The sequence below is a fragment of the Lissotriton vulgaris genome, chromosome 1_1 (genome assembly GCF_964263255.1).
Source record: "Lissotriton vulgaris chromosome 1_1, aLisVul1.2, whole genome shotgun sequence".
Classification (NCBI taxonomy): domain Eukaryota; kingdom Metazoa; phylum Chordata; class Amphibia; order Caudata; family Salamandridae; genus Lissotriton; species Lissotriton vulgaris.
In genome coordinates, this window is record NC_141685.1 from 2,084,700,852 (window position 1) to 2,085,854,284 (window position 1,153,433).

Below are 1,153,433 nucleotides of genomic sequence, written 5' to 3' on the forward strand. Positions count from 1 at the left end.
AGGAGATGGTAGGATGACGGGGGTCCGGGTGCTGGAACAGTCAGCCTGTGATCTAGTGGGCTGCAGAAGTTCTGTACCTGGAAGAACTTCATCTAACACCACCCCTCGTGCGTCAGCAGCTCCAGGTTGAGGCCAGCACGGTAGCTCAAGACAGGAGCAGGCCTCTAAGTGCAGAGTACTGCAGGTGGGCTGACAAAGGGAAAAGATGAGGCAAAAATGACAGGCCGATAAGCGTCTGTCAATACATCCAGGTGTAGAACAGTGGGCAAGATAGCTGGTTTGTTGATGTGGGATGGGCAGGACACATCAGCTCCAGCAGAGGGGAAGCCGCAGAAGGTTTCAAAGTCAGCAGGCCCTCATCTCACCATGTGGCCCCAATTATGATGTCGGCCTCAAGGATAGGGTGCACCTGTGAGCTGAAGCTGATATTCAGCCCCCGCAAGAGGGGGTAGCCCCGTAGATGTAAAATGCAGCTGCCGGAAGGAAGCGCCTACAGGGGGAGATAGAATTATTGCACTGAAGCCCAATGATATGAATGAGCCTACCGTGCAATGTCTATCCATAAGCACTGATAATCCATTACGTATGCCATCTTGCCTCGTCCAGCACAGCCATCGCAGAATATGATGTTGCTTCGAGCCATCCTGCGTCATCCATAGCTCGATTGTGATAGCTGCATGCAGATAGCAGGTCCCAGAGTCCATCTGTGCAATTCTCGAACAGCAGAGCTTCAAGAAGTCCGGCATTTGGGACAGACACAAGTGTTTCCATTTAGAGGGCCTCCAGGCCATAATGTTGATTAAAACCCAACACTAGAGATAGTAGGCCTGTGTTAGATCTGGGGGTCTCTAGTTCGCAGAGGTAGGTACCAATGGCCAAATAGGGACCCTAGCTTCTAGTCAGGGTAAGGGGGATACACTCTTTGGATTACCTCTGCTCACCCCCTTGGTAGTTTGGCAGGAGCAGACAGGCTTATCAAAGGCGATGTGTAAAGTATTTACTCCAACACCCACAGTAACACAGTGAAAACACCACAAATGGACTCCACGCCAGTTTAGAAAAATAAAGTATTTTTATTTAAACTACACAAGACCAAACCGACAAAAATCCAACATACACTGTTCCAAAATAACTCTTTAAAAAGAGTTCTAGGGTTTGCGACAAAATAATCCACAGTTGCGTCACTTTTAGCCCAAAGTGACTGTCGATGCAACAAAAGTTCCTAGAGGCAACTGCAGTGTCACAATCCATGTGTTGCGTCACTCCTGAGACCCTAGGGAGGCGATGCGGCAGCTCTGCTGCACGCAGGTGGTGTGTTGCGACGAATCCGATCTGTATGGGGAGCGATGCGATACCTTGTGTGGATTCCGGGGTGCAGGTTCTCCAGTAGGAGCGTCTCGCACAGGCGTGATGCAACGATCTGCGGGACGGCGACGATCTTTGGTGCCGCGGCGATGCACGGCACAGCTTTAATCCTTTTCTGCTGCAGCCCCTCGATGCGTTGGCCCTGAACTCTGCGACGATGTTTGCAGCGGCGGGATGCAGTCCGCAAGCAAGCGATGCTACAGTTTTACAGCTATGACAGGCTCTGCGTCAATATTCGTAGCAGCAGGAATCTTCCCGCACCGGGGCGATGCGTTGTTTTTGCAGTGGCAGCAGGCGCTGTGACGATTTTCCCAGCGACGGGAACTTCTCTCGCACTGTCGCTGATGCGCTCCACAAGCGAGCGATACGTGCAAATTGTAGATCTTCTTCTTTTCTTCTTTTCCAGCTCCCAAACAGCAGGAAACAACCTCCAGAGGCCCCATAAATGGATCAAGCACTCTAGGCAGGTCAGAACTCACACAGCAGAGTTCAGGGGGAAGCTGGGGTGAAGTCCTTTTGTTCCTGGGACTTCTTAACAGGAGACCAGCTCTTCTCAGGCCCTTGGAGATCTCTTCAAGCAGGGGACACGGCAACAGTTCGTATTTTTTGAGTAGTCTGTCCGATATAAATTCTGTTGCAGGGGCACAAGATCGCATATACAACATTGCATGTTTTACAGTTTTTGAATGTTTTTAGTTCAGATCGTATATTTACAAAACAAAACTCTTTGCATTCAATCGTAATATCACATACAATACAATTTCCACAGTAGCCCCCAGTGATTGTTAAGGGTGCTTTTTTGGTGGGTAAAAATACGAATTCGCATATGTCAACTCCGGAGTCGAATACGATGGTGGAACATTATACAGAGACTGGGCATTCTGAGGACGATATCCGTTGGACTATCATAAGTGTGGTCAAACTCCCACCAAGAGGAGGTGACATCGCCAAACTACTCAACAAAGAAGAACTTAAATGGATTTTGAAAACTAACAGTTTACACACAGGGCTGAATCGCCTAGAAGATTGGACAACTCTTATTTAACCTGAAACACAGAACCATATCTGAACTATGGCCCTCCTGAAAATATTTCATGTAACCCTGTACTTGAGATTTTACACTATAATACATATGACTGTAATTATGGCACCCTATCACCCACTGGCTGAATGATTTCACAACTCCATTTCACAATTACTATGTTTTTATCGCACTGGCCGTGGCCTTCACTCAACTCACTTTGTGAGTTTCACTCCATTCCAATATGGCCACCATTACCATCTCTTAGGCCTTCCTCTCTTTCCTGCACTCTCCTCCAAGCACATCCGATCACATGATCCTTTCGGCCAATCAGTGCACCACTCTCCCTACTTGAGACTGAGATGATTTCTTTTCTCTTCCCACATCCACGAAAGATGACCCCCTGTGATGCCCATCGTATAGATCGGCCGTAGGTAAGCACGCTGCCATTCCTCGAACCCAGCACACTGTATCCTAGCTGCTGTCCCTTCCCTTGACCATCCGCAATTTCCTGTCATGCCATTACGTCATTTGAGCACACACTTGTGGCTCCTTCCCCTGAGAATCATTCAATACGTCCCATACAACCAGAGACACGTAGGTGAGTGACTTTTAGATGCGCCACACTTGGGCGCTCAGGACACTTTATCACCCTTCTGCGCCATTACAATCATCCGTGCCTTCTGTAGCTCGTATTCCCCGCACTTGGCCCCCTGGACTTGTTTCGTCAAGTAAGGACTCCCGCATATTCCAAACGGTCCAATTCACAAGCACCTATTATTCACTCAGTATGCATGAGATCGGCACCCTGCCAGCACTGTTCACCTAATTCCCTCTATTCCCTTGTCACCGCACACAGTTGCTCCTTGGTCTGTTGTTGACCATGAGAGCTGTTCCAACATGCACTTGTAAACTAATTTCCCACTAAGTCACTGTGTCGTTTCTAAAATCATCCTTTCCACCAAGTCACTGCGCCGTACTCCTTATGCTGAACACCTTGTCACTACGCCAAATTGTATTCCCACTGTGCCAATTGAATGTCACTATGTTAAATAATGCGACTTGCATTGCTCTTATGGTACAACTGTATTCTAACTAGCTCGTCAAATTTTATGAGGCTGCATAACTTTGACATACATCCTCCTAATTCTTTTCCTTTTTATGTTTCCTCCCCACTCTTTCTTCCAACCAATGTGAATTAATACAGTAATCTAAGGCACTTATACACAGGCATGCTTATTTAATGTCCTGAAGATGATCCATGCATTGTTCACTTGAATCGAAATGCAGTCGTCACCCTAAAAGTCCTCATGCATTAACTGCGATGTTACCATTGATTATGTAGAGGCATTCCTTGTGATTTGTTTACCCAATTGATGATTTTTTTCTCAACAATAATCCATGAGCGTTGCCTGAGACCCCCTTAAATGTTCCCCAAACTGTTTGTTTCTATGTTTCTGTCATATGAAACAGTCTTGTGTCCCACTCTCAGTATCTTAGTTTGTATATATCTTAAAGAACTGCTGATAAATTAAATATTGAAGCTCTGTCCGGATGTACAAGTTTAACCAATACAGCACTGATTAGGTAAGGTATGTATTCATTGTTTTATGTCTATCCCTATTTTCCTAGGGACCACAGTAGTGTAAAATAGTTGATTCCCGAGGTCCCTGGTTGACTTTACTTGGGTCCCCTTACTGTTTAAAAAGAATCATGGATAACCAACACCAATAACAATTTACCCAGGGAGCACTTGCACATTAACACTGATCAGCAGTGGCAAAGTGCCCAAAGCATCTAAACCAGCAAAACCGAAATCCAGCACAGCGTCAAAAATACAGGAGGCAGAGGCAAAAAGTCAGGGAAAACCACGCCAAAGATGCCAGGTCTAACAGCCTGTATGAGGAGGGTACATCTAGATAGGTTTAGTGACTGTGAAAACTATCCACACCATAGATTGTGAAGAAGAGGTGGGTCCTGCTTCTTGGGTTGTAGGAGATGATTGAGGGGCTCCAGGAAATGTTAGCACTTGCCATGGGAAAGGAAGGGAAATTCCCTGTGAGGGAGCCTGCAGGGATGGCAAGGTGGACCAGGGAAGTGCCATCAATTAGGAGCACCACTAGTGGTTCCTACCAACAGGATGGGGCAGTCCCTAAGAAATGTTTCCACAGATGTCATAGTTCCTGAGGTCTCCATAGGGAATATGTTGGGGAATGGGCAGTGGACCATGGTGCGTGGCCCATTAAGGGGATAGTGCCCAAGGTGAGAGGTGTAGTAGTAACCTCTGAGGAGATAGAGGATGGGTAGTGAATAACCTAAATTAACTAGGTAGGCTATTGAATGACTCTGAGGAGATCAGAGAGGGAGTGATGGACTCCCTATATTCCTGTCATTGGTTAGTTGTGGAACCAGAGATTCAGTGTAGTGTAGGCAACTGCCTGAGTACTTAAAAGGCTGTCATCCAAGAGACTGTTTTCCCCAATTGCAGGGATTCCATGCTCAGACAGAACTGTGCATAGAGGCTTGGAACCTCAGTGAATTAGGATGTCCCAAAACTCACCTCAGTACCCAAAAATCCCCTACCAGACTAGCTACAGTGTCTAATTGGTTATCATAAACTCCCAATGCTTAGACAAACCAGAACATGAACTTAGTACACCTCAGGTAACGTGGGAAACATATACACTCTTTCGTTATACAATCATTTCAATCAAGAACCAGGAGTAAAAGAGGACACGTGCATATTTGAAATGTTTATTCACTAATGCAGTGCTCTCAAGTGCAGTATCTTAGTTAATACAAGCAAACATATTATAACAAACAAAGTAATCAGCATAGTCACTAGTCCATAGAACACAAACGGTGAAAGCATAGTATTATGCTAAAATGAATAGGGTTTAACAAAACCTAATTCACACCCTCCCTTGCTAGTATATTATATTATATCTAAGAAGGTCTCTTGTGGGTTTTAGCAGAGCGGCCCCATACCTCAAGATCCTAGCGGTAAGGGATCACATCATCAGCAACCAGCTCTCTGCATGCGAAGCACCATCAAGTTTTTGTATGCTCTTGTGCAAAGCAATATAAAACGCGCCTAAAGCCAGAACTTGGCGGGAGCTGCATGTATGTTATGTCTAGGAACATGCGAAGATCAGTGCTCATAACAACTACTGTGTTGAGATATCCTTGAAGGATTCAGCACTCACTGTACAGACACAGCTCACCAAGCAAGACTGATATCAGTGCAACAACATATTATTGTCGCATGAATCTAAAACATTTTACTAGGCTCAAAGCTAAAGCAGTAGATATGTGTCGTGTGCAAAAGCAGCAGAAAGGTAAATGGCGTTGAAACTCCTAAAAATCTCATGCTAACTTAACACAGTTTTCAGGCTACATATATCAAAATATCACCCTCCCTTGATCCGAGCACGCATCAGATAAGATAAGATAAGAAAAGGGACTCACTTGTTGAAAGCAGAGTTCAATAAAACGTTCAGTACGAAATCGAGTAGGTGAGGAAAAAAATGTTGTCCGCCCAAAAATCCAAAATCTCACCAGCACGACATTACAATTTCTACTGTCAGTAAAGTCAATAGGTCTGATTAAAAAAAATATCCATCATAATTCGGAAAAAATCTGAGAAGAAAAAAATCATGACATCAAAAGCCTCAACAGCAGTTAGCCTAAAACTGAGTATGCAAAATAAGCAGCAACCGCTTCCAAAAGGAAGTCACTGTCATCATCCGAAAACAACTCAGCCATCCAATTTAATAGAGAGAAAGAACATACATGCTCTTCAATTCCCGGAGCCTCTAGTACCATCAGAGGACAACTGGGTGGGTTCTCAATGAAGCTGTGTGCCAAGAAATCTTACGCCGCTGCGAATATATTCCAACGACCCAGAACTCCATGCATCGCTGCAAAGGCCATAATCCCTCCGTCAGAACAAAACAATTGATGAGCAACTAAGGGACTCATGAGATGATCATAATCCACTTCAGGAGACACCAAATTGCAGAGGCACAAATCCAGGGCCCACATGAAATCACAGCTCAGGCAATGAAATACAGGCTGGACACAGGTGAAATAGGAAAATCGAAACGATAATCCAGATGATGCTCTCAGGGTGGCAAGTGGCAGCACACCGTAGTATTCAAGCATCCTGTTGCGAAACAGTGCTAACTGCTCCCGCTCGTTTGCGAACACAGGATGGGCATCCATTTTTAATGAAACAAAACAGAAATAAAAAACCAGCAGCCAGCGCCAGTAGAACAGGAAGTCCACCAAATAGGCTGGAGAATATCGAGTGGAAGAGAGCAGGAATGACTCCAAATATTTTTTGGAAAGAAGTCACTAGACCACTGCTTACTACTAAATGAGCCAGCCTCGAATTGGAGGATGCGTTAAAGATTGTATGAATTAGCTCACCAAAATGTAAAGGAAGGTCAGTATTTAACAAGGCATGCACTTCTGTGCGGGTGTTAGCTACGTGAAGGACAAATGTTTCTCGAGCAGATGTCAGGGCAACTTCCTTCTGTGACAATAAGGCTCTTATTCTGCTCATCTTATTGAACTCAGACTTCAAGGCCGCAATCCTCGGCCAGATGGAAACAACCAGGCGCCCATGCGGCGGTGGATACAGCACATTTTTACAGTAAACCACACGCTCACTGACTGTTACAACATAAGCTATGCCTTTCAATAACCCACAACAGTCCTCATTGTTGAAAAGTAAATAACTCCTGTTTGCCAACAAGGTGAAAGTCGGGACTATAGCTGGCACTGGTGTACCTTTCAAAACACATGCCAAATTAGGACGGTCTTGATTACAAGAACCATGCAATTGGATGTGTCTACACATCAATGAGTGATCTGGCGTTTCTGTACACTCATCACCTTTCAGATAAACCTCTTTCCCATATCTAAGACACCTATAAGTGAAGGGGAGTGACCAGGCTTTATGTTAGTAGGAGGGGCCTAGCGTTTCGTACCTGCCTATCGCAAAATACTTCATGCAATTTGTAAACTGGAACAGCGCAAAAGGTAAAGTAATCAACCCGTGGATTAGCCACGTTGCAGCTGTGGCCTCTGCCACTGAAAAGGGCAAAGACTCTAAGCGTTCAATGTGTAACATTGAAAAAGAAGCATCTCTCATGGAAAGCAAACGTTGTTTTTCAGTTAGATTAAAAGGTGCAAACAGAGATGTGACATTAACATAGGTCCAAGGCAGTTTTCCATTTTTCAGCGTCTGCAAGGTCCACGCAAACTGCATAACAGAACGCAATTGATTTTGACCATGGTACAAAACAGACACTTCATCTTGTACAATTTCAACAACAGACGACACAATATTATCCAATGTGTAAATTCGGGAGGAAAGGGTGTTAATACTGTTATCCACAACTGCAAGCACTTTTTCCAAGTTAGCTTGGTCAATAGCTCTAAGGCGGGTAGCCGCTTCAATCTGTGATGTTTTCCAGAGTTCATTATAAACGGCATAGAAACATCTTTTAGATCTACCTTTAGCCGGGCCTGTTATGAAATCATTTAAGTCAACCTTGTCAGTCAGTCTAGACAATTGTAATTTTACTGACGCCAATGTACAGTGTTTGAGCCAATTCTGACACAATTTGCCTACAGAATAAGTGGTAACTGAATGGTCACTCTCAAAACGTGGATCTACTCTGACCTCTGTAAAACCCTCAGTCAGGCCCAGAAAACGATGCTGGCACGAATCAGCACTTCTGTGCCACATTAACCAACCCTTTGGATCCAAACTGGATATATTAAAGGATGTATTTAGCAAAAGGGTCGGCAACTCTCTAATTGAAAATTTAGTATAATTTTCCCAACCCGTATATTCCTCTAAATCAGGGAAGGAAGGAGTATTTAATTTTTTAGAAGTAGCCAATCCAAAGCATGTTGTCTGTGAGATGGTAGAATTCAAAAACAACATATGATTTGGGATGAGACATGCACGGTGCAAAGCCTCAGTGCCTTGTACCTGCCAACTTTTAGAACCCCAAACTGATTTAAGGTCAATAGTTTCCTTCCACAACTCATAGCCACCAAAAGCCAGCTGGTCTAGAAAGGACTTCGAATACAATAACTTAGTATCGGTAAGTCTAACTTTGGGCATGGATTTATCTGTCAATTTAAAATAAAAGGAGGAGGGATTGGATTGATTAAAGTCAGTAAAATAAGTGTACTTTTTCAAAAACGTGTTCGAGCTGCCTCTTAAAGGAGCTGGGCAATGCTCCAACTGGGTATAATTCACAGAACTTCTCCTAGAATTAGTTTTTTGCAAGTAATGATTGCCAAAATGTTGGAAGCAAAACAAATCCCCATAATTAGCAGATTCTAAATATAAATCTTCAGCATCAAAGGCCGCATAATATTTTAAATCAGCAAACAAAGCCTCTTCGGCCTAAACATCCCAATCATCAGAACGTATGTTTTGTTGAACCACATCCCCCAGGTTAACTCTAAGTACATTAGGAATATTAATAACTTCAGTCGGACCATGGATTTGAAATTTAACTGCATCCCAGACTATTCCATCCAGGACAGGCCACGCGTGATGTTAACAAAGACCAAGTCTCTTTTCAATCTTTGCGCTGAATGTGATGAGGAGTGGGGAGCCAATGTTACATTCAGATGTCTAATGCATGTTCTCTCCTCGACATAATGTCCATTTATAAATCGAAAAAAGTAAAACACAAAACCAATTGACATAAAAAGATAGAGAGCAAAAAGCCCCAGCCAAATGTAAGTCCAAGGGGGAATTAAAAAATAATTTTTAAACAAAGTCCCGTAGGCTCTCAGCCTTGTGGGCTTCCCAGACGTATGTGAAACAGTGTCAAAAGAAAATCTGGATTCTGTGGCTAAACGAGTTTGCAAATCAGGCATCGATAAGTCAGTTGGGTAGGTGTAGTCTGTATCATCAAGGCGAGTACCAGGCAAAGCACTCAATAAAGGACTGGAAATTGTAGGCATCTCGAGGGTCCCCTCCGGTGCATGATCAGAAGCAGTGGCAAAAACTGAATTTCTCACTATCAAAGGACATGAGACTGCCGGTGTCATGCTAAAAAGAATCGGCCACTCTGTGTATTTTGACATTGTCAATGGAGATATACCTGTTCTCTTTACGACCTGGAAGAGGTGGTAAAATGACTGTTCTTGTGCCCTTCACTCCAAGCACGGGAACCGGAGCACGGTATGAGGAACCAAATTCTTTTTCGTTATCGATCTTCTCTCGAACCAGTTCTCCAACTTGGGGTAGCCAGCCAACTCCCGGGATCAGCAACGCATCATCTGAGGTGGAAGGCAAATGTTCCTTTGCAAGACTGTCTCTGGTCTCTTGTAGAGTCTGTAAAACATTGCAATGTTCATCTACGTCAAAGGAGGCACCCGAACCGACCGCGTCTAGACGGTCAAGGTCCGGGACATACATCTTGATACCAAAGAGCATTTCGTATGGGGTCCGCCCACCCAGAGTCCTTCTAGGGAGATTATTAGGAGCACGCTGCACGCCATAGAGATGAGCCCGCCAGTTTCTGCCAGTGCCTATAACTCGAGCTGTCAGTGATTGCTTTAGGTCACGGTTCATTCGTTCCACAACACTATTACCCTCAGGCCGGTATGGAGACGAAAACTTGACCCCCATCGAACTCATGGCATGCCTATACGCCTTAGAGGCGAAAGCAGGGCCCTGATCCGAATGGAAGGTACCACAGGCAAAAATCCCTACAAAGACACGCAAATCCCTGATGACAGTCCGTAAATCAGCGCTGCGATGAGGCCAGACCCAAACAAAGCGTGTGCATGAATCAACTGCTACTAAGATGTACTTATACGCAGTATCAGAAGAAAAAGGACCGCAGTGGTCTAAATAAACACAACCAAATGGCTTATTAGAAATGAACAAATGTGTTTGGGGCAGACGCGTAGCATTTGAAGGCTTAATCTGCTGGCATATGTCACATTGAAGGACAAAGTCACGTGTCTGTTTGTACAGGCCCCGCCACCAAAAACGTTGTTGCAACTGAGACACAGTAGCTGAAACGCCCGCATGCGCAGACTCAACCCCTTCCTTGGCCGCCGTGATCAGTGAATGTCTGCGATCCGAGTTGGAAATCAATCTCTCTCCAACTTCAGGTATTTTCACATAAGGAACCTTATCGGGACTTAAGTGGTATGTGTACTTCGAAGGGAACACCTGAGGATATTTATCTCCCTTCTCAGTGGCAGCAACAGCCGCCAAGATGTCGTCATCAATCTTACTTTTGGACCGTGTGACTGCTGCAACTAAATATGTCAATACCGCTGATTTCGCTGCTTCATCAGCAAGCGAGTTGCCGACAGCATGGACTCCAAAGCGCTGGTGACCGAAAGTATGAATTACAAACACGAGTGGCAACTGTTCTTAAAGCTAAGCCACTCGGACCCAGATCATTTTATGTTTTATTGTGCTACCCTTGGAATCACGAAAATCATTCTGAATCCAAAAGAACAAGTTTTCATTGTAATACTGGACACAGTAGTAAGAATCACTTACGACAAGTGCTGTCATAAGCTGTTGTCTGCTAATTGTGCGGGGCAGTCCCCTAGAGTCTGCGTTTGCACGACTCTGGACTTGAACTCATAGTTCACCATGGCACCTACCACAATGGCGCGTAGGCGTGTTTAGAACCATGCGCAACCTGCACTGAACCATCGGTGTATATGATGCAATGGAAATCCTCCAAAGGCCGCATAGCCAAAGGAGCAGGATGAACAAACTCATATTGCAAAAACTCCTGCGACCGTAAGGAAACATCAAAAATGAACGTGACATCCGGAGACGTCAGTGATGCAGCCCATTGTATCCACTGAGGGTACAAAGCCTTAGAATTAGGTACACTGGCCTTCGTAACTGCCTCCAAAGCAGGACACGGGGTAACAACCAACATGCGTTTTCCCTGTGACAGAGCGCGTTCTTTTAGAATCGCCATCTGCACAGCCGTTAAAACTTTCTCCACAGTGGAAAATCGCATTTCAGCCAAAGTGTACAAGTGTGACTTGTAAGCAATAGGTACTGTATCTCCTTCGTTAAAAGTAAGGTATGTGAAACCCACCGTCCCAGGGAGGATTCTTATCACCAGGTTGGTGTGGTTATCACGAGTCAATAAGTATTTAGAAGCGAGTAGATCAGCCTGCAAAGATTGCAGTATAGCCGAGTGCTCAGGCAGCCAGTTTGATTTTGTAAAATTTGGTTGCATCAAAGCATACAAAGGCTTGATACGCTGGGCATATTCAGGAATGTATGTCCTCCCGAAATTCAAAAATCCCAGCAAAGACTGTAATTTTTTCGGAGTTGTCGGAGCGCGCAACTGTGCGCATTTCTCCAAGAAGTGAGGAGCTAATCCCCGACCTCCATTGTTGAGCTCGTAGCCCAGTAACAACACAGTGTACTCTGCAATGTGCGATTTTGCAAAGTTGAATTTGTAACCAAATTCTGCAAAGCTACAAATTAAGCGGTCAACGCGACACAGATGCTCTCACAGTTCGTCATCTGTAAGATAAATATCATCCACATACGAACAAGCCTCCGGGTCTACTCTCTCTAAGAGAGCAACTATGCGGGCAGCAAATACTCCAGGACTTTTCTTGTAGCCCATTGGCAAACGTTTGAAATGTTTTTGGACACAAGTAAAGGAGGTCCATTGGGAACTAAGACCATCCAAATGGTGGGCATAAAAACCGTTGGAAATGTCAAGCGTGGTTTTAAACCGCTTACGCACAAGACTATCCACTAAAGCAGAGCTGTGTGTATTCTATACTGCACAGGTACGGCAATGCAAGTTTAAATGCTGGTAATCCAAAACCAAACGATATGAACCGTCAGGCTTGGTTACAGTAAAAAGAGGATTATTCATTGGTGACACACAAGTTTCAATAACACCCTGACATTCCAATTGTTTAAGGATTTCCGCAACGGAAGCCTTTGCTTCACGCTTTATGGGATATTGAAGTTGAGGCTGTGGCATAGACCGTAAAGGAATTTCGTGGTGTTGGGAACATTTATCCCACCCACAGTGTGTACCATACAGAGTCGGGCAAGAGCCTTAGCCCACTCTTCTGCAAAATTCAGCGCATGCTCCTTCGAGACTGTGTGCTCGAAACTAGGGAGGATTACCTCCTCCCCTCTTGGAGCTGCGAGCACAAAAGGTGGGGGCCAGTCAGCCTCCGCTAACAAAATGTCATAGGTAGTCGTAATATTCTCCTAAAATACCCCTTCTATTGTGCGTTGAACGTCACCCTCAATGAATAAGACAATTTCATAGATCCTGTCAGGGGGAGCTACTCTAGTGTCAGCTGTCTCCACAACAACATAACGGTCAGTCGCTGTCACCTTCAGTAGTGGACACAGGGCCTCTCGCAGTATGGTAATCTCCGCTGCGCTGTCCAGCAAGGTCTGATTCTGAAGCTGGGTTCTCACTATCTGTGGCATATCTGTGTGCTGTTAAAGCAGCGACTTTCTTTTTCTGAAACTAGGGTCTTTTCGGTGTAGAATCGTCCTGTTTGCCTTTGCCTTCCATCGGGCGGGGCTGGTTGCGTCCAACCCCTGCCGCCTCCTCCACCACCGGAAGAAAAAGCCAATGACTCCTGAAAAGAACGAGGAGAGCGCTGATCAGAAACCTGAAAACCATCAGGTGATTTTATCATCACGCGATCGCGCAAGTCATAAATACGTTCTGTGGGCGCAGGCAATGGAGAAAGAGGACGAGACTCCTGTTTCTGTAGTTGAAGTTGTTTTCCCTGTGTTAGACCCGGGACCCCTGGCTAGCCAAGACTCACGCCAAAGTCAGTCAGAGATCACCATGCCCAAGGTCAGGGCAAGGGAGTTACACACCAAGATAACCCCTGCTCACCCTCTAGGTAATGTGACGCGAGCAGCAAGGCTAATCTCGGAGGCGATGTGTAAAGCGTTTGCGCGCGCACCCAGCAACAACTCCCAAGACCCACCACAAAGGAGACTCCACACAAGGTTATATAAAAAATAGCCTTTGTATTATAGCAAAAACACATTAGATAACACCACACACTTTACAATGTGCCAACAGGCACGGGCAGAATTTACAAGGGATTATATACAGGACAGGGCCACATGGACCACTGTCAGGGGTAGGCACATTTTAGAAATAATATTTGTAGGTATAACACTTAGCACATAAACATATAATGACTGTAGCACTAAAATAGTAAATGTAGCACACAACCAGTAATTACTGGTAAGGGTAAATACCTCCTACGCAACCATAAACACTGTAGGAAAAATCACGCAGGGAACTAGGACCTTAATATCAGGACCTATAGAAGGAAAACCATCACCTAAGCAGGTCACTTTTAGCAAAGGGAAGGAAACCTAAACAATCATCTAAGCAGGTCACATTTAGCAAAGGTAATACATAAACAATTCTCTAAGCAGGCCACTTTTAGCAAAGGGGATAAAACATAAACAATTGCACATGAGGCATTAAAACACATTCAGAGGTGCAGGTAGAACATTTGCGCAGGAATCAAATAAGCAAGTAAATCACAATGCGCAGGGTGCACGTAGCACATTACTAGAACTGTCCCTCAGGCCAACTGGCCTCGCAAGGGCTGAAATGTCCTGAGTCCAAATGTCAGGGAAGGCTGCGCAGGCAGCCAAGAACACAAGCCTAAACGTAGCAACTGTCCACTAAGTGCTGGACAGTTGTAAATCAATGATGGCCAACGTTGGAGCCTCGTGTGCTATAACCAACTAACTGTGTCCCCCAAGAGCCTTTCAGGGCTCTGCGAAGTAATGGCACCTCGAGCCTCTCAGGGCTCGCAAAACAAATATGGGCACTCAAGAGCCTCTCTCAGGGCTCTACAACAATAATGGGCTGGGAGCCTCGGGCTCACGAACAAGAACTGGCACCCGAGCCTCGCCGGGCTTGTCGAACAACTGCGGGCGGGTGGAGCTTCTGGGATCGAGAACGGGAATGCCCTGAGCCTCTCGGGCCCTCAATACACAATTTGTCCCCAGGAGCCTCGGGGCTCCTAATCAGAAATGCGGGGTTGTTGGAGTCCCTCACGGGGGACTCAGAATCACTGCAAATGCCCCAAGAGCCTCATTCGGCTCTACACACTGACGGGGAGGGGAGCGGGCACCGGCAATGTGCCCCAACGCCCTCCTCCCTTCACTCGCTCTCTAGGGCCCTACTCACCGGCTTCTGCGGCTGCTACTCTTCTTTTTTCCCGGGGCTCCACCTTCGACCGGGAGCCTCGGGCAGGACACAGCAGGCTGCTTCCTTCGTCTCGCGGCTCGGTGGGGGCGGGACTTCCGGCGGGGTCTGCACACACTCCTGGGCTGCGGCGGTGAACACACGGGGCAATGCGGTGGGAGACGGTGGCAGTGTCTCCATACCGCTAGCTTGCTGCCTGGTATTACGAACTTCTGAGAAAACGATATTGACATTCTAGAGCTGCATTTTAATATTTCCGTGATATTTTAAATCCACGTGCACTTTTAGCATTTTGCGCATTACAATTGTTTAATACTCATTTTAAAATCCTCTTAACTTTACCGGAGTGCTGGTCTCGATTCCACTTCCTGTCCGCCTCGTTCCGACTGGGTAATTCGTTACCGTTGTGCGGAGGGCGGACAGGTGAGGGCCAGGCACTTCCGGGAGCGGTTAGCGCTCTAGTTGTTTCCAGGGGGCTATTTAGCCCTCGCCTCATCGGAAGCGCGCAGCGGTTGCGCGCAGCCTCATCTCAGCCGAAGACCAGCCAAAGAGCTGCCCGTCTGCGCCCGTCCGCGACAGGACGGGGCGAGGGGTCCCCATTATGCCGCCCACATGCGATCCCAAACACATCAGGTATGAGGCGTCGGCATTATTGAACTTGAGAAAACCTATCACTCCATGTTACACACGCGATAACTGGCCATGTCCAGAAGGACCCTTCTCATGTCTAAACTGCCATTTCTCCACTATCAATCCTTTTAAATCGAGTAAACCCTGTATGTCCTCTGATGGCCTGCACTGCATTTTAATAAACGCCCGCTCGATGCCTATGCATCAAATCGCAATCTGGGACTTGATAGACACCTTAACCCCAGATATTTGTTTCATTACTGAAACCTGGCTAAAACCCCATACGACATCTGCTATTGCTCTGGGAGTGCCAGAGGGATACAAACTTCATAATTCAGACCGCCCTGAAAAAATAGGTGGCGGCATTGCTATAATCTATAAAGAGCACCTTAAACTGGATATTCTAGATAAGAAATGCTGCAAACAATTGGAAATTATGATCTACAGAATCACTTTCCCTAACAGAAAGACCAGTAAGGGAGCACTCATTTATCGCCCACCAGTAACAAGTTTCTCCCTATCCCTCCTAGAAATACTTGGCCCACATATACGGGCTAAAGAGGATTTCCTACTTCTAGGGGATTTTAACATACATACTGATCAGCCTGAACTATCTGACACTAAGAGCCTGTCTGCTGATCTGGCGACCATAGGCCTTACACAAAAAAACGAGGGTCCCACACATGAAGGCGGACACTGCATTGACCTGATATATACAAATTTCGACAACATATCTTGCAATAAACCGACACAACTAGATTGGACTGACCACTTTCTATTAGAGTTTAACATACTCAAAACCAACAAAGGTTCCAGCAAGAAATCCCTACCCCCTATAACGCGCAGACAGTGGCATAAACTTACAATGGAGGCACTACAAAAGGTCTGGGAAAAACCCGACATCAAGGACACAGATGAAGTGGAACACAGTCTAAAAACATTTCAGGATTCACTCACTGTAGTCATTGACAAAATTGCCCCCCTGAAAGCATTTAGGCAATTTCCCGTGGCTAAACAGGAAAAATGGTACACAGAGGCTCTTAGAATGGAGAAGCAAGAATGTAGGATGATAGAGAAGAGGTGGAGAAAAATCCACTCGGAGGAAAACAGGAAGGCCCACCGTGAAGCACAAACAAACTATTATAAACATGTTAAAGCCGCTCGTAAAAATAGCATAGCCCAACAACTTACGGAAGCTGGCAATTCGCCTAAAGAGCTATATAGGATTCCTGAGACATTTGTCAAGCCTATGGCCTGTGTAAGCCCGGATGACTTCTCACAAAGTCTGTGTGAGGAAGTCTCCTTATATTTTGAAAACAAAATTGACTCCATCTACGGTAAGATCCTAGCGTCCCAAACAGAAAAAGGCACCCTGAATGCTCCTCTCCCCACTGAGAATACAAATTTCTCACTGACCACCTTTCTCCCTATTAATAGCAGAGAGCTTCAAATATTAATGACCCACGTAAAATCTGGGTCTCCGGAGGACCTTATTCCTGCCAAAACCTTAGTCCCCCTGAGTACTCTGTTGGGCCCTCACATTCAAGACGCAATCAACCAGTCCTTAAAGAAGGGACACGTGCCAACTGAGTGGAAGAGAGCAGTGGTGAACCCCATCCGTAAGAATGCTGCTCTCCCCTGGACGGAGCTTTCCAACCTCCGGCCCATCTCCCTCCTACCCTATCTTAGTAAGCTTGCCGAGAAACACGTCAACGCGCACCTGTCCAATTACATCGAGGCAGCGGGCGGCCTAGACCACTCTCAATCTGGTTTTAGGCCAAACCATAGCACAGAATCAGCTCTCCTGTCAGTGACTGATAACATCAGGATGTCACTTGACGGGGGGAGCTCAGTGATTCTGGTGCTATTGGATTTGTCCGCTGCCTTCAACACGGTGTCGCATAAAATTCTTCTCGGCCACTTGAGGGAGGTGGGAATAAGAGGGACCGCCATGGCTTGGCTAGAAAGCTTTCTTGCGGACCGTCAACAAGGTGTCAAATTAGGCGCCCACAAATCCATCTGTAGGGAGCTCATCAAGGGAGTGCCACAGGGCTCATGTTTAAGCCCCACGTTATTTAACGTGTACTTGGCCCCCTTGGCGGACATTATAAGATCTCACGGGTTCTCCCCAATCTCTTATGCTGATGACACCCAGTTGCTGTATCCCTTCCAAACCCTCACACCGACAGTTATACAATCTTTTCAAAATGGTATGAGAGCCGTGGCAGATTGGATGGCCCAGAACTTCCTCCAATGCAATGTGACCAAAACTGAAGTCATGTTGTTTGGAGGGGCCACCCTGCTATGGTCCCCCGACTGGTGGCCACTTGAGCTGGGACCTGTCCCCGTACCAAAACAGATTGTCAAAAACCTGGGAGTGCGCCTAGACCAAGCATTGATATTAAAAGATCATATCAATCAAGTTACTGGAACTTGTTTCCGAGTAATTGGGCTATTACGACGCATTTTCCCCTTCCTGCCTGACATCCACAGGAAGACGTTGGTACAAGCATTGGTCATCGGTCGGATAGACTACTGCAATGGACTCCTCATTTCTGCCAATCAAGAACAACTGGGCAGACTGCAGGTAGTACAAAACACCGCAGCTAGACTCATCTTGAATGCTTTTCCCCGAACTCCTTCACGCCCACTCCTCTCTCACCTTCACTGGCTCCCGGTGAGACAACGTGTCAACTTTATAGTATGCTGTATAATGCATAAGTGGATTTATGGGTCTGGCCCTAAATACCTAAGAGACATATTCGTCCCTTACTCACCGGGACGTGTCCTGCGTTCCGGCAGCACTATGTTGCTGCAGGTGCCCAGAGTGACGAGAGCAAGACAGGGAGGACGGGCCCTCTCACTTAAAGGCCCCATGTTATGGAACTCTCTGCCTCCACAGCTGAGACACACCCCTAATCTCCTCTCCTTTAGAAAGAAATTAAAAACATACCTCTTCACACAAGATCAATAATTTCTCCTGTTATCTGCGCAGTCTCATGTCCCAGGCCGTTTCCTAATACCTTACCAGAAGCTACGCGCGGAGATACCCCTTCGGGGCTGATTCAGGCGCGATACAAATACATAAATAAATAAATAAATGCCGGGTGGGCACCGGCGAGTTTAAAGTACTAAATAAATTGAGGTGGGCAATCGGTCGGGCCACGAAGATAGCGGCAAGGTCCCTGGCGGGGTGGGCACCTGCCAGGGGATTCAAAATCGGCAAAAATAGACGGGCAAATGCCGGGTGGGCACCGGCTGTGCAAAAAGCGCTCCCAAGCGCTTAGGGGCCGAATAAAGCGCTCTCAAGCGCTAGGGAAAGAATAAAGCGCTCCCAGCGCCTAGGGGAGAAAGTAAAGCGCTCCCAGGCGCTATAAGCAAGGTAAAGCGCTCCCCAGCACTAGCAGAGAGAGGAAAGCGCTCCCAAGCACCAGGGGACAGAATCAAGCGCCCACAGCGCTATGGGTCAAAAGCAAAGCTCCAGCAAGGTCTGGAGGCAGGCAGGGGGCAAGGCTTGGCCAGAGCCAGCTCACTGGGTCTCAAGGCAGGGAGACAATCCAAGTGGCAGTCCTCCTGGCCCCAGCAACAGCAGCAGCCCCCTCAGCTAGGATCCAAAAGCAGAACAACTGGTATGGGGACACAGCCCCTTCTTATACTGTGAATTCCTTTGTCTGTAGGTGCAGGGTGGGGGAGAAACCAGTCACAGCTGGTTTTGGAGCACCTTTGATGGCTCACCCACCCATTTCATTCACTAGCAGGGCTAGGGTCATCAGTCGCACCACAGGGGGCGGAGCCAGCATTGTGTGGGGAAAGTCCAGCCCCATCAGGAACCAGGTGCACTCCTCCCCAGCCATCAACATGCTAATATCACACTCACCACCGGGCAGACCCATCCAGACTTCCTGGAGCCAGGCTCACCAGCCAGTTCCAGCCAATCACACGCCAGGCATATTTTACATTAATATGCCAACTCCTAGAAGTGGCACTTCCGCACAAGACACACTGATGCCACATACATCATTGCGAAGCATTTACTCTCACGAGTTCGCACATACCAAATTCGAGTCTGCAGTCCCCACGCGTCAGGAACTACCAGGGACACAGAAATTCCCCATGCATTCCTATGGGAGAGCAGGCCAGCCTAACTACATGCACGCACTTTACTCTGGGACACAGGGAAAAAGTGCGCAGAGACCAAAAAATCATCAACACAGATCATATATTAAAAGCAAAAAGATTAGAGATTAGGAGTGAACCTGTCAGAAGGGCCAAGTCCAACACCCTGTTTCTGTTTTTTAGGCCAATTTTGTTTCTTGGACTTGGGCTGTTCGTCTCTTTCCGACTTTTGCCCTTGGGGTTGTTTTTTCTCTTTAGTAGAAAAAGGCTTGAGGCCCCTACTATTGCGGCCCAGTTTTATAAGCCGCCACAATAATTTTTGCCAACTGTCGGGGTTTATCGGCATCGGGAACCGCCTGCAAAGCATTGGCAACCTGAAAGTTCACCGCATCCCCCTTGACATTAGCAAGTGTGAGATCGGAAACCACATCAAAGGAGCCACAGAGGGGCATACCCAATTCAACCGCAGCCTCCGGTCCGTGGTCATCCTGAACACGTTTAAGGACCGTCGGCAGGACAGTCATTGACGGGGTGCCGTAACACCTCGCGTAGACTGCCGCAAATGTTTTACCCCAGGTCTCACAGTCACCGATTTTGGGGGTCAAATCCTTAGGTAAGCTAATTGTCAGAATCCTGTGCTTTTCACCAGGAGACGTGTTAGGAAATACAGCTTCCAGGTGGTCAAACTTCTCGGCAAGCCAGAAAGGAAAATCATCCTGTTCCTGGGGACGCTTGCCCATTACAGCGTTGGCCATAATGGGACTGAGCTTCATACTGCCCTGTCCGGCAGGAAGTGCCGTACCACCCAGGGCCCTGCGTGGGAGATTGCGGGTGATGTAGTGCACTAACGACCTAATCACGCTAATTGCGACTACATGTAGTAGCCTGATTTCAGCCACAGGACAAGCTCCGTGCTGAGGATGAGGCGTAAATCCAGCCAAGACAGGCCAAGTTGCGCCTGGAATGGACAAAGGACCTAACCTCGCAGCTGATAACGAGTGGGGTAGGGCGCCATTAAACCAAACGCGGTGCTGCCGAGTATCAATAGGAATTTCTTGTGCCCTATACGGAGTATACTCATTTGGCACAGCAGTGGGAGTGTACGTATGGAACACACCTGAAGTTCCGTCCACCGCTGGGAAGGTCACCCACGAATTAAAAATTTTGTAAGGGTACGCCACCTCTGCACTCACCACCATTATTACTGCCATGCTATCCACAGGAACATTATAATTTTGCAAATAATTGCGCACCGCAATGCGACTATGCTGCGGTATGTCCACCGTGGCCATAGTGACACAGAAAGAAAAAGGTACAAAGTCAACCCTGTAACACAACTGGGTAGTAATTCAAGGAAACCGTTCAGAAAGATTGAAAAGACCTATACTAATATAGGTAGGTTTGTCCGACACCACCGTTAACCGGAAACAATAGTGAAGGTGTTAAGGACTGAATGATATACTACTCAAGTATCACGCTATAAGACCACTAACGATTGGGCGCATGTCGCAGGGATTCCGTGCTCAGACAGAACTGTGTATAGAGGCTTGGAACCTCAGTGAATAAGGATGTCCCAAAACTCACCTTAGTACCCAAAAATCCCCTACCAGACTAGCTACAGTGTCTCATTGGTTATCATAAACTCCCAATGCTTAGACAAACCAGAACATGAACTTAGTACACCTCAGGTAACGTGGAACACATGAACACTCTTTCGTTATACAATCATTTCAATCCAGAACCAGGAGTAAAAGAGGACACGTGCATATTTGAAATGTTTATTCACTAATGCAGTGCTCTCAAGCACAGTATCTTAGCTAATACAGGCATACATATTATAAGAAACAAAGTAATCAGCATAATCATTAGTCCATAGAACACAAACGGTGAAAGCATAGTATTATGCTAAAATGAATAGGGTTTAACAAAACCTAATTCTCACCCTCCCTTGCTAGTATATTATATTATATCTAGGAAGGTCTCTTGTGGGTTTTAGCAGAGTGGCCCCATACCTCAAGATCCTAGTGGTAAGGGATCACATCATCAGCAACCAGCTTTCTGCATGCGAAGCAACATCAAGTGTTTGTATGCTCTTGTGCAAAGCAATATAAAACGCGCCTAAAGCCAGAACTTGGCTGCAGCTACATGTATGTTATGTCTAGGAACGTGTGAAGATCAGTGCTCATAACAACTACTGTGTTGAGATATCCTTGAAGGTTTCAGCACTCACTGTACAGACACAGCTCGCCAAGCAAGACTGATATCAGTGCAACAACATATTATTCTCGCATGAATCGAAAACATTTACTAGGCTCAAAGCTAAAGCAGTAGATATGTGTCATGTGCAAAAGCAGCAGAAAGGTAAAATGGCGTTTCAACTCCTAAAAAGCTCATGCTAACTTAACACAGTATTCAGGCTACATATATCAATGTATCATGTGGTGGTTGTTGTGGTGGTGGCTGTGGCGTTGCACAGCCTGGTGTCCAATCATATAGGTACAGTGGGGTAAGACCCTATGGACAAGGATGAGGCTTTGTAGATGAAGGGTGTGCAGAAGGCAGGTGAGCGTACCGGTACATATCCAGGAGGTTGAGTTGTTCCTGTTCCAAATGGAGGGGAACCTGATCATCAGTCAGGGGATAGAAAAGCACATCTGTTTGGTATTGCCACTCTGAGCTATTGGCAGGACAGGCTGCAGAATGCTCCCCCTTAGCAGACTCCTGCCTGGTGCACTTTAGGTGTACTAGTCTTGAGGCACGTCCCTTAAGCTCGTTATAGTTACTGGCTCGCCAGACATTGGTTTGGCGGTCCGGAGTGACCCTTCAGCTTGGGGAAGGCAGGTGAGCTGCAATGGCACAACCAGATGGCCGGACAGTGCCTACTCAAAAATGAGAAGACCCTGTGCATCAGTCTGGGTTAGTGCTAGACACCTCAGTCTGGAATTGCTGCTTTGAGCTGTCAGAAGGACAGGCTACACAGGTCTTTACATTGGCAGACTTCTGTCGAGTTCTCTTTAGAAGTACCAGTTTTGGGCAGGATGCCCATGAGAAGGAGGTGGCGTGGGAGGGGGTTGTGTGCAACAGCCAGCCAGAAAGCCTGGTGGTAACTACTCCAGAGGGAGGAGACCCTGAACAACAGCATAAAACACACCAATTTAAATGCAATTCAGCACTTATGTTATTTGAACAGACCCTAAGTAGTGCCATCAAGCGAGCAGATCAAATTGATTTGGTTAAATGTTTGCAAAAAGTACTTCAATTAAAGTAAATGCGCAAGTAAACCTGAGCTTTTGAAAATTATTCATAAAGACCATTGACTGATGCAACAAAATCATCAGCATCATTTCGAAGAGCAGCAAACTACTAAAATCCATATGATTTTAGAAAACAGTGGAGTACCATGGAACATGTATGACTCACCAAACACACAAAAAGTGATCGGTAGGATGCTTGAAATTTGTCTAACTCCTAGCGATCCTCTCAGAGCCGGAACTCAAGCAACCCAAGACCAGTTTCGTCCTGATTGGGCCTCTTCAATTGGGTGCAGCTTGGTTCAAGTGGTAGAGTGAGCAAAGGATCCATGTCTGAGCATACCCTGTGCCACTGAAGGCATTACTTCGAACACATAAAAGTTGAGAAGAAAAATGCTTGCAATTTGACTAACCACTGGCAATCACTGGAGGTAGCAATTCAACCCATTGTTCTTTTGTCTACCATACTGCCTCGGATTAGACCCAGCTTTATGCAAATCAAACCTGGTCCTGCTCCAATAGGAATAGTCCAGCCTGAACTGCCAAGTCTTCTCCAGAACACAAAACAAACAACCCAAGACCAGCTTTGGCCTCTTTATTGGCCATATGTATCATCAAACTATTTTGCATTTCCTAAATAGCGAATTTTAAGGAATCGCTATTTAGGAAATGCAAAATGGTGTCCACCCCCACCCACCTCGCCGGACACACACTCGACGCCGTCTTCTCATCCAGCAAAGACATCGCCTTCAGCCACGCCACAGGACTCCACTGGACGGACCACAGCTGCGTCGTCTTCACCTTCAAAAGAACGACGATCCACCACCACCAGCAACAGGTTGCCCGAAGAAGCTGGAACAAGATCACAGCCGACCAGCTCGCCGCTTCCCTGAGCCAGCACCCACCTGCCAGCTCAGCGAACCCCAGCCAGGCCGCCGACAACCTCACGAAGTGGATCATCAACTGCGCGGACGAACTCGCCCCTCTGAGGACCCCGCCCAGCAGACCCGGCAGCAAGAAAGCCCCATGGTTCACCGACGAACTCAAGAGCTCCAAGAAGAACTGCCAAGCCCTCGAGAAAGTCTGGAGAAGGGAACCAACACCGGGCAACATGACCACCCTCAAGCTTGCCACCCGGAAGCACCACCAACTGATCCGCGCCGCCAAGAAAACTGCATTCAAGGACCGGCTGGGCAACAATGCACACAACTGCAAGGAACTCTTCAACATCGTGAAAGAGCTCTCCAACCCCAACGCTGGAAACAACGACATCACCCCATCGCAAGACCTCTGCAACTCCCTCGCCTCCTACTTCCACAACAAGATCGCGGACATACACAACAGCTTCAGCATTCAACCGACGCACGCCACGACCGCAGCAACGCCGCCCACCACCACCCTCCGCGCCTGGACTCCGATCAACACCGAAGACACCGTCCGCATGATGAACTCCATCCACTCCGGATCTCCGACCGACCCCTGCCCTCACCACGTCTTCAACAAGGCCGACGCTGTCATCGCACCCCACCTGCGGGACATTATCAACACCTCCTTCGACACCGCCACCTTCCCTGAGAGCTGGAAGCACGCCGAACTCAGCGCTCTACTCAAGAAACCTACAGCGGACCCCACCGAACTCAAGAATTACCGCCCCATCTCGCTCCTCCCGTTTCCAGCCAAAGTCATCGAGAAGACCGTCAACAAACAGCTGGCCGCCTTCCTCGAGACAAATGGATCCCTCGACCCCTCACAGTCTGGCTTCCGAGCCAACCACAGCACCGAGACAGCCCTCATCGCTGCCACCGACGACATCCGAGCCCTGATGGACAACGGAGAAACAGCGGCCCTCATCCTCCTAGACCTCTCCGTGGCATTCGACACTGTCTGCCACCGCACCCTAGTGCAGCGCCTCAGCAACGTCGGAATCCAGGAGAAGGCACTGGAATGGATCATCTCCTTCCTCGACGGAAGAACACAGAGAGTCCGCCTACCACCGTACAAGTCAGAGGCCACCGAAGTCATCTGCGGCGTCCCTCAAGGATCCTCGCTGAGCCCCACCCTCTTCAACGTCTACATGAGCCCCCTCGCGGCCATCGCACACCAGCACATCCTCAACATCATCTCCTACGCCGATGACACCCAGCTGATCCTCTCCCTGACCAACGACCCCGCCAGAGCCAGCCTGCACGAAGGGATGAAAGATGTAGCCGAGTGGATGACGACCAGCCGCCTGAAACTGAACTCAGACAAGACGGAGGTCCTCATCCTGGGCTCCTCGACCTCCGCCTGGGACGACTCCTGGTGGCCCCCCGCCCTGGGCACCGCACCCAAACCGACGGACCACGCACGCAACCTGGGCTTCATCCTGGACTCCTCCCTCTCCATGACCAGACAAGTCAACGCCGTCACCTCGTCGTGCTTCAACATCCTGCGCATGCTACGAAAGATCTTCTGGTGGATCCCCACCGAGACCAGGAAGACTGTCACCCAGGCCCTCGTCACCAGCCGACTGGACTACGGCAACGCCCTCTACGCCGGAACCACCGCCAAGCTCCAGAAGAGACTCCAGCGGATCCAGAACGCCTCAGCCAGTCTCATCCTCGACATCCCACGAAACAGCCACATCTCCGGACATCTGAGAGACCTGCATTGGCTCCCCGTCAACAAAAGAATCACCTTCCGTCTCCTCACCACGCACACAAAGCCCTACACGATCAAGGCCCGAGCTACCTCAACAACTTCTACGCTCCCAAACGCCACCTCCGATCAGCCAGCCACGCCCTCGCCGCCGTCCCCCGCATCCGAAGAGCGACAACAGGAGGAAGGTCCTTCTCCTACCTGGCCGCCAAGACCTGGAACTCCCTCCCTCCCGACCTGCGCCTGACCCAAGACCACCTCTCCTTCAGGAAGAAGCTCAAGACCTGGCTGTTCGAGCAGTAACAACACCCCCCCAAGCGCCTTGAGACCCTACGGGTAAGTAGTGCGCTCTATAAATGTCTTTGATTGATTGATTGATATGAACAAAATCGCTTTTTATTTGCGATTCCTTAAGCTTCCTTATTTGCGAATTCGCATTTTGCGAATTCGCAATTAAGGAATAATTACCAATGCATTCCTATGGGCCAGGAGGCCCATAGGAATGCATGCAAAATAATTCTCAAATTGCGAATTCGCAATTTGCTAATCGCAATTTGAGAATTATTTCATATGTGCAGGGGTGTCTCAAAGACACCCTGCTGCACCCCTGAAAAGAACATGTGTGTGCATATGGCGCACATACATGCCCTATGGGCATGTGTGTGCATCATATGCCACCTTTAAAAATGCCAATTAGTGCATTTCTGGAAGAATTCGCAAGTTACCATCAACTGAAAGTTGGTGGTAATTTGCGAATTCTTAAACAAAATTTGCAAGCTAAAATTGCTACATACATAGCATTTAAGGAATCGCAAATTTGCGATTCCCTAAATGCTATGGAAAAATAAGGAATCGCACAAGTTTGCGATTCCTTATTTTGGGAATGTTTCATACATTCCAAAACATGCAAAACGGCCGTTTGGGAGTCGCAAAGGCCGAAATTCTGCGAATTTCGGCCTTTGCAATTCAAAAACGGCTTGATACATATGGTCCTAGATATATACAACTCATGTCACTTAGCTTTTCGTGTACGAAGAGTCATGTGTCAGTGTTCCAAAGCCACAGGCATGTCTTATTTTGACCAGCATTTAGGTTACAAAAAATAAGTTAATCTCATTGAATGTATAGAATTTCTGAGTCATATCATGTGCTAAAGTCAGACAGCCATGACAGTCTGATTCAATTTGCACAACATTTGAATCACACATACTGGGGAAAACCCGTGCACCATGATACATTCAATTAATTTTCAGGAGGTCTTTCTAAAGATAGGCTTTCTATCATCCGTGCAGGGTGCCTCATCCATGCAGAGTTGGTTTATAAATTAGAGAAAATTATAATATTGGTCATGCAGTATAAACCCACATTAGTACGAAAAAGCACATTGCTTTTGCAAATTTAGTAACATAAAAATGGAGGGACATAGGACCTCATTAGAAGCTCCTTTGTGCCACCAGAACATCATGTCACAGCGCAGTGCCATATCTACAAGGCCACATAAAGCCACCCTGCGTGGCTTTTCATTCTTGTAGATATGGTGTGAGGCAACGCAGCGCAGGTCGCTGCGTTGCCTCACACCGTGATGGGGAGATGTTATGGGGGTTGTTCTCACATAACACGCATGGCATTTGACACATTCCCATATTTACGTTTTGTAAACCTGGGAATGCTTCGAAAGCCTACGCCTCCACAGGGGAGGAGTAGGGGAGGTGTGCAATGAGGAGAAATAATTGTATTTCTCTTTGTTCTTTCCTCCTTCTATGTATGTTAAGTTCTACAGCACAGATAGAAGGAAGAAATTGCCTTCATTGATTCTTTTTGTGCAGAAGGTGTCCCTTCCTGCACACAAACAATCATTTCCACAATGCAGACACCTTTGCACCATGGGGCAACAAGGACTCCTGCATTAGCGCATGGCAGCCAATTCGTACAAGGCAACATTTTAGGAGAGGAAAGTGGGAAATTTTATTGTAATAATCGGGAGAATGTAGGGGCATATTACCAAGCAATAGCGATAATTATCGCTATTGCTTGGTTAGCGTGAAAAAATTAACGTTGAGCTGCGGCAATTTTTATCGCAGATAAACCTTGGTATTACCAACGTTTATCGCAAATGTGATAAAAATCGGCCGCAATGCATGAATATCGCTGAAAAGTCAGCGATATTCATGCATTAGCGAGCTAATGCTCTTAGCCATGTTATCCACCTCCCATTGGATAACATGGCTAAGAACTGCTCAGGGCAGGTGTTAGCTTTTGGAGATATTCACGCTTAGCGCGAATATCTCCAAAAGTTTGTAATAGGAGATAGCGATGTTAGCGACTGTTTTCAGTCGCTAACTTCTTGGCACACCCACTTTGCATGTCATTAGTGATAAATATCACTGACATGCAAAGTGGGGCCCAAGATGGTCGCTATCTCCTACTAGCTGTCGCTAACTGGTGTTAGCGACAGCTAGGTAATAGGGAGATAATTTTATCTCCGCTTTCTTGGCTTTTAAAGCCAAAAAAGCGGAGATAAACCCCCTTGAAAATATGCCCCGTAATTCTCCCAATTACTTCTATTGAGGCCTGAATCTGGTTTATTGTCATATACTGGGACTAAATTAAAATAAACGTTTTTCTTTTCCTTACCTGTCAGAAGCACGGAGAAAAGCTATGGGAGGTAGAGAGAACGTGACAAAAATGCTGTGCACTGGCCTGCAGGAGCAGGTTACTGCCAGTAAATACTACAGGTCTCACTAGACTAGTCCCGGTCCCCTGAAGCCCACCAAGCAATCAGATTTTTGCAGACAGGAATGGGGAAGCAGGAGACTAGCTTCATCACTGGGTTCCCACTGGAAGGACCGAGTGTCCTCCCAGTGTGCTTCTACGCCTGTTTACAGCGGAGCTGGTTCTTTTGTGTGTTGATACAGTGAAAAACCCAATTGTGCTAAGTGTGTGCAGTGTCAAAATCCAAGCGATGCATCACTCCTGAGACCCTAGGGAGGTTGGTGAGTGAGGGTTCTTTTTACAATTAACATTTGTGTTCTTTTTCACCAGGTTCAACGTTTTCTCCTCTTTGGAATTTTTTATTTGAGGTTTTTGACATTTATCACTCTTCCGTTGTTGATTAATACTGATACTAGGGGTTAAAGAGTGATTACTAACACCCTGACTCTCCTGTTGTTTGAAGAAGCAGGAGACTAGCCTTGCAATTGGTAGTCTCCTGTCTGAATCGGAAGGATTGGTATGTATGCAATTGTTCACCAGCGCTGCGGATGAGGACAGGAATGTGCTGTATCGCATAGATAAGGCTCATTCCTGCCCTTTTCTTTTGAGATAGGGCAGCACAGCAAGGCTTGTTGCGCTTCCCAACGCCAAAACGTTTATAAACGAGGTCGAAAATCTTTATCTTTTTAAAAGTTTTGAAATGAAGACGTCAAGCAGCAGTTTATCTTTACTTAGTATTATGCGCCACCTGCTGGACAAAAAAGAGAAGATTCCATAAAGTGTTCTCTGCTCTGTTCTTTTAATTATGTTTGCTGTGAAAGATTCACCCTACTTACAGTGGAGAGCATATAGCCCATATTTTGGGACGATTAGCAACACATTAAGCTCGTTTTCCTTTAGAAGAAATGGAACTCTTTTTTTTAGTTTAACACACATATTGGGCAACTGATGTTTTCCAGTAATCTACTGTCATAGACGCCAATGTACACATTGTTGAACAAAGAATAATAATAACAAATGCAAACCCTTCCATCTGCTGCTGCCTGCAAAGTAGTGCGCGCTAGGCCCGCATACTTTGTGAATAAGTACAACACTGAAATGGCATATGGTACTTGGAACTGTCCATGATCATGTGCACTCATTCTCTTTTATTGGCAGGGTCACCTGACCTGTGATGCTTGTGTTGGATGGGGGTGGAGTGGGTGTATGAGCCAGTCCCCATGGGAGAGGCTGGTGAAACACTACACTGTGCCCAGCAGGACACAACATTACTTCCAAATTTTATTTAAAACAAAAACAAAAGTCCAACCTGTGGGAAGGAATGATAAACAACTAAAGCAAATTAAGCTTCGAGAGGCAGTCCGTAGGACAATGGTGGACAGGTGCAGCTGGGCGCACTTGGCCATCTGGACACACATCCATAATTTAACCAGGTACGTCTAGACAAGAACACGGTGCTTATGAAGTCCGAAACCTTCGGCGTAATGTCAGTTGAGTGACAGTCCACCTATGTGATGTTGATCAGTCCAGCATGCTCTCACTGTGATGTATTTGGAGGTTTACAGTTTAAACTTGATACATCAATGGAGTCCATTGTGAATGCTTTACAATGGTGTTGCTTGATCCACTGAAAACTGTTTTGGTGTGCTGTGACCTGATGGAGTTTGTTAGATGGCCTGGCTACCTCCTGGAATTCATTGGTGGGGCAAAGTGAAATCCATTGTATGCACGGGGGGAGGCCCCTTGGTTGAGTTGGCACGGGACTGCCTTTGGGCTGCCCTGGGGCTGTATATGTGTCTGCATCTGGGAAACCGTAAGACAACCTCGGAGCCACTATCTAGTCACTCGTGCAATGTCAGGGGTGGATGTGTCCTGGACAGAACATGCTCTCGCTATCGGGATCAGGATCAAAGCCAGTTTCGCAGGTGGTCACCAGTTCTTCAGATTGTCACTGATGCTTCTTGTAATGTTGTATGGCAATGTTGCAGCACTCCAGTATTGTTACTTGGTGCTCCAGGGGTGGTGGTGATGCACATGGCAAATGATGGAATGGTTGCCATTGGACAACTTAAATGTGGCAATGACTTGTATGGAGGAAGGGTGACTGAAGAGACTTTGCAGCCCTATAGCTTGTTGTATACTTGGTGCAGCTATTCTTCTTTGGCATGTGCGTTTGCAAACCAGGATGCCATTTCCTTTAACCCGTTGGCTGCTGCTGTCAGTTAACGGCCGTCATGATCACTACCGAGGTAGTGCTGCGAACGTCAGTTGGCTGACGCGGCCCGCCCGTTTATTAGAACGTTCGGCACTGGCGCGGAATGTTCAGCGCAGCCAACGGGTTAAGCAGCCAGTGACAGGTGGCTGGATGGTCACACTGTGAAGCATGAGGCAGATACATGGTACAAGCAGCAGATGGCTTACATTCCTTACTCCTGTTGAGCTACCTCCCTTGTCGTCATCACACCCCAGTGGCTGGCTTGTGTTAGTAGGTGCACTCAGGTCCTCGTTCTTGTCCCTTTGTTATTCTCCAGTGCACCTGTGGTCGTCTGTTCTTCAGTGTGACAGGATTGTCACACTCCTTTCACTCCTCTTCATTCCTTCCTTACAATGTGGCAATGTGTCATGCTCTACTCTTCTTATTTGGTGTGAGATGTGGTGAAAGTCCACATGTTGCATGCTTCTCTGCACATGTTGTCAAATGGCGACAGACCACATGTTGCCTGTCTTGTCTGAACATGCTGCAAAGTGGTGAATGCCATATGTTGTCAGTTCTTCTCACAGGGACCTCCTGCCAGCTCCTTCATGTCTGTTGAACTGTGCATCTTCTCCCGTCATGGACCTCTCACAGGACCGGTCATGCCTGTAAGACTGGGTGTCTTCTCAGGTGCGTCAGTCGTTTAATGGAAGGTAGTGGAGGCAGGAGTGTTTTGATGGATCTGGTCTTTAATACCTTTCTTTTACTTTAAACCTAGATCTGTTGACTGGGTGGGAGTGTTTGATTGGTTCAGATGCTCCATCCATCACCACCCCTTTTGAACCACTTCGTTCACCACAAGTTGGCACGGTATGCTCAGACATGAGTCCCTTGCTCACTTTGCCACTGGATTCAAGCAAGCCTGGCTGAAGACGCTGTAATGCCAGAAACAGGTCCTAGGAAGCTTGTTTCCGGTCCAGGGAAGACATGGCTTGGCAGTGTGGGCTGGACTGTTCCCAAGAGGCACAGGGTCAAGGCTGATTTGCATATGGCCATGTCTGAACTGGGGTGGTGTGGTGAACAAAAAAATGAAGGATTTAGGCCCTGATCTCTGTACTGGGGTGAATGTAAGACATTGTTCTGCATTCTGTTCATCAACTGTTGTTTTTGCCTTTCATGCAGCCACACATTGTCTATAGCTAGTCCTCATGGGTGCTAATTACTGGTCCCTTGTCTAATTGCTCTTTCTTGCAGTGGTGGCGCCCTGCCGCTAGGGGGAATATATGCTTTTCTCCCACTTTCAGGAGAGTCAGTGATTTTTCTCTTCACTGCTAAGGCAGCTTTCTTGGCTAGGGCAGCTTTGGGCTCAGGAGTTCTTCATGGGGTTTAGCACTCTCTCCCCTAGAAATGACCAGCAGCCCCTAGGGGGCATGTAGCACTCTCAGCCAAGCTCAGGTTTGCTTCTCTGAGGGCTTGCCTCACTAGGTATTGTGCTAGTTGGCCAGTCACTTTCTCCAGTGAGCACAGCTGGGCCTGTGCAAGCAGTCTTTTTCCTGGGAGTTCACACCAGTCTAAGCACCTTTGCGGGCTAATATGGTGGAGTCTGATCACTGTTATTTCTGGCTCATAGCAGAATTGGGTGTCGCCATACGAGTCAGGTTACATGCTGAACTGGTTAAGGATTGAATGTAGGCAGGGGTCGGCCTTCTTAGTATAAGCTTTGAGCCTGTGTCTATTTGTGCTTGTTTTTAAGAGGAGTTGTATTTTTTCATGTATTTCATTGTTAATGCAATGGCGCTCTCTAGTGGCGCTTTGGCAGAACTGCACCTTGTCAGTCATGCCTGTAGGAGTTCTGAACAAAGGCTATGTGCTCCGGTGGGAAGATTTTAAGAGGCGCATATTGGCGAGGACTCTTTCTCACTCCACTAATGGATGAGGTGGGGTTGCTTCACAGCGATGGCTTTGCATACGTCACAATGTAATTTGGCATACACACACCCTTGAGTTTGTTTCTGTAGTTTGTGGTGTCAGACCACATCTTTTGTGTTAGCCACACTCCACAGAGGCATGAGTTGAAAAAACCTTCTAAAGCAGACCTTTCTTTTCTCTCCCCCTTGCTGACGTGGCAGGAAGTTTCTTATGGATGCTGTGCGACAGGGTGGTATGCCTTTTTAGGTCTCACACCTGGCGACGCAGTGCGAAGCGCTGTCGCCAGCGAGACCAATAGTCGTCGCTTATGTTTTCAAGGGCTTTAAGGGAGACAGGAGATGGGCACGCGCAGGCTGCAGGCCAGACTGGGTATGTGGACGCGCGAGTGAACCCGCACGTAACGCGATGTGCCCATCTCCTATCACCCCTTCCGTCCTCACCAGGCTCACGTAATTTCTTTGTTTTCAAAATGCGCATGCGTGCTCTAAATGTACATCATGACCTACTTACTAGCTCATGTGGGGACTGTGCATTGGACTTGTGTCTTCAGCGGCCTACTGCACCACCGCGCAAGGCTCCGTATTGATCACAGGAGCCCCGAAAGGAATCCTACTTTGGTCGCGGCATGCGGCATTCACGAAGGCAGGGTAGGCTCCTGTTTTTCCTTGAGCGCTTTGGCGGCCCCGTCCCTTGGCCGCATGGTCCGTGCCGCACTCACTAAAGTGCAGTGGCTTTTCATGTCCGCACACGCAGCCACTGGACACGAGCCGCCCTCAGAACACGCGAAAGATCCATGTATAGCGCATGCGCGGGCAGCCCTTGCCCTCCTAGTTCTCCTCCCGGCCCAGATGCTTTCTGTTTCAAAAATGTTTTAAGTGTGCGATGTTGCGCTTTAGTAGACCCCCCTTTCTGCCTTAGAAAGCAGGCGCGTGGGGTGTAGTGTGTTGTGGCACAGCTGTGAACAGGACGCGCCCCTCCCTGCACACAGCCTATATACACATAGCAACTCTCTCTGGGTCAGCGTGCGCGCTATTTATGACTTGTTATACATGAACATACAACCATTGTGTCCTCACCCCGATCCTGGGGGACAGCACCATTAGTGAAATAGAAAGCACATTAATCCTGTATATAGAACAGATTCTTAAACACAGGGCAACAATAAGTTTTGTACAGCTTGTATTCTGAACCTGCCCATATATGAAGTTGCTTTCATATTGGATACTAAAAAGAAGAGGTTCGGTAAAACAAAATATTTGCCGAAGATCACACAATTTGGTTAAGCAAAAAGTCGCAATAAATGCAGGTTTTCTGGTTTCACTCCGTAGAAAACAGCCACCAAAAGGGTATCCATTGGTCTCTCCTTTTGCCTCAAAGTATAGTTCTTTATTTTTACCTCACTGCGCATGAAGGTAGAAGGAGGTTTGAGCTATTGACATTGCAAATGACAATGCCTTTTATTTTTGATATCGTTTTTAAAACATAAATAAAAGGCATTGTCATTTACAATGCCAGTAGCTTAAACTCTCGTTAATGCGAGACCTATTGCATTACAAATGCTTGTTTAAATATGCTATGCTCTTTTGGGGTACTTTGTAGAAGACACTTAGGGCCAGATTCGGTATTTAAGAGTAGGTAAATGGGATGTAGGTAATTTCTCTTTTTCAATTACCGAAACGGTAAAATTCGGTAATTACCGAATCGGTATTTATCATTCATTCCTATGGGCCTGTTGGCCCATAGGAATGAATGGCAATTACCGAATCAGTAAATACCGATTCGGTAATTGAGGGAAATATTGAAGGGTGGCAGGGTGTCACTTTGACACCCTGTTGCACCCCTCAATCGTGTATGGGTCAATATGTTGCAGACATACATGCCCTAAGGGCTTGTATGTCTGCAACATGGCAGCGTCTGAAAAGGGAAAAAAATGCTTTTTCAAGGCTTTTCATCATTTACCACCAACTTCTAGTTGGTGGTAAATAACGAATTCTTAAAGCCCTGTAGCACTGATTACAGTGCTACCCACATCACAAACTACAGATTCTGTAATTTTACCGATTCTGTAATTTTACCGAATCGATAAAATTACTGATTCAGTAAAATTACAGAATCTGTATTTTAGGTGGCCCTACATCTCAGTATCCAAATACCGGTCGGTAACGGACGAAAATCGGTATTTTCGGCTGTTACCGAACGGTATTTGGATAACTACATCTGGCCCTTACTGACATGCGTTGCAATCAAGTTACCCGCTTGGTAGCGTTGCAGAGGCCATCGCAGACTTCCCTGGTTCTATGGGTCTTGAGGGCGCTGCTGATGCTGGAAGTTTGTTTGCACTGTGCTGGGCCTGCCTCAGTTTTCTTTCCTTCAGCGGGGCGGCGCATTCAGCTGAGGAGTGCTGGTGGAGGCACACCACACCTCACAGGCCTAGCTAGACACAACCGCTGGTTGTAATGGCAAGCTGTTACTGAGGTAAGCATGGGCGGAAAATCCGTTACGCTCGCGGATTTTGCGGATTTTCGGGAAATCCGCAATCCGCGAGATTTGCGGATTTCCCGCAAATTCGCACGCAGCTGATTTTTTTGGCGGCGCGCGGCGTTGGTGATACAATTTTTGCGGCGCGCGGCGTTTATCATCGTTTGCCGAGTTGTTTTTTTCGATAGTTTGCGAGTGCTGCGCCATTTTGGATCTTGCTGTGTGATCCCGCGGGAATTGGCGAGCGCGATTACGTCATCGCGGCTTGCCAGCGATAGTTTGTCAACGCGAGTACGGCGAGATCACGTCTCGCGGTACTTCGCAATTGCGAGATTTGAGATGCGGCGCGCGAAAATATAAATTTGCAATTCTGCACAAGAAATCCACCAGCAAGCAGCATAAACCTTCTAGAAATGATGATTTTTATGTGAATAACTCCTTAGTTTGACATTTGCCTGCACTTTTTTAGCGAGGAGTCCATTTTGGGGAGGGGGGCAGGGGGGTGGGAGGAAGGAAGTGCCCCATAGTCTTCAACTTCCTGTTCCTGTTCAGCAGGCTCCTCCCAGTGCTTTGTCCATCTCCTGGTCACTTTTCATTTGGATGTGGACCTGGAAGGATTACTTTTTGTGGATGCTGCTGGATCTTTGGATTTGAGGCCTTTTTGACTTTCTTTGGATCACTGTTGGATTAGAAATTTTACAAGTAAGTTTGTTTGGGGCATTACAGTTGCTGCAACTAACATTTTGGGATTTTCGATTTTTGGGCTGTTTTGGGGCCTTTTGCCCAGGGGTACTCAGTGGTGGGTGGACTGATTCTTTCTGTGGGTTGTCTTGAACTTAAACATCATGGAGGCCATAGATGAATTGGGATTGTGCTGATTTTTCTGTGTTTTTCGATTTTTTTTTTTTTGTAAAATTTTGTGTTTTTCGATTTTTGACCTGTTGTTGGGGCCTTGACCAGGGGTAGTGAGTGGTGCATGGGCCTAGTCTTTCTGTGGGCTGTCTTGAATTTAAACATCATGGAGGGCATGGATGGAATGGGATTGTGCAGATTTTTCAGTGATTTTCGTTTTTTGGGCCTGTACTTGTGGCCTTTTCACCAGGGGTATTTGAGTCTAGCATGGGCCTAGTCTTTCTGTGGGCTGTCTTGAATTTAAACATCATGGAGGCCATGGATGGAATGGGATTGTGCTGATTTTGCAGTGTTTTTCGATTTTTGGGGGTGTTCATGGGGAGGGACATGCCATGTGGCTGGTGGCCATTTTGAGTGCAGCTACAGGCACTGGCCATGTGCTGGCAGGCAAGTGGCCATTTTGAATGCAGGCTTTGTTGTTAGGCCTCCAACCATTTTGCCTACTTTTCAACCTTTATTTATGCCCAGGGGTAGTGAGTCTTGCATGGGCCTAGTCTTTCTGTGGGTTGTCTTGAATTTAAACATCATGGAGGCCATGGATTGAATGGGATTGTGCTGATTTTGCAGTGTTTTTCGATTTTTGGGTGTGTTCATGGGGAGGGACATGCCATGTGGCTGGTGGCCATTTTGAGTGCAGCTACAGGCACTGGCCATGTGCTGGCAGGCAAGTGGCCATTTTGAATGCAGGCTTTGTTGTTAGGCCTCCAACCATTTTGCCTACTTTTCAACCTTTATTTATGCCCAGGGGTAGTGAGTCTTGCATGGGCCTAGTATTTCTGTGGGTTGTCTTGAATTTAAACATCATGGAGGCCATGGATTGAATGGGATTGTGCTGATTTTGCAGTGTTTTTCGATTTTTGGGCCTGTACTTGTGGCCTTTTCACCAGGGGTATTTGAGTCTAGCATGGGCCTAGTCTTTCTGTGGGCTGTCTTGAATTTAAACATCATGGAGGCCATGGATGGAATGGGATTGTGCTGATTTTGCAGTGTTTTTCGATTTTTGGGGGTGTTCATGGGGAGGGACATGCCATGTGGCTGGTGGCCATTTTGAGTGCAGCTACAGGCACTGGCCATGTGCTGGCAGGCAAGTGGCCATTTTGAATGCAGGCTTTGTTGTTAGGCCTCCAACCATTTTGCCTACTTTTCAACCTTTATTTATGCCCAGGGGTAGTGAGTCTTGCATGGGCCTAGTATTTCTGTGGGTTGTCTTGAATTTAAACATCATGGAGGCCATGGATTGAATGGGATTGTGCTGATTTTGCAGTGTTTTTCGATTTTTGGGCCTGTACTTGTGGCCTTTTCACCAGGGGTATTTGAGTCTAGCATGGGCCTAGTCTTTCTGTGGGCTGTCTTGAATTTAAACATCATGGAGGCCATGGATGGAATGGGATTGTGCTGATTTTGCAGTGTTTTTCGATTTTTGGGCCTGTACTTGTGGCCTTTTCACCAGGGGTATTTGAGTCTAGCATGGGCCTAGTCTTTCTGTGGGTTGTCTTGAATTTAAACATCATGGAGGCCATGGATTGAATGGGATTGTGCTGATTTTGCAGTGTTTTTCGATTTTTGGGCCTGTACTTGTGGCCTTTTCACCAGGGGTATTTGAGTCTAGCATGGGCCTAGTCTTTCTGTGGGCTGTCTTGAATTTAAACATCATGGAGGCCATGGATGGAATGGGATTGTGCTGATTTTGCAGTGTTTTTCGATTTTTGGGGGTGTTCATGGGGAGGGACATGCCATGTGGCTGGTGGCCATTTTGAGTGCAGCTACAGGCACTGGCCATGTGCTGGCAGGCAAGTGGCCATTTTGAATGCAGGCTTTGTTGTTAGGCCTCCAACCATTTTGCCTACTTTTCAACCTTTATTTATGCCCAGGGGTAGTGAGTCTTGCATGGGCCTAGTATTTCTGTGGGTTGTCTTGAATTTAAACATCATGGAGGCCATGGATTGAATGGGATTGTGCTGATTTTGCAGTGTTTTTCGATTTTTGGGCCTGTACTTGTGGCCTTTTCACCAGGGGTATTTGAGTCTAGCATGGGCCTAGTCTTTCTGTGGGCTGTCTTGAATTTAAACATCATGGAGGCCATGGATGGAATGGGATTGTGCTGATTTTGCAGTGTTTTTCGATTTTTGGGCCTGTACTTGTGGCCTTTTCACCAGGGGTATTTGAGTCTAGCATGGGCCTAGTCTTTCTGTGGGCTGTCTTGAATTTAAACAACATGGAGGCCATGGATGGAATGGGATTGTGCTGATTTTGCAGTGTTTCTCGATTTTTGGGGGTGTTCATGGGGAGGGACATGCCATGTGGCTGGTGGCCATTTTGAGTGCAGCTACAGGCACTGGCCATGTGCTGGCAGGCAAGTGGCCATTTTGAATGCAGGCTTTGTTGTTAGGCCTCCAACCATTTTGCCTACTTTTCAACCTTTATTTATGCCCAGGGGTAGTGAGTCTTGCATGGGCCTAGTATTTCTGTGGGTTGTCTTGAATTTAAACATCATGGAGGCCATGGATTGAATGGGATTGTGCTGATTTTGCAGTGTTTTTCGATTTTTGGGCCTGTACTTGTGGCCTTTTCACCAGGGGTATTTGAGTCTAGCATGGGCCTAGTCTTTCTGTGGGCTGTCTTGAATTTAAACACCATGGAGGCCATGGATGGAATGGGATTGTGCTGATTTTGCAGTGTTTTTCGATTTTTGGGGGTGTTCATGGGGAGGGACATGCCATGTGGCTGGTGGCCATTTTGAGTGCAGCTACAGGCACTGGCCATGTGCTGGCAGGCAAGTGGCCATTTTAAATGCAGGCTTTGTTGTTAGGCCTCCAACCATTTTGCCTACTTTTCAACCTTTATTTATGCCCAGGGGTAGTGAGTCTTGCATGGGCCTAGTCTTTCTGTGGGTTGTCTTGAATTTAAACATTATGGAGGGCATGGATGGATTGGGATTGTGCTGATTTTGCAGTGTTTTTCGATTTTTTGGTGCTCTATAACTGAACTGATGTTCCTCTGTCTTCCATTTTTTTTAGGTGCACAAGACTCAAGAGAACCACCAGTGCCTGGAAGAAGTCCTGCAGCGGTGTGTGTGTGCAGCATAACGTCACGCGACGTCACGTCTGGCCTCAGACAACTCTACAATTCGTGCAACTGCGGCCTGCTGTCTGACCTGCTCTGAAGAAGATGGCCCCGCTGTTGAAGGTGAGCCCATAATTCTATCGATGCCCAGGCTGCTGGCGCAAACCGCCTCTTAGTTCCCATTCTGAATAGTTACCAAAATAAAGAGACGGGCGCTGGGAGCAGGAATCAAGAACGGAGTTTATTTCTCATGAGGAGAGCCAGTCATTTCGGACACGAAACACAGTGTCTTTCGGGAGGTGCTCTAACAAGTGAGCGTGAGACTCCGGCTTTTATACATTTGCAGAACATTTGATGATACAATCAGGTCAGTGTGTCGCAAAAGGAAAACATTCCTATAATCCTCGTGATAATCCTACTCCAAATACGTTCACAATGGGGACCCTTGACCTGCTGATAAGAGGGCAGGGCGATCGTGCAACTGAGTGTGTCGTAGGATGTGTGCGCCTGATCATGGCCCAGGGGGTGGGGTGGCTAGGCATACAATAAGGGCAGTAAATGGTATCTCCTGGCTTAGGCGATGGCCTCGGACATGTGTGGTCAGCCGAACTCGGGGGAAGGGGTCATCAAAGGAGTGGTATTCATGCCTGCGTGGACAATCGAGTGCGGAGGGAGGGCTTGTCAATAAAGGGGCATTCATGGAAGGGAAGGAGGTGCTGGTCAGGCGCGGCCGTGATTCTCAAGGACAGGGCTTTGCGAAAGAAGAGGGTTTATGACTTGCTCATATGAGGAGAAGGAGGGTGGGTCAGGGTGCATGCAGGGCCAGAGTCGCGCAGAGAGAGAGAGAGAGATCTTATGACCTGTACATGAGAGAACAGGGGCAGTCAGATACAACTGGGGGGGCTATGTCAGCTGAGGCGAAGGATGCCTCTTCAAGAGGGAAATGGGGGGGGGGGTGCCTGGGTCAAGCAGGAGAGTTGCCTTTCATAGCAGGGTCGCGCAGAGTGCTGGGTTTCATGGTCTATGTATGTGAGAGTGGGAGAGAGGGGGGGGGGGCTCAAATGCGCGCAGGAGGGAAGCCAGTGATTCTAACGAGTGGGCAAGAGGCCAGGGTGCCTAAAAATGGCTGTCATGTACACATGGGTACAGGCCTTTGCGGGCTGAGGGATGCAGTCAATGCTCTACAATATTCATGGTGCGTGCAGGGAGGGGAGTGGGAAAAGGGAAATGAACGTAGCCTATGTACATCAATACTACTTATTTTCTACAGTCGCCCCTTTTTACATAGCAAAGTTCATTTTTTTTACAGTCGATTGAAGGTACATATAAACAGGTGCGATCGAAGAATTTGCATTTGTCAATACTAACATATGTCATGCAATCATGGACAGTTGATGTATTTGGCAGAACGCAGTACATAGGGGATGGCATTTGTCGAGTTCCTATCATTTCAAATCAAGTAGTCAAGGGAGGAATTCAGTTACAAGATCTCTTCGTCCCAGTGTCTTTTATCAGTGAGCCATCACTGGTAGGCTCTAGTCCGTGTCCTTTCGTTGGCGCTGTTGAGCACCCGCGGTGGAGCTATAGGTCCAGCTCTGTTCTATCCTTGCGCGTTGCAGGGTGCGGTCAGTCCTCTGCTGTTAGACCACAGTCCTGTTCCCTAACCAATCCTTTGAGTGGCGCCTTAAGCTTGGCACCTATATTTCCGTGGTGTAACCCTATTTCCATCTAGATGCTGTTCTTCCTTTCAGCAGAGAGTCGCGTGGAAAGAGGGTGTGCTGTTTCGTTAGTCGATGGGAGTGAGAGGGCGGAGTGGGGGCAGATTTTCCCGGGACACACCAAAGGGACCAAGGGAGCAATGGGTAACAAGCAAGCAGACCCATCAATCGGGCTTGAAAAGAGGGACGGAGGCTCCAGGCACACGTGGGTTGGCGGACAGAGAGCTTCAGGACAGCCCTTCGTTCTTTCCTTTACCGCCTTTGAGAGTGCTGCCTCGTCCCGTTTCTTGTTGTCCTGCGGCTCCACCTTCGGTTGAGGTCGCATGTGTCTCATGATCTGCAGCCACGCTGTGCGTCACATCCGGCCCTTCTCCTCCGGTGATTGAGTATCTTTAAATGGGTAAAAACAAGTTTTAGAGAACTGGCAGGAGAAGAGATTTTTACATATGAATTCCACTCGCAATCCTAGCACCGGGCGTTATGCTCATTGGTCATAGTCAGAAGTCTATTACCATGAAGTAAGTAGATGGGTATTTCTACTGCGTTCGCACCAGGTCTAATCGGCGTTCGTTCATGACATATATGGACAGAGGTCGGACTCTTATCACCTGCGTATTTCAACAAAAACCCCAAGACTGACAACATTCAGGAGAGACTCGTCCTTCTAATTCGAGCCGTAACAGTCTTACATCTCCCTTTAGAGCTGGCTAACTCTTTAAAACAAAGCGGGGGTGTAATTATCGAAAGACAGAGTCAAACATGTTTTTCTCGAGGGGCGGCAGTTACTCATGGTCATCATATATATATATATATATCGGGGACAGTAGCTGGGGTCGATCAAGTGGGGCGGGGACGCTTCGGGCATTCGTGCTTGGGTGCAAAGGGGTGGGGCAATCTGGGCATTGGGGGGTCAATATGGACCTTGGCGCTTGTCTCTAACAATAAAAATTAGGATGCCATTGGCATATAGTTCCCCTATAAAAGCCAAATTGGGGGACCTTAGCCGTCTTACCCGTCCTTTCCTTCTCAGCCAATTCAAGTTCATTCAGTTTGCAGAAAGGAGAGGTAGTAACATGGCGAGATACAGTCATTTTAGTTTCGGTCAATTTCGCTGAACACCTTCGTGTTCAATATGTATCAAATCAGACTGGTGCCGGTGGGGCACAAATTTTACCAAAAAGAATGGAGAGAAAATAGAGAGACTCTCATAGAGAGTGAGAGTCGTCCGCAATCTAAACGAGCCATTCGGTACACGTATGACATGTAGAGAGAGAGAGAGAGGAAAAAGGGTGGAGAGAGAGACGTGTACGAAAATAGGTCATTTAGTGCGTTCACAACACAGAACAGCAAAGGTCGGGTAACATGCAGATATAGACAGAGGGGAGACATATATTCGTACGTTACACACACACACAAACTCAGACAGGGGAGTCGGCACATGTAGTACACATATACAAGACATTCACAACAAGACAGAAAACAATTGTCAGTCTACAACATCTATTTTTATATATATATCCTACGTATCTTTACTATCCTATTTATCTACGTGCTTAGCTCTTTCTGCCTTTCCCCCCTTTTCCTTCTCGTTTGTCACGCCTGTGAGCGTTCCCAATTACCAATACTCACACCTCCGTTGGCTGAAATTAACCTGGTCATGCTAGTTACCCATGGTTGGATCTTAAACCATTTTTCTGTTCCCTCCTTTGGTGGGAAGTTCTCCAGGCTGAGGCAACGGCAAGTATTGATCGGGAAAACAGTCGGACAGCTTGGCTATATCTGTAAGAGTGTGAGAAAGGGAGTAGTGCATTTTGAACATCGGCGACATTTCTAACTTCCTAGGCGGATGGTGCCGTGGCAACCCTTACCCGTACAATTTTTCTTTTGTCCTTTCCCTACCTAGTCAAAACGTCCAGTCATTTCATCTAACGCGTCGTTTCTAGTCGATTTTATTTTTGTCATTCAGTACCTGTCCAGTCTCTATGTCAGTCCATCCTCCCATTGCTATGCTCTAAGGAAGAACAGTCATGTTTAAGTCTACGTCCTTTTAAAAACTTTTATTTGTCCTAAGGACCATGCTCACATTCCCTTTTTTTTTTCTTTTCTCTCATCGGCGGTTCGGTCGTCGTTCATCCATACATTAGCCAGTGTTCCGACGTGACCTGCAGAAGGGAGGAAAAAGAAGGGGTGGGGGCAACATTCAAAACCTCATCAACGTGCAGTAATCCGGAAACGCTTTACCTACCACATACTCAACCTATTTTCACGTAGTGCATTTCCCTACCATCACGGCGTTTAAGCCCAGATGGACCAGAGAGGTCAGACAGATAATCGTTGACGATCTGTGCGACATGAGCTACTTGGTCGTAACCTCTTTTGATCGGGTACAAGGGTGGCGGTCAGGTGGCATTTCTGTGGTGTCGTTTCAAGGCTTCTAAAGCACCTTTCCGGCTGCCTGTCACACATAGTGTGGCTGCTAAATATCGGGTCCTTTTTAACCTTTAGCCTTCATCATACTTTCTCGTTGCTCATAGTAGTAATACATTCAAAACTCATTAATGCAATCCGCTACAACGATGCTTTCGTTTCCAAAATACCTTTAATAAAGAGGGTTGACACATAAATACAGGCCTACAACCCGGTGGGCTAGCCACGGAGCAGATTGGAACTGTGCATGGGAAGAACGAAGCTGGTGGCAATTCATTGTATAAAGTGCGGCAGTGCAATAAAATCATATTAAACTCTCCTACAGAGCAAGCATGATGCATGTCAGTAATTCATCTTTAATACGTTCATAAATACATCGTCCAATGATCATTCATTTATACCAATTCATTTCCCAACTCATAAACAGTACCCACCCTTAAGTCAATTCATTGTTCAAGCACATACTCAATATCCTTCATATTTACTTTCATTATCCAAACGTTATATATATCTCGGGGCAAAAGCTTGCGCGATCAGGGTGCAACAAAGTTCATTAAAAACGTCACATTTTGCGTCGGCGCCATTTTGGGTGGGGTCAGGCAAGTTCTAGCACAGTCAGAGTGTCTCTAGTCTCGCAAGGTTGGCCCAGAACTTTCCATTGGCAGTTCAGAAAGTCTCGTGCAGTGTGGTTAACAGTCTAACAATATGGACCATGAGTCAAAGAGTGGGAAGGGCGGCAACAATTTTCCTACCGGGTCATTCTGGTGTTCCTCCGGAACTGAACAAGCCTGTGCCGTGGCGGCATCTTAGCCATTTCCGATCCGAGTCTGGTGCCGGCAGGAGTAGCACCGATGTCGTGGTTCCCAGTGAAGGGGGCGGGGGCACCCATGCAGAGGGTCGGGGGCCCCCCGGCTCTTATAGAATCTTCAAGGTCGAGGAGAGGCGATATGGAGCGTGTGCCCGTCCTGGGCAGAGGACCTCTTTTTGATGTTGACCCTTAAGCGAAGAGTGTTGGGGTGTCGCTGGAAGCCTCCACCTGGAGGGAGGTGGGGGAGGGTCGTTCGCGGCACCTCCCCCTTCCAGCGACCCCGCGCCGTTCCCCGGCTCCATCGTTTTCGACATCGGCCGTGCCAGCCATTGATGATGGGGGGGGGGTGGTCGGCGGCTGAGGCAAGACAGCCCCCCCCTCCCTTTTTGACATGTGGCGGGACTACCTGATTCTCCAGGGAGCCCGAAATGTGGCAGGACCGCCTGTACCCATGAAGGCGGCGGCAGGCGGCGAATTTGGCATCTGGCGGGACTACTTGATTTGCCGCCGTTCTTGCCTTGGCTTCGGCTCTGGACCAGCAGGCGATGGCATGCGGCGAATTTGAAATGTGGCGGGACTACTTGATTCGCCGCCGTTGTCGCCTTGGCGTCGGCCTTTGGCAAAAGCCGGATCGGGTGAGAGAGAGGGGTGGTCGGTGGCCGAGGCAAGACAGCCCCCTCTCTCCCCGCGGCCTGCAGGGCGGCAGAAGGGAGAAGACGGAGAGGTCCTTGTCATCCTTTTTTTTTGGACCGCCTGCCCAACATCGTCTCCTTCTGACCGTGGGCAGGCGAGTCCCTCGTGCCTCCAGGCCTCGCCTTCCGGATGGGCGTAACCGCGGACCTGTTGCACTTCGGGAGCTTCCTGGAATGGGGGTAGGTACCTATTGAGTTGTTTCTATTTCATGTGACCATTATTTGGGCGGGGCGGGCAATGAGGCAGACATGTTGGGAACAGGAACAGGCAGTGAAGCCTAGCTACCTCGTGGCTATGTTCTGATATCGAATCTTTTCGCCTTTTTACATTTCTTATTACGAACTACTTCTAATGTTTCTTATTTTTGGTGAAGTCAAAAGCTCATCAGGGGGTTACTGACTTAGCCTGATTTCTTTTTATTTTTCTTTCTCTTCCTTAGCGTGTTTCGAGCTAAAGCTTTTTGTTAGTAGGGAACGGTGATCACTTCATATTTTTATGTGTCCTTTTCACTAGGGGGTACGTCTGGACGGACCAGACGAGTCCCCTCCAATAAATGGTCCGGGGTGGAACGAGATTTATCGATCAAAAGGGGAACATATATTCCTTCATTAGGGTATCATCCTGGACAGACCGAGCGATGTACTTCCACTTACTAGGGTAGCCTCCTGGACGGACCAGTCGGTCTATTTCTATTAAATGGCCCATGAGTAGAGAGCATATGTCCTCCATAAGAGTAGTCTCCTGGGCGGACCATGCGAGCTACCCCACAATCACCAACCAGTGGGGAGTGGGTAGGACTGACGAATTCACAAAGGGGCATAACCTACCCTTTTCTACTTGCAAAGACTAGACAGAGTGTTTCTATTTCACGTTGTTTGCAAATAAAAAATACCTCAAACGAAACAATTCCTGGAACAACAATGTCCAGGCAACCAACCAATCAGTGGGGAGAAAAACAGGCATGACGGATTACAACGGGGACAAATGTCTGCATTACCTGCCCTTCGCTATCCATAAAGGGAACAGAATATTCCTATTCATCTCTGTTTGTGGACAGGGAAGATCTCAAAGAGCAACAATCGATTATTAATCGACTTCAAACAATCAGTGGGGAGAAAAGTAGGCATGACGGATTACACCGGGGACAAAAGTCTGCATTACCTACCCTTCTCTATCTGCAAAGAGGGACGACGTTCCTATTCGCCGCTGTTTGCAAACAGAGAATGTCTCGTTCTCAAAAGAGAACCAATATGTCAAGTAGCCTTCAAAGCTAACTGGACCAATACCAGCAATGCCAGTATACAAATACCGGTTTTCAATACAAACAATCAATCAATCAGGTGGACAGAGCCACCCTACCAATCAGGCGTAAAAACACCCTACTTAATCTTACCCGGACCGGACCATACGGACAGTTCTTCGACTCCCTCCTCCAGCGCCCGATCGTTCTCTTACTCCATGTAGCATTCCTGTGGGATTCCAGTCAGGACAATAGGTCACTCAAGAGAGGTCCGTTCAGAATTGGTGAAGTTCTGTCGATCGGCAGCCGGGCTAGGGCCCTCTCAAGGCAGGTATACTCCGATCATTTTAGACGTTCACTTCTTCGTCTGGATCCCTCTTACCGAACCCTATGTCACTGATGGACCCCGCGTTGGGACGCCAATTGTTGAAGGTGAGCCCATAATTCTATCGATGCCCAGGCTGCTGGCGCAAACCGCCTCTTAGTTCCCATTCTGAATAGTTACCAAAATAAAGAGACGGGCGCTGGGAGCAGGAATCAAGAACGGAGTTTATTTCTCATGAGGAGAGCCAGTCATTTCGGACACGAAACACAGTGTCTTTCGGGAGGTGCTCTAACAAGTGAGCGTGAGACTCCGGCTTTTATACATTTGCAGAACATTTGATGATACAATCAGGTCAGTGTGTCGCAAAAGGAAAACATTCCTATAATCCTCGTGATAATCCTACTCCAAATACGTTCACAATGGGGACCCTTGACCTGCTGATAAGAGGGCAGGGCGATCGTGCAACTGAGTGTGTCGTAGGATGTGTGCGCCTGATCATGGCCCAGGGGGTGGGGTGGCTAGGCATACAATAAGGGCAGTAAATGGTATCTCCTGGCTTAGGCGATGGCCTCGGACATGTGTGGTCAGCCGAACTCGGGGGAAGGGGTCATCAAAGGAGTGGTATTCATGCCTGCGTGGACAATCGAGTGCGGAGGGAGGGCTTGTCAATAAAGGGGCATTCATGGAAGGGAAGGAGGTGCTGGTCAGGCGCGGCCGTGATTCTCAAGGACAGGGCTTTGCAAAAGAAGAGGGTTTATGACTTGCTCATATGAGGAGAAGGAGGGTGGGTCAGGGTGCATGCAGGGCCAGAGTCGCGCAGAGAGAGAGAGAGAGAGAGAGAGAGATCTTATGACCTGTACATGAGAGAACAGGGGCAGTCAGATACAACTGGGGGGGCTATGTCAGCTGAGGCGAAGGATGCCTCTTCAAGAGGGAAATGGGGGGGGGGGTGCCTGGGTCAAGCAGGAGAGTTGCCTTTCATAGCAGGGTCGCGCAGAGTGCTGGGTTTCATGGTCTATGTATGTGAGAGTGGGAGAGAGGGGGGGGGGGCTCAAATGCGCGCAGGAGGGAAGCCAGTGATTCTAACGAGTGGGCAAGAGGCCAGGGTGCCTAAAAATGGCTGTCATGTACACATGGGTACAGGCCTTTGCGGGCTGAGGGATGCAGTCAATGCTCTACAATATTCATGGTGCGTGCAGGGAGGGGAGTGGGAAAAGGGAAATGAACGTAGCCTATGTACATCAATACTACTTATTTTCTACACCGCCCCCAAAGAAAGTTCTCCGTAGCTCCTCTAGCAAGAAAGTTGCTAGTAAGGAGCAGAAGAAGCAAGTTACCAAGGAGGCTGGTGTGCCACCCGCCACTTTTTTTGGGAGCAAAAAAAAAAGTACGCCTGCAGCAGCAGGATCTGCTGGGGACCAAGCTGGGAGCAGCACCCCTGCTCCATTGGGTTCAGTGCCTCCACCACCACGCCAACTTAAGTCAAAGCCCTTGAGTGCTTCAGAGGCAGTCAGTGTACTTCTCCAATCACCATCGACCAGTGATGTTGGCTCATCGCAAGAAAGTAGCAGCAATGTCCCTGAATCAACACAGGTTGTTGTAACTCATCTGACAAGTGTTGAACAACCACAGCCGCAACAACAACACCATGTGCAAGTACACGCCCAAGTACATGTGGAAGGAGAGGCAGCAAAAGGAGATGCGCAAGCAAAGGTGCATGGAGGTTCACAAGTGCCCACAATAGTTGTTCCTCCCAAAGTAGGGGCACATCAGGAAATCGACAATGAAGCCGAGGTATCATTGGAAGCCACTCCTCCTGATGATCATTCATTGTCTTCCACATCCCCAGCAAGGAAAAGATCAAGGGGGGTGTCTACATCTTCTTCAAGCCCACCTCCTACTGATGATCTGGATGACGATTGGGTACCATCACCGCAGCCTGAGAGTGAGGCACACCATGATCTGACAAAGGTACCTAAGCGTAAAAGGAAGGTCGTCGAAAAACTCATACCTATGGAGTGTGATGAGGCTCAACAAGAAGTGACAGATACTGCTGGTGATGAAGCCTCTCACGATGACGACGAGCCAGTCATCACAAAGGTCACTGCAGCCCCAGCGGGCATGCAGCAAAGAGACATTTTGACCCTATCCCGTGAAGCTGCTGAGCGTGATGATGATGTCGGCGAGGAGGCAATGGAAATGGAATCATTAGATTTGGAGTTAAGTAGTACACCAAAACCTACCGCTTCCATATTTCTTCCTCGCAAGAAGGTACCCACCTCGTCCTCGACCTCAATTCGTGGTGGTGAAAGTGCAAAACGTACTGAAGTTCGGCAATCCACATCCTCCACTTCATCTGCCATTAGCAACAGGGCCACCACCACCAGTATCGCCGCCTCCTCTGCCCCCCGAAGACATTTCAAGTCTCCAGTTTGGGACTTCTTTAGTGTTTGCCCAAAAAATGAAAACATAGCCATTTGTAGCATTTGTAAGCTTCGAGTTAGTCGTGGTAAGTTGGGTTCCAACTATGGTACCGGAGGCCAGAGAGGTCATCTTAGGAGAACGCACGATGTCCAATGGTTTGCGCACCTACACACGATCAAGGAAGCCGCAATTGCACGCAATGAAAACGTTGTTTTTTCATCTGGTGATGACGAGGAGGTAGAAGACGATTCAAACACTTCACTTAAACCCAGTTCCCCTGTCAGCAGCACACCCCATGGGAGCCACACTAAGAGTGTGGGAGAGAGTGAGACATCAATGCGGAAAAGTTCATCAGCGAGCGTAACTGGGTCGAAGAGATCATCATCATCCCGTAAATCCTTGGTCCAGGGCAACATTAAAAAGATGTTGTTTACAGAAGCGCAATATGAACGCAACCACCCAATGACCCGTCTGTATAACACTAAGCTGGCTAAAATGCTAGCTCTTGACCTTCTCCCTTTTTCTTTTGTAGAAGGGGTTGGTTTTCTAGAATTAGTGACAGCGCTCTGCCCTAAATGGAAGGTTCCTAGCCGGTTCTATTTTGCACGAGTTGCGGTTCCAGCACTACATGAAGATGTTCTGAAGGTGATTGGGGCAGCTTTGCAGAAGAGTGCTGTTCACACTATACATCTGACAACAGACATGTGGACCAGTGGCGCAGGCGCTGATTACATGTGCATCACTGCACACTGGGTCTCTTTTTCAGGGGCTAAAGCAAAGCTAAACTCAGGTGTTGACACTAACATTGTTTTTAAAGGTGCTCGGAAACATGCAACACTAGCCATGTTTGGTTTGGAGAAACGTCACACAGCAGAAAACATTTTGGATGTCTTTAACACAAAGGTCCTTAACTGTCTGTCCCCACTAAAACGCAAGGTTGGTTATGTTTCCACGGACAATGGCTCCAATATAGTTAAGGCCATGAGGGACGGTTACTATTTCAGAGTGCCGTGTTTGGCGCACTGTATAAACCTGGTTGTCCAAAAATTCTTGGGTAATAAACGCAGTGCAGCGTACAGTGTATTGGAGAACTGCCGAAAAATTTGCAAGCATTTCAGGCATTCTTTTAAGGCCCGGAAGCAGCTGAGGAGCATGCTATATCAATGTCAAATGCCAGTGAAAGCACTCATCCAGGAGGTGGTAACACGTTGGAACTCAACCTTCTACATGCTTGAGCGTCTGTATGAGCAGTATACGCAACTCGATCAATATTTCTTGAAAGAGGGTATAGAGGAGCTGAGGATGGGTGGGCCGCAATGGAACATAGTTGAAAGCCTAACACGCATGCTTCGTCCTTTTGAGGTCTTCACGCGTGCAGTCAGCAAGGAGGACTCTAATTTGGGAAAAGCTATCCCATTGTTGTACATGCTGGAGGACCAACTGAAGGAGGTGTGTTCTGTGTTTGGAAAAGATGACAAAAAGAAAGACTCTTTGCTTCTGGCTGAGCAATTATTAGAGCTCCTACAAGGTGATGAACGTCTTAAAAAGATCCACTCAGAACAGCATTACATTTGTGCTACTATTCTGGATCCACGCTACAAAAAGGCGCTGGCAGGCAGAGCATTCTTTCCTTTTGGTGATGAAGATGTTACAAAGTACAAACGTTGGCTAGCCTTGTCAGCCAAGAAGTTTGAAACAGAACGGCTGGAAATTGAAGGAAATGGCAGTACATCAGCAGGCCATCCCCAGTCAAAACAATCCACTTCTGCACCTGTGGCTGTGGCACAAGTGACCTCTCAGCCGTTAAAGACACCGGCAACCGGATCATCTGCACGAAAGACAACAGAAACATTGGAGGCTGAAGAGGATTGGCTAGCTCTGCGTGGGTTTGGTTCTCAAAAGGTCAGAGGCACAGCAAGAGCTACGCAAAGTGGAGGAACCTTGGAGGAGGACCTTGAGTCGATGGTGAAGGACTATCTGAATGACTCCACAGAGGTCTATGTTAATTCTGACCCATTGGCGTATTGGCATGGGAAAAAAGAATTGTGGCCACAGCTCACCAACCTGGCTTTAAACTACTTGTCTTGCCCACTCGCAAGTGTGTCTTCTGAACGGGTTTTCAGTGCGGCTGGTGGGATTGTAACTCCCAAACGGAGCCGCCTCTCGCCCAAAAATGTGGAGAGGTTAACAATGATCAAGATGAATCAGCACCTCATACCACCAGATGTAAGAGTACGAGAGAGCGTGCCGGATGAAGAGGAGGTGGCCAGCAACATAGATGAGGGAATTTCTACTCTGTCAGGTGGCACTGACCTCACCCTGGCTGAATTCGCAGAGTATGATGACGAAGCCTTATTCTTATTCCTGGACCGTGATACCGACTTCGAGCCCTGAAAATGAGACAACGAATCAATAACTTTCTTTTTCATCCTTATTCACTTTTATTCCTGTGTGTCTGTCTTTCTTTGTTGTGCACAGTTAATATAATTCAAACTTTAATCAGATAATCACAAAAACAAGCCCATCAGCAGAACTGTCTTCACTTGTTTGCTAATTTATTTGAAGGTGCCGCAGTCTGCATTCCTCAGGTTCACAAGTTCAGAAGAACATGCTCCTCTATCCTCCTCCTCCAGACTCCTATTTCCATCAAAGCAGAGGGCTGGTTTACGCCCAATGAAGAAAGACTCAGCACATGTGGGGGTGTTGTTCTACCTCTTTGCAGGTGAGTTGACGGGTCTGGGGCCATTGCTGGGAAGCACTAAAAGTGGTTTGGACCAAATCCGAGGCGGAAATTTTTTTGTGTTTTTGATGACTTGCTTGCCTTTGAGGTGCTCTTAGGGGGGGTTCCGTCTGTTTGTGGGTGAGTTTCGTGGTCTGAGAGCATTGCTGGGACACTCTAATCTTGATTGCATTTGCTTTTCAGGAAATCCGCCGTGCCAACCCCGACTTATGGCCTAGCTACGCAGCGCGTTTGGACCGAAGGCCCAGAAATATTGCAAGTATGAGATTTTGCTTTTGGCCTGTTTGGGGGTGTTATGCTTCTTGGCGGGTGGGTTGACGGGTCTTGGGGCATTCCTGGGAAGGTCTAATACCGGGTAGAAGTGGTTGGGACAAAATCCAGGCCGATTTTTTTTTTGGGCTATTTCTGACATTTTGCTCTATGTAGCGTTTTCGGGGGCCTGTTTGGGGGGCTTCCTGGTGTTTGTGGGTGAGTTTCGTGGTCTGGGAGCACTGCTGGGACACTCTAATCTTGATTGCATTTGCTTTTCAGGAAATCCGTCGTGCCAACCCCGACTTATGGCCTAGCTACGCAGCGCGTTTGGACCGAAGGCCCAGAAATATTGCAAGTATGAGATTTTGCTTTTGGCCTGTTTGGGGGTGTTATGCTTCTTGGCGGGTGGGTTGACGGGTCTTGGGGCATTCCTGGGAAGGTCTAATACCGGGTAGAAGTGGTTGGGACAAAATCCAGGCCGATTTTCTTTTTGGCTATTTCTGACATTTTGCTCTATGTAGCGTTTTCGGGGGCCTGTTTGGGGGGCTTCCTGGTGTTTGCGGGTGAGTTTCGTGGTCTGGGAGCACTGCTGGGACACTCTAATCTTGATTGCATTTGCTTTTCAGAAAATCCGTCGTGCCAACCCCGACTTATGGCCTAGCTACGCAGCGCGTTTGGACCGAAGGCCCAGAAATATTGCAAGTATGAGATTTTGCTTTTGGCCTGTTTGGGGGTGTTACGCTTCTTGGCGGGTGGGTTGCCGGGTCTTGGGGCATTCCTGGGAAGGTCTAATACCGGGTAGAAGTGGTTGGGACAAAATCCAGGCCGATTTTTTTTTGGCTATTTCTGACATTTTGCTCTATGTAGCGTTTTCGGGGGCCTGTTTGGGGGGCTTCCTGGTGTTTGCGGGTGAGTTTCGTGGTCTGGGAGCACTGCTGGGACACTCTAATCTTGATTGCATTTGCTTTTCAGGAAATCCGTCGTGCCAACCCCGACTTATGGCCTAGCTACGCAGCGCGTTTGGACCGAAGGCCCAGAAATATTGCAAGTATGAGATGTTGCTTTTGGCCTGTTTGGGGGTGTTACGCTTCTTGGCGGGTGGGTTGCCGGGTCTTGGGGCATTCCTGGGAAGGTCTAATACCGGGTAGAAGTGGTTGGGACAAAATCCAGGCCGATTTTTTTTTTGGCTATTTCTGACATTTTGCTCTATGTAGCGTTTTCGGGGGCCTGTTTGGGGGGCTTCCTGGTGTTTGTGGGTGAGTTTCGTGGTCTGGGAGCACTGCTGGCTATATATACTTTACTTTGCAAGAGGTTTGAAGCAAATCCATGGTGGCAGAGGGGACTTAGGGCCTAGCTGCAGAGCGCGCGCGGAGTGATTTGGGAAATTTGTGAAAAATTGACTAAGTCCCCATTTTTGTACTTTTGCTCTTTGGCTGTTTGGGGGTCTTCTACTCGTTTTCTCCTGGGTTGACGGCTCTGGGGCCATTGCTGGGAAGCTCTAATACCGGATAAAAGTGTTTTGGACCAAATCCCAGGCGGAATTTTTTTTGTGTTTTTGATGACTTGCTTGCCTTTGAGGTGCTCTTAGGGGGGGTTCCGTCTGTTTGCGGGTGAGTTTCGTGGTCTGGGAGCACTGCTGGGACACTCTAATCTTGATTGCATTTGCTTTTCAGGAAATCCGTCGTGCCAACCCCGACTTATGGCCTAGCTACGCAGCGCGTTTGGACCGAAGGCCCAGAAATATTGCAAGTATGAGATTTTGCTTTTGGCCTGTTTGGGGGTGTTATGCTTCTTGGCGGGTGGGTTGCCGGGTCTTGGGGCATTCCTGGGAAGGTCTAATACCGGGTAGAAGTGGTTGGGACAAAATCCAGGCCGATTTTTTTTTGGCTATTTCTGACATTTTGCTCTATGTAGCGTTTTCGGGGGCCTGTTTGGGGGGCTTCCTGGTGTTTGCGGGTGAGTTTCGTGGTCTGGGAGCACTGCTGGGACACTCTAATCTTGATTGCATTTGCTTTTCAGGAAATCCGTCGTGCCAACCCCGACTTATGGCCTAGCTACGCAGCGCGTTTGGACCGAAGGCCCAGAAATATTGCAAGTATGAGATTTTGCTTTTGGCCTGTTTGGGGGTGTTACGCTTCTTGGCGGGTGGGTTGCCGGGTCTTGGGGCATTCCTGGGAAGGTAGAAGTGGTTGGGACAAAATCCGCGCGGAAAAGCCTTTAGTTTTGGCACTTTTTGTAACTTAGGGTTCGTTAGGGTTAGCCCTAGCAGCAGGATTGCATGTGTTTCGGGGTGTTCTAGATTTTTCAAACTGAGTTCTGGGGTCTTAGAGCACTCGTGAGAATGTGTAATTTTGGTTGCAAGTCATTTGAAGAAAAACCATGGTGGGAAAGGGGGGATTTGGCATAGTTAAAGAAAGCCTTTGCCACTATTCTTAACTTAGGGTTCGTTAGGGTTAGCAGTATTTCTATTGCATGTGTTTGAGTGGGGGGATTTCGAGTCTTGGAGCGATGCTGGCTATGGCTACTTTTGCTTGGTTGCTTGCAAGTGGTTTGAATGCAATCCACGGTGGGTAATGGGTAATTAGGGTACTTCGGCCTACTTTTACTTTCAAAGTAAGTTTTGTCACCAGTTTTCTGCTAGGCCTCGTTTTTTGAGATTTGATTGGGGGTCTTCTACATTTTTGCGACTTGCTTTAGTAAGGGTCTGGGTGGGAGCACTGCTAGGAAGATCTAATTTTGTTCTAAAACACAGTTTACAGTACACCTAGCTTGAGGGGCAAGATCCGCTACATTAATTTGCCCATACTTATTTATCCTTCAAAAGGTGACTCAGAGTACGCACTTTCAAAAACATTGTACTGTCTACTAGGAAAAACAAATTGTGACTTTTTGCACTCCACAGCCTACATACCTTATATTTATTTATCAGTGGTGTTGTAATATTATATCACTTCCTGTTTTTCGTTGAATAATTACAGGCCGGGTTTCAGTCTCTGCAATGGGGAAAAAAGGATGGAGTCAGGCTTCACAGTAGCGAGCCACAATTCAGCATCAGGCAGGCAGTGGACAGGGTGTCTTCTGGTGACCAACATCGATGGACGAAGCGTCGGCTGCAATGGAGGAGTGCCGCTAATAGGAGGATTTTTTTTCTGCGGGCAACTTACTTACCACTTCCAACAGGACCACTACAACCACATAGATACAGTATCCCTTGCCTTTTTCTCTGACTGTGACTGCATTTCTTGGCTCTCTCTCTGCTTCTACATTGATCCCTTAACACATCACTTAGTCCACTCCACTATCACATCTGCACCACACATAGTCATTTGTAAGTGCTCCTACGTAATTCGCAAGTCGCAGCACGCCCCAGGCCGTAGAGGACTGGGATGGCCCCAATGATGAAGCATGTCACCAAGGGGCAACCCTGGTGAGTGAGGGGACACCTAGAAAAAAAGCAATTTCTCCTTTTCTATCTACTATACCTTCTGTCAGGTTACGCAGCCCCTAAGCGCCTACCGTACTATGAAACTACATTTCCCATGAGTAGGCGGGAGACTTGCAGACTATTTAGTGAGACTATATGAGAGTACCCTTGTATGTTAGGACAGCACTTCACTGATGCCTGTCTTGTCTTCTGTTACAGGTATCCTTTCCCTGCTGACCCTACCTTTACCCATCCCACATTTTTTATTTTAGTTTGTTATTTTTCTCCCCCGCCTAATGCCTCGAACACCCTGTGTTTACACTTCTGGGTGTTGGTGACATTTGGAGGTGGAACCATATTTGCATCGACTGGATCAAGGGGAGTAAACCTGACACCTTCCAGACCAACCCCATTGAGTGTTGTTGTGAATGGATTTATAGTGACCAGCAAGGCTCTCGGGTATCTGGCTACAGAGACCTTATGTTGAATATCGTTATCAATAATTCCACACAGGCCCTGTACTGTCGCATTCTTTCTTTCCACAGTTGTCGATGATATATTCTTACTCTGCTTGACAAAGAACCATTGCTAATGTGAAAGAACTTCAACCGAATTAGTAGTTATACTTTACCATTTGTTAGGCTACAATGTGGCACTGCTCTACTGTACTTCTGTCACATGCTATATTCTCAGTTGTACCGTTGAATTGCTCAGGAGGACAAACCAGATTTCATTTTCTTTTTTTTCATAGGCATGCAACTGCCACTGTGTCACAACAATAGTACCACCGCTATGAGGAAATTTTATCCGACCAAGATTGCCAACGTTATTCGGTGTTTCCCGTGGAGCCAGCCCTGGGTCTAGCCCTACTTTCAAACACAAATTACAGGTAAGATAAGCGTTTGGTGGTTTGGGGGTATAATGGAGTATTAGTACGAGAGACGAGAGACTGAAGGTAGTACTACTAAAGTCCTAGGACTCTTGGATTCACTTCACTTAGTCTGTGAGAGGCACTTAGTGTTGAAAACATTTGGGCATTTACACTTAAAGGAAGAAAATGGAACTAAACTTTCAGGAAAACAGTCAACGTTAAACCCCCACCCACCAGGCAAGCAGTAAAAAACAGGTATGCTCAGATAAAGTTTGAAAAAGTATATTTATATCCCTAACAAAATAATCTCCCGCAAGACCCTCCCTAACCCCAACGATTGTCCTTCGAAAGTCCCCAAAAACCCAACTCCCAATTCCCACCCCCCAAAAGTCTCTAAAAAAGGGGCAAGGGACACTATGGGTGGATGCTGTTAACTTTTTGGGCCAGGGCATCATGCTCCTCGCGGAGCAAGGCGAGCTCCTGCTGAAGGCGGGAAACCATCAGGGTGGTGCGGCGCAGGCGTGCCTTCACTGCCTTGCAGGTGCAATGCCTGTGAGAGGCAGCTGTTGGCCTTGCTGCTCGGTGGTGGCGTTTGCCTTTGGCAGCCCGGCTCAGTCTGGGTGGACCACTGTGCTGGGTGGCAGCCCGTGGGGCCACGGAGGCCGATGCAGACGACGTTGTTGTAGTTGTCGACTGCACACTTTCCACGTCCTCCAGGGCCACCAGCCGCCGATATTCCGCAACAGTGGCCTCGATCCTCCGTTGCCGGGCCGCTCTAGCCAGCTCCTTCCTCCTTGTCCGTTTGGAAGGAGAACCTATAAAAAGAAAGAAAGACATAGTCTGTAACCAATGCTCTTTTAGATTAACTCAATCATTCAGCAGAAATTTGTGTTGCAGTACAACTAGCAACTTGCAAGCGCATTACATAACTATTGAGGCCAGTATCTATCTAACCTCACACTTCTTCATCCTTGCTCTAACATTAGTGGGAGTTTAAGGAACAAATTCTACGAGCACTGTGGACTTCCATTGGAGTCGACTATGAAAGTACACCAGTCTTATTCTTCTTCTTATCTCTTGTTTTGGAAAATTGGTACGTTATTTTCTGCAAGCCGGCATAATGCCAGCGCGGTAAACTTGCACCCGAGAAAAAGAGACGCACGCCATGAGGAGTGACCTAGACTTGCGTTGCCGTTGCGTTACTGTACCCGTCCAGTACATGCAGGTGGTGAATCTCTTACTTTTCTATTACGGGTGGCACTGAGAATACTCTGTTACAACTCAAGGGCTACTGCTTAATTAATTTAACTTTCACCCTACAGTGGAAATGAGTACTAGAAATGGAAAATTGAAGAAGATAAATAATCTGATTATCTATCACTTCACATGGGATGTTTTTGCTTATATATGGGATGACTTTAGGTGCTTTGCTTTTTATTGAGTGACCAGTGATACATCCACACATGAATGACTGAGTACTACTAAACTTATTAAGAGAGGTAGGGAGTGGCCACCATAATAACCGGATCTATGCAGTGCTTGCAATACAAACTACTGCTACTATTTATGGTAGTATTTGGACAAAATTAAAAGTTCTTTTCCTTGCCTTTCCTACACTGGAACGGACGTGCGGGTGCAGTGTTACATGCTCTTCAAAGTTACACTTAGTTCATCCACTGACCGTCTACTCTCTCTAGATCATGGGTACTCACAAACTTTCTCTCAGGGGCTACATTTACAGTGTAGTTTGGGGCCGAGGGCCGCACTGGTGGGGGCGGAGTCAGAGGGGGCGGGGCTAAAGCAAAACGATAACTTGTGACCATGAGGTTGCACACAGGTCCCTGCAGCAGATGCCCTCATCCACTGAGCCACCAGACCCAGCATTTACATACATCTCTCTCCCTCCTGCTCTCCCTCCTGCCCTCCCTCCATCTCTCTCTCCCTCCTGCCCTCCCTCTCCCTCCCCCTCTGTCATCTCACTGTGTGTGTGTCTATCTGTGTCAGCCTTCAGCCCGGGTTGAGACCGCTTCCTCAACGCGCACACACAGACAACAACACCAAAGTACTTAACAGGTCTTTAAAAGACCATTAACATATTATTGAGGCTTTGTTTGTTTTAGCGCCCCTGCTTCTCCACCCTGACAATCACTGCTTGCCCGGCCCCACAGAGCAGAGGCTTTGTTCTATTTCACCTCTTTGTGGCCTTGCATCTCCACTCTGCTCTGTGGGGGCCGGGGGAGCAGTGGTTGTCAGAGTGGAGATGCAGGGGCGCTAACAGGTGAAATACAAAAAAGCCTCTGCTCTGTGGGGGCCGGGGGAGCAGTGATTGTCTGCAAGGTCTGCGCACCGCCAACGAAGGCTTGCCGGGCCACCACCGGCCCGCGGGCCGTACTAGGAGTACCCCTGCTCTAGATACACATATGCTATCTAAGAGTCAGATAGTAGCATGATCCAGGTATATGGACACATACAGTTTCTGTGTCACCCACCCAGGCTGTTGTCCTTCCACCCATCATTGCTTCATCATTCACCCAGCCATGCATCTCATATTCTTGCCTTCCCAGCTAGACTTCAATCTCAATAAGTAAGGAATATATAAGAGCTTACCTCTGGCCGCCACCACCACCGTCTCAACTCTCACAGCTGCCGCCGCCGCCTCCTCCCCTGAAGAATCGCCCTCCGCCTCCGTGTCGAGCACCACCACCTCCACACTGGCCCCGCCACCAGATGTTCCACCTACAAAGTACATTTAAGAATGTTAGAATAAAGCACTCACTAGTCACTAGTATTTGGTCTAGGAATGAAGACATGTGAAAACAATGTAATTTGTGACTGTCTACGTTAAAGTTAAAAAAAATGTCCCTTTTTCCAGGGAAGGTTGTCTTGCTGCACTTTTTGGCACAAGTGATGAAGGCTGTTTTTTTAACACGCACCATTTTTCTCCACACAGACAGAAGATGGACTTCTAACAACAAGATCAAGTTGAAACCAGGTGAGAGCTCGGCTCGACCACAAGAAATGTCTTCAATTAATCGTCAGCACTAACCACTTTTCCATTATCAGTTAAACGTTTAGTTTTATTATGACGTCATTTTAATAAATGTGTTTACTTTTAATAAAGCTTTTAAACTTAAATACAATCTGTGTTTTTTGGTCCAGACTAGAGTGACTGAGCGAGAGGTTTTGCAATTTTTGCAAGCATGAGTCCAGATAGAACACTTCCAAAGACATTATGGACAATCCCAGAGGACTGCACTAAGTTGATAGAGCTATTGCTGACTAGAATCATGGGAGTTTCGCCAACCGTGCAATCTTAGTTAGCTACACAGACAGACTAATAAGAATAATCTAGTAATACCACAGGGAGTCATAGTAGAGGCAGGATAAGAATTTAGATACAGTCTACAAGAAGAGCAAAGACAATTTTGAAAAAAGTCAAATGAGGAACGCTAGGAAAAATAGGTACTAGTCTAAAATGAAAACTTACTGGGGCCAGCAGAGGAGCCCTCGCCTGCCCGATCCTGGCCCTGTTGATGAACAGCATCCGCCGCCTGCTGCTCCTGTGTCCTCCTCTCGCCCCTGGGGGGAGCTGACGTACAACATGAAAGAAAGAACAGAAAACATGGATGATTGTTGCTTGTCAATGTCAACCAAATCAAACATTTCAAAAGAACAATAACAAAATATTTCTGCGAAATTATATTGATTATGGTTACTTTTCATTTATTTGCGGACCTGTGACTTCGAAAGTCACGTAACTCACTAAACAAAGTACTGAAACGTTCACCTAGGACTGGCAGGCAGCAGTCCGCAGGCAAGACGCAAAGTGACAGACAAACTCCATTGTGATTTCAGTCAGATCAGTGACAACACTAACAGTTGCCTGCTACATTACCAGTCATTTAAATAGTCAAACTATCAATCCACCGCCACTATTTTTCTTATTGTCAGGGTTACAAAGGAAGGGGCAGATTTAAGCCCTTGCGGCTCTTTTGCGCCGTTCTTGCGTGACTTTTGTGACGCAGCAGCTAAACAAAAAAGGGCGCCATGGTGCGGCGTATAATATTATAACAACGTGACGCATTTGGGAGATGCATCCCGTTATAAAGCCCTGCGCCATCAGGGGGCGTTCCGGCGCAAGGGAGGGCATTCCTGCGCTGGAACACATCCTAATAGTGGCTGAGGGAAATCTACAAAATATCAATCAGTCACCTTTAGGACAATGATGCGTCACACAAACCCTGCACCTGCTTGAAGCAGACGTACGGCTTGACCCAGCATTGGGGAGATAGGGTACCCCAGAGCATTGATGGAGCTGCGCCATCGTTGCGATGCAACTCCAGAAGTAAAGCTTCGGTGACGTTTTGGGCCCATGGTGCGCCGCATTGCAAATACGGCGCACCATGTTTGGTGGTGGTAGCGGGCCGCACAATTAATGGCGCATCCCTGCTACTTTGCAGGGATGCGACGGTAATTGCAATTCTGCCCCTTAGGGGCATACTTACTTACGCGTTCTGGCGCATCTCCAGAGATGCGCCAGATCAAATGCGTCACGCAAAACTACCCTTGCGACACGGCAGATGTGCCTCATTTACAATGCGGCGCGCCCTGGCGCAAGGGTAGGCACTTGCGTGAGGCATCTCGTCACGTAAGAGCGGCGCATCGCTGGAGTCACGTCGCCAACGCATGCAACTCCAGTAATGCTCAGGGCCACCCAATACTTAACATGCTGTGTCAGTCCTTTCGCCTGCTTCGAGCAGACATAAGGAATTGAATTGACGTAGCAGCGTCGCAGAAGTGCCTGCGTTAAATCTTGTACATTTCACGCAGGCAATTTTGCGAGGCGCACAGCCGCTGGACCGCCCACCCTGCGTACTAGGAACGCACCCATTGTGGTGCAGGCCCATGGCTTTATAACATGACGCATCTCCCTAGATGCGTCATGCTGTAAATGACTCGCAGGGATGCGGCACGTTTACGCCGCTGTTGCGTCACGCAAGGCAACGTAAACGTGGCGCAAGGGGCTTGTAAATGTAATCTGCCCCCTAGTGTCTAGCATTACGCAGTTCTGTAAAGTACACTCATACATAATAGTTACTCAGGCCAATGAGACCACGAAATAGAAAACAAATAAGCATAGTAGCAACGCCACTGAGAAGGAGAGCAGTGCACCTGAAATGCACAGAAGATTTTGAAATATAATTTAACTACAATGTAATCGTCATCAGCGGCATTATTGGCTTGCTCCATGTAAAAAACAAATATTTGCAATACAACAACACAGAGCAGGAGAAAACATCATAGTAGTGAGTGATTAAATGGCTACTACTACTCACCAAGCCCGGGGATCTCCAAGCCGAGCTGGTCCAGCAGGTCGCGCTCGCGGTCCAGGAGGTCCGTCCAGCGATGGGTGACCTGGCTGTAGGTGCGCTGGACCCCGTAGAGGTGGGATATGGCCCAGCACACCTTCTCCCACCGCTTCCGGCACTCCCGCATGTTGTAGCCGCCGGCCGCGATCCTGCCGCCTCCCGCGATGGTCCTGGGCAGGCGGCGCTGGACGAAGTAGACCAGCGCGCCCACTTCCTCCGGGCTGAAGATCTCCCGTCGCGTCACCTGCTCCCCCCTCAATCTCCCGCATGCTGTCCTGCCACTGGGTCCAGCACTACTCCCCGCCGCCGCTGCGGCCCTCAAGTGCCTGGGCAGCTTCACGGCGCCTGGCTTGACCATGGTCTGGGCAGGTAAGGTAGGAAGAAGTAGAAAATTAAGAAAGAATAGGATAGGGAAGAAGAAAAGAAAAGAGTTTAAAAAAGTAGTTTAAAAGTAAAGAAAAATAGCAGAAAAGACAAAAATATACAGCTAGGAAAAGAGAGGGATAGATAAGAAGCAAAATCGTAAAAAAAAAAACTGAAAACAAGCAAAGGATGGCAAAGATACCAAGAGGATTAAACACCATGCCCAGACACAGGAAATGAATGAAAAACAAGATGGCCGGCGCCCGTTCACGAGCGCAAAAGTAAGTTCGCGCGAGATTTTCCTCGCGATCTCGTGCGAACTTCTAGATTTCCCGCGCGATCTCGTGCGAACCTCTACTCGCAATGCGCTTACTGCGCGAGATTATACATAGCGGGCGGAAACGGAAATACGTCACGCAAACAAAATGGCCGCGCCCGTACTCGACCTTGGGGTAAATTCGCGTGTTGCGCTGCAAGCGGCTCGCGAATACTGCAAAAAAACTCGCGAAACAACAAGCCGCAACAAAATAAAATGCTCATTCGCACGAATTGGCGGCTTCCGCGGTCGGTTTCGCACGACGCCGCGCCCCGCGAATAGCGCGAAAAAAACCGAAAAACGATTTCAGCAAAAGCAAAAGCAATGAGCAGGTGCAAAAGGTCAACCTCATGATTTGTAACGATTCTTTGTAGTGCTTCCTGAGGGGGCCCTCCAGAATTCGGTTGCCTGCTTGCAACTATTGTGTGACCCTGCTCTGACCTTAACTGTATGCCACAAAGGTCCTGATTTACAGCTAAAGGAGCAGACAAGCAGGTGCCAGGCTGGAACTTTAAATTCTTTCAGTGACACATTAATTAGCCCCTAATTCATTATTGTCAGTTGGGGCAGGGCAGGTGTTGTTAATAAACTAACCCCAAATTAATTCATGTCAGTTCAAGCAGGGCAGGTGGGCTTGCTTTTCCCCCCCATCTTCTACAGTGATGATGAACCAGAGGGTGGCATTGATGTAACAGAGGGTGGCATGGGTCAAAGAGAGGGTGCCAGTGGTAAAACAGAGGGTGCTGGGAGGCTGTGATGATGAACCAGACGTAGAAACAACATAGTCGCGACCGTTGCGAGCCGACAAGTAAGTTCGCAATTGCGAACTAGTACCAAATCCTCGCGAACTGGCAGAAACAATTGCGAACACAAAAAAAAAAAAATCTGCAAATTCGCGGGAATTCGCGGATTTTGCGGATTGCGAATCCGCAAATCCGCAAAATTCGCGAACGCGAGATACGCAAAATTCGCCCATGCTTAGGTCTCAGCTGCCTCAGTGCGGCACTCAGTAGGTGGGTGGTAAGGTGTCGCAGGGCACTGTTGACACCAGTGCGGGGAAAACAAAGCCCATGTTTTACTTGGTTAAATGGGCTTCAGCTCGGTGGCTGCACCTGCTTCTCATTCTGCAGGCACTATTCAGAAGGCCGCTGCAGCTTCGCCCAACTGCGGGTCGTACACCTCTAACCTGCTGAGGGGAGGCTAGCTTCAGTATTGTGAGCTACGCTGGGCTGGAGATGCCGGTTCAAGGGACAGTGTTGGTGGGGCGTCAGTCTTGCACCTCGGCTTAGGTATGGGCCTCGTTAGGGGGGTCCATGCATTACTATCACTGTGTTAGCAGTGCACCACTCTTACTTCTCTTTTCATTGGGATAAGAGTCAGCTGGCATAGGCAGCGAGCCTTCTCTGCCCTTTCACTCTTTGTGCTCTCCGCAACCAGGGGCCGTCTCCTGCTATGGCTCCATCTCGCGGAATAGTCCATCTTCATGGAACTGTTGCTGCGCATCGACACTACTGTGGCTCAGCGTCGGGTTGGTAACGCAGGCACTCGGGCAATGTCCGAGGGGCCGGTGTACAGTTTCTACTGTAGGCTGCTTTTTTTTAGCAGTCTGGGGGCCGATTTGGGGGGGTTTAGCATTGTTGGGATACCGCTCACGACCCAGTGGGTACCTGAGTGGCCTTTCTAGAGGCAGATGGGCGTCGATTACCCCCTTTCATAAAAGGACAATGGTGTCACTCCCTTTCTCTCGCTGGGCCGGCCCATTAATATATGCATATTAAGCAGAAGTGGCCTCACTTGTTTTCAGGTGTGTTTCACCAGTGTAAACTGATCCATGCATTTTTTTTACCCCCCTTTTTTTAAATAACATTTTGCCGAAGCAGTGTTTCGCGGAAAGGCAATATGCAAATGTGGACCACTTTTTTTCAGTGTTCCCAGGCCGATTTTTAAGCCCAATCCTACCCTACTGTGGCTGGTTCTTCTCTTTACCCACCGGTGATTTCTCATGCTGTGCCCTGAAGCGCTCGAGAGTCTCTAGCGGTGATCCCCTTCCAATGCTGTAAGGTCACATAGCTCTACAGTCTACAAATGCCTCCTGTTGCCTTCCCAACACGGCGAGCTCCCTCCTAATGGGCAGGCCTATGATCTACGGGGCGGGTACATTCCCTTTCTCTCGCTGGGCCGGCCCATTAATATATGCATATTAAGCAGAAGTGGCCTCACTTGTTTTCAGGTGCGTTTCACCAGTGTAAACTGATCCATGCATTTTTTTTACCCCCCTTTTTTTAAATACAATTTTGCCGAAGCAGTGTTTCGCGGAAAGGCAATATGCAAATGTGGACCACTTTTTTTCAGTGTGCCCAGGCCGATTTTTAAGCCCAATCCTACCCTACTGTGGCTGGTTCTTCTCTTTACCCACCGGTGATTTCTCATGCTGTGCCCTGAAGCGCTCGAGAGTCTCTAGCGGTGATCCCCTTCCAATGCTGTAAGGTCACATAGCTCTACAGTCTACAAACGCCTCCTGTTGCCTTCCCAACACGGCGAGCTCCCTCCTAATGGGTAGGCCTATGATCTACGGGGCGGGTACATTCCTTAATACCATCCTGTAGCAAGCGGGGTGGTTACCCTCATGATACTGATGCAGGGGTAGGCAAAGTCCAGTCGGCCTCGTCGGGAGAGTTCTCCCTTTTCCTGTTCAGACTGATGTCAGACAGACAATGGGAACACCTTTTATCCTGGCTACTCTTCCCCCCTACAGCAGAAGCCTGCAGCCTCAGCGCTGAGCCCAATCCCCTCCTAAAGGCAGGCGATAGCGGTGGTGCTATTGGAGCGATATCCTCCTCTTGTATGGCGGGGGCCACAGACAGCATGATGTGGGGTTCTGCATTACTCGTCGCCAATGTAAAGTAGTGGGCTCTAGCCTCACATACTTTGTAAATAAGTACTGCACTGACACATGGGGCCTTATTTATGAAGGCCTTGCGCCGCCGGTGCGTCACTTTTAACATGGGAAAAAGTGATGCACCAGTGGCACAAGCCCTTCATAAATAAGGCCCATGGTATTTGGTTCTTGGAACTGGCCATGAGCACATGCACTTGGGCTATTTTATTGGCAAAGTCACCTGACCGGTGAGGCCTGTGTTGGATGGGCTTGGGGTGGGTGTATGGGCCAGCCCTCTTGGAAAAGGCTGGTAAAACACAAGACTGTATCTAGCAGGACACAACACTACCCATGCCTACTTGCACTGCTGGTACTCCTGGGCGCCTTCATGGACACTGCCCAAACTGAGAAGCAGGCTAGTATTGGGGGTGGCGTTGTTCAGCCTAAGAACATTTTCTTATAGAGTCAAATACTGCATTGTTCATCAGATGTTTCACTTAAATGTCCCAAAAAGTCACAAGTTGTGATTACGAGTTGGCTGTTACACTATGACATGGACGGTAACTCGAGTTACTACAAGTTTGGAAATAATGAGTATTGTAATCAAAATCATATGCCCGGATAGATCTTGCATGGCAAATCTGTCAAAATCCAGTGGGAGAAAAATTCCCCATAAATACTTGGACATGCGTATTTTGGGGTGTTAAACACAAAGTCCACATATTATTCCCTATTGTCAAAAAGCGCTTTTTTATGTTATTTACCGTACCCGGTAAATTTCGACAGCTAAATCAGATTTTTTGGGTGCAAAAAATATCACACAAATTACTGGTCCACATATAATGAAGGGACCCATTACTAGCAGCCACAAGTAATCAGCCCTCTGCAGCCCCCGCTCCACAAGGCCCAGCGGTATCTGTGGCAGGATCCACTTACATCATCTGAAAGTGCCTGGAAGCGCTACAAAACCAAGCACGGGCTCCCACAGTGCGGGACTCGCTTCTAGCCACCACAATTGCTCAGCCCTCTGCAGCCCACGCACCACTAGGCCCAGCGACATCTGCAGCAGGAGCCGCTTACGTCACCTGAAAGCGCCTGGAGGTGCTACAAAACCCAGTGCGGGCTCCCGCAGCACAGGACGCGCGCGGGCATGCCCAGACAAAGCAAGGCCCAAGGGGGGGTCCGTCTGCGCCCGTCCATGGCCGGATGTGGCTGGGCTGGGCCATCCTCCTTGGCTGTGGAGCTCGGTGACTCTAGGGAAAACTGTGAGTTTGTTTGCCTTGTTTCCCTGTTATCATCTGGTTCTTCTCTCGGGGGAACTAGAAGCTGGTATTTTCCCTGCCCAAATTTTCAAGGAGGCTAATGCTAGACTCAGCGTCCTACCATATCTGGACCAGTCACTAAGTGGACCTAACTGTGCACATAACAGTCTGTTTTTATCCCACGCCTCTTATAAGCCACACGTTTACTCTTGTGCCTGCAAGACTGGATGATATTTCCTTTTCCCTGACTTCTCTGGATCGAGGGTGCACTGACAGATCTATGCTTTAATTGGATTAGAACACAAATCAATATTGTCCAGCTTATTTTTCATGAAAAATGCATAGTAGTGAGCCTATTGGACTTAAGGCTTATCTGTTTTACATATTCTAACTGTCATCTACATCTCGGGACTATTTGCACCTGGATATTTGTCCTCTCTCATTCGATTGTTGTGTTATTTATCTGTTACCTATTATCATAATGGGCAAAAGGAAATCCTGTGAGGGCGACATAGGTGAGGGAAAAAGGAAAACGTTGAAAAGGGGTACAAGGAAAAGCCTGGTTGAAGCACAATAAGCAGGGGAGGAGGTGATGGACAGAAAAAATAATCTTTTGACGGAATGCGACGTTTTATTAGACCCCGCTCAATATGGTTCTACAACTGATAGTAGTACAAAGCAGAGTGGAGAAAGTGGGCTTACAAATAGGAGAATTCCTGATATGTTTAGAAAGACAACTAAAAGTAATGACATCCAGGACTCCCCTAGCCCACTTACCGCGAGTCCAGTTATACAAATATCACCTAAATACCGGGCCCTGAGTGTCATGGCTGCTTTCCCATGGTCAAATAGATTTGATATCTTAAAGGATCAATCAGAGACAGAGACCGTTCCTCAAATTGCTTCCACCCAAGATGGCAGAGAGGTCGAAATGAGTTCTTTGATCCCTAACACCGAGGACTTAACTGAATTAGGTTAACCTCATAGCTGCTATTAAACATTCCTCCCCAGTGCTGCGCTGTCCATTAGAACTAGTGCTGAATGGACGTTCAATGGTCGTGCGCAGCACTGGGGAGGTAGTGCTGCCGTCGGCCAATGCACCGAGGCAGCACTTAAGGGGTTAAGAAAATGGCTTAATAGAGCCATCCCAATGCCCACTACAAGGCCCCATTGCCACGCAGGTACCTGCTATTATGACCGAGATCCAGAGTCTTAAGACCTTTGTCTGTAATTTAGGGGATTCACTAGGCAAGGCCCATTCAGTTATTGTGCAGGTTAAAACCATGCTAGGAGAACAACCTCGAAACGACCCAGGTACAATGGGGACATGACCAGTAAGAATCAGCCAGTCATCCATCGTCACGTTAAAACCCCGACTGGTACTAATAACGAATGAAAAAAAACCATAGCAAGCTCCATAAACACAGGACGCATCCATCTAGATAGGGGACCCAAAGCAAACCTCAGAAATCAAAACTCTAGATCCCAAAACCCAATAGCTGTCCCTTTGCTAAACTGTGACTACCTAGGTCCAATAAGATCGAGTTTGCCTAAAGAGACCCCTACTAAAATTGTACAGAAAAACATAGTATACATGACTAATGTCCCTAAACTCACTGGCAAAACCTACAGGGAAGATGCGTATTCGCTCTGTAACAAATGTATACAGTGGATAAGGCATCTCAGGGGTTGTCGCTCATTAATCAGAGAAGACATCCTCATGGCTGAACAACACTCTCTTCCTGATTTACCATTAGACTATATTTCATTGACACTCCCCCACCATCACTTGGCAAAAAATCTTGTTGATTTTGATATTCGAACACACAACATTACTTGTTCTGGTATTCGTTTCAAACTCAATCCCCCAGAACCAGTTAAATACATGGGCTCATCTCCCCTGAGGGAGATAGATTGAAGGTATCTTCCTCTTATTGACATTTCACCTATATATGTTAGTCCACCATTGGTCAGCGAGACGACTGTCATTCCCCTCACATCAGCCCAACTAAACCTAGCCTTGCACAAATTAATCTTTAAAGAATCTGCTCTCGAGGAAAAAAAAGAGAATGTAATACTAAGGACCCTAGAACATAATAAGATTTTTGATACACCAAATCTCTCTACCAGCATAAGACTACTATCATCGAATATAGCCGGACTAAAGTTAAAGGGTGCTTCCCCGGAGTGAAACACATTTATATACCAATGTGATATATGTCTCTTTCAAGAGACATGGTCAGTGGAGCTCCTCTTCCAGCTAGGGTACCTAAATTACTATAGTAAGGTGCGGTGTGGAGATAAAGGAAAACCCTTGGGGGGGACTAACAATCTGGGTCAGGCAGACACTAAATTTAAAGATTACTGAACTGCCAACTAGTGTAATGGCATTCTAGCTGTGAGACCGGCAGCTGGATCGTATGGGATCATTGACGTATATAATATCTATGCCAAAGAGTTTTGTGGTGGAAAGAGAAACCATAATTACTCTTGACAAGCTACTACTGGACCATCTTTCTAAAGACACCCTTAGTGGCGGGTAATTTTAATTAAACCTTTGAGCTACTTGGGATTGAGAATCATGAGATGGCAAAGGAGGAGGACGCACAATGGGGAATTCCAAGCCTTGCGCTGACAACGGTTCAAAGGTGGACAGACGTGGAGATTCAAATTAAATCTACTTGCTGAGGAAGAGGTGTAAGGGTGGCAAATGGAAGAACTCTTTCCGACAGGTATGGGGCCAACACTTTTAATAATGGACGATATATGAGTCGCATTGACTACATGTTATTAGCCTAAAGATCTGGCATACACTCGTAGACATGGAGGTGTGTGATTGCTTGGAGAGTGACCACAACCCACTGTGTTCAAGCTTTAGATTACTGACCCAACAGATAGACAGCTCCCATGAAATACAGCTTATCAACTGCGATCTGGTGCCTATTAATGATAAGAGGTGACTTAAGGGGGAAATGATCTTGGAGAAACTGCATATTCTGCATGCCATTGCTATTGAAACTAAGGGAGTGATTATGATGGAAGGCGGATTGCCACTGCCCGGCCAGCGGTGGTGATCCGCCCACCATCACAACCACACTTACCCCCGCCATATTACCATGGCGGGGGGTACCGCGGAGGACGGAAAGTCTGTCTGCCACTTTTCCACCAGTCGGCAATCATCACAATTGCCGGCCGGACGGAACTCGGGCATAACCAGGCACCCCAATCAATATTATGATGCCTGGCGGTTAAGACCCTCCCATGTCGGCGATGCAGGAATTGCTTTGGGGCCCGTTGCAGCCCCCCTGAGGGGTGGGGGTCTCCACTTGGGGGGTACCTATGGTACCCCTCTACATTGCCATGCTCAAGATGGCAGGCACCGCATGGTGTCTGTCACGTTGTGCATGGCAATGCACTACATGCCTCTTTGACATTACGGCGGTTGCTGCTTACAGCAGCACCCGCCACAATGTTAAAGATGCGGGATCCTACCGCCAGGGTGGTGGCCGAATCCTAATTGGTGGTGCAGGACCGCCGCACCACTGGAAGGGTTCAGAAAAGGGGGGGTGGTGATGGACAGAGTATCTGAATTAAACAGAACACTCCTACCCAGTCAACAGATCAGGGCTTGATCCATCACCGTTTTTTAGCTCACTGCACCATCCCAGTTCAGAACCTGGCTACATGCAAATTAGTCTGTCCCTGGCCCGGTGCATCATGGGAACAGGGCAGACCAAACTACCAAGCCAATTCTTTAACTGGAAAGGAAACAAGCTTCCGGGGACCGGTTTCTGGCATTACAGCCGTCTTCGGCCCGGCTTGCTTGAATCCTGATGGTGCAGTGAGCAAGGGACTCACATCTGAGTATACCCTTCCACGCTTATGGTGGACAAAACGATTCAGAAAAGGGGGTGGTGATGGACAGAGTATCTGAATTAAACAAACACTCCTACCCAGTCAACAGATCAGGACTTGATCCATCACCGTTTTTTAGCTCACTGTACCATCCCAGCTCAGAACCTGGCTACATGCAAATTAGTCTGTCCCTGGCCCAGTGCATCATGGGAACAGGGCAGACCAAACTACCAAGCCAATTCTTTAACTGGAAAGGAAACAAGCTTCCGGGGACCAGTTTCGGGCATTACAGCCGTCTTCGGCCCGGCTTGCTTGAATCCTGATGGTGCAGTGAGCAAGGGACTCACATCTGAGTATACCCTCCCACGCTTATGGTGGACAAAACGATTTAGAAAAGGGGGGTGGTGATGGACAGAGTATCTGAATTAAACAGAACACTCCTACCCAGTCAACAGATCAGGGCTTGAAACATCACCGTTTTTTAGCTCACTGCACCATCCCAGCTCAGAACCTGGCTACATGCAAATTAGTCTGTCCCTGGCCCAGTGCATCATGGGAACAGGGCAGACCAAACTACCAAGCCAATTCTTTAACTGGAAAGGAAACAAGCTTCCGGGGACCGGTTTCTGGCATTACAGCCGTCTGGTCAGGGACAGACTGATTTGCATATAGCCAGGTTCTGAGCTGGGATGGTGCAGTGAGATAAATAACGGTGATGGATCAAGCCCTGATCTTTGGACTGGGTAAGAGTGGTCTGCTTAATTCAGACACTCTGTTCATCACCACCCCCTTTTCTGAATCGTTTTTGGCCACTATAGGTGTGGCAGGGTATACTCAGACATGAGTCCCTTTCTCACTGCACCATCAGGATTCAAGCAAGCCGGGCCGAAGACGGCTGAAATGCCAGAAACCGGTCCCCGGTAGCTTGTCTCCTTTCTGGTGAAGAATTGGCTTGGTAGTTTAGTCTGCCCTGTTCCCATGATGCACTGGGCCAGGGACAGACTGATTTGCATATAGCCAGGTTCTGAGCTGGGATGGTGCAGTGAGATAAATAACGGTGATGGATCAAGCCCTGATCTTTGGACTGGGTAAGAGTGGTCTGCTTAATTCAGACACTCTGTTCATCACCACCCCCTTTTCTGCACCACTGGAAGGGGGCGGAGATCATTTCAGTGTACAAAAAAAGGTGATAAAATCCTTCCAGGGAACTATAGGCCTATACGTCTAATTGACTCCATACAGGAAGTAATTGCACGGTTGGTGTTAGGCAAAGTACAGGAATGGATTAAAGATCAGGATCTTTTCACTCTCCTACAAGATGGCTTTCGAGAGCATATCAGCACGATAGACCAGGTATTTAGGTTTAGACTAATATACTGGCGGTCCATGGTCTCAGGTAAGGGCAGCATGTATGCTGCCTTTGTCGACCTCAAGTCAGCTTTTGATCTGGTCTCTCGGAGCAAACTCTGGACTGTGCTCCACAAACTAGGGATGCCACCTGACCTGTTATCCCTCATAGCTCGATTTCACAAGGATAACTTCGCCCAAATACGCTGGGGAAAGCAGGGAAATGTTACCACTCACTTCCCGGTCGCAAAGAGTGTGCAACATGGTTGTTGGCCCCTACGTTATTCTTGCTCTTTATTAATGGCATTGCCAAACACCTAAAATATGTCCCCACTGATGGCTCCAACCATTGCAGGTATCAAAATACCCATTTTGATGTGCGCTGACAATACGTTGTTAATTTCTAAGACCCCGAGCGGCTTGCAGAAAGTATTAAGTATTACATCTTTTTGAAAAGTTCTGTACCACTCGGAGTTTGAAAATCAACGTAACCAAAACAAAGTTTATGTCGTTCAATGCACATGGAGCTTTTGAAGGAGGAATACTTTTAGATAACCGTCTACTGGAGCAAGTCAATGCTTTTACCTATTTGGGTGTATTGCTGCAGAAAGATATGTGATGGAGCTGCCAAATAGATGCTGCCACACTAAAGCACCGGCAGCTGTCAGGTATTCTACAAAAAAGAGTTCAATGCCTCTCCGACTAAGCCAATTAGCCTTGTTTTACAAATATACAAAATGAATGTCGTGAGCTCGGTGTTATATGGGGCAGAACTCTGGGTCTTGAGAACATGACCCAGCTCACTGTAGCTGAAAACCGTGTTTTTCGTAATATTACTGCTCCTATACAAAGCACTCTGACACTGCCTTTGTTGTCAGACCTTGGCCATAAAGCTCTGGTTGATCTTGCCAGATTGCGCCCTATTCTGTATTGGTGCAGAATCTGGAGCACACCAGAACTGTTACCATACACTGAAGGCCTTAGGGATATAATTAAGACAGACACCTTTCATAAGGTTCGATGGCTTTGTGAAATAAAAACATTATTGATAAACATGGGCATGCAAGATTTATAGCATAACCCTATGAATAACCGAATTCCATCTAAAGAGATTGCAAAAGAAAGATACTGGAATATGGTCCATCACAATAGCTATAATAAATGTTATAGCTCATCCCTAACAGGGCTTTTCCTGACAGTGAAACCCCAACCTATTTTGGAGATGTACTGGAATGACACATCCTTATGACCAGAAGCTGTATTTCCAATTTAGAATGTGGGCTCTGCCCATGCGAACGTTTACGGCTATGAGGGCAATTGAGGGGGACAGCAAATGTCCTTTTTGTGAGATGTGTGAAGAGTCCTATGCCCATGTCCTTTTTGTGTGTCCAGCATATACTGCTCCGCGCAAAGCGTGGTTGGCTCCAATATTCAGATTGCTGTCTACCAGAATATGTAGCACTGCAATGAGGATTTTGCGTAATGATACTCTGCCATGTATTGTAATAGCTGTAGCCAAGTATCCGAACTGGATCTGGGCTATGAGATCAAGATCTCTCCCAACCAATTGCTCTATTGATATCTGGCATCCATGTCCGTAGTTTATTCTTCTAAACCAATGTGTATGCTTAATCACTTATTGTATTTTTTACTGGGACAATCCAATATTTTTATACTGATGCATTATGCTAGCTGTTTAATCTGATCCTAACAAAGTGTAAGTTTGATGTATATGTTGAATCTTTTTTACTTTATTTTTAAAACCACTGCAATGACATTTTGTAATCAACAATGAATTTTTATTAGATGTATTTTGCTTTTATGACATTGTATCCGTTGAATACAGTTATCTGGATTGGAATGAAGGCTATAGACGTGGATGGGTAAATCATAAAATATTCCAAATACTTTCATGGATTGGTGTGGGGAGTATTGCAAGCCACAGGCTTTTGGTATTTGTAACCATTACCATTTAAATCTGCATGACAGATGCTTACTGCTGTATTTTCATGCTGTTTAGGATTCTGTAAATCAGGGATGTAGCTATGACTAATGAAGCAAGTGCAGCGGCAACAAGGCCTGCTAATTTCTGATTACCACTCAGTGCAAAAGATTGTGAGGTGAATTGATGTGAAGAGGTCATGCAGACATTATATAAAGACTGGCGCGATCAGAGTAGAAACCGTGATTTAAGAGAGATCAAGCTCGCTATAAAAGCACGTCCTGAGAAAGATCTATGGAATAGCCTCCCACTCCACATCAGAGCCTCCTCTCTTCTTGAATTTTGCAAGAAGCTAAAGATCTGGCTTTTCATTAACAAACCTACCATAAGCAGGGCTGGGCACACAACTTCTAAGCACCAGTGTTAGACTTGACATATTTTGCGGGGTTTCCCCCTGTCTTTTGGCTTCTGACCTCCTGTTTTGACTGTGTTCCGGGGACGCTCACCCTACTTGGCTGAAGTACAAGGAATCTTACCTTTGGACCTGGACGCTTCTGCTGCTGATTTCGAGCGGAAGAAACTGTCGCCCATTGACTTGCTCAGGGAGAGCTGGGGGGTTTGTAGCAGATACTGCCCATCTGTGCCTTGAGTCACCCGCGGACTGCACGCTGCTTGCCTACAACATCCAGCAGGCAGCGCTGTCTCCCGTGAGGTGCCGGGCGGAAGACACACCTCCTGGACCTTTAAAGTGCTCACCGGTCCAAAGCGCAGCGGGACGCGCGCGGGCTCGACCGGGAGAAGCCCGGGACAAAGGCGGGCCCTCTGTGGCCCTCAGAGGCACTAGGAGGCTGGCTGGGCCATACCACTTACATCTATTCCATCTTAAGCCTGACTCTCAAGAAAATAGGTACCGTGGACATATCACCCTGCACTATATGTATATAGTTTTTTACTACATACTGCTGTATTGTTAGATTGTACCCTTACTTACTCAACTGCTACTAGTACATGTATCATCTTATTATATAGCTGAATATGCCTACAAGGGGAAAGAAATCACTAGTGGGGGCCCCGGGAGGGGTACACTCGATCATTTTATTAACAAAGCTGCTGCCAGGCTCGAGCGTGAGATCATTATCACCGAGCGCTGTATCTCTACTGAGCTTCAAAACAAACGCTCTTCTTTAGGTCCCCTGCAGCTAGCCACTACCCCCGTACGTGATTCAGATAAAAAGAACTCTCTGCTTAGTAATATCCGTACTCCTCCGCAGTTAAAAGACCGTACGTATGTAACTGAACCAAACAGTCTAAATAGCAGCAAAGATTCTAGTTTAGACCATCCTCTAGTAATAATATCTGACGAACCTCCCACCCAGGAACTTTTAAACCCGATAGTTTCCAAGAAACCCCATGCCCAAAGCCCAACTAAAGGTAACTCACTAAAAAGAAAAAGGGGTCCCAAAAGACATGGGGGTAGACAGGCGAAAGCAGCTAAGACTAATATATATTCCTCCAAACACCACATCCCTGGACAGGAGATTCCCATAACAGATTTAAACCCAAGTCAGCCATTAATATCTTCCCCCTCATTACAACAGATTACTGGAAGCATAGAAACCCTGGTGAAATCCTTAACTCTGCCAATTGTTGAAATAATGAGAAGGTTGGCTGCCCAACTGGATACTATTGAGCCAGCCGTTCATCTAAACTCGGAACTATTAAGAGATGCATCAAAAAATGCCACCACTAAAGCTATTAACACTGAACAAGGGAGAGTGAATAACAGCACAACGAAGGGGAAAAACAATTCAGACCACATAAAATCATTAGTGGAGATCACTCAGCCTCCAACTCCTACCACAACAGCGCTAAGAGCAGTGGGTGTTGAGAGAAAGGAGACTAGGACTGTGGGATCAAAGACTGATGTTAATAGAACAAATCTACAAAGAACAGGAGGACGAGGGGCGCTGAAAATGATATACTGACAACACACAGTAATAATCTAAGATCAGACCCTGAAGGTGGTAAAAGTACCCGCACAGATATTCCAATTGACCTCCCCCCAGAATCAGCCCCTTATGTTGCCGTCTTTATTGGGGTTCCTGAATTGTCAACAGGGCAGTTTGAAGGACAGGGAAGTCAGGACAAGGAGTCAGGACAAAGAGTTTTCCCTGGAATTCCTGCTTTCTGACCTCCTGTTTTTGATGCTATGCTAGACTTCGTTTTTGCTGGTTTATTGTCTCTGAGTATTTTATCACTGCTATTCAGTGCTAAAGTGCAAGTGATCTTACTGTAAATGGTGTTAATATTTGGTTTTACTTGATTGGCATATCTGATTTACTGGTAAGTTCCTAGCACTGTGCATTGTGTGTGAACATGGCCTGGTAATAAAATGCTACTTGTGGGCCTGCAGCAGCGTTGGTTGTGCCACCCACACAAGTAGCCTTTCTAAAGTCTCTCAGACCTGCCACTGCAGTGTCTGCACACAGTTTTAGCTGCTATGTCAACCTGGCAAGTGAACCCACTTACCAGGTTAACCTTCCCTTTTCTTACATGTAAGTCACCCCTAAGGTAGGCCCAAGCTAGCTCATGGGCAGGAAGCAGTGTATGTGAAAGGTAGGACATGTACTGGTGTGTTTTACATGGCCTGATAGTGAGATACTATGCATTTTGTTTTTCACTATTGAAAGGCTGTCTTTCCCATAGGTGATCATTGGGGCTGCCTCGTAACGTCTTATTGGGAAAAGATCAAGAAATAGAATTTAGGCTCCCTGAGCTCAGAATTTAATAACACATATTTAAGTATAGGTGGTTTTTAAATTGTGTGTTTGAAAATGCCACTTTTAGAATGAGGACATTGACTTGCTTAACCATCCTGTGTGCCACTGCTGCTTGTGGATTCCCCGTCTGTTTTAGACTGGCAGGGGTTGTGTGTGCATTCACTCCAGACACTCACACAAAGGGAGCTGAGGTGCGACTTGCATATTCTGGGACATCCTGGGATAGAGTGGTGAGAGGAGATGTCACTAGCACCTGACTATGTTGCGGCTGACCAGCACATGCTGTTTCCACCCCCTGTAGCGTGGCAGGACCAGGGATGACAAAACTGGTTTTGCTGAGGAAGAGGAAATTTCTGAATACAGACTTCAAAGAGAAAAAGGCGTATAAGTATAAGACGTAAAACTCCAGAATTTTAGAACACTTTTGGACTAATAATCCTGCCAAGAAGAACTGGAAGAGCTGCCAGGAGGATTACTCCCACGTTGCTGTTTCCTATTTTTTTGGGTTGGCCTGCAGTTGCTGCTTCTGTCTCGGTCAGTGGAAGTACTGGACTGAACTTTCTGAAATCCTGCTGTTAAAGTTTCTCCAAGGGCTTGAAGTAGAGTTTGTCTCCCATTGGAAATCTCAGGCACACCAAAGACTTCATAATCTCAGGCACACCAAAGACTTCACAATCTTGAGGGAAAAACCAATCTGACAGCGTCAACGATGCTACTGTCGGCTCCATGACCTGAAAGCACTGCAAAATGTGCTGCCGCACTTTGTACCTCAACCCTGGTTTCACCGACACCGTCACGCTTGCAATGTGACCTGTCGGCTCAGCACTGCCTTGCTTCACATCGCCGCCCTGGCCTCACCAATGACACCGTTCCTAGCTGACCCCAATGCACCACTCATGTTACATGACGCACCACCCTGTCCCAATCACAGTCTTGGTCCATCGACACCAACGCCATAGACTCCAGATTGTCTACCGACGACAGCACTTCAGCAATGAAGCCACTGCAGCTTGCACCATGGCCTGCCAGCACTGCAAGGAGCACTGTCCCAATTCGTACCATAGCCCTGATCTCACCTCCGCTCCTGGATGCCGTCACCGAGCAGCTGCCTGTACCGTGACCTGAAGGCACTGAACGTCAAACTGATTCACTTTGCACCACAGCCACGACGCTTGCCAACGCCAGCGCACCTGATTTCCATCTTTGTTCTGCAACACGTGTGACTTCAAAGGCCTGACGACTCCTGCATCGACCTCCAGTACCGACGCCTGCCTAATGCCAATGCTGCTGCCTCTTCGCAGCTCCTTACAGGGTCCACAATGCCCTACATTTCCAAGGTACTGTTTGCAGGTCTTCCCGACACTGCAGCTGGCTCGTGGCCTCACAGTCTCACTGAACTGTTCGATCTGTTTATGACACCGTGAAAGCCCCAGACGGAGCTATCGACTTTAAAGAACTGAATTTTAAGTTGATGTTTGCAATATTCATTTTGGATTTTTATCATTTTGATATTGTTTTGCACAGATAAATATTGGCTATTTTTTAAAACCGAAGTGGTATCTCTTTTGTAAATGCTTTACACATTGACTCTGAGATAAGCCTAACTGCTACCTAAAGCTACCAAGGCAGTGAGCAGGGGTTATTTTATAAATGTAAATCCCATTACACTGACTAGGAGGCAGGGTCCATACTTGGACAGGGTACAAACCTGCCAACCAGAGACCCCCCTTTCTAACATTGGTTGCTAGTGATGAGGATAGGACTTGCATTTGTACTTGACCTACAGTGATTGGTGTACACTACTACCCTATCACAGACCTCTACATACCACATACTGTTTTCTTTTACGTCTATTTTGGATCTTCGATTTGTTTGAACTTAAACTTCCTACTGCATAATGTCTTAGTCAACAGCAATGTCAGTTGCATCCCTGGAATTGGTTTTTGAGGAGGATAGGTTGGAAACCTACACCGTGAAGGAGCTGAAGGCAGTTTGCAAAAACCTCAAAGTACAAGTTGGAGGCCTCAACAAAAAGGAGGAGCTACAAAAGATGCAGAGGGCCTGGGTAGGATCCAGAGATGCCAATGGGCAGTCTGGAGTTCTTAGTGTGGAGACCGAGGAGCCAATTCAAAGGATTGATGTGCTTTTGGAAGTGGGGAGGACTCTCTCGAGGCAGGCAGCAGTGGTCTATTCCCCGAGGAGCTCGAGGTCAGGGGGAAGCTAGGAATAATCAAATAGAGCTTGAGAGGCTCAAGATGGAGTTACAAAGGATGATCTTAGACAATGAGTGTGGTATCAAGGAGCTGGTGGCAGCAATCCATCAGTGCACTCAGATAGAGTAGTACACATTCCCAAGAATGTGGGACATGCATACCACACAGGAGATAACATACAGAGGCGGTTTCAGGGCAATAAGGCATCTGTCCACATAAATTGGGTCCCTGAGAGAAATTGGGGAGCAGGATTGTGAAAGCACTTCACAGAGGAGGGGAGGGACGCCTTTTTTATGTTAGGTAAGGGGTTCAACTTCTCCTATCCTGAAATCAAGGAGGCCCTTCTCACCCGGTATGGCCTCACTCCTGACGAGCACAGGGATAATTTTAGGCACAGTAGGAAAACAATTTCCACACCTGGTTAGAATGTGAAGATTATTATTGAAGATCACTAGATGCTTGTGTGAGGAGCAATAATGTTACAGATTATCAGGGGAAGTACAATTTGAATGTGCGGGAGCACTTCTTTAGTCTGTGTTTTGCAGAGCTGCATCAGCACATGACAGATAGTAAACTGTCTGATCAGAGGTAGCTTGCTACAGAGGCAGATATTTGGGTGAGTACCAGGGTCCACAAAAAGGTGTATTGGAAGATTCTAACAAAGGTGGGCTGGGTCCCCAGCAGGATAGTGGGGGTGCAAGGGTAAGGCAAAGGAGTTCTCAAAAGGGTCCCAATATACCCACGGTAAAGGTTCTTGTCCTCCAGGGGATAAGAAACCATGGGTCTCTAGAGGATCCAGTAAGTGCTTTGCATGTGCCCAAGTGGGCCACATCAAGGGGGATACCAAATGCTCCAAGTAGGCACGGTCACCCACTGGTGGGCAGTTCAAGGTGTTGGTTAGTGTAGTGCTTGGTGACAAGTTGGTCCCAGGAGAGCACTAGGGGACTGTGAGATGGTCTAGGGGAGCCTAGTGTCTGCAAACACTAGGAAATATGGACAGTGGGTGACTACCAATGTGCAAAGGATAGAGGCTCCCAGAGATACTGAAGCCAGAGTGACCTCAGTCTGGTGTCACCTTGTATCTGAGGAGCAAATGGTCCACAGTGCATTCCACCAAGTAGTTGATGTGCACAACACAGAGCACCAATGTAAGTTGGTGCAGGTTCCCTTTGAATGGTAAGGGTCTCAGGTCTCTCGGGGTGGTTGTGAGCCCCACCACGCCTGTTGATTGTCTGCTAGGTAACGACCTGGGGCAGTCCTTGTGGAATGATGTGGCGGGTCAGGTCTCACTTGGAGATGTTGGGGTTGCCAGAGTGGACATACATGACCACTTGGTCTATGGTAGCCAGACAGGGTGATCCGAAGCCCTGGCGCCTAAAACAGTGGCACAGGTGCCTGCAAAGAGACAGGCCAAGGGATGTGGGAAACTCGCTCCTGAAGTCCAGGAGGAGGCTGCAATCAAGAAGAATGCCCTGGCAAGTACTGGGGAACATGTGGCTAAACTGGGGGACTTAACTGTGCTGACCCATTGGCAGCAAGAAGTGAGTCCCACCAGGGAGGAGTTCTGCAGGGAGCAGAGAGAATTGCATTCTCTGCTTGATTTGCGGTAGGAGGCTGCAGACCAGGCAGCTGGTGATCAGTCTAGATCATACTGGATCTACTGGGAGAATGGTCTCCTATACAGTGAGCCTAAGGTTGCTAATCTCGTGGGCTTGTGGTACCTCAGCACTTCAGGACCTTCCTACTGGATCTGGCTCACGATGTGCCTTTGGCAGGACATTTGGGGCAGGACAAAACTTTTGACAAGATTGTCATCCACTTCTTTTGGTCCCAAAGGCGAAGGCAGTCTGATGCACATTGTAGGTCTTGCCAAACTTGCCAGGCAAGTGGTAAGTATGGGAGGAAGTGTAAGGCTCCTCTCCATCCTTTTCCGGTTGTAGGGACCCTTTTCCAGAGGGTGGAGATGGACATTATGGGGCCTCTAGACTCAAAGGCAGCCATGGGCAACAGGTACAGCCTGGCCTTGGGGGACCATGCCACCCGGTACCCGGAGGCTGTCCCCCTCAGGACAATGAAGCACCGGTTATGGGCTAGTCATTATTGGGGATCTTTTCCCACATGGGGTTCCCCAGAGAGGTAGTATCTGACCGGGGTACCAATTTCATATCCAAGTATATGACATCCCTGTGGGAGGAGTGTGGTGTAACCTAAAAGTTCACCGCTCCTTACCACTCCCAAATTAATGGTTTGGTGGAGAGATTTAACCAAACTCGGGAGGGGATGATCAAGGGTTTTACAGACTCCATGAGGCGCAAGTGGGACATTCTCTAGCCATGCCTTCCCTCAGCTTACCAGGAGGTACCACAGACGTCATTAGGGTTCCGTCCCTTTGAGTTACTGTATGGGCATCAGGTTAGAGGACCTCTCAGTCTGACGAAAGAATGCTGGGAGACAGCTTCCAGGAACCCCCCCAGGATGTATTTAGCTACATCCTGGCCTTCAGATACCAGAGTTTGCACTTCAGAAAACTCGCTCAGGCGAACCCGGATGCCAGCGAGGAAGAGATTAAATGTTGGTATGACCAAAATGCCACTCGAGTTTCAACCTGGCTAGAAAGTGTGGGTCACGGGCCCAGTGGGTTGTCTTTGTCACCCTTTTAAAAAACAGAAACTAAAATTCAGGTGGACAAGGATGATGGGGAACCTTCCCTAAACAACGCATTTAAAATCAAGGTCAATGCGGGCCCCAGACTGCAACATCACTAATATGTAGACCAGGGGGTACTCTGTACATGCCAGGGGCCTTATTTCTATTGAGACCCAAGGTTCCCTGATTAACTTCCTCTAATGTAAATTCAAAAGTTAAACCTCCCTACAATAGGTGGACCCGTCCCATATTCCTCTGTAGCAAGCAAACAATCATGATGCCTGCAAAGTGGAGACCCATTATGCGATGACATAAGCAGGTTTGTTTCCTTGAAAAAACAGGGTTGGTTGAGGATACGCCAAAAGGTAGAGCTACTTTTCCAAGTCCTAGCTTGCACTAGATCATCCCAAGCTGTGTCTCGTAAGGCTTTTATGCACCATTTGAGTTCGGACTTATAGGTCACAACAGGTTACTATTTGCTCCCCATCTTTAGGTGTAGCTTCTAGGGCTTGCTTTAAATTTGATAGGGTATTGGAGCAACTCAAACCATTTTGGTATAGGTGGAGTAGACTTGGTTACTGGGAGATTAATAAATGCAGCTACTTTTTCAGAGACACTCCCAAAAGCAGCTAGTAGCACTGAGGTCTAAACAGGCGAACAAAATCATTTGCACAACTACGGGACAGTGTTTGTTTAGACTATATTACAATTATAAAACTATGACCATGGCTACCTCCCATATATATAGCTGCCTTCTGTTCCATCACTGCAGAATTCGGGTCTAGTTCCTGGTCAACCACAAACGGCAACTTTACAGAGGCTCTTTAAGTTTACTAGGAGTGTTTACTCTACAAATGTAAAACATCATCTTGGATTCTCTTTAGCCAAATAAACTTTTTTCTTACTTGGATTGGGTATTTGACTGTGTTCTTTTTACCATTATAATTATCTGTATTGCTTGAACTTAATATGCATGTTCTCTGAGGTACTCCCTGTTGCTTGCGCCATAGCTACCAGGGATTGCACAGAGTATCATTGAGAATTTTTAAAGGTACCTAGGGATGTTTATGAAGTTGGTAATGGTTTCTTCCAGCCAAATTATTAACCCACATTCTAGCATGCTACTTCAAAGTTTTAGGCTGCATCCTGCCAAATACTAAAGTAGGCCTGAATCCATACTTTGCAGTCAGCCAAGTGGGTATTGTAAATGTACAGTGAAGCCAATACTGTACATTTAACTTTTATCGCACAGTGGACTTTCCCGCACCAAGTTAATGTGACTTTACTTAAAAATTCAATACAATGGCTAGATATAGCCAACTTTCGCTAAGTTCTAAAAGGCCAGTGCACATTCAGTCGGATCTTGGATATCAGTCTCTGTGATGATAATACAGGTTTCAAGTAAAGCTAGTTTACATAAATGCGAACAATCCAAAGACACCAGACAAAGAATAATTACTCATGTCTGTGAGTGGAAATTCACTCGTCTTTCTGGAAAGGAATTTACATGACTGGGAGAAAAAAAACCAGATGAAGTGAATCATCTGCCCTACAAAGCAACCTAAGAATATTCAGAAAACAGTGTATTGAGAGCGCTAGACACATCTACCTAAACTAAGTTGAGCTTCACCAGGTAAATTATTTACATATTTTCATCTGTGGGTATGGAAGAAAGCACACAGCACAGAAATCAGGACATGAACTCCCATAATTAGAGAGGAAAGGGGCTTGAAAAGTTTGTTTTAGCCCAACATTACACACTATATAGATGTTTGGAGACTAGGTGCCGCCTTCTCAGGACTACAAAGACGTTCAGAATAGACCTGGCTTATCCTCTGACAAAGTGTGCTCGACTTGCAGGATTATGTATGTTGGTACTTTGGACAGTGCTTAATTTGTAAACAATTAAGTGCCAGGGACCAAGCCAGTTAATAGGAGTTCACTCCAGCTGGCACTGGCAACAGCACTGCCACTAATGCTGGATAGCAGTACCAGCATGAATAGTCACAGAGAGCCACCGTGTGGTGCAATCGCATAATAGGTGCTGGTGTCTAAAAATAAGTGCCGGTGCCGAGCATTGGAAAACACAGACCTAAATTAAGCACTGAACGAATCAAGCCCATCTGTTGGGAGATACTATTGTAGCCTGAGGAAATAGTGCTTAGTACCAGTATGAAAGAAATATCTGCAAGTTGAAACTTGTTCAAGGCACCAACCTTGAAGCCACACGTGGCACATGTTGGGGATAACATCAAAGCATGAATGAAACGTTACCAAGCAAGCACAACACCACCCCATCCCATTCCCAATCTTCACCTCAAGTCTACAATCAGCCATAAAACTTGACCTGCTAAAGATTTGATATCATTTAAGAGATGTTCATAACCGTTCGGTATTTTAGTAGACTTTTATAGCCCCTTAGGTTAAAACTTGAATCTAAGCGACTATTTTAAAACCTGTTGGTTGGTTAGATCTATTCTAAATTACGGTATTATTGATTTGTTCACTTACTGTTTAGTGAACAAATTCTTCCCCCTTTTGAACCCCACATTTCTCTGAAGATGCTGTTAGTTTAATTTTATTCCACTGTAAAATGCCTATGCTGTATTTTACAACCACTTCACCTCTTGATTGTGTAAATTTTAGCTTGACTGAGGTAGCAAAACGGAGCTCAGTGTAAGCACAACCAACACAAGCAAACAATGCTTGGGCAGCAAAAATGCATAGTCTACATTTTGACAGTGCATTGTTTAAAGAATATATCATTGCCAATCCATGCTTGTGTAAAGGTAACATTCTGCATGCAATTACGTCATAAATGAGCACACTTATTTTGCAGACAAAAAAAGGAGACGGCTGGAAATATTCCATTTATTGTGGTTGCAGTTTCATAATACATTGTTAGAAGAATTTTTTTTGGTTGCAGCTATCAATCATAACTGAAATATTCAATGTTTACAAAAATGACTGATGTGCAAATAATGCAAGTCAATTATTTTTCATGTAAACTAGACATGTATTTATAATGAGTACAATATTTCAGCTAAGCAGTGGAGCACAGTTGTTCATAAAGCATAGTAATTCAAAACTGTATTTCTCAATTTTTAGGGCACATGCTACAGAGATAAAAATTGGTGAACAACTCTTTGCTCAATTTCAGCATACATTAATGCTAGCAATGTTGCAGTGGATAAGTAATTATTTTGTGCTCTATAAAAACAAATTGCAACACCAGACTTAAAAAAAATTCACTGAACTAGCTGACCTGCATATCCAATGTTTAATATATACAAATAAAATGAAACTTGCCTGTCGATAACATCCCAGGGATACTGACGGTAACAAATATTATAAGATAAATGCTTGTTTTCATGTTTATATATATGTGGACCATGTAAGTAGCTCAGTGGTATATGTTAGTGTATTTTCAAATTTCGTATCAAAGAATGAAAAGATTGCTGAAGTATGGTAAATGGTCTGTATAAATTAACTACAATGTTTTCTACAAATGTTTACTCACTGACTACCCTTTTGTCCACTTCTTTTAGACTGTTCCCCATTTTTTGCTCAGCTGTTGCTGGGTGCTTGACATTTTACTACATGAATGCTCATCTTGCCGGAATTCCAATGGCAATACTGAAGTTGCATTAAAAGGTGTGAATGACTCACAAAAGCTGTGATATTGACTAATATGTATGTTTTCACTAAATATAATAATCTAGCACATGGTAAAGCATTCTACATTTAGTAGTGTCTTGAAGCTACATTTTGTAAAGCTATGTGTGTGTGTATATAGTGTATGCCTAGCTGCAGTTATTGTACTTAAGCTCTAGAGGAGCAACATATATCAGTACCGCGGTCAGCTAATATAGTCCATTGTAGACATTTACCTGGCCAAGCTAATATCTGTAGTAATAAACTACAAGCCTGAACAGGCTAAATATGCAACATCTGACTGTTTGGCATGGGAAACATTTACATTGTGAACTACATTATTTTTGTCCATGCTTACTCTAAAGTGCGGAAAGACCATGACTTCTTCTGTTATCTAGATCTTGAATACCTGGCTACGACACAACCTCCTTCATCAAACACCCATGTGACTGCATTGCTTTGGCATTATGAGCTGTCGGTGGTATCACAGAAACATCAACAGAAATATCTATCTCACAACATGGGTATATAGACATTAGGATATTGTGTGAAAAGCAGTACTTCTCATAAATGTCAAGAGAGGTGATTCTTAAATACAGTGCTAATATACATGTTTGTTTAATGGGATAATGCAAAACACATTTTTGGTAATTAAACATAAATATAAAATGACAATTTAGCACTTTAACATTGAGTTGGTCCAGAATCCTCTCTCGACTCTCTTATGGTTCTTTCTCAAACTGTCTCAAACCTGCTGAAAAGAAGAGAATCAGGTCAGAGGGTTAAAAGCAATAGCCCACATAAACATTTTCAAAACGAGAAATCAATTGATATTAACATATATTCAAGAAACGACAGGAATAGATGATTTCTGGAGTTTAGGCTGTTTTAAAGAACATGTCTGTAGGCAGGACCAATATTTTGAGCACCAACACCTTTGCTAAGAACTGCCTTATTTAAGCAACATCACTGACATCGGGCAGCCCTGGCATATTTAAGAAGCATAAGGGTTTTCTCAAAAATGGGCTTTATCCTTCACGCAGAGTAGTGGCATGGTTAAGGAGAATACATTTTAAAATGGCCCACTCACGAATGTCTTTCCTTCATTGGTGAGGAAGGGCATCACACTCAAACACATTTTTGCAAGAAAAGTATGTTAAAACAGGAAATGCTTATAGAACGAGTCACTCTTTTTTTGGTAAGATGTGCATCAGTCTCACTCACTGTTGCACAAGTGCCATAAACTGAGGAGGCTTCTCATTGTGTTTCCAATAAGCTGCACTTCAATGATGTATAGAGTATGACGTGGTTTCATCAGTTACCTCTTGGGCATCCTAGATAATTAGCGGATGAGGCAACAGTAACATTCCCGCCTGATCTGCATATAGATGGGAGAGCTAAAAAGACAATTGCACATAACACAAGACAATGTTGACATGAGTACTGCAATGAATGAGCTAAATACAACATGTTCAGTGTACTAACAGGTGGTGCACAGTCGGTATCCTCAGATACAGCACTGTCTGGGCCTATGAAAGGCACAATTGGCCATTTAAACACGTTGCTCATTATAGAGGCAATTATGTAAACGTGGTGCATTCTTCATAGCCCGGTGTGAAAAATGAAATGGAATATTTTTAATTAAGATGATAGTTGTGTAAAGACAAACACTAACAGACTGAGTTGTGTGATAGGAGATGATCGCGTTGTTAGTCATTTTAAAAGTTTTGCTGAATAAGATCATTTGGGAATTTCAAAAAAAGCAGAAAAGAGCGGATTGTTTGCTTTTCTGCTCAGAATGTAGAACAAAGACTCAATTTGTGACATAAAGAATAGGATCAAAAGAGTGCTACATAACACTATAAATCTTCAAAGCCTCTTTAAATAGCCAATCTGTGATTTTATATGCAAAATTTCCTCGTTTTGTGGTCATGTGGTGCAATAAAAAACAAAAGATTGAAAACAACCCCAATGAAGTCCATATTTATTTTATTCTGTGTTTATAGCCATTAAATGGCATGGGTGACGTTTTAGACCACTCTACAATACTTCTAGCTTCTTCATGGCCAATACAATCCAGAAATGCTGTTCATGACATGTTTATTGCAGCACTGGCATTTTCAATGACTACAGCCACAGAAAAAGTGTTGGTGTAGTTATGTTTTCTATTTGATATATATTACCAGAGAATTTAGGTTTGCAATTCATAATCAATTTGTTTTTAAAATGAGGTTGGCTGGTATGAGAAAAGAAGACCCGAGTCGTTTATTACTAACAAAGGTGTATTTTGGGCCATAACATATGAGGTGCAGTGTACAAACAGAGGATGGACGATAATACAGTTCAATTAAATGAGACATATAGTAAGTTACGAGCACTCCTTGATTTTATGCGGAGGACAATGTTATACATGTGTGTGTGTGTATATATATATACATATATATATATATATACATAAATATTATATATATATATATATATACACGCACACACACACAAGTTTAATATAATATTATGCTATGTATTATAAATGCTGAGCAGTGAGGGGGGCAATGACGCATGAGCAGCAAAGCCTCTAAGTGGGCAAAGCCTCAAGTGGGCAATGTTGCACTTTCCCACCTTTAACAATGGTAATAAGTGCCACATTACATTCTGCACATCGGTCTACTTCGTTTATGCCATGACATTTTTTTCATTTTTATTTGTTTAAAAAACGTTGTTTTGCCATAACCAGGGTGCAAGTGGTAAAATGTGTGCTGTACTATAAAACCATATAGTAGAGGCCTTGTGACCATTAGGAGAATTGTTTTCATGTGAAAAGTAACTGTAATAAGCAAAGTGCCAGGCAGTAAGGAAAATGCTACTTACCAGTATGTATCTGTTCTTGGCATGAAGAGCTGCAGATTCTTAAACTGTGCATTAGATCGCCACCTGGTGTTGGGCTCGGATGATTGCATGTTGTTGTTGTCTTGGAAGAAGTCTTTGTAGTCACGAGATAGGTGACTCCTCCCTTTGACGATAGTGCGCATGGGCATCGGCTCCATCCTTAGATTGTTTTTCGCCATGATGGGAAATGGTGGAGTTTGTAGAAAGAAGAAAGGATGTCCATGCGTGTATATCTAATTAAGATATACCTGGAACAGATACAGCCCCCGGGGAGGCGGGAGGACGTGTAAGAATCTGCAGCTCAACATGCCAGGAACAGATACATACTGGTAAGTAGCATTTTCCGTTCGAGGCATATGAGCTGCAGATCTTACACTGTGCAGCAATTGTACAGCAGTGTCTCCCCTAGCGGTGGTCACCTGTATCTGTTGCAGTATGTAGAGCTCTTTCTGCTACAGAGTCTGGGTTTTGAAAAAACACTGGTAACTCTACTGATTGATTTAGATGAAAAGGAGTAATTACTTTAGGAAGGAATTTAGGATTAGTTCGTAGAACCACCTTGTTACGGTGTAACTGTAAAAATGGTTCTTGTATAGTGAAAGCTTGAATCTCACTAACTCTTCTAAGAGAGGTAATAGCAATATGGAAAGCTGTTTTCCATGTGAGAAATTGCAGTTCACACTTATGTAAAGGTTCAAAGGGGGCCCCATGAGCCTTGTAAGCACAATGTTTAGGTTCCACACTGGAGATGGTGGTAACCTAATCCTTCCATAAAAGCTTTGATTGCAGTTACTCTAAATAACAACATATTTTGTCTGTTTAGTAGATATGCTGCAATGGCTGCAAGATGTAAACGTATAGATGAATATGCTAGATTACATCTTTGTAAATGGAGTAGGTAACAGATGATATTTGGGATGGAAGCATCCAGAGGATCAATTTGATTGTTAGTGCAGTAAATGGCAAATCCCTTCCATTTAGCAGCATATCAAGTTCTAGTAGTAGGTCTTCTGGCTTCTTTAATGATATTCATACAGACTTGTGGTAGGTTAAGGTAACCAAACTCTAAGACTTCAGGAGCCAGATCGCCAGATTCAGTTGACTTGGATCCGGATGCCTGATGTCTCCATGGTTTTGCGTTAGCATTGATGGTGTCAGAGACAGTCTTTGGTGTGGAACTAGAGAGAGTTCTAGCAGTGTGGTGAACCACAGTTGGCGTGCCCATGTGGGAGCGACCAGGATCAGTTTGAGAGACTGTTGCCTGAGCTTGCGTACTACTAGTGGTATTAGCAGGGTTGGCGGAAAAGCGTACGCAAATCTGCCTGACCAGTTCATCCATATTATGTTATGTTAATTTCGATTTATATAGCGCCAAATCACCGACAGGTCTCTTAGCGCTTGCTTTGGGAACCCGTCCTGGCTTTCCCTGCGAGATAACCCCTACTGGGCATCCCCAAGGTGAAGACAGGCATCCCATCGCGGTAGGGCCGTAGTGGAGATTAAGCAAGCTATTGCCCAGAGTTGCAGAGTGTGAACCCATGATTCGAGAAGGCACCGAGGCGAGAATTATCAAGTCCGTGGACATTTGAGCTCAAGACCCTGCCTCCTCTAACCAGTGAGCCACACACACTGGTTGTGGCCACACATATCGCATGGCCCTTGGACAACGGGTGTGGAAACCCTGGCGGCGAAGGTTGGGCATTTTGCGTTTTTGTTTGTGGCAAACAGGTCTATGTCTGGAAGACCCCACTTGTGAAAGAATGGTTGAAGAACTTGCAGATGTAGTTCCCATTCGTGAATCTGTTGTGTCTGTCGACTTAACAGATCGGCTATCTGATTGTGAACTCCTGGAAGGTGTTCTGCAAGCAGATATATGTTTTGTGTTATGGCCCATCTCCAAATGTTTTGTGCGAGCTGGGACAGTTGCAGGGAGTGTGTGCCTTCTTGTTTCTGTATGTAGTACATGGCTGTCATGTTGTCCATCCGGATTAAGACAGCTTTGTTTTGTATGTGTACTTGAAAGGACTTTAGTTCCAGGAAAATCGCTAGCAACTCTAGGTGATTGATGTGAAGCACCCTCTGTTGAGCATTCCATCTTCCCTGAGTTGTGTGGTGGAGCAGATGTGCTCCTCATCCTGTCAGGGATGCGTCTGTTGTCAGTACTATTTATGGAACAGGCTCTAGGAACCGCTGCCCTCTGGACAAGTTTTTGGTGTTCCCCCACTGCAGAGAGCGATGTGTGCGGCTTTCCACCACCAGGTCTGTTAGTTGTCCTTGTGCTTGATTCCACTGATGTGCTAGACATTCCTGCAATGGATGCATTTGCAGTCTTGCATATGGTACAATAAAAATGCAAGAAGCCATCATGTCTATTAGTTGCATGAGCACTCTGGCTGGGAGAGAGTGTTGGTTTTGAAACCTTGTAATTAAGGCTTGAATGCTCAGTATCTTGGCTGGACTGGGATAAGCTAGAGCTGTATTGGTGTTTATGGTAGTGCCTAGGTATTGATGTACACAAGAGGGCTGTATATGTGACTTGGTGTAGTTTATTGTAAACCCCAAGTTGTGTAGTGTCTGAATTGTGTGAGATGTATGTTGAACACACTGGTTGAATGACTTGGCCTTTATGAGCCAATCGCCTAAGTATGGGAAGACATGGATCTGTTGTCTTCTGTGATGTGCTGCTACTACTGCTAAGCACTTTGTGAACACTCTGGGTGCTGTTGTTACCCCAAATGGAAGGACTTTGAATAGTATTGTATTGTATTGTATTTATTATTTGTAATGCGCAACTGTCACCCTACGGGTATCCTGGCGCCCAAACAGGAAGTAATCAGATGGTAATCAGATGGTAAACAATACACTAGCTGTCATGACATATAGACCAGCCGCCAGAGCTATTATATAGAGTCAGGGGGATTATACTTTGGCGAACAGCCAGATTTTCAGGCTCTTTCTGAAACCCAGTAGGGTGTCGATTTGTCTGATGTTCTGGGGAAGCTCGTTCCAAAGCTTAGAGGCAGAGGTACAGAACGCTCTGCCTCCCATCCTCGATCGCCTGATCCAGGTAGTGGCTGCCAGTCTCTGGCTAGCAGAGCGCAGGGACCTGGAGGGACTATACCAGGAGAGCCTTTCCTGTAGAGGGATAGGACCTGTGTTGTGCAGGGCTCTGTACACGATACATAGGGACTTGAAGGCAACTCTACTCCCAATTGGCAACCAGTGTAGATCTCTTAGCGCCAACGTAGTGGAAGAACTGCGAGGTCTTTTAAGTGCCAGCTTGGCCGCTATAGACTGGACCCTCCGGAGCCCCTGTAGGATATATAGGGGGGCCCCTAGATATAAAGAGTTACAATAGTCCAGTCTGGCCAGAATCACACTCCTAACTACTAGTGGTCTAGATTCATCAGGCAGGAGGGGCAGAATCTGTCTGAGTGCCTTCAACAATCCATAACAGACACTGATGGTTTTATTGGTCTGAGAGGTCATTTGGAGATCTGCATCAAACAGTACCCCTAGATTGCGCACGGTCTTAACTGGGATGCAAGGTTCTGCTCCCGGCGCGAGCCTGATCGCATGGGAGGGTTGTTGACTCAGCTTGGCTGATGAACAGTAGACAACCTCTGTCTTCCCCTCATTAAATTGAAGGGAGTTTACTGTCAACTGGATTCCTTGTTCATGCAGTTCTGGAAGGTCTCCATGTTCACGGCCTGTCTTCCTTCTAAGGAGAACACCAATTGTGTGTCATCGGCGTAGTTTATCAGATCTATACCAAAGGATTTGATCATGGGAATCAGGGGCTGCAGATAAAGATTAAAAAGAATAGGGCTGATCGAGGAGCCCTGAGGTACTCCATGACTGACCAGGGACTTGGGCGATTAAAAGGGTGCTAAGGTTACCACCTGTTGTCTACCTGTCATGTAGGATTGTATGCACCTCAGGGCTTTGCCCTTCACGCCCAGTTTTTCCAGCCTGCTTAGCAGAACTGCATGGTTGACCGTATCGAATGCGGCCGACATGTCCAACAGCACCAAGACTGAGGAGTTGCCATTGTCGGCTCGCATTCGAAGGGTGTCCAACATGGTTGCCAATGCAGTTTCTGTTCCGTGGCCTGGGCGGAAGCCAAATTGGTCCTTATCCAAAAGGCAGTTGTCTTCCAGATAACCTGACAAGGATCTACTGACCACCTTCTCCAAAAATTTTATCGGGTAGGCCAGGAGGGAGATGGGCCTAAAATGCGCCGGGATAGTAGGGTCCAGCGAAGGCTTCTTAAGCAGGGGGGTAACCACTGCCTGTTTCCATGCTTCCGGCACTATGCCTTCTTCAAGAGATTGGCGACAGATCTGATGCATCCAGGGGAACAACTCTGGCCCATATTCTTTCCAGATCCTGTGCGGAAGGGGGTCTAGAGGGGACCCAGATGATACATTCTGGGCCAGTCTAAGAAAGAGCTCTTCTGTAAGAGTGGTGAAGTTTTCCAGTGATGACAATATTGGTAAGGGTTCCTCTTCTTCTGTATGTGCCTCTGCATCTTTGCAGCTATCCCTTTCCTCCTTCAGCCCCCCCACAATTTTAGCGATCATTTCCTGAAAATAGATCGCAATCTCATCACAAAGTTCTTGTGTAGCAACCACCTTATTACTCGTACAAGTGGGATGTGAGAGATCCCTTATTATGTTAAAAAGGGTTTTAGTACTGTTAGGGGACTGAAGAATAGTAGTGGCATAGAAGAGTGCCTTAGCTTTGGCGATGGCTCCTTTATATTTAGCCTGTTCCACTTTCAGCTGTTTTTTGTCCATCTCTGAATAATATCTACGCCATTTCTTTTCTGCCTGTCGGCGTGCATTGCGTAGGGATTTCAGCTCCTCATTAAACCAGGGGGCAGATGGTTTCATCTTATTTTTTATAATTTTCAGAGGGGCAAGTCTATCCAGGGTCTTTATGATGTAATTACAGTATTTTTGATAGTTCAGGTCTACCGATTCCTCTGGATCATAGGAAACATTGCTCATAAAAATAGGCTTTGTTTTATCCTTCGGTAATTTAGACCAGTTCCGTCCCTTCCTATAGGTTACCGGTCGCTCACTTCTGTTCCCTTCAGTAGATATGGAGATCTCGAAGTGGATTAGGGAGTGGTCGGTCCAGTGCTGAGGTAGGATATCAACCATCCTACTCTCAGTCTTGTTGGCGAAGACCATATCTAGGATATGTCCCCCTGAATGGGTTGGTTTCTGTACCAACTGATCCAGACCCCAGTTTCCACAGTTGTCCTTCAGATCCCTCAGGTGGCTCCCCAGGGACAAATAGGATTGTCACGCTGCTGCTGCTGTTTTAAAACCTTTGCTGTCTGATAATTATTTTAGGAACACTCTGCTCGTTTTTTAAAAAATTGTTCGGAACTGTAATTTTGATTGTGTGGTGGTGCTACAATATACTACATGACGCTGTGCTAAATCATAATTGTGCCCCTCGCTCCCCCTTTGATTGTATCGCCTAGAAATTAATAAGACCTAACAGGACTTACCAATTTGGGTAAACTCAGCGCCGCCTCACTCCCGACCGCCATTTTGGGTGTGGGCTCAGAAGCGCTCCAGGGGCTAAAGCTCTAGTGGTTGCAAGCACCTTTCTGGCAAACACTACTTAAAGTCAAGCATGCCAACGCGCAGCGCTCGCGCGCAGCGTCGCGACGGAGGAGCGCCAGAGGAAAGCCCGTCTGTGTCCGTCCGTGCCTCGGACGGGCCCAGGGCCAGGACCGCTACCTACTGTAGGTATTCTAGGGAGGAGCTATTAGCCATAGGTAAGAGTGTACAGGGATCTCCTCAAAATATCCTACCACAGTCCGCTGTAGTGCTGGGCTGTGGACTGATCAATAGCAGATCCCTAGTTAAACATCACCTGGAAGTGTCAGAGTTGCTAAATGATATGGACCTAGATGCCCTATTCATCACTGAGACATAGACTACTGTGGACACCACTGCTGAGCTGGGCCTGTCATGCCCTGAAGGATATAAGTTATTTCATAAACCTAGGCCACTGGGAAGAGGAGGAGGGCTTGGAGTGATTTACAAAGATAAGTGGGACTTTTCCCCTTTACAGATCGATGGGGTGGCGGGGGTAGAGTTACTGGGGTTCTCCCTACAAGAACCAAAAGGTAGGATCCTGACCGGACTGATATGTTACAGACCACCTGGTGCGGAAACACAATTCCAGGCGCTGTTTGATACCATTGCTGCCCTTGCCCTGTCCCACTCCAGAATGATAGTGTTGTCCTTCTAGCACAAACCTGAGATACTTCCTGTGAGAAGGATGTATGGGAATGTGAAAGAAGGTGTCTTTGAGGTCTAGTGTAGTGAGGAAATCGCCTTATTGCAATAATGGGAGCACATGTTGTAAAGTGATCACGTGAAAAAGATCTGAGTGTATATAGAGATTGAGAGGCCTCAAATCTAGAATTGGCCTTAGTGTCCTATCCTTTTTGGGTATTAGGAAGTAGAGTCAGTAGACCCCTGTTCCTTGATGTTGCAATGGAACTATCTCTATTGCATCTTTTTGTAGCAATGAGAGAACCTCTTGAACATTCCTCACCAGGAATGCGCATGCGCAGGCTCCAGCGCATGCGCAGTTTCAAAGAAGAAGCCGCGATGGGGAAATTTGCAGGTCAATAAGGTACGTTTTATTTAACTTTATTTGTAGCCTGTAAATCTAATTTAATAAGGCGGGCGGGAGGCGGGCGGGAAGCGGGAGGAGGGCGGGAGGCGGGCGACTCGTGAAATGGAAATATCGCAGAGAGGCACGGAGATTTTTTCAATCTCCGTGCCTCTACGCGATAGTTCCTTCCGCGACTTCCGCCCATCCCTAGGCAGAGTCCTTTTTCTTGACAGGCGCTGGAGGTGTAGGTGCTGTATCTGACTTCCTCTTCCTATGTGGTGTGGTAGAAACATGTCCTGTTTCAGGGTCTATGTATATCCTCTTTTGCAGAGGATCAGGTCTGAAAAGCTCTTCTTCAAAAAATGCTTTCCGCACAGATTTTTTCAGCTCCGGGCCTGGTTTCTGTTTGTCTTTAGCCTTAGGAGTTGTTGTATAGTCCTGATGCGTACTTTTTGGCACCAAAGGTATCTTCTTAGGAGTTGAGGCCTGGTTCGGAAGCTTGGAGGCAGGTTTTGTGGGTTTCGGCACCAAAGATTTTGGGGTGGAAGCAGGTTTCATTGGTTTCGAAGCCGTATTGTCTTTAGGAGTCGACGGTTTCTGGCTCTTATTGGGAACTGGGACTTGGTTTCGGTGCCGAGGGAGCTGGTCGTATCTGCACGTGCGGTATGCTCGGTAAGGAGCTACCGGAAGGCTTTAATATTTTCTTCAGAGCCGGGCTCGATGGCGGGGCTTTCAAAGCAATGTCTCGGTCTCGACTGGGCCCTGAAGGCGGAGTTTTGACCTTAGCCTTTGGTTTAGGTGGTTGTGCTGGGGTATGGGCAGTCGTACTCACTCGTTGACCTGATGGTATGGAGTCATCGGAGTCGTCTGCCTCAGATACTATCTGGAGATCATCGGAATCTTCCTCTGGGACACATGGACATTCGTCGAAGATATCCACCGGTTCCCGAGCTGATCTCTTTATGTCGCGTCGACGGGCCCTCCGATCTCGAATGGTCTTCTTGGATCGAAAGGACGCACAAGCTGTGCAGCTCGACTCGTCGTGTTCAGCTGATAAAGACAGGTTACACACCTCGTGATGGTCGCTATGTGGAAATTTTGCTCCACACCCGGGGCATTTTTTGAATGGTGTCCTTTCCATGAGGTGTAGGCCTCACCACGTGGGTAGGCCTGGCGGCCCGCGTCGACGACCAGAATCGAAGTGTTGAGGTCAAGTCTATGTATATTGAAGTCAAAGTTTGTTTTTAGAAAGTTTTGCGCGTCGAAGTCTTCGAAAAGTGGATTTTCGAACCAGAGCGGAAAAGTTGCATCCGAACCCAGTGACGGAAAAAAACAATCTAAGAATGGAGCCGATGCCCATGCGCACTATCGTCCAAGGGAGGAGTCACTACAAAGACTTCTTCCAAGACGATAACAACATGCAATAATCATCCGAGCCCAACACCAGGTGGCGATCTAATGCACAGAGTAAGATCTGCAGCTCATATGCCTCGAACACACCTTTTTCGCTCATGTCAAGTTCATTGTACTGCAATTTGATGTTTGCGTGTTAAATGTGTGAATGTAGGTTTATTGATAGGTTCTATTTAAAAAAAGTGTTATTGGGGCACATTTATTTTCATAATTATATGCGAGACTAACATCTAATAAACGCACCTAGCATCAAAAACTCAACCGATTGTGTATAATTTTAAATGCAACTGATACCACTTACCATTGGTATCTGATTTGGTTTTTCCTCCAACTGTCATCTAAATGAAAAAAACAAAGTAAGGCTGTAAATGAACTCCCTTTGATTTTAACAGACACATTATATGTGAATCCATTATTTTAAACTCTGGACAATATTATGAACTGTGTGCATGTGATTAAATTCATAAATGATCCACTAAACATTTAATAGGGAAAGTGCAGAGTATAAGGGATGATGCAAAGGGCCTAATTATGAGTTTGATGTATCAACAAATTTGTGGTTGCACCGCCCGCCAGATTACGAGTTTCCTCATGTCTGGCTGGTAGATTTTGAAAATGGGCAATGCAATGGAATGCCAAAAAGAGTTCCTGCACGGCATGGACTGCAAAGTCCAGGCCATGCAGGAACTGGGGTGCATGCACACAGGGGGGTGCAGTCTGTGCCCCCCTGCATGCATCCTATTGGACATGACCCCCTTGATTTCAGGCCCCTCAGCCTTTTCACGGAGGAAAGACCTCCATGACACTGCTAGCAGTCTGTAAACTCGTGATCTGCACAGTGGCGATGCAGCGGCACCACCAGCAAATTACTGAGGCCCTGACCACCACGCCACCACCAGGGAACGGCGGTTCCCTGGAGGCTGCGGCATTGCAATGGCGTCTGACTTCCCAACTAGTAATGGGGCGGTCGGACCACCAGTGTGACAGTGGCTGGAGCGCCACCTCTGATGCCCATGCGAGTCTGGGGGTCCTCGGATCACCAGATTCGTAATTATGCCCATAGTCAATGTATACCTTTGTGAGGTGATCCCAATGTTGTGTTTGTAAACTCAATGGATAACTCAAGAAATCTAATAAAAAAAGGAAAAACTTGTTTAGCATGGTACTGAAACTGTGAAGTATCCTGTCTAACCTGTAGCTGAGCTGGAAGGGAAGCTACCTGCCTGATGAGGATGAATAAGATGCAGGGGTAGTCAGCCATGTTTCACAGCTAGCAGCACATACAACAGAGGAAGATTTTCCCCAACCACAGGGAACTGATCTGTTGACTTATTTGGGTTAAAACGAACAAAATTTACTGGTAGACCACAACTAGTCCCAAATCACAAAATAAAAGAAATGAAAGGTAGATGTTTTTAAATTAGACTTCATTTAAGTAAATTTTTTCGATTATTTGGAATTGACTAATAATTCTAATATTAGGTTTCTATATCCTAAACATGCCATGCAGCAGCTCCTTTGCAATGTGATCTCCTTAGAAACAATTATTTTTCCTCATTTGGAAACAGCAACCCATAGATACCCCTTAAATTGACGTCCTCACTTTAAAATGTGTTTGTCTCCTGCCCTCGAAATGCATCAATTTCTGACCATGTTCATGTTACCAGAAAACACATATCATCCTGCAGTCTAATCCCAACCTTCCTATCTAGAAAGAATGGACAACTGTACACGTGTAAAACAAAAAAGAAGAAAAAACAAGAAGATACAGAATTAAAAAATATATCCTAGCTTTTACACCCCAAAATAATATTGTGGAAATTTAGCCCATTCACGCCTATAATCACTTTTGCATCGTCTTTAGATTAACTAATTATATGTTAACATATGGACCCCTGGGGCAGTCGAACAGTTGTAGCTTATCATTGAGTTTGTAAATCAATCATTCATGAACTGCTATCATCGTCATAGCTTCACAACATTCTTCAAAAGATGGGTCAAGTTGCGAATTCTAGTGTTACAAGATGCACAATGCGATGACAGTCAGAGAAGAGTCTAATCATCTGCTTTGTGACAGGTATCTCCTGTTTGTCATGCAGGATGGCAAATTCTAAAGATGGAGTGATCTATAGTTCACTTAAAGTTTTGAACTGTGTTTAAACAGTTGCCCAGTAGGGCGGAAGCGCCGGACAAGTCAAAAGGATTTACACCTTATCCCCAACAGCATGATCACACATCCGACAGTTCTTAGTATGCACAAGTTTGGCCCTATAAAAGTTACAGGTTAACCAAAGCCACACTTGCATAATTTAAAAATAACTAAACTTCTGTCAGGCTTCACACAGACCATTAAGCAGAAAATAATTCAGAACATTTATCCTCTGTGTATTGTTTCTGAACTCTTGGTTGCCGTTTGTCTAGGAGACTTCTATCAGTGGCCTTGAGGTATTTCTCCAATCAGGGTTTCATATAGGCCAGCAAGTAGTTTTATGTGGCTATCCCACTTTTCTATATAAGTATGTTGGTTTTTGTATTGTATTTTAATTGCATTTATATAGCGCTTACTACCGCTGATGAGGCGTCAAAGCGCTTATTCGGCGAGTAGCACGCTACTCCGGAACCCAAGAAGGATTAGTGTTGAATTAGTATAGTGAAATATGAAAGTAATTTGAGTTGAAGATATTAATCAGTTATTTGGATTGAGAAGGATAGCGGAGGGATAGAGGAGGGAAAATGTTTGCCTTTATATAGCACTTGTTACCCCTATTGGGGTGTTGAAGTGCTTTTTTGGCAAGTAGCACACTACTCCGGAACCCATTAAAGGATTAGAGTTGAATTAGTATAGTGAAATATTAAAGTAATTTGAGTGGTGGATGATATGTTAATTGGTTAGTTGGATTGAGAAGGGTAGCAGAAGGATAGAAGAGGGACAGAGGTTTGCATATATATATAGCACTTGTTACCCCTGATGGGGTGTTGAAGTGTTTTGTCGGCGAGTAGGACGCTACTCCGGAACCCATTAAAGATTAGTGGTGAATTAGTATAGTGACATATGAAATTTGATAAGTGGACATGTTAGTCTGTTATTTTGATTGAAACGGATAGTGGAGGGATAGAAGAGTAAAGGATTTAGATTTATTTGTGGACGTCATAGCAGTAGTGGGAGGCTTGGGATGAGTAAAAAGGGATGTGTATGGGAAGAGTCAGAGGGAAGAGTTTAGAAAGGCTTGTTTTGGGGATCAATATAGTAAAAAAGAGGTGCCAGATGGTGCAAGGAGGAGTAGAGTAGTGGAGAGTCTAGAAAGGGCTATTTTGGGGCCATACTAGTGGTATGGGTTTTGAGATGAATGAGAGAGTGGATGTACAGGATTAATTGATAGAGGTATAGGGTGAGAAATAGAGTAGTGCATTGGAAAGAGTAGTAGAAAGAGGTTTGAGATGAGGTAGAAGATATATTGAGAGAGGTATAGGTTGGGTGCATACCATAAAGATTATAACACCCTTAGAAAGTCAGTTTGATCATTCTTAAACAACTACTGATTTGGGAAATTGAGAACTATTCAACAGAATAATAATTCCTGCTCACAGCATCAATATCTATTTAAAACTGAGAATAAAAACAAAAACATCTTTCAAGTTATGAAAAAGGCCAATATGAAGATAACTGGAAATTGTAGTAGTAATGTATTCTCTTCAAATGAGGTGCTCCTGTTACGTATCAAATAGCGACTTTCATTTGCATTTTCGTGCACAAAAAGGTACATCGACTAATGAAAACAGACTGATGAAAAACCAAACATGAGTGAAAGAAACCTAGGCAAAATAAAGTTAATATGTTTGAACCAGTCGCAGTTGAGAGGAAACGGTAAGTACACAAAGGGCCATCAAGGCATCTTGCCAATCTTCGTCCTCCATGGGGCCCAACCAACACTCCTCCGAGTACTAAGATGCTGCATCGTGCCGGATGAGTTGATTATCAGGGTATGACAGGTCTGGGAGATTCCTCCATGACCCAAGTTTCCCATATGGGAATTCTGGGAGAGTCTCAGGTGACAGGACATGAGTGTGGAGAGCATGTCGGAGTTGAAAATACTTATAGAATTGCAAGAGCATAGGTGTGTTGAAGGTCTTGAAAGGAGCGTACATGTGCCCCAGAACACATGTACCCCCACCCCCAACTGAGTGATGCCTACAAGGTCCCAGGTCTTAAAACCTTGAACAGCTGCCACCTCCCTAAGCCAGGTGCCATGCCAAAGAGTGGTCTGTAGTGTGAGCTTAGCTTCCCACTGCACATAACGAAGTGCGGCTCTCCAGGTAAGATACACCGCTCTGGTTACCTGAAGCATTTTAAATGTTTGTTCTCACAGTTTTCTATATATGCAAGTTTTAAATTGTAGTAGACACCAGCACTGACTAGAGTCAAGCTGAAACTCAGAGGCTAGGTGTGCAGAGGATTTCAAATAGTCTCCTGACATTAAGCGCTTAATGGTCATTACGCTTTCGTTTGCCCCCCCAGTTTAGCATTGTCCCAAATTGATGCTTGCAAAATTAAAAAGCCACTTTGTTCCATAATTATATACACTCTTCGGACCACTCGTTAATAGAACGTCAAATGATCACAATACCTTTGAGTCATGAGTCAACCCACGTTTATAAATTACTTGCAGCCCTGTAGAACATTCTTGGATAGGATTCTTCAATGTGACCCAGTCAGGAATGACCAAATCAGAACTGACATAACCAGCCAGGGGCGACAGGTTTTGTGCTAAATGGAAGAATTCTATGTTTTAGTGAGCGTAGACGTTTGGATGAACTGCAACATGATGCTTTTACTCAGTTACTCTTGGAGCCCTGCAATGCCAGGAATAATCTTTGATGAAATGTAACATGAAGTTTTTACATGGTTACTCTTGGTGCCGTGCCATGCCAGGCATAATCGTTTATATGACAATTAATACGTTAGAGTATAGAAAAAGGTGCTGCAATTGGGAGCATAACAACACAAAAAGATGGTGGACGGACAGCTGAACATTGTCAAACATTCACCCAGTCACAGATCTGGGTTAAATCCATAATTTATTTGCTCACAATTATACCAGCCACATGCAAATCAGTCTTGACCCTGCTCCCCTTGGTAATAGTGTAGCCATACCTACCAGGCCAGATCCTCCTTGGACTGCAAAACAAGCATCCTGAGGCCGGTTTCGGGGTGTCACCCCTCATCAGCCACAAAAGCTTGAATCCACTGGCATAGTGAGCACAGCACCCATATCTGGGCATACAATTCCCACTTAGGACAACTAAAACATCACAAAAAGATGATGGACAGAATGCTGAACATTGTCAAACAGTAACCCCAATCACAGATCTGGGTTAAATCGGTTTTGGGGTATTTAGTTACAGATCTGTGACTAGGGGTGAATGTTTGACACTATTCAGTGTTCCACACATCATCTTTTTCTGTTGCAATTTTCACCCTAATGGGGATTGGAGTACCAAGAAATAGGTCCCGTGCTTGCTACACCACCGGATTCAAGCTAGCTTGGCTTATGAGGGGTGATACACCGAAACTGGTTCCAGGATGCTTGTTTTCCGGTACAGGGAGGACCTGGCCTGGCAGTTCGTGCTGGATTGTTCCCATGGCGAGCAGGGTCAAGACTGATTTGCGTATGGCTGGGTCCAAACTGGAAAGGCTTGGCAAGCAAAACAATGATGGATTTTGGCCCAGATCTGTGACTGAATGTGAATGTATGACACTGTTCAGTTTTCATAAATCATTGTTTTGTGTTGAAATTAGAAGCATACCAAGTAAATAATGGAAATAAGGAGTTATGACAATTTTTTACCGTCTATCCTCCACTACAAGGAAAAAGATGCAATTCATCCCATTTTAGGAAGTTTCCTTGCAGTTGGTCAGTAAGAACCTTCAGGTTGTCTTTCACCATTGCAGGAATATTTCCATTCACCAACATTCCCAAATATTATGAGGGAAGGAAGTGTAGTATATTTTGTCATATAGAGAACCTCACTCTTGTTCCAGTTATTTTTATACCGTGAAAACACATATTCTCAATCAAACATATTCTCCTTCAAAACTGGAATTTATGTTAGGGGTGAGAATAAAATGTTATCCTTTGAGAGAATAGCTCAGCTTGAGATTGCAAACGGGAGTGACTATGCCAATGATTTCATCCTAGGTATGGAAGCAATTGCTAGTGGTTGTAGAGTAATCAAGAAAGGTAAGGGGGATAATGGACAGCTTTTATGGGAGTCTCTGCTAATTTCGACCTTATTAGACCAAAAGATGTTTGCATTCACTTCAGTTGTGAGTCAGTGATGAAGTAATGTTGTTATTCATTTTGGTCCTATTCCTGGCCACTATGCGTAATTGATATTCCCACTCCATTCGATTAACCGCTTTCTTTGTGTTGATGAAGTTGTTCCGTCTTTCATCATCATCATTCCTGCATTGCCATAACAGCTAAAGAATGGTATGTATACAATTGTGCGAGAAGTGTCTGGCTTGATCTTTAGGTATGACACTACCTTTGTCAACGTATTTGTAAGGTCTTTGGCCAGAATTTGTACATATTCATTAATTAAGGATATAGGTCTGTAATTCACACACTATAATGGACCTTTATCTGGCTAAGGATGAGGGACATGTGTGCTCTATCAGGGTTCCCTTGCCCATTGCCTCTCTGAAAACCTTCGCTTGAAGTGAGATCACCACAGCAGCCGTTATTGTATTAAAGTCTGGGCACGGGGAGATTAAGTGATTTGCCCAGAATCACAGGATGTTGAGCGTCGTTGCTGAAACTCGAACCCAGTTCCCCAAATTTCAGTTCAACAGCCCTAGCGATGGACCACATCCTCTCTCCCTTTTTTATTTGCGTATGCAATTTCCTCATCCTTAATTTCTTGCTTTTGGTCGCAGCATAGTTCTATTGAGAGACAACATGAGATAGGGAGTCCATCTATGAATCCCCTTTCCTGTGTCTTATCAGGTGTTGCGTCTGCAGTATACAATGACGAGTGCAAGGAGGCAATTTCTCTTGTTATGACAAATGGACTGGTAAGTAGTTCTGAGCATTCTAAGCTGCCGATATGACCATTTGTGAATCTGCCGGTATGGTCAATTGTGCCCGTTTCTGCTTTATTGTAGTGTCAGGAGTTGTCCTGCTTCCTCTCTGTGCTCATATTGCCTCCTTTTAATATGAAGTAAACCTTTTTTGGAGTGCCTTTAAGGGATGATATTTAAATCCCACTTTTGAGCGACAAGCTTTCTCAAGGTATTATTGGTTGGTGACCTGAAATAAGATTTTTGGAGTTGCTCTATGTCTGTATCTAGAGCAGATTTCCTTTCCACTGCAACTTTACACATTGTTGCAAAATCTCTTGTCATTAGGTCCCTCTGGCATGATTTTCCTGCAACTCATGAGATCTGTGGGTGGTGAGGACACATAGTTCTTCGTCAGTTCTAGGTATTCCTTGAATAGATTCAACAGCTTCTTTTTAAGTAGTTCATATCACAATGTGTCCATCCTTTAGGTCTTGGCCTCAAACCCGAATATGGAAATGTCACTGCTTGAGCCAATATTGCAACTAAATGTTCAGGAGCATAATGCTATGTATAAGTAAGTAGTATATCCTCATTTTCATTCCATGGGGGCAGGATAAAAAAGTGTGCTTTCTAATCATTGGATGTAGGAGTCTCCAGGGTTCAGGTAGAGAGTGACCAGCCATGAGGTCTTGGAGCAATGTCTAATCATTGTGTTTTTCACAGATCCAGTGCCCTTGATCGGTCCAATATCACATTTAGGTGCCACGTTCCAACTACGCCTATCTCTACTTTTGGTTGTCCAGATTCGGTGTGAGGTTTTTTAAGTGTGAAAAGATGGTGGAATTGATGTTGTTGGTTGCATAAATTGAGCCAAAATTAAAGGAGTGACCCTGTATTAACTGCTTGCCTAACACATATCTACCTGATACTTCCAACCATGTCGACTGTGAACTGGCAGATAACCTCCTGTGGATGAGAATGCCACCTCACTTTTTCTGTATGGCTGAGTTGCAGATGGAGAAGCCTCATTCTAAATTTGGATCCTAAAGTGAAGAGCACTTAATCCACCTAATTTCCCTTGAGATGCTGGATTTTCGTATATGTATTTCTCTTGTTAAAAGCAATGTTTGGTTTCTTTATTGCCAAAATGGGGAAGATTGCTTTCCCAATATAGCCGGTCAAACCATTAACCATACTGAAAGGGTTCTACCTCCATTCATTATCTCATGCATTAATTAGGTTGGTTGGTTCATGTTCAGTGATTTGTAGTGTGAGAAGTTGGCCTGGTATATGCTGTCCACTAATTACAGTGGGAACCTTGCACCAGTCCAAACAACCCTTATGGTGATTTCGGAGCTCAAAGATAACCTTAGAATGCTATCCAAGTGGTAGCTATGGAGAGCAGCCTTCAGGCTTAGGTTGAAGGAATGTTAAGCAGCTTGTTTTACCAGACTGCAACCTTATAGTATTGGTTAAATGAAAGGAGAACACACACTTTGGATTCTTGTTGAAGAGTACCTGAAAGCAGAGGGGACAGAGTCTGGGTCACTCAGGAGTGACCAGGGGCTCGGTAGACGAATGCTCACCGTTGTCTGCAGCCACGGGGACCAGGAGACGTCAAGGACAACCAGGAGTCGCATGCGAGCTGTCCCACTAAGGATATAAAGTTGTGAGGAGTCAGTTCACAGCGGGTGCACCAACAAGCCTTGGCAACGACAGCCCACGCAGAAGGTCAAGGAAGATTATGGTTCAGACCAGCAAGGTCCAGGAGATTCATCAAACACAGGGGAGTCTGGGCAAATCTGGAGCAACCAGGGAAGCCCCAGAAAAGCAAAGTTGACCCTCAAATGGACCTAGTGGCCGGAGGCACAGGAGCCGCGAGAGGACCTCGAGCGGTTTCTCCAAACAGCAGCCCACGGAGCACTTGGTGCGAGGATGCCGGAGTTCTTGGTATGAAATTGTGCCAGAGATTGGTGCTACTCGGAGCCCAGTGCACTTGTTTGGGAAACGCCAACAAGCATATGCACTTGTAAATGAACGTGGTGCACAGGGGTATGGGTATTGCAGCCCCCACATGGGATTCTGGCCTCAAACTTGGTAAGGGGGCAGCTCGGACCTCAAAGGAACTAGACGCCCACCTCCTGTGTTGCTGGAGCCTTAGGAGCTCAGGAGCAGCAGACCGGTCAGTTGTGAGTGAGCAGGTTGCAGGGGAGTGACTCCTTCATTCCAAGGGAGATACCTTTGGTTGTCCTTGATGCTCCACAGGTCCTGCAAGGAGCCAGTATGATGCATGGGCACAGACAAAGCTTCAGATGGAGAGGGAGATGAAGTCTGGCCCAAATGAAATATAGCGAAGTCCAGAGTGTCTAGACAGTTGAAGTTCAGTGATTTCTTGTTCAGAATATTGGCCACGTCAAATCTAGGGTTCTACAGCTAGGTAAGCCCTTTTATACTCATGGGAGAGGGTTGTACAGATTCAGTGGAGGGTCTGGACATTGGGGAGGTTACTCCGATGTCCTTTCTCTAGTTTTACGCCAGAGCAGGAGCCAACAGCTCCCAGGACAAGTTTGAACTGCACTATGCACAGGGACACCAAATGTGCCCCTCATGCAGACTTGGGGTCACTTGCAAGCACACCCACCCAGCCCTAATACACTAAATCCTTTCTGGGAGGTGGTCACACCTCCCTGTGACAGTATGCCTATTGTTCTGCATTACAATGCTTGTGCTTGGCTCAGCAGCGGGAGGGCAGAAACGTGTCTCATGTCGGCAGCAACCATTTTCTGCTGCCAGGGACTAGAAGGCTGGTACCAGGAATACCAGGGAAGCAACAAAGATCACTTCTGAGGGGTGGAATCATACCTCCCACACTGGTTACCGATGTGATTCCACAATGTTTGACACAACACACGATAAGGTTACTTTCAGCCGTTTCGGAGTTCATCATCATGCGGTCGCATAATGTCACTCTATATGTCGTAAATGGCTGCTGCACTAACAACCCGGGAGAATGGACTCCGTAGGCTGCAGGGGTGTTCTGCTCATGCAGTGGCACCCTCTCACTTAGAACCGAGCGCCCTGCCTTCAGGATTGTTAAGGTCTGCTATAGGGGCAACTTATAGGTTTTAAGTGTAGTGACCCTTAGATATAGTAAACCTATATCTCAAGTGGTGAATTCACCAATTTACACAGACTGCAATGGCAGGCCTGTAGTTCAATTTTGCATGGCCTCTAATGGGTGGCATAATAAATGCTTCAGCCCATGGGAGGCCTCTGGGGTACCTATGCCCTTGGTACGTAGATACCATATACTAGGGACTGACAAGGGTACCCCGGTATCCAAACAACACTATAAATGCTGGCCTTCCTTCATAAATCTATCATGGCCACTCCAGAATTATAGTAGATGCAATACTGGTAGTGTGCCCTCTCAGTACAGCACATATTGCACCAATCTAATAGTTACATTTAAGGGGGATCTAAATGCATCCCTACCTCATAAAAAAGTTTATTCTGTGTTGCGTTCCTGATGTAGTATGTTGCATTATAACTTTGTCTCTCTTTTCAATTTATAGGAGGGAGATGTTGTAGTATGTTGCATTATAACTTGCCTATAATATAATGCTCAGCATTGTGATTGTAGTTTGGAATGTTAGTATTCAGAACGTTAGTGAGAGAGTTAGTACAGTTGCTGAAGAGGCTGAGCATGATACAGGCTGCTCCTGGTGGGGTTCGTAATTTATATTCTTAATTACTGAATAAACATCTTGGAAACATCTTCTACTGGATTTCACTCGTTTGTCCGTCATACTACATTTGGTACCAGGAGTGAGGTAAACCTCCATGTTAATTTCAAAGACTTTCTAAAGGAAAAACGAAACGGAACGAAAAGAAGGAAACTTAAAACATAACGACCTAAACAGAGAAGAAATCCTTTCACTAAGCAGTTCAAGCATTTTGGCACCGAGAGCCCCACTGGTGACCGACCATCGGTCGCCCTCTACTTTTATGTGCCAGGTGCTGTTTGGTTTCTTTCTACCTTTGACTGCTGCTGACCGGTGAGTGTGACACGTTCCTGTTGCAGATTGCACATCGGTCGCCCACACTGAACCAGTTCTGGGAAGGAAGGGCGAATGGATGGCCTTTGGCCGAGGTGCAGGTGTGAGCAGTTCTACGGGTGAGGTGCGTGGCCTGTCATCGTTAACCCTCATCATTAATTGTGCACAGATCACTCTGCACTGCAGATCTGTCAGCTACATCGCGTGTCCGCCGCCTTGACTGCTCTTCATTGTTTTCAAAAACTTCATTTCTTGTGTTCCCGGCAGCTACTTCCCACATTGCTGACAACCTACAGCGCACAAGTCTAGTTTCGGACTTAAAGGTATGGTGCGGCCCTAGATGAACTGCACGGCAGGTGAGCCCATCTTATTTGCTCCATTTACCAGTGGGTTTTACTTTCCGTACTGCTTCACCCTTCGTGGTCCGGCACATACCGTGTCATTTTATTTCATTTTTATTCAATTTTTGCTGCTTTCTGTGCCTTCCCTCTACCTGGCAGTTAAACCGCTTTGCCAAGTTTAAAAACGCGCTCGAGCTTCACAGCGAGCGCACGCACTCAGCGCATGCCACCTCACCTGTTTCCCGTGCCACAGTGTCTTCGTCATCTTTCACTATGACGCGAGTCTGCCCTCAGTGACACTTGGAAGCACGCTTTTGACAGGAACAGTGACATTTGGAAGCACGTATTTGACGGGAGCCTTCCGGCATCTATCGCGTCGAGGTGCAGCCATTTTAGTTTGGCACTTCTCATCACATCATCTGCAATCTTCTTTATTCCATCTCCTTACGTCATTTTAACATCCTCATTACAGCGATAGGCACGCTTTATTTTGGATTTGCCTATTTCACTTCAGCATTTTCTACAGCGATAGGCACGCTTTGTTTTGTCTCTTCAAAATGCATTTCAGCATTTTCATCAGAGCGATAGGCACGCTTTATTTTTCAGCTGTTTATTTCACTACAGTTTTCCAACAGCGATGGGCACGCTTTACTTTATATTTGCCTATCACAGTTCAGTGTTATTTTTTTACAATGATAGGTACATTTTCCACTGTTCTCCGCTGTACCTACATTTTGATTTTGACCCAAGGACCTCGCTGTCCTTCGCTGTGCCTATATTTTCATTTTGCTCAAGGACCTCGCATTGTTTTATTGGATTTTTCGCAGGTACTTATTTACTTATTTCCTTTGTGGTTTGAATTTGGATGACTCCTCACATAAAGCTCATCTTAATCTGTCTCCTTTGAATTTTTGACATTTTTGACAACTGTGCTATCTGCTCCATCTTATGGTTATTTTAATCGTTTGCACTTCAATAAGGAATGATAGTGACTTAACAAGCAGATTTTCTTACCCATGATTTCAACGCGTGTTTATTTTTGCTCCATCAGCTTTTGTTTTCCATTAGGCAGATGTAATGAGCGTTAAAGTCCTAATTATTCTTGCATGTTTTCTTCCTACTGTATTTGAATTATTTTATTTGTCATATTTTAAAAAGAATATGTATTTTATATTAGGGGGCATTTCACTGCTTTTACCCTTCCATGTGGTCATTCTTCAAATTTTTTTCATAATTTTCAAACATGTTTTGAGGAGCATCTTAATATTTTTTGTGGTCTTTCTCCACATTTGTTCATAGTTTTCCAACATGTTTGAGGAAAACCTTAATGTTTCATGTGGTCGTTCTTCACACCCAAGTGGTCTTTCTCCACTTCACAGTTTTACTGTTCTACGTGGTTGTTCTCCACACCCAAGTGGTCTTTCTCCACTTCACAGTTTTACTGTTCTATGTGGTCATTCTCCACATCTATGTGGTCTTTCTCCACATCTATTACTGTTGCATGTGGGTTGTCCCACATTCGTGTGGGCATTTGTGTACACATCTGTTAACAGTTGCATGTCGTACACTGTTGTACACTGTGTCATGTGTCTGTTAGCACATCGTTCGCCCTCATCATTAATTGTGCACAGATCACTCTGCCCTGCAGATCTATCAGCTACATCGCGTGTCCGCCGCCTTGACTGCTCTTCGTTGTTTTCAAAAACTTCATTTCTTGTGTTCCCGGCAGCTACTTCCCACATTGCTGACAACCTACAGCGCACTAGTCTAGTTTCAGACTTAAAGGTATGGTGCAGCCCTAGATAAACTGCACGGCAGGTGAGCCCATCTTATTTGCTCCATTTACCAGTGTGTTTTATTTTCCGTACTGCTTCACCCTTCGTGGTCCGGCACATACCGTGTCATTTTATTTCATTTTTATTCTATTTTTGCTGCTTTCTGTGCCTTCCCTCTACCTGGCAGTTAAACCGCTTTGCCAAGTTTAAAAACACGCTCGAGCTTCACAGCGAGCACACGCACTCAGCGTATGCCACCTCACCTGTTTCCCGTGCCACCGTGTCTTCGTCATCCTCTTCTATGACGTGAGTCTGCTGTCATTGTCATTTGGGAGCATGCTGTTGACTGGAGCCTTCTGGTATCTCTCACGTTTACGTTGACGTGCTGCCATTTTGATTGACACTTATCGTCAGCTTTCATCAGCTTATCATTTCATGTGCAGTCTCCTGCATTCCATCTGTCTTTTCAGTTTCTCTTTACAGCGATAGGCACGCTTTGTTATTAATTTGCCTATTGCATGTCAATATTCTCAACAGCGATAGGCACACTTTGTTTTGTCTTTTCAAAATGCATTTCAGCATTTTCATCAGAGCGATAGGCACGCTTTATTTTTCAGCTGTTTATTTCACTACAGTTTTCCAACAGCGATGGGCACGCTTTACTTTATATTTGCCTATCACAGTTCAGTGTTATTATTTTACAATGATAGGTACATTTTCCACTGTTCTCCGCTGTACCTACATTTTGATTTTGACCCAAGGACCTCGCTGTCCTTCGCTGTGCCTATATTTTGATTTTGCAAGAGTGTATTGTCTTTTGTGCTTTCTGCCTGCCCTGTTGTAATATTTTCTCTACTGTCATTCTATTTTTATGTTTCTCTATTAGTCTCTTGACGCTTTCACTTGTTTCCAATTTTCATTGTACCTTGCCTAGCATGTTTTCTCTTTTCAATTTATAGGAGGGAGATGTTGTAGTATGTTGCATTATAACTTTGTCTCTCTTTTCAATTTATAGGAGGGAGATGTTGTAGTATGTTGCATTATAACTTGCCTATAATATATGATGCTCAGCATTGTGATTGTAGTTTGGAATGTTAGTATTCAGAACGTTAGTGAGAGAGTTAGGACAGTTGCTGAAGGGGCTGAGCATGATACAGGCTGCTCCTGGTGGGGTTCGTAATTTATATTCTTAATTACCTAATAAACATCTTGGAAACATCTTCTACTGGATTTCACTTGTTTGTCTGTCATACTACACCTGAGTAGGCTGCGTGTCTTTCTTTTGAGAGTGGTTGCAGGTGGTCCTCAGTCCGGTACAGTGGAGATGGGTAGGACAGCAGCCCATTGGTTATGATAAGGCGCATAATAGTGCAAGTGTCCATTGGAGAATGCTACAGGTTCGCAAGAAAGCTTTCAAGGTCCTGTAGACCTTAAAATTCACATAATCTGCCATATATTGTCACCAGCATCATCACAGGATCTAAAAAGCTGTATCAAAGTTCCTTCTGTTTTAAAAGGGGCATAAAGCTAGAAACCTATGGATACGGCTAGTGTCATAGGAGAAATCTGCAGTAAAGGAGACTATTGACCTTTATAAGAGTATGGGCCACGTTGTTTTGCTGTTTGCATGATCAGCTGTGCTTGCTTATGATGGAGGAGAAACTTGACTATTCGTCTGGGGGAATCCTTCCTCGTAGTCTGTGTGCCTTCTGAAACTCATTTGAAGGACACAATTCTAAAGTTGAGAAGCTCTGGTATAAAACTCGAGAAGAATTTAAACATATCATCATGTTCTTCAACCGCATGGATACCATGTAATCTAGCTCATTTTTATTAAATTTAACTCCTCCCAATTAGAATTTTTCAGCACTTTTTTCTTGAGTGCCTCAACACACTTCTCGGAGTTGCTAAGTTGAGTTTTAATGCGAACAATTAAACATGTTGAGATTTCAATTATTTAGATGTCTCAGTAGTCAAGTGTTCTACTGATTAAATAATTCCTTCATAACTATGTCCAAAATGATTTTCGAAATGCTGTGATCTGGAGTGTCTTGCAAAATTTCCTTTTGCCTACTAGAGGTCTTGTTCCCATTCAACTTAGCTGGGGAGGAAGGAAATATAATGTCTCTACACTTTATCTCCATTTATATCCTAACCTATGATAATGCGTGTAAATTGAAGATATCTGAACAAGATTACAGAGTTAGACCATATGCTATACATTTTGGCACTTTGAATTATCAATTCAAAAGAAAGGTGCATTTCAAATAGGTAGCCATTAAATGGGAGCAAACCACAATATTTTCTCAAAAAATGTCTTCCCGCAATGAGTGAGTCGGTCAGTCCACCCATGTGATTTATGAAAATGGCTTTCTAATTGCTCCCCCACCTTATCTCCCTCTTGCAGGTGGACGGCTTGGTCATCTGCCCAGAGTCAGTGTTGACAGATGAGCGAGAGGCTGCTAACTGCAACAAGCACCAGCATCTCTCTTAAAAAGCAATCACACTCCACCACAACCACTGTGATGATTACTCTGGCATTTGTACTCTTGGCCCGCATATCTCGCGATTAGCCTGTGGCAGTGTCGGGTGGTAGAGTGGTCTAGGTGCTACATACCGGTAGATTGGTCCAGTGAGATATTCCTTAACAACTTAATTCATCAGCACACAGTATAAAGATATATCACTGCAGATCATTCACACACTGGTGAAAATGAAAAACGTATTATATGTAGATATATGGGGCAGCCTGCACAGAGCGTTTTAGAATGTGGCCATCTTTCATGTGGTGAAGACCCATTTCGCACCTGCCACCTTTAAGGCTTGATAAATTTGCAAGGAAGTCCAAACTCAAAGGGCAACAACCACACCAGGTAAAGTATGGTAGTTGCAATTGGTACCCTGATGCAGTGGCAGGCCAAAATAGCAGGTGCCTAAGACAACTACGCTACAACCCACAGTTGAAGACAAGAGACTACTAAAGAGCTGACGTAGAAATAGTTAGAGAAGAGTTAAACTCTGACCTATTAGTGAAGGATTCTGGAAATAGTGATATTCGGAAGAACTAAAAGTGAAATGAGTCATGCAGAATTAAAGGGTAATATAAAACTTTGCCTTAATCATTTTGAAATAAAGTACCATAATGTTTATTAAAAGATTGTATCTAAGATATTTCTACAGTGTTTGCCAAAAAAAAATAATCTGCTTGACAAGCTTGCCATTCTACGCATATTTTGACTTCATATTGTTATTTCAGAACTAACCAAGGGATGTCACCACTATTCTTTAATGTTTAAGTTTTAGATGCTTATGCACATCAACTAAGTATACTTCAAGTATTTTTAAAGATAATTTGACATTACGTGTAATATCTTAGTACCCCTAGAAAGCGTTTACCTGAAAAATAAAGTTTTGTACAGTTTAATAAAGGAACAAGAAAACTTTCCAAAATATGAACACCATCATACAAGAAGAAGGCAATACATGGATCCAGAACATGTTCAAAGTCAGTCCATTGTGTTACCTTGGTTGGGGTTCCAGGCTTGTCAGTTGATGATTGTTTCTCCCAGAGATTACGCTTGTTGGATACATCTACAGGTTTCAAATCCTGCATGGAATGATAAAAGGTTACATTAGAATTCAGAAGGGATTTGTTAAATATCTCGGATCTGGTATTCATTCATATACATGATACAGTAATCCCCTGTTAAAAGCACACATCAGAAGTTTGCTCATTGAAGAGTCACTGTATAACTGGGACACATATCTGTTTAAGAAATATTTAAAAAGCAAACTTTAAAAAAAAATTACATTTGATACCTCAAGGTCAAGGAATATAAGCCAGCCAAACTGCAATTACATATGGTCCAGAAGGTGGTGCACCTTAAAACTACTTAGCCCCGCAACTAACCTCAATAAATAACCACACACCAAAGCAGAGAAGCTAGTCTTGCATTTTACTGCACAGGATATCATATATCATCTTCAATAATATCAATTAAATTGCAGTTTTTTTGTTGACCACACTCTGAAGCGGTCATGAGTTGAAATGTTTAATGTTAAAAACCCGTAAGATAAACTAGCCACAAACTGAGCCAGTTAATCCTAAATTGTACTATAAGAAAAAGGTTACAAAGATTATCCACTACTTTTCTTCTCTGTAATTACACAGTGAAGTACTTGTAGGCATTGGTAGACAAGAGAATACCAGTCACTCCTTTCTGCCTCTTTGGAGACCAGTCTCGTCTTTTCTTTCAGACTTGGAGCCCCGCACATTCCAACATGCAGTTCTATAACGTTCAGCCAGGGGTTTTCATTTTTCGGACTCAATATGTAGAGAAGTCCAAAGGTTTGCTACAATCGAAGAAACGAAAGCTACGTTTCTGTATTAACCATTATGATGGTAAGAACTCTAACAAACATCTGCTTAGCAAGTCTAAGGAAACATCAATGAAAGATTACCTGTGGTTCTTGTCATATGATAGACCAAAAGCGCCAAGAAGGACAGAGCAAGGAAGTGAGGAATAAGCAGCTTCGGCAGTGGGTTTCCATTCAAGCAGAGATGATAGAGCATAGAGTCAGAGAAACCAGCTGATCAAGAAAGAGATTTATAAAGGATGTTATCATATTCCCAAAGATTTTAAACCTATAGCTTGAGGAAAGGAAGAAAATACAGAGGAGATATTCAATCCACTAAATAGAATTTTGTTTAAGGTATTACCTTCAAAAGCATGGATTTTCTGTCAGGGTGTCCTTCATTCTAAATAGCTGATGCAGTGTTTTAACTGACTTAACTGAGTAGTTTAGCTGTTACTGGCTTTTACTAAACCATGAAAAAGTAGCCTGAACTACAAATAGAAAATACACTAAATGAGAGAGGGAGCAGGGTGTATTTTCCCATTATCTTTTGCTTGCTTTGTACAACTGTTATACAGAAGCAACTTCATGAAACACTTCACTTATAATGAACATTATAGTGTTGACGAGTAGTTATAAATACAGACAAAGCCTGTTAACCTTATTAAAGTTAACATGAATACATATCTCTAGGCACTCGGCATTGGTGATTACTTACATGTTACTAACTTTTTACAGTTCAGCAGCTACATCATTTTGGTATTGCATGTGACTAATGCTATTGCAACTTGACCATAAAAAGCAAACTAGTAATAGGTCTTAATATAGGAATTGCAAGTTTCCATGGATTGCAAATATATACCTTGCCTGTTTAGTCAGGCAGTGACTGCTAGGGCATCCAATAATGAGAACAGCCCTGAACTGAATCCTACTTTAGCTTCAGTTTCACTAATAAACGTGTCTGTTTCAATCGCAATGAGGGTGAAACAACTGCTAGTCTGATAGGACAAAAAATTAAGACACCTGAGTTTTAATTATTCATTAACAATTCAACTGTTGCTTTGGTGCTCCAAGCCGTTCTATGGAGGACATTTGTCAGAGGCCTTTGGTATATGGCGTAGCTGAGAGAAAATAATCATTGGCTGCCAATCAAGTTAATGACAACTGCAAATAATATACTTAGGGTACTTACTGTTGGTTTGGGAGGAGGTGACTTGCTGACTTCAGGAGTTTTAGTTTGCCAGCTACTAATACGACTAGAAACACCAAATTTCAGGCCAGCAGTTTCCTGAAACAGAAAGAGGAATTTAAAGTATTCCCATAGATCGATATTAGTGTTCAAGAATCAAAACAAAGTTGAGCGGAAAATTAATAATAAAAATATCAAAGCCATTGCTTGTTATTTAGTATGTGTAAAATAACTAAGGTAAAATTTAGCATAAGAGATAGCTGAGTTCGCCTACATATGTTTCACTTCAAATTTCATGTGTGCATAGAAATTTTTTATTAAAGTATAATAAGGCATGGAACTAAGTATTTTCACAAACGTACAGCTTTGTAGCAGGAAAACATATGGATTAAACTGGTTTTGATCTGCGCTCGTAATAAATGGGACAACTTTATTTTCTACATGTTTATATGCTATATTTAGGGCAAGTGTGAGGCAAAAGCAGTTTGTTGCATTTCGTATTATAGAAGCAAAACTATCAAATCAAAGCTAAATATGACTTCGTTTTAACCTTAGTTTCTTTCATTGATATTTTATGTTTTTATTGCACAAAATCAGTGCTGTAAAAAATATTTTAGGGAGTATTGTAAGATATGGGAAATATCTCATGTTACGGGTTAAGTCTGAATTTCATCCTTATGACCCCCAAACTACTCTGCAGAGCTTTACCATTGTCTGGACGTCTAGAATTATGCAGCATGGATGATTTAACTATGCAGCAAAGTTTACTAAATGTTTATGACAAAAATGCAAATAATGCAGCACATTCTCTGGCAGTATTATTTTCCTCAATGTTAGCTATAAAGAGCATTATTCATGACATCTGCATAGTTTGCAAATTATGCAGCAAATTATCGAGTAAATCCATGAGTTACCTGTGCAGACAAATAGTTGCACTCATTTTCTGGGCCTCACCATTGCCCACTTGTTGTATGCTCAATTTCTTTATAAAAGGTAAACCTAAAGATTCTCACTCCAATCAGTGATCATTGTTAGCTTCACTTTGAAAGAATGAGCTTTTCCACCTATATAGCCCAAAATAAAAAGTTAATAAAATAAAAATACATACCTGGTTACATAAGTCCTGTCTTGCCATCTTGATGTTCTGGTGACATTTAGAAAAAATGACTTGGCCTTCCTCCTTATGCTTTATAATGTCACCAGAACCACTTGATAACTATACAGGACCATATACCACACACTCACATTCACACGTCGACATATGATCTATATTTAAGAGCTAGATAGATAGATAGATAGACAGATAGATAGACAGATAGATTGATAGACAGACAGACAGACATACAGATAGACAGATAGATAGTCAAATTCTCATATATCTAAAGGTTAAATATGGTAAACAAATCAGAGACAGAATAATTTCAACTGTGACAGTTATCGTGAGATGGAGTCTTGCTCAGGGTTTGGTGAAATAGAAGAACAGAGACTTATTGAGAGTTTTGCTCTAACGCGTTAAAGCTCTAGTTCTGGCTTGGCAAGTGCTCTGATTTAAATTTCTCTGTTTTAATCTTGTATTATATCCAATAGGGTCACCTTTATCAAGTGGCAACTACGAGTGGGGTTCAGGTCCTTTCAATGTGTACATGTGAGCACATGAATCTGCATGCCCATAGGTAATAACAGGGAATGCGGACATGTTACATGTTTCATACATATAGTTGCCTCTTTACTGTAATTGCTGCCATAAACCAAAATGGTTACCATTATACTTCCAAAGTAAATTCTACGTGTGGGTGGGATCATGTACAAAATAGCAGTCAAAAGAGAAAAGTTTAAAGGGTGTTGATCCTGTAATGTGTACATTGCGGAGTTGCTGGATGAGTGCAGATCTTGTACTATTTCCTCATGCAATCATTTATTTTATGTGATGACTGAGTTTTATAGCACAGCCCTAGAACTGCAAAAAATCAGGGAGCCTGCTTCCCTCAGGGCCTCCGCACTCGTGTCAGAGGTTCGGCAATCATGGGTGAGTCTCCGCACTCATGACAGAATCTTCTCAAAGATAGTTTTCATTGTGGAGATTCTGCCTGAAGTGCGGAGTCCCCCTCACGACTGTGGAGGCCCTTGGTGAATCAGGTCCACTATATTTTAAACAATGGAAATATAGCATTGTACTCACAGGGACATAAAATAAATTGTCACATGGACTAATATGAAAAAGAAAATATGAAATTGCATATTTCAGACATTATATTACAGCAATCAAAACGGTATCGGAGAGGTGTGTATCATGGGAGCTGTAATCTTTAGAGTGGGGGATAAAAGAAATCATGTATGGCTATGTTGAGAGGAAGACCAGAATTGGCTCAGTAAAGTGGGTGGGTGCTTGAGGAATGAGATATTGGTGGATATAATCTACTGTCAGTGGGACCAGCTTGAGGAAGATACCTTCAATTTCAAGATACAAATGTGATAGGGTAATTCATAGTTGTTGTTTTAAATTAAACTAACACAATGAAATCTGCGAGTGCTTTTTTAGCAGATAGCTCTTTTTCCAGCCAGACCTGTGAATAGCTTGACGTCAAAGTTAGTTTAATTTCATTTGTGATGAAATTGAAAACTTTGCCACTTGTCTAGATAATGATTGAATCAATATGGACATTTTGATTTATTTTTTGTTTTTTTAGGCCATTACTAAGAAGAGATTCTATAAATCACATAGATTCAGTTTGTTTGTATCATATTTAGTTGTGTTCAGTCTCAAGGGCTGAAAAACTATGTGGGCAAAGAACATAAAGTGGTAACAATGTAAGTGCTCTAAGTACACATATTTCTTAAGTGTGAAGTGCAGGGTTTTCTGTGGATGAACATCAATTTTGCAGACACATATACTACCATATTTAGTTGAGTAGTCGAATGACTGTGATATGAGCAAATACAGATTTCCCATAATTAAGGTGGAAAATGCCAATTGCACAAGCAACTTGTTTAAAATCTTGCTCTGAAATTGATGAAGTGGTATACTGGAGTAATGTCAATGACTAATATTCATTTTTCATCACAGATTTAATGCATGCATCTATGTTCAATTTACTGTTCTATTGGATGTCAGCTGACATCTATTGACAAAACAATAATTGCCTGGCGTAAATGGTTTAATCATGCAGTAGTAAACCCCATGCAAGCGTGTGGGTTAGGAGGATCAAGGAGTGGTTGCCCTTGTCAGAGTGTAAATTCCCATATACATGTTAGATTTTAAAACTCCTATCCCTCTCTTTTCCACCATGGATAATGGTTTACTCCAGCTACAGTAACTCCGCTTCTAGTGCGGGAGGATGAGTGAATCCCTCAATAACTTGGTGGGGTGTTAATTTCTTCATGGTGAAAAATTATCTCCTTGCAGAGTAAAAGGAAAAGGGAATAAAATGCATATTTGGATATTGGGGTGTTTGCCTTTCAACAGTGCATAATCGTCCTCCATATACACTAATGCTTTGAGAAAATACCAGCCGTTAACAACTGAATGACTGTAAAAGCACCTGGAGCAGCTTTCCAGGTACACTACAGCTTGGTGTTCTGAAAAAGGCAAAATCATGATTTTGCAGGGAGAGATATTAAAAAGGCAGCAGTAGAGTTGAATATCCACAAGAAAATTAAGAGTTCATGTCTCAGGTTTATGTGGGGTGTGTTGCCTCTCACTCACTATTTCACAATCATGTAAAAGTGAACTTTTCAAAACAAAACACTTAGGCTAAATTTATTAGTAGACAATGAGATAAAGTAGTGAATAAAACAACAATGTATTGTTTCTTCCATATTATGTTGATGAATTTGTGAAGGAGTATCAAAGTGGAAAGGACCCTTCAGGTGTCCTTTATACACAGGCATCTTGGCATCGCCTTTACAAAGACTAGAAATAAAAGAGTTAGGACACGTTTTTATACTTAATCAACTGTTTGGGGCACCTAAGAGACCAATCCTTTTAAAACGTGTAGCAGTTTGATTATGATATGCTCACCTTATTGGGCGTAGCAGGACCACCAGGTGAAGAATACACACTCCCTTTCTCCCACATACTCTTTATATTGCGTACACCTTCAGCTGGTAGTGGAAGATCCGAAGCTGCTGGCTTGCCAGCTTTGGCAGCCTTGGTACCCTGAGCAAGAAAACATATTCTAAGTGACTTAGACAAATAGTGACCAAGTATGCAAACGATGTGAAACAAACAGTTAATAACCACATATACAAACATTATGCAAACCTAGGCTAAAGAATATGTAAAACAATGGTAAATTTATAAGCCAATCCTTTGAAGTTGAACTGAGGTCTGTTTCTTCATAATCATATATCACCTGCAACCATGTGGACATGGTAAGTTGCTGCTTTATTGTCACAGTGTAACAAGTTAGAATAATGATGATGAACGAGCTACCTGTGAGGAAGTGTACATTTTTAATGAAAATTTACCACATGACAATGTATAAATGCGTCTGGACATTAACATAGGAAATGCATGTCAATATAGAGGTTAGAGAAAATGTGCTTTTAATAAACGTGTAAAAAGAGAAAATGCTGCTTATTTCTGTAGAAAGCTCCCATTTCTGTCATTCTTTCAACGCTAGGCCTCAATACTTTCTGTTATTCCTTCCTTTCCCTTTAATAAAATAAATGCCTTTTTGTAAATGCTGTTTTAACCTTATAATTGAACTGTAGAACGTATTTGTGAAATATGCTGTTTTCTGCAAAATGTATTTCTTTTCTTCCTTACACGATATGACTTCATTGTATTTTAGATAGTTACCTCTGACACATGGTTATAATGAACAAGTATTAAAATAGGAAATGCATGTCAATATAGAGGTTAGAAAAAATGTGCTTTTATTGAACGTGTAAAAAGAGAAAATGCTGCTTATTTCTGTAGAAAGCTCCCATTTCTGTCATTCTTTCACTGCTAAACTTCAATACTTTGTTATTCCTTCCTTTTCCTTTAATAAAATGAATGCCTTTTTGTAAATGCTGTTTTAACCTTATAATTGAACTGTAGAACGTTTTTGTATAATATGGCATTTCTGCAAAATATATTTATTTGCTTCCTTACCTGATATGTCTTCATTGTATTTTAGATAGTTACCTATGACACATGCTTATATTGAACAAGTATATTGCTATAGATTCGAGTCTCATGATCTAACCAGGACATGCTAGACATTATTGCTTCATTTCATAGAGTAGCCCATTGTTACACAATGGGACACTGAACAGCTAACAGAGTAGGCTTGCAAAGGTTCTCATGAGAACCTTCCTAGATGTATCTTTTTGTAATACGCTGTAGGAACATTCAAATAACAACATGTCAACATGTACGTTTACCTTGGGAATCAAGAGAGAAGATGATGGACCATCAGAAGATCCTTTCCTATTGGCTAAAGATGATTCAACATTCGGAGTTTGCAGCATGTTGTGTGCTTTTCTATATTTTACGTGCTCCTAGTTAGAGATGCAATGCATTCTGTGCACAATTTTCCCCTACCATGCCCTCTAGAATGTGCTACTCCTGCCTGACATTACAGCACAATTTTCCCCTACCATGCCCTCTAGAATGTGCTACTCCTGCCTGACATTACAGTGAGCTACTGATAACAGTGATTTTTCTGTTATTCTGTCGCCTTTTTGAATACTTTCTCCATGCTGATTATAGCTACTGCAGTGATTATTTTGTTAGACCTCTGTTAACAGTTGTCACTGCAGCTATTGGGGAAATCAGCTGAGTTTCGAGAACTAATCTTTATGGGGAGTTTGACCTCTTGTAGCTATTAGCCTGATGCTCCATGTTTTCTTTGCTCTTTTCCAAATGTACCCTTTATGGGTTCTGGCTAGGATAGGTTAGGTTTTTTAGATTAAGATAGTTATTTATCCCACTAAGGAACACAGTTATTTTGTGTGCTAATTCTAAACAGCTTTTTCTTGATATTTCTGTAAGCAGACTTATTTGATTAACCTAAATAAAAAGACACAAATACATACTAATCTCTTATTAAGAAAACAACTATTCTCAAACTTCACCAAACCTCTCATCATTGACTAAATATTAAACACTATAAGTTGTTGATTAATTTAGAATTGTATTCGGGTTGGGCTCCATTCTAACATGGTGGTAAAGACTCACCTACCTGAAGAGGAAATTGACGTGGAAATTAGTTTCAAGGTAGAGTTGTTTATAACATTTTTATGTGATTTCCGAGCTCACACGACCACTGAATGTATCAACATAAGCCTTGCAATCAATCATTGAAAAAACTAAGTTTGAGAATTTTACTCCATCCTTGTTGTAGGGGACTGACCTCCACATAGCCAACACAACACAGGGGGAAACCATACTGATGAAACATTTGAAGAACATTTGCACCACTGTGAGTGACATTGCTGAAAATATGTCCTCTTTTTAAAATCTCCTGAAGAAATTGCCTTCTCATTTAGATGAGAAAAAAAAAATTGAGTTGGCAAGATTAGGAAGAGAATGGAGCAACTGGATGCCTCGACCCAAAAACAAGGAGGGAATGAACATCAACAAGGAGTATTTAAGATATGTGAATATATAGTATGCTTTGAAAGTGCTTTAGAGACCCTATAGACTGCAGCTAGATCATCATGCATCGCATCGAAGCCGTAGGCGCTCCGGACATAGCAGAGGGAGGATACATTGAGACTCTAATCCCGGGGTCTCCAACCAGTCGATCGCGAGCTACTGGTAGCTCGCTGGCACCCTGTCAGTAGCTCGGGACCTGACTTTCAATGTAGTATCCTATCGTCGTTGTTATGTTTATTTTTAGGCTCTTTCAGCCCTTCATTTTTTCCTCCGTCAAAGGAACCTGCTGCTCCTGCTGGCTAATGGAGCCTATCTGCCTACTAGAACCAAGAGGCCTGCCTTAAGGTGCCTGCATCGTGCTTTGACCTTGCCTGACTTGGAGGCCGGAACGAGAGCCTTGCAGGCACAATTGTCTCTACATAAAGCAGCACAGGCGCTGCAGCACTGCCCACATTAGGGACAACTGGACCTGCATCAGGTTTGTGGACAAGATCACTTTTATTCGAATGCGTGTGCAATGCTTTGTATTTTGAGCTTTTACAGCCCTTTTATATGTGTCCGCCGTCATAGAAACCTGCTGCTCCTGCTGGCTAATGGAGCCTATTTGGGGGAGGGTGAAGTGGCTGACGTACAGTGTCAGCCTGCTCACGAGACCTGCTGTATGCTGCCTGCATCGTGCTTTGACCCTGCCTGACTTGGAGGCGGGAACGGGAGCCTTGCAGGTACAATGGTCTCTACATAAAGCAGCACAGGCGCTGCAGCACTTCCCACACTAGGAACGAGAAACTTTTTTTTCCAAATGCGTGTGTGCATTGCTTTTTTCTGGCATCTGAAACACGAGCCGTTTCCAATGCTCAGGAATCTTGTATGCCTAAAAAAAACATGAGGTGGGATTATATGATACAATTTGTCTGGGTAGAATAGATGCACATTGAATTTTATCTATAACAACGTTAGTTTCAAATCACTAAATATCGTCTGTCAACTTCTAAATGTGTCTTTCAATACCTGCATTTGCATTTGCTATTGCATACAATCTGTCATAGATGGAGCAGTCTGTGCTCGACATCCTTCCAAACGTGGCGATGACTAAGATACATCATTATGTTGAGTAATTGGGAAGTTTCTCTTTTGATAGCAATGACTGCTCATGTGTGGAGTAGTCTTTGGATAATGGCTATGCTTTGTCTGGTTTAAAATGAGATTTGTATTGTAATGCAGTTGTGGGTGTATAATGCAGTGGAAAGCTTACAATTGATATACTATTATTTATTTTAAATCCATTTGAAACACTGTTTTAAGTTAATCATTACAATTAAGCACCATTTGACAGGCATCTTTGATTTTTAAAGAAATAATGTAACTTGCACATTATTACTGCCCACAAACCGGAACCAGGACAATCATTTTACGTGTTTATTCACTAAATTTTAATGAAATTAAGGGAGAAATGTAAAATTAGGTTCCTGACTCCAGTTTGTGCTCATGAAGAACTTCCAAGTCCAAGAGGTACTTTATTCTAAAAAAAAATCCATGTGAAATGGTGCCTTAAGTAAATGACAAAGGGAAAAAAAATGAAGTGTTAATTTTATGACACAATGAACATAAAAGGCTTGAGACTTCACTTTAAATTGATCCCATTTAAAAAAAGTAGCTCACCCCTGCAGAGGCCATATTTTTCTGTTGTAAATGGGGTCAATAAATAACATGGAGAGTTGAGCATGGGCCAAGTGAAGGATCTGTGGCCCATACCTTCAACGAGCAAAGATTTGCAAATAATGCAAATAGTGACACTAAAGTCATACAAAAATATGATGGAGTCTTTTTAAAAATCACTGTGTTTATTTCTCCTTCATGCAGGAGCATTTCACGTGAACATCCGATCATATCACTACTTTGAGAGGCATTATTAGAAGTAATAGCTTTTGAACATGAAATGGACTCCCACCATCCATGATGACAATGCTATATTAATAATAATAACGAAGTGGCAATTCATGTGCACCATACTTGTGACGTAAGTTATTATTACATGGAGCCAATGCATACTCTGGCAGCGGGCATGTTTGTACAGCGCACACCCTGAACTCAGGCATTTCAAGGTCCCGTCATGTGAGAATTTAGAAAATTGAGGCATTATGTAATAAAATGATTGTAATGCAGCATTTATATCGTCATGTGCTTACTACCCTTATGTAGGGCACTGAAGCACCTACCTACATAATCCATGTAGGTAGGCTGTGTGGTTAGAAAGGTTTTATTTTTATTTTGTGATTCTATGTGGTAAGTGTTTCTATATTGTGCTTGATGACCACCGAGGTGCAGTTACAGAGTTATGAAACATAGGAGTTTGGTGGATGAGGAGGTGTGAGAGGCAGATGTGAAGTTTATGGTTTTAAGTATGCTGGCAGCTGTGAACAGCACTGCAGGTCTGTGTGGTTTCTTATGATTGTAGTCTTCGCTGGTTACTGCAGAGGTCGGGCGCACACAATGTGTTGAAGAGGAAAGCCGGGACTAATAAAAGCTTTCTGGTTTCATATTGTGCATTGCAGGCACTAAATAAGTATCTCTTTATCCCTAGTTAGTGAAGCTGGGTATTTGGGGGACTTTGGAAATAATCTGCACATTACTCGGCCTTTAGTAGCTCACGCGGATTTTCACGGATCAGAAGTAGCTCTCGCTATAGAAAAGGTTGGAGACCCCTGCTCTAATCAGTACTTCCCGTAAACTGAGATGTTGGTAGTACTGCTAGTGCACCATTTTGAGATCCAGAAGGTGCTTTCCGTACCCACAACAAGCTCTGGCACAAAGGTGCATTGGGCTAAGGGGAAAAGGCGAAACACTGTGTCTCTAGAAAGAAGTACTTGTCCATTAAAGGTGACAGGATTAATGAAAATCAGAACTGTGTCTTACTACACCATGAAGAAGGCATGACATTCATACATGAGGTCATACCATTTTTTCATGTCTGGATTTGCTGGCTTTAGGATTCTGAGTGCCGTACCACAGTATTGCACCTTTGCTTTCCCACTAAAGCATGAACTGGGCATTGGATTTACCTAACTAACGGTTGGCATATTTAACTTTCTTTTACCTCTCTAATAAGGCTACGCAAGAAATGCACCAATGGCATAGAATTTAAATGCCATACATGGGGTGCATTATTTCTTTCCATCACTCACAGATGACAATGCAGTGGCATATGGTAGAGAAAAGCGCATGTCACTTGTTGAAAAATCGATTTTTATATTTGAAATAAGTCACTTCTTAAGTGTGCCTTGAGAGCCTACATTATTCGTTACTTCATTTATGATAATGTGGAACACTGCACATTGGAAATAGTATGGCCTTACAGTGGCCAAATGTACAAAAGCAGTTTTCACTATACAGGTTAACCGAATTTTTTAGGAACAGGCCTTCATTGGATTTACATTTTTATTTCCTATCTTTGAGTGTGAAAGTGCTACAAAAGTTATTTTTCACATAGTTTTAAAATTCTAATTTAGTGATGAAGGTAGAACTTTAACAATGTTAGCAGAAAGGTAACACTGAGAAACTGCACTTCAGGCTGTTTCAAAGAAAACTGGTTTAAAACTAGGTTGGCACTGAGCCCTTTGTGGAGGCTGGATGTACATTCCTTGCTGGAAGTTATTGAACCTGCTCCAAAATGCAATGACTTGGCCTCTGTCCCCGGATGGCAGTCTATTGTCACAAATGACCATTTACCCAAAATGAATTATCATGGAAGGGAATGGGAAGAGCTGGCAAAATAAAGAGCAGCCTTAGCACTTCTCTTTTTTGACTTGTTGTTGGCAAATGGGACTATTTCCATTCATGCCCAGAAACAGTCTAGACTCCCTGCATGCAACTTCAGCATGAGGGAACACCAGTGTGTGCCCTCTGACAGGGAAGGGTTCCTCATTTGAATAGAGGAGTGACTAATTGAGGACCAGGGTCCATCCAGATGGGGGAAGGAATTGTCATCTTGGATTTAGGGCTTCTTGGAATGTTTTGCAGTAAAACAAAGAGGAAGTGTTGAAAGAAAAAGGAGGTGTGGATAGTGCAAGAGAGTAGCCAGCACTGAGTATATGAAATTATCCAATCAATGGCTAGTGCACAGGAAAAGGCTGGTACCTTAGCATAAACTGTCCTGATCCTGAGAATAAAACAGCAGGATAGAAAAGGTCTCTGACTGAAGGCTAGAATAGAGAAGATCTAAGGACTTTTGCCTCCTGCTGGCATCCACAGGCCATAACTGCGTTCTAAGTGTTAAATGGTTGCTTGCACCAGGTACAAAAAAAGAGGAAGGTCCCCTGACCACAAGAGGGCCGAGCTAACCACTGTAGACTGTACACTACAGGAATCCAGGATGGAGAGACCTCATGCCTAGTTACATGAGCAGAGGATCATAGTGCTACCGTAGCAACAAGGATGAACTTTCCCAGCAGTTGGAGAAACCTGGGATCAGTCATTTGTTCTACTTTTGGAGTGGGTAGGAACCTGGACACCCAGCTTGCCACAATCCTGTGACCTCCAGTTCCTGCTTGTTCCAGACTGATCCAGTGACACCTTAGCTGCATAGGCTTTCCCACTTACCGTTATTTCCGACAACAAAAGCCTGTCTCCCCCAGAACCTACTTAATGCAGGCCACAGCGCGACCACGCAGTGGATGCCCTGAAGGCACACCAAAGACAAGCCTGTCTGCACCCGTCCATGCCTGGACAGTGCAAGGCGCCACAACCCATAGCACTCCAGACTCCAAAGATCCACCATTGTCGAGCTCTACACCCTTGATTACAGACGTTGCAAAAAACACTACCACTGTGTCGACTAACGCTCCACGGTAGGACCGTTCACCTGCACTCACTGCCACTTCCCCTGCCACTGCACACACACCAGCCAGCTGACCAGCACCACCCCGAACACACCACAGACACCACCTGAACAAAAGCACCAAAATGCATGCTCCCTTCTCAACACTCGCTGACGATGCAAGCATTCCACTGAATTATGGGACGTCATCTCCTCCCTCGCACCCGACAGTCTTCTTTACTGAGACCAGGCTCAACACTACATCCGACCCTGACATTGCCACAGTGATCCCCAGCAGATATAAAATCACTCACCAGCACTGCGTCAACAAGCTGGAAGAAGGAACAGCCACCATCCACAAAGAAACCATACAGTGTACCACCCACGCCGAAAACACAACCGCCCCATAGAACATCTCAACTTGATGAAGAACAACTGCCTGCAGCTGAACACAGACAAGATTGGAGTACTGATCTCTGGCAGGAGCAGCAATAGATGGAACGACACCTGGTGGCCATTTGACCTAGATTCACATCCATTCCCTCCAACCAAGCAAGAAACCTCCGAACCATCATTGACAACAAGCTCACCATGAAATCACATATCAATGCCATCTCCTCCGCCTGCTTCCTCACTCTGAGAATGCTAAGCAAGATCTTCAAGTGGCTACCCTACACACAAGCCGCACAGTGAGGTACAAGCCCTCATCACCAGCCAACTGAACTATGGCAATGCCCTCTACGTAGAAATCGCTACACACTTTCTACAGTGACTTCAGAACATACAAAACGCCATAGCCAGACTCATCCTTCCCCGACAAACCCACATTACACCGTACCTCAGGAAACTCCATAGGCTCCCTGTACACAAGAGATGCCAATTCAAGCTGTTGACACATGCACACTAGGCTCTATTCAACCAAGGACCCGCCTACATTAACCACCGGCCTGAACTTTAATCAACCATCGAAAAGACTAAGCTATACCTCCCTTCACTTGCCTATACTCCTACATCTAACGAAGCAAAAGTGGAAGACGCTCCTACTCCCTCATTGCAAAAATGATCTGGAACAGCCCCACACACCTCTGGTCCATCATTTCCTTTCTGTAATTCTGAATGGCCCTCAGGACCTGGCTGTTCGAATAAGCCTCCAGGCTTGCAACACCTGGATACCCTATTGTGTGAATGACTGCGCTTTACAAATCCTGATTGATTGAGAATTCCCCATGGAAAATGCCCTTTAGGCAGTTGAGAATGCCAGTTTTGCCCTGCTCAATATTTTTTGATAGGCTGATATTGAGTTCAGGGGGATCTGGTCGCAAAGGTATCAGGTCTCATTGAGACTGGTTAGAAACTTTAGCAGTACCATACTGGTGGATTCAGAGAGCCAAAAAAAAAATGACTGTCCAAAAGTAAAACCTTTAGCCATGACGAGATGGCTAAGCTATCCCAATGGTGAAGTGAGATTGGTGGCTGTAAAATTCAGCTTTGTCATACTCTAAGCTCTTGGTGGGAAAACCAACGGCTACAGCAGGAGCTCAAAGCCAATGTATCCAAGTTCGAGAGACTTTTGGCGGCTTCATACTTGGACCTTGTTTTACAGGAACAAAACGAGATTCAGCATAAGACAACGTCCTAAGGTAAAAACTGACCTACTTACCTTAGCCGACCTCCGTTCCATTACGGTTGGCCTGAAATCAATTTTAGGTGCAGTAAAATGCAAACTCATCATTTTCGTTGGTGCTGTAAGCACTTTTTACCTTAAAACTTCATAACTCCAGTTCCTTTTATGCGATTGTATTCTTTTTGGTATCTTTGTCTTTATTATTATTTCTCTATTGCTCTAAATGTTTAGTGTGTTTTTTTCTTTACTTTAAAATTGTTTGGGTTGCTGGGACTTAACACACTTTTCTCTGGTTAGTTGCTTCCTGCTTATGCCACTGCTACCAGAGGTTGAGCAAAGTTTCACTGAGAATTAAGTTATGACCCATCTAGGGTGTGCTTATTGAGTTGGGAAGGTTCCTCCTTTCCCAAAATAATAATCTACTACGCAAACCATTAAAAGAGAACTACTGAACATGAAAGTAATCATACCCCTGTTGTACAACAATTATTACAGCAATAACTCAGTTGTGAAGAAAGAACATGTGTTAAATTGAATCAATGGGTTCCAATCTACACATGGTCTCCAACAATCTCAGTCCCTAAAGGAATATAGATTTATTCTTCTCTACTGATCAGAACAAACTAGTGCTACCAATAGCTCCCATCAGTGCCATTTTTATTCCCACTTTATCCATTAATCAATCAATTGATCAATCAACTAAGTGGCTTGTAAAGCACGACAATTCACCCATGAGTGTCTCATGGTGTTGGAGTGGCTAGCTACTTCATGGTGATTCATTTGAACAGCCAGGTCTTGAGTCCTTTCCTGAATTGCTGGAGCAAAGAGGCATTCCTGATGTGTAGGTGAAGGACATTTCAAGATCTGGCCACCGTGTGCGAGTAGGAGCATCCTCCTCAGTTGCTTTGGTGGATCCAGGTGGTATCTGCGAGGAAGAGGGAGGCAGATCATAGGTGTCCGGTCGGTTGGCAGAAGGTATTTCATTTGTTGATGCATGCTGGTCTTTCGTTGTGCAGGGCTTTGTATACTTGAGTCAACATCTTGAACTGGAATCTTTTCTGGAGCGGGAGGCAGTGTAGCTTCTAGAGGTGCGTGTGTTGTGGGTTCATCTGGGTAGGTCGAGTATGAAACTAGCCCCTGAGTTCTGTATAGGCAGGTCATTACACCGAGAAAAGTCCTCTTGGTTTCAGCATTGCCATATTTATTATAGTTTGTGTTTACTCCATGCTCTTACTATTTACACACATTACTGATGTCTACTGAACATCAGAACCTGATTTGCTAGCCTTTGTGACATTGTTGGCAAGGACAACAGACTTTAGGGTAGAACAATGTCTATTGCTTATTCAGCCTTACAAGATGGAAACCCCAATAAAGATTTTTGGGGAGCCATCAAATAATTTCAATCACACTTTGTTATCCCTCACACCTGTTTAAAAATCAGGGGTCCATTACAGTGATAGTTTTCCTTATTTATGACAAACACATCAACTGTACCAAAGGAGTTCCCTTAGCTTTGAGGTGGATCCCACTTGACAAGAGCAAGGAGCAGCCAATATGACCAAGCATGCCACCATTGGGTGGGTGAAGTGTCAGTGTCCTATTAATTAAGGAGCCAATACTAGTTTCTTTTGAACAGCTTGGGAAAATAAATCCATCTTGCCTTTGGGACGGGGCTTGTTGAGATGCATGTAGGAATTGTTTCAATAGGCTTTATGTACTATATTGTTGGATGTATATATATATATATATATATATATATATATATATATATATATATATATATATATATATATATATATATATATATATATATATATATATATATAATCTTGAGGGAGGATGTACTCTGGGATACCACCACACCACTCCTTGTACGTCTTTTCAAATGTTAACTAGAATCAGCCAATTTTGGGTCACAGATTCTATCGACGTTGAATTTCCACTTTGGAATTCATAAAAACGGAATTAGAGCTACATACAATTTCCTTTTTTACAAATGTAACACTGAAAAGTGTTATTTTTAAATTAAACTTTTTGTGTAACAATATTTCTAAAGAAAGTAACACTTTGGTTTGAAAATTAAAATGCTTTAATAAATCCATACTAAACAGTGAGATAAAAAGCAAGTTGGGAGGGAACAAAATATGCTAGCTTATAGATCTGTAAAATTTTGCTTATGGTATGAGAGGTGGCATAATAAATGGGGTATCACAGCAATTCTCATTGTGCAAAGATTTTCACACAGCCTGTAACTGGCATGTAGTTGGTGCTAGATTTAGCACTTCTACATGAAACACACTTATTGCAAAAGTAGGATGAAACATTTTAAAGAGTAAGGATAAAAAGATGCTAAGCAGTTGGAGATCTAGAATGACAGCGGATTCACAAAATGAGCAAGGTGAAAGTGAAGGTGATAATGTGATTTGACAATACTAATACATAAATCGCCCATTTCAAGAGTAGACTATATATAGAGTAGACTATATATTTGCAGCCAATAAAAAGAAATAAAGCTTTTAGCAATCAATACCAATATATAATGGAATCTTATGAGACAGATAAGTGATGACTGGCCAGTAATCAAGATTATTGATAATTTAGGACACAATGGTGACAGATCCCACCTACTAGTTTTGGGATGGGTAGAAATAATATAGGGAGCAACCAAGATTCTTCAATATCTCATATCAGAAACTGTTTATTGTGTGCCTGGAGACAATGCTAGCAAACATGCAATGGTAGGAGGTATAGTTTAAATTGTTTTTGCGTATTTTATCTGAAACGTGAAAACAGAGACAGGTATGAAATGCAACCTACCTCAATTGCATTGGTGTACTGTGAAAGCCGGCTGTCGATCTTTGAGACAACTGCTGCTGGTTGCGTTGGTTTAACACCACTATTGAAAGAAAGGTTTGTTTTCATTATCATTTGTATTATCATGTCTGATATACGAATTTTAAGAGAACATTTTAAGTTATATGAAATTGATGTGCTAATCACTTACCTCTTCTGAGCAGACTTGCTCAAAAACTCTGCCCGCTCTTCAATCTACAGGATGAACAGAGAGTATATTGTTAGTAATTATCTTATAGACACAGAAATACAGCTAGGACAGCCACAGTTATACATACAAATGTAACACCACATTCCACAGACAACTCTTAAAAGACATTACATTTGAACTGTGGTCATAATTTACTTGATATAAAAAAACCACAAAGAGAAAATCTGCAGATTTAGGTTATTTTCTGTGTCTGTCACTCGCATTGTTCATTTTAGGTAGTACACTTGAGGAATGGTGTTAAACATTTACATTATGACCATTTTGTTGGCCCTCCATTTCCGGTCTTTTCACCGAATTCCGCAAACAGAATGCTATAATTCTGTTTTCTCAGGTTATGTAGTGGTTTTAACGCAGATTATAAAGGCTGCATAACTTGCAAGTGCACAGAAAATTACAAAATATTAAGCTTTATATTGATCAGTATTGCATTAATAAATAGTTACAAAAACATTGATAAATTCAAATTTTTTTGAAAGTTTGTAAAGTATTTAACAGAACGTGATCCTAATAAATGTTCTTGTATTAACCTCTAAATAAAGAATGTTTACGCTATTATTTATTATTTATTACAATTTATTTTATTGCTGCCCCTCTGCAAATATGCTGTGGTCATGAGTTTTCGTTTTTTCTGATGAGGAAAAGTCAGCAATCTAAAGATAGTAGTGAGACATGTAGAAGAAGATAATTCTCTCTGATTCACTTATATTTCCACACAGATAAAACCTTTCATGCACAAGTACAACGCCCTACACTACATTGGCTTCACATATCTATATATACACTATTTATAAACTTCCACAAACACCAGACACCTCTGCTCAACCGACTACTACTCGCAGAACCTCCTCCAGGCCCCAGCTCCACCGCATACGCAGAACCAGATCTGGCAATCATGCCTTCTCCCACCTCACACTTACAACCTGGAACAACCTGCCCATGTATATTAGAGCTGCCTCCTCAGTTCTTGAATCCCCCAAGAAACTGAAGACAGGGCTCTTCATCTAGCCCATTCCTGGCAAGGCCATACAGCTCCTGCTTCAGTGCCCGAATATCCCAATGAAGTCGTTCTTAACCTTTTGACTTCAAAGCACCACCACTTACTCATTACTTAAGCGCAGGGGCCCCCAATGAATCCTTATTGAAATCCAGGGATCCCCACTGAGTCATTATTGAAATAAAGGGGAACCCGGCCTAAGGATTTTCAATGATTTCCACTGCAAAACAATACATAAAAATATAGAAAGAAAGCATTCATCAAATACACAAAAATGATTAAATATTTTAATTATTTCACATACAAATATAAAAACATTCACAATTTTTTTTTTAATGGCACAGTAGGAGCTTTTCTAAAATCAGTTGAGGCCACTCATCATCCATACTGTAATCTGTTTGATGCACTTGCAGGGCTCCCATGAAACAATCTGAGGATACCACGGTAATTTTTAGCTTTCAATTTCAACTCCCTTCAAATTAACAGAATGTTTAAAATTTTTGAATTTTACATTTTGTTTCTTTATTTATATATACTTTAGTTAACCTCATGAATATGCTATGCAGATAATCAGGGGTCCCGGACCACAAGTTAAAAACCACTAACAGGCGAGTTTTGCGCTATACAAATGCACATAATATACCATAACAAAACATAACAGATCAAGATTTATGCATTCTAATATCTGAAGAATAGGTGTTATTTACATATTTTAATATTTCACTAATTGTGAACGTGTATGTGGCTATTTGAGGAAGTGTGCGATTAGTGGAGTCATAACTGCAAAGTTGCCTCCTGACACCAATATAATGTTTCCCATGAGTGATAGCAGTCTTACTAAAAATGGTTAATCTATAAGACATAGGACCTCATTTAGATACCAGCGGATAGGTTACTCCGTCACAACAGGGACGGATATCCCGTCCGCCGAAATCTAAATCCCATAGGATATTATGGGATTTAGATTTCGGCGACGAGCATTCGTTCTGACACAGTAAACCACCCGCTGAGATATAAATCAGTCCCATAGTCTATGTTGATTATATTTAAATCTCAATGCGATTTCTGTTTTATCTGAGGAATTATGGATGTAATTTTACATCACACATCTCCCTAAATTGATATGAAGGTGCAAATGACAGAGAAATGGCTAGCACCTTAAATGGTCAATAATATATTCATGTAAATATTTGAGCCTCCTTGATAATTCATGAGTACTATCACTTTCGTCTGATGTTTTGCATCTGCACTTCACACCCGTTGATCCAGCAGCAATGGTTTAGAGTACAGTTCACTGCCGCTCATTGTCAGAGGGCAAGAGAGTCTCACACTGCCCTCAATCTATCAGGTTTGCAGCCTCTAATGCAATGTAGGCATTGGCCACATTTGACACGGATCAGCACAGGAAGTACGATAAAAATTTGGGCCCAAGTAGATCTAGAGACTCAAGAGAGAGCTTACTCATTAAGACCATTGAGATGAAACGCACCGAGGTTCCTTGTTAAAGTGTGCAGGAAAGAAATGGTCAATTATGAGGGCAAGTCAGACAGATCTGCTAAGAATTCTCTTCTGCGATAGTACAGACTAGGTTTAGAGGTAATCATAGTGCTTTCAAACTGCTCATTCAAGAATCTTAGTTACAACTTTTGGCCACATTGTTAAGTCGTCCTAAATGGAGTGGGAATGTTCTGAATGGAGTTATTCGTCTCCTTGTCAAACAAGTAACCTTAACTGACAATACACAAGTATATCAGGCGATGCTTCTGTGAAATGGGATGGAGTGATTTGAAAAGAGTCCCTAAAGACAGAGACAAAAATCATGAAAAAAATCACAATACCGGGAGCTGTAAGAGAGGTAGTCAGGATGTTTTAATTGGCTATTGGCGCCAACGGTCGATTTCCTGATGGCTCATCTCCTCATACAGCCTTTTCCTACAGAGTGTTTGCCAGTGACCCACATAGTTTTAATTCTAAAAGTGGGAAGATTCTCAAACTGTTACTGTATATGATCTATTTATACCCCATGACACTGCTTGACTTTTTATTGTAACACATAAATGAATATACACATACTTTATATCCTCACATCCTTTCACTGATACATGTCTCAGCATCCTAACTTTAATTCTGCATTGAATCCTGACCTAAACTCCTGGAGCATTTCTGCTTGAGGTTCCCCTTTTTCATAACTTCCTAATCCATTTACCCCTGCTCTTACATCCTACACACTCTGCTTCTTTCCCTTCTTCTCCACTGTGTACTTTCCTCACTACACTTAACCTGAAGTGCTCCTCATTTATCCACTCTTTTGTTCGCCATGTTGACACCCATTATCTTTTTTCTTTCCTTGACTTTCTACTCTCTTGGAATTTTGTAGGTCTATATAGGGAGTTAACCCAAACCCGCTAGTTATTCTGCTGTACTGCATACTGACACCAGTTGTGAGCTGTGCTTTATATATAAAAAAAGACAGTGACCACATTACTGACCACCATCATAGGTTCATAAAGGGGGAAAAAATTGATATTTTCCTTAACACTAAAAAGTTTTAAGAGGTTTTGGCATGGCTTGCCAGGATTCATGATGGACAAGATTGTCTGGTTTCCACAACTCAACTTTCTTTTTTCAGCATCTGGAGGATACTGTATTTAGATATAGCTATTCTATGGGCTTTTTATGGATGCTCTTTGAAAATGAAAGTTGTTGTACAATGAAAATAATGTTTCTACTTCATAAAAAGGACCTTTTCCATTTTTTGTTTCTATAAAAATCAGTGGTATAAGGATCGTAAAAAGTATGTCATTGATTCGTTTTTGCTAATACAACGGGATTCATCATATGACTACTGTTTCTCATCTTGTGGCTCAATGGAATATAGCTTAAATGTTTATGCACTCAAAATACTGGGCTAAAGACAAAACTATATACTCAAGAATGATTTAAACTATTTCTACCACTCTCTTAATTTGGGAAATACAATCATCTGCCTGTTTCAAAATATGATTACACCCTGCATTAGGTTTTTGCAAATGCTGCTAAATAAGAAGTGGGTGTGTTTCCAAAGTAATAGAATAAATGGGATCTTCATGAAAAAAACACATGGGGGAACACCTTTTATTCAGCACATTTGAAAGCCGTTCATGAGATGCTACATTAAAGATAATGTGACTTAACAGCCAGAGCTACCAACTTTGGAACTTGGGAAGCAGGTTTAGGTCAGCTTTAGCTCAACATCTAGGGAAAAACCGGTTCTGGGTTGCTTGTGTTCTGGTTCAGGGAGGACCTGGCTTAGCAGTTCGGGCTGGAGTGTTCTCATGAGGAGCAGGGTCAAAACTGACCTGCATATGACTAGGACCAAACTGAGGTGACAAGGTGAGCAACAGAACGATGGGTTGGAGTGCTACTCTTAGCTATTGCCACTGGTCAGGTCTTTTGCAAGAAGCCTTGAATCACCTTTTGTGAGTCTCATGTACCTCCCTAAGTGGCATGGTTATGCACACATGTGGGTCCCGTGCTCTCTGTGTCAGTGCAACCAAGCTGTACCCAGCTGATAAGCCCATAACTAGGACAATACCGGTCCTGGGTTGCTTGTGTTCTGTTTCAGGGAGGACCTGGCTTGGCATTTCGGGCTGGATTGTTCCCATGAGGAGCAGGGTCAAGACTAATTCCCGTATGTTTGGGTCCAAGCTGAGGTGGCATGGTGAGCAAAAGAACAATGGGTTAGAGTGTTGTCCGAGCTATTACCAGCAGTTAGTCTTTTTGCAAGCAGCATCCCATTGCCTTTTGCGTGTTTCATGAGCCAGTTGCATCAGATCCTGCAATGCAATCTGCTCAGATGAAAGAAGAACTATTATCCCTAGAAGGCTTCTGTCATAGCACATTCCCAGGGCACATTTCAATGATCTCAAAATAACCCTAGGTCACCTCAGCAGAGCTGTGGTGCACTGATGTTTGCAAAACAACAACTGCAAATGTGCAGCACACCTCCTGCTTGCATTCTAACTTGAACATCTGCGCGAGGGTGTTTTCATTTTAACTTTTGAACATCTTACGAGGGTGTTTTCATTTGAACTTTTGAACATCTGGGCAAGGGTGTTTTCATTTTTCTTGGCTTCAGTTGTAAATCATGATTGGGCGACCTTTGATTGACCGTGCAGGTTAATGTATAATTGCAGGAGACTATAAAACGGCTTTGATTCCCACATAAGTGAATCAGTAGAATACACTGTTTACAACAAGTGATGTCTCCAGGGAATCATCAAAGGAAGACAATCAGTAGAGAATGCCTCTGCTTGACTGTGGAAAGTTCTGCTTACACATACTTCTGTCTGTGGCTGCCGTAGTAAGAACGTTAGCTTTCAGACAAATTTGCTGAATGTAACTCGCAGGTGGAGGCTTGCCAGTTGGATAAACTTGGACCTAGACGTGCCTCATTTAGTTATCATAATTGGCAAGTACAGGCCTCTACAGGCTTAGAGTAACTTAGAAATTCACACTCTTAATCCGGTTCAACTGTCTGGAACTTAACAATCTAAACAGGAAAACATTGTCGCATTTTTCATTTACTATGATAGTTACTGGTCTTGAAATATGTAGTATAAAAAGCCATGCTCATTTATTAGAAAACACCTAAAGCCATACTTCTCAACTCACCCAAGTAATCTTTGGTGGGTGAAGTCCAGCCTGGTCATCTTGCACCCTGGACCGGTCTTTGCTCAGATAACGCCCTGGGCACATTCTAATTTGTTGACCCTTCTCTTTTTACAAAAAACTCCCACATGCTTTGGGACACTTTCAGACCCTATTGTGCACCACAGAATGTCAGTGTCCAGGGTGCTGGCCCAGCGCACCCATGCTAAAGGACAGACCTGCAAGCACCCACCCACTTGCCAGCCTCTTTTCTTCGTCCACATTGATTCAACAGACTTTGAACTGGTTCTGAAATATGCAAATAGTAACTAGCATGGTATGCCACACTTCACTGCACTGAAGATCTTAAAGCTGCTGGATCTTGAACCTCGGCGAGTTCTCATGAAACTTTTGAATGCCTCATTAAATGAGTCACACGTGCTACCGGATTGGAAGCACGCTATGGTGGTCCCTCTCCTAAAAAAGGCAGGAGCTGATATGTCCAACCTCGCCAACTTCAGACCGATATCCCTGTTGCCCGTTCTATCTAAAGTGCTGGAGAGGCACGTGAACATTCAGCTTACCCATCTTGCAGAAAATCAGAACTTTTTACATCCTTCTCAGTCCGGCTTTCGTGCGCATTATTCCACCAAGACTGCGCTACTCGGGGTAACGGAGAGGTTACGACACGGTATCGATCGCAGGGAAACTTTTGTCCTCATCCTTTTGGATTTGAGTGCGGCGTTCGATACCGTGTCTCATTCCATCTTATTGAACTCCCTCCGGTCCCTGGGAGTAGATGGTCCTGCATTGGCCTGGATTGCCTCATTTCTAAGTGAGCGTACTTTCCAGGTCTTCTCCACGAAAGCCGCATCTGATATTCGTCCTTCGGCGTATGGCGTTCCTCAGGGGTCCATTCTCAGCCCGTTATTATTTAATATTTACATCAAACCTCTAGCTTCCATCGTAGAGGATGCTGGGCTGACTATTTTTTTCATAAGCCCATGACACACAAATTGTCTTCTCCCTCTCCAACACTGAAGGCAACAGTGTATCTAATCTGAAAATTGGATTGTCACGCGAGGCTGAGTGGATGCAGAGGCATCTCCTCAAACTAAACGGTGACAAGACCGAGATTGTCATCTTGGGGAAACACAAAGAGCTTTGGGGCCCACAACATTGGCCTGGTGCCATGGGTCCCCTTCCTCAACCGGTCCCCGTGGTTCGCAACCTCGGATTCCTCATAGATGACAAGCTCTCTATGAGGCAACAGGCTACCAAAGTGGCTGCCATATGTTTTTCCACCTTGAGATGGCTCCAGAAAATTCTTTGGATGTTGCCTTATGCCACCAGGAGAACCGTCGTCCAGGCGTTAGTAACATCTCGCCTGGACTACGGCAACGTCCTCTACTGTGGCGCTGATGTTGCGACCATAAATAAATTGCAGGTAGTGCAGAATTCATCGGCTTGACTTTTATGCAACATCCCCAGGAGATCTTCGTCCACCCAGGCTCTTCGTGCATTACATTGGCTTAAGGTCCCGAGCCGCATTAAGTTCAAAGCCCTATGTTACCTTTTTAAAATCAAGCAGGGCTCAGCCCGCTGTATCTTCAGAACCTTGTCCAACCTTACAGGCCTAGCCGTATATTAAGATCTTCGGCTAACTGTGACTTTGTCATTCCAAGATTCAAACTTGCGAAGATGGGGGGAAGATCTTTCTCCCACCTTGGTCCCAAATCTTGGAATGCGCTACCCACTGCCCTGAAAACTAATTTGTTTTGTTTTCGAAAAAAATTAAAAACGTTACTTTTCCAATAGATTTCTGGCCGTCTTAGCTGTCAATAATGCTGTTGTAAATGTCCATCTTCTCCTTCAGTCTATCCCTGGCGCCGGGAAACCCATTGCGGGTAGCTGTTGCGCATTATAAGTTTTAAAATAATAAATAAATAAATTAACTTGGCATGCAGGAACTCGAAGCTGTGATTGACACAAATTTTGACCAAGAGAAGAGCGCCACAGGACATTGCCCGCACATAAATAATGCTATGGTGTTAAATTATCCATCTTACTAGAAGCAATGGTCATGCAGTGTGTTTTAAATGCATACAGTTGGGAGGATATAAAATACTAAGATTAAAAAAAAAGTCAGGAGTCGACCACAGAAATAGAATGTGTCACTGGCCTAGCTACATCAAAATACATAAAGATATGCTACCACTCGGTAATGCCAAACATGCTTTCTCACAATTCTTCTATCAAATGTACAGCTCTGAACATGTATAGCAATTCAAATGGAGTTATAATCAGTTATTCCTTTAGAAAAGGCAGCAAAGATTGCCAACATCACATTGGCAGCCAAGACTCCTTAAAAGTGTAAACATATTCACAATGTGATCCTTTTTCAGAAATGGGGGGGCGTGTGGGGATTTGGAAGGTTATTTGGGGCCTTCCATCCCCATAACACTTTAACACCTACTTCCAGCCAGGACAGGAGTGAAGAAAAATATAGCAGATAACCCTTGACAGAGTGGCTCGCTGCGCATTTTCTTTCTGTAAATTCAGCCCTATTTTAAGCATGACGTTTGACTCTTGTATAATAATAGCTGCGTGCCCTTCACTGGCTTCCTGTGGATTCACGCATAAAATGTAAAATGCTAACAATCGTACATAGAGCCCTTTATGGGTTAGGCCCGGTCTACCTGCAGGCCAGAGTGGCCTTTTATAAACCAGGGAGACTATTACGCTCCTCCAACCAGCTTTTACTACAGACCCCCGTTTCAAGCGTCAGCACCTGGGTGGCAATTCTTTTCTGCGCCTCGCAGGGTTGGCTTGGAATAACTTGTCTTTCTCTCTGCGTAACATTCAAGTCTGATGTTTAAAAAAAACTCAAAACGTTGCTCTTTTAAGTCTGTTCTTATGCTGGTCTATTTTGGATTTCGGAAGCGAGTGCCGGGATACTCTTGAGTAGCTGAGCGCTTTACAAATGTAACATAACATAACATAATAAAGTTACTCTTGGCCAAAGTGTGGACCCTCACCATTCCCCCTGAGAACAATGCTATCCCTCAGTTTAAAGACATCTACCCTATGCAAACTCATCTTCTAATCTGAACAGGAACACATTGTGTTCTTGATGAGCTCCAAAAAGTCCATATAAATAGATTCTTTAAAATCAAGAACCTGTTGAGCCCTGAAATGTATAAATATTAAAACCAATTATTTGATATCAAGAACTCTGCTGATGGTAAGCAGCAATATGTGTTGACCCACAAGGTGGTGCCCATGCCTCCGGGTGGGAGCCCTTACTGTGCAACACCGGAGCTTGAAGGGCTTGAGGACTGCTGAAGTTGGGTGAGCCCGGAAGAACAAGCTCCGGTGAAAGCAGCAAGCAGGTAGTAAATTCAAGCATGCCCACCTACGGCAATCTGGGCACCTTGTGTATGCCGGGAAGCCAAAAGCACACTTGATATATGACATTGGCACCGGTGACCAGTTCCATAAGAGGGGAATGCAGATGCCTTTGAAAAACAATATGTTTCCCTGTTAACAGTACGCAATAGCCATCAGTCATCAGTTGCTTGAATGATCATCCCTTTCTGTGTTGACCATGGTCTGCATTTGTAAATAACTCCACGCGTCAGTTTAGATTTTGCTTATTAGGAAAACAATTCAAATCTGTATTTTTGATAAAAGACACACACAACACCTAGGTTCTGATTGTTGGTTTTAAAATTAGTCACAGAAAGCAATTATTTTGGTGGCACCTGCACATGCTCATCACATCTCTCTTTTGCATATTAAAAAGATCTGGGTAAAGCTGAAAACCCTCATGGCATAAAATTGTGCGCAGCTTAATAAATAGTCTAGCAAGATCAGCTAAACGAGACACTTGCATTTGTTTAATTGAAAATGAGACAAAAGACCCTGTGCCTCGAGGGCTACTTGTTTTGGCCAAACTATGCCCCTTCTCTGTCCCATGCTTCTGACATTACGAAGAGCCTTGTCGATAACTGGGATTCCTGGGACAGGGTAAACCTGACTGGGGGCCTTCTGAACGCCACCCCAGATTTGATAACGGTATGTTCATGCAGCCTGGTGTCCTGGCAGAGTTGGTAATGAAATCAGGTTAGGGGCGCTTAGCAAAGTGAGGAAATCCCAAAACTCGCCAACCTATCTGGGAGTTTTAAAAAATGTACCTGGTCCAAATTTAAATATGGATATAACTAACATTGTTATTAGTGACAGGCATGAACTATATAAAACCATGTCAACATGATCACTCAGGCTACCTACTACGAGGAAAGGTCAGGAGAAACAGGGACCAGGCTGCTTGGAGAGATTAGGGGTTTGATTGACAATTAAGATCAAGAAAAGCAGCAGAGGATGCAGATAAGTGTTCTAATAGTAATTTAAAATGCAAAAACATCCAGCCAGTTTATCATACTTGGACGTTGCTAGTTTATGGTGTACGGCTAACATAAATGTCTTGATTGCCAATGCCAATGTTCTTCTTTACGTGATAATATATGTTTTGTGGACCACGGGAAGCACAGTGATCCAAGCTGTGTTTTCTAAAATTGGCTATCTGTCGTAAATGACATGACTTCAGTGAAATGACATTACAGTAAAACTGAATGTGTAATTTACTTTTTTAACCTCAATCACTTAACATTTTTGGGTCTTATGAGTGATCTCCATGGTGCCCAATTTCAAGCCATTATTTACTGATTGCTTTTTAAAAACGTGTTTGCTGCTCTTTTCCACTGTCAACTCCTATTTCAATCGCAAACAGAACTACAATCAACACAAAGGGAGATCCTGGGACAGAAAGGGGCTGAAATTAATATAAATATATCCCTCTAGACCTATATTTCTTTATTCTTGGCTAAGATAAGCTCAAACTAAGGGACACAGAAAGGGGGTGATTCATAAAAGCAATTATGAGAATGGGAAGTAATACCACAGGAGGACTCTTTTTGTACTCTTGCTTGGCTTTGTGAATCAGCTCTAAAACGCCCAACACCCTATTAGTAAAAGTTCAAAGAGTCCTTTCTATTTTTAATAATTGTATCTGAACAGCTCCTAAATATTGCAATTTAATTCCCATTTAACACTTTTAGTGGTCAATCCACAAATGTAATGGCTAATCACAGGAAATCACTTCTGTCGATAATGTTTTGGCATTGCTAGTGGAAGCTTTTAATGCAACATTGGAGTGCGAAAATGAACAGCAAAATGCAATGGCATTGTCTATAAAAGTTAAAAAATTAACCTTAATAAAAGTATATGTATATGCAAGGATCACATTAAAACTTGCCTAATTAGAACAATCGTCAGATATGTATAGATTATCTTAGATAAAACAGAAAAACGAACAGGGAGCATGTGCTCACCATTACCATCTCCTCAATGTTCAGTCAGTACAGCATCTTATTTTAGTCAGTTTAGTTTGACTTTTCGATAAGGTAACATTTCTGCTTTACTTGTAGTTTCATTCTATTCCCATGTGTACTTATCCCAGACAAACATACCCTTACGTTCCCCAAACTAATGCATGTGTACTAAAGAGTTCTCCAGATATGTTACCCATTCATTCCTATAATACTATGAACAGGTTACACCTGTCTGCATGAGTGTCTTTACTCAGCACTCCCTCAGCCCATTTGAATTTCTTCCAATGATTGCTCCATCAAAGGCATTCTTGAAAAACAACATGTCTTGTTTGATATTGAAACAAACCTTGTCTCTAAGGTTTGGCCAGCATGTGCATGTCAACCTCGCTTTATCTTCTAAAGGAGAGTGCTGAGCAAGATCCTTCACCTGACAAATATCACTTTTGATGACATCCTGGATGTTCCCATGAGACAGCCGTACCCGAGTTAGTGGCTCTGAATAACATTTGTGTTTATTGTTTGAAGCAAACTATGAAGTAGCACTGCTAAAACACCTCACATCAGTGATGGGTGTCTCATCTAAAGCCAGGAGCGGTGTTTGCTTCTACAAAGATAACACTTTTTCCCTTATGGCACCTTCTAGGACTACTCCAGGTATATTTATTTATTGAGCAGGTATGTTTTTCCTTCATCTCTTGGTACCATGAGTACATGTACCGCCTGTATGCAAACAACCAATGCGCTGATGGTAGCCCAAGTTTCCACAGATGGAGCAATAGTAAGTTCCTAAACATCTTCAAATGGTTGTTGACTAATTACATAAATGTACATTGTGCCTTTTGTTAGAGGTAATCTAGAGGCTGGCCTAACCATCGTGACCACCAAATATCAGGACACTGATGTGAGGGAAGGAGACATTTTATTATTAAATATCAGAGTTATAACATGTAGTTTGAAGTGCTCAAATGAGGAATCCCTACGCAAGTGCCATTGGTGGGTGTCCCAACCTTTAGTTATCAGCTTGAACATGTGGGCTTGTGTGCCACATTTATTCTCAGTGGCAGAGTAGAGATAATCTAGGGTCAGACTACATTGAAAGGCTACACAGAAGAACGTATTTCACTATTCAACATCTGAGATCAGAAATAGGGATTTTTAGTTGAAATTCATTTTTATAACTCAAAAATGGCTTTGCTTATAAATCAGTAAAGGTTTAAGATTGAAATAGCCCTGTCAAAATTGTTCAACTCCATCAGCTTAAGTTTTTATTTCCGGCCACAGGCTGCTTCAGCTGGGTGCAGACCATTTACAAATGCTGTAAAATATATACAGAGAGAGTTTAGCTCCACCAAAATGAGAACTTGTCTTTTACCTTAGGCTATATGCTGTCTGCCTGCCATGGAGTGCTTACACTGCAATAAACATTGGACTACTTTACATCTAAAAAATGCACTTACCCATCACACTTTTTGTCACATTCAATTCTTTATCTCATATGCGCCTTCCCACCACCCATGTCACCGCCTTTGATGTAGCAAAGAGGGGATTCCATGTCAAGAGCAACTCGAAACTCAAAATGGTTCCCCTTCATGATTTAACCATAAGAAGGGTACCACATGTGGGCTACACATCAGGCTGTCATGACCCACAGCCAAATATAGGGGGTGGTCCTGCTCTCTGTGTAGGATTTACATCTCGATATCAAACGTTCACTGGCAACATACTTTTACTATTTTTCACAGAAATTCTTAAGAATTTAATCTTCAAGTATGCTCTGTTATGATTGAAAATAGGGCCACCTGGGAGATACTGGATGTGACTTTGAAAACGTTGTCATATTATTAGCACAAAGACTTCCTCACTTGAAACTCTCTCGTTTTCAGGGTGAGCAAAATTAACACTGGGCAGAAGTGGGGCAAAGCAATTTTTGCAACTTTCACAATAAAGATCGAAACAAACATGAATTGCTAATGGCTATACGAAATTACTATAGAATCGTTCCTATGCTCTTAAATTATTGAACAAAAAATCATAGGAGAAAAAATACGGTTTATAACATAACAATCAATCCAATATAAAAACAGGTACTTATAACATTGCATTTGTTACAATACAAGTCAGATACTAATATGGGTGAGGTTGTTATGGTATCCCCGTACTTTAAATCTCTGGTTTAAAATCCTAACCCTATGAGCATTAGACAACGCCCAGTTCTTTACATAACATAAGCAAGAAAAGCATCCAAAGATCCCTCTAAAATCTTAGCCTCAGCTGCTTCAACTAGATCTAGTGCAGCAATCAAAGGACACTCATAAAGAATATGGTTATTCCATACTGCACAGGAGCAGGAGTACCAGGTACAAATTCAGAACTTCTTTTCGATAGCTTATTTTGTTTTATAAACGAACAAGGGTTTGCTCCTCATAGTGATTACAGATTTAGAACTCGTATGAATATTTAAGTTCTTCCTGTGCTTGAGACTCCCTTTGAGTAGCATCATTTCCTGTGTAAACCTGGCATGCAGGCTGCTTACATGAGGATTTTTGCAAGGGCAGATACTCCTTCCTGGCTAAAATTATAAGATCAATGGGTCAATAACCTCCACTTAATTAATTTGAATGTTCAGAATTTTGAATTGGCTGCAGGATTACTGGTGGGGAAACCTCTAACCAAAGTTGCAGTGCTGCATTGTGTGAGAGGGAGAGAGGATGACAGCGACATATCTACTAACATATGGTGCTGCTGTACTCCTTTCTCTTAGTACTGGTGTATAATCAGTCTACTCAGCACCACCAAGGTGCATAGGTGTCTGAGCCATGTCTGGCATAAGTTTGGTACTACAAGCGTACTAGTCCAGTACAAAATACCATGCCTATATACACAATTAAACTTGTCCCACTTTGGATGAGTGCTGTAAAGTGCATGTAAGTCAAAAAAGTTTGAAATAAAAACATTTCTCCTTTTAACGCCTACACCAAAGAGGAATTATTTTAAGGAACAATACTGCGTCCACTATTGCAAGAAGATATGACTTCAAGTCCAAAACCGTAAGTGGTTGCATGGGAACCCTTGTTGCACCACTCATCCACTCATGGAAAACCCCTTCATGCAAAGTAATGTAAAGCACCACAAAGAGTTGCTTTGCATTACTTTAAGACAACTTTTCAGTGCAAACCAAGTTTTGCTCTGGAACGTAAATTCTGCTTATGTGACGCAGCATGGAACAAAAGTTTAGCAAATCTGCCCCACAGTATCTGCAATGCAGTACACAGAACTGACTTTGAGTCAACTTCTTGCTTATGATTGGATGGCTTTTAGTTCCCTGCTATTTGCTTGCAGGCTTTTCTCCCTATTTTTGTGTGTGTACCCTCCCTGGAGAATTCATTCTTACTCTGTTTTTGAATGGCTGTGTTGTATTCTTCTACTGCTGATGTGAGGGGGCTATTACTTTTAGTTTTCTTTCAGTACTCCATGGGAGTGCGTCTCTTTACTTGCTGTATTTCCTGTCCCTACTCCATTTTATTTTAGAGGGCCTGGCAGCTACACACTGCTAAACGCCCCTCACTTTTTACCATTTTTTTCAGTCATCAACCAATCCCCTCTGCCCTGCAACCACTCATTCATCACTTTCTTTTTTTTGTGATGGCCCAGGAGTGGCATGCTGCTACAGGGCCACTCACTTGTCTCCATTTGTACAACATCCCCTGCATACTTTATCTATCTTTTTTATAAATCTGTTTATTAGGTTTTTAGTATTCGTCAAAACATTTGTATGTAACAGAAGGCATGGCAACTTAAACTGAAGAAGGAGCATACGTTACAATGACACTCAAGGCCCTAACAGAATGCAAGAGAAGAAAAGGTGAGCAAGGAATGGGGCATTAAACTTTATCTGGGGCAGTCTCAGAAAGTCACGGTCCCCAAAACTTTTGGTGTTTGGCAGCACAGTCTCTAGATTTGGTGATCTCTCTTTCCGCCCTGTAGCAATAGTCCATCCCGGGCCCCCAAGTCACCTTCCCCGGGCGGGGCGGGGTGGGGAGGTTGGTACAAGAGGGGGCCTATGTCTCTTTTCACAATTAAGTCCCCCGCTCGTATTAACAAGTGTAGGTATCTGGTTTGTGCCCGGCTTTCCATTATCCACAAGAGTGAAACGTTAGTGTCTAAACTTTCTGAGATCTGGAGAACATCTGTTATCCTGGTGTGTGCTGCCCCCCCATATTTGATTGAATGCGAGTAGGACCATGTGAGGTGGTAAAAGGACCTGTCTGAGTTCCCACAGTGCTAGCAGTATGGCGTCTTTGCCTTCCCCAGCATCTATAGTTGATCAGGGCTGTAGTACCTGTGGTGAAATGTTTAAACTGAATCTGTCGAAGGGTGGCCGAGATGGTCAGTATCCTAGAGGCCATTTTTGCCTCATGTCAATCATCGTCGTCAAGTTCCACTAGGTTTCACCCCACTTCTCTGCATAGTTTATTTTTAAAGTTATCTTTCCGAAATGGTAGTCCACCCCTTTTCACTTCCATTGTCTAACTGGTCTACTTTGGCAAAGACTGGTGATATGGACCAGAAAAGAATAACCTGGACGAGGGAAAAATGGGGCAAAACGAGGTGATTCCCACTTAGACCCTTATTTTGCCTTTCTAAAGTGGGCAAAATATGTAATATTTCTGTATTCATTTCATCTGGTAAAGTGGTGAAAGTTCACATGTATTGCCCCGAAGAACACTTATATGTTACATGATATGAATATATATATTTTTTAGCCAAACCTATTTGACCCACTTGATGTTAAACAAGCATCAAAATGTATTTTCTAAATAGCAAGCTCCTGATAGTGGTAACAGTTCTAATGTTATTACAGTTTCCCTATCAACCACAAGATGGAAGCATAGCATCATGTTTAAAGAAACCAGCATAACAATCTATTAGTTCCAACATCCACCACATCTGCAAAAACCAGTTGGCGTCTACAAGAAAATAATGCTAATACGACAATACAACAGAAACAGTTTGGTTTAGAATGTCTGACTGCGGGGATTGCGCAACGCCAATCGACCACTGTTAATCTTCATGTGCCTTTCTGTGTCAGTATTAAAAGCTGGCTTGCAAGCTAATGACTGGCCTTTGGTTATGGGAAACAGCTGAAAATGTTTAGCATAATTAAAGGTCAAATAGTTTCGTGTTCCCTTGTAGACAAATATGGTCAAAAAAGAGCTATAGATCTGCCTTGAGCCTGGAAAAATTCAACCTCTTATTATCAGCTGTAACTCACAGACTCCTCTCGTCCTGCACAAATCCGCAGCCAGCTGGAAGGCAGCGGCATTGCATACTTGCGCTCGCATTTTCTCATTGTCATTTCAATGTGCAGGAGGAGGGAGGGAAATTAGTTTAAAGCGCCTAAACATATTTTTCCTTTAAGTGCAGCTTCCTATGTACGCGTGCAAACGTGAGCTCCTTCTTCTACGTGTATTCTGTCTCGACATTTCACATTAACCCCTTAACGGCTGAGGCTGTTTAATCCCCAGTACTGAGCCCTTTCTTTCTTGTCTGGGGCTCTTTGTGCTAAAGCCTTCATTACTTTTTTCCAGAAAAGGTATCAAGGCCAGATTTGCGGCCTTTTTCCACATGTTGCCGATGGTTTGATTCTCCTGGAAGGAACCAAGAAAATTACTGAAATATAGTAACATTGTTTTTCTTTATTTTGAAAAATAGGAAAAAAATTCTATGCAATAAAGTGTACTTTTTCTTCTTAACCCTTTAAGTGCTGATGACGGAACCGCTCCGTCATCAGCTACGGGTGAGCTGTGCTGATGACGGAGCGGTTCCGTCATGGCCCGCTCGGCGCGCCTCCGTGGCGCGAATTTCGCGCCTGCGCTGACGTTCTATTGAGCGGGGCGGGCCATGACGGAACCGCTCCGTCACAAGCACAGGTCAACCGACGCTGGTGACGGAGCGGTTCCGTCACCAGCATGCGGCCGCCGCGCGGCCGCCCCGCCCCCTTAGCACTGCGGCGGAATAGCCGCCGCAGTGAAGGGGTTAAAAAATAACAGCAAAACGTGTGTTGAGCTAAGATCACACTCTCTATCAGCTTTCACGAACAGGTAGAGTTTGTCGGTTTTTCATATTTGTGGTTTTTAACTACTTGTAGTTGGGTGGTCCCATAAAGCTATACATTTCTGAAAATAAAACAATATACGGAATTCAGCAAGGGGGTCATTTTTGTAGCTCACACATGGTTTTCCAATATAAACCAATCAATGAAATCACATGCAAAGTAAAAAATATATAAAGAATGGAAATAGGTGGCAACTTAAACTTTTTCATCTTCGAATTGTTTGCCTCTGTGGCTGATTATCAAAAGTAATACGCTGTTATATCCGTCAGACCCTTCTGATTGCAGGGATATAAAGTTTACATTGGTTGTAAACAAACATACAATACAAAGGGCCCACAACTGAGCTGCAGCTTATCATGACATTTGATTGTCTTTGGAGCATGCAGCAGCTCACATGATAAAATCTAACTAATTAAAAAGTCTAAAGAAAACTTATGTATTTTAAATGTGTCCAAGATACTGTGTTTAGTGGTTATTAGTACGACTTGGAATTTGGGGTTACCCATGTTATCATGATTCTGAAAGCATTTTGCAGCATGTTTTCTTTCTTAACTACAGTCTTGCATTTGGCAAAAATAGAGAAAAATGTAGTTGATGATAACAAATAATCTACTATTCTGTGTTTCCACAAAACAGTACCCCGGTTGTGAGGCTGGGCCTGTTGCCTGTCACAGAACTGGTCCCAAAACACACCCAAGAGGCATTAAAGTTTCACCTTAAAAATTGGCTCTTTCTGGTGATGGAGACGCCTATGGTATTTGGGCCTGAGGTTGGCCTGCCACCAAGGGCAACCTAACAAATATAGGTAACTAGACACCCTGGGAGTCTAAGGTAGTGGGACTAACCTAGATCGCACTACCATCTCTTAACCAAAATGTCCTGCAATGGTCAAAGCTTGGCTAAATCACACATTCTCCTCATATTTCTGTGAGGCTAAGTAAAGGAATCTGTTAGGATCCATTAAAATTCCCAACATGCAGAATTACCAGACTTGCAGCTTCATTACCAGGATAAGGTGACAGTGTTCACAGTACTATTGCACATAAGCAAGTGTGCACCAGCCAAGAAGGTAACTGACTTTTGCCCAAACCTCCCTGCTAGTTTGAGGTGTGTTTTTGTTCTTTGATGAAGGACTAGCCTCCAGTAGCATTTTTAGATGACACGCTGTGGAAGATATTTTCGGAAGTGAGCATGTCCGTCATAATCTCTTAACTATTGATCCCCTAAACAGACTGTTGTCACACTAGTGTTTTTTAATTATTAACTTTTTCTACTGTCTAAACGTGTTTGGGAAAGTTTTGTGTGGTTTGTACATCAATTTTGGTGCTCCTCTAAAGCTTTATACACCATGATTCCCCACTCAAGCTTTAATCAGCAGGGAAGAGGGTTACCAGTTTTGAAGAAGTTCACATCCTGCTCCCCGGCCCTACTTAATAACTCAGTTTCTTACATATGTAGTTTCTAAGTGGACGAAGATCATTTAGCATCGTTAAACATGACTCAAATGCTCATAATATCTACAGTAGAAGAACTCTCAAGTAAATATTGCAACAAAAATTACATCCAAAGCTTAGACTTTGAAGTGGAGGGAGACACCTGGTAACCAGGTATTACAAAATTGCTTCCACTGGTGTATCTTTTCCCTTCAAACACGTGAAGCAACCAAGATACCTGACTGAAGCCACCAGTGAAGGGTTTTTAAAACAAGAAAATGATGTTAAACCTTATAATGACAAGAAAATGACTGTGCAGAGTTTTACTCACTAATGAACTTGGCTTCCAAATTGAAGGGAGTGGCTCAATGCTGATACCAGCATTTATACCACTATGGAACTCATCCTGGAAAAGCTGTCCATCAAACTGCCCTTTTTAAAGGCATCTAACACTGTTTATATACAGAATTTCTAAAGGCGGGAGTTCACTTAGTAAGTGACTATGAGCCCTGAAAAGACTATCACTCTTACCGCCATGGAGTTATACACAACAGACTTTACACGTTTTGAAGGCCCTGCTACCACTCCACAAAAAGTCAGCCATGTTTGCCCTTGTGCTGACCTAGAGCTACAGCCAGAATATCTCCCCAATAAACACACTGAATCTTCAGCCTCAGCATTAGGTTCTGTAGGCCCTTTCATAGGCAACGGTGCTGCCTTTCGATATGTGGTGGATTAAAAGAATGTGTGAATCCTTAAACAGCTCGAGACAAAAATATACAAGCATTTGAGCCCCTTATATTTACATAAAATTATAATAAACTAATATTGATCTTGCTTGAGGTGGCTAGTGAGAACATTCTAATTTCAGTTTTTAAATCAGAGATAAAATACCACATTTTCATTTAACAGTTTCTTACATTTTTGCTTGTAAAAGGCATGATACTAAGACTACATTCAGCATGACAAAAGCAGAGGAAACTATGGACAACTCCCATCACTGTTATTTTTAATGGGGGACAAAAGTGCTGGTAGAATAGGCCCATTAGCTTTGGTGAAAAGAATGCAAGACAGTGTTCCCATCTCTTTGGGGAAAGTGGACATAGATTTGCACCCAACCATGCACTTTTTAATGGAAGTATCAGATTGTATCTCTCACATTGGGTGCAAGTCATCTCCTGCGCCAGCGGGAGGGAACATTGGTTGGGATAGATCTGACTTCGCCACCAAGGAATATGGTGCTTTCTGGTGGAAGACTCACTCATTGTGGCAGCAGCCACACAATTCCCTGGATGGTCCTTCATCTTCTTGTCTAGAAATAGGAGGCAGGTATACATTGGGTTGGTGTTTTAAAAAAAAAAAAAAAAAATGTTGTCCTCATATTTGCCACCAGAATATATTTGCTCTAGATGGGTCTCGCTGTTGCCTCTTATACTGTTGTTTTTCGAGTCCGCCATGGAGACAGTATCATAGCATACAGGGATGTCCCAGAGGTAGGCTGCTTTCTTTATCCTACTCCTCCAGGCCTATATTGGGCACCCTAGGCCTGGTGGAGGACAGGACCGACACAACCTCTGGCATAATCACAGGACCGTTCACCTATTTATCCAGACCACCAGTTTAGACCAAATGTTCTCAGTGTTCTCTTTTCGACCAGCCAAATCCATTTTACAAACTTCAATTATATACTTCAGGCATACTGCAAAACTAGGAGGAGACACTGACTTCCACTCCATACAAATTTGTCGCCTAGCAATAACTATTACATAAAAAATAAACTGTGAGTCCAGACTATTGATATCATAATCTTTCGATAAACCAAAAAAAACAAGTCTACGAGAACAAATAATAGTTGTTGAGAGTACATCACCCAAGAAATCCATTACCGCTTTCCAGTAGTCTTGAATAACTGGACATTCTAAAAAAATATGAATATCGTCAGCTGCATTATGGTTACATCGGGGACAATAATAGTTGTTTCGTGAAATCTTATGCAGTTTGGCCCAATATACTCTATAAGCCGTAAATAGGTGGTTACGTCTTAGATTCGCTGGTTTAATTAGCCTCTGTGACAGAAAAAAGGAATCTAACCATACTTTATTAACTTCATCAGGGATGTCAGATATACAATGTCCCCATAAGTTTATAACCTCTGAATTCGTTTTGCTCTCCTCTTCTTTGATCAACAGTTTGTACCAAAATGAAAGTTCTTTTACCCATTTCCCCCTCCTTCCAATGGAGTCAAGAATATCTGTGTCTTTCTCTTTTTGCATATTTTGACTGGACCACCAGGCAGATAATTGATAATATTTGAACCTAGTCAACTGCCCATCAGTAAGTTGTACTAAAGAGTTCCAGTTCACCAGGCCCGAATCAGCCCAGAGATCTCCCCATGTTTTTAACCCAGCTGTTCTCAAAGGATGTGACAGTTGATCTTGGAGGCATAAAGGTGTACCAGGAGAGTCCCATATTGGGGTGTGTGTATGGTAATATGGGATATCAAATGTCTTCCTGATGAACCCCCAGTTTTTTAATGCGGTCAGTAGGATTTTGAGGCGAATTTTTTAAAAAAAATTCTGGTCTCCGAATTTAAACAAAAAATAGTCGTGGTCATAAGGTAAGTCAATTAATAAGGCTTGAAACAAGCGGCCCTGTGATGATGCATCTAACTTATTTGCCAGAAGCCTAAAATTTCTGAAATGAAATGCATGACAATATGACAGAAGATCTGGGAGGGCTAGCCCTCCTATACTTAAACCCCTCCTCAATTTCTTCCATGCAATTCTTGTAGATTTACAGGCCCATATAAATGATCCAATTTTACCCTGTAAAGTATTAATGTCTTTCAGTGAGAATGATAAGGGGATACAGTTGAATAAGAAAGTCAATTTTGGAAGAATAGTCATTTTAATGAGGTTGACCCGACCGTATATATTCAGGGGCAGGTTTCCCCATCTTATTAGTGTTTTATTAATATCTTTAACCACCATATTCCAACTGAGTGATGTAATATCTTTTAATGATTGGGTTAAGTAAATTCCCAGGTACCTCATTTTCTGTTTTGCGCCTAATATAAGTGTGTTGTTATTCCATCCCATGATCTCCGTTTTCTCCTTATTAATCTGGTAACCTGACAGTTTCCCAAATTCTTCCGATAAATGAAATAACCTCGGTATTGCTACTGAGTGGTCAGAAATATATAAGAGAAGATCATCTGCGTACAACGCCACCTTCAGGGGCAGATTTCCGAGCAAAAAAGGTTGAATAATATTGTCCTCTCTAATCCCACAAACAAAAGGCTCCATATAAACATCAAACAAGAGGGGGGATAAGGGACAGCTCTGTCTAGTACCTCGGGATATATCGAACCACTCAGATAGAATTCCATTGACTAAAACCTTTGCCTTTGGGTTGTGGTATAAAGATCTAACCGCCTTTATGAAGATTTGAGGGAACCCAAATGCCGCCATTGAGGCTCATAAGTACTTCCAATTGACCTGATCAAAGGCCTTAGCTGCATCTATGGCGACCAGGGCCAGTGGGAGATTTTTAACGTTAGCGTAGTCTATAGCTCCTATTGCTTGAAATGTTAATTCATTTAACTGTCTCCCTGGGATAAAGCCTCTCTGATCAGGATGGATTATAGATTTAATAACCTTCGATAGTCTAGTGGCTAAGATACCAGAGTAAATCTTCATGTCTGTGTTCAACAAAGAAATGGGTCTGTAAGACTCTATTCTTTTAACATCTTTATTTGGTTTTGGTATAAGCGTTATAATGGCTTCTCCCCATGAGGGAGGTGTAGAGAGACCTTGAATCAGTAAAAGTTTGAAAAGTTCCCTTAATGGAGATATTAATTGATCTTTGTTATACAGATAAATCTCCACTGGCAACCCATCTGAGCCTGCCGCTTTCCCTCTTTTCATTTTCTTCAATTGACCCAGGATTTCCCCTTATGTTATCTCACTTTCCAGGTGTACCTTATCCGTTTCGGGTATTTGCGGCAGATGTTTTGTTATCAGCCAGGATTCTAAATCCTCCCCCTTAGGATCTTTATCCTCAGTATAGAGACTTCTCATAAAAGACCTTGCTTCTTCTCTGATTTCTATGTCTAGTTCCAGCAAATCTCCTGTCTGTCTTTGTAATAGGGCTTTGACGTTATTTCTAGTTCTCTCTTCTCTGGCTTTCCAAGCTAGGAGGGCTCCACACTTTTCTCGTACTCAAAATTTTTTCATCTGCTAGACTCCCATTTTTCTTTAAGAATTCTCTCATCCGATACTTTTAATTGAAGCTGTAGATCAATGAGTTCCTTCTCTATCAAGTGTGCTCTGCTAGAATTCTCTAGAATTGCATTTTGTAATTCTTGATCCTTTCTTGTTATTACTGCCAAGTCTTCCCTTCTTTTTATTTTTATGCTCTTTCTCTTATAACTCATTAGGGAGCTTAAGACTCCCCTCAAATAGGCTTTATATGTTTCCCATACAACCTGGGGGGAGGAAGATCCTAAATTCATCGTGAAGAAATCTAATGTTTTATCAGGGCGATCTGGAAGCAGATGGACAGTAAGGGTACCTCTGCGGCAGAAGGAGACAGCAATACCTCTGCCTGGCACAGTAGGGGTGCCCGAGCCAAGAACCTGGAGCGAGGGGGTTCCAGGAAACAACGTCGGCGCCCCGTTAGTCCTTCGGGCGGTCGGGGGGCCTAAACCGACCGGGGGTGTGCCTCATCGCTCCGCCCCGACAGGGGGGGCGGGAGTAAACGAGATAACTATTAAAGGTATTGCACCGTCAAGAGCATCGACTTACCGTGCAAATTGGCTAATTAGGCAGGCGGGTCAGCGAGGGGCTGCCGTCTTGGATCGCCTGTAAGATGACCCACCTATCTGCTGTTGTATTAGGAGGAGCCGAGACGGGAAGGACGTGCACCGTCTCGGCTCCCGGCCAGCGCGCTGCTCCGGCCTGGAGCCCAGCATCCTTGGGAGGCCCCCCGCGACGTACACGCTTCATAAGTGTGGTGGAGGGTGTAGGGCACCTGCAGGGCTACCCAGATCGCTGCTGGTGCCGGGGGAGCGGCGATTGCTGAGTGCTCCTGATCCCCGCCGGGGACCCAACATGGCGGCCGCCCGTTGCCAGCTCGGGCTGTAGAGCAGCGGGGAGGAGGAGCGGAGACCGGGGGCGAGTCGGATGGGCGCTGTGCACCCGAGCCGTGTGTGGGGCTCCTGCCGCGTCCCCCGCTGCCACCTCGTTGCTGGTATCTGTGGAGCGGCGCTGGCTGGCTGCTATCGGTCCCTGCCGGGGACCCAACATGGCGAACGCCCGCTGCCAGCCCGGGCTGAAGAACGGCAGGGAGGAGAGCGGAGACAGGGGGCGAGTCGGACAGGCGCTGATCACCTGAGCGGTATGTAGGCCCCCGCTGCCACCCGCTGTCGCCCGCCGAGACTCTTGCCCCCCCTTCCCCCTTGCTGACCACGCTGTGTAGCCGGTGCCTGACTTTAAGATGGCGCCCTGGGAGACACGCTTTCTCTGACCGGCAGACACAGGCTCCGGGAACACGAACACGAACGCAGAGGATAGTGCCCTGGTGGACTCTGGAGGACTTTTCTCGTGGACTAGACCCTCCCTCCATACCCTGCATCCTACCCACCCTTCATCTATGCTGTGAATGCTGCTGTTTGTTCGGACAGTTCTCGCTGGACTCTAGCCCTTCCCTCCAGACCCTTGCATCCCACCCACCCCTCCTCTATGCTGGTACCAGTGTAGTGTTTGCAATGGTCCTTTGTACTCTCTACCACCCCTATATATTACCCTTAGAGTGTTTCCAGTAACATCCATCCGGTCAGGATAGAAGACAACTCTAACGACTAGTATCCTATGTGATTATTAGATTGTAGCCATGTGTATCCCCTCCCTGTGTTTAGAACTATAGCTTTAACGACTAATCGCCTGTGGAACTGTTGGAATATAGCCAGGTGTTCCCCTTCCCCCGTGTGAAGAGATAACCCTACTCACTAGAGCAAAAAGAAATGTGTTCCTGAAATGTGTAACGTAACTGATTCTATGTTAAGTGCCTTGTAAAGGGGCAGCTGACATTCCAGGAGCCTAGTCCCGACAGCTCGACGACTTCGGAGGGTTGGAAGAGGTCCCCCGCTACACGGCGGAGGAGGGCACTGGACATCGAATGCTGTCTTATGTAAAGTGCACTGATAACCTAATCGGTTCAAGATACTGAAATGTGCAACGTAACTGATTCTATGTAAACTGCTGTGATAACATGTAACGGAACTGGTGCTATGTAAAGCGCTCTGATAACCTAATCGGTTCAAGTTTGCGCTATAGAAAACTCTAAAAATAAATAAATAAATCTTTAACTTCTTCTTTTATTTGATTATCAAATAAAAGTGATCTCTCCAGTGTCCACCTAGGTTTTAACGAAGTTATATTCAGTTCAATTACCATTTCCAGTACAGCATGGTCTGATAGTCCTGTAGGCGTGCATTGGGTTGGTGTTGACCTACCAGTTCACATTAATACGCTGGATCATAGCTCTGGAGTGCACCTTCCCTGGAGGCGGTCTGCGCTGGAGACAATGATGTGAGGACATGGCTTGGGAGGCAGAAACTCATGGGGTGATGGATTTAGTCTCTGACAGAGAAAGCACAGGGACTAAAGACCTTGAATGGGAGCACATTAGCCTCATGTAGTGGAAGGCCTTAGGAATATGGCCTAGGACTGAGGGAAAATGTCCAGCAAGCACCCATGTGTGCCTACATGGAGTCCATAGCAATAGCCAGCAGATTTGTACAGAGCAGTCATTTGCTTTGCTACCATGTGGATTCTGCCATTTTTATTTCAATGCTTACAGTACAGCGAGACCTCGTGTACTCCACGTAAAGGAAGCAGTAAGAAGAAGCACTAACAACAGAGGGGCTCTGGCAGTTTAAACAGTTATTAAAAATAACAAGGCAGCAGGCAAAGGGAAATCCTCCATCTTGTAGTAATCCTTTTTGCTAAGATGCTCTATATTCACCATTTAGCGTGAACCAGCAGCATTATTTCTCCCAAGAGAAGCAGTTCACAAAAAGTGACTGTCAAAGCATGATGGCGTAATTTTTGCATGCATTGTCTACCATATGTATCAGGTGATGCCCATCATCAGTGCAATGCATCATTGCAATTGTGCAGGCTCTGCTACTTCGAGCGGAGATCCCCTTTTTCCCCAATCCTCGCTCCTTTCTCACACCCACGGCAAAGCATACACTTTGGGTGGTGATGGATGTAAAGTGAGCACGAAAGGTATCCGCATTCCCTCTGCCTATCTGTGTTCTAATCCTCACTGTACAGCAGTGCAGTGTAGAAAAAGTACATACCAACATAGAGGTTAGTGTAGTAACCTCTATGTTGGTATGTGCACAGTAGAAATGCGTCAATAAAAGATCAACCAATACGCTTCGAGGAGGACGGACTGTCACTTTGGTGAATAGTGTTAATGATGGAGAACGAGATAAAGGACGAAACCTGTCTAAAACTGTAGTCCAACACAAAATGGAGCAAACCATTCTATGTAAAGATTGGATCGTAAAACCCTTCGGGAAATATCCTCAAGGTGCTCTGTAGAATACAGATCCCAAAAAGGTTGGTAAGATCGGTTGCAACAAATGGTGACATCGAACGGACCCAGTGAAAAATGCAAGGTACAATGCCTACAATGCCTACAGCCTCTAAACTAGTTAAGACAGATGATGGATCCAATACAGGGAAGAATGGGCACCAATGCAGCGAATGTGCGACGGAAAATCCAAAGCCTATCGCACATTTATTGCTCTTTTACTGCAGTATTATTTTTATACTATGTACAAACCAACATAGAGGTTAGGTTACTCATTTCCCTTCATTTGTTGCTCTTCCTGAAGAAGGCGTGTCTGTTCGCCGAAACACATGTAGAAAATAAAAGCGATATGATTATCGGGAAATAAGATCAAAGGCACGTTTGTAACATGTTGTGATTACTTAGAAATGATGATTTAAGCTTCTGTTTTTACTTGTATATATTTCATGTTTTTACATTGTGGTGTGGGATTACGTATGTCATGTATTGTTTGTTCATCTTATCATTATGTGGATATTGAATATTGTTAGTTTACACTCTTATTGAGATATATATATATATATTTCTATTTCTATGTTCTATTGGCCTATATACTATATTGATAACAAATTATTCAGTTGGTTGCCAAGGAGTTGTTTTTTTGCATTGTTGTATTCTCCCTGCCCTTCAAATCATTATTTTTACACAGGGGATCCCTTCTTCTGTACACTGGGTCACTCGCTGTGAAGTCATGCTCAATGAAGTGACTTGCATGCTGCCTAACTTGGTGAGTCCCCCCACTTCTTTTTCAGGACTTGTGTCCTGTGCTTGAGGCAGCTCTATCTCGCCTCTGAAGATTTTGGTGTTTTGAACTAGAAATTACTGATAATTCTGACAAGAACTATTATAATTTTCACTATAAAGAATACTTGTGGTACAACAGGATGCTTTTCAGTGATGCTGTGGATGCTCTTCTCTGTGTGTTAGAGATACTATACCTGTTCTGCGTGCAAGGAAACATTGCACTGCTAATGTCATTGTTCACCTGTGGTGTGAGACGATAGCTTGTGTTACTGCTTGTGTACTTGTGTCTGTGAAAGAGAGAAACTAGCACTGCTACTTCCCTAGCTGTACCTTTATGATATGAATGAGCGAAGCTTGCACTGCTGACTCCTGAGCTGTATGCCATTTTGTGTAAGAGAGTGAAGATTTGTATCTGTTGTGCTCATTATGTGTATGAATGTAACATTACAAGAACTTGCACTGCTATTTCTATTACAGGGAAGTTTGGTGTACGTATTCAATCAGGTTCATCAGAAGGGGGAGAGGATCATTAGGTGCCATGCCCGCCCGTCCTTCCAAGGGACCTGCACTGATCCAGTAAAATATATAATGAAAGCAAGATTGTCATCTTAATTTTGTTATATAATATAAATGGTATACTGGGCAATCTCCTAACAAAGAACATTAGGTGACAGTATGTTGTGATTTTAGGCCAAGGCACTTTCTGGACAAATACAGCAAAAAAAACACGTTTTATGAAGGTACACTCTTACAACTTCTATGTGACAGGGAAGGACGCAGAGTATTCTTCCATCGTCCACCACTTGTATAAATCTCCAGCAATACCTTGGACCCACAAGCACATGGTAACAACTAGTAAACCTACAAGACACGTGCACATTACCACTGCTGGGTACAAATATACAACCGGTGGAACTTGCTCTGTAGAGCCATTATAACAAAGACCAAACCGGTGGGACATAATATCTGAGCTTTTGTCTCATCTCGCGCTGCATTCTAATTTAACATTTACTAGACCTCAAAGGAGTTTTCTATAGTTTAGGAAGCACTACACTCAAGTTATAATCATGTAAAGTAAATTAAATTTTGTAACATTCCACCCATCTTGGTTTAAGAAGAACCAAATATAGACCACTCGGGCACTCTGCAGGTTCTTGCGTGGCTGAACCTCGTTAAGGTAGAACTCTCATCAGTCAGTATATGGCCTCACGCCAAGTTGCAAGGTAACTTGATTTTCTTCTACATCTGATTCTCATTTCAGAAGAATTTAATTATTTACTTTTGAGTTTTACCCACTTAAGCTAACCTGCCCAGATTTTTGACAGCTGTCTCATGGGAGCAGATGTGCACATTGCTATAAAAGAGAAGAAAAGAAACTGAGACCGCAATATGAAAGCTCCAGCTAATGGCCAGAGAATGGGCTGTTTCATCAGTACATCTCGTAAAATCACCAGAAGGAAGCCACTGCGGTAAAAGGCCATTAGACATTATCCTACAATCGCAATAAATTCACAATAGAACATCGCAAAAATTTCACCTGAACACATGAATATAGCCTTATAGCCACTGCCAAGGACTATACCAGCTGTTAAAGGCCCTGAACCGGAGTTATAGGCCCGAGCCGAGGGTCTTTAACAACCGGTATACACCGAGGGAGAAGGGCTATAAGGAAATTAGAATATTCTAGCCACTAAGGCTAGAATTTTCTAAATTAAAAAGGGAGAAACATAAAGACAAGCATTGTAATGTTGGAACAGAAGTTGTGTACCAGCCATTATAAGCCCAAAGCGACCCCGTTGTTTTCAATAGAGCTCTCAACATTTCAATGTGAATAACTGTTTTTGCACTCACATTTTCCACTGAAAAAGCAATTATATATTTTCTGTGAGCTGACTGGAGCTACAATGCTTGATGTCAAAAGTCATCACGAGCTTAAAAACAACACACACCACTGCATAACATGTATTGACAAGTCATGCTCTAATTAGGGGTCACACAGACATGCAGCGAGTAAAACAAAAATGGCACGCATTTAAGTACAACATGCAAACACGCAACAAATGAAGTACCTACAGTAAACAAAATTACGAAGTAGATCTGTGGAATAATCATGAAAGCCAGACAGTTAGCACACATTACACCTCTGTCACCTGGAGCTGTCACTTTGACTTCTTAACAAACCATCTAAAACATGAGTGTCCTATCCAAAGTATTTAATCAAAGTTGATGTACACTAAGTCAGGGACTGATTCACAAAAGCCCCAGCTGGAAAGTAGAATTTTCCATTTGGAGGATTACACCTACAATTTTACTTATTTCCAGTTTTTCTGGAATTCACAAGCAATTCAAAGACTAATGAGCCTGGGAATGTCACAGATTCGAATATCACTCAAACATAACAATTCACACTTAGAGAAATGCTGCAAGCCTACAATTGCAGCATTGCAGTTGGGAAAATAATGTCAAAGTATAAATGTTAGGATCCTTTCTTCCAATTCCCAGCAAGATACAGACTTTTTTTCTGCTTTTGACACGAGTAAATCCCTGATTATAATGTTATATTGTGCATGCCAAAAGGTCATGAATATCCACAAAACTGGAAGCTTTTGGCTGCTCATTCCCTCTGCTAGATTGATGACCTGACACTGTGAGCAGATTAATTCACATGGAAAGCTCTGCACGCAATCTGGAAATCTAAACATGGGTAAATCCATTAATGTGAGCAAATCCATGTTTTTCTAATCCTTCATGTGAATTTGGATTCAAAAACAATGTTGTATGTGCATTCAATCGTCACTTAGGTGATCATAGTATTTGTGTCGATCTCACACATAGTGCTTAAAGTGTGCGGGCCCGATTCACAACGAGGATCTGCACTACTGGTGGAATCTCTCCAATGAGAATTTTAACTCTGAAGATTCCGCCACGACTGGAGAGCCTCCCCCACGACTAAGAAGGCTCTTTGTGAATCAGGCCCTAAATGCGGTAGCAAACGTGTATGTTGAGTTTGTGATACCACTGTTGTTGTGTCAGGGTGAATTAAGAACTATCTAAAAGCAAAAATATATAATTTAGGCACAATTTTTAACTTCTAAGTGGTTGTGCATTAGCAAAATTTTGATTTTGTTTTTGGGTACAACGTGCTATGTGTTCCATGTGCAAAATATGTATGAATGGAAAGCTATGGTATATCATTTCCTTTATGGTGGCAACTTTATTGATTCTGTGACGTCATGCTAATATCTCTAAAACTATGGAGCCTCCAGGGTGGTGCAGTCATGTGTTTTAGGTGGAGGTTGCACTGAATCAATGGATGAGACCACAAAGATTTGAAGGGGAGGGAAGGGTTTCAGGGCCTGTGACCTGACTGAAATCCCTGTGATGATTTTGGCAAGTTGGGAGGGTGAAAATGATTCTAGTGGGTGTGACAGATCTACTAAATAAAATAGATATTTGAATACATTGTGGGTCCTTGGTTCAGTAAGAAATATAAATGTGTCCACATCTATGTCCAGTTTCAGGCCAGATGTGAAAATATCCCACTGCCTCTGTTTGAGTTTTTCAATTTTCAGCTTATGAAATTATTCCAGCAAAGTGAAGGTCAAACATTGATTGTACCTGATCTCCTTACTTAGCAATTCAGATCATGTTGGCACCCACTTGTGTCTTACATACACTTCATGAGTGATGCTTTAGCTTGATGGATACATCAATAGAACATCATGGGCATGACAAGTTTCTGAAATGTTGTCCTGCCGTCGGTTTCTTTATTTGTCCACAATGATGACTGTAGCTTTCTATACTGAAGGAGACAGCTAAACCCCTGTTTCTCAGCATTTAAAAAAACATACTGTTTTGTATTTACAAGAGCTAAAGAAAAAGAGGAAACATCTGAACGAAAATGCACATCTCTATGGTCTGTTTCCCCCAAATAAAATTAGTCAAGTCTTTTTTGCCATTCTTCCTTTCCACGGTCAACAAAACGAGACATTCAAGGGTATATGATCTCTCTATAATTCTCTACAATCACGAGTTGGAGGAAAGAGTGGTGGAAACATACGAGAAATTTCTGTCAGACTCACAAAACATCTCTTAACCACTTAAGGCACTGAAGCCTGGTACAACAAGCATTTGAGTCTGACTCAAACGTCTTGTAATGATTTTTGGCACTGAAGCCTACTAGAGCAAAGACTTGAGCTTGACTCAATAACACTGTAGTAAAGACCTATGGTACTGCAACCCCTCACTCTCATCCCCACCAGTTTCAGTCAGAGGTCACCCTCCCCTTATCACTTTCCACTCCTCCCTAGTGGCTAGTCCTATGCATCGTCCCATCCTAGTTTTCCATTGCTCTCTTCCCTTACTGGTGACTGCTGCCTTGCGCATTCAAGAACACAGATAGTGACTGGGATTACCTATCAATAATACAGTCATTTAAAAAAATGCAGAAGGACTGACTAATGATTTTTTCTATTATAACTCAACACTGGGATATTTATTTAAGACAAACACACACGTAAAAACCATTAGACTTGCTAAAGTGAATATGTAAATCATATATTATTTCCCCGCCCTCTCTACAATTAGCCTACCTGACAATTTTTAAATAAAAGACGACATTCAAGGACATCTGATCTGGTAATCCATTGACAGAGGCACGAATTCCGCAGCGGTGCGGTCAAAATAATGAGTGGGCGAGGTTCGGATGGTCTCCGGCCGTCCTCCGCACACGCCCACTGTGCCGAAGGACGGCCGGGCCTGTCCGACGCATGGAACAGGTTAATAAGCCACAGTATCCTGAGATGGGGCAGTGGCAGAAACCTATAAGAGAGTTGTGTCTAACACAAGGGACATCCAAATTTGAGGTACTGTAGCTTGGTACAGCAAACACTTGTGTCTAAGTTGAGAGTCATCTAGTAAAGTTTTAAGGTCTGCAGCCTGCTAAATCAAAGATGTGTGTCTCACTCAAGGTATTTCTGTTAACAGCTGTTAAGCCTATCTGCTTTCAGGTGCTCTTCACACAATGTTGTTGCCTTCAACCCTTGTTTGGCTAATGAATTCATTTGTGTTAGCCTTAGCACTTTACCACTGCTGACCAGTGCTAAAGGGACATAATTAATGTATGTATATGTCCCAGTAAACTATTACATACACCGAGGACTGGTAAATTAAATTCTACTAGTGGGTCTTTAGCACCTGTTGTGCCACCCTATTAAGTAGTCCTTTAAAACATGTATTGGCCCCACCTTTGCAGCCCATGTGCAGTATAAAACTGCCAATTTAACTTGCCAAAATAAACCTGTTTCAAGCCTAAATTTCCTTTTTTATTAATCATTTATAAGTCACCCTAGGGTAGACCGTGAACAGCCCATAGGGTAGAGGGCTCTGTATTTAAACTGTAGGATATGTACTCATAAATATGTTTTTCACTGCTGTGAGGATGCCAGTCCCATGGAATAAAATTGATGATAATGATAATGAGGCTTGCTGTGTACTCTAGTGTACTGCGATACTGCTCGAAAAAGACTGCCCTGCTGCCTGAACCCTGCACTGTGCTCACAGAGGAATGCTCTGCTGCTTTATATTTTTGTGCCTGATCCCAGGACCACCAGAGGGACTCCAAGGACCAGTTTGTTGACCGCCTGTTGAGAGTTAAAGGGATATAAAAAGCTCCAAGAACTTTCAAAGTGCAGCCTGACCCAGCCTGAAGTGAGTCCTAACCCTCCAAGTGGTGCCTCCCACCCCCAAGTGTTGGACCCTTGGAAGAGGTGCTAAATGAGCCCAACCGCCCAAAATCCAAAACTTAGGACACAGAAAATGATCTGCCAAACAGTGCTCCAAGAACCAAGAGAAGATTGGGACTTACCTGCTCAGTGACCACCCCCATGTGCATCACCGTTCGGCCTGGCTTCGCGGTAGCTCTCGCTACATTCTTATGTGGAAGAGGTTTGGCGAAGCGGCCAGGGTGCCTGACTTCTGACCACAGGGTTCACGGTTCGATCCCCGGTGGCAGGTTAGCTCAGGACCATGTGACTCTGGGCAATAGCTTGCTTAATCTTCCCAACGGCCTCCAGCGCCGGGGCACCTCTCCGGTGCTCTTTACAAATGCTATCATATTTCACTTATCGGAAGGAGCAGCAAATCGTGTTAATTGGCTCCAGCATCCCAGATCCCTTGTCCGAGATTTTCACCTTCCAAACAGAGCACAGGTCCTGATTTAGATGTTGACGACTGTGATGGAGTTTTCTTTTTGGCGGTCTTCCCGCTCGCCTACCTGGCAGTCCACTCGCCTGAATAGATATGTGCAGGTAATGGGTGAAAAGATAGCTGTGGTCCCGCCGACTCCATCAGGACTGTGCTCTCTGCCCCTACTACAGGATGGCCTGGAGGAGGCGGCTGCGGAAGTCCAGCCAGGATTCCGGACCTCCAGATTTGGATGTGGCCTCTTTCAGAGGGAATTCTGATGGAAGTCTCTCCTACTTCTACTAATGATTAGAAAAAAGGTGAAAACTCACCTTTTTTGGTGGTTCAGGGTATAGTTTTATCCTTCTCACCTTCATCTAGGTCCTCCCTGTCCTGCTGCACCTTGAGTCTGACGGACTGACATCCCATTTTGATAGAATCGAGGTAGGTGTTTGTTATGTGTGTGAAATGCCTATTGTGAGAAATATGGTCGCTACACATTACATACATGCCCTAATAAACTCATACACAAAATATATTTTATTTACCTTTTCATTAAAATACTTCCTACATGTCTGTGCACTCCCATAACCTCACTCCATAAGGTGTATGCCGCTCGCAGACTGCCAGCCCATCGGGAGTATCTAAATTGGCTTGGCGCAAGACCAGCAGCTCACAGACAGCTGAGTACTGGGAGCCAGACCACCATGTTAGTGGTCTTCTGTATACAGCTGCAACATCTAAATACGACAGGTGACAGTTGTAGGCTCAGCGGAGTTCTTGGTACAGCTGTCGTCACAGACTGGTGGTCGGACAGCCAAAATTTAAATCAGGCCCTGAGTCTGAAAGTGGAAATATTCACTTTGACTTCGTCCAGCAGCTTTCCGACGACTAAGCCTCCTCCTCAGACACTGCTGCCTACCTTTCTCCGCAGACCTTTTCCTTCTCTGTAATTTTTCTCCAAAACTTCTTCCAAGTCTGCAGGTAAGCAAAGACCAGACCCAATCCTTCTTGTGTATACAAACTGCAGTCTATTGCAGTCAGCCATAACTTTCGACTTAGCCCCATTCTAGCACGACTAGATGTCCCAGGTGCCGCCTTGATCAAAAAGGTGCTAGATTGCACTAAAAACTTAAAAACGGCATAACTCAGGTTCCACTGATTGTTTTTTTTATCATTTTGGAGTCAAATAATTTCACTCTATTTTTCTAAATTAGTCTGGGGTTTTTATTGTGCAATGTTCTCAAATTATTGTTTTTGAGCGCTGCATAAATGTACACATTGCCTTTAAGTTAAGCCTGACTGCTTTTGTGCCAAGTTACGAGAGAATTAAGCATAGGGTAATTTAGTGACTTTTTATAGTTCACCCTGACAAAGACTATGGCTGTTTCTTTAGAAGGTCTCCCCCCACCCAATAATAAAAATGGTTTAAGGGAATAAGACTTCAACTGTGAAGTGCTGTTTGCAGCTGTTGAAGAGTCCACTTTGGAGTATTACGTGCAGTTCAGAATGTAGCCTTTGTTACGTCTCAAACAGCAAAGTGACTCAAGGACGTAGGCTGGCGCAATTGGCGACTTTGCAGCTGGGGACGTCAGCGATGGAGGACCGCAGATGAGGGTCTTGTGTCTCCCTGGACCACTGGAGTTAAACAGCATGCTCGGCTGGCTCATAGAGAGATGTAGCCTCTAGAGTCGAAGCAGGCAGATGCTGGTTTTCAGCTGTTGCAACCTCCAACCCAATGCAAGTGGGCAGTCATCTTAGGCAGTTTCAGCCTCCAAGCCAATGCAGCGGCTCCAGACAGATGGGCACTGGCAGTACCAGGCATTTAGAGTTGGAGGCAAAAAATGTTGAGCAGCACAACAATGGTTAATTTGCACAACTTCTTACACAGCTCAAGGCAGGAGCTACATCAGGGGACAAGGTAGCCCCTCACAATTTGGGTTAATCCGCTTCACTCACTGACAATAGTCATCTACATCTGAGTGTTTCACATACTAGAAACATGCAAGCCTTCTCTTCTTGGATAGTCTCTGTTCCTGCATGCCCAGGCAGTTTATTTTTACTCTTTCCTCTACAAGCAAGGAGGAAGGCTTCTGGGTGCTCAGGCTCTCCAACTACTTGCAGACTTTATGAGAAGTCCCCTCACCTCTGGGCAACTGTCATGCAAACCCTAGGCGAAGTCACACATTAGACATTCAGGTCTATGGAGCACTTCATTCCTTGGTCAAAATGAAATTGGAAACAAAACAAAGTGGAATGTTTGTCCCACTTTTATGGTCATTTTTTGGACACAGGATGTGGATCCACTATTGAAGGCTTCAGAACCGGTACTGTCCCTTCTATTTCAAATGTGATTTTCTGGCTGTTCCTCCGACACAGCCTATATTCAAGGTGAAGGTCTCTAGTAACGACTCCGAACAGAAGTCTTTGAGAATATCAATACTATATTTTGATCTGTTGCACTGATATCCACATGACAGTTCAACAATTTTCCACATAAACAAGGGATTTCATACCTAGCATGAGAAGTTGGATAATGTACGTGAAAAGCTGTTTTCATAACCTTTATATTTTTGTCAAGCAGAAAGTTACTTTTTTTTTACCTAAGTACTTTTTTTATCTTTTTAACACATTGCCTTAAATGAACACTGGAAAATGCCCAATTAACATAATTGATTCAAATGTATTGCTTTGTGATGAATGATTGCTGCATAGTGAGTGTACCTTAAGAGACCCTTTAGGAGTAACACATTTAAATGGTTTCTTTTCCTCTTGCAACCCATCTTCTGGAAGTTTTTGGCGTTTTTCTGCAGCCTCAGCTCGCCTCTTCTCAATTTCTTCTTTCAATCGCTTCTTTTCTTCCTAAAAGAAAATATTGCATGGTCCGATTATTTTACTAAATCAAGATTGGCTATACAAATGGAAAATAATATTTAAACATAAAACATACCAATAAAAGAATAACACTTGCATGAATCATTCTTGTATTTGTTTTATTGAGGAAGATCAAATATTTCTTTCTGTGGCAGTACTGTTATAATACATTTAACTGTCTCCCTTGCCTGGGTTTATTTATTACCCGACTACCCCATACCTCACGTATCACAGCCCAACCACGATTGCTTGGTACTTTCAGATTGCTTCTAATAGAATGGGCCAACTTTGATAAACCTTGCATTCCTACCAGGCATGGAAGGATGTCGTTTTGCTGGAAAATGGTTGAAAACTATAAAAGGAAGAATGGTGGTGGTAGGTGGTGCTACTTTTTAACGCTACTTGAAAATAATCAAATTACACAGTAACTATTGAAACAGGATAAGGGCCGGACTGGGAACCACAACCGGCTCTGGCAAAGTGCTCGGCCGGCCCACCCCCCTCCCCACTCGGGGCTAGGAGGTGCAGCCGAGCTCTTTGCCAGGGCCGGTTTTTGGACGATTTTGGTACAGGGCCGATTTTCAGCTATGATTGACCCTGTAACCGGCCCCCACCCGTGCGGTGCACCGGGGGATTGCCCGATGCCCGCTATGGCCAGCCCGGCCCTGAACAGGATTCATTGATTATAACAGAATACAGTGCTAAACAACGCACAACGTTCTATCAGCAGTAACTCAAATATTTGAAAGTGATCACTGAGTGAATATTTAGGGTTGTGATTAATAGGTTTTGGATTAGGAGGACCACTAATCTTCATCCTCAATATTTTGGCAATTCATAATGAAGTATGTAGATATCCGGATCATGACGACACATGATCTGTGTTGAGGTACTGCACACTTTATATGTATTATCCACCAAAAGAGTTGCCCTTGTGAGGTTGACCTCATGGAAACTTTCGCCTCAAAAGAATGACGAAGCAGATTGTTGCATCTCCGCTTTAACCCCTTGGGCGCTGATGACGGAACCGCTCCGTCATCAGCTGCGGTGGCGCTGTGCTGATGACGGAGCGGTTCCGTCATGGCCCGCCGCCGCTCATGCGTGGCGCGAATTCCGCGCCTGCGCTGAGCGTTCTATTGAGCGGGCGGGGCCATGACGGAACCGCTCCGTCATAAGCAAATGCGCAACCGACGCTGGTGACAGAGCGGTTCCGTCACCAGCATGCGCCCGCCGCTCTTCCGCCCCGCCCCCATAGCCGCCGCAGTGAAGGGGTTAATAATTGAAGGGCTCAACGAGTTTCAGGATTGCTCTCTTTATCACGAGCCACACGCAAATTACACCAACAACAGCTCGGTGTGAAGCACCTGCATAAATTAAAGGTCCCACCCTAATGGGCGTGTATTCCTGCCCTAAAGGCTTCTGGTATTCGCAGTCTCTCACCGTGTTGTGTGCCAAAATTAGTTGCATTGTTCACCAAGTGGGCACAAACGGAGCCTCAAGTCTTTCAATTATTAAAGCGGAGATGCAGCGCTGGGAGAACCTGGCACTGGGCCACAGGAACGGAAACTGCACAGAATGGTGTTTTAAATACAGACTTGAGGCTTCGTTTGTGCCCACTTGGTGAACAATGCAACTAATTTGCGTATTACAAAAACCAAGAGACCTACTTGCTTAGACTAATAGGAAAATGCTCCACTAGAATGTCAAATTAACACAATTCTCTTCCACTGGGAAAGATCAAGTTCGTGTACAATTTAGGATATGAATATTAAATGCATAGATCTATCCCCACAATGGCTCTAAACTCAAGAAAATAATATCCCCATCACATTATAGAGCTTCAATTAAATAATATGCTTTAGACACAGACTACACTATGAAGCTTGTTCTGTAAATTAGGCATATAAGCACCCACACTTTTGTGACAAGACACTTTGTATGTGCACCTCTTCTGCTCTATTCCGGGGAAAATATGTGTTCTCTCCTTATACTAATGTGTTTTAATGTGAATTTGTTGCAATAGTGGTCCTACAGACTCATTGGGAAGACACACCAAACACCGAATGAAGTAGATTCTGGCAGACGCGTCCATGCTTTTAAAAATGTTTCGGGTTCAATGGACCTCCATTAATATTGTTCCCATCTCCTCTTCTAATATTTAAGAATCCTTCTGGCCTAAAAATGGAAGATGATTTTTCGGAGAGAGGGGAAGGTTGAGCAGGACCACCAGTTAATGTGAGCCTCTGCCCACCACCAAACATTGGTTATATGCTAGTGTTTGTAAATACCCCATTTCTATGTATAATCCAGACACCACCTGGCAGAAAACGGTCTCTAAACACTCCTCGCCACACTCCTTCACTGAAAGACATTTGCATACTGTTTCTAGATACTCATTCTCACATACAGCTCCTCTCCATAAATTCAATTGCTCACTAACCTCGTATTCAGCAAATTAACGTGTACATTTCCACACAAAATCCCCCTTACACCACTGATACTCCTCCAGCGTTACCCCGTGCCATCCTGTCCTTCTGTATCCGCTAGCTGCAGCCTCCTGCTCTTGGACTCATTGCGAATGGGGAGTTATTTTTATCTATTCTCTTATCAGCCACAGTCAGCTCGGCTTGCACCTTGCTGTGCGCTGCTCATTTACCTCGATTTCCTTCTCTCTGCCTGTCATGTACCCACCATTACTAACAGGACCTGTCCAAAAAATGATAATTCTCTAAGGATTGCAAAAAATGAAGCTGGTTTCCGGTCCGCATGGATTCAATTGAATTAAGGACTTTTTTTAATAAAGCAAACAAATACACAAGCACAGGGTATCCTGGCTTTGAGACTTCCTGAACAGAAAATTATGCCGGAAAAAAGGGGTGAGTTTTTAGCATTTTTCAGGAATCAGAAATACAGTCTACTATGCATGAAGCAGGAGGGAGGAAATGTCATGCTTTCATCATGAGCATTCTGAAAGTACAACCCACAGTCCTGAAGCACTGAATTCTGGGAGCTACCAGGAGAGTCACATTCTCTAAGTGTGGGCACCTCACAGGATTACAGGGAGAAAGAGAGCAGGCCTCCGTGACACTGGCATCGAGCCTTGAACAGACTTCTTTTGAATATGAGCAACCAGTGACAAGAATTGAAGAGTACTGAGACCCAAGAGCGCCTAGAAAGGCTGAGCACTGGATGAACAGTGCCATTACAAACACGCTGTAGTCTTGATACAAAGTATGTCCAGGACCAGACTGGCCATAGCGGGCACCGGGCAATCCCCCGGTGCGCCGCACAGGTGGGGGCTGGTTTTGGGCCCCTGGGGGGGCGTTTTTGTTACAGGGCCGTTTTTGCAGCATAGCTGCAAAATCCTCCCTGTACCGAAATCGTCCGAAAACCGGCCCCGGCAAAGAGCTCGGCGGCACCTCCAACTCCCCCGAGTGGGGAGGGGGGCCGGCCAAGCACATTGCCAGGGCCAGTTGTGTTTCCCAGTCCAGCCCTGAGTATGCCACGAGACGGAGACATACTAAGAGCCTGGGCTACAGTTTTGTAGAACTCAGCAGGAAATATAGGAGGAACTGGTCTGAGGACCTTTCACAAAAAAAAAAGCAAGTGAACGTAATTTGATCTGAAGGAAGTGATCAACAATAATTTCCAAATTCTAGGCCAAAGTAGCCACGGTGGGGGAGGGGTGGTATAGGGACGGCCACCTGCACTGACCCTGGATGGATGCCTTGCTGTAAATGTGCACTTCTCTGTGGCAGAATCAAGACACACAGATTTGGTGTCCATCCCTGTGGCAAAAACACACATACAGTCCTGAAATGGGCCGGTAGTGGCATCCGGTCTCTGTCCAACTGAATGTAATTCATTAAAGAAATGAACTTAAGCTTTGCATACTAATACTTATGCAAGAATTAAATAAACTTGCTGGTGCCAATATGTATCCTTCAGTTAATAAAGACTACGGTGACACCTATCCAATGAAACTACCTCTATTGAGTGAGCTCAAGTTTCTCAATTTAAAATTTATCACACACAGGGATGGTGTTTTGAAGGTCTAATGTATGCATCTATACTTGCTGCTTGATACAGAGGTGCATAAGTGTACATTCTGAAACATCCAAGAGTGTGTATACATTTAAATTTTCCACAGAGACAATCACCCATGCTAGGTGTATCTGCCCTAGAATAATTTAAAAGCATAGAATGTACACTGGATTTACGCCACAAAAAGCAGCATTCATTTTTTGACTCGAAACACCATTTGTTTCACGGTTGGAAAATTTCTATACACAGTACTTTGTATAAGGAGAAACTCAACAGACAGGGGTGTTGTTTTAATTGACCAAACGAACAAAAGCCTTATGCTTGGATAGTAATTTACTGTATGGTTTTAAAATGTGTTATTCGGATTTGTGTTGGGGGGGAGTTGTATTTTCTTGCTACATGCTGTGACAAATCCTCTCACAATGAACTGAAGTTGCTTTTTGTAATGAGGCGACCTGTGCATATTGATATTTTAATGGAAATATCTTACAAATTATTTATTTTTTGAATTTTTGGCAATCAAATGCTTTTATTAAATAATTCTTTTTTATTCTGTACTTTCATGCATATTTCAAATGCGAATAAAGACGTTTGATAGACTCACCACACAAATAGCAAAATGTTTAAGTATGCTGAAATGTTTGCTTGTGTCTGTAAACAATTTCACTGCAATAGAATAGGCACTCTTCATGATATTATCAGCATTACTGATTACCATGTGTTACCGCATGCTGGTTTGAAAGTAGTCCTATCTCTGAATGTGGCTCTCATATTATAAGCAGGGCATCTTTTTCTAAATTTTTTGGGGACATTTTCATCAGAATGTATCCATATTTTATTTTAATTATCTTATAGATATGTATCTATATTATAAGCAGGGCATCTTTTTACTACAGTTATTTTTTGACATTTCCATCAGAATGCATCCATTTTTTTTATCATCTTATAGATATGTATCCATATCATTCAACATTAGTTAACTAATAAATATGGAGTCAAAGTTGGACTCCTGTTGGGTTTAGAATGGTAAGCAGCCACACATAAAACAATAAGCTCATATGAAACCATCAGCGTTATATTCCAAACACATGCACAGTTATTTAAGGAAATTCCTCCTCATATTTATTTCCTCTGACAGATAATAGTCTTGTAGTCATGGATAACAGTGTGTAGAGCCATTTGAAAGAAGACCTACTTTCGGTATTTTTTTCATTTAAATGGACAGTAAAACACATTTATTCCATCTTTATTGGTGTGTAAAACAATAGATTTGGAAAACTGCGAGATTTAAATAAGCCATTGATATTTTTGAATGATTGCTAGGTTGAATGTTGGCCAGATTTTTGCTGACAGCCAGGCAATTTGTGTAAGGTATGGGGAGACAAAAGAGTGGTTGAGGACATGAAACAGAGTCCTGTAGCGAAGAGAAGAACCTTGTCCAATGGTAATAAAGTGCATACAAGGATAACTATTCGAAAGCTGTTGTGGTAGTCTAATTGACTATGGGCAAGTGCAGCTAGTGATGTTTTGGATATGTGGAATGGGATGCACGACAACATTTGATATCTGTTAGCTGTGGTTGTGGTCAGAATGACAGATTCAAAGGCCATGGTAGGGTTAAAGTATATACCTCAATTTCTGCTTGATGATGTAGTGACGGGAGTGTCAGGAAGATATTTTATGAGGATAGGAGGATTTGTGGGCACCAAGTATGCATGAAAGTATGTTAGTCTTCACTGACTTGAACATAAGGAAACTATTGTGCATTTAGTGGCAGGTGGCTGAGAAGCGGTCAGAAAATTTAGAGTGATAAGAGTGATCAAAGGTCACAAAAAGTGTATCGTCGGCGGAGTACTGATGAGAAGAAACAATGAATGAAATAAATTCAATAGAGACGTGATGCAATTGAAGAAAAGGAAAATGCCTATTGACTGCCCTTTGGGACTAAAGTTTGAACGCATCTTGACATTGATTTTAAATGAACCATTTAAATCATAATTTGTTTGTCAAAAAAATGTCCTACCTTATGCAATGCAATGCAAAAATGTGACAAATGTTAAATTTTTATCTGATACAATCAGTCAAGGACACTTTAATAGCACACGTGGTCGCTTTAGTTCTGCAGGGTACCTTTTCTCTATGTAAATGTTTCACAAAATTAACACCAATTTAGGAAAGCTAATGTTATTTTAAAGTTTTCCTTAGGCACAACAGGCAGATTTAAATCACTATTCTTTTTACATAAAACCTTTTTTGCCTAAAAGTGTAAAAGACAAAAACATGATTAGTAAATGTGTGGACATACCTTATTACACGGTCTTTTTTGGGACAACCTGCATAATATCAGGGGGTTTTCTAACAGCTTCCTTAAAATACCCATACCTCTTCCTTTGCTTTTCGTTCAGCCTCGTCTTGCTTCTTTTTTCGCTCCTCCTCTTCCAGAATCTTCTTGCGCTCCTCGCGCTTTTTCTTCAGTTCCTCCAGTTCCACGGTTGCTTCTTGCTGCTTCTGCTTAAGTTTTTCAAACTCCTCACTCTCAGTTTCCCCTCGGCGTCGACGCAACTCATCAAGACGCTTGCCCGCTTCCACCTTAGGTACACCATCAACTTCTTCTGGTTCTGTATGCCCTTTCTTCAAGCTGGTACGGCTAGGAGCAAATAACACTAGTTAACATGGTGATATTTTCTCACAGTGGGTTTACTTACTCATTTATCATTAAACCCTCATTAATAAGGCAACAGGAGATCAGTTACACCGAGGCACATTTTGAAGCCTTCCTGGAGCTGCTGCGCTTTTCACCTTGAGACAAGGTGTGAAAGGCAGGCTGAACTGAATATAAACCCAGACAGTCCGCTCACACCTTGTTCAAAAATATATGCACCCTCTCAGATTAAATATATCTAAGACACAGCAACCATTGACACTTTTATCATTGTACTGATGTTATAGAATGCTGTAAATCTGAGAATATCACAATTCAAGAATAAAACTAAACTAGACAGTAAAAAAGGGCTAGCTAGATAAAAAGGTTTTAATTGTATAAACCAGATCTAGTGCAGTCACAGTAAAGTCAGTAATAGGTTATCTCACACTGAAGGGCAAAGCATAATGCACAGAAAGGACGTAGAAGGCGAATGTAAACTGTACTCTACACCCACTGTCGTGTACACCTATTTCAAAGTACATTGTGGTTAGGAGATAGCTTACTTTCAAAAGGAACTTGATATTACTTGGCCCATTTAATATTTCTGTGAATCAGGGTTGCATCAAATGGCAGCTGGATGGTGTACAGAGCAGAAATTACAGATGTTGCTGCATGAGGACTAGAGGATCTTGCAACTACTGTGATAGTGGTTTGCAATAATAAAGTAAATTCAGGAATAGCCATCTGTAGGCAGACATTTGGAATACTCTGGAATTCCACAAATGTAAATTCCTCCTAGCTTCAAGAAGCCTGGAAACTAAGACTAAGTAATGGGAAATATAATAGCTAGATTCTACTTGATTTTATAAAAGGTTTCTTTGTGTACCTTTTTGTAATACTGTATATACGTTTATGTAATCGGATTTCACAATATACACTATCATTTATTTCTACTCCGCATTAAGAGTTTAAAATTAAATCAAGTACATTTAGCCAGATTAGCTCTTTAAAACCTTTCCAGGAAGGTATGTTCCTCCATTCCTGAACTGGAAGCCCAATGGCCTGCTCATATCAGCAGGCCCCGGGATTATAAACCATGTGAACATTTGCTTATATACACAACATGCATATTTGTATTTATTAGGTATTTAATTTGTCAATTATCTCTATAAAACCAAAGTAATCAAAGAATAAGATCGAGCAGCATCAAGACTGAGTGACTTGTATTATGAAATAGCGAGCAGAGAATAGGACAGCAAATGAGACCTAAGACAACAACCTTTTATGGCAACAGGCCAGTACATTTAGAAGAAGCATTGCGACAGCGAACAGGTCCCACCTTTGAAAGGAGTTAGTCAACCTTCTGGTCAAAGTTTTGTTTGAAGGGTTTGATTTAGGACCTGATTATGAATTTGACTGTGAGGGAGCCCGGCTCCCACACCACCAAACCCGACTGCTGCTCACCCGTCTGATTACAAGTAACTTTGCTGTCTGGAGGGCGGGCGGCATGGGGATCCTGCTGCCGTGCAGTTTAAAGACTCATATTGAGCCTTATAACTGCACCAAAGCGGGACTGCCAATGGATGCTCCTGCATGGCATGGACTGAGCCGTGCAGGAACAGTGGTGCATGCACACTGGGGGGCACAAAGAGTCCCCCCCTACATGCACCCCCATGCACAGAGGCACCAAGGGCCCCTGTAGGGCCCCGCTTTGCTTCCCCACCACCAGCCTTTTCATGACGGGCTCACCTCCATGAGAGCGCTGGTGGGAGGGAAACTTCTAATATGCATGCCGGTGCCACATCGGCACTGCCATGCATATTACTACCCCAGACTGCAGCGATTGTGGCTGTCCCAAAGAGCTATGGCCACCTTACCCATAATACGGCATCAGACTGCTGGTGCAGCAGTCCTCAACCTCCACCGCACTTTCATTGCGTGTTTGGTGGTCGGATAGACCGTCAAACTCATAACCAGGCATTCAGTTCTTTGCAAGTTCAATGTTGTGTAAATACGCTCATGTCCCATTTCTCACAAATGACATCAATCCCATTATTTAAATGCATTAGTGTCATGTTCAACTTTAAAATGAAGTCTTTACTTGTTTGCTCTTTAAATGTCCTTCAGTGTTATGAAAGAAACCTCTTGCTGAAGGCACAGCTACCGTTACATGTTACTGTGTCTACTCCGGTATGCCTTTAATTAATTAATTAATTAATTAATTAATTAATTAATTAATTGCAAGTTTATATAGCGCTAGGATCGACTCCCAGAGGAGTATCTCCGCGCTTCGACCGCTGCGAAACCCTTCCTGGCTTCCCTGAGAGATGGTCCCTTAGTGGGTATCTCCAGGGTGAGACCAGGCATCCCCGGCGGTCTGGTGGGGCCGTTAGTGAAGATGAGGCAAGCTGATGCCCAGAGTTGCCGAGTGTGATCGCTGATCAGAGTGGGCACCGAGGCGAGAGAATTATCGAGTCCGCTGACCCTGGTCCAGAAACCTGCCGCGTCGGGAATCGAACCCTGGTCCCGGGCCGTCCTCTGCTCTCGGGTCTGCCGCCTCTAACCAGTGAGCCACACTACTTCGCTTTATCAATTTCTTCCTGGAAACACCGGTTTTAAATATACTACCAATTTCCCTCAGATATATGCGATCATAAAAGAAAACACGGTCCAATTACATAGTACACCGAATTATCATACCTTAAACATTGAGTCGTAAACATGACCAGAAAATAATACATGGAGGCTTGAACTACCGGCATCAAAGCTGCCTTTAATTCTACTATTAAATCAATAATCAATTAAAAGAGAAAATTACGTGGTTGCTCAACTATAATAATTTATTACAGTTGACTTGACATCAGCAGACAGTATGAATGGCAGGTTACCTGATGGTATTAAAATTATTTAAACGACGAAAACTAATTATCTCCTTGAAGCCTTAGGGGTTTTTCTGGGGTACCAAACATTATGAACTATATCTATTTTTATTAATCTGATTTTTTGCAACAAATTACCATATATATATTGGTCTGTTTAATTTCGCCCTACAGATACGATCCTTATTCCAAACAAATTCCTGTATGGAATTCTCTGTGGTTGATCCTGAAAGGGCCTGTGTTTTCACGCCCGGTTGTCCTGGGTGCTGGGATATTGATCCCGGTTTTACTGGCAGGAAAAACTGGACAGTAAAATTGCGTTAGGCTTTGGCTGGAACAGCAGCCAGGCCTCGTCCTGCACCCCACCCCTGCATGCAATGCTCTCCCCTATCATCCCCACTCCCTTCCTCTAACCTCCTTCCTCCAATCCCACTCCGCACTGAAGCCCCTGTCCCCGTGTGAAGTGCTCAGGGCAGGTGGTAAATGGGAGTGTTAACCTCTATATAATTGAGATTTCAATTCTGTTTAACGCCAGGTAAAACAAGATCGGCACAGTTATTCCCCATTCTGTAGTGTTTAAACCAGTAATTAAGGCTGCAGAGTTTGCACCCCGCTAGTACCATGATGATAGTAATTGGGGCCATAGTCTTGGAGATATTTAAGACTGCAGTCAAACTAATCTTTTAGAACGTTTAGCAATAAAAAAAAAGCAAAACAATTAGCTTTTTTTCCAAGAACAGGAAAGGGGCTGATTTATATGGCACACATGTACACAACATTGCACAATACATCAGTATTTTAAACATCTCCACATAACACAAGCAAGTGATTCACATGTACCTATCTTGAATTATCATTGGAGCCTAATCTGTTTGTAGTGTTTGTTTGAAACAATTTGATTAAGCCTTAATTTCGCAAATGCCTTGCACTGACAAGGGTCAAATAATCAGCATATTCCCGGGTGTTATTCTTCTCAGTAAAAAAATAAAATAATGATTACTGGATCTTGAAGGTACTCAGATCTCTTTGTTGAAAGTAAATGTGCCACACGTAACAAATCTTCAGATTTGTAGGTAATCATGTTCTTATAGGAGAACAAAGTCTACCAGCTTACAAAAAACGGTTTAGGTTTGCTGCTACCTGTTCGTTCCAGAAGGCTTTTTGGGGCGACACTGGTCTCTTCTTAGACACCTCAGCCTTAGGGTGGTCTTCCCCCCAACTTTTTGCATTTCTCCACCATTTTTACTGACCTAATTTCTGCCTTATGTCTCTGTACATTTTACTACTACTAACAAGTGCTTAAGTGCTTCTGCTCTCTCCTCTAAATATGGTCATGTTAGCTTATCCCTAATTGGCATATTTCATTTACTTTTAAGTACCTGGTAAAGAGACACTACATGCGCCCAGGGCCTGTAATTTAGATGCTACTAGTGGCACTCCAGCACCAATGGTGCCACCCACTTAAGAACCCCTTCAAATGTTTCACCCTGCCATTGTAGATCCTGTGTGTACAGTTTTAAGCTGCCATTTTGACCAGGCAAAATAAACTTTTTGCCAGGCCCAAATCTTCCTTTTTAATACATACAAGTCACCCCTAGGACAGCCCATGGACAGCCCAGAGGGCAGGGTAGAATGTATTTAAAAAGTAGGACATGTACTTTTAATTTTGCGTGATCTGGTAGTGAAAAACTCTCAATTTTATTTTTCACTACTGCTAGGCCTATCTCTCTCCGATAGGATAACATTGGAGTTGCCTTATTACATTTTATAAGTATAATTTCCAAATCGGAAGGCATTATGAGATCATGTTTGGTGTATCTGGAATCCCAATTTAAAATCCTAACTTATGGTGAAGTCAGATTTTAGATTTCAATTCTGAAATTGCCACTTTAAGAAAGTTGGCAATTTCTTGCCTCAGCCATTTAGTGCCTGTAGCCTGTCTCTGGTCACAACTGGGTGTAGCTGACATTTGAGCTTTGTGTATTCCTCCTAAACAGCCACACACAATAGGGAGCCTAGGTGTGGCTGAATGGGCCATCACTGGCAAGATCGGAGGGAGACACTTGGCACAGTTCCACTTACACCTGAATTGGCTGTGTTCTGCCTCCACTCAAAAGACAGCATACCCCCTGTAGTTAGTCTGTAGCCAGGACAGGAAAGGCAGTATGCGTGTGGAATTCAAAGGGAAAACACTCAAAGCTTTGCATCCACTTCAAAGGCAAAACTGGGTATAAATACTGGACCTCAGTCACCACCACTTCTTTACACTTCTGGACCTGTGGATACCCTGTCAGGAAAAGGACTGATGTGCTGCAGAAGAATTGCCACTCTTCTGGACTGCAACCTGCTGGGATCCTGTTTTGATGTGCTGCCCAGCTGCCCTCTTGCCTGGGTGAGAAGCACTGGACCTGCAGCCCTTAAACCCAGAACCCAAAGTGACTCCAACTGTTATTAGGCTGGCCTCCTGACCTAAAGCTTCAGGGACATAACAGGATGGACTTTGCCATCTGTCAGTCTACTTTGCCAAGTCGTTCCACTACACTCCTAGACTCTTGGAAGAGCTTAAGGGGCTTTGCCAGCCTCTGTGAAACTAGTGGAACTGTTGCTTCTCCTCTGCTGCATGGCGCTACCCTAAGCAGAACTGACATATCTCCTCTGCTACGAGGATTGGACCTGTCGCAAAGCTCGCATCACCGCCGCAGCCTGCATCGCCTTTGGAACCACCGCTGCATGACACATTCTCGACACAGGCCTTGCATCGCTCATCTGCACCAGCCTGAATGTGATGCCTGACTCTGCATCGCAACTTCGCAGCTCATGGAACCGACGCACCGCCCTGACTGCACGACAAATCCCCGACTTCGCATCGCAAGACCTTGCTGACAGGACCCTCAATGCAGAAACAATAGGACCTCGCATCCCAGCCCCGCTGCAGTTTTTCAACAGATAAACAGCTTTGACTGAGTTCCTATCGCCGGCCCGTGCTCTATCACGGTGGGCCTGAACATCTAGCTTTGTCCTGGTCCAGTTCAACCAGATATCCACAGTAAGTCCCTAATAAGAAATTTGGTTACTGGTTGAGGGGGATGAAACCCTTCTCAAGCAGCTACCACAGTTCTTCTCAGGGTGAAGTCACAAGCACACTCTAAATTAGCCTGGGCTCAACCCTCAGGTAGCTTTACACAGAGCAGCCAGGCTCAATTCAGAGGCAACGTGTAAAGTATTTGTGCAACAATTCAAACAGTAACACAGTGAAAACTCGTACCAGAAAAGTTGCCCACAACAGTATTAGAAAAATTGTGATTTTTAATAAATGAAGCAAGGCCTAAACAACAAAAATTCCATTAGTAGAGTACAACTTACAAGATAAGAAGTATATAGCGACAAAGTTTATTTTAATATTTCCTAGCATCCATGTATCTTAAAATATACCAAGCTTTGGTTTTAAACATAATACCCTGCTTTTAGGTCTGGTGTTAGCCAAAACGTTTTGATTTTTTCAAAAATAAATGTATAATATACATATTAAAAGGGGCGTTCAGCAAACTCGCTTCACCCACTAATCTGTTATTATGTCATTCCAATTTGGCTTCCAACCAATACAGCATACAGCATGGGGGCCACTTCAGCCACTGGGTAACTTCACGTAGAGAGACTGAATTTTGCTCTTTCACAAAGTGCACATTTACACACAAGATAGTTCTCTTCAATTCCAGAGTTTTTGTTTTTGCTTTATTGCTCTGATGTTGCCTTTGTGTTTAGAGTCTGAGGTGAGAGCAGAACGTTTTCTACCAGCTATTCCATATGGCTAAATGGCACATTCCAGCTTTATCCGTTCCTATCTCCTGCTAATGGTGGTTTAAATTCCTTTTTGAGTGGCATTTCTTTTTTCAAACTACTTCAATTTTTCAGCATACCGAATTCCACCTGAAGTTGTTCTTTTTTAGTATGCACACAATGCAGTGCATCTCTAACTGCACTCATGCATTGTTATTCTGGTATGTATTTTAATTGAGGGCTACAGTTATATTTGGAAACCAATTTAGTCCATTTGTCTTGTTTGTAAGACTTTGTAGTTTGCTTTCAGTGCGCTTGTATGTCACTACATTTGTAAACTAATTTAGTCTGTATGTTCTGCTTGTATGGCTTTCTAGTGTGTTTTTAGTGCTCTCGTAAGCCCTACTTATATAGACATTTAACTATTATATTACTAATTTTAACTCTGCCACTTATGCCTGTCTGTCTGCCTATCTGTCTATCTATCTATCTACCAATCTATCTATCCAACAATTTATCTATATATCCATCCATCTATCTATCTCTTATATATATATATATATATATATACACACACATATTTGCAACTCTTTCTTCCTGTTCATCTACCTTTGCCGCTCTGTTTGTCCGTCTACATTTTGAAACCCTTTCAGTCTATCTGTTCCTTAACATTTGCAACCTTATCTATCTGGCTGTCTGTCCATCTACCTTTGCAACCCTGCCTATCTTTGCAACTCTATCCTTTTTTGCAATTCTGTCTGTACAAGCCACTCTGTTTCTATTTGCAAGCCTCTGTCTGTCTGCAAAGGCCCCTTTGTCTGTCTGCACAAGCCTCTCTCTGCCTGTCTGTGCAACTTTATCTGTGCAAGCCTCCCTGTTTGTGCAAGCTTCTCTGTCTGTTTGTGCAAGCCTCTCTGTCTGTCAGTGTAAGCCTCTTGGTTTGTCGCTCTGTGCAAGCCTGTCTATCAGCTATGATTTAGCAAAGGGGGGGTGGTGATGAACAGAGTGTCTGAATTAGGCAGACCACTCTTACCCAGTCCAAAGATCAGGGCTTGATCCATCACCGTTATTTATCTCACTGCCCCATCCCAGCTCAGAACCTGGCTATATGCAAATCAGTCTGTCCCTGGCCCAGTGCATCATGGGAACAGGGCAGACTAAACTACCAAGCCAATTCTTCACCAGAAAGGAGACAAGCTACCGGGGACCGGTTTCTGGCATTTCAGCCGTCTTCGGCCCGGTTTGCTTGAATCCTGATGGAGCAGTGAGAAAGGGACTCATGTCTGAGTATACCCTGCCACACCTATAGTGGCCTAAAACGATTTAGCAAAGGGGGGTGGTGATGAACAGAGTGTCTGAATTAGGCAGACCACTCTTACCCAGTCCAAAGATCAGGGCTTGATCCATCACCGTTATTTATCTCACTGCCCCATCCCAGCTCAGAACCTGGCTATATGCAAATCAGTCTGTCCCTGGCCCAGTGCATCATGGGAACAGGGCAGACTAAACTACCAAGCCAATTCTTCACCAGAAAGGAGACAAGCTAACGGGGACCGGTTTCTGGCATTTCAGCCGTCTTCGGTCCGGCTTGCTTGAATCCTGATGGAGCAGTGAGAAAGGGACTCATGTCTGAGTATACCCTGCCACACCTATAGTGGCCTAAAACGATTTAGCAAAGGGGGGTGGTGATGAACAGAGTGTCTGAATTAGGCAGACCACTCTTACCCAGTCCAAAGATCAGGGCTTGATCCATCACCGTTATTTATCTCACTGCCCCATCCCAGCTCAGAACCTGGCTATATGCAAATCAGCCTGTCCCTGGCCCAGTACATCATGGGAACAGGGCAGACTAAACTACCAAGCCAATTCTTCACCAGAAAGGAGACAAGCTACTGGGGACCGGTTTCTGGCATTTCAGCCGTCTTCGGCCCGGCTTGCTTGAATCCTGATGGAGCAGTGAGAAAGGGACTCATGTCTGAGTATACCCTGCCACACCTATAGTGGCCTAAAACGATTTAGCAAAGGGGGGTGGTGATGAACAGAGTGTCTGAATTAGGCAGACCACTCTTACCCAGTCCAAAGATCAGGACTTGATCCATCACCGTTATTTATCTCACTGCCCCATCCCAGCTCAGAACCTGGCTATATGCAAATCAGTCTGTCCCTGGCCCAGTGCATCATGGGAACAGGGCACACTAAACTACCAAGCCAATTCTTCACCAGAAAGGAGACAAGCTACCGGGGACCGGTTTCTGGCATTTCAGCCGTCTTCGGCCCGGCTTGCTTGAATCCTGATGGAGCAGTGAGAAAGGGACTCATGTCTGAGTATACCCTGCCACACCTATAGTGGCCTAAAACGATTTAGCAAAGGGGGGTGGTGATGAACAGAGTGTCTGAATTAGGCAGACCACTCTTACCCAGTCCAAAGATCAGGGCTTGACCCATCACCGTTATTTATCTCACTGCCCCATCCCAGCTCAGAACCTGGCTATATGCAAATCAGTCTGTCCCTGTAAGCGTGGAAGGGTATTCTCAGATGTGAGACCCTTGCTCATTGCACCATCAGGATTCAAGCAAACCGGGCCGAAGACGGCTGTAATGCCAGAAACCGGTCCCCGGGAGCTTGTTTCCTTCCCAGTATAAGAATTGGCTTTTGCAGTTTGGTTTGCCCTGTTCCCATCATGCACTGGGACAGGAACAGACTAATTTGCATACAGCCAGGTTCTGAAACTGGGATGGTGCAGTGAGCTAAAAAACGGTGTTGGATCTAGCCCTGATCTCTTGACTGGGTGAGAGCTTTCTGCTTAATTCAGAGACTCTGTCCCTCACCACCCCTTGTTGTAAATATTTTTGTCCACCCTAAGCGTGGAAGGGTATTCTCAGATGTGAGACCCTTGCTCATTGCACCATCAGGATTCAAGCAAACCGGGCCGAAGACGGCTGTAATGCCAGAAACCGGTCCCCGGGAGCTTGTTTCCTTCCCAGTGTAAGAATTGGCTTTTGTAGTTTGGTTTGCCCTGTTCCCATCATGCACTGGGACAGGAACAGACTAATTTGCATACAGCCAGGTTCTGAAACTGGGATGGTGCAGTGAGCTAAAAAACGGTGTTGGATCTAGCCCTGATCTCTTGACTGGGTGAGAGCTTTCTGCTTAATTCAGAGACTCTGTCCCTCACCACCCCTTGTTGTAAATGTCAGCTATGTCTCTCCATCTGTGCAAGCCTCTCTGTCTGTGCAAACCTCTATTTCTGTCTGTTTAAGCTTGTCTCTCTCTCTGTCTTTCTGTGCAAGCCTTAATGTCAGTCTGTGAAAGTCTCTCTCTTTGTCTGTCTGTGCAAGTCTCTCTGTCTGTCTGTGCAACCCTCTGTATGTCTGTCTGTGCAAGCCTCCCTGTCCGTCTATTTGTAAGAATGTTTTCACAAAAATATTTCAATAAAGCATTAGCAAAGGCAAGAGGCCTGTAGCCATCAGCAACCCAGATGGCTTTTATCAAGTCTAGTGTTCGCCAAGACCTTTTGATTTTTCTGCAGGTTTGTATATAACATAGTTATAGGGATTTCAGACAGACTTCATCCATTAGTCTGTTGTTGTGTCATTCACATTTTATTCCACACACTACAGCATGCATCATGGGCATGGGCGTTGGGTTAGCACACTTCAGCCACTGGCTCAGTGCTTAATTTGAGCCGGTGGTTTCCAGTGCTCTGCACTGGCACTTAATTATCAGCACCAGGGCTTGTGATAGTCTGCCACAACGTGGCGCTGTATGGCTAACTTAGAGATGACCACAACAACAGTGGATTATTAACTCAACATAAATTAATAATGAATATCACCTACCGCCCATGCCATTCTTATAGCTTTGGGGGCCTGAAATATCCGAATTGTCACACTTGCAGGAGTGTGAATGTTAGTACTTGTGTTGTTACTATCATCTGCAGCATGGCAGCAGGAATATGTGGTACAAGCTGTAATGGCATCCTCACAAATGCCCCAGCGCTTATTTTTTTGCAAATTAAGCACTACACAGGCTAAACTTCACTTTGTGTTACACCATACTACCCTTTCACAAGGAAGCATAAAAAAGGTGATGGATGAAATTCTTGAATTAATCTCAGCCACTACTAATTACTCACAACTGCATATCAGTACATTGTTGTTCTGCAAATCGTGCCACCTCAGTTTGGACCCAGCCATATTAGTCTTGAGGTCCTCTCTGAAATGAAATGAAATGAAATGAAAATAAACTTATTGAGCGCGATTGCTGCCCGGGGGCGTCCAAGCGCTGAGTTGTGCTGAGGCGGAATGACCAAGAACGGAAGAATTAAGACACGAAGGATTTAGCAAACAGTAGTGTCTTCAAGTTTTTCCGGAATTAAAGCAGATTTGGATTAGATCGGAGTGAGAGGGGAAGGGCATTCCAGAGTTTGGCAGTGTTAAGAGAGAACAGCCTGCCACCCGACCTGGCTCTCTTCACTCTGGGAACAACAGCAAGGAAGTCTTCCATCGACCTAAGATTCCTGTTTGGGTGATAGGGGATGACAAGGTCGTTGTTAATAGGTGGGCCTGTTTTCCAAAAGGCGTGATGTGCCATACATAACGCCTTGAATGCTACTCTCTGCCTCACTGGTAGCCAGTGGAGACTCTTCAGAGCAGGTCTGGCTGACTGGGATCGTGGAATCTGTAGCAGGGTGCGTGCTGCACAGTTTTGCACGATCTGTAATTTCTGGAGGGTCATTTCGGGTGCCCCAACATACAGTGCATTGTTTGAGTCCAAACGGGACTGAATGAGGCCTTGTATCGCCACCTTTCTAGCCTCTAAAGGTAGAAGCGGAAGGATCTTTCTAAGAATTCTTAGTAGGCCAAAGCATGTGGCGGACAACTTAGTGGCCTGGGTGGAGAACGAGAGTTTGTTGTCCAGCCACACTCCCAGGCTCTTAACACTTTCCTTGGGGGTGGGAGGGGGGCCCAGTGTACAGGGCCATAAGGAGGTGAAAGGCACTGGAGAGGTTGGGCCTAGGAGCATTAGCTCCGTCTTGTCCCCGTTCAGTTTTAGGGAGGAGGTGGTCATCCATCCCTTGACATCCTCTAAGCATTTTAGCAGATCTACCGGGAGTTGCCTGTTATTACCAGCGGCCAATGAGACCACTAGTTGAGTGTCGTCGGCGTATGACACAATTTTGATGCCATACGGTTCGGCGACGCCCGCTAGCGGCCTCATGTACACGTTGAACAGCACAGGGCTCAGGGAAGAGCCCTGTGGTACTCCGCAGCTGAGGGTTTTCCTAGAGGACATTGTCTCGCCGTCAAAGATCCGAAAGGATCTCTCAGACAGGAAAGACTCAAACCACCTTAGTGCGTCACCAGATACTCCGATGTCATGGAGACGGTTCAGCAAGGTGGTATGGCTGACCGTATTGAATGCGGCACTTAGATCAAGGAGGATCACTGCCACTGATCCCCCCTGATCCAGTACCCTTCGAGACTCTTCGGTGAATGCTAGCAAGGCGGTTTCAGTACTGTGCTTCGGTCTGAAGCCTGTCTGGGATGTGTGTAGCAGAGAGTGGTTCTCTAGGAACTGAACGAGTTGGGCGTTTATAAACTTCTCCAGAACCTTGCTGACCCAAGGGAGAAGTGAGATGGGGCGGTAGCTGGCATGATCATCGGGGTCTAGGCTAGGTTTTTTTTTTTTTTTTTAGCAGCGCCCGCACCATGGCTTGCTTCCATGCCGTGGGGACTACGCACGCAGAGATGGACGAATTGAGAAGTTCCAGCATTATTGGCAGGGTGGTTTTAGATGCCTGCAACAGGACATCTGGGGGGGCAGGGTCACATGGGGAGCCTGATTTGACTTGGCATGCCACCTTGTCTAGAGTGTCGAGATCCAAAGGAAGGAAGTGATCAAGGGAGGGCTGCTCAGGATGAAGATGCGATCTAGGGAGGGGTGAGGCAGTCGCGTCCCGATTTGTGGCTACTGTTGGGAATGTAGAACATAAGCTACCCAGGACTGGTTTCACCCTGATTAGGTCATCAGCCAGATGTAGATTTCTCAAAGAGCACATCCACACACAGTGGTCCTCTTCAGCATCAGTGACTACTATGGTAATATGAGCTTTTTATAAACCCAAAAATATTTTTGTCTTAAGTCAATAATTCTTGGATGCTTCCCCAATAATAAGGCTTTGCCCAAACTATAACAAAACAATAATTGCCAAAGTCAAAAGGCTGCCGGTCAACACCAGACATATTAGCTTTACCAATTCTTGTTGATAAAATGAAATTGACTGTGTACCTGTCAACAATTGTCAATAACCATTGGATAACCATAACCTTTGAATGTGCATAGGTGTACAGTCAAACAGAAATACATCTCCTGCGGGAGACAGAGGCAAAAAAAATGCACCCCTCCCAAAACCGCTCACTAAAAGGACGTAGTAATATCATTTATTGTTAGTCCTAGTCTTTACTTAGACGGAGGTGCTAGAATTTAGATGTATCGATAAATAAAACATTATTTCGTTCACAGCCCCATTATGCAGCTACACTTATAGTTGTCTATTTTATTTAGTAAAGGTACAGAAGATCCACATTTTTTCTGCTATTCTATGGCTATCTATAGTAACTAAGCAGGCAAGCCCTATTGATATATATAGTAGTGCCCTTAGGCAACATCATGAGAGAGCATTACAAGTGCTTATTTAAGACACATACTCGGTGTTGGATCTGGCCCTTTTTGCAGTGTATGCATCAGATTTTTGCCTTCTGTTGAATGAATGAATGACATGACCTTCAGAGCACACAGCTACTTGGGGAGACATAGGAGGGAAAGAATAGAAATTAGTGACTGAAAAAGGGAGCTTTTTTTAACTTGTTAAACGCAGTCTCATATGATAGGTTTCTAAGATAAATGAGGAGGTTCCAGGTTTTGGCCACACAGACCAAGAAGGATAGATTGCCGTACCTCCATTTTATAAAGCGAGGAACCATTTTCAGATGAGCCTTTCCAGAGCGCAAATCTCTGCCTGACTGGTAATGATGAATTCTCGTGTTCGGGTAACGAGGTCCTGTGTGAAGGAGACTTTGAGCAAACTCTAATGCTTTTAAAATAATCCTCTTGATGACTGGTAACCAGTGAACCTGTTTAGGATAGGAAGATGTCGGGGTATACTTAGGGAGATTAAAGAGACGCCGGGTTGCCATATTCTAGACTACCTGAAAGTGCTAAATCAGGAAGAAAGAGAGACCCAAATATAGACCATTCAAACAGTCCCGTCTAGATAAAATGAAAGTTCGGGCAACAGTTTCTTGATCTTCCCATGGAAGGAAGGTTAGAAATGTTTTAAGTGCCTTCATAATCCAGTAGCAACTTTTCAACACAGAAAGAATCTGACCCTTAAATGAAAGTTGGCCAAAGAAGATTATTCCAATGTTTCTGGCCAGTTAAGTTGGCGGGGGAAGCTGGACCATCATTGGGCCAGTATCCAGTCTAGCCCACACTAGGGTTAGGACCGCAGAGCAGAATTTTAGGCTTATTAGGGTTACATTGCAATTGGTTGCTTCTGAGCTAGAACAGGACCGCTCTTATACAAGCAGCGGAGCAGGTTCTGAACGTGTTTTGGTGGGATTAGGACTCGTGCACTTTTTCCAGCTAGCAGTGGTAAAGTGTTTGTGTTTCTCCCTGAAACATATTATGATTGGCTCACACCTGATTAGTACTTTTTATTTATTTTTAAGTCTGTAGTAAATGGAACAACATGTATCCAGGGCCTATACCTTAAATGTTGCTAGTGGGGCGGGCAGCACTCATTGTGCCTCCCATTAAAGTTGCCTTTTGAAATATATATCAGGCCTTCCACTTCAACCTGTACTGAAGTTTTAAATTGTAATTTTGCGCTGGCAAAATAAATCTGCAGCCAGACCTCAACCTTCCTTTTTAATATTTATAAGTCACCCCTAATGTGGGTCCTCAAGGCTAATAGGGCAGGGTGCATCATATTTAACAAGTAGGACATGTGGATTTAAATTCCACGTGTCCTAGCAGTGAAAACCTCCTAGTTCAAGCGGAGACTCTGCTGCCTGCAATAGCTGCCAACGCGAAGCTCCGGTGCACCCGACTCTTCATGCTACAGCGACGATTGGCAACACAAGATCTGCAATTCCCACTATGCCAATGATGCCCAACTGACTCAACGCATGCAGCCCAGAATGCTCTTTGCTCTACATTGATAACTATCTGCGATGCTCACCTTGCTCCTCTCAACCTCCTCCACTGCGAATGGAAATTTGTGCCGGAATTTTCTAAAGTAACTTTTATGACTAACCTGGTCCCTGTATCTGGCCCATGCTCCATTGTGGCTAGCTTGAACTTGTGACTTACGCAGGTCTAACACAACTAGATGACCATGAATGGCACTTTGTGCTTTTAGGTGCTATACTTACCCAAACTTTGAATTTTATATCTCCAGGTATACTGAGTGTATATCTGCTGTTCTGCTATCATTTAACTTAAAAACACGTACTCTAGTTTTCTAAATTAGGTTGGGCTTGTCTTGTTCTGTCTTTCCACTTTATTACTGTTTGTGTACTGCATAAATACTTGACTGCCTTGTGCCTATGTACCAGAGGGTTAAGCTCAGGTTACTTTAGTGACGTTTGTGGTTATTGCCGGAGTAGGGCTTCCATCCCCTCAACCAATAACCTGATTTCTTCCACTCTGCCACTGGTTTTTGCTGACTGGTGTCTTAAATACTTAAAGAATTGAAACAGTGATATTTTACCACCTTACAGAGTTGTATATGGAATCTTGTCATGGGAACGTTAAAAGGCATGTACCACTGTGTGGCAGTATCTGCAGTAGAATTTGTTGACATGTCAGTTAAATCGGAGCACAAGACCACATCTATGGTGGAACACATTACAAAAGTGTAGCACAAAAACAAAACACACAGTAAAACAGAACACAATACCACAGCAACATATACCTCACAACAAATATGCACAAATATACTTGTAACACATTACCATGTTTAGAAGCCTGTTTCCGTAATACTACGATATAAGAAGTTATTCAGAACCAGTTAAAATGTTTTTTGATATGGCCCTTCGTCTCAAGCTACCTTCTCCCTGAGGGTAAACCTTGTCCTTAACACATCAAGTTAGTTCCTCAAGGAGTATTAGGCAATGGCATTTCCTCAATATGAAAGAAATCTGATCATATGAAAAATGTCTACTGAAGGATTTTGTTCTAACCCAGACATGCCAACAATAAAGGAGAGTAAAACGGAGTTAACATTCCATATGAATGTGTAAGTGTGTAGTTTGATACACTAAGATGACTAGATCCTCTTTTAGTTTTAACTCACTCAAGAGCCTAATCATATGTTTTATGTTTATCTATAATACCCTAAAACTTTAATGAAGAGAGCCTCCTTGCTTTCATAGCAAACTAAGCTTCGAGAAAGGCACACTACTTTGTAACAAGCACAGAAACACTCTTGATTCCTTATATTTCATTGCCTGTAAAACAATAGTTCATGATAATAATGACTGGGCTATTTCAATAATTCTAGTGAATGTATTATATGCAGTGACTAATTTGTACTATTATCCAATAATATGAGACTTACTTTACAGTATCTGCACATATCCATTTTAATGCAATATACATAATAAGTCTGTTCAGAATTTAGGTGTGAATGATCTTAATAGCTATGCAAATATACTCCAAATATTAAGACTTATGCATAGTAACTAGGGGGCTGATTATGATGTCGGTGAGAGCTGGCAGAAAGGCTTTTTTGGGGCCCTCCACTATTGGCCCTGGCTGGCACCTGTGGTTTCCCCCTAAACAAAACCTGCATTGTGTGGCAGGCACTGCATGGTGCCTGTCACAGGGTGCAGAGATGTTTCAAAACATGCCTCTTTGCATTGGGGCGTTTGCTGCAGCCCTTTTCCGGGCCACAGCACAAGCTTCAATACAAATGGGCATGTTTCCGACCGCCATGGAGGCGGTCAGATCCTAATTTGGCAGGCAGGCCCACCGGCTACCTGTCAGTCATTCCCGTTCCTGCAACAATGGCGGTCAGACGCTCGTTCAACTGCCATCATCATCAGCCCCCAAGCTTAAGCCATCCCTTACATCAGTAATGGAAACGTTATATATACTGGCAGGAAAATCAAGATCTGGATACATTTACATGGGAAAGATGTAAATATTTTGCATAATTTAACTATTACCACTGTCTAACACATACTATCGTTTTGGAATATACCATTCAAAATCTGAAGCATGGGCGCTCCAAGCCAGCCATGTGTTAATACTGCAAACATGGCAGATGCTAATATATTGTCGGCTGGTTCATGTGTTTGTGATGGAAATGGGTATAAGACTCATGTTAGATCTGGGGGTCTCTAGTTGGCAGAGGTAGGTACCAATGTCCAAATAGGGACCCTTGCTTCTAGTCAGGGTAAGGGGGATACACTCTTTAGATAACCCCTGCTCACCCCCTTGGTAGCTTGGCACGAGCAGACAGCCTTATCAAAGGCAATGTGTAAAGTATTTGTACCAACACTCACAGTAACACAGTGAAAACACCACAAATGGACTCCACACCAGTTTAGGTAAATCAAGTATCTTTATCTAAACTACACAAGACCAAAACAACAAAAATCCAACATTCACACTTCAAGAATATGATTTTAAAAGAGTTCTAAGGTTTGCATCAAAATAATCCACAGTTGCGTCACGTTTAGCCCAAAGTACCTGTAGATGCAATGAAAGTTCCAAATGGAAGCTGCAGCGTTGAAAAACAAGCAATGTGTCACTCCTGAGATCCTGGGGAGGCGATGCGACAGCCCTGCTGCACGCAGCGGGCGTGTTGCAACTAATCCGGTCTGTATGGGGAGGGATGCAATACCTTGTATGGATTCCGGTGCGCAGGTTCGGTAGAAAGCTTCTCGCACAGGCACGATGCGACGATCTTCGGGACGGCGACTATCTCAGGTGCGGCGACGATGCTCGGCGCAGCGTCGATCTTCTCCTCTCATGGCCCCTCGATGCGATGGCTGTGTGACGATGCTCGCAGCGATGTGATGCGGTCCGCAAGCATGTGGTGCGGCGATCTCACCCAGCGATGACAGGGTCTGTGACGATACTCACAGCAACAGGAAACTTCCCGCACCGGGGCGATGCTTTCCGCAAGCTCAGTTGGTTCTTGCAGTGGCAACAGCCGCTGCGACGATCTCGATCTTCACGGCGGCGGGAATTTCCTCGCACTGTCGGGGATGGGCTCCGCAAGCGGACCATGCGTGAACATTGCAGATCTTCTTTTCTCCTTGTCCAGCTCCCCAAACAGGAGGGATAACTTCCAGAGGCCTCACGATTGGATCAAGCACTCTAGGAAGGACAGAACTCACTCAGCAGAGTTCAGAGGGGAAGCTGGGGGTGAAGTCCTTTTGTTCCTGGGCCTCCTTAACAGGAGGCCAGCTCTCCGAAGGCCCTTGGAGATCTCTCCAAGCAAGGGGACACAGCACACAGCAAAGTCCTTCCCCTCTCCTTGGCAGCAAAGCAACTGCAGATCAGTCCACAAGAACAGAGCAGGACAGTCCTTCCTCTTCAGTCTTCCAGCTTTCTCCTTGGCAGAGGTTCATTCTTGATTCCAGGATGATCTAATTTTCTGTAGTCTGGGTAGCCCTTTTTATACCATTCTTTCCTTTGTTCTCTAGAGGCAGAGAGGCCTTGGCATGGTCAGAACCAGTTCACGTCAGTTCCTGAACACTTTGTTTTTCTGTCTTCTCCTTTCCTTTCAGAGAGAGGGGCAGGGTCGTCAGCCGCCCAGCAGGTGAAGCCAGCATTGTGGAAGGCAGGCACAGCCCTATTCAGGCCCAGGTGCTATCCCCTCCCACCACTCTAGATGCAGATGGAGCTATTCAGCCCAGGGATGGCCCACTTAGCCTCTGGGAGCCACCCAGCCCCTGTCACTCACAAACCAGACAGTCAATTCACAAACAGGCCAAGGTACACAGAAAGGTCAGACAAGAGAATAGCCACTTTCTAAAAGTGCTGTTCTCAAACACAGGATTTAAAAATCATCCTTCCTAAAAGATGTGTTATTAAATTCTGAGTTCAGGGATACCTGACTTTAATTTTCCATCTTGCTCCTATGGGAAGATATGCAGGTAAACATTATACTCAGAATTCCCCATTAAAGCCTATGGGCAAGATAGCCCTCTCAATAGTGAAAAACAGAAATGGCTTTAATTCACTACCAGAGCATGTCACACACACCAGTACATGCTCTACCTTTCATATACACTGCATCCTGCCCAGGGGGGTACCTAGGGCCTTCTATAGGGGTGCCCAATGTGTACAGGAAGGGAAGGGTTAGGCCTGGCCAGTGTGGACACTGGTCAGAGCAGCATGGCAGTTAGCAACTGCACATAGGCACTGCGGTGGCAGGCCTGAGACATCATTTTAGGGCTACTCATGTGGGTGGCACAATCAGTGCTGCAGGCCCACTAGTGGCATTTGAATCACCAGCCCTGGCACACTAAGTGTACTTTACTAGGGACTTCCTGGTAAAACAAATATGCAATAATGGATAACCAATCACAATAACAATTTACACAGAGAGCATATGCACTTTGCACTGATCAGCAGTGCTAAAGTGCCCACAGTCCTATTGCCAACAACCACAGTTCCGGAAAAATAAAGGAGGAAGAAGCAAAAAGTTTGGGGACAACCCTGCAAAAAGGGACATTTCCAACAACTCAGATTTCAAATAAGGCAGAATACTCAGCAGCAACTGTACTGTGGTGCTCATTTCTATAATTCAGCCTATGGCCAATCTGCACCCTACAGCTAAAATCAGCCATTCCATTTCTCTTTGCTGTATCATCCTAGTGTAACACTGTACAGGTCCAGGCTGCAGTCTACTCAGATATAATACAGATTTCATCTTGAAAATAGGAAGTAAAACACGTCTGGGCACAGGGCAGAGTGCAGCTAATAGCAGCAAATGAGGTAACAAGTTCAGACCTGTTCACTCAAGGACATGTTCTATGGCGGCGCTTTCTCAGTGTATGAAGCACAGTCCGAGCTATGCAGAAGAGGTCAGTTACACCATCCTGCCTCTCTGGCTGCCTGCCTGCACAACACTTTTCTGCTGCCACAGTGCTTGAGAATACTAAGCCTTATAGCCACTGATGGTTAAAAGCCTAAACCCGATTCATAGGCCTGAGTTGCAGGCAAGGGCCTTCAACGTGGGAAAGGGCATTTAACCACTTGAGTGTTTCATGCAATTCCCGCTGTGTGCTGACTTTTTTGAAATCCCATTGTTCATGACAAGGTCAGCTCGTCATAAGCACAGGGCAGGTAAAACCCATGACGAGCTGACCTTGTCATGAGCATGGAAGGTGTTAACAACCAGTATAGCTCGAGGCAGAAGGGCTACACGACTAGTAGAACATTTCACCCACTGTTCTAAATTAAAAAGTGAGAAACATGGAGACAAACATTGGAATGTTGGAGTGTAGGGAAGTGGGTTTCTGTTGCAGTAACCCCCCCTACTTTTTGCCTGATACCTGATGCAGTTTTCCTTGGTGTGTCCTGGGTCCCTGCCAATCAGGTACCCAGGGCCTGTGTTCCTTCCCTAAAAACTACACTAAGCCTAAACCCAATTGGCATCTCTGGCTACAGGTCAGTCCCTGGTAAATGGTACCCTAGGTACCCAGGACACTGTGACTAGAAAAGACCCCTAAGGGCTGCAGAACTTATTGTGCCACCCATAGGGGCCCTGTACCCTGACACCCATACACTGCCTTGGCAGGCTGAGTGTCTTTGCACAGAACTAAACAGAGAGTCGACATGGCACACATCCCTGTGTGCCATGCCCACAAACACACTGCCCTGGCATACATCAGTCACCCCTCTAGCTGGGTGCCCTATGCCAGTGGTGTGGGCACAGGTGCATGAGTCCTGTGCCCCTACACTGCCCAGGGTCATTCCTGGGCACTGTAAGTGCAGTGATGCCATTAAGAGTATATGGTGCTGGGAGATTGTCATTACGAACTCCACAGCACCATAATGGCTACACTGAAGACTGAGAAGTTTGGTGTCAAACTTCTCAGCATATTATTGTAAAAAGCACTACAGATGGCATCTTAGAGATGCCCCCTGAAACCTAACCAACTACCAGTGTCCTGACTGAGAGGCTACCTAGGCTGCCACACAGCAGACATGTTGCTGGACCCCTGGGTAGAGAACCATCCGCTCTCCTGGGCCTGCAACAATGCACATCCTAGGACGAGGTGCTAGGTCTCCTCCCCCAGGAAGGGGAGGGGGAGCTTCAAAGGCGTGCCACCTTTGTGAGCTTCTCCAGGCCTCTTGCTGTTCTCAGCAACTGGCCCCCACAAGTTCTGACCCCCACTCTGGCGGGAAGACAGGCGGGAAAAACAAAGGAAGGGAGGGGGGTGTGCCAGCCTTTGCCAACCCCACCCTTCAGGTGGGGGAGGCAAGGTAAAGCACAACTCTGGGCTCCCACCATCTTGAGGATGGGGAGCCCTGCCCAATCAGAGATTGGCTCCTGCACCCCTCCCACAGGAGAGGAGAAGGATAGGGGGTGTACCTACCCCAGGACAGGGACCCATTGGTCCCTGCCCTTACCCTACCTGCAATGCCCCTAAATTCAGTATTTATGGGCACCCTGAACGTTTCTTCAGCCGATCCAGATTCCGAAACAAGAAAGAAGAACAAGAAACAAGAAGACCTGCCGTGCAGATGCTAAAAAGAGGAAGACACCAACTGCTTTGGCCCCAGCCCTACCGGCCTGTCGACCGTCAAACCTGCTCTTGCTAAACCCCGGCGTCTCCAGTGGTCAGCAACCTCAATAATCCTGGAGGACCTGGCTGCCTTGTGACTCTGACTACCTGGGTCTCCCACGAGCAGTGGTACTGCTCAAAGCAAGTAATAAGCCCTGGCATCAGCTCGGAACCGCGAACCCTGCACACTCTGCACCCGCCAAGCCTGGCCTGTGCTGGAGTAAACCAACACCACGATTACATCCCCCTGCCAATTGTGACCTGAAAGTCCAGTGCCCAAGGACCCTCCTCGACGACCCTGACAACGCCTGCAGCCTCAGAACCAGGGACCCCCCCCTACCGCGACCAGCTGAGGGTAAGATTTCCTGACGCCAAAAGACACCCCTGCACCCGGCGCCCCACGGCCTCCTGTGCCCAATCCTGGGTGTCCACCCCTCCTCCAGCTTCCCAACTTACCTATCGAAGTGGTGGTCGCACCTGGAGAATCTTCGTCCCCGAGCCTTTGTTCAATTTCCAGCTTTCCCATTGAATAACATTGAGAACCCGACGGCTCAAAAGCACCCTGCACCCAGCTGCCCGAGTGCCCCTGGGAGTGCAACCTCTATCCTACCTCACTTCCCCACTTGCCCTGAGCAAGTGACCAGGAGCCCAGCTCCCACAGTCGCGTGGCCTACTAGCCAGCAGCCACCAGCCAAGGGCCCCCCTGCCTTCCATAGGATGACATAGGGCCTAACTCACTCTGCACCCGGCTGCCTCTGTGCCGCTGAGGGCGTAACAACTGTACTTACCTGACCCTGGGAGACCCCTGAGTCTATGCCCAGAACCTTAAGTCTGCCAGTGGAGTACTTACCCAAAAGCCGATAACTCACTTTTCTTCCAAAGGGTAACATTGACTGATTTCACTTGGAAATTCTTCTAAGTGTGGAGTTTTGAAACTTTAAAATATTCGTCTAAAATCAGCCGAAATACAAAAACAAAAATACTCACCTGTTATCAGGAGAGATCCCAGTGCTGGATCTTGGTGCCCAGCACTGACCCTAAAAAGTAATTAGAACCGTACTTACCGCTAACTCAATTTTCTCCCATAGGAAACCAATTACTTGTTTTCTGTGAAATTTCTTCTGCTGATTTTTGCAAAATACAAATATTCTTTGAAAATCGTACCAACAATAAAACCGTAATTGCTTACCTGTTTTAGATACATGTCCCAGTGCTGAACCTAGGAGTCCAGCACTGGATTACAAAAGTAACGAGAACATACTTTACCTGCAATTTCAATTTCCTTCCGTAGGATAACATTGCTTGGTTTTCGCTGAAAATGTTTCTAATTGTCGATTTTGCAAACTTACAATTATTCTTTAAAAATCGCCTGTAAAACAAAAACACAATCTTTCAACTGTTTACAGGTGGTACACCAGTGCTGGATCTAGGATCCATCCCTGAGTTAGAAAGAGTAACCATAACCCCACTTACCCGCTAGATGAATTTCTTCCGTAGGAAATCATTGACTGTTTTTCTGTGAAATTTCTTAAAAGTGTCAACTTTTAAAATACCAAAATATTGCTTAAAAATCACTACTGTGACTTAATCGATTTTGCTCAACTGTTTACAGTACATGTCCCAGGACTGAATCTAGGATCCAGTCCTGCAGTTAGAAAAGTAATCCTAGGAGTAATCTATTGCCTTCTTTTAGAAATTCTCATTGAGCTCAATGTGTTATTGTGTTTGAAATTGTGTTGCCTATGGCAACAACTGTAACTATTGCATTCAAAAGCCAATTGCCTATTTGAAAAGTATTTAACTAAAGTAACTCATCCTGAGAAAGTATATTTTGATACCTTGTTGGTTCTAAAAATAAAACAACTATCGGCCAGATTCATCAAGGTAAGGAATTGCGAGTCCTTAATAGCGAATTTTAAGGATTCGCTATTAAGGACTCGCAAAACGGGATTCATGTAGGAATCGCAATTGAATTTGCGATTCCCACTGATTCCTTATTTGCGATTAGCTAATTGCTAATCGCAAATAAGGAATAACTCCCCATTCATTCCTATGGGCCTAAATGCATTTTTCTAAGTTTTCGCTATTTACCACGAGGTTTGACCTTAAATGCAATTCCTCGCAAATATGCGAATTCTTTAATAGCGAATTTTGCATTTGGGATGATGAATCCCAAATGCAAAAATTGCACTCGCGAAGGGCCAGATTCTCAGAATATGGCCCTTTGCGAGCGCAATTAAGCTTGATGAATCTGGCCGCAAATCTTTTGATACAAAACATTTGGCCTAGAGTTCAGTTCTTGAGTGTGTGAGACCGTTTGCTGACTGAGTGTGTACAACACATACTTTACACTGTCCTCTGATACTGCCTTACTGCTCGACCAAGCTACTACTTTAGGGAGTACGGTTATATCTAACTTTAGCCTCTGCCAACCTCTAGGGTATGTGGACTCTGTGCACACTGTACCTATTTGGGAACAGTATCTACAGAGCCACTTTCTCACATGGAGCCCCTGGCATATACCAATCATTATAAGCACGGAGTTGCTCGATTGTCTTCAACTGAGCTCTCAACATTCCAATGTTCTAATCAAGATTAGAACATTGGAATGTGGAGCACTCCATTGAATACAATGGAGTGGTCCAAGCCTCTACGGGCCGGTAAAAGCCAGCAAAGCAACATTCCAATGTTGTTTTACAAAGGCCTCTTGGTGCCCAAGGGGATTAAACCCCCTCGCGCTTCGAGAGGCCTTTGTTTTACTTTTTAGAACATTCTGCCCTCCATTAGCAGAATGTTCTAATAGCCTTATAGCCCTTTGTAACTGGCCTATACTGGCCATTACAGTCCTGCTCCCTTGTTAAAGGCTCGCGCCTTCGGCTCAGGCCTTTAACGCTGGAGCGGGCCTTAACGGCCGGTATAGCCCGCTACGGCAGGCTATAAGGCTATAATAAAACTGCCAAAACTAAGTGATTCTGGTCATGCTCTCCACAGGAACTGATTTCTTGTGAAATGGCTCAATAACATCCATCTATTTCTTCTTTCTCCTTGCAATGTAAGTGTTATTGTCTTGACTGTTAATCAACATTCATGTTGTGCTTCAAACTTTAGGGCTTTGTCACAATACAGATTTTCTGAATTGTTTTTTTCACTAACCTTTAGTTTGCTGTTACCTTTAACTACACAGGCTTGATTTATATATTTATGTTTTATATCATTATTATCATCAGTGGAATAGAATGATGTGATGAAGTGCATGGTGGCTCAGTGGACTAATGTGTCCACAGCAGGGGTCATGGATAGAGGTTAAAATTCCAGAGGATCCAGTCAGCCTTTCATCCATCTGAGGATGTTAAAATGAGTACCACTGAGTTGGGTAACAATAAATATCTGTTATTCAGCAGCAAGATACCTCAAGGTGAACGTGCGCTTAACAAATGCACATGTCATGTTAATTGTGTGAATGGTATTCAGCCTTTCCCAGCACAAATACAGTTGTGACTCCCTTTTCCTGTAGCTCTACATAGTAACAGTTTCGGTATGCATTTATGTAACCTCTCTTTACCATTACCACAGCTCTGCTGTTTTGATGGCTTGATCTGCCCTGGGAAGTGCTCCCAATCATCTATTACCTAGCTGGTATTTGGGGACATTTTCTTGTGGTCTACGCTTTAGTTCATGGTCAGAAACCCTGAAAGCTTCAAGTCTCAGGTATTGGTTCTAAGGCATTTTTAGTTTGTTTCTTTTTTGTCCCAGATTTGTCCTTCGCCCAGGTTGGCCTATTTTATGCTCCCAAGCAACATGTTTTTCTCTGTGTGGCCTCCCTCAGTCTATATGCTGATAGGTGGAGCTAGAAACTGGTGGTTGCCAGCAACAACTTCGAATTGTAATTAATATTTGGGAAGGGTTGTTTAAATGGTCATGTGATACCTGGTAATTTGGGCATCAGCTATTAAAGGCCAGCTCCAGTGTTAAAGGCCTCTGCTGAAGGCAAGGGCCTTTCACAAGGAAGCTGGATTTAATGGTTGGTACAGCTAGCTATGGGGGCTATAAGGATATTAGAACATTCTGCCACTAGAGAGCAGAATGTTCTAACAAAACAAAGTCCTCAATGTTCCAGAGGGAATTTAAATCCCATCAAACTCCATGAGGCCTTTTTCACAGCAACAGCTATGAATGACAAACATTTGAATGTTGGAGCTCTGGGCTTTTACCAGCCATTAGAAGTCCGGAGCACTCCATTGTCTTCAATGGATCTCCCAACATTCCAATGTTCCAATATAGCCTTATAGCCTGCTGTAGCGGGCTATACCGGCTATTAAAGGCCCGCTCCAGCGTTAAAGGAAGCAGGACTTTAATATCCGGTACTGCCCAGCTACGAAGGGCTATAACGCTATTAGAACATTCTGACACTAGAGGGCAGAATGTTCTAACAAATCAAACAAAGGCTTCAGGGAGCCCGAGGGGATTGAAATCACCTCAGGCTCCCTGAACCCTTTGATCACAGCCACAGCTTTGAACAAAGACAAACATTGGAATGTTGGAGCTATGGCTTATACCAGCCATTATAAGTCCGGAGTTACTCCATTGTTTTCAATGGAGCTCCCAACATTCCAATGTTCACAAAGAGCAGTTTTGTGTTGGAAAGTTGTGCTTCCAGAAACCCAACTGCGCTCATATTGAACAAACTTGAACCAACTGTAAAGCAAACTAGATAAACTGAAAGAGGTGCCAGGTGTAGGCGGAACCATGACTATCATAATTGCAGGAGGTGCAGTGGCACCAGAAAGTAGGGGTGTGTGGAGCCCACTGCACTCTAGTTATGGTTGTCTTCAATTACTTAACAGGGGTGCAAGAGGGCTTATTTTCCTTGATTGCATTAGGGCCCACTGCCCAATTGCTAGGCCACCGTATGTAGCAAAAGCAAGTAGGTAAGTAGCAAGTAAGTGTAGGTTTGTGATGTGCTCAGTGCAACACTGTCAATGTTTCACACCAACTAATTCAATGTGAAAGGCGAAGAGGACTCCTGGGGACCTTAATAAATAAAAGTGGTATTTCTGTGTTCTCATATAAGGCAATCTCATTAACAATTGGTGAATAACATTGCACATACAAACTGCTGAAGATGCATAGTTTTTAAATTAGCATGGAAACCATTTTTCCTCAGTAGCCTTGTGTTAAATAATCACAAAGGTATAATTTGTCAGTTAGCCCTGATCATATTTTACCTAATCCATTCCTCAGAATTCACTCAATGATGCCGCTTAACTTAGGCCTTCCGTGCCACATAATTCCAGCGGTTCTTGCCAGGGGTTACTTGACACTACGGGAGAGCCGTGTCACCATCAAAATAGTGGTGAAATGATCTAACCTTGACTTGTTGGACAGCCTTTATTTTTAATCTGCAATACTCCAGATGATTCAAAATGAATGACGTTTCAATGTAGTAGAGGCGGTTTGGTCAGGTCAAAGTGAAATATAAAACATTAGGAGGGTTGACTCTTTTTTTAGGGAAGAATATAAAAAACTGCGTTGAGTTTCCAAATGAAAGGATTTTGAAATGTCAAGGTAAAATGTGTTGGCGCTGATATAACACAAATACCGGCCAGGGTGAGCACTGCCATTAACTTTGTGAACGTATGCGGCAGAGTCTCGTGTATGCCCGATGAGCTTTCTTTCAAATTCTCAGGATTTATCCGGCCTCTTCTATTGCTCTGGGATTAGGATCAGGATTTTTTTCTGGCAGAAGAACAGAAAAAGTCATTCTAAAACTTGAAGGCATGATTCTTCCCTCGTGAATAAATAAACGGAGGACTTGCCAACTCCATCTGCTTTTCCCAAGACTTGTTAGAAGCGAGAAAGTCGAGAATGTTCGCTTCAATCCCTGACGCCTGCGCACATTCACAGACAATCAATAAAAACAGAGCCCCTCCCTAGGTCATCAATTATAGTGACATTGCGCAAACCAGATCATCTGCACTTTCGAGTTATCAGCCTTGCTTCAAATCATGCCAAATGGCTACTATACAGCCCCACTAAACTTCACAAACTAGACATATAACTTTGGTAGGAGGGCGAATATGTCAAATGATTGCACGTTATTTATGGGTCTATGGCGTATATTTATTAAATGGGTAACATTAAACACTTTTTAAACAATGGGGCATGAAAATGTGTAAAGCTCTTGAATCTTCTATTTTTATCTAAGCGCTGTACTTAACATTTCTAGTGCCTCGGGAAACTCCTATGACATCTAAGCACAGCAGTTTTATGGCTTGGCTACTTCTGAACACGGATCTTTGTCGCATTTAGTATTATTATTCACCTCTAAACATGAGGGACGACGACATGAACACAGCAGCCATTTTGATGGACGGTGTTCAATGTGGCCATTTTGGAATGTGTGCAAATGTGCTATTTTTAGTCCTCACCCCACCACCATCCAAAAATTGGCATAAATAGAGTAACTGAATCATTCTGGAAATGGTGCGCTGTGGTTACCAATTATAATTGGAAGGGAAACTGTGGGTCCGTACACATATATTATATTGTCCTTAAGTGATAAATATAGATTTACCGTCATTCAAAGGAGAATATGTAGGTTTAGAAGTCAATGTCAAAAGGCTATTCAAATATCCAACTCCACTGCAATAAGACCCTCTTTTCTGCACCATTTAAGGATAATGTCCAACATTATGAAAATAATTTAAATCTTCATTGGAAGTGTGTAACATTTTATGTCACGTGGCACAGTTTATGGCAACGCTATTTCTGAATTGGTTTGGGACCATTGGGCCCACATAAGAAGAATAAACATTTGATTGGGTGGAGACAAAGCAACAGCCTTTTTAATACTCAACCTGATGCTGATTCTGACAGAGTGGACTACAAGATGGTGCTGTGTAGGATGGCAGAGTGGTTGGGAGTTTTTGGGAGTCATGCTAAAGTGGATAACGCGTCTGCCATAACCAACCTGTTTGGCTTGAATTAGTGTAGAGATCCATCAGCATGGTGATGTGCCCATATTACTGGGATCAAGTCTATATTGTTTTTATTTACATACAGCTCATAGTGCATATTGTAGATCAGTACCATAGAAACTACTAAATGAACAAGCATTTGCAATACAATCGGTCTTACTTTTGGGACCTTATATGCATTTAGCTATGCAGCACATTAGCCTGGGTGCTGAAACATCTACTGTTCTTTAACATGGTCGAAAGTAAGACCCAAACTGCGTGACACACCCGGTATTGGAACACATGGAGAGAAATATTGTTTTTCAGCAGGAAATGGTATAGTTCAAAGCTCTGTTTTCAATATAAAATCAAGGCATTGGGTGGTCATATCACTGAGAATACAATACTTGAAAAAAAAGATTATTGTCTACTTGTGCTCGTGGAAGAAAATTTCTATGGACTGGAATCTTGAGAACGCTAAAGTGATTCTGGTATTTTACTGACCTCTGCTGGTCATTTTCTATCAAGAAAGTTAAATAGAGGCAGTTGCCAGAATTTTTTTCAAAAAGAAAGTACCTCAGCAGAAACCAATTCTGGTATTTTACTGACCTCTACTGGTCCTTGTTAATTAAAACAGTTAAATAGAGGCAATTAAACAGAAACAAAAGTCCCTAAGCGGAAGAAGACAAGTACTAGGGCTGATCTCCAGAGCCCACAAAGTACATACACATATAAGTATATACTGAAGTTTATATAAGAGGTCTCAAATGCTTGCCCTAAAAAGAAGGTTTGGAGCAGGGACCATTACTTCACTGGATAAAAGAACGTGCACCACGATTCTGGTTCTGGAAGGAGCAATTCTGAGTGTCTGACCCGCCTCCAAATGTAGGAATGGCTCCAAGCAGAACACTCACTGAAGATACACTACTTTATTCTGAGCTCCCATTCCCCACCAGAAAAGTGGTTTAAGTCTTCTATCTACAGCTCTACACACTCAAGAAAATAGGACCACTGCCTAAAACCTTCAATGGAATGGTAACAGCCCTGAGGATGGCATTTGTAAACAACTGCACCAGCCTCCTAAAGAGCCTCTTTGAGAGGTTGCAGAGGTATCAACTAGACACTTGAAAGTAGCATTGAATAAATGTATTTTGTAGGTTAACCAGTACAGTGTGTTGACTGAGCTGTTGGCATATGTTCATGTAAAGCTGAACACACTCTTGGATTTTTAAACGACGTTCATTTTAGACCTGACATTTTTGGCTTGGTATTTCCCCATTTTTTTTTCCTTCACTCCTCCTGTTTTCCTGATTTAATTTTTGTTCCTAAAGAAAAGGTGTGCATGCAGCACGGTGACCTCGTGATGTAAAAACATGAATGGAATTCCACCTCACCCCTTCCCAAAGTCAATTTAAAGTATTTTGTCGTAATGTTTGGTTGATACAATTGACAGTGACATTTACTGTTCTCATGAATTGGTAAGGTGGTAACCACTTCTTGCATACAATCAATACATTATTCAAACCAAACTCCTCTAACTTATCTTTGAAATGGCACCAGTTCAATCATTAATCTCATTAGGATGTGGTTTTCTTCCACTTCCACGTTTAAATATAACATTCCTACATAATCTACAGCCATCGAATTCCCAGAAATGTAGGAAATTGTGGGTTTACCAGGTGAAAACTAATATGCCACTTTCTTTTACAATAGGAATCTTTTGCCAATGTATTCATTAATTTTTCCAACAATAAGGGCATGATATAGTGCACCACCTACGATGATGTTTTCCTATTTCTAATTTCTGTTGTTTTCTGCAAGGACATTTATTTAATTTAACCTCCAAGCTTAAAAATGTGGCGACAACCTTTATTTCAATTTATAACATTAACTAAGCACGGAAACGCATTTCAATAGCGTGAGGTTAAAGCGACGTCTTTCAATCCTCGCGTGCAGCGTGCACGTTCCCAATAGGACGCTCAATTTAAGGATGCTGCGCGCGCAGACGGCCCTGACTCATTCCGACTTGCATGAGGACGCATGCATGCCATTTTGGCTATTTTTATCAACTCACAGAAGCTAATGTTTTCCTCCCTTTCCTCACACATACACCTATCGAGTGACGTATATTTTCAGAGCTGTGACTTTACAAAGGGCATGTCTCCTTATATTCCTAATACTTTAACTTAATTCTACTAAGAGATGCCATGCGCACATGCCATTTTGGTTAATTCTACCTAATGTTTGTCTTCTTTTCCTGCAGATACACTGATTGTGCGAAGGTGATTTCTCCGATCGGTGAGTTTAAAGGGACATGGATCCTCACAACCATATTTCCATAATACTTTAATTCAATTTTAACAAGAGATGCACTGTTTCCAGATCATTAATTAATAATAGATGACTCCCTGTTTTGGCCGCATTGGCAGAATCCCTTTAGTCTAAAATTAGGGCTGAGTTTGTTGCTTTCTGGCACGAATACGTGGTTAATTTGCATGTGATGAGTTTTTGATTCCTCGCGTAGGAAAGAGGCATTGCTCAAGGGCGGCCTTAGGCATGTGCAAGCTGTGCACCTGCACAGGGCCACCAAATCCCAGGGGCCTCCACGCCAACATATATCCTTAATATAATAATCCTCTGAGGATGGATACATATTTGCGTGGCGGCCCCTGGCAGGCATTTGGCAGCCTCCGGCAATGTTCCACTTCCTAACACCCTGACACCCCCCTCCTGAGCTCCGGGGGGCTCCCCCCCGCCCGGACCCCCTCTTCTGGGGCCCCCTACCTACGCTCCCTGCCCAGGGCCACCATGAGCCTAGAGCCGCCCCTCCATTGCTTTCTTTCCCTCACAAACAGCTTTGTCTTGATTAGATCTTCTATATCCCGTTCTTTAATCAACAATGAAGACAACATTGTTGATTATAATAAGCACTTGCACTTTGGTGAGTGTTGTACTCCTTGTTGGACGCTTGGCTCAAAGACAATGGTGTCATCATCCTAATTGTCAACTATACTGCTGCCATTTCTTTAGATACACGTTTATCATGAACTGTGGATAGACGCTCATCCATTTACCACACAAGGCTGCTGTGTGTTTTGAAGCGCTAAATGGTACAATGATCTATTGACAGTACTACACACCCACTTGTTTGGGTGAGTCTTAAAACTTCAAGATAGTAACTTTATGTACAATCCCATTAGGTAATTAACAAAGTGTTTCCTCTATACATAGCTGACCAATATTGAGGCCCACAACATGATGAGGATTTAAAGTGATCTCCTGTTACGCCACACAAAACAGTTGTGCTAGTTACCATCACAACCTTTTGGTATGTGAAGGAATGAACCACAGAGCAATATTTATTTTCCAACTTCAAAGTTAATACAATTTACTGACACTTGATTTGTTCGCCTGATTGGCACATTTAATTTACTGGTAAGCCTCTGGTAAATGCTACTACATATACCCAGAGCCTGTAACTAGTTGGCCCACAGCACTCATTGTGCCACCCACCAAAGTAGCCTTTTAACACCTTGGCTGCTCACGATATTCTTCCCCTGTGCTGGAGGTCAATGAAGATGGGTGTGGTCATGACGGAGGTCAATGAAGATGGGTGTGGTCATGACGGAGGTCAATGAATATGGGTGTGGTCATGACAAGCTCAGCTCGTCATGAGCACACGAGCTCTGTGCCTCTGACGAGCTGAGCTTGTCATGAGCACAGAAGGAGTTAAAATGTGTCTCAGGCCTCCCACTGCTGCCTAGAGTTCAGTTTGTATGCTGCCACTTTGACCTTGCCAACTAAATCCATTTCTGGGCCTAAACCTTCCTTTTTAGGTTGAGCCTAACATTGCAGCGCTCATGGGCTGCTCGCTCTGATAGGCATGCTGTAGTGTGGTATGCTGTAGAAGTTTTGTGTAAGCCTCCGCCCATATGTTTCATTGGCTGGTGTCATTGTCCTTGGTAAATGCTGGATTCCGATTCAATATGAGGCTTCTTAGTCCCTCCTTGTTACCGCCCTGTCCCCTTTTGTGACTGCCCATAACGACTGGATCTTTTACTTGCGGTGTTACACAGTCTCCTTCATAAGTCTGTAAGCACTTTTTTTTTCAGCCGGCTTTGGTAATGGCAGCTGTGTGTTTATTTTTGTATAGCGCTTTCACTTTAACAATAGCTGCCGCCCCACCCCGCGAGTGCTGTGTGGGGCGGCAGCTATTGTTAAAGTGAAAGCCCGATGCAAATATAAACAAGTGGCTGCCTTTGTGCAATGGCAACAGCTTGTGTTATGGAACTGTTCTGTCCATCACAATTGTGCTGTCCCCTCGCTGTATTCATATAGTCACAGCAGAATCCCAGGTGGGGCCAAAGATCTCCATTATGCCCAGCCCCCCAACCCCCAGGCGGGGGCCACGGTGTAAAGCTGTTGCTGTCAAGATCTGTAGAAGCTTCGGGCAGTGCTGACAGCTTCCAGGCGCGCTGCCGAGCTGTAGGCTTCCAGGCGCTGCTGACCAGTCATGCTGAATGAATGTTCAGGTCAGACTGACCAGTTCTACTGAAATAACATTTATGCCAGGCTGGGCAGACATAGTGAATCCATTGCTAAAAACCCTCCTCCAGCACTCCGAATGAACGTTAGCGCAATACTAAACATCCATTCAGAATTAACTTCTTGGTGCTGCTGAACAGTCATTTCGAATCAATTTGTAAGCGCGTCTGACTAGTTGTACTGAAAGAGCTACCTGGATCCCGTAGACCAGTCATAGAGAGAGTGAATTTAGGTACTGCAGGCAACCGTGGTGAATGCGTTACTGGGGGCTGCTTGCCAACACACGGAAGAAACTACCAGCCACTGCTGAATAGTCGCAATAAATAAATTTCTAGGCACTGCCTATCATTCACACATGATGTGCTTTTCTACAGTGCTCACTAATCATACTTGACAAGTTTCTAAGTGCTGGCGACCAGCAATACAGCACAAGCTGTATTTAGGCGCTACTTATTGAAAAACAATCATTTTACATTAGTTTCTAGGTGCTCTGCTTCTCTGGTTGCTTACCAGTTACGTATAGTGAATAAGCCTCTAGGCACTACAGCCAGGTTACAGCAACAAAGAGCCTCCAGGCGATGCTTACCATCCATCCCCAAAAGATGGGCCCTTCATGATGGGCAGAGCTTCGTCAAAGACAGGCCTTTCAGCAGAGACCTTCACCGAAAGACAGGCCATTCCCAGAGGCAGACCCTTCCCAAGGGATAGACTCCTCTATGACATACTCCTTGAAAGGGTTGTCACTTCTCCATAGCACAGCCTTCTGCAGACCAGACTGTTCAGAGTCAGAACTTGCCAGTGGATTACCCATTCCCTTAGGACAGACCCTTCCAAAGAAGCAAATCACTTCCTACATACATCTTTCCTAGTGACAGACCTACCCTTCCTCGACTATGGATCCTTCTCCAGAGACAGTTCTTCCTGGAGTGCCTAACAACGGTGTCTCTTAATGGTATGTTGACGGGACGTTAAGAAACACCATTGTTAAGCACCTTCTACAAAACTGAAGTTTCCTCTCAACCTTGCACATTGTGAACTAGTGATAGTGAAAATGCCCACCCTGTACAACAGGCCCTGCCCCAGATTATTATATTGGGTGTGGCGGTAGGATCCCCTTGGATGTGTTACACCTACCAACAAGTGGGCAGGGACCGTCTTTTAACAGGAGAAGTGAGGCCTTCTTGAGGAGGCCCGGCCTCCCATTCCAGAAAGGCAGTTCTCTGTAGGCACAGTTGTAACATGGCAATGGATACTGCACTCACACAGTGTGTGGCGCACTGGTGCATCAGTGTCAGCGTGTAAGTTCTGCCACAGGAAGGTAGACGGCAAGGATGAAACATTTAGGGGCCTGTTTTTGTGTTTGTTGTGTTCCACAATAGTTTGAGGATGGCATGTCAAGTGGGGGGAGTGAGAGTGGAATGACAAGCAATGGATTTTAAGGAGTGGAAGGTTAATCTTTAAATCTTGACTTGATTCCAAGGGAGAAAAGGCAGGTTGCCACTCTTTTTTAAGAACAAATAAGCATCCTCTTTTTCAAATATGACAGAAACCACCTTAATCAAAGTGCTAAGAATTTTTTATCAGCTGGAGTTATTTAAACATAAAAACATAGTACAACTCAATGCAATGTGTCCCGCAGAAACAAGGGTTATACAAATGGGCATGGGCTAATGTAACAAACAACTGTGCATGTTGCGGCTTTGAAACATGGGACCCATTTAACGGAGTTCTACTATGTGTAACTAACTCCAGTTGATAAAACATTCTTAGCACTTTGATTAAGGTGGTTTCTGTCTTATTTGAAAAAGATGATTTGTTCATAAGGTTATTTAGCCTCAAATTATATGGTTCTACATGGTACCAATGAGAACCTTTGTTGCCTGAAAGATTCCAAAATGATGGAGGCACTTTTCTTTCCATTACCGATCAAAATTGGATCAGTATCTAAAAGAAATAAAACACGCAAGAGAAGGTTTACCTGAGCAGGCGGGCAAACCAGAAGCAAAACATAGAGGGTGGGGGAATAGCAAAGCAACACAGGTGAGGAAGGGAATGGCAAATCAACAGGGGGAGGGCTATAGGGGAAGCAAAAGAAATGAGGGTTTGAAGGAGTGAAAGCAATACAGGGGTTGGCAGCAAGCAACACCGGCAATTGCAAGAGGGAGGTGGTAGGTAGAAGCAGTCGAGCAACAGAGCAATGCAGAATGCTGAGGAAGAGACATGTACATGAGGTAGACGGGTCAAAAACACACAGACTCTAATGTGTATGGTTCAGATTGCAGGATACTACACAGTGACTGCTTAAGAGTTTAAATGCGTCTCAGTCATGGAGTGCTTGACATCTTTCTGCACCAACAGATGTGCAGCCTCATGATTCCTTCAGTTTCTGCTAATAATAACAATAGGTTAAGTTTGGTATTGTCTCTCTGGGAAGTAATCTTTCCAAACTGGCTTATTATCTTTGGTGAAAGGTAACCTCTGTTAATATGTGTTTTTTGAGGGTTCCAGTATATGCAGTGTAACCCAGGAGTTGAATTGACTCACAGCCCATTTAAATCCAAAATGTAGAATGGATGGTTTTGTTTGAGCACGCCTGAAAAGAAGGGATCCCTTTTTAGATCGAGCGGGCAGTGCCTGAGCTGTTCTGTAAGGCATTTAGGGTGCAGGTATGGGATTTAAGCTCCATCCTTTTTCCACCCATCTTTTCAATTGTCTCCTGTTACTGTTGTTTGTATATGGTTGCTTTTGATTCATTAATAGGCTTAGTTGTCCCTCCTTAGTACTGCCTTGTCTGCATTTGTAACCTCCCATAAGGACTGGACTTTTACTTGTGTAGTTACACAGTCAGTTTTATCTACAGTGTGTGAACCCTAATTTCTTTCACGATTTTCCGCTGTTGCAGGCAGGAAGAGCTTTCCTGCAAGGGTGCCCACTTTGACTCTGGGCGCCGCGCTACGGTTTCAGCATGGCGCCCGCTTCTACATTTTTTTGGGGCCAACTTCACAAACAAATGCTTTCTTTTGGGTAAAAGCGCCCCATACCGACCTTTCACTTTAATGGCTAAGTCTGCGCACCTAAACCAGTAACCCAGTAAACTGGGTTACTGGTTTAGGGGGTGAAACCCTACTCAAGAAGCAACAACAAATCTTTTTAGGGTGAAACTCAAGCAAGCCGCAAATTAAAATGTGCTCAGCACTTTCGTAGCGTGGAACACAAAAGCAGCCAGGCTTAACTTGGAAACAATGTATAACGTATTAATGCAGCACTTCAAACAGGAATAAAGTGAAAACAAAGCAGACTTAAATAACAAAAATCCAATCAGTAGAATGGGAGACCTGCAACTTTAAAGATTTAACCGGAAATAGTGCCAAAAAGCACAAAGCGCAAACTATGGTTATCTGGATGTAATGGACCGAGACAAGGCCGCAAGTTGAAGCCGACTGCGAAGGAGCATGCAGAGATCAAGTTAGGCCTGCTAAACAAGTACCTTAATTCCGGGTTGCAGTATCTTGCGAGATCTAGCATGAAGGATTTGTCATGCAGCGGTGGTTCCAATGACGTGTAATGCAAGGTCCTGCAATGAGGATGCGTCATACAGTGGCAATGCCGGGGAGATGTAGGGCTGCGATGTGAGGTCCTGTGTCGAGGAGGTGTTGCTCAAAGAACAATTGATGGACAGAATGCAGAACGATGTCATACATTCACCCCAGTACAGAGATCTGCGCCTAAATCTATAGTTTTTTTGCTCACCATGCCATTCCAGTTTGGACCCAGCCATATGCAAATCAGTCTTAACCCTGCGCCCTATGGGAACAGTCCAGCCCGAACTGCCAGGCCAGGTCCTCACTGGACTCGAATGTTTTGATTCGTTCTGCATTCCGTCCATCAATTGTGTGTCTTTTGAGGATGTGTTGCTCAGCAGCAGTTCCTAGAAATTGCAGGGCTGTGATGCGAGGTCATGTGTGAATGATGTGTCGCACAGCAGTGGTTCTGAGACGTTGCAGAGCTGTGATGCAGGGTCCTACATTGGGGAGGCATCGTGCAGCAGCAGCTTTGAAGAGCTGCAGAATCTTCATTGGGGGTCTGTCAAGCAGTGGCGGTTCTGATGCAGAGCTGCTAGGTGATGCAATGTGCTGCATCAGTTCTGCTTGGTCCACAGCTAGGCGGTCAGAGCATCTTCAGACGCACTTCCAGGGATCCAGGACTGGATGCATTATATGTCTTAAAAACGAAGGTTTAAGTCTGGGAAAAGGTTTAGTTTACCAGGTGAAAATGGCAGTTTTAAACTGCACACACAGGCTGGATGTGATGGCAGGCCCAAGACATTATTTAAGGGCTACTTAAGTGTGTGGAACAATTAATGATGAAGCCCCACTAGTAGCATTTAATCTAAAGGCCCTGGGTCCTTGTAATACTACTATTCTAAGGACTTATAAGTAAATTAAATGTGGCAATTGGGTGTAATCCAATGTTAACATGTTTTAGAGAAAGAACACATTCACTTTAGCACTGGCTGGCAGTGGTAAAGTGCACAGAGTCCAAAGGCCAGCAAAAATGAAGTCCACAAAACAGGAGGATTTAAGGCAAAAAGTTCGGGGAAAGCCACGCCAAGGATGTCAGGTCCAACAATAGAGATATGCTGTTTTCACTCAAATTAACTGTAATTTAAAATCCTCTATAATGGTAACGCCAATTTTAGGTCACAAGTCTAAAAATTATATTTTTAGAAAGCTGTCATTTTTTTGTCCAAACCATTTCTGCCTTCTGCCAGTATCCTAGATCACATGTGATTGGCTCTGCTGCTGGGGTGTGCATATTGTTTCTAGACAGTAACACAAAAGGGCTTAAATGTGGACAGATTGGGCAATCCTGGCAGGATAATTGGGAAGGGGCTGTACCCAGTCCCACTTACACTTCAAAGAGCTTTGCCTCCTGCAAACACAAGGGTGCCTGACACCAGGCGTGCCCTGTGTTTTGTGACCCCTAGGTAGTTTGGAGCCTTGACAGGGGAAGATAAAGTACTTTCCAGAACCAAATGTCAACAAAAACAGGAGAATTGAAAGCAAAATGTTTGGACAAAGCCACACCAAGGATGTCAGGTCCAACAATAGAGTTATGCTGTTTTCACTCAAATGAACTGTAGTTTAAAATCCTCTTTAATGTTAGCGTCTGATTTTAGGTCACATGTCTAAAAATGAAATTTTTAGAAAGCTGGCATTTTCTTGTCCCAACGATTTCTGCCTTCTGCCAATACCCTAGATCACATGTGAATGGCTCTGCTGCGGGAGTGTGAATATTGCTACTAGACAGTAACGCAAGGGGCTTAGATGTGGATAGGATGGGCAATCCTGGTAGGATAACTGGGAAGGGGCTGTATCCAGCCCCACTTAAACTTCAATGAGCTTTGCCTCCTGCAAACACGAGGGAGCCTGACACCAGGCGTGCCCTGTCTTTTGTGACCCCAGGCATTTTGTAGCTTCGACAAGGGAAGAGAAAGAACTTTCCAGAACCAGATGTAGGGGTAGGACAGGGAGTTGGATCTCCAGAGCCTCTCTACAGAACTATCCTGGAACTATGGAATTTGCAGAAGAAGGACTACCCTGCTGCTGAACGACTGCCTTGCAATATGAGAAATTTGGGCCTGCTTGCTTACACCCGAGGCGACCTAAAGTAAATTTAAGGGTCAGTTGACTGACCTTGTGTGTGAGCTACAGGGACACAAAAAGCTTCAGAGGCCTTCTTGGTGTGAGTCATGCCCCCAAGAGGTGCCCCCTAGGTCCTGGACCCTTCGCTGGCATCAAAGTGCACTCCTCTCTGCCTAACAGTGGGTTCCATAAAATCCCAGAAAGTTTGACGCCGCTCACTGCAGGCCCTTCCATCCGAGCCCCTCACACATCCTGACTGTCAGCCTTTTCAGAACTGGCACAGCACAATGCAACTCGACACAGGACCTGGCATTGTAATCCTCGCAGGTCCTGATCAGAAATGGTGCAGCAGACGCAACTCAACGCAGGACTTCACATTGAAGCCTGCACAGCTCTTTCTCCGAACCAATACAACCTGGTGCATAACTTCGCAGCACTGCGCAACTGCTGATTGGAACCGACAACGATCGACATGAAGCCTCGCATCAAGGACATAAGGTACAACTCTTAACAGGCCAAACCTGATCCCTGTATCCATCCCTTGCTCCATCATTACAGTCGAACTTGAGACTGTGTTCTAGCCCAGTGTGACCAGATAACCATAGTTTGTGTTTTGTGCTTTTGGCCCAGTTTTTACTAAAACCTTTAAAAGTCAATATCTCTGGGCTACAGATTGAATTGTTTTCTTTCTGGTTTAATTGCATTCTGGTTACAATTAACTGTATTTTACTACATTTGTGTGGGATATTTCTGGTGTTGTGTTTTCCCTTTATTACTGTTTGTGTGCTACAAAAATACTTTATCTCTGAGTTAAGCCTGACTACTTTTGTGCAAAACTACTAGAGGGTTAAACATAGGTTAATTTAGTGACTTTTTGTGGTTCACCCTCACTAGGACTGTGGTTGCTTTATGAGCAGGGCTTTCACCCATCTGAACCATACCCCAATTTCTTCCAGTTCAGCAATAGAGAAGGAGAGAAGTCAGGAGTTTTCTTCTTCAGAAATGCTCCTTGCATAACGCATATTAAAGCCTGGAGAAAGCTCCATTGTGGTGCTCTAGCTCATCGTTGACATACAGGCACCCAGGAGTCAATGGGTTGTCATTCCATCACAGAAAGCAATATTTCAAATTAAAGCAACCTTCATTGTAGGGTACTAACATGTGTCATTGATCTTTGAGGCCAGGAATTGCAAACATCATAAACAGATTTGCCAGGATGCTTTGCTTTGCACATAGCCTTGCCTTCCTGAAACAGCATCGGATCTTAAATCTCGAAGGTGAGACAATCCTTGACAGATTAGCCTTATCATATATCGAAACATGTTAAGCTGACCTATATCAAGGATATCTCACTAGGTAACTTCCCATGGTAAATATCACTACATCCAGGGATAGTGGTTTTCCTTTGTAAAACTAAGCTTAATCGCGTAGAGCCTTTATTCTTTCTGAATAGTGTTTGGCAATTGTCCGTCAGAACAGCCTAACTACTGGCCAAGCACAACTCTACAACATGTATTATATTCGGGTGAAACAGGAGAAACATTAGTTGCAATTAGATTTGAAGTATATAGGGGCCCTTTTGCCTCTTCAATAGATGATCAATAAGCTCCTGAAGCATAACAATGATCATGACAACAAATTATTATTGGCAACAGGATTTTCAAAAACATCTAATGTATCAAAAGGAAGCAATTATCTTTAGTCTTGAATAGAGCCAAGAAGGATAATGAAGCCTCACGGACAATCCCTGAAGCCAATTCCAAACCATCAACATACTGCACAAACTCTAGCATTTTCTTATGAATACTTTTGTAAGAGCCTAATCATGGGCAATTAACACCCAACATGCTCTACTATCCAACAGTGCAGAATCACTCACAATGCTTCCATCCTAAATTCTCAAATTATTTGACAGAAGGGAACAACTAAGAGTCAGCATCACTCATGGAAAATCCAATACAAGGAAGTAAATGCACACCCGCTCTTTCCGCATAAGCCCCAACGTATAGACATATTTCAGCAGTGCATCGATTTTCTCTTTTGTCCTCCCATGTTTGCATGGGCTCCCGTTTGGACAAAGGATCCCCATGAATTTCTAGTTGATTAAATAGTGGAATCCTGGTAAAACCAGAAAATGAGAAAATCCCTCTCAAGACTTTTTTTCCTCCTTATATTTTTCCTATGACCTGTAATCAATCAATTAGGTTAAGTGAATAAATTCAGAAAAAGATGTAGGGCAGTGGGTATGTACCAACTCATCCATAACCTTTTCTTTTAATTTAGAATGAACAAAATACTGTTTGGGTTCTCTCGAGATCCAGTAATTTTTTAACGCCAATTGAAGAAAATGAGTAATACAACTCAATACATTCATTTATCTTTTCTGGATAGTACACAGCACTTCCTCAGCAGACTACACCAATTCAGGGGCTTCCAATATCCTTTCAAGGCCAAGCAAGAAAATAACATAACTATCCAGACAATGAGCTTTGGTTGTGGCTAAGGCAGATCCAGTGACACGGCCAATTACATATTTCATATTTGCTCTCTCTTCAGAAACCTCTGCAGGGCAGAAAGCAAATCCACTATTAGAGACTCAAAAAATTCTCTTCACTTCAATGGATGAAGAGAAGCGCAAAGGGACTACTGGGGTATCAGCAAGCCTTACATCTAAAGATGGGGTTAAGGCCACATTCTCAAGGCATAGTTGTTGGGGTACTCAAGCAAGGTACTGTGAGAGATCAATGGATCAGAAATCTCTATGGAGTTGTTTGTGTTGCAATCTGTCAAATGTTTCTGATTGTTAAAGGGAAGGGATATTCTTCCCATTATACACAGTACTACCCTACACTTAAAATCCTATGGAAAGGTGTCAAATGTCTCCTTAGGAGAACCCTATTTAGGAGGGGGAAAAAAACAAAGAGCAAAAGCAAAAAACCTTATTGACACTTACTTGGTAATTCTTAATTGCAGATGAAAGCTGATACAAGGGTTGATACGCAAGGCACCAAAACCAAAATGAAGCAAAGATAGGAATGAGCTGAGCATAACGACTTCGGAACTACTGAATACAATAAGATATCCAGATGCAGAAAAATAGAGCAACAATCAGCACAAAAAGTCTTCAAATGGGTAATGAATGCGGCGATAAATTGAGGAAAGAATGCATTGCAATGCATCCATCTCAAGGCAAAGTCTCCTGATATATTATCCTGGCAGGAAATGATATGACAGGAAAAGGATTAGCACCATCATGGATCATCAGTGAGTCAGTATGCCCCTGGTGCTCGCAAACATCTTTTCAAGGCTTCTAGTTCTTTAGGAATGGTAAAAGTATGCTTGCACATCAGCATTTTATATTAATTTACAAATTCATCCATTACTTTATGTAGTCTCACTGACAAACTAGTAAGATTTCAATATTCTGATAAACTCGGCAGGAAGTGCCATTGTCATCCTTCTGACACCTATAAAATGCCTCACTTTATAAGGAAATTGCTATTGTATTCAGGCATTTGTTCCATTCCCTGCTCTGATATTTTGAATGTAATCCCCTAAAGATCTTTTGAATGGTCAGCGTACACTAGATACAGTCCAGCTACCTGCAGGTAATAATAATAGTGCAGTAATGGTGGGACAAAATGTCATACATCAATATGACGAAACCACTTTATGATCTGAAATAGTTCACAGTCTTCTCTAATGGCAAACATATTTAGGTATTCGCCCACAGTTATGTTAGTTCTATGCTTTTCCTGGTTCTTCTATGGAAGTTTCTCTAAATGAGGAAAGCAGTTGCTATTTTTCATCATGAATGTTTCTTTTTGACTTTACTCTGTTGGCCTTCTTTTACAACTTGGTATTCCTGCTTTTACTAATCTTGTGTTTGAGAAAAATGTCACCCATTTTTGGTTAGATTATACAGACACCTTTCCCTATGTTCTTTATGCCAAATGTTGTACAATAGGATTTATATTCCTTCTGTGGACAATGCCTATACATTGCCCTGGATGCGTTAATGGGTAGTCCTCCCAGCTCAAAATTTAAAGCTCATGTGATAACACAAGCGCAAGGCTATCTCAAAGACTGAGATCATTGTATTTGGCCCCAGCAACACAGATTGGGGGAATTGACCTTATGATTCACAGTTATCTCTTGTGCCTCAATTGCATACATCAGGCATCCTGTGTGCCCAATCCAGATGATTCAAAGCAGCCTGATGGAAGCTGCCCAGTTGCTTACTCATTCAATAATTTTAATAATAAAAGTAGAGTGTGTACTGTGCACAGTGCACGCACAGGACACCAGGCTTTTTGTTTGGTGAAATGTAATGGGCTTCATTCCAGTTGAAGTCACTGACCTAACTATCACCCATGGTTTAGTAATTGTTCAACACTTCAAGAAAACCTACAAACCAGTCAGCTCTTTCCTTGTGCACAAGGCAACAAGCCAATACAGTCCTGCAAAATCTGAGAGATATTTCAAGTCACCTCCCTCCGCACAAACTATTTTACATGGAATACCACTGCACCCTCCCCTTCATGCCTGTACAACCTGGCTCCGCCCTTCAATTCACAGAAACACCAAATAATATGATAAGCAATTGCACATATTATTAAGATAATAAGTTGCATTATGTAAACACATTTTCAGACAGTCAGGCTACTTTCTATATTAGATTACAATTTTTTTACAAATTTCTAAAACAGGACGAGAAAACCACATGTTAATATTGGAGCCGTAACTTTGTTTTTGGGTAGCATTTTTCTGTTCTATGCACTTTAAGGTGAGGAGAACCACTGAAAGGAGGCGCTTGGGTTTCAGATCATTTCCACTAATATCCAACAGCCCAGTCTCAGGGTGTGCTGAGCACTGCAGTAGCATGCTCACAGGCCAATATCAGCGGGGCAATGTTAAGCACAAAGCAGCCAAAATGACTACATCATTCTTGCCTCCTTTCCAAAAACCCTAGCCATAATTATTCTGAGGCATTTCAAGGTCAGTGTTAAGGGGGTTAAGTGTGTGGTTTGTGGGTATCTGCATACCAACAGTCTGACATCAAAACTGCAGGGTTTGTCCAAATTCTTAATTAACCTTTAGTTATGTGCTTTGCTTCAAAAATTAAAATACAATCACATCTCTGTTTGCACTCTATCAAAGAATTACACTAAGTCAAGTTAAAATAGCTGACGATAAATGAATATTTACCTTTTGGATTCAAACACCCAAATGCATCATTGAATCCTTTTGAACTGATTGTTTTAATACTTTCTGCCAGCAATGGAAACTGTATAATTATTCATAAACATCTTCATAATGTTCCTCGTCAATTAGAAAATATTTCACGGTTAGAGGTTATGCTATTTCATGACGGAGTTCCTCACTGGCTTAAGTTCAATGTTGTCATTCTAACCAGATGGTTTTCTTGTATTATTTCATGGTTGACGGAATCCTGATAAGACATCCATATCAGAATCCATGCTCTCAGCGATTAGACTACTAGACTTTCAGGACAGAATCCTAATTATTAGAGTAAGAATGCGCACAATGAGATGGAGCAATTCTTAGTCCCGCTATAAAGCCATCTGGGCATAAGGCTCACCTAATCCACTGGTTGTTTTTTATGCAAAAACTTGAGGAAATTTCAAATAAATGGAATTCTCTCAATGGCATTTCAAAAACAGGAGGAGAAAGCAGACCCTTTACATATTCATTAGACTGATTTTTCAATTTATATATATATATTCCATTTGGATGCGCATTCCATGAACTGTTTCCAATATTTACAGAATGTTTCACTGAATAGCACAGATGTTTATATGTGGTCGCTAGACAATGCATGATGTCGCCACAGTGCAGAAGATGTTGGATGTGATCTGGAACATACATGAAACTGCCTATGGACTTTATTTAGCGCTTGGCAAACAGCCCACCGTCCCGCCAGTTTAGCAAACTGTAAAATCTCTTTGCAGCGAAGGGACTGTTTCTCTGCAAAGGTTTCTCTTACAGTTTCAGAGGAACACATTGATTGTCTTGCATAGTTGATACATTATATTGTTGGACACACTTGCGAAGTAGATCAGCACTTCTACTACACCCTTTATAAAATTGCCAGTTGCTCAAATCTGGATCACACCACTACTGGCTGAATTCTCTGAAGAAACTGGTTATACCTCAACCTCTTAAATGTAGACCGTTTCCAGCAGTGTTACATTTAGAGACTTGCATATGGTATCACATGTCAGTTGTTTAAGTCTTGTTCGCGCTATATAAACCTTTATAAATAAATCCCTCTGAAAGAGCTCAGTCAATCTTCTTACTATTCCACAACATCAAATTTCCAGTAAAAAATAGTAGGGATTCCTACATAATGTCTTGATGGACTTGACTTCTTCGCTATTAACTCTATTTTATTCTGTCTAGCAATTAATTGGTGTAAGTTTGTTTTGTATCATGGAAACAGTGTGTAGTTACTTGAAATCGTTTTTATTTGTCAATTGGTCATCCACAATAGCAACACACTGTACACTGAATTGTCCACTTTAATCTACATTATATGTTCATATTACAGACTTGTGAAGTGACAAAAAAATCTTTCTAGGAGCTATTAATAAAACAATATCAATCAATACAATTCAAAGAGGGTGAAGAACCAAAGGCTGTACTGTATCACGAATCACAGGCGGAGGGAAAGACCCACACATAAAATATAACAGTTTTAACCATGTATCAAATTCGATATCACTATTCATGCAACTGGTTTTGGGCCCTATATAATCTCAAATAAACCGTTTATAAATCAGACTACGCAAGTTACCTGGGAATTTCGGTGTGTTTAAGCTTGTGTGGAGATGCGTCATGAAAGCTCTCTCCATTCTGTGCCTTAGTGTCAAGAAATCCCTTTTTGCGATCCCAGCTTGGCTTCCCTTCATCCTTAGGGGTCTTATCTTTACTGGACTTGTCATCTTTGATCTGTGACAGATACATTACAAATGGGATGGCAAAACATAATCAGTACATGAGCACAAATAGGCATTCATTTTGAATTGTTTCAATTACAACACCTTTTCTGATGCCCTGACAGCTTAGTATTGCTTTCTATCGGTGAACACATACTTGCCAACTCACACGTTGTCATTGTGTGACACATGATATCGGCTCCCATCACACGGTCCCCCGGTGAGGAGCCAATATCACAGGGTAGCAGGGAAAATGAGCCGAAAACCACTGTAAATAGTGGTTTCCCAGGTCATTTTCTGAGGCTTTCAACTGCTGTTGTCCATTATGGGGTTTGAAAACACCACAGGGCATTGGCACCAGCCTCAGCAAAGTCTTTTTTTTTTTTAGAGGAGGGGCTTGGGGGCAGGATGGAGTAAAAAGATGTCTCGTAGGTACTTCTTGGCACGAGGCCCCACACCCTCCTCACACAGGGCGATTGCTTTCAAGTTAGCAGGTATGTAAACAACATCCCCTAAGTACATTTTCCCTGGGCACAAGAAGCTTCACAATGAGTTCCTGCATACCTCTATTTTGTTCTTGGCCCCTAAAAGTCAACAAGAGGTCCCTGAAATTCGCATGATTTGTTTTGTGTCCTAACGCAAAAAGTAGGAAAATTATACACGATGACAAATTCAAATCCATCATTCATCACTATTTTGTAGGCCGCAATGTATCCTTGCATCATATTTTGACGCAAAGACGCATTTCGTGATAAAAAAAGAGAGTGAAAACACAATTAAGTCAAACATCAGCTGCACACGTTCTGCTTGTTCCCATTGCTCCTGCGATATAATATCACTACAAAAGGAGGCATAATTATGTAACAGGGACAATTTGGGGAATTTCTCATAAGAAGAGTAACACATAATTCTCAAAATGATGCAAAACTAATTGAAATGTCTTCAGGGCCTAACAGACACCCGCCTAAACCAAATAGTCATCAAAATTGCTAAATATATGTAGCTCATTTTGATAGGTACAGCATCAAAGCTTGAAGGAGGAAGAACCACTTGTTTACCACCGAAATCTTTTTGCTGAAGTCATAATGGCCAAAAGAACTAGTATCTACAGACTGTGCAGTGATGCTGGGTGCTTTGTAAAAGAACACAATACAACATAAATATGCGTTTTGATCCACATATGCAGCTAAGAGAGATAATTGCTACTTAGTTGTACATTTTATTTCTATATGCAATTCTCAAAATGATGGTGTTCCTGTAGAGATGTCATATATGTATATCATTGCTTCATGTACACCAAAGAAAGATCAACATGGCCACTGTGTCATGCTGTAGTCGATGGCTCTCCAGGATGAAAGCCACCAGATCGTGAGCACTATAGCTGCATTAAAACTATATGTGACTTGCCACTTCCTGTGCTTGTGTTGTGGTCTTCAGGTATATGTCCAGAAATCAGAAGTGGCCTAAATGAGCTATGAGATAATGTTGAATCATAGCCTCAGAATAACTTCTGAATTGGTGTCACCCGCAGTGATCTCCTTTTCAAGCGGTTTGGGAGTGTGCCTGATCCCTCTTCGTCACCCTCCTTCTTAGAAGCGGTCTAGTCGCTTCTTTCAGGCTGCCTAGTGCTGCATTACACTCAGTGGGGCTGGATGTATGACGTTAGAACAAATACATTTACAACGCGTACCTTTACAACGCGTTCGTACCAACGAAAGTTGTTACCACGCATTGCGCTGGGGGGGCGCAAAATTGAACCATTTAATTTACTATTCCAACACCAGTCCCCGTGGATAGTAGGGAAGGTGTTGGGATAGTAAATTAAATCATTGACGATCCTTGAGCGCCCCCCAGTGCAATGCGTGGTAACAACTTTCGTTGTCACGACCGCGTTGTAAAGGTATTCCGTTGTAATGCATGCGTTCTAAACGCTGCATACCGTGGGGCTTATTTACAAGCCCCTTGCGCCGCCGATGCGTCACTTTTAATATGGCAAAAAGTGATGTACCGGCAGCGCAGGGGGCTAGTAAATAAGACTCAGTGTTTCTATCGAACTTTAGTAATTGTTGCGTCTGTTATAGCTTTTCGACCAGAGTTATCGCTTGATATTGAAAGTGTACAGCATCATCACACAGTTCCCTTATTAGAGCTACAAATGATGGCAGTTTCTGTGAAGCAGCATACATTGGTGACGTTCCTTTCTGCACTCGATTTGTCAAAGATGGCTGCATTCAATGTTTTTTTTTATAAAGAAGGTGTATTATTCTGCGTTACTTTGAGTCATTATTGATCAACATTGGACGTCCATTGCTATTTATGTTTTATTTTTTATTATATTCTGAAAGGGATGATTTGAATATTTTTTCAAAATATATTGGTCCTTAAACATCTTTCTCAATTGACTAAAGTTTTATAAGTGTTTTTGAAAAGGATATTCTAGCTTTCTAACTATAAGAACTCAAGTTCTGTGATCTGCTAGCATTAGGATCATTCTCATGGTGCATGATATTTGTTTTGGATTTTACTTATGCTGCACTACTTAACTGTTCATTTAGCAGTCTGTGACATCAGTCAGCCGTCCCAAATTTCACATTGGCAAGCACTTTGGGATTCATTAAGATGACTATGTCCTGTTCCTGGCTTGTAATATCTACGGACACCATATAGTGTCATCAACTTTGCTGTATGGGATATAACAACAGCTAGCTTGATACTATTTATTAGAAGGCTGATGCACATTCCCTGAATTTCTTAATGCTTTTTTATTTTATCTAATTGTCCATTGCTGCAATGTAGAGCCTCTTTGCTTGGTCATGCTGCAAAACAATCTCTGGGAAATCATGGAAGTTGTTCAGTCTGCAGAGTGGTTGCAATCACTCATTCACCCATACATAAAAGCTGTGTCAGTAAATCCATTACTGTTATAACCAGCCTACTCTACCTGCAGAATCATCCATTGGAGAGTGCAAATTTGTTGCATCAGCCATACCATTCCAGCGCACATCAAATAGCAAATCTGGCAGCAGAGCCAGCGTGTTATTAAAAGACTGGTCTAAATAAAAGGCCCTTAGTACTCGATTAAGTTGTTTCAAGACAGAGGTAGACCCTGAATCAATTTCAGGTGCCTTCTCAAAAAAGACATCACATCAAGGGAGACGTAGCCTATGAGGAACTAGTACTAAAACAGTCAGAATAGAGTACAGATGTATTTAGAGATAATGGTGAGTTACCTTTGTTGTGAAATGTAATGGTGGGTACCTCTGTAATATTCCGGTTGTTAAGCTCACAGGCACTAATAATTATGGCACTTTTTATCTTCCACAAACTGGCAAAAACTAGCATCCTTTTAATCAGGTTTATGTAGGCTAGTTGCTGTATTTTCATACCATGATGGGCTAGCCATGAAAATAAAGATGTTCCAGAGATGTCAGAAGAAGGCTTGTACAGTTCATATTTAGCAACTCAAAAGGGACTAGGGAGAACTTTCAATTATATCACATTCTCTCTATGCAGCAATGTAGTTCCCATTTCTTATGTACAACATTTTACATTTAATAAAATGCAGCAATGCATTCTGAAACTTTATAGTGCTTTTGTTTATTTGGCCATTGATGGGGCAAAGCATAGCCTTTTTTCTGCTTCATTTTATGTTCTTGTGCACCAACAACTATGAATCAGTATTTACACATATTTCTTGCACTCTACACCTGATCAGCATTCCTTGAACGCACAGTGATGGGATTTTTGAGTACTGTCCTTTAAGTAGAAGGAAAATAGTTCCAAGCATCAAGCTTTGTGACTCACCTTAAATGCAGACAAGCCCTTGAAATAATAATAAACAGTGGAGCACCCTGTCAATTATATTTTTACCTTACCACTTGCTCGACGTTAACCACTGTACCAGATCCTGTGTTTACAATAGAAATGCAATGCAGACACTTTGTAGACTGTCTCTAAGAAGAATCTCCATTCAGAAAGTTTATACAATTAGGGTAAATAGTTTAGGAAAAGTCAGAAAATTCGATTAATCAGATCAACAGAGTTGGAATGATTATTAAAACTGAGAAGATAAATAGAAAGAATGGCTAAAGGTAGGTTGCAAGATCGGAGACATATGAGTAGAAGTTAAATGCTTTTGAAATTCAACTTTGCTCTAGTTCCACCTTGAAACTACCCACATGAATTCAGTTCACTGAGAAACAATTACCTCGTCTTTCTTGAAGCCAGGCCGAGGTTTTTCTTCCTGTAATTTTTCTTTTTTTGCCTCCACTTTCACTTCTTTTTCTTCAGCCTTTCCAGTTTTTAAATGAAAATATGATTTTTGAAGAAGCCCTCACATCTTGAGAAGTTTGAACTGCATGAAAAAGTCTTACCGCTGTATAGCAGATACTTTGGTTGATTTCCACAGCCACCCACAACTCTCTTCAGCAAAGACAATGCGATGCTGGCTGAATACATTTACTAAATAAAACACTATAGGGTTCAGTAGGAGTCCAGATTAAAACCCATTCGGAAATGCTGCACCAGGAATAACTGATATCACAAGGTATGATAATTTACTGGGTATGTTATTACTGCACCAATGCAAATCGTGACTCTCGCAGGAATTGGTGTTTTAACACTGAATTCTGTAGGTTTTCCTCCTCATTCTAAGCAATTTCCACCAGTTAACCTGGTGAAATGAGTCAGTGTAAAATCCCAGAGTTGCTGGTTATCCACCACAACCTAGATATTCGGGAAAATCATAATAAGGGCCTATAAAATCTGGCCAACTGACCATATCTAGTTGAAATTTTCATAATATTATCATTTGTCTTTTTTTGCACAAATTGTGGGTCATACATCAAGAGATAATCACTGCTGTTCCACAAGGGCAAGACACTTTGATGCAGTCCATACTTAATTTCCCATATAGCTGCGTTACATTAATCATAAAAAAGATCTAGATACCATATTGGTCTTTAAATTAGAAGCCTTTCGCACACGTGATTTTTTTTTGTGTGTTCCATTGTCTTCACTCCATTCGTTGTGTGAAGCAGTGCCTCTTACATTTGACATGCTTTACTCTGGTCTGCACTGCTGAAGTGCCGCAACAATGTGATTCAAATGCCTATCATGCATCTGTGGGTGCTACTCCCACTGTGTACCACTTGGGTTTATAACCCCCCCCACCCCCCCACCACCCTTCTTCCCCCATGTTTCATGCTTATCACACCATGCACAGCTAGCCAGCCTCAGGTCGAAACATGCTTGCTGTTGCATTTTGCTTTCAGTACTTTGGCGATTTCGTAACTGTGTGCTGATGACCACAGTAATGGGCTTATTTACTAAAATGTGTGATACTGCACAATTTTGCATTGCATCTCCAGGCTTTTATAATGGTAATTAAATAGGTACATTGTTTTGTGTCACTTTGCATCCCTCTGAGTCATATACAAAACCTCAGTAAATAGCCCCCATAGTCCCTTCTAAGTTGCTGGAGAATGTGCAGTGCTGTACAGCCAGATTCGAATGATTGATTGGGTAACATAGGTGAGTTGGAGAGATTCTGTGGTTTTTCCAAATAAACTGTCTGCCCTAATGCTGCTCAGAATCATGCACGTTCTATTTGAATCATGTGTCTTGATGTTTACTTCTACAAACCAATGTGGTGGCTCCTGTCAAAACTCTCAGGTGTGCCACTGCTCATTTATTTGAATTCTCACCTCTCTCAGCATGACATTTGTAGTACACTGAGGTGTCAGGGACTCATAAATGGCTTGGTGAATGAGTCACCAAATGGTTGGGAGCAGAGCATCTTCCTTCAGCACTCCACCTTCAGCTCGCCATGCCTTTCAAGGGACATTATCACTGAAAGTGCTCCCACCTACGTGGGTAGAAGACTTTGGGTGAGAATTCCCTGCCGGTCCCCCATCACATGGCAGCTGGATCAGCATTGCTTTTGTTTGCAAACACAACTATACCAATGGGGGTTTCACTTCTGAAAATAGATGAGAATAAGCTGTTGGATGAAACACAGTTTGGCTTTAGGGAAGGCCACCGTACGGAAACCGCACTCATCAAAGCCACTGATGAAATTTGGTTGGTGTTAGACAAAGGAGGTGCAGCCGTATTTGTGCTATTGGATGTATCAGCAGCATTTGACACGGATGATCATGCCACACTGATCAGTCGTATCTCTGCACTAGGCATTGGGAACAAGGCAAAATCCCTTCTTTCATCATTCTTATCAAATCATACCCAGCTAGTTAGTCTGGGTGATTTCAATTCCACAATTTTTTCACTTCCATGCGGAGTACCGCAAGGATCTTCGGTAAGTCCGACACTGCTCAACATTTACGTCACCGACTGAGTGATCAAATCGTTTGGACTAGCTTTCACATCATATGCAGATGACACCCAATTAGGGCTCGCCGTTCATAAAAACAGGGACACAGTATTGCCTAGCTTCCACAATGGCATGTTGGCTATTAGTACCTGGATGTCAAGACATTGCCTGAAATTAAATTCATCCAAGATAGAAGTAAAGGTCTTTGTAAATGTATTTCCTGGGTGGTCTGCGGGCTGGTAGCTAGATAAATTGGGATCGCCCCTAATCCCAGTCAGTAAAGCCAAGAACCTGGGTGTCATTCTCAACAATAAGCTGTCTGTTAAACATCGTGCTAACGCAGTGGTCGCCTCATCCTAACTGCTTCCATTTTTCCCGGTTGGTGCCAGGAGAAAGTTAATATCCGCTTTTGTTATGTCCAAAGTTGATTACTGTAACAGTCTTATAATTAATGCACAGTTAATGCTCTCAGTAAGCTACAGTTGGTGCAGAATGCGGCTGCTAAGATACTGTTGGGTACTCCAAAATTCAAGTCCATCTCTAACTTGGTGAGACAGCTCCATTGGTTGCCCATAAGAAGCAGAACAAAATTTAAAGCACTCTACATTGCCTATATGGCCATTCAGAAAACAGGGCCAACATTTTTGAAGAATTAATTTCAGGTATACACCCATCAGATTCCTGCGCTCAGCGGGTGCCAACTTTCTTATCATCTCTGGAACACACAGAGCCAACTGGGGCGAAAGAGGTTTGTAGTTGCCAAGGCTAAGCTGTGGAACTCTCTTCCTTCGCAGATTAAGGCCAGCCCTACTCTATGGCTATTCAGGAAATAAATAAAACATGGCTTTTCAATTAATAGTTTTTTTCCACCCTAAGCCTCACCTTCTGAAGCACACAGCGCTGAGACACCTATGTTAATGTTAATGTTAACTAGTATTTGTATATCGCTTAAACACCAGCAGGTCTCTTAGCGCGTTTTGAGAGAGAGAAGTCAGACCTGCCAGAGGGACCGTAACAGTGCAGATACAGGTGCTTAACGGATTCTAAAGCTTCTCTATCTATGGGTATTTGCGCTCTTTATAAGTTATTTAACTAAAATAAAATAAAATAAATAAAATCACAAATTAAATGTCACTGATGCGAAAGGAGTTTTCTCCCTGGAAAGCAGGACTTCTTTTTTAGTGCCAAGGACCACCTTATGTCACGGGTCCCAGCTAGGAAAGTCTGTGGATGAAGATCCACCCTATATTGGGTAGGGCCTCTAAAGCTGACAGTAGGGATTCCTAAGGAAGATCAGATACCATTGAAGGGTTTTCCAAAGCTGACCGAGCTGAACTTCTGCCTTTAGAAACCCAGTGGTACCCACTTCTCTGAATGAGGCAGGGGAACCAGGAGTGTTCCGATGTCCCAAATCCGCCACACTCATAATTACCCCCTTGGCCTACAGAGCATAAAGTACTTGCCTAGCGAACTACTGAGCTTATGGCCAACCTATGATAAGCCTGTTTTATATGTCCCATTCTTCAAACCTGTCTACCCAGAAACCACAGAATTTGCATACAACGACACACTTACAATACAGTGACTTTTGACCACTTGAGATATACACCTTCTCTGCTCAGTCTATTGTCTGTGCTCTGTTGCCTCAACTCACTCCTGAAAACAAAGGGCATGCATGGTCAAAGCATCAAAGAAGGCATGAGTGGCCTTGAGTCTATAAACTGAAAGTGCAGTAGATGACCATTATCAGTAAGAAATTAAATGTGTTACTGTAGAGGACAAGCAAAAAGATATACTTTAGAAAGAAACATGCAAAGACTTGATTAGGGAATTGCATGCATAAACAGAAGTGAGTGATGTAAGCCCAAAATGTGTCTTGCATTACATTTCTCAAAAAACACATCGATTTCCAGTGATGGTGCTGCACAACATTCACAATACCTGTTTTTTCAAGAAGGATGGCTGTAGTTTTCCTTCTTGGGCTTTCTTCCCGTTTACCTGCTTGTCTTCAATTTTCTTTTTCTCTTCTGCCTTCAATTTGTCAGCTTTGAGTTTTGCTTCTAATTTAGACTTTTCCTCTGCTGCTCTTTTCTCTTCTGCCTTTTTCTCCTCAGCCTTCTTCCGTTCTTTTTCCTGTGCCACCCTCTTTTCCTCTGCCTCTCGCCTCTCTCTTTCTTTCGCTGCCTTCTTCTCTTCTGCTTCTCGCTTTTCCTTTTCTTCTCTTGCTTTTCTCTCTTCTGCTGCTTTCCTTTCTTTTTCTTCTGCCTCCCTCCTCTCTTCTTCCTTTTGTCTTTCTCTTTCCTCAGCTACCCTCCTTTCTTCCTCCTCTTGCCTTTGCTGTTCCTCTGCAATCCTCCTCTCTTCGTCCTCCCTTCTTTTCCTTTCCTCGGCCTCCCTTCTCTCTTCTTCCTCTTTTATTTCCTTTTCTTTGGTTATTCTCCTCTCTTCTTCTCTTCTTTCCTCAGCTGCCCTTCTTTCTTCCTCCTCTTGCCTTTCCTCAGCTGCTCTCCTCTCTTCCTCTTCCCGCCTTTCTTCAGCTGCCCTCCTGTCCATTTCCTCCTGCCTTGCCCTGTCTTCCGCTGCCTGCTTTTTTTCTGCTTCAACCCTCTCCCTTTCCTCATTTTCCCTTTTCTCTTCTGTATCATTGTTTACCTCTATTGCCACCCTGTCTTGCTCAATATCAGTATCTTTAAAATTGATTGTCACTTCTACCTGATTTTCTTCTATGATTTCTTTTTCAGTTTTTTCCTCTTGGTTCTCTCCCTGGTTTTCATGGTTTTCTTCTTTTTCTTCTTGGTCTTGCCTCCAGTCATTTGTCTGATATGATTTGGTCACAGTTTCATTTTCTTCAATCTCATATTGATCTCTCTGGGGTGTGGGGGTTTCATCTTTGCAAACAGACTCATTCTCATCAATTTCATTTTCCTCTCTCTGGTTACGAGTAACTGGAGGTGCAATGTAATCTGTGATTGTGGGGTCAAGCTCTTTTTGGCGATCTAATGCCTCCTGTAGGCGTTTCAGACGTCTTTCTTCTCTTTTTGCCAATCGCTCCAACAAAGCAGCTTCCTCATCTTGGTCATTGTTCGTTATGGTTGTCGTTTTTATTTCATCTGTAGACACACTGTATGCAAAAAGAGATAAATATGTGAGTCACTAAAGTGCCCTAGCGTTTCAACCAAGCTTCAAAAACAAATACATTTGTAAAAAACAAAATCCTTCACTGAGACCAGGTTGAAAGTACTAAATTCAATACATGGTTTCCAGTTTAATTAAAATATGTCTGATAATCAGCAGCTGAAAAGGCAATAAACAATTGCAGTTTAAACAAGAAAACACAGAGCTCTATTCATTCCAATACAACCCCCCCCCCCCCACAGGCTTACTGGGGCCATCAGAGTCAGGGTCACTGGAGGGTCTGCCCAGGACGACCGTCAGGCTGGTGGAACTTCACTCCCTGTTGCCCACAAGCCGGTGGCCATATGAGGTAGAGAAGGGGCATGGCTAATTCCATGCATGCCGTGCTTTGTGCCCTGCAAGGACTTCCTGGTACTAAGGGGGCGGGGACATGTTGGTGCTTTCATTTCACACACCTTGCCCCCAAGGGGTCATGCATTCCAGGCTGTGCGCCACAGCGGAACCTCCTGAAATAATGGGCGTGGGGGCAAGCTAGTGTTTTGCTCCTCACACTCTTCGGAGTCATGAGTGGCGAGCTTTGCTTACCATCATTACTTCCGTTTTGTGTGGGTGTGGGTTATCCATGCTTGCTGGGTTTGGAACCCCCGATAGTCCTTCCTTTTATGATGGGAGTGGAGGCTAGCTGGTGCTTCGCGCCCCACCTAATGGGGGAAACCATGCTGCGCTTAGGGCCCTGGTAGGCCTTCCTGTTATGATGGTGGTGGGCGCAAACCACCAACATGGGGGCCATACCTGCCGAGCTTGTTGTTTAGCTACCAATTTTGTGTGGGGCGGCAATGCCTGCCAGGTGTGGAGCATGCAGGCCTTCCTGTTAGAATGGGGGCTGGCGCTTTACTCCCCAACCCCATGGGTGACATGCTAGCTGCGTCTGGCACCCCGGCCAGCCTTCCTGTAACAATGAAGTGGAGGTAAGCTGACGGTTTCCTGCACACCGCCATGGCTAACCTGCCCACGATATTTGTAGCAGGACGGCCTGCTCGGGTTCCAAAGAGGGTGAGGGTGGGGGAGGCAAGCCGGTGCTTTTCACTCTACCGTCATGAGGTCATGCTTGCCAGGTTTGGCATCTCGTAAGTCCTTCTATTGTATGTGCTATGCAGGCCAGAAAGAAGTAGGAAAAACGTATTCACTTGCTGAAGTATCTTACTAAGAAATACTGTAGCAAAGATACACCTCATCAAAAACACTGAAAACAGGAAACCCTAGCTAAAGCATTAAATCACCAACCATTTGGCGAATACAATGGAAATATTTTGCACAGACCTAAGCCAAACAATTCAACAACGGTCTGAGGGTTTATATTTTCAAACTTGTGTGCTATTGTGGATTCAAGTACCAACTCTAATTCAGTAAATCAGTAACACTGTTCCACAAGCTCAAAAATTGACACTGGAATCCTGATCACAAGTTCAATGTTTGGAGCCAATAAATGTCAGAATAGTTTCTACTGGATCCAGACCTTTTTTTTACTGTGTATCGGACATTGCCGAACACATACATATGGGAAAATGAACACCTAATATATGAACACGGGCTAAAATATAAAGGGGCACACACACATTTCACACACACACACTCCCCTGTGCCCCTTTCTGCCGTTCACCGCCCTCTTCACATCACATTCCCTCTAACTTCTCCCTCATCATGTCTGTACGTCTTGACTGTCTTCTATTTCTCTTTAGCTAGGCCATGCTATACAAATTCACAGAACCATATGTAAATACAGACAACATTATTGGATAGATTTGTTCACAATGATAAAAAATGTAGTTGCACATTTTGTGGACCCACTAATAATGGCTATCAGACCACTGAGTCAAACATCATTTAAATGATATATAATGTTCAAAGCCAGAAGAGGCTCTTAACGGGGTTTGATAGACAGGGCTGTGGAGAGGGGATTTGGGAAACGGGACGACGGAGACAAACAGAAAAAGAATACAACAAAACTCACCTGCTGCCTCGAGAATCACATTGCGCTGTTGTGCTCCTCTTCACTTCAGGCAGGCACAGGATCCCTGCCTGCCCTGAGGCCAATCCTGAAGCAGCTCTCACGCGAGAGCAGCTTCAGGATTGGCCTGAGCGCAGAGGATTTGCACTCCAACCTGGCAATGCAGCTGGGATTGGAGAGAGCTGCACTACGCAAGTGGGTTTGGCCGGTCCGGGACAGCCAGCCAAAACCCACATGCCCAGTGAAGGCAGTGCAGAGCCCCAACCAACCTCTCGCAACCCTGCCCCTCCCCCAAGCCTCGGCACAAGGAAACATTAAAAGACGATAAAATGGGTTTTAAACTCGGTTTATTATCGTTATATTTTTCACATTTTTTGAAGTGCTGGAAGGAGGTTGACGCTCCTCCCTCATAGTGGAGGAGCCGCCACTGTTCAAAGTAATTCGCTGGAGCATTGTGCATTCCAAAAATACCAGATTGATATATGCCTGGCATATTTTGGAATGTGAGGAATGAATGAATAGATTAATGAATTGATCTAGCCTAAATATTAATGTGGTGATACAAAATGCAAACCAAGCACAGACCAAGTTGAAATTGTGAGTTTAATAGTTTCAAATATGTTATTGCTAATGCTCATTCAATAATATATTTGCATGTTTAATGTTAATGTGGATCAAAACACACCTAGAAACCATTTGTTAGAAATTGGGGTTACTGGTTGACTGGGCTGAGAGCCCTGGTCAAGCAGCAACCACAATCCTAGTCAGGGTAAAGCACATGCAAACCCCAAATTAACCCATCCTCGGCCCCCCCCCCCGTAGCTTGGCACAGAGCAGTCAAGCTTAACTTACAGGTAATAGGTAAAGTATTTGTGTAACACTTCAAATAGTAAAACAGTCAAAATCACTACACAAAAAGGATACCACACCAAGTTAGAAAATAGAGCTTTGATTAATAGAAAAAAAAGATGAAAATGACAAAAATTAAATAAGTAGACCCAGAGACAATCAATTTTAAAGTTTAAGTCTGAATAGCACCAAAAAGCACAAAGCACAAGCTGTGGAAATCTGGTAGTGCCAGGCTAGGTCACAGTGCCAAGTTCAGGCCGACCACAATAGAACATGGGCCGGCTACAGGGACCCCAGTTCAGCATGCTGAACAAAGTAATTACAATCCGGTTGGTTGAAGATGCATCACATATCCGAAGTGATGCGTCAGTTCCGAAATACGACAATGCTGGGGTGTGAGGTCCTGTTACGCCAACATTGAGGATACCAGCGACGGGGCTTGCGATACGAAGTCCTGTGTCAAAGATACAGCGCGCAGTCGAGGCAATAAGTCTTTAAACCTACTTTCAAGGGTCCAAGACTGGTATGATACAACTAGGCAGAGAAGACTCACAGATGGCAGAGTCCAGGTGCAGATGAAAGGTTGTTGGAAGCCTGTTATGTCCCCAAGGCTTCAGATCAGTAGGCCAGCCAACTAGCCCATGTAATCATTCTGGAATCTGGGATCCACAGGTGCAGGTCCAGACCTTCTCACCTGGCAAGAGGGTGGCAGGTCAGCACAGCAGAGCAGCAGGTGCTTCAGAATAGCAGTCCAATGAAGTGGCAGTGTTTTCAAAAGCACAGCAGTCCTTCTTCTTGGCAGAGTATCCACAGGGCCAGAAGTGTACTGAAGTTATGATGTCTGAGGTCTTTTTTTTATACACAGTTGTGCCTTTGAAGTGGGGAGAAGCTTCTAGAGGCATGTCTTCGAAGTGCACAGAAGCACCAGCCTTCCCTGCTCTAGATCCAGAGTAACTACAGGGGGAATGCATCCCCTTTAAGTGAAGACAGGACACAGTATATTCAAGTTTAAGTAGGTTGGCCTCCCTCCCATCCTCCCAGCGATGTTCTAGCTAGTTACATCTAAGCTCCCATTGTGTGTGGATGTCTAGGAGGAAAACACTAACTACACACAGTCATGTGACCAGAGGCAGGCTGGAGGCACCAAATGGCTAAGGCAAGAAAATTTATTTAAAATCTGAATTTATTATAATCTAGGACTTTAAGTCAGTATCCCAGAGACAGCAAATATGAACCAGTAACCTCTTTCCATTTGGGAATTACACTACTAAAATGTAATAATGCAACTTCAATGTTATCCTGTGGGAGGGATAGGCCTTGCAGTAGTGAAAAGTGAATTTAAGAGTTTTTCTCTACCAGGGCATGTAAAACCTGTCCAACACTTTAGATATGCTGCATCCTGCCCTTTGGGCTGTTAAGGGCTAACCTCAGGGGTGACATATTTACTAAACTGGAAGGGTTGAATCTGGCAAAAGGTTTCATATGCCAAGTCGACATGGCAGATTAAAACTGCACACATAGGCTCTGCAACGACAGACCTGACATATGTTTAAGGGTTTTAATTAAGTGCATGGCACAATCAGTGCTGCAGGCCCACTAGTAGCATTTAACCCCTTCCGTGCTCCCATCGGCCCACGCAGTCACCCCCACCCTTTAGAACGCCCGCACCGCGGCAGAAAAACCGCTGTGGTTAAGGCGTTAATTTACAGGCCCTGGACACATGTAGTGCACAATAGGGGCTTATAAGGAAATCAAATATGCCAATTGGGTATAAGTAAATTTATGTCCAAGATAAGAACTTTTGCTGACTACGAAAGGCTCCTCTGCCACCCTGATAGTTCCCACTACGTTCTACTACCCATGCTGGTACTACTGTCTATTTATTCCAACCTCTATTTTCCCCTTTCTAGCCCTATTTTCAACTGTCCTTCTTACAGTCACCTCTCTTTCCATCTCCTAATGTTGTTTACGGCATCTACCCAGAATACTAAGAAGCACTCAAGTGTGCCCTGGACAGCCCAGAGACCGTAAAGCTGTTTCTCCTTAGAGTGACATATCATCTTTGCACATTATGCACCCAGAACTCATCTTCTTTATCTCTGCATTCCACAGCCACAAGGCATTCTATCCCCAGTCCTTAGTGCTACAGCACTACTCCTGTGTTCGGGAACACTTCTTCCATCTCTCACTTGAACTGTGCTCTCTTAAGTGTCTGCTCCCTTAATTACCACTGTACTCAAGTTCATGATTTCTTATCGGAGGAGGTCGTAGACATCACTTGTATCTGAATTATGGCTTTCAAAATCTTCCACCCCTTCAATTCCATGAGTTAGCCATGATTCTGAAAAAAAGTCTGCTACTGGTGCTGATGCTGTCTTTTGCCATTCTTACCAAAGACCATATAGGAAACTATATCCTTTCTAATTCTACCATTAAATCCAAAGAAGCACAAAGCCAAACCATGCTACATACTCTTTCTGTCAGTCAAGTTGCCCTCAGACCAGATTCCAGCTTTCGGGCTTCACTTACCAATAGTATTTCACCTTTTGTTCTTGGTAAGTTTAAAGTATGATAATAAGTGCTCAGAAAATATAGACTTTCTTGATTCTTGTCAGATTTTTTGCATTGGGAACCTAGTTACTTGCACAACTCATCAGGCAGGTCACACTCTTGCCCTTATGCTCAGCTCATTTCAATCTCTGCGTTTCTCACCAGCAGTCTTACATCCCTGGACATATCATGCTTTTCTTCATTTTAGATCACTGAAGAAGGTGGGATCCTCATCTTCTGATTTCTTACCATTATATGGCGCTCTCTCAACTCCATGCACCAGCCCCTCTATTAACCACCTGTTTGCCATAATTCAGCGGAGCTTTTTACTCGGCAAACTATTTGAAATTATAAAAAGCCTTTACAAAAGCTGCAATGAGTCCTCCTCCTTTGTTTAAACAGTACTTACCTTACTGAATAGCTTCTCCGGCCTCTGGCCAGGTTGCTCACTTAGATACTCAACTTCTTGTACATCACGCCCAAAAACTAACTGCACGTGGAGGACTTTGTGATTGCTGGATTGCCTCTTTCTTGACTTTCATTTATTCACCCTCCCTCCTTTTTGATCTAATTTTTCAGATCTTACATGTAGAATCTATCTGGGCTCTGGCCTGTGCTCAGTACTCTAACAGTTATCGCTCTTCTCTAGCATCTCTCATTCAAACTTTCAGTTTCCAATTTTACTGCTATGTTGACGACCCACAAGTGATTAACTTCACTTCTCCTACTCAGATCTGCTTTCATGGCTGCCTTTGGCAATGACCAAATTGATGGCCACTTTAAGCTAAATTACACAAACATTAAAATTCTGATCTTTACAGGTTAATATTTCTTGGGCATAGGTTCCTGGTGGCCTAGTTCATTGGAAACACCATCTTATCCTATAACCAATGTAGAACTTGAAAAATATGTTGATGCTACTCTACTTCTACCCCGGATTGCCAAGGGAGCACCCTTATGCATTTTGTCCCTCTGGAACTTAGAAAAATGTCAGCCTGATTCCTTTCAATTCAAGAAGGCTGGGACGAAGGCTATAGTTTCCTTAAGGGTTTAATATGAAGGTGCACATATCTACCAATATGTGCTTCAAAAGCCTCATTTTTTTCAGAACAATGCTAATTTCCAGGGTCCGGGACCATCCCATAGAGCATATTCCTTAGCATCTGACCAGTCTGCAGAGGCTATATATTCCAAAGCAATTCAACAAGTATTGAGTAAAGTCTTTCCTGTGTACTTCATAGATGGAACTTAATAGACACTGAGAAATTAATCAGGATTAACTGACAGAATTATTTCAATTAATTCTGATTGCTGAATGCTAATACACATACACCTTCTGGTATCATAGTTTTAAAAGCTAAACAGCCATTGCTGAGCTGGATTGCTCCACAGATATGGGCTATGATGCAAGTTTGTATCCTTGACATGAGGCAATCCTTTGTCTCTACTAATTCTACAACTGCATCAAGATAGACCCAAAACACTGTTTTGCTCTACTACATCTATCTATACTACTATTATAAAGAGAGAACTGTGTCCTTTGAGCCAGGTAAACTCGAAAAGTACACCATCAATCCAAACACCCAATACATCTTTGAAAACGTCAGGGCAAGCAGAAGGACATAAGCTATATAAAAACAAAATATATATGTTAGAAGGGAAACGTAATTTTTAAGGGAAAGTAGTCCCTTAGAAGTAGCGGCAGCTAACGATGTGCGTGCTGATGCGTGCTGACATCAAGGGGAGCGCGGAAGCCGGAAGCAACACCCTGCGAGGAGCGGACAGGAGACAGAAAGCGACACCTTCCAAGGTCCGGAGCGCGTAGAGGAGCGTCGACATGCCCATGGGAGCGCAGAGTAAGAGCGGACAGGAAAGTCGGCAGAAGCGGCCAGGACCAAGAAAACGAGTGCGGAGAAACAGCGGAAGCGACATCCTCCAAGGTCCTGAGCGAGTAGAGGAGCATCGACATGCCCAGGGGAGCGCAGAGTAAGAGCGGACAGGAGAGTCGGCAGAAGCGGCCAGGACCAAGAAAACGAGCGCAGAGAACCAGCGGACACGATCGTGGGCAGAAGCGGCCAGGACCAACAAAACGGGAGCAAGGAAACACTGTAAGTACGCTCTGCTGCTCCCGGCCGCTCTGCTGCGCCTCTCCTGCTGCGATGCTGCCCCCAGCCCCCTTCTGCCCCAGGCAACGCCGGGGCGGGCTGCTAGTCTATACTACTATTATAAAGAGAGAACACAAACCTTTTGGCAAGGTAAACTCGGGAACCACAGCGCCAATCCACACACCCAATACATTGTTGTAATCCTCAGGGTGTGCAGATGGACATAGGCTATAGAAAATTTAAAAAAAACGTACATTTAAAAATATAACTTAAAAAAAAGGTAGTGCCCTGAAAGTAGCGCCGGCCGCGACGTTGACGGCCACGATGTAGCACTGGCCGCAACGTACGTGATGACGAGGAGGAGCGGCGGTGAAGTGAGAAGCTCGGGGAGGAGCGGCAGCTCAGGTAAGGCTCTGGGACATGGGACGGGAGGGAGCCGGTGTGGGAGGTTGGCCTGGAACAACTGCAGTAAGGCTCAGGGCCTGGAGGCAGCATTTCAGGCTTGCATGCACTCCAGCCCCGGCCCCCGGCAGCCACGACATTGTCTGGGACACAGACAATGTCGTGGCAGGCGGGGGCCGGTGCGGTAGTGCACACAAGCCTGAAATACTGCCCCCAGCCCCCTTCTGCCCCGGGCAGCGCTGGGGCGGGCTGCTAGTAATAATATAAAGAGAGAGCCCAAACCTTTGAGGCGGGTAATCTCAGGAACCACAGCACCAATCACAACACCCAATACAGCGTTGAAAAGGGCAGTTGCAGCAGAAGGACATAGGCTATGCAGACGCTCACCATATACATTTAAAAGGTAAAAGAACCGTGCCAGCAAAGTAGTCCCTTGTGGGCGTGTCTGCGCTGTGCTGCGGGTGTGTGTTGGGGGCGTGACAAACGCTGGGGGCGATTTACGTTCCGCCCTTCATGCCATGTCTCATATCATGTGCTAATCCCACCCTGCTCCCTTTAAATACCCCTGCACCCCATAATCATTACCCCCTTACTCCTTAAAATACCCCAACACCTTTAAAAACTAACCCTTCTTAACCCTATAAATATACCCTGTACCCCAAAACCCAAACCTATCCCTAAACCCTAAAAATACCCCTGTATCCCAAAACCTAAACCTAGCCCTGAACCCTATAAATACCCCTGTACCTCAAAACCCAAACCTACCCCTGAACCCTAAAAATACCCCTGTACCCCAAAACCCAAATCTAGCCCTGAACCCTAAAAATACCACTGTACCCCAAAACCCAAACCTACCCCTGAACCCTAAAAGTACCCCTGTACCCCAAAACCCAAACCTACACCTGAACCCTAAAAATAACCCTGTACCCCAAATCCCAAACCTACCCCTGAACCCTAAAATACCCTTGTACCCCAAAACCCAAACCTAGCCCTGAACCCTTAAAATACCCCTGTACCCCAAAACCCAAACCTACCCCTGAACTCTAAAAATACCCCATACCCCAAAAACCAAACCTAGCCCTGAACCCTAAAAATACCCCTGTACCCCAAAACCCATACCTATCCCTAAACCCTAAAACTACCCCTGTACTCCATAACCTAAAACTATATCTGAACCCTTGAAAATACACAAACACCCCAAAACATATACCTCAGTACCCCAAAACATATAACCCTATACCCATACTTACCGTATCCAAACATTATTTTTAAAAAACAGGCTTTTACCATTCATGCATTTACAACGAATTTCGTTGTAAATGTATGCGCGGTAAAAGCATATAAAATGTAATGCCAAGCGTTATAATGGCATTGCGGAGTCATGGTACTTTCGTAATGAAAGTATGCGGAAAGAAAGTTGCGGAATAATGGGTGTTTACGCTCCCCCGGTAAGTACATTGGTGGCACGGCGGTCCAATTCTCCAGCAGCATACTCATATTTTTTCACCACCCATTTGAAAAATGCACAGGTCTCTCTCATTGATGGCCAGCACTGACATACACTTTTAGACACACCTCCCGCCACAAGTTCTAGAATTGCGAACTTTAGAGCCTGAGAGCTACGTTCGAATCTCGGCATCAGTTCAACATCCTGTGATTCCAGGCAAATCGCTTTGTCTCCCTGTACCTACCACAAGTGAATGTGTTCTTCTGTAATGTAAATTGTGCTCATGCCATGTTGTCGAGTTCGCACTATATAATATTGCAAGGAAAAATAAAGTAGGGAAACTCGAGTTCACACACTACTGAAAGTGCACTCTTAAGTGCATCAGCAGTGCACTGTGAATCGGAGCGTTTCACAGGCCTGTCACAGATAAGAAATGCTATCAAAACGAAATCCTGCAAACAATATACTACTGGCCGGCAGCAATTCATACCAGGACAACGTCGGGACGGGCTGCTAGTTATAACATAAGAAAGGAATGTTAATTGTGAGAAATTGGGTTATCAGTTGAGGGGGATAATTAGCTACCTCAAGGAATAATCCTTGTCAGGGTGAACGAATAAAGTCACTTAATAATTCTGAGTTCACCCCCCTGGTAACTGTGGCACAGTGCAGACATAAAACCCCCAAAATTAATTCAAATGAATTACAGTAAAATTTGATAAACAAAATGACACAGAAATGTCAAAAATCCAATAAGAGCACCCGGAGATATGTTTTTTCAACATTTTAAGTAGAAATATTACTAAGTGCCATGTGGCCCGAGCCACTATCAGCCCCAGGGTTCCCATTCCCTTAGCCAGTTATTTAAATAAAGGGGTGGGGACCATGCGGCCTCCCATCCCTCCTCAAGCCTCTTCAGACCCTTGGGACTCCATTCCCCCAGGGAAGTATATTTTTTTAAGGAGAGGGGGACCGTGAGCAATTATCAGCCCTTGGGACCCCTGTCCCTCGGGGCCCGTCATAATTTTCAGGGGGAGGGGGCATGCAGCACCCCCTCCTTGAGCCTCTTTGTGTACTGGGGAACCCACCCCTCAGGGTAGTGTCTTTTTAAGCCCCACCGCGGAGCAATTATCAGCTACATTGACCTCACCTGGGACCCGGCCTCATTATCAGGGGGATGTTACACATGGCCTCACGCCCCAGGCCGATATCAGTCTCAGGGACCCTATTCCCCGGGGTGATTGAGGGGGACATCTGGCCCCCGCTCGCCAGGCCGATTTTGGCTCCAGGGACCAAATCACCCAGGGCTCTCAAACTTAAAGATGGGTGCCTTGGTGCACATCCTGGGCCCCCACCATACTCTTATTGGGGTACCCAGGGAGAGCCCAAGGACTTTGCAGCCCCAGATGACTCCACGCATACAGGGAGCAGTTCCTAATGCTGCTCCCCCTGGGCGGGAGCAATATCTTATGAGGCTCGGGTTGAGGGGCTGCACGGCCCCCTCCTCTGTTTATTTCATTTCGGGCTTAGATGGGCTCGCTATGGACCTTTTGAAGCTCAGGGAGGGGCCGGGGGCCCCCCACAACCCTACTCCCCAAATAAAGTAATTTCAAACTGTGAGGTGGGCTCCCCAGGGGCTCTGTAGGCTCAGGAAGATGACTGTGTAGCCCCCATCCCCATATAAGCTATCAGCCCCATGGGTGGGCTCCCTGGGGTCTCTGAACACATGGGGAGGGGGGCAGCCCATGCCCCCCTCCCTTTTATGAACACAGCCTCAATGGTGAGCTCCCAGGGGCATAGGTTTATTAAATGCAGCCCGCCATTTTGGGGGCTAGGGGTCAGGGTATCCCTACCCTGCCCCTTATACTATTTTCTTTTAAAGTTCAGGACAGGGGACTAAGTACCTGGGTCCTGTAATGGCTGCCAGCAAACATTTTCTCATGTTGATGGCAGCCAATCAGAGAGTCTGACTCCCAGGCGATCAAGGATGCCCAAGGGAAATAAAGCTCTCTCTGCCAATCAGAACGCTATTTTTAAACTGGCGCTTCTGTGAGAGTCTCCCAAGACTCTTGTGGACCTTATCGTCTAGCTTTACTCTGTCCCTCAATTTCTCAAAAACTATTACAAGGATGTACACCAAATAACAAAAAAACAATATGTGTACCAAGATCTAGATTCCTGACAAATTTGGTGTAATTCCGTTTAGTAGTTTTTGCTGTAGGTTTGTCTAAATAAGTCTATGGGAAATGCATGGGAATTTCACGATTTGGGATCCCATTTGCTTCTCTCCACCTGCTTGACGGATCACCCCAGAGCTGAGGTTGAAAACCTTTTTTTGTAAAAGGTTTTGTGAATATTTTCAACTGGGCCAAAGTTATTAGCAAACCAAAAATGCTATTACTATGGAAAAGCAGACCTAAATATAACTACCTGGTGGTGACCGCCACTAGGTAATATAAATTTCCTTTTGATGTTTAAGTATAGACAACTTTAGCTGTCTGCCAAAGTTAATTGAGTTTGGATATTTAGAACTGTTTGGCCAATCACAAATTGGCATACACCTCTCTCAGTCTTAGTCCACATCATTCAGCCTGTCGATTCACTTCAGCTTGTTGCCAGGGAACGCAAAACCAGAAAGATTGACATTGTTCATCGACAGTCATCCACTGCAAGTTTTATATGGGCCAAGGACCATAGTCCAGGACCCACTCACAGTGCATTTAGTCTAGATAACAAAAACATTCAGGTCATGCAACATTAAATCCAACAGCAGCCGTTATTATTAAACTATTCGTACATGCCCTACAAAATATGAACTCAAGGTCAAGAATCATGGCATATGCTTGGTATAAAAAATGGCATGAAAAATTAATGTTCCAAAATCCTTCTGTTTTCATCCACATATCCACTATTCATTTATAGGTCTGGCATTGAGATAGCTTAAGCTGTATCACCCGAAACACGTAGTAGTAAAGGAATCACACATATAAAATGCAAAATGTATGCCTATACTTGCATAGAAGGTCTTTGGGTATAAAACCCTCTTCATTCACTGATCTGTTCAACTGCCATTCACATCTTGCTTCTGCCTACCAGAGCATACAGAATGTGGCAATGGGTCAGCCCACATCAATCAATGGTACTCCTTCATGATAAGTGATGGCATTTTACCTGTACACTTGTTCACACCTGCCTAAAATGAAGTGCACTTCAATGACTGTGTTGGTGGACCAGTAATATACTTTGCAGATGCAATTTTCTATTAATATCTTCCTTGTCTATATAAACTAAATGTTCGGGTTCCATTAACTAAAAGTTAATATTACCTTTCAATACAGCCAATAAGAATAATAGTTTCCAGTGATATGGATTGATGCTAGAAAGATTAGTATACCTACTGTAAATACAGCTTGTTCAGGAATCATCTTACTTGTCTTTTTCAAATACACGTGATGGGGATTTTTTCATTTACAAGTTGCAAACACATGGCCATCATGTTTAGGAAGCAGCATGTTTTTTTCTTGCGTTAGACGCTGGTAATAGAAACGAAAAAGAATTTAACCCTACCCAGCTTGTCACTAATACCATACCTGTTGGCTTTGCAGTTTTTTTGGGGGCATTATAGGAATTGTGATAACTTATGACACATCCATCTCTCTCATCTCTGCTTTAGACTTCCTCACAACTTAAAGAAACGGTGAAGGGAGGCGGCAGGGCTTTAAGTAGGATGACAAAACGGGGGGGGGGGGGGTTTGTCTCTCAAAGGGGTGTGGCTGATGTAATTTAGGGTTTGGCTTAAAAAGACAGACTAAAAATCTGTGCCACCCCACTGTTATTTTTCTGCTTCTGTCATTGCATCCAGATACGTAATACAACAAATAACATTACACCTACAACAAGCCAGGGCTAATAGCTTTGTCAATGGTTGTTGTTGCATATAATAAATAAGCATTGACTGTGGCTTTGTTGTATATAATATTGAAAATGCGTCAGTTCTGAAATTATGAGACTGTGAAAGAATTAATACGAATCTCTTTGAAGTTACTTCAAAGTCTTTGAACAGTGGTACTACTGCAGAAGAAAGATATTCTTTCCAAACCTGAGGGTGAGGGCAGAAATGGAGAGCCCGATAAGGACTGGTTCTTGACACCTGCTTTTAAGTACTGGCAGTTCTCAGCACCGGCAAGACCCGACCTACTTAAAACCCTGAGAGTCTGAGTGTAGATAAAGGACGCGTCGAGCTAGAGTGGCAGAAATGTTAGTTTTGGTATGAGGATTATCATCTTTGTGGGTTAAAATTAATCTCTGCGTCGAGATGAGAGACATGCTGGAGCAGCATTACATGAGCTATGAGTTACTTTGTTAAGGTGGGATAACACAGTGGAACCGGTAACAAAACACTTGAAAATGTGATTATAGAAAGGAAAGAAAGGAGATAAGAAAATCTGTAGCTGTGTTGAGGGAATTAGCGTAGAAATATTACAAATGGCAGGCTTGTTCCGACCTGCTCCTCATATTTGAGACATCTGATCAATCCCTAAAGAAATGGATCTTTACTACAATCGAAACAAAGGTAACCTTTAATTTCCATCACTCTCAGTGGGAAAATGTACAACTCAGTAATCAAGAAAGTATGAGATCACATGCTTCTTTCAGGAAAGGCTACAAGTCAGCAGCACATAGTGTTGGATACAATCAAGCCATTCACAAAACGTGCACATTCCTTATTGAAGAAGTATATTTTACTGATGCTCGGAATGGAATGGGTTTTGGGTGAAAGTAATGTACAATGCTTAAATGACAATCTAATGTGAATATACCTGAATATACAGGTATCCATAATTATTTTTCAGCAGAGTTGGGTTGCCTCATAATGGGCTCTGTCGTGGCATGTACACATGGAGCAAATTTACATCATCTCCGGAAAGAGGAGATTCTGACCTTTCCAAAGATATTCTGCCCTGAGTGACAGACCATGATTCGAATGCTCTCTTAAACTAAATGCTAAATGAGTAAAGACATGAAACCTTTATCTTCATCAAAGAATATTATATCTTATGAATTTAATAAAATGTATCATACAATGATATATAAAATGTGTTATTGTGCCAGTAATGTTCCAAATTATATTTTCTGTTTATTTTGTTATCCAGAAAATGTTGAAGCCAGGATAACAGACAGAGAAGTACTAATTGCAAAATACAGTGTCTGTCAGAGAGAGAGACATATAATGGCTTTGTAAATAATGCGAAAACAGAGCACTGCACCACAAAAAGTAACAACTAACCATCAGAGGTCAGTAATGTATTTAATTACGTTATTACATCATAAGTCAAATCAATCCATATGGCAAGAACATAAGAAGGTATACAATAGTTCTCTGAAACGTTGACACGTAGTTGTAGTAGATAAACAGCCGACACGTGTTTCGTCGATGAGTGACTTTCTCAAGGCTCAAAAGATATATCTGTGTGTTGTAGGGTCCACCAAGTTACACTTGTTCCTGATCGAGGTTGCTCAGTAGTGCTTAAATAACTCTACGAGTCCATATACGCAATGACCTTCAAGCGACATCAGTATGCCAAGAATGCCACAAAAACGCCCTTTTCCATGCAAGGTATCACAGGAAAATTAAAAATAGCTTTATCAATCCGTGAGCGTACGACTTGGTCAAAATTAGCTTGAAGGTCCCCGTTATGATAACCGGTTAGAAGCGAGTGTGCAGGGCTTCAAAGAAAGGTTATTAGTCCTTCGCCGACATCCGAAGCACATGGAATCCAGCTCCTGAAGAGAACGATAAGCTTTCTTTGAAGATCCCACTGGGGAAGAAGCTGCGCTCAAGAACCAAAAAAGTACTGGTACCAGCATGCCTGATATGCTGATTCACTCGAAAGGCCCACTGGGGATTATTTACATAAGCAGCATGTGGCAATGATGCCAGATTGGTTATTTCAGCGCATTTCCAATTTGTCATCCTATGAATAAGGATCTCTGCCAGCCCCGAAACGCATCAGGATAAAGATATTATCGGAGTGTGAACTGCCGGTTTGAAGGAAGAAATGGTCTTTATAAACCACTCTGCTGCTGTGTGTGTCCTTAGAACAGGGCAAGTTTGATGGGATTGATTGTGGCTGTCTGGCCGTAGAGGACGAACCACCGCAAGAACAGTGCAGGGGCCCAAGAGGCTTGGAATTGTCTGAACCTTATGGTGCAGCAGAGGTCAGAATTACTGGTAACCAACACTCGGAGGCCCACTGCGGTTATTAATTTTCAAAAAAGAATGTGAAATCGTGCAGATCGCTCTGAGGAGCAAACTGTGTTCGAGGATCAAAAAACTAAAGGTACCAGCATGCCAGATATTCTGATTCACTCGAAAGACCTACTGGGAATTATTTTAATAAGCAGCATTCTGTAATGGTGCCAGGTTGAGCATTTCAGCGCATATCCAGTTATCCACCCTATGAATAAGGAGCTTCGCCAGCCCCGAAACGCATCAGGAGAAAGATATTATCGGAGTGTGAACTACATGTTTTATGGGATAAATGGTCTTTATAAACCACTCTGCTGCGGTGTGTGTCCTTACAACAGGGCAAGTTTGATGGGACTGAGCAGAGTCCCAAGGGACTTGGAATTGTCTAAACCTTATGGCGTAGCAGAGGTGAGAATTAACTGTAACCAACACTTGGAGGCCCACTGCGGTTATTAATTTTAAAAAAAGACTGTGAAATCGCGCAGATCCCACTGGGGAGGAGGCTGTGCTTGAGGACCAAAAAACTACATGTACCAGCATGCCTGATATTTGATTCACTCGAAAGGCCCATTTGGGATTATTCAAATAAGCTGTATGCGGTAATGGCGCCAGAATGAGCATTTCAGCGCATTTCCAGTTCGTCAGCCTATGAATAAGGAGCTTTGCCAGCCCCGAAACGCGCCAAGAGAAAGATATTATCAGAGTGTGAACTGATGGTTTTATGGAATAAATGGTCCTTACAAACCACTCTGCTGCGGTGTTCGTCCTTACAACAAGGCAAGTTTTGTTTCAACTTCCTGCTCCAACATCAGAAACAGACTCGAGCACGCTCGGGCTTGCTTGCCCGAGCGTACTGGTTGTGCTTATTCAACCACACACAACCAGGTAACTTTGTCAAACGTAAAGTTGCAGCCATTATTTGTAAATTTTATACATTTAACACAGTTTCAACAAATTGTTAAAGTGACAGTACACCATTAAGAAATTAAAGAGACATGTGCATCTTAAAACACAGGAAAGAGTTTACCTATGCTTTGTGCAAATGAGCGTTCGATTTTGAATGCCATATTGTTCTTAATAATACTATGGCTACTTCAACACTTGTAGAAATATACATACGTAATTATATAAAATATAAAAAGATATAAATATATGTGTGTTAAAATGTATAAAACGCCGTCAATTGTTTTTAAGTACATTAACATTATCGATTAAAATGTCATTTGAATTTCATATGGTACATCCAAAATGTACCAAATCCTGGGTAAATGCCCAACGCCATCTATATGTCAAAACCGGATCCCGGGCCAAACACTTTATATAACTTTTTAGAGTGTGAAGTTCTGTGCCTAAAAATAAATAAATAAAAAATCATTAACTAAAGTGACCTGTGCCTTGTGCAAATATCACATTACTGTGATGTTCTGCCAACGTGAACTTATTGACATTGAAGGCTCAACAAATAAGATTTATGAGTACATTTACCCTCGAAATGTATCCAAATTATACATAATTCATCATTCCTCTGTATGCTCTTACTTTATGGGCAAGTGTCCTTTTCCTGACCCCTCTAATGTCCAATACAATGGGCACTTTGTAATTAAAATAAAATGAAAGTGCTGTGCAAATGATTTTAAAGCCGTGTTGATAAAAGTTCTGTGATGTTAATAAATGCAGTGAATTAAAATCCATTGACCTAAATATCTCTTACTGATGTATAATTCCAGAGCACTGACCATAAATGCATTGTTTATCTTCTCTTTTTTACAAATGGATGTGTAAATCTTCCTCAGTGTTATGGCCATTGGGGATCTTACTGTTGAAGCGTAAGATGTACCTCGACTCCAACTGCCTCATGCATGTTTCCCTGTTGCCTCCTCTCAACCTTTGGGGAACCTGGTCTAACACAAAATATACCAGATCCTTTACCTTGTTGTCATGGAATTTCCCAAAGTGCCTGGCAAACTGGTATGTTTGATCTCTATTGTTTATGGGCCTGATGTGTTGTAGGATTCGTTGGTGGACTGGTAAAATTATGCTGCCGATGTATAATTTAATATTCAAAAAAGACAGAGCCACCCAATAATCCCGTGAGGACTGGGTATAATCAATAACAGATTTACATTTGTCCTCAAAGGAATTGTTTACACATTTCTTCATTAATTAGTACTGTCACTGTAAGTGATCAATCATTCATCAGAGGCAAGGTAGATACAGTTTCTTACTGTTTTTTATTTCCAACAACTTGATTTGTTAGAATATTTTTTCATCAAAATTTAAGCTCGGCATCAAAACTACTACAGCAGTTGATAGTTTTCCGTAGTATATAACACCTCATGCTATACACATGGCTCAAACAAAATACCATGTACGAGAGAACTTCTCATTATAATACATTCTTCTTTGACATAAGAAATTATATCAATATAAGCAAGACGGTGTTAAGCTTCGACGTTTCAGTCCTCCTTCGGTTAATTAATTCCATAGGACCATCCTCAGGACCAGTTGCACAATTATATCTACAAATAAATATAAGTATAAATACATATAAAAACTCCTTGCATACCAGGTATCGTCTCATCACCCAAAGGAAAACCAAATAGACACATGCTACCGTAGTGTAACTTAACGTGTTCCTAATCCATCACCAAAGTGCTCAAAATACTTCAAACAAAACCAAACAGAGACATGCTACCCTAGTGTAACTTAACGTGTACCTAATCCATCACAAAAGTGCTCCAAATACTTCAAACAAAACATTTATAAAGTCTTACCAAGAACCACCAGCCGGTGATTGCAAGGCTTTACTGAGCAAAGATCTTCCCACAGTCTAGAAACCAAAAACCAACATGCTATTAGACTATGACGTCTAACTACATCGAGTATGTTAAATGACAGCTAATGTGGGCACCATACTCACAAACTGCTTGAATAAATCCTGCAGATTAGTCGGGAGATAACTATTCCCTGTAGTAATACAAAATCAGGGCCAATCCAATGTAAGTCAGAAGGACCAACTGAATCACCATTTCAACGCCACCACACCAGAATGTGTAATGGACATAATACTTACAACCGAAACACATGGTGTACTTTTATTCACCTACAAACCAAAAGAGGCACTCGTTACTATTTTGTTGCAGCAGAGGGCAAAAGATGAAGACCACGGCGACTTTTTAGTTAAAAAAGTCTCTAAAGTGTTGTTTGTACTCCTTGTGATCAGGAGCTGTCATATTCAACTTCCTTAAAGCAACTGCACCTGAGGGCATAAACCACAAATTGGCTCTTGCAGTTCAGAGGTTTCATTATTTTCCACTTCCTGTCCGTGAAAGATAAAGGCACTTCCGTGGTATTCTCTCCAAACTTACAGGCCTTACACTTGTGGCATCTCCTGAAACCCCTGCTTTCGTTGAGCCAAGAGGTTTGTTGCGGGATCCCTGGGCTGTTTGTTACTAATGCCTGTCACAAAGATCTAGCCTTATGAAAGGTTATTAGGGGACCATTGCCTAGATTCTGTCTCAGAAAGGCATCACCTCGCAATACATGCCAATGTTTCTTTATTATGGCTCTGATGTTATGCAGCTGCCTGCTATATCCTGTAATGAATCTAAACTTTGGGCCTACTGAGTCCCGGGACTCCCTCTTTTTCACTGAATTGATAAATATCAACTGTTCCCTTGGCTTCGAATTTGCCTTTTCTCTAGCTGTTTTCAGTACTGACTTGCTGTACCCCCGCTGCTCAAATCGTTCATTTAGCTTCTCTTGTGCTTGAGGCAATTTATCTGTACAGTTGTAGTTCCTTCTCATTCTCAAATTCTCAGCATAAGGGATGTTGTTAACCAATTTGGGAGTGTGGAAACTGCATGCATGCAGTATTGTGTTGCCACCAGTGCTCTTTCGAAATGTTTTGCTGTTTATCCTTCCATTTTGTATGAATACTGTGAGTTCTAAAAACTGGACCTCCTCTTTGTTAAGGTGAGATGTAAAATGTAAATTAAGGTCATTGTTGTTGATCCTTTCAATGAATGCCTCTGGTGATGGAATATCACCTCGCCAAATGATGAAAAGGTCATCAATGTAGCAGGTCCATGGGACCACGTTCTCTGACATTTCTCTGGCGAACTGCACAGCCAGCACCTGCTCCTCCCACCACCCCATATGCTAATTAGCATAGCTGGGGACGAACCAGGTACCCATCGCAGTCCCCCTTACCTGTTGATACAGGTCCTTACCAAAAAGAAAAATGTTGTTCTTAAGACACCAACTTAACATATTCACCAGCATCTTAGTGTCTCTGACAGGGTTACTGGTAACATGCTCAAATAGTATTGCACTGCCCTTATACCATCCACATGTGAGATGCTGATGTGGAGGGAGGAGACATCTAATATGATCATAATAACATTCTCCTCCCAATGGATGGATGACGTTACAACGCATACTTTTACCACGCATACCTTTACAACGCCGTATTTACAACGAATACCGTTACAAGTATAATTTTCTATTCCAACTCCAGTCCCCGTGGACACTAGGGAAGGTGTTGGATAGAAAATTAAACGTATTCCCTATCCTAGAGCGCCCCCCAGCGCAATGCGTTGTAATGGTATGCGTGGTAATGCCTGCGTTGTAATGGTAGTGCGTTGTAAAAACTTTGTTGTAAACGTTGTATACCCCTCCCAATTGATGTCATATATCTGTTTGAGAAAGTCTCCAGTGTCCCTGGTATAAGATGAAAGATCTTTAACATAATCTTGCTGAAAAAATATCTAAAAACCTTGAGGCATTTTCAAATAGACGATTGCCGATATAATCGGACGGCCTGGTGGAACACTCACATTCTTGTGCATCTTTGGTATGCGGCATCATACCGGTGTTACTGGCGAATCTACTTTAAAGAACTTATGCTTTGCTTGAGAAATGAGCCCCACAAATCCCCAGTGTTCTAGTCTTGAATGGAAAGTGACAGGGGTGGTCTGTAATGTATCACTGTCAACCCTCTTGTAACACTGTCTGTCTCTAAGCTATAATCTCGCTTCATTTTGATACATTTTGATACATGGCAAGCGGCCAAAGGACAATGTTCCTACCTTTATCCGCCTGTCTAACTACTAGCTCTGGTCTAGAATGTAACCTTTTCACTAGATTCCTTTAGCCTATGTCTGTGGCCTCCATAGGACTCTTGACCTGCTTATCAGCATACAACTGTTTCAGATCAAGGACAACTAGGTCTGTAAAGGAATCTATGGTGTCTTCAGGAACAATGGGTAGACATGTGGACCGGGGATTGAAAGGTGTGTTTGGTTTTCCATACATACTCAAACCCTGCTCTCTTAGTAGTGCATCATCAGTTACCCCCTGCCTGCCTTCCCTTTCCAAACTGTCCAGGTCCCTTAGTAAACGAATGTCAGAAATCGGCAGTGTAATAACATCCTCAGTTGCCTCAATATTCCACCCCTCTGTAGTCCTACTAACTGAGAAATATTTAGCCAATCTGAGTTCGCAGGTAAATTTAAAACACTCAATCCTTGTTTGCACATAATCCATATCTTCTGGGGCACAATAAGAAAGACCGCGTGACAGAATCTTGGTTTCTTCTGCATCTAATGTTAAATCAGATAAATTGATTATACTGATACTGTTATCAATTATTTGTTTTTCTTGTTGACTTGCTCTCCTTGACCTGCGGTCTTTCCTCTTCCTCCCTCTTCTTTCTTGCCCCCATAATGGTCTTAAATTTGTGGTTCTGTCCCACCACAAAAAACGCAACTCATCCTCTAATGAGGGTACACTGCTGATCTGACATGTGTCTTCATTATCAGTATCCGCTTCTGAGATGATCTCTGACTCTGATTCCTCATTCGTTTGTGATGTGGTGCCTTGTGAACCAGTGCCCATCTTTTGACGCCAGATATTTTCAAACCACTTTGAAAATGTACAAATTTTGCCTCTCTGTTTATCCCTCCTTATTGGTCTGTTCATACTTTTTTACTCTTTCTTGAATCTCCATTTGAAGTTTTATGATGGTATCCTGTTCTGGCAATTTTCTCAATTGCTCTGAGAGTGCATCAATATCTTTAAGTAGGGCTTGCCTGTCTATGTCTGCATATTTGATTCGGATTGCCAACATACATTTTGACGAACCCGCGTTATTCTCTGCCCACTCCTGCAGCATATCCGGGTTAGGATGTTCATACGTGGGACCTATCAATATGCGCAGTCCTCTGGGGATTCTTCCCATTTACAAGTATCTGATGAGGGATTTACTTTCCCACCATTTGGATGTTTCCCTCTTGATCAGCTTTTCTAATGCCTTTAAAATCTCTTTATGATCATTTGTATTCAAGGGCTCACCCTCGTTTCTCTCTTTAGAGAGATTGTTTACGACCTCAGCATCGCTAAATAACTGCTCCGCTGTATTCCAGTTTAGATGCAACCATATGCAAATCAGTCTTGACCCTGCTCCCCATGGGAACAGTCAAGCCCAAACAGCCAAGCCAGTCCTCCCTGGACCAGAAACAAGCATCCTGAGTCTTGTTTCAGGGTATCACCCCTCATCAACCAGACTAGCTTGAATCCGTTGGCACAGTGAACATGGGACCCACGTCCAGGTATACCCTTCCCACTTAGGGCAACATATGCAAAAAGAACAGATGATGGACGGAATGCTGAACAAATCAAGCATTCAACCCCAGTCACAGATCTGGGCAATATCCATGGTTGCTCACCATGCTATTCCAGTTTAGACCCAGCCATATGCTGGTAAGCCCAGACGTGGAGAGGGGTGATACCCTGAAACTGGTCCCCGGATGCTTGTTTCTGGTCCTGGGAGGACCTGGTTTGGCAGCTTGGGTGGGATACAATCATGTGTGTGTCTTTTGCTTTCTCATCAGTGATGTCACCAGGGATGTCATTGACCATGTCATGAGTGATGTAGTATGTGAAGTCCTAAGCAGTGCATTGCGGGGCGTAAGATATAGTTACCTCAGGTAACTTTGCTGAATTTCACTGGTTTTGTACAAGTGAAATCTGAGCCTAATTATAATGTCCCTGTATGAGAGGACAACTCTGGGGACTGGGAGTCGGGGGCTGACGTTCCATTGATGGCTCCAGGAGGGGGGCCCCCTCCTTTTGACTGAACAGAGCCAGCCCTGGGGAGGTGGTGGTCCCTGGTGCCTGAAAACTGCCCGGGAGCGAGGGTTGCACAGCCCTCTCCCTCTTTAAAATAAACCATGCCCCGGTTAGGTGGTGGTCCCCAGGTCCAAATATGGCTCGGGAGAGAGGCTGCGCGATCCTCCTCCCTACTTCATGTCTTGTGCCCTGGGGAGGTAGCGGTCCACGGGGCAATTTAAACATGGTAGGGGGGGTCTGTGCTGCCCCCCCCATCTTTTATATTAACATGCCCTGGGGAGATGGTGGTTCCTGGGGCCTTTAGAGGCAAAATGAGAGGGGCAGCGCTTCCCCTCTCCTATAATGCTTTTAAATAAACCCCAGGGAGGTGGTGGTCCCTGGGGCTTACACTGCTCTTGGAGGGTGGGGGGGGGGGGCGCATGCGCCTCCTCTCCTTTTCTTTCATTTAAGCTTGCCCCCGGGACCTGACTTACTGGGGGCTAGTCTTTAAACAAGTGCAGGAGACTGTGCTTGTTTTTTTAAATTATTCTCACTGGGATTTGGAAAACTTTGTGGTTTTCACAGCAAAATATGCAATTTCTCAGTGATTTTGAACACGACTACAGCCCGAACTGTTGGATGGAATTACACTAAATTTGGCTGAAAGGTAGATTTTGGTACAGAAAGCTAGCTTTTTGTTATTTGGTGCAAATCTGTCCACTAGTTTTTGAGTAATTTAAGCCAAAAATGATAACTAGATCTCTTGCCGCGGATATTTTGCAGTGGTTTCGTGATTAATCGTGAATACACAAGCCAACGGGAATGCTGTGATTGGCTGGAGGCAACCTGAACAAAAATTGTAGCTGAATTTTATTGTCCAAGAATGGTTCCCAGGGCTGAAAATTTGTGTGAAAGCTAACATAAGGGTCAGGGTGGAATACACGAGCCAACGGGAATGCTGTGATTGGCTGGAGGCAACCTGAACAAAAATTGTAACTTAATTTTATCGTCCAAAAATGGTTCCCAGGGCTGAAAATTTGTGTGAAAGCTAACATAAGTGTCAGGGTGGAGATACTCTGACCCCATGTTTGATAAATGGGTCTGTTAGTGACACAATTTATGTGTCTAAAATGAATTTTTTAATCGCGTGCGATATTCGTGATGACCACATGACTACCAGCGCGGCCCCTTGTGTACCATCACTGGGACATCATAAATATCACAAAATCATTGCCAATATTTGTAAAACATATTTAAAAATATATATATATATATATATTTGTACACAGTCACCGGTCACTGTCACACACTCATGTAAACACTCCCAAACTCACTCGGACACTTATACACCCTTTAACATATCCACTCACACACTTACGTATCCAGTCACATACCCACTCAGATACTTATGCACTCATTCACATACCCATTGAGGTACTTATGCACCCACTTACAGACTTACTCAGAGAGTGATGCACCAATGTACAGACCCACTCAGAGACTCACACACCCACTCAGAGACCCACTCACACACGTATATTCTCACAGACCTACTAAGACACTCATACACCCACTCATTCACCCATACAGTCACTCTCACTCTTAGTCACAGACCATCTCAGAGACTTGTGAACTCAGTCAGTTAGTCATACACTCAGAAACTCACACACACACTCAGAAACAACTCACTCAGATAAACAGGCACCCACTCACTCACCCAGTCAAGACTCATGCAGCCACTCACAGACCCACCAAGTCACTAGCCCTTTCAGTCACATACCCACTCAGACACTCATGCATGCAACCATTCACTCACCCACTCAGAGACTTACGCTCTTCCTCACAGACCCTTTGAAACACCCATTCACCCGCTCACAGATCCACTCAGACATTCATGCATCCACTCATTGACCCACTCAGAGACTTATGCACCCATTTAGTTATACACTCAGAGACTCAAGTACCAACATACAGTCGCACTCAAAGACCCACGCACCCACTGACGGAACCACTTAGACACCCACAGACCCACTGAAGAACCACTCAAACACTCATGCTGCCACTCATAGACCCACTGAGAGACTCATGCACTCACTTACAGATCCAATCAGACACTCATGCACCCACTACTCAGCCATTCAAACCACCACACTTAGACACTCATGTTTTCACTCACAGATCCAATCAGACAGTCATATACTTACTTACGAATGCATAAAGGTACTCATGCACCTACTCACGGATTGAGAGAATGACGCAAACAATCACAGACCCAGGGTGACACTGATGCGCCCACTCACAGATGTATTAAGGCAGTCACGTATTTCGTTACAGAAGCATTGATAGACTGATGTATCGTCTCACAGATTCCCTCAAATACTTACACAGTGATTAGCGATAGGGTGATGCATGCCGTCATAGATTACACTGAAAATGTTATGCACTGTGTTATAGAGATTTTAAGGGAGTTGTACGTACTATTATACAGTTGTTTTGATAGGAATGTGTTTAGTGTGTTGGTTATAATTTGTTTTGCAGTTATAAGATTTGAATGTGGTGGTAGCTATTGAATGTTTGCATTTATTTTGTCATTCCATGACGTATTCACAGTGATTGCAGCTACCGATATCATTGCAACGCCCAACTTCACTGCAAAAACAGAAAATCTGCTTAAATGGATGTTTTTATGCAAACTACCCACGAAAATATGACTTTAAACAGTGCAGTAATATACCCCTAGTGTCACTGACCATGTCATGAGTGATGTAATATGAGAGGTCATAAGCAGTGCATTGCATGGGCCCGAGTTATAGTTAGCTCAGCTAACTATAACTTCTGAATTTCTCTGGTTTTCTACGAGTGAAATGTTAGCCTATCTATAAAGTCCTTGTAACCTTTGGATTTTTTCAGTGAATTTCTATGGGTTTTTTAAATTCTATTTCCTAACTATAGCATCCCTGTTACTTTTGGTTTATTAAGTGAATATATCTCTCCACTAAATATCCTAGAGGGCTCGATAGTGGAGAAGAGATGGTGTTTCATTTGGGAAATGATATCATAACAACTATGCATATAGGCCATCTATGTAATGATTACCTGGACTTATATGTTTATCCACCATCAATTTACCAACCCTGAGACTAATGAATCCTTAATCTTTGAGTTTAAGCTGTGCTTGGGCAAGGGATAGGAGAAGACTGTATTTCAATACACATGTACTGACCTATAGAACAATAATTTCCCATTTGATCTCTGGGGTTTCTTGTTCTTTGTGTTTTGTTCTTTTGTTTTTTGAATTTTGTCTTTCTTTAGGTCTGATTTGCATCCACCCACCTATTGAGTTAGTGTTGGGCTAGGGGAAAGTATCATACAAGTCTGTGGTTATAGCTATCTGTATTGGATCTCATGAACGAGAATATCTTTTTATTCAAGCAATTTCTATTCGAGCAATTTGTATATATTAATTGAACTAGTGTATGACATGCATTATTACTGCACTTTACAAATGCCGGAACAATTTGATTCGAATATATGCCGGTATTGATGAACTAAGGTATTATTTTCGGTATGCTTTGAAATGTTTTATAATCATGATGGGACATTTTTGAACATAGGACATTAGCCGATCCACTGCTTTATTTTTTGTCGAAATCTTGTGACATTTTGTAATCTACAGACCCTCTAACCATGAATTCGGAGTCTATTAGTGGAAGTTATGAGCTTTTTAAACATGTAAAATGGCTTTGGAAATATATTCCAATATGGCGCCCATGTTGTTGTTAGAGGGGTTAGTCCTATGTTTATGTCCATGATTGTGGCAAAACTTTATTAACATGCTGATTTTGTGTTGTAATTGACACACTGACAAAGGCAGCACGCCGAAACGCGTCTGTGCAGTTCCCCTTAATAAATCTTCGTGATTTCCCTAACCCTCCTTGAGTGCTGTGCCTTTTCTGGAAAAGACGAGAAGTTTGAGCGTTATATATATATATATATATATATATATATATATATATATATATATATATATGGCGGAATCTACCTTGTCCCTTTAGCATAGGTTTACCTGGTTGGGGGCCATTCAAAAATCGAGCATGTAGCAAGACATTACAGAGACTGACTTCTTATTTCAGACCTTTCTCAGAACTAATAATACATAATTATTTAAACTAAGTGAAAGTTCGCCATATGTAATGATAAGGTTAGATGTTGTCACACATTTACATTGGGTATTGAATAACTTTATATGCAACAATATGCTAGCTACACATCTGAAATAACATATCAGCAATTTACATCTCATGGAGAAACAAATCAGTAAAAATGAGTGTTAGAAAGGGCTGTTAATGGTGAGGGAGCTTTTCAGCTGTAAAAAATGTTAGCGGGCAAACAACAAATGATGCACTTGACAACTGTTGAATTATGCTCAACTGCATGCACGGTCTGTTGACTAGCAAGGGGGTGAGCGGGTGTCTGTATAAGTACAGAGGAACTTGGTTTTGAGTCTTTCTTCAAGTGCGCTGGATGCTTTGGTACAAACTCAGGGAGAACCTTTAGTAATTGAGTGATTCTTTTCTAAATCACATATCGTTCTCGTATTCGAGAGTTTCATAAGCTAACCATTGGGGTGGTGGCTGTATCACATGACTATAACTCCAAATAGGCTCACTGCTACAGAACCTCTCTTGTAGCCTCTTTTCACCCCTTTCTTTTCTGTTTTCTTTTTTTTTTCTATCTTCCTTTGCCTAATTTTCCAGCAAGTCAAGCCAGAGGGGCTTAGCTAAACATATATTTCAAAGTACCTGTAATCACTGCTCTACAAACTACGTTTGGCTAACACTGTCACAGAAATGCTAATGTATCTGCTTATAAAATTATTAAAATACTTTGAAATTAAACAAAAAAAAATGCATTCACCCATTGGCTTTCTCCACAGAAGGACTAGCATTCTGAAGGCATGTCTAACTTGTTTAGATACTTACTTGTTCTGAGCATTGTATTCTGATTTCTCTGTACCATGCCCATCTGTGTCGTCATCTTTTTGTAAACGTTGTCTTTCCAGACGAGCACGGCGACGCCGCTCTCGTGCCGCCTCCTCGTCATCATCATCAGTCCTTTGATAGGTTAATCTGAAATTGAACAAACGCAAGTTTAGAAATAAATCAATATCAATATATCCACGCTACGGATACCGCAGCTGGCACAGAATCAAAAGTGATCTAAAGCATTTGAAGCAAAACTATTACGTGTGCTATTTGACATGGTTGTTTGTTGAAGTCATAGTTTGCAGAACATTCTTTTCCAATGTGCTCATGCACATTTTTTTCATGCAAGTCATTTGCAAGAAAGAGTCTTCTGAATCAGTGAGCCAAGGTGTTAAGGTCTTTGCTTTCAATCTTGGTGTAATATGGCCACAATGTAAACTGTGAGACGCCTATTCCAGCCTTTAATAAACACATACAAAAACAAGCACTGACAAGGACAGTGACTGCAAGTGTTACAGCGAAAGGTACTTGTGTGTGCACATAAAGTATGTCCTGTGTTGTTCTGTGTATAATTGCCTAAGTCGATTTCTGCAAAGATATATTTTGCTTATGAACTGACAGGATCATTTTTTGTAATTTAATAATTGTGTGGGTATGCTTTTTATCACTCTAAAGATTAAAATGTTTTAAGGACAATTTCAATGTTATTATAGTATCAAATATGTGATCAAGAGAGGGCTGGCCTATTAACATGTGGTACAGGACTCAGGACTGTATGGAGAAGTGAAGGGAACTGTAGCGTTTCCTTAAAAAGCCCTCACCCACCAACCTAGTTGGTGGCATGCTTCATCATCGGGCCCACCTAGTGACACCGAATGTATTCCGGGTGTGCTTCAACACCTGTATTACAGCGGAGCAGGAGTTGAAGCACACCCGGGACACATTAGGTGTCACTGGGTGGGCCAATGATAAAGCATGCCACCAACTAGGTTGGTGGGTGAGGGTTTTATAAGGAAACGCAACAGTTCCCTTCCCTTCTCCATACAGTCCTGAGTCCTGTACCACATGTTAATAGGCCAGTCCTCTCTTGATTACATATAATAACCCTGGGGATACGGATTGGCTATCCAGTCCTCTCTCTCGCCTAGATAATTGAATATTATAGTATCAAAGACAGACATCAAGACTATATAGAGTGTTGTTGTAGGGTCCACCAAAAATGATCTGCCGGTTATTTTCTGCAACCAATATTTATTGTCTGTATGTATGAATCACACTGTAATGAAAGTGGTCAAGTATAATACTGCTGAAAAGACAGAAACCCACCAAAACACTCCTTCCTAGCAGTTCAGGAAGTACTTTCCCAAGACTGTCCCAAATTGCTTCTCCATTACCCCTCACAGTACCATGTTTATAGTACTGCCTGTCCAAACAGGAAGCTACATTGCACCATACTGATTACTGTCCCTCTCAAACAAATTACTCAGAACTGTGCTTCACTGCATACTTGTTGCATCACATTGATTGTAACTTGGTATACCTCTACATTGACCATACATTCACATTATTATCATGGCACAATGACTGTACCTTTCCAGATGAGGCTACATCAGTATGCTGCTGCCTAAATCCCAAAAGCTTATTATACATTTGCCTCCCCACATTTGTGCTACATTTTCTTTTTACTTGCCTCCATTTGTGGTATCTTAGTATCTGCTATTCAAATGTTAACATAATATTATATGTATTTGAACACCACAAGCTCACACCTATGGGCACTGAATAACAGGAGTTTATTTATACCCAACTCAATGGTTATATAAGTGTCTGTGTCACAGGTTTATGCTTGATATTCTCCTCGTTAAATTCCTAATATGTACCCTAATTTGATTTGTGGATATTTCGTGCAAGTGTTTGTCCTGCAGTCTTTTTGCTGCCCCTGTGCTTCTTGTTCTTTATGAAGGTGGCCCCCACATGACCACGTTTTTTTTTCTTCCGTACCCCTGATACCTCTTGCAAACCTGCCAGGGCAGTTCACCACCTGTATCTGACGTGTTAATTGTGCAGTGCAGTCAGTGCATGCGGCAGAATGCCCGTCAGCACCAAGGACATGGCACTAAGGCCTCATACCCCAATGTCTGCGCACAAAATTCCAGTGACTGCATAAAAGCATAAGGCCATTCTAGGGTCTTTCAATGTAGTATATGCTTTTACTCCTTAATCTGTTTTCTTGGAGCATCCTACACGATGTAGCACATCCCCTCCAGGGTCTGAAGAAATAAGATCACATCACTCCCTCATCCTGATGGACCGCCATTGGTTTCCCTTGCCAGCCAGCACCATCTTCAAAATCACCAGCATTATTTACAAATTATCATGACCAGAACCCCTGCTTATCTTGCAAACAAGCTCCCCATCTTTGGTGGATGTTGGGGTACCTGCAGCTAGAATACCATCAGACTGCAGACAAACGAGTGTAACAATTAAAAGACAAGACAGCAGGACTTTTCCATCTCTGCATCCAGAATCTGCTACAACGTTCCTGCATCCATTAAGACCGCCCCAACACTGCTCCAATTTATGGGGGAGTTGAAGACTCACCTCTACAGGGAACACTACATCCCAATGCATTAAACACCGGCAAACAACCAAGTCTTTATGCTTGTTGTTGACCATGTACAGTGCTCTGCTGACTTTTGGCGAAGTTCTTATCATAGAAATACTATATACATACAAACATTGAACACTAATCAGACAGCAGTCCGTATGAAACAGACCAGGTCTGTGACAGAATCCTAGAAACCAATGCTTGAAGGTACCCGAAGCTGGCAGCGCCAAAAGGCTATACCAATGGCAATACAGCACCGAAGGAATTTCAATTATTAACATGCCATTTATTACTGGAAGAGGTAGCATAACATATAATAAGCAAAAATGAATATAAATCTTGCATTTGGTCACATCACACAAGAAAAGTATAAAGAATGTTCAATGATGACAGGATAAACCGAACCCTTCAGGCCATATAATTACTGTGATGGATCTGTGCAACAATGGCTTCTGAAGCTCTTTCTTCCCATGAAGGGAATATGGCATAATATATATGATCAGACATATATATATATCATGATTAGACCAAGTAGCTTTACATGTCTCCATGAGTATGTGGAGTTAACTTTATGCTACAATGAAAGAAGTATATAAAAAGCATCCAAAGGTTTCAAATAAAAAAACTGGAGTTTACCAATGCTTGAAACTACTACATGCATTTGAAAGAGTAAAGTTGTCTAAAATTGCCTAAAAATTGGTTAACTTTTAAATATTTTGAGTCGTCAACCTGTCAATTATTTTCCAACAAAATAAGTAACGTTTCCCAGAATTGCTTTATTACTGATAAAGAAGCTGCTTCATTCATCATTGCACAATTCCTACAGCTATTTCAAGGATTGCAAAATATGGCAACACGGTATTCTATGTTATCACAATATAATTATGTTTTTTTAATTATCGTATATCCAGAAAGAACAGCTGCATTAAAGAGAAAGGCGAGTAATTATGAAGCTCATTAACAGTTGTATTTTAGAATGATCCTCCAAGGAGTTAGAACATGCATTCCAGATGTAACATTTATATTTAAGCTTTGAACAGAACCTGATAAAGTCAGTACGATATTGTACAGCGATTCTTAAAAATATATTTTTCATAACGTCATAGCAGGTGTTTTTTTCTCGGGAATTATACTCAGAACCCTACTTAATCGAATCACAACCTATCCATCCATTTGCCAAATTCTACATATTTGCTGCTGTTTCTTCCTCACAGGTTTAAATTCTCTGTGCGTTCTTCCTTCACTCTATAGAGTGAATTGTTAGACGCCTCTCAATAACAGGCCGTGCCAGGCGCTGACCAGTGATACTGCGCATTAAATATTAAAATGAAAGCCGAGTTGAACACTGTCTCCCTCATGAATGCGCACATTTACAGAGATGGATTAACGGGTTTGACGTCATAACATGGCTGGACTGGCCTGCAGAGTAACGGACAAACCCTTGGAGATGCGAGGGCAGTTCCTTTCTGACCCAGGCTATCCCCTACCATTCCCCGCGCCTCGTGGGGGGTTACGAAGCAGCAACTTACTAATTAAATGTATACCTAAGCGCTCCCTGCACCTGCCGATAGCTTCCTTTTATTATGCTTGTTATTGTCGTGCTGCTGCTGCTGTATCATGCAAGATGGCGCCGCTTGTTTGTGTTCATAGGAGTGCTGTATCATACAAGATGGCGCCGCTTGTTTGTGTTCATAGGAGTGCTGTATCATACAAGATGGCGCCGCTTGTTTGTGTTCATAGGAGTCAGCTTAGCTTGCGGCTGCTGCGCATGGGACCAGAGAGGCCGGGTCACAGAGAACCGTCCTGAGGTTTGCTTCACACGTACAGTTCGCGGCTGCACGAGACCCACTTATCAACTGTATCAGGATAGGAAACAGGAAAACATTTTATTAGTGCCCTTTATATCTGCCTTTAAAACGTATCTTTTTAATCCATAATTTTGAAGAACTGTGCTATAAAATATGCACTTTGGCTTCACTTATTTTTTAAGCTTCTTTTGCTAGAGAATGGGCAAGTCTAATTCAGGAGGGTCGGGTTGGCTCGCTTTGTTAGCTTGCTGCCATGTGGTGCTTTAAAAAAAATCCGAATAGTTTGCTGTGACCTGTCCCCGTGACAGCATAAGCTAATACAGAAATCAAAAAGTGCCTGTCTGTGTAGGTAGAAATACCTGTTTAAAAGATGTCTGGATCCCTAGAAAAAGAAAAGCAGAACATTACTATGACCGCTTTCTGTCACAGCCCAATATGGCTGCCGTCCATTGACCATACCTGTCAACAGTTCTATAGTATAAGCAACTTATTTATTTATTTTTTCTAAAGTGCTACAAGCTGGTGCCGGCTAACTTAGGGTGTTTTGAAAGGAGTTCAAAGGGCTATGGCTGGCAAAGACGCAATGTTAGACATTGTTCTAGACCTGCAATGGTGATCAGGAAATTGGTTCTCTGGTTCTAGATAGGCTTGTGATGCGCCAGGCGTGTCTGCTTCTCTCAGAGTCCAAATAGGTTTCCATGAGATCATGTCAGATGGTATGGTTATTAAATGTCTAAAACAGAAGTTGGTTAGGGTGCTAGCTGAAAGTGATTGGCCGTATAACCCCAATATGAAATATTTTCCGTAACACAAGCTCAACCAACGTCGTCGAAAACAACATCAAGCCAGTGACAACATACCCAACATCGTTAACCGCTAGGAATGCCTCAGTAAAGTAGTAACCTTCTCTGAATTGGGTGCAGGCTGTCACCCTCTATTGTTTCCTACAGCCAGGAATTTCTTTCACAGACGTATCCTGTGAGGGTCATCGGTATGTGGCACTGCGGAGCATCTATGCCAATGGCATGCATGGTAGAGTTCATCAACAAGATGTGGGCTGCTGGCATTGTGCATAGAACAGCCAAGGTTGTCTTCCTCTTAATGGTGTCCTTAACAATTAAAAGAGCATCTGCACTTAGTGGTTTATGGTAAAGAACTAGGCGTTAATCATCTAAAAGATTATGTCCAATACCAAGGTCAATTTAAGTCCATAAACTCTAGTCAAGTCTTCAATCAGGTGCAAGGAAATAGCTTTCCGTTCCAATCAACTATATACCCTTTTTGCAAGTGCCTAACCCAGAAGACAGGGTGTACAATGCTATACGTACTGTGATCTTTACCTTCACTGCAAACTCAAACCCTTCCTCAAGAAAGAACTTCCTGAAGTGACCGATCAGGCAAGCCTGCCTCTGCCTCAAGCCGAGGCCTACCACAGGCGTATCTGTTGTGTCCCCCAATGCTTTACACAATGCTAAAACAGGAAGACGCCATTCCTTTCTAATGTGGTAGAAAAACTAAAACATCAGCTATTCTTATTTTCGTCACATGGTCATTATGCGCAGACCTGAAGATGTGGCAGAAAGTGCCTTTTTGCAACATGTATTGTGAAATCATGTTACTGAGAGTCTGGTCTTCGTAATACACTGATGGAGAAGAAGTGACATCCACTTTGAGCAGAGACGTGGGCATGATTCGAAGTAGGCCAGATTAGGAAAGCTTTCTAGCCACTGGCACTGAACAGTGATACAGCGGGGTTTAATGTACACGGGATGAGCTAAATGCTTCCTATTCCAAGTATTCCACATGGGAAAGAGGCATAACAGGCATATTCGGCATTTAGCTGTCTAAATCCTCATGCGTCACTTTTTACCAGGCCTTTTCCTTGGATTTACCCAGAGAAATCGTTAGCAAACAAGCATTTGCAATGCAATCGGTCTCGCCTTTGGGACCTTAAATGTATTTAGCTATGCAGCACATTAGCCTGGGTGCCGAAACATCTACTGTTCCTTAACATGAAGGGAAAGTAAGCACCAAACTGCACGACACATGGAGAAAAATATTGCCTTTCAGAGGCAAATGGTACAATCCAAAGCTCTGTTTTTAATATAAAATCAGGGCCTTCGGTGGTCTTATCACTGAAAATACAAGATTTGAAAAAAATATTATTGTCTACGGGTGCTCGTGGAAGACAATTTCTATGGACTGGAATCTAGAGAATACTGAAGTGATTCTGGTATTTTACTGACCTCTGCTGGTCGTTTTCTAACAAGAAAGTTAAATAGAGGCAGTAGCCAGAAAAATAGAAAACAGAATGTTCCTCAGCAGAAAGCAATTCTGGTATTTTACTGACCTCTGCTGGTCGTTTTCTATCAAGACAGTTTAATAGAGGCAGTTGAATAGAAAAAAAGTCTCTAAGCGGAAGCAGACAAGTACTAGGGCTGATCTCCAGAGGCCACAAAGTACATACACATATAAGTATATGCTAAAGTATATACAAGACGTCTCGAATGCTCGACCTAAAAACAGTGTGGGTGCAATAAAAACCACGCACATGCGCATTCATCCGCAACCTGCCAACTATGCGAGGGTCCAAGTGCTCAGAATGGCAGCTTAAGACTTTTACACGCATCAACGCTCTCGCTTTGAACCTTATTAAATATAGCCGGGGGCCAGGGCCAGAGTGGCCATTCTTTTCCCAGTAGGCTGCTGTGACCCAGGGCTGCCCCGCTGACCCCATGCCACGCACGGCCTCCTGCAGGGTGAGCTGATTGCCGGGGATGAGTTTGGTTTCCCGTTCAGCCCAGCTTGTGGCTGCACCTATTAGTTACCTGCAGCTACTTTCTGCACTTACGTCACAAGGATACAAAATATAATTCAAAATTGATACAAGTCTTTTTCACCGTTGGCCAACTATCTTTACTCCATACTGAAAGCAGGTACTGCAAAAGAGCAAAGGTCATGCTGGAATACTGGGGTTCAATAAGGAATGTCAGGAAACATCCAAAGGAAACTCACCCACCAAGAACGCAGTTTGTCACAGTCTGATTTATTCAGCTTTCTGATGCATTTAAAGTCCACACTTAGGTTTGAAGATGCATCAGCAGAGGGCAGTACTGAGGACATACCCTCGCTGCAGAACACATCTGAAATATCAGAAGTAAGGGCACAGGAGAGTGAGCCTAGCTTATCATACACCTTGTTATCCGCAATCCTGACGGCTTTGTTTACGTGTACTGGAACATGTTCAACATAAAGTGCACATTCACAACCAGGAATTTCTTGGCCTTATATAACAAACACTCCTTGTTCCCCGGCATAGTGGTACTCATCACTGAGCCACCAGACCATCGCCCTCAAAGACCCCCAAACACCCCCAAAGACAGTCAAAGTAGACATCAGATTTAGTATACACTGAAGTCTATTTCATAATTAAAATTCAGCGTGGAATCACAAAGTGAAACTGTGAGGTGAGCACATAGTGGTCAGTAGCATGCTAAGCTTTTTTAACTTTCTAGACTGACAACACTTCACTCTCAATCTGGATTGGTTGGTTGCTATACTTTCACCAGGGCATCATCTGTAATCTAGCTTCCATTTTGAGAGCAGTCTTGCCTTGAAGTCTGAGGGTCACTGATACAATTCCATCGAGGAATGTAGGAGACAGTGGGTGTGAAGGGCACAATGTATCTTAATTTTAGTTGTTATTAAGACCAATTATTTTGGGACCCATATCACTTGCTTGCAGTAGGGCCCAAGGAACCCTTCTTATGCGAATATAGTACTCTATGTTAAGAGGGGTCTATGACACCATTCCAGGTTCTCTTTAGTTCTGACATTATCCAATACCTTTTGATTTTATTAAAATAATATGTATAATATATTCACGTAAAGGGCCTTTCAGCAACCTCTTCTTGCCCACTAGTCTGTTGTTGTGTCATTCCCATTTTACTTCCGCCCTCTACAGGACACAGCATGGGGCAATCGTTCAGCCGACTTAAGCCTCTGGTTAACATAATTTGAATCACTACATTTTGCTCTTTCAGGAGATGCACATCTGCACACAGGGAGCTCCATTAGCAGCAGTGTTGCCTGCCGTGATAGTAGGTCACATTTGAAGTTAGAACAGGGCACATTCCAGCTTTATCAGTTCCTGTCCCTTTCCAATGTTGTTGTAAATTCATTTTGTAGTGGCCTCTGCTATTTCACAGCCTACCATATTGTGTTCCTGGACTCAGATTCACCCATGGTTCTTTGATGAACATGGCCCAGGAAGAAAACCAAACTTCATAGTGCTTAATTTTCAGCACACTTGTAACTGTTACAACATACATGGGGCATAATTTAGGTTTATTAATCACTATTTTATACTGTGAACCCTCTCTTATTCCTTCTTTCCCTCTTTTTTCTTTACTTTGTTGTTTCCTTTTCTTCTTTCATTATTTTTTCTTTCTTTTTGTCTTTTTTCCTTTTCCTTTCTTTGTCCTTCTTTCCATCCTTCTTTTTGCATTTCCTTTTTTCCTTTCCTTCTTTTTCATTTTTGCCTTCTTCATTTTTTCTTTCTTCTTTCTTTCCTTCTTTCTTTCTGTTTTGCTTTTCCTTTTTTCTTTCCTTCTTTTTGCATTCTTCCTTTTCTTCTTCCCTTTATTCGTTCCCTTCTTTATTCCTTTTTTTCTATCTTCTTTCCTCCTTTCTCTCACTTTTTCTTTCTTTTTTGCCTTCTTTCCTTTGCTTTCATTTTTTCATTCATGGTTTCCTTTTTCTATCCTTTTTATTCTTTCTTTTCATCCTTCTCTCTTTTGCCTTTTTTTCTTTCCTTATTGTTTATTCTTTCTTTTCAAACTTTTCTCTTTTGCCTTTTTCTTTCCTTATTTTTCTTATTTGCCTTCTTTCCCTTTTGATTCCTTATTTTGTCCTTTTTTGTCTTCTTGCTTTCTTTATTTCCTTATTTGTCTTTTTTGCCTATATTCCTTTTTCTATTCTTCTACCCTTTCCTGTTTGCATCCCTTTTTCTTACCTTCTTTATTAAATCCCTTTTCTTTCTTTCTTCTTGCCATCTTTTCCCTTCTGTATTTCCTTGTTTTTTGTTGCTTTTTCCTTCTTCCTTTTATCATTTATTGCTTTTTCTTTTCTTTCTTTTGCCTTCTCTCCTTTGCTCTTTTCTTGCCTTCTTTCCTTTTCTGCTTTCCTTCTCTTTTTGACTTCTTTCTTTTATTCTTTCCTTCGTATAAATGTTTTCCTTCTCTCTTTTTTTGCCTTCTTTGTTTTTCTTTCCTTCATTCTTTCTCCTTTCTATCTTTTCATCGTATTTCTTCCTCTTTCCTTTATTCTTTCTCCTTTCTATCTTTTCATTCTATTTCTTCCTTTTTTCCTCTCTTCTGTTCTCTTTTTTCACATATTCCTTTTTTCTTTTCTTTCCTTCTTTCTTACATTTTTGCCTCCCGCTCTTCCTTTCTTTTTAGCTTTCCTTCCTTGTATGCCCTTCTTCCTACTTTTTTGTCTTCCTTCCTTCGAAAGACACAAGCTTTGGAGTCTACAAATGTCACTGCCCTACAGCAACTTTCATCAAGAAGAAGTTGCCTTGGAGGGAAAAAACATAATGATCAGACTGCAAGCTGTATTTCTGGAGGGGCAGCTGTATTTGGGACGATAGAGGCAGTGCCTCATACACCTCGTGTCAGGCCAATCATACTTTAAGATACCCATTTAGTGTTTAGTTTCAGTTCAGGATGCTTTAAAACTGCTAACATTCTTCCACCATAACCAAATATTGAAACTCAACCAAGCTAAAAACTCACCAACAAACCATTATTGGCAAATACCAAAGCTAAGTTTGAGAGTTATCTGCAGGCAGGAGGGGTATTTGTTCCTGAGTGAAGCTGGGCCTACATTAACTCCGAGAGGAAATGTCTGGTACTTGCTGATTCACACTGGTGTTTCCTCTGCAGGGCACTCGTGGGAAGGTGCCCAAATGAATGTGAATTTGCTCAGGAATGCATCATATTTTGTGCAATGTGTCAGCACAGACTAGTTGGGGAGATAACACAATGACTCTCAGTCGGACAACCAGTGTTTATCTTTACGAAGAGTTAATTTTCACATGCTTGGGTCTTTTCAAGCAAGCGTTTTTTCCTACGACTGAGACAAGTATTATAGTATTATTTCATCATGTGTGTGTTGGAATTTGACCGTCTCCTAGAACATTTATTAAGAACAAAGCCAAGTCAGAAACCTAATTTGTGTATAGGCAAACAATCATTGCACGCGAGGGCACTACGAGTCTGCCATGACACATTATGTACATAATAGTTTAAAGGAAAATATTTTCACAACCTGAGCGGTTTTGTTTAAGACATCACTGTTCAATGAGAAACAATGCATTCGTGTGTTCTCTTCTTTTATAAAAAAAAAAACTTTTTAAAAACTTCTGCGTTGGAATATGTTTATAATCTTACATCAGAGGCAGTAAAATTAATACAGCAAACCCGTGCAGAAGTAAACCCGAATGAAAATTAACTGATTATTGGATTGAGGAGAGAGTTCATTTTGCGGAAAAAATATTATATGTATGAAGCAGCCTTCCGAAGCCACGAGGAGAGAAACACACGATAACATACTTTCAACTAAAAGACCCTGTTTGTCTGGCCTGCCCAGAAGGATGTGGGGACAAAGGGATATGTATGCCAGGTGTATTGCAAAAGAGTGTGGGAGGGTTCAGTCTGGGTCATGAAGAGGGACTTTTGCCAGGGATTGTGCGTTTCTTGTCCCAGATTGGGAGAATGGCCAGATAGGCCTTAACTATGAACCAGATCATCACCTTGCGAGTCCTAGTTTTGAGACCAATGTTTGGCAGAACAGGGACGACTGCGGGATAAATAATCCTGTTTTGAGGAATAATAGCAGAGGGTTCTCAAGAATTTTAATTTTGTAAACTAGGAACCTATCTGATGACTTAGGTAATTTATTTTCCGTTCCTTTAGGTGTTACTCAGTACATGTGGCCTCGTAAATATCAGAATGAAACAAGGCTCCTTCTTGAAGATGGAGTAGAAGGGCCTGTGTTTACGGGTGTCGCCAAGCTGATGCCCCATTTCTACGCACGTAGAGCAAACTTCATACGAGCTACTTTGCCACGCGTTTCTCACTTCCTGTCAAATACAATGTTATTACATGATTATTGAATGCACAGGACTCCCAGGTTTCAATGTAGCAGTTCAACTAAAATCAATGGAGTGTCCATGCTGATTTTAAAATAATGCATGCCCAGTCTGTTACCAAGGCCACACAATGGTATAAGTATATAAGTGCACAAGTGCTAAAACATGCTCACGTCAACACCTGGAGTTCGTAGAAAAGAAAGCATTCACATTATTTATTAATTTATTTATAAAACCTCTCCAGGATAAGGTTTTAAGCAATATTATATTTCATATGAATGTAGCCCATGCTATCAATCCATATGGCACACACAATACAAGGTCCTCATGCCTGCTTCCCCAGCAACAGTTATCCTGTCCAGCTGGCCGCACTCAGTCCACCACCCTCTGCTGCCTGTCTACCTGCTGCCCTCTGTTTGTGCTTCTCTGCTTGTTTCTTGCTCTGTTTTCCTTTTCTGCTCATTTTTCTGTCCTCCGTTTCAACTTTTCTGTTCGTTTTTCTGCCCTCTGTTTTGCCTTTTTCTGCCCGTTTTTCATCCCTTTGTTTGGCCTTTTGTGCCCTCTGTTTTGCCTTTTCTGCTCGTGTTTCTACCCTCGGTTTTCCTTTTTCTGCTAGTTTCCTCCCTCTTTCTAATGATTCCTCAAGACATGGCTTTTCGACAGAGAACTTGCACCACAGTTGCCAGATACCTCCAAGGGTGACAGTGCCATGCTGATTGATTGATACAAGATAATATTATCAATGCAAATTTGAACGATGATGCCATTTTAATTTGGCAATGTTTACAATGAACAATTAATATTATGGTATCCCTTATGAATTCATGATGTTATTTTAAGTCCTACCCTTGCAGTGACTGAGTAGCATATGTAGATTTTTGAAAGGCTTTGGGACACAGTAGCATATTGTTCTGGCACTCATAAAAAGTCAAGGAGCACACTAGGACAGAGGGGTGAGAGGATCCGGTCCCTCTTCGACCACCCGCTCAGACTTCAATCACAAAAGAGGGAAAAAGAATATAGTGATAATAAGCGTCGAAAAGTGAGTGAAGGGGGAAATGCACCAAGTTTTAAAACTGCCCTCACACAGAGAAAGCAGTGTAATGCTTCATCATAGGGCTGCTAAAACACCCCTTTGTTTACCCAACACTGGAGGTGGAGCAATAGGGAGGGGAAGACAATACAACATACAGTGTGAAATCAAGGGTAAGAAATGGTGCAGAAAAAGAGATGTAAAAACTGGTCTCAGGGGATCCTTATTACAGTTTTAATATTAGGTGCCCTGTCCAGGATTAAAAATGGAAAAATGTGTGGATGCTAGGTAGGGGAGCTTATAATGAGACTCCACTTGCTCCACTCTGCATAGGTGTCGACATGTTTCAGCCGGCAATTGACAATGCCCGGCTTTCATCAGGACTCTCACCTCTGTGACCTTGGGTGCTCAGCCTCCCATTCTATAATGACCGAAGTAAAAGGGGATATCACCTTTCATGGAGTCCTTCGCATTAGAAGTGGAACCCAAGGAAAACCCAGAGGAGGGCAATTCCGAACTCAGCGGGATTTACAGACACCGGGAATCAACCAGATTTCGATTGCAACACCATCTCAGGCAGCAGACATGGAGAAGGGCGCTGGAGAAGACAGAGAGGATGGAACAGAGGAGACCATCGTACAAAAGGACCAAAAAAGGCCAGAAAATACAAACAGTAGCACTAGGCCATACGGCTCATAACAAAGAAAAGGTCGATGAGGAAGGCGTGCCCTTACAAGGGGAGACACTGAGCCTAGAAGGTCAAACTTCTGAGAATGCCGATACTGAAGAGACACCTGCTCCACACATAGCTAACAGACATAAAGGCCCTGAAACTAGAGGTGCCAGAGCAAAAGAAAAAGACATGACAAGAAATGAGCCTCAAGAGAAAGAGAAAGAGAAAGGAAAGGTCAAAGACAAAAATACGGAAAAAAAACTGGAAAAAGAAAAGGCAAAACGTAAGGAGAGAGAGAAGGAGAGAAAAAAGGAGCAAGTTGTTGGCAACAAGAAGGACAAGAAGGAGACAGAGGGAGAAGCAGAGGAAAACGCAAAAATCGAGTTGATGGCCAAAATAGCACAGAGGTCACAGACTATAAAAAATTTAAAAGCCACTGCGAAGAGTATGGGTCTACCGGCAACATCCCAGCCAAGAATATCAAATATATTTAGCCCCCGACCCAAGGAGTCCCCGAGCGATGCATCAACAAATGAAAAAGTACAGATCCAACTGCAAAGTAAGAACTCTAGAGAGCTGAGTGGAAGCTGTAACGATGTTCAAAGTATATTCCCAATTGAAACCAACCCAGAGGGGAACCATACTTTAGCTGCAGGCGAAGTAACTAGGAGTGGAGACCCAAATATGAGGATCAGAGAGAAAAGGGCATCCATAGAAGTGGATACAATGATAACTAATCAGAGAGAGCAATCTGATCAAAAAAAGATGAATCAGAAAACAGAGCATCTACACCCCTCTCTCAGCACGCAAGCGCTTCTGAGAAAGAATCGCATTCAGCTGAGCACTCACTCTCCGACGAAGACTCCGAATCTGAATCAGAAGTATATGAAACAGGGATGTCTATCTCAAGTGACTCAAGTGAACTAAGTGATTCAAGCGAATCAAATCCTGGTGCGCAAAATGGCTCGGTACTTCTGGAGATCTCCGGCTCCAATGATTCAAGATTACTCAGCGAAACTAACGTCAGGGGGGAAAAAAGGAACGGAGGTGGGAAAAAAAGGATGAAACACAAAATGGGGGATAAAATTTTTTTAAACGAAGAGACCACAGACCCCGGTAACAACACGAACTATTCTACAAGTAGACCTAATCCTACCCGAAAAAGCCCAATGATTAAATCACCGGGAGAAACATCATGGCAAAAAACAACTGAGCCCTCATTGAGCGAGGTGCTAAGTTCAATAAAGAATTTCCACCAGGATGTGAAGAAAGATAGCCTAAGGAATCGCATGGCCATTGAAAAATTACAAGGTGCAGTGAAAAAAGTGGGCAGCATCTGCTCTGAGATATCTGAGAGAATGGTCATGGTGGAAACTCGCACCGAGAACCTCGAAACTGATGTCGTGAAGCTCCAGAAAAACGAAAAAGAACAAAATGGAATAATAAAGGACCTTTTGGCCAAAGTGGAAGATCACGAAAACAGATCTAGAAGGAACAATCAAAGGTTCCTTGGAATTCAAGAAAACTTTGAGGGAGACGACGCTAGAGGGGCAATGATTAACATTCTTAAAACATCATTTCCGGAACTGGAAGCCTGGGATATGGAAAGGGAGATACAGCGGGCCGATCGCTTTCCCTAACCCTATCAAAACATTTTAACAAGCAACATCAATATCCCAGGGAAATGCTGGTCTATTTTGGCAATTTCCTTCTCCGTGAAGCAATTTATAACCTTGCAAGACCTACGAGCGAAGATGGCAAATGCGCCAGCAATTTGGACTTTTCGAAAAAATTGGAGCAAAAGTATTTTTGCAAAATCCGGCACGCCTGCAAATTATATTCAAGGGCTCAACAAGAAGCTTTAATAGCGAAGTCCAGGCGGAGGACTATTTACGAGAAATCTCAGAGACAGGGTCACGAAATTCAGGGAAATAATGTAAAGACGGGGTCACGAAATTCAGGGAAATAATGTAAAACACATACAAAGACCGGTAGAAGGAATTGATAAGCTGAATTATCTATTCCAATTTGTATTTATCAGGAAGCATAGTTTGGGGAAGCACTGTGAACTAGTAGAATGGTTGAGCAGGCTGGAAAACAAATCTAGTTTATAAAATTAAGTGTAAAACGTTATCACATTATCCAGGTTTTGGATAGATAAGTATATATAATATATTCATAAACTAGCCCAGCCCACAGGGCTCACTTACACGGATGTCACACCCCTGGTTCCGACAGGGCCAGGTAACCTTCAAAGATGGTGGAGGGTGGGGAGGGGGAAAGCGGGGGGTAGGGCAGGTCGGGCAGCCTTTGGGTAAACTTCTAAGGGAGTCGAAAGGAAAAACTTTACATTATCGACACAAAAAATGGATAGATAGATGGGGATGTTAAAAATATTGTCATTAAACATTTGTGGTTTAAATGATATCAAGAAGAGAGAAATAGTGGCAGTGGGTTTACAGACCATCGGTGCTAACATTGTATGCATACAGGAAACCCACATTGAAGGGTCACAATCACACATGTTAAAATCACTAGGATACAATGTGATCGGCGCAACTACACAGGGTATGCGGGCTAGAGGGGTAGCACTTCTAGCCAAAGGTATAGGGAATAATTTTATCATAACAAAATCGGATAAACTAGGCAGGTGGGTGATTACAGAAGGTCACGCAGGGCAATCCTTGCCAAAGACCATTTGCTCAATTTATGGGAATAATAGCGATGATCCATCGTCAATTAATCATGTCTCTAATGAACTAATTAATTGGCCGCTACCTGTCATAATCTGTGGAGATCTTAATATAAATCTTCCACATGACTGGTTAATGAAAGATAATTGGTATTATCGCGGACGAAAAACTAAGGTCTTTAGGGCTATCAAGAAATTATGTATCATTCACGGGCTAGTGGATGGGTGGCAGACCTCGAATAATAACCCCAATGATCCAGGCTACACATTTTACTCAAATCCGCATCATACACATGCCAGGCTGGATTATTTTTTAATCTCTAATTCAGTGAAATCTTCTTCTAAATTAGAAGAGCTACCCCGTATCATGTCGGATCATAATCCTTTACTATTCACACTCGAGACAACATCATTGACACAGACTCCACAAGTTTGGATATTCGAGAGATCTTTACTCCTTGAGAACGAGTATTGCAACCACATGAGAAGTTGGATCTCTAACTTCTTAGCAGTGAATAAAGGGAGCACAACGGTAGATTTCGTTTGGGATGCACTGAATTAGGGGAGAAACTATGCAATATTCACTCAGGACTAAAAAGCGTGCAAGAGAATCATTAAGATTGTTACAAGAAACATTAAAGGGGGTGGAGGAAGATCTTATAAGGGTAACAACAGGGGCTTTTAATACAGAAGAGATAACCAATGCTCAACTTCTGGTTGCAATAGCCAAAGCAGCAATCACAAATGTATATACCACCAAAGCAGTTAAAAAAGCTACTGTCCATCGCAAAAAAATATATGAGGTTAGTGAATCAGTTGGTCAGCAGTTAGGCATCCGAATGAGGCAGCAAACCTCACAGAATGTAATACAGGATATCCAGGACCCTATAGAGGGCAGGGTATCCGACTCAGAGAAGATCAGAGAAGCATTCTGGCTCTTTTATGGTGCTCTATATACAGAAGATGGAGAAACAGATCAAGAGCAGATTAACGAATATTTAGATACAGATACCAGTAATAAATTTAACACAGAAGATCAGGAAAGCTTGGAGAAGGCCCCCGACATAGAGGAAATAATAAAAACAATAAAGGATCTCTCCCGTGGGAAGGCAACTGGACTAGATTGTATTCCGTTGGAATTTTATATAGTATTTCTGGATCAGCTTCAAGAAATATTGTTAAACCTATGCCTACACCTATTCAGAGGAGGGCAACCTCCCAACTCCTGGTCACGGGCAAAAATTGTCATATTCCCCCAAAAAAATAAACCCCAGGACCAGCTGGGCTCTTATCGCCCCATTACTTTAATAAGCGCAGACTCCAAAATATACTCTAAACTGTTGGCTAATCGTATCTCATCAATTATTCATAAGGTTATATCTAAATTTCAACATGGCTTTATCCCCGGAAGAGACACCACCAACCACACACGGAAGGTAATCAGCTTATTTGACAGTACCCAGGTGACAGGAGACCCGATGGCCTTAATACTACTAGACGCCGAGAAGGCTTTTGACAGGGTCTCCTGGTCATTCCTATGGCAGGCTATGTCCCGGGTGGAATTCAAGCAGATTTTTATACAGGCAATTCAGGAACTCTACATTAGTCCTCGGGCAACGGTGATGGTCAACGGCTGCCCCTCTAAAGAATTAATAATCACAAGAGAAACTAGGCAGGGATGTCCGTGTTCCCCGCTGCTGTTCGCTATTTACATTGATCCGTTTATCCGGAGATTGGAATGTAATAGGAACATAACCGCAATTTCAACACAGGGATATGCAACAAAGGCTCTTGCATATGCCGATGATATCGCCATTGTCACTGCTAATCCAAACCTGGCTATGCCTATCATTGAGTTAGAGGCTGAAAGATTTGGGAAAGTTTCAGGGTATGCTCTGAACCAAGGGAAAACACAAATAATTATCAATAACAAATGTGATATGGCAGATCCATGAATAACAGAATCAGCTACTTATCTAGGGGTCACCATTACATCTGAATTAGGATACCTCGTTGACTTGAACTTGAAACCCTCACTAAATAAAATACAAAAAGATCTCCGCCGTATCAATAATTTACATCTCTGTCTGATCGGACGGGTGTACGCATTAAAAATGGTTTATTTTCCAAAACTCCTGTACATATTTAGAGCCATTAATCTGGAAATTTCAGACCAGTGGTTTAAAACAATGGAGCGTATCTTCACAAACTTTATCTGGTCGTACACACAGCCCTGCCGCGCATACATACTGCTGACGCTCCCCAAAGAAAGAGGAGGATTAGCCCTTCCGAATCTTAGGGTATACTACTGGGCAACAGTTTTGCTACATAATCATGAGCTCTTTCATCTTGATGGATAGGGACAGTGGTGGATAATGACGCCCCTTCAATCCACCAAATAATACAGGGCGATAAAAGCACTGGCTATCTTTGGAGATATCTCTTCGATAGCTACCACAAAAAAGTGAGATTAAAAACAATCATAGGAGCTTTCAAGGTTTGGAAATCTAAAAGGAAAATGGTAGGCTTGGGATGTTTAACTTTTTGCACACCTATTCTAAATAATCCCTCCCTACCAGAAATATTTAAAGATCCTTGCATCAATAGGCGGAACACAGCTGGAATTACTTATATAGGATGCTTTTTTTCCTCAGAGGGGCTATATTCTTTTGAATCCTTGAAAGATAAGTATCATTTGGAATGGAGAGACTTTTTCAAATATCTCCAAATAAGAGACTTTCTGTCACGACGTACAGGGGGAGAGGGCATATTGAATAAAAACGCCATAGCCGACATTCTAAGCCACTTTCAGGAAAAATTCAGGATAGGGGGGTTATACCATTTATTATTGATGTATTTCACGGATGACTTACAGAAAATCACTCAGAAATGGCAAAGTAAAATGACTATCTCCACAGAAGAATTTGATTATGCATATGGGCTATCGCAATCGGTTCTTATGTCAACTAAACTACAAACACAATTTTATAAAATTTGCTTCTTTATGTATTACACTCCGGACAGAATTTCAAAATGGGGCAGTGGGAGAGGTACATGCTGCTTTCGATGTAATTTACAATATGCGGATTGTGTATACATTTTTTCCTCCTGTCCTTATTTAATTCCTCTTAAGTCAAGAACTGAACATTTCCTCTCATTGATCCTGAAAATAGTGGTTACCTTATCTGATGAAGCAGTTGTCCTAGGCGTAACAAATATCACCAACCAGAACGTCGGTCATGAATTGATTTTTATCTCGATGACCGTATTAAGAATTTGCATAGCATCAGCCTGGCTAGATCCCATGGCCCCCTCATATCAACAGTGGTTTTCAAGTCTCTTAGCAATCTTTAACCTAGAAATTGCAATATATAAAACGAAAGGCAGGAAGCGTCGGATAAAAGGATTTAAAATCTGGTCACCATTAATAGAATGGTCTCAATCTTAATGACATATATAGTAGCAATCTTGGTTGTAATGATTTAACTGTCACCTGTATATCTGTATCTCTGTAACCTTATCCTCATCTATCTTTGAATGATTATCTATTAATTCATTAGTTTACTTTTTTTTTTAACCTTTATTATATATATGCTTTATTGCTTATTTTTCCTTAGATGACCTGACCGACCGGGGGGGTACGGGTGTCGCATTATGTGTTGTATCGTCTTGTCTTTTTTGTTATAAAATCTAATAAAGATACTTTAAAAAAAAACTGCAATTACATTATGTTGTGCACCATAAGTTAGAAGTTGAGGGACTCTTTAAAAGTGGTCACACATGAAGGGATACATGCAAAAGACTTTGATCCTGATTTAGATCTTGACGGACGGGTTACTCCATCACAACAGTAACGGATATCTATCTGCAGAAATAAAAATCCCATAGGATATAATGGAATTCATGTTTCAGCTTACAGGGCATCTGTCACAGTTGTGATGGAGTAACCCATCCGTCAATATCTAAATCAAGCTGTCTGTTCATATTTAACTTGTTTTCTACATATTTGGTCCGTCCCCAGAAGATCCGAGTGGCCTCCACAGTACAATATACTGGAGTACTGAAATATACAAATAAAAACAGAATAATATAAAAAGGAATGTGGAAATTCCTCTTATTGGAGTACTGTCTTCTCATGGAAGTTAAGAAATCAGGTTGATAACGTTAGCTCATATGTGACTGAACATCGCTCAGATATCAATCTACAAGTTAATGCCAACTGGCAATCTAAGCAAAGCATACGTGATGTAAAGAATTCAAGAATATAATATTGTATTTTAGGTATCCATATTCAGTTTCTTAATATGCCTGGCATACAGAACATTACATGTACAAAACAAAGCTATCAATATTTTAATTGATGGGAGCCATACAGTGCTGCTACGTATTCAGTGGATATGCTGTAAGTAGAGCTAGGTCGCCATTCAACCAACGACACAAGCTAAATATATGTATAATATATGAGCTCTGTCAACCTTTCTAAGCTAATTTACTTCATCAAGTTTGTGTGTCCAACAATAGGTATCAGTAATTGCCTTCTACAGCATCTTATCGTGGGTTGGTGAAAACATTTTGACGACTCAAAATGTGATTTATCATCCCAATTAGCATATCCTTATTTACGCAACTGTGTTGTAAGTTTCCAAGAATGCTCACTTATATTGTGTTGTAAAACTGAGCACATAATTGAACATTTCAGTTCAATCCATTTAATAGTAGCTTCATAGGTATGTCTCATTTCTAAAACAAATAGGTAGAAAGAACACTGTATCTGCCTGGGGATGTTGTTCCTGACTACAGCATGTCAGCAGCCAACAACTCATCCTTTATGCAGCTCCCAAAAATGCGTTGTGCAAGAACCCTTTAGGCTGTAACCTACCTCCAAGTCCCATAAAACTGATCAGATTGGCATGAGTAGTATGTCACCACCTTTAGGGGTTCAAACATTGTGTAAAACTCTCTGTAGTGCTTACACTGCCTAATATGGTAATACACCGGTATTTATATCCAATCGCCTGCAGAAATACCACCCAAAAGAACTTGGATCTTCTAATCTAATGCTTCTAAGAATCCCCAAGTACAGTACGTCCCTTATAGGTTGCTTGCTGCTCTTACACAGTTTGTGCCCCTACCCTCTGGAATAAACTTTCTAAAGAGCTTCAGCTTTGCTCAAGCCATCTTGCCTTCAGGAAGACCATGACATAGTTGCTTTTCAGCTAATGCGGGCTGCATCTTTCGGCCTTGCCTCTATAGTTAACACCAGGAAATCTTTCGGTGACTGTCTACAATAACAGTCTAAATATTGCTTTAGCATCCAATTAAACATTCAGCATTAGAAGACTAGTATCATGTCACTAAAAGTGTATCACCACAACAAAGAGCCATATTACGTTAAAACAATGTACATATGGGTGGACGGTATTTTCACTCATCCGAGGTTCAATGTCCATTTAGCAAGGGATTAGAAAATGGCAGGTTTCGAAAAGGACTCCGCAGATTGTTTTTCCAGTCACTATATGGAAATGTCTCTGCCAAGCAGATAACGGCTAGGAGTGCCAAGCAAAGGAGGGGGATCCTCAGTTGTCACCACTCCAGGGGCAAAGGACTTCTGAGTGAACTCTGCCGTAGTCCCCCCTGCTCCCTGCCCGCCCTACCGCCCCCTTTGCTCCACACATGCTGTACGGTGTAATGGAAATCTGCTGGTGATCTCTGCACACAGTGCTCAAGACTAATCAAGCAAAAACGGATATCCTCTTCCTCCATCAGCAATGTCATACTGGACTGGTCTTTGAATCTGCTGGAATAAAGGGGGACTGTCGCCATGATATCTGACCTCATCTGCTTGACTATTGGTGAGGACATTGGTTGGATTGTGTTGATGGGAGGTTCCATTACTGAGGACTTTTTGCCTCATTCAGATAAAAGTGATTACCACCCTTTATGGCATATGCCCAATTGGATTTAAGAAAAGATTTAACATTTTGCAATACTTTAAATTTGTTTGAGTTTTCATTGTCTTTCTTTCATGTTTACATATTTCTTTCATTTTGCTCCAGTTTCTTGGGACTCCCATCTGTAAGTACTGGAGTGAGCATCGTAGTCGCGTGTCCTAAGTCGCTTAATGTTCATTTTGTTCTTCAAGTGTTCCCTAGTGTCCAGAATCCATCATTTCTATCAGTGTTTTTTCAGATGCTGGAATATATGTCGAATGTATCTAGTAGCAAAATGATTCAGCCATTTCACCTTAATATCCCATTCTCTCCAATTTTCCTACATTTCACTCTATTTCCTACTTCTAAACATCCTCACATTCTTCTCTACTTCAACATGAAAACGTTAAGACCCTAATATGAAAAGTGTTTGCTATGAGTAGTTGTGATTAACTCTAGTAGTACATCTCTGGAGATAACTGCAGTGAGAATATCAGTTGTTCGCTGCCAAAAGACATGAGTCTTACTAACCCACTGGAACCCCTTGCCTAGTTCCAAGTTTATGTCCCACTCTCCTTCAGAAAGCCCTACACCTCTAAATTTAATAAGGCCTCTAACCTTCCCTTCCATTGCCACGTTCTCACTAGATTTTCTCAGACATCAGCAATCCCCTCCCCTCCTTGACTAGGAGCTGTGAATTATCTCATGGAGAGGGGAAATGGAATAACAGTTCAACCCAGACCACTTTTCTGGGACAGGACTGGCATGATTTACTCAGGTGTACCTTTCTTGTAAAACACAGGTCTGCTAACTAAATGGCTTCTAAGGTATATACACAAAAACCTCAATTATTCTGACGATGTGGGAAACAAATTTCCCTTACACATTAGTAATGATGATAGAGAACTTTGTCAAGATACTTCTAAACATAAATAGTTACCTTCTATAGTTAAATGACTAAACAGCCTTTAATAGATAAAGACGTGCACGCCTTCACGTAAAAGTGTAGGGCATTGGCATGATAATACATTGAATTTCATGAATGTGTGCTGTGTTTTTAAGTTGAAGCCTTGTCTGGTTTGGGAATTGGGGACATTCAGACAGCTTCCATTGGTTGTGTGGTTTGTAACTCACATTTACTGCCTTGCTATTTCCAGGATGAGTTCGGCCCTCTCAAGAAGCAAAGACTTTTCACATCAACTCCCCTTTGGTCTTCCTTTCTGTGAAGAGCCCTGTAAATCTTGCTGTTATCTTGTCACATTGGATTTGCATTCAAAGACTAAGGTGGCCAAATGTCAGGCCTGTTTACTATTCATTCTGTATCTTCAAAGTGAGAGGATTTATGAGAAAATCTTGCAGGATGCTGGAGTGAGACAATGTGTTTTTTCTAGCATAAAACAACATTTAAATGATCTGTGCACGTATTTAAGACTATATCAGAATTAGGAAAACAAATGAAGCACATTTTCTGTTAATTTTGAAGTGTAGTGGAAAAAATACTCTAATATCATCAAAACAAATCATTATACTAGGTGATGCCATTTCCACACAATCCCTTTGCGCATTATATAGTTGTATTAGTAAAACTGTATGTCTGTGAAAATGTAATGGTCATTACGATAGAAAATGTGTTGTCTGTAATGTCTGTGGGCTACCATGCCATGCATACTCCACTCTATGCCACTCCACTCTACTCTGCACCACTCCAAGTCACTGCACCACTCACTCTACTCAGCACCACTGCACTTTACTCTGCACCACCGCACATCACTGCACTCTGTTCCACTGCACTCTACTCCACTCTGCACCACTCCACTCTATGCCAGTGCACTCTAAGCCACTCTACTCTACACCACTGCACTCTTTACCACTGCACCCTACACCACTCCAGTCTAGGCCACTCGAACCTGCTATGTACACCTCCACTCTACTCTACACAACTCTGCAAATCTGCACTCTATGCCACTGCACTCTAAGCTAAAACACTCTAATCTACTCTGCACCACTCTAATCTACTCTGCACCACTGCACTCTAATCTACTCCTCACCACTGCACCCTACACCACTTTACGCCATTCCACTCCACAGTGCTCTACTCTACATCACTGGGCTCTACCCTGCACCACTCCACCCTCCGTCATGTTACTCTGTTGTGAAAAATCTACTCAATGCCAAGGCACTCTACACCACTTTACTCCTCTCTGCGCCACTTCACTCTAAGCCACTGCACTTTACGCCACTGAACTCTAAGTCAATGTACTCTACACAACTGCACTCTACGTCACTACACTCTACTTCACTACACTCTATGCCACTGCACTCTACGCCAATGCTCTCTATGCTACTCTACACAAACTGCAATCTATACCACTGAACTCTTCGACACTCTATTCTACAACACTGCACTCCTCGCCACTGGACTTCACTCTACTCTGCACTACTGCACTCTATGCCAATGTATTCAATGACACTCTGCTCTGCATCACTGCCTTCAATGCCACTGCACTCCGCATCACTCTACTCTACGCCACTGCACTCTATACCTCTCCACTCTACACCACTCTATGCCACGGCACTCTCTGTGCACCACTCATTCTATGACGATGCATTGTATGCTACTGAATTCTATGTCACTGCACTCTACATCAATACATTTTGCAGCATTTCACGTCAATGCATTCAACAGCAGTCCACTCTCCCCTATGCTGCTCCATGCCACTGTACTCTTCAGTACTCTACACCACATTAGTCTATGCCACTGCACTCTGCTCTGCACCACTATACTCAATGCTACTTTACTCTACACCGTTCTTCTCAACACCACTCTACGTGACTGCACTTCATGCCAATGCACTCTATAGTAATCCATTCTATGACACTCTACACTGCTGCACCCCCCTCTGGATCACTCCACTCTATGCCACTGCACTCTGCAGCACTCCACTGCACTCCATGGCACTATATTCCACTTTTCACCTCTCTACCCCACTCTACTGAACATCACTCTACGTCACTAGACTCTGTGCAACTGTAGTCTATTCTTCACCACTGCACTCTTCGCTACTGTACTTTATGCCACACTATTTTGCACCCCTTCACTCAGCACCACTCCACTCTACGCCTCTGCACTATACTATGCAATACTCTAACAATCTATTGGCCTTTCGTAAACATTTAAAAACCCATCAGTTTGGAACGCTCGCCTTGCACTGCGGACTAACCCTACTCTGCTTGTCATTTCACTCTGCGCTACGAGGCCTTCGGGTAGTTAGGCGCTATAGAAATACATTTTCATTCATTTTCATTCATTCATTCTAAGGTATAATGCTGCTTTCTGTGAGGCTGCATTGTATGCCGCTGAATTCTATGCCATTATACTCTGCAACACTCTACGCCAGTGCTCTCTACTACTCCACTGTATGCCTACTGTATGCGACTCCACTCTATGGCTGTCCAATACACTCCACTCTCTACCACTTCACTCTCCACCAATGCACTCTATGGCACTCCAGGCTACTCTCTTTTACGACACTAACTTTTAGCCATGATGAACAGCAGCCACGTTGGTGAACAGCATGGCTAAAACACATTGGCAAAGCCATTGGGTCTTGCATAGAAGAGACCTATTGACTTTGCCAATGCATGTTTTAAGCTTCTCTTTATCTTATGTGTCGACTGTACCTCAAAGAGCATTTAAAATGCCACATTTTCTCCTCCCTTCTATTCACAGCACAAACCATTAAAATGCAAGTTAAATTGTATATAGTATGTCATATTCAAAATAAAAGTATGAACTTTATCTCAGATATAATTTTGACACCAAGCAACTACAATTTGGTAACCAGTATTCGTGCATGGAGATCTATGCCCCAGGTAAGTCAGTGACATTTTTCATGGAAACTGAGTATTTATTCTTTGCATATCGATATAACATTTTAAAAGGAAATCGTGGTGAGATATTTCACAAAGAAAATTACTTCGTCGAATTATGATGGAAGAGCAGTTTTCCTGGCCATGCTCTGATGCAGACACTTGCACTCCCTGAAGCAGTCACTGAATCAACTACATTCTTATCATGTGTGAGTCGACTATTCAATGTGCCAAAAAAACCATTAATAAGAAAAAAATTATTTCCTTTTATATTTTCAATGAAAACAGAAAAAAGGCGGCAGTCAGCCGGATTGTGCAATGCAATAAACGGAAAGAGCTTTAGGCGCTTCCTGTTGAAGAGAATGGTGCATTTTTTTTATACATGGCTTAATACCGGTATTCAGTACATTTCGAAGTGCCAACGTTTTCACAAATAAGGTAAGCAGACCAGATCAAGTCAATAGCTCACCTTCTTACAATAGTTATGAGGTAGAAAATGAACCTAGTTTATGCAGCACAGTTTTCTGGCTGCATAGATACTAACCTATACATTAATCCACCTTACCCAAAAATCTCTCTGGCAGAGTCAGTACAAACAGTTGTTTGAAAAAGTGATCAGCATGGACGAAAAGAGCGTACTAAAAGGTGTGCAGACCGTGGCATTGGTTTCACGTATTACATTTATTTGGAGAGATGTGGGCCATGCCGCGTGCTGGAGAATGCATCATAATCTTAGAAAACCATCAAGGTTGTGGACCAGTCTCTATTTAATTACCTCCTTTCCTTAGTTGCTGCCCCAGCCTCCCTCGTCTTGTCCTCCCCCAGTCCTGTTTAGGCCCTATCTCTGTGCACACTTTGGCACCCTTCCTAACTTAACTTTAGCAACATCACGTGATTCATTCAAGAGCACAACATTTAGGACAAGTGCTTCTGAGCACAACTGATTTTTACTGAACTTTTATTAGACTGCTTGCTGGTTTGTCCTTCTTATGTTCATTAGCTTTCAAGTCACATCACGGAGGAGAACGATGGGTGCAAAATGTAGAGAGAGAAATCACTTGATATTCACGTTCACAAAAAAATGTTATAAGGCCCACGTGATTATAAACGATCAAGTTGATTTACAACATTTCGCGTGAGATAATGTCCAACATTGTGTCACCTTTTCTTTACATGTGTGGCGTTAAGTACAAAACATAAGAGATGCAATACCCTACAAAGAGAAGCCTAGTGAGCAGTGACGCATTAATAATGGCCTCCGCAACATCCTGAAAAGTTCCCAGCATCCTTTTGATTACGTCATTATCCCACTGTGGAAAAAGCCCAATGCTAATGGAGTAGCCTTAATAGCCTATTGGCCGGTCTCAAGCCTCGAATGACTAGCTGAGATTGAAAAATGTTGATTAGCTTTACGACTGTCAAAATATCTCTAACCTCAGGGACGTTCAATCATGTATTTCTCTTCTTTGTGTCACTGAAAACACCTGCAATGTAGTGAAGTTCCAACAGAGAACAGTGCTCTGCGTTCTCGGCTTGTGCGTATTTTGAAGCTAAGTCGCGTTCCACTGAATGCAGCTGCTGGCCACAGATACTTCCAATGGAGAGGCGTATTGTCACCATTGGTTTCTATGGGGGTCACAGCTTACTTTCTACTGAAGACTAATTTAAAGCACGATGAGTTCTTCAGCACAAGTACATCATGAAGCTGCACCTCACAAGATTATTGTAAATATTTCAATGGCGAGATTGCTTAGTTCAAGTCCTTGGGGTGAGCAGGTACAGGGCAGCAGTCCTGCCGTCTACCCTTAGTGGCTGCGTAAAGGAGGATCACCATATATTGCACCGGCAAGTAGGTCAAGTCAGGGGCGGCCTTAGGCATGTGCAAGCTGTGCACCTGCACAGGGCCACCAAATCCCAGTGGCCACCACACCAGTATATATCCTTAATATAATAATCCTCTGAGGATGGATACATATTTGCGTGGGGGCCCCTGGCAGGGATTTGGCCGCCTCCGGCTCTTTTCCACTTCCAAACACCCTGACCATAACCCCGTTCCCCCCCCCCTATTCACTGGCCTCCGCGCTCCGCTCCACCCGGACCCCCTTTTCCGGGTCCCCCTACCTACGCTCCCTGCCCAGGGCCACCATGAGCCTAGAGCCGCCCCTGGTCAAGTATTGCATTGTGTTTCATTATGGAAGTGGTTGGAGTACAAATCAGGCCATAGATGTGTTTACGCCCACCCTACACGTCAAGCTCATCTTTCTAGCAATATCTTATGGCGTACAGACATCACATTATTTAACACATCATGCGGGCAGCCACCCTGAAAGATCAGCTTTACATATCAGGCCTCGATTTGAACTTTGTGGGATACTGTTTGTTAATACCGTGATATTACAGACTTGTGACAAGCTGAGTAGTGGACAGGGAAACTGATCATTAGAAGAAAGTGGCAGTGGATACTCTGTAAGAGTTTCGGTGAATATACGCCAACATCATTTATTTGACCAACTGAGGAAAACCTCAGACCTTGCAGATCAACTGACTGATCCCTTGAAACGAGCTGTCCAGAACAGACTTTCCTCAATAGCTTTGACACAAATATGGTGTTTGGTGGTCTTCTCACTCCCAGAATAACCTCATGTAAACTCTCACCCAATATAATAGGGTATTAAGACCAACTTTGGAATGCATAAGAATGATTTTTAAAATCTACCTCTTGCGTTCAGCTTACGAGCTAGAACCCTCCTAATTAACTGCTATTTCTTGCTGTGAGACTCTCATCCTCACCTTGTCTTCCTGCCCTGGTCAGTGCTACAAGACCCCTGATAGATACTGGCAACACTATAAAATGTGCAAATAAAAAAGTACCAGAGATACTGCATGGAAGTGAAAGCAGCTCTGAGAAATCTAGTAGCAAATTAGCTCAGATTTCCTGCTACAATTGTTAAATACCCACCATCAAGGCTTCCAATAGGAGAGATGTATTGCACCAGCAGTTCGATTCCCATTGGAATTTAGTAAAGCATCATCAAAACCACTACACTGATAGGGAATTGTAGTCAGTATGTCATGAACTGTTGATCAGCTACTGAAGATAACTAAGATAATGCTTGAAATTGTGTGTTTTTTTAGTACAGAGTTGGAGGCAATAATCAAATATTTTGAGGAGGCTAGTTTATTTACTATGAACTAATCTAAAGCCAAACTGAAGAGGACCTATGGACCTGATTACGAGCTTGAAGGACTTGTAACCGCCGTCATATTGGTGTCAGAATCATCGCTGCATAGTTGGTGCTCCACCCGCTTTATTACAATGTTATATAAAAGAGGATGATGGACGGAGCGTTTGAGCAAATCAAACACTCACCCCCAGTCAACTGATCTGGGTTTAATCCATCACCATTCTTTAGCTCACCTCAGCCACCCCAGTTCAGACATGGCCATATGCAAATCAGTCTGACCCTGTGCCTCATGGGAACAGTCCAGCCCGAACTGCCCAGCCATGTCTTCCCTGGACCGGAAACAAGCATCCTGGGAAATAGCTGTCTTCGGAACAGAAACAAATCATGAATATGCCACGGATATCTCTTCAACACAGAAACTGCAATAACTCTGTACAATATGCTGCACAGTCATTTCCTACTGTAGGTCATGCTTTGCCATCTGAAGAACACATAAAGGGTTCTATAAAAGTGGATTTCATGGAGTTCATCTTTCCTTTCATGCCAAGTAAAGAAAACCTCCAGCTGCAAATTATTTACAGGTATGCAGTGCTCGAGAAGTTAAATCAACATACAAGGACTCAAGAGGCGAAAGAAACATGAAAGAAAATGTTTGTGTCTGAAATGAAATCACCAGCCAGGTAATATACAAACATGTAGCATAAGCTTGCAGAAAGCATTGATCTTAGAAGTGTTACATAAATTAAACTAGGTTTTTCACACAGAACAAGTGTCAATATCCCTGGTGGACATAGGTGCCAGGTCAGTACCCCCAAACACACACACCGCAAGGAGCAATGCGCTTCATAGACTGCAAACTCAGGAGTCATAGGGGTTCCCCTGGACCCTTAACATGGGTCGCAGATTTAACCTGTGCTCCCACACTTTCTATACAGGTATGACATCATGTTGTTATTAAACACTATCCTGATTTGCATTCCACAGTCATGTAAGACAGCATGCAGATGTCAATATATATTTGTCATCCCCAGATGTTAAACTGCGCTGGAGACAGCTCGCCATACCTGCCGAGTTTTCAACCATGACAGAGTGGAGTTACTGACACAAAGGGTTAGCCAATAAGCTGGCGGGTTGTCTTTTGGGACTTCAAAAGTCTTATCAGGTGGACTTTGAGACAGAGGCACAATCAATACTATGTCATCAGAGAAGGCATACCTTTCCACGAACGTGTGCCCAAACGTCATTGGGTAAATGTTGCTACTTTCACTCCACAGGTATTTACACCTGTGCATGAAAAGTGACCCTGAATATTCCTGAAGGATTGTGCTTTTATTTTCTCGTGAACCCTCTGCAGGACATCAAACACTGAGAGAGAGTGCATGAGCCCACAGAAATGAACACACATTCACTTCAAGAGTTCTAATAGAATAACAGAACGGGGGGTCAATGCTCTTAGGATATTTTCCTATTTGGTCATTTTTTTTAATGCAATCTGGGACAACTGGGAAAAATAGCTGCAATGTATCCTAAAGCATAGTTCGCCTGTAGGTCGAATTATTGTAAGATGCAAAAAATACACAACTGCAGGTTTCAGATTCTCTGGTATGTTACATGAGCATTGCCCGGTGTGTATATCTCATGTTGTTCTATTGCGTTTTAATGCAAGTAGACAAGTATACATTTATTTTGGACATTAAAATATGTTTTCTTTCTGTAAAAGGTGCCCAGCAGAGGTTTTCTGCTGCTGGTCAAATCATCATTTGAGAAGATTGAGGGCGATGAAGTTGCAATGGTGTGACTGATCAATCAATCAATCAATCATGGGTTGGTAAAGCGCAGCTGCTCACCCTTGAGGGTCTCAAGGCGCTGATTTCCATTAATTACATATATTACTCTGAGTTCTGGCCTGTCTTGTCACTGTCATTACATCTTTCCCTCTGTCCCAGAAGCAGAGATGGGCCTCTATTTAATGACGGAGTAGACACTAAATAATGTTCTTTATAAGGGGACTGTTTAAAAATAAAATAGGCCTTTGTTGAAAGCGTCATTCAGGAGATGTAAATGTAAAATGTAAATTGATACTTGTATAGCGCACTACTCACCCGCAAGGGTCTCAAGGCGCTTGTACGAATACCGCTGTGGAACCCGTCCTGGCTTTCCCTGTGAGGCGTCCACTCCTGGGCACACCCAAGGTGGAGGCCAGGCATCCTTAGTGTTGTGGGGGCCGTTGTGGAGATTAAGCAAGCTATTGCCCAGAGTTGCAGAGTGGGACTCCATGATTGGAATAGGCACCGAGGCGAGAATTATCAGGTCCGTGAAATTTTTGAGCCCAAGACCCGCCGAGGCAGGAAATTGAACCCTGGTCCCGGGCTAGACCTCTGCATCAGGGTCTGCGGCTCTAACCATTGAGCCACACTTCTCCACGGATGGGGTTGAGTGTTCGAGCTTGGCGCCTGATTTCTAGGTATGGAGAACCCTCATTAGTTAAGATTGTGAATAAATGGAGGAGAATCCAGAGTCATTGGATTATCCCTAAATATTCAGGATATATTGGTACGGTCCAGGGAAACAAAGTGGCGTTTAAAAAACTGACAACTTTAGATGGCTGGGGTGATCTTTCACAGTCACTTTCCACAGATCAAGATCCAACTAAAAACTGTGCAAGGGACAGGAACATCTTTTAATACTAATTTTGTTCTTTAGGGTTTGCTCTTTGTATACAATATTGAATATCAATCAGGCAAGGTTCACACTGCTTGCAATGGTAACAACACCACTCTAGGTCCTGTGTAGGAGCGAGCACTTGAAGATAGCTGAGCATTAGTGTTATGGAGGATCTGTGTTAGTGAGATTCATCACAAACTTAGTTTCCATGGTATATCCTTGTTCGGCATCGTATATGTTATTAGTGAATTAAACTACAGGTAATTTATAAGGGGCTGCATCCTGATCAACGCAAATAATAGCAGACGGTTTATAGGACAACAGAAAGAATAACAGAAAAACGTGGTTCAAGAATAATATTGCTTTAAACTTAATAGCCAGCTATAAGGACCCCAAAAGGATAACTGGGAGGTGGACGGTGTTAAAGGCTAGCACAAGAACTGTCTTTATGCACAGAGGTGAGCTTCGAATTCAACCTGGCCAAGCTGTGTTTGAGAATAAATGGCCAGCCACCCTAAGGCAGCAGAGGACCTTTCTATTTATTGATCAAATACTTTGTGAAAGCCAAAGAAGGCAACTTCATATCAAGGGAACTACATCAAGTCTTTATGAATTCCCAAACGTAAACTAATGTGAGAACATTAATGTGATGAGAAATGTTTAGTCATTGGTAAGCTAACATTTCTGAAAAAAGTACATCTTTTTAAAATGTATTGACAATTAGAAGATAGGATCAATCTACATACTCTTTAAAGATACATGTTGACATATGTTCGCCCTGCAATGGCAATGCATTCACAACTACTACAATTATAATTTGGCAGGGTTAGATATATCACGTACACAGAACATTGTTGAACCTCAGTACACCTTTAAATGCCATGACCAATGCCCGGTTTCAGTAGTTATCGAAGGATATGTACAAGCAACAGAAATATGGCGAATTCGCGTTTTGCAATTTGTTGTTCAGCATGCCGAATATGTTATACACTTATAAAATTTAAATTAAAGTAATTCGTTTTTTCATGCTTTCTAAGCAATGTTTTGAGGTTTAGTTTAGTATTTATTAACTCACAATTGGGAAAGCTTTCAAAGTAGAGTTTAACAATAAAAAGTGAAATTGTGATCAATTTATCGCATTTTTTACCATGTAAAAAATAGAGCACTGCTCTGTAGCTCATTATTTATAAAAAGCAAAATAAATATGTCTGCTTTTGACCAATGCAAAATGTTTATATCGCATGAGGGTGATAAGCTATTCATGCCTGCCCTGTATCTTGTTGGTCATTTTGCCAGTGTGATTGTTGGAGTGCGTAGACTACAGACGCAGATGGCTCATACAAATGCCGCTGGCTCTGGGCCTAAAATATGTATGGGGGGAGGACACTGAGTGAGGTTGGAAGAGTTTTGACTACTAAGCTTTCTTGATGAATGAGTAACCCCGGCTTGCCATCCCTGTGTGAGCAAAACGTTAAAGGATTGTTTAATTTTCCAACCATCAATTAGCATACTGCTGACATTACTGGAAATGGCATCAAATCACTTAAGCGCCAATGATGCATTTTACATCATGTGCCATTGGACAAAGATGAATTGTCTATGGTCCCAGAAAACATCATGAATGTACAAGATGACATCATGAAAGTTAGTGAGTACCTCCTCCCTTACCTCACAAAGGCATAGCTTCACCTCAAACATGAATGGGATGAAGTGCTGTTAGCGGTTAGCTATTCCAGTAGTGACTAGTCAGTGGTGAGGCATGCAAGGTACTATGTGGCTTCAAATGGGCCACAGGTAATTCTCTTCATGAGCAAAGAGCTTCCTTTCACCTTTTTATAGATTCAAGCTGCAACATCTACAAAAGACATAGGATGACCTCAATAAATCTGGCACCCAGGAGGGCCAATGGCCAAACATCCAAATGATCTTATCTCCCTTCTTGCTCCCACAGACAAGACATGTATGGAGAAGTCAATCAGTGAACTGTGTGTTCAGTCAGCTTAAGAAGCTGAAGGTTTGGGTCTACCCTCCCCATTCCCAAGAAACAACTCCCTGGAAATCCTTAATTTGAATTGATATAGGGATTAAGAGAGTCTGAGGTCTGGGGCTTGGCTAGGATGGCAAAGATTGCTAGCAAAGAGTAGTGCGGCTCCAGCCTCAAGGCCCCAGAATCACAAATCATACATCATTTGAACACCTCATACATGGCCACAGAGACATCTGGGGTCTGGCAAATGAGCCCCCCATGCTAGAAGGCAGCTTCTGCTTGACCTGGGGGCAGCAGAAAGTTGTATTCACCGGAAGCCAATAACATGTAAACCACATGACCCTCAGAAGGTGATGGAAGACTGATGGTCGTGGCGGGACCTGCTGGGGCAGCAACACACATGAACTACGCCACCCTGGAGGCTTGATGCAGCGGCTGGCCTGCAATATGAAAAACTAAGGGAGGGGTAGGGCTGAAGATCCGCTTGGCCCCACGCGGTTGGGAGCAGAATTCCCCACACCAGCCGGGAACTGATGACGTAGGACTGCTGTGCACTTGCATGTTCTACTCCTGTTTGAAGATGGCATACTTTCAGTCACACGCTCTTATGATGCAAGAAAGGGGAAACGTTGGATAAGAGTCGTCACAATGAAGGTCGTTGCTGGGGTTGGCTGATTTGTCAAGTATTGACATTAATGCCTTGTGCAATGCAACCTCCCTCGTTTGCTAAACAATTCATCATTTTTTGGGCAGGAGTCATTTCTATGCCTAGCCCAAGGAGGGGACTTGGAGTCGGTTTTGTTTCGCTTCCTGATTGTTTCACAGCAAGGGGCTCACACTGATACTGGCACCATACACAATCAACATTACACTGGAACACTGATCTGCACAACAACAGTATGCACGACATGGCCACTGAATGTGGTAACGGTGCACATCAGTGTGAGGTACAAGTCCAGATTACATATCTTTCTTTTTAACAATGCACACACATAAGGGAAATGCAGGCAAGTACTCGCTAATCTCATAGAATGTCAGATGCTTTAAGACTGACATAAAGAAGCATCTGGTCCATCCATTCCTGAAAAGGGCAGGGTGCACATTTTGCGGTCTTCAATAAGCGTACCTCAACAAGTTAGAAGGGAACAGGCTGACATGCATGTGGAAGGTTCAACTATTTACCTCCGCCTGCTCTGCATATGACAGAAGAGTTCTACTGAGGGTGCACCCATGGGTACCTTCACAGTTGAGGTGGCGATAGCTGACCCAGATAGCAGGTATGTGTATGTCGGGGTTAGGGGAGGTAGATTACATGGGAGGGTGGTCCAGCTACTGGTCGTGTATCCTCCTAATAGTGGTGCAGCAATGTTCCTTGGTAGCCTTAACATGGCATTGGCCAAGATTTCATATGAGCCTCTAGTAGTGACAGGAGACTCGAGCATGGACAAGAGAGGTCTAATCCCCTGGTCCACGGAGCACCCGCATGCAAGTATGCAGAGCAGCTGGTGGATTGGGTATGGACTTGGGGCATTAGGAAGATAGGAGAAAGTAAACTCATGACTCTTTACTTCTTAGACATCAGGATAAACATTAGTTTCTCCACTGCACACCTTTTGAAGATGGCACATGGGGCTAAGTACTAGAACCCTTTGAGACCACAACCACCTGCATTTATTGATACAGTAGGAAGCTATAGACACTTGACTTCCCACTTGATGATTGTAACCAGCAGTTTTGGAAGACACTGTGTACTGGGCATGATAGCACATGAGGTGGAGCATTATTGTGACATCAAGGCCATCACCACGGAAGATTGTTGGAGGGTTCATGCGGTGCTGCACGTGCAAATCAATAGGACAGAGGGTGAAATACGTACCCTCGAGACTCAGAATCCAGGGTCAGAGACTGATAACGCAGATCTGATACACAAGGGCAACTTCATGCTGAACTGGATCAAAGACTGGTTTAATTAGATTGCAGGTCATATGTGGCTTGTAAACATTCAGAAGGGACAGGCAAGACCATTTATTGGCAAGGCTGACTCAGGCAGAGACCTCGAGTAATATGATTAAAATCATCTGACACCCAGAGGGCCAACTCCTCCACTCACATTCAGCCAACAATCAAGTATTCACTGCTTACTACACACACCTCAATGATGTATGCACAGAAGCAGACCCATCCATGCAGAACGCATGCATTTGAGTGTCTGGAATAGCATGCCTCACAACTGATCAGGTCGAAAGTTTATAAGCCCCACTCTTGCTGGCTCAACTTCATTTGGCCGTAGGTCAGCAGACAACATGGAAGGTCTTAGGCAACGAAAGTCTGGGGACATCATTTATAAAGCCTTTAAACACTGGTTGGCTTATCTGCTTACGCACATGTACCAAGGAGAGAGAGAGAGAGACAACTTGCCAACCACAACTCAGGAGCCAATATCATGTTATCAAAACTTGGAGAGACATATTAGATTGTTCACCCTGGCGCAGTTTATCAATCATTTACTGAGTTAAAAAGATATTGGGCAATGCGCTTTCAAATAGGATCTTGGCAATTATTTCCTATTGGGTACATGCAGACCAGAGTGGCTTTTAGGGTTTACAACAAACAGGGGCAGCCCTACTACCTGGAACCTGGGGCAATTAAATATTATACCCGCCACAGTGGTTCAAGGAATTCATTTATGAATAACACAAACACGATCACTACTTTTCTACACTATTTTTCTAACACATTGTTATGGGTACCTTTTCATTGTTGATTTCTTCTTTTTTGTTCTATATCCTAATCCAATTGTTTTGTTCATGTAAAGTAATAGTGTTAAAAAGGGTAGGAGCACAGCAATCACATTTTGTACATTGATTCGTTGGACGGACTCCCCTCAGACCACTTGCATGAGGCAGTGGTTTCCATCACCATAGAAAAGGCATTTTAGACGCAAATCTGGAACTATATGTTCCATGTACTGAAGGAAATGGCCTTTGATAAGCAGATTCTGCTGTGGATTTACTTGCTTTGCACAGACCCCATAGTAAGGGTTAAGATGAGGAAAGTCTGCTCATTTCCCACTCATTAGGGGTACACTATAGGGGTGTCTCTCTCCCTGTTGTTATCCACATAAGCAATGGATCCTTTTGGCAGGCGGGCACAGCCCGGAATGGAAATTGTAAGAGCACATGCATATAGTATTATTATACGCAGATGACACGCTGCTATATACCCCTAACATCCGTACCCATGTTTTTGTCTCATTTTGAATAGCACGACACGCTCTCTGAGCTCAAGCTCAATAGATCCAAATCCGGTATTTTTCCTCTGATGCATAGAGACAACCAAATCGCTCCCATCCAAGACACTTTTGGATTGAATGCAGGACTGCACTCATTTAAGCATTTAGGAGTGAATGTTTATAGGTGACAAGATGATGTTGGGAATTTAACAAGAATACTAATGTCATCAAAGTGGTCCTTGAGTTTCATGGGGAAACTACCTCTCACTCTAATAGGTAGCATTGCTTCTGCAAAGATGAAACTTCTCCCAGTACTGTTATATTCTTTTTCTACCATCCTAGTCATTCTCATTAGCCACTTCTTAAAGGAACTGAATAATGTTCTAATAGATTTGATCTGGAGTTTAGTTGTGCACAAAGTGGCCTTAACCAAGTTATACTTCTGAGTAAGAGGGGCTTGGTGTCCTGACTTCGAAACATACCACCTAGTGGCACAGCTCCAATGGATGGGCCCAAAGCTTGACCCGGGGAGCAACCTGGATGCAAATCAGGTCAAAGGGCACTGGGAGATATCCCGATTGCCAATGTATTTCTCTCTCAGCACACATAAATGTTCCAGCATCCCACAGCTGCTCTACTATCAAGACACTACAAGATATTGCTGGCACAAATACATGCAGAGAACTGCACAATAGTCACTGCATGCACCAGAGATCCCATTATTGTCCGTGACGCTACTTAGAAAGGTGAAAAAAGTTGTGAATCATCCACAATGAAGCAGGCAGGGAATGTCGCAGGTGGGAAACTTAAACTACTAAGACCTCTTAAGAACATTTGAGGAATTTACTTGGTGTCCGATAGAAATGTGCCTCTATACCTCTTTTGCTCTCTGGTTTATGGTCCCTGTATGTGCCGGCTGACATGGCTTGTCAGGTATGTTGTAATATGATTGATGTAATGTGTACCACTCCATACTGAAACAGAACCTCTTAACCAACTTATATTATTTTAGCTGTGGCCTCCAATGGCTCGTTGCCTAAACCAGTTGGCTGGTGGATGGTGACAACATGAGTGTGTCCTCGAGGCCTCGCCCATCTCGTAAGAATAAGAGGCTGTCGGAATTCCCAGCATAATTTTTGCAGTGATTACGATTAGATAACACCGCGCCCACCCCATGTGAGATTTACATGACTCTACTTTTGGTCCTGATGAAAGTAGCACAGTAGATGGTCCACCGAAACGTGCATAGACCAGCAACATACGAATGGAGATCCCTCTCAAAGACACTCATAAAGGAATAATTTGAATGGATACGAATGTATAATTGCAAATAACTAGTCTTGGACAACAGGTTTTACAGAAAAACTCTCTGAGGGTCTCCTACAGGACGGTTTTGTCTTTAGTATGAATGCGATGGTGTGATAGGAGATAATGTAGGTGTGTAGTTCGAGTGTGGGGTTACCTTTGAATTTGATATTTATTATCTGAACTCAAAAAATTAAATGTAACATATTCTGGACAAGGTCATTTATAAATGGACAATCTTCCTTGTCCAACAATGATGTGCAATTGTAAATAATGTGTTTTATTAATAAGTAATTGGAGTGCATTTTGATATATATTTTTCATATTGTTAAAAAAACAAAAAACATGTATATGAAAAAAAAGAAAAATTAAAAAAATGCATATCTTCGAAATTAGTTGTTGCATGTCACATCGTAGGTGGGGACTGGTTTAGGCAACAAGCCATTGGAGGCCACAGCTAAAATAATATAGGTCGGTTAAGAGGTTCTGTTTCAGTATTGAGTACTTCCCCCCTCCTCTTGGACCTAAAACTATATAGGGGTACCTTGTTTTCTGTTGTGATGTGTACGACTCCAGCCAAATGTTTACGTTCTAGCTTATTTAAAGAAAATCAATAAAAATATATCAAAACGCGAGGGTTTGAGGACTCACCTGATCTTCTACCAACTAGGGTTGATTCCTCCATTATGAGGTCAAAGACTGACTGCAATTGAGGACTGAAAATCTCACTCAGAACTTGTAAGTAGCATGTATTGTTATGATTAATCACATTTTCCTGTTGCATTAAACTATGCATAGTGTCAATATGGTCCTGCGATTGATACATTTTCCAACGTAGGAGGCACTTCAAGGGCTCGGCCTCTATGGCTGGGTGCCATTTGTCTAGGGTCAAAGCCATTTGAGGGATTTCTAATGATGCTACTTGTGTTTTGGAGAGAGCTCGTGTAGGGATCGAAATGAATTTACTTCTATTAATTTCTAGATGCTGAATCCCCCAGATGCTTTGTGCACAAATTGCATCAGTACTGTTTCCCTGGGTTTTGTACTGTGCTAGCCACACAACTGAACTTCCGACCAATAGAAGTACAGGCTGAACAGGATTTGCGACCCCTTGCCAACTAGGTTCTATCCAAGCCCCACCCAACTTCTTTTAAGTGGAGTGATATTTGGCTGATAGAAAAGCATGTTTAATGGGCAATCCAAGTGAAACAAAGAGGCAGAAAAGGCTGACTGATACTGGAAAAGGTGGTCAACATGAAGACACTTGAAATTAGGGGCTGGGGGAGAGGGGGAAATCTCAGTGTTGTAATTGCTGTATCTGTTGGGTGCAGGTGCTACTAGAACAAACAATCCATGTTGTCATGGGTATGCTGGCTCAAAAATGTATTTTGTGCCTCAAAACTGATTACATGCAATATAAATGTGTCAAACATGAATGGTTTATTGTGTTCATTTTCAAATAAGTCTCCTGTGTGACAAACCTCACTCTTTTATTTTGTACATGGGTTGCTATAGATTACATATGGAGATGTTACACATCGTCAGCGCATGTAGCCGTTGCTGCAATGCAGAGCCCCTTCATTGCAGCACACAGAGAAAAATAATATATGGAACTTTAGTATTGAGTCACTGGAAGGTCATCAGATGGCTACAGCATTCCAAAAATACCAGTTTGAATGTGTGAACTGCCAAATATTATTACAGTACAATCTACTTAGCTGCATATCCTCTGTAAATTGTGGACCGAGTCCATTATCAACTGAACTGGATCTATGAACTTTACAGTGGGCTCAACAAGCTACACTCAGTCTTGCTTGGCATGCAGTTTTCAATCCCGAGCTTACTGGTTTATCCAAACGCACATGTGCCTACACTCTCTGGAGCTTTCCTAAATCAACATGTAATCTAGAATTGTGAGCCAACTGATGGAAGGCCAATGGGCTTTTTAATATAATTTACTATATTTCTCTTTCGTGGACTGATTTGACTACAGACTGCATTTTGACCAATGTCATGATGGTGATCATCATCCAGATCTAGTTTTTAAACAACCGTACTTGACAAGATAGGACTTGAAAGCGGGTAGATTTAATTGAGAAAACTAAAAATCTACAAGTCTCATGGCGCAAAGTGGTGCTAGCAAAAAGCCAGGACTAGCTGAAGATGTCGTGCATAATATGGGGCCAACGGGAAGATATGCTATCTCATAAATATAGGTCGAGGTTTAATACAGTCACTGTAACCCAAATGTTACGAGTTTGAAAGCTGATCAACCCGTGTCAATTTTCCTTTTTCTAAAAAGAGCACCATCAAGTTAGGAAATTGAAAGCTTCTTCTTTAAGTACCTGGAACGCACACTTCGGGTTGAAAACTGAATTATATTCAATAGATAGCTGCCAAGAGGTCTCATGACTTTTTTTGGCACCTTCATAACGTTACCAGACGACTATGCCACCACGAACACACTTTTCTAGGCCTGAGATTTCCAATGCCAACCTATTGCGTTCTAGATGTAGTAGTTCACATAAACCACGCCAACAAAAATAATCTAAAAAAAAGTAAGGCTGATTACCAGAACATGGTGTTTCTAGCGAAACTGAATCAATTATCGGGTTACTATCGGTTTTTGACCTTTTATCCAAAAGTGAATGAAAGAATGATTCCAAAAATTCCAGCATCCAAAGTACACCTGGTTAAAAAGGCACAATTGACATAATGTGTCAAATTGGAGTGAACCAGCCATTAACTAATCCTTGATAACGCTATATCAGTCAGTCGCACTAAGATTTTTGGGATGGTCCCGTACAGTTTGAGAGTTGCTTCGCTACAGGCGATCACGTTCATCCTTAGTAGCATCACTATATCTAAATGTGTTCCTGATACTATGTTGGGAATCTCACATTCTGTAAAGCTTACCTACAGAAAAAAATGAAGCCTAATTTCCTCACTTCTATACAACTCATGTTTATAGTGTGGAGGGTAGTTTGAGAGTCATTCCGTCAGGCCATTCGAGGCAACCCAGCAAGGTGGGACTGGGCAGTCTCCCACTCTGGCATTTTCATGGTGGGTTACACGGTTGAGGGCTGCTTCCCGAGGAGGATAGGTTACTATGACCAAGTATGTTCCCATGATACCATTTTAATCATGGCCCCCTAGAGTGGGAGGCTGGTTTGAACATTTTGTCAGGGAAGATTTTAGTTTGCAGCATCCTGGTCTGCTCAGTGTGTCACACCACACAGGTATGCCAGTACTCATTAGCAGAGCACCCAAGTAGGGGTGGTGTTCACATAAAACAAGGGAGGCAAGCATACTTCGGATTATACCAGGAAGCGAGGCCACAGAAAGATGAAAGTTCGAAAAGTCTAGTTATTATCCAGAGGTTTCAAGTTTCGAGATTACCGCATGAGTAACTAAAACATTCAGCCCATTTTACTTTCCATTCTGGCACTTGTGAGTTCGTGTTCCGATAAACACAACCATAGGTACCAGAATACAAATAAAGAAAACCTGAAATGGATGGTCTATTCTGGCATGGCACCAGAAAACTAGATGGGACGGAATTAAATCATTCAAATGTTTAATACCCCGACAAATAACTGTATTACAATATAGTCTCCACATTAAAAAAAGCCGTGCTACATTGAAATCCATGACACAACTAACAACTTTGAATTTAAGACCGGGCGAAACTTTTTTTGTTTACCCCAAGAATGTAACTTTTCAAAAGGAGAAGATTGTTTCTAACGTTACTATATCAACAACTCTATTATTATTATTTTTTGCTTTTAAACCAGTAACACTGTCCAACAAAGAAAATGTTACATAGTGCAGGAAGTAGGACCCGAAAGAGGTCAATTGTTATCAGAATCTTCAAATGAGTCGATAAAGTATGGAATCATTTCATTGTAGAGACAGACATACTGTGAAGTCAAGCTTTGGGAGACGGTGGCGCCCTGGAAGAAAGAGGGTGGGTGTTAATGGGTGTGAACATCCCCAAGAAATAAATCACGGCAGCTGCTCCGGGATCCCTGCAGCGCACCTGACAAAGTGCTAAACCCCGGTTTCCTGAGCGCTGGCAGGTACGTACGGCGGATCCTTAACATGGCCCCTTCCCCCACCGTTTTCGGCACAAAAAACACTTTCCTCGAAAGGAGGGGGCTAGTTCGGGTCCAGAACGAGACATGAAAGGACTCACTTGGCGAGGGATGAGCGGTTCCGCCGCGTCCTGCTGATCATGTCGCATGGGGAGCTGGCGGTCACCTCCGAGAGCAAGTGGATGAAGAGGCAGGCGGGGAAGAGGCAGTGGAAAGCCCACTGCCCTGCGTAACTGCTGGTGACTGCCCTTTACATCAGCACATAACTGTTTGCTCTGCCAGAGCTCCGTGAATTCAGCCAAGCGGCCCTCCCCCTCCCGCGGATCATATGATCGCAGGTTCTTTACTGTATTCTCTCTAAGAGGCGTCCTTTGTTGTACGCCTCGCACTTCGAAGGTAGAAAGCCAAACGCGCATTGCAACATCGTGCCATGATATTACATGCCAATGTCTACAGCTTCTTTCATTAGTCGGTGTGTATTTATTCTTTTTTTCTGTCAGTTTTCCATGGTTTTGGTGTAGTGCAGGTAGGTGCGAGCTTGTGAACACAATATTCGACGTTTGCAAACCCAGATCCAAGCTGACATGAGGTAAGACGTGTGGCTGTGTGAAGTACCACAAAATGGCAGGGCTCCATTTAATATATGCTGACGGCCGCTGCAGTTCCTTCCACCTGAGGAGTAACTGTCCAGCCGCTAGCAAGCACAACCCAGAAGGGACTTCTCGCTGGGCCCCGGAACAGGACCATTTCCCTAAAAGATGGTAGGGGACGAACAAGGCTATCCAGAGGCAGGAGCATGGCTTCCAATGGTGCATAAGGTGCAGTGGCACCGGGGCACAGAGGCCTAAGGGATCCACTGAACCCTAATTATTGCTGTGTTTTACAATTCAGACAGCAGCAAGGGGCCCTAAGGCCCTGGACTAGGGCACATGACACACTGATTAACTAATGCAGACGGGTAATCAGTCCGCCTGCGGGTTGCCTGTGGTGATGGGTGATTTTACAGCTTGATGGGTGTCCCACACGAAGGTTGCACCGATGTACAGCACATTTGCCAAAGCAATATTTTGCTTCCTGGAACTCTCTCAAGCGACTACTAAAGAGGCTAATTATGGGTCCCTTTCAGCAACTTTAAACAGTTAGTAGGTGCAAATCTAAGCTATCTGTTTTAGCATGCCTTATGAAAGGGCCTGGCTTAACATAATATATTTATGTGCCAAAGTACATGTTCACTCTGGGGGTATCTTGGCACTGAATAACAGATGCTTATAATTACCCAATTCAATGGATCTCATTTTATCAACCTCGGAAGGATGAAAGGCTGAGTGGATCCACTGGGGTTTGAGCCTGTGCCATGATACCAAACGCAGCTTTCTGGAGTGGATGCATTAGTCTACTGTGCCACCAGATACTTTCTTGGATGCCCCTTTAGCCATGTAAGAGCCCCTACAGGTGTAGTAGTCCCAGTTGCCAGCCAAGCAGCCATGGTCATCACCTGCCAGTCCAGCAACTAGAAAAAAATAACACCAAACTGTTTTGCGCTACAGTGCATCTGCCCTCGCATGCACAATCTCAATTTTCATCCAAAATGGTGTGACTGGAGAGGTTGAGAGCTGGTGACGTACCCGCAAGACAGGATGAAGGAGACCGCAAGTGGCCCAGTGGGCTTGTAATCTGCCAGCACCGCGTCAGGGCACCAGCATGGGACAGACTGGACCCTCTGTCAGCCTGATAATGACTTCAGAATCAGGCCCTCACTTGATAGTATGAACGAGGAAGGAAGGTGAGACCCTGTTGGTTTGTTCCACTGAAAATGTAGTGTTTTGGATGAGAAAATGAAAATCATCTTCCCAAAATAAATGATTTTGAAGTTTAGCAGCTTTTTCTGCTGGATGGCAAAAGGTTTCCTACCTGAGCTTGGTATCTGTTTTGGTCTGATGGTCACTGGTTCGAATCCCAGCAAAGAAATATGATTTAGGAAGGAAACAAACAGCTGCACTAAGATATAGCACGACATAAAGTGTTTAAGCAAACACAATTAAGCAGCATTGATGCACACAAAACACATTAAAAGACACCGTTACTTTTATACCGAGACCTACCAGCACAGATGTAGACAGTCTGATGACGTGCAGTACTATAGAAGCAACACCGACCATGTCATGCTCGTCGCTAAATTATACTTACCCACAGTTTAATTCGTAAAGCAGTCACAGTTGATTGATAAGAATCCTTTTAGTCTTTCAAGGTTAATAAATCACTTATTGTTACATTAGATGACAACAGTAGCAGTTTTCTGCTGTACTCAGAAATGTCACAAATAGCAGAATGAAGCACCCTATCAGAAGCAAACCAAGGCCATTCTTATGATTTCAATGAATGGTAAGGTCCTGATATCTCAATAACAAGTCACACGTCGTGTATTACTCAAGATGGCTTCACATTCTGACATTGGTCCCCAGAGAATGCAAGAGAAAAAAAATGACTGTTCGGTCTTCCAGTGGTCACTGTTGTCCACAGTCAGGGACATTTTAAGAATTTTGGGGGCCCTGGGCCAAGCATATTTTTTGGGCCCCGATTCGGAACAGCTTTATATTTATGATCATATAAGCTTTTCACACCCTCTTCTGCCAGGTGACTGACACTGCATAGGCACGCTGGTCCAAATTCTAAATGTGTTTCTATCTAATATTCAGGGATAGTGATAATATTTTAATATAGCAGCACCTCACTAGTATAATTGCAAATAATCTCTGCAACCCAGGTCCTCTTTTCATGTTCAAAGTAACATTTCTGTGCGAAATATCTGTAATAAACTCCCACGCATCACTTGTATTAAAAACACATTAAAGAAAATAGTATTTAAAACAATTTATGTTTAAGAATCATTCAAGGTTATCAGTGCAGGACTGTGTAGAGAACAGAGCCAGATCTCTCAGGGGGTCCCCTGAAATGCTTTGTCCATGCCTTAAAACGTCTCTGTCCACAGTTCTCTACCAATCTTGGATGGCAGTGAGGATCTAACAGGCACATGCATCAATGTTGGCTTTTGCGATTCCTTACTAAGGAATCGCAAAAGCCTATGCATGTAGAAATCGCTTAAAAAATAGCGATTTCTAAACATTCCTTAATTGCAATTAAGGAATACCTCCCCATTCATTCCTATTAGAATTTAGAAATTAGAGAATCGCAAATTGAGAATGCAATTTCAATGGTGCCAGGGTGTCAAAAGGACACCCTGTTCCACCCCTGAAATTGATCTGTGCACATATCTTGCGCACACACATGCCCTAAGGGCATGTGTGTGCGCAACATGAAACTTTGAAAAATTTACAAAAGTGCACTTTTCAAAGTTTTTGCAAATTACCATGAAGTTCAACTTCATGGTAATTTGCTACTCCTATTAGCGGAATCTCAAATTTTTTGACTTTGATGCATTGCATTTAAGGAATCTCAATTTGGGATTCCTTAAATGCAATCGCAATTTAAGGAATCTCAATTTAGAGATTCGTTAAATTGCAATTTTTGCATTTGGGTGATGCATCCCAGATGCAAAAATACCGGTCGCAAAGGGTAGATTCTGATAATCTGCTTTTAGCTTGATTCATGTGGCTGTAAGTCCTCAAGAAGGCCTATCTTTATGGCTGCTCTGTGGCAAGTTTGTTGACACTGCGCTCAAGCAGACAGGAAGAAAGAAGGGGAAACAGGAAGGGGAGGAGGAATGAGGCTGAATTAGAAATACATGGTTAGCATGAAGAAAGGAAGAAAAATAAGTCAAATAGAAGCAGCAAGAATGAGATAGTAATGAAAGTGAAGTGACAACGAAAAGAAGGATTGAAGGCAAGAGAGCTAACAGAGGAAGTGACAGAGGCAGTGTAAGAGAACGAGAGGGATGGGAAACCAACGTCACTCAGTGCGGTTTATAGGTCTGCTGTTAGCCAATGCTGTTTGGTTTTACTAAAATATTTTGAATAATATCTGTACTGGTAGGGGCATTCAGCCAGCCTTCTTTATCTATCGGTCTGCTATTTAGCTGTACACATTTTTCTTCGACTCACCACAGAATGGAGTAGTGGGTCAGGCCAATTCAGGCACTGGCTAAGGAGAGAGTAAGATATTTTTTCCGATAGTAAATATTGTATGCCTACCGTGTTTTATATTACTTCCAGAGCATGCCTTAGCATAGTACAGATGTTAATTTGGTTGCATAGCTAGAGACCAGGTTAGCAGAGTGATGGTATCCGGATAGCAGTGATTTGGTGTAACGTTGCAGCTATATAAGTACTTTAAAAGCATACTCCAAAGAATTGGTTTCTTCGTTCAGTCAATGTAGACTTGTTCAACAATGCAAAGCTCACTCATTTCAAAAACCTGTGGTGTGTTGCGTGTCACAGAGTTATAAATAAATGAATATGAATCTACATGCCAGTAACTAAGTATGTGTCTCAAGATTTCACATAGGCAAGGACCCAATCCAATGGCACATTTTGAAATGAGCTCAAATAATAGGTGAAGGAGCCCAACTTGGGGAACTGACACCAATATTTACCTGTTACCAACATTATTTGGTTATTACGCATTAGGCATCTTAAAAATAGCCTTTAAAATCAGACAGGGTTTCATCAATGAGGTTTGTCAAACCTTCTTTACAGCGTAGTTCACACAGAATTCCCTTTGAAGCCCATCCCCCAAATCCTACCGCCCCTTTAAATAATTGTAGAATAATTTACAGCTCTGGCTTATTCATTTAGGATAGAACCCATCTATGTCTAGTATCTTCCAGCCATATAAATGATGCTCATCCCGACTGGTTTAAAATGAACACGTTTACAATGAAAAAAACTATCACTAGGAGATACCTCCAGGTGATGATGATGGAGTTATTGATTTATAGAGTGCACTGCTGCTAAAGAGCTATCCAGGGTCTGAAGACAAGCAACTGAAGTGAACACTCACAGAACAAAAGAAGAGACAAAGAAAAGGTTGAGTTGCTTTTGGGCTGTTTGCAAAAGTGGATGTGATTAGATTCAAGACAGAGAGAAGTGCTTTCAGTCTACTACTGGGAGAGAGTGAGTCTTAGGCTCCACCCACATGTTGTTTAACCTGAGTACATGATTTGACTGTGCGAAGATTGTGTGATTCCACTAAAAAGAGTGTGTTTATTGCACGTTTTGCTTTAGGCAAAGCTTATATTCGGTATAGCAGCACCGCTGTGGTGGCAAGCCAATGATCATGACTATAGACCTGATCTGATCAATAGAGGAAGTAGGCCTAACATTTATTATGAAACGCAAATGTTAATGTCAATAGGCATTTATGGATGGATTGTTATCACTCTATATCAATGCCTACATATAGGTATTTAGTTACATGGGTTATCAAATATGATACTACTGGCTAAGGAGTTTTGTGTTGGTTACCCCCTGTAACAACCCATGGATATAGAAGTTATGCCTGTGAGAATATGAATTTGCTTAACCAACTGTAACTTTGTATCCTGTTCTAATTTTATGATTGTGTACCTGATGGTTATCTTGTGGAAAGTGTATGCCCCAAACAATTGGTGCACTGGAAAATGTAATGTCCAGTGCCGTATGTCGGAACTGCTTTTTATGAAATGTTACGACAAAGGCAATTAGTCTGGTTTGTTTACTCTGAAATGCATTTAAGTCAGTCAGCGAGTAACAGTTGGTTGTGATCACATAGTGTTAAAGACTATAGAAAGGTATTTGGTTATATGTAATCTAATAGATAACAATAGAAGGCAATCGTTTTTAGCTTTAATCACCCACTCTGAAAAACCCTGAGTTTTTACTGTGATGATTCTTGTTAGTCCCTAATGAAAGAGGTTGTATACTGTTTTCCAAACGGTATTTTTCTATATATTTAAATTTGATAAATCTATATATGATGGTTGGTTAAGGTGTAAAACCAATGCTAAAATGTATAGACTTTAACAGTTCATTGGAAAAAGTCATGCCTCAATAGGTTTGTTCTGTACCTATTGTGAAAAACATCAGTTAAAGGCAATAGCTATTAAGGATGACTTGTTATACACTGTGTGTAAGCCAGTAGGGAGGTATTTTGGTATATATGGAATCACCGATTACTGTAGTGGGCAAGAGATTTGGTGTTGGTGTCCTCCCACCCCCGAACACACCTTGGGGATAGAAGATATGCACAACTATAATCCTTATTATACACTCTCAGGAGAGATAATATTTTGCTTTGCCAACTGTAATGTTATATAATTGGAGAAGTGTGGCTCAATGGTTAGAATGGCAGACCCTGATGCAGAGGTCTAGCCTGGGACCAGGGTTCAATTCCCCACCTCGGCAGGTCTTGGGCTCAAAATTCCACGGACCTGATAATTCTCGCATCGGTGCCTATTCCAATCATGGAGTCCCACTCTGCAACTCTGGGCAATAGCTTGCTTAATCTCCACAACGGCCCCCACAACGCTAAGGAATGCCAGGCCTCCACCTTAGGGGTGCCCAGGAGTGGACACCTCACAGGGAAAGCCAGGATGGGTTCCACAGCAGTATTCGTACATGCGCCTTGAGACCCTTGCGGGTGAGTAGTGCGCTATACAAGTATCAAGTTACATTTACATGTGCCATTTTATGACTCTGTGTTTGGTGGTTGCCATCTGAGAAAACTTGTGCTCCGTAGAGTTGGCCTGCATTGATTATGGTGATAAGCCAATGATAACATCTATATTCCTGATTCGTGCACAATGAAAAATATTGCCAGAAGCCAAAGGTCTGGCCTGTTTATTATGAAACATTATGACAAAGGCAATAGGCCCTGTGTTAGACCTGGCACCATTGGCGTGGGTCTCCCTTCCATTTTTGCTGTTGCCTCATGTATTTTTGCTGGTGTTAGATGCTTTGGGCACTGTGCCACTGCTCTCCAGTGCCACAGTGCAAGTGTTCCCTATTGTAAATTGATGTATTAATCAGTGGTTCCATGTTTGGCTATTTGGTTATCTTGCCAGACCCAAGTCTAGTGCACTGAGTGCGCCCAGGGCATGCAAATCCAAATGCTGCTGGTGGGCCTGCAGCACTGGTTGTGCCACCCATAGAAGCAGCCGTGTAAAATGTGTCTAAGATCTGCCATTGCAGAGCCTGTGTGCGGCCTGGTAATGTCACACTGACTGGACAAGTGCACCCACTTACCAGTCCCTAAACCTTCCCTTTTCTTCATATCAGTCACCCCTATGGTAGGCCAAAGGGCAGGGTGCATTGTAAGTATAAGGTAGGACAAGCCCTGATGTGGGTGGCATGTCCTAATAGTGAATTACAGACATTTTCGTTTTTCTCTATTGCAAGGCTACCTGTTCTCCATAGGCCAGAATGGGCTGTTAGAATTATTACAGTTTATAATCCTAACTGACTCAGAGAACATGGTAGAAATTCGAGTTTAATATGCCTGGACTCAGAATGATAAAATGCATCTTTTAGTGAATTTGGTTTTAACATTCTGTGTTTGCAAATACCACTTTTAGAAAGTAGATATTTGCTTGTCTAACCTTTCAAGCCTGTCTCTGCTAGGTTGTGTATTCCTTGTCTAGTTTTGTGAGTGACAGGGCTGGGGGATTCCAAGAGACAGGATGATTCAGCCCAGTGGTTATATAGAGATCTGCATCTAGATGGGAGGGAGGATTTGCACCTGAACCTTGAATAGGGCTGTGCCTGCCTTCCATAATGCTGGCTCCACCTCCTGGGGAGCACCTGATGTCTCTGTCTTGCATACTGAAAGAAGAGAAGGAGTCCTGTAAACAAAGTGCTCCAGGACTGTACTTGCCTTCCACAATGCTGGCTCCACCTCCTGTGGGGCTTCTGATGTTTCTGCCCTGCACTGTGAAAGGGAAGGAAAATTCTGGTAAAGAGAGTGCTTCAGAACTGGTTTGGACTGGGCAAAGGCCCCTCTCCCCTCAGAGAACAAAGGATTTTGGGGTATACATATTGGGACCCTGATCCCATGACATTTGATCACTTTGTACTACAAGAAGAAACCTTTACTGAGGAGAGGAACCTGAAGAAACTGAGGAGAGACTATTCCCAAGCTGAAGTGCTGCTTGGGTGATTGGCCTGCAGTGGTTGTCTTACTGCCAAAGGAAGGAGAAAGGAACTTTGTGTACATTGCTTGCAACTTGTGAAGGATCTCCAAGGGCTTGGATAAGAGCTTCTCTCCTGCTGAAGTCTCAGGGACAGCAGACTTCAACCCCCAGCTCCCCAGAGTTCTTTGGAAGTGCCTGCTGTTGTTTTGGGCCTTCTGAGGAACTGCATGTCGCAAGGAGCTGGAAGCGCGACTCATAGAGGAAGAAGTGTGTCGCAGTCCCTGTGCCTGCCGTCGCAACTCCAAAGGAGGGTGTCGCCGCTGGATCTGTCACATTGCACCGCATTGAGAGAAGTGTCTCACAACGAAGAGGAAGCGTGTCGTCGTCGCTGCTGCTGCCATCGCAACTCCGAAGGAGGGTGTCGCCGCTGTAGCTGTTGCATTGCATCGAGAGAAGAGTCTCGCAACGAGTTCTGAGCATGTCGCCGTCGCTGTGCCGGCCGTCGCAACTCCGAAGGAGGGTGTCGCCGCTGGAACTGTCGCACTGCAACGCATCGAAGAAAAGCGCCTCGCATCCCTGAGAAGCATGCCGCCGTCGGAGCTGCTGCCGTCGCATCGTGGATGTCGCCGCTGTAGTTATCGCATCCTGCAGAAGCTTCACGCATCGTGGGAGAAGAGTGTCGCAGGAGGAGCTGTTGCCATTGCATCGCTGAACAAGGGTGTCGGCGCTGCAGTCCACGCATCGAACCGAGAACATCTCGCATCCCCGGAGAAGCGTGCCGCATCTGGAAGATCTTCATGTCTTTAATTCTTTGCACCGGAACTTTGCCGCATTTTCATCGCTGCAACATTGCTTGTTGTGGCAGCGCAACGCATCGTAAGGTACATTGACGCAAAGTGTCGCATCTTAAGAACTGAACTAAACTAAGCTAAAACTACCATTTTTAAGTTTAGTATTGTGGATTTCTGGCGTTTAATGGTCTTGTGTTAAGTCTATATAAAGAATACTTATTTTTTATATAAACCTTGTGTGGTGTCCATTTGTAGTGTTGTCACTGGGTTACTGTATGTGGTCACAAATGCTTTACACACTGCCTCTGAGATAAGCCTGTCTGCTCGTGCCAAGCTACCAAGGGGGTGAGCAGGGGTTATTTTAGGAGTGTACCCCTTTACCCTGACTAGAGGCAAGGGTCCCTATTTGTCACAACAAGTACCTACCTGTGCCAACTAGAGACCCCCAAATCTAACACCCAGCTATTTTTGTGATGAGCATTTGTTAAAGCCAATAGACCTCTAACAATGAATTGTTATCCTGCTATGCAACCAGCTATACACAGGTATATTGTTACTTGAAATCTGTCAGATTGCAATTGTAGACAAGTGTTTCAGTGTTTGTCACCCATTCTGCCATACTCCAGGAGTAGAAGATTTTCCCTGTAATGACTCTTGATAGGCTCTATTAAGAAGGGTCGCATATTGTTGTGCCAACTGTAATTCTGTACATATTTGTAGTTTTAAACTGTATGCGTGATGTTTGCCAGTTTACATGTGCTTCAGTAGGCCTGCACTTTGGATATAGTTGCGAACCAGGATTTATCATTTCCTTAAGTGTAATTTTTTTATAATGAAAAGTTACAAGAAAGCAAGGAAGCCTGACTTATTATGAAAACGTTTTAAAGGTAATAGGCTATTGAAGGTGGATTGTTATTACACTGTGATAAAGCCTGTATGGAGGTATTTTGATACACAGAATCTCGCCGATTACAGTAGTTGGCAAGGGTTTTGGTGTTGATGACCTATCCAAACAAACTGTGGGAACAGAATATTTACAAGACGAGTTATCCTTAGTAGGCTTAGTTAGCAAATATTTTATTTTGTTTTGTTTTGACAACCATACTTGTGTACATATTTGTGATGTTACTACTGTGTACCCGATGGCTGCCTTGTGGGAAAGCTGATGCCCGGAGCAATAGGTAGTAGATTTGAGTTGGTTATGATGAAAAGCAAATGCTATGGGTTATAGGCCTAGCTATTTTATCAAAAGTTACAATAAATGTAGTTGACCTGACTTGCTGATTGTGAGACCATGTGTTAAAGTCAGTAGTTATTTAAGGGTAGGTTGTTAATATGCTGAATTAAAGAAAACAGTTCGTTTTTTGCTACATAGAATCTCACAGATTCCCTTAGTAGGCAAGATTTTTGGTGTTGGTTATCCCCTCTTACAAACCTTAGCGGTAGAAGATTTGTACTGTAATAATTCTTGCTACAAACCCTTTGCAATGCCTATCAGACTTACCTGTATGCCAGGATCTTCTCGTAAAAAAAAAGTAAATAATACATCCATCCATATGTACAAAAATAAATGTCTACAGATGTGTAGAAGGCCTATGGGTCAGCTCTATTTTAACATTCATCTGTCTGAGTGTACCTTATACCCTGCTCTCATCTGTGTACTGCATGGACTAATGGTTTGAGTCCTCCATATCAGTCACTGACTCTCGTGCCCTGTGAAAGTTTGCCATTTTCTCATCACTTGTACACATCCACTGAAAAAGAGTGTGCTTCAGAGTCAGGCTAGTTTGCCTGCCCTTTGGTTTTCAGTTTTCTCCTTTCATAGTTCCCCTTTTTTTTCTTTTTACTTCTCACCTTTATATTGACTTTTTTTCTCAACTACAGCTTTCCAGCTCTCCAAGCAGCACTAACATGTCACTTTCTCTCCATTCATATCATCTGCAGTTTGCCGCATCCCACATGGCCTCTTTCTCTAAACCATAATGTCATTATGTAATGCTGTTGTTTATATTGTATTATTACTTACCCATTCCAAGATGACCTGCATGTATGATGACTTATTCAGAGCATAAAACCTTAATTCATAAGCTAGCCCTATTGGCATTGCCAATGCTTGTTGGATTTTGGTACCAGAAATATTAATTGAATGAATGTAGCAGTGAACGCAGTCAAGGCTTTTCTCATCCATTTTTGTATGTATGGTGCAAGTTGAAGTCCAATCAGACTTCTTGCTACTGTTACCAGATGGATATGTGTTTTCCCTTCTAGCTCTCTGCTTTTACTGAGCAATTTGTATGCCGTCTTTGAACTGGAATTGCAGTCTTTGTTCAGTTCAACTGAACCAATTTTTCTAACACACCAGAAAACAGTGATTTGTGAAGGAACGTCCAGCACTGCCTAAGCTGTGTCCCTTGAGAAATCGCCTGGTACGCCTACTCTTCCGTCCCATAAAGCCTTAAATGGGATAACAAAAGAATATGTGTTTTCTGAGCTTGCAATATTTCTGCAAACCTCTTTCCTCACTTTCGGTTCACTGATCCATGCAATAAAAAGCAGGCGATCATGACAGCTATGCAAACAACTGGCCGTGCAGTGCTTTCCTGTTCACAAACGTCTTCCAGCTTGGCAGATTGTTGGGGTGGTCTGATAGCCAGGGACTGAGAAGGGAGCATATTTGAGTTATTTCTACAAAGAATGCCTCCATTTTGAACTGTAATTGAAACTGCTTTGTGCGCTTTTTGCTCAAGAGAATTAAAAGTAAGTTGCTTGTGCTCCAGGGTCACTTTATTTCTCACTCTGTTAGAAACTGGATTACTAATTGAATGGGGTGTGAGCCCTGGTCAAGCAGCAACCGCAATCCTTGTCAGGGTAAGCCACAAGTAAATGCCAAGTTAACCTGTGCTCACCCACTGGTAGCTTGGCACAGAGAAGTCAGGCTTAACGTAGAGGCAATGTGTAAAGCATTTGTGCAACATTTCAAACAGTAAATCAGTGAAAAAAGGACCAGTCACTACAAAAATCAAATCATTAGTACCAGTGTTATGGATTTTTGAAGAATTAACATGCAATATAACGCCTCAAAGCATAAAGTGCCAACTGCGGCTATCTTGTTGCACTGGACCGGGTCAAAGTCAAAAGTTCAGGCTGGCTGCAATGGAGCACGGGTCAGACACAATCCAAGATTAGTCCTGCTGAAGTTTTACCTTTTCAAGTTTTGTGCCAAGAGTCCCATTCGCGTTCAGTGCAGCAGTCAGGGTGGTACCAAGAATAGGCCGGGCATCGTGGACACTGGGCTGGAGCTTTGCATTGGTGGTCCCCCGCAGGCTGTCAATGCTGCTGAAGGACTCTCTGGATGCCTTTGGTCGCCGCTTGGCTTCAATCCTCGCTGCATTTCGGCTTCGTGCGGTTGAATCTTTCCCGCTGACCTAACTAACAATCCCCGACCTTGTTTCTACACAGCCGACGCCTTTGACATACGGCGTGCAGCTCATATTAGCTATGTGAATTCTGCCGCCTTACCAACAGCGGCCCGCACGGCGGGCGTCCCTTGTTGTTGACTCTTGGATAATTCGATTCAGAATCCCCTGCTTAGCAGATTACCTTCACTTCAGCAATTTTCTGTGCACGTGGTGCAGTTAAGATTGTACCCAGTCCATGTCCTGAGGAGAACCTTAAATCAAGTCGGTTCGAAACGCGTTGACCCCCAGCCCTTGGCAAGAAAGAAGTGTGCAGCTAGGGATCAACTAAGTCCACTTGTGTGGGCCCTGGCTTGCAACCATACTGAACATTCAGTCACGGGTTTTGTGGGACAGGCAGGCATTGGTTTACCATCCCTAATTCCGCCTGTCCACTGGTATTCCAGCTAAAGGACTGGTTGTGTTTTTCCTTTCCTTCATACTGTAAGGTTTTGAATTACAAATTTATTTTGATTGTATATTTGTGAATTCCAAGTTGCACTTTGGTGTCATATAATCGTTTGAATATTTGATATCCATGTTTGTATAGTTTGTATATTTTGTATTTATGGTGCACAAAATTGTCTGTTTTTGCCTTTGACTTGACTATTTCCGACAGTGCTTTCTTTTTTGATGTCATGGTTTTATGAACTTTGAAAAAGGATTTTGAACGAAAATAAATGTTTTGCTAAACAAATGCCTTGATTACACAGTACTCATTGGCTGTGTGGTCTTTAATCTTAAGCTAAAGTATTCTGGCTAGCCATTTTTTCTGTTTTGCAATTGTTGAGGTCCAGGCTGGTCGGTTCATTGGACCAAAAACCTTTGTGTATACGTGCTGGCAGCGGCATGTGCTGATTTCCGGTGCAGGTGCCGCGGTCACAGTGAGGAAGAGTCTGTTTGCATTCATAAAGAGCCAAATACTTGATTTTAAAACTGCGAGAGGCACACGAATGGTCCAGGACCTAAGGGGACCACCTGGGGGTCAGGAACTCACTGAAGACGGGTCCAGGTGCTGGTGAGGAGCCTTCTACATCTCTGATGCTCAGATCAGGAGGCCAGCAGACTAGCCCTTTGGGTCACTCTGAAGGTCCTGGTTCAAGTTGAAGTTGCAGGTTCAGCTCCTCTTCCCCAAGCAAGAGGGCAGAAGGTCAGCACAACAGGACAGCAGTTCCTTCAGAGAAGCAGTTCAACAAAGTGGCAGTCCTTGTAGCAGCAAAGCAGTCCTTCTTCCTGGCAGAGTATCCACAAGTTCAAAAGTGTACTGAATTGGTGGCTTGTGAAGACCTTCTTTTATATACCGTTGTGCCTTTAAAGTAGGGAGAGGCTTCTGGCGGCATGCCTTTGAAGTGCACAGATGCTTGCCTTCCTGTGCCCTGGTTCCAGACCAACTAAAGGCGGTATTCAGCCCTTTATGTGGAGGTCAGACACAGCATATTAAGGCTGGGCCCGGCTCCTTCCTCCCATCCTGCCAGTAATGGTGCAGTCAATCACACCTAAGCTCCCCAATATGTGTGACTGTCTAGGAGGAATACACAAAGTCCAACTGTCACCCACACCCAGTCACATGACCCAGAGACAGGCTGCAGGCACCAAATGGCTATCGCAAGAAAATGCGAACTTCTCATAGTGGCAATTTCAGAATTGCAAATTAAAATACGACTTAACCATGAATTAGGATTTTAAATTGTGATGTCCAAGACTCCAAACATGAACTGGTCATCTCTTCCGATTTAGAAATTACACTTATAAAATGTAATAAGGTAAGTCCAATATCATCCAATCGGAGATAGGCCTTGCAGTAGTGAAAAACGAATTTAAGAGTTTTTCATTACCAGGGCATGCAAAACTTAAAAGTACATGTGCAACCTTTTAAATACATTGCACCTTGCCATCTGAGCTGTGCAGGGCCTATCCTAGGGTTGACTTATATGCATGGAAAAGGAAGGTTTGGGTCTGGCAAAAGGTTTAATTTTACCAGATTAAAATGGCAGTTTATAACTGTGTACACAGACTCTGCAATGGCACGACTGAGACATGTTTAAGGAGCCACTTAAGTGGGTGTCACAATCAGTGTTGCAGGCCTTCTAGTAGCATTTAATGTAAATGCTCGGGGAACATGTAGTGCCACTATCCCAGGGACTTACAAGGAAATTCAATATGACAATTGAGTATAAGCCAGTTATACCCTGTTTTAATGAGAGAGTGCAAGCATTTTAGCACTGGTTAGCTGTGGTAAAGTGGACAGAGTCCTAGGGCCAACAAAAAGACATTCAGCAATAATAGGAGGAGAAGTGCCAAAAGTGTGGGGTTGCCCCTGCAGAAAGGGCCAGGGCCACCAAACTTCAACAATCATGAGTCGTAAGGTTCAGCTTATTTACGTTACTTTAATCACTATCCTTAACCATTCATTTTGAACAACTTGGACCAATCCCTTCGGATCACGTGCATCTTCATTCTGTTCTAATAGATTTAAACACAATTTAGTTGTCAAAGTCAAAACCAAAATCAACCAAAACATTTTCTAAATTTCTTTGTGCCCAATCCATACACTCCGCTATGAGGCTACAGTCTCTATTCCTTCAGTTTTCCACTTTTTTCAGTATTTCTAGGAAATCATTCTTATTAGCTTACTTTAAAAAAATGCCTCCAAGTATGAAAGTGCGATAAATGTATTGTCTACTGTACACAACACTCAATGTCAATAATTAATTGATAATAATTAATAAACCTATTTTAAACTGTTTCTGCAGGCAATGCTTACAGAGATGCAAATGTTTACAATTAACAAAAGGATTGGAACACGGCGTATCATCCAGCTGAGCCCATAGCACTTGGGCTAATTTCGACCACTCCTCTTTTGTAGCCAACAAAGCTCTGTGTGCTAACAGGATTGCAAGGCCCAGGTTTATGAATAAACAATGCGAAACTACAAGATCCAGAATGCACATGCTACAGCGCTAGGGTGGGCTAATAAGGACCAGGTGCGCAACACCCATTGGACTCACCGGGCTTCAGCGCCCCCCGTCATGTGTGACAGCCCGGGATGAGACAAATCCCGGGCACACACAGAGCCGCACCTGAACGTTTCACAGACCATTTGAATGTTAATTAGGCCTTGCTGTTGTTTCACCCCTTCTAAGAGCCCCTGAAGCTCCACTCTGCCTACTGATTAATGGTTCAGCCCCCCCCCCCCGAATTTGTTTCTTAGCCCCCTTCCCCCCCCCCCCCCCCCCCCCCCCCCGAAATGTGGCTCTAGTTGCGCCTCTGATGAGGGCTGAATCATGACTTCGGGCCAGCTGAAAGTTATCTACTAGAAAAACAAGTGTTGTCAACCCTTTTCTTTTCACAACATTACCTCCGCGCTTCATGATGACGCGTCAGCACAAAACGGGTTCTTAGAATCGAACATTGTCTTGTGGCATAGCCACCAGGGGACAATTGTTCAATGAGCGCACTGTGCGTGGAGCCAGAACCCCCTCTCTCCGGCTGACAAACATTGTTCCACATGAGACAAACAAAGTAAAGGTCATCCATTCCTTTTGGATTACAGAGATGCACTCAGTTCGTTAGAATGGGGGTTTCCCAAGTAGGATGTCAGTGAAAATTCAGGCTGAGCTTCAGCTGTTATACTTCATGTTTTTCTAGCACTGGACTGCAGTGGAATCTGAGTGTGTTTACAGATGCTGAGTGGAAAGTACTGTCAATATTGTTTTTTAAAAAAAATTCAAGTATTACAAAAAACATTAGTAGAAGGAACATTAAAGTTATGAAGTGATAGTCACACAGATCCAATGAACCACGTCCTCAACGCATCCAACCCAGACACCACCACACACCTGGACGAGAGTGTGAAGAACTTCAACAACAGGATACACAACAGCGCCAACTGTGTTGTCTCGATACAGCTGAAAAGCTGTATGAATCTTTATGTGACATATAAACTGGTTTTGAGACATTTCAAGTAACGCATGAATAAACGTGCACTAATCACACGTTAAAGAGTTATGAAATTTAAATGTGAGAGAACTTAGTAAAAGCATGCAAATAATTGTAGGATAGATGAAATCATATTGCTTCATTAATATAGGTTTATATTTTATTACTCAAGCTTTGAATAATTTATTCAATGTGTAATAGAATGGTAAAGCAATGTACTCATGTGTTATAAACCTTATAACCATCTTTATAGAAATAGTACATTTTGTTCAGAATTTATGAACGTTAGTGTATCTTAATTAACTTTACATGTGCTATTGAAGCTTTCATTCAGAATTTCCAATCTTCCGCCTATGTGAAATTGTGCACCAAATGAGAAAAGCAGAGCAACACAATCATATTGGGTGTTATTAACAGGAATAATTCACATAATACACTTAATTTATATGCTAATATAGGACACATGTAACAAGATTAATATTTTTTTATCCATAGTACTTTGAAATTTCCTCAAATAGACATAGTTACATGCAATCTTTGCAAAAAGATTTTAACATCTTTAAATGCTTTCTTGCTGGAATAGTCCATTTGAATATCTATTTGCCTTTATGAAATCTATATTTCACTGCTTATATTTTACATATTCTTAATTAACTTTATTCTAGGCCTGCATTTTACTATTCTGTATTGTCTTATACTCATGACAATCTTTTTCAAAATAGCACTATGAAGCAAAACTGTTGCTTCCTAGAAGCAGTTCTCACTTGCTTAGAAGGACTGCCTGCAACAAAGTTTGTGAACATTTGCTATGAGAAACTGTCTTCTTGAACTCACTCATGTGCCACCTGCTAAAGGATCATTGTTTGAAGGTTTACGTGTGCTATGATCCTACAAATTACATGATCAGTGCCACCTCTTTCTATATGTTTCTTCCTTTATACTTCCTGACAATCATCCTAAATGAACTCACCAATGGACTGAGTGGTCTGACAAGGTGAGGTGACCAAGGAGGTGTCGCCCCAGAATTAGCGGACTATATTATACATTGATTTGATGAAGGAGGTGGCTGCAACTTTTCCTTCCATTGCGGAGAGACTTCTTTGATTCCTGCATCTTTTCAATTGGGAACGCTCTACTGACTAAGTTAATGCTCATTTCTTTGCAGACTCTTCTTGCTCCCTCTCTTTTGGACTGACGCATTCACTGTGCGCACCATTCTTGGACTCCTTTTTGCAGATGGGACACTGCCCATGAGCTTTCATTGCTCATGTCCTTGCTGAGCTTTCCCAAACCCTTTGTCCAAACTAGCTAGAATATCCTGTATGTTTTAGGCAAGAAATATTTACTAATGATGTGAAGATTTTATTTGCTATTTTTGATAAACTCATTTTTTCCTAAACCCCTGAGTCTATGCTTTATCATGCCCAGTCTCCTTGAAGTTAAATGTGCTTTCTAAAAAATAAAAAATAAAATATATATATATATACCACCAATGCTGACCTCAAAAAGAAATCAGAGGGACACATGCTCCGGGCTCAAATGAAGGGTTTATTTGGCTAATTACAAACGCACTTCTGTAGTCTGTGAAACGCTATGGCAGACGCGTTTCGGGCCGGAATGGCCGTCATCAGTGCCGGTCCCACAGGCAAGTAAAATTTCGTGGGCTCCAGAGACCACTCCCTTAACAGCAGTCTCTCGACTCCTCCTCCCACAGGTGAGTGTCTTAATTGCGCTGCACCTCCCAGGAGCACTGCATTATGGATGTTGCAGTCCACGAGGTCCCGCATACAGGTGTATGGGACACAGACTCAAATTAATGCCACCAATTTCTCGGCGCTTCCTGCATTCCACCTCAGGGGTCCTGGGTATAATGGTCCGGCCAAAACCTTCATTGGAGCCCTTATCAGGCAGCTTGATGCCGCCTCCTCTCTCCCCTCGCACAGATACACACCAGGTGGAGAATACCTCAGCTTGGGGGGGCGCCGCGAAGTACTCCTCGTACTCCACCATTTTTTGCTGATCTCGCAAAGCTCCAGACCGAGAGGGCATGCCCCTTGCCGGTATCAGCAGAAAGCCGGCTACACACACCACCATTGCTGACCTTAAAAAGAAATAAGCTGGACACATGCTCCGGGCTCAAATGAAGGGTTTATTTGGCTAATTACAAACGCACTCCTGTAGTCTGTGAAACGCTATGGCAGACACGTTTCTGGTCGGAATGGCCGTCATCAGTGCCGGTCCCACAGGCAAGTAAAATTTCGTGGGCTCCAGAGACCACTCCCTTAACAGCAGTCTCTCGACTCCTCCTCCCACAGGTGAGTGTCTTAATTGTGCTGCAACTCCCAGGAGCACTGCATTATGGATGTTGCAGTCCACGAGGTCCCGCATACAGGAGTATGGGACACAGACTCAAATTAACGCCCCCAATTTCTTGGCGCATCCTGCATTCCACCTCAGGGGTCCTGGGTATGATGGTCCGGCCAAAACCTTCATTGGAGCCCTTATCAGGCAGCTTGATGCCGCCTCCTCTATCCCCTCGCGCAGATACACACCAGGTGGAGAATACCTCTGCTGATATATATACTTCTATTTGCAACAATCCAGTACGCTCTCAGTGAAAAATCCACTGACCAGCTCAAATTCCAAGGGTTTTTAATCCACAAAACAACATGTTTCGGCTTCCCAGAAGCCTTGATCACGTTTCACTGAGAGCGTACTGGATTGTTGTAAATAGAAGGATTAATTAGCGGCGTGCTCCGCCGGTGGTGTACGCCAATTCCCTCGGGGCAGCAGAAGGTCAGAAGGAGCGTTTTTGTTTGGATACGATATATATATATATACATACATATGTACACAGAACCCCTCCAATGCAGAAAGGAAGAGGCCACACGGGGAAATATCTTCGGTGGCCCTTTTATTCAACAGCATAAGGCATGATGCATTTCGTCTCTCTTCGCCTTCCTCAGATGCCACTGTTTACCAGGATGCTGCCCCAACCACGTTTTTGAATAGTCCTGCAACCCTCCCATTGGTAGGAGCACTCACAGTCCCTGGTCATGTGCTCGCCCACTAGTAGTAGTGTTGTGAACACTACATCTCCCAGAGTTCACCATAACTCGGTTGATGTTGCGCGGGAATGGTATATATATATATATATATATATTTATATATATTTATATTATCCCAAACCTCCTCCACAGAAGAAGACGATACCACAACCGGGGAAGCTTGGAGGCATTTTATTTCAGTGGTACACAGCTTGGCAAATGCATTTCGGCATAATGTTACAGCCTTCTTCAGTGCCCGAGGTGTTTGCAGGAAGCCGGCACTAATCACAGATTTAAATATCCCGCCACATCCTGCTTGCTGATTACTCGCTCCACCCCATCGGTAAGTCTGTATGCGGCTTGATGTTGCTATATATATATATATGTGTATATCTTAATGCCAGCTTAGAGAAATCACTGAGCCTTAGGTACTAATGTTATTATTTTGTATAGCCATAGCAGATTTATTGTCTGTATGGATTTGGTCCAGCTTATTCTCTTCAGACAGTTTGAACTAGCAGTGATAATCCTTTATTTCTATACTCTGGTTTTGAGAGTCATATACATGAACTTAATTATTAGTTTGTGAATCAGTTATCTAATTCCTGATCGTCACTAAATATCTGCATGTTAAGATCTCTTATATCCAAGTCTCGATGGCAAAATACAAGATCCATCAGAGAATCAAGTGAGTGTTGAGGAGATATATGGAAATACAAAGAAATTTGATCAAATAAAAGAGGGCCCGATTTCCGCTGCAACACCCCCATCAAGACCCACATGCACATCAGATCCACCAAGCAAGCAAGCAAGCAAGATGGTACACCAAGGAGCTGAGAACAGCAAAAACCACTAGAAATGACTGCCGAGAATATGGTGCGCTAGCAAGAACACCCTCAACAGGACCGCCTTCAAATCTTCCCTAAGTCACTACCACAGAATGATAATAGAGGAGAAGAAGAGTGAACTAGCTGATCGGATCAACACCAGATCCAACCATAGAAAGCCCTTTTCAAGATTGTCAGGCTGTTCTCCAATCCCACAGCCACAGAAAACAGCATTACCCTCTCTCAAAAACTCTGTGACAACCTTGACAACTTTTTCCATAACAAAATCAGCACCATCTAAATAAACTTTGAACTTTAGCCCATGTAGACAGATTTCCCCACCACATCCTGCTCAGACCACTTGTTGATCACATGGAACCAGCTCTCCCCCTGGGCGCTGCCACCACCATGAGCACTGTCCACTCAGAAGCTCCCACAGTTCTCTGCCACACCACATTTTCAATTTCTGAAACCACAGGATCAGCCATGAATTCACCACTCTGTTGAAAACCTCTCTTTCCACAGCCTCTTTTCCCCAAAGACAAAAACTGCCAAACCATCTCCCTACTCCTGTTCCCGGTCAAAGACCTGGAAAAAGCCATCAACAAGCAGTTGACAAGATATCTGCAACAGAACCACCTCCTCAACACCTCTCAGTCTGGATTCCACAGCAACCATGGCACTGAGACTGCTCTGATAGCTGCAACCAATTACATCCAAGCCCTCCTCGACCGAAGAGAAACAGCTGCACTCATCCTCTTTGACCTCTCGGCAGCCTTCAATATTGTATCTCACCACATCGAAATACAAGGAGATGCACTCAAAACAAACACCTCTTTCCTTACTGGAAAATCGCAAAAGGTCCGCCTGAATCCATTGATCTCCAAACCCAAAGACATCATCTTCAGTGTCCCCCAAGGATCATCCCTCAACCCCATCCTCTTCAACATCTACATGACCCCCCTGGCCGACATCGCCAGATCTCATGGACTCAACATCATATCCTATGCAGATGACACCCAACTCATCCTCTCCCTCTCTGAAGACCCACAATGACCAGAACCAAATTACTCAGATGCATGACAAGCGTTGTGACAAGGATCAAAGACAACTGTCTGAAGCTGAACAAAACGAAAGCACTCATGTTTAGTAACAATGCCTCAGCCTGGAACAACTCCTGGTGGTCCATGGAGCTAGGACCATCTCCCACGTTCACATAAAACAGCAGAAACTTCAGCATCATCCTGGACAGTAAGTTGACCATGAGATTCGAGAACAACACAGTCTCCTCTGCCAGCTACTTTACCCTACACATGCAATGAAGAATCTTCAAGTAGTTGACACAGGACACAAGATGTACCGTCACACAGACCCTCATCATTAGCCAACTTGACTGCAGCAATGCACTCTACACAGGGATCTCCACCACCCGCCTACAGAGACCTCAGACCACTCAGAACAAAGCCATCAGACTCATCTTAGACCTCGCCCATCAAACATCCATCATCCCTCACCTTAGAAGGATCCACTGGCTCCCCAGAAGATGCAAATTAAAACTGCTTATCCATGCATACAAGGCTCTACACAACCAGAGACCTGCCTAGATCAACCAATGCCTCACCTTCCACCACCCCTCAAGGACACTGAAGACCTGACTATTTGACTGAGCCCTCCCCCAGGTGATTAGGCAATATAGACATCATAAATTAGAGGAATCATGACTACTTATGACATCACTAGTAACTTCAGCCGTCATTTGGTGTGCCTTGAAAAAAGGCAATATGTAAATTAGCAGTGCCTTGTTAATAATGTAGCTTGGGATCACTTTTCCACACTATGACTGACACATTGGTTTGCAGGATGCATTTCATACAGCTGATTTGCACAAACAGCGTGAGGCTGCAGACAACAGCCACCAAAGGCAGAGCGATGCCTTTTTTAATATCTGAGAGGTGCATTCAGGAGCCTGCTGCAGGCAGTGCACTGTGTGCACCCACACATAATGGTTGCTGCCTGCACTACGTAATCTCCCAGGTGCAGTGATGTTGAACGTGCTAATGAGCTCACAAATGGTAACATTCAATACAAATGTTGACATCACCAATACATTCACCCATTCTTTTGTGTGCCTAGAGAGAGGAAAACTGAAACTAGCATGGCCTTCTTAAACGTGCAGATCACGAGATCCGCTGCACTGCAGGCTGTGTTTATTGGCAACGAGAACAGTACTGCCTTTGGCTTGGCAGACTTTTAGCTTTTTCAATGCTGGTTTTGTTTTGTCAATGTTTTTGTAAAACTTCATTGTAGTGGGAGCTGCCATGCCCACGCTAATATGGAAAACAAAACTGGCTTTACAGGAAAGTTGTTTTTTGGTCTAAAAAATCACACATTGCCTTAGTATTCACTGGCACAATAGGGAACTACTTGGTTTGCAGATATGCTCCTTGTGAAAGAGGGTACTAGTTTCTTTATGTCTTAATGTGAATAACACTACAAAAGAACAGTGGAGGAAGACAGCTAGCTAAAATACTCTATAAGTAAGTAATTTTAGTAAAATCAAAAGGCACCGCCAACCATATTATGTTGACGGGATGACATGGCCTTTCCATGGCTGCAATGTCGCCATGGAAAGGCTGGCCGGAATTGCTCTGGGGGCCCGTGGCGGGCCCGGGGGGGGGGGGGGGGGGGGGGAGTAGGGGGGGGGGGCACTTGGGGGGTACCTATGTTAACCTCCTTCATTGCCATGCACAAGGTGGCAGACACCGCGCGGTGCCTGTCACGTTGTGCGTGGCAATGCACAGCATACCTCTTTGGCATTGGGGCCGGTGCTTACAGCAGCACCCGCTGCAATGCTAAAGATGTGGAATGCGATTGCCACGGTGGCGGTCGCATCCCAATTTGCGGTGCGTTACCACCGCACCGCTGGCAGCCGGTCCCAGCACTGCTAGAGTGGTGGGCGGACTGAAGTCCGCTCGCCATCCTAATAAGCCCCTAAGTGTGGTCAGGCACATAGGCTACAAACACTGAAGTATTTATATGTTGTGCTTTGTGTGAAAACCCATACAGACAGGAATATCTTCATCCATCTGTGCATTACATGTTATACGAAATATTGCCTTTTGTGTCCTAATATAGCAGTACCATGCACACTTCCTATCAGTTGTCTTACTTTTACAATCTCTGCAGACATTTGACATCCATATAATAAGTTAAAGCCTGCAATCCTGGTATAAAACCCTCTTTCTAATTTCCTCATTGCAGTGGAGTTCTGACATCTCTAGTCACCTGTAATATTAAAATAACATATTTGTTCAATTGTAATAATTTATTGACTTTGTGACATCAATGCACCAGCAGTCAGACCCAGGAGCCAAAGTGAAAGGCACTCCATGGAGCATCCTTGCAACTGCAGCTTTAAACAAGGAGAATGAGAACTGGCTTTTATTATTATGCTCTGTTTTTTCTAAAATGAACAGAAATACGTGATTTATGGCAATATATTTATGTTTTATACAAAGTTGATTAGGAATCTCCTTGCATTGCTACTACACATTCTAAGCTAATCTGATATACTACAACCTGATTCTAATATGTTCTGCAACATATCAATAACTGTTTTTAGTGTGTTTAATTTCTTTCTTCATATTCCGTTTTTATTTTCCATGTCTGAAACCATATTATCAATTTCACATAAAGGAGTAATACCGCAAGGAATTAAGAGGCTTGTGGTAAGGGAAGTGGTTTACCCATGTATTATAGGGAATAACATATCCTCTGTCATTACATTAATAGAATATTGTAAGTCATCTTAAAACTTGATACAGCCAATACAGACAATGATCCAGATTATAGGGGGTGGTTAAGATCAGGTCTGGGCAACACCATCTGAAGGAAAATAGGACCAGTCTCATAAAATGTTTTATGCACCAGGAAAATATACTTGAACTGGAAGCAACTGGAACTCAACAACCTGTAAGACTATATGAAATGCCTCAGAGGCCTTGAAGAATTTTCTATAGTTGAAGACAAGCCAAACTGCCATAATCCATGCACCTTTCATCCTATGGCTAGATAAAAGGGCCTAAATGACAGGTATTTGCATAATCGAGGATAGAAACAATAAGTGCATTCAAGACAAATGGTATCTAATAGGCTGGAAGGAAAGGTAGAATACTCTTCCGTATTCTGATGGCAACAGGATTACTACTGAGTTAAGGGTCTGTGTGACCCATGAGGGACCAACACTAAAAGAACTGGCACTCATGCCCTAGTCATCAGCAGGTTGGACTACAAGAACACCCTCTTTGCCAAGATCAACAAGCAACTCACCAAAATGCTATACACCATCCGGAACTCAGCAGCCAGACTCTACCCCAACCTCCCATACAGAAATCACAGAACTTGCCAATGTTCTTAAGAGGGACCAGTGTGGCACAGTGAGCCTCGGACAGCAAGCCCCCATCCCAGTATCAACCAAGACGGCACACTGTGCTAATTCTCCACAGAGAAGAATTAGTATATAGAAAATGGACATATATACAACAAGGACAGCTAAAGATTGTGGAGTGCATTTTGGTCAGTCAGAGTGGGTAATTGCATGGTGTAAGAAATCTGATTATTGTTTTTTGGGCGGGGTGTAAGTCCCACTCAGGCAACAACCACAATCCTTGTTATGGTAAACCACAATATTCAGCAAATGAGCCCGTGCTTACCATTCTGGAATGTTGGCACAAAGCAGTCAGGTTTAATTTCGAGGCAATGTGTGTATTTATGCAGTCCATAAACAAAATGAAAGTGAAAAAACAACACAGGAAACAATTCAAATCAATTTAGAAAAATAGAGTAAAATTTAGTAAGTAGAATAATTCCAGAATGACAAAAAAACAATCAGTAGAACTGGAGATATTCAGTTTAAAAGATTCAAGTAGATATAGCGCATAAAAACACAAAGAGCCACTTGCTATCATCTGCTCATGCTATACTGGGGGAAATCACAATATCAGGCCAACTGTGACTGAGCACACGCCCAATACAGGGACTGTTGGAAATGGCCCTTTTTGCAGGGTTATCCCCAAACTTTTTGTTTCTTCCTCCCTTATTTTTCCTGACCTGTGGTTGTTGGCAATAGGACTCTGGGTACTTTACCACTGCTGATCAGTGCAAAAGTGCATATATATGCTCTCTGTATAAACTGTTACTGTGATTGATTATCCATGATTGGCATATTTGTGTTACCAGGAAGTCCCTAGTAAAGTGCACTGAGTGTGCCAGGGCGGGTGATTCAAATGCTACTAGTGGGCCTGCAGCACTGGTTGTGCCACCCACAGGAGTAGCCCTAAAATGGCAGGGAAAAATTGTACGTATAAGGTAGGACATGCCCTGGTGTGTGTGGCATGTCCTAATAGTGAATTACAGCCATTTTAGTTTTTCACTATTGCAAGGCTACCTGTCCTCCATAGGCCAGAATGGGTAGTTCGATTATTACATTTTATAATCCTAACTGACTCAGGGGATATGGTAGAAATTCGAGTTTAGCATGCCTGAACTCAGAATGATAAAATACATCTTTTAGTGGAGTTGGTTTTGACATTCTGTGATTGAAAATACCAGTTTTAGAAAGTAGGTAGTTTCTTGCCTAACTAGCCAAGCCTGCCTCTGCTAGGTTGTGTATTCCTTGTCTGATGTTTGAGTGACAGGGCTGGGGGATTCCAGAAGACAGAATGAGTCCGCCCAGTGGTGAATAGAGAGATCTGCATCTAGGTGGGAGGGAGGAGTTGCACCTGGGACCTGAATAGGACTGTGCCTGCCCCCACAGTGCTGGCTCCACCCCCTGTGGTGCGTCTGATGTCTCTGCCCTGCCCTGTGAAAGGAGAGAAGGAATCATGTCAACAAAGTGCTCCAGGGCTGTGCTTTCCCTACACAATGCTGGCTCCACCTCCTGTGGAGTGTCTGATGTTTCTGCCCTGCACTGTGAAAGGAAAGAAGTAGACATGTCAACAGAGTGCTCCAGAAGTGGTTTGGACTGGGCAAAGGCCCCTATGCCCTCAGAGGACAACAGATTTTGGGGTATAAATATTGGAACCCTGATCCCAAGAAATGAGTTCATCCTGGAATCAAGAAGGAACCTCTGCCAAGGAGAAAGCTGGAAGACTGACTGCTGTGTGTTTGTGGGCTGACCTGCAGTTGCTTTGCTGCCAAGGAGAGGGGAAATACTTTGCTTTGTGCTGTGTCCCCTTGCTTGAAGAGATCTTCAAGGGCCTGTGTTGAGCTGTCTCCCTGTTAAGAAGTCCCAGGAACAAAAGGACTTCACCCCCAGCTTCCCTGAACTCTGCTGAGGGAGTTCTGTCCTTCCTAGAGTGCTTGGGCCAGTTGTGATGCCTCTGGAAGTTGTACCTGTGTTGGGAAGCTGGAAACCAAGATTTTAAAGACTTTCTGCATGTTTTCACGCACCGCTTGCTTGCGGAGCACATCCCCGTCAGTGCAAGGAATTTCCCGCCGCCGCGAAGGTCGGGATCGTCGCAGCAGCTGTTGCCGCTGCCAGAGTCATCGCATCCTTCCCTTACAAGACGCACCAGTCCGGTGCCGGAAGATTACCATTGCTGCGAGTATTGACGCAGAGCCTGCCGTCACTGGGTGAGATCATCGCACCACTTGCTTGCGGACCGCATCACGTTGCTGCGAGAGTCGTCGCAGAGCCATCGCATCGAGGGGCCGTGAGAGGAGAAGATCGCCGCTGAGCTGTGCATCGTCGGCGCACCAGAGATCGTCGCCGCCCCGAAGATTGTCGCATCATACCTTTTGCGAGCTGCTTTCACCTAAACCTGTGCACCGGAATCCACGCAAGGTATCCCATCCCTCTCCATACAGACTGGAGTCACCGCAACACGCCCGCTACATCCAGTGGGATTGTTGCATTGCCTCCCCAGGGTCTCAGAAGTGACGCCTCGCTTGCTTTTCAATGTTACAGCTTTCACTTGGAACTTTTGTCGCATTTAAAGGTACTGTTGGCTAAAACGTGACGCAACTGTGGATCATTTTAACGCAACCTTAAGAACTCATTTGAAACCATATTCTTGAACTGTGTATGTTGGATTTTTGTCGTGTTGATCTTGCGTAGTTTAGATTAAATACTTTTCTTTTTCTAAACTGTTGTGGAGTCAGTTTGTGGTGTTTTCACTGTGTTACTGTTAGTGCTGATACAAATATTTTGCACATTGCCTTCGATAAGCCTGACTGCTCGTGCCAAGCTACCAAGGGGGTGAGCAGGGGTTATCTGAAGAGTGTTTCCTCCTTACCCTGACTAGAAGCAAGGCTCCCTATTTGGACAGTGGTACCTACCTCTGCCAACTAGAGACCCCCAGTTCTAACAGGGACCAAGTTAGTCCTGCTGTAAGAGTTACTTTCTCAAAGTCTGAGGCAAAGAGTTTCATTTGCGGAGCGGATAGTCGTCACTGAAGTGTGAAGGATTGGTCGGGCGTCGCAGAGGCTTGTTGCTGTAGCTTCATGTTGGTGGCTACCGTGGGCTATTGTTGCTGTACCATGAACTGCAGATCTTGCATTGTTGCACATCACTGGCGGTCGTTTTAGCACAAAGAGTCGTGTTTACTGGAGGTTTGTGTTGGCGGTCGCCGCTGGCAATTTCTGTAGCATGAAGAGTCAGGTACACTGGAGCTTCACAGTGCCAGCCTTCACATGCTTCAGATTCTCGACATAAACTGGCTAGTTCTCGGTCACGAAGAGCCCAAAACATCAGGATTTCATCTTTCTTCACAGGAAGTGCTCAACCAATGCCAGGCAAGTGTCCAGTGGGGGGAATCCTTATAAACGCCCCACATCTGGTTCTAGAAAGTTATTTCCTTCACCTGTCAAGGCTTAAAGAAGTATGGGGTGACAAAAGACCAGTGTAAGGTTTCTTTCTGGGTGCTGGAGGCAAGATCTTTGAGGTGTAAGTGTGGCAAGGCACAGCTCTGCCTCCAGCCACCCTGGCAGGATCGCTCATCTTGTACACACCTATGTCCCCTTTGTGTCACAGTCTGGCTGGAATACACAAACCCCAACAGCAGAGCCATTCACAGTCATGTGACATAGGACACCGACAGAAGGCACTAATGGTTAGGGCAACAAAATGCCAACTTTCTGTAAGTGGCATTTTCAGAACTATGACTCAGAATCTGACGTTACCATTAAAGAACACCATATCTCTATCTGCCCCCAATCAAAAGCTATCACTTATTAAATCTAAGAAGGTAATCTAGTATTAGTCAATGGGAGAGATAGGCCTTACAACAGTGAAAAACAATTAAAACCCAATGTCCCACTATTTAAATACAGTGCACCCTGCCCTATGACCCTTTTATGGTCTATATCAGGGGAGACATATCTATTAAAAAGGAAGGTTTAGGCCTAGCAAAGCGTTTATTTTGCCAAGTCGAAATGGCAGTTTAAACTGCACTACTGGCTGCAGCAACCAGCCTGAGACATATTTTAAAAGGCTACTTCAGTGGGTGGCACACTGAGTGCTGCAGACACACTAATAGCATTTCCTTTACAAGCCCTGGGTACATGTAGTACCATATACTAGGCCCAAACACGTTATCACTGGTTAGCAGCGGTAAAGTACACAGAGTACTAAAGTCAACAAAAACAAATCCAGCAAAACAGAAGGGGTGAAGGCAAAAAGTTTGAAGTTAGGTCTAACAGATGGAAAAAATGTTCCAGAGTTGGGAGCCCATTACTCTAAAGGACCTGCTTCTGTAATGAGGCATCCTATAATGAAGAATCTTTGTAAGAAAGTGACATGCAGATCTTAGCTCAGGGTCCTGCACCATGGCACAATCAGATCAGGGATACACTTATGAACAATTTGTTAACCAAGCAGACCACTATATTGGAATGTGTTGAAGTTGTTTCGTTTTTTTTCACTAGTCCAAGGTAGGACATCTTTCCATATTATAGTTAAAAAATAATCAGCTGTCACGAAATTGAGACCTACTTCTCTTTAGGAATAAAGGGAAGACATTTCCTTAAAGTACTCAGTAGCAGGAAACAGGAGACACAGACCTTTTGAATTTGGTCTTTGAAATGTATGCTCTTATCAAACCATATGCCATGATATTTTAATGCAAGCTTTTTCAGGGACAAGTCACAAAGTGAGACTACCTACAGCCTTTTCCAGACAAAACCGAGAGGTCTTTGTTTAACAGTAAAGGTTTTGTCTTACTGGCATTAAAGTTAAAAAAAAGTGGTTCCAAGTATTTCCTGATTAAAGACAGTTTAATAATTTTGACTCCAGATCGTGGACTCCTGGATCAAAGTTTTGCAGCACTTGCTTGACATGGAACTGAGCACTGAACCCGAAACTGCCAATCGACTCAACTCCAAGGCTTGCACATAGATATTAAACAATACGGTGGAGAAACCAGATTGCTGGGAGACCCTTCTAGTCATGTTGTATTGCACAGACCAGAAATAGGCAAGTAATACATTTTGCATGCATCCCCGAAAAGATTTAAACCTACTGCACACAGTTCCGGCCAGTCCTACTCCACTTAGCCACTCAGGCAAGATGGAATAGTCACCCGTACCAAAGGCATCGAACAGATCAAGTAACATCATTCCGGTTTGGTGAACCTGGTCCTGCAAAGAGATCAGCAACAAGAACGAGCTCATTATTGTGTCTGTGCCAGAAGCCCGCCTTAGACCAGTCAAGTGCTTTGAGAAGATCAAGTGGAGAGGATAACCAATTACCTAAAGGCTGTTCCTTGATTTTAGATATAGCTTGGAGTTGTGTCACTAGGCTCTCATTCAGATATTTTTAAGAGAGATGCGGAAATCCCCGTTTGTGTGTTAGTAGGTACCCTGGCTTCATTGAAAGCGGGATCTGGCAGCTCTGATTACGTAATTGCAAACATACAAATCAGTCTTAAGCCCACTGAGAAAGAAGCGAGCAGAGTGCTGGTCACCTTTCCCTTTTCTTTGGCTAGCTATCAAGTACCCTCATGATGTGGAATTAAACTGGTCACAATGATAAATACCAGGTGTAATATTCGAGAATAAAGGTAAATTGAGAAATTATTTTCCCTCCTGGTTGGACAGGGTAGCAGCAAGTAAAATTAAAACTCTTTCACAAAATATTGTTTAGTTTCCAGGTCTTCCCAGACTGGGACACTGATCAAACCTTCAAGTGATAGCAGACTTGTGTAATTTGAAATACGCACAGCACCAAGAAGATGCATTTTGCACATAAATACCTAAAACTCACTAGCAGGTGGCTGGTGTCCTCACTACTCACTTTCTTGCCAATTACAGTTGAAGTGTTTGGTTGCATTGAGCTAAACCTCGACTCACTCATAGCGGTGCTAGAGGTGCTTTATGGAAGAAAAATGTGATCAAGTGTACGCAGTGGAATCTCTCCTGGTAACCAAAATCAGATAGATCAGCAGCACCATGAAGCTCATGATGGATGCACTGGATCGGATTAGCACATTTCTAGCGTATATCTCTTCACTATCGCTTATGATACGATATCATGATATGAGGTATAAAGTTTGCAAAATAGGTGGGTGACTAAAGGTGAAGGATATGTTTGATAAATTGATTATTAAAACCTTCTTGTAATGCCAGAGTAATGTTGGCCTCAAAGGGCATGAAGTATGCTGCTGATCACAGGTAAGTCCCTAAGTGATGACAAAAACTGAATTCGAGACCAACACTGTGGTAGCAGCAGTAGACGTTCACACAATCGCAGCCCTTTCCAGGTTGCAGTGTACTGCACAAAATATAAGGCATGGAAAATCCAGGAAGCATGGGCCTACAAACTGCAGACACACATACAACGGGAGGAATGGGGACAAACTGGGTTAGAAGAACACACTCTGGGGCCAGAAATATTCATAAACTGCAAACTCTACTTAAACTAGTATACTAATGTGTACTCATGGAGAGGAAGCAAACAAACTTTAATACAACTAGTTAAACAGCTAACAAATGCAAGCTAGAGTACCTCATAAATACAGTCATACATGATTCATACAGGACGTTGTGGGACCTGCTGGTGATGGAGAAGCGCTCTCATTTAATTACCTATACAAGAGAACTGTGGGAAAAAAAAGAGAGAACTGTTCCTAGAAACTTGGCCCCCTAGTGGCATGCAGGTCCTTGGAGTTTGAAGAGACTGCTGCCCTAGATGCCTAAATCTTCTTCAACCAATGGAAAGCATGGCTTGGTTGAGCATATTTTTTGGAAGCCTTTTACGGTAGCATGTAATCCGCATAGTAAGTAGAAATCTAAAATGGTGTAAGATTCCTGTGAAAGGTTCATGGACAAGTTGGATATCTAATATGTTATGTTATACATTTTATAGAGCGCGCAGCTGCCCCAGCAAAGGGGCGTCCCTGTGCTAAAACTGCAAACTTTTATAGGCAATACAGGAGATGCACAGAGAAACCGATTATGCAGGAAAGAGATGAGTTTTAATGGCTTTACGGAATAGCACATGGTTTTAGATACTTCTGATACTCATAGGAAGAGAGTTCCAGAGCTTCGGAGCGAGAAAGCGAAAAGAGGGCCCATCAGCTCGTACTCTCCTTACCCGGGGACAACCGCCAGGTGCTGGCCCATAGAACGCAGGTGGGTGTGTAGGGCGTAGGGAGATTAGCCAGAATATCAGGGGACTGAAGAATGAGAATTCTATGGGCGATACAGAGAGTTTTACACTCAATAAGTTTCTCAACCGGCAACCAATGCAGTCTGCGGATAGCATCAGATGTAGGACAGGTTCTCGGCAAGCCAAGGAGTGTCCAGACCACTACCTTTTGTGCCCTTTGAAGGCAGCAGAGAATCTCAGCTCTATTGGCCCCCAGGTATAGAGAGCTGGCATAGTCCAGCCTTGATAGTATAGTAGCCTAGACAATCACCTGACGGATGGTGGGGTCAAAGAAACCCAACAGTGGTTTAAGCCCACGTAGGAGCCGAAAACAAGCCCCAGCTACAGCCTTAGTTTGGGCCTAAAGCCCAACACCAAAAGAATGCCGTCACAAATGACGGTTTCGCTAATTCTGGAGTAGTTAGTGCTTTGCACATAACTTGTTTACCAACAAATGGTAAAAAGTCAATTACAAATGCCGTTTGCCATCGATGAGTCAGCCTAGTGTTTCCTAATAATGAATGTTCTAAACCATGAAACCTACCTTCACAGAAGCAGATGTGCATGTGTTAAGCTATGCTCTGGCATGTACTTTTTAATGAATAACTGCAAACCAATTAATCCCTTGGATGGCTCTCCTGATTCTGAGGCACGTTCAGTTTTTGTTTCCTATTGTCCAATTTTTTACTGTTCTGTCACCTCTAATTAACCAATTTGAAAAGGAATAACCTCAATTTCCCTCCAGGGAAATTCGCATTTTTTATATTGCATCACAGCATATCCATTAACACCTGAGTCAACATAGTAGTATGCTTTTCAAACACCCACAACAAAGCATACACTTTCATGCTGTTAAAACTTGTCAGCATTCCTGTTTTCATGTTTCCCCTGTAAGACACTCATTTCTCCCTTTTCAAACCCAGGTGGTTATGAGATTTTCAGCAGCAGAGGTGTTAGGTATGTGTTGGAAACAGTCTGTTGCCATGCTATCAGTGCGCGTACCTGGCACGTGCTCCCCTCATGATAATTAGACACCACGATAATGCTTTTAATATTTCTGCCAAAAGGGCTTTTCGCAGAAAGTACCTTGGGCCTTATTACCAATAGGGCACAGTAACTTACAAAAAAGTGTAAGTTTACCTTTGTGAATAGGGCCGGCAGTTTCTAATGTGCAGAGCAAACTCGTGTCTGCGCTGTGACTAGCAGGGGCGGAACACAGGCCCCACAGCTCCCATACCCCCGCAGTGCGTGGGGGGAGGCAACCTTCCCCCTCAGCACAGTACTCAGGCCTGAGAGCTTCATATTAAATCCGGAGTGGGGGTCACTCTGTGTACCTTGCAGGGGTGCCCTTCAACTTTCGTAACGCCACTGGTGACTAGCACATTACTGAAAGGCAGACGAGGTCTTGAAGACGCAAGTGTGCCTTTCACCGTAGGCAGAGATCCACCCTCAGTTTCAGGGGGGTGGGGAGGGGTCGCCCCACTGGCCTTCACAGTCACTCACTGCACCACCTGGGGCTGATGTCTAGGGAGTCTTTTGTGTGAGTCAGTTCTATGCGGCACCCAATCAGTGTGCCTTTCATGAGCAACTTTGCCCTTGCACCAGTTTCTGTAATGCTACATGGATACAGAGACAAAGTGTTCACAGCTTTCCATAGGACCATGCCACCATACAAATGAGGGCACGCCCCCTTGGGAATCGCACACTTAGCGGCAGTCTGTCCATATTACAGAAGCGGCTGTGAAAGCATCTGCAGCCCCTTCTGTAAGTGCTCTGGTGGCACAAAACTGGGGCACAAACATCCACTGTACCACTGGAGCATTATGTATGATACAGGCCAGGTCCTTGCCAGACCTCATAGAGTAAAAAGTCTACAGTCTGCGTGCAGCACCCCATCATGCTGGCAAAGTGTACGGTGCAGTTGGAAACTCTGTTTCAAAGACATCTCAATCTGTACTCCTTCCCACTGACTGCAAAAAATTAAAATTGAAAATGGATCATATTACTGACAGAAAGCATATATTTATAAAAAAATATGTTTATTAATGGTAATTTTATATACCACTAATGCACAATTCTCAGAAATGGTCTAAATGCCGTGGGTTGCTGCATGCCTACAGTCTAGCTTGGGTCAGCAGCATTTTTTGTAGAGCTTAGGCCTTTTAGACACAACTCTCAGTTTATTCTAGCTGATCGCCTTCTGCTAATCTGCACTATGTCCTCCAGTAATTATTCTTCTATGTCTATCGAAGAATGTGCTTCACAAGAAGTAGGCAACCATGACTTGAGTGAGCTGTCTCCTTTACTGAACCTTGCGAGAGCTGTTGTATGACGAATAACCTGGAAGGCACACTGACACTCTGGCAGCAATCGACGGTATAGTGCACATTTGGTGAATACAAGGGAAGAACATCCTTTACAACGCAACTTTTACCACGCAGAGCCTTTACGACGCAACTATTACAACGCATGCCATTACAACGCATTGCGCTGGGGGCCGCTCTAGGATAGGAAATAGATTTAATTTACTATCCAACACCTTCCCTACTATCCACAGGGACTGGAGTTGGAATAGTAAATTAAACTATTCACTATCTAGCACCCTTCAACACTATGCGTTGTAAAAGCATGCGTTTTAAAACTTGCGATGTAAAGGCATGCGTGGTAAAAGCATGCGTTGTAATGTCATACATCCATACTAGGGGCCATATAATGTATGCACGGGGCTTGGGCAGACAGGCTCAGTCTGGAAGTCAAAATCTCAATGTTCTACTGTTTGAATGCAAATTTGCACTAAATCCTGAAGTTGGCCAAATTAAATTCTCACGGGCAGATTACATTTTTGCTTGAAATTTGCATTTATATAGATAGAGAATCGGGAGTATTTTTTGGCATAGTTGCCTAGTAAAAATTAGGTGCACGTATTCAAACTGGCTGAGAACGGAAGGTGTGAATGGAAACAACCTTGGGAGAATGGTGGGCATAGAACAACTAGGTGTGGTGAAACATCCAAACGAATGAGTGTGGATGATAATGTGTGGCTGAATACGGAGAAGCTTGAGTAAGTGGAAGGTCGTGAACGTAAGATGGGGCTGAGTGATAGGTTATGGAGTGCATTTAGTGCGCATGCTTGAAGTAATCATGGATAAAGGCAGTGCATGAGGGGTATTGCACTCGGCATTGGAAAATATCTGCCTGTGCATTCAATGATGTGTTGAACCATCTGTCTGTACATATGAGAAACATGGCACAGACTCAAGCGTATGGGTACTTGAGAAAGCTTGCAACTTCACATCATCTTTATAATGATCTAAACACGAGATGTATATAAAAAAGCATATAGAAATATTAATATAAATGGAGGCCATTGTGGCTATGATAACAATTTTTGAGGAAACAAAATCAGCACTAATGAAGACTGTTTCTCTTAACAACAAAAATATTCCCTGTCCTCATCTAGAATGAGTCATTAATAAAAGTGCGGAAACACTGAAATACTCCAAATTTGTGTTTAAGGTCCACTCATTCTGCCTCTATCATCACTTCTTGAGAGATCAGATTGGGCTGTTTGCTGCCGATGCTCATGATTTCCTGCATCCTACCGTAGACTCTGAGTATTCTGAAGAGGCATGTTTTTAAAAACTCTTACTCCAGTCCTTCGGAACTAGTGGAGAACTAGAAGAAACGGGACAACACCTCTACCATCTGCACAGTGGCGGCTGGTGACATTTGAGAGTGGTGTGGCGTAAAACAATTGTTGTACAGCACTGTAGCGCGCGGGCGTAGCAAGCAAGCCTGAACCACCTAGAGGGGTTTGGGGGGGGGTTCTTACCCCAAGAAAATTTTGAAAAAAGAATGGGCAAATGATGCATTTCAAGCACATTTGAGAAAACAGGTTAATAAAGCAATTATGAATCTGTTCTAACAAAGACAGTGACTGGAAAAACTGTCTATTGCTTGTTCTGCTGACATCCTAATTACATGACCCACGCCCCTTTGGGAGACACCCCAGTTTTTTCATCCCATCTAAAGCCCTGGACACAGGTTCCCAGTTCATGAAAGCTTTAGGGGAATAGTTTCTATTACTGTAGTGGTGCCGGGGCCCAAAGCTGTGAGGGGACACCTCACTTCAAATATAGAACTTATACACTACTGAACAGCTGACTGTTGTTCCATTTCCAATGCTTGGATTCGAGCGGATGCCACTGGTGCAACACCACGGAGCAGGGGCATGCCAACGAAATCTATGCTTTCTGTGGAGTTCCACATAAATGCTTAACCCTTGTAACCCTACTCCTATGGATTTTCCTCCTTAAAGGAAATTCGTTCTTATGCATTAGCACATCTATGAAAAGAGGAATCTACACAGGTTGTGGCAACTAGTGTTTAAAAATGTCCTTCATAATAATTTTTTCAAGTGACGAAAACCATAACCTCACAACTTCTCAAAAATGCAGGTGCTCCGGGCACTCTCCTAGCAAGGGCCGAATGACGATGTTTCCATGGTTGCAAGCGAAGTTGGGTGCCAAATTCAATGTAAATTGTTTTATAAAATAAAAGAAAAAAGTATTGAAGGAACTAATTGCATGGTTTGCCTGTGAGGCCAGTTGCTGACAGCAGCCCAATTTCATGGCTTACCACACCACTGACATCAATTTATTTGAGGTGCACATTAATCAGTGCAAATAATTGTGGTAAATTAATTGTGCATCTTTTTCATTATCCTCGTGGGGTGTCCAACGCATTTGTAGTGCTCACTCTCAAACGTCATACTTCAGAACATCGCGAAAATACTTTCCCCATCCATTGGTCACACTAACATCCAGGGATAAATACGCTCAGTTTGCATATTTTTCACAGTCATAAGTATATTTTTCAGATAGAAATCCCTGCACAGCAGATGCACAACATGTCCGCCACATGCTTTGGGAATTGGGTGACTATATTCCAATTTCTCATCTGAGTGCCCACCTTTTAATAATCAGTCGCTTGCACTTTCACTAAAAATGACCACATGCCTAACAATATATTTTTTAAGCTGATGGGTGAAAAACAGACCTTTGTTCCTAACTCTAAGTCAATATGAGTGTCCTTTAACCCCTTCGATGCTCATGACGAGCTCAGCTCGTCATGAGGCACAGTGGAGCTGTGCTTATGACGAGCTGAGCTCGTCATGAACAATGGGAGTCAATGTTCTTCAGCACAGAGGGAGAATAAGGCCAGCATCGATGGTATTAAAAGCATTTGAAACATATATTAAGAGCGCATGCTTATTGATGTTTTTAGAGCCGACCCTGCTATGCAAATGTAAGCACTCGCAGAACCAACTATACACTGTGAGATGCAATATAAAACAATGCAATTCAAATGCATAACCAAGACATAATATATTTAGGGGTCATTATTTATTTCTGCATGTCAGGCATTTTGTTTTGGTGTATGTCTGTGTGTGCGTATAGCTATCCCTTTTCATTTATGTTAGAGTCTGTGTGTTGTGTACATGTCTGAATATCTTGTTTATGTGGGCATCTTTTAAATTGTTTCTCTATAGGGTTTCTGTGTGTAGATTTGTGTGCCTGCATGCCTCCCATTGAGTAAGTTTGTGTGTGAGACTGTCTGCATGTCTGAGTTTTCGTCTTTGTGTGTGCATCTGTGTGTGTCTATATCTGCATATGTATGTCCGCCTGTTGTCGCATGTGTAAAGACTTGACCATATTATGGAAAACTTGCAGCCATAACCTTACAAACTTTTTTCATCTTGCATGGCCTTGATCACAGCTCACTTCACATATGTTTATGTGACTGTGCATGTTTTATGCCGGTTTATCTGCATGTGCCAGGTACCAGTGGCTGGGAACAGCATAGGGTCATGGTGAAAAGAGGATTCACAAACAACAGCTGCCAGGCTCACCACACCACGCTGTAATACGTTGTGACAGACGATTTACACATAATCTGAGACTGTGCCGTTGGTCCTGAACATTAATGCGGTAAAATGCGAGTATTAGTAGGCGGGCTTTTTTCTGGGGAGAATGTTAATGCAGGCAAATTCAAGGCACGCTTTAAATTAACGAGCAGTGGTGCGCGCCCGTAGCCTCGAGCCCTAAAAACAGGAGACTGGTGCACGCGCGCCCGGCATCTGGCTTCAATTACCACGGCCCCTGACAGGTGGTAATTGATGAAATATAGCCTTCTGCTGCGTGTCTCCGCACGTAATATGCAGGAAGCGGAGCAACTCTACAGCCTATGGCCTATTGCGTACTGGCTTGTAAAAACACAGCCATGCGAGGGCCAATTGCCATGCAGCTGCCATAAATAACAAGCACAAATCACACGCTTCTCTGGAATTTGTAGGTTAGATTTTCGAAGTCCTCAGAAAAGGACTCTTCAGCCACACCCACTTCGTGGGATGTAGACCGAGCCCTAAAAACATGGAGCGTGTGCTACATGTACATAGCATGCGCGGGAGCACCCGCATTCTGCTGATCTTTGTTTTTTATAAGATTTGAACATTTGCTATTTCCTACTAAACACTTAATGCAAGTTGCGCAGAGGTTGGGGCTGTCAATGGAGACAGAAAGTACAGCATGAGAGGGCGAGGGAGATTAACACAAGCAGCCTTCTCCGAACCCTGGAATAGAAAGCTGCATCTTACCGTCTGCCATGCTGCTGTGAGATCCAACCATGCCTCCTCTGGCTTCGAGGTGTGGGATTGGAGTGACTAGCCCTGGTATGAATGGACATCATCCGGTGCACGGCGATTTAAACATTAACAGTGTATTATTTATCCTTCGTCATGCGGGGCACATGACTGGTGCCGGAGGGCCTCTGTCGCAGCAAGGTCCAGAGGTGACACTTGACTTGAACATGCAGCTCCTGGGATAGTCCTCCACTAGGCACTGGGCTGGACAGTAGGAAGACGCCAGCAAGCCACGAGGTCTCGTCTGGCGCAGTTGCAGTGACTGTTGCACTGCAACAACACGAGCGAGGCACGTCATGAACAAAATGGCCAATCAATGTCTGCATGGCTTGACATAAGCCCCAGTGATTGGCCGCAGAAACGTGGCTATCGGAAGCATCATCTCCAACCATGGATCTCTTAGTACCACCTCAATATAACATTGTGAGACTAGATAGACCAAAAAAGTCAGGAGGAGGAATTGCCTGCATTCACCGAGCAGATTTAGAGGTCAGCCAAATTCAAGCCGACCCTCTAGAATCCTGCGAATACTTAGGTATCAATATAAGATCAGCAACCAACCAAAGATGCAATATACACGCGTTTTACCACCCACCAGGAGAGAATGCAAAGTTCATAGAGCAGCTAATGGAGATCATCACGACCAACTCAAACATAGATGCCAATAACATATTCTTAGGAGATTTTAACTTACATTGGAATGACTGCAATGACAAACAAGTCAACATGCTGAAGGATTTCCTTGCTGAGCTAAACCTCAACCAAGCATGCACGGAACCCACACACACTAAAGGAGCAACATTGGATTGGATTATATCAGGCAACAAAAACACATCAATCCTCTCAATAGACCCGTGTGACTGGTCGGATCACTATGCAATAACATTCTCGATACCGATATTGAAAAAAGGCAAGACCGTTCAACCTGCCAATTGCAAAAAATGGATCCGAGAAACAAGAGAGGCTAACATTGAGCTACTAATAGAAACCTGTGAGAGAGACTTAAAGACACCTAACAACTTGCAGAATGTAAATGAACTGACAGAACACTATCTAACTTCAGTCGGAAATATCGTCAACAACACTCTGCCATTAAAACTAAAAAGAATCACAGAGAAGATGAAAAATCCTTAGTTTGATGGATCACTGAACGAAGACAGGCGCAAACTGAGAATGGCCGAAAGAAAATGGAGACAACACCCATCATCCCCTGAGCTGAAAGCCCTTAGGAAAATGAGAAACCAATATAACAAGAAGATCATCAATTCCAAAAAGGAGTTTATAAGATCGGAATTGGACAATGCCAAAAACAGACCACGAAAACTCTTTGAAATCCTGAAGCAACAATCAAACAAGCTAGCCGAAACAGCTCATGAAAACGCAAAAATGACTCTTAACAGTGAGGAATTCTCAACATTCTTCACAAAGAAGGCCAAATCGCTGGAAACAGAACCCTTAATCCAGGCACTGCATTAGCAGCGCCTGGATTGGCTAGAGCAGGGGTGCTCTCTGCCCCCCGCCCCCGGGGGCTGCTGCTCGGGTCCCTGGCTCTCCTAAGGGGAGTAGTAGTGTCTTACTGTGTGCATGCTCGAGCTGGTAATAAAAATGACTAGGCCTAACTCGAGCATGCGCATTACTGCTGCTGCCTGCTCTTAGTGCTGCGCTGGGCTGTCAGTGACACAGTCTGTCACTCAAACCCTTTGCTGGTGCGGCCCCACCCCCTTCAATTCCGATTACCTCGGGCGTGTCCCAGTACAATTAGTGTGAGCTTAAGAAAATTTTTAAGTTGCAGGAATTGCGTGTCACCGCGTGAATGGGGGCATGTGGCATTAGTGAGGCAACGCCCCAGCGCCCCCAATGGATGCACTGCCTGAATTTTACCCACTCCTGTCAAAGGAACACTGTAAGACGTGTTACTCACCAGCTGTGGATCCAAGAATTGCTGCTAGGAAATTTCCTGTAGAGGCTCACAAGGACAAGTAAGCTTACTTTTGTTGGAGACAAAAACGACCTGCTTGGTATCTTAATTCATTCACGTTCCAGAGCTCAAAAACTAGAGGAAGCAGATGAGGAGTCCCTAGCATACTTATTGGAATGCCTCACTCAGGTACCTGAATTGTTTACAGCCCTAAATGCTTCTATGAATTCCCTGTTTTACCCTCTACATTACCCTTAGTGCAGGGCTACCCTCTAGTGGATACTTTAGATTTAAGACCCTTCATGGTTTGATATTAGTAAGACAGTCTGGGTTTTGGGTCTTGCATTAGTTGAGACCTTTTGATTTCACTAAAATTATATGTATAATCCACATCTTATACAGACTTGCAGCCAGCTCTTTTCATCCATTACTGTGACATTCACTTTTTTGTTCAACCCACTACAGCCTACAGCACTTGGCAGTGAGTGAGCCCACTTCAGCCACTTACTAACTTTACTGTGAGATACAGCATTCTGTCCTTTCACAAGGCACACATATGCTCACAAAGTATTTCTCTTTAGTCGCAAGGGCTGTTATGACCAAGTCTGCTTTTTGAAACAGAAAAACATTTTTATATTTAGTTGTTTTAGTGTTAGATTGACGAGGGTCAGACAACTTCCCCAACAAAAAAGCATTGTAAAAACCATTACATAACTAAACAAGCATTGACATGGTCAAAAGTCTTTGCCAGTGCTTGTTTGTCCATGTTTAGGGTCTGAGGATTATTTTTTGTGTTCCATCAAAATGGTTTCATCTTGTGAAACAATTGTATCTATTTCTTCCCCTGGAGAGCAATTCTTTGGCAGCATTGCATCTCAGCCACAGCTCTCATCACGCCTATGTCCTTTCTCCAGTGCAGCCAGTCCCTTCAGCTTCTGCTCAGAATGACGTGAAATTGTCAGACTTTTAGTAGCACGGTTTACTATAACAGTGAGAAGCATCTCTCATGGATCCCATGCCAATGCATGCAAATGAACGCGGTTTTGAGCGAGCAACAAACAAGCGCAAAGATCAAGTATGAGCATTGTTTAGAGTTTTACCACTGCAACCATAGGCATAGCACTGAAGAAGAGACTGGGCAGTCATTTACTTCTACACCAATAGTTTTCTACTCTGCAGTGAAGAAAGTAAACATTCGGAGAAATTGTAACTTGCTAAAAATAATTCATATAATCATGTTGATATTAGCTGGGATTCATGGATTGATGAAACTCTACTGGCAATGCAAAATACCTATTTACCACTTTATTTTCATTGAGCAAAAGCAGATCTCTGCAAAATGAAACCTCTGAGTCTGGCTCAACAGCAGTGCAGTGATTGATGTTACAGCAGAGGGAATGACATTTAAAATGTCGTCAAAGATCTTTTGGAGTAAATCCCAGAAGGATGCGAACCCATAGTTGACCTAAATAACATACTAAATGTAGATGTCGCATCATGCAACAACCTGTCAATTCAAAACAAATTATGAATCCCAAACAACCCGTGTTGGATCTTTGAGGGCAAGGTCCCCAGGCTGCGGAAGGTTGTAGCTGCACTGCTGGCAGCACCACTCAACGGCAGGCTTCTCAGAAAGCCCTCGAGAGCCAACCCATCCAAGCTCATAATGCAGCACTAATCACACTGATGCGAAGAAGAAACTGAGGAATTTCGGAGCTAGCAGAGCAATGAGAAATGCTTTCCGACAGCCTTCTGCAGTCTTATATGCGAAATGAAACTAATCTGCGGCCTCCACAGTTTATTAACAATCGTATAATCATCCCTGTCTTCCGAAGGCCACCAAATCCCTGCCAGGAGCCGCCACGCAAATATGTATCCATCCTCGGGGGATTATTATATTAAGGATATATATTGTCGTGGTGGCCCCTGGGGTTTGGTGGCCCTGTGCAGGTGCACAGCTTGCACATGCCTAAGGCCGCCCCTGCTGTCTTCCGCTGTGTCTGTAGCTACCGCAGTAATTCTGCTGGAGGGCACATTTTGGATCAAGCAATTTTAGGTGTCTCAAATACGTAATAATTGAATGTGTTGCCTCTTGCTTGCTTTCCACCATGGATAATGTTAGCAAGCTTAAAACGGAGGTTGTGCGGTATTTCATCGAAATGTTTGTCCACAAATAAATTCTTTTGTTTCGAGGCAGAACGGGTTACAAATATATTCAAGAAGTGTGTCTGGTAGAATATAACTAAATTATTCTTTCCCTGGGGGCCTCCATTTTAGTCAGGGCGGTGAGCTTTAGTCATCCGGTGACTTAACACTATTTATTTCTGGTCTTCTCTTGAACACTGCACTTCCCCCGGCCAGATTCTTCAGGGTTGCATTATTTTCCAGCAGACTTTTTAATTTGGTGCACACATTAGGATAATAAATCAGCTGCACACAGTGAACCTCTGAGGCTTTCTTCCATCTTTGCCTATGTGACTCACTCCTTTTCCAGCAAGCACAGTAACTAATTCAAACCAGGGTAACAAGGAATTTTTACAAAGCTATTAAATGTGCCTTTCCTGTGTTCTCTCCCAGATCGTAAAAGTGTGGCAATTCCCGTTGGGGGCAGGTGGGGCTGCATCTCCTTATTTAGAAAAAAAAGAGCAATGTCCCAGAGGAAGCAGCAATGCTTCAGGCCCAAAGGGGTTTGCAAGAGCTTGCTCGTGTTCAATGACTTTGAGAAACCGTGGTCGAGCTCCTGCGATCACTCGGGAATGACGTGTTCTGTGGGGCACACAAGTAGTGTGCCTCCCAACAGCATCTTTGCTCCTGCACCAGCGTCTGTAATACGTCAAGGGCCCAAAAACAGAATCTTCATGCATTTGCAAGAAACCACACAACCAGGCAAATGAGGCAAACACCCCCTTGCAATAGCGTATGGGCCACAACCATGATTATCTGTAAAGGAAATAGACTGCTTATCAAAAAGACTTCAAGCACCATGCAAGTAATGGACAGTTCCTTAGAAAACTACAAGCAACTTCTTTCTTGGTGAGTTTTCAGCACCTGCAGGACTCATCGAGTGTTCCTCTTTCCATTCAAGACAAATACAAATGCTTGGTGTTTCAACTATATTTATGCACCAGTTTCTGATCTTGAAGAGCTTTCCATTGCACAGTAGGCATGATATTGCAGAGATGATGAACTAATACACTAAATTGTCCTTTTTTTAAAAACAATATGACACACCTTGTCATTTTAAGTAAAGCAAAAAAGGGAAAATCTAATGTGCAGTGGAAATAAATAATTTCCTAGAAAACCAATACACGAGTCTAATGCGCAGGACCTACAGCAGGCTTGGATTTGCACATTATTCCTGCTCACTTTATGCAAAGGGAAATATGTGGCTACAACATCCATTTGTTCTCTCACTCACAATTATTTCATTGTTTATTCATGTTTCATTTCAATATATTTTTCCATGGTTTAAACAATAAAGCACCATGAATGGAAATATTTTCCGACACTGGCACATTCATCAAGCATGTTTGCCTTAGCAAAGAAATAGGCCCGTTTGCAAATTTGCAATTTGGTAACCTGTTACTGAATCGCAAAATGAGTTTGCGATTCAGTATTTGGAAGGCATGTTTAGGGCATCCCTTCCAAATACCGAATCCTAACGGTATGCATGAATGTTTTGTGACCGTGAATGTGGTCAAAAAACATATGCATATTAACACCTACTTGAAGTAGGTGGTAACCCATTCGCAAATGGGAAGGTGTCACTAAGGTACCCCTTCCCCTTTGTGAATGGTTGTAAAAGCATTTTCAAGAGCAGGCAGTGGTCCCACGGACCACTGACTGGTCTTAAAAAATGAAAAGAAAACTTTTAATTAAAATTTTTGTGTAGCATCTTGTTTTCCTTTAAAAAAAACAATCTGTTTTACAAAAAAATAGACTACTTTATTTAAAGCAATCACGGACATGGTGGCCTGCTGACCTCAGCAGGCTACCATCCCAGTGTTTTTTTTTGCGATTCCTATGGGCTTGCAAATTGCAATCTACCTCCTTAATATTAATGAGGTAGAGCGATTTGCGATCCCCTAGGATTCGCAATCTGTAACTCTGTGAGTTTCATGCGTTGTAAATTGCGATTACCTTAGTGCGATTCTCAGGAATTCGCAATTAGGTATTTGCGATTTACAATTTTGATGCATGTGCCCCTTAGTCATTAATGCACTTCAATGGCCCTGATTCCAAGTTTGTTAGAATTCAGTTGTTAGAAATGGGGGTCTCTAGTTGGCAGAAGTAGGTACCTTTGTCCAAATAGGGACCCTTGGTTCTAGTCAGGGTAAGGGGGATATACACTTTAGACAACCCCTGCTCACCCTCTGGGTAGCTTGGCACGAGCAGACAAGCTTATCCCAATGGCAATGTGTAAAGTATGTGTACCAACACCCACAGTAACACAGTGAAAACATCACAAACATCACAAATGGACACTGCACCAGTTTAGAAAATTAAAATATCTTTATCTAAGCTTAACAAGATGAAAACGACAAAAATCCAACATACACAGTTTAAAATATGACTTTCAAAAGGTTTCAAGAACTTGTAACCATAAAAAACTGTGTATGCATGACTTTTACCTGAAGTTGCGTCAAAATTCACAAGGCCAAACAGCCTCAGAGATGGGAAGCGTTGGAAACACAAAGCAATCTGTCAGTTCCCGAGACCTTGGAAAGGCGATGCGCCAGTTCTGCTGCACGCAGGACAAGTGATGCGTCTAATCTGGTCTGTAGGGGGAAGTGATGCGTCTATTCTGAGACGATTCTAGTCAGTGGTGATGCGTAGAGAAGACTTGCTGCACAGGTACGATGCGTGGAAATCTGGAATGCGTCGGCGTTCGATGTAGCTGATTCTTGCAGCGGCGACAGAAAATGCATGGGGTTTCACAGCGGCGAGGCGACGCGTGAACATTTTTCTCACGCCGTGGAGATGCATCAGAAAAACAGCCGCAAGAAGAGCGATGTATCCCTTTTTGCAGATCTTCAAGTTTCTTCTTTCTTCCAGCTCCCAAGCAGCAGAAACAACCCCCAGAGGTCCAAAACTGGCACAGGCACCTTCTGGCAGGTCAGAACTCACTCACAGCAGCAGAGTTCAGAGGAGCTAGGGGTGAAGTCTTTGTGCCCTTGAGATTTCAGAACAGGAGGCCAGGACACAGGCCCTTGCAGATTTCCTTCAAGCAGGGTACACAGCATGCAAAGTCCTTCTCCTTTCTGTGACAGAAACAGCAACTGCAGGCCAACCCCACATAGCACACAGAAAAGGGGCAGAACTTCTCCTCAGTTCCTCAAAGTTCTGGGGTTTTAGGTCTCATATTAATACCCCAAAATGTCTTTGATGTCTTTTTGTAGAGGGGCTCTCAGTCCAGTCCAACCCAGTTCTGTCCTTGCTGGTGTAGCTTCCTGGCAGGAGGTGGAGACAGCATTGTGCAAGGGAGACAGGCCCCACCCATGTGCAAGGCAAATCCCTCTATATGCAGCCAAGATCTATTCAGCTCAGGGCTGAGTCATCCAGGAAGAGCCAGGCACACCTCAAGCCCCCCAATGGCTGTCTATAGTGAATGTACATCCTCTGTCTCTGCCACTCCAAACCCAGACAGTCAATCCACAAACAGACAGAGGCACACAGAATGGTTGAAAATGAAAATAGCCACTTTCTAAAAGTGGTATTTTCAAATACACAATTTAGAAACCATCTTTACTAAAAGATGTGTTATTAAGTGATACCAAACTCTGTCTTTCTATCTTATCCCTATGAGAAGATATGCTTGCAAGATGTTACAAAGCATTCCCCATGCTATCCTATGGGGACAGATAGCCATGCAATAGAGAAAAATAAAATTGGCAGCATTTCACTACATGTCACACACCTCAGTATATGTTCTGCCTTTTACATACGCAGCACCCTGCTCAGGGGGGTACCTTGGGTCTACCATAGGGGTGCCTTACATGTAAGAGAAGGGAAGGTTAGGGCCTGGCAAGTGGGTGCACTTGCCAAGCTAACATCGCAGTTCAAAACTGCGTGCAGACACTGCCAGGGTAGGCCTGAGATAACATTTCAGGGCTACTCATGTGGGTGGCACAATCAGTGCTGCAAGCCCACTAGTAGCATTTGACTTACAAGCCCTGGCACACTCAGTGCACATTACCAGGGGCTTACCAGTAAATCAACTATGGCAATCAGGGAGAACCAATCAGAATAACAATTTACATAGGGAGCACTTGCACTTTCACACTGATCAGCAGTGGCAAAGTACCCAAAGCATATAAGCTAGCAAAAACGAAATTCAGCACAGCATAAAAAAATACAGGAGGTAGGGGCAAAAAAGTCAGGGGAAACCATGCCAAGGATGCCAGGTCTAACACCAGGTAAATATTACCACACCAGATAAATATCAATACCCTGGGGTATGTTATTTATCTGGCATAATGAATAGCACCTATTATGACTTTCTGGGGATTAACATGCAGAGTTCTGTGCTTACCGCACCAAAATCTGCATCGTGCTGTACATACTGTATACTTTGCCCCAGTTAAACTCTGGCAGACTTGACCTGCAGAAATATTATGATTGCGGAGAAAGTAAATGCCCCCAGTAATTGCCAGATATGGTAAATACGACGCGACTCAAAATTCGGACTCTGCACAAGGATTTACACTGGAGTTAGAAAGCATCAACTCACTCATGATCAATACGATCACGTTGCTAATAGAAATGAAATAGTTTGCTGTGGAATATTATTAAAATGTAACAGTCATGTATTCCCACTGAGTAATCACTGCTAAATTCCTTGTCCCTTAACTCAATGCAAATCATTTTTCCTGAACCAAGTCCCGGTTTCCCTATAAACTAAATGACCATTTCTCGTTTACTTGAGACTTTACATCACTGAACGCTTTTATTTATGTTACATATTTGGCAGACTTCAATGTTCCCTAGGTCCTTATTGCATGTGGCATCAAAGGCATTTTACATGATAATTCATTAAGAATATGTGGATTCTGATGCAAGATGTGCCAATATCATCTTGTTATTCCTCATTATTACGGTGAAACTCATAATTGGAAATGTTTATTGAACCTGAGGCTGTCGTTATTTATCAGGTGCAATAATTATTACTGCAAACACCAGGTCAGTGGCACTGAAGGTCATTATAATATTTTGCAAATAATAAATAAATATAAGAATACCAAAATATCCATTATGTCTTGGCCTCACACATGAGGGTCCAGTGATAAGTTAAAGCTCAGAGTTTATACTTCCAATAACTTGTTAATGCACCATGTCAATAAATTCCATAATAATATTTGTCATTCCCATAGAGATAAGGAGAATTATGATGTGGCATTTTCTGAGTGCCAGGGAGAGGGGTTCTAGCTACACCTCAGTAGCAAGCAAGATATATTTTGTCCTGCATTGATAGGTGTTGTGACCAATTGTATGGGATGCACTGCTTTTTGGGGAGTTGGAGTGAAGGAATATTAATAATGATGGTTATCTCTTCAAAGCAAAAACAATTATAAAGACAGTGTAGGAAAGAAGTTTGCATGGAATTTGCCTAGAATATAACATGTAATCACAAGCCTTCAAAACACATATTTCTCATTAGAACTATTTTTATTAGTATTGTAACTAAAGATAACTGGGAGTAGAAAGACTAATTAGATCTGGTTGGTCCTCTTTAATACATCCCAAAAGATGAGAGAGTGCTTACGATACTACAAATCTACAGGAATGTGATCACTTTCACAAATGTGAGTCGTTGACTTGATCTGTATTAACATGCTGCTATAATATATATATTTTTATTAAACATATTTTGCATTACTGATCAAAGCCCAAATATGGCAAACCAGTTCCAACTGTTGTGTATGTCTAACTTTAAACACTGCAAAGCACACTTACTCAGTAAGAGGAACGGCAAAGTGTGCACTGCCTAAAATAGGTATGAGGAGACATCGTATACACGCATTAATTAGTACTTTCCGCTTTGTTGCCTTTATACTAGGTTCTACAGTCTCAGTGCTGTGCTTTCATTAAAATAGATGAGCTTCTTTAAAAACATTTGTTTTGCATTCCTAGAGCTATCTAACCCTAGAGATAAGCTGCAGAAATATTATCAATTGTCAAAAATACAAGGGTCTGAGAAATAGAAGTAGATGGCTAAATACATTTTTAATAAGTGGTCAATGGAGGAAGAAATCGAGAAAAAGATTAGGAGGAGGATCATTTTATCTAGTCCAAAACATGCTGCCTTGAAATGGACTCACTGGATTAGTGGTAGTGGACAATCCACAGAAGCAACTTCTAAGATACATTCAGTAACACTCAAACATAGAAATCTGCCATCTCTGAAAAACCAAGGTTTACATTTCATATGCAACCACAAATTGTATAACTGAATATTCTCTATAAAAATACATGAAGATAATTTACTATAGATACATTTTAGAAAGGAAATTATTCATGTTGGTTAGACACCATGAATATATTCATTTTGATATTAATTTTTTCAATAGGCTCTGCCACAGGGCCGGACTGGGAACCACAACCGGCCCTGGCAAAGTGCTCGGCCCTCCCCCCCTCCCCACTTGGGGGAGGGGGGGGGGGGGTTGGAGGTGCCGCCGAGCTCTTTGCCGGGGCCGGTTTTCCGACGATTTTGGTACAGGGCCGATTTTGCAGCTATGCAGCAAAAACGGCCCTGTAACAAAAAAACGGCCCCCGGCGACCCAAAACCGGCCCACACCCATGTGGCGCATCGGGGGATTGCCGGGTGCCAGCTATGGCCAGTCCCTGCTCAGTTCTATATCTAACTAAAACAAAAAAAAAATTGTCTTGTTGAATGATGCTAAGTACTGTACGTGTAGGTCCTCCAGCAGCTGCAACTATTTTTTATTTGAGGTACAAACATGATTTTGAAATTACACTATGCTCAAAATGTCTCACATGGCTCTCGCTCATCTGTGCATATATGGATCTGCTCTCACATTGTGAAGTGAGTCACCATATTTATTTGAAATCTATTTTGTAATCATATTTTTATTACAGTTTTTTAATGATATTTGGAAGTAGTTTAATGGTAAAGGACCTGGTCCATTTTGTAGAAAATCCTCTGTATCATTCTAGCCAAGGTTATTTTAATAGCCTGGACCCATTTTGTGAGAAATAGTTTGTCCCGTATCATTTGAATAAGCTGCAAGTACAGAAACACATACCCTCTTTTGTATTTCACAATTATTATTTTATAAAAATATTAAACTATACATTTATTGTTAAATGTAGTAAAGAGATCTTCATAAGTTAATTATTAAAAATTAAGGAAAATCACAAAAGATCACTGATGTTGGCAGGTGCAATGAGTAAGAGATTTAAGTTTGAGTAACTGAAAATACATGTAGTTCAAGTTCAAGTTTTTTATTTATGATTTGGAACTCGTGAGAGGTCCACATAAAATTTGCAATAACACAACAATACCAATATATATAATAACTCCATTATTACACACATAGAAATAGAAGACATATTAATACAGATCCAAAAAACATTTAAAAAAGTTAAAAATTCTTGAACAAAACATTGCATTGGGGGGATTAAGGATAGCTTCAACGAAGGTACTAGCAGAGAAAATACCAAGTTTAAAGCAAATTGGTCTTATCCATTTACGACGAGAGTTTGACAGGGCCGGACATATAAACAAGACATGAGAGAGGTCTTGAATCGAATTGTTACATAAAGTACACTTGTTAGAGAAACCATACCACTTGGATAAAAGGTTATTTAAAGGTAACATATCTTGCCTTAATAAGAACCAAAAACGACGAATGCCGTGGGGAAGATTCCAAGGGACATAAAATTGCATGGTTTTAAAAGCGTAGGAATAAATCACCGGCAGATCGCCCTTCTTTAACCTTAACTGGTCCCTATCCAACGAGAAGCTTAACTTCCACGTTGCTAATTTTAAAGAAAATTTTAACTGGCATATAGATAATGAAAAAATAGTAGATTCCTCCAATTGCAAGAGCGAGACCACCTTTCTAAAGTTTTTTACAATTGGAGAAAACTCCTTTAAGGGACCCAATAATTCCTTTTGAATAAGGTGTCTTAATATGGCTGGTTCACATTTAGCTAGGTAAAAAATCCATCTTACTATCCCAGCTAGGCCCTGAACCCAGCTATTTCTCATGCCAAACTCAAGCCTAAGAGAGGCCACTGAACAGGCAGAATTGACAGAAGTTAGTTGCCGCAAGAGTCTGCCTTCAATAGTGTGAAGAAAACCCCAATATCAATAAGTTCGATACCGTAAAGTAGTGAAGCAGGAATTTTTGCGCGAAAAGCTTCTAACAAATAGGGAAAATGCCGTTTTCCAGTTGCTTTATAGAGTGCATTTAGGCCCTTACCCTGCGACAGAGCCTTACGTATATTATTCTCAATATGGGCCTTGTCACTCATATTACCACATACAATTTTCCCTAAAAACATATAGGATTTTACAATTTCGAACTTTTGGCCACCTATTGACCATATAAAATTCCCATGAGATAGTCTTTTCTTTCCCGTCATACACATGACCTTGCTTTTAGAAATGTTTATCTGTAAAAAGTGCGACTCTGCAAAGACATGTAATGCATGCAAACGATTGTTCAAACCTTTCGGCGTCAAATCTAACAGCAAAATATCATAAGCATACATTAAACATGCAATAGCTTTATCCCCCAATACAGGAGCGATACCACTGCTCAGAGATAAAACTTGAGGGAGATCATAAATGTAAAGGGAGAATAATAAAGGGGCCAACAGACATCCCTGTTTGAGACCATTGGCGGAGGGGATGGCGTGTGACAGGCCTCTTTCCCCTCCCATCATTATTCTACACCAGGTATCTGTATGGAGGTCCTGTATTAAGTCTAACAGTAGAGGTGGCATGCCTAGAGATGATAGTTTCCCCCACAGCAAAAGGCGGTCAACTTTATTGAAAGCTGTGGAGAAATCTATGAAGGCAGCATATATTATTCCACCAGGACCCTGATGTATTTATCCATTATCACTTGTAAAGATGTTAGATTATCCATAGTACCATGGCCTTTACGGAAACCCGTCTGCTCAAGTGGGAGAATGTTACTCCGATCCACCCATTCAGTTAGCAATTTCAAAAGGCATTTAGCAAAGACTTTTGCCAACGGCATCAAGCAGGGCAATCTGTCGATAGTTTTGAGGAGACAGCCGATCACCCTTCTTAAAAAGGGGGATCAAAATACTCCCTTTCCAAGAGGGAAGAACTGACCTGCTCGAAAAGCAGTGTGCAAACACTGGAAAAAGGATTTTACTCCATTTTAAGCTACTCTGCTTTAAGACGGAAATAGGCAGCTCGTCTGGACCCATAGCCCCGGACAAACGCATTTCCCTTATGGCCAGTGCAATCGACTTTTCTGACGGAGGATCCTCCTGGGCCAAATGGACCACATTAAAAATTCATGTATCTACAGTGTAAGAATCTAAACAGAAGAATAAAATGTGAAATAACTTGTAAAAGGATTGTGAGCTTCAGTGGATAACAAAATAGATAAGAAAATGGAACAAGATCAACATGCTGCAAATAACTGCTGTATTAATTTGCATGAGACAGTCTACTGTACAGTGAAAGAGAAAACATTCACAAAACATATTGTCAAAGGAGGACCCGTTAGAATAGTTGGATCAACTTCAGTGAACACAAAGGGAAGAGAATAAAGAATATTGAAAGTACAGAAAGAAGGGGTGCGCAATCAATTAATTGAAGGAAATTCGTTAAAGTAAATAGGTAGTTGATTCACAAAGTGAGTTCTGCATGTCCTCCCACTTCCACCTGAAAGAGTAGTTGTAGCCATACTTGAAAGACTGTCATAAGTATGCCCAGGAAAATCCTGTATATTCAAAGAAGTAGGAAGTAAGAATGGTACAGGGTTCACAACCCTTTCCAAACAGCTAACCGGAGGGAACACCTACTGTGCATTGCCTATCTCTGTACCATACCCAGAGGACCCCTTTGGTGTTAAAAGGATTCTTACTCACTGGATTTCCCAGTAGCATGCTCCACAATAAAGTACTCGACCAGCTACCTAATGTATCTGAATGGACTATATCTTCGTAACCAAGGAAAATACATTGCACGTCAGGGAGTACCCACAAAACTTGTCTGCACTTATTTACCTGTGCTTCCAAATGTATTCACAAATGAAGCAGGTATATGCCATAAGTGGCTGATTAAGTGTGGGAAAGAGCATAAAAATCACCTCCATTTCTCAGGGTACACGAAAAAGGTTTCTCCATTTGAAATCCAAAATCCAAAACATGTTTTGAAATCTCAGTAATTTTTTAATGTAGATTTTTCTGAGGGCAGAGAACCTTTACATTTTAATCCATGGAAAACAGTAGTAAACCATGAAATTATCCAAAATCACGCTTTTTCTTTAAATGTGCCTACAGTTTCCATGAATCAATGAAAAGTTATAAATCACAGTAATGCAAAGGTAGATGCACTTGGCTCTGGAGATGTAAGTGATTTTGTGAAATGGAATTAAAAAAAGCACAAAGAGGACTGAAAGATATTCAGGAGTAGATAAACCACAACAAGGAAACAACACTTCAAAGAATACATAGCAAAATGCAGCTCAAGACGAAAAAGTCATAAATAAGAGTAAGCAAAAAACAAACTTCACAGTAGTTCCCCACCACTGAGAGTTCTGCAGAACATCGTACTTAGAATACGTTTCTTAAACGTCCATTGGTCTTCCCATATACTGTCATCCCCTGCACCGCACAAGAAAGGAGGTCTACTTACCCTGATATCAAAGAAGTCGAACATAACACTAGTTTCACACACTCATGATACGGAGGGAAGGGTTCTGGTGGCCCATCTACGCAGGGAAGATGACCCAATTCACGTTGTGAACATTTACGGCCCTAACTCAGACGACCCCGGGTTTTGGGACTCCGTTTCCCGCTCGATGGAGCATATCCCTCAGGACGACCTTCTCATTGTGGGAGGCGATTTTAATCTTCCTCTAGACCCCCTACTAGACCGGCAGTCCAAATGCGCTTTTCACCCATCACGCTCACATGAGGCACTCCTGCGGCTATGCGAAAGGTACTGCCTTAAAGACTCATGGCGTCTCCAAAACCCTGATGGGAGAGACTTCACCTTTTACTCCACTCCCCACAACTCCTACTCGCGTATTGACTTTATCCTAATATCTTCTTCATTTGCACACCTAATCGAGGAAACCGACATCGCCCCTAAACTGATCTCCGATCATGCATGTATCCACACCAAACTTGCAGGCTCCCGCTCAATCAGACCGCCCAGAAGATGGCGTTTCAACGATGAAACACTAACCAACCCGGACGACAAACTACAGATTACTAAAGCCATTGAAGAGTACTTACTCTTAAATAATGTCCCTGACACAGATCCAAACATCCTCTGGGACGCGCTCAAAGCCACGATCCGTGGAGTTATTATTAATATAAGAACCAGAGCCAACAAAGCGATAAACAAAGAACTAGAGCAACTGGAGCAGGAGATCAGATCACTAGAATCCTTACACAAAACCAATCCTCAAGACTCCAAACCCCTTGACCAACTCATAAAAAAGAAATACGAGTATAATTCCATTGTGAGCAAGAGAGCAGGCGTGTGGATCAACCGCTTCAAAGCCTTGAAGCTGTGTGAGGGAAACAGAGCCGGGAAGCTGTTGGCCTCCTACCTTAAACACAAGCAGAAATTAACAACCATATCCTCTATAAAAGATCCCGCCAATAACACGCACACCAACCAGTCCAAGATTCTTGATACCTTTAAGCAATTTTACGAAGAATTATACAAGAATGATAAGCCCCTGGACCCACAGTCATGCATAGATTACCTAAAGACCCTAGACCTCCCCAGACTCTCAGAGATAGACGAATTAAATCTAGGGTCACCCATCAGCATCACAGAAATCTCGACGGCCATAAAAACACTCAAAAGCAACAAAGCCCCGGGCCCTGATGGCTTTTCTGCCTCTTTCTACAAAGCCTTTGACAGCCAACTCTCCCCGACACTCCAAACCGTGTTCAACTCCACCGCCTCCAGTGGGAGTATCTCTCCCTCGATGAGTGAAGCCACAATAATTGTTATACCCAAGGAAGGGAAAGATCCCCTCCAGACAAAAAATTACCGCCCCATTTCACTCATAAATATTGACTGTAAGATCTATGCCAAGATCTTAGCAACTAGACTAAACGCCGTACTGCCCAAATTGATAAGTCCATCACAAGTAGGATTTTTGAAACACAGGATGTCGAACGACAACACCAGACTCCTATGCCACATACTTGAAAAAGCGAAAAACTGCAAAACGCCGATGGTTGCAATAACCCTAGATGCTGAGAAAGCATTCGACAAAGTCTCATGGCCATTTCTTCAGCATTGTATGAGCGCATTCAATCTGGGTAATTCTTTCATTAAAATGGTGATGGCCTTATACTCCGCCCCCTCTGCCCGTATATCTATTAATGGAACACTCTCTGACCCGTTCCGCCTATTCCAAGGAACTAGACAGGGTTGCCCACTTTCACCGGCTCTATTTCTACTGGCTCTTGAGCCACTACTCACCGACATCAAGAAAAATGAGGACATCGCAGGTGTCACATTCGGAAATACTCAGATAAAACTAGCGGCATATGCCGACGACATCTTAATAGCCACAGAACACCCAACCCTATCAATTAAGGGGCTTATGTCCTCCATCGGTAAGTACTCGGCTTTGTCCGGCTATAAGTTAAACAAGGACAAATCCGAAGTTAAACCCCTTAATGTACATACTACCAAAGAGGTCCTTGGAAATTCAGGTCTAGCCTGGCAACCGGATGTCATTAAGTACCTAGGAATAGAATTCACTGACAACATACTAAGTACACTCAAGCACAATGAATCGACCACACTAGCGAAAATTAAAAGAATCTTGGATGGTTGGTCGCCGCGATTCATTACATGGTGGGGTCGGATAGAGACGATAAAAATGATGATCTCCCCATTGGTCAATTACCTGAGCTCGATGCTTCCCCTAACGCTCTCTAACGATTTCCACTCAAAACTGGATAAGGTAATCACCTCCTTCCTCTGGCAGGGGAAAAAAGCCAGGATCAGCATGAAAAAGCTACGACTAGATAAATCCTTGGGTGGCGTCAATCTGGCCGACTTTAGACTCTACCAGACCGCCTTCCTGGCCAGGCAAGGTGCGATCTGGCTCACTCCACAGCCTGATTACACACCTGTGTGGTTACACATCGAAAAATCCCTAGTGCAAGGCCTTGACCCCTCCTCCCTCCTTACCATCAAAGTGCGTCCCGATATCGACTCTAACATCATTTTTAAAAACACTAAGAACTCCCTCCTCCATATAAGTAAATCTCTACCCCATCAATTTCGCAATTCAAAGTGGGAATCCCTATGGCGGAATAACACTATAACATACAAAGGTAAACCGCTGTATAATCCTTCTTGGATCAGGAAGGGAATACACTTCCCTCACCGCCTCTACGAGGGCCAAACACCACTCACATTCAAGGAATTACAGGATAGATTTCAACTCGAGAACATTGACTTCTACTATTTTCTACAAGTTAAGGTGGCCCTAACCAAAGCAAACTTGGGCAACACATCCCCCTCACTCCCTGGCCTTTTATCCACCCTTAATAGACTTGGCCACCAGGTTTCCAGAATGTACAAAATGATCAAACCACAGACATCTAACCTGGTCTCTGCATTACAATCCTATTGGGAATCATACTCCTCCACTCCCACATCTGATAACGAGTGGGCCAGAATTTGGGAATCGACCACAAGACACAAAATTAGCCCAACTCTATCCCAAACTAAATTCTGGCTCCTACACAAAGCCTTTTGGACCCCCAGGAGACTTTTTCTGCACAACATCAAAGACAATGACTCCTGCTGGAACTGTTTGGAAGCGGGAGGAGACCTTGAACATCTAATATTTAAATGCCCCCGGGTTGCCACATACTGGGACAGGATATTTGACTTTGTTAACAAAGCCCTGCACGTTTCTCTCCCGAGAGAATTTGCTACTCTAGTTATGGGTTCTTCCAAAGCTGTCACTTTAAATGAAAATGACAAAGCCCTACTTGATCTTTTACTGACGGCGGCGGTTAAAGTCATAACGTCCAACTGGAAAAATACAGCCAAAGCCTCCTTCCCCCATTGGCTCAACTGGGTTTCTAACCTCAGGGGTGCCGATACCATTGCACTTGCCTCTCACCCCTGGCGCCCACAACACAGGAAAATATGGGTCTCACTTGACGCTCACTTTGATCTCTTCAAACCTCCGTGAGGCACCTAAAACATTGTTGTGGCAAGCAATTTCTCAATATGTCATTTGATGGTTGTGATTCACCCTGCTGTGCTATATGACCGATCTGCCTGCTGACATATGCCTTCGTGTTGTACGGACTTGATGCTTGATTGTCATTTTCTTTATTTACCTGGTTTATTTTTCCCCCCACATGTTATGTTTAGTCCATATTATGTTACTTCACCGCCTCTCGGTTTATTATGTACCTGTACCATGGACTTTATCTGCTATTATTTGTTCTGCTCATATCAATACCAAACTCTCTCAATAAAAATTCTGTGAAATAAAAAAAAAGAATACGTTAAACCCCAAAACGTTGTTAAAGTACTATGTAAAGTACTATGTAAACATGAACAATAAGAGTTGCTTCAGTAGTGCAAGAGGTTGGTCTTTTTGATTCATGGTTTCCATTCTGTTGTCAATGATTCCAAGATTCTAGATGTTTTTCCAAATGTATTTTCTTTCTTTCTTTCTTTCTTTCTTTCTTTCTTTCTTTCTTTCTTTCTTTCTTTCTTTCTTTCTTTCTTTCTTTCTTTCTTTCTTTCTTTCTCGCACTCCTCCCTTCCTTCCTTCTTTCTTTCTTTCTTTCTCTTTAGTTTGTATTGGTTTCCGAAATTTCTCCTTTTGGTGAGAACACGTATTTAAGGGATCTAACCCATCACCCACTTTAGTCCTTTTAAAGTTCTAAATTGGCAGTAAAAGAAAATAACTGGTTTGGTCCTCTGTCACGAAGGTTACTGCTACGTTAGCAAATACTGTGGCAATAATGGTGTTGTTATAGCAATTAAAGACATTTAGGTGCATGATATATGCAATTAAATGTCATTAAAGCAAAGATCAACAGTTAAACATTTCAAATGGCTTTCAAGGAAATGTTCAGAATGCCAAACAGCTTTACTACCAAGGATGAAGTTGGATGGATTTACAAATAAGAATTAGAATACTTGATCTTGCTGGTGGCATGTGAAAATATCGCTCCTCTTAAAAAATCAGATTGAGTCAAAATGTGTACTATAATCGTGAACTAATCCTCAGCCTTGACATGACTGTGTTAAAATGTTTGTAATTTTCATTAAGCATAATTAAACCAAATATAGTTTAACATGGTGCTTCGCTATATCTTTTTGGACAGCAAGAGACCAAGATGAGTACTGTTTGTGCTTAGTGTAAAGTGAAACGGTTGTAGGTCATAATGCATTTAGTAATTAACAAAGAAAAACACTGCTTTATAGAATGAGTTCCGTCTGTGTATGGGGGCCTACTGAGGTGTGAAATGAATACATTTTAAACTATTTGTTGATTGTCACTATTTGATGTTAAACAAAATACCCCAACTAAGTATTGCAAGTAAAATGTTAGCTGCATAGAAAAAACGTTCACAATAGTATTTATTTGTAATTTGAGACCCTTTAGATTGAGGTATTTAATACTGTAAAGAAAAATCTCCTCTTCAAATGGTAGATATATCTCACTTCAGAATGTTCTACATCACATTCTAGAATGCCTGGATGTATCATATGTACCACTTGAATGCTTCCCAAAACAAATGTTAGGGTATTTGTAAACATGGCCTCAAGACTGTCCTGTCTAGACTGGCTGTAACAGTGCAAAACTGTACACTGTGACATGTCCAAATAAACCGTTATTCACAGGTAGAAAATCCCCAGTTTAAATAATGACAAATAACCCTTAGGTAGGCCTTGTAGCCCACAAGACAGAAGGCATGATATTTATGTAGGATAGAAATTTATGTTAACATGTCCGTACTGTGTGTAGCACGCAAAAGCTGTTTCGCTGCTGCGTGTCTAGCTGTCCTATGTACATAGTAAAATACTAATACTGTATCTCAGGAATGGGACCGGCTAAAAATGAAAAGTAACTTTTAGAAAGTTACCCTTTACCTGCCTGAACTTTTCAGAAGGCTAATTTGAATTAGGTTTCCAACTACTCCCAGCATTTAATTAGTCTTGAATAGTTGTGAAATGCATTACAGGATCAAACAATAGGTTAACCGGAATGGGCAGAGATAGCTCCTCTGACCTCCACAGAGTATGTGTGATGGGTGTTGTGGGCATACTTTTTTTTATACAAATCAGTGTCAAATCCTGTGTGAGTGCCAAACATTGCTGGAAAAGTCTGCTTGGCTCACATAGAACCCTTGAGACACATTTGAAAGGAAAGATGGCGAGACAATTCTTGTGGGCCCACTGTCTGGTTGCTGAAGGTTTCTGTCTTTGTCCTACCAGGCTTATGTCTCTGGGGGGTTTCATGGGTACAGTGGTTCCCTCATACTGAATGTTAGTGTTAGATTTGGAAGGACACAAATAAATCCATAGTAAACTCCCAATACACATCTCTAGCCGTCAAGGCTCAAGTTTATTGTGGCTTGAAAATGCCTAAAGTATGTATGGTGGGCCAAGGGAACTTTTATGTCATTGATTAGGGCATACCCAGGATTCATTCTCACTCACTAGCTAGTGCCAGTCATAAATGTGGCACCTCTAGGCACTCACTTCAGACCAATTTCTGGACCTTTGGTAGATCAGAAAAAGACTCAAACTGCTATCTGTGACCTGACACTAAAGGATTGAATCTTCTCCCTCTTGTAACCAGGACAAAGAAATGGACTCCTCATAAGACTGACCTATTCAAGCTTCAGAGACACACCAATCCACAAGAGGCCTTTTCCTGATATTTCCCATCTGACCTTTGGCAAGCAGACCTGGATTGGACCCTGCTGTTTGCCTTTGCCTGGGAACCTTTTAGTATCTAAGTGCCTCTCACGAGGTCCTTGGGGTCCTAAGAAGTGTGGTTTGAAATTTAAAAGACTGAGTCAGAAGGTAAAATCTTTAACCAGGATGAACTTGGTTGGTATATCCGACCTGCTCTCCATTACCTCACATTGCACATTGGTCTAGGTCTGCCACGACCAGTGACTATAATTGGTGTGTTGTGCTTTGTGGTGCTATTTCTACCTAAAACTTAATAGATTCATATGCCTGGTTCTCCTTATTGATGTTTTGTCACTTTGGTGTCATACTTTCTAATTTGGTGTGCTTTGCATTTTGGCTTAACTACTGTTTTAGTACAGCATAAACACTTTACACATTGCACTATTTTTTAGTCTGCCTGTTCTGTGCCATAGTTACAATGGGGTTGAGCTCAGATTCATTCTAAGATATTTATTTGGGGGAGACACCCGATAAAACATACGGAAAGAGTACTACAAAAATATACTCAAACAAGTCTAAAATGATACCAAATTCATATTAGTAATACATATACACAATATAACGTGTAAATACACACACAAGAATACTTAATGAAAACAATAGATCATTATACTTAAAATCTACATAGCAAGTCCTAACACTTCCTGGTTAGCTAAACACAATACATAAACTTGCTACAGCTAAACACAGTATAGGGAGGTGTGTCTGATTTCAGTACTTTTAATGCAGAGAAATGCTGCTGGAAGACTCAACTATAGCACAAAGGGTGACTCCACTTCCTTCTCGCTAGATGGTGCACGACAAAAATAACAAATGCACAATGTTTTCAATAATGTGGTATTACAATTTCCATTTGATATGAAATATTTGATTAGCAAAGTACCAGGGCGAAATGTTAAGAATAATGTTCTGGATTGATGTGGATGTATTTCATCCATAAATGTCTCAAACAAAAAAAGGGTTTACATTTTAGAAATGTTACGCTTTCATTACTCACTGGTGCAGCTGTCTGACTAACTCTATAAATCCAAAATAAATGTTTTATAAGACCTTTTGAGGCAGGGGAAATAGATGCCAAATCGAGCCATAATCTTCCTAATCACAGACTCTTAGCAAGAATTTGACGTGTCGGATCCAAGGGAGAGAGGCCAATGTATCAAGGAGCTCTGTTTCAAATATACTGTCCCTTTAAGGGGCTAGATCAGCAGTTGACCATAATCTGACCCAAAACAATAAGAGTCTTAGAGCAGCAATATTCAATTTTCTTTAGCACAATATCAATATATAAAGGTGTCAAAGGAGTACTTTGGGTTAAGCTAAGGAGAGATCTGACAAAATCATTCTCTCTTTCAGATAATATTGTAGTGTTTCCAACCACCCCACATCCCCATATTTCTTCTCCATATAGTGCAGCATCTTGTGCCTTGTCTTTATAAACCTACAGGGCTAGGGGTACAGATTTCGAGGTTGTTTGCACGTTGCATTTTTAACGCTGCTACAACCCTGTTCGGGAATATGGCCCTGCCCTTCTCAAAATGATGGATCCAGGATAATCTGCTACCGACTTTGATCACTGAATAATCAAATCGATCCACCTTTTCCAGGGAGGTAAATCCTAAAATAACATTACCCCTGAAAGACGTGAGCGGACTAATGTCCATGCACTTAGTTTCAAGGCCCTTCAAATAGCAAAAGGCGTTCACCTTAGCCAGCAGGTTATGTAAACCAATTAGGAGTTCTTCATAACAGCAGAGTATCAGCTGTGAAGAGTAGGGCCCCTGCAAATAAGCCATTTATTTAGGGGGAGTCATGTTTACAGTTCAGCAGAGTCTCAATGGCATCATTCATTTAAGGAAAGAAAATAGTGGTTATAACTTCTCCTTGCCGAACATCTCTGAGGATAGGGATGCGCTCAGTTAGCTCCCCATGCCTATCCCAACATACCTGCACATAGTTGTTTTCATAAAGCCTTTTTATGGTTGTAAATAATATTGACAGAACGCAAAGCAACCTGAGGGATTTTCGATAGAAGATGTCTTGGAACTAGATCAAAAAGCTGACCTCAGGTCCACAAATGCACCATGTAAGCAATCTTCCTTTACTTTGATGTACATTCAAAAAATTAAAGACAACTTAAAGGCTTGATCCGTGGTGCTAACCTTAACTCTAAAACTAGCCTGGAAAGGTAATAAAATTCCTGCCTCAACAATCCATTGTTCACGCTTATTGAGAATAAATCTGCAGAAAACCGTTTAAAATATCCTATAAAGTTATAGGGCTGCAATTATTGGGGATACCCCGTCCCCTTTTTATAAAGTGGTATAATTGCAGCCCCAAGCCATATGTCTGTGATAGCTAGTCTGGCAACTATGATGTTAGATAAAAAATTTAAACACAAGGCCCATACTATTAACATCAGAGCTAAAAAGGTCCCCAGCAACATTATCAGGGCCAGGAGTGATGCCCATTTCCAAGGATTCTATGGCAGCTTGGCTATCAGTGATATTAAAGGACAACTACTCCATTGATGGGGGCATGTTGGCGTTAGCGAAGATGGTAAAGTCATTGTGTGCCATGCGCTCAGTTGCAGTGGTGCATAAATATAAATGTGGAAAATGACTGACCCAAGTAGATGGTCAGACAAAGAGATCACTAGTGGTACTTACTTATCTACTGCCATGCACAAAATATGACAGAAGGTACAGGTATCTCTACTCTTAACTGCCTCAATAAATTCTATCCAGTTGGCCTCTTCCGAATTTGGCCTATTTATATTTGACATACACCTGTAATGTGTTCTTGCAGCTCGAACTGCAGTAGGAATGAAATATTTTATTGCTGTAATGAGTGTGGATTTTGCGTTGTGACAGTCATTGGTATATCATGTGTTATTCTTGGATTTATTTATGGGCGAAAGACTAGGCACTCACAAACAAATTTACTTCCGTTTGGTAAACAAAAGGCAATGAATCTTAGCAATAGTTCATGAAAGAGCCACAAAATGTGTCACTAAATGAATAAAAGTTATTACATATATTCATCAGTACCTCCCTGTTGGATGAGCTACTAGGCCATTTAATAGACCTCCGATAGTTCCCAATTAGGGATTGCACTGAAGTTAGTCTGTGACCTCAGACTAATTTAGTAACTTTGAGGGTCCACCATGACAACAGTTGTGAGTATTCCTTAATGTGAGTAGTTACCCAAGTGAAAAAATAAAAGCAAATTTCTTCAAAGTATGCTTCATTTTAGTGCCAAACAACGACACAAAAGTCAGGACTATAGTGATATAAAGGTGAAAGAACATTATGGACCCTGGACATATTTTCTATTTCTGTATGTATAGTCTAAGCAGCACAGGGCTGTCTTCACCCACTGCTGAGTGTTTTGACATTATTTTTTTCTGAGCATAAGGGCAGCATGTGGCTTCCTGTAGGTGCTCGTAATGCATTGTAGTAAAGGGACCACATTGTTAAGCGTGCCTGCATTTAAAAAGAATTGTGGGAAATACTCATTGCTACACTTGACCCTATTACTGGTTTTAAAGCCTGTAACAGAGAATAATATCAGGCGCTTCCACAACCCTCCTGTTTGCTCATTAGAAAGAGGGCAGCTGCGATGGAACAGCCATTAGCTTGCCTGAAAAAAGGAGCAGTGTCATGTTATTCCCCATTATCCTGACTGGTCTGCACTTCCCTGTGGTTGTATGAATGAAAGAAATAAAAAAAACTCCCTAAATATATTTCTGGAAAATATACTATTTATACCGAAAAAAAATCTGATATTCGGATTCCAACACTGTATACTGTACATAAAATAGTATCTAAAAGAAAGATAGCAACATTTTTAAACTATATACCACTGATTTTTTGCACTAACTCCTGCATTTGCGAACCCAATGCCGTTACATATATACTATGTACATTTTTGAGAGAGTAACATACTATTTTTACTAAGCATGGTCTTCACAAATGTATATACTTGTTTGATTGCATAGTTATCACCCACCCGTTGGCACCCCTAATAAGAGTGTACAAAATTCAAGTAATTTTATTTTGCCTTTTGCTCCCCAAAATCTCAGGAAAATGATGTGAAATTATGCGTAGTTGAATAAAAAGTAAATCCATCATTTAGAGCTATATTTTAGCAGGAAATGCAATTTTACAAACAAGGATGCAATTCTGCACAAAAAATAACATTAAAAACTCAAGTGCCTCATTCTGGTTGTTCACGTTGTTCTTCCTCTATAATTTTGTGGCATAGCTATGAGTCATGGCAGAATGACGTAATTTCAGACATTTTGTAAAACAAGCGCAATGTGAAATTCCGAAAATGATATGAATTGCGCTAGTATAATTAATTTTTCATCTGGACCCACTAATAAAGTAGCAACTACAAGTGAGCTTTTAAATGGAGGAGAGACTGCATCAAAATATGCTATTCCATACCCCCTGCAGTGCAGCTGCAACGTGTCTTCTGCCCCCACCCTCCTCAGACAGCACAAGCGGCAGCTTGAAATCTGGATCATGAAGTGCAACTTAAGGGGCTGTGTTAAAATGAGGATTTATGATAAATATTACCAAGTATAAGAAACAGCGATACTCTGGGCCGGCTTTAGGGCGGTGCAGCTGCACTGGGTGGTGGCCTGGGGAATGGGGCGTTGACCTCAAGTGGGGGGGAGGGGCACAATGTTTAGCACGAATCTACAATTTTAAAACATCTGCTGCAGAGTTCATTGGGCATCCTGCTTACAGGCAGCAATGAAAATGTCAAGACAAGTCTTGTAATTAATGTTCCTGCTAGAAAGATCGAGTTGTGTCTAATGGCACTCTTGCTCAACATAAAGTAGCTCAGAGGGTTAATATGCCTGCTGCAAAGAAACAGATGTGTATTTTATGTGAATAGCTGAGTGGATTATTACTTTTGCCACAAAGATCCCTTTATTGCCGCAGTTTATAAGATACAATTCTAGTATACAACAGTGACTGCTATGAACTGTTATCAATTAGCTGCATGCAAACTGTATTAAAGAGAGGTGTGGCTCACTGGTTAGAGGCGGCAGACCCGGAGGCTGAGAACGGCCCGGGACCAGGGTTCGATTCCCGACGCGGCAGGGTCGAGGACCAGGGTCAGCGGACTGATAATTCTCGCCTCGGTGCCCACTTTGGGCAGTGATCACACTCGGTAACTCTGGGCATTAAGCTTGCCTCATCTCTACAACGGCCCCCCACAGACGCCGGGGATGCCTGGCTTCACCTTGGAGATACCCAGCATGGGACCATCTCACAGGGAAAGCCAGGACGGGTTCCCCAGCGGTCATTCGCGCCAGGATACTCCGGTAGTAATTGAGCGCGCTACAAAACACCTTACATTTACATTTACATTTACATTTACATTAAATAGGTGAGGGTGTTATGTTTTCCCCAGTCTTCCATTATCTATTTCTGATGTTCCTAAAAAGGGTTCGTTTGGGTAGGTATACATTCTTATTAGGAAAGCCAGCTTTTAACAGTGCATTAAAACACATTAAATGGATGTGAGATGTGAGAGAGGGGCTATGAGAAATGAGGGGCATTTTTGCCCGGTGGTAAGGAGAGAGAATCCACAGAGGAGGACATGGGGGTGAAGGAACCAAAAATGATTGTGGCACCGGGCACCATCCGCCCTAAAGCTGTCCCTGGTGACACTTGGGGGAAATTATGTATGCCTGACAGACTAGACGGATGCTGCTGTGCTTGAGCTAAATGAGGAGACTGCAAGAGGAAAAAAAATAGTGCTGTCTAGGCAGCACAATGGCGTCCTAACGGGAGACAGATGGTAAGAAGAAAGTTTTTTCCCGAAATAATTGAGAACAAATGCTTTAATTATGTGATTTTCTATGGATTTACTAAATGGATTTATTTATTTACTTACTCATTTACCTGGTCAGTCAGAATCAAACATGGATAGTAAAGACTGCATAGAGTTCATCCAGGTTGTTCCAGCAATTTGTTTATCCTTCTTAACTCGGCCGGTGATGGTGCGGGCCAGCGTTCCTATGGCCCATAACAATCTCATCAGCGCGTTGCAGGGGACTGCAAGCAAGCTGCCCAAAATGCAAACCAGCTGTGCATTGTCCTGAATCATTTCCACAAGAATAAGTTGACATACTATTATTTATATGTCCCCAGACACAACATTGAAAGAAACGTTGTTTGATGGGGATATACCATTGGAAATGCTTTTTTTCAGGAACTGGAGCCACGTCAACCGTTAATGGTGTCTGACGCAGTGCGAGCACTCTTTCTGTGATACAAAATTAAAATGGAAGCATGCAATCCAAAAAGAAAGAAAGGGAAGCATGGACGTTTATCGACTAAATTCTTGTGATAGCAGAAATTAAATAATGCACCCTTTGACCTCAGATGGCATCACAGGAGTACCACCCTCAAAAGAACTTCCTATGTCCTACTGAGGAAATATCAGACAGTCATACATGTCAATGTACCCAATTTTTTAAGCCAAAAACGGATTAAATTTGGCTATCTCCCACCTAAAATTGCCTGTTCTTCAATATTAGTCAATGGGGGAAACACATTCTCACAATATTTTTTTTTTAAATCTCTCTCTTTCCTCTTCTAAAATGTTGGCATGTATGGACAGTTCATGCATGTAAATTCCATAAAGTAAATAGGCCTTCTGCTTTATCTTCTAATTATGTTTCTAAAGTAAACAACACTGTGACCAGTGTGGCAATGGCAGACCCACCCCTGGCTACTGATCATTGATGTCCATAAAGAGAAGATAACGAGATGTCAGCAAGGTGTAGATAGTCTATCAGATGTCTTGAGCCAAGAGCTGATCTGCATTTGTAATTGATAGTCATTGCTCGTGTTTGCCTTACAGGGCAACCAAATTACCATATTTTTACTTACATAAGACCTTATGCATTCAATGACCTTGACAGGCCACAGCAATTGAAGTTGAGATGGTCTTACTGGCCTGGGTGAGGAAATTTGCTCCATTTGGCCATTTCTGACCAATGCCAAGCTCTTCTCTAAAATGGTCATGAACGTCAATGGGCTTCTTTTTTACAGATTGAATCTGAAATGCAATCACAAACAACAATGGGCCATGAACTGAAGAGGTCTCAATTTATGCTGGGCCCTCTGACACAGTAGTATGGCATATGCACTCCCTTCTTTTAGCTGTGTGTCAGAATATTATTACCAAAATTATAGTCTGACATACAAATATTACTCCTTTGGAAGTAAATTTTCTGTTACCAGTTCCAGTCAATTTATTTTTTCTATTTAATAATGCCAATTTGGCGATAACTTTGAGAACAATATTTAGGATACAATATAGTAGTAAGATTATTCTTATGCAATGATATTCTGGTACTAAGCTTTTCTTACAGAGATGGGACAACCTGGCCAATGATTTACATAAGGAAGTATGGCAGCAGGCATGCATGCATCTAATGATCATGATACCAGTGGAAGCACTTTAGGGAGTTGCCTAACACCCTGCTTAGCGGAAGTTTGCAAGATACTACATAGGTTTAAAGTATGAAGAACAAAGTGCTGTTGTCTTCACTATCATACAAAGTGTGCATGGCTAGGTTTAGTATCAGGCCAGAAGCAGTAATGTGAAGTGGTCTAGTGGCCAATAACTTTGGAGCCCTCAAACCTGGGATTTATTCCTAATATCCTCGTTTCCAGGAAAGTGTGTGATTCTCTCCACATTTGCTTTATCCCCATTTTCAACATTTTCTCTGTCTGTCACCACTAGAAGTGCTTTCAAAGAGGACAAACAGCATAATTAAAATCTATAAAAAATATCCCCCCCCCCGTTCAGCTTCTAAGTGGTGAACTATGCAGCCTTCCTCGCTCTTACATCAGCTACCTCTTCACATTTGACTAGTAGAATAGAATAGAATAGAATAGAAGGTGATTTATAGAGCGCATGGCTGCCCGGGAGCGTCCCAGCGCTAACTGAAATCCAGAGGGAGGGTCAGGCGGGGTATGAAGAGATCAGGGGAACAGCCATGATAGAATAGTTACAATTAATAATACAACTATCAATCTTGCTACCTCCAGTCAGGTTTAATCTTAACTCTGCTAAAAGGTTACCTCAACGAATAACATATGCTTAGCCCCAGGTCTGTAGCTGGTACAAGACGCCAGGGTGCCACACAGGTGCCAGAGTGGTGCACAACCCCCAGGTTCAGAAAGTTTCCAAAGTGATAAACTGACATTAGTGGTTAAGAAATTCCGAGTCATTTGTGGCACTGATGGGATTGTGGTTAAATGTGTATGCCCGGAGTATTGAATCATATGGGTGGGGGGTGTATAGTTCTGATAACAAGTGATTTCTTTATTCGTGAGTGGCACACCAACACTTTGGTTCACCTTGTGAGCTCTGGAATATTGCTAGCAAGTGGTTATTCAAAGCACCAGGTGTTCCACGTGAGAGTATTTTGCTTCCTATATGGCATAACAAAGCTGCAAGACAATAAAACGTTCATATTGCAATCTTCCTTCTTGCATGTCATTAATGACCCCCATCTTTCATGTTGGCTTGGAAGAACTGTAACTGCCGACTGACACTTCTACCATTTCATACACTTCTATCATACCACTCCAAGATGAGCTGTTTGGTGGTTTAAAATTAGGCACTGGCCTGTGCTGTTTGAATTGACGGGGTCTTTAAAGTGCATGTACAGAGAAGCAATAACAATGAAAGAAACGAAGATTTTTACCAAAGACGTTAGATGAAACCTGATTAGTGAGAACAAAGGCTGTTACAGAATGCTTGTATTGTTGGAAATTGGTTGCTTACAAAAACCTAAGAAGACTAGGGATATTTCTTTGGGAACATAACTTTTTTTTGTCTTTGTAAAGATTAGGTTTATATATTGTGCTAAAAATCTAAGGCCCTCACTCATCCTCTGTTCTGTGCTGACAGCCCAGTTACATTTCTAGCTTACGTCCAGATTGTCCCATGACATTTTGAAAGTTCTCACAGGCCTGTGAGAGGCCGAGGTTAACATTTTTAGAATACTTTAGTCTGTACTGGAGAAGATTGTCTGGGGCCTCATATCAGAAAAGAACAGAAAGAAAAAAAAACGAAGGCAGCGAGCATGGAAAATGGAGCATAACAAAAATGTCCTTCTCTAAATAGTGTGCATATCTAAATATATCTCCTGTTGACATTATTTCCCAGTTCTAATTATGCCCCCATTCAATTTATAGATGATTAACAGTCGGCTGCAAGGCCTATAACTCTATTTTTCCAACAAAGGCATAGCAGAAAGTAAAATGGAATACATTTTAAAAAGGAAAATAAGTCACCGACAGAAACCTACCGGAGGAATATCTGTATAGAAAAGATTCAATTATTTTGGAACCACATAGCTAATGATTAACTTAAAATACACAAATCCCAATTCCTATTTAGCTACAGTGGCAGGTCAGAAACATTCCCTGAAGAGGTAGGGGTTCATAGTAGAAAATATATCTTCAAACTACTTGATATAACTTTAATTCTTTTTCATAAATTGTGTGGAAGGTATTTGGAAGATAGATATTATGTTTTATCTTATTTTAAACATATTCTGATCAATTTATAATCTTATCTAATAACTTGCACTGTTACACGAATTTTCACAAATGTCATTAAAAAAAGCTCATCCACCTCAGCTCTTTCTTGGTAAGTTTTGGGGTGATTCGTCAAGCAGGGGCTGAGAAAAAAGGGGAGAGTCCCAAAACACCTTTTCCCCATAGACTTTCCAAAGGAATTTTGGAACAGCGCGAGAGGGAAATTGGCGTAACAGATTTACACCAAATTTGACAGAAAGCTATATCATAGCTGGACTCGGATTCCATGCCAGAAATTATCGAGGCCATTCCAGAGGGTTACTGCCTTCAAAGATTAGACAGACCTAGAGGGAGAGGTGGGGGTATCGCCATAGTGGCGAAACAGGAATACCAATGCCAGCTTGAACGTACCACTATTGAAGGCAGTGAAGCGGGTGCCTTTTCCATTTCACTGAATGGCAAGTCCACCTTAAAAGGCTTCCTGATCTACCGCCCACCGGGCTCCCCCACAGCTTTCATTGAGAAACTAGTGGAAGCTGTTACTGAAGCCGCCCTGAGCACTGATAGGTATCTAGTCTTAGGTGATTTGAACCTACATCTGGATACTCTATCAGATAAGACAGCTACCGATCTCTGTCTCACAATGGCTAATTTACAATTTGAGCAGAAGGTGCAGCATCCTACCCATAACTTGGGTCATCTTCTTGACCCAATCTTTGCTAATTGGAGTCAAGTGGAAGCATGCACACCGGTCCCCATTCCATGGACAGACCACCATCTTGTCCCCTTTACCATAGGGAATCAAGAACCTGCTCCGATTGACCCTCCAGCTGATAAACACCCTAGGCGGAGATGGGCAGCATTCTCCCAACCCGCATTCAATTTGGCTCTAACGGCCAAAGGTCATCCTGGCGGAATAGGTGTGGCAGACATCAACTCCAACCTAGACCAACGCATTACAGAGGCCTTGGATCTGGTTGCTCCACTTGGTGCGGCCAAATTGGGGGGCCGAGCAAAGAGATCTGCTCTCTGGTTTAATGCTGATATGCGGGTGGCAAAAGCAGCGTGTAAAAGGGCTGAAAGGCAATGGAGAGTAGCATATTCCATCTCCATTAAAGCAGAGTATACTAACCGTAGGCGTAGTTACCATAAATTACTACGGAAGGGCAAATCGGCGTACTTCTGCACTAGGATTGAAGGAGCTGAGCAGTCCACCAAAGAACTCTTTTTAATCTACAAGTCCATCACCATAGGCAAGTCTGCGGCATGCCCCCCGAAACTCTGCACGGTGGAGGGCTGTGACCGTGTTGCAGAATTTTTCACTAACAAAGTCACTCACCTTTACAATTCCTTTCCTCGGCAGGCAATAAACGCTCCCATATGGGGGAAGGGTGTCAAAAAGACGGGAGTACGAAAGCTTACCTCCTTCCTCACCCCGCCCACAGAAGAGCTAATCCGCATCTGCGGGTCAATTAAATCTGGCTCTCCAAGAGACCCGACGACCCCTAGTCGGCTTAAGGGCAGCTTGCAGGTGCTTGAACCTTATGTTCGCAATCTACTCGATTCCTCTTTTCTGTCCCAGAGTGTCCCCAAGGCTTGGAAGCGGGCAGTTGTACTCCCCCTGCAAAAAAAGGCCAATGTGAATTTCGAGAAATTCGACAATCTCCGCCCCATTTCCCTTCTGCCTTACATGGCCAAAATAGCGGAGAAAATTGCTAATACGCAACTGATGCAGTTCGTGGAGGAGGCATCGCTACTCCACGACTCACAATTTGGCTTCCGTCCCCGTCACTCAACGGAATCTGCACTTCTGGCGGCGGTGGAGGCACTCCGACAGGGTGTGGATGAGGGCCAGACTATGGCTCTGATCCTACTCGACTTAAGTGCAGCATTCGACACTGTAGCACATACCACCTTGCTACAGTGTCTGAGTGAAGGAGGGGTCACAGGTGCTGCGCTTGGTTGGATTAAGTCCTTCCTGTCTGATAGATGCTTCCAAGTCAGGATGGGAGAATGCTATTCGAGGGAGATCGAGTTGGGCCAGGGCGTACCTCAGGGTTCGTCCCTGAGCCCGACTTTATTCAATATCTACGTCTCCCCGTTAGCAGCCATCGCGGAGGGCCACGGTCTCCACCTGGTGTCCTACGCCGAAGACACGCAGTTGGTCGTCTCCCTATCTCGCTCCCCCGGCCTTGCGGCGGACATCTTCAGGAACTGCATGCAAGATCTTGCAGCCTGGATGTCCGCACACTGTTTAAAACTGAACGGCAGCAAGACCGAGGTGATCGTGGTGGGGGGCGGGCCTTCTGCGTGGTCGCCTGCGTGGTGGCCACCCTGCCTAGGTGAGGCCCCCACTCCCAGCCTGGAGGCCAAGAATCTTGGCATGTGGCTTGATAAGGACCTTGCCTTTGGCCCGCAGGTTGGCCGGGTGACAGGGGTGTGTTTCGGTGTCTTGAGAACTTTGAGGAAGGTTCTAGATCTGCTTCCCATCTCGGCTCGTAGGACGCTGGTGCACGCCCTGGTCACCTCGCGCCTAGACTATGGTAACCTGCTTTATTTGGGGGCTTCAGGCAAGGTCATGGGGCGCCTTCAGGTGCTCCAAAATGCCGCAGCACGGCTCGTGCTAAGACTCCCGAGAAGGTCTCCCTCTAAACCCGCTCTCCAAGCTCTCCATTGGCTTCCGATGGAGAAGAGAGTTGAGTTTAAGGCCCTCTCAACGTGCCATCGCATTCTGAGCGGCAAAGCCCCTGTGCCACTTCAGAGTTTGGTGTCCCACTATGAGCCTACCCGCAATTTACGGTCCTCTCAGACGGGACTACTTGTGGTGCCCAGAGTTAGGAAGGCGCGGATGGGGGGGAGATCTTTCAGATACCTTGCTCCCAAGTGCTGGAATGTCTTGCCCCCAGACTTGCGTCTTGAGCCATCAGAGGCCCTGTTTAGGAAAAAATTAAAAACTTACCTTTTTAGCAGGTAGCTCCTGGGGGAGGGGGGGATGGCAACTGCTCACTTATCATAGCGCGGGGACACGCCTTCTGGCGTCACCAGGCGCTTTAAAAATGTCCAAATAAATAAATAAATAAATTACAGAGAAAGCATGTTTTTTGTTACTTTTGTAATGTGGTGTAAATCTGTTGAGCTATTCAAGAAAAATTAAAGTTTCAAAATAGTGATATCTAGTGCTGTGGGTGTCCTGCGTCACTTAGGCAGGAAAAACTGCAAAATAAAAGATTCTCATTGGTGGGGCCCACTGCACCACTTGTAGTCCCACAGGGTGAGAACTCTGATTGGCTGGCCGCAACTTGAGGAGAAATGTTATAGCAGGAATAACTTGACACCCTAGCCCTTATGGGGGTCCAAAATGTAAAACAAAATATATTATTTGGGTCGTTGCTGCCCCATAAGACTCTTACAGGAGCAAAGGAGTCTCTGTTTGGTCCCATGCAAAGCCCGTGGCAGCCAGCATGGACCCAGTGTTATATATTCACTGAAAAAAACCAAAGGTTACAGGAACGTTATAGTTAAGCTCGGATTTCACTTGTACAAAACCAGTGAAATTCAGCAGTTATGGTTACCTGTACTAACGATAACTTGCGCCCTTCCAATGCACTGCTAATGACCACACCTATTACATCACTCATGACATGCTCAGTGACATCACAGATGAATTCACTGATGACATCTCAAATAAAATCACTGATGATATCACTGATGACATCATAAGATGATTATTAGTGTTTTATAAAGGTTCTGAGTGTTAAAGATATATAGTAAGATACTCCAAATGTTAACTTAGTAAACTTTGTGTATTACTAATGAGTGATAATATTTGAACACATATTATGTGAGTGACTGTGTGTATCCATGTGTGAGTAGGTGTCTGAGTGGCTCAATAGGTGTTAGAGTAATTGTATGGGTGAGTAAGTGGCTCTATTGGAGTGTGAGTGGATGTGTGAGTAGCTGAATGGGTGAGTGAGTGACTGTGTGTTTGGCTGTGTGAGTGAGTGAATGGGCGAGGCAGTGTTGTATAGGTGAGTGGGTGGGTATTCAAGAGGCTGTACAGAAAAGTGATGGGGTGTGTGAGTGGCTGTATGAGTGAGTGGATGCATAAGTGTTGTATGGGTGAGTGAGTGGGTGCGTGGGTGAATAAATAAAAGAGAGTGACTGTATGGGTGAGTGTGTGCTTGTGTTGGTGACTGCATATGTGAGTGAGTACATATTTTAGTATATGTATGAGTAAGTGAGTCGGTGTTTGAGTAACTGTATGATTGGCTTTGTGAGTGACTAAGGTTGAGCGAGTAGGTGTATGAATTACTATATGGGTGACTGGCTCAGTGTGTGATTGGCTGTATGGGTGCATGAGTGGCTGCATGTAAGTTGGTGGTTGTGTGAGTAGCTGTATGAGTTAGTGGATGTGTGAGAGGCTTTATGCATCAGTGAGGAGTGTGTGAGTGCTTGTATGGGTCCTTGAATTGGTATGTGAGTGGCTGTGTGGGGGTGAGTGTATCAGACTTTCTATAGGGTGTGAGTAGGTCTATGAGTGGTTCTTTGGATGATGTCATCAGTGATGTCATTTGAGATGTCATCAGTGATGTTGCTGACCATGCCATGAGTGATATCCTATGTGAGGTCATAAGCAGTATATTGCGGGGCATAAGGTATAGTTAGCTCAGGAAACTATAACTGCTGAATTTCACTGGTTTTGTAATAGTGACATCTGAGCCTAACTATAATGTCCATGTAACCTTTGTTTTTTCAGTGAATGTCTATTTTTTTAATGTTATTTCCAAAATATAACTTCCCTGTCACCTTTGGTATTGCCAGTGAATTTCTATGGTTTTTATCATTCTATTTCCTAACAATAACGTCCCTGTAACCTTTGCAATTTTTAGTGAATTTCTACGTTTTTTAAAAGTTTATTTCTTAACTGTAACCTGCAGTCTTTGAGAATGGATGTGTGAGTAACTATATAAGTGGGCAAGTGGGTGAATGAGAGACTGTATGGCTCTGTAAGGGGGTGTGTGAGTGGCTTTATGGGTTTGTGAGTGGATATGTGACTGGCTGTATCAGTCTGTGAGTGGGTGTGTGAGTGCCTGTGTGGATCTGTGAGTGGGTGTGTGAATGCCTGTGTGGGTCTTTGACTGGGTCTCTGAGTGGCACTATAGGTCTGTGAGTGGGTGCTTGAGTAACTGTGTTGGTCTGTGAGTGTGTGTGTGAGTGTCTGAGTTTGTCTGTGAGTGGGTTTGTGAGTGGTACTATGGGTCTGTGAGTGGGTATGTGAGTGCCTGTGTGGGTCTGTGAGGGGTGTATGAGTGCCTGTGTGGGTCTGTGAGTAGGTGTATGAATGCCTGTGTGGATCTGTGGCTGGGTTTGTGACTAGCACTATGGATCTATGACTGGGTGTGTGAGTGCTTGTGTGTGTCTGTGAGTGGGCATGTGAGTTGTGGTATGGGTCTGTTAGTGGGTGTGCGAGTACCTCTGTGGCTCTATCAGTGGGTGTGTGAATGCCTGTGTGGGTTTGTGAGTGGATATATGAGTGCCTGTGTGGGTCTGTGACTGGACTTTTGAGTGGTGGCAATATGAGTCTGTGAGTGGGTGGGTGAGTGGGCGTGTCTGAGTGGCTGTGTGGGCCTGTGAGTAGGTGTGAGTGAATGTGTGAGTGGCACTATGGATTTTGGATATTTGCATACTTAGGATTTTTAGAAGGGAGAACATGGACTCTGCTCTTACCAGGAGACGACAAGAAAGAAAACACTTGTCACAGTCACTACAGACCAGATTGCACTCCATTAGATCAATAATGCATTCCCCTCCATTAAGGATTTCATATTGTATTCCAACTTGAAATACGCGAGGAAACACATTTAAATTTGCCTTCCCCAAGCTCAAAAAGTAATGAACATTTGTGCTTTACTGCAGTCAAGCTTCAACAGGGGCACCAGCTATGTTTATATTTGTAACTGCTTACCAATCAGGTTTAATTTCTGTGAAATGCGCACCGGGGCCAGACTGGAACCTCATGTTTTCCACAAGGTTACAAAGAGGTGAATCTCCACCAAACAGGGGTACTTCTCTTTTAACTAAATGCAGTAAGTGCTTCTTTGGTGGAGATGTACTCGTATTCCTCTGCATCAATAATGCATCACCAAAATTGGCTGCAAATGTGCTTGAGGGCCTTTTGTTAAGATGTCCATCAATGTGGGGAAAAAGGGGAAGACCTTTGCATACTACTAATGAAGGCAGGGAGGGGGGCTGCGCAGCCCCCCTCCCTGGGATGATTTTGGCCCCATGTGTCCCAGGGCCCGGCCTTAATTCAGTTGGGGAGGGGGCCCATGCAGGCCCTCTCCCCTGGCAAAGTTCAGCCCACGGGACCCCATTCCCGACACGCCTCACTGGGTGCTCTGGCCCCATCCAGGAACCCAGTTTGCATGTTGGAGACCACATGGGAGCCTAAAGGCCCCCAAGGTCCAAGACGGCTTCCCACCACCTGTGGGAGGCGCCATTGCTCTTGCACTTGCACAGAGGAGTTACTGGAAATGCTGTTCTCTAGGTGCAAGAGAAATACTTTAATCTCTTTGGGCAGACAAAGATGGAAACTTTAATTCCAGCAAGTGGGAGCACTTTGACAGCTCCCGCTTGCTGGATGTAGAGTGTTTGCTTTTGCTTAGCAGGAACTGTCACAGCTCCCACCAAGCAAAAGCAAACAGCTATCTCCCTACAGTGGGTACCTTGGGCGGTAGCAGGAGCCAGCCATGGGGGCTGGCAGTCCCCAGGGCCATACATGGCTCCAGGAGATGGGCCATGCAGCCCCCTCCTTTGTTCTGCATAGACCAGCCCCTGGAAGATGATGGTCCCCTGGACCGTATATGGCCATGTGGCCCCCTCCCTCATCTAATAAAAGCAATTGTCCTGAGAAGGTGGAGGTCCCCAGGACTAGGGATCCACACAGACCCCTCTTCAATGTTTATTTTAGCCCTGGGAGGTGGTGGTCCCATGGGGGGGTAGGTGCGCCCCCCGCCCATTTAATCTTTTATTTATAGCACCGGGGTAGGTGGTAGTCCCTGGACCCTGGAGGGGGTCCACTCTGGATCCTCATGGACAAAGGAGAAACATCCGCCCTCATCCTTCTGGACTTATCAGCCGCCTTTGACACAGTCTGCCACCGCACCCTAACAGCACGCCTCCACGATGCCGGAATCCAAGATAAGGCCCTGGCCTGGACCACATCTTTCCTCTCCGGCAGATCCCAGAACGTCCGCCTCCCACCCTTCCACTCCAAGACCACCGAGATCATCTGCGGCGTTCCACAGGAATCATCCCTCTGCCCGACACTGTTCAATATCTACATGGCACCACTCGCCCACGTCACCCGACAGCACAGCCTCAACATCATCTCCTATGCCAATGACACACAGCCGATCATCTCCCTCGCCGAAGACCCCCGCACTGCCAAAACCAACCTCCACAGAGGAATGAAGGCCGTCGCGGATGACTCCTGGTAAGTGAGCCATCTTTTGTGTTTACTATATATCTCATTTCTGCCATTAGGGGCATTATGGGATACATAGTTCATCAACATTTACATATGTACAATTATATTTACAATATCAGACGATAATCTACCATTACATGTATGTAATAAGTCTGCAATGTGTAATCATATGCCTAAAAGCAACAAATGGTAGTTTATAGTCTGATATTGCAAACATAATTGTATATATGTAAATGTTGATGAACTACATATTCCATAATGCCCATTAATGGCAGAAATGAGATATATATAGTAAACACAAAATATGGCTCACTTACTGTGATCAAGGCCGATGTTAGGCTGAAACGCTTTGGTTCGAGCTCCTAGTCTGAATAAATGGAAGCTAAAATATCCAAGTCTGGAGTGCAGTACCTTTGGTTGAAAATTGTTGTAATTGGGCCATGATCCGGCCCCAGCACAGAGCACCAGTAGCAGAGCACACAGAGACTGGAGGTTCACTTTGGTAACGCTATATATATATATATATATATATATATATATATATATATTCACCAAAAGCTATCAATCGATAGCATAAGTCAGCACTCACCACAGAAATTCTTTCCTCAATTGTCACGGTTTATTTGGAAGCAGCATGCATCACATAGCACCTGGGTGCTATGTGATGCATGCTGCTTCCAAATAAACCGTGACAATTGAGGAAAGAATTTCTGTGGTGAGTGCTGACTTATGCTATCGATTGATAGCTTTTGGTGAATTTAAGAAAGCGGGGCTCTGCTTTGAAGTCAGCACCGGTGGATGAGCGCCGTTGGATTACAGTATTGAGCCATAATTGTGGATATATATATATATATATATATCTATATATATATATATATATATATATATATATATATATATCTATATATATATATATATATATATATATATATATATATATATATATATATATATATATATATATATAGATAGATATATATATATATATATATAGATAGATAGATATATATAGCCCGACAGCAGAGGCCACAGACCGCGCCGTGAGGGAAACGGCTAAGACACCGACACCAGCTCTCCCAGCAGCGCCGTGAGGGCAACGGCCAGGGACTTCATTTCCCAGGTGCCCCGGAGTTTCACCGGCGCACCGGTGACACCACAGCCTGCGCCCGGGGGCGCTACTAAACAGCGGAACGCCTCTCGTCCCGCGAGGACGCGCGCGGGACGCGCCGGGCCAAGCCCGGGCAAAGGGCGGGCCCTCTGTGGCCCTCAGAGGCTCAAGGAGGACGGGACGGGCCACCACTCCTGGCTCCAGCTTTGGACAAGGTACAGCCAAGCTCCTTTTCTTCCATCCCTATTGCCTTGAACTGCTTATAGCTGTCATCAGGATAACTGTATACAGTCACCCTTCTTCAATGTCCATCTGGGAAGAGCTGAATGCCCTCTGTGGCACACACTATATCCCGGATGCTCTATCCCCCCCCATAGTGTCTCGAGACACTGCCCAAACTACCTGCTCCCCCCAGGCTTCCCCCGTTACAACTCTCCCTCCATCTAATAAATGCTGCCCCTCAGTACCCGGACCCAGTACAGCCTCATCACCTGTGGACAAGGCTGAGTCTCGATCCCCACTTCAATCGTCTCTTCTGGCCCAAATCGAGCGACTGCTTGATACTGCGCTCTCTCCACTGGTTGCTAAAATAAATGATTTGGGAGATAGACTGTGCAGGATTGAAAAAACGGTATCACAGTCATACCCACCGACTAGAAACACTATTACTCCCATACGCTCTTCCCCCACTAATACCCACAAAAGGCCTACGGACAATGCTCCCAGGATTTTTCAAACATGTGATTCCCCTGTTACACCACCGACTCAAAGTGATCACAATATCACCCGTATTCACGAGCATGTCCTACAAAGAGCTCCTGTGATCGCACTAGATAGAAGACATTGCATCGATTTACCCCCCGTAGCAGCCCCATATGTCACCATTCTCTCTGGGGTCCCTGCTCTCAGACCAGGAAAACGTGAACTGCATCGGGACCTTTTGAACAAAGCCATTTTTTGGCTCCAAAACAATAGACCATTACCTTCCCTGCTAGACGGTGGGATACAGAGCGTCAGAAGGGTGGGGTGGCTTGGTCATCTGCCCAAAAATGTTCCGGGGGACTTGATTCTGGTTAGGTTTAAGGACAGGAACACTGCCCCCTACTTGCGATCTATCCAGCCAAAACTTGGTGATGGCTCCATTCGTATTTGGGACCTCCATGACTTTTACCCTGGTCCTCGAGCACCGAATCACAATAACAGCGGGTGAAAAAGGGGGATTCTGTGTATTGGGGTTTTTATTTATAACTGCTTACATGCTAAACTATTTTTAGTTGGGTCTTATCTCTTTTTTCTTTTAACCAGGCAATGTTATGTTGAGTTATTTTTTACTTGTATGTATTTTATTGTGTTGCTTTTATGGCCAAACGCCGAATAAAGCTTATTTGAACTGAACTATATATATATATATATATATATATATATGTATCTATATATATATATATATATATATATATATATATATATATATATATATATATATATATATATATATATATACTACTATTATAAAGCAAGAACTTTGAACCTTTGAGGCGGGTAAACTCGGGAACCACAGCGCCAATCCACACACCCGATACATCATTGTATCGTCAGGGTGTGCAGCTGGACATAGGCTATATAAACTATAAAAAATATGCGTTCTTTAAAAAATGTACCTTAAAAAAAAAGTAGTCCCTTCGAAGTAGCGCCGGCCGCGACCTGCGTGCTGATGTTAGGAGCGCAGGGAGGAGCAGTGCCCAGGAGCGCGAGGAGGAGCGGCGGACATGGCGCGGGGGAGGAGCTGTGACCAGCGGCAGACAGGCGGTGAGGACTGGCGGACAGGCGGGAGGAGCGGTGACGAGCGGCAAGTAGCGGCGGAGCGGTGAACTGAGGAGTGCGGGGAGGAGCGGCGGCTGAGGTAAGACTCCGGGGGACCCACGGACAATGTCGGGGCAGGCGGGGGTCGGGGAAGCCTGATTGCTTCCGGACAAGGTCGGGACGGGCTGCTAGTATATACAAACATACATATATATATATATATATATATATATATATATATATATATATATATATATATATATATATATACATATATTATATATTGCTTCAGCTTCTTCTCCCCACGAATCCCGCAGATGAAGACACGGCACAGCAACAGGTAAGTTTTCACTTGAATTATTTACACACCATGTGCAAAATAAAAGTCCATCAAAAAACGGACGGTCTACGCGTTTCGGCTCCTTGCCTTCAACTGGACCATAGAGTCCTCGAGTCTAGACCTGATTTAAATATAGTGCTATGTGTAAGTATCCTCTTCCCTTTCCATGGTCATCTTGACCTTCAACTCTGCACAGTACATTTAGGCCGGCTCATACTCGGGGCCATTTTGTATTTTCAAATTACTGTAAAGTACTCATGTTCAAACAAACCTTTCCAAACCAAAATAAAGTATTTACAATGGTATGATTATCTAACCATAATGCCCATTTACCCACCCCTTCCTATGTACAGTGCAAATCATACAGTAAAGTTTTTTAACTAAAACCTATTACATTTCACTATTTCCAGTAAAGTACTATTCTCTTCTCAGGGTCAGCTAGTTTCTAAACAATTTCTCAAATTTTTCAAATTCTTTAGCCATACAAAAATCCCATAGATATATATACACTTTTTTCCAGATCATAACCGATATCAAAATCATATATCTACAATTATGTACATACTCAATTGGTTCTGGATTCTATGGCCAATTATGCTAGACTTGGGGGGTTGGTTATTCGTGATATCTGTAAAGTACTATATCAAACAAATCCATATCCCAATAATTTCTCCTGAGTACTATGTTTGTTATTGTTTACCTTCCCTGATTATATCCTGTATACAGAAGCAGTGGGGTTAATTGATCTATGGTTTGGGTTCCGGTATGTGCTGTTTCCAATATCATCCACATCTTTTTACATAATTCATCATATTCATTATGTATATTAATCAACAAACTCCGTAGTGAAGAATTCAGTCTCATGATTCATACCACATCAATTTCTATCTACAGATGTACATGTAGTTCGGCATCCAGATTGTGCCCAAACGGCACCTCAGTTCCCATACTCAGTATCATTCTCAATTCAAGTCGTCTTAGTTGTACAGTTTGATCACCGCCTCTTTCTGAAATTTTACTCAACGTGATCCCTGAATATTTTAATAGGGCGGGATTGTTCTGATGATGTTTGGCAAAGTGTGTGGCCATCGGGTAGCATGGGTCCTTGTTCTTAATGGCCCTTAAATGTTGGAGTATTCTTAGTTTCGGTTTTTTTATAGTGCTCCCGATGTAAAACTTGTCACATGGACATTGTAGTCTATAAACCACACACTTCGAATCACATGTGATATGGTCTTGGATTTTTTCTGTTTTGCCGTTTTGCAACTTATAGTCTTTGATGTTTACTCCTTGCTCACAGGCCTTGCACTTGCAGCATCTCCAGAATCCTGGTGTAGTTAACCAAGTTTGTTTGCTCCCTTCCCTTTGTTCCAGATGACTTTGTGTCAAGATGTCCCTTAGGGAAGAGGTCTTTCGGTATGTGATGCTAGGGTGCACCGTCAAGGTCTTTTTTAAAGTATCATCCAAAAGTAGAACTTGCCAATGTTTTCGAAGGGCTTTTTTCATATTGGTGCTCTGGTTGTCAAAATCCATAATAAGTCTAGTTACTTCATTCTCATGATTGGTTTCAGGATCCATGATGTTATCAGGCCTTTTGTTCTTTGGAACCAGTAGATCAGTTCTGTTCTTCATATACATTCTGGTTCTTGCAGAGGATATTTCTTCTGCAGGGTATCCCCTTTCAAGAAACCTTGTACTCATTCTGTTTATTTCTTCTACCAGATCTTCCTGTTCAGAGCAGTTTCTTTTTGCTTGTAGCATTTGGCCATATGGAATGCTCCATTTCAATCTTACAGGATGTCCACTATTCGCGTGTAAGATGCTATTACATGCAGTCGGTTTCCTGTGGATCTTGGAGCACAATTTGTTGTCCTTCACTGATATTTCCACATCAAGGAAGATCAAGGTCCTAGAACTGATTGTTGAGGTGAAGTGTAGGTTATAATGATTATTTTCTAGAGACCCAATGAAAGTTTTTAGTGAGTTCTCATTTCCGTCCCATATAACGAACAAGTCATCTATAAAACGACACCAAAGTTTTATTCTAGGCCCTTCCAGATTCTCTTGGTCTTTCCTCACTACCTCGCTTTCCCATGCTCCCATCAGGAGATTCGCATAAGTGCGTGCAAAAGATGTCCCCATTGCAGTCCCTTGTTTTTGGAGGTACACCCTCCCCCCCCCCAGAAACAGGAAAGCATTATGTGTCAAGCAGTAAAGAAGCATGTCTAGTAACATTGTCGTATGTTCCAGCAGGTTCACGGAGCGTGTTTTTAATGCATTCCTAACCACCCTTACGCCATCCTCGTGGCGAATTGAGGTGTAGAGCGAGGCAACATCAATGGTTGCCATTAAGTCATTAAGTAAGTTGGTCTCCATTCACTTTCAGAGATTTTGTGTAAGAAATCCATTGTATCCCTCAGAAAGGATGGTAAAGCTGTTACATATATATATATATATATATATTTTTTTTTCTTTTTCAAGCACTGTTGGTTAAGGCTAGAGCGCTCTTCAGCGGGTGCGTGCGTGAGACCAACCAAAGGTCCGATAAATCTTTTGAAGCAAACACTGTACGCCGCACTCAGGAACTGTAGTTAAACTCGTTTATTTAGCAAACTCCACAGCAAATCAGTCTGTCACACCGACGCGTTTCGGGCACACGCCCTTTCTCACGGTGGGCGGCACTACTTTCCTTTCTGCTAATAAGGCTTTGCATCACATGCTACTTCCCTTAGACTTCTGGGACTTGTAGTCAATATATTTTTACATACAGCAGAATGCCACCTTTTGTGCCAGTTGTATATCTATGTTCAGGGTTACATTTTCTGGCACGTTATTTAGCTACGATTGCACTTACTGCTTGTTTTATATACAATATACTTTAAAGGTACAGTACCTAATTGCAATTAATGTATGAATTTTTTAATAGTGCAATCGTATAGCTTGCCTCTTTGTCACCTTTCTTAGTATAAAGTTATATGTTGTATAGTGTTTAGGGTATAGTACCCTTAGTTTCTTCTCATATATACTTTTTCATGTGACCATCATCCTTTCTGGGCTAAATCTTCCCCCCACCTCATCATTGCATACATTTTATCATTATAGTTCATTAGGTAAGAATATTTTTTCTTCAGATCTTGATTTGAATTCTAATTTTGATTTCAATTAGGTTACAAATTTTTTATTGCAAATGCACAAAGAGTTCCTCATTGAGGTTCATCCCTCTCGGGATTTTAGTTTTCATCCGGATTATGTACTTCGATTCAAGTTGTCTCAATTTTAGTTTGCGATCACCCAGTCTTTCATTTTCTCTGATGTTATCAATTCCAAAAGAGCACATTTTCTTCCAATCTCCTCCTTGGCATTCAAGTAAATGTTTTGCTGTAGCATACGTCATATCTCTGTTCTTTACAGCTCTTATATGTTCAAGTATTCTCTTTTTCAGAGTGCAAATTGTACTTCCTATGTACATCTGAGCGCAATTACATTGGATGACGTACACAACAAATTGAGTGGTGCAAGTTATTTTTGTTTTTATCTCAATTAGCCTTCCTTCTGGGTCTCTGAAGGATTTCTTGTTCTTCCCTATTTTACAGGCCTTGCATTTTCCACATTTGTTGAATCCACTTTTTTGTTCTTCAAGCCAGTTAAGGGGTGTTTTGCTCGGAGTTTCAAAATGACTATTCACTAGCATGTCCTTTAATGAAGGTACTTTTCTAAAAGTCATATTTGGTTCTTTGCCTATGATTCTTTTTAGATCAGGGTCCTGATGTAATAAAGGCCAATACTTTTGTACACGTCCTCTGATCTTTTGTGCCCCTTTGCTGTTATTCAGAATCAGTCTAGGTGCTTCATTGGTGTTTAGTGTTGCTTTTGGTGGTTGCATTAGGATTTCCGATCTTGTTTTTTTCTTGATCTTTTCCATGTTTTTATTGAGGTTTCTCCTTTTGTATCCTATATATATACATGAATTACCAACTAGTGGTCTAGGGGTCACCAATAGGTAGTTATATGGTAGGACCATGTTTCCGAAGGAAAAGCTTTTTTCGACTTGCCTATATCTTTGGTTCCATTTGACAAATATATATATATATATATATATATATATATATATATATATATATATATATATATATATATATATATATAATATAGCTGCACAAAGTGTAATATACTATTTAGAACTATTGTAAAGTGTAGGTAGGGACCATAACTTATGAGATTCAAAGTCTCAAATGAGTCGTGATACCCCTCTACTCTTTGAACAATGATAATAAATAGCATTATACTATTTTTAAATAGGTATTTGTTTTCACAAATATTGATCCAAAACCAGGATGCAATGGGTTACGTTTGCGCAGCAGTTTAAAACAATACACTAACTGGATATGTAACTAGTAGGAGAGTGGTTTCCATACGTAAAAGCTATTTTTAAGGTGGTAAAAAGTGTTTTTCGCAATTCACTTTTGCTGTACTCTGGTAATAAACTTGAATATGACCTTTTCACCATAGTAATAAATGTGTGAATGCATGTTCATTAGTAATGTTGCTCTAAATAAAGTGTTATTGGGCCACGTTTATTTCGGACCCTGTTCTACGAGTCGAGATTGTTGCACAGTACGCAATGAAGAAATACATTTTATTTTTTATTTGCACAGCGATGGAATTCTGGCAATCTCTTGTGGCAGAAGGATTTTTTGTAAATTGCTAATTTATGTGCTGGAGCCCATCTGCTGAGTAAACACTCGAATCTTGATACTGAATGTCTGTTCTTTAAGGAAATGTTTGCAGTAAAATATATTTGTGTGCGTAGTGGTTTATGTTATGATGTCTTGTTTTGATTCTTCAATGAAAAAATTAATTTAAAAAATATATATATATATTTGCGTGCGCATCTGACAGTGGAAGGATCTTCATATAGAATGCAGCATCAAAAAATATAAATAAACTATATCAGTAAAAGATTGACTTATGGAACAGCTAGAACGGATTGCAGAAAGGATCTCCAGTTCATCACATTGGCTGTATCGCCCTCAGGAGTTCACTTGTTTGCCATGGTATGTATTCTGCTCTCCTCAAAATACAGACCAGACAGAAAACCATCGGCATGTAACACCTAGGTGTTAAACGCACAAAACAGGAAGATCACACTGCCGGAGAACTTGCCACATTATGTTGCATTATTTGTATTTTTTCTGCATCATTTCTTTAACAATGCCATGTAGCTTGGCATTTGATTGCCACCTAACTCCAGTGGCCCTGACTGTCATGCCTGCTCCATCTAGTCTTCCTCTTTTATTCTGTTTTATGAATTGAGGGTCCGATTCCCAAAGGTTTATGCCAGGAGTTGGCATGGCTTCTTCATGGAAACTCAGTAGTAACCACGCCTAATCGCTGAGAAATCTTAGGGAATCTGTCTCTTGCTGCGGGTTAGTTGTTCTCTGAGAGCACTCTCCCAGATGTGCTCCAATCCGTTCATCGGCCGTGCAACAAGTCTACACACACACAAAGCAGTGAAATGCTGCAGCTAAACAGACTGATGTTTTCCTGGCTCCGGCTTCCCCTCAATGGAATACCAAGTTTGCAAACATTACCATATAAGGGAACATGTATACTGAGTGTTTAAAGAGCGCAATCTGCTTCTTCAAAGCCATAGAGCCTTATTAAGACATTGGAGTCATAGTTCATAATCGTGCCTTGGGAATGTTCTGAATCACAGGCCCAGAGAAGCTGTCACAAAAATTGTACCATACATGAGGCCAAATAGCAGCCCGCAGTTTAACAGCCCACTCGTCTCTGTGGATCTTGAAAATGACTTTGTATTCAAAGATTACTTGCTCATCAATGTCATATGGAGTTTAGCACATTTGTGACACTTCAGAGGTTATTTTCCAGCAGTGTTGTCTGATATCACTGGGTCTGAGGTTGGTGGTATCAGTACTTAATTTGAGCTGGTGTTTTTTTGGTGCTCAGCAACAGCTCTTAATTGTTAGCACCAGCTCTAGTGACTGCCCACCACATGGTGGCGCTGTCTGAGATGAGCACATCAACCATGTTTATTAAGTCAGATGGCATTGGAAATTGATAACACCAGCCTCCTTTGCCCTTATTATAGTTTTGTGTGGCCTGAAATAGTCTGAATTGTCACACTTGTAGGGGTGCGATGGTTAAGTATTATGTTTGTACTGTCATTGGCAGCGCTGGCAGGGACAATGCATGGTGCAGGCAGCAGTGGCCTTTGTGACAGTTTTTCCATCTTTCTCTCCCTCCATCTTTCTTCCTTTGTGTGCTTTTCTCTCTCTTGCGCTCAGGAAATGTCTGATGCGGAAAAATAAGAGCTGATCCACAAAAATGAGTGATGTTGGCCCACACCAGCAATCACCAGCTCAAATTAAGCACTGGAACCAATCGCATGAGGCTGTGGGTAACAAATTGCAAAATGGAAGCTAACCATGAATATCAGAAGAGTAAGGAACTCAACATGCTTCTCTTCTCGTTCCTTTAACAATATGCTACTTAATTTGAGTGTTGTGAACCCTGAAGAACAGGTGCAGTATGATAGTGAATGGAAATACATTGGGGCATATTTATACAAACATTTTGAAGGGCAGGGCTGTGCAAAATTTGGCAATGCCACTCTCCAACATTTTTTAAGCGCAGGGATGCGCAGTATTCACAAGAATAGGGCGTACCCCTGTGTTTCCCCTAGAGCTGGCACAAAAAAAACTTCCTAGCGGCAGTGCAGGCACTCTGCCGCCATGTTGCAAGGATGCCTGCACTGCAGGGGTGATTCTTTTTGTGAACGAAGGATCACTTTCCTGCACATACACCTCAATAATGGCGATGTGCTCTTTCCATGTATGCTGCCTCACTAGAACATGAAGAGTGTCTGTCTAGCCTGACAGATACTCTTGGAGGGTGGGGCCCCTCCGCCTTAAGGACGGGCCGCCGCTGCATTTTATACTGTCCTGCCAAGCGTTACGCAACAGGTGTGACGCTCACGCATTTCAGTGCGGTGATCCGCATCAAGGCACTGAAATGCATTGTCACGCATTTTAAATCTGTACCAGGCGTGCCAGCGGCGCGCCTGTGCCCGGGGTCTCTCTGCTGTTCTGAGAGAGGTGCTGCTCAGCCCAAGTGCGTAAACAGTTAACTGAGACTGCAGCTCTCAGCTCGGTTTAGCTGAGAGCGGCGCGCTACAATGTATCTCGTCTTTGCCAGGAGCTGCCTGCTGTCCGACTCCTGTGTTGCCCTGGAAACTAGAATGCACAAATGGTGCGGCGCCGGTCTTCCGATATTCACTGTATCCCCGTGTGTGGCTGCACCCCCTACGTCACGGGGTGGAGAAGGGCAGAGAGCGCCCGCGGGGTCCTTGTGCCAACATTGTTCACAGCCTCGAGCCGCCAGCAGCCCGAGGCGGTGTACGAGGCTGGAACAGTTCTAAATTCATGTTAATGAATGTCATGTTAATCACCATCTATGATGGAGATTTGATTACAGCAGGAAAGGGAGAGGGGTCTGGGAAGAGGCACGCTGATGTTGTTGTAATGCAGGCAGCTTAGCATCGCAACATGCACTGTGATCATTCGTATAATAATTTGTTTAACACGCTTCCCGGGTACACGGTTTACATTTTAAATAAATATGTAGCAGCTTTAATGCAGGGCAATACCGGCCTGCAGGTGGGGGGGTCCTGCTTGTACGGAGACGGGCTGTGTACAGAGGTCGGCACAATGACCCCGCGGGTGCTGTCTGCCCGAGACGCGAGCCATGTTCGAATAGAGCATGCGCAATGATGATGACACGGAATGATGGTGGGCGTGGTACCACGTCATCGGCCGTAATATGCGCATGCGTATGCATGCGCAAAACAGGGGGGGGGCACTGCCACACGGGGGCAACGGATTATGGAACACCGGCGCGGCGCGCGGCTACTTTCAGAATCCACACAGTCTGCAGGGGGGGCCGGGCTGCCCTCTGAGTCGATACTACAGCTCAGAGCTGTTAATCACCGTGTGGCGCACCAGGGGGCCGGGATTAAATCCGGATGTGCAGGCCGCGGTAGTGCCGTCATGTCTGAGGAACTAGGAAGTCAAGTGCAGAAGCAGCGGGGGATTAGAGAGTGCAGGCTGCGCACGAGGCGCTGTCTCTCTAAAGCGCCATGGCCGCCTGCACCCCTAAACACTGCAGCTGCATGCCGCACCTTTTGTTTGCATTAATGCGCGGGTGCCGCTATTGCCTCGTGTGGAATGGCGGTTGTTCTTGTTTTTTGGGTGTCTGCCCTTTGGTACAGTGCTCTGCCTCTGCTTGTACTTTGTGCACTTTTGTGGCATGCACACGTCACTTTTTTCCTCCTGTGGCGGTGGCGTTTGCTTTTGTGGCATTGTGGTTTTTCCTCGTGGTTCACTACTGTTCCTATTGTGAGCTCTGACACCTTTGGGTAAAGTCCGCGCTAAACAAAAACGCATAAAATAAATAAAAATATACTCTCAGGCCGCCCGCCGTGCAAAGCACTCCAAGAGGCACATGGCAGCTGAGCCGGCAGTCTGTCAGCTGGGCCGGGAAGAATCGACTCTAGTGGCCAGAAGCCTGGGTGACGAGGCAGAGTGCACATTGACGATGCAGGCTGGGGCACAGCAGTGCAGTGACCAGTCGGGTCGTCACTCTCTGAACAACTCTAAGTAAGTGATTTTAAAGTCCACAGTGTCAGTCACTATAGTAATCTATAGCACGTGCATCATGCATGCAAAATTGGTAAGTCAAGTCAAGTCAAGTTAAAATTTGTATAGCGCACTACTCACCCAGAGCGTCTCAAGGCGCTTGAGGGAGGGGGTTCGCTATTTATCAAACAGCCATGTTTTGAGTTGTTTTCTGAAGGAGAGGTGGTTCTGTGTAAGGCGGAGGTGGGTGGGAAGAGAATTCCAGGTTTTGGCTGCTAAGTAGGAGAATGATCTTCCTCCCATGGTGGCTCTTCAGATGCGTGGGATCGCGGCGAGGGCTTGATTGGACGATCGTAGATGGCGGGTGGGGGTGTAGAAGGTCAGGCGCGTGTTGAAGTAGCTGGGTCCTAGGTCGTAAAGGGCCTTGTGTGCGTGGGTGAGGAGACGGAACTTGATTCTTTTGTTGACGGGGAGCAAGTGAAGGTCTCTCAGGTGACCGGAAATGTGGTTGTGGCGTGGTATGTCTAGGATGAGTCGGGCGGAGGCGTTCTGAATGCGTTGGAGTTTTTTCTGTAATTTGGCTGTGGTTCCGGCGTAGAGGGTGTTTCCGTAGTCCAGTCGGCTTGTGACAAGTGCTTGGGTGACCGTCTTTCTTGTTTCGGTGGGGATCCATCGGAAGATCTTTCGGAGCATGCGTAAGATGTTAAAGCAAGATGACGAGACGGCGTTGACTTGTCTGGTCATTGAGAGGGAGGAGTCTAGTATGAATCCTAGGTTGCGAGAATGGTCCGTAGGTTTGGGCGCACTGCCTAGGACCGGAGGCCACCATGAGTCGTCCCATGCGGAGGGAGATGATCCAAGGATGAGGACTTCCGTCTTGTCTGAATTCAGTTTTAGACGGCTGTTCTTCATCCACTCGGCTACGTCTTTCATCCCTTCGTGTAGGTTGGTTTTGGCGGTGTTTGGGTCTTTGGTGAGGGAGAGGATCAGCTGTGTGTCGTCAGCGTAGGAGATGATGTTAAGGTTGTGCTGGTGTGCGATGGATGCGAGGGGGCTCATGTAGACGTTGAAGAGGGTGGGGCTGAGGTATGATCCTTGTGGTACTCCACAGATGATTTCGGAGGCCTCTGATCTGAAGGGGGGGAGGCGGACTCTCTGGGTTCTTCCGGCGAGGAACGAGATGATCTCGTCCAATGCTTTTTCTTGTATCCCGATGTTGCTGAGGCGTTGTACGAGGGTGCTATGGCCGACCGTGTCAAACGCTGCTGAGAGGTCCAGGAGGATGAGGGCAGCTGTTTCCCCGTTGTCGAGTAGTGTTCGGATGTCGTCTGTGGCTGCGATGAGGGCGGTCTCGGTGCTGTGTTTTGCTCGGAAGCCGGATTGTGTGGGGTCGAGGGAGCCATTAGACTCGAGGAAGGCGGCGAGCTGGTTGTTGACAGTCTTCTCTATGACTTTGGCAGGGAATGGGAGGAGCGAGATGGGCGGTAGTTCTTAATTTCGGTGGGGTCTGCTGTAGGTTTCTTCAGGAGGGCACTGAGTTCGGCATGTTTCCAGCTTTCCGGGAAGGTAGCGGTGTTGAAGGAGCAGTTGTTGATGTCCCGGAGTTGGGGTGCGATGACGGAGACGGCCTTGTTGAAGATGTGGTGGGGGCATGGATCGGTTGGTGATCCGGAGTGGATGGAATTCATCAAGCGGATGGTGTCTTCGGTGCTGATTGGGGTCCAGGCGCAAAGGGTGGTGGTGGGGGGCTTCAGTTCGGTGGTGAGGGGAGTGGATTGTTCGCCGAAGCTGTTATGTATGTCAGCGATCTTGCTGTGGAAGAACAAGGCTAGAGAGTCGCAGAGTTCTTGAGAGGGGGTGATGTCGTTGGTGCCGGCGCTGGCGTTGGTAAGCTCTTTGACGATGCTGAAGAGTTCCTTGCTGTTGTGGGCGTTGTTGTTGAGTCGATCCTTGAATGCTGATTTCTTGGTGGATCGGATCAGCTGGTGGTGTTTGCGGGTGGAGTCCTTGAGGGCGGTCATGTTGCCTGTGGTTGGGTTTTGTCGCCAGGCTTTCTCGAGGGCGCGGCAGTTTTTTTTGGATTTTTTAGGTCGTCTTTGAACCAGGTGGCTTTTTTGTTTCCTGGCTTGTTTTGGTGGTTTTTCATGGGTGCTAATTCGTCAGCGCAGCGGGTGATCCATTGTGTGAGATTGATGGCTGCATGGTTTGGGTCCGATGATCTGGTGGGAGGGATTTGGTTTAGCGCTGTGGTGAGCTGGTCGGTGGTAATTTTGTTCCAGTTTCTGCGGGGGACTTGTTGTGGGTGGTGATGTGTCGTGGTTTTTCTGAAGTTGAAGTGAACGCAACTGTGGTCCGTCCAGTGGAGTCCTGAGGCGTGATTGAAAGAGATGTGCTTGCTGGAGGAGAAGATTGCGTCGAGCGTGTGTCCGGCGTAATGGGTGGAGGTGTTTACCAGTTGTTTGAGTCCGAGATTGGCGAGGTTGTCCAGAAGGGTGGTGGTGTTGCTATTGTTGTTCTTTTCCATGTGGAAGTTGAGGTCCCCTAGGAGAATGTAGTCCTCGGAGGAGAGGGCGTGTGGGCTGATAAAGTCAGTGATGTCTTCGCTGAATTGTGTGCGGGGTCCTGGAGGTCTGTAGACGAGGGTGCCTCTAAGTGTAGTCTTGGGGTCGGTGTGAATCTGGAAGTGGAGATGTTCGGCGGCTGTGAGGGTGTCGTCACCGCTGGTCGTGATGCGGATGGAGTTCTTGTGGACGATGGCGATGCCTCCTCCTGTTTGGTTGATGTGGTCCCTTCGGATGATCTTGTAACCGTCCGGGATGGCTATGGCGATGTCGGGCGCTGATGAGGCGTTCATCCAGGTTTCCGTGAGAAAGGCGACGTCCGGAGTCATGGTGTCAAGTAGGTTCCATAGTTCAATGGCGTGTCTGTGGACCGAGCGGATGTTGAGCAGGATGCACTTCAGGTGGTTGTTGTTTGCGCTCTGTTTGGCGTTATTGATTGTAGTATGGGACCTGATGCAGCTGAACTTGCAGGATTGGCAGGTGAAAGGTCCATGGGCACGTCCTGGGGCGGCTTGGTGGCAGTCTGGGAGTCGACTGGTGTTGAATGCAGTGAGGGTTGCGGCGTCGTACGTAAGGCGGGTGGAGTGGTTTTTGTGGGGGCCAGGGTGTCTGGCTCTGGGCGCGGGCCAGGCACGGACGGGCTCACCTTTGGCGCGCCTTCGGCGCGCATGGGGCGCGTAAGTGACCCTGTCATAAGTGGAGAGTGGCGGAGAGAGGGAGGTGCAGCTGGGAGGCGGGAGCGGGGTGGCGAGTGGGGAGGGGATCTGTTCTGGATGCTGTATGGAGCGGGGGTGGGGCCGCGGGGGAGCAGCGGCAGGGAGCAGGGAGGGAAGACGGGCTGGGACAACAACAACAATGGCACCAAACTACAACAGAGCAATGCGGGCGAGATAGGCCTGGCACAGGTATTATTTCACAGTCTGGCACAGTTATAAGTTAAAGGCAGCAAAGAAACTAATTCCAGCAGCAGATACGATACCACGACCAAGCAGGGCGAGATACGATCTGTCTCTGGATGCAGGCGAGATCAGGGGCAAGTCTGGCACAGCGAGTAGAAGTGATGCAGGATGGCCAAGGAGCGGATGGAGCGACCATCTCTGACCAGGTCAGGGCGGTCACAGCTCTTCACCACTCCGGACTATCTCTATGGTCCAGTGGGAGGGAAGTGCAGCTGGGAGGCGGGAGCGTGGTGGCGAGTGGGGAGGGGATCTGTTCTGGATGCTGTATGGAGCGGCGGTGGGCCCGCGGGGGAGCAGCGGCAGGGAGCAGGGAGGGGAGACGGGCTGGGACAACAACAACAATGGCACCAAACTACAACAGAGCAATGCGGGGCGAGATCGGCCTGGCACAGTTATTATTTCACAGTCTGGCACAGTTATAAGTTAAAGGCAGCAAAGAAACTAATTCCAGCAGCAGATACGATACCACGACCAAGCATTTGAATTTGTTTATTGCACAGTTAATAAAAACTCACAATTTTACACAAAGATTAAAATAAATTTAAAAGTCTTTTGACTATGTAAAACTTTTCCTAGCGAAAAGGATGTTGCACATAAATAAAGTCTCGAAGAGTGTGATCGGTTAAGTGAATCGTCCTGTTGATCGCTGCTATTGTTAGTTGTAGTTCTTGTAGTTATTAAGTAATTGCAGGATCTATGTTCCCCTGATTTAGTTAATTTTCGCTCGGCAGTCTTAATACTTTTATTAAGGGGTCGTATGAGAAGGTTACCTTTGTCCCAGTGCGGTTGGTTTTTCACATCCTTGTTCTGTTTCATTTAATTTTTTGGCCACTATTTCGAAATATTTAACTGTTCTACAGTTTAACTGGGTTTCGTTGGGGTCGAAGCAGAGCATTACTGCTTGCCTACATGATCTTACACCCTTCTGGTTCCATAGGGGCCGGAGCATTGACCGCCTTATATCCTCAAAAGCTTTACAGATGCATATAATATGTATAAGGTCCTCCGTTGCAGATTGGCAAAGGCGACATGTGTTAGACGGATCGGGCCTTTTCCAAGGTTCCAGGTGATGCGCTATGGGTATGTTGCCTAGGCGCATGTTTAAGAACTTGCTTTTTATTTTTTGTGTAAGGCCCCTTAATAGATATTCTTGTGGCTTGATGGCTCCATAGCCTTCGAGCACTACCCATCCGTGAGCTCTCCTGGTCAGGGTGGCTCTATCTTCGAGTGAGGAGACCAGTTTTGTGACCTTTGTCACCGTTTTCTTAAAGGTCCCGAAGTCCGTACTTGTTTCCCAGAGCTTATTTAATCCTAGGCTCTCCAATGAGTTTATTAAGTAGGCCCTTGCTGGGGAGATTTCTTTGGCGTGAAGCTCGGTCCATAGGTTCGCATTTAGCGATCCCTGCTCCGATTCTTTGATTTTGCGCCAACTTTTTACATATTGTCCTTTCCTCTCCACCGATTGTTTCAATAATCCGAATTCAAGACGAATTTGGGCAGGCGAGGAGTTTTTTGGGAGATGGAAAATTGCCCTATATGCATGACTGATGGTTTTGTCCAGAGTGCTTGCATCATTACCCCGCATTGATTCGCTGCCGTAAGAGAGCATTGGCAGTAGGCGAGCTTTGATTACCTGAAGAAGTGGCGCTAGTGTCCTGTCGGGAAGGACTTTCTGCAAGGGTCTTATTGATATTTGAAAGGTCATGCCCTTCCTGCGAATGGCATCTAGTTGGTGCTTGGAGGAGCCATTGCCCTCTATTATGACTCCTAGATATTTGTAAGAGGCTACCAGTTCTAGTCTTTGTTTGTCCAGATACCATGCGGGCTTCTGTTTTTTGTTGTAGTTCATTGGCATGACCTTGGTTTTGTCCAGGTTAATTGTTAAGGAATTTGCTTTGGAAAATGTATTTGTTTTATCTAGAAGGTTTTGAAGGCCGATGGGAGACCGGCTGATAAGGACCAGGTCGTCTGCGTAAAGCAGATTTGAGAGCGTGATATTTCCTAGCCGGGGTGCGTGTGATGTGACTGTTTCTAACTCTTCGGGAAGATCCGCAAGGAAGAGGTTGAACAGTGTTGGTGCTAGGACGCAACCCTGCTTTAGGCCTTTGCTGGTCTTTATTTTCCTCGATAGATGTGTGCCGGATCCCAGTTTTATTTGGAGCCATGTATCGGTATGCAGCATTTCCAGCTGCTGTAGAAGGGGGCCAGGGATTCCCCATGCGCTCAGCTTCCGCCATAGTTTGTGTCGATCTACATGGTCGAATGCGGCACTGTAGTCAATGAAACATACAAACAGAGAGCTTTTTGCCGTTTTTGCTGCGTCGGACAGTAGGGTTAATGCCATGATGTTGGTTAGGGTTCCCTGACCCGTCCGAAAGCCCGTCTGAGTAGCTGGAATGATGTTCTCTTTTGTTGCCCATGTTATTAGATCCTTCAAAATGAGGCTTGCGTAGTACTTCGCTTCTACGTCTAACAGGGCAATCAACCGGTAGCTGCTTGGGTCGATCCTTGCGCCTTTTTTATAGATTGGGCTTATTATCGAGCCTCTCCAAGAAGCTGGTATTTTTCCTGTTTCCCTTGCTTCGTGGAAGATTGGGGTCAATGTGGAGCACCAAAAGGCCGGATCCTGTTTATATAGTATAGGAGGGATCCCGTTTGGTCCTGGTGCCCCCTCAAGTTTTCCCTTTGAAATTTGTTTGAGGATCGTGTCTGTTGTTTCTTGGAGCGATAGTCCGGGTTCTGTTTTACTAGAATCGACTATCTTGCAGGTGGCATCGTTCTCTGCGAGGATGCGTGGCCCGGTTGTTTCCAAGTTTGATGCTTGTTTTTCTTTTTTGGCTTGAATATCATTTTTTCCTAGTTGGAGGGAAGCTCCCTTTTCCGAGTTTGTCCCCTCGGCTTTCTTTATTGCGGGATCAGTTGTGTTAAAGTGAGTTGTTAAGTAGTTGGCCCAGACCGATTCCGGTATTTCAGAAGTAATACCTCTGTGGTTTGGCTGTTGGAGCCTGTGAATCATCTTCCAAAAGCTAGAACTATTCTTCTGCTTTGAGTTGTGTAAAATCTTTGCCCATAGATCTTCGTTCAGTTCCCGCTTCCTTTGCCAAGTTTTCTTTTGTAGCAGTGCCTTTGACCTGCGTAACTGCAGTTGAATTTCCGGGTTATTTGGAGCTTGCCGGAGCTGTTTGAGGATCCTCTTTATTTCGAGCTTAATCTTTTTTATTTCTACTGTTGTTACTTTGCCAAACGTATACCTAGTAGTGTTCCCTTTTTGGTCTGTCTTCCTTATGGCATGTTTTTCTCCTAGTGCCGTTGTAAATTTTTCCCATAAGGTAATGGGGTTGTCTGGTGTATTATGTGTTTCCTGTATTATTGTTTTTGCACTGTTTGTAAGAGTTTCTATGTCCGAGATCTTGCATCGTATTCGTTTATAGTCGGTAGTATGTTCTGTGCACATACTTCTGATTTCGATGGCTTCGTTCTTGCAGGTTAGTGCTAGGTTGGCTTCTAGCGGTAAGTGGTCGCTCTGGGCTCTGTCGCCTATCTTGAAATCTTGTACAGTTTCATACAACCGGAGTGTAACTAGAATAAAGTCTAAATAGGATGATGCCAATGACGAGTGAAATGTTGGTACTGGAGGAATGTCCTCTTTGAAACGGCCATTAAGGGCGCGCAGGTTCAGTTTCTCTAAGGATTTTAATAGCCTGGATGCAGTGTTGCTCTGTTTGTAACTGTGGGGATTTTTTTGAGGAGGAATTTTCCAGACTGTGTCCATTTCTTGCGTCATCTCGTCGGTTGTCGGTTCACCGAATAGCTGGAGGTTGAAGTCGCCTCCCACTAGTATGTTTTCTGTTTCTTCGTCCTCCGTGAGTCTTGTTAGTTCTCGGACTAATTCGTTTGACCCAGACAGCTTTTTCTTGGGATGAATGTAGGTGTTGACTACAAGTAGCTGTTGATTTTCCTGAATTTTTCCTATTGTAATTGATATCGCCTGAATTGCATTCGGCGGAGTAAGGTTTGTAGTTAGTAATTTAATTTCTCCTATTACTGGTATTGAGGTGAAGATTGCCAGGCCGCCGGAGCAGCGGCCATAATGTGATTCCTTGCGGGCCGGGTGTATCCAAGCTGTGTATCCTTGCAGAGTTATTTCATTGGGCTCCCATGTTTCCTGGAGGAGAATCAGATCGAAAGATTGCAGGTAGTTCAGTGTTTCAGGATCCTCCAATTTGTCTCCTAAGCCGTTTATATTCCAACTACAAATTTTAAATTTGTCTTTTCTTTTGTTGGGACCTGCAATTTTGTCCACTGTAACTGGCTCGATTTGTCAGTTTGTGGCCCTTCCGATTATTGTCCGAGTAATTGTTTCTTTGAAGGAGTCTGTTCGTTGGGACGTTGGAGTTTGTGGTTTCCTATGATGTTTTTCCCGTTCTGGGGAGTAGCTTAGTGCTCCTTTGAGTACTGATGTAGCTAATTGAAGTCGTTTTTCCTTCCGGTCTTCAAGTAGTGGAGTGGGGTAGGCTGGTTTTATTTCCGGTTCAAGCTGAATTCCCCACTTGGAGAAACTAGGTACGTGCTTCATAATCGATTTTGCTATCTCTTTGGTTTTCCACGTTGCCCTTGTTTTCTCGTTCCATTGTGAATTTGTTGCTGGATGGAATTCAATTGATAGTAAGTCAGAGGTGTTTATGGACTTTAGTTCTTCTATTGTATTGATTAATTTTAATATGTTGCCCCTATTTAAGATGTCAACTCTTCCCTTAGATTTATATTCGGGTATGAAAAAGATTGTTTCTGAGTCTGTTTCCCTTGTGGGTTGCGTTATCTCAAGAGACTGCTCCCGAGTTACGTTTATCCGCTCTGGGTGTTTGATGTTCTGTTCGTTTGATGTGGGCTGTGAGATGCCCTGATAGGAATGATCGCTGGGAGGCATATCGCCGATATTTGCGTTACGTGAGATTTGGAGGTTTGGTTTAGTTGGTGTGGTCTTTGCCTTATTACAGGAACACCGTGATATACAGTTATTCAGGATCGTTTCGTTTTTGGTGGAATTTTGACTTTCCTGGTCATCTCTTTTCTCCTCCGACCAAGCAGGGCGACATACGATCTGTCTCCGGATGCAGGCGAGATCAGGGGCAAGTCTGGCACAGCGAGTAGAAGCGATGCAGGATGGCCAAGGAGCGGGTGGAGCGACTGTCTCTGACCAGGTCAGGGCGGTCACAGCTCTTCACCGCTCCGGACTATCTCTATGGTCCAGTGGGAGGGAGGTGCAGCTGGGAGGCGGGAGCGGGGTGGCGAGTGGGGAGGGGATCTGTTCTGGATGCTGTATGGAGCAGGGGTGGGGCCGCGGGGGAGCAGCGGCAGGGAGCAGGGAGGGGAGACGGACTGGGACAACAACAATGGCACCAAACTACAACAGAGCAATGCGGGGCGAGATCGGCCTGGCACAGTTATTATTTCACAGTCTGGCACAGTTATAAGTTAAAGGCAGCAAAGAAACTAATTCCAGCAGCAGATACAATACCACGACCAAGCAGCAATGCTGTTATTACAGTTGTCCCCTCGTCTTCATTGCATGTTTTTTGCTCTCGAGAAAGTGTCACTCAAGTCGTTGAAATGTCACTCATAATTTCACTCACATTTTTAAAATGTCACACAAGGCAATCTGAAACCTTGGCAGCTATGTTTATATCTAGAACCAGGTTCCAGGGTTTTCTGTTCTTTCATAATTCGTTCCCTTCCCTTGGTCTTGGTATTAGTATAATCACCCTCAAACATAACAAATCTGTTTCATCATATGTGCTCTTGCCTCAGGGGCTTACATTTTGTCTCGAAACTTGAAATTACTTTTATCTCTATGCCTTTGAGCACCGGGAGCCTCTGGGCAGGCAGCCACGCGCGCGATTTACAAATGCCAATGAATGCTTGATTGATATGAACATTTGAATAAATCACTTTAGTATAGCGGTAAAAGAAAAGCTTCATGTTACCTCGAATCTTTAGTGGACTATCCATCTGTAAATGAAATAGCTAAACACCGTTCGCCTTTTACCTACATTACAATCTGTCATTTGAAACGTGGCGGCCTGCCGTGGCTATTCACCTTGTCTCGCTCTGTGTTTTTTCAACAAAGCTCTGTTTGTTCCACAATTTCAGGTCACTTAAAGTGCTGCAATAAACATGGGACCTGGGGGAATGGGTCCGACCCCTCCTCCCCGCCCCAACTCCGGCAGATATTCAACCGGCTGTCGACGCCCCCCTCTCTTATGCACGACTTGTAAGGGACAGACTCCGCGCAGGGCAGATTGGTTGTTAGAGGTGGTACTCTCGCTTCTAACTCCTTGAACCGTTAATACTGCAAAACCAGGGAGCTGGCCGCGAGTTCGAAACTAGAAACTCTGCCTTCATTATACAGAACCCTGGGCCAGAAAGCAAAACTGCTCGTCCAAGCTGTATTTAAGGCAGAACCACAACATTCCTGCGCAACTTTGACATGGTAGAAGCAGTCAGCAATGGACGCCGGCCCCGGCTCAAGAAACGCTGTAAGGTATCTCGGAGCATAACAGGCACCAGACGTGTTTATTTTAAAATCACTCAGGCGCTCAAGTTCCCTACCTCCAAGAGTGCATTCGATGCAGCGCCATTAAAACACCTTTTACGAGCTTTTTAGGCCGGAGACAGCCAAGGCCTTTTACAAGGGGGCTGCTCAGAACGATTTATTGTACATTTTCACTGCTTACCACTATATAATCTGAATAAATTCCCAGAAGATCTTACTCACAATTTTTAGCAACTTTAAAAGTGCGATCCTTATGGACGGATACAGTAAAATCGCCGTTGATGTCGTTAGAAACGTGAACAGCGTGTCATGTTGGCTGTCTGTGTTCTTGAAGGTACATGGGCACATATTATGTAGTCCAAACTGCTTTCAGCCTAACTCGAGGCATCAACAAATGAACCATTTAACTGGAAAAATCAACAAAATATGACACAAAATGCGTCACACATATTCGAGATATAATGTACTCCCATGTGAAGTTTGAACACGTGTAGCCTTTTGATGTTGTCTATCTCATTGTCATTGACAATACTAATGTGCATTATGTGGGCAAAATGATTCCTATCCTATCCTAGTTTTTACTTTTATGCAGTACAAAGTGCGCTCCTTGTAGAGATGTTGGCTCCACACCTTCCTGCAAGACCGAGGAGCAAATAACACACAAGTGCTGCTTGGACACTTTGACATGGGGATTAACATGCTGTTAGGTGCATCATTCGTCATTCCAGGTTGGCACATTTCTAGCAGCTAATTTGCCAATCAAGCATAAACACAAAATAGCAGGTGTGCAATTTACACTCAGTTATTGCGGGTCCGTCATATTTGGGCCATGTTTGAATAGCAGTATTCCCAAATCATAGAAATACTGTAAACGGGTTCTACCAATAAAAGTTTGGCATTATTTGCGGTAACATTGTTAGTATTAATTACTACCTGAGCACTGTCACTCAGTTTTTATCTAAGTATATTTTACATACCATATTAGTAATAATATGAGATCCTTCAGCGTCCCTTGTAACAAATCACACACTTTTTTTTCAGGGAGTCCTATACAATGTTGGATTTCATGTTTTCTATAAAAGTTTTGAAGTCTCTAATGGTTGTAAGTGCCAACTCTTGCCAAACTGCTGCTCTTGTAGAGAGGAAGCAGAATTTCTGCACAGACCTCAAAGAATACTTAACCCATGTATCCTTGGTCCACCACCTCAGGGTATCAATTGCATGGCTGCAGAGTAAACTGGAGGAATGTTGCTCCTCTCCCTAAATCGCCAAAATCAGGATTAAACCTGTAATTTGGAACTGCAAGTTTCTTGGTGTTCAATTAATGAGAAAAGTCTCACTGTGGCATGTCATCCTCTCTATTGAAGTAGAGCCTTTGCCTGAATTCCTAAAAAATGTTACTATTTTTTGATGTTTAAAACAAGCAAAGTACGTTGGTGTGGAGTTTGTGCATAATATAATTCATACAAAAAGGGAAGCAATAAGCAATCTTGGAAACTCTTACTGTTAGCACAAAAAATATGCAACCCATCTTATCCAGGCTAGAAATTGGTAGAAATAGGCTGCAAAGCTAGAAATGTGAACTATATAAGAGCATTTAAGTCTCTTTGATACAACTCGTGCAGCAGTCCCAGCTACATAAGAGTGTAAGAAAAACACTTTTATAATGACGCCTGAAATCAGGTCTTGTTAGGGGGATGCTGAATTGCTTTAACCTATGGAGACTACCAATTAGGACAGGATTTGTAACACCTCTACAAGGACAGTTATCCATACAGTAGAGAACATCCTGCCTACATAGAATGATTGTACATTTTTTTAAATCAAGCCCTTGGTAACCCATAACCCTACAAAAGTGCCTGGTATAATCTCTCTAGAGAAAGATCTGGGGTGCATAAGGTTTAGGGTGTGATTCTTGGTGATAAATTCACATGATCATCTTATAGGCTGTCACAGCTTTTCACAGAAGGCCGGATATTTTTGTATCGCAGGTTCTATATGTGTGCTGCAGTCTAATGTACTATGGATAATATTATGAGAAAAAAATGGGTCTGACTTTTGTTGTCTTGCACAGTACTTTGAAAAATGTGTGAAAAAGTCATTCTCCCATATATTCGTTTGTTAGATAATATCATGCACAAAGGCGTGGTTTAGTAACCCTCCAGTGACTGGTTACATATAGGCGCCCTTGGTAAATCAGCAATAGTGCTTGTCACCATTAAGTAAAGCGCATGTGTCTTTCTTTCCTTATTTATTTATCTAAATAGTTTTACATGCTTGGAGGAAGAGATATTTATAGCCCCTTTAAGGATTACGCTCTTAGGCAGTAGCCATTAATGCACTAGGGTTCTGAAGACCTTTAACATGCCCGGTCTTCTTACTACATAATGTCGCCTCATAACAGTCAGTGAACAAAGTCTATGTCCTAGAAACTACGCTTGAACGTTAAAAAAAAAAGTCATAACATTTTCTTCGCGGTTCTTGTTTAACATCATACAATAGATGTTTTTTAATCAGATTATTGCTGTATAAAGGGTGCACCTGTTGTGGGTGGAAGCACAGTCCAAATACTGTGCGCTTTCAGATTCTAGCCCTGCTCAGGGGTGTGTCATTGACGTAGGATTACAATTAAAATAGCGCAGGTTTACGTCTAGCATTCCGACTCCCGCCACTTTCCGGTCATGACGCCAGACTGACGCAATCAGTTCACAAAGATCAGGAACTATTTACCAATGCTGACACAGCGGCGAGCAGCTGTAAATTACTAATCACAGACACTACAGGAACCACAAAGCCGTCAAGCTCCATTAATGTGGAATTGGAGAAAGGGGCCTATAATGGTTTCCTCTCAGTAAATGGAATCCAGCATGCGAAACAGAGTAAGAAGGCCTTTCGTATCTTCTGAAACGGTTTCTTTTTCATTGAATTTTGCATATTGCTCAACATCAAATTTTAATTTCATTGTCAACAACTTTACATAAACAATATGATAAATAAAGGAAAAACGTTGCAAATTGCTACTGTGATAGTGAATCGTAAATATTTGAAAACTAAAACGTGAAAATATTGAATTTAGCATCCATTTATATTTAGGGAAACACGTTCATAGGTGGGGAACCAGGTTCGAGGCGTAGCAGGGGCGCTCAACATCCTATGATTCTGGGCAAATCACTTGATCTCCCCGTGCCTAACAAGAAATATTTATGTCCGTCTGTAATGCAACTAGTGCTCATGTATAGCATTCTGATACCTTAGGGTCGAGTACGCACTACATACAACAACAAAAAACATTAATGACATAGGTGGTGAGATCAAACATCATATAAGGAGTGATTTCTTCCATTTCAGTATAAAAACAATTTTGTAAGGGACTTCACTGTGATAGCTGTATGAACGGTCTCCTCAGAAATCACTATTCACCAACTGAAATTTCGTAGTGCACATTTTTAGTTGCATGTACTTAGGGAAAATGTTCTCGAGTGTCTGGTGTCTCTGAATTAAACCATAGGTTTAGTTACATTATTGACATGGCTGTGGTGATACCAAGGTTGTGATTCACAAAGATAGTGACATGAAATTCAAAATTTACTGTTATCACCCTCCACATCTCGAAACTAACCTTGACTAATCTTTCCTGCAACCACTTTCCAGCTGTTCATACCACACATTTTCAAATCCCTCTTCACACTTGCACTACAGTATTTAGGGTTGGTTCTCCAAAGATGGTGCTGCAGAGTCAATTTCCCACCACATTAAGCCACAGAATCGTGCCTGGTTGCAAGAAGTGGCCTCCAAAATGCTCAAATTCTTACAGCCAATTCCTTTTCAATTACACTTTGCCCTCTCTGTTGGAGGGTTGCATTCCTCATTCCAGTACTTGGAAAATGTTTTAGCCAGCCTTTATATCATTATCAGCTCAAGCACTGTATCTTTTTTAACCTCTTCTATTCTTAAATTCTGACGAGACTAGTCTTCAGTAGAAGTACGGTATTCTCTAACTTTTCATCAGCAATTTCTGCAATCCAACACAATCAGGTTTGCGTGTTTACCTATTTCTCAAGCATATTTACCACAAACCATTCGTAATGTCTTCCCTACACACTCATCTTTCTTGACCTAGCATCTTTCTTGGATATTTTCAATCATGGTGCACCCTGGGTATCAATGGCATGCACCTCTACAAATGCGTTCCTGAGCCACAACGTGTTCCTACACATTTCATTGTGCATTGTTAACTCCACACCCACCTTCTGTCCTATGTCCCTCCTCTTCCTCCTGTACACCTCAGCCCAGTCAGCATCAAATATTTTCTTTCTCCTGTTATCTAAATGATAATGACAGCTAAATTGTCTTGATGTCCTTCCCCCTCCTCGTCCGTCATCTTCAACAGCAGGTGCCTCTTGACCTGCTTCTACTCATTACTGGGTGACACTGCTTTCTCTTATGCTGAACAGAGTTGAAAGACAAATTATAGAACTCCCTTCAACTCTGGCACCTACAGACATTAGATTTCACCATATCATTCTTTTCTGACAACATCCTTATCATCAGTGAAATGCCTTGAAGTTCATACTGAAAACAGATTGCACCTTTATTTATTTATTTTAAAGGTTTTATATAGCGCTGGCTAGACCCGGAGCTATCAGAGCGTTTTACAGGAGCAAAAGCAAGGCAAATATCAATGGAACAAAGGATACATGAAAAATACAATCAAGAACATGAGAATATCCACATTGAAACAGGAGAAAGGGAAAAAAATCTTAGGATCAATGGATTACATACAGTAAGAAAATCTTCATCATGTGCCACCTCTGCCTTGTACCACCTTCTCAACACCTGCATGACCTGTCTCCCTGTTTCAATTCTGTTCCATACATTAGTCCTTCCTGAACTCGACTATAGTCCCTTTCTCATCACTTCTACACTAACATTTCCTGTTCTTCGAGAATGTAAATCAATTGTTCTTTGAAGTTCGCGGCTAGGAGAGTCGCCGTTTTCCTTTGTTCTTAATATAGTCCCGTTGTTTAAAGTTCAAAAATAGGAGCGATGTGATGCTAAGCATTGGCTGCACTTTAAGGTGTCCAGATATAGGAAGATGCCTCTCTAAAAATCTCCTATCATTTGAAGACACATGTTATGGAGTTCAGTGGTTATCTATAAAAAAAACACTGCACGTGGTGCAACCGGACCGAATGTGGCATTATCAAATTGGATAATAGGGCTTTTCTGCACTGTATTATATTAATGACCAAGTCCTACCTCGTTGGAATGGTCTTTGTGTCACTTAGAGTATTATCAGAGCCATGTGGATAAAATTATACAATTCATGAAGAATTACGTAATTCCATTCTTTATGCAGAGGTTGAAATAGCACTTCCTAGTGCCTCTGATCCAACATTAAAGGCCTAGTGACAGTAAATCTCAGCGGGGTTGCTGTCATTTTAATAGCTCGGTACTACCATTTCTAAATGGGCTGCCATATGGTTTGTAAAGGGCACTACCTCTATGTGACGGACAGGCTCCTATGCAAGTAATTGCAGAGTATCTCTGTTCCTGGAAGGGCTGCCATGCTTTTATAAATGGGACAGCGCCTTACACTCATCAATCATATACTATGACTGGCATCTTTCCAACATTACTTTGCCTGATGCAGAGACCTCAGAGTAGCCACACATATGTTAGTAGGGCTAACAGCAGCTAGCCCTGTTCGACTTCTACTTCTTAACAGGACTACAATCCTTTCAATAGGACGGTGTTAGCACTGGAGGATGAAGCCGTTAAAGATTCTTCACTTCCACTCCTTACACGGTCACAGTGTTTGTAGTCTGGTTTGTAAAGACAGCATGTGTATTTGAAATAAAATGGTATCTGTGCTGTAGATGGCCGTTCCCCCACTCCTCTATGTGTCTTAGGGCAAAGCTGTGTAGGCACATGCAGAAATAAGTACTTTTTTTTTTTAAAGACACACACAAGCGCAAACACAGAAGCAGGGGAAAGCAAACCAGCAGGCAATTTATCCACAACCAAACACAAAGACAGGAAGGCATCTATACATATTTTCACATTCTAATACAGAAAACCACAAGTGATCCACACAGCACAAGCATTAGTATGTGCATTTAAAGGCACCATTAACAACAGCCATAATCACATGCAGGGATACAAATGCATCTGAAGTCAGAAGCAGAGATAGGCACAACACCATACAGAAACACTCGCAGGCAATAGCAGATACAGTTCCGAGCAGAATCACAGACAAAAGCAATCAATCCACGATGGAAAAATGCACACACATGGATCAGTGGACGCTTGCTGGAGTAGATACTATAGCAGTGTCAGTCATGGGCAGGCAATGTCAGCTACATGCAAAAGTAGATGGCTGCAGCAAAAGTCAATTCTCTATACGTGTGTACGTGTTTGTGTGTGTGTCTGTGCCTGCTTGTGTTTGCTTGTGTGTTTCTGTGACCGTGTGTGTCTGTGTCTGCCTGTACATGTGTGCTTGTGTGTGCCTGTCCGTGTGTGTGTCTGTGCCAGTCTGCCTGTACGTGTGTGCGTCTGTGCCTGTATCTGTGTTTACGTGTGTGCGTCTGTCCCTGCGTGTGCGTCTATGCCTGTGTGTGTGTCTGTACCTGTGCCTGTCTTTACGAGTGTTGGCTGTGCGTGTGTGTGCCTGGGTGTATGTGTGTGTGTCTGTGTCTGTGCGTGTGTGCGTGCCTGTGTCTGTCTGTATGTGTGTGTCTGTGCGTGTGTGCGCCTGTGCCTGTGTCTGCCTGTACGTGTGCTGCCCTTGTTGACATTATTCTGAGCCACCTTTCTTTTCACGTGAGAGCTGAACCGTCATGAAAGTCTCTGGGCATGTTTTCTTTGGACTAACTCCCATCCTGTGCTTATGCCACAAAATCCAAAACAAAGTGACCGTGGGAGTGGTTGCATTACAAGCAAATACCTCAATTAAGGGCCTTGGAATGAAAACAACCACAATACTGTTCCTATGGATTCGAGGCTGGCATCGAAGCTTGAGGTAGGCACAAACATTTTTTTTCAAATTCTAAGGAAAATGCTGTTTTTAAAGCAACATGAAGAAAGTGCCACATACGGTTATACTTTTCCCCACTGATAGCAGTGAGTCTTGTTTACCTCACAGTCAACAATGTTTAGAGATGAAAGATATTGCTCTTAGTTCTTATTAGTTACATTTAGAAATGTGTTATGCTATGGTTGGACGGCAGTGTTGGCAACGTTTTCCAACTTCCGATCGGGTGGTATAGCTGTGCAGCTGCTGAAAACCTCACAATTATTTTCAATGGTTAGTGCCATTTTGAAGACACCTCAAATTGAAATCAAATTGAGATAATAATGCTACATACAATTAATTTTCCTCAGGCATGGGTGAAATTTTAATTTCACCCTTTGAAAATATTTATATTTCATGTTATACGACATGCTGACATTTTTTGACATTTCACAAAATCGATGTCACATAACCTTTTTAGGGAATAAACTCCCATGGGGTACCAGTGGGAGAGAGGGTTTGCACAAATGTCTTGTGAGAACAAGTTCTGCTTGAGTCAGCCAACTATCAGTATCTTCTGAGTCTTTTAAACACTAAGGGGGTCATTAGGATCGCGGACGGACTTGCGTCCGTCCGCGACCCCAGAGCAGGAGGGAACCTCCGCATGGCATGCGGAGTTCCCTCCTGGGCAATTAGGATGTGATCGCCACCCTGGCGGTCACATCCTCTATTTTTAACATTGCGGCGGGTGCGGCTTCAAGCTGCACCCGCAGCAATGTTAAAAATGCATGCATTTCATTTGTATGTAGAAAGTGGCAGGCACCGCGAGGTGCCTGCCGCTTACTGCATACAAATGCAGGGGGGTACCATAGGTACCCCCCATGTGCACCCCCATGCCCCCTTCACCTAGGGGGCCCGCAACGGGCCCCCGCAGTGAAGTTACACATGCTTTTCCACGGCAGAAAAACCGCAGCGGAAAAGCATGTTTCTGAGCACATCCTAATCTGTTTGACGGTGTCTGAGAGACACCGTCACCATATTAGTGCTTTTCCGCCGCGGTTGTAAGCCAGCCGCGGCGGAAAAGCTGCGGACGGAAACCAGGACCCACCAGCCATCCTAATGTGGCGGTGGGTCTTTGGTGGGTCCGCAGAGGATTTTCCGCATCCTCCAGGCCGGCGGTGGCTTCCGCCGGCCCGGAGGATGCGAAAAATCCTCCATCCTAACGAGGCCCTAGATGTGGGTTCGCTTTAAAAAAACAAGAGAGACATGTGAAAACAACATTTTGATGTGAAAGCATAATTTTTTGCAATTCTGTGACATTTTAACATTACAGGCTTTTACAACCCCTATTTGGAGTGGATGTCCAAATGTAGGGAGTTTTTGTACTTAAAAGTGGCGTCTCATGTTCATTCATTTACAACACAATATTATTAAGTATAAATAAATAAATACAAGTATTCTCGGTTAATTATGTTAGTGGCCATATCTCATGAGCATTATGATAGTGCATATATTAAAAAATTCAATTGGAGCTCACAGGCCACTTAGGGCCCCATTCAATCTCGTAAGTCGTTAATATTGGTTGTACCCTGTATACGAAAATGTGTGATGCCGTGGGAGTCTCTAATTGTCAGGAACACAATTTACACCCAGTTGTATGGATGTAGGGAGTAACCAGCTAATATAGATTGGTTTCTCCATTCCCGTAAATACAAAAGTAGTACATTTGCACCATTTACTTCCGCGATTTGCACAAGGCTTCTTAAACTGCAAGTGGAGGGAGCATACAGCCACGTTTTGTGAACATACCCTAATCCTAAACAAGCTTGTCCGCAAAAAAAAAAAAAGAAATTACCTATCGTGATCAGGGGTCTAGTGTGGTATAGAGAGCTGTGGCTTAACTAACATGGCGCAAAGTTAAAGAGTTTTCCTTATCAAGGAGATTGGTTTTAACTGATTAGTTGCTGTTTGACCAAAGCAAGGAACGTTGTGGTTTAGTCTACATAATGTTGGACACACAGCCACATACACACTCACACAAAGCAGCACAGAAGTTCAACCGTAAAATATACATCCATAAATCTTGTTTAAAAACTAGTCCACATGATAATCGCTAGGAAATGGCAGTCCTTGGTTGATAGTCATATTTAGATAATACCATCATTGTAATCCTATGCTTGAAACCATGAAAGGCAAAACCTTAGTTTTATATAGTTAGTATCTGCCACACTTCATATGTGTGGTTTGATAAAAAGCCTGAGTGTACATGACCAATGAAAAATGTTCTTTTTTAAATCAGAATCTGTTTAAATTTGGAAACTGTATTGTGTTTTTTCTACTAGATGGCAAAAAATACAAACACTGAAAACATGTTCAAACACTTTTTCTGAGCAATACATTTAAAAATCTCAACAAAATACCACGCATATTAAAACATATGAATTAAATATTTCTGGTAATAAAAGTTGCTAGTCCTAATAAACATTAAAGACAAAAAACCATTAGCTTTGGTACATTTAACTAAATGCTGTGACCTTACGCAGCACATGGGCCTATATTTAGGCCAGAGCTAGAAGAAACAGGGCCGGAATGGGAATCACAACCAGTCCTGTCAAAGTGCTTGGCCGGCCCCCTCACGCCCCCTCCCGAATTGGGAGGGGTTGGAGGTGCCGCCGAGCTCTTTGCCGGGGCCGGTTTTCGGACGATTTTAGTACAGGGCCGATTCTGCAGCTATGTTGCAAAAACGGCCCTGTAACAAAAACGGCCCCCAGGGGCCCCCAAACCGTCCCCCACCCGTGTGGCGCACCGGGGGATCGCCCGGTGCCCGCTATGGCCAGTCCAGCCCTGAGAATAAAGGCCCAATTTAATTCTTGGCTGTAAGGATACTCCGTTGCAATGGTGGCAGAGGTTTCTCAACGCCAAGCATGTGGTCTGCCCACTATATTTAGATGCGGGTGGACCTTCAGGATAATCATGGTGGAGACTACTCTTTCTCTGCCGTGACTAATCCCCTCCAATGGCCCTGGGGAATAAGGGCCGTCGGAGAAATGACTACATCTCCGCCCACCTAATTTGGATGGGTGGACATGTAATCATTTTTTACTGTACCTTACCTCCAGGTAAACCTGGCGGTAAGGAACAGCAAAACATTTTAATGCTTCGCCCACCATGGGAGAAGCTTCCCATGGTGAGGGAGGCATTACTTTTTGTCTTTACAAAAAGAAAAAGAGATTACTGGTTTTCACAAGGCTGTTTGCTTCTGATGCAGCCCTGTAACAAACAGTAAAATGCATTGGCCGGAACTGTTTTGATGGCCTTGCCTTTATAAATCACTGCCTACTAGGTGTTTATTTGTACATTTTGTGGAAGAAGTAGTCACAACCTAATGGGCGTAAAGTGTCCACCAAGCCAATGGTGACTACTCTGTCTGCCAAAAATAAAATAGAGCCCTTAGTCTTGAAACCTAAAGTATTGTCCAGAAGCCAAATCCCAGAGCTACGAACATTGGGGTGCTAAATACCAAGGATGAGTAGTCTTGATTCCAACTCATGCCTCCTTTGTCCACCACCAGACACTCCCTATCTCTTTATGTTGCAGGTTCTTTTTCATGCTTGCTTTCTTTCTTTGTCATGTTTTATTTATCTTTCTCTTCCTCCTTCGTTTCCCTTGTGTGCTTTTCTTTCTTTTGCTTCTGGTCAAAGTCTGATAAGTTAAAATAAAAGCCAGTCATCAAAATGAGTGCCAGTGGGCCCCTCGTGAAACCATCAGATCAAATTAAGCACAGATTTAGACGTTGGCAGGATGCCAGTGGTCTCCCTCCACCAACAGTCTGCCATCTACCAGGGCCACCCCTACATTTACAAGACTAGGTCGAAGGTGAGAATGCAGAATGGTATGATGGACTCCCCACCTCTTTCTCCAACAGAAACATCATGAAGGAGTCAGACAGCTGTCTGGTCGCATGCAGTCTCGTTATAATAATGCTACAAAAAATATGACTGGCCATGTGACCATATGCTCAGAACTGCTGTAGGCCTCTCATACCCTACCCACAGGACAGAGGGTGTCCTGGGCATTATAACTACCTGATGTTCATGCCTCAGGCCAGATGGAACCAAAGGCACTCCCTGAAGCTTTGGGACGAGGACATGGTACCTCTCACCCCTACTTCCTGTCACCCCTTCATCCACTGAATCCTCTGTAATCCCCATAATGAACTTCCACTAAGTCTCCAGTCCCCAGCAGGCAAAATGTGAAAACTATGGGCTGGGGAATCAACCCAGCAGTGTGTGGGTGTGGAGGGGGCGGTATCTGAGTAATTGTACATGCCCAAGAGGGGTACAGGTTTTCCTAGAATGTTTGATACCATTCATGTGTTCTGCCAGGGTGAAGTGCAAGGCTGCTAACTGGAGTGGGGGCACCTGCATGGTGGTGTTGATGTCTACCACAGTGGCACCTTTCTCCCACCACCAGCCCATAATTCAAGGGTAATCTGGCAGTGGTCATGGGCCAAGGGAAAGTGGTAGGGTTTAGACGTCAATGAATGCAGAGCCACCAACAGGTTGTAATAGGAGGGCAGGGGCACATTACAGCCAGACCTTAATTTGCAACGCAATTAGCGCTGGTGCCCAAAGTTTTGACCGGTGCTACGAATATCAGCAGTGCCAGATACCAAGGATGCATACCTATTATTCATTCCTTTTTATGCCTCTTGCATCGACCCTCAGACACACTCTGCCCCTTTATCTCGGGTTTTCAGATTCTTTTGCATTCCAGCTTTCTCCATTTGTCATTGCTTTTCTGACTTTGTCTTTCTCTTTGTTTTTCTTATGTGTATTTGTCTCTCTCTGGCTGTTTCTGAAAGTCTGAGGAGAAAAAATAAGTGTTGTTCCCCTAGAAACACAGCCAGTGTGCCCCACATGCAGCCACTGGTTGAAATTAAGCTCTAATTGAAAGGTCAACGTGTATAGTGTTTTTTTTTTCAAGTCAGTAAAGTTTTTTAAAAATCTTTTGTCATTTATTGTCTAGATATTTGGACCTTTATGATCTTAGCAACTCAATCTACACCTTGTTGATGAAGATCCAACAGGCAGAAACCATCTGTTGATGTACGGAGGATATGGTGCTTCACTAGTTTCTGGTCTCCAGATTTTAAGAAGGAAATGGAACTGGTTGATCTTCTCAAAAGCATTACCATCACAGGCTTTGGAGTTTATTCAGGTGACCAACAGTGAAGGCTTTAATAGACACATGGAAAAGTGCTGAAGGGATCAGTCTCTGCTATCGGCAAAAGTGTTCAGCAACTCGTAAGAATGACTTGCACTCTCCTCCAGTATCACATCAGAATAATGCGTGGTTCCAGGGCGATTGGCTGTGATTCTGAGTATGGAGCCAAACAGTCCATCTTCTCCACTTTGTGAGGCGAAACCCCTGCATATTCCTCTTTACCTCTCCATGCTGCAGTTACTTTGCTTAAGACATGTTGAGATCCTGTCTTAAGCACTAGATCAAAAATTGACCCTTCTGAATCAGCAATGGCTATTTCAACTGCCTCTGAACACCCGCTTCATTATGGCAAGTCACTCCCCCAGCTTTGCCTGCTTCTGGAACTCTGTCCCTGCAGACATTAAGAGCCTCTCGCTCCCTAGCAGTTTTCTAAGATTGGCTTTTCAGTAGTAGCTTCTAATTTAGTTTTTTCTAGCATAATTTGCCCTTTTTACTTATGCCCACTTCAATGTTTTATTTTTTTGCAAAGTAGTGTGATGTTTCTCCAACTCGAAACGCTGTTTTACTTTACGATAGATAACTGCTTGCTATTTTTGTAAATGATTTAAAAATATATTTTTTCATAATAACTGTGTGATCCAAGAGGTCTGCAGTCACAAATGTAAAGATATGACAAATTATTACACTGCTTTTCAAAATACAGATATCTGATGCATGGAAACTATCAGCCATGAGCCCAGTAGATATAACACACATTTGTTCTAAATTTACTCCAAACTTGTGGCTGGGCGCCACACTAAACAATGTTGCCTTGTTGGTGTGCGCTGCAGGTCGAGTTGTGAGAAAATACATCATGTTCTCACGATGTTGCGGCCAAAGATGCACACTGCTATTGCAACATGAATTGTATTCCCGCCGGGCGAGACTGCAGCCATCAACTGGTGTACATTTTTCCATCATGACTGTACGTCCAAATATTCGGTGAAATACGACGATAAGAGTACTTTAAAAATAAATACGGCGGACGCACGAACATGGCAACACCTGGCGAGCAGCACACGCACGTACTATCTGTAATGTCACGCAGAATGCTTCTAAAGTTACAATAATATGGTGGCCGGGTGCCCTATAAGACAAGTTCTCTTGCTTGGTGGTTTGCACTGAATTGAAACAAAGCGTTCTTCTTTCCTGTTAAAACAGTCTGCAACGTAGACTGGTCCTGAGACATGGAATGTTCCACTTCTAGTCAGAAATCTACCCATGGCATTTATTTGTTTCCATTGATAGCTGTGAGCCCCTAAGCATTGCAGTTTTGAGTTGAGGTAGTCTGAAAGAGTGTATATGTTTTGATCATGGTACACCTCAGTTCTGCCAGGTCCCAGCTCATCTAAGTACTGGCCAATCCTCATGCAGAGAATCAGAAATGAAAACAATAAAAAAACATCACTTTTGTGGCGTGGACGATACCCTGACTCATAGAAGCAATGGCCAGAGAGGATGGTCTAATTCAGGCATCAGGATTTAAGAGAGAACGATGGAAGAGGCACGGTCTGGAAACTATCTCCATCACAGCCGCTATGTGTGGTTCACAGAAGGTCCATTTCCCACCCGCTGTTTTAGTTTACCGAAATGTAACTTGAAAAAATTAAATTTTTATGTTACAATGGTGCTTTTTCTTAGAAGATTCTTTCTATGCAGCTGCCGTGAAGCGTCCAGCAAAGAAATCAGCTTCTGAAGTGCGGTGCAAACCTGGTTTTCAGCACACATTCCAAGTGGAGAAAGTAGAAAAGATGCTCTGATCACAATAAAATCAAAGCAGTTTGTATAAATAAATAAATGGGAATATGAACTTATGTAAGGTTGTTTCAACAGCACCACTTGTTCTGCCTTGCTGCTGATTTAGAGCTCTTTGATGTATAGACAATGCACTATAATTCATGCCTCTGGGGTTGTATAAGGTTTTCATGAAGGTTTAGTGTAGACATGAAGCACTGTCACAACATTACATTTTATTTCTAGTTCTAAGAAGGGACTGTGCAGCCATATGAATATGTGTTGGTAGTTAGGGGAGTAGCGTGGTAGGCACAACATCGAGAAAGAGTACTATGTACTGTAAAAAGTTAATATCTGGCAAAATGTGCACCAGACCAAGGGCCATATTAAAAGTGTCATTGGCTAGAAAACACTTGTAATATGATGGAGGGACATCACCCACATGTGTGACGGAGTATCCTTTCTGTCAAACTCTAAATAAGGCCCTATATTCTCTAGCATAAGCATCTTTGAAAAGTTCAATTTTAAGACATTTCCAGAGGATTGGATTGTTAGTCCCTAATGAGCAAGGCACCAGCACTGCATGCTTAGGTGCACTACCGCAAGCTACTCCTAGAGGTCCCTAGTGAACAAGGCACGCGCACTGCATGTCTAGGTGCTGTAGCGCATGCTGTTCATAGAGGTCCCTAGTGAGCAAGGCACCAGCACTGCATGTCTAAATGCAGTACTGCAAGCTCCTCCTAGAGGTCTCTAGTGAGCAAGGCACCAGCACTGCATGTCTATAAAGTTGGAGTTATTGGTATTATAAATGGCAATGTTTTTTACCTAGCCATGTTGTAGGGTTTTGTACCATATGTGGCCAAAAGGGGACCTCTTTTGGTCACATATGGTACTGCAGCCTGCAGAAGATATGGTAAATCCGCTATACCCACAATGCATTGCATGCAAGACAGTACTACAAAGACATTGTAGCTATATCCATATATACAATTAGTAGCTTTGAAATGTGACAAAATAATTATTACTTTAATTTTGGATTAGGTTGTACTTTGTGTGGAGCTGATTAAGGGAAATTTATAGACGGTCTCATATAAATGTGAGATATTCTAATGAGTGAAGTAGCCACTGCCAGCCTAGATTAGGACCAAGTGTGTGTCCTGCCTGAAGCCTTTTTAGAAAATAGTGCCTTGAGGCTGTAATTAAAACCTAGGGAGTAACAAGACATGTAACAGGGGGTATCCTCATGCGAGGTACAAGAAGAGACAATGCGGTACTAAGGAGGGACTACTAAGTCTATTAACCAAAGAAAAGCCACAATTTACCAAGGACAGGGACAGGAGCCAATTAAAAAGATGGGCAGAAAGTAGGCTTAGCTTTATGCCCATATACTGAATACAGCATGTCTCGAAGAGACAGCACAAGCGCTGCCTAGGCGAGACCTAAAAATGACTGAAATGTGGATAGGCTCCATGAAAAGGAGAAGTAAACCAAGCATTGGAAATCCCAGAACCTGCAGACTAAAATCTACAGGACAAAACGAATATATAAGAAGGCTTGTTCATCTGAGGAAGGGTTTCCTTCAAAACTCAGTGATTAGCAAAATAACTTTGGTGAAATGTCCTGCCCTAATGACACTGTGCCACCTCTGTTGGTTAAAGTCCAGAGATGAATACTACAGGTTAATCAAGGAGAGTAGTGACAATGGGCAAGTAATGCTCCAGAGCCATGTCCTGGCTCTGCCTGACATATATACGGTCTAGGGCACTAAGCCCTACACCCTAACAGCTTAATATATACAGTCTCTGATCAACTGGCATCACCTTAAAGGTCTCTTGTGGGACAAAACCCATGATAATAACTCCCACATCCCCCACAATGGAAGAAGAAGAGGAAGCACAGGGTGCGGCCAAGTAGCAATAAGAACAGCAATGGTACATTCGGGATAAGGGACCAGTACAGAAAAAGCAGGGATGAAAGGATTATTAAGATAGGTAGTTTGGCTAGGAAGCAGGCAAAGGAACCTATAAGCTAACCACATGTAGACCACACCAAAAGTGTTCAACCATACAATGAGGATTGTCCTAGTGAATTGCCCTCTGTTGTTTTTGTACTGATGTGGTAGTGCAGTTGATGCAGACTTCAACATGCAGGTATGTCCTGTTACGTAATTGGATACAAGTGTTTTATGAGTGTAAAGTTCACAACCTCACACATACATACCTACTGTTAGATCATACTGAATGCATGAGGATCTAATCATGAAGTCTATAAACACAGCATTTATTGTTTTATATAAATATTATACCATTAACGTACATCCCTATTTTCTAATTTGCAAGAACAAGTCATCACAATTTCTTATTTTGTTTTATAAAGAGACTACATCAATGTTAATTCCATACAATATTATGAGTGATTACTGAACATGGAAATCCTTTCATTTAACATACACATTAATCTATGATTTAAGTTCATATAAAAAGAAAATTGAATCCACAAATATGTTGTTGTCCATATTGCATATATCCACATCAATGCAACATATCAAAGCTGCAAATCAAGTTTACCATTCTGATAAGTTTAGTATATGTTGCTCAGCTGATATATGCATTTGCACAAAAGGAAGTTTTTCTCAAAACGTGTGCAGATAATGCACGAGACAAGTAAAATAGCAAAATTGAACAAAGGTATAGAGGATGCAGACCATAATGTTCTACCGGGCATTTAAGGCAGTTCATCTTGAAGTAATGCTTCCCTGAAATGGGACATCTTGAGACACAGAGAAAGCTATGTCCTTTCTTAAGTAACAAAACCAAATATAGATGTGGAAAGTACTAAGCTTCAAATGGCACGCACCACTTTTAAACATCTACATGAGTTGTTCGTAAACTTATCTCTCCTTTATGACAGAATGCTCTTTCATATCATCTTACTTTGATTATATGTTTCATTCACCATTCAATGTGATTAACACTAGTGCTGCTTACAGGGCTATCCGGCCCACTTAAAATGAGGCTTGACCCAATTCAGGCGAATGATGTATCTAATACTGTTATGGAAGCATTGAAAACAAACCTGAGTTCAAAAATATATATAAAAAACAAATTGAATGTATGTAAATTAATTTAATACAGATATGATGAAAAATGTCTGCATGTCTGATTTTGAATTTTATTGGCTAAAAGATGGTGAAAGAAGATACTGTTTTCATTCTATATTGATGACCCCCTATCCCCATTCGCCTTAGTTGGGTCTAGCCCCATTTTGTGTAGGCAGTATTAGAGTGTGCAGTAGCACACAAGGGCGACTTTTGGTTCAAATAAACACTGGCTGCACTGATTGTTTATTCATAAAATTTTGAAGAAGCCACTTTGTTGATGAGGACGGCGTGGCATGAGTGCACACACTGCCGAGTGCAGCGTGTTTGCTGAGCAAATGCGAATGTCAATTTAGCGCTGACTGGCTACTTTTAAATGTGGGCGGAGTCTAACTTCACTCACTCCTTGGCAGTTATGACTAATTAACACCACAATGTGAGATTGGATTCTAAATTTGTCCTCCAGCTTGAGATGTCTTTAGGTGTCTTCCACCTACATTTGAAAATCTAGTTGATGCCATTCCATAATCAGGCCCAATCACCTCAAATGACCTTTGGAGAGCAGTGGCAAAAGGGTTCACCCTTGTGATACTCTAAGTTGAACTCATTGTTGTCGGATCTGCTACACCCTTTTCTCGCCCGTTCGCTTGATTGTTGGCAATGATTTGTTCCACTCCGCGTGTTTGTCATTCATTATTTAAACTATGTTTAGGTATTGATGTTAGTATTGTTGAGTTCCCCCATCTATCTATAACAGATGCATACACACAACTACATACAATAAACCCTGTTATTTTAGAAACAGCCTTCATTCGCTCGACGGAAATAACATCGTCAAAACGTGACACTTACAAAAAATCAACTATTCTAGGTGTTTTGCCTATGCTTGTGGAAGAATCCTGACACCTCCTTTTGAACAAGAAAAGTAAGTGTAAACCACATTGCAATTATTAATTTTATTCCCTTGAAGGCATAGTTTCACAATGTTAAGCTTGTTGTCAACCATTTAGAATTCCTGTGTTTAAAGCTGAAACATGCCAGTAACTAATTTTTATAATTATTTGACAGTTCTACATGGATAGAAAATCTTATTTTCCTGAATATTTGTTTCTTTTACAAATTCAGAGACGCATTTCACCAGTCATTGTTATTATAATAAATTTGGGAACAGTAGTATTTTGTCAGATATATATTTGTTATTCTGGTGGTTAATATGCAAAGTAAAAGTTTAGTAGTTACGCAATCTGCTTTTCACTCGTTATTATCCGGGATTATATGGATTTCAGCCTGTATCATTATTACACAGAAATGGTTCATCTATGATTCAGTTATTCTGTAGTCTGTTGGCCTTTTTTGGCATCCACTTATGAGATTAAAAGTACTGTATTTATTTGGTTACCAAGAAGCATTTGCTATTTTATAATACTAAGTCTGTCATTTGCCATGAAAATGCGAATGAGCATTTCTTATGTTAAACTACAGCAAAAATAATGCAGGGATAGAGATAGTTAGGTCTAGTAATGCTCACTAACCCAGCCAAAAACAAAAGCTAGGAAAAAGAGGGGGTGGCAAAGAAGAGGCGGGCATTAAGGACTCACTCTAGTTACCACAAATCAGAGCAGGAGGAGCAGAATATTCACCCTCTCCTAAAAAATTAACATAAACTCTGAGATGATATGCCTTTTTCACTGCTGGCATTATGTAACATGTGGAGTTTGCCATAGTTTTCCTGAAACTAAAAGTTACTTTGGCATAATACTTATCACTTTCCCCCAAAAACCTAAAAAATAACATTTGTTGTATGGTGAGCCCTCTTTTTTCACAACTTGCAAAAATTCCTCTATTCTTCTTATTCATGTTATTTTAGATTAAGTTAGCCAAAGGTGAAAGATCTCCTTACCATTTCTGGAAATGTGATCCAGAATTAATCAATACACAAAAAGCATAGCAAAAGACATGGACATTCAAAAACTACATAAAATATGCTAATTATAAAATAGTCCAAAAACTAGAACCACAAGTTAGAGGCTTGCTCAGTCATATGTGCTGGATGACCATTGACTTACCGTTCAGTTTCTAGGCGCATCTCCTCACGCTTTTGCCTCCTAAGCTCTCTGCGGCGCTCCAAATCATCCATGATTTCTGTTTACGATTGAGAGGATCCAAAATATATGAATCTAAAACAGAAGCTGTAAGAGATGAAAAGAAAGACTATTTACAATCCATAAGTAGCCTTTGTAAACTTAGACACACTTTAGTGAATAATATTTGAGGTCCATCCCAGACAATAATTTGTTTGACTTTTCTATTGATTTTTGTGGGGGATGTAGTGTCCCGAGAAGACATCACGACCACCCGTCTCCCAGAGGGCTGTCTCCACCATCAACACACCCATCCACTCACAGGCATCACCATTTAGGTGACCCGACTAATAAGGTGTTAGGCGCACCTCTGGTGTCTTTGCATTTTCTTTTCCCACTGTACTGTATCTTATCCTTCACTGCTCAGATTCTGGACCAATTGACTTACTGGATCAGATTTTAAACATCAGTGATACATTGGCAAGCTACAATTAAAGCCTCCCCTGTGCTGCCTGAATACCTCAATGCTATCAATTTTAGACTTGTACAGGCCATATACTGCATCTATAAAAATAATGTGTTTAAACATAGAGAGACCGCTTGTCAGCAACCAAGGGAGTAAAGTACTATCAGTACCAAAAACAAATTATCCCTTGATTCACTCAATCAACAAGAATCCCCTATCAATAGTGGAATTCTTACTTCATATAAAACACATAGATAAACTAAAAAAAAGATCTCACTCAAAGTCCCAGAAACACTCAAACAATGATACAACTATAACATGCAGTACAAACAAGTCAATGTATTTCTTTAGTACATGTGAATATTATTAAAACACAAATATTATAAAAACACCTATAATAAAGCACAATGAATCATTTCAGCATAATTAAAAACAATACAATTCATCAAATCAGGACATAACATAACATCTTATGTCACTTTTACCACAGAGAACCCTAGAAAATAGGGAGGACGAACAATGATAGACAGTATGCTGTGTCTTTTAACTCAACAATTCCCTGGGAATAATATTAGCAAGATTAGCCTGGATAAATATACTCTATGTTGTAACCACAGGTCCAACTTGTTCTCGGGATAATGAATAGAAATGCATCGACGCATTTCCATGGGCATCTGGTTATTCCATCTTTAAGTATTGTAGAATTATTTTAAGGCTTTTAAATGCATATTTCTTTATATACCTGTTTGAACAGGCTATAACAATCAAATATACCACAAAGAAAAGTGAACATAATGACTATCTTGATAAAGATGGAATAACCAGATACCCATCGACACATGTTTGTATTGTTTTAATTATGCTAAAAAAATGTATAATATTTGTGTTTTAATAATATTCACATGTACTAAAGAAATAAATTGACTTGTTTGCACTGCATGCTATAGTAGTATCATTGTTTAAGTGTTTCAGGGACTTTGAGTGAGATCTTTTTGAGTTTATCTAATTGTTTTATAAGAATTCCACTATTGATAGGGGGTTCTTGTTGAATGCGTGAATCAAGGGATAATTTGTTTTTTGTCTCCAAAAATAATGGCATGCACATTAGAAATACCGCACTGTTGGGTCCACCAGTCATTGGTGTATAATGGTCCTTATTGCTGGCTGGCTTCTGTAGTTCTGCTTCCTTCTGTAGTTTCAGTGTTCCAACTCATTTGTCATCAACAGTGTCCATTCAAACAGCACAGGTGTTTTCCATCCATCCAAAGTAATTATCAATCAAGGAACTATATGGTTTTAGACGCCGTGTGACTAATACTCTGGTGAGCCCCAAGAGTTGCAGACATTTCTGACAGTTAAGATTAAACTTTTTATGCCACCCAGCCGTATTATTTGAGTGGTGATATTTGTTTTTGTGTTGTCCCACTTAGTTAAAAACCTAGCCATGGCTCCTTTCTCTGCAACTGTGGTACATTTGAAGACATACTCGGTGAAACTTTGATCAAAGAGTAGTTACCCGTTAAGTGAAGCTGAGTTAATTTAAACTCACACAAGGTAATCCAGATCTCCTTGAAAACATCTTTCACTTCACCTACTTAGTAACGGAGGCAGAATGACTGTAACAAAGCAGCAACCCTCAAAGGATTAAATCATGGTTTGCAAGATGAATTGGCCATAGAAAATCCTACTCCTCCAGCAGCACAGACCTATATTTGTGGTTTGCCGTGGCGAATCATAAGAAAAAGAGCAAGAGGATTTATTTGCCTTTGTACAGAATTAATGTCAGGCATGTTGTTAGATTCATGATCTGAAACAACATCCCTATATCCATTAGGTCTACCCCAACCCTGCTCCAGTTTAGGAAAGCTCAAAAAGTCACCTCTCTGAAGAACATCTCAACAGATGCAAAAACAATCCACCATCACTCTTAGAATCCTGTTCTCCCTGCATTCACACATTGTAGCATTGCTTTCGACTCTGTACAGTGCTCCACTTACTTTCAGCTGGGTTTGCCCTATGGAAATACCATAAACATGCACACATACAGATATACAATGTCTGAAGCAAAGAGGAGTACATCTGGAAAACGCCCTTACTCATAAACAGAAAGGGCCATCTTGTTGAGTTATTCCTCTACCATGGCCAAACAAATCTGGCATTGTGTCATTTGTTATTGTATACTATGCTACATTATGTTCTGCACATTTTCAGAGCGCAGTATCTCCCACGTGGGTTTCCTGGTGCTGAGCTGGTGTGGATCTAGCCACACCTAGGGTCTAGTGGGAGTTCTCGAGAAGCCATGTCTTCAGCTTCTTGTAGAATTCAAGAAGTGAGGAGGAGGCTCTTATGTGTAGTGGCAGGTCATTCCACACTTTAGGAGCGATGTAGGATAAGGCTTGAATGCTGGATCTGGTTTTCCATATGTGTGGGATTTGTCCAAGTAGGTGTTTGGACAAGTCGAGGTCTGTGGTAGGTTTGTGAAAGAAGATGCATTGTTGAGGTATGCTGGGCCAGTGTTATGTAGTGCGTTGAAGGTGTCGGTGAGGAGTTTGAGTTGTGCTAGTTTGTGAATGGGTAGCCAGTGGAACTCCTTAAGGTGTGTTGTGATGTGAGTGTGGTGTGGTGTGGAAGGGTGAGAGTGATTCTGGCCACTAAGTTCTGAAAAGTCTACAGCCATATTTTGAGGTTTTTTTATCCCTTCATAGACGGATTACCCATAGTCAGACTTGCTTGTGACCAGGGAGTGCAGGATTGTTTTCCAGGTGCTGATTGGGAGCCATTTGAAAATCTTCCTCAGCATCTTCAGGATATGGAAGAATAAGGCGGTGACGGCATTGACTTGGATGGTCATGTTGCGTTTGCTGTTGATGAGGATCCCGAGGTTGTTGGCGTTTTTCAGTCCTAGCTCTGTTGACCACCAGGTGGAGTAATGTGCTCTTCTCGAAGATCACATTTTCAGTCTTATCGGTGTTCAGGCAGTTGGGCTTCATCCAGTGGGTGATCTCAGTCATGCAGGCAATGAGCTTGGTCTGGGTATTGGGCATCTTTTCTGCTGTGGAGAGAATGAGTTGCATGTCGTCGGCAAAAGAGAGGTTGTTGATGTCATGACAATGGATGATGCTGACTAGAGTTATCATGCAGGCGTGAAAGAGGGTTGGGTTCAGGGAAGATCCTAGCATAACCCCGCAGATAAGGTCACAGTCTTCCAAGGTGCATAATGCCAGGCTCACTGACTGGATCCTTCCAGTCAGGAAGAAGCAGACCCACGACGTCTAGGCTTTGGATGAGGATGGGGTAGGAGATTGTGTCAATTGCTGCAGAGAGGTCCAGGAGGTTGAGGACTGCCTTTAGGTCTGGATGCAGGCTGAAGTTGCTGTAAATGTCGGTGATTATAGTTTGCTGAATAATTGAGAGGGATTGTTGCAGAGTCCCTGCAAGGGGGTGACTGAAATGGAGGCAGTCAATGGTGAAGCAACATCTTCCACAATTTCCTTCTTAGCTTCTGCTGGTGCTGGCATTGATGCAGTCTGCCAGAGCAGTGCGTTTGGTGGTCCGGATCATTTGGTGGTAGTATCTGGATATAGTGTCTTAGGGCGGAATTTAACATGCTCCTGTCTGCTTTGTGCTGGCTCATTCTCCATTTGCAGTGCAGTTATATGCAGTTGTTTTTCATCAGCCTGAGTTCCTCTATGTACCAGCTGGCCTGTGGTCTGGATCTTGCTGTAATGCTGTGTTTGTGGAAGGGCAAGGAGCCACATCATGCATTACTATAGCATCTATGGTATCAAACTATCCTATTCAGAGAGTGGTGGGAGTGGGTGTCAGTCCGAGCTCTGGCCTTGCAATTAGCACTATGTTGTGAGTTTTAAAATCGAGCCAAGGCTGATTTATTTTATGGTTAAACCATGTCTTTAATAACAGCATAACAATCGAAATTAATGGAATTGTTTACAACCAGACCATTTACCGGTGTTGTTGGTGGCACTGGTCTGCCTTGGCATACGTTCTATGTTTGATATGCCATAGAAACTCCAACGGCACCTTATTGATGAGTCCAAGTAGGGGCAAAACGCATCCAGGGCTGCTTGTGATCAGGTTCAGCAGGGAAGTAGCCTAGTAGTTTGGGATGGATGGTGCCTTTAAAATGATCACACGACTGGCAAAGATATGGTGGTTTTTTAATGAGATGGCAACGATAGGCAAAAAAACAAATTAAGTAAATGCAAACATTGATCCAGATTGATACAAGTCTATACGACCATCAAATCTATGCAGTGACATATGAAAATAAAAATCCCAATAATAATGAGCAAGTCTGGATCTCAAATTCCTTTCTAGATTCAGAAGTAACAAGGATTGCTATCTTACTTTTTCCAAATAACTTGAAATAGTAGAACTGGAAGATAGGTTGGTTTTGACATACCATCATATCACCTCTTACATTGTTGCTGTTACAGTATTTTATGGGAAACTAGTAGAACAAATTGAATTTAGTCTGATACACAGCTCACAATTGAGTGTTGTAACCGGTACGTCCTGGTTGACTGATCTCAAACTTCTCACACACGGAGAATGACAATCAATACCATCAACATCTCCATATCTTGTGAGATTCAGTCACTCTGGCTCCACAAATTCTACTTTTGCCTTTAGTGAAGGAATATAACATAGGCACACTCAATATTTCAGACATTATGAGATCAATTCATAAAGGCTTTTAGTAGAAAACGTTATTTAGTACTTCTGTACAACTTTTTTTCATGCTCTTAAACACCTTTGTGAGTGGATTCCAAAATATCAAAAATTTGAATAACATGGGAACATTCATATATAGTTAGTACAAAAAGAAAAGAATGGACAATGTGGGGCCAATTAACAAAGATTTGTAAGAGTGCATAAGAGATAACTCCTGTGGAACCTCTTCCCGTACTCATAAATGCTTTTGTGAATATGACCCAATGTTCCTTAAAAAATATCAGGGCCTACTGAAGGTCGTCAATCTTCAAAATGCACATTCCACACTTAATTGCAGTAACGTTTTACTGACTTGTTGCACTGTGACATGGTGCTGAATCTATATTTCGAAAAATCACAAGAATAAGTATTTAAAGCAACACATTTAACAAAACAATGCCTATGGTTTCACAGGATATTCCTTACAATCAGCAATTTTCCTTTTCTTTTATCACACTTCATAGTTTATAGGGTTCTGAACAAAGTCAAAATATTTCCCTTGCCCTTTATATGATTATTATTCAATCGAAAAAGTCTCTACAATTAATACAACTCAAGAAGTATGAGAAACGTACCGAATGGACTGGCCAAGATAAGAGAATGACCGTAAGTCTGCATTAAGGATTAGACTGCACAGTGTAGAAGAGTTCCATCAAAGGTAAAACTTAGTGGAAAAAGACTGCTTATTGTTTATTGGCAGTGCTTCGTGCAAGCTAAAATACAACACTGATAGTTTTACATGAAGTATGTGTCATAGTCAGTGCATAACTAATGTTGTGTTAGTACATTCCTAAAGTCTTATTTTCCCTCAAATACAAAGGATATTGATTACTTTTTTAACACTAGTGTGCAAGTTGCCATTGGCTGTGTGTGTGTAGTTCTGTGCAAGCTGAAGCAATGCCACCTACTCTCCTGGTCCTACAAAGAAATTCTACCTCAATTTGTGCTCGAAGATTCACCCTAGTTTGGGCCCTGAATTGCATTTAGGATTACCTGACCCAAATAGGCTATCAAGAGCAACATACAGAAGCTTTAGGGATTTATCACAACCCTGGGATGGTTTCATTTAGTGGGTTCCTGTACCTTCCCTATTTCTGGACATCTAAACTCATTGTGGGAACTTTAGAGGTGCACTGCTTTTACCAAGATCCTTTCAACGCTTAGAAACTCATGCACCATTTGACCTCAATACAAAGCTTTCTATAGCTGTAAAAAGTATATGCAGGAAAGCAAACCTTCTTCATGTTACCCAAATTATTTTGCTTTTAGAAATCACTGGAATTTGGTGAATGCTCGGGAACTCTGCCATCGAGGCAAATCCTATTAACTGTACAAACATCTGTGAAAGCTTAATTCACTTTTCTTGTGGTAGAAGGGCTGATATTTTCAAAGGAAATTAGAACAGGAAAAGCCATTGATGCTGGAAATTTGTTCGCAGCCAAAATTGCTTTTGAACTTAAAAGCATAGCTGATAAATAAAAATGTTGGCCGAAGACCAAATTTAGAATAATGAACTGTAAATACATGATGCTTCCTTGTTCAAGTACTCATGCATGAGAAAGCAGTTTGTAGAGCTCAGACATACAAAATGACGACAGCTCCTTATAGTTGCATCAAATCTTTAACACACTTGGGCGATCATTGCAGGGGCCACACACCTGAACATTGTTGGCCACATGAATTGTGCCAAAGAGCCATGTTGGCAAATGTCACATGCTTCAAATGTGCACGTCTCAAAACTAAAGAATATCCATGCAATTCTCACAGTATCTCTCATTCCAAGCTTTGAATTTCAGAATGGTTCCTCAACGCCCTGTAGAATTGGATTTTACAAAGTGTGCAACTTGTAACCCAAATGGGAATGGGAGCATGCACTGTGAAGGCAAGAACAAGCTAGCTGCAGCCTTAGATTGCTAGAAAACCAAAGGTGAAATGGACAAAGGGGGTTGAATATTTTAATAAACCTGTACTTGCCTACCCTAATTTTACCAGATAGTTTTATTCACTTAATTTTTCTTCATAGGATTCAACTTTCCACCCATTCCGAGGTTCTACCTCCATTCATGGTTATAAACTAAGGAGATAGTTTGGACTAAGGTGGCTGCCTGACATACAGCTAGAGCGGAAGCAGCGAGTTTGTGAATCCCTCTGGTGACGCAGTGTCACTATTTTTTGCTTTGCTTAACAATTATGCTAATGTACGCTATATACGCTAATCTGAAGTGTGATTTCCATGTTCTAGCTGGTTAAAGTATGTTCACAACAAGTTGGCCATAGTGAATGTAGGCCTCAATTAAACAATTTCTGCTAACATCAAAACGGTGCTTTTTGCTGCTGTATGGTATCTCACTCTTTATTCTCGCTTCAGGAGCCAATCTAACTGTGAATGCTTTCAGTTGTTTTAATCTGCATAAGACAATATACTATTACTAGCTTCGCTGTAACTAAATAATTGGTTTCATGCACCTGTGCCCAAGACTGTCTGACCATGATGTTTCAGCCAGTACGAGATGTCTTCTGAAAGGACATGCAGCTGTGAGCGTCTATTGTGTGATGCGTCGTGTGATTGGTTTTTTGCTCCTTTGAATGTAGATTTCAGGGGTAGTAGCATTCCCACATTTAGTTTTCAGCGTCACATTTGCTGAGAGAATAAGGACTACTCTTTGGTTTTCTTTTATTTTATTTGAAATCATGTGCAGGAAAAGAAAGACAGCCGACACGTGTTTCGCCCGAAGGCCAAAGAAGCCTGGGCTTTCTCAAGGCAGGAATTCTTCTACGGTTATGATCGAGTATAGTATAACGGTTCACAATAGTAATGCGAAAATCGCTGAATTAAACTGAGGTCTTTTGACTGATGCCTGGGAAGGAGAACTCAGGCAAATGCTAGATTTTGATTGGTTCCTAACTCTTGAGAACCATAAGCAGATGTACTTTATTTTATAAATTGGATGTTTAACTATGCTTTGATGAGTTAATCTAACTCAGATTGCTCCTGTCCATTTCTGAATGAGGTTCTCCTCTTCGCAAGCAGATGCCTCTTCCCCTCTTGAGACTCCATGCTTAATTTTCCTCACTCAAAGTTTGGCTCTCGAGCAAAAATATTCTTCCTCACCTGAATAAACCTTCATTTGGTTCTGCCTTTAGAAGTGTCACTTGCTGACATCTGCTGCTTAGTTTTCCATAGCCTCTGTTGAAACTCTAGTATAGTTCAGGGGGAAAATCTTATTCAATTTGTATATGACTATTTTTAAATAAGTTGTTTTTGCATTTTCTATTTTGACCAACTTTAGATTATAACGAACCATGCTGTAACAAGCGGATTCGATTTTCATGGTTTGAAATTCTACCACTCTCTGTCATCCTTGTAGGGAAAAATATTCTTCACTGTCATTGCTATACTGTGACTCTGTTGATGTTAAGCCTCAATTCGAGATAAAGGTCCATCCACTCATGTGCAGCTTGTACTTGAATTTGCATCAAGGTCTTACACAGTGCACACCCAATCCTCTGTCGCTTCATCCCACTGTGGCAGCTAAAGCAAGGTGTGACTACTAAGCCAGATGTGCTGGTAAACTGGTTTTCTATCTTCTGTCTATACATCTGCAGAATAATGCTCGTTGGTGGTGGCCGCTAGGTGCAATGAGGGGGAAATAGAAAATAAGAAAAAGGGATAGATGGAAATCGGGAGTTAGAAAGTTAAGAAATAAAAAGTAAGGAAGAGAAGAAAAAAGTGTGATGGATAGAAGGAAAGCAAAAAGAAAGAACAGAAAAAAGAAGAAAAGAGGGGTAGAAGGAAGGGAACATGAAACCAAGGAAGTATGAAAAGGTGAAGGATAGAAAGGAAGGGTGGAGGAAAGTAAGGATGAATGGAAAGGTGAAAGTAGGGCTGGGTTAATGGATGAAAAGATGGACAGAAGAGTGAAAGAATGAACATGAACTGCATAAAGGATGGATGACGCAAGAGTTAAAGAATGGGTGAATTCATAGATGTTAGGGTGACGAGATTGATGGGTGATTGAAAGAATGGAGCAATACATGGATATACTGATCGATGGATTGATGAGAGCATGGATGGAAGGTCATGTGAAAGGATGTCTGGAAGGATGGAAAAAAGTCTAGATGGATAGATGAATGATGGATGGAAGGATCTATGCATGGATGGGTGGATATAGGTATGGGGGCTTGTTTAATGGATTGAAAGTGAAAGGAAGGACAGATTAATAGAAAGGGGAAAGGATGAAAGGATGGCTGCATATATGAGTAGGAGGATGATGAAAGCATGAAAGGAACTCTTGAGAGGAGGGTTGGGTTCCCTTGCTTTGTTAGTGCTATGTTAATTTTTAATTTTCTAACTACTGCCTTGAGTGAAGCACTGCCTCTGATGACCCATCAACAGAAGCATTGCCGGTCCAGCTCCAGGCACGTGGTAGCTGTGCTGTCCTATCTAAGGTTTTCAATTGGGTCAGTGTGTACACATTCAATACTTTGTACTCTGCCCTTTGAAAAAGAAACATGCCCCTGATGCCCTGAGAGGTTTCCTTCAGCGAATGGAGGATATTATTGCTATACAAAAACACTATGCTGCCCTCAGCTAGTCTTGACAGAATGGACAACCAATCCACAGATATTGCACTGGAAGATTCACCCTAAACAGGGCCTGCCTTCCAACACTGTTTCTACCGACATTTAGATGTCCCAGATTTTTTCCTGGTGCCGCAGATGGTGGCAGTTCTGTTCTCAGTGAAAACAGATATCTCCAAACTCTAAATGAGGTAGAATGTGTGACAGAAGGGCAGGAGGGATAGACATCAGTTTTTGGTGGCTGTCCATGTACAAGTCACTACAAATCAGCTTAAGATCTACATTGACATTTTTATTCCAGACCAAAATATGAGTTCTTCAATAGTCTTTGTTATGACAAAGAAGATGCTAGGACAGGACTAACTCAACACCAGGCAGATTTGACTACTGCAAGTCAAGAACTACATTTCTTCACTTCTGTATCGAGCCTCTTAGCCTGCTATGTCAGGGACCACTACTTACAGAGAAATACATTAGGATACAGTTTTCAGCACTGTGCTAGAAGACAGACTGTACTAAATGGACACTGAGTCCTCTGCAGCTCCTGTACTCCCCGATACTAGTGACAACATGCTCTATGCAAAAGTCAGTGATGAACATCTGCTGTGGTATACATGCTGGTTTACTAGAAAGTGCAGTCTGGACTTTTCATAGAAACCACACTATCTGACTACCAGTGGCGTGATGACTGCTGATAGTACCCACACGAGTCCTTAGAAAGACTAAGGCAGCTATTTCGACTTGGTGGGTGTGGGATATCCGCCAAAATATCATCAGATGCCCTGCCCACCAAACCCGTGGCTCTCCTGCTCCATTTAGAAGTGGGTGACGTCTCAGGTTTCTTCTGGCAGAACCTCAGCTGTTTCACCCAGTTGAAACCTTTGACCAATGCCCATTCTCCGAAAGGCCAATGCTCAATGTAAATCCTAGTAGTCATGAAATGTAGCAAAAAAATGACCCACATTGATTTCTTTGTTCTTTTGTAAGAACCTCCCTCTGTGGAAGTTTGTTATTAAACAACAAAGCATTGCTGAGTGTTTGAGCATCATAAATGGCACCCGCTCAGCAAAGCTTCACTGCCTTCAATGGTGCCACCAAAGCAAAGGTAACATTGAAGTCAGAGATTCTCACCTGCCATGCATGGATATCCGAATATAGAAAGCGTTCTTTCAGATGAGTGGATGCCATGGCCTCCGCTGGCCATAAAGGTTAGCGGCCACCTGCTATATTCTAAACAAGTACAATAAGTCGACTCTGTTGATTGGGGGTATCTTCAGGAAGGTTTCAGGGCGGCAGGCTTTAGCCCTCGGTTTTGCCACTGGATCAAATTATTATGCAGAGCGCCAAGCCACCGGGTCAATGCAGGTCAGAGTCGGTCCAAAGAGTGGCTACTGGAGAGGGGCACACGTCAGGGCTGCCTTCTCTTGCTGCTATTATTTGCGCTGGCAATCGAGCAGCTGGCGATTTGGGCACGAAAGGACCTGGAGCGGTGGGGCATCCGCATGGGTGGGACCCAACACATGATATTACCATATGCAGATAAGGCCCTCTTTTATGTTGCCTCGTTTACGAGGCAGGACCACAACTACTGCAGATATTGGAGGATTTTGGTGCCTACTTGGGGATGCGACTTAACAAGCATAAATCATTGCTCTTCCCACTGGCCCGGTTGGCAGGACTCCCCCAGGAGCGACTTCCCTGTCTGGGACTGTAATGGGAGATGTGACATTTTATGTACCTGAGTATACAGGTGGCGATCGAGGACACACAATTATTGTACCACAATGTACATAGAACGGTGGATGCTCTGAGATTATCAGAATCCTTCTGGAATACATTATCGCTCTTTTTAATGAGTAGGCTGGCGGTGGCTAAGATGATAGTACTGCCCCGCTATCTATAAGGGCTTCAAAGCTCGCTGTGCACTGTCCCCAGGTGAGTGTTCAAGCAGCTGAACTCTATACTAGTGGACCTCAATTGGGCTGGCTGCCATAGTAGAGTGGCATTGGACATTCTGAACCGGTTGTACGAGGAGGGGGATTGGAGGCCCCTATTTTGTACCTCTACTATTTCGCAGCACACCTGCAGCATGCGTCCCGTGGCTAGGCAAAGAGGACAGCTGGGAAAAGAGGCTATTGAGAGGAAGAGTCTTGTCAGATAGGCTCCCAATAGCTTTGATGGAGGGGCAGTCATCCTGACAACATGCCTTATATAGTTAAACAGACTACAAGCATTTGCCAATGTTTCGTGGAACGGATCTTAAAGCATGCTCCATTCCATCGGGAACTATCAGTGTGGGTACTTCCTCCGGTGCGGACAATGATGGACAATATGTCATTTCAGGCATGGCAGGAGGGAGGATGTAGCGTATTTGCAGACTGTTTAAGGCAACGTGGCCCAAGTATCCAGTCATTCAAAAGAGAACACAAACACTGGCTATAATGCTCACATGTGGTGCTGGGCAATCTCTCTCTCCTTTACAATGCAATGAGGGATTACTCTACGTGCGACATGGAATGCGGTTATTGTGGAGTCCATTGATAAAAGGGCATGGAAGGCAGTGGATGCACTCACACAATGCTCGTTTCAAACTCATACACTGTAACTACTTACACTGCACCTACATGACCCCTGTGAAGTTGCAGCGCATTGCATTGGATCGTTTGGATACCTGCCCCCGGTGGAGAGAAGAAGGGGCAGACTTCTTACACTTAGTCTGGAGGTGTCGTGAGGTTAGATAGTTTTGTGCCAAAGTGATGGAGAGGGTGCAGAGTTGCACTGGTCTTATGAAGGTGACACAGCTACACTGCCTGTTTTAACACATCCGGAAACCTAAAAAATGTAAGGCAGCCCATAAACTCTTGCAGTTGCTCATAGTGCTATCACGTTGCAGAATAGCAATAACATAGAATGGGACACATGCCCCTGAGGTCGATGCGTGGATGAGGCATGTTCGCGAATGGACACTAGCAGAGGAGGCCCATATGAAAGCTAGTTGTAGAGATGACAAACTAGATGAGGATTTAAGGCAATGGAGGGAGCTGTACAAAGCGTTGGTGGAGAAGTGTAGCTCAATGATTAGAGCGGCAGACCCTAATGCAGAGGTCTACCCCGGGACTAGGGTTCAATTCCCCGCCATGGCGGGTCTTGGGCTCAAAATTCCACGGACCTGATAATTCTCGCCTCAGTGCCTATTCCAATCATGGAGTCCCACTCTGCAACTCTGGGCAATAACTTGCTTAATCTCCACAACGGCCCCCACAATGCTAAGGATGCCTGGCCTCCACCTTGGGGGTGCCCAGGAGTGGACACCTCACAGGGAAAGCCAGGATGGGTTCCACAGCGGTATTCGTACAAGCGCCTTGAGACCCTTGCGGGTGAGTAGTGCGCTATACAAGTATCAATTTACAATTTACAATGCGTTCCTGAATAATGGAATGAATGCGAGTGATCAGAATGAATCAGGGAGGGCAGATACACAACGGAGGAAGATTCAAACTAGGTGTATTAACAGGCTATTCAATTTCAGTAGCATGGCCGCTCTTATTCTATGTATCAGGAGGTTCTGTTTTCTGCTCGATATCCAGATGTTTAACCCACCAATATGTGCTGTTTATTGCTGTACACCCGATGAGTCTTTATTAATATCAATAAATAAAGTTGATAATAAAAAAACATTAGTACAATAAGAGTGAAGAAATTATAATTAGATAAGGGAAACCTAATCTGCCATGTGAGGAAAATCCATTCTTATGTCCAAGCCTAGATGTAACTGTGATCAGGAGTAACTAGGCATTGAAAACAAGGATGCTCAGTGGTGTCCTGACATGCCCAGTTCCAGGACCTGCTTGGAAGAGCGTTGCAACTTTTATCCAATGAGACTGGGGACACCCACTGGGTCAAACTAGGGATGCTGCATCCAATTCTTCAGAACTCATTTAAATGGTCCCATACAATAACTTTAAATGTAAAGTATTTAAATGTTAATTCCAATTTACTGGTTGTTTATTAATATTTCATTAGGATAATACTGCTTGTTTTATACTGAATCCTGCATCTCCATTGCCAGGTCAGGTTCAAACATTACTGTCAACCAAGCCACAAAATCATTAAAAGAGAACTATTGTGGATATACTTTCTTTACTTCTATATTCAAAATAGCTGTGTTAAAGTGCAGTTAAGACTTTGAGATAATGCATTAAGGGCTATATTTACGGTTTTATGGAAAGAGTATTTTAGCACAAGAATGACCTCAGGAAGAAGGTTAGACTCATCTGCTAGCGTCCTACTCTTTGGTTGGCAACCTAACTATGGTACCTGAGAATTTGCAGCAGGTTTTAGTTTGCCACTGGGGCTTCTGTGTCCTCCAGGAAGAGAATACCATCTACTAATACCTATCCTTGAGTGTTTAATCTTATCTACATGGCCCCAGTGTCTTAAAGGCCATGGAAGCGACCAAAATGGTATATCAAGTTACTTAAAAAAACATCTAAATAAACAAGCAAACAACTATTGGTTTTCTCTCTATTAATACCAAAATATTAGTAAACTGCATTTAATTTCAATGCAATACAACAAAAGGGCCAACCACCAAGGAACCTCAGCAAGGGTGACAGCAGACAGATTCTGTCAGGCCCGATTCCCTGCCTATTTTAGAACATTAGTGCTACTTGAGTCTGTGACTTTACGCCAACCCTTAATGCTTTTAGTAGCTCCCACTGTCTCATTCTAATTATTTACTGCTGGTCGCTTCTATATATGTCAGTAAGAAATAATTCTAATTTAAATTACATTTTTAGTTAAACAGAAATAACTAAAATTATAAAATCTGTCAACAGTGAATAACTGAAAATGTCAGTGTGGATCAAAATACTAAAGAGTATGAAGGAAAGCCTAAGAGCTCTGCATCTCAATGTTTATTGCAGTACAAAGGAGCTGGCTTTTGTGCAGATGTAAAAGTTGAATAAATCATGTGGAGATTAGTACTGAATGAAAAAAAAGTAAACATAGATGTATAAATAACTGGTGGAGCTATTTGACCGGACACAGTAAGGCCCCATCATACATTAGAGGAGGATTCTGCACAGTCAGAAAAATATGGGATCAAGATGCAAGCTCTGTTGTACTCTCTGGTGGCGTAACGTAAAATGATTCCCCACTGCGGAATGTGACTTGGGGCTCCTAGTCTACCATTTCTCACCGATATTGTCTGGCCTTGAGGTGGGATGGGCACACCCCGGAAGAGTTTGTGGCCCCTGAAGAGTTGAGGGTGCCCCTGAACCTACCTCAGGGATGGAACATATTTTATATGTTGGGACATTATATATAAAGAGGTGGTAATTTGTTCTGGTAGCATGTGCTTGTTCCCTATGAAGTCACACAATTTGCAGAAAGTAACATCTCAAAAAAGAATTTGAAAGAAAACATTAAAATCAGTCTCAAATGAGAATTGTTATTACACACTTATCAATACCAGACACATGGCGACCCAAAAGTGCTAAATAGAGAGAAGTTAAATGAGTCCATTTAAGAAGAAGGAACACATGACACTACTTCTGCAAATCCTTCGAGGGTATATGTGATTGTGATGTAGGCTCACAAGGAACCACAATTAGTTTGATCAGAATACATAACCAAAACGAGTGGAAGTAAGTTTGTTTGCAATTGACTGCTTTGCAGGTGATATGTCCTACTATTGTATGCAGAAAGTTTGTCTGACAAATATTATGTCCTCCATCTCGTTCACATAAATATTGCCATATTACGTGTAGGTTTTACATTAGTCAGACCAATAAGGCAATGTTTTTACGACAAAAATTAGGGCATGTTAGATGATATTCTGAAAATGCTATTCTGGTACCATACTTCACTTCGTTACCAATAGCAGAGATATTGCATCTTGTACGGATGAAACTACAGAGTAGGACATATAAGTGTCTGATTTAATTTCTGTCCTTCTAACTGTACTCCTACTTTTAGTATTTCTGTATCAATGTTTAACAATTCAGAAAGAACTCCGAACAAAGTTTTTTTACAGTAATTTTTAGGCAACAAAAAACAGGATGAGTGTGATGTCAGTAACCCAAACAATCAGTTTCCTAAATTCCTGGAGGTTTCTGCTAAAAGGAAGCCAGCAAGCATTAGGTTAATTGTGTGGAAAACATATTGAAATTCAGGAATATGTTTTTTTTCTTGTTTTTTTTTTTAAATGTCCATTAGTTCCATGTTCTAAAGCAAAGGACATGATATGAGCATGCTCATTTGAAGTAAATATATTAGGTTTAAGCTTTGATGGCTCCTAAAACGTTGCTGATTAAAGAAGAAACCTGACAGAAACAGGCAGCCGCATCAAGGAACAGTGAGAATAACTAGAAAAAGAAAAAGTTAATTGAAGGGAGAAAAAGGGGAAAAAAAGGGAAGTGAAGTGAAGCGAGGGGAGAGTAGCTAAGAAGAGAAAAAAAAAGACTTGTTAAAGATGAAGCTTAAACAAGGGAATGAGCCAGCAATTAAAGTAAGACCTAAAAAGATACTGCAAAAAATACTACGATATATCAAAAAGGAAAACGAGAGAAAAAAACAAAACAAGAAAGACTAGAAGAAAAAACTAAACAAAGAGAATATGAATTGAAGATGTCGATTAAATACAACCTAGTTTTAAGCTCACCCAGAAACAAATGTAAAGTAACTAGTAAAGAACGCTATCATAAAATAATTCCCAAAAAAACAGCTGCCCGTTACCAACCTTTGGATGATTTACTCCATCAGTACGCCCGTCCTTTTCTGTGGCTGTAGGGTTGAAGATCCCTTTCAGACTCGGATGCTGTCGCTCGCAGCGAGCATTACACTAGGACGATCCTGCAGCCCCCAGACCAAGAGGAAACACTACCAGAAAAGGGAAAGCTGCTCTCGTTTTGTCCTGCTTTGTTTACAGAGCTGTCAGTGGTTAGTTAAACGCTGCCTGGAGTCTGGCATGGAAGAGCCGCGCGCAGATTGCTTCCTGTGCAGAGCGGGAGGCCTCCACTTCCTCTGCTTGAATTCGACTTCAAGCAGCAGCTTTGGGGAACTTTTATCAGCCTTCCCATGCCGTGTCACAAAACCAACAGCAGCAGTCCAGGATGTTGCACATGTATTTGTGCTTTGTTCAGATAAAGTCTTTGCGGGAAGATAATTTATGCTCGACAAAGTCACTGGCATTTGTGCTGGCTGCATGACATGGGGCGGAGAGGTGGGCTTGCCAACTCATTAAGTGTCGTGTTTCACACACTACTGTCTCCCTTCACACACACACACACACACCTCGTGAAGAGCTGATATTATAGCCGTAGAGCCCACTTTAGCTTGCTCTAACGCCCATTAAAGGCCTGCTACAGCCTTTAACAAGGGAGTGGGCCTTTAATGGTCAGTAGAGCCCGCTACAGAAGGCTCTATGCCTATTACAACATTCTGCCCCTAGAGAGTGGAATGTTCTAAATTGTAAAAGAAAGACCTCACGGAGCCCAAGGGTATTGCGATCCCCTCGGGCTCCGTGAGGCCGTTTGTTCACAGCAGGAGCTGTGAACAGACATTGGATGGTTGGAGATCAGGGTATTACCGGCCATTAGAAGCCCGGAGCACTCCATTGTTTTCAATGGGGCTCCCAACATTCCATTGTTCGAATATAGCCTTATAGCCCGCAGTAGAGGGCTATACCAGCTATTAAAGGCCCTCTCCAGCGTTAAAGGCCCCGAGCTGAAGGCGAGGGCCTTTAACAAGGGAGATGGACTTTAATATCGGTATAGCCCATCTACGAAGGGCTATAAGGCTATTAGAACATTCTGTCACTAGAGGACAGAATGTTCTAACAAAAAAACAAAGCCTTTTGGGAGCGTGAGGGGATTGGAATCCCCTCGGGTTCCCTGAAGCCTTTGTTCACAGCCAGAGCTGTGAACAAAGAAACATTGGAATGTTGGAGCTCCAGTTTATACCAGCCATTATAAGCCCAGAGCACTCCATTGTTTTCAATGGAGCTCCCAACATTCCAATGTTCTAATACACGGTGGAGCACAAGGTGAGCTGGAAACCCCTGTGTGAAGAAGGTTTGTAGTTTCTATTTGGAGACCCTGCATACACACACACAATGTCCCATTCCCTCCAAGGCCCGCCCCTTGGTGTAACATGGAGAGTAGTTTTAAGAAGTTGACAGGTCTGGAGATGGAGTTGATTTTATAATAAAGTGGTATATTTCCTTACTACAGATGTAAAGGAGAAAGCATTTGAAACTGAGAACATAACTTTGAAATGCAAATGGCGTACTGCCACTTCACCTTATATATTCATAGATGTACAAAGTTGCTGTTCCTACAGTCGTCACCCTCACTTCACCCATTTCCAAACCTAGATGGAAAAGAGTTGTGTTGCATGCTTTAACAATGACTGGCAAAGCTAATAAGTATGCCATTGACTGCAAACCTTTTGGCTATGTCAATGCTTGTCAAGGTTTTTGCAAAACTCCATTGGGAAGCTGCCAGTCGATTGCTATTAAAAAAAAAATTGGCTTAAAGCAAAATGGTTATTTGGTGTCAAAAAGCAAACAAAGCAATAATAGTCCAGGGCAGTGAATTTAACTACTTATGTGTGAATGTTTGCCTTCTAAAAGTACAGAATGTGTTCACTCGCAGTGAAATTAGCCAACAGCTGAAGTGGGCTGACATGCAACCCTATACTGTATGCTGTAGTGGGCAGAAAACATATGTGAATAACTCAATAGTAGGCCAAAGGAGAAAGAGGGATGGCTGAAAGCATCATAAGTAAGTACATTATTCTTATAGTTTCATTAGGATCAAAAGGTCCTGGCTAATGCCAGAACTAAAAGTGATTGTCTTCTATTTGTGCACACGCAATTCATTACCATGCACCTATAATCAACGAAAAGTATGTTCAAAACAAAAAGCAATACAGGAAAGCAGCCCTGGTTGTCAAATAATCACCCCTGAACATTTAGTGCCAGTACGTACACTGGAGCCTTCCACTCCTTTCTGTGTCACAGTTCAGCACTAAAAACACATGGGCTGGGGAAGCATTACATGGGAGGAGCATTTGTGTTCCTAAGCATCCACCCATGTATTTTGAATGGACTGAGTGTGGTTTGAGGCACTGGGGACTTGATCAGGAGGAACTTCATTATGAGAAGATTGCACTTGAGGGGATGTAGGGCAATCAAGGACTGAATGTGCCTTAGAGTCTCGTCAAGGAGTATAATGTTACCCAGGGCTTGATTTTCGTATAAAGCTGTATGTCTTCAACATAAAATTGATGTAAGATTGTGGACCGCTTGCAAAGGAAGCGATAGTTCCAAATGGATATTAAAAAGCCTAAGTGAGAGGATGAAGCGTTGGAGGACCCACAGTTGGATCCCAGTGGAATTGATCTATTTTAATACACAGATAGCAGATTTCAATGTAAGTGAACCAGAGCAGTACTATGCTGGTCACTTTATTCTGAAGGCTTTTCAAGAAAGGGAAAGGAGTTTCTGTGAGAGAAGCTGCCAACATCTCCAGGAGGATACAAGAGAGGTAGGACCTTGCCAAAAATGCAGAGTGCATTATCAACGGTTTCAAGAATTACATGCTGTTTCCTGATCTGATATGATGTTCATTGTTTTCAGTATTAAAGTGCTTGTTGACTCCCCAAATAACTTTCTATGGTTTTTGCAAGATTTAAGACAGTGATAATTGCTTGGCTCCTGAGGATGCACTCCAGATGTTTGCAGTAGTGGGATAGATGAAATGCCTAGTTTTTAGGCAGTCCGAGACTGTTAACTGGAATATTATTTAGTTATTTATTTAAGAGTTTTATATAGCGCTGGCCAGACCCGAAGGTATTGGAGCTTCACAACATTAGTAGCAAAGAGATCACACAATATAGCAGTAAGATAAGCATTGATTCAAGACGAGTCAAAGGTATCGGAGAGCTTTACAATATTAATAGCAAAGAAATCACACAATATAACAGTAATATATACATTAATTCGTGCCGAAACTCGTTCGGGGAGGGGGAGACAGGGGAACGAGTCGGGGCTAGATGCAGTATGAGTTTTAATGTCAGAGTGGCTGTGTGCTGCAGTGGGTCAGATTCTGCGATTGGGTGGCAGCTATTTAATCGGGAGAGAACGGTTGAGGAAGAGGTCTTTGAGCTGCCTTTTGAATTTTACAAAGGAGGGGGTGGTCCTTATATGGACTAGGATGGAGTTCCAGATTCTGGGCGCATTTGGATCGAGATACGTTTTTTTGCTTGCGAGTTTTCGGAGGAATGAGAAGTAGAGTGTTAGTACTCCTGAGGTTTCTTGACTTACCGGCTTTCTTGAGTTTGGAGGCTAGGTATGCATGTTTCCCAGTGTGCAGAACTTTGCGCGTGAGACAGGCAGTTCTGAAGTTCGACTGGAAGCCATTTTAGCTCTCTGAGAGTAGACGAGATGTGTTCATATTTTTTCACTACAGTGAACATTCTGGCCGCTGCATTAAGAGTTGATCTGAAGGGAGATAAGTGAGTTTTCGCTGTTCCTGTGAGCGTTGCGGTCCTGTAATCCAGTTTGGACAGCACCATTGATTGAGAAGCTTGTTTGAGGTCATTGGGAGGGATGGAGGGTTTTATTTTATTGAGTAGTTTTAGGTTGAAGAATGCGCTCTTTGCTGTGTTCTTGATGTGTTTGACCATGTCTAATTTTGGGTCCAGTGTGATTTCCAGCGATTTTATGAAATCGGCCAGGGTGAGAATGCAGTTGAGAGCATCAATAGCTTTTAGCCATTTTGTAATTTGGGGGTTCTATTCCTTGTTGGAAATTAGGAGAATTTCCGTCTTGTCTTGGTTGAGTTTCAGGTGACTGAGGGATAACCAGTGTTGGACTTCTCTTAGAGTGTCATTTAGTCTCTGAATGTCATCAATGCAGGAGGTTTATAGATAGATCTGGGTATCGTCCGCATATAGTTGGAAGGGGATGATGGATTTTTTGAGTAAGGTGGTGAGAGATTCCATGTAGCTGTTGAATAGTTGCGGGAGAGAACTGACCCTTGGAGGACACCCTTGCTGATGGGGAGTAGGTCAGACGTGACGTTTTTGATTTTTATTCTTTGGGTGTGGTTCTACTGAAAGGAGGTGAACCACTGTAAGACCATCTCTTCTGATCCAACCCTTTCTTGGAGTACCTTCATGAGTAGTTTGTGGTCAACCGTGTCGAAGGCTGCCAATAGGTCAGGAGTATGAGTAGTCTGTATTGAGTGATTTTTGGACGTCATCTATGACATTCAGGATCGCTGTCTCTGTGCTGCAACCTTTTCTGAAGCCCGACTGGTGAGGGTCTAGAAGGTTGGTGCTGTCCAAGTGTTGAGTAAGTTATAGGAGAACGCATCTTTCCAGGATTTTAGCTAGGAATGGGAGATTGGAGACAGGTCTGAAGTTATTGAGATCATTTGTGTCAGAGCCTGTTCTTTTTAGTAATGGCAAGACTTGTCTGATTTTGAGGCAATCAGGCATGACTCCGGTTCTCAGGGAGCTATTTATAATCTTGCTCCAGAGGGGGGCTAGAGTGAGTTTGAGATTTTTGGCCAGTTGGGCAGGAATGGGGCCGAAAAGTGTGATGAGGATTTGGAGCTGGAAATTATTTTCTGCTTTAGAGATGGGGTTGAATGATTTCCAGTAGTTTGGGGGTGCTTGGGTGTGATATCTTCTGTTTCTGGGAGTGAGCTTCTTCTGTGGGGGCTGCGGTGACTGTCCAGGGAGAGCTCAATCTTGGTGATTTTGTTATTAAAGAAATTGGCAAAGTTATCACAAAGGTCTTTGGAGGCCTGAACTGAGGGGGAAGGGTGCTTGGACGTTTCTTGCCTAATGAGATTGACTAGTTCTTTGGGCCTATTTTTTGCATTGTCTAGAGCATTACAGAAGAAGGAAGTTTTTTCATTATTTATGTTCTTTTTATATTTCCTGTGTTCTGATTTGAGTCGATCAAGGAGGATTGTGGATGGGTTGTTCTGCCAGAGTCTTTCTGCAGCTCCTAGGTGTCTTCTTTCGGAGTTTAGGTCGGTGTTGAACCAACTTCTAGATGGAGTGTTCCTGACTCTTTTTATTTGGTCCAGAATGTAAGTCATTGTTGTGTTGTAGTGTGAGGGGAGTTCTATTGTGGATAGGTCACCTGTGGGGTGGGAAGGAGTACGCATGCCCTTTATTCCAGGTCAGCAAGGGGAATCTGTATTAGATTACTCACCCTGTGGGGGGGGTTCCTGAATGTTAGGCAGGCAAAAGATCATTTGGTTGATGTGGAATAGAATGATATTGTTGTCTGACCATTCAACAGGATGGATGTGGTCAAGTGGGACAGTACCTACTTGAGCAATGATGGCATTTAGGAATGAGCCTCTGTTATGGGTTTGCTCTGTGCACTGTTGGGTAAGGTTGTTGTTGTGTAGAAGTTTGTTCAAGGTTTGGATCAACAAGTTGTTTTCCTCATTCTAGTGCAGGTTGAGGTCACCTAGTATAATGTTGTTGGAGTTCCGGAGTGATCAGTGAATTATCAAGTTGGAAAGGTGTTCTCCGAATGCGGTGTTGTTGCCTGGCGGGTGGTAGAGGAGATCACAGTATAGGGATTTGTTATCCCTCGTCTTAATGATGACAGTTAAATATTCAAATGTGTTGTATTTGAAGGAGTCAATTTCCGTTATGGAGATGTTGCTCTTGTGTATGATTGCAATACCCCCTCCTTGCTATTTCTTTTCTGTCTTTATTGATGATTGAGAAGCCCGGGCGCACAAGCATGTCAATGGTTGGGGAAGAGAACTCATTCAACCATGTTTCAGTGATAAACATGATGTCTATGTCATGGGTAAGGATGGTTTCTGCCAGTTCTGTTGCATGTTTGGTGGCCGATCTGCAATTTATGAGCATGCAGTTGGAATAGGAAGGAATTAATGAGGTTAGCCACGTCATAGCTGTATTTGAGGTTCACTGTATTCACCACTTGAGGAGAGTTGCCTCCTAAGTAACAAAACCCGTTTTAAGGCCTATGTTTTGCTAGATTATTATATCTTATCTGTTGTTAAAAAAGTAGCTTCTATAAACAAGTTTCCAGATGAATAGGGTTGTTTTATTAATTTGGCTCATTGAACAATTTTTCTAAGTTCCTTGTTGATGGATAATGCCATCTCGTGTGCTCGACAATTCTTGATGTTTTTTCTTTTGCCATGAAATTATTTTGAGAACCACTACACTGAACACTTGTTTTGAAGTCTTTTCTGGTTTTGAGGGGATACTGCTTTTCTGTTTACCGTAATGCATTGCACATAGAGAACTGATGGTGCAGAAACATCTTGATTTAGAAAGATGAGTGGAAGAAAGGAGGAGACTGGATGCTGGAGTTCTTGTTTTTTTTGGATTGATGTTTTTGATGTCTCTGGCAAATTGACTGGGGCTGCTAGGTAGGCTGTTGATAAAACATTTAGGCTAATGGTATTTGGCATTACCCAAAAAATTATTTAGCACAATCCTTCACAGCATGGGATGCTTGACCCTCAATTCAATATGAAATTAAGAGGTTTGTAGGCCTGAATGCAGGCCCAGAGCTCCAACATTAGCTGAATTTCACAAAACCAAACTGAAACAGCAGAAAGTATATACATCATCTGCCTCACTCACTGACATGCAGAGGTGTCTCCGCAGAGGCAAATTTATAACCTCAATTGGGAAAATAATCATTAGGTACCTATCTACCACTGAACCTTTCTGTGCTAATAAGTTAACATCAGGGAATATGTTACTTTATTATGTAACAGCAGAGATTTTTTTCATTTATCTACAGTGACTGACATACTCACATCGTATTCCCCAAACCGTTTGCCTTCACTCCTCCTGTTTTGCTGAATTTGTTTTTGCTGCATTAGTACTCTATGCACGTTAACTAGTGCTAAAGTGCTTGTGCTCCCACCTTCAAACAAGGGAAAAATTGGCCTTCACCTTAGTGGCACATTTATGATACCCGTAAGCCTCTAGTAAATGGTACTACATGTATCAAGGGCCAGTAAATTAAATGCTACTAGTGGGCCTGTAGCGCTCATTGTGCTACCCACTGCAACCTGTAGTGCAGTTTTAACCCTTTTGATGCATGTCACGGTGGGGGTGGGGGCCGTCCAAACACGCCCACTCATTATTTCACACGCAGCCGAATTTGCGCCACGGTCAACGGGTTAAACTGCCATTTCAACATGGCAAAATAAACCTTTTGAGAAGATTAAGCCTTCCTTTTTAGTTCATATACGTCGCTCCTAAGTTAGGCCTTAAAGTCTTATAGGGCAGGGTGCATTTTATTAAAAAAGTAGGACATGTGCACTTCATTTGTACATATTCTAGAAGTGAAAAACTCCTAAAGTCGTTTTTCACTGTTATAAGGTCTATCACTCCCATTGACCAACACTGGGTTACCTTATCAGATGTAATGAGTGATAACTTTTGGATTGGGAGCAGATGAAAATAAACTTCTTCCACTCAAATGAATTCATAATTAAAAATCCTATTTAATGGTAAAGTCAGATTTTAAGTCACAATTCTGAAAATGACACTTTTAGAAAGGTGACATTTTCTTGTTCCTACATTTGTGCCTTCTGCCAGTGTCCTCTGGTCATATGACTGTGAATGGCACTGCTGTTGGGGTTTGTGCATTCCTCCCAGATAGTGACACAAAGGAACTAGTGGACAGAATAGGTCATACTGACAGAATGGCTGAGGGCAGAGTTGTCCCCTGTCCCATGTACACTTCAAAGAGTTTGCCTCCAGCATACACAAAAGAACTTGGCACCAGCCTATTGTCACCCCAGACAGTTTAGTGCCTTAACAAGGGGAGGGAAGACCTTTCCAGAACCAGATATGGAGGTAGGAGATGCTGGCACCAGGTACAAAAATTGGACCTCCAGAGCTACCCTTTTGAACCCTCCTGTAACTGTGGATGATACAGAAGAAGGACTGCCCTGTTGCCACAGGATTGCTCTGATGCTTGCAGGACTGCCTTGTTTTCTGAGAAGAGTTACCCAGGTTGCCTTCATCCCGGCTAGGCAGAGTGACTTCAAGGGTCATTTGGCTGACCTCCTGTGTGAGGGAAACAACAAGCTCCAGAAGTCTCTCTGCAATTGCCCAGCTGACCTGCTGCACCTGGACCTGCCTGGACCTGCAACTAGACCTGCCTACTTTCTTCTGATGGAGTGAGTCCCTGATCGCCAAGAGGGGCTTCCCCAGGTTCTGAAACCCTGACTGTCATTAGAGTATACTTCTCAGGGGCCTGTCAGCTCCATCAAATCTTATGTAGCATGATGCGCATTAAAAATTCCATAAATAAATAAATAAATAAATGCAGTACGATGAAGGAAATTGTATCGCACCCCCTTGCAGTTCCTCATCGCTGGCCTCATTAGGTCAATGCAGCGTGACACAATTTAATGCAGATCATAGCATTGCAGCCCTTGCAGCTCTGCATCGTAACCAACGTAGTGAGATGAAACTCAATGCTGGCGCAACGTGATGCACCTCGGCGCAGGACTTCACATTGCAGCACCGCGCAGCCCATGATCAGACCCAACACTGAATAATGCAGGAACTCACATCAAGGATATAAGGTACAACTCTCGCCATGGCTATCCTGGCCCCTGTATCTGGTCCGTATTCTACCACAGTCGGAATGAACTTGTGACTTTGTCCCAGTCCAGCACAGCCATATAACCACAATGTAACCTTTGTGTTTTTAGCTCTAATTGTACAAATACATGTAAAAATCAATATCTCCAGTTCTACTCCATTGATTTTTGGCATTCTGGTATCATTTTCTTCATTAAAATGTATGCTTTTTTCCTGCATTGGTTTGGGATTTTTCTTACATTGTGTTTTCTTTTAATTTGTGTGCTGCATAAATACTTGACACATTGCCTCTAAGTTAAGCCTGACTGCTTTTGTACCAAGATACCACAGGTTAACTTATTGACATTTGCGGTTCACCTTGACAAGGATTTTAGTTGTTGCCTGAGTGGGGCTCCCCCCCAACCAATAAGCTAATTTCTTACATACAGCCATTTCTCACAGTTTTTACTTCAGAGATCAGTGATCAAATGAATGTAGAGATGTGCACAAAAATAGACACCTTCTCTAATATTTGTCCCCGTTGTCCAACTTTGCTCCATCAGATCTGCTATCATTTACAGTACAGTATGCACCCCAAGACGAGGAAAGAGCAAGGCCCGCGGGATATTGCAGCATGTGTCAACCAGTGCGATGAAACAGTAAAACTGTGACTCTACAAGTGTAGTCTAAAAGGGCCAGCGGTAGTCAGCAGAGTTTGGAGTAAAATGTGTCCTATGCTAGGCAGAGCCCTCTCAAACTCGTTTGTTGTACTAAGCAGACCATTTTGTCTCCATGCCATCAAATTCTTGTTCAAGTGGCTCATGAGTGACAGGATTTTGAGCACTAGGCATCTGCCTTTCTGGCTTGTAGGCAGAAATGGCTTGGGTGCAGAGTGAGCTCATTTTTAATTTATAAAAACAATGATAAGTAACACATTTTGAGTGGAGATGCCATTTACTAACAGTGTGTGAACCACGGGCAAGGCATGTTTACTCGATAAACAGAAATAAGGTAGCAGATTCACAAATAATATTAATTACAGCTCTAAACGTTCTTATTCATTACAGGTGTAGAGTAGGCCTTCCACAGTTTACGCCTACACAGTTGTGGGTTTTTCAGATGTTCACGTACCTTTCCCTGCTGCTCTCCAGAAAATGATGCAAGCCCTAATGCAGAGGTTTAAGTTTGCTATCCCAATAGATTTCTGCCGCAAGTTTCTTTCCCTAACCTATGTGAGCATCCTCCCTGAGGTGTGTACAGGACACAATGACAGGGTAATGACAATGGTGTTCTTTTAAGAAATTCAAACCGTACTATTTTCATTCACTGTTAAATACCCTAATGGATGTGTGGATGGCACCACTTTTCACACAATATTTAAGTACTTTAAAAACCTGTTTACCTTCACACAGCTCTTCCAACGCCTCAACAAGTTTGGGGAATTGGGACAAAATATACTATTGTGTGGGCTATTCCTACAGTTCTGTCATGTGTTCTTGGGTAATCATTACATGAGAAAATTACATTAGTCCACCCAAAACTGAAAAATATAAGTAAATAAGTCATGAGTGATAAAAAAACGAAATCAGGGCAGATTCACAAATTTGCTCCAGTTGGACGACTCCTATGTTTGTAGCAGATTTCTAACTTTTTCGGAAGTCATAAAGAATTCCGGCAGTGGATCATAGAGGTAGTTTCTTTGCTGCTCCATGCAGGATCCACTCACTTGCACATCAAAATAGGTGTACTTCGACCAAAATTCAGGGTTGAAAACTACTCGCACAAGTTTTGTAACTGCACAAACCTGCAAACTGGTAAATACTCGCCTCCTTTGCAAGTAAGTATCCACAAACTGATATGCCGAAAACCCACTTTTTTAAGCGGATGTTCTCACAATTAAATTTGTGCCATGTGAGTAAATCAATGTCTGAGAGAAACATACAAGAATTCAGATTCTGAGAATATAGGGAGATATTATCAAGCAGGGCGTTCAAATTGTCGCAGTTTTAGCGGCAGAAAACTGAAGCTAAAGCGGCGATAATGGGCTTGATAATATGCCGTGGAGAATTCCAATAGAAGCCCATGTTCACCCCAGAACATGGGTTTCTATTGGAATAGTACTGACAATTCTGTCAGCTAAACCAGCTGTCTTTCACAGAAGATCTGGCTGTTTTACTATAATTAATCACATGTAACCTTGTTCTGTCAAAGCATTTGCTCTTCCTGTCCACTTTTCTACACTACATTCCAAGGTAACTAGCCACAGGTGTTCTATAAATAACTCTTCATGGCCTGTGAATAACTCCTCCCTGCCTTCTTGCCAGCAGGCCATTCCCATTGTTCTCTCACGGGAAAGGTATTTCACACTTCATTAAAAAACTAATTACTATAACTAAACTATAACATGTCAAATGTTGCGACCTATTGTTGCCTGCCATAATGTCCCTTTTGTTCTTGGTGTATATGCTGCAATAGCCTGCTACTTATTTCCCTCAACTATGTAATTGTTACTCTTGTGACACATTGACCCACTTGTAACTTGGTGTGTATCTTTGAACTATGTTCCTTTTTCTTAGTCATCCTTATGTAAAGCGCTCTGATACCCACTTGGGTCATGTTCGGGCTAATCAAAACTTACAAAATAAATAAATAAACTGATCCTGGAGAAGCGAAAGCCTGATCAAAACGGAATTACTTATGATTCAGCGGAGAAAAGTATGTTTGTTTTAATGAAAACTTGAAGCACATTTAACATAAATCTACATTAACCTAATAAGATGTTTGATAAGGTTACAACGGTGCGCGGATGACTCCTGTAACAATTTTGTAGCCTGATTTATGAAAAATTATGACTTTTATTCACAAGAGGGATTTTTGGGTAGCAAAAAGCTGCATTCGTAAGAGGGCTTTTGGATCATCAAGTGCAGACACATACCAATCTGCATATTAAGTATATGTTATTTTTGCATGCTGTGCACCCAGATCCTGCAGGTTTTAAGGCACTACTTATAGGAGACCTAGCTAATAAGGCTAATAAATCAAGCTAATGGCAAATGTTTCTTTCATGTGTCAAAATTGGTTTCCTGTGACATGTGCTTGCCGTCGCTTCTCTAACAGTTGTTCGGTGTTTCAGTAGCAGTCCTCAAGTAAAGTCACTCATTTGGCATGGGGAAAATAGTGAAGAATGGAGCAGAGGTAGGTGAATGCAAGCTTTAGGGTTAGTTAAATATGTCCCGATATTTATTTTTCTGATAGACTGTAAGTATGAGCTGGAGAGAAATGGAGTGTTGTGATTCTTGGGAAATTGAGGTGATTCAAGATTGAGGAAAGGAAGGTGGATTTCTTCCAAGCCCAGGTGGCCTGGGAGCATAATTGTAGAACGATGTCCTGCTCAAATTTTGATTGTATTGAATCCTCAGTTCAAGTCTGGTGGTTCTTGTGGCTCCTTGTGTTTTATTGTCCCCCTGAGAGGTTTAGCTTTAATGCTACGGTGAAGGAGAAGGGGAAACTTTTTGTCGCTGCAGTCTTTATGATGGAGAAAGTCTTGTAGATGATGCGAGCTTGAATGAGCCATCAATATAGGTTGGAGAGGGATTATATGTAAAACAGAATAGAATCAGAAATGCATGTAAGTCGGTTGTTACAGAACTCCAGTTGAGGTTTACTAGATCGCCAGTATTACAATCAATATTTACTTTATGCCTAAACCAAGATCTGCAGAGCACACTGGTAGACACAAAAGACTGTCCTAGTGTGGATGAGGCCTATCATATTCATGATGACTTGAGGGTTAGTTTAGAGCAATGAGATTGGCTCTTGTTGGTTCCATGCGATGAAGCATGTGATGCCAGTTAAGATGGGCAATTTAAGGGTTCAAGACGGATTTTATTAGGGGCAAGGTGATTGTACACATGAAGTAGTAAATTGGAATGAGGAGGTTGCTTTTTCTAAGTCAGCCTAGCCTAGATGGTACTGGGCAGATATAAATTAAGTATTAAGGTGTAATAGAAAGGAAAGATTATGTTTATGCATAAAGCTAAGGAATTGTACATGACAGTCCATAATGTAATTGATGCATTTCATTGATGGGACAGAAAACAAAATTAAAAGGAAAACGTTGCAGTTCTTTCCGGTGATCGCTAGGAGGTCATTCATAAAGAAATGTATAGTAAAAATCTTAATTGCCATTGTAAGCTATATTTGCCTTTCAGAACGAGCAAGCATTTTTAATGAAGCTTTAATGGATGTGAATTAATTTAGTTCAAGTGAGAAAAAAAATCAAGTGGATTGTTATCTTCACTGAAATTGGATATTTAAACTCACCCACTTATTCAAAAACTCTTTGGCAAATTTAGAATTTGATTTCAGAAACCTGTAGCGTCACAATGACAAACTCTCTGCACCCATCTCCTTGCCACTCAGTTTAAAACTGGGGTGGAGACATCATTTTACCAAGTTGGTAGTGTAATCTACATCTTCGTGCCTGCATACATACTAACAATCAATTGCCATGTTCAAATCAGCTGTCCTCATAGCTGATGCAAAAACCACAGTTGATGGACAGAATGCAGAACAATGTCATACATTCACCCCAATACAGAGATCTGGGCCTAAATCCATCGTTTTTTTGCACTCCACACCACCCCAGTTCAGACATGGCCATATGCAAATCAGTCTGACCCTGTGCCTCATGGGAACAGTCCAGCCCGAACTGCCAAGCCATGCCTTCCCTAGACCGGAAAAAAGCTTCCGAGGACCGGTTTCTGGCATTCCAGAAAGTGCTCATAGCTGATGGCACAATCTCCCCACTGCATCATCGTTCCTTTGGCTGTAGAACTCCTAGGAATGTATGTAGCCTAGCAAGAATTGGGCAGATGAAGATTTAAATTACAGATGTACCAAACTACCTTGCCTTGTGGCACCATCAGCCATAGGGGATCACAAACAAATGTCCCAAGCTCAAAGGAATTCCTATGGTTCTCCATAGTGATAGAGTTACATGCTCGCCAAGCAGATGATATTTCCTCAATTTACCAATGTTCACAGCACTTTAAGAATCCCTGGTTTACCCTCAACATTGCATCACAAGCATGGTAGCATGGATGAGGTATAAAGGTGTCCCCACGTCTATGGGTATGGATAACTGCGGTGTGGCAGGACACCACCCCTGGTTCTACCTCACAGTTCTACAGGTCATATGATGGAGCAGAGAAGCAACAAGATGATTGCCTGCCTCCACCTCCACTGTCTCCACATTACAAGGCTACCTCGTATATCAACAGAAAAGGCAGCAGATGAGCATAGATGTCGAGATAAAGGGAACTGCTAACACGTTTCTTGAAATGGAATAGAGCACCTCGTACCTAAAAGGCCCTGTGCATAATTTGCTTCACATCTTACATTGTTTATTGCCTGGGAATAAGCTGTGTATTGAAGGTATTAGAACAGTATGTCACCCTCTAGTAGGAAAGCTCTCTAAAGTCTTCCATATATGTACATCAACGATCTGACCTTTGCGATCAATCGAAGGGAGCTCGTAGTTTGACTGATATGTCATTTTCGCCTTCCATTACAATATTGAAGTTGTTTTTGTATCTGAGTAATATCAAATGAACTGCATGTCATGTTTTATATTGACCTTCAAATTCAATGCGCCTAAAGTTTGTCTTGCTCCTAGGTGACACTTTATATATAATATTAACTCCCTCATCATATCATCTGGAGAAGTTGTCTATTGTCTTTGCGCATGATGCTGATACACATTTCTAGGGACCAGTGTTAGATTGATGGCTTCACGGAAACTCACTAGACATTGATGTGAAGTGTGAATGAGGACTTGGGTCGTATCTAATCATGTCACTCCTTGTTAATCAAAGGAACACTTTATTTGCTTGTAATTAGTGCATGTGGGGCTGTTTGGCTGTAGCTTCAGCATGTGGCTATCAAGCAAACGTTGAAATGGTGACAAATCTCAGCAAGAATGGTGTAGGGGGGACTTGATAAACACAATGGGGATTACTATGCTTAGACAGTGCTCTTAAATATAGGAACATTTTTATGAAATGCTAAAGATATCAGCTAGGATTCCTACTGCGGTCATCAGGCTCCAGGTGTATTTCTGCAGTGTGTTCCTGGGTCCACTGAGCACTCTCACCAGATATGGCAAAGTAAACCACTGGATATATTTGAATATAAAAAATGTTTTTTTCCTTAATGTGTAAACGTAAAATGAAGCAGACTGATTCATAAAAAACGTCATATGGTATCCCTTTATAACTAATGTTGCAGTCCTTCTCTTCCAATGTGGTGCCTATACTTTGGCCAAATGGCAAAGCTGGTGGCGAGGAAATGCAGATCGGACGTCTTTCCTTCACACATTTACTTGAAGAAAGTTGTCTTTTCTTAGTGTTACTTATCTCAGTTTCCCACAGTGAGCTCTACTGCTCCCTAAAATACAGGAAATCTTGCCACATGCAGTGGAAATATAATCATATTTAATTCTCTCATGTTTAATTTATCGTACAGTCATACTAAAATTGCAGTATAAGAAAATTGCCATTATTTCCCATAATTAAAATGAGCCTACACTACAAATCAGCATATCCAATCATTTCAATCTGGTATCCGCTGTAAATTACAAAACAAAAGGTGTGGCTAGGTGTTCCTGTCATAGAATAAAACAGTATTTTGAGAAGCAAAGGTGTTTATGCTGCCATTAGCGATTAACGCTTGCATCATTTCCTACTAAAATGTGTCCTGTTCTCAATACTGTGCACATTCATATCGCTGTGGGCATACATGAATGAAAAAGCAGCTAATTAGCCATCCATTGTCCATAACTGGACCTGATATCAAAGGGATCAGCAAATGAAGAGGATGAGCCCTTTATTTCATGTCTATGATAAACATACAAAGTAGTTTCTACTCCCTCCCAAATGTGGGTGAGTTACAAAATGAGGACAGGATGCTCAGTTTATCATATTAGGCAAAGTGTTGCGTATAATGAGGTATTGTAGGATGTGCGTCAACTGGCAGGGTGTGAAATAAGGAAGGTATTAGTGTTTCCTGTCAGTACTATTGGATATGCCAGTCAACTCAAGAAATAGTGCAGTATTTTACATCTTCAATTGTGAGTCAGCTCGGTATCAACAGGTCACTGAAAATGCCTGGACCAAATAGACTTGCACCTTGGATTTCAGACCAAGCCGAGTCTTGGCTTACTTCTAATAAAGGCCAAATCAATGTATTTGGTAAAGTTTTAGATCTTAATATCACAAATGGAAATAATTGTGTAACGTCTAAAAAATATGTTTATATTCTACTTTTTCTCTTATCCTTAGAGTTTCTCAGTCAGTTCCTTGTTTTTATTCTATTAATTTTGTTAATTCAAGTTTTGTTTCTTGGAGTTCCAGTAACAGTTACATATTTTGACCACAGCGTGCTCTAGCTACTAGGTCGACAGTCTCAAGATGAAAGAAACATAGCAGCATGAAATGTAGACTTTATAATTGTTAGACTTGTTATATCCATTCATTTGGATTTTGACTTGACTTTCCTGTGCAAGACACCTATGGCAAGCACTCTGTTTCTCACTACTTGTAAGTATTTGATCACTTGAACATCCCAAGATAATATCACACCTGATGTTTCATGTAGCACTTTGTGCAACACATTTTGATATAGAAAATATACATTTCTGTAAACAATACAATGTGTGTTTTCTTTACGTTCTATTTATGAACGTATCACTTGATTTGTTAACAAAACAACAAAATATAATCTGGTGTTCGTGATTCTGTATTTTGTACTGTTCTAATACTATCCACTACTGCTGAACTAATTTCCATTTTCCCTCATGATTTCTTTCACTTGTTCATTGATTCTGATTACTAGATTTGTCAATAAGTATATTTTGTTAGAGCACTACAATCATTTACAATAGGGTGCTCTCCTTGTATTATTTATTTCAATCATAGTGATAGATTAGACTTTCAGACTAATGGAACACTTTAATTCACATTTAGTGAATTCATAAAATTACAGATTTCAAGTCGAGAAAGAACCTGCTTGTCACAATGCGACAAATATATTAGTTGACTATTGGGTTACCAACAAGAATTTACCACTAGTCTGGCCCAAGGTTTAGTGGTTACACCAGCCATGTGCACCACTGACATAAATATTGATTTCTGCTTTGAGTTTACACATACGTTACGTTACGTGGAGTGGAGGGGTCTAAAGCCCGCTTGTTGGGCATCCAGGAAGGAGGAGTTCTCGATAATGGTGCTCAGACAGCGGGTAACATATGTCTCCAAACTTTTTCCCAGGTAGGGAAGGAGGGAAATGGGTCGGTAATTGCTTAAGGTAGTGGGATCAGCATTAGTTTTTTTAAGGATAGGTATAACAGCTGCCTGTTTGAAGGAGCAAGGGACCTCCCCAGTGGCTAGAGAGTTGTTGAGCAGGGCTAATGGGGGGCCAGGGCATGCCAGAAAGGCCTCCCTCAGAATCTGAGGGGGGCAGCAATCGTTAGGGGAGCCTGATCTAACTTTGTGAAGTAGCGAAGAGAATTCTTTTGGAGAGATTGGCGGAAACTGAATCAGACGGCTAGGGTTCATGGAAGGAAGAGGTGGAGGATAAGGGGATGAAGGGGAAGGGATGTTGTTTTTGATGGTAGTGATTTTGTCTATAAAGTAAGAATTAAGGGAATCGCACAAGGTTTGGGTCGGTTGGGGTTGAGGTGTGACCCTATCAGGCAGGGAAAGCTCGTTGACAATGGAAAAAATATCTTTTGCTTTGGTGTTGGAGTCCAGTATTTTTTGGGAGAAGTAGGCAGTTTTAGCTGATAGGATGGATTTTTTGTAGGTGTTCAAAGATTCTACATAGACAAGTCTAAGCTGAGGATCATAATTGCGCCTCCAACGGCGCTCTGCCTGCCGGAGAGCAAGTTTATCAGCCTTAAGCTGGTCGGAAAACCACCGCTGAGCGTCATGAGGACGCTTGGCTTTAATGGTTTTGTAAGGGGCAACTTTGTCACAGGCGAATAACAGCCATTCTTCGAGATGGACAGCCTGGTCAGCCACCGAGATCGAGGGCGTGAGAGCGGTGGAGGCCAATAAGGCATGAAAATCGGTCATATTAGCTTTCTTCCAATTACGAGCAGATAGGTTGTTGATAGGAGGAGGGGGACGGGATATATAAAGATAAAGAGGGAAAGATATAAAGCAATGGTCAGACCAAGAGCAGGGAAGTACAGAGGGAGGGGAGATATCAAGATTGGCCGTCCAGAGTTGGTCTAGAATGTGACCCTTACGATGAGTTGGAGTATTGATGTGCTGGTGAAAATTCATGCCTGCTAGAAGGTCAGTGAACTCCGCAGAGAGATGGCTTTCGCAAGCGTCGGATGGCCAGTAATTGAAATCACCAATGATCATGATGTTAGCGTGATTGATCGTGAGTTGGGAAATGAATTCGCCGAAGAGTTGAGAGAAGAGGGGCATGTAGTCGGGGGGCCTGTAAACAAGGACACAAACAAAGGCGGACTTGGGTGAGGAAAATTTAAGAGTGAGACAGTCAATTTTGGGAATAGGGGTCAGTCAACTCTATAAATTTATGCTCAGAGCGAATGATGGCCGCCACCCCGCCACCGGTCTTCCCGGCAGGTCGGTTGGCTTGCGTGATATAATAACCAGCAGGGATTGCTGCAAGGATGTCGGGGGCTGAGTCCTCGGTTAGCCACGTTTCGGTTAAGAGGAGAATATCAATGGCACTCTCATGCAATAATTGAAATATTTCTAGCTGATGGCTCACTAAGGAGCAGGTATTGAGATAAGAACCATCAAAGGAGCAGATTTCAGGGACGTGGAGGAGGAAGGGGATGGAGAGGGTTTGTGGTAGGAAGGAGTTTCCAGAACGGGAATATCAGAAGGGACAAAGATACCGCAGTCCCGGGCGGCCCTAGCAGCACAACCAGAAATAGGCCCTGGGAAGTTGAGTCTTTGGAGGTCGGTGAAGGAGTAAGTATAAAAATGGGCATTACGACAGTGCCCTGGGCCCTGTCCGCCGCGGACGGGCGCAGACGGGCTTGACTTATGCGCGACTTTGGCGCGAATTCGGCGCTCCCGCTGCGCTCGTCCGCTGCGCTTCCGCCATACCACCATTTTATACTAGAGGTGAGGGAACACTAGACCGCTAACCTGCGATGAGTAGGTGCAGGGCGGAAGTGGTGTCACGTAGATCTATTCATGTGTTTCCCAAAGTTTTTTGCAGCAAGCTAGTGACAGTAGGGGTCTCTGTGGATTTCTCTTAGAAATACATTAATTTCTGGCAGGTTAGAAGCCAATGATGTGATGATCTTGAACACCTCTGATACACAAGTTATTTGGTTATGGCACTGACCTATGGTGAAAAAAATCAAAAGTGGCGGACTTGTTAATCAAAACGGCATTGAAATAAACCCATAATTTACAAGGGGCTCAAGCTATTAATATCATTTAGAAGGATCTTCTTGTTTTCCAAATTTCATCCTCGGCTTAGGATCTTCTTATTTAATGGGCTTATAGCACCTCGATTTTTAAGGTTATTTCTGCTACAAGTTGGGCACTTAAGCATAATTAGAATATTAATGGGGATCTTAACATGAAAATCCCTGAAACTGAATAGATGATATGGCTTTTTAATGGCACTGTCTTAGATTCCCAATAACGACTTACTATCCTTCACATAAAACTTTCTTCTTTATATTTGTACCGAAGGGTCTTCTTTTCATAGAACACTGCCAGTGTTCACATTGTGCTATATTTTACTCATAGAGGCTCAGTTCTCAAACCCTAATAAACAACGGTCCTCATTTTATCATTGTCAAATGGTAAGTCTTCTTAGAGTTGCATTAAAATATGAATAAACTTAATTTTAAATATCTGAGAAAATGTTAATTTTGAGACATAGGTTTCTCAATGTTTTTTTAATTTTACCTATTAAATAGATGGTTATGAGATGTACTGAGGTTTCATTAGAGCTTTAACAACTAGTGTAAGTGATGTTCCACATTAGAGAGGAAGTGAACTCCAGTACACTATTGTAAACTTTAATTCTGTTATTCCTCATTGGAAAAGAAATCAAAAAGTTGAATTGTTAATCTTTGTATCTGCACAATACATGCTTTCATATTGGTAACAATGGATCTGTGAGAGTTTTAAAGTGCATTTTTGAACATACATAATTCAGCAGTATGTCCCTATTTCCAGATGTGCGATATTGCTTTTTATAGAGAAAGACGAATTTTCAAACCAACCCCTTGATGTTTGGTATATAATGTACTAAATGTTAATAAAATGGGGGAGGGAGAGAATAATCTTAAATGGATTCGTTCTCCCTAGGTTAGTTTTTTAAACAAAAAGAATCCATTAGGTATATAATGTAGACATATAAAAGCTATATTTGTGCAGGGAAAGCAGCTTTAGCGCAAGCACATTGTATACTTTGATGGGTGGTGGTTACAATGGGATCTAAAACTAATATGTGTGTGTGCGGTCTCCTTGAACATTTGGAACCTATGTAACACATAAATGAAGGATCTTGAGGTGTTATTAATATTGCTTGGGACTGCAGAAAGACTGCAGCTTTCCAACCCTCTTTATTAGAAGCAGGGTACAAGAGTGTAGAGGAGGGAGTACAGTGCAAATGAAGACAGATCTGTCATCCCATGCACAATCCGACCCAACATTGAATTGAAATTTCAAATAATCATAACTAAGTTGTATAATTAGACAGCCACTGGTATTTTAAAAGAAAACAGAGCAACAAAAGGAATTTACATTATTGGCTATAATACAGTACCTATCGGAAATGTGAGACTTGAGTGTAAGACATTTCAAACTGAAGCAAAGTCTTGTTCCAGCCGGGTGATAACTAAAGACTTAGCAAAGTGAGATGTGATGATCTGAACTCCCCAAGGTGTCCAAATGCGTGAATGTAGCTTTAGATTAAGTTGTCTGCAATGTTACAATTGTTCTGGAATTTCTGATGGGGAGATTGAAAACATAACCCAGCAGTGATTGCTTATTTATATCACTAATGGCAGCCTGTCCTTGGGCTCTTGGCCCAATATTTCAAATGTACTGCGAAGCTAAACAAACTCTGAATTATAAGGTCTCTTTGTTTTATTCCTGTGTATCGATATATTTAAAAATATGGACAGAATCTAAGATATTGAAACCAATCAATTTACAGTTAGACTAAATAAGATGCCCAAAGACAAATAAAGGAAAAAGGTGAGTCAATTGCTTCAATTAATCTTAGCCTCTTGTAATTAATCCAGACCATAATTCAATGCATTATTTTTTGCCCACCATATCACCTCAGACACCTCAGACAGAAACCAGCGAACTGCAAATCAGCCTTGTTCCTGCGCCAATAGGGCAGTCCTGCCCCAACTCTCAGGCCAAGTTTCCTCTGAACAGGAATACCTGCAACCCCACATCAGTATCGGCCTGTTTGGACCTTATCAGTAGGGTGTGTTTTGAGTCCTTTGGCGGGGTGAGCATCAAACCCCCAATCTGGCATGGAGGTTCAAACTGGACTGTTTGTATGATAGAAGGGCCAAGACTCATTTGCCTATGCCTGACATCGGTCTACAGTGGCATTGTGGGTGAAAAACGATGGTCTGGAATATGGCCCCAAAAGATCACTATTGGCTGAGATACTTCCAAACATGTCTTTCATCACTTTGTTGTTTCTTGCAAAGACAAATAAAATCATAAAGGGCATTTCTTAAAAAATCAAGTGAACAGAACATTTTTTGGAACAAAAACATGATGTTTGCCGAGAAATAGATAGGACCCGTGCCTAATTTGAGCAGGTGGGGCCCACTGACACTCATTTTTGGGGACCGGCACTTACTTTTTTTCAACAAACTTTGCTGAACTTACTAGAGAGATTAAAGCACAAAAGTGAGGAAGAAAAACTCAGAAAAGCAGTGATGAAGAAATTAAAAATAATCTTTCAGAGGTAAAGAGGCAGTACATGTCTGGTGGTGGATTAAAGAGGCATGAGGTAGATTCAATAATACACATCCTTGGTACTTGGGACCCTGGCCTTCAGTTGGCCAGCTGTGGGTATCTTAGCAAAAATGTGGGCCCCTGCACTTTGGGCCTGATTTAGAGTTTCAAGTTGTGCCAACACCTCGGTCCACTTGCCTGGATTACAAGTGAGTGAACCTTAATCCTCTGCTAGGCAACTAAATGGCCAGTTTTCACTCTCTCCTACCACCGTTAAAAACCTCCCAGGGTGTGGAGTTGATTAGGTTTTGGTTTTTCAAAAGAAAATCCCACTTTGGGGCTTTGTTTTTGAACAAGCAGAAACAAGTTTGACATGCTTTCGTCAAACTTATAACATATTTACAAGAACTACTGCTAATGTTAAGAGATGTCTATAGGGCTGGCGGATATCTCTAAATGTGGAGGACAGGTACTCCATCATGAACAACGAGTATTTTACTCCAAAACACGTTTACTTGTACCTAGTATTGGAAAGATATCTTCACGACAGTGCTCCTGGACGGCTGTTGAGAAGACATAGCAGAGATAACTTTGTGTGGTGGTTATAAGTACATACTGCAACATGATAGTGTTACATGTCAATCCAGCTAGTGCTCCTGCATGCTCTGATGCTTGCAAGAGTCAAGAAGAAATGAAAAGTGCTAGGACAAGGAAGCATCTAAATGTATACAGGAAAAAGTATATTAAGTGCATCTTCTGAACTGAAAGAGGGGCTCGTAAGTGCACTGAATAGATGAGGACCCATGTCGGGATAGCGGTTCATTGGTTGGAACCTAACAGATTTCAGAGTGGCTAAACACCTAATGTTGGGAATCTAAATGTGCAGTTGTATCGTGTGACAATTGGGCCCACACTATAAGTGTCTTTTACTCTGCAATTGTTAGTGAGTTATTGAAGAGCCTTGGAGGGAATTAAGGAAGCCAGGAGGAACTGGGGATATTCGTGTGGATCAAGTTATTGTCCATGAAATGTCATTGTCTTCAGACCACCCTATGACCGCCTTATGTACCTTATACCATTAATCTGGATTTATGATGAGGTGGACAAGGATAATCACCAAAGAACACAAGCCTATGATTCTGAGTTTGGCAATATCTTTGAAGCGCAACCAGGAACGGCCATCAGCAACAAACACAAGCAAATGTCATTGAAGAATTTGCAAGCAGACCCGGAATTGGAGGTGAGCCACTCAATCCCAGTACTGAGCTCCAAGGCCTTCAGAAATTAGTTGGATTCAACTGGTACGGGAGAAGCCCGCTGACTGACAGCTTATCATCAGACCAGAGTACAGAACAGCCACAGCATTTACGTCTAATAATGTGGCCCTTTGAAGTGTTTTTAAGAAAAAAGAGCATGTATGTCCCACTCTGGACTGGTCTGAAACCTAGTCCATAGTGGAAACAACTTCTATAAGAAGTCAAAAACAGAACAACTGCCTTTTTGTGCTCAAGTCCGTGTGTGCATACGTGGAGGCAGCCAGCCAAACTTGAGGTAGAGCTGTGTAAGCAGTTCAGCTACATGAGCAGTGCTGAAATTATGGCGGATTCATAGCTTCTCAAAACCTTTTAGAAAATACGTAAGGACAACTCTTTCCATGTGAGCGATATAGGGACATTTTGTGAACTCACAGCACTTCACTCCCTTTAGAATTTCTGAATGACTTCACTGCCCCTAATCAGACTATCCACCTGGGACAAGGAGCCACAATGAATGGGCACGTGACTATGGCTCCCTCAATACATGTTGCCTTCTTAACTTTCTGCAGCTGAGCTTGAAAGGTACTTTAATATAAAGACATCTGCTAGTCCTAGTGAAAACTTGGCAGCATTTCCTTGTTGACTGCAGATACTGAACTTTGGTGCCATATTATTTTGTTTTAGAGCCTCTTTGCTTTTTTCCCAAACTAAAAAGGGAGTTGGGGATTCAGGGTAGAATAAACATTTTTGGTCATGTGAACATGCAGTTACATTTCAAAGTGGCCCACCGCGATCTGGATGTTTCACTGTGCTCTGGGAAGAGACAGTTTTGCTCCATTATTCTTACTGTATACAACATAAAACCCTACCGTTTATCTTGACCTAAACTCATCGAGCTCAAACATGTCACTTCTGCTGTGGGTGGCTCCTCAGATGTACTTACTTCAATGGACTCAATAAGTCGCTCTACTGGTGATGAAAGAAATGTGCAGTTTGTCTGCAGTTTTCCAAACACTAGAACACTGTAAGCTCGCGTTGAGCGTTTGCAGCTGGAAAAAGAGCTTTTAATACACATTTTAGAAGGGAAACTTGCAAGTGACAAGCAGTCAAAGGGTCTGTAAAGAGAGACATAGGAAGGGGGGATGGTATCGAAATACAGCTAAGCACAGATTTAAGGACTAATTAAGCACAGATTCACCGACCCCGCACGGGGAAGTGTCATGGCTGCAAGCAAGATGGCGGTGAACTTCCCGCAGTGTGCTCCCGCCTGCATGACTCTTGTCATCCACTGCTTTCCCGCCCTCTTCTCAGTGTTCGACATGTTTCTACTCATGTCCCCGGAGGCTTCTGTCAGGCGACAGACTCCACCAGTGGCAGTGGTGGGTCTACACACCCAAGGAGGAACATGACATGAAAAGGAAAAAAAGGGATTGGCTCCGCAACCCAGCTCCATGGTACTAGTTGCTCCATCATTGACTGGTCCTCCTTGACCAGCCTACCTTTGACCTTTGTTTTTTTATGAGTGTGCTTAACCTCGTCTCTTATTTGGAAGGGTTGTATTTTAATTAGTGGGGTATACTCTTTTCTCTTGCCTTACTCAATGCTTTTTATGAAGGTTTCGTTTTTTCCTTGCATGCAGACTCCGTGTTCTATACTTCCACAGCGTTGTAGCACGAGTAGTGTTGTACATGTAGAAGGGACTGCAGCGTTGGATGAGTTAGGAATTTTGGAAATTGCTGTATACCATAAACTGAAAAACAAAATACCATATGTTGAAGTGATGTCCTGTTGTTACAAAGCAAGAAGGGGAACTTCAGCTTATATAAATAAAATATAACTTGCTATTCACATGGAATTTGTCGTTCTCTCTCTCTCCTCACTTATGTCCCAGTTAATGTAACTGTTGTTAGCAGAAAGAGCCCAGCCAGAACCTGATACAATAGATAATACGATCCTTTTCCTTCTCAGAACCCACAGCAAGGTTGGACGTCACTGCCCACGACCATGCCATGAGTCTGTGCAGTATTGGGTTGTGCCCTTTTTCTCCTTTGACTAGCTTGGGCAAAGGGTGCAGTGCGCCAAGTAATATATCCCGCAATAAGGAGGGTGGTAGAGTTGCTTTTTCTTTACAATGTAAAAGGTTGTTTTTAATTGACCCAACATTTAAGACATTGAATAACCTGAAAACGCAGAGCGCTACACTGTGACCTTTGAGGTGGACCCAGGAGCATGTCATTTCCCACCCACATCATATGTTTCCCTTAATGGTACAGTGGTAGGTACACAATTCCAAGGTCGGTGCTCCCCAAGAGGGAGGTGTACGCAGAAAGAGAGGAAGGAGCTTTCCATTTTTATGACCTATATATATATATATATATATATAGCTGTATGACCTGTTTTGGCAATGAAATAATCATGTGATGAGGAGTAGCTGCCGCAAGACCTTTATTCACTGTTTACTTGAGAGACATCCAAGCCCACACCTTTTTATAACCAAACCTGATCAGCAAAGGTAATGGTGTAAAGTAGTACGGGCTCTAAATTTGGAAAGTCTTGACAAAGTGTTTAGGGACAGGGCTTCGGATTGAGTGAATGCAAGGATAAGAAAAATACATTTGTACAAAGTCATAAGGGGAGAAGCCCCTGCCTAATCTCACCCCACCCCCTCTTTTCCCTGCATGATTCCTTTTGTTGTCAGCTGGTTCCATCTTGAAAAGTAGCAGTGTTATGTCCTGCAAATCACATGTTGACCGGATAGGCCGGCACTCACCAATCTGAATGGTTAAAGGCCCAGAAGACCCTCAAGTGATCATAAGGCAGAATTGTATGAGCCCAATCTGGCAGTCAGAGTACCAGCATTAACTGCTATACATATATAATAAAAAAGAAGCCTGAATAATAGCTGCTAATCGTATCCAGCCTGGACGAGTCTAGAGGCAATCCGGTTTGTGGTATTGTACCATTCGCTTCTCCTGACGCAGTCACCAGCATAAAGTAAAAACAGGCATGTGGTTTGCCTGATCCACACACTGGCCGCCCCGCACATTTTCCAAACAGGTGCTTCACTTTACACAGCAGAAGGGGGAATCAAAATGTATTCAACAATCCCACAAAACATCTGTATGGTCCTGTTCATGATGGGCCCTTGGCATGACCACAAAGCTAGGGGCGGGGGAAGGTGGTTGGCGAAGCAGACCATGCGGAACAACTCCTGTTTCCCATCTACAAATTACAAGCTCCAATCCATAGGCTGTTTCAGAATTTCACATTACAAGACTCAGTTGGCCGCTCCAAGAAACCGCAGTAAAAGAATACCCACCGCACCAGATTGTTTTTTATTCTTCGCCCTCACTGGCTTATAGGTGTGAGAGAAACCATAATTATATGATCAATGCAGACACACTATTGTAAATGTAATCAGGAAGCAGTAATTAATTTGAGCCAGGGGTTTGCAGTCCTCGGCACCGGCAGTTTATTGTCCACACCAGGACTTATGACAGCTAGCCACATGGTGGCACTGTACGTCCAATTTTGTGATGGACACAACAGTTGTTTAATAATTCCATAACTATTAAAATGACTAATACCTGCCCCTCGAAGCCTAAAAATAGCTTTTGTGGCAGGTATTAGTCAGTTTTTAATGAATAAAAAGTCTGAATTGTCATTAGTAGTGCAGTTGGTGGTGGAAGCCGCTGTGGTATCCTGACAAGGCCCTGGCACTTCTTTCTTTAAAAATTAAGTACTGTCAGGAAGTGATAGTGTGATTACAAAATCACAGAGAGTAAGGACCACAGGAGATACAAACTGTTGAAGTACCCTCAACTGGGACAGAAATAGATTCCTGCACAACACTTGTCCCCTCATTCGAGAGAGTGTGGGAAATCCTGATCCATGCGCAAAGGGGAGTCTGCGTGTATATCAGTTGTACATGCTGTACATCAAACCTTGCACCGCAATATTTGTCATTGGACTCATCTCATTAGCAATCACCATGTGAAATTTGTGCAGGAGGGAAGAATTCTCAGAAAGATGCAAACATAGAAATTGGTACAAAAGAGAAAACACTAATATTATGCCTCGATTCTCAGAAACAAACTTAGAAACGGACGATAATACTACACCCGATAATTAGTGCACCCTGAGATATTGTAATAACTGAGTGTGGTAATTATCTCAACTTTTGGACCCAGGTCTCACATTTTCTATGGTACAATATACATGAATTCCAAAGTGAAACAGTGGTACAGTTGTAAACATTTGTAATGTTAGTATTGTGTATCAGTATTTGGCATGGCATTATATTTCAGGTTCAAACTTTAAAATCTTGTTATTTAGTTCAGAAAGTCAAAGCATCCTGACTTCATTCCACCCTATTTCTTTGCCTCCCATTTTAGGTCGTTCAAACTGCTGTCTTCACTATTATGGATGCCCTCCCCAGCTCACTCCGCGCCTCATCCCCTCCTGGCATTCACGTGGACCTCCTCGACACTCGATACTTGGACACATGCGGCTCTCCATCGAACACCCATGAAACTACCTAACAAAATGGCTGCCGGCTCATGCATGCTTGTAGTACAGTGGTGCGCAACACTGGAAATAGATATACAATATAATGTAACTGAATGTGTTTTATGAGCTCTGTAAGTGTTCTACTAGCAACCAGACATACCATCTGTTGCTTACACGTAGCCACCTCCTTTATGAGGCTCTTATATAGCGCCTAGATTGCGTTGTGTAGATGTTAAGGCTTACTATTTAAGTAAACACAAATATAATTCCCCAAACTACGTTCAGAGCAACAACTTTAGTGCATTCATAACTGAGTTGCTGTGGCTGGTAAGAAGCACTCTTCATTTTGCACTGTCCCTGTGTCTGCCACTTATATTTTATGGCATGTGAAACTGTTCCATCACCTCCGTTTCCATCTAAAACCTTTTACTTTTGCCACTTTTAACAGTATAATACATATGTTCATGTTCACTTGAGAACAAGAGCCCGATTTCACAAGGCAACACGAGCAAAGAGACAACGGCACAATGTTCTCGATAAGCATGTTTAATTGCACACCGGCCTGACTCTCTTGCATGATTAGTAGGTTCTGCATGATTACGGTGAGTAAGGTTATGAAGTCGGTGCAGTTCAGGAAACTGGCATGCTGCTGCTGGTGTGCAGCATAAAAACACCCTTCTTTAAAAGTTAGTTTCTAAGCCATAGATAGTTTCAGTAATAAAGAATGATGGAGAAAACTTGACAGCTATATTTATGTCAGAAGAGAGTAAATTTGAAGGCACATTGTAATAATGGTCTTTATCATGCAATACCTAAATATGATCATTATTATGTCATAATCCGAGATGAGGGGCTGTGCCAAGATGAAATCACCATTATGTGCACACCCTTGGAGATGAACAGACCCTGCTGGCCCTGCTCATGATCATGAAAGGTGAGCTGCCACCTTGCTCTAGGTTGCCTGATGTTGTTTTACGAATCATGGGCTTTCATTTAACAACCCTAGTGCTTCATGAGACTTGTAGTCAAACTTAATATTCTGATGTACCTGGTAGCAATGATTCGTATCATAAAAGTCAAGACTACAAACATGATGTCCAAACAACATGTACCGTGTCCTCTATCATAATACACAGACAATCTTAACAAGATCTGCCCCACAATGTAAATAGGGTTAGATCCTATTCTTTTATTTTAGGGGAGTAACTGTCGATTGATACTTTTCAGGAGCGTTTGAGCAGTAAGCTGCTGTTTATTTACCCTTTCAGGTAAATGTGTATTGCAGCAAGTCCTACAGTTCGAAAGTGAATACTATATGCAAACCAGGAAATATGAATTTGGTTGTCCAATAATTAAAAACAAATCTGACATTCAATACAAAAAAAGATAAGCATATTTTGCAAGACTTTGTAACTGGAAAAAAAAACTATAAAACTTAGTTGTGAAAATTGATAGAAATAGAATGCATGGCTTTTTGTGGAGTTAAAAAGTGTAAGGTCATATTACTACCACTGTTACATCTGACTGTATAACAAGTGTTTAATTTGTAATAGAATGAGTGCTGTTACCCTAAGCCAGAGGTCTTCAAACTGTGGGGCGCACCCCCTGGGGGGCGTGGATATGCTTCCAGGGGGGCGCCAAAAGGTCTTCAATTACATGTACATGAAGATAGGCTTCAAGCGCGAAAGGCGCCCTTCTAGGCTGTCTTCATTTACATGCAATTAAACGCCACAACAAATATTGAAAGGATGTATAAGTAAGTGGCACTGGGGAGGCCAGCGAGTGTGAAGTTAGTGTCAAAGACCAGGCTAAAAAAGAAGGGGAAAAATTGCATTCCATTGTTTTCTGTTCACCTTGAAATAACTACATATAGAAATAAGCACACAACTCGAGGACAAATCATCAATTAACGGTCAATTAGCCGTATAGGGCGTGGTGTAGTGCGGGCCATCAGGCAACAGCGTAAATCTGTGGGGGAATAAAATGGAATGTCTGCAGAGAAACTAAAACCCAATCCCTTTAAACTATGAAAGTGTTTAGCAACTCGGAAAGGTGAAGTGGGTGATATAAACAGATTTTCCATCCAAACTATCTGTGGTCATTGAAAGGTATCAAAGAGAAATGTACTTAAGAACTACTAGTTGGGAGGCACAACAAACAAGTGATTTTTCTTTTTTGTGAAAAATAAACTTTGCATAAGTACAACCTCACAGGACATATTGCTGCAGTTTTGTATTTTGGAGCTGATGAGAATAAAGTGCTCACAATGTTTCCGATTTTGTTTTCCTGTGTGGAGATTGCAGGCAGGTGAGTGATAAATGGATGGCATTTATCAGCTAACATTCTCGTTGTGGCATTGACAGACATGATGATGACTTGTCCTGCACTCAATTACTGCACCACAGTGACGATTGTAAAAGGACTTTGAGGTTTTGCAGTTATATACATCTGGTTTGTCAAAGAAACTACATTCTAGTATCTGCGAGACTACATTACATTTTGTAAAATGCAATATCTAATTCATGTTCTATTATTGAAGATTTAATTATATTTGTAATAACGATGCACACACCTTAGGTGAAAAATAAATGCAAGTTAAAATAACCAAAAGGAAATATACTCTTTTCCTTTATGAAACCTCAGTTAGTTAATGTGATCACAGCAGATGTCTTTGTGTGTGATGACTGAGCCACAGAATTACATCCTGATTGGTGGAGTGAGGCATAGTGCTACAATGTCCCAGTCTATTAGAGAAAGAACTGTGAATGTCATTGTTTTAAAATTGTATTACAATGTATACAACAGACTGCACCGAAATACGGTTTAAGATAAAAACAAGTGCTTTAAAAATATACATTTTAGTGATAAGAATCCAGACTAAACTGAACGTAAATATTTTTATGCATGCCCATTAAAAGGGTGCACTCCTTTTAATGGACACATATATCACCTCTCAGAAAGAATAAATATTTGTCACCATGAAACTGAGTGACATAATTGAAGCCTACACTGGCTCCAACCATTACACACATTTGCATTTCTTTCAGGTAGCGGGCAACTTGGTGGGAAGGAATGTTCCCTTCTTTAGTTCTCAATCTGCACATGAGCTCTCCCTCTCCACACACACACACTGTAAGTGGGCACTAGATCTCAGTTTTGGCAGTCTTGTTATGAAAAAGAACATGGGGTGCATTTTCCTTGCTAGCATTAGGGCCCAGGACACCATTGTTCCGCACAGAACAGGGCCCAAGCAGCGGAAGGAGGGGGGCTAAATGTGCTATTCGTGTGGTTATTTCTTGAGAAAGCCTGCTTTGGGCAGCTGACCTATAAGTAATAGGCCGGCTAAGTAGACAGCCTGTTTTGCAGAGATGTAGGCATATTTGATGCTGCATATGACGTCTAGGGCACACTTCCTGTGCCAGTGTTTCTTTGAGACTTGGACAGTGATCAAGTAGAGGGGGGAAATTAAACAGAGGTGACACCTTGATTTAGGCATCAGAGAGATGAGAGGGTGACGAGGGATGGGAGGGAGAGGTTTGGTGTGAGTTGGGATCCCATGTTGGGAACGGTCAGAGGAGAAAGCAAGGTAGCAGCTGACATTATTGAAGCACACTGTATCACAATTATGAATGTTTTACAATAGAATTTGGGCACGGGGGCTCATTTTCCTTGCTAGCATTGGGGCAGAACAACTGGGGAAGCATGCTGAAGCTGGACTTGTTTTGAGATTGAAGTGATGGTCAGACATGGTGGAGAAGGAATGAAAGAAGAGAAAATAGCTTGTTTCTCAGTGCTACAGCCATCAACAGTGCAGCAGGTGGAGTGCATTGGGGCCCACAGCACCCCAATTATGAGCAGTAGTGTTTGTGATCAATTCTGTTCTTGCTTGGTGCTGCGTATTTAGTGTGGATTATGAGCTACAGAGAAGCACACCTGAAATGGTCTCTTGATCCCTGTGATCATCCCTCCCACTCCCCAAATCCTTGCCATATCGTTTTGGAGGGGGTCCAACATGAAAACAGTTTGCTTAAAGAGGGCTCAGACCAAAATAGTTTGAAAACCTCTGTCCTAGGCTGTGAATAGAAACCCACAGCTGGCTCTATTATAGCCTTATAGCCCACTGTAGCGGGCTATACTGACTGTTAAAGGCCCGCAGACGCGTTAAAGGCCCGAGCCGAAGGTGAGGGGCTTTAACAAGGGACGGGACATTATTAGCCGGTATAGCCCTGCTAAGAAGGGCTATAAGGCTATTAGAACATTCTGCCACTAGAGGGGAGTATGTTCTAACAAAATAAAACAAAGTCTTCTCGAAGCTCAATTGGATTTAAATCCCCTTGAGCCCTGAGAGGCCTTTGTAAAACATTGGAATGTTGCTCTGCGGGCCTTTACCGGCCCGCAGAACCAGGGAGCACTCCATTGTCTGCAATGGCGCTCCCAACATTCCAATGTTCTAATAAAATGTTAGCACCCTGAATACCAAGACTTCGTAATCTTGAATCAACCTCTGACCCCTTTAATCCACTACCAGACATCCCCTTATATACCTTTTGTTAGTTCCTCCTTCCTCTTGTGTTTTGGACTTTCTAATCCTTCTTCTTTCCCCTTTGTGGGTTTTTTCCTCTCTTGTTCTCGGGAAATATCTTAACACGATAAATAAATGCCAGTCCTCAATAATGAGGGTCGGTGGCCCCCCACCGTCTCAAATGAAGTACTGTTTGGCAACACTGTGAAAGTACACTTTAGGCCAGATGTACAAAGCTTTTTTACGTTTGCAAACGGCCTGATTCACAGAATCAGGATGTTTGAGAATGCAAAATGGCATTTTTAATTGTACAAAGGCCAATTGCCATTCGGTAACCTGTTATCAAATCGCACCACAATCAACAAACGCCAGTGGTGGTTTCAATGGTAGCACATCAATTTTTGTGTAGATTGGAAACTGGCATATAGTACTTGTGCCCCTCGAGGTTAAGAACAAAACACCCCACTACCTGAGGTGTCAACCCACTATGGCTCAACTGAACCCAGTGTACATGCTATATATAGAGATAACTTCGGCACTCTGACCTGTTCAATAATTTATTCGTAAAAAGCTATCTTACTCAATTCAAACAAGGAGCAATTAATAGTTTACAGTTCCATTTAATGTATATAGGATACAAACACTCAGCAATTTTCTCAATACATTTGGTTCAATTTAGTTTAGAAAACATGAACTGCAATGACACAGTATTACAGGGGTGGAGGGTATAATACAGTAAACCTCATGTGGAGCAATGGATCAGCAGCTGTTTCGTTACATGCTAACTTTTTCAAGGCTGCAAATAATGCCAAACAGAGAGATATGTAATATATACAAACAGAAATAAAGTGAAGGGGAAACAGGAAAAAATGCATAAAGAGAGAATGGTTAGTATTATCTACAAACCACATTCCTGTGATATAATTTAAAGATTTCTTCTTCACTTTATTTCTGTTTGTATATATTACATATCTCTCTGTTTGTCATTAACGTCCCTTCCTAATAATGAATCCCAGTGGCATGCATGAATGTTTTGCGACCGTAATGCGGTCACAAAACCTTCTCAATTTACCCCCAACTTCAAGTTGGTGGTAACCCTTCGTAAATGGGAAGGGGCCTCCAAGTGCCCTCTTACCCTTTGTGAATGTTTGTAAAAACATGTTTGAGAGCAGGCACTGACCCATCAGACCACTACCTACTCTTAGAAAATGAAAAAAAACTTTTAATTTCTCTTTTTGAAATACATATGGGGCTGCATTTAAAAAGAATGCTTTATTAAAAAGTAATCACAGACATGGTGGTCTGCTGACCCCTGCAGACCACCATCCATGTGATTTTTGCATTTTCCAATGGGTTGCATACCAACATTTACTCATTAATATTCATGAGGTAGGTCTATTTTGCGACTCACTGGGAACTACACAACACAAGGCACAACATTTAGGCCCACAATTCATTACATCCAGATGAGAAGACCATCTATTTAAATCTAATACTGTACAGGCCAGTTTTGTTTGGTGTCTGATGTGGTAGAATGTCAACAGGAAAAAGCAGGCAGTGAAATGTATATAACTGTCCTGTGAAAGTGAACATTCAATGAGCTCATCTGTCGCATATCACAAGAATAGGGCCACTGTCTCAATACTTATAGGAATGAATGCCTCAGCCACAGGGACTTGTAGAATCTGTATGCACTTACATGTTTTAAGCAGCTGTTCTAGATGGGAATTTTTGCAGAGTTATATGCTACATACCTGGTCTGAAATGCAGAACTTACCCAAGGCCGAGGGTAAGCGGTGTGAGTTGAACAACCTTATTGGTAACACTGCATAAGCAAACAATCACTGGCAGAGCAAATAGGTCAAATCTACGCTAGAGTTTTGACTTTGATAATGTATTTTAGCCATGTTAGCCGTGCTGTGAACAACATGGCTAAAAGCTAAAACAAAAGAGCTATTTGTAGGCATATTACACACAACGTAAGTAAATTACATAATCAAAGCCAATAGCTCCTGCATAGATGAGACCTATTTGTTTGCCAATACTTGTTGCTTTTGATGCAACTCAATGCATGATGTGCTGGTATCCCGCCCTCCTCCTACTCTCGGTTGTGTTACTTTTTACTTCTGTTTGCTATCTTATTCATGTGTTCTAAGAAACACACTGTGACCTGGGGTGGTGTTAAAATATTGTTCCAACTTTTGCGCATTTTGAAGAACCAACCAGTATATTTTCTAAAAAAATAAGTTGATCATGTTGGGTGAGGGCAGATGTGCCCAATCTTTAATGGCAACAGTGGATGCAGAGCGGACTACATCGACCTGCAGGCCGAGAGGCTGCGAGGCAGCCCTTTGATATCCCCACCTGAGTCAGCTTATCAAGCGCTTTATAGCGCGTCTGAGCATCCCACCTTGTGTGGAGCGGCAACAGTGGATGAGGAGCAGACTACGTTGATCAGGGGGCTGAGAGGCGGCCCTTTTATATCCCCTTCTGTTTCAGCTAGACAAGTGCGATATAGCGCGTCTGGGTGTCCCATGGCCATCAGAGCCCTGAGGAGGCTGGGCTGGGCCAATTCTCTTGGCCACGCAATCAGGGTAAACCTAACTATCTACGTTTAATCATGGGGAAGAGGAAGTTTTCACCAGTTACCGCAAAGGGAAGGTCTCCTGGTATGACTCATTTCTCAATTTTAAATTACATTACTGGTGCTATAGAGGCACTAAATAAGGAGATTTCGATTGTGGAAGAAAAAAATATTTCCTTTCACATAACCCTGACTTTAGTGCATGGCTCTCTTTTTCAGGATAACCCCGCTGCCTGTGCAACTGGGACCCACGCTCGAAGCACTGGACAGGCCAAAAATAATCAGTCCTTAAATGATTTACCCAACAGAGACGCAAGTGATCTGGTCTTCTCTGGTGTTGTTTCTCTCTTTGATTTGGCTTCTTATCCCCCCTCAAAGCGTATGAAGATCCCTGGGCTATGTGCTGATGTATCTGAAACAGTATTAGAGGATACTATCTTCCAAAAAAAGGTCAAATTTCACGGGGGCTAAATCGAGATTAAAGTCTATGGGGGCAACACAGGACGATGTTAAGATGTTACTTGATGCCGTTTGTGCCTTAAAAGCCGGAGTGAAGTCTGCCCTAGCTTTACTGTGGGAAAGGCTGACACATGTGGAAACAGTAGCTAACAACTGTCTACACTTGCTGAAATCTTATGCTAACACTAATTTTAATACAAATGTTAACTCAAATGTTTATTCTGTTTTGTCTTCAGATACATTTTTGATTTCCTCATCTAGTATTCCGACACATCGTAGTGCATCTCAGACTCTGACTCAAGGCACTGGTCAGATGACTGCCTCATGGAGCATTCCTTCTGTTCCATCACCTATTCCACATGGTAACTCGGAGACAGAAGTACTTAGACCTGTTGAGACCCCTGGCTTTCTTGATCTTCCCCTCGAAGCTATACCAAATGTTGTGATTTTAGCCAATGTACCACCTCTTACTCTAACATCGGTAGAGTCCTTAAGAAACAAAGCCCTGAACTGGCTAAGCAGACAGCTTTTTGATGATATCAAAATGGTGAGAAGAGTGGGCTGGGTTTGTATGAGCACAAAGAAACTCCCAGGAGACTGTGTGGTGCTCAGCTTTAGGACACCAAACTTATTGGTGAAAATGTAACAATGAATGTGTTATTGTTATTGTTAATTTTGATTTGTAGAGCACTTAATACCGGAAGGTCTCTAAGCGCTTCAAGAAGAACATCGGCAGTTCCAGGGAGAGTGATAACAGTTAGGCCCAACCTTCTGTCAAGAGAATAGTTTTCAGTTTTTTTCTGAAGGGTAGAAGGTTGGTTTTCAGCGTGAAGCTGGCTATGCAGCCTGTTCCACTGTGTGGGAATGAGGACGGAAAAGGCTCAGCCACCTTTGGTGGTGTAATTGAAATGTGGGCAATTTAGGAGGATCTTAGTGACTGTCCTGGGACGTATTTCTCAAGTCGTTGCTTGATATAGGTAGGTGCCTGACCGAAAAGAGTCTTATGAGCAATGCAGAGGCCCTTAAATTTGGCCCTCTGCTTTATGGGCAGCCAGTGGATTCGTTGCAGAAGAGGGGATGCCCGCCTGTGCCACGGTAGTTTGAAAATTAACCTGGCGACGTCTTTCATGACTATCTGAAGTTTGCCAATTAGGGAGTTTGGCAGTCAATATAGAGCGAGTTGCCATAGTCGAGGCGCGGCAAGATCATGGCGCTACAACCATTCTTATGGTTGAGAAAGAGAGGATGGGGAGAGTCTCCTTAATAGCCTGAGTAGGTCCACACACGTTCCAAACACAGTGGAAACTTGATTGGCCACTGAAAGCTTGGCGTCCACTTTGATGCCCAAACTTTTAACCACTGGGGCTGGAGCATCACCCAGCTCCTGAGGCCAATAGAGGGAGTTCCAAGGGTTGTGAACGTCGGTTAAGGCGGAGTAAGGCGTCGTTGACCGTGTTGAACGCTGCCAACAGGTCAAGGAGGACTAGGACACAGGGCTTATTGTTGTCTGCAATCATTCTGATCTCATCAAGCACTGATAACATCACTAATTCTGTACTATGGTGTGCTCGGCAACCAGCCTGCCTGTCCCCCAGGAGGTGGTGATCCTCCATGAACCTGGATAGGGTCTGCAGGATATATTGCTCTAGGATTTTAGTAAGGAATTGGAGTTGGGAAATGGGTCTGTAATTTTTCATATTAGATATGTCCGCGCCTGTTTTCTTGAGCAGGGGGATAATTCTGAACCTAGAGTGGCATCTCACCACATTACCGTATTACGCCTTGGGTTCTTTTATCTACTGCAATCGCTATTTTGCCCTACCAAAATTTCCTGCAGTGCTTCCCTATAGCAGTCCAGAACCATTTTGCCCCATTCATGAATCTTGAGGAGTTGAGTGGCTTATTTCAAATCCTGACCATGTACCTCTGGTGGAAGGTGTAGTAAGTGGACTGATGGCCCCGCCTGACTGCATTTCAACTCCCAGCACCAGGCCTAACTTCTCCTCATCCACTTAGGAGAGTCTAGACTTTATTGATCACTCCTGTACTGGCATACTTTTCTGGAACGTAGTAAAATGCTAATCCAGCTTGGTTGATTTTTTATCTAATTTTCATATTAGGGCAGTTACACCACTTCATCTTGATGGTTAAAGTCATTTTTACGAAGCCGCAGTGCCATCTAGTGTTGACAGAGAGAAAGAGTGCCTGGGTATTTATACCTCTTACCATTTGTTGTGTTCTAGTATTAGTACTTGGTCTAGCACTCATTTCTATCAAATGATAGGTTTCAATCAGTTACACTAAATTAATTTGGTCCTGATTAATTTTCGTTGCAACAAATTTTCTAGGAAAATGTTTGGCTGTTCTAGACCAGTTGGATCATGACCTTATACCCTTGTGCTCTAGTAGGAAGAAGGAACTCTTAGTTATTTGGGGAGGCGACTTCAATATGTGTTTGAGCTGCTTGCCTTCTAATAAGGTATGTGGTGTTATTGATATACGAGGTAATGGCCAAACAGATGTAAGCCACACCGATTATGGGGATAAATTAAATGAGCTGGTGTATAAATATGACCTAGCTCTTGCAAACAAATGAAGTTCTCCTGTGGCTCCTTTTAGCTGCATGTTTTTTTATTCTTTTAGAGCACAGTGCTTTTTCATAAACCTTGGAAGACTTCAATAACTGTTTGGTTTGGTTGAAGTAAACATTGCCAAAGCTGTTGTGAATGCCTTTGGTCACAGCTCCAAGGGGCATCAAAGGCCTTCTGCTGGATGGGAACGTCTGGGTACAGCAATCTAAGCAGGGGTGGTTTGAATCCTGCTGTTCTAAAGTGCTTAAGAACCTTAAAGCCACTGTTCATAAAGGTCCATGGTGTGCTAGTGAAGTGAGGATGTGTAGCCAAGAATACCGATTGGCATTAAAGGACAGAAAGGAAGCCTTAAAGTCTGCAACTTGGGAGGGACTAATTGAAGCCAGAACAGTGGGAGAATATACAGATTTTTGGTGCATCAGAAATTCCCCTTTCTTGAGAGGCAATTCAAAATTGAGATAATATATTTACTGTTGCTTCCGTTACTGCTTTTTTTAAAAACATTACATTTTGGAAATCAATTGTAATATGAATTTTAATATATAAGTTTTTAGCTACATGTATTTGTGATATTTTTAAATATGGATCTTGATTGTGATTTATAAACTGCACTTTTATGGTTATTTCTTTTTTTCTTTTGTACAATAACCAAATAAAGTTCTTTGAATTGAATTGACTAGGTGGAGTGTGGTGAGGGGGGGGGGGGGGGGGGGGGGGGGGGCTCATATGAAGATAGCCATAACTGAAGCTGATTAGGTGATACATTTTGCTAAATTTTATTCCAACCCCGGTTCGCTGCCTTTTTGGCAGGTAGATTCTTTGTTACCCCATCCAGGGGGATCCCCAGTCAATTTGGGGTTCACTCTAGATGAGGTAAACAGGGCTCTTATGCTCAGTAAGAGTGGTAAGGCCCCAAGCTCAGATGGCATTCCGGTCGATCTTCATAAAGAGAATATTCCATTTTGGGGCCCTATTTTAACTGTTGTGCTGGAAACATGTGGAAGTGAGGGGTCTTGAGCACTTGGTTGGAATCTTTAATTGTTCCAATCTATAAAAAAATGGAGACTTTGAGAGTCCTTCCTGTTACCTCCTGATCTCTTTACTTGATTCTCTGGTTCAGGTTGTAGGCAGGATCATTTTGGAAAGGTTAGAGGAGTGGGTGGAAAGCAAAGATATATTATCAGACACCCAATATGGTTTCCGCAAAGGCCTAGAAACAATTAAACAGTGTCTAAATTAGAATTTGGTAATTGGTAAGTACACACTGGGTAGACAAGGCAATCTGTTCCTGGTCTTTGGAGACTTATGAAGCGCATTCAGTTTTGTTAACCATGCCAAACTGTGGTCCATTTTAGAAGATTTAGGTGTAGAAACTGCTATAATCCTGTTCCTACAGGACTTGTATTCAGGAAGTAGAACCAGAGTGCAATAAGGTCTCAAGGGAGAATGTTTGGCACTGTTCGCTGTGGAGAGGGGGGTGAGACAGGGATGCGTCTTTGCCTCTTTTTTTCACTTTATTTATCAGGCATTTGGGATCATTTTTGGCCAAAGTTTGCAAGGACCTCCCTCAAATTGGTCAGCGTCCGGTCCCAGCCCTTCTCTACTTGGACGATGCTGTGCTTATGGTCCGTACCCCTAATGGTTTGCAACATCTATTGATCTCATTTACCGAATTCATGCACGAGCTCGGCTTAATCACAAATTTGGATAAGACATGTGTTATGATGTGCAGGAAGGGCACAGTTAACTGCCATGCTTGTTTTATTAACACCACCAAGCTAAATTACATTTCCTCTTTTTTGTATCTAGGGGTCACATCTATGCTAGGAAGTTACATTTTGTAAAATCAACTGCTGCCTTGACCAACTTTGCACACAAACTCTTTAATAAACCAGTCAAAGAAATGCCAAAGAAAAGGCCAAGTGTGTAACTGCAACACTTTATGGGGCAGAGCTTTGCAGCTCTTATAATACTAATTCTCTCCAGATGGTGGAGAACTCATCTTTTAGATTGTTCCTGTCAGTACCCCAGTACCCAAGTTTGCGATTCAGAATTGTAGATGCCTTTTTTAGTTGACATATCAGGAGCCCGCCACATTCTATTATGGTATAAAGCTTGGACTAGTGACAACAAAATTCAAAATTTTAAGGTGATTGACGACTGCCTTAAACTGTCTGCATTTCTACGTATACCATGCTTGAAATAAGGTAAAAATATCTGTTGTGATTTGGGCCACGCATTTCTTTGAGTGCCCCAAGACACTGCAGTTTGTGTCAAGGAAAGATCTTTAGAAGATGTGCCTCGCATTGTTTGAGGAAGCAAGGTAATGATCAAATTGACTAAACTGAGTGTACTTATTCTTCTGCAAAAATGACAGAAAGAAAAAAAGCATTGGCAAAACCAGTAACTCTCGCCCACAGGAGATTTTGTCTTTTGCAAAGCTTTTAGCCATGTTGCACAGCAACTCGAAGGAACAGACACAATGGGCAGGTGGACAATTGGGGATAAAGGAAAACGGACAATGGAAATAGTCCCTGAATCACAGCTCAAGCAGCAGAAGGAGAATGACCAGGGGTGTTGTTTCAAGGGGGAAGGGGTTGATGGGGTACAGGTTCTTTCAGTCTGATATTGTGAGATGTCAGTCGGATTTCAGCAGAAATATTCACACACACAGATAAAAATGCACTCACACTCTCACTCTGTTTTGAAAGTCCTCAAAAATATTGGGCCTTTTACAGAATATTGTGTGTTCTCTTTTAGTACTCCTACCAAACCGCATTCCTCTCCCTTTTCACTGCCCGTTAGGGCTCTCTCATGCACCCAGCTTGTCCTATAACATATTTAAACATTTTATGCCAGCCTGATTGTCGGAAAATCTGAAGCTCATCCCCCAATCCTAACGACCAAGCTACAGCCCTGAGAAGGACACTAGCCACAGTAAATTAATCAATAATTTGGTCCAAGCTCCAAATGAAAGAACAGTAAGTGATAGTGGATAGTGCTGGCCAATTAGGAGCAGCAAATACAAGTGACAATGAAGTCAACGAACAGTAAGCAATGGGCAGGATCCAAGTCCTTATATTAAACAATACCCTTCGCAGTGACAGCGCATGTACTGTCAGCAGGTCAGACCTAAAAAGGGGGACCAAGCATAGAAATATAATAATTGTCACCAGGCAGGAGAAAAACAAAATAAAGAGAAAAAAACGAACCTAACCTACATTCCTTTCTAAAACTAGCAATGACTTCATTTTCAATTTACGACAAAGCTGGGTGCCAAAATTAAACAAATAATTAACATAGATTACATACAAATATGTTTAATTTTTTGCAATTTGTATAGCTTGAGATGTACATAATTATGAATAAATTAAAGTGTCCTTGCAAAAATCTACAAAATATCTCCTTGAAACAAGCGCCTGTGCCTCATCAAAATTACATATTCAAATCGAATGAAGACCTACCCTCCAACTCCTCTCACTCATACACAGACAAGTATCAAAAAAGCTCAGTCACAACCGCTTTTTACAGTTTTCACTCGTCTGCGAATGGTACCAGCTCGGTTTCACAGGGTGAGTGGGTACAATTTTACATGTGGTTGTGCTCCAGGCAAATGTATTTTCTCACCCTTCCACCATTGGCACTGAATATTAATTTGGTTTTGAAGGGATGGCTCTCAAATGATGCTCAATGCTCATAATTGCACTGGAATTAAGCTGATCATATTTTATGTTGTGCGTGCCACAGGTACCAACAGAACTCATCAAGACCAGTGAGGAGGTTGGGTGCCTACACCCTCACTGAATGGCATTTTTATCTTCTTATGAGGTGGCACCATACAGGACTTTTTAACTGCTTGGTGACATTTTCATGCAGAAATAATTTGCATCACAGGCAAAAATGTATTCTTGATATATCCACCGGTCAGTAGAGACAGGTTCTGCCATTCCAACCTGAGTTACTGCAGAGCACTTTAACACCTCCCAACACTTACACAATCAAGTCCTTGAAGTATAAAAAACATTTAAACCAGACACAGATCAACATGTTTCCAATGGGCCCTTCAGGCGGATCAGTACTTTGTGTGTGCTTCTTAAGCCGTCATGCTAGAAGGTGGCATCTGGTTTGTGAGTTCAGCAGAGCAAAGCTCTGGCCAGGAAAGAACATGCATGACTGCGTTTGGGCGCCGCGTGTTCTACAAAGGATGGGCTTGAATGAGTCTACATTGCAGTAGCTCTCATCAGTGCAGAGGTGCAGTGCTGGGCGCATTGCATCCAAGCTCTATTACAAGGCTCGATTATGATCGATTCTTCTTTCCTGTGTTTCTCTAGCCTCTGCGTCTTTAATAGAATCCACACCTCCTCCTGTCACTTTAGTAGGGGAGATTTCCATCATCACTGTTTCTTACAACCCATCTAAGAGGCAGGGGCTTATTTTCCTTGCTTGGTTTATGGTCTGAGGCAATGCCACTGCTCAGATTTATACTTCATAACAATTGCTATGTTCTGAACTTGGGTTCGCAAGATAGGAACCACATTGAAGAGAATAAGAAGGTATATTGTGGGTTAAAGGGAAACACCACTAAAGCCAATTAGATATGCTTGAATAAGAAACACGTGTGTCTCCAGAGTCTGAGATACTCTGCTAACTTTAGTATTGTATGTCCCGCTACAAATGTTAATAATTCTCTAAGTGCACTGTGGGGAGTAGTGCACTGCAGGCTTTAGGAAGAATGTGAGCCAAGCAGGCTAGGAAGGAGGCAGCGGCCAACCACAAACAGTCCAAAGGCAATGGTTTAAAGCATACTCACGTGAAAGCGATCAGATGCACGACTCTGGCCGTCAGGATCAAAGGTATCAGCTGCTCTTTCCGAGATAGCAATATAAAACACAATTCCAGGCAATTAAAGAGATTGTTCTGCAAAAGAAGAGAGGGACGAGACAAATTATGAATTGGCAGATCTGTGCTACTGGCTGCAACATGAAAGAATATTTTTCGTTTATTTGAAAATAGTTAAATAAATGTAACAAGGTAGAACACCCACAAACATGTGAGGGGATTTACTGAAGACACTAATTCAGTAAAACAGGCTTTGTTGAACAATGTGAAAATTCCATAAGGGAAACAGTGCCCACCAACATCAACACCACTGTCATTGGGTGTGGTCTTCACTCAGGATTCCCCACATCCAACAAATGACACAAGTGTTCTCAAAATCTGGTGTCTTAGCAGGAAAGCCACATGCTATACTATGGACTTCATATTTGTTTTAGTTTTATTTTTAATCTTTAATTCTAACTCAACTGAATAAACTATATGAAATCCTATAAACTTATTCTAAAACTTAGCTATGTAAGATGCAGTTCTTCATTACTTCGATGATACATGTTTTCAAGAGGTGCAATACAATTATTACAGAAATCACTGTCAATTCAAAGCAAATCAGAGTATCACATAAACAAAAATAAAAAACAGAAAGATAATTGCCTTCATGCCAAAAACTCATAAACAATGAGTAACCACTCAAAGCTCAACACTACGAAGACATGACCTGTGGTCAATGGCAAAAATCACCATACTACCAACATATGGCCCAATGAACTCAAATCCCTCCTAACTACATTAAGATAGGTAGAAGCCAAGGAATAACCATGTTTCAGACCAACACCACATATCAACACGGTCACTAAGAGCAGCTCCTACACAGTGAAAACATTGCTTTGAATCTTCCCAACCCATGGATAGAAACAAAAGCTACAAGCTGTCCTTATACTCATAATTTCAAAGCTCGACTACACCAAAAGACTATACCTTGGCACTCCTCCCACTTTCATACGCAAAATACAACTAATCCAAAATGCTGCAGCAAGACTCCATTTCCAAGTAAGAGAAAACATACCTTCAGTACTGCAAGCTCTGCCCTGGCTACGAGTAAATAGTCAAGAATTGTTCAAGGACTGTTGTACACGGAAATTCCCAAGGAAAAGGACCACTATACGTACAAGTTAAATTCAAACAATACAAACAAAATAGGACACTGCGCCCCAGATTATTATTCTATAATACTAACAGTTTTCTAGAAAATTAAATTTCTAACTTATTTAGAAGTGTGAAATGAAAGAGAACCACATTGGATCTCAATAGTAAAGGACTGGAGTGGCTTTTGAATGAATAGTATCGAACGAATGGTCTAAATAAGTAGCCAACATACTTAGAATTGAAGCTAATCCAGTAGTGACCTTTAAGAATATTTTGGCAGATGGAATTACATTAATGGGAACCTATAGTCAGATTATGAGGATCCATCTTTTTAGGTCTCGCCTGAGCCAGCGCATGGTCTGCTCTGGCGAGACTTTTAGTAAGGGGGTTTCAAAAAGCTGACCACACGCTTTTTGAGTGGCCTAAAGCATGTGGTTATGCGCACAAGCGCCAACTGGCTTTCTTCTCTCATCATGGCTCATTAAGTTATTTCCTCGAGCACGGCTCATTGTGAAGCACATACTCGTGCTTGTGGCAGCATCCAGCTTGCAACTCGCCACAAGCACGAGTGTGTGCTTCAAAATGAGCACACCGCATTCAATCACAACTGGAAGGTGCAACCGGTTCACACTTATTAGGAACTTTACAGCTGTTGCGTGCACTTTGAAGGCTTACAATATTTTTACAATATTTATCGAAGTGCTCCCTTTTGCCTTTTTGTTTTTTATTTCGTTTATCACTGCCAGTTGAAACGTGTTCAAATGATCATTTGTGCCGGTGAACATGTGCTTCCCAGTATCTTTTACAGATAAACGTCTTGCAAACAATTTCCCCCTGTGGCAGCAATTTGTTCTCCTATAGTGATATACACATATTGGCTCTGCTCTGCAACGAAGCCTAAAGCGCAAGACAACAGCAATGGCGTCTGTCACCATTTATCAGATATTGGAAATTTATCTTTTGCCACGTTTTATTTACAATTACCTTTTCCTTCGTTTTACAAAGCCACACACACACTTCAAATAATACCCGTTCTTTCAGATTGATGGTTTTTCTAAAAGCGGGCAGAAGATTTTAAGTGCTTCATCCATTGGCTTGCCAAATGTGCGTTCATAAACATGTGAAAGAATATTCTCCCTGCAACCCCCGTTGCCACCCATCAACTCTGTTTTAGTGACTCATTCCTGTGCCTCAACCCATCCCCTCAGTCAAACCAATTACAGTCTGGGTTACGAACCCGCCTCCCCTTGCGGTGTGTTACTTTTCCACCTGTGTGCTAGCTGTCCTCGGAAGACCATAACATACATTTTAAAACAACTTTTCCCATACAGGGTTATAGCTTTATAACGGCCCAAGGATTAACTAAATTCTCAGCTACCAGTCTGTGTTCTTATTGAAATGTAAGGATACACTTCTATGTCTTGGGTCCTTTTGTGGCAGCGGGCTATCTTTTTTGTTTTTGTTTATCATGTAACCAAAAAACAGAAAAAGCCAGTGAAACTTGGCTGGCTGTTTAGTGCCATGCTCCTTGTTTACCCCAATCTAAAATATATGGGTGATCAATCACATACGATTGCTACGTCCATGCACAATGGCTGCAGATGCTGATTCCATCTTCTGGCATTTACTTCACATTGAGGCGTGATGCTTTCCTTAACTGTACAAAGTGCTAAAGCCTTCCTACAACCTCTTTTAAGACACTATACGCTAGATGTGTATTGACAAATCCTCCAATAGTAACAGACATTCATTTTTGCAGACGACAGATACCATATTCTAAAAATCGCATTTAATCAAGTATTTCTGCTTAACTGCTGGCAGACGAACTGTAAAATCTGGCACTGTTCAAATGTCAATTCTATTGCAAGACTAGGGCTCCATTATAACCAGGGCCGCTAGCAAAAAAAAGCAATTCCGAGGTCGTGCTTGTCGCCCATAAATATGAATTTATCAATAAATAGCCCCGCCTAAATTGATTTATTTATTAGAGAATAATTATGATGTATCTGTGCAACAAATTTTAAACAAAGGTTGTCAAAACATCACTATTGGGATCAAAGTAAGAAGCAGGAAATAGGACACCACGCACAGGACCTATCTTCGATAATGTCATTGTGGCTCAACATGTGTAGGGGACGCTGTTCGCAAGTTTATTTTCTCACAGATATTTGTAATGAGGCAGAGTCTAAAAGTTATACATTTCGCCAATACCTTGCAGACAATGGCCAGTAGAACATATCGCTGAATAGTTTGAGCAGGATTATGAAAATGCTAAACATTGAACAGTACAATGAATAACTGTTTCAGGTCATGGTAGTTTGGGAAACCTTGTGGCTGAAATACACTTTTAATACTGTAAAGTGAAAGTGGGCCTGCTCCAGGTATAGCAGCATAGTCAAAGCAGTAGATAATATTGCATTGGCAAGGGCTGTTACAAAGAGCGAAATCATGACATTGCTGTTTAGTGACAATGTTAGGAGCCCATTGTGGAAATGAGAGAACCTGTGGGTGAAATCCCTCACTACCTCTTCTGAGTCTGCAAACAGACAACAAGCGCGACGAGCGGCCACGCTAATTACCAACAGATGGCCCCTGCGGTCCACTATAATTCAGTCTTTCACCATTCCGTCCTTCTGCCCATCCATATTCACACCTATGCATCCATCTCCAAACCTATCCATCCATCTATCCAGCCGTCCATCCTTTCAATCATCCTTCTCTTCATCCACCCTTTCACTCATCCATCCTTTCTCTCATCCATCCTTTGTCATCCATCCTTGTACTCAATCTAGCCATTTTTCTTTTCACTCTTTCATCACACATTCTTTCACTCAGCCATCCATGCATCCATCCTTTTGCTCTTCTTTCCACCCACCCACTCAACCATCCATCCACCCTTTCATTCATCAATTAATCCATCCATCCTACCTTTCACTCACTAACCAGTTTCTCATCCATCCGTTCTTCCAATTTCTAACATATCTAAATGCACATATTAGTTTCCTGTATTTATTTGGTCACAGGGCATATTAACATGCGCTGTGCTAGGTAATATCCTAGCTGGCCTTAGGCACATATTTCCTATTAAAGTTAAATGCGAATACTGTTAATACCATCTCGGAGGCATTAGTCCACTGGGCTGTCTTACTGGTTTTGCTATCCATAAAATCTGTGTACATGAATATTGCAGATCTGAGTACTCCTTTGGCTGAGGTGACCTTCAACTCTCAATATTCTGGTGCCACGGACATGTTTTCTGTAGGAGCTGCTCGACCCCGAGCCTTGATGTTTCATAATAGGTGACAAACTCTCCTTTCTGATATATTGGGAACGGCTGCTTTATTCTCCGAAGGAAGAGTTCACGGAAGGGTGTTCTTCAAAATGCATCCTTTTTTGGAAAGACCAAATGCATTTGCTTCACAGTCACAGCTGTGATGGATGTCTCTGCTCTCGTAAAAGACTGAGCAAGGCGCTTAGCTTCGAAAAAAGAAAAAGTTTCAAAGTTGGGAAGCGTCTTTGCTTTGTCGCGCCAAGAAACCAGAGGACGATTAGGAACAGTAATTATTTCTGTAAGGCATTCGCTATATCATGGGTTACCTTCATTTAGGTCAAAGTTCCACACATATGCGATGAACCCTCAACAACCCTCTGTCTCCAAACATTTTGAAAGAAACAATTTGCCTCTACTGTCATTGATAACGTGTGTGGCTGTAGCCCTAATATATAAGAATAAAGTTACTATTAATTTAAGTAGGGTCAGCATTTTCACTGCTGGTCTGATTCAAAGTCCAGCCTGTCAGGAAATCCCATAAGCATCTGCAGCCTTTGATTGCAAAGCCAATAACGGTATCTCTGCCTGCCTCCATCCTCCGCTGCTAGTGTCACCATTGTTGGTCTCATTGCGCAAAGCCGGTGAATACTTTTCAACAAGCATTGACAAAGCCAATACATTTCACATAAAAATGACTTTGCCAATTCTTGACAGTGCCTGCGAAAATACATGGGGGCCATCTTGGAATGATTTTTCTTAAAGCTAAAGATACATCATAGGATGGTCACCATACATGCACATCGTAAACTCAGATACCCTCTTCTGCCAGGTCACCCATGAGATATGCAAGTTGCATATGACTCCTTTGCTAAGCCTACTGTCTATCATTCTTATTAACAAGGCTGTTTCGATAAGACCACGGTTGCAGTGCCTGTAAAGTCTGTGTTTCTGTCCAAGACAACAAGCTGCCCCTCTTGGAAGGCTGTACTTGAATAGTAGATCACATCGTCCTTACAATTAGACAGAGGTTTGCCACATATTTCTAGCATATATCATTAAACAGATAGAGATTTTCACAAATACTGCAAAATCAAGGGGAAATGGTTTATAGACCTTTCTCCCAATCTATTTATGAGAAAGCAGTAAGCTTAAACTGGATTTTGTCTTGGATAATCATATAAAATGTGACTCTGAGGGGTTGGGACAAAGTCAGTGGAACCTGGCAAAACCAGGAACACGAGGCCACTTACTGCAGAGTTACCTCTTATCTTTCCGGTCATGTTCCAGATTAAAGTTGTCAAAGCTATACCTAAAACCTCACTTGGGGCCAGATGTAGGTAGGCTTTTACCGGGTGGTAACGGCCGAATTCGGCCGTTACCACCCGGTAAAAGCAATTTGACATGTAGGTCCCTGTAATTTACAGACTCGGTAAATTTACCGATAGGTAAATTTACCGAGTATGTAAAATACCGAGTCGGTAACATTATGTCTACCGGTAAATTGGTATGTAGGTGGGACTCTTCTGAGTCCCACAAGCAGTACAAAATCGGTATTTTACCATCAAATAATACTTGATGGTAAAATACCGTTTCAGGTGTGCATGCACATGTGTGCATGCACACCTATGCCATATGACAGGCAGACCTGCCCTTAGGGCAGGTATGCCTGCCACATGGCACCCGAGCCTCTTTTGGGGGTGCCAGAGGGTGTCAAAGTGACACCCCCTGCACCCTTGTGGCTATCGGTATTTACCGATGTGGTAAATACCGACCGGTAAATGCCCGTTCATTCCTATGGGCTTCAAAGCCCATAGGAATGCATGGGCATCAACTGGTCGGTATTTACCGCATCGGAAATTACCGACTGTTTCCGATTCGGTAATTGCACATCTGCAATTACCTACATCTCGGTATTTTTATTTTCCGACCTCTGAAATACCGTGTCGGTATGACTCGGTATTTAAGAGGTCGGAAAATAAAAATTACCTACATCTGGCCCTTGGTGTTTAGTACTTGGTTGGCAATGAGTCCTTACTTATATTGGTCCATTACTTTCCATATCAGTTTGCACCCATACTGAATACCTTATTTTTATTGTTTTCCTCCATCTTTGTTCCATTGGTTCCTCACTTAGTCCTCCCTTGCATTGACCTGTTCTTTTTCTTCCACCCTGTTGTAGTTGCTATTTGGTGACATGGGGCTTGTGCTGTATTCTTGGTCAAATCTTGGTTCGTCAAACTAGCTGCCAAAACAAGTAAAATCCGTAGGATTCTTCGTATATTTTTAGTTCAACCTGCTGACATTATATACCCACCTTCTGTCCTCTGCCTTCCAGCTGATTCGGAATTACTTACCCATTTGACTCAAGGGATGACACAACATCAAGAGTGGTGTCATCCCTTTAGTCAAATGGTTATATGATGGAGAGTGAGCTCTGGTGTGGTGTGTCTTACTCACTCCATTTTCCTGGTTTTAACCTAGATCTCTACGGCTGGCAGCACATTTCTCTCTGCTTACCAGTGCAGGTATTGGGGAACGGTAGAGGGGGTTCAGCGAGGATACAATGCTGGCACCTGACAAACACTCAAGAAGACAAGCTCGAAGATGACAACAGCTGTACAGGTCATTCAATGATTAAACTCCTATTTTTTTTTTAATTTATTGAGCACAAGGTGCTCCTGTATATTCCTCCCTATACAGAGTTTCTTCTGTGGCTATTCGAAAGATGCATACCTTTAGCTGCAGGACCACAGAGTTAAGTTGTCCAGGTCTTCACAAAACATAAAAACCTGACATTTACTAGCATGAATTATTGATACTTTTCACTATTGGATTCTTATCATGAATTTGTAGAGTCAATGCTGTTAGAAATGGGATTTCGTGGTTGGCTGAGGTATGCACCCAAGCCAGGCAGAAATCACCACTCTAGTCAGGGAAAGCTAGACACACAATATGACAACCTGTGCTCCCCTGTCTGGTGGTTTGGCTCAGAGCTGTGAGACTTATCTACAAAGGCAATGTGTAAAGTATTTGTGCCAAACACACACATTCTCAGTAACTATGAATACGCTACAAAAAGACTCCATACAGGTTTAGAGAAAAGAGAATATTTATATGAGCAACATAACACCAAAACCACAAAAATCCAATTAGTAGGAGTCAAGATATGAATTTTTAAAGATTAAATGAAAAATACTGCTTAAAAGTCTCTAGCTGTCAAAAGGCTACACGAGGTAGCAAGGGACCAGTGCAAATCTAAAGTTCAGGGCAAACACAATCGAGGGCAGGCCGGCTACAGGACTCAGGCAGGTCCCTCTAACAAATTACCTTGGATGGAGCAAAGTGGCTACGTCGAAGTCTCGAGGCGAGGAGTCGAGATGGTGTCACATCATTGTCAATCGATGGATGAGGCGAGCATCGACACAGATCAATTGATGGAAGCTGCAGTGTTGAACCTCTTTGCGATGTAGGTGCTGCGTTGATATCAAGCCACGCTGTCTGTTGGCATCCAGCCACTCTGGCTGTAGAACCACAGTCCTTGAGCGGCTGCTGCTTTGGCATTGAAGGATATGCATCAGTCCCAACTAGCGCAAAATCACCACTGCATTTTTGTCGATGTGGAAGAAGCTGCAAGAACCCAATTCTGAGGCCAATTACTTGGAGAGGGCACCACAGGCAAGGTTCAGACTCACAAAAGGCAGAGTCCAGAAGCATCAGCAGAATTGCAGGAAGTCTTTTGTGTCCCTGAGGCTTCAGAAAACAGGAGCAAGTCTGCAAACCCTTGGAGATCGCTTGGAGGGAAAGCAGAGTCCTTCCATCCGAGTCAGGGAGCAGCAGGCAGGAGGGAAACAAGCAGAAAAGCAGGCATTCCATCGAGGAAAGCAGTCCTTTAAGCAGCACAGCAGTCCTTCTATTTTATTTTTCTTTATTTTCCATTTCTTGTAGAGTGCATGGGGGGAACATCCATAACAACGCGGTCAAAACACTGCGCTGCCATTACCACGCGTCTTTTACAATGCAAGTTGTTACCACAACTTGCGCTGGAGGGTTTTGTAGACTACGGAATAGCAGATTTACTATTCCAACACCTTCCCTACTGTACGTAGGCTGGAGTTGGGATAGTAAATCTTACTATTCCTAAGTCCATCACCCTACAGCGCAAGTCGTGGTAGCGACTTGCGTTGTAAAAGATGCATTGTGACGTACCGCGATCTAAAAGATCGCGTTGTAACATCATACAACTGTGCATGGCTACCCAGGTGGGCTTCCCAGCGCTGACAGATATCTTTCGAGGAACAGTGATGTGCAAATTATACAAACAAGTGGGGTTTTAATTGCTTTCTAAAGCTGAGCAGATAATAATTGGCCCTAAGATGGATGGGGAGAGAGTTCCAGAGCATAGAAACCCGATACAAAAATAATCGGCTTCCACATTTTGCACTCGTAATTCTGGGAATGTCCAGAAGAAAGCGGTTGTTTGATATCAGATGTTGTGCATTGCTATACTGGATGATTAGATGGTTCAGGATATGTGGACCTGAGTACGTTACCTTGTTTGCAATGCGGAGAGCTTAGAAATCAATTCTTTTCCTTACTGGCAACCAGTGAAGGCTGACCAAGACCATACAGGTAGACTGAGATTTAGGAAGGCTCAGCAAAATGCAGGCAGGCTGAGACATTTTGAATAGTCTGCAGTCTCTTTAGTAAATAGGCAGGGCTGCCTAGGTAAAGAGAATTAACATAATCTAACGGTGAGAGAATGAGACCATGTACAACTGTTCCTCGGGTTTCCACAGGAATCCCTTTAATTGTCTTCCTCAAGGCACTTAACAGGCCAAAGCAAGTCCCTGTAACTTTCTTGGGCATACCACACTTAAGCTGGTGTAGCTCGGACAGACAAACCTTCCCTGACGTGAAAGCTTCTATTATCAAGGAAGGAGGTCAGCCAAACTTTTCCTATTATCCCTAACATCTCCAGCCTATGTTGGAGCATCGGGTTGGAAACAGTGTTGAAAGCTGCACTCAAATCAAGAAGAATGAGCGCAGCTGACCCTCCTTGGTCAAGGGGTTTCTTCAGATCTTCTGTGGCTAGCAGCAGAGCCATTTCAGGACTGTACCCAGGTCTTGAGCCAGTTTGCGTCTGATGCAGGAGATTTATTTATTTATTTATTTATTTGTTGACATTTCTAAAGCGCAACATATACCCGTGGGCGTCTTGGCGCTAAAATAAATAATTATATGTGTGCAGAAAATCGGTCAGGTATTTGACAATGGTTCAGTTCAAGATCCAGTAGTGTCTGACTTCAGAGGATCAGAGCCCCAGGACTTATAACTGAAAGTGCCTTTGATGTAGAGGGTCACTTTAAAAGAACTCTCTGAAGTGCCCAAGATCCCTTTTATCCCTGTGCAGTCTGCCAGGCTAATCCTTGGTAGCAGATCACTGGTTTGTATGTTGACAGAGAGCGGTGTATAATGCGCAAAAGATGATGGGATGCACACCAATAGTTCCTCCATGTTAATCATGCTTATCCAAGAATGCGTGCAAAATGGATATGTGCCTTGCCCCAAGTGGCACATGGATATTAAGCAATGTTTAGTGGGGCAACATTTTGCCCCAACCCAGTTGCCCAGCTAAATGTGAATATACACGTATAGCTGGTATCATCTGATATTATGTGCAAATAGCACTGTTTGTGCCAGTTTACCATAGAGTTTAATTTTAGCGTTTAGCTGGTGGTGGTAGGCACCAGCATCTATCTTCAGAGTGTGGGGTATTTGCAGATAATTCCTCCACCACAGAAAAGCTGAGCAAAGAAGTTGTGGGAAATCAAGCACATGTCCTCTAATGGTGGTGTGTATCTTGTAGCATCCCTAAGGTATGAGAATAGACAGCCTCATCTACAACACTCGCCTACATGCACCAGACATGGAACCTCCAAGTGAATGCACTTTACTCAAAGCAAGCCATACATCTCGGGACTTGTACACTTAAAATAGCTCACTGACTGCCTGGGATACATGCCTTGGGTGCTTGTCACCCACCCAGCCTGCCTGAGCCTCCTTCCCTTGCAGCCTATGCCTTACAAAGTTGGTAGCACCCAGCAAGCTAGCATATATTCTTCCACATCCCTTCCCACCATTCCCCTTGTATCAAGGGTGGTGAAATCAATGACCCTGATATATATACAAACACTAGTATGACTGCTGTGGGGCTGTAAAACATACTTGAATAGCAGCAGGAAACACTGATCCGCCAGCTGCCTCTATCATGGCACCATTCTAAAAAGAGCAGGACCATTCCAAAGCAGGTCACAAGTCTTCCATCTTTCAGAGGTGGGTAAATAACATTTAAAGCTCGTGGGTATATCCAGTGAGTGGCACCACCAGTGGAAGTGGGCACACCCAGTGGTGCAAGTGTGCAGCCCCTGCAGTAGTCTCCGATCTTAAGAACAACGTTTGGCCACCAGCATGTTTCTTTTGCATATTATGTAAGCACTAATCTCCAGGTGGGAGAACTCCAAAGAATCTGAAAATGGCTTAGGCGGATGATGTTTCTGAACCTGTTTTCTCTCAAAAACAATCAAGGAGTACTGTTGTTTGAAGAAATGGACGTGATGAACTCCTGAGCAATGCTGTATTGCATTTGTTTAGTAGTCAGTGTACTTTAAACTTTGTGATTGTTTGGCAAAAAGGCTTAGTAATGACTGGAAACTTTTTTTCTGCATTTTATCATGCAAATATTTGTGGTTCAGTCAATACAAAACACACACAGGATGAAGGCCCTCTGATCAAATGGTCTGGGCTTTTATTCTCCTTATATTTGTAATGAGTTGTTGTGCACAATTCTCCTATAGACGCAATCTGAAATAGAGCCAAAAAAAAAAAAACAGGGATGCGGCACAGCCAATTGAATTAAGGTTTTGAAAGCTTTTCCAAAAGGGACCATGGATATATGATTCAGATCTCTAAAGGAAGTAAGGTCGAAAGTTTGGCAGTCAATGCAGTGAAACTATTCCAGCCCATTTTATTTCTATTTAAAAGAGGAAACAGCCACCACCCTGCAAGGATCCACTGTACCTTCAGGGAGCCCCCATTCAGCCCAATGCCAATCTATATGTATGTGTGCGATACAGGAGACTCACGAGTACCTCATCACATTCTGCAGGGGGGCCCTATCATTTTGGGTTATGCCGCTGCCCATACTAAGGATAGAACGTCTGTCCTTCTCCGAGGGACAGGGATCCTCCATTGTGTGGCCCTTGCACGGACAGGGTGGTTGATCACAGAATAAAATAAGCTATTCACGGTGCATGTGAAAATTGTGACAGCTCATGTCTGCACCAGGGACAGAGATCAGTGAAAGACAGAGCTGTGAATATGTATTTTCATTGCCAGCGGACCACGCCATATTCTGACGAGGTGATAGGAATACTCCTGCAGGAAGGTGCAGGGTGTAAATGCCTCCAGCTGCATGAATGTATCTGGAGGGTTTCTGGGATCATCACACCTCCCTCCCTCCACTTGCTCAAAACATGTGTCTGTGATAGGTGTAGGCTAAAGGTAAAGATGGTAACTGATTTGCATGGGCCCACAGCCCCCTGGCAGTGAGGAATGATGGCCTTTAGATCGTGCTGGTACACTCCGTATCACTCAATGGGTTCACAAGTGCCTTTGGGCACCTTTTGTAAAATCAAAGTGCCACCGTGGTGGAAAAAGTATGCCCAAACCCCCAATTCACCTGTGTGAGCTAAGCCAATGTATAGACCAACAGAATATAACAGGATATCTTCCGCTACATGTTAAGAACATGCAGAGTAGTGTCCATAAAGAGCTATGTTCAACAAGTTACCAGCTTTCCTATGGTTCACCTCTCACCTGAGCACCATAGAATTTTTGATCCTTCATCCTGATGTTCATGTGCCAAAGGTTGGTCACTGGTTGCTTCCCTTCCAGACTTCCTGTCTTCTAGTGGACCTCCCACTGCCAGGGTTTCACTATATCCTATCACTGCAACGCATGACACCCCACATTTATTTATCCATTATTCCTTAAGAAATCTGGGAAAACTTTGTCCCCACACTCTTGCGTAAAGTAAGCCTTTGGCTTAGTTTCACAAGCTTTGGCCTTCCCAACCCTGGATGCCTGAACTTGGCTCAGTGCACTGACACTTGAGCATGAAGGTCCAGGTTGTTGTAGCCACACACAACCTCGCTCAAAATACTTACTGATATAGTGTTGGTGCTTTATGGGTTACTAACAGTATGTTAAAAAGGGGTCAGGCGCAGCGGCAATTCAAACCCAATTTTGTTGTTTAGAATAGCACACACACGTACTGTACTAAGAGAAGGCACTTTATTCGTAAAGGTGTTTACTTCAACAGTATGTATAATGTATATGTATGTATGTATAAATGATTTTGTAACGCGCACTGTTACTGGGGAGTATCCTGGCCCGGTGGGAAAAGCAAAGAAGGATGAGCAGGGATCAGCTTAGGAACTGCTACTGAATAGGTAGGTTTTTAAATTCTTTTTAAATTGGGCTACAGATTGACTGTCTCATCAAAACAGCACTGATGCATGTCACTAACTAGGAAATAGTATGAACATTTTTAACATTATTGGAATGTCATTGGGCAACCTAACACCTTCACACCTTAAGTGCTGCGACTATTCCAATGGCCGACGGCACCACTACCTCGGGAGTGCTGCCGTCGGCCGTTCCAACTGCACCTGCGCAATGGAACGTCCAGCACTGGAGCTGGACGTTCCATAGCTGCTAAGGTGTTAAAGACTACTTCTATGCACTATACTATTAGTGCATGGATTAGATTGACTTGCATCTAGTGTTTCTTGGAATTCAGCACGCTGCATACCTGTTCACAGGAAGAAGCTGTAATTATCAGACGGCTGGGAGAAAGTATTCCCTTGAAAGAAATGGCCACATCCGCGGGGCTCAGCTCATCTCCTGATGTGACCGATTCTATTGTTCTTCACTAGGAGAGATGGTGAGAGATCTGTGGATGCCTGCAGATCTGCAAGGAGTGTGTAAATAACATCTTTCTGCAATAGAGCTGACTAAACAAAATACCACAGAATAACCTTAGTTACACTACATATTGCCATTAAGACCCTTATTATAACCTAAGGCGATTTAATTTCGAAGTCATTACAATATGTCGCAATTGAATAGAGAACGACTGGAACAATTTCTACAGATAATTCCCCACTTCTGGACGTTTTCCAGAGATACAATCCATTATGTATTACCTGGAGAATGAGTCCATAGAACCACAAAATTATGCAATTCATAATATCAGATACAGATTTACCGCATAACTGAGAATTCAAGATATGGCCAGTAACAAGAGTTTCTGACTGATTCAGGAATTTCAAGGCACGCCTAATGAATGTATAAATGCCAGACTATGATGACCTCCAGTCCACGCTGTCTGAGGAACTATCCGAGGCACGCCTCATTCTGGCTACTAAGAAAGAGCATGGCCATATAGCACAATGGGGAGTCTGTGACATAGGTATCAGTCTTAGTTTCAATTGGTAAGACAGCTCTGCTGTTGAGTGCTGGCTGCAGAGCAATGATGAAGACACAAAGGTTACCAGTCCTGAGTGCAGGCCGGATTGTCTCAGTCTCATTATTCCTAGGTTCACCAAATGAGTTTCAATGAGGCAAGAACTTATCTCCTATCCTTGCTCTTCCATTCTTTCATTTTTTCTTTCCCGCCTCTTCTGATCCCCACAGGGATTCAAGTAACCTAATGGTACGTCAGGGTTACCCCACAACCCAACTTCCATGTCCCCAAATTCCATCTGTGATCACTCTCTTGTTTTCCTCTTCCTTAGCTGCTTTGAAGGACCTTGGCAGCAGCATTAAGCGCTATCTGGCAATGTACGGGACATGTCTTGAATGCTAAATTTACATTCATGTAGCCAGTCCTTTAGTTATAGTTTGAAGGTGGCATTGAATCAAATAATAAAAGAAACAGGGCAGATAAGCAGTGCAATGTAAAGTTATTCCTTGGAAGCCTGTGTTTTTCTAAACAAGGAAATCAACTAAGAAACGTTTCATATTATATAAAAATGAAAATAGGTAAACGCAAGGAATTTGTTTTTCAAGTCGGATATGTTGCATTTATAATCAAATCAAGCGAGCTTAAATCAATGCAGTGCTCGCATTCATTGATGTCATCAGATGTGTATGTTCTCACTTAAGGTCATCTTGGCTTCAGAGGTTCTAGTGTATAATGTCTGAGAACAAAAGCGAATGCTATACTTCTTGCCGTAGGTCAACTGAAATATAGTTCAACAAAACCTCCTGAGATAATATTAAAAAGGATAGGCTAATATGAATGCAAATATAGTTTAGACTGAGATTCACTAAAAAGAAGATGAAAAAAACACCAAAGCTACGACTAAACAGCTATGAATATCATTTCAATTCATGTTTGAAAAACTGTACAGAATACATATATTTTGAAAATATCACACTGTTACAACATCAGGCACATGGTATTACTTTCCTTTCTGTGTACAGTGACTAAACAACCATAAGTTATACATGTTTCTCTGTTTCATTTATGGCAATTACGTGGATACGGCTTAGGGTCCTGCATAAATGCACCTAACAGTGGGAGTGCAGACATATACCTATGGTGTCGGCAACAAGGTTCTGGTGGTAAGAGTGGGAAAGGGGGGGTCTGCAGAGGACAACTCAAGCCAATGGAAAGAGGCAGCGGGCCTTGATTAGAGTTTGGCATGTGTAATACTCCATTAAGTATAAGTTGTGTAGGCTATAGTGCGCTTATAATATGGTGGAAGGGACAGTCGCATGTTTGTGATGGAGTATCCCATCTGCAAACTCTCAATGTCCCAAGTGTGTGCTCTGGAATGCTCGCAGGGTGTACTCTGGGAGACAGAAAGTGGCAGAGGTTCCTTTAGTACGGTATTACTATATTCCAAGTGCTACTTCAATTTATGGCTTTTTGACCATACATGTCGCAATTACTCTTCCTGCAGAGAAAGGTTTTGTCTATTTGGCTGTAGAGTATTGACTTTCTTTTGCCAGTAGATTAAATATAGCACTCAGTATGTTGAGTTTTAGTCTCTTCTACACTTGTACCCAGCAGCAACAAGGGTCAGGCCCATGGCCACGCTCCTGCGCTGGGAACATTATCATGTAGTTTTGGGAGGTTCTTCCAAGGGATATTTCCATTTTTCTGAGGAGGGGCATGAGCTCAGACATTGTCTAGAGTCACTGGTGAAAGATGTTGAGGTCTAGATTTCTAATTTTGGCACATTTTGTGGAAATATCACTGCTGAATCTGCATGATCATATGTAGCTTTGAAGCTATTTTGAGTAAAGACCATCTTTGCCCTACAGCTGGGCTCTGAAACAGGCTCTGAATGGGGCCGAAGAGCTCACCTCTTTCTTTCTATGAGAAAAGCTCCTTCTGGACTAACTGTAGGTGACTTTGACAATCAATGAATGCTAGAAATGGGCTTGTAACTGGCGAAACACTCATTAGGCGAGGATAGCTATCCTACCTTTGGTACAGGAGGATTAGAATAGTGTGGTACAGAGATGGTACAGAGGCCATGACACTTACTGCTGTCCAAGGCAGCTGCTAACTCAGCCAGAGTGACCTGTGTATACAAGGATACTCCGTAAGAAATACGTCCCCATTGTAGGGTGGCTGATCTGGCTATCAGACAAGGAACCCTATCAGAGGGTGAGATGTTCGTGGTGGCATCCATGCTGTGATTCCACAGGCAAAATAAAGTGTGTGGAATTGCCATTGAACTGCACTGTCATGTTGCATCTTTTCAATTAGACAATGTTTCAAGGAAGTCTGTTGTGCATTTGTTCCCTTGAGCTACTTTAAGGAAAGTAGCATTTTCTGATAGCCTACAGAAGGGGATTGGAACAGTGGCACAAACAGAGCGGGGCTTTTTGATACTTTGGAAAAAACAGTGAACATGCGCCACAACGTCTTAACACAATGGCTCTGTGGTAAAATAAAATACATGCATGCAGTGACTGATTCCCCAAGCACGTGTGTCTCTCATGGTATTAGCATGATATGTTTAAAGCTAAAGTATTTTTATTTTTCACGGTTGCATTCCTAGCAATGCCTGGTGATTTCTCATTTAGAGCACAGAAAGTTATATGTGTGTGTACTCGCTTCCCGTCAGCTAAAAGGAGAGCTGGCTGCTAACATTCTGACTCCATCAGCCAGCAGGTCTTGCTGACTTTTAACTCCCAATTACTTTCCTTTTCAATAAACACTGTTCTTATACTCTGTCAGCAAAGTCTGCTCGATTAGCCTTTCTCTCTAAATACTCCAGAGAGTTTATGGAGCTACGCAGCATAATTACCTGCAGCTCGGATTTCTTGCCATAAAGCCATATTAACTTTGGATCAACAATGAGCGACCAGTCAGCGGCCTTCAACATTTTCCTGAATAAAGTTAGCGTCGTTGTATTTTGCAAAGTCTTTTGAATGGGCAACTCACAATTGTGGACAATTAAGCACACTCACTGTAACAACTGAAACCTGCTTCTACATCTTAGTTTAAGGAATATAATCCTCTTCTATATTGTGTTAGACTGTTTTTATAAATATCTCATGCATGAGTTTTAATCAACTAGTTTTAAAATCATAATACTTGAATTTTGCTTTTATGCTGTATTTTAGATGATCCTGTTTGTAAACAATGTTAAGTGATTATACAATAAAGACGATACGATACGACTACTAATGGCTGATAAAGAAATGTAATTGGGTAAAATGTAATTTACTTTGGGGTATAGGAATTCCGTAGGCCAGCGCCACAGACTTCCCACACCAAACCCCTATAGTGTGTGGTGTATTCCAGTCTTCCTCAAAGGGAGATAACCTTAAATAATACTCCAATAAATGGGTTCAAAATCAAAAGATGCTGTGCACCAGTTTCTATCCTCCATCCAGTGCATTTCGCTATACTTAGATTCTTCAAAAACTACAAACAGCCAGCATGTGTTTCGAGGTGAAAACATCTTTTTCAAGGCATCATGATATGTAGGTGTGATATGAGTAAGATTTAGTCAATCTGCTTTCTCCACAATAGAAATAATGAAAATATGTTGGGTATCAGGAGTTCCAGCCGCATCGCCTAGCTAGGGCTCGGTAAACTGTGTTGACTATTTGGAATTTGTAAGGAATCTAAGGTTCCCTTCCTTTAAGAAGATTGACGTAATTGTGCGACTCATTATTTAGAAGCAACATGATTTTTTATATATAATAGGGATTTGGAGATATTCATGAGGCCCAATAGACTTGATTCACCCCAAAAAAGCCAATATTTGCTGATATTCTACTTCAAATCCTCAAGCATTCCCCATCATGAGTTTATTTTGCTTGGAAACACTTTTCTAAGAATTTATGCAACTGTTTACATCTTATCGCATTAAGCCATCCTAATTTATGGGTTACATCCCAAACGTTTGAGCCGGAGAATGGACATTTATACAGTGTTAATATGTCACACTTATTATACTCAGGAACAATCATCTTCAAGGACTATTGCGACCTCCCTATAATATCAATATAATCAGAGCATCCCACGCTCATTTAACTGAAAAATAAATGTGAAAACGATGTGTACTGTACTTGATTTTCTTTAAAAGACAGACGCATTCAGAAATGTAGAGAACTAATTGCCTTGGAGGTGTAAAAAAATCTGGAAATAAAAATGATCTTTCAGCTCAAAAGCCAAACTCCAGCCAGGTATCTGGGTAAGAGCTCTACCACTGGACATATCTACACAGTCGCAGGAAAAAAAAGCCTTACTTAACGAAACTGCTGAAGGGTCAAGGCAATTCATTGTGTTTTGAATGTTGTAATCAACTCTGTAGTATCAATCTGCTAAGTAGGTCTTTGAGATCACACAAAATGTTAAAAGAAACTGAAAGTGCTCCTTTCACACACATCCAAAAAGCCGCATAAAAATGTTCTTTTCCCAAATAAAGAGTTTTTCTCTAGGAAACTTTGCAATATATATTTAGTATCCCTGGAACAATATCTATGATCAATTTAATAGAATTTCAGATATTTGTGTAGTTTTTTTTATGTTAATATTTTGGGTTTTCAAAATAATGACAAACAAAATAAACATTACAGGCATAGCTATGTAACTAAGCCACGACCCATAGCCACATGTCTTTATTAGCATCATCAGAACGATCCTTGGAGTCCAAAATTGTCCTACCAATACTCCATATCTTGCAGTGTTTATAGGGGTAGCCCTGTGCTGCATACACTACTGCTCTTCCATATTCGCAAACCTATCCCTAGCCCTGTGCCATGAATGCAAGTCTGAGGTGGCGACTTAGGTCCAATTCCAGCTTATGTACTGCTTAGGAAACAGAGTCTGTAGACCTACAAGATATCTTTCAGATTCCTTCCCACCTAAATCTTTCAACAATCCCTGGAGTGTTATGTAGGGTGAACAGTCCACTGGTCTACCCTACACCTCGGACAAAACTCCTATGATCTTGGACCAGTAACGATACACAACAGGGCACAACCAGACCACATGGCGAAAATCTACACTCTCAGCCCCGCGGTGATAACAAGCGGACAAGGCAATCTGCCTTCCAAAGCTGCGATGGGGTCAGGTACGTAGTGTGTAGAAAATTAATCTCGATGAGACAAAGCCGATAACAAATGTTCAGATCCCTCTGGGCCATGAGTGCCTCCCTTCTATCCCCATCATCTAGAGTACCCAACGCGGATTCCCATTGGCCACATAGGGATGAGAGCAGACTCAGGGAATGGGTAACTAAAGACCAATATATCTGGAAGACTCCTCCTTGGCCCAGGGGACCCCTAAGTACCTTGCATATATGGAACTAAATTCGGGAACCTATTCAAGAGAAGACCGATTGGGACAGACAGGCATGTTGGTGCTGTAAGTACTTGAAAAACTGAGAGCAATGCAGCTGGGACTCTTCCTGCAACTACAGAAAGGACTGAATATGCGATCCCTGCCATACATCACCCAAAGGGGAACTACCAATCAGGTCCCACCTCCCCAACCCCACCAAGCTGTCCACCAATCACCATGGGAAAGCATTTGAGGATCAAGATGGTTTCTCCCCATGAGCCTCTAGTGTAACCGGCATGATAGGCCTTTTCCTATATATGGGGCCAGGAATGGGCATTGGGTGCCAAGGAACGTCTTTTGCAATAAGAGCACGTTGGGAGTGCTGCATTTAGGAAGCCCCAGCAGCAAGCTATGCTTATACGGTTGTCCAGACGGTTGACATTCCATGTCATTATTTTAAGTGCCATTGGACCATGAGTGGGTTATATGGGTAATGGCGACTCTCTCGCAATCAAATTCGGGAGTGTGGACTGTCAGGACCACAGCCAGCCTGAAGCACAAACAAACACATGGTCAAATGGGTCAAACCACCCCAGCCAACCACCCAGCACCCCCCACTGAAAGGTGGGGGTTTTGGGTGCTACAACAGAATCGCACAGGACTAGAACATTTATCGTTTATTGGACTCACACAGCCTACGGCATCCAGTCCTCCATTCAGAAATTGGGATCCACTGGACTAGACCAATGCAACAAATAATTCAGAACCATGGAAAGGCTTTTATGGCTCACTGAGCACAAGGACATATTTAAGATATTTGTATATGCTCAATTTCTGCGAGAGGTGAAAATGGAATACTGCACCAATTTAAAGAACATTGGCTTTCAATGTGAATCATTCTTTTTGTAAGCTAATAAGTAATGACTGCATGGAGATAAAAAGGGGTAGAACATGCGTCAGTGGCATATTGTTGAGAAGCCACTTTGGAAATGCTATTTTACTAGGTTTTATGGTGAAATGGGGCAGATGGAATACATCTACCTTATCCAACTTTTAATTATAACATTTAATATATGCTCCCTAAAAAGTGAGCAGAACCTTTATGTGATTTTGCTGAACTAACTCCTGAGACTGCTACATTAAACCTCATATAAAGCGCCAAGGACCATATTGCACAGAAAGCTTTGAGGGTGCAACAGCTGTGTGTGCCCTCTTTCTGTTCCCCCAGTTTGCACTTTAGTGTTGAAGAAGGTGCTGCAAACACTTTTACATCCCTTTCTACAATACAGATAACACACGCATGACGTGTGCCAGCACCAGCTTGGGGATGTAGCACTATTTCCATGGAGGTGTGGTGCCATGCAAATGACGGAATCTTTTGCCACAGCTTTTTTACTGTATTACAGATGTGTGCACAGAGGCAAATAAGCTGTCAGCGAGTGCACTGACTGAGTCTCACAAAGGGGTGAAGCACAGTTAGTGTGTCTCCCAAGGAAGCTCCTTTGAAGGGCCCGCCAGGAGCCCCCCTGCAAGCAGGGTCAGGTCATCACTGTACCTACCTTCAGTCAATCTGTGTCCTCCTTGTCAATGAAGGTCGTTTGGTGGCTGCATAGTGAAAGATAGACCCGCTGCCTCACACAGCAAGCCTGCCTTTTTTTAATGCTCTGTCCCCAGGACACTCTCTAATATGCGGGTGGCTGGTGGCAACGTATTACCTGTAATAGGATGCAACCAGAGCATCCATTTAAAAATGCACCTGTCCCATATTGCAAAGTAGGGCACTGCGCCCTCTACATAATATGGCTCCCTATGGTCAATAATGTTAAAGACTGCCAGAAACCGGTCCCCGGTAGCTTGTTTCCTTCCCAGTATAAGAATTGGCTTGGTAGTTTGGTCTGCCCTGTTCCCATGATGCACTGGGCCAGGGTCAGACTAATTTGCATATAGCCAAGTTCTGAGCTGGGATGGTGCAGTGAGCTGAAAAACGGTGATGGATCAAGCCCTGATCTTTGGACTGGGTAAGAGTGGTCTGCTTAATTCAGACACTCTGTTCATCACCACCCCCTTTTCTGAATCATTTTTGTCCACCATAAGCGTGGAAGGGTATACTCAGATGTGAGTCCCTAGCTCATTGCACCATCAGGATTCAAGCAAGCCGGGCCGAAGACGGCTGAAATGCCAGAAACCGGTCCCCGGTAGCTTGTTTCCTTCCCAGTATAAGAATTGGCTTGGTAGTTTGGTCTGCCCTGTTCCCATGATGCACTGGGCCAGGGTCAGACTAATTTGCATATAGCCAAGTTCTGAGCTGGGATGGTGCAGTGAGCTGAAAAACGGTGATGGATCAAGCCCTGATCTTTGGACTGGGTATGAGTGGTCTGCTTAATTCAGACACTCTGTTCATCACCACCCCCTTTTCTGAATCATTTTTGTCCACCATAAGCGTGGAAGGGTATACTCAGATGTGAGTCCCTAGCTCATTGCACCATCAGGATTCAAGCAAGCCGGGCCGAAGACGGCTGAAATGCCAGAAACCGGTCCCCGGTAGCTTGTTTCCTTCCCAGTATAAGAATTGGCTTGGTAGTTTGGTCTGCCCTGTTCCCATGATGCACTGGGCCAGGGTCAGACTAATTTGCATATAGCCAAGTTCTGAGCTGGGATGGTGCAGTGAGCTGAAAAACGGTGATGGATCAAGCCCTGATCTTTGGACTGGGTAAGAGTGGTCTGCTTAATTCAGACACTCTGTTCATCACCACCCCCTTTTCTGAATCATTTTTGTCCACCATAAGCGTGGAAGGGTATACTCAGATGTGAGTCCCTAGTTCATTGCACCATCAGGATTCAAGCAAGCCGGGCCGAAGACGGTTGAAATGCCAGAAACCGGTCCCCGGTAGCTTGTTTCCTTCCCAGTATAAGAATTGGCTTGGTAGTTTGGTCTGCCATGTTCCCATGATGCACTGGGCCAGGGTCAGACTAATTTGCATATAGCCAAGTTCTGAGCTGGGATGGTGCAGTGAGCTGAAAAACGGTGATGGATCAAGCCCTGATCTTTGGACTGGATAAGAGTGGTCTGCTTAATTCAGACACTCTGTTCATCACCACCCCCTTTTCTGAATCAAAGACTGACCAATGCCAGGGCCTCTGGAAAATCATATTAGATTGATTTCAATGCTCATCCTCCTCATAATCCTAGATGGGCTACCACAAGCAAGAGGAACTGTGTGACAAAATGTGTATTAAATATTCTAGAAAGGTTTCAATCCTAATATTGAAATAATTTACCAGACAGCCTAAACCTGTCTGTTACGCAGTTCACAAGAGCTTATTCTTGTTCTCTTTGCATTTTATCTTTATTTTTCTCCTTTTTCAGCTATTACGGATCATTAATATACATTTTAATCTATAGTGTGATGAGGCACCGGCTAAATATCAAGGATTAGAAGCATTTGGTTCATCTTCATGTCCCATAAATCTCTTGAGGCCTTGAGATAGTGGATGAGTGAAAATTCGGTGATCATGCTGTTAGGAGACGGTTGGCCCCCTTGGAATTCCCATCTCTAGGGGAGGCATTGTTCCACCCACTTACAGACCATGAGGAATCTGGTAACTCTGCTAGATTCAGACCTTCCACTGCAGTATCAAGTTGCTTTTATACTCAAAAATACAAATTTTCCTTTCTACGAGTTTACAGAGTTTTTTTCCTTTTTTCATCCTCCCACAGAAACATGGTTACTAATGAGTGTGTCTCGTCACACATATATATTTTGGTATTTCGGTATAACTGAGCCTAACAAAAAACACCTTGCAAACATCAACCTATTCAAAATATGATGACCAGGACAATTCAGATCTTAGCGCCCCAAATTTATGCCAGTGTATCTGCTTCCTAGTCATTAAAAGAGAGAACACTTCGAATCTGCTTATATATATATTTTTTAATTACGATGTAGGACTTTCTGAGGAAATAAATATAAAAAAATCTAAATATAAGAGAACTAGCCATTCTTGTTTCAGGGATCTTTAAACCATCCCATTATTCAAATGTTAGAAATAGGGCTTTTAGAGCATAAAGTCCCTTTTGTTCAATGTCCTGCTACAACCTCCGAGAGAAGGGAGGCAACGTGGTACTTCAGTAAACAACTTAAGTCATGATAGTTGACTAATTGTGCTCGTCTGTTTTATTGCTGGGTTGTATGCGAGGTTTATGCGGATCGAAAGATTCTTTACATTTAAAATGCAAAGAGACATCGACGAGCCCCCTGCCATGAATTGACCATAAATGTAGACAGAATCTTGTGATAACTTATCCAAGTATATCTAAAGTGGATGACTCCTAAAGAAATATACATTTTATAGAATTGAAAGTTATAAACCTCCAGGCAGATCGCATTATTCCGAGAGTTGAAATGCTTCAACTGAAGTGTAATGCAGGGAGCCCCTTGTGCTGTGAAATCAAGGGAGGGGCAGACAGCTAAACAAACCTTCTTGCCAGGGTGCCTGTTTGTTAATGGTGCTCGGAAGCTGGTTTTGGCTGTAAGGGATGGAATCACTTGAAGCTTCCTGATGGTAGAGATTTATTCTTTTTGAGTGGTATTGTAACTGCCTTGCTGCAAGTGATTTACCAGCTGAGATATGAAGTGTGTACTTTTAATGGTAAGCTTTTTTTAAAAAAGCATCACATACTGCCTGGATATCACTCAAACTATATTTTTAAAGCACTTTCTTTTTTTCTTAAACCTTTGGCACATTTTGTAGCAACCTATCTTATATTATGTGTAATGCAAGTTGAAAATAATGACTCGATGACTTCCATATTCACAGTGCTTTCTGTCACAGACCGGGACCATGTAGTATTAAACATACACAAGTCACTATTCTTAACTGCACCAACTCGGATTCAATTCTGTGGCCCTCTCATTGCAAACACAGACCTCTGCTTTGCATTAACCAATAGAGGTTTCATAATGTACACTAGTGCATTTCCTATGGGTTAACTTAACATGCAGTTATTTTTCATTTAAGCTGTGCGTTATTTTACACGTTAGTTACATGAAGGCGAAAGACTGAAAAAATTACAGTATGTTTTGTTTTTTAGCCACTCCTTTGACCCCGCCCCATGCTCACTCACTCCGCCCCCATTGGACGCAGAATCAAAGTTCTTGTACTTTTTTAATTCACTTCAAATGCTGGCACAAACACATGATGTAAGCCATGGTTTGTTCCCAGTTCCACATGGATATTGGTGAAGGAGTCAGAGCATAGGCTGCCCAGGGCAGACATCAGATGCACGCACAGAGGCTATTGACAATGATCTTTCATTTTCTGCTATCCATTTGCAGAACAGTGAATGCGACCCTAAACCTGGGTCAGTACCATTGTTTAGAGTAGACCAATTCCAGTATGATGAAAAACTGGAAAATATTTTTTTGACAGAGTAGTAGGCTTGATGGCTCTTAAGTTTCCCAGGACAGAGGGGGACCCATTTCTGTTACCTGCTCCTCAATCTAAGGCAAGCATATGACATGCTGCAGGCTACAACGTGGGTTCAGACACAGTAAACCACAGTGTGGTCGACACACATTTACGCCGAAACACGCAACAACGACTGGTTGGCATCCAGTGCAAATGCATTAGTATTAAAATTAAAATTAAGCAGAGCAGAAATAATGCAACAGACTTTATGATATCCTCCATAGTCTTCAGATTTATTTTGATAAGTGATATTGCGTATTATGTTTGTTATGTTATGCTACGTTATGTTTGTTCAAAGTCTGTTAACATTTTTTATTTAAAGAAACTTTTTAAGTCACCCACATCCGCCAAAAAGATACCTTTGCAAATCCTGTGAACATGAAATAACATAACTTACTAAGTGCACACTGGGTCTTTGCACCCAATTTTTTCTTGTGCAGCCCCTTCTGTACCTCGGATGACACTTGCACAAAATATGCGCTGACACAGTGATAAAGGATTATTCCCTTATTTGCATGGCTTTGAAGAAACCTTTTGCCCACATTTGATAGGAATTTGAGATCTGTCTCATACAGTAAATGTCCTGACAGATGGATTGAAAAAGCTGATCCCCTTCTACTAATGTATTGTTCCCAGTACAGATGAAGGTGCATGCCTGCACTGCAACAGTACATTCACTGCAATACGGATCACTGTCTGCCCTGGCCCTAGTGCACCCTGTTAAAGGTGCGTAGTGGCACAAATGCAAACTGCCCTTTATTTGTAACGTAGTCCCAGGTAGTGAATTGTTCCTATATTTCAAAACACAAAGGCACTCTTCGATACTTTCGCTTTCACCTTTCACTTTATGTACTTACAACTTCTACGTGCCACAATATAAAAAGGTACATCCAAAGATCACTAGAATACTATTTGTCATAATGCAATACTCACAGAAAGCGCTCACATTGCATTACACACAAATTTAACATCCATATTTATTTAGCAGGGACTTGTGACTCAGTGGGTCTTTGAATCCACTGCAAGAATCTGTATTTACCTAAACACATGTACAATGATCAGACACCCTAAACAAATATAACAGGCCGGTATCACTGATTAAAAAAGTATCTCTGTCGCACCACTGTTATGAACACATTGTTCAGCTAAAGCCACACAAACTGCACTCTTTAAACTTACTATGGATAAATACCACGTAATAGCTTCTTATATAGCAAATTTCCTATTTTTTTTAATATAGATATTACAATTATACAGGTAAGTACTATTTTTTAGAAAAAAAGTCTTTTTAAATTTCAAAGTATTTTAATAATTTTTTGTAAACAGATACATTAGCATTTCTGTTACGAAGTTAACCAAACATAGATTGTGATTACAGGTACTTTGAAATATATGTTAGCCTGGTTTGCTCTGCCTGCCTGTGACCTAGAGGCTCTGTACAGGCCCATTTACCATCTTGTAACTCAGTAAGCTAATTTACCAATTGTATGTAGACAAAATATGTATCAGACTCACTACACACCAATGCATAGTGCAGAGACCATTTGCAGCAGCCTCAAAATACAGGTGTAAAATTTGTATTTGGACAATATTACGTTTTTAATATCGGGTATCAGAAATGTCCGGAAAAAAGATATCATGATACAAAAATATCCTGATGCAGAAATATCATCAAGAATATCATTTTTTAGGTAAGTAAAGAGGAGTCGACTCCCTAGTGAGAAGATACTCACCCTGGAAAAATACCTCCATGAACCTATGGGAATCACTGGACAGGTGCCCTGGACACCTTTGACCCACCCTAAAAACCTGAACTCTTGAATTGAACTTAATGTTTTAGACTCTGACACAGAGCTCACTGAAGCTGTTGTATCTACAATGTAATCTCTCTCTCTCTTTCTCTCTCTTTACTTATTCACTTTTTCCTCTCTTCCAACTCTACTTCCAACCTACCACTACTGTATAACCAGCAAAAGGGGGCCATCCAAAGTATTTACTGTGTACTACTTACCTTGTACCACACAGGACAGCCTCCCATACAAAGCTATTGTGTAATGCATGTATGTATGTGTATATATACCATAAATACATTTTTTTAAAAAGAATGTTTTAATATTGTTTTTAAGAATATAGTTATTAAAAATATTGTTATTTTATTATATTAACATGTTTTAGTGCACATATTTATTGTGTTACTGTTTGTACAATTGTTGCTCATTTGTTTTAAATATAGTTCGTAATTTTAAGTGCTTTAGATTTTGTTATTTAATCAGCCGCCGCCAGCTCAAATACTCATTCATCACCCCATGGTGTACCTCAGGGTTCGATCCTTCATCCATTGCTTTTTAATTTGTACGTTAGACTGTTGGCAGACATTGCGAATCAAGCCGGTCTAACTTTGTTCACCTATGCCGACGACTCACAGATTATTTTCCCTTCTCCAATTCCGATCCCCTCGCACCCTCCTGTCTTAAACATGACCTTAGTAGTATTTCAAATTGGATGACTCAAAATCAACTAAAGTTGAATGGCGAAAAAATTGAGGTTCTTATTCTGGATAAGAAGAAAGATCTATGGAGCTCCTCAAACTGGCCGGTTGAAATGGTTAATCTTCCTAAACCCTCTAGCCATGTTCGGAACCTAGGTGTCATTATTGAGGACTCATTGTCCATGAACCAACAAACAGTTAAGGCGGCAGCGCTATGTTTTACTATCCTTAAATGGCTCAGGAAAATCTTATGGATGCTACCAGTCACTACTCAAAAAACCGTAGTCCATGCCCTCATCACCTCACGGCTTGACTACGGTAATATTCTTTACCTTGGTTCTAATAAGGCTGTAACCCGCAGACTCCAGTTAGTCCAGAACTCTGCAGCTCGACTTCTCTGCAGAATCCCTAGGGCCTCCCCTATTTCTGGCCATCTCCGGGACCTACATTGGCTCAGGGTGGAGAACCGTTTCAAGTTCAAAGCCCTGAGCTATATGTTCAAAATCAAGGCAGGTATGGTACCTCAGTATCTTCAATGACATGTCCGCCCTTATATTCCCACCTGTCATCTTCGATCTGAAACCATGTGCAACTTTGTTTTGCCAAGGGTCCGACTTTCCAAGTTAGGAGGTAGATCTTTTTCCTATCTCGGACCATCCCTCTGGAACACCCTGCCCCTTATCATCCGCAAAGAAACTGTTTACACCCACTTCCACAGAGCCCTAAAGACTTGGCTATTTGATCAATAATTCCATCCGTTTTGCCTAATGATTTCTGCCTTCTGTCTGCCATGGCGCCGGGAAACCCTTTTTGGGTAGCTGTAGCGCCCTACAAATCCAATAAATAATAATAATAAAAATTGCAATAATAAAATTAGTGCTGTAGTAGGTTGTTGGATTCGTAGGGGGATAGGGTGGGAAGTTAATTAAACAATAAGTAATTCATTTAACATTTTTAAGTAAGTGGGTGATTGATATTATTTTTGTACATTATGTCATATTGACTTATTTTAGTTTATTTTAGGTGCAGCTGCTGGGTTTGTAGGCGTACAGGGTAGTTTATTGTCATCATTAATTGACAATTGTTAATTGTCAAATAATTATTTAATACATTATTAATTATGTAAATTGTGTTAAAAGTATTTGTTTTAGTTATATTTTATGTGTGGGCTGCCTAATTTGTAGGGGTATCGAGTGGAATGTTAATTGAGTAATGATTAAATATTACGTTTTACATTATTTATTAGTTATATAAATTGTTTAATTTTTTTTTACTTTTTGTATATTTAGTTATATAATTATATTTAGTATTATGTAAATTAATATTGTTTATATTAAAATTTTATATATTTCGTTTTTACATTTTTCAGGGTTATTAAAATATGCAATGTTCTTGAAATTAAGTACTTTCCCTACTGTTGCACAGACTGGAGTGGGAATAGGAAACTTAACCCTTCCGAAGTCCAAACCTTTCCGTATTGTAGCACAAACTGGAGTGCGAATAGGAAATATTACCCCACCGAAATCCAACATTTTCCATACTGTAGCACAGACTGGAGTACGAATAGTAAATCTTACTCCTTCAACGCTTTCTCTACTGGTATATAGACTGAAGTGGAAATAGTAAATTTAACCCCTCCGAAATCGAACACTTTCCCTACTGTTATACAAACTAGAGTTGGAACAGTAAATGGAATTCATCTGAAGTCCAACGCTTTCCGTATTCTTTATAGTATTTTTAGTGAATGTATTTTTGGGGGGGTTTAAATTTGCAATATTTAATTTATTGTCTACATTAATTATTATATTTTTGTTATTGAATTTTTTTCAGTTTTATTTTGTGTGTCTATGTGTATATAAATATGTGTGTATATACAAATATATATATATATACACATATATTTATACACATATAAACACAAACACACATATACATGCGAGTTTGTGTGTTTATATATTTATATATAGTATTAGAGATTAGTGGAATTTATATAATTTACATTTTATTAAATTTATATATAAGATATTTTGCATTTACTACTTTAAACTCCATTTATATCAACAAAATCTAACTTTTTTGTATATTTTTGATGATATTAGTGTAAACAATATTTTTCTGTCCTGATATTTTTGTACTTACTATTATAAGTACAGGGACACGATATTTTGGTGAACAATATTTTTGACACGATATTTGTGTCAAACAATATTGATTACCTCGATATTGTGCAAGTGATCTGTAAACTAAACCTAACCCTATGTACTACCCACAGTCCATCTATCACTATAAACACAGCTTCTAGCTAGTGCACTAAAAGTCTTTCTTCTCCCTGTGAATCTTCGTTCACTCCTCCAGGTCAAGCATATGCTACTAACTGCAAAACATATGTTCATTGTTCACTGCCATATGTGGAAGAGATGCTTGGTTTCTGGCATTACATCTTTGAATTTCTCCCACTAGCCATCGGAAGCCAAGCTTACCATCTAAGGTTTACGATGTGACACAAAATTTGCCTTTTTGAAAAAGATGTCTTAACCTCCCCCTTTGTCTTTGAACACTGCTATCCCTAGATTACACCTTTTTCCATCAGTGAGTGCAGAGTTCCTTTTCTCGAGCATCATGATTTGTAACTTTCACTTCGAACTAGCTGCAGTGTTGGACTGGCATGTCGGGCAGTCTGGCGCTGTCAGATGGTCCATCTCGAAAGGGCTAGTGTGTGGTCTGTTTTTTTGTTGTTTTTTTGGGTTCTGTAGGACAGTTCAAGACCGAAAAGACCAGCCTACACACAGATCTTTCCATACTATTCTATCTGGCAGTGCCAGACTTCCAGCCTGTCCGACAGGCCAGCACGACACTGACTATCAAACTTAACAGAAGCCACCCACACCCTGGTGAATAAGGGTTGTTGGTGCAGAATCTGCCACTGTCTGCTCCTGCAATTCATCCTTTGAAGGTCATGGACCTTGACTTTATTTGTTCCACCCACGATGCAGGACACACCATTATGTCCGCCAACCTTATTGGTACAACCGTCGACCAATTATGGTGACTGAAATAATTAAATCACAAACCATCGGGGTTCTGCTGGCTTGTTCATAAAGATTTGCTAAGTGTGGAGAACACTGTTCTTAGCTCTTGTTCTAGTGTCCACTGGCTCCGTTTTCTGCAGCTGTGGTTCAAAGTGCCAAGAGGTTTTGAATCCAGCCAGCCATTACCTACAAAAATGGTAAAGTACTACTTCTTACAATCTGACGTTTACAGTCTTAGTGTTAACAACTCTGTAATTAATAGTGAGATTGCTACTCCATCTCAAAATCATCTTTGTTACTAATACGTTTGAACCCAGTGGACAGATCTGCAGAAAATATTTTAAGAAGAAGTTATAATTCATGTAGGTGTGGTTCTTTAAAGGGTCATACTGGTTGGTAAAGGAGAGTGTTAGTGGGGAAGCCAGAGTGGCATTTCCCATTCCTGTAGGAATGTGTTCTATGACACTGTATTTACTCTAAACATGGACATGAGGATGGCATTTTGTCCCATATGGGGTTGTGGTATAAGTTTGTTATTCACCTATCCCACTAGGAACTGGGAAACCTGGTGCAGGGAATAACCATTTCCTGTGTCAATTGACCTCAGGAAACATAAGGCGGTAATTCCCAGGAAACTCTGGGCACATGGGTAACAGCAATATAATGGCACTTGAGGTATATCAATTCAAATTCCAAATAAATTTGTTCGAAAATGTTAGGGAAGTCATTGATTAGAAAGATGGTGTTACATTAACAATTTCCAAGAGGTATGAACATGTATGATATTAAAATCACTGAAATTCCCCAGTTATGTTTAGATACAAAACCATAGCACTAAACAATTCACTGCTCTTTGCCTAGCATTTCATACTGGAAATATATACTTTGATCTACATACAGTCTCCATCCAGATGTCCATAGCCAGATTGATGTAAATATCTAGGAAGATAGGCGCATTAGAGAGGTTCATTAGATAGTTGGACAGACAGACAGACAGACAGACAGACAGGCAGATAGATAGATAGATAGATAGATAGATAGATAGATAGATAGATAGATAGATAGATAGATAGATAGATAGATAGATAGATAGATAGATAGATAGATAGATAGATAGATAGATAGATAGATAGATAGATAGATAGATAGATATTCAACCCATCACACTCTTTTACCATTCTACATCCAGGACATGGGCTTCTCTCTTGTCTTCTAAACACCAGGAACGCCTGCTGATGGAGTGTCACACCAGGGAAGCTTTGTTTCCAGTGCACACAGAGCCAGCGACCAGCCCCTTGCATTTCATCACCTTTTGACTTTTTCCCATGGACATCCTTATTAACACTTCTGGAATGCTTTCTGTGGAGGGAGAGATGACCCCTCAATGTGACACTGGCGCATAGTTGCACAGCAGTGGGAATACATCATTTGCGATTATTTTTGTATAGACTTCCGTTACTATGTTTATAGTCTAATGTAGAAAAACACGGTCTCAATCAGACCTCTTCTTACATTGCAGCAGTTTTGTTGAAGAATTTGTTTCCTAAAATCATCAGAGTCTTTCAAACTTCAAACGACTTCATGAATGTTGAAGGGGTTCGGCCGTGCCTTGCAGAGGCGTTTGTGCCAGTTGTTGGGTATTTACAGAGGCTAATGTGAAACGGAAGTGCTCCCAGGCTCCCTCGCGTTCTCACAGTCAGCTGTGCTTTCCCAGACCGTGTCTAGAGTGGTCACTCGCAGTGAGCCGTTTGCTAAAAATGTTTTGTCTGCACTGTTGAGAGCACTCAAATTACTGAAATATTTGCTATTGGGCTGCTACCGATCACTGGAGAATTAGACAAGGGTGTAGACCTCGCGGCTAATACCACTCTGATCGCAAATACACGATGGGGTAAAAAGGGAAGAGCCAGAAAAGAAAGTAAAATAGCCCCCACTTGAGACACAGCAGTAATCATACCAGGGTCACGAAGCGAGCAATTCTGACCCTCAGGATATTTCCCTTTACTTATTCCTTCAATCCATTCTTCCCCATTCTATCTATTAATCCATTTGTCCATCCTTCCCCCTTCTTTGTATACATCCTTCCTTTCATGCAACTATCCATCCATACCTCCATCTATGCATCCATCCATGCTTTCACCCTTCTATGTATACATCCTTCCTTACATGCAATTATCCATCAATACTTCCATGTATCCATCCTTTCACCCTCCAATCCTTTCACTCGTCCCTAGCTGTCCATTCTTCATCCTTTGATGCATTCACCATTTCACCTATGTATCCTTTCACTGTTCTATCCATCCGTTCACCCCATCCCTCCTCATGCTTCCTTTCACCCTTTCACGTTTTCTTCCTTATTCTAGTCATTTCTCCATCCATTCTTTCTTTCCACCCATCTTTTGTCTTTCACCTCTTTTTTGCTTTGCTTTTCCTCTTATCCTCTTTTCTATTTGTTCTCTTTCTGTTTTCCCCCTATTGTCATCACTTCATAATGCCTCATTCTGTTGTCTCTATTGTGCATATAAGCCTACCTTCCATTCCCCTATTTTATGGTATTCCCTTGCAATATTGTTTAGAAACTCTTTGTCTACATGTTTGTGGACAGAAAATGCCCATAGACATCTAATTAACGTGTGTGGGACGCAGTTCACCAGCCTATGAGACCACATTTCTTGCCAGATTAACTCTGTATATGGAAGGGGTGGGGGAAGGGGGACAGGCACTTATTGGCTTCGCTGGTGAGCGGTAAGCATCACATTTGCATCCCGAAGCGACCGAACAACCCCCTAGATCCCTAGACAACTCGGCTTTGTCCAGTAGTGACACCTGGTAAGACACTAGTTTTCGAAAATGATAACGAATGAGCCATTGTGAGACATGGCTCCCTTACTCTCCCGGGCCATAAAGTGTGATTTTATGTCGACTTATCCACCTACTGTGTCAGAACCAATCGTATTAGTTTTGTTTTTTATTCAAGCGTTTGCAACCTCAGGTTAGACTTTGATCAACAACCTGCAGGTTAGGTGTGCGAGCTCTTCACTTTTATCTGACTTTATCATTCTTAGGTCTGGCTTTTGAGACAGCTTTGTCTGTATCGCCAAATTTTTATTTTTTCAAAAATATAATGTAATATATACCTCTTAGAGGAGTGTTTAGTCAGATGGCTTCATCCATTGAGCTGTTAAGCTGTCAATCACATTTAGTTTAAGGACACCAGAGCACAAAAGTGGGACAACAGGTCATGCCCACTTTACCCATTGGCTCGCTACACATTGAGTTACTGCTCAAAACCCGAACACATCCTTCCCTTCCACCTAAAAATGCATTATTTATCTTCAGTGATGAAGCTGATGTAAAATGTGCTTTGTATTTTATTTATTTTGTATATTAACTTTAAATATCAACTATTTATTAGGCTGCACTTTGAGTGCCCAGACAGATGGTGATTTATTTTCTTTCTTCTTTTCAAAGATATAAAGTATTTAAGTAACATTGTAGCTGCCTGCAAATTGAGTGTGTGGTTATGTACTTATTTGTTCTTGTCTCATTTGCAAATACTTAATACTGATAGCAGACTCAACTTGAATTCAACAGGGGACTGGGACCAGCATAGAGGAAAATTGTGTCGTATTAATATTGTGTCCTAACATCATTTATACAATTTTTTGGCCTTTTGGGTTTGGTAGACAATATTTAGGATGATATTCTGACAATATTGTGGTACAACACCCCTGAGAATCTGTGCCCCTCTCCAAAAAGGTGCCCTCAGGCTCACGCTGACTGTATGTCACCTTTGTATCACACAACTAGTCCATCTCCCCTTAGTTTATTTAGCCCAGCATCCATGTTTATAATACAGAGCAGATTCAAAGGCAAAGGCATTTCCTCATTTACATGGGGCCCAAGCAAACATGGGAATGCACCCTAGGATCACATGAACACAGAATGTGCACCCAAGAAATGTATTACAGAAGGGGGCACCCAAGCAATCTCCAAATGTTTTTTAATACCAAAGAGCCAATGGGCACAAAAATGGTCAGAAACTGAAGTTGCACACATAGGAAACTTTGGGGCTCATTACAATGTCGGGCAGAAAGCCTTCGCCTAACACCATCTCAGTTTCAGGGCCGACCAACTTGCAGTAAAAACTGCTGACCACCGGATTACGATGCGACCAAACACTGTTTGGTCGGATTCCCATTGTTTCCTATGGGAGGTCATGTTACGTCCGAGATCCGGCGATAACACAGGCTCCTATGGGGAAATGGGATGTGTGTGGAAAACCCTGCACCCTGTCCCCGACCCCATGGTGCCTGCCACACAGTGCAGGGTTAGCCAGCAACTGTAGAGTGCGGGGACCTGGGGTTCCCTGCAAGTTGCCCCCAAAGTCACTTTCCAACAGCCTTTTCATATCGGACAGGCTGACGCGGGGCTGTTGGAGAGCAACATCGTAATCCAAATGGTGGAAATGCCATCCATAGGCGGTTACAGTGCAGTTCCGACTTACAGGAATAGTCCATGAATAGCTCGGAATCGAGTCGGAATGACCGCCCGATTTAAGTTCCAACTGCGAACATCGTAATCGGGCAGTTGGACTGTAAACTGACCGAGTCGGTCAGAAGGGTTCCAAAGCAGGCTCGAAGATTTCGACTGTCAGGCAGAGGCTACCCACCGACCTCGTAATGAGCCCCTTTGTGTAATACTGCTCTTGGGTTCCAGCTTTGTTATCCTTTTGCCTTCCTGGGTTCTGAGACAAGGCATAACATGGGCACTCCATAGGTACCAAAGGGCAATTGAGGTGAAGTAGCTGCCACCTTTGGGCACCCTAAATGGTGTAGAGGATGCCTGCTGTCATAAAAAGATGAAAACCATGAATGAAGGTAACCGTGAAGGTAGGTACAGACACACCTTTATTTGTAGCACTGCTGGATTGCGGAATGTTATCTAGCTGCACTCTAAGTGGTGGTAAACTATATTATCTAGCCAATGATTTTAATGTGCTCTTCCTAATCGTCATAGCAATTTTCCATTACTCATGTTCTCCCCATCATAATAACATTGTTTAGCAACAATTGGTGTTGCTTTCAGTGGTAGAAGGCGGCTGTGTGGAAAGTTATTCACCTTCAGTGGTATTACAGGGCACCCATATTCTACAAAAGTAAGGGTCAGATGTTAGGCATTTGGTTTGTCCACAAGTCATAGCTGTAATATTCTTTGCAATTAAGTGATGATTACGACGTGCAAAGGGAATTACAAAGCCCTTCAACTGCATGGGACAAGCCCTTTGCAAATTAGCCCTGACCATGTTGTAGCATCAGTTAATTGTGTAAAACGTCCAGTAGCATCCATTTAGTTCTGAATCCTATTTTACCACCAATCATTGGCAATGTTTGCTCTAGTTCAATTTATCCAGTGGGCACGCATATATCGAATATCACAGCCCAGTTAATACATTCCTCATATAAGACTTCTCTCGATGGTTGTAGAACCTCCTCCCCAAGCGTACCACGTTACACTGTGACTAACGAGAACGCTCAAACTGAAAGAACACACTTATCCGAAACAGACAAAATGTACTGTCACAGGATCTCAAAACAGCAATGATGCTAGGTGTGTCTGTATTGCCTACTAGCAGCTCAGTTTTGTGTTCCACAGCATGGGAAAAACTCAAGCTGGTACGGAAGCATGAAACTACACACATGTACACGCTATGGCAGATTGAAAAACACACAAGTCATGCATAGAAATGTCTTCCGCTATTAATTACTCGAGGATTGTTGAGGCATTTTTCATGTTTTTTTTATGTCAACAATAGTTTTATGGGGAGTCCTGAAGTACAATTTACTAAAAGGTACTGGGAGGCGGCTTGATGGAAGATGAAGGCAGATGACCTAAGTAGGCCGGTGCCGATGTATAATTAAGTATGTCCTTCCTAAGACATTAAATAGAATGCAAGTGTAGGAAATCCTTTTGATTATTCGCGGCATCTCCCACTTACAGCAAGAAGGCTCCTCATCCACACCCACAAGGCACACCACAAGACCGGCCCAGCCTACCTCAACAGACGGCTCTCCTTCTACACCCCTAACCGCCAGCTATGCTCCGCCAACCTCTCACTCGCCACCGTTCCGCGCATCTGAAGAACAACCACTGGCGGGAGATCCTTCTCCCACCTCATCGCCAAGACATGGAACACCCTCCCACTTAGCCTACGGCAGACCCAAGACCTGCTGACCTTCAGGAGGATACTAAAGACCTGGCTGTTCGATTAGTAGCTGCCCCCACCTTCCCCCCCCCCAGCGCCTTGAGACCCTTGTGGGTATGTAGTGCGCTTAACAAATGACTGATTGATTGATTGATTGATGAATTAAATGACTGCCTATGCCTATACCTCTACACAGAAGGATTTATTTTGTTCCATCTTACATGCCTTGAAAATGTATTTGCATTTTTTCATATTTATAAAAATGTTGCAAAGAAGTTAAAAGTAACAATACTACTTCATTTCAAATGTAAGAGGCGTGGAAGACCAAATGTTGGAACACAGGGCCTCTTACTTTGGAACACCATGTGACGTCATTACTGACAGTTCACCCAAACCACCTTCACATCAGGAAGCAACTGCCGTGACTTGAGCCCTTACGAGACAGATGCACCAATTGAGACTTGAAGTCTGACACACAGAATCTGACCTGCCAACCAGCACACTCTGTTCCCATGTCCAGCAAGAGCCTAATGCAATTACCCCACAACCACTGAATTGCCGTATGCTCTTTTACTGTATTGCATGTGGCCTAAAGTGGCATGTGTTCACTATGTTGTACTACACAATGCCACACATTAAAGCCATTTGCCTACATTGTTTACCATTTTAAACATGTGGCATTGCTGTTCTAAAATATACTCCCAGTTCTATATCTGCAGATGCTCTTCTGGCAAAACATGCTGGAGTCTGATGTTCCTGCTTTGATAGCAATAGGGACGTCCAAGTTATTTTCCATTAAAACATGTTCTTGCAGACATCAGTAATAACCAGACCAGCGATTGTGGTTGCGGTTGAGCCACTTTTGGAAAATTGTATGTACATCTTCTCAGAAAACCAATGGTATTTTGTGAAGGCGGGGTGTTTATAAATATGTTTGTGTCGTTGCTCTGTCAACTTGGCTATTTTTTATATATTCATTAGCAGGCCTGCTGCCTGGATGTGCCTAACAGCATGCACTCTTTATCAGCAACAGATGTCATTTTATTGCAGTTTTGTAAGTCGGTTTTGAAGATCTGGATGCACTAGAAGACACAGCAAAGCTGAGGGAAGAGGTGATGCTAGTGAACCCAGCCCCACTAGGGTGCGGAACACAGGGTGTGTCAAGAGGATGCGTAACCATGTGAGGGTACATGAGACAATTAGGCATACTGTGATTTGAAGATGGTAAGTGCATACAAAGTCAGAAGGGTTCAGAAACAGCATCACATTAGGGTGAGGCAGGAGAGGAAAGTGATACAGTCTAGGATGGGAAAAAAGTAACATTTCAGAACTTTCCTGAATTGCACCAATGAGGAAGCAAGCCTGATGGGCAAATGGAGTCTTGTTCTATATGCAAAAAGCGAATTGTGTGGTGTATCGGTCTTTCCGAATTACAGTCTAAGAATGGGCTGGCCATCAGACGATCTGAATTTAGAAGCGATGTAGCCAGGATTACGCAAATATAACAGACTTTTACTTGAGTTCCAACAGGGGGAGAATGAGAGATATGTTGGTGATTACTGGAAAGGCTGTTTGAGAAACGTGTGGTGTTGCATAATTTGTTGTGGTTCAACCTGCATTGTGAAGAGAAGAACCTAGCGAGGTCATCATAAGCTGTGTTTCCCAGAATGCTCAAGGGTAAACATACTTTACAGGTCTTTGGTAGTGATCATGTTTGTGGTGGCATCGAATCCATGGTAAGTGTATGTTTACAAGGATGAGTTACTTTTGATCAAAGAAATCTAGAAAAGAGTTACGACGTTGTTCAATTAATACATTGCTCAATATGTGATGGAAATCCCAGTTTTTTCATTTACAGAAATGTAGGGCGATACTTATGTGAACAACAGCAAATACTGGCTTAGATAAAATGAAAAACTTGATTCAAAGCCCAGCTTCTGAAAACCCTGTGGCCTGTATCAGCTAAGTATATAAAACATAATGTTCATAAGGAACAGTATGGGATGTATTCTTTGATTGAACTGTGTGTTCAGAGTAATAATTGGAAGGCATACCTGTAGTACAAGTGTGAGTACCCCGATATCATTGTAGTTGTAGGTCACTACCACGCTGCCCAACAGCATTCAATATATTTACAACTCCAACACAACAAATGCGCTTAACACGTATTGGCATTTGCCACTGCAACACATATCACAACGAGTTTAAACACGTGTACAATGCATTTATTCAAACACGCTAGCACACACACATGCATATAAATACATCTAACTAGAATGAAGAGTAAGGCCCTATCCACATACTCACATTTTAAATATTTTTCAGGGATGACGCTCCATTATTCCCCATTTTATATATGTATATTTTGTTTATTTGTAGTTTTCATATTGTAGTTTAATCCCTCATACCCATCCATAAACCCGTAAACCCCTTACTACCCTTTCCCACTACTCATATCTGAACCCTAATACTCTCTACTACCCCTCATCGCTACTCATCTATGAACCCCAAAAGCCTTTACTACCATTAACCACTACCCATCCCTGAACCCTAAAAACCTCTAAATACCACTTACCACTACCCATCCCCGAATCCTAAAATCCACTATTTCCCTTTACCACAATTTATAACTGAACCCTAAATTTATTTTATTTTATTTTTATTTTATTTTTAAAGTTTTATATAGCGCGAACAAGATCTTTGCAGATATCAGAGCGCTTTACATAGAAGGGTACATGAGGGAACATAGTCAGACAAGTAAATCAATATATCACACAGTACAAATAGTACAAATAAATGAGTGCAAAGCCAATCATATGAATAATAAGACAATATGAATAATAAGACAGTAATATGAATAATAAGAGAGTATGAATAATAAGACAATAATAAGACAACTCAAACAAATAAGTAAAGGGGTCAAACATGTAGTTCAGATCGGTGCAGGGTGTTAATAGGATTCAAGAAAGTAGTTCAAGTGTATTTAGCCATGAGGATAGCTTTTACTTCTTTTTTAAAGAGTATAGTGGAGGATATAAGCCTGGTTTCGGGAGGGAGTGAGTTCCAAATTCTAGGCGCCATTCCCGAGAAGGAGCGCTTGTATGTTTTTTCCTTCCGGAATCTTCGAGGTTTCAGCAGAAGATTGTTTGTGCCTCTCGTGTTTCTAATTCCCCCAGAGATTGTCAGTTTCTGAGCAAGGTAGCCGGGTGAGTTTAGGTGTACCGCCTTGTGTGTCATGCAGGCGATTTTCAGATGTATTCTGGCTTCAAAAGGCAGCCAATTCAGGGATTTCAAGTCAGGGGTAATGTGGGAGTGCTTTTTTGACCCAGTGATGAGTCTCGCTGCAGCATTTAGAGACGCTTTTAGTGGTGCGGTTGTAGTTAGGGGGAGTCCGCAGAGGGCGGTGCTGCCGTATTCAATTCGTGGGATGACTAGTGCTTGTACTGCAGTTTGGAAGTCTTTGGCTGGAAGGTAGGGTTTAAGTTTCCTCAGAGTATTGATCTGGAAGTTCGCTCCCTTTGTCGCCTTGCTGATATGTTGCTGCATGCTGAGATTGGTGTCGAGTGTTATGCCTAAAGATTTTGCTGAGTCCACGATGGTGGGTTGGACATTGAGTGCGGTTAGGTTTTTAAGCCAATGTTGAGTGGTGGATATCTTCGCTCGGGGTGAGATCAGAAGGAACTCTGTTTTCAGGGCATTGAATTTGAGGTGATTGTCGGCAAGCCAGGATTGGGTGTATCTGATTGTTGAGTTCAGGAGCAGGATGTCATTGGGTGATTGTAATTTGAGGTAAAGTTGTAAATAATCCTTTCCACCAAACCCTTAAACTCTTGATTGTGTTTTTAATATAATACGTTGTTACTTCGCTTGATAGATGTAACTTACAGCATTGTAGTGGTAAATGCATTGTAGTGGGTTAGTTATAGCTGTCCCTTGTGGTTTTGGATGCTCTAAAGGGAGGTCCTGCAATACTCTGTCACATTAAAGTGCCTTTTTGCTAAGGTAGGGTAAAGTATGTTATGAATAGGTGCACTGCTAATTAATGGTAGGACCCACAACCCAAGCAATGTATGTGAGACTGTAGTAGAGAGTGCTAAAAGTGGGCCACCATTGATGTATCTGTAGCCTACTTTAGTTTATAGAGCTATGTGGTTGTGCTCTGTTTGTCTAGGAGCAAAGCTCTACAAAATACTAGTGGCCGTCTTAAATCCAGCGAAATAGGTTAATCCCTAAATGCAAAATACCGATTTCACTAGAAGAAGTTTAGGACCACAATAATGCTAGATAGAGCAAGGCCCATTTCAGCATTCCTACAGATTCACTTGTAAACTACTCTATTATCATGTTCCACAGATCTAACTCTGCCAATTAATGGCCGCACAGCAACTAAAATTCGAAGGAATGACAGCGTTTAAGAATTATTCTTGATTTTTACATCCCTCCAACTGATGTAGTCACTTTATTTCAAAGCAGGTACATTAATGAGAGGCTGCCTAAGTGTTGTGCTGTGCAGCTGCTACTTCAGCTTTAAGGGTATGAAAAGGCTTCTAGATAAATGCAATTCCCCCAACCCCAGATTTTTGTTTTTTAGGTACGTCATTTAAAAATCTTCTCTGCGTGCTTAGTGGGAAACAGCAAGTATGTAATTTCTGAACTGAAGACAAGACATTTTAGCCAGAAACCTGCCTGGTGTTTCAGAATTCTCAGGTGGACACTGCGAATGGTGCATCCTTTTTTCACGGCAGCGTGGAAGGTAAAGTATGACAGACGCATATAAGCACCGTGCCCCGCAGACAAGGGTAAAACATGTGGCTATTTGCAAGATAATGTGGCTTGGCCACCTTATACATCTTTTTGGGACCAGTGGAGGCGCACGCGGATCCGCGATATTTAACCTGCTCAGAATTTTTCTCTGTGTGCATAGTTAAGGAACTCATAGTAAACCAATTTAAGATGTTTAATGTGTACATTAGTGCAACATATCAGGTCTTCAGGACCTACGAATTGAGACCTGACATTCTCAACAAGCTGTTAGTGTCATCAAAAGCACGAACCACTAAGCAATAGACTTTGATGCAATATTGGAGAAACTTTTGCATACAAAAAAAAACTATTTGTCATACCCTTCCCCGTGATAACACGAGCACTGTATATCTGAAAGGTAAAGTCAGTAGTCCTCGGACTCACATTTGTGTGTCACCTTTAGACAAGGAGGAGATGTACTTTCTTGATGCAGACATTCATTAGGTCGAGCCTGGGCAGCGCATACGCTACTCTTCGAAGCATACTGTATTGAGGTATGGAATAGAAGCTCTGACCATTTCCCACCCATCTTTCCAATTGTTTTTTGTTACTGTTGTTTCTAAATGGTTGCTTTTGAATAGGCTAGTAGTCCCTCCTTAGTACTGCCTTGTCTGCATTTGTAACCTCCCATAAGAACTGGCTCTTTTACTTGTGTCGGTACACAATCAGTTTTATCTACAGTCTGTGTGCACTATTTTCTTTAATGATTTTCCCCTGCTCTTTCTGTAAGGGTGCCCACTTTGCCTCTGGGCGTCATGCTACGGTTTCAGCATGCCGCTTAACTTGCACCTTTTAAACTGTTATTTTATTTAAAAAAAAATTGGCAGCACAGAAGCTTGCTCCACATTGCCGTTGTGCCCCCTGGTGCCTCGCTAAACTTTCACCATTAACACCAAGGCGTGCCCACGCTTTAGGTTGCAGCGCAACACCCTTATTTCCACTCTGCTGACTGCTCCTCATTGCTTACCCTTCCCCTGCCCCCTGGCGCCAAAATAAACTGTCTACACTCACTGACTCCACCCCCACAGCAGTAAGGGTCAGAGTGGCAATACTTTTTTTTTAAATATACGTCTACTGCTGATTAGGAATTACAGTTGTATAATCTTTATCAGCACTAGACGTACATTGAAAAAAAGTATTGCCACTCTGACCATTACTGCTGTGGGGGCGGACACACGTCCTCTCTCTATGTCCACACAACAGTGACTTGTAGGAATTAGACCATAGGGTGGGAGGTGGTATCTAAGAGGCGTTAGACGTCTCGGAAGTCACTGTTGGTTTTGCTGGAGATTCAGGAAGGTAGTACTGACAGCCACTGTTGCCGTGGATCTCGTACAGGTACAGTTTAAAGATATTTCTAATTTCATTCTAACAGTCTGCTTTGTACTGTCAGACAACAACACCAATAACAAGCATTTGCAATGCAATAGGTCTCACATTTTCGAGAGTTTGAGCTATTGGCTTTGTAAATGACAATGCCTTTTACTTATCTGTTGATTTTTTTTTTACAATGCCAATAGCTTAACCTCTGGTGTTTTTTAATAATTTTCTGGTTTGGCACGAAGAAAACAGATCAGGTAATGAAAAGAAATATAACATAGCATGAGACCCGTCCAGTAATAGCCATCAGCCAAACTATATGCGTGGCAGTCTTCTGGACCATCAGCTTCTGGCTAAAATACTAGTTTCACAAAGTAAGATGGAATACATTTATTTGATCAGTTAAAAGACAGTGTATTGTTTTAGCTTTTTTTTTAGTACTGTTGTAGTGAATTAAATGCTATTATAAATATTTGGGTGCCTCTTCATCAAATGAGTTTTTGTTTTTAGTTAAGAAACCTATCACGTTCTGCTTTACCGGTTTATTAGTATACCCGTTTTACAACCTGGGCTCATTCATGTACACATTGAGAAATGACTGACACAACGAGATGTGGACAATGATGTGTTCAACCCTTTTTGTTATAAAAAGCAAATACTTCTCTGAAGTTAGGGCCTGATTACGAGTTTGGTAGATGGGGGACTTTGTCACAACTATGGCGGATATTCAGACGGTGTATTACAAAGCCACAGGGTATAAAACATTTGTGATAAGGCGGATAGGGTATCTGCCACCTTTGCGATGGAGTATCCCACCGACCAAACTTTAATCCAGGCCTTTAGAAGTTAAGGGTCTGATTTAGAGTTTGGCGACGGGGTCAGAGTACCCATCTGCCAGACTCTAAACCAGACCCTAAGACTTTTTGTTTACAAAAGCACTTTCTAACATTGGTTGTCACTAGCATGAAACCATAATATCTGATACTATAATATCATAGCTTGAAACCATAATATCTGATTCCATATTATGATAGTTTGGTGAAAACCACAAGTCTCAGATACTATCATGATTATAATTCTACACCAACAAAGTGTAAGCTGTTATTAGGTTTGAATGTCTGCCAGTTCATAAATCAAATTAAGGTTCTGCATTTTGAGTGGAGTGGTGGTTGGGGCATTGGGAGATCAGGCATGGGAAGGGGCATGAGAGGTAAGAGACACTTTTCAGTTAAACTGTTAATGCGAATTTGCCAGCTAACATTTTGAAAATAAAAACATGCTAGCTAGACTTATGTCTCCCAAGAGTTCATCAGATTACAAGCTGTATTATGGGCACAATTCATTAAAGGTTTGCATTTTGAGCACATTTTACCAACTCAGGTTAGTTTTTGTTGTATAATTTCAAGATGTCATTTTGTATTCTTAGATGAGGTGGGAAGATAATACTGCTAAATGAGCTGGATGAGGAATACGTTCAGAAAAGGTATCATGGAAGCATAGTGTGACCCATTATCTACAAGATCTACTTTTTGGACTATCAAATATACTGGAACACTAGCCCATAAATGCATGGAAGTGAATTCAGTTGTAGAACTCTTTGCTCGCCTTTCTCTTTATTTCATAGGGATTTGTCCCAGGAATTCATTAGTTCATGTATAACTGGATCTGATATCATATTATACTAGATCTAATACATTCTTGTCCAGATGGTACTGAAAATAGTGCAGTAGAACCATAATCCAGGTGGTTACATTTTGAGTTAAGCATTATATGTTTGGTTGCATATCAGAATATCATCGACAAAAATATTGTCTAGGTTCAGATTTTCTATTATTTGCTCAAAGACCTCTATTTTTATAAATGCTTTTTAGGACAAAGAGTTTTTGATTGACAATGTTTAGTCTATGATAGTCTGGTATGCTGTCTAGAAAGCAGTGTTGGATGATAACATTGAAGAATATGGGGTAAGGCATAATGTAATAGTGGTGTGTTCAACCTGAACTCTGCTTTATTCAAGTGAGACTATAAAAACCAACTGATAATGAAATTTAAATTGTGGATGACCTTTAGTCATTAGATGCAGAACTCTTCCACATTCATCGATTGACGTTAAAAAATATGTATTTTATAAGTTTCTTCTGTAAGGTTTTACATGCTTAGTGGATCATTGCCTGTGGATTCATCATGATCATTGGTTTTGTATTTTCCAAAGAGTTATACTTATGGTATGAAAAAATAGGCTACCTTTTTAACATCAGTTTTTGTGTGGACAATCTTTGCAGTTAGATAAGATTTCTGAGGGCATTGATACTATAAGGCATAGGTATTTTGGGCTGTTTAAAGCGTTGACATTTTTTTAGGTAAAAAGTTTGTTTGTGCTTTGATATCTGAACATCCTTATTATTCAATACTCTCTTTAAATCTCAGTTCTCTCCTTGAGATAAGTTTGTAAAAAGAGTGGGCAAATGGTGTATTTTCAAACAAATTTGAAAAAGCAAGATGGTTTATAAGGCAATTGTGAAAGTGTAGTTATGACATCAATAAAGAGATCTCATGTGTTAATGAAGTAGGTAACTGTTTATTCAGTATAACCACATTACCTACTCGTCCCTCCCTCGCTTCCATTCCTTACACTATGAGGCATCCCTGCCTCACCAGCCACCATACCACGTGATTCATTACGTGGGGACGATAAGTAGCCCCCACCTCCCTCTAACCTCCTGTTTTTTCTTTGTCTCACCTGTTGAGACGCTCGTACCATGCGCTGGCCGTTTGCGGTGCTGTGGTCTTCTTCTTCGTCAGATGTCTTTGTGGGGGGTCTTCTCCCTCGGTGTTTTCTGCCTGTGCACCCTGGTGGTGCCAGCCTGGGCAGCGCGGTGCCTTCCCTCACTGCGTCTAGAGTTGCAGTGCGCTCTTGGCGGCAGAGAGGGTGGGGTCCGGCTGACGGAGTCACTGGCCCTGTGTGGCTGGGGCTCTCTTTCCGGGAAGGAGGCTGAAAGGGGAAGCTGCAGCAGTGTAGACGGCAGGATATCCCGGCTGGCTGTTTCTGGTACTGTTTTCAGTAAGAGCCTCATGTGAGGTAGTTTTTCTTTTTTTTATCATTTCTGTTTCACTCATGTTCTTTGCAGATTGTTTTTTTTTTCCTCCCTGTTTTTTGCCCTATTTTGGTTGGTCTGTGGTTTTTTGGCGCCTCCCTATTTAAACTTCTGCCTGCTGTTCTTCTGTTGATGTGTCATTATGGCGTAGCATTCTAACAAGCGTAGACAAGTGTTGTCGTCCTCTTCTGAAGATGATGAGCCAATACCGGCTCGCAGGAGTAGGTCCAAGGATCCATGGGATTCTTTTGCCCTACTGTTGGCTTCTCGGTGCAGGTCATGATTGAGGCTGCTGTGGATCGCGCTCTGGCCGCCAGGGTTGCGGCGGAATGCAGGGTTTCTCATTCTGTGTGTGGGTCCGGTGTACTCGCCCTCCAAGGACTCTTCGGCTTCTGGGGCTGCCCGGCCTTCTACCTCTTCAGGGAAGTTTGTTCATAGGGGGGATGTTCCTGCGATTCTCCAGCACATTAGGGAGAACTTGGGGTTTTCATCTTTCTCTGCTCCAGAGGGGTCGGATGACATGTTTCTACAGTATGTTAAACCCCCTGTGCTCGCTATGCCTTTTCATGGTCGCATCAAGGACTTTATTTCTGGGGAATGGCGCGATCTGGAGCGCTCATCCGTTCCTCGCTTTTTGCAAAAGCTGTACACCCTGGAGGAGGGGAAGGTCTCTCTTCCTCACTCTGTCAAAGTGGATACCATGTTGGGCACTCTGATTGGTCATACGGCGATCAATCCGGAGGATTGTTCTCCTACTGATGCAACTGATAAGAAGGTGGATGGGGCACTGAAGAAAGCCTTCTCTGCTGGTAACTTGTCAATGTGTGCTGGAATTTTCTCTGCTTATTCTGTGCAGTCATTGGTGTCTGACTTTGAGAAGCTGGCCACAGCTATTCAGGAGGAGATGGACTGCTCTGACTTGCTTGTCCACATTAACCAGCAGGCCAAGCATTTGGCTGAAGTCTCTTTGGATGTGCTTTGGTCTTCTGCCATGACTTTTGGTTCCTTGGGCCTGACTCGTAGGAATCTGTGGAGGCGTGACTGGAAGGCAGATTCTTCGGAGAAATCTTCTCTCCTTAAGATCCCCTTTGATAGTAAAATGCTGTTTGGTGAGCAGCTGGACAGAATGATCACGAAGGCCTTCAAAGACCGTAAACATACTCTGATTTACAAGGGCAAGGCGTCGGCTTCTCACTCTTGTCGCTTCTGAAATTTGTCTCCTTCCTCCGCTTCTTCTTTCCAGTCTTCCTGACAGTCCTCAAAACCTTCTTTGGACCGAAGGCACAAGTTCCAGCCCAAGAAGGCGTCTGACCCAAGGATCAGTCGGATGCCTTCAAACGGACGTCCTGAAAACAATGGCGAGGCGGCCTCAAGGCCTGTTGTTCTTTCAAGAGGCTTGGAGTCTGGATGTGAGGGATCGCTGGGCTTTGAGTATTATCAGGAGCGGTTATCCTATTGACTTTGTCGCTCTTCCTCCCAGCTGGTGCACCATCCGTACTCTTGTCCCCAAGGCCCCGGCGACGCGGAAGGCTCTTCTGGAGGTGGTTCGAGATCTTCTGGCGAAGAAGGTGAATGTGCCAGTCCCCCTTGCGCAACAGGGACAGGAGTGCTATTCTATTTTGTTTCTGGTCCAGAAGGTGTCCGGGGGGGTTCCAGACGGTTCTGGACATCAAGAGGGTGAATGGTTGGGTTTGGACCATTCACTTCAAGATGGTGACTGTGAAGTCTGTCATTCCGTTGGTGGGGGTCTGGGACTTCATGACGTCTATCGATCTGCAGGACGTTTATCTGCCTGTTCAGTGGCTCGGGAGCATCAGAAATGACTGTGTTTTGTGATAGGCGATTGCCACTTCCAGTTTTCGGTTTTGCCGTTCGGGCTGAAGTCCGCTCCTCGGGTCTTCACCAAGCTTCTGGCTCCATTGGTGGCCCTGGTTCACAATCAGGGGATATTTCTCCATTCTTAACTGGACGATTGGTTGGTTCATGCTCCCTCGTTCCAGTTGGCTCTCAGTCACAAAGAGGTGGTTCTAGCTGCTTTGAGGGGGCACAGCTTTCTTATCAATGTGGGGAAGTCCTTCCTTGTTCCGTCCCAAGATCGTCTCTTTATTGGGGCTTAATTTCGTACAGATTTGGGAGTGGTCACTCTGCCGAGGTTCGCGTGGACAAGATAAAATCTCATGTTCTGTCTCTTCTGTCCGGCTTGGTTCAGGTGGCGGCTCATTGGCTCCAGGTGCAGGGAGATATGGCTGCCACTGTTTTTCTGGTTCTGTGGTGCCCTGTTTAATTTACACATGCTGATGGCTCATGTTCTGGTGCATTGGTCTCCCCATTGTCTCCCCCTCTCGTCTCCAACTCCGGAATCTCCTCAAATCAGGAAGGCTCTGGGTTGGTGGCTGGTCACCTACTGGAGGGGGTCTCTCTCTCTACTCCGGCCCCCTTGGAGGTTACTACAGACCACAGTCTCTCAGGGTGGGGGGCCTGGTTTGAGGATCATCAGACCAGGGGCTTCTGGAACCCCTAGCAGAGCAGGAAGCCATCGAATTGGAGGGAGTTGGAGGCAGTTCATTTGGCTCTAAGGGCCTTCTTCCAGTTTCTGCGGGGTTTCTTTGTTCTAGTCAGGACGGACAACGTCTCTGCCAAGGCTTATGTGAACAGGCAGGGGGGACCAGGTCCTCGTCTCTGGCGGCGGTGCAGTTGTTCAGTTGGATGGAATCCCATCTGGTGGCACTCTCAGCGATTCATATTCGGGGGATGTCCACTTCCCTGGCGGATGCTCTCAGCAGGGCCATCCCATCCTCAGTGGATTTTTGCCTTCATCAGAAGTTGTTTGTGAATCTGCGCTGGGGTGTTCCTGTGGTGGACCTCTTTGCCAGTGTGGGCACTGCCAAGGTGGCCCGTTTTGTCTCCCGCAGTCAGGAGTGTTCAGCCTGGGCGATGGATGTTCTATCATGCCCCTGGCCTTACGGGATTCTGTATGCTTTTCCTCCTTTCCCCCATCTTCTCCAATTCCTTCTGAGGGTCCGGTCCTTGGGGGAGCCAGTGGTTCTGGTGGCTCTGGCTTGGTCTCGTGTCTCCTGGTTTCCTCACCTGGTCGAGATGAGGTCAGAGTTGGAGTGTCTCTGAACCCTTTGGTGTTCCCTGTGTTGCAGCGGGATGTTCTGGCCAGGATGCGCTTTGCGGCCTGGAGGTTGAACGCTTAGGTCTGCTGCGTAAAGGGGTTCCGGCTGCTTTGACTTATACTCTGCAAGCGGCTAGGCACCCTTTGACCAACAAGTCTTATCTGATGCACTGGTGTTCTTTCCGTCGGTGGTGTTGTGACAAGGGTTTGGATCCCGCTTCCTCTTCTTTGTTTGAGGTGCTGTTGTTTCTCCAGGATGGTGCTGAGTTAGGCTTGAAGGTTTCTTCCCTTTGTTTGCAGTGGGCTGCGATTAAGGCTTTCCGGAGCTCTTGAGGCAATATGTCGGATTCTGATGGGTTAGTTGGTTGCCTTTTGAGGGGTCTGGGTAATGTTCTACCTGACCCTCAGCTGCATTTTCCCACATGGGATCTGTCTCTTTTTCGGGAGGCTTTGTTGTCACTTTGAACCTTTGCTTTCTGTGGACCTTCGTCTTTTTTCTTTTAGGACCTTCTTTTTAGTGGCCATTTCCTCTGCTCCCGCCTGGGTGAACTGGGTGCTTAATCTTTCACACACTCTTTTTGTAGGATTTTCAAGGACAGGATAATTTTGAGGCTGGTTCTTTCCTTCCGTCCTAAGGTGGATTCTCAGTTCCACAGGGATCAGGAATTGGTACTTCCTTCCTTTTTTGATTCCCTGTGCTCAGAGTCTGAGGTGCGGCTGCACTCTTTGGATGTCTGGAGGGCCCTCCTGGTCTATTTGGAGTGGGTCTGCTTCACGCCTTTCTGATTCACTTTTTGTGAATTTTGGACCAGTGATTCAGGGGTTTACGTCCTTCCACTCCTTCGAGTCATTGGGTTAGGTCTCTGATTTCTTTGGCTTACGAGGTGGCAGGGCTTTCTCCTTAGGGGGTTCAGGGTTGTTCCACTCTGTCCATGGCGGCATCTTGTGCAGAGGTCCAAGGGGCTTCCATTTCTGAGATTTGCCGGACCCCACCTGGGCTCCCCCATTGACCTTTGCCTCTCATTACAGGATTGGCCATGAGGTTGATTGTTCTGATGTTTTGGGGTACAAGGTTCTTTCCTCTATGGTTCCTGGGTAGTGGGTTTTCCTTGTCATCTGTGTTTTTTAATAAACCTGTTTTGTGCATACCTTCTTTAGTTGTCCTGATTGGCTTTGTACATCTCACAGTGTAAGGAATAGAAGAGAGGGAGGGACGAGGAGGTAATGCCTCAATTACTTACCGGTAATTGCATTACTCTGAATCCTACTCCCTCGCTTCCCTTACTTACATCCCTCCTTCCCTCCCAAGGAGTCCAGGCCAACCTTTTTGTATGGTTTTGGTCTATGTGGTATTACAGGAGGTTAGAGTGGGGTGGGGGCTACTTAAAGTCCCCACATAAAGAATCACGTGGTTTGGGTGTCTGGTGAGGCAGGGATGCCTCCTAGTGTAAGTATGGGAAGCGAGGGAGTAGGACTCAGAGTAATGCAATTACCGGTAAGTAATTGACACAGAACTTCATAATAAACTTTAAGATAACAACGCTGAGTACCTCACAGATTTCCTTATTTATTGATGTACCTTTACAAATGAAATCTACTGAGGAAATGCAAGGTATTGTGATTTGTCGGACTGGACACAATGAGACAGCAATGAATAAACATTAAAAGACCATAGGGAATGCTACAAAGCACTGTGCATCTCTTAGGGTGTGCAAAACACAGAACACGTTTGATCATCCACATGCGTAATAAACATTACTTGCTTTAACTAGCTTACCACTCGGTATACAATCTAAGCAAGTGAATGACTTCAATCATACTAAATTCATTTTACTACTGGGTATCGGTATTGACATAACTATATAGCGAAATATATGTTACAATAAGTGACGGTTTACTTCTTTGTGCATGAATCTAATATCCCATGTGTTTTATATTCTGAGGAATGTTTATTAAATTGTATTTTAAAATATGGCTACCTCTTCTAGATCCTAGCTAGAGGTAGATCCTCCTTTGGGCCTATATGAAAATCCACAACAGTGGAGCATGCTCTGCTTCTGCTGAAAGTGTTGGGCTGTTAGATGTTGTTCCTTTCTCTCTGCAATAGAGTGTGTCCTGCTTGAAGTAGCAACATTGGCTTGATAGTGTTGCAAAGTGGCAGCAAGAAGTATATGAAATTCAGATTCTCTTTTTGTCACAGATTTCTTTCTGCTGCAAAGTGGCTGTACAGTTTACTAAACAGCAACAGAAGACCCTGAAAGCAGAGTAAAAATACTTGTTGATGATTTAATTGTAATATCTTATATTTCACTTATTGTATATGTCAAACCAATGTCTTTGCAGGGCCATTTTACAGCGAAACAACAAAATGACTTTCCTTCGTTCCCACAAGATGTCTCCCCTCTCTTTAGAAGATGGAATTAATTCAATTCAGAATGTTTTTCTTCTGAAACACGCTGGCATACACACTGTGTGTGTGCACGTGTATGCACACATGCATACGCACAAAGCGCACACACTTTCCTCTGCATGAAAATGGACTTCAGAAAACCTGTCCTTGCTCCTGTCAAGTACATTCCCCGTATCCCTGACAGTAAGGGCCTTTTATTTCCATCAATTGTACTTCTTTATCACAATGCCGTGCAATCCCCTCTACAGCGTAGTCCTTTTTTCCACAGGTAGGCACCGCCCCCCAACATTGTATTTACTTCCGATAACATAGTATGGAGCACTTGATCAAAATGTACACAATGTATGTAAAGGACTTATGTAAAATAAGTGGGAGGGCACATCATGGTGGGAAGAAAAAGTTAAAACTTTGTGAGGAGAAGGGAGTACAATTTTGGCATGACATTGTTTTAATGGGGAACGACTGACGTTTTGAGTAGAAAGAGTAATATTTTAGGAAAAAAGAAAAGCAATTCGAAAAACAGCTGTTTTAGGAGAAGGAAGGCCATTTTGAGTCCTAAAATGGAGGGTTTGTTGACGAATATTTTGGGAGGAAGTTACGACATTCAGAGGAAAAGGAGTAATATGATGATAGCGAATAACATGTGGGAGACGGCATATGTGCTTCAAACATGCAGGGAGATAGATTCACAATGTGGATGGAGCGAAAATGATTTTGAGCATAAAGGATACCCTTCTTCGGGGGTTATGTTTGGGAAGAATAAATAGCCCTTTGCGCAGAAATAGTCATTTTTCGAATTGTAATCCTGGGGTTAAGAATCTCTCTGCCCTCTGCTCACCCCCCCCCATCCCCCCCCCCCCCCCCGCATGACCCTCACCTCGTACATGCATACTGTACACAGTCTCTTACTTGTGCAGGAGCTGGTGGTGAGGGTACGGGGTGCAGGTCCCTTCTGCTGGTTCTAGTGCCTTCAGAGCAGGCAGGGTGCTGCCGCCCCCTCTGCTGGTGCTGCTGGTGGGCATGGTCCCAGGGCTCCTGTCCTGTCTCTCAGGTTGCTCACTCTCGCTGGGTTCCTGGGGCAGCTTCATGTCAGGGGCAGTAACCAGCAGCATAGTCTGTCCCTCCCACACATGGTCCACAAAGCGCCGAGGCGCCCTGACAGCCATGGATGCTCTCATGAAAGCATTGTATGTCAGCATAGGGTCCCCTTTGTTAGGTCCATGTGAGAGTTAGTCAAATCTGTGACTGCAGGAGGGTACCGTGTGCACGTCAGAACAGAATCCTTCTTTCTTTAATGCTCGTGTTTTCCAGGCTCGTGTCACTGATATTATCTCCCGTGTGAAGAGTGAGGCAACTAGTACCATGATGACTGTAAAAGTAAAGAGCTCCCTCAGAGCTCTTCTCTTTCTCTTCCTGAGTCCTGACTCATAGCAATTCATGGGAGTGCACTGTGCACAGGCTCCCAGACTCCCTTAGGCCAATCCAAATGCTGCTCTCATGCTGGTAATACTATTAGCTAGCTAGAAAGAAGTGCTGAGATTGGTCTGAGCGATTTGGTTTTGCGCTCACAGATGGACTGGGAACCTGCGCCTGTTCTTCTCCCCCCTGTGCAACACAGTTCGGGTTGGAGGCTGCTAAGTGCGCATGTCAGTTTAGCCGTCCTAAGACAGCCGGCCAAACCGACATGCGACATGCGCATTTGCAGTGCCCACCACTGTGCTTCCTCCTGCAGCAGCTGCTGTCCATCAGGATGACCCCGCCATACTGCCTCAAATGGGTAAACAGACATAATATCGATTCCAAAATATCGATTGGACAAAATATCGATGAAAAAATATAGACTGGACAAAATATCGACTAGACAAAATATAGACAACAAAAATATCGACTAATATCGACTAGAATAGCAAAAATATCGAATCAAAAATATAGACTAGACATAATATAGACTAGAAAAAATATAGACTACAAAAATATCGAAAATAAGGTAAGTTATTAATATTTAATAATATTTGAGTAATATAAATCTGTAGCGGGTTGTGGGTTTATAGGTGAATAGGGTGGGAAGTAATTTAATTATAATTAATTAATTATGTAAATTTAATCTAATTGTTACTTAAACAATAATTTGAAAATAATTAAAATATAATTGGTAATTAATTTAAAATAAATAATTGATAAATAATTAATATTTTGTAATTTATTTTCTGTAGCGGGTTGTGTGTTTATAGGGGAATTGGGTGCAAAGTAATTGTATTATAATTAATTAATTATGTAAATGTAATCTAATTGTTAATTAAATAATAATTGGTAAATAATTAAAATATAATTGGTAATTAATTTAAAATAAATAATACGTTTTTGGGTAAAGGGGTATTTTTAGGGTTCAGGGTCAGTTTTCAGTTTTTGGGTAAAGGGGTATTTTTAGGGTTCAGGGTCAGTTTTCAGTTTTTGGGTAAAGGAGTATTTTTAGGGTTCAGGGTCAGTTTTCAGTTCTTGGGTAAAGGGGTATTTTTAGGGTTCAGGGTCAGTTTTCAGTTTTTGGGTAAAGGGGTATTTTTAGGGTTCAGGGTCAGTTTTCAGTTTTTGGGTAAAGGGGTATTTTTAGGGTTCAGGGTCAGTTTTCAGTTTTTGGGGAAAGGGGTATTTTTAGGGTTCAGGGTCAGTTTTGGGTTTTTGGGGTAATGGGATATTTTTAGGGTTCAGGGTCAGTTTTGGGTTTTTGGGGTACAGGCGTACGCTTTCTCTACTGTAGCACCCACTGGAGTGGTTACATTAAATTGAAACCTTTTGCTATGCCACGGTAAATATATTCTATATGTTTTATTAATAACATGTATTTATATATATATATGTATTATTATTATTAATTTTTTAATTTACATTAATTATGTAATTATGTTACATTTATTTAATAATTTTAACAATGCTTATATTAAATATATGTAATATTATAATAGTTTTAACTTATTTTAAAGACATAAAAAAATTGATATTTTGACAGTCTATATTTTTAACACTCGATATTTTAAACTCGATATTTTTGTACTTACCTGTTTGTAGATAGAAAGTCGATATTTTGTCTGTCGATATTTTGGCAACGATATTTTTGCAGGTCGATATTTTGGCAGTCTATATTATTTCAGTGATCCCCTCAAATGATCAGCAGCCTGCTGGATGAAAAATATAATGGTAATAACATTGTATATTATCATTTTATTTTTTATTCTTCATGCTTGAATTTGCAGTGGGGCGATGCTCCTCCGCCCTAACGGAGAAGCTGCTGCTACATTTAACATGTGTTTTATGACAGTAATTATCTAACCAAGTTAGAAGTTTACTGCTATTTATGTGACTGCACACCAGAGGTTTGTAGGAGGCAGGTATAATTTAGCCTTTCATCGATCTGAGGATTAAACCTTGACTATCTCTGAATATGTTAAAATTACAGTTTTATTTATTTTTCTACCGAGAGATAAACTCTGCGTGAACAAGACTTTAGTAAAAATATTATATTTAAAAACAAATTATTACTAGTGCATATAGGAGTTTTGCGACTCATGATTCTATTTTGAAGTAGGTTGTTCTGATAAGACGATTATCAGTGCATCACCCTACCTTTGCAGTGTTTATGCTTTTGATGCACACATTGATGACTGCTGCTCTATCTAGATCCCATGCAATGTTGTCTGAAAGAGGTTTTACATGAATCTGACTGATGGTGGGTGGTTAGCAGCTGCACTGAAACTTTGAATAAGGCTTCTGAGGTTAAATATCTTATAGCCTGGATTGTTTAGCTATTGAAGAGTAGGTACCCGTGTGAGTATTGGGAAGAACAATAGTTTATTGTTGGACCACATTATGGTCCGAGAGTTGATGGATTAAGATAAGCTTTTGTGTAGGTTGAGTTTATTGCTTAATTGGTGCGTATGTTTGGTGGCTATTTGTTTGAAGTCCATTAAGAGTAATATGCTCAATAGTGGGGTGTGCAACTGATTTGTCTTAAAGGATCAGTTTATGGCAGATAAAATCCTGAGAGATGGCCTAATTTAGAAAAGTCAGGTTTACCCCTAGTCTGGTTGTGGTGTCATAGGTTTGTTTACAATGTGGCTACTTACCCACCTCTATCACATCAAACATGCCCCGTAAAACACTTGTTAAAGTCTGTATCTTAACTTACAGCGTTGCTGTTAGGGTTTCATTGCTGCATCTGGTTAGGGTTTATTGAGTTGAACATATTTTAACAACTGTTGTTTTGTGTGTTAGACTTGTAGATTCGTTGGTTTTCATTGAGGAGTTGTGCAATGTCTTCTGCAGGGAAAAATGCTTGCTTTGCATACACGTCAATCATTTCCCACCTTCCATTGGCAATATGTATTAGCATTGGGAGCTGTCTCTTCTCAGTAAAAAATATTTATGCCCATGGAGAGAGAGCAACTAGGAATTCCAGCCATTATGAAGCATGTTTCAAAATGGCTGCTCTGTCTTCCTTTTGGAAATTTCAGATCCAATTGCAGGGATCGTCTGCAGTATGAAACGTGTGGACAGGTAGTCATGACTCGGAAGAGTATATCTAAGGCCCAGCCCAGTGTGCCCTAGCTGCTCTCCATTTAGCCTAATATGGTTAGAATATGTGTGGCTGGATCCAGACAAATGATGCCAAATTTAACAACTTTTCAGAAAGCATTGTGGCACAGTGCAAACAGTTTAGTTTTAGAATCACCCCAGTCCCGGTGCAGCCTGGAGGGTTTACATTAGGAAAACTTTACTTGTACTTCAGCTCTGTAACAAAAACCAGACACTGGGCTCTTCTTCTTCGGCCCCTCCCTGGTGTAAATCCTGCTCCCAACCTTCTTCGCCGACAGTCATGTCTACTCAGCCTGCTTTCCTTATTCGGCTCTGTGCAAGAAGCCATTTCTGGAAGCTGCTGCTGGTAGTCACTTGCAGCCATTCCATATCAAAGGTTTAATTTTAGCTACTGGTCCCAGACACTTTTGTGGCCCGGGTTTGCAAAGAAGATCCGTGTTGCGCGTGTCTTGAAAAGTAAGAAGTAAAAAGCCGCTACTTACAGAAAACGCTTTATGATTCGAGATCTGTATTTGTGATACATATTGATGGCCTTTATTGGACTTTCATAAATATTTCATAGATAGTCCTGTACATGGCCTTTCTGGACATAGTTGGTACTATGGCTCTCTGGACGAGCCATGTTCAGGTAACAGATGTTCAAAGGACTGTGAGCTGCTGAAGGTCACTGCATATCTGCATCTCTTGCTCTGCAAAACATCCAAACGGGACCTTGTGAATTGTCGGGCTCGCAATGAGTACTGCATGGCCATATAGAACCAAGATGGCAATCACATACAATGTAGTCTACCTTCTTGTGTCTACTGGTTAGCCTTCTCCAATATTAAAGGGTAACCCCTACACAATTCTTAAAACTGATCTCCCCGGGATAGCCAACATCATGTCCACCACCTCACTCGCATTTCTGTGGGTTGAAGCACTCGTTCTACATCCCACTAATGTCATATAATGGGGACATCAAACATTTGAAAATACACAGAAAAGAGGACACGTAAGGGGGAAGGCAGTGTGGCATTTCCTCTTTAACCCCTCCCATGCTCGTGACGGAACCGTTTCGTCACGAGCATCGGGTGGGCTGTGCTGGTGATGGAACGGTTCCGTCACGGCCCGCTCGCCGCACCTGCGCGGAGCGAATTCCGTGCCTGCGCTAACGTTCAGAAGCGAGGGCGGGGCCGTGACGGAACCGGTCCGTCACAAGCACAGCTCACCCGCGTGCCGTGACAGAGCGGTTCCGTCACGAGCACGGGACCGCCGCGCGGCCCCCCCACCCCCTTAGCACTGTGGCGGAATAGCCACCGCAGTGAAGGGGTTAAAACCGATTTCTGCTTGTTCGAGACATGGCGATCTTGGAAAATATTTCAAAATTGAATCTTCAATGTTTTGCAGTTTTTGACACAAATCTGGACAGCGAAGTATTCTGCTGCATGGGTACCATAGGAACAGCTTTGATTTGAGTGATGCTGTTGTCTCACCTTCACAGAGTCCATGGTGGCGTGTTGCGTGAACAAAGTGAACAGGAAATATGATGCAACAGTGTTGGTGGCACTCTTGAAGTTATCGACAATGTTACGTGATGGGTCAACAGTGCACATAGAAACTGATAAAGACAATGTACCAGGTAGAGGGAGTGCATCTTTAAAGATAAAGGGATTTGCGTGAATATTGAGTATGGCGTCCCACTACTAAATAGTGTTCATTGTGAATGATAAATGGTAGACAATTATATGCTGATGTGGTAGATAGAGCAGAGAATAAATTAAAGTGTATTTTTCACCATTGCCTAAATGGATATCCTGCGAATCCATATGTAAAACAAAGATGTATGCTTCAACTCACACTTCAATTGATTTTCCATATTTTGCTAAGCTCATATCATTGAACAACATCCCCTCTCCAGCATCAGTCCTGTTTAAAAGCTTTACGGTGCGGCACATCCAATAGTAAAAACACTTGCAAGATACTTTTGACTTCCTGCCAGCGCCTTAAGACCGGACTTCCCAAACATGGCCATGTTAAGTATCGTCTGTGTGCACATTTTAAGCAAAAAACTGCATTTTGGTTGTACTTTAAAAGAACATACCTTGTGAGTTGTGAGAGTTTGTGCATTCAAGTCTTACAAGACATACAACGAGGATTCGCCCTTGTTATCACGCCTACATCGTACACGAGACAGTCTGTACCAAAAGATGATGTAGGGGAATTTAACTTTTAGACTGTCTCTGTGAGGTTGTTAGAATTCAGTTGCTATCCGCATTCCTCCTTCCCCCCTCAACATCTTTAAATAGGAAAGACAATGAGCAGTTGCTTTTCACAAAGCTCGAGCAGTACATCCCTTTTTTTCTAGATTCATGCCACAGGCATGGTTAGTCCTCCCACATACATTTATTAGAATACATTTAATAGAATTCATCCAAACACAGCAGCTTCATCCAAGAAACATTTTCTACTTATTATCAAAGCATTTAAAGAAGACATCGCTCCGTTATGTAAGGTACAAGATGCTCCTCATGGCTCAAGAGTCATTCTGTTCTCTCGTTGCACCTTGTCTCCTCTTGTTACAGAGCATGCTTTGTATGGCAATGCTGCTCTGGGTATTTGGAAGACATAACATCTATCTTTGGAAAACTCATTCCAAGTTCCATCTTTGGCCCTTCATTGTCTATAATACCACACAACGCGAAGTTGTCAGTCCCATAAAACATCTCCATTCTCATAAACATTGGAGGGATGCCAGAGGTTTTTTCATCTGGCAACATCCAAGGCTCCTAGTCGCACTCTACGGTCTCTGCGGCAGCAGAATGAGGCCGGCTGATGCAGAGGACATGAATGGAAACGAAATGACCTATTTTAGTGTCATCGGGTGACAGTGGACATCCACCTCACTGCGCTGCATTTGGGCGGAGAGACGCACGCCCCTATGCGGGGTTTATAGTCTGGGGCTGGAATTATTTGCTATGGAACCAGAAGACCGAATCTGTAATCTAGAGGGGGGCGGAACTCATGGAGTTTTAACTCTGCAGAGTTCATTGGAGCTACCCAAAAACTCAACAAGTCTCCGCGGAGTCCCGCCATTGGTAGGGTTCTGGCACGCTGCGCTGCTCGTACTGATTTTCAATGCTGGCAGCTTGTCCTGGACTGTAAAATCAGTGTGAACAGCACCACACCGTGCGCCAGGTGGCGCTGCTACTTTCTGCCACTAGAGTAGATTTTCTGCTCAAGGGGCAGCTTTCTCACCGCTCTCCAGAATAGCAGTAGCAACCCGCTGCGACTGCCCACATCTCGCAAGGAGTCGGTCTAGTGCTTGATTTTCTTGCTTGCACTCAGCAACTTACCGTGCGCAAGGTACCTGTGAGAAATAAGTCTGCCATGTGGCAGTTTCGTGCTCCACTCCATGAACTCTGCCGGAGGCCAGGAGTTTACCACCCACCACTACTGCGATCCCAACTTCCCCAGATCACCAAATTGTGTGTTGGCCCGCGCAAATCACTTGATTTCTCTGGACCTCTGTCGCGTCAAATAAAACACAGGTATTTGTGTGAGAAGGCTATCCTCACTATATGTACTCAATAGAACCTTACATTTTGGGAGCTTTCTAATATTACTTATCAACCGTCTACTAAAAGGAATTTGACTAGATGGTAGGAGATGGAAATGGCTGCGTTGAAGGAGAGTACGCTTGTGAATGTTCTCACCCACCCACAGAATTTAGCAGCTCGATATAATCTACCAAGGGCTCCCCAGATCCTCATTCAGCATCCTCTTTTTAGTTGGAAATCGTGGGGTGAACACCTATGAGCGTGTTATGGTTTTTAAGGATGGAGAAGTGGCAGTTTACTTTAAAAGTGGCACAATATAGTTTTTGATGGAAAGAAGTGACTGGCTCATCCCTCCAGCATTTCCCAGACATGTGAGTTGAAAAACATTTTTGACTGCCCTGATTGTAGGTCAAAGAGAGTGACAAGCAGTCTCAATGACTGCACAAAAGACTGCTTAAACTATTTTCAAAAGGGGCTAGCGAATGGGAATTTGCACAATATTAAAAGCTGCAATGCGTACATCTGGCAGTTTAACCTCACCAGACTATGTTGGGAATCCAGTGCACCGTGTTGGTGCTTCCTGTGTGCTTTTGCTGCATTTCCCTGCATAAGCACTTGTTTCCTTCCAAACGTTTATGCAGAAATATCTACTTTGATCTGGATTACTAACTTTTATGGCGGTCCTAGTGGAGTGAGAATAGGAAAATTACTCTAAATAGCATTCGATGGCAGGGCCCCTCTGTGATGTGTGCATATGGCTGTGGGTTTTCTGGGTATATGTCCTGTGTGTGTGTCTGTAGAAATAATGCACTACACAGGGTGTCATCTTCTAGAATCCTATTTCTTATTGTTTATAAATAATTAATTTTTCTTGTACTCACTTTATCGATACGGTCACTCGTAAATGAATGGTGTGAAAAACCATGAGCATTTTCAGGTCTGTAAGGTTCGTAATAAGTATTAATTGATCATGACACCATATTGGGATGGCGGCAATGTGAATAGTGTATTTGTTGTATGACTGACTTCAACAGGAGGATTTCGTTTATAGTTTCTTTATGCCCCTCTGTCAACTAACAGGAGAGAAAGAAGGGAGAAGATGAATTGAAACTGCTGCTAAAGGCTTCTTTATGCATCTTAGTGGAGTTGAGAATGTTTCCTTTTTTGGTGTGTGGCTTCCCCTCTTTCAAAGAAAGCTCCCAAGCTCCCTTCACCAATACAGATGACCCAGCCGAACACAGCACGGTCGGTCATCATATGCGGTAAGTCCTCACTAACATTTTTACTTTTAATATCCGCCTTGGTAGCACCGTTGTTGCCTAATTTATGTGATCAATGGAAAGAACGCTTCAAAAAGCACTTCTTTATTGGCCTGAAGTTGTGCTCCTCTTACGAAAGAGTGCTTGCAATGCGCTTCTATTGGCTTTCGCAATATGGCACTGTGTTCGAACGCAGTGATGTGTCTTGTGCAAACCCTCGATAATGCAGCAATATCATTTGCTGAGAGGAGTTTTGTCCTGAGCCAGGATGGCTGCTGCATTCATACTCACTGATGAAGCTAATACAGCCTTTTCCAATAGTTTGATTCCCTCTATGCCACATGCACTATCGATCCACGGGTCCAGTGGTCATGGCTGGAGCTAGGCAAGGGCAACGTAAGCAAAGGCATTACCTGGAATCTGTTAGCAAGAATACATAAGAGTGGGGTGGGGCACCCCTGTCCTTGCAGGAAGACCCTAGCAAAGCATCAAAAGTTGATGAGGCAGCATGGAAGTCGATCAAAAACTGGGAGGGGAAGAAGAAGCTGGATGGCCTATGTCTCCCCCTGCCCAGCCTGCTTCATAGACTGTTTAGGGACTACTTGCAGCACAGAGGCAGTACAGCCACACACCGTGGTCCATGCATTCACATCCACATGTGTGGGAGTGGCTTGTTACGAATTTCCCAAAGATGGCCACACTGCACCATCCTACCGGGGCCAACATTGACAGACAGTTCAGCAGTCATCGAAAGGCAGCAAATGCCATGTACACAGCTGTCAAATAACTTGCAGCCTCCCCCTTAATGCTTGTTGTTTACGTCTATGTTCTAAACCAAAATAGTCACACTGGTGGCAGCCATGCTACCCAGAGTTATACAAGCCGCTAGCACCTTTGGTCATAAGCACTCCAGCAGTCAAAACATGCCTTCAAGTATACAGTAACACTTTGTTTATTTTATTTTATTTATTTATAGTGTTTTGTATAGCGCGAACAAGACCCGTGGGTATCAGAGCGCTGAACATAAAAAGATTACAGAATTGACAATTATCACATCAATTATAACAACAAACCGTTATGAGGTAGAAGCGGTATGGTAAAAGGGTGACTAGATAAAAGGCATTGAGAGGTGCATTAGTCTCAGCTTGTGTCATAGTCATATCTTCAAGCTCGTTGAGGTAAGGTTATATAACATTATCAATACAATTACCTATATAGTTAGCCATTAAGAGTTGCGTAGGTTTAGCTTGTCATAGTAGTCATAAACATAATAAAGTGAGGTAGAGGTTATATAGTTCGAGCTGTGAGATACAGTGTATAAGCTCCCAAATATATGAGGTAGCAGTACAGTGTGTAGCCGAGGCTTGGACGGGAGTCTTTCATTTGTTTGATATTGAACTTCAAATTATTCATGATGAGTACCTCCTCTTTGGCGTAGATGTTCATATCAATAGTCTGTAGTTTCTCTACGTAGGGTATTTACTCATCAAGTGGCTCTTTAGTTCCCGTTTGAAAGTTTCCGTATTTTGAATCTTCCTGATGTTTGGAGGGAGTGAATTCCAGACTCTGGGTGCAGCTCCGGAGAAGGCCCGATCGTAGGTCCTTTTCTTGCGGAAGAAGGCCGGTCGCAATAGCAGCTCTTTGGCACTTCTGCTTGGTCTGTTGCCTCCCGAAAGTTTAATTTTCTTGGCTAGGTATCTAGGCATGTTGTAGTGAACCGCTTTGTGGGTAATACAGGCCATTTTCATTTGAATTCTGGCCTCGTAAGGTAGCCAGTTTAGGGCTTTCAGGTGGGGCGATATATGATCGAATTTCTTCGTTCTCGTGATGAGTCTTGCCGCTGCGTTGAGGCAGGCTTTTAGTGGTGCTATGGATGTCTTGGGTAGGCCAGCTAACGTGGTACAACCATATTCAATCCTCGAGATAACTAGCGATTGGGTGGCCAGTTTTAGATCCGCCTCAGAGATAAAGGGTTTTAGTTTTCTTAAATAGTTCAAATGGAAGCGGGCGCTCTTAGCCATTGAGTTAATGTGGGCTTTCATGTCGAGGTTCTCATCTAACGTGATTCCCAGTGATTTAGCTGAGTTAACTAGGGTAGGAGTGCAGTTTAACGCAGTCACCAATTTCACCCATTCCATTACCTCAGGTTGGCTCCTTGTTGGTGAGATTAGCAGGAATTCAGTTTTGTGGGCATTTAGTTTCAGATGATTAGTTGTTAACCATTGCAACGCTTTCTTTAGTGTGTCATTCATTCGGTTGACGTCATCACGGGAGGCGATCTTTATATATATTTGCGTGTCGTCTGCATACATGTGATAGGATATCCGTGATTTTTGAAGAATCTCCGTAAGGGGTTCTACATATAAGTTGAATAGATCTGGGGATAGAGTTGAGCCTTGTGGGACCCCGATTGTGTTAGGGCATGGGGAGGAGGTTGCTTGGTTGATCAGGAATAGTTGAGTCCTGTTCTGTAGGAAAGAGTTGAACCATTTCAGTACGTTTCCGGACAAACCCATCCTGTCTTGAAGCCTGGTTATTAGTATTTCGTGATTTACCGTGTCAAAAGCTGATGACAGGTCTAGTAGGATCAGTAGGCATGCCTGATTTTGGTCTAGGGCTTGTAAGGCGTCATCAACAATATGCAGGATCGCGGTTTCAGTACTATGTCCTGTTCTAAATCCTGATTGGCAGTCGTCTAGTAATGCGAACTTAGCGATGTGTTGACTCAGTTGGCCTTGTACGCATTTCTCAATAAGTTTGGCCAGTAAAGGTATGTTGGTCACTGGTCGATAGTTATTCGGGTCTGTCGCATCCGCTGTTGGTTTTTTGATGATGGGCACTACCTGCCCCGTTTTTAGGCAGTCAGGGAGGGTCCCTTGTGTGAGTGAAGCATTTATTATCTCGGTCCAGATCGAAACTAGAGTGTGGCTGATTTCTCTTACACACTTTGACGGTAGAGGGTCTTGATAGTGGTTGTTCGGTCTAAGTTCGGCTAGCTTTTTGGCAATCTTACCCTGGTCATATAGTTCAAATGTGTCCCAATTTGCTTTATTTTTTGTTTGAGGACCCTCTGTTGTCTCATTAGCCTCATTTTTAGGTGAAGGAAGGGTCACAAGGTTGGCTGCTGCACCTGTGAGCTCAACTTCTAGTAGTTTGTTTTTTTCCGAGAAAAATGAGGAGAATTCCTCGCAGCTTATGGGGGTTTTTGAGTTCTCTTGGGTCGTTTTGGTTAGTTTGTTTGACTGTTGTTTTAGGATCTCGAAGAGTTTTCGTGGTCTGTTTTTGGCATTATCCAGTTCAGCCCTTATAAATTCTTTTTTGGAGTTGATTATCTTTTTGTTATATTGTTTTCTGGTTTTCCTGAGGGCTTTCAACTCGGGGGAGGAGGGATGTTGTCTCCATTTCCTTTCGGCCATTCTTAGTTTTCGCCTGTCCTCGTTCAGTGCCTCATTAAACCAAGGATTTTTTGGCTTCTCTGAGACGTTTTTCAGTTTTTGAGGCATGGTGTCATTGAGGATGTTACCGATCGAGGTTATGTAATGGTCAGTCAGCTCATTGACATTCTGCCTGTTATTAGGTGGCTTCAGGTCTTTCTCACATCTTTCAACCAATTGTTGAATATTGGCTTCCTTTGTCTCACGAATCAGTTTTTTGAACTTGCGGGGTTGCACGGTCTTGCCCTTTTTTATTGTAGGTATCGTGAATGTTATGGCGTGATGGTCAGACCAATCGCATGGTCTATAGCAAGGATTGATGTCTCATTATTTCTTGAGATAATCCAGTCTAACGTCGCTCCTTGTGAGTGAGTGGGCTGGGTGCATGCTTGAGTAAGGTTTAGTTCATTGAGGAAGTCTTTCATCGTGTTAACCAGCTTGTCATTGTCGTCGTCCCAGTGTAGGTTAAAGTCACCTAGGAATATATTGTTGGCATCCGGGTTTGAGTTGGCCGTTATGATCTCTATTAGTTCCTCTGTGAACTTTGCGTTATCCCCAGGTGGGTGGTAGAATGCATGCAGGTTGCAGCTTTGCTTATTTAGTGCTCTTATATTAAGACCAAGGTATTCACAGGACTCTATGGGGTCAGATTGGAATTGGCTGACCTCGATCTCCGAGCGGTGAATGCACGCTATACCTCCTCCCACTTTCTTTGGTCTGTCTGACCTGACGATGTTATATTGTGGTGGTACTAGGAGATCAATGGTAGGAGATGATGATTCGTTGAGCCATGTTTCTGTGAGGATGGCCAGGTCGATATCCTTGTTAATGATGAGTGCGGCTATGTCTGATGCATGTTTATTTGCCAAACGGCAGTTGAGTAGTAGGCAATTCAGGGTTTTCTGTGAGTTGTCGACATTACTGTTTTCGGTTTCCGTTGTAGTTAACTGGATATGTTGTAGGTTGTGGTGTATTGCTTTCCTGTCATTCTTTCTGGACATTCTATTGGAGTCAATGGGTACTATTTTGATATTCTCCTCGCTTCCCTGGGCCGGATGTTCATAAGATCGAAGTAACACCAGGGTTTCTTCATTTGACAAGGGATAGGTCCTGTTAGGTCTGTTGGGTCGGAGTGCAAGATTCTGGATGTGTGAAACCTTCGTGTGCATACTTATCGTCATCTCCCAGATTTTTCCAATTGTCTGTGCGACTTTCAGCGAGTCTTGTGCCAGGTTTCCTACTAGTTTCTTGAGTTCTTTGATTTCTCTCTGGGTTCGGGGTGATTTCTTATGTGAGCTAGACTTGGCTGTTTGGGTTCTGCATTTTGCTCTTCTTCGTGAATGATTAGTTCTCGTATCCCCAGATCTTTCCATTGACTCCTTGGTTTGGTTGTTGTTCCTGACTCTATTAGGAGTGACCTCATTGTTTCCTATGTTGCGAGGTGTAACGGGTGCCTTTGTGGATAGGGATCTAGGGGATTCCAATCTCGAATTCGAGGGAGGTTGAGGAAGGTAGATATCTTCTGCTTTGTTCATTTCGTGGTTATCTTCATAGGGGGACTCGTTAGGTGTTGAGTTACCCTCTTCCGGCGAAGTGGCATCGATTGATAGCGGCAACCGCTCTTCCATTGGGGCCAATTTCTTTTCTTTGTTTCCAAGGTTATTAGGTGTCGCAGTCCTTTCACTCTCCTTCTCCGTTGTTGCCATCGCCGTTTCCGGTAAATCTCCGGCGTTAGAGATTTGATTGTTCTGGCAGTTGGTTTGATTAGCATCTCTAGTGATAGAGTCATTGTTGTCAGTTGTGATAACTGGTGGGGTCCTGTTTTGCTGGTAGTTTTGTCCTTCTATGCATTCCTTTAAGGTTTGGAAAGCTGCCTCAAATTTCTCGAGTTCTTTGTTAGTTGCTTGTATCAGCACTATTCCCGTTTTGTACATAGTAATGAATAATTCTGAGCTACATCCTTTAGTTAGTGAAGTCGTTATTTTTGTGCCATGTGGTATGTTTTTTATGGTTTTTGTGAACAGCCTATTTGTAATGATATTGCGCCATTTGGCAGTTTTGTCTGTGTAGAATATCAGGTCATTCATCATGACGCCTTTAACTCTATCGAAATATGGGTCGGAGAACAGGCTGTTCGGGTTTTTTCTCAAGGTGTTATGTTTGAATTTTTTGGCAGCATGTTTGGATAGAGTCGGAGGATATTCTATATTCTTTGCATTGGACCCCGTCTATCCTCGGTGTCTTTCATCCATTTCCGCTTCACCTTTACGTTGTAAGTCTTCAGACATGTACTGACTGACTTTCTAGAATGTCTTCTAATGTCACTACTGCCATGGCTTAAAAAAATAGAACTCTACTCTATTCGCCAGATTATCCAGCTATATATATGTACGTTCAATGATGTCTAGTGGTTGCTGTCCATGCAGTGCAATTGTCTGTCAGACTGTCTTTGTGGGCACTTTGATTTTTTCAAAGGCGCACTGGGTGGGATCAGAAGGGGCGTTGCTCCACAAGACCATGATGTGTTGATAGAATTTCAGTTAGCCAACTAGACTCCAACTAGTGGAGAAGTGTGGCTCAATGGTTAGAGCGGCAGACCTTGATGCAGAGGTCTAGCCCGAGACCAGGGTTCGATTCCCCGCCTCGGCGGGTCCTGAGCTCAAAAATTCCACGGACCTGATAATTTTCGCCTCGGTGCCTATTCCAATCATGGAGTCCAACTCTGCTACTCTGGGCAATAGCTTGCTTAATCTCCACAACGGCCCCCACAACGCTAAGGATGCCTGGCCTCCACCTTGGGGGTGCCCAGGAGTGGATGCCTCACATGGAAAGCCAGGATGGGTTCCACAGCGGTATTCGTACGAGCGCCTTGAGACCCTTGCGGGTGAGTAGTGTGCTATACAAGTATCAATTTACAATTTACATTTACTCCGGATAATACCCTAAGGTACCAGCCAATTCGGTCCCTGCATCTCAACCAACCACTGCTTGCTAGGCAGACTTTCATCTAGGAAAGAAAACAAATAAAAATCCAGCCCGTAGCATTAATGAGAGGATGCCAGAGGGGAAGGAAAGGGTGGCGGGAAGGGAGTTGTGTCGAGTCAGGAGAATGAGAAATGCACTGGCAAAGAGGGAGGACCAGGAGTGAGGAACAACAGTGGGTGCTGTGCAGAGTGCACACAAGGGAAAGAGGGAGAGACAGCAGGGTTAAATGAGCGAGGCGACAGGGGAGCAAGGAGCTCAGAATGTGTAGAGGCAAAGGAAGGAGAAAGGAAAGAAAGGTCATGGTGGACAGGAAGAAAAAGAGCAAGACACACAGGCAGGAGAGAAGGTTGGGCAGGTGAGAAGCGGAGAGAGGGGCCTGTAGTTTACAGTAGTCCCTCATACACTTCAAAGCAAGCACTGAATCAGAAGCAGAAAGATAACCCCAAAAGTCATTAACAACTAGTGGGAGAGAACCACCCTTCTGGGATGAGTCATGATGTGATTGACAAAGAATGAAGCCAATGGCTGAAAGAATCTGGTAAAAAAAAAGGCCAGTGGTTGAAGGGCTTGCCCCTAATCCATTCTTGGTTACATTTTAAGCAAAACATATGTTTGACGTCTTCACTCTCATCCCAGACTTAAATACGTGGACGTAATTCAAGGATTAGAAATGGAATTCAGTGATAACAATTACATGCAAAACTAATGACCCTTTGCATTTGGCATTACATGATTTCAGGAAAGACAGAAGGAGCAAAATACACAGCTTAAAAGATCAAAGCAAAGAGATGATTGGATGGCAGGGTTAAAGTAAAGCAGTAAGGATGCAGGGATCAAAGGGCAAACAGGTGCATCTGCCTACTGGAGTAAATATTAATGTTAATGTTAAGTTGCATTTATAAAGCGCTAATCACCAAAGGTCTCTAAGCGCTCCAGCTTTGAGTCATCCCTACTGAATTCAATGTGGGCGAGAAAGAAAGTTAAATAAGTGAAATATGATTACTTATGTAAAAGCAAAATGACAAGAAATGTAAATTACTCCAGTGAGGAATCACTGTAAAATTGTAAAATTACTTTGGAAGGAAAACCAGAATAGAGCACTAAACACTGAACACATAGTGTACTAAGTAGAAGAAGGTACCGGTAATTGCCATATAGAGTTGAAACTACTGCAGTCCGAAATGTACCAGTCTATCGTGCTACTTTGGGAGAAGAAACGTGAAGCAATACCTAATACTTATCCTGTAAATTTGGAGGCGGAGCACGTTTTGAACACCCGTTGCCTGCCCCAAAACATGTCTGAAAACGTTTATGCTATGTGCTACACTGTATTCACTCCATGTCATGTAAGCGTGGCAGTTCATTGCTGTATTTGATGCAAATAGGTGAAGATTTTACTTTGGGCTATGTACTTTAACTCTTCACACATGGTGCATTATTTGTTCTATTGCATGTTGTTGTTTACAGGGGTCATTAAGGATACTTAGTAGCGTTGCAGCTGAGCATTTTTAATGCAAGAGAAAAACGAGATTTCCCCCATTTGTGTAGTTTACAGTGAATGAAGGTGGCAGACTAAATACAAAACAACGGGGTATTGAAAACATCCCCGTAAGTCAAATTACAGTATCTAAATGACACAAAGTTGAGATATGTTATGTTTTGTGTATTTTTGTAACACATTATCACCCGTGAGGCTATTCTGGCGTTTTGCAGGTGAGTTAAACCTAGCGTAAGCACGTCTTCAGTTTCTTGTTGAACTCAAGAAGAGAGGACAAGGCTCTGATGTTGTGTGGAAGGTTACTCTACATTTTCTAAGCCCTGTAAGAGAAGCCTCGACCTCCTGAGCTGATTTTGTTCATGAAAGGGGTGTGTGCTAGTGATAGTGTGGCTGAGCAAAGGGACTGACAGGTTGGTATAGAGGTACTCGGCTGTTCAGGCACGCGGGCACCTGGGTTGTGTCATACTTTGTAAGAGTGAGTGTGTGTTTGTAGGGCTAAGGGATTGTGGATTCTCAGGCCCAAGCGGTGACGATGGGAGAGTGCCCCTCAGAGAAGGGTTGAACTTGTGTATTACTTTGGTTCATAATTCAAGCAGTCCTGGCACTATGGTGTTGTACGCCACACAGTGGGTGCACAGACTTACCTATACCTGTTGGAACCTGCCTCACGCAGTTCTGACGTGACAGCACTCCTCGTAGTCAGCAGACACACATTCTCCCAGATTCCTAATCAATCCCAGTAGTATAATAGAAAATGACTATAAAGGCTCTAAATCCAGTCTATCTGATCTTTCTAAAGGCACAGCTTTATTTATATAAAGGGGAATTTCTCTTGCTTTATTAATTGTATTTTTATCGTTATGGTTCTGCAACTGTGTGGAGTCTTCTTGGAGTGTTTCCAGTGATTTACTGTGTGTGTGTGTGTTGCACAAATACTTTACAGATTGCCTCTGATAATAAGCCTGCCTGCTCTGTGCCAAGCTACCAGAGGATAAGTACAGGTTATCCTAAGTGTGTAACGTACCTACCCTGACTAGAGTGGTGGGTTCAGCCTGGCTGAGGTACCTACTCTAGCAAACCAGAAGCCACATTTCTAGCACATTTTTCTGTGTGCTGGTGGGGCTCACTGGCACTTATTTATGAGGGCCAGCACTTAATTTCTGTGAGAGCAAGAAAGAGAAAAACCTGCAAGAGGGAAAGAAGGAGGATGAGAAAGATGGAGAAACAGTGACAGATTTCGAAATCAGGGGTAAAAAAACCTGCATGATTGAGAAGAATGAGAGTGGTGGATTAAAGAGGCATGAAGTGAAATCAAGATGATGCAGCCTCGATATTCGGCTTCCCGACCTTCAGAATCTCTGACCTTCAGAAAGCCTAGCAAAATTAAGGACCCGAAGACTTATTCTTTTGCAAATGAAACACCGAGCACACTACAACCACACTGCAGATTCATGGTGTACTTCCTGATAGAGATGTACGACCGCTTTACACCTTTACATTGTTAACACCCGTTACAGTGTAGTGAAGTCACTAATGGCATGCTTTTGAAGACCACAGTGTTTGTGGGAGTATGCTTTCAATACCTAACAGTTGATGGCAAGTTTCTCATGGCTACAGTGGGTCAAACGTTATACCTTTGTATTCAGAGGGCAAGATGGCCTTTTTTGGTCAAGACTGGGCATTGCATGTGCTGCCTGCGACACATGCCGTATTCAGGTAGGGACGTGAAGCTCTGCTTACTCTCCACCCACATTTTCTATTGGCTTGTGTCATTGTAATTTAAATTAAATTAATTAATTAATTAATTGCAGGTTTATATAGCGCTAGGATCGACTCCCGGAGGAGTAGCTCCGCGCTTCGACCGCTGCGAAACCCTTCCTGGCTTCCCTGAGAGATGGTCCCTTAATGGGTATCTCCAGGGTGAGACCAGGCATCCCCGGCGGTCTGGTGGGGCCGTTAGTGAAGATGAGGCAAGCTAATGCCCAGAGTTGCCGAGTGTGATCGCTGATCAGAGGGGGCACCGAGGCGAGAGAATTATCGAGTCCGCTGACCCTGGTCCAGAAACCTGCCGCGTCGGGAATCGAACACTGGTCCCGGGCCGTCCTCTGCTCTCGGGTCAGCCGCCTCTAACCAGTGAGCCACACTACTTCACTAGTCTTCTGTAAACTGTAGCTACTCATTGGTCAATAGGCTTAGTAGTCCCTCCTTAGTAACGCCTTGTCTCATTTTGCAACCTCCCATGGCGACATCCCTACAAAGTGTGTTGTTACTTGGTAGGCTTTAATTACAGCCTCCAAGCACTATTTTTTCAAATAACTTTGTACTGCCTGCTGTTGCAGATAGGATTCGCTCTCTCACACAGCTTTTTAAATTTTTATAGCACAGGCGCCAAACGCATTTTCAATGCAATAGGTCATGCATGTGCGAGAGTTTAAGCTATTGGCATTGGAAATGACAATGCCTTTCAATTATCTGTTTTAAAAACAACACATAAATACAAAGCATTGTCATTTACAATTCCGATAGCTCAAACTCTTGTAAATGTGAGACCTATTGCATTACAAATGCTTGTTCTCGAAAGTCATCAAGTGAATAAACGACGTTCCGAAGTCATTAGATTAATCATTGCTCTTTGCACTGGATGCACATCCTACCTAGGACGTTTGTTCAACTTTTCTTAAAAAGGAAATACACTGTTCTACTGTGAGGTCAGATTGTCTTCATGCCCAAATAAACTCATGCAACTTTAATTTCTCGGTGCCATTAGAAACTTTTTGTCAGGGCACAAATTGAAAGCCAAACCAGTAACAAAATCCTGAAATTAACATTTAACCATGGATTGAAAAATTCTAGTATTGCAGATAGTGCATTGCGTAAATATGTAAATATTTATTTGAAATTCCCACTACTTCACATTTAGGCAGGAATGACCTCGAATATTTTGAGTTTATTCAGCCCCGACTGAGCTATGTAAAGATTTGTAAACTATGTCTTAATTACCCTTGGGTAGGTCCTACATACTTGTGGAAACAGCATTATATGAATGGCCTTTCAATTTTTTATAGCATTTTGAGACCTGGTGTTAGCTAAGAACGTTTCATTATAATAAAATTATGTATAAAATATGCTTCATTATGAGCACTCTCTTCAACAATTGGTCTGTCAGTATGCGATTCACATTTTTCTTCCACCCAACAAACAATACATCAAGGGGCACAGGATACTTCCACTTACACCCAAAATGTAGTCTCCTGGTGCAATCACAATCTTACAAAGCCAGGTCACAAACATTGGAAAGCTGAACGTTGGTAGCTGACGAGAAACCAATAGGCTTTACCAATCCTTGTTTATACTTTGTTACTTAGTAAAAGCAATTAAAAAAAACATAATTGGGTGCCAGTCATACTATTTATATTTTTATGACCACATCGTGCTGTGAGAGTTCTTCTTCCATTTTCTTAGCTCAGAAAACGTTTTAGCTTTCAGGGCTACTTGTGTGGGTATGAACAAATGCATGCATGCCTGTATGTTTATATGTATGTATATTGTCTAAGCTCTCCCCGAGCACACAGCATTAGCATGATAGGCCAGTGGGACGGGACACTGAGGACAGTCAGAGGATGACTGTCCACGCCAACAACATCCCGGCCCACAGCTCATGAGCGGCTCCTTCACTAGGGCAGAGGAGCGTCGCCCCACTGCTTCTTGCAGTGTGAGAAGCAGAAACATAAAATGGTAATAACTTTTGTTATTCCTACTTTATGTTTGGTTGCGGGCAAGCGGGAGGGCGGGCTGCTCTGAGAGCAGGGGAGGGGAGGAGTGGTCTGCCTGCCCACTCCAGAGTGTGCAAAGAATGTTTGGTTGGCCCCAAACCAGGCATGCAGCCTACATGGAGAAAATGGCCTCCCCATTAGCCCCCGGCTGGTCCGCGTACCGACCAATCACAATGTTGCTTTAGCAGTGTTGTGATTGGCTACGGGGAGGGAGGTAGCCTGCCTGTCTGCCTGCTTCTGCTTCCTGTTCCTGGAGAGCAGGAGAGCAGAGAATACGCGGGTCCCGGCCAGGTAAATGTAATTATCTTTTTTTTTTTAAATTAAATTAACCCTCCTCCCCGTGTGACCACCCACCTCTCCACATGCCCCCGCGCCCTCCCACCCGCAATTCGTGCTGGCCGCAAATGCCACAGCGGATGGAGTGAATCCAACATGCACTGTAATAGACTTACAGTATGCCGGAAAAATACCCCATGTATTGTATTGTGTTGTAATTGCATTATATAGCGCTTACTTCCCCAGACAAGGCGTCAAAGCGCTTTTTCGGTGAGTAGCACGCTACTCCGGGACCCATAGAGGTTTAGTGTTGAATTAGTATAGTGAAACATGCAAGTACATTTTAAGTGGTGTATAGGTAAGTCAGTTATTTGGATTTGGAATGGTAGTAGAAGGATAGAGGAGGAAAAAAGGTTTGTTACCCCTGATGGGGTGTTGAAGCACACTACTCCGGAAGCCCATAAAGGATTAGTGGTGAATTAGTATGGTGAAATATGAAAGTAATTTCAATGGTGGATATTAGTCAGTTATTTGGAGTGAGAAGGATAGCGGAGGGATAAAAGGGAAGAAAGGTTTGCATTCATATAGTACTAGTTACGCCTGATGGATGTTGAAGCGCTTTTCTGGCGAGTAGCACGCCACTCTGGAACCCATAAAGGATTTGTGTTGAAAATTGGTATAGCAAAATATGAAGTATTTTGAGTAGTGGATATGTTATTCAGCTATTTGGGTAGAGAAGGGTAGGTGGCAGGATAGTGAAGGGAAAGAGGTTTGTATTTATATAGCTCTTACTACCCCTGATGGGGTTTTGAAGCGCAAGTCACACGCTACTTTGGAACCCATCAGGATTAGTGTTGAATTAGTATGATGTAACATCAAAGTAATTTTAGTGGTGGATATGTTAGTTAGTTATTTGGAGTGAGAAGAGTTCAGGAGGGGTAGAAAAGAGGGGAGAGTTTAGAAAGGTTAGTTTTGGGGGATCGGTATAGTAAAAGAGGTGTCAGATGATGCAATGAGGGGTAGTGTAGGGGAGAGTCTAGAAAGGGTTATTTTGGGGATCATAGTAGTGATATGGGGTTTGGGATAAATGAGAGAGTGCATGTAGAGGATATATTGATAGATGTATAGGATGAGAGGTAGGGTAGTGCACTGGAAAGAGTACTAGAAAGAAGTTTGAGAAGAGTCAGAAGGTTGGGCTAGAAGATATATTGAGCGAAGTATAGGCTGAGAAATAGGGAAGTGCATTGGAAATGCTAAATTAGAAGAAAGTGATAAATATATTGTTCCATGAGTACATTGAAAGTATATAGATACATAAAGGAGGTATGTATATTGAGCAGTATTTCTGGCCCTAGTCTCGACCGGTCTCGAACAGGCTCAAACAGGAAATTGCCCTTGTCCTCTCTGCCCTTAACAGGCTCAAACAGGAAACTGCCCTTGTCCTCTCTGCCCTTAACAGACTCAAACAGGAAACTGCCCTTGTCCTCTCTGCCCTTAACAGGCTCAAACAGGAAACTGCCCTTGTCCTCTCTGCTCTTAACAGGCTCTAACAGGAAACTGCCCTTGTCCTCTCTGCCCTTAGCATCGACGCCCGGGCTGAGACGCCCTAAGCCTGGCCTTTTGTATAGACCTAGTAATCAGGTGACCCCTTCAGCCAATGGGAACCCTAGCCCTAACACTATCCAATCATAACACTAGCCCTAAAATCTAGAACCCAATAGGAGACCAGGAACTTACAGCCAATCTTAGCCCTAGTTCAAGCCCCCAATCAGTTCAAAAACCCGGACTTCTGCGTCCAATAAAGGCTCTAGCCCTACCAGTAGTCCCAAAAACAAGTCCATGCAACCAATGGCACAGGTAGCCCTAGTCCCTAATTCCAATAGAAAGCCTAACCCTACTCTATGTCCCACACCTAGTCCAGCAGCCAATCACACCAGAAGCCCTAATCGCTATTTCCAATTAAAGGTCTAACCCTAGCCCTAGTCCCACCCTACTCGCAACAACCAATAACATAGAAAGCCCTAGTCCCTACTTCCAATAGAAATCCTAACCCTAGCGCTAGTCCCAACCCTACAATGATTGAATCACAGACCCAGAAACCAATCAGAACCCTCAAATACCCAACCAATGAGGACATTAACCCTAATCCAATAGAAACACCAGATACAACCACCAATCAGTGTAGACATGTACCAACCACTAGCAGACCATATAAGGTCCCAGCGACCTCAGACAAGGTTTGCTGGCCAAGGAGTTGAAAGCTGCTCCTCCTGGTCAGAATCTCCTAGGAGACAGACAGGCTCAATCCACACTTTGGACTTCAGCAGGTAAAGGACCTCACTAACTTGAAATCTAACAATACTGTTTGAATAACGTTTTACTGCCCCTGCTGGCCAAAAAAAATGAAGTGCACAGGCACTAATGTAAAAAAATCCCTGTTGCTGGGGGGGGAGGGGGGGAGGCAGGGGGGCTAGTTTCACTGGCTGGTGAACACAAAATGGTGGCTGGGAGTGCACTGTTTTAACATACAGGTCTTAGCACAGAGCAAAGGAGAAATTTAGAGGGAAAACAGAATTTTCACCAAGGAATGAGAGGGACAAACTACAGAGATTGGACTGCAAATCCCACAATACAACACACTAAATGGAAGCAATCATGGGCAGGAAAAACCACACATTTAAAACACAACACAGGTGATAAAATATGCAATTACAGGCAGGCTAAAACTATATTTTTTAACTGTAACAACCACAGGCATAGACAGTAAACACAGAAAGTGAAAATGGTTTTTTAAACAACTTTTTGTCTTGGGGAAGAGACAGCACTAGTCTGTCTCCTTACCACTTCCTGGACTCTGCTCACTGCAATCTGGGGCAAGCAAGCAAGTTAGGGTGGGAGGGAGGGGACGTTAAAAGTTCAGTTAACTTTACTTGGTGCATACAAAAATAAATGAAGGATTGTAGCGATGTTTGTTATGGCTAATGTTACACAACCAAGTTGACTGTTTAATGTTTATTGTTTATTTTTCTTTGCATGTGAATGCTGCATGCAAATAAAATTTAATAAAGATATATTTAAAAAAATGCATGTATGTGGTATTCTATTTCATTGGATGAAGTTCTCTTTGGATGTTTACTTCTCCTGTCACTCGCTATTTCTATAGCTGTCGCTCATAGAAAGTTAGAACACTTGTCCTTATTTATTTGGATGCCTCAAGCGTAGGAGGTGTTCTTTTTTTAGGCAAGGGCTGTAGTAATATATCACATTGTTCTTTTTTCCCAGGGAAGAAAAATGTTACAGACCGCTATTCCAAAATAAATGAGGCTTCTGGCACAAAAGAAGGTTTTCACAAGTGATTATTCCTTAGAACAAACCCCTAGTTTTTGTTTCACTTATCATCACTGAAATCGCTGTCATATTTCTTTATTTCTGTATATTTCATTTTCTTTGTTTCCAAAATGTTCTTCACATACAAAAATAGTACACACAAACAGAACTAAAAAAAATGTATACCACAAAAACAATGGCAAGTAATATAAAGCCTGAAACAGTAATATGTAGTACATAAAAAATAGTACAAATTATGAATTATGTAAGTTCCATACAGTGGCCTTTTCTTAATCAGTACAAAGATGCATGTATTTATGTATATGGTATATAGCATTTCTATAGCGCCAAGCTAGCTAAAATGAAGTTGAGATGTACACATTTAGGCCATTGCATTCCTTCATAATCCTTTTGAATTTTAGTACAATGGCATGCTTCCAGTATCTTGCTATTTTAATTCTAGCTAAGAAAGTTATAATCAAAACTTGACTTAATCTTCTCTCTACACACTCGCATTAACAATATGGCCAGCAGTGCCTTCTTTCAGTTAATATTTTGCGCTGTCGTACTGCCTTCATTTAAGAACGTGATTTAAAGATTGTGATTTAATTTCTGGTTCTCTGCAGCCTTGATTATTGGAAATCAGTTTTCAGTGGCTTAGCATAATCCATCTTCGCTGAAAACTACAGCTTGTCTGCTATATATCAGTAACTGCTTCAATCATATGGCTCCTATTCTCATTGACTGCCACTGATTCCTAATCAAAGCAATACTCATCTTTAAAAGGCTTAGCTGGTACACAAAATCATCCATCATGTTTCTCCTCACTATCTGTCTTGCTCACTTAAGACTCTGGTGGTCTTTGCTCTCCGAAGAAATCACTGGATTGCTGGTACATCTTACTCCCATACAAGTCCTTGCTTGGATAGAATATTAGGAGAATTCTATAAAATTCTGAGAGGAAAATTGTCAATTATTTTCTAGGTGGGAGGGAATGCTCTTAGCCAAAACCATATTCTTAATAAGAAGTAGAAAGTCCCACAGAACAGCTTTTCATGTTATCTAATATCCCTTTAACATACTAACATCAACATATTATCAAAATTATCAGATAACAAGTAATATGGAGGTACTATTTTTTTAGTTTCCCAGTGGCAAATAGACAAGACATCACATACTAGTGCAGGGGTAGGTATATTAAATTGGAAAAGCTATGAGTGAGTCACAACTTCCAAGAATCTATTTTCTTACAGGTTAAATATAGTTTCTCTTTAAAAATACTCATGAGGTAGAGAAACATAAATCAATCATTAAAACAAGACCCCCTTATACAACTGTTTAATCCTTTGATATTTGCCGGCTTTCCTTATCACTATACCTGAAGAGGTCAGGAAGAAAGGGATTATCCTACAGTAGTTCCATTTACAACAGAAATGTTGTAAAGCTTTTCAGTGTTCTTCTTTTTCTTATGAAGAACTGGGAAAATGTAATACATCATTGTTTCAAGAAGTGTGGGTCACTAAATCTGGGCCAGAACGTATGTCTAGGTTCAATAAATGGAATGAAGATAAAAAAATCATATAACATAAATATAAGACACTTGGGTTTCTCTTCAAAACTAAATATAACACACACATGGACAATGTAAAGCAACTATCATGGTGGCCAGAGTGATGTCATTTATTTTAAAGTAGCTCTTGAAATGCGTTACTTTATCATAACATTTGACACTTATAACTAATGTGTTACTGTTATCATATGTGATCAAAGTCAGTTTATTGAACTGGAAACAATGAAAGTTGAGTTTGGTATCTCAGGATTCGAACTTGTGACCTACAGAATGGATTATGTTTCTGTCTTGATGTTTTCATTCTCCCTGTAACCTTAACTGTTCCCCTATAATTACAGCTGGTCTCTACCTACACAATCCTGACTCTTCCCGATTTTAGAATGTTTGCCCACTCACCGTGCTATATCATATACTTCTACCTCAAGGAAGTGCTGTCCATCGTCCATTTAATTAAAGGAACTGAGCATGCGTGTGAATGTAGTAGTGTGTGTTCATTATGTATTTCACTTCATTGTGGCTGTTGAAGCAGGTTGGCACTTAAACCTGTAGTTGGGAGTTTTTTTTCCTTCCCCCACTCGGGTCCTTTTTTTTAATTATTTTGCAGACCTGGAAAAGTTATAAAGGTATGAGTTTACCACGTCTTCTAAAATTCTGTTTTCTTCCAGGTTAAAAATAGTCTCTCTGTAAAAATACTCATGAAGTATAGAAACATAAACCTAACAAATGATTTTTACACTCAAAACTGCATCATCATGTAAAAAGTATATATTTCCAACGTGGAAAGAACTATTATCTTATCCTTCTTGATTCTGCACCTCACCCAGCTAGATAATCAAACAACATAAGAGTGTAAAATTCATATTCAGATAAAAGACACTTAAGCATACAATCCTAAGAGTGGAACTTAGCATGGGCTGTTGGGGTCTGGTCCTGAGCTGATTTCCATCTTTATTCACGGGCAGATACCAAGTGGTGAGAATTGAGAACTAAAACTCTGAAAAATCACCAAGTGGTGAGGATTGAGAACTACAATTCTGATAAATCAGAAATGACGTGATTTCTAGCAGTTTGATTTTGGCTCCTTCACTGCTCTGTCTGTCTATAGAACCCTTTAGTCTGCGGGTATCACTCTCGACCCCTCTCTCACTCTTAACCTCTGCATCAGCAAGGTGCTAAAATCCACCCTCTCCAACCTCACTGCTTAAAAAAACCACTTACTCTGCCAAGACTAGCAAAAAACAAGTGCATGAGCCGTCATTATCTCTAGATTGGATTTCTGGAATACAATTCTTGCCTGCACCCCTCACTCACTCTCTTTTCTGCGGACAGTCTGGTTACCCCTTCATATCACCCATATATTGTACAATCACTGCTGATAACAAATCATGGTTAGGACTAAATTAAAATGTTGTTGCTTATCATACAAAATCATCCAAAAACTCAAAGCCTCTTATCTCAGTTTTAGGGGCCCTGGATGCCTCAGAAGAAGCACACATACTGTGAGGTATTCAAATACAGAAGTAAATATATTCAAAATTAATTCCTCACTGACAACGCTTCTACTGCCAGCAATTGTTTACCTCTCAACATAAGGTAGAAACGCACCCTCTTCGACTGAGTTTACTTTCCGAATATTTGCCCTTCCTTTTGTTGTATGTCAGGCTCTCCATAACATTGGTTGCTTACTATCCTCTCTCCCTCTTTATTGACACCATGGGGCAGATTTACAAGGCCCTTGTGCCACTTTGCGTCACTTTTCCCATGATAAAAATGACGGAAAAGTGGCTCAAGGGCCTTGTAAATAAGCTCCCATATATTTTATCTACATCCTTATCACTGTAGTCTTTTATTTTCTACCTCTTTAGGAAGGCACACACAGATTGTAAGCTTCTGTTCGCTCTAGATTTCTCACTTGTATGAGTATTTACTTATACTATTGTTCTGTATTGTTTGCATTTTATTACAAAATCAATAAAGACATATTAACCAAAAGAAGAACCACGCCAATAATTACTTCAGACAATATTTAAACACCCATCTCTACTGAGTGCTATTAAACTAAGGTCCCTCAAACATTACATTGTTGTAAAACAACACAACTCCGCTTCTGCTATTGTACATTGACATGTGATTCCCAAATAATGTGCTCTCTTCAGGCACACTGCTTCCTTTTCTAAGGTACAATATAATTTCAAGTTTGAATTACATGTAAAGCATTGCGTTATAAGGTACACTCCAAGAGCACAGTTTAGGGGTGTTTTATACAAAAACAGAGATGTTCGAAATTTCCTTTACAATTTGGGTAGATGTCTAACTGTTTGAGTGAGGTGGATTATGCATGGAAAAGATGCAAGTCTTGGATTTTGGGGCGATATTCCTCCATGTGTACTACTGAAATGTTTCTTCATGTAAGATGGTTTGCTGGTGTGTGCCATTTATTGCAAGCGCATTTGTACCTAAAGAAAAAAAAATTAACTTAAAAAAAAATACTTTTTCTAATGCAGAAATGTATTTTCACCCATTGCTAGCGAGTATGGAAAGATCCCTTTCTTTTCCCACCCTGGCTAGCCACACACTTGGCTTTTTCAGAAGTCGTTTTTCATGCATTTCTGCAGGGGCTACTTTGAAAATGTATGAGTGTGAATATATTTGTGGTGAGAGAGAGGTTTAAGAAGAACACTGCTTTACCAGGGCAGCCTCCCGTTGCAGAAATAAAGGTCGGACTTCAAATGACATGTCTTCGGACAAAGCTTTTTGTCTCACATTTTCGGAGAAATCTATATTTTCTCCATGTGTGAGAGGTCTGCAGTTGCAGCATACAGCCTTGAAGGGCGGTGGGGGCCAAGAGGTCAGGAAATGGAAATTGTATCTTCAGATTCCTCATTCTCCAAATGTCAAACTATTCTCTTGGGAAGTTGCTCCAAAGTACGTGATTCCTTTTTTTCATTTGGTTTTGTTGGGTTCTATTTTAACTGGAGTGCATTTAAACTAGCCTAACTGCAGATCGAGGATTGATGAACACATATCTTGGAATTCATTTAGCATATTTTATTATATTACAAGTTTGCTATTCCACAAAGGTGTTTGAGTTAGAAAAAGAGTTCCAAGTTTTGGCCTTCATAAAGTTTGATATCTCTGGGCTTTGCACATTACGCTTCGTGTGTAAGTACCCTGCTACACAGTAACTAACTCTCCAATATTTATGTATTTTACATTTCAACAGAGGCATGTTGCTGTAGGAAGACCAGCAGACAGTAAGGTATCTTGGCTTTACTGGTAAAAAAAAAACGGACTATGTAGTTTACTGTGACGCTTTCCGCTACTCGGCCCACTCACCAACACATGGAGTGAGCTCGGTTGTGGGAGCCCAACACATGGTGTGAGCCGGGTTGTGGGAGCCCAGCCTACGTGCTGGTTTCATGTCTCCTTGCAGGGGACTTGAGCGCAGGGATTCTGTACATTTTTGTGGGAGGATCGTACTGTGCGGAGTGCCAGACACAGAGCCAACATCAGCAGTAAATTCATAGCTTGAAGAAAGAAGCTATTAAAAAAAAGAAATGCTGAAAAATATCTGCTAGACAGCTCTTATGGTATCTGAAAATAATATTTTAAAATGTCGAATAGCCTTTAAATGAGGTACCCATGCACTCAGGATTAAATATATTCATGTTTTCTTACTTTCAACCATTTTTAATCAGTCTCAAAAAACCAGCACCCTGGTGCATGTTTGATGACGTACAGTTGCATACTACATGCATAAGCAATATAAGTGCTGTCGTTTTTCATGTATTGCAATCGTCAATGTCTCTTGTTTAAGACTAATATTCCTTTTTTACGGGACTTCTTTCATGAAATAATAACCTGGACAGTGACAGCATTCTTTAACCTTCAAACAACCTGTTGAGGGATGTGTCTGCCACAAAATCAGCGACTCGTTCCCTCTTAAGAGACTGTGCTGGATGCAAGCATCTAACAGCGTCTTGTTTATGGCCATGGTCATTGTCCACAAAACAGTCTATCTCGATTCCCCTTTTTTTCTGACCTTCAAATTTTCTTACCATAAAGCTTAGAGAACCTTAAGATCTGCTCAACTGTTTTTACCCAGTGTCCCCTGAACCAGGACGGTGACATCTGGAGACCGATCATTTTCCATCACGGCAGCAAGAACATGGAATTTCTTTTTACTGTCTTTACTAAGTGAATTCTCTTTATCTAATTTCAGGAAATTATTGAAATCAATATAAAATCAAAGTAGCTAGTTGTGGTTGTCTTGTTACTGAACACCAAGAAACTCCAGTGAAAGTGCCATAAAATAGAAACAGAAAGAAATAGAATTGAAGCACAACCATTACAAACCACATTCCCCTCATTCTCTCTATTTTTGGCTGCTACTCTCCCTCTCTCTCTGATATGATATGATAAAGAAACGTATACAGCGCACGTTCACCAACGGTTTCTTGGCGCTTTCAGGACGAGTAGAGGCAAGGGAGAGACGTTAATTGTAGGCTTGGGAAAATAACCAAATCTTCAAAGCTCTCCTAAATCAGGGATAGGAGGGGGTAAGACAAAGATCAGAGGGGAGGGCATTCCAGAGACGAGGAGCTTGCGAGGCGAATGTTAGCCCCCCAAACTTTTTGCGCTTGAAAGAGCAGGCAGACAGAATTTTGGAGCCTGAAGAGCGGAGGACTCGGATAGGGATGTAACGGTGGAGGCGAGAAGCGAAAAAGGCCGGACCTTGATGAGAGAGCTGGAGTTGATGGGATTGGTGGACAGGGATACCAATGTACAGTGAGTTCACATAATCGATCCGAGAAATAACTAAACCCAGCGTTACTTGGACTAGGGCTTCACGGGTGAGGAATCTACTGATTTTTCTGTTGCGGCGGAGGTGGAAAAAGCATGCCGACATCACAGATTTAATTTGAGGTCTCATGGATCCTTACTGATGGTGACTCCTAGGCTCTTAACCGAGTTGACCGGGCAAGGTGTACTACCCAATGAATGCGGCTAGAAATTAGAGTTCCAGGGGTTTCCCGGGGGCCCAGTGAGAACCAGCTCAGTCTTATCCGGGTTAAGCTTGAGCTGGTTCGCGTTCATCCAACTGCTGATGTACGTCATGGTTGACTGAACGTTCTCAATGGAGGTGGGAGAGAAGTCAAGATTGAAGATGAGCTGGAGGTCATCCGCGTAGTTGAAGATGACCACCGGCCTGTTCTGCAGTTCGGAGATGAGGGGAAGGATGTAAAGATTAAATAACAGCGGGGAAAGGGAAGAGCCGTGAGGGACCCCGCAGGTGAGGCCCATGGCTTCAGACATGAAGGTAGCGAGACGAACCGCTTGCTTACGATCTTGTAGAAATGAAGCCAGCCACCTAAGCGGGGTGCCCCGGATGCCGGCGTTCTCAACACGTTTGAGAAGGAAGGCGTGATCGACGGTGTCGAACGCCGCCGACAAATCCAGGAGCACCAGGGCCTCAGAGATGTTTTGGTCAGCCCCCTTTCAAAGTTCGTCGTGGACTCCCACGACAATAGATTCGGTGGAGTGCTGGGGTCTAAATCTAGCCTGATGTGAATCTAGGAACTGAGAACATTCTACAAAAGAGCCAAGGCAGTTGGAAACATGGGCCTCTAAGAGTTTGCCTAGGAAAGGGAGCAAAGATATTGGGCGAAAGTTGCTCAGGACCAACGGGTCCGCCCCAGGTTTTTTAAGAATGGGGGCAACAATTGCTGATTTAAATAAGTTAGGGACCACCCCCGAGCAGAGAGAGTTGTTAAGCAAGGAAAGAGGTACATCAGGGAGATTAAGAAAGATCTTACGAGTGATGTGAGCGGGACAGCTGTCCGCCAGTGAGCCAGATCGCACTTTGCTGAGAAGTGAGAAAAACATTTCTTGAGTAATCAGAGGGAAATTCAGGAATGAGGAGGGGTTGGCCAGAGAGCAGCCAGGATTGAAACTCGAGTCAGGCTTGGAAATGCTAGCTTTAATTTTGACTATCTTCTCCACAAAGTAACTGTTAAGGGAATCGCAGAGAGACCTAGATGAGGAAGGCGTAATGGTGATGCGGTCAGGTTTGGCAAGTTCATTGACTATGGAGAAAATGTCTTCTGATTTCTTGGAAGAGTTACGAATTTTATCAGAAAAATGCTTAGTTTTGGCCCCAAGGATGGCTGATTTATAATCTTTCAGAGCGGCAAGAAAAGTGAGTTTCTTAAGAGAGCAGTAGTCTGATCTCCACTTGCGCTCAGTTTGTCAAAGGGCAAGCTTCATATCTTTCAGGTCCTAAGAGAACCATAGCTGAGCATCGTGGGGTCGTTTATTCTTGAGTTTCTTCAGAGGAGCAAAGGTGTCTCGGGCTTCAGCAAGCCAGGAGTGAATATTTTCGGCCTGGACATGGGCAGTCAGTAAAGAGCCAGACGCACCGAGAGAAATCGGAGTCGTAGTGACCAGAGAATGACAGAGAGAGGGAATATCTACTCAGCCCCAGTTTCGGATCAAGGGAGGATCAGAGGGGCGAAGTTTCGTGGCAGCAGTTTTGGGTCAGGAAAAAGAGACGAAAAAATGTTCTGACCAAGCACATGTGGAGATCTTTAAATTAAAACATCCTGATTTGAAGACCAGAGCTGATCCAATATGTGACCATTGACATGGGTGGCAAAATGAACATGCTGAAGAAAATTGAGACCAGTTAACAGATCCGTGAACTCCCTAGAGGGGGCACTTTCATGCTGGGCGTTGGGCCAATAATTAAAGTCCCCTATTATGAGGATTTTGGAGTGGTTGATCATCAGCTCGACCACCATGCTACAAAATGACTGAAGAAAACCTGGCGACTGTCCGGGAGGTCCATAAAAAAGGGCAAATGTGAGAGGGAGAATGTCTGACTCAAGTTTAAAAAGTACGTAGTCAACCGATGAAATGGGGACGTAGTAATAGAGTTGACTTTATAGGAGTGGGAGATAATGGCAGCAACTCCACCCCCGGCTTTCATGGAGGATGTAGTAACCATCAGAGATAGCGGCCAGAATGTCAGGAGTAGACTCTGGTATGAGCCACGTTTCGGATAGCAACAGCATAGCTGGTTTAACCGTGTCTAAGAGGTAAAAGATCTCTACCTGGTGTTTGACCAGCGAGCGGGTGTTCAAGTACCAAATAGACAAAAAGTCCTGCCCAATGCCATGACAATCAGAGGAGGGGATAGCCTGTGGATTGTCAAAATTAGAGTGGGGCGTGGCGGTGGCGAGGCTCATCCGTGGCAAGGGGTGATTTGTGTGTTGCAATAATCCATTACGCTCGAGAGTAATTAAAATATGCTTGGCAATGAGCTCATGACCTCGCAGGGATAAAAGCTCCTCTGGAGAGTAAGAGTAGGTTGAGATGCAATGGGCAGGGGGGATGGACCCTGGTCCCTCTCTCTTTTCTAAAACTTTCTCTGTCCCTATATCACTCTTCCCTGTCTCTCTCACTCACTCAGTCTCTCTTTTTCTGCTGCTCTCTCCCTCTGACCCTGTCTCTATCTTTCTGTCAGGGCTGAGGGCCTCCATTTGTCACATAGTTGGCGGCACTCTCACTACAAAATGTGCCTGCCACCGCGGACGTGCAGCATCTGCACCCATCCGCAGCCGGATTGTGGCCAGCGCCAGCCAGGCTGATATTTTTAAACCAGGTACGCCATAAACAAGAGATGTTTTATTAAGCTTTAATAAAGCCCCACAGAACTGCAACAAATACTTGCACACAGAAAACTGGAAAGGACCCATCACATGTTTGAAATGCAAATGTGCACTTAACCCCTATTTAGAACAACCCAAGAAAGCAGCAAGGCTCCCCATATCACTCCTAGGAGGACTACTTAACGCTCGATCTCGCCCCCAGCACTCCCAGAACATTCATGGTCTGATCCTGGATCAGAATCTTGATATTCTGTTTGTTGTAGAAACATAGCTCCAGGAGCGGTGTGGACCAGACATTGCAGCGGCCCTTCCTCCAGGGTACTCCAAACATAGACAAGGTAGATTAAATTCACGCGGAGGGGGGCTTGGAATTCTCGGCTTCAATACATTCCAATGCTCCTCCTTTGAGATCACTGATCTTAAAGGGGCAGAAATTTTAGGTTTCTGTCTTCCCTGGAGCCCTAGCCTACCGTCCGCCAGGCTCAAGCACCCAATTCCTAGATTCGCTGAGTGATGCTCTGGGCCCTCTAATCCTCAAGTACTCCAATTTTACCCTCCTTGGGGACCTCAATCTACACCTGATGGATGACACATTTTACCAATGAGAATACTACGATCCACCATAGTATTGGCAAAAATACCCTCAATTAATCAATCAATCAGGGAATTGTAAGCCAGCTACTCACCCATGAAGGTTTCAAAGCTCTGAGGGGCCGGGGTGCCCGCAGATCTAAAAGCCGAAGAGCCAGGTCATAAAGGTCTTCCTGAAGGTGTTCAGGGAGGGGGCGAGTCTGATGTCTGCCGGTAGCTCGTTCCAGGTTTTGGCTGCAATGTGAGAGAAGGATCTTCCGCCTGCTCTGTGGATGTGCGGGGTTTTAGCCAGTGTGAGGTTGGTAGATCTTTTGGGTACGTGGAAGTTGATTCTGTTGTTGAGGTATTTGGGTCCGTTGTTGTGTAGGTATTTGTAGGCGTGAGTCAGGATTTTGTAGGTGACTCTTTTCACCACGGGGAGCCAGTGGATTCTTTGTAGATGTTGGCTGATGTGTTCATGCCGGGGGAATACAGAGGATGAGTCTGGCCGCGGTATTTTGTATTGTCTGGAGTTTGTGGAGTAGGGAGTTGTTGATGCCGGCGTAGAGTGCATTTCCATAGTCCAGTCTGCTGGTGATGAGCACACGGGCGACTGTCTTCCTTTACTCCGTGGGGATTCACTTGAAGGTCTTGCGGAGGATGCAGAGGGTGTTGAAGCAGGTGGAGAGGATGGCGTTGATATGTCGGTTCATGGTGAGTGATGACCTTGGATGGTCATCACAAGTACATCGCCACATTCAGTCCCCACTTCCACAAACAGACACATCAGCTTTCAGACCCCCACCAGACAACTCCGCTCAGTCAGCATCTTGATCGCCGCTGTCCTTTGCGTCTAAAGAGCCAGAGCCGCTGGCTGTACATTTTCATATCTGGCTCCTAAAGGCTTGAACAAACACCCCTTTCATATGACTGTCATCAGCTCAGTCCATGAATTTAGGAAAAAATGAAAATGTGTCTCTTCACATTGACTGTAGCCAGGGCAGGAACATCAAAATCAAGAGCATTTTGTACACCTACCTCTCCAAGCTGGTGCACAGACGTCTGCTTTCATCAGCATGAGAGAGTGTGTATGAGTAGTGTTGTCTCTGGGGCAACTGACCTCAGCAGTTGAAACCAGTTATGCTTCACAAGATGGGTCTTTAGCATTTATCAATCACCCTGGTAGTTGGGTGGTCAAAGGCTGACACTCATACTTCATTTTGACATGCAAATACATTTATCAAACTCATCATGCAAAGGAAATATGAAATCTACCATAATTGTTGACTTGACAATCTGAAAGTAATTACTATTGAATTGGGTTAGAGTGCGTATATACATGAATATATTTATTTGTTTATCATTCTAAACAGAAAATATTAATTTGAGACTACATTAAAGCTGTAGTAAAGATATTTTCGTTTACACTCTACTTTATAGCCCTAGGAGGCAGAAACTAGGTCAAATATTTGCTAGTAAATCATCTGTAAGGCTTTTCCAATTTATTTATTTACTTTTCTTTGCCATTGTGATGATTCTGCATTGTCACAATTGCATGAAACAGATAACCGATACACCGGCTGTGAGTTTTGGTGATGATCTATGCGCTGTGCTTAGCTCTTTGACTCCAACACTGTCTCTTACAAAGGATTGCCCCATAAAGGTGGTTAGTTGTGGGAATGAGTCCTCAGTGGCCATATGTGGCTTCAAGGATTGCCTACAATATAGCTTGGAAACAAATGAGGTGCTGAGTCTGCTTATTGGTATGGTTGGGATAGCACACATCGTCATGGTAAAGCAGAGAATAGCAAGTTCTACTAATTTCTATGGGCAACACAGATGCTGCTTTACAACAGAAAGCTCTTGTGGAGTGTAAGTGGGACTCTCCCTGACCTGCATCATGGGGAAAAGAAGACTGAAACTGCTATCTGCAGGGAGAAATGGCAGAGAGCGAAGACATTTGAGGGAAAGTTGTTAAGGTAACCGAAAGCCAACAGGTCTGGTGATGTTCGCCAAGCTTCTGCCTTTGGTAATGTTTCTTTTGGATTGGTACGGTTTTTTCAAAGTTTTATTGTTCAGGAAGCTGCTGGGCTTTCCTCGATTTTAAAAAATGCAAATAAAATTGTTTTTGGTCTGAAAAAGCACACGTTGCCACAGTAGTCCGTGGAACTTAAAGGTGCTACTTTGTGTGTTGACGTGTTCCTTTGAAAGGACAGAATGCTGTCAATCACAGTAAAGTTAGCCATGGGCTGAAGAGGGCTGACCCATTGCCCCTAGTTGTATGCAGCAGTGGGTGATGAGAAAATAACAGACCAATGGATGAAGAGGGCTGGCTGAAAGCACCTATACGTAGTTTACGTTAATAGCTGTAGTAAAATCAAAACAACACCAGAACTAAAAAGTCACAGCAAGAAGAACATCCATTCAGCCTTTCCGCAACAGATGAAAGTTGGTCACTGAGTAACAAGGAGTCATCCAACCATGTATAGAGTCCACCCTTCAAGAGACCGATTGAGCCACCGGTGCTAATTGAAGCTTTTCGGAAAAGAACCACAACGCATCTCACTGTACAGAATGTGCTTATTCTTAATCTAAAGAAGTCCATATAAGTTCAACGCGCATGTATTCATTACTGCAAGAGGGCAGGAAAAGAAACAATGCGTGCAAGCACATGGAGGGATCGACAAGTCTGAAGCTTAGGCACATAAATGGTCAATACATAAAAGAGCATGGGCTCACAGTGTTCCTAAGAGTATAACTTATGCATTTCAGAGTGTTATGAGGCTTTTGTCAAAGGAATCATTGACTGTAGCTTTGTTTTCTATCTATTACTCAACATTAAAATACCACCCGTAAAGGCACAAACAAACAGAAAAAGAGCCTTTTTCGTTGTATATGCCAACTTGGTTTTGTTCCTCATTCCATTTGAGCACGCTTTTGCATTAACCCACCATCCAATGTATAATCTTCTTAACTGGACCACATTAACTATTCCATGATTGCATTTAAGGAATATTATGAAAAATGACTTTGCACTGGGTTTTCTAATCTTATAAGGCTTGCCCTTCAGCAATTTAAGATTCATAGTAGCGAGAAGAGTTTGTGGTCAATTCTCTGCCCTTGATTCGGTTGGATTGTAGTACAGGTGAAAGAGTGTGTTTTAGACTACTTCAGGATCAATGGCTTCCCTAAATTTCTGTAATGTGTCTATCACATGCTCTGATGGCATGCTACTTTTGGGATTAGTGAGGCTGTAAAGCAGGGGTGGATTTCCTCCTTGCTTCATCTGGAATGTCTTAAACATATATTTTTGTCTCAGCTTCTCTGGTGCCAACCAGCATTGTGGCAACTGTGCCTCTGGAAAAGGGAGAAATGGAGCTGATGGTTTCACCTCCAGTAAGTGTGTGAGGTAAAGTTAGTGTTGGGTCCTAAATGTAGTGGAGCCATGTGGGCCCCAATAAATTCTGTTTGCCACATCAGCAGGACCTCGAACTCAGATCTATGTATGCAGTCTCTGCTTCAATGACTTTACAAATGAATTTTTACACCTGCAAGATACTGCCCTAGAAGCTTTTGTTTCTCTACTTTTCGATATGGATTTGTTTTGATGGATCTCATTTTCTTTTTTTCACTTCCTGAATTAGACATATCAACTGTGCATAAATTATGGTGGAATTGGTGCTTTACTGTGACTGATATTCTATATTGTCAGGGCTATAGAATTCAGAGCAGATATAATCAGTCTTCACCGGGTCATTTACAGACGATCAAGTCTACTAAGGGCAGATACTCTTGTTAGAGGTAAGAATCCAAATGCCCAACAGCATCTGTGCAGGCATCACAGGCACTTCAAGGGTAGGTCTGGGACCAACAAATGACTGGCCTTAAATGCTGTGGCGCTCAACCTCATCTAGTTCTGTGCACTTTGGGAAAGGCTCTAAATGTGATTTGCAAACGGGCACAGTCAATGTATGGCTCATTGCCTAACATGCTTTTGCAGTACCATGTAGGTTGAAAGGACCCAGTTCTTGGGTTTCCTGCATCTATGCTCCTTTGTATTTTTCTTGGACCAAAATTCAACATCATCAGCACAGCAAACATTCTGCTCACAGGCTCTCAAGAAGTTTGGGAGTGCATTTTATAGTCACTCTATTGATGTCTAGATAATCCAGCGTCCAACACCTCCAGGCACTTCCCCATCTACAAAAACTTAAAAATGTGTACCAGAAACGAGTCAGGGCATTTGTATCAGCACATGCTTGAAGTGTATATTCATTATAAGTCTAATTATGTAGCAGGTACCAAAATGTATGTGTGCGTGGATATCAAGTTGCCATAAGGGTTGAGTTCAAACAAGCACAACTCCAGCATCTATATCACACCTTCCTTACACCATCTAATTTTCCAGATGTTGTGTCTGATACATGTCCATGGTGACATTAAGGAGGGGCACTTAAAAGTACATGATTGTACGAACATGTTGAACAAATGGGAGATTATTCTCATGGTTTCGGGATTGAATATGTATGCCATTGGTTTCTGCAATTTCAATTATGTGCATTGCTGAAAGTTAATAAAAAGTTAACAAAAAAACTTCCATTCACTATCACCTACAACTGCGCCCAACCCCCCCGCCCCCACTTATTAAAATTGACAAATATAAGCAAAGAGAACTCAGTGGAAAAGTTTAAGTACTGTATGTGATCAGGCTTTCATAACACCCCAGTCAAAATAAATTATTTTTCCTCCTCCTTGCTGTATTAAAGTGTCTGTAGATCTAAGCATTATTACATAAAGTTCACAGTTTAATTGGGAGCTTGTGAATAATACCCCTTGGGTTAACATATGGCTCAAATTAAAATGAATGAGCCTTCGGGATATCCCATTCCTTTTTGCCCAAACAGTATACAGGCACGAGCAGAGCCCTTTGCTGGTATGTGACGTAGCATGATTATATGATTTTTCCTCTCTCGCAAGTGACGCTCACTTGTTTGAATGAGGAATGCAGAAGTGTGTGTAACCTGGGCGATCTAGGGTTTAAGTCCGGCAAAGCTAACTTAGCAATTGATAAAATGCCGCTGCTAAACAATGTAATCGAATTATTTTTGGAAATCAGAAAAACTACTCAAAAGAATTGGAAACCCATTCCTGCCACTCCGACTGTAAAAAAAACACTCCAAATAATTGCATTCCATTGACGAAGGGAGGGGAGAAAGGGCAAAATTGACTGTACTAGGGACATCAAAGGTTATGCTGTATTTTCTCCCTCTAAATTACGGGTATTGGTCAATGAACAATCCAAGTAACTTTAGAAACAAGGCCAAATGTAGCCGAATTTACTAAATGATGGTGCCAAGATACCGACTTAAAGTACTACTAATGCCTTCATCTGCAGAAACCTATCATGACAACAGCATCAGCTACTTCTTTATTACTTCACAGATCAAACTAAACAAGACATTTTACACATTAGATCAAATGACAACACATTTATTTTAAGGCACATCTTTGTTTTTTTCAAAAATCCTCTCCAGTTACACTGTGTACAAAAAAGTGAAAATCCTAATAGTGTAAAGGAATACATTTCTGACTTTGGACACTATGTGAACCTTCTTTCATTTGTAAGAGATATAAAGTTGTGTGTGGTGCCTAGTGCACTCCACTATAACATAAATGCCAACATGTTTTAATTTAAATGTTTGATGTATTCAGCATCCTGTACATCATTTAATGCCACATCACTTTTTACTCTAAGTGGGATGGGTATGCCCAGATGTGAGTCCCTTGCCCTCTGTGTCACTGGATTCAAGCTGATGAGGGGAGATACCTCGTAATCGGTCCGAGGATGCCTGTTTCTGGTCCAGGGAGGACCGGGCATGGCAGTTAGGGCTAGACTGTTCCCATGAGGAGCAGGGTCAAGACTGATTTGCATATGGCTGGGTCCAAACTGCAGTGGCGAAGTGAGCAAAAGAATGATGGATTTAACTCAGATTTCTTGACTGAACGTTTGATTTATTCAGCATTCTGTCCATCGTCGGTTGTCCTAGCACTTGGCAAGAAAAAAACAGTTGTTACAAGTTTGAAATTGAGCACTTGTATGCTATCCATGAACCAAAACTTTTGACAGCAGTAACTTCTCAAACAGGACCAGCTTGGTAATTTAATCAACTACAGTGCCCAAGTCATCACGCACAGGGGTATCTGTGTCTGTGGAGTCCATGTGGATTGTATTTTCAATGATGAAGGTACAGCAGACCACAACAATCTTAAAGCAATTATCTTCATTAAAACATTGCAAATTGAATTGCATGCTGTGTCTACCTCCATTCTCTTTTAAAGAGCAGCAAGGGATTGCCACAGCTATCAGAAACAAATACATGTTTACATGTTCTTCAAAGAGTTGCCTGAATTTAAAGGCACAGCAGGAAATGCACTCAAGAAATGTGGGGCAAGATTTAACTATTGACAGTGCTGGAAAATGTGCTGGAGACGGCGGTGCAACATGTGTCCAAAATAGCATGTTAGTTCCATTATATATGTAAAAAACGATACAGTTTAATTTTCAAATTCAGTCATTTTCATAATGTACACCATTTTAATTCAGTTATATTGAGGCTTCGTTTGCAATGTATTACATTTCTTAAATCCAGTATCCATCACTGATTGTAATTTTGGTTTATAATTATTTTCAGAAAGACTAAAAGGATTTCAGGAGAGGAATTTGATATTTCTCAGAGAATAAGCCATGCGTGGAGTTTTTTTTATGCCGGTAGAAAATTGCCTTCTGCTTCACGTACAATAGAAATCGTATTTAGATTTCCCTGTCAGCCTTTCCGCTCTTGAGCACCCTATTAATCATTTTTCTCTTCCAATGGCAGAGATTTACGGTTCAGCAACTCTGTGCTGTTTGGATATAACAAGCCAAACCCCTTTCAACCTTTCCATATCATCTGGATATCACCACGCGTGGCCGATGATCATACACCCTAAAGACCGGAGCTTGCTCATGACGTACTTGGCCGGATCGAATCATCGTGGGCCTATCTCAAAGATGCCTCTCACTCGTCATAATATCGCTTCCTTTGTCGTTGGATTCTCACAGGAGAGTTCCACATCACTCGAAGGCCGGCATGCATAACATACCGTCTCTTCTGCAACGATAGCAAGCATTGGCAAAGCCAAAATGTTTTGGTTGCATTTGTAATCCCACACCTGACCAAATATATTTTTTTAAACGATTCCTTTCAATTCACTTAATGGGACACTCTTCAATGTACTTTTATGATGTAAAAAGTCCCCCAGGCACTGTAATGCAGGCACTCCAGATGAGGTACGTGAAACAGCGCACAGCATGAGTTGAGGAGGTAGATAGAGCCAAAGACCACCATTTAAAAATAAATTGTATCAATAGCTATGCAGTATTGTCAAGCCAGACCAAAAAATTAATGCAATGAAGTCAATTGATTTAAGAGATGATCTTTGTGGCACAGTGTGAGGAGCCTTTCTCTCCTATTACAGCCTTTATTATACAGCTCCATTTATTGACTATCGCTCAGTGCTCTTCCGTAAAAGAATATCAGACAAGCACCCTCTCCTATAACGAATGGTGAAATTTAAATGTTTCCTTTGAAAAAACATGCTCCTTTGAAACCATTCCACAAGTCCTTTCTGTGGACTCATTCATGCTTCTTCTTGATGCATGGGCCCATGTATTTACTCCTACAATGTGTTCAGTCAGACAAGACTGTAGTTGTGCAGTCAAGGAGAAAAATCTATAGATGTGTGGTGAAGGAGCCAAATCTATACTCATCAAGTCAATCAAACAGACCTACAGTTGTGGGCAGTGCTTAAATTGAGCCGGTGCTTTCCAGTGCCGGGCACCAGCACTTAATTGTCAACACCGGCACTTATGACAGTTTGCCACATGGCGGCCCTGTTTGTGTAATTTGGAGATGAACAGAACAACATTTGTGTCTTAATGCAATATACATTAAAAATGACTAATACCTGCCATCCAAGCCATTCTTATAGCTTTGGGGCCTGAAATAGCCTGAATCGTCACACTTGTGAGGGTTAGTCATTAGGTTGGTACTGTCATTGGAAGCGTTGGTAGGGGCTGTGGGTGGTGCAAGCTGCAGTGGCTGCTGACAAGGGCCCTGGTACTCATTAATTTACAAATTAGGCACCGGTTGTGGGATAATACAGACAAGCCTATAATTTAGTAATTAATGAGACAAGCCTATGCTTATGTAATCAATGACACACCTAGAGTTGTGTGGGCAATCAGACCACCCAATAGGTGTGTGGCAGATCAGACAAAACTTCAGTTTGTTTGTCAATCTGACATGCCTACAGATGGGTAATGAAACAAACAAACCTACAGTTGTTTAGTCATTCAGACAGGGCGGTAGCTGTGTGGTCATGCAGATAAAACTACTGCTGCCAGCCTCTATCCCACTCCACCCTCTTTCATGGTTGTTCACTGCATCTTCCTTTTTCCAATCCATCACACCATCATAACCATTCTTCCCTCGAGGGCGAAATAAAGCACAAACATCAGCACAGTCTGCCAACACTGGCTTTTGCTCTCTTTGCCTATCCATATTCCAGTGACCTGCTTTCTGCAAAGAGGCTGGCGCTGACCGCTATCACTCCTGCTTAGTTATATAAGAATAATATTTGCCATTATGCACTTAGCGTTGCAAAAGTATTCCTTAAATATCTAGATTCGCTGTGCACATGTAGGAGTAGCACTGATTTTTCCATGTGCTAGTTGGCAAAGTATCTCAAAGGCTTGTAGGGAATGCCTCGAGCCTGACTGAAAACAAATGGCTGAAGCAGAAACACATGATCATGTCCAACAGGAGCAAAGGGAGGCCTTCTGAATGATATATGGATCTCCCAAACTGTGAAGGTCACACAGATGGTACTTGTTAAAGTTGAAATATATACCTGTCTAACTCAAACTACTGCTCAGTTTCACACTAATATGAATGCACCATACTGTACAACAAAATCCCACCTCTACGGATTCTCACACCATGCACATGAATTGTAACTGCTGGAGATAGTCTTCGAGTCTATCGACTCTATCTATAATGCCTTATGAGCATCAGAGAACAAGTTAAGCGCACATTGACTTAAGTAGGGGTGGCAAACAGCTGGGAGGCAAATAAAAGCAAAATGTTAGGCTTAGAAGAGCCAACATTTAAATTATTTGCAAACATGCATACAGAGGAATGACACACGTTAAGTTCATCCGTTTATGTGATCACTTTGCCGACTGATAATCTTTTCTGCTAATTAGAATGCCGAGATGATGTGCCAGCGACGCTTTGCACATTTTTTTTTTAACTGCACAATATTGTGCGATTTGAGATTGAAAGGTGAGATTGAGAGGTGAGAGCTGGGTCTGAGGGTCCATTACTTATACCTGTTGTCAACTTTGAAGTAGGAGAAGGCTCTGGAGGTTTTTACTAGGGGTGGGCGGAATTTGTGTAGTAGCGCTATGCAAAGCTCAGCGAAAAGGTAAAATATCTCAGCGAGCACGCAAAAGTTCAGCGAACACATGGAATTGCTTATTACGCCCGCTCGTAATGCTTTTTTCCTGTTTGCAAACGCGGTTTGCATGCTCAGGGAGAAATATCTCACGAACACTCATTTTGGAAGCGCGAACAAGCAAAAAAATCAGCGGATCGCAGACATTTTGCCAATTCTGCATTCTCTGTGGAACGCAAAATTACACAAATTCCGCAAATTCCTTGAGCGGAATGGAATTTATCACCCAAGCCTAGTTTTTACCCCCAGAGGAGCTTGTAACTTCCTGCCTCCTTCACCTGACCCCAACTTGCTTGGGGTCACAGAAAACTAGTGGTATCCCTGTGTGAGAGTGCTGATGCAGAATTTGTGTGATGTGCAAGTATCGTAGGTGAGAACTCGCACTCCTCATAAATGTAGAGATGACACATCCTGCCAACATCTGTTCCTCTTTATCGCACTGTCTGGGAGCAATACACAAAGGCCAACTGCCAGCTACACCCACTAATGTGACCCAGGATGAAGGCTGCAGTCACTAAATATTTCGGACAAGAACATGACAACTTTCTCAAAGTGGTATTTTCAGAATTATGACTTAAAATCCAACATAATCATGACAGAGAGTTTTGAATTCGAATTCTTTAGACACCAAACTAAACATTCCTACCTGCTCCCATTTGAATGTTAGCACTTAATAAATCGAATAAGATAGCTTAATATAATCCTATTATGGGAGAGGTAGTCCTTGCAGTAGTAAAAAACGAATTTTAGAGTCTTTCAGGACCACAGCATGTGAAAGTTAATGGTACATGTCAATCTTTTTAAATACACTGCAACCTGTCCTATCGGCTATTTAGGGCCTGCTCTAGGGTTGGCTAATATGTATTAAAAAGAAAGGTTTTACACCTTGCAAAATGTTTACTTTGCCACGTCAAAATGTCAGTGTAAAACTGCACACACAGGCTGCAATGGCAGGCCTGAGATATGTTTAGAAGGCTACTTCAGGCCACAATATGTGCTACAGGCTCACAACAAGTATTTATTTTACAGGCCCTGGGTACTTGTGGTACCACTTTACTAGGGACTTACAAGTACATTAAATGTACCAATTGGGTTCAAGCCAATTAGGATCTCTCCTTTAAACATGGTACAAGTACTTTAGCTGTGGTTAGTAGTGGAAAAGCACGAAGAGTCCTAATGATAGCAAACAGGAAGTCTGCAAAAACTGCGGATGGAAGGCAAAATCTTTGGGGGAAATGACGCCAAGAATGTACGGTCTAACACAACCTCTGAGGCCAAGTGTTGCGAAGGAAGTTCCAGGAGTAGTAGGTAGCAAGCCAAGGGTCACAGCTGAGACCCCTGGCAACCCCCAAAATAACATCTATGAGACATGTTCACACAACTCAAGTTTTACTATAAAATGTATTTGATCACAAAAACAAGTGGCACCTGCAACTGTCAATCACAAATCATGTGTCACAAAAACAGAATTTACAAAAACAAATTTCACAGGTAATACTTATGACACTGCAAAATCTTTCAACAGAGTGGATTTTTCACTGCCGTCAAGGGTCACATAGGGGCAGGAAAATTGTTATTCCAGTGGTAGTTGCCATTGTAAAGGCAGGTCACACCCACAAAACTTAACTTCTTAGGTGCATGTTTTAACCAACATATTCATATTCAACAATTTCTGTTGCACTGATTGTGATGGAAAGACCCCAAAAACCTCCTTATCCAAGATAGCTTTGTGAAGGGAATGGAGTATTCCATTAGAAACCAAACATGGCGTTGCCATGTTGACTGAAAACCTTTTGGCTTGGTCAATGCCTGTTTTGTAGTATAATGGTTTTGTAAAATGTTATTGTTGGGGCAGCTGTTGGGCCCATGCCAGCATAAAAAAGACAGCATTGTCTAAAAGCAGAAATTTATTTTTAATCTTAAAAACATGCATTGCCATAGAAATCTGTAAACCTGAAGAGAACTGCTTTCTATGTGGTTCAACTCCTTTTGGAAGAGCAGAATGTGTTCACTGACCATGAAGTTAGTCAATGGGCGAAGTGGGTGGACCTAAAAAGGGATCATTTACTCCATCTCTACACTTTCTGATTGCCTACTCTTCTGCACCTTGCCATCTCGGCTTTGACTGATGGAGGTAAACATTTTGTTTCATGTGGGTTGTGCTAGTCACCCACAAGCATCCAGCTGCCCATGTCTGGATTTTCCCTGTGCCACACGCACAACCTCAATCCATTCTCTCATACATTCCAGATAATGTCTCCTGGGCAAATGGACTAGAGGTATTACATATCCCAGAATAGTCTCGAATATGCCTTCAGTAATAAAATTGCCCTTTTAGTCACTCACACCATTCGCCTCATGAACTCAATCCACTCTGGCTCGCCCACTGACCCCTGCCACCACCACAACTTCAACAAAGCTGACTCTATCATCGCACCCCATCTCCGTGATGTCATCAACTGCTCGTTCAACTCTGCCACCTTTCCAGAAAGCTGGAAACACGCCGAACTCAGCGCCCTTCTGAAGAAACCCACAGCAGACCCCTCTGAACTTAAAAACTACCGTCCCATATCCCTCCTCCCATTCCCGGCCAAAGTCATTGAGAAAGTCGTCAACAGCCAGCTCGCCGCCTTCCTTGAATCCAACAACTCCCTTGATCCATCTCAATCTGGATTTCGAGCCAAACACAGCACCGAAACCGCCCTCATTGCAGCGACCGACGACATCCGAGCACTCCTGGACAACAGAGAAACAGTGGCCCTCATCCTACTCGACCTATCCGCCGCTTTCGACACAGTCTGCCACAGCACCCTTATACATCGCCTCAGCAACATCTGCATACAAGGAAAAGTCTTGGACTGGATCATCTCATTCCTCGCTGGGAGAACTCAAAGAGTCCGACTTCCCCCATTCTACTCAGAGGCCACCGAAGTCATCTGCGGCGTACCTCAAGGATCCTCACTCAGTCCCACCCTCTTCAACGTCTACATGAGTCCTCTCGCCTCCATCGCGCGTCAACACAACCTCAACATCATCTCTTACGCCGACGACACCCAGTTAATCCTCTCCCTCACCAAAGACCCCAACACCGCCAAAACCAATCTTCACGAAGGCATGAAAGAAGTAGCCGATTGGATGAAACACAGCCGCTTAAAACTCAACTTAGACAAAACGGAGGTACTCATCCTAGGTTCTTCCCCCTCAGCTTGGGACGACTCCTAGTGGCCTTCCACGCTGGGCGCAGCACCCACACCCACTGACCATGCACGTAACCTTGGCTTCATTCTAGACTCCTCTCTCTCGATGTCCAGACAAGTCAACGCTGTCTCGTCCTCCTGCTTCAACGCATTCTCAAAAAGATCTTCCGCTGGATCCCCCTCGAGACAAGAAAGACTGTCACCCACACACTGGTCACGAGTCGACTGGATTATGGCAACATACTTTACGCCGGAATCACAGCAAAATTACAGAAAAAACTCCAGCGCATCCAAAACACGTCAACGAGACTCATATTAGACATCCCGCGCCAAGATCACATCACTGAACATCTAAAAGACCTCCACTGGCTCCCCGTTAACAAAAGAATTACTTTCCGCCTTCTCACCCACGCACACAAAGCCCTCTACAATCTAGGACCCGAATGCCTCAACACTCGACTGTCCTTCTACAAACCCACCCGCCAACTTAGATCGTCCAATCATGCCCTCGCCGCAGTCCCGCGCATCTGGAAATCCACCATGGGTGGCAGATCCTTCTCCTTCCTGGCTGCCAAGACCTGGAACTCACTCCCCACCCACCTCCGCCTTACTTAAAACCTGGCTTTTCGACAAATAATGAACCCCTTCCCCTAGCGCCTTGAGACCCTCTGGGTGAGTTGTGCGCTTTACAAATGCCTGAACTTGAACTAGAACTTGACCCAGTGGGGCCCAAACGGCCAAGTGGGTAATCTCAGACCTGCACTGCCTGTTGCTTGTCCTTTCCAAGTAAAATTGGAACCTACATTCTGGATTGGTTGTCTAATGTTTATTAAAATACGAAATTGTTTTTAGAAAGAATGGTCTTTTTTCACACATGCAAACACATTAAACTGCATAGACCCCCACATCTCTTTTGATACCTACTTGATCCCCTGTCCCAATAGCACACCTTATCGGGGTAATATAAGTACACCACCAAAAACTAGACATGCTTTCTGGCATGTAACATGCTTCACACAAACATGCCCCAGTATCGCATTACATACCACAGTTACAGCATATTTGATACAGTGGGAGACTCACACCTTCTATCCTACCCACACAGGCACTATTAGGAGAGGCAAAGAGATGCTTCATCCTCAGACACAGGTTATAACGTCAGGTCAAAATATGACTACTCTCATTGAGACATCACATATATAGTTATCTGCCAATAACTCCATTGTTGCTTCTGGATAACCTGTTGGTGTCAAATAATCATGTTTGCGGTGTTTATAACCATACAGGCAGCAGTAATTCCTCTGCTTGAGCTCTACGGTCTCTGAAATATACTTAGGAGTGTTATCTATGAGATGAGAAAAGTCTTCTCTAAAGCTTAGTAAGTGAAGCACTCACTGCAATAGAAGTGCCATCATATTTCTGCTACATAAAACAAATTAATATTAAACAAATTAGACAATTTAATTGTTCCATCAAACGTTTATGTGTGTCTGCCAATGTCATAAGCATAAGCAGGAAGTAAACATATGTGTTCACTGCAATAGTTTACCATTGTCTTATGAATTCCATGCATTTAATGACCACTGAAGTTTCTTCTATTAAGTTCATTTGATAACAAAAACATATGCACCAATAGAAACAAGCCATAAATACAGGCAATCTAATTCAGGGGGGTTATATCTCAAATGCATAGACAAACTTCACATCAATCACTCTATGGGAATCAGCAGGAGTTGTAAAAAGTAATAACTGTTTTTGCTTGTGATGGGAAATATTGTTAAATGTGAGCGATGGGGTCACTTAATGATATGTTCCCTCTATCTCCGCATTTGTTTATAAGAAAGACCATATTCTGTACTGCAGAAAAGTGTGCGATTCTAGAGAAAACAGGTAAAGGGCCTAAAGCTCATTGTGACATTTGTCAAAGGATTAAGATATTTGTCCAAAGGAAGAAGAAATAATGATCTAAAATTGTGCATGAACTGTTATGTTAAGTAAAAACGTCTTGAGCACATACAGCAGGTGTATGCCTTTATGTTATAATAATAATACATATTATAATTTTGACTACTATTAATATTCCTATTGTTATTTTTATAAGTATAGGAAATGAGTTCTCTATTGCTCCAAATTCAACAAATAGACATAAATTACTCTCAAATCACCAGTCAACATGACTTGCATCAAAGACATGACATTCAAAAGTGATTCAATCTTGCCCTGGCTGTCAGCAGTCTGAAGACACGGCAATGTTACTTCTTGAATCCAAAAAATATTGTCCATAAAGGAAATCAAAACCTGGAGGTGAATATCATGGTAAGTAAGGCTTTTCACAACTTTCATGGCATTCGCCTTGTTTCCCAAACCTGTAGTAGAAAACCTATGCTGGGGACAACACGATTATTTTCTCCTTCATAATGGATGACTTTTCCTCATGAAATCTGCTTCGCCCCACATGCTCCCCTTATTTAGGCCATTTCCATGCATATTTCCTTCCTTCCTTCATCACCTAATCTTGGTTCATTAAGGTGTAAGTTTGGCATGACACAAAAGTTTGGTGTAGGCGATGCATGTGTTTTTGAATATTCACAATTTTATGATAAGTTTGCTTGTTTGCTACATTTATTTTTAGATAACTCATCTGGAGCTCTCCTGGCAACTTCAAATATGCGTCAGAGCAGCAAGCTTTAACTATAATTAACTCCATGTATATGTACCGTGACAATATATAGATATCTTCAGGGTAAGTAGATGTGGGGTTAAGACTAGCAGATCTACACTTACCTTATTGCACTTACCTTCTCGAAATTTTGGTCCTCGATATTTTGGACACAAATTCTGTCCACACGATATGTGTTTCCTCGTTATTCTGTCAGACAACCCCAAAACTGCCATCACTAGTATTGGTGCTCCTTCCTTTCGCTTCACATAGCAACTGATTTGAAGAATGTTGTGATGCTAATGCCACACTACAATCAATATGACCATAAAAACTGACATGCTGCCCCTTTTTACAGTCCAGGCATTCTTAAAAATATATGCCTATTGAATAATGATTCACCAAAATGACAAATGTAAATGTTTAAATTAACTGGCCAAGTCTGTTTCAAGATCAAATGTATTCATCTTAACAAACCAGACGTTATTCTAGAGGCAGAATGACTGTAATACTAAGATTAATAATGAAAACTCACTAATACCTTCCCACAATGTTGAGATGTGGCCATGCCGCTGCTGTCCTTCAGGAAGCCCATCACTAGGCCACAACATTAACCAAACTCCTATCCTGATACCAACATCAGGCGGTAATGTCACGGAAAATGCAGTATCATTCCAACTTCAAACCCACTACTCAGAAAAACATCCAAGCTAACACAGTTCACTATCTTGGTCACGCTAAAGAACAAGGGGGCATATTATCAAGGGGGTTTATCTCCGCTTTTTTGGCTTTAAAAGCCAAGAAAGCGGAGATAAAATTATCTCCCTATTACCAAGCTGTCGCTAACACCAGTTAGTGACAGCTAATAGGAGATAGCGACCATCTTGGGCCCCACTTTGCATGTCAGTGATATTTATCACTAATGATATGCAAAGTGGGCGTGCCAAGATGTTAGAGACTGAAAACAGTCGCTAACATCGCTATCTCCTATTATCAACTTTTGGAGATATTCGCGCTAAGCGCGAATATCTCCAAAAGCTAACACCTGCCCTGAGCAGTTCTTAGCCATGTTATCCAATGGGAGGTGGATAACATGGCTAAGAGCATTTGCTCGATAATGCATGAATTTCGCTGACTTTTCAGCGATATTCATGCATTGCGGCCGTTTTTTATCGCATTTGCGATAAACCTTGCTAATAGCAAGGTTTATCTGCGATAAAAATCGCCGATGTGCGGCGATAATTTTTGTCTCTAAACAAGTTAGAGACAAAAATTATCGCTAGTTGTTGGTAATATGCCCCAAGGATCCTACGCAAGAAGCTGCTCATGACCTAGGTATTCCCTGGGTGATGGCAATGCCACGTTGCGAGTCCTGCTTGATGCTATATCTATCAAAATGCAAATCTCTGATCTGGTACTACCATGCCTCTGCGGAGCATGCCCATGTTCTTATGAACCAATGCTATACGGACAAACGGATTCCAATTTTATTTGGACACAACACTACGTACAGAAAATTGGAATCACTTCAAGGTTGCGCAGTTTGCTGCAAGATAGAACGCATAATGGAAGTGCAGCTGTACTCTATGAAGCTGCACAACCAACCTGCAAAACTATGTCTGCAGACCCTCAAATCAACTGTTTTTAACCACAGTAAACTAACCCCAAATGCAAGTGTCTCAAGACCATGGCACCTCACACAGAACATGCACAACAGATAGAGAAAAGAAAATAATGCTCCAAATTATTCAACTGATGGGACAACCACAAAAATGACCTCTCATCTTAACTGCCTGCTGCAAACATAGTAAGAAAGACATTTCGGAAGGGGTCGCTAATGAGGGCGCTTTACTGAAGCACTCTGAATACTTTGGGGCCGATAAAGATGCCAAATGGACCTGAGTCCATCCGACATCATTCTGGCACTGGATCCGATTAACCTTCAGTCGTCGGTTCCAGCCCACGAATTACGATGCAATCGAACCCCGTTCGGTCGCAATCCTATTCTTTGCCGGCCTTTGCCGGCACAAAAAGACAGTGGGAGACTGCCATTGTGATCCCTCGGCCGGAAAGAGGCGGCTGGGGGATTGCCTTGAGCCTTTCGAATGGCGGACGGGCTCTCCGAGCCCATCGAAAACCATTCGGAAGACTGGTTCAAATTCGCTTCCGACCGAGCCCATCGAAATGGCTCAGTCGAAAGGGAATCCGAACCAGTGATTACGATGCGGGCAGGAGGTCTCCTAAATATTACATATATTGCAGCATGTGGTTCATGAACTGCATGCCTAAATAGTGGAAAGAGGAAGATGACCAGCCAACTTTTGCGAAGGGCATTTCACTTCACAGGAACATTTTTTTATGCATTTGTAGCAGCAGATGATGAATTTTGTGGGAAATGCAGTAAATTCATAATAATGCAGAAAATGCCATAGCCGCAAAATTGCATTATTTCTGTGGCCACGCTTATAGTTTTTGAAATGTGTGCTATATAAAACTTTTAATAAATATATAAATAAATATGGTACTGTACTGGACACTACTACATTCACATCAGTTACAGTTGGTAAAAGTTTGAGTATGATCCTCTGAAAAAAGAAGAGTCCAAGTTCTGGACCTATGGTTTTCAGAATTTTCAACTACCCAACTCTACTGGCCCTAGCCATGCAGAACACTTCTCTCCCAACATGAATAATGAGATAAAGGAAGTAGTGACAGCAGAAACTGAAACTGAGGGTAGAAAAACTGACTTGGTTGGAGCACACTAAAGTAAGTGGGGGAGTTCAGATCATGGGAACAGATTAAAGAAAGACAGACTGGATGTTATCCTCTTTTGAGGCAGGTGGGGTATTTCTTGCACTAAGGCACATGACATGGCTTCGCCACCGCTGGCAGGGGCGGCTTTCGGCTCACGGCGGCCCTGGGCAGGGAGAGTAGGTAGGGGGCCCTGGAAGAGGGTGTCCGGGCAGGGCGGAGGCCAGAGTAGAGGGGGGGAGGTTAGGGTGTTTGGAAGTGGAACAGAGCCAGAGGCCGCCAAATCCCTGCCAGGGGCCGCCACGCAAATATGTATCCATCCTCAGAGGATTATTATATTAAGGATATATATTGGCGTGGTGGCCCCTGGGGTTTGGTGGCCCTGTGCAGGTGCACAGCTTGCACATGCCGAAGGCCGCCCCTGCTGCTGGGATGCACATTGTTAACAAGATGATGAAGACATCTCTGTATTGGGCTGCAATTGCCCCTAAACGAAAACCCGTATTACTAGAAATGCAAAACGCACACAAGTTGTTGCTAATTAAGGCGTAGAAATCATATTAACAAATAATCCTCTGAACCAAAACAAAACAAATGACCATCCACGTATGTATTTATGCTCAAAAACGCTAAATTCACCGAAAAATAGTGGCCAATCTCAAAACACTCATGAGACATTCGCCACAAATACCACAACTGGATACGTTTTTGATCAGAGAAATAATGTAGTTTGATGTCCATTTTTGATGCACGCTGTTGTGCAAACGTTCCAGAACTAAAAATAAAATGTTTAACCTTCCAGCTATAAAATATTTTCGCATGCATGACAAATGGACTTTCATATATGCATCCTGTTCCCGTGCTGTTTCTTCCTTGCTGGAATAGAATCAAAAATGTGCTAGCCCTGGAGTGATGGCAGTCGTGCCTTTCGTTAATTTCTGAACAAATAACTTCTGTATAATTTCATATGTATCATTTGACCTTAGAGACCAGAGCCCAGCAATTTTGTTTTTCCTAGCTATATTATAGATTGTTTTTTATATAATCTTGCAGCTTTTTGGTGCAGTACTCCTGTCAGAACAGAAGCACTAAATAATGGTTCTGGCTTTATAAGTCTCAGAGCTGTTCCTGCTAGGATTCAAAGGAATGGCCTACAGGTTTCCCAAGTACTTTCGACGCAGGTGCATCAACACACAGAGCTATCTTACCTACTGATATTGAAGGCAATTAATCATTGTTTTACAATTGTAAATCAGACTCGAGTCTGGAAATGTTCTAGTTTACACAGCTCTACTTTAGGTATGATTCACAGATAAAGGATGACTGCAAGGGGCTTTTATGTGTGTTTTGTTTGAGTCTAGTGTATGTGCTCATGTACACCAGTTTTTCATTTATACAAGTAGCTACGTGATGCAAATATGGAAATGAGGGGAACATCAACATATTCATACCTTTGCAACCATTCTTATTCGTTTTACAGAACAATTATCGCATATGTTAGCACATCTACCTAAACAACTCACATATGTTTATTATCTACTAACTAACAAAAGGCTGAGAAAACTCTGGAATGAAAAGGTGCCCACTCATACTATGTCACTCATGCATGGGAATATGTTGCATCCTGTGCGACTTCTGTGTGTGTGTGTGTGTGTGTGTGTGTTCAGTACACCTCTAGAGAGGCAGTTTGCTCACACTAGCCACAATGCAGCCTCAGGCTGCCGTCATCGATGCTTGGATCGCAAAGTCAGAGGTGGGAAACAAAAAGGCTAAAAAAGCAAAAAGGTCCATATGTGATGTCCTCTGAATTTGTCAAAATAGTCAATATATTCAATAGATTTTGCCCCACTAAAGAACGGCAGGTGATCCTGAGTGGGTACCAGGGCACTGAAAGCACACCGCCAAGGAACATATGAGCCCTAACAACTACCCTACAGTAGCAGGTCCAGGAAAAAGGCCACCAGTCTTGATTCTGGCAGTGCTGCACGGCATCTCTGATTCCATGATCGGGAGCGGAATACAAGGTACAGCCACTTATGCGAAAGATGCACGTTCAGAAGAACTGAACAATTCAGTTATGCCCACGTGCTCCAAATAAAAAATAGCGAACTTTGTTCGAACATAGTTATGAGTAAAAAATGTTCAACAAAGTCCACATGCAAAATCTGAAGGAGACCAACACAGTAAGCTGTTATCTTGAGAGATTGTGGGAAATGTGAGATAGTCTATTGAAGTGGAACAGATTTTCTGAGAATCCACTCCACACTATTTTAGCCAATCTCCAAAGAGATCCCCTACCCCGTCCTGTAAACCAGTCAGTTCCATGCAGCACTCATAAATTGTAGCTAAATAGTGGTGAGCGGTCAAGTGTTTTACCATTCCTAATGTTGTATCACCTTGCATGTGCTCTTGTTCCCACAAGGACCGCTTGCACGCCATGTCTAGATCGTGGCATATTGGACAAAGGACACTATGTCCTCGAAATACGAGGGTCTGGCCCTCATCTAACAATCATTTCAGTGACATTTTTGCGAAATATCTTAACAATTTTCTGTTGTTATCTTTCAAACTATCTTCCTACTCCAATGAAATCAATTGAAAGTGTCTTTTGGAGCAGCATGTTCAAGCTTTCAGGATGAAGAAGCATAATAGTCTTCTCCTCTGAAATAAATATTTCATGGGTTTTGATAGTGAATAAAGTAGTCTAAATGGAGCATTCATAAGCTGTCTAAGAATGCACTAATGCAGTTATACTGTTCATCTTATGCAGTTCATTCCATTCAGTTGCACAAATCAACTGGTCAGTTCCACAATTCACCTAATTCATTAGGGGAATTTGTCAATTTGGGGAGGGCTAGCACCACACTGCATTACCGCAACATACTCAAGAGCCTATTATGTATCCTGATCTTGGATCTTAGGCCCACATGTACAAAAGTTTTCGCTGGCGCTTGCATAAAGAAACACAAAACGGCACAAACAACAGTGATGACCAGCTTTGTTGGCAAAACTGCGTGTGAGAACTCATCGTTATGTCATGTGAAGGGGAAGTGTCTGGGTCAGGTTAGAACACTTTTGGCACAAAGCCAGACATAATAAGGTAGCATGATCCTGATCTGTGCCACATTACATACTCGCACCATTTGAAATTGGGTGAAAAGAAGTGGTCAAGCAACATATGACCTGATATGCCCATCTGCAAAAAGATAATAGTGAAGAGACTAAAACTAGCTACCAGGTACGTAATGTAACCTTATTAACACATCCTGGGGTTACGGCTAAACACAGAGCACTGGCAGGGGGAAAATTATACCTGCTGTTAGTGAAGATAGTGGTCTACATGTTTCAGTCTAGCGACCCTTATAAAAAGGTGTCTGCGGCTTTTGTCAGGACCAAATTGTGCTGCCGTGAGTCGTGGTGATTATTGACCATGTAAATGTGTTCAGGTGTAGTGAAGGAAAAAACTATTGCTAATCAGAAGAAGGTTCTGAGCAACTCAAAGAAAAAGAAAGTATGCAAGACACTATCATCACTAACAGCAGGTATAATTTCCCCACTGCTAGTGCTCTGTTTTTAACCCTAGCCCCAGGACGTGTTAATAAAGTTACATTACGTACCTGGTAGATAGTTTTAGTCTCTTCACTATTATCTTTTTCTTGCGCTGCACCTCTCACCTGACCTGATTAGTACATCATCATGTTGGTATTTATCATACCTTTTACCAACAACTAAAGCATCCCTGAGCTCCTCCCTCTCTGTGAAGGGGTTGTAGCCCGGGCCGGGATTAGGCATCCGGGCACGAGGAGAATCCCAATGATGAAGCATGCCTCCCAATGATGAAGCATGCCTCCCAATGATGAAGCATGCCACCCAATGATGAAGCATGCCACCCAATGATGAAGCATGCCTCCCAATGATGAAGCATGCCTCCCAATGATGAAGCATGCCTCCCAATGATGAAGCATGCCACCCAATGATGAAGCATGCCACCCAATGATGAAGCATGCCTCCCAATGATGAAGCATGCCTCCCAATGATGAAGCATGCCTCCCAATGATGAGGCATGCTTCATCCCAATGATGAAGCATGCCTCCCAATGATGAAGCATGCCTCCCAATGATGAAGCATGCCACCTACGGTGGGTGAGGGATTTCGTCCCATAAAAAGGATCTCCCAGGGTACAGTGTTTCACGAGTTGCTCCCATTTAATCTCCAAGACTGCTATACTCTACCTTTTCTTCTAGCAATAAAACATTACTTTCCAAAAGGGAATATTTTTTGTTTTAATTGTATTTCATTGCAGAAGCAGAGTGATGCGGCGGATTTAAAGTTGAATAATGCACTTTAGGCGTGGTCATTTAATTAAAATTCCTTCCAATACATTATGCTACGCATGGACTGCCAAATTTATGAAAGTATATTTGCCTCATGGTCCTGAAGGGAATTCCTTCTTGAGATATTTCATTGTCAGACACAGATTGCTACTAGAATGCAGCAGTAGTAGAATAAAGCTACATAATAATTAACGAATTCCGGCAGATTTATTTGGCTGCAGATATTTGATATATATAACGACGTATTACACCTAAAAATACTAACCCTCTATCCTGAACATTAAAATGTGTAGAAATTAACACTTTTTTCTCATATAGATTTTTGGAAAGAGAAAATGTCTTGCATTCTTTGCAATAACTGAGACATGTACGGTGTACCAAGAGCTTATATGTGATCACTGACCTGCGTGATGCGTTTTCCCCCCTCAAACTTTCACTTGCTTTTCCCACTCGCCATTAACTGCTTGTCTCCCTTACTGCTTCCTCTCTCCTCCACTTCCTCATTCTCCTCTTAGTTTTTCTTCTCTTTCTTTGCTCGGGGTATGCTTTTTATTCCTATATACTCACCTCTGATGTTCTTTACGTCTACCCTTTCCTACCAGTTTCCCACCCCCCAACAAAGCCAAAGGAACTGGTATAGAGGAAACAGAGTTGTAGAGGAGGTGGGGGGATAATGACAGTCTTAGTGATGGGGAAGTTGTTTAGATCTTTAGTTAAAAAACAAATATTATGCATCTTTCCCATCACACATCCTAACAGCGCCTGCAATTCCCTAGCCTTTAAACACAGAGATAGGATTTACAAGAAGAATCCTGTATTCTTTATGAATGCGTAGCAAACAGGTCCATTGTCCTCAAGAGTCTCCTCACTTTAAAGATCAACTGCCTCAACTGGACATCCACCAACACATCGAACCGCCCAACATGAACCGTGTTTAAAAAAGATATGTTGTAAAATGTACCTTCAGTCCTACTCATGTCTTGCATACCATCCCGGAAACATCATTTTTGAAGTGGGAGTTATCTCGGTTGTCATGTCCCTCCTTTGTTGGTCATCACCTAAAAGCAAAAGAGGATGTAGCCTTATGGCTAGAGCGGTCGGCGTCGAAGCTGGGGGACCGGGTTCGAGTATTGGCAATTACGCCCAACATCCTGTGATTCTGGGCAAATCATTTAATCTCCTTGTGCCTAACAAAAATGAATGTGTCCTCATGTACTAAACTGGTGCTATGTAAAGCGCTCTGATACCCGATATCTTCGGGTCTAGTTCACGCTATATAAAGCTCGAAGAAAAAAAAAAGGACTTCCCTTGCCTGCTGTAAGGAAGAGTTGTATGATGATAAACGTTCTGTTTGACAATCAGTGAGAGGGTACTAAGCACTATAGAGGGTGAATTTGGTAATCTCGGCACAATGCAGTGAATGCTCTATGAATGTGACTCAATTCAGCAAAATGTAAAATAGGGTCACCACAGAATGCTGGTGTCCTGTACTTTAATCTACTGCTGACTAGCCTTTTGCAAAGATGCATTGGAAGAAAGTAAGCATGCACAATCTATCTAACTTCTGTTAATAAGGAATGAAATATGGTCCTCTAGAAAAAGATCCTATTTTACCACTACCCAGCGCCAGGACACCCTTGGGTAACAGTTGCGCTCTAAAAATAGCAATAAGAGAACATTACTAGCAAAGTCGCATGTTAGCTGACGGTGGGGTAATGTACGCGTCTATGACGTATTATTTGATCGTTTAGAAAAGCATATTAGGATCAGGCTCAGTAGGTACATGTGTCCTCCTGGTACCACTCTGACTCACAAGGCGCACAACCACTGCTCTTGACTAGTTCCAGAAATGCACACACCTAAATTCTGTAACAATCTCACTGAAGCCACTTGATATAATGAGGCTGTAATCCAGAGTCCCTTAAAGAGCCATAAACACAATGCAAAATAAGGTGCCTGAATCCCCTATGCGAACGGATGCTAACAGCTCAATGTCCTCCCATTTTACCTATCTGAAAGAATCCATCTTGAACCTATGCTGTACCTTCACCAGTCTGTAAATTACCGATAAACCAAAGTGAAGCCCATTAAGTGCATAGCTGTTCACATTTTTTCCCATAAAGCATATTTTCCTATGAACTGTGCCTGCTTGAAATGTGTTAAACTTTCATCACTCACCATAAAACTTTTATTTCGGTATGCTAGCAAAGGGCCGCTAATAGCGCATTGAATTTGAGCACACTTCGAGCAGCTTCCAGGCATATGCTCTGAAATATTATGGTCATTAGTTACGTAGCCCACTGGGTGCTGCAGCCTTCTGGATAATGGCATGCAGGCAGCGTCATAGACCGCCTCCGCTCTTCCCAAGTTGCTTCACAAGCCCATATATGTTTTTAATGAGGTGGTTTTCCCTGAGCTACAGTGCACTATTTATGGCTGTGATCTTGTGCAGGCTCCCAGAACACCTGGTGCGACATGCCTGTATATGCAATGGAAACCTTCATTGACGAACACTGCATAGCCGGCTCTTTCCTGTATTACCATCTAAGGCAAGGGCCACCGATTTACAGCGCAGCTTGGCCACCCCAAGAATTGTACAGGATTCCAAGTTTAGTGCCTGATCAGTGCCACCACATTTTTGTTGTTTCCTGCTTGGCAGAATCCAGCTGAGCAATGGTTGGGAAACCACATTCCGACACCGTTGGATTCTTCACCACTAATTGCTTTTCTTTAATTAGACAAAAATGCAGCAAGGTAAACGTCCCATTTCAATATTCAGTGATTTCATAGACGAGGAATGCGGCAATGGTCTTGTTTCGATCACCAGGACACCTATGTAGGTATTGCAGTCCCACTGAATACTGAATAGGCCCATTATCTGCATTTTACTCCAGTATCAGTAGGAATTGTTGATACATATCCAGTCATTGTCAACACTAAACGCAACAGAGCGAGCTAAAAACCAATATCATTCTGGAGACAATGTAAACTGAGTCCTGAAACCACCCAGTACCTAGTAATTCCCACTTAATTTGCCTCTCATGCCTTTGACAAAATAAGCTATTGTACCATAGTTCTACATTTGTCAATGAGCACCATTCTTATAGTTTCTAATCGTAGCTTCGGCTCAATATCCTTTTATTCTGGGCAAATGACTTAATTTCCTGTGTCTAAAAATGTGTCATCAGTCCAGTTCTCTTGTAAAGCACGCTAATGGTGTTGTGCCATGTTCATGCTATATAATTCTGGAAGAGTAAGAATTCCATTAATTTGTCATGGATTCATCCACCCTTTCACTTATCATCTACTAGTGAAGGTAACCCAAAAAGAGTTCTAGAGCCTATATACTCTGATGTCTAGATCCTTTTTAGAGCAGGTTCATGGGAAATGCATATTAGTGTCATATAGAGGTTGTACTCAATGAGGTTCAATATGTTATTTACTCTGTAGTGGTCCTAGTAACTGTAAACAATATAAAAAGAGAAAAAGGAGGAATGAAACCATACAACTTACATCCAATTAAAGTTGATAGTTTCACATTGTCTCACAATGAATTCTCAATAAGAATGTTCCTTCCCAGCAATATATTCAGTCATGTAGTCATAAATCTCTTTATGGCCTGGAAAGCAGGCGTGGTCGGCACAGGTAGGAGCTGTGGGGAGGGGCAGGTGCAGGTGGGTGGGGCGAGTCAACAGACGATGGGATAGATAACATTAAATAAAAATAAATAAAACCACTAAACTTGAGCTCGCCCCATCACCGAGTCGGTGATAATGCAAGCGCAAGGTAAGTGGTTTTATTTGTTTTTTTTAATTTAATTTTACCTATCCTGTCATCTGTCGACTTCGCCAAAAGCCCCCGCCCCAACTCAACACCGCACCCCTCTTACCTGTGCCAGCCGCACCTGCTGGAAAGTGCCTTATGCATGTTGTAAATACTGATTCATTACTAACAGACCACATCCTTACTCTATATTTAACGCTTTCACTTGCAAAGGATTTTTTCCATTTTCTGATGAGGATTTTATTAGACGTGGGTATGGCTTGCGTAATTTCAGATAAAGTAATTCTGCCAGATTACTCAAAATGATGCAATATTATGAATATTTACGTGAACTGCATCTCGTACTGAAAAAATTACCCAAACAGTCAGGATAAAAATTTGACGCGGGAATGTAATTTTGAGTTGATTTACGGCTGCCCCTATTCAAAACACTGCCAGTTGCATTTGGATTTGCAAACTTGTGTTTAAAAAGTACACAAACAGTCCACTCTGGTAAAAAGGTCTACCTGAAATGTTTGTTGACCACCCACATTAAAGGAACTGCTACTCGCGTTCAAAATACTGCCACTAGCATTTTTGCACTCATAAATTACCGGAGCGGCCCACTTTGGTAAAAAATGTACCTGAAATGCCGCTCATTTTAAAATATTACCCAAATGGTACATCTCTAGTTAAATTTATCGTCCTGAAATTACGCGATGTGGAGTAATGCTGTAATATTGGTAACTTTGCATACATTTTGTTACGCAAAATTAGCAAAATTCTGTCAATCACTCCGGCCTAATTAATATTTATCCCAGGCCTGGATTTTAGCTCAAATGATCATTTTCTGCACTGTGAGACTGACCATGTCTTCCTAAACAAATATTCATGGAATTATCCAAATCTGTTCTGTTTGAAAAAAACACATTTTTAATTGTGCTTCCATACAGGGGATTAGCCAGAAAAAAATACCTCCCCCACTTTCAACCATGTCTCAAATAACAATAAACGTGTGAGTGGAGCGAGCAAGCCTGGCATTTATTCAGGGGGTTGCTTACACCATGGGAATTTTAACAGCAATGTGGCTAGATGGCACATTTTGCATCTGAAGTTATCCATCCATAGGTCTGTATGCCTCTTTCTCTCCTTCCTTCCTCCTCTCATCCAACCATTTATATAGCGCAAACTAGACCAGAAACATCGGGTATGAGAGCGCTTTACATGATCACCAGTTTTGTCACAGATGTGTACATTCATTTTTGTTAGGGAGGGGTAGATTAAGTGATTTGGCCAGAGTCACAGGATGTTGAGCGTCGTTGCCGAGACTCGAACCAGGTTCCCCAGCTTCCAGGTCGACCGCTCCAACCATAAGGCTACATCCTCTCTCCACATCATCATTCATCCACCTACATATTCCTTCCATCCCATGCTTCTGTGCTCACTTATTCTTTTTCCCTTCTCACGGCTCAATCATACTATTGTTGTTTAGTGATATTTATGACCTTCTGATTGGAGACCATCATCTTTTCTGGTCAGAGCCAACGGAGCCTTAAATAATGTAAATATTTTACTTTAAATAGAACTGCATAGCACTATATAACCCCCACTCTAGCTGATAAAGTGTGGCATGAATTACGCCCCTGTAACCATATTAACCCCTTGTGTGCTTCTGACGGAACCGCTCCGTCACAAGCCACGGGTGAGCTGTGCTTGTGACGGAACGGTTCCGTCGCGGCCCGCTCGGCGCGCCTGCGTGGCGCTGATTTCGCGCTTGCGTGGCGCGTTCCATTGAGCGGGCGCGTTCGTGACGGAACCGTTCCGTCACAAGCACAGCTCACCCACGTGCCGTGACGGAGCGGTTCCGTCACAAGCACGTGACCGCCGCGCGGCCGCCCTACCCCCTTAGCGCTGCGGTTAAACGTACCATCACTGGTGTGATTTCACAAAAGTCATAGGCTGCAAACAGCTGCTGAGTCATTGAAGTAGTGAGGGTTGAAGGATGGATAATCTCTTCCATGTGGCTATTTTTGGAAATGTATTGCCTGCATATATATTAGAAAATAAAACTAACTTTATTTTAAATATTATGTTTCCAAACATATTGGCAAACACGGAACAGATTTTATAGGCATTTCTGAAAAAACATTATATAGGAAAATCCATTCATTTGCATTTCAAGTTACATTTAAACACATTTCTTCTGCACACAGCAAGTACATTTACTCAGCATCAGAAAGTTGTGCAATCCATAGTAAATGCAGAGTATTACTACGTATTTCAACACTCTATTTAAAATGTCCAGGTAGTGCCCAGTATACCTCAGTTTGTGCTCAAGATTCACTACATAAAAAGGCCAATCTAGATCCAAGTAATCCTAATAATTACTAGCCTATTGCTCTTGTTCGCACAGTAGATAAAATATTGGAAAAGATAATTGTCAAACAACTGCCCATTTATCTTATTGAGATAAATATTCCTTTTTTTAAAGATCTTCACTAAATACATGTGTGGTGTGATTAAAGAACTATCCTCAACAGTGATAACTAAAATGTTGGAATGTGGTTTATTAGTAGGGGTACGTAGGTACCTGGCACTAGTAATAAGGCCATAATCATAATATGAGGTCCAGTCAAGGTATCAATAAATTATTCCCTTGCTCAACCGTTGGTCCCTGGCTGTGATCAGGCAAGCTTAACTTACAAGACGCATTTAAAAACACCAATACATAAAATAAATAAGACACAACCCACAATAAAAATTCAGCACCAATTTATAACAATAGGAAAAATGTTCAGGATTAAAATAACACCAAAATGTTTGTAGAGAACTGGAGATATGCATTTTTAAGGAATAAACACTTTCCAGTACCTAAAAGCCAAAGGCAACACTTTGGTACATCTGGCCGGGACAAAGTCAACGTTTCAGGCCAACCGCGATGGAGGTGAGTCGGATACACTTAGCGGTATGGCCTGGTCAAGTTTTTACCTTCTGATTTACTCACTTTTTTGTTGGCTTTTTCTCTCAACGCCAGCGAGGCTCCTCATCATACCGGCTTTGGGTTCGACGATGGCTGCTTGGCTCACTGCGATGCTTCGGTCAACTATTGGAGGTCTTTGTCGATGACGAAAAACCCCAGAGCTTCAGCGAAGCAAACCTCAATCTTAGGTCGAATCGTGGTTTGGCATTGCCAGCTTGACTCTTGCCGACACATTCGTCACCTTATGGAACTTTTCACAAAAAATTCTCCAAACTTCTGGACTTATTTCCAGAGGGTCCATTTGTGGTTTCAATGTGTCCACAGAAGCTTTAGGTTACTCACAATGCACATGGCCAAATCCTTTCAAGGCAAGCTGAAGGTGGGCAGCTGGATTCTTCTTGCTGGAGATGATGCAGGTGCAGCTCTTCATTACTTCACTTTTCAAAGCAAATGAAAGTAGTTAGGGCTGCAGTTCCTTAGTGTGCAGCAGGTGCAGTCATTCAGAGTGCAGTCGTCTTGGTGCAGGTCAGGGTTTCAGCAGGGCAGGCCATTTTGTTCTTGTAGTTTTAGGCAGAGTTGTGGGTTTCTGGGCAGCTCTCCCATATTTATCCAGTGTTCTTGGGTGGTTTCTCCAGTGTTCTTGGGTGGCAAGCAGGGGAGTACCCCTGACCAATGGGATGCAGGGTGTGTCGCCCTCATGCAATGACAACTTCCTCTAAAGGGTGGCATTTTCTTGTCCCAGAAAGCACAATTCCTTTAAAATCCAAAATGGACACACTCTCTTCTGGAGGTTAAGACTTGACTAACCAAACCCACTGTTGTGGCTACGTTTACCTAACATGCCCCTTCCAGCCTCTCTGCTCATTCAATTATTGGGGCTCCTGTCTTGCAGGGGTACATGGTGGCAGGGAGAGCTTTTGTCCTCTCCTAACTGTCATTCCTTCTTTGAAGACCGTTTTAGCTAGGCCAACCCCTTCCTGCCCTTTGCTCTGCAATCTCCTCCCACCAGAGGTCCTTTGTCTTTATGCAGGCCACTTCACACCTTATCAGAGCAGTTTAACTCAGCCTGTCAAAGACTAGACAATCAGGAGAGGCTGCTGGAAGCTTGGATTTTAGTTAACCAGAAAAGAAAGTTATATAATTTCGATTATGGTAGTTATAATAAATGTAACACTGGCATGTCACTGGATTTCTTCTAACTATCATTTTAACACTTTGCAGTATAGTTTTAGCTCACTCTTATGAATAGTTATACTTTATTAAAGCATTCTCATGTTTTTATTGTAGCCTATGGAGCCAATGTGCTACAATGGTAAAAAACTAATTTGGCAGTTTTACCCTCACTAGGGCATATAAAACATATTTAAAAATGCCCCTGCTTATAGTTGCATGACACCCTACCCCTGGAGTACTTAGGGGAGACCTTAGGGGTGACTTACATGCACAATACGGTAGTTTAAGACTTAGGAAGTACCTTTAATCACAAAGTCGAATTTGCATATGATTTCCTTTTTTTTTTAAACTGCAAAGCAGGGCTACCTTTAAAAAGACAACAACAGGAAACACAGCAGTGCACAGGCAAGTGCATTATGTCTACTGGGCCTCTAAACTTACATGCTCTACCATATACTAGGGACTTACAGGTAGGTTATAAGTACCAACTGTAATCACGCCTAATTACCATGTACACTTATTCAGAGTACATGCCCTGGGTCTGGTTAGTGGAGCTCAGGGCACCATCAGAGTCAGAAAACAAGCATCTTGTTGTCAAAATGAGGACCAAAAAGTAGGTGGACACTACAAAAAGCCCTGGCTTCTCACACTAACCATTGCAGATCTGCCTATGGGTGAATGCTCTGGAGTTTAATGCTCCAAATGTACATTTGTTTTCCTTAGGAGCCCAATTTGTAGTTTCTGAGAAATGTAAAATGTCTTGTATGGTTTAACATTAGCAACATACTTTGCAACCTATCTGAAGTCTTAAGCTGAAAACAAATATAATGGAAGGAGTGTTGCTTTTGGTGACTATGTTTGTGCCAGTATCTAGGAGAAGAAATGACAGCAAATGAAATGTTTACTAGTTTGAAATAATTATTGTTATACCTCATTGCAAAATCAGTATGTGCAGATAGTGTGGAAGGGGTCTAGAAATATGTACAAACATGCTTAAAAATATCATCTTTACAAGTCATCTATCCTTTAAAGAAATTATTTAGCAAAAACTTCCAAAATGAATGTTAGTTGGCTTCTTTAAGGCCAATTCATACAGAAAAAACAAGGTGTTGCTCATTAGACCTCCTGGAAATCTAAATCTTATTGGCTGGCTATCTGAGGTCTAAACCACCGTTTTCCCCCATCCTAAATGAAGAAGTCAATGGGTCTGTGGATCCATACCCATCTATAGGGAAACTCACACGTAGTACACACATTGCTAAATCTGCAAGGATTCTCTTCACTCTCTAAAAGAAAACTCTCCTGCTTCTTAAGGACTTCCCAATGCAGTGCTGGCTATTTCAACTTGACTATGGTTACGCCATCCTCTCAAAAATATTTATTTCTCAATGCAAATGGTTGTGACCTGCTGCAACCATTCGCATCAAGAATTCTTGCCGGAAGGAGTTCAAGCAACCAAAAACCGTGTTAGGAGGCACAAATTCTTGCTCACGCTTGCCAACATAACGTTGGCTGCCAGCCCATGTGAAAAAACTCCGCCATGCGTTAATTGGTGGAGGTTTTCCGGGACTCCGTGATCCAACCGAAATACTGAGTGGGATAAATTCTCCGAAGCCTGCCAGCAGAGCAGAATTATTTGCCCACCGCTACTGTTCTCTGTCGCCCCATCCAAAGTATACCAAAATAGTGCAAACATGAAGGTTTGATGGACAATCCAGAAACTTGAATCAGTGCCAAAAAACAATCTCATTCAGAAGTCTATTGAAGCTGACACCTTTTTTTACTAAGGACATACCGTACTAGAGCGATACACAGAATTGTGAAGAGCACAGCACTCTGTACGACTCTGTAGGATTCAATCCTTGTACATCATCTATATCTTCACTGATGACACGTGGCTGCCCTAAAAGCATCTACCATGGTTACGGTCATTAACACTCATACCATGACTTTCATCCCTGCAGAGCATTAACACTGAAGCCATGCTTAAATCTCCACTCACTAAAACACCTCTAGCTGATAGTCTTCAACTACTTCACTACATTATGAACCACAAAACACTTGACGAATGTAACAAGACAGCATATAGGAAACATAAATCAGGCTAGTCAAAACCATAACCTGGAACAAAACTACTCCCACACAGGCACAGACTGAAATACTGCAAAGGACAAAACCTTCACCTCTCCACCACCACTTGATAGAACTTTCCTTGTGGAGAAGTGAATGCTTTCTGCCCAAATACCAAATTCATTTCTAACATTTTAATCTGTTGTTCTGCATTTTCATGTAGTATAAACCACTTTAGGGCGATTTTCAGTCATTTGTATGGGATTTAATAATATAATATAATTCGCTAGACATGTATGAACCAATTTATCTTCAGTGCAATTGTTAACCACACTGCGAAATTCTTGATACTCAGACGAAAACTGCTTTCTCTCAGTATGGAATATCTAAAAGTAACACAGGTGAAGCCTGCATAAAAGCACTAGATAATGTTAGTGTTAAATAAGTTTCATTGGTTTTCCCAGGTACTCTTCTATGACTTAAATAAAATATCAAAAATATAATCATGTAAACTGAAAATGTGAAAAACTTTTACAGCCTTAATTTACTGTAACAAGTATAACATAAGTGGAAGAGGCTCTGACTGGGAAGATTCTATTTGAAGCTAACGAAGTGCATCTTAAAACCATCTCAACCTACATTGTACAATCTGTTAGACGCACCATTGCACTTATTTTGAGTGTGGAGATTTCTTTGGGCAGAGCCTGTCAGGTGTTTGAGATTTTCACTGAGCTGATGAACCAGTGTCTAACTCCATCCTCTTTCCTCCTCACACTGTCACTGAAACATTCTGAAGTGGAAGTGGCCTGAGCTTCTTCTGCTCAATGTGACGTCAGTGCAATGTTAGGCAGCATCTCAGAAGAACTGTTTTATTCCCTTTAAATATTCAGAAAACATGTTCTCGTGTACCCTAATGAACTTGCAACCTTCTTTTTGAGCAGAGAGTGTATGGCACTCGTTTAGGGAATGAAATGCACGAAACCTCCACTGAACATTCACATAACAGATGTTGTCCTAAATCAGAAAGAAAAATGAATGATCGTGTATTTTTTACTACCAGTCATGGTCTCTGCAAACAACAGCCCTGCTTTCTGCTCTGCTCCATTAGCGTTGTCTCATAGAGCTGAGGCTCTCTTCAATCACACCGAAAACGATCCTGTCAATATCAAGTAGGTTTTTCTGCAAAACCCACCACATTAAGAAATGTGAGAGTTTGATAAATGTGTGGCAAAGTGAAAAACAAGTATAACATCGTATTTTGTGTCGGTACATACACCGACATACAGACTCCACGTTAGGTACATATCATCTGCTTTTAAAATTATGCAGACTCGGTTCGATGATTTCCTTGCACCATTTCCTTTAATCTCAATGTGTTGAGAGTTATAAGAAAGGCCTTGAGACGTGAACTTGCCCAATCACGTTTAAAGCAAGCAAGCTCTTTTAGCAGAAGCAACATTTCCACATATTATTTGCAGTAGCTTTAACCACAGGAGCGTGAGCTTAGGCGGCTCTGAAAAAGTTCATTCAAACCGCACACTGGTCACCTGTCAAGCATGTGTCACCCACCTTAGATGAGTAATTCGGTACCTCAAACATACGAAATCCGGGAATATATAAAACCTGGCATAATAAAATAAACAAGCGCATGCAAAGACGGTAAGTCATATACTCGCAGTGATTGGGAAATGTTGCGTAGACGTTTATTACATTAAAAAAAAAAAATAACAAATAAACCTGTCTGGTGTCATCAAAGTGTGACTTGCAATTAACAGTAAAGGTTCGTCATTCAAATTGGACCCAATTCGCTTCTCCCAGGAGTGTTTATGAAGTGCAACCCTTACCTGAAAGCACTATATAGAAGTAAAATGAATGTTTCATAATTATACATTTAGAACTGACAGCATCGAGGCCTAGAGAGAAAGTCTATAATAAAACAGGGGTACACACTGATGTAACTGACTTTATCATCTGTGATGGACAAGTTGCTGAAACTCTATGATCTTTTCCTAGGAGCACACATATGTGACCAAGGCTGGAGTATACTGTTGTGTGGTGCTTACCTGGAGTAAACTTGAGTACACTTATCTGTTTTTGTTGCACTTCTACATTTCTATTCTGACTATGCTGTAAAATGCTGCGTTGTGTTAAACTTCTCAGGTGGTCAGCTTTTCACAGGGTACTCCCTCAGAGGCCTTACTTTTTTAGTTTATCTAAGTATGTCTTGTGTGTTTCCGCTCTACCTATATATTGTCTTGCTAGACTGTGTTGGCATTACGACTGAATACTTGCTGATTCCTCTTCTGCCCCCATTCTTATAACCTTCTAAGTAAAGAATGTCAGTGAGCAGTGTATTTACATTGAATGTATATTTAGGACGTATTTCTTTGACTCATGTTTACATTTATTGATTACATGAAACCATTTTAATTGCATTTGGATACTCTCCCAAGAAAGACCCATTTTGTAACTGAATTAAAATATCTAAAGCAAGCATTGGCAAAACCAGCATGTTTAGCATTGGATGCCAGCCTTTTGTTTTTTTTTAATGCTTTTTAGTTGTGAAATGGTGTTAGACCTGTCATCCTTAGGGTGGTCTTCCCACAACGTTTTGCCTGCTTACCTCCACTTTTGCTGTATTTTTTTTGTTGGCCTTAGGATTCTGATCACTTTATCACTGCTAACCAATGCATGTGTTTCTCCCCTAAACTTGGTAACACTGTTGTACACCTGATTGACATATTTAATAAGGATCCGTAAGCCCCTTGCAAAGTGGTACAGAATATTCGTAGGACCAGTAATCTAATTGCTACTAGTGGGCCTGCAGCACTGGTTGTGCCACCCACAGAAGTAGACTTTAAAGCCTGTTGCAGGCCTGCCATTGCAGGGCCTGTGTGTGCAGTTTACTCCACTTTGACTTGGCATTTAAAACCACTTGCCAAGCCTTAACCTCCCCTTTTATTACACATAAAGCACCCATAAGGTAGATCCTAAGTGACCCTAAGGACAGGGTGTTGTGTAACTAAAAGGCAGAAAATGAACTTTTTAGTTAAAAATGTCCTGGCAGTGACAACCAGTGAAATTATTTTTCACTGCTGTGAGACCTATGCCTCTTATAGGTTAGCATTGGGGATTCCTTAAAACAAATTTTAAGCTGCAATTCCTGATCAGAAAGGAGGCTCTACATCATGTTTCATATCTTTGGAATGATGGTGATAAAGCCTCTTTAGTCTTAAAGTAGGATTTGTAATGACCATTTTAGAGATGCCACTTTTAGAAAGTGGACATTTTGCTGCTCTTAACTTTGCTCTGTGTGTCTTCAGCCTGTCTCCAATGCACGTCAGGGCTGGGGGACAGCTACACTTTGTGCTTTCCCTCTAGACAGCCACAAGCACAAGAAGAGCTCGGAGTGACAGAGGACTCATCTGCATTTTGATGGCCATCCAGGGCAAGAAGGGGGAGAAGTGGCGCTCACTTACATCTGATTAGGCTGTGTCCTGCCCTCACACAAAGGGCTGATTACCCCCCACAGACAGGCTAGCAGACAGGACTGGGTTGAAAGGAATCATTGTGCACTTCAGAGAACTTCTTTGAAGTCACCCCCTACACCAAAATGCACTTTTGGGAATAGGTATTGGGGCACTTCCAAATGAGTACCCTACTGGACTTGGGAGGAACTCTACTGGAGTAAAGGCTGCTGTATTGTAAGGATTGCCACTTTGCTATGGGTGACTGTTCTGAGGATCTGCTTCTCTGCTTTGCGGAGCTGCCTTGGTGTCTGGTGTTCTCTGCCCTGCTGAGGACAAGGACTGAACCCACCTCACTCAAACCCAGAGTGACTTCAATGGTTTGCTGACATGGTTCCTGTTTCTGAAGTCTCAGGGACAAAAAAGACTTCTTGCAATCCTGCTGATGCTGCTGGACTCCGCCATCTATTAGTTCTAACCTTGCCCCCTCCAGTCCTGGGCCTCAGAAGTGGGTTCTGCAGCTGATTTCTGGAAAATTCAATGCATTACCTCAACTGTTATAGAATTTCTGCCAAACCGCCCTTTAATACCGACAGGCTGCTCCAGGAAATCAGATCCATAGCCTGTGTACCTGAACGGCGGCACTTTGCGTCTCATCGACCTCACATTGCATTCACTTTAGTGGAGATCGACGATGACTTTGGACTCCCTTTGCGAGGCTTGATAACGACTCAGTAGACTTGCGATGTCCACAAAAGCTTCATCCAAGGTATTTTTTTAGGGGGACCTGTCTAGGTCCTGTAGCCGGCCTGCCCTCCCTTGCGGTCGCCCTGAACTTAGAATTTGCATTGGTCCCTCATGACCTCAAGTAACCTTTTGACCGCCAGTGACTTCTAAGCACTGCTTTCACATTTATTCTATAGAAATTCAGATTTGGACTTCTACTTATTGGATTTTTGTCATTTAGGTCTTGTTTTACTCAGATAAATATTCTCTATTTTTCTAAACCTGTGGAATCTTCTTATTTTTTTATTTAAATTTGTTTTTATTGTTGCAGTAAAAAATAAAAGGTACACCAGTACAGTAAACAATCCGCCGACGTGGCCTCAACATTCAGCCACAAACAGCCATGTGTGCAACATTTTCTCGTTTTATAGAACTGGTACACTTAAGCATGACATCGGGTAATCCGTGCATTGCACGCGTGTGAGGGCGCCTGCGGGCTGGGAAGCGATGGGACGGTACTACCGTGGGGGTGGTGAGTAAGGAGAGGCGGGCGCTCGCTCGCCACAGCGGCGCAGGATCTGGGTCTGTACTGTGCATATGATAGTGTGACCAGTAAACAAAGGGGAAACAGAACTGTGGGAGGGAAGCATGTAGGCGCTAGCAGGGTCCAAACGGGAAGATATCGGCAGCAGGATGTAGTAGGGGGGGGGGGGTGATCGGCAGGGGGGGCCCGCTGCACCTCGGCCAGTGGGGTGGGGGTCAAGGGCTGGACGTACGAGAGGCCGCTCCAGATGCGGGGGTTATCGGGGTGTGACCCTGGGGTGGCTCACATCAGATAAGGGCTACTGGCCTTCCTGGGTGGGGGGAGGGGAAGGGTCAGGCTGGTCTCCCGCCTGCGTGGACTGACGGAAGTTGTGAAGGAGCATGGCCCATTCCATGGAGATGGGAATTTTACGCGCACCCTTGGCTTCTTCTTCTCTTAAGGCGTCTTCCTCCGCTGCTGCCCATTTGCTAACCGCCCCTTTCCACTGTGCTATGGGGGGGCCCTCTGGGGATCGCCAGCGCATGGTTATACATCTATTGGCTAACAGGAGCGCCAAGGGCACGAAGCGTCTATGGACAGGTTCCTGCTTTGAGATGTGGAGGATGCCTAGTGCACTGGACTCCCAGGTGGCTAGTGTAGTAAGGCCCGTGAGTTCCCGTAGTGTGTTGTGTACTGCCCGCCAGAAGGGTTGGAGGTCAGGACAGTCCCAAAACATATGACGAAAGTTTGCAGCTGGGGAGCCGCATCTGGGGCATAGGAATGGCGTGGAGGGGTAGAACTTCTGTAATCGCGCTGGGGTGAGATATGCCCTGTGTAGTATGTAATACTGTATATTTTTGAAGCGGGCGTTCCTAGAGACGCGTTTAGGGGCCTCAAGCGCTTTGGTCCATTCTGAGTCGTGTAGAGCGCGGCCTATGTCCGCCTCCCAGGTGGCGCGCAGGGTTGTCAGGGGAGCGTATGAGAGTTCTCGGATGGATTTGTACAACCATGTGACCAGGTGGCGACCCATCCCCATATGTAGGATAGTATGTATTACTGGATGCGTGTCTGGCTCGCCAGTGTGGAGATTAAAGTGGGGTCGGTATCCATCGAGCAGTTGTCTGTACCTTAGGAACTGACCCGGGGGGAGCCCATATTCCGCCATCAGGCGGTCCAGCGGCTTCAGCTGTCCCTCCTCGAAGAGTGATTCCAGGTCTGTGATACCACAGTTGGACCAATCGGCGAGTAGTGGAGCCGTGAAATAGGAATCCTGCCTGGGGCTGCCTATTAATGGTAGCAGCGGAGAGTATGGGGGCCTACCAGGGGACAGCCGGTGTACTCGCATCATGCACCGGCGCGCCACCGCCACATGAAGGGGATATGTGCGCCGCGGCTTGGTGCCCGGGAGGAGTAGACGAGTAAGCTTCGGTGTTGTGATTCTGCCAGTAGAGGTAACCGTCTCCTGAGGGTAGCGGTCCACCGTCCAGTAGGATAGCCACTGGAGCTGTGCCGCGAGAAAATATGCCTCAAAGGATGGTGCTCCGAGTCCTCCCTGTGTCGTGGGGAGTTGGAGAGTTTTCAGAGCGACCCTGTGGCGGCCTGCTCCCCAAATAAGGGTTCCTAAAAGGGAATCAACATCGCGAAAGAAGGATCTGGGCGGTATCACCGGCAGGTTTGTAAAGTGATAAAGGAGCCGGGGAAGCATCACCATTTTAGCGAGGGCTATCCGTCCTATCGGGGCTAGCGGTAGTTTATTCCAGAAGGCGACCGTCGGGCGTAGGCAAGCTAGTATCTTGCGGTGATTGCCTTCGAAGATGTCTGCTGGAGAATGGTACAGGCGCACGCCGAGGTATCGGGGGGCTTCCGCTGACCATGAGAGTTTGTGTAGACCGAGTTCGACGTCTCGGGGGGGTAGGTCTGGGTGTAGAGGATAGACTGTGGACTTGTCCCAATTTACTTGTAGGCCGGAGGCCGCTGCAAATTCCGCTAATGCGGTCCCTATGTGGGTCAGGTCCGATGCCACGTCGCGGACATATATAAGGAGATCATCCGCGTACATGGACACACAATGGGTTCCGTCTGCGAGTGGTATGCCCCAGTCCACACCTTCCTGACGCAGTCGAACCGCCAGCGGCTCGACTGCCAGTGCGAATAGGAGGGGCGACAAGGGGCATCCTTGTCTTGTGCCTCGACGAACTTCAAACGCCGGTGAGATGCGCTTCCCGATACGAACTCGAGTGGTGAGGTCGGTGTATAGGAGGCGGGTATATGCCATGAGGGTCGGGCCGATATTGAGGCGGTGCAGAACTGAGAACAGGTAGGGCCAGGTGAGGGTGTCGAACGCCTTCTCTAGGTCCATAATGAGGCAGGCGGCTCGGGGGAATCTGTCACGTACCTGATCTTGGATATGGAAGACCCGGCGGAGGTTCTGGGAGGTATTTCTCCCTGGGACGAAGCCACATTGGTCGGGGTGGACCAGTGGGCGTATGATTTGTGCATATCGGTCGGCCAGGATCTTCCCTAGGATCTTACAATCCGCTGACAGGAGTGTGATGGGCCGGTACGACCCCATGTGGAGCGGATCCCTGTGAGGCTTAAGAAAGGTGACAATCACAGATTCCCGTAGCGACTGGGGTAACCTCCCTAAACGAAGTGACGCCCCGAGCATCCGTGACAGGCGGGGGACCACCAGGGAAGAGAATGTTGTGTAGTATTCTAGTGGGAAGCCGTCCAGTCCCGGTGCTTTATTCCGGGACATGGCGCGCATCGCTCGGGTGATGTCAGAGGGAATAATTTTGGCGTCCAGTGTGCGCTTGTCATCATCTGATATCGCGGGCAGTGTCAGGGGGTCCAAAAAGTGGGTCGCGGGAAACGGGGAGCAGTAAGTTGGGGTCTCGTACACTCGTGTATAATGGCGTTGGAATGCCAGGAGAATCTCGGCCTGTGATTGCACTAACACACCTTCCGGATTGATGATGTCTGTGATCGGCTTGATTTCAGTTTCCTGCCTCGCCATCCAGGCCAGGAGCGCCCCGGTTTTGTCCCTGTCTTTGTGCACCCTAGAGGCATATGCCCTAAAATTGTACTTCCGCAGGTCAGCGCAGGCAGTCTGATATTCCGATTTAGCTTCCGCCGTGAGCACGGCGTGTTCCTCCGAGTCGTCAGTTCGTTTGGTGAGGGCAGCTAAGGCCCGTTCCGTCGTTAAAAGCGTCCGTTCTAAGGTGCGGCGGACCCCCACTATCTGTTTGATGCATTCTCCCCTCGCCACCACCTTATACGCGTCCCATTCCACCAGTACCGATGACGCAGTGTTCTCGTTGTGTGTAAAGTAATCGCGTATGCTGGATGCGTGCGCATCTCTGAAAATCGGGTCCGTCAGACAGTCTCTGGGGAGGCGCCAGGTGGGGACTGGTGGATGCGGGGGGCGCCAGGTAAGACGTATAATGTGGGCGTCATGATCCGAGAGGATCCGGCCCAGATAGTCCGTGGATGTAATCTTAGGAAGGATCGGAGCAGAGCAAAGGAAACGGTCCAGGCGGACCCGGAGATTGTGTGGGATCGAGTGGAAGGAGTATATGCGATCTAGTGGGTGGAGGTGTCGCCATGCGTCTGTGAGCGCCCAGTGTGCAGTCCACGTTCTAAAGAGGGCTGCTTGCCGGGGGGCCGGGGAGTGTGTGGGGGGAGGGTGTGAGCGGTCCAGTGAGGGGTCTAGCGTGCAGTTAAAATCGCCTCCCAATATCCATGGGACTGTGGTGAACTGGGCCAGTACGCCCGTAAGGTGATCCCAGAATTGGTCCTAATCCGTATTGGGGGCGTAAATGCTGCCTAGAAGTATCCCCTGCCCATCAAGAATGCCCTCCAGAAGTGCATATCTGCCCATCCTATCCACTATGCGCCTGAGCGCTCGAAAGGGGGTACCTGGCCTCACCCAGACCAATGCGCCGCGCGCAAATGCCGAATATTGTGTGGCACAGATGGTCCCTCGCCATTTGGCTTGTAGGCGATTGAGTTCAGTGGCGTTAATGTGTGTCTCTTGTAGGAACGCTATATTGGCTGCCATGCGTCGTATGTAGGAGTATACAGAGTAGCGTTTGCTGGGTGTGTGTAGGCCCCGCACGTTTAGTGTGAGAATATTAATGTCTGAGTGGGGGACTACCATTTCTAGGGTGGTGTGGTGGGGGGGGGGGGTTCCTCTACCATTCCTGTAAGTCGCCTGTGAATGTGTATCGTATGTGGTCCTGCGCGCCGAGCTTCCTCAAACATGGGGGGGGGACTGGGGGCGTTAACAGCAACTAGAACTTTGGGTGGGCAACTGTCCCAATTCTGAGGATACGTCACTGGGAGTGGCATATCCAAACTAGTGTCCCACTAGGGGAGAAAACCAACGGAAATTCGCGGGGGTGGCAGCATGTGTCGCTGCTGGGCCTGTGCGCGAGTCGGGCTCTAGCAGGAGAAGTGTGGATCGCTCGCCGGAGCTCACAGTTATCTGGTAAAGCAGTCTAGGCTTCTAGACATCGCGCATTAAAACAGGCAATCATGAAAAGGATATGTCAGTTGGCAGATCAGTTGTTCACGAAGAGGTGGTAGGCTGACTGGCGAGGGCAGCGTCCAACGTTTGCGTCACCACAAGAGGGGAAGTGATTGGGCCAAATCCTGACATAGTTCCATCACTGTCCCGGTCTTTCTCTGGGGTGAACAGGTGCGGTGGACCTTCCAGGTCCGATGCTGGGGGTGACGCATGTAGTCCAGTGACCGCCCGTATAGCGTCTCGTCGTTCCTGCATGATTTGTGTGAGATCGGGCGAGCCCGCCTGGGAAGACGCCCGACTCTTGGAGTGACTAGCTCGTGAGCGGCTTGCACCCCGTCTTCTAGATCGTCCGGAGTCATTGTTGCGTTTCTTCTGGGGTCCTGGTGCCGGGATCAGTGGGCAATGAAATTCGGTCCAGTCCTGCGCATCCGCTGCCGTGTCGAAGAAGAGAGCTTTCCCTTTGTGGATCACTTTGAGGCGGGCAGGGAACAGCAGGGAATACTGAAGATCATTCGCGCGGAGGCGTCTTTTGACTTCCAGGAACGTGGAACGTCGCTGTTGGATCTCTCTGGCATAGTCTGGGAACACCATAACATGTTGGTCTTCAACTTGCAGAGGACCCGCCGTTCGGGCTGCGCGGAGGACCGCATCTCGGTCTCGGAAGTGCAGGAACTTGGCTAGCATGGGCCGTGGGGGGAGACCAGGCTTGGGAGCTCGGGCCGGGACCCTGTGGGCCCTTTCGATGGAGAAGTACGGCGACCGGTCGCAGTCTGGGGTAAACGATTTAGTCCAGGATTCCATGTAAGCCAGGGGGTCCGAGTTTTCAATCCCCTCCGGCAGGCCCAGTACGCGAATGTTACAGCGCCTCGAGCGTCCCTCCAAATCCACTGTGCGGTCTTCCAGGGTCGTCACGCGGCGCATTATCTCCTGCATATCTGCTTCTTGTGATTTCACCGCTGGATGCATTTCGGTCATGATCCGTTCACCCTCCTTCACTCTGTCCGCCAGTTTGCGGTGCTCATCCCGGATCAGGCAAATGTCTGTTGTCAGGGTGCCCAATCTCTCCTCCATCGATAGGCGAGACATTTCTATTGCTGCCAGCACCTGGTCCAGTTTTGCTGATAGCGTAGGGTCGGCTTGCGATGTGTTGGATTGTGCCCACGCTCTCGTCTGGGGCATCTTCTCGACGGCTGTTTCTGGGACTGCCGTCCCCTGGGTGTTCCTCGGCTTCCCCATGGGTGCTGCTGAGGAGAGGAGGGGGGGTTTTTTCCCCCCACGGTTGTCTTGTGTCCTGCGGGCGGTAGGTCGTCGCCACGCGGTATCGGTGGGTGAGTGGGTCACCACTCCGAGTCCTCCGGGTCCAAGGCGAGGCTCGTTTCACTCTGGGGGGGCCACCACCAGGGGCGTCGAGGATGGTGTGCAGTTATCGGGCCGGTGGATTCAATCGCGTGGGGGCCACTGCACCTCACAGGGCGGGGTCCAGTGCCCACGCTGACCGGCAGGGTAAGGTCGGGTGGCGTGAGCTGGGGGAGGCGCAGACAATGTCTCCGATGCAAATGGAATGCTCACGTCCCCAGAGCGGGACTCGTGGCTGTTCCGGGTGTTAGGCCTGCTCAGTCTAGGGTGCTCTGGTCGGGTGACAGCGTGCTCTGCGGCTGTCCTCGTGGGTGGGTGCGAAGAGGGGGCCACCGGGGTGCAGGCCTGAGGTCCTCGGGGAGCAGGAGGGGAATTGGCAGCGCTGCACTCACCGACGGTAGTGGCGGGGCCTCCAGAGCGCTCAGCTCCGTGCGAGTGGTGGTCCTCCTGTAGTCCGCGGTGGCAAGCTGTCTGGGTGTGAGGGCCGGTCAGGCTCCCGGTAGGGACACAGCCTCGGGGCGTCGGGGCTCCGGGGTGGCGGCCGCTCCGTTCGGTGTTCCAGCTCTTGCATGGGTGGCTCCCTCGCTTCGCTGTGCGTTCGGGTCGGCGGTATCCCGATGTTGGCAGGTTTCTCCAGTGCCACCTGGGTTCTAAGTGGGGCTCCCCATCGGCCCGGGGTGTCAGAGGTGGCTCGTCAGGGCCGGCAGCGCCCAGCGCCAGGAGGTCGCGGGAGCGCCCTGTCCCTCACTGATGTATATGGTAGAGTCAGTGTCCGGCCGGCTGGTGCAGGTGGTAACGGCCCAGGGGGGGGCGAGGTCCGTAGCGTTCCCGGCGCCTAGGCCTCCGTGGGCGCCATGTTAGGGTCAGGCACTCGGGTTCTCCACCCAGCTCCCAGCGCAAACTGTTCCGGATCCCTCTGCCCGGTGGCTATGTGGGCTGCGCACCCCTGCGGGGCCTCGTATAGGTGGGGGGGGGGGGTCCCGCTTGACATCGGTGTCGGAGCTCCGGGGGGGGGGGGGGCACTCACCGCCCTCGAGGAGTGTTGCGGGCCCCCGGAGGCCCAGCCCCGCTGTGGCGGCACTTCCGTCGGCCTCTCGTGGTCCGCTGTGGCGGGTCGGTCGATATCACGGCCTGATCAGGCCTCCGGTGCAGTGAAGGTGTCGGGGTTGCGGAGCCTTGGTGCAGGCGGTCGCCATCTTGCGCACCGGAGGTGTAGAGGTGGACCCGAGCGTCGTCCAAGGTGGACCCTCGAGGGTCGGACCCACAGTTTCCCTGGGATTCCTCACTGCCGTCAGCTGGCAGTATCTTCTGCGGCCGTCGCTGAAGGTGTCGGCTCTTAGCGGGTTCCGCTCCCGGGAGACGGGGCTGCGCCCGCCATTTTCAGATCGGCGCTCGGCTTCTGTAGAAGACTCTCCAGGGCGCGCTGTCCGTTAACTGCTCCTGTAGGTCGCTTGGGGGATGCCCCAGGTCAGCATAGATGACATGCGTGGAAGTTGAGGCTCCCGGCGATCACAGGTAATGGGCAAGATGCTAGCCCGATCGCGGAGCCTCAGCAAGACACAGCCGCCATCGTGGCTTGCTTAGCCACGCCCCCCTGTGGAATCTTCTTATGATGTTTGCATTGAGTTACTGTAATTTAAGTGTTGCACAAATACTTTTCACATTGTCTCTTAAGTTAACAGTGACCGCTCTGTGCCAAGCTACCAAACAATGAGTACAGGTCTGTATCTGACCTACGGTGACTAGAGTGGTGGTCCCTACTTTTACTGGGTGGAAACCTCTGCCAACTAGAGACCCCATTTCTATTAAATATATTTTACAAAACTTTATTACAAAAACATTGTTGTTTCATTAAAAAGGACAGAATGAGCCAGTGAGTTGTGAAATCAAAGGGGACTAACTTTTATGTAAGTGCACACAGTGCAGAGCAGAATGGCATCACTCACAGTGAAGTCAGGTAATGGCTGAAGTGGGCCGACCCTTTGCCCAATGCAGTATAGTGTAGTAGGTGGAAGATGCATGTGAATAACACACCAACAGACTCTAGTTGAAAGCCAGTCAGTATATTGTACATATAATTTTACAAAAATCAAAAGGTCAGACCTAAAATCTGAAGTACTGAAAAAACACATTACCAAACAGTTTGTAATACATATGCAAGTAATACATTTGCATTTATGAATAACATGACAAAATGATTTGGGCTTCATAAGGAACAGTTTGTTTTCCATGTGCAAAACGTGGTTGTATAACTCTGCTTGGACAGTTAAAACCACATTACTTTGATTTAAGGGTCTAATCAAAGGGTTTGCGTACTTGACTTGCAATCAACGCAAATGCTCATGTCACATTTCCATCAGCTGAGCACACATTTTGTGAAGTTGTTCTTCACAAAAAATAAGATACAACAAACTTTTTTTTCTTATTCTCAATTAAAACATCTTCATGAAATGTACACTATCTGTCAAAAAATGCAATCTGCGCATTTGTGCTAATCACAAAAGAGGGCTCGTGTTTCTTTATTGATTTTTATATTTACTTATTTATTTGATTTGCAGTGGGCCAAAAATTACAAAGCCTTTTCATCTCACGTCTTTTCCTCAGTAGTTATTTTTTCTAAATTTTGGTCTGTAGATCAGATTAATGCTGTTTGATCTAAGCATGGAGTTCAGTATGTGGTGCAGTCAGCTTCTGGAGATTGAATGTCGAATTAAATATGAAACACAACACTTTGAAGGTGAATCTTTGTTCAACGGGTAGCCAATACAAATGCGTTAGTGTTGGGGTAGTATGATTATACTTTTTCAAATTCAAGCACATTCTTGTCCCTTAATTCTGAATTCTCTGGAGTTTTTGGCATGTGAGGCCCCAAGAAAATTGCAATACAGTTGTCTAAGAGAGGCAGAATTTGGGTTCTTGTCGGCTCTATCCTATGAGTCGGGTGTAGCGAAGGAGAATCCTTCAAAGGCTCTTCACCTGGAATGGGAACCCCAGGGTTCTTACATACTAGTGATGGGACACCGCCCAGTGTACAAGGCCATTAAAAGAGATACCATTGATGCAATGGGTCCCTACGATCACGAATTTAGTGTTAGATAAGTTGAGGCAGAAACATTGTTCGCCATCCAGTAGCAGATGTGCCTAAGGTCACTGGCAATCTAAGCCCAGAATATCAGCATCTTCTTCAGATTAATGTGGATCATACATTTTAAATTGTAGACCATTTTGGGAGATCACTTCAGCGAGCAGTCACATGTTACTAGAAGCAGTGACAGTGATGAACCCTGGGTGCTCTTTTGACAGATTCAGCAGAGGAAATTGAGTTACTTACTTTAACAATGTTGCTTAGGCTCCCTTGAGAAACTTTAAGTTAAAGTAGGGCTGACGTGATGATCCCAGCCCATATCTCCAACCTTTGTATTCGTGGTTAATTGTGTCATAAGCAAATTTAAGAGAATGAGCACCTCCGATTGACAGGCCTCTAGTGAGCATAGGAAATCCTCCTTGATGTCTCTGTGTCGTTTTGGGAAAGCTGCTGGGTATGGAACAAATTACAGGCAAAGGACTAAATTAACAGTTTCCACAAACTGGCAAAGTTGTTGTGTAATTTCATTTTCCAGTATTTTGCTGAGAAGAGGTAAATTGGATAGGGCCAGGTTAGCTAGCTGAGACATTTGGGTCAGTAGGTTTTTTTGTAGGAGTTAATGGCAGCGTGTTTGAATGCTGTTGAAATTGTGTTTGTTTCAACAGATCGGTGATCACGAGCGACAAAGTATCCATCTAGAGCTTAATGAAGACTCCCACACATAATACAGCTGGAAAGTAGAAAACATGTAATATTGGGGTGAATTGGAGCGTTATTTGTTGATTCATAGGCATGATGGATTTGAAGTAGGACCTTAAGGTTAGCGGCTTGAATGGGAATTTGGTCTGAAAATTGCAAAAATTCTCTTTAATAGTTTGGATCATAGTTTTGAGAAAATCAGCAGTTTATCACAGAGTTCAGAGGACTAGATGCATACATCACAGAAACATTACTACACCTATTCAATTGGTAGTGTGAAGACCAATTTGTGGGTACTGGCACTCTTTACAATACCACATATTTTAGCATCCCTCTTAAACCTGGAACGTGCTTACTCTTTCGAACTAATTTTATTGCTATAAACCCATGTGAAATCATGCATGGAGTATAATGCATTGGGTGAAATTATTTCAAATAAAGAGCTAACAGGACATACTTACCTTATTTCGGCGAAGCCAAGCAAACAATTTGATTTCACTCAACTTAAACATGGTGAACATTCCCCAAATACAGTAGACTATTTTTGAGCCACAGATTATAGGTGGAACATCTGCAATAAGAAAATGTCATCAAAGGAGTGGTGGTGGGGCCACCACAGGAGTTGGATTGTGCAGTGGCCTACTGCTCCATCATTAACATGCTGGGGGTAGCAAGAGGCCTCACATTCATAGTTCTTATTTGAGACAATTCAATGCATGGGGGGGCTGGTAGAAAATGTTTCTTGGGCTGGAGGTTTGTGTCCTGGGAAAGCTACCAAGTAGTTCCAGTCCAATCATGGGGTCTGATGCACATTACTGAACCTCAGCGTGGGTGAGTGTCTACCACTGCCATAACAGGACACTGAAACGGCCTCACTCTTTTAAAACTTTGGAAAGATGCATCTCACCAGACTTTGCAACTTCACATGAAACAGATAAATATTACAGCAATACTAAAAACATAACATATTGTACAAACAAGTCAACCCAGCCACTATGTTAAATCAATATTTATATAGTGCCACCATCACTTCAATTTATAACAACAGATGTCACTATTATAGACCTTTAAGGTGCTCATTTGTTTAGCCTTACATGCACACATATTCAAATCTACAGCTATTATACCATGATGTTTTTATCCCACTATCCTGTTTACCAGATTACCTTGGACTGACAACCGACTAGTCCCCTGTCCCCTACTTTCTTTCCCTCGGGAACTGCATACCTTCTTGTATCGTATCATAACAACAACCAGGCCATAAGGCAAAAGAAAGCTGGTAATGTAAATGTAAATGTATTTGAGCTTATATAGCGCACAGCTACCCACAAAGGGTTTCCCGGCGCTTGCTTAGGGAACCCGTCCTGGTATTCCCCTGTGAGATAACCCCAGCAGGGTATCCACAAGGTGAAAGCCAGGCATCCCGCCGCGAGGGGCCGTTGTGGAGATTAAGCAAGCTATTGCCCAGAGTCGCAGAGTGTGAACCCGTGAGTTGAGAAGGCACCGGAGCGAGAATTATCGAGTCCGTGGAATTTTTGAGCCCAAGGCCCGCCGAGGCGGGGAATTGAACCCTGGTCCAGGGCCGATCTCAGCTTCCGGGTCTGCCGCCTCTAACCCCTGAGCCACACTTCTCCATATGGCAAGAAGTTAGAGAAAGCTCTTTGTGTCTTTGCTCTGTCCAAGAAACCTGTCATTGTTGGACAGGCAAGCTGGTGCACACATTGGTGTATAAATGACAAGGGAATTCTTTTTTATTCAATCTGAAACGAATGCCTAGCTATGTAGGAAAGAGACCCGCTTGGTCTCCGCAACAGGAGCTGAAGGGATTCTCCAGGGAGGTGCTTTTCTTTTCCTTTGTCCGTCATGGATATGACATCATTGTGGCTAAGTGCAACTCTAGGCAGCACACAGTAGTACAACTATCAGTACTATGGAAAAATGAAAGGTGCCCTTGTGGCCATCTAGTGACAGCTTCCCCATCATCTCCCCTCCAACACTATACTATGCTTATCTCACAGCAGCTCCACAACCAATTCTTATCTTGTAATCAATAACTGGAAGTGAGCAGCAGAGTTACACATAAATAAATTGAATGTGTCCTCTACTTACACAACCATTATCTCCTCTATTGAATGATATGTGGTGTGTGTGATGTGACTCCCTATGGGTTGTGCTCTAATGGCTCACCTACAACCAACAGATCACAAACAATACTTGTGTTATTTCATATGAAATGGCAAAGCTACTGGATTCATGCTGATCACATATCCATCGTCTGCTTCTTTGATCCCTTTTTTAAATATTAGAACCTCTTGATGTTAGCACAGTGTCCACAGTATAACTTGAGACCACAGTGATACACAGCGCTCACCGCCACCCAGTTATTCATGTCTAGAATTGCTGAAAGATTACTTCCCTAGTGGGCAATGCATTCCCTACATGAAGAAAATGCTTTCATCATAACTTTGAAAGCCAGAGCTGTACTACCATGATATGACAAGACCCGCCTGAATACACAACAATGACAAATAGAAAGGCAAATGTCCCTATATAGTCTTAGAGGATGATCTAAATATCAATGAAAAGAGATAGTCAAGTATGGTAAAAAATACATTCATGCTACAAAAACAGCTATATCAGATACAAACCTTTCAAAACTCCCTGGTTATACTAGAATCAGAGTTCATTACTATAACAACCAGCAAATGCAAAAACAACAGTTGATGGACAGAATGCAGAACAATGTCATACATTCACCCCAGTACAGAGATCTGGGCCTAAATCCATCTTTTTTTGTTCACCATGCCATTCCAGTCTGAACCCAACCATATGCAAATGAGTCTTGACCCTGTGCGCCATGGGAACAGTCCAGCCCGAACTGGGAAGCCAGGTCTTTCCTGGACTGGAAACAAGCATCCTAGGACCGGTTTCGGATTTTCAGCCCTCATCAGCCAGGATAGCTTGAGTTCAGCGGCATGGAGAGCACGGGACTCACGTCCGAGCATACCCGTCCCACTCGGGTTGACAAATGGAAAAACAACAGTTGATGGACAGAATGCAGAACAGTGTCATACATTCACCCCATTACAGAGATCTGGGCCTAAATCCATAGTTTTTTTGCTCACCATGCCTTTCCACTTTGAACCCAGCCATGGGCAAATCAGCCTTGAACCTGTGCCCCATGGGAACAGTCCAGCCCGAACTGCCAAGCCAGCTCGATTCTTGCCACGTTAATGCTGTTTTCCCATGTCTCAACACTTCACTGCACTCCTAATCTACATCTAGCTCTCTCTGCAATCACAGCAGGACTCTCTGTGCCCTGCACAGCTCACTCTGTTTGCCTACCAGCCACCGTCTCCTTAAAAACTGCATGAATCCCAGTTGTTCCCCACTCAGGCCTCTACAAACTCCCTGCAGAGCTGTATACAGTGGGTGAGGTACAGACACAAGCAATGGTTAGACTTACTGAGACATCTGGTCTCTGTAGTCAGTCACACATGCACACTACAGACCAGTGAGGAGGTGGTGCATGTGATGGCCCACTGGGGATCATGTCCGTATAGGGCGATATAAGTCCCACCATGTCCGCATTTGAAAGAGCCCTAAAGTTGCTTCCTGTCAGGTGAGATAAGTTGGTTCTGGTATTGGCAGTTTTGATTTTTCAATTGCAAACTAAGGACTACAATTTACAGAAGTAAAAGGAAAAAGGGGATGACTCAATTAGAGGCCTACAACTGAGCATTGACGACTTGAGATCTCTTTAGTCTTTGAACTCCTGTGACTTGGACCCAGCTGGTTGTGGGGCAGCTCCTAGACAGGTAAATTTAAATGGCTGTAGGTAAGTTCCTGTCCCGTCATTCACATCATGCATCTGCCACTCGTCTTCTGTCTTTCGCACGCTCCCCGCCTCCTCTTTTAGATGTCTGCCTTTAACATACCGTACTCGTGCCCTCTTCACTCAGAGCTACCTACTGTCAATTGCGACCTTCCTTTCTCTCACAACATCTAGCTTGTATATCACCCTGAATGCGTCTTATTCCATGACCTCCCTCATCAAGTTTATGCTTCCAAGATCCATTCTATGCATGAATGTCACTTAGGGGGTTCCAGAGGTCACAGCTGCGACCCCTGCCATTGTTCTTAGGACCCCAGGTCTCAAAAGTTGTCAAAATGCTTTGGAAACTAACAGCTGTTTTGTTTTCCAGACAGTATCCCAAACCGCGTCTGCCTGAGGCTGAGCTTGCTGCAGACTGTGTGCCCAGTTTTCAACTTGCAACTGTTGCCATTATTGCCTGAAGAGTCCGAGTGTGGCAAAGAGCTTGCAAAGGGCCTTTCCTGGCCCCTGACATGCTCTACGGGTGCATGCATTAGGTCTCACACAGTACCAGAATATTGTGCTTGCTTTGTGCTTGCACTGTTCATTCGGTGTAAAGGTAGAGAGGCTGGACTCCTCAGGCATACGCACCAGGTCCAATGCCCTCTAGTTGTTCATTTGTAAAATAAGTACTGGTGCCAAAAAATCGTATGGAGGCCGCCACCCGCTCCCGTGACTGGCATTGCCCAATTCCATTTCTAGCACTCATGCTTACTTTTAAAAGAAAATGCTAGTGTCCACTGCCATTGCTTTTGCTGCACACTTCCAACATCAATGGCATTCATGCACCCAGCATCAATGAGTGAAAAGCACATCTACAAGTAGTGTAGGTAGGAAGTATTTTTTGATTATATTTATTTTTTTTACTTTGCATTCTGGTACTTTTTGTTCTACATTTACAATGTGGAACAGCAAAAAATATCGGAAGGTAAAGGAAACAAAATTGCTGGATGAGATACTTACCCCTGACAAGACGTAAATGTGAATAGCTAGCTCTTGTAGACAACGGACTGCCCAGTGAGCAAGCTGCTTTATTTCTGGATGCAGCACCATTCCTCACTATTGAAGTCTGTGCACTGTCCATGTGCAAGACCTGCAACAAATGAGGGCTCTCCCTGAACACCTCTTAAGAGCCCAGTACGAGGTCCAAATCTATTCCAGTGCAACCCGCTATGAGATTTTCTCAGGAAAATATGTATGTGCATCAAGGGTATTCAGAGCAGTATCCTTAGTTCAACTAGTAGCAACCAAAGTTATGGGAAAAGTAATGCTATGCAGTGGTTATATTGTGCCAGACTTTTATTCCCTCCAAATGCATAGATTTTAGAAGATGTAAGATTTAGCAAGCCTAACAAAGGGGCACAGAGAAATACATTCAGTCACCACAAATTAATTTACATTGATAAGCCAGTGCATTTACTTCACAAGCTCGTCTTCATCGCCGCACATGATCCAAATTAACGTCGGAGTTGCAGTACACAATTGCTGTTTACTAACGTGGTTACCAATATTTGCAAATGGCGCAATGCCCATATGTCACCAACAACTACCATATACCACACTCAAGCTCTGAGGAGGGGCCTGCAAATTTAAAGATAGACTGTACAGTGGGATTTAGCATGAGGAGAAAACTGAGGGGCAGACGAGGATGACTTGTTCCCTCGGTTAAGTCCATGGGTATCATTCTGGACAAAAACATGTCAATGAAGGAGCACATCAACAAAACAGCTAAAGGAGCTCTCTACACACTGAAATAGCTCAAGAAAATCAATACGTTCATTCCTCCTGATGATCTGAAGACAGCAGTACAATCACTAGTCCTCTCAACACTACGGCAACGCCATCCTCACAGGGGACCCTAATAGCCCCCTGGCACCCTTTAGAACAATTCTGAATGCCGTTGCCTGGCTCATCACAGGAATCAAACGGTTAGACCACATATCACCTGCCCTCAAGAGTCTCATTTTGATTCCCATTGAAGGAAGATGCATCTAAAAGACAGCATGTATCACCCACAAAGCCCTGCATCCAAAGAAGCCCAATTATCTAGAAGGTTAAACAAGAATAGTTCTGTCGGGTAGAACAAGAGCGATTTGGGGTAGAACAATTGCGATTTGGGGATGCTATTAATGCAATCAGGAAAGAAAGCTCTCTAACACACATAGATCTAGAACTTAGCACTTAATGAATAGGACATGAGATCAAAGATTTGAATGATATTGCATATTTTATATCAGAATTACTTCATTCAATGACATATACATAGGTTGACTGTCAAGATCAATAATATACATAAAGTGCAAATGGGTGACAAATGTGGAAGGTGTTTAGGTGGTGAACATAATGTACAGTGAAGGCATTTTCATACATACACATATATACAGGTGTTTAAGATAGGCCAGATGCAGATTCCTATTCTTCCTAGTGTGGAATCCTGGCGGAGCTGGACATAGAACAACCGTCGTCGTGTCCACCCTATGGTGCCCCAATGGGTGGTCAAGGCGGGTCTTCCTCAAGACAGGTGCGCGGGAGAGGAAACGCAGGAGAGGAAAGGGGCAAGACAGTCTGAAATCAAAAATGAGCCGTGTGTAAGAGAGACTATCGGTGCATCTGGGGTTATTATACCTCATAAAGGGGCAGCACTAATGCTCACCCTATTTGTAGGCCAGAAATCTCAGCCTGAAGCAGATGGGCACAATAGCCAATTATCTGTGGGAGAGGGGTAGTGTCTCGTCAGGAGAGCCTATTCAGTTATAGTAAATGTTCAAGATAGCACCCACAAGACAGACAGTGAACCAGCCGTGTTGCGGTGAATGTTATATTTCCGCGCATATGTTAGAACCGGTGCAGTGAAGTTAGAATGCGCTTACAGTAGGGCTAGAATGCACTTACAGTAGGGCTGGACTGACTTACGCATTTGCATGTGTTAGAACTGGAGCGGTGTGCCCATCTAATTCAGACTGAAATTTCCGGCCTACAAATAGGGTGAGTATTAGTGCTCCCCCTTTATCAGGTATAATTACCCCAGATGCACCTATAGTCTCTCTTACACAAGGCTCATTTTTGATTTCAGACTGTCTCGCCCCTTTCCCTCCCCTCCCCGCCCACCTGTCTTGAGAAAGACCCGCCGTGACCACCCATTGGGGCACCATAAGGTCGAAACGTCGACGCTTGTTCTAGGTCCAGTGCCACCAGGATTCCACACTAAGAAGAATAGGAATCTTTGGCTATAAATCAGCATCTGGCCTATCTTGAACACCTGTATTTATGTGTAAATATGAAAATGCCTTTACTGTACATAATGTTCACCACCTAAAAACCTTCCACATTTGTCACCCGTTTGCACTTTATGTTTATTATTGATCTTGACAGTCTACCTATGTATATGTCATTGAATGAAGTAATTCTGATATAAAATATGCAATATCATTCAAATATTTGATCTCATGTCCTATTCATTAAGTGCCAAGTTATAGATCTATGTGAGTTAGGGAGCTTTCTTTCCTGATTGCATTAATATAATCCCCAAATCGCTCTTGTTCTACCCCAAATCGCTCTTGTTCTACCCAACAGAATTATTCTAGTTTAACCATTAATTAACCAGGTTCTGAGGGTCACAGGGTCACACCTTTTTTCTTAAACTACCAATTACCTAGAAGCCAAACTATTGAAAGCAGGAAGATGCCGGGCACTACAACGCCCCAACTCACTCCTCATACCTCCAAAGATGAAGAAGAATGCCTCTAAAGTAATGCTCCTACGTTTTGGAACTCGATCCCTAAAGACCTCGGCCACAAACCCTTCTTCTCTTGCTTCAAACAGGACCTCAATCTCTGTTACTCAACAACTACTTCAACACTGACACAAGCTGATTCACGTTTCCGAAAGATCCAGCCCTCTTTGACAAGATCGGTCGGGTGATCTCCTGAATATGGCAGTCTCTAATCTGTCTCCAGTTTCATTACCTATTTGCTACATTGATATTCCCTATTGTGACCACCTTGACTACCTTACTGGTTTTATTGTTCTATATTTCTCTCTATGGTGGTTTGATGAGCACGATTCTACACTTGTACTTCTGTAAATGTATTCATAAAATATGTAAAGCGCTCGGGTCTAGCTAGTCCTAAATAAAACTCAAATATAAATAAAAAAAGATAAGATCGAGGGCAGCAACATTCACACTTTGAAAGAGGCACCATGATGGCATGCTTGCGTGCTTTACATGTCATTATTTCCTTGTTGAATGGGCATGTGAGCTAGACATGAGTGTGTGGAAGGTTTACCTCAGCTCTGCCTCATAGGACAGAAAGGAACCATATACTAGAAAAAAAGAAATATTAGTCCTTGTTACCTTATCACAGGTCTCCAATATATGTTCTCTTAAAAAGCCCACGGTACAGTGTGCCACATAGAGGAACTGGACCAATTACACCAGTCACAGGTGTACAGGTAGTGACTAAAATAGATATCTGTTACAGCTGTGTCTTTTTAGCAACCCTGTACTGTTGAAATGGTACTTAACTTCCTGTGATGTCATCAGGGTAAAAGACAGATGGCACCAATTCCTGGGATAACATTGTGTCATCGATGTCACTCCTGTGGTGTAATTAGGGTCAAAGGACTTGTGATGTAATGTACTTTTGCCACCCCTGGCATTGTGTGCTTCTGCTCACTCACATTGTGCCTCTACTCACTTACTACAAGCACTGCTCTCAGGTACTACGTCCAAATCTTTCCCTCTTCACTTTGTGCCTTCTCCTCACTCCCTCCCTCCATGCACGTCTCACTGACAACACCATGCTGTCACTGTCTGCATACATCACTTCTCTCATGACATGCCTACTCACTTTCACTGTGTGCCTTCCGCCCTTTTCTTCACTTTCAGTTATAAATGTCAGATGTCTCTATTTAGTAGAGAAATTGGTGATTTTTCCCTAAACAGCTGATATTCCTCAACTTTTTTCTATTTTCTCTACTAAAATGCAGGTCATTATATCGCCAATCAGCGACTACATTTAATGCACTTACTTTCTACTTCAAATTACTCCTAGTGTGGGTTATGCTGGTTCCATTCTTGCATTGATTCACCACATACTTAATTAGCTCCTTGCATTCCTCCGTTGGGGTATTAGACACATACTGTAGTAGGTCAGTGAGCCTGCTGCTGCAAGCCATGTGCAAACTGAAAGGCACAGGTGAAATCTTTGCCAGGTGTACTTCCAAGTCGGTTTAATTGAGCTGGGGGGGTGGGGGGGTCCTCCTTGCAAAACCAGGTTAGCTGTTAGTTTAAGACTAACCAGGGGGTTGACAGTATTGTGTCTGTATGAGGAAAGCTTGTAGTGCAGTTGCCTATACCATACATATTCTAGTTGTGCATTGCTGCTGCCTGTGCTGTGTGTCATGTGTGTGCACATGTGTGACTATGTGTGTCTGTTTTGTGTAGCAAATCTCGTGCTTTATCTGTGTCTACGGGAAACTGCCAGAGACCATAATATAACAGCTAAGTGTGAATGAACTTTGAGAATGCCTTTTCATTATAGAAAAGGCTACCATATGAACCGTGCCAATGCTTGTTTTGCCTGCTCTGATCTTTTGTGAGCTGACTATGGCAGTGTGTATTGTTGATTTGGCTGCACCCCCCCCCCCCCCCCCCCCCCCCCACAGGCTGGCACTCACACTTAAGTCATCATCAACCCACCATGACTCAGCTACGTAGCAGCTCATATATTTGCAGAACAGAAGGAGGGTAAATTAACCTTGTTACATTTTGTTGCCGAAGGCGACTACAGTGCTCGCCATTTTGGAAGATTGCCTAGGCATTGAACTATTGAAAGAAGCTGTTATTATTATCTTGAAACTTGCCAACAAATGAAGCTATGGAACAGCGCTTAGAGCTCAAATGCACACCACATTAAAGATATAGGACCAGCCCGATTGGCTCTTTTTGCCCCTATTATCAGAAAAGATGCACATGACCCTCTAATGGAGAGTCTTCAGTACAAGTTCGACGATCATTGGCAGAGCAAAGTGGAGAGGTGTGCCTGGCACCGCGTCACGGGAGTTGTGTGAAACAGGAAAATGGCATCTGAGAAAATGCGCGCGTGCACACAAACTGTTAAAAACGGATGTGAAATGTCACGCTTTTCAGCATTTGGAAAAAAATCCAGCAAAAAAACTTGAAGGCATTTAACTCCCCATTGCAAATCTGCCACACCCACGTCTCAGTGTGAATCTTTCTCCAGGGACTGTAGTAGCGCTTCTACAAGAATGTCCTGTGCGATGCCCTGAGGACTCACGGCGCTTTCCTGGAGGTCAGGTGAACATTTACTGTTTCTGAAGTTTTAGGGTCGGGTTCGGAAGACATTGTCTCCAGACATATCTAAGTGGAATAATTCCACGTTCATACCCAAAAATACAAGCACATGTGCCTTGGTTGGCCTCGTTCAATGCTTCCGGCTTCGGTATCTGAAAACCTCGTGTGTAAGGGGATGGTGTTATTACCATGTGAGGGCACTGGTCTGAATAACGCTGCGCAGGAAGTGGAACCTTCCCGGTTTGCAATATTTTACCCCTCCCTTGTAAGCGCTCATCACTCAGTACCCCCGCACATATGACTGCGCTTCAAAGGGGCGAGCGAGCCTGCAGGAAACGCGGAGGCCTCGTGGGGCTTACTTACACCGAGGGCTGCCCGTCGAGGGGATGTTTGACTAGCGCGGGCCGAGCCCCGTCATCTATCACCAGGCCCAATCTGTTCCTTATAAGGGCTGCGCATTTATTGCATTCCCCTCATTTTTTCCTAAGACGAATCCCTTATCAGATCTGCAGCCTCCGAGCACGTGAAAACTATGCAGCCCCTCGACCAGCCCTCCCCTGTCTCGAGCCTGGCAGGAAGCCGACGTATGTTAGCTTGTTAACACACACAATGTATGTCTCTGCTCGCACCTTACAACCTTGTTGTACGATGTACTTCGGTGTGTAACGAAAGACGAAACCAAGCCCCCTCTGCCGACTTCTCTTTGCTCACACGAACATGTGTATAGCATTAAACGGGCACGCTGCATCTGTGACTCGGAGGACTGAACACCACAGGGAAGACACAGACAAGGCCTGGCGAATTTACAAAGGCACCAGAACCTGTACCAATGGGATCGAGTGATTGTGGAAAAGGTTCCAATTCGTTTTCACTAATAACTCACAAATAGTGGTTTCTACACTACACTTAAGTAGCTCACTCTATGTTGTGAATAAGGCAATTCTTGTGTGTGGTGGAAGAGGGAAACACGTTTCTATAAAGAAGTATAGTGGATCTAAACCGCAATGAACCCTCTGATCCCTCCCAGGGTAGGCGTTGAAGGCTGGCGCATGCAGGACATCTGCCAAACATGGGCGTATGTCCTGTCCGCCCAGTTTAGAGTGCATGACGATGTGTGCACGAATGAGGGCAGAGGGCACATCTGCCCAGCTTAAAATCACCACCCGCGTCTTTGGTTCCTTTTATGATCAAATATGGCTTCAGAGGGTCTGAAAAGAATTGGGGGGGGGGGCAGCAACACAGGCCATTGACAGGTAAAGAAGGCGGGAAATAGGAGGGGAGGATGAAGGACACCGCATGGAAAGGGGAGGGGAAGGGCGATGGGGACACAAACCTGTAGACGAGTCAAAGCAACGTCCAAAGTCCAGTAAACTGTGATCCCAGGGGTAGTGGGATCACTTCACTATCTCAGTTGCAGGAGGCTCCCTTTACGCAGTGGTGTTACACTTTGGTTCAAGGTGTGACGCGCCGTGCTGTATCTCCTGTTATAAAGATGTGGTAGTGGCATACTCATAAAATAGCCGGACAGAGTGATCTCTCTATATGTGATGTTACTCATCTGCTTCTCCGTTAATGCAGTTTTATCAAAGGGACACAGACTTTCCCATCTTTGAAAGTGTATTCTGGATTGGAAGAGGATTGCATTTACTCTCACTAGGCCCTGTGGTACTTTCTGTGCTTGGAGTGTATTTAAAGGCATTTTCATAGATGCTTCTTACAAATGCAGTTCTTTGTAGCCCCTCTACCGGCAATCATAGGAGAGATCTGGGGGTAATGGACTGCCCCTAAAGGCCACACTACTACCACACTTCAGTAAGCACAACACACTGATCACTCTAAAGTTCCATATCATATATAACACACCCCTTGATTTATTTATTTTTATTTATTTATTTAAAAGGTTTTATATAGCGCTGGCTAGACCCAGAGGTATCAGAGCGCTTTACATGAGCATCAGATCATAGTTACAGGTTCCATCGTTACAAAGGTTTCACAATTATAAGAGCATGTCAACATAGTTACTTGTAAGGACGAGATAAACAATAATGACAAATACGTAAGGGGAAAAGCAGGGGGGGGGGATTCAGGGGAGGGGAAGGAGCTGGGGAAGTAGACAGGTAAAGACGGCGGGAAATAGGAGGGGAGGATGAAGGACACCGCATGGAAAGGGGAGGGGAAGGGTGATGGGGACACAAACCGGTAGACGAGTCAAAGCAACGTCCAAAGTTCAGTAAACTGTGATCCCAGGGGTAGTGGAATCACTTCACTATCTCAGTTGCAGGAGGCTCCCTTTTCGCAGTGGACTCTCTCAGAGGGGTCTCTGAGACTCCAAGGCCTACAAACTGGATCCTTCCCCAAAAAGGGGAGAGGGAGTGCTTTGGCAAGGGGGTGTCACACCATACCTCTGCTGAGAGTGGCTCCCTTGGCGCAGTGGTCTCTCTCAGCGGGTTCGCTGAGACTCCAGATTATAAATATTGGATCTTTCCCCAACAAGGGGAGAAGGAGTGCTTAGTCAAAGGGCACAAAAGACAGGGGGCTAGGCAGACTAGCAAGCAAGATGGGAGATTAAGGGGAGAGGGGATAGGAGCTAGGAGCTAGGAGCTACGGAAGTAAACAAAGAGAGAAAGAGTACTAAATGAGAACAAATTTAATTAATGAGTTATTATATAGCGCTGGCTAGACCAGAAGGAATCAGAGAGCTTTAAATGAGGAACAATAAAGTTGCAATTTACATCAGTTAAAAGTTACATATGTATCAAGAAAGGCATATGAAGAACATAGGGGACAAGGTGAACGGAGCAAGGAAGGGTAAGGGGATAGGGTAAAGGGGTAGAAGGAAGATAGGATGTAGAGACGCGGGGAAAATCTGCTCAAAGTCCGGCTGGGCAGGTGACGGCAGGGGGGTTGTCCACAACCCATCTCCTCTATAGCTATATGGTAGCTCCACCGGGCATCAGCCAAATCGCTCTGTCTCCACAGACTGGGGTAAGTTCCGCAGGTTCCAAGACCTGATGTGTAGGCAGGTTAGGGGATAGGTTCAAGGTCTGATCAATGTCCAATTGTTGTCCCAGGGAAGTAAAACAACTTGTAGGGGGCCACTATGGAAGCCATCCTGGGGTCAGGCAGGGGACTGAACTGTACACTGGTACACTGCTGGCCTTCCTAAGGTCAGACATCTAGCAGTTAAAGACAATATCCAAGATAGCGGCCGCCAGAGAATAACAAATCCAGCGTGCACACACCATCACACACAGACATGCACAAGCACACCCAATTGTGAGCAAACACTCTCATATGCGCACCGACGCACACACATAAGCACATAGACAAAAAACATCACAGAACACAAGTACACAAAAAATCCCATGCTCTACTACAAAAACACCCAAATACATGCACACACAAACATCACATGCACAGACATGCACAAGTACACACAAATGCGCTCACACTCTCATACACGCAGACACGCACACACACACACACGGACACATCCAGAAACACAGGCACACACACAATCACATGCTTCAGAACTAAAAATACCCAAGGACGTATACATAAATACATGCACACGCACAACCATCACATGCACAGACATGCACAAGCACACACAAATGTGCGTACACACTCTCATACGTGAACCGAGGGCGCATACAAGCACTCATACAGAAACATCCACACGCACAAGCACACATACAATACCATGCTCTAATACAAAGACACTCAAATACATGCACACACCATCACATGCACAGACATAATCACACACACAGAAATATCTGCTCGCACAAGCACACATAGAATCACATGCTCTAATATAAAAACACCCAAATACATGTCACACCATCGCATGCACAGACATGTGAACATAGTCTTTCATACAAGCACAGGCGCACACACACACACGTGCGTTCGCACACACCCCCTCAAACACGCACAGGCGCACACACATTTCTCCAGGTGTGCCGCAGCATTGATGGTAAACAATGGCAGGTTTGGACAGACTAATGAAAGAAGGCTAGTTGTACAAGCAGGAATCGGTCAAGGCCAACAACATGGTGGCACGCCGAGCAGGGATGCGGCACAGAGGGTCCTGGCATGGGAGAGACTATGGCAAGCTTAAAGGTCCAAGGGGAATTAACAGAGACCGGTGCAGCTAAATCTTCAATTGAGAGTTGCCATCAATGGTTTGGAGACTGAGCTGTATAGCCTGTATGACTGCCTCTATTTTGGCGTTTGGTTCTGGGTCAGTCTCCAGTTCTGCGTCCGTCGATGTGTCTGGGAGTCTGGGTGTATGGCGAGTTTCAAATGGCAGTTTAGTTTGCTATGCCACAAGAAATGAATGCGGGTAGGAGCAGAAGGCGCCAGACGACTGCCTCAGTGCAGGACTGTAGAGGACTTGCTGATCATATATGAGGCAGGATTTGATTTACCACCATATCATCACACCAGCCGGTATTCTGTGTGCACTAGTACCGGCTCTGGTTGGTATCCATTTGTTTCGCCGGGAGGGTGAGCTGATGCGGGGTGTAGGCTTCAGCAGCAACACGGTTTCACTGTGACGTGGTTGCAGCCGTCTTCGGTATTGCGCCGCTTTTACAACAGGGACATGAAATTTCCTTTAACTATTTGCAAAAGTTATGCATTTTCCCATCGTACCTCTCATGCACTGGTCCCTTGCAATCATCCATCGTTTGGCGTCAGGGGTTACAACTTCACAGCGCTCAGCCTAACGTCCACAGGCAGAGTAAATGCGGAGATTTAAGGGGTGCAAGTCTGGCAGGGGCAGTACCGCGATTTTACCTCCGGGATGAATGTGTGTGATTCTGTAGTGTGGCTCAAGCAGTCAGCGCAGTGCGAGCCGCCATTTTAGTTGCATAATGTGCAGTATTTAGGCACTTGTCTTGTGGGTCTATCATGCATAGACTCCCATTACCCTGGCTCTGAAGAAATGACAACTGTTCACTGTTGAATAAATACAAACTGTCAAGACAATCAAACCAGCATTGGTAAAGCCAATAGGTCTGGCCATGGCAAACTTACAGTGATTTCTTTTTGGCAAACATACGTAATATATAAAAGATAAAGGAGTGGCCCAGTTGCTCAAATACACCAGGCCTAGCACTGAACTGCACTCCTTTCCAAGCAGCTGTGGCCATGTGATCAGGCTAAATGCCATAACTGACAGGGTCGGTGGATGCAGTGGGTTGCTGAACTGCCCCATGATGTTTGCTGTGGGGAGTTGAAGAAAATACGAAGGACTATAGAATAGAACAATGGATGAATAGGACTGGCCAAAAGCTCATCATGAAACAATATGTGCATATGTACGCATTTGTATTATGATTTTTGGGGGAACATAAGACTGGCTATACAGCTAAAACCGTCTCTTGACCAGACCTAAAATGTATATTGGGCTCAAAGAAAATGACCGTGCATTGCATTATGCGTCTACGTGTTTTAGATCAATACTGAATGCACAACAGAGAGGATTTGATAGACCAGATCACAGCTTAACGAAAGTGTGATGGCTTTTGTAAGATATCACAGAAACACATGCCTTAATGTCATGGACGTGGCATTTGTTTGTTCTGGTAACAGGAAGTAACTCTTAGAGTGACTGCTTATTGAAAGGGAAAAGACACATCTTTCTATTTAGAAACACAGTGGTAATACCTAATGAAAAGAAGAAAGAGTGCCGTTGTATACATGATTAGCATATTTGGTCAATAAGTATTGATAATACAGCACAGATTACCAATCCGTGTCTCAAATGCACAGCAGATGGACTCGTAATGATGGCAAATGTTCATTCAACCATTATCAACTTGATCATGAAGTCATCAATGCAGGACTACTTTTCATATGTTTATAATCCAACCTTTTATTAAATATAACCATTCAATGTGAAAACTTGTTGTAGACAATTGTGAAGTGTTACACAATGCCCCAGTGAATTTTCCGGGTGAAAGTCCTTGGTTGGGCGTTTACATAAATGATTGAAGGCAATAAATATAATGATATAACGCACTAAACACCAGTGTGCAGTGATGGAAGCAGCTGTACATCAAGCTGTCGATCTTTTCTTTATAATAGGTAGCTATGTATGTTAATCATGATACCAAGGGTGAACATAGATGTTTTCTTCTATTCACCATGTTAAAACTGGACACAGTAATTGGGCAATTCAAGAGAGATCGCAGTGGTGTTGCAAAACCATTCCTAAACCCTATTAGTATGCTATGATATGCACTTCTTGGAAATATCCCCTAATAATACATGAACATTTAAATGGTGAATATTTCCTTAAAATATTTGATCAATAAGTAGGTTTCTTCCCACAGCTCCCAATACACCCATCCCCTCACTCAACTGAGTCTCACAGCTTCCCGTATCTAAAACAGGTGTTATACATATTTGACTGTCTGCACTATTTTTAGTCGGTTCGGTTCGGGTTCAAAAACTTTATTCTATTCAAACAGAGAATCATAAAAGTATACATTTTAAATTACAAAACATGATTACAATTTTAATTTTAAAATGAACCATCTAAAATTACACATTAAGAAAATTAAAACATAAGTTGATATATTCCACAAGTCATTTATCAGGATGAAACATACAGACAATATAACCCTTACTGATCACCTTAAGTCAGCAAGTGTTATTTCACAGAGTATTTATAATTGAATGGCCATCATACAGCAGCAAGTAAATACAAGTTCCCACAACGATGTACAGGTCTAAGGCCGAGTTAGCCATACCGTTTCCTAATCAGGAGTGACACTCGTATAAAGTCTAACATGGCGCAACATACTCCAGAAGATGATAATGATAACAAGTAGTCATAACCTTCTTTATAATTACATGGTTGCCGCCCCTTCAAAATGGGCTTAATAAATCTGGTCCTTGGTTCCTTATATAAAGAACAAAAGAGGACAACATGTATGGTACTCTGACTAACTTTGCTATTACAAGGACAAGGGGGCAGCCTCTCACACCAACCCCCTTGTTTAGGAAAGACGAAAAGAAAGTGCAGAATGTTTAGCCTGAACTTTGTAAGATAAAACCGCTATTGCACGTGGGTTGTAAAAGTTAAGTAGAACTGGTGCTGTAATTTAACCACACATCCTGTTGACCTGACCAAGGAAAATGTGTGTGAAGATTTCCTGTAACTTGTTTTAATTTGGGCTTTAATGTCTCCCTGGATATTTTCAGGATTGTCATAAACATGACCCAGGCCTATTTTATGTAACATGTCACTGACATATGACAACCAAGGGATCTGCTTTGCATTATCAAGGCTCTTACAGTCTTGGAGAATATCTCTGGAAAGCTGGAGGTCCTCAGATAGCCATATTTTGCCCCATAATAATAAGGGCGAGAGGCGAATGATATCACTCACATAATTCATTCCCATTTCGTCATGACAGAAACTATTCGATGAACCCGATGGAATTAATAATACACGCTTTAAGAATTTGTTTTCCATGACCTGTATCGTGGCAGGGCTTTCAGTCCCCCATACCCTTGCCCCATAGGTGGCCACAGACAGACATTTAGATCTATACAGGGTTTTTAGGTGTGCGACCGGTTTTTGACCTAGCTTACCACAAAAGCGGAACAGACCTTCTATGGAACGACTGGCACTCTGAACTCGAGCCTTCATTAGTGGGGCCCAGCTCAGTTTGTTATTAAAAAGGTTTCCCAGGTAATTAAAATTATCTACCTTTTCCATGGTGAAATTATTTACCATGAACTTCCTAGTTTTTGACCCTTTTGGACCACAGACCATTGCAAAAGATTTTGCAATGTTTACCTTCAGATCCAGGTCCAGCATGAAGGTATTAAAGGCGTCAAGACAAATCTGCGTACTATTTCCTGTAAGGGTCATTAATACCGTGTCGTCGGCGTAAGAGAGCATCGGGATACTCCTGCTATTTACCTTTGGGAAATCACAGCAATGGTCCAACAAGTACTTCTCCAGGCCATTTGTATACACTAGGAACAAGAAAGGGGCCAAAATGCAGCCTGGTCGCACACCCTCGGTTGTGGGAATAGATTTTGTTTTTTCCCCCCCTGGTCCGAACCTTATGGCCACAGTTGTCGCTTCATGCAGTCTGCGAAGCAATGTAACTAAAGGTTCCTCAAAGCCCATATCATCCATAATTTGCCAGAGCTTGCTTCTACAAACAGTGTTGAATGCACTTGAGAGGTCCATGAAGGCAAGGTGGATGGAGGAATTCCTTGCCTTCGTGTACTTGCCTATAATTAGTGCCAAATTCAGACACTATTCGACCGTCCCCTTTCCTTTTCTGAACCCATATTGGGAGTTCACGATAAGGCCCACCGAGTCTGCCCATGTTTCCAGTCTGTCCAAGATAACCCTTCCCAACAATTTGCATGATGCATCGATTAATGATATAGGGCGATAGCATCGAGGGTCAAACCTATCACCCTTCTTAAAAATCGGCACCACCACTGCCTCCTTCCATGATGCCGGCATTTTTTCTTTTGTGAATCAATTCTCCTTACTATATTCACGGAAACACTGTGCTTTTGCAAATACCATGTCATAAGCTTCTCCTTCTGACATCTCTAAAATCCCAAAAGACAATTGATTTGCCATTACAGCTTCTACCACGGCAGTGTGTGTATGATGGTGATCAATTATATCCTCTGTGTCTTTCCTTGGCAAAATGTGACGGTTTGGTTTGCTAAAAACAATTCCAATTGTATGTTCATTGCTTCTGTTTTTCAGCATTTTTTCACAGTCAGAACTTTATTTCCTCGTCATTGTTCGCAAGGGTTTTAAGTAAGAAAATGATGTCGAGCAGGGAAGAGAGACCTTTTCATTTATGATATGAAATTCACATGATGACAACTGTCTCCTTAAGTCACATCACACCTGCATCTGATTATCGTAAAATATGAGGATATCCGATTGCCCTAGTGGGCAAATATTAGGGACTGAAGTTTTTACTTTTACTTGGACCACTCCAAAAGTTAAGTAATGCGTTAACAATATCAGCCTCTTCTAGGCATTTCTTGCTGTATAAAAATGTATTTCTATTATTCAGTTGCATTTATTTATTTGGAATTTTTTTTACTTTCTGAACATGAGTCTAATTTTGTATTTCTTTCGTTCACCGAAATAAATTATGCTACCATTTCAGATTTGTCCGTTTTACTGTCCTCTGCCTGAAACTGCATCTGCAACAATAATAAATCTATCCACCTATGTCAGAGTTGATACATACAATACAATTTCCTGTTTGCACAGAACACCATGTAAAGCCACATAGAGGTTTCAGGAGGGGGGCGATTAAGAAATTAAACTTAAAAAGAATGATACTAGCATCTATACTACACAAACATAAGAAGATGCTGGACGGAGCGCTGAAACGTTTCAAACATGCACCCCCAGTCAGAGATCTGAGTTGAATCCATCATTGAACTTTAGCTCACTTTGCCACCCCATTTTAGAGCCAGCCATATGCAAATCACTCTTGACTCTGTTCCTCATGGAACACTCCACCCGAACTGTCAAACCAGGTCTACCCTGGACAGGAAACAAACCTCCTGGTACCAGTTTCACCCCTCCTCAGCCAGGCTAGCTTGAATCCAGTAGTAAAGTGAGCAACTGTACCACTATTGGGCATACACTCCCAACTTAGGGCAAACAAAGTAAACACAAGATGACGGACTGAGCGTTGAATCATTTCAGACACTTCCCAGTCACAGATCTGGGTTGAATCCATCATCGTTCTTTAGCTCACTTCACCACCCCAGATCAGACCCAGCCATATGCAAATCAGTATTGACCCTGTTCCTCATGGGAACAGTCCAGCCCGAACTGCAAAGCCAGGTCAGGGAGGACGGCCTTGGAGTTCGGGATGGACTGTTTCCATTGGGCGCAGGGTGAAGACTTATTTGAATATGGCTGGTTCAAAGTGGAATGGCATGGGGAGCAAAAAATGATGGAGTTAGGCCCAGATCTCTGTACTCGGGTGAATATTTGACATTGTTCAACATTCTGTCCATCAACTGTTCTTTTTGCATTTGGCACCCGAGTGGGGCGGGTATGCCCAGATGTTGGTCCAATGCTCTTCATGCCACTGGAGTCAAGCTATCCTGGCTGATGAGGGTTGAAACCCCAAAAGCAGTCCTAGGATGCTTGTTTTCAGTCCAAAAGGGAGGACTTCACCTGGCAGTTCAAGATGGACTGTCCCCATTGGGAGCAGGGTCAAGACGGATTTACATATGTCTGGGTTCAAACTGGAATGGCATGGGGAGCAAAGAAAAACAATGGATTTAGATCCAGATCTCTGTACTGGGGTGAATTTTTGATATTGTTCAACATACTGTCCATCAATTGTTCTTTTTGCACTTGTCACCCCATGTGGGGCGAGTAAGCCCAGACGTGGGTCCCATGCTCTTCATAATACGTAGTAGTAGTATGAGCTTTATTCGATAAAAAATCATCATAAAAGCATGTACATATAATAATACTGGAAACAAGCTAGCCTGGCTGATGAGGGATGAAACCCCCAAACTGGTCTTAAGATGCTTGTTTCCAGCCCAGGGAGGGCCTGGCCTGGCAGTTTAGGGGCAGGGTCAAGACTGATTTGCATATGGCTAAGTTCAAACTGGAATAGCCTGGGGAGCAAAAACTCTATGGATTTAGGCCCATATTGCTGTACTGGGTTGAATGTTTAACATTGTTCAACATTCTGACCATCAATTTTTATTTTTTGCAAGCATCTATTCCATGTCAAATGATATTTAATACGGAGCATTTTTGTCTTTGTCAGGATTCTGCTGTCCTGAATGAAGGCAGAGCACACCCAAATACAAGAAAGTGAATGAAATGAAATATTTAATTTCATCACCATGCCTTGATCAAATATATCATGAATGTCCTAGACTAGTTCAGAGTAAAGTGCTATATTACAGAAATTCAAACGCAAGAATCATTTTTTTTTAAAGTGGCTATTATATTTTGCACCTTGCAGTCAAGTCGTTTTGAATAAAATGTAGCCTCTGCCAATGTATTCGCCTCTCGGTGCTAATGAGTACCTCTCCAATTAAAATGCCGATTCATACAATTTTAAGTAATCATTTCCGTCTGCCAGGTATATCTAGTTAATAGGCCTACAAGAGTTTTCCTATTATAAATTGCAGCAACATCATTCGTAATTTCCAGGCTATTAACAACTGGATCATGTACAGGTTTTTTGCACATATCGTAAAAGTTTATCTTTAGTAAAAGTAATGAACTAATCTGTTTAATGCTGCTATGGCTGAATTCCACTTTATATGTACTTAGTGACTCATCGAGAGGAGGATATTCAGAAAAATGGGACACTCGGCAAAAATTGTTAGGAAGCCCCGTCTACACTTTTCAAAGTTCCCAACCTCAGTTAATATGCAGAGGACTGTGGTTTGCCCACCATCAAAACAGCTGCTAGCTCTTCCATCAGAGGGAAATTATATCATAGGGGCAAGCCTGCAGGAGTTCACTCTTGTGGCAGACCCGACGCCGGCTGGAATGGTGACAGAGAGGCTCCCAGCTCATGCCTACCATGCCAAATAAGGCTTTCAGAGACAGAGAAAAATTCCACTGTGATGGAAGCATTAGTCATGGTATTTCCAAAGAAGGATCCATGCATTGAAGGTCAGTCATCTTATATCACAAGAGACAGCAGGTCTGCCACACCAGAAGCCCTCCATAGATTGATAGAGACTTGGGGTCGCTTCTGTTCCAGTCTGGAGGGTACCTGGCCTGGTTTTTCAGGCTGGGCTATTCTTCGTGGAACAGGCCCAAAGCTGATTTGTATGTGGTAGGTCTCTGTCTATAGTGACATAGATGGTCGGGAATGGATCTCAGAGCGATCGCCTGTGGCTGAGATTAATTAAGAAAAGGGGTTGGTGATGAACAGAGTGTCTGAATTAAGCAGACCACTCTTACCCAGTCCAAAGATCAGGGCTTGATCCATCACCGTTTTTTTGTGTGGCAGGGTATACTCAGACTTGAGTCCCTTGCTCACTGCACCATCAGGATTCAAGCAAGCCGGGCCGACGGCGGCTGAAATGCCAGAAACCGGTCCCCGGAAGCTTGTCTCCTTTCTGGTGAAGAATTGGCTTGGTAGTTTAGTCTGCCCTGTTCCCATGATGCACTGGGCCAGGGACAGACTGATTTGCATATAGCCAGGTTCTGAGCTGGGATGGTGCAGTGAGCTAAATAACAGTGATGGATCAAGCCCTGATCTTTGGACTGGGTAAGAGTGGTCTGCTTAATTCAGACACTCTGTTCATCACCACCCCCTTTTCTGAATCGTTTTTGGCCACTATAGGGGTGGCAGGGTATACTCAGACATGAGTCCCTTGCTCACTGCACCATCAGGATTCAAGCAAGCCGGGCCGACGACGACTGAAATGCCAGAAACCGGTCCCCGGAAGCTTGTCTCCTTTCTGGTGAAGAATTGGCTTGGTAGTTTAGTCTGCCCTGTTCTCATGATGCACTGGGCCAGGGACAGACTGATTTGCATATAGCCAGGTTCTGAGCTGGGATGGTGCAGTGAGCTAAATAACGGTGATGGATCAAGCCCTGATCTTTGGACTGGGTAAGAATGGTCTGCTTAATTCAGACACTCTGCTCATCACCACCCCCTTTTCTGAATCGTTTTTGGCCACTATAGGTGTGGCAGGGTATACTCAGACATGAGTCCCTTGCTCACTGCACCATCAGGATTCAAGCAAGCCGGGCCGAAGACGGCTGAAATGCCAGTAACCGGTCCCCTGAAGCTTGTCTCCTTTCTGGTGAAGAATTGGCTTGGTAGTTTAGTCTGCCCTGTTCCCATGATGCACTGGGCCAGGGACAGACTGATTTGCATATAGCCAGGTTCTGAGCTGGGATGGTGCAGTGAGCTAAATAACGGTGATGGATCAAGCCCTGATCTTTGGACTGGGTAAGAGTGGTCTGCTTAATTCAGACACTCTGTTCATCACCACCCCCTTTTCTGAATCGTTTTTGGCCACTATAGGTGTGGCAGAATATACGCAGACATGAGTCCCTTGCTCACTACACCATCAGGATTCAAGCAAGCCGGGCCGACGACGGCTGAAATGCCAGAAACCGGTCCCCGGAAGCTTGTCTCCTTTCTGGTGAAGAATTGGCTTGGTAGTTTAGTCTGCCCTGTTCCCATGATGCACTGGGCCAGGGACAGACTGATTTGCATATAGCCAGGTTCTGAGCTGGGATGGTGCAGTGAGCTAAATAACGATGTTGGATCAAGCCCTGATCTTTGGACTGGGTAAGAGTGGTCTGCTTAATTCAGACACTCTGTTCATCACCACCCCCTTTTCTGAATCATGAGATTAATTAAAGCATCCCTTCCGTCACATTGCACATTGCTATTTGTTGCAGTAGAATCTTTAAGTGTGACCGGTATACCCATCAGAGACTGTTGGTGGTCCAAAATCATCAGGCCTTCAGGGAGGGGACCAGAATGAAACGTTACCAAATAGTAATGGCTGCTTTTGTCTATATTAGGACAGAGGGAATTCATAGTTTTTTCATATAAGTGGCGCAGCATGGTGACGAACTCTATATTCAGGTGGTTGGTTGTGACTGGCATAGTGGAGGAAGTGCCTCCAGCTTACCCGCCATACGGAACCAGGCACAACAACATCTGAGACATTTATAAATTACCAGAACTGCATTAAGAAAATTGAAGACGATTGCCACACCAACTCTGAGCTTCCATATAAATAAAAAAAAATGGTAGAGCAATATAATGTAGCAGTAATGAAGGGGGGGTTAAACTTAGGAAGGGGCATAAAACATCTTCAAGACTTTGTTAAAGATTTGAAAATCAATCTGGAGAATGAACTGGCACATATAAAATCATGACTATATAAGCCTGCCCTGAAATCTCTCCAATGGTTTCTGATTAAATTCTTCATTACATTCACATGGAAAGCATACCGGCCACATGCCCTGACAACATTCAGTGTGCCACTATGTTCCAGTTAGAAACCTGTGATCCACTTTGCCTCATCTGATCACACAGGGATTCTTTAATAAAATTATGTATGTCAAGAAATCTCTTAAGAGACAGGTTCCAAACCTTAGAACAGTCACAACCCTTGACTCCTAATGTGAGCCGGTTAAGTAGAATTTTCACAGTTCCCAACCTCAGTTAATATGCAGAGGACTGTGGTTTGCCCGCCATCAAAACAGCTGCTAGCTCTTCCATCAGAGGGAAAAGATATCAGAGGGGCAAGCCTATAAATGGCCAAATGTCGGTCCATCCTATTCATCAGGCAATGTGCATTCTTTATTCAGAACTTCTCAAATTTCATGTTATTTGCTTTCTATTATGGTGCTCATAAGTGGCCTAGGTGGCATGTTGCATTATGTTATGGTATGTTATGTTAGGCGGATTTGTAAAGCGCACAGCTGCCCCAGAAAAGGGGCGTCCCAGCTCTGAAACCAGAGCAGTACCGCTGAAGACAACAGAACAACTTATAACGAAGAAACAAGAATGTTTTGATCGCTTTGCGAAAGGTCAAATAAAGCTGGAGACTACGGATGGGGATGGGGAGGGAATTCCAGAGCTGAGAAGCCAGCACTCGAAAGGAGCGGCCACCAGCACGAGCCCTCCTCACCCTAGGGACAACCACCAGGTTCTGTCCCATGGAACGGAGACAACATTTCAAATAAATGCATATATAAATGAATATTACCAGCCATCTAGGGAACAGACAAGAACAAAATGCTGGACCAAAAAATTTGCATTGAGACATAATTTACAAATATCAATATTAGTTAAAACTCTTTGAAGAGCTTGGGAGCAACTTTTTATAGTTTGCATAAATAACTACTCCTTGCAATTGACATCAGTAACAAACATATGTTATGTTATTTTATGTGATGCTATGTCTATTTGTAAAGCATAGAGTAAGGGTATCCTGGCACTGGTCAGGGGTGTGTGCCTCACCCTGCCTTTAGTAGACTGGTTAATTGAAAAACAAGGGCTTTAGCTTCTTGAGGAATCCAAGAAGAGAAGGGGAGTGAGAGGTCGATGCAACATATCATCTTCCAGTTACTGCAGTGGTTCCCAAAGTAGGTGATACCGCCCACGGGGGGGGAGGGGGGGGGGGGGGTTGTAGTAGCTTCCAGGTAAAATGTGAGATTGGTTTATCATTCCTGATCCAAGACTACATCAGTTCTCACGATACAGCCATTGATAAAACAATGTGGCAAAAACAAACGACATTGAAACACTGTTTCAAATACATGCCACTTTAAATAAACTGCACACTTATGCTAATATTAGGTACTATTCCTTTATCGGCGTGCCCATTAGTAAACTTCACGTTGCCTCATTAGAGTGGAGGGTTGTTGTGAGCAAGATTATTTTGGTTTGTTAAAACATTACCAATATTGGCTCGCATCCGTAATAAAATCAAATGTGGAAACATTAAGCCAGGCCCAAGGCCCTTCCCTGAATTGGCAACAGTCTAGACACACACAAAAAGGTGCAGGGTACCCTCGATAAAAACCCTCCTCTGATAGGATGACCACGTGCAATAGTCAATCCTCTTCAAACAATCTGCATGTGCCAGGCTTTATAGCAAAGGTTCACCTTCCTCCTGACTGGAGATTGCTAGCAGATTTCCACCCAACCTTTTTTCAACACTTGTCCTGTGGTGCCCACATGGATGGTCACTATCCCCCAGTTGGTTACTGCATAAACATGCGTGCCCAGAGATGTGCCACATCCAATCCTAGGGCTTCTACTTCCATATCTATGCAGATGATACCCAGACCTTACACTGGATGAACAAATGGGTGTGACAGCTAGGCACTTTCAAACATGCATGATGGAGGACTGGAACTAACAGCAGGCCACTGGCTTAAGCTAAGCTCGAAACATGGAGGTGATAGCGTTTGAAAGAGAGGAGAACCTACGGAACATGGCAATATGACAGAAGGAAACCAGTAGAAGGTACCAGGCATCTGGGTTTTAAGCTCGATGTCCACCAGCCGCTGCCCCCTCACTTTTCATCTCTCACAGCATCTTCCTTTCTTCGGATGAAAATCTTGCACAAAAATGTACTTTGTCACACCTGCACCAGCCATATCTTTGCCGTTATATCCATTGTTCGTTTTCACATAATTTATGGACTCTCTCTCACGATTTGAGCTTCAGCAAGAGGACTCATCTTTTCCCTTAACTCAGAATTCAGCTTCTAGTTTTCTTACAAGAACTCTCAAATTGGCCCGCTTGATCACTTTACTCAAAAAAATGACACCGCTTCAATTTACTCCAAGATCCACGTGCCTTGCAACGTGATGCAAGATTCGAGTAGCCCTTTTATTCTTGAAGATGAAAATCTGTAACGTAATATTCTCCTAGATAGCTGCGTTCAGCAGATCCCTTCCTGCTCTGCATTCTCAGGAAACAGCATAAGTTTGGCCCAACTATATTGAACACTGTCTGTCTGTGCACCTGAGCTCCAGCCACTATCTCACAGTCAGGAAATACTGAAAACAATTGCAATTCCAAACAAAGTTATCCTTAATTGTTCCTTACCAGGCTCCTTGTGCAGCTAGCACAAAAGAAACCATGTGAAGTATGTGCTACGCAACACAAAATGCAATTAACTGCAATGCATGCTGAGCAGTATTTGAAACATCCATGTAATGTAAAAATATTTTAAAAGGTCGAAATGTATCTATTCCTAAGGGCAGTAAAATTAAAGAAAAAGGTTCCCCCATTCATGCTGAAACATAGACCCTATTGTAGAGTTTCACATTTCATAATAATTTGCAGACAGAAATACCATCAACTGATTTAACATTGATGGCGTTTTTGAAAGACTATTCATTAATCTTCACAGGGTACATTCTGATTCCAGTCTGTGGAATAGCTGCAGAGAAGTGATCAGTCTAGCGCTTTCAGGAATGGCAAGCACACCAAGTGAATACCTAGAAGACTCAAGACCCGGGTAGAAGCGCACCTGCTGATACCGACCACATCGACCATCATGCTCCGGGGTTACACGCTGATGGGACGAGCAGTGTGCGACCTCATTCGGACAGACTAGCGCTTACAGCAGAAGCTGGGACATTTGATATCCAACCTTGGGGGCGAGTACCCTGGCATGTCACTGCAGGGTGCGTACAGGGCTGTATTCAACATATTTATCCTATTTGATCCCTCATTAAGGGCTGCAGTTAGGAATTAGCTCTGGTCCCAAGTGTTATACCAGTGGTCATGTTTACTGACTTTCAAGATGGAATTCAAGACAGTATCAATTTACAACTAAAAACAGTTATTATATATTGATGGGGTCCTTAAAAACCCTGGATGCTGAAAAACCATTCTTTTAGAAGTTACTTGATCTCACACAACCATCTCTTCATTAGAAACAACAGGGAGCTACAGACACAAGATGAGAACCAATAATTGGGGATGGTTCTATAAAGATGGTTGTGCTACGGAAAATGGCATCAAAAACAGTGATGAAGTATTTCAAGTTTAAGACAGACAAGTGTTCGCAGTTAATGCAGTCATCAGCCATCAATTCTCACCCTTTGTCACTCTGCTTCCAACTGCTGGTCATAATCATTTACAAGAATCGATCATTGACTTTGCTGCTACTATTCAATCTAGTTTAAAAAAGCAATGTCTTGTTTAATATTATTTGGCAATGCATAAATGCCATAGGGCCTCTAAACACCTTTAATAGCTGAACACATAATAAACATAGAAAGCCTTATATAGGACAAACACATATTGACCAAAAAGGCATCTACCATGTCAGTAAAGACCACCCACCCAGGAAGCATGAGTGTAGTGCAATCTAAACATTCAAAGTGGATGATTTGTAGATGGGCATGGCGGCACAGCGTCTTTTCATAAGCCTATGCTTCATATCATATACAGAAAACTGGGCCATCCATGCTTTTATCTGATTTAAAGGAAAATATTCTGTGTCTGATGTGGTCAATTCATAATTCGGTTTCCTTAGTTAGTTATTTTATATGGTTGGCACTTCTTCCCACCATAATTTGAGCACATAATCACAAGGGAGTTTTGCTAGCCCCAGAACCGTACACATCCCTTCTCGGCACATGTCCCACTTGCTTCAAAGATGTAGTTCAGTGCTTGCATATTTGCCACCGAACCTTTTCACACAACGGAGGTGTACGAGAAAGTCTCTTTCTAGTTTATAAGTAAGATGATCAAATTAGTCAAAGAATCACATGAAGGCAAACCATCTGGGAGCTGTCAGTGTCTGTATATGCAAGGTACAGATCACTGCTTGTTGATGTCAGAAAAACTATACATTGTATGTTTATCTTAATGTGTAATGTTTTGTGGAGTGTAATCTTAGGTGGGAACAGTTCCAACTGAATCGTGAAGCTGTATGTGTGTGTGCACATATGCATGAGAGTGTATGTGTGTGTGTGTGTGTGCATGTATGTGAGTGAGTGTGTGTATGTGCAAACCATTAAAAAAAAGGTTGGTTCCATTGACAAAAAGACTACATTCAATGGACACCATTAGAAACCAACCACCGGCCGCAAAATGCAAATGCAATTGCTGTCATAGCAGTTCATCACATATCCATATTTGTATATGCCATCAACTAGGTCCAGCAGCAACCACAGCTAGTCAACTGGAATGTCAATGAGAATCATATTTCACTACAAACATCCAAGAGAAAGATGTATGTTCAAGAACACACTCCAAAACACCACGAATTGGAAAATGCATTCACTTTCCACTTTTGACTGTCAGCTGGTTTTGAAAAGTGGCATGGGGGTGGGGGTCTGGGTCCTAAAACTGACATGCAACTCTGGCGCATGTTGGTCATTGTTCCCACTGTTCCATCCTCATGTTCAGAATGAACAGCATGGTTCAGTTTCTGTCTTCTGCTTAAGTGATCTTCACCTCCTATCACATTCAAGCACCTCCTCCAAAGAGACCTCCAAAAGTAATTCACGCCCTCTCTTTTATCTGAGGGAAGACCTCCCATTACTGAAAACTCTATTCTCCATGACTATGGCAGTGCCTTCCCAAGGTGTTCTTGTGGTTGGAGTGTATGCCATTTATTGCAGTATTATCCTTGTACCTGTGTTTGGTACTCCTTTGTAACATGCACATGCCACTTTTCTCTTGTAACACACTGTTTGCTACCTCTCACATTGTTTGCTTATGATATTTGCACAAGTGCCACCATTGCCTACGTAACGTTTGCTCTTGTGCCCGAGTGTCTAGCATATATCGCAGTATATTCCCTCTAATTGTACTTTGTTTTCTCTTGTAACCTGCACACTTGTCACTCTTTCCTCCTGCAATGCACTGTTTGCTACCTCGTGTATTTTGATTGCTCACAATTGTCACTTTTACCTCATGTAACTTATCGTCTGCTTTTGTAATTTGTTCACTTGTAATTTTCTGTTTCAATTGTGAAGCGTTCTGACGCCTTCGGGTAAAGTCCGCGCTATATAAAAACGCATAAATCAGCCACCTTAATACAAGGGGATGTGTTTAGCTTTGTTTGGGGTTGCTTTTTATGAGTAACTGATTTGGAAAACTACTTTTTGCGAGTGAGGGCCCACTACGTTAAAAACATAAATACCACTTTTCGTAAATACATAAGTGGGTCAGCTTTAAGCAATGTTTTGAGATGCATTAGCATGTATGTATTTGGCCCCTGTAGTTTCCTGCCCGCCCTTCAATGAAAAATGCGCGTGGCAGGTTTACTACGTCAGTGCTGGCCTACCCGACCGTTACTTACAAGGGCTGCCGTCACGTCACTTAAGCTTCAAATCCATCATGGCTGTCAGCCACAAAGGTGGTTCCTGTTATGACACGTCCCACATCTTTGCCCATTTTCAGATGCCAAAGGGCACACATTGTTCTGGAAATGCGAATGACCTCCGTCACCTTTGCCCCCAGGCTGCCTGCCCAGTCTTCCCCCTAAGGGCGACGGGATAATGGCGCATTCCAAGCCTCCTGTGTGTGTGTGTGTGTGCTTCCAGCAGTGGAGAGGAATGTGGGCCTGGCTGGTCCTGTCTTACATTAATTAGTACATGTAAAAAAAAACACGAGCGCATGCACACATTTAAAAAACAAAAATCATCAATAAGAAGCTAAAAGGACCGCCACATATTTACATGAATGTCACACGATGCGAAAATACAATATAGGAAGAAAATAAAACTAAACGTCCTGTCATAGAGCCGGTCGCAAAGAACCGGCACATCTATGTCTTTCAGCAAACAAATGCTCGAAAGTCAGTAAAGAGTTGATGAATTCTACTTTGTTGTCCCCCTCCCTTCAAGCTGCTGCTCGTCTCTCGTGTGCCTCGTCCTGCTCGCTCCTGGCTGGAATGCCAGGCTGCAGAAGGCGTTTCTATCGGCTATCAGACTCGCACAAAGAGCCGAGCTGCCTCTGCTTGTCCAAGGAGCTCGCACCGGGAAGTCTGTTTCCTCTCTTCCTGGAAAACCAGTCTGGCTGACACAGAGACGGTAATCGTCTGGGGCTGCATGCATTCTCTTTTTGTAACAGGAAAACCCGCTCGCAGATGCACTCAGGCGACTTCGGCGCAGGAACTGCTGCAGGACGCTATCGCCTCAGCCCACATATTCGGGAAGAACCGTTCAGGAAGCTGCCTGGACTTCTGTGTTTCACTGCCCCCTTTCACATAAGCTTTTTGTGTAAAACGGTGCAAGTTGCATGTGCGACTGTCATGCAAGCCTCTGCTTTAGAGCGTCGTTTATATAAACTTCCAAATGTACGATGGAAAAGCGATAAAGAGGGCATTGTATTACAAGCCAGCTTATTAACCACTTCAAGGTACTGCATGTCACTCGTAAGCGTACTTATGTGGAAGGTACGTATGTTTCTCATTCCTATAGGAATTAAACGTGCATGATCGAAACACGAACGTTATCGCTGGAAAGGTTTCATTTTTAAATGCACAGAACTGTGCATGCAGGCATCTATAAAGTCACTTCATCTGCAAACCTCAGTTTTAATTGCTGGAAAACCCCGAACACAGCCGACATCTTATATTTTTCAAGGTTCATTCATTACAAGTTAGCATCATGGTTCGAGTCTTTCCGAGCCCCTAAAGTCGTCAAGGTAGCAACAAAGGTTGCTCCTTATTAAATAAAATAATAATAAGATTGCAATGCCTTACCTCTGCAGCAGCAACTTTTTCAGCGAGGAGGGGGAAGGAAATGGGTCTGGCTGCTGAGAGAGAGACGCGCAGCACGAAAGCACACAGGCACTCTCCGGCACACGGCTCTATTGAATAAAACTATGGAGCGTCCTGTGGCCCCGCCCAAAAGTCAGTACTAAGTGAATACATATCCCTTCTGTTTACAGTTGGCAGCCAGTGGTATGCATTGTCTCCGTATTTCGAGCGGCAGCCAATGGCTGCGCATCGCCAAGGTGGGTTCAGCCTGCCTGCAGAGATGCCTGTCATTCCCCAGGCATGCTCGGGAAGCCGCGCATCACAGGGCCAAGACCTAAAAAGCTCCGAAAATTCATGCGGGCTGCCAAAATTGTCTTGCTATATGCCCTTTTTTGGTTATCCTTAGCAGAGCCTCTGAAAGTAAATCCGCTGTCAGGGACAATCACGAGAAATGTTAATCTTGAAGAGAGGGGCTGTGTTGCCGAACACTAATGGAGCAAGCTTTACGGAAAGGGAACCAAACTGGAACAAAGGGAATCCGTAAACATATTGGCTTCAGCAGCGGTTCGAACACAAAAAAATAGCCTCCGCAGCGAGACCGTTACAGTTTATATTTTAATTAAATCCGCATGTGTAAAAAGCGGTGGAAAACTTTTTTTGCCACTCTGCTAGGAAAACATTGGCAGGGAGCAGGAAAGGCGCAGGAAAGCGCAGGTCTCACATGACTTGCCACAGCTTTGAGCAGCAAGCTGTTCACTGTGTACAGTGCACGAGCTGCATCCACGCGTCCCGTTTTTTAAGCAAACGGGAACATCAAAGACACTCTGCCTTTACGCCAAGCTAAAAGAATGTTTCCTGTCTTGGTTTTCTATTTCAGGAATACGCGCATTCTGGGAGTTGTAGTCTTGCGCGAGTTCACTAATGCCGGTGGGACCGACACACAACTGATAAGAAGGATTTTTTTGCAGGGAAGAACTTGTTTGAAAAAATGGTACCTTAGAGACATGGCGTCATCTTAGAAACCTACACAGGTTCTCTTGCGCCTTAACTCTAACGGATACAAATATGTTTGTGTCATCAAGCAATTTTGGATGAGTTGTGGCCACCTTTATTGACTTGTATTTCAACAGAGAGCAAACCGAATGTTGTGGGTGTGCTAGAAAACGGGCTGTGATCGTCTTGCTTGGCCACCGTGAATACATTATCTGGCCATCAAAATGCACTTCTCAGTCCTACTCTTGGCATGGGTGACTCCTAGGGATGCCAATGGACCATGTTGCTTTGGGGTCCAATACTTCTACAGCAGAACCATTCCATTCTGAATGCCTACCCCCAGGGGCAGTGATGGGGAGAGGGGCTAGCCAATGGAATTCTTTTTTATACATATAGTTTAGAAAAAAAACAGCTTGTGTAGTTTATGGCGACCCTGTAAACTAACAGCAATTACAAACCCAGGGCTAGATAGACTTCTCATAGCCTTGTTACATCTGTTGAGTGATTTCAAAGGAAACGTTAAGAAGAAGCAGGAGCTTGGAAGCAGAATAGTGAACGATGACCCTGTATATGCCAGGACAAGGTTAATTGCCCATGTATTCTGCTTATTTTCAGAATAGCCATACTTCCATCCCTTTGCATGCACTGGGATTTTCCGTCTGTTGCCCTAGTAGGGACTGACAAATCCTTTTGAAGAAAATTCGGCTGACCTGAATTAGTTAGCATTGGTTGGTGGCATGCAGAAGAGGAGAGCTCCTCATTACTTAAAGAGAAATCGACCAGGTTGGCATTGTGCTGCAAGGATTTCTGGGATGTTTTTAGGCCCAGATTTCACTCATCTGGATTAGGGAACACTTCACACTGCATTAAAGAAATAAATGAGAGGGGGGACATTTGCCAATGGATTAGATGCAGCCGCAATGTCATACTACCAAGTTCGCCTAAGGGTCCACACCCAGACTGCTAAAAGGGTGCACACATCTAGAAGAGGAGAAACAGAAACAGCTTGCATCAGCCAATGACTGTACTAACACAACTAATAACCATCCTTAGTAAATTGGGTTACTGGTTGAGGGGGGCTGAAACCCTTCTCAAGCAGCAACCACAATTCTCCTCTGGGTGAAGTCACAAGCAAATCCTAAGTTAACCTGTGCTCAAACCTCTGGTAGCTTGTCACAGAGCATTCACACATAACTCAGCAGCAAAGTGTAAAGTATTTGTGCATCACTTCAAACAGTAACACAGTGAAAAACATACTACAAATGGAGCCCACCACAGAGTTAGTAAAATAGAGTAATTTTTAGTGAATAAAACAAAACCAAAATGACCAAAATCTAATCAGTAGAGCCAGACTGTTAGACCGGATGCTCTTGAGGTGGTGTTTCCCTAAAATATTTGCTTTTCCTCATGATTTTTACTGACTCACCTTTTGTGGCCCTAGGACTCTGGGTACTTTCGCACTGTAACGCAGTGTAAAAGCGTAAGCCCTGCCTGAATTGTGGCTGACCTGGGTCGACTACCTGTTGTTGCGTGGCACCTGAAGTGTGCTCTCCAGAACTTGTTGGCTTGCCCCCTGTTCTTTGCGGAGGTCTCAGGGACATCAAAGACCTCCCGTGAGGGACCTACATCATCTACGCGTTTTACCTTGAGAGCGGTGCCCTCTTAAGAGCCTGCTTCATCTTCTGGTTCCTGACTGCAACACGGTGTGAGCGTGGAACTAAGAATTGTGCCTGGAGACCGGATTGCCTTGGGCTGATCCCCCAAACCATGCCAGCATCTGAGGAGTATGGCCCTTGCGTTGTGGGGCCTCAGCACACACAAGTAGCACACACAAGTGTCTAAGTGGTGAGAGGATTTACCGAATCAGGACCCAGCGTAGCTTGCTTCGTCGTCCTTGCCACATCTCCCTCGTGTGATACGCAGACTGCATGCTCATTGTGTGTTGTGTCCACTTCACAGGTTGCGACGAGGGCGGATCCATAGTCGTGCCTCATTCTACCTCGTGCGCTACTACTGAACTTGCAACTGTGTGTGTGGGACTCGATTGTCTGGTGCGACACGTATCATCGTGCAGCATATGCTGTGCCTCATTCCAGAGAGGTACGGTGAACCCCACTGTAGGTTGATTGTAACCAGATTGTCTGGTGCGGCTTGTATAATTGCGCATTAGATGTTGTGCCTCATTCCAGAGAGGCACGTGCACTCGACTGTGGGTTGATTGTAACAGGATTGTCTGGTGCCATTAGTATCATTACGCACCAGACATTGTGCCTCATTTCCAGGGAGGTACGGAGAACCCGACTCGTGGTTTATTGTGAGAGGATTGTCTGGGATGCCTCGGATCAACGTGCATGGGTTACATTCTCAATATCTTACTTTACTTCAACAAATGAAAACACTGGAAAATACCTACTTTACTTCCAAATCGTCTTCGATTTTATGAGAGTTAATCATAGACAAATCCAACCTCAACAAGCTTGCTACTATTGATGCATGTAACATATTGCTTAAAGATAAATCTAAATTCCATTGAGATCAAAAGACGGCTGGTAAAGTGCTAGCTAACTATTTAAAAATAAAGCCAGAACGTAAAAATATTGGCTTCATTCGTAACGAATCTACTAATACCACTGCAATATCTGATATCTCCAGTGTATTCCAATCAGTTTACAAATCACAATATAATGAGGATACTACCCCATCAGAACAAAATATACAGAGGTCCTCATTTATGGGCTTTTAGCCATGGGGTATCGCAGCAGGCCTTGCTGCTGCACTGCCCTAATGCCAAAGAAAAGGGCAGGAATCTATTATGGCACATTCCTGTCCTTTTCCCCTGCGCCGGCGCATAATTGGCTGTCGTGTGCCAACTCAGACACTTTTGCACCATGGTGCACAGGTGCCTGCGTTGCGGGATAATTATTTTTAGGCAGGAAGGGAAACCTTCCTGCACAAAAACAATCAGAAGAGGCTTTTTCCTCTTTCTATATGTGCTGCAGATATTTATCCTCGTTGTGACTCCCTCACGCCTCCCTTGGGGAGGCATCCTTTTTTGGCGCTGCCTCAGACGTACGTTTTCTCATAAATCTGGGCCAGTGTCAAAAAGCCATGGATGTTGATGGGAACACCCCCAGCAACACCTATGGGACGACCCTTTCATGCAGTTTTCTGTGTGAAAGCAGCACATACTTATAAGACCATGAAAAGCCACGTAACATGATTTTACGTGGCCTTACAAATATGGCAGTGGGACATTGCCCCACTGAAACATCAAAAAAGTGACGTTCTGGGTGACACAAAAGTGCCGGTTTGGCCTCATAAATGAGGCCTACAATTTTTTCAATGGTCTCCCTAAACCAGCCTCCTTTTCTAACACATTTTAAGAACTAGAAGCTGACATTAAACTCCAAGATGTTTTAGACACTTTCAAATCCCTTAAAACAACTAGGCACCTGGCCCTAATGGATTTTCTTCCTTCTTAACTTTTTTTGTCCCTAAATTATTAGAGTTTTTAATGCCTTTCTTTTTTCTTCGAAGGCTAGTGGCTCTTTTTTGGAAGCTTTGAATGTCATTATCCCTAAGCCAGATAATGACCCTAACATTTGCAAAGTCTACCAATCTATTTAATTGATTAATTATGATTGCAAAATATTTGCCAAAATTCTAGCATCTCACCTCGAAACTGTTGTAATCTGGCTTATTTAAAGGCAGACTTCCTGCTGACAATGCTAGGATGTTTTCTAACATTCTTGCGTTGGCTAGTAAAAACAGTACTCTTCTTGTAGCCTTGTCTCTAGATGCATAAAAAAAATTCAACTGCATTAATTGGCATTTCATGTTCACAATTCTTCATTGGTTTGGCTTTGGCCCAAAATGTATCTCATTCATGAAATTATTATACTCGGACCCTCATGCTAGTGTTTATGTTAGCTCTCATTTTAACCCTTATTTTACTTTACATAGTGGTACTCAACAAGGTTTTTCCCTTACCCTTTTTAGGTCTCGCCTAGGCAGCGAGCATGCGCCGCTCTAGGAGATGACCTTTAGAAATTGGTCAGCTCTTTTCAAGCTAGCATCCACCTTGCGGGAGCGAGCAGCGGTGTGTGGGCTAATTGAAAACAGATGGCCAACAAGCCACTGCTTGCTCCCGCAATGTGGTTGCCAGCACATGCTTGTTTAACAGGACTGCAATCTGTTTATAATTAGATACTTAACATATCGCGCTCCTTCATGTGGGACAGCACTGAGAACGCGTCCGGCTGACAGCACTTTCATTCTCTCGCTCTCTACTGTTCTTTTGTGCTTGACATTCACGAATCATGATGTTGCAGTTCATGGTGTGGTCCGACCGGTGTCCATATAGGCGTGTATGGCGAGGTAAGCTGAATGTGATCCGCTGTCTTGAGCGCTAGGTTAAGAGCATAATGCGCCAGCTGCTTTCTCCTTTTCCCTGCGTGCCTTGAATGCATTGAACAGCAGGTATAGAGTCTTCCTACCTCTGTTTTCTTCAACACGCTTCTCGTCGTTTGGCTGCTTGCCTAGCTTTAGCAATAGGTTAGCCTATAGTGTTCTCTGGTCTGTTGCTGATTGTGATTCAACCCACGCCCCCACCCTTTGAGTAGTGGTGCAGCCTCTGTCCGACTTCATACACGTTCGCACCCACTAATCATCCATTGGTAAAAGCTTCACATCCACTGTTCATCCATTGGCGAAAAACTGGTATGTAAGAAGGAAGCCAATGGGTTCACTGCAGTGGGAAATGCGTAAGGGGATGTTATTCATTGGCCATTTTGGGTCCCACTTTTTTTGCAGTTAACACTAGGCACGGTGCAGACGTTCCGTGATCTGCTTTAGTCCTTCGTCCATGTCGACCCCTGTAAGGGAGCCTGTTGTGCTGTAGACGCATAGAGTTGTCCTTAATTTATATGCCGCATGTTAAGTAGTGGCCTTTGAGTGCCGGTGCAGAAATAATAAAATCCAGAGATTTGTTAGGGGCCGACTGCGGTAATCATATAAAATAAAGGCAGCGTGTGGCCATAGGAAGGGGGTGCCATCGAAGCCGGGCTAAGGGGTTGGGGCTATTCACCACATGTCCTGTGGGAGCACCTAACCACTGGGTGTCCAAATGTGTTGTGAACGCATTTTTAAGGTTTAAACTTTAAACTCCTCAACCCCCACTCCCACATCTCAAGTAATTTTAAACAATATAGTTCGTCTCGTGATTACATTTATCGAACATAGTGACCACCTACCTGGTCATTCAGACGTCTCAGCCTTGGTGTTAGTATACTTGGCTTTCAATCTGTTTTACCATGAAAATAAATTTTAAAGCCTACAACAAATATCCTGGATCCAGGCAGGATGTGACCTACCTCCCTCCTTCTTTTGTCCCCCTGCGCTTCCGTTGTAGCACTTACAGAGCTCAGACTGAATTAAAGCATATCTGACCTCTGTTAATGATTCCCAAGTCCTGGAATGTCTGGAGGAGACCTTTCCGTTCCTAAGGTGCCTGCAGTCCTCCCAGGTGATGGGGACGGGCAGCTTGCGCTCTTGTACCTTGTATAAGGTAAAAAAATGCGTAACACTTTTTTTATTATAACTTTTCAATATGAGGCACACCTGCCCGCCACTCTACAACATAGCTTAAAAACATTGGCAAAGACAAAAGCTCTTGCTAAACACTTATCAGATACCAAGGCAAGACCTATTGGCTATTCCAATGCTTGTTCTTTTTGCCCTTTGTTTAGTGCCAGATCTTGAACGTATTCATTGTAATATACTTATCTCCAGATTTAAACAAAATTCCCTCAAGATTAAATTATCTGCCTGTGCTGACTGACTATGATCTCATTTATATGTCCAACACCTTGACCTTCCTGGACCCTTTCTGACAAGATATCACTTTATATTCTAATATTTCCTGATATAAAATTAACTTTTCTAATAACTTACATTTTACAATTGAATTTTCTTTGTTATGATTGCCAATACTAAATTTATATGGTGTCCTTCTAAATAAAACTAAATAATGTGGTCTCTGATTATCTCTTAATATCACCAACACACTCAGTCGTAATTTTAATATGAACTAGCAGCCCGCCCCGGCGTTGCCCGGGGCAGAAGGGGGCTGGGGGCAACATCGCAGAAGGAGAGGCGCAGCAGAGCGGCCGGGAGCAGCAGAGCGTACTTACAGTGTTTCCTTGGTCCGGTTTTGTTGGTCCTGGCCGCTTCTGCCCACGCTAGTGTCCGCTGTTTCCCCCGACGTCCCGACTTTGAGGAAAAGGCTTCCGAGCACTTGTTATGTTATGTTATGTTAAAATGCGTTTGTATAGCGCTCGGCTACTCTAAAAGAGTGTCCCGGCGCTTTCCACGGGCTGAGGTGTAGAACAACATAACAAGAAAAACAGATTCCACAGAGGAGGAAACCCACCTAAACAGAAAGATTAAAAAGCCAGGTCTTCAAATTTTTTCTAAATTGAAGCAGATTGGGGATACTGCGAAGTGCCAGTGGGAGCGAATTCCACAACTGGGGGGCCTTGAGGCTAAAAGAGCGCCCCCCAATGCGGGCCTTCCTCACACGCGGGACCACAGCAGTAAAAAGGGATTCAGAACGCAGTGAGCGAGCAGGGCGATAGAAAACCAATCTCTTCTGCAGATATCCCGCGCCTGAGCCAAACAGAGCTTTGTGCACCAGCGTCAGGGATTTGAACATAATCCGCTTCCGGATCGGCAGCCAATGAAGCGTCTGCAGCAGCCCAGAGGCCCGTGCTCGTCTATGCAGACCAAAAATCGCACGGGCTGCAGAGTTCTGTGCCACCTGCAAACGCTGGACCAAGTAGTCAGGAAGGCCTAAGAAAAGGGCATTGGCATAGTGTGGTAAATATTTGATTTACCGTCTTAATTTCTATGCAGGTAAGTACTTAAACAAAAATAACTCAATCGGAAAGAAAGAGACAGGGTCCGTGGTGTTAGAGTTCTTAGGGGTTTTTATTCCTTAAAAAGGAATGGTACCAGACCGGATATCGTATTCCTGCCACCACAGGGGTGCAGGAAGGGATAGAGCATAATTTATTGACATTACATTACTTTTATACTTAATATACACAATAGAAGTCAATACAGAAGGCGTAACAGCTGAGAGAGACAAGATAAGGTCATACACGTGTTTAGCCTGGATCCGATGAGCGCCTGCACCGTAATCCGTCTGTGCTCCGCAGATAGTAGAGGAAGAAACTTGCGGAGCATTTTCAGAATGCCGAAACAAGTGCCGGACAGGCCAAGGACGTGCGCTCTCAATGAGAGCTTGTTATCCAGCTTAACACCAAGGTTCTTGGCAACCAAGGAGGATTGTGCCGGGGGACACATGGCAGCCGGCCACCATTGCCGCCACTCGGGATCGATGGTACAGCCGAAAAATAAAACCTCCGACTTACTGGAGTTGGCCTTCAGACTATTCCGCTGGAACCACCCAAAGACCATGCCCAGGCAGTCCCGAATTCTCTCCCCATCAAATGGCTGGTCTTTGCCACATGTGAAGAGGAGTTGCGTGTCGTCGGCGTAGGACACGATCTGGGCTCCGTAAGCCTCCACCGCCGCCGCCAGAGGGGACATAAAGATGTTAAACAATGTCGGGCTCAACACAGAACCCTGTGGAACCCCGACTCCCAATGGCGGCATCTCGGCGGAGCTCTGGGAAACCCAGACCGTCTGGCGGCGGCCGTTCAGAAAAGATGTAAACCATCTGAACACCGTCCCCCTTAGGCCGATGTCATAAAGCCTGGCGAGAAGCGCCTCGTGGGGGACGGTGTCGAAGGCCGCCGACAGGTCCAACATGACTAACAATTGTAATGAAGCCACTTATGGCCACTTATGGCCCCTGCCAGTGTTGGATCTTTCGCCGACTCAACCCACAACCACGGAAGCGAAGATGGCCCCACTCATCTGCCCCCTCTCGGCTCGCCACACGCACTTTAACACAGCGTGACCGCGAACCGAGAAAAGGGAGAAGGTAGGAAAAAAATGTAAAACAAAGAAAAAGTAAAGCCAATGCTCTCTCTTTGTTACAGCACAGCAGACCCTCCTCTGTAGTTTGGGGAAAGGGATCCTGACCTGCAGCCACAAGAGAAAAGAGACACAGAACAAAAGGAGAATGTTAACATAGACCCCAGTGCTCCTTCCCTTGATTCCCTATTCCCACCCGATAATCACATCCAACACACCCCAATCCCCTCCTTACTTGTGTAACATAGTAGAAGTTATCCGAGAGGAGCAAACAATCCAATTGGCTAGTCGAGACCAGCGTAGTATAATATCCTTCAACATGCAAGGGGGAAAAAAGTCATACGTCTGACATAAAAAACCCCTGAAGGAGAAAACGAACAGTGCGCTCTTGGCACAATCCAATCCAACAAAATACCCTCTTTCTGTGGCCACAGACTAAACACGCCACTAAGGTAGCGCGTAGTAAAAACTTCACTAAACCTCGGGCACTCAGAACCCGGCAAGCTTCCAAAGATCCCGTGGAGAGGGAAACCCGAATAACAATGTCCCGATAATATACAAAAGAAACAGCAAAGAGTTCACGCGCTCGAGAAAGCGGGCGCTTCTTGTACTTTACCGCCGAGTCTCACTCGCTCTGGAAGACGACCGGAGCAACACCCATCCGGGCGGCTGACACGAAGCCTCGTGCAGCTGAAAGCCTCCGTTTGCCGAAACGCAAGATGAGCAATCCAAAGTAACAGGTTCCCACGATGAATCCAGGAGTAAACGAATCCCAACTCCAGAAAAACGCCAACAAGGTCAGAAACCAAGCACAGAGCCCTAGTGCTGGCGACCTACATCCACGGAGGGAAGGGGGGCGGGGCTACCGAAAACAGGGAAACAAAGGAAGGACACCATTGGAAAGAAAAGAAAGAAGGAAAAAGACTAGACCAGGGAGCTAAACCCACACTAATTCCTAACAGTCAGTCCCTCCGCCCCCGTCCCACGGTGCGCATCTGTGGCTCTTGTCCGCTGTTTCCCCCGCCGTCCCGACTTTGAGGAAAAGGCTTGCGAGCACTCATGGCCCCCGCCCGTCCCTCCGCCTATCCCCGGTGCGCACCCGCGGCTGCTTCACTTACCTCAGCCGCCGCTCCTCCCCGCGCTGCTGAGTTTACCGCTCCACTGCTCCTCCTCTCCTCACCACTTGTCCGCCGCTCGCCGCTCCTCCCCGCTCCTCCCCGCCTGTCCACAGCTCCTCCCCGCACTCATTTCTGCCGCTCTTCCTCTTGCTCCTGAACACCGCTCCTCCCCGCGCACCCGATGTCATCATGCATGTCGCGGCCGGCGTTACTTGCAAGGGACTACTTTTTTTTATTCCTAATTTTTTTAAAGAACGTATATTTTTTATTTTTATATAGCCTATGTCCTTCTACTTGTCCTGAGGTTTTCAAAGATTTCTTGGGTGTTTGGATTGGTGGTGTACCTTTCAAGTTTACCTGGCTCAAAGGACACAGTTCTCTCTTTATAATAGTAGTATAGATTAATCTCCTCAGCCCTCCATTCCTTTTTTCTCACACACGATGAATTCCCTCCTCACCTGATAGCACCTCTACCTTTGACGAATTTGGATATCATTTCCCATGACTCTAGTCCTAAAGCTGCACATGTCTTTGTAAAATTAATATCACCATCTTCTGTTTGAACTAAAAACTTCCCTGAAATATTTTGGTAAGCTGATCTTTCCATCCCATTCTCTGAACAATTCTGGGACAAGCTCTGGCTTAAAATATGTAATACCTCCAAAGCTGCTCGTATTACACAATCTCTAGTTTCTGTTTACAACAGAAGTATTATTACCCCAGAATATATTTCTAAAGTTGACCCTGCTGCTTCTTCAATATATTGGTCTTGCTCTACATGTAACTGTTCCTTGACTCACTTATTATTTTGTTGTTCACATGCTCCTAACGTTTTAAAATCTATTTGGTCTAAATGTTCAATGATCTCATGTGAAATACCATTAACCTTTCATAATGTTTTCTTAGGATCTTTATTGCCTATCTTTGAATACCTATCTCCCACACCTCTGCTGGTTGATCTTTTCATGGCATTTGCTTTCAAAGTTATACTCTTTTATGTTAGAAGATGATTCCAAACTATCTGTTATAGCATGGTGGAATTTTATATGCGATGATCATAGAATACACATTGTCTCTTCCTTAACATTGCATCAGAATATCAAATTGGATTTACATTGGTTACCTCTTACTACTTATCTCACCTCACCTTTTTCACCTTTTCTTTCCTGTTTTCCCCCTCATTCTTTCTCTCCTTTTCTCTCTTTTTCCTTTTTAAATAAAAATAATAACCATTTTCCCTCTTACATAAGTTTAATTTTAATCACATGCAATCATATTTTTGTCTAGCTTCTATCACAAGTGCTATTAACGTAGTTATTGCTTTTTGAACCTTCAATAAACCCATTTGATAAAAAAGTAACTTCCAAACGGGAAAAGGTAAACCATTCTTGTTTGGTGTCTTTGGAGTTGTCATGAAAAATTGTCTTTTAAAGTAAAGTTGGATTTTAACTTAAAAGTTTGAAAATGCCACTTTAAGAAAGTTTTACAAAACATAGAATAAGAACGTTGGCATTTTCTTGTCTTAGCCACTTAGTCCCTATAGCCTGCCTCTGGGTCACATAACCGGGTATAGTTGGCAGTTGGGCATTGTGTATTCCTCCTAGACACCCGCACAAGATAGAGAGCTTAGTTGTGCCTGGATGGTCTATAACTGGCAGGACGGGAGGACGAAGTTTGGCACAGCCCTATTTATACTTGAATAGGCAGTGTCCGGCCTTTATACAAAGGATACTTCCCTGTAGAGGAAGTCTGGAGCTAGGAAGTGGTGGCAGGAAACCTGTGCACTTCAAAGGGTAGCTTCTAGAAGCTTCTCCCACCTCGAAGGAGGCACCAGGTATAAATATTGGAACCCAAACTCCAACTTCTAAGAACACCTCTGGCTCTGTGGAAGTCTCTGCTAGGAAGAAAGGCAGATTTGCTGCAGAAAGGACGAATACATTGCTAGACTGCTGCTCTGAAGGAATGCTGCATGCTGTGACGATCTGCTACCTGCTGCTTTCTTATCTGACTGAAAAGAACTTGACCTGCAACCTGTATCCATGACCACCAAAGTGACTCCAGAGGCTAGTTTTTGTAACCATCACCTGGACAATGCCACTGTGAGTCCTAACCTGCCAAATGATGCCACCCCAGTGCTGTGCCCTTGGAAGTGGGCCTGAAGGTGCTCTGCAAACCCACCTGTGGATTCAGCAAACCCGACTCATCTCCTCTGCTATTCAGCGCAACCACTGGCAGAACTAATGTATTGCCTCTGCTGTGTGACTTTCCCAGTGCCAGAACTTTGTATCGCAGCCTTCCAGCTCCTCGGATCCAACTCATTACCTCAGCTGTACAGCTCATTCTTAATGCCAGACTTTGCATCGCAAGTCCTTGTTGTAGAGATCCTCAACTATGACACCGGACCTCGCATCACGTCAGCTGTGCGACGCATTCTCAAAGTAGGGCCTCGCAATGCTCTGAAACCAAGATTACCGGTACTCTTGTTCAGCAGGCCAAACTATGTCCCTGTAGCTGGCCTGTGCTCACTTGTAGTCAGCCTGAACATCTGACTTCATCTCGGTTCTGCATGACTAGATATCCACAGTTCGCACTATGTGCTTTTTAGCGCTATTTTCACCTAAACCTTCAAAATTTAATATCTCTTGTTCTACTGATTATATTTTTGTTGTTTTGGTCTTATTTTATTTATTAAAATCTACTCAAATGTTCTAATCTTTTGTGGAATCCTTTTTGTTGTGTTTTTGCACTTTTTTCCTGTTTGAAGTCCTGCAGAAATATTTTACACATTGCCTGACTGCTCTGTGCCAAGATACCATAGGGCTGAGAACAAGGTTAATTTAGGGTTGACTTATGACCTCACCCTGACAAGGATTGTGGTTCCTGATTGAGTTGGGTTTCACTCCCTTCACCCAGTAACTCAATGCCTTATAGTTTCCAAAGGAAAAGGAACAGGACAGTAAAATATAAATTTTGCATTGCAAGATTCCATTTATTAGGTCCCAGACACATCCCAAATAGGTAACGCCTCTTTGCATTGTTTGTGCAAGACTCCAACCAAACATTGTATGAAGAATATTGTGGGTCAAAAATATTTTGTAAAAAGTATTGTGATGTTGAAAATATCATGGAATAGAGTATAGAAGTTAAGTATATCATGGTTTCAGTTATTTAATATACTTTCTTAAAATATAGTTGCATTTAATAGTTCTTCATTTAATATACCTGTATATGTTATTGTTTTTAATTATTTTGATAAGTATCAGTTTTTTAGTATTATATGTTATAAGTATTATACAACTATTTCTGCTTTATTTATTTTAGTAAGTTGTATTTGCATTTTGTCACATCTAATTGCATATCATTATTTAGTAGCAGGTAATTGTGCTTGTAGGGTGTTAGGTTGGCAAGAATTTTAAAATGTAAATTATTGTTTTTAATTTATAATTCATTTGGTTAAGTAATTATATTTTAATTGATATGCAACTATGTAAAGTAATTATTTAATATTTATAATATTTTCTAGGGTTTTAATCAGTTGGTAATTGTTTGATCAGTTTAATAAAATATTAAAGTGCATGAATTCATTCTATAATTATTCTTTTCATTTTAATTATATTTTTATAATAGAAATGCGTTAGGCATGCATTTGGTGCCTTTGTATGTGAAGTGGGTGTTCCATATTTTGATATGGATGTGGGCCATGCTAATGAATGCCTTGCTCTTGCAGCTGCTTCATAATGCTAGTGAAGACATATTGACAAGGCTTCCCTTTTGAAGGGGTCATAGAAGGTAACAGAGACACCCAGAGGTTCCCAACATAGATAGTAACATTCAGAGACTGCATTTCACTTTTTTGGGCTCTTCACCACCTCCGGCAGACAGACCAGAGGTAGAGCAGTAAAGTTAAAAACAGTGTGGCAGGAGCCATATTACTTTTGTTTTTAAGTTTAAGTTTGTAAAGAACAATAAACGGCACTGAATATTTTACATAAGCAGAGATAACAAAATAGAGCAGGAGTAATAAGAATAAAATACAACATGTAGCAAAGAATAAACCTATTGAAATAGATATAAATGTGAGAAAATATACATAATATGCTGTAATAAACTGTGGTTATTTATAGGGTGCATGAGGGGGAGGGTGAAATAGAAATATAGCTATGCAATAAAGATTAAAAAATAATAACAATAGAAACTTTAGACATTGTGAAAAAGAGAGAGTATTGCATATATGTATTTGTAACACTGTATAAAGGTATGAAGAGGCAGATGAGTGAATTCAAGGTGGTTTTCTTACTGCAGCGGACGCAGTAATGGTTTTATTTACAAGTGAAGTAGAGAGGGATAAGTATTTAGTCATTGGAAGCCATAATAGATCTTGCTTTATGGCTAAGGATATAGGAGAGACATAGTTGATGTCTAACCTATGATGAAAGCAGATGGCATTCTATCAAGACCTAAAAGTCCACCAGGTCCACCAGGTAGGACGTTCCCCCTCCGTACAGCACCGCCTGTGTCTCCCTGCCCCAGCTGCCGCTGCTGAGGAAGTTCAAGGCCCTCTACCACCCTCAGGCTACCACCTGCGCCTCATCCCTGGTGGCCAGTGGTAGGACGCAGGTAGGTTTGTTCATCCTCTGCTTTATTGCTTTTATCGTTTTGCCTGTATTTTCATTGGTGTGTCTGTGACTGTTTTTGTCTGTCTTCCCCTGCTGCCTGTATGTGGTCCATGCCAGTTTTTCTTCCCTCTTTCCACTCGCTGTCCCCGTACTCTCTTTTCCTGTCTTTCCTTCGGTACCCCTTGCTGCCCCGTGTCTCTGCACAGTTATTCCCTTCTGTTCCCCTTGCTGCCCCCGTGTCTCTGCCAGGTTTTCCCTTCTGTTCCCCTCGCTGCCCCCGTGCCTCTCTGCCCGTTCTGCCTACTGTTCTTAGCTGCCCCTGTATTTTTGTGTTCTGTGTTTTGCCCCTGTGCCACTCGATTTTCCGGTATTTCTGTGCCTTGTTGCCTTCTGTGCCACTTGTTTTTCCCTCGTTTTTGTGCCCCTTTTGCCTTCTGTTCTACTTGTTTTTTGTACCTGTCTGCCTTCTGTGCTACTTGTTTTTTCCCTCGTTTTTGTGCCCCTTTTGCCTTTTGTTCCACTCGTTTTTTGCGCCCATCTGCCCTCTGTTCCACTCGTTTTTTTGTGCCCTTCTGCCCTCTGCGCCACTCGTTTTTCCCTCGTTTTTGTGCCCCTTTTGTCTTCTGTTTCACTTGGTTTCTGTGCCCTTCTGCCTTCTGTGCCACACATTTTTCCCTTGTTTTCATGCCCCTTTTGCCTTCTGTTCCACTTGTTTTTTGTGCCCTTCTGACCTCTGTTCCACTTGTTTTCTGTGCCCTTCTGTCCTCTGTGCCACTAGTTTTTCCCTTGTTTTTGTGCCCCTTTTGTCTTCCGTTCCACTCATTTTTTGTGCCCTTTTACCTTCTGTGCAACTTGTTTTTCCTTCGATTTTGTGCCCTTTTTTCCTTCTGTTACCTGTGTTGTCCCTCACTGCCCTCGCGCTGCATCCCCTACAGTCCGGCCCCCCTGACGGCCCACTGCCCATTCGCTGCCTCCGCCTCCCACCTGCCAGCTGCTCCTCCCTCGCACCTCCCCATATATACCGGCCACTGGCGCGCCGAAGCGCTCCTAAGGCAAGCCCGTCTGGACCCATCCGCGTCCTGTGCCAGAACCCCTGGCCCCCTCACCCGCCACGACGATCACCTCCACTATGACGCCAGCACCCTGCACACTCTCAACTCCGGACGGAGCCACATCTGCTTCAAGGCCGCCACGAAACGCACACATGACCCCTTCACCTGCCGGAACTGCAGCTACACCAGCCTCAGAGCCGACAAACCACCCCAAAGAAAGACCTCAACCACCTCCAATGCATACTACTGAACACCCGCTCCGCACGCAAGCATGCCATCGAGCTCTGGGACCTGCTTGACACAACATCCACGGATATCGCCTTCCTGACAGAGACCTGGTTTAACAACTCCTTGCACCTGACATCGCCATAGCCATCCCAGACGGCTACAAGATCACCTGCAGAGACCGCACCAACGGAGTTGGAGGAGGAATCACCATCGTCCACAAGAACAGCATCAGGGTCTCGACTAGCACCGCCGACGCGCTCAGCACCACCGAACACATGCATTTCCAGATCCACACAGACCCTAACTCCTCCCTAAGAGGCACCCTCATCTACCAGCCCCCGGGACCCCGCCCCCAGTTCAGCAATTCCATTGCCGACTTGAACAGCATGCATGCCCTGACCTCCCCCGACTACATCCTCCTCGTAGACCTGAACTTTCACCTTGAGAACAACAACAACAGCAACTCCACAACCCTGATCGATTACCTCGCCAACCTCGGACTGAAGCAACTCATCACAATGCCCACCCACTCTGCCGGCCACACGATTGACCCCGTCTTCTCCTCAAGCCCACACGTCTCAGTCAGCCACACCACTGAACTCCTCTGGACCGACCACCGCTGCTTCCACTTCGCCTTCCAGAAGCCCACCACACACCACCGCACCCAACAGATCCCCCGACTCAACGCTCTCAATGACCAAGCAAGTCAACGGCATCTCCTCCTCCTGCTTCAACACCCTCCGCATGCTTCGCAAGATCTTCAGCTGAATCCCGACAGATACAAGAAAGACAGTCACCCACGGCCCTCATCAGCAGCAGACTCGACTACGGAAACGCCCTCTACGTGGGAGCCCCGACCAAGCTCATCAAACGACTACAACGCATCCAAAACGCCTCGGCATGACTGATCTTCGACGTACCAGGCCACGGCCACATCACCCCCCACCTGAGAAACCTCCACTGGCTCCCAGACAAGAGGATATCCTTCAAGCTCCTCGCCCTCGCACACAAGGCACTCCAAAAGACCGTCCCAGCCTACCTCAACAGACGGCTCTCCTTCTACATCCCCAACCGCCAGCTAGGCTCCGCCGACCTCTCATTCGCCACCGTCCCGTGCATCCGAAGAACAACCACCAGTGGGAGATCCTTCTCCCACCTCGCCGCCAAGACATGGAGCACCCTCCCACTGAGCCTATGACAGGCCCAAGACCTGCTGACCTTCAGGAGGATACTCAAGACCTGGCTGTTCGATCAGTACCTCCCCCCCACCTAGTGCCTTGAGACCCTCGCGGGTATTTAGTGCGCTTTATAAATGATTGATTGATTGATTGAAAAGTAACTTTGTTAGCTTCATTCCAATTGGATGTGATTAAATTAAAAGCAACTGCTAATAATACACCTATTAACTTCTAACCTAGAGCTAAGTGAGACCACTGAAGAGTCAAACTGCGCAAGAAAACGTTGGTTAAGGTAAATGGAATAGTAGCCTTGAATATCTTATTGATTTTTTGCCAAACCAGTTTGCAAAACTGGAGAATAGAAGGACATTTAAACAACAGATCTTTCAAATCAGCACTTGAACATGAACAAGACCAGCATGATGAGCTTAAGGTTGGAAAGAAAGATTTTAAGGTCGTGGGAGTATGTAATAAACAATAGGTAAACAAAGTAAAGAGTCTGCATAGTATTTGCAGCACGTGTAGATTTATGAAGCTTAAGCCATATCTTTTCCCATAGAGTAGTAGGCCAACATTCCATCAAATTCTTCTCCCAAGTTAACTCAATCTTTGATTTGATTCTGTCAGAGGTAACATGCAGTGACCTTTAAACAGTAGAGGCCAAGGAGTTAGTGCCTTATAATGGAAGATGTGTAGCAGAGTGAAAAGAGGATGTATGCGGTGATGAGGAAATGTAATGAGTGAGGTATGTACAAAGAAGTTCATATTGTGTGCTAGAGGTAGACGGCATAGATAATTTTGTTTGGAGATCAGAAAAGGATAGGATCTGATTATCATTGAAAAGTTGGGATAACCAATACAATCCTTTAGCTCTCCAAGTTTTCCAATATGTAGAAAGATTGTTAACGTGTATAAATCTAATACACCAAATAGATTGTTGTTGTAATGTAACATCCAAAGGATAGGAAGAGGGTAAGAGAGGTGCCAAACGTTTATGAGTGGGTAATAACTGGAATACGTAATTGAGAGATGATTGTCGGTGTTGACCACCTTCGTATTTATCTCTTTTTAAAGTTGATAAAGTTATACAGGGTGATTTGTTTTTCCAAAGACATTTTCATGAAAGGGAGTCTATTCTTTGAAAATAGTAATCAGGAATGTGACTTGGAATCATAGAGAGAATATACATCACAGGAGTGACTTAAATTGTCTGCGAAAAACATAGCCCTTGATATTTTATTTTTGTGGGTTTCCAAGTAAATTCTGCATGCGCAAAGAGTTGTCTATTACACAAGACATTTACATGTTATATTTTAAATTCATCAGCAGTGAGTCAATAAATTGATAATTGGGAGAAAATAGTAACTTGTTCAAGGAAAGGAGGAAAGGAAGTGGTAGTATTGGAACAATATAAGAGGATGTTATCAGCATAAACTGTCATTTTAATTTGTTGTGACCCAATGTGAAAACCAGAAATTAGTGGATCCTGTCGAGTTTTGGTTAAAAAGGGTTTGAGCGCAATAATAAATAAAAGAGGGGATAACGGACAACCTTGGTTTACACCTCTAAACAGAGGAAAATAATCAGAGATCATACCGGTAACATAAATTGCAGCCTTAGAACCTGTGTATAACAAGGAGATTAAATTAATCATTTTAGGAAAACGAATCTATTTTAATGCATGAGAAATAAAATCCTAGACCAGCTGGAAATAAATGAGAAGAGCGCTGAGGTAACCAAACATCTCGGATTAAAGTAAATGTACATGAAATGCGCATACCTCCTGATTTCAAACATAAGTGTTGTGTCCATGAGAGATAAAGGTCACCAGAGGTCGGTCACATACTGTAGAGAAAGGCCGGCAGACGTGAGGAGAGCGTGGCAGCTTGGAATGGCTCTCTTTGACAAGATACGCGCTCACCACCTCACAAAATGGCAGGGGCGATCACGGATTGCAATGAGAAATCACCTTAGGTTGGCCGCGTGAAGAGGCAAGGTGTAGGTCTGCTAAATGACTTCTAGTCACTCACCGGGTGCTCAGTAGGAGATGCATCAATGTCTCCTCCACCGTGAGCACTGTATCGGCCCAAAAATGATAAAAGGCTTCCACTTTGGTTGTAGCTCAGAAGCGCACCCTCTAACTTGGTTGGCACCCCGATCACTCCCCAGGTGCCACATTACTAACTTCTCTACATATTGTTATTGTATTGTATTGTAATTGCATTTATATAGCGCTTACTACCCCTGACAAGGCGTCAAAGCGCTTTTTCGGTGGGCAGCATGCTACTCCGGGACCCATAGAGGATTAGTGTTGACTTAGTATAGTGAAACATGCAAGTACATTTTGAGTGGTGGAGAGGCTAGTCAGCTATTTGGATTTGGAATGATAGCAGAAGGATAGAGGAGGAAAAAAAAGTTTATATTTATATAGCGCCTGTTACCCCTGATGGGGTGTTGAAACATGCAATTCAGGAAGCCCATAAAGGATTAGTGGTGAATTAATATGGTGAAATATGAAAGTAATTTCAGTGGTCGATATTAGTCAGTTATTTGGAGTGAGAAGGATAGCGGAGGGATAAAAAGGGAAGAAAGGTTTGAATTCATATAGCACTTGTTACCCCTAATGGATGTTGAAGCGCTTTTCTGGCGAGTAGCACGCCACTCCGGAACTCATAAAGGATTAGTGTTGAAAATTAGTATAGAAAAATATGAAGTAATTTGAGTAGTGGATATGTTATTCAGTTTTTTGGGTAGAGAATGGTAGGTGGCGGGATAGTGAAGGGAAAGAGGTTTGTATTTATATAGCGCTTGCTACCCCTGATGGGGTTTTGAAGCGCAAGTAGCACGCCACCCTGGAACCCGTCAGGATTAATGTTGAATTAGTATGGTGAAACATGAAAGTAATTTTAGTGGTGGATATGTCAGTTATTTGGATTAAGAAGGGTTGGGGAGGGGTAGAAAAGAAGGAAGAGTTTAGAAAGGTTTGTTTTGGGGATCGGTATAGTAAAAGAGGTGTAAGATGATGCAAGGAGGGGTAGAGTATGAGAGAGTCTAGAAAGGGTTATTTTGGGAATCATAGTAGTGGTATGGGGTTTGGGGTTAAATGAGAGAGTGGATGTAGAGGATATATTGAGCGAAGTATAGGCTGAGAAATAGGGAAGTGCAATGGAAAGGCTAAATTAGAAGAAAGTGATAAATATATAGATCCATAAGTACATTGAAAGTATATAGATGCATAAAGGAGGTATGTATATTGGGCAGCATTTCTGGGCCTGGTCCGTCTCGAACAGGCTCAAACAGGCAACTGCCCTTGTCCTCTCTGTCCTTAACAGGCTCATACAGGCAACTGCCCTTGTCCTCTCTGTCCTTAGCCTCGACGCCCTAACCCTGGCCTTTTATAGCCCTAGTAATCAGGTGACCCCATCAGCCAATGGGAACCCTAGCCCTAACACTATCTAATCACAACACTAGCCCTAAAAGTTTGGAACCAATAGGATACCAGGCCCTTATAGTCAATCTTAGCCCTAGTCCAAGCACCCAATCAGTTCAAAAACCCTGAACTCTATGTTCAATAGAGGCCCCAGCTCTACTAGTAGTCCTAACCCAAGTCCAAGCAACCAATGGCACAGGAAGCCCTAGTCCCTACTGCCAATAGAAAGCCTAACCCTACTCTTAGTCCCACAACTAGTCCAGCAACCAATCACACCAGAAGCCCTAATTGCTACTTCCAATTAAAAGTCTAACCTTAGCCTAGTCCCACCCTAGTCCCAACAACCAATAACACAGGAAACCCTAGTCCCTACTTCCAATAGAAATCATTACCCTAGCGCTAGTCCCAACCCTACATTGATTGAATCACAGACCCAGAAACCAATCAGAACACTCAAGTACCCAACCAATGAGGACGCTAACCCTAATCCAAAGAAAACATCAGATACAACAACCAATCAGTGTACACATGTACCAAACAATTTCAGACCATATAAGGTCCCAGCGACCTTAGACAAGGTTTGCTGGCCAGGGAGTTGGAAGCTGCTTTTTCTGTTCAGAATCTCCTAGGAGACAGACAGGCTCAATCCACACTTTGGACTTCTGCAGGAAAAAGGCCTCTAACTTTACTCCCTCTACTGGCCAAAAAAATGAAGTGCACAGTCCCTAGTAAACACAGTTTAAACAGATCACATAAGCACCCTCTGATGTAGAATATCCCTATTACTGGGGGGCGGGGGGGGGGAGGGGCAGGGGGCTGGTTTCACTGGCTTGTGAACACAAAATGGTGGCTGGGGGTGCACTGTTTTAACATACAGGTCTTAGCACAGAGCAAAGGAGAAATTTTGGGGAAAAACTGAAAATCATCAGCAATGAGAGGGAAAAACTACAGAGTTTGGACTGCAAATCCCACAATTCAACACGTTAAATCGAAGCAATCATGGGCAGGAAAAAACACAAGTTTAAAACACAAAACAGGTGATAAAATATCCAATCACAGGCAGGTTAAAACTACAATGTTTAAACTGTAGCAACCACAGGCAAAGACAGAAGTCATGGAAAGGGAAAATCGTTTTTTTAAAAACCTTTATTTTGGGGTAGAGACAGCACTAATCTGCCTCCTTACAACTTCCTGGACTCTGCTCACTGCAATCTGGGGCACAGGGAGGCTGCAACTCACAAGATGGAGGAGAATGATTTGGAGTGCACCCAGCAAGGCCTTAAGAGGCCTGGGCTAGTGTGAGGACACGGCTCCGAATTGCCTGGTAGTTGAATAGCCACCCTCTGATGCAGAATATCCCTGTTGCTGGGGGGGGGCTGGTTTCAATGGCTTGTGAACACAAAATGGTGGCTGGGGGTGCACTGTTTTAACATACAGGTCTTATTAGGGAGCAAAGGAGAAATGTGCAGGGAAAACTGAAAGTCACCAGCAATGAGAAGGAAAAACTAAAGAGCTTGGACTGCAAATCCCACAATTCAACACGTTAAATGGAAGTAATCATGGGCAGGAAAAAACACAAGTTTAAAACACAAAACAGATGATAAAACATCCAATCACAGGCAGGTTAAAACTACAATTTTTAAACTGTAACAACCATAGGCAAAGACAGATATCACAGAAAGGGAAATTCGTTTTTTTTTACTTTTGTTTTGGGGAAGAGACAGCACTAGTCTGCCTCCTTTCTTACCATTTCCTGGACTCTGCTAACTGCAATGTGGGGCACAGGGAGGTTGCAACACACAAGATGGAGGAGAATAATTTGGGGTGCACCCAGCAAGGCCATAAGGGGCCTGGGCTAGTGTGAGGAAACGGCTCAGAGTTGCCTGGTAGTTGAATAGCCAATTCCCAGTCCTGGGTCTGCTGGCCTGGGGGGGGGCTGTGGGGCTGGGGAGCTGCTTTTCCTGTTCTCCAGAATCTCCTAGGAGACAGACAGGCTCAATCCACACTTTGGACCTCTGTAGGTAAAGGCCTCACTAACTTGAAATCTAACAATACTCTTTGAATAAAACTTTACTCCATCTACTGGCCAAAAAACGAAGTGCACAGTCCCTAGTAAACACAGTTTGAACAGCTCACAGAAGCAAGCACCCTCTGATGTAGAATATCCCTGTTGCTGGGGGGGGGGATGAAGGGGGGGGCTTTTTTCACTGGCTTGTGAACACAAAATGGTGGCTGGGGGCGCACTATTTTAACATACAGGTCTTAGCATAGAGCAAAGGAGAATTTTGGAGGGTAAACTGAAAGTCATCAGCAATGAGAGGAAAAAACTACAGAGTTTGGACTGCAAATCCCACAATTCAACATGTTAAATCGAAGCAATCATGGGCAGGAAAAAACACAAGTTTAAAACACAAAACAGGTGATAAAATATCCAATCACAGGCAGGTTAAAACTACAATTTTTAAACTGTAGCAACCACAGGCAGAGACAGAAATCACAGAAAGGGAAACATGTTTTTAAAAAAACTTTTATTTTGGGGAAGAGACAGCACTAGTCTGCCTCCTTCCTACCATTTCCTGGACTCTGCTAACTGCAATATGGGGCACAGGGAGGCTGCAACTTACAAGATGGAGGAGAATGATTTGGGGTGCACCCAGCAAGGCCATAAGTAAGCATGGGTGAATTTTGCGAATCTGGCGTTCGCAAATTTGCGTATTTGCGAACTCGCAATCCGCAAAATCCGCGAATTCTCGCGAATTTGCAGATTTTTTTTGTGTTCGCAAGGGTTTCTGCCAGTTCGCGAGGGTTTTGTACCAGTTCGCAATTGCGAACTTACTTGTCGGCTCGCAACGGTCGCGACTATGTTGTTTCTACGTCTGGTTCATCATCACAGGTTCACAGCACCCTCTGTTTCAACACTGCCACCCTGTTTCACCCATGCCACCCTCTGGTACATCAATGCCACCCTCTGGTTCATCACTGTAGATTATGGGGGGGGGAAAGCAAGCACACCTGCCCTGCTTCAACTGACATGAATTAATTTGGGGTTGATTTATTAATGTGTCACTGTTTTAAAATTCCAGTCTGGCACCTGCTTCCTTATCTGTAATTTGCTTTCTGTTGCAGTGCAATTTTTTTTTCCAGGACCTTTGTGGCCTACTTGTAGCTATTCTATGAGCCTGCTGTGAGGGTCAGAGCAGGGTCATACAATTGTTGCAACAAGCAACTGAACACTGGAGGGGCCCCAGTCAGGAAGCACTACAGGGAATGGTTACTAATGATGAGTTTGAACTTTTGCACCTGCTGAGTGCTTTCAGTTTTGCAAAACTTGTTTTTCTGCAATTTTGCGGGATTCGCGGGGCGCGGACTTGCGCGAGATCGAATTCGGAAGCCACGAATTTGTGTGAATATGCGATTTGTTTTTTTGCAGCGTGTTAGTTCGCAAGGTTTTGTGCGTTTTAGCGAGCCGCTTGTAGCGCAACGGCGCGAAGTTACCCTCACGGTCGTTCACGGGCGCGGCCATCTTGTTTGCATGACGTATTTCCGTTTCCGGGCGCGATGTGTAATCTCGCAAAGTGTGCGGCTCGCTAGTACAATTTCGCTTGTGATCGCGAGAAAAATCTCGCGCAAACTTACCCACGCGGTCGTGAACGGGCGCAGCCATCTTGTTTCTCATTCATTGCTATGGTTCTGGGCATGCTTTTTGTATCCTCTCTGAATCTCTGCCATCCTTTGCTTGTTTGAAGTTTTTTTAAATCTATTTTACTTATTATCTATCCCTCTATTTTTCTAGCTCTATATTTTTGTGTTTTCTGCTACTTTTGGTTAATTACTTTATTAAACTCTTTTATTTTCTTCTTCCCTATTCTATTTCTTCTTTATTATTTAGCTTCCTTTCTGCCCAGACCATGGTAAAGGGAGCCGGGAAGCATCCCGAGAAGGGGAAGGGTCCCGCACCCCGTGCCCGGCTCCCGTGCGGGCGTTTGAGGGGGGAGCAGGTCGCACCCCAGGAGATCTTCAGCGTGGAGGAGGTGGCCGCACTAATTTTTTATGTTCAGCGCCGCCTCACCAGGACCATCATGGCAGGCGGCAAGATCGCTAGCGGGTACAGGATCCAGGAGCGCCGGAAGCGGTGGGAGAAGGTGTGCCGGGCCATGTACCAACACTCTCGGGTCCGGCACACCTACAACCAGGTCACCCACTGTTGGACGGATGTCCTGGACCGGGAACGCGATCTGCTCGACCTGCTCGGCCTTGAGATCCCCGTGCTTGGTGAGTAGTAGTAGCTATTTCTTTACTACTCTGTTTTCTCCTGCTGTGTGTGTTATTATATTGCAAATTTTAGTTTTTTACCAAGAGCATTAATGCTGCTGATTACATTGTAGGTAAATTATATTTCAAAATCTTCTGTGCATTTCAGATGCACTGCTCTCCTTCTCAGTAGCGTTGCTACTATGCTTATTTGTTTTCGATTTTGTGTTTATTTCATTGGCCTGTGAAATTATGTATGAGTGTAGTTTAAAGAACTGCGTAATGCTAGACAATAAGGGTCAGATTTTTAATTACCGGCGCATCCCTGCAAAGTAGCAGGGATGCGCCAGTAATTGTGCGCCACGCCACCACCACCCATGGTGCGCCGTATTTACAATGCGGCGCACCATGGGACCAAAACGTCACCAAAGCATTACGCATCTGTGCCGTAAAGGCGGCGCATTGCTGGAGTTGCGTCGCAACGATGGCGCAGCTCAGCAATGCTTTGGGGTACCCTATCTCCTCAATGCTGCGTCAAGCCGTTACTTCTGCTTCAAGCAGGCGCAGGGTTTGAGTCACGCATCATTGTCCTCAAAGTGACTGATTGAAATCTTGTAGATTTCCCTCAGCCACTTTTAGGATGCGTTCCTGCGCAGGAACACCCTCCCTTTCGCCGGAATGCCCTCTGATGGCGCAGGGCTTTACAACGTGATACATCTCCCATATGCGTCACGTTGTTAATATACGCCACACCATGGCGCCTCTTTTGTTCTGCCGCTGCGTCACAAAAGTCACACAACAATGGAGCAAAAGAGCCGCAAGGGGCTTCTAAATCAGCCCCTACAGACTCAAGTCCAGTCCTTGCTTTGCACACATGGCGATAAGAAGAAATAGTGGTGGTGGATTGATAGTTTGAGTATTTTAATGACTGGTTAATGTAGTAGGAATCTTTTCAGTGTTGTCGCTGATCTGCAATCACGATGGACTTTGTCTGTCACTTCGCGTGCTGCGTACTGCTGCCTGCCAGTCCTAGGCGAACCTTTTTAGTAGTTTGTTTAGTGAGTTACATAAGAACTTTCCAAGTCGACGGTCCGCAAATCAAGCAATACTAATAACGTAGTAGACCACATGAGATCGGTCAATATATCCCGTGGAATAGTTGTCTATTTGCTATTTCGCCAAAATATTTTGTTAGTGTTCTTTTGAAATGTTTGATTTGGTTGACAAATATCCATGTTTTCTGGTCTTTCTTTCTTTCATGTTGTACATCAGCTCCCCCCAGGGGCAAGAGGACACAGGAGGAGGAGGCTGCTGTTCAACAGGATGCAGGCCAGGATCCGGCAGGCGAGGGCTCCTTTGCTGGCCCGGTAAGTTTTAATTTTAATATAGAGTACCTAATTTTTTCCTAGCGTTCCTCATTCGATTTTTTCTAAATCGCCTTTGATCTTCTTGTAGACTCTATCTAAATTCTTATCCTGCCTCGACTATGACTCCCTGTGGTAATACTAGATTATTCTTATTAGTCTGTCTGTGTAGCTAACTAAGATTGCACATTTGGCAATTCCATTGGACTCCCATCTAGTCAGCAATAGCTCTATGCACTGAGTGCAGTCCTCTGGGATTGTCCATAATGTCTTTTCAAGTCTTCTAAATGTTTATGCTTTGACAATTGCCAACAATAAAAAGGTGAATGACCACCAAGAAAGAATAAGATACTACTTTACTTTTGGTTTGGATAGGAGGACAATCCATTCTACTACTGTTGCAGGGACAAATCTGCACAAACAGAACTATGGACACTAAATAATGCATTGCTTAGCTTATCAATTATAATAGGCGCTGTTAGACTTTCCACATACCTCAGTGATAACAGACTTTGTAGTTGAACCCCCAATCTCCTTACTGACTAGATAGTGTGGCAGAGTCATTTAGCTCCCAAAGTCACCGATGATTGATCCCCAATGATGATTATCCAACGCAGGACAAGAGTACGGAGTCAGAGTCGAGAAGTGTCAGAGGCACGGACTCATGCTTGCAAAAATTGCAAAACCTTTAGCTCAGCCACTCTAGTTTGGAGGACCAAAAACCACAGAGTCTATTTAAGTTTAAAAGCTTTATTAAAAGTAAACACATTTATTAAAATCAAGTTTGTCATAAAACTAAACGTTTAACTGAAAATGGAAAAGTGCTTAGTGCTGACGATTAATTGAACACATTTCTTGTGGTCGAGCCGAGCTCTTACCTGGTTTGAACTTGATCTTGCTCGTGTTCTTAGAAGTCAAGCTTCTGTCTGTTAGGAGAAAAGTGGTGCATGTTAAAAATAAAAAGCAAGCATTCATCAGTTGTGCCAAAAATGTGCAGCAAGACAACAGCTTTCCCTGGAAAAAGGGACATCTTTACTTTAGAGTAGACAGTCACAAATTATTACATTGTTTTCTGTTTTTTTCACATTTCTTTATTCCTAGACCAAATATCATATAGTAGTGAGTGGTGTATTCTAACATTCTTAAATGTACTTTGTAGGTGGAACATCTGGTGCTGGGCCCAGCACGGAGATGGAGGAGGAAAGTTTTGGGGAGGAGGCGGTGCAAGTGCCGGACGACACCAATGTGCCTGTGAGGGTTTACACAGTGGTGGCGGGCAGAGGTAAGCTATATATTCCTTACTTATTGAGATTGAAGACTGCAGAGTGTGCTTTCTGCACGGGTGTATTATAAATCAACCAGGTAGTAGCCTCCTCTAAATGTACTTCGACTTAGCTGTGAAGTTTTTGGCGAGAAGAATCCCAATCAGATCTGAGATGAACTTGATGGATGGGATGAACAAAAAGCGAAAGAAGGGTGTAAGTAAGTGTGGAAGGACGAGAAATATAATGATGACTGGCAAAGAAGAATGATATGTGTTTGCTTGGTCCCTGAGGTGGCTGGGAAGGAAAGAATATGGTATGGTGCATGGCTGGGTGAATGATGAAGCAAGGATGGGTGGAAGGAGAGCAGCCTGGGTGGGTGAAACAGAAACTGTATGTGTGCATATACTTTGAATGGATGGATGCCTGGATCATGGTACTATCTGACTCTTAGATAGCATATGTGTATCTAGAGAGAGTAGACGGTCACTGGATGAACTAAGTGTTACTTTGAAGAGCATGTAACACCGCACCCGCACGTCCGTTCCAGTGTAGGAAAAACAAGGAAAAGAAGTTGTAATTTTGTCCAAATACTACCATGAATAGTAGCAGTAGTTTGTATTGCAACTGCAAGCACAGCATATATCCGGTTATTATGGTGGACACTCCCTACCTCTCTTAATAAGTTTAGTTTAGTACTACGTCATTCATGTGTGGGTGTATCACTGTTCACTCAATAAAAAGCAAAGCACCTGAAGTCATCCCATATGTAATCAAATACATCCCATGTGAAGTGATAGATAATCAGATTATTTAGCTTCTTCATTTTCCTTTTCTAGTACTCATTTGCACTGTAGGGTGAAAGTTAAATTAATTAAGCAGTAGCCCTTTTAAAAGAGTATTCTCAGTGCCACCCGTAATAGAAAAGTAAGAGCTTCACCACCTGCATGTACTGGACCGGTACAGTAACGCAAGTCTGTCTCACTCATCATGGTGTGCGTCTGTTTTTCTCAGGTGCAAGTTCACTGCACTGGCATTATGCCGGCTTGCATAAGATAACGTACCAATTTTCCTAAACAAGAGAGAAGAATAAGAATAAGACTGGTGTACTGTCATAGTCGACTGTAATGGAAGTCCATAGTGCTCGTAGAATTTGTTCCTTAAACTCCCACTAATGTTAGAGCAAGGATGAAGAAGTGGGAGGTTAGATAGATACTGGCCTCAATAGTTATGCACTGTGCTTTCAAGTTGCTATTTGTACTGTGACACAACTTTCTGCTCAATCATTTTGTGTTAATCTTAAGGAGCATTGGTTACAGACTATGTCTTTCTTTCTTCATATAGTTGCTCCTTCCAAATCAAACAAACCAACAAGGAAGGAGCTGGCTCGAATGGCCCGGCAACGGAGGCGGGATGCCACTGTCGCTGAATATCGGCGGCTGGTGGCCCCGGAGGATGAGGACACGCAGTCTACTGGTACATCCAATGGGACAGCTGCATCCTCATCCGTGCCCCCACGGGCTGCCAGCCAGCGCAGTGCTCCAGCGGTACGGAGCCGGGCTACCAAAGCCAACCGCCACCGCCGAGCAGCAAAGACAGCAGCTGCCCCCACAGGAGTTGCAAGGCACGCCAGCACCGCTTATGCCTCAGAGTGTCCTACCTGGAGCAGGAGGTCCTAACATATAAGACCTTGGTGGAGGGCCTCCGCTCCGACCATGCCACCCTCCGCAAGGAGTATGATGCCCTGGCCGCTAAAGTGAACAGCATCCTGCCGTAGTGTCCCTTGCCCCTTTTTTAGAGACTTTTGGGCGGTGGGAATTGGGAGTTGGGTTGTTTTTGGGACTTTTGAAGGACAATCGTTGGGGTTAGGAAGGGTCTTGCGGGAGATTATTTTGTTAGGGCTACACAAATATACTTTTTGAAACTTTATCTGAGCATACCTGTTTTTTACTGCTTTTGAGTCTGGTGGGTGGGGGTTTAACAGTAAGTTTGTTGTCCTGAAACTTAAGTCTGTGTCATTTTCTTCCTTTAAGTGTAAATGGCTAAATATTTTCAACGCTAAGTGCCTCTCACAGAGTAAGTGAATTCAAGAGTCCTAGGACTTTAGTAGTAGTACCGTCAATCTCTCGTCTCTCCTAATACTCCATTATACTACCTCCCACCAAACGCTTATCTTACCTGTAATTTGTGTTTGAAAGTAGGGCTAGGCCCAGGGCTGGCTCCACGGGAAATGGCGATTAAGGTTGGCAATCCTGGGCGGATGAAATGTCCTCTTAGCGGTGGTACTAGTGGTGTGACACAGTGGCAGTTGCATGCCTATGGAAAAAAAGAAAATTAAACCTGCTTTGTCCTTACTGGAGCATTACAACGGTACGATAGAGAATATAGCAGGTGACAGTACACTAGAACAGTGCCACAATGTAGCCTAACAAATGGTAAAGTATTGAAAGTATAACTAGTACTTGCGTTGAATTTCTTTGACATTGGCTACTACTACAAGAAATAGTACTGAAGCTGAGTAAGTCTAAAATATATCCTCGGATTCCTTCACCAGCCTGTTGCTATGACCTCCCCAGCAAGTGTGTGGAATTATTGCTGTCATTTAGTCACACATCAATCAAAACCACACAGCCCGGGTGAAGAGGGTTAGGGTTTGGAAAATGGATGGGAATGTTTTTTTTTTTTAGGGTAAGTTTTGTTGAGAGAAGAAAAAAAAAGCACAGCATGGACAAACAATAATTGAAGATAAAGAAATCTTTTGGTACAAAGCTAACCATAAATCTTTGAAGTGACATAAAGGAAGTGCATACACTACTGCATGCATGGTTACTGAAAAGTAAGTAGTACTTTCGACAGCCGTGAATGACAGATTGCGACAGTACAGGGCTGAAGCGTTTTCACTTGCCTATCTCTGCACTCAGAGAAACACTTCTTACATTAAATTAGGTTTAAAAAATAGCCGAAGTAAAACCTATAGAATGGCTGTAGGGATCAATTTGGAAGCAGAGCGAGATCCAAGAAATGCAGAGTCACACTCATAGAAGTTCACAGCAATAACATTACTTAAAAAATAATTTGAAAAGAATGGATACAGTATCTGTATGTTGTTGTAGTTGTCCTGTTGAATTTGGTAAGTAAGTTGCACGCATCAAACCATTTCTCTTATCAGCGGCACTCCTCCATTCCAGCTGACGCTTCGTCCATCAATGTTGGTGACCAGAAGACACCCTGTCCACTGCCTGCCTGGTGGATGCTGAATTGCGGCTCGCTAATGTGAAGCCTGACTTCATCCTTTTTTTCCCATTGCACAGACTGAAACCCGGCCTGTAATTATTGATGGAAAAACAGGAAGTGATCTTAGAACACCACTGACAAATAAATATAAGGTATGTACGCTGTGTAGTGCAAAAAGTCACACTTTGAGTTTCCTAATAGACAGTACAATATTTTTGAAAGTGCGTACTCTGTCTGAGTCTCCTTTTGAAGGATAAATAAGTATGGGCAAATTAATTTAGCGGATCTTTCCCCTCAAGCTAGGTGTACTGTAAACTGTGTTTTAGAACAAAATTAGACCTTCCCAGCAGTGCTCCCACCCAGACCCTTACTAAAGCCAGTCACAAAACTGTAGAAGACCCCCAATCAGATCTCAAAAAACGAAGCCTAGTAGAAAACTGGTGACAAAACGTACTTTGAAAGTAAAAGTAGGCCCAAATACCCCCTTACCCACCGTGGATTGTATTCAAACCACTTGCAAGCAAGCAAAAGTATCCATACCCAGCTTTGCTCCAAGACTCGCAAACCCCCCCACAAACAGCTCCCCACCCAAACACATGCAATACAAATACTGCTAACCCTAACAAGCCCTCAGTTAAGAATAGTGGCAAACGCTTTCTTTAACTATGCCAAACCCCCCCTTTCCCACCATGGATTTTCTTCAAATCACTTGCAACCAAAATTACACATTCCCACGAGTGCTCTAAGACCCCAGAACTCAGTTGCAAAAATCTAGAACACCCCAAAACACATGCAATCCTGCTGCTAGGGCTAACCCTAACGAACCCTAAGTTACAAAAAGTGCCAAAAGGCTTTTCCGCATGGATTTTCTCCAAACCAGTTTTATCCGGTATTAGACCTTCCCAGCAATGCCCCAAGACCCGCCAACCCACCTGCAAAAAAGCACAACACCCCCAATCAGCCAAAAAGGAAAATCTCATACTTACAATATTTGTCGGCCTTCGGTCCAAACGCGCTGTGCAGCTAGGTCATAACTCTCGTTTTACACCACGGATTTCCTGAAAAGCAAATGCATTTTCATGGCCATTTCCAAAATCACTCCACGCGCGCTCTGCAGCTAGGCCCTAACTCCCCTCTGCCACCATGGATTTGCTTCAAACCTCTTGCAATCAAAAGTATCAATAGCCAGCAGTGCTCCCAGACCCCGAAACCCACCCACAAACACCAGCAAGCCCCCCAAACAGGCCCCCAAAATGCTACATTGAGCGAAATGTCAGAAATAGCAAAACATTTTTCATCATGGATTTTGTCCAAACCACTTCTATCCGGTATTAGACCTTCCCAGCAATGCCCCAAGACCCGCCAACCCACCCGCAAAAAAGCACAACACCACCAAACAGCCAAAAAGGAAAATCTCATACTTTCAATATTTATCGGCCTTCGGTCCAAACGCGCTGTGCAGCTAGGTCATAACTCTCGTTTTACACCACGGATTTCCTGAAAAGCAAATGCAATCAAAATTAGACTGTCCCAGCAGTGCTCCCAGACCCCAAAACCCACCCACAAACACCCGGAAACCCCCCAAAGAGCACCTCAAAGGCAAGCAAGTCAGCAAAAACGCAAAAAAAAAGTTCGCCTACGATTTGGTCCAAACCACTTTTATCCGGTATTAGAGCTTCCCAGCAATGGCCCCAGAGCCGTCAACCCAGGCGAAAACTAGTAGAAGACCCCCAAACCACCAAAAAGCAAAAGTACAAAAATGGGGACTTAGTAATTTTCATGGCAATTTCCAAAATCACTCCGCGCGCGCTCTGCAGCTAGGCCCTAACTCCCCTCTGCCACCATGGATTTGCTTCAAACCTCTTGCAATCAAAAGTATCAATAGCCAGCAGTGCTCCCAGACCCCGAAACCCACCCACAAACACCAGGAAGCCCACCAAACAGGCCCCGAAAACGCTACATTGAGCGAAATGTCAGAAATAGCAAAACATTTTTCATCATGGATTTTGTCCAAACCACTTCTATCCGGTATTAGACCTTCCCAGCAATGCCCCAAGACCCGCCAACCCACCCGCAAAAAAGCACAACACCCCAAAACAGCCAAAAAGGCAAATCTCATACTTACAATATTTATCGGCCTTCGGTCCAATCGCGCTGTGCAGCTAGGTCATAACTCCCGTTTTCCACCACGGATTTCCTGAAAAGCAAATGCAATCAAAATTAGACTGTCCCAGAAGTGCTCCCAGACCCCAAAACCCACCCACAAACACCCGGAACCCCCCCAAAGAGCACCTCAAAGGCAAGCAAGTCAGCAAAAACGCAAAAAAATGTTCGCCTCCGATTTGGTCCAAACCACTTTTATCCGGTATTAGAGCTTCCCATCAATGCCCCAAGACCCGCCAACTCACCCGCAAAGAAGTAGAACACCCCCACAAGTGCAGAGTCTTTCTTCATTGGGCGTAATCCAGCCCTCTGCTTTGAGGGAAATAGGAGTCTGGAGGAGGAGGATAGAGGAGCATGTTCTTGTGAACTTGTGAACCTGAGGAATGCAGACTGCAGCACCTTCAAATAAATAAGCAAACAAGTGAAGACAGTTCTGCTGATGGGCTTGTTTTTGTGATTAGATGATTAAAGTTTTAATTATATTAACTGTGCAAAACAAAGAAAGACAGACACACAGGAATAAAAGTGAATAAGGACAAAAAAGAAAGTTATTGATTCATTGGCTCATTTTCAGGGCTAGGTGTCAGGGAATAAGAATAAGAGTTCGTCCTCATACTCTGCGAATTCAGGCAGGAGTAGGTCAGTGTCACCTAACAGAGAAGAAATTCCCTCATCTAAGTTGCTGTCCTCCTCGTCTTGATCCGGCGTGTGTTCTCGTACTTTGTAATCTGGTGGTATGAGGTGCTGATTCATCTTGATCATTGTTAACCTCTCCACATTTTTGGACGAGAGGTGGGTCCGTTTGGAAGTTACAATGCCACCTGCAGCACTGAAAACACGTTCAGAAGACACACTTGCGAGTGGGTAAGACAAGTAGTTTATAGCCAGGTTGGAGAGCTGTGCCCACAATTCTTTTTTCCCATGCCAATACGCCAATGGGTCAGCATTAACATAGACCTCTGTTGAGTCATTCAGATAGTCCTGCACCATCGACTCAAGGTTCTCCAAGGTTCCTCCACTTTGCTTACTTTTTGCTGGGACCTTTTGAGAACCAAACCCAAGCCGAGTTAGCCAATCCTCTGCATCTCCCAATGTTACTGTTGTGTCTGGTGCAGATGATCCGGTTGCCGGTGTCTTTAACGGCTGAGAGTTCACTTGTGCCACAGCCACAGGTGCAGAAGTGGATTCTTTTGACATCAAAAGGAAAGAATGCTCGGCCTGCCAGCGCCTTTTTGTAGCGTGGATCCAGAATAGTAGCACAAATGTAATGCTGTTCTGAGTGGATCATTTTAAGACAATCATCGCCAAGTAGGCGCTCTAATAATTTCTCTGCCAAAACAAAAACGTTTTTCTTTTTTTTTCTTTTTGAAACATAGAAGACACCGCCTTCAGTTGGTGCTCCAGCATGCGCAACAATGAGATAGCTTTTCCCAAATTACAGTCCTCCTTGCTGACTGCACGCGTGAAGACCTCAACAGGACGAAGCATGTCTGTCAGGCTTTTAACTAGGTTCCATTGCGCCGCATCTAGCCTCAGGTTCTTCTGAGCTGTACCCAGTGTTAAGAAATAGTGATTGAGTACCGTATACTGCTCATAGAGACGCTCAAGCATGTAGAAGGTTGAGTTCCAACGTGTTGGCACCTCCTGGATGAGTGCTTTCACTGGCATTCGACGTTCATGTAGCAGGCTCCTCAGATGCTTCTGGGCCTTAAAAGAATGGCTGAAATGGTTGCACATTCTTCGGCAGGTGGCCACTAACTTGCACGCTGGACTGTCTTCATCACTCAAGAATTTTTTAACAACCAGGTTTATACAGTGCGCCAAACAAGGCACTCTGAAATAGTGACCCAGATCCATGGCCTTAACTACATTGGCGCGATTATCCGTGGAAACATAACCAATCTGGCGTTTTTTTGGGGACAGCCAGTGAAAGACCTTTGTGTTAAACTGATTCTAAATGTTTTCTGCTGTATGACGTTTCTCCAAGCCAAACATGGCTAGTGTTGCATGTTTCCGAGCAGCTTTAAAAACTTGGTCCGGGTCAACACCTGCGTTTAGCTTTGCTTTAACCCCTGAAAAAGAGACCCAGCGCCACTGGTCCACATGTCTGTTGTCAGATGTATAGTGCGAACAGCACTCTTCTGCAAAGCTGCCCCAATCACCTCCAGCACATCTTCATGTAGTGCTGGAATCGCAACTCTGGCAAAATAGAACCGGCTAGGAACCTTCCAATTAGGGCAGAGCGCTGCCACTAATTCTAGAAAATCAACCCCTTCTACAAAAGAAAAAGGGAGAAGGTCTATGGCTAGCATTTTAGCCAGCTTAGTGTTATACAGACGCGTCAGTGGGTGGTTGCGATCATATGGCGCGTCTGAAAACAACATGGTTCTAATGTTGGCCTGGACCATGCATTTACAGGATGATGATGATGATGATGACTTCTTCGACCCAGTTACGCTCGCTGATTACCTTTTTCGCATTGGTGTCTCACTCTCTCCCACACTCTTAGTGCGGCTCACAGGGGGTGTGCTGCTGACAGGGGTACTGGGTGTAAGTGAAGTGTTTGACACGTCTTCTTCCTCCTCGTCATCATCAGATGAAACATCCACGTTTTCTTGACTTGCAATTCGGGCTTCCTTGATCTCCTTTAGGTGCGCAAACCATAGGACAGTGTGCTGTCTCTTAAGATGACCTCTCTGGCCTCCGGTACCATAGTTGGTACCAAACTTACCTCGACTAACTGCATGCTTACAAATGCTACAAATGGCGAAGTTTTCCTTTTTTGGGCAAACACTAAAGAAGTCCCAAACTGTGGACTTGAAATGTCTGTGGGGGCCGGAGGAGGCGGCGATACTGGTGGTGGTCATGCTGCTAATGCCAGATGAAGTGGAGGATGTGGATTGCCGAACTTTACTACGTTATGTACTTTCACCACCACTAATTGAGGTCGAGGTCGAGGTCGAGGTCGAGGTGGATGGAGGTCCCTTCTGGCGAGGAAGAAATATGGAAGCGGTAGGTATTCGTGTACTAGTTAACTCCAATGATTGTGGTGTTTCCATTGCCTCCTCGTTGACAACATCATCATCACGCTCAGCAGCTTCTCGGGCTAGGGTCAAAATGTCTGTTTGCTGCATGCCCACTGAGGCTGGAATGATGCCTATGATGACTGCGTCGTCATCGTGAGAGTCTTCATCAGCAGGAGTATCCGCCACTTCTTGTTGAGCCTCATCACACTCCATAACTATGAGACTTTCGACGACCTTCCTTTTACGCTTAACTACCTTTGTCAGATCATGGTGTGCCTCACTCTCAGACGGCGGTGGTGGTTCCCAAGTTTGATCCGTATCATCAGAAGGAGGTGGGCTTGAAGAAGATGTAGACACCACCCTTGAACTTTTCCTTGCTACGGATGTGGAAGACAATGAATGATCATCAGGAGGAGTGGCTTCCTCAAATGATGCTTCAGCTTGATTGTCGATTTCCTGATGTGCCCCTACTTCGGGAGGAAAAACTATTGTGGGCACATGTGACCCTCCATGCACCTCTGCTTGCGCATCTCCTTGCGCTGCCTCTCCTTCCACTTGTACTTGGGCTTGTACTTGTACATGTGGTTGTTGTTGCGGCTGTGGTTGTTCAACACTCGTCAGATGAGTTACAACAACCTGTGTTGATTGAGGGACATTGCGGCTACTTTCTTGCGATGAGCCAACATCACTGGTCGATGGTGATTGAACAACTAGACTAAGTGCCTCTGCAGCACTCAAGGGCTTGGACTTAAGTTGGCGTGTTGGTGGTGGCACTGAGCCCAATGGATCGGGGGTGCTGCTCCCAGCTTGGTCCCCATCAGATCCCGCTGCTGCTGCAGGCGTACTTCTTTTTACTCCCAAAAAATGTGGCGGGCGGCACACCAGTCTCCTTAGTAACTTGCTTCTTCTGCTCCTTACTGGCAACTTTCTTGCTAGAGGAGCTACGGGGAACTTTTTTTGGGGCCATCTTCTTCAGAGGTCAGAACAGCAGGCCGCAGTTGCACGAGTTACAGAGTTGTCTGTGGCCAGATGTGACGTCGCGTGACGTTATGCTGCACACAAACACCGCTGCAGGACTTCTTCTGACACTGGTGGTTATCTTGAGTCTTGTGCTCCTAAAAGCAATGGAAGACAGAGGAACATCAGTTCAGTTATACACCCCAAAAACTCGAAAACCACATAAAAATCAGCACAATCCCATGCCATCCATGCCCTCCATGATGTTTAAATTCAAGACACCCCACAGAAAGACTAGGCCCATGCACCACTCAGTACCCCTGGTCAAAAGGCCACAACAACAGCCCAAAAAAATTGAAAAACACAGAAAAATCAGCACAATCCCATGCCATCCATGCCCTCCATGATGTTTAAATTCAAGACACCCCACAGAAAGACTAGGCCCATGCACCACTCACTACCCCTGGTCAAAAGGCCACAACAACAGCACAAAAATAAAAATAAAACAGAAAAATCAGCACAATCCCATGCCATCCATGCCCTCCATGATGTTTAAATTCAAAACACCCCACAGAAAGACTAGGCCCATGCACCACTCACTACCCCTGGTCAAAAGGCCACAACAACAGCCCAAAAAATCGAAAAACACAGAAAAATCAGCACAATCCCATGCCATCCATTCCCTATATGATATTTAAATTCAAGACACCCCCAGAAAGACTAGGCCCATGCACCACTCACTACCCCTGGGCATAATGGTTGAAAGCTAAGCAAAATGGTTGCAGGCCTAAGAACACTACCTGCATTCAAAATGGCCCCTTGCCTCCCAGCACATGGCCAGGGCCTGCCTGTACCCGCACTCAAAATGGCCCCCACCCACATCGCCTGTCCCCATGAACACCACAAAAAATCGAAAAACACAGAAAAATCAGCACAATCCCATGCCATCCATGCCCTCCATGATGTTTAAATTCAAGACACCCCACAGAAAGACTAGGCCCATGCACCACTCACTACCCCCGGTCAAAAGGCCACAACAACAGCCCAAAAATCGAAAAACACAGAAAAATCTGCACAATCCCATGTCATCCATGCCCTCCATGATGTTTAAATTCAAGACACCCCACAGAAAGACTAGGCCCATGCACCACTCACTACCCCTGGTCAAAAGGCCACAACAACAGCCCAAAAATCGAAAAACACAGAAAAATCAGCACAATCCCATGCCATCCATGCCCTCCATGATGTTTAAATTCAAGACACCCCACAGAAAGACTAGGCCCATGCACCACTCACTACCCCTGGTCAAAAGGCCCCAACAACAGCCCAAAAATCGAAAATTCCAAAATTGTAGTTGCAGCAACTGTAATGCCCCAAACAAACTTACTTGTGAAATTTCTAATCCAAAAGTGATCCAAAGAAAGTCAAAAAGGCCTCAAATCCAAATATCCAGCAGCATCCACAAAAAGTAATCCTTCCAGGTCAAGAATCCGAATGAAAGTGACCAGCACATGAAGAAAGCACTGGGAGGAGCCTGCTGGACAGGAACAGGAAGTTGGAGACTGTGGGGCACTTCCTTCCTCCCACCCCCCCCCCCCAAAATGGACTCCTTGCAAAAAAAAGTGCAGGCAAATGTCAACCTGAGGAGTTATTCTGATAAAAATCATCATTTTCAGAAGGTTTATGCTGCTTGCCTGTGGATTTCTTGTGCAGAATTTCAAATTCTGCATTTCGCGAGTGCGAGATTGTTGCTGCCCTCCGCATCTATGTGTTCGCAATTGCGAACTCTCGCGATGCGTGCTGTGCAAGGTGGCAAGCCGCGATTACGTAATCGCGGTCGCCAAACTCCCGCGGGATCCCGCAGCAAGATCCAAAATGGCGCAGCACTCAAAATATCGAGAAAAACAACTCGGCAAACGCTGAATGACGGTAAGTGAACGCCGCACGCCGCAATATTGTATCACCAAGAAAAAAAATCCGCTGCGTGCGAATTTGCGGATTTTCTGTAAATTCGCGAGAGTTCGCGGATTGCGAATTTACCGAAAATTCGCAAAATCCGCGAGCAGAACGGATTTTCCGCCCATGCTTAGCCATAAGGGGCCTGAGCTAGTGTGAGGAGACGGCTCAGAGTTGCCTGGTAGTTGAATAGCCAATCCCCCGTCCTGGGTCTGCTGGCCTGGGGGAAGGGCTGGGGGGCTGGGGAGCTGCTTTTCCTGTTCAGAATCTCCTAGGAGACAGACAGGCTCAATCCACACTTTGGACTTCTGTAGGTAAAGGCCTCACTCACTTGAAATCTAACAATACTCTTTGAATAAAACGTAACTTCCTCTACTGGCCAAAAAATGATGTGCACAGTCCCTAGTAAACACAGTTTAAACAGCTCACAGACGCAAGCACCCTCTGATGTAGAATATCCCTGTTGCTGGGGCGGGAGGCAGGGGGCTGGTTTTACTGGCTTGTGAACACAAAATGGTGGCTGGGGGTGCACTGTTTTAACATACAGGTCTTAGCACAGAGCAAAGGAGAATTTTGGAGGGAAAACTGAAAGTCATCAGCAATGAGAGGGAAAAATTACAGAGTTTGGACGGCAAATCCCACAATTCAACACGTTAAATCATTAAATCGAAGCAATCATGGGCAGGAACAAAGAAGTTTAAAACACAAAACAGTGATAAAATATCCAATCACAGGCAGGTTAAAACTACAATTTTTAAACTGTAACACCAGAGGCAAAGACAGAAATCATAGAAAGGGAAATCGTTTTTTAAAAAAACCTTTGTTTTGGGGAAGAGACAGCACTAGTCTGCCGCCTTACCTCTTCCTGGACTGAACCGCAAAAGTAATCCTAACTGTACTTACCAGTTACCTGCATTTTCTTCCATAGGAAATCATTGACTGTTTTTCTGTGAAATTTCTTTTAAGTGTCGATTTTTGCAAACTAGAAATATTCTTTAAAAATCGTACCAGCTATCAAACCGTAATTACTTACCTGTCTTAGGTAGAGGTCCCAGTGCTGAACCTAGGAGTCCAGTACTGGATTGCAAAAGTAACGAGAACCTACTTTACCTGTGACTAAAATTTCCTTCCATAGGATAACGTTGCTTGGTTTTAACTGAAAAGTTTCTAAGTTTCAACTTTCAAAATACATTCATATTCTTTAAAAATCACAACTGTAACTTTTACTCAACTGTTTACAGCTTAGGTCCCGGGACTGAATCCAGGATCCAGTCCTTTGGGTAGAAAAGTAATCCTTTTTTTTTTAAAACTCTTTATTCGTGACTGCATCAAGTATCACATTTTACATTTATACATCTTACCCTTCAACAGTCTTTTCTCGTTTTCCCCCTTTAACTTTCGGCTAATTGACATGTAACCTTTCTCAGTTTTACACTAAGTCCAATTTGACTATCTTTTATTACATCAGTGATCGTGTTGCGTTTGCATTACATTGTCACCTCGTAACTTATCCCTGTCCCACCCAACTCCCACCCCACCCCTTACACCTCCTGGCTTCTCCATTGGTTAGGCACTGTGTTCATCGGCATAGTGACCCTATTCTGTCCAGAAAACCATATTCGCGTGGTGCTGGCTAACCTGTGCATTTGGCGGACATATCCCTACTCTGTATTTCCCTTGCTCTCCACCCTGTAGGTATGATTATGGGGTATTCGCCTGTGAGAGCTCCAGGTCCACGTCCTCTATCTCCACCAGCATTCGCTCCCATTCCTGCGCAATTGGGTGTTTCGGGAGCCCCTTCTCCTCTTCTCTACGTAGGATTACACTCTCTGCCCTGCCCCATTTCAGCAAATCAGATCGCCACACCTCTACACTCGGGGCCGTGGCTGATTTCCACCTCATAGGTATGACTCTAATTGCCAATAAGAGTGCCAGGTCTAAGAACTTCAGCTGGGCTTTTTGGGTCTTGGGTCTTTTTTCTGTGCCCTATCAGACAAGGCAGCGCCCCCTTCGGTATCTGCTGGGTTGTGACAGTGGTTAGTGTATGGCGGACTTTCCCCCAGTAGCTGTACATTCGTGGGCATGTCCACAGCATGTGGAGGAGATCGGCCTCATCCATTTGACATCGGGGACAACTATGGGAGGAAGCAGGGAACATCCTATGGAGCCTTTGGAGGGTGAGATATGCTCTATGCAGCACCATAGCCTCTATGAATTTGAATTTGACATTTCTGGACACCCTTCTGTGGTGTTCTAGGACAATCTTCCAGGCCCCGTCTGTCATAGCCTCTCCTGTGTCTAGAGTCCAGGTGTCCCTGAGTGTGGTAAGAGGTAGAGCAGCGTGTTCTCTAATGCCCATGTAGAGCCATCGCACTAAGTGTCCCCCAGTCCCCATATAATAAAGGAGATGTACTAGTTCATGTTGCTCTGGTTTGCTGTGCTGTGGGGCCCATGTGCGTCTCACATAGTGTGTCACTGTAGCATGTAGGAAGTACAATCGCAATGGGGCTCTCGTTGACTGCGCGAAGGAGGCGTGATCCAGTAGTGTGTCGTCCCCAAACAGGTCGCCCACTCTGTCAACTCCCGCCTCTGTCCAAAGTTGTAACCTGCGTTGCGTCCGACGTCCCTGCGGTGTTGGGAGCCGTAATAGGGGGATGTTATCTGCATAAGGTGTGGTCCCCGCCGTGTACACCAACGCCATTTGCCAGCACAGTAGAGCGGTATGTAGAAGGGGTTGGCACTCTCGAGGGATCTTGGCTCCGGGCAACAGAAGGGAGTGCAGCTCTCCACGTGCTAATCGGTCCTGTGTGATGTCAATTTTGTGTAGATTCCTACCCACCACCCACCGTGACAGCCATCGCAACTGGCTTGCGTAGTAGTAACCCCGTAGGTCTGGTACACCAAGGCCCCCCTGTCTGGTCCTCAGTTGTAGTTTCCTGAGGCTTATTCGCCGTCGCCCAGGACCCCATATGAGAGTAATCAGGATCGTGTTTAGTGTAGCAAATATGTGGTGTGGGAGGAGAACCGGCAGGTTTACGAAATAATACAGTATACGGGGGAGCATGACCATCTTCGAAACTGCTATCCTGCCTAGTGGCAAGGACGTCCAAAAGTTCACGCTACTCCGGAGGCTATTAATGGCCTTCCGCACATTACCTTCAATCTGGTCTTCCGGTCTTCTATAAACGTTAATGCCCAGGTATTTGTATGTGGTCAGCGCTATTTGGATCCGGTATTTATCACCAAATTGTATGTGGGAGGGTCGTTGCCCTTCACGGAAATAGAAGCCTAGTGATTTCGTCGGGTTAATGGCCAGGCCAGGTACGGTCTAAAAACGGTCAAAGATGGTTGCCAGAGTTGAGTGGTTCCCATCCAAATCTCGAAGATACACTAAGATATCATCGGCGTAGATTGATATCAGATTATTCGTTCCCCCAATGGAAATGCCCACCTCGCCCGCTCGGGTCCGGAGTGCAATCGCCAGAGGCTCGAGTGTCAGTACAAACAGCAGGAGCAATAACGGGCTACCTTGCCGGGTGCCTCTGTAGATATCGTAACTATCTGAGATGTACCTACCTGTGCGTGCTCTAGCTGTCGGGTTCGTATACAGTAGACAAATCCATTTGATTAGGGAGTCGGGGAAGCCGAAACGCCGTATGACCTCGAACATAAACTCCCATGTCAGGGAGTCGAATGCCTGCCGGAGGTCCAAGGCGATACAACCGGCCTGAGGAAGATCCATTGGCGTGGCTGACATGAGGGCGTGGAGCCTCCTCGTGTTCTGGGAAGTGCTCCTCCCTGGGAGGAAGCCGCATTGGTCCGGGTGTATTAGGGTAGGGAGGTAGGCCTGTATTCGCATAGCGATAGCTTTGCTAAGTATTTTATACTCTGTGGGGAGCATTGAGAAGGGTCTGTAGTTAGTCAAGTCAAGGGTATCCCTACCAGGTTTTGGTATGGATATAACTGCGGCTTGCATTGTCGTGGCAGGCAGGTGACCGACCTTGTAAGCTGTCTTATAAATATTCTCTAAGATGGGTACTAGCGTTGTGAAATAAGTCTGGTAAAATTCTACAGGCAACCCGTCCATGCCGGGAGTTTTACCTCGATTAAGGGAGCGAATGGCTATTTTGATTTCTTGCTGTGTAATGGGTCCGCCCATCTCGGTCTGTTCGTCCCGGGTCAGGGTTGGGAACGATAGGTCCCTTAGAAATTCTATCATTTCGTCTCCACCACCCGCGGGGGGAGGGGCATATAGCATCTCCAGATGGACCCTAAATGCAGCATCAATATCCTTCTGTGTGGACATCTCCCTTCCCGCTCCATCCTTAATTTGCGTAATCACTGGGACTTCGGGGCTGTCTCGTACTAGGCGAGCCAGCAGGGCCCCAGACCTGTCTGCTTCTGCCTGCTGGCGTCTCAAGTAATCCTTGTTATCAATGACTCTTAGTGTTTCCAGGAGTTCCGCACGCTCTATGTTGCATAACTGTAAGTCCCCCTTACGCCCAGAGTCTACTCCCGCCGCCGTCTCTAAATCCTTCAGGCTGTCTTCAACCTCACAGAGTTTCCTGTGAATTTCCTGTCTGGCTCCCACCAGCTGGCGATAGCATCCCCCCTTATCACAGCCTTCATGGCGACCCACACCAGCAGGTTCGAGGACGCAGAGTCCCAGTTCTCCCGGAAGTAGTTATCTAGTGTATCCGATAGGTGTTTGCGGAATGGGCCATCCTCTAATAGTAATGGATTAAGTCTCTAGGTGGGTACTGGTGACGGCACCTTCCCCCAATGCAGATCAAGTGTCAGTGGTCTGTGGTCCGAAAAGGTTTTAGCTAGGTAGTCTGAGGACGTACATTTGGACAGCAGAGAGTTGGTACACAAGAATCTGTCTAGGCGAGTATGTAGGTCATGCACTGGGAATAGTAAGAGTATTCCTTGTGTGTCGGATGCTGGGTGCGCCATATGTCTGTCAGTCCCCATCCCTGGAGCCAGGTTCTAAAGGAGTCCGCCATCTTGTGTACACCTGTCGTCTGGAGGGGGGGATGCGATCTATCCAGATCAACATCCAGAACCAAGTTCCAATCCCCACCCAAAATCCAGGGGATGTCCATCCAATCAACTAAAGCCCGGCCTACGTTTGCAAGGAATCTATCTTGATCGAAGTTCGGGGCATAGATGCTGCCCAGGACCAGCAGTGTACCGTCCAGTGTGCCCTTCACCAATATGTATCGTCCTTGGTCGTCTACCTTCCTCTCAATTTCCACAAAGGGAGTACCGTGTCGCACCCATATGGTAGCCCCCCTGGAAAAGGCCGAGTACGATGTAGAAAATATAGGGGCATATTATCAAGCCTGTGCGCTAAAATTATCGCTGCTTTATCGGCCGAAAACGGCCGATAAAGCGGCGATAATGGGCTTGATAATATGCTCTGTGGAATTCCAATCGAAGCCCATGTTAGATGTCTTCACATCTAACATGTGCTTCGATTGGAATTCCATAGAGCATATTATTAAGCCCATTATCGCCGCTTTATCGGCCGTTTTCGGCCGATAAAGCGGCGATAATTTTAGCGCACGGGCTTGATAATATGCCCCCTAGTTCTCCTCCATTTCTTTCGTAATGTGTATGCCTCGGAAAGTGTTAAGTGGGACTCCTGTAGGAACAATATTTGAGCCTGTTGGCGAAGTAAAAAAGCATGTATTCTATGTCTTTTTTGTATTGCTCCAAGCCCCCGTACATTCCAGGTAGCCAGCCTATATTTTCCCTTCGTATCAGCCATTCTTGGATGCAGATGCCACAATAAACAGTGCCTCGTGCTGTAATGCTTGTATTGTCAGTGCTAGCCAGGAGACGTATTTCACCCCACCCCAAATTTGAACTCTATAGGCGCAGCGTAGGAACATTGCTGTGACAAACAAGAAAATGCAAAACATAACCAATCGATCTTTGGTGCATACGCCTTTGTGGGGGTCGACTAAGTATGTACCGTGTCCACATAGTCACACATTTCTGCGCTACCGGCTCAATGGTGCCGCCAGGGAAGTTTTATTTTTAAAGTATCTCTTACTTGTAGCCTCCAGGGGGGGTTCCCGGCTTCGTATCACCGGGCCACAACTCGGGAATGTAGGTTGTGAGGTCCACCAATCGCAACTGCCATGTGGTAAACAAATCATATATAAACCGGACCTCAGCATCCAGATATTGTAACAAAGTCAATTCTTCCCACTCCAGGCCCCCCCCTCAACTCAGCATATCAATCATTAAACAACAGATAAAGGATATCAGTAGGTCCTAGGGCTTCAGGCCCCATCCATTTGGGTAGTTACTCCTGGTCATTGTCCAGAAGTTCATCCGCTGCTCTCGGCGTCACAGTCGGGTACAAGACCATACTGTGTTCTGAGTCCGAGTGCAATGTACTGTCTTCAGTGTCCGTGTTGATTATCTCTCGCTCCTCTTGGAAGGAGCCCACCATTGTGACAGCGTCCTTCTGGCCCTCTTTCTGCTGGGATTTAGTGGGCTTATGTCGTTTCAGTCTCGCAGTCTGCGTGGTGGAAGCTCCTCCTGTGTATTCTGAGTCGTCCTTGGAGCCGTTGGCTGACGGTTCTTGAGTCGGTCCTGGATTCTCCTCAATGTCCATTACCTCTAGCCATTCTTCCACATCAGTGGGGCTCTCGATAAAGTGGGTTTTATTGTCATTTATCACCTTAAGGCGGGCCGGGCATAGCGGAGGTTGGCTTTTTGGAGTCTCATTTTTATCTCAAAGTAGGAGGACCGTTGTTTTTGCACTAGGTTAGTGTAGTCCGGATATAGCGAGATGCACCGGTTTTCAGATTCAATGAGGGACTTCTCCTGGGCCTTTTGCAGCAGCAGCATGTCTCTGTCCCGGTAGTTAAGGATTTTAACAATCAGTGGTCGTGGCGGTTGTCCCGGTCTCGGCCGTCTAGTGGGGATCCGGTGAGTTCTCTCCACACAGAAGAGCGGCGACAGGCCTTCCGTGGTCACGTGATCTCGGAACCATTGTTCCATGAATTCCGTTGCGCGGGCCCCCTCGCTCCGTTCCGGAAGCCCAATGACGCGGATATTGTTGCGTCGGTTGCGGTCTTCCGCATCCTCCACCCGCTCCATTAGGGACTTCACTTGTTGTTGTATTTGTTGGATGGAGATGGTATGTTCAGCCACCGTCGGGGTGAGGTCCGTCAGTGTCGCACCTTGGTCTTTAACCCTGTCCCCTAATTTGCAGTGGTCGGCTTTCAATAGCGAAAGATTAGTGGTAAAGGTTCCCATTTGTGCTTCCATTGCAATTCTGGAGTCCCTGATTTCTTGCAGTATCAAGTCTAGTTTGTCCGTCTGTTGGTCCCCAGTAAGGGCAGGGTTAGTTATTGTCTGCGTGGACCCTTACGGGCCGAACGCTAGGGTGTGTCCTGCCGATGGTCCATCTTTGCCGTCCAGTGTTTTTACCCCTTTCCGGACCATGGCTGCCTCCTTCGGGTATGATCAGTGTCTGGGAGCGGGACCCGGGGCAGGGCGCCTCCCAACAGTTATACCTTCTCTTTGCGGGTTTAACCTCAACCTGGTGTCCCCAAGTATCATCGGTGGATATATGTCCCGCCGAATAGGGTCTGCCCCAGCCTCTTCTTGGCGTGCAGCTGCTGGTACCTATTGGCCTTCGTCCCGAGGAGTCATGGGGGGGGCACCTGTAGTGGGTTCCCAGCAGTCTCTCTCCTTCCCCCCTTTGATGTCGCGCAGCAGGGGTCTAGGCGGTCTTCACTCTGTACAGGGCGACTGCAGCGATCTACAATACTCCCGGGCCCACCACGCGGTCTTGCACCACAAGTCCCAGTGGCCTGCAGTGGCTTCTTCCCCAGCCTGTGTCAGGGGGAAAAGGGGGGGAGGGAAGGAGGGAGAAGCAGGCCTGTCCCCCTTGCAGCACCCCCATACTCCCTACCTTCCGATGTCTCTCCAGGCGGTCACCCAGGGGCACAGAGTCGATGCGTGAATCAGGCTGCCCCCGGCCGGGTCCCGTCTCGGCAGTCCAGCTTGTATATGAAAGCGTACCTGCAGACCATCTCAGCCCTTCAACTGGTGCGTGAGCGGCCCAGTCCGCATCAGTCTCTGTCGTTGTGGAAGGCAGCACCACTAACAGGCTCACCGGGGCAGTTTCAGGCCTTACCGGCGTCTGGTGCCCAGCGCTCCGGGCGTGTCCTCCACTCGAGGTCCTAGCTTTTGGTGCGGAGGTAGGCCCCAGGCTTCCCGCTCCCGGCCGCTCGACAATCCTGGCCCCTAGGACCGCCAGAGTTTCGCCCTGCAAAGCTGGTGTCTCTCCTCTATGGCGTCACCTTGCCCCTCAGAATCGTCCCACAGGATCGTTTCTTCCCGGCGGTACCTGCGCTCTAGCAGACTCCGTCCGCTATCATGGCCTGCTAGCCACGCCCCAAAAGTAATCCTTAATTTATCAACTGCATTTATGTAGAAAAACCCATTGAGCTCAATGTTAAATTGTGTTTAGAATTGTGTTGGCTACTGCAACCACTGTAGCTATTGTACTTACAAAGTCTATTGCCTTTTTGCAAAGTAATTACCTAAAGTCACTCACATTGAGAAAAGTATATTTTGATACCTGTTGGTTCTAAAATAAAACAGCTATATCTTTTGATATAAAACTATTGGCCTAGAGTTCAGTTCTTGAGTGTGTGAAACCTTTTGCTGACTGAGTGGGTACAACATATGCTTTACGCTGTCCTCTGATAATGCCTTACTGCTCGACCAAGCTACCACTTTAGAGTAAGGTTATATCTAACTTTAACCTCTGCCATACCTCTGGGGACTGGGGACTCTATACACACTGTACCTTACTTTGGTCCAGTATAGATAGAGCCACTTTCTTACACTTGTATTTGTGTTTTTACTTTTGTGGCCTGCTATTGGCCTTTGCCTGCATGTTTTTTGTTAATCTAACACACAATAGGCCAAAGGCGGGCGCATCGCTCCGCCCATGGCCTATTGGTGTCTATTACGCGCATTCCTGCCATATGGTTTCAATTATCGCGCCCAGACACGGGCACAACAATTGAAACCATATGGCTCTGGCGCGCGCACCACTCGCGGCTTTCTATGTTTCCGAAAGCAATCGCTCTCAGTTTTGCGATCGCTTTACTTGTTCAAATTTTCAACGAGCATTTCCCCCAAGTGTGCACGTCTTGTTTACCTTGTGGCGCCCGCTTCACAGCTGCAGCACTTTCTTTGCTCTTTACCTCTTGTTTGTAATAGCGATTGCTTTCCCTGCCATTTCTTTTCTTTTGTATATGGCCTCGCCATTTCAATACCATAATGTAATTGCGCATCAAAGTTCGTGTGCGCTTAGGAAGCAAAAATGCTACTTACCAGTATGCATCTGTTCTTGGCATGTAGAGCTGCATAGTCTCCCACCGCGCACCAGACCGCCACCCGGTAACCGCACGCCGCCGCCGCCGCCACCTCCGGAAGAATTCCCCACAGCCACGAGACAGACGACTCCCCCGCCGGACGACAGCTCACATGGGCACCTACTCCACCCCGAGACTGCTCCTCGCCATGATGGGAAATGATAGAGTTTGTAGAAAGAGAAAAAGGATGTCCGTGCGTGTATATCTAATTAAGATGGAACTGGAACAGATACAGGTCCCGTTGAGGCGGGCGGGCGGGCGTGTGAGACTCTGCAGCTCTACATGCCAAGAACAAATGCATACTGGTAAGTAGCATTTTCCATTCGAGGCATATGAGCTGCAGATCTCACACTGTGCATTGATTATACAGCAGTGTCTCCCCTAGCGGTGGTCACCTGTATCTGTTGCAGAAGTTTGAAATAGAGTTTTGAGGACAGCTTGGCCTACAGCAGCTTGCTGCTTGGCTTGCACATCAAAACAATAGTGTTTAGTGAAGGTATGTGTTGTAGACCTTGTTGCTGCCTTGATATGTCTTCTAGGGGAATATTCCCTAAGAAAGCCATAGATGCTCCTAGTTTGCATGTGGAGTGCGCCCTAGGAGGAATTGTTAGGGTACGTTTTGCTTTTTGATAGCATATTTGTATGCATTTTACAATCCACCTTGCAATTCCAGCTTTAGAAATGGGGTTGCCTTTATGTGGTGGTGAGAAAGATACAAACAATTGCTTTTTTTTTCAAAAGGATTTGGTCATGTCAATGTAATAGAGAAGGGCTCTTTTCAGATCTAGGGTGTGTAGAGCTCTTTCCGCTACAGAGTCAGGGTTTAGAAAAAACACTGGTAATTCTACTGATTGGTTTAGATGAAATGGAGTAATGACTTTAGGAAGGAATTTGGGATTTGTTCTTAGGACCACTTTGTTACTGTGTAATTGTAAAAATGGTTCTTGTATAGTGAAAGCTTGAATCTCACTCACTCTCCTGAGAGAGGTAATAGCAATAAGGAAAGCTGTTTTCCATTTGTGTAAAGGTTCAAAAGGGGGTCCCATGAGCCTAGTAAGAACAATGTTTAGGTTCCACATTGGAGAAGGTGGTAACCTATGATTCTTTTTAATCCTTCCATAAATGCTTTCATTGCAGGTACTCTAAATAATGACAGATGTTGTCTATTTTGTAGGTATGCAGAAATAGCTGCAAGATGTATTCTTATGGCTGAATATGCTAGATTACATCTTTGTAAGTGTAGAAGGTAGCATATGATATTCTAGATGGAAGCATCCAGGGGATCAGTTTGATTATTGTTGCAGTAAATGGCAAATATCTTCCATTTTGCTGCATAGCAAGCTCTAGTAGTAGGCCTTCTGGGTTCTTTAATGATATTCATACAGGTGGTAGGTTAAGGTAACCTACTAGTGATAACTTTATTTCGGTCGTAGACCATAAAAGTGCAAATAAAATACATACAAGCACAGCATTAAAATCCATTAATAAAACAATTAAAAAAGTTATGAAACAGTAAGTTATCAAAAAGAGGGCTGTTGACCCAGTTAATTCTTTAAAACGAAATTGGTCCTTCTGCGCCAGAAACCATGTAAGAAGCGGGAAACCGCAAAGACAATAGGAGGGGAGGCATCGTATGTTGAAATTCTGCGAGCCTCTGCACATTGTTTAAGTCCCAGGTTTCTGCACAGTGGTGTCAGACAGTATTTCCGTATTTTGCTATATGCCGGGCAGAAGAACAAAACATGTGCAGTATATTCTATGCTATTGTTGCAAGCTGGACAGGTTCCCTCCTCTGAGTCGGCCCACTTAGAAGTCAGTGCCCTAATTGGCAGGCAGCCATGTCTTAGTTGGGTGTATAATTTTCTTGCAAGGGGAGGCTGCACCAAATCAAAAAATTCCTGTCTCATTGGTGCAATTTTCACCTGCAAAAATTCGGAGGACAACCTACCCACAATAGTCGAACTATGTAACACACTAATGCTATAATGTCTCAGCGAGGACAGCAACTCCGACCTCTGAACCTTCGGGCAGCTCTCTTCGGGGGACTCCCACAATTGAGGCAAGCCAATTTGGTAGGAGAGGGCCTTGATGTGGGATAACCAGGGTATATTTCTGTTCTTTATCTGCCCCCAAACTGCAGAAAATTCCGCTCTAAAATCTACGAGCTCCGGTACGGACCAAAGCCTTCTCCAGTAGAGAAGGGGGCGTGCGGCTATCAATTCTTTAATGGACTCTAGGCCCAGGTCTAACCGCAAAGGTATGAGAGGGGTACTTTGGGGGTAAGCCCACCAGATTTCTCATAAAGGACTGCTCAACCTTTAATAAGCTCAGTGTATTCTTGTGTTCCAAAGTTCTGCACCATACATAGCTGCTGATCTTGCCTGGGTTCTATAGATCTCAAGAACAGGGGCAACTTGTTTAAAGTGTGATGTTTTGTGAAATTTGCTGATGCCCCCTATAATCTGCGTGAGTCTCAAGGCGGAGCTAGATACCTGGGAACCCCAGTCAAAGTCTTCGGTCAACTTGACTCCAAGATAAACAAAAGTTTTCACCCGTTCAAGCGGGGTGCCATTCAGTACAGGGTTCGGGCGAGTATGCCTCGGGGGATTGAAGATCATAAACTTGGTTTTCTCCAAGTTTATCTCCAATCCCCGCGAGGCACAAAAGGTTACAAACCCGTCCAAAACCCGCTGGATGCCCGTTGATGTTCGGGACAACAGCAAAGTGTCATCCGCCAACATCAAAGCGGGCACCCGGCAAGTGGCCAACCACGGGGCATCACTATCCCTGACTCCACCTAATTCGTTCACCAACCCGTTAACATAAAGGCTAAAGAGTGTAGGGGCCGGGGCACAACCCTGACTACACCCCTAGTTATGGGGAAACGGGCAGATAGTTCACCGTTCCTCCCACACCTCACCTGGGCATAGTTCCCTGCATGGAGTCGAATCAAGCATCTACTAAGTAGGATGGAAGGCCTAGTTCTTCCAGCACCTTCCATAGTCTCTCCCTGGGCACAAGATCCAAAGCGGCCCGCAGGTCTACAAAAACAAGGTAGAGGCTGCCACCCTCTACTCTTGCAGTTTTCCAGAAAAGGACCTGCAGCCTAAAGATTTGTCCAGGGTTGAGATGCCAGATCTAAATCCAGCTTGGAGGGTGGTTAGTATTTTATGTTCCTCCATCCACGCAAGTATTCTGTCCAATAGGATCTGGCCCATTAGTTTTTGAGTTGTGTCTAGTAGACTAATGGGCCTATAATTAGATGGAACTAACAGGCAGCCCTTCTTATAAATGGGGACGATCTCAGCTCCCAACCAGGTTTCCGGTACCATGGAACCCCAAAGGACCGCGTTGAACAGAACTACAAGGTACTGTGCTCAAACTTTGGGCTGGGAGCGAAAGAGGTCGCCAGGTAATTTATCAAGGCCTGGAGCTTTGTCTGGGAGCAATCTATCAATAGCAGATTCCACTTCCTTGAGAGAAATGCTCTCGAGGTTTTCAAAGGGAATCGTCTCCCGGGGATCCAACAGGTCCGACCGATGTCCCAAGCCTGAGGCCCCCGGCAGTCGATGCTCGTGCGGGAGGTCCAGGGCTGGGGAAATCCGAGGGGCACTGTCTACTTCTGGCGTCTGGTCTTGTTGCTTGTATGCCTGGGCGCCAGTCTCAGGACTAGTGTAGAGGAATGCAAAATGTGCCTCCCATACTGAGGGTGCAATGTTCGGTAGAACAGCCACTCCTCCCCCTTTAGCACCCAGATTGACTATGGCCCAAAATGATTTGGCATCCTTTGAGTGGAGCGCATATCTCAGTTCATCCAACCTTGCTTCCTCCCACTCTCTCTTGCCCCTGATGATCTCCTTTTTATACAGGAATCTAGTTGCCCTAATTCTTACATTATCTTTAGATTTGATTGCATCAATGAGATCCCTTTTTACTTTCTTACAGGTGCGATCAAACCAACGTGTGCCGGTTATTTCCACATGCAGGATAAAACACTTACCCTAACGTCACTGCCTGTCTGCCTGCCTGTGTATTTCTACAGCTTGCTGACAAAGGGTCGGATCACCCATCTCGCTTATGCGAGGAATTGCGATCTGATATATTTTTGCAAGCCGGGTAGGGGAGTCCACAAAATGGGGCCATTTAATCCTTCTCCTGTTGTTTGTTAGCTTGAGAGGCGGCATCACCATGGCAAGGTTGGGATCGGAGTTTGTTAGACCAAAAGACCCAGGCTTAAGGGTTAAAACCAAGGCATTGTGATCACGGTCATACCTTGGCACGACCCTGAATTCTTTCAGCCTATCCCAGTGTTTTGCTTCAATCATGAGGTAATCAATGATGGAAGTTTGGTTTGCCCTATTGAACGTGGCCAGGCCTGGGCAGTCGGGATCCAATCTCCCATTGCACGCCCGCAGAGACGTTGCAAGGGAGAGAGATTTTATTTGGAGCACCAGTGGGGTCCAGCCCCTGACCGGGGTGATCTTGGGGTCGGGGATGCGCCAGAGTGAGTCTATTTCATCTTGTTCACACAACTCCAGACCGCCCAGAGGCTCAAACTGACAATTAAAGTCACCGCCTAAGATTATCGCAATTGAGGGGTCTAATGTCTGGATGAAGAGATCAAGCGCTTTAATTGTGTTTGATTCCCGCCCGTTCCTGACTGGCCTTGAGTAGATATTTATTATAGCTACTTGTTGTTTGTTATGAGGTGTTAATAAAACACACTGGATATCCAGGAAATGTGTTTGCATTTGGGTGGCCTGGACACCCAGATGAGTGCCTATCCATATTGATAGCCCGCCCGAGGGGCGGTCCCTACCTGTAGAAACTGCCAAGATATCGTAAGTTGCAAAGGCCCGGCTAGTACTCTCCTCTAGTGCCCAGGTCTCCTGCATCAGGCAGATATCGTGGGTGGCCATAAAGGAGGCCCACTCTGGTGTGAGCAATTTGTTCTTTATCCCCGCTATGTTCCAGGAAAGACGTTTTAAGCAGTCTTGCACTGCCTTTTCAGAACCCTGTACGTCCAGGTTCGCCTTTTCTCTAGTCCCCTCCCTCATCAAAGATACTAAGTCTTCTCCGTTGGGGGTACTTGGAGCACTTTCCTTCAGGACCTGTTCTCTAACAGGCTCAGTGTTAATGATTTGTGATGGGGAATTTCTCTTCAATGCAAGTCAATCTACCTCCTCCAGCACGCTGAACCTGTTCCAATGGGGTTGCAGCAGGTGTATGGGACAATATGGAGGCGTGCCCTCCCCAAATGTTAGCCAGTGTTGTATTCTATTCTATTCGATGGAGGATAATGGGCCCTGTTAGAATTAGCCCTGTTGGAGTAAGTTGACCTCAAGTTGGGAGTAGGGTAGAAATATGACAGATGTAGTGGGTGTATTTGGGAATTTGACCTGCAGGGTGGGGCATTGCAAATATGGTCCACAGCACAGGTGTCCCTAAAGTTTATGGTTACAACATCTCCTGACACTGTTTTTGGTCCCCTTCCTATCCAATCTACTCTTCTAACCGCCAATATTTTAAGGTAACCAAACTCTAAGACTGCAGGAGCCAGATCGCCAGATTCAATTGACTTGGATCTGGATGTCTGATGTCTCTATGGTTCTGAGTTAGCATGGATGGTGTCGGACACAGTCTTTGGTGTGGAACTAGAGAGAGTTTTAGTAGCATTGTGAACCACGGTTGGCGTGCCCATGTGGGAGCTACTAGGAGGATTTTGAGAGACTTTTGTTTTAGCTTGCGCACTACTAGTGGTATTAGTGGGAGTGGCAGAAAAGGGTACTCAAATCTGCCTGACCAGTTCATCCATATTGCATTGCCCTTGGACAGCGGGTGTGGAAACCTGGCAGCGAAGGTTGGGCATTTTGGGGCAGATGTATCAACATCCAGATTTGCGAATCTCAAATAGCGATTTTTTAGAAATCGCTATTTGAGATTTGCAAATTGGTATGTATGTAGAAATGTGAATTTTTTTTGCAATTTCTTAAAATTCCTTAATTGCGATTAGCAAATTGCGAATCGCGATTAAGGAATAATTTCCCATTCATTTCTATGGGCCAGGAGGCTCATAGGAATGAATGTGAAGTTATTCTCAATTTGCGATTTGTTTGTGTGGACTGCAAAGCTCCCATAGATTTGGCAGTCTCAGTATCTTTTTTCAGTTTTTCAAGTGCTGTGTCTACAGCTGGGCCAAAAAGCTGTTGTTGGTTAAATGGTTGATTTAATATAGTAGTTTACACCTCTTGCTTAAATCCTGAGATGCGTAGCCATGCATGACGTCTGAGGAGGACACTAGCATTTATTGCTCTAGACGCAGAGTCTGCTGTGTCAAGTGCGCACTTGATGGAAGCATTAGAAATTAGCTTATCCTCTTGGATAAGGTCATTAGCCTGTGCTTTGTATTGGTCAGGTAGATGCTGTAGGAGTGTTTCTAGCTGATTATAATGAACCCTATTGTATCTTGCGAGGAGGGCTTGTGTATTAGCTATACGCCATGTGTTACCTGCTTGGGCAGCTATTCTCTTGCCTGAAGCGTCTATCATCTTTGACTCTTTATCAGGAGGTGGTGCTTCACCTGATGTTTGGGAGTTTCCTCTTTTTCTAGCGTTGGAAACGACTAGTGAGTCTAAAGGTAACTGTCCTTCAATGTATGCAGGATCCCCAGGAGCAGGCCTATATTTCTTTTTTATTCTGGGGTTTATGATCCTAGCCCATACAGGGTCTTTAAATACTTCTGGTGAATGCTTAATGACTCTTTTGATCATAGGTAGAATTTGCACTGACCTTGGGCTTGCTCAAAAGTGTCAAGTAGAAAATCTTCTTCTGCCTCATCTGAGGCCCCATGATAGATGGCAGCTCTATTGAGTAAGTGTCCAAACCCAATATTATCTTCAGGAGGAGAAGGTTTGGATGGGTATGCATATGGATAAGGAATATCTGGTACATCCTGTGGAATATCTGGTGGGATTGGGTACTCCCTGTCAGGTGGATCTGTTGGGTAGTTAATAGGGTCATTTGGGTCATTCCCTCCCCCCATAATATCCTCATCGTCATTATTCTGAGGAGGTGTATGTTGTGGTGAGAAATGAGTTGGAGAATCTTGAGGAGGTGAAGGAAGAGGAGGAGAGATAGAGTGAGGCATAGGAGAAGAAGGTGATGTAGCAGAGTCCTTCCTCTTTACAGGCACTGGATGTGGAGGTGCTGTATCCAATTTCCTCTTTCTGTGTGGTCCAGTAGACACATGTCCTGTGTCTGGGTCAATATAGATCTTTTTCTGTCAAGGATGAGGGTGAAAAAGCTCCTCTTCTTCAGGAACCGCTTTCGGTGCCGATTTTTTGGGTTTCGAGCGTGGTTGTGTCTTTTCTGTGTCCTGAGCCTTAGGAGTCGTGGCAGAGTTCTTTGGCGTAGATCTTGGCCCGAAGATCTTGGCTTTGAAGCCGAAGCTGGTTTTGTCGGCTTGGAAGCGTTGGAAGCAGTCTTTTTTACATTCGGAGCCGATTTGTCTTTCGGAGTCCACGGTTTCGGAGTTGTTTTCAGAACAGGGACTTCTTTCCGTTTCGGTGCCAATGGAGCTGGTGGTATCAGCACATGTAGTTTGCTCGGTCCCAAGCTACCGGAAGGCTTTTGTATTTTCTTCGGAGCCGAGCTCGAAGGCGGGGCTTCTGAAGTCGTTTTTCGGTCGCGACTGGGCCCTGGAGGCGGAGTGTTGATCTTTGCCTTCGATTTGGGTGATGGGATTGGGGCAGGGGCAGTAGTACTCACGTGTTGACCCGAAGGTATGGAGTCATCAGAGTTGTCTGCCCTAGATACGATTTCGAGATCTTCGGAATCTTCCTTGGGGACATCTGGACCCTCGTCGTAGATGTCGTCTGGTTCCGGAGCTGATCTCTGCATGATTTGCCGACGAGCCCTCCGATCTCGAATAGTCTTCTTGGATTGAAAGGATGCGCAGGCTGGACAGCTGAACTTGTCATGTTCTGATGAACAGCACAGGTTACAGACCTTGTGATGGTCACCGTACGGGACTTTTGCTCCACACTGGGGGCATTTCTTGAACGGAGTCCTTTCCATGGGCCGTAGGCCTCACGGCATGGATAGGCCCAACGGCCCGCGTTGATGACCGGAATCGAGCTGAAGAGATCTAGTCGATTGTTCTTGATGTCGAAAGTTGTTTAGAGGAGTGTAAGTACGTTTTTGACTCGTCAAACTACTTAGAAAGTAGATTTTGAATCGGAGTGGAAAAGTTGCATCCGAACCCAGTGCCGGAAAAAAAACAATCCAAGGATGGAGTCGAAGCCCATGTGCACCATGCCCTAGGGAGGAGCCATCCACTCCATGACCACAAAGACCCCGCCCCAAGAGGACAACAACACGCAAGCACCCAATCTCAACACCAGTCGGCGATCCAATGCACAGTGTGAGATCTGCAGCTCACATGCCTTGGACACAATGTTTATTGTTTTTGCCACTGGGTTCCCACAACCTTTCCTATGGTATACATCAAAACTGGTGTATTCAAGCGGTGCTTCTTACTCTTTCTTTTATGTATGCATATTCAAATTGCATGAAAATGTAGAGTCAAAAGAAACCATATGTACGTAACAACCAATCACATGTGATGTGCCTAACAACCAATCACATTACTGGTCATATTCTAGTAGTCATCTCTGAGTGAAAGTGGCATATTAAGCATGAAGTGACCTACGAATGGCGCAATTGGCAGAATTGCAGCCAATCCTAGTATGCTGTATAGAATTGTGAAGTGCTGATTGGCTGTGGAGTCCTCACCTGCCTCTGTGGTGTGTAAACACTGTCTGGCCATGTTCCGACTCAACCTCGATGGTGGATGCTCAAAAGTGAGTCAGACACGGGCCAGGCACTAATCTGAAGGTGGGCTGTTAGTCACTCCGGGCCAAGTAATCCCTCGTTACTGCGGTCATTCACATTCTGGGAGTGAAGAATGGGGGCGGTTCGGAGGCAGTTGCACTTTACAGCATGGCTGACCTCATGTGGTTAGAGTGAATGATGGTCAGACCCGGGCTGGTGTACTTGTGGATTTCTGTCAGCCGTCCTGTTCCAAATACTCCCTGCAATGCTGCTCATGGATCGTGAGCTCTGCCTGAATTGGTGTCTTTCTTACTAAGCATGGCCGTGATCGCAGCAGGGTATGGGGCAACAGCGCTCTGAGGCATGCGCAGGAGCGGTGTTTGAGGTGGTACACTTCAGAGTCAGTCAGCTGACCACCCTGTCTGGTCGGATGGGCTCAGGCGGGTGACAGGTAGGGGATAATGCATTGCAGATCTGAGCTTGGATTAGCTGGTATGCAAGACCTGTAGCAGTGGCCATTGAGGTTTCCGGCGACCAAACCTGCTTGGTCTAAACTCCTGGATTCTGCTGCAGCAACTCACTCCTCTTCCCGCAGATGTCTCCTGCAGGCTGTTATCGGCTTACTGGTGAAAGAGCTCGAGGTCAGGGCGAACGGTGACTCAGCAGGATGTGGGTCGTGTGAGTAGAGGGTGAGCATGCTGTGTCAGTGTAGAGTGAGTGGTGTATTCTTGCAAGGTGAGGTGAGGGTGCGCCAGTGAAGGGTGAGTGGTGCAGCAGTGCTGGGTGAGTGTCGTAGTGCAAAGTCAGTGGCTTGAGAGTTGAAGAAGAGTAGAGTGAGTGAGTGCATGGTGAGAGTTGTGGGTAGTGGTGAGCTAAGAGTGAGTGGTACATAAAGCACTCTGCATGAAGGGGCATTCAAGATCCCCTCAAGGGTGGGCGCTTCTGCGCCGGATCCATCGTTGATGAAAACTTAAAAGCCCCACTCATATGTTGAGTGACATCCTAAATAGAGACACATTATAATGGTTTGTTCCCCCACTCTTTTCTTTGCTGCGCTCTCCCTATCGCATACACCAACCCACACAGTTTCTTCATGCACTGCTTTCTTTTTAATAGCAGAAGCTTGTATCAGATTTGTTTGCATTATAGTTTCACAGATAAGTATTTTCAGTACCCACATACTTTCTGAGAGTGTTGCACTTCAGTGGTGGCGTGCATAGGTAACACTCTGGGTCGGTGGGGTGGTGAAGGGCTAGGCTGGGTGGGGGTTAGTGGAGTCCGACATACGATAGCAAAGGTGAACGTAAATAAATTATTATCTGCTGTTGTACGTCGGACTCCACTACCCCCCACCCAGCCCCGCCCCCGGCCCACCTCACCGCCCCACAGCGGTACCTCTGTGAGCGCCACTGTAATGCACTTAGGGGCAGATTTATGAGGCCGTTGTGCCTCTTTGCTCCGCAATTGCGTCACTTTATTTGACGCAACTGCGGCGCAAACAATGCGCCCTATTTACAACATGACGCATCTAGGAGATGCGTCACGTTGTAAAGCACTGCGCCATAAGGAGGTGTTCCTGCGCAGGGGGCGGCGTTCCTGCGCAGGAACGCCTCCTGAAAGTGGCTGAGTGAAATCTATGAGATTTCACTCAGTCACTTTCAGGGCAATGATGCGTCAAACCCTGCGCCTGCTTGAAGCAGGCGTAGGTCTTTACACAGAAATTGTGCACATGGTGTACCCCCGAGCCTTGCTGGAGCTGCGTCGCGCTTGCAACGCAACTCCAGCAATGCGCCACATTTCCGGCACAGATGCGTCACGCATCTCTGCCGTTTTTGCACCATGGTGCGCCGCATTATAAATGCGGCAGACCATGGGTGGCGGAGCTGTGGCGCACTGTGGCGCACGTTAACTGGCGCATCCCTGAGGATGCGCCAGTAAACATAAATCTGCCCCTTAGTATCTTCAGTAAGTGAATTTATAATATAAATAAATATGTCAAATTTTCCTGCAATTAAAAACGCTTATCTGTTAATTTCAGACCACATGAAATCAGGCTAAATATTTTCACTTGATATCACTGCGGAACGATTGTATCCTATTATTAGATTAGAAAACTTCAATGGAATTGTTTCCATCCCTTTCGTAAAATGATTAACTTTTATCTAATGCTGTGTTTATGCATGCCCTCTCCATTGTCCTATCTATTCTTCCATCAGTCATATGTAGACTCGCTTTTGATAAGTCTTAGAAGAAGCTTCATCCCGTATTCAAAAACACGAACACAGGAAACAAATTATTAAACAAATGAAAACTCACTTACTGTTAATCCATTCCAGCACCACAAGGTATTCCTCAAAGAGAAACCTAGCAGTGACTGATGACTCCAGCTCCCCATCTAATAACGTTCATGTTTCCCTGTCATCTACCCTGAATCTTGGGTAGGGGCAGCTGGTCTTCATTTTATCTTTGTTATATAAATTATATTCACCAGTAGCCACTCTTTAAATACAAGTGCGTGTAACCATAGTTCAATACAAAGAAGCCCACTTGAAAAATGTGATGTGGATCTGCGTGTGTGAGAACATTTCAGGGTGGTGTAAGCCCTAATTTGAGACAAGTGTTTCCTTTGTGACGTGGTAAAAGATTGATATGTACAATTTGTTGATTTATTTCTGGGAATTGTCTGACGTGGCATTCTGCACTTGGTTTAGTACTTCACACGACATAGGTTTATTTGAAGAAAATGAATTCAAGAAGATTGTTTGTTTCCAATCAATTTCCGTGTGTAAACCTCAAGATGAATTCCCGTAAACATGTAATGGTTCACAAAGAGAACACATACATATTAAAACCAAGTAAGGAGAGAATAAAACATTACCACGTGTTGCGGAATAGCAGTACAGGCCTCTCAAGGGGGGGACAGTATCACTTTCAGAAGCACTGAGGAAAAGCAATGAGGAACATTGTGGGTGGACGTTTGGGCACAAATATAATAAATATGGATTTGAAGCACTCACTCAAACAGTTAAGCGGTACTGCATATTATTTTAAGCACTTCTGTGGAACTATGGGGCATATTACCAAGGATTAGCGATATTTATAGCTAACTAGGCTTAGCAACAATTTTTTTATCGCTAAGCATCGCCAGAAATTATCGCTGAGATAACGTGCTATTAGCAACGTTTACCTCCAAAGCGATAATTTTTCCGGTGATAGCATGAATATCGTTGAGAATACTCCGATATTCACGCATTAGCGACAAAATGCTCTTAGCCATGTTATCCACCTCCCATTGGATAACATGGCTAAGAACTGGTCTGAGCAGGCGTTCGTTTTTGGCGATAGCGGGAATATTTCCATTGCTACGCCCGCCTTGCTAATAGGCGATAGCGACGTTAGCGACTGCTTTCAGTCGCTAACAGGTTGGGTACGCCCACTTTGCATGTCATTAGCGATAAATATCGCTGACATGCAAAGCGGGCCCCAAACCGCTTGCTATCGCCTAAAAGCTGTTGCTAACATCCGTTAGCGACAGCTTGCTAATATAGCGATAGAATTATTGCCGCTTAGTGGCCGAAAACGGCCGCTAAACCGGCGATAATTGCCTATCGCTCCCCTTGGTAATATGCCCCTTTGTGTGTACCAAATATGGATTTTTAGATACAATCAGTAGGTAGTGGTTAAAGAGCTCGTCCAGTCAATTTCATTGCAACACTTATTAAGCTGTGCAGTTCAACATCTTTCGTCTACATATTAAGATGTGCATTTTGGGTGATATTGATTATGAGCTTTGATTCCCCCCCCTATGAATAATTTTAATGCAGTAAATTAAAATGCTTCTTAGTGTATGAACATTTTATTATACCCAAACAAAAAAACATCTTATAAATGTTTAAATGCATTGTTAAAACTTGTCAGATCTCATCATCCTGTACGCAATTGACAACTGAAAATAAACCCAATAATTTGTTCCACCATTCCAGAAATAATGCAAGGCCCTGTTTCCTACCACGTATGCAAATATGGGGAATGACAGCTGCTGTTTTATAAAAAAAATGTCTGGGCTCCAAAACCATCCCCACGAGGTCGAAACCCTGTAGTTTGAATATTTGGATTCAAATTCCTCAATTCGGAAAATTGTGCCGAAAACCTGACCCGAAACGCCCCTAGTATTCCACTCGCCGTGATCTCATGTGGCTTCTTTCCAAATGACTGGCTGAATACCAGATATACAAGATGTTAATCTGCATCCCTGATTGGCATAACATGTAGACTCTTTAGCAGAAAATAGTGAGTCCTGACCGCGTGCGCTTTCGCAAGAACTCAATGCATTTCAATTTGCATATTGTTCTGTGGTGATCTTTCCGACCCAGTACTGGTTTCATCTGACTAATTAGTACGTTAATTTTAATTTGAAAACATGTGGTCTTCCAGAAGCAAATCCATTAAATAAATATGATTTATCAATTGGATGGAGATTAGTCTCTCGAAGAAAGAATCAGATGCTCACCCATTAATTAAAAGGTATTTTACTGATGAATACAGACGGTCATTAAAAGTAAGCACGTAAAAGGAACAGTAGTACGTTCACCTGCTATGCTTCTATTAATGCCAGGCATGGTACAACCGTGAGGTCACCAAACGTTTGGGAATACAAATTCACTCTATTCAAATCGAATGGACATTCCGCAAATACGAGATTATGTTTTAAATGTGAAAAAACCCATGTGGGAAACTTAAATTTAGAACCCAGTTCTGCTCTGACCTGAGAATACACACAAATAGAGGGGATCGTTTAGAGCTCGGTGGGTTGGCTGCAATGCAGCTGGCCACTGTATAAACAGACATTTTGTTCTCCAAAGCAGATGTCTTCTGGTCTGCCATGACATTCTGACTTGATGAACCTGTTGTAACTTACATTTTTCCAAAGAAAGACCATCAAAAAGGGGATTCCTCTTTGTAATATAAATAATGTTTAGCATGCCCTGGGAGTTTTATCTTTTGTTTTTGTGTCTACTGCAATGGTTTTCCAGATGAAACATCTGGTAGCAGGTCAGCCATCGAGATTACTAAATAGAAGGCAGGGCAACTGTGATGAGAGCAGCCTTTAAACACCATGCAGCACAACATTCACCTATCAACCACAGCTGGTCGACCTAATTTAAAACTTTCTGCAGTCATGGCTCTAAATATTTTCCCTAAAGCACCTTCTACCAAAAATCAGGTGCTACATGGAGAGAAAAACATAGCAGGTCTGCCATGACATTCCGACATGCCAGACATTTAATTGCATATTATTTCTAAAAACACTCCCCAAAATTGGGGCTAATCTTTAGAAATAAGACGTTTTGCCTCTCCAGAGCCACCACAGTTTACATAGAGGACCTGAGCTAAAAGGTCTCCAATAGGAATGACATCAGAGTTAGCACCCTGCTTTGAATGACCACATCAAATGCAATTTCTAACACAAAGGTGTTCCTAATGTTGGTGTGATGGACTTGGCCCTCTCTGCAGGGCCACACCCAAACCTTTTGATGCCACCTCTCCTGTTTTTTGAACCTGCTTTTGATGACTTTTAGGGCCCTGTGCACTTTATCACTGCTAACCGGTGCTAAATAGCGTGTGCTCCCCCTTTAAATATGGTGAAATTGGCATACACACAATTGCCACATTTAAATTTCTTAGAAGCCCACAGTGAAGTGGTGCTACAGGCACCCAGGGCCTGTAAATTAAATGCTACTAGTGGATCTGTAGCACTTATTGTGCCACCCATTCAAGTCCATCATTTGTAGCCGCACCACTTTTCGCCCTAAGTGGGATGGGTATGCCTAGACGTGAGTCCTTTGCCCATGGTGCCTCTTGATTCAAGCTAACCTGGCTGATGAGTAGTAGTACCCTGAAAACGGTCCTAGGGTGCTTATTTCTGGTCCAGGGAGGACCCAGCTTAGCAGTTTGGTCTGGTCTGATCCCATGAAGAACAGGGTGAACACTGAGTTGCATATACCTCAGTCCAAACTGGGGTGGCGTAGTTAACAAAAGAACTACGTATTTAACCCAGATCTCTTGACTAGGGGTGAATGTTTGATTAATTCAGCATTCTGTCCATCATTTGTTGCTGCAGCATTTTTTACCATAAGTGGAATAGGTATGAGCAGACTTGGGTCCCTTGCTCACAGTGCTCTGGATTCAAGATAGCCTGGCTGATGAGGGGTGTTACCCTGAAACCAGTACCAGGATGCCTGTTTCTGGTTCAGGGAGGACCCATCTTGGCAGTTCGGGCTGGACTATTCCAATAAGGAATAGGGTCAATCATGATTTGCATATAGCTCGGTCCAAACTGGGGTGAAGTAGTGAGAAAAAGAACAATTGATTTATGCTAGATCTCTTGACTGGGATGAATATTTAATTCATTTAGAATTCCGTCCATCATTTATTGGCACAGCACTTTTTAACCTAAGTAGGATGGGTATGCCTAGATGTGAGTCCCCTGGCTCACTGTGCCTTTGGATTCAAACTAGTCTGGCCGAAGAGGGGTGTTACATTGACACAGGTCCCAGGATGCTTGCTTCCGGTCCAGGGAGGACCTGGCTTGGCTGTTCGGTCTGGACTGTTCCCATGAGGAACAGGATCAAGACTAATTTGCATACAGCTCTGTCCAAACTGGGTGACCTAATGAGCAAAAGAATGATGGATTTAACCCAGATCTCGTGACTGGGGATGAATGTTTGATTCACTCAGCATTCTGTCCATCATTTATTGCTTCAGCAGTTTTCACCTATGTCACAAGGCTTTTTAAACATGTGTCAGGCAGACCATTGCAGCCTTTATATTTAGTTTTAAACTGCCATTTTGCCAGGCCTAAACCATCCTTTTTCATACAAATAAGTCACTATGGAAGGCCCTAAACACCCTGTATGGCACGGTACATCGTATTTAAAAAGTTGGACATGTACCTTTACGTTGTTCATTCCTGGCAGAGAAAAACTCCTAAATTAGTTTCTCACTACTGCAAGACATGTCTCACTCATAGAATAACATTGGGTTACCTTAGTACATTGAATAAGTGATAACTTTTGATTGGGAGCCGGTAGGATAGTCATGTTTGGTGTCTGAGGAATTGAAATCTAAAATCCTCTATACTGGTAAAATCAGATTTTAAGTCACAATTCTGAAAATACAATTTGTAGAAAGTTGGCATTTTCTTGTCCTAACTAGCATGTTCCTTGCTTATATGACTAGATGTATCTGGCATTTGACCTTTATGTATTCCTCCAGACAGCATCACAATAGAGGGTCTGGGACTGGGTGTTGGCAGGATGAGCCATCTCTGGCACGATAGGGGGCGGGTCAGCCGCCTACAACATTTCCACTTAAAAGACTAGCCCAGAACACACAAAGGACTTCACACTAGCCTATTGTGCCCCCATACAGACTGGTACCGGGACAGGGGTGCATGACATTTCAGCCACCTCACCAGGGGGAAACTCCAGAAGCTTCTCCCACTTCAAATTTGGCACCAGGTATGGAAAGAGGATCCAAAGACCCAATCTTTAGTACACTCCTGGACCTGTGAATACTACAGAAGAAGGAACCCTGCTGGTGTGCTGCTTGAGGCCAGCCCTGCTTGCTGAGAAGGAAGACTAGTCCTCCAAACGTCATCGGACTGACCTCCTGTTCTGAGCTACAGGGACATAAACTCTAGAGGCCTCTCTGCATCTGCCCAGCTGACCTGCTGCCTGAACTGGCAACTGGAACTGCCTGAGACCTGCTGACCACTGCTGGAGTGAATTCCTGATACTCAAGAGGGACACCTCAGGTCCTAGAGGTTCAAAGGTTACCCAATTCTGAATTCTAAGAACTGCCCACCCTGTCACTGACAACTGCAGCTAAACCTAGGACTGCCTCCCTTTTTTACCCCAGACAGTTTAGAGCCAAACCCAGGAAAGGCTGAAGGTTTGACAAAGGGGTCATCACCCACCCACAAGCATAACAATCTTGGACCTGTGGAAGATTCCAAAAACAAACTGTCTTGCTGACTGAGGAAAGAAGATTAGACCTGTTTGCATTGAACCCGTGCTCCCCGTAGGTGACCTCCAGGGTCAGTTGGCTGACCTCCTGTTTAAACTGCAGGGACACAACATGCTTCCAGAAACCTGACCTGCAACTACCCAGCTGACCAGCACCAACTGGACCTGCCTGAGCTCTGATGCTGGCCTCTAATGGAGTGAGGTTTGATCCCCAAAAGGTGCCCCCCACTTCCTGGATGGTTTGCTGGCCTCAAGGTGAAGATACAGAAATATTGGGCTCCTTGCGACTATGAAGTGACCTCTTCACATCACGAAATGAGCACCTATGAAGAACGCCAGCGCGAAGATCCAGTGGCACCTGCTCTTCGTACAACAGCAACTATCCAAGATGACCACCAACACAAGGCTCCAGCTAGGCCTGCACTTTGCAGTGACAGCTCACGTCAACCACAAATGCGAAGCTCCAGTGTCGGCTGGCTTTTCGCTATATAACAGCAACGTACATGATGCCTGACCTGCTCTTGGCACTGTCAACAAGCTCCGTCCGACCCCAACCAGCGCTAACCGCAGCTCCTCACACAGACTTGAGATGGTAATTCTTCAGCAAGATGAACCTGCATCCCTGCCCTTAGTACCAGTCTTTCAGGGGGGCTAAGGTTCCGGATTTCATTTGTGGGTTTTCATTCCATTGAAAAAGACTCCAGCAAATGACAGTTTATTCTCTTTATAGGTATATAGATTATGCTGGTATGCTGTTTGGAGAATGAGTCTTGTATATTGATGACTAAAAAGGTACATCATTATCAGTCTCAGTGAAAATCTATTGACGTTCTTGTATCTTTTTGTCTATGCACCCTATGGAATTCCACACAATGTTGGAACTCACTTTCTCTGATTCTGGAAACCCATAAAATAAAATATTGTCCCTCCTGCTTCTGATCTCAAGGTCACAGACTTTTAAGTACGACATTGGCACAGCAAGGTAGAACCCCTGGGGATACCTTTAGGTATACAAACATCACGTCTTGCTGAGATAGTCAATGGAGATCAAGACTTCCAAGCCGACACACTGACGCGAGACACTGAAGCCCCGGCATGCAGATACTCCAGCTCGCAGTGGTCTGACATCCCCTGCGGGATGTCCAACCCGAGACCAGGACAGGGTCCCACAGTTTCTCAAATCAGGTAATGGGGGTTGACTTTATCCTAGTGGGATTCTTGGCTTAACACTCTTACATACATGCTAGGTATACTTAGGAACAACTAGTTAGTATACTTGCCTGTATTGATGGTTATAGAAAAATGGTAGAAATCTACCATCCTTTTACTTTCCTAATGCTTCTAATCATTTATATCTGTTACTGTCTAATGATTGTTTCAGCTCATCTATTTTACAATACAATAACAACTGCTCAATTAATACTTATTGAAAAGGTCCCTACTGTTTATTCTGTGTAACTCTCTGAGACTAAGTGACTGAGCGAAAAGTGGTATACTGTTTCCACGGTCCTGAGGGATCAGGGTTGTCATGTTCGATAGTTGCCAAGAACTAGTCTCTCTTTGGTAAGAGGAGTTTCTAATGGCACTGTGAGCTAGCTGGTACACAGGCCAACATATTCGGTGGGGGTGTCTGGAATCACTCTGGCCATCAAGCCGCAGTGTATGTTGTCTATTCGTGCAGATCCTGTATAGGTTTTATAGGAACTACACAACACTTCATGTTAACCAAGTAACAGAGTAAATTGCATCAATGATGATTGCATCCAGGAGTGAAGGAAACATCATAAGATTGGGCTGAGACCAATCTAAAATGGCCACACCAGTAAAGAGTCACAGCATCTTGGGATTACCAGAATTCAGTAAGTAGGGAGTGGGCACTACTTGTGGCCTCACTTGATGGGAGGGTAGTCTCATGGTGGCAGATTGCAGTTGCACCTGACAATCATGCTGGTACAAGCCACCTCACTCTACATGTAATGCAGGGCACGGGGAGAGCACCGGCAGAGGGCTTACCAGAATGGAACATGGCAGCAGCACCAGCACCTCTTGGCCAAGAAGTGTTCAGTTGCCATGCTCAAGGAAGAGCTGTTGTTCTCCATCTCCAAATCACCACACAATACTACCCTTGTCAGTGGTTAGCACCAGCAGCCCGTTCCTGGTGTTGGGAGCGGCCAAGCATTGCAGCAATCAGCCTCCAGATGGCCCAGATTTCTTACCATTCAGTGTGGACAATGTTTATCTCGAGTTACACTGCCATTACCATGTTAATGCTGACATATAGAGCATCAGAGTCAAATAAAGGATAGGCAGCGTCCAACTAGCCAAGCTCCACCACTTCCCCCATTTTTATGGTTCTTAAGATCATAAAGGGTCTCAGGTGAGAAATAAATCTCAGATAACTGAAGTTCTTTGTCTTATCTCTTCATGCCAAGATTAAGCACATTCCTCTTCCCTACAACAATCTGGTGTCAGATGACTGGATTTTCCACTTGGACCTAAAGGACACCTACTTCTACAGTACCTTCACAATTCTTCAAATTACAGTGGAAAAGTCAAAGGTGGCAGTCCACTGTCTCTCCATCAGACTGTTCTCTGCTTCTTGGTGTTCCACTATCATTATTCAGAGTGTAGTAAGGTTTCTAAGAACCCAGATGTTTTCCTGATAATTTTCCTAGAAAAGATTAATGCCTCCAAACGCTTCATCTCTCCCTTGCCCATAACATTAACCTCTTGAACTCTCCTAAATTCATCCCTTGCATGCCATCTTAAATGACGAATGCCTGGGGTTTGTGATGGACATTCAAACTTGCCTCTTGAAACTCCCAAGGAACAAACTAAATTGCATCAAGAGTTCTACCTACTCGCATTTCAACTATTTCTGCTTCTGGTGGAACTAACCAAAAATGCAGTCCTTCTCTCCTCTTTTATTCAGAAAATCCTCCCAACCTCCGCTACACTTCATGACCGTTCAGATTTAGAAGGCCTCCATCTTTGGAGGGCCTCTTCCAAGTTGCTAGACCCGTTTGGTTGAGAAATCTTTGGAGGAGTTAAGTTACTGGTTACCCAGGTTTGAGACATGGAAGGGAAAGGCCATTTGTGATCAAGCAATATACCTAATCATCGAGCCCTGAGGGCAGTGTAATAGCCTTCATCTGGTCTCTGGTCTCTATATAGCAAACTTCAAAGAATATGTTTTAGGCAGTTCGTCCTCAACGCAGGGCAAACAGTGGACTGACTTAATTTATAACTATCACTCCCAACCCATTTTATACAACTAGTTAATGTTCTTACCTAATCGATGCATGTCTCAGATCAGTACATTTTTAAAATGGCACCTGCGTGCGTTGGCGTGATGTCGAAAGTACAAGCATTCATCATGGCATATGCATGCACATACTAAATAACACAGCCTCCAGTAGTGACTTGGCATTGTGCTTTTATTTCTTTCTTTCCTTTTTTTCTTTTTGCTTTGTTGCACAGCATTGGCAAAATGCTTTTCTTATTGATGCTCTACAGCGTTGCCTAAAGGCGTTGGCATTAGGCCCCAAAGCCAAGACCTATTGGCTTTGCCAATGCTTGATGTAAATAGGACTTCATTACGCTGATCTACTGATCTGACCTGAATACCTCGAGCTGAGTATAAATGCCTTTGCTTCTGGATGACTCTGGTGAATGCCTCTTCAGCTACTCTTGATTCATCAAACAATATTTTATAAGCCCTCACCTTCACATTGATTTTACCACATATTTTCCTAAAATATAGACGAAGAGGTGCATTAAACCTCCTGCTCCCACAACCCTATTACCTATCCCCAATTAAATACTCAAAATACCGTCAATATCAATAAGATTCAACTCTCTACAGAAAAAGCATAATTCAGTCTATAAAATGTTTTATTTATTTTCCATATGACTATCCAACTCATAGACCACTTCAAGCCTTACTTCTTCGTAGAGTTTCTGCCTTTACTGCCATTAACAAAACCTTTATTGACATGGAAGGTACCTCACTTCAATTTGCATGGTATATACCTGGACCCATTCCAGCCCTCACTGCGATTCTACTCTTTGCAACTATCACATTTCAAATCTATGCATTTTAATGTATGCCTGGAACTGCTGGATACTTTTGAACTTATAGCCCTTCAACACACACAGATTATCCTCTCCATTTTCATCCTCACTCTAAGAATCGTTAACCATCGATTTTCCCCTTGCCCTCCTCTTTTAAAGTCTTTTTGGTAATGCTTAGGAGACAAAAACGTGGGACGATTAAGGCATTTGTGATATCTTGAAAGGAAAGCTTTGGGTCAGAATGTCCCACTGGTTCCTAGTATGTTGGGCAGGAGTAGGAAGAAGGTCGGAGGTGTTGGGCCACCATTCTGTGATACAAAGAGTACGGCTGACAAACATAAGGACCTCTATTTTGTCAGCATTTCGAAGAGAATTTATTTTAATTCAGAAATCAACTTCTTTGAAGCTGACCGTGCATTTCTTTTTTTAGAATAAATAGAATTTGTCACTATGTAGGCTAAAAGAAGTCTGGATGCCATCTGTATATGAATACAATTTCAGTGCAAAACAATCTATCAGATATGTAAGGGGTGCAACAAATAGATTGAAAGTGTGGTACTGAGAGCTTGTCCCTGTGGCACCTCGAGGATATGGACTTGGCAGAAGACCGAAAGTTGAACAAGGAGACTGATTGAGTACGTTTTCTGAGAAAGGAGATGAACCACCTAGAAACAGTATCCTTGACACAAATTGCAGCCATCCCAGCAAGAAGGATGGGATGGAAATGGTGTCCACAGTGTCTGACAAGTCAAGTGGAACCAAGACCCCCACACCACTTTTATCCATAATTAAACTGATATCATTCATGTCTTCTGCAAGGACCGTTCTCTACTCACATTTTTGTGAAACCCTGATAATGGTGCTTTTTAAATTGCTGATTCACTACTGATTTGGTTAGTTTAGCAAATAGGAGCGAAGAAATAGGCCTATAATTCGAGAGGGCATAAGTGTCAGCCTTCAGTTTATCTATTAAGGAAGTAACAAGTGCTGCATCCCAGGCCAAATTTACCATCCCTGAAAGGAGGGAGGAAACACACATGATGGTCAGAGTGATATTTACTTGACCCTTTCTTCAGATGTTGCATGGGACTGGAATCAAGGGGTGAAACAGAGGTGATTAAGACACGTATCTTTATTAGTTCAAAAGAGGTCTAGGAAATCAAATGCAAACAAAGGGCTTGATTTACAGTTCAACAGTCAGGATTTGCGGCTAGTCAAATTTGGAGATATTTACAAGTTTATTAGGCATCTCTTGCATTGGCAACAGCTAGCATCATTGGGGTTCCTGTCAATGTATTGAAAGTTTGATGAACAGCTCCTTCAACATGACGAACCATACAACAATCATTCCACTTTTTTTATTTTCAAAAACAAAACCCCAAAGCGGAATTTTCTTTTTGAAAATAGAAAAAGCAGTGACCCCTTCACCATGGGAGATTTATCTGATGGCCTGGGTATCAATTATACGTTTTCCCTGCCCCTCTGGTGACAGATGGTGAAAATTGGCCATTTGACCAACCACTCTAAATCAGGCGGGTGGTCAAATGGCAAAACTCTGACAGCCCTTCCTCTGTTGTACCATTGGAGGTGTATATTTGTCAAAAATCAAAAGAGGGAAGGAAGAACAAAATGTTTTTTATTAGGTCCTAAACCCAAGCTCCTCCCTGGGAAAATACCATGAATCACAAGTTAGGGTTAGTTCCTCCTTAGCCAGAGGGGGTCCCTAAAGGTGGACCATTGTGGCTAATAGTTCTGTCGTAGGAAGACCTGTAAGTCAGATTTTGGAGCCCTCACACACCCGTTATGGTGTCATGCTTCATCATTGGGCACTCCTCATCAGGACGGCGCTGCAATGCTTGACGGGCCGGGGGGTTCTTTGTCGCAGATCTTTTTGATCTGAGGATGCTGTATAAATGAATGCAAGTGAGGGGGCTACCTAACAGTGTAACCAGTGAAGGGTGTGAGTGGTGATTAAAATAGGCTCTGGTATCCAAAGGACCAAGTTTTATAGGGAGTAGATACCAGCTCAAGCTAAAAGCTGTGGAAAGGCGGAGAGTCCAGATCATTGTGAGGAGCCCTATTAGGCGGTCAGGACACATTGGTCTCACCTAACCTCCTCCACCTTTCCTAAGGAACATTTTCCAACCTCCATTAAGGCGGAACAGTAGGCCAGTATTCCTGGAGAGACAATCCGGTCAACTTCATTAGGTCATCCCCTATTAGAGGGAGACTCAAACTCTCACTTCTGGTTTTGACGAAGTGCCGCCCGACTTCGGGGCCTACAGGGCACAAAACATGTTGAACACACCTCATTAGAAGCTATCCTGGTACTTGATGACCATATGATAGCACCACTGCTTTTAGCTAAGGAGGAACTAACCCTATCTTGAGATTCATGGTGTATATTTATCTCCACCAGTGACATACTTGAATTCTGCCCAAGTATAAATAAGGCAGGTGGAACTTAAGTTTGGTGGAGAGAGTACTCCCTCACCTTTGTGACAGACTACCCTCCCTGCAAAACTCTATATTGGGCCCAAAGTGCCCAGGGGCATTGCAAAAGTAGTTTCTAACTAGTCAAAAGTTCCAATCAAACTTGCAATTATGTTTCTGAAAAAATCATACAGATTGGTACACAGTTCTTGAGTGGCCTCAATGTTGAATGTATCCACTGTTGGTGATGCCCTATTTCTATAAAGGATAAACACTTCTCAAGTGGGATTTTTAGAACTGAGGAAGTGATCCTGGAAATGTTTGCTCATGGTAACTTGCCTTGTGTCTTATAGTGATAGAGTTATTTTTCATAGGACGTTAGATGTGAGAAGTCATCGCTTTTTCTCAATTTCCCTTCTAGTTTTTGCATACCACTAAGGCTGCTTTAAGTGTGTCTGTGTACCAGGGAGTAGAAGGTGTTTGGTGCTATGCCTGAAAGTTTTCTTATAGAATGAGAAAATCTAAGAACGTGGTTATACAGTTTCAGTGCTTCCTTTAGGGTCTAAAGTGGAGTAAAGAGTAAATGGGGCCAGAGGTATCTGGACAAGTGGACTAATTCTCTAAAAGTAATTTACCAGAGACTGGTGGGAGGAAGACTGGACTTTAAACAGAGAACAAAAGAGTTCAATTTTCTGGTCAGTCCACAACAATATTTCTGAATTTCAAATTGAAATATCATGTATGAAAAAAATATCAAATCAATGGTGTGTTGTGCTTTGTCTGTCTGGCCAATTAAATAAAGTAATTATAAGTTAATCGCTGCATAAATCTCAATTAGATTTTGAGTGTCAACACAAGACAAATCATCTACATGTAGATTACAATTTCCCAGAATGAGTAACTGATCTGTGGTTAAAAGGATTCTGCTATGGTTTCAATCAAAGGGGAAATAAGGTCACTCGTACTCCGGCCCTCACCACATCTTCAACATAACCAGCGCATCCATCGCACTCAAACTCTGCCGCACCATCAACTGCTCCATCGAGTTGCCACCTTCCCAGAAGACGAGAAGCATGCAGAGATCAACCCCCTGCTGAAGAAACCCTCTGCCGATCTGATGAACCTCATGAACTACAGACCCATCTCTCCGCTCCCCTTTCCAGCCACAATCATTGAGAAAGCCATCAACACCCAACTCTTTGAGTTCATCGAAGTGAACCACATCATGGACCTCTTACAATCGGACTTCAGAAGCAACCACAGCACTGAGACTGCTCTCCTCGCCACTACAGACGACATCCGCACCCTCCTCGACCAGGTGAAACCAGTGACCTCATTCTCCTGGACCTCTCAGCCGCCTTCGACACCATCTCACCCCACACCCTCTGTGCCAGAATTTACGATGCTGGCTTCGGTGACAAAGCACTAGAACTGATCCACACCTTCCTCAGTTGCTGAACACGGAGAGTCAGACTTTCACAGTTCAAATTGGAACTCACAGAAATCAGCTGCAGAGTACCTCAGGGAGCCTTCCTAATCCCCACCCTCTTCAACATCTACATGGCTCAGCTGGCAGCCATTTTCAGAAGCCACAAAATAAGCATAGTCTCCTATGCTGATGACACCCAGCTGATCCTCCCCCACACAGACTAACCTACAGCAGCCAAGAGCAACTTCCACAAGAAGACCTGTGAGGTGTGTAACTTTAGGATTGTTGCAGATCAGCCAATGGTGGCTGCAACACTGTGAATAGCAGACCAGCTGCACTATTTATGCAGCATGAAGGTTTAAGGAAGCTGAGGTCACCCACATTTGTTGCCATTCTTATCTGTTGGTCCTTGGCTACCTTACTTATTACATGCTATGTTGACCTTGCTCTTAGGATTACTTTTAACATTTGTCATAAAGTAGTGTTTTCCCTATTCTCTTCCCTTCACATAAGACTCCTAACTGAACACTTAATTCTAGTACTTACCAGCTTCCCTCTTATTTGGCTTAGGTTTACTGGTGTAAGTGAGTATACTTGTGTGTTATTCTATCATTGTGAATAATAGAATAACCAATGCTACAACCCTCTGCGTGCTCCCTCCAGTCAGGAAAAGTCCTTAGGACCTGATTACAATGTTGGGTGGACCTCTAGTACAATGCGACCACACAAGGTGCAGTTGCATACTCCCATTACCCTGTGGGAGCTTGTGCTAAGGCCGTAAACCGGCCGTAGCACAAGCTCCCGTTGAGAAATTAGACTTTCTGTTAATCCCTGCACTGTGTGGCAGGCACCTCAGGGTGCCTGTCACACAGTGCAGGGATTAACAGGGGGGGGCACCTTGGTGCTCCCTTAGCTCATAAACAGAGGCTGCAGGAAGGAGGGGGCCCTGCTAGGGGACCCCAAAGTCACTTCCAGACAGACTTTTCCAAGTCGGAAAGCCTGACATGGAAAGTTTGTCGGAAACTGATATTGTAATCCTGACGGCGAAAACACCGTCCTTAGGGATAAAGGTGAGGCCTCCAACTGACAGATGGGCTCCTTGAGCCTGTTGGAATGAGATCGAAATGGCCAGACGGTTTTACTTTCGATCGGCTGCATTGTAATGCAGCAGTTGGCAGTGAAACCTACGATGTGACTTGGAAAGCCTCTGACCTGCGGTAGAAGACTTTCAGAGTCACATCGTAATGAGGCCCTTTATGTTGTCTGTCTGAACATGCCCTCTGCACAATGGTTTCAGTGAACATTTCCTTTTGTATCTCATTTTTATTTGTGGCAACATAAAGTACACAATATATTTATGATTACACAACTATTACAAATCTTTTTTCACGATATATGTACATTAGTAACGTCACAAAAAATGTAACATAAGTACAAATTAAAACAGATTGCAGAAAAAAGAAATAGCAGTGTTGACATAATGATAATGTGCAACAGTGGTTGGGGGGAATATATTCCACATTCCATTAATGTGGACTCAAAAATTACTGTCTTTTATGGTCCTGTGCATTTCTATGCAGTTGAACTAGATTCCTATTAAATAAATATATTGCGATTGATTTGTATAAATTGTGTTCCTTTATTCCAACAATTTGAAATATAAATCAACTAAGGCAAACAAAATGCCATTTTAAATCTGTTACTCGTCTGAGCAAGGGGGTCTTGCAGGATTAAGGTGTCCCTTTTGCCGTTTCCGAGCGGGCACAAAGACTATAAACATGGCCGCCACTCGGGGAGCCCATGCGCAGTGGCCGACTAGTCGGGTCAAAGTGCGGCCCCTCCCGAGTCATAACACTTTGCGTTCTAGCTCGCGGGAGTTCTACACTTACCTTCCGGATCTCAGCATCTCCTCCTGAGGCGTCGGGTTCCCTGACTGCGTCCAGCTTCGTGGCGGCATCTCTCCTGCCCGGTTTTTCATCCTGATGGTTTGTTCTGTGTTCCTCCTGCACCTTGAGGCCCTGATTTCTTCTCTTGCGTGGTACTTGTAAAGGAAGAAATCATTGAGAAAAGCAGCGTTACTGGGTTATCGTAACAGCGCTTTGCGCTGCCATTTTCTCTACTATCAATTGTATTTATGTGCATATGCATACTTATCTGATCTAGAGCTCCAGTCGTTGTAGACTCGGATCATTTAGCCTGCTTTCCTAACACAAAGACAACAAGCATTTGCAATGCAATAGGTCTCGCATTTACTTGAGTTTGAGCTATTAGCATTGTAAATGACAATGCCTTTTATTATGTTTTGGATTTTAAAACAGCTAAATGAAAGGCATTGTCATTTACAATACTAATTGCTTAAACTCGCTTAAATGCGAGACCTATTGCATTTGTACCTGTGAGAACACAAAGGTAAAAAATAAACGCAGATATAGACACACACACTGAGACAGATGTGCACCGAGATACAGAAACACGCACATAGAGAAGCACACACAGACACGGATACAGAAACGCGCACACAGCAAAAAACACACGCAGATAGAGATATGCACACAAGAGGGATGTCACTGTTAGGGGATGCCATGACAGAGAGGCGTGGGAGGTGGGCTGGCATGTACAGGGAAGGAAACATACATTACAATGTTTTTAAAATTACAAGAGAACAGTGGGAAAACACAGAGGGGGGAACAAATACAAAAAAGTAATTGAGAGAGATAGATAAAAACGAGACCTATTGGCGATGCCAATGTTTGTTTTACTAGTAGGTGTTGTTTATTGGCACCCGGCAGTTAGGGTTTCTTAACTGAACTGCGCATGTCAGGGTGACTGGTATTTTGCTTATGGCCTGCCCGACATGTACAGTTTAGGCTAAATTATTCTAGCAGCTGGTTTTGCCTGAACTGGACATATTTATTATCAAAGGATTAAAACCACTGCAGTTAGTTCTTGTCATACTCGGCCTTAGGTATGATTCTGGTGTGGTTTTATCGGTGTTTCCACATACACGGTCTGGTAGATTTTTCAGTGGGCTAATGCATCCAATCTAGGAATAAGTGTTTGACCTCATGGTCACAACGTCAAATACTGGTGGGTACGTACAGCCTTTCATCCTTCCAAGATCAAAAAAATGTACTGAGTTGGATAACAATAAACATCCGTTATTTTAATACCAAGAGAAAATGTTTACTTTGCAAAATAGGCGGTTATGTGGTCAGGGAAAAAAAACTGAATTCCATATTTCTCCGTGTCACTGTCCGCTTATCTGGCAAAAGTACATTCACCTTCATCCCGTGGGCATTTTAAGTCACAGAGTTGGGTGGCCTTCTAACAATGACAACAAATATATCAGTATGTGTTTTTAAAGCACAATGACATTGTACCGGCCGAGCAACTCACTTTACAACTAAATTGAATAGAAGTGATAGAGGACGGGTGGCTTACTCAATGGAATTTAGACATGCAGACTGCAGAACCATCTCTGCAGAAAGCACTTGACACATTGAGATCTTAAGCAGGGCATCCTTTTTCATGAACGCTAGCTCGAAAATTCTCTCCCCGAGGCCCAAGCCTAGCACTGATAAAATGAGTAGTGTTTAGTAATCAAAGGCAACCCTATTCATACACAACCAGGGCATATGAGAAATACAGAAAAAATTAGACTGGTCCCTCACCATCAGGGTGAAAAACAAATCGTAACTCTGCAGCAGTGCCACCCTCCCCTGCCTGTTATGTGACTTCAAGGAGACTCGTTATAATTCTTCCCCAGTCTCATCACTTCAGAACAGAAGCATTTTCAATATAATTTACAACGGATCCAAAGTTGTTGATTATTTATCTTATGCAACTAACACCCATTGACAACGCCAATAGTCCTAACTTGTATAATGTGTAATGATTCTTGTTGCATTATATATCCCGATGCAAAGACAGAAGCAGCAAAATACCAGCGAGGCACACTGGTAATCACAAATTAGCTTAGCCACGCCTTTAATTATATGGACCATGCACATTTGATAGACCCCTCCCCCCCAGGTTTTTCATCTCACTTATAGCCCTGGCTATGTACTTAGATTGGTCAATAAAATAAATACGTGTGGAACACTTTTGTGTTTTTAATATTCGGAAAAAACAGAGATGTAGAGCGGGTTAGTTGGAGATGAATTGGAGAAATGCACCGAGGAGTGGGAGGGGCACGAGGAAAAAGGCACAGGGGAAGTGGTAGAGAAATACATGAGGGCATGAGGGAGACTGCAACAAGGGGGGGGGGGGCATGGCGCAAGGAAACTTGAGCCCCCACCCAGTTAGGAGCTTTAAAGCCTGGTCCCTGTGAGTTTGCCCCCCTTCCTGGGGTGTGGGGGGCTATTGTTACGCCACTAGTGGGGGGGGCGAATGGAGACGGTAACGGAGGGATGCAGGGGAGAGAGGTAACAGCAAGCACATAGCAGGTGTACATTAGTGGGAGAGGCCTCTATATTTTACATTGGGCAAACCGTGCTCCTTGGCTGGGGAGAGAACCGGTAGCGTACAGGGCAATCCAGGAGCGCTGATTTGTCTGACCAGCAAAACAGTGATAATTCATCTCGCACTAGGCAAGTTTTGTTTGTCAACATTTCAAAACTTGTTGAGAGGCAAATTACAAAAGCGAACGTTACATTACAGGAGGAAAAAGTGATAATCGTGAGCAAACAAAATACAAGAGGAGCAAACGGTGCATTACAGGAGGAAAATCCACGCACATGTACACGCACTACAGCACACCGGTACCTATAACTTCCCCTCCCAAGGTTCCAAAGGAGCCAGTCATCCCACTACGCTCTTGGCCTGGGTGGGATAATGCCTCCTCTGTCCCAGCCAGTACTCGGTGTCGGGGATGGGGGGAGTGAGGGGGGGGAAGAGAAGTCTCCATGCCGGGCAGTGGTCACAGCGCCGCCCGGTTTTCGCCGTCCTACTGGATCAGTCCCAGCCGGTTTCAACTGCCTAGGAGAACAGGGCTAAGGGGCTAAGGATAGGTCTTGAACAATGTGACGTGACAGAGAGGACGCCCAATGGGAGAGCGAGTACGTTCTGTGACGTAAGGCGGACTTCCAGGAAATCCCTGTTGTGCTAGAGAGACCTTGAATACGGCGTAGTGCGTCTGCTCTACATCTTGTAATTGTGGGCAAATTGTTTAATCCCCTGGTGCCTACCGAAAATGAATGTGTCCGTGTGTAATGCCGCCACGACCGCGGGATGAGAAGAGCCTGAGAAACCCGGTGAGTGGGGGGAGGGGGAGGGGGGTGTTGTGTGCGCACGCGTAAGTCCGTGTGTGTGTGTGCCTGTGTGTGCATGCATGTGTGTGTGTGTCTGTGTGTGTGCATGCGTGTGTGTGTGCGCACGCTTGAGTGTGGCTGTGGCTGAGTGTGTACGCGCGCGATGGCCAGAAGCTGACTTGCGGTGAATGTTGAGAACAGGAGATGTGCACGGCGCCGGGCTGGGCGTGCGCGCCCATGAGGTGAAATCGCCGATGGAAAGCGCGTGCACATCCTCTGTCTCACATTCATCGGAACACGCCAACAAAAGATGTCTTGCAGACAAAGCATGCTTCGCATGCTTTTTAGGTCTGCTCGACCTAAAAAGGGACTTCAGTTACTTGCCTGATAGAAGGTTACATTTCTAGTTTTGCCTGAAAGAAGGATAACCTTTTGGTTTGCCATCAATATACATTTTCTTGGGGATTATCATACATACAGAAGTCTTACAACAAGGTGGCCTTTTTAGCATGGTTATTTTTACTAATTCTCTACACTTCTGTTAGTCTCCTTTTCCCTCAGTAGCCTCTTCTTTTTCTCCCTAGACCTGGACTTTTGCCTGTTAAGTGTATTTATATGAATACCTTACAAGAAGGGAAATATTAAGGTAGGAAAATGCATTTTTAGAGAGAATTAGAACCTTAAAGGTGTCTTTTCCATATACTTACCAGTTCTATATTTTTTTCCTATCTCCAGATCTTTAGGCCTTGTCCCTGCCTGGTTCTGTTTAAGCCTGGGGTTCGACGTGGGACCCTTATCTTTCCTTGTTTTGTTTGCCTTCTTCCCCTGGTTTCCATTGTCACTTTGACTCTGTTGGATGCAGTGGGTGATTTAGGGAAGTTGCATATTTCTTCTTCATGTCCCTGGTGGTCCTGCAGTAATAAAAGTGGAGCCTGACGTAAGGTAGCAGGCTCTTTCTTAGTGTTTGTCTAATTTCTTGCCTTAGCCATTTGGTTCCTGCAGCCTGTCTCTGGTCACATGACTGGGTGTAGTTGGCAGTGGGGCTTTGTGTATTCCTCCCAGACAACCACCCAACAGGGGAGCTTAGGTAGGACTGGATGGGCCATCACTAGCAGGTTGGGGGGGAGTAGCTGGACTCAGCCTGAATACATGAATAGGCTGTGTCCTGTCTCCACACAAAGTGCCTAAAGACCCTGAATTGTCACTTCAGCCAGCTTGGAGCCAGGGGAGGGGAGGTAGGGAATTTTCTGCCTCTCAAAGACATTGTCTAGAAGCTTCCGCCACCTCCCAGAACATGGGCCCCAGGGTATAAAAAGGGGGCTCACAAACTATGACCGCTAGGAGAAGAGAAGTTCTCCAGGACCGGAACGGCGGAGAAGGGCTCCTAGAGGGAATACATCCTCACGAATCAAGTACAGTTCCAAAACAAGTATCCGCACCGTGCGTCAGAGGAGATGCATCAGTGCCACTGGATTCACAGAGGCAGTAGGTCTACTTCCAAAGCTCCAGAACTGGGATGGCACCACTTGGCAGGGTAGACTCATAGATGGCAGGGTTCAGGCGTAAGGTTGTTGGAAGTCTGTTATTTCCCTGAGGCTTCAGATCAGGAGGTCAGCCAACTTGCCCTTGGAGTCACTCTGGGTTCTAGGTTCAAGAGGTGCATATCTGGTCCTTCTCAACCAGGCAAGAGGGCAGCAGGTCCACACAGAAGGGCTGCAGTTTCTTCAGAGTAGCATTCAAACAGTCCTTTTAGCAGCACAGCAGTCCTTCTTTCTGACAGAGTATTCACAGGTCCAGAAGTATATTTAAGAGCTGGTGTCTGAGGCCCCCTTTTTATAGTTTCAACACAAGTATCTCACTTAGATTAGAGACAGTTGGGCAATAATCAAAACCTCCCAAGGCGCCAACTCCTCTAGCGCGGGAAATGAAGCAATTCCTTTTTGTTAAATAACGCTCACACACTCTAGTAGTGTCATGCTTTACCATCTGGTTCACCATGACCCCTAAAGGTCACGGTGGGCTCAGCCATGTTTCAGGAAGCACTTAAGAGAATATGGCAAGGGGGTTTAAAGATTTAAAATACTCCTGTGGCTCAGAGGAACCCTATATCCACGGAACCGTTGGGGATATTAAAAATTGAAAAATGGGGAGTCGCAAGGAGGTAATGTCCTATGACCCAAGTGCCAACATGTCTCAGACCTCAAAAAATGGCCCATAAGGGCCCTGGACTTTCTTCAGGACAAAATATTTTTCCCTACCTGATTTTATTTATCTAGGAACCTCCTATCTTTTAGTTGTAGAGGGAAGAAAGCTGCACTCATACGAAAATGAAAGTAGGTCCCTTATCTCTCATCCTGTTCCATAATGTTTTATATCTATTTGTAAAAGAAACATATATTGGAATTGTTAGGCGCATCCTGGTTCTCATCCGCACTATACCTCTGTCATCCATACTTGCCATTCAGGATGGGTGCTACAGCTCGAGTAAACTCTGAGGTTATCGCAATCATAACCATGCTTTAAGGGTATCACACTCACCTAAAGCGTTAATTCAAATGGAGTGGTGATGCCAGTTCCATCCAACCACCAGAACCATGAAATGAGTGCAATTATATACACCTACATGTCACATTCACCATGCACATCTCTACTCACACCAAGATTGCTGCTTCCATACTGCCCGTGATTCTCTGTTTTTCAAAATCATTCATATCATAATGATCATCTTGCCCCAATGTGGAGGTATTAAAGTATCTCAAGAGACTGCGGCATTGAGGGGGGTAGCCTTGTAGTCAGACTCTAAAATGCGAGTCCAAAGTGAGAGGGGAGACAAAATCAAAAAGACACTCACTGTGTTGGAAGTTGTCGTAATATCGTTTTTTTGCAAATATACCATGCTCGTAGGTCAATTCACCTCCATACTATTTCACGCCAAATACTCACCTTCTCAAAGGTCCTGCCACGCTGCCTCACCTATTTGGTCCGTCTCTCCCGGCATTTGCCAAGCACGGTGCAGGAGAACGGCTTTTACCTTTAATTCTCAGAGCGTATCCGGGTGGCAAGCGGCCATGGCACCGCCCCACGCTCCGGGTTGACGTCAGTATAGCAAGTTCCAAGACAGACTACAGATCACGGGCGGCATCATTGGGATTGTAGTTAGTAAACCCCCTGTCATGTCGTATATTGCACTAAATTGAATCCCCGGCATGAGCGGCATTCAGAGGATTAGCTAACTATATATCCCCAGTCGTGGTTATTTGATGCCCACTAGAGACGATAATTCCATTATTCCTTTTCACCTATATTCTAAATAATAATAATAATGCACAGGGGCCTCGCAGAACATGGGGTTTGTAGAAGGTGAATCCCCTGTCATATCATGTATTACACTGAATTAAATCACAACATAGTGTGCCAAGACCTGGGCGGCGTCAAGGGGGTTAGATATTTACCCCTGGCCATGGTTATCTAATTTCAACTACCAAGCAATTATAGAAACAATAATTTCATTGTTCCCAACATAGTGTACCATAGTGTTCATTCTCACCTATATTTTTTAAATATATATTTTTAATAATGATGCACAGGGAGGGATCTTATCATATCATAAAGATGGGAAGCCTCAATTGTGTATTAGTATGTATTCACATTACGTCTAGGTAACCTATTCAACATATGTGTGCTGTTCCCAGTGCCACAGTATACATTTTGGGCAATCAGTGTAAACTGGAGGTATCCATGGTGTACCCTGCCACAGTAGAAACACCGGATTGGGGTGCATACCCATCTGACAATGACATCTCGTGGTGCCCCTATGCATCTTGTAATGCCCAAGAGTGTTTCTTCCTTATTCACTAGTGGTTTGAGTTGGTGCCCATATACATGATGTGCCCAGTGTGTGTCATCCTTGCTCATCTATGGTTCAGTTGATTCCATGGAATGGAATTATTAAATCCTCGTACATGGGTCTGTGGTCTATAGATCCAACGTCGTTCCCTTGCCAGTAGTCTTTTTGACACATTTCTGCCACCTTTTACCTGTTCGATAATGGTCCACTCCAGATCTTTGTCTGTGTGTCCCTTCTCAAGAAAATGGGCAGTGAATTTAGTGGCTGAGATTGTTCATCTAATTGTGCTCTTGTGTTCATTTATTCACACTTTCGCCTTCCTTGTAGTGAAGGACTGGGTTCTGTAGGACCCAGCGGTGCCAGGGCACAACACCTGAAACCTTCGTGGGTAACCTGCTCCGGCGTACAAATGACAGAGACACGGGACACTTCCTTCGGCGTCAAAGATTCAAGGTTTATTTACTGCAGGGAACACAGAAGTCACGACAAGCAACACACGTGCAACTTGGGGAGACTGCTTCAAATTGGTTCTGTGGATCGCTCCTTTTATACACAATTTCCCCATAGGGTTACATTGAACAAAAGTTTATGGCCCGGTTCCCACCATCATCCCCCAGAGGGGTCGCTTTGGTCACTTTGAAAACACATAAGGTCCGGATCATAAGTGCGGAAACATTTGGCGGTTCCCAACTGTAAAAACCCATCTTCCCAACATTAGTGCATTCCAGTTGGTAATAAACAGATCGAAATAGGAACAAAGACAGGTGTAGAGGAAGACGGAGACAGTGGGGAGATCGGAAAGGGTGTAAAAGGGGAGGTATCGGGATACACGAGATACAGGCATCAAAGGGACGTGCCTAATGAGATGCACGGCTGAGACAATAAGTCCGTGCAGCAAGATGAGTCTCGAGCGACGCCATCTGCTTTACAATAGCATCCCCCTCGTCATAAAGACACTTACAAAGGACATGTGTCTTCCGCAAATATCTTGGGAGTCCCAGGGTCGCGAAGCGGACAGCGTCCGTTCGCTGGCTACTTGAGGGCAAGAGACAAAATGGATGCCGCATCTAAGATGGAACCCGTGGGTACAGATGAAAAACCCACGTAACAAACGAACGGTTTAAGTTAGCACAGCGAAACTGCGCATACTTACTAAACTCGTCATTTGCGGTTCATAGATACCAGACTCGACCATATTCGTGCGAGTCCAATGCATCACTTATAATTGTCACGGAACCTCAGACGCTCCTTTTGCCCTCATGTAGGCAAGCACTAGTCCGAATCATATTCGATATTCATCAGACCCTCGAGATGTTGCTGTAGCATAGCTCTGTCCAATCGAGTCCCCTTGGTAACAGGTGGCTGTCTCATACACGTTGCAGCACAGAGGCCACATAAGGCAGGACCACCCTGCACACAAAGGCAACACGTGAACAGGAACGCCACAACGACTCCGATGATCATCAGAATCTTCCAACCCCAAGTCGACATCAGACCCCAAAACCATCCAAGTAACGTCCAATCCCCTACATCCACGTGTATGGATTCGGAGATCTTATGTAACCTCGAGATGGCTTGATAGACAGTTGGAGCATTATCTGGAATGAAAATGCAGCAGCTCGAATGGATCACCTTACATACCCCACCTCGATCTGCTAAGATGACATCTAAAACCATACGGTTTTGTAACGTCATAAGTCTCTCTGCCTGAAGTTCTGTGGTGATATTACCAAGGGCACTGGCAGTAATATTAGCTGTTGATTCTACCACTCGAGTCAACTGTCTCAGGTTCCTACTATTAACCATAGGTCCCCAAAACGGGAGGAAACCCTTGAAAAAGTCTCCTGCCTCTTGACCGGCAGTATCCTCTTCGCTAATTATGCCTCTCACAACTCTAGTCTTGTGATAATCGGCATCTACAGTGAACGTCGGAGGCAACAGATTTGCAATGAAACATGAGCCCATGAAATCAGCGGGCAACCATGCATATGCACGATCATAGCAGATAAAGTATGTACCCTTGGCAGCCAGAAACACAGGGGAAGAGAACATTGGCAGAATGTAATTTTCAGTGCAAGCACTTGCTCCAAGTCGGGCTTGCGATCTTCGACCACGACCCATGAGACAAAAATTACCAGTGTGGGGTACGACCCATATCGGAGGCGAGCTTTTAAGCTGCTTTTCGCTAGTGAACGCACTATATTCGCCTCTACTTAGGACCCTATAGGCCTGTATCTCTTCTTCAGGAATAAGCGAGGGATCATAGATATCACTATCTAAATCCTCTATCGCTATTGACAAAGGCTTTTGATACGAGGTAGGACCAGAGTAGGGGGAACGTGGTTCTCGAATGGGGTGGAAACCCAGTGCGCTTCGAAACATTGTTTGAAATGCTCGAGCGGACCCTTGGGAACTATACGGTAACACCAAATATGGGATTCCCTTATCCGTAGTATGTGGCATCAACCCACACACCCAACAATTAGTAGTGTTAACCACTAACTGATGCTGATGAAGGAGCTGAATAAAGGAATTATTGCGGAATTCTACACGTCTAGCCTGCTCGTGTTCCGGTAACATATGAAAGGAATGGGGAGAAACAGTAGAGGTAAGATTAGGGTCAGGAGTAGGAATAGGTGTAGCAGGTAAGAAGTAAGACATTGCGTAATACACCCCACCCGCCAAGAATGCTGAAGCAGTCAAAAACAATACAAACAGTTGGAATATAAAACATTTGGTACGGCTGAGTTGCTGCAGCTTGAATTGATGAACCTGAGCTCCCTCCAAATCATTCAGCTTCGAGAATGCCATTCCCTATGGCCGTCCGCAACGTTTCTTGACGCACTTCGTTCTGTGCAGCAATAGTCAATCCCTAGGAGTTCCCAGGAACCGACGGTCTTTAACCTAGCGTCAAGACCTACTATCCAGAAGGAAGTACGCGCGCGGCCCTACGGCCTTTAATGCACAATATGTATATATGCGAAAACAAAGTCTCTCAACTGTGGAAGCAAAAGTATATGGAATGAAGCTCAATATATATATATATATATACAAAATAGTTACAATAATACAAGAAGTTCCAAACTGATCACGGAAAACGGGATAATGCAGTTGTCAATACAACAAAGCAAGATTTTTATTTGTCCTTAGTGCGTGGTCGGAGAAAATATCGGGTTTTTCCAGGACGTGTCTGTTCGTCGAATAAAGGATCCGTTGAAAAGACAGCGTCCTGCTGATCAGTTGATTGTTCTGATCTCGAGTCTTTCGATGACAATTGTTCAACAAAGTCTTTCTGCTGTGCTGAGGATTCTCCAACAGGCTGTGCGTCGCTAAAAGGCACAAACGCCGGCAATGTTTCTGTTTCCGATGACGCAATGCCTCTCCTTACCCACGGGTCTGCCGACAAAGGGATGGGGACTCGTTTGGTGTGCGTGGCATGCACCCAATTCTTACGTCCCTCAAGACGAACGGCAGTCCTCGTGGCCAGGAGCACTTGATAGGGTCCGGTGAACCTCGGGTCTAGGTTGTTTTTGCGTGAAAAATTTCTTGTCACCACCCAATCTCCGGGCTGGAGCTGGTGGCCTGGACCCTCCGTCTGCGTCGGCAATGCGTCGTAAACCTGTTGGTGAATTAACCTCAGTTCAGCAGTCAAGTCATGTAGATAATCGATCAACATTGGGTACTCAAGATCAGAAAACATTCCTGGCCTAGGAACCCCCCACACATTCGCAGGACGGCCGAACACTATCTCATAGGGACTAAGCCCTACTCGAGAGTGTACAGTCGCCCTAGTTGACAGTAGTGCTAAAGGTAAAGCGTCAGGCCACGAGAGACCAGTCGTAGCCTGAATCTTCGCTAGCTTTAGTTTAAGGGTACCGTTGTACCCTTCAACCAAACCAGCTGACTGGGGATGGTTGGCACTATGGAATTTCTGATTAATTCCAAGGCCCTTACACACACTCTTCATCACACTACCCACAAACTCACTTCCGTTATCTGACCACACGACTCTAGGCATTCCGTACCGAGGAAAGTATTCCTTCATTAGGATTTTCGCAGTAGACAAAGCAGTATTGTCTTTGAGAGGGTAGGCCTCGATCCATCGGGAGAATGCGCAAACCACGACTAAGACGTACTTCAGGTTATTGCATCGCTCCATATGGATGAAGTCCAATTGTATCACCTCGAAGGGACATGAAGGGGGAGCAAAACTGCCAGGAGGAGTTGGGGTTCCTTTGCCAGGATTATACATCATACACACCATACAATTCTTCACCAAACGTTCAGCACATTTCGTAATACCATCATTCTTCCACACAGGAGACAGCAACTTACAAATACCTTTCGCGCTAATATGTGCTAACCCATGCGCCATTGTCACAACGGCCAGCACATACGCATCCGGTAACATCCATCTTTTCTGATCAGACAAATCAATCCAACAACCATTCGCATCCAACTTTCCCGTACTTTCTTTCCACTTCGTCTTTTCAGTCTCGGTGGCCTCATTCTGAATTTCTTTCACACTCTCGATAGTGCTTTCACACATGCTCGATTCTGTAGGCCACCTAACCGAACTCGTCACATACATTCGAGTGCTAAGGTTCCGGGCAGTCTCCTTAGCAGTCTCATCTGCAAACGCGTTACCACGACCAACATCATCCGTCACCTTACGATGCGCGCTACATTTAACAATCGCAACTTGCGTAGGCAACGTCAATGCATCCAAAAGATCATTCACAAGCTGGCCATGCTGAATCTTCGTACCGTGTGACGTCAAGAAACCTCTCTCTCTCCACAATCGTCCAAAACTGTGTGCGACGCCAAATGCGTATTGGCTGTCGGTGAACACATTCACACGTTTCCCTTTGGCCAACACACATGCTCTAGTGAGAGCAATCAATTCTGCAGCTTGGGCAGAATTCTGATTCAACCTTGCAGTCTCAACAACAGTATTCAACGTTACAACAGCATAAGCAGTGGTCACATCGCCATTCGGCAACTTAAAACATGACCCATCCACATACAGTGTACCGTCCGGATCTTCTAATGGGGTGTTTTTAAGGTCCACTCGACCTTTTGTTTCTTCTTCGGTCCTCAAGTAGCAATCATGTTCTGCTACTTCATCTGACTCTGCGCTAATTGGTAACAAAGTTGCCGGATTCAGAACATTACAACGTTTGATCTGAATGTGGCTTGCCAAAAGCGTCAATTCGTACCCAGACAACCTCGCACTCGTCAAGTGCTGAGTTTTCGTACGATTCAAAAGAGTATCGACTGCATGCGGAACCATCACCGTAAGCATATTATCCATGACCAATCCTGCTGATTGTCGGATAGAGACCGCAGCTGCCGCTGTTGCTCTCAAGCAACTCGGCAAGGCTCTAGCTACTGGGTCCAAGGTCGAGGAAAAATATGCACATGGACGTTGCTTACCACCAAAAGGTTGAGTTAAAACACTCAAAGCACAACCTTCTCTCTCGTGAACATATAATGTAAAGGGCTTGCTGTAGTCAGGAGTACCCAACACAGGGGCCGAACACAATGAATCACGCAATTCAGAAAAACTCTTCTGACATTCTTCCGTCCATGGTAAAGGAGTTGAAACATCCTTGCACGTGAGAGCCACTAATGGTTTCGCTAGCAATGAAAAATTAGGGATCCATTGCCTGCAGTATGACGTGATACCTAGAAAGGCACGCACATCTCTTTGGGTTTGTGGCACAGCCATTCGCGCAATCGCTGCAATTCTCTCTGGGGTCAACCTCCTTCCCTCCTTTGACAATAAGTGACCTAGATAGGTTACTTCTTGACAACAATATTGGAGTTTAGTAGGTGACACCTTGTGATTCAACTCACAGAGATGTTGCAGCAACGACACTGTAGCAGTTTTGCAAATGTCCTGAGTATCAGCAGCCACCAATAAGTCGTCGACGTATTGGATTAAGGCCGCACCGACCGGCAACCTAAACGCATCCAGTTGACCCTTCAAGGCTTGACTGTAAATCGATGGACTTTCACAGTAGCCCTGAGGAGCGCGTTTGAACCGGAAGCTGCGTCCACCGAGAGAGAAACCGAAAAGGTCCCTACTCTCTTCTGCAATCGGGATGCTGAAAAACGCATTTTTCAAGTCAATCACCGAAAACCACGATGCAGAAGCTGGAATCAGAGTCAGTAGCGCCGTGATGTCAGGCACAACAGGAAATTGAGGAACCACAATTTTATTCACCTCCCGTAAATCGATAACAAAACGATAAACAGGTGGTTTGGAAGGATCCGTACGTTTAAGAATGGGCAGCACAGGGCTGTTGCACACGTTTCCCCGAGTCTCTTCAATAACATCTTTCTCGATCAGATCATAAATGATCGCCAACAACGCTCGTTCACCATCAAGAGAGATACGATATTGGGGAATACGTGGCAATCGCACATTAGATTTCAACTGAACAACATAAGGGGAGATGTCGAGTAGGCCCACGTCATTCGGACCCGTTGCCCACAAAGACGCAGGAAGAGAACTCAATTCCGGTGGAAGCTTATCGAGAGACAAATACATAGGAGAGATGACCCTCTCTCCTAACGTAAGCTTTACACCCGCAGGAGAGCAATACAAAGTTGCGTACAAACGTTTAAGCAAATCCAGGCCCAAAAGATTTTCACCACAACCTGTGGTTAGAATCAACGGAGCTTCCAGCTCACGTGGCCCAATTTTAAGGGGCAAAGGGCATGAAACTGGATTGCTAACGGGGGCGCCAGAGAATCCAACGGAAACATTTGTTAAGCCAGACAAAGGTGCGCCAGGGAGTTTCGAATGTTGAATAGAACTTTTCGCTGCACCAGTGTCCAACAGAAAAGGCTCAACGACGCCCGATGTAGCAACTGCGACGTAAGGCCCTCTCTGATCAATCGGAACTGATACCGCTCCCTCTCCTTGTCTTTGGCTGTCCTAGTAATTACTGTCGTCAGTTCCCTGATCGACGTAATAGTCGTCTACATTATACTGTGCAGATCGTCCTTGCGATGATCCACGTTGATCGAAACAATTATTGTTATTGGATGAGTTATCTGAGCGATCGTTCTGAGCACCACGACCTCTACCACGTGGTGCCTGCTGTGAACCACCACGATTTCCTCTAGATGAGTTACCACTATTACGTTCATTCAAAACAGGGCAATTGAATTTAATGTGCCCCTCCTGTCTACAATAAGCACATTGATTGTACCCTATCAATGATCTTTGGGAGGAGGAATCATTGCGTGGCTGCGAACGATTTGATTGTGACTGCGATCTATTCTGCTGGGGTGCATTCTGATTTGAACGCGGAGGATATGCTTGTTGAAGCAGCACTTTAGTTTTTAGTTCTTTCGTCTTTTTATCAGCACGGTCGCTCTCTTCTTTCTCTCTATTCTCATAATATTGTGCTGTAGCCAATATCTGAGCTGAAGTAGAAACGGCCCATGCACTTTCTGAATTCCTCAATTTAAGGCTTAAATCGGGTAATAAGTTGGAAACAAATTTATCCACAAACAATCTCTGTCCACCCTCGGTACCCATATCCTGACCACTATGGTCAATGAATGCTTCCTCGAACCTCGTAAAGAAGTCGGAAACACTCTCGTCCTTCTTCTGCTTACAGGCTGCCAGTTTGTCCCAGTTCACCTTCGTAGCTGGCATAAGAGTTTTCATTAGCGTAATAATCCTTTGAGGAAGGTCAAGAATCAACTGGTCGGGTTTAGTAGCAGCTACTTGCCCGGCGTCTGCCGCTACAATGGCAGCCCAAGCACCACCTAATTCAGCCGGGTGATTTTCATGACGAATCTTAGCCCATACCGGTTGCGGTACTACATTGCCAAACAACATATCAATATCGGCAAGATTCATTACCGTAGCATCTACGAGCTGCGATAATTCTTTATAATACCCTGTAGGATTTTTGCGAGGGTCAGGCAAAGATTGCTTCACCTGCAACACTTCCGAGCGTTTCCATGGAAGATGTATCCATATTCTCTGGAAATGCGCCAATGTCGGAGGATGAGCATTAGGGTCAGCTGGTACCCAAACCGGCGGAACTTCACGCATAGGATATTGGCCAGACCCATCTGGTTGGTTGACCGTCCTGAAGAGCTCAGAAACGGTCGCTCCCTTTACCCTGCTGCCTGCTCCTGCCTGGTATCGTTGCTCAGTGCCACATTGCTGTGGGATTTGCTTTTGCCATTTAATTATTATTTAATTCACTACTCTGGCTAACGCTGCAGCGCGAGGATATTTACTTGTTCTGGGACATTTCTAGAGCCTCGGGGGGACTGCTGACACGGCGCTCACTGTCACACAGACAGGAAAACTTTGTGGGCATTGTTTGCACGGCGCTCGTCTTTGTAACGCTAATTAACATAGCGCGACCCTACTGCTAGCACAGACAGTCACCTGAGCCCCAGCCTACCTCCAGTTGCGTTTCTCCCCACGCTGCCGCCATCTTACGCGTGTTGTTGTTTGTTGTTGGTGCCTCAGAGCCTGACCCCCACAGCCCGCCCCGCCTCCCTGCTGACCCGCCCTCCCACATACTATACTGCCTGCCCTGACCCCGCTCGCGCCGTGACCGTCCTGAAGAGCTCAGAAACGGTCGCTCCCTTTACCCTGCTGCCTGCTCCTGCCTGGTATCGTTGCTCAGTGCCACATTGCTGTGGGATTTGCTTTTGCCATTTAATTATTATTTAATTCACTACTCTGGCTAACGCTGCAGCGCGAGGATATTTACTTGTTCTGGGACATTTCTAGAGCCTCGGGGGGACTGCTGACACGGCGCTCACTGTCACACAGACAGGAAAACTTTGTGGGCATTGTTTGCACGGCGCTCGTCTTTGTAACGCTAATTAACATAGCGCGACCCTACTGCTAGCACAGACAGTCACCTGAGCCCCAGCCTACCTCCAGTTGCGTTTCTCCCCACGCTGCCGCCATCTTACGCGTGTTGTTGTTTGTTGTTGGTGCCTCAGAGCCTGACCCCCACAGCCCGCCCCGCCTCCCTGCTGACCCGCCCTCCCACATACTATACTGCCTGCCCTGACCCCGCTCGCGCCGTGACCGTCCTGAAGAGCTCAGAAACGGTCGCTCCCTTTACCCTGCTGCCTGCTCCTGCCTGGTATCGTTGCTCAGTGCCACATTGCTGTGGGATTTGCTTTTGCCATTTAATTATTATTTAATTCACTACTCTGGCTAACGCTGCAGCGCGAGGATATTTACTTGTTCTGGGACATTTCTAGAGCCTCGGGGGGACTGCTGACACGGCGCTCACTGTCACACAGACAGGAAAACTTTGTGGGCATTGTTTGCACGGCGCTCGTCTTTGTAACGCTAATTAACATAGCGCGACCCTACTGCTAGCACAGACAGTCACCTGAGCCCCAGCCTACCTCCAGTTGCGTTTCTCCCCACGCTGCCGCCATCTTACGCGTGTTGTTGTTTGTTGTTGGTGCCTCAGAGCCTGACCCCCACAGCCCGCCCCGCCTCCTTGCTGACCCGCCCTCCCACATACTATACTGCCTGCCCTGACCCCGCTCGCGCCGTGACCGTCCTGAAGAGCTCAGAAACGGTCGCTCCCTTTACCCTGCTGCCTGCTCCTGCCTGGTATCGTTGCTCAGTGCCACATTGCTGTGGGATTTGCTTTTGCCATTTAATTATTATTTAATTCACTACTCTGGCTAACGCTGCAGCGCGAGGATATTTACTTGTTCTGGGACATTTCTAGAGCCTCGGGGGGACTGCTGACACGGCGCTCACTGTCACACAGACAGGAAAACTTTGTGGGCATTGTTTGCACGGAGCTCGTCTTTGTAACGCTAATTAACATAGCGCGACCCTACTGCTAGCACAGACAGTCACCTGAGCCCCAGCCTACCTCCAGTTGCGTTTCTCCCCACGCTGCCGCCATCTTACGCGTGTTGTTGTTTGTTGTTGGTGCCTCAGAGCCTGACCCCCACAGCCCGCCCCGCCTCCCTGCTGACCCGCCCTCCCACATACTATACTGCCTGCCCTGACCCCGCTCGCGCCGTGACCGTCCTGAAGAGCTCAGAAACGGTCGCTCCCTTTACCCTGCTGCCTGCTCCTGCCTGGTATCGTTGCTCAGTGCCACATTGCTGTGGGATTTGCTTTTGCCATTTAATTATTATTTAATTCACTACTCTGGCTAACGCTGCAGCGCGAGGATATTTACTTGTTCTGGGACATTTCTAGAGCCTCGGGGGGACTGCTGACACGGCGCTCACTGTCACACAGACAGGAAAACTTTGTGGGCATTGTTTGCACGGCGCTCGTCTTTGTAACGCTAATTAACATAGCGCGACCCTACTGCTAGCACAGACAGTCACCTGAGCCCCAGCCTACCTCCAGTTGCGTTTCTCCCCACGCTGCCGCCATCTTACGCGTGTTGTTGTTTGTTGTTGGTGCCTCAGAGCCTGACCCCCACAGCTCGCCCCGCCTCCCTGCTGACCCGCCCTCGCCCCTCCCCCTCCCCCAACCATTTATGACCGTAGCATTTGCGCGCAGCGTTAACGCGCAGCGGACGCGCCCCAGTCGCGCCGAAGGTGCGCCAAAGGTAAGCCCGTCTACGCCCGTCCGCGCCTGGACCGCGCCCAGCGCCAGACCCCCTGGCCCTCGCGCCGCCCAGCCCTCCCGCATTACCTACGATGCCGCCACCCTCCTAGCCCTTAACCCCGGTCGCGCCCCCAACTGCGTCCAAGCCGCTCCTGGACACACCCATGGACCTTTCTCCTGCTACTCCTGCAAATTCATCGGCACCGACAACATCCCCGCTACAACCACACCACAGATTCCCGACCCCAACCACCTACAATGCATCCTTCTCAACACCCGCTCGGTCCACAGACACGCCATTGACCTATGGAACCTACTAGACACCATCTCTCCGGACGTCGCCTTCCTAACAGAAACATGGATGAACGCTTCCTCAGCCCCAGACATCACCATTGCCATCCCTGAAGACTATAAGATCACACGCAAGGACCGTACCAGCCACACAGGAGGAGGAATCGCTATCGTCCATAAGAAATCAATCCGCATCTCAACCAGCTCTGACGCCAACCTCGCCAACTCCGAACACCTTCACTTCCAGATCCACATCGACCCCAAGACCACACTCAGAGGCACCCTCCTCTACAGACCACCAGGACCCCGCGCAAAATTTAGTGAAGACATCACGGACTTCATCACTCCTCACGCGCTCCCCTCCAAAGACTACATCCTCCTGGGAGACCTCAACTTTCACCTTGAAAAGATCAACGACCGCAACACCACCACCCTCTTGGACAACCTCGCCAACCTCGGACTTAAACAACTGGTCACTTCCCCCACCCACATCGCAGGTCACACACTCGACCCCATCTTCACCTCCAGCAATCATGTCTCCTTCAGCCACACTACGGATCTCCTCTGGACTGACCACAGCTGCGTTCACTTCACCTACAACAAGCCAAAACCCATCAACCACCTCCAACCAACTCTGCAAAGAAACTGGAACAAAATCACCACCGACCAGATCTCCTCATCGCTCCTTCTAAACACCCCAGCCCACTCTTCTAACCCAGACCAAGCCGCCGCCAACTTCACCCTATGGTTATCCAACACCGCCAACACCTTAGCACCACTGAAAAAACGTCAAAGCAAACCTGGCAACAAGAAGGCCTCATGGTTCAACGATGATCTTAAGAAGTCCAAGAAACTCTGCCGCTCCCTTGAAAAGGCCTGGAAAAAAGACCCAACCACTAGCACCAAGGACGCCTTCAAAAACGCCACCCGCACTCACCACCAACTTATCCGAAAGGCCAAGAAAACAGCATTCAAGGATCGACTTGACAACAACGCCCACAATAGCAAGGAACTTTTCAACATCGTCAAGGAATTTTCCAATCCCTCGGCCAACTCCAACGACATCACCCCCTCTCAAGCCCTCTGCGACTCCCTAGCCTCATTCTTCCACAACAAGATTGCAGACATCCACAACAGCTTCGACAACCAACCCGGAGACCAACCCACCCAACCATTTGCTGAACACTCTCCCCCCGTGAACACCCTTAATGACTGGAACCCAATCTCCACTGAGGACACCATCCGCCTGATGAACTCCATCCACTCAGGATCCCCCACAGACCCATGTCCTCACCACATCTTCAACAAAGCAGACTCCGTCATAGCACCGCACCTCCGAGACGTCATCAACTGCTCCTTCAACTCCGCCACCTTCCCGGAAAACTGGAAACACGCCGAACTCACCGCCCTTCTGAAAAAACCCACAGCAGACCCCACCGAACTCAAAAATTACCGCCCCATTTCGCTCCTTCCATTCCCGGCCAAAGTAATCGAGAAAGCTGTCAACAACCAACTCGCCGCTTTCCTCGAAGCCAACAAATCCCTCGACTCCTCACAATCTGGCTTCCGAGCAAAACACAGCACCGAGACCGCCCTCATCGCAGCAACAGACGACATTCGAACTCTACTGGACAATGGAGACACAGTCCCCCTCATCCTCCTCGACCTCTCTGCAGCATTCGACACAGTCTGCCACAGCACCCTTTTACAACGCCTCAGTAACATCGGAATACAAGGAAAAGCACTTGAATGGATCACCTCGTTCCTCACCGGAAGAACGCAGAGAGTCCGCCTTCCACCATTCAAGTCCGAGGCCACTGAAGTCATCTGTGGCGTACCCCAAGGGTCCTCACTCAGCCCCACCCTCTTCAACGTATACATGAGCCCCCTCGCGGCCATCGCCCGCCAACACAACCTCAACATCATCTCTTACGCGGATGACACTCAACTAATCCTTTCTCTCACCAATGACCCCAGCACCGCCAAAACTAACCTACACGAAGGAATGAAAGAAGTTGCCGAATGGATGAAACAAAGCCGTCTGAAACTGAACTCAGACAAAACAGAAGTCCTCATCTTAGGTACATCCCCCTCTGCATGGGATGACTCTTGGTGGCCGGAAGCCCTTGGAAAAGCACCCATCCCGACAGACCACGCACGGAACCTAGGCGTCATCCTGGATTCTTCACTCTCAATGAACAGACAAGTCAGCGCCGTATCCTCATCCTGCTTCAACATTCTTCGCATGCTCAAAAAAACATTTCGCTGGATCCCCACCGAAACCAGGAAAACTGTCACCCATGCTCTGGTCACGAGCCGACTGGACTACGGAAACACCCTCTACGCAGGTACCACCGCTAAACTCCAGAAAAAACTCCAACGAATCCAAAACGCCTCAGCCAGGATCATATTAGACATCCCACGCAACGAACACATCTCTGGTCACCTGAAAGACCTCCACTGGCTACCCGTCAATAAGAGAATCACTTTCCGACTGCTAACCCACGCACACAAATCACTCTACGACATCGGACCAGAATGCCTCAACTCACGACTGTCCTTCTACACCCCCGCCCGCCAACTACGTTCTTCCAGCCAAGCCCTGGCCACTGTACCTCGCATCAACAAGACCACCATGGGAGGCAGATCCTTCTCATACCTGGCTGCTAAAACATGGAACTCACTCCCCACTCACCTTCGCCTTACCCAGAACCACCTAGCATTCAGAAAGCAACTTAAAACATGGATATTTGACAAGTAATCCTCCTCCCCTTCCTAAGCGCCTTGAAACCCTCTGGGTATGTAGTGCGCTATATAAATTCCTGACTTGACTTGACTTGAATATCCTCAACAAACAATGCATGAGGTATCGGAGCGGGACGGAGAGATAACAACCGCTCAATAGCACGTCGAACATTAGTATCTACTATCAGTCCATGTGAGAACTGGAGCTGAAGCTCAGACAGGGCGGTCAGCACCTCGTCAGGCGCATCAGCCTCTATCTGATCGCGAAGGAACTTACACATTTCATCGAACACGTATCTTTGGGTAGGTATATTAAATTGACAAAATGTTTCGAGTACAACACGGGGCGGATTTCTAAGAGGGTTTACCATCCAACCCATCGCCATATTATATAGCGCAACACGTTCTCTGTTACCAGGAAGCTGACTACGTCTCTGAGGACCATCGGAACTAGCGGACCCATGAACAGGCCCAAGCGAATGAAAGAAACTAGCGGCAAGGGGAGAGTTACGAGAACGAGTAGAGGGAGAATTATAAGACACAGGACTAACAAGTGAAGGAGTAGAAACAGTAGCAACAGCAGGAGTCAACAAAACAGGAGCAGTAGCAGAAACAGTAGCGGGAACAGGAGTATGTGGAAGCGGAGGAGCAGTAGGGATAGAAACAGGCAAAGGAGGAGGAACAGTCGGAAGAGCGGGTACAAGCGGAGGAACAGGCTGAGGAACAGGCACAGGGGGAATAGGCGGAGGAATAGGTACGGCAGGAACCACAGGAGCTGCAGCTGCGGTACCCTGTACGTACGGAGGTGGCGACTTCATGAGATAAGACATTAAAGGATCCTCAACTGGCTCGTCCTTCTTTTCCGACTCCGTAGGTAAAGCAGGATAACATTTATCTACGGTCATACGCTGTAGTCTGTCAAACACTTCCTTATCCTTAACCTCCTTATCACGCTGAAATTGCTCTGCTTTCTTTACTATAGTAGCAACATTATCTCGCTGACTACGTTTATTCTGTCTAATTTCTTTCTGTCGGGCTTCTTTGCGCCACAACCGAAAGGCATCAAACATGGCCGGCCTTGACTTTCGTTCGAACAATTTAATCTCTAGATTATCTAAAATCGGCGCCTCGAAGCTACCATGAGGTGGCCAGCGAAGGTCGCCGTCCTTTTTTGTATATTTAATCCAATAATCATTAAAAGTAATCGGGCCTAGCCCATGTTTACTGTACAGGTCATAAGTGGGAGTTCCAACCGGAGGTATCGGACACGAGTCCTCCAGTCGGGAATCCATACCACAAGGTCTGAAGCAACTAAACAAAGTACTGCGACCAGGCATCTTGCACACTAGCCGAGTTTCACAAACTTCAAGGGTTACGGGATTTACCAAGTCCCAGCAAAGAATAAAAACCCTCGGTTTTTGGCGGCTGCAGTCGTCAAATAACACAACAACAAAACGCTAGCAAAGTGTCACCGACAAAAACACTCACACAGCGTTAACAACAAAAACACTCGCTAAAGTGTCAACAACCAAGAACTCTGGGAGCGACCCACAAATACTTAACTCAAAGATCAATGGCGTCACCAGGAAGGCCCGTCTATCGTCTCGCTATACCAAGGTCTACGCCAGGCGCCAAAACAGGTCTACAGTCAGGGCAGCAGTCCGTCGCAGCCGTCAGGAGGCGGGAATCTTCGCGGGAAAAGTCTTCGGGCCACTTATTTCGACAACAGGATCGATGAAGCGGGGTGCACCTTCCCTCGGAGATTTCACACGAAGTTCCTCACGATCGTCGGGCTTGGACCGGTACCACTGATGCAGCCCCACGTTGGGCGCCAACTGAAGGACTGGGTTCTGTAGGACCCAGCGGTGCCAGGGCACAACACCTGAAACCTTCGTGGGTAACCTGCTCCGGCGTACAAATGACAGAGACACGGGACACTTCCTTCGGCGTCAAAGATTCAAGGTTTATTTACTGCAGGGAACACAGAAGTCACGACAAGCAACACACGTGCAACTTGGGGAGACTGCTTCAAATTGGTTCTGTGGATCGCTCCTTTTATACACAATTTCCCCATAGGGTTACATTGAACAAAAGTTTATGGCCCGGTTCCCACCATCATCCCCCAGAGGGGTCGCTTTGGTCACTTTGAAAACACATAAGGTCCGGATCATAAGTGCGGAAACATTTGGCGGTTCCCAACTGTAAAAACCCATCTTCCCAACATTAGTGCATTCCAGTTGGTAATAAACAGATCGAAATAGGAACAAAGACAGGTGTAGAGGAAGACGGAGACAGTGGGGAGATCGGAAAGGGTGTAAAAGGGGAGGTATCGGGATACACGAGATACAGGCATCAAAGGGACGTGCCTAATGAGATGCACGGCTGAGACAATAAGTCCGTGCAGCAAGATGAGTCTCGAGCGACGCCATCTGCTTTACAATAGCATCCCCCTCGTCATAAAGACACTTACAAAGGACATGTGTCTTCCGCAAATATCTTGGGAGTCCCAGGGTCGCGAAGCGGACAGCGTCCGTTCGCTGGCTACTTGAGGGCAAGAGACAAAATGGATGCCGCATCTAAGATGGAACCCGTGGGTACAGATGAAAAACCCACGTAACAAACGAACGGTTTAAGTTAGCACAGCGAAACTGCGCATACTTACTAAACTCGTCATTTGCGGTTCATAGATACCAGACTCGACCATATTCGTGCGAGTCCAATGCATCACTTATAATTGTCACGGAACCTCAGTAGTCATACCTATGTAATTGGATTTACAGGGGCATGTGATCAGGTACACTATGTTCTCTGTGTTACAGTTTGCCTGGTCTCACTGTTCCCAGGGGTAGGCGAGGCCTAGATCAATGTGTGAAGTATGGGTCGTAAACTGGCAAACAACACATGATCTCCATGGGTAGTGGCCCTTTACTTGGGGTTGGTTCCACAATGTCACTTGTTTGCTCTGCTTAGATTTGTGGGTGTCTGTGTGGACCTAAGTGTTCCCAAGGCTCTTGTTATGTCTAAAGGAGAACATGGGCTTCTCAAGTGCCAGTTGGTTTGAAGTTAATATTCGCCATTTATTATTAATAATCTTCTTAATGGCATTGGATGAGGAGTTGTACGTGGGGACACATATAAGTGCCTTTGTTTCTGTTTTGATGTTTGTTTCGAGTAGGGCGGAACGTGGTGTATTGCGAGACGTCTAATGTGCTTGTTCTATCACCTTCTTGGGATAGGCCTTTTCTTGCAACCTCTTCATTAGTTTGTCTGATTCCTTGTGGTAACTGTCAAGATCAGAACAGTTTCTCCGGATCCTCAGATATTGTCCGATAGCTAGATTCTCCCTCAATGATCGTGGGTGAGCACTCTTAAAGTGCAGCAGGCTGTTGCAGTCAGTTGGTTTGGTATAAAGGGTGCTTTCCAATTTGCCACCTCTTGCTATAATGTTGACGTCCAGGAATGATATCTCTGTATTGTGTTTGGACATCGTGAAGCGTCACCTATCAAATGGATCATGACTTTAATACACATGGTTCTCACTGAGAACTTTTTTAAGTACGAGGACCAACTCTTCCGCCAACATAACCTCAACATCATCTCCTACGCGGATGACACTCAACTGATCCTATCACTCACCAATGACCCTAGCACCGCCAAAACGAACCTACACGAAGGAATGAAAGAAGTAGCCGAATGGATGAAACACAGCCGTCTGAAACTGAACTCAGATAAAACAGAAGTCCTCATCTTAGGTACCTCCCCCTCCGCATGGGACGACTCTTGGTGGCCAGAAGCCCTTGGAAAAGCACCCATCCCGACAGACCATGCACGGAACCTGGGCGTCATCCTGGATTCCTCACTTTCAATGAACAGACAAGTCAACGCTGTCTCCTCATCCTGCTTCAACATTCTTCGCATGCTCAAAAAAACATTTCGTTGGATCCCCACCGAAACTAGGAAAACGGTCACCCACGCTCTGGTCACGAGCCGACTGGACTATGGAAACACCCTCTACGCCGGGACTACCGCTAAACTCCAGAAAAAACTCCAACGAATCCAAAACGCCTCAGCCAGGCTCATATTAGACATCCCGCGTAAAGAACATATCTCTGGTCACCTGAAAAAACTCCACTGGCTTCCCGTCAATAAGAGAATCACTTTCCGGCTCCTTACCCACGCACACAAAGCACTCTACGAAATCGGACCAGAATGCCTCAACACACGACTGTCTTTCTACGCCCCCTCCCGCCAGCTTCGATCTTCCAACCAAGCCCTTGCCAATGTACCTCGCATCAACAAGACCACCATGGGAGGTAGATCCTTCTCCTACCTGGCAGCTAAAACCTGGAACTCACTTCCCACCTACCTTCGCCTTACCCAGAACCACCTAGCATTCAGAAAGCAACTTAAAACGTGGATATTTGACAAGTGATTCCCTACCCCTCCTTAAGCGCCTTGAGACCCTCTGGATATGTAGTGCGCTATATAAATTCTCTGACTTGACTTGACTTGACATGCCTATACATGAGCAAACTGGAAGACAAACACATCTGGTCCAATAACCCGTACTCCGGCAGAATCTGCAGTTGGCTCAAGTACATTGACGACATCCTTATCATCTGGAATGGAGAAGACAAAACCACAAAAGATTTTGGGAATTGAATTAATCATCTGAATCTCTTCCTACGCTTCACGATGTCCACACACAATACAGAGATATCATTCCTGGACGTCATTATAGCAAGAGGTGGCAAATTGGAAAGCACCCTTTATACCGAACCAACCGACGGCAACAACCGGCTACACTTCGAGAGTGCTCACCCACGATCATTTAGGGAGAATCAACTATCCGCCAATATTTGAAGATCCGGAGGAACTGTTCTGATCTTGACAGTTGCAACAAGGAAGCAGACAAACTAACAAAGAAGCTGCAAGAAAAGGCCTATCCCAAGAAGGTGATAGAACAAGCATGGCGGAAAAGAATAATGGAAATTATCGTCTCAGTTATTCCTTTGTAGTGGAAATCAAATAACCATGACCCAATTTATCTAATTTCCTGGTTGCTGCCCACAACTGGGCACACTATGTTGGGATTCAGTTTAGTGCAATACACAACATGGGGCTAAGCATGGGCGAATTTTGCGAATTCGCGATCTACGAATTTGCGGATTTGCGAATTAGCGATCCACAAATTCGCGAATTTGCGGATTTTTGGTTTTTTTTGCGTGTTCGCGGGGTTTTTTGCGTGTTCGCGGGGTTTTTTGCGTGTTCGCGGGGCTTTTTGCGTCTTCGCGAGCCGCTTGCATAGCGAAGTTACCCATGCAGTCATTTATGGGAGAGGGAGAGAGATAGATAGATAGATAGAAAGAAAGAGAGAGAAAGAGAGGGAAAGAGAGAGGGAGAGAGAGAATGAGAGAAAGAAAGAGAGCCCGGATCTCTGAAGGGCCAGATTCCTGAGTTGCCCCTACAGAACATACAGCTTTTTATTTTTAGCAAAATGCATATGGAGGTGAATTGAACTACGAGCATGGTACATTTGCTAAAAACAATATCACGACAACTTCGAACGCAGCGAGTGTCTTTCTGATTTTGTCTCCCCTCTCACTTCGGACTCTCATTTTATAGTTTGACTACAAGGCTACACCCTTCAATGCCGCAGTCTCTTGAGATACTTTAATACCTCCACATTGGGGTAAGAGGATCATTATGATATGAAAGATTTTGAGAAACAGAGAATCACGGGCAGTATGGAAGCAGTAATCTTGGTGTGTGTGGTGTTGTGCTTGGTGAATGTGATGCAAAGGTGTATATAATTACACTCATTTCATGGATTGGATAGTTGGATGTAACTGGCATCGCCACCCCATTCGAATTAACGCTTTAGATGAGTGCGATATCCTTAATGCATGGTTATGATTGCGATAACCTCAGAGTTTACTCCCACTGCAGCACCCAACCCAAATGGGAAGTATGGGTGTCAGAGGTGTAGCATGGATGGGACAAGGATGCGCCTAACAATTCCCATATTTGTTTCTCTTACAGATGGATAAGAAACATTACAGAGCAGGATGAGAGATGTGATCTACTTTCATTTTCGTATGAGTGCAGCCTTCTGCCCTCTGCAACTAAAAAATAGGAGATTTATAGATAAATAAAACCAGGGAGGGAAACATTGTTTTTCCCCGAAGAAAGTCCAGGAGCCTTAAGGGACATTTTTTGGGGACTGAAGCATGTCAGCACTAGGGTCATAAGACCATTACCTCCTTGTGACCCCCCATTAAAAAAATGTTAATATCCCCTAAGGTTCCACAAATAAAGGGATAACTGGAACTGCAGGAGGATTTTAATTTGTAAACCCCCTTGCCATATTCTCTCAAGTGCTTCCTGAAACATGGATGAGCCCACCCTGACCTTTAGGAGTCCGGGTGAACCCGATGATGAAGCATGACACTACTAGACTGTTTGAGGGTTATTTTTAAAAAAGGAAGTGCTTCATTTCCTGCGCTTGTGCGGTTGGTACCCTGGGAGGTTATGATTAATGAAAAAACAACCAGTATTGGAGGGCTAGAGGGACGTTTAAAGACCAGTGCCTAAGTAATGTCCCCCAAAGGACTAAATTATACACAATAAACTTAGGGGTCTAAGAGCTAAACCAGATATGTGTTTGCTAATGTTAGACCTATGTCTAATGAGTACTATAGGAATACACAGAATGAGTAACAGACCAAATCGCCAACAAATGAAACACCTGTAACCGTGAGTCACCCCAGTTGTTAGGATTCCCATCAGAGTCTTGTAAGATCAATATTATCATTTGGTAATCCTTGCCGGGTATTGTGTCTCTTGATCATTGAGATCACATGCATACCCTCTCGGATGGTTCGGGGTAGCGACCACAATCACACAGATATCCCAAATGATGTGGATTCGATGGGAAAAGTGCAGTGCAAAAAGAAAAAGTGGTGATTTAAAATAGGATAGGGAACTAACAGAAAACTTTTAATGGGCGTTAGCCCCTTCCTGATTAAAAACAAGAACAGTTTAGCAAAAAAATCATCGCAGTGGTAACAAATAACTACGAAGGGACCAACATGTTTCAGCCACGGAGGAGGATGCCTCAGGCTTTCTTCAGGGTCTCTGTTCTAAGATATGCTACTGCCTATATATGTGTATTAACGTGTGTGAAAAATTATACAAAAAACACACAAGTGGAAAACAACAGAAAAGGATATAGTGTTCCTTCTTCTGTGCGCACTCCGCTTCGGAAGCTGGTACTTAGTTGCTGTAATCGGGGGACAAACATACAAGTGAGACACTTCCAGCAACTCTGGTCTGTATAGTACAGTGCAAGAAGTCAAAAACTATGTCAGCCTTCGATACTCACCCAGTACTTCCGGGGAGTGGACCTCACCTCTTCCTGGACCTGGCTCAGGATATGTGAGACCCCGCTCTACGGGAACAGAAACCGACCTCATGATTATGATACCGGAGGGATCAAGGGTAGATCTACTCTCGTGCACACTACATGAAGTCAAAGGTATTCTGAACGTAGAGTATACTGTCATACACCATTGAGCTCCCATACCTGTGCCATCTACCGCACCGATTCAACATAGTTGAAGGTTTCAAATCTATTAGACTAAGGTGACTAGAGGCATCATCCAGATCAGTATCGTACGCAACCCACAAGATGGACTAGTGGAGCTAGCGTCTTACCTGTCCGTCGTTGTCTCGAGCTGTGACTGAGTCAGGGGGAGGCTCAGACCTGCGTGCGTCATTCTTACTTGAATGGTTAGCAAAGAAACTCCCAACCAATCAGCAAGAGCTGCAAGGACGTAACCTCATACTGACGCCTGGACTACTCGATGACGTCATACTCAACTTTCGAGTAGTTCTAAAGAAATTCAAAGGACCCCGCTATTTTTCGGTGGCTGGTCGAGATTGCCTGTTGGGGTGTTCAGGATAGGCTGAACCACGGTATGTCGTCATTCAGTCCGTGTTGGTCAGTGCCCAGTTTGTACACCCATCTCTGCTCTTTACGAAACAGGAAATTAGACACATCGCTAACATGGGCAGGAATGAATGGTTTCTCAAGAACATGCCATTTAAAGTCAGTTTCACTATGGTTGTGTACAATGAAATGCTTAGTGAGTTTAGAGATGTCTTTTTTGCATCGGAAAGTGCTTTTATGTTCCTGCATTCTCACTCGTACTTTTCTAGTGGTCATGCCCACATATCGTTCATTACAGCTGCAGGTGAGGAGATAGATCAAGTTATTGCTGTTGCAATTAGAAAATTGTCTCAGCTCCCAAGGTCGATCGGTTCCGATATCCACACTTGTGATTTTAGATGTTAGTGGGCAGACAGAGCAGTTTCCACAAGGATGGTGACCTATTACTGGCGGTAGGTCCCAGAGGGTGCCCACTTCTCTCTTGGCATTGGCTTTGGGACGGGTATGTACCAGACGATCCCTGAAATTTTGTGAGCGTTTGAACGCAAAAAGAGGGAGTTCAAGTTTGTCTTTACCACTGTTTAAAATGCGCCAGTGTTTTTTGATCACTTTCTGAACGCTATTCGACTTGGTATTGTATGTGCTTACAAGAGTGAGTCGTTCAGTAGGTGGTTTAGCAGGTTTTGGTTCTAGCAGAGCAGCCCGGTGGTTATTGGCTGCTCTTTTACATGAGCGATTCACCAGTTTTTTTGGGTAGTGTCTGGATATAAGCTGTTTGGTCAGCTCGCAGGCATGCCGTTCAAAAGTTTCTGGAGTGGAGCAGTTCCTACGAACTCGTAGGAACTGCCCAAAGGGGAGATTATCCCTCAAGGACTTTGGATGCTGACTCTCATACAGTAAGAGTGAATTCCTTGCCATGGGTTTGCGGTAAAGTTCACTCTGTAGACCCGTTGCTGTGCAGTAAATCGAGAGGTCCAGAAAAGCTACTCGCTCTTTGCTAATTTCGATGGTGAAGCGAAGATAATCATTTTGGTTATTGAGCCATTCATGGAATTGTAATACAGATTCCTTGGACCCTCTCCACACTATCAAGATATCGTCTATATATCTCTTCCACCAGATAATAGACGTGAAATGCGGGTTGCTGAGATTAAGCACTGTGGTTTGTTCAAATTTATGAACATACATGTTCGCCAGGGACGGGGCAAAAATACTGCCCATGCTGGTCCCTGAGATTTGGTGGTATATCTGGTCTTCATACATGAAAAAGTTTTCTTTCATTGCTATTGTAGCAAGAGCCATGATAAAGGGCACAGGGGTGATAGAGTCAAGCTCCGACTCCTCCAGGATGGTCCTGATGGTGTCCAGGGTGGCATCCTGAGGAATCGAGGTGTATAGTGACTCAATATCCAGTGAGACAAGGTAGTCTGTCTCCTGGCAGAAATCGATGTCAGGAATCACCCTTAGGACATCAGTGGTGTCCTTGAGATAGGTGGGCATGGTGTGTACTATAGGTTTGAGGAAATGATCCGCAAATGCCGATAGGGGCTCTAGTAAGGAACCCTGTCCTGAAATAATAGGTCTGCCAGGAGGAGGTCTTTGGGGTTTGTGTACCTTGGGCAGGGTGTAAAAGTACGGCATGGTGGGATGTTTAGCCTGTAGGAATTGTGCTTCTAGAGTGGTTATCCACCCCTCTGCTAATGCTTCCTCCACTAGAATCTTGATTTGATTCATTAGCCCCGGAGTCGGGTCATTGGTCAGTGGCAGATAGGCAGTGCGGTTGCTTAATTGTCGGGAGCATTCCATCCTATATGTTTCCACATCTTGGACCACAATGGAGCCCCCTTTGTCGGCGGGCTTTACGACTATAGTGTCATCTTGGCATAGTGTGTTCAGTGCTTTCCTCTCAGCTGTTGGCAAGTTGCTGTAGCCTGATCGGGTAGAGTATTGAATCTGGTCGATGTCATTTTTTACGGCCATTTCAAAAGCAAGTATCTGGGGTGGTATAGCATGAGCTGGTGGAAGAAAGGTGGATTTGTTTCTGAGACCAGTGTTGTTGTCATTTTCGGGCCCTGTGTCCTCACTATTTTTCTGTTTGAAAAAGTAATGTAGCCTAAGTTTCCGGAAGAACTGGGCTAGCTCAATTTGAAGTAGAAACGGGTCTCCCTCGTCTGTGGTAACAAACCCTAGCCCTTTATTGAGGACTGCCTCTTCCATGTCTGTGAGTGTTCGTTGGCTTAGATTAACTACCAGACTCTCACCAGGGGTGTTGGTTATTCTTGGGCGCCCCTCCTCGTGTGGCTCCTGGTCCCTGCATGCGGACCTGCTGTGTCTTCCCATTGGACCTGAGGTTGTCCCTGTGTCGGTCTTCTTTTGCCCCGTGACCGTCTGGGGCCACGCGCTAAAAAAGGCTGATTATTGAAATTGGGGAAACCTTGGAAAGGGGCCATTGGTGGTGGTTGGAAGGAGCCAGGATAGCCCCATGGTCCCGGTGGCCACCATGGTTGGTTCGGCATGTTATATTGGCCCCTATGGTTTTGGTATCTTCCACCCCCTCTGCTCCGATTGGGGCCGGCATTGGGTGACTGATTATTGGTATCTGAGTCACTACTGGCATCTGAGCTGGATCCCGAGTAGTTAGATCCATATCTCCTCCCCTGTCTGGTGAAGTCGGGAGCTTTATAGTTGTCACTTGTGTAAGGGTACACCGTCTCCAGTTTAAATTTTGCTAAGTCCTTTTTGAACTTCTCTAGTTTGGTTTGCAGTATGGATTCTGCAAACTCTTTATTGACTTTGTCGGACTCGTCTTTATTTTTCTTAAAATTGGAGGTGACTGAAGCTTTTATTTGTCCTTCGAGAACCTGTATTTCTACAAGTATAGCGTCTGCTACCCGTTTGGCTGTACTGATAATAAGAATGAGCCAGTCACGGGTACAGCGCCAGGCAATCAAAGACCAGTCACCAAGAAATTTTTTATCATTGAGAAAAAGTCGGGGGGCGTTAGTTACTATGAGCCCTGGCAGTGCACAACTTGCTCTCATATACTCCGCCATGATGATCCCATGAGTCTCTGTACGGGAGTGTGATTTCTTCATAGCTAAGACTTTGGTCCAGTCATCGGTCTTATTGGCTGTGGGTGTGGGGATTGTGTCCAGAATGCTTGGCATGTTCTCAAGTATCGAATTATACATGGCGTCATCATAGGCTAAACCATGGCGTTCTTCCATGGTCAACTCGTGAGTCGGAGCCGGCTCCGACTCACGAGTTGACCCCCGACTTTTTCTCAATTATAAAAAATTTCTCGGTGACTGGTCTTTGATTGCCTGGCGCTGTACCCGTGACTGGCTCATTCTTATTATCAGTACAGCCAAACGGGTAGCAGACGCTATACTTGTAGAAATACAGGTTCTCGAAGGACAAATAAAAGCTTCAGTCACCTCCAATTTTAAGAAAAATAAAGACGAGTCCGACAAAGTCAATAAAGAGTTTGCAGAATCCATACTGCAAACCAAACTAGAGAAGTTTAAAAAGGACTTAGCAAAATTTAAACTGGAGACGGTGTACCCTTACACAAGTGACAACTATAAAGCTCCCGACTTCACCAGACAGGGGAGGAGATATGGATCTAACTACTCGGGATCCAGCTCAGATGCCAGTAGTGACTCAGATACCAATAATCAGTCACCCAATGCCGGCCCCAATCGGAGCAGAGGGGGTGGAAGATACCAAAACCATAGGGGCCAATATAACATGCCGAACCAACCATGGTGGCCACCGGGACCATGGGGCTATCCTGGCTCCTTCCAACCACCACCAATGGCCCCTTTCCAAGGTTTCCCCAATTTCAATAATCAGCCTTTTTTAGCGCGTGGCCCCAGACGGTCACGGTGCAAAAGAAGACCGACACAGGGACAACCTCAGGTCCAATGGGAAGACACAGCAGGTCCGCATGCAGGGACCAGGAGCCACACGAGGAGGGGCGCCCAAGAATAACCAACACCCCTGGTGAGAGTCTGGTAGTTAATCTAAGCCAACGAACACTCACAGACATGGAAGAGGCAGTCCTCAATAAAGGGCTAGGGTTTGTTACCACAGACGAGGGAGACCCGTTTCTACTTCAAATTGAGCTAGCCCAGTTCTTCCGGAAACTTAGGCTACATTACTTTTTCAAACAGAAAAATAGTGAGGACACAGGGCCCGAAAATGACAACAACACTGGTCTCAGAAACAAATCCACCTTTCTTCCACCCGCTCATGCTATACCACCCCAGATACTTGCTTTTGAAATGGCCGTAAAAAATGACATCGACCAGATTCAATACTCTACCCGATCAGGCTACAGCAACTTGCCAACAGCTGAGAGGAAAGCACTGAACACACTATGCCAAGATGACACTATAGTCGTAAAGCCCGCCGACAAAGGGGGCTCCATTGTGGTCCAAGATGTGGAAACATATAGGATGGAATGCTCCCGACAATTAAGCAACCGCACTGCCTATCTGCCACTGACCAATGACCCGACTCCGGGGCTAATGAATCAAATCAAGATTCTAGTGGAGTAAGCATTAGCAGAGGGGTGGATAACCACTCTAGAAGCACAATTCCTACAGGCTAAACATCCCACCATGCCGTACTTTTACACCCTGCCCAAGGTACACAAACCCCAAAGACCTCCTCCTGGCAGACCTATTATTTCAGGACAGGGTTCCTTACTAGAGCCCCTATCGGCATTTGCGGATCATTTCCTCAAACCTATAGTACACACCATGCCCACCTATCTCAAGGACACCACTGATGTCCTAAGGGTGATTCCTGACATCGATTTCTGCCAGGATACAGACTACCTTGTCTCACTGGATATTGAGTCACTATACACCTCGATTCCTCAGGATGCCACCCTGGACACCATCAGGACCATCCTGGAGGAGTCGGAGCTTGACTCTATCACCCCTGTGCCCTTTATCATGGCTCTTGCTACAATAGCAATGAAAGAAAACTTTTTCATGTATGAAGACCAGATATACCACCAAATCTCAGGGACCAGCATGGGCAGTATTTTTGCCCCGTACCTGGCGAACCTGTATGTTCATAAATTTGAACAAACCACAGTGCTTAATCTCAGCAACCCGCATTTCACGTCTATTATCTGGTGGAAGAGATATATAGACGATATCTTGATAGTGTGGAGAGGGTCCAAGGAATCTGTATTACAATTCCATGAATGGCTCAATAACCAAAATGATTATCTTCGCTTCACCATCGAAATTAGCAAAGAGCGAGTAGCTTTTCTGGACCTCTCGATTTACTGCACAGCAACGGGTCTACAGAGTGAACTTTACCGCAAACCCATGGCAAGGAATTCACTCTTACTGTATGAGAGTCAGCATCCAAAGTCCTTGAGGGATAATCTCCCCTTTGGGCAGTTCCTACGAGTTCGTAGGAACTGCTCCACTCCAGAAACTTTTGAACGGCATGCCTGCGAGCTGACCAAACAGCTTATATCCAGACACTACCCAAAAAAACTGGTGAATCGCTCATGTAAAAGAGCAGCCAATAACCACCGGGCTGCTCTGCTAGAACCAAAACCTGCTAAACCACCTACTGAACGACTCACTCTTGTAAGCACATACAATACCAAGTCGAATAGCGTTCAGAAAGTGATCAAAAAACACTGGCGCATTTTAAACAGTGGTAAAGACAAACTTGAACTCCCTCTTTTTGCGTTCAAACGCTCACAAAATCTCAGGGATCGTCTGGTACATACCCGTCCCAAAGCCAATGCCAAGAGAGAAGTGGGCACCCTCTGGGACCTACCGCCAGTAATAGGTCACCATCCTTGTGGAAACTGCTCTGTCTGCCCACTAACATCTAAAATCACAAGTGTGGATATCGGAACCGATCGACCTTGGGAGCTGAGACAATTTTCTAATTGCAACAGCAATAACTTGATCTATCTCCTCACCTGCAGCTGTAATGAACGATATGTGGGCATGACCACTAGAAAAGTACGAGTGAGAATGCAGGAACATAAAAGCACTTTCCGATGCAAAAAAGACATCTCTAAACTCACTAAGCATTTCATTGTACACAACCATAGTGAAACTGACTTTAAATGGCATGTTCTTGAGAAACCATTCATTCCTGCCCATGTTAGCGATGTGTCTAATTTCCTGTTTCGTAAAGAGCAGAGATGGGTGTGCAAACTGGGCACTGACCAACACGGACTGAATGACGACATACCGTGGTTCAGCCTATCCTGAACACCCCAACAGGCAATCTCGACCAGCCACCGAAAAATAGCGGGGTCCTTTGAATTTCTTTAGAACTACTCGAAAGTTGAGTATGACGTCATCGAGTAGTCCAGGCGTCAGTATGAGGTTACGTCCTTGCAGCTCTTGCTGATTGGTTGGGAGTTTCTTTGCTAACCATTCAAGTAAGAATGACGCACGCAGGTCTGAGCCTCCCCCTGACTCAGTCACAGCTCGAGACAACGACGGACAGGTAAGACGCTAGCTCCACTAGTCCATCTTGTGGGTTGCGTACGATACTGATCTGGATGATGCCTCTAGTCACCTTAGTCTAATAGATTTGAAACCTTCAACTATGTTGAATCGGTGCGGTAGATGGCACAGGTATGGGAGCTCAATGGTGTATGACCGTATACTCTACGTTCAGAATACCTTTGACTTCATGTAGTGTGCACGAGAGTAGATCTACCCTTGATCCCTCCGGTATCATAATCATGAGGTCGGTTTCTGTTCCCGTAGAGCGGGGTCTCACATATCCTGAGCCAGGTCCAGGAAGAGGTGAGGTCCACTCCCCGGAAGTACTGGGTGAGTATCGAAGGCTGACATAGTTTTTGACTTCTTGCACTGTACTATACAGACCAGAGTTGCTGGAAGTGTCTCACTTGTATGTTTGTCCCCCGATTACAGCAACTAAGTACCAGCTTCCGAAGCGGAGTGCGCACAGAAGAAGGAACACTATATCCTTTTCTGTTGTTTTCCACTTGTGTGTTTTTTGTATAATTTTTCACACACGTTAATACACATATATAGGCAGTAGCATATCTTAGAACAGAGACCCTGAAGAAAGCCTGAGGCATCCTCCTCCGTGGCTGAAACATGTTGGTCCCTTCGTAGTTATTTGTTACCACTGTGATGATTTTTTTGCTAAACTGTTCTTGTTTTTAATCAGGAAGGGGCTAACGCCCATTAAAAGTTTTCTGTTAGTTCCCTATCCTATTTTAAATCACCACTTTTTCTTTTTGCACTGCACTTTTCCCATCGAATCCACATCATTTGGGATATCTGTGTGATTGTGGTCGCTACCCCGAACCATCCGAGAGGGTATGCATGTGATCTCAATGATCAAGAGACACAATACCCGGCAAGGATTACCAAATGATAATATTGATCTTACAAGACTCTGATGGGAATCCTAACAACTGGGGTGACTCACGGTTACAGGTGTTTCATTTGTTGGCGATTTGGTCTGTTACTCATTCTGTGTATTTCTATAGTACTCATTAGACATAGGTCTAACATTAGCAAACACATATCTGGTTTAGCTCTTAGACCCCTAAGTTTATTGTGTATAGTATAGGTTATGATTAATGCCCAACTGTCTCTAATCTAAGTGAGATACTTGTGTTGAAAGTATAAAAAGGGGGCCTCAGACACCAACTCTTGAGAACACTTCTGAACCTGTGAATACCATGTAAGATAGAAGGACTGCTGTGCTGCTATTGGGACTGTTTGAATGCTACTCTGAAGAAACTGCAGCCATGCTGTGCTGACCTGCTGCCTGCTGCCCTCTTTCCTGGGTGAGAAGGACCGGACATGCATCTCTTGAACCTAGAACCCAGAGTGACTCCAAGAGCTAGATGCTGGCCTCCAGTTTTGAAGCCTCAGGGAGATAACAGGCTTCCAACAACCTTGCACCTGAAACCCGCCATCTGTGAGTCTACCCTGCCAAGTGGTGCCATCCCAGTCCTGGACCTTTGGAAGTGGACTTCAGGTGTTTTCCGCCTCTGTGAATACAGTGGCACCGACGCCTCTCCTCTGTTGCACGGTGCAATCCCATGCAGAACTGACGAATCTCCGCTGCTGCATGGATTGGACCCATTGCAAAGACTTGCATTGCCGCTGCCTCCTGCATCACCTTCAGAACCGCCACCGCGCGACCAATCCTTGGAGGGAGCACCTTGCATCTCTCATTGGTGGCAGCCTTGAGGATGATGGCAGACTATGCATCGCAGCATCACAGCTTTTTGGAACCAAGGCATCGCCCGACTGTACACCACATCCTTGACGCCAGATGTCGCATCCCAAAGCCCCATCAATGGGATACTAAACATTAATGCATCACACCTCCATCGCATCCTTGCTGCATCCTGGAACAGATAGATCGCTTTGGCTGCCTAATGCATCTTCGACGCGGATCCTCATAACGTTCCTCATCCTGCATTTAAGGTACTTTTTTCAGGTGGATTAACTGGGTCGTTGTAGCTGTCTTGCACTCCATCGCAGTTGACCTGAATCTGTGACTTTGTCCCGGTCTGGCGCAACCAGATACCCACAGATTGCACTTAGTGCTTTTTGGTGCTATTTTCTTTAAAAACACTCAAATTCAATATCTTTGTTTCTACTGATTGGATTTTTGTCACTTTGTTCTAGCGATCGGTGGTGGGAGTGCTGTCAGGCGGTGAATTTTGTTGCGTCCACTGCATCGCCAAATTCGATGCAGTGCGCGCAACGAAATTTGTGTTGTTTATTTATATGTTTACTTACCTGCATTTGGCCGTATTCTGTAGTTTACTACCCCACACCTTGCCCATCCCCAGCCCCATGTCACCGCCCGGCAGCACTCCCACCACCAACTGCTACTGGTGTTCACTGTTTTACTGTTAGAAGTGTTGCACAAATACTATACACATTGCCTCTGAGTTAAGCCTGACTGCTCTGTGCCAAGCTACATGAGTGTTAAGCACAGTTTAATTTATGGTTAGGTTCTGACTTCACCCTGAGAAGAATAGTGGTTGCTCTTGAGAAGGCTTTAACCTAACTCAACCAGGAACCAAACTTCTTACACTACTTAAAGGCTCATCAGTTTAAAATCAAAATGCTTTTAGGGCTCAACTTCTGGGGTGTTTACCCAGGTTTCTTTCTGGGATTCATTGCACACCTTCAGGTGTTTCATCATAAGAAAATTCCTCTGCTGCACTGACTAAGTGAACGATTCTCAGATTCAACTGGCTATCTGGTAGTGGCTGCTGGTCTTTAGTGACGTTTTGGATGAGTCCTCTAGATTTGCATCCATTTATTCACGCTAAAAGGCTGTATACATTTTGAAACATGAATTTCTATGTCAATTTTCATACCCAGATTTTTTGTTCTGGTGTGAAGCCAATGTACTATTAGAAAATTCGAATTAGAGGAACTGTGCTGACATTTATAAACTTTTACCACATTTTTTTAAATGATGTCTTGAGCAGAATAAACCCTAGCACCCCTTGGGTGAGCCAGGCTTGCTTCCTACACCATGAACGCATTATAGTATTCCAAGAGTGCCTCTTCAGACCATATGCTTTTTTGTGTTAATGCTGCTATAAAACATACCCTATGGCTCCTTTTTTTTCAGAATTGAGATGGAGAAATACCCCACACCTCTTCTCCTTCTGATCTCACCAAAGGACTTTGGTTATTTTATTATTTATTTTATTTAGAAGCTTGTAAAGAGCACGGCTACCCCAAACGGGGGTGTCCCGGCGCTGTAGACGTGCGACAGCCAGAGAAGTTCAGTGAGGGCTAGATCATAGAAAAGAGCCAGGTCTTGAGTTTCCTCCGAAACAGGGGCTCCGATGTAATAAATCTGAGTTCCATCGGTAGTTGATTCCAAAGTTTGGATGTGACCACAGCAAAGGCACGTCCTCCAGTGCGTGCAAGACGAAAACGAGGGGCATGCATCAGGCGGAGATGATTTGATCTGATTGGTTGGGGAACATATATGCCCTCCCCAACTCGGTCTGTGCAGTTTGGGGAAGGTATATATGCACCACCACTCGCAACGTTCACTGGACAACTTTGAAGTCAGGTATTAAGTCTTTCTGTGGAAGTAAAGGAGTTTTAGAGAACAAAATGGGTCCGTGTCCTTGTCTGCAAGCTTACTTTGTCCCGCCCCTCTGATGCCCTACCAAATCTTTCAGGTGCACAGGATTTTATTACATTAGATCTTTCTTTACTCTTTGCTTTCAGGTTGTGCCACGTTTTGTGTGACACACTGAGACTTTGACTTTCTGTTTTCAGGTAGGGTGGTTTGTCTTTTACTGTTTCCTTTTTGGTGTTATATTTATCTAAGTTGCCTTATCCCTCATTCAAGTCGGACCAACAGCGACCAGGACTGCCCTTGGGAGAATCGGGAAGAGAACTGTTGAAAATGCAGCTGAGAATACATCTTTAATACACCTGTAAAGAATAATGTATTCCTATTTTAAAAGGCCCTGCATAGTCATGTCAAACAATGGACTCATTTCGCACTATGGGGCATATTACCAAGGAGGGCGATAGGCAATTATCGCCGGTTAAGCGGCCGTTTTCTGCCGCTAAGCGGCAATAATTCTATCCCTATATTAGCAAGCTGTCGCTAACTGATGTTAGCGACAGCTTTTAGGCGATAGCGAGCGGTTTGGGGCCCGCTTTGCATGTCAGCGATATTAATCGCTTATGACATGCAAAGTGGGTGTACCCAACCTGTTAGTGACTGAAAGCAGTCGCTATCGTCGCTATAGCCTATTAGCAAGGTGAGCGTAGCGATGGAAATATTCCAGCTATCGCCAAAAACTAACGCCTGCTCAGACCAGTTCTTAGCCATGTTATCCAATGGGAGGTGGATAACATGGCTAAGAGCATTTCGTCGCTAATGCGTGAATATCGCTGTATTCTCACAGATATTCAGGCTATCGCCAGAAAAATTATCGCTTTGGAGATAAACGTTGCTAATAGCACGTTATCTCAGCGATAATATCCGGCGGCGCTTAGCGATAAAAAAATCGTTGCTAAGCCTAGTTAACGATAAATATCGCTACTCGTTGGTAATATGCCCCTTTGTGTTTTGGGGCCAGTTATTCCTATTCGCAGTTATATAGAGAATGGAGTTGAATGTTCCCACTATTATCAGCCAGTTGAAAAGAAAAAAATCACAGCATTATTTATTTGGAGTGCAGTGAGTATGCAATATACTAGACATGAAGCATACATACGTCAATGGATCACAGATGCCAAGCATTAATGTCTCACGCAGTTCCACACTTCAAAACTTGAATTCAAAATAAAGCGACTTCCAAAGCATAATGCTTTGAACAGCAGCTAAGGTGGATTTAAGTCCCCAGGTTTAAAGATATCAACAGAATATTCCTGAAACTGAAATACACACAAATCATTCTCGTCAACATATGGAAGGGGTATTCAGATGTAGAAGCCCATAGAGTTTCTAATGGCCCTGGGGCTCTGCCAGATCCATAAAAGCTCACATTATCCAGATGAGAAGCAACAAAACAGCAGCTGTTCGTTATCGTCGCCGCCATCAAAGGCATGTTTATGTGTTTGATGTGACATGCCGTTCTATAGGCTTGTGCGGCCTAGGACAGAATCAACTGGTTAGTATATTTACAAGCTCTTCACGGGGTGGAGCATAAAGGTTCATTTGTATGTTGAGAAGGGATGGGGAGTATGCAAATGACCTGAAGGGAGATGCACAGGGGATCATGGATAGGGATTTAGGCTCAGAGCTGTGGGCAGTGTTCTGTAAGTAGTTAAACATCTTTCTGTTGTTGGTTGGGGGAGTAGAGGGTCATTTTGTAATAAATGTTTATGAATAATCAGAGATTTTCGTTGCCATAATTTTATTATGTATCATCTGTTTTGCCTTTCAAGAAAAATGCACTTCAACAAAAATGCTTGTTGTTTGGCTACTTCAAAAATGTAATGCAAGACAGAAGGGGCACTTTACATACCTACCTCTTTATTACTGACAACAGTCAGCAACAAGAAAGGAAAGTACTGTGATAAACTAGTGAAGTTAGGCATAAAAGGCAACCACATCACCACACCAGACTCTTTATTGCTACTTTCTCAGACATAGGATAGGTTTTCCCTTCCGGGATGTGCATTTTTGTTAGGATTTAAGTTCTATTTTCCATCTTCTTTTGCATTATAGTTTACCCCTGAGTGTACTCGTTCCTTTGACCACTTAAGCTTATCTCATTAATGTACGCTTCTTGTGAGCTCTTTGAAGCGCCATCATTTCTCTTTATTTCAACTTTATCAAGACCTCTGTATCTTGGGACATTAGGGTCTTTAGGTCTTAGCCTCTTTCAGCATGCTCTTCCTTCTTTGGGAGTGTTCAAACTCGTATTAGACTGCCATGGTTAAAAACCGTTTATTCTTGCAGTCATGTTTCTATTTAATTGGATTACCGGGACAGTCAACATCCGCTTTGAAGTCGGGTCCTCACATAGACCACTGAGGCTCCTGCGATGGTCGAGTGCCCCACCTTTGTAGTGTACAGATTTTTCAGGAACACAATGAAAGTTTGATGTATCCGATATTTTATTGATCAGTTTCCAGGATACATATATACAGGCCCACAAGAGAGACACCTAACACAGAAGCAAACTCTTCAGATGCCGGAATAAATCTCGTCCACCAACATTCTAATCGTCCACATAAATACACCCCAACAACATTCTACATTCCCCATTATGATCTCATACTTACTAATGTATAACCCAATACAACAACTGAGTTGGGGAACACCAATGAGCCACTTGAATGCATATTTAGACGTCCCATTTGTTGTCCATTTTTGGGACCACAATAATGGGAGACACCTAGGGAGTGATACCCTTGGATAGTTTAAAAATGTAGAAGCTGAGGAGGTTCCTGATCTCTTCTCCTCTGCCTCTTGCAGGTAGAATTCAACTATCTTGTATCTCTGTGCCACTGGGCGAACACTCTCACAGATGTGAAGGTGGACAATGACATTGTTTAGTTTTCTGAGGTCACTAAAGATGGCCGCAGGGAGGCTCGTGGTCTCAATATCAGAGGCCCTCGATGACATAGCTCCACTCAAGAGGGTAAAAATTCAGGTTAGGGCAGCCCCAGCCCCATGGTATTTGGACACTCTTAAGAGGGAAAAGGCCACATGCAGGGTTAAGGAAAGGAAATGGAGGAAATCTTAATAGCTGTAATGTAGTCAGAAGAGCACATCTAGGCTCCCGCATTATGGAAGTCAAGAACTCCTCAAGGGAGCTTTTCAAGATTCGGAAGGAATTTACTAACCCGAAGTTTAATAAGCCGCTGCCTTTCTTCCACCCAGGAGTTATGCGAGAATTTTACTCACAAGATTGACATAATCTATCGCTCCTTCGGGCCAGAGGAGCCAGACCATCCGGCAGTCCCTCCTCAGGAAAATCAATTCCCTTTTAGCCTAGAGTCACTCCCTGATATTACATGTGAACAAGTGGGCTCCTTACTAAGGCACGTGAAATCAGGATCCCCACATGATTCTGTACCACCTGCTGTAATGTCAGACCTCAGCCCGGTCTTAGCTGATGTGCTCGTTGAAGTTTGCAACATCTCGTTGGACACTGCTACGTTTCCCCATAAGTGGAAAAGCGCACCCATTAAACCACTGCTCAAGAAAGCGCTAGCTGATCTTACCAATCTACAAAACTATATGCCGATATCTCTCCTCCTGTGCTGCTCAAAGATAATGGAAACACTAATAAATCGGCATCTTTCCTGCTATTTTGGAACAAAATAATTTATTGGACCCTTCCCGGCCGGCTTCCGTGCTTCTTATAGCACTGAGGCTGCATTGCTGGAGGTTACTGATACCATAAGGCTGTCACTGGACAGACAGACCCCAGCGATGCTAGTCCTCCTTGATTTGTCGGCAGCCTTTGACACCATCTCTCCTGTTGGATAGGCTGCGAGGGATCAGTGTCAGATGCATGGCCTTCAAATGGATGCAAAGCTATCTATCCGACAGAACATAATGCGTTCAGTTGGATTCCTTTGTGTCACAGACTACACTGGCGGATAGGGGAGTCCCACAGGGCTCCATTCTAAGCCCACCTTGTTTATTGTATATGTGGCACCCTTGGCCGAAATCATCAGGGGCTGTGGGTTTGAGACCATATCGTATGCTGACGACACACAGGTGATTGTCCCCATAGAGGAGAATGTTGCAGCAACTAAATCAAAGTTTAAAAACTGCATGTCCAATATTGTGGTATGGTTGAGGAAGAATTTCCTACAGCTTACTTCCATTAAAACGGAGATGCTGCTGTTTGGGAAGGCTGAGGAATTATGCACCTCTGATTGGTGGCCTTCAGAGCTAGGAGATGCACCTTCTCCCAAAAACTGGGTCAAGAATCTAGGCATCAGGATCGACAATAAGCTATCAATGGAGGAACAGGTGAAGACGCTGTCTGGCTCGTGTTTCGGAACAATGTTGATGCTTAGAAAGATCTTCCATTGGATCCCACTTTCGGCAAGAAAAACCCCCATTCAGTCGCTCTTGGTCAGTCGACTAGATTATGGCAACTCTTTGCTGGTTTGAATAAGGGAAGACTTGTTATCAAATTTACAGATGGTGCAAAACACAGCAGTCCGCCTCGCCCTTAACAAACCAGTGCGCACCCCTTCTTTACCTCTCCAACGCCAAATACATTGGCTTCCTATTTGGAAATTACTAATTTTCAACATGCTATGTACTGTCTTCAAGTCTCTACAGGGGAATGGCACATCCTATTTAAAAAACAAAAACGGGCCCTGTATCGACCCGTACGTCAGTTAAGATCTAGTAATTGCAATCTACTCTGCACGTGGTGAATAAACAAGGCTAAAATGGGTGGTCATGCTTTGTCCCATCTAGTTCCCAGCCATTGGAACAGTCTTCCCGAGGAGATCCGGGCCTGTACCAATCTGTCTCGATTTAAGAAAATGCTCAAGACCTGGCTGTTTTAGGATTGTTCTGCTGATTGGTATTCTCTTCTCTGGCGCTGAGAGATCCCCCTGGGTATGATACGCTGCCTTATATAAATGAGTATCATAATGAAGACAGCTGGTAAGTGATGAGCAATGCCTGGGTCTGCCTCAAGGTGGTAGTTGATGGAGATAAGAAACTGAGAAGGGAGGCCCCCAATACCTTGCAATGCAGCACATGGATAGGGGCCGTAATGGAGTTTGTGACATGTGTTATGGTCGCAATGAATGAGCCTCAGCTGTGAAGAGGCTTGGATGCAGCTCACATGTCCAAGGTCTATGAATATCCTTCAGAATTGGGAGTGTTGGTGGGTGGGCTGAATTATTTGCTATTATGCTGCTGTTTCCAGCCATGTCCTGGCTCACGCTGAGATGTACCTCCTTATATACCCTTTCTCTTTCTGCCCGGAACTGCTTCGACCCTATGTCCCACCTCTAGCTCGTTGTGTCATCACAGCTTCAGTCAGATACAATCACAGGGTCCTAGTAAGCCCAACTCTACACCGTGCGAAGAGTCAGGCTTCAACCCATGTTCTCATTTAGTGCTATCAACAATTTTATAAAAAAATATTATACTCTATACGTGTACCACTGTTTAATGTTTATCGTTTTTTTCACAATTGCTGTGTACATTTCATTTTTGTCCACTCTTCCAACCTATTGTAAAGCTATATAAAACTTTATAAATAAATAAATGAAATAAACTGGAGATTTATCAAGTGCAGATATTTATTTCCATAAGTTCAGTAACAATTGTGAAACATGAAATTTTTTTTTAGTTAGAATGTATTATCTATTAGTGATTCACTGGTTCAAGCATATATTCAAGCCTACATCAGTGTTTCCAAAACTGAGGGTCGTGATAAACTGTGGCTCAGCTAATTTTTGGAAGGTCATAAAAATCAGAGCAATTAAAAAAGATGCATTCAAATTCTGTGTCTAACTGGTCACCCGCTCCGGTGTGTAGTACCAATAGGTGGAGACTTTAGTCAGAGTGTCAGTAAGGCCCACGTGGTATGCTGAATGCCTCGCTCTATAGGATATGTGCTCCCATTCTTTGGGGCTCAGTGTCCTTCCCAACTCCCGCTCCCACCGTTCTCTCCCCGGGTTATAAATATGTGTTGAAGGTGGTTGTAGTAACTTATAGAGATCCGAAATCAGTTTTGAATCCGACGTGCACGACAGGAGCCATTTCTCGTATGGTAGGAAGTGCCTGTCGGCCGTCTCTCTCACCTGTGGTTGAAGAGCCCAGTGACGAGCTTGCAGATAGCGGTGCCTCTCGGTCTCAGGGAGTGAAAACTCCTGGCGAAACTGCCGGAAGGGAACAACTCCCTCCGGGCCGTACATGTGACACAGGGCTCTACACCCAGCCTGCCTCCAGTGTGTGAACGCTCCCTGTTCCATCCCTGGGGTAAAGTCCGGATTGTCTACCAACGGTGTGAGTGGCGACGGGAATGAGGTGAGGCCGTACGTAGTGCTAGTGGCATCCCAGACCCGCAGGTGCACTCTTGTGACAAAGGAGGCGTACAAGTTTTTAGGCCGGTGAGTCCGGCGTAGAAACGGGATTTCCTGCAGGGGTCTACCTGCCACCGCTTGATCCTGAAAGAGCCAGTGCTTATCGGACTCCCACTTACTCCATTCCACGAGATACCGCAGCTGCGCTGCCTGATAGTACTTACGGAAGTCAGGTATTCCCAGACCTCCCGCCTCAGGGGCCAACAGTGAGAGGGTTCTGCGCATTCTGGGCTTTTTTCCCTGCCAGACAAAGTGCGAGACGTCCGACTGCAGCTGCGGGATCCACCCGACCGGCGGCTGGAGCGGCAGGGCCCTAAACAAGTAAATCACCTGAGGAAGGACCGTCATTTTGATGGCGGCTATCCTGCCCAACCAGGAGAAGGTGCAGCGGTTCCATCGGCCCAATTCCTCCCTAATCTTTGTCCCCAGGGCCGTGTAGTTGGCCGAGACCATGGCCGGTAATGTGGGAGCTATCTGGATCCCCAGATAGGGCACCGCCCCTGATGACCAAAGCATGGGGAATTGGTTCTGTAGGTAGGTCCTAGTGGCCGGCTCAAGGGAGATATCCAGAGCCACCGACTTCCCCATGTTCATTTTAAACCCTGCGACCGCTCCAAAGGAGGCCAGCTCCTCTATGCAGGCCGGCAGTGCCGTCCGGGGCTCATCGAGCGATAAGATGACATCGTCAGCGTAGAGGCTTATAGCGTGCGTGAAACCTCCCATCCGCACCCCCGTCACTGCCGGATTGTCGCGGACCCGTTGGGCAAATGGCTCCATGTAGATGGCGAAAAGCAAGGGCGAGAGCGGGTATCCCTGCCTAGTGCCTCTTTCGATGTTAAAATCCCCGGAAGTATACCCATTCACGCGGACTACAGCAGTCGGCCGTCTATAGCAGTTGAGGATCATGGAGCGAAACTTATCCCCTATGCCCGCCTTCACTAGAACTCGTTCCAGGTAAGGCCAATGCACCCGGTCGAACGCCTTCTCCGCGTCCACCGCCAGCATGATTCTTTCCCCCGGGATCCGAGAGGCTTTCTCTAGCAGATGGACGATCCGTTTCATGTTGTCAACCGTCTGCCTCCCCGGGACGAAACCCGCCTGGTCAGGATCAATAAGACCGGGTAAATGAGAGGCAAGTCGGGCGGCTAGGATCCCCGTGTATAATTTTAGATCGACATTCAGAAGAGATATCGGCCTGTAAGAACCACAGTGCTTCGGGTCTTTCCCTGGTTTGGGGATAACTGTAACGGAGGCCCGTAGCAGATCAGGCGGAATGGCCCCCGGACCACAAACAAGTTGAAAAGACGAGTAAGGATAGGGGCCAGCGACGTGCAGAACGTTTTGTAGAACAGCGTGGTGTATCCATCCGGGCCTGGCGCTTTGCCATGTTTAAGCCTGGCTATGGCAGAAATCACCTCCTCTATCCTAATATCCCGATCTAAGTGCTCCGCCTGCAGGGGATCTAGGGAGGGCAAGGTGACCGAGTCCAAGTAGGAGGCCCTGGCCATCTCATCCGGTGGCTCACCAGTGTAGAGATCCGCGTAAAACCTGCGGAACACAGCTGCAATGTGAGCGTCTTCCGTCGTCACTGTCCCCATAGAATCCGAGATCTCCCTCACCAGCTGACTCTGGCGCACTACTCGAAGCCTGTTGGCCAGCAGTTTGCCACAACGGTCTCCCCCTGTGTAAAAGGTATGGCGCAGTCGAAGTGTGGCGTACTCCGCTCGGTCCAAATCCAGGGCCGCTAGGAGCTTTCTCGCTTCTTTGAGCCGCCGCCAAATTCTGGGGGCCCCTGTCCTGCGATGAATCTGTTCAAGTTCGCGGACCCTGTCGGTGAGTTCTTCCCTCTTGGCCCGTCGTTCTTTATTATCGGCAGAGGAGATCGCCAAAAACACCCCCCGTAGGACTGCCTTCAGGGCCGCCCACTGTGTGGCCCGGGTGGTGTCAGAGTTGTCATTGTGGGTCAGGTATTCCCGGATCGCGTTCTCAATGCGATCCACCACCACCTTCCTGTGCAGCAAGGTGTCGCGGAGGCGCCACGTTCTGGGGGGGTGAGCTGCCGGAGGCAGACACAGCGTTGCGTCGACTGGGGCATGATCCGAAAGAGACAACACTCCCATCTCCGATCCCGAGACCAGCGCCTGCACCGGAGACGTGACCAAAAGATGGTCTAGCCTCGCATACGTCTTGTGTGCGTGAGAATAATACGAATAATCTCTGTCCGCAGGATGCATGTGTCGCCAAAGATCAAGGAGGTCTACCTCCGCCAGCCGCGCCCTACAGCTGGCGGAGAACTCCCCGACCTGCGGGGAGCGCTGCGCCGACCTGTCCGTAGCAGAATCAAAAACCATGTTAAGATCTCCGTCGAGAATAATATATCTATCTTGCGAAGCAGTAATATCCTCAACCGCCAGTTGCAGGAAACGGTCCTGCCGTTCATTAGGGCTGTACAGGGACCCGATCGTGAAAGGAAGACCACCAATCCTGAACCGGTATGCTAACAGTCTGCCCTTCTGTTCGGTGAACTTGTGTAGGACTTCCCCTTTAAAGTGTCTGGCCACCAATATCGCCACCCCCGCTGTCTTAGTGGTACAGGAAGAGAAGAATTGTGACGGGAACTTATGGGAACGCAGTCTATGTGTGTCTTGAGGCAGCAGGTGTGTTTCCTGAAGGAGACACACATCCGCACGAGTATTTTCCAAGAGAGAAAGCACTGCCCGCCGTTTGACGAGATTATTCAAACCCCTGACGTTCAGGGTTACAACCTTAAAAGTATCAGGAGGCATAGAAAAGGCGTGAAGGCCCCGCTCGGATAAGGCGGAGTGTACAAGTGCCCAGAATATGGCCCGAAGCGGCAAGGCTAAGAAAAAAGTGTAGGTGTTCGCGCAGCCTCCCCGTCCGGGCAACCCAGGATGTGTGAATAGTGTCAGAATATCTAGTAGCTGCACAGCGCCCTCGATGATCCTCCCCTCACCTCCCTCAGGCGCATAGCGTCCCCCTCTGGGCAAACCAAGGTGAATCAAAGCCGTCAAAGCAATTAGTACCTGCATGGTGCACTGGACGACCCACCCCCCTTCCCCAACTCCCGGATTCCCCCCTGAACTCCCAGTCCCCAACTTCCCCACCTACCCTCCCACCACTCACCCCGTCCACCCCGAAACCAAGATGTCGGGAGGTGGCGCAGAGGCTCGGCGCGGCAGGCCCACTCTGTGTGCTCTGTCTATGCGAACAGGGAAGTCTTCAGGCTCACCCAGTATCTCTCTGAACAAGTCCCTTAAGTACGCTGCAATGTTGTCTCCTTCTTCTTTTGATGGGATGCCCCGGACCCGGATGTTATTACGTCTGGATCTATTCTCCAGGTCCTCAGCGTGGGCCTGGAGATCTAGCTGCTGGTCCTTAAGCCGGAGCACTTCCTGCTGTAGCTGCACAATCTCCTCGTCTCGGGAGTGTCCAGCCTCCTCCACCGAAGCCACTCGCTCACCCAGGGAGTCGACCTCCCTTCGCACCTCCCGGACCTCTCCGGCCACCTCCTGCTTTAGCGTTTGGAAATCTTCTCGGAGGAAACTGAACAGTGACTCCAGGAAGGATCTAGTGACTGGAGGTTCCCCTCCCTCTGCTCCTCTGGAAGTTTTTGAGGGGCTTGGGACAGACTGAGTCCTGTCTGATCTGGGGGCACCACTGCCCAGCATTTCCAGTAGAGTGCGTTCTCATTTCTTGCCTCCTCTGTTCCCGGCCATCACGTGAGCGGGGGGGCACGGCAAGTGGCGCAGTGTCCGGGAGGGCCCGCGCGTCCTGTCTCTGCGTCTGCAGGCGAATCACTCCGCGGCCTCCGCGCCCCAAGTCACTCAAATGGGTAGCGCCGCCGAGTCACTCCCCCGCCTTGTAAATCTCCCAGGGCACCAAGAGCGGTGGCCTGGGGGAAGCAAGCACGGACCACTCGCCGGTCACTACAGCGATGTCCTGAGGCCCGTATGGTGGTGGGCGGAAAGCGATCCGGTTCCCAGGGGCGGGTCAAGTCACCAGGCTCCGAGCGGTAATTGGGGCACCACCCTCATGGTGTTGGTGTACCCTGCGTCAGGCCAGGGGCACCCCCCCTCCAGCGGCGATACTCTTCGAGGGGCTCGGGTCCCCAAACACAGCAACCGGAATCTCAGCCGGCTCACGCCCTTGCCCTTCAGAGGCACCATGAGCCCGATCCACGGGGGGTGGTGGAGGCCCACTCCCCCCGGTGGCCGCAGCAGCTCTCTCCGATTCCACTACGGCAGGCCCACGGATTCTTTACCGCGCCGGCGGAACAACAAGGGCCCCCGCACACCTGGGGCCGTGCGTCTGTTGGGCATAGGGAGGCCGTGTGATCAGAGGCCTACTTCCGGTTGCAGCCCGGGACTTGCGTAGTGATCCCGCGCCGACCCACCACCACAGCTCCTGGATCCCCAGCCAGCACGGGCTCCGGTTCAGCCCCGAGCAACGTCTGACAGCCGCACCCGGCTAGTCTGTGTTACGCGGAGATATTCCGGTCAGCCGTCCGCTCAACTCCCTCTTCTGCGCCAGTCTCCGGGCAATCGGGGAGACCGCGCAATTGCGGGTCCGCCGGCAGGCCCGGTCCCCAGCTGGCTCGGCGACTCCACATTGAACTCTCTGTCGCGGAGCCAGTCCCGGTTCTCAGGAGCGTTGGGTGCCCCCCCCCGGGGGTTCAGTGGGGCCGGGCAGGGCTCGCCTGTCGCTTCCAGGCGGTCCGTGCGTCTCTACCTCCGCTCCTTCCCAGCTCCGTCGCGCACGGCCTCGGCCTCCTCAGCCCTCGGTCGGCTCTCCTCTCCGGCCCCTTCTGGAGCCTCGTAGCGGCATCCGCCGGGTCTCTCAGTGCTCCAAGCCGAGCCGCAGTGTGCCCCTCGCTACCGGCGCCGATCCCCAAGCATTTGGGGGGGAGATCAGCGTATTTCAACGGTCCGAGGGCCCTGGATTACGGGAGCTCACGGAAGGCACGTCTTCTCAGCCTGCCATCTTGGCCACGCCCCCGTAATGGAGTTTTTAAAGTGAATTATGTGACAATGTGAGATGTTGTTTTTGCAATACACAATACAATGTACATACCTGTAAATAACTATATGCATCCAGTAGTTTGGAAAGCAGAAATTAAGCACTTTTTTGTAATTCTGAAGTTTGCTGGGAACAGCGATTTTAATAGGATCTAAACAATCAAGACACTTACTTGGTCATGCCCAAATGATAAATATTCACATATTATCATTTGTGTGCTATACAGTTTTATCAGTAAAACGTTACGTTTGTGCATATTAGGTTGCCATTTCAATGTGAAATGTGTGACTGTAAATGGCAATGTGCCTCTAGATGATGATTTAGTTATATTAAAAAATCACCCAATGGTATGTACATTAAAGGTAGGTGGGTCACGAACCTTTATTGTTCTAAAATGTGGGTTGTGGTTCTGAAAAGTTTGGGAACCAATGGCATGCACTATTCTGTTCATTTCAGGAATATGTGTAAGGTACTTTTGCATACTACAATGAGTTGTCCATAGGGTGTGGTTGTGCATGCCTTATCATAGATAATGTATAAACGTGAAGCCGTTCAACTTAAAATTCTCTGTCAGATGAGGAATTTAAAAGGCATACCTAATTAAGGTAAAAAATGACAAAACACTTTTTAAAAAAAACTGTATTCAAAGTTTAATAAATTCATGATCTCATTAATGTTTACAGAGACATTACCTTTTTTACGCACCTCAAATCCATTAAAAAGTGCAAACCATCTAATTAATATGGGTGATTTCACAGATATGCTTAAAATGCAGCTTTTTCTATTTGCAGTGAAAATGTGAGCTCATTAGTACAACAGAGGTAATGGAAAATTGAGTCAAAGTGCACCTAACTGAATTCCTTTGCAGCATGAAAAGCATCAAGCAAATTGTCATGTCTGTTAGAGGATGATATCAGTGAAATCATAATTGATATCATTAGTGCCGTCATCAATTATGTAAATTAAGATTTCATCAGTGATGTCATCAATGATATAATCTAACATGTAATAAGTGATCAAATATGTGAGGTAATAAGCTGTTCGCAGCAGTGGTACAAGCCATACTTACTTTAGGTTTCTAAACATTCGTTTGTGTATCATTTCAGCACCTAGCTATAATACCTCTTTAACCCTTGTTTGTTACGGTGAATTTTGAGTGTTTTTTTAAACATAAGCTAAAATCTTATTACCTTACATAACCATAGCATCTTTTTAACCTCTGTTTTTCTCAGTACCTTTCTGAGGTTTTTGTTAATGTAAGACAAGATCTTATTACCATACCTAAGTAAATTCACTTTAACCTTTATTTTGTAAGTACATTTCTAGAGATTTTAATCATGAAGTAGGATCTTATTACCATGCCTAAATATTAAGTCTATTTCATCTTTGATGTTTTCAATGAATGTGTTTTTATTTATCGTATTCACTCAACCATCTCGCTATGCACAGCTTTAGTCTGTGCACAGCGGTGGGTTAGGTGCAGGGCCTGACCTCTGACAAGGCCCTTGACCCACCCCCTTTGAGAGTTCAACCCACTGTGGTGTTCAACCCCACCCATGGGTGCCCAACTCTTGCCAAGCATGACCTTAAGAAGTGTGAGCTGGCTGTAACAGCTTGACCTGCGATCAGGCACTGCACCCAACTCTCTTCAGGAAGCCAACCCACTATTATGGACACCCTTCAGCTGTGTGAGGTGACAATGAGTCCCAGGGCCTGGCCTGCTGGCACCTAACCCTCCCGGGCACTCAATCTCCGGCATGCACCCAACCTGCTGCTACACAAATCCTTGCATGGCAGGTGGTTGGCTAGAGGACCTGTCCAGTTATCATGCCCTGCACCCAACACCAGGGGTGCTGTCAAGCCCCCCTCACTGCACAATGCCTTTGACCATGCACATCACATGGTTGGCTGCAAGGCCTGCACCCAGCACCCTGGAAGCAGCCAAGTCCCCACAGGCAGCCAAACCCCACAGACCTCCACCCCATAAGTTTCACATTTATTTAATACAAATACAAATTGGGGGGTGGAACCCCTGTGGTACTACTGCACAAGCTTCAATTGCATGGTACCACAGTAGCTTGCAAGCTTCACTTATTGCAGCCTGCACAGGCCCACATATCATGATGGAGCAGCTTGTGTGTTGGCTTTAGGAGAGTCCTGCAGTACCACACGGGAGAGCCACACTAGGTCCGATGGGAGTAATGTGGTACTCAATAGCACTTTTATGTTTTTTATTTTGGACCCTGAAGGGGTACCTCTTGGTCACACCAGATACCAGGTGGTCAGGGTGCCCCATCCTGTCTGCTTAAATGTTTTTCTTTATTCATCTTCAGGACACATGGACTGAGGCACCATGTCCTGTAGTGGTAGCAAAACATTTGTGTTCAAGTTGCAGCCTGCCAATCAGATAATGAGACCAAGATGATCAAGGGGAAAAAGATCCCTTGGTCAAACAAGTCACTATATTTTTTTAATGTGAGGTACCGCAGGACCAACTTTCCTGAAATGCCGATTTTTCTTCAACCTATCAAGCCCACATCAAGCTCTTCTTTAAATGCAAATTTCACAAAATTGGCTGAACGGATTTACACCAAATCATAACAAGCCCACCTTTTAAAGTTTTAGGTTTCCGTAAAAGTGCAATACCATTCAACCATTTTTACTGCATCACTTACCTAAATGTGCTATGAGAATTATTATAAGTACATTGCATATGGACCCCCCCCCCTTTTTTCTCAGCCCCCTCTTGCTGGATCACCCTGAGACTTTCCAGGAAGGAGCTGTGGTGGTGCAATTGTTTTACTGGAAAGGTTTGTGAAGATTTTTCATATGGCACTTATGTTATTGGCAACACAAACAATACTACATGTGTACATATATATATAGACGACAAACGTGACCATTGTGTACGCCGTTCGACTTTCAGTGGTGAGAAAGCACATCTTTGCATTTGATTGATCGCCATGTCAGCAGACACGTTAAAGGGCAGAGAGGAGGCTGCACTTGACCTATTTGACGACTCCCCGGCTGGGGAGCCAATTCGTACTGGTGATTCCGTGACTGTGCAGGAAGGAGGCATTAGCCTCCGAGATATCTACAAAAAACTTGAAAGGGTTATGAAGAGAGAGCAGTTCAAGTGGTGGGAACAACGCTCACTGAGCAGGTACCTCGAGGTGGGATGAATCCCTCGGGGGTTACGAATCATGCTTGCCCCGAGCTATGAGCCACCCGACCCAAACATGCTCAATGAAAGGGCAGAATGCAACTTGGACTCCTCCCACAAATTAGTTACGATCTTGGTTAAATATGCGGAGAGTGACCGTGTTTTGTGCAACAACAGGTTGATGAAATAAATATAGATATAAGTGGCATGGAGAAAGGAGTGGAAGTGGAATCCATGAAATTCAGGGATGAAATGCTGGCCAGATTGCGCAAAGAGGAAGGTATAATCAAAAAGAGCAAGGCGTACAAATTTCAGCATGACAAGGTTGATTACCAGCAAGGCCGTATCTTTACATTTGCCAAAAAGTTTGACGCTATTAAAGCTTCCAATACCAAAAATGGTTCCAGTACAACCATGACGGTGGCAGGTGGTACTTCAGCCTCTGGAATGCAATCTTCGCCGTCTGATGCTAGCTCGATGCCAGATAGTGGGTCTGATACTGACAGTATAAGAACAGACCGGAGGCTGGGGAAAATTTTCACTTGTGCAGGAAGTAGATTGCCTGTGGCAAGATCGGTAGGAGACTCTCCGACCAAGGAAACCAAGCCAAACCGCAAATAAAAACTCAACTATAAGCGGCAACAACGAAGGAAGGCAGGCCGGGGTAGAGCAGCCAAAGAAAAAGTTTTATCCCAAAAAGAAATGGAACCAAAGAAAAGAAATCCATTGCAAAAAGAAAATCTGTTATTAGCTGGTGGTCCATCTGTCATCAACCTGACTACCACAACTCTCAGCAAATCCGATGAGAAGGTTTTGTCACTTGGGCTTTCATATAGCCCAGCGAGCAATTTCAACTATGCTAAAACCCGAGCTGATTTATTCAAATATACCCGCGAACTGAAACTAAAGAAACACTTTTTGAGTAACCACTATCAACGAAGTCACAGAAAATGTCTCTGGGTCACACAATATCGGGACTGGATGCCAGTGATGTAGGATTACTCCAGGATTTGACGGCATTACACAATGAAGCTGCACCCACATGTTCATCAGAGGAACAATTGGTTCTGAATGCATCTAGTCTAACTAACTTTAAACCTAAATCAACATTTACACCGCTCATGCTACATGACAACATAGACATTTTCCACGAACTTACAACAGCTGGGATCAAAAAGTTGCACATTTCAACATTAAAAGAGAAGCTCAAACTTGGGGCTCACAATATCCAATATAACAACTTGGTTAAAAAATTACAGGCGGATAATACGACCATTGTTCGCCAGGCCGACAAAGGGGAAAATGTTGTGCTCCGGCCACGCGCATTATATCTGGAGGAGGCATACCTCCAACTGAATGATGCATCTTGCTACAAACGCTGTGACCTCACCACCATTAAACAGGCACAGAATGAACTCAACACTCTAGTCTTGAGTTGGAAAAGCACTAGTCTATTGAGCCTTGACAAATTTAAATTTCTTAAAAAAGACTTCCCTGTGATGCCAGTGCATTATTTGATCCCAAAGATACATAAACACACTGCTAAACCCCCTGGCAGACCAATCATTTCGGCCAGGGATGGTCTGTTGGAAAATGTCACCAGATGTATTGACTTCTTTCTCCAGGATTTTGTGAAAAAATGACCATGATATGTACAGGATTCTAGTGATTTTCTGAGAAAGTTGGATGTTGTACAGTGGGAACCCGAGTACTGGCTAATCACGCTGGATGTTTCAGCATTGTATACCACTATTCGACATTTGGACGGTGGAAGGGCGATACAGTACTACTTGGGCAACAGACCAATGCAATATTTTGAACATAACAAAATGTTGACCACGATGATTTCCTTCTGCTTATATAATAACTTCTTTCAGTTCAACAGCCAATATTTCCAGCAGATCAGGGGAGTGGCTATGGGGTCCTGCTTTTCTCCCAGTTATGCCTGCTTACACATGGGCTACTGGGAGAGGCAGATTATCCTTGGCACACACCATGCGGTGTTGTTGAACATGTGGTACACTGGTACCGTTAAATCGACGATATTTTTTTGATACGGCGGGGTACCCAGTAGGAGGCAATTGATTTCATTGCTCAATTGAATGTTAATTCGTTCAACCTTGCCTTCACCCACAACATGAGTCAGGAGAGTATCTGCTTCTTAGATGTGGAGGTGTCAATCAACCAGAACAGGTTACAAACTACACTATACCGAAAGCCCATGGCGGGAAACACGGTGCTACATGCCAAAAGCCACCACCCGGCACATCTGATCCGAAGTATCCCCTATGGGGAGATGCTGCGTATCGGACGAATTTGTAGCACTGAAGCTCAATGTGAGCTAGCTCAGGAGGAAAGTAAAGCTTGTTTCCTTGCTAGAGGGTACACCAGAGCCACCGTGGACACGGCTATCCGGAAGGTCAATGCCATCCAGAGAGAAGAGGCCCTGCTGTTAAGAAAATCACAAGCAGCAGAGGTTGAGAATGCCAATCAGCCAGTTAGACTGGTTCTGACGTACAACCGGCAGTATCAGGAGTTGCGCAAGATTGTTACCAAGAACTGGAATCTGATCTACAATGATCCAGTAATAGGCCATCTCATGCCACTAAGGCCAAAAATCTTGTGCAGGAAGGCGCGCTCTCTGTGATGTGCTGGTTAAATCCAGTCCGGAGGTTGTAACTAATACCCCTTGGTTTAAATCTATCAAGGGTTTTAGAAAATGTCCCACGTGCAAGGCATGTAAATATGGGGTGAACAAAACAGAATACTTAACCCCATTTTCTGAGGTCCCCCGCCGATTCAGAAACAATTGAGTGCAAGACGGAGTATGCAGTCTATGTGCTGGAGAGCCTGCGCTATGTGGGCAGCACTAAGCTGCAGGCACACAAGCGGATACTTCAGCACATAAGGGCCATCAACACCGGCGATGCCGCTTATCCCGTTGCACGCCACTTCAAAGATCATCATGGAAACAAGAGTCAGTTGTTGAAATACTTTGTAATTGACTCAGTCCCACCCCTCCAAAGAGGCGGAATTTGTGAAGCGATCTTAAGAGCCCTTGAGACCAGATACATAATCGACTTAGATTGTAAGTCACCTTTAGGTCTCAACACAAGTGTAGATTTTCACACCTATCTATAGCTTCCCAATCAGTAGCGCCAGAACCAGCAAAATGAGTATAGTTACACCTCACCACCACATGTAATTCCTCTGGGATATTAGGGGTTTTAGAACTAACCCATTGCTGAAATCAAAAATAAGGTGTTTGCTCTCCCAGTATCTCCTATGCACAGTCCAGTAATCCCGGTTAGAACGTTCTTGTAGGTTGCTAAATAGCAATGTAAAACTAAGGAACTGTTCCCTTTTTTTATGTATTAGTATCTTACACTGTTGTTTTCTGCTCTTTTCTCTTTTTTCATAAATGTTACATGTAATTGTAAATTTGTATAGCTAAACAGCTTTTTAAGACTCAGGGACTTCTTTTCTAAACCATTTAGGTTGTATTGTTGTGAAAAATAGTCCTGTAGCTTTGAATAGGTTTTCTGAAGTACTGAATACAAGAATTAGCATTGAGCACTTTATTGGTAGTTACGCAATGACACAAAAAAGAGGACTCGATAATCGCCTAATGGCACCAGTTTACCCACTTGGGATATATTACTGTACGTAAGCCTCATTGTGGGCTTGTTTTCGCTAAGGAAAATGGTACATTCTATAACACAGGTATGAACTGCAGGGCGACGCATTTAATTTGCCCGGTTTTTCTTCCTCTGGGTTTGTTTAAATATTCTCTTGTACAGATTGAATTTTAAATTGTGTCGTGACATTTGAATGATCTATATGAATACTTTTTTGCATTTATATCATGTAGATGCAATATGTGTTTTAAATAGTATGTCTTCTATGTCTAGTTGTACTGCCGGGAAAACCTACCAATCATGTAATTAAATCATTTGCACTTGCACTTTAAAATGAATTGCCCCTCCTATGGCGTCATGTGATCAAGGCCTCTAGGCAGGCCGAAACGTTATGCTTGTGGCGTTAAAACATTAAAATAATATCATTCGCCTCAAGCTTGGGTCGGCTCTCGTTTCCATTACTGGTGAAATCCTGGTGGAGGAAGGATTGCTGGTGTTGTCGGTGTGAGTGGTTGCTGTATATATATATATATATCTATATATATATTCGCTCCACAACACACCAAAATGATTGATGAGAAACGGGACACCCAGAGCTGCAGCGTACAAAAGGTTTATTCGGCAGATGAAAAAAGTTTCACGACGCGTTTCGCCATTACGGCTTGGTCACGCTCGTCTCGTGATTTGCATTACCTTCATTTAAACAACACCCATTAGTGCACATAGTGACATCACGTGTAAAGGTGGCGGCCATCTTGTAGTATGAGATTGACCATAATCACATAACAGTAATACTTCTATTTGCCCCAGATATAGGTCATATACATGTGTTGTGATCATAAAGCATATTCAACCGAAATACGGGCACATGTGATACCCTAGCAACGTGAAGTTCACAATTATAAACATTTATAAACATTATCGGTTATATTATTCATATTGCATTATTGGGTATCGTAATCACAAGTATATGTATTTTGAATTCATAAGACCAATGTCACAAATCAATGAGGCAAAAAAACAGTGTTAACGCGCAGTGCGGTCTCGTGATAGGTCCGTATCTCATGGTGTCACAGTTTGTGTTCTGCCAATCAAATCAACGCTGGCCGAATTGTTGCTATGGGGACCCTGTGTTGTTATCGGCCATTGCAGTGTTCTATCAATTCCCCAAAAGTAACGCCCCAGTGGGCAAGATTGTTCCTCTGATGTTATCACTGTGTAGCCCCAGTGCAATGCCCACTGGGGCTACACAGTGATAACATCAGAGGAACAATCTTGCCCACTGGGGCGTTACTTTTGGGGAATTGATAGAACACTGCAATGGCCGACAACAACACAGAGTGCCATAGCAACAATTCGGCCAGCGTTGATTTGATTGGCAGAACACAAACTGTGACACCATGAGATACGGACCTATCACGAGACCGCACTGCGCGTTAACACTGTTTTTTTGCCTCATTGATTTGTGACATTGGTCTTATGAATTCAAAATACATATACTTGTGATTACGATACCCAATAATGCAATATGAATAATATAACCGATAATGTTTATAAATGTTTATAATTGTGAACTTCACGTTGCTAGGGTATCACATATGCCCGTATTTCGGTTGAATATGCTTTATGATCACAACACATGTATATGACCTATATCTGGGGCAAATAGAAGTATTACTGTTATGTGATTATGGTCAATCTCATACTACAAGATGGCCGCCACCTTTACACGTGATGTCACTATGTGCACTAATGGGTGTTGTTTAAATGAAGGTAATGCAAATCGCGAGACGAGCGTGACCAAGCCGTAATGGCGAAACGCGTCGTGAAACTTTTTTCATCTGCCGAATAAACCTTTTGTACACTGCAGCTCTGGGTGTCCCGTTTCTCATCAATAATTTTGGTGTGTTGTGGAGCGAATTGAACAGCCAGCTGGTGGCTGCAACGGGACCGCCCACGCCAGCTCTTCTCCTAACCAGCGGTGGTGGGGAGAATATATATATATATATATATGTATATATATATATATATATATTCACAGGGAAAAAAACACAGGTTTCAGGGACATTATAGTTGTACAAAACCAGAGAAATTTGGCTGTTATAGTTAGTTAAGTTAACTATAACTCGTGCCCCCGCAATGCAGTGCTGATGACCCCACATATTACATAATTCATGACATGGTCAGTGACATCCCTGATGACATCACTGATGACATCTCTAATGACAACACTGATGACATCTTCCAGTGACTGTGGGTATGCAGCTGCATGGGTTGGTGAGTAGCTATATGAGTGCCTATATGGGTTATTGATTGGTTGTCTGGGTGCTTGAGTGTCTGTGCTGTGTAGGTAGGGGGTGAGGTTGTGACTGTGCATAGATGTGTGAGTGAGTGATTCACTGGGTTTATGGATTCAAGAGTACATCTGGGAAGGGCTGTGTGGGTTGGTGAGTTTGTGTATGGGTGTGTTGGTGAGTGAATGGATGTCTCAGTGGTACATGTGTAAGTAACTATATATGTGAAAGGCAGTATATCTGAGTGTTGGAGTATATACATTACTATATGTGAGGATGAGTGACTGTGAGAGTGGCTGTATGGATGAGTGTATGGATGAATCAGTGATTGTATAAGGAGGAGGAATGTGTTAGTATCTGTATGAATAAGTGAGGTGGTGTGTGTTCAACTGTGTAGGTGCATAAATGGGTGTGTGATTGATTCTTTGCATGACTGACTAGGTGTGTATGATAGTGCTTATTGATGAGTGACTGCATGTATGAGTGACTGTTGGGTGAATGAGTAGATGAGTAGGTAGACCTAGGAATTAGTGAGTGGATATGTAGTAACTGGTATTGGTGTGTCTTATGGTTTTGAAAATTGCAGTGTGTATTATAGAGTGGATGTATCGAAGGATCTCTCTCTATCACTTATCGCCCCTTTCTCTCAGGTGTCTATTTTTCATGTGTCCACTCTTTTTGCTCTCTTTCTAGACTTTCTCTTTGTCATACCTGTCTCTTGCTCTAAACATTTTTCCCTCAGCTGTGTCTTTTTCTTTTATCACCTATCACATCTCTCACTCGTTTCCCTCTTTGTCTCTGTATTTTTTTGCCCCTTTGCTGTTATTTCTCACCTGTCTGTGTGGTATTTCCTTTCTCTCTTCAAGTTTCTCTACTGACCCATCTCCCCATCTCATCTTTCAACTCTTCCTTTTCTCTCCCTCTCCCCTGACAAGGCGTGAGAAAGTGAGAGATACTTGGACTCCTTTCTTGGTGGCTGTCTCAACTAACAACAATATATCAATTATGTTGCAAATATTATCATCGATTTCACCCTTCACAACACACCACTGAGGCATCTCATAACAGGGCCCCAGTTCTTGCAAGATGGTAACATTTTGTTTAATTTCAGTGTCAGTTCCAGTGCTGCTGAGTTTATTCCTGTCATCCAAATGTCCCCTTGCTGCAGAATATGAATCCTGAAAAAAGGGGTTTTCTCCTGGCCCTGCTGTAGTTTAACAACCTCTTATGATTGCCAGGCACTTACTCTCTCTCTCCCCAATTTCACGCTATAGATGACGATGGCTCTCTCTCTCTCTCTCTCTGTCTCTCTCTCTCTCTCTCTCTCGCGCGCTCTCTCTCTCTCTCTCCCACTGTTACTCTCTCTCTCTCTCTCCCACTGTTATTCTATCTTTCACTTCCTCCTTCTATCTGCCTTTTGCTTGGTTAGCACCGGCGCAAATTAAGCACTGGCACCAATTGGAAACTCAATGGTCAAACGTGTGTCACATTGTCCAAAGAGCTCGACGGACACAGCTAACAATTTAACATAATTAAAAATAAACGCATGCACATAAGTGCTTTTCAACTGTGCTACTAGCAGCAAGTTGCCCCAGTGATCCACAATTCTTTTTAATTTCAAAGTATTTTATTAAAATTTTTTATACAAACAATTGTCATCGCTTTATCGTTACTGGGTCGCAGCCCAAATTGGCTAACGTTCATACACGACGCTTTATAATGCTTGTAGAAAGCACATTATGCAATCTGTGCTCCAAAACAATGCAGTTGCGCATGTCTTCAGATCCTCCTGCACTCCATCTGGGTGATTGTCTTCCAGCCATTGTTGCTTTAACACCAGAGACATCACTCATCTCCTGTGTTGATGAAAGTACTTTCAAATGCCAGTCTGTTCAGGATCTCACGTTTCAGCACTTCTGAACACTTCTGAACCTCTCATTCATAATATCCAGACACTTGAAGGAAGTGTGTTCAGTCAGATTACACCATTCCAAGTTTATTATATCACAAAAGAATTCAGTGCTGAAGGCTGTGTAAAACTTGTGGTCTTAAATATGTGAGCGTCAAGCTTGCAACATGCAATTCGAAATCACACATTTTAGGACTTTACTTTATGGTATTCGGCTAAAGTAAAATTGATGGTTGGATTTACCATTTGTTTTTTATTAGACATGTTGCCTGGTGTGTTTGTCATGTACAAACCGCAGAATGAAGTATGTTAGATTGATATAAACAATCGTCCGAATTAAACCAGCAATAACAAAATGCTGCTCGTCAACATCAGCTATGACTCATACATATTTAAATTTTTTTATAAACTTTATTTCGGCCGTTTTTTGGCCATAAAAGTCATGTACATACATAAAATCATCATTAATATAACAATATAAAAAGGAAGGGAACAAGTGTTATACGGACATGGAATAGTTTTCACAGTTCATTCATGTTTTAAAAAGGACAATAATACGTTGTATTTCATTTCAAGGGTTTAAAAGAAAATTAGTTTAAAGAATCTCACAAATGCAGGGATTGGATAAACATGTACACTTTTCCAACTCAGAGACAATGTCCTTGTTTTTTCCGGATTATAAAAACAGAATGTAAAAATTTGCTTACGCTGAATACAATAAACTGGGTTGTGTTACTTTTCATGATCCTAAAAGCTATTGAACAGGACCTAGTCCCCAGGAGGTTGCACATGGGTTTCAACCATTTCTTTCTCGGTCTCGCATAAGCGCTACAAACAAAGAGCATGTGAACCTCATCCTCGGAACAGACAGTTGAGCACATAGGGCAGCTATTAATTTTATCAGACAAGGCCCCCAGTCTTTTTTGTGCCCATCTTTCAGTATTGTAATTCAGCATAAGTGTCCCATATCTAAACTTTAGGAAAAGAGTTTTTGCAATAGGTGGCTCTATCTCGTCCAGGAATAGTTCAAAATAGGGTTCATCTTTAAATGATAAAAAAGCCTGGACTGCGGAACCAACACTAACTCCATCCACTAGCTTCCCACTTATATGGTTCCAGAATGCTCGCTTGACTACCATTTTTGAAGAGTTAAGCATTTTATCTGGAGTCTCCCACAAAGAATGTAGGTCCAAAAGTATAAGCCATTTTTTAATGTGCACTAGCCAGTGCAGGGAGTTAAAGGAATCAAGCCTCATCAGTTCTTGCAGGCCATATCTATAGTCTATCAGTTCGGGTGTGGTCCAAAGCCTAACCCAGAATAGTAATGGCCTCAACATAGTTAAATGATCTGTTCTCCTAAAGTTTAAATCAAGTTGGAGTGGTAAGAGTGGTGTACTACTAGGAACCCTGACAGAAGCACGCATGAATTTGTTGTCCATAACCTGGAAACTATTCTTTGCCCATGGGCCCCATATTTCTGCTCCATATAGTACAGCAGATTGTATTTTAAATTTAAAAAGTTCTAAAACCGGGGTAACACTCTTGCTTGTACTGGAATTCATTTTGTTTAGGATTGGTTTGACATTTTGGGCATAGGTTATTTTGCTTTTCTCAATTTGGGGTTTCCAGCTTTGTTTGGAATCGAGTACAACACCCAAATAAGAAAAGTTATCCACAGTATCTAGTTTTTGGCTGTTTAGGGTCAAAAACCCTCTATCTGGCATACTGGGATTTAGTGACATGCATTTCGTTTTATTTGCATTAATTTCCAAGCCCTTTGTCTGGCAAAAGCAGCTGAATGAGTTAAGGAGTGCCTGAAGACCCTTTTTTGTTTGGGATATGAGTATAGTGTCGTCTGCAAAAAGCAGCGCGGGCACCCTTACACCATTGAGCTGCGGTGAATCATTAACACAAGCATTTAAATAGTCAGGGACATCGTTAATAAACAAGGAAAATAAAGTAGGGGCCAGGACGCACCCCTGGCGAACCCCACGTTCAATGGGAATATTGCGAGTCAGCTCACCATTGGGGCCCCACCTGACATTTGCAAAATTATCTGCATGTAACTCTACTATTTGTGCTAGGAGGCATCCCGGCAACCCAAGGTCTTGCAGTGTTTTCCAAAGTAAGCTGCGTGGAACTAAATCAAAAGCAGCCCTCAGGTCAACAAAGGCTACATACAGGTGACCTCTTTTCAGCTGGACATATTTCCAAATCAAACAGCAAAAACGAAAAATTTGATCTGTTGTGCTTGTCTTGCTACGAAAGCCAGCCTGGAATTTGGAAATTATGTTCGTAGCTTCAAGCCAATCGTTGATTCTGAACAGAAGATGTTTAGCATACAGTTTTTGAAGTGTGTCCATCAAACTGATTGGCCTGTAGTTAGAGGGTGTCATTCTATCCCCCTTTTTAAATATTAGCACGACCTCCGCTGCCCGCCAGCTGTCAGGAAAGTTGCAATTTAAAGATAGGGCGTTAAACAGACGATTCAGATAGGGGGCCCAGACTTCAACTTCATGTTTATAGAGATCCCCCGGTATTCTGTCCGGACCAGGGGCTTTAGAGTTTTTAAGATCGTTAATCGCCCTTACTGTCTCATCCAGTGTAAAGTTGAGCGGTTCAACCGGCCGTGGGGACCTTAGGCTCCATTGGCTATCACTGTCGTATTGTTTGTAAAGGTTTGTAAAATGAGATACCCAGGTCATTTCATCCAAGAATACATCTTTCACGACTCTCCCAGCATGACCGCCATTGGCCACTAGTCTCCAAAAGCCAACATTGTCATTGGTTTTTGCGGCAGATAACATGTCGGCCCAGATCGATTCCTCCCAAAGTTTTTTAGATGTTTCCAACGTACGTTTATATTCCACCCTCGCAACTTTTACTTCTTCTTTGGACTTGTTTTTAATAGCAAACAGCAAGTTTGTTTTGGCAGTTCTACACGCGTGGCCGTACCATAGCTTTCCATGGTTTGCCACCCTTTGATTTTGCTGCTTCTTTTTCGGCATTTTTGATAAAAGCATTTTTATTTCCGAAAAGAAGATTTTGTGTAGATCAATAAAATGTTCAAAGTGATCCGGTAGGAAGGCATAGTCAACTACATGTTCAAATGTTTGTTCAAAAAGAGAATAAACCAGTGATAAGGCTTTGCCATCTGCCAAAACACGTGGCCATCTCACCGCACGTCTGTTGTTGCTTATGTGGACGTCCTCACATGTGGTGACTTCGGAGGATTCGATTGTAGATAAAGTGATATCACTAACCATGCTCTTGTTGATGTAAAGTTCCAAAGGGTAGTGATCACTTTCCCCCCTACTTACTACTTTCAGATCTATCATAAAATGCCATATACTGAGAGAAACAAGTACAAAGTCTAAGTTGCTGTTAGCTTTGGAGAAGGTTGGTTGTTTTTGGAGGTCAGATGGGAGTCGGCCATTGCCTGCTCTGAGGCCGTGATCTGCAGAAAGTCTTAAAAGTTGACTTGCCAATGTCGAATATTTAACAAATTTAGTGGTCTCAAGCTGGGGGATGTTATAGGCTGAGTCCTCATCTTCAAACACTTCAGAAATGCCCAAAACAGGTTCAAAATTGCAGTTTAGGTCTCCTAGAATGACCGGGGTGTCTACAATTACGTTTTTAAGCAGGAGCTCCAGGGCCTCAATTGTTGTTGATACCTTCGAGTGACTAGTTGGTCTATTATAGACGTTCACAATGTACCATTCATTACCACACAATGGGGTTGCCCTTAGAGCTAAAATATCCGGGGAACCTGTGTCCACAATTTCAACCTGCATGGCTAAGGTGATTTTTAGCCAGATTAATAGACCCCCTGATGGTCTTCCTCGGTCAGACTGAACTGCCTTAGTGCCAAAGGTTTTGTAACCTACCCGATGGGGAACTTCTAAGGCCCAAGTTTCTTGTAGTAGACAAATATCACAGGTGTCAATGTAATTTGCCCACTCAGGGTCTTTTAAGTTCTTATAAACACCTGCAATGTTCCACGATAGGATAAGTAAACAAGGGTCAGTACTCTGGATGGCAGGGGGAGGAACGACTACGCACTGGTTGCACCTAGTGCCTGCTTGCAGTGATATTGTGTCTTTCTCTGCAACTTTTATCTTTTCCCCAGCTGCAGTAGTTGTACTCCTATCCCGACCACCCTCAGCTGTATAGCAGCATATCTTTCCAGCTCTATAAGGTGGTCCCTTTTTCTGTGGATCGGGATTAAGCTTGTGCATCCTACTCCTGTTGGGCTGTTTATCATCATAAAAGTGTACAACATTTTTTGGTTTAGGGTAGCCTTTGCCCAATCTACAAAAATCATCATATAATTCATAAATGCAGTTAGGCATTGTGGCAAGTCAATCCACAGCCTCTAAACAGCTAAATCTGTTGAAGGTAGAAATGCCAGACCACATGTTGTAATCACCATGTCCACCCAAGTTTGGAGCACCAGACCACATATTATAATTTCCATGCCTAACCAAGTTTGGGGCATTATCTGAATACTGCTTAACAGGATTCCAATTTTGGCCATGGTGGATAGGTCTTGGTGGAGGATAAAAAAATGATAAGGGTCTGGCTTCAATAGGGGGATTCATACCATACGATTTCCAATTGCAGATTTGCTCAGCACTCTGGGGTTCCTCAAAGGATATGACAATACAATCGCCCGTGATTGATTTTGGGGTTGGCCCTACCCAAGGTACCCTCCTAACCATGAGAATCTTACTTTTCAGGTGGTTGGGAATAGGTTTATATTTGTTTAGCCAAAAAATCACTTTATTTTTTAGCGATTGGAAGTTTTCCTCGTATTGACTGTCCAATTCTGGCACCCCTGTGAGAACGGCTACAAACGTACTAGCGTCTGGTGGCAAGTCTATGTACCCTCCTCTAAAATTGTTGCGAATATGGTTGGACTGGTAGTTTGAGTTATGGGAGGCATTAGCCATGATTTTGTCAGGCATAGATTGAATGCCTGCAGCACTAATGTAGGGATAGGTGGGAATATTAAGTTGAGGTTTATTTGAAATTGATGTACTCTGAATGGAAAAGTGGGAAGAAGGGGGAATTTGTGGTAAGGGAGAATTGGTATATGTTTGGTTTTTCTGCATCGGTTTATTAGTAGTATTTGCAGCTGTAGCCGTGGATGTTGAGGGGGTTAAATTTGGTTGGATTTTAGTGCTACTTGATTGAGTAGTATTTGTGTTATTAACTATCCCTACCTTTTTTTGCTGCACATCTAATAGCTTAATATATGGTTCTTTTGATGTGGTCGGGACAAGGACCGGAACTTGCTGGGTGACTCTAGGCACTTCAGTACAATTAAGACTTATACTGGAAAGAGTGATAACACTTTTCTCAACTTCAAGAAGCTGGTTCTCAATTCCAGTTAACCTGATTTCTAATGGTTTAAGTAATGTCTTAAGCGTCTCCCATACTATTTTTAAAAATTCCTCTCTTCCACCATCTGGTTCTACCATAGCACTGGGAACTCTCTGTCCTTCGCTACCTAAGAGGTCAGACTTATCTAGGGAAATGTGCTCATCTATACTAATGTTGGTGTTGTCAGTATATACTAAATCATGTACAGGGCTCTCGGATATTACAGCAGGCATATTAGAAGTCCCACCCTTAATGTTATGACTAAGGGTGATTTTTGCTTTTTTTCTAGCAAAAGCGGTGAGATGTTTACGCTTCCTTTTGTGCTTTGATGGAACTTTGCCTGGAGATTTTGTGGAGGACTCTGTTTCAACTAGCAGCTGACTAGTAGGTACAGGACATGTAATTAGTATCGTCCCTGCTAGTGAATCACAGGACACCCCATCTGGAAGGACTTCGACTTTCTCCTTTGAAAGTGTCAACTGAGATGAGCTTCCTGACTCGACCCCAGCTGGAAGCTCATGGGATTCCTGGGTAGTGGGAGGAGTTAGTTCTTCTACTATCGAGTGTACCTCAGCTACGGCTATGAGTGGTTGTGGACCAGAGATCCGCTCAGGAGTTTTGGATGTGGCAATGCTGCCTAGGGAAGATTTTTTCCTAAGCGCAAGTTCAGTTGAAAGCCTCCTAGCGCATTCGAGTTCGGTTGATACTCTATGCTGCAATTTGGTAATTTCATTGTCAATAGAGAGGCTAGTCCTGGTGATGAAGTCATCTAGGGTGCCTGTGGCTTTTTTGGGGATCTTTATAGCCTTACTCCTAGTTTCACGCGAGGACATTATGGGGAAGAAAAGTTACAAGCAATATGTAGAATATTTCAAGTATAGTACTGTGACTCCAGACAATAAGACCAAGGGAAAGGGCCCGGTCCGGTCTCAATCGGTCTCTAACGGCCTAGAACGGCCCTGTCTTTGCCCAGTCTTAGCCCGGGCTGCGTCCCGCGCTGCGGGAGTGAGCTGGTGTTTTGAGGCCTCAGGAGGGCGGGGGGCGGGCCAGCAGGGAGAGCGGACCGGAAGCTCTCCGTCGGTCTAGCAGGGACTTCTGGGAAATGAAGTCCCTGCACGCTCGCAGCCCCGCTGCAGCCACACGCCCAAGCCGCTTACCTCCTTACTGCCTCTGTGCTCCTTGCTCACAGCAGCTGGTTTGCTTCCCTCCACAGGCAGGCGAAGGGGCACTCATACATATATTTCTGCGAATCGCAGCTCTATATGCTGGTTTAACATAGTTTATTGCATTTCCAGGACTGACTCTTTTACATTTCGTGTACATTTTTTGCTTTGTATACTACCTTCACAGCCCCCATTTTTGCTCTTGACCCCATTATCGATCAGGATTTGTCCTAACTGGCCTACTGGTCTCTTTATGCATTTCCTCTGTCACTGTCTTCTAAAAAAATCAGTATTTTTCTACAAATAGTACATAGACAATTTATCGGGTTATCATGCAAGCCAGCTCATAGATGCTTTTCATTAGTCTCACATCTTCATTTACTCTCTGTTCGCCTTTTCTGAGTACCAACTACACGTTTGTCTCCTTTTGTTTCCCCCATCTTCTCATTCTATCCTTCTCTCTTCTCAGACTCACCTCCGATCGACACTGTCGCGGTCTCGAAACCGACCAACCTCCTGTTGGCACTCCCAACACTGCTATTACAACTCTCGTTTCTCTATGGGAGCTTGTGTTTTGGCCGTAAACTGGCCGCAGGACTAGCTCCCATAGAGAAATCGGAGTTTTTGTTAATACTAGCACCGTGTGGCAGGCATCGTGCTGCAGGTATTAACAGGAGGGCACCGAAGGTGCCCCCGCGGACCCCAACCAGAGGGCGCAGGAAGAAAGGGGGCCCTGCTAGAGGCCCCCAAAGTCACTTTTCGACAGGCCTTCCATGTCGGAAAGCCCAACATGGAAAGCCTGTGGGAAACCGACATTGTAATCCCAACGGCAGAAACGCCATCATCATGGGATTATATGTCTGTACCGACTGGCTGACGGGCTTGAGCCCAACAGAAGCCAACTGGAATGTAATACATTGTAATATGGCGGTTGAAAGTGAAACTGAAGATGTCGGCCCAACAGAAGCCAACTGGAATGTAATACATTGTAATATGGCGGTTGAAAGTGAAACTGAAGATGTCGGCCAGAAGGCCTCCGACCACAGGTCGGAGGCTTTCTGACAGACATCCCAACATCATAATAGGCCCTTAGTGTTTTTGGAAATGCATGGTGTTGAAATAGACAACTTAATGTTGTAGCAACTGAAATAAATTACCTAAGTTATTTACAAGGGTAGATAAAGAGGCTGATATTTATGCCACATTTTCATGTGGGACGCCATTATTTAGTTTCTGATGTTCAGTTCAACCTGCTTTTGCTCATTTCCCCTCCCATCACTGTTCCCTTGGAAAGCCACCTCTCCTGTCATCTCTGTGGAACACCAAGTGAATAACGTAAAAGTTATAGTAATGTACAACATTATTAGACTGTATTGTGAATGGATCTGCCATCAAGTACCCAAAGTTTCATTTTCAAGGACTTCCGTTGGAAGTGTTGGTGTAGACATGCAGAATCTATGAGTCATTTCTAGTGGGATGTTTCATATTGTGTTTATCATCCCCAGGGGGTGGTTGCTGAGGGAGAAAATTGAAGATTTCTATTACCTTAAGAAATGGGTTAGTACAGAATCTATTTTTAAAAAGTGTAATTTGTGGAAAACAATTCTCGGACTTTAGTTGTTCATGTTAAGTTGGAGTTAGTCTGGGCTTAGTTTCTTAACAGGCAGGCGTTATGTGGGATTGTGCAGCATTCATTAAGATTACTGTTACTGGAGACTTTGGGCCTCATTTATGAGGTCCCTTGTGGCACTTTTATGCGACCAGAGCGTCAATTTTGACACTTCGGTAGAGCAGGCTTTTCCTTGCCTTGTTAATATGTGCCCATTTCACACAGAACATTGAGTGAAAAAGGTGTTCCATGGGTTTTGCTGTGGGTGTTCCCACACAACATCCATGGAATCTGAAGCATTCACTGATTTACGAAGAATTGTAAACCTGGAAATGAGTCAGATTCTAACGCCACCTCAGGGGGGGTTTTGGGAGGCAGAACGAGGAGAAATATCCTTATTTCTCCTTGTTTTTCCCTCTTTCTCGTGATTGTTTTTGTGCAGGAACGTGTCCCTTCCTACACAAAAACAATCACCCTTCCAACACAGACACGTTTGCACCACGGCGCAAAGGTGCCTGTATTGGTACATGGCAGCCCATTGTGCCTCAGCGGAGTGGAAAAGGACAGGAATGTGCCATATCTCATAGATACAGCACATTCCAGCCTTTTTCTTTTGACGTTGGGCAGCACAGCAAGATTCCTTGCGGCACTGCCCTGTGACAAAACTTCGTACATGAGGACCTTTATTTCTATTTCCATTTGCCTTAGACTCTCTATGGGAGGGGTCTATACTCTTTACGGCTCTGACACTTGGAAACACTTCTTAAATTTTGTAGACTAGGTACTACTATGTTCTATGAATTTGCATTTATTAGTATTTCTTAATTTTGAGCTTTTATGGCATTTTATGAATATTTTATCTGTACTGCATGTAAGTGTTTCTGTATTAAAAATCTACTTTTAGCTTTACTTTTGGCCTCAAACTCTGTTCTTCATGCCTCTGATATTAATTCTATTTTAACTCTGGTAAATTGTATTATTCTGATGAGGTGTGTAGTTTCTGACTGCTATATCAATTGGAGATGAACCATTAAGGTAAAATCTAGGGCTATGCAAATATTGGGGTTCAGATGAGTATTGAGTTTCGACTCCCACAGTTTCACATGTTCATTTCAGTTATTTTGTTTCACACTACTGCTTCTAATCTCGTTTCTAGAGTACCAACTACACCTTCATTTATTTTTGTTTCCCCCATCTTCTTGTTCTGTCCTTCCCTCTTCTATGATCAATCACCTCGGTATACAATCCTTTCAATTTGCTACACTTCTTTGCTAGCACCCCACTCATCATATCATGTTTGTTTGGTATTTGGCCCACTTTCCAGTAAAATACTGTTAAGATACTAAGATACTGTCAAGGATGCATTGGGCTAACTACTAAGGCAGGCGCAATCAAGCAACGATACCACATTAGGGTTATGAGGTATTTATACCCGAAATATCTCAATGTTGTATCAAATATTATGTATGTGTGTTAACACCTTAGCAGCTATGGAACGTCCAGCTCCAGTGCTGAACGTTCCATTGCGCAGGTGAGGTTCGAACGTCCAACGGCCGACGGCAGCACTCCCGAGGTAGTGGTGCCGTCGACCGTTGGACTAGGCACAGCACTTATGAGAATAATCTGTTGTTTCCATCATGGCCAAGTATGTAAAGTGCTCTGTTTCTTTTGTGAGTTAGTGCAGTAGAAAAATATAATTCTAATAACAATGATAAAAATGATATAATCAGTGAGAGAGCCTAATACCCCTACAAAAGCTTGTCCTTTATATTCAAATTACAGGCATGCCATGATGCCATAACTCACCTACAACAAAAGTGAATCAATACTCAAATATAGTAAATCATTACAAGTGCATGTCTACATCAGCAGGCGGACTGCTCAACTTTTCTGATGATGTAGGATTTCATGGCTCCTTCACACGTGAAAGGAAGCAACCCTTTTACATTTTCCCACAGCACTATGACACTGAAAGACATGATGCACTGGCAACCAAATATGCAAATACCCACCTAGGACTTAGGCTTGTGACTAAAAAACTTTGGTGCCATTTGACAAATCTTCCAACAACTTTAAAAGAAAAGCAAATTCACTTCAGCTCCTCCCTGGAAAGTTTCAGGGTGATCCATCAAGCAGAGACCGATTGTTCCAATGCATTTTCCATTGACTTCTTCAGGCAGGGCTACTTGCAAAAACTGCTGAACGGAATTACAGCAAATTAGGCAGAAATCGTGTACCTCCTCCCCTTATTTATTATATTTGGTGCCAGGAATGAGGTCCCTAGCCTATTAGGGCAAGGGAAGGGGGGCTGCATTCCCAGTCACCTTAGATTGTGGACCCGGGGTGTTTCCATGGGCTCAAGAAGGGTTGGGAAGGGAGGCTGTGTGACCCCCATCTCCTGTTTTCTTGAATTTTGCCCTGGGAATGGGGCCACCTGGCTCTATTAATGCTTGGGGAGGGAGGCCACATGGTCAAATCCCCTTTTTATTGCAACTAGTCCTGAGCATGGGGTCCTCAGGACCAATTCAGGGTTGGGGAAGGCCTTGGACACCTCCCTCCCCTCAATATATATGTTTTTCCCAGGGGATGGGGTCACAGAGACCCGAAAGCCAACCCTACACTGTGCACACCAAAGGCTGTGTGTGGTGTCATGTTGGCAGCCTGCTGGGGTTTTGGCCACAAGACCTGTCGCATACCAAGTCTTATGCACAGCCAAAGGTGGTGTGCAGCATGGGGTCAGCTGCCTGTGGGGAGTTGGTAGCAGAGCCTGGCTGCTGGACAGTCCCTGAGGTTAACCCCATGCTACACATGACAAAGAGCCATACACAACTTGGAGTTGGCTGCCTCTGGGTGGCTGCCAGTGGGGAGTTGGATGCAGGATCTGGCTACAAGGCAGGCCCTATGGCCAATCCCATGTAGTGAGATGAAAGGCTGTGCACTGCTTGGGGTTGGGTGCCTTCAGGTGAGTTGGCTGCCTCCAGGTGAGTTGGCCCCATTGCCAACCCCCTACTATATATAGCCAAATGCTGTGCACACAGTGGGGTTGGTTGCCTGTGGGGGATTTGCTGCAAGACCTGGCTGCAGTGCTGAAGGCCGTGCTTGGTGGGGTTTGGCTTCCTATACGATAAAAAATATTAATTTACCTTAAAAAAACCTTGGTAACGTAATAGTTAGGTGTGATAAAAAGATCTGTTTTGTTTAAAAAAATAAAAACCTTAGACATTCACAGACAAAACAAAGGTGAAAGTAACGATATAGTAACGTGAATATGTCAGTGACAACATTAATGTTTTGAACTAAATAAAACACAGAAATTACCCTGTTATAGTTAACAACGATTATGACCTCACATAGTGCATCACTCATGACATGTTCTCTAACAAAATTTATGACATCACTGATGACAGCATCCAAGCTTCTTTTGTACACATGACTATATAAACTAGTATGGTATTAGAGGCCTGAAAGTAAGTACAAAATAGCTCAGAATAACATGAAGCATCATTAATACCATCATAGATACAGCTCCCTTAGGTGTAGGGAGCATGTGTTATGTGCAACATTGCCCCCTCCCCTGCCCTCATTAGGCTCCTAGGACCACATCCCCTGGGCCAAATTGTTAGGGGAGTGGGCACGCAGCACCCCTTCTCGAGCCCTAATAGGCCCTGGGTACACCATCCCCTGGGGCCAAATGTAATAAAAATGGGGAGGAGTGTAACATGTGATATATACTTACCATTTCATTGTAAAGACACATAAGTGGTGAAGACCTGTGTGGTAACGTCATTGCATGCTTTCCCATAAAAATGATATTGAAAACAAGATTCTAAAAAAAAATATTATTTATAAAATAAAATTGCATTGACAACAATATACCACAATGTTTTCGTCTCACAATATTTTTTTAGTATGTTTCTGTGTACTGATATTTTAACTCAATATTTTGTCCAAACATCAACTAATGTATGGGTGCCCTGGTCCACATGGGTTACCCACAACACACACATTAGGGGCCGAAAAAGGGCCCTGTGGCGCCATCCACTTCCCTGCACCCTCCTCCCAACCGCTCCCCATCCTGGGTGCAGCAGGAGCCAGATATGCACTCCCAACCCCTCCTCCTCCCCCGCTTACTGGAGGAAACAGGTTTTTTTCTCTGCTCCCACTGAGCAGTAGCAATCTCTGTTTTTAGGTTTCGCCTGGCCGAAGGCTGCGCACCTGTGCGCAGCTTTTTGGCGCAGGTGAAATCTTTTGTTTACAATATGGGCTCAGGAACGTCCCCCGGCTCCCATTGGCTATCTCCATAAATGGAGGCTAGCCATTGGGAGCTGGATCTGTCCGTCAAGGCCGGACCAGATTCGGGGGCGTTCCCGCGATTTTTTCCCTCTCCACCCACTTCTGTTCGTCATCACGGCGGTGGGTGTGTGTTATTTTTTTTTTTCGAGTCGACCTGTTTTGTTCCTTTTAAAAGTGTCTGTTGTTGGAGTTGGCTGCAAGATTCGAGTTCCCACGAGGCGATCAGGTAAGGAGCATTTTGTTTATAAATGTGCGTGTGCCGTTCCCGCCCCCCCTCCCGCTGTCCGTGTGCCGTTCCCGCCCCCCCTCCCGCTGTCCGTGCGCCGTTCCCGCCCCCCCTCCCGCTGTCCGTGCGCCGTTCCCGCCCCCCCTCCCGCTGTCCTCCGTGTGCTCGTGGTACTTGTTCCCCATAGACACCACCTGGCCGTTACCCTCCCGAGTGAATGGCTCCCTTCACGGCCCCAGTCACTGCCCCCTGGTAGAATTCCTTGGCTGCAGGTCGCGTGGGTTATTTTGTTTAGTTGTTGAACCGGTGATGGCACGTGTCAGCATGCTGGTACCACTCTTTAAACATGCCAGTGCACCGCTTCATTGTTTTAACATTATTTTAATGTGGCTGGGTCTGTTTGCCTTCTGCCCAGGCACTGGTGTAAGGAATGCGGGGCTAGAGTTAGAACTAGGTGGCCTTGAATGACGGGTAGTACGTTTTGGCTACCTTGTGCCAGCCATATTGCAGTGCCATGTAAGCTAGTGTGCATGGACAGTGTTGGGTCCTTTCCATTGTTAGCGTCACACTGTATCTTATAGCGCACCAGTGGCTTAATGCAGACACTGAAAACATCCACCTGCCCTTGTGTGCATCGCCGAAAATGGCGCTTGTTATAGGCATGTTATAATAATGCAGCACCTCGGCCATGGGCCTCCAGTACGGGGCTGTTTCTACTCTGTTACTACTCAGAGAACACAAAACAATATGACAAAGGATCTGGGCTCCTTACAATCCAGCTCGCCTGCATTCATGATAGTGCAAGAAGTAAAGGGAGATGCCCATGTTCTCAGTTTTTAAAAGACCTGGTTAGCTCCGCGGGTCGAGCACCTGCTGCTGAGGCCTTTGTACAACAGCAAATGTTTAATCCAGGTGAGGTAACTCGTTGAATGCAGGAATGAAAGCTGGAAAACGTTAGTGCAGCATCATGGCGCAACTCTTTTCCCAGACCCAGACCATGGGCATGCATGGCTAACTAACCATAGTTGGCATACGATCCAAGGGGGAAAAAAACCCACCACTGGATGCACTTGGCAGTGTTTAAAGTATTGGTTAGCACGGTTAGATTGCCATCGGGGGCACAGTTGCCATTGGTACAGCATGTGCAGTGGCACCGGTGCCCAGAGGGGCCCATGTACCCAGAATATTGCTGTATTTTATAACTAAAGCAGGAGTGTGTGTCTGGAGGTGGGGGTTGTTATCCCTTTTCTTGCTAAAGCCCCAGGATGGCACTCTGGTTACTCACTGATAGCTACTATCAAAAAGTATCCGTTGCGACTTTTATCATTTAGGGCTGTATTTCTTTCCATTTCAGGGAGGCCTCTCGAGCTCCCTCAACTCGCAGGATTGCAGCGCCGCCCTGTTTGTTTCGCAACCAGCACAGTAACTCCCTGCAGGCGCGGGCTCCCCGCAGTCATTGATGGGCCTTTTCATGTGGCAGTCAATGATGGCAGTATCGCTGGCCCTGCCCTTAATTCAAGCACCTGTTCGCAATGAGTGGCTGTTCAAGAGGTCGCAGCCTTCAAACAGTGCGTGCGGAAATGAGGTCAGCTTGACTTTGTTTTCGGGGTGAAGTAAAGTCAAATGCCTCTGCTGGGTGGAAGGGGGGGGGGAGAGAGTCTGGTCTGCTTTCTTTTGAACAGACCAGCACTGTAGTTCGGTTTTGTACATGACTGGGATGACTAAATAAATGTCGGGTTCTGACTGTCCATCGCTTTGTGTTCTGTGGCACAGCGAAACTGAGTCCGGTTTTCTGTTGCCCACTTCGGCATGTCAGACGTAAGTGTGGAGGAAATCTCGAGATCCTTAACCGCAACATTGGGCAAGAGGTGCACTTTCATGTGTCGCCATCACATTCTGTCATGACTCCCTAGGCTCCACACCTAAAGTAAAGCCACCTTAGTGGTTCATGTTTCTTTTCCTTACTGGGTCCCTGTTGCCCCTGAAAGGGGTTTAGGTTACTTGTTTGGTTAAAGGAGTCCTCCTTCTCTACTATATAGGTCGTGTTCTTTGGTTTTGTGAGGATGGGGCAGACGTTTGCCATATAAGAAGGCCGCCTGCGCCATATGTTATCTGGAACTCCGATGTTGCTGTCCAGGAGGGCCTTCTAATAAATGTCCAGGCTTGGTCCCTTTGGGGCCCCGGTGGAGCTACGTGGAAGCTCTGGCGGTCATGCGTGCAGCCATTCCTTAGGGGAGGCTTGGTATTATTCCAGCTAGACAAGGAGACAGGTGACTGAAGGACAAGGTGATGGTGCACAGCAAGATACCTGACCGGTACATAAACAAAGGAACCCACGCATGAAATGTACATGACCAGAGAGTAGAACAGGCAGAGGCAGATAAACATGTGAAGCATGCCTCAACAAGCCTGCTGCAATAACAGTCCAACAAAGATGTGTCATTGGCAGCCAGTGGACAAGGTGGCAGGAATTAATACATGCCCTTCACGCTACGGAGAAACTAAATAAGCTGCTGCCCTCCCCTCCCAATCCTGAAGTGTGAATGACTAGGATGTCCCTCACCTCTGTCCGCTGTTGCCTCCCAGTTGAGTTGTGGCCAGATCTATTAGCGGTCCAGAGGTTACCTGCTGTATCCCTTCCACAAGAACCTGTGTTGTGTACACCAAACTTTCATCCACTGCTCTGTGCCCAGGGCCTCCACTACAAGGGCCGGTCCCTCGAGTCCCAGAGGGGCCCTAAGAGGTGGATACAGTCACTGCCCCACAAACGAAAGGCAGACATGAAGGCAGGGGTGAAATGCTAAGGTGCAAGTTCAGAGGTTGCCGTGACTGGTTTTATTTATGTGTTGGTTTTGAAAATAGCGAAATGAATAGCTTTGTCATTTTCAATGCCAATAGTTATAACTTTGCAAATGTGACACCTATAGCCTTTGTAATGCAATATGTGTTGTATTTACGTGACTTAGATGTATTGATATTACAAATAACAATTGATTTTGTTTTTTTTAAATAATTAATACTTACATAAAAGTTATTGTAATTTATAATGGCAATAACTTAAACTTTTGTAAATAACTATTGTGAAGATTATGTTCAGTGTATTTTATTGTGACGAAAATCCAAGAACAGAAGTGAAATATTAACTTTTTTTGTGACATTTGTAATAAAGCTCGAAACACTGAGAGAACATATTTGAACCAGTTGTTGTTGAATGGTTGCACAGATTGATGCTGTGGTGGCACTGAGTGATGTTGTGGTGGCGCTGAGTGATGTTGTGGTGGCGCTGAGTGATGCTGTAGTGGCGATGAGTGATGCTGTGGTGGCGACGAGTGATGCTGTGGTGGCGAGTGATACTGTGGTGACGAGTGATACTGTGGTAGCTACGAGTGATGCTGTGGTAGCGCATAGTGATGTTGTGGTGCCCCTGAGTGATGCTGTGGTGATGCGATAGATAGAACAAGCATAAAAATGTTGTCATTTACAATGCCAATAGCTCTAACTTTGGCAAAGGCGAGACCGTTGCATTGGAAATGCTTGTTCTTCCTGCAAGGGTGAAAGCGAGGAAATAAATGTGTGCTCTAACCCGTCGGGTGGGAGCGCACATTTTATTCTTATTCCTATCAACAGCTAGTTGCACAAAATGTACATACCTCTTATCTAACCAATTTATACAAGATAAAACTCTAACTATGTAAGAAACACATCACGTCACTAAATGTTGATACTTGAAGAAAGCTTAAAATCCGAGAGCATATCATTAGGAAAATATTTGAAATCTTAGTGAAAGTGCAATGTCGACATTGGGAAAACAATATTTCTTAGAAACCATCCACATTACAAAATTATTGAACTGCTGAGGCAGCCATTTGTTCCACACAGAACCATGACAAAACCCTGGAACATTTTTAAATTTCGCTGACCCCTTAGGCCGCTCAGCACCTATTTTCTTACACACATATTCAGCCTTTGCCTTGGGTACCACAACCATCTTGCTTTTGTTTCAAACCTTGCCATTCTCCAAAACCACAACCAAATCGCTCTCTTCTGATAAGCGTGGCTCAAATCCACCCGAGTGACTTACCACACTCACCTATAGTAATTATATAGGAAGTCAGCCGGACAGTGGAGAAGAATAAACAAAGTCTTTATTAGGCCAAACAACACTCATATGAGAGGGCCCTGTCCGACCTCACTCCTGGGAGTGCGAACGAGAGGACTGACTCTCTGCATCACAGCAATACATTATAATGCAACACAGTCCATTGGGGTACGCCCCTTCTGGAAAATTACTGAAACTCAGACCAGCGAACAATGCCATCATACAGCAGGCATCTGCACCTGCAAGGGATACATCGCTATCTTTACTCAAGGCCATGGAGCTAGGCTTCAGCGTCTCTGGTGCATGAGAACATTACTGATAAAGAGACTTGTTAGTTTCGGCCACAGTAAGCCGAGAAACGAAAACTGCTGTCTTAGGGAAATTCTCTATTCCTGCGGGAGGGGCAGATGAGCGAGTAAGGCTCGCGGTCACAGAGGAATACACAAAATGGTGGCACACAGGCTAAGCTAAGGAACTAATATGATCACACGTACATTTGAATAATAAAATGGCAAGCGGAATAATTCAACACAGGTGCATATACGAACTTCATTAGTTAGCCATATGATGCTAACTTACATATGAGAAGGGACAGTTGGGGCATCGAAAAGTGAATTCTATCAGACCCTCCTTTTAGCATCATTGGCTAACTGCGGCCACATTTATTTGCCAAAAGGTAGTGCCGGCATATCCATTCTAGGGGCAGAACACATTAATTTTTTCTTTCTTTTAGTCTAAAACATCCTCTGAAATAAACATCAACCAACTTGCATCAGCAGGAATTTCAGTAATCATTGAAGTGGCATATTGACCCGACACCTTCTTTTGTGGACGCAAATTCGTAGCACACATGGAACAACATGGAGGGAGGCAATATACACAAAGGCAACATGTCAGTATGACGCTCACCGCGCCCACCAAACCCATCAATATTTTCCAACCCCAGGAGGAGAAGGCACCCCAGAGCCACCCCTGTAAGGACCATGTCCCGTTATCTTGATGTAGTTCAGTCGCTAATCTATGTAATTTCAGTACTGCCAAGGTAACAGTCGGAGCTGAGTCAGGAATATACACACAACAAGACGTCCCGATGACGCGACAGGCCCCGCCCCTATCTGCCCGGATGACGTCAAGCACCATCCTATTTTGAATTGTGAATAATCTCATAGCCTGAATCTCAACAGATATGTTAGTCGTAATGTCAGCTTCAGTAAGGACTACCTTTTCCATTACCCTGGACAGTCGTCGAATGGCCCTACTGTTAAATATCGGACCCCAGAAAGGTAGCAGGCCCTTAGAAAAATCAGTCCATTGCTGGTACGAGGTGTCTGTCTGGTCAACGTCATCTACCTGGAACTCCCTCCTTTTACGCTGCTCTTGTGGACCGGGAAATCTACGATGTGTTCTGTGATAGTCAGAAGGGGCCACATATACGGGAGGAATCATATAGGCTAAGTAACACACCCCACCCCAACCCTCAGGCAACCATAAGTATCCATTATCTCCACACACAAAATAGATGCTGGGGGGTGTAACCAAAGAGGGGCTGAGAGGCAAACGTATCAATGCCGTCACGTTACAGGAACTATTACCAACCTTAATAGGACCCCTTCCCTCTATGCAGAAAAATGGCGAGGGACCCACCACAGCCAAGGGTATCAGAGACTTGACACTGTCATTTCCCTTTGGGGGGTGTCTGTAAGACAGGGAGGAATTCATCTGCAGGAAACTATCCCTAACTTTATCAGTATCATTTGGTATCAAAAACCGGCCCAACTTTTTCTCACACGTCTCTATAAATGTCTGGTCAAAACGCCCGTCAGTATATATACGTCCAAGGGAAGATGGAGGCAGAGGTCGCACTCGCATTGTCATTGTCGACCCCCTATTCTGCAGTCTAGGAGTCAGAAAATCTGGCTGCTGAAAATATTTAACAAGACCTATGAGAGTATACCACCCCACACAACTATTCACAGGAGTCAAAGGAAGTGCTAGGAATCTATCTTTCTTGTAGGCAGCAGAAGGGAGAAGCCCACAGACCCAGCAGTCAGTCAAATTGGTGGTGGCATGTGCATGGTGCAAAGTCTTAATAAAAACATTTTCTTTATAGCCCTTTCTCAACATTTGTTCACCATAATCCACAGTAATCATATTATGTTCAGGAACGGCAGTAGGTGTGGGTGCAAACACATGAACGGGGTAGGCTTTATCCAGGAAAAACAATATACCAAGAGTCACTATAAAAGCAATTAGAACAACAATGATGACCACTATTTTTCCTTTCCGGGAAAGGGCCAACCAAGGGGAATCAGGCACGGGTCTCGGAGGAGCCGCAAAGGGCTGCTCCTCATCAGGGATGGGGCGGCCAAAAGGATACATTCTCAAAAGCGTTCAAAATATATCAAAAAATGAAAAAAAGAAAAACACTTCTACTAAAAAAATAGTCCCAGACAGTCCGTGAAACCGGCCAGAGGGGTTCTTCAACCCTAAAAGAAGGGATCTTCTCCCTGTGTCCTTAAAAGCCTCACAGGCAGGCTTTTACCGTCCATACCTTGTTCCCACGTCGCACAACACAGCAATTGAAAACAGGGGAGCACTTAATCCGGGCCCCGCACCACTCTATAGTCTCATAGAACACAATCTTCGGCTAAACACCAGGGCTCTTGCAAGTCCATCCCTACCACTAAATCTTCGTATTCAGAAAGTCCACTAAGCCCTTCTTCCAGTGTTTAGTCCATCGCATTTGTCACTCTTATTTATTTTCTTCGGGGCCGCAGATTATAGCGAGTGCTCCCTCGTACTTCGGGGTCAGTGAATAAAACAGGTGTGTCAATGGCAGATGCTGGACTCTCTGATGTCTCTTCACTAGTAGCAACGGGAGTTGTAGAGCTCGCTGAAGCACTTTTCTCTGCACGTGCCTGTGAATTCTCTTTTGCACTTTGCTCTTCTCCCCTCAGTGAAGCATCCGAGAAGGGAACATATCTGGGTATTTGCTCATGTTCCTCGTCAGCGATGCCTTCCTTTACCCATTGGTCATAGGGTAACGTCAGCGGGACTTTCTTCACATGTGAGGCGTGAGTCCACGCCTTCCTGCCTTCCACACGAAGCGCCGTGCGCGTTGTTAAAAGCACCTGACGCGGCTCCGACCACCTGGGCTCCAGACAGGACTTCCGTTGATATCTTCGGACGACGACCCAATCGCCTGGGTTGATGGAGTGTCCGGGCCCCTCCGGCAATGGCTTCAAGGTGTCTGCTACCTGCTGATGAATAGAACGAAGATATTTATTCAAAGCATACAAGTAGTCTGTCAACAAAGGATACTGAATTTCGGAGAAGCACTTGGGCCTGGGCACTCCCCAGACATTGGCCGGGCGGCCAAATATCACTTCATGGGGGGAGATGCCCGTCTTCGAATTTACAGTCACTCTTGTGGAAAGTAAGGCTAAAGGGAGGGCATCTGGCCAACGGAGACCTGTACTCTCCTGTATTTTGGCCATTTTCAATTTGAGCGTTCCATTAAACCGTTCCACAAGTCCCGCTGCCTGAGGGTGTAGGGCCGAGTGGAATTTTTGAGAAATCTGTAAGCCTTTACATATTTGCTTGACTAATTCTGCGTTAAAGGACGTACCGTTATCACTCCAGATCACCCTAGGTAATCCAATGCGAGAAAAATACTCCTTTATCAACATTTTTGCAGTAGAAATGGCCGTGCAGTCTTTAGTTGGATAAGCCTCCACCCACCTGCTAAAAGCACATACAACCACAAGAACATATTTTAAGTTGTTGACCCTCTCCATCTCAATATAGTCCATCTGAATCACCTCAAAAGGAAAAGAGGGAGGTGCAAAATTTCCAGCTGGGACAGGTGTACCTTTTCCCGGATTGTGCCTCAAACACACCATGCACTGTCGGACCAAGTGAGTCGCCACTTTGGAGATATTCTTATTGCTCCACAATGGGTCCCTCAATTTACATATGCCTTTTGCACTAATATGTGCAGGCCCATGCGCCATCGTCACCACTGGAAGAACATACGCATTCGGTAGTAACCATCGTCTTTTATCGGTCACATCTGTCCAGCATTCATCTGCATCCAATCGTCCCTCACCATCCTTCCATGCCCTTAATTCATCTGCAGTCACTTTTTCTTGTATATTTTTTACACTCTGCACAGTATCTGCGAACATGTTAACGTCTGGGACCCATCTAGCAGTTCCTGCCACAAACATCCGTGGTAATTTTGTCCGAGCAGTCTCTTTTGCTGTTTCATCTGCGAAGGCATTGCCTCGTCCCACATCATCCACTATCGTCTTGTGTGCACTACACTTTATCACAGCCAGTCGCTTGGGTAACGTCAGTGCCGTCAACAGTCGTAATATCAGTGGACCATGCTGTATGCGTTGCCCATGTGAAGTCAAAAATCCCCGTTCTGCCCACAGTCGCCCATAATTATGAGCCACGCCAAAGGCGTATTGGCTGTCAGTGTAAAAATTCACGTCCAGTCCCTCACTCAATTCACATGCTCTCAATAAGGCTATTATCTCAGCAGCTTGGGCCGAATTGTAAGGAATCCTAGATGTCTCTACTACTGTCTGTAACGTTGTTATTGCATATGCTGCTGTCGATGTACCATCTGGCAATTTGAAACAAGACCCATCTACATACAACTCCCCGTCCGGTTCGTCTATGGGCCTGTCTGTCAGATCCACCCTCCCCTTTGTCTCCTCTTCTGTCCTGTACAGACAGTCATGTATGTCATCGTCCTTTATATCTGTGGGGATAGGTAACAATGTGGCAGGATTCAATGTAGCACACCTTTTGATCGTCACATGAGGTGCAAAGAGAGTCATCTCATAACCGGTAAGACGAGCACTAGTTAAGTGCTGCGTCTGTGTTCTGTTTAGCAAAATGTCCACAGCATGCGGTACCATTACTGTGAGATCTGATCCCAATACGAGCCCTGCCGATTGTCTTATAGAGACCGCAGCAGCCGCCGTGGCTCTCAGACAACTCGGCAGTGCTCTTGCCACATTGTCAAGCATTGCGGAAAAATAAGCACAGGGTCTCTGTTTCCCCCCAAAACACTGAGTTAGAACAGACAACGCGCAACCTTCCGCCTCATGTACGTAAAGAACAAAAGGCTTCTGGTAATCAGGTGTTCCGAGAACGGTCGCAGAACATAAAGCATCTTTTAGTAAATCAAACGCTTCTTGACATGCAGGGGTCCAGGGTAGGGGTTCGCGCACTTCTTTGGTAGTCAGATACAATAGGGGTTTCGTTAGTAACGCATAGTTAGGTATCCACTGGCGACAATACGATGTTATGCCCAGAAACGCGCGCACCTCTCGCTGCGTGTTAGGTACCTTCATGTTAGTGATAGCTTTTATGCGCTCTGGCGTCAATCTCCTCCCCACTTTCGAAAGGAGGTGACCGAGGTAGGTGACCTCCGTTCGACAGTATTGAAACTTTGGAAGGGACACTTTATGCCCCCTTTTCGCCAAATGATGCAGTAATTTGACAGTAGCATCTCGACAACCCGTCTCGTCGTCCGACGCTATCAGGATATCATCCACGTACTGCAACATGACGTTGCCAGGTGGAAGTTCCAGTTCATCCAATTGTGCCTTCAGAGCCTGACTATATATGCTCGGACTTTCAGTGTACCCCTGAGGAATTCTCTTAAACCGGAAGCTTCGGCCAGCCAATGAGAATCCGAATAGATAGCGGCTGTCTTCATGTACAGGAATACTGAAGAAAGCATTTTTCAAATCCAGGACAGAGAAATATTTAGCAGAAGGGGGAATCATCGTCAATATCGTAGTGATGTCCGAGACCACTGGGTATTGTGGCTCCACTACTCTATTCACGTGGCGCAGATCGATCACAAACCTATAGACATCAGGAGTATTATCAGTAGCTTCAGGGGATCGTCTTTTAAGGATAGGTAAAATAGGGCTGTTACATATGTTCGAATCCGTCTCTTCCACTACACCAGACCGAATCAAGTCTTGTATTATTTGTAACAGGGCCTTTTCTCCCTCCCTAGGAATCCTGTACTGTGGAACCCGGGGCAATTTCGCTCCCACCTTTACTCTTATTGTCACCGGGGCTATATCCATTTTGCCTACATCTGTGTCATTTACAGCCCAGAGACTGTCGGGTATTCCTTGGAATTCAGGTGGTAATGGGTCATCTTTGGAAAAACACTGTAGTGGGCGAGCGACATTTGGGCCTAACGTAAGATACACACCATCCGGGGAACAATAGATAGTGGCGTGCAACCTCTTCAAAAGATCTAAGCCCAACAAATTTTCTCCACAATTCGAAGTCAATAGGAACGGTGAATCAACAGTAAAAGGACCAATCGTTAACATGAGGGGTTTAGAAATGGGGCTAATCACCGGGGTACCTGCAAAACCCACAGAGATGTTATTCTTGCCAGACAGAGCCGCCCCTGGGACCCGGGAATGAGCCACTGAACTTTTCATCGCACCCGTATCCACTAGAAATTTTTGATGAGACCCCAATAAGTCTGCCTCGACATAGGGTCCCCTTTGATCAACTTCCACCGGCACTGGTCCCTCGCTCTGTCCTACGCTGTCCTAGTTGTGGGAGAACCCTGTCAGATCGTCTACTGAGTAATCATCATTGTAGTACTGACCGCCGCCCCTCTGCAACTGTTGTCTGTCCGCACTGTTGTCAAAGTAATTGCCTCCCGGTCTCCCGCCTCCTTCCGACCGTGCAGCCTGTCTCCCAAAATCACCACTACCTCTTCCTCGTCCTCGCCCTGGACCGGCATTCGACTGAAGCAGTGGGCAATCCCTCCACCAATGCCCCTCCTGCTTGCACTTCGCGCACTGATTCGGTCCCAGCCTTTCCCTACTCTCACCTCTCCCAAAGCCGCCACCACGACTCGGCGCCGCGCCTCTTCCTCTGCCTCTAGCCACTTGCTGCAACAAAACCCTAGTCTTCAAATCCTTAGCCTTCTTTTCCTGCTTGTCCTTACTCTCATTTTCTCTGTGCTCATAATACTGTGCCATACTGAGGATACCTGAAGGAGAGGACGTTGTCCACGTGCTCTCCGACGCTTGCAATCTCGCTGAAATTTCGGGCAATAAGTTCATGACAAACCTATTGACAAAAAGCCGCAACCCTCCATCCTGTGACACATCTTGCCCACTAAAGTCCATAAACGTTTCTTCAAACCTCGTAAAGAAGTCCGAGACTGCCTCATCCTTTTTCTGCTTACAAGCCGTCAACTTGTCCCAATCTACCTTCTTCGGGGGAATGAGAGAATGCATGTATTTTATTATGCGCCCCGGTAAAGCTAATATCTCAGCCTTTGGCTTTTCCCCCGGCTTACGTTCTTTATCCCAATCCTGTAATTCCTGCCACGTACCTCCTAATTCTTCCGAATGATCTGTACCTTTCACCTGCCGCCATACATCGACTGGGACCAAAAGCCCAAAAAACAACTCAACATCGGCCAGAGTCATTACAGTGGAAGACGCAGCTTCCGTTAGTTCTTTATAGTAGGCAGTAGGATTCTTCCTAGAATCTGGGAGCTGAGCCTTCAATGATAATACCTCACTTCTCTTCCATGGCGTATACACCCATTGTTCCTGGAAGTGTGCATCTATCCTATTCCTAGTGACAGCCTTCGTAACTGGATCCACCATTTCTGGGATCTCGGGATGAAAAATAGGGTGCACTTCACGCATTGGATGTATACCTGGAAAATGGGGCGTACCTGCAGCAGGCAATTCGTTTCTATACTGTAGTAGAGCCTTTAAACTACGCATCACCTCCTTCACCCCAGTATTCGTTCTGAAAGCTCCACTCTGTATGTCTCGCAACGTCGCCGGAGCCACACCTCCATACCCCTGTTCCCATAGCTGTATCAATACATTCGACATATGCCACAAAGTGTGTTGTTGCATCAAGGGCTCAAAATCTTTCATTGTGGACCAAATATCTTCGAACGAGTAAATATTATTCCTCGCCCACTGGCATGCCTGATTAGCCACTATACTCTTCTCATCTAAACCAACTGTAGAACGCGTAAGCAACTTCCGTACCTGTGTGAGTAGTCCGCTCCCTGCGCCTCGGCTCGGCGTTAACATCTCCTGACTGGGGGTGGTACTAGCTGAAACAGTAGGGAGTGCTAAAGAGAATTGGGAGGGTGCAGGTGAAGTGGTCTGGAGTAAAGAAACAAGCGGTGTCGGGGCGAGGAAACTGCGCTAGGTTGAGGGGCACTTGCTGATGGACCTGGGACCCCACTAATGGAGGCCGGAACTGGCAAGGAGGGATACAAGGACTGCGGGGCGTAAGGGGGAGGGGGTCGGGTATTCAAAATGTCTTCCATCTCATCTGGGTCATCCTCTCGCACTACATAACTTTTATTTTCTTTCAACCTGCAAAGCCTATCTGCGCGCTCCAAACGCAGCTCGTTCTCATTCCCAACCTGTTCTCTCGCTTTCTGTGCCATAGTCTGCGTGGACTTTTTAAAAGCCTCTTTCTCGTCTCTCATCTTTCTCTTCCTAGCTTCTTTCTGCCACACCCTTAAAGAATCGAACATGCTTTGACGGCTACGCCTAGCAAACAATTTGTCCTGTAAATAATCCAACTTAGCTTCATCAAAAGAACCCGTCAAGGCCATTGCAAATCCACATTGTCAGCAGTGTACCGGTGCCACAAAGTACCAAACAAAAGCGGGACCAATCCATGCTTGACGTACATATCAAAGCTTGGAGTGCCCTCAGGGGGTGCAGGTTGGCTCTCGGCCAGTCTAGTATCTGAGGGTCGACAACAACATCCAAAATATCGTAACTTGCTAAAACACGGCATTTTTAAAACACTTCTCTGTCAACAAACTTCGTTACCTTGAATCACTTAGCTCGAGCTCGTTCACACACACACATATAATTATGCACTGGGAAATCACGCACACACATATACAATACCTCCAAACACGTGTTACCAAATGGGACAAGGCCCGTCGACCAAGTCCTGGGGAACCTGGACCCTACCGCAGACCGAACAGTACACTAACTGTTCTGAGGATGGAGGAACAAATCCGCTCCCCGTGCGGCACTATGGATCACTGCACACTTTACCACGGGGGACCCAGGTCTCACCTCCACTGAACCACCACTCTAGGAGTTCAGGGTAAGCACCGGAGTCCACCCGCAATGAGCCACGCCTTCACCACAGTACCACCCGGTCGGATCACTACAAACAATATATCTAGACGTTCCCCCCCAACCTCGTCAAGTCTGTCAGAGTGCCTGCTCGCACTCTGAGTTCCCCGGAGCACACTAGCCCCAGGAGCACACCGGCTCCTCAAACCACTGGAGACACCCTAGTCTCCCGGAACACTCCAGTTCCTGAAACAATCACAGGTGGACCACTCACCTTCCCTAGGCGGCACCGACCTCTACCGTTCTCCACCTCCGGCTGCCAGGACCAACACGGTCAGCTTCAAGTTCCGCCTTCTGGACCCGGCGTAAGATCCGAACCGGGACCTCTCCCGATCAGCAGGGTGGGGCAGCGCTGCGAGAACCAAGCTCGGCATCAGATGGGTACCCGGTCCCACCGTGCCGACCAGCTGGTCCCCGGTCTTCTGCTACCCCCTTACGGGTGAGAAAGATCCTTATCGCGGGGTCCCTATTCGGGCGCCATCTGATAAGCGTGGCTCAAATCCACCCGAGTGACTTACCGCACTCACCTATAGTAATTATATAGGAAGTCAGCCGGACAGTGGAGAAGAATAAACAAAGTCTTTATTAGGCCAAACAACACTGAGAGGGCCCTGTCCGACCTCACTCCTGGGAGTGCGAACGAGAGGACTGACTCTCTGCATCACAGCAATACATTATAATGCAACACAGTCCATTGGGGTACGCCCCTTCTGGAAAATTACTGAAACTCAGACCAGCGAACAATGCCATCATACAGCAGGCATCTGCACCTGCAAGGGATACATCGCTATCTTTACTCAAGGCCATGGAGCTAGGCTTCAGCGTCTCTGGTGCATGAGAACATTACTGATAAAGAGACTTGTTAGTTTCGGCCACAGTAAGCCGAGAAACGAAAACTGCTGTCTTAGGGAAATTCACTATTCCTGCGGCAGGGGCAGATGAGCGAGTAAGGCTCGCGGTCACAGAGGAATACACAAAATGGTGGCACACAGGCTAAGCTAAGGAACTAATATGATCACACGTACATTTGAATAATAAAATGGCAAGCGGAATAATTCAACACAGGTGCATATACGAACTTCATTAGTTAGCCATATGATGCTAACTTACATATGAGAAGGGACCATTGGGGCATCGAAAAGTGAATTCTATCACTTCCTTCACCAAATTGGGTGGTGAAAACCAAGAATGACCCATGCGAATATGCGAGGGAACATGTATCCTTACAAGGGCACCTGCTTGAACCCTACACTCCATTCCTCCACCACCTTTAGAATCATATTTCTCATGGGCACAACTTTGCACATCCAAAACACTATTAATATTCTCATCATTCAGGTTCTTTCTATTCATCCACACCCTGTTCAAACGAGTACCGGCAAATCTGTCTCTTAGCTAGGAAAACAGAGATACCCCTGTGCTTACATGTGGGGTGATTCTCATGGCCAACATCAGGTTTTTGTCAGCTTTCTCTCAATTTGGACCATTGACCAGGGCCAATTGAAGTTGGTCTTTCACTAAACAATTGACCCTTTTAACTAAGCGAAGGCAGAGCTGGCGTAGTGCCACTACTCGGAGTTCCACAGAGCTGGAAAAAACTCTGCTCCGCTCCACTGCCTTCCACCCTCCCTAATTTAACTCTAAAAAACAAGGCACTTACCTGCTGGGGCATTTCCGGGCTGCCTCCTCCTCGCCATGGTCTCTCTCTCCTAGCCATCCTTGCCCACAGAAAGCTCTACGTTATGCGCCGTGCATGAGCACATACACATATGCAATACGTACAACATAGAGGTTTCCAAGGACGAGGACGACAAGGACGAGAAGCGCAGAGTAGGCAAAACTCCATAAACTCCACTGACGGAGCGGAGTTCTCTGCCCGGTGTTACTTTCAACAAGGCAATTGCTGCGGGGATGATACAAGAATGTTCTTATTAAGCCTGAGTGGAGTTCGTGAAGTGACAAAAAATCTCAGAGAGCAGTGGAATGGGTTACCTTTTTAGTTTTGTGTGTTTGATACGTGCAGTAAAATCACTGCAAATGGCATATTGCACAGTGCAAGAGGGTGCTGCTTCTGTCTGCTGCTCGAGTAGAAGTTTTACTAGAGCTGCAGCTTCCTCAACGCAAACGTAAGGTTTCTCAATGTGAGCAATAGCGACCATCCGCGACCACCCGTGTTGAGAAATCTCACTGAGAAGTTGTCTAGCATTGGATTTTCCTCGCTTGTGCTTGCCAACTTACCATTGGCGAGCAAGAGTGAGGAAAAGACTCCACTACACAGAACAGAGTTTCTTGGAACTCCGTGAGCTCCTTTGAGCGCAGAATGTGAAAAACTCCACAAACTCTGTGAATGGAGTAGAGTTCACTGCCCAGGCTTAGTTCGTATGTGCTTAATGCCACACGATTTAAAGAAGTCACACATTTCTTTCGGCACCAATTGGCTACCATTGTCTGTTACCAATCCTTATGGAAAGCCTTCGCTAATGAAGACATCTTGGAAAAAATCAGTAACTACATTCAAATTGACACTATTGATAAATCTTATCTCTGTCCTCTTAATCGATTATTATCAAAGCATATTTAAGCAAACAACCAAAACCCCAAAAGGACCAGACATATCAAACGCTAATTTGTACCATGGCAATGACATGATAATTTGCTGACCATTGGGGACTGAGTAAGCCCTGCTGGCACCTTTAAAACTGTGCTGCTTTCATATAAAGCTTTTAAATTCTGTTTTATTTTAATTCTTTGCTGCTACTGACTCTTTTAACTATTTCAGGCTGTATACTCGGGAGGCATATTTTCTAACGTTGTGTTTGAAAAACCTTCCTGTACTTGATCACGCCCCGGTCCGGGCAGCTGTGTGCTGTTTGCGTGGTGGGCAGGGTGATCACTAGGCAGTTTCCGTTGGGTGAGCCAGAAGGAACATGCATTTCAAGTGGTGAGTGGTCTAGCTATTCTGCCACCACTCTACTTAAACCCACATGGAACGGACGCGCAGCAGATGCGCCCAATGGGTGCGCCGGCAACGTGCCAAAGGCAAGTCCATCTGCGCCTGTCTGGGCCCGGCCAGGGCCAGGCGCCATACACCCTGCATCTCTCACTATTCATATGCACGACAAGCACAGGTGCTCTAGAGAGAAATTATTGAATATTGCTGATTGTCTCCCACGCATTTCATTGCAATGTGTTCAAGCATTGCCAGACATTATCCAGGGCCCTTTCTCATGTCTAAACTGTAATTGGTGTAGTAACGCACTTCTTAGTTTGGCACTCAAAACCCCATTGATAATGAGATCCATATAAAATGCATCTACTTGAATGCCAGATCAATGCCAAAGCATTCAATAAAAATCTGGGATCTATTAAAGGAAACACAGCCCGACCTTGTATTTATTACAGAAACGTGGCTGGATCCCAAAAATACTCCTGATATTTCCACCGCCCGCCCTGCCTACGGGTTATAAAATCCTAAAACTTTTTAAGTATTGCTACACCTGCCTTCATGAGCCTGTGACCCGGCTAGGGAAACATTAGTTATTAGCATTTGAAATTCAGAAAGACTCTTACACCCTATTTGGTGGAGCGATCATCTATACTCCTTCCTGGTTATCAGGCAAACTTTAGTACCCATCTCCTTACCCAGCTTCTTCCTGCATGTCTGAAATATAATAGTTACCTACTAATAGGCGATTTTAATGTCCATTATGAGGATATACATGATTGTTCTTCGAAGAATCTCAGTAGTGATATGCAGATTCTGCAGTTAAAACAATGGGTAGGGGAACCCACCCATATTGCTGAATACACCCTAGCCCTGTTATTTGCCAACATAGAGTTGATTACTATAAATGAAATTAGACCTTTACTTTGGACAGACCACTCTCTGATTACTTTCTCTCTGAGTCTTCCAAAGAAGTCTTCTCGTTCTCAAGTTCCGGTAGCAGGAGTAAAGAGGGACTGGAGGCAGGTTGACCCAGAGAAATTTGAGCGGCATTTCAACTCCAGGGACTGTGATGACCCCGAACCAATATTAGGAAGACTGAGGGCAGATAATCTCCATGATAACATTTTAAACACCCTTGACTTCTGTGAAAATGAGAAACAAGCATCAGGCCAGAATCAAATGAGAAAAATGGTACTCCTTGGATCTCAAGATACTGAAAAGAAAATGTAAAATTCTCGAGCGCGACTCACGAAGAAGTGGGTCGCCGAACTGCCACAGTCGCTTCACAATGCGAAAGCACTTCACATCGCTGGAGAAGAGGATCAATTTCACACCAGACGCTGCTGCATCATCGGAGAAGCGTGTCGCAGCCGAAGCCGCTGTCCTCGCATTGCTCTGAAAGCGTGTTGCCACTGCAAGCTGTTGCATCGTTTCCGAAGCGCCTCGCCGAAAAAGAGGATCGACATTCCATCAGATGCCGCTGCACCAGCAGGAAGCATGTCCCAGGGCCTGTCGCGCTCAGAAGAATCGCTGAGCCTCCGCACGCCGTCGGGCATGCACGCACCGTGTCGCATCCAAGAGAAGACGCAGTCTTTGCTTCATTGCATCGTATCTTCATTGCATCATGGCGTTGCGGGCCGTATCACCACGGAAGCGCAGTAAGAAACCGACACATCACCTCCCCTTGCAGAGAAGAACCAACGCATCCCCTACGCATCAGAAGGGACCCGACGCATCACCGTTCTTGCGTGTAAGGAACCAACGTATCACCTTCCCTGCTACCCTTTCGTTGTATAGTGTTACGCATCCTAAGGTGCATTGACTCAAAGTGTTGCATTTTACCATATAAAGAGAACTAAGCTAATTCTACCATTTTAAGTCCAGTATTGTGGATTTTTGTCGTTTGTAGTCTTGTGTTCAGTCTATATAAAAATACTTACTTTTTTTTAAATATACAACTTGTGTGGTGTCCATCTGTAGTGTTGTCACTGGGTTACTGTATGTGTTCACAAATGCTTTATACACTGCCTCCGAGATAAGCCTCTCTGCTCTTGTCAAGCTACCAAGGGGGCGAGCAGGGGTTATTTTAGGAGTGTACCCCCCTTACTAAGGGTCCCTATTTGTCAAACGTACCTACGTCTCCCAATTAGAGACCCCCAAATCTAACAGTCCCCTTTGCTTGTGGGTCCCCATCTTCATTGGGATAGCATACTTTATTCAGTTTGGCATTGAGGTTGCCCACATTCCATGTTTCTGAGAGGTTACATTTGTAGGAAGCATACAGAAGCTCAAACCAAGATTGGCATGAGCTATTGTGAGAAAATAGCAGGGGTGGCAAACGGGATTGTTTTTATATTCTGATGAGGAGGAATCTTGCTACAAACCCAACAGTTAGTTTCATTGCTTCACTGGTGTGTCCGATGCAATATTTGAAGAAATGAATTGTTTCTCAGATTTTGCCGGTACCCCTGTTCATGTTGCGGCAAATCAAAATAATGGTGTTCCTTTGTAGTTGGCGATGTAGAAGTAATGTTGAGCAAGGATGCCCCAGGCATTACTTCCTCCACTACCCTTACTACAGTAGCGATAAGGGCAGCAATCAAAGTCAAACCAAGGATGCAAAGTGTGCAGCCATTACACATTATCGCAGTAACCCCCGTCTTCTCCTTAGGGGGGATCATCCTTCGGAAAACGGCAAGAAAGGTAGTGCCCTAAGAGCCCTGAGTGGACGTTGGTTTCTTCACTGACATTGAGACAAGTAGCCACTAATATGCAGCCCTCCCTTGTAGTCAGACTTAACCACTCAGGACAATGACTTCACCAGTCTTGTTTTGCACTGGAGCGCCTTTCTTCCTGGGTCGGAGTAGGTACCTGGATGTACCAGGAATAGTGTGATCCGGAAAAACGTCCTCAGTTCTTTCAGGTGATGCAGCTTGCCCTGTCTCTGTGACCAAAATGTCTTGATGATCTTTTAATGCAGCCGGGTCCACCAAGGTGTGTGGAACCTTCTTGCAGTGATTAGCATGTATCCAGTTTTTCTTGTTGGTCACTCGGACTGCGGTTCGGGTGGCGAGGAGGACCTATTCCGGGCCCCTACAGCGAGGTTCTAAACAATTTGTTCGCTGAAATAGTTTGACCCTTACATGGTCACCTGGGCGAAAGTCATGTTCGTCACCTTGTGACTTGTCCGGGAAAGCTTCTCAAACCTGCTGATGAATGGAAAGTAAACTGTCAGTTAACTGAGACATTAATGTGTGAGGCACATCATGTATAAGGCGAGGCTTAGGAATCCCCCAAATATTCATCGGCCTGCTAAACACAACCTCATATGGGGTAAGCCCAGAGCGTGTATGAGTTATTGATCTGATGGAAAGCAGCGCTAAGGGCAATGCATCAGGTCATTTCATAGAAGTGGAAGCCTGTCTTTTTGCCAATTTCAGTTTCAATGTCAAGTTATAACGTTCCACCAAGCCTACTGACAGTGGGTGAAAAGCAGCATGGAACTTCTGCTTGACGCCTAGCCCGTATATAACATACTCTACAACCTGTCCAATGAAATGAGGCCCATTATCACTCCATAAAATTCGACAAGCACCGAATCGATGGAAAAATTCCTTCAGGAGTATTTTCACAGTTGTGAGGGAGTATTGTCTTTTGTAGCATAGGCCCCGGCCCATTTACTGAGGGGGCAAACTACTACTAAGACATATTTAAGGTTATTGCAGTGCTCAAACTGGATATAGTCCATCTGAAGGACCTCGAAGGGTGCAGATGATGTCACAAACCCTCCTGTTGGAGTTTGCGTTCCCTTTCCAGGATTGTACTGAAGACAGACCAGGCAAGACTGGACTATTTTTTCAGCAATATCAGGATGGTCCCAGATTTGCATAAGCTGTTTTGCTATTGAAGATGCACCAACCTGGGCTGGACCATGTGCCATATGAATCAGAGGGTATAGGTATGCAGTGGGCAACTTCCATTTAGTCATATCTTTGCTCCTCTAACAGCCCTCATCATCCAGTGCTCCCTCCTTAGACCATTGTTCTAATTCATCAAAGGAGGCAGATCTGCAAAAGGCATTACATGTTCCTATTTTGTCTGTCACCTTCTGGTGTGTGCTACACTTGACAATAGCTATTTTCTTAGGATAGGTGAAGGCAGTAAGACGATTGTGCACTAGTTCTCCATGCACTATCTGTGTTCCATGTGAAGGGAAAAAAACCCCGTTCTTTCCACAGACGGCCAAAATTGCGCGCTACCCCGCACGCATACTGACTATCAGTGTAGACATTGACAATCAGGTCTGTACTAAGCTCACATGATCTAGTTAGAGCGATCAGTTCAGCTGCTTGAGCCGATTTCTGTGGGATACGAGCTGTTTCAACCATTGTCTGGAGTGCCGTAATAGTATAGGCAGCAAACGTAGTGCCATCGGGTAATTTCAAACATGATCCATCAACCCTTAACTCCCCATTTGTAATGGAGAAGGGAGTGCCTTGCAGGTCAACTCGACCTTTTGTTTGTTCTTCAGTGAGAAATATGCATTCATGTGACTCTTGTGACTGAGGCTGAGTGGATGGAAATGGCAGTAATGTGGCAGGATTTAGTGTCAAACATCTTTTTAGCGTTATTCCTTCACTCTGGTGTATGGATACAGCCGTTGCTGTCACTTGTTGGAAACATCCAGGCAGCGCGTGAACGACTGGGTCGAGGACAGTTGAAAAGTATGCACACAGGCGTTGTTTATCACTGTGCATCTGCGCTAAGACCAAGTGGGCACAGCCTTCCCTTTCATGTACATGAAGTGGGAAAGATTTAATGTAATCTGGAGTACCTAATACTAGTGCAGAGCAAAGGGCTTTACGTAACAGTTGGAAGGCGCTCTGGCACTCAGCAGTCCATGGGATGGGCATCGGGGTGTCTTTGGTCAAAAGGGCTTACAGAGGTTTGATAATATGCGAAAAACAGGGTATCCACTGCCTACAAAAGGAAGTAAGGCCAATCAATGCATGCGCATCTTTTTGAGAACGGGGTACAGGAGTGTCTAGAAAGGTCCGAATGCGATCTGGTGTAAGTACACGTCCCTCCTTAGACAGGAGGTGACCTAAATAGATAACTTGCTGTCTACAGTATTGCAATTTCTTTTTAGAGACTTTGTGATTATGTGATGCAAGAAACGATAACAACAATGTACCTTCTTCACATTGCTGAGGAGTGTCTGTAGCTAGCAGAATGTCATCAGCATATTGGATGAGGGCCATCCCTTTTGGTACAGGAAAGGAATCAAGTCGTCTCTTTAATGCTTTACTGTAAATACTTGGACTTTCTGTATAGCCCTGTGGAGCTCTACAGAACCTGAATGATCTGTTTTTAAGTGTGAACCCTAATAGATAACAGCTGTACGGGTGAATGGGTATTGAGTAGAAAAAATTCTTCAAATCAATCACAGAGAATGTGGTGGCAGTGGGAGGGCCCAAAGTGAGGAGGGTTGTATGTCAGAAACTACCGGATATTGAGACACCACTATTTTATTAACCTCACGCAAATCAATAATGAACCTGTATATCTTAGTATCTGTGTCCTTTTTCAAAATAGGAAGGATAGGGCTATTGCAGGTATTATAGGGAAACTCTTCCTCTACACCTACTTTAATCAAATCCTGAACAATACCTTCTAATGCTTCTTCGCCCTCTCGTGATATCTTATATTGGGGCAAATGAGGCACCCTCCCTCACTTAAATTTGTACAGTAGATAACCATTTGACCCACATTAGTGTCCGATCTAGCCCACAAAGTGCAATGTAGGGATGCCTGAGCTACGTCCTCATTGATAAGGCAAGATCTATCAACTATTGGATAGTTGTCATTAAGGATAACATGTACACCTTCTGGGGAACAGTGTATCGTAGCACGAAAATATTTTAGCATATCAATACCTACAATGCCCGAGCTACGTCCTCATTGATAAGGCAAGATCTATCAACATTGGATAGTTGTCATTAAGGATAAAACGTATACCTTCTGGGGAACAGTGTATCGTAGCACGAAAATATTTTAGCATATCAATACCTACAATGTTATCTGGAGTGTTAGGGGAGAGCAAGAATGGACATGTTAAAGTGAAACTATTGAGTCTGAATTCAAGTGGCTGTGATAATCGGCTAGGTGTAGGTGTTCCGTCGAACCCTATCGATGTTATCAATGTGCCAGACAGGGGAGCCCTAGTAACCAGTCTTTTAGACAGGGCACTACGGGTAGCCCCTGTATCAACCAGAAATTGATCAGTAGATCCCAAGACATTTGCATCAACATAGGGACCCATTTGATCTACTGGCACCTCAACCGGTCCCACAACCCATCCTTGGCATCCCTATGCATAATCGGAATCTGTTGGTGTGTCAGCAGAATAGTCAGTCATTTGTTACTGATGTTGTTTGTCAAAAGTGTTAGAGTAATTCAGTCCTAGTTCAACTGCCTCAAACTGGCGTTGAGCACCTGCACCACCCCTGCTACCTAAATTCCCTGGGCGCCCTCTCATATTTCGCCTTCCCCGGTGATATTGTTGGCCCTGTAAAAGGCGGCACTCTGAACGCCAGTGACAAGTCTCCCTACAATAGGCGCACTGGTCAGGAGACAAATTTCCCCGAAGGAGAGGGTGCTCCGGGTGTATGCATTGTACGTCCACCTTCTCCACCTCTCCTAAATGGTGGACCATATGCCTGAGCTATCATAACCTTTGTATTTAAATCTTTAACCTTTTTTATCCTCCCTTCCCTTCGCTTTCTGTTCCTGTCGCTCATAATATTGTGCCATTGTCAGAAGGGAAACTGGAGAGAAAGTGGTCCAAGAACTATCACTGGCCTTGAGGCGACTAGATATTTCAGGTAACATATTAGCAACAAATTTGTCAACAGACAGGTTTTTACATGTCTCGTCAGCCAACTACTGGCCACTAAAGTCATGAAATGTCTCCTCAAACCTTGAAAAGAAGTCAGAAACGGACTCATCCTTTTTCTGTTTACAGGACGCTAATGTAGTCCAATCTATTTTCTTAGGGGGTATGAGAGTTTTTAATTTAGTCACAATAGCTTTAGGAAGATCTAATATCTCCTGTTGGGGCATCTGGGCAGGTTCCCTGTTCGCATCTATTTCTTCAAAATTTTCCCAGGTGTCACCAAATGCCACAGCGTCATTAATTTTTCTCCACATATCAGGGGTCACAATAGCATATCAATATCCGCTAAGGTCATAGTGCATGAGCTGATAGCTCCTTCCACCTCCTCATAGAAGGCGGCGGGGTTTTTCCGGGTTTCAGGCAAGGTAGTCTTAAGGGCCATAACATCTGCTCTACTCCAAGGAGTGTAAAATCAATTATATATGAAATATCCCTTTGTATCATTGGAAGTCTCATCATCATTAGTTCCCGCAACCTTCTGGGGAACATACAGGGGTGCAGCTTCATGTATTGGTCTCATATCAACTTTACTACTACTAGGATTGTCTTCGCCCACCAGAACATCTGTTTTCTCTGTCTAAAACTTTCTGTTTCTACTACTTTACACTTTGTAGTTAATTATTTCTCCTTTTGCAGTGTTAACGTGTCATCCCGTAGTTTAACCGCTCGTCTAATTGTATCAGGTATGTTTTTGAAACGGTAAGTCCCATCTCCTAACTGCTTATAATCTGCATTCAAGTCTTTTGGACCTGGTTCATCAGAGATATATTGCCAATTATAGAATACATCTCAACAGAACTTTTCTAAAGAATATAACTGTTTGCGTCTTCCCAAGCCTGAACTGTAGTTGTGATGATCGTCACAGAAGTAGCCCGAGGAGATTCCTCTCTAGCACTGCCCTACAATTTATCTTTATCTTCGCTATACAAGTAGTACAATGCGTCCCTTCTGGAGGAGCCAGCTGACTTTGTTCCAAAACATTTCTGATACTGCAACAGCAGCACCACTTATGAATTTTGCTCAGTGCAGGCATGTTTTTTCAAGTGTATGTAAAATATTACTATCCAAACAATTGTCAGAAGGAGAAAAGTTCCCACATTACCTACCTTCAATCTTTGCAAAGAATTAATACCAAAACCAAACCAAGCAATCAACAGTGCTGTATCAGGAACCGGCCACCACCCGGAGGTTCAAGTCAGGAAAACCAGAAAGTTCACATTGGCTGCATAGACAAAGGTCTTCTCATGCAGTGCGCGTCCTCTGTGATAATTTCGATCTTCCGCCAAGACCAGTCCTTCAGGCGGCTGCATCTCCGATGGGGCCCCATGTGCTGGGTGCCAACTGAGGAAATGAACCCCCATGAGGGCACACTGGTGCAGGGTCACCCTTTCGTCCAAAGGTCCAAAGACTAACACAAGAGAGATCGGCACTGGAGTGAAGTAAAACAAACCAAGTTTATTAAACACTCATGAGGGGGACTGCGTCCGAACAACACCCTCAAGTGTTGTAGGAGGAAGTACATTGAATGCAAAACACATCACCCTTATATACTTTTTGTTGCAGTGTGATCGCATGGGAAGGAAAACTGGAGGGAACACGTTTAAGCAATGAAATAGCTATAGGCAAACAACAGAAGATGGGTGACCAGGTGGTCAGGAGATGAGGAGGGGAGTAAGGAATGTTTATGGCAGCAATAAGCAATCATTTGATAACATCTGAGACCAGGTGCACCAGCAGCCCCCCAACACGTACATCATATTTACCAAGTAAAAGAGGTCAGCTAAAGTTAAGGACGCAGGCTGGGTGAAAACTAGGCGAACTGCAGAGAGTAAAATAAATACGATAGAAACTAAATGGACGTGACAGTCAAAATGGCTGCTGCTTATGCTAACATAGAATTTACACTTTTCCATAGGATAAGGCCAACTCAATCATGGAATTCACTCACCATCTTTTCTAGGTCACTAATATGAGCAACACTGATTCGGAAACTTACAATTCCTGTTATTTGTAGCGCTACAAAGAACCAAATCGGTGGTAATAATTTATATGCAAAAATTCATTCCATCATTATCGCACTGTAAAATATGGAGTCATTAGTTCAGCTTCTCCGAGATCGAATGGCTTTAAAGCAGACATTTCCAGTCTAGAAATGACATTTGTGTGCTGTCTAGTAAAGCACGAAGTGCTTAAGTTCTTGTGAGAGGATTATTACAAATATGTTCAAAACTAGAATGGAGGCAGTGCGCGATGACATAACATATATAGGAAAAAGTAATCCAAACGTGACAGTGAGGCGGGCTGGTGGGTGTTGAGCTTTCTTTACATGTTTCTTAAAAGGATGTCAACAGAAAGAGAAAAAGTGGGCAGGGCTGCAATGCCTCCATGGAAACAACATTTGAAAGAAAAGGAAACAAGCAAGAAACAATAAATTTTTTTTTAAAGGCAGACACTGTGACACAAGCAGGGGGCTCACGTGTACCAGCCATCCCAGTTGCTGCTATTTGAGGAATGCAGGCAGCCGCAGTGAGTGCAGTCAGGAACCAGCTACCAGATGGGATGAGGGAGGAGAGGCCATCATACCCTGTACAATGCGATGGCCAACAAAAACATTCTGTGAGTGAAATCGCCAGGGAGGGAACTCAGCACACAAAGGAGGGACATTTCCACCAATGAACCAATAATAAGGCAGCTTTTATAAATGCCATACTTAACAACCAATAGCAATTGGGAGGTGTGCTAAAAGCCCTTGAGAGATACAACATGTCGAGGCTCGACCTAAAAAGGAGGGGTATTGGTATCCCCCATTCAGTACCAAAAGAGAACTTGGATAGCACATATTATGGACCATTCACCAAATCTAGGGCACAAGCAAGTATACAAACCACTTGATATCATCATACTCTCCAGCCTTATCTCAATGTCCCATATGAGAGTACCAAGCACTTATGCATTTAGGCAATAATAAATCCTGATCCTGATATCATTAAAAGTATTTTGCAATTTACTTATTCCATGCAGTTGAATACCTGTAATGCACCTCGAGTGTCTGGGTAAAAATCCCTTATTGGGGCATAGTGTTTAGTGTAGTATGAAGCGCCCACAAGTCCCTTTAACATTTTCTGACTAATGGACTGTCCCCCCACATTCAAACAAGCGAAGTGCACAATAAGAGTCATCACACATGCTTTAAGGACGTGCGCCTCACATCCTGAAATGTCTGCACAAATATACCCCTACAATAATCAAATACATTCCTGTACAACCCAATCGCCGGTTTCAACAGTCTACACTATACAGTCCTATTCATCCTGACACATTTTTCATTAACCTTGTCGGTTCATAGCATCCATGTGTTGAAATGCATGCACAAGTTACTCCAACATAATGTTACATGATGTTCAGACTGTTACCCGCATTCAGGCTGGCAAAATCCAAAATAGAATTTACATCACATATGCTGCGAGGTCCAAACATGCGTCTCATGTCCTGAAATGTTCGCCTCATAGCACAAACAAATGAATACAATAGCCTAAGTACCCTCCTTAACTACCAACACGCCGGCATCTACAGTTTCAACTCTATGATCCCCGTATACCCACCACATAAATGTATTTCATTTGCATTCAAGACTCCAGCATCAACAGTATTAACTATACTATTCCTTTCTCTCCACTACATTTCACAGGGGAAATCAAAAGCACTCATTCTAGACTCACCTGAATCCGTACCCCTACACCTTATCAACACACCGCATTCAGGGTTGTGCCCGTAACAGTGCGTCCTTTTATAAAAAGCCGGCTTGCTATAATAAACAGCACCTTAATTCATTACGAGGCCATCCATTACAATTGGACACACCACCATAATGTTAATGAACAACCTACGTATCTCTGTAGTGGTCTTGTGAAGCAATACTGCACAGAGTATGGAGGGATATGAATCTATCTACTACATCAGATAAGGGGAAAACACATGTTGATAAACATGGGGGTTTATAAGTTATCAATTTATCACAGGAATATGGATGCTCGCAGCGGCGGGACTAAACTTTTGATTCTGTGCATTTTCGGCGAACCAGCAGCCCTCGAACCGCCGCAGCTGTGTCCTCTTCACGGATCACGCCTCCTGCCTGCAGCCTCTTAACCGCTCGCGGCCCCCGCTTCGCGGGAGCCGTTAGCAGCGGCTGGACTAACTTTTGATTCTGAGCATTTTCGGCGAACGGACTGCGAGGACCAGCAGCCCTCGAACCGGCACAGCTGTGTCCTCTTCCCGGATCACGCCTCCTGACTGCTGAGGTATATAAGCGTACTACACTCCCGCTTCGCGGAACGCGCGCGGGCGCGTGCCGGGTGAAGCCCGGGCCAAGGGCGGGCCCGTTCTAGCCCGTTACAGACCGAGTAAGACCAGACCAGGCCACCCCTCTTGGCGTTTTACTATTGGCACCAGTGCACAATTGGCACCTATTCATTCTTGGGCGGAGGACTATTGTGGAGTAAAGACTATGACAAGCCAGGAAACCAGAAGTCAAGTACCATGGTCGTTTGAGAAAAACAAAGGTCCAAAGCAGTTTCAAGGATACACAGTAATAGTCAAAGAAACCATAATAGGCTGCTTTACATTTATCCAAGTCCAGCCGGACAAGGAATGTATTAACATAACAATAATTGAATTTAGTGCATCAGCAACATTTCTAAGATAAAGGGCACATTCCTGTGTTTAAACTCGGGACAGAGAAACACAGTAGAAGAGGTCAGGAATAGGATTTGAGAGAGAGAAAGAGAATTTCCAGGCAGAGGAAAGGTGAGCAAGCTGGACACTTTTTAGATCAGTGTTAGCAAGTGTTTTGCCAACACTGATCTAAAAAGTGTCCAGCTTGCTCACCTTTCCTCTGCCTGGAAATTCTCTTTCTTAGAAATGTTGTTGATGCACTAAATTCAATTATTGTTATGTTAATAAATTCCTTGTCCGGCTGGACTTGGATAAATGTAAAGCAGCCTATTATGGTTTCTTTGACTATTACTGTGTATCCTTGAAACTGCTTTGGACCTTTGTTTTTCTCAAACGACTATTACCCTTGGTCCACGGCCACCATTAGGGTCCCCCTTGTTTTTTCCTAAAGTCAAGTACCATGGTGGCAGGTACTTTGGACAATTTTCTGCTCAGAGCAAATTCACTTGTGACCAATGAACTAACTATTCTAGAAAGACGGCTCTCGCAGGGAATTGAAAGTGTTAGAAGATCCTCATTGGGTCTAATAGCTAATGCCAAAACCCCAGAAAAGGCGGGGGGTTCTCCTACAGCCATCTTAGACAGTATCGATCAAACAATAACCACTGTACTTCAAGAGCTTAGGTGCAGCCCCGTAATACACAGAGACCCTCTGCTGGTTATTCCTGAGGATAATCCTGTGTCAATACAAGATAACAGTGTGTCATCTGGAGCTGGGCATGATTCTACAACTCCCCAGTCACAAGGAATTAGGGAAGGGGCTGTCCCAAAAAGGAAACGTGCAGGTTAGGGGTGGAAAAAAGGCGAAATTAGTCAAAGGGCCCACAAATTCTGAGTCCACAGGTCCCATAGCACCCAGGGTGGTCCCTCCAGCCAATAATGGTGTTACTAATCCACTACCCCAAAACCTACCTGTGGCGCAGCAAACCGCATTCAGATTTGGGGATGCATTGAATGCTGGGGGTGACCAACTCACCGATGCCCTTGGAAAGATTCTGAAAATTTTGCTTGACATCCTACTTGCTAGACTTGACCGCATCGACCTTAGGCTAAAACAATAGAAACGGCCACCGGGGGCTTGCTGGACCATCTAAAATCTATGGAAAGCGCGCAGAGGGCCCTTGAAGCCAATCGGGGGGGGGGGGGGGGGGGGGTGGGGGGTTTCCAACTAACCTCCCCGTTGCACCAACCATCTCTGCCCAAGAAATCCCTCCTGCCTCAGTACAGAACATCGAGTCTGCTGTATTGGCTAACTCTAATAGGTCGGTCAGTAAGGCTACGGTGAATGTTCAGCGGACTAATGCTGATGGCAAAAGAGAGAGGTTGAAAAAGGTAGTCAACTTACCCCCTGAGGCCGCTCCCCACGTAGTGGTTATAACTGGAGTTCCCGAGCTTAGCAACTCAGCAGTAGAATCTTTTGCGTCCCTGAAAAATAAAGTTGCTAACTGGTTGAACACCCATAGACCTCTTTCCCCTCATATCTCAAGTGAAATATTAATGGTCAGAAGGGTTCCGTGGGTGGGTTATACTAACAAAACAATCAAGGGTGATTGTATTCTGGTAAATTTTAGGAATCCTGGGATAGTCTCGCATATCTGCAACTGGCAGGGCAGAACGGCAGATACCGTAATCCAGACACTCCCACTGTTACTCTTCTACCCACCTGCTAACATTCAACCTGAACCTGGGCTTGAAGAGGGATGGACAAGGGTGGGACCTAGGGGGACACAACAGAGGGTTCAGGAGTAACCCCTATGAGCCCTTTGTGCCCACCGACTACTCTCACATCAACAGGTATAGCTGCCTGGATCAGGTAGACTGACTGCCCCATGAAGCTGGTTCCGGGGGTCGAGGTGGGGGGACGGGCGCTTCGATTCAGTGTAGTGGTCAGGAAATAGGCAATGTGAGGTTGACACAACCAGGATACCGGCGGCTGCTTCTCCTGGGCCTAACATTGATAGTCAGGCCATGGGGCAAGTATCCCTGTTTAATGTGGCTACGCTTTCTACCGATGTAGAATCCACCTTGCGAACCCAAGGCCCCCATCTGATTCTACACTATTAAAAATTCTTTCGTGGAATGTGGCAGGCCTTCGTAACAAAATGGCCTGCCCTGAGTGGGGCTCTTTCATAGATATGAATGATGTTTGTCTATTTCAGGAAACCTGGGCGAGGGAAGAACAATCTCGATCTGGCTTTGCCTCATATTCTGTCCCTGCAAGGTGGGGGGGAAAGGGTAGACCGTCGGGGGGGGGGGCTAACAATTTGGGTGGGAGTCCATTTGGGCTGTAGCGTCAGGGTTATGGATACAGCAACAGAGGATGTGCAATATGTGGTTCTAGAGTGGCAGAATGGCTCTAGACTCGCTTTGGTCAACATTTACTCTAGACCTGTAAGTATTACATCTGAGTCCAGAACCATTGAAGAGCTCTCTGCCTTCATAAATGAGATTCCCCATGGGGTTACATTTGTGATAGGGGGAGATCTCAATTCTCATTTTGAGCCACTTGTGGGCCTGTTGGACGAGGCAAACCAGGAAGAGGATGAGCACTGGAAAATTCCCCAAGTTGTGGGTCCCCCTGCAAGGTCATGGGCACCACTGGCCGTACAAATCATGACCCTGACATTGAATCATTCAATCAGGGCCTGTAACGGCCGTGTAAAATCGGATATCCCCTCAAGGTGCACTTTTAATAAACCTGGGCAGGAGTCAAGCTTGGATTATATTTTTGTGGAGAGCTGTGATTGGCACAAGGTCAAAGATTTTAGGGTGATACCTAGGGGAGAAAGTGATCATAATGCGCTGTTCTTAGACTTTTTATCCCCCAGTATCTCCAAAGATGCCTGCATCGCGGAGTGCGGACCAGTCAATAGGGTCCTTTTATCAAGTAACAGGCGTAGGGTTAGATGGGATAAATTGGTCACCCATCCAGACTTAGTGGCGGAGCTATATGCTCGGGTAGTTCGGGTATTAGAAGCCGCTGACGCGCTAAAGCTGCAGCACCCCTCGCCTGAAGTATATATAAGGCTAGGTGATCTTAATAAGGAACTAGCCAATACTCTAGCAGAGATCTTAAACCCCCCTGGTTCTAGAGGGAGAAGCGCCCGTAATAAACCTACCTGGTACAATAAGGCCTGTAGATTTGCGAAAACTGAACTCCTTGAGGCCCTGAAACAAAATAATAACAGGGAACTTATAAAGCAAAGGAGGACAGTATATCGGCAGTTAATTTACCATGCCAAGGTTGAGGGGGGAATGAGAATTGGGAAAACGTAACATCTTCATTGTCAGTAAGAGACGCTCGGAAGTTCTGGCAAATTGTGAGCACGGGGTCAGCTGACTAGCACCTAACATCGCTGCGGAGGTGTGGGAAGAACATTTTCATACCTTGTATCAGGGGGATAACTCCATAGAGGACCTGGCTATAGGAGGTTTAGTTCATGTTTTTTTGGCTGATAAGACCGAGCTGGTTTTTACTGAGGGGGAAGTTAGGGCTGCCATCTCCAAACTCCCATCTGGTAAAGCCCCAGGGCTGGATAAAGTGCCTGGTGATCTTTTCAAACACGAACCCAGGGTTAGGGCCCCCTATCTATTTTAATGCAATTTTGGGGGGGATGACGGTCCCAAGTACTTGGCTGGGAGCAGAGATAGTCCCGATCTTCAAGAAGGGCTCACCACTCTCCCGACCAACTACAGGCCAATCAGCCTCATCGACGTGTCGCAAAAGCTTTTCACGAGGTTGATTTTAGACCACCTCTTAGATTGGATGGAGGAATGCGACATCTTAAGTCCTTACCAAGCTGGGTTCAGAAAGAAGGTATCCACCACGGACCAGATTTTTCGATTAACTATGCTTTTCTGGAAAACTGTTAAGATCGCGGGCGGCTCACTATACACTGTTTTTGTGGATCTTCGTGCGGCCTTCAGTTTAGTCCCTCGACAGAAACTGTGGAGTGTGCTTTCGGAACTGGGTATTCCTCCCCCTCTTCTGAAAATGATAATTCGACTCCACACTGAGAATTTCGCACAAGTCAGGTGTGGGAAAGATGGTACCTTGTCAGCTAGATTCCCCATTGGCAGGGGGTAGGACAGGGGTGCGTCTTGGCGCCAACCCTGTTTTGCCTCTATGTCAATGGGGTAATCGCCCACCTGAATGCGGTTCTCAATAGCGACGCTCCTAAGCTTGCTGGGTCTGGGATCTCTGCGATTATGTTCGAAGATGATACCCTATTACTCTCTAAGACCCCTATCGGTATCCAGCGAGTTTTGGACAGCTTTGTGGCTTTCTGTCAGGATCGGGGGTTAGAAATAAGTACTCTGAAAACCAAATTCATGATTTTTAACCCTCTGAGAACAACACGGCCGAGCCCCGCGATAGGTGGAGTCCGGCTTGAAAGAGTTCAGACATTCGAGTATCTGGGTCTCACCCTTAATGAAAATATGACCTGGGTACAACACCAAATAAAACCCCAACTAAAGCTCGCTCAAACAGCGGGAGCCATTCTGAAGCTCTTAAATAAATCCTCTGTTAAACTAATTGGCCCACCTCTGGAAATGTATAAATTGCAGGCACGTGGGGCGGTAATCTTTGGCGGCGAACTGTGGGGTCACAACTGTGCAACCGCGATCGCCGTCACAGAGACCACATTTTTAAGACAGTTGGTATTACTGCCAGCTACCACACCACTGCTTCCGCTCAGGTTTGATCTGGGCCTTAGACCCATAAATGAGGAACTGGGCCTCAAACCTCTAACTTTCTGGAGGCGACTCTGGGTAAGCCCAGAGCTAAAGCACTACACGCAAGAGCTTGAAGAGGTCCTAAGTCTTCCAAAGGCGCGGACATTTCCCTGGTTGAAATACGTAAGAGAGGAATTTGAGAGATTAGGGGCCCGATGTAGGTAGTGCGTTACCGATCAGTAACGGCCGAAAATACCGATTTTTGGCCCTTACCGATCGGTAAACAGCCATCCAGATGTAGGGAACCAAAAACAGAAAGAATCGGGCAGTAAACCGAATCGGAATGAGTACCGAATGGGAAAGAATCCGATACGTACATACCGAAAATCGGATATGTAACGAATCGGAAAAACACCGATTCGGAAGCAAATACCGATTCGGTCCATGTACCGAATCGTTAGTGACACCGAATTGGAAAATCACCGATTCGGTCCAATTACCGAATCGTTAGTGACACCGAATCGGAAAATCACCGATTCGGTCCCATTACCGAATCGTTAGTGACACCGAATCGGAAAATCACCGAATCGGTCCATGTACCGAATCGGTACAAATACCGATTCGGACATGAGCCGAATCGGAAAACATGCCGATTCGTATGAATCTCCGATCGGGAAATTCCCCGATTCTGACAGTTGGGGAGATGTAGGGAGGCACAGAAACACCGAAATCGGCTCAAAATCGGTAGAATTCACTCGGTATTTACCATGGATTGCAATCAGGTGGTAACCAACTCCAACCCATATAAACAGTCCCAAAATGCATTGCAACTTGCAGGATGGCAGCTTTCTATGTCATTGCGAGGCGGCTACGGCTACAGCAGGAAGGACAGAGGGAATGGCTAAGAAATGAACAGGTCTACAGACAGAGGATAACCCTGTTCATGCTCACTGAGGCTGAGATCCTACAGAGATACAGGCTGGACTCTGACACCATACTTGAGCTCATCAGGGACCTTAAGCCATACTTGGACCACCACACCCCAAGGGCACACGCCATCCCTGCGCACGTCCAGGTGCTATGCAGCCTACACCTGGTAGCGTCTGGCAGCTATCAAAGTGGAGTAGCAGCAGCAGGAGGGGTGAGCCAGAGCAGCCTGTCAAGGTTCTTCCACATATTCCTTGACGCCATGATAGACAGGATGGACCAATACATCTCTTTCCCTGCAACCCACGCAGAACTGCTACAAACTAAAGCTGACTTCTACCAGATGGCACAATTTCCCCAAATCATCGGTTGCATAGATGGCACACACATTCCGATTTGCCCACCAGCGGACACCGAATACATATACCGCAATCGGAAATCTACACACACCATCAACGTGCAGGTGATCTGCAATGCCAAGTGCACCATCACAGACCTGGTCGCAAAATTTCCAGGGAGTACCCATGACTCCTATATATTCCAACAGAGCGGCATATATGCACGCCTGATGGCTGGCGAATTTGGAGAAGGATACCTCCTAGGTGAGACACATCATCAGACCCCCATAACACATAGTAGGTAGGTGGAATACATGTATGCATGTGTCTAATGTGACCCCTTTCTCTTCCAGGCGACAGTGCATATGCCCTCCGCTCATTCATACTCACCCCCTACCTCAACCCCTCCACACCCAGCCAAAGGAGGTATAACCGGGCCCACATACGCACAAGGAATGTTGTTGAACGGACCTTTGGCATCTGGAAAAGTAGATTCAGATGCCTGCACAAGAGTGGAGGTGCAAGGCAGTATACCCCCATCACCTGCTGCAAGATCATAGCTGTATGTGCAATGTTACACAACCTTGCGGTCAAGAAGGGCACTGAGGTGGAGTTGTCTGACTACGAGGACTATGACGACGACGAAGCTGTGCCACTGACACAGCCAGCTGCGGTGTGTACGCCAAGTGATGGCAGATACAGACGTGAGGAGATCACTAAGAACTATTTCTGACTGAGTACAGATGCAAAGACAGCTAACTGTTGCTTGGAAAATTTTTTTTTTAATAGTGATGCACCACAGTTACAGCACTGATGTGCATCAAAAAATGGAGATTGTAAAATCAAATAAAGTCCAGGGTTCTGGTTTGCTCATCCCCCCTTGCCAGGCTATTTTTTTGCCCGCTTGCCAGACCCACTGGGGTGTCCCTCGGCCCCCTCCGAATGGCCAGCAGCATCAGCGGATCGCCTGGTGCTCCTCCGTGGCTCTGATGCAGCGCTGGCCGGGCTGCTGCGGCTGCTGCTGTCTCCAGCATCACCCAGGTCCAGGGCAGGATTGGAGGCGGTGTTTGATATTATCATGGCCTCCATGGCCGTGGTGATCCTGGCCATCCCCCTAGTCAGCTCAGCCGTATGCTGACTGAGCACAGATTCTTGATTGGAGCTGCGATGGCACAGTTGTGCGGTCGCCGCTGCAAGGCGGGCCATGGCCCGGTTCAGCACCCGGGCATCCCTCCTGCGCGCAACCTCATGCTCCTCCTGTCTGGCAAATGACTGGGTGATGGCAGTGGTCAGCCTGCCTAACCCTGCTGCCACCTCCTTGTTGCTGTCCACAACAGCCTGGAAACCCTTCACCAACTCCCCCATCTGCATGTTGTGCTGCAGGAGCTGGCGTTGGCAGGCCATGGTGGATCTGGCCTGTTGGCGCTGGATTTTAACCATCTGTCCCTCCAGGCCCAGGAACACACTGCCCTCCCGTGCTGGTGCAGCAGTGGTGGTGGTGGCACGGCGTCGGGCACTGCTGCTTCCGGCCTGCTGAGTTGGCTGGGGTGCCACTGGTGGGGGTGTGGTGCTGGCCGGTCCCTGAGCCCCTGCTCCCAGGACTGGTTGGACAGGTGGCAAGGCCACGGTTGTGGCAGGAGCTGGTGTAGGCGGAATGGTCTGCCTTGTAGGGGAGTTTTCTGGTGAGAATTGCAAGGGGGGTGTGCTGGCCAGTACTGGGGAGTGCACTGCTTGGAAGTCAATGACCAGGACTCCCTCCATTCCTAGCCCTGGGGTGTCTCCTTCCTCATCCTCCTCCTCCTCCTGGCCAGCCTGGCTGGTGCTCGGCCCTGCGACTGCAGTGTTGGACGTTGCTGCTCCCTCTGCTGTCACAGTTGTTCCGCCTGATGGGGCCCCTAGGTACAAAGAAGCATTTGTAAACTGAGTGCCGATGTATTACAGTCAGTACAATTATGGCATTCCACATGTCCTTGCATCTCCTTACACCGTGTCACCCTGTTTCCTGTCTTGTGATTCTGCACTGACATATTTGGCTAACTTCTGCTGACTACATGTACCATGATGCTTGTCTCTTGTATGTTGGTGACAGTACAGTGCTGGTGTTTGTCTATGCATTGTGTCTAATGGGGAGGTGTCTGGTAGGGTGTGTCATGATGCGCATGCTTCTTACCTGTAGCTGTGGCTCTCGCAGAGCTGTCCAGGGTCCCGATTCCTACGATACTCTCCCTCTCGATGGTGCTGGAGACAATTTCCTCCAGCTCGGTGAGGGGTGGCGCCGGGTTCTGGCCTCCTCCAGTGTGTCCAGCCTGCCTTTGAATGTCAGCCAGCTTCCTCTTCGTGAGGCTGCGGATGTCGTAAAACCTTTTTTTCAGTTCCTCTATGGACCTGGGGGTGACACCCGCAGCATTCACCTTCTGGGCGATGTCGGCCCAGATTCTCCTCTTGGTGCTGTCTGGCACGTTGAGGGACAGCTTGCCAAACAGCTGGCGGTGCACCCTCACCACCTCCTCAACCAGCACCTGAAGTTCGGTGGTGGTGAACTTGGGCTTCCTCTTCTGGGAGGACTTCTGGCTTCCTGACTGATCTGCCATTTTCTCCTGTTCAGTTTGCAACCTCCTTCTCCAACTGCTGCTAACTGTGTGTGTTGGGCTCAGGCAGGCTTTCCAGAAACTTCTTAATTAGCTGCACCTGCCAGGGTTGCCACTCCCTGTTTGGGTGGGGGAGGGGGAGCCACCTCATTGGCTGAATCGCCTATTGCCGAATCGGCTTTTACCGATTCGGTATTATCCGAATCGGTAAAATCCGAGTCGGTATTATCCGAATCGGTAAAAGCCGAATCGGTTCATTCAATGCATTCCTATGGGCTTTTTCGCCATGGGTCTGTTTTCATGGCTACGAATCTATGATTGCCGAATCGGATTTTACTGAATCGGCTATTACCGAATCGGTATTCGCCGATTCGGGAATATCCGATTCGGTGGTAGCCGATTCGGTGATTTCCGAGTCGTTGTTGGCCGAATTGGTACTTTCCGATTCGGACCGAGCAGAATCGGAACGTACCGAATCTCATTACCGATGCCGACCGATTCGGTATTCATTCGTTTTTTTTTTCCTACATCTCGTTTTCCGATTTCAGAATACCGATTCGGCCCGCCTCGGTATTTTTAAATCGGAAAATCGCGTTTACCTACATCGGGCCCTAGGCCTCTAGTCTATGTGGTCTGACCCGGAGCAGGCTTGTAGAAACCTATCGCGCAAGTACCTGGTGAATTTGTACCATGAATCTAACCTTACTGCTTGTATATCGAATGTCCAAACTGGTACTCTAACCAGCACGTTTTTTATGACTAAAGATTTTTATAAATTTGAGACTGTATTTGACGATGTTAGTCCAGCTGTTTTTAGGAAGCTGTATCTCCAATGGAGACGCAGCTCTTTGCCAATCAGAGCCCTTACGAGCAAGTGGTGTTTACCTACTTCTAAAAACTGTCCTGCTTGTACCTCGGAGCTGGAAAATTAAATACATGTGGTGTTTTTCTGCCCTGTTTACCAGAAAGCTAGAAATAAGTGGATCATTCCTATTTGTAAAAATATGGAGATTAGGCATTGTACCCAAGCTCACAGAATACCTAAAACTGATCTTTCTCCTCTAATTGTTTTTGCTGTAACTAAATTTTTAGCAGCCATGTGGAACATTAGAAGGTAATTTGTGAATATCGCTGAAAATAGGTTCTAGCAGAGACATTTGTATAGTTGCTAGGGAGCTGGACTTTTAACTCTAGCTGGGCAGGCCTACTAGCTGATCACGTATTTATTTATGTTTACTGCCATGCACTTAGTTGTGATGAAGTAGCTCTTAGGATACGCCATGATTGTAGTTTTTACTGTGTTTTAACGCAATGTATTAATTTTTAATTGTCTAACTTAATGTAATTCTTTTATGACAACATTGTCGAAATAAAAATTAAATGATGATGATGATGAAATCGCCAGGGAGGGAACTCAGCACACAAAGGAGGGACATTTCCACCAATGAACCAATAATTAGCCAGCTTTTTTAAATGCCATACTTAACAACCAATAGCAATTGGGAGGTGTGCTAAAAGCCATTGAGAGATACAACATGTCGAGGCTCGACCTAAAAAGGGGGTGTATTGGTATCCCCCATTCAGTGCTTAAAGAGAACTTGGATAGCACATATTATGGACCATTCACCAAATCTAGGGCACAAGCAAGTATACAAACCACTTGATATCATCATACTCTCTAGCCTTATCTCAATGTCCCATATGAGAGTACCAAGCACTAATACATTTAGGCAATAATAAATCCTGATCCTGATATCATTAAAAGTATTTTGCAATTTACTTATTCCATGCAGTTGAATTCCTGTAAGCACCTCCAGTGTCTGGGTAAAAATCCCTTATTGGGGCATAGTGTTTAGTGTTGTATGAAGTGCCCACAAGTCCCTTAAACATTTTCTGACTAATGGACTGTCCCCCCACATTCAAACAAGCAAAGTGCACAATAAGAGTCATCACACATGCTTTAAGGACGTGCGCCTCACATCCTAAAATGTCTGCACAAATATACCTCTACAATAATGCAAATACATTCCTGTACAACCCAATCGCCGTTGTCAACAGTCTACACTATGCAGTCCTATTCATCCTGACACATTTTTCATTAAACTTGTCGGTTCATAGCATCCATGTGTTGAAATGCATGCACAAGTTACTCCAACATAATGTTACATAATGTTCAGACTGTTACCCGCATTCAGGCTGGCAAAATCCAAAATAGAATTTACATCACATATGCTGTGAGGTCCAAACATGCGTCTCATGTCCTGAAATGTAGGCCTCATAGCGCAAACAAACGCATACAATAGCCTAAGTACCATCCTTAACAACCAACACGCCGGCATCTACAGTTTCAACTTTATGATCCCCATATACCCACCACATAAATGTATTTCATTAGCATTCAAGACTCCAGCATCAACAGTATTAACTATACTATTCCTTTCTCTCCACTACATTTCACAGGGGAAACTAAAAGCACTCATTCTAGACTCACCTGAAACCGTACCCCCACACCTCGTCAACACACCACATTCAGGGTTGTGCCCGTAACAGTGCGTCCTTTTATACAAAGCCGGCTTGCTATAATAAGCAGCACCTGAATTCATTACGAGGCCATCCAGTACAATGGGACACACCACCGTAATGTTAATGAACAACCTACGTATCTCTGTAGTGGTCTTGTGAAACAATAATGCACAGTGTATGCAGGGCTATGAATCCAATACATCAGATAAGGGGAAAACACATGTTGATAAACATGGGGGTTTAGAAGTTATCAATTTATCACAGGTATATGGATGCTGATGAGATTACGCTTCTATCAATCAATCAGGGGAATTGTAAGCACGCTAATCACCCATGAGGGTCTCAAGGCACTGAGAGGGGGGGGGGGGCTGTAAGGAGCTCAGTTCAGCCAAAGAGGCAGACCTTTTGCGTCTTGTTGAAGATGTTCAGGGAGGGGGCAGGTCTGATGTTGAGCGGGAGCTGGTTCCAGGTCTTGGCTGTGACATAGGAGAAGGTTCTTCCAGCTGTTCTGGTTCTGTGGATGTGCTGGATTTCGGCAAGGGTGAGGTAGGCGCATTGGAGGTTTCTTTTGGGTACGTGGAGGGCGATTCTCTTGTGGAGGTATTAGGGTCCGGTGTTGTGGATGTATTTGTAGGCTTGGGTGAGTATCTTGAACGTGACTCTCTTCTCAACGGGGAGCCAGTGGAGGTTTTGTAGGTGTTGGGTGGTGTGCTTGTGTTGAGGGATGTCGAGAATGAGTGTGGCTGTGGTGTTCTGTATGGTCTGGAGTTTGCGGATAAGAGACTTGTTGATCCCGGCATAGAGGGCGTTGCCATAGTCCAGTGTGCTGATGATGAGCGTGTGGGTGATGGCTTTCCTTGTTTCATGGGGATCCATTTGTAGGTTCTTTGGAGGATTCAGAGGGATTTTAAGCAGCTGGAGGAGATGGCATTGACCTGTTGGGTTATTAGAAGGAAGGATTCGAGGATGATGCTGAGGTTTTGGGTGTGGTATATGGGTGTGGGGGTTTCAGAGGGCAGTGGGCCACTAGGTGTGGTCCCAAGTTGAGGGGGAGGGTCCGAGGATGAGGACTTATGTCTTCTCCAAGTTGAGCTTCAGGCAGTTTCTGCTCATTCAGGATGTGACGTCCTTCATTCCTTCCTGGAAGTTGAGTGTGGTGGTGATTGGGTCCTTGGTGAGGGAGAGGATGAGCTGGGTGTCATTGGCATAGGATGCTATGCTGAGTCCGTGTTTTCTGATGATGGCTACGAGGGGGGCCATGTAGATGTTGAAGAGAGTGGGGCTGAGTGATAATCCTTGGGGCACTCCGCAGTTGATTTCCATGGTTCGGAAAGGAAGGGTGTTAGTCTGACTCTTTGGGTTCTGCCGGTGTGGAACGAGCAGATCCAGTCGGGGGCGGTTCCTTGTATGCCGGCGTCGTGGAGTCTGGCGGTGAGTGTGCGGTGGGAGACAGTGTTGAATGCTGCAGAGAAGTCAAGTAGGAAAAGGGCCGCAGTGTGTCCTTGGTCAAGGAGGGTACGGATGTCATCTGTGGCTGCGAGTAGGATAGTTTTGGTGCTGTGGTTGCTGCGGAATCCGGATCGGGAGGGGTCCAGGATTGAGTTTTCTTAGATGAATTTGGTTGGTTGTGTATTGACGGTCTTTTCTGTGACTTTGGCCACGCACGGGAGGAGGGAGATGGGTCGGTAGTTCTTGAGGTCGGTGGGGTCTACTGAGAGCTTCATGAGCAGGAGTCTGCCTGCAAACCATTTCCAGTCATCGGGACAGGGGCCGGTCTTGAAGGTGATGTTGATGGTGTGTCGTAGTTTGGGCGCGATGGCGGATCTGTGGAAGATGTGCAGGTGGCTGGTGTCCATGTGACGTAAATAAATAATTTACTCTCTTAATTTCTATGCAGGTAAGTACTTAATCTATAATAACTCAGATCGGAAGGAAAAAGACAGAGTCCGTGGTGTTAGAGTTCTTAGGGGTTTTATTCCTTAAAAAGGAATGGTCATGGCCAGGATATCATGTTCTGACCACCACAGGGGTGTCAGAAGGGATAGAGCGCTACATTTTATTAACAGTACATAGCTTATATACTTAAATTACACCATTGGAAACAGTATAGAAGGCGTAACAGCTGAGAGAAGACAAGATAACAGTACACACGTGGTACAAGTGCGTAATCAAGAGGCGTGAACTAGAGGTGTGTGCTAGAAACGTCACTGATAGGTGTCACAAAAGGGGTGGCACTAACAGAAAATATTGCAATGTCAGCAGAAATCGGAAGCTCGGATGCGCGCGCAGCTGCATGACGTGTGATTGACGTGAAGCTGGAGGGTGCAGGGGACTTGACATTTACACTGACGGAAAGAGACAGAAGTCTGGCATGTCAGATCAACTTGTGCTTCTATCATATCTAGTATCTGATGTTTAGGAACTAAGCTATCTGGGCAGGAAGGTCTCTAGAGCAGAAGCTATTCTATACTTGCTGTGAGTGCGTGTATAAGCGCCTGAGTGTCTGTATGAGAAGCGTGGGGGCATGGGCCTTCCATGGGAGCATGGCAACAGAGGCTATGAATTACTTGAATTACTTGCATAGAGACAGGCCGGCCCTTTGGCCCTGCAGCTGAGGAAGGATGTTTACTGAAGCTAGCAGGCAGGAATGTATTTTCGGGGAGGAAAACAGATAACTCGAAGGTTATAGTCAATCTTGGCAGGCAGCAGGCTGAGCTGAGCGCGAGGGGCCGCGCTGAAAGTAAGTCAGAGTTCACGGGTACAGAGGCAGCCTGGGCAGAGGCCCTCGTAATCAGAAGCCAGAAAAGAGGCTCGGTGGCAGAGATTCAGGGCCTACTCAGCCAGAGCTGAAAAACGTAGGAGTACACTACAAAAAGACGTTGGCATAGCATACTTAGGAACGGACCATTCAACCCATTCATGGTGGGTCTGAAAGAGGACATGTTAACGTTGGACGCAAATGTATTTGCGTCTTCATAGCTGGTACAGGAGGGAAGTTACATGCACTTTAACTCGTACATGGAGACGGTGGGGTACGCGCTAGGGAACACATCTTGACCATAAAATTTATATTTCCTCATTCCCTCCTTGTTCCCTACGGACCCTTCATGATATATCAATCCTCATGAATCGATCAGTCTGTTCTTGTAACATCATTTGTTCATCTTTCTTTCTTTGACTATTTGAGAGGAAACTAGAATGTTCAATGCATGATGTGGCACACAGTCCACATATCGCCGGCCCACACTGTAGGCACAGGCAGCAGCTGAATACTATGACAAGGCCGAAACCTAGGAAGGATAGGATCTTCCATCCCCAGGCAGTTAACGTTGTCCAGAACCAACCGGACCAAGTCCAGGTGCCTGGATTCTGATGTATCTGATTTGCAATTTTATGCAGACGGGTAATAGCTTGATAGACAGATGGTGCATTTTGTGGGATGAAAACGCAGCAACTTGACCCGATGACCTTACAGGCTCCACCTCTATCTGCCAAGATGACGTCAATTACAAGACGATTTTGAAGGACAACAACCCGCATAGCAGATTGCTCCTCTGTTAAGTTACCTAAGGCGGAGGCAGTTTCATATACTACAGCTTCAAGTGTTCTAGTTAACCTACGTATTAATTTACTGTTTTGGACGGGGCCTAGAAAGAAAAAGAATCCTTTATTAAAATCAGTGTACTGTTCCCATGCCGTTTCTGTGTAGTCGACAAGTGCAATATCTCTTCTGGGTCTATTCTTTACTAGATTCGTATTTCTATGGTAATCAGGGCGAGCTAGAAAAACAGGTGGCAGAAGGAATGCAATATAACAGGTACCATCCCAATCTGGAGGCAAACGTATGTATGCGGTATGACCACAAACAAAATAGGAATGATTGATAGCTTTAAAGGACGATTTGCCATGGTCACTGAATTCGACCACAGTAGTGCATTTACTATGACCTAAGTGTACTGAACCTTTCTTTCGGACACATAATTCACCAGTGACTGGTAATACTAGCATATGGGGCAGAACTGGAGCAGCTTCGGATTCAACAGTAAGGATCATGAGACTAATTGTGTAGTTACCTAATCCATATACTTCATTTTCTAGATCAGTTCCTATTCGAGTAGGGAGTCCCTCCTTATCAGGGTAACAGACATCGAGCAGAACTAAGTTCAAGTTTCCCCAAACCCAGCCCCCATCGAAAACAGCAATATCAGGATCTAAAGAATTAATTATTTTAAACCATGCCCCACAGGAGCCATTATGAGTGAACGGGTACGGGAAGAGGGGCAGAGCTCCCTTGTAATTCTGGTAGGGAGGGAGTCGGCCACATATCCAGCAGTCTGTAGCATTGTTCGTCTGATGGGAGTGGTGTAACATACTAATGAATGTATTGTTGCGCAGCGCAAGTCTGTAAGAGAGATCGTGTGCAGGTAATTCACTAAAAGTGTGTTCAGCAGAGACATTGTAAACAGATTGTTCACGCCTGAGAATAGGCCAATAGATAGGTAGCAGAATGCTGGCAATAATAATTAGTACACTTAGAAAAAACATTATTAACAACGTCACTATACAGTGACTACGCAGTGATTTGCAGTATGTATTTCTTTTGACTTGTCTCTCTCTCTCTCTATCTCGATCTAGGGGATACATTGTCAGAAACTATTTAACCGATTCACCTAGGGGAGGACTTAAACAATTAAACTGTCTGACTTGCTAGATCGGAGTTTCATACGGTATTCTTCTTGGAGTTTTTTCTCGTTCGGATACTGTAAAGTCTTTTTCCTCAACACAGTCTTTGGTGGGGGTGGACGAGTCTCGATCAGGTTTCAGTCCACAAAATTTCTTCACATGACTCGTGTGGACCCACCCGTTTCTCCCCTCAATCTTCACGGCGGTCCTCGTGGTGAGAAGGACGGTCTTCGGATATTTCCAGCGGGGCTCCAGCGGACCTTTCCGGTCGAAATTCCGGACGAGTACCAGGTCCCCAGGACGGACCTCGTGCGGCTTTACATCAGTGTTGTCAGGGAAAGCTGCGGCAACCTGTGAACGACATGATTGGAGTGCAGACATCAAGGAGGCAAGGTAATCTGTCAACATATTACAATTAACATCAGTGATTTTCTTCGGAATGGGCGTCCCCCACATATTCGGTGGTCTGCCAAAAACCACTTCGTACGGGGATAGCCCTGATCTCGAGTGGGCGACCATCCTCATGTAGAATAGCGCCACTGGCAGGGCGACTATCCAGTCGACCCCTTTTTCCTGACATATCTTTGCAAGGCGGATTTTTAGTGTCTGATTATGCCTTTCTACAAGGCCTGCTGCTTCAGGATGTCGGACACAATGGAATTTACACTGGTATCCTAGCAAAAGGGAAACCTGCTTCATTAACTCGGATGAGAATGGCTGTCCATTATCTGAATACACGACACGGGGCAAACCGTACCGTGGGAAGAATTCACGAACCAGCTGCTTGGCAGTGGTCGGAGCAGTGTAGTCTGGGACTGGGTATGCTTCTGTCCAACGGGACAGAGCACAAACAATTACAAGGACATACTTGAATCCTCGGCAACTGTTCATCTGGATATAATCCATCTGGAGGACTTCAAAAGGGTGATCGGGAGGATGAAATCCACCTTGCTCTACAGGGACGCTTTTACCTGGATTGAACTGACAACAGATCATGCAAGTACGCACTTTCTGTTTTGCTGCTGCTCGTAAGTGTTTATTGTACCAGAGATTCTGTAGACTGTCTAACATCGCTTTCTCTCCTAGATGTGCCGGGCTATGTGCTGTATTTATCATGCTTTGAACCATTGAGTCGGGGAGAAACCATGTAGATTTTCCCTTCGTCATCCAACCTTGATCTGTCTGGATCCCTCCTAGTTCAGTCCATTTCTTTATTTCATCTGGGGTAGCGTGTGTCTGGATATCGATTACGTCTAGGGTGGGATCTCTAACTGCCATACACTGTGTTGGTACTATTGTCTTTGTCACATCAGTAATCTGGGTGTGAGTCAGTGCTGTATGTTTTGCTGTTTGGTCTGCCAGGTCGTTACCCTGGGAAACAGAATCTGTAACTTTAGTATGTGCTTTACACTTCATGACTGATATGCCCGAGGGCAAATGTATTGCTTCTAACAGTTCTTGAATGAGGGGATCATGTTGTATCTTGGCCCCATGAGAGGTCAGGAAACCTCGTTCTTGCCAGAGGACTCCGAAGTCGTGTACAACTCCGAAGGCATAACGTGAATCAGTGTATATGTTAACATTTCTGTTTTTGGCTAGAATACAAGCTCGGGTCAGAGCGATGAGCTCTGCTGCTTGAGCAGACAGTGTGTCAATACGATGTGTTTCTTTAACTTCGGTTTCGGTGGTCACGGCATACGCGGCCACTAATTCTCCTGTATTTGTTCTCATGCATGAACCGTCCACATAAAGTGTCAGGTCTGGATTTGTCAGTGGGACATCTGTTAAGTCTCGTCGTGGCTTCGTTACTGCATTAATGATTTCTATACAATCATGCGGGACTGAATCTGTCATAATTGTAGGTAACAGTGTTGCGGGGTTCAGGATACTGCAGCGTCTGATTTCTATGTGTGGCTGGAATAACGTTAATTCATAACCTGTCAGTCGTGCTATAGTTAAGTGCTGAGTCTGGGTTCTGTTTAACAAAACCTCTACAGAGTGTGGTACTTGTACTGTTAATTGATGGCCTAAAACAATTGAATCACTTTGTCTGATTGCTAATGCTGTTGCTGCTACTGACTTTAAGCACGCAGGGAGTGCCTGGGCTACTGAATCCAATGTACTTGAGAAATAAGCGCAAGGCTTATGTGAACCTGCTTGATCTTGGGTGAGGACAGACAACGCTGTACCATCACGTTCTGTAACGAAAAGTGTAAACGGTTTGCTGTAACATGGTGTTGCTAAAACTGGTGCTTGGCATAATGCTTTCTTTAATTCTTCAAAAGCTTGTGTGTGTTCCTGAGTCCAAGGGAGGGCAGTCGAAGTCGCTGCCTCCTGTGTCGTTAACTGGATGAGTGGTTTAGCTAGAAATGCATATTGAGGAATCCATTGTCTGCAGTACGAGGTGAGGCCTATGAAGGCCCGCACTTCCTTTTGTGTCTGGGGTTGCGGCATATTTATGATTAACTGAATGCGATCGGGAGTGAGCTGTCTCCCCACTTTGGACAGCAAGTGACCCAAGTACACAACTTGCTGAACACAGAATTGTAACTTTGAAGGAGACACCTTGTGCCCCTTGTCGGCCAGGAAATGTAAAACTGTCAGTGATGCTTTTTCACATTCGGGCTCACTTCGTGCGGTGATCAGTAGATCATCGACGTATTGCAGTAGAGCGGTGTTAACTGGCATTTGAATACAATCTAGTTGTCTTTTCAGTGCTTGACTATAGATGCTGGGGCTTTCTGTGAATCCTTGAGGTGCGCGTGAAAATTTGAAGCTGCGTCCATTTAAACTGAATCCGAAGAGATATTGGCTCTCTGGATCAATAGGCACGCTGAAGAAGGCGTTCTTGAGATCAATTACAGTAAAGAACGTTGCTTCTGAATCAATGGCAGTCAATAGGGATGAGATATCTGGGACCACAGGGTACTGTGGAATAATACATTTATTTAATTCTCGAAGATCAATCACCAACCGGTATACTGGCGGTGCATTTGGATCAGTACGTTTAAGAATCGGAATGATGGGTGAATTACAGATATTGGAGTCGGTCTCGACGACCACTCCTTGGGCAATGAGCTCGTCAATTATTTTCAGTAAAGCCACTACAGCATCGGGTGGTAACTTGTATTGTCTGATTCGGGGTAATACAACACCTGCCTTGAGCGTAACACGGTATGGTGTAATGTGCATACAGCCTACATCGGTTGGGCCTTTTGCCCATAAGTAATCTGGTACATTTTTCAATCTGACATCGAATTCTCGCAAAACATAATGACCCTTGAAATCCCGTAGAAAGAGTCTAACTCCCTCCGGGGAACAGCATATTATAGCTCCTAGAGCTTTCAATGTTTTAATTCCTAACAGATTTTCTGGACATGATTTTGTAAGTAATAAGTCTGTAACACGTGATAACGGACCCACAGCCAGGGGGACTGGTTCGGATACCTCGTTTACAATGGGCTGCCCTGAAAAACCAAGGGAAACGTTCTGTGAGCCTGAGAGGGGTGCCCCTGGGACTTCATTATGGCTGATCGTAGTGCGACTTGCCCCTGTGTCAATTAAAAACTTTCTGTCTTTTCCCAATACTCGACTGTGTACATAAGGACCTTCTTGATCTACAGGAATCTCAATAAGAGGCAAGCCACCTTCCCTCTCTAGGCTGTTTCATGTGTATCGGGAATATTCGGGATAAGCGGACTGGGCATACTGATACATCTGTTGTGAAACTTGCTGAGATGCGGCAATGGGCTGTGGCTGTGGTACCGCTACTGTCTGTGCTGGGGTCGAAGAAGCATGCATAGGCTGCGTGTTCTGTGTATTCTGTGAAGACTGATGCTGGTTATGGTCTTGTCTAGGCGGATGCGGTCTTTCTTTGGTTTTACCTGTCGCTATGTTATGTTTCAGAACTGGGCATTCATGTACGTAATGACCTGGCTGCTTGCAATAATTGCATGTCCCTTTAACGGGAGCTGCAGTGTGACTTGTCTGGGTCGTACCTTTTCTGTGACCGTCGGCTGGGACCGTCTGTGCTACTAACATTTTCATCTTCGTGTCTTTCATACGTTTCTGTTCCTGATCTTGTTCTTCTCTAATTCTGTTCTGATGGTATTGTAACATTTGTAACATCTGTGATGGCGTGTTTGCTTGCCATGTACTCTCGACTTTGTATACACGGTTTTTAACTAACGGTAGGGAATTCTCCACTAACTTTGATACAAAAAGATGCGGGTACGACTCGCTACTTGGCTTGAGGCCACTATTAATAATAAAACATTTCTCGAATCTTGAATAGAAGTCACTAGTATCTTCATCATGTTTCTGTTTACAGGACGAGATGGCGTCCCAATCTTCCTTTCTAGTTGTCAATAATCTGGGCAGAACCTGTACTATCAAACCTGGTAATGCTTTAGTTTTGTCCCCAAGGCCTAACCCCGGGACCCGTTTTCTTTCTTCGTCCTCTATTTCTGCCCATGCAATCTTTGTGTCCCCCACCTCCCATTCCTTTTCCTTCAATTTCTCGAAGATACCCGTGGGCAATAATGCCTTTAACATTTTCATAATGTCATCATATGTGTAATCCCCCATCAGTAACATGTCTTTAAGCTCTCGGTGAAAATCTGCAGGGTCTTTATCATGGCACGGGACTAGTTTCTTCATTTCTAACAGTTCTAATTTAGTCAATGGCGTGTGTACATACACGCGTTTCAAGACACGATCCTCACCCATAACAGGGTGCACTTCTCGTAAGGGGTTCTGACTTTCAACGCCACTCAGGCGTTGCATGTGATACATTTTCCTTTCTGGAGGCGGGGCGGGAACATATTCAGAACTTACAAAGGTATTATATCTGTGTCATTGTTCTAGAATTATTTGAATTAATTTGGTGCTTAAACCTCTCCATCTATCCATGAGTAGTGCTTCTAGTGTTTCGTGTAAGGGACCTGGATCAGAATAATGTTTTCTGTATTTGATGAGAAGGTGCTGAATCATGTATACACCTGCTAATTTCTGCTCGTCTGGGGAGAGGTTCAGAAATGTCTGTGCTAAGGTATCATCATTATATATGTCTGCATTTTCGGCCCATGATACAGCTGATCGGGCTAGTTCTTGTTCATCCATAGAATTGAGTACGTGGTACCCAACTCGATCTCGAAGCCTTTTATCAGTTTCCTGGAACTGATGTTCAGCAGAATTCGGATTTGTCAAAGCAGAGAAGAAAACTCTCTTGCTTTCTGGACGGATGCCCTTCCTAAGGTAATTTCCCTTACCTACATATGCTATAGTACCTGCAGCTCTTTCTGGTTCTTCAGATTCTCCTTCCTCCTCGGAGGAAGCTCGGTCTTTCTCTTTTTCGTGTATCTCTATTACTGTTTTTCTTATTTTCTTGTACATACTGGCTATGCAATTCTGTCTATCATGTTTTCCTTCCGATATATTTTGACCCCACTTGTGGAGTGCATCTAGTTCACTCTGATCTGTTCCAGGCCTATCTCGCTCTCTTATTAGACAGTTTATAAAGAAACGTAATATATATGCTTGAGTGTCAACTTTCTGATGCTCCAAGGCATCTTTAATGCTTTCGGGATCTTTTCCAGTCTGTATAAACCGGTAGATTCTGTCTAGGTGCTCTTTCATACCGGAAAACATTAACAGAAAGTCAGTAGCGGCACGTAACCGCAATGATGCCATCATCATTCTATCCTCTTTTCCGGGTACTGGATCATATCTGCAGACTGTAAGTTGTCCTTTGAGTGCATCAAGACGAGGTGATTTGTACACGGTGGGACTCCGCAAGTCCCCTAGGGATAACCTGTGCGTTACGGGCGGGGTCCGGGGACCCGCGGTCGCACCTCCTGAAGCGGAAGCTTGGGCATCCTCCCTGTGTGGAGTCTGTAATTGAATTTGTCTTTTAGTAGGATCTGGTAGACGTGGTTTCGGTAGGTCTGTTTTGAGTGCAGGAAGCGGCGGGGCTGGCGGAACAGGGGAGGTCTGTTGTGGTACTGGCGAAGCATGATCTGGGGGTGGGGTGCCACCCCCGTCCCTGTCAGTAGGCAGGGCACGAACCGGCAGATTGGTGTAAGCTGGAGCTACATCTTCTAGGTAGGAATTCAGGAATATGTCTTTAGTAGTCTTATGCATTACTTTAGTTGGAACCAGTGGTGGCGGCAGATTTTTCGGTATTTCTGAAATGGCGTCAGGTGTACCCTCGGCCATAAGATACATGCCGTTTACTTGGCTATTTCGGATGCGATCTATTTGTTCTGTTTTTACTCTGATTCCTTCGGTAACTAATTCGTTTTCTTGAGCTTTATCTGATTCTTTAAGTCTATCTTCTCTACGGAGTGCTCTTTCAGCACGTTTATGTGATTCCTTACGCCAAAATTCTATGGCGTCTTTCTGAGATTGTCTGGCTTTCTTTTTCCGTAATGCCTCTTCTACCTTTATGATGCACTCGGCATCCCATGTTCCATTAACTGGCCATCTGTGTCTTTCGTCTAGGTGCTTTGTATAATCGGTCCATAATTCTAGATACAATATGGCATCTATGCCATGCTTGTTATACATAAAGTTACCTGGAGTGTCCCTAGGGGGGATAGGAATTTCTTCCTCTAACATCCCTTTCCTAGTTCCTATCTGCTTTAACTTGTTGAAGAACGGCATTGTGCCTACTTGATACTGAAATGCGCGATACTTGATACTTAATTCTGAATATAACTAGTTATACAAGAAAACATAATAATGCACAAAAAAACAGTCACATTCATACCACGACATTAATCACATGAAAAGACATTTGGACATTTGAGACATAGATAACTACCCCCTATACTAGATGTACTGCTAAACAGTACAGATACACTGCTGTAACAGTGCAGAAATTCAGAAATTCGGAATACTGGATATACTGCTAAACAGTACAGATACACTGCCTAAAAACAGTGCAGACCGGACTTGTGTACCCAAACCCGTCTAGATACGTCCCAGCAATGGTACTCACCGGGAAGCACGGAAACAGAAGGCCTCGGAAAACTCGACTGGACTCGACTCGGAACTTCGGAAAACTTCGGAAAACTTCGGAAAACTGGTGGGCCTCTTGACACCTCGGACCTTGTTTCTTTCAGCTAGGCTCTGGTCGGGATCCTCCGCACTCCTCACCGCCTCGTCTGGGCACTGATCGCAGTCTTCGTCACCTCCGTGGGTCAGAGGGAGATGCAGGAAATCCTGCCGGTACGCGTATGGTCCATCTAACTGATGGCAGGGGACAGAGCTTGCAATGCGCCAACCGGCGCGTGAGGTGGGGGAGGGGTCCCTATTCGGGCGCCAAAATGACGTAAATAAATAATTTACTCTCTTAATTTCTATGCAGGTAAGTACTTAATCTATAATAACTCAGATCGGAAGGAAAAAGACAGAGTCCGTGGTGTTAGAGTTCTTAGGGGTTTTATTCCTTAAAAAGGAATGGTCATGGCCAGGATATCATGTGACCACCACAGGGGTGTCAGAAGGGATAGAGCGCTACATTTTATTAACAGTACATAGCTTATATACTTAATTTACACCATTGGAAACAGTATAGAAGGCGTAACAGCTGAGAGAAGACAAGATAACAGTACACACGTGGTACAAGTGCGTAATCAAGAGGCGTGAACTAGAGGTGTGTGCTAGAAACGTCACTGATAGGTGTCACAAAAGGGGTGGCACTAACAGAAAATATTGCAATGTCAGCAGAAATCGGAAGCTCGGATGCGCGCGCAGCTGCATGACGTGTGATTGACGTGAAGCTGGAGGGTGCAGGGGACTTGACATTTACACTGACGGAAAGAGACAGAAGTCTGGCATGTCAGATCAACTTGTGCTTCTATCATATCTAGTATCTGATGTTTAGGAACTAAGCTATCTGGGCAGGAAGGTCTCTAGAGCAGAAGCTATTCTATACTTGCTGTGAGTGCGTGTATAAGCGCCTGAGTGTCTGTATGAGAAGCGTGGGGGCATGGGCCTTCCATGGGAGCATGGCAACAGAGGCTATGAATTACTTGAATTACTTGCATAGAGACAGGCCGGCCCTTTGGCCCTGCAGCTGAGGAAGGATGTTTACTGAAGCTAGCAGGCAGGAATGTATTTTCGGGGAGGAAAACAGATAACTCGAAGGTTATAGTCGATCTTGGCAGGCAGCAGGCTGAGCTGAGCGCGAGGGGCCGCGCTGAAAGTAAGTCAGAGTTCACGGGTACAGAGGCAGCCTGGGCAGAGGCCCTCGTAATCAGAAGCCAGAAAAGAGGCTCGGTGGCAGAGATTCAGGGCCTACTCAGCCAGAGCTGAAAAACGTAGGAGTACACTACAAAAAGACGTTGGCATAGCATACTTAGGAACGGACCATTCAACCCATTCATGGTGGGTCTGAAAGAGGACATGTTAACGTTGGACGCAAATGTATTTGCGTCTTCATAGCTGGTACAGGAGGGAAGTTACATGCACTTTAACTCGTACATGGAGACGGTGGCGTACGCGCTAGGGAACACATCTTGACCATAAAATTTATATTTCCTCACATGGGGGCCCCTGAGTGGATGCCTTTCATGGTCAAGGAGGTGGTGACTGGGGCCCAGGAGGATATGGTAGGCTGGCTGGCGTTGCTGGAGCAGGAAGTGAATTCGGAGTTGGGCGTCTGGTCATTGAAGTTATCGTAGAGTAGAGTGCCTTGATTTTCAGATGGATGTAGGATCTGAGCTTGTCGCAGAGGTCCTGGGAAGGGATGATGTTTGTGGTTTCGCTGGGGGGCTTGGTGAATTCCTGGATGACGCTGACGAGTTACCTGGAGTTGCTATGTAAAGGCTTGAGTTTTTTCCCAAAACAAACGGTGATATGACTGATGTACATATTGATCTATTTAATTTTACTATAGCTTTCAAATAAAATGAATATTTCAATTAGATTCCATACAAATCTGTGGTCCTTGTTATTAAACAGACACCTATCAAACACACTATTTCAAACATACAAGATCTACAATGTCTTATATCCCTTGAAAATTATAACACCAGGGATATGGAATCATTGCTATGTGATTTAAACATAACTGAGAACTTTGATGAGGATAGCGGGCTTAGGCAGAAATGTAAGTTTATTCTTCCGTCTTCGAACCATCATAACATTAAAGAATTCAGTGAGAAGGTAACACATGAGTTACATCAGTTTGAGTTTCCTTTTAAATGTTATCCCAAACCAAAATATAATCTATCGTTTAAGGAGAGTCAGGCACTCATTAGATCACAGAATTATGACACCATAGTTATCCACAAAGTGGACAAAGGCAGGAATGTGGTCAATATGAATAAAAATGACTAAATGGGTGAAACTGATTGCCAACTTAGTGATTTTCAGTGCTGTGAATGTATTATGACCAATCCCACAAAAGAGCTCCCTGTGTTCACTAATATGAAATTGGAGGAATGGAAGGATGTGTGTTTACTGTGTGAGGATGGATATTGATAACTGCTGGTTAGTAATGCCAGAATCACATGTATATATGTGCTGCCCAAAGTCCATAAGAGAGGATCTTTTCCTCCAGGTAGACCCATCATTTCAGGGGTGGGTTCTCTCATAGCAAGATTGTCTGATTTTGTGGACATTAAAATCCAATAATTTGTTATTAACTTGCTGTCATATATACAAGATGGCTAGGATATCTCATCAAATGTAATAACTTATCCCTTGCCTGAGGATCACATTTAATTCAGGCTGCGGTATATGTTAATTTTCTACTCTGTAGGTTAGGTGAACAGCATCATCATTGGGTCTTGTATCACTTGAGTGGTCAGTTCACCAAGTGATCTACATTCCTCCACCTGGAGGGAGACCATCTGGTTTTTAGACAGTTGTGATTAGAGAGTCAAAAAGTGTCCGAAAAATCGTGAGCAAGATTAAAATTACCTCCATTCCTTACTCAGTTTTTTTAACAAGGAAGGGGCAAGATTAAAAGGATGAGTGGAAGTGTTCATGATCCACCGCACCTGGTGTTAGTTTGTGGTAGGTCAACATGTTTCTGCCCTAGGTTGCCCTGATTGGTCTGTGGGACTTCTTCAGGACCAAGGTGAAGCTGGCTACCTTTTAGGTCGCTTACCCCTCTTCATCAGTGAGCTTATTCGCTCAACTTCCTATGTGAGTTATAGGTGCACCTTTTGTCTATAACTGGGAGAGATAGAATAAAAACAGTATAGACAAAACAACAGATAAATAGATTTCATTATATGGATTCATATGTCAGTTCACACTCAATGCAATGCTATTCAGGTGGTCTGAATTTCTGGGTGCTGCTGGATAATATAGGTGCGAGTTCTTGCGCTTATAATGTTTGTCTCTATATAGTAAAAATAGTAAGATTAGAGATATGACTACACATGTCTCTTTGTGTGTGGTTACTTACTGTTAAATGATCATGATGCCCTTAATGTGCAGGGTATTGTTTTCACAGTTGTAGTGGTGATGAGTGTGATGGCTTATGCATGATAGAATTAATTACAAAGTTTGGTGATGCGCTGGCACTGGTGTTATCCATTAGGTCCTGTGGCTATCATGGTATTGGATCTAGAGCGTGCTAGGTAAAGGACTGTTAGGTTGTCTTCAAAAGACATATATGCAGGATGCTTAATGTCAGAATTGTGTATTGACACAATGAAAACCTTTGTTCAATATCTTAGGAAGGATAGAGATGATACGGGGCGGGATAGTTACATAACGCAAGGTAAGGGCTGAGTGGTGACCATTAATATGGCCAAAATAACATAGTTAATTACGTTGCTCAGGAAAATACGGGAATGGTTTGTGAGTCCTAATCGTTATGTTGCACTCATTATTGCTTAAAATGAGTATGTGATGTGGTCTTCCCTTAGAGGCAGGATCGACATTCCTGTGGTCGATCGTGTTTACTGAAAATGGTTTGAATATTGGGTAACAAAAGGATTAGTGCTGTTAAAGGGGATACCTTTATAAGGAGACGACTGCTGCTCCTTCGGAGGTGGAAGGGTGACTCGCTCTGTAAAGGCTACACAAAATCTATGAGATTGGTTGCCTGGAATGGTTCGGGTTTTAGAGCTGAGTACAGGTGCTTAACTCCCACCTTTGCGATGTTTCGTCTGCACTTATTCTGACTCTATCCTTCGTGTCCTGGAAATAGAAGATGCAGGCAGGAACTGGAAACATTTAAAGCTTGTGGATTGCATGAATATAGTTAGCAGGAAAGAAAGACTTTCTCTTGAAATGGAATCAATTATTCTTTTAATAGGACGATGTTTGGATTTAAGCACATCCAATCAGTTTTGGAGATTTACAGTGCTAAATGTATCACCCTAGTGTTCTATGGTAGTGGAATTTGGGGATATGGCCAGGTTGCACCACTTCAGTTCACTGAGAAGAAGTTTTTATAGAGTCTCCTGGGAGTTTGCCAAAGCACACCTTACGAAATCGTCCATGAAGAAATAGATTTTTTAATTGATCGACTCTGCCTCAGCCCATTAAGCTTTGGAAGTCGATTTGGACAAAGCAGGAATTGAGTTTCAGTGGACTAATCTTGCAAGACAGCCTACAACTAGAAAAGACGCCAACAGATTCCTTGGCTGGTGTACGTGGGGTTTAATTTGCGGGCAATGGGACAGCCGGATATGTTTGTTAACACCTCAAACATGACTCGTGCTAACGGATAATCGGTTGAAACCACTGTTAGGGACAAGCTGATTTCAGAGTGAGAGGGTGTTGCATTAATAAAACATTCTATACGACACGTAATTTTGGTGAAAACAGTTAGCAATATCGAGCCATGCTTGACTTGGAATATGTCTCGCCACCAACGCCGACTGCTGACCTATTTTAGATTAAATGTATTTCCCAGATGAATCCCTTTTAATCGTGGTTGTTTTAAGTATTCAGCCTTTTTGCCACTGTGACAATACATCGATTAATGACGCATTACACATGGTTATGCTTTGCCCAAAATACAGTAACCTGCGCCCAATCCTGTTACCACTGAATTTTAATCAAGATAGGTCAGCCTTATTGTTCTTACAGTTGGTGAACTCTCCTTCTATTTGTTGTTTCCTTGTATGTTTTTTGATAGGGGTTTGAATGATTGTGGCACTGAAATTTTGTATGTTGTTTTTAAATGATCTGTCTTTTATGATTGTATTTATAAAATCAAATAAAGATTGTGAATAAATTATGAATGAATCAATCAATTATGAGAAATAATTTCTTGTTTAAACTGATTTAAAAAAAAAGAAATTTAATAAAAGGGGCAACAAAAGTGTTGATAAAATTAAAAAATGGGATAATTACCTAATGTGTAGATTGAAAGATTTATTTTCGTGTTCTCCATAAGGAGTATTTTTGTCAGCAGTCCTTTTTGTTATCAGGAGGGGAAACTTCTCAGCTAGGTATTGTTCTTGCATCTTGGTTGGATTTGTCGTGATAGGAAAGGACACCAGGGGTTCCGGTGTATTAAGGCTCCTCAGTTCAGTTCAATATGAGTTCTTCAATATACCGCTGTAAGTACTTCTTGAATTCGGCATATGCTCACTGTGTTGTTTTTCGGTCAGTAGAGAGGATACCTGTTATGACAGATCTAGAACTGAGTTGTTCATGTAATGATTCTAAATTGCAGAGTGTTCAGTGCATGATAGAGATCCAGGGTATATTGCAGTTCAATCCTTGGTTGTTTGTCTTTGGACGATACACCCACTGCTGTTCCTTCTCCAAAATGATATGTTCTGCCTTGTTGCCTTTCGTGTTTAATGTTTCTAAAAAGACCCAGTTGATGTAATCTGTAGTGTGTTTCCGGTTTAAAAAGTGGTTACTCATTCGACGGTGGATTTCCCACATTTGATATTACTGCTGTGTTCGCAGATTCTTCATTTAGCTTTGCGGTAGGTCATTCCAATGTATTTTAAACTGCGAGGGCAATTGATCATGTAAATGACATGAGTAGCGTTACAATTTGTGTGTTGTCTTAGGGTCCAATCGAAATTTTCCATCAGTTGTAGGCTCTTGGGTTCCTTTTAGTTGGTGGTCCAGTGTGAACTAGTAGGTCACGAATAATCTTTGTTCTTTTATAGGCAAACATGGGTTTTGGCAGTTTGGAGGTTCCCAATGTCAAGAAGATACGCCAATGTTTGCTGATTGTCTTGTTTACTATGTTGGGTTGCTGTGCTATAGGTTGTTACGTAGGTCAAGACGTCTGTGTTCTGCTGTTGGTTTCCAAGAGGTTATCTTGATTTTTTTGGCATTTCTGGATGATTTGTTCGGATAATCTCTTTCTTTTAGCTTATTGCTCAGGTCATTGGCTTGTTTTTTTATTGTCATGTATGTTGTTGCAAAACCGTCTTATGCGTAACAACTTGGCTGTATGGGAGTTTTTGTCTCAGAGGGCAGGAGTGGAAGCTATTGAATGCTAGAAGGCTGTTTTTGGCAGTTGGTTTGTAGAACGTTTTAGTATTGGTGTTTTTGTTCTCTACACAGATGGTGATGTCGAGGGAATCCAGTTTCTTCTCGTGTGCTATGTAGGTTAACTTTAAAAATACATCTCATGTGTTTATCCATTCATGAAATTCTGGTAATGTGTATGGTGTTCCTTTCCAAATCATCAGCACGTCATCTGTAACATTTCAGAATAGGGTTTAAGTTCTGAAAGGGTTGGTGTTATTTAGGATCTGTTTTTCTTTGAGAGTGCTGACATAATGTCCCGCTAGACTCAGGGCAAACGTGCTTCCCATCGATGTTCCATAGGTTTGAAGATATATTGTGTCTTCGTATTCAAAAAAATTAACTGTTAGGTCTATACGACTGCATTCACGGATGAATTGTGTAGGGGTGATTGAAATGTTTTGTACGGTGGCTTTCTGGGGTAGGCTCGTGTAGAGACTCTATGTCAAGTCCTACCATACATGTGGTCCCTCCTTGGTACTTAAATGGTTCAAAAGATCTCAAGTGTCTTTCATATAGGTAGGAGGATACCCAGGAACAGGATATCCAGGTGCCGAAGCTACAAAGAAAGACAAAGATACAAAATAAAGTGAGATGGCAAAAAGTATATCTGTGTGTATGTTTTTTAATTACTTCTAGACATTGTAGTTGAATTCATATAGCATGTATTGTCGCCCAGTCATTATTTGAGCCAATGGTATGTACTAAGGGGCTTATTTACAAGCCCCTTTCTCCACCAGTATGTCACATTTACCCATATTAAAAGTGACGCACTGGTGTATAAGCCCCTCAGGTTTGTGAAATAAAATAACATTGTTGGCGTACCTTAAGTTGTGGTTTGTTTGTCTTACCAGTTTATCTCCTGTGCTCATTAGGGCTTTGCATGTGTTCGCTCGTGCTCTCATTTATAAGAAGAAAAAACTGTTGAGCAGGTGACCTTACCAATATACATAACTCCTGTATCGGGTCATCAGGGGCGTGGTTCTGAGGATGTGCTTTTCAGTCAGCTGGAACTAAGCACCAGTGCTTAGTTAAACATTTTTACATATACAATTAAAATAAGTGCAGGGGCCCAACGATTTTCCAAGGAGCCTGCTGTTGAAAGCCCAGACTGCATATACTTGGTTCCACCTTAAGCCGCTTTCTTCCACCACCATACACTTCAGTTTTATATAGCTCAATTTGATCCGAAGACATTGGATAGCTTTACATGAGTACCAGTTACATTGTATGCTTATTTTTTAGACACAGAGATTGTGATTTTTCCAGAATCACAGGATGCTTAGCTGACAACACCAAGCTTCGAAACTGGTTCCCCAGTCCCATAGTCGACAGCGCTGGCTGTTATGCTACATCCTCAGCCCTTCACACTTCCAGGCTATTTAGCACTCAGTTTTATACTCTAGGCAATGTTTTCCTGCCTTTTCTCTCCCTCTTTTTTGCTCTTACTTTGAGGTCAAAGTCTGAAGACTCCTTAGTCCCCAAAAACGAGTGCCCGTGCCCACCACCTCCAACCACCGCTACAAATTAAGCATTGCTCCAGGGATGTGTTTCCAGACCGCTGGATGAGTTCACTTTCTCTTGGGTCTGATTGGAGGGGGCAGCATGTGAGCACTCGGGAGCGACAGTTGGTATGTACAGTTGGTATGTATCCTGGAAACACAGAGCTCTGCTGTGAGACCAAGATGGGCTGATACCAGGCCCGATTCTAGAGGGTGGCGAGGCCCTCCCAATATAGCACCTTAGCCCACCCATTGTTGCTGTTACTATGCGCATGTCAACCAAAGAGGTACCTGAGACTCCCCACTATATGGAGCCGTAAGCTCACCTCCATTCCCGTCTTTTCTTGAGCAACATAATTAACTATGTTATTTTGACCATATTAATGGTCACCACTCAGTCCTTAACTTGCGTTATGTAACCATCCTGCCCCCTATCATCCCTATCCTTCCAAGGATATTGAACAAACGTTTTCATCGTGTCAATACACGATTCTTACGTTAAGCATCCCGCATATACGCGCCCGCCCCCTTCTCTTGAAGACAGCCTAACAGTCCTTTACCTAGCACAATCGAGATCCAATTGCACTATAGCCACAGGACCTAATAGATAACATCAGTGCCAGCGCATCGCCAAACTTTGTAATCAATTCTAATACACATAAGCCATCCCACTCATCTCCACTACAGTTTGTTAGAATTGAAACGTTGTTGTCCTATTATTCAAATTTTCTCTATCATAAGTTAGCATTCATAGCGCCATGGCGCCATTTTATTAGCAACCGCCATTTTCTTGTTTTGATCGAAACTTATCCTTCTGTCATTCCTGAGAAACAGCCTTTTCTAGGTAATGTTTCTCCGGAGCTGAGTTCTGTTTCACTAGTGAATGCACTGTTCTTATTAGCGCATACCTTTCCTTTAGATGTAAGCCTTCTCCCACTTATCTAGCGGTGGGCACAGGCAGAGTGTCCTTGACGAATAGATAAGGTGTGCCCGGCCTCAGAATTGGAACTTACTCCTTAGGAATTTACTGACCAGTTGCATCTCCTTGGAAAATTCCATGGTAGGCGTGCTTACATTGGTTTTGAAGTGTACATAATGTATCATTATGTTTGCTGAAGTCAGTCCCTCAGCAGCTATCTCAGGAGGCTTGTCAGACTAGGCTCTGCTGCAGCACAATTACTAATAAATAACTTGGTTTGTATTCTCTACTGTAATACCGACTCTTCATTTTTTGGAAGGCTGATAGGTGGTCGCGAGTGACCCAGTGGGCTGATTTGGGTCACTTCCTTCAAGTTGTAAGTGACAACAATACCCTGCATATTAAGGGCATCATGATCATTTCACTATAGGTAACCACACACAAGGAGACATGTATAGTCATGTCTCTATTCTTACTATTTTTACTAGATAGAGACAAGCATTATAAGCGCAAGAACTGGTACCTATAGTACCTAACAGCAACCAGGAAATTCAGACCACCTGAATAGCATTGCATTGAGTGTGAACTAACGTATGCATACATACAATGAAATATATTTATCTCTTGTTTTGTCTATACTGTTTTTACCAAATCTCACCCAGATATAGACAGAAGGTGTATATATAACTCACATAAGAAGTTGAGCGATCAAGCTCACTGATGAAGAGGGGTAAGTGATTCACTTACTCACTGCAAGCAACATAAAAGGTAGCCAGCTTCACCTTGGTCCTGAAGAAGGCCCACAGACCTGTAAGGCAACCAAAGCTAAGAACTAAGCATTCAAGTGATACAAGACCCAATGATGATGCTGTTCACCTAACCTACAGAGCAGAGAATCAACATATAACGCACCCTGTGTTAAATGTGAATGAGGGTCTCTATAACATGAGGTTGTAACACCCTGGCAAAAACAGGACATGTGTTTCATTCTCCTCTGATTCTGATTGTACCTAATGGAAGCTGAATGAATACCTGATTCCCCTTCTTCTGATTAAATGGATCTTTTATTTGTAACATTTGATTTAACCAGTCTATATACAAGCATGCGTAAGAATTTTGGGTTGCAGGCAGTAAAATCTTGTTTGGATCGGGACAGAGCGGACTACTTTAAACAAAAGAGCAAGATACTGGAGACGATTGACATTATATTGTCTATAAATTATTTCATCCATGATGGTCGCTGGTACCATCAACTCCAGGGGAAAGCTATGGGTTCCCGGATTGCTCCATCCTATGCTGGCCTCCTTATGGGCTGGTATGAGACTTAGCATGCCTGGGGCAGAGGTGCCTCACCCTTGACTGAACACATAGTCTTCCAGGGAAGATACATTGCTGACATCATCTGCCTCTGGGCAGGTTTGACTGAGGCACTTTATGAGTACTTTTCATATTTTAATGACAATCCATATAATGTTTAACTGAGAATGAGATACCATAGAGAAAAGATTGATTTTATTGATTTGCATTTTTATGTGAAGGATGGTGTAAGTCGTAGCACCATTTTACGCAAAGTAACAGCATGCAATAGCATTATGCATGTTTCGAGTTCACATGCAGGCTCCATCATTAAGCATATTCCATATGGTGAAATGAACTGTGTCGGGAGGAATTGCAGTGAGGATGTCACCTTCAAGAGTAACATTGCTGATACAAAGGTCCCCTTCCTAGATAGAGGGTATGAAGCCAAGTAGCTGGCGCTGGCTGTGAAAAAGGTTCTCTCAATATCAAGGGAGTCCATTTTGCAAATTCAGAGAACCAGAAGACAAAATATAAAACAAAAGGCACAGAATAAGCTGGCCTTTATCGCCACATATTCCTTGCACAGTGAGAAGATCTTCATGATTTTATGTACATACTGGATTACACAATGAGATTGTTAAAAATCCCAGGGGGGTGTATAGAAGCAGAGGCACATTGAGGAACTCATTGTGCCCGAGGTATGGGACCACCACACGTAGTAAAAAATACTGGGTTGCTACCCAAACCATTTGATTTTATACTTGTAATGGCTGTTTTGTGTGCTGTTAATGCAAAAATAAAATTAGGATTTAGGTTCAATATGAATCAAGTACGTTCCATATGACATTTTATCAAATGCAATACAAAATTTGTAGTCTATATAATAGGATGCAGATGTGATCTGATTTATGTGGGCTGTACAGCTCTGAGTCTAAAGTTATGTATGCAGGAATACTGCAGGGCCTTGAGGAACGGAGACAGCAGATCCCTTATGTTAGAAATAGGAACTTTGGTTCGCTAAGGCTTGCGCCAAAGCCAGGCAGAGACCACCACTCTAGTCAGGGCAAGGGAGTTACATGCCAAAGATAACCTCTGCTCATCCCCTTGGTAGCTTGACACGAGCAGTCAGGCCTATCCCGGAGGCAATGTGTAAAGCGTTTGAGCAACCCACACACAGCAACAACATACTAGGCACATCACAAAAGGAACTCCACACTAGGTTATATAAAAAATACCCTTTGTATTATCATAAAACACATTAGAATAGTAATCACACAATATACACTGTGCCAACTGGTAGTGGGCAATATTAACAGGGGATTATATACACATGACAGGGCCACTTGGACCATTGTCAGAACCATCACTTAGTAAAGATAGTAAATGTAGAACGTATAATAAACATAGAACACAACCAGTAACTACTGGCAAACACTGTACTCAGCATCATCCTGTAACATAAACCATATTATGCACAGTATCACATTTAGGCGTGATATACATTCTGCGCCAACCTCATAAGCCTAAACATGTTAGACCTTAAACTACTAAGCATAACTCACGTTAGCAAATAATCTCACTTGCATAAACCACAGTAGGCAAATTATCACAGTAGAGCATAAACTTAAACATAAACACAGTATGCAAATCCTCATAACCATAAAACCACATTTAGAGGCATAAAATATGGTACGTAAATTATTGCAGATAAATCACATTTCCTAGCACCACATAAACACCAGTCTTGCGCCCTACAAACCTAACAATCCCTCTTGCCAACTGGCCTTCTCAATGGGGCTTAAATGCCCAATGTCCCAAATGTCAGGGCTTCTGCCAAGGCAGCAGGATTTCCCAAAAGTGCGCACTGTGCTGGGGCATAGGAGCGTCTCTCACTCCAATATCACATGATGTCCCCAAAGGAATGATGGCCTAAACGTTGCAGCTGCCCACTACTTGCTGGGCAGCTGTGAAGCTGAACGTGGGCCTGGCCACTCACTGTGCCCTCTGACAAATATGCAAAAACATTGCAGCTGCCCTGCTGCTGCAGGGCAGCTAAGAATCAATAATTAGCCCTGTCACAACGGGGCCCTCTGTTGTCCCACTGAGGGCCTTCTAAGAATTATGCACAAAGCGTTGCAGTTGCCCGCGCTGGTGCGGTGCAGCTGTGAAGCAGGAAAAAGGGCCCTGGCACCACTGTGCCCTTGGGTCCCCACTGGGTCTTTTAAAACAAATTGTCCTCATAGTGCAGTTGCCCGCTTTGGCGGCGCAACTGAGGAATATGCAAAGAGACCCTATTCTGGGGCTCTCTATACAAATCTGACCACAGAGGGATGGCATCGAACATATGCCCTGAGGCGCCACCCCCCCTCCATCAGGGACTCTGGGAAAGATGTGCCCCTATCACTGGAGTGGCCCCATATCAGGCAGGGCTGCTCAGAACAGTGGCACCGACTCTGTGCCTTGACCGGTACACACAACGGAGAAGCCCCTACTCACCGGGCTCTGTCTCCTCTCCACAGTCTCCTCTCTGCCCGGTCCCCCTTCTGGGACCGGGACTTCATGTGGAGTCTGCGAAGCTCCTGGCAGTGTCTCGCGGAGGTGGGGGGGGCTCCCTTCTTCCTTCCGGCAATTCCGTGGGTGCGGGGCTTCCCTCAGGGAAGCCCCATGTCAGGCAGCTTCGCCTGAACTCTGGTTCGCAGCACGATCGCGGCAGCTGTCCCCTCTCTTCTTTTGGCCACAATGCAGGGTGGGCACCCGCTTCATTAATAAAACATAAAGCGGGGTGGGCACCCTCTCAAAAGGCAAACAAGCAAGGTGGGCATCCGCCAACAAAGGCACCATAAAGCGTGGTAGGCTCCCACCTAGATCAGCATCACAGGGGAATCCCTACACCAGGGATTCCCCCTCAAAGGGTTGCTGCGCTGCGAAGCCCACGCTCTCTCTCCTCCTCAGGGAAAAATCAGGACAGAACGCATATCGCTCACAGGGCGCCATGGCCACAAGAAATCCTGGAGGTCCTTAGAAATCAAGGGGGCAATGCTGGGTGCAGAGAGGCAGCCCTCCTAGCAGGTCCTCCTGGGCCCCAGCAGCAGCACGCCCGCAGGTTTTGGAACAGTTGCAGAACAACTTCATGGGGTCACAGCCCCTACATTTATACCCAGATTCTCTTTGTCGTTAGTGCAGGGCACGAGGAAACCAGATGCAACTGGTTCAGGAGGGAATTGAAGCACTTTGTTTTGCAAGCTTCTCTTCCCCTTTGCCAGGTGGGGGCTAGGTGACCAGACTCACCACAGGGTGCAGAGCCAGCATTGTGCAGGCTGGGCACAGGCCTTTTCAGGATTAGGGGTTTACTCCTCTTACTACTCCCAGCCCAGGTGTCCCATTCAGTCTAGAGCTGACTCACTCTGCCTCTCCTGAAGCCACACACACCTCACAGCCCCTGTCACTTACAACCCGGACATGCAATTTACATCACACAGGCAGACACATAGCACACTGCAATGCGAACTTCTAAAAGTGGCATTTCAAAAAACACCACAATAAAACTGCGCACACCATTGCGCAGCATTTATTCACACAATTGCATACATACCAGACTTGACAACACTGCTCCTCTCATAACAGGAATTACCACTGGCATACACTGATCAGGGAATCCCTAATGCATTCTTATGGGAGAGCAGGCCAACCTTACAAATGTAACACAGAGAGCGCACACTTTATACTGTACCATAGTGCTAAAGTGCCCAGAGGCCTAAAACCACCAACACCATGTCAGAGAAAAAGCAAAAAGTTTGGGGTCGGACTTGCCAAAAAGGGCCAAGTCCAAAACCCCATGACAGAACATTATAGAATTGCTCATCTAAAGGATCCTAGTTTTTGGTTCTTTGCAATTGATCATATAATTGAAAATCCACATGGTGATGACTTAGAACTACTATTGAGACAAACTGAGGCCAAATGACTTGGGGCCATATGTCGGTAAATCCCAAATACCGATTCTTAAATACCGATTTTTAATACCGAGTCGGTAATTAGAAATCGGTATTTGAGATGTAGATAAAAAATCGGTAAAAATTACCGAATCGGTATAATTCGGTAAATAAATACCAAATCCCCAACAGCGATCAGTAAATACCGAATCGGTAAATACTGAATCAGAAATTCAAAAATAGAAACAATGAAGGAATCAGCCAATCCGGTGCAATCACCCCTCCTCCCAACCAGGAAGTGGCCACACCCATGCAGGTGTACTCAATCTGAAGCTGCTGGAGAGGCTGGGAGAGCAGAGCAGAGCCCTTGAGCCACTGGGAAACTTTCACTCCTAGAAACCTGCAAAATGGCAAGCAAAGACACTGACAGGGAAAGTACAAAGAGAAAGCGGAAGGTTAAATTCAGCACCATGGAGCTGCAGGTCCTTGTGGAGGAGGTAGTCAAGGAACACCACAAGTTGTTTGGGAAGCGTACCCTGCAGGTGACGGAATCTGCCAAAAGGAAGATTTGGCTGGCAATACAGACAAAGGTTAATGCTATTGGAGTGACCCCACGGGACATTTACGACCTGAAAAAGAGGTGGTATGACCTCCGGAGCGTGATAAAGCGAAAGATGGCTGAGTTCCAGAAACAAGCAAACCTGACAGGAGGAGGGAGGAATAGGGCACCTGCCCTGACTGAGCTTGAGGAGCTAGTGGAGCCCATTGAACCATACAGCGTCTGTGGGATTGGGGATGCAGAAAAGCTCAGCCCGGGCTACCACCAGAAAAGGTAAGAAGCATGCACAGCAATCAACCCCACCCCTTCCCCTTCCCTTTCCCCTTCCCCAATGTGGTAGTGTCAACCCCACTCCAGTACAGGTTTTAGTAAACACCAGCAATGCATTATGGGAGATGTAGTCATTGAAACACCTACCATGTCAGACAGCACACCAAACAACAAGGCATGCAACATACATCAGTGATGAGCAAGCTGAGGCAATAGCAACAGTGTTTCAGTGATGAGAATTTAATTATATAAGCAGGGCTGCAGGACCACAGAGCTAATGTACGATTTTCTGTCCATAAGCGAGACATCTCGCAAGCGTCCCCAGGACAACGAAGGGAGTGCACCACGGGGGAAAGACACACAGGAGGCGAGTACCAGTGCAGGGCAAACCACACTGGAAATTGCTACATTAACACTAGAGCCAGCCTCCCAAGACCTTCCAGCGTCACCACAGCTGCAGGTCTCCCGAGACCTTCCTGTGTCACCACAGCTGCTGGCCTCCCCAGAGCATTTTGGCTCACCACTACTCCTGTCCTCACCTGAACTAGTAGCATCACCGGCTGCAACCACACCTGCATTGCAAAAAACCAAGAGGCATGTCGTAGCCACCCTCAGGGAAATTGAGTATTCTGCAGGAGACACAGTGGGGGTTAATAGTTCAACTGTGGCAGTTGAGGACAGCAATGCCTAATCAGCAGTCCACTGCCGAGAGGGCCCACACAGGTGCCAGACGCCGCAGGGCCAGAGATAGCAGTCAATACCAACATGGTGACGGTCCTGGTGTCTTCTGGGGACTGGAGGCCAGTATGGTCAAGGTGCAGCACATGCAGGGGAAGGCCATCCAGTCGGACAGATGAGGCACCTAAATGAAAATGTGGAAAGCATAAATAAGGGCAACAAGGCGGACAGGGCAACAAGGCGGAAGGAGATGCAGATGTCAGAACAACACACAAGGGTAGTCAACCGCCTAGTCAATGACACTTCCCTGCTTTGCAGGCGCTGCGTTGACATGCAGGAGGGACTGGCACACAGCAGCAGTGAAGTCTCCAGGGGCCTTGTGAGGGTGACAAGTGCAGTTGAGGTGCTGCTGACTGCTCAGTCGGCAAATACTGTTGCTCTGGATGTGGGGGAGAGCAAGGAGAGCACCAGTAGGAGCAGCATAACCCCCCCCTACTACTGACACCCGGAGGAGAAGCAGGCTCCATGGGGCTGGCACTACCCACACAGCTAGTAGGGCCAGCAAGCCATTGGCATCCAGCACTAGTAGGCGAGCCCACAACCACTGATGATGCCCATACTCCCTGACTTGAAATGGGTGAAGTAACCCAGGACTCCGATAATGGATGACTAAAATTGGACTGGCACATGTAGGCCTTTGTGTACTGGCGTAGTACCAAAAAACTTAAACTATGTCGTGTACATACTACAACTGGCTGTGTCTCCTTACTTACTTAGAAATAGTTGCGTGTGATCTCTGCCCGTCTCTGTCTCCCATCTGTTGCTTGCGCCACTCCTGCTGTGTTGGGCTCAGGGTGTGCAAATATATCATCGTCATCCTCAATATCTGTTAATACTACTGCTGTTCCTTTCTTAGTGGCAAGGTTTTGCAGCATTGCGCAAGTTGCAATGATTTTACAGCAGATGAGGGGTGAGTACTGACATGGGCCTCCACTTTTGTGGAGGCAGCAGAACCTGCTTTTTAACAGCCAAAGGTGTGCTCCACAACATTGCTAGTAGATTTGTGTGCCACGTTGTATCGTCTCTCACTCGGGGTTGATGGGTTCAGGTAGGGTGTCAGGATGAACGAGCGCAAAAGAGAGAACCATTAATCACATGCACAACAACACCTACATCTGCAATATCTATCAGGGTGTGTCACAGTGTTTTACCTAGCAGGTATCTTTCTTGGAATTCACCCGCTGTCAGGCGTGTGTAGATCCCACTGTTCTGGAAGATGTAGGAGTCATGGGTGCTTCCTGGGAATTTGGCCACGATGTCTGTGATTATGTTGGCAGCATCACAGATTATCTGCACATTTATTGAGTGTGTGGACTTTCTGTTCCTGTAGATGTACTCAGTGGCTGCAGGTGGGCAGATTGGGATATGTGTGCCATCAATGCAGCCGATCACATGTGGGAACTGCGCCATTTGGTAAAAGTCTGTCTTGGTCTTCAGCAGTTCCGCATGTGTGTCAGGGAATGAGGTTCCGTGAATTCTGAACCCGTTTCATAAAGGTCATGGTTTCTTTACGAATTTGGTAGTAGTGAACCGTAACTGGTGAGTGCGGCAAGTACAAGTGTTTTTGTCATGTTCGATCGAGGGATTCACTACGTATTTAGGGATTTCGTTCTGAACCTTCGGGTTCCATTTTGTGTATGGCAGCCATTTTGTGGTTGCCCTCACATAGGCCGATGACTACGGCTGAACGAGTCTTAGGACACGTACACGGTAACTGACTTTTAGATGACCTGAGTGAATTGACCCCGTTGCCTGAAGCTAGCCTTGCTAAGCCAGTTCCTTGTTCGGTAGCTGATCGAGATAGAGATCAAAGAACAGGACATTGTTGAGTTTATTACACACGCACACACCCCTTTATCCTGCTTCACATCTGTTTCTGTTCCTTCTTTTATGGCCTGTTTATGGTATAGGTTGTAGTCTTTTATTATGGGTTTGTCCGGCCTGGCCGAGAAAGAATGTTGGGCTTTCCTGTGTAATTGATGGTGGGCTGGACAACTGAAAAGTGGGTTTGTCGACAAGCGATACCTTTTGCAATGTTACCTATGATTGGACAATTCGTAAATAATGGGTGTTTGTCAGGAATGTGATTTTTAGCATAAAAGACGATGTCTCGCAATACGAAAATTGAGCAGTCTCTAGCGAACCTACTTGTGTCGTACTTCGTAGACTTCTGTTCCTGGTTGCAGCCAATAAATCTCATCTTAGACGTCACCGAGAAGTATCCTGTGTCTCTGTATTCTAAGACAGGAGAACCCGAAGACTTTGGGCGTGCCCCTGGTGCCGCTGGGTTCGAAAACCTGGTTCTTCAGTTGGCGCCCATCGTGAGGCGACTTCAGTGGTACCGGTCCAAGCCTGAAGATCGTGAGGAGCTTCATGAGGAAATTTTGGAAGACGGCCCCCACTTCATCGACCCCGGCATGTCGAACATGGACTGAAGGTTTTTGCTGCGAGGCTTCCCCTCTTTCCGATGGCTACGAAGGACTGCTGCCCTGACTGTCGCCCTGTCTTGGACCCTTTGAGACGATTTGTAGAGCGAGACGATATACGGGTCTTCTGGTGACGTGATCGATACCTCAGTTAAGTATAAGTGGAACGTTTCCCAGTCCTTAGTTTTTGGGTATCCTTTGGGATCTTTGATTTGGTACTTGCAAGTGCCAGAGCCGAGGGACTCGTATATTTGCGAGACTATCGTGTTTAGTAATCCCTTGAATTTTGAAGCTAGACTCGTGAGCGAAGATGCCTGGTCTTAGCAAACTTGGAAAGATATTTTGTTGTGGTTGTAAAAGGGATTCCCGATTGGAGGACTCGTGTCCGATACCTCCGGTTGGAACTCCTACTTATGAGCTCTATTCTAAACATGGCGTGGGCCCCATTACGTATAATGAAGTATGGGTCCGATACACTAGGAAAGACAGTGTTTTAAAATGGCCCCAATATGGTAGCTATGACACAGAGATTTTAGATCATCTGGAAGTTAAACTATTTAAGAAGAAAGCCCTGTTGTAAATAAAACAGCGATAGTATTAAGCATTAGCTGAAGACATGCTATTGTGTCTTTCTGCTAGTTTTCCCGCCCGTACTTAAAATACGGCCAGACTCCATTTTGTTTTCTGGCCTCCATCTTGTGTGCCATACATTGCCATGTGCTCGCCACGAGGCGAGTCCTACCTCACTGCTAGTCACCCCTGAAGTTTGCCCAGCAACAAGCTATAAATAGTTCCTTGTGCGTCTAGCGCATGCTCAGTAGGAGTCACATCTGTCTCTGATTAGCGTAGATTGGAATGTGCATTTCGGCGGGTTTCAAGAACCATTAACTCCACCCATGTATCGATCATGTTCAAGAAATGTCCATGTATGGTCGTAAATCATGTTTTTGAGTTGTATCCGCCTACTTATGAGCCCCTTCTTTTTATGTAAAAGGGGACTGCGTGTCTGAGTTCTTTGTGCTACCTTGTACAATACTGTAGAGTGTTGTGTGGGCTTTATTACCTCCTTTAAAGTTTTATTTAACTATGTTTTTGTATTTCCAGTTTCCGTGCCAATTTCGTTGTGTAGTCTGAGGACTCCGTGCACAGAAGGGCGAACCCTTTGCATTCGCAGGCCTTGCTGAGGCCTGTACTCATCAGCCCGGCCGGCGATGTTTGACTCTTTCCGCCTCTGGCGAAAGGAAGCCAAACAGAGAGAAAATAAACTAGCAAAAAGAAATAAAAGATAGAAGGGTATATTGATAATGCAGGCTGCTATACAGTTTAATGATAATGAGGAAGAACAAGCGAGTGAGCAGTTGCATAGGCAACGTAAAATGGCCATCGATAAATGTTATCCGGCTTTGTCGCCTCTTCAACAGGGTGCAACGAAGGACCCTGAAAGGATCCTTTGATGTCACATTTGTTGAGTTCACCACCCCCTTATGTGCAGAGTGCTACGGCACCTCCGCAACCTTTAGTTCCGCAACCTCCAGTTGTTGTGCCTCCTGTTGTTGTTCAACCGCCAGCTCCTCTTCAGCTGGTTCCTTCTCCTTTGGCGCAGCCTTCTCTAGGGCCGCTGACTTTGCTATCAGTTCCGCCTCAAATTCCTACGACTTTTTCTCCTGTATATGCTACTTCTTCTGCTACTCCTTCTGCTACTATTCCTACGTATGCTTTGTCTCGGCCTGCTTTGCCTCCTGTCCATATGACAGCTTCAATAAACAAGGAGAATCCAACACGTAAGTGGGTTGAAGTGCTCAACAAATGTTGGAGCACTTAGTGTTTTGTAAAATACCCCTCACACACCAACAGGCCCCTTGGTGTCATGCTTCATCATCGGGGTCTTCGCACCCCTTTAACGGGATGCGGCGTGCTGCGACCAACGACTACGCGGGAGCACTTATAGTTAATGACTATATGTGGTGCATGTGTGTGGGGTGTATTTACAAGTGAGTGGTGGGATGTGGTGAAGGTTTAAAAAGTACCTGGCGCATGAGTATATGGGAAGTTTTTTTTATTCTAAACTCTGGCTGGTACTATTAAAAGGGTGCAGTGTGAGGTCGAATCTGTTGTATTAAAGAACAGGACCTCTGGTGCGCGTCGACATGTTTCGGAGGCAAGCTCCTTCTTCAGGACGGGGGCACAACTTCCCCACCTTACTCACGTATTTCTAGATAAATATCAAGGTATATTTTACAAAAAAGTGAATTATTAGGCTAAATGTGCCTACAGCGGTCTGCTACAAGCTCAATGACCTGTAGAAAGACAAAAAGAGAAATAAACTAATGGTTACCCATGTATCGGGTAGTTCAAGCAGGTGCAGTCACCTGGAACCTCACCATTTGCTTTTAATAAGCCCTGTAAAAGAAAAAGTACTAACATCACATACAATACAGAAAACACAAACACTAGGAGTTACTGGCAGTAGTTGTCATACTTATGAAGCTTGCTTGCTTGCTTCATGAGCAATAGGAACGTCTGGGGTGTTGCTTTTTTTGCAATCTGTAGTGAGAAGTAATGCAGGTGTAAAAGTACATTCTCACTTACTTAGGAAATTAGTTCGTATGGTCGTTTCAGGTTCTATACTCACAGGATCGGGGCACAGTAATCTCCGCCTTAGACCCACACGCTGCTCCGATGAAGTGAGGTGATCACAGGGTTTTCGCTATTTACACCCTGTACTTAATTGAGCGGAAATGTTTACATGGCCAAACATGGGTGTTATGATGTTTGTAGTTAATTGAATGCCCTTGTTTGGAACGTCCGATCTTTAGCCATACATATTGCAGCTTTGTGTGTCAGAACGGACTTGCGATGGACAAGCGTCGCTACACGCGAGCGGTTGTTTAGTGCGCATGCGCAAGGTTCTGGTAGTAATCCTTAGCGCATGCGTGCTGCAGCCAAGCGATCGTTCTCAGCGGCAGTGGTTTTTTGCACACATGTCCTGGCGCCAAGGGCATATTCCGAGGCCATGTGTCTCATTTTAGTGAATATTAGCAGGCATATGAGGAGGACACATATAAACAGACCAATCAAACCCAATATTATTGATGATGGCAGTATTGTCTTTGGTTATGATGGGAGTGGTACCTGGGTGGTTACAGTTATTAAAAAACGATCAGTGAGACTCGTTGATTTTATACGTATAAAATATATACATTTCTGCATCTGGCTGAAATTTCTTAGGGCGGCATATTAGTTGGATAGTTGCCCCCAAGGCACCTCATCATTCAATCCAGTTAACTGGGTGCCAAGGCGGAATACCCATCTTTGTTCTTTTAAAAAAAGACCGTCCTCAGAAGGTAGTTGCTCAATGATTGTCCATTTTAAATCATTAACACAATGTTGTGCTGTAAGGTAATGTGTGGCCATTTTAGTGGTGCTTTTCTTACAGCGCACGTTGCTTTTGTGCTCATTCATTCTTGTTTTTATTGCCCTTGTGGTCATGCCTACATATTCAAGATTGCAGGGGCATTTGATAAGGTAGACCACGTTCTTGGAGTTACAGTTTGTAAACCTCCTTTGTTCCCAAGTTGTGCCATTGCGGAACATTAGTCTTGTGCTCTTCTGAGTGAGATGGCAACTGCTACAGTTCCCGCAAGGAAAATGGCCTTGTACTCCTACGGATGGTTGTATGGCCATGGATGTCGGTTTTCGTCTGGTATGCACCAACATGTCTCTGAGATTGCGTCCTCTTCGGTGAGCGAACATTGGTTTTTCCAAATTCAGGTTACCACATGTCAGTATACTCCAATGTTTGTTGACGATCTTAGACACTTCGTTGGACATGTTGTTGTGCGTCGTCACACAGATTGGTCGTCTGCCTTCATTTGGTTCTTTTTGTCGCTCTTCCAGTAGTGGCTCTCTGTTGTTATTTTTTGCTCTCTTCATCGCTTTGTCAATGATTTTGATCGGGTACTCTCGTAGTTTAAGTTTTTCTTTCAGATCACTGGCCTGTAGTCTGAAGTCTGACACATCTGTGCAGTTACCCCTTAAGCGTAAAAATTGTCCGTATGGTAAGTTTTCTCGCAGGTGCCGGGGGTGAAAACTATCAAACCTTAGCAGGCAATTCCTGGATGTCGGTTTGAAATGGGTGGTTGTTTTCAAACGTCCTCCTTCTGCATGTATGTTCAGATCCAGGAAAACCAACGTGTGGTCGGAGACCGAGCTCGTGAATTTCAGGAAGGCGTTCTGGTTATTGAGCCATACTTCGAAATCTTGAACAGATTGTCGGTCACCCTCCCAGATGACCAGGATGCTAGTACCATGGCACTGCTGATAGATTGTTGTTTTGTATTGAAAAAAGTTTTTCTGCAGTGCCAGTGTAATACATTCTAATACCAGACCTCTTGGAGTTTGGTATTTCCATGGCGTGGAGAATAGGACTTCCTCGATGATCAGGAATGCCTCATCGTGAGGTAAGCTAGTATAAAGACTTTCCACGTCTAGGCTGATTAAGAGTTGGGTCAGAGGGTTGAACGTTGCATCCTGAAGTAATTGTCAGGATGCAACGTTCAACCCTCTGACCCAACTCTTAATACAAAACAACAATCTATCAGCAGTGCCATGGTACTAGCATGGGCAGTACTTTTGCTCCAAGTCTGGCTGGACTCTATGTGCACCACCTCGAAACTACCAAGATCCTTCACAACCAGAACCCTTACAGATCAAATATCAAATGCTGGAGAAGGTACATAAATGACATCCTGGTCATCTGGGAGGGTGACCGACAATCTGTACAAGATTTTGAAGTATGGCTCAATAACCAGAACGCCTTCCTGAAATTCACGAGCTCGGTCTCCGACCACACGTTGGTTTTCCTGGATCTAAACATACATGCAGAAGGAGTACTTTTGAAAACAACCACCCATTTCAAACCGACATCCAGGAATTGCCTGCTAAGGTTTGATAGTTTTCACCCCCGGCACCTGCGAGAAAACTTACCATACAGACAATTTTTACGCTTAAGTCGTAACTGCACAGATGTGCCAGACTTCAGACTACAGGCCAGTGATCTGAAAGAAAAACTTAAACTACGAGAGTACCCAATCAAAATCATTGACAAAGCGATGAAGAGAGCAAAAAATAACAACAGAGAGGCACTACTGGAAGAGCGACAAAAAGAACCAAATGAAGGCAGACGACCAATCTGTGTGACGACGTACAACACCATGTCCAACGAAGTGTCTAAGATCGTCAACAAACATTGGAGTATACTGACATGTGATAACCTGAATTTGGAAAAACCAATGTTCGCTCACCGAAGACGACGCAATCTCAGAGACATGTTGGTGCATACCAGACCAAAACCGACATCCATGGCCATACAACCATCCATAGGAGTACAAGGCCATTTTCCCTGCGGGGACTGTAGCAGTTGCCATCTCACTCAGAAGAGCACAAAACTAATGTCCCGCAATGGCACAACTTGGGAACACAGGAGGTTTACAAACTGTAACTCCAAGAACGTGGTCTACCTTATCAAATGCCCCTGCAATCTTGAATATGTAGGCATGACCACAAGGGCAATAAAAACACGAATGAATGAGCACAAAAGCAACGTGCGCTGTAAGAAAAGCACCACTAAAATGGCCACACATTACCATACAGCACAACATTGTGTTAATGATTTAAAATGGACAATCATTAAGCAACTACCTTCTGAGGACGGTCTTTCTTTAAAAGAACAAAGATGGGTATTCCGCCTTGGCACCCAGTTAACTGGATTGAATGATGAGGTGCCTTGGGGGCAACTATCCAACTAATATGCCGCCCTAAGAAATTTCAGCCAGATGCAGAAATGTATATATTTTATACATATAAAATCAACGAGTCACACTGATCGTTTTTTAATAACTGTAACCACCCAGGTACCACTCCCACCATAACCAAAGACAATACTGCCATCATCAATAATATTGGGTTTGATTGGTCTGTTTATATGTTTCCTCCTCATATGCCTGCTAATATTCACTAAAATGAGACACATGGCCTCGGAATATGACTTCGGCGCCAGGACGCGTGCGCAAAAAACCACTGCCGCTGAGAACGATCGCTTGGCTGCAACACGCATGCGCGAAGGATTACTACCAGATCCTTGCGCATGCGCACTAAACAACCGCTCGCGTGTAGCGACGCTTGTCCATCGCAAGTCCGTTCTGACACACAAAGCTGCAATATGTATGGCTAAAGATCGGACGTTCCTAACAAGGGCATTCAATTAACTACAAACATCGGAACACCCATGTTTGGCCATGTAAACATTTCCGCTCAATTAAGTACAGGGTATAAATAGCGAAAACCCTGTGATCACCTCACTTCAGCAGAGCAGCGTGTGGGGGTAAGGCTGAGATTACTGTGTCCCGATCCTGTGAGTATAGAACCTGAAACGACCATTCGAACTAATTTCCTAAGTAAGTGAGAATGTACTTTTACACCTGCATTACTTCTCACTACAGATTGCAAAAAAAGCAACACCCCAGACGTTCCTATTGCTCATGAAGCAAGCAAGCACGCTTCATAAGTATGACAATTACTGCCAGTAACTCCTAGTGTTTGTGTTTTCTGTGTTGTATGTGATGTTAGTACTTTTTCTTTTACAGGTCTTATTAAAAGCAAATGGTGAGGTTCCAGGTGACTGCACCTGCTTGAACTACCCAATACATGGGTAACCATTAGTTTATTTCTCTTTTTGTCTTTCTCCAGGTCATTGAGCTTGTAGCAGACCGCTGTAGGCACATTTAGCCTAATAATTCACTTTTTTGTAAAATATACCTTGATATTTATCTAGAAATACGTGAGTAAGGTGTGGAAGTTGTGCCCCCGTCCTGAAGAAGGAGCTTGCCTCCGAAACATGTTGACGCACACCAGAGGTCCTGTTCTTTAATACAACAGATTCAACCTCACACTGCACCCTTTTAATAGTACCAGCCAGAGTTTAGAATAAAATGTTTTTCCCATATACTCATGCGCCAGGTACTTTTTAAACCTTCACCACATCCCACCACTCACTGGTAAATACACCCCACACACATGCACCACATATAGTCATTAACTATAAGTGCTCCCGTGTAGTCGTTGGTCGCAGCACGCCGCATCCCGTTAGAGGGGTGCGAAGACCCCGATGATGAAGCATGACACCAAGGGGCCTGTTGGTGTGTGAGAGGTATTTTACAAAACACTAAGTGCTCCAACATTTGTTGAACACTTCAACCCACTTAAGTGTTGGATTCTCCTTGTTTATTAAAGTATCTCTGTGGAGCAAGAATCCAATCCCTATTTGCTCTACCTCCCCCTTTTGTTTTTGTATACATATGACAGCTTCTCCTTCTGTTCGTCAGAGAATGGCTGATACTGTTACTGGTCGTTTGTCTCCTTTCTTTGAGTCATTGAGTGTGACTCCTGTATTTAAGCGTAAACAGTTGTGTAGCCAGTTGCCTGGTCCCGAAGAGTGGGCAGTGTTGGATCATTTGGCTCGTGAATGGGTTACTAATTCTTCGAGATATGATTTAGAGTCGGGTATGGATGTCTTTTGTCAATGGGAAGCACCAAAGCAGAGATATGTCTTCGACATCATGTGTACTTTCCTCAGTGAGGAATGGTAAGATGGTGAGTTGGGTCAGACTCGAACGATAGTGGGTCTCGATGTTGAAAAAGCAGTTGCGATGTTGCTTTCGTTTAGGAGTGAGCGTCCTTCTCAGTCGTTGTTTGAGCCTGATTCTTCTGTTAGGAGAAAAGCGCGACAGTACCCTATGAGAGAGGTTCCTCCGGTATGGAAAGAAGCAGTTCAGGCCGGTGTTAATGCGGGTATTGCAGCTGTAGATGCTCATTTTCAGCGTGTTTGGGTGCATGTTCCGTGGAAGCGAGCTGAAGTTTTGGCCCTTAAGCAGACTCAACCTGACCCCCGAAAGAATCCTGCAGGGTATTATAAAGAGTTGTCACAGACAGCTAATGCATGCATTATGAACTTAGCTGATATAGATATGTTGTTTGGGAATGTGGTTCCTCAACCCTTGTGGGGAACGATTCGTCATGTGGATCATGCGCAAGAGTTAGGTGATACATGGGCTAACATTACTGCTGCAGATGGTCTTCAAGGTGGAGGAGCTAAACCTGAAGCTTTAGTTTCAGAACTTCCTGGTAGGATTATTAATTATATGAAGACTTTGATGCCTGCGATGCGAGTGAATTGGGATAAGTTATCTGCATGCAAGCAGAAGAAAGATGAAAGTGTGTCTGATTTCTTCACTAGGTTTGAAGAGACGTTTATCGATCATAGTGGTCAAGACATGAGTACAGAAGGTGGCCAACGGTTGTTCGTAGATAAGTTTGTTCATAACTTGCTTCCCGAGTTGTGTAATAAGTTGAAGAATTCAGAGAGTTCATGGGCTGTTTCTTCGTTGGCGCAGATATTGGCTACTGCACAATATTACGAGAATAGAGATAAGGATGAGAAAGAGAAAGCAGAGAGAAAGACTAAAGATTTAAAGACGAAGGTCTTTTGCAACAGGCGTATCCGCCTCGTTATAATCAGCGTGAATTTCAGCAACCTCAGCATTTTCAGAGAGGATCGCAAAGGTCTGAGTCTTCTCAACAGCGTTTTACTGTAGGTCCTAATCAGTGTGCGTATTGTAAAGAAGAGGGCCACTTTAAGAGTAGTTGTCCGGTTCTGTTGCAACGTACGAATGGTGCTTCTGGTGTGAGAGGTCAAGGTGTTTAGCAGGCTCCTAGAGGTAGAGGATGTGGTGTGTTCCCCCAGAATGCATGATCCTTTACTCCACAGAATACTATGAATTGCTTTGATCAACAGAATGTTGCGTCTGGTAGGTCGACTCAGTATTATGCTGACGATTACTATGTCGAGGGTGAGAATGCTGAAGGTAATGATTGCTAGGACAGCCATAGACAAAGAGAGGGAGTTGTGTCAGTTCCAGTAGATCAGAGAGGACCTTATGTTGAAGTGATTACATCAGGTGTGTCAGAGCCTTTTCTGTTGGATACTGGTGCAGCGAAGAGTTCTATCATGCACTCTAAACTCCCTGGCGCACCTTTGTCTGGCTTGACGAATGTTTTGGTAGGTTTTTCTGGCACCCCAGTTCGTAATCCGGTTTCTAGTCCTTTGTCTCTTTCTGTTGGACCTTGGAATTTGAAGCACCCCTCATTCTAATGACAGGTTGTGGTGAGAATTTGTTGGGATTGAATTTGTTGAAAAGATTGTATGCGACTCTGCATTGTTCTCCTTCAGGAGTACAGCTTACATTGGGTAAGAGAGTGATCTCTCCGATGTATTTGTCTAAAGATCGGCTTCCATTGGAATTGTGTTCTCTCCCTGATACTCTTTGGGCTACTGGTCCTAATGATGTGGGTCTTTTGGAGATTCCACCATATGTTGTGACGCTGAAAGCGAATGCTAGATTGCCACGTATTCCCCAATACAGCGATCGTCTATGATCTAATTGAGAAAGCTGTGATTGAGGAAACGAGAGGTAATGTGTGCAATAGTCCCGTTTTGCCTGTTTTGAAATGTACTGATGCTTCGCAACCGCCTGTGTATAGGTTTGTGATCGATCTTCTCGAAGTGAACAAGATTGTTGTACTGCAATTTCCTGTTGTTCCGGATATTAAATGCTTTGCTGACTATGATTCCTGCTTCTGCTACTTGGCTTTCGGTGATTGATCTGAAGAATGCTTTCTTCAGCATCCCAATTGCCGAGGAGAGTAGAGATATTTTTGGCTTCTCTTTAGGAGGCCGAAGTTTCCGGTTTAAGCGCGCTCCTCAAGGCTATTGTGAAAGTCCATCCATCTATAGTCAGGCTTTGAAAACACAGCTTGATACGATTGTCTTGCCGGATGGTGCTGCTCTTATTCAGTATGTCGACGATTTGTTAGTTGCTGATGATGATGAGGAGATTTGTAAAGAAGCTACTCTTTCTTTGTTGTGACATTTGTCTGACCTTCATCATAAAGTGTCACTTTCGAAGTTGCAGTATTGTCGACAAGAAGTGACCTACTTAGGTCATCTCTTATCGAAGGAGGGAAGAAGGTTGACCCCAGAACGAATTCAAGCGATTGTGAAAATGAATGTGCCAACTACACAGAGAGAAGTACATGCTTTCTTGGGTATTACTTCACTGTAGGCAATGGATTCCGAATTTTTCGCTTCTTGCGAAACCTTTCTTAGCACTTACTCTTAAGGATACTCCGAATCCTCTTCCTTGGACTGACGAATGGCAGAAGAGTTTTTCTGAATTGCGTAATGCGTTGTGTTCGGCTCCTGTGTTGGGTACTCCCGACTACAGCAAGCCTTTAACACTCTATGTTCACAAGAGAGAGGGATGTGCATTGTCAGTCCTGACACAGCAGTTTGGCGATAAACAACGTCCGTGTGTGTATTTCTCGTCGACTTTGGATCCGGTAGCTAGACCGTTGCCGAGTTGTTTGAGAGCTACAGCGGCAGCAGCTGTTTCTATTTGACAGTCTGCTGGTTTGGTGATGGATAACATGTTGATTGTGATGGTTCCACATGCAGTGGATACTTTGTTAAATAGGACCAAGACACAACACTTGACTAGTGCTCGATTGTCAGGTTACGAGTTGGCGTTTTTGGCGAGTCATGTGCATATAAAGCGATGCAACACGTTGAGTCCAGCTACGTTGTTGCCGATTTCTGTAGAGTTGGATGTTCAGGAACAGCATGATTGCTTTCTTAGGACAGAGGAAGAAACAAAGGGTAGAATTGATTTGAAAGATACTCCTCTTGCGAAGTGTGATGGTACCTTATGGGTAGATGGTTCATGCTTCAAGCTTCCGAATGGTGATACGACTGCAGCATATGCAGTTACGACTTTGCATACTATTGTTGAAGCTGCACGTATCCCACAAAATTCAGCTCAAGCTGCAGAGTTGATTGCACTAACGAGAGCGTGTGTGTTGTCGAAAGGAAAGAGAGTGACTGTGTATACCGATAGCCAGTATGCGTTTGGTGTGGCCCATAATTTTGGGTGGTTATGGAAGGAACGTGGGTTCCTTACGTCTCATGGTATGAAGATTCAACATGGTCAGTTGGTGAATGAACTTCTTGAGTCACTTACATTACTGATGCAAGTTACGATCGTGAAATGCAGTGCACATAAGAAGGTTACCGATGACGTTGGTCATGGTAATGCGTTTGCGGATGAAGTTGCGAAAGATGTGGCGAAAGATGTGATGAGTCGAATGTATGTTGCGGGTCCAGCAAGATGGGTTCCGGATAGAGGAATGTGTGAAGATACGATAGTGAGTGTGAAGTCAATTCAAGCAGAAGCTACGGAGAGAGAATTGAGTGTATGGAGAGAGAGTACGGGAAAATTGGATTCGACTGGTTGTTGGATTGAGTTGTCAGAACATCAGCGATAGTTGTTACCTAATGGGTATGTTCTTGCAGTGGTTACAATGGCGCATGGAATGGCTCACATTAGTGCGAAAGGTATTTGTAAGTTGTTGGCTCCAGTATGGCAGAATGCTGGAATTCCTAAGTGTGCGGAGAATCTGGTTAAGAATTGCATGGTTTGTCTGATGTATAAACCTGGCAAGGGAACTCCAACTCCAGCTGGTCATTTTGCGCCTCCGACGTATCCGTTCGAGGTGCTGCAATTGGATTTTATTCATATGGAGAGATGTGATATCTTGAATACGTCCTTGTGATTGTTTGTGCCTTTTTGAGATGGGTAGAAGCATACCCCCTGAAAGATAATACTGCCTTGTCCACAGCCAAAGACCTACTCAAGGAATTTTCCCCCAGATTTGGTTTGCCAAGGATGGTGTGGAGTGATAATGGAAGTGAATTTGTGGGTCAAGTCATGTAGAGAGTGTTTGAAGGTTTAGGCATCAGACAGAAATTCCATGCTGCAAATCACCCCCAATCAGCTGGTTTAGTCGAATGCTACAATGGCACATTAAAACTGAAGTTAGCCAAGATTCAGGCGAGCTCTGGTCTTCAATGGCCCGATGCTTTGCCATTGGTACTTTTGTCAACTAGAACTACAGTCCATTCTCGAGTGGGACTTAGACCTAACGAGATCGTGTTCGGTCGCCCGGCAAATATATGGGAAGTGCCGAGGCCGACAAAGTTTAGCGAGATTGAACATCCTATGCTGATTGATTATCTGTATGATTTGACGGCTAAATTGCGTGTCTTAAACCAACAGGTTCACGATTCATTGCCACAAGCATCTGAAGATCCAGGACATGCCATCGATCCTGGCTCGTGGATTCTGGTGCGGAATTTTCAGCGGACAATGAACGATCAGCCCCGCTGGACTGGACCATTTCAGGTCCTGTTGGCGACGCGTACCGCAGTGAGAGTTCACAGCAAGAAGAACTGGATCCACGGCGTACATTGTAAGAGGGTTGCTTTGCCTCTGCCGTACGACCAGTGGGTCCAGGAGGGTGTTGGTGATTCAGAGACTGAGACTGTGCCAAAGTTCATTCCATTCAGCGGCGCACGTTTGATTGGGACAAGTTCTGAGCGTGAAAACGACGATATTTTGCAAGAAGCTGTGCCCCCATCTGTGCGATTGAACACTACTGAGCCTGAGTTGTTGTTTCGTGATCAGACATTGCCTGGTAAAGGCCGCTATAATTTACGACCGAGAGTCGATGGACAAATAAAATATTTTCTTTTTGCTTTCGAAACTACGCTCTCTCATCCCAAAAGCTGTTTTGAACTATTTTTCTTTTTTGAACCGCCATCCGGGTTCAGCTGTAGGGTATAAAGGTTAGAGTGTACAGCCGGTAGACACAAGGTCGATGGTTCTGGTTCGTTCTAGGGCGTTCCCTGGGACATTCAGACATACACCAAAGCAGAAGAGAACCAACAGCCGCAAACAGCACTGTTAGAGGATTGAGTTTTTTGAGATCGAGAGAGCTGTTGAAGAAATGAACTTTAAGAGAAAAATGTGTAAATTAATGAGTAGCAAATGTTTTTTGACAATGTTTTTGGTGGGATATGTTATTTTCTCTTTTGAAGTGACGTTTGCACCCACCACATAACCTATGTCTTTTCCTACTATTTCTTCGCATTCTTTTCATTCTTTGCCTGAACATGAATCCATTAGAAGATTGGAATTCGTTAATAACTCCTTTGTACAACTTCTGCATCAGCATCAGTTAGTAGTGAACACCACTAATTGTTGGGTGTGTGGGCTTATGCCTCATACTACGGATAAGGGTATTCCTTACCTGGTCCTGCCATTAAGCTATAATGGTTCTGTGAGGGCGTATAGGACGATGTTCATTTATGCTCGTGAAGTTGACCCCCTGCGTTCTATGAAAGATAATCCAAGTAATAGTGCTCTAGTGAAGGGAATAGTAGATATGATTAGAGGAATTAATTCCTATGAGACTATTCCAAAAGATGAGACACTAGCATATATTGGATGGAACGTGACTGGATATGGTATTAGTCTGAGTGAAAAGCAGCGAGGGAAAAGGTCTTCTCCGATTTGGATCGTACCCCATCGTGGTCATTTTTGTCTGCAAGGTAATGGCAAGAATCCGAGAGCTCAGTTAGGGAAGAGAGTTTGCACTGAGACGTATGTTTTTGCGTCCCAGACTTCCCCATCGTTTTTAGCAGCTAAGGGTACATATTTTGTCTGCTACGATAGAGCATACACATGGTTGCCCCCTGATTTTCCGGGAACATGTTATGTTTCGTTTCTATTGCCCCCTACGTATACTGCTGCGGCAGATTACCATAGAACGAGAGTTGCTAGAGGTGTCTTCAGTAAGGAAGATACTGCAGGACAAGAATTGGGAGATTTTCTTAGGGGTTTCCTACCGTTTTGGGGACCTATGGTCAACAGTAGGAACATACAGCAATTGACGAGAGTGGTTAAGTCCACCATAGTTGAGACTACCGGTGCCCTTAGTAATTTGACTGCTGAGCTCCAATCGGATCGTCTTATGACGTTGCAGAATCGAGTTGTGTTAGATGTTATACTTGCAGATAGAGGAGGGGTATGTAAATTGATTCAATCGAGCTGCTGCGTTTTCATTCCAGGCAATGCTCCGACAGTGTACCAGGCCATTTCCAAGCTACATAAGATCTCCGAGTCTGTACATGTGGACGAAGGAGATTGGTCGTTAATGGGATGGTTTTGGGGATTGTTATCCACTTGGGGATGGAAGATTCTGATGATCATTGGGGTGGCTTTAGCTATTCTTTTCCTGTTCTGTCTTTGTGTACAGTATGCTCCTGCTATATGTGGCCTTTGTGCTACTACGTGTGCAAGGAGACCTGTCCAGAGAGAGTTACTAAGTACTAGGATGATGCTCCAGCAACATCTTGATGATCTGATGAGTATAGACCTGGATTCAGATTGACGTGAGTTTAGGTTATTGCCTATGTAAGGGCAAAAGGAGGTTCTGAGGTTCCGTGAATTCTGAACCCTTTCATAAAGGTCGTGGTTTTGTTACGAATTTGGTAGTAGCGAACTGTAACTGGTGAGTGCGGCAAGTACGAGTGTTTTCGTCATGTCCGATCGATGGATTCACTGCGTATTTAGGGATTTCGTTCTGAACCTTCGGGTTCCATTTTGTGCATGGCAGCCATTTTGTAGTTGCCCCCACATAGGCCGATGACTACGGCTGAACGAGTGTTAGGACACGTACACCTTAACTGACTTTTAGATGACCTGAGTGAACTGACCCCGTTGCCTGAAGCTAGCCTTGCTAAGCCAGTTCCTTGTTCGGTAGCTGATCGAGATAGAGATCAAAGAACAGGACATTGTTGAGTTTGTTACACATGCACACACCCCTTTATCCTGCTTCTGTTTCTGTTCCTTCTTTTAAGGCCTGTTTATGGTATGGGCTGTGGTCTTTTATTAAGGGTTTGTCAGGCCTGTCCGACAAAGAATGTTGGGCTTTCCCATGTAATTGATGGTGGGCTGGACAACTGAAAAGTGGGTTTGTCGACATGCGATACCTTTTGCAATGTTACCTATGATTGGACAATTGGTAAATAATGGGTGTTTGTCAGGAATGTGATTTTTAGCATAAAAGACGATGTCTCGCAATATGAAAATTGACCAGTCTCTAGCGAACCTACTTGTGTCGTACTTCGTAGACTTCTGTTCCTGGTTGCAGCCAATAAATTTGATCTTTGACGTCACCGAGAAGTATCCCGTGTCTCTGTATTCTAAGACAGGAGAACCCAAAGTCTTTGTGCGTCCCCCTGGCGCCGCTGGGTTCTAAAACCCAGTTCTTCAGGAAGCTGATGTAATGATGCATTCTCTGCATCATGGCCTCCAGGAACTTCCTGAAGAAACGGGACAGGCAGCTCTGGGACACCCCACCTATCGCAGCTATCACCCCCTGGTAACTGCCAGATGCAAGCAGGTGTAGGCTACAGAGCACCTGCACATGTGGTGGTACGGCGTGCGCCCTTGGCGTTGGGTGCTCCAGGAGTGGGTGCAGGTCCCTTATCAAGTCCAGGCTGGTGTGGGGGTGTAAATTGCATAAAACACAGTTGATGGACAGAATGCAAAACAATGTCTTACATTCACCCCAGTACAAATATCTGGGCCTTAATCCATCGTTTTTTGTGCACTCCACACCACCCTAGGTCAGACATTGGCTATATGCAAATCATCCTTGACCCTGCGCCTCATGGGAACAGTCCAGCCCGAACTACCAAGCCATGTCTTTCCTAGACCAGAATCAAGCATCCAAGGACCGGTTTCTGGCTATCAACCTTCTTCAGCCTGGATAGCTTGACTCCAGGGATGTGGAGAGCCTGGGACGTCTGAGCATACCCAGCCCACTCGGGGTGAAAATTGAAAAAAACACAGTTGATGGACAGAATGCAGAACAATGTCTTACATTCACCCCAGTACAAAGATCTGGGCCTAAATCCATCGTTTTTTTGCACTCCACGCCACCCTAGGTCAGACACTGGTTATATGCAAATCAGCCTTGACCCTGTGCCTCATGGGAACAGTACAGGCCGAACTGGGTGTAGCCTGTACCTTTCATGGATCTCTGCCTCAGTGAGTTGGAAGACTGTGATCCGCTGTCTGTAGACTTGCTCCTCCCGTCTCCAGTGCCTCTCTCCTGCTGCCTATAGCCGTATCCGCCTTGCTATCACATAGAAAGCCACCATTCTGATCACACTGTTGAATTTTGGGGCCTGTTTTATGGCCTGCACCTGGTTATCACCTGCTTTCAATCCATGGTAATTACCAACTCTTAAATACCGAATTTCATGAAATTCTGTATTTTAGAAGTTACCTACATCTCTATTCTCATTTTAACCGTTTCTTATTTACCGATTCGGTAAATAAGGATTCGGTAACTACCGATTCGGTAATTTAGAATTCGGTAATGTAGAATCAGTATTTACCGATTCATATTTACCGAACTCTTAAATTTGGCCTCTTACATGTCAAATGCCTAAATACCGGTGGGTAACAGCAAATTTTAGGAATTTTGGCCGTTACCGACCGGTATTTAGCTACCTACATATGGCCCTTTGTCTTTTAAGAACTACATATCAGGGACATAATAAAGACAATAAATTCCATCACTTTCTGGAATAAAAATGATCAGTTGTTTAGGTCAGTAATTGACTTTGAAGATATATTTTACTAACAGGTTCCTGTAGGCTAACTAAGAATCACAAGAAGTTGTTTCTTGCATGATTCAGAATATAAGTGTTGTAATTAGTTTATGTTTTTATATAGCATGTTCTACTTGTTTCCTTTATAGTGTGTAGTGATTACCCTCCTTGCTCAGGTTATAACTGGTGCTCTTGATGTTTTGGGCCACCTTCTCCCCTTTCACTCTGGACAATGGGTATGGGTGAATTACCTGTAGGTATGTCTTAGGCATATACAGTCTCAGCAATTTAGACAGAAATATGTGGAGATTGTATTAGTCGCTTTGTTCCATTATTGACTCTTGACTGACAGACCATTTATTTAATTCTACAACAAATATTTTGACTTATGATGGTTATATTTCTATATGGTTCTGAACTGCATAAATGGAGCATCTCTTAAACATATTACATTTTTATTTTACTATGGGACTTCTGTCTCCCACCTTTTCTCTCTACTTCCCTTTTTTATCTTTGTAAAAACATTTCATAGGGTTGATCGGTGCATTTAACGCTTTGATGTTGGTGTTGGAGTTTTTTATTGTTTTCCGATGTACTAGCATTTGTAACTTATCGGAGTTTCGATCCGTCAAAGGGGCTGCATATTGTGGATGCTGCTCTCTAGGTCTATGGCGGCACGTGCTGAGGCTGTGAATGCTATTACCAGGAACACGGGTGCCCTAATTGAATTTACTTTTTAAAGTAGGGTGCATATTCATGGATACTATCTTAATGGTCAATCAGCATTTTTTAATCTCATACTATTCAGTTTGTACGTTTTAATTCAATGTAATTTTCTTCTAACATACGAATGCTTATATCTTACAGGACATTTTCTCTGTTCCATTATGGTCGCCATGGGATATGGTGGTTGTTCGTTAACATTATGGTGGTATGTCGCGTTGTCATGGATGCCCTCATAATGAATTCAGGTCCTGTTAACCTCATAAGTGCTGCGCCTAGTCCAACGGCCGACGGCACCACTACCTCGGGAGTGCTGCCGTCGGCCGTTGGACGTTCCAACTGCACCTGCGCAATGGAACGTTCAGTACTGGAGCTGGACGTTCCATAGCTGCTAAGGTGTTAATGATAGTCAGCGTTTTTTTTTAAAGAACGCTCTGTTACGGGCGTAACTATGATGGCGGCGTGCTGGTAAGGTGTTGAGGTACGGATGTGGGTGAGTCAAGAGTTTGTGTTTTTAGTTCCCCCTAAGAAATGTAGTGGGAAGAAAAGGATAGTATAGTTTATAGAGTTGATGCATTTGTGTGGTGGGTTTAAGGGTATCATATAGTTGAAACTGTGGATGCTGACATCTTGGTTTTAAAGGATGGAACATGGGCTGTTGTATGCATTTGTTTGTGCTATGAGTCGAACATTTCAGGACATGAGACGCATGTTTGGGCCTCACAGCATATCTGATGTAAATTCTATTTTGGATTTTGCCGGCCTGAGTGCCATAACAGTCTAAACATTATGTAATGTCATAGTAACTTGTGGATGTGTTTCAACACATGGATACTATGCACCGACAAGGTTAATGCAAAATATGGCAGGATGAATAACACTGTATAGTTTAGACTGTTGACACCAGCGATTTGGTTGTATAGGAATGTATTTATGTTGGCCATTTCAGGATGTGAGATGCACATCCTTAAAGCATGTGTAATTACTGTCTTATTTTGGACATTGCCGGCTTGAAGGTGGGGGAACAGAACATGTGTTAGAAAATGTCAGCGGGACTTGCAGGCACTTCATACTATACTCAATCAATGAACACTATGCACCAATAAGGGCTTTTTACCTTGTCGTCTAAGGTGAACTATAGGTGTTCAACTGTATAGAATAAGTTATTTGGAAAAAACTTTCAAAGATATAAGGATCAGAATGTATTATTGCCTAACTGCCTAGGTGCTTGGTACTCTCATGTGGGACATTGAGATAAGGCTAGAGAGTATGTTGATATTAAGTGGTTTGTACACTTGTTTGTGCCCTATATTTCGTGAATGGTCCATAATAAGTCCTACACAAATTCTCTATAAGTACTGAATGGGAGATACCAATACCCCCCATTTTTGTAATTTGATCAATTTCAAAACCCCGAATTTTTTATTGCAGGACTGTGGATATAACTGATTAGTGGGATGCTATTAATGGCCATATTACCAGTTGATGGAACACGAAAAGCAATACTGAATGAGATATATAAGGTAGATTCATCATGCACAAATATGAAGGGGCTATTATGGATTATATGTATATATTAAGCACCAATGAACTGAATGAACCTTTAAACACACAGGAAGAGCAATGGAACAGTTATAATCTAATACAAGTGTGCAAACATTTGATGTATCTTTAGTGGTTATTTATTCATTTTTTGTACTTTTTTATGACCTTTTTGTTGTTTTACTTCTCTATCTTTTTATTTTGGAAGGGCAAGATGGAAGCCAAGTGAGCTGCTCTCCCCACTCTCCACCGCTGACCCGACTGCCCAAACAATGAAGGACATTGCTGCATGAGTGATCTGTTCGAGAGAAGCTGGATACTTACGAACGCGGGCTAATCTGGAACACCTAACCGGATGAGCTGGCGCCTTTGGTCTTGGTTGTGGTGGACTCCTCTCCCTTGTCATCTGGCATCCTGGTCCGTCCTAACTCCGCATTTGCTACAGTATCCGCTCAGCCTGCGGGGTGTCCGTCTGTATCCATGCCGCCAAAGGGCTCTGCCAGCAGGGGCTGTGGCACAATAATGCCGGCTTCAGGTGCTGGGCCAAAGATCTCCACTACTGTTCCCAGCTCCGAGGGCCGGGAAGCCGATAGTTCCCAGCCGGTGAATGCAGTCTTGGCCAGCAAGAATAGCATTGCCGGTCGTAATAAACAGACTGTACCCGCCCTGTTTAAAGTTCCTTCTTCCAAAAATAAATCACCGATCAGTGCTCCTGCAGTGACAAGGGGTCTTGGCTCTCCTAAATCCTTGTCTTCTACCACGGCTGCAACGGAAGCTTGTACGAATGGGGGGGGGGCTCCTTCTGCATCTGTGCCTTCATCGGTAGGTGAGTCAGTCCCTCTCGATGCAGCTCTCCCTATTTCTACTGTTGAGAAGATTGCTCAAGACTTGCCTGAAAGCTGTGAAATTGCCATTGGTACTGCTCAGCAAACCAGCTGCATGCTGGGTAAAGGAGTCCCTTTGGCAAAAAAACTGGATTTAGAGGACGCAGGGCTACGTGAAACTGTACCATCGACTAATTTAATGGATCAAATGGAGGACTTAGAGCTCAATAAGGAGGACAATCCCACAGACAAGTTCTTCTCCTGATGTGTCTAACTCTTCTGAAGAGGATGCCCAAGACAAGGACTGGGCCGGTGGTGGCAGTGATACTAGTAGCTTTCACTGGGATGGGAAGGTGATCAATCTCAGCTGAGGTCGGAGACGGTCAAAAAGCTAGTGCAATCTCGGCTTGCCCTATTCAGAACGGGGTGACCATGGGAGGTATATCTTGGGATTACTAGTACTCATCGGGCGAGGTCGATAAAGGTGACACAGCGGACAGTGCAGTGTCTGGCATTAATGGCACAGCCTTCGCCTCTCCTGAACAAATCATGCTTTCCACCATTTATCAGATGGCACACAGAGAGGAGTCAAGGGTTGAAAGCTCCCGGACACAAGGGGCCTGTAGGAAATTACAAAATTCCATCAGCAGGATGGCGAAGACTTGCTCGGACTTCTCCTTCGGAAATACAGAGGCAGAAGCTAGGATCTCCCAGCTTGAAGATGACTTAGCTGCACAGCAATCTAAGGTGAAAAGCATACAGTCAATCGGGGATGACACTGTGTTCAAACTGACTGATTTGGAGAACCGGGCTAGGCGCAACAACTTGAGAATTCTGGTTATCCCAGAGGGCCGAGAAGTTGTTAATGTCCGCCAATTTGTAATTGAATTACTTGAGGAGGCCTTCCCGGATCTCCCGCAATGGGACTGGAAGACACAAATCCAAGGGGCTCACCACTTTCCTTTTAACCAACGAAGCTCTGGTGCTGAGTTTGACAATCGTCCTCGTGCCATCCTGATCTCTCTGAATAACTTTCTAGCCCGAGAATCCTTGTATGATCTGGCTATGCCTGACCGCAAAAGAACCGGGAAAGGCCATAGCTTCTTCGTGCGCCCTGACTTTTGTCAGAAGAAAGTTGAACTGCGCTGGTGCCTCAGGCAATTGATTCCTGAATTTCAGGCAAAGGAGGCCCAGGGTTTTCTCTTGAACCCTGCCAAAATAAAGGTGATTTGTAAGGGGCAAACTCAATTTTTTCAAACAGAGGTTCAGGCCTAGGAGTACCTATTCACTTTAAAGATAGGATAAAGGGCGACAGATGGTACTGGTAGTTTATATTCCATAGGATTTGATTGATTTTGTTCTAATGGCCTCTGTAATTAGCTTTTAGTTCCTCGTCTTCCATACTTGCTTTTTGCCAGATTTTCGCTTCTCTTGGCTTGCTCTGGCCATCATCCTATATGTTTTCTCTCTCTATATAGACAGGTTCCTCATTGTTTTTCTAAGACTGTTTTGAGTATATTCTGGGTGCAGGGTGGGCTAAGTGGGGGGTCTGCTGCTCAACATCACCACGGACAGCAGGTCCCCATGCGTCTGAAGGTGGGGGGAGGCAGGTTGGAGTTCAGGGGAGGGAAGGGGTCAAGGGGTGAGGGGCGGGGGTTGGGCTTGGTGGTGTGTGGTGGAGGGGGGTTCAATCTACTTTCTTACATGACAGTTATGGCAATTTATTTCAAAGCTTTTTCAAGTGTTTTTGTGCTAATAACATTTCAGGTGTTGTCTTAATTAGTGTCACAGGATTGTTGGGTCTGGATAGTATCGGGTGATTTGGATTGTTTTAAGGATGGTGGGTAGACGCAATTTTATTTGAATCTGCTCTCTAAACTGCTGTGGTTTAAATGACAAGAGAAAGAGGGGCGAGCTAGCTAATCTTATCAGACATTGGGACATAGACGTATTGTGTTTGCAGGAGACACACGTCCCTTGGAATAACCGCGCTTGGCTGAGGGAAGTGGGTCTTGATTTGATTGCCTGCTCCTAGCAAGCAACTACTACTAGGGGTATAGCTGTAATGACCAGGCGAGGTGTCAGTGCCGTTAAGCAAGTGAAGGTGGACAATTGTGGTCGATGGGCTCTTGCCGATATAACAGTTAGGGGATCTCCATATACCGTCTGCTCATTGTATGGCTCTGATTTGGATGACACCTCTGTTTTGCATTTTTTGAGTATCGAATTCGCCCAATGGCCCTCCCCAAAAATCTTGTGTGAATTCAAATTTTGACTTAAATAGCAATGTCCCGTACCCTGGGAGGAAAGGCAAGACATTTAAGGCTGTTCAGGAGATTTGCCTTAAACATGCCCTGGTCGATGTCTGGCAGAAGCTTCACTCGGCCAATACCGGTTACACTTTTTATTCAGCCCCCCACAGCAAATTTGTTTGATTAGATTTTTTTCTGGTGTCAGATTCGATTCTTGAAGGAGGTATTTGTGAGCTGCATCCTAGAATAATTTCAGATCACAACCCATTGATTTTGCAACTTCCATCCAGGGGGATAAAACCATCTCGGTCAGCTTGGACATTTAAGCGGAAATTATTGCTCAACCAGGAGTATTGCAGTCATATGTCAGATTGGATAAAAGATTTCGTTCAGTGAAATTATGGCTCGACCCCTGCTGTAATTGTTTGGGATGCCTTTAAGGCAGCAGTGAGGGGGGAGACTCTCAGCTTTTCGCTATACCGCCAAAAAGCGATTAAAGAGAGGATCAAATGTTGGAATAACCAGTTGCAGAGAGGCCGAGGAAGCATTAATTAGAGTCATTACTGATCAGGCAAAGAAAGAGGAATGTCTTAGGCAGATAGCTATCTGCAGGAATAGAATTTACCAGCATTTTGGGGAGGAGCTTGCCGCTAATTTTATTCAGTATAAAACAGATATCTATGAGTATGGCGAGAATACTGGCAGACTGCTGGCTAAAAGACTAGAGCACAAGGGGGTTCTGAATTGGATATGTCGCATTAAAGATAATACAGATCAGATTCAAGACCAACCGGATAAAGTACTTGAAGTATTTCAGGAATTTTATAAGGCACTTTATTCCTCTGAAGAGTATAAGGAAGGTGATTCGGGGGGGGAATATCTGTGTGATTATGTAACTGCGAAGGTGACACTGGAACAGTCGGAGGTCTTTCTTCCCCGATTTCTAGGGAGGAGCTAAACTAGCTCTAGTGTCACTGGCAGCTGGTAAGGCGGCTGGCCCCAATTCGTTGACCCTTGAGTTCTATCGAACATTTAGGTATATTTTACTCGGGGAGCTAGAATCCTTGTTTGCAACTTGCCCAGAATGGTCAGACCCCTGTTTCTTGGCATAAGACCACTATTGTAGTCTTTAGAAAGAAGGACAAACCAGAGCTCAGCCCTTCTTCCTATCCCCTGATTTCATTAATCTGTACGGATAGTAAAATCTATGCCAAAATCATTGCACTTAGGCTAGGTAAGGTGATTGCCCCCTGGTTTCCATTCACGAACATGGTTTTATACCTGGCAGGGGTACCACAGATCACATCAGGCGGACAATAGCATTATTTGACTGGGCTCAGGTCTGCAAACAGCCTATGGCAATGATCTCCTGGGGCTTCAAATGGAAGTTATTAAAAATGAAGGGATTTCCACAAGATTTTATTAAGTCCATACAAGCCCTATACATTTCTCCAGAGGCCTCAGTTCGCATTTCTGGTCAAGAATCTCGTCCCCTTTCTATTAACAGAGGAACTCAACAGGGGTGCCCCTGCTCTGCGCTCTTACTCTCAATTTACATAGATCCCTTTCTGAATAAACTAGATAATAAGAAAACACAAAGAGTGGTGGAGGGTCCTAGGGGAGTTAGTTTATAGACCGAGAAGGTACCTTGTCCCCCAACTTAACAGCAAAAAAACACGAGAGGTACTCAAAGTCTGGCAATGAGAAATCTACTGGAACCTAATTGTGTCCCATATTCGTGTTCAGACCACACCGTTGATCTAAACAAATGACAATATTATGTCAGAGAGGTGAGACAGGGAAGATACAGAGTCTAGAAGGCTAGAAAAAGTACCCATCAGCCCACTCAAAAGTGGAGTCTCGTCATCTGGGTTGTTGGAAAAAAGGTGTCCTCTAGGCTCCTCCTCAGGGAGAGTCTGAGGTTGCCTAATAATGGACCCTGGGATCAAGCATCCAACCAACAGAAGACAGTATGTGAGCGGAAGGGGCAAAAGTTGCAGTGCTCACAAAAAAGAACAGAATAGGAAAATAATCCTCGTGATTAAAAATACCTACTTTGATGACATAAAAAACTTTATTGGGTCTGACCATCAAAGTGGTATCATTAAAAGCAGTATGCTGATAGCATGCAAGGAATTGCTATCTATCATGTGTGTTAGTTGGTCAACATGTTTCAGCCTATAACGGCTTTCTTCAGGACCTATGATTTGCTACTGCAACACTTACTTATCGTGATATGGAACGTGATTTTTAACCATTCTCCAATAGATTCAGAGGAAGATGGTGTATCTTCTCCCTAATTGTAGGGAGAACAAACCTCACCTCACCTGGCAACAGCTCAGGTTGGAAGGAGGCCACGCACTCTCCGTCGTCCCCCTCGGCTCAGTTTTCAACCAGATACGTAGCAACCGGGATTAGTGGAATCCCTGCAGGTTTAAAAAAATCTGAGTGTATAATCTGTGTTTTGTCGACATTAAGTCGATAACCAGAAACTACACCAAATTGTTTATAGCTAAGTCATTTACTGCCGGAAGAGCAGAGCATACCTCCTTCGTAAAGATGGCCACGTCGTCAGCGTATGCTAGTGTCTTGTAAGCTACACCATTACCCAGAACTGCCTTGATCCTTAGACTATTATCTAGTTTAAAAGCAAAAAAACACGAGAGGTACTCAAAGTCTGGAAATGAGAAATCTACTGGAACCTAATTGTGTCCCATATTCGTGTTCAGACCACACCGTTGATCTAAACAAATGACAATATTATGTCAGAGAGGTGAGACAGGGAAGATACAGAGTCTAGAAGGCTAGAAAAAGTACCCATCAGCCCACTCAAAAGTGGAGTCTCGTCATCTGGGTTGTTGGAAAAAAGGTGTCCTCTAGGCTCCTCCTCAGGGAGAGTCTGAGGTTGCCTAATAATGGACCCTGGGATCAAGCATCCAACCAACAGAAGACAGTATGTGAGCGGAAGGGGCAAAAGTTGCAGTGCTCAGAAAAAAGAACAGAATAGGAAAATAATCCTCGTGATTAAAAATACCTACTTTGATGACATAAAAAACTTTATTGGGTCTGACCATCAAAGTGGTATCATTAAAAGCAGTATGCTGATAGCATGCAAGGAATTGCTATCTATCATGTGTGTTAGTTGGTCAACATGTTTTAGCCTATAACGGCTTTCTTCAGGACCTATGATTTGCTACTGCAACACTTACTTATCGTGATATGGAACGTGATTTTTAACCATTCTCCAATAGATTCAGAGGAAGATGGTGTATCTTCTCCCTAATTGTAGGGAGAACAAACCTCACCTCACCTGGCAACAGCTCAGGTTGGAAGGAGGCCACGCACTCTCCGTCGTCCCCCTCGGCTCAGTTTTCAACCCTCGGCAACGACGGAGAGTGCGTGGCCTCCTTCCAACCTGAGCTGTTGCCAGGTGAGGTGAGGTTTGTTCTCCCTACAATTAGGGAGAAGATACACCATCTTCCTCTGGATCTATTGGAGAATGGTTAAAAATCACGTTCCATATCACGATAAGTAAGTGTTGCAGTAGCAAATCGTAGGTCCTGAAGAAAGCCGTTATAGGCTGAAACATGTTGACCAACTAACACACATGATAGATAGCAATTCCTTGCATGCTATCAGCATACTGCTTTTAATGATACCACTTTGATGGTCAGACCCAATAAAGTTTTTTATGTCATCAAAGTAGGTATTTTTAATCACGAGGATTATTTTCCTATTCTGTTCTTTTTTCTGAGCACTGCAACTTTTGCCCCTTCCGCTCACATACTGTCTTCTGTTGGTTGGATGCTTGATCCCAGGGTCCATTATTAGGCAACCTCAGACTTTCCCTGAGGAGGAGCCTAGAGGACACCTTTTTTCCAACAACCCAGATGACGAGACTCCACTTTTGAGTGGGCTGATGGGTACTTTTTCTAGCCTTCTAGACTCTGTATCTTCCCTGTCTCACCTCTCTGACATAATATTGTCATTTGTTTAGATCAACGGTGTGGTCTGAACACGAATATGGGACACAATTAGGTTCCAGTAGATTTCTCATTTCCAGACTTTGAGTACCTCTCGTGTTTTTTTGCTTTTAAACTAGATAATAGTCTAAGGATCAAGGCAGTTCTGGGTAACGGTGTAGCTTACAAGACACTAGCATACGCTGACGACGTGGCCATCTTTACGAAGGAGGTATGCTCTGCTCTTCCGGCGGTAAATGACTTAGCTATAAACAATTTGGTGTAGTTTCTGGTTATCGACTTAATGTCGACAAAACACAGATTATACACTCAGATTTTTTTAAACCTGCAGGGATTCCACTAATCCCGGTTGCTACGTATCTGGGGTGAAGATCACGCCAGTAGTGGAAGATATACCAGAAGTTAATATGCCACAGATTGTTAAAGAGGTAAATCAATCATTGGAAAGACTGGACCATCTCCATCTCTCACTCAATGGTCGCTCGAATGTAATAAAAATGTCAATATTTCCAAAATTCCTTTATTTTTTTTGTTCTATCCTTATTGAATTCCCAATGCATTGCATTTCGAGTGCCGAAAGGGCTTGCTCATGATGCTTATGGGGCTATCATAAAGCAAGAAGAGCGTCGAAGTGGTTAATACTCCCTAGATCAAGGGGTGGCTGGGGTGTGTCCTCCTTGTTGTTATATCAATGTGCTGCACTATTACAGCATATGGGGGTGTTAGTATCAGGAAGGAAGACTGTGGTGCCAGAGTTTGCCAGACCTTCAATCTATGAGGTTCTCCTTGGGGGAGAGGCTTGTAATTGCTTGGTTAGTAATATTGAAGCAAGCTATTACAAGAAAGTCAAATTTAAGATCATACAATCTGCCTTTTTGGTCTGGAAAATAATTTGCAGATGATCTGGTATTCCAACTATTAATGCATATACTCCCCTGTTCTCCTATGGCCCCTTGCCCTCGATTTTTCATGATTCGATTATTTTTAGCTGGGTTAATCTCAGGATTAAGGTTTGGGGGGATTTCTTTGGGGGGGGGCACATTGTTTCTTTTTCTGACCTTCAAGACAAGTATGGCCTTTCCACCAGACATTTTTTTAAATTTGTCCAAATTAGGAGCTATCGCTTAAAGCATGTAACAGCTAGAGCAGATATGTTTGAGAGTATTCCGTTGGTGGGGCACATTGAGAAGAGATCTAGGATTGGGTCAATATATCAAACACTCCTCTCTGACCTGCCTGATCATCATAAAACTTTATAAATAAATAAATAACTGCTCAACATTGATGGACAGGAAATTTGATCAAGAAGGGACAGATTGGCTTTATGTGAAGGGGTAGCTATATTACATGATGATTTTGTCTAGTTGTAATAAAATCCTTTCCTGGAACTAGAACGGTTTGGGGAGCCGTAAGAAACAACAAAATATTTGTAACTTTTTGAAAAACACTGGAGCTTCCATATTTCTTTTACAGGAAACTCATTTAGAGGCAGAAGAATGTAGGAAAATATTTATTAGGTAATAAATGGGTTCAGGAAATTCTGTGCTCAAAACAAACTGGTGTCACTAGAGGGGTAGCAATGGTAGTAAGCGCCAATAAAGGGATTAGAGTTTATGACTGGAGCACAGACCAGTCAGGAAGATGGCTGGCCGCAGTTGTTTCAATAGGCAATGTTAAATTTCTATGCGGGGCATATTATGGCCCTAACGAAGACAATGCTTGCTTCTTACAAAAGCTAGAAAAATATATGCTACAGCATACAATTCCCATCATATTAGGGGGTGATTTTAATTTATTACTAGATCCCCAAGTAGATCGCACCTCGAAAGCCAAATATAATCCTCCAAAAAAATCCCTCACAGTTTTGAGAAGTATCATGAAAGATTATACATTACGTGACGCATGGAGAGTTAAACATGGTACCCAAAGAGAATATTCCTTTTACAGTAAAAAGTACCGCCAGTTTTCAATAATAGATTTCTTTTTGTTAGACCAATCCTTTTGAGCAAATATTTCCTCTATATCCTACATTCCAGTGGGTCTATCAGATCACTCTGCGGTTGAGTTAAACATAAATTTCAAAAATAACATCTTAGAATATAGGTGGACACTGGACAGGACCATTTTACTAAATGAAGAGTTTAAGAATAAAATCAAGGAAAATTCAATCGAATTCTTTAGGTTTAATGACAATACTGCCTCAGACTATATTATATGGGATACATTTAAGTCCTATATAAGAGGAATATATGGTTCCCAGATGACTTTAAACAGGAAGCTTAGTAAAGAAAAAGACATTCAAGAGCTTAACTTAATTAAAATAAAAGAACAGCAACTTCATTCCGCAGCCTTGGATGATAGAGCCAGTATCCCAAGACTTGAGAAGGAAATATTAGAACTACAAACAAACTTCAGAACAAGAGCTGAAAAAATACTCAAAGATAAATGGGAAGTAAGTAAGTTCCGCAACTTCGAATATGGAGATAAATGTGGGTCTTTGCTAGCGTGGAAGGCCAGGACAGAGAGAAGCAGGAACAGTATTAAATCCTTGACACAGCGAGGGACCGGTGTATCCTTAACAGAAGATATAGAGATTAAAAGAGAAGCCAGATCTTTTTATGAAGAACTCTATCAAGAGAAAACCAATTGACCGGTGGGAGAACTGGATAACTGGTGGACTTCAAGAGACTTGCCACAGTTGAGTGACATAGATAAAGCTTCCTTGGTTAAGGAGATAACAGAGGGAGAGCTTAGGTCTCAATTGAAAAAGATGACAAGAAATAAGGCTTCTGGCCCTGATGGACTCCAGATAGAGGTCTACAAAGATATTGTTGAAGACATTTTAGTTCCATTACAGAAACTCTTCAATAAAATATTCATTCAGGGAGAACAAATACCGTCTTCTTGGCTAGATGCCACAATTTCTTTAATAGCTAAACCAAACAAAGATCCGGAAAGAATTGAGTCGTACCGCCCCATCTTGCTTCTGAATTCTGATTCAAAAATATATTCCGGTATCTTGGCGTCCAGACTTGCTAAAGTTATAAAATCAATTATCCACCCAGACCAGAGGGGATTTATACCAGGCCGTCAATTAAATGAACTTACCTTCCAAGTAACTGGAGCCATAGATATTGCAATTGAGAAGAAGAAGCCGCTCACCATCGTTGCAATAGAAGCGGCCAAAGCGTTCGATCAAGTAAACTGGCTTTTTTTATGGAAGCCGATGATAAAATTTGGCTTCCCAGAGATCTTCGTTAAGGGAATTGAAACTTTATATAGGGGCCCGAGAGCTAAGATTTTGGTAAACGGTAGTTTGTCCGACTGGTTGAACATTTTCAGAGGGACAAGGCAGGGTTGTCCTTTGTCTCCTCTTTTGTTCGATATATTCATTGAGCCTTTTGTTTGTTCCCTAAGACAGGATCCAGTAATCAAACCATTTAAATTAGGTGATCTAACACTCAAGACAGCTTTATACGCAGACAACCTTCTCCTTTATACATCGAATCCAGTAGAAGCAATACCAAGATTATTCAAATTGGCTGAGGATTTTGGTACAGTATCTGGGTATAGTATTAATAGAGATAAAACTGATATTATGTGCTGGAATAACCCTGTTCCTATCCCAGAAGCTAAATCCAAGATCAGATACCTGGGGATACAACTCACTCAAAAATTGGAAGATACTCCACAGACCAGCTGGGAAATTGTAATAAAAGAGGTTAAATAACTCCTGACTAGGTGGAACACCCTGCCTTTAAACATCTATGGCAGGGTGAACTTAATTAAAATGATAATCTTGCCAAAGGTAACGTTTCTCTTTAACTCCATTCCCTTAATCTTTAATAAAAAAGATATTCTTAACCTGCAAGGTAGGATAGGCTCTTTCATCGGGGCTACAAAATCTCCCAGGATAGCTTGGAAGAAGCTGAGGAGAGGATTAAAACTGGGTGGTTTGGCACTCCCAGACTTACTTCTTTATTGCTACGCCTTCCAATTCAAAAATTTTAGACTTCTAGCCAATAAGCAGGATTTTACTTCTCACTGCAGACTTTTCCAGGCTATGCTATTAGACCTTCCACATAGTGCAGATTTCTTTTTGTTTAAGTTTGGTGATCAAATTTTTTTTTTAAAAGTTCCCCTGAAGCTTTTGAAGACAGCCCTAGATAATTGGCAACAGATCCCTAAAATATTAGGTATTCATTACTATCACTCTCAAGCCCCAATTTGGGACTCCCCCGGCACCCCGGAATGGTTGATGGATCAATTAGCTCTTCCATTAAGGAGAGCCGGTCTCTCAAAATGGGGGGACCTTTGTGACGCTTCGACATTATTAAACTGGGAAGCCCTAGTGAGTTTAACCGGGGGTACCCTCACGAGATTTAAGTTCTACCAACTGTCTGCCTGGTGGGGGAGTCAAAATTGGAATACAGAAGATGAGAGCCCCTTATAGGAACTAATAAGTAGTAATATGGGAAGGAAGGGGGAGACTGCTCAGTGGTATAAAATCTTATTGGGAAGTAAGGATAATTTGGAAGCAGAAATCATTAAACTATGGGATCCCTCCACAGTTCAGATTTCAGATAATTTAGTGGAACTTTGGATAGATTCCTTTATGATGTCTCAAAAAATTATTAAACCTTCAAACCTGAGAAGAAATCACTTATTCACAATGTACAGGGCTTACTGGACTCCAGCGAAACTTTCTAAAATGTCAACGGTACAATATTCTTGTCCTAGATGCAAGCTTCTAGAAGCTAATGATACATATATGTTTGTCGAATGTCCTGAAATAGGTAACTATTGGAGACAAGTGTGTGGTTTCCTGGAAGAGGTACTGTAATCTCCATTTATATGTACTCCTAGATTAGTCTTCTTCGGTCTCCAATTCGATTATGATAATAACAGCTATATATCACAGTTTATTTTTTATGTGGTAGTTATTGCCAGAAGAGAGATCTGTAAAGAGTGGAAGTCGGAACTCCCTCCAAAATTTGCTGATTGCCTTAAAAACATCATGGCGGTGAGTAGATTTGATACACTATGTGGAGGGGAGAAGTCTGTTAATCTTTGGTCTGCCTTGAATGCATGGAGTGAGAAATAAAAACTAATAGTCCAATGATTATGCCAGAGGTTATGTGGTCCTGTCCTCCCTATGTAGCAAGAACCATCGTGAGAGGGAGTTGGACGGGTAACAACCCTACCTCTGGGCAATCTTCATCGGCTATCCACAAACATAAGGGTTGGAAAGGAAGGTTTGTGTCAGTGGCCTGAAGAACGCCTATTTAGAGCTAACATCTACTGGTGGCATATATGAGGACAAAAAAAAAAAGAAGGGACAGATCTGGCAGCTTCTTTGGAGTTGGCTGGCCAGACGCTAATTACTGGTAGCTTGAGGTCCCAACATTATATGGCCATCTTTGACTTATATTATACTCTTGACAAAATCGACAAATGGTCTAATCACCGAGGGAATCTGTGTAGCAGATGTGCAACCTGGGCTGCAGACACAATACATATGTTTTTCTCCTGTCCTAAGCTAGTTAAGTATATTGAAGATGTTGTGCTGTTTCTTGTTCAAATCACTGGTAAAACCCTGACTTTAACACCTGCTTTAGTTATCTTGGGGGTCGATCAGTCACAAAATGGTGCCTTGCGTAGTAAACCTGAGCGATGCTTTCTGTTCATTGCTATGTCTATTTTCAGGGCTTGCATAACTCTACAATGGATTAGTCCTGACTCCCCCACCTTCATTAACTGGAGGGCCCGACTATTGGCAACATACAATATGGAGGTAGCTGTGTATAAAGCAAAAGGTCGGAGAAGGTAGGAAATGGGTCGAAGAATATGGGCTCCTGTTACGGATTGGATAGGATGAGTTTGTTATGTTCGGTCATTGTTTGTCCTCATTATGTTTTTTTTCATGTATTTCTTTATTGTGTACCAACTCATGCTATTTATCTGTAAAATTCTTGAAGTACGTATTGCCATAACTGTTGTTTAAAGACAAAATAAAAAAAAATAAAAAAAGTGACTGTGATTCCCAAATTATGATTTGGTAGGAAATTGCATATCCTAATGTTAGTACATCTGGTTCTTAGATGAGCCACAAAATGTTGGTTTTGAGGTAGTTGACATAATACTTTTTTTAAAATATAAATATCTGACACTAAAAAAAATCTAAAAAAATAAAGGGAAAGAAAAACTCTGTTTTTATTTCTTTGCATTTATTCACATATTGTCCTTTTAGGGAATGTATGTATTAACCCCTGCAGGTTCTCTCCTTGGAAATATTTTTTTATAATTGTAGTCATATGTGTTTACAATGATTGTACTTATGTATGCTTTTCCCATATCGGTCTGAGGTCTGGGATTCTTTTTCACAATGCATATAGACAAATGTGATTATTTTTCCTCTTTTCGATGATGAGATTTTTGTAGGCCCCCTTGTTGATGGGCTGTTCCCACACAAATGTCCTTTCATTCATGATATTGTTATGTATATGTTAAAGATTTGTGTATCAAGAGTAAGTTGTATATTACTATTTTAGTGTAAAAGTATGGTGTGCAATATGTTTTTTTTTAATACATTTTAGATATTGTGTACTCTTTGTGTATGTGTATTTATATTTGTTTTTGTATGTTGTTTACAGCCCTGATGAAGTTCGACTGATTTTGAATGAAACAGAAAGCCAAGTCAAGAGCACACAACAAATGTAATGATATGAGTAATCATAGTATGGTGTTAAGGATAAGATCACACACGAGTGTTCTTTCTATCTTGTTTTAATGGATGTGTGGATGGTCCTCCTACCAAAGGAGACCCACAGAGAAAGAAACCAGCTGTCACCTGTTTCGTCAGATCGGGTGTTAACCTGTGACTCTTCAGGGCTGAATGCGTGTGGAAAAACGTGGTATAGGGGAACCTCGATCGTTACTCATCGGCATACTGCCGCTTGTTGCATCAATAGAAGGCATTACCGCCTCTATTGAATGAATGAATGAATGAATGAATACTCATTTATATAGCGCGTGGTTACCCGGAGGCATCCCAGCGCTGCAGTGTACCAATTCATCACCCGAGAGATTACAGAAATAGGAAGGTTTTTAGCATCTTTCTAAACCTAAGGTGGTTCTCTTCCATCCGAATAGGGTCCGGCAGGTTGTTCCAGAGTTTAGCTGATTGGACAGAAAAACGTCTGCCACCCATGCGGATTCTCCTTATTCGTGAGACTGCCAGGAAGTTCTTACTACTGGATCTAAGGGTCCTATTGGTTTGGTAAGGACAAAACAGAGATTGAGTTAGAGCAGGCCCTGTCTTGGTCAAGGCTTTATGGACAATAGTCATAGCCTTAAAATCGACCCTTTGTTGTATTGGCAGCCAATGGAGTTGCCTGAGGGCTGGTTTGGCAGAAGTTCTACGCGGTATCTTTAAAAGCATCCGAGCTGCGCAATTCTGTACCGTCTGTAGAACCCTGAGTGTCCCTAATGGTGCTCCTAAATATATTGCGCTGTAATGGTCTCAATCCACTTGTATTTTCATTATCATTATTATTTTTTGTATGCTAATTTTGTGAATGTGCACTCCTGAACATTTGCAACACATATTCGTTACACATCTTGCATGCTGACTGTTCTAGCACTCTTAGATGTTCACCCACGCAATATGGCCGCCACCCGTAGTCCGTTCTCTATATCTATCACACACCACCGAGTGATACACACCCACTTCCTGGTTCGCGGGGAGTAGGAACGCCGGAGAAGTTTACCCTTACAACACGGAGCACTTCAACACTTTGTAAGTACCTTGCGACGTATCACAAGTCGAATCCATGTAGGTGCTTTATGCACACATTGTAAAGAAACTTGTCAGCTACTTATACACGGTCCCGCTTATCTTTTTTAGACGCCAAACGTCACCGGTCACACGTGAGTGTTCGGAACATTGTGCTTAACCTCCCTAACGCGATTAGACACCTAATTGCACAACCGCGAGCAGAAAGCTATGCACGCCTCACCATCGTAGTTAGACACACTGAGCACTGATACCAGCACCTTATTTTACCCGCCCGATCACTTTTCCTTATTTAACTTCATTCCATTTTTCCCGCCCAATCACCTCACCGTTTCAGCCGGTCACAATCATCACCAACCCCACCTGCATGTTACGATATCGGATCATGAACCTGCACTTAGCTATATCTTATGTCGTTGTTTCCAGAAGCTCCCAGACGAAGGGTATACCACCCGAAATGCATTGGAGCCATTTCAAGAATGTATAACATGTATATAAAGAAAAAAAACCTAATGTCATGAAGATAATGACGAAAAAGATTAAAACATATCAACAACTTATTGATTGGAAGCTTATTTAAGCACCTACGGTGTGCACAAGATACAGGGATGTCCCCAAGCTAGATGGGGACACAGTGATTAGTTGCATCTTATCCTTAACACCATACTATGATTACTCATATAATTACATTTGTTGTGTGCTCCTGACTTGGCTTTCTACTTATCAGAAGGGTGATTTTCCCCACCCTTTGGTTTCAGAGTATTGTGTTTCCTCTGAACAAGTAGCACCAACCAGTATCACCATTTCTCGATTACTCAACCACTAACTGTAGTGCGCCATTTATTACTGAACACTCAAAACCCATCGCTGAACTCTGATTTTGAATGAAACACATTGGCTGGATGTTTGAGTTGCTGTATCTTTTTGTATTAAAGAAAATATTTTTGGGTGCACCACTTCACTTTGTTTTTTAACGTTACTTCGCTCTGCAGTGATATCACAAAACGGTTGATATTGGAGATGAAGTGCACTAAACCATAAATATTTTGAACATAGTGTCAGGTAAGGTTGGAGAGACTGCCGTTGTTTGGATTTTTTATCTGAAAAAATCGAGAAATCATGCTGTTTTGGAAGCAAACTTTTTCACAAATTTAGCAGAGTACTCAGTCAGTCCATGGAAAGACCTGAGCTGATCTGATCCTTGTAGCTGGGTGCAGGCACCTTCCCAATAGTTTACAGGATTTTCATTTTTCGTTCGACATCTTTACTTGACACATGGTACCCCAAATAATCTACACCCTCAGAGTGAAACCTGCACTTCCCTTTCTTCAAAGCCAATCCTGACCTTTTGATCTTTTGAAGATTTCCGACACTCACTTAAGTCTCTCGTCATGCTTGCACCCGTTCATCCCATAAATCACACTCCAAGAACTTCCTTAAACAAATTACTCATCAATCATTGTAAAACTGAGGATGCAGAAGCTAGCCCGAAAGCCATACATTTATAGAGGAATGCTCTCTCAAGGTTTACAAATGAAGTAAAGTGCCTTGAATCTTGACACATCTCAATTTGATGATATGCCGCTGATATGGCGAGGGCAATAAAAATAATCCACAGGAAAAGCATTTTTTTGTTTTGTTTATTACTTTGGAGCTGTTTACTTTCCCAAAAAATGACTAATTAGGCTTCTTCATGGACTGTTTTGCACCAATTCATCAAACCAGGGCCAAGAAAAACAGTGAGGCCCAATAGTTTTTTCCCCATTTCAATTACCGTAGGAAAATGTGTCTTTGATTCAGAAAAAAAAGTTTAATAAAAGAGAGGTGCCTGGTCATAGAACAGACACTGCAAACAACAACCATTGTGCAGGCCACAGTCCGAGTGCAGTGGGGGTGGCTACCATACCAATGTGTATGGCAGAAGGCCATGACCAGCAAGGGATTCGATGTCTCTGCGAGGCTAGTTGCCCAAGGGAGGTTGGGAGCAGGGCCTGGCCAGACCTTGCTGCCAAACCCCTACCGCACACAGCTGAAGCCAATGCTCAGGGGAAGAGGGAAATCAGCAGGGGGTTGGTTGAAGATCCAGGCTCTGCTGCTAATCACCCTCTGCACATGGCTAAGTTGGGTCAGGCACACACGAGGGTGGGGCGCAGGGCCTGACCAGAAGCCGGGCGGTGTGCAGCAGGCGGGCTGGGCTCCCCTGGGGTGTTGGGTGCAAGGCCTGATCAGAGGCCAAAGGTTGTGCGCCAGAGGGGGGTTGGGCACTCCTGGGGGAAATGGGCATGAAGACCGTGTATAGAGGGCGTGTTGGCCTCAGGTTGCGCAAGGTGGATGGTGTGCATGCTTCACTTTGAATATGATAAAACAAACACAGAAATTCACAGAAAAAACACAAAGGTTGAAGTGATGTTATAGTCAGATATGTCAATATATTCTTAGTGTTTGAAATATCATAAGTGATGTGCTGAATGTTGTCATTGAACATGTCATGATGATGTAATACGTGAGGCTATCAGCAGTGCATGGTATGGGTGCAAGGTATTGTTAATTCACCAAGCTATAAGTGGCAAATGTCCGTTTCTTTTCATTTTTTTAAATGTTAGTTCTTTCCAACACCAATGTCATTTTAATAATTGTTTTTTCAGTGTGTTTCTAGTTTTTGTTTTACCATAAGATAAGAACTTATTACCGTACGTAATTATAATCGCCTTAAGCCTTTTTCTCTCCCACTCCACTGCTGAGAAAAAGAAAACAAGTCCACACCAGGATTTTGCCATAAGTATTTATTTTGCCTTGAGTTACTCCTAGCTATTTTCCTCGTATACTAATTTTGGTTTTCCTTTCCATTTTACAACTTGTAGTCCTGCTTTTAAAAAAGAAAGCCCTAACTACATGTAATATCCTGAATGTTAATATCCTCGTGCTGCAAACCTTGCAAGAGGATGTTCATCAACACTGTGCATCATTTGTACTAAGTTCCACGATCTGGTGCTGAACGTGGCATGCCAGGATTCCAACAAAGTTAGTCAGTTGTCGTAGATCCTGGCATGCAGCATGAGCGTCCGGTCGTGGGTGCAGTTACTTCTGAAATTAAAAATCCTCAATAATCTATATTGGACTCAAAGCTTCTTATTACATTTGGCGACGAGAATGGGATATGCTAGGTTACTTTAATTATAGACTTGAATGTTTAGGAAGGTCAATTTTTGCAAAGGTGTATGTTGCAGTTAAAGGACGCAACATCTTAGTTTGGCAAGATATGGCGAAAATGGGTTTGCGCCTTATCCAAGGTTCTGACAATCCTATTTCTTTAGGCGATCCTCCTCAAGGTTACATTCCTGCTGGCTCTAGAAATGACTTTCATCCCAAAACAGTCTGTTTATCTCTCACACCACTCATCTGACATCAAAAAGGTAATAGATAAATTTCCAAATTTATTTTCAAAAAAGTTAGGAACTGTTAATGGCTTCCAACATCAAATTAGGTTCAAATCTGACGCCCAACCTGTTGTTCATAAGGTTCGTCCTGTACCTCTTAGTGTCAAAGATGAACTAAAATCTGTTCTTAAAACATTGTAGGATGAGGGTGTAATTGCTCCATCTGATTCCTCTGAGTGGGTTTTTCCCATTGTTATTGTCCGGAAAAAATCTGGTGGGGTCAGATTATATGCGGATTTGTGCACGTTAAATAAACACATGGTTAGTTAAGAAGCATGTCAATAATCATCATTGCAACAAGGACGTGGCATCTAGAGTTGTTAATAAACAGACTTGTATGAAATCTCTTCATGATGCTGGCAAACACTTCAATTCAACACAGCTCAAGGTTGGTAATTGGGTTCTCATTAAAAATCCTAAAAAGACACCTAAAGATCTTCAAAATTGTCGCCACCTGTTCAAGTCACTAGTGTCAGCAAAGGTTCAGCCCTCCTTGATAAAAAGGGGTGGTGGAATCAAAGATCACTTGTTCTTCTTTCTGATTCCCAAGCTGATTCTTTGATTATTCTTTATAGTAAGGGTTTAGATGATTCTGATTGGATTCATTTTATTCATGATACTGTTCCTAATTATGAAAATGCATCTTGTTTTAGATGTGGATCCAATCACATTTAAGTAATTACCATAATTGTCCTGCCATTGGAAAAAAATGTATTCTTTGCAAGAAGATTGGTCATTTTCAAGGGTTATGCAGATCTGCAAAGAAAACTACCAGAGTCAATAGTGTTAACTACTCTGACCCGATTGATGACTGCTCTGATCACTTTCAAGATATGGTAGTTTCTATTGAATGTAATACTATTTCCACTCTTCAATGCGTCACAGGCCCATTGTGGACTGCATTCTTTGGTAATATTGAAATTCCTCCCATCATGGCTGATTCATTCAGGTTCCCCTATAACCATTCTTTCAGATGTAATGTTCCACAAAAAATGGGAAGGATCTATTTCTTTATCTCCAATGGATGTCAACCCAAAGGCTTTTGGCAAGGTCGATATAGATATGCTAGGTTACTTTAATTATAGACTTGAATGTTTAGAAAGGTCAATTTTTACAAAGGTGTACGTTGCAGTTAAAGGACGCAACATCACAGATTGGCAAGATCTGGTGAAAATGGGTTTGCGCTTTATCCCAGGTTCTGACAATCCTATTTCTTTAGGTGATCCTCCTCAAGGTTACATTCCTGCTGGCTCTAGAAATGACTTTCATCCCAAAACAGACTGTTTATCTCTCACAGACCACTCATCTGACATCAAAAAGGTTCTAGATAAATTTCCTAATTTATTTTCAAAAATGTTAGGAACTGTTAAATGTTTCCAACATCAAATTAGGTTGAACATGTTGCAACCTTAAAGTGTTTCACATCGCAATCAGTGAGAAATGAGGTAAATGTTTGAGAAATGAAATGGGTTCCATTATCTGAAACCAAAACAGAAGGAAATCCTTCTACAGAATTTTTTTTATGGCATTAGTAGAAGTGGAAGCATCACAAAGCATGGTATAAATCCACTTAGAGTGATAATCAATCAGCAAAATGTTATACCTGATGTCATTAGGTAACAAATCATAGCGTCAAGCGAAATCCAGATCAACTTTGTCCCAAGGTTCTGTAGGAAAAGGAACAGGGTGCAGAGGGGTGTTGATGATTTTCCATTTTTTGTCTGATAGTAAGCATTCAGGACAAGAGTCAATATGAAATTTTACCTGAGATTCTAAGGATGGCCACCAATAGTAAGACTTAATGAGTTGAGAAGTTTTGGATATTCCTAAATGGCCTTGATGAGCAAATGTAATGATGTCATTCCTGATAGCAAAAGGTGGAACAAACAAATCATGTCTCATGACCATATCATTAACTAGAGATAGTTTTGAAGCAACCATGGCAAATGCTTTCAACTTATTAGATAGTTTCCTATTTTCTGGCCAACTTTTAACAATATAATCCGAGACCAGTTTGAGATTCTCATCTATTTCTCTTGCTTTTAAAGTTGTAATATCCTGAATGTTAACATCCTCGTGCTGCAAACCTGGCTCGAGGATGTTCATCAACACAGTGCATCATTTGTACTAAGTTCCATGATCTGGTGCTGAACGTGGCATGCCAGGATTCCAACAACGTTAGTCAGTTGTCGGAGATCCTGGTATGCAGCGTGAGCATCCGGTCGTGGGTGTAGTTACTTCTGAAATTAAAGAACCTCAATAATCTACATTGGACTCAAACTTCTTATTACATTTGGCGACAAGAAGGTTACCCCACAGACTGCACCCACCAACTTTATTTCAGAAGAATTTGCAGAGCTTTACGGAGTTAATACCTTCTCTCTCCTGCCCCGAACTGAAGACTTCCACGCTCCTGGGTTTTCATTCTCTTCACCTTCCCAGCGTGTTGGAGTTGCCAGTTCCGGGAAATTTTGGAGGAGTATCCGCCTATTTCTTTTGGAGGAGGTTGATGCTACGTCACTGCTTTCGTCTGCCAGTGACGCCCCTAGCAACCGGTGTTTCCAAGTGACTTCCACACTTCATCACTGACGTCCCTCCAATGCTTGCACTCCTACGTTCCTACGCAATGTGCATACGCTCCCACCTCGGCTGCCATCTTCCTTATAGCATTTTAGTTACCAAGGTAACCGAGCTACTCAACGCCATGCTGGGAAGATCTCTTCGTAGAGCTTGACCGCGCTTTGCATCACCTCATTGCTGTAAGGTATGACTCAGCTTGCATGCTTTTACGGTGACAGGCACACCATTTCAATTATTAAACTGTAACATTCTTAGAGTTTAGAAATTTCGCCTGCACTTTACTACGGTGACAGGCACACCATCTACATCATATCTTTTGCATTTTAAGCCTTGAGAATCTTGCTTGCACTGCTCCACGGTAACAGGCACTACATATTAATTTAATTGCACTGTATTTTGGGCTTTTATTTCCATATTGTGTAGAAATGTCAATACTTGCTTGATATTTACTGATGTATTCATATTAATATTTTCATGCAATCACATTATTGCATTAATTTATTGTTCAAGGTATATTTCATATTAACGTTTACATAAACGTCTTGTAGCACTTAGTTACTATACTGTTTATCACTGTATACAAGTCTATTCAATTCTTACAATATCTCTTCCATTGTACTACAGGTGTTTCCCCATTTTCTCTTTTGAGAGATAGAACTGCTCACACCAATTTGTTTCTGAATTGGTTAGTTAAGAAGCATGTCAATAATCATCATTGCAACAAGGAAGTGGCATATAGTTTGTTAATAATCAGACTTGTATGAAATCTCTTCATGATGCTGGCAAACACTTCAATTCCACACAGCTCAAGGTTGGTAATTGGGTTCTCATTAAAAATCCTAAAAAGTCACCTAAGTGGTCTTCAAAATGTTCGCCACCTATTCAAGTCACTGGTGTCAGCAAAGGTTCAGCTCTCCTTGGTAAAAAGGGGTGGTGGAATCAAAGATCACTTGTTCTTCTTTCTGACTCCCAAACTGATTCTTTGATTAATCTTTACAGTCAGGATTTACATGATTCAGATTGAATTCATTTTATTCATGATACTGTTCCTAATTATGAAAATGCATCTCCTACATTTGTTCGTGACTTACATTCCAGTTTGGAAAGTGTCCCTGACACCAATTCTGTCGCAACAAATAATGATGCACTAGTCTCATCATCTGATTTGAAAACTCGATGTAGAAAGTTACCTTCAAAATATAATGACGATGTTCTGTCTTAACATATGGAACATTTTTCTTCCGTTAAAAAAAAATGTTTCTTCATATTTTGCATCCTTCTTCTATTTTGTTCACGTGTTATTACGTTTATATATATATATATATTTTTGTGTTTTGTATTTGCTTTATTGTAAGGGGGAAGAAGTTGTAACATCCTGAATGTTAACATCCTCATGCTGCAAACCTGGCACGAGGATGTTTATCAACACTGTGCATCATTTGTACTAAGTCCAACTTTCTGATGCTGAACGCGGCATGCCGGGATTCCAACAACGTTAGTCAGTTGTCGTAGATCCTGGTGTGCGGCGTGAGTGTCCAGTCGTGGGTGCAGTTACTTCTGAAATTAAAGATCCTCAATAATCTATATTGGACTCAAAGCTTCTTATTACACCACAATGCCCAGAAACTAAAATAAAAACCTAACTTATAGAGTCCAGTGGTAGTTTCTCTAGGACACCAAAACCTCAAAGATTCTCTCATTTTCATTGGGAATAATGTTTCCCAATAGTACATTAAAAAGATATTACAAATTTCCTTGGAGATCTCACACCCCATAAAGACACTTGGGGGTAGTGTTCTCACTTTGCTATACTCTATGGGCCAGATTCACATAATGAACTTAAGACTCAATCCTAAACTTACTACTATTTTGGTATTCACAGAATGCACTTACTCATTTCGGTATTCACAGAATGCACTTACTCATTTCGGTATTCACAGAATGCACTTACTCATTTCGGTATTCACAGAAGGCACTTACTAATTTCGGTATTCACAGAAGGCACTTACTCATTTCGGTATTCATAGAAGTTAGTAGTCCTAACTTTAGGACTCCTAAATGTCTTCTGTGAATACCAAAAGTCTTAAAATTAGGATATTTCTCAGTTTAGTAGTAGTAAAGTTAGGACTCCTAACTTTAGGACTCCTAAATGCCTTCTGTGAATACCGAAAGTCTTAAAATTAGAATTTTTCTCAATTTAGTAGTAGTAAAGTTAGTAGTCCTAACTTTAGGACTCCTAAATGCCTTCTGTGAATACCGAAAGTCTTAAAATTAGGATTTTTCTCAATTTAGTAGTAGTAAAGTTAGGACTCCTAACCAGCAAACATGACTGAAATCAAGTAGAGTCTAATTGCACAGATCACATACTGCAACAGTGCTGAGGGCCACAATGCTTCTTGATACACATCATTCTAACACAGTACAGTGTCACAACATGGAATGGTGGTGGGGGGTCAAACATGTGCAAAGCATGCAGTGGCACATGTTTTGACTGAAGTGGTGTATACAGGAGAATTGTACAGGTTAGGAACGTACAGAGCAAAAAGCCTTAGTGGAGTATCTCACATTGTGTAGGCATTAATGGTATGACATAATGAACAAGACCATCACAGACAAGCAGCTTGCCCCCATCAATCCTCAGATTCAAAAGTGAACATTAGTTGCCGTAACCTCTGGGAACACGTGCAATATCAAATTAAGTACATGCCAATGGTAATGTTGACTTCAGAACATGGAACCCATGAACACATACACAAACATTGTACTGCATCATTAGCAAGGCCAGCGACAACGCTCACAACATAAATATATTTCTATTTTAGATAAACTCTGTATCAGCATTTAAAGTGCAAAACATTAAGGGCAAAGGCCAGAACAAACTCAAGTCCGCACATGTGTGCTTTGAAATTTCATAGAGATGATTGAAACACAGTCCACTGGCATGTGAATCTCACCAGGATAGGGCCAGCAAATGGACAGGTCAGGCACCGCTCAGGAAGGAATGTGGTGGGAAGGGGGAGTCTGCTTCAAATTTGGGGAGAACTTCAACTGGGTGGGGTATGACTGTCTGGGGTAGTCGGAGGACTGGACCTGGTAGGGGGAGAACTCGCTGCGGTAGAGAAATCCATGGATGTGTGAGCCTGAGGTCTTGCTGGACCAGGAGGAGTTGTCGCACGGGGAGGTTGTATTCCTGCTTCTCAATGTCCTGTGATGTGCTTGTAGTGGGGCTGGCATGTGTGTTTCTAGTGTGCCTTTGGGGTCTGTGTTGCTTGGACTGCTGTTTTTGTGTGCTGCATGGGGATGAGTCGGTGCCTGAGTGCACTGGTGTGTGTGTGTGCTCTGGTCAGGTGGGGTCACTGGCAGGGTGACTGCGGAAGGGACACGGGCTGGACTGGGAGCTTTGACTGCAGAATGACTGCCGTCAATGTGGAGGCAAAAGACTGGACAGTTCTTTGCAGGCCAATGATGTCCGAATGAAACCCTCTATGAACGCAACAACCTGTGACAACTTGTTGCCATGTATCTGGAGGGTATTCAGGAGCAAATTATGTCCCACAGACACCTGCCGCAAGATGTCTATGGGCTCCAAACTGAGGGCAGCAGGGGACACAGGGGCTAGGGCAGCAGTGCCTTGGGGAAAGAGACTCTACCCTTCTTAGGACAGCGGGCCCGGATACCAGTTGGGGGAGCTTCAGGGAGGGTGGACACAGAACGGGTTGTGGTGGACGATGAAGCAGAGTTTGAACTTCCTCTTCCCGACAACACTGAGGAGTCACTGTTGGACTGTGAAGATGTGGATGTAGGTGTTTCTGAAGATGACTCATCCAGGGCACTCCTGTCAACCTCTGATGTGCTGGAGACAGAGACACTGTTCAGTAAAGTGATCAGATCACAAACATGTTAAGCAATACAAACAGAAATGCTTGATCTTAAGTCACACATTTGACTCTTCATGTACTGTCTGCATAAGTCCAATTAATCATATGATCAGCTGATGCATGGAAGCATGCTTATTGGACAGTCATGCTCCATGTCGCGTTCACACTGCCACATTGTTGTGCATGTGTCGACATCTCAACATCATATCCTATTGTCTGTAGTCATACCTACATGCCTTCAGCTAAGAGAGCTACACATCCGTATTTACTGTGTGTGTGACACTTGAAGTATGAGGTGACAGAACCCCACAGATAGAAAGTGAAAGGAAACTGTTGTTAAGTGACATGACATACTTACATCCACTAATTTAGGTACAGCAACATAACTACTGAGCATTGGTTGGTAATTTGTAGATGTATAAATTACATGGAAATGCCTAACATCAATCTCAAAATGCACCATGACATGATGCTCACTGATGTTCAATTTCAGTGATGCCTCAGAGTCTGACACTTATGCTGATTATACCTGGCCACATGACAATGCAGATGTTGTACAAGCTATAAATATCTGCACTCACCACTGAGTCAACTTAGAAGCTATTACACCTAACTAGAGACAACTCAGAGGTTCATGCCTTGCCCAGGGCTGGGATTTGTGCAGTCTTTCATGCGCCACATCACACTTTGTACTGTACTCACCCACAACTGGCTGCTGCTGGGCCCTCAAGCATTCATCCAGCTCTGCCTGTGTCACTGCCAGGATGCGGGCCAATAGTGAGTCATGCTCTAGCATGCAAAACGACTACTCTGAGGTGGCAGATGTCATCCCACCTCTTATGGCATTGGTTATGTCGTCGGTTGGAGACCCCTAGTGCCCGCATCTTCCGGGCTATGGCCCTCCAAATAGCCTTCTACTGATGAACCTTGAGCTGTAGGTATGGGAGACAAGAGGAGAGCTTTTTAGCACTTTGCAGTGGTGCATTGTGTGTCAGTACACAGTGCATACACATACATAATGACACCAAAATAAGGACGACATGTCCACTGTACATTTACCAGATGTGAGAAGTAATATCACACTAATCTAGAGATTTTACAGGCCCTGCACAGTTGTGCATACTGGGCTCATCTCCATAGTATCCCCATATAATCAGTAGACATTATAATCAGTGCCCTCTGCCCAACGGACATGTACAATCTCACTAATGTACATATGTATACGTAATGAACTAATAGAGGACATGGCAGAGGGAATGTGTATCCAAAATGAGATTTCTTAAGGTCATGAGTGTAACTGTACTACTGAGAAACCACGTAATGCCAAAATCTTCATTGAAAGCACTCAGGGATCAGGTTGAACAAGGCTCTACACCATGAACTTTTAATTGTTCTGCTAAACAGGCTCTAACACATATACATTTTCCTTTTAGAAATTCACGTGTGAGGTTTGGCATCAATGGAGCTGAAACATTGATGAGTGTGCCATCCTCCCCACATACTCAAGTGCATCAACTAGTACGTCATGTATGGGACATGCAGACGTATAAATCAGTAAGCACAAATATCGGCTTGCAGTCTGAGGCACATAGCACTGTACAGTAACATATTGTGAGCCTTCAGAGCATTCATAGTAAGTTTAACATACACTTACCAGGACCTCTGGAGTACCATAAAGACTGCCATACTGTCCAAAGACCTCATGCACCAGGACCTCCAACTCCTTTGTGGTGAAGGGAAGGGCCCTCAGGTTCTCATTACGAGGCATGACTTGTTCCAGAGATGAGGTACATCAGCAGTTCCTGGTGAGGAATGACAGGCAGCATTATCTCTAGGCAAGTGACAGGTGTGGACATTTCACAGACACGTATATAGGCTCCTAGGCTCGCTCCAGTGTTGCTCTGCTGATTCCATTGGCCAGCCTCTTTTGCATTATTCAATTGGGGCCAATACCGGGCCCGCAGTGGCGGAGCACGCCTACCGTGGCATTCAAATATGTTAGCCACTAGTGCGCTGACAGTTCCCATTGGCTGATGGCTAATTCTCAAAGGCGGTGATGCACCGCGGGGTCAGGAAGCAGCAACCGCTATCCTGCATCATTCAATTGGGGTCAATGCCGGGACCTGCAGTGGTGGAGCACACCTACCATAACGCTCAAATATGCTAGCCACTAGTGCGCTGGCGGTTCCCATTGGCTGATGGGTAATTCTCATAGGCAGTGATACACCACAGCGGTCAGGAAGCAACTACAACTATCCTGCATCATACAATTGGGACCAATGTGTGTTACCACAGTGGATGCCAGCTACCGTGCCTGTGAACACACTTTGCATTTTCATTCTCGCTTTGCTAATTGCATCACTCATCCCAACACATTTGCCTAGAGTGATCTGGGCACCCTGTATCAGGATTATAGAGTGTTAACTTTGAGTTAAGTCTTCACACACATGTAATGTACAAGAAAAGGAGAGTCAAAGAACATTCTTTGTCATGTCTTGTGGCCAGAAATGAATGAAATAAAGAGGACTAAGGACTCTTGCATTGTATTCATGTTGTCGATTGAAACATTCCACCGGGGAACACTGTTTGAATATCCCTTGCTATTTGTCTGTCACTTACTTGTGCGTGGGTTATCTTATGAAGGGCCATTGATGTTATCTGCCATTTAAGGCTGTCCATGTACGGAGATCAGACATACTTTTAAACTCTTGCTCTTAAAACACACATAGTGGTGTCGCATACAGTGTCCCTAGCTGCCAGTGGCTGTACATTTTTAACACACGTCATTGGAGTGCACGTGTGAAGAAACATCAATCTGTCCGACATCACCTGTAAGTTTAAGCCATGTGTGCATATCTGTCTTTCCACTGTGCTGTCTATTCATGTATTGCTGTCCAGTTTACACTAACTGGCCTCGTTTCATGATGATGTTGAGTAGTGTTGGACTGTAGGATGAGGTCGTGCTGTGACAGCAGTGACATACAAGTCGTCATTGTTGCTGTTAGCCAAATATGCTGTGTCATCTACCCACAGGAGTGGGTACACATAATGTATCAGTGTACCATATGGCATAGACATCAACTTCTTTTGATCTTGTAGTAGTTAGTATGTACAACCTGGCTACCAGAATCTCTACAGAAGATCAAGGTGTGTATGCATGTCACTTGTGCATTACAGGTGTTCAAGCGTCCTGTCAAAAGCGTGAGTCATTTGTTAAGCTGGTTCCCACATCTCATCTTTGACTCATCTTAACATGTGTCCCATGCCAGAGTATGTAGGAGGAGACCACCTGTCGGTCTCCCTATCCCAGGCCTGGGAATGCTGGAGGATATCGACATCATCAAGAAATTCTGTCTAATTCACCTTACCCTGCGAAAGCTATGTGCTCAGTTGGACCCCCATTTGAAGCCTAACTGCACATATCCAGCAGCATTGACAGCAACAGTGAAGGTGATGGTTGCACTGCATTTCTTTGCCACTGTGTCTTTCTCGTACACGGTGGCCACCGCCGGTGGGATGTCCCAGTCTATGTTCAGCATGGTGTTGCAGGATGTCCTGTCTGAATTGATGTCCTACAAGGACAGCTACATTCACTTTCCAAGAAGACATGAATCGGCAGATGTGAAGGAGGGTTTTTATGATCTTGGACACATTCCAAATGTTGTAGGAACCATTGAGGGTACACACATTGGCCGGGTTCCACCACAGGCACGTGAGCACATCTACTGTAACTGCAAGCATCATCACTCCATAAATGTGCAAGTGGTATGCCAAGCTGATCAGATCATATTCCACGTGTGTGCTAAATTTCCTGGTTCAGCATATGACTCATTCACACTGCGGAACAGCATCATCCCACAATTGATGGCAAATCTTCATCCAGAGTGGGCCTGGCTTGTTGGTGAGTGGGCTGTGTCAATGAGTGTGGTGTAGGTGTGACATGCTGCTCTCCTCACATATTTCTCTTACATTGTTGGTCTGTGTTTTTCACAACTAAGTGACTCAGGGTATAACAACTGTCTGTGGTTGCTGACCCCACTGAGGAATCCTAGTACGCCCGGGGAAGTCCATTTTAATGATACCCATGGCAGGACATGTCGTGTGGTGAAGCGTACTTTTGAACATCTGCAGTCTAGATTTCGGTGTCTGGACAAGAGTGGTGGTGCACTACTCTACTCTCCCCAGAAGGAGTGTCAGATAATAGTAACCTGCTGCATGCTACACAACCTGTTCTTGCGCAAAGAGATCCCCCTGATTCAGGACGATGATGAGCAACAGCAGCTCCCAGATAGTGGTGAGGAATAAAGTCTTGACCTGCGTCAATAGCTCATCGCCCACTTCTTTTATTGAGTGTAAGTTAGCATTGAGCAACTATGACAGTGTCTGTGCACTTTGCTGTTCTGGGCCGAAATTTTCAGGATGTGTCTGGATGCTGATTGTTGTTGCAACACACTGATAAGGGTTACTCTGTGCAGGGGTGTGTTACTTTTTCTAATTAACTCATGTCCTCATTGATGGTGTTTGTCAGTGTTATCTGGAATGCATCTTGTACAGTGTTGACTAGTGTTGTGTTTTTGCTGTCATGCCATCATATGACAACTCACTGTTATTTTCTTTCTAGGTTCCTCCGCGCTCTCAATGGATTGTCGCATTCAACCGGTGTGGTACATTGCAATGTGAGTTAACATACTACTTACTGTAATAAACATGGTACTGACACAAAGGCATTAGGGTTTGAATTGTTTTTATTCATATGTGAGTGAGAGGTGAGTATTCAAGTTGAAAGTGATTATACATAGATTATTAGGGTGTAACACACAATGGGGGAATTCCACAGTCCAACAGAAAAGTCCAATCAATGTGGCAGTATGGGTTTGGATTTACAACAAAGTCAATGCTCTGTGTAACACTGGTGACATCAACGCTGGCTCCTAGAACTGTTTTTGCAAGGTGGTTTGCCATGTCATACTCCCCTGGTCTTTCTCGGATGTCCCCTCTGCCGTTTGGCTGGCGGGAAACCTGGTGCATGATCATAGGTGTCTTAGGAGTCTGTGGATTCTGCCTCACCCCTCCCTGTGGCCGTTGTTAAGGTGTTGTGAGCATCATCAGGCTGGCCACTGGGTGGGGGTACCGCTTTTTGACCTGCATGGATGTCCCTCAGAACATCCACAAGCTGGCCCATGTACTCCACAAGTTGTCCAAAACGTGTGTCCATGGACCTTTGCAGCAGGCGGAGTTCACGCAGTTCTTTCACAACCTGGCCCATCTGTCCCTGGTTTTGTTGGTATGCACCAAGGACTGTATTAACGGTGACCAGGGCCTCAGTCTCAGTGTTCTCCTGTGACTGTCCCCCAGTTGACATCCCACCTGCCCTGCAGACACAGACCTGTGGCGTTGCCTGTCGACACCCTTGCACACTGTCCCCCTGCATCCCCAGGCTGCCTGGTGGTATTAGTGACAACTGCCACAGGAACAGTGTTGGAGACAGTGCTGGTGATGGAGGGGGCTGCCACACAGGTCAATTTTGTAGGGGTCAGCGTAGTTTCTGCTGTTGTGGGAGTTGTGGTGGGCACAGTGAGGCCCGGGCTGAGCTTGCCCGGTCACGCCCGAGGGGCCAGGTTGGTCTTCCTCATACAAGAAACAGAGAGAATCAGCATCTAAGAGGTCACCTTCCTGGGGGGGAGACTGGCTAGGCTCGTTGATCTCTGTGTCGCCAGGTGTTGATAGCGAATCACCTGTTGAACAGAGGTTATAATGTCAGCATGTTCAGTTGACGACACAACTTTGATGTTCATGATTTGGGCATTTCATTTGAGATAACCAAACATTTGACAATGGCATTACTTGGCATTCATAACACTTTGTCAGCAGTCAGATATGATGTAGAGGTACATACATTGTTTGTTAGTGATGTGACATGGCGATGCCAACACTTTCATATGTACAGATATTGCATTTCCAAGGACATGTCCTCATGTATAACCCTGGGCGGAACACTATGCTACACTCCTGGAGTGTGCGTAGTTTTCACAACTACGTGCTAGGCGAATTACACGTAGCACAGAGCAAAAATGCATAGGGTAGCATAGTGAGCAAAACACCATCCCAGCGAGACTTTTTCCTTTGTTCGTGATCAGCAACATCAAGTTGCCGATCGCAAGCTTGGAAAATAAACCTCCCTGCAAGATTCTCAATGTGGGGATGTCAGGTTTCCCATTGCGAGTGGTCGTGTATTCTCGCGACCGCTCGCGATGAGAAACTACCAGTCTGCATTGAGAAAGCTGCCGCTCGAGTACAAATCTACTCGAGTGGCAGAAAACGACAGCTTGCACTGTGCAAGATGCCATTTGCAATGATTGCACAGTACGGATAAGCATCCAGCACTATGCAATCAGTGCGAACAGCATTTTCCCTACCACACTATGCAGTTCGCGTAGCTTGTGTAGTGCGAAGTCCACTTTGCGTAGCTACACGTTGCGTTACTTCGCGAACTATGCCCAGGGTTACTGTAAGCGTTTGATACCTTTTGCTTAAGGGAGCCCAACCAGAAGTATCAGACAGTCAATGGCAGTGTCACAAATTATGCGTTTATTCACGTTTGACAGAATTAAACAGTTCGTGTATCTCAAACCAACACTTGAAATTAGATAATATATTGAGAAGGATGCGGTCTTTTGTGGAGCGATGTCTTCTGCATCTCCTGGTCTTTTTTTCCTGTTTTGCACCTCGGACCGGCACTTCCCAAAAAGCAAACAGAAACAGAGGGACACTACCGTCACTGAAAGTATATTGTCTTAAGGCTCTAATACGTGCTTCCCGTCACCAATAACATTGGTTCACCAAGACTAGTGTTAAAGAGTTTAAAGCTGGAGGAAGAGTAGGGGCAGTGAGGGTTTTTGGGGAGGGGAACAGTATCTTAACACGCATGCATCGCATAAAGCTCTACTTTTGCCACAAACCCCACAGTCCTTTTCCCTTCAACCTCCTCCTCCACCGTTCTCCCCACATCATTTGCCTGGGGCTATGGTCCCCTTGGATCGTAGCAATGGGTATCTCGGTGTCCTGTTGCTTGGAGTGACAGCCAGATACGAGCGCAGGGTTTGTTGGGAAAACCTCCCGTGGGTCTGCTCCGTCGCTCCCTCGACGCCTCCCGGCAGGGTCTTCGGGGTCTTGAACCTTTGCTCCCACTCCGCGTGCTCCGTCCTCCTTCCTGCTGTCTCCCGTCATTGCCTCTCCTCCTCCGGGCCTCCAATCACCTGATTCCCCGCAGCTGAGCCAACGGTTCCCTTTTTGCTCCTCTCCTCGCATCATCTCCCCTTCTCCAGAGACTAGACTGTTGAACTCTTCTTGGTGGAGTGGCCATCCGGGCGCCATCTTGGAAATCTCGGCAACCTTGATGATAGGGTACTCTCTATCACATTGCCTCTCTTCTGGAGATGGACGATCGGGCCATTCAGATATAGGAAATCTGGATAGGTAATCTACATTCCCTTGAAATTTTCCTGGCATGTTTAGAGTCGGAAAAGAAAAAGGCTGTAGTGCTAGGAACCATCTTAATACTTTAGCATTGGTTTCCTTATTGTTGGCTAACCATGTTAAAGGAGCATGATCTGTTGCTAAAAAGAAGGTCCTCCCCAACATATAGTACTGTAAAGACTTCATAGCCCACTTGATGGCAAGACATTCTTTCTCCATGGTGGCATAACGTTTCTCTCTTGGAAATAATTTGCGGCTTAGGAACAACACTGGTTTAAGCAATTATTGAGCATCTGGTTGAGATAATACGGCTCCCAGTCCCTTATTTGAGGCGTCTGTTTGCAACACAAATGACGTCTTGTAGTCGGGACAATTCAGAATCGGGGCCTTATATAGTAAAGTTTTTAGAGTATCAAAACTCTTTTCCTGTTCCTGTCCCCACCTAATTTTGGCTCTCAATGGTTTTCCTCTTAACAAATCAGTGAGGGGGCTTGCTACATCAGACAGTTGAGGGATGAATCTCCTATAGTATCCAACTAACCCTAGGAAAGCTCTCACTTCTTTTCTAGTGGTAGGCCTAGGGATGTTGTGGATAGCTTCTAGCTTGTTAATTTGGGGCTTTAGAGTTCCCTCACTTTTAGTGTACCCTAAGTAGTTTATCTGATGAGTGCCCAGAGTGGTCTTCTTTGGGTTCATGGTCAACCCCGCTTGGGTCAAGGTCTCAAATAAATTCTTGAGGTGTTCTAAGTGGGTCTTCCAATCAGGGCTATATATGACAATGTCATCTATATAAGTAACTGCATAGTTTTGATGTGTTCGAAGTAAGATGTCCATAAGCCTCTGAAAGGTAGCTGGTGCTCCATGGAGAACAAATGGCATCACTTTGACCTGGTATAACCCGGAGGGTGTGGAGAATGCTGTTTTTTCATGAGCTGAATCAGTTAGGGGTATTTGCCTATATCCCTTGGTTAGATCAATGGTGGACATCACTCGAGCTTCTCCTAATCTTTCTATCAATTCATCCACTCGAGGCATTGGATAAATATCAAATTTGGAATGTGCATTCACTTGTCTAAATTCAGTGCAAAAACGGATACTTCCATCCGGTTTAGGCACTAAACCTATGGGAGAGCGCCAATTACTCTTGGAAGGTTCAATTATACCTGCCTGTAGCATCTTTATTCTTTTCCATTTCTTGTTCTACTGCCTCTCTTCTTGCCTCGGGTATACAATAGGGTCTTACATTTACCACCTTTCCGGGTGGTGTAACAATGTTATGAGCTACCAAAGAGGTTCTCCCAGGTTTTCCTGAACTAAGTTCCGAATACTGATCAAGTAGCTGTTTTAGCTGCTGTTTTTGATCTAAAGATAACTTGGGTCCCATAGATGGTTGTTCCTCCTGCTCACCCCTCCCAATCTCCTGGGGTAACTCTAGAGGGTATGTATAGTTACATGGTTGATGGCTTGGACTACATCGGTATCTTGGGGTCTTGTATCAGGCTCCTCCCATTTTTTCAGTAGATTAATGTGGTATGTTTGCCCCACCTTATTGGTGTGTGGTACAGCTACTCTATAGGAGACTGGTGTAACTTTCTGAGTGATTGTATATGGACCTTGCCAGGTAGCTAATAGCTTCTTGTCAGAGGAAGGAAGCAAAATCAGTACCTTGTCTCCCACCGTTAACTCCCTTAACCGACTTTTCCTGTCATACTGCTCTTTTTGTCTGCTCTGCGCTTTGTCCATGTTTTGATGTACGGTGTCCCATAGAGTGGTTAATGTTTCTTTGAGTGTCTGCATATATCCTAAAAGAGGTTTTCCCTCATCTTCCTCCTTAGTCCACTGTTCTGCTGCCATATCCAGCAGGGTACAAGGTTTTCTCCCGAATAGCAATTCAAACGGTGAGAATCCCGTGGATTTCTGTTCATGGGTTCTAATGGCAAAGAGTACTAAGGGAAGCTTCCGGTCCCAATCCTTCCTTGTCTCTCCTATTAGTTTCTTAAGGATAGTCTTAATCGTTCTGTTATATCTCTCCATGAGACCATCTGTCTGGGGATGATACAATGCAGTTCGAATCTGTTGGACTCCCAAAAGAGTACGTACTTCTTTCATGAGCTTTGCCATAAAAGGAGTTCCTTGGTCTGTCAATAATTCCAACGGAAAACCTACTCGGGAGAAAAAAGATACCATAGCCTGAGCAACTGTTAACGTAGTCATGCTCATCAGAGGTATAGCCTCCGGATATCTTGTGGCGTAGTCTACTAGGACCAATATATACTGATGTCCTCTAGCTGAAGGAATTAACAGACCTACTAAATCCATTCCTACACGTTGAAATGGGACATCAATAATGGGCAAGGGACATAGTGGCACTTTTTTGTCTTCCGAGGGATTGATCAACTGACATTTCGGGCATGTTGAACAGAATCTGGCAGTTTCTCTATACACTCCCGGCCAGTAAAACCTTTCCAATAGATATTTAAGTGTTAATTCCTGACTGTAGTGACCCCCACCTGTTTGATTATGTGCTAACTGCAAGGCTTGCTGTCTGAACGCTACTGGGACTAACAGCTGTTCTGCCCTTCCACTCGCCCCTTCACTCGCTCGATACAGTAATCCCTGTTTTATGTAAAAATACGGTCCAACCTTCTCTGGGTCAGCCTCCTGCACTTGATTCCAGGCATTCGTAAGGATGCTGTCATCTTTCTGAGCTGCACAGAAACTTCGTGCAGGAGTGTCTCCATGTTCTGGGGAAGAAAGTAAACACGAAGCAATAGATTGGCATACACTGGCATACTTTTCTTTCTCTCGTCTTTTTTCATTCTTAGATTTATGCTCCCTGTCCCTGGGGTTGTCAATGTTTTCACTATAAACGGAGCCTCTTGTATCCATTCTGCTCTGGCTTCTTGCTCAGATGCCTCCATTAAATAATCGTGAAACTGGGGTAGGTCTGTTCCTAACAAAATATTTTCTGGGAGTCTTGGAACCACTCCTACCCTCCGGACCTGTGGATAGCCGTCTATCTCGAGCAACACTTCTGCTAGAGGATACTCCTTAACATCTCCATGAACACATGAGACTAGAACGCTTTCTCCCACACATAGCGAGTTCAAAGGTATTAGATCTTGCACTACTACTGTATGGTGACATCCTGTGTCCAGTAAAGCCTCAATAGGTTTCCCATTCAGTCTAATAGCTTTCTTATATCTCTTCCTACATATACCAGTTACCAATACTTGCCCTCGGGACCAACCCACTTCCATTGGTACGGAGCCATCAATGTTTAAGGGACAATGTCGGGATATGTGTCCCCACTCTGCACATCTAAAGCATTGGGGTCCCATCTGAACTCCGGAGTTAGTTTTCATGAATGGTTTAGGTGTGGATTTAGTATTAGGAAAAGACCGTTTCTCTACAATATCATTGGGATTTCGGGGGGTGGTTTTAAGGAACACAATAGGAGCTCTCCATGTATGGGCTTTGAAGTCTGGAGACCTATGATAAGCACAAGCTAATTCAATAGCAGATTGGGAAGTTAGCCCAGGGTGTTGTTTTAACCAGGCTCGAGTATTCACAGGTAATGCCTCCAGATATTGTTCCAGGAAAATTTGTTCCGTGACGTCATCCAAGTGGAAGTATGAGGTTGAAGTCACCTATTTCCCAAGTCTCGGACCCGGTAGAACAGCGCTCGTGGATTATCGCCTGTAACCCATTTCTCCTTACGGAAGCGCGTCCTATAATATTCTTGATCACACCCTAATCTTTTGAGAATTGCTTTCTTGATGTCTGGATAAGGAGTTACTCTGGCTGGATTAGCAGCTTGATAGGCTGCCAGTAGTTCTCCAGACAGTAACGGTGCTACGTATTGTCTCCATCTCTCTGGAGGACACGTAGCGGTTGTAGCAACCCTTTCGAAATTAGTAAAGAAGAAATCTGGATCTTCTCCTTCGTGAAATTTCTGTAGCACACTGCCCGGTATATTAGGGTGTACACAGGCATTAGAAATCGCATCTGTGAGACGTAGAATAGTGGTATCTTGTACTTTCTGGTTACTTGTTAAAAGAACCGCTTGTTCTTTCATGGCAGCTTGAAATGACTCTCTTTCTTTTTGCGCATTCTGGTTTTGTTGTTCCAATACTAGTTGTAAGTGTCTCTGACCTTCTGCCAATTGCGTTATCATGTCCTGCACTGTCACCGGTTGTGTCATCTTGTATCAAATGATGGTATCCCATTTCTGGCACCACTGTAAGCGTTTGATACCTTTTCCTTAAGGGAGCTAAACCGGAAGTATCAGACAGTCAATGGCAGTGTCACAAATTATGCGTTTATTCACGCTTGACAGAATTAAACAGTTCGTGTATCTCAAACCAACACTTGAAATTAGATAATATATTGAGAAGGACGCAGTCTTTTGTGGAGCGATGTCTTCGGTCTCTCCCGGCCTCTTTTCCCGTATTGCAGCTCGGACCGGCGCTTCCCAAAAAGCAAACAGAAACAGAGGGACACTACCGTCACTGAAAGTATATTGTCTTAAGGCTTTAATACGTGCTTCCCATCACCAATAACATTGGGTCACCGAGACTAGTGTTAGAGAGTTTAAAGATGGAGGAAGAGTAGGGGCAGTGAGGGTTTTTGGGGAGGGGAAAAGTATCTTAACACGCATGCATCGCATACTGCTCTACTTGTGCCACAAACCCCACAGCCCTTTTCCCTCCAACCTCCTCCTCCACCGTTCTCCCCACATCACTTGCCTGGGGCTACGGTCCCCTTGGACCGTAGCATGGGTATCTTGGTGTCCTGTTGCTTGGAGGGACAGCCGGATACAAGCGCAGGGTTTGTTGGGGAAACCTCCAGTGGGTCTGCTCCGTCGCTCCCTCGACGCCTCCCGTTAGGGTCTTTGGGGTCTTGAATCTTTGCTCCCAATCCGCGTGCTCCGTCCTCCTTCCTGCTGTCTCCCTTCGTTGCCTCTCCTCCTCCGGGCCTCCAATTACCTGATTCCCCGCAGCTGAGCCAACGGTTCCCTTTTACCTCCTTTCCTCGTATCATCTCCCCTTCTCTGGAGACTAGACTGTTCAACTCTCGTGGGTGGAGTGTCCATCCGGGCGCCATCTTGGAAATCTCAGCATTCTTGATGATAGGGTACTCTCAATCACAGTTACGTCATGTACCAACTTGCTGCTCATCTACTTCAGTTTATGCTAGGCTATTGGAATCTTTTCACTAAGTCTCTTTCTGCTATGCAGCAAATTAATGATTTCTGTTGGTATTTTTGTACTGACATCATGTGGTTTGTGAGCTTTGACTGAGTCTACATGCATGTGCGGTGTTGATGTGAGCATTTATTCTTTGAGAAAATTGGAATTGCACATTGGATTTTGCCCATTGCGTTCTTGGGCTTTGCTTTACAGTTACATGTGATTTCATAATTGACACTGTGGTTCATGTGACCTCTAAATGGGATTAGCTGTTTGTGCACTGGCTACAACCTACGGAGCTTTACAGGGATGGCTACCAAGTGCGGCATGTGGTGGTCAGATAGCTCCATGCTGTTTGGAGGGAGGCCAGGGTGCATGAGCTGACTACCTAACTGTGAGGTGAAGCAGAGTAGGGAGGCCAGAGGGCTGCCACATGGCTGTGGGGTGGGGAGGGTGGGGAGGGTGCTCCATGCTGTTTGGGAGGGAGGCCAGAGGGCCTGGTGTTAGTTATGGCATTGATCTCCAGGCCCCAAAACACCCACTCCCTAGTAAGATGGCTACCTACCTGTGAGGTGTAGCAGAGTATGGAGATGGCTACCACATGGCTGTGGGATGGGGAGGGTGTTCTATGTTGTTTGGAGGGGAGGCCAGAGGGCCTTGTGGGAGTTGTGGTGTTGTTCTCAGGTCCCAAAACTCCAACTCCCTAGTAAGATGGCTACCTACCTGTGAGGTTTAGCAGAGTAAGGAGATGGCTGCCACATGGCTGTGGGGTAGGAAGGTTGCTCCATGCTGTTTGGGAGGGAGGCCAGGGTGCATAATCTGTCTGCCTACCTGTGATGTGAAGCAGAGGAAGGAAATGGTAGCCTTGTGAGACATTCATATTGAAAGCATGCATTCTACATACGTTTGACTTACTATGGGAATTCAGGCTCAATTGTTGTGCACAACATTACATTGCAGTGTGATGTGATCATTTTGCTTGTACTTACAAGTCTGCACTCCCCCAGCTATTCCTGTGAGACAGTTCTTTGAGCCACCTCATGGTTCCTTTGGGCCCGAGCCTTAACCCTGTTTTTGAATTCGGCCCACTGCTTTTTGAGGTCATTCAGTGTGCGCAGGGTGGTCCCGCTGCATTGACTTTGTTGTAGATCCTTCCCCAAATGTGATTTTTCCTCGCAAGTGGGGTCTGTTGGACCAGGTTCCCAAACAAATGTAGTTCTATCCTAATTATCTTGTCTACCATCACTTTCAACTCTGTGTCTGTGAATTTGGGCATTTGTGGGGGGACAATTTGCGAATGAGTGAAAACTGCAGGGGAGCAAGGTGGTGGTGTAGATTTGTGAGGTGTATCAGGTGTGTGGATGAGAAGTGGGGGTGAATGGAGATAGGTGTGTGTGTGATGGTGTGGTGTGTGATGTGTTATGTCGGTAAAATAGTGTCCTGTCTCTCTCCGTCTCTCTGTCCCTCTGTGCCTGCTTTGCAAAGGATGCTGGCCCAGGAAAGAGTTGATGTTATGCTGTGGTATGCGAGTGTGTTCACATGAGTGATGACCACCAGGTGTATCTTCCATGCTGAGCAAAGATTTCTTTTCCAAAAGACAGCTGTTGCGTATCATTGTTTGCTTGTCTGATGTGATTGTGGGCAGCAGAGAATACAGGACCACTTTGAGCTTTGCTGTGAAGTTTGTTCTGACTGCCATTCATTTGGCCTAAGCATGACCGTGGCAGTAGGAGCGCAATGCTTGTTACGCCAGCTCCGAATTGTCATCGCAATTAGGTGTGCGGACATATTGTGGCAAAGCTGCATCTTTGGTCCATTGAACAGCTTTCCCTGACCACCACGGTCAGATTTGCAGCTTTTCAATCAATCAGCCAATCACTCAATCAATCAAGGCATTTCTAGAGCGCGCTACTCACCCGTGAGGGTCTCAAGACACTGAGGGAGAGGGGGTAGCTGCTACTGCTTGAACAGCCAGGTCTTGATTAGCCTCCTGAAGGTCAGGAGGTGTTCAGTCTGCCGTAGGAGGATGGGGAGGTCGTTCCAGTACTTGGCGGGGAGGTAGGAGAATGATCTGCCACCTGGGGTCATTCTTCGGATGCGGGGGGCGCAGGCGAGGTTGGCGAAGCGGAGCTGGCGGTTCAGGGTGTAGAAGGTGAGTCGTTTGTTGAGATATGTTGGTCTGGTGTTGTGGAGTGCCTTGTGTGCGTGGGTGAGGAAATTGAAGGTGATCCTCTTGTTGACGGGAAGCCAGTCAGGCCCGGACTGGCCGTTGCGGGCACCGGACAATCCCCCGGTGCACCGCAAGGGTGGGGGCCGATTTTGGGCCCCTGGGGGCCGTTTTTGTTACAGGGACATTTTTGCAGCGCTGCTGTAAAAAACGGCCCTGTACCAAAATCTGCCGAAAAGTGGCCCAGGCAAAGAGCGCGGTAGCACCCCCAAGCCCCCCTTGGCGGTGAGGGGGGCCGGCCAAGCACTTTGCCAGGGCTGGTTTTGGTTCCCAGTCTGGCCCTGAAGCCAGTGTAGGTCTCCCGGGTGGGGTGTGATGTGGCTGTGGCGAGGGATGTCGAGGATCAGACGTGCAGAGGCGTTCTGTATGTGTTGCAGTCTTTTCAGCAGTTTGGCCGGGGCCCCCGCGTAGAGGGCATTTCCGTAGTCCAGCCTGCTGCTGATGAGTGCCTGGGTGACAGTTCTTCTTGTGTTGGTGGGGATCCACCTGAAGATCTTTCGAAGCATGCGGAGGGTTTTGAAGCAGGAGGATGAGATGGCGTTGACTTGCTTGGACATGGTGAGGGTTGAGTCGAGGATAACTCCCAGGTTGCGTGCATGGTCAGTGGGTGTTGGGGCTGCACCCAGGGCAGTTGGCCACCAGGGGTCGCCCCATGCTGAGGGGGTGGAGCCGAGGATGAGGCCCTCCGTCTTGTCCTAGTTCAGTTTCAGGTGGCTGTTCTTCATCCACTCGGCGATGGCTTTAATTCCTTCGTGGAGGTTGCTTTTGGTGGTGCGAGGGTCTTTGGTGAGGGAGAGGATCAGCTGTTTGTCGTCGGTGTAGGAGATGATGTTGAGGGCATGCAGTCTGGCGACGCGGGTGAGAGGGGCCATGTAAATGTCGAACAGGGTCAGGCTGAGGGATGATCCTTGGGGTACGCCGCAGATGATCTTGGAGGCTTCAGATCGGAAGGGGGGTAGTCGGATGCTCTGCCTTCTGTCGGAGAGGAAGGAGGAGGTCCATTCCAATGCTTTGCCATGGATTCCTGCGTTGTGGAGGCGGGTGCATAGGGTGTGGTGGCAGACCGTGTCGAAAGCAGATGAGAGGTCCAGGAGGATGAGGGCTGCGGTCTCGCCGTTGTCCAGCTGGGTCTGATGTCATCAGTGGCGGCGATGAGGGCCAATTTGGTGCTGTCGTTGCTGGACTGGGACGGGTCCAGGACATTGTTCTCTTCGAGGTAGTGGGTCAGCTGTTTGTTGACGGTCTTCTCTATAATCTTCACCGGGAACGGGAGCAGGGAGATGGGCCGGAAGATCTTGAGGTCCCTCTGGTCTGCCTTGAGTTTCTGGAGCAGGGCGTTGATCTCGCCGTGCTTCAAGCTCTCCGGGAAGGTCCCTGTTTCAAAGGAGATGTTGATGGCCTTGCTGCGGTGGGGTGTGATGGAGGTGCTGGCTTTGTTGAAGATGCAGTGGGGGCATGGGTCGGACGGGGAGCTGGAGTGGATGGTGCTCATGATTTTGATGGTGTCATCGTCGTTGATGTTAGTCCATGTGAGCAGTGGGTCGCTGTGGGTGGTGTCCGTGGGGTCCGGAGGGTGTTGGCTGCCGTGGGGGTCTGGTTGTTGAAGCTGTCGTGGATGTCTGCGATCTTATGGAGGAAAAAGGAGGCGAGGGCGTTGCACAGGTCTTGCGAAGGTGGGATGTCATTGGTGTTGGAGCTGGAGTTGGAGAGTTCCTTCACAATGTTGAAGAGCTCTTTGCTGTTGTGAGCGTTGTTGTCGAGGTGGTCCTTGAATTAGGTTTTTTTGGTGGTTCTGATGAGATGATGATGTTAGCGTGGGGCGTCCTTGTGGGCTGCTAGGTTCTCTGGTGTCTGCTCTTGACGCTACTTCTTCTTGTTCCGTATACAGTCCGAGTTTGCGAAAGGTACGATAGTGGGTCTCGAGGTTGAAAAAGCAGTTACAACGTTGCTTTCGTTTAGGAATGCGTATCCTACTCAGCCGTTGTTTGAGCCTGATTCTTCTGTTAGGAGACAAGCGCGACAATATCCAATGAGAGAGGTTCCTCCAGTGTGGAAAGAAGCAGTTCAGGCCAATGTTAATGCTGGTATTGCTGCTGTGGATGCTCATTTTCAGCGTGTTTGGGTACATGTTCTGTGGAAGCGAGCTGAAGTTTTGGCTCTTAAGCAGACTTTACCTGACCCCCGTAAGAATCCTACAGGGTACTATAAGGAGTTATCACAGACAGCAGATTCATGTATTATGAATTTAGCCGATATAGATATGTTTGGGAAAGTGGTTCCTCAACCCTTGTGGGGAATGATTTGTCATGTGGATCATGCGCAAGAGTTAGGTGATACATGGAATAATATTGCAGCCACAGATGGTCTCCAAGGTGGAGGGGCTAAACCTTAAGCTTTAGTTGCAGAACTCCCCGGTAGAATCATTACTTATATGAAGACTTTGATGCCTGCTGTACAAGTGAATTATCTGCGTGTAAGCAGAAGAAAGGCGAAAGTGTGTCCGATTTCTTCACTAGGTTTGAAGAGACGTTTATCGACCATAGTGGCCAAGATATGAGTACGGAAGGTGGCCAAAGATTGTTCGTCGATAAGTTTGTGCATAACTTGCTTCCCGAGTTGTGTACTAAGTTGAAGGATTCAGAGAGTTCATGGGCTGTTTCTTCGTCGGCGCAGATATTGGCTACTGCACAATATTACGAGAATAGGGATAAGGATGAGAAAGAGAAAGCGGATAGAAAAACTAAAGATTTGAAGACGAAGGTTCTTTTGCAGCAAGCGTATCCGTCTCGTAATAATCAGCGTGACTATCAGCAACCTCAGCAGTTTCAGAGAAATTAGCAGAGGTTCGAGTCTTCTCAACAGCGTTTCCTTGTGGGTCCTAATCAGTGTGCGTATTGCAAAGAAGAGGGTCACTTTAAGAATAGTTGTCCGGTTTTGTTACAGCGTACGAATGGTGCTTCTGGTGTGAGAGGTCAAGGTGTTCAGCTAACTCCTAGAGGTAGAGGACGTGGTGTGTTCCCCCAGAATGCACGATCCTTTCCTCCACAGAATTCTATGAACTGTTTTGATCAACAGAATGTTGCGTCTGGTAGGGCGCCTCAATACTATGCAGACGACTACTATGTTGAAGGAGAGAATATCAATGGTAATGATTGCTGGGACAGCCGTAGACAAAGAGAGGGAGTTGTGTCAGTTCCAGTAGATCTGAGTGGCCCTTATGTTGAAGTGATTACATCAGGTGTGTCAGAGCCTTTTCTGTTGGATACTGGTGCTGCGAAGAGTTCTATCATGCACTCTAAACTTCCTGGCGCACCTTTGTCTGGCTTGACGAATGTTTCGGTAGGTTTTTCTGGCGCCCCAGTTTGTAATCCGGTTTCTAGTCCTTTGTCTCTTTCTGTTGGACCTTGTGAATTTGAAGCACCCCTCATTCTAACGACAGGTTGTGGTGAGAATTTGTTGGGATTGGATTTGTTGAAAAGATTGTATGCGACTCTACATTGTTCTCCTTCAGGAGTACAGCTTACATTGGGTAAGAGAGTGATCTCTCCGATGTATTTGTCCAAAGATCGACTTCCATTGGAATTGCGTTCTCTTCCTGATACTCTTTGGGCTACTGGTCCTAATGATGTGGGTCTTTTGGAGATTCCACCATGTGTTGTGACGTTGAAGGCGAAAGTTAGACTTCCACAGATGTCTAGTGATGGTGAAAGAGCGCTTTTAGCAATCATTTATGATTTAATTGAAAAGGGTGTGATCGAGGAAACGAGAGGTAATGTGTGCAATAGTCCGGTTTTGCCTGTTCTGAAACATACTGATTCTTCACAACCGCCTGTTGGTTTGTGATCGATCTTCGTGAAGTGAATAAGATCGTAGTACCGCAATTTCCTGTTGTTCCGGATATCACTGCTCTGTTGACTATGATTCCTGCTTCTGCTACCTGGTTTTCAGTGATTGATCTGAAGAATGCTTTCTTCAGCATCCCGATTGCCGAGGAGAGTAGAGATATTCATGGCTTCTCTTTAGGAGGCCGAAGTTTCCGGTTCAAGCGCGCTCCTCAAGGCTACTGTGAAAGTCCATCCATCTATAGTCAGGCTTTGAAAACACAGCTTGATACGATTGTTTTACCTGATGGTGCTGCTCTTATTCAGTATGTCGATGATTTGTTAGTTGCTGCTGATAATGAGGAGATTTGTAAAGAAGCTACTCTTTCTTTGTTGCGTCATTTGTCTAACCTCCATCATAAAGTGTCACTTTCGAAGTTGCAGTATTGTTGACAAGAAGTGACCTACTTAGGTCATCTCTTATCGAAGGAGGGAAGAATATTGACCCCAGAACGAATTCAAGCGATTGCGAAAATGAACGTGCCAACCACACAGAGAGAAGTACGTGCTTTCTTGGGTATTACTTCATACTGTAAGCAATGGATTCCGAATTTTTCGCTCCTTGCGAAACCGTTGTTAGCACTTACTGTTAAGGATACTCCGAATCCTCTTCCGTGGACTGACGAATGCCAGAAGAGTTTTTCTGAATTGCGTGATGCGTTGTGTTCAGCTCCTGTGTTGGGTACTCCTGACTACAGTAAGCCTTTTACACTCTATGTTCACGAGAGAGAGGGATGTGCGTTGTAAGTCCTGACACAGCAGTTTGGCTATAAACAGCGTCCATGTGCGTATTTCTTGTCGACTTTGGATCCGGTAGCTACAGCTGCTGGTTTGGTGATGGATAATACGTTGATTGTAATCGTTCCACATGCAGAGGATACCTTGTTGAACAGGACTAAGACACAGCACTTAACTAGTGCTCGATTGTCAGGTTACGAGTTGACACTTTTAGCGAGTCATGTGCATATAAAGAGATGCAACACGTTGAATCCAGCTACGTTGTTGCCCATTTCTGTAGAGACAGATGCTCTAGAACAGCATGATTGCTTTCTTAGGACAGAGGAGGAAACGAGGGGTAGAATAGACCTTAAAGACACTCCTCTTGCGAAGTGTGATGGTACTCTATGGGTAGATGGTTTGTGCTTTAAGCTTCCGAATGGTGATACGACTGCGGCATATGCAGTTACGACTTTGCATACGATTGTTGAAGCTGCACGTATCCCACATAATTCAGCTCAAGCAGCAGAGTTGATTGCATTGACAAGAGCATGTGTGTTGTCGAAAGGAAAACGAGTGACTGTGTACACTGATAGTCAGTATGCGTTTGGTGTGGCTCACAGTTTTGGTCGCTTGTGGAAGGATCGTGGTTTCCTCACGTCTCATGGTGCAAAAATACAGCATGGTCAGTTGGTGAATGAACTTCTTGAGTCGCTTACGTTACCAATGCAAGTTGCGATCGTGAAATGCAGTGCACATAAGATGGTTACCGATGACGTTGGTTGTGGTAATGCGTTTGCAGATGAAGTTGCAAAAGATGTGGCGAGAGATGTGATGAGTCGAATGTATGTTGCGGGGCCGGCAAGATGGGTTCCGGATAGAGGAATGTGTGAAGATACGATAGAGAGCGTGAAGTCAATTCAGGCTGAAGCTACAGAGAAGGAATTGAATGTATGGAGAGAGAGTATGGGAAAATTGGATTCGACTGGTTGTTGGATTGAGTTGTCAGAGCATCAGCGATGGTTGTTACCTGATTCGTATGTACTTGCAGTGGTTACAATGGCTCATGGAATGGCTCACATTAGTGCGAAAGGGATTTGTAAGTTGTTGGCTCCAGTATGGCAGAATGCTGGAATTCCTAAGTGTGCAGAGAACTTGGTCAAGAATTGTATGGTTTGTCTGATGTATAATCCTGGCAAGGGAACTCCAACTCTAGCTGGTCACTTTTCATCTCCGACGTATCCATTCGAGGTTTTGCAATTAGATTTCATCCACATGGAAAGATGTAACAACCTGAAGTACGTCCTCATGGTTGTTTGTGCCTTTTCGAGATGGGTAGAAGCATATCCCCTGAAAGATAACACTGCTTTGTCCACAGCTAAGGCCTTAATTAAGGAATTTTTCCCTAGGTATGGTTTGCCGAGAATGGTCTGGAGTGATAATGGGAGTGAATTTGTGGGTCAAGTGATGAAGAGAGTATGTGAAGGTTTGGGCATCAGACAGAAGTTCCACGCTGCAAATCACCCCCAGTCAGCTGGTTTAGTTGAGTGCTATAATGGCACCTTGAAAGATTCAGACGAGCTCTGGTCTCCAATGGTTCGATGCTTTGCCATTCGCACTTTTGTCAACTAGGACTACAGTACATTCTCGAGTGGGACTTAGTCCCTACGAGATTGTTTTTGGTCGCCTGGCAAATGTATGGGGAGTGCCGAGGCCGACAAAGTTTAGCGAGATTGAACATCCTATACTGCTTGACTATCTGTATGAATTGACGGCTAAATTGCGTGTTTTACACCAACAGGTTCACGAAACACTGTCACAAGCATCTGAAGATCTGGGACACGCCATCGATCCTGGATCCTGGGTCCTTATTCGGAATTTTCAGCAGACAAAGAATAATCAGCCCCGCTGGACCGGACCCCACCAAGTTTTGTTGGAGACGCGTACTGCAGTGAGAGTGCACGGCAAAAAGATCTGGATCCACGTCGTACATTGTAAGAGGGCCCCTTTGCCTCTGCCATACGACCAGTGGGTCCAGGAGGGTGTAGGCGATTCAGAAACTGAGACCGTGCCACGTTTTGTACCGTTCAGCGATGCACGTTTAATTGGGACAAGTTCTGAGCGTGAAAACGACGATATTTTGCAGGAAGCTGTGCCTCCATCAGTTCGACTGGACACTTCTGAACCTGAACTATTGTTTTGTGATCAGACATTGCCTGATAAAGGCTGTTATAATTTACGACCGAGAGTCGTTGGACTAATAAATTGATACTTTTCTTGCTATTTTTGAAGCTACGCTCTCTGCTTCGAGAAACTGTTTTGATCGATTTTTGTTTTTCGAACCGCCATCCGGGTTCAGCTGTAGGATAGCGGTATAAAGACTCAGAGCGTACGGCTGAACCACTCCTACCCTCCGGACCTGTGGATAGCCGTCTATCTCGAGCAACACTTCTGCTAGAGGATACTCCTTAACATCTCCATGAACACATGAGACTAGAACGCTTTCTCCCACACATAGCGAGTTCAAAGGTATTAGATCTTGCACTACTACTGTATGGTGACATCCTGTGTCCAGTAAAGCCTCAATAGGTTTCCCATTCAGTCTAATAGCTTTCTTATATCTCTTCCTACATATACCAGTTACCAATACTTGCCCTCGGGACCAACCCACTTCCATTGGTACGGAGCCATCAATGTTTAAGGGACAATGTCGGGATATGTGTCCCCACTCTGCACATCTAAAGCATTGGGGTCCCATCTGAACTCCGGAGTTAGTTTTCATGAATGGTTTAGGTGTGGATTTAGTATTAGGAAAAGACCGTTTCTCTACAATATCATTGGGATTTCGGGGGGTGGTTTTAAGGAACACAATAGGAGCTCTCCATGTATGGGCTTTGAAGTCTGGAGACCTATGATAAGCACAAGCTAATTCAATAGCAGATTGGGAAGTTAGCCCGGGGTGTTGTTTTAACCAGGCTCGAGTATTCACAGGTAATGCCTCCAGATATTGTTCCAGGAAAATTTGTTCCGTGACGTCATCCAAGTGGAAGTATGAGGTTGAAGTCACCTATTTCCCAAGTCTCGGACCCGGTAGAACAGCGCTCGTGGATTATCGCCTGTAACCCATTTCTCCTTACGGAAGCGCGTCCTATAATATTCTTGATCACACCCTAATCTTTTGAGAATTGCTTTCTTGATGTCTGGATAAGGAGTTACTCTGGCTGGATTAGCAGCTTGATAGGCTGCCAGTAGTTCTCCAGACAGTAACGGTGCTACGTATTGTCTCCATCTCTCTGGAGGACACGTAGCGGTTGTAGCAACCCTTTCGAAATTAGTAAAGAAGAAATCTGGATCTTCTCCTTCGTGAAATTTCTGTAGCACACTGCCCGGTATATTAGGGTGTACACAGGCATTAGAAATCGCATCTGTGAGACGTAGAATAGTGGTATCTTGTACTTTCTGGTTACTTGTTAAAAGAACCGCTTGTTCTTTCATGGCAGCTTGAAATGACTCTTTCTTTTTGCGCATTCTGGTTTTGTTGTTCCAATACTAGTTGTAAGTGTCTCTGACCTTCTGCCAATTGCGTTATCATGTCCTGCACTGTCACCGGTTGTGTCATCTTGTATCAATGATGGTATCCCATTTCTGGCACCACTGTAAGCGTTTGATACCTTTTCCTTAAGGGAGCTAAACCGGAAGTATCAGACAGTCAATGGCAGTGTCACAAATTATGCGTTTATTCACGCTTGACAGAATTAAACAGTTCGTGTATCTCAAACCAACACCTGAAATTAGATAATATATTGAGAAGGACGCAGTCTTTTGTGGAGCGATGTCTTCGGTCTCTCCCGGCCTCTTTTCCCGTATTGCAGCTCGGACCGGCGCTTCCCAAAAAGCAAACAGAAACAGAGGGACACTACCGTCACTGAAAGTATATTGTCTTAAGGCTTTAATACGTGCTTCCCATCACCAATAACATTGGGTCACCGAGACTAGTGTTAGAGAGTTTAAAGCTGGAGGAAGAGTAGGGGCAGTGAGGGTTTTTGGGGAGGGGAAAAGTATCTTAACACGCATGAATCGCATACTGCTCTACTTGTGCCACAAACCCCACAGCCCTTTTCCCTCCAACCTCCTCCTCCACCGTTCTCCCCACATCACTTGCCTGGGGCTACGGTCCCCTTGGACCGTAGCATGGGTATCTTGGTGTCCTGTTGCTTGGAGGGACAGCCGGATACAAGCGCAGGGTTTGTTGGGGAAACCTCCAGTGGGTCTGCTCCGTCGCTCCCTCGACGCCTCCCGTTAGGGTCTTCGGGGTCTTGAATCTTTGCTCCCAATCCGCGTGCTCCGTCCTCCTTCCTGCTGTCTCCCTTCGTTGCCTCTCCTCCTCCGGGCCTCCAATTACCTGATTCCCCGCAGCTGAGCCAACGGTTCCCTTTTACCTCCTTTCCTCGTATCATCTCCCCTTCTCTGGAGACTAGACTGTTCAACTCTCGTGGGTGGAGTGTCCATCCGGGCGCCATCTTGGAAATCTCAGCATCCTTGATGATAGGGTACTCTCAATCACAGTTACGTCATGTACCAACTTGCTGCTCATCTACTTCAGTTTATGCTAGGCTATTGGAATCTTTTCACTAAGTCTCTTTCTGCTATGCAGCAAATTAATGATTTCTGTTGGTATTTTTGTACTGACATCATGTGGTTTGTGAGCTTTGACTGAGTCTACATGCATGTGCGGTGTTGATGTGAGCATTTATTCTTTGAGAAAATTGGAATTGCACATTGGATTTTGCCCATTGCGTTCTTGGGCTTTGCTTTACAGTTACATGTGATTTCATAATTGACACTGTGGTTCATGTGACCTCTAAATGGGATTAGCTGTTTGTGCACTGGCTACAACCTATGGAGCTTTACAGGGATGGCTACCAAGTGCGGCATGTGGGGGTCAGATAGCTCCATGCTGTTTGGAGGGAGGCCAGGGTGCATGAGCTGACTACCTAACTGTGAGGTGAAGCAGAGTAGGGAGGCCAGAGGGCTGCCACATGGCTGTGGGGTGGGGAGGGTGGGGAGGGTGCTCCATGCTGTTTGGGAGGGAGGCCAGAGGGCCTGGTGTTAGTTATGGCATTGATCTCCAGGCCCCAAAACACCCACTCCCTAGTAAGATGGCTACCTACCTGTGAGGTGTAGCAGAGTAGGGAGATGGCTACCACATGGCTGTGGGATGGGGAGGGTGTTCTATGTTGTTTGGAGGGGAGGCCAGAGGGCCTTGTGGGAGTTGTGGTGTTGTTCTCAGGTCCCAAAACTCCAACTCCCTAGTAAGATGGCTACCTACCTGTGAGGTTTAGCAGAGTAAGGAGATGGCTGCCACATGGCTGTGGGGTAGGAAGGTTGCTCCATGCTGTTTGGGAGGGAGGCCAGGGTGCATAATCTGTCTACCTACCTGTGATGTGAAGCAGAGGAAGGAAATGGTAGCCTTGTGAGACATTCATATTGAAAGCGTGCATTCTACATACGTTTGACTTACTATGGGAATTCAGGCTCAATTGTTGTGCACAACATTACATTGCAGTGTGATGTGATCATTTTGCTTGTACTTACAAGTCTGCACTCCCCCAGCTATTCCTGTGAGACAGTTCTTTGAGCCACCTCATGGTTCCTTTGGGCCCGAGCCTTAACCCTGTTTTTGAATTCGGCCCACTGCTTTTTGAGGTCATTCAGTGTGCGCAGGGTGGTCCCGCTGCATTGACTTTGTTGTAGATCCTTCCCCAAATGTGATTTTTCCTCGCAAGTGGGGTCTGTTGGACCAGGTTCCCAAACAAATGTAGTTCTATCCTAATTATCTTGTCTACCATCACTTTCAACTCTGTGTCTGTGAATTTGGGCATTTGTGGGGGGACAATTTGCGAATGAGTGAAAACTGCAGGGGAGCAAGGTGGTGGTGTAGATTTGTGAGGTGTATCAGGTGTGTGGATGAGAAGTGGTGGTGAATGGAGATAGGTGTGTGTGTGATGGTGTGGTGTGTAATGTGTTATGTCGGTAAAATAGTGTCCTGTCTCTCTCCGTCTCTCTGTCCCTCTGTGCCTGCTTTGCAAAGGATGCTGGTCCAGGAAAGAGTTGATTTTATGCTGTGGTATGCGAGTGTGTTCACATGAGTGATGACCACCAGGTGTATCTTCCATGCTGAGCATAGATTTCTTTTCCAAAAGACAGCTGTTGCGTATCATTGTTTGCTTGTCTGATGTGATTGTGGGCAGCAGAGAATACAGGACCACTTTGAGCTTTGCTGTGAAGTTTGTTCTGACTGCCATTCATTTGGCCTAAGCATGACCGTGGCAGTAGGAGCGCAATGCTTGTTACGCCAGCTCCGAATTGTCATCGCAATTAGGTGTGCGGACATATTGTGGCAAAGCTGCATCTTTGGTCCATTGAACAGCTTTCCCTGACCACCGCGGTCAGATTTGCAGCTTTTCAATCAATCAGCCAATCACTCAATCAATCAAGGCATTTCTAGAGCGCGCTACTCACCCGTAAGGGTCTCAAGACACTGAGGGAGAGGGGGTAGCTGCTACTGCTTGAACAGCCAGGTCTTGATTAGCCTCCTGAAGGTCAGGAGGTGTTCAGTCTGCCGTAGGAGGATGGGGAGGTCGTTCCAGTACTTGGCGGGGAGGTAGGAGAATGATCTTCCACCTGGGGTCATTCTTCGGATGCGGGGGGCGCAGGCGAGGTTGGCGAAGCGGAGCTGGCGGTTCAGGGTGTAGAAGGTGAGTCGTTTGTTGAGGTATGTTGGTCTGGTGTTGTGGAGTGCCTTGTGTGCGTGGGTGAGGAAATTGAAGGTGATCCTCTTGTTGACGGGAAGCCAGTCAGGCCCGGACTGGCCGTTGCGGGCACCGGACAATCCCCCAGTGCACCGCAAGGGTGGGGGCCGATTTTGGGCCCCTGGGGGCCGTTTTTGTTACAGGGACATTTTTGCAGCGCTGCTGTAAAAAACGGCCCTGTACCAAAATCTGCCGAAAAGTGGCCCAGGCAAAGAGCGCGGTAGCACCCCCAAGCCCCCCTTGGCGGTGAGGGGGGCCGGCCAAGCACTTTGCCAGGGCTGGTTTTGGTTCCCAGTCTGGCCCTGAAGCCAGTGTAGGTCTCCCGGGTGGGGTGTGATGTGGCTGTGGCGAGGGATGTCGAGGATCAGACGTGCAGAGGCGTTCTGTATGTGTTGCAGTCTTTTCAGCAGTTTGGACGGGGCTCCCGCGTAGAGGGCATTTCCGTAGTCCAGCCTGCTGCTGATGAGTGCCTGGGTGACAGTTCTTCTTGTGTTGGTGGGGATCCACCTGAAGATCTTTCGAAGCATGCGGAGGGTTTTGAAGCAGGAGGATGAGATGGCGTTGACTTGCTTGGACATGGTGAGGGTTGAGTCGAGGATAACTCCCAGGTTGCGTGCATGGTCAGAGGGTGTTGGGGCTGCACCCAGGGCAGTTGGCCACCAGGGGTCGCCCATGCTGAGGGGGTGGAGCCGAGGATGAGGACCTCCGTCTTGTCCTAGTTCAGTTTCAGGTGGCTGTTCTTCATCCACTCGGCGATGGCTTTAATTCCTTCGTGGAGGTTGGTTTTGGTGGTGCGAGGGTCTTTGGTGAGGGAGAGGATCAGCTGTTTGTCGTCGGTGTAGGAGATGATGTTGAGGGCATGCAGTCTGGCGACGCGGGTGAGAGGGGCCATGTAAATGTTGAACAGGGTCAGGCTGAGGGATGATCCTTGGGGTACGCCGCAGATGATCTTGGAGGCTTCAGATCGGAAGGGGGGTAGTCGGATGCTCTGCCTTCTGTCGGAGAGGAAGGAGGAGGTCCATTCCAATGCTTTGCCATGGATTCCTGCGTTGTGGAGGCGGGTGCATAGGGTGTGGTGGCAGACCGTGTCGAAAGCAGATGAGAGGTCCAGGAGGATGAGGGCTGCGGTCTCGCCGTTGTCCAGCTGGGTCCTGATGTCATCGGTGGCGGCGATGAGGGCCAATTTGGTGCTGTCGTTGCTGGACTGGGACGGGTCCAGGACATTGTTCTCTTCGAGGTAGTGGGTCAGCTGTTTGTTGACGGTCTTCTCTATGATCTTCACCAGGAACGGGAGCAGGGAGATGGGCCGGAAGATCTTGAGGTCCCTCTGGTCTGCCTTGAGTTTCTGGAGCAGGGCGTTGATCTCGCCGTGCTTCAAGCTCTCCGGGAAGGTCCCTGTTTCAAAGGAGATGTTGATGGCCTTGCTGCGGTGGGGTGTGATGGAGGTGCTGGCTTTGTTGAAGATGCAGTGGGGGCATGGGTCGGACGGGGAGCTGGAGTGGATGGTGCTCATGATTTTGATGGTGTCATCGTCGTTGATGTTAGTCCATGTGAGCAGTGGGTCGCTGTGGGTGGTGTCCGTGGGGTCCGGAGGGTGTTGGCTGCCGTGGGGGTCTGGTTGTTGAAGCTGTCGTGGATGTCTGCGATCTTATGGAGGAAAAAGGAGGCGAGGGCGTTGCACAGGTCTTGCGAAGGTGGGATGTCATTGGTGTTGGAGCTGGAGTTGGAGAGTTCCTTCACAATGTTGAAGAGCTCTTTGCTGTTGTGAGCGTTGTTGTCGAGGTGGTCCTTGAATTAGGTCTTTTTGGCGGTTCTGATGAGATGATGATGTTAGCGTGGGGCGTCCTTGTGGGCTGCTAGGTTCTCTGGTGTCTGCTCTTGACGCCACTTCTTCTTGTTCCGTATACAGTCCGAGTTTGCGAAAGGTACGATAGTGGGTCTCGAGGTTGAAAAAGCAGTTACAACGTTGCTTTCGTTTAGGAATGCGTATCCTACTCAGCCGTTGTTTGAGCCTGATTCTTCTGTTAGGAGACAAGCGCGACAATATCCAATGAGAGAGGTTCCTCCAGTGTGGAAAGAAGCAGTTCAGGCCAATGTTAATGCTGGTATTGCTGCTGTGGATGCTCATTTTCAGCGTGTTTGGGTACATGTTCTGTGGAAGCGAGCTGAAGTTTTGGCTCTTAAGCAGACTTTACCTGACCCCCGTAAGAATCCTGCAGGGTACTATAAGGAGTTATCACAGACAGCAGATTCATGTATTATGAATTTAGCCGATATAGATATGTTTGGGAATGTGGTTCCTCAACCCTTGTGGGGAATGATTCGTCATGTGGATCATGCGCAAGAGTTAGGTGATACATGGAATAATATTGCAGCCACAGATGGTCTCCAAGGTGGAGGGGCTAAACCTGAAGCTTTAGTTGCAGAACTCCCCGGTAGAATCATTACTTATATGAAGACTTTGATGCCTGCTGTACAAGTGAATTATCTGCGTGTAAGCAGAAGAAAGGCGAAAGTGTGTCCGATTTCTTCACTAGGTTTGAAGAGACGTTTATCGACCATAGTGGCCAAGATATGAGTACGGAAGGTGGCCAAAGATTGTTCGTCGATAAGTTTGTGCATAACTTGCTTCCCGAGTTGTGTACTAAGTTGAAGGATTCAGAGAGTTCATGGGCTGTTTCTTCGTCGGCGCAGATATTGGCTACTGCACAATATTACGAGAATAGGGATAAGGATGAGAAAGAGAAAGCGGATAGAAAAACTAAAGATTTGAAGACGAAGGTTCTTTTGCAGCAAGCGTATCCGCCTCGTAATAATCAGCGTGACTATCAGCAACCTCAGCAGTTTCAGAGAAATTAGCAGAGGTTCGAGTCTTCTCAACAGCGTTTCCTTGTGGGTCCTAATCAGTGTGCGTATTGCAAAGAAGAGGGTCACTTTAAGAATAGTTGTCCGGTTTTGTTACAGCGTACGAATGGTGCTTCTGGTGTGAGAGGTCAAGGTGTTCAGCTAACTCCTAGAGGTAGAGGACGTGGTGTGTTCCCCCAGAATGCACGATCCTTTCCTCCACAGAATTCTATGAACTGTTTTGATCAACAGAATGTTGCGTCTGGTAGGGCGCCTCAATACTATGCAGACGACTACTATGTTGAAGGAGAGAATATCAATGGTAATGATTGCTGGGACAGCCGTAGACAAAGAGAGGGAGTTGTGTCAGTTCCAGTAGATCAGAGTGGCCCTTATGTTGAAGTGATTACATCAGGTGTGTCAGAGCCTTTTCTGTTGGATACTGGTGCTGCGAAGAGTTCTATCATGCACTCTAAACTTCCTGGCGCACCTTTGTCTGGCTTGACGAATGTTTCGGTAGGTTTTTCTGGCGCCCCAGTTTGTAATCCGGTTTCTAGTCCTTTGTCTCTTTCTGTTGGACCTTGTGAATTTGAAGCACCCCTCATTCTAACGACAGGTTGTGGTGAGAATTTGTTGGGATTGGATTTGTTGAAAAGATTGTATGCGACTCTACATTGTTCTCCTTCAGGAGTACAGCTTACATTGGGTAAGAGAGTGATCTCTCCGATGTATTTGTCCAAAGTTCGACTTCCATTGGAATTGCGTTCTCTTCCTGATACTCTTTGGGCTACTGGTCCTAATGATGTGGGTCTTTTGGAGATTCCACCATATGTTGTGACGTTGAAGGCGAAAGTTAGACTGCCACAGATTTCTAGTGATGGTGAAAGAGCGCTTTTAGCAATCATTTATGATTTAATTGAAAAGGGTGTGATCGAGGAAACGAGAGGTAATGTGTGCAATAGTCCGGTTTTGCCTGTTCTGAAACATACTGATTCTTCACAACCGCCTGTATATAGGTTTGTGATCGATCTTCGTGAAGTGAATAAGATCGTAGTACCGCAATTTCCTGTTGTTCCGGATATCACTGCTCTGTTGACTATGATTCCTGCTTCTGCTACCTGGTTTTCGGTGATTGATCTGAAGAATGCTTTCTTCAGCATCCCGATTGCCGAGGAGAGTAGAGATATTCATGGCTTCTCTTTAGGAGGCCGAAGTTTCTGGTTCAAGCGCGCTCCTCAAGGCTACTGTGAAAGTCCATCCATCTATAGTCAGGCTTTGAAAACACAGCTTGATACGATTGTTTTACCTGATGGTGCTGCTCTTATTCAGTATGTCAATGATTTGTTAGTTGCTGCTGATAATGAGGAGATTTGTAAAGAAGCTACTCTTTCTTTGTTGCGTCATTTGTCTAACCTCCATCATAAAGTGTCACTTTCGAAGTTGCAGTATTGTTGACAAGAAGTGACCTACTTAGGTCATCTCTTATCGAAGGAGGGAAGAATATTGACCCCAGAACGAATTCAAGCGATTGCGAAAATGAACGTGCCAACCACACAGAGAGAAGTACGTGCTTTCTTGGGTATTACTTCATACTGTAAGCAATGGATTCCGAATTTTTCGCTCCTTGCGAAACCGTTGTTAGCACTTACTGTTAAGGATACTCTGAATCCTCTTCCGTGGACTGACGAATGCCAGAAGAGTTTTTCTGAATTGCGTGATGCGTTGTGTTCAGCTCCTGTGTTGGGTACTCCTGACTACAGTAAGCCTTTTACACTCTATGTTCACGAGAGAGAGGGATGTGCGTTGTAAGTCCTGACACAGCAGTTTGGCTATAAACAGCGTCCATGTGCGTATTTCTTGTCGACTTGGGATCCGGTAGCTACAGCTGCTGGTTTGGTGATGGATAATACGTTGATTGTAATCGTTCCACATGCAGAGGATACCTTGTTGAACAGGACTAAGACACAGCACTTAACTAGTGCTCGATTGTCAGGTTATGAGTTGACACTTTTAGCGAGTCATGTACATATAAAGAGATGCAACACGTTGAATCCAGCTACGTTGTTGCCGATTTCTGTAGAGACAGATGCTCTAGAACAGCATGATTGCTTTCTTAGGACAGAGGAGGAAACGAGGGGTAGAATAGACCTTAAAGATACTCCTCTTGCGAAGTGTGATGGTACTCTATGGGTAGATGGTTTGTGCTTTAAGCTTCCGAATGGTGATACGACTGCGGCATATGCAGTTACGACTTTGCATACGATTGTTGAAGCTGCACGTATCCCACATAATTCAGCTCAAGCAGCAGAGTTGATTGCATTGACAAGAGCATGTGTGTTGTCGAAAGGAAAACGAGTGACTGTGTACACTGATAGTCAGTATGCGTTTGGTGTGGCTCACAGTTTTGGTCGCTTGTGGAAGGATCGTGGTTTCCTCACGTCTCATGGTGCAAAAATACAGCATGGTCAGTTGGTGAATGAACTTCTTGAGTCGCTTACGTTACCAATGCAAGTTGCGATCGTGAAATGCAGTGCACATAAGATGGTTACCGATGACGTTGGTTGTGGTAATGCGTTTGCAGATGAAGTTGCAAAAGATGTGGCGAGAGATGTGATGAGTCGAATGTATGTTGCGGGGCCGGCAAGATGGGTTCCGGATAGAGGAATGTGTGAAGATACGATAGAGAGCGTGAAGTCAATTCAGGCTGAAGCTACAGAGAAGGAATTGAATGTATGGAGAGAGAGTATGGGAAAATTGGATTCGACTGGTTGTTGGATTGAGTTGTCAGAGCATCAGCGATGGTTGTTACCTGATTCGTATGTACTTGCAGTGGTTACAATGGCTCATGGAATGGCTCACATTAGTGCGAAAGGGATTTGTAAGTTGTTGGCTCCAGTATGGCAGAATGCTGGAATTCCTAAGTGTGCAGAGAACTTGGTCAAGAATTGTATGGTTTGTCTGATGTATAATCCTGGCAAGGGAACTCCAACTCTAGCTGGTCACTTTGCATCTCCGACGTATCAATTCGAGGTTTTGCAATTAGATTTCATCCACATGGAAAGATGTAACAACCTGAAGTACGTCCTCATGGTTGTTTGTGCCTTTTCGAGATGGGTAGAAGCATATCCCCTGAAAGATAACACTGCTTTGTCCACAGCTAAGTCCTTAATTAAGGAATTTTTCCCTAGGTATGGTTTGCCGAGAATGGTCTGGAGTGATAATGGGAGTGAATTTGTGGGTCAAGTGATGAAGAGAGTATGTGAAGGTTTGGGCATCAGACAGAAGTTCCACGCTGCAAATCACCCCCAGTCAGCTGGTTTAGTTGAGTGCTATAATGGCACCTTGAAAGATTCAGACGAGCTCTGGTCTCCAATGGTCCGATGCTTTGCCATTAGCACTTTTGTCAACTAGGACTACAGTACATTCTCGAGTGGGACTTAGTCCCTACGAGATTGTTTTTGGTCGCCTGGCAAATGTATGGGGAGTGCCGAGGCCGACAAAGTTTAGCGAGATTGAACATCCTATACTGCTTGACTATCTTTATGAATTGACGGCTAAATTGCGTGTTTTACACCAACAGGTTCACGAAACACTGTCACAAGCATCTGAAGATCTGGGACACGCCATCGATCCTGGATCCTGGGTCCTTATTCGGAATTTTCAGCAGACAAAGAATAATCAGCCCCGCTGGACCGGACCCCACCAAGTTTTGTTGGAGACGCGTACTGCAGTGAGAGTGCACGGCAAAAAGAACTGGATCCACGTCGTACATTGTAAGAGGGCCCCTTTGCCTCTGCCATACGACCAGTGGGTCCAGGAGGGTGTAGGCGATTCAGAAACTGAGACAGTGCCACGTTTTGTACCGTTCAGCGATGCACGTTTAATTGGGACAAGTTCTGAGCGTGAAAACGACGATATTTTGCAGGAAGCTGTGCCTCCATCAGTTCGACTGGACACTTCTGAACCTGAACTATTGTTTTGTGATCAGACATTGCCTGATAAAGGCTGTTATAATTTACGACCGAGAGTCGTTGGACTAATAAATTGATACTTTTCTTGCTATTTTTGAAGCTACACTCTCTGCTTCGAGAAACTGTTTTGATCGATTTTTTTTTTTCGAACCGCCATCCGGGTTCAGCTGTAGGATCGCGGTATAAAGACTCAGAGCGTACGGCTGAAAGACACAAGGTCGACAGCTCTGGTTTGTTCTAGGATGTTCCCTGGAACATTCAGAGGTACACTGAGCGAAGAGAACCAACTGCCACGAACAGCACTGTTAGAGGATGGAGTTTTTCGAGATGGAGAGAGCTGTTGAAGAAATGAGCTTTAAGACAAAAATATGTAAAATAATGAGTAGAAAATGTTTTCTGATAACGTGTCTTTTGATGCTACTTAGCATGACGATGTTTTTGGTGGGTTATGTTATTTTCTCTTTTCAGGTGACGTTTGCACCCACTACACAACCCTTACCTTTTCCTACTATTTCTTTGCCTGAACATGAGTCCATTAGAAAATTGGAATTTGCTAATAACTGTTTTGTTGAACTTTTGCACCAACATCAGCTAGTGGTGAACACAACTAATTGCTGGGTGTGTGGTCTTATGCCTCATACTACTGATAAGGGTATTCCTTACCTGGTCCTGCCATTCAGCTATAATGGTTCTGTGTGGGCGTACAGAACAATGTTCATTTATGCCCGTGAAGTTTATCCCCTACGTTCTGTGAAAGACAATCCTAAGAATAGTGCTCTAGTTAAGGGAATAGTCAACATGATTAGAGGAATTAGTTCCTGTGAGACTATCCCGAGAGATGAGTCACTAGAGTATATTGGATGGAACGTTACTGGATATGGTGTTAGTCTGAGTGGAAACCAGCGAGCGAAAAGATCTTCTCCGATTTGGATTGTACCCCATCGTGGTCATTTTTGTCTGCAAGGTAGTGGCAAGAATCCGAGAGCTCAGTTAGGGAAGAGTGTTTGTACTGAGACGTACGTTTTTGCGTCGCAGACTTCCCCATCGTTTTTAGCAGCTAAGGGTACCTATTTTGTTTGTCACAATAGAGCATATACATGGTTGCCCCCTGATTTTTCGGGAACATGTTATGTCTCATTCCTGTTGCCTCCTACGTATACTGCTGAGGCGGATTACCATAAGACGAGAGTTGTTAGAGGTGTCTTCAGTGAGGAAGATTCTGCAGGACAAGAATTAGGAGATTTTCTGAAGGGTTTTCTGCCGTTTTGGGGACCTATGGTTAACAGCAGGAACATACGGCAATTGACGAGCGTGGTTGAGTCCACCATAGTTGAGACTTCCAGTGCCCTTAGTAATCTGACTGCTGAGCTCCAGTCGGATCGCCTTATGACGCTGCAGAACAGAGTTGCATTAGACGTCATACTTGCAGATAGGGGAGGGGTATGTAAATTGATTCAATCGAGCTGCTGCGTTTTCATTCCAGATAACGCTCCGACAGTGTACCAGGTCATTTCCAAGCTACATAATATCTCAGAGTCTATACATGTGGACGAAGGAGATTGGTTGTTAATGGGATGGTTTTGGGATTTGTTATCCACTTGGGAATGGAAGATTCTGATGATCATTGGGATGGTTTTAGCTATCCTTTTCCTGTTCTGTCTTTGTGTACAGTGTGCTCCTGCTATATGTAGCCTTTGTGCTACTTTGTGTGCAAGGAGACCTGTCGAGAGAGAGCTACTAAGTAATAGGATGATGCTTCAGCAGCATCTAGATGATCTGATGAATATAGACCTGGATTCAGACAGACATGGCTATATGCAAATCAGTCTGACCCTGTGCCTCATGGGAACAGTCCAGCCCAAACTGCTTTTGGCACAGGGCACAGGGTCAGACTGATTTGCATATAGCCATGTCTGAACTGGGGTGGCAGAGTGGGCTAAAGAACGGTGATGGATTAAACCCAGATCTCTTGACTGGGTGTGAGTGTTTGATTGATTCAGATGCTCTGTCCATCACCACCCCCTTTTGTACCACTTTTGGCCGCCATAAGTGTGGCAAGGTATGCTTAGACGTGAGACCCTTGCTCACTTTGCCACTGGATTCAAGCAAGCCGGGCTGAAGACAGCTGGAGTGCCAGAAACCGGTCCTTGGAAGCTTGTTTCCGGTCCAGGAAGACATGGCTTGGCAGTTCGGGCTGGACTGTTCCCATGAGGCACAGGGTCAGACTGATTTACATATAGCCATGTCTGAACTGGGGTGGCAGAGTGGGCTAAAGAACGGTGATGGATTAAACCCAGATCTTTTGACTGGGTGTGAGTGTTTGATTGATTCAGATGCTCCATCCATCACCACCCATTTTTGTACCGCTTTTGGCCGCCATAAGTGTGGCAGGGTATGCTCAGACTTGAGTCCCTTGCTCACTTTGCCACTGGATTCAAGCAAGCCGGGCTGAAGACGGCTGGAATGCCAGAAACATCCTTGGAAGCTTGTTTCCAGTCCAGGGAAGACATGGCTTGTCAGTTCGGGCTGGACTGTTCCCATGAGGCACAGGGTCAGACTGATTTGCATATAGCCATGTCTGAACTGGGGTGGCAGAGTGGGCGAAAGAACGGTGATGGATTAAGCCCAGATCTTTTGACTGGGTGTGAGTGTTTGATTGATTCAGATGCTCCGTCCATCACAACCCCCTTTTGTACCGCTGAAGACGGCTGGAATGCCAGAAACCGGTCCTCGGAAGCTTGTTTCCGGTCCAGGGAAGACATGGCTTAGCAGTTTGGGCTGGACTGTTCCCATGAGGCACAGGGTCAGACTGATCTGCATATAGCCATGTCTGAACTGGGGTGGCAGAGTGGGCTAAAGAACGGTGATGGATTAAACCCAGATCTTTTGACAAGGTGTGAGTGTTTGATTGATTCAGATGCTCCGTCCATCACCACCCCCTTTTGTACCGCTGGAAGATCTAGCCAGGCAGTAATCAATGAGGCAAGATACGTTCATTGCAAGCTCACGATGTACCTTGTTTTCTTGCCTGGCTTGGATGAGAGCTCCCTGGGAAAGCCTCACCACCTTTGTCTGGTCCTCTAAAGGTGGAAAAAAGTACTTTCCACAACTGCTTGAAAAGGTCCTTCTGGTCAACCTTGCAACTCCTACCTAATAAGGACAGGTTTCTATGCACCAGGTATTTCTACAGTCAGGTCTCCCACAGGGTCTAGCCCTTTGTGGGTAATTGGACACCTTGGAAATCAAGAGTGCTTCTGTCTGCTTTTTGTTTTCCTGAAGCAGGCAAACAGTATCCCCAATGATTCACCCTGGGAGGAGTTACATTTCCAGCTGGATTTAGTCCCTCTGTCTTTGAGGCCTTGACTGAGTCCTGTTCTTCCAACAGGAGTCAGAATTCTTCTTCCAGTAGGGATGTGTTCTTTAGATGGAGCCTTCGTAATATGCTTTTGTATCTTTATAAGCAAATATGGCCCAGTTTTAATACTCTGATCACCGTGGCAAAGTGCAGATTTACCATTTTACTAATCCAAGCCAGGGAATTTGGTGGACTGTAACCATAAACCTCCCACACATTTTCTGAGGATAGTGTGTACTAGGAATCAATCAGTCCTGTGAGAATAAAGGATTATCAGCCAGATTCATCAAACTAAAATCGGCTCGCAAAGGGCGAGATTCTGAGAATCTGGCCCTTTGCGAGCGCTATTTTTGCATTTGGGATTCATCATCCCAAATGCAAAAATTGCAATTCCAGAAATCACTAAATTGCGATTAATTGCATTTAAGGAATCTCAATTTGAGATTCCTTAAATGCAATTCATGAACCAATTTTAAATTGCGAATTTGCAATCTGGGGCCGCTATTTACAGCGAAGTCTAACTACGTGGTAAATAGCAAAAACTTTGAAAAATGCACTAAAGTGCATTTTTCAAAGTTTCCTGTTGCGCACACACATGCCCTAAGGGCATGTGTGTGCGCAACATATGTGCACACACCAATTTCAGGGGTGCAACAGGGTGTCCTTTGGACTCCCCTGCACCCTTGAAATCGCAATCTCAATTTGCGAATCGCTAATTGCGATTAGCAAATTGAGATGGTCTTCCCATTCATTCCTATGGGCCTCTAGGCCCATAGGAATGAATGGGGAGATATTCCTTAATTGTGACTCGCAATTTACGAGTCGCAATGAAGGAATTATTAGAAATCGCAATTTTTTAAGTGATTTCTTGATGAATAGCATTTTGCTATTCCTTAATAGCGAACCGTTATTTTTCGCTATTAAGGAATTGCAAAATGTGTTCTTGATGAACCTGGGGGTTAATGTATTGTTAATAAGTTCTGAAACTATTTTTCACAAGGATGAACACACACAAGGAACCCGAAATGAACCCTGGGCATAATACTAAGCTACGCTAATAGGGCATGCAAAGTTTGTACTAATTCGCACTTCGTAAATTGCATGTAGTACAGTACCAAAACTGTGCTTAATCAAGTAACACTGAATAAAGCATGCCTTTATACTTGATGTGTGCACTCAGCTAAAGGAATATATGATATGGAAAAAGGAGCACACAAGCAATAAATATACAGCACATGTCATTCCCAAGTCCAGGAATGTTCTACTGAGCTGATGGTTGAGGTGCCAGATTTATCCTGTGCACTAGTCAGTGACCGGAAAAAGTCTGCCAGCCAATCTCATTTTCATGCATCTCTTATTCTTCCTTAGTAGGACTTCCTTTCTGCCTTATCGTAAAGTAACTCAAGAGCCCCTGCTTTCTAATGGCAGAACCCTTCACCGACCAGGCAGGGTTAAAACTGGTTCTCGCCCCCTCTGTGACTGGAGCATGGCTATCTGGGGAGAGGGGGGGGGGGGGGTCCTGGAAAATGTGCTCCCTGGAATCTTCCACTCAGAAGAGATAATGCTAAGGCTGTTCTTTGTTCTGCCAACTGCTCGCAGACAGCTCGAGGCATATTTATCAAACTTTCAGGCAGCGTAGAAAGCCAGCTTGCTGTGCTGTGCTGCGTGAAAGGGAAAGGAGTACACTATATTTAGCAATTTTAGGACACATTCCTGTCCTTTCTTTGCTCTGGCGCACATTGTGGTGCCTTGCAAGTGTTCCAGCATTGCAGACTGGATTGTTTTTGTGACGGAAGGGAGACCTCCATGCACAAAAACAATCCACTGAGACATTTTCCTCCTTCTATGTGGGCTTGAGAATGCAGCAAACATAGACAGAGGATAAAAACGATGAGAAATAAATATATTTCTCCTCATCATGCCTCCCTTGGTGTAGCATTTCGATGCATTCCCAGATCAATCAATCAGATCAATCAATCAGATACACTTATAAAGCGCGCTACATACCCGTAGGGTCTCAAGGCGCTGGGGGGGGGGGGGGGGTGCGGCTACTGCTCGAACAGCCAGGTCTTCAGCTTCTTCCTGAAGGAGAGGTGGTCTTGGGTCAGGCGCAGGTCGGACGGGAGGGAGTTCCAGGTCTTGGCGGCCAGGTAGGAGAAGGACCTTCCTCCTGTAGTCGCTCTTCGGATGCGGGGGGACGGCGGCGAGGGCGTGGTTGGCTGATCGGAGGTGGCGTTTGGGAGCGTAGAAGTTGACTCGGCTGTTGAGGTAGCTCGGGCCTTGGTCGTGTAGGGCTTTGTGTGCGTGGGTGAGGAGGCGGAAGGTGATTCTGTGAGAATAAAGATCTATCAGTAATGGTAATTCTGGGAAGTGGCAAAGTCCATGGGTGGATGTGTGGGAACACCCACGCTTCACCCATGGAATGCCTCCCTGGGGCAGAGTAACGCAGCACAGCAATTAGCGCTATGTTGTGTTACTTTAGATTTATCAAGCCACGCAGGGCCACACAAGCTGGGCTTGTGTGGCTTGATACATCTAGCTTAGTATCTGCATCGCAACTTGCGCCCCCTTGCATGGCGTAAGGGTGACAGAACCCTTTGCTAAATATGCCCCCTACTCTCTGGCAAATGATCAGCAGTTAACACCCATCTGCTATCCCTGCTGTCAGTGGCAGGCTATTGTTCTCTGGTCCAGAGTCATTAAATCTGTCACCCAAGAATGTGTTTCCAGCTTATGAAGGGGTAAGGTGCAAATGTGGTTACAAATCAGATTGTAATATTATAGGCCAAAGTTTGAATGTTCACATTTGCTGTGAGGGTGATGATGTGGGGCACATATCTGGCAATATGAAGGTAAGCAGGTAATTGACAAAAGAAAATTGAGACGAGGCCATAGTTGTGAATTGACAAAACCTATGTAAAATATGGATTAAGGAATCTATCTGACCTAATATAAATAATCATGTTTACTAATATGTTAATAGGTAAATTTACTAACGACTGCTCTATGTGGCTATGAAAAGGTTTATTAGTGCACTCGTAAATTATCAGTGCTTCATGTATTACACATAAATAATGACTATATTAACATGATTTGAAACAATATTAGAAAAGTTGTTTCTTTTTAAATAATAAAAATAAAACAAAAAAAATGTATAAAAGCACATGGAAATATTCTTTATTTTTATGGACATAGACACACAACAAGAGCAGAAAACCAAATACATTCTACAGGGTAATTCAGTTTTACACGTGTTGTGCTATTGGCCATTAAGAATTTAGTCCTGTCAATCTCTTATATTTTTACTTTAATTCTGAACTCTTATGTTTATAGAATCAATGGGGCAGATTTATGTTAACTGGCGCATCCCGAGGGATGCGCCAGTTAACATGCGCCACAGTGCGCCACAGCTACGCCACCCATGGTGCGCCGCATTTATGATGCGATTTAGAAAAGGGGGTGGTGATGAACAGAGTGTCTGAGTTAAACAGACCACTCTTACCCAGTCCAAAGATCAGGGCTTGATCCATCACCGTTATTTATCTCACTGCCCCATCCCAGCTCAGAACCTGGCTACATGCAAATCAGTCTGTCCCTGGCCCAGTGCATCATGGGAACAGGGCAGACTAAACTACCAAGCCAATTCTTCACCAGAAAGGAGACAAGCTACCGGGGACCGGTTTCTGGCATTTCAGCCTTCTTCGGCCCGGCTTGCTTGAATCCTGATGGAGCAGTGAGAAAGGGACTCATGTCTGAGTATACCCTGCCACACATATAGTGACCAAAAACGATTTAGAAAAGGGGGTGGTGATGAACAGAGTGTCTGAGTTAAACAGACCACTCTTACCCAGTCCAAAGATCAGGGCTTGATCCATCACCGTTATTTATCTCACTGCCCCATCCCAGCTCAGAACCTGGCTACATGCAAATCAGTCTGTCCCTGGCCCAGTGCATCATGGGAACAGGGCAGACTAAACTACCAAGCCAATTCTTCACCAGAAAGGAGACAAGCTACCGGGGACCGGTTTCTGGCATTTCAGCCTTCTTCGGCCCGGCTTGCTTGAATCCTGATGGAGCAGTGAGAAAGGGACTCATGTCTGAGTATACCCTGCCACACATATAGTGACCAAAAACGATTTAGAAAAGGGGGTGGTGATGAACAGAGTGTCTGAGTTAAACAGACCACTCTTACCCAGTCCAAAGATCAGGGCTTGATCCATCACCGTTATTTATCTCACTGCCCCATCCCAGCTCAGAACCTGGCTACATGCAAATCAGTCTGTCCCTGGCCCAGTGCATCATGGGAACAGGGCAGACTAAACTACCAAGCCAATTCTTCACCAGAAAGGAGACAAGCTACCGGGGACCGGTTTCTGGCATTTCAGCCTTCTTCGGCCCGGCTTGCTTGAATCCTGATGGAGCAGTGAGAAAGGGACTCATGTCTGAGTATACCCTGCCACACATATAGTGACCAAAAACGATTTAGAAAAGGGGGTGGTGATGAACAGAGTGTCTGAGTTAAACAGACCACTCTTACCCAGTCCACAGATCAGGGCTTGATCCATCACCGTTATTTATCTCACTGCCCCATCCCAGCTCAGAACCTGGCTACATGCAAATCAGTCTGTCCCTGGCCCAGTGCATCATGGGAACAGGGCAGACTAAACTACCAAGCCAATTCTTCACCAGAAAGGAGACAAGCTACCGGGGACCGGTTTCTGGCATTTCAGCCTTCTTCGGCCCGGCTTGCTTGAATCCTGATGGAGCAGTGAGAAAGGGACTCAAGTCTGAGTATACCCTGCCACACATATAGTGACCAAAAACGATTTAGAAAAGGGGGTGGTGATGAACAGAGTGTCTGAGTTAAACAGACCACTCTTACCCAGTCCAAAGATCAGGGCTTGATCCATCACCGTTATTTATCTCACTGCCCCATCCCAGCTCAGAACCTGGCTACATGCAAATCAGTCTGTCCCTGGCCCAGTGCATCATGGGAACAGGGCAGACTAAACTACCAAGCCAATTCTTCACCAGAAAGGAGACAAGCTACCGGGGACCGGTTTCTGGCATTTCAGCCTTCTTCGGCCCGGCTTGCTTGAATCCTGATGGAGCAGTGAGAAAGGGACTCATGTCTGAGTATACCCTGCCACACATATAGTGACCAAAAACGATTTAGAAAAGGGGGTGGTGATGAACAGAGTGTCTGAGTTAAACAGACCACTCTTACCCAGTCCAAAGATCAGGGCTTGATCCATCACCGTTATTTATCTCACTGCCCCATCCCAGCTCAGAACCTGGCTACATGCAAATCAGTCTGTCCCTGGCCCAGTGCATCATGGGAACAGGGCAGACTAAACTACCAAGCCAATTCTTCACCAGAAAGGAGACAAGCTACCGGGGACCGGTTTCTGGCATTTCAGCCTTCTTCGGCCCGGCTTGCTTGAATCCTGATGGAGCAGTGAGAAAGGGACTCATGTCTGAGTATACCCTGCCACACATATAGTGACCAAAAACGATTTAGAAAAGGGGGTGGTGATGAACAGAGTGTCTGAGTTAAACAGACCACTCTTACCCAGTCCAAAGATCAGGGCTTGATCCATCACCGTTATTTATCTCACTGCCCCATCCCAGCTCAGAACCTGGCTACATGCAAATCAGTCTGTCCCTGGCCCAGTGCATCATGGGAACAGGGCAGACTAAACTACCAAGCCAATTCTTCACCAGAAAGGAGACAAGCTACCGGGGACCGGTTTCTGGCATTTCAGCCTTCTTCACCACCCCTTGTTGTAAATATTTTTGTCCACCCTAAGCGTGGAAGGGTATACTCAGATGTGAGTCCCTTGCTCATTGCACCATCAGGATTCAAGCAAGCCGGGCCGAAGAGGCTGAAATGCCAGAAACCGGTCCCCGGTAGCTTGTTTCCTTCCCAGTGTAAGAATTGGCTTTTGTAGTTTGGTTTGCCCTGTTCCCATCATGCACTGGGACAGGAACAGACTAATTTGCATACAGCCAGGTTCTGAAACTGGGATGGTGCAGTGAGCTAAAAAACGGTGTTGGATCTAGCCCTGATCTCTTGACTGGGTGAGAGTATTCTGTTTAATTCAGAGACTCTGTCCCTCACCACCCCTTGTTGTAAATATTTTTGTCCACCCTAAGCGTGGAAGGGTATACTCAGATGTGAGTCCCTTGCTCATTGCACCATCAGGATTCAAGCAAGCCGGGCCGAAGAGGCTGAAATGCCAGAAACCGGTCCCCGGTAGCTTGTTTCCTTCCCAGTGTAAGAATTGGCTTTTGTAGTTTGGTTTGCCCTGTTCCCATCATGCACTGGGACAGGAACAGACTAATTTGCATACAGCCAGGTTCTGAAACTGGGATGGTGCAGTGAGCTAAAAAACGGTGTTGGATCTAGCCCTGATCTCTTGACTGGGTGAGAGTATTCTGTTTAATTCAGAGACTCTGTCCCTCACCACCCCTTGTTGTAAGCATTTATGATGCGGCGCACCATGGGGCAAAAACGGCACAGATGCGTGACGCATCTGTGCCGGAAATGTGGCGCATTGCTGGAGTTGCGTCGCAAGCGCGACGCAGCTCCAGCAATGCTCTGGGGGGGGCCTATTCTTTCAATGCTGCCTCAAGCCTTACGCCTGCTTCAAGCAGGCGCAGGGTTTTGACGCAGCATTGCCCTGAAAGTGACTGAGTGAAATCTCATAGATTTCACTCAGCCACTTTCAGGAGGCGTTCCTGCGCAGGAACGCCCCCCCCCCTGCGCAGGAACGCCTCCTGATGGCGCAGTGCTGTACAACGTGACGCATCTCCTAGATGCGCCACGTTGTAAATAGGGCGCAGGGATGCGCCACGTTTTCGTGCCGTTGCGTCACGCAACGGCGCCGTAAACGTGGCGCAAGCCCTTCATAAATCTGCCCCTTAGTCTGCATTCTGCGTGCAGACGACCAAACACTTTTTGAAACAGAACTAGAGATCCAGAGTGTTTAACAAACATGCAATAAATACTGACACGTTTGAAAGAACTTGGCACCTGCAGCACAGGCAGCAAGTTAAGCAAGCTGCACTCAGTGTGAAACGCATCATTTAGCAATGTAAATATGTGTCTCGGGTTTAAACTTATTTTGGCAACCGTGATTGCTCCCTCTCACTTGAGGATGCACATGTGGTCTCTGCCCATTTAAGTGGATCCATGGCAAATAAACCTTTACTACGACTGTGCTGGCTGTAGATGGGTGAGGCTCATTCTGTGAGGGCAGCTGCTTTGCAATCATAAGGTTGTAAGATCATGTCAAATAATTGGGTGGCATAAAACACAATGAAGACTGAGACGGTTCAAGGGCGAGAAAGTAGACCTTTGCATCACGCTTCTTATGCAAACCATTACACGTGGAGCCACAAACATGGTCTGATTCTTCGATAACTTCATTCACCAGACTTATTACTTCACCAAACCAGATTTGGAGCTCATTCCAACTAGTCAATTAAACAATCTGTGCTAAGGGTAATTTGACAAATTACGGAAGGCAGTTATTGAGGAAAGAACCACAGTGCGAGCTCCCTGTTATCTTGAAAAGGAGATATCAGGACCGGAATTTACATACCAGGCGCACCTCTCTCCACAGTGGCAGCTGGCAAAGGTAAGAGTGGTGGGCGGGTCAGGGACAGGGCGCGGTGGAGGGGGAAGTTGACAGATGACTGGGTAGGTAAAATTAAACAAAAAAAATATATATAACTATTTATCTCGCACTCACTGCAATGCAGAGTCAGTGATGCGGCGAGCGCAAGGTAAGTGGTTTTTCAGTTTTTTAAATTTAATTTGATCTAACCTGTTGTCTGTCGACTATCCCCCCATAACCCCTCCTCCACCCTGCCCACTGCTCTTACCTGTGTCGGCTGCCACTGTCTCTGTTATATAAAAAAGAGGGTTAGAGGATCACAAGTTATTTCCACTGGAAATGGAAATAAAATGCAGACCCAATGCCAGTGGTTCTAATTCCACAAATTGTTTTCCTTGCTGTGGAAAGAACATGCCCAAATCGGAAAGCATTTACCACCTGCTTAGGGCAGGTGATCCAGTGCAGCTCTCAAACAATCCTCCCAATTCACCTCAGTTTACTCAGGATCTAACTTACTTTACTCGTCGGTGGGGCCCTTAGCTCCGCGAGTCACTCATTCACACAATCACACCGCTCCCAAGATCAGTGAGACTAGAAGGTGAGCTGCTGGACAGCCGAGCACCCTATTAATCTAAATTTAAACTCTATACATTATGAACATATGCATGTATGAACTAGTTCTTTTTCTCTAGATTCATAGGAAATAACATCAAGGCACCCCACTGTTTTGGTCGATGGACCAGCTAGTAGAAGTTAGTTGATGGAAATCAAGACCAGCTTAATTTACTATTTCCCATTTATCTTTATTTTCTTATTATACTCCATTATTCTATCATGACTTAATTTATTAACACAAAGAAATTCTTAAAATTCTTTACAACATTTATCTAAAATTTTAGTCAAGAAGGAAAAATAAACTTCAATAAATCTAACATTATTAGCATACATTAGGAAATAAGAAATTTAGAAAAAAAATTACCAAGCTCCGTTGATGGAAAACACAGGATTAAACGACATAGGTTCCCAAAGCTGCCTCTCTATCTTCCTTGAGGTAATTAAGTCATGTCCTCGTGTTTAATAATCCTTTTCCTGATTTGTCACGGAGGACTGCCTGCTTCTCTGGTTCCGCGTTACCTCTGGCTCTGCAACCTAAAGACTACATATAACCAGAGAAGTGAGCAGTCCTGTGTGGAAAATTAGCAAAATTAAAGGTCATTCAGCAAGGACAAGACTTCGGCGCCTCTGGTTTTTTACTATAAAAAACAGGAGCAACATACTTCTGGGCACACGATTTCTGGAATGTCTATATTTCATGCCCATGAATCTCTATTACCAGGAGCACTTTACTGGTAGCCTGACCAATATTTGCAATTTTAAGAACCCTTACACAAATACGGAACAAGATAGAAATCTAAAACATCCTTCTAAATTCGGATTCTAAGGGCAATTTTATTGACCCCTATACCCTGACAGAAACCAAACGGTGTCTTGATAAAGGTGGACATAACCTTGGAAAACCACCGAAACGCGTAGACGATTCACTCAGTATAATTCATGATCTCGACATCTTTTGCTGATATACTAAATTACAGTGTACTGAACCTAGGTGTTCCAACCCGAGCCCGAATATACAACCAGTATTGCACAGATTTTTTGTCTTACAGTTTTTTTCTGTCTTTTGTGTTTCAATCTTGCTGGCCAATATTGAATGTTATTTGAACAAAATTTTATTGTTTTATCTGTGTTGAGTGGTTCCCTTCGGTCCACTCTTCTTTTAAAAAATATTTTGCATTTTCAATAAATTTTAAGAATTCTTTATATAAACTTGATTTTAGTTTTTATTCTTTCCTGACCTTCTGGCTTATTTTATTTAATTTGCTCAAGGGAACAGTCTGTTTCACTGGTTAGTTAACCCTATTTCCCTTGACTTCTGTTAAGGGGTACCTCTCACATTTACCCTCATCATGTAGTTACAACACTCAACTTTCCCAGGCTCTCAAACTCGAGCATCCTTTTTGGCATTTGTCCGATGTCCTAGGCCAAGCTGACCTTGACATTAGCCGTCTGAACACAGGCCGTTCAAACATCTCTCAAGCACATTCACGCATGCGTAGAGCCATACTTTCTCGGAGTCTTGCACAAGCAGCCATTTTCGAATTTTGTTTGCATTAAAAGATATACCTACTGCTGGTATCAATGCTCCAAAAACATCATCCAATTATTTCTAAAACACTTTCCCTTCTTGTACGTGTTAATGGTTTACCTATCTCATGGATTCCATTTGTTACTCTATCTACATGAAATATTTTCGGAAAGACCAGACCTGTATAGCAAGATCCATGCTAGTGGTCCGTCAACCTATAATAAGCTTTGTTTCCACACAAAAAATAAATTCCAGGAAAAACAGGATCATTTCCACCTTTAAGTCTCCATCCCCCTTTGATAATATATGTGTCTTCACATTCACTTGCTCCTACAAAATAGTTGTCATACAGAGTGTTATCTCTTCGAATACATAATTTCCCTAATTGTCATGTATCTATATTAATTGCCTCATTTACATTCTTTCCCTCAATATTTTCATCTTCAAAGTTCCACATTGTTGATTTTGCTTTATTTGCAGTTGATTTCCTTTGATATTGGGTTCTCCTTTCCTCTACCATGTCCAAAAAGGTTTTTTCTTCACGACGCATGCCACATGTTAAACTGTTCTCAAAAGCATGCTCAAAACTTAGTACTTGTGTCTCAAGGAAGTATTCACCAAAATCTTTACCCATCTTAATTTTGTTTAGTTCTTGTAAATCTTTCAATGTTGTAAAGGTGTCATCCGAATCAGAATAGTAATGTTCCAATTACCCTGTTTTGTAAAATAAACTAGCCAAAACACTACATGTTATTCCATACATCAAAGGAAGATGATGGTAAGTCACGCCCTCTGATACAGATGCAGGTAACCGCATACAGACATAGCAGTCCCTTACATCCATAGTTTTCACATATTCATACAAAAGTTTAGAAAAAGCAGTCTTTGAAAAGTCACTAATGGAATTATCTCTATGCAAATCAGTGTTATCTACAATCTTCACACCATTCTTTAATTCATGAATCTTTTCTCCTTTACTATAATTAATTTTAACATGTTCAAAATCTGGTCTGAAAGGGATCACTATTGCTAAAATAAGCCATACTAACATTAATAATCCTGTACATATTAACCACATTCTACACCATTTCTGAAAAATAGCACATTTTGATCTATCAACATTATTAGTAGGCATTTTCAAAATCTTTCCCCCACAAGATTTTCTTTTTTGATTTTTTTTTTTTACACAATCTAATACAACATTCACAGTCTTTCACCGTAACTATAGTTTCTTTATCCTTCGCACTTGGAAAAGTGTCTTTAAATCTCTTTCTTTGATATCACTTTCTTTTTATGATACTCTTTACTTCTTTTGGTTTTATCGCCTTTCTGTTTCCAGTTTTATCGTCTTTCTGTTTCCAGTTTTACACTATTTGTCTTTTTGTCAATCCTTTTACTCACTTTGAAAATTGGGATTTTCTCGTCTATTTCCCACTTGCTCTATAGTGGGCAAGGCAACATATGTCCACTCAGGTGATTTATACTTTTGGTGTGGTCTCCTTACTCTTTTTGGCCTTTGCACAGTCTACTTATTTTCTCCTGACAACTCCTTTTGCCTGGTTATTTCATTTACTTGTTCTTCTTGATTTTTGTTGTTATTAACCAGTTTGAATTTTAAACCATCATTTCCTTTAGGCCAATTGTCTCCTTTACGTGGCTTTTTGTTTTCAGGTTCTACTATTCCACATTCTAATTTCCAAGGACTTGTCCTGGAGCTTCTCCTTAGGTTTGTCTCATCCCCACTGTCTTCAGACTCAGTTTCAGACTTTTCTCCACTTCCTCTTATTCTGAATTTTGTTATCTCTGTCTCATTCACTGAATCTGTGTTTTCAGTTATTCTGCTAGGAACTTCTCCAGAACTGGTACTTGAAAGCTCATCTTTATCGTGAGTTCTTTCCTTTTCACCAGTTTCAAGATTTATGTTCCTGCTCTCAGTACTTTCAATTTGTTCTTTAGAACTATTACCTTTACCCGTTTTCCTTTTGTTTTTGTCAGTGTCCAAACTGGTACTTGTCTTTTCCAGATGTCGACTTTCGGGTCGATCTTCAAGATCTGGAAGTTCAACTATTTCACTTTCTCCTTCAGATGCTGAACTGGTCTCTGATTTTTCCAGATGTCGACGTACATGCCGAGCTTCAAGATCTGTATTTTGATCTGCTTCCCCTTCAGAATTAGAGCCTGTACTACTCTCTGTCTTTTCCAATTGTTTATTTACAGGCTCAGGGTCTCGGATTGTGTGGCTGGCATGCACCTATCTCTTTATTCCAGCACCCTTGACTGCGGTGGTGCTAACCAAAATGACTTGTTTCGATCCCTCCCAGCGAGGAAAAATACAGTTTCTTCTCCTGTGCACCTTTTTCCAAACCCAATCTCCAGGACTTAATTCATGAGCGGGATATTTTTATTTTGTACTTGCATCAATCCCAACCTGGTGGAATACAGAAGTTACCACATCAGACAGGCTCTTGCAGTAATCCAGGATGATAACTTCATTTATAGTCAATAGTTGATCAACTGGCACAAATGCTTGCCTCATTACTCTTCCCATCAGTATTTCATGAGGACTCAATCCTGTTTTTCTATCTAGTATGCTCCTTAAGGTCATCAGAACAAGTGGTAAAGCATCAGAGCATTTCAGTCCAGTGGCCAAACACATTTTTCCAAGTCTGTTTTTTATTGTTCCATTTTCTTGTTCAACTACCCAAGAAGCCTCTGGTCTGTAAGCACAATGTAATTTACGACGAATTTCCAGTGCTTCACATATTATTTGGATTCATTCATTTTGGAAATGGCTTCCTCTATCTGATTCAATCGTCACTGGGTAACCAAACCTTGGGATAATTTCTCTTAAAAGAAGCTTTGCAACAGTTACTCCTTCATTTAGTCTCTTAGGGAACGCCTCAACCCATCATGAAAACAAGCATATGATCACAAGTACAAATCCTATTCAATTAAATCCAATTGCATCCTAGCAAAAGGACCTCCCTCCCGTCCTATGGTTCCCAGTCTTACAACAGTTTTTCTTCCTGGATACAGTTGTTGACACACTAAGCATCTTTGACACAAGCTTTCAGCTATCATCCTGACCTTGGGATTATACCAAGTTTGTCTGAAATGACGTATCATATCATCCCTACCAATATGAGCTTGACCATGGTACATTCGGGCCATGTTAAAGATCATACTATCAGGCATTACTAGTCTTTCATCTTTGTACACCCAAATTTAATCTTCTTCTCTTTGTCTGCAACCTGCTTTTAACCATGTATCCTTTTTCTCATCACCTGCCTCTTCTTGTAACTGTTTCACTTGCTGCCAAGTCTCAACTACATTAGTAAGCATTAAAGGACTTTAAACATGTTTTTTTTCCCTGTCCCGATTGATAGAAGCTATATTTTTAGCACAATACTGAGCAATTGAATGGGCAAATCAATTACCTTCAGTGACATAGTCATCTCCATTCTTGTGGGCTGCACACTTCACAACAGCAATTTTCTCAGGCAACTGAATCGCATCAAGCAGCATTTTTACAAATTCAGCATTTCTAATGGGTGATCCTGCAGAAGTCATATATCCTCTTTGGGACCACAGTTGTCCATAGTCATGAACAACTCCGAATCCATATTGACTGTCAGTCACTATGGTTATTCGAACCTCTTTTCCCAGTTCGCATGCTGGAATCAAAGCAATCAATTCAGCTACTTGAGCAGAACGAATTTCTTTCAGACAAGATGCTTCCAACACACCTGCCACTGTACATACAGCATATGTAGCACTCAGAACAGCTTCATCAGTTCTTCGGCATGAACTGTCCACAAACATCACAAAATCAGATTCTTCCAAGGGCTCATCTTTAATGTCTGGTCTTGGTTTGGTACAATACTCAAGCACATCCAAACATTTGTGATCAATGTCATTTTCACCTCTACATCCAAGGTGTCAGGTAACAAAGTAGAAGGATTCACATTTACACATCTTGCTACTGTCACATTTTCTGCACCCAGAATTACTTTTTCATACCTGGTCAGTCTGTTGTTTGTTAAAAACTGAGTTTTTGTCCTAGTGAGGAGATTTTCAACGGAGTGTGGTACATATACCTTCACTGGGTATACCATCACTATACCTTCACTCTGTTCCAGACTCACACTTGTAGCAGCAACTGCTTTCAGACATCCAGGCAGTGCTCTAGCTACTGAATCCAAAACTTCAGAAAAGTATGCAATTGGTATTCTCATTCTTCCATGTTTCTGAATTAGAACTGATAATGCACACCCTTCTCTTTCACTGCAATTCAGCTCGAATTCTTTCTTATAATCAGGCATGCCTAATGCTGGTGCTTCACATAAATTTGTTTTCAATTGTTCAAAGGCTTCCATTTCTTTCTCATTCAGCACCATAGGATCTTTCACATCTCCTCTTGTCAAACGTTGCAGAGGTTTTGCAATCAATGAGAATCCACTTATCCATTGTCGACAGTAACCAACCATTCCTAGAAACATTCCACTTGTTTCTGTGTCTTTGAGGGTTTCATTGCTTGGATAATTCTAATTCTTTCTGAGGTAACTTGTCTCATCCTTTCCCAATCTTGTAATTTTGATGGAGACGCTTTATGTCCTTGTCCGGCCAAATGATTTCGCAATGCTATTGTGTCAGAAACACATGCATCTTTCGTCCTTGATGCCACTATGAGGTCATCAATATATTGAACCAACACAGATTTTCCTGGCATTTCTAGACTTTCTAGTGATTTCTTCATTAACTGATTAAACATAGAGGGACTTTCAGTATACCCTTGATGAATTCGGCACCATGCCAAAATACGCTCTCCAAACCGAAATGCAAATAATGGCTGGCTATCAAGGTGTAATCCGACTGTAAAGAACACGTTACACAAATCAATGACTGTGTACCATTCTGCATAATATGGAATCTGATTTAATATCACAGCTGAATTTGGTACAACTGGTCAACATGGGACAACAATTTTATTTGCCTTTCTCAAATCCTGCACTATTCTAAATGTTCCATTTGGCTTTTGGAATCCCATTATAGGCGAATTACATGGACTACTCATTATTTCTTTCAAAATTCTTTGCTCAATAATTTTGTCAATTACAGGGGTTAATTCTTCAATTATCTCAGGTGTTAATTTATACTGTGGAATATTTGGATAACTAGCTCCTTCTTGCACAGAAATTTTTACAGGACTTACATCTTTCATTAGCCTATTTCTTCTCCTGTAAAGTCCCACACTTCCTCTCTGACCGTTTCCTTTAATACACTAGGAATTTTCTCTCGATCAAACACATGAATCATTTCACTTCGTTCTGAATCTATTATTGACATGGTCATTTTATACAGCATGTTATCATCAGCAGTTTGAAATGCAATGCCATCTGGTAAACAGTAAATGGCACAATTCATTTTACAGAGTATGTCGCGTCCAAGCAAATTAACATGACTACTGTCACATAAAACAAATCGATGCATCTCTATAAAATAACCAATTTCCACTTCTACTGGTTCTGTAAGTGGTGTTTTAATCTGCTTGTTTGTTATTCCTACAACTTGGATCTACTCACCTGAGAAAGGAAGGTTTTGAATTTCTACTGATCTAACGGTAGAACGGGTAGCACCTGTATCCACTAGGAAGGTAATACTTACACCATTCACCTTTCCATTTACAAAAGGACCAGACTGATCTACCTCCAGAGTTGCGCCAAGCATGCACTCCACTTCCTCTCCTAGGCACCGTCAACAACTTTTATCTGACTCATTTCTATCCGACCTCAACCAATACTGCGGATTTGCAGTTACACATGGTGGTCTTGTTACCTGTTCTCCTCCGTAGAATCCTGTCTCTCCACTGTATTTCTGAAGATTTACACTGTGTGGGAGCGGTGGTATTGGCACCTGACTCTGCTGGGTAACTACCTATGGCTGTAGCGATGACTTTTGATTTACCTCATTCTGCACCTGTGGATTTAACGATTTATTTTCTGGATTAACCTTTTGGGGTAACTTACACTCGTTCTTCAATGCCCTATCTTGCTGCAGTTGTGACATGGTCATTTCTTCTTTGCCTTGTCTATATTCAATTGTCCCTTTCCTTTATTAAAACCACCTTTCGTTTTTGCTTGATTTCTGTCATTACTTTGGTTACCAAATTGAGCTCTCTGTTGTTCAGCTACTTTCACTTGTACCCACATAGCTTTCTCTTTAAGCTTTCTCTGTTTGGCATCAAGTTCATCACTACAATATTGTGCATATCTTAATACTTCATCTACTGAGCTGTATTGTCAACACATCATGTGGTGTTTTATCATGTCACTTATTTCTGGTCTTAAACCAAATACAAACCTGTATACAAAATAACTCATATCCTTTTCACTCAATGCTTCATATCCACTATATTGTTTAAAAACTAGAAGTAGTCTTTCATAATAAGCATGTACAGATTCTTTAGGTTCTTGCAACGTTCTGTCAATTTTTACCCAATCTGTTTCTTTAGGAAGAATTTTGTTTTTCAAAAATGTTATTACTTGATCGTACTTTCTCATAACTTTGGGACTTGGAGCACCTGTTTTAGCATCTCGTGGATATTCGGCTTTTGGCCAGTCAACAGTAATTTTACATTCTGTCCATAAATCTGCAGGCACAATGATGTCAAATAGTCATGGGCGGATTTTGGGGATCCACGATCCGCGGATTTGCGGATCGTGGATCCGCAAAATCCGCGGATTTTGCGGATTTGCGGATCCGTGGATTTGGGGCGGGGCTTCCATGCGAGTGCACATGCCTCTTGTGTGCATAAAAGGTCAGAGAAAGATCAGTTCAGCAGATGAAGAGAAAGAAGCCCCTGCCGGTCACAAGAACAGCACGGGTATTGTGCTCGTGAAAGTCAAGGATGCAAAGGCCTCTATACAGCATCACAGCTGATTTTCCGCGGTAGAGTTGGGAAGAAGGCACACCTGTCCAGCCTCGACGACGCTCACGATTGATTTTGGGCTAATGAATGAGTCACTGAATTTGAGCATCAACTAGTTCGAGCGACCATGTGTGTGTTACTATGCAATCGCCCCGAAGGGCGCAGGGGTCCCTTGAGTGAGCTGTCCATCATAGTGGGTGAATGGCGGGAAGACGGTGCAAACCGCGAGTGTGTGGGCGGGGCCAAACATGCGGGGCTTCCATGCGAGTTCACATGCCTCTTGTGTGCATAAAAGGTCAGAGAAAGATCAGTTCAGCAGATGAAGAGAAAGAAGCCCCTGGTCACAAGAACAGCACGGGTATTGCGCTCGTGAAAGTCAAGGATGCAAAAGCCTCTATCCAGCATCACAGCTGATTTTCCACTGTACATTTGGGAAAAGATTAAAGAAAGCACACCAGCCTGGCCTGTTGTAACTATTTTACGATGGCGCCGGCAAGCTGCCAGCGCCATCCTAAAATAGTTACTAAATTAGCTTCAACAGGAAGCTCTAATAGATAAAATCGAGCACCTGCTTTATTTTATCTATTAGAGCTTCCTGTTGAAGCTAACTTAGTAACTATTTTAGGATGGCGCTGGCAGCTTGCCGGCGCCATCGTAAAATAGTTACAACAGGCCAGGCTTCAACTTTTGCCCCCGGATCCGCCGCTCGCGGATTTGCGAATTCTCGGTAAATTCGCGGGAGTTCGCGGATCGCGAATTTACCGAAAATTCGCAAAATCCGCGAGCGGAACGGATTTTCCGCCCATGCCTAATGTCAAACAGTCCATCAAAATCTTCCCACATCACTTTTGAAACCTTTACAAACCTATCGACTTGTCTATACCATTCTACAGGTTTTTCTCGCAATCATGGAAAATCATTTGTAAATGAAAATATATCTTGTCTAGTCCAAGGTACATGTACATAACCTCCTCCTGGTATCTCTCTCATAGGGAATTCACTCACCACAGGTTCCTTTTCTTTGACAGGAAATGCTAATGGTGTTTATCACTATACTCTTCTCTTTTCTTTACCCACTTGCTTCTCCATCGTTCCACATCTCCCCATTTCCTCAATAACACAATGAGCTCTTTTATTTGGATCAATATTCCGGAAGTATTTAGATTATCTATATCCATTTCAGTAAAATCTACTCTGTAGGGTTTTTGTAACATTTTTATTTTTGAAAATTCTATTCCTAATTCGTTTGCTGTTTCTTCCAATCTGTCATGCAGATTCTTAACTCTCCATGTAATGCTTTTACACATAGACATGAGTAGATCATCCTGATATGTTTTTAATCTCTCCGTTCCAATTGTCCCAATAATCAATTACAGCGTCTTGGAGAGTAAAAACAAATTTCCTAAGTGACTCGAACTTGAAGCTGCTGTTCTATTTACCTGAGTATAGTAAGAATGTTTATGATCAAAAACAATCCAGAGGTGGGGGGCGTGGCCAGCAGCATGGCCGGCTAGTACGTGCCTTGCCTGAGCTCCGGCCGAGCTGCATCGAAATCCGACGGAAAATATAACCCCAGGAAGCACAAACAGCACCCAGCTGAGCCCGGGACTTGCTAGCAGCTGGGGAGTGCACCGGGACGGCGGAAACACTCTGGGGCCGTCCGAAAACAGAAACAAACTAAGCCGGGTCCGGAGAACCCTGTGGGCTCAAGTTGGAGGCCGCGACGCCCGGCTGATGCGGAGGCGCCGAGGAGCACATCCGCAGCCCTGAAAAAGCAGAAATCTGCAATCGGAGACACCGCAACGTCCAGACCTGCCCAGCGGTACGGTGTAACCACGACTGGATCGCCCGGAGGGGGATCGGAGCTGACGCCGGAGACCATCCGCCTTTACCAAGATGGCGGCCAGCAAGATCGATACCCGGTGACGGGAGGCAGGGGCCGTTTGCAGCCGTCCCCGCATTGAGGCGAGGCGGGGGGACGGCGGTGGCTGGGAGCAGAGGAGAGGTGGTGTTGCCTGTGAGTGGAAGCGGCAACCAGCGGAGACCGCAAGGCGTAGGAGTCTAGGACGCCCGCGGTCGCCCGGGGCGGCTACACTGGTGTGGCGGCGGCGGATGAGATAGCCCCGGGGGGGCGCACTGCAGCGGCGGCGGCCGGTTGGTGAGAACCATTGATTTAGCCCTCCGGCCCACGGGTGGAGGAGGCGACCAGCAGAGACAGCGAGGCGCAGAAGTCTGAGACGCCCACGGCTGCCTGGGGCGGCTACACTGGTGTGGCGGCGGCGACGGGAGATAGCCCGGGGGGACGCACAGCAACAGCGGAGGCCGGCGGGTGAGAGCCTTTGATTTCGCCCTCCGGCTCTACCCGCCTCACACCCTTTCGCCAGTGCCCCCCGCCATCGGAACGCTACACTGGCAAACGGGCCCTTGGTATAGGAGACACCCGCAGGGATAGCGGGAAGGACGGATTTTGGAAGACTTGGGCGGCCGGTGCTTAAGAGAGGTGGTCACCGCAGTCCACGAAGGGGCATCTACCTCAATTCAAATGGTGTGGAGACTCTGGACAGAGATCACGCTCTTGAGGGGAGGCACGAGGTAAGGGTCCCGCAGTGAGGAGACTCTGAGGGACACCAGATTGCACAACACTACGGCTCACGGTGTGGCAGGACGGACTGCCGCTGCCCCCTGATTGGCCTCACTCACGCTTTGGGCATTTCAGACGTTGGTGGCAAGCAACCCACAGCTGGACCCCTCCCAGGACACGGGCAGCCATGGGAAAAAGAGACCCGGTGCCTAAATCCACTAAGCAGGGCCCCATGGACAACTTTGCGGCGCCATGCCGCGGAGCAACGGCTGGTGATATCCGGAGCGCAGACGGAAACGGCGATGTTGCTGGCGGCCATCCAGGCGTCCAGGAGTGACATCCAAGAATCTCGGGCGGCCCTGGAGGTGAAGATAGGAGAAGTGGGCTCCGAGATAACACTGCTGCAACAGGATTTTCGGAACCTGACGGACAGGGTGGCAGCAACCGAAACTAGAGTCACTGAACATGATGCGTCGATATCAGCCCTGAAGAAAGACATGGCAGAGCTACAGGCCTCGCTCCGTCAGTTGCAATGGAAGGTGGACGATGCGGAAAATAGATCGAGGCGCAACAACCTTCGCTTTGTGGGCTTTAGGGAAGGAATTGAGGGGAAGAACTTGGCCTCCTTCCTCCACGCCTGGCTGAAGACTACCTTTCCGACTGCACAGTTCTTCACGTGCTTCATTATTGAGAGGGCACACAGGGCTCTCCTGGCCAAACCACCTGAGGGGGCAAGACCGCGGCCAGTCATAGCGAGATTCCTGAACTATGCGGACCGAGATTTAATCCTACGAGAAGCCAGGAAGCTGGGAGAGATCCATAATGATTTTCCCGGATTACAGCCAGGAAGTATCGAAACAGCGCCGCTCATTTGATTCCGTGAAGGCAAAATTGAGAACCCTGAACATTACGTACATGCTCCTTTTCCCCGCAAAGCTCAAGGTGCTCTACAAAGACAAGTCCATATTCTTCTCACACCCAGAGGATGCGTGGCAATGGCTTTAGGAACGTCCTATCCTGAATAGCAGAGAGGCGGCCAGAAGGGAAGCACTGGACAGATCTTTGCGGGAACGGTCGCGATGGGAGCTTCCGAAACCGCAGCGACGGAAAACGGGGAGGATAAGGAAACAAACGCCGGCAACGCCTTACCAGACCTGTGGTACAAGTGAAAGGAGGGGTGGCAGATCAACATCGCCTGGAAACGACTCGGTGGCGGGCTCTAGGTTTTGCTGCCTGCGGAATGGCATCCGTTCAGCGGGGGATGAGGAAGACGAGTCGGAGGGCCGCGCCTCCGGAGGAGAGGAGGAAGATGGCGTTAGAGATTCAGTACACCCGTTAGTCAAAGAAATCCAACACTTGGAGCAGGACTCGTCGGGACAGGTGCCCACTATGGACACACAGGACTCGCACTCATGAACGATGGTGCTGTGGGACCAGAGAGATTGCAGCTCGACCAATGGGAGCACGCAAGTTGACACGCCCTTCAATGTTGTTTGAGTTTCTTATACTGTTCTTTGGTTTGTGATGGGAGGGAAGTGTGGGAGGGCGACAGGCCTTCTCCCGTGGATAGTTTGGTCCCACATTGGGATGCGACTGGAAGGGGAGGGAGGTGGGGGGGGAAGGTTTTCGAAATCCCTCGAGTTGGGGTCAAAGAGGGTCAAGGGGGGGAGGGGGGGCTTTCAGACAAAACTTTGTCATAAGTCCCCAAGCTTTCAGAAGTTCTCCTCTGAAGTTCCCTTGATGTAGGAAAGGGTTTCACGGCACCAGCTAAGGGTTCAGAAGCTCTGGTTTGCCTCCTGGGGTCTGGGACTCCAACTCCCACAATGCACCTGGTCAATCCAAGTAAAATCCAGGTGAAGCTGGTAGCTGAAGTTGACCTTGAAGTGTATGTTTCAGGTGGCTTCTTCTAGGACTATTCTACCTGCTGCTGCTCAGGCAAATTCCTTTTTTTATGAAGCCGTTAGAGTGCAGCAAGCACCGTCCTTCTGAGGGCATTCCTCTCTTGTTCAATCCAATCGTACATCTGGACAGTCCTTCTCCAGATATTTTCAAGCAGGTCTTCCATATTTATTCCCCATTCTGGGCTGGCAAGGGGTAGTAACTGATCAACCAATAGGGTTCATATTGCCAACCTATGCCATGACAACTTCCTGGGAAGTGTGGCCAATTTTTGTCCCAGAATGTACATTGAAAGAAAAATCAAAATGGAGAATCTCTCCTTGGATTTCAGGTCTGGCAAACCTAACCCAGAGGCGTGGCTAACCTTTCCTTACACTACCCTCCCAGCCCGTCTCCTAATCTAATGGGGGATCAAGGAATCTGGGGCTGGCCTACGTCCTGTGACACCTGGGCCTCTCCTTTTGAATATCAGTGTATCTCCTCAGCCTCCTTCCTGCCCCTGGCTTATCTAGGAACCAAACCACCTCCCACCAAATGGCTGTATTGTTTCAGCTCCAGGCCTCTACACACCTAATCAGTGAGCAGCTTGGCTCAGGCTACGAAAGGATGGCCAATCAGAAAAGGCTGTTGCAGGGCTGCTTTAGGTAACTTCAGGAAAGTACATTCTAAAACACATTTCCTGCAATAGCTAGAATAAATCTGACCATGGCAAGTTGTTGAATTCATTCTATCTATTACTTTGAATTATGTTGCTACCTCACTCACTCAAATGTTAGACTATATTAAAGTTTAATAAAGCCTTCCCATGTTAGCTTGTGGAGCTAAAATGGAGAAAAACGACTTTGGGTATTTTCTTCCCTCACCAGGGCATATAAAGCACTGTTTATTTTATTTTCACACATATTTTATTCATTTTAAAGTTGTGTATACATGTGATGTGTTATTTGCCTTAATGCATACAGTTTACAGGTTTCGAGCGTCTGATTCTTCATTCTCATTCCTGTAATTTGCACAGTTAGATCTTGAAAAGAAACACGTCTTTGTGCATTTACAGTCATTACTGTGAATCTAATTATTACAAATACGCACCAGGATTAGCATTTTAAACGTGCAACTTGCTCAACTCCAGCCCCCCTCCACCCTACGAAACAAATAAAAAACTTTGCTACTATGGTCCGGTCATCCAATTCATGTGTTATATATGTGTGTGGTATTAGAGAGGGGAAGAGGGAGGGGAGGTGGGAAGGGAAGGACAACTGATCAAGAAATTAGTGGTAATTAATGCACTGTGACCCATTTCCATCAATGAGGTCAGATGTGTTAGGGTGGGCCCCTGTGTTTACTCCCTTTGGTCAGTCAGTCAGTCATAAATCTTTATTTCGATATAAAAATCACAAAAGATAAAACATGATACATAGAGGTGAGACTATGTGGAATACAAAAGTAATACAGCCTGAATGTCAGTTAAAAAAAATGGATTCAAACCCTACTAAAATATTTAGTGATTACACAATAAATAGATAAAAGACAACTGAAAGGACTTTCCTTAGAGACCACCGTCTTAGGCAACCAAGTGTCCTAAATTCATCATACAAGACAATTGAATTTCATTCAGTAATATTAAAATGGAGTACATAGTGCAAATATAATCACTATGGACAAAAAAGCAATTACCTAGAGCTCCACTCTTTCCAATGAATCACCGAAACCCAGCCCAAGAACTTAGCGACAGCAATCCTAATGGACTCTAACGTAGATGTTTTTTAAATTCCTGAATGCGTCGCTACTAGACCTAGTCCCCAGGTTTCGACATGTAGGTTTCAGCCATCTAAGCCTGGGGTTGCTATAGGCTTGGCAAGCAAACAGAATGTGTACTAATGATTCGATGGAGCTAGGACAGAAAGGGCAGTTACTACCATTCGAACTGCACCCTTTGTTTGTAAATACATTGGTAGGGAGCAAACCCACCCTAAACTGATGGTACAGTTTCCTGTCTCTATGGGTAGTGATTAAGTCCCAGTACACCTCATATTTAGCTTTGTGCTTAAACTCAGCGGAATCTCTGGATGGAGAGGGCCCAGTTAAAGCAGGAAACCGTTTCATAATGAGCGAGTTCCAATATGCTGCTTTAAACTCTCGTTTAGCTGGAAATACCCTGTCAGCCGGGGATGCCCATAAACAGCTCATTCCCATTTCACAGAGAGTGGCTTTTACTCGCCTTAGCAATACTTTGCTCAAACCGTCTGCCTCCCTAACTTCTAATAGAGCTTGGGTATATTGTAAAAGCTCTGGGGTAACTCAGAGCCTCCTCCAGTATGCCACAGACCTGTAGTGTGCCACGTTCTCAATCAAACAGCATTCCAGATCCAAGAATAAAGGTATTAACGGGGTGGACTGGGGGAGGCCGATTAGTGACCTCAAGAATTTATATTGGGTTTTAACTAAGGGGTCTAAGTTAGCATACCCCCACAGTTCTGCCCCATACAGGATCAAGGCGCTAATCTTTGGGGAATACACTTGGAGGGCAGGAGCAATAGGTTTGGTGTATGAGCAACGGTGCTCCTTCAACAGGGCACCAGAAAGCTGGGCATTCTTGACAGTGAGCAAATTTATTTGAGGCTTTCATCTGAGTTTGTTACCAATGGTTACCCCGAAATATGTAAAGTTCTGTGTTTGTTCCAGAGTGCCACCCTTCATAACGACTCTACCCCTAATATTCCTGTACTTATGCAGGACCATATATTTTGTTTTATCTACATTGACTACTAAGTCATGGTCCTGACAAAGCTCTTTGAATCTCTCAAGGGCACACTGAAGGCTCCTTCGAGTCTTAGAGAGTATAAGGGTGTGGTCCGCAAACATAAGCAGCGGGATCCTCATCCCTGCTAAACTTGGTGCATCAGTGGGATAATTATGAAAATACTGCACTACCCCATTTATATATAATGAGAAGAGTGTGGGTGGTAGAATGCACCCCTGCCTAACACCCTTCTCGACAGGAAACTTTTTGGTGGTGCTCCCCTGCGCATCCCATCTCACCTGCGCATAATTTGCTTCATGTAACTTAACCAGGAATGCCGAAATGTCTAACGGCATACCTAATGCCAAAAAGATGCGCCACATCCTAGAACTGGGGACACGATCAAATGCCGACTTACGGTCGACAAATGCTGCGTAGATTGTACCTCCCCTAGCACTACGGTATGCCAATATATCAAGATGAATCGGAATACTTGATCAATGGTACTGGTGCAGCACCTGAAACCCGCCTGAAGTGGGGATAAGATGTCACATTCCTCTATCCAGGACTGAAGTCTGCACAGTACCCTCCTCACTGATATTTTTAGATAAGGCTTATCGGCCGGTAATTTCCTGAATGGGAACGATCTCCTTTCTTAAAAATCAGAAGTTTTTGGCACCTGCCCATGTACCGGGCATGGGTGCTTTGCTTGCAATGGCATTCACTAAAAGCTGGATGTAGGATGCCCAGAAGGGTACATCATGTAAAAACAAATTTGCGGGGATACAGTCTGGCCCTGGCGCCCGTCCCCTAGGGACTGAATGTAAAGAATTTTCCACCTCTTTCTTACTAAAGTACAACGTGGAGTTGGGGGTGACATGTGGAAACAATTGTGCACCTCTACACTATATGCAAACTGGGCTTTGAAGTGTGATACCCACTGGTCTGGATCTACATGATTCGTGGGTGCCTTACTCACATCCCCCCTACCTTGTTTCACCAAATACCAGAAGGCAGTCATGTTTCTCCCCTTACAAGCCTTGAGCAATTTTGCCCAGTGTTGCTCATCCCAGTCCCTTTTGGCTCGGAGTTGGGCAGCCCTATATCCTGCCCTTGCCTTTTGAATATCGCCCTGTCTAGGATTCTATATGCCGTGCGACATGAAGTATCATACCAGGCGGCAGCCTTAAAACCGGGGACAGCCTGCGTTTTTTTTGTGTTTGGAAATAAAAATGGCTTTTAGCTGACTAAAAAGTTCCTCATGGACCTACACTACTACAGAGTTAAGCTCCTCCTGTGTAGCACAGGACTGTAGTGTACATAGTGCATTATTTGCCAACATAGTCATTTGCAACAAGTGCTCCTCTTTGTAATTAATATTAGACCATCTAACTCACCTATTATCATTTGTCAAAGTGACCTCCACATAATCAGTACGTGCCTCAGCACTAGTGTCATGAGCAGTGTTTACGGGACAAAGAGAGAGCACTAATGGGTTATGGTCACTCTCGGGGTGTTCACAAAGCACCATATCTATCAGATTGGACCAGAATTCCTTGTTTAGCAGGATAAAATAAATACGACTGCTTCTCGCCCCAAAAGTGTGTAAGCCCTGCTTATCAGAGGCTGTTCTCCCATTAGTTGCCCTTACACCTGGTTCCAAACAGAGCACTTTGAGTTGAATCGCTGCTCTTGTCCATTTATTAATAGGAGGAAGATCCAGCGTGGGAATGGACCACAGAGCATCCTCTTCTGCACTAAGGTTTACATCGTGAAGGTCCAGGGGTTCAAACGTATAATCAGATTATTATCACCTCTGTGTTCCGTTAAAAAAGAATCTAGAAGGTTAACAATGGGCGAGGCTTTCCCACCTTGCACACCCCTAAAATAGACATTAATAAGAAGCAGGTCTAATACATCGGCCTGCTGTATCCTATTGATAAGGATGTCATTGAAATTAATATGGAGCTCCTCCACCTTATAACGGTTAGATTGTCTGACCCAGGGTGTGAAGTCCCCGCTGGGTCTACCACGTTTACCACCTTCAGCTACCTTAGCAAAATGTAGATAGCCTTGAAGGAATATACTCCCTTTGGTCAACTAGGGTAAACATTTTGAATTGTTCCAATAAGTGGGCCCATTCAATTGAGATTGTTTTTTTTCTAAGCCCCCTGTATTCCTCACGCTGCAGAGCCTCTCTTTCTGCAGTGGCCCACCGGAGGACTCCCTCCCCCCATGTTCCCCTCCGTGGCTCCGTGGGATTTCCAGCGTTGTGTGAGCAATCTCTTGGCCAATATTAGGGAAATATCTGTAAAGCGGCATAATACCACCACTGAGGCATGTTTCGATAGTGGACCAAGAAGAGCGTTCGTATATTTGGGCTAGGCCCGCTGTAACTTCACTCCAATACCCTTGCAAAGAGGGACATGTGGAGAAGCGTGGCTCAATGGTTAGAGCGGCAGACCCTGATGCAGAGGTCTGGCCCGGGACAAGGGTTCAATTCCCGCCTCGGCGGTTCTTGGACTCAATTTCCCCGGACCTGATAATTCTCGCCTCGGTGCCTACTCTAATCATGGGTCCTGTAAAATAAGGATCCACAAATTAAAGGTAAAAAGTAGAGGTTTATTTGAAGAATAGATCCCATCCACAGGTGAACATCCAGCCAGCAATAAAGTAGGATAGCAACTGCTTATTGATCAAAGGATAACATTCCATCTGAGAATCCAGTGTCTCATGACATCAGCGCAGCTATGTCATGAGGCACAGACACACAGGACCAGGATGCCACACATCTCCCTTCTAACAACAACAAGAAAATTATAAGAGAGAACAAGACAATGCTAAAACATTAATCACACAGTGACGTAGTCTTTTAAATATTTAGGAGAATGAGAAACCCTTGCAGACTTGCGAAGAAGTGAGGAAGACTCAACTCTAGGAGTTTGAGCATGACGACTGCAAGAAGCTTCCACAAGATCATTGCTAACCACCACCACCCTGTTCAAATTCCAAACACGATGATCAGCAGTTTTGATGGCGTTCTTGAAAACTTTGATGACACGAATAGGCTTCTTAAAGGTAGCAGAAAGAGCCTTATTGTTTTTGCAGGGATTCTTAATAAGTACCCAATCTCCCTCTTTAACAGGTGTGACCTTAACAGAATGTCTCGTATCAAACATCCTTTTTCTAGACTCAATTCTAGAAAGTTCACGCAACATCCATTCATCAGAGTCATCACGAGGAGGTGGTTGCAAATCATTGACCCATGCAGGTACCACAAGGGTGTTAGGAGTGCGTGATCTAAAAAGTTCAAAAGGGGTCTTACCAGTAACGGCATGGGGAGATAACCTGTAAACCTTAATCTTCTTAAAGACATCTGTCCTCCAATCTGTGCCAAAAATATTTACAACAAGGGGTGGTGAGGGACAGAGTCTCTGAATTAAACAGAATACTCTCACCCAGTCAAGAGATCAGGGCTAGATCCAACACCGTTTTTTAGCTCACTGCACCATCCCAGTTTCAGAACCTGGCTGTATGCAAATTAGTCTGTTCCTGTCCCAGTGCATGATGGGAACAGGGCAAACCAAACTACAATAGCCAATTCTTACACTGGGAAGGAAACAAGCTACCGGGGACCGGTTTCTGGCATTTCAGCCTCTTCGGCCCGGCTTGCTTGAATCCTGATGGTGCAATGAGCAAGGGACTCACATCTGAGTATACCCTTCCACGCTTAGGGTGGACAAAAATATTTACAACAAGGGGTGGTGAGGGACAGAGTCTCTGAATTAAACAGAATACTCTCACCCAGTCAAGAGATCAGGGCTAGATCCAACACCGTTTTTTAGCTCACTGCACCATCCCAGTTTCAGAACCTGGCTGTATGCAAATTAGTCTGTTCCTGTCCCAGTGCATGATGGGAACAGGGCAAACCAAACTACAATAGCCAATTCTTACACTGGGAAGGAAACAAGCTACCGGGGACCGGTTTCTGGCATTTCAGCCTCTTCGGCCCGGCTTGCTTGAATCCTGATGGTGCAATGAGCAAGGGACTCACATCTGAGTATACCCTTCCACGCTTAGGGTGGACAAAAATATTTACAACAAGGGGTGGTGAGGGACAGAGTCTCTGAATTAAACAGAATACTCTCACCCAGTCAAGAGATCAGGGCTAGATCCAACACCGTTTTTTAGCTCACTGCACCATCCCAGTTTCAGAACCTGGCTGTATGCAAATTAGTCTGTTCCTGTCCCAGTGCATGATGGGAACAGGGCAAACCAAACTACAATAGCCAATTCTTACACTGGGAAGGAAACAAGCTACCGGGGACCGGTTTCTGGCATTTCAGCCTCTTCGGCCCGGCTTGCTTGAATCCTGATGGTGCAATGAGCAAGGGACTCACATCTGAGTATACCCTTCCACGCTTAGGGTGGACAAAAATATTTACAACAAGGGGTGGTGAGGGACAGAGTCTCTGAATTAAACAGAATACTCTCACCCAGTCAAGAGATCAGGGCTAGATCCAACACCGTTTTTTAGCTCACTGCACCATCCCAGTTTCAGAACCTGGCTGTATGCAAATTAGTCTGTTCCTGTCCCAGTGCATGATGGGAACAGGGCAAACCAAACTACAATAGCCAATTCTTACACTGGGAAGGAAACAAGCTACCGGGGACCGGTTTCTGTGCCAGCAGACTTAGCCATTCTGATAGTCTCTTTAAGGACACGGTTAAATCTCTCAACCATACCGTTGGTTTCTGGGTGGTAAAGGGAAGACCTTTTGTGTTTAACTCCTTGCTCTAACAGAAAATTTTCCATCTCCTTAGAGACAAATTGGGGACCATTATCTGTGAGGATGGCGTTAGGGATGCCCTCTCTAGCAAAAAGTTTGGTCAAAAAATCCACCACATGCCTGGTCTCGATACCACGAGTTATGGCAATTTCTGGCCACCTAGAAAAGAAATCAACAAGAACAAGAACATACCACTCACAACCAGCTGATGTAATAGGCCCCAAAATATCCAAACCCACTTCTTTCCAGGGCGCATCCGGTCTGTCTCTAATCACCATGGGTTGGACTTTAGGTTTTGCTACCTTCTCACTAAGAGCACAGTCAATGCAATCCCTAACTTTGCGCTCAACTTCCAAATCCATATTTGGCCACCAATATGAGCTCCTTAAAATCTCCTTAGTTTTAGAGATCCCTAAATGGCCAATATGTGCTAAAGACATAAGCTCATCTCGAAGAGCTAGGGGTGGAACTAATCTAGTTCCTCTAAAAAGTAAGCCATCCTGTTCAGAAAGCTGATCTTTGACATGCCAAAATTTCTCAAGACCTTCATTACATTTAGGTTTAATCTTCCAACCTGTCATTAGGAGTTTAAGTACCTCTACAAGAGTCGAATCCTCCTGAACCATCTTCAACCACCTCTCTTTGTCAATGACAGCCTCTTCTACAACACAAACCATTTCATCATCAATATCACAATCTTCCTCATCCTCAACCTCAGAACTGGGAACAAGGCGAGACAAGGCATCTGCCACTTTGTTTTCTACTCCAGGTAGGTACTTCACACTAAAATCATAATCTTGTAAACCAACAACCCATTTTGTGATCCTACCAGACACCGCATCTATACCTTTTTTCTTTAAAATTTCACAAAGTGGCTTGTGATCTGTCCTGACCTCAAAATTGGTTCCCCACAATAAATTTTTAAGCTTCTTGACTGACCAGTAGACAGCAAGAGCTTCACGCTCAATCACTGAGTATCGAGTTTCAGCTCCCTTTAAACTCCTCGACAAGAAAAGAATGACCCTCTCAATGCCTTCAAATTTCTGTACAAGCACCGCACCTAAACCTTTCAGGCTTGCATCAGTAATCAAAATAGATTTCTCAGAAGGATCAAAACTGCTCAATTTCGGAGCAGAAGCTAGCCTCTCCTTGACGACCTCAAACTCGTGCTGACATTTCTCTCCCCGAATAAAATCTACACCCTTCTTCAACAAATATCTCATATTGGCACACAAAGAGGCAAAGTCTTTCACAAACTTGCTATAATATTCAGCAAGTCCCAAAAAACTCATCAACTCTTCCTTGTTCTGTGGGGGAGACATCTTGGAAATGGTAGAGATCAGATTTTCCTTAGGCAAAATTCCTCCTTCTGTAATAGTGTGACCTAGATAATCAATGGAAGTTTTTCTAAATTTACATTTCTCAATCTTGACAGTCAAACCTGCATCACACAACCTTCCTAGAACAGCAAATAACTTAAAATCATGTTGAGAATTATCTATGCCAAACACAAGAATATCGTCCTGATAGACTCTGACACCATGTAATCCTTTTAAGACCTTCTCTAACGCCCTCTGAAAAACCGATGCGGCTGACACTAAACCAAATGGTAGTCTAACGAACCTAAAAGTGCCATAAGGTGTCACAAAAGAGGTTAAGTCTTTCGAATCCTCTTCCAACCTAATCTGATGGTACGCGGACCTTAGATCAATGGTGCTGAAAATTTTAGCACCTTTAAGTAGCATAAGCATGTCCGCAATCTTGGGTAGAGGATAATGATCAGTAACCACACACTTGTTGAGTTCTCTTAAATCAACACAGAGACGGAGAGAGTTGTCCGATTTCTTGGCTGCGACAATCGGGGCAACCCACTCCGTTCCCTCTACTGTTTCTATAATGCCTCCCTTGACCAGCTTATCAAGTTCATCTTTAACTTGTTCTCTGACTGCTACAGGTACATTTCGCACTTTGCAGCAGACAGGTACAGCATCTTTCTTCAAGATGATACGATGACAATAGTCATTAAGACATCCCAAATTTTCCGAAAAAACTTTAGGAAATTTGGCTTTCAGTTCACTAGTGAAATCATGAGAAACTAATGAAACAATTTGAGGTGTGCAGGGAAAGGGCTGTTTTAGAAGAATGGGAGGTGTCGAGTTCGGATCAAGCATAACACCCAAATCTTTGAGAGCAAACCAGCTTATTATGCTATCTCCTTTTTGAGAAACATAAATTTTTGCCTTGGCCAACCTATTCTTATAATTAATCATACCTTCAAAAACCCCAAGTAGTTTAATGGGTTGACCAGCATAACCAAATGGTCTTATATCGGGGCGTGAGAGCTCAAGTTTATGTCCCAACTTACTCAAAAAAAAATCTTTTGCTACAATAGTAATTTTTGCCCCAGAATCGAACAAAACTTTGGTGGGATAACCTTCCACCAAAATTTCATCACAAGGGGAATTCTTTGCTTCCTCAGCACTTACAGTTTGAATATAAATTTGTCCACAATCTAGGTGTTCATCCAGATTATCTTCATTTTCACTTCCATTTGTGTTCTTCGACCAAAATGATATCTTTCTAAAATTGTACTGACTCTAGGAAGATAATGCTCATCCAGTTTTGCAATACAAATTTCATATTCATTTAAACTACCGTCATCAATGTCAGTCAAATGATCGAATACCTCTTGTCCCTCTGCCCCCAAACAGTGTAAAAGTAGAGCTGTCTTTCTTTCAGCACTCAAGCTAGAACCACACACCCTTGCATACCTTTCAAACACTTTACGCCATTTTTTCCATCTAATAGGAGGATCCCCAGGTGAGGAAAAAAAGAAAGGGGGAGCAGTGACATTTTGCATATTGTTGTTAGATAAAAAAATAGAGCACAAAATGAAAATAAGAAAAGAGATGTCTACTATGTGTGTGTGTCACAGTAGAACACACAAAGTCAGTTCCAAGTAAGTGTATCAAATTACAATGTGTGTGTGTCACAGTAGCAGGACACACAACAGGTTGACTAATGTCAGGTTGTCTAATATGTGTGTGTGTCACAGTGGTAGGACACACAAGAGCAATTAGCAGGACACACAACAGCTTGTCTAAAATGTGTGTGTGTCATAGTGGTAGAATACACAACAGAAGTTTCCAGTGAGTGTGTCAGGAGAAAGGATTAAGAAAACAGTACCTTTAAATCGTTGAAAAAGAACTTGGCAAATTTTGTACACATAAATGTGATAATAAACGAGTTCAAGGTAAAATAGAAGAATAGCGATGACCAGCGATGTTCATAACGCGATTAGAGAGTAACGCGTATAATGTGAAGTGGAAACCGAAGAATTCACCAATCCAAGATGGCGGCCACGTTTGCGTGGCTCCCAGGGTGCCTTGCGGCACGTTTGCGTGCCTCCCGGCCGGCTTTGCGAAGAGTCAAGAAGCGAAGCAAGATGTTTGTTTTTCAAAGCTTCGAGATTCTGGCAATGGCGTTCTGTTGGAAGAGGCAGCTCGCTCCTGGGGACGCTCGCTCGAGGAGACGCTTGCGAAGACGTTGAAAGGTAGGACACTCTTTCGAAAAATGCAAGTTGCAGAGATCGAATGCGCTGTAAAAAATAGGCGCAAAAGTGTCCGATGCAGTAATTAAAAAGCCAATAAAGCCCAACAAAGTTAACAGTGCTTTTGTTTCCTCGCTATAAATTAAGTTGAATTCTTCTTCTTACCCTGAAAGTGGAAATAGAAGTCTCTTTTGTCTTGAAATCCAGTCCTAAAATCCAGTCCAAGGTTATTCAAATGTCTTCCACTTTGAAAGTTGAATGCCACCAAAGTATCTCAAGTTGTTCCAGGTATCCAGGAATTTCCAAAGGAACAAGTCTCTTTTTCTTTTTAAAAAAAAAAATTGAGATAGGTGTTGAGATCTTATCTTCTTCTTCCCATCCTGCGTCGCCAAATGTAAAATAAGGATCCACAAATTAAAGGTAAAAAGTAGAGGTTTATTTGAAGAATAGATCCCATACACAGGTGAACATCCAGCCAGCAATAAAGTAGGATAGCAACTGCTTATTGATCAAAGGATAACATTCCATCTGAGAATCCAGTGTCTCATGACATCAGCGCAGCTATGTCATGAGGCACAGACACACAGGACCAGGATGCCACAGGTCCCACTCTGTGACTCTGGGCAATAGCTTGCTTAATCTCCACAACTGCCCCAGCAGCGCTGTGGATGCCTGGCTTCACCTTGGGGGTGCCCAGGAGTGGACATTTCACAGGAAAGCCAGGATGGGTTCCACAGCGGTATGAATACAGCGCTACGAGGCCTCCGGGTAGAAGTGCGCTATATAAAATACACTACATTTACATTTACATTTACATGCCCAGAACATATGAGTGAAATCGGCATCACACAAATGACATTGAGGACAGTCTGAGGAAGCAGTCGGGTACATTGCAAGAGACTTGTTTGGGATATTCTAGAACCACTGCCCACTTTCTGTCTGGGAGCTCCCTGGCTATGTCTTTCTCCCACTTCTGGTGAAGAGATACCAGTGGGATGTCTAAATGTTCCCTCAATCCGCGGTGCAACTATCTGACCAAGTGACCAAGTGGCTTCCATGACCCATTATGTGGAGTGTTTGTAATAGTTGAAAGCTGGGGTGCTCTTGTTGCTCCAACAGCCACTGCCGGCATATAAAATGAGTTATTGCAGCGTGGGTCAAAAACAGATTATTAGGTACTGCATGAGTTCGCGCAAACTCCGGGTGGGGTATCAAGATGTCATCCGTGAACAGGGAGCTCACCGTCTCAACCCCAGCTTCCTCCCACTGCTTCAACTTATTGGCCGATAGAACTCCCTGGAGGGTTGGCAAGTTACAGAGGGGAACATTTGGGGCGTATGGAGTAGATATTTTGGGATATTTCAGCGCTAGTTTCCAATAGCTCAGCGATGTCTGGAGAAGGAAAGAAGCATTCCTCATTCTCCTGGATTCGAGGCAAAGCAATGACTGCAACAATCCAAGCCTTAGCCACGGAGTAGAGTATCCAATTTCAAACACATTATGGCCTGCTAGCCACTAAGCCAGCCACTGTTACTGTCCGACTATACAATATGCCTTGAAGTCTGGGGCCCCCATACCTCCTTTAGAACTAGTCAACTGCAGTTTAGCTAGGGCTATCCTATGATGCCCCTAACCCCATATCAAATTTGTCAGTAAAGAGTCTAAGGTCTTGAAGATCCATGCTGGAATCATCACTGGGAGATTCACAAATTGATACAGGAGCCTAGGCAACATGACCTTCTTGGCAACTGCTAGCAGGCCTAATGTAGTTAGTGGCAGGTTAGTCTAAAAAGCCACCTGCGACTTTAAGTAGGTGTTTGTGCGGACCAAATTTCAGTCTAACGTATCAGCAATAGTTCAACATTTTTTGAAACCAAAGTACTTAAATGTGATCTGTTCCACCTTAAGTTGTATTGGACCAAACTCTGGATAGGGCAGATTGCAATTATTATAAAAGGAGTATGCTATAGATTTCGAGGCATTTAGGTGTAGACCCAATATGGACCCAAACTGAGTCAGCAGGGTAGCTATAGGATGTAAAACTAATTGCATGTCTTTAAAATATATTACCATGTCATCGTCATAAAGTGATACTGAGTGAATATACCATATGCCCTCATTACTTGGCGTAAATGTTGAGAACAGGGCTCCAATGCCAATACAAACAATAGTGGTGAGAGGGGGCAGCATTGGTGAGTCCCACAAAAGATATGCGGGGGAGATGTTGGAACTTGTTTTTGCTCACGCTGTTGGCCTGGTGTGGAGTAGCTTCACCCATCGACACAAGTTGGGAGGGATCCCAAACTTCTCAAGTGTTGCAAGCATATAGGACCAGCTAAGAGTATCAAAAGCATGTTGAATGTGGAGTGAGCATGAACCGCATGCATTAAAGCAAAGAAAAAACAAATATTCAGGGAAGTATTAAGTCCAGAAGCCACACTGGTTGGTATGTATTAGCCTAGGAAGAAGGGGAAGTAGCCGTGACGCGAACATTTGACTGAGGATTTTGTATTTTGTGTTTAGAATAGATAGGGGTCTATAGGAAGAGAGGTCCAATCGGGTTTGTCAGGCTTTAATAAGGAAGTCACTATCGCCTCCCTAGTTGTGGGTGGGAGGACTCCCTCTTCAAGTGAACTGCAATAGCTTGGGGACCAATCATTTTATTACGAGCAAGTTCCTTTATCACTCCATGAATCTTGGGCGAAAGTAAGAACAGCTTCCAAGTCTTCAACACTTACAAATGGGGCAACAGAAAGTGAGATGGATGCAAGGAACTCATCAGTAGCTTCAGATACATGCTGGGGGAGCCTCAAAGAGATGCGTATAATAGTCCTGAAATTCCCCATTGATTTCCACCTGTGTGGTAACCAATGTGTGATATCTATCATATACTGCCAGTATAGGTGTAGGTTGCGGTCATATTCAGTAAGCTAGCAATGTGCTGGATTTGTCTGCCTCTGCATGTGAGCACAAGGGATATTAATTTAGATCAATTAGCCTCAGGCGCACCAGCAATTTCACATATTTCACTGTTGCCTCCTGCAGTTTCTGTTCTTCACCTACGTCTGTCTGGGCCGCTATTTGTAGTGATCGCAAAGTTGCCTCTAAATCCCTAATATCTCAAATAATCTCACTTCTGGCACCCACCACTGCCCCATTGAGACTCCCCAAATTGTCACCTTAAAGGCCTCCCATTCTATAGATCTCGTTGCAGCCGTACCCTCGTTGTCAGTAAAGTACAAGGTGATGGACATAGCCATGGTGTCTCTAAATACTGGGTCATCTAATAATAAAGATTGCAAGCGCCGTGTCGGAATTAGAGAGGGAACCCGGCCCCCGGTTTATTGTTAATTCAAGCGGGTTATGGTCTGAGATGATCTTCCCTAAGTAAGTGCTATGCGATATAGAAGGGAGTAGGTCCGGTGTGCAGAGAAATCGAACTAGGCGAGTATGTAGGCTATGTAGGTGTGTAAAAAAGGAATATTCAAAAATGTTGTTGTGTTGGAGTCTCTATACATCTAGTAAGTTCCACCCGCCTAACCATTGAGATAGGATTCTGCACCCAACAACCATGGATGTTGCATCCATCCCGAAAGAGCATTTGACAGGCAGGACAGAAAAGCTTCCTGATCTATGTTAGGTGCATGTATAGACTCCAGTACCACTCGCCTACCATCCAAAGTGCCCTGTAATAACACATATCTACCTTGGTCATCTATTTTACGATCAGAGAACGGGATCCCAGCACAAAGCCATATCGCTGCCCCACGTGAGAAAGTGGAATAGGCAGTCAAATACAGTTGACCCCTACACCTTCTTTGTAATAAGAGTTTCAGAGGGCATTAAATGCGTTTCTTGTAGGTATACTATTTGAGCACAGTGTCGGTGCATTTGAGCCAATATCCTGAGCCGCTTGTGAATCGAGCCCATACCCTGTATATTCCAGGAGATAATAGTGTATGATTTATCTACAGATGCCATTTATGAAAGGAATGAATACCATCTGCCCCCTCACCCCACAATCCCTCTCCCCAGAGTATTAGTGAGCAGACCAGCATCAACTTAAACAAATAAACATGATCCAAATACTCGGTCAAACAAGTCAACTTCGGTCGAACAAACTGAATGCTAAACAGTAACATATTGAATGGTACAATAACAAGTGCTTTCGCTTGTGGGGCAGGCTACTGATGTGGAAGATGTGTAGGCCATATGCAGTAGGTGATTCAGCCCAGGACGAGCCGGGCCACAAGAGTTGACAGCTTGACCTGAAGTCGTGTCCCTAGGCAAGTATCACCATAGCATAGTGTTTTACAGGACCCAGGTCGCAAACCACTGGCTGGGTTAATATGTAAATGTATGTATAGGCATTTGTATAGCGCACTACTTACCCGTGGGGTCCCAAGGCGCTTCGACCGCTGCGAAACCCTTCCTGGCTTCCCTGAGAGATGGTCCCTTAATGGGTATCTCCAGGGTGAGACCAGGCATCCCCGGCGGTCTGATGGGGCCGTTAGTGAAGATGAGGCAAGCTAATGCCCAGAGTTGCCGAGTGTGATCGCTGATCAGAGTGGGCACCCTGGTCCAGAGACCTGCCGCACCGGGAATCGAACCCTGGTCCCGGGCCGTCCTCTGCTCTCGGGTCTGCCGCCTCTAACCAGTGAGCCACACTAACCGCCTCTAACCAGTGAGCCTCTAACCAGTGAGCCACACTACTTCACTACATTCACAGGGCCAGCATACATTAGCTGACATGAGTGTACCCCCCCTAGCCATTACAGAATATTTTCAGTCCAGCAGGTCATTATTTAGCTGCCTGGATACTGAGGGAAGCAGCACCATACTATCCAGTCCTAGTCCGAAGTTACCTCCTCCGAGGGACTGGAGCTGATAGGCGGGTGGGCAGACTTAATATCAGATGCTGATTGGAGGAGGGCCTCTTGCCTGCCCTCCAAGACCACCTGGGCAGAGGGGGCACCAGTCGTGGTGCTCTGTGTAGTTAATCCTTTTCTGCATCTGTGTGGCAGTCTCTGATTTCTGCTGTGATCTTTCACAGCGCCCAGTGCCCAAGGTTTCGGAGAAGTTCCTGTCAAGCCAGTCCCATGCACCCTGAAGCGTGTCAAAGAAGAAGGAGCGTTGGTTCTGGATGACCTTTAACTTGGCCTGAAATAGGAGAGCGAACACAAGGCCAGCCATATGGATACGAGCCCTGACCTCCATAAGTGAGGAGCACTTGCGTTGGACAGTTAAAGTGTAGTCTGTGAAATTGAAACTTTAGTGTTGTTGAACTGTATCGGGTCATTGGCACGAGCTGCTTGTAGCAGGTGGTCTCAGTCTTTATAGTTCAGTATCTTGGCAAGAATTGGTCGGGATTTGCACTAGGAATGGTTTTTCTAGTGGGAACCTGATGGGCACGTTCCACCGTAAAAAGCTCTGACAGGCCTGTGGGAGCAACTTTGGTTTTGAGCCAATGTTCAATGAACGTTGTCAGCTGTAGACCCTCTGATCCCTCAGAAAGGCCCACTATTCTGAGATTGTTCCAGCGGCCTCCCTTCTCCCTCGTCTGCGCAGGCTTGAAGGCTCTCTATCAGCTGGCGCATGTGCTGGATTTGCTCATCATGCCCTCTCACCTTTGGTACTGCGGTTTCCAACGTCTGTTCAGAGGCCTTAACCTTATCAGCCAAATTTCTGTGATCATCCTTCAGCAAATTAAGCCCTGCAGAGATATTACCCAGCTGCTGTGCAATTGCTGTTCTAGAATCCGGAATTTTCTGTAATATCATGTCCAGCTTGTCTGGAGGGGGGTTTGGGCTCCACCCTCTCCCAGCGAGAGTGCACAGAGGAGGCTTCAGAGGGCAGTGTCAAGGACCCGGCCCTCCCTGATGCTGCAGCAGATTTTGCTTTCACATGTCCCATTGTTGTTGGCCAAGTAATCGCGCTGTATAAAATGGGCTGTGAATTCACCCCTATATACACCCAGAATTTGCAGTCACATTGTGGATCCTCAGTCCTTCTGCCGTGGGGTCCACGCAACCGGCAAAAGGGCATTGCTGTAGTGGGCATTGTCCACCTGCCCATCTCCAACACTGTGCACACCACAGGCGGAGACCCCCACCGGTTCCGGACTTAGGATTGCCAGACACTCGATTGCCTTCAAGTAATCCAACTATAACAGACCGGGTAAGGTCTAATCTATCCCCTTGTCTATCCGCCACCCCCCGTCCCGGGGGGGGAGAGGGGAAAGAAAGCACTCAAAGGAGCTCCAGGATTATGTAGGACGGCCCCAGTAGGAAGTCGCCAGGTCTCCGCAGCTCCCCGCACCCACTGGCCGGCTCTCGGGGTGGTCAGCAGCACTCACAATGGGTGCTCACGAACCCGAAGCTGTGGTAGTGCCTCGCTTCAACAAGGTGCTCCTGGGGTGTTCCAGCCGGAGTTACACGATGGTGCAGCACTGGGCCTCGCAGATTCCCTGTGTTGCAGTTTCCACCTCACCTTGCCTCAATTACAGCCCTCAGCTGAGGGGGGTAGATGCTCACCGCTCCGGGACATTTTGGGGCCTTGGTGTTCACTCCACAGTCCGCTGCACCATGTCTCTCTGCAGGGCCGATATCGGGGGCACTCATGTTGTCTTCTGGGCCCAGAGGGCGGTGCCAGCCATGGCGCAATATGCAAAGAGAACTCTCAGAGTTTCAGGCCTCAGCAGGGGCGGCAGACTGGTACTTGCTGGGAGAACTCAATTCGGACACACTCTTACGCCCAGTCTGGCATCAGCAGCATCCTGGCACCTTGTCACTCTTCCGGGATGGCAGGTATCATGGTTAAATGAACGGATTTACAACACGGGCCCGAAGCACGCCGCTTATGCGACCACCATCTTGGGCTGCTAGCCACGCCCCCACAATAAGGCATTCTTTATAATGTCCCTGCTTTTTATAACAAGGCACACTACCTTTGGGGCAACTAGGAGATACCTTATATGTAATACAAAGGTAGTTTTAGGCACTGGAAGAACTTCAATGCCGAATTTTGACTCCGTTTTTTTCTATAACAAGCCTGCAAGGAAGGGCTGCCTTTAAAATGAGGCTAACATTTTTTATCTTACTAATTCAGATTCGGCATTGCTCATTTATTGGTGTTGTATTCTGGTCATACCTATCATGATGGCAATTTGGATCCCTGCCCTTGTGATTGTAAGTCAAGCCAGAACATGTTGCACTTTTTTTTCTTCTGTGACATATAATAATCCACACATGGAATTCATTTTACCACTCTTGTGGGTCTTGAACATCAGAAAATATAGGCCAGCCTTGTTATATATCTGACTACTTAAATTAGAATATATTTGCGAAAAGATATATAGATTTATTTCCGCTGCAATTCGCTTAAGGAGGTTAGTTGGAAAATAATTGTCCTCTTTCTTCCACATTTACACCTCTAAGACCCTGTGTTGTTTTTTACCCCCTGAGCATGTTTAAAACATTTATCTCCATCTTATGGTGGTTCGTAAATGCACTATGCACTTTAATATTAACTGTTTACAAGATAGTATGTTTTGGCTGAAACTCATATTTTATTTGAAAGTAAATGAAAACAGGATAATAGGTTCTATCTGATCGAAACCTGCCCACTTCGCTGACCTGGCACACCGTCACCGGAGCTGTCTGCCGCCCCTGGAGGGGTTCAGCGCCAAGGGACTTGCTGCGTTCCTGTTGTGGGGACAATCTAGCACGCTGCACGGGACTCCATTGCCCAGGAGTCCGTGCATGTTACCACCTGTGCTCAGGACCGCCCACACGCACACCGGCACTATTTAACATCTTCCGCCTCCCGCGGCGCGGGTCGCGCCGGGCGAAGCCCGGGCAAAGGGCGGGCCCTCAGAGGCCCTCAGAGGCCATAGGAGGCCGGGCTGGGCCCACTTCACTTGGATTTATGGACCAATATTAGCCAACTATCCTACAAGTGAGGTGTGAGACATCTATGGGTCTTCAATATTGATATTGAACAATTTTTCCTAAAGAGTCAATTGTTGATAGTAAGAACTAGCACATTATTATGGCTAAAACCAAACCTAAAGCGAGTACTGGGGTTGGAGGTATGGGGACTCTTGAGGCCTTCCTGAAACGAGCAGAATCTGCGTTGGCTAAAGAAATTGAGCTAGTGGAGAGGAGATTATCCCTGGACCCACTTCGTCAAACAGTCTCTCCGTTATTAAATGCGGAGATACCCGCTCCAGTTGTTGCCTTTACAGATAGTATGCACCCCTATACAGTTCCAAACGGGTCAGTACTAGATGTTAGCTTAACTATTTCTTCCGCCCCTTCACCTGTAACCAGTCTGGTTCCCTCCCCCACGGTTACTTGTACCAGGCAGTTAAGGGCTAGGCCAGATATGGCGGCAAATCATAGCAAAACCACTTCAGGGAAAAGGAAGGCTAAGAATACCCCTAAAGGGAGTTGTCAACAGGCTAAACAGCAGAGGAACATTAATTCTGCATCTGGGCTGGGTCGTAAGGGAAAAAACGTTTCCCATCAGGGTGCTGAGGACAGGGGTGCAGGAATAAATGAACACACTGCCTCGGTTGTAGTAAATAATGAGGGGGGAAAGATGTCTGACTTTATGAGACTTATAGAAGAACGACTCATGCATTTTACTTCTCCATTAATGGAGAAATTAGAGCAAAAATATGGCCGACTTATTGTAATTGAAAAACACCTCAAAGACTATAAAGGCCAAAAGCCAGGGTCCAATCTACCTGTAGTTCACTTCTTGAGCGCAGTCACAACCTCTGTTAATAACTTGTTGGACTCCATGATTACCCCACTTCCACAAACCGCACCACAAGCTGTAGCCCCGGTCGTAGTACAAAATAGTTCATCTTTAATTTCAGGAGCCACGGGAGCTACGCAGGGAGGGAAGAAAGGTCCCCGGGGTCCAGTGGGGAGTTTAAACCTTCAGGCACCACCTCCCAAAACAGAGCAGCCATTACATCTACCAGCAGAGGCATGCCCTTATACAATAATCCTGGCTAATGTCCCAAAAACCCAGGATGGCCACAACGAACATTGGACTTCATTAAAAAGTAAAGCCCTTCACTTTTTGTCCAATAAAACAGTGTTAGGTGATCACCTGCACAATAACTTCAAAATGATAAGAAGGGTGCCTTGGGTGAGTAAGGCTAAGAAAAGTTTGGAAGGTGATTGCGTTGTTATAAGTTTTAGGTCCCCCAGATTGGTTGATGATATACTGAGGCAGGCCGGGTCAGTCAGAATACAACATGAGTACGTAAACGTACTCCAATTGGGATTTTTTTATCCCCCTTATAATATTGGGGCAGCACATAGTAACTCATTAAAGGGGAAAGGCCCATATGAATTCTCTGTACCAGTTTTTAACAGATTTGATACTTTTTCAAATCTGGGAGAAAATGAGTGACTAGGTTCTCCCGAAGTTACCCTTACTTCTGCCACCCGATCTATAGCCCTTAGTTCAGATCTACCAACAAGTAAGACTTGTCTTTTAGACAGGGTGGATCGACCGGCTATGGGCGGAAGCTTAAGGCTTGCTACCTGGAATATTGTTGGCCTTAAAAACAAAGTAGATGACCCAATCTGGAGAGATTTCATAGGTGCGGCTGACATTATTGGGCTGCAAGAAACATGGGATACAGGGAATATTCTCAGTTTAGACAGTTATTCTACCTATTTTATCCCTGCAGTAGCATCAAATATGGGGAGGTCGAAGGGTGGGCTGGTGCCATTAATTTCGGCTACCATCCCTGGTACCCATACCCAATTAGATACAGGATCACCACACTGCTTGACAGTACAAATTGCTTGCAGTGGGGTGGGCTGCATTTTAATTATTAATTTTTATAATTCGCATGACTGATCATCTGGCCTCGCTAAATCTTTTTTGGGCAGATTATATAGAGGTCAATAAAAACCTTTGTTTCATCATAGTTCTGGGCGACTTTAACATTCATGGCTGCCCGGATAAATGTTTAGCATTGGATCAATTATGCCCTATAGAGCAAGGGGATACCCATTTTGAGCACTCTGCACAAGGAGATCTCCTTGAAAATTTTGGGCAGATAACGGTTTAATGCTTCCATCTATGGTGGATGAGGAGATACCTACTTTTAAAGGGAATGGAAGCCATTCAGTTATTGACTAAATTTTTATCAGTTCAACGCTGGGGGACAAGATCCATGGTTATTCGGTGATCTGGTCACATTTTAGTGACCATAACCCAGTGGTGCTTAGTATTACGGACCTGATCAAAAAGCCAGATTTAGGCCATAACAGGACGGATAAGTCTGAAATCCGCCCGACAGACCAGGCCCGTAGAATCAGATGGAGTAGAGTTGTACCTGGAGACTTCTCTAATAGTCTATTAACTAAAGTAGGAACTGAGCTGCACACGTGTATGAACGTGCAAGCAGGGAATGAGGAGGTTCTAGAGGCCTATTCAAAAATGTGTACCCAAGTTGCAGCTGATCTTAGACGACCAGGTAAAGCGAAGGACCCTGCTGGGATGGGCTGGTTTGATCATAACTGTTCTTTAGCTCATCAAAAACTGATGGCTGCTCTGAAAAGTAAACCAGTGGATAAGGCCATTGTGGCCTCATTAAGGAAAGCTTATAAAAACGCACTGGAAGCCAGAAGATGGGAAATTAGGGAATCGGCCTGGGAAGAATTAACCTCTATAGATGTGCTTAAGAACCGTTCAAAATTTTGGACTGTTGTAAATAAACCCTTCTTCCACGATGCTTGTAATGATCAATTGGATTGCGGCATTCAGGAACAGGTGTGGTGCTCTCATTTTAAGTCAGTCTATGAAGGGGGTAACTTAGGGGAGGGGATCATACCTACCCCTACTGTGGATCCCTATACTTTAGTGGTTACTGAGGTAGAGGTGGCAGACGCCATCAGGAAGATGACAAGTAATAAGGCTGCAGGCCCTGATGGCGTTCCAGTGACCTCCTTAAAACAAATGTCAAGACTTGTTCTATAGTTTTAACTAATGTTTTTAATAGGGTTTGTAAGTCAGGTATTCCGGGTACCTGGTCTGAATCGGTCATCGTACCCATTTTTAAGAAAGGAAATAGAGGGGATCCATGTTGTTATCGCCCAATTTCTCTTATTGATTCTGCTGTGAAAGTGCTAGGTCGGATGGTCTAAGGCAAACTGACAGAATGGTTGGACGATACAAACACCCTCTCAGGCCTGCAGTTTGGGTTCAGGAGGGGATGAAGCACTATAGCTCAAAGCCTAAACCTTCAACTATTAATCGGGAAATACACAATTGCTAATAAGGGCACGCTATATCTAGCGTTTATGGACCTTTCCTCGGCCTTTGACCGTGTGAACAGGTCCAAACTATGGGGGTTGCTCCTTAAGCTTGGAATTGATAAAAACATTGTGTATTTCCTTGCTGACCTACATAGAGACCTCTCGGCTACAGTCAGATATGACCGCCTGGGTAACTGTACGGGTAAGATTGGGATCACAAACGGGGTTAGGCAGGGCTGTATTTTAGCCCCCCTACTCTTTACACTCTATATTAACGATCTGGGTACTGTTTTAACTGAGGCGTGCAAGGATATACCGAGGGGAGGCAAGTATTCCATTCCGGCGTTACTCTATGCGGACGATACCGCTCTTATAGCACGCACAGCAGTAGGGCTGCAATGTCTTTTAAATTCTTTTACGAGCTTTATGAAAGCGCTTGATCTTAGTGTGAATTTTTTGAAATCGCACGTAATGATTGTGGGCAGTAAACCTAAAAGAATTAAGACTTTACACTGTGAAGGGAATGTTCTGTCTAGGGTTACAAAATTCCCATATCTATGGGTTATTTTTGATGACAAGTCTACATGGTTGCCCCAACTGGCTGCTAAACGTAATGCCTTTGCTAGGTCCATTTTGGCTGTCTTGGGTTTTGCCCGTAAATTAGGGGTGAAGCCGTTGCAAGCTGTGTTGAAGATATATGATGCCAAATATGTTTCTTTAGCTATGTATAGAACTGACTTGTGGGGGTTTAAAAATGTAAAGGCCTTGCAGGTGGCAGAGGATAAGTTTCTGAAAACCATCTTATCCGTCCCCCAGTCAACCTCTAGCTATATCGTTCATCAAGAGTGTGGGGTAAAATACCTAGAAGATCGTATATCCATAGCTCCGTTATTAAAATGGATCTTAATTTGGCTAAACCCCGAACTGGCATTGAATCATGAGATTCTCAGGGATTGTCTAGCCCTGGATCATGGTAACTCCTTCCCCTGGCTGAGCTATGTTAAAAAAACTAGCAGTTAAATTGGGTTGCCCAGAACTGTTTGATCAGCCGAATAAACTATTGAAGGGGTATGTGAAATGGGTGAAAGATACATACAAGCTGATGGTATGCCTGGCTAGAGTAGAGAAGGAGCTGGGCAAATCAACAGTAAGGGCTCATCAGTTGGTAATAACCTCAAGTGAAATAGAACCCTTTTTAAGAATTGTTAATAACACAAACCACCGATTCCTGCTGACAAAGTTTAGATTGAACAAATTCCATCTTCTCCTTACAGATCATCCAGGTTGGACTAAGGAGACAAAATTGGAGATTTGTTCTTGTGATGGATTCTCTATTATGGACACAGTGCACTTTATCTTCTTTTGCGAATATTTTCGCCCTATCCGTAAAAGGTACATTATTCCTCTTATTAAAGACAAGGGCTTTAGAAAAGTTAAACCTGCCCTTTTGCACTTACAGTTGTTGTCGAATATTTGGGAGAATAGCGAATTTCTTGACAATAGCCATGAGACTTTAGAGGAAAATCAAGTGGACCTATTGTACATAGCAGTGAATTCATGAACTCTGATCGATCGCTTTGTCTCCTTTTTAAATCTGTTTTTTATGCCCAAATGGTGTTTTTATATGATATTTGCAGTTTCTCTCTCTTATATTGCTCGTGTCTGTTTTAATGTTTTCTTTTTATACGACCTTTGCAGAATTTTTTTTAAAGCTTTACCGCCGGTGTATATTTTAACATATGATAACGTACTGTATGGATTGCTAACTTGCACAATTTTCTTTTGTTTTTTAACTGTGGTCTTCACTTTTGATGTTTAGCATACTTTTATGGTTTTTGCTATGAACCGAATAAAGTACTTTTGACTGACTGACTGACTGCCCGTCAGTTTAAAAAGTCACTATGCATTTTACTGAATGTTTACATGCTTTTTAGGGCTCGGCCTACGTCCCACGAAGTGGGTGTGGCTTAAGAGTCCTTTTCTGAGGGCTGCGAAAATCGTACCTAACAGATTCCAGAATGCTTGTGATTTTTGCCATTTTTTTGGCAGCTGCATGATAATTGCGCCTCGCATGCCTGTCTTTTTATAAGACAGCACGCAATAGGCCATAGGCGGTAGAGTTGCTCCGCCTCGTGCATATTCCGTGCGGACACGAGCAGCTGAAGGCCATATTTCTTCAATTTCCAGCTGTCATGGCTCGCGGTAATTAAAGACAGATGCTGGGCGCGCGTGCACCATTCTTTGCTGTCTGCTCTACGAAGCCTCGCTTTCTCTGCTGTGTGTGTGCGCATGCCGCCTCCCGGTCAAAGCTTGACTTCAGTCTGACATTCTGACCCTCACAGAATGAACCTCCCCACTGTTCTTGCTACTTCTTGCACGTTGTACACTCACAATTGTCACTATTGCCTCAGGTATTGTAACTTTTGCTTCTGTGATTTGTTCACTTGTAATGTTCTCTTATATCAGCTCTGTTGCTTTTGTCGAGTGCTCTGTCACCTTCGGGTAAAGTCCGCGCTATATAAAATAGCATAAATAAATCCACCGACTTCGCACCTCCCCTCCCTGTTGTCTCATCACCTATGCTGCCACCAATGCTAGCTGCCTGCTAACTGACTAGCGAACTGCCTAGCTAACTGCAAAAAGTGCATGCCACTGCCAAGCATAAATGACCAAGCACATGCCACTCTCAAGCTCGCGTGACCACATGCACGCCACAACACCGAAATACCCACAGCAGTCACTGGCGACCACTCTGAAACTTGACATTTATTGCTGACTTTTTATTCAGAAAGTCGCGTGTGTAATAGAATCATAATAATCGGATTTGTATAGTGCTAAAGACTCGTGCGGGTCTCCAGGCGCTGTGAGATGAAATGCTTTGCCAGAATCACAGGAGTTCAGCCGATGCCGAAACTCGAACCTGGACCCCTCAGCTCCAAAGTCGGCTGCTGTGGCAGTTCCGCCACACCCCTTAAAGACAGTTTGGGCATGACACGTCATCATGCGCTTGGAGTGCACTGCAGACCCGCCCCTTCCAGGCACCTTGGGCTGCTGTGGTTTCCTGCCCCTTGTGTGGTTCTCGCTATTTTATGTGTTTGTCTCTTCGGGTGATGCTGACAGACAGACAGACCGCGCTGCCTCCTGACACACTTTGGTTTTGCTTCTTCCTCAAGACCCCGCAGCCCCTCCTCTCCGGTGTTACTGCTCCTGATGTTGAGTTGAGAGGGATAGAAAGTGCTCCGATGTCTGGAGCAAGTGTTCAGAATCCGTCCTGAGGTGAATACGCTGCAGTACTGCTCTGTGATACTCTGGGCAACGTTCAGGTTTATACGTCAACTGTCTTGTTTCTGATTTCACTAATGGTTCATGTTTAAAAACAGTCTGATAAATAAGTACTTCCCAGTGCATTGATATAATGTGACATATTAATGTCACAGCTTCTACATGTTAAAGAAATGCACTTTTTAGTGCAGAGTGTGAGTGAGTGCAGAGTGTGAGTGAATGCAGAGTGTGAGTGCAGAGTGAGAGTGAGTGCAGAATGAGTGCAGAGTGTGAGTAAGTGCAGAGTGAAAGCAGAATGAGTGCAGAGTGAGTGCAGAATGAGTGCAGAGTGTGAGTAAGTGCAGGGTGAGTGCAGAATGAGTGCAGAGTGTGAGTGAGTGCAGAGTGAGTGCAGAATGAGTGCAGAGTGTGAGTGAGTGCAGAGTGAGTGCAGAATGAGTGCAGAGTGTGAGTGAGTGCAGAGTGAGAGAGTGCAGAGTGAGTGCAGAAGGAGTTCAAGTGAGTGCAGAGTGAGAGTGAGTGCAGTGTGAGTGCAGAGTGAGTGTGAGTGCAGAGTGAGTGCAGAGTGTGAGTGCAGAGTGTGAGTGCAGAGTGAGTGCAGAGTGAGTGTGCAGAATGTGAGTGCAGAGTGTGAGTGCAGAGTGTGAGTGCAGAGTGTGAGTGCAGAGTGTCAGCAGAGTGAGCGTGAGTGCAGAGTGAGTGCAGAGTGAGTGAGTGCAGAGTGAGTGAGTGCAGAGTGAGTGCAGAGTGAGTGAGTGCAGAGTAAGTGCAGAGTGCAGAGTGAGTGCAGAGTAAGTGCAGAGTGCAGAGTGAGTGCAGAGTGAGTGTGAGTGCAGAGTGAGTGCAGAGTGGGTGCAGTGTGAGTGCAGAGTGAGTGCAGTGTGAGTGCAGAGTGAGCGTGAGTGCAGAGTGAGTGCAGAGTGAGTGCAGAGTGATTGCATAGAGGGTGCAGAGTGATTGCAGAGTGATTGCAGAGCGAGTGAAGAGAGAGTGCATAGTGAGTGCAGAGAGAGTGCAGAGTGAGTGCGAGTGCAGAGAGTGAGTGCAGAGTGAGAGTGAGTGCAGAGTGAGTGTGAGTGCAGAGTGAGTGCACAGTGAGAGTAAGTGCAGTGAGTGCAGAGTGTGAGTGCAGAGTGTGTGCAGAGTGTGTGCAGAGTGAGTGTAAGTGCAGAGTGAGTGTGAGTGCAGAGTGAGTGTGCAGAGTGTGAGTGCAGAGTGTGAGTGCAGAGTGTGTGCAGAGTGAGTGTGAGTGCAGAGTGAGTGTGAGTGCAGAGTGAGTGCAGAGTTAGTGTGAGTGCAAGTGCAGAGTGAGGGTGAGTGAGTGCAGAGTGAGTGTGAGTGCAGAGTGAGTGTGAGTGCAGAGTGAGTGTGAGTGCAGAGTGAGTGCAGAGTGTGAGTGCAGAGTGAGTGCAGAGTGTGCATAGTGTGAGTGCATAGTGTGAGTGCAGAGTTTGAGTGCAGAGTGTGAGTGCAGAGTGTGAGTGCAGATTGTGAGTGTAGAGTGTGAGCAGAGTGTGAGCAGAGTGTGAGCATAGTGTGAGAAGAGTGAGTGCAGAGTGAGTGCAGAGTGAGCGTGAGCATGAGTGCAGAATGAGTGCAGAGTGAGTGAGTGCAAAGTGGGTGCAGAGTTAGTGCAGAGTGCAGAGTGAGTGTGAGTGCAGAGTGAGTCCAGAGTGAGTATGAGTGCAGAGTGAGTGTGAGTGCAGAGTGAGTGTAGAGTGAGTGTGAGTGCAGAGTGAGTGTAGAGTGAGGGAGTGCAGAGTGAGTGCAGAGTGAGTGTGAGTGCAGAATGAGTGTGAGTGCAGAGTGAGTGTGAGTGCAGAGTAAGTGCAGAGTGAGTGTGAGTGCAGAGTGAGTGCAGATTGAGTGCAGATTGAGTGCAGAGTGAGTGTGAGTGCAGAGTGTGAGTGAGTGCAATGTGAGTGCAGAGTGAGTGCAGAGAGAGTACAGAGAGAGTGCAGAGAGAGTGCAGAGAGGGTGCAGAGTGAGAGTGAGTGCAGAGTGGCGGCAGAGTGAGAGTGACGGCAGAGTGAGGGTGTCAGCAGAGTGAGAGTGACAGCAGAGTGAGAGTGAGTGCAGAGTGAGAGTGACAGCAGAGCAAGTGACAGCAGTACAGGAGCACTGGTCCCAGCAGTACAGAAGCACAGAACACACAGTACAGGAACACTGGTCTCAGAAGTACAGAAGCATGGAACACACAGTACAGCACCACTGGTCCCAGCAGTACAGAAGCACGGAACCCACAATACATGAACACTGGTTCCAGCAGTCCAGGAGCACTGGTCCCGGCAGTACAGAAGCACGGAACACACAGTACAGGAACACTGGTCCCAGCAGTACAGAAGCACGGAACCCACAGTACAGGAACACTGGCCCCAGCAGTACAGGAACACTGGTCCCAGCAGTACAGAAGCATGGAACAGTACAGGAGCACTGGTTCCAGTAGTACATGAGCACTGGTTCCAGCAGTACAGGAGCATTGGTCCCAGCAGTACAGGAACACCGGCCCTAGCAGTACAGAAGCACGGAAATCACAGTACAGGAGCACTTGTCCCAGCATTACAGGAGCACTGGTCCCAGCAGTACAGGAACACTGGTCCCAGCAGTACAGGAACACTGGTCTTAGCAGTACAGAAGCACAGAACCCACAGTACATGAACACTGGTCCCGGCAGTACAGGAACACTGGTCCCAGCAGTACAGGAACACTGGTCCCAGCAGTACAGGAACACTGGTGCCAGCAGTACAGGAACACTGGTCCCAGCAGTACAGGACCACTGGTCCCAGCAGTACAGGAACACTGGTCCCCCGCAGTACAGAAGAATGGAACCCACAGTACAGGAACACTGGTCCCAGCAGTACAGGAGAACTGGTCCTAGCAGTACAGGAACACTGGTACCAGCAGTGCAGGAACACTGGTCCCAGCAGTGCAGGAACACAGAACCCACAGTACAGGAGCACTGGTTCCAGCAGTACAGATAAAGATAGACACAATAACAGGATAATAGTAACAAAGTTACTGTAAAGCTACAGTACGATCCCTGAAAACCATTAGCGTCGACGACGCGGAAAAAAGGGAACTGATGTCATCACCCCGGCTTGGGCCTGTTATAGGCGTCGGTGACGTCAGCGGAGTCGCGAGCGGTGCCGTGCCTCTGTGACGTCCGGATCCACGTCGGCGCGAAGCTACAAAAAGAATTTCCGAATGTTGCTGACGCAAGGGGATATTCACAAGGTGAGGAATCCACACGGCAGATGTATCTATCAGAACACACAGTACAGGCGCACTGGTTCCAGCAGTACAGTAGCATGCAGTGTGTGAGTGTGCAGGATGAGCAGTATGTGGATGCCCAGGGCCAGCAGTGTGTGAGTGTGCAGGGTGAGCAGAGTGTGCGTATGCAGGGTGAGCAGTGTTTGAGTATGCAGGGTGATCAGTATGTGAGTATGCAGGGTGAGCAGTATGTGGGTGTCCAGGGCCAGCAGTGTGTGAGTGTGCAGGGTGAGCAGTGTGTGAGTATGCAGGGTGAGCAGTACGTAGGTGTCCAGGGCCAGCAGTGTGTGAGTGTGCAGGGTGAGCAGTGTTTCAATATGCAGGGTAATCAGTATGTGAGTACGCAGGGTAATCAGCTTTTCAACAAGCTCACACACACCACCAGCCGTCACTGCACGCTTTCACATGGCGCACACACACACCACCAACCATCAGTGCACACTTTCACTAGGCATACACACACCACCAGCCATCAGTGCACGCTTTCACCAGGCACACACCACGACCCGTCAGTGCACACCAACAGCCACCAACATCCATCACTACACACATCAATTGTTAACGAATCCACAATTAACTATTGTACCAATGGCAGTATTGCAAACTTTACTTTTAAACATAATCATCTAAAGCTCAGCATGCTACCATTGCTCCAATTCCAATCCAAACCACATAATTCCATTACACACTACATACATACACTCCATAACACATGGCGAAAAGACATTGCCATTTACAATGCCATTTCCTCTAACTCAAATAAATCCGAGACCTATTGCATTTTTCTGCTTTCTTGCCGCTATTTGGACTTTTGGATCACCGTGTTGCTTGTGAGTACAGAACTCTTTGCCTCTCTTCAAATTACAACTCGCGGTACCCGCTGCGCGGGTCCCGCTTCGCCAGAGGCTATCTCCATACAGCGCCAGTGTTTTGAACCTTCTCTTGGGTGCTGGGACCTGCAGGGCTGCGAGCGTGTTGTGGGCGCAGGACTCCAAGTCCCAGGAGCGCCCACAACTCCCAATTAGTAACAGCTGGGACGCTCTCCCTGCAGGCTCCTCCCCTTGTTAGGCAACGCTGTGAAAACCTGCCTCCTTGCCTGTACCTGCGGATTTCTCTGCTTTCTTGCCGCTATTTGGACTTTTGGATCACTGTGTTGCTTGTGAGTACAGAACTCTTTGCCTCTCTTCAAATTACAACTCGCGGTACCCGCTGCGCGGGTCCCGCTTCGCCAGAGGCTATCTCCATACAGCGCCAGTGTTTTGAACCTTCTCTTGGGTGCTGGGACCTGCAGGGCTGCGAGCGTGTTGTGGGCGCAGGACTCCAAGTCCAGGAGCGCCCACAACTCCCAATTAGTAACAGCTGGGACGCTCTCCCTGCAGGCTCCTCCCCTTGTTAGGCAACGCTGTGAAAACCTGCCTCCTTGCCTGTACCTGCGGATTTCTCTGCTTTCTTGCCGCTATTTGGACTTTTGGATCACCGTGTTGCTTGTGAGTACAGAACTCTTTGCCTCTCTTCAAATTACAACTCGCGGTACCCGCTGCGCGGGTCCCGCTTCGCCAGAGGCTATCTCCATACAGCGCCAGTGTTTTGAACCTTCTCTTGGGTGCTGGGACCTGCAGGGCTGTGAGCGTGTTGTGGGCGCAGGACTCCAAGTCCCAGGAGCGCCCACAACTCCCAATTAGTAACAGCTGGGACGCTCTCCCTGCAGGCTCCTCCCCTCACCAATCAGCCAGTATATTTACAAAAAGGGTGTTCCGCTGCGCGGGAGCGCGCGGGAGGGCGCCGGGAGAAGCCCGGAACAAGGGCGGGACCGACTGTGACCGACAGAGACCGATTGAGGCTGGGCTGGGCCACCCGCCTTTAGTGTGATTGTTGAACAATCAGAGTGATATTGTACATTGTTCCTCTAGACAGCATGACTACCAAGAAACTGAGATCAGGAAGAGTTCTAGTTGGTAGAGCTTGTTCCAAAACCAAATATAATCCATTACGAAACAAAGATGGTTCTGCTTTACAACTAAAGAGTAAATGTCAACTTTATTCCTTGTGGGATAAGGGTAAGGAGAAAGTAGACCAGGAGGGGGCCCCTACGAAAACTATTAACATCAATTGTAAGGAATATGTACAAGATTCCCCTGTTGTTAAAAACGATAGTACACTATCAGGTATCATTGTTTTACCCCCCCCAGATGATATACTAAATAAAAATCAAGAGGGAGACACTAACTATCTTTTTGAAACCCAAGAAAAGGCAGTGGATGTTGCTGATTTAGGTAGCACTTCTGTCTTTCCTGTTGTGGCTCTAGTACACAATTTTCCCTCTCCTTCTAAAGTAAACCAAAAAATCTATTCTAAAATTTCCTCCCCCTTGCATATCCTTCCAGAGGATTACACCCTCCCTGATATAAATCTAGAGTCTCAGAAAGAATCAATAAAAACACAGAACCCCTCTCATCCACAGGATATTATAACTACTCCTAGGTTACATCTGTATAGTAGTACTCCGTCAAAAAACTCTGAGTTTTCCACCCCTGAAATGAATTTATTTCTCAGCCCTACTCATATCCATAACAAAGATCTAGGAAATTCTTTTATAAGAGAAGATAATGTAATTTCGAATTCTTTATCTTCTTTAGAACGGCTTATTTCATCAATTTTACAGCTATTGGAAAGAATGGTTAATGGATCAGATAATGTATTAGACACAGTAACACTGATTTTAAAGGCACTGCTGAGTAACAAAATAGAATTGGATGGCGTCTTTGACCAAAAAATAATCACTTCATCAAATAATTTAGGTATGGAAGTAAATGGGGAAATAAAAAATATAAAAGCAACCCCTGAGGTACTTTTATCGTCAGATCCCCTGGTTAAGACTAATACTAATACTGCAGTTACTCTCGAACCATCTGTACACAGGAATGAGAATCCACCTAATGGTAATTGCGTAGCTTTTATTAGCCAGGAGATCGAGACTTTATTGCCTACAGAGAATAATTCAACTAATGTTTTACCCCCCATCTTCCCAATTTTCATTTCGCAATCAAATAAAGAAACTCCAATTCCTCCTACTTCTTCAGAAAAAAATTCATCATTAAGGGAGGAAAAAAAGGAAATAGAAGCATAAAAAAACAACGATGCAAAAAAAGAAAACCAAACCGTAGATTTTACAAAAAAAGGCAAAGGAAAATAATTTTTGATTGTGAACAAGAACCCTCGCTGGATACCTCTAATCCAGTGGATCTTGATTCTAAATTGTTACATGAGCCTTCGATAATATTAAAATCAATCCCCACAAAGATACAAGAAGATTATCATTTTCATATAAGTCAACAACATCTTGATGAGCAAACTAAAGTGGTGAAGGAAAAAAACCTAACTCCAACTATAGATTCCAAACCAAAGTCATCTCTTAACCCTTTGGCTATTGCTTTTTCAGATGTTGTTGCAACTGAACATATATCTAAAACAGTACCTAAGATTAGAAACAATGTGGATACTCTTTTTCTTGATTTCATACCTATTTTTGATCCAGATCTTATTTTAAATAGATCTGCCCTAGTTAAGTGCTTTCACGAAATAGAAAGCTTAAAATTGATTCAGTCTGTAGATCTAGACATAATTACATTAATAAATTCTGAGAACGGAAGGATAACACGGGTAAAATTTTACTCAAAATTGGTAACAAACCATGTCTTACAATGGGCAGAAGAATTCCAAATAAGAGTAATTGATGTTGATCCCTTTATACCGGTTAAAATAGAAAATCATAAATATCAAAAAATGTCATTCCATCAAGGCATAAAATCCGGTCCTCTTGATGGCCTTACGGCAGTGCCTGAAGAGCTAAAAATACGGATATCAAAAAATGACCGACAGGTGATAATTAATAATCCGTTACCCATTAAACAAACTAGGGTAAAGGATGTTGATCAGGAATGGAGTTGGTTGCCCGCTGTCCTATCAGATAAATCGGGTTTTGCATCCAGAATGAATTCAGAGTTTTAACGATAACTTAAAAATAATATCGTGGAATATTGCTGGATTAAACCAGAGTTCAGAAAAGTTGTTATTTTTGCAGTCTCTTGACGCAGATATTATCTGTTTGCAAGAAACGTGGTTGGCAGGGAATTTCCCGGTTGTAAAAGATTATTACGTTTTGGAGAGTAGTGCAATTCCCTCTATGAGAGGCCGAGCAAAGGGAGGGTTAGCCTGTCTTTTGTCCAACAAGGTTAAGTGGAATTATACTCACTACCTGGATCCAAATAAATTATTTCAGGCAATAACCATAATAAATTCCGCCAAGGATGCCTCTCAGAAATCATTTGTAATAATAAATGCTTACTTGCCTCCAGAAGTAAAGTATAATTCCAGTATTAAGATGATTAGTTCTTTTATATTAAATTTACAGGAATCCCCTTTCCCCCCCCACATTTTACTACTAGGAGATCTAAATGGTAAAATATCTAATTATGCCCTTGAGATATTTAGGAATAAGATAAGAGAGGAAACATTTATGATACCTAAAGCTATCTTCCCGGAGAGCATTAAAATAAATAAAAGAGGGAAACTAATATTAGAGAGTCTATCCAAAGTAGACTGCATTATAATTAATGGAAGGTTCCCTTCGGATATTCCCGCCCATTTCACTCATAAGCTAGGAAATGGTGGTTCTATTCTCGACTATATGATAGTTGATAGTACCTTCTTTTGTTCCTTAGAGGATTTTTCTGTTCTAGTTACTGATCTTAGTGATCATAATGTTTTACTTTTAACACTAAATACAACATCATCTCAAAGGGATTCATGGAAAATTGGAAATGATCTATTGAACATTAATAATAAAGGGAAATGTTATTGGAACTTAGGGTCCATTAGAAGTTTGTCTAATATATTAGAACACACAGCTGAGAATTTAATTTTATGGGAAGGTAGAGAGCTACTCTATTTTGTGTCTTTTTTACAAACTTTAAAAGCTAAAGTTCAAAAGCCACAATCAAGAAAGCCAATTCCTAAAATCCCTTCTGACCTTCGTTACCTAAATAAAGAAATAAATAAATTAGTCAGGGCCCAATATCTTTCCTTTATTCCTGAACGTAGCCAGAGAATTTCTCTCCTGAGAAGAAGAAGAAACAGGCTAAAGGTTAGATTAAAATGGGAGAAAGAAGATGCTCTCTGGATTAAACTTTATGAGGCATCTAAGAATGGGCAGGTAAAGTCCTTCTGGTCATTAATTGGAGAAGGATGTGGGGTGAGATCCAGACCCTCTCCGATATCCATTAATGAGCAGATATGGGTTGATTTTATACAACAACTATATAACAGCAATGGTGAGAAGTTTTGTTCTGATAAACTGCTGGAGGATTCATTTCCATACGACCCTCCATCTGAATTAGAAATAGTTGCAGCAATCAAAGCTTTACGCTCATCTGGCGCATTAGGCCCAGATGAAATCCCAATTTCTGTGCTAAAATCCTATAGCACGTTATGGGGAAAAATGTTATACCCAGTCTTTAAATTCTGTTTTATTAATGGCACTGTTCCTCATTCTTGGAAGGGGGGTTTACTAATCCCGCTCTACAAAAAGAGGGCTAGAGACTTACCTCAAAACTATAGACAAATAGCCCTCTTAGATGCCATAGGCAAAGTTTTTGCCAAATGTTTATTGAATAGTTTAAATGACTGGGTAACGAAATCTGCAATTCTCCCGTTGGAACAGACTGGATTTAGGAAACAGCATGGTACTTTGGATAATCTTACTGCTCTTCAAATCCTGGTGGAAAAATATGTTACAGTTCGTAGAGGGGGTGTATTTGGGGCTTTCATCGACTTCTCTACGGCTTTTGATAAAGTGGACAGGCCCCTGCTGTGGAGTAAGTTAATCAAATTAGAGATACCGTCTAGTTTATTAAAATTAGTTATCGCACTACACACAGATACTTGGTGTAGAGTTCTAATGGGTGGCGAGCGAGGACTATCTAGGGTTATACCCACAAATAATGGTTTGAAACAGGGCTGTCTATTGGCCCCCCTGTTGTTTTCCCTATATATCGCCGACCTCCCTAAAGCTATCCTATCAACCAGTAATGGTATTGCTCCACTTTTGGGGAGAGCTCCAATAGCGTGCTTAATGTACGCAGATGATATTTTAATTTTGGACCTCACCCCAAAAGGTTTGAATAACCGCTTACAAGCCCTGTCCTCCTACGCTAAGGCTCACTTTTTAAAAATAAATATCTCAAAGAGTAAAATAATGTGCTTTCAGAGAAAGAGAAAACCCAAATATGAAAATTATTATTGGTCCATTGGGGGTGAAAGATTAGAAGTAGTGAAATCTTATCCCTTCCTTGGAAAGATTGTCATGAGCAATCTTAGTGAAAAAGCCCACACTGAGAATAACAGCAGAAAAGCCTTCGTTCAAGGGAAGAGTCTTATTTCCCTTTACAAAGCGACTGGCAGAAGGCATTTTTCCATATTGCTCGAGGTTTTCCGAGCAAAAATCCCTGCATCCCTAATCTACGGATTAGAAATAGTGGATATGGCATGCTGGAATTTTTTGGATTCTACTGAAGGAAAAATACTACGCAATTTAGCCTCTGTCAATACCGCAAATTCTACGTCTTCTTTAAGACGAGAATTCGGCTTGCGTAGCTCTTGGGCTCAGGCATCTGCAAGTGTGGTGCGTTGGGTTTATAACATTGCAAGAGGAATGCCTGGCACATTGAGATATCTAATAAAAAGTGAGCTGTTGGGTTCCTTTAACGCTCATTCCTCCATTGTGAGGAATTTCCGACAGGCTGTTACGCTACTACAGCTAGACGAACAAAGTCTCTTTACATTATCTAACACCTACCTGAAGTTATCTTTAAAATCTGCTTCTTGGGAGCTGAGCTTTAGAGTTGATAGTGGGACAAGTAAAGCGGTGAGAGGAATGTTCCCCATTGGCAAATTTTGTAAAATAAAAACTCCCCAACCATACATATGCTGGAATCTTCCTCATAAAATTAGGCGATTTATGCTGCTGTTAAGGTATAATTTGCTCCCGTTAAATTGCCTTTTGTCCAAATGGTATGGTAGTTCAGATATCTTTAATCATTGTAATCTTAATACCCAGGATATGTACCATGTTGTCTTCGTTTGTCCGGCCCTTATGGCATTTAGACGTAAATGGCTAAGACCTATGTGCCTCCAACTGGGTATTCGCACTGCTTTTGATTTCATTGAAGCAATGCTTAACCCCCCTGATGAAATGTTTTGTTTTAAATTATTTTATTTCTTCAAATGCTTTTTAACATTATATTGATTACTTAACACTATGTATATTTCTTTTGTATTTTTTATGGAAATTGTTGTATGACTTCATGAATTCTTATGTGGATCTCTTTTGAGTTCCGTTATCATAATAAAATAAATTTGAAATTTGAAATTAATGCTTGTTAAATATTTCTTTTTCTTTTTCTTGTTAATCAGTACCGTATTGCACTAACAAAAGGCACTATGCACTTTTAAAATGATTGTCTTACCTCTGGGGTCCGGCATTGTGACTGATACAGAAAAATTGTCCAGCGGAGGGTGAAAAATGATGATGAACTTTTTCTGACCTCATCTGGATGGTCACTATGTGTTTATTTTATGAAACCTATGTGTGCTAAGCTGCTCTCTGTTAGTCATATGTCTTCTATGCCTTTTATGTACTTTTTATGTGTGTGACTTTTATGGTTTACCAAAAAGACTAAATAAAGTTTTTATGGAGATGATAATGATGCCAGACACTGCAGCAGTACACTCGTAAGTTAATTAAGTCTACTGGGTCTCTAAACCTACACGTCCTAACATATACTAGGGACTTACAGGTAGGTTGTCTGAACCAATTGTAATTACACCAATTACAATATACCCTGGTCCTGGTTAACAGAGCCCAGGGCACATTCAGAGTCAGTAATTACCTGTATCAGTCAAAAAATGGGGGTGATCAGGGAAAAAAACTGACTTTCCTACACAGTGTCATCACCATAAGACATTGGCTGAAACTCAAATGAGCTTTCTGGTTGATAAAGATTTATCTTGTAAGGCTCAGATTAACCAGGTAACGTCTACCTGCTACCATACCATCAAGATCCTTAGGAAAGTTCTACCTTATATCCCCCCCACATTGCAAAAAACTGTTATGGGTGCCCTGGTAATGTCCCGAGTGGACTATTGCAACTCTCTCTACTTGGGCACAGGAGAAAAACAACTGAATAAACTGCAGGCAATTCAAAACGCCGCAGCCAGGGTTCTGATGAATCTACCCTATCGTCACCCAACATCTAAAGTCATTAGGAAACTTCACTGGCTACCAGTCAGGTGTAGAATTCAATTTAAAGCCCTCTGTCTGGCCCACAGATCTGTGCACGGTACGGGATCTGACGATCTTGCCAAACTACTTCCTCGATATGTGCCATCACGTGCGCTGAGATCAGCCGGTCTTGATCTTATCTGCCAACCTAAAATAAGAAGACAACGCTGGGGTGGCAGATCTTTCTCTTACCAGGCTTCCAGACTGTGGAACTCTCTACCCCCTGCACTGCGCTCACAAAAATCTAAACTTTGTTTCAGAAAAGCACTGAAAACCTGGCTCTTTTCCTCGTATTAAGACTGGCTCACACTGCTCTCTAGTCACTCAGCGCCAAGACGCCGTGGCATTCGAGCGCTTTACAAGTACTTCAGTCAGTCAGTCAGTCAGCTAATGAACAAGACTAGAGGGGAGACATAAAGGATGAACCAAGTAGGGCTCAACAGAGAGCCCTGAGGGGCTTCCCCTCAGATCAGTAAGGCAGCATTATGACTGAGACCTGTTAATGAGGAAGGTTTTTAACCTGGACCATATATTCCAGTTTAGCACAGCTGACAAATTAGGATAGAGTGAGAGATTTTAGGAAAGGCTGCAGAGAGATCCAACAATATCAGGGCAGCTAAGGCTCCCTGGTCTAGGTTGATTTGTAGAACATCTTGCACTGAAAGTGTCATATACATGTGTAACAGTCTGATACCAGACTGGGGGGCATCAAAAGTGAGATTCCAAGAATACAAACTGTTTGGTATTAACCTACATTTCCAAGATCTTGAGAGGAAGAGGTAGTGAAGAGATAGGGCGATAATTACTCAGGACTTTAGAGTTGGAGCCTGATTTCTTCACCAAGAGCAGCACTCTAGCATGTTACCAACAAGCTGGTACCTCCATAGAGGAGAGCACAAGATTGAACCAATCATACACTACTGGTATGATTAAAGTCTGAGACTAATGTGAGATGGACTCAGATTTATATTTAATAGTACCCCAGGTAGAGGAAATAACTTGAGAAGTGTTAGGCACAAAAGTGTAAAGCAATTAGCTAGATTCTTGTGTAAAAGAGATCTGCACTTAAACCGAATTCAGGGAAAGCAGAATCTCAAATCTAACTTATAGTTTCCTAATTTAATGGAGGAAAAAAGAAGAAATGCTGTCACGTAGACTCTGAGAAACCTAAGCGGATTTGATAAATGAGTCTCATATAAGATTAGGTTTGACATTTGAAAAGACTCCTTTAGTAGAGTTTCTGTCCTGTGCAATTTTTGATGCAAAGTATGGGATGCGAGTATGTTAAATAAGTTTGTGATATTCTTTTACATAATTCCTACAAATGATTTTGTCTTTTGGAGTTTTTCTCGATGCTTCTCACATAAGATATGTGTTAGAACTGGGGGTCTCTAGTTGGTCGACACGAATAGTCTCTTCTAGAGTGGGATTACCTAAGGAAAGTAGTATCTGTTGAATGCTCTTGTCAGTGTACTTACAAATGTACTGGCCTCCTATCAATTGGTCTCTAAACCCCTCAAACTGACATTCTGCACTCAAAATCCGCAGAGCAGAAATGAAATCTTCTACTTTCTCTCCATGTCTCTGTTCTCGCTTTAAAAACAGTGTGCCTCTTGATGACTAATCTGGGTTGAATGTCAAAACATAATTCCAGTTTCTTCACAATCTCAACAAATTTGTCAATCTCTTCATCATCGGCTGCGCGCACTAAAGGAGGTAGATGTTTAAAGATAGAGCTCCCTTCGAACCCCAAAACATTTAACAAGAGACATTTTTTCCTCTCAGCCCTGTAGCGTGAATCGCGAACCAGCTATGGCACCACTATAGGTGATGAAAGCATCGTACCATTTTTTCCATGAGATGGGAGGATCACCTGGCATCTCAAGGAAAGGTGGAGGTGAAGAGACAGACTGCATATTAAATGTACAACTTTATAACGAAAAAGAAAGATAACATTTTTTTTTTATGTAAGCACTAGATTTTTGTTTTGCGTATCACTGAAGCAAGAACAGTTTTCACAACGGAACATATAAGATATGCACAAAATTTGTGTTGTACGTATCACCGTGAGGCAAGATAAGTTTCCACAAATAAGCCTTAAAAAGTATATATCATGCGCCTGGTGTACGCATATCTGTGAATATAAATATAAATATATATTTGTGCTTGGGGTGCACATCACCGTGAAAATAAATAAATAAATACATCCACTGCCGTAGTAATCTGTTTTTAGTTCAATGTAGAAATGCAGTCGAAATTGGATTCAGAACTGTAGATAAGAAAATTGGTCTGAGGTTAGTAGAACAGAAGTCATCTGAATAAAAAAAAAACCCAGCAAATTGTGTGCGTGATAATAAACACGAAGGCTCTTTAATTGGTATGATGAACTGCAACTCTAAAATAGAAGAGCTTTGTAGTACAGTAGTCACCTGAATTAATACTGGTGTACTTGTCACCGATAATAAACACGCATGAATATTCTTATCCTTGTTCGCTTGCTGATAATATAGTTTCGAACATAAACGAGTACATAACGTTGTACTCATCTTTAATCCACTAAATCTCATGGACAAACTGTACTGATGCCCACAAGATGGCTCCGATGTAGTACTTGACCCAACAAGTCACTAGACACGAAATGTCGGAATATGTCTTAGTCACGCAAAGTAACGTAGTGTGAGAACACTCAAGATGGCGCTGAAGGAGAACGTTTGGAATCAGCAACCTTCAACTTCGCGCTGTGATGTGAGGGTTAACTCAATACTCTCGATACTTTATTTCTGCCGCGATTTAACAAAAACAGTACCTTATTGCATTATTTTCAGGCGTGATATTCTGACGATCAGCATCTACCTTTTTTCCGGAGGAATACAGGATCGTTCAGAGACGCTGAGTAGCAAAAGAAGATTTCGCTGATGAAAATTTCCTTTGTGGGTTCTGCAGACACCTGTAGCCCGTCACCATATATTTTGTAGTAAGCACTTCAGTTCATGTTGTATGTTGAATTATATGTTTATTAGAGTTGACAGGTGCTGCTCAGCAGCCGGCTCAATAAATCTCCCAAGTCACAGTAACTGCTCACATTTGAACCATCATAATTCTAAATAGAAGGCTTGTGGCCAGAACATCATGGCGCAAGCATTCTAAACATGTGAGAAAGACACTACAAATTCGTTCTCCCAGGTTGGCATATTTGATTTACTGGTAAGTCCCTAGTAAAGTGCATTGAGTGGGGCAGGGCCTGTCTATCAAATGCTACTAGTGGGCCTGCAGCACTGATTCTGCCATCCACAGGAGTAGCCCAGAAAAGGTATCTCAGACCTGCCACTACAGTGTCTATGTGCAGTTTTAAACTGCTATGTAGATCTGGCAAGTGCACCCACTTGCCAGGCCCTAACCTTCCCTAACCTTCCCTTTTCTTGCATGTAAGGCACCCCTATGGTAGGCCCAAGATACCCCAGTGGGCAGGGTGCAGTGTGTGTAAAAGGTAGGACATGTACTGGTGTGTGTGGCATGTCCTGATAGTGAAATACTGCCAATTTTGTTTTTTCACTATTGAAAGCCCAGCTGTCCCAGAGGTTAGGATGGGAGATACTTTGTAACATCTTACAATTATAACATCCCCTGGGACAACGTAGAGAAATAAAGTTTAGGCTCTCTGAACTCAGAATTTAATAACACATATTTTAGTAAAGAAGTTTTTTTTAAATTGTTTGTTAAAAAAATGCCTATCCCAGTTTTGGGCCTCTGGAGGTTGTTCCTGCAGCAAGGAGCTGCAAGCAACTTGGAAGAAGCAAGAAAACCTGTATCCGTCCGACCCCGTCAGCGACGTCACTCTTACACCGCAACCTGCTCCGTGGCCGGGGACACCGCTTGTGAAGTGCAAGACGCGCCACCCGGCTTGCACAGCAGCTCAGATGCCCTTCGACGCATTTCAACTCCTATGCATTTGTGGTGTTATCACTGTATTGCTGTGTGTTTTGAGTACAAATACTTTACACTTGCCAGGCCCTAACCTGTCTTACATGCAAGCACATAAGCAGGGTGCTTTGTATGTACAAGGTAGGACATGTACAGGTGTGTGTGACATGTCCTGTCAGTGAAATAATGCCAACTTCATTTTTCACTATTGAAATGCTATCTGTCCCAAAGGCTAGAACAGGAGATACTTTGTAACATCCTACAAGTATAGCTTCCTATTGGGACAAGATGGAGAAATAAAGTCTAGGCTCTCTGAACTCAGAATTTAATAGTACATCTTTTGGAAAAGATGGTTTTTAAATTGTGTGTTGGAAAATGCCACTTTAAGAAAGTAGACATTTTCTAGTTTAACCATTCTGTGTACCTGTGCCTGTTTGTGGATTGACTGTCTGGTTTTGGAGTGACAGGGATGACTAGGAGCTGAGCTGAATGAGACTTGGCTGAATTTAGAGTAGTGGGAGGAGTTTCCCTGAATAGGGTCGGCCTGTCTACCTTGCACAATGCTGTGTCCATCCCCTGTGGTCATACGGCACATGTGAGGACAGAACTGGTTTGGTTTGGTCTCAAACACACAGACTTCGCCCCCAGCTCTCCTAAACTTTATTGCTGAGAGTTCTGACCTGCCAGGCGGTGCCTATTCCAGTTTTGGGCCTCTCGAGGTTCTTTCTGCTGCGAGGAGCTGCAAGCAACTTGTAAGAAGCAAGAAAACCTGTCTCCGACCTTGTCAGTGACATCGCTCTGACACCGTGACCTGCAACGAGGCCAGGTACATCGCTCTTGAAGTGCACGACGCACCGCCCTGCCTGCACCGCAGCTCAGGCCCCCTTCTATGCCTTTCGACTCCTGCAGTTATCGGCATTTCCCGACGCCAGCACTCGCACCGACTCCGTCATTGCCAGCGCCTGCATCCTGTTATCATGGCATGGTTAACTTCCGCGGGTGACTCCACAAACTTGCCTCACCGCTGACGCAAATGACTTTCCCTGTCCTGAATTCGACCTGATGTCTCCTCACGGACACAACACCTAGCCTTCCCCGTGGCAGCCAGGGTGCCAGCCTCGACCATGGCACAGATAAAACACATCCATGACGCCGTGCATTGTCACGGAATTCATTATCCATGGGCACTGTTTGTTTAGTGGTCTGTGTGACTTTGTGCCAGACACCTCTCACCTTGCAGTTGGTGATGTACTTTTGATGTATTGCTGTCACGACGTCACTATAGCTCAGGTGGAGCTATTTGTTTCCTACAAGCTTTATTCTTGAAATACCTATTTTAAAGTGCTATTTTACAACATGTATATTTGATGTTTGTCATTTTGGTCTTGTTGAGTTTAGATAAAGATGCTTTATTTTTCTAAACTGGTGTGGTGTCCATTTATAGTGTTATCACTGTATTGCTGTGTTTTTTGAGTACAAATACTTTACACATTGCCAAGTTATCAAGGGGGTGAGCAGGTCTTATCTAAAGTATGTATCCCGCTTACTCTGACTAGAAGCAAAGGTCCCTACGTGGACAAAGGTGCATACCTCCGCCAATTAGAGATCCCCATTTCTAACAATTTTTATTCCGTTATATTGCTAGAAAGGGCTGTCCTGCTCCATGATATTTCAAGGATGGGTACAGCATATAGGGTATTAGTGTTTCTATTAGATTTTGAAGATATTTATCAAGCAGTCCTTTTGCTAGATTGCAGATGCAACATGAGATGTAGCATCTCATTGATAGCCAACGTGCATTCTTTGGTGTGTTTACTTTGGTGACATGATGACTGGATGCGTTTTGTTTGTTAAGAAATTTTAAATGTGTGCACGTGGAGTTCTTTAAACATGCAAAACAATACTTGCCTTCTAAAATAATCTACTATGCAATATTTTGCAAGGAGTTTGAGTTGGCTGGGGGAGGGGGCTAAATTGCTGAGAAGTAACTGTGTAATTATACATTTTAGATCTCCCTGGATTGTTCACAGATTAACTATTTGATCCATAGCAGTGCCCCGCAAGAGAGTCTAAAATTGAGTGGGTGCCATTCGGATACTTTTACAAACCTCATCAAATCGATTTGATGTTTTATATGGAGTCAATTAGCTGGATACAAGCTACATTGTTTCAGAGAGGCTGTATATCTCTAAGCTAAAAGATACTAAAGCTACAGTGGGCAGTAGGGTTGCTATTTCTGAGGGTGTGTTCCATGAGGGGTAAACTCCCTCAGTGGAGGGTGACAGGGGATTTTCTGATCTGTTAGGTAGTAGCACGGGGAGGCCGGCACAATCCAGTATCCCATCTTCTTGGTCGGTTCTCTCCGTGGTCATTATGAAGGCTGTGACCAACAGGAATTGCATGGGAAGGGGGTGCCAATGGACCTCGTAAGTTTGATAGGTAGGTCGGATGTTGCTGATAGCCTTTCAAACATACATCCACAGGCAGTTCTGCCAGATGGAAGCTTGGGTCTAATGACATAAATGCTCGCGCTGATATGGAGAAAATGTGTTTCAAAGCTCCCTGTGGTACGCCCAAGTTATTATCATGGAATATATCTGGCCTAAACCCTAAACTTAACATTACTTATTGGGCTACATTTATTGATCAACATAGCATTTGTTTATTCCAAGAAGCCTGGGCCCCGAAACCACTATATCGGGCTGGCTATGTAAATTTTAGCAAAGGAGTGATTGGTAGGGGAAGACCGTCATGAGGGCTGACCACCTAGGTTTGCTTTAACATGTACGGGGAACTCAAAGAGGTTCTAGTGCTCTCCTCTGACATTCTATATGTGTCCATCACTAACCTAGCTAGTGTTGTGTACATATATAATGTCTAACAAGGTGTATGGCCTGGTACAAAAGTAGCCAGGACTCTAGCACGTGCGTGCTAGAGTCCTGGTTACTTTTGTACCAGGCCATACACCTTGTTATTATTCAGTGGGCAGGCACTAATCTAGCGCAGCACACATACCGCATGGACGTTTAAAACAGTGAGCAAGTGAGTGCAGCACCCGTACACATCCATCATATATAATGTCTGCCTAAGACCAGGAGGTTCAGCCTACGAACTGCACACTTTGGAGCTGCTGAGCTCCCATATGATTGCTGCACCATGGCCTGCTCTCTTAATAGCTGGTGGTGATTTTATTTGCCAGTTTGAACCATTGTGTGATGAAGGAGGAGCTGGCTCAAATGAAGAAGACATTGTCTGGGGCACCCTAGGTTGTCCCTTGAGCCCATTAAAAAATGGATACCACTAGCTCTCCAAATTAATGCTCTGATATTAAATGTAGGCCTTCGAGTAGTGAACAGGAGATCTCTCTTAGACAGTATGGGGAAACACACTTTCAATAGACCATCTAGTACTAGTTTTATTGCCTAAAATATAATAGATCTGCGATTATGGTCTTCTCTCATTGACATCATGGTGATAGATTGGTTAGAGAGTGACCATAATGCCTTTTCATTTGAAATGAATCTTACAATATTAGGCCTGAAGTCTCTCCAAGAGGGCAGTATTGATTTGAATATAGTTGTATCTAGTAATATGCCCAGAGTTAAATGGGCAAGTGAAGGACTCAGAGGTACACTTCGGAAAAATATATTCCTGTGTAGCTACAAATTTATATGAGATACTCAGCTTGGGATCGGAGACTGCAGGGAAGAGGTATTCATCATCCATTTCCCAAATATATAACAAGTGTTTAATGATCTAAGGGCTTTATTCTTTGTAGTATCCAGGAAAGCCCACAATCCTCCCCCTTCACAGTTGTGGTATAACGTGGATTGTAAAAATGACAGACATGCCCTATTTCTAGCCGTTAATACTCAGCAACGAGGGCAAATTAAAGTCCTGAGGGCTGCATATAAACTTACCATTAGAAGAACTAGAGAGGTTTGGGAAATGGAACGTTGGAAGCTTATTGATAAGGAGCAACTCAGCTTCTCAAATTTGGTTTCTTTGAGCAGTAAAGGTAGAGTAGGATCACCTATGTCCAATATCTCTGCTACAGACTGGGTAACACATTTTGCAGCCTTATATTCACTGGAGGGTTGTGATGATTTTCACCAGGAGTTGACTTTGCTGAAAATGTACAGAAGCAAGGGTGTGATTTGCCAGTCAAACATAATTGCATATATTTCCCTGGAGGAAGTTAAAACCACACTTGGAAAATTATTTTACCATTAAGCTTCAGGTTTGGACAAGAACTCTGGGAACCTCTTTAGGCAGAACCAGGATGTGTGGTGTCCATATTTCACAGTACTATTTAATAACATTTTAAATGGAGCAGCTATTCCCCCAATGTGGATGGGGGCTGAAATTATCCCCATACACGTAATTACAGAACATTTAGCTTAATAGATTTTTCTGAAAAGCTTTTTGGTCCCATACTTTTAAATTGGCTATTTTCTTTTTTTTAATATATACTTTTATTTTGTTTTGAAAATAAAGCAAAACATCACATCATGAAAACATGAAACACAATGAATGCCACTACACAATAGTCTTATAGGGCAATTGTAAAAATGTGATGCCTGTTGCACGTGAATCTGCCTATGAGCTTGGACGACTTGAGCACACAAAGATAAAGGGTCACTGTGGTGGCCTGAGCGGAGAAGCATAGGACCCATATCACTACTGGGAGCGGTGGTCACATGTATTGGGAGAGATACACGGCTGCGGCTTGCCAGCGACTTGGTTAATACCCCAAAAGATCAAAGCAAGGACGTATAAAGCACGGGGCTGCCCGCGGAAATTCTGGAAGATATGGGCACCCACAGTTTCTCCCCAGTGCTGCGCTGTCCATTAGAACTAGTGCTGAATGGACGTTCAATGGTCGTGCGCAGCACTGGGGAGGTAGCGCTGCTGACGACCATTGGCCGTCAGCAGCACTTAAGGGGTTAAGGCCTTTAAAAGACTGTGCTGTTTACTCACAACGTTGCTCTAGTTAGTTTAATTCTTTATTGAACTTGTTACCTTACAATATTGTATTAAGAGCTTAATTCTTTCTTGTTAGGCTAGGACCAAGTTTGGAATACTGAAGATTAAATGAAAAATGAAAAGAAGATTGTCTACTTCGTTCTGATTTAATAAGGACATTTACTTGTACGGATTTAAGCTCAGGATATATTTGTTTTTGTTTAGAGGGTAGAGATCCTTTTCCCTACTGGTTGGTCAATGGTGGATGAGCATTACCTTATCCTTTTAGCTACCTTTTTTGGAGTGATATTTACAATTCTTCAACTCGGCGCAATTTTCACCCAGTCATCCGGTCATTTTCATATAATTCTTTCTTGCCCTTATTACCTTACAATGTTGTATTAAGAGCTTAATTCTTTCTTCTTGTCGGTGCACGTGCCTGTATAGAAGTGGCGGCCACCACAAAATGAAACTGGGGATGGGTGGAGGGAGGGAGAGAGTGGGAAATTAAGAGGAAAATAAAAATAAAAAAACTGTCTCTGACGCCAACAGCAGCTTTGGTGCCTCTATGCTTGAGTGAAATCACAGGCTCCCAGCCAGTCCGGACACTGCTCTCATGCTATGACCTGCGCCAGGATTGGTCTAAGCGGAATTGTCTGCTGCTCAGACAGTGCCTGTGAGCCTGTGTTTTTTTCTCCACCTCAGCTGTGCAGCACAGCTGGGTTGGAGAAATAGAAGTGTGCAGCTCTGTTTGGCCGGCCTAAGACGGTGCACCTCTCAGTGCCCATCACTCCTCCCTGTCACGGCCCACCAGCCCTACATGCATGTCAGATCCAGTCTCCGAAAATAAAATGACATTGTTTTATTTTCATTTTATTTTTCTGTGACGGACTCTGATGAGTGGGGTGATTCTATTGCGGAGGAGCCGCCCCTGCTGTATAGCGTTTCTTTATTATGTCTGTGATAATGCTTTTTCTGGAAAGTAATTCTGCTTTCTTTTTACTTTAAAGGTGAATCCGGAGCGCCGGGATGGATAGTCATGCAAAGCTGCAGAAGCAGGAGTCAAAGAGTGGGGCAAGTCGTCGGGACTTAGCAAGGCCTTATGCAGGATTGGGTAAGTCGAGTGCCGAAAACAGACTTCCTCTTACTGGATTTCTTAACCCCTTCCCCGCTGGGCTAATTCCCCCGTGGTGCGGGGGAGGAGGGAGATGCACACAGCGCCGCGGTGCTCGTGACAAGCTCGGCTCGTCATGCAGCATGGTGGCGCTGTGCTCATGACGAGCTGAGCTTGTCAGGACCACGCCCGTTTAATGGAATGCCTAGCACAGCATGGGAATTATCCCCGTGTGGGCCGTCAGCGGCAGTCATGACGAGCTCAGCTCATCATGAGCACAGCGCCACTGTGCCTCATTTGAGGACCCAAGGGGTTAAAGGCAAGCAAGGCTTACCAGGAAGGGCTCGGTATAAATAGCACCGCGCCCAAGATGGCCACACGTTTTGAGATCTCAGGAAGGGTGTGGCCAAACAGGCCTTTCAAGTGAAGCACTGTTGGGCCAGTAGAGCCCATCACACTAGCCTCAAGTGGGGGAGGCCGCCCATGCACCGGGAACACAGAAGGGGCCAGTGGGGCTCAAACAACAGTGGAGCCCGTATGTCACGAGCCCAAAGTGGGGCACGTGGTGCACCCAAGACAAGGGGATCAGAGTAGGACAGGAGGGGTTGCAGGAGGAGTGCACACAATGCAAAAGGCCCGAAGCATGACAGTGTGGATACCGTCCATAAATTTCACGGACTGTCCGTCATTTTAGTATGATGTCCACAAGGCGTCCGTAATTTGGGGATTCCTAATTACGGACGCCTTACAGACATCATACTAAAATCGAAATGGGAAATCTCAGAAAGGAATGCTGTTTCCCATGCGAGAGGCCCTGTGAGTTAAAAAGATTTCACTCGCTCTTATCTTTTAAACTGAAGAGTCTCCCTGCAGCCACCCCTCCCAGACCTCCCTTGTGCAGACTGTGGAACGGCCCATTGTCAGTCTGTGACTGCAGCTGATTGTCATTCTATAAGTGCTAATGGGCCCAATTGTAGTGACAGCATGTGGGGTGCCTTCTCCTGCATGGGACTAGGGCAAAGCATTCTGCTTTTGTCTTGGCGCCATGCTGTAGAAAATAACTAACACCGTTTTCACTGTACACAGATTTCAACATACAAATAAAAAATAAACATACTATTTATTAATGTTTATTGTTACTAGCACAAATCTTGATTGCAGAAAGGGCCCGATGTCGCTTTGCAAAAACTGTGAAGTGTACGATTGGATTAACCTTATATAAACTTATTTTGACTCGTATTTATTTTGGTTGTCTATTTACTTACTTATATATTATTGTGCCACCTCCTCTGATATGTCTGTAAAACGTATGCTTCGTCCCTAATTTTTGTCCTGAATTTTGACCTTCTGTCCTGAATTTTTGTCCTGACCGTCCTGAATTTGCACCCTGCCAGTTGGTAACCCTAGTTGCAAGATGTTACAAGATCTCGTGCTTAAAGATGTTGACTGCGATAGTTGATTGCGGTGCTGCGCTCTGTCTAATACGGCCATCCCAGGGAGAACATGTACAGACACAGGAAATAGTTTTAAAATTGGCTGTACAGGCTCAATGTACTGTGGCATGCAGCACTGTCGGATAATGTTATTTAATGCATCTTCACTTTCAACTACGGAAGCAGCTCAGTAATTCCTCGCTGCCCCAGGACTAGTATCTCTTACTTGTGGTATGCCAAACCCTGGTGATCGGACATATCACCTTAGACTCAGTCCATAAAGAGAATCCTTTCAGTATAATGTATCCCTAATGGGTCTTTGTATAACAAAGCGGTGGCAATTGAAGAGAAAACAAGGTGAATATAAGTTTTATATCTGGTACACAGAACAGCGGTGGCAGGCACTGTACGTCGGGAACAGGAAGTGATGGTTAAATAGAGGTTCCTGATTGGCTAGAGTGGAATTATACGAACGGATTCCTGATTATACGAGCGATGGCAGACGGACCATTATGCGCCAGCTTGGAAAGTCTCATGAATGTGGGCGGGTCATCAGAATGGATATACACGTTTGAAAACTAAAACCAATTAAGTTATTACTGCATTGTTTTGTTTGATGTAATTGGTGTGTGTATCTTAGCAATGTCTCTCTCCCTAGCCATGCCAACCTAGCTATACCTGCATGAAACTGGAGATGGCGTGTACTTAGTATTGCAAAAGGCAGGTAGAGTCTTGTGGGAGACCTGCCGCACGTCATTTGGTTTCTTAGCATTCCTTTGTTTTGCAAGTCCTCTGATATGAACAGCAGAGCCTCTTGTTTGCCTCTTTGCCTTCAGCGCTGTCTTGCAGAACTGAAGTGCCACCCGGCTACCAGCTCGCTGCTGATCTCAGGCACAATGTGTACTCAGATGCGCCCACGCAAAGAACCCACGCAAAGAACTCTCCTACGCAAACACAAATACTGGAGCCAGACAAAACATGGTTACATTTATGCACAGGCAACGACGGACAGCCGAACACAAATACAGGCCGGACCGTAGCAAATGTGCGTTGATAATTAACAGCTCCAGAGGCCTACAAATTCATAACATGAAAAAATGTGACTTCATGCAAACACTTAACTGGAAAACACCAGAGACATGGAAATCGGAACTGGTCGACGATACGGATGCTCCTGTGACATCAAGTATTCAATGTCTTCTCTCCTCACGTGACTTCACTTGTGAGTGGCCCCTTGATGCCGATATAGGTGGATACAGGAATTTCTACCCAAAAATCTCTATTTCTAGACACATGATGGACAGGCAGCAGTTTCCCTGGGCCAATCGTTCGAATCCACTCTAAAGAAATTTGTTCCAAGAGAAAAAGCCTGGAATTGATAAACGTGAAGCTGAAATCAGGAGTATATGAGATATACATTGGGATTTCCCTGGTTATACCACATCTTGAAATGAGTAATACTTCAGGTAATTCTACTCTGTACAGTATTATTACACCACCATGGGCATCCGCAGAATTGTTTCCAGGGGGGGGGGGCAACATTTTAACTTCACCACCATCCTCCGACATGATTGAGCACAAGTATTAAATACATTTAATAAAAATCTAATTAGACAAAGAGCTTAAATAAACAAAGAAACCCATAGGGGGAACTGAAAAATCTTGTGAGGCGCCACAGCAGGTGACGTGGCAACTACCATAACACAGAGGGAAAAACTAAAAATGGCCAGAAAAAACTAAACATTTCTATATCAGGTTGACGTGGTTCTAGAGCATGGGTACTCACAAACTTTCTCTCGGGGGGGGGCAAATTTACAGTGTGGTTTGTGGCCGAGGGCTGCACCGGTGGGGGCGGGGTCAGTGGGGGAGGGGGTTGGGGCTAGAGCAACAAAAAAACTATGACCATGAGGTTGAACACATGCCCCTGCAGCGGACGCCTTCATCCACTGAGCCACCAGACCAAGCATACACACATCTCTCTCTATCTCTCTCTTTCTCTCCTACCTCTCTCTCTTCTACCTCTCCCTATCTCTCTTTCTCCCTCTCTGTCTCCCTCTCTCTCTCTGTCTCTCTCTCTCTCTGTCTCTCTGTCTCCCTCCCTCTGTCTCCCTCCCTCTCCCTCCCTCTATCACCCTCTGTCTCCCTCCCTCTCTAATTATCCCTCAGTCTCCGTCTCCCTCTCTGTCTTAGTCCCTGCCGCTGTCTGTCCCTGTCCCTGTCTCTGTCTGTCCCTGTTTCTCTCCCTCTGTCTCCCTCTCAGTTTCTCTCTCCTGTCTGCCCCTGTCTCTGCCTCCATCTCTCTCTGTCTGTCTCTATCTGTCTCCCTCCCTCCCTCTCGCTCTCCCTCTCACTCACTCTGTCTGTCTCCCTCTCTCTCTGTCTCCCTCTCTGTCTCCCTCCCTCTCTCTCCCTCTATCTGTCTCCCTCCCTCTGCCTCCCTCCCTCTGTCTCTCTCCCTCTGTCTCCCTCCCTGTCTCCCTCTCTCTCCGTCTCCCTCTCTTTCCCTCTCTCTCTCCCTCCCACTATCTGTCTCTCTCCCTCTGTCTCCCTCTATCTGTCTCCGTCTGTCTCCCTCCCTTCGTCGCCCCACTCCCTCTGTGTGTCGCCCTCTGTCTCCCTCCGTCAGAAGCCATTTATTTATTTCAGGATCTATTCATAAAATATAATCCTAGTACATTAATAAATCACTGGATGCATTTTTCATAATCCTTCACCTATTAAAGTGTTTTCTGTTAAAGTAGAGCAGATCTGATCAACGAATTGGTCTTTTTAATTAGAGAAAACGGCCCGAAAGAACAAAAGGAAGGTGACTTGGAAGGCTCTGGCCTGCTTCTGTGGAAGGATGCTGTACGGTCCGTGCATTGCCCACACATCTGAACCCATGTGGATGCTGCCATTACAGTGAAGCATGCCAGTGAATCCCCCTTCACCCCACCGCTTGCTGCAGGCACGTAACATGGCCACTTCAAGACTCATCTGCAGCGTTCTCTTGTTCCATCAGGTCTGCGTTTCTGCACACTGCATCCTGCCACAGCACCATGGACGTCATATTGGGGTCACCAGGGGCCGCGGCTGTGACCCCTGGCTCGTGCCTTTCAACCCATAACACTGCCTTTGTGACACCTGGCCCGACAGATCACAAAGAGTGAGGGAGGGAAACAGACAGACAGGGAGTCTTTAAAAGACCATTTACTTGTTAATGGGCTAAGTTGTGAATCGCAGCACTGCTGCATTGGTATCAGCTGACACTATTTAATAAAAAAAAAACACAGGTAGGATGTCTGCACTGCAAGGCACCTTAAAGGCAGAGGGCCCATTGTCATTCTTTATGTGATGATCAGGAGCTGACAGAATGACAATGGGCCACGCCACAGTCTGCATGAGATTCGGAAGGGGTTTAGAGTTCAGAGAGAAGTGCGAGAGGCCCCAAGTGAGAGAATGTTTCAACTCCTGGGGCTTCTCGCACGAGAACAGCACAGCCTGCTGTAATTACCACATTGTCACTGGGCCAGCACAGGACAGACCGGCGATCCAGGGGGGGGCAAGCGACCCCCCTTGTCCCCCCCTGCGGACGCCCATGTACACCACCCTTACAGTGGAAGATGTAATGACTGCTGTTGGACTTCATATTGTTTTCAGGCCGAGCCTGGCCAGCGCATGTACTTGGAGCCCCGCCCACTCTCCGCCTATATTTTTCATTGGATTGTGTCATTGTCCTTCTTAAATGCTGGCATCGGATTTGCTATCAGGCTTGTTAGTCCCGCCTTAGTACCACCTTGTCTTCATTTGTAACCTCCCATGAGGACTGGACCTTTTACTTCGGTTGTTACACAGTACGTCTTCTTTAGTCTGTAAGCACTATTTTCTTTGATGAGTTTCTCTTACTGCAGGAGGGTCTCTTGTGTGCATTTGTGACCACCGGCTTGTTTATTCGCCTCGTAGCAAACGATGAGCTCTTCGGGGGCCAAGGGAGACAGAAGGGGGCATCTCAGCGATGACTTCAAGCATTTTAAATGCAATAGATCATGCATTTGTTAGAGTTTAAGCTATTGGCATTGCAAATGACAATGCCTTTTATTTATGTTTTGAAAACTAAAAGATAAATAAATGGCATTGTCATTTAGAATGCCAATAGCTCAAACTTGCGTAAAAGCGAGACTTAATGCATTGCAGATGCTTGTTAGTTTGTTGCTGCAGAGACCCCTTTTGGATACCTCTAGTAAAACATTGTACTAGATGGAGGTTAAGGTAAAGCTCCCCAGACATTGGAAGTGTATTGCTTGCATTGTTGAGCTAGAGGGCGTAGCCTCAGAGAATGAAGTGCGAGAGGATGGAGACATAGGTGCATTTGTTATGTGATTGTGACCTGTTATCCTGATAGTTATCTCTTCCTGAGTGCTGCCATGTGAGTCAGCAGATTATGCTATTAACTAGAGCGACAGAGCCTGTCACATTTGACTCTCCACTGAGTGCTACTCTTGAAGGCTGATGAAAGCCAGGTGCACAATCCTCACACTTTATTGTGGTCATGTTTTGGGTAATTCAGTTTGAAGTAGCATTGTTACTGGTATACGGTCATAATATCGTGTAAAAAACTAAAGAATGGGAAAAAAATAAAGTAAAAAATATAGAATGGGCAAAATATCGAATGGACAGAATATAGACAACAAAAATATCAAATTTGAGTAAGTTAATATCGATTTTGTAATAATATTGCATTTTTTAAAGTGTGTTTTTATGTTAGTATATGTGTGAAAAGTGTATATTTATTTTATAATTTATTTTAAGTAATTAATTTTATGGTATTTAATTTTTGCGTAATATAATTGTTTAGCGGGTTGTGGGTTTATAGGGGAATAGGGTGGGAAGTAATTTAATTATATTTGATTAAATATTTTAATGTATTTATTGGTATTTATTTTGAATTAATTGTTAATTAATTTTTAATTGGTAATTAATTAAAATATAATTGGTAATTTATTTTTATGAATTGATAATTATGTTAATTTTATTAATTTATTTTTTGTAGCGGGTTGTGGGTTTATAGGGGAATAGGATGGGAAGTAATTTAATTGTAAATAATTAAATATTTTAATTTATTTATTGGTATTTAATTTGAATTCATTGTTAATTAATTTTTAATTGGTAATGAATTAAAATATAATTGGTAATTTATTTTTATTAATTGAATAATTATGGTAATTCTGGTATTTATTTTCTGCAGCGGGTTGTGGGTTTATAGGGGAATTGAGTGGGACGTAATTTAATTGTAACTAAAAAATGTAATTTTTTTATTGGTATTTATTTTGAATTAATTGTTAATTATTTTTCAATTGTTGATTAATTAATTGGTAATTGGTAATTTGTATGAATAGGTAATTATTTTTAAGTAACTAATTTTTATTTTTATTTTTAATTGTTTAAATATTATATTATATTAAATTGGTAATTACTTTAAATTAATTTGTAATTGGTATTATTATCTAATTGATTTTTATTTATATTTGAAGTATTTACTTTCCCTACTGTTGCACTCACTGGAGTGGCAATAGTAATTTTTACCCTCCCGCTATCCAACGCTTTCCCTACTGTTGCACTCCCTTGAGTGGGAATAGTAATTTTTACCCCTACGCTATCCAACGCTTTCCCTACTGTTGCACTCCCTGGAGTGGGAATAGCAATTTTTACCCCTACGCTATCCAAAGCTTTCCCTACTGTTGCACTCCCTGGAGTGGGAATAGTGATGTTTACCCCTACGCTATCCAACGCTTTCCGTACTGTCGCACTCTTTGGAGTGGGAATAGTAATGTTTACCCTCCCGCTATGCAACTCTTGCCCTACTGTTGCACTCACTGGAGTGGGAATAGTAATTTTTACCCCTACGCTATCCAACGCTTTCCCTACTGTTGCACTCTCTGGAGTGGGAATAGTAATTTTTACTCTCTCGTTATCCAACGCTTTTCCTACTGTTGCAGTTACTGGAGTGGGAATAGTAAATTTTTTACCTCTAAGCTATCCAACGCTTTCCCTACTGTTGCCCTCACTGGAGTGCCAATAGTAATTTCTACCCCTACGCTATCCAGGGCTTTCCCTACTGTTGCACTCTCTGGAGTAGGAATAGTAATTTTTACCCCTACACTATCCAACGCTTTCCCTACCGTTACACGCTTTGGAGTGGGAATAGTAATTTTTACCCTCTCGCTATCCAACGCTTTCCCTACTGTTGCACTCCCTGGAGTGGGAATAGTAATGTTTACCCCTATGCTATCCAACGCTTTCCCTACTGTTGCTCTCCCTGGAGTGGGAATAGTATTTTTTACCCCTACGCTATTCAACGCTTTCTCTACTGTTGCACTCTCCGGAGTGGGAATAGTAATTTCTACCCTCCCGCTATCCAACGCTTTCCCTACTGTTGCACTCACTGGAGTGGGAATAGTAATTTTTACCCTCCCGCTATCCAATGCTTTCCCTACTGTTGCACTCACTGGAGTGGTAATAGTAAATTTTACCCTCCTGCTATCCTACAGTAAAAATATTGTATATTTTTTATTAATATTATGTTTATATATATATGTATTAAAAAATTAAATTGTATGTTTATTTATTTTTAACTTACATTAATTATTTATTAGTTTTAAGTTTATTTAAGTATTTTAAGTATGTTTAAGGTAATTATGTTTATTATTTCATTTCTTTTAAGTTACTTATAAGATATTATAAAAATTAGATATTTTGACTAACTATATTTTTTACAACAATATTTTTGATTTAATATTTTTGTACTTACCTGTTTGGAGATAGGAAGTCGATATTTTGGTATTCTATATTTTTTACTCGATATTTTGCTACGTCGATATTTATGTCATCGATTTTATGTCAGTGATCAATTGTTACCTTCTGCTATGAGAGTCATCGCCTTTCACAATGATCAGGTCTGCTCTGCAGAAGGAAAAATAAACTATGAAAATAAACTACTCCAAACTAGGTCCTTGGCTTTTGGGGGGCAGTCCCTGCGACCTCAACCCTTGTGATCTTAGAACCAGTTCCGCCCCTCTTGATTAGTGACTATAGGGTGCTGCCCAACCTGTGCTGCTCCCAACACAAACTACCATACAGAATCACCAGTGTTGGGAGTTGGAGGGCGTGCAGCTTTCAGCCCAAACTATTGTGAGTTCTGAGCAGGACCGCTCACCAAAATCAAGGAATTGGAAACATTCTGACGGTAAGTTCCAGAGTCGCGGATTATGCTTACATATCTCTTCGCTTTATTATTAGAAAAACTCCAAGCAGCCAGAAAGATATTCAAAGAATTAAAAAACATCAACAAAAACTACAACTCCCTACAACCAGGGAGGAATCCAAGAATATAGTCCTTTCTCTGTCTCCATTATCCCACATAGTCCGATGTTTGTCTCTCCTCTTCCTCTTTCTTCGAGTGAGTCACACCAAATCATCACTGGTCCTGTTTTAAACCATCGTTTCATGGGAAAACAAGGGCAACGTAAGAGTGTGGAAAAATCCCAATGCGACATGCAACTTACAATGCGGGAAGCGTCTTACGAGAACTGTATCAAGAAGAACATTGAACATTTCCCAAAACCACAACGAAAACATGAAGTGAATACTTACTACGATACAGGTGGATTCGCACCATTGCGCTTTGGCAGGGATAATCCTCGCCTCCGTGACCTTAATAGAATTGGAACTTACCCTCATGATGCTTGGCAAATTCTGATTCTATTTCAGGACCAGAGGCTTCAGATTATGCTAGTTCAAAGCTTACTTACTACTAAATGAGCCACATCCAGGACTGGTTTAAAATGAAACCTTTTGAAAGTAGAGTCCGAAGACCAATCGGCTCAACGCATTAAATCTTCTAGACGCACTCTCAGCACAAACGCCTTAGAGGCCATAGCGCCCCTGGCGGAATGGGCACCAAATTGTTTGTGTCAATACCCGCTTCTTGCATGACCCAACACACCCATCTAGCTATTGTGGGAGAGGAAACAGCTTTGTGTGGTTTTTTGAGTGTTATCAAGAGTTGTCGTTCGCCCAGAGGGTGGATTTATTCGGGCAAGTCCCCATACTCCTTCAGGCAATCCACCAGACATAGTTTTTGGGTGTCTCGAAAAGTCGGATGTAAAACCGTACGGGTATGAGACTTAGTACGTCATCCTACTGTAAAAAGTACCCCGTCAGGGGAAACAGTTCTTGCCAAGATGTCCAATGCCCGGATGCCTGAAACCTTCCTACAGGAAATTAAACACAGAAGCATAGCCAGTTTAGAAGATAGCTCCTTCAACGAAAGATATTTGTTTGACTGCCAAGACAAGAACAGGTTTAAAACGAGATTGATGTCCCACAGGACCGAATAACGAGGCTCCAGAGGCAGAGGCAGCCGGATACCACGCAGAAGTTTGCAGACAAATGGGTGCTCCCCAACTTGGGCTCTGTCTAGCCGATCTGATCGCATTTATTGAACAATAGGCCAGGCCGTCTGGCACCAAGACTGCTAAAAAATTGAAGATGGGAACGACACCTGAGACCAAGGGATCTAAATTCCCTCAAAGACACCAACGAACCCATCTCGTCCAGGCAGACCGGTAACGCTTTGTGGTACTATCCGCCGAGGTCTTTGACAAGAGGACTTCAGCCAGTCTCAAAGGACAGCAGCGACCATCGTTGCCTAAAAGTCGCCACACCATGCGACGGAGAAGCCCCTGGGTGACTAGATAATGTGGTAATCCCGTTCAGATTCAAAAGCAGGTGAGGACACAGGGAGAGTAGGATTGGAAAATCCCAGGAAAATTCCAGAAGAACTGGAGACCAAACTTGAGACCTCCAACAAGGTGTTACCAAGATCACCTCTGCTTCTTGCCGGCTGATCTGGGCCACGCTCTTGTTTTCATGGAAAAGGGGGGACACTCATAACTTCTCTCTCCACTCTATACCTGAAGGAAGGCATCTGTGGCCAGAGCCATCGGGTCCGGCCTCCAACTGAAGAACTGAGGAACTTGATTGTCCAGACGACAAGCAAAGAGGTCCACGGAAAAAGGCCCCCATAGTAAACTTATCCACTGGAATATCTGAGGGTCCAACTTCCAAAGAATGGAATCGCAAAGATTTCTCGAGTGTCAGTTCGCAATCTGATTGCTCTGGCCTGGAAGGTACTCCGCCATGACGGAAATATGATGGTCTAGACAGAAACCTCAAAAATCTTTTGCCAAATTTGCTATCTTCTGGGATCGGGGGCCTCCCAACCTATTGACATATCTTGGAGATGTTGTCTATTTCTAAAAGGACGCAGGACTGTTCAATATTGTACCACTTGGGCTTGATAGCATCACCTTATTTTGGTTTGCCTCATTTCTCAATGGTCGCACATTTCAGGTCTTTTCTGCCAAATCATCATCTAAGATCTACGCATCAGCACACGGAGTCCAACAGGGGTCCATTTTAAGCCCCTTGCTGTTTAACATCTACGTTAGACCCCTGTCTAAAATCGTGGAGGAGGCAGGATTATCCCTCTATTCGTATGCTGATGATACGCAGATTTTTTTTTCATTGTCCACCACCAAAGACGCTACAACATCTGCCCTTCAGTGCGGCCTACAGCAAGTTAAAAAGTGGATGCGCCTCAATTTATTGAAGTTGAATGAGGACAAGACGGAGGTTGTTATCCTAGGTAAGCATAAGCACCTATGGGGCCCTCACCACTGGCCTCACGAAATGGGTCCCTTTCCCGTTCCTGTCACTCATGTCCGCAATCTGGGCTTCATTTTTGATGAAAATCTTTCCATGAGACAACAGGTGGCTAATGTGGCTGCCATCTGCTTTACGATCTTGAGATGGCTCCATAAGATCATCTGGATGCTCCCTGTCTCTGCCCAACGCACTGTAGTCCAGGCACCTATCACCGCTCGCCTCGATTACGGCAACGTTCTTTATCTTGGTATTTGTCAAACGGTACTGCGAAAGTTACAGGTAGTGCAGAACTCTGCTGCACGCCTTCTCTGCCAAGATCCCAGACAGGCTTCAAGCTTGCCTTATCTTCGTGACCTTCACTGGCTACGAATCGATCATAGAATTAAATTTAAAACTTTGTGTTACATCTTTAAAATCAAACAAGGGGTGGCACCCCTGTATCTGCAAGAGCTCATGCATCCCTACATTCCTTCTCGTCCCCTGCGCTCTACAGCTCATGGGGACTTTATGACCCCAGATTTAAATTAACAAGAATGGGAGGTTGTTCCTTCTCTTGTCTCGGCCCCAAAATCTGGAATTCTCTTCCTGTGTCTTTGAAAAATGAATCGTCTTATCTGAGCGTTCGAAGAAATCTTAAAACGTGGCTTTTTTAGCAGTAAATGTGCTTTGAACCTCTCGCTTTCTAGCAATTTGTGTGCTAGGCACCGGGAAACTCTTTTTGGGTATATGTATGCATTACAAATGTAATTTAGTAATAATATTAATAATAATAATAATAATAATAATAATAATAATAATAATAATAATAATAATAATAATAATAATAATAATAATAATAATAATAATAATACCACAAAAGAACTTGCTAGAAGCTCTAGAGAACTGATCTGAAGGTTCTACTCATCCAAGGACCAAACTGCTGGCGTCGGACTCTATGATAAGGTCTGGACAACTACCATGCAATCTCTTCCTTGGCTTCTGCAGAGAAGGGAACTGAATGGTTGTACGAGCTCCCTCTCCTCAGATGGTACGCCTTGAGGTGTTGGTGAGCCTGATAAAGTAGGGGTCCCGGAAAGATCTCCTGAATCGACGATGACAGAAGACCCACCGCCCGGGCCAGATGAGGTAGATAGGTGTCAGGCCTGGGAATCGTTTGGCGCAACTCGTGACAAATTTTTGCCAATTTCCGAAATGAAAGACTTAAAGTCGCGTGGACGGAGTCCACTACAAACCTGAGAAAGATCACACTTTTGGGAGGCATGAGAACTGACTTGGTCTCGTTGATAACGAATGCTAGATTCTGCAAAAGTGTCACCGTCTGTTTGAGCTGAGTGGATAAGGCTCTGAGGGCACTGCACCATAAGAAGAAGATCGTCCAAATATACGATCATGTGAATGCCCTGAGTTGGGAGAAACTCCACTGCCGGATGAAGCACCTTGGTGAAACACCAAGGGGCTGAGGAAAGACCGAATTGAAGGGATGTGAACTCGTACACGAGATCCCTCCAACAAACCTGTAGGACTCGCCGGTGGGGTGGATGGATGGGAACCACCAGATAGGCATCTTTCAAGTTCAACTGCGCCATCCAATTGGACGTCGCGGAGCAGATGGAACCCCTCCATCTTGAAATGACGATTAACCAATCACCCATTCAACTCTTCGAGATTGTAACTGGACGCCGATCCCCGTCGGTCTAGTTCACCACAGAAATATTGCTGAGAAAATCATGAGGGTGCAGAGTTGATCAGCAAATGGCTCCATTGCGGAGCAGCTCAGAGACCTCCTCGTCGATCAACTGCACCTCGAGGGAATTGAATGACAATGGTCAAGGACAAACCTCCTGCCGGGGCTTTTCGTAAAACTCTATATGGAAACCTTGAACTGTCTGAAGGATTCAAGCGTCGGAAGTGATGTTCGCCCAAACATTTTGTAAGGCCGCTAATCAACCCCCAATGCGATCCTGCGATGTTGGAAGAACACTTACCGCTGGTATTTCCTCTGCCGGAATTGGCCTTGAAGCCTCCGCGACCTCTGAAGCGTTGTCTTTGTGTTGGATAAACGTTCGTGTAGTTTGCGGTAGAGTTATACTTCCCGCGACAAGAGATTTGTCCCCTTGGGGGATTTTGCTGGAAACCGCGGCCGGGCGAGCGGCCCCTGCCTCGATCGGCCCTGTGGAAAACCTCCTGGTTAAAGACCCTTTTAATACTGGACTGGTCCTTATCCAGCAATGTAAATGTTCCCACAAATCTACCTAATTCCTTAACGAAGGGGTTGCAGAAAAGACCCCCCTGAGCCACTGCTCCCGCCTCCAAGGAGGCTAAATCCCCCAGTTTAGGGTTGAGTTTAATCAACAGCGAGCGACGACGCTCGGTTGATAGGGCACAATTAGCGTTGCCCATGAAAATAATAGCTCCTTGGGCCCAGTTGGAAAGAACTTCTGCTGAAATAGGGGACCTGGAGACCTTGGCTTCCTCGGCCATGTCCAAGATTTTCGTCATTGGTCCTATAGCGTCAAGGAGCTTGTCTTGACAGGAGCACCAGGACCTATCTATGCCTTTCCTAGGGTCTTTCTTGTACTTAGCCAGAAATGTGGCCATCTTAGGATTCAACTCTGGTGTGAAATCAATTTTGTCGTCCAAGGAGGGTCTGGGACATTCGGCCCTTAGGCAACCCCGAGCTTCCTTATCGAGGCGTTGAACAGCAACAAACCTGGGTACCTTGTTACCGGGAAACCAAGCCGCGGAGCGGGGCTGCATGATGTTGTCAGGTTTAAGCATGTCAGAGTCTTCTTCTGGCACTGTGGAAGTGGAAGGAGTAGAGACCGGGCACCAAGGCCGTGAGGACCCCGCCTCCTCATCTGTATCCCCTTCGGTGTCATCATTGTCCGTCCCCGGGGAAGGGGGATCTGGGATATCCTGAGGGGTGTCGCTGGAGGGGAACAGGGGCTGTCTGAGAACCCTTAGCCAGAAACGCGGTCTTAAGACGCGCAAAAGCATCCACGTCCACCCCTTCAGGCCGTTGTTTCTTGGACGGAGGAGGATCTTCCCCAGTACGTTCAATTGGGGGCACAGGGTGCTCTGTGCATGCCGTCGTCAATTGAGCGCACTCCTGGACTATTCTATCGGTGAGGCGTTGCTCCATAGGGCCAACCACCTAATTAGCCACCCGGTATATGGAGGAATCCACAGCCTCATAAAAATTGTCATCACAGGGTAAGTATCCCTGGACCTCCTCCTCAAAGTATTCAGTTTGGGCCTCCATAGTCAAAGATAGGATAAGCGTTAGTGCAAAGAGAAAACAAATGACGGAATATACCTTATTTAAACGTGCTGCGTACTGCAAATAGCAACATTGAGAAACAAACCAAGTGTAGGCTAGGCTGGAAGACTGCGCAGCTTGAGTAGCCCGAAGGGCCATAACAGGTCTGCACAAACCCAAACTCACTCCTGCCCTCAGGAAAACCTGACCAGGCTACTCCCTCCCAGCGCGTTATGAATTTCAAATGCGTGCTAAACTCTGTACACTTCTGAACGCGGGTAACCCGCTACACGGGCCCCTTTACTGTGTGCAAGTAATTCGTGTGTTTGCACGTCAATCGAGGCGAAACCCACTAAACGGCCCCCCACCGGGGAGTAAGTAGTAGGAAAAAATGCGGGGAATACAACCTATAAAAATGGGTGTCCAGGTGAGGCAGTTGGGGACAAGGCTCAGGCACTCTTTTCTCTCGCAGGACGGCTCCTCGTCTGAGGAGCAGCGATGCGAGAGCAACGAGATGAGCGAGTCCCTCTAGCGAGCTGTGAAAGCACTGCACCAGCAGGGGGGCCTGCCACGTAAGGAGCGGAAAATGTTCCCGCGGCCAGCTGGGGAATCTGAAACCAACTCAGAATACCTGCAACAAAGAAATGCGCATATACAATGCTAAAACAACATCAGTCTAAAAAATAACCATCAATAATCCCAACGACCACAGAAATAAAGGGAGAAGGGAAAAAACGACTTAACTGGCAATGGTGCGAACCCACCCGTATTGTAGTAAGTAATCACTTCATGTTTTCGTTGTGCTTTGGGAAATGTTCAATGTTCTTCTTGATACAGTTCTCGTAAGATGCTTGCCGCATCGTAAGTTGCATGTTGCATTTGGGGTTTTTTCAACACTCTTACGTTGTCTTTGTTTTTCCAGGAAACAATGGTTCAAAACATCACCAGTGATGATTTGGTGTGACTCGCTCGAAGAAAGAGGAAGAGCAGAGACAAACATGGGACTATGTCCCTGGGATAATGGAGACAGAGGAAGGACTATATTCTTGGATTCCTTCCTGGTTGTAGGGAGTTGTAGTTTTTGTTTATGTTTTATAATTCTTTGAATATTTTTCTGGCTGCTTGGAGTAATAAAGCGAAGCGAGATATAAGCATAACCTGAAGCCTCCAGTCCTGACATAGAATCTGCAGGCGCCATATTACAGGGAGCTCGCACCTGTCTCTGATGTGTTCCTGATTCTTTCTGTGTGTATAGAACCCAGTACCGCCGGTCATTGAAAGATGTAGCTGATTAATAATTCCTATATTTAGTACAACATTCGTGTGTGTGTTTAAAGTACTTCTCTTTTTACAAAGAAAAATACTGAGCTGGACACTACATATTCCATCAGTTTTTTTACAGCTGAGTTCTGAGTCTCTTTACCCAAATGCCACCTCCCTGGGTAGCCTTTAACTTTTCATCCTCGATACCCTGAGAGTTGCACCTTGCACCCAGTTTGCTGTGCCATAGTAGGTGAGCTCCCTGAACATCAGTGTAACAGGAACCCAATCTAGGGTTGTGGCCCAAACAACTCCTGTTTCGCCCTCGAATGGGTGTTGACAATGCAAACGCAGGAAGAAGATGGCTGCTTGTCTGTCCTCTTTTGGAAGGCAGAATATCCTCTGCAGAAATATCATCTGACCTAAATACTGTGCCATAACTCGCTAAAAATCAACCCTGAGAAAACTGAGGTTTTAGCGGTTACTACAACCTCAAACCCTTGGAATGACTTGTTCTGGGCTGCAGAACTAGGGCCCTTCCCACAATCGGCCATGGCCGTAAAAAGCCTTGGTATCAAGATTGATGCCTTGATATCCATGACACAGCAAGTATCGGCGGTGGTTGGAACCACTGTGGGCTTAATGCGTCAGCTTCTGAAACTGTCTCCACTTCTGTCTTTCAGCACCCTTGGACTGGCAGTTTCTGCTCTGATCTTATCACGTCTCGATTATGGGAATGCCCTATATCTTGGTCTGCCCAAAAATCTTTTGGCCAGGCTTCAGGTGGTAATGAATGATGCGGCGAGACTAATTTTTAAAAAACCCAGACATACACAGGTCACATCCTTATTGCAGAACCTACAATGGCTCCCGATTTTACAGAGAACCAAATTCAAAAGTCTCTGTATTGTGCATAAGGTTGTTCATGGCTCAGCCCCTAGTTACATCAAGGGTCGTTTGACTAATTACTGCCCAAGTAGGGTCCTCCGGTCGGCTGATGCCTGCTACCTGGCCTGCCCTCGGTACAATCGCTCATCCTCGACCGTTGCTCCTCAGGCATGGAACCGTCTCCCCACTGAACTTCGTAAGGAAACTAATCTCCTCCGCTTTAGGAAGAGTTTGAAAACTGTACTGTTCTTAGAGGCATGGGGATCACTTTGAACAGCTTACTTCGCTCTCAACTAGTCTGGACGTCCGTTGACAGCGCTTAGAGACCTCTGGGTGATAACACGCTCTATAAATCCACAGTAGCATAACATAACATAACTACAGTTTGCAAAAGTATTCATCTATTGGTACACTAAATGGGCATTTATTTGCAAATAATATTTAGGACACAGTATTTTTGTGACACGATATTCTGACAACGATAATCTGGTATAACTGTCTGTCCCCTGTTGGGTTGAGGAATAACTTCAACAGAGTCATCAACAGAGTAATCAACTTATGTTGAACATGCATGCGTTGCATAGAACATGAAAAAGCAGGTTAGATGGTTAGAGCAGCCACTAGGGACGCCATATCCACTGGCTAACAATTGCTCCTGTCTCATGCATTACTATACACCCAGTAGATGTATGTATACACAATTAGGTGTTTCAATCTGCAGACGTCAAATGGAGGAAATTACACACATTTATCACCTTGATGTCCCACTATGGAGCACAAAAGTAGGATGGAACGTTACCTATATGGTGATTAGTGTTCCGTTCAGATGGTGATGTATGGCTGATGAATCAGGCTAAAGTGGATGCTAGTTGTGGTCCCCTCCTCAGCCCACATCCACATTTACTCGTGTGTAGATTATTCTCATGTGTACAATATTCCGAAAATGTGGCAGAATATTCTGAAATCGGTAGACAGGCTACTACTCGGGACATGTTTCTGACCCATGCTTTGTGGGTTGCCATTTGATGTACGCATGGGTGCTCAGTGTACCAGTGCACATGTGCTCTTGGCTTTGGGAAATGGGCCTTACATCCCAGATGTCCTTTTAAAGGAACAAACTTCGATGTAGGATGAGGGGGAAACAATTTGCTTAAAAATGTGACCCCCTGTCAACAACTAGTCTTACCTTGCAAGGCACACATACATCATGGTCTAAGAGCAACCCACATACAGACACCCATTATCACAAATGCCAACATACACACAGGCATCCATGAACCCAAATCAATGGGCCTAGAGGTATCAATGCACACATGCCAAAAGTTGTACATAGCACATGATACCAATGGTCATATGTATCAGAGCAGCCGAAATAGCCAGATCATGATATAATGTTATTCTGTTCCTGTTTAATATGTTTACATATTTAATAATGCGTCTATATAACTGTTGGTGTTTTTAGTTCAATATTTTAAAAAAAATATTTGTCAACTGTTCTAAAAAATATAGCAAGACTTGCATATTTGCAATAAAAATTCCAATTTCGATCGATTTAAGTAAAAAGGAAACAAAGACCAGCATTATGTACCATTTTTTATCGTTGACGTTCGATGTGCACAGATTTGTTTTGCCCCCAGAAAGGTTTTTCTTGCTATGGGTTGTACAAAACAAGCAAGGACTAAAGTAAAGAATGATGCGCAGCAGGGCGCACAAGACTGTGTGCACCTGGGGAGCAAAGGCTGATGTGCATCTAGACAGCCCAGAGTGATGTGCACCAGGGTAGCACTCATGGCAAAATCCAAGGGAGCGCTGGCGTTTCAACCTCTGGGATACAGTGAGTGATTTGTATGATGGGAGTGATGAATTGTGTGCCTCTTAGGATAACAGAATACTATGCATCAGGGAAGTTTTAGGGTTGTACAGGAGGTGAGCACAGGGTATTATATATCAGAAGAGAACATCGTGAAGTACAGTCCAAGAGTATAGAGCGGTGTACATTATGGGAGCAGAGGTTGAGCAGTGGCAATAGATATACATACAAAGGAGACATGGTGGTGTAGAACAGAGGACCCATTTTTATGTTCAGTAGATGAGCACAAGGTGATGCCCTGTAATAAATGCAGAACTATAAGTATAAGAACAAGCCAAAAATATTGATACCAGATATGGTGTAGATGCCTTATATTAAATAAAAAAAGACATTTAAACCCTCCTTTCTAATGCATTTGAGTTATTTGTTTAGAGGGGCAGAATTTGATTTGTGGGTACATGCCAGATTTATTGCTACTTGCTTCGTACAGGTACCATGCACACAGGTGAAAGACAGGGGCACACATTCAGATATGCAAAATGCACTATACAGACACTTTGGGGCTTATTTACAAGGTCCCTTGCACCGCCGGTATGTCACTTTTTGTGACACATCGGCAGTGCACTTTGCTGGCCCATATATACAAGTACACGAAAAGCCACCCTTGTAAATACAGCTCCTTTACATGCATCACGTTGCATAAAAGGGCATTCCATAAGTGTTGTTGTGAGTGTACCCACGCAACACCCATGAAACCTGACACATTTCCAGATTTATGAGAAATTGTAAACCTGGAGATGCGTCTGAATGCTACACCTACCCAAGGGAGGCCTAGGGAGGCGCAACAAGGAGAAATGTATTAATCTCTCCTCGTATTGTTTCATTCTGCAGCACACATAGAACGAGGAAATAACCGCTTATGATTGTTTATGTGCAGGAAGGTGTGCCTTCCTGCACATAAACAATCATTTAAAAAAATGATGTTTTACAAGTTCTATGTGTGCTGATGCAGCACACATAGAAGTTGAAAAATGCCATTTCAGATTCTTTACATGCAGGAAGGTCTGCCTTCATGCAGGTAAACAATCCTCCCCATGACACAGGCAACCTTGCACCATGGTGCAATGGTGCCTACGTCAGCGCATGGAAGCTAATTGTGTGCCAGAACAGGGAAAATCAAAGGAATCTGTCATATCCTTGTAGATAGGATGCATCCCTGTGCTTTGAAAGTGCCACAGCGTGGTGCCGGTCTGCAGCACTTTCTTGTAAATGAGGCCCTTTAGACTTAGACTTTGAAAGTTTATTTTGGCAGTGAAACATAGCCATAAAAGCACATCACGAAGTTAAAATGCTTTCTTAAAAACACATCTCATGATCACCTTAATAAAACAAATCTCAAAATACCAGATAAAACAAATGTAACCAGTAAAAACATGATGAAAGCCCCCACAAACTGGTTAAAAGGAAACCTGCCAAAGGTCCCTGTGCCCCACAGGCATCAAGGAATCAAGCTATTAAAACATCTGTTTTCTCTTGCCAATAGCACCCTTTAAGAAGGAACAAATAGGGGCACACAGTGTAGGGGAATTTAGCCCTTGCAGATAAAGCAAAGCCTCAGCACATTTTCTGATACCACAGGCTCGAATTAAGGTTATTAAAAACCTCTTGGATAGTATTTACAAAAGAAAATAAGAGGAAGCAAGCTCTGGGGTGAGGACTTGTCACAGGGACAAATTAAAATCTTATTGGGCTCAAACTGACCCAAACGCAAACTCAAATGTCACCTTATAATTCCAAGCTTAAATCTTGAAATCCGTCCCAAGTGGAATCCACCCAGGGACAATGCAGACACATATACACAATGTTATGTTGTTATGTTATGTTAGTTACTATTTTATAGCGCGCGACTCACCCTGGGGCATCTTGGCTCTGCCTAGAGAAACATCACAGATAGCGGGGTCCTGAGCTGTAGTAATCTAATTAAAAAAAGCCTTTAGATGTTTCCTAAAAGTTCCATATATCGGAGTTCCCTGCAAGGCCATAGGCAAGCTGTTCCAATACTTGGGAGCTAGATAGGAAAAGGCTTTGCCTCCAGTGCGGGTCAAACGGATGCGAGGGATCTGTAACAATTTTTGGGAACCAGATCTCAGATTACGGCCTGGAATGTGTTTTTTCAGTTTCTTTTGTAGATAGTGAGGACCTCGGCCATTTAAAGCATTGTATGACAGGCAGCAAATTTTAAAGATGGATCTTTTATTTTACCGGCAGCCAATGCAGTTCTTTTAGCAGAGGTTCGGAGGGAGAACCTGCTGGCATGTTTAAGATCAATCTGGCAGCAGTATTTTGAATGACCTGTAATTTGTTTAGTAAGGTCACACCCACTTCTGCCAGCAAGGCGTTTCTGTAGTCCAAGCAGCTGATCACCATTACTTTGACCAGCGTTCTGCGGTGAGCAGTCGGCATGTAAGGGAGGATTTTACAAAGTAATCGTAAGCTGTAGTAGCAGGCGCTCATTGTGGCTTCTACGTGATCCTTCATTGTTAGCGATTGGTCCAGTTTTACTCCAAGATTTTTGACACTCTGCTTGGGCACGGGGGCGATGCCCAACTGTGAGGGCCACCAGTCATTGAACCAGACCGCCGAGGCGTTTCCCAGTAGCATGACTTCAGTTTTTCCTGGGTTCAACTGGAGACAGTTGTCAGTCATTTAGTTGGAAATTGCCAGTATACCCTTGGAGAAACGGATTTTGTCAGTTTCTGGATTTGGACCGATGGTGAACAGCAGCTGGGTGTCGTCAGCGTAGGAAATCGTTTCAAAACCCTTCTACTACTTTCGCCAAAGGGGCCATATAAATGTTTAAAAAGGGTTGGGCTTAGACAGGAGCCCTGAGGTACACCCTTGTCCAGCGGCATTTTATCTGATTGAAATGCGTCCAAGATGACTGTTTGGGTTCTGTCGGACAGGAAGTTCTGAAGCCATTTTAGGGCTACTCCCTGAATGCCACAGGAGGTTAGCCTCTCCGCGAGCCTTGTGTGGGAGATGGTATCAAAGTCCGCGGAGAGGTCGAGAAGGATCAGTATTGCTGATCCACCTTCATCTATTGTCATCCTGAGAGAGTCTGTCACAGCTAATATGGCAGTCTCCGTATAGCTGGCAAAGCGCCTGATTTATATGTTGGTGGACAGAGTAATTACTGCCACCATGGTCTAGTTCTTTACTCCCGCCATGGTGAGGGTACTTCGCCCACCGTATTTAGAGATCTGTTGCCCCTGCAGATATCTCTCACATTTCCAAGAAGCTCTGTCACAGTGGTTCCTGGAAATGCATTGTAACTTTGATGGCTGGCTCTGTCAACATGAAGGAGCTGTATGCAAAACTTACATTTTGTTTTTGTTCTAAAAAAATAAATCCAAAGTGGGCTTTAAAAAAAAAATAATAATAATAATAATGATCCCCTTTCCATGGGAGCATTCTCCCTCGGCTTGGTAGTCATTTAAAAGTTTTCACTACCTTTTATGGCAAAGTTTATCATCTCGGTGATGAGAAGTGAAACCGGGCCATGTGGTTGCCCACTCTAAATAGGGTGGATGGACACATGGCTAAACCTTCAACGGTCCTTACAGTGTTGGGGCATTGGAGGTGTGTAAAAGCAGCAGAGACAGAGCAGTCTCCTCCGTCTACACATTGAAGGTCCGCCCGACTCTAAATGAGGCAGGTGAACCTTCAGGTTGGTGGAAAGGGTACTCCATTGCTGTTGCAATGGAGTTCTTTTTCGACCCACTTATATATCAGACCCAAAGTCTCTCGTTGCAGAGTGTGACATATTCCATCACTCCTAGATTTCAGACCAGCATCATTTGTGTTGCAACAGCAAATTACAAACAATTATAATGTAAAATTAAGTGGCTAAAAACCAGAACTGACAGAAGGTACTGCACTTGACCTGGGCAACAAGAGGGTATGCATATACATGGCTGGATGAAGTGGATATTAATAGTATACTTTGGCAAAGTCAAAAGGTCTGGTGTTGATGTGCACACACATAAACAAAAGAATGCACCAACACACAAATAATATTTATGCAATCTGACTCTCTTGTCCCTGCTCTATTTTTAATTCCAAAGCTTGCCATGCCACATGGCACCAGCACCGCAAGCCTATTTAGAGAATTAGCGTGCATTTATGGGACTTTGACTGAATAAAGGCAACTATCACATCAGATTTTTTCTATTGAGGTAGAATATATGGTGGTAAAATATTTGCGGGGAGGATGAGCACAGATAGTTTAATTTAGTGTTATAGCATCAAAATCTCGATCTTGGATCAGAACTGTGGGTTGCTTCTGCTCTGAAATCAGCCAAATTAGAAACAAATAAATAAATAACAGTTTTATTGAAAGACTCACCCTAGTGTGCTAATGGGAAGTCATTTTGTAGAGTGAGAAAACTCTACAAGCAGGAATTTTAAATAGTTAGGAGATGCTAGAAGGTGCAACTTTAGATAAAATTACATAAATTGGCTGACACTTTAGACCCTTCATTTATGGCTATGATAATTCAAATGGATCATCTGAGTTTAATAACATGTCACAATCCACATCACAGTAGTCACTGTATTTTAATCTAACTTCGCCTCTAGGAAATGGGGCAGGGGCATCAAAATATGATATAAGGGTTACTCAGCAAGTAATAGAGGATACTTTTTAAGGATTATCAGTCTCATGACCCATGGCCCAAATATACTCCAATCTACTCCTTTTGCTTAGAATTAGGACCAACGCCGATTATTGGAGGTAGGAGTTGGTGCTTCACCCATTGTTCCAGAATGGCTATTCAGCAGTGCTCTGCATCTAATGTTTGGGCACCATTCTGGACATTGATTGAGTTCATCCATTATATAATACCATCAACAACACCATTGTCCTAGTAATCAGAGTACACATTTTGGCCCCGTCACAAAGACACCAAATAGCCAATTTTAGGGTTCCCTTGTCAGTGTAGACTGTTTCTATGAGGCTAGCTTTAAGCTTTGGTCAATTCTACAGGTCTTGTAAGAAATTGGATTGTTGGTTGACTGGGGTGTGAGCCCTGGTCGAGCAACAGCCACCGTCCCTTGCAGGGTGAACCACAAAAAGTCACTAAATTAACCTGTGCTTAACCCTGGGTAGCTTGAACAGAAAGCTGCCAGGCTTAGCAGAGAGGCAATGTTTAAAATATTTATGCAGCACACAAACAGTGGTAATGTAAAAACACAACACAAGAAAAATTCCACCCCAATTTAGAATAACAGAGTACATTTTAATAAATTGACAGCAAAAAGTCAAAAATCCAATAAGTAGAACTAGAGTTATATAAATATTTTTGTAAAAACTAGTACCTAAAAGATCTAAGTGCCAACCGCTGACATCTAGTCGACCAAGACCGGGTGAAAGCTGAAAAATATTCCAACCATGATGGAGAGCAGTTCGGATACAAGGAGCGTACTGGAACTGGTCAGCGCTTACCTTTGGACTTAGAAGAAATTTTGAGTGAAATGTTCTGAGAAAGTAAGGTTCAGCAGGGCAAGGCTGCATGCGGTTTCCGAGGTAGGTGCAACATAGTCAGGAAGCCTTGGGTCAAAGTCACAGTGAACATCTCTGCGTTCAGACTTAATCTCTTTTTTGGAACTTGAAAATCTCCAATGGGATGAGGCAGAGGGCTGTAGCCACACAATTGCACGAGGCTGGATACCCCTTTGTTGAAGGAACGCTGAGCAGGATTTGCTGCTGTGGAGAAGAATGAAGAGAGAGAAGCCGCAAAGTCTATTTGACCGTCGATGCAGCTTGGTCGTATAGGCGAGCAGGTTGGTTCCGGTCTCCTCCTTGTGGAAGTTTTTAACCAACAATTATTTAGGTCCTCAGTTTTGGGGTTTGGCCATCTGGGCACATTTAGCATAACAACCAAGGGTACAGGAATGGTTTGACACCACTGTGGTGTTCAGGACTCACTCATGTTTGGGTCCAGGTACTGGTTCAAGATGATGGAAGCCTTTTGTGTCTTTGTGGGTCTGAACATGAGGCAAGCAAACTAGCCATTGGAGTTACTCTGGTAGTCCTGGGTTCAGATGACAATGCAGTACTCAACAGTATGTCTGGCCTCTGAGGGTTCAAGCAGTTACAAGAGTATTCAAGAGTGCACAGCCACAGGCAGTCCTTTCAGACTACTTCCACAGGTCCAGGAGTGAACTGAATACTTGATGTCTGAGGTCCCATTTTTATACCCTGGTGCCCTCCTTCGGGAAGATGGGAGAAGCTTCCAGACAGTAGGTTTGAAGTGCATGCAATTTCCATACTCCCATGCCCTTTCTCCAAGCTGGATGCAGTGATAATGTGTGGCCATTAGGCCCCTTGTATGAATACAGAGCACAGGCCATTCAGTTGTAAGTGGGGCTGTGCTCAGCTCAACCCACATCCTGCCAGCAGATGAGTGATTCAGGCACACCCAATTCTTCTATTGTTTGACAGTCTGGGAGAAATTCACAAAGTCTGTCCATTACACCCAGCCATGTAACTCAAACCAGGCTGTGGGAACAAAAGGGATAAGGGCAGAAAAATACCAAATTTCTAAAAGTGGCATTTTCAAAATTTTAATAAAAAACAGACTTTATCCTTAAATATGATGTTTCAGTAAGATTCCAAAGACACCAAACATGGTATAGCTACCTGCTACAAATTGGAAAGGATAGCTTATGAAATGCAGTAAGGAATCTCTAATATTTTACCATGGGACGGGTAGGCCTCGCTGAAGTGAATAACACATTTAGGAGTTTTTCACTACCAGGACATGTAAAAACAAAAACATGTATGTTTAACCTTTTCATTAAAAGGCACCGTGCCCTATGGGCTACATATGGCCTACCTTAGGTGTTTATTATATGTAATAAAAGGGGAGATTAAGGCTTGGCAATGTTTTGTTTTGCCTCGGCGGCATGGCAGTTTAAAACTACATTCAGGCTGCTATTGAAGTGGGTGGCACAATAAGTGCTACAGGCCCACTGGGAGAATTTAGGTTACAGGCCCTGGGTACATAGTATACCAATCTACAAGGGACTTATAGGGAAATTAATATATGCCAATTTGGTATGAGTCAAGTTAACCATGTTTTAGGGGAGTGAGCACAATCACTTTAGCACTGGTTAGCAGTGACAAAGTGCAAATAGTCCTACAGCCCAAAAAAAAAAATTCAGCAAAATGGAGGAGGTGAGACAAAACATTTGCGGGAAGACCACCCTATGGCTGACAGGTCTTATCGGTCTATTATGGGGAAATACAAAGCTTTTATATAAATACCTTGGTTTGTGTCTCACTAAGTGAAAGTAACCATATATGGGGCAAAATTCCTAAAATACAAGGCTTAAACCAGGTATGCATATTTGCACACTTTTGGCTTGGTCTTCATACATACAGTGGTTCTAGGAAAATGATTTTGTTCGGTAGTGAATTTTAAGCTAAAGCTAGACTCTTCTCACATACCAGTCCTTCACTTAGTGACTGATACTATGTTTTTTGGTCTGCAATGCAGCCTTTGATCCTTTACAAGGGTACTGGGGTTCTATAATAACATCAAAATAGTGCTCAGTGAATACTTTTTCTTACAGCAAATTGTTACAATTAATTGATGTATTGGTTGAAGAAAGGGGGAATCAATGGATATCACCTGGAAAGTGTTAAAATTAAAGTTGAGTATTCGAACTATGCACTAAAAATTTGGATAAGACATTGAATAGTTCTAAAGGAATGCTAGATCTCAAGGATTCTGTAGCCAGATTTCTGTCTTGATTAGATTATAGTTCATTGACCCACCCAGGGTAACACAACCTCTGGTTAGATCAAAATGTACACTGCTCTGACAACACAAACTCAGGGTATACTCTGGTTCATTTTTGTGTGGTACACTTGAATGTAGTCACCACAATGTATAAAAATCTTTGCCAGGCTGTGGTCTGTGGTAAGGGGTAATTTACTAACATTAAGCTGCCAAGAGTTTAAATGATCTTCTTCTGGAACTTAAATACTTGGCTCCTTAATTAAGGAACTCAAGCTGCAGCGAAATTATGTTTCTTGCCCTAGGTAAAGAGAAGCAGCCATGTCAGTATGCAAGGAAAGTCTTCTATAACAGGACTGATGTCACCTTGTCATCTTGCAAAGAAAGCACTAATAACACTTTCTTAAATCATATGTGGCAGGATCTATGTCAAAACTTCTTATATTTATAGTATTAATTCTTTTATGGACTAGAAAAACATGCACTCTAATCCTTTTTAGTTTGCTACTTTGGTTGTATTCAGATTATCTTAATCTTCTGGAGAAATGTATTCATCCAGTGGCAACTTTTGTGGTTGTAGGTCTGAAACACATGTACATTTATAACATTCCTGTTCACCCTTTTTTAATATGCAAGATGATTCCTTAAACTCACTCTATGGACCTTTAGTAGCAGTAAAAATCTTTATTTGGATAAAAGAAAAATATCCTTAAAAGAATTACAAATTGAATCCACAGATCGGTACATTGTAATTAAAAAATTTCAAAACATATTTCACCACAATTGAACAGTAAAAATTGATCAACACCTGTTACTCGAATAGCACCTTAAAAATTAAAACAATTGTGTGATAGACAGCGATAACACTTAGTGAAAGAGCAGAAGAATTTGATGTACTGACACGACAGCTAAAACTCATCATTTTATTTTTCCCTTTGTCTTAAAACTAAGTGCTAAGATGCAGCTTTATGTGGGCCTCTGGGCGGGACAAACTGGGGGGTTACTGCTCCTTCCGCCTTTGCTGTAAAGATGCAGTGTGCATCCCAAATATATGTTGTAAAGGCAATGTTCAGAGCTATGTTTTCTGGGCACAGGGAGGTGATAATTGCCTGTCTACAAGTCCAAACGCCCAACCTGTTCCACTCTGCTCTGAGTTTGCGTCTACGTTGAGTCATAAGTGAGGGGCATAAGCAAACCACGTGCTCTAGCGTTTCAGTTGTCTTGCCGCACCCGCTACATGTTAGATCTTCCGAGGTGCGCAGCCATGTGGGCATGTCTTTTAAAAATCGCCAAACACCCAATCTGATGCCAGAAAACTCTGCTTTAAGTGCAATGAATAAGTACAGAAGAGATAAGTAGCCGGAGATATGCGCCCATAAGAGTTCATGACTGACCATGCATGGCTGCGTCTGCAGAGATGCGCTTTATCCATAAGGAGTGAGCACATTCTGACGCTTTTTTAAATACATATTTTAAATGCTGTCGTACTGGGGTTGAGGGCCCATAGGTCGCCAGCAGCTGTTTCATGGATGGAGTCTGTAAAAAGGCGGCCGTACGAACCCCCGGGGTTCTTCTGACTGATCTCCAACCAAACTAGAGACTCTAATGTACCTACCGCTGCTTTTCTAAGTTTGTGACAAAAATTTAGATATGTGCCGGTGTTAGAAGCGTCATGATTTAATAAACCCAGTTCTAGCCTGATCTGGGCAGCAGAGGCAGATTTGGGCAGATGTAGAACTTTTTTGTAAATCTTGGTCACAAGTTGGTTCGGAGTTGTATTTAGCTTACCCCTAAATATTTCGATGCCATACGTCAGGGTGGGTCCGATTTTTGCTCTCAGAATTTCCAGTAGGAATGAGAGGGTGGAGCAAGCTTAGATAAAGTAACCTGAAGGATCGTGGGTTATGCTACAATTTCGTCGCGCTGTTTGGAGAAGTTACCCCTTGAATCAAAGTGGACCCCTAAGTATTTGTATGAGCGTCCTGTTGTTAGATTATTATTGTTATATGACCACACACCGCCGCCATTGCGTTTCCTTCCAAAGGACACAACTTGGGTTTTCTTTAAGTTAACCTCAAGTTGATTCTTAATTGTGTAACTGTGTAGCCTGTCCAAGAGCCTTTGAAGCCCGCCCCGAGTAAGGCTGAAAAGAACCAAGTCGTCGGCGTAAAGAAGATTACTTATTGCTACGCCTCCTACCTTAGGGGGGTGACTGTTTATTTCATCGAGTGTGACCGGCAAATCTGCTATGAACAGGTTAAAAAGGAGGGGGGCCAGCACGCACCTCTGTTTGACTCCTCTGGTTGTCATGATTTTCCGTGAGAGGTGCGTGCCGGACCCCAGCTTCACCTGGACCCAGGTGTGTGAGTGAAGTTGGATTATCGCATCCAGTAGTTTTTCAGGAATCCCCCATTTTTTCAGTTTACCCCATAGAGCTGCCCTTGGGACCCGATCAAACGCGGCTTTTAAATCAACAAAACAACAGTGCACAGATCTTAATGATAAAAGCATTTTGTTGATGATTATAGACAATGTAAGCAAGTTAGTCTGGGTCCCTGAATTGGCAGTAAAGCCTGTTTGGTTCATAGGTAGCAGATCACGCCGTTCCACCCATGCCTTCAGCTCCTTCAGAAGAATGCCTGCGTAGTGCTTTGCCTCGATGTCAAGGACGGCAATTAGTCTGTAGTTGCTTGGGGTGGCACGGGAGCCTGATTTATGGATTGGGTGGATTATTGCCCCACGCCAGGAATCCGGAACAGTTGAAGACCTAAGCACAAAGTTAAACAAGGTGGTTAAGTGCCCCGACCAAAGAGCTATGTTGGATTTAAACAGTCTCTGAGGCAAGCCGTTTGGGCCTGGGGCCCCGTCCGGCCTTGCTTTTAACACGGCATTGGTGACCATTTCTTCATTGATCTTGATGTCGTCCGTACAATGACCTACGCAGTTTAAGTCCTTGCGCCTGCAGATGCTTTGGGGTGCTTCTACCACTTTGGGGGAGCTGCTTCCTGTTGTTGCTGTGCTTTCCGGGGACCTAAAGTGGTCGGTCAAGAAGGCGGCCCAGTCTGCTTCGTGTATATTTGCCGACCCAACTTTTGATGGCTCAGAGTTGGAGCGGTTGATCAAGGCCCAAAGTTTTCTCGCATTTCGGTTTTTGCTTTCCCAAAGGAGCTTGGCCCATAGTTGGTTTTGATATAGTCTTTTGTCTTTTTGTGAGGCCGTCCTGAATGCTTTTTACGATAATTTGTACACATGACTGAGATCATTATTTCCTGGGGACTTTCTAAGTGCCCGCAGGGCATTGTTTCTGGCTTTCTTCAGCACCCTCGACTGGATTGAGAGTGAGAACTGGCGGAGAGAGCTAGCATTGTGTTGGTGATGTTTAACAGGAAAAAGCGTGAACAGTTGTAAGCAGAGGGTCGTCCATACGACAGTCGGGGAAGCCGTCTGATTTATGTCCCCATTGATAAGAGCCAAACATGTATTCATGATGATGGGACTTATATCGTCGCTCCATTTTAGGCGCCTCAGGTTCTTGGTGTAGATCCCAGTACAAGTGGCTGATGCAGACGTGTGATACTCCGGCTTTACGTTAAGGGTGATGGAACAGGCCTGAATTGCAAATGGAGAAGTCCAGAAAAGTTTTCTTGTGCCCGTTCGTCCAGGTCCAATTTGGGGGGGTGACGTCGGGTGTCCGTCCGTTCATTACTAGGTATCCAGCGCTGTAGGATTGTAAAACGAGGAGCTCACCCAGGGCACAATGGGCTTGATTTGGAGGCTTAGATTGGTCTGGTACCTCTGATAGGATAAATGGAGAAAGTCTGTCGCGGTCTGTAGATTTGCCCTGGAAGAGATTAGTGTTGAAATCCCCCGTCACTATGCAGTCCGAATCGGGGTGGTCCTCGGCCAAATCGCTCATGATTGTGGATAAGCGTGCCAGATGTCACTTTTTTGTCCGCGTGCTTGGGTTGATATACACATTGAGGAGAAGAAGTGAGCGTTGCTTGGACCATGATTTGATTTTAACCCCAAGTAGCCAGTCTTCCTCAAAGTTTAGCGGAACAATCGGGCCTTTTAGAATATATAATATACACACTTGAAAGAAGTCAAAAGCTTTCCGTTTGAGTGGGTCTGATTGCTAGATATCTTTGTAACCAGTTGCGTTTTCGATGCAGTATTAGAATTGTTAATGTTAAAGGGCTGATTATAAGAACTGTTCTTTACAATTTGCAATTATATGAGCTGTCAACGGCAAGAGGATTAACTCAAATTTAGCTTTTACATGGTATGCCCTAGCCATAACGTATGTGATTGTACTTTCAGGGTCTCTAACCTTTTCTGTAGTGAGAGCTACTTCTGTTTAATGAAAATCATCATGAGCTACTGAAGGCCAAGCAGATCACTAATTGTTGTCTGACGCCCCACGCCCAGCTTCATTGACTTTAAGCCTAATGTCCATAGAACCAGATACTATGGTTTGAGTAGAATACTTTGACTAGGGGCACTATTGCTGGGCTGCCATGTGTGTCAGTCAGAGTGTGGACGCTGAGGATGTATACACATTTGTGCGTATGACTGGGATATATGTGTATGGGTGACTGAGAGCCTGTGTCATACGTACTTGTGGCACAGGACATAACTTTGACTAAACGTGTCACCATTACATGAATAACACAAACACACAACCATTTTTATAAAGGAGAGAAAGTGTTCTGCAAAAATGTTCATAATATGGAGCATTTTTCTGCTCTTTTAATTTCTCCAACTTAAAATAATTGCTGTATTTTTTTCTTATAAAGATGGCACCATGCCTACCAGCCATTGGGAGCAAGATGCCTGCTTTGTCTAAAGGTGAGAGGTAACTTTATGTTTAAATGAATTCTATAAATCATTCATAAATCTTTATTTCGGCAAAATTTTGCCATAAAAGATGTTCGAAACATTCGTTAAAAAAAAATACAATATACAAGGATGATCAGTAATTTCAATTGACACAAGCAAATTGACAACAGTAAAAAGATCAGATTGTTGCTTAATAAACCTAACAATTACTGTACATCCATTATATCTTCGATAACAGTCAATTATAAAGTGCTTGTGCAAATAAGTTTAAACAGTATTTATCAAAGACCTGCGCTTATGCCACATTGCTGTCAATAATTTTGCTACGGAAAAAACAATCTGGCTGGGTAGATCTGTTTTAAGAATTCTAAAGGCCTGCATAGAATGAGTAAAACCCAAATTTTTCCGGGGAGGTATGAGCCAATGCCTTCTTGACTTTTGGAACGCTGGACAAAAAAACAGAATATGCAGGTCATTTTCCAGATCACAATTACAGACAGGGCAGTTTTTTGGCGGAGATGGGCACCATTTGCTGGTAAAGGCTCTAATTGGTAGGGTGCCGTATCTCCATTGTAGGTATAATTTTCTAGTTAAAATAGGAAAAATATCATCCAAGACATGCTCAAAATAGTCAAAATCTTTAATTTTTATAAAAGATTCAGTTAGGGTGCCGGTTTGTGGGTTGTGTATAGAAGCAGTTAATTTGTTATCATAATATAATTTTGCCAGGTACTTGCGTGAAACTATGTTGCAAGCTGTCTCCGTGTCAGACCAAAGTAGTGGTAGTCCCAACTTCCCACATTCATGTTTTATATACCTAAACCATGGTATTTTCCCCGCATTTGGTAAGCTTAAAATTTCTAGAAGTTCCTGCCTATAGTTAAAAAGCTCCGGTGTGGTCCAGAGCCTCCGCCAGAATGTTAGTGGTTTAAGTCCCAGATCCTCGTCTATTGGTCTAAGGCCCATATCGAGCCTCAGCGGTAGCAGAGGAGTACTAGGGGGCAGGGATAACAGCTGTCTAAGAAATTTATTTTCAGTAACAATAATCTCGGGTCTCCACACAAACAGCCCCAAAGTTCACCACCATAGGTGACTACCCCCCTTGCCTGCATTTTATATATCTATATGGGTGGGCCAATAGGTTTAGTCTAGTTTGAGTTGGGATTTGATTTGATGGGGGGCCCAAGTCATACTTTCATTTATAGTCACCCCCAAGTATTTAAAAGTCTGGACCCTTTCCAACCTAATAGTGCCTATACTGGGGTTAGGATGTGTGGTTGCAGGGGGATTAAAAATCATAAATTTAGTTTTGAGGGCATTTATCTCTAAGCCCGGATCAACACAAAATGCCTCAAAACCATCCAACACACGTTGGATCCCCATCGGAGATTTAGACAGCAGCAGCATGTCGTCTGCGAACATAATCGCAGGCACCCTACTGCCAGCAAGCTTGGGGGCATCACTATTTGGTATCCCATTCAGATGGGCAATTACCCCGTTGACGTAGAGGCAAAACAGGGTGGGTGCTAAAACGCACCCCTGTCTCACCCCCCTGTCAACGGGGAATCTAGATGACAACAGACCTTTCTTCCCACACCTGACTCAAGCGAAATTCTTCTGGTGGAGCCTCATTGAAATATTCAAAAGTTGGGGTGGTATACCGAGCTCTAGGAGCACAGACCAGAGTTTCCCTCGTGGGACCAAATCAAAGGCCGCACGTAGATCCACAAAGACCATATATAGGCTACCGCCCGTGATCCTAACAGTTTTCTAAAACAATAGGGTCAGACGGAAAATCTGGTCCATTGTGGATGCATTTTTTCTGAACCCTGCCTGGTAGGGACTCAAAACTGAATGTTCATCAATCCAGTCCTGGAGGCGATCTAAAACCAGCCTCGCAAAGAACTCTTTTGTGGCACATCAATGAGGCTGATAGGTCTGTAGTTGGCTGGGAGCAGAGGTGAGCCCTTCTTGAAGATAGGGAAAATCTCTGCACCCAGCCAAGGAAAGGAAACCGCCATGCCCCTCAAGACTGTATTGAAAATGACTAGTAAATATGTGGCCCATACATTAGGTTCATGCTTGAAAAGGTCGCCCGGGAGTTTATCCAACCCCGGGGCTTTTCCAGCTGCACGTTTGGATATTGCATCACAGACCTCATCCTTAGTAAAGTCATCCCAATCAAATTGTGGAGTAGGATTTGGCAACGTTCCCACTGGGTCCCCACCTAATTCAGAATTATCCGCTACATACAGGGCACAGAAGTGATCCTCCCACACATTGGCGGCTATATTTGCTTCAACGGCCAACGGTGGCTCCCTTGACCCCGTGTTCACAATTGACCAAAATTTACGTGAGTCTCTAGTTGCGAGGGCAGCGGTTAGATTCACCCAGTTATCATGGTCCCATTCCACCTTTGCACAACGCGTTAAGCACTTGTATTCGGTTCTCCTGGCTTGTATTAATGGTTTATTAATTTTTTGCTTCACGGACAAAACTAAGTCAGCCTTCTCCTTCTTGCAGGTGGCATTGAACCATGAGGATCTATTCCCCATATTGTCCGCTTTGTTACGCGGGGGTTGAACACCTCTGCCAGATTGCTGGTGCCAGATTGCTGGTTAAGTCCCCATGAAGAGCCATAGCTTTTGATGCATGTTGGGGGAATGGGGTTGCAAGGTTAAAGCACTAACCTCTTCGAATACATGGACGATCCGAGCATACAGCTTGGCAACGTCCTCAGGGTGTGCTTCTAGTTTGTCCCACCTGACTCTGCGTCTATCATTGGATAGAGTCATCCTCGAGTTGCGGTCATCACTGCCATCATGGGTGTCTTTAAGAATGCCAGGAAAGGACATTTTCAGATTTAGCGCATTATGGTCGCTCTCAACTCTTGGAATAACCCTAAAAACAATGACCTTGGACCATTAGCAAGTTTCAACCATTATGTAGTCCAATCGCGATTCCTGTCCAGGCTTACTGAATGTGTATTTTGGGGGGATATCGGATTGCACACGTCTATTACAGGCCCTGATTGAATGGTTGAGTGTAAATACCATAATTTGGACGGCTAAGGGCGTCCATGTCCTGGCTGAGGGGGCCACCGATGGTGGTATTGCCCAATATTTGTCTTCTTCCAAAACATCACCATCCATCAAGCCTGTTAGTGGCTCGTAATGACAGTTCAAAGGAGGCCCTTCTGACTGTACTGTGGTGCCAAAGTGCTATCCCTTACCTGCTGCCTCTGCCCCAGAACTCAGCGCTCCTCTATCCCCGTCATCGCCGCCGCTGCCAGGACACCGCAGCGCGGCCGCGGGGACAGGGGACTGCATCCCCCAAGATCCTCAGCGGCTGGACGCCGCCTCCAGCAACCAGGGTGCGCCCGGAGGCGCTTAAAATGATGGACTGCCCTCCGCGTCGCGGGTAGCGCTCGGGTAGCGCCGGGAGAAGCCCGGGACGAGGGCGGGCCCTCTGTGGCCCTCAGAGGCCAGAGGAGGTCGGGCCTGGCAACCCCCCTTGGTTTTGGGGACAAAGGACATGAACCAAGGTATGCGCATCTAGAGACTATCCACAAACACTTCTGTTTCCTCTAAATGGTCAACCTATTGGTTATTAGGATGCCCACAGGACCGATATAGGATGGTGTATGTTATTATTGGTTACAACTTACTTGTACCATGGCTTTTAAAGGGGCCTCCAAACAAACACTCTCTCTGGGGGGGTCACTCAAGGGGACACTGGACAACGAACTAATTAGGGTAAGATCGGTAATTGAGAGAGCAGAACATACTTTGTCTACAGAATCCTTATTCTGTAAACAATCCCCTTTGATTTCAACTGACTCACCGAATTCTTTATTACTGAGGGAAATAAATGGAATTTGTACCACTAGGTATTTCCCAGTAGCACAGGTAACTGAGCAATTCAGTCCCCCAACATGCCCTATGGGAAATAGAAGCCCCCAGTTTAGTAAATCTCCCCACCCAAATAATAGTCCCCAGGAATCCCCTTTTCCATTAATAGACAAAGCTAACACTCAAGCGATTATGCATTCCCATGTCCCTCCCCAGAACAGAAAGCGTAAAGGTGTGGAACATAGGGGGAGTCTGGCGAAATATCCAAAAATGATTCCACGTCCCCCCTTGGTCAATGCCACCATCACACCTGAACCACTCAAAGCATGTCCAATATTGGAAACTTCTGTATCCACTTTATCATCCAATCTTTTGGCCCAGCTTGAAGAACTGGTTAAAACCTTATTATCCCCGCTCATAGAAAGGATAGAGAGAATTGGGGAAAAGCTCACGACGATAGAAGAATCTATCAAACTAAGTAAGCAACCGCAGAGCCTAGTTGCTTCCAATATGCTCGAAACCACTGCACATAGTAAAATTGCCCAAAATCGGTAACTAGATTCCACATTACTAGCCTCAAAAAGCATGGAAGTACCCAAAAAATCGACAAAGGAACCGAGACCTGACGCCAGAGCAGGGCCGTCCAAAGTAGCCACGAGCTTTGAGGGGTCAGTTGCTAACCAAAGTAATATGTGTATAAAAATCAATTGTATTAATCTACCACCAGTGGCAGCACCTTATGTGTGCGTCCTCTCTGGAGTACCGGTGCTCACCAACGGGAAAACTGAAGGGCTTCAGGACCTCAAAAATAAAGTACAATTTTGGTTAACTAAGAATAGACCCCTTCCATCTAATATTGATGGAAGAATTTTAAATGTCAGAAGGGTGGGATGGTTAGGTTCCCGTCCTAAGGACATGGTTGGAGACCTGGTAATTGTTAACTTCAGGGATAACCAGGTCATCCCATATCTACGTAGTTGGGACTCACAAATAGGGGTCGGGCCCATAGCAACAAGAGAATTGTCCGATTTCTATCCCAGAACCGCGTATCTGCCCCCCACAAGATGGAGCGTAGAGGAAAACCACTGGATGAGCAGGAGGGGCCCCGTAACGAGTAGTTACAAGATACCCACCTACAATCATTATGACCTTCTTCATGGCTTAGATTTGGTGATCTGAAAGCATCCAATAAGCACAGTTACCTTTTTGCGTTGTTAAATGTAATGAATTTTAATTGATGTCACCTATGTGCGTTCTTTTACATAGCCTAGATACAACTGTAATTGTTTATGTTTTAACTTGTAAAATCTATCTTGTTGGGTTGACTTATTACTGTCTGTCCGCAGGGGAAATTGATTTATGTTTTTCTAACTATATTTTATTGTAAATGCAATTTGTACGCTGTATGCTTTTATGGTTATTAACTTTAACCGAATAAAGTACTTTGACTTTGACTTTGACAGTTCAAATCACCCCCTACTACGAGCAAGGTGCCACAGGGGATGGTATTTAGTAATAAAGACAGTTCCTCAATAGTTCTCGACTCACTTGTTATATTCACGGGTCTAGAGTACACGTTGACCAGTGCTAGCTTAGCGGCATTTGGCCACTCTAAAACCACACAATGGACATCCGCGGACAGAGTATTCAGAGACTTGGCCTTACATTCCAAGTGGGAGCCCACCCAAATGGTGAGGCCCCCAGAAGGCCGTCCCTCCCCCCCCCACAGCGCCGGGACATTAAATGAAGCAAAACCGATACGTGTTTGCTCTACTCTGGCCCAGGTATCCTGGAAGAGACATACATCGTTCTTGTCTATGAACGATCCCCACTCTGGACATGACATTTTATTGCACAAACCTGCCAGGTTCCAGGACAATATGAGCAGAGAGCCCGGGTTAGCACTAGTAGTGGTTCCCCCTGTAGAAAACCGGGGACCTATTTCATTAGATCTCAAGGTGTTCGAAGTGCCCAGTAAAAAAGATGGAATATTTGGCCCAACAACCAGATTAGACTGGTCAGTGGTGTCAAAAGGTGGGCATACTAGTGGTCTTAGATGATTACCCATTACCTGGTTACCACCTTCAGTCCTAGCCAGTTAACTACATGTGGTACTCCTGCTAGGCTTAGTCGAAGTGTTGTTACATCCATCCATTACCCTTAGTCCACAGGTCACAGCATGCTTGGACTGTAGTCAATCGACCGAGCCCAAGCAGCTGTACCGATTGTGGCTCAGGAATTGGCTAGACAAATGGGTATTGTCAGACCTATCCCTAGTTCCCCGACTCCCCCCTCTAGGTTCCACCGTAACCCATCCCTCCTCTGTCCCAAAGTTAGTGCGCGAAAGGCCAGGTGGATAAAAAAAGACAATGGGAGGGGCTGGATGGTTGTCTCAGAATCACGATACGGCCAGTCACATATATGGGAAACGGTCCTTGGGTCCCTAAAGTTAACCAGTACACAGTCGCCACTAATGTTTTTAGTAGTGTTACCCACCCAGGACACCCTTCAAACCATCAAAATCTCACTGCAGATTTGAGCAGGGAGAGGTCTATTTTTATTCAGCCAGCTGGCAACTTTGTTTTTTAGTGACACAAATGATTCTCTGGCCGAAGTGTCTAGCTCAGATACTCCCGCTAAAACAACTACAAGGGGGGGGCTTGCATCAGGGGGTAGGTCTATTATCAATTTCTTTCTTTGAATGCAGCCCTCTTCTGCATTTTGCCTAACATGTAAGTTAGACTTTTTAGCCAATGTTAGGGCCTTAACAGGGAGGAGGGGGAGAGCGTTCCTACTAGGGGTAGACTGCACTTCAGGGTATAAAGTTGCTGGAGGATAAGTATTAACTGTTGGCACACCCTCCCTGGTTATTATCCGGTTCCCCACCCACCTGCATAATCTTGTCTTTTTTCAGGCAATCTATAGTAACCGCTGTAGCTTTTTCAATGTTTGACAGCCTTAATTCGATCTGGGCGAGTCTAGCTTCAAGAGGGTTGAACAAGGACTTCAGGGGGGCACCCTTGTTTGCGATCAATAAATCCTCCCCAGCCAGAATTGTGGTACTAGTATTAAAGTAAACAGGGATTGGTATAGGCAAACCTGTTACTAGGGTTTAGTAATAACTATAGGGGCCTCATTAACTTTCCCCATGCCCTTGGGATCAGAGCGACCAGAGTGTTTAGACAGTTTAGCCTTCCTCCCACCCATTTTTTGAGCCCCACGTTTCCTTTTTGGAACAGCCCCCTACCGGTTCCCCCGTAACTGCCGGGTGTTTGACTTTTCAAGACTATCGACTACCGGACTATCAGTCATGTTCGCTAGCAAGTTAGTCTCAAGTATGGCTGGTAGAGTAGAGTCTCTACGTAATGAAACACCACCCCTGGAGCGTGGAGACTCAGTAGATATTAGATTATCAACACACTCGGAAAGTTCATTAACAAGCAAATTTAAGCCTCTCTCGGGTGTTCTAGCATCCGCTAAGCGGCCCAACGAGGATCTCTTGGCAGTGGCAATTTCCTGGGAGAGTCGCCGCTCCATTATAGTTATTTCATGGGATAAAAGAGAGCTGGCTCTGATAACAAAATTGTCCAAAGTACCTGCCAAGTAGCCACCCGTCGTTGTTGCGTTGCTCCTGGTCTCCCGTCTCGCCATTCTCCTTTATTACGGTTTACAAATATTTACACAATTGGCATGGAGCACAGATCACTCCACAGTACACACAAATAAACCAAGGGGGGTGGCCCGGTCCGGTCTCTCTCGGTCTAGAACGGGCTAAAACAGGCCCCTCCCTTGGCCGGGCTTCGCTCGGCGCGCGCCCGCACACGCGTCCCGCCTGGCTAGAAGGAGTAGTCAAATAAATACGTCCCAGCAGAGGGCGGGATCAATGAGGGAAGAGGACACAGCTGTAGTAGAAATGGGCTCCTGGGCCTTGCAGTCCCTGTCGATACGATCACCTCCAACACACAGGCAAGCAAACTGCTGCGAGAGGCTCCCGCTGAGCGGGGGCCGCGAGCAGTATTCAAGGTCCAGGCAGAGGGCGGGAGCAATGAGGGAAGAGGACTGTGTGGTAAAAATGGGCTGCTGGTCCTCGCAGTCCCTGTCGATATGATCACCTCCAACACACAGGCAAGCAAACTGCTGTGAGCGGCAACTGCTGAGCGGGGCCCGCGAGCAGTATTCAAGGTCCAGGCAGAGGGCAGGAGCAATGAGGGAAGAGGACACAGCTGTGGTAAAAATGGGCTGCTGGTCCTCGCAGTCCCTGTCGATACGATCACTTCCAACAACAGGCAAGCAAACTGCTGCTAGCGGCTCCCGCGGAGCGGGGGCCGTGAGCAGTATTCTAGGTCCAGGCAGAGGGTGGGAGCAATGAGGAGGGAAGAGGACACAGCTGTGGTAAAAAGGGGCTGCTGGTCCTCGCAGTCCCTGTCGATACGATCACCTCCAACACACAGGCAAGCAAACTGCTACGAGCGGCTCCCGCGGAGCGGGGGCCGCGAGCAGTATTCACGGTCCAGGCAGAGTGCGGGAGCAATGAGGGTAGAGGACTCAGCTGTGGTAAAAATGGGCTGCTGGTCCTCGCAGTCCCTGTTGATACGATCACCTCCAACACACAGGCAAGCAAACTTCGCATTTACATTTTCATTAATTTCAAAGTGTCACAATTACAGACAGCAGGCAGCTTGCTCCCACAGGATCCCTGTAGATACAATGCCATATTTATTACAGAAAAATACAGCCATTTGTTTAATTGGGTAGAATTTAAAGTGAAGAAACATGCTTTATAAAATATTAAGATGTCATTGGCTTAATTGAAAGAAGAGAAAAACATTGTCATTGTTACATGGAAAAATATCTTTCTTCACTTTAAATTTATGCTGCTATTATTCTGTCAGGTTTCATTCCCGAGCATAATGTGGGTGATAGTGGGGGGAAAGAGAATGGTGACCTAGTGGTGTTGTAGTCAATAGAGCGCATAGTAAAAATATCTCAGTTAACAACCCTACCACCCTAGAAGCTTTTATGGCGGCATTTGATGTATTAAAGATGTGGAAGTTGATATTGGAAAATTGGTTCATGACCTTCCCATTTTCCCATTGCATGTAGCTCACATTTCTGATTATGGTAACCTGACAGAGTAAGCTTTTACTGAAAGGGATTTTGTGTTTGTTGCGATGAAGAACAAAAAGCAAAGTATGTCAGTCAATGAGAAAGAAAGGAGTGAGTCAGTAAGTCAGTTTTAATGAAGCCTTGTATGATACCAAAGCATGTGTCTCTGATAATGGTTTTCATGTTGGCCATCAGGGTTCAGCATCTGTGGTATTTGAGGGTAATTGTCAATAGGATGGGGGGGCAATATATTTATTATTTATTTAATTATTATTATTATTTAAAGTTTTGTAGAGCGCGTAGTCACCCAGTGGGTATCCCAGCGCTAAAAAACCATATTACTCACGAGGGGGTGTAGTCCGGACAAGTGACAGTTTTAGGGGAAGAGAAGAGTTTTGAGGGCTTTTCTGAACCGGAGGAGGTTAGGTTCTGTTCTGAGACTCAGAGGGAGTGCATTCCACTTGTTTCCAGTGTTTACCGAGAAGCGGCGGCCACCTATGCGGGCCTTTTTCACCTTAGGGATCGTAATCAGGTTTCCGTGCTCCGAGCGAAGCGCTCTAGTGGGTCTATAGGGGGTGATCCAGTTGTTTAGTATAGGAGGGCCGGTGTTATGAAGAGTCTTGTGGGCAAGGCAGAGGGCCTTAAAAATGACCCTTTCCCTGATCGGGAGCCAGTGCAGCTTCCTGAGGGCGGGCTTGGCAGATGATCTGGCCGGGGTGTTTGTGAGGAGTCGAGCGGCGGCATTTTGGGCTTTCTGCAGAGTTTGAAGAGTGGATTCTGGGGCGCCCAGGTAGATGGCATTGCTGTAATCCAGCCTAGATAGAATGAGGCCCTGGATCAGCATGAGACGCGACTGAAAAGGTAGAAGTGGAATTACCTTCCTGCAAGATTTGAGTAAACCGTAGCAGGTGCCGGCCGTCTTTCTAGCCTGGGTCCTGAAGGTAAGGTCGGTCTCCAGCCACACTCCGAGACTTTTGACCTCCTTCTTGGGAGTGGGGGGTTCACCCATACAGGTGGGCCAGATGTTAGGGGGGAGGCTCGTGGTTTTTTGTCCAAGGAGCATGATCTCTGTTTTGGAGCCATTAAGCTTCAAAGCAGAGTCACTCATCCACTGATATACGTTGGTAAGGCAGTCGTGGAGATTAGAGGGCTCAAGCTTGGGGTGGGAGAGAGTCACCACCAGTTGAGTATCGTCGGCGTAGCTGACGATAGTGACTCCAAAGGGTGAGACGAGTTCCTCCAGTGGGGCCATGTAAACGTTAAACAACGTAGGGCTCAGGGAGGAGCCCTGAGGCACACCGCACTGGAGGGGGATGGAGGGGGAGCGGCTTTCGCCTTCCCATACTTGGTAGGAGCGTCGGGAGAGAAAGGATGTAAGCCACTTCAGAGCACTGCCTTTAACCCCGACAGACCCGAGTCGATGGATTAGGACCTGGTGACTGACCGTGTCAAAGGCCGCACTAAGGTCTAGGAGGACCACTGCCACTGATCCTCCTGTATCGATGATTTCCCTAGTTCTTTCTACTGCCACGAGGAGGGCAGTGTCCGTGCCCTGCCCTGGTCTAAAGCCTGTCTGTGAGTCGTTAAGAAGATGGTTTGACTCGAGGTAGTGAGACAGCCTTTTGTTTACCAGTTTTTCGGCAACTTTACCTATCCAGGGTAGAAGTGAGATAGGTCTATAGTTGGAGAGGTCTGAGGGGTCAAGCGACGGTTTTTTGAGCAGCGCTTTGACGACAGCTTCCTTCCAGTTAGATGGAACCTCTCCCTGATCCAGTGAGATATTGATCAGGGCTGTCAGTTGGGGCACTATAGTCTGCGGGATGTTTTTAGCGAAACGTATGGGGACTGGGTCGCTAGGGGCTCCGCTCTTGGTTGAGGTAAGTATGACTCTTACTTCTTCTTCTGAGACAGGGCCAAGTGACTCCAGGGAGGGTTTGTCGGCGAGGGGTATCTGCTCCTTGGCTCTCACCAATGAGTCAGAGTTAGGAGGTGGGAGGGAGATGAGAATTTTTTTAATTTTGTCGTCAAAGAAGGTGGCCAGCTTGACGCATCTTTCCTCGGCTTCTTTGGGGTCCATAGGTTTCTGTGGGGGTTCCGGGACGTGGAGGAGTTCTTTGAGAATGGAGAAAGTCTCCTTGGATGAGCAGGCGGAGATTTTTATCTTTTCCTCATAATAAGTCCTTTTGGCGTCGTGTAAGGCTAGTTTGTAAGCTTTCATGGAGCGGTGATAGGCGCTTTTCTCTTCTGTAGACTTGTTTTTTCTCCACGAACGTTCCGTCTTTTTACATTGTTTTTTAAGGGCTGTTAGGGCGGGTGTGTGCCAAGGGGAGGGACCGAATCTCTCACATGTTGTTAAATGCATCTTGCAGACTGACCTAATAAGAAAATCTCTGTTTTAGGTTTGGGGTCCATAATATGATCATGTGGAAAATGTGTAGGCTATTGATTCTGAATGGGACAGCCACAATATGCACTTGTTGGATATTATTAAAGCCAGTGAGAAAATGCAATAGCAAGATACCATACACATTTTTTTCTTTTTTTTTTAAAGGTTTTTATTAGTTCAACAGAAAAATTATGGCAGTACAGAAAGAAAAAGCGGGAGAAAAATGTGTTTATCCAAAAAAGACCAAATAATTCATCATGATTCAGTAAGCAGAGAATAATTATAAACACCCACATAAACCAGATCCAATGTCCTCATCCCTACCATTCTGTAACAGGGGCCAAAATTCTGCGACCCAATTCCTGCCTCCCATGACCTTTTAATCTATACACAGCTGATTCCATATTATATGTTGCTAGCAGTCGGGCCCCTCCAATTAACGAAAGTAGGAGAGTCAGGGCTAATCCATTGCAATGTTATACAAGCCCTAAAGATAGACATAGTAATAAACACAAAACCTCACTCTGGTTTACTACGTAGGACACCGCTTTGTGATTGGTCTACTCCCAAGATAACAAGAGCGGGAGTAAGAGTCAGGGTTTTGCCAGTAATCTGAGCTAGGTCCGCTCCACATCTTCAATATATTTGGCTAACCTGGGACAAGAAAAGAACATATGTTTGGAATCTGCTGCTAGGGTGCCACATCTACTGCACGAGTTCGAGCATAAGTCCAGGGCGGAAATGTAATGCTGGGACTTCAAGCTACCGGTAATAAGCATCTGGCCAGCCAGCTCAAAAGAAGTAGCCAGATCGGTCCCTGCTTGACCAAATTTACTGTCCCACTTGTCATTCTGGGCAACTAGATCGTCAGTCAAACCAGAAAGAAGTGTTTGATAAATAAACCCCAGTCTCGCTCTATTCTCAAGATATCCTACCATTGGGATACTTACAAAATGTGTCTCCCCTAACTGGTACATGATTAAAATGATAACTCCTAATTTGCAAAAACTTAAAAAAATGTCTGGTCGTGTCATATGGTTATTACGTTTCCATAGGTTGTGTTAAGTTAGCATGTGCTTGTTAAATGTTTAAACGCCATATTTTCTTTCTGCTTCGGTTTGCACACGACACCTAATTGTTATTACAGCTTTTAACCTAGACGAAAGATGTGATTTACTTCAGAATAATATATTATTGTACTGGTATCAGTCGTGCCTGGAACACTTGGTACAACTGTCTGCACACTGAGAACTGCACACTCTAACACAAGGTTATTGTAGGCCTGATCCTCGCACTACGTTAGTCATAACACAAATAATGTTTGTGCCAACTTTGGGCTTTACGTGAGTTCAAGATACAGTTACAGGGAACTGGAAAACACACTTGATGCTGGACATGCTGAGAGCTGGTAGCTGTTGATGTGATCTCCTACTACTGAGAATTTGAGGTATGGGTTCGCCCAGCTAAAGCCCAAATGAGACCTTCTTAGATATAATATAATATGCTAATTAGGGTGCGCAAAATATAGGTGATACAGAACTCTATAGATTTTGCATCATAATATGTTATCACAGTTTGCTTACTATGGATTAGTGACTATGCTGCTGACTCTGATTTTTATAATATGTATGTTGATATTATACAAGATACTGCGTTTGAGAATGTTGCATTGAAAAAATAAACATTTCAAACTTGCACGTGTTCTCATTGCCTCCCAGTTTCGGTTTGGAATGATAATATAACGAAAGAGTGTTCATGTGTTCCACGATACCTGAGGTATTCTAAGTTCATGTTCTGGATTGTCTAAGACATCGGGAAGTATTCACTGCCGATGAGATACTGTAGCTAGCCTGGTAAGGGGATTTCTGAAACATAGGTGAGTTGTGGGTCACCCTGGCTCACCCAGGTTCTAGGTCTCTGAGCACAGTTCTGTGAGAGAACGGAAACCCTGCGACATGGCGCCCATACGTTGGTTGGCCCTATAACATGACACTCGAGTAGTATATCATTCAAACCTTAACGCCTACATTCCCGTTTCCGGAAAACGGCAGTGTCGGAAAAACCTACCTATTTTTGAAATAGGTCATTTTCAAGCTTGAATCTATCTAAAACGGTTTCCTTGAATTACTACCCAGTTGTGCTACAAAGTATAATTTGTTTTTTCTAATTCCTGTGCTAACATGGCTCAGCCTGTGGACATCCCGCAGCATAGTCGCATTGCGGTGCGTGACCATTTGCGGATGTATGATGTTCCTTTGGAAGGCTTGGCTGTGGTTCTAGTGGTGAGCGCGGAACATGCTTACCCGTACGAATTGTTTTATTCGTGGGTGACATTTCCGGAAGTGGACGCAACTACTGGTGTGTTTCACACATACACTGCTTCGGTTGTACCGGCGGCGTACGCTCCGTACAGAGCACTGGAGGTGCCTATAGACGCTTGGCAGCATGGAGTTTGGTTTGGTGGCGCCCTACCGCACGCTATGACCGCTCCGAGGTTAGGTCCTTTGTCCATTGCAGGCACTAGTTGGCCTGCTTTGGGCGGATTTACTCCTCACCCTAGACGTAACGCATGTAACGTAGGTGAACTGCGGCTACTTCATGAAGTCGCGGTGGGAGTGATTAGAGCGCTTGTTCATTACATTGGACGTAATGTTCAAGAAGCGGCCCCTAGGGGCGCACAGCTTCGAGCAGAACATGCTGGTCTGAAAATCAACCCGGTCATGGTTAATTCTGTGATGGGTAAGAAGCCCCTGGAAAAGGACGATTTTCCGTTCTGGCTTGCTGAGAAATTCGGCCAGCTGGAAGCTGTGTTTCCTAATACGAGTCCGGGTGATAAACACCGGATTCTTACACTGAGTTTGCCGAAAGATCTGGCTCCTGACCTTCCTGACTGTGAGACCTGGGGAAAAACTTTTGCAGCGGTCTATTCGAGGTGCTATGGCTCCCCGTCTGTGACCAATCTAGGTGGGGTCCTTAAACGTGTTCAGGACGAACATGGACCGGAGGCGGCTGTTGAATTGGGCATGCGCCTGTGTGGCTCCTTTGAAGTGGTTTGCGGTGTGATCCTTGCGAATGTCAAGGGGGATGCAGTGAACTTTCAAGTTGCTAACGCATTAGCGTTGGTTCCCGAGCCCGACCGACCCCGACAGTTAGCAAAGATTATTGTGCATGCTTACGCAATGGTGGGCCGCAATGCAAAGGGGGTTAAAACTTTTCCTGATAAGGAGAAGAAACAGCCCCAGAGTCAGACATCGGAAACTAGTGGTCAACAAAAGTCCAAGAAACAAAATTGGCCTAAAAAGCAGAATCAGGGTAAGCAACAACAACAACAAATACAGATTTCTGCTCCTGCGTCTCCATTGCCTGCGCAGGCGGATCGTGTTTATGATTTGCGCGACCGCGCGATGATTAAATCGCCTGAGAGGTTTCAGGCTTCTGAACAACGCTCTCCTCGTTCCTTTCAGGACTCATCGGCTCCGTCAACCGGTGGTGGAGGGGGCGGCAAGGGCCGGGGTGGCCAGCAAGGACGTGGTCAGCCCCGCCCGCGTTCCAGTGGAGATCAGCAGGAAGGCTCTACGCCCAAGAGACCTCAGTTTGCCACGAAGAAAGTCGCTGCCCTGACCGCGCATCGTTATGCCCCAGATAGTGAGAACGGGGCTTCGGAATCTGACGTGGGCTCTGACCTTGCTGGACAGCGCTGCAGAGATTACCATAGTGAGAGAGGCCCTCCGTCCACTGTTGAAGGTGACAGCGACTGAAACTTTTGTTGTGATTGAAACTGCAGATACGCATGTTGCTCCCCCTGAAAGACTTTTTGAAATTGTCCTGTTAATTGAAGGTGACATGCAGCGAACTGTAAAAGGGGTATTTTGGGAAAATCTCTCGTCTACGTATGACATTTTGCTTTCGGAGGCTGGCTGGCCCCCACCTTTTGTTCTCGCAGCTCCGCGAGGGGAGGAGGTAATCCTGCCCAGCTTCGCGCACACTGTGCCGAGGGTGGAGGCGCTGCATTTTGCAGAAGAGTGGGCTCTGGCGCTTGCGCCGGCTGTGTACCGCAATCAGTGTGGCTGGGATAAATTGTCACCAAGCCATGAGATTCCTTTACGGTCACAGCCACAGCCTCAACCCCAATATCCCATACGGCGTGAAGCGAAAGCTTCAGTCGCAGCTATCCTTGAACAATTGGAATATCAAGGTGTAATTGAAACGTGTGTGTCACCGATGAATAACCCACTTTTTACTGTTAACAAACCGGACGGATCATATCGTTTGGTTTTGGATTATAGGCATTTGAACTCGCATTGCCGTAACTGTGCAGTACAGAATACACACGGCTCTGCGTTAGTGAATAGTCTTGAGCGTAAACGGTTCAAAACCACGCTTGACATTTCCAATGGTTTTTATGCACATAGATTAGATGGTCTAAGTTCCCAATGGACCAGTTTTACGTGCGCCGGAGTGCAAAAAATGTTTAAACGACTCCCAATGGGCTACAAGAACAGTCCAGGAGTTTTTTCCGCGCGCATAGTCTCTCTTTTGGAGAGCTTCGACCCAGTTGCTTGTTTGTATGTGGATGACATTTATCTCACAGACGACGATCTTTGGGAGCATCTGTGTCGAGTAAATAGCATTATTTGTAACTTTGCTGACGTGGGTTACAAGTTTAACTTTGCAAAGTCGCACATTGCAGAGTACACAGTGTTGTTTCTAGGTTACGAGCTTAACCATGAAGGGAAGGGTTTAGCACCCCATTTCCTGGAGAAATGTGCACAGTTGTGCTCTCCGACAACACTGAAAAAATTACAATCTCTTCTGGGTTTTCTGAATTTCGGGAGGACTTACATTCCGGAATATGCCCAGCGTATCAAGCCTTTGTATGCTTTGATACAACCATCTTTTTCCAAATCATGCTGGCTGCCTGAGCATTCGGCCATTCTGCAGTCTTTGCAGGCTGATTTGCTCGCTTCTGAATACTTACAGACTCGTGATAACCAGACCAACCTGGTGATAAGAATTATCCCTGGGGCGGTGGGTTTCACGTACCTGACTTTTAATGAAGGAGATACAGTACCTATTGCTTACAAGTCACACTTGTACACTTCGGCTGAATTGCGTTTTTCCACTGTGGAGAATGTTTTAACGGCTGTGCAGATGGCAATTCTTAAGGAACGTGCCCTGTCACAAGGAAAGCGCATGTTGGTTGTTACCCCGTGCCCTGCCTTAGAGGCGGTTACGAAAGCCAGTGTACCTAATTCCAAAGCTTTGCACCCTCGGTGGATTCAATGGGCTGCGTCCTTGACGTCCCAGGATGTCACGTTTATTTTTGATGCCACCTTACGGTCCCAGGAGTATTTACAGTATGAGTTTGTTCATCCTGCTCCATTAGCAATGCGGCCGTTGGAGGATTTCCATTGCATCATTTACACTGATGGTTCGGCGTAGGTTGCGCATGGCTCTAAACATGCCTACGTTTCCGCTTGCGCCATTGTGGTCGGTGCCATGGTGAACGATGAGTTCAAGTCCAGTGTCGTGCACACGCAGACGCTTGGAGACTGCACCGCACAATTGGCAGAGCTTCGTGCTCTGATGCTTGCATTGGAGTACGCAGATCCTAGTGTGACGACTTTAATCGTAAGTGATTCTTACTACTGTGTCCAGTCTTACAATGAAAACTTGTTCTTTTGGATTCAGAATGATTTTCGTGACTCCAAAGGTAGCACAATAAAACATAAAACAATCTGGGTCCGAGGGGCGGAACTTAAGGAGAAGCTGCCACTCGTGTTTGTGATTCATACTCTCGGTCATCAGCGCGTGGGGGTCCACGCTGTTGGCAACTCGCTTGCTGACGAAGCAGCGAAGTCAGCGGTATCAAAATACTTAGTTGCAGCAGTCACGAGGTCCAAAAGCAAAATCGATGATGACATCTTGGCAGCTGTAGCTGCAACGGAGAAGGTAGGTAAATATCCTGCGGGATTCCCTTCTAAATACACATACCACGTAAGTCCCGATAAGGTTCCTTATGTGAAAATCCCTGAAGTTGGCGAGCGTTTAGTTCCCAACTCGGATCGCAGAGCTGCTTTGATTACAGCGGCACATGAAGGTGTGGCGTCTGCGCATGCGGGCGTCTCTGCCACTGTAACTCAGCTACAACAGAGATTCTGGTGGCGGGGTCTGTACAAACAGACGCGTGAATATGTTCTTCAATGTAACATTTGCCAGCAGATTAAGCCTTCTACTGCTGCGCGTCCGCCTCAGACACAGTTGTACATCTCTAATAAACCGCTTGGTTGCGTTTATTTGGATCACTGCGGTCCTTTTTCTTCTGATACTGCGTTTAAATACATCTTAGTAGCAGTTGATTCATGCACACGCTTTGTATGGGTATGGCCGCATCGAAGCGCTGATTCGCGGACTGTCATTAAGGATTTGCGTGTCTTTGTGGGAATTTTTGCCTGTGGTACTTTCCATTCGGACCAGGGCCCGGCTTTCGCCTCTAAGGCATACAAGGCTGCTATGGTTTCGTTGGGAGTCCAAGTCAAATTTTCAAGTCCCTACAGACCCAAGGGTAATAGTGTAGTAGAACGAATGAACCGCGACTTAAAGCAATCTTTGACAGCCCGAGTTATAGGTACTGGTAGAAACTGGCTAGCCCACCTCATAGGCGTGCAGCGTGCGCTTAATAATCTCCCTAGAAGGTCTCTGGGTGGGCGGACCCCATACGAAATGCTCTTTGGTATCAAGATGTATGTACCTGACCTTGATGGGCCGGACTACAAGGCCCAGGCCGGGGCCTTTGACGTAGATGAACATTGCAATGTTTTACAGAGTCTACAAAAGACCAGAGACAGTCTTGCAAAGGAACATTTGCCCTCCACATCGGATGATGCGTTGCAGATCCCGGTAGTTGGCTGGCTACCCCAAGTTGGAGAACTGGTTCGAGAGAAGATCGATAACAAGAAAGAGTTTGGTCCCTCATATCGAGCACCAGTCCGAGTCCTTGGAGTGAAGGGCACAAGAACAGTCATTTTACCACCACTTCCAGGTCGTAAGGAAAACAGATTTATTTCTATTGACAATGTCAAGACACACAGGGTGGCCGATTCTTCATAGCATGACACCGGCTGTATCCTGTCCCTCCATGGTGAGGCACTCTGTGCTGGCTATTACATCTGGTACAGAACAGGAGGTGTCCCTCGAGATGCCTGCCGTATCCAGTCCTTTATTAAATACTATTCCTGATACTAACATTGATGAGCAAAACTACACTTATCCTGCTGATTTATCGATGCCTGATTTGCAGACCTGTTTGACAGGCCAGTCCAGATTCTCTTTTGACTCTGTTTCGGAAACATCAAAGAAACCCACAAACATTGCAAGATATGCCACGTTGTTCAAAAAACATTTTTTAATTCCGCCTTGGACATACATTTGGTTGATCCTATTTTCATTCTATCTTTTTATGTCAATTGGTTTTGTGTTTTATTTTTTCCGCCTGATTGATGGTCACTACGTTAAAGAAAGAACAGGAATTCGGTACCTTAATGGAACATTGAACCCTCTCTCCTCTTCACATTCTGCGCACAGACAGAAACGAAACTTAAAGGCAGTTAACATTACAGCATGGCCTGTCCTTGATGGGATTGTGTGGGATGCGGTTAGGTTTCAGATACATGGGCCTACTGAAGTGATTAATGTTCCAAATGTGCTTAGAGTAAACATGGGAGATGTTATTAAACAAAATGTACGTTCTGATGATTGGGATATTCAGGCCGTAGAAGCTTTATTCTCGGATTTGAAGTATTATGCTGCCTTCGATGCTGAGGATCTGTATACAGATTCTATTAATTATGGTGATTTGTTTTGTTTTCAACATTATGGTAATCATTTTTTACATAAGACGAATTCCAGGAGGGTTGCTGTAAATTATACACAATGGGAACATTGCCCTGCTCCATTCAGTGGCAGTTCCAATACATTTCTGAAAAAATATACACATTTTACAGACTTTGATCAGTCTAATCCCGAGTCATTTTATTTTAAAATGACACAAAAGCCCATTTCCAAAGTTAGACTTACCGATACAAAATTGCTGTATTCGAAGTCCTTTTTAGACAGGTTGGCTGTAGATGGCTACGAGTTCTGGAAGGGAACAATTGACCTTAAATCGGTTTGGGGTACCAAAGATTGGCAGGTACAAGGCACTGAGGCTTTGCACCGTGCATGTCTCATCCCGAATCACATGTTGTTTTTAAATTCAACCATTTTCCAGACAACATGCTTTGGATTGGCTACTTCTAAAAAATTAAATACACCGACCATCCCAGATTTAAATGAATATACAGGTTGGGGTAATTTCACTGATTCCTCCATTCAAGGGTTGCAAACTCTTTTACACAATTCGTCCTTTAACATTTCCAGTTTGAAATCCAAGGGTTGGCTGGTATGGCAAAAAAGTGCTGATTCTTGCCAGCGCCGTTTTATGGGTTTGACTGAGGGATTCACAAAACTCAGGCCTGATCCACGTTTTGAGGGTGACTATTCTGTCACGACTTATTCTGTGGGGAAGCTATGTCAAAATTGATTACAGCATTCTACTTTAGCTGCAGTTAAACTACATTTGTCTCAATTACATGATAATGTGGATTTAAACGATTTTATAAAAGGCCCTGCTAAATGTAGATCTAAACGATTCCTGTATGCAATTTACAATGAAATTTGGAAAGTTAACCAGGTTGAGGCTGCTAAACGCCTAAGGGCTATTGATCAAGCTAATTTGGAAAAAGTGCTTGCAGTGGTTGATAACAGCATTAACACGCTTTCTTCCCGAATTTACACTTTAAATAATATTGTGTCTTCTGTTGTCGACATAGTACATGATGAAGTATCCGTGTTGTATCATGGTCAAAATCAATTGCGTTCTGTGATGCAGTTTGCGTGGACACTACAGACTCTTAAGTCTGGGCGAGTGCCATGGACTTTTTTGAACATATCATCATTATTTGCCCCGTTTAATTTGACTGAAAAACAGCGCATGTTGTCAATGAGAGATGCTACATTTTCTATGTTACATATTGAAAAATTAGAATCCCTGCCATTTTCGGTGGCTGAAGTAACTGCAGCAACATGGCTTATTCATGGTGTTATAACGTTACCTTTTGCTTTGTATAAATTTACAAATTGTATGAAATATATTGCCATTGGGCGATATGAACCATTAGGCAGCGCTTTCCTCCATGAGACATGGTCTTTACCATACACTTACAGATGCCTTAAAGATGGGAATGAAGTGAATCTGAATGGTGAAGAATGTACACAGTCCCCTGACCGCTCACTTATTTGCAGACACATCCAGTTGCATGGTTCTTGTAATCAGGACAAACCGAATTTGGCCTGTGTTTTGAAAGGGACCCCAGTTCCTGCAATAGTTCCCACGTTCACGTTGTTGTCCAACGGTAGTTATTTACTTTTAAATAACGAGTTTTGTTGTGGGCTAGAGGCTGGAATCGGATATGTGGTTACCGTGTCTGAAAGGGTCGTTTGCTGCAAGAATGTGTTGTATCCACCCACGCATGGGAATTCAGAAGTTTTAATTTGGCCGAGAATACCAACCTTGAGAGCTGAATTCAATGGTTTAGGCCGTATAAGAGCCCTTTTGTCTCAAAAACAGGTGGCCCTGAGCTCTGCCCGTGAAACTTATGTCCTTCACATAGCAAACACACGCACAGAAGTACAAGCTCTTTTAAGTACTGATTTGCCGTTTCATTTTTGCGAGCTGGTTCATCAAATCTTTAATGCCTCCTCCACATCCAACCTCGCTCATTTTTTTAAAATGGTTAGCAGTGGTCTTGTGACTACATTTGAAAAAGTATTTGGTATTATCCCTGCGTTCTTTCATTCTATATTCGCTAGTCTGTTTGGCGGATTTCCTGTTTTGCTGGCTTTGGCTGCAGGCGTTCTGGCGATATTTTATTTCATAAAACATGGATGCCCATCCTGCGCAAGGAAACGCACAGCACCTACTGATGCAGTTTCGCAACCGTATGCTTGATTATTATGGATCCCTGCCGCTTGCGACTTTAAGCACGGCTTTTGGATTATCTTTCAGATTTTCCTATTTCACCTGTGTCCAGCCTGTGTTTCATTGCCTGAGCTGTGATTTCGACTGGGCCATTGATTTGTGTCTCTGTTTACCGACTTCTCCTGACGTCGACTTTGATCAGCTGATGTCCCCCGTAGTGGCTCATGAGTTGGTCTGTTCTGGCGAAAAGGTTATGGCTGTGGCAGCGATGCATGGACTAATGGGTCAGTGGGACATATTCGCAGCAGCGCATGACTTTCTGGCACAAAGCGTTCTCGAGAACCCACTGAGTTGTCCTCTGATGATGCTAGAGGATTCAGTACTGGAGGAGCACGTATGTTCTTTCCCATTGCTTAATTGGATGGCTGAACTGTTTTCGGATGATGACAGTGATTTCATGTTGGAAGCTGTTGCTACATATTTTGCATATTCATTCAACGAGGAATGACTTTGAATACTTCCATCTATATGGCACGTGACTTTTTAGTAATTCTGAATGGTGCCAATTTCAATACGAACATTCGAATTTTTTCATATGTTCAAGGCCTGTTTATTATATTTAGGCCTCAAGTTCGACTTTTTATATTTTGTGTGGCCACTATAGGCATTCATACATAGTTTTTGTATTTTTTAAATTTTACATACATTACATACATTTAGCTTGGCTCAATATCATTGAACTCTGCTTTCAAGTCTTGCCTCTCATAGAGTATTGGCTTATATATTTGTCTTTTGACCGTCCTCGGACCATTGGGGGGGTGTCATATGGTTATTACGTTTCCATAGGTTGTGTTAAGTTAGCATGTGCTTGTTAAATGTTTAAACGCCATATTTTCTTTCTGCTTCGGTTTGCACACGACACCTAATTGTTATTACAGCTTTTAACCTAGACGAAAGATGTGATTTACTTCAGAATAATATATTATTGTACTGGTATCAGTCGTGCCTGGAACACTTGGTACAACTGTCTGCACACTGAGAACTGCACACTCTAACACAAGGTTATTGTAGGCCTGATCCTCGCACTACGTTAGTCATAACACAAATAATGTTTGTGCCAACTTTGGGCTTTACGTGAGTTCAAGATACAGTTACAGGGAACTGGAAAACACACTTCATGCTGGACATGCTGAGAGCTGGTAGCTGTTGATGTGATCTCCTACTACTGAGAATTTGAGGTATGGGTTCGCCCAGCTAAAGCCCAAATGAGACCTTCTTAGATATAATATAATATGCTAATTAGGGTGCGCGAAATATAGGTGATACAGAACTCTATAGATTTTGCATCATAATATGTTATCACAGTTTGCTTACTATGGATTAGTGACTATGCTGCTGACTCTGATTTTTATAATATGTATGTTGATATTATACAAGATACTGCGTTTGAGAATGTGGCATTGAAAAAATAAACATTTCAAACTTGCACGTGTTCTCATTGCCTCCCAGTTTCGGTTTGGAATGATAATATAACGAAAGAGTGTTCATGTGTTCCACGATACCTGAGGTATTCTAAGTTCATGTTCTGGATTGTCTAAGACATCGGGAAGTATTCACTGCCGATGAGATACTGTAGCTAGCCTGGTAAGGGGATTTCTGAAACATAGGTGAGTTGTGGGTCACCCTGGCTCACCCAGGTTCTAGGTCTCTGAGCACAGTTCTGTGAGAGAACGGAAACCCTGCGACAGTCGGAAGACCGTACTTGTCTTGTTAATCAGAGAAAGACAGCATTTGGCCCTCCAAAAAAAAGTCCCCTAACACAACAATCCTGCAAGTAGCCCAATCAAAGGTAATTGGATCCTGAAAAATGGAGGGCAGGAGGCCATGTGTAGTCAGAGGATTGTATACATTAATAGATGGAATACTAAACCGTCTGCGTATCTTTTTCCAGACTGAAAAAGCAAATTGCATAACCTTAAATTTGGCTTTCTTGTAATAGCTTGGTTCGATGTTTCTAACCAAGCAATTACAAGCCTCTCCCCCAAGGAGTATCTCAAAAATTGAAGGTCTGGCGACTCTGGCACCACAGACTTCCTTTCGGATACTAAAACACCCACATGCTGTAATAGTGCAGCCCAGTGATAAAGCAACAAGGAAGGCATTCCCCAGCCACTCCTTAATCTAGGTAGTATTACCCATCTTGAAGCTCTTCTTGCTTTATGGTAGCCCCATAAATATCTTGTGCAGGCCCACTCAGCACTCAAAATGCATTTCATTGGAAATTCAATGGGTATGGAACCAAATAAATATAAGAATTTTGGTAATATTAACATCTCTTAATTACATTAGATCGACCGTGGAGTGAGAGATGAAGATGGTCCAGTCTCTCCAATGATTGATTGACTTCCTTAACAATTGGTGCCATATTAATTTCTGGTATATCCTTCACTGAAGGTGTCATCTTTACTCCCGAATAGGTGGCGACTGGAGTTAATATCCCTGCAGGTTTAAAAAAATCCAAATGAATTACCTGTGTTTTATCGACATTAAGCCGATAGCCAGAAACTGCCCCAAATTGTTTGGTTAAATGATATACTGATGGCAAAGCAGAGCTTACATCCTTTGTAAAAATAGCCACGTCGTCAGCGTAGGCAAGTGTTTTGTAAACTGCAGCATTAGCTAAGACTGGCTTGATCCTTAAGCTGTTACCCAGTTTATCCAAAAAAGGATCTATATACATAGAAAATAAAAGCAGAGAACAGGTGCACCCCTGTCGGGTTCCTCTACTGATCATAAAAGGAAGTGATTCTAACCCAGAAATCCGGGAGAGATATACAGGGCCTGTATAGACTTGATAAAGTCTGGTGGAAAACCCTTTACTTTTAATAACTGCCACAGATAGCCCCATGAGACCCTGTTGAACGCCTTTTCGGCGTCCAACAGGATCATTGCTAGGGGCTGTTTGCTAACCTGGGCCCAGTCAAATAAGGTGATTGCCCGTCTGATATGATCAATAGTTTCCCGGCCAGCTATAAAACCATGTTGGCGACAGGAAACCAAAAGGGGTAATCACCTTGGCCAGCCTAAGTGCGATAATTTTGGCATAAATCTTGCTGTACGCACATATCAGTGAAATCGGGCGATATGAAGAGGGAAGGAGCTCCGGTTTGCCTCTTTTTCGGAAGACCACGATAGTGGTCTTATGCCAAGACTCAGGGGTCTGGCCGTGCTGAGCAAGTTTAAATAGTTGTTCTAACTCACCTAGTAGAATATTCCTGAACGTGCGAAAGAATTCCAGAGGCAGTGAATCAAGGCCAGCTGCCTTACCCAGTGCCAATGAACCAAGAGCTGTTTCTAGTTCCTCCCTGGAGATCGGAGCAGAAAGGGCTGTCACCTTCGCCGTTGCGTAATCCCCCAGATATTTTGCTCCTAGATCCCCTACAAGATCCTCTTTAGATGAATAAAGGGCCCGATAGAATTCCCGAAATACCTCAAGGATACTATCGGGTTTGTCTTGAATACTACATATCCGATTCAAGACCCCCTTATGCTGTAATCTTTTGGCCGAAAATTACAAAAAACAATTTGATGGACAGAATGTAGATCAATGTCTTACATTCACCCCAGTACAAGGATCTGGGCCTAAATCCATCGTTTTTTGCACTCCACACCACCCTGGGTCAGATAATGGCGTTATGCAAATCAGCTCTGACCCTGTGCCCCATGGGAACAGTCCAGTCCGAACTACAACAGCCATATCTTTCCCAGACCAGAATCAAGCATCCGAGGACCGGACCGGTTTAGAGGTAACACCTCTCATCAGCCCGGCTAGCTTGACTCCAGTGGTGTGGAGGCTCTGGGACCCACGTCTGAGCTACCCCAGTACACTCAGGGAGAAAATTACAAAAAACAATTTGATGAACAGAATGTAGATCAATGTCTTACATTCACCCCAGTACAAGGATCTGGGCCTAAATCCATTGTTTTTTGCACTCCACACCACCCTGGGTCAGATAATGGCGTTATGCAAATCAGCTCTGACCCTGTGCCCCATGGGAACAGTCCAGTCCGAACTACAACAGCCATATCTTTCCCAGACCAGAATCAAGCATCCGAGGACCGGACCGGTTTCGAGGTAACACCTCTCATCAGCCCGGCTAGCTTGACTCCAGTGGTGTGGAGGCTCTGGGACCCACGTCTGAACTACCCCAGTACACTCAGGGAGAAAATTACAAAAAACAATTTGATGGACAGAATGTAGATCAATGTCTTACATTCACCCCAGTACAAGGATCTGGGCCTAAATCCATCGTTTTTTGCACTCCACACCACCCTGGGTCAGATAATGGCGTTATGCAAATCAGCTCTGACCCTGTGCCCCATGGGAACAGTCCAGTCCGAACTACAACAGCCATATCTTTCCCAGACCAGAATCAAGCATCCGAGGACCGGATCGTTTTTGAATCGTTTTTGGCCACCACAAGTGTGGCAGGGTATACTCAGACGTGAGTCCCTTGCTCACTGCACCACCAGGATTCAAGCAAGCCGGGCCGACGACGGCTGAAATGCCAGAAACCGGTCCCCAGAAGCTTGTCTCCTTTCCGGTGAAGAATTGGCTTGGTAGTTTGGTCTGCCCTGTTCCCATGAGGCACTGGGTCAGACTAATTTGCATATAGCCAGGTTCTGAACTGGGGTGATGCAGTGAGCTAAATAACGGTGATGGATCAAGCCCTGATCTCTTGACTGTGTAAGAGTGTTCTGCTTAATTCAGACACTCTGTTCATCACCACCCCCTTTTTTGAATCGTTTTTGCCCACCACAAGTGTGGCAGGGTATACTCAGACGTGAGTCCCTTGCTCACTGCACCACCAGGATTCAAGCAAGCCGGGCCGACGACAGCTGAAATGCCAGAAACCGGTCCCCGGAAGCTTGTCTCCTTTCCGGTGAAGAATTGGCTTGGTAGTTTGGTCTGCCCTGTTCCCATGAGGCACTGGGTCAGACTAATTTGCATATAGCCAGGTTCTGAACTGGGATGATGCAGTGAGCTAAATAACGGTGATGGATCAAGCCCTGATCTCTTGACTGGGTAAGAGTGTTCTGCTTAATTCAGACACTCTGTTCATCACCACCCCCTTTTTTGAATCGTTTTTGGCCACCACAAGTGTGGCAGGGTATACTCAGACGTGAGTCCCTTGCTCACTGCACCACCAGGATTCAAGCAAGCCGGGCCGACGACGGCTGAAATGCCAGAAACCGGTCCCCGGAAGCTTGTCTCCTTTCCGGTGAAGAATTGGCTTGGTAGTTTGGTCTGCCCTGTTCCCATGAGGCACTGGGTCAGACTAATTTGCATATAGCCAGGTTCTGAACTGGGGTGATGCAGTGAGCTAAATAACGGTGATGGATCAAGCCCTGATCTCTTGACTGGGTAAGAGTGTTCTGCTTAATTCAGACACTCTTTTCATCACCACCCCCTTTTTTGAATCGTTTTTGGCCACCACAAGTGTGGCAGGGTATACTCAGACGTGAGTCCCTTGTTCACTGCACCACCAGGATTCAAGCAAGCCGGGCCGACGACGGCTGAAATGCCAGAAACCGATCCCCGGAAGCTTGTCTCCTTTCCGGTGAAGAATTGGCTTGGTAGTTCGGTCTGCCCTGTTCCCATGAGGCACTGGGTCAGACTAATTTGCATATAGCCAGGTTCTGAACTGGGGTGATGCAGTGAGCTAAATAACGGTGATGGATCAAGCCCTGATCTCTTGACTGGGTAAGAGTGTTCTGCTTAATTCAGACACTCTGTTCATCACCACCCCCTTTTTTGAATCGTAATCTTTTGGCCAGCAATCTACCAGAGTTCTCGCCAATCTCGTAAATGTCATTTTTTTACTGAATAAAATTAGCAGCAAGCTCGTCCCCAAAGTGCTGATAATTTCTATTTCTACAGATAGCTATCTGTTTAAGACATTCCTCTTTCTTAGGCTGGTCAGCGATTACTCTGATTAATGTTACCTCGGCCTCTCGCAGCTGGGCATTCCAGCATCTAATCCTATCTTTAATCATCTTTTGAGGATGTAGCGAAAAGCTGAGTCTCTCCCCTCACTGCTGCCTTAAAGGCATCCCAGACGATTCCTGGAGGGTCTGATCCGTTATTCTAAAAAAAAATCCCTAATCCACACCGACATATGATTACAATACTTCTGATCGAGCAGTAATCTACGCACAAAAGTCCAAGCAGAACGCGATGTTTCTATCCCTGTTGACTGAATTTTCAGAATCAGTGGGTTGTGATCTGAGATTACGCTAGGACATAATTCGGACGTAACCCCTTCAAGAATCGAATCGGATATCAAAAAACAATCTAGGCGAACAAATTTATTATGGGGGGCTGAAAAAAAGGTGTAGCCGGGATCTGTTGAATGCAATCTCTGCCATATATCAACCAAGGCATGTTCCAGACAAGCCCCTTGAAGAGCCTTAAATGTCTTGTTTTTCCTCCCATGATATAAATTATTGCTATGTAAATCAAAATCTGAAGTCAAATGAATATTAAAGTCTCCACACAATATTTTTGGGGAGGACCATAGAGCTAATTCAATACTCAAAAAATGCCAGACAGTGGGGTCATCCAAGTTAGAGTCATACAATGAACAAATAGTGTATGAAGATCCCCTAACTGTTATATCAGCAAGAGCCCTTCGTCCACAATTATTCACCTTCACTTGTTTAGTAGCACTTATACCTTTCCTAGCCATTATAGCTACGCCCCTTGTAGTTGATGTTTGCCGTGAACAAGCAATCAAGTCGAGTCCCACATCCTTCAACCAGGCACAATTGTTCCAAGGGATGTGTGTCTCTTGCAGACACAAGATATCTGTATCCCAATGTGTAATAAGTTTGGCTAAAACGCCCCTCTTTCTTCTATCATTTAGCCCACAACAATTCAAAGAACAGATCCGAATAACATTACGCCTACCCACCATCATCAAAAGCAATCATGGTTGCCCCGTCATTGCCCAGGCCCAGTTTTCCTGTGTCTCTGCTTCTAGAAAACCTCCAAAGTAAACTTATCGCAAACAAACTTGAATAATCTTTATACATACTGCCACATCCTCCTTGAATACACATACGTTGTGCCCCCTTCCACCACACACCAAACACCCCAACCCCCAGTAACTCCACCCCCCTGTGCCCCCCTTAACCCTTTCCCACCCCTGGATCCCACCCTGCCTCCCCCACCTTCAAAGGCATGGGGACCTACTGTCCCTGGTGATGAAGAGCCACATCCCCCCTGCACAAACTACTGCTGCACCCCAGATATGTACAAAACAACCCAATCTACAAAAAATTGAAGAACCTGTCTATATAAAAAAAAGGAGAAAAAAAATCCTATTCCGATAAAGATCGGCTGAGCCCCAAAAAAAAGAAAAAAATAGGGCGGGCGGATCTAAAACCAGCCGGATATAAGGAGGAGAGGAAAAAACCCAGAGGAATAGTCACAAATGCAAGTAACAAAGTCAGTCTAATCCCACAAAGTAAATCCAGGAATCGTCGAAAAGGGTAGCTAAAATAGCCCACATTGGCCCTTTATCCTTTCTGAAGAGAAAGTAAAAAATCCTTGGCTAGGACCTCCGAATGAAAAAACTGAGTATGTCCCTTGCAGATCACCTTTAGTTTGGCTGGGTTCAGGAGAAAAACCTGAGCCCCCTTTGCCTGAAATTCCGGGATCAGTTGCCTGAGGTGCCAGCGCATCCCAACTGTTTTCTGACAACAGTCTGGACGTACAAAAAAGCTATGACCTTTCCCGGATCTTTTGCGATCAGGCCTTGACCAATAGTACAAGGACTCACGGGCTAGAAAATTATTTAAGGATATCAAGATGGCGCGAGGGTGGACTCAAGGGGCCTGCAGGAAGCTGCAGAATGCCATCCGTAGGATTGCAAAAACTTGCTCTGACTTTTCCTCCAGAATCACAGAGGCAGAAACAAGGGTCTCCCAGCTCGAGGATGAGCTTGCTGCTCAGCAGTCTAAGGTGGAAAGCATGCAGGCTATCAGAGATGACATTTTGCTTAAATTTACTGATTTGGAGAACAGGGCCAGGCGCAATAATCTGAGGATTCTAGGCATCCTGGATGGTCTAGAAGGGGCTAACGTCCGACAGTTTGTGATAGAGCTATTCGAGGAGGCCTTCCTGGATCTGTCTCATTGGGACAGAAAGACACATATTCAACGGGCTCACCATTTCCCTTTTCACCAGCGGAACTTGGCTGACTAGTCTGAAAAAGATACCATACTAGGTGTAAAAAGGATGCATTAGTATGCTCTCACATTTGGGTCTCTGACCATTAAAGTGAAAAACATCCTTGAAATAACATCTGCATGATTGTGGAAACTTTTTAGAAGGTCAAATCACATTTATATTCAATTTCACATGGAAGTGCAAACCCATGGTAGGTACAGAAATACACTTGGTGCAAGGTAAGGAATATTGTGGTATCACATTTAAGAGTTAGGTGGAAATTTGCATTGAAGTGTTGCAACATCAGTAAGGGTGTGGGGGCACTTTTAGGAGGCACAGAGCACATTTACAATCAGAAGCATATATTTTGCTACAAATTAGTTTTAGGAGCAAAATTACCACTGGAACAGCATCAACAGCAAATTTGAATGCGACGCTACTTCACTATAAATGAACGCGAGTGGTCGCTCACCTCGCTCCCTCCTTCATGCATCACTGGTGGTATCGTAGCGCCTATCCCTGCCTCTGCATTCCCGTTAGCGCGCACCTTCGCCATATCATTTCCACAGCGCGTTGATTGTTTGCATAACCTGCTGGGCATTACTGTAATTGTATATTGTTTTCGCTGTGCATTTAATTGTGGCATGTAATTGTTGTGGCTGGGCATAACTCGGGACTGAATCATAATTTGCATAGCGCTTTGTCTCCGCGCTTGAACCCGCTCCCACTGTGACAGTTCCTGTTACTTTAGCGCCCCATTGCTCCTTGTTTGTTGTTGTTGCTGCGGCCATTTTACTAGCTGACCAGAGCCCTCCCTCCACCTCGCTCACGCATCCCAGCTGCCCCTCCCACCCACGAGAGCCACAGGTCGCCCTCAAACACACGGAGAGCTGTGACCATCTTGCCTCCAACGCGAGTGGTCGCTCACCTCGCTCCCTCCTTCACGCATCACTGGTGGTATCGTAGCGCCTATCCCTGCCTCTGCATTCCCGCTAGCGCGCACCTTCGCCATATCATTTCCACAGCGCGTTGATTGTTTGCATAACCTGCTGGGCATTACTGTAATTGTATATTGTTTTCGCTGTGCATTTAATTGTGGCATGTAATTTTTGTGGCTGGGCATAACTCGAGACTGAATCATAATTTGCATAGCGCTTTGTCTCCGCGCTTGAACCCGCTCCCACTGTGACAGTTCCTGTTACTTTAGCGCCCAATAGGCTCCTTGTTTGTTGTTGTTGCTGCGGCCATTTTACTAGCTGACCAGAGCCCTCCCTCCACCTCGCTCACGCATCCCAGCTGCCCCTCCCACCCACGAGAGCCACAGGTCGCCCTCAAACACACGGAGAGCTGTGACCATCTTGCCTCCAACGCGAGTGGTCGCTCACCTCGCTCCCTCCTTCACGCATCACTGGTGGTATCGTAGCGCCTATCCCTGCCTCTGCATTCCCGCTAGCGCGCACCTTCGCCATATCATTTCCACAGCGCGTTGATTGTTTGCATAACCTGCTGGGCATTACTGTAATTGTATATTGTTTTCGCTGTGCATTTAATTGTGGCATGTAATTGTTGTGGCTGGGCATAACTCGAGACTGAATCATAATTTGCATAGCGCTATGTCTCCGCGCTTGAACCCGCTCCCACTGTGACAGTTCCTGTTACTTTAGCGCCCCATTGCTCCTTGTTTGTTGTTGTTGCTGCGGCCATTTTACTAGCTGACCAGAGCCCTCCCTCCACCTCGCTCACGCCTCCCAGCTGCCTCTCCCACGCTCCACCCCCTCCACCATCCATTTATGACTATTGACCCAACGCCAGCGTCCACGCGCAGCGGTCGCGCCCCAGTTGCGCCGAAGGTGCGCCAAAGGTAAGCCCATCTACGCCCGTCCGCGCCTGGACTGCGCCCAGCGCCAGACCCCCTGGTCCCCGCATCTCCCACCCCACCCGCACTACATACGACATTTCCACCCTCTTAGCCCTAAACCCCGGCCGTCTCTCCAACTGCGTCCAAGCCGCTCCCGGACACACCCATGGACCCTTCTCCTACAAATCCTGCAAGTTCAACGGCACCAAGAACACCTCCTCATCCACGAACACTAAACAGTTATCTGACTCCAACCACCTAAAATGCATCCTGCTCAACACCCGCTCAGTACACAGACACGCCATCGAACTTTGGAATCTACTAGACACCATCTCTCCCGACGTCGCCTTCCTAACAGAAACATGGATGAACGCCTCATCAGCCCCTGACATCACCATTGCCATACCGGAAGGATACAAGATCATCCGTAAGGACCGCACCGACCAAATAGGAGGAGGCATCGCTATCGTCCATAAGAACTCCATCCGCATCTCAACCAGCTCAGACGTCAACCTCGCTAGCGCCGAACACCTTCACTTCCAGATCCACACCGACCCCAAGACCACACTCAGAGGCACCCTCCTCTACAGGCCTCCAGGACCCCGTGCACAATTCAGCGACGTTATCACTGACTTTATCACCCCACACGCCCTCCCCTCCGAGGAATACATTCTACTGGGAGACCTCAACTATCACCTGGAAAAAAACAATGACAGCAATGCCACCTCCCTTCGGGACAATCTCGCCAACCTAGGACTCAAACAACTTGTCTCTACGCCCACTCACATCGCAGGTCACACACTCGACCCTATCTTCACCTCCAGCAAACATGTCTCCTTCAGTCACACCACCACTCTCCATTGGACGGACCACAGCTGCGTACACTTTTTCTACAATAAAACCACCACTCACAACCATCCTCAACCTACTCTGCGAAGAAACTGGAACAAAATCACCATAGACCAGATCTCCTCATCACTTCTTCAAAACCCCCCTGCCCACTCCTCAAACCCCGACCAAGCAGCCGTTAACCTCACCCAATGGCTATCCAACAGCGCCGACATCCTAGCACCGCTGAAAAAACGTCAAATCAAACTAGGCAGCAAAAATGCCTCCTGGTTCAACGATGATCTTAAGAAATCCAAGAAACTCTGTTGCTCTCTCGAGAAGGCTTGGAAAAAAGACCCAAACACCAGCACCAAGGACGCCTTCAAAAACGCCACCCGCATACACCACCAACTAATCCGGTCTGCCAAGAAAGCCGCTTTCAAAGACCGACTAGACAACAACGCCCACAACAGCAAGGAATTATTCAACATCGTCAAAGAATTCACCAACCCCTCAGCCAACTCCAATGATATCACCCCCTCTCAAGCCCTCTGCGACTCCCTAGCCTCGTTCTTCCACGAAAAAATCGCAGACATCCACAACAGCTTCCACAACCAACCCGGAGACCATCCTACCCAACCGTCTGCCGTACCTTCACCCCCCTTGAACATCCTTAATGACTAGAACCCAATCTCCACTGAGGACACCATCCGCCTGATGAACTCCATCCACTCAGGATCCCCCACAGACCCATGCCCTCACCACATCTTCAACAAAACAGACGCCATCATAGCACCACACCTCCGAGACGTCATCAATTGCTCCCTCAACTCCGCCACCTTCCCGGAAAGCTGGAAACACGCCAAACTCAGCGCCCTTCTGAAAAAACCCACAGCGGACCCCACCGAACTCAAAAACTACCGCCCCATCTCGCTCCTTCCATTCCCGGCCAAAGTCATCGAGAAAGTCGTCAACAACCAGCTCGCCGCCTTCCTCGAAAGCAACAAATCTCTCGACTCCTCACAGTCCAACTTCCGAGCCAAACACAGCACGGAGACCGCCCTCATCGCAGCAACAGACGACATTCGAACTCTACTGGACAATGGAGACACAGTCGCCCTCATCCTCCTTGACCTCTCTGCAGCCTTCGACACAGTCTGCCATAGCACCCTTCTACAGCGCCTCAGAAACATCGGAATCCAAGGAAAAGCACTGGAATGGATCACCTCGTTTCTCACCGGAAGAACCCAGAGAGTCCGCCTCCCACCATTCAAGTCTGAGGCCACTGAAGTCATCTGCGGCGTACCCCAAGGTTCCTCACTTAGTCCCACCCTCTTCAACGTATACATGAGTCCCCTCGCGACCATCGCACGCCAACACAACCTCAACATCATCTCCTACGCGGATGACACCCAACTGATCCTATCACTCACCAAAGACCCCAACACCGCCAAAACCAACCTACATGAAGGAATGAAAGAAGTAGCCGAGTGGATGAAGCACAGCCGTCTGAAACTGAACTCAGACAAAACTGAAGTCCTCATCTTAGGTACCTCCCCCTCCGCTTGGGATGACTCTTGGTGGCCAGAGGCCCTTGGAAAAGCACCCATCCCGACGGACCACGCACGGAACCTGGGCGTCATCCTGGACTCCTCACTCTCTATGAACAGACAAGTCAACGCCGTCTCATCTTCATGCTTCAACATTCTCCGCATGCTCAAAAAAACATTTCGCTGGATCCCCACCGAAACCAGAAAAACAGTCACCCATGCACTGGTTACAAGTCGCCTGGACTACGGAAACACCCTATACGCCGGTATCACCGCTAAACTCCAGAAACGCATCAGCCAGACTCATACTAGACATCCCGCGTAAAGACCACATCTCTAGCCACCTGAAAAACCTCCACTGGCTCCCCGTCAATAAGAGGATTACTTTCCGCCTCCTAACCCACGCTCACAAAGCACTCTACGAACTTGGACCCGAATGCCTCAACACACGACTTTCCTTCTACACCCCCTCTCGCCAGCTACGATCTTCCAACCAAGCCCTTGCTACCGTTCCTCGCATCAATAAAACCACCATGGGAGGCAGATCCTTCTCCTACCTCGCAGCTAAAACCTGGAACTCACTCCCCACTCACCTTCGTCTCACTCAGAACCACTTAGCATTCAGAAAGCAACTTAAAACCTGGATATTTGACAAGTAACTCCCCTCCCTTCTTAAGCGCCTTGAGACCCTCCGGGTATGTATCGCGCTATACAAATTTATTGACTTGACTTGACATAAGTAGGCAGTCTAGCACACAGCCGAGAGGTAACAGTAAAATTTAAATACTCATCTGGCATATTCCAGACTCTTTCATTTTACCGAAATGAACCAATGTCTGAAGGGGATTTTGGTGCTATTGACAAGGGCTCTAGGAAACAGCTACATCTATTTGTAACTAGACCTAAAAACATGTCTTCATGATGTTTGACAGTTGGGTTGTTTTTGAGTCGCAACATGCTGAGCAAATAATAATTTAGTAACAATCACTTTTTTCCAGCTCGTCTCACACATTTACATTGGCAGTGTCAACGTTTTAATTAGTTGACAAAGGTTCCCATATAATAAGCCATTACAATGGCATGTGCAAACTTCCTTCAGGAAATTAACCTGGTAACTTGATTTATTTATAATGCTCCACTAATGAAAATATCAATTGCGATGGGTCTGATGTCATGCAAACTGTAAACTCCATACCTGAAGAATTATGTTGATAACACAACTAACTGTAACACCACCAGTTACACTTCTTGCATCACAGCCCACATTAGTTCAGCTAAGATGTGGCACATGAATACCATACGTGCCATCCATAAAGCCAAGCATCAGAAAAGTGGACATAGAAAGCAAAATGTCTTAGGGTACATAAATGTGCAGTGGGATTCTTTACAGCTGCCTGTAAGTTAATTGCTTCTAGTGACATCCAATTTCTCCACAATTGACTTACACTATTTTCCACATATACACTTTGATCAACAAGCCATTTGAACCCTCCTCCCTCTAGACATATATAGAGATAAACAATCACAATACATTTAGAAGCAACTAGGATAAGTACTTATTTCATCAGACATTGACAAGCCAGCCCTTTATGCCTTGTTTCCCGGGTAGCAAAATCTCCAAATTTATATAGTTGGCACTTCAAAGGTGCAGAGGGCTGAGCTTTTAGAACTTTCAAATTACATTAAATCAAACAGAAATTCTAGTAGTCCGCTTATTGTCTGATCCTTAGAATAAATGCTTCAGACGGTCATTAATTTCAAAGCTTTAACTAACATGATTTAAGGAACGCATATTAATTCATTTACTTAGATCTATGTAAACTAATTCCAGCAACCTCCGAATGTTGCAGTTTTTGTGGAAAGTTGTGGGAGTCATTTAAAGTTTGGCAGGATACCTGAAGCACAGCATTTTAGTATGGCTCCTGCCACTCAAGGCCCTGCCTTATTTAGAGGTGGGGGAATTTTGACTTCCAACAGTGATCGATAACGCAGCCATGTTTGTCACAGGGCCACCATCTTTAAAAAAATATTTATAGTGCTTTTATTATTTACACAATATTGAAGTAATAGCTTTATTCGATAAAAACATATCATAAAAGCATTTCTTACATCTTAAAAACAATTTTATCAACAATCATCAACATAAAAACATTTTATATACAAAGCAACATATTGGGCAGGGGGACTCATTCACTGAATTAGTAGTTTTTTTGCAGTTCTTAAATGCCAGGCCCAGCCCAAGAATTTTGCCATACAGGTGGAAAAGAGGGGTCTAGCATCTGTACGTAGTATACGTAGGGCTTCCAGATGAGAACGAGTTCCCAAACACCTGCAGAGGGGCTTCAACCACCTCCGTCTCGGGGCTGCGTAGACACTGCACTCGAACAACACGTGGGACACGGACTCTACCCTTAAATCACAGAAGGGGCAGTAAGGTACGGTTTGGGTGGGCGGTTTCCAGGTAGAAGTGAACTCGCACAATGGAAGCACCCCCACCCTAAACTTAATGTACAATGATCTGTCCCATGAGCTCTGAATAGTGTCTAAATAAGGTTCCCTATACGGGGTCTCTTTGATTAACAAAAACAGGGCTACCGATTTACAATGATTTGTACTACAAACCCTCTCATTGTCTACCCATGCCCAATAAGCCTTCTTTAGCTGTTGTTTTGAAGGTGCAGATTTGTTGGCCCAAGCCTCTCCTAGTCCTAATTTATAAAGCAGCTTTTTGACCTCCCTAAGCCAGATGATCTTGTGGGAGCCCGGTAGGGACATAATGTCATTTAAGGCTTCTGCATAACTGCTAAGTTCTTGCACATTCCAGATTCTGGACCATAGGAGAAGCGGGCGTAATTTCGCTTGATCGCATATTGGCCGGGTACCTGCATCTAGCAGCAGTGGAATTGTTGGTGTACTGTGGGGCAAGCCCATAAGGTCTTTGTGGAAGTTGTTCTCAAGATGAGCCAGAGTGTCAGCTCTATGAGTGCCCCACAGTTCGGCACCGTATAGTGCCGCGCTCACAACCCTTGCCCTATAAATATCTAAGGGAGCCCCAATTGGTTTTATTGATGAGGCGCGCTGTTCCTTGAGCAGTGCACCTGCCACCCTTTTGTGAGTCAAAAACACCTTTTGGTGGTGTGCCTTCCAGCTCATGGTGTCACTGATACGTATACCCAGGTAGTCAAATTCTTTGACTCGATCAAGTGGGACAGAATCTAGGACCGGTGGAAAAACAGACTTTTTGAGCGGGTTAAGGACTAAAAACTTAGTTTTGCCTATGTTTATAGCCAAGCCCCTTTCATCACAGAAGGCCTTGAAGCTGGAGAGCAACGATTGGATGCCCATTGGTGATTTCGAGATTAGGAGGGTATCGTCCGCGAACAGGAGCGTTGGGATTTTCCTTCCAGCCAGGGTGGGTGCATCTGATGGCTGCTGAAGAAGGTGCTCCACCACTCCGTTAATATAAAGAGAAAACAGAGTGGGGGGAAGCACACACCCTTGGCGGACGCCCCTGTCCACGGGGATACGAGGTGTTTTCTCTCCCTGTGCACCCCATCTAATTTGGGCAAAATTCCTGTCATGAAATTTTACAAGCAAGTACAGCAAATAAGGGGGGAGGCCTAGCCCATCGAGGACGTTCCATAAAAGTGTTCGTGGTACTAGGTCGAAGGCAGTCCGCAAGTCAATAAAGACTAAGTACAAACTGCCCCCTCCCAGCACCACCACTTTCCAATAGATCATTAGAAGGCGGAACGTCTGCTCGATTGTGCCTGTTCCTGTTCTGAAGCCTGCTTGAAGATCTGACAGAATCCGATTTTCATCGGCCCACTGGATAATCCTGCCCAGTACCACCTTTCCTGCTACCTTTTGGGATGAATCCAATAAACTAATGGGTCGATAATTCGCTGGGTCGTCCCTAGAGCCTTTTTTAAAAATAGGTACGACTTCAGCGCCCCTCCATGAGTCAGGAAAAACCCCGCCCAACAATACCTCGTTCAAAAGAGAGGCAATTAATCTGCTCCAAAAAGGAGGGTAATTCTTGATTAGGTCTCCTGGAATTCCGTCGGGACCTGCTGCTTTGTTCGAGACAATACATCGAATTGCTCTCTCTACTTCCAAGCTGGTAAATAGACCATCATGACATGGGAGGTCAGTTATAGGATTAGGCAATGAACCCAGAGGTGGGCAAGCTAACTGAGACGCACCTGGAGGAGCGGAGTATAATTTCAAAAAATGGTCAAACCATACGTCCCCAGGGATATTGCAAGTTAACTGCTGGTCAGTGGGCTTTTCCCTAGCTCTTAGTAGGTCCCAGAACCTCTTAGCATCCTTCCTATTGCTTGCCTCTACTAGATCTCCCCAAAAATTAGAATCATAATCCTGCTTGGCTTCAGATATGGTTTTTTTATAAAATTTTCTCGCGGCCCTAATATTAACTGTGTCTTTAGACTTTAATGTGGCGACAAGTTCCCTCTTAGCTACACAACATTTAGCAGTGTACCACTTATCTGTCGGTTTGGGGAAAATTTTCGGGGGACCCCTACGAGTGGATTGGGGAACAATAAATAAGTCACTAAGTGCCATTATAGTCTCGATGAATAGGGGTAGGATCTTTTTACCAGTGGGACTTGAGGTGTCCATCCGAGGCTCCACTCCTGCCAAAATAGTCCCGGCTTGGGCCATCCTTGTTTCGTCTGCTAAGACTTTTGCCCACTTCAGGCGCCTGCTACAGTTTGTGGGGGCTAATTCATGGGAGGATTTCCACTTGTAATCAGATGTGCCATGACTTCCAGCCTGCCAAGGAGGGGTAATGGTTAGCGAAAGAGGGTTGTGATCGCTGTCACCCGACACTATAACCTCCATGTCTTGGTGGTATGGCCAGAGGTTGAAGTTGAGCATGATAAAGTCAATTCTTGAGGAATGGCCTGGTCTGTTGTATGTGTGAGCACCCGTGTAGTCAGATTTGGATCGACCGTTTGTCGATCTCAAATTGTGCTCCATACAAAGAGCATTGATCTCTATTGCGTTTTGTGACCATTTAGGGATCGGGTCAAGGTTCAGAATCGGGATACCTCTCCTGGTGTCCTGCTCAAAAGTGTCCAAAATGTCTTCTCTAGCCAGTGGCTCGAAACAGCAATTGAAGTCGCCTGCAAGAATTACATAGGAGTCAGCACTGCAGGCAGCTAGATTGTGGTTTAGGCCTGTAGAAGGTAGATGAGATACACCGCCTTTAGCACCCCTTAGGTAAATATTGAATACTTCCATGTTTCTTCCCCCTTTGTGGTTTATTGTTAGCCACTGGAGATCTGGTGACTGGGTGGTCCTTTCTTTTACACTGAAGCCTAGTGCAATACTGACCCATATGATAAGGCCGCCGGAAGGGCGACCTTTAGATCCTTGTTGCTGGGCGGCGGGGATGAAGAAGGTGGAGAACCCCACTCTGTGTCTTGGTTCTAGACACCAGGTTTCCTGGAAAAGGCAAATGTGATAGGGTTCCAGAAAATCATTCCATTCGGGGATGTCAAAGTTACGACCGAGCCCAGCCGCATTCCAACATAGGATTTTTAGGACAAAATCACCGGGTGGAGAAGCCTTGGAAGAGACAGAAGCAATGGAGAGACAGTCGTGGCCACAGGGTTAGAAGACCTCGCAGGTGGCTCAATTTGCTGGTGATTAGAGGTCACATAAGGGCCAGAGCAGGTAGACCCTGATAATTCAGTAGAGGTAGGTAAAGGAGGGGTCATACAGGGTAAGTGTGTCCAATCTTCCTTGCCAGGATTTTCTGTTGTGTTGGATATAGATGACTCCCCATCAAGCAATGGGCTGTTTGATCGTCCTACTCGGCTTGCTACAAGCTCAGGAGCAGGACAAGCATTGTGATGTTGCCCCTGCGATGTCAAGATTTCCCTTCGGGGTTGTTTGGCCGGCTGCACAGGGAGTCAATCCACCTCCTCTAAGCTCCCAAATCTGTTGTAGGTAGAGAGGCCATTCCAGTGTAGGAGGGTTTCCTTATGGCTCTGGGAATTACTCGGCCATGGATGGTGTTGAACCAATGTCCAATTATCCCCCTGGTTGCGGCTTGGTCGGGGAGGGTAGAAGAAGGACAGTGGTCTAGGTATAACTAGAGAGTCATCATTACCGGGCCAAGAGCAAATGTGGTGCGCCGTGTGTGGATCCTTGAAGGTCACCACTATGCAATCCCCGGGACTGGATTTCATCGTTGGACCTACCCAGGGAGTTCTACGAACCATCAGTACGCGACTTCTTCTGCCATTAGGGATTGGTCTGTTTACATTTAACCAATGCATTATTTTGTTTTTCAACGACCAGTGATTTTCAAATTGGCCATTGCCTATCGTAGGAACACCCGTCAACACAACCACATAGTCATTGGCCTCTGGGGGGGAGGTCAATGTAGCCACCTCTAAAGTTGTCCTTAACTGGGGGGACCTGGGTTTCACTGGGAATGGGTCTATAGGGCATTTCAGGTTTGGAGTGTGCTGGGTGTCGCGTGGAGCCCCGTGGGGGAGCCTTTGGTTTAGCGCGAGCTTGCTCCACCGTGACAGTCCTTGGTTTGGGGACGGGCTTTATAGTGGGTGATACTGAGGGGGGGTTTGGTTAGTTTGAGATGCGGTAGCTTGTGGCGTTGAGTCAGCTACTATAATACCCTGGTTTTCAAGACTTTTCAACCCAAGAGTGGCCAGAGCAATAATGCTCTTCTCCATTTCTAGCAAATTATTTTCTATCCTTGATAGTCTGAGGTCTAGGGGTGACAGAAGTTTTTTAAGTGTCTCCCAAACCACCTCTATAAATTCTTTGTTATTTTTGCCTAGCCCATCCACATCAGGGTCCTCATCCACTGGGGTATTAATAGGGGGAATAGATGAACCCTTTCCCTGTCCCTCACTAGGTGGCTGTGTGTTAAGAGTACGCTCTGCGCCAGCATTAGTTGCTGTGACATTAGTCATTGGCAGATCTTTGGGAACAGCAATTTTCGCTTTTTTGCGGAAGTAGGCAGAGCGAGAATTGCGTTTCCTCTTTGGTTGCTTGCCACTAGGATTAGTGTTAGACAAATTTGTCAGAGGGGATACTATGGGGACAGGGTTGTACACACTGAGTGGTGTCGGTGGAGTTACCTCGTCTTTGCTTCCTAGGGCCGGTTCGAAAATAGCAGGGGTCGGGGAATGATGAACATCGACCTGAGTGACTATACAATGAGGGCGGGCTGGTCGCTCAGGGGTGACTGAAGTAGCTATGTGGCCTAAAGAAGATTTTTTGGAAAGTGCAATGACTTGGGACACTCTTCTGGCGGCTTCTAATTCTAACGAGACCCGGCTTTGGAGTTTAGATATCTCTTCGTCTATGGCTATGTTGGTGCGGGTAATAAAGTCATCCATGGGACCACTAATTTGTGACCCACATTTAGAGGTCTTACTACGAGTTACCCTTGTATTCATAGCGCTAGGTGCGCGGAGACGAAGGTAGGTCTTTACCTCCCAGTTGGTGGAATGGTTTCCGAAAATATCTAGCGAAAGGGGGTGGGCCAGTCCAGTCCTCTCTGTCCTCGAACGGCCTCAAACGGCCCGCTCTTTGCCCGGTCTTAGCCCCGGGCGCTCCCGCGCGCTCCCGCGCAGCGTCGTTCTCCGATATTTATGGGCCAGAGTCCAATGGGCCGTGTTGTTTGGAGGTGGGGGCGGGGCGTTCAGGGAGAGTGGGGCCAGGTGACTCAGCCTCTGGGACCGGGACTCCTGGGAAGGTGAGTCCCGGTTCGCGCTCGCAGCCCTGCAGCCTCACACGCCCCCACAGGAACAGCCAAGCAGGTGAGCCAGGAGCAGTCAGGCAGATAGCAATCCGATGTGGGACCCGCGGAGCGGGTTCCGCGAGGCGTGGGTTCAAGGAGCCCTTTGTCAGCAACAGCGCCGGTCAAGGTTTGGCAAACAGCGTCCCACACAGGAAGGATCCAGGCGCCTTTTCAGTTGTTTGAAGGTGGGGGCGGGGCGTTCAGGGAGAGCGGGGCCAGGTGACTCAGCCTCTGGGACCGGGACTCCTGGGAAGGTGAGTCCCGGTTCGCGCTCGCAGCCCTGCAGCCTCACACGCCCCCACAGGAACAGCCAAGCAGGTGAGCCAGGAGCAGTCAGGCAGATAGCAATCCGATGCTGGACCCGCGGAGCGGGTTCCGCGAGGCGTGGGTTCAAGGAGCCCTTTGTCAGCAACAGCGCCGGTCAAGGTTTGGCAAACAGCGTCCCACACAGGAAGGATCCAGGCGCCTTTTCAGTTGTTTGAAGGTGGGGGCGGGGCGTTCAGGGAGAGCGGGACCAGGTGACTCAGCCTCTGGGACCGGGACTCCTGGGAAGGTGAGTCCCGGTTCGCGCTCGCAGCCCTGCAGCCTCACACGCCCCCACAGGAACAGCCAAGCAGGTGAGCCAGGAGCAGTCAGGCAGATAGCAATCCGATGCGGGACCCGCGGAGCGGGTTCCGCGAGGCGTGGGTTCAAGGAGCCCTTTGTCAGCAACAGCGCCGGTCAAGGTTTGGCAAACAGCGTCCACAATATATTTTGTATGTTCAACTTGTGGGCTGGGTTAGGCACAAGCATTGTATTACATAAGAATCATAGGAAAATGTAAAAAAACAGACACACTGGAAACACTCTGGGCAACCAGTGACTTGATATAATTATTTGTTTTGAAGTGGCACCTATTGTGGGATGTTGGGCCGTTTCGCATTATCTATGTTCATTTGTGTCACATTTGCATTCCTATCTACCCTGGCTTATCATCACATTATGGGACTAGAGCTAACAGTATGGATCCCATTCCACAGTGTTTGCTTCCCTTCCTGCTCTTTAACCACATGGCTGCTAGGCGTTTTCCCGTCCTGCGCTGAAAAAACAAAAACATCATAAAACATGACGAGCTGGCCTTGTCATCCGCGCACGGCAGGTAAGCGCCATTAGCTTCGAAGGGGTTAAATAACATGTCTGCACACTTGTTCTTCCGCGGCGTCCATTCATAGAGTTTGTATTTCCGCTTTGTGATGTCTGCTTTGGATTTTGATGTCAAGTTCATCTAAATTATTTTTTTTGCCAAGACATGGCCAAGTCAATAAACTTACTGCTGGATTTGTGGACCTTAGGTCTTAGGCTAAACAGCCTGAAGACATAGCTGTCAGGTTTCATGCGTGTCTTACAGAGATCATGACCTGGATGAAACATAGCTTCCTGAAAATCAACATAGATAAGACAGAAGTCATTGAGTTTGGTCAGGGGCGATCCCTGGTGGCCAGTGAGAGCTGGAGAATGCCCTAGCCCTGTACCCAAGGTGAGAAACCTCAGAGTCATCTTTGACAGCCGGCTAAACTTCTCAGCTCAGGTAAATAGTCTTACCTCTTCCTGCTTCTTCCTAATAAAAACTCTGAGAAATATTTTTCCTTTCATTGCGCAGGAATTACAAAAGACAGTGGTGGTGGCTCTTCTGCTATCCAAGCTTGATTATTGCAATGCTCTGCTATTGGGGATCAACAAAACCGAGATGAGTAGGCTGCAGTCATTGCCGAATGCAGCTGCAAGGCTGCTGTTAAATATACCTAGAGGCCAATCAACCTCTGCTGGTATTAGAGCACTACACTGGCTTCCTGTACAGCAATGTGTGAAATTCAAGGCGTTATGTCTGGTTCATAAAGCATTCTACGAGGGTGGAGCCAAAGATATCCAGAAAATGCTCATGCCCTACACCCCCTTTCGTGCCCTGGGATCCATTAAGTTGGGCCTTCCCCAGATAAACAGGATTAGGAGAGTAAGATGGGGTGGAAGAACTTTCTCAAACTGTGCAGCAAAGTTGTGAAAGAAATTAAACAGCCATGAGATTTCAGCCAAACCAGAAGTCGTTTAGGAAAGATCTTAAAACCTGGCTGTTTGCCTCAACATAGCACCACTTCCACATACACCAGCACCAAGACGCCACGGCATTCGAGCGCTTTATAAACTTATATCATATCCTATCGTATCCTATCGTCATGATCCCTGATTATTATACTGTGGTCTTATAGAGATTCTGCTCAACAACACGGATAGCAATCTGTGTGCAAATCTTTCGCCAGGGGCCGTATTGCACAAGTGCCCCAGGGGCACAACGGGTGTTTCTGCGCTCACTTAATGCGCCCCAGGACACTTTGGTATTACAGAAGGAGCAGCATATGCTTGCTCATCCCATTTTGTAATACACATACCGCTGGCGCACATACAGCACCAGCGCTATCATTAGAGGGCAGTCCCTCATTTGCATGCGGCTCTGGTCCCATGCAAATAATGGAATCATTTCTGTCTCTACACCTGTGCTATATTACCAATGTGTGCACAGAGGCAAACATGTCCTTTTGTGGCGCACACCTAAAGTGCACCACAAAAAGGAGGTAAGCTTTCAGTGCACCTTCTACATGCAGCATTCTAAAGAGATGAAAGGGAGTTCCCTGGACCACCCTGACATCCCCTTGCAGGCGGATGCAGTCAATCACTGCACCTGTCTGCAAGAAGATCTCTAATCCCTTTTAAAAGTGTAGGTAGGTTGCTGCCTGAACAGAGAAATACGCTGCAGCCTTTAAACAGCTGCTCCAAATTTCTCTTGAATACGCTGCCCTGGGGACAGCATGAGATTGCAGTTGCCCTGAGGGGAGCACATTCTTCCTGATAGGGCACACTTTCAATGTTTGCACCTGGCACACCAGCTTTAAGGTGCACCATTGCGCAAATATGGAAAGTGCGCCCTATTTGTAATAATGGCCCCAAAGTCTTTGAGTTTCAGGCATGTCCAGGTAATGTGGGAGAAGGATGCTGAATTGGCCTCACATCGAGGACATAGATGCGGCACCACATGGATTACGATGTGTAGACAAACTGGGTCATGTTAGTCGAATGTACCTTACTAGGTTGGAGCAACTTAAAACTTGTGTTTCTGGATATCTTAGCCACACATTAGTGGGCTATGGACCATTTGCAGTCTGAATTTTTTTTCATCCATCCATATCTTTCTCCCATTTTCCTCATAGGTCTCCTAGTTTGTGTTTACCCTTTCTCTGACTACTGTGTATAGGACGGAAACTATTTGGCACTGTTTTCCCATGTCACATAGTATTTTCAGGACTCTATCAGTTTCTGGTTCTGTGTCTGAATTGCCCAAATTATCTTTATTTATTTATTTAATGGTTTTTATAAAGCGCGTAGTAACTCAAACGAGCATCCCAGCGCTGACCTGTTTCTCCAAGGGTTTCAGCCAACTAATGAGATTATATTTGTGGGAAAAGGAGGGTCTTTAAGATTTTTCTGAACTGAAGGTAGTTCGGTTCTGTCCTGAGTTTCCGTGGTAAATGGTTCCAGCGTTTGGCCGTGTGAACCGAAAAGCGACGGCCACCGGTCTTGGCTTTTCTGACTCTAGGGACTACAATGAGATTCTCTACATTAGACCGGAGATCTCTCTCTGCTTTGTATGGGATTAAGAGTTCTTTCAGGAGTGGGGGGCCGTTGTTGTTGAGGGTTTTATGGGCCACACAGAGGGCCTTGAAAACAACCCTTTCTCTGACTGGGAGCCAGTGGAGAGATTTGAGGGCCGGCCTGGCGGAGGATCTTCCTGGTGTGCCCGTGAGTAGACGGGCGGCGGCGTTTTGGACTTTCTGCAGTGAGTTCAGGGTGGCTTCAGGGGCTCCCAGGTATATGGTGTTACAGTAGTCTAATCTTGCCAGGATTAGACCCTGAATGAGGAGCCTCCTTGCGGTATCGGGAAGCAGGGGAAAGATCTTCCTGCAGGCTCTGAGTAGCCCAAAACATGTCCCTGCGGTTCTTTTAGCCTGGGTTTTAAAACTCATGTCCTTCTCAATCCACACACCAAGGCTCTTGACCTCTTCCTTGGGTGCGGGAGGGTCCCCTAGGCACCTAGGCCAAAGGTGAGATGCTAGAGAGGGCCCCTTGTGGCCCGTCAGGAGGATCTCAGTCTTGGACCCGTTCAATTTCAATGAGGAGAGATTCATCCATCGGTGGACTTCGGAGAGGCAGCTGTGGAGATCGGATGGGGCGTGGTGAGGGTGAGAAAGGGTTACGACAAGCTGAGTGTCGTCGGCGTAGTTGGTAACTGACACGCCGTACGAGCTGACCCTCTTCTCCAGTGGGGCCATGTACACGTTGAAAAGTGTAGGGCTCAAAGATGAGCCCTGCGGTACTCCACACCGGAGGGGGATGGTGGATGAACAGCTGTCGTTTTCCCGCACCTGGAAGGAGCGTCCTGTTAAAAAGGATTCTAGCCATTTCAAGGCCATACCCTTTAGTTCGATCTCTCCCAGTCGGTGGATTAGGGTGGGATGGTCTACAGTGTCGAAGGCCGCACTGAGATCTAGGAGGATCACTGCCACTGATCCTCCCATGTCCAGAATGCTTCTGGCCTTCTCCACTGCTGTCAGGAGGGCGATGTCCGTGCCCTGACCTCGACGGAATCCTGTCTGGGAGGCCGCTAAGAGGTTGTTGCTTTCTAGGTAAAGCGATAATTGCTTATTTACCAGCTTCTCTGCGATCTTGCTGTTTCAAGGGAGAAGGGATATGGGCCTGTAGTTGGCGAAATCCTGCGGGTCTAAGGAGGGTTTTTTCAGTAGACCTTTGACTGCTGCCGCTTTCCAGCTGGGGGGGACAATGCCCTCCGAGAGAGAGGAATTAATCAGGGCTGTGAGGGGAGGGATGATGGTACTTGACACTTTTTTTAGGAAACGGAGGGGGGCAGGGTCGAGGGGGGAACCACTTTTGATTGCGGCCAGCGTTGCTCCTACTTCTTCCGTTGTTACAGGACCGAAAGCGTCCAGGGAGGGTTGGGGGGCTGGCAGCAAAGGAGGATTGGTGGTGATGATGGTAGGATCCTGCTGTATGGGGTCCTGTTCGGGGGGGGGTATGGTAAGAAGAATGTGTTGAATCTTCTCGTCAAAGAAGGTGGCTAATTTGTTACATTTAGTTTCAGCTTCTTTGGGATCGAGGGGTTTGAGTGGGGGATCAGGGGCGTGGAGTAGTTCTTTAAGAACTGAATAGGTTTCATGGGCCGAGCAGGCAGCGTTTTTAATTCTGTTCTCGTAGAAACTAGTTTTGATGTTGCGGAGCTCTTTTTTGTAAGATTTTACGGAGGTGCGGAATGATTCTTTCCGTTCCTCGGTTTTTTCCTTCCTCCAGATACGTTCATTTCTTTTGCAAGCCTTACGTAGCAGGTTGAGTTCCGGGGTGTACCAGGGTGAGGGATTAACTCTCTTGATGTGTCTGAGAGAGTGGGTTTTGGGCAGAATGGCGTCGAGCGAATGGGTAATCCAGGTACTGAATTTTTTGTCCCCTACTAAGGTGTCATGGGGGGGATGGGGAACGTTTTCTCTGAGTTTGGCTGCCCAGACGTCTGGTTCTAGTTTCTGCCATCGTCTGGTATACGTTCTGATTTTTGGGGGTGGAGGGGGCAAAGTGATGATGTCCCATACTAGGGGGACCAAGAAGTGGTCCGTCCAGGGAAGGGGGATATGGTCAAGGGTTCTCAGGTTGGGGATGTTGGAGAGAATGGGGTCAAGCAGTTGCCCTTTTTCGTGAGTGGCCTGTGGGTTTTTAAGGTCAAGGCCCATTGAGGTGAGATCCTGGAGTAATTCATTGGCCTGCTTGTCGTCTGGGTCCAGGAAATGTACATTCAGGTCTCCTAATAATAGGTAGTTAGTAGTGGACGTGCATTTGGTGGAGGTCTGGTCAGTAATTTTGGTCGGAAAGTCTCCTAGATTGCCTGGTGGACGATATATCAGCGTTCCTGACAACGAAGTGACAGGGGAGATAATAATAGTATAGTGGCAGCTTTCGTATCCCTTGATGTTGCCATCAGACGTTCTACAGGTAAGGGTGTCTTTGAAGATTATTGCAAGTCCACCTCCCCTACCCTCTGGTCTGTTCTGTGAGCACATGACGTACCCGGGGGGGAGTGCTAGGACGATGTCTGGGCCACTACTGGAAGTAAGCCAGGTTTCTGTTAAAAACAGAATGTCTAAGGCATTATTAGTGATTAGGAGGTTCACTTCCTGTGCGTGTTTCACGAGCGACCTGCAGTTAAGAAGGCCTAAGTGCAAACCCTTTGATGCCGTGGTCTGATTGGCGGGGTCGCAGCGGTCACAGCCGGAGAATTGAGTGTCTCCATTCAAGATGCGCGAGCAGGAGGGATGTTTGTTGGGGTTTAAGGCTAACAAGTCAGCCCGAGTGTAGGTCAGGTCGTTACGGGCTGCAGAGGGCAGAGTGGCTGGGCCTAGGGCCGGCTGGGCCCGGACGGGCCCAGACGGGCTTGCCTTTTGGCGCGCCTTTACTGCTTTGTTTACAGAGGCATGTGTCAGAACTTGTCCCAGTAATACATCAAGGTCCTCCTTAAATTCCAGGAATGCCACAAGACATCGAGAGTCATCAAGTTGCCCTATGTGAGTGAAAGTTGTTCTTGTCCTCATCAGGTGATTTGCTAGAGTAGTTATTCATCTGAACCAGGGTAAGCACCACAGCAGTGGCTCTGGTGTGTAATAGCATGTTTCACAACCTACTGTGTGTACCTGTTCCAGCTATGTTTGGTAGTGCACAGGTGGATAAAACATTACTTGCTAAAGGTGTGGGTGGGAAAATATATGCAGCTATTGAAGTGGTGTCCAGTTAATTGCGCAAGTAGTCCACTTCTGGGTTACCTGACATTACCCACTGGAGCCACACAGCTTGGTAGTATGCCTCAAAATCAGGAGCTGCTAAAAAATCCTCATTAATGCTTAGAAAAATTGTTTTTTCCAGTGTTACTCTTCACCTGTCTAAACTCCATATTAGGTAAGTCAATAATGCATTAAAGTCCTGAAAGATAGGCACTGTGTCTCAATTGGATATTTGTGAAGTAGTCTCTACAAATCTGAGGTGTAACCATCTTTACTATGATCCCTGTGCTCTGAAAGATAATTAGCGGGATCCTAACATATCTTAGACATTTGTTGGATTCTCACCCTGGTGATTAGCCGGCTCCTAGCATATCTTAGATATTTCAGTGGGGTCCTCTCCAACAGGTTCCTCCTATGGAATGCTTCATCATCGAATCCTCACCCGCTGCATTTACTGTGACTAGGTGGGGTTGATGTAATTAGTTAGCAGAGCACTTAGCTAAAGAATGAGAGATTTTAGTGAGAATTAAAATTACCTTCTGGATCCTCTCCTCATTTACTTTGAGGTTATTTGCAAGGTTGAAAACGGTGAGATGTGTCTGTGTATAATGGCCCGTCACAATACTGGGTTGACATGTTCCAGCCTTCTGTGCTCATCTAAGGGTCTGCAGGCTTTCTTCAGGACCAGTGTCTATATTTAATCCCTACAGATTGTTGTTTGGTATTACCAAAGACTAACAATTTTTAAACATACAATATGAAGCATGCACACAAAAATACATACCATTGCGGACCTTTTCAAGGTGCAAGGGGAACCAAGTAGATCAGAATGCTGGACGCTGTCCCTTGATGAACGTGTGACTTCACGGATTGCCCTCCCCCATTGTCTTATGGAGCTTAATTAGTATTCACAATATACTCGAGTGATGTTAAGGTCTGCAATTTCCATGCATGCTTCATATTGTATGTTTCAAAAACATGCCGAATGGTTGAGGATCCGATGATGAATAATGCCATAGGTGGTACCTGTGGGTGTCAATCCTACAAACATATCTAAGATATGCTAGGATATCACTAATAACCTGAGTGACGGATCCTACAAATGTTTAAGATATGTTAGGATCCTGTTAATGATCTTTCAGAGTAGAGGGATCACGGTAAAGAAGGATAACGCCCCCCCTATTCATAGTGTCGTAATCTGGGAGGCTGAGTGTTCTCTTTCACAGCTTCTCAATCCTCTCATGTACTATACATATCTGTGAAGTAGGACAACATTTGTGACAGGAACCCCATTTTGGAAAGCACTACATGTCCTAAGACTGATAATCATAGTCTTTTCCAGAAGACAACTGATGCTCTTAGCGAGACTAGAGTACTAATGAGTTTGCCAGCTTTAACGTTCACTGAAATTCTGTATACTTAGAGCCAGATGCACAAAGAGCCTCTGGTCTCGTGGTAGAGACCCTGCAGTTTTCTCATGGGAGCCCGCATTTGTGGCGTGACCTCCGCAATGAGAAACTGCAATGCGGAGATCCGACTATGAGTGCGGAGCCCCCGCCACAACTGAATCTGCCTCTGCCTCAAGTGTCGAGACTCTTTGTGAATTTGACCCTTAGACTCCTAAGAACCAAAAAGACAAACTTATATTCAGCAATCACTGGTCAGTGAGCAAAAAGAGGCACAATTCACTTTTGTTAATTCCAAGATCTGATGCTTTTGCAAACTGTTCCAATTGTGTCCGGACAGTCCCACTCTTACATCTTGGGTATACAGAAGAATATCATCGTCCATCGTTTGTGCACGTCTCTTATTATCTACAAAATTGCTCCTGTAACAGGCTAATGACTCCACAGTTTATACCGGCAACATGGAGGTGGTGCCATTAGACAATCCTCGTTTACCCCACTTCGGATATCATCTTCCCAGCCCTAACTCAGGCTGTGGGCTCTTGTATATAGAAGCTGGATCCAGTTCAATGTTGCTGCACCAATTCCCCTCTTTCTCAGGACCATGTATAGGTATTTCCTGCCGATCATATCAAATGCTTTCCCCATATCTATGTAGGCATCCGAGGCATAAAAATTGGTGTCTAAAATGTAAAATGATCAAAAAATGCTGTAGTGTGTCGAGTCTGGGTTTAGTCAACACTGCAATAACTGCTTCTCACGTCATGGGAGGGTGTGCCTCTGCCGTAGATGTTTTTACAGCCGCTCTTGGAACTCTCTGTAATCATTTTGCGACAGCCCATCACCTCCAGGGATTTTTCCAGTCGCCAATTGTGAAATGGGTAAGTACATCTCATCTAGAGATAGTGAATCAACAACGTCTGCCCTTTGATCAGGATCGCACTCTTGTATCTGAGAGCAATCTATCTCTCTTTTCAGAAAGCGAGTGCAGCTTCTTATACTAAGAGGAACACCTATATATATGGCTGCCAGTGCGTGCATTGATGGCCTTCAAGGTGGTGTCTGGCAGTAATAGCAGTGCCTAAGGCTTCTAGCTTGTAGTCAGCCTTTTGTTAAATTAATTTCTGATTGTCGGCAAGCCATGTTAATCAAGCAGACCTCACCTATTGTGAATTAATTTGTGTTGTGGGGGAGCATTCCATGACAGCCTTTTCCAAGGACTGCAAGTCCATCTTTAGCTGTAAAGTTGGTCATTCCACACTGCCCTAAAACTCTCATTCTGACAGAATAAACCATTTCGATCACTTGTAGGAATAACGCTTTCATGTGTCTGTTATTGCGATTCTATACATTGCATCCTCAAATGTAGAAGCCACGTGGGGATCCTGGAAGGGATCATGCCCTACTTTGGCATCATTAACAGTGGGTTATGGTCAGGTAGGGGTTTTGCTAAATATGAATTCCTGGACATCGATCCTCTTAGGTGTGATGTGTTATGGAGCATATCTAGGTGGGTGTATAACATATGTAGTAGTGAATAGTATGAGTACTGACTGTTTCAGGTAGGCCGCTCTCCTCACATAATTCAAGTCCCAACTCCTTGTCCACTCTACTATCTTATCTGTTAGTTGCTTTGAGGGAAATCCTTGCAAGCGGTGTGCATCCTGTCTACATTCACATCTATTGAACGCTAAAATCTTCCACCTAGAAGGAGTGGTTTATTCATGGTTGCCACAATCAGTCTCAAGACTCTATCTAAGGTGGCTGTCTGTTTAATGCTTTTGGTGTAAAGTCCCAATAATAAATTCATCTGCCATTTAGTTGTCTGTTTCATACGTGTAATTTCCATCTATTTATTACCTCTCCATTCTAAAGCAGACTAATAGTTTAACCCATAGTAAAACCTCTATCCCATACGTGAATGTGGAATAGTATAACTGTCCTTTCCATCTCCCTATCTGTCTCATTTAGGTTTATTTCCTGAGTCCTCTGACATTCCACTTCAGAATATATACATGTCAGTGTTTGTGGATTTTAGTTAGAGGGGGCATTCAGCTAGCATTTTTCGCATGCCCCTGTCTGATTGTTTACATATTCTTTCCATGCATGTCAAATTGTTAGTGTTTTCATACTATGTTATGAGCTACAGCTGTGTATGAACTATCTCTTTGTGGCTTATGTCTGTTAACCCCGTAATAAGCCAGTGACTATTAACTTCCCAAGCTATGAACCCTTTACCTGGGACAAACCTTTGAAGTGCCAATATCCTCACAAAGTCCCAAAAACCTCTCAAAACATGAAATTGGCAAGCAGGTCAAATTACGATTGAGGTTCACAATAACGATTCGAATAACTGGGGAGGTGAGTGTAGGAAAAGACATGCTTTTGTGCTATGCACTCATTTATGGCCATCCCATCTAAATGCACCTTTATAAATATTTGCAAATATTAGGTTTATATAATGCCACTTAGTTTTGAAAAAGTCTAAATGTTGTATAAACTCCCTTAGTTTCAGTTGCTGTGTCCCTATAAGTCAAACAATGTAGACTGCCGTCCTTGGTATCAGGCAGGGGTAATTGTCGTCTTCATCATTCTCAGTTTCATATGATGTGATAGTAGATCTATGTATTGTCACATATGTGTTTATTTCTTTAGGTGACATTGGGACCAATCCAAGTTGGTTTATTGCAGCTATCGCTTCTTTCTATGTTGCAGCATTCTGATAGGAAGATGGTCTGCACACTGATCTGGGCATCGTCCTCTTGCATCACCTCTTGTGCTGCTGTTTAAGATCTCATTTTGCAGTTCTTACCCCAGATTACCTCTAAAAGCAACATGCTCTTAAGGTTCAATTTGTTAAGTTTCAGTTTAACCGTATGGAAAAAACAGTATTGTTGCTGTAAAGCTATAGTGTAATATGGAACAGCAGTGTATGAAAATGCCCATTTTGCCTGGTTATCCCCATTCAGCTGGATTTTATCACTGATTTTAGACACTGTAATAGACTTTTTCACACAAGGGTTGAGTCAAAGAAACCTGCACCTGTTAACATCTGTGGCTGAACGTATGGCGATGGTGCTCAAGAAACCAAGGAACACAACCCTGTCTGTTCCTTCATGGGCAGAGCCCAAAATTCAAAACACGAGATATGGAATCAGCACTCATCAAAAAGTATCTTCAGTAGTCTATATTGTCTTTCCGTCAATCAAAAAGATGAATCCCATAATAAACAGGTCCGGACTTGAATGATGTTTCTTTTTCAATTCTTTATTATGATGATCCAAAACAGATTAAAAGATCCAATTTTACAAGTGAATGTTTTCTTTTTAGCCAACGCGTTTCGTCATAGGAATGAGACTTCTTCAGGGCTCATAGAGTTGTCTTTATCAAACTAATGCAAAACAGGATGGTTCCTTTATTCAAAGCAGATATTTAGGCAATCTGTCAATCCCAATCTGTATCTTGAAATACAGAGAAAGGCAATGTAGCCAGGAACATAACGATCATCGAGGGTAGAGCAGCAGGGCACTGCTGTCTATTGCCCTGTGCATGTGCTCTGACCCCCAAAACATGAAGAAATTGGCAAATCCCTGATTGGCATATTTACCTTTTCAAGAAGACCACAGAATATGGTGCAGACATGCACACATGGCAATAAAAGTTAAATGCCACATGTGGACTGCAGTATTGTGCCATCCACTAATGTGACAAAGGAAAACATAGCTCCAGGTCTGCCATTGTAGCTTCACTGCTATTCGTGAATGTATGCTAGGTAGACCGAACTAGCTCCACTGGTATCAGTGACCTGGCCCTGAGGAGATGGGACCCCCTTCCACTTGAAATTCAAGGACAGAAGATCTCTAAGGATCATAGGGCTGATCCCATGGGTGGCTCCAAAAGCATAATAAAGCTAAAGAGGACTTTTATGTGAAAAATTCCAGCTGACCAGTTGCAACTGGACATGGGCTCAATTTCGCTGTGGCCCTCTGCCTGACGTCCTGAGAGTCTCTAAGCGCTCCCCCTGAGGTACTGAAGGCCTTTGAAGTGAAGTCCTGTGGTTAAAAGAAGGCCATATTTTCACACTTTTGGTTTCAGAGTTCCATAGCTTCAAAGGGACCAGCAGTGAAAAGATATTTTGGTCATGGCTTGTGACCTTGCAATATTTTGTCCTTGATATTCCCTATCATAGTCTTCTGTGCCATAGCTCTCAGGATTTGAACTCAGGGTTAAATTACTTAAACCTTTCATTGTACCTGACAGGATGGTGAATTTATTTGTTGTGATGGACACCAGTCAACTTCAATTAATGTTTCTCTTTCTTACACGTAGTAATTTGATAGCATCCACTTTGAATGCCCCATGAGTATGAGCTCCCTACAGTAGCACGTCTCGGTCTTTTTTACACTTATAGTCTTGCCATCACCCCCTGCCTTAGCTTCCTGCCTTGGGACAGTTGTGTAACTGCAAAAATGATTGACAGAATCCTGAATGATTCAAACATTCTCCCCAAGTCCAGAGATCTGGGTTAAATCCATTGTTCTTTTGCCCACTACGCCACCCAGTTTTGACCCCGCCATATGCAAAGCAGTTTTGACCCTGTGCCTCATGGGAACAGTCCAGACCAAACTGCCAAGCCAGGTCCTCCCTGGACCGGAAACAAGGCATCCTGGGACGGTTTCATGGTATGTCACCCTTCATCAGCCAGACTAGCTTGAATACAGTGGCACAGTGAGCAAGGGACCCATGTCTGGGCATACCCTTTCCACTTAGGGTGAAAAGTGTAACTGCAACAAATGATCAACGGAATGCTGAATGATTCAAACAATATCCACTATTCAAGAGATCTGGGGTAAATCAACCGTTGTTTTGCCCACTACGCCACCCCAGTTTGGACCCAGCCATATGTCAATCAGTCTTGACCCTGTGCCTCATGGGAAGAGTCCAGACCAAACTCCGCAGCCAGGTCCTACCTGGACCGGAAATAAGCATCCTGGGAAAGGTTTCGTGGTATGTCACCCTTCATCAGCCAGGCTATGTTTGAATCCAGTGGCACAGTGAGCAAGGGACCCACGTCTGGGCATACTCATACCAGTTAGGGTGAAAAGTGTAACTGCATTAAATGATGGACAGAATGATGAATGATTCAAACATTCACCTCCAGTCAAGAGATCTGGGTTAAATCCATCATTCTTTAGCCCACTACGCCACCTCAATATGGACCCCGCCATATGTAAATCAGTCTTGACCTTGTGCCTCATGGGAACACTCCAGACCAAACTGCCAAGGAAGGTCCTCCCTTATTCTTTTATTTTATTTATAAAGTTTTATGTAACACAAACTTAACCCAAGAGGGTATCGGAGCGCTTTACATTTAGAATTGTTACGTTAAAAGTTACATCAGTTACAAGAGCATAGTAAGGTACAGTACACATAAACAATGTTGCAAGAGTTCGTAGGAGGGAGGGGAGGAATGAGTAATAGCGGGGAGACGATGGAGGAACTGTGGCCAATGTCCCGCTGGGTAGGTGACGGTCAAGGGGGAAGACAGGGCCAACTCCTCATTAGCTGTCTGGCAGCTCCACCGGGCATAGGCCATGTTACTCAGGTCTCAGTGTTCAGGAAAACCAGTTTTGAATTTATTTGATTTGAGAAGTTTAAATAGCGCTGGCTAGACCCTTAGGTATCAGAGCCCTAAACCAGAGGAATATTGTGTTACACGTTACATCAGTTACAATAGCGTAGTAAGGTACAGTAAACAAACAACGAGGTTGAGAGAATTTGTGGGAAAGGAGGGGAGGAAGGAGCCATAGCAGGGAGACTAGGAAGAACTGTGTCTAATGTCCAGCTGGGTAGGTGATGGTCAAGGGGGAAACCAGGGCCAATCTCCTCATTAGCCATGTTGCTCAGGTCTCAATGTTAGGGAAAAACTATTTTGAATAGATACATAGGCTACAGTAACAGAGTCAAGTAGTGGAAGAGCATGTCCCCACTAGAGGATAGAGGTAAAGAAGGAGGTGGAGGGGTGGGAGTACAAACAAACCGCAGAAAGGAGCTGGGGCTGCCAATTAGGCCGATGGGGGATGTGATCAAAGTTTGGTCGGAGTCCGGTGGTAGGGAAAACTGTGGCAGCCATCTTAGGGTCAGGTAAGGGATTGTTATTGCAGCATCCGAGATCAAAACTGCTTCCCTTGTTTCTCAGGCCGCCCACCATTCTCGGTTTCTTCTGCTGCTGCTTTGTGCTACCACCAAAAGGTCCCACCCTACGTCTCATTCCCTCCAGGTCCTACAGTTATGGTCGCTCTGAGATTGGATTCCCGTGCATTGGGGATTAAGTCTTAAATTACTGCTTCGTGTCCTTCATGCTAAAGTCAGGCTCGCCAAACTTTACAGTCTTTATGCCACAGTACGCTTCTGCAATATTAATTATCTTCACAGCTCCTGGTTTTGTAGTAATACTTAGTAACCACTACTACCAAGGTACTCTAATGACTCAACTTGTAGCTCCCCAACCATATGGAGCTGCACCAACTCCTACTGCCACCAGGCACATAAGCAGTCACACACGTTGCCGGCGGTGGGAGATGTACGCATATTTACAATGCGGTGGCAGGAGGCAGAGCCGAGGGGCAGATCAAACCACTCAGATCAGTCCCACATCCATTTGAATCCTTACTGGCGGGGGAGGTTTTGGGGTATATCGCTGTACATCAGTCAGGCTAACTTAAATCCAGTGGCACAGTGAGCAAGGGATCCACGTCTGGGCATACCCATCCCACTTTGGGCGAAAAGTGTATCTGCAACAAATGATGAATGGAATGCAGAATGATTCAAACATTTTCCCCCAGTCAATAGATATGGGCTAAATCCATTGTTCTTTTGCCCACTGCGCCACCCCAGTTTGGACCCAGCCATATGTAAATCAGTCTTGAAACTGTGCCTCATGGGAACAGTCCAGACCAAACTGCCAAGCCAGGTCCTCCCTGGACCAGAAACAAGCATTCTGGGACCGGTTTTGGGGTATGTCACTATTCATCAGCCAGGCTAGCTTGAATCCAGTGGCACAGTGAGAAAGGGACCCATGTCTGTGCATACCCATACTAGTTAGGGGTGAAAAGTGTAACTGCAAAAAATGATGGACAGAACGATGAATGATTCAAACATTCATCTCCAGTAAAGAGATCTGGGTTAAATCCATCGTTCTTTTGCCCACTACGCCACCCCAGTATGGCCCCCACCATATGCAAATCAGTCTTGACCCTATGCCTCATGGAAACAGTCCAGACCAAACTGCCAAACCAGGTGCTCCCTGGACCGGAAACAAGCATCCTGAGACTGGTGTCGAGGTATATCGCCGTTCATTAGTCAGGCCAGCTTAAATCCAGTTGCACAGTGAGCAAGGGACCGACGTCTGGGTATACCCATCCCACTTTGAGCGAAAAGTGTAACTGCAACAAATGATGAATGGAATGTGGAATGATTCAAACATTCCACCCCAGTCAAGAGATCTGGGTTCAATCCGTTGTTCTTTTGCTCACTGCGCCACCCCAGTTTGGACCTAGCCATATGTAAATCAGTCATGACACTGTGCCTCATGGGAACAGTCCAGACTAAACTGCCAAGCCAGGTCCTCCCCGGACCGGAAATAAGCATCTTGGGACCGGTTTTGGGGTATGCCACCCTTCATCAGCCAGGCTAGCTTGAATCCAAGTGCACAGTGAGCAAGGGACCCACTTCTGGGCATACCCATCCAACTTAGAGTGAAAAGTGTAACTGCAACAAATAATGTACGGAATGATGAATGATTCAAATATTCTCCCCCAAACAAGAGATCTTGGTTAAATCCTTTATTCTTTTGCTCACTACTCAGCCCCAGTTTGGACCCCGCCATATGCAAATCAGCTTTGACCCGGTGCCTCATGGGAACAGTCCAGACCAAACTGCCAAACCAGGTTCTCCCTGGACCAGAAGCAAGTATCCTGAGACCGGTTTCGGGGTATGTCACCCTTCATCAGCCAGGCTAGCTTGAATCCAGTGGCACAGTGAACAAGGGACCCACGTCTGGGCATACCCATCCCACTTAGGGTGAAAAGTGTACCTGCAACAAATGATTGACGAAATAGTGAATGATACACACAATCTCCCCCAGTCAAGTGTTCTGGGTTAAATCCATCATTCTTTTGCCCACTATGCCACCCCAGTTTGGACCCAGCCATATGCAAATCATTCTTGACCCTGTGCCTCATGGGAACAGTGCAGACCAAACTGCTCAGCCAGGTCCTCCCTGGAACGGAAACAAGCATCCTGGGACCGGTTTCAGGGTATGCCACCCTTCATCAGCCAGGCTAGCTTGAATCCAGTGGCACAGTGAGCAAGGGACCCACGTCTGGACATACACATCCCACATGGAATGCTGAATGATTCAAACATTCTTCCCCAGTCAAAAGATTTGGGTTAAATCCATCGTTCTTTTGCCCATTTCAGGACATTTGTGAACCCTTGGTTATCTACCTCTGATAGACTGGCATTGACTGGACGGAACCCGGACTTCTAGCACACCTAGTGCTGCCTTCTGTGTGAATTACCAGCTTGATGGGAACATTGCTGTCACTGATGTTGGTAGCTCTAGGCCACTGGGCGGAATGGTGGGTAGAGAAAATGTTAAACTACCATTGTCACTGCCTGTATTTTATGTATGACGTATACACCACAACTTGCACCATAGTGAATTCGGACATTGAAGAATTGTACCATGGATGACACTGTTGGGGTATGCTACCTGCTTTGTAATTTAACCTTGAAACTAAATAAAATATATGTTTTACAAAACATAATAAAATTCTAAAGCTCCACATACCGTGGCTCTGGCGTAAAAGATAACATGATACCTCAAAGCAATCAACACACAAAAGGGTGTTCCCCCCGCCGGGGAACCATCCATTGGTAAATGTCCCACCTAAATTGCTGATCGGAAGGTATTGATGAAATGATAGGCCAAATCCTGTTGGTCCAGGCTGGACAGAAAATTCTGTATTCTTCCTACCATTATTCTTCCCTACCTTCCCTATTCCTTCCCTCTCTCCCCTATTCCTATATACTCTTGCCTATCTTTTTCCTCTTGTTTATGCTATGCTTTTGTACTTATACTTTTGAGACTGATATAACTTTGTAACCATGTTCCTCATGTAACGCACTCTGATACCTCCGGGTCAAGCCAGCCCTATATAAAACTCAATAAATTAAATGAAAAATGAAAAACTACTATTGCAGGAATCCTTTGTGCTCTCTCAACTAGTAAGATGTTTAATAGTTTTGTGATCATACCACAGTGCTGAACTAGGTTACAAGAAACTATTTTATGTTCATTACTTTTTTTCTTTCAGGCAGTCCTACCATCCTCATATTGTTATGTTATCTTAGTCTAGTTTATAGAGTATATTGCTATCCCACCGAGGCATGCCAGCATTTCCCTGGGCGTCCTGAATCCTATAAGGAATCTCACTCTTTCCAAGATGTTGGTTGCATCTGTTCGAGTGCCACGGGCCCTCAGTTGCAGAAACGGGATGGGCCTCAGCACTTTAGCACAGTGAACATTTAGGATCATAGGGATCTTGTGCCTCATTGCCTGGTAGTCATCTGCTAGAGTGAAAGTCCCTATAGCAGTATAGCTTCAGAGGCATCATCTCTAGTGAAGGGGGTCGTCTTGTTAATCAGAATGATTTGTGATGTTTGGCAGCAATGGGAGGAGTTGGTTCAGAGTGTGTAGCACTTTATTGGTTGTTTGCTATGCCCCCAGTCACCTCCTTACATTAATTTGGAAGTCTGGCCTATTTAATTTGGTCTTTCAGATGCATATTGTACCTGCCCGTGTCCTAAACACGGGGCATGGACGAGGAAAATAAACAATGGCTCCTGCACCCAGGGAGACAACATCCTGCATGTTAGGGCTATTGTGTTAGGATTTGTTCTTCTATGCAGAGATGGCTTTTACAAGGATTGGGATTCTTTGTTCCACCATTGCATTAGAAGGTAGAAACATGTGCGTGTGTGTGAAATCTCTTGCTGGTGGTTGCTGCCTGAGTGCTGTTGCTGTCAGACTTATGTTACCTGACATAATTTATGAATTCATAGTTTAACACAAAATTTGACTCACTCTCTTTTTGTCTTCCACCTCCTTTCCAGTCTCAGCCCTCTACCAGATCCCTTTTGGCATCTCTTCCCACCTCCCTTTTTTGTAATCTATAAACTGAGCAAATCTGTAGAACCAAACCCCGCAGTTACACTAGATATTCTGGATCATTGTATTACATGTTGCTATCTTGATTTTCGCTAATTAGAGTTTAAAGAAATGTGAACCAGGATGTGCCATGGCTTGGAACTCCTACAGATTTCACTCTTGTTTCAACTGCTCAAAGGAAGATCGGAAAAGCAGACATGACACAGATTTGTTCAGAGTGTGGTTAAACACCAATTTATGTAAGTATCATGTTCTTTAGCCTCTAGAATTTATTTCCGATGCAGAGAAATTTCAATTGATTCTTGCATCTAACGAAGCCAGCTGACTATGTGGGGCTGGCTTTAGGTGTTCACACTCTGTCACTCAAAAATATTCTTTCTGGTTTTGTAGTTTCCAGGTTTCCAGGACTTTCTTTGGGAACCACATGTAAGAGATGTTGCAGTAGAATACATGTGCTATCATCATTTCTCACCAAGTCTGTGATCAATGCTATCGGATGACTGTGTCTAATGAAAGGGTGGATTTTCCAAAGTAAGGAAAGTTGCAGATTGACACCCTTGGATTGCTAAATTCCATATCTTAAGTGAGCAGAGTCCATGTTTTTCTATGATTGGGTCCAGCTGAAGGGTGGTGACTTCATCTCCCTACACCAGGATCCTATTCTCTGCCCTCTTCTTGCATAGGAATCTCTCTTTAACCCACTATATGTTGTCTTTGCATGTGTTGATTCTGACAATGTTAGATTACCCATGATCCAGTCTAAAGAATAAATAGATGTTTTGGACATAAACGATTTGTTGGTTATTCCTTCAGCCCTCCTGAGCAGATGTGAGCTAAATTCTTTTGCATATGCTGCTCAAAGGTTGTACATGGATACACGATTTGTTTCTAGTATGTTACTCTGGCTTGATTTTGTGCCAATCACTGGGGCAAAACAGACTATTGATTACACAGGAAGTGGCTCAGCCTGAGGTATTCTTGAAGCTTCCTCATAGTCACTTGTTTGTAGGAAATGACTATTTCAGCGGTGTACAACTCTTAAATTTGTTTTTTACTGCTGCACGGCCTACCTCTCCCATAGACTAACACTGGAGTTACCTTATTACATTTAATAAGCTGTCATTTTCAATTGGTAGCAGGTCACCAGTTCTGGCATTCCAGTTTTTGAAGGCAAATGAAGGTCAGCCTTTGTATGCATTGATTCACAAAGATTTATTTTCTGCTTAGGTGTGAATAGCTCATGAGAATCCAAGAAGAAGTAAGAGGTAAGTAACACACACTTGCAAAAATATTTTTGGCCAGTTGATATTCATTTCATAGGCAATTGATATACATTCCCTGACAATATTCTGAAGGAATTAACAGTTTAGTCCGACAAAAGAAGCTTGCTGCACTTTGTAATATTTACTGATCTCTGAATCTGGTAAAGATGTATAAAAGCTATTTGCATAGCTTACACTATTTTCTTATGACATCAACGCACACTTGCTTGCCTTTTCTTCTGAGGAAAGAGGAGACTCATTTCTAACAGCATTAGTTCAAACAAGCATTGTAAAGCCAAATAGTCTGCCTTTAATTTGGTAAAGAATGAAAACAAAGGTGTGAACAAATGCGTACATAATTTTATGAAGTGTTTCAGTGCAAATTGCTTTTTCCTATATTGTTTGTGTCTGATTTTGTATTTCCTAAGCTAGTGGTGATCCACTGCAGTAAAACAGAAAGAGAGTTTAGGGATTATTAACAATGCTACTGGAAGCTTGTTGGAATGCAAAGCAGGACACAGAAACGGACCAGAAATCGCCAGGATCCCTCAAAAATCATTAGGACTCCGAGGAGACCAATCAATCCCTGGCCTTCCAATTACTTTTGTATATAGCTGTATTTATTTATTTCACTATATATATCTTCATGCACTGAGCACGTTTTCCACCAATTGTCACTGAATTTCATTTGTGTTTGACAGTCATATCCTGTATCAATTGTTTATCACTGTACTAGGTAATTCAGTACAAACGTGATTGAATTCTGATATAAAATTACATGAATTCACCATTTGGCTACATTAATTTTTTCCTATTGCTTGAGCATTTATTTCTCATTTGCATATGTGTATCAGAGTATTTTAATTGCATGTACTTGCATTGTTAAAGTATTGTGTCTTACCCGACAGGACCAATTGTTTGTTTAACTATTAAGACCCAGGTTCTAAGGGACACAGGGTTACCCCTTTTCTGTAAACCATATTAATCCTAAGAAGCAGAGTAAGGGCCTTATTATGAGTTTAGCGGTTGGACTGCCATAGGGCCGCATCTGCCCCGCCAGCAGCCCATGGTGCTAGCGTTCCAAAGACACATTTTGACTGCCATATTATAAGTTGACCATGTGGCCGTCAGTGTGTATCTTGCAGTTCTGGTGAGTACTGTTCACAAACATATGTGAGCAGTCCTGTCAATAGGTGTATCATACGAAAAGGACTCACCTGTAGATCGCCGCAAATAGGATCGTTATCCTTGTCATGAAGATCCTGCTGTGAAGGGGGTGGGGACTTGGATAAAGGGATCTGCTTCAGAATCTGCCAGGAAGGAGAGGAAATAGGTGAGTACGCGCCCCAAATCCTTTGTCACCACCACCTTGAAGCAGGTGGTCAGACCGCCACGGTCTGTTCGTGAGACAGGCAATCCGGACAGCGGAGCAGCTTCCCTGTACCGTCTTATGGCAGCTGCCTTTCCCCGACAGCGAACCCGGTGGTCGGTGATCTGTCAGCATGTTGTGTGTCAATTTAGATACCGTATATAGGTTTCCCGATTTATGCCCTTATATAGGCACAATTCCCTTTGCCCTTATGTAGGCATAGAAATCCTACCCTTATTTAAGCATTATCCATGCTAACCGAATACAGGCATGGTCACCTACATCCGTCCAACCACGTCACAATGAGTTCTTGGAAAACTAGACTCTAAAGGCTTTAGGACTTTCCCTTGCTTGGGTTATTGATTTTTCTAAGAACTCATTTATTATGCATGAACATCTATTCTTTAGGGGTTCATTCATGACGTTCTTCTGCCCAACTTTTAAGTCAATACTGGCATTCCTAAACACCTTCAATGTATAAATATACCTTCACTTGCCATGGCAAACCACGGTCCGATCCGGCTGCATACTTGCACTATGCGGCTCACCACGGCAAGTTGGGAAGGAAGTAGAGTCCCCGCCTGACGCACTGACCAGGCGCAGTCATCCTCCTCGCAGAGAATCCAGCTCCAGTGTTTCTGACTCCCCTTGCGGGGTATTAGCGATCATGACCCGGAAAGAGATTCTAACCTCTCTCATTCTAAGGTTTGGAGTGGACTAGAACCTAGAGGGACCTTTGGTAAATCTTGGCAACACCAAATTAAACTATAGCTAAACTAGACTATAGAAAAACAGCACCTACTTCTTACCTCATTCTACACTTATGTTAGGTACACTGGAAGCACCAGATGAGTATTTATATTTTAGCCTGTGTTATTTATGTATGTATTTTTATGAATATATGTCATAGCTACAACTTGCTATTACACTATTATTTTATCTTACTGATAAAGCTGTACGTATTATACTTTGCATTCTGTCTGACTATTGTATCAGTTCATATCTCTAGAACAAGAAATAAGACTGTTCAATAAATCCTTTTTATTGAAACGCCCGTCAATCTATTTCTGTGTAAACTCTGTAGAAACAAAGCATGCACGATTGGCTGATTGAAACTGGTATCTATTGTTTCCACGATTCTGAGACGGTTCCAAATCTAAGGGAAACAAAGTTGTCATGTTTTTTGCAGTTGTCCGAAAGTTTCTGAGTTAGCTGGCACACACAAGTAATTAAGTTTAATGTACTCGATAGAGACATAATGACCTCAGTCCTATGTGAAAACTATAGTGTATATTATTCCTATGCGCAGAGCCTAACAGGGATATAGGAACTACACTACACTGCCTATACACTGGTCCACAGGACCACCAAACTTGTAATAAAGTCCTTAGTATGGTACAACTGAAATTTTGAAGCAGTAGACATTGCTTAGTAGAGTCCGTAAACATTTCTAGAATGGCAATCTTTCTCCTTTATAGAACATCGATTCTTTGTTTCACAGTACTGCAATAGGAAACACTCTTAAAACAGGTGAAGTAACACATCTAATCGCCACAGGCATAAAAGTTAGATAGAAAGACTATTTTGGCCTGATTCAAAATGTGAATGATACTTTCTTTAGGCAATGTTTAAATAGCACTGAACCAAATGAACCATTGGGTGAGTAGACCTGACACTAGGGGCCTCATTAGGATGGCGGGCGGACTTTGCCCGCCCGCCATTCTCATGATAATAGGGACCGCCCGCCTTAAGGGCGGGGGTCCCGTCGCCAGCATTAGGATGCGCCCGCCACTGTGGCGGGCGCATCCTGCATTCCTACCATTGTGGCGGGCGGTGCACTCAGCACCGCCCACCACAATGGCAGGAAAGCATGCTGTGCACTTCCATGCACAGCATGGAACTGCTGGGGGGTACAATAGGTACCACCCATGTGCACCCCCACCCCCCGCAGTCCCTCGGGGCCCGCAACGGGCCCCCGCAGGGATTCTCTGCATGCCTTGCCGCCACGGCAAGGCATCCACAATTGCTCATCCTAATATGGCCACCATATTGTTCTTTTTCCGCCCCGGCCGCAAGGCGACCGGGGCAGAAAAGCGCGGGCGGTCTTTCCGTCCGCCGAGGTCCCCCCGCCATACTAATTTGGCGGGGGGAAAACAAGTGTGGATGTCGGGCGGATTGCCCCCGCCAGGCTGGCGGTGGCCACTGCCAGCCTGGCGGGGGCAGTCCGCCCAACATCGTAATGGGCCCCTAAGTCCTTTGCCTTGTATGCTTTTAGTACTGTTGGCAGGAGATGGGTGTACTGCTAATCTCATCTGTAGACATTCATAAAAATAATTATTTTTTTACTTTTCCACTTATCACTTGAAACTCCATGCTGCAGTAGGGTTTTAATAAGCTCCACATTTATACCCATCCTTTTCACATGGACATCATTTAAGGGTTGTCAGGGGTCACAGCTGTGTATCTCCTAGCTTGCCCCTTTTGACCCCTGGCACTGCCTTAGCGACCCTGGCCTCTGATGTGGCAAAGACAATGCCAAGAACAGAAGGTAAATAGTGCAGTGATGTGCACTGTTTACTTTTTGCAGCTCTATCTGTGCACAGAGGCATTACATTTAAAACAAGTATACAGCTATACTCTGCTAAATATGTTTCATATTTTTATTATTGTGAACATATAGAAAAGTATTTGTTTAAATATAAAACTCACCCATGTGCTGTAGTGAATCTCAATGCCTTACAAGTGACTCAACCAAAATGCATTATCAATGCTAAAGAACAGTTCTGTCAATAACATAGTTCACATTGGTTTACATAAAGAAATACAGGTGGACAAAATCAAGAGTCTTTTATTAATATTTTGGTGCTTCTTCAGTAACTTTTCAATTACTTTTACGCTTATGGTATACGCTAAGGAAACTATTGAATTAGGAGCTTTAGGAGAGGTTTCCCATTATTATTTTGTATTTTATTGGTTCTATATATTCCTCTTCCAATATAGATAATTTTTGTGCAATAAAAATTAAAAATACATAATGCTCCTCCCATGTCAGTACTCTATTTAAAATGTAAGCTGATAATGTGGACATTTGTCTATGATAGTAAATTGTATCATTATATATTTGAGTGACCGACGAGAGGTAACTCTGTCCGGAGGCTCCCAGAGTTAGGGATCGCTATCAGAGAAAATCCCTCCTAGAGCTCTGCCATTGGGTCCAATTCTCCAGGACAAGAAGGATCTAAGGATATTTAACCAAAATTACCGACAACCCAGGAGGCCTGGGAGCGAGGGGCCGTCAGAGTAGACTTCATGCTGGGTTCTCACGCGCTGGACGACAGCGTGCTGCTCCACGGCAAGGAGGACCATGCAGACCACCCAGTCCCTGCTGAGGGAGACCAGGAGGTTAATCCTACTGTTGCGCTACCCCCGATTGCATTGACTGGTTAGATGGTGCCAGCCGACTGAACTGATGCTCTGGTGCAGCCTGCTCATCAGCATTGAGAGACAGCGATGCCCTCGCTGACCACCAGGTCCCCACTGAGAAAGCCACATGAGGTGATTGTGGTACTGCTCTGCCCCTGGTAACTACCACATACGAAGGGACCAAGTCACTGGTGAGCATTTACCTCTGCCTGCGCTGCCCCTGCCTTTTGTGAACAGGAGGGAGGTCTTTCTTCATGGAGGGTGATTGAATCTGCATTTCGACAGTGCTGGACGTGAATGCGAGGCGTGTTCCGGAGCTTGACTACACAGAGCGGCTTTGTCCTCACCAGACGCCATCATGCATCATCTCGTTTCTTCTGTTTTCTTGGTCCTGCTTCATGCTGAGCAGATGATTTTCTGGCAACTACTGGCCCCCATCCATCCACCGAAGTACCAGAGTTTTTTTTTGCGTTTTTGTTGCAGTCCCCGTGAATTGTTTTCCAGCTACTACTAAACTCCTGATGACCCGGTGGCCAAGCGAGGGGCTCGCTGGGTCAGCCTTTCATCCATCTTGGTTTCCCATCTCACCCTATCTCTCTACTAAGATGGCTGCCTTTACTAATTGAAACAAAGATAGGACTTCACTCATACAACTTCACTAAAAGCAAAGTAGTACTGTCCTCAACCTTCACTAAAAGCCTCATTAAGCCTATACCAAACAGCAGGCATCTTGTAATGATCTCTCCCTAACGAGTTATCTGAACTTTTAACGCAGTTTACCTCCAATTACAATGCAACCCAATTCTTGTTCTCAGCACTGATCCACACCTATGACACTACTACCCTTCTTCCACGATCAGTCATTGTCCACTGGCACCCTGCGGACTCATGACTACTGGTTGGATTCAACTGACACTCCATCAACCAATCTCCTACTTGCAAGACAGGCCCCATGCCTGCAACATGCCTGAGAATTGCCCAGATAGCTCCCCAACACCTCCCCAGAGGTCTAGTCACAGCAACTATGCCTGTACTCTACCCAAGACCCCTCTTCACCGAACTCGAGAGGTACGGCCTCAACTCCAGGAGCATAACATATCCAATTAATCTATCATGTAATGCTAAAAACTAATTGCAGATACCTACTGTAGGACAACCAGTGGCAATAAAAAGACTGACTTCATTTTCTACTCTGAGTACCTAGCAAAATGAGGAAAACCTTCCTTCTCCACCTTTCAGTTACGAACACTCTCAGAGTTTCAGTGGGGAGATCTTCATATATACCTTCAGGATGGGTAACATCCTTGTACAAGTGAACAACCATCATCTTTCTACCTTTGACCGGCACTTCCCATCTCTTCTATCCACACAAAACTAAATTGATTTTGCCTCCCAGGACTCCAATGATGTTCCATAAAGGCAAGATCTCTGACCTTCTTGGTCGGTGTCACTGCTCTCCATAGTTAAGGTTCTGCCCTTAGCTCCATCCTCACTGCCACAGATGACATCCGCACCCTCCTCGACCAAGGCCAAATGGCAGCCCTTATCCTCCTGGACCTATCAGCAGCCTTCAACACCTTCCCCCATCGCACATTAGCCACCAGACTCCACGACACCAGCATCCAAAGACTGGCTACGATCATTCCTCACAGGCAAAACACAGGGAATTAGACTGCCGCCCTTCCTCTCAGAACCGATCAGACGCAGAGTACTCCAAGGATTCTCGCTCAGCCCCACCCTCTTCAATGTATACATGGCCCCCTTTGCTACCATCATCAGAAACCACAGACTCAACATCGTCTCCTATGCCGATGACACCCAACTCATCCTTTCCCTCACCTTTCCCTCACCAGGGAACCCAACATCACCAGACACAGCTTCCAAGAAGGGATGAAAGCCGTCGCAACCTGGATAAAGAGCAGCTGCCTGAAACTCAACTTGGAGAAAACAGAAGTCCTCATCCTGAAGTTCACCCCTTCTGCATGGGATGACACCTGGTGGCCCCCACCCTCGGAAACCCACCCACCCCAACAGACAGTGCACATAACCTCGTCATCATACTAGACTCAACACTCGCTATGAATCTCCTCTGCAAGCTTCAACACCCTTTGCATACTACCCATGACATTCAAGTTTATCCCCGACTCCAGGAAAACAGTCATTCACACATTCTTCACCAGCAGACTAGACTAGTAACTCCCTCTGTGGCGGAATCAACAAAAAACTCCTCAGCAAACTCCAGACCGTCCAGAACGCTGCAGCCAGACTAATCCTCAATATCTCACGGCACAACCACATCACCCAATACCTTTGTGACCTCCACTGGCTTCCTGTCGAAAGAAGAGTAACTTTCAAGCTGTTCACACACACATACAAGGCCCTCCACAACACTGACCCCAATACCTCAATGACCACATCTCCTTCCGTACCCCCAAAAGAAACCTCTGCTTAGCCAACCTCTCCCTAGCCACCTTCCCATGCTTCTACAGCAGGTGGAAAGTCTTTCTCCTACCTCGCAGCCAAGACCTAGAATAACCACCCCCCTCATATCCGGCGAAGCCAGACACTGCACCAGTTCAGAAAGGTCCTCAAGACCTGGCTCTTCAAATGACCCCAACGAAGCTGCTCATACCACCCGCATTGAGACCCTATTGTGTGAGTAGTGTGTTCTACAAAACCCTGATTGATTGATACACCTCTACATCACCCCTCTCTACGATCACACCCCCTATTCTTGAGCACAAAACGCAGCTCTCGGAGACACCCACTCGTCACAAAAGCACCAATCCCAAGTCTAGCTCTCTCATTTTTTAGCCCAACTTTTTCACAACACCCACTTGTAATTTGGAACTCTCCAAGACTAGTTCTTACCCCGCATGTTCCAGCCCCAGGGACACTGACCTCCCCCCTATTGATCACCACCCACCCCCGTTTGTCATGGGACCCTCCGCCTGTCTTCCTCCCTATAGAACTGGTTCCCTCCGTGACACTATTTCTCCACTACAGAGAAAAAAATGGATTCTCTAGGTAATTACCTTTCTCAGGTAAAATGTGATCTTGCAATCCTTACCAAATTTACACGGCACCCCACTCCAAATATAGAGAAGTATACTCATCCGAAAGACTCTTCCCAATGTCAGCCGCCACCTTTGCACAACCTCCATCCCTTTGAGTCGCATGTCCCACGTATCCTAATGAGCACTCAATCCCCTAGAAATTCAGAAACAATTTTAGCTGACGACATTGGCATCTCTTTCTTGATGGAAGCCTGGCTTAATAAATACTCTACCTCCATGTTGGACTTGCACACTCCCCTTGAATATTCAATAATTGGAAGAGATTAACCTATACAAACAGGGGGTGGATTAGCAATCATCCATAAAGATGGATTCAAACTGAACACACTTGAATCCATGGACTACTCAAATATCTTGGAGTTGAAGTCCTAATAAAAGGCACCAATCCTATCTCACTTCACGCGATCTATCACCCCCTGTCTGGTGATTGTATACTCTTCACTGAACAATTAACAATTAACCAACCTAACAACAAAATTCTCCATTACTGACACCAACGATGTGCTTCTAGGCAACGTTAATCTGCACTGGAAAGACACCACAGCCAAGAACTTTTTAAACATTCTTGTATTGAATGACCTTAAACAGCTCTGCAACAAACAGACCACAGTACTACTAGCTCTACGCTAGATGCTATAATTACTGGAAACAATCTTGTCTCCCTTCAAGCCACCATACCCATCAACTAGTCTAACCACCACATAATACGGTTTTATCTCAGGGCAAATACCAGTACTCGCCCTACATCAGCCAATAAATTGACCCACTGGACAAGGAACCTCAAGGAAATCCCATTAACATAGCTGAAATCTAGACTCAGCGCCCACATAAATTCCCAAACTTACCTTACCTCCATTCATGACGTCATCACCCTATGTAGCTCATTGACAAATGTTCTGTACCAAGTGGCCTCTATCAAATTAAAGAGTTCTAGAAAAATCCAAGCCAGATCCTGGTATAACTCAGATCTTAATGATGAGAGGTAACCCTTAAGACTCACTGAAAAGCTATGGTGACTGAACTCTTGACTTGAACACCTCGCACTCCTCAGATTTGAACGTCTCTCGTACAAAAAACACATCTTTAGAGGAAAAAGCCACTTTCGTTCGCAATCAACGTAACCATGCAAACAACAGACCAAGGGCTCTATTCAATTCCATCAAACAACAAACCACCCTTACCCCCAACACAAACAACAGCCACCAAGTAACGCTGTGATGAAATAGCCAATTTCTTCTGTGACAAAATTGCTAAAATCAAACTTTCGCTTATCCCAGACCAAAGACAATCATCCTAGTGTGACAACTCTACCAACATGCAAAACTCCATGGAGACCACATCACATAAATCAAGAAAGGACCTAGAGGACCCAAGAAATAACAACACCAGCACTGATCCCCTCCAACCAAAAAATAATGATAAGTGGACCGAATCCAAACTGATATTAATTGGACATTTTAAGCCCACATTCCACACTACAGACCCACTCCCTTCTGCCTTAGTACAGAACCTCAACTATATCATCTCTCCTTTTTGGACCAAAATCATTAATGCCTCTCTCTCATCTGGCAGAGTCCTTGACTCCCTACAAGTAGAACAAGCCATACCCATCCTTAAAAAAATAGGTACTGACCCCAACAACTTTAATAACCTCAGACCAATCTCCAACCTCCCATTCCTAGCCAAAACGATTGAGAAACGTGTTCTACTTCAACTCAACCAGCATATTGACAAATTCAACCTTCTCAACACTTTCCAATCGGGCTTCAAGAGAGGCTGCAGCACTGAAACTTCTTCTTAATATCTCTGATGGCATTTACAAATCTCTTGATTAAAGGGGCTCTTGCCACCTTATCCTACTCGACCTATCGGCTCCTTTTGACACGCTGAACCATTCAGTCCTACTCAAGACCCTCAAGAGTAGTACTGTAATTAACGGCACTGTATTGAAATGTTTCTCATCCAACCTGCAACATAATTCTCAACAAACAAAAATCATCAGTTGTCTCTTGAAACCTGTTCTATTAGTTCCTCAACTCTCAATACTTTCTCGTGCCCTGTTTAATCTCTTCATGGAACCCTTCACAACTATTCTGAAACATGCAGGGACATAATACCACCTATATGCTGACGACACACAACTATACTACAATAGAAAGTCCCCTAGAGACATCATCCATCTGTATGACCCACTAAAAAAGATACAATACAGGTTCAGTTCCATCAACCTAAAACTGAACACCGGCAAGACTGAACTGTCCCACCTAAAATAAAAACCTTACCAATCCAAGAGTGGCTCAAAAACTTGAACACACTGATGCTGAAACAGGAGCGTACTCGCAAGCATCATATGTAAATAACAGCCTTTAATCCAAAATAAGGCACGCAGGAAAGGGAAACGTCCAAAACGTTAACACGTTACATCAGAAACTTTTTCACCGGACAATTGCATACTTGCAGGCCGGGACGGAAGTATAACCGGAAGGAAGACACACAGTACCTAACAAAATCAACAGCCCTGATGAAGTTGCAGGGTTGATTCCCTGGTGCGATGAAACACATGTTGGCAAAGGAGGCTAAGGACTTAGGAAACAATAAAGAACACATAAACAAAAGAATCTGCAGAATTTTGATAGATTACTTTTAATTACTATATGTTGATATTAGTGTGTGCTGGAGGGTAGAAATCACAACTCGGGCGGACTAGACTGCTCTCTTTCCCATTCCAACTTCGTAAATTCCCTAGGCTTCACCCTGCACAATGAAGGAGCACATCAACATCTCAGGGTAAGGAGCCCTTATCACACTAAAGCACCTCCAAAAAATCAAACCTGTTATCCCTCCAATGACCTTAAAACCATTGTGCATGGAAAGGGGCGACCAAATCGGTCCCCCCGAACTTATGGCAGAGTGCCTCGATCCCCCCGGGAAGCCATTTTTGGGCGGGGGGCGCGTCTCGGCTGGTATGCCCGAAGCGGCGTAGCCGGGGCGCGCCCGTTCCCGCCCTAGAGTGGGCTGGCCTAGACACTGACGCAGCCAGCCACGCCCTAGGGGCAGGCAGGGGCGGGTGTACGCCCGCCCTGAAGACGGATAAAAAGGGATGCAAGACCAGAAGACATCCTCTTGTTCTTGTGCCCGGAAGCTGCACCTCCTCGCTGCACGTGAGCTCGGGACAAAACGAGGAGCCAATTTTGAGCGTTTTGATCTTTCTTTTTGTCTTCTAGATACTTCATTTGGGAGATGCCCAAGAAAGGCGCGAAGAGAATGACGACTGACCAGATGGTTCGGGTCCTCATGAAGGAAATGTCCGAAATAAAGAAGCGGTTGGCGGAGCGGGACGGGGAGGAGGGATCGGGGCGTCCATCGGCTGGAGGCAAGCCAAAGAGGCCGAGAAGGGAGCCAGCCGGGGGAGACGTCCCGGTTCCCTGTTCCCCGCTCGAGGCGCCAGCTCCGGTACCGGCCCCGGTACCGAAGGAAGGGAATGCGATTCCCGTTGTGGTCACCCCGACATCCACTGGGGATATGCCTCCCGAGTTGGCGGCACAGTTAGCAGCGTGGTTGGGGGACAGTAGCGAGGGCGCCACGGCTGCCGAAGCGCAAGCACTGATGAAACAGTTGCGCGAGAAACGTGATACAACCATGATACCCGCGCCGGCTGCGGTGATAGAGAAGCCACGAATGGCGGAAGCAGCGTCCGGTGCAGGTAAGCGGCCATTGCCGATCGCGAGGGATGAGTCTATACCCTCTCGTAGAGAGAAATTGGGGCAACATGTTCCTTTAGCAGTAAAGGAGAAGATTTGGGCGGGGGAATATGTAAACATTTTCTCCTTGCTTGTTGATCATTATGAGGTTGAAACTGTTAAGAGTCAAAAGGATCTGATGCATCCAAGTGTTTGGCGCGCAAAAATGGCCGCCTTTAAAGTGAATGAGAATATTGGCAACTGGGGCAATGCATGGGGAATTTTTACGTCGATTTTGGGGGAACGTAGGCCTGAATTGCTCCCTGAGTTTCCGGTATATCAGTCACGAATTATGGGGTATTCGACATCGCACCAAGGTAACCAATGGTTCTATTATGACAACCTTTTCAGGAAGGCGATGGAGCATAACAAAAGTTTAACCTGGGACTGTTATGATTCTTTAACATGGGACAAGATGAAAGAATCAGGGATGTTGAAAGTACCGTTGGTGGGGAGCAATGTGGGCGAGTCCTCCCGTCAATATCCAGGGACGCCCTTTCGGTCAGGTGCGGGTACCAACGATTACCCGAGACCTGCCGGCGGTACAGGGAAAAGGGGTTTCTGTTTCAATTTTAACAAAGGTAAATGTACTAGGCCCCAGGGATCGTGTAAGTTCAAACATGAGTGTAGTGGTTGCGGGTCGCCCCATCCTGAGTCCTCGTGCAGAGCCAAAACAGGTGAGAATGGGGGTAGAGGAGGCGCCAAACAGGTCTAAAATAGTCCGAGGGGCGCCTTTACCAACCCCGATTGATACCTTGGCGATGATTCCCTGGCTCAGTGAATACCCGGATCGTACTTCTGCTGGGGTGCTGCGGAACGGTTTTTTATATGGTTTCCGCATCCCGGTAGGGGACTTTCAGGGTGTCGGGACGTGCAAAAATCAAATTTCCGTCTTGCAGCATACGATCGTAGTGCAGGATAAGATCCGGAAAGAAGTTGCCCGAGGTCGGGTCGCCGGCCCGTTTAATGTACCCCCGGTACAGAACTTTGTCTGTTCTCCTTTAGGGGTGGTCCCCAAGAAGGACCCAGGTGAGTTTCGATTGATTCACAATTTATCAGCTCCTCATGGTCTTTCTGTGAACGATGCAATTGATCCAGAGGTATGTTCGGTGCGGTACGCATCATTCGATGGGGCCGTAGCCATTTTGAATCGCCTGGGGCCCGGGACGCTGATGGCGAAATCAGATATCGAGTCAGCGTTCCGGTTGCTCCCGGTACACCCGGACGACCAGCGTCTTCTGGGATTCATGTTTCAAGGTTCGTATTACATGGATAAGTGTATGCCGATGGGATGCTCTATATCTTGTGCATATTTCGAGAAGTTCAGTAGTTTTCTGCAATGGGTCTTCACGAAGAAAACGGGTTTACGGAATGTAATGCATTACCTTGATGACTTTTTGTTCCTTGGGGCCGCTGGGGATGACGAATGCGGCCGGGCCTTGGCTGACTTTTGTGTGTTAATGGGTCAATTTGGCGTGCCATTGGCACCAGGAAAAACTGTGGGTCCCACGACTTGCCTCGAGTTTCTGGGGATTGAGTTGGACTCCAGTGAGGGTTGTTTTCGCTTACCAGCTGCAAAAGTGTCGAAATTCAAGGCAGCCCTGCAAATATGTATAAATGCATCTAAAGTTACGCTGCATCAATTGCAGCAACTGGTGGGGAAATTGAACTTTGCTCTAAGGGTGATCCCTATGGCCCGCCCTTTCTCTCGTTCCATTGCTCAAGCGATGGTTGGCTTGAGGGAGGGTCATCATCGCACGAGACTATCGGCTGAGGTCCGCCAGGACATGCGTATCTGGTTAGCATTTTTGGCGGACTTCAATGGTCGAATCGTCTGGAACAAACCAGCCGTGTCCTCTGATGAACTTGGTCTATGGACAGATTCAGCGGGAAGCATGGGCTTTGGCGCCATTTTCGGCACAAAATGGTCGGCACAAAGATGGCCGGCATGGTGGCATGAAGAGGGGCTGACAAGTAATATTGCTTTCCTTGAACTGTTTCCCATTTTGGTGGCCCTCAGAACCTGGCCCGAAGGGTTCAAAGATCATTCTGTCATATTTTGGTCTGACAATATGACCGTTGTAGAATGCATCAATAGTCAGGCAGCACGTTGTAAAATGATTTTAAGGCTGCTCAAAGAAATTGTCTTACTGTGTATGCGACTGAACGTAATATTCAGAGCAAAACATGTCCCAGGGGTGTTGAATCAGGCGGCTGATGCACTGTCTCGTTTTCAAATGCAGGCGTTCTCGGGTTTCCTTCCATCGGCGGACCCAGAGCCGGCACCCTTTCCCGAAGCTCTTTGGTCTCTCGGTGCCCCGAACTTCGTCACCTCGTGGGAGAGAGTCTAGCACCAAGGACGAGGAAGGCATATGAAGGGGCGTTCAGGGCTTATTTAGCCTTTTTGGGGACTGAGAGAGAGGGGCTTTGGGGTTATGAGGAATGGGTGGTACATTTTCTGATGTTCTTGAGTAGGGCTGGTAAGTCAGTGGCTACGGCCCAGAGACATCGTGCTGCCATTTCCTTTGCTGCCAAGGCACACAATATCCAGGACCCGACAGCGTCTTTCGTGGTACAAAAAGCGCTGCGTGGGTGGCAACGCCTTGAGGGTCGCAGAGTAGATGAGAGGCGCCCGATAGGTCTGGATAGGTTGTCCCTGTTGCTGGCCGCACTCCCTGCCACATGCTCGTCTCAGTTTGAGACGTTGTTGTTCCGAGCTGCTTTTACGCTTGCATTTCACGGGGCGATGAGGATATGTGAACTAGTAGCGAGGAACAAACGGGATGTGGAGGGGGGTTTGTGCCAAGAGCACGTTCAGATCAGGGGCGAGACGATGACTGTCTCCTTTGTCAGGTCCAAGACCGACCAAGATGGGATAGGTGACTGCATAATCATTCACAGGATTCCTGGATCCTCCATGTGTCCGGTAAAGTGTTTAGAAGATTACCTAGCACGAAGGGTGGCATCATGGGAGGGGACATTGTTGAGACACGCGGACGCCACCCCACTGACGAAGTTTCAGTTTCAGCGGGTGCTTGCGATGTCAATTACCGCAGCGGGCTTGGACCCGGGTGAGTTCGGGACCCATTCCTTTCGGATAGGGGCTGCTACTGAAGCTACAGCCAGGGGTCTTAGTGTTGAACAAGTAAAACGAGTGGGGCGTTGGTCCTCCAATTGTTATAAGAGGTATGTGCGGTTGCACATGTTGTAAAGCTGTAACTATGTACTCACGCCTCTTGTTTTTGTTTGGTTTCAGTTTCGCAAGCCTACGAGGCGGAGCGGACTATGCAGTTATAATTGTTATAAGAGGTATGTGCGGTTGCACATGTGGTAAAGCTGTAACGATGTACTCACGCCTCTTGTTTTTGTTTGGTTTTCAGTTTCGCAAGCCTACGAGGCGGGGCGGACTATGCAGTCGACCCAACACCGGGCCAGCGGTCAGACATCACCGGCTGTGAGAAAGGAGGTGTGGGTCGTGGGCCACTCATACGTGAGGCGCGCCGCAGACGTATTCGAAGCAGGTGACATGATTCACGTAGCCTGGGAATACGGGTACAGGGTGTCCTTCTACGGAAGGGGCGGCCTCTGTATTGACCAGTTTCAAGCATTCTTTGAGGGTTTGTTAGGGCGGACAAGGTCACCGCCGTCTATAGTCATAGTACATTTGGGGGGCAATGATTTGGTCACTACCGGTAGACGACTTCTCCTAGAGGCAATGCTTTCCACTGTAAGTTGGTTGGCGAGGAAAGTTCCGGGGTGCATCATCGCGTGGTCTCATATGATCCCACGTAAAGTGTGGCGGGGGGCTATATCGATTCCTGCTATGAACCATTCTGTTAAAAAACTTAATAACAAAGTGAGTAGGTTGTTCCGTTCCAAGACATTGCATTCTATCTCGCATGGTTGTATTAAGGAGGACAGTATGTATTCGGGGGATGGTGTGCATTTGTCTCGGGTGGGAAATGAGTTACTCATAGGAGACTTCTTAGCATGGTTGATAAACATTGAAACATGACCTTTACGTAGGAGTTTTGTGGGGGGTCCGGATAGCCGGTCAACTATCCGGTCCTGTGGCGGTAAGGTCATGATCGGTGAGCACTAATTAGTAGATCCCTATGAGTGGGCGTCACCCAACACGGATGGGAGCGCTCGGGAGAGGTGGCCATTGGCCCCTCAATGGGGAGGCGGTCCCTTCTAAGGATGGGTCGCCGGAAGTAAAGGAAAGGCGGTCAAGGCCCCTTCCTTTGTAGGAGGGGTTACAGCCCCCTCCTGGGGAATTTCCCGGGGCCAGTGACATCTGCGACGGCAGATGCGGTAAGTTGTGTGGGGTTGGGATAAGGGCTACGATACCTTATAGATACCTCACACGAGTATTCGAACGACCTTTAACTGGCGTCGAGTTTTTAGGTGCCCCCGTCAAGTCAAGGGAAATTGGTAGTAGTTGCACTTGAGGTACGCCTCCGTGCGGTCGCCCCTCCCCAAGTGGGAGGGGTAAGTCTGGTTAGGGATCTTGACACCGGTTATGACCTTGCCGTTGGCCCTTAAACGTTAGGATGTACAATTTCAATATGTCAAGAAAATGTTTTGTAGGATGCTAGTTCGGCTAGGAGAACCTCTGTATTAGAGAATCTGTGAAGGTTAGCCAAACATCGCAATGTGGTAATGAAATTGTACATAACATGAAACGTTTAATGTTTTTAATCTTGTTTTAATAAATACGGCCGGGATGGTCACTCCATCCCACTTCCAAAAACTTCAAGAACTGTTTCCGGTTTCCCTCCTTTTGGGGATTGTGTTGAGAGGGGGTGGCGGGTATCTCAGCCATATGGAAAGGGGCGACCAAATCGGTCCCCCCGAACTTATGGCAGAGTGCCTCGATCCCCCCGGGAAGCCATTTTTGGGCGGGGGGCGCGTCTCGGCTGGTATGCCCGAAGCGGCGTAGCCGGGGCGCGCCCGTTCCCGCCCTAGAGTGGGCTGGCCTAGACACTGACGCAGCCAGCCACGCCCTAGGGGCAGGCAGGGGCGGGTGTACGCCCGCCCTGAAGACGGATAAAAAGGGATGCAAGACCAGAAGACATCCTCTTGTTCTTGTGCCCGGAAGCTGCACCTCCTCGCTGCACGTGAGCTCGGGACAGAACGAGGAGCCAATTTTGACCCACCCACCAGCCCCTGAGGACAGCCAGTTGTTTGTAATAAAGTTGATTAATTCTGCTTCTCTTTCGTTTGCAGGTTGTAGTGTCATGTTGATGTTGAGTATAATAAAGAATCGTCTGTTTTAGTATGTTTTGCCATTAAAATGACTCAGATATAGTGTTGATTTTTTAAAGCGTGTTCTTTCGGTCATAGTGGCCAATATATTCTTAGGTTAGTTAGCTCTGTCGTATTTATTTTGGTAGGCGGTAAGGTCATGATCGGTGAGCACTAATTAGTAGATCCCTATGAGTGGGCGTCACCCAACACGGATGGGAGCGCTCGGGAGAGGTGGCCATTGGCCCCTCAATGGGGAGGCGGTCCCTTCTAAGGATGGGTCGCCGGAAGTAAAGGAAAGGCGGTCAAGGCCCCTTCCTTTGTAGGAGGGGTTACAGCCCCCTCCTGGGGAATTTCCCGGGGCCAGTGACATCTGCGACGGCAGATGCGGTAAGTTGTGTGGGGTTGGGATAAGGGCTACGATACCTTATAGATACCTCACACGAGTATTCGAACGACCTTTAACTGGCGTCGAGTTTTTAGGTGCCCCCGTCAAGTCAAGGGAAATTGGTAGTAGTTGCACTTGAGGTACGCCTCCGTGCGGTCGCCCCTCCCCAAGTGGGAGGGGTAAGTCTGGTTAGGGATCTTGACACCGGTTATGACCTTGCCGTTGGCCCTTAAACGTTAGGATGTACAATTTCAATATGTCAAGAAAATGTTTTGTAGGATGCTAGTTCGGCTAGGAGAACCTCTGTATTAGAGAATCTGTGAAGGTTAGCCAAACATCGCAATGTGGTAATGAAATTGTACATAACATGAAACGTTTAATGTTTTTAATCTTGTTTTAATAAATACGGCCGGGATGGTCACTCCATCCCACTTCCAAAAACTTCAAGAACTGTTTCCGGTTTCCCTCCTTTTGGGGATTGTGTTGAGAGGGGGTGGCGGGTATCTCAGCCATATGGCTTGTCATCTCTAAACTGGACTATGGGAACGCCATCATCACTGGAACTCCTAAAAGTCAGCTTGCTCCCCTGAAAGCCACTCTCAACGCTGTGGCAAGATTCCTTACAGGAATAAAACGGTTTGACCACATCTCTCCCACCCATTGAAGGAATGTGCATCCTCAGAACTGCCTGCATCACCCACAAAGCCTTTCATACGAAAAATCCTTCATACCTAGCTACTAAACTTTCCAAAGCGGGTATACCTCGGGCACTGAGAAGTTCCAGCACACTTCTTCTTGTACCCCCTAAGCTGAAGACGAAATCCACCCTGACATGTGCCTTTTCAGGAAATGCCCCCAGGATATGGAGCGCACTCCCAAAAGACCTCAGAGGCAAGCTCTCCTTCTTCCGCTTTAAACAAGATCTCAAATCTTTGCTACTAAACAATTGCACCAACTTGCACACAATCCATCTACATTTCCCAAAGATATTACCCAACTCCTCTGACTCTCTTGTTATAGCCACCTGATCCAGTATGTCCCACTTTGGCACTAATTATCATTACCTTTTTGCTGTATTGTGTAACGTCATGACCTGCTGATGTATCAATGTACTTTCACTATGTTCTTTCACTATTTTTATATGTTCTGCTTTAGCTTTTGCTGACTTCATGCAACCTACACGTTTTCTCTTTTTATCTCAAATTATCCTATGCGCTCTGATACCTTCGGGTCTAGCTAGCACTATGTAAAACTCCTAATAAATAAATAAATACATTGTACACTTAAGAGTCTCTAAACTTCCTCAGTATCAGTTATTGTGATGTCAGGCGGTTTAAGGCCATGTAACATCACTTGCTGCGAGGATTCAGTGTCAGATCATTCTTCATTCTTTCTCTGATGTCATTCGGTCCAAGGGAAGTTATGTGGTCACTTCCGCTATCCCTGGTTTTTGGTGAATTGTCACTCATGATTTTTTTCATACGACCATCTTTAAAGACTAATCCAGGAACAAACTGATTGTAAGTCACACACTCACATAAAGATCAATGTGAATCACCAGAGTCAGGAGAGTTAACTGCCCTCACAATTTTATTTTTAAATAATGCTGCGCTACCTCCGTCTTGCTTTGGGATTATGATAAACAAATTTATTTTTATGGCTCAGTTTGCCACAGTCTCCCAGATTTGGAGCACTGTAAAATGGCAAGAGTAAACTGCTGCTAGTCTAGAGTATAAATACTTTTAATAACTGGAATCAGCACTACGCTGTCATGCTTCTCTTGGTTTTAATATGCAGAGCTAATTTACAGGCATACCACTAGATTTTTGGAACTCTGCGTGCTAAATTGAGCGCGGAGTGGGGAAAACTCCCCAAACTCCGCAAGTGGTGCGGCATTTGTACGCCCAGGCCTACAGTCAGTGTATCGATCCAGTTGCAATTAACTTAAATGAGTACCTGCCAATCAGAAATGTTGTTCTCTCATGGCAACCTTCAAAAATTAAATATTTAGGGGTTTGGTTTGCTCCCTTATTATCTGATACTCTCAAGCTCAACTTTGATTATGTATATAAGAAAATGGATGCAGCTATCACTCGTTGGCATCCACTCTTTTTGTCCTGGTGGGGTCGTCTTAATTCTATAAAAATGATGTTATCTCCCCTACTTCTTTATACTATTTCCATGCTTCCTTTGCACATTCCTCTCTATTTCTTTAGGAAAATTGATTCCCTATCAATCAATCAATCAATCAATGACACTTATAGAGCGCGCTACATACCCGTAGGGTCTCAAGGCGCTAGGGGGGGGGGGTGCCGCTACTGCTCGAACAGCCAGGTCTTCAGCTTCTTCCTGAAGGAGAGGTGGTCTTGGGTCAGGCGCAGGTCGGACGGGAGGGAGTTCCAGGTCTTGGCGGCCAGGTAGGAGAAGGACCTTCCTCCTGAAGTCGCTCTTCGGATGCGGGGGACGGCGGCGAGGGCGTGGTTGGCTGATCGGAGGTGGCGTTTGGGAGCGTAGAAGTTGATCCGGCTGTTGAGGTAGCTCGGGCCTTGGTCGTGGAGGGCTTTGTGTGCGTGGGTGAGGAGGCGGAAGGTGATTCTTTTGTTGACGGGGAGCCAGTGAAGGTCTCTCAGCTGTCCGGAGATGTGGCTGGTACGTGGGATGTCGAGGATGAGTCTGGCTGAGGCGTTCTGGATCCGCTGGAGTCTCTTCTGGAGCTTGGCGGTGGTACCGGCGTAGAGGGCGTTGCCGTAGTCCAGTCGGCTGGTGACGAGGGCCTGGGTGACGGTCTTCCTGGTCTCGGTGGGGATCCACCAGAAGATCTTCCGTAGCATGCGTAGGATGTTGAAGCACGCCGAGGAGACGCTGTTGACTTGCTTGGACATGGAGAGGGAGGAGTCCAGGATGAAGCCCAGGTTGCGTGAGTGGTCTGTTGGTTTGGGTGCGGTGCCCAGGGCGGGAGGCCACCAGGAGTCGTCCCAGGCGGAGGGTGAAGAGCCCAGGATGAGGACCTCCGTCTTGTCAGAGTTCAGTTTCAGGCGGCTGGTCGTCATCCATTCGGCTACCTCTTTCATCCCTTCGTGCAGGTTGGCTCTGGCGGAGGCGGGGTCGTTGGTCAGGGAGAGGATCAGCTGGGTGTCGTCGGCGTAGGAGATTGTGCTGAGGTTGTGTTTGCGTGCGATGGCCGCGAGGGGGCTCATGTAGACGTTGAAGAGGGTGGGGCTCAGAGATGATCCTTGAGGGACGCCGCAGATGACTTTGGAGGCCTCTGACTTGTACGGTGGTAGGCGGACTCTCTGTGTTCTTCTACTACTGAAATTCCTTTGGAATGGTAAAAGATCCAGAATAGCTCTTGCTGCATTACGTAAAGACAAACTTCACTCTGGAGTCCGCTTTCCTGATTTCACACTTTATCATCGCGCTTTTTCTCTAAAGCAAACAACTCGCTGGTTATCGTCTGACCTACCTCACTATCCCCCTGTTTGGTTAAGTATGGAATCCTCCTTCATTTCTCCCTTTACCTTTCAAGAATTCCTATCTTTTACATCCTCTTTAACTCGTCTTCGTTCTCCTATTCTTTCATATTCTCGCACTCTCCTTTCTCCTTATGTCTCGTCTTCTTATTCATCTCTTCTTTCTCTTCACGAACAACTGATTTGGAATAATGCTCTACTTAAAATAAAAAAACGTACCATTTATTGGAAAACTTGCCATTCTCGGGGCCTTTCCTGGATATCTCAATTAGTTTCTCAAGGTAAACTTATTTCATTTCAACACCTTTAATCTCTTTTCTCTTTACCCGTTTCTGCCCGAGTTCAATATGACGCCCTTTGTCCAGCCTTACTTTCTTATCTTCAAGCCCTTCCTTCCTCTAACGAAATTCCGGTAACTTACAAGCCTACTTCCCTCTTACTGGACACGTCACCCTCTGCTTCCGCCTTTTACAATTCTTTTCGTCTTTCCAATGATAGATTAAAATCTCATACTGAACTTGCTTGGGAACTGGACTTTTCTCAGACATGGCCGGTTCCTCTTTGGGACAAAATTTGGACTAAAATCCATAAGACCTCTAGAGCTGCTAACACTACCCAAACTTTATTTTTTATCTATCATAGAATTTTATTTACCCCACTCGCCTTATCCCGTTTTGCTTCAGATACTCCCTCCTCCTGCTGGTCCTGTCCATTCCCCTCTGCCGATCTCAAACACATGTTGTTCGAATGCCCCCCTATTTCTAAGTTCTGGCAATTGGTCTGGAAACAAATTCAAAAGATTTTTCAATTCCAGATCCCCTTTTCACCTTTAATAGTTTTTCTAGGTTCCCTCTCGCCAGCACTTCCCCACCCTTCCAGCCATTACTCTTTACTTGACCTCTTCCTTGCTGTAGCTTTTCATATCATTACCTCTAATTGGAAACAAGCTGCGAATGTTACCTATCAATCCTGGTGGAATGCAATTTGTTTTAATCACCGATTAGACACCAATTACGTATCCCCCATCTCCTTAGCTATTAAACGGGACCTACTTTGGCTCCCTTTGGTAACATATCTTTCTTCCTCTGCTCCAGTTCCTCCCTCTCCTGCTCCAGACATAGTTGAAGTCCGTAAACCACCATAACTTCCTTATTACTTGTGTACTCATACTTATACTTGATTATTATTGTTTTTGTATTCATATGCATTGTATTTTTGCTTACATTATTCCTGTCTGTATGATATGTTCATGCTTTTTCATGCTTGTAATGCTTATTTCATGATGTTTTTATTTTTAATGATTATTTCTGCCATTTGCTTATTGTAACTCTTCTCTTTCCCTTTCCCTTCCTTTCCTTTCATTTTCCCCCTATATATTCCTCAATAAATCAAACTTAAAAAAAGAAATGATGTTCTCTGTTGTCAATAGATCAAATCATTTAAACTATATATAGGACATGAGAGTTAAAATGTGGAGAATTAAGTCTACACATTCAAACATTGGTTTATTTCATTTGCAATTCTTCACCTGTTTTTACATAGAGAGGTTTCCACCTCACAGTAAAGACGGCATCCACTGCAAACAAAAAAAAATGCCCTTTATAGATGAGGATGGGATGAGATGTCCGACTCATTCAGAGCTGCTGAAAGTGAATGAAAAACAGAGAATTTTAATAACTGTCCGAAAACTGCGAACAAGCGCTCTTTCAGTCGATTCTAAGCCTCTCGCACACGGGGGACATTCTTCAGGATGAATATGAGGGAAGGAGGATGGTGCGATGAAAAGTCTTCAGCGGAAACTCATGTTTTCCGTCTTTTAAAAAACAGAAATATCTCCACAGCAAGCAATCAGAAATAATCATCAGATGCTCCCCACAGGCGTCTGTCAGAGAGTGCTGAAATCTATTGCTACCTCAGCTGAATCACGAAACCTGCACATTTCTTTTGGCAGGCAAGTGTGTATGGCTATTTCTGCTCTCCACGAGGTGGACATGTCCTTGCCTGAACTTTGGGCCAAGCTCGTTTGTAAACTATATGAAATCCAGATATTCCAGCAGAAAAAAAGCTTGCTAACAGCAGAACAAAAGTGGCTCTTGAAGTTGTGGACCTGCCAGCCAACTTTTCCGATTACCGAATTAGGTGTTAGGTATTTTTCCATTAATGTGCATAGAAATAAATGAAAGGGATGGTTATTCTTTGAACAAAGAACTGGATAGCGAAAACAAAAAAATCATTATGTTCCAAAATGTGGGTGTTAAATATCTGTATCATAGTCAAAGCGCCCAGCCTATCAAGTTGGAGTTCTTGTAATTTGAATGAAACAGTAGGAGAAATAGCACTGATCTGATCGTGGAATAATACATTCAGCAAATATCTCCATCTAGGATAGAACTCAGAAGTGTGCAAATGTATACGAAGGGAGCAAAACCATAAGTAGCAAATTATTTCACCCTTGGGTCGCAGACCTGAGTACTTTGAACACCTTGTCACAGGTGGCCGACAAAAAACAAACAGTCACAATAGGAACCACAATCTGACAAGTGGTCGACAAGCACAAGACGTGCCGAAAGGAACAGAAAATACAAAGTTATGTTCCAAGAATGTAAGCACATATCCAGGGCACCTAAGGACGGGCAGAGAAATTCAAGATATACATGAGGCAGGGACAGGACCACCTCAATCTAAGAGCAGTCAGGTCTGTGTGTCCCAGGCTTCTCTCTTTTACAGGGCCTCACCTGCCTCTGCTAATTATATTCCTAGATCACAAAATGTAGGCTTAGCCTTTTTTTGTGACCCAAAGACACCAATTCATATACTGGAAATTGAGTGGGCGATTTGTGACAGGCCAGTACGGTAATGCAATGTCCACATAGCAAAAGAAATACAACCCATAAAATAGAGTAATGCACAGAAAACACAATCTGTCAATTAGCCAAATAGTCTTTTCTTACAATAGTTTTGACTTTCTAATATTTGAAAAAATAAAAAGCGATGACAACTGTGAACAAGCATTGGCTTAGCCAATAGGTCTCGCCTTTGGGACCTTATAAGTATTTAGTTATGCAGCACAATATCCTTGGTGCAACAACATTTACTGTTGCATGGCTAAACACTTATAAGGCCATAAAGGCGAGACCTATTGGCTATGCTAATGCTTGTTTCTTATGGTGAGTGGGGGGCCAACACAGATAATGGAAGAGTGAGAAGTGAGAGGGAAAAAGCTAAATGAAAAAGGGAGAGTGGGAGGCAAGGAGCAACACGGACAAGGAGGGATGGGTGGGAAGTGGCAACAGGGACAAGGCAGGTAGAGGGAAGATGCAACACGCACAATCGGGAGTGGAAGGGAGGAAGCGACATGGAAGAAGCAACATAGGAAATGAGGAAGACAAAAGAAAAATAATACCTGAAGCTCAACTAATCAAGATGAAGTAATTAGTACTTGGTCTATGCTCCAAATGAAAGAAGAGGAAATAAAACTGGGAGGATGTGGCCAATTAGGAGGCGTCAAATGAGTGTGAAATGAAGCCAACGAAATTTAAGCCCTGGGCAGGCTGCAAACAAATTGTAGAAAACAATATCACTCGCAAGCAACAGCACAATCGTGCTGTCTTACGCGAGACCTAAAAAGTAAGCGACTGCTGCTTCCTGCCTTGCACAGAAACAGGAACAGAAGCTGCAGGCGAGGCCCCTTTCTAAGTCTCTGAGTGTTTTAAACTTGGTTTCAAAGTTGGCACTATTTTTACCAAAGTGTGATTCCGCAAAGTCACTGACACAAAACCTCCAGTGCTCTGAAATTGCCTCTTGTTCTGTAAACGACCCTGTTTCCTTCCCTTCTGAATTCCAACCTCTTCCTCCACTCAGCTCTGATTCACCAGCCTTCCAAACCTTCCAAATGCAAGGTACAGGACGGTCACACCACACAACATCCCGACGGACGCTGCCGATTCTCTTGTACTTCTCTCTTATCTCTACCCGTGCATTGCAGTGCTTCCTCGCATTTGCCAGTCTAATTTATACACCATTAACTTTCTGGGGCGTCCTGTGTGAGTGATGCCTTCTGTACTAAACTTGAGTTTAAAAAAAGCACTTTCGTATCGATCTCTTTATTGTGTTGTAAATTGTTCTGCTTCCATCTTCCGCATTCCAAATGATTTAGTCCATGTTCTGCAAAATCTCAAATATGTAAAGAAAAGTCTCGCACCTCACACGCATTCCCTCCTCCTACACTGACCACAGTCTGCACACGAGCTTTGTAGTTATGCGGTAGTGTTTAAGTCTCTTGTCCAACTGTCACTTTTCAACAGTCGACGCAGTCAAACGCCATGTGGGTACCCAACTACTACTTGTTATTATGGAATGGGTAGCAGTCCCAAAGCACTCCTCCCTGTGTCAGTCATTTAATAACTACCCCTGCTGGCTGGAGGAGAGGCCACACAGCAGTTAAGAAATGAACCACCGGGAGCCACTGTAGTGGGGGCCATATTTATCTGAACACTTTGTGCAAGTTGTAAACTGCCTTATAGTATGTCTACTCTTAACAGAGTGGTGTCATCAAGTTCGTGTGACGTCTATTCGTGCCCATTTGTGTGCGAAGTGGACATATAAAACCCACAGATCACTAATTTATATGACGGTTTCCTTTAGTTTAGATGCTTCTGTAACACTGCTGTTTATCTACATTATTAGCCCCTACACATGTCAACTATCTTGCATTAGGATCATTTAAAGTTGTTTTCTTTTTTATCCAGGCGGTCTGTAAGACCGTATTGGCAATAAAAACGGCAAGGAGTGGAGCTCCAATGGGAGCATGAGGGTGAAAAACGGATATAGTAAAGGTGGCTCTAATTTTCTGCGACAGCCATTAAGTGAACACCAACAGCTTCTTTAGACTGCGGGTACATGGCACCCACAACACAGGAGGATAAGTGCTGTGTGCAGGGTCAACAGTCGGGGGCTGCCTGTTTGTGGGGACAACACGAGCACCATATGTGCATCTGAGGAGGTGCCGAGACCGCCTATGTTTGTGTTTCTTCAATGCGGCAGGCCTCATTCCCTGGCAGGCACCACCTTTGCTTATCACTATTTAGTTTAAAACGTCGAGCTGAATCTGCGTCTCTAAAACAAACCGGCTCTTTGAACAGAAGGAAAGCACGCATGTTTTTAGAATAATACACTCACATGGGAAACAACTTTCCTAATGGCTTTGAAAGTGCTTCCAGAAACAATTACACCTGACTGCTCTGTAATGGGAAGAGGAAATCCAAGTGTAAATGTTTGTAAAGAGGTGGGACCTGTTGTTATGTGAAGGCTGTATTACGCAGACGGTGCTGCCACCAACTACTAACAAGAAAAGTAATAAGGTTCGACTGGGACAAATAAAAGGCCAGGGCACAAAAATAAAAGCCACCCCTTCAGCGAACCAGATAGCTAAATAAAACTGGTAAGATCAGGTGAATCAACAATACAAACTGGACCACCTGGCCATAAAATTAGCCCACAGATGTTTAAAACAAGCGTGTGCTGAAGGGTTAAAAAAAGATGAGAAGAGGAGGAGGCAGCAGGGGGAGGGGATTGAGGAGGGGGCCTGGGCCTGTTTCCCTTGCAGGAGCAAGCAGGAACCATATGTTTGTATGTATCCGCAAGGGTATCGCCAAATGTGCACGCATTGCATTCAAAGCAATGCAATACGTGCACGTTTTTGGCAGCAAAGCTGAAGCGATTCCTAAAGGTCTTTTCCCAAGCAGCACATGCGCGCTGCGTAGGCGAGACCTAAAACAAATAAGAATAGTGGGCGATTCAGGCATGAGGGAATCCTAAACCTACCTCACCATTAATAAAGGAGAGGATCAGGACTTCTTTTATATTTTGAACCTAGCTAGTTGGAGAATGATGGACAGCTCAACAAGAGCTTGTGTCCTGGGATATGATTCAAGATTGTTTACAATGAGGCTACATCAAGAAAGGTTATAAGACTCCTAGGAGATGTGTGCCTTCAATTTCTTAATGAATTTTAGGAGGGTAGAAACAGTTTCTATGAATAGGAATATAGTGGCAGATCCTGGTTTCATAGATAAATAAGGTTTGTCATCTGGGCTTTCCATCTTCTATTTCTTTTTCTCAAGCATGGCACTGTTGTGGTGTTTGAAAAAAAATATCAATTGAAAAACATTGAGAAACAAAAATATCATAACAGAAATACCTAGATGTCAAAAATATAACGGACAGAAAATGTTCAGGCATTTCAAATGTTGTTTTTAATATCGTAAAATATATCATTTTTTTAAATTATCATTGCATAAAATATTGCTTTTATGGTTATTTTATTAAGCTTTTGAAGTATTTACTTAGTGTTGTCTGGTAAATATTTCATTATTTTAAGTTTGTAATTTGTTTAATATACTTTGTAAATAATATAATATTATAATTGATATTGTAAGTAGTAATTAGAGTAACTTTGTATTTTTATAACTTTTATAATGTTATAGGAGTGGGATGTTGAGGGGAAAACGATGGGGAGATTTTGAAAAGTATGTTTGTACTTTTTTATGTAAATTGTGTTGTTTAATTTATAATATGAACTTTGTTAAATGTAATTTTAAATGTAATATTTTACATGTTATGAGAAAATATGGTTTGAAATGTTTTGAAAATGTATTTTAAATAAATCTTTTTTGTGTTGTTTTACTTTATTTTATTATATATTTTATATATAATTTATTACAAATTAAAAAATATTTATACAAAATCCAAAATGTTTGATTTGAATTAACCTTGTTACAACATTTTGAGTGTGAAACTTTTAATGTATTTTTGTCGAAGTGTTATATTTATGGTTTAATATTAAATGTATTTATTTATGATGCAGTTATTTTTATTATTTAAAATGTTTTACATTTTTACATTTTCTTCTTATTTTGCCAAAAATTTCAATTCTTTAAAAAAATTTTTTTAGAATTACATGTATTAGGTCAGTTCAAGCTTATTTGTTTGATACATTGTTCTCTAGGCAAAACAAACATTACAATCATCACACACAATTAAAATATCACATAAATGTAAAGGAAAATCAGCAATGCTATGCATCTCAAAAAGATGTGGACGCAAATTACAAACTTACAAAGGCACTCATTACGATGGTGGGTGAACTGCCACTGACAGTCTGTCAGTGGCTGGACCCTTGGCGATAGCAGTCGGATGCTTGTCCAACCGCCAAAGTAATGAGGGCCAAAATGATTAAATTTCAGATCACCTAAATTTAGCTAAAGGTTAAATTAAAAAGAAAACATAACCCATTGCATAAAAAAAATCATGAAAAAATGGTCTTTGAGATATGTTTACACTGTAGAGGTAAAAAAATCGTTCTTTTTATGACTTTGTACTGACAAAATTAGCTGTGTACCCAGCACATGATAGCAACACTAAAAACATACAAGGCAAATGACTTTGTGTCAGCCCCATTCACCCACTGGTTCATTTCGTACAGCCTGATTTAAACTGTGCCTAAAGAAAGTGTCATTCACATTTTGGATCAGGCCAAAACAGTATTTGTTCTCACTTTTATCCTGCTGGCTATTAGATGGGGTATACCCATCCACTATATGCTATATAATACATCATCTATCAATCATAAGCAAAAGGCCTCAGTGATGAACTTCTGTCGAGATACCGGATTCATTTCTAATTAAGGTCCTTCTACAATCTTCCATTTACCATCTTTCAAATTTAAAAAAGAAGCAGCATCATAAGAATACTGAAATTATACCATATTGCTTTATATTAACGTGCAAAATGCAATTACTTTTAGCATATTGTCTTGCAAAAGCAGCAGTAACAGAATTCAATTTAATAATTAAATAAAGTGAATTTTAAATAAGGTGTACCAAGCAATTTTTAGAAAACCTGATTATATCTTCTTTAACGTGTCAGCTCTTCCAATCTTTTGTCTATTGCTTCACCCTCAATGAAACCTAATTAAAAGCAAAATAATGATTGCCTAACAGTGAAAAAGGGCTTTAACACCTTGGCTGCTAAGCTGATTCCCCTCATGTGCTGAAAGTTCTTGAATCCCCTTTTTCATGACGAGCTCTGCTCGTCATGAGCACACAAGAGGTGTACTTCATGACGAGCTGAGCTTGTCATGAGCATCGAAGGGGTTAAAATAAAAGTGTGGAGTGCAATGGCCTCATATTCAGTTAATATATTAATTTCCCAGACCTTTACATGATTGGTTTATTTTGTAGTATGGAGGGTTATACATATATTTTAAATAGACCAATTTATCCATCACAGTATCAATAAAATGTATGAAGTCGAAAACAGTTGTATGTTGTTCCGTCTCTGCACTAAAATCATCAGTTCCTTTACTGATCAGAAGTTCTGTATAAACAGGAAGCAATATATTTTTCTTTCTTGTGCAAAATACAAGCAAATGTGAAAGTGACAGTATGTTCAGTTAGCAGAAGAGGCAGAGAAATATATTAGGGGACTATTGCGATCTTAGTCGGAAAACCTCCAACCGAGATCTTCGGTTTCAATTCCGTCCACCTAATTAAAATTTTGGCGGTTGGAATTCAAACCGGTCACAACTGAAATAGCCGGTCATTTTGTCTGGATTCCAATGGACAGGGATCAACTGAGGGGGAACATAGGCGGGTCCAATCGGACAGGGAAAGGTGTATGCAGACTTAGCGTATTATCATAATATGTCAGAGCACAGCTAGACTTGTGACCTACCCAAGAGCCCTGCAGGTGCCGGAGAGGCCCGATTGGGGTTGCTGTCTCTTCTAACCCTGGGTCTAACCCCAGAAGATTTCCAGTAAATCTAAGTAACTTATACTGGGCATGGTGCATAACAGTTCCCTCACCTGTCCCTATGAGAGTAGAATTAGCTCCTCCTGGTCCTGAAGAAAAGCCAAGATCAGCTACGGACTGATAGAGGCATGAAACAAGTTGATCTTTATACCTGTACATATTGCAGCTGAATAGACCATTATATCTATTTTATTTTCTGTAATCACGTTTGTATCCTTGACAAAGGGATCCTACTATTCAACTTAGTCCTTTCTTGGATCCCTTTAGTCATTTTTAACACACTTAACTCTCACCCATTCTACTCACATCTTGTCACTCACTCATGTACATCACATCTGTGGAAAAGAAAAGGTCTCTGGCAAAGAGCCCTCTCAAGTGGTTTGTTGGGCATTGCAGCGCAAACCCAACGAGGAGCTGCCTGATGATGAAGCATGACACCCCTCGGGTGTGTGAGGGCACTTGCTCCTAGTAGGAACACTGCTGTCTGCTATCCACTCTCCTGACCTAGATACCCACTCAGTAACAACACACTCCTTATTCACACTTCTGTGAGGGGTCCGTGTGCTGGACCTTCAACAATAGTCTAGGTCCCCTTACCCTTGTTTTGGTTATATTTTTTAAAAACACCAAAGAGGGTATTTATTTTTTTAACATTGTTTCACATATTGGTATTCTTCAAAATGTTTGCAAATATGATACAATACATTTTTTAATGATACAAGATCCGTTGGTGCACTCGTTTGATTGATAAGTTTAATTGAATGTTAATTTTAGTGCGACTACTCCCTAAGTGTTTTGTCTAGGAACACTATTGTTCTGATGATTTGTTAGAAAAGGTGGAGAGTCCCACCTTTGGTGGTCGTGTGCACTCTTTAACTTAGACCGTTAGGTCCTCCGCAAATTTTTTTCTTTCTTAAATCATTCACAAAAAATTGATCCAATGTTCATCAGTTCTCGTTATTTATTTTTCAGTCATAACATAAACTCCATGAATTTGGTAAATCAGTTATATTTAATCACTTCCTCTAAACCCAATGCATTTCGGGTCAAAGACCCTTCATCTGGGGTCTGTATCTGGAAAAAACAAGGAATTTTTAGTGCCAACCTCGTAAACGAAATCAATCCATATAAACAAAATATCCATATGTACATTGAAAAATGGGTTATTGTCTACCCTGTTGTGATTGCTAAAGCGGATTGCATATGTTATCTCGAGTAGCCTAAATGAAAAAAATAAAACAACAAAAGTCTTTCATCTGAACTAGAAATGAATACAATGCAATACGAAAAATGTTAACACCCTGCGCTATTCTTGACGTACAATTCAAGTCTATAACGTATGTACATTACAATTCCTCCTAAAATTGTATCAAAAGATATTAAAGCGTGGCTGGCAACTTGATCATGATCGTTTGTACTAACGGAAGTGCATTTCAACACGAACATCTTCGTTCGGCCAATAGTAAACACGCTAACAGTTTACTGTGTGTGTTAGCCTTAAAACAATGCGTTAATTGGATCACGGAGGTTACGTGATCGCAACCAGTTCTAAACGTCGAAAATCGACTGAAAACGTCTAAACAAGTGAAATGCAGCGATCACAATATTACTGTGAAGCCGCATGGAGTAACAGAGGTCATGATTATATATGGAAGCCATAGAACAAAGAATAAATAAAATAAAAAATGAAAAATGAACGAATATGCACAATTACACAAAATTACTGTACAAAAAATAATAATGGAAATATAATTGTCATTTTGACATCTTAATTCTATGCAAATATAGTTCAACACATGAAACAAGTAAATCAATTCTATCGCAGTGTCGGCCATCTTGGTATGGGATAATGTGAATGAATGGTGTGCAGAATCAAGGAAACACTCTCAACTAGTAGTTATAGAAAACATGATAGTTCGATCCTGTCATTTAATCCTAGGGGCTGTAGACTGCCCATCTTCCGAATCCAGTAGTATTCTGATCTAAGTCTTTTTTTATGAATGCCTGTGTCTTGTTGAGGTCTGATCACTTCTAGAATAGTAAACCGAAGTTGAGAGATGTTATGTTTTTCTTCCAACCAATGCATGGCTATTGATGATTTTTGATTCCTTTGTCTAATGTTGTTCTTATGTTCTGTAATTCTTCTTTGATCTTGCGCTCTGTCTGGCCTACATAAAGTTTTCCACATGGACATTTTATGCCATATATAACATTTTTAGTGTCACAAGTACTGGAATGTAATAACGGAATTTGTTTCCCAGTCATGGCATGAGTGAATATTCCACCTGTAATTACGTTATTACAATGTACACAGTTCTCATATTTCTGCATACCTTTGTAGGATTCAGGTTTATTCTTTTTTTCTTTTTTCTTTAACAGTTCTTTAATGTTTCTTGATCTGTTGTAAGCAAAAGTAATCCTTTCAGAAAATAATGGTTGGAGATCTCGTTCTTGGGTGATCAGTGACCAATGCTTCTTCATGATTCTTGTGATTTGCCTTGATTGTTCTGAATGTTTTAAGACACATACTGTGAGTTTTTGTTCCGTTTTCTCTTTGGTTTTCAGTAAATCTTCTCTATCCATTGTCATCACTCTACTTTTTGATTCTTCAAGTATTGATTTGGGGTAACCACGTTTAAGATACTTTTGAATCTGGTTATTGATAGTAGTTGAAACATCATTAGGATTGGAAACAATTCTCTTTTGTCGAACAAATTGTGAAAAAGGTAAATGTTTTTTCAATGAATGGTGATGAAAACTTTCATAATGCAAACTACTGTTCCTGTCTGTCTTCTTTATATGTACATTGGTACATAATTCTTTATTCTCAATTGTGATTTTTACATCCAAAAATGGCAATTCTTTATGATCAATAAGATATGTGAACTTGATCCTTTTGTGTTGTTGATTCAGAATAAGTATGTTTTCCTCAAGTTTAACTCTTGTTCCTTTCCACAATATGAAAATGTCGTCGATGTATCTTTTAAATACCATCAATCCATGTCGCCAAAGTGGTACCAAAAACAATTTTTGTATATGGGATACAATCCTGTATCCCATATACAACCGCCCATATTATGGCTTTTTAAGTCACTGACAGGCAGCTCTTTGCCATTCCCACTGCAGTGCCTATGCAATAGGCACCACAACGGGAACATCAAAGACAGTACCTGCATGGCATTGACTGGTGCAGTCCATGCCTTAGAGGTAATGGAGTGAATGCACAACATGTGCCCCTGCATGCACCCCATGGCCCAGAGGCAACAGGGAGACCTGCAGGGCCCCCTTTGTTTCCTCCCAGCCACGATTTCCATCGAGGAGGAACCACCATGAAAACCGTGGCAAAGAGGAAACTTGTAATAAGCTTTGTTGAACCACAGTGGTAGAGTCAAGCATATGGCAGCCTCGAGACCACTGTGCCAACACCAGGGATCTGTGATCCCTGGCAGTTCGGTGGTGCAATGGCGGTCCAATCGCTCTACATGCTCTAGGGTGGTCAAAGGGCTACCACAGCTGCGGCCCAGCGAGTCTAGCGGTTCGTGGACCACCAGACTCATAATCAGGCCCTAAGGGTTTGGAGGACTTCATATCGTCTAGGAGTAGCAGAACATTCACTGATGGATTTTCTTAGTTTGTGCTATTAAGCATTTTAAAGTGGGCATAGCTGGTAGCTGACCTGGGGTGTGTTCAGGTACTTTAGGGAGTACATCATTTAGGATTTTATTAGTGGGTTCTTGGGAACCAATGCTTGCATGTATTTAATCTTGAAGTACATGCCTTACTTTGATTTCAGTGACATTTGAGCAATGGCTGTGTAATCTCACATTATTAACAGCACCCCTCACATAACATGCATTAGAGTCGTATTTTGTACATTTCCAATTAACATTCTTGGGGCTTTTGCTTTCTTGGCTGTAAGTGTATCCTGTGTGCAAGATTAATTGTTTTCCTTTTTATGAGGCGATATAACTAGCTTTCTGTCAGTCTTTCCGAAAATATTTCAATAATACTATGATATGAATTGTAATAATGTTAATTTTGCTTTGCAAATGTACATTAAATATTACAATTGTATTGCATTTTACACTTACATGCGTGATGTTGATTATAATTGCAATTGACCAAGAATCCGAGGAACCCGGAGCCAATAACTGAACTGCATCGTGCAATGGTTTTTCCTTGAGTACCAGGTATATCGCAATTCATTTGGTAAAATATAAAGAGTGAGAGATAGGTACCAAATAAACCAATATATTTCTGAAATGGGAACAAAATATAGAGTTTATAAGCAGTGATTTTTTTCGCACATCTCTAAAATTGTGGGTACCTAAACAAGAATGTGAATTAGAGGTCATTTTTAAAAATGACTTATTTTTTTACAAATAGTCTTACATTTTGAAGGCAGAAAGCAAGGAAAGCTAATAGGTAATAATGATTGTTATACTATTCTGTGTTCCCATAAGTCTGCCGATGAAAACGCTACCTCACTGGTGTGGATAGCCCTAGAGTTCGCGGCAGGAAACAGCCCAACATGCAATGTAGACACATCTTTCTTCCAGTGAAAACGTACCCTTTTTTGCAACGTGTCTAGCTGTGGATTTTGAACCCTAGCTCTGCTGGCACATAGGGAAGCCTAGTAAACTGATACATTTTTTTAAAGTAGACACCCATGGGAAGCCAGTATGCGGTAACTTGTGTGGTTCTCACCAGTTTCTGTTACACAGAATCGCTTGCAAATCTCATAATTTGTCACAAAAACACACTTTCCTCACATTACTGTGATGGAAAGTTCTGGAATTTGCATGGATCCTCAAACTTTCACCCACCCAGCATTCCCCAAAGTCTCCCGATAAAAATGGTACTTCACATATGTTGAGTAGTCTAATTCCCTTTGACAGAAAACGGCCCGAAACGCAACATTTACACACCACATTTTTAGAGTGAAAACTAGCCCTAAGTTTGCAAAGTGCCTAGGTGTGTATTTTGAACCATAGCTCAGCCAGCACCTAAAGAAACCTAGTAAACCTTTACATTTTGTAAAAATAGACACCCAGGATATTCCAGGATGGGGTGAATTGTGAAGCTCTCGCCAGGTTATGTTACCCAGCATCCCTTGCAAACCTCAAACTTTGTAAAAAAAAACACATTGTCCATACATTTCTGTGATAGAAAGTTCTGGAATCTATGTGGATCCACAAAGTTTCACCCACTCCGCATTTCCCAAAGTCTCCCGATACAAATGGTAGTCCACTTGTGTGGGTAGGCCTAGTGCCCATGAAAGAAACGGCCCAAAACGCAATGTTGACACACCACATTTGTGCAAAGGGCCTAGCTGTGGATTTTTTACTCTAGCTTAGCCGGCAGGTAGGGAAACTAGGAAACCTATAAATATTTTAAAACTAGACACCCAGGAAAATTCAGGATGGTGCGAATTGTGTGGTTCCCACCAGGTTCTGTTATCCAGAATCCCTTATAAATCTCAAACTTTGTCAAAAAATCCACATTGTCCTCAAATTGCTGTGATAGCAGGTTCTAGAATTGCAAAGATCCACACATTTCCACACACCCCAAATTCCCAAAAGGTCCCCCGATAAAAATGAAACCTCACTTTTGTGAGTAGGCCTTGTGCCCATGACAGGAAATGCCCCAAAAGGCAAGGTGGGCACACTACATTTTTACATTAAAAACTGACCCTTTTTTTGCAAAGTGCCTAGCTGTGGATTTTGAACCTTAGTTCATCTGGCACCTAGGGAAACTTAGCAAACCTATACATTTTTTAAAACTAGACACACAGGGGAATCCAGGATAGGGTGATGTGTGTGGGTATCACCAGGTTCTGTTACCCAGAATCATTTACAAACATCAAATTTCTCACATTTCTGTGATGCAAAGTTCTGAAATCTTGTGTGTATCCACAAAATTCCACCCACCCCGCATTCCCCAAAGTCTCCTGATAAAAATGGTACCTCACTTGTGTGCTTTCCACTACAGTGTCAGGGCAAGCCTAACTTAAGAACTACCACTGGAGCCTGTCTGGAGCAGTGTAAAAAATAGAATTGACTGGACCAAAAACAATCCTTTCAAATATCAATAGGTCACATGGTATTTAAAAGCAGGACCTGTAGAAATTTTATGTTAACATGTCCTTATAGTAACTAGCCTCTAAAAGCTATTTTCACTGTGAGAAGGATGGCTGGCTCATAGATAAATATGAGGAAGTAATATCACATATTAAATGTGCTATTTTAGGGAAGACGCCAGCTGAAATATTCTTCAACAACACTTGTTAATATTTATCAAGAGTGAACTTCAATATATGATAAATATTAAGGAAAAAGTAACTCTCTCTTTAGCCAAGAATAAAGAAATGGATTTGGAGAGTCTAAATACTGACCTCCCGTTCACGCTACAGGGACACAACTAGCTAAAGAAGCCTTTCCTTGCCCCTACCCTGCTTACCAGTTCCAACTGGGTCTGCACCAAACCCTGCTGTTATCCTCCGCTGGAGTGTCCTTCAACCCCTAAGTGATGTCCCTGAGTTCTCAAAACCGCTGTCTGTATGTGAATTGCCTTAACCTACCACCCCTGAAAACCTGGGACTTGGAAACGTCTTCAACCTCAAGACGTCTGTAGAATCGGGAGCAACCAGCCAAGCTGATCTGCCTGAAGTGCTTTTTCATTGTCCTGAAGATCCATATTTTGCCTTTTCGGAGCTTCTCTTCAGATCCAGTTCAGTGGCACCTTGAGGAGAAGATATCTGGCCTGGTGGCTACACCCTAGAGCTATGCCCCATTGAGGGATTCTGACTACTGAAAAAATTACTAAATGCAAACATAGAAATCTTGACCTGGCAAATGCACCAAAAGTATCTTTCTGGTGAAAGGACTTCCCTAGGATCGAAATTCAAATTTTCCCCCTCGGAGTGTGTACGCCAAAAAATAGAGCTTCACAGGGACCATGTCGAATGGCGATCTGACCTTGTGTAGTGCTCCTTGGCTACAACTTGCTGTCTGGCGCACTGAAGATTTTGGACTTTTATTTTTTAGATTATTTCCCAAGGTAAAAACTCTGACCTGGTCCTACCTGCTTTCTGTATCTGATCTATGCTCCATTGCAGAAACACACACATTTTTGTTCCTTAGGTATCATTTTATTTATTCAAATTTACTCTATTTGCCTAATTTAGGACCTCATTAGGATGGAGGATTTTCCGCATCCTCCGGGCTGGCAGAAGCCACCGCCGGCCCGGAGGATGCGGAAAATCCTCTGTGGACCCACCAAAGACCCGACGCCACATTAGGATGGCTGGTGGGTCCTGGTTTCTGTCCGCAGCTTTTCCGCTGCGGTTGGCTTACAACCGCGGCAGAAAAGAACTAATATGGTGACGGTGTCTCTCAGACACCGTCAGCCAGATTAGGATGGGCTCTGAAACATGCTTTTCCGCGGCGGCTTTTCCGCAGTGGAAAAGAATGTGTAACTTCAGTGCGGGGCCCGTTGCGGGGCCCCTAGGTGAAGGGGGGGTGGGGGGTGCACATGGGGGGTACCTATGGTACCCCCCTGCATTTGTATGCAGAAAGCGGCAGGCACCGCGCAGTGCCTGCCACTTTCTACATACAAATGCAATGCATGCATTTTTAACATTGCTGCGGGTGCAGCTTGAAGCCGCACCCGCCGCAATGTTAAAAATAGAGGATGTGACCGCCAGGGTGGCGGTCACATCCTAATTGCACATGAGGGAACTCCGCAGCCCATGTGGAGGTTCCCTCCTAATCTATGGTGGCGGACTGATTCAGGTCCGTCCGCCATCATAATGTGCCCCTAAGTTAAGAATTTTTATTGTGGTGTGACGTAATAAATGCTTTGAGCCCAGCCCTACCTGGTTTCTTTATCTGATCTTTGCTCCATCAGAGTCAACCACAACCAGTTGATTTCAGATTATAAAAAAACTATTTGGCACTACCTTTATTTAAAATCTCAAAATTTCATATCTTCGGATTCCCTCAATGGATTCTTGTCATTTTGGTGTCATTCTGTTTATTCAAATTTGCTCTTTTTGCCTAATTCAGTTTGAAAGTTTTATTGTGTTGTGTTGCGACTGAATTATTGTCTTTGCACTGCAAAAATACATTACCCTAAGTTAAGCCAATCCACTCTATGCCATAGCTGTTAGGGGGTTGAGCTGGGGTTAATTTGGTGACTTTGGTGGTTCACTCTGACAAAGTAGTTACCCCCCTTGACTAATAACCCAATCTTTTACACATTGTATTGTAGGAATTCCGAGATGCCAATACTTTCCACAAAGAAACTAACTGCAGGTATTGACATCTTTGGGGGTGAACTATTTTTGTGCCTTGTTTCCTAATGATAAAATAAACTTAACAAAGGGGCAGGCGTAGTAGTATCTAGAGATCTTGTTATGGCATATAATGAGTTAGATGCCACTGAGATTGACATTTTTTGTGACAAAGTTTGCTTAAGTTATTATGCGTATTGTACTAATAACCATATGAACAAACTAATATCTACTGCAGATATTTAGTGGCACTGAGATAGCAGGCTGGTAAAGTGTTACAGTTTTCTGAACCAAAAGAATGGTCAGGGCATAGCTTCAAGGGCGTGTTTGGGTTGTTACACCCTAAAAAATTATTCTGTAGTAAACAGTAGGGTAGAGGTGCTTTCAGCCGGGTTTGGTGAGGTGTCTGTCGGATTTCACACTGGATTTTTACATACACACAGACAAAAAAACACACATACACACGTTCCCTCGTCTATGCCTTAAAACTTGGTTAGTCTGAAAACTATTGTTTTAAGTATCCTGCACAATCCGCACTCCTTTCTCTTTCCACTGTCTCTTAAGGCCCTGTTGTGTCCTGCTTCTAATAATGTGTTTTAACAATGTATGCCAGCATCACAATTGGGAAATCTGAAGCTTGCACCCCGCCAAACATACTGACCAAGCTATGCCCCTGGGAATGGTCACACAGCAGCACTGGGATTCCCAAAGGAACTGTTTTACATTCCACCTCCTGATCTGAAATGAGACATGTATGCACCATTTGTTTTTTAAATTCTGAAATTATCTCTAGATACTGTGGGTAAACATCTGTCGCGCCTACTCTGTCTCCAATGATCCCAGCCACATTGTTGAATCCAGCCTCTGTTTACTTCAACTATGTGACATTGTGGAGTTACTTGCATACAGTATGTGTGCTTGGCAGTGCAAACTAAGGGTCTAACTTATTGCATTTTGTGTAGGGCAGTGCAGTAAGGCATCTTGCTGCGCTACACTATGCCAAAGTGAAAGGGCATAAATGCACCGTATATAAGCTATACGGTGCATTCCTGTACTTTCTGACTGCGCTGGTGCCATTTTGACAGTCTCGTGCCAACATAGGCACCCTTGCACCATGGTGCAACGGTGGGTGCCTGCATTGCAGGTAGGATTTTTTTTGTGCAGGAAGGGACACCTTCAGACCCCAAAACAATCCTAAGAGGCATTTTCCTCTTTCCATGTGCGCTGCAGAATGCAAAGTGTTAAAAACAAGGAGAAATAAACATATTTTTCCTTGTTACAACCAATACATAATTTGTAAAAAAAAGAATGGCTAGGGCCTTTTCTCTGGAGGCCACTGCAGCGTGCACCACCCATTGCCACTGCCACTGACAGTACCTATGCAACTACTAACCAGCACAAGTGTGACAATTCTGACTATTCAAGCATGCAAAGCAGTAACAGTGGCTTGAGTGGCAGGTATTAGCATTGTTATTGTATAATGAATTATAAAACAACTTCCCTGTGTACCCAACAACAATGGGAATGGAGACAGAGTGGCGCCATATTTCGGACTGCCTATGTCTGCTTGTGATTTTTCAATCTAGGTCTGCCATGTAAAACACGTTGGTACTGGGTAGAAAAATCAGTTTCGATAAAACTTTATTTCGGCTGTAAGTCACTGCCATAAAACACAGTACTATTGCTAAAACATTGTTAATAAAAGGAAATTCCAGATCTCATTCAGGCAGCAAGTGAATAAATGCAGAATAAGAAAATCCAAAATTAAAACGTACAGTAGGTGCCAACAACACAGGGCTTCCGGCTGTTAAAAGACAATTTGCCTTCTCTTAGGGAGGGCATCCTTTATGAAAGAGCAGACACTGCAGAAGAGTGTGGGTGAACTTAGAGACTGCAAATAAAACAGAACTTCAATACTTCTTCAAATACGACAAGCTCTAATAAGTAGGACAAAAAATCTTTTAGAATGGGCCCAATAATACTCACAAAAGAAAATGAAGTGGAGCAAGCTCTGGGGTGAGGACTCATCGCAGGGGCAGATTAGCACCTTGGATAAATGAAATTGGCCCACCAGGAAACTTAATTGCCACCTAACACTCCCAAACCTCAATCTGGTTAACAGAATTCTGTCCCAGGTAGTGTCCATCCATGACTGGTATGGTTCCATAATAAGGGTAGTTTGCAATTGAGCATACTCAATTCAATTCAATTCAATTTGACTTTATTCGGCATTTAAAAAATGCCATAAAAGTACATAAAAACAGTAAAAAATAGTTGAAATACAATTCATTGACCCATGGTTATACAGTTTACAAACAGTACATTCAACACCGCACCCTCGAATTCCTCAGCCTTACAGAGTTCCTGATAAAATTCATTATACAAAAAAGGGTATTGGGATCATTAGCCCTTTGCAAAAACAATAACGCAACCTTAGCATGTTTAAACTTTGCTTGTTTTAAAATACCCACTAAAAACTTACGCCTGGGTAAGGTATGAAATGAACATAACAATACAAAATGAAGGGTATCCTGCGGAGACCTATTGTCGCAGCCGCAGGTACCCTTCTGCTCAACCAGTGGCGTAAAACCTGAAGGGTCGGCCAATATGTGATGTAAGAGGTTGAGCCTAAAACGGGTCATATAAAATCTATCTTGGGCATTATGTGTCAGTGCAACATAGGGGTCCATTCCTAGCTCTGTTTTCAGGAGTCTGTAAGCACCCACTGTGGGTTTTTGTTCTGCGGTGACAGCCCTACATGCGGCAACCCGTTCCCAAAATATTTTTTTAACTCTCAATTTGTCCTGGGCGGTGATTTCCTCAGGGTTGGTGAAGAGGTTCAAGCAGCCAATACCCTCAAATGTGCCCTTCACATATTTAAGCCAGGGGATACTCAGTCCTTTATCCCTTTTCAAATAGTCTTTCATAATTTGTCTATTTAGATCTGCCTCATTGTTGGTCCAGATCTTCAGCCAGGCTATAAGAGGTCTAACCTTTATTAGGTCTTCGATGTACTCACCCCCTAGCTCATCGTGTATGATATGGGCAGGAATACTTTGTGGGGTTTTAAGGACCTTTCTAAAGTATTTGTTTTCCTCTGCCTGTATCTGTTGGGTGTTTGCGAAACCCCAAACTTCCGACACATAAGTCACTTTAGAGCAACAGATTGATCTATATAGATTCATGACTTGTTCATGCGACCACCTTCCCAGCCTCCGACCAAAGTTCATTATAGCCCTTGTGTAGGCCACTCGTCTGGAACGATGATTTTCCACTAAGAGTTTAAAATTTAGCAACCCATCAAAGAGCAAACCTAGATATGTAAAGGACTGAACCAACCCTAGTTTATATTGCTTATCTTATATACAAAGTTCTTACAGGGTTTGACCCCTGCCAGCATGACGTAGGATTTATCCAAATTTGCAGATAGGTCAAGTGAATTTATAAAACTAACAAATCCATCAATCAACCTCTGCAGGCCCTTAGGGGTAAGGGCCAAAAGTACCGCATACAACAAAACGGGGACCGTACGGGAGCCTATCTGGGGGGAATCCACTCCTAGTTTGCCTAATTCCCTATCTAAATTGTTGATGTATAAAGAGAACAAAAAGGGAGCTAAAATGCAACCTTGCCTGACCCCGCTATTGCATGGAAAAGGTGATGTAATACCTCCTTCTGGGTTAAAACGCACTTTGGCAGAAGTGTTCCAATGTAATGCTTTCAATATGTTCACAAGGTCGGGCTCTACCCCTAAAGTTGTCATCAGGGCCCAAAGCTTTTCTCTATTTACATGGTTGAAAGCCGCAGAGAGATCCATGAACCCCATGTATACTGCCTCTTTACTAGCTATTGTATACTTGGCGACCAAAAGATAGAGATTCAGGCATTGGTCCGTTGTCGACATTCCCTCCCTGAACCCATATTGGGTGTCAGTGATGATGTTATGTAAGTCAGCCCATTCCTTAAGGCGATTAAGGACCACACGACCCAGCACCTTAGCCGTTATGTCAATTAGAGATATCGGGCGATAACATTGGGGGTCGTCCCTGTTCCCTTTTTTAAAGATGGGGACTATTATTGCTGTGGACCACGAGCGTGGGAGACCTGTTTTGGCCGCTGCATTCAAAACCCTCGTCAAAATGGGGGCCCACAGCTCAACCTTGCTTATATAGAGGTTAGGTGGTATGCCATCTGGGCCTGGGGCTTTATTTTTAGATAGGCCCTGAATTGCCCCAACTACTTCTTTCAGCCTGAACTCGGGCCTGGTAACCCACCGGGGGCCTGGCTCGTTACCCGCATAATTTGCACCTGTGTGGTTGTATAAATCTTTGAAATGGGTGTGCCATTGTTCTGGGAGAATTGTATTACATATCTTGGGGGCGTTTGCATCCTGAAAACATGGTTTATTTATAATTTTCCAAAATGCTGTCAGGTCCCTTCTCTCCGCAGCCTCACTTAAATCCTCCCAGGCTTGACATTGAAGAGATTCTTTCCTAGTTTGTAAAGCTTCCTTATATATGCTCCTACATTGAGCAATGTGTAACTTATCTCGGGGTAATGATTTGAGGCTGGCTTTCAACTTCTTGTGGGCCTGCGAGCAGGCTTTGTCGAACCATCTAGGTGTGATGTCTAAACCTTCTTGTTGGTCGTTTAAAATCCATCAATCAGGTGTGCTATATTCTCGAACGCATTTACAACAGCAACTCCCTCTACGGAAAGGTGGAGACACACCTTAAAGGCGTCTCCCCCTCTGTCCATTAATGATTTATAAAACCTATCCCCGTCTATTTTGGCCCACCTGAGGCGGCGTCCCTGATTAGTTGCCCTCTCAATGTTGCCCAAACCCCGGGATACCCTTTTAGTAGGTGGATTTTTTAGCTCCAACACTAGGGGGTTGTGGTCGCTATAAATACTCCATTCAATCTTTGCCCCTTTCACCCAAACTTTAAGCAAACTAGATACCATGATATAGTCAATAAAGGAGCGGCAACCTCTGCCCTTATAAGTGGGATTAATCTCCTCTCCATCTTCTGCTGCCACTAGGTCAATTGTGTGCACCAGATCGTGACCTTTCAACAACCTATCCAATTCCATCCCCTCGGCTGAGTGCAGGAAGTGTGGGCCATCCTCCAACATGCAACGGGACCAGTCCTTGTTGATGGGTCCCAGGGTCGGGCAAAGGTGGCAGTTGAAGTCGCCAACAAAAACAAAGAGTGGCGCCACCACCCTTTTCCCGAAGACTGGCTCTGCGTTAAGGCATCTGTCCAGTTCTTTTGATATGGATCCCTTCCCATTAGTTCCCACGGCGTTATATAAGTTGATAATGGAAAGGGGCGACCACTCGGTCCCCCCGAACGTATGGTGGAGTACCCCGATCCCCCCGGGAAGCCATTTTGGGCGGGAGGCGCGTCTCGGCTGGTATGCCCGAAGTGGCGTAGCCGGGGCGCGCTGTTTCCCGCCCAAGAGTGGGTTGTCCTAGACACTGAAGCCGCCAGCACGCCCCTGGAGGCGGGAGGAGGCGGGTCTACGCCCGCCCAGAGAAGAATAAAAGGAGCAACAATCCAAAGAAGCATCCTCTTGTTCCTGTGCTCTGAAGCTGCACCTCCTCGCTGCACGTGAGCTCGAGACGGAACGAAGAGCCAATTTTTAAATTTGTAATTTCTCTCTTTTCTCTTCTAGCGCTGCAGATCGCGTCAGGACCTTTTCACCTACGTGGGGAAAATGCCGGGCAAAAGAGTCGCAAAAAAGGTCAGCACCGACCAGATGCTCCGGATGTTGGTGAAAGACATGGCAGAGATGAAGAGGAAAATGGCGGCCAGGGACGGTGCGGGAAGGCCGAAAAGATTCGACCCGGCGGAGGCCCCGGCTGGAAGAAGGAAGAGGGCCAGGAATGGGTCAAATGGGGACGAGGTCCCAGTTCCGGAGGCTCCCCCGGCGAGCCCTCCTAGACCAGTGGAGATTCACGCGCCGGCTCCTGCCGAGGGCCAGCGGATCCCCGTTGTGGTTACCCCAGTGAACGATGGGGACATGCCCAGCTAGCGGCATGGTTGGGTAAGAGCAGCGGGGGTCCTGTGGCTCCGGGGGACACGGCCGAGGAGGCCAAGCAATTAATGAGACAGATGCGGCAGTCTCGGGAGGCCGCGAAACCTTGTCCGTTTGTTTCTCCGCAGGCTCCAGTAGAGCAACCCGCAGCTGGCACGAGTTCGGCTGCAACGGCGGTTACAGCTTCTGGTGCAGGTAAGCAGCTGATGCCGATTGCGGGGAAGGGGTCTGTACCCTCGAGAAGGGAAAAATTGGCTCAGCATATCCCGATGGAAATCAAAGAACGGATATGGGCTGAGAAATATGTAAACATGTTTTCCTTGCTAACTGATCATTACGAGATTGAGCATGTGAAAGTACAGAAAGAACTTATGCACCCGAGTGTTTGGCGCGCAAAAATGGCCGCCTTCAGAGTTGATGAGACGATAGGTAATTGGGGTAGAGCATTTGGCATATTCACGTCAATTATGGGGGAACGGAGACCTGACCTATTGTCCGAGTTACCTGTGTACCAGTCACGTATTATGGAATTTTCTCAGTCATATGCGGGCAATGAGTGGTTTTGCTATGATAATATCTTTCGTAAGGCCAAAGAGTTTGACACATGCATGACGTGGGATTGTTACGACGCCATTTCTTGGCAAAAAATGGAGAACTCAGGCATGTTGAAGGCGCCATTGTTGGGAGGGGGCGGGGGTGAGTTTTCCCGCCAACCATCCGGGGCGCCCTTTCGGGCGGGGGCAAGTAATGAGCATCACCCAAGGTCGAATGGTAATACAGGTAGGAAAGGGGTATGCTGGAACTTTAACAGGGGAAAGTGTACAAGGCCACAGGGGTCATGCAAGTTTCGGCACGACTGTGGGGGGTGTGGGCAGTCCTCGCATCCCGAGACCATGTGCAGAGCCAAAACGGGTGATAACGGAAGTAGGGGAAGCGCCAAGCAGGTCTGACATAGGCCGAGGGGCGGCTTTACCTACACCAGTTGATACCATGGCGATGATTCCTTGGCTCAGTGAATACCCTGATCATGTCTCCGCTGGGGTGTTGCGAGACGGTTTTTCCTATGGTTTCCGCATCCCGGTGGGGAATTTTCAGGGTGAGGCGCGATGTAGGAATCAACTATCGGTCCTACATAATACGGCAGTGGTACAAGCGAAGATTGAGAAAGAGATGGCCCGGGGTCGGGTTGCGGGACCATTCGACTTGCCACCAGTTCCTAATCTTGTTTGTTCACCCTTGGGGGTGGTCCCCAAGAAGGACCCGGGTGAATTTAGACTGATACATAATTTGTCAGCCCCGAGAGGTTTGTCAGTTAATGATGCGATAGACCCAGAGGTGTGTTCGGTGCGGTACGCATCCTTCGATGATGCAGTCGCCATATTAAATCGCCTGGGGCCCGGAGCGCTGATGGCCAAATCCGACATCGAGTCAGCGTTCCGGTTGCTCCAGGTACACCCGGTCGATCACCGTCTCCTGGGCTTCACGTTTCAGGGGCGCTATTACATGGATAAATGTATGCCGATGGGCTGTTCCATATCTTGTGCTTATTTTGAAAAATTCAGTTGTTTCCTGCAGTGGGCATTCACAAGAATGACGGGCTTTCAGCATGTTATGCATTATCTTGATGATTTTTTGTTCCTGGGGGCTGCCGGGGACACAGAATGTGCGCAGGCTTTAAATGAATTTTGTGATCTGATGAGGCAGTTTGGTGTGCCATTGGCGCCAGACAAGACTGTAGGGCCATCAACTTCGCTCGAGTTTCTTGGAATAGAGCTCGATTCCGAAGAGGGTTGCTTCCGGTTGCCAGGAGAAAAGGTGCGGAGATTCAGAGCTTCGCTGGAGGCATGCATTAGGGAAGCTAAGGCGAGCTTGCATCAATTACAGCAGACTGTGGGTCAGTTGAATTTTGCCCTCAGGGTAATGCCAATGGCTCGCCCCTTTTTCCCGCTCGATTGCACAAGCCATGGTCGGTCTTAAAGAGGGGCACCACCGAACGAGGCTCTCGGCTGAGATTCGCCAGGACATGCGCATTTGGTTGGCATTCCTGGCGGACTTCAATGGTCGGGTTGTCTGGACCAAGCCGGCGGTGTCCTCCGAAGAGTTGGGGCTGTGGACAGATTCGGCGGGGAGTGTGGGCTTTGGCGCCATATTTGGCAATCACTGGTCAGCGCAAACATGGCCGGCATGGTGGCACGAGTGTGGTCTGACAAATAACATTGCTTTTCTCAAATTGTTCCCTATTCTGGTGGCTTTAAAAACATGGCCTGAGGGGTTTAGGGATCCCTCTGTGGTGTTCTGGTCTGATAACATGACCGTGGTTGAGTGTATCAATAGTCAAGCAGCACGATGCAAATGGATCCTGAGGTTGCTGAAGGAAATTGTTTTACTGTGTATGCAATTGAACGTGCTCTTTAGAGCGAGGCATGTACCAGGGGTGCAGAATCAGGCAGCTGATGCGCTTTCTCGTTTCCGTATGCAGGCCTTCTGGGGTTTTCTGCCCACAGCGGACCCGGTGGCGGCCCCATTTCCCGAAGCTCTCTGGTCTCTCGGTGCCCCGAACTACAGAACCTCGTGGGAGAGAGTTTAGCACCCAGGACAAGGAAAGCATATGAAGGGGCGTTCCGTTCCTATTGGTCCTTTTTGGGTTCGGCTAGGAGGGAGTTTTGGGGCCAGGAGGAATTTGTCATAGAATTCTTGCTGTCATTGCGCAGGACCGGCAAATCGGTGGCCACGGCCCAGAGGCATCGGGCCGCCATTTCCTTCATGGCGCGGGCCCATGGTATCCAGGATCCTACAGCGTCTTTCGTAGTACAGAAAGCGCTGCGGGGATGGCAACGCCTTGAGGGTCGCAGAGTAGATGAAAGGCACCCGATAGGTCTGGATAGGTTGGCCCTGTTATTGTCCGTACTCCCTGCAACATGTTCATCCCAGTCGGAAACAGTGTTATTCCGGGCCGCGTTCGCATTAGCATTCCATGGGGCTATGCGGGTAAGCGAGCTGGTGGCAAGGAACAAGTGGGATACGGGGGGGGGTTGTGCCGAGAGCACATTCAAGTAAAAGGGGAGACGATGATTGTCTCGTTTGTCAGGTCCAAGACCGATCAGGGGGCGATCGGGGACAGTGTTGTAGTCCAGCGAATTCCCGGATCTCCCATGTGCCCGGTGGCATGCGTTGAGGAGTATTTGGCGCAGAGGGCGGCATCATGGGGGGGGACATTGCTGAGGCACGCAGATGCCACCCCACTGACAAGATTTCAGTTCCAGCGGGTGTTTGCAATGGCAGTCTCGGCCGCGGGCTTGAACCCGGGCGAGTTTGGCACTCATTCCTTCCGGATAGGGGCTGCTACGGAGGCTACAGCCAGGGGTCTGAGTGTGGAAAGAGTGAAACAGTTGGGGCGTTGGTCCTCGAATTGTTACAAAAGGTATGTGCGGTTGCACATGTTGTGAAGCTGATATCATGTACTCATGCTTCTTGTCTTTGTTTGGTTACAGTTTCGCAAACCTACGAGGCGGGGCGGACTGTGCAGTCGACCCGACACCTGGGAACCAGCGGTCAGAGATCACCGGCTGAGGAAAGAGTGGTGTGGGTCGTGGGCCACTCATACGTGAGGCGTGCCGCGGACGTATTCAAAGCAGGTGACATGATTCACGCAGCTGGGGAATACGGGTACAGGGTGACCTTCTACGGAAGGGGCGGGCTCTGTATTGACCAGTTTCAACATCTTCTCAAGGGTTTGTTAGGGCGGACAAGGTCACCGCCATCTATACTCATAGTACATCTTGGGGGCAATGATTTGGTGACCACTGGTAGACGACTACTTCTCGAGTCGATACTATCCACAGTAAGTTGGTTGGCGAGAAGAGTTCCAGGGTGCACGATTGCATGGTCCCATACGATTCCACGAAAGGTATGGCGGGGGGCTAATTCAGTGTCTACTATAAATCATTCTGTGAAAAAGGTGAATAACAAGCTTGCTAGGCTGTTCCGTACCAGTACATTGCATTCGATTCCTCATGGTTGTATCAGGGGGGACAATATGTATCTAGAGGATGGGGTCCATTTGTCCCGGGTGGGGAATTCGTTACTCATAGGAGACTTCGTAGCCTGGTTAATGAGTTTACAGCATGACCTTTAGGTAGGAGTTTTTTGTGGGGGGTCCGGATAGCCGGTCAACTATCCGGCCTGTGGCGGTAAGGTCATGATCGGTGAGCAGTCATTGGAAGATCCCTAGGGGGGGGCGTCACCCATTACGGATGGGAGCGCCCGGGGGGAGGTGGCCATTGGCCCCTCAACGGGGAGGCGGTCCCTTCTAAGGACGGGACGCCTAAAGGAAAGGGAAGGCGGTCAAGGCCCCTCCCTGGATAGGAGGGGCTACGGGCCCCTCCTGGGAATTTCCCGGGGCCAGGACATCTGCGACGGCAGATGTGGTAAGTTGTGTGGGGTGGGGAGGGGGGTCTACGCTACCTTCTAGACACCTCACACGAGTCCTCGGACGACCACGTACATGGCGTCGAGTTAACAGGGGCCCCCGTCAAGACAAGGGAAATTGGTATGGCACATGAGGTGCAGTCCTCTGTGCGACCGCCCCTCACAAGTGAGGGGGGAGTTCTGGTTTAGGGATCTGACACCGGTTACGACCTTGCCGTTGGCCCTTAACGTTAGGATGTACAATTTCAATTTGAAATGCATTTTTGTAAGGATGTTTAGTATCGGCTAGGAGAACCGTTGTATTAGATATGGTTAAGGTTAGCCAAACATCGTAATGTGAATATGAAATTGTACATAATATGAAACTATTATTTTAATGTTTTGTTTTTGTTTCATATTTTAATAAATACGGCCGGGAAGGGTAACTCCCTTCCCGCCTTCCAAAAGTTCAGACTGTTTCCAGTTTCCCAATTCTTGGGGATTGTGTTGAGAGGGGGTGGCGGGTATCTCAGCCATATGGAAAGGGGCGACCACTCGGTCCCCCCGAACGTATGGTGGAGTACCCCGATCCCCCCGGGAAGCCATTTTGGGCGGGAGGCGCGTCTCGGCTGGTATGCCCGAAGTGGCGTAGCCGGGGCGCGCTGTTTCCCGCCCAAGAGTGGGTTGTCCTAGACACTGAAGCCGCCAGCCACGCCCCTGGAGGCGGGAGGAGGCGGGTCTACGCCCGCCCAGAGAAGAATAAAAGGAGCAACAATCCAAAGAAGCATCCTCTTGTTCCTGTGCTCTGAAGCTGCACCTCCTTGCTGCACGTGAGCTCGAGACGGAACGAAGAGCCAATTTTGAAACCCACCCACCATCCCCTGAGGACAGCAAGTTGTTGTGGTGTAAAGTCGTTTTTTCGTAGTAGCTGTTTTTCTTGCAGGTTGTGTCTGAATAAAGTTTGTGATTCGGTTGCAATAAAGTGGTTAATTCTTTGCAGTAAGCTTTATTAAAGATTTGCATCAGAGTGATTAGTAATGTTTTAGAGCGTTGATACTTTATCTGTTAAAGTAGGAATGTCTCTTTCTCTTAGTCATAGTCTCGTCGTATTTATTGTTTGGTCGGGCGGTAAGGTCATGATCGGTGAGCAGTCATTGGAAGATCCCTAGGGGGGGGCGTCACCCATTACGGATGGGAGCGCCCGGGGGGAGGTGGCCATTGGCCCCTCAACGGGGAGGCGGTCCCTTCTAAGGACGGGACGCCTAAAGGAAAGGGAAGGCGGTAAAGGCCCCTCCCTGGATAGGAGGGGCTACGGGCCCCTCCTGGGAATTTCCCGGGGCCAGGACATCTGCGACGGCAGATGTGGTAAGTTGTGTGGGGTGGGGAGGGGGGTCTACGCTACCTTCTAGACACCTCACACGAGTCCTCGGACGACCACGTACATGGCGTCGAGTTAACAGGGGCCCCCGTCAAGACAAGGGAAATTGGTATGGCACATGAGGTGCAGTCCTCTGTGCGACCGCCCCTCACAAGTGAGGGGGGAGTTCTGGTTTAGGGATCTGACACCGGTTACGACCTTGCCGTTGGCCCTTAACGTTAGGATGTACAATTTCAATTTGAAATGCATTTTTGTAAGGATGTTTAGTATCGGCTAGGAGAACCGTTGTATTAGATATGGTTAAGGTTAGCCAAACATCGTAATGTGAATATGAAATTGTACATAATATGAAACTATTATTTTAATGTTTTGTTTTTGTTTCATATTTTAATAAATACGGCCGGGAAGGGTAACTCCCTTCCCGCCTTCCAAAAGTTCAGACTGTTTCCAGTTTCCCAATTCTTGGGGATTGTGTTGAGAGGGGGTGGCGGGTATCTCAGCCATATAGTAATATTTAACCCCTTTATGTGTAACCCCATGGCTTGCATGTTATGTGATGGCCAATTTAGGTCAGTCCATACACCTTCTACCTGTAGGTCCACATACGTAATCAGTCCTCCCATTGCTCTCCCTGATGTAGACTTCTGGGCAGGGACTGAGAAGCACTTATAACCCGATAGAAAAAAAGAGTCATAATCAATCACCCAGGTTTCCTGCAAGCATATTACCTGGAACCTGGTGATATCTTCCTTCCAGTCCTGGTTATTGAATTTCGCTGCGAGCCCAGCTATGTTCCAGGAAAGCAGCCTTAACCCCTCCTGGTTATGAGTCGTACTAATGTTGTGTTCTAATCTAGGACCCCGATCAATACTGTGACCTTATGCCCCTATACAGCTATAATCCATTTATACCCCTATAATGGCATAAACGATCAAGAGCAATATTTCAGAAACTCGTCTCTGGCCTAACACGATCAGAGCCACATTTCAGAATCTCTTCCTCTGCAGCTCATTAGAGCAAATGACACAGCAGAAGCCACTATCTAAGATTCCTATTTTACACTCCGAGTTATTCAACAAGATAAAACTCAGCAACCTGGGAAAGCCCCGCTTGCTATGTTTTGATTAGTAATCGAACTCTAATGAGCACTGAGAGACGATCACTTCCTAGTGACATCTTTATTGACGTCTTATGTCCAAAAACTTACGTCAAACAAGGCACCTTTCAGGTATAAATATTACCAACGTTGCCTTAAGCAAACGCTGCCTCAACGACATCGATGATAGCGATGGTGTGGTGAACATAGGAGCAGAACAGCTGTCCCCTGCAGAGCCCAGCAGATGCAAGCTGCCCACAGACGATGCCCCTCCTCCTCCTAGACACGCTGAGAGAGACGCTGTCTTTTCTTCTGCCGAGAAAATCCAGCTCCGGCGTTTCCAGCCTACTCTTGCGAGTGACTGGGATATCGAGTCCTGGAAGGAGATACAAGACCTCCAACATTCTATTTCAGAGGTATGGTGTTGACTAAACCCTTAGAGAGAATTCTTGAAGCAAACCTTGGCAAAACCAACTTAACTAAAACTGCTACTTACTTACTCCCTCCCAAGTATTAGGCTTAGGTCAGGTACACTGGGGTAGGCGTAGTTAGAAGCACCAGTTGAGTACGTTAGCTAAATGTATATATGAATGTATATATTTTATTCATTTTAACCATTGTAGGGCTAAGAAACCATATCAATGCTTTTACAGTATTATTTCGCAATCCTCATTTTACTGTACGTACTTTTTATAATAACTAGTCCTGCAATTGTGGCAATTCATTTCTCTTGCACGAGAAGAAAGACTGTTCAATTAATAATACCTTTTATTGAAAACGCCCGTCTCTCTATTCTCTGCATCTTGGTGAAAGTAATCTGCACAACTGACTGAGTAAAATAACTGTCTATTGTTTCACTCGACTCTAGAGATTGACTCTTATTCTAAGGAACAAAGTTGTCATGTTTATGCGGTTGTTGGAAAACTGAATCCCTTCTTGTCTGTACCAGGGAAGCTGATCACTTCCTATTCAGTCAAGAAAGTTTCCAGTGACCTCTGAGCTAGTTGGTAACAAACCCAATTAAGTTTAGCATAGTCAGTAGAGACCTGGAAGACCGCACTTCTATGTCAAAACTGCTGTTTGTGTTATTCCAATGCGCAGGGCCTATTGGGAAAATAGGAACAACACTACATGGCGCCCAACGTTTGGTAAGGCGATAAAACTAACGCAAGACATTAGAGTAACTCAGTCGTGCATTTTTCACACAGACCCCTTTCTACCGTAAATACTCCAATAGACGTCTGGAGTGGGTGAAAGGTTAAAATCCGCTCGAACTTAGTAGGAAGAGATTCCTATGTAAAGCTCTGTTTTATTCAACGTTGAAGGATACAGTGTTCCAAAACATTGTGCACCTAATCTTTGTCTCCTTGGAGAAAAACCTGCATTTCATACAATGTCAGACTTAGAGAACGGAACCACTGGAGGCGCAGTAAATGCGACTGAGCAGGGTCCCGACGGTGTTAATGAACCAGGTGCGATAATCATCCTGGTCAACATAAGAAAATCTATAACGTCAAAACTTATAGAAATGGACTGACCACACAAGGTGGCACAGTCGTCTTCGTGATAGAGGCACACGAATATCGGCAGACAGAGGTATTCTATTCTTGGATCAAATTTCCAGCGGCAAACCCCGCAACACACGAGTTCCACTATTACAAAATAGGGGATCCACCGGAAGAATACGCTCCTTTCGAGGAGATTGAAATCCCATTAAAATTCCAAGAGCATCTGCTCTGGTTTAAAGGCGCACTAAAACATAATGATCATATTACCAGGCTCGGTCCACTAGGTAGACCAGGAGCAACGTAGCCGGTTCTAGCCAGCTACACACCACATCCGGACATTGCAAAAATGTCGAAAGAAGAGCTGTTAGTACAGCTAAAAACATTAATTTAAATATATAGACAATTAGTCCAATATGTAATGCGGACTGCTACAGTCCAAACAGCTGTCCCCTCATCAGGGGAACACAAATAAAATTACACCACAGAACATACAATCATGTCTTGGTAAAACACCCATAAAACGGGAACAAATTCCTTTCTGGTTAGCGCAGAAAATTACTCAAATAGAGGCAGTATTTCCGAATACTACCCCTATTGAGAAACACAGAATCCTGACCATCTGCCTTCCAATGGGGGTCGCACCACACGTGGAGGACTGTGACACTTGGGGTACAGTCTTTGCTTCCATTTACACGAAAACACATGGTGTTCCGTCAATGGCGGTAATACCAGAAGTGCTAAAACAGATTCAGAATGAATACGGTCCAGAACCTGCTTTAACTCTTGGTATGTAATTACTGAAAGACTCCAAGCAGGTCTCGGCTATATTATTAGCCAATATAAAAGGAGAAGCAGCATCTGTGGCGATCCGCCAGAAGTTGAAGAAAACAGATATAACAGATCAACCAATTGAGCTTGCCAGAATTATAGAAAAATTTTATGAAGAACTAGGTAGAGACAGCTTGGGTGGAAAACCAGTAAAGCCCCAACTGCTCGAAAATCCTGAAAAATTATTTATTAAAAATAATTCAAACACTCCTAAAAAGAGCTGGGATGTAAATAAACAATCCACTCCCAAAGAAAAAGTTTTCCAGTCCAGAGGAAGGTCTCCTCGACGGAGGGAAAGAACTCCGACTCGAGAACACCAGTCTGCCCAGAGGGAGCCCTCTGAGAAAAGATATAACCTTAGAAATAGGGATAATTTGAAGAAGCCTGATAGATATCAAAGTATTAATACACGTCCCTCTCGATCTTTTTCGCAGAAATCGGAAAGAAGAGGAAGGTCAGACCCAGGAGAGCACACCAAGTCCAAACACAAGGAACCTGCTCAAAGTAAAAAATCTCAATTTTCAAGAAAGAAGGTAGCCAGTATTAGAGTGATCGAACATGCCGAGAATACTGAGGACACAGTTGAAAAACGGGGAGTGGGCACAGACAATGCTAGACAGTGCAGCAGAAATCACCATAGCTCGCAAGATCCTGATGACTCATCTGGAGACAGTGGACACGAATGAATACATTCAAGTAGAAACTGCCGACACCAGAGTTAGTGAGCCCCATAAGATATACGAAATAACACTACGTATAGAGGGTGATAAGACTAGGAAAATAAGGGGTCTATTTTGGGATAAACTCTCAAAAGGCTATGACATTCTGTTAGCTGAAAAAGATTGGCCCCCAGAGTTTGTCAGGGAGTGCCCTCGTGGCGAAGAAATGATTATGCCTGCCTTCTCGAATCACATTCCGATTCACACTAAATATATATATATATATGCATGGAAATGGGCAGTAGCCCAGGCACCAGCATTATATAAAAATCATGTAGGATGGGATGAGGACTCTCCTCCTCACAAAATCCAGTTAAAAAGTTAACCGACTGCACAAAGGCAGTATCCCATTAAGCAAGAAGCTAAAAAACAAGTCAGGGAGATTTTAGATCAACTTGAATACCAGGGGGTGATTGAAACATGCACCTCTCAAATGAACAATCCTTTGTTTCCTGTCTCCAAACCAGACAATTCATATCGTCTAGTTTTGGACTACAGACACCTTAATGCATGTTGCAAAACATTTGCAGTACAAAATTCGCATAGTGCTGCACTAATGAATAACATAGTTAGGAAAAAATATAAAACGACATTAGACATATCAAATGGTTTCTTTTGTCAAAATATTGCACCAGAAAGCAGATACTTGACCGCTTTCTCAGTAATGGGGTCGCCGAAAAATTTCTGTAGGCTCCCACAGGGATTCAGGAACAGCCCAGGACTATTCTCAGCCAGAGTAACAGAGTTACTACAAATGTATGATGATGAGGCATTATCTTATGTAGATGATATCTATCTCACAGACGACGACTTGGAGACTCACTTGAAAAGAGTGAACACCATAATACTTGGGTTCGCAGCAGAGGGTTACAAATTCAACTTTGAAAAGTCTCTAATTGCCCATCTGACAGTATTATTTTTAGGATACGAATTATCAAGTGAAGGAAAGAGCCTAGCGGACAACTTCTTAGAGAAGTGCGCTGTACTCCAAGCACCAAAAACGCTGAAGAACTTACAATCGATTCTAGGCTTCCTGAATTTCGGAAGAACTTACATTCTAAATTATGCGGAGAGGGTTAAACCTCTCTATGAACTAATTAAACCTGATTTTAAACCAATCACTTGGACTCAAAAACACACAGAAATTTTGAGATCACTGCAAACAGACATGTTAGCGAAAATAAAATTAGATACACGTGACAACACACGCAATCTTGTAATCCGAGTCATCCCAGGAAGATGCGGATTCACGTACCTGACCTCTAATGAGGGAGAAAAGGTACCAATAGCTTACAAATCACACTTGTACACACAAGCAGAAAAAACATTCAGTCCTACAGAAAATACTGTGAAAGCAGTAGAAACTGCATTAGCGAAAGAACGAGAACTAGCACATGGCAAAAGGATCAATATCCTCACAGCGGAATCCGCCTTCGAGGCGCTATTCAGCCCAGTAAACCTGCCTACAGTGTCACTGGATCCGAAATGGATACAGTGTGTAAATTCTCTTGGAGCGGAAGATGTGAAATACTATTTTGCTCCGCAATTCGAAAAACTGAATGATTTGACTTATGAAGAAGAATATCCTCTGCCAATCTAACTTCTGCCTCTCCCACAGTACGCCTGTATAATCTATACAGACAGATTCGTACAGCATTTTAACGTAGAGAACAAATCCTACGATGCAGCCTGCGCGATTGTTAAAGGTCGCTGGCTGTGCGGTAAATTCAGACCGAAAATAACAAAAACTGAATCAGTGAGAATTTGTTCGGCTCAGCGAGCTGAAATCAGATCTTTAAAGATGGCGCTTGAAAATGCAGAACGTGAGTTCCCGACACTAATCGTGTGCGATTCGCATTTTTGCGTCAACTCTTACAATAATAAGTTGCAGAGCTGGATTCAAAATGATTTCAAAGATGACACAGGTGCCACAATAAAACATAAAATGCTTTGGAAACAGGTAGTTCTTTTACAGAAAGAACTACAAAAGACTCACGTGATACACACTCTGAGTCATCAACGTGATGGCGTTCACGTTGCAGGGAATTCATTGGCTAACACAGCCACAGCGGAAGCAACTAAACCGGCTTCCGTAGCCACAAAAAAGCGTTCAGAAAAATACATAGACGGGGAAACCATGCAGGCAGTAAAAACGTCCGGAAAATGCAACTGTGCAGCACTACCCGTGAACTATCCACTCAATTATGCATACGTAATTGATGCAAACTCCGTTCCTTTTGCTCGAATCCCTGGAGTGGGGGATAGGGTAATTCCAAACACAAACCGGAGAGGTTTCCTTACACAGGAAGCACATATGGGGTTGGGTCTGAGACACCAAACAATAAGGGACTCTCTG

The 1,153,433-nt window shown here is 44.2% G+C and overlaps 1 protein-coding gene across 13 annotated transcripts; it reads right to left on the reverse strand.

Moving 5' to 3' along the window:
* Window positions 1-83,315: 83,315 nt before the first annotated feature.
* Window positions 83,316-638,794, reverse strand: CALD1 (caldesmon 1). 13 transcript variants are annotated; one of them, XM_086921047.1, is made up of 16 exons: window positions 638,558-638,794; window positions 474,532-474,638; window positions 415,386-415,508; window positions 255,373-255,519; window positions 226,476-227,655; window positions 222,414-222,497; window positions 218,065-218,219; window positions 172,367-172,631; window positions 165,791-165,928; window positions 129,872-129,915; window positions 129,685-129,763; window positions 117,860-117,997; window positions 113,845-113,940; window positions 111,820-111,903; window positions 95,361-95,397; window positions 83,316-84,863 (listed from the first exon to the last, which is right to left on the reverse strand). In XM_086921047.1, exons 3-16 carry the CDS (start codon window positions 415,454-415,456, stop codon window positions 84,835-84,837), a joined length of 2,547 nt encoding a protein of 848 aa, XP_086777173.1. In that variant the 5' UTR covers window positions 415,457-415,508; window positions 474,532-474,638; window positions 638,558-638,794; the 3' UTR covers window positions 83,316-84,834. The 13 variants fall into 13 exon arrangements, with proteins under 13 accessions (XP_086777173.1, XP_086777156.1, XP_086777217.1 ...); XM_086921030.1 differs by having other exon boundaries at window positions 83,316-84,866; XM_086921091.1 differs by lacking the exon at window positions 95,361-95,397.
* Between the last annotated feature and the right edge of the window lie 514,639 nt (window positions 638,795-1,153,433).

What these genes read in the sequence shown, in the direction of transcription:
- CALD1 (XM_086921030.1), bottom strand. Translation starts at nt 415,456, where the DNA reads ATGGATGATTTGGAGCGCCGCAGAGAGCTTAGGAGGCAAAAGCGTGAG. An exon ending in GAATACAATGCTCAGAACAA is followed by an intron (nt 227,656 to 255,372) that starts GTAAGTATCTAA and finishes TTTTGCATACAG; the next exon opens with TGTGTCTACAGATGAAATAA. An exon ending in AACGAAAAGCAAAGGAAGAG is followed by an intron (nt 165,929 to 172,366) that starts GTATGGGTATTT and finishes ATTTTCTTTTAG; the next exon opens with GAAGAAAAGAAGCGATTGAA.